Source organism: Rhinolophus hipposideros (genome assembly GCF_964194185.1).
Source record: "Rhinolophus hipposideros genome assembly, chromosome: 16".
Taxonomy (NCBI): Eukaryota; Metazoa; Chordata; class Mammalia; order Chiroptera; family Rhinolophidae; genus Rhinolophus; species Rhinolophus hipposideros.
In genome coordinates, this window is record NC_138062.1 from 34,468,571 (window position 1) to 35,622,003 (window position 1,153,433).

A 1,153,433-nucleotide genomic window follows, 5' to 3' on the forward strand; every position below is an offset into this window, starting at 1 on the left:
AGTAGGACTGGAAGCTCCCAGCCTACGCGGATACTCTCTTGTTCCGCGAGGGCTTTGGGGGGCAACTTCGGGCCGGCAGAGATGCCAGCGCCCCTGCTCATCTCACCCAAAGGGCGCCAGGCCAGAGCTTCCGGAGGGAAAGGCGCTGGCTGCTTGCGGATCTGCTCCGGATTCCTCCATGGTGCCGGCCGGAGCGCGGCGAGCCGGTGTGCAGTGGCGGCGGCAGGCGGCAGAGGAGAGCCCAGGCAGGTCCCCCCGAAAGGGGATTCCCTGAGCCTCCTGCCCGCGGCTCACTCAGGCCAGGTACGTGGTGAGAAAGGCGGAGAAAGAGGATCCCCACGCGAGGCAGCGCTGAGGCTCAGGGTTCTCAGGCAGCAGCTTGCAAAGCGACACCGTGGAGACAGACCCTGGGCGGCTATACTTGGGTCTGCAAACACCCGGGGCCCAGGGTTAAGACTTGACAGTGCCACTTCACTACCCCCGCCCCACGATCGTCCTTATCACTGAAAGGGCTACCTGTCCCCCCGACCTCCCACACTCCTCCCACGACACCCGGAAACATGTGGGGATCCAGACGACTGTGGCAGAAGGGAGTCCTCCCTCTCTCCAACATCCAGACGCACCAACGCCTCTGACCGCACACGCACGAACCTGTGGCAGCCTCTCCAAAAAACCTGCGCGCCCAGCACCATGCACGGGGTCCTCTCGGAATCCGGGAGCTCATAACTCCGGAAGGAATGGGGACTTAGATGAGACGACAGACATGCGTGCAGTGCTCGCGGAATCAGCCTGTGCTGAACCAAAAAGAAGCGCCACGGTCATCTCTTTGTTACAACCTACATGTGATGCCCATATGCTTGCGATGGACGGGACTGTGGGCTCCAGCATGGTATTTTTCTCTTCCTTCCTCCCTCTCCATGTTTCTCCCTCCTTCCTTGTCTCCTCCCCCTCCCTCTGACTCCCACTTCTACTCTCTCTCCGTGTCTCACTTGAAAAAGACACAGATTTGAGGGAGCAGAGGTACGCCTTCCACTCCTCGCGTTATAATTTTTAAAGGTATTTGAACATTATATATTGACTGTGCGACTGCAGGAATAAAGCTTTGTGTGGGAATACTTGTTTGTGAATCACTCGCATTTCAAAAAAAGTATATCAACACATTTGATAAATGTTTGTGAATGTATCCTTTATGTAAAGACCAATTGCCTCTAAATTTTACACAAGTGCAACTTCAGAATCTAGAAAGCAAGGGGCATAATGCCTCAGCGTGTGTATACACACACACACACAGCCTTTTGTACTCTGAATTTTTTAACCTCCTTTTTCTCTCTTAGCAAGTGCTGTTCCTAAACATAGAAATATGGATTCTGGGAAGCTACACACCCAAGAGAGAGTTTGCTGGGAGGACTATCTGGTCCTCACTGATACGTTTTTGGAGCTTTGTTTAAAAACGTTTGATATTTTCTCTTATGGTGATTCACACTTCAAAAGTAAAAGAACTCAAAAGTGCATTTGGAAATTAAAAAAATAAAAAAATAAAGAATCCTTCACATTTAAAATAATAAGTTCTCCCTACCTTAAAGAAATAAAGTCCTAGATCACAAATGGGCATATTATCTTTCTACTAACTACATCCAGGATTCGGATTGAATTGTGCTTCATTATTGTTACATCAGTAAATAATCTTTCAATGGTATGCAGTCCCATCATGTTGTTAGTTAGGGTGGATGGATATAGTAACTGTTACCTACCACACCAAGTACATGCAGGATACATGGTAGACAGTGGATGGAGAAAATTATGTTCATCCCTGCTTTTACAGTGTAGTTGCAGATAATCATCTTTGCATTTTTCTAGCTGTTCAATTTATTTATTTGATCGAGATCGTAATTTTCCTTCAATCTGGCCTTCTTTCCACATTTACATTTCCAACAGATAACAATACTTCTAACTAAATTGATGTTTTACAAAAAAAAAAACAAAACAACCTCTATATGACTGCTAATGCCTTTGTTGGGATAATCCAAATTAAAGGCATACACACACATGTACACAGATTAAATTGGGTATGAATATTGGTTTAATCAAAATCATTCTATCTTTAAAATTTATCTGATATCCAAAGCCCCCTTCTTATGCCCTTTTGCTCCCCCATTTTGTTATGATTCAATGGGCAACCTCAGGTAATGAGTCCCATGTGCATAGCAATGTGTTAATAGCAATGTGTTAGTAGGGACACAGAAAGAAAATAGAGCAATATTTGTGACCTTGAATAACTTACAGTGGTTGAACTTCAATTTAAAGGCAAAAGGAATAAAATACAAAACTCAGCTGTTTGTACTAACCTTTAACTAATCCAAGCCTAAATGCTACCTTGAAAGAAGCAGAAGGATACTGCTTTAGTTATCACTCTACTTCAAAATTTCATGACTTAAAACAACTATTTGTCTCTTATAATTCTATGTATTTGAATGGGCTCTGCAGGGTGGTTCTGCTTCAGGTGATGTTTCAGTCTGGGACCTGGGGGTTCAATATGACTGGGCCCAGATGGCTCCCTCACGTGCTGGCAGTTGGCGCTGACTGTCAGATGGAATATCATATGGGGCACTGAGTTGGAGCCCCTCAGGTCTCCTTTACATAGCCCCCCCACATGGCCTGAGCTTCTCCCCACATGATGGTTGGGATCCAACAGGAACTTCCCAAGAATCAGTGTTCCAAGAGGGAGAAAACAAAAACGGCCAAGTTCTTTTAAAGGCGCAGAATAAGTACAGCCTCAGTTCTGCAATAGTCACAGGACTAGCCCAGATTTGAGGGTTGGGGGTCAGAGTAGGGGGATATAATTGACATATCAATGTAAGATTTGAGGAAGAATGTGTGGCCATCTTTAATCCACTATGGATATTTAAAGGCATATAGGTAGGAATTCATACACATGGCTTAACCAGATTAGACAGGTGCATAATGGGGAATAATAGGGAAAGGATTTCAAAGGTTGAGTCAAATTATTTAATTACTACAAAGACAATGAATAGATTTGTTTTAGTTTAAAAATAGGTTTATTACTTCATTTTCTAGTTAAAAGATAAATAACTACTAGCAATATAGTGTATAACAGGATGACTATAGTCGACAATGTTGTGTAATATGTAGAAAAAAGGTTGTTAAGAGTCTACATTTTAAGAGTTCCCTTTACAAGGATAATTCTTTTTCCTCTCTTTCTGTTGTATGTATGAGATGATGGATGTTAACTAAAGCTACTGTAGTAATCATTGCAAAATACAGGTAAATCAAACTATCATGCTGTACACCTTAAACTTACGCAGTGATGGATGTTAATTATTTCTCAATACAACTGGAAAACAGGTTAATATTTAAAAAAAAACAACTGATAACATGATTTGAAATTAATTTGAAAGAAAAACATTTACTCATGATTTTTCCACATTAATAAATATTTTAAAGCTAACTGGTTTAAAACTTCATATATGAAAATATAATACCAGGAGAAAGTCATGTTTCATAAACCAAAGACACAGACATGAGATCATAAAGATAATGTGTCTAGAAGCAAGATATATTCCATTCTTCTTTTATCCAAAAATGATGTCTGGAATATAAAAAATCATGAAAGATTTCACTCTGAATAAACTACTAAAATACTTTGTTATTAGCCTACCTTTGGCTAAGTTATCTCAGTTTAAAAATTAAAAAAAAAATGATTCTGCAATGAATACTAGGAGGTGAATATATTATATAGCAATTTTAATAAAATTAAATTTAAATTATACAATTCATTTTTGTGTAATTAAATAAAGACACATATTACAGAGATTTTCTTTCTTTCTTTTTTCCCTTGCATTTTAGTGGTTGCCACGACACAATAGGGAGAAATGAGAGTCGACTTAAACATCAAAAGGTGATATTATTCAGTCTCTATCATTGCTGAAATTACTCACCAAAAAGCCCCAAATATATATATATATATATATATATATATATATATATATATATATATATATATATATATATCACACACACACACACACACACACACACACACACACACACACACATACACAAGTGTTGTTGGGCAGAGGAGAAAATGAAAATTCTTGGAGAATTTTCAGCACCATAAGGGAGTTAAAAGGTGTTTGCAATTAAATGTGGCACAAATTAAAAAGTGGCAAACGCTTAAAGAAAAGAAGGGTATTTCTTCTTGGACTAAATATTTTCTAACTGGACAAGTTCTTTATGTTGTTTAAACTCTTGGTAATCAAATTTACCTCTAGATGTGTTTGTTCCTATACTAATAGAATATATCACAATTTCACTGTATTTTCTTTCCCTATATATTTAGCTATAAGATGTTTCTGTAGTACTTACTATATTCCAGGCAGTTATAGAAACCTTTGTTAAGCATTAATTTTTAAATAATCCAATTATATAGATTCTATTATTATCTCCACTTAATAGCTTAGAAAAATAAGGCAAGGAGATGATAAGATTTTTGGCCAAATAAATGCTACTAAGTTAGGGCATGAATTAAAACCAGACATTTGCTCTAGGTTCCAGACTATAGTAATCCAAAGATGACTGCATTTTGTATCAGGGTGATAGCAGTAGAGGTGATGAAAAGTGGTTAGACTCAAAATATTCTATGTTCTATAAAACTGCCCTGAATAGTTGTTGGGATGAATGTGGTGTGTAAGAGAAAGAGAGAGCCCAAGATACTCCAAGTTTATGGTCTAAGCTCTTACAAGACTGTATCTGTCTTTTACTGAGATAGGAAGGCCTTAGGAAAAATAGGCTTGAGGGGAAAGATAAGTGTTTAGTTAGACTTACTCCAATGATATTTTTAATGGTGGAAATGATGAATAAGTATTTGGATGTAAGACTCTGGGTTTTGACAAGCATGGAGGGGTATGGAATCTAAGTTGGAGAAATGGATACATATAGAATTCCTTAGAGTATTTAAAGCCATAAAATGCTAGGAGACTACTAAAGGAGTGAGGGCAGATAGATAACAGAACAAGCAAACCTGCTCCAACAGTAAGATCTTGGGGAGATGACAGCAAAAGACCTTGAGAGATGGGGGTCAGTGTGGTATGAAGAAAACCAGAACAGTCAAGTGAAGAACCTACCTCCAGAGAAGGGAGTGATTGATTTCATTCAATAAAATTGATAGGTCAAAAAGAATAGAGTTGGAAAATCACCTGTGGATTTAACAATTGTACAATTTCCTTACCCCACTGGGAAGTAGGAAAGGTAGCAGCATCAAGTACAGCCAAAAGTAGTACTGTAGACAGTAGAAAGGATGATCTCTACAGAAAATCTGATAATAAAGTTTTAATTAACATAATTATGTTAAGCACTTAACTACCAAAGCAGGGGATACATTTAATTGTGTGCTATACAAGCGTATTTATCTCTGAAAGCAATTATCAAAAGAAAATGAAGATTCTGAACATTACTAGTATGAGAATTTATATTATTTTGTTCCTTACTGCAAAACTAAGACACAATGGATTTTAAACTCACTGCATGTAATCCTCTCAAACTTCTAATAAGAACACTAAAACAAGACCACAAAGTCATTAGCTTAGCCATTCTTGACTTCTAAACATTTCTGATTAACTTGAGGGTTGATAGTGAACTACTTATTAATGCGCTCAACAAATTTTATTGCAGGATTACTCTTCCCCAAACCTGTGCTGGATCGTTTGCCTGTTATCCAAACAAATCCAGGCCTAGCAAGAATTCAGGCCTCCAATATTTCTCCTCCTTCACTTCTGGAAGTCTTTGAAGATCTAATTTAAACACACACACACACACACACACACACACACACACACACACACACACAATTTCTATCACCATGAAAATGTAGCAAAATTTTTAATGACCCCTAATTCTCTTAAAAGAACATTTTACCAAATAAAAGTAAGAGTTATATTGCCCATGGATAGATATATGCAATTACTGTGGGTGTGGGAGGGGAGGAGGAGAGAGAAAGCGCGAGAGAGAAACTAACTAGGGAGAAATGTAAATTGACATGAACTGCATCTTAATTTCTTTATACATTTTATAAAATCATCAATGTATATCATTAAGAAATTCTATTCAGCAACCACTTTTCACATTTTCCCTATTCATTATGTGATTCAGTCTGAACATTTCAGTTCTGATTTTATTTATCTATCATCTATCAAAAAAAGAATGAACCTTCAAAGTGAACGAGGGCGCATGTCATTTAGGTCTGATATGCTTATGAATTACATCAGGAATCTGGCATCCTGAATTATTGGTAATCGCACCAGTTGGGATATGTGATTTCAACTCCAGACAAGCAAATATGCATTTTGAGATCTCCTTTTGAGAGGCTCTAAGAGATATTTTAGTGATAATGAAAAAAGCAAAGAGGACAAGGAAAGTCTTGGGCTTAAAACCCTTTGCATTATTCACCATCAGTTAAATGTCTAAAAAGACACTGAACTATCCTGAGTGTTATTTTATAAAACTGTGAAATGGGAAAAGCATACCTATTCCGTTTCAAGGATTATTATGATGATTAAAACAGATATCACATAGATAAAGGTATTTCCTGAAGTCTGAAGATGTTTTCCAATATAAAGTTTTAGTAATAAAGGCAGAACAGAATCAAAATCAACACACAGATAATGGAATCTCATTGAACAGTTAATCCCTTATCATGAAATTTCTCTTTCCTTAGTAAATCACAGGGGAATTGCATTTAATTAGTCAGTCTACAGCTCAAATTAGAGAGGGACCCTCCCTGACTTTTGCTTTAGGCTAAACTTCACAGTTCTTGATAAACACAGGGGACTTTTTAGTACACTGCTAAGTAGTTACTGATTAAAGTTTTAATAATAATAATATTATTTACTATTACTAATATAATTTATCATTAGTTATGCTATCAATAATCCTGTTTGGGAAGTGCTTTTATGTATCTGGAACATTACTCAGCATATTTGACATTTATTATTTAATTCAATACTTATAAAACCTGTTTCATTGCTACTGTTAGTAAAAGTTATCCTCATTTTAAAGATAAGGTAAACCAAAGCCCAGAAAGATAAAGGAACTTAGAAACATGCCACTCAGCTAATATATGACAGAGTTGGGAATTGAACAAGCGTTTCTCTCATACTAACATCTGAGCTCACTATATTAAAGCAAATATATAAGAATTTTGCTGAAATTCATTAAATGAAAAATAGATATAATCCTGATTAAATTTAAAATCTTAGGTTATATTCTTTTTAAAATAATATTTGATTTCTACAATAGGGTGAGGTGAACTTTCAAATAAACACTTTCCTATCCTCTAATGAAAACTTCAAAAACAGTTTCAGGAGATAAATTCTGAAATCATATTACACAAGTCTCATAAATGTACCACAAATTTTTTTTGTTGATGAAGTTCTGAAGAACCATGTTTTTCTTGTTTTTTTGTTTTTTTTTTCGTCTGGGACATCATTAGAAATTGCTTGCAAGATTTAAAAGACTGGATTTGTCTGTTTCAATTCACGAAAGATGTGAAAACAGCAGCATTCTGTCATAACACTGCTGAAGATGGGGCTGCAAATAGATATTAAAAACTGTACTCACTGTATACCAAGACATGCCCCCCTCTTGCATCTTGTCAGTAGAAGAACCCAGCAAATTAAAATAAGAACATTTTTTTTCATTAACCAGTTTTTCAGTATTACCTAAACTTTAAAAAAGTTTTACTTATGATCCCCCTTTTATCTCATGTCCATAAACTGAAATATATATTTTAAAATAGCAAAATATACTACATATGCCTAAATACAAACACATCTGCATATTAACTGTGAAAGTTTAAAGTCTCTTTGGTACTTGAAAATACATTTCCCAGACAGAGCATACTTCTCTATCATAATAATCCAAGGAAACAACACAAAGAAAATATCCCTCATATAACTGTAAATGCTCAATATAGTTTTTGAATGAATGAACATAGAAATGAATATCTGAACATCATTACTGCATATAGAGGATCTACTAGACTTCTATAATCTCAGTGTTGGAAACATCCTTGAAAATCACTTACACAGAATATTATTCCGCAGCTGGTACCATAACTACATGGTAAAAGAAGTTGCCAAGCTCTTATTAAAAGACTTGTGATATCAGGGAATGCTCTACCTCCCAAGTACCCATTCCATCCTTGTACAACTCAGCTATGGACTGAAATAAAATCCATCTCCCTCTTCCACAGACTGAAATAAAATCCATCTCCCTGTATACTGGTCCTGGTTCTATGCCTAGTGTCCACCCAATATCAGTCCAATGTTGCCATGCCTTTTCCACATGACATTTCTGTGACTGATGATGTTCTGTTTAGTAAAGATCATCCATAGAGACTATGCTATTTATTTGATAATATTTTCAGTATCTTTGAATTTACTTTAACACAAAATTAATTAGCTTATTTTTAATACTATATCAAAATAATTTTTCTCAAGCAGACAAATATGTCCTCAGGTATATTGTATGTGGCCATATATCTAGTGATACATTTTTCTATCTTCATCACAAAAGAAGGAGCAGAAGTTCACATTTACATGAGGAGCAGAATAGTATACATTTATTTTCTTGCTTCAGGGCTAAGTCTCCCGTGCTCTGTGATAATATAGTCCAAAGCAAACTGTCCAGATTCCCTCAGTACATTATACTGGTCCACCTGACTAGGCAGAAACATCATACTAATTCATATGGATGAGCAAGTGGCTAGTTCATTGAAGGCATTTACTGTGTTTTCCTGAAAATAAGACCTAGCCGGACAATCAGCAATAATGCGTCTTTTTGGAGCAAAAATTAATATAAGACCCAGTCTTATTTTACTATAAGACTTATATTAAGTCTTATTATAAGACTTATTATAAGTCTTATTTTATACTAAAATAAGACTGGGTCTTATATAATATAATATAAGACTGAGTCTTATATTAATTTTTGCTCCAAAAGATGCATTAATGGTGATTGTCCTGTCTTATTTTCCGGGAAACACGATAACACATATGCACTTCAGAAGGTAGGAGAAAAAAATCCTGCAAAGATTCAAGAGCCCACCATAAGAGTTAGATTTCTAAGGATTCAATATTCTGGGAATGGCAAGATATAGAGCTAATGATTATATCTCACACACCCAAAGTAAACAGCAAGTTATTAGATCTCATATCTTGTACCACTAAAAAGGAAGCACAATGTCTAGTAGGCTTCCCCAGAGTCTACAGACAGGAAATCTCACTTGAGAACATTAACCCAACCATTACTGACTAACATGGGAGGTTGCCAGCTATGAATGGGCCCCAGAGCAGGAACAGGCTGAGCAGCAGTTCTGGGTACCGATGCCAGCAGTCCTACCATTCAGGACACAGGATGTAGTGGGCGTTATAGTATAAGACGTATTCTTGATAGGAAAAATGATGTCTGATATTCATGACAAGTCCTGACAAAAGAATCACAACATAGGATACATAGCCTGTATCCTTCTGGAGCAAAATCCTCCATGCAATCTGAAGCAGAAAAGAATATTCCTCTGAAAAAAAGAAAAAAAAGAAAAAAAGAAGAAATCCTGGTGGGTCACAGGTCCTGGGTAAAGGCAGCACTTGAAAATAGAACAATAAGTGACCATGCTGACAGAGCATCTGGATTTTGTGACACCTACCACATCATAGGATTAGGTAATTTTCGGGAACTCCTTCACATTGTGTATATGCTACATCTGGGATTGAGCATGAGCAAGCTCAGGGACAAGGACACAAGTAAACTACACAAACATGTGGACAAGGCATCCATGTCACCCACCATTGCTGTGCCGACACCTTCAAAACTATGGCTGCACCTATCTGATAGAGGAGGAAAAGCCCGAGTTTGATTTCTGGAAGGGCCAGTTTGGAACGTGGGTGACAGACAAAATTGAACTGCTGTTGCCCAACTATGGGACAATTCTAAAAATTCAGCAGTGAAAAGAAATACTCTCAATCAGTATAATTTCAGGCAGTGCAACTCATCATCCAATTTGTGTGGGAAGAAGTGTAGCCTGAGCTAAAAATACATATACGGACGGACACATCATCAGTAGGAAATGGCTTGACTGTGAGGACATGGAGAAGTATTAGAAGATTAGGAACAAGATGCTCTAGAGAAGAAACACATGGATGGACTAATAAGAGTAAAACAAATTGTGAATATATATGTATACTATAGCAATGCCCATCAGAAAACATCCACTGTGCAATTGACACTATCACCTAGCAGACGAATAGATCGGACTAGTTGCCATCAGCTGGAGATTGTCTTTGGTTATCCCAGTGCTAGCATCACGGGCTAACTTAATGGAGTAGATATACATAGTTATATGGAATTTATGCATGACCTTCCTGCAGGAATGTGAATTAGCTACATCACTGTCAAATGTCCAATCTATCAGCAACAAGGACTTAGAAATACATTAATTATACTAGACTCCTTCCACCCTGGAAGAAGTAGAAGTAATTTTGACTGGAATCAATCCAAGTATAGGTTTGCCTTTCTTGCCTTTAACTCCTCAAACAGTACCATTATCTGAGGCTTGCAGAGTAACCTTCACTAAATATTTAGTCAATTAACACCTTATCCCATATAACATCCTACTGGTCCTAAAGATCCACTTTAAACAGAAGGCAGGTGGTGATGGCCACATGAACACGGGATCCACCAAGCCTGTTGCCTTCTACCATGCTGTATAGAAGCCGGCCTAGCAGAGCAATGGAATGACTTTTTAGAGACAAATTTGAGGAGCACCACCTGGAGATGATACACTGTGAGGATTGGGTACAATTACTAAAATCATTAGACTACATGGGTCTGGAAAACAAGTGGTGTAAGTAAGAGTGGCCCAGTTGAGGAATTTCTGATTCTTATCCCCACACCTCTAGTTTCCGCAAGTCTAGAAGTCCTGGTTCTCAGAAAAAAACACTTCCATCAGAGCATACGTGAAAGTCCTACTAACTTTTCAGCTGCTACTGTGACCCAGTCACTTTGTAGTTTTTGGGACAAAAAACCAGTGGTAAAGGAAATAATTAACTACTCTTTTAAGTAATTGACCCTGATCATCAGAAGCAGGGAGAATACTTTTGGCACCTTGATAATTCAGAGGAGCATTTCCTTATACTCCTTTGTCCAATCATGACTGTGAATAACAAGAGCACCTGTCACAGCCTGAGAAGAGCACCTTGACCAGGGCTCAGCCCCCTTAAGGATGAGGTCTAGATAACTCCTCCAAGAGAGACACCTAGATTAGCAGGGGTGCAGGCCAAGGATGAGGGAAGTCTGGAATAGGTAGTGAAGGAGGAAGGTAGCAAGTGCTAAGTTATGGGCTCAAGATTACCAGTAGTATCCTGGGGCTTAGTTTGTCCCACTAACTTGCATCTTACATGTTCCCCCAGGAAGAGGGACCAAAAAGAACAGTGAGTGAGTTATTTGCAGATGGATGAACCCACTATTTGAAGCAATAGGTAAACTGGTGAGCTCTGGTGAGCCTGCCGGATCCCATATTAGACAGAAACTCTCATATCTTCAGCTGTCAGGAGTGTTGGCTACTGGTGGCATACAACTAATCCCTCTCTAGGAATTGCCTTAGGGCCATGGGAAGCTGTCTCCTGTAAGGTTATGCACCCCATCCATATTCCTGGGAGGCAGCCTAAAACCAATGGTTGAATGTTGGAAAAGTACAAAATCTTAGTTCCCTTAACTCAATGGAAATAATTCTGAAGGACAGTAACAGTTATAGAGCTGTTCACAAGATCAGTTGAAATCTTTCTTGCATCTTCATCAGATTTCAACTTCACCCTCTGCCTAACCCTCCTTCCCTTACCCCTTACCAATGATGTTCCTATAACTCTCCCTATTAAACATTCTGTAGGCAGGAGGCAGTGACTAAATCTGCATTTAATTATGATATATTCTTAACTCAGATTGTGCAGAATCATTTGTTTTGTACTCGTCTCCTATATTCCACAGCAACTATGGTATTTTCTTCAGATTACAAGCATTTATTAAGTAGTAGTATAAAACTGCTTTGAAGACATTTTCTAAAAATGACTTAAGGACTTTTTACGGTCCCTGTTTAATTAACATTGATAACATACTTTACAGAAAGGATTACTTGGGGAAGGATAAAAACAATTTATTCAACAGCTATAATGACCGCTTTTAATGCCAAAACATTGAAATAAAATCCCCTTAATATTAAGTCTATAGTATTAAAACCTCATATTACCATTAAATCAGCAGTTGAATAATTGGCCTTTTCCCGATGTTCATTTGGATAATCTGGCAAAAAAGTAAGCCAGGAAAGGACAGTCTTCGCAGTTAAAATAAAAGTATGCAGTCCAGATCACAATAAATTCGGATTCACAGTACAAGTAACATCAAATATAAAAATAATTATATTCTTACTCTCTTATTTTAGGTTGCCTTTTAACTTGACTTTTTGCTAGGTAAGATTTACCTTGTCAAGATAATGGTCCACTGCCTGTCATTCACCTATCATGTTTAGAGGGTGGACTTAAGAAAACTGACAGTTTCCATGAATAACAATCACGCATCCAAAGACGTCTTGAGAAAAGGGCATTTTATTGATGTAAAAGAGACAAGAGCTTTTCACCTTTTCCCCTTACCTTGCCCTCCTCAAGGAAGATGTAATATAGATGAGACAATGTTCACCTTCAACTACTTCCCTCACTCTCAGAGGGTATCAGATCAGACCAGAGATCCATGTCTTTGTGTGAATATTTTCTTTGATAGATTTTAGATTTGACTATTTCCTCAAAAAATTCCAAACATTCCTTAAATAACAAAAACATTTGTACCTGTATATAGCAATAATGTCTTTTAATTATTATTTATTGACCACATCTTCATGCTCAGATTTCCTAAAAGAGCTATATATTAATTTCAAAATACTCTATATCAAGGTAAAAGCCTATTTATAAAATCCTATTCCATTCCTCAAGTCTCTTAAGGTCAGTTAAGACCCCTACATGTTATGTGATAAATTGATAAGTGACCATTTTATTCAAATAGCTAAAGATGTCTATTTTAACCAAAATAACCTTTCATAACTGAAATAATCTTTCATTCATTTCATATAATTATAAGGCTTCTACTTTGTGTAAACCAACTTGTTAGGCAATGTGGATACAGCCATACACAAAACAGAATTATATGGATCATATATTCTAGTATGGTGAGAGAGAAAATGATGTAATCTATATTAAACTACATACTCAGAATAGAAAGTGACTAGTACAGTAGAGAAAAAATACAGAAGGTAACAAGATATTAGAGTGCTAGGGCATTCCATTCAGAAATAGAGGGGCTAGGCAAGACCTCACTAGGTAGGTCGTCTTGGAAGGTGGAGAGATAATCAGTAATACATGTAGGGAAAAGCCTTTCAATAAATGCAAATGCCTTGAGGTAGGATAGTACCCGATATTTTATCTAGTAATAGTATTTTAATTACTTTTCCTATAGATGAGCTATGTCTTCTTTTTCCCACAAATACTTTTTATTTAATTATTTTCAGTTATACAGTAATTTAGGTAGGAAGTAGAATAATTGACAATTGTTTTCTCTATTGGCAAAAGCAATTTCTCTATACAGATATACGTATATACATGTAAATATTTATTCATTTATATAGTTATATATTTATATATTTATACTGGGGGCACCAAAAAAGGTATACATGGACTTGTATTAATCTTTTGTTATCAGTATATATTATTACAATTTTAATAGTGTTTTTTTCCATTCTTAAAATGTGTATGCATATTTTTGGTACCCTCTGTACACACATATGTATGTATACCTGTATATGAATACCTGAAAAAATTGTATAAAATACATTTTCTTGATATTCTTCCAAAAGTGATGAATAGCAGAGACTTCTGTAGATGTGGTAAAAAAAAAATGTATATATATATATATATATATATATATATATATATATATATATATATTACAATAATGACAGAATGTCATACATTTTAAAAGAGCTTGCTATGTGTCAGGCACTCCTCTAAATGATTTTACACATATTTACACATTTCATTTTTATAACTACCCTCTTACCCTCATTTTGAGGATCAGGAAATGGAGTTATAAGAAAATTAAGTAACTTGTACTACATGCTGTAGGAAGTTACACACAACCAGTAATTCAGACAGCTGGGAAAATAGTTAGTGGTATGCATTGTCCATTTGTCTGAGTAATGAACATAATTCTTTCAAATTCTAAACTATTGTGCCTAAGTAGCCACATCCATTCATGTTGCACTTGAGAATATTGAGAAAATAGGTTCTGCTCTATTGTAACCATTCTTAAATCCTCTTTGTATGTTCTACAACTTCCCATTTCTACCCCTGTTGTAGACATTACTAATCAATTACTCTTGCCAGGTGATTCTTAAAACCACTCTCAGATTATTTTCCACACAGCTCTCCAGGTAAACTAGACTATAGACTGGAGTTGGAAGTAATTATGGAACCTATTTGCCTGCAAGCAGACAATATTGAGCCATCTAAGATCATCAAAGATGGAATTGACACGTATATTGGTATATTTTGGAGAATTCCTACTTTGGCATATTTTGGAGAATTCCTACTTTGGCATATGGAGTACAACTTGCCTCATGAAAACTGAAAATGAGGATACCAATCAAGAGGCTATTGAATAATAAGTTATGAGATGGTGAGAAATAGGGGTAAGATGTTAGTGTAGTAGGAATGGAAAAGGGGCCAGATAAAGGATACGCTGTAAAGGAGTTGAGATTTGATAACAACTGGGTATTTTGGAAGGAAAGAAATTGATTAAAAATTGTCCTTGCCTTATCCTTTCAGCATACCCTCAGCTTTGGACCCATAGTATACAAGTTACACACTGCAGTTTAATCAATTTCATCCTTAGGCAGAAGGGGCAGTTAGCAATGTAGGCAGAGAAGAGATTAAATAATTTTAAAAAATCATTCTTATAGTACAATCACTACTTAGAATAGGAAATTAAATTCCTATTGTGTAAGTAGGAAAATCTTTTGCATTTTATTTTAGAATACGTCATGACAGACAAATATTTTTCAGAGAGAGTGATGCAGTGCCAGTATCATAATTTCACACAGCATGCAAAAAAAAACATGTAAACAAGCAAGTCAGTCTGTAGATACCTTTCTTCTTTGGCTAAATAAATACACAATAAATAAATAAATAAATAAATAAATAAATAAATAAATAAATAAATAAATCCTGAAGTTAACAACAAAAAACAATTCTTTAAATAATATTAAATCAATGTTCTCAACTAATAATTTTGCATATAAATATATGTAAGCTTTATATTCAACTATTAATGCACTGGAACCATCATTTGTCCAGCACATAATAAATAAGCTGTGAGGCACATATCAAGAAAAAGAGAAAAAAATACTAAGTCATATTTATCCATATTTTTATAATTCCAGGAACTATTCATGGAGTTAAATGTTGAATTCAAGTTTAATAAAATCAGTTGAGCTCAGTTGAATTGAATATGCTAAGGGGCACCATGTTTTCTGATTTCCCAAGTTGAAATTTGGTGCCATTTCAGAACGGAAAGGGCAGTCTGAAAGTTGTCATTTGGAAATTATATGTGGAATTTTTATGTTTATTTTTTAAACACAAACTATTTCAGACTTACAGAATACAAATAAAGCAATCCTATACACACTTGTCTTGCCACCATCTACATTAGTGAGTTATCAATATTCTAAAAGCCTTATATCTTATGTGCTGTTTTTGAAGTTGCAGGGTGCCACCAATGAACATACATTTTTGAAATTGGCACTGCCCATGAATCATTAAGACATGTTTGTTGCAACTATAATTATACAAATATTTACAATTCTGCCCTTATATTATGCAAATACCCAGTGCTGAATTACATATTAACTGGAGCTATATGGAAACAATGCTCATATTGATTAAAATACTATGGATGTAAACAATGCATCTGATTATTTATTTAGCTAACATATTTTGCACATGGTGAATGTTTCAAGGGGTTGACGATAATAACGCTAATAATCTTGGTGATCATTGCTTGCTTTGATGAATAATTAAGTCTTGCTTCTCTCATTTATATTCAATAATATTTATTGAGTGCCTTTTTGAGGCACATACTGATAGATGCGGAACAATACAAATCATAATAAGAATAGTGACAATAATCTCAATCTGCATTCATTTTAACTCTGTGTTCCACTGTCGCAGGAACTATACTAAGATTTTACATATATTTTCTTAATTTTAATCAAAACACTGTTTACAGGTGAGGCAGATGTCACATATTTTGCTCAAAGTCACAGAGCTAGAAAGCACAAAAGCCAAGAATCAAACATCAGTTAAATAGCTATATAAACAGGCCACCATTCATTTCTTGATAGGAAGTTTCAGTAAAATGTATACAAAAAATAATAATAAGATAAGCAGATAATTAGTAGCAGCATGCATAAAATATGGAACATATATCTTCTGGGATGAGCAGCCGATTTTCAGGAAGGAGCTGGCAGCACCTGCGTTATATGTACATTTGCCCATGTCACAGCATTTAAGAAAAAGGTAAAGATTCCTTTCTAGGAATATTTTTTTGGGAAAGAAGATAGGGAAGAGTTTTGAGTGGAGGGATTATAAAATGTGGTTGATATTTTATAGAAGGCCCATGGGGTAACCATGTGCATTTATAGGTGGGCAGTAGAGAACAAATATAAAACATGAAGGGAGAAGCTGGAGAGAAAGTGAAGGAAGGTCTGAACTAAGTTAGAAAAGATGCAAAAGGAATTGAGGAGGCAGATAGGAGAAATATCTGGAGCTTAGAATGGATGGGAACATATGACCAGTTGAAAACATGGCAGATTAAGAAGAGAGAACAGGCAAGAATTACATAACTGAGCACATTTGTATACTTAACTAAAGAAAAACCTAGAGCAGAAGCAGGTTGTTGGAGGGAAAGTCATTTAGATTTTTGAGCACAAAAGCATGAAGAGTCCCCATAGTTGACTGACTCAGTTTTGCCTCTTATGACATTGATCAAGCTTTAACCTGTTCCGAACATTATTATTATTATTATTATTACTATTATTATTATTAAAACCCTAAGCAATGCCATTACATATTAATTGACGTTTTTCTTTTTGAGTCTTCTCAGATGTAGAATACTATTGCTTTTCTTGAATTGTATGAAAACAGAGAGCTGATGAACTTTATATGTGATGTCAGAATTCAGAGTAAAGAGAAAAAAAAATATCTTGTAATTCCCTATTTTTCTAGTTTGTTGGAACCTAATATTTGAATAATGTGCAATACCTTGATGACTGAATTTTCCAATTTTCTTAAGATAAATAGTACTTAAATTACAAATGAAGTTAATAAGTGTATATGATGTTAACCATAGTACTTTGACAACTGTCTTAATAAGTCACTATGAATTAGTAAACTGGACGTAAAGAGTACAAACTTTTAGTTATACGGTGAATACATTGTGGAGACATAATGTACAGCATGGTGACTACAGTTCACAATAATGTACCATACACTTGAAATTCACTAAGAGTAGATGTCAGGTGTTCCCACCACACACACACACACACACACACACACACACACACACACACACACAAATACAATAGTAACTATGTGGAGCAATGGATATGTTAATTAGATTGATTGTGGTAATCTTTACATAATGTATACATAGACCAAAGCATCATGTTGTGTGCCCTAAATATATACAATTTTCATTTGGTATTCATTCCTCAATAAAATGCAGAGAGAAAAAAAGCACTGTGGTTTACTCTTAAGAAGTGGGTTGATTTGTTTGAAAGCTGCTTCTATACAAGCAATACAGAACTTTTAACCATCTGAAAAATAGTGCAAATTAAAAAAATAATTTTTATTTAGAAGAATGATTAGTTAAAAGACTTTTTTAAGAAGTCAAAATTTATAAAATCAGGAATTCATGTCTTTTCATCTTTAATCATCAACATTTAGGTGCTTATCATCATAAATGGATAAATGTAAGAATAGTCAATCTAGTTAAAAAGTTAATAGTAATTTTTATTTCTCTGTATTCAAAGAATATTCATATTGTTAATTTTGCATATAATCAGAAAGTTATTATATAAAGTTTTCATATAACTTGCATTAAAAAATCAGGGTGCTTTATGTAGTTCACTATTAATATTTACATTCAATGGCTTTCAACTGCACTGTTCCTTGGGAGGCATATGTAAAATAAATGTTTTGGGGTAGATTAAAAATTACCTAAGTGCAGAATAATTATTTGAAAATTCAATGATTTTTTTTAAATAGAAGTGAATTTATAGAAATGTGTTTTTCAACACCTTTTTAAAAATCCAATATTAAAACAAAGATATAGCTCTCTGTATTATTCTGCCAATCTGTCCCTACTTTTCTCCTACGTCTATTTTTGCAACAAAAATCTAAAGACTAACCTCAAAATAGCATGCCTTTTGAAGATATGCATGCTTGTATTTATTTGACTATTATATTATGGATATTATGTTACATATGCAGTGGGGAGGGAAATGTATATATTAGGCAGTTCTTTCTGATTGGATTCATATTACGTAAGACATGATTCTAAAGCTTGCAGTTACTTGTCTCAGCTCCCTGGTGGAGCCAAAAGCATGATATTCACATTTTCCCTTGGATTGAAAGCATATAAATCTTGACAACTTGCACTTAATTTTAATAGTTAATATTTCATAAAATATGTTTACAAATGATATAGTTCTTCTGCAAATGTATTATTAATGGAGTGACAATATAAAGGTTCACAATTTGATTCACCATTTGGTTATTTTGTTAATGTCATCAGCTGTATTACTATGATGCCTCAAAGTACGTAGATTGGGAAACAAAGGAAATCAAAGAAAAACATACTCATGGAAAATGTTTCCATACATTTTTATATCACATTTCTTGTATAAAGCAAAAAAGAGGAAAACATAGTTGGTAGCAACATTTTAAAGACAGGCTGTAAAACCTATACAAAAGATATCTCTAAAGAAAGAAGGGACTTGCAATTTAATATTTTCTTTCAAGAGTTACTAGGCATTTTTAAAGTGAAAGAAAGTTGCTGAATCTGGCATTCACTGATTAGTAATACTTTGCATTTAAATGGGATCTTTCACATAGAAAGTGCTTTTCAAGTATAAACTAATTAAGTCCTAAAATACTACAGGGATGCCGATCAATTCACTTCAGGGACAGAGAAACTGAGGCCTGGTGGTTAAACAGCATTTTCTTCCCACCAGCCAGGGAATTTTACATCAAAATAGAAAAGATAATTGAGAATTAGTTGATGACATGTTTTAAAATGTGCCTTTGAATATTGTTTCAAAGTCAGGAAAAAAGAAAATGTAATGTACTCTTGCTATGATTTTTTTTCATACTTTGAGACTATTTCTCCCTATGATATTGGATAGTTTAATAAGAAGGGATGATTTTGAATGCCTCTCAATGTGTGTCACTGTGATTTGTCCAAAAGCCTAACTGTGTGGGTTTGTACCTGATTCCTAGGGATAAGATACGATGATGAAAGTAAAATCTGCAAGACAATTTCCTGTGTACAATATTCATGAGAGTTGGAATATTAGGATTTACAACTTTATTATCAAAGAAACAATGTTTCACAAAAATACAAGAAAGCATGCAATTGATATGATACAACTTTGTGTGAAAAAATGTGCAGAGCAGGACAAGCACAGCAGTGGTGTACACATGTACATGTTGTGGTATTCTGATATGATTGATCTCTTGACCATACATAAAATAAGACTAGACCTTTGTAAGTAGAGTACGAGTTTTTCCCTGAAGAAGGGAAAGTTTGGAGTTTTGGCATATGTTAAACTGAGCACCAGTCATCCCAAGAGAAGGCATATTATCAGAGAGAACACTACAGTTTGGAAAGAAAGATCTTACTTCTCTCTGATCACCCTTTTCTCAAATACCGTTGCTAGGATAACAGCTGATGGAGTCTGGGCTGTTACGGTGATAATACACAGACAATGGAAAGAGGGCAGGAAGGAGACGAGCCTGGGGACTGATGTTATTTGAATCAGATTTCCTAGTTTTATGTTACCTTCTGTATTTTTGTCCATGTATATTTTGTTATCTCTTTCCCACTAGTTATTGCTGAAATGATTCATCACAATCCATCAGTGTCATGGAGAACTAACGAGATAATCATATCTTTACCTTTGAGTATTGAAGGAAGAGATTAGCCATTAGAGTGGTTACAACAGAAATCTGTAAAGGTCCAAAGGAGCCTGCTTCTTCCCCATGGAGGCTTTCGATTATTATCCATTATTATTCTTACATACCACATTTGATTTTCATCATGGCAAAGTGTATAGCCCTCTGACAGAGCAATTTCAGAGGCTGGATGATCTCAAGAGCTTGGTTTAAAAGTACAATGATGGAACGGACAATGATGTATGCTGTAAATAACTGTATTAGGGTTTTGAATGAACGTTTCATGTAAATGTGTTTTTCTGTCCATACAAACACAGAATGCATGCACTGTCGAGTTTATCTGACAGAATTTAGTCTAGGTATACAGTGGAGAGGCTGAGAGGTAAGATCTCTGCCTCATGGATGAAATGATTCAGTCAATTCTTGAATAATACAGCTGCATGAATACTAATCAATTCTCCAAAAAAATAGACAATGGGATTACTTTAGTCTCAAAAATCTAAATCCATGTAGAGAAAACTAATGTCTTCAGAAGAGGAAGAGCTCAGATATCTAAGGTATGATTCAAAATACTCATTGATACTTGAATGTTAGATACACTGCACTGATGACTTCAGGGATCTTTGCTTTGATTCTTGTGCTTGTGTCAGGTGTCCATTCCCACGAGTCCCTCCCTAACCTAAGAACTGAGCCCTCCCTCAACCAAATCACTCTTCTCTCAACTTTATCCATGCTTGAGACAGCATTCCTGAGAGTACTGGTGGTTCATGCAACACTGTGACTGTGAATGGTAATAGGTACAATTTTAATGACTGGGGTTTCATGTGCTCTACAGGGGAGACTGTGGCGAGTGCCTTGTTTGTCATGTCATTTTTATGACAGTGTGTGCTGGTTGCCATCATGTGTACCTACATTGTAAATACAACGCAGTTCTTGAGGCAGCACAGAAATTTGTCACATTACACAAACTGCAAACATAGGACAATATTGGGGTTGCTTAATTCAAATAGAAAATTTTAAGAATACATTAAATTATTTCTGAAGGAGAAAAAAACTGTCTCCATTCAAATTATTAGTTGTGTGGGAATTAAAGAAAAGATGAAGGACAGTGAAGATTTCTTAATCAGCCAATAACATCTTTGCAATGAAAGAACCATTATTGTGTGTATAGAGATAAGCTTTCTAACATCCACTGCACTGTGCAAAGTATTGGTCATGAAATATTAACTTAGGAAGCATAGGTATGTGGACTCAAAGATTTATCAATTTTAAAGACATTTACTTCTGTCAAAATTGCTTATGGCACAATCTTATTTTCACACCCAAGTCTAAATGATTATATGCAGCTATATATAAAGTTCATACTTAGTGATCTGAATGAATAAAGTGACTCATAATCATTATTAAATTTTCTGTATGTGAATTTACATTAGAGTTTGGAACATATAAACTTCTCTCACTTAGAGTGCATTAAGGTCAGTAAGAGCAAAGAGAAATTGATTATTCCTTTTTATATAATTTTTCCATTATCTTATGTTTACAATCATTATAGGAAAAGATATTCAAAGATGTTCCTGTACATAAAAATGAAAAAGAAAAAAAAAAACAGAGAAAGAGGGTTTCAGGTGAAGAAAACTTAATTATCATGCAACTTGCTATAAATATATTTGATAATTTATGAAAAATCCTTATTAATTTGATTGCTTTTAAATTTTAGTACTCATTATGAACATCAATAGGGCATCTATTGTATTCCAATGATAAACTTAATTGTGGTAGAATGTGATAATATATGGAAACCACGTTAAAAATACTAACTACATAAATGAAAAAGGAAATAATGTTACAATGGTTTAAGCTAACATTTAATGTGCATATATACTGAAACAGACAGAAAAAATAGACACTCAAACAAAAGCAAAACAAACACAAATAGCACCATAACCATTTTTTTCAATACACTGGTTTTTCTAATCTGTTCTTGAAATTATTCAGTTTAGCATTCAACTACATATATTACTAGGATATAAACACACAAAAAATCAGATTCTAACTCTGTTGTATGATTGAGAACCAGTTTGATCCAACTTTGGAGGCATAAAGCACAGCCGTTGGAACATATAACGGAAACATCAAGGAGTATGTGATGGGTATGATTCTTAGCTAAATGGTATTAGAAGAATCTGTCTGACTACAAAGTTATACAGTTAAACTTAGGGAGAAATATTAACTTTGGGGTATATTTTCCTTTTCAGATTCGGTTATTTTCAGGTTTGGTCTCTAAATTTTGTGTTACAGATTCTGTTACATCACTGAAACATGATTGTAACTGTATTATTGCTTTGGGCAACACTGAAGTATTTAGCCGAGTCCAAAATCTAAATAACTTATAACTTGGGGGGAAATGATTACCACATGAAATAAATATTTAATTACACACACACACACACACACACACACACGTACTCAACATGGTACTAATATTTAAGACACCATTTTGTCAGACAGATATTAGAATTGTAACCGTATCTAAGGCTAAAATAAATAATGGGAAAGAGCCACTCCTAAACGAAAGTTGATAGCTATAAGTATCAGCAATTTCCTAACATAGTCATTGCTGATTCTTGGAGTAATTGATTAGGGTATACTCTAGGCCAGGTACTGTGCTAAAACTCACTAGTCTCTTGGATACTGAACTTTAAAATATGATGTTAACTAAGAAGTATCAAAGGAGAAACTTATAGATGGGAACTGGAATTTTTAGTATATATCATAAAGATTGTGAAGCAAGATTTGAAAGTAGGGCAGAATGTACACAGGGGGTTGCCAATCACTGATAACAGCCCATCAGAAACAAAGCATTAACTTCTTACTACAATGATTTTTGACAACTATCTTGATTTAGCCCACACTGCACAGATGAAAAGCACAGTTCTCCACAAGACTGCCCTCATTTCAGACCCAGTTGCAGGTTCAGAGGTCCCCAGTCCACCTTCACTGATGAGCAGCTGACTACATATTCGGGTGTTCGCACTACCCCCTCATGTTCAATAATTTTCTGGAATGCCTTACAGAACTCAGGACAGCACTATACTTACAAAGACAGTTGTATTATAACAAAAAGACATAAATCAGAAGCAGCCAAAGGGAGAGACACATAAGGCGATGTCTGGGATGATCCCAAAGAAAAAGTTTCCATTGTTCTCTTGCAATGGATTCAAAATGCTTTATCTCCTGGTTCATCGATGTTGGACAACATAGAGTATTATCAATGGGGACGGCGGGGGTGGGGGTGGGGGTGTGGAGGAACTCACCTGAGCTTTGGTGCCCATAGTTTTTTTCAGGGATTATTTATTATGTAGGCACGACAGATTAGACTATTGACAATGTGACTCAATCTCCAGCCCCTTGCTCACCCTTGGTGTTCTGACTAATGTCACCATTACATGGCTGAAATTCTCAACCTTTTAATCACTAGGTTGGTCTTTCTGGCTTGCCCAGCCTTTATTGTGAGCTATTCTGTTAGCATAAAGTATGTAGGAACCTAACCCGAGTCACCTATTGGTATATACTATCAAGTGTGGTCATAGTGGGGGGTGGGGAGCACCATGAACAACAAACTGCCTGTCACTTAGAAAATATCAAGGTTTTGGAAGACTACCCCTAGGTTTTCAAACTAGGTCAGCCTTTACAATACAGTTAAAGACAGACTCTTTGTTTCTTTTGTTGTTTGGAGCAAGACTTCAGTTCTTTCTATCAACAGTGTTACTAATATAAGAGTTGGAGGAATCAGTTCCAATAATTTGCTTGCATGGAATGATTAGAGGACACCACAGGGCTGGAAAAAGAATGAAGTGCCATGGCTTTGGTTGCAAAATTTTATAAGGTGCCAAAAAGTCATCAAAATAAATCATATTCAATGTGATATTTTAAAACAAAAATTCATGCAAAGAAATCTGTAATGAAGAAAATATCAACATTTTAAAATAAAAGCATGTTTGGCATTAGTGTTTTTTTTTGTTTGTTTTGTTTTGTTTGTTTGTTTGTTTATTTTTCCTCTGGCATCAATATGGCTTGTCATGGTAATGGGACTCTGGTTACTTAGGAAATATGCAGGTGAGCAAAGCAGTGAATCCAGGCTTTCTAGATCACGTAGGACAGTAAATGATGCCAGACTCCATCAGATAAGAGGATTCCTAACACCTGTGTTGTCTGTCGTGGCAATGATGGGCCCAAGATGTGGGCAGGTGAGTCAGTGGACTCAGGTCCTTGTACTACAGGTCAAATTAGTGAAGGTAGGCTTTTGTAAGAGAGCTGTATTTTCTAAGAAGGTGGACCTTTGGGTGAATATCAAACCTATAGAACGGTCTCTCTCTAGCTTCTGAGAAGAGCTCTTGGTGAGTAAGCCTTATGTGACAGACCCACCAATTCCCTTCACTGTCCAGAATTTCTCCTTATTCGTAATATTTTTCCATGAACTCTCCTGTCTTTTCTTCTTTCTCTCCTCTTTTATCGGCGTTTAACTGTTCCTCACTTCTTCCCCCCAGTCCATGAGTCCCCTACGGTTTTATTTATGATCAACATTGTTACAATGCTTCTGGTTCGGTATATATTTATCTCGTCAATTCTGCCTCTCTTCTCCCTCCTTTTTCTCTGCTTGTGTTTCTCATTCTCCCTGTCTCCCTTAATTTCTATTCTCTTCTCCTACTCAGTTACGCAGTTGTGCTTTCTGGTACAAAATTATTAATGTAAGCAAATATATAGTATATATGGAAATGTTTGCTATATCTTTCCTGCTGTACATTAAAAGCATGGATAAAATATCACTCTCGATGTGTCAATTTCTTCTCAGAGTAGAAACAAAAAATGTGTCTTAGAATTGGAAAAAGAAAAATTAATATATACATATATATATAAATATACATATATACAATTCTTAAAAACAGATTACCACTGGAATTGCTTTTATATATGCACCTAACTTTTGGTATCTTTCTCTCTTTACTAGTTCTAATCGGTATCAATCTTCCCTGATATTATGGTCTATTTTAACAATTATCACCAAACAAAAATTGATATTCAATATGGTAAAAGACAATGGCCTCATATCCCCAAAATTGAGATTACCTTGCCTCCCTTCCTCCACAGGTTTCTCTTATAAAAAGTAGGCATATGCTGACTCTGGGTGGTGAACACACAATGCAATATATAGATGACGTGATACAGAATTGTACACTTGAAACCCATGTAACTTTACTAACCATTGTCACCCCAATAAGCTTTAATTTAAAAAAGAAGGCATATGCTAAGAACTAATCAAAATGAGATGACTTACTCGTTAAAAATGCAATTAAAAAACAGCTCTGTTAACAATGTCATATCTGAGATATTACAAGTAATAATTTTGAAAATAAAGTCTTGCAAAACGTATTTTTAGCCTATGAAACACTGTAAAAACTAAATCTAATCTCATATGTTTCCTCCACTGTGCAATATGCATAAGCTTACCGAAATATTTGATTATTCTGAAAGTATTGTATGGAGGTAGATTTTATGTGAGGTGACACTGCAAACTACAAATAATAAAGGCAGAATAGATCAAGACAGAAGCCTTCCTTCCACTGACGTGCTAAACGTTCCAGACTAAAAGTTCCAGACTAAGAGGATAATTCTAATTAGTTAAAATAATTACTGACTTAATTTAAAGATACAGACAATCTTGCTTCTGCTCTGTACTGCGCCTGCTGAAACTCCTGGCAGGTGGAACTGTATCCTCTCTTTGTACTATTATAATACACAAAAATTTCTGTTAACATGGTGTCATGCAAAGTGAGGGCTGCCTTTACTATCAATATAGTGTTCCGGAGAAATAGAGGTTTTTAAACACCAGTTTTAACAAAAAATATTTGTATATTTACTATTTTCCCTCAAAGACCACAGAGTTTTGTAATATTTCTTCAATTTAGTAAAAGAAAATGTTTTAACTCTGACTTCTAGTGGGTATAGAATAAACTATATTTGAGTCACTGAAAAGCCTGAGTTCCTTTAGTAATTATGACTTCTTTACTCTTCAGTATATATACTTGGTCAAAGTGTTATCTAATGGGCTTTCTACTTTACCAAACAAGTAAGAATGTTTTGTCTTAGAATATTAAAACTCCAAAGCAAAACAAAGCTAGCCTTCATTTATACTGGAAGTATGTGTTTGATAATAAATGGATACCTCCAAAATAATTTTAAAGTTTATTTTCTGAAGGCACATTTCCTTCTATATGGTAAATAAACCCAAACAACAATGAATGGAGTATCTGAGTATATTTTTACTGTCTGCACTAAATAACTTTTTTCTTAACAAGAAAGATTAGCTTTATAAACTCATTGAGTGAACGTTGACTGATCCAAAGTAATAAATCTAAGAGTTTTAGATTTATGAAATATCCCTGACTTTTTAGTGGTATGAATATAAATGAAACATTTTCATTGTAAGTTAGATTAAATTTCAAACATTATAAATTGATTTATAGCTTTTGTAGCTAATCCTTGTCAGATTTGAAAATCAATTCATTTAAATAATTAAAGGTTATTATTTCTGTGTTTACATAAAAAGAAAATCAACAACAATAAATGTTTGCTCCAATAAGGATAAATTATAATTTAACTACCTTTACAATTTAACAGAGCCACTTTCTAACATCTAAGTATTTAAAAATGATATGCAAATTAGTGTTATTATATCTTTTAATAGAATGAAATTTTAGGAAACTTAACTTCACTTTTAGTTAATAATAGATACATTATAAAGAGGCTATTACACTGCCATTTTTAATTTGGGTAGTCTTACTAGGCACACTCATAGATAATGTCCCTGGTACATTTAATGTAAGTACAGAAAACAGAAGGAGGATATATAGAAAGGAAGTCATCCAACAGCTTTTTACTTCTTTCCAAAGACTGCTTATGTTATTTTTGATAAAAACATACTGAACATGAATCATTAAAGTCTTCTGAAGAGAACAAATAAAAGAAACCAACAAAATTAGGGGGAAAAAACAGAAACAAATACAAAAAAAATGGCCATTCTACATATACTCATATGTTTCATTTACTAATAACGCAACATAAAAATACTCAAATATTTTGGTTCAAGAATTGGTCAGGAGTGTAATAGTGAACAGAGAAGAACGAAGGAGGCCACTGTGAACACGGCAAATAATACAATCTCAAAAGTATGGTTGACAGTTCTAAGTGATCAATCTTTGGTTTCCTGCAGAGATAATGTAGATCTTAACTAATTAGTATTTGCAAAGCATCTAGCAATCTTTATTTAAAATGCTCAAACAAGTGCAGGAATATAACATTAGAACTCCTCCAAAAATGTTTCAACAGATGAGGTATGTTGCCCTTGGTTTTGCTGACCCCTGTATCATTGTCTGATTCTCAGTCTCTGCTTTTCTGTCTACAGCTGGTCTACTCTCTTCTCTATTCTGGAGCTGCGGTATAGGGCCAGAGTGCTCTGTTTGTTAATAATGTGTTTCAGATTAAATTCATTTATTGAAATTTTGTCTGTCACAATAATTTATTTTACAATTAAATAATGAGATACATTTCTGATTTGATATTAGTAGTACATATGAGTAGTATTAGAAAGTATTTGGAAAGGCAAGTTTTTCCAAGCAATGTCAAAAGTAAGGATAAATAATCTATGATAAAATAAAGAAATACCTAATAAGATTAAAACAGAAATATGGATACTCTATTACAGTGACAGAATTAAATAGGTAAGGATTGTAAAGATCTCAATGTTTGCTCCCTCATTATATCAGTCCTTACTAACACAAGGCTAGTAAGATAACACATAGCATTTCCAAATTTTCTGTACCAGTGGTCCTCAAACTGGAATACTAATTTTTCTGATGGCACAGAAAAAGATATTCAGGGAAAGGACAGGAACAATTTACAGAATCAATTTATAAATTCTCACCTTCTATCTGTGCTATATTCTAAAACAGACTTTTAAAATTTGTCATTGACTTTTCCAGTTTACAAAAGAAAGCCACATCCTTACAGATCACAAATGTGACTCTTCTGCATTGCTCTACAGTATGAGCATCTCCAGGGCACAAAAGTGGAGCCTTTCTTAGAAATTAATCAACACATCATAAGCCCATAGATTCCTAAGATTCCTTTTATTGCACATATTTCTGTGAAGGATAATGTATCCTCTTAGAATGTACTATTTTGGCTCACACTGGGATAACCTGATTTATGTGTATAGAGAATGATATCAGCTGAATACTGGAGTATTTTTTAATCACTTCTCACTGGAGCAATGACATAGACTCTACAGGGAAAATTATAGCTCACTTGGGTTACTATTTCAATTCACTTTAGGTTCAAATGAAATCTGATTACTTCTGGAAGTTATTAAAATGTTTGCCCAGTTTATAAATTTACAGAAAATTTCTTTATAACATTGTTATTTCCAGGCAGTAGAGTTTTACCACCATATAAAAACAGAGATGAAAAGTTAGTTGGCTGCTCAGTGAAGTTATCATTTTAATCATGTAATGCCTAAAGCTAATAGAGATGCCTGCTTGTAATGAATGAGTTTATGGATCATGTAAGCACTTCTTTCACCAAGGGCATAGTGAAGTAGAACAGTGCCAATAGTTTACCATTTAATGGGTAATAATTGATTTAGCCTTCAGATACAATGACAGCTACTTCCAAATATCTGCTATGATTTCTACTACAGATATAACAGAGTAATTTTAAAATATCAAAATGCTTCAAAAAAGAAAGCACCAATGACATCTAAATTGCATACTTATATAACTTTGAAATGAATGTTATTGTAATTCAATCTGGGTTCTTCAAACTGTGCTTTGGTCTTTTAGTATATCTTGTCAAAGTTCTTGATTGTTGGGCAATGACGTACTGGGTAAAAGGAAGTGATGTAAATATGCCTTTAGGGATGTGATGGTGAGGTGTGGGAGGATGGGAAGCCTCCTATAGTCCTATCATTAGGTCTCATTCTTTTCCTGTTCCTCTGCCTCCGGACTGTGAACTTCACATGTGCTTCTTGTTCCCCATCCCCTCTTAAGTGAGACAGAATGACTACAGTGTGCTGGAGTTGGTTATTTCCCTTCCTCTTGGAAGAAGACTAGAGCCAGCAGTGTTGGTTATTTCCCTTCCCCTAGTTCTTTTATATTCTGATAAACCCCAATTAGTTAGATTCTGGTTAAATAGTTTCACCTAACAGCAGAACCTAAGAACAGAATACTCTTGTGTTTCAGAGGGGTTCCTTTTCTCCTCCCCCTGCTGGAAGTACAGGGGATTATTCTCCCATATTCACTGTGAGACTCTGGTACAACTTCTTGGGATAAAACACACAAAAGTGTGGGGGCCCTTGTATGACTGGATCTCCCTGGAGTTTTTAACTCTTAGACTTGTCCATACTAATAATCTAGCGATTTGTTGATTACAGTGCAGATTTTCCTTCTTTGGTACTGTTTCCCACAGAAGTTTCTGCTCAGGTCGGTTGTAAGTATCTATATTCACCTGTTGGTCTTTCCAAGTTGCGGGTCAGCTGTTTGTCCTTTTAACTCACTTTTAGGATTATAAGAAGAGTTGTTGATTTTTCAGTTCATTCAGCATTTTACTTGTGAGAATGCAGAGGCAATTTCCAAGCTCCTTACATGCTGTACCGAAAACTGGAAATCTACATATCTTTTAAAAAGAATTCAGTTATAACATTCATTCTGTTTTGAACTCTCCTTATCACTCAATAATATATTTTAAACTGATGAAGTGGATTTTGTCCAGTTAGACAAGTTCATAGATATTACTGCATAAGTCAGTTGTTCAAAACTTAATGGATAGCAATGTCATTTAATACCTAAAATGTGATGTTTTTATTAATAATCAGTGAAATTATATATGTGAAAAGGGAGGGTGTGACTTTCAGAATGTCTTTCAAATCATTACTCGAGGATCCCCAAAATAGTCCTGAGGCCTGATAGAGATTTCTGATGCACATTGGTTATTAGGACCTAGAGATATATCTGTAGACAAAAATACGATAATCAATTTCATTTCCAGGTGTGTGTGTGTGTGTGTGTGTGTGTGTGTGTGTGTATCTAAGTAAAAGTACAAAGAAATGGCATAACAGGTTTAATAAAATTAATTCTCTTTTGCTAACACCAATCTACAACATGATACAAGTAATACCAACCTCAGAATTATTTATCTTAACTTCTGATGCTTTTACAAGCTGTGTGAATCAGTCACTCTACCAGAACTTTTTGAGATATTGTTTTTAGAGTTCAACATACATCCTTTGTCCATATTTCAAGTGGTAAGGCAGCCCTTTACCTTTAATCAAAATGTATCATAGTGATGCCAAGGCTTGCTTTTCTTAACATTTATCATCATGACCCTTACAGCTGATTCTCAGAGCATAGAATAGGCCAAAACGAGACTGTGAACAAATATAGACATATTTTTTAAAATACTTGAAATTAGCTTAAGTTTTTAAAGTTTGTTTTGGGGCACAATGAAAGAGTGAGTTAAACACAAAACACAACACACATTTATTTATTTTCCATTTCTTCAGAGCTAGGTACTAGTCTCTCCCCACTTCTTCCCTCTTTAATTCTTTCCAATAGTCCCCCTTTTTCTGCTTTTATATCCAAAGGTGATCAATGGTATTGCTCAATCTCCACAGAAAACAGGAAGAAGGAAAATAGAGAAAACAAGCCACAATCTTCTTTAGTTTATGGAGGGAGTAGAAAAGTTAGAAACACTCAATTATTACTACTTATGATGTAGAAAATAGCAGAATGCATATTTTAAGCTGCTAGAAATACAGAGCAAAATAATATGTAGTTGGGTTTTTTGTGGTTTTATGATCACTTTTCTGAGATGAGAATATGCTTTGCATATTTTAATTATGGGTATTCCGTTAATAATATTGTCTATTTTCTGCAAACAAAATGAACAATTTTATGACCCTGCTCTTGCATCCCTTTTTTTTTTAAATTAGATGCCTACAATGTGGCAAATATCCATCAATCATTGTGAAATGAAATTTCACTTTAATCTGAAAGTGGAAAGGTACTAGAAGACTTCATAGAATAGATAAACTAGTCTGTCACACTTTTAAACAAAAAGAAAGTAAATGCATACTTATCCTGTTTTATTGATGCCTAGAGAATATTTTGAAATGAAAACTATAAGCTTTGTTCCATATCAAGGCTTTATTTAACACCCTTGAATTGAGCTTCTTTTATATAGCAGGCATCCTTAAAAACGCATGCTATTCAAAAAAGAATTGGATATTTTCTTTACAAGGAGCACATAATTCAGTGCATGCAAAATGATGTGAAAAAGAAAACAACAAAAATAATTTATTTGGGGGCATCGTTTTAGCTTTTATCATCTGGTATCATTCTGTGAAAAATAAATTTTAATCATGTATCTGATTAATCCGAATTCCAACAGAAATGTGATTCATGGGTAGTTAGGTAATAATGTCTTGCATTTTTAGATGCTATTGAGGCTATATGTCCTGTTAATAACAAATATCACAAAGAGAAATGGCCTCCAGGGTTACGAACAATGAGAGTGTGGATTTCAGACCAGTGACAGGCATTTTCAGCGACACAATCCTTTATTACTTTATTTCTATGTGGATAATTAATTTTGATCATCTTTTCATGATAACCATTTCAAAGCAGTATTTGCCAATGTCACTTTCTTACACTATGCCTTCTCATGATACATCTTGAGGGCAATAGAAATATTTTAGGTCCATTCACTCCAAAGGCAATGGTCACATTGTTTGCATTATAATATCTTTGTATGCTTCCTTTGCTTCCAAGCCTATTTTTTCCCAGTCTCATGTCTATTCTGTGGAGACTCACTATCTTTCAATAAACTTATCATTCTTAATTGGAATCAGCTTCTGGTGCTGGTAATCAAAGAGCTCTAATTAATGTAAGGTAATTAGGAGACCAGATATTTTTAAAAGAAAAGACATCCTGAAAACAATATATGAGTCCATGAAAATTACTGTTTTAGGTGAAAACACTTTAAGAAATCAGATAAATCTATTCATATGGCTAAGAGTTGGACAACTGAAAGAGAAAAGGCAAGAAAAAAAAAAACCGCACAGAATGCACTGTCACTAGTAATAAACACCTTATTTCTAGAAAGAAGAAAAAAAAAAAACATCTAAATACTATACCCATTTTTCGATTAAAAAAATATGTTTCTAAGTATGTAGTTTTAATTAGACAAGAAAAAGACGAACAGATTCACACTATAAAATATCTATCAATACAAAATATAATGTAAATCTAAAAGCCTCATGTCATTATGTCAATGGCTTCGTTTTCTTCCTCCGTGATTCAAAATAAACAAGTACTTTTAGGATTTCACTGGGCTGTGATCCACATCAATATCAAATTAGTAATAATAGAACTCACATGCTCACTTCTGAGGAACTGTTCTAGCTTCAGCTTACATACCCATCTTTTCCTTAAACACCAGAACAACTTCTATCAGTAAATTATAAGTGCCAGAACACCAGGACTCTTGAAACCCTTGTCTCTTGAAACACCAATACATCTATCTGAAATCATCATGAGAAAGCACTTGGAAAATAAGCCTGTGCTATATTTCTGATCACATCAAGTATCGTACCACATCATGTTGCCTTTTTCCTATTAAGTTTTAGAGGAACACCTTATGGAGGAAAACCTATTTAGCAGGTAGAGGCTTGCAGTTGGGTATCACATCTCAAGCATCTAATGACCTAGTCTACTAGGGACCATAATGCACACCTACCATCTATATGAATAAATAAGGACCCCTGTGTCTATACGAAGTTACAGAATATGAAAATTTCAACTAGAAAATGCTCACATGTATAAAGTTCTCTGTCTCTTTAACATAGCGCCTAGTGTGAGTAATGTATTTTGAATTTAAAATAAATTTGTAAATATATTTCCCATTTTGAGAATGCATAAAAAATGAGAATCATTTTTATATCTCCTTTCCATTTTCTATATATTTCAAGGCATCCAGAGATAATCCTTCTAAACTACAAAGTAATTACTTACCCAGCATGTTTGTTTTACTGTTCTTTCCCAATAAACACTTTTGCATTTTCTATCCCACCTAGCAGTACACTTATTTTGCAAATCATCTTCATATTTACCTTTCAAAATCGCTGGAACCTATTTAAAGAATTTGATCATTTTTTTTAAGGTCAGGCCTCCACTTTTTGTTCAGTTTTCCCCCATCCCCTCATGTACAGACATATAAAATAAATCAGATTAAATACAAATTTTTCCATGAAATACAAATTCATTTGCTAGTCCTATCACTTAATTAGGCTATGGATAAAACATTTTAAATATAACATAAACTATAATCAGAACAAAACCCTAGACTTAAATTTGACAGTCTTTGGAATTTAATCAACAGCCACACATGACTTTCTAAATTACTGTTCTTAACTAATGGTTATTGGCTAAAAAATAAAATGGGGAAAAACACTGTAGCTATAGTGAGTTATGTTAAAGTTTTCTTTTCAAGATTATTCACACTTATAAATGGGTTTATGACATTTTACTTATTGTTATGGCCACTTGATTTGGGGATAATATATGAATTGTTATTTATTTTTATCATGTGCTGCTAAATGGATTTGGTCTCCAGGTTAAATTAGGTGATATAGTTTTCAACTTTTGAAAATGGGCCTTTTATTATAATTTGCATGTAGAAGAAAAGTCATGGTAATTATAAATAATAGGTTGCTAAGAAGCACATCACCCATATATGGAGAAAACTACTTTAGACATGTTGGGAAAGAACCTTCTCTGACTCTCTTAATATTCTCCATGTGCTCTGATGACTTCAGTGACTCTCTCTGCACACCCATACATGCACACACATGAACTTCTTTTTCCAGTTTTTATCTCTCTCCCCATAATTATTTTTTTCACCTAGATAAGATTTGGACAGTTTTCATGACAAAAGATAGATATGAATTATTAGTAAAATACATTACATATGTATGTAAACGATATATATGTTTTCATATGTCTACTGGGGTTAAATGATTGTGAATACATGTCTTGAATTACTGTTTTAACCGGATTTTTAAAACAGAAAGAGAAAAACACAATATAACTAAAAATATGTAACTTCTATTACAGCAGAGTAAAATAAAATGTATCCGTTCCCATTTTGTTGTTATAAGTTAATTTTACCTTACAGTTTGTAGTGTTCATAGTTGAACAAAATACTGTCTTAGATTGTGAAGAAACAGTTCAGAAAATTAACAAAAGACCTCAAATTCAATCATCAGTTGTGATGTGTACTATTTTTTTCTCATTACAAATTGCTGTATTCTAACTTTAATTAGCTGTTTTGAATTAATTTGACCATAAAGAAAACTGAATGAAAAACTGCCTCAATCAATGCAAATGAGTTAGTTTCCAAAAACAAGAGTAATGTGTGATGCTATCAAACGATTCAGATGATTCTGAAAACATGGATTCTAAATTCTACTTGTGCTCATAAAAAAGCTGTGCATAGGTAACTAGCAAACTACGTAGAACTACATATAAGTACATAAACTACATCACTATATAAAACCATTGAAGCCTTTGTTTTATTTATCTGTAGGATGACAGAATACAGTAGAATTCCTTTATCCACTGAGGATAGCTCTAAGACCCCAGTATATGCCCGAAACTGCTAATGATATTGAACCCCATATATACGATGTTTTTCCTCTACATGCATACTTATAATATAGTTTAATTTATAAATTAGGCACAATGACAGACTATCACCAATAACTAATATTAAAACAGAACAGTTATAATAATGCACTGTAATAAAAGTTATATGAATATGTTCTCTCTCAGAATATCATCTTGTACTGTACTCACCCTTCTTGTGATGCATGGGTGAAACCAATCCATAAATAAGATGGCTGTCATTCGTGCTTTCGGATTATGTTTCCAGAACATGGGCAGACAACTTTTGGTTTTTTTCTTTCTGAGAGGGCCTGGGTTCACAGTTCTTGCACACATCTCGTGGCTTTATCATATGCCCTGCCGTGTTACCACAGATTGACTAGAGTTAATCTGTCCTTTCACGGTTCATGCCCTGGTTCCTCCTTTGCACTTTTATGAATGTTGGTTTTACTGGTCATCTTCTTCCAGAAGAGCCTGGTTTCATTGCCATTGAAAACTGGCTCTGGGTGGTATAACCCTTCTCCTTAATCAACTTCAACTGTGCTGGGAATGCGGCAGCAAATTTTTCAATGGCAGAGACAGCTTCTCCAGCATTTTTTTCTATTTTTCAGTCCAAACCAATTCCTCAGTCTGTGTAACTGTCCATTATTTACAGTAAACGATTTGGTCTCACTCATTTAAGGAGATCCCTTGTTGAAGTCTTCTTATAGGCTCAACACTTTCTGGTACAGCACGTTGTCGTTAATTACAACACATTTTCAGGTCACATCGTCCACTCACAAATTTAACGCTTTTTCCATCTTAACTAAGTACTTATCACATACTGTGGCCGTAACTTTCACAGTTTCAGGTGCAAATTTCTTTTTCCTTCTTCACAATTTCACAGATAGAAAATTTGATTTTAACGTCGATCTTAGCAACCTCAGCATATGATTTTCCCCCTTTCTTTTTTTTATTAAGTAGAGAATGTTCACCTTTTCACTAACAGGAAGCACTTTGAGGTATCCTACTGCCAGCATCACTACTCTTGCGACTAACTGCTGGGGGGTCGGGGAGCATCTATGGCGAGGGGTTGCTCCATGAAGGGATGATTCACATCTGCGTCCGGACTTAGCAGGACTCACGAGATCTCATCATGCTATTGAGAAGGGCGTGAAAAGCAAAACTGTGACTAATGGGGAACAACTGTGTGATTAGATGATTAAAGGGCCTTTACATTTCTGTTTGTCTATAAAAAAAGCAATTTAAAACAATCTTCATTGTCAAATCTTAAACATATATAATTTCATATCTAGAAATAATGTTTGGAATTACCTTCCATTCTTATTTCTTAAATAGTTTTAAGCTAATTGTAGTCTTCTTATAAAAATCATCCAGTTTATTCACCTTTTAAATTAGTTTTAGGTCAGTTTATTCATTTTTAATTCTTCTTTAAAAAATATAATTTATCTTATCTGTATTTTCATTAGCATTCAGCCAACTAAAAATGTATTCATTAATTAATACAGTCATACTATGGATTATTATTATAATAGCAAAAGTTAGAATACATTTTTATAAAGATGTTGATTTTGATATTCATGGTAATTATTATCATAATGATGATAGAATCTTCAAGACAGTTTCTTATGTAAACTGGTTTGTGAGAAGGGAGGGGAGATGGACTATATTTTAAAAGTTACCACCCAAAAGGGTTAAAATTAAGAAAGTTGTGATCCCTAAAGGAAAAAAAAAAAAGGCTGAGCTATGTGAAAAATTAATTTGCCTTGACTAGCTTATTCAGTGATGCTGCCAGATTAATGAAGTATTTTCTGCCATTCTTAACTACCAAACTCATTTATACTGATGGAGAGCCCTAACTCCAATTATCCTTTGCACAACTCCTCTGCATTCTTAGGAAGATAGAGTTCCTCCTATGAGTTGAAAATTAAGATAAAAAATATGCAAAATTTCCATTTATAGAGTAGCTACACATAAAACTATATAGATGTTTATATCCATGTTTACTTCCTACTTCTTTCCAAGTAGTTTTACATTCATGTGTGAAATTTCCAATTTATTTCTTCTAAAGAGATTTTTAGCCAATTCAAAAGGCAAATTACTATAGAGCTTACAAAAGTGCATTTAAATAAATATTGTATTTTACCCTGAAAATAAAGAGATTTTTATTGCTTAGTTCCTTATATTTACTTTTCTACCATTGAAATTCCCTTATTACATTGAATGCATAAAAATCAATTTGGGTACATATTCATCTCAAAAAACTATTTCAGGTTTGTTTTTTGTGTGTGTGTTTGTGTGTGTGTGTGTGTTTTTGTGTGTGTGATGATATAATGAAACTAATCTTGTATTTGTAAGCATAATCTGTTATAACATTTTTAAATATTTTTAAAATAAATTATGTTATGATACATAGAAATCAACATATGTAAATGAAAATCACTTCTTAAAGGATGACTGTAGATATCATATAAGTACAAATTACATGTAAAAGGTTATCCTTGTTTTTCTAACAATTTAACGAAAGTAATATATAGAGGTGTACCAGATACAGGGTTTCATTCTTTAACAAAACCTGAAAAGTTCCATAACTACAAAATAATTTTCATTATTCAGAGAAAAAATGTTTTGCTTCCAAAATGTTTTCTTGAAACTAAGACAGAAGAATTGATTAAAAAGAGGGATGGTGCACGGTAAAGATTTGAATTTAGTGTAGTTAATTTTAAGAGCTACCGCATCTCCACTTCGGATTTAATCTTTTTATAGTTTCTCCCTGGTTGATGATATGGGCTTGGTTAACAACGGCTGCTATGAACAGGGATCAGTGTAAGGTTATTCACAGTGGATTTGTCAGTGGACAAGAGATTAAGACCAGGTTTTCTAAGTAATGACTCTGGCTCATTAGGAGGGAGACAATACACCTAACCTCACTGGCCCTTGGGACTTCACCGCGTCCCAAACTGTCTCTGCATCATAAGGACAGTGACTATGGTGGCTGTCAAGCTCCAAGCCAAGTTGGGAAAATGACTCTAGCTGATTGATACCGAGGTCTCTATTAAGTACTGTTGTTCTGAAATAGCTAACTGCTTGCATCTCGAACCATGCCTCTATTAAAATCCTTGTAAAACCATATGTTTCCTGATGACTATTTGGCAGCTCTAGACCACATTTCACCTTTCTGGCAAGCTAAATGAGGTATTCTGAACCACACTAGGCACAATGAGGCACTTTCTCACATCATCTCTAGCTTGACCTGCCTAAAACCCATGGTAAAGGACCTCTCAGTGCTGTGTTTGTTGTTCAATATACTAGATCACAACTTTTACTTTCCACCGAGTGAATCCATAGCAGCACCTCCTCCATACCCAAAAAGGCCATCTCCATTCCTCTGCACAACTTATCCATAAGCTCTTCCTCCTTATGACCCTGCCCCATGCCACAACCAAGTGAGCCAGCTCTGATATGACAAATATACAAACCCCCAAGGTAGCAATCCAGGACTTGCAAGTAAAATGATGTTGGATTTATCACCACTCGGGCCCAGACCCATGTTGCTATTGATCCTGTAACTATCTCTAGTGATCTGCCCCATGTGCTAATTCCCTCCAAAAAACGTTTAGGTTGGAACAAACCCCAATCTAGACCCCAAAGAAGGGACCTTGTGAGTAGGAATCAAAATAGCTTACCCCCTGTGAAATACTTCCTAATGGCTACCAAGTACACCTGAATAAAAGGTCTGTATCTCTCTGTATATCACTGCCACTTAATGATGAATAATGCCTCATTCAGACTCTACTGCAGACGTGATTCAAGGGTCCACTTGACACTGCCTAAGCTATAGGCTATTCAAAGAGATGACCCCTATTGGTGCAACATTGTTACCTTTAAGGTTTCAGCCACGCTTTCCCCTCCCAGCACTTCTCTGCTAATGATGTACAGATCGAGCAACAAAAGAGTGATTCTTATCCCTATCCTGTTGGGACTGGCTATATCACCACTGGACTGTCAGGAGAAGGAAGAGGTGCTGCCACTCTAGCCCAACAAGATCAGGATATATTATTGTATATACATTAACAACTCTGGACACATGTAGGCTACCCTCCAGAAGATCTCTCAAGATATACAGGTCATGCTTAATATAAATAAAATATTTCAACAAGTTTCCATATTCCCCAAGGACCCTGATTTATTTTCATGTCTCTTGGCACCTAGTAGCAGTGGCTAAGAACTGGATTCCTAATAGTAGCAAGTCTATTCATCATAGACTTCATCACTGTTACCTTGGTTAAATATGCTTTACAGTGGTTTCAGGAAACAATACCTATACCAATTATTTGGACAATTTTTAGTTTTTGTGCTAGCCTCATCCTTTAATAGAGTCGTTATGAACATTTTTCTTCCTGATATGTATAAAATGGATGGCATCCATATATTTATTCATATGGACTACGTATTCATAAATATATCTGGGTTATGTAAAATTCTTGAGCTGTCATATGTTCCTCAAAATAACATATCAGAATGATAGTGGGAGAGAAGGCATTTTTATTGTTGTTATTGCTTTGTTTTTTAATAAAGTTAGCATACAATTCATTTTAACAAAAATCCTTATAATTTTTCCATAGTCAAAGTGAGATTTCATTAGGTGAATTAATTCTGTAGTTCAAATAATCTGAATGTAGTTCTCACATCAGAGTTTCTAATGTTTATTCCCATACGCTCCATGTTTATTCTTTAGATGTATGTTAAAGTAGGAAAAATTCAGGTAGGCAATAAAATAGCGTGGATTAGGTTGTCAATCATTATAGATATAAAACTACAGTGGAAAAGACACTAGAACATTGAAAATTATTTTATGAAATATTTGAAACAAAGAATAGACAACAACATAGACTACAACTCTGTGACAAGTACAGTCACGAGAACTCACATCAGTACCATTATAAGACATTACGGAAAAGATTCTGTAGGTATTGTATTGAGGAAGATGAAGGATATGAGAAAGCAACTGAAATGACTGTTAGAATACATTGCTAATTTAAAGTGATATCAGACTATTTGATACCTTTTAAACAGCAGAATATTTATAGCATATTAGCTATTTAGCTTTTGTAGTGCGAAAATGCAACTCACAAAAGTTTAAGGTTTGCTGTTTTTCAATTGCTGTTATTTGTTCTTATTTTTTAACACTTTTCTCTTGCTTGGGTCATTTATACACAATTTGGAAAAATTACACCCACATACAAAAGACTCATCCCTATTTCTCCATCTCCAGATGTTATTCACTTGTGACTCATGTCTGCAACTATAATGACCAAAAATAAGGGAGAAGTTTTAAAAGAACATCGGTGTAAACTTTTCTATTTCTCACAAACAAGTTTCTGAGAGTCTGGTATGTTTTCCCACATTGCAAAATGTAACCTTTTTTTTTTTTTTTAGGGAAAAACAAGTATATCACACTACACTTTTACATTTGTTGAAAATAAATTCTTCTTGTTACCAAAGAAAATCTCTTTGAAGTTCTGGAAACAAAAATAACATCAAATTACAACTTAGCGTTTTTATTTAACATGACTTAGATAAAAGAAGTTAAAGCTTTTGGCTTTGAACAGAGTATAATCAGAAAAAAAAAAGAATGAATATCTTATTATCTTTAAAACATTTTTTCTTATCTCAGATTAATAATCTCATTTTCTGACTCAATTCAGAGGAGCAAGTACCCTTGGAGCTCTGCCTCCTATGGGCCACCTAAGTAGCAAATGTCTGCCTACTGGAACTGAATATGACTGGCACTGCTTAGGTGACCATTCACTCTTTAGATGAGGCTTGAGGTAAAAGACTGTTTTCTTCTCTTCAACTCAATGCGCTGTACACAGGCATACACACACATAGCAATCACAAAAGAAAAAATACTTACTGAATGAAAGAAGAAATGAGACTTACTTTCTCTTCATTATCTGTCATATAGAGGTGATCCTTGAACAACTCGAGGGGTAGGGACAATGATCCCACTCCCTGTTGAAAACCTGTGTATAACTTTTGACTCCCCCAAAACTTAACTAGATTTATCCAGAGAGTTGACTAATTGCCGATTGGGAGAGACTTAAGTCTAGGATGCTATGGATGCAAAGAAAGTCAGTGCTCAAACCATTCCATACCCACTTTAAGTGACTTTCAATTCTCAGTCTCATGCTCTTCCCCCATTTTCCGTGGTATGGATGCACTGGCCCTTGAACATATCAGTGGAATTTTAGGGAAATTTGGTTAGCTTCTAATTGGCATTCTCCTCACAGGCACCATACGTTTCTACTTCTTCTACTCTGCTAAATAAGCTAAAACTCCTCCTTTGAAGTAATATCTTTGAAAGAGTGTAGCGTACTCATTTTCCAGACTAATTGTCTCACCACTTCCAGCCTTGGAAGACTCCCTTGTGGATAGATTGCATCTAGAATTGTTTGATAGTTTTTTTGTTTATTTAGACACAAGGCGATTTCAAAAGGGAAATGAGAAACTGGCCACCTCAGTAAAATCTTTGAATGACACTAATCCGGAAGTGGGTATATCATCAGAGAACAAATAAAACTGTATAGAAATGCAATTTACCTTTAATGCTCCACTACTCATCAAACATTTCTCCCCCCTGTTAAAAGCATTTTAATTTATCATGTACTCTTAGCTATTACTAGATTGAAGAAGGAGGATAAGTAGGTATAACAGTACTTTACAGTTTAAGCAGCATTTCATGCCCCAGACTTCCTGTTTCTTATGGCCATGTCTCCCAAATGTAAGAGTCAAACAAAATAAAACAAATGACAACTAGAAGAAAAAAAAAATGACACATCCTCTTTTATAACACATTAGGTATGTTCTTCCCTACTAACTAACAACAGGTGGATTAGTCTGATAAATGAGTCCCTTTTTCTAATATTTGATAATGAATTATCTTTCTTCAGGAAAACAAACAAAACATTAAATTGGGTGAAATATCTGTACAAACCATAAGTCCATTAAAAGCATAAAGTCCATTAAACAAGTATATTTAACATAACAAGTCAACAAATGAACACAGATTTTAACAACTTTTTAAGTGTAACTACTAATGATGAAAATATTATGGTAAAGTGATGCACTATCAGTAAATAGCCCTAACAAAATTAATTTTTGTTTATACAGATTTTAGGAAAACAACTGATAATTTAAATTAATAGCCCTTTAAAAATTCTTAATGTTTTAAAGGGTTATTAATTTAAATTAATAACTGACCCATCTCTCTTTCTTCTAAGACTCTTATAGTAATGATCGGAAATGAAGACAAATATAAAGATTTTTAGATATTCTTTGAGGCATTACTTATAATTAGAGCAATCTAAATATGAAGTGATAAGATGAGATTAAACATGGTAAATCTATAAAATGAAATATTACATAGCAATCAATTATGCTTAAGAAAGTGGAAATAAGCAGAACACATTTGTATATAAAATTTCTAGCAAATTGATTAACATAGACACGTTTCATGTTTAAATTGTATGTTATACATTTCCTCAATTAATCTTCATCTTTCACAATAAAAATACCTTTCAAAAAGGGAGAAAATACTTGTAGGATAAATACAAAACTATTACCTCTAGGGGATGGTTGGATTGCTAAAGAATGACATTTCATATTGTATATACTATGTATGTACTGATTTATTTGGTTGTTTATTATTGTGGTAAGAAAACAACATGACATCTATCCTCCTAACAGAATTTTAAGAACACAAGACACTTGTTAACTACAGGCAGAAAGTTGTACTTAATCTATTTTATATAACTGAGACTTTATACCTGCTGAACAATAACTCCCCTTTGCTCCCTCGCAGTCCCTAGAAACCACCATTCTACTCGCTGTTTCTGTGAGTTCGATCTCTTAGATACCTAATATAATTGTAATTGTGCAGTATTTGTCCTTTAGTGGCTGGCTTATTCCACTTAGCATAATATACTCCAGGTTCATTCATGTTGTCATATATGGAAGGATATCCTTCATTTTTCACACTAAATAATATTTCATGGTATGTGTACATACCACATTTTCTTTATCCATTCACCTATAGATAGATATTTAGGTGTTTTCCAGATCTTGGCTATTGTTATGATGCGGCAGCAATGAACACAGAAATGCATATACCTGTTTAAGATCCTTGTTTTAATTCTTTTGTGATATATATCTAGAAATGGGATTGGTAGATCATATTATAATTATAGTTTTCATTTTTTGTGTGGAATCACCATACTGCTTTCCAAAGTGGCTGAACCATTTTCACATCCCCACCAAGAAGGTACAAAGATTCCAATTTTTCCAAATCCTTGCCTATACCTGCATTTAAAAATATATAACAATAATGGCCACACTAACAGGTGTGAGGTGACATCTCATTGTGATTTTGATTTACACATAATTTGGTCATTTGTATGTCTTAGGATAAATGTCTATCCAAGCCCTTTGCACATTTTTTAATTAAGTTATTTGCTATTGAGTTTAGGAATTTCTGATATATTTTGAATATTAATCACTTATCAGATATATAGTTTGCAAATATTTTCTCCCATTCTGGGGGTTGCTTTTCACTCTGTTAATTGTTTCCTTTGCTGTGCAGTAGCTTTTCAGTTTGATATCGTTCCACTTGTCTACTTTTGCTTTTCGTGCTTGTGCTTTTGATATCTAGAAACTATTGCCAAGCTCAATGTCTCGATACTTTCCACTGTTTTCTTCATGGAATTTTACAATTCCAAGTTATACAGTTAAAACTTGAATCCACTTTGAGTTGTTTTATGTGGATGGCATGAGGGATAGATTTTATTCATTTAAATGTGGATATCATTTTCCAGCATCACTTGCTGAAGAGACTGTTCTTCCCCCATTGTTGATTCTTAGTACCCTTGTTGAAAATCACCTGACCATAAATGCATGGGCGTATTACTGGGTTTTCCATTCTGTTTCACAATATTTATCTGTCTGTTTTTATGTCACTACCATACTATTTTAATTACTATAGCTTTGTATTGTATTTTGAAATCAGGATGTGCCTCTTGCTTGGTTTTCCTTTCTCAAGGCTATTTGGCTATTTGGAGGCTTTTGTGATTCCATACAAGTTTTAGGATTTTTTTTCTTTCTATTTCTGTAAAAAATGGAATCTTGACCCCAATCTCTTCCTCCTGCCCCAAGGCCAGTTTGGGAGAGGGGCTGACAGTTAAAATTAAATTACTCTTCTTACCTGTCTTGGTGCTACTGATCTCAATTTTGTGCTTGTCTGGGGTACTGCAAATTCTTAACTCGATTGTAGACCTCTCATAAAGGTATTTTATTATTAAGCTATTATTAAATCTGTGTTTCGATGGGGTGATGAGGTCTAGAACTTTCATTCTGCCATCTTGCTGATATCACTCTCTTTACTGATAGATTTATAACGAGAGTGCATTTATATATTGCTCACATAGTTAATTTTTAAAATTAAAAAAATTGCCATAGATTTTGTAAAGATAATGCAAAGTTTCTTCTTCACTTGTCTGATTCAAGTATATTTTACATGAGTATTTTTCATGTATGTTACACATTTTGTACAACTTAATATTTTGAAGCTAGGTTAAATATAATCATCCTATTAATGAAAGATCATTTATTTCTACTTTCAAAGAAGCCTTCCTATGATTACTGAATATTCTATTAATTAAAGGAACTTAATTCCCTGAGGTCTGGAGTAAAGCCAGCTATAGAAAGAAATGATTACATTAATCTTATGTTTGGAAAGATTCAAAAGACAAACCATGAATATAAAATGTTTAATCTCTATGAACCTCACACTACTATTAATAGAGAGAAGCAAGGACATGGATAGATAATTTTAAAAGATTGGATGATTTCTGGGGGAAAAATTGTGTACTTAAAATATTTTTTTGATGAATATACTGGCATATCTGATTAACTGATTGATTAAATTTCAGAACTTCTAAAGTCAGTGTCATGTGCACGAGGAACTGAACCTCTCACATTCCTTGTTTACCTATCTCCTCTAATACATCCAAAACACTGCCTCCAGAAGTTCAGTTATGTTTCAAACTTAAATTACTACAATCCATTTAATGCATTATTACAATTAATCTCCAATTCATTTATCTCATGTTCAATTCCAAACTCCTATCCTTCTATCTTGAATCACTATTTCGGTCTTAAGGACATCTCGCTGACTCCTCTATTTGTCCTTATTTCTCTATATTCTTCTATATACATTTCAGTTTTTAATCATGTTAAAGTCAATGGGCCATAACTTGAAGTTATTTCTTGCTAAGACCTTGAAAACTCAACTAGAACCAGTCCTGGACAAGTTCGACTCTCCACCATCTCAATGTTTGTACCTTGGTTGCTGATCCAAGTGGAGAAAATGACTCAAAAGGGCAGAATGATTAACCCTTAATTCTCAATCACTAATATCCACAGGTCTTAATGCTCAGTCTTGACATTAACTGTTTCTTAATTCAACCCCATATCCACATCCTGAAGTGACTACTTCAAACATCCATAACTATGAGCCTCTCACACTTCACGCTTCTACCTCTATCTTATATGTTACAGAGACAGTAGATACGATCAAATCAAACTACTTTAATTTCCTTTTCAAATCAGCAAAATTTCTTACACTTGTAACTTCTCTGCACCCCTTTTTTTTAAATTAAAGTTTATTAGCGTGACAATAGTTAGTGAAGTTACATAGGTTTCAGGTGTACAATTTTATAATACATCATCTGTATATCACATTGTGTGTTCACCACCCAGGATCAGTTCTCCTTCCATCACCATATATTTGATCCCTTTTATCTTCATCTACCACCCCCCTCCGCCCTTATCCTCTGGGAACCACTAAACTACTGTCTGTGTTTATAAGTTTTGTTTCTTCATTTGTTTTTCTTTTCCCTTTATTGTTTTCAGTTTTATATACCACATATCAGTGAAATCATATGGTTCTTGACTTTTTCTGTCTGACTTATTTCACTTAGCATAATAATCTCAAGATAACATTCACATTGCTGCAAATGGTAGTATTTCATATTTTCTTACGGCAGGATAGTATTCCACTATGTATATATACCACATCTTCTTTGTCGAGTCATCTGTCAAAAGACACTTTGGTTGTTTCCACGTCTTGGCCACAGTAAATAAAGCTGCAATGAATATAGAAGCACATATGTCTTTATGGATAAATGTTTTCAGATTTTTTGGAATAGATACACAGGGGAGGGATTGCTGGGTCACATGGTACCCCCCAACACATTTTTTTTTAATAGTAGAATCCTCCTTTGCAATAATCAGCTTGTCACTTGTGCTCCTTATGCAATGGATACAACCTCTCACCTTTCTCAAGAAACTTACTCCCAAACATCTGGTCTTCTGGCTCTTCCAGAAGTCCCATTTTTGCTCTGAGCTATAAGTCTCCCACCTGCTGTATAACTTTATCACTCTACTCCTTGGCACCAAACACCAAAAGAAAAAAAAATGCTAACGACTCTTGTCTTTAGTCACCTCTAAATCTGTTGGTTTTCTCAATCTACTTCAAGAAGTCAAAATGATTCAACTCCCAATAGTCTAATTGGAGATTCTGCTCCTGCTCTGTTTATCACGGACTCAATGACACTAATAGACATGCTCTGTCCTTATCCTGCTTGATCTCCCAGCAGGATTTGCACTAATTACCTAACATTACCTAATTGTTAGGTAATGGCCCTTAGTTAAGAGGAGCATTGATAAATATTTTAAAGTGGTCTGTAACAAAGGGGAAGCACAGTGAGGTCCTATCTGAGCCAATCATAGGCAACTTGCTTGGTTGGGAAACTATACTTAAATTGAGCCCTGATAGATGCATAGAGGCTGCTTGGGTCAAAAAGAGGAAAGACCGTTCCACATATTGGCAGTATCTCGTGCAATACCAAGAAATAGGGAAAAGAAGGACACATTCAAGAAAGCACTCTTCTCTCTCTTTTATATAGCAATTAATATCTGTTTATTCCTGACATCTGTCATTACACAAATTTCCATGCAATATTATTCCAAAGTAGAGGTATGTTTCATTTGTAATACCACAGTTACACTTTTACTTTAATATATGTGATGATTATGTTTGAAAAGTGTTTTACTCCTTATATTCTAGTCTCCATAGTGGTAAAAACAGGGCCTACTTTTATTCACCACCATATCTCCAGTATTTAGTATAGTGACATATAATAGCGTCTAGTTAATATTGTTTAGATGAGAAAGGGATATAAGGAAAGCAAAGGTATAAAGTTATATGGTGTGAGGCTGGAGATATGGGGCAGATCCAGATCTTGTAAGTACCCTAAAAGTTTCACAGACTTTCTCCTGTGTTACAAGATAAAAGAATACTGAAAACCTTAATTGAAAAGAAACAGCAACTACTAAAAGAACAAGGGCTAGAATTCAAGTCAGTTTCTTCTTCTTGCAACTTTTCAATTTTCTCATTACTCTGTTTCCTAATTTTAATTCACATTTTACTAAGTCTAGGGAATTTTTAAAGCTTCTAGAAAAACACTATGGCAACTTAAATTTGAGTTGCTATAAAACTGTAATGGTTCTGACCCTTTTATTTCACCTCTCAAAAAATAAAGCAAAATAAAAATCTAGTGTAATGAAATGACACTTTACTTAGTATAGATTTTTATCTCATTTACTTTTATGGCAAATTTTTTAAACCTGCTAAAGTTTATAGAGCAATTAAACTATGTTCTCAGTCAGGAAAAACAAAAACACATACACATAAAAGAGCAATATGGTAAGTAGTTAATTCCAGATACCAGGCTCATTTTTACTACTACTTACTCAAGTTGAATGAGTATTTGTTTTGTAAAATAAAAGGTAGGTCCTGTTGCAAATGAAAATTTATTTTTGTTTCTCAAAGACATGTTAATGTTTTGCGATATCAGAGAATCACTGTGCAGCCTAATCAGATCAATCAATAAATTAAATTAATTGCAGATTTAAATAGTTTTCTGTTGCTCTTCATTTGAATTGTTACTGATTTTGCAGCATAGAATACTGATTTGAATTCAATAAAACACATTGATATTGACATGATCTTTGAATGATAATGCAGTACTATCTAAGATTTCCAGTCAAATATTGAACCTGTTGAAATTGATTTTATTTCGGAATGTACTTGAAAAAATCTTCAAAGGTTATTAAATGGATAAAACTATTTGAAAATTGTTCCAATCCATCAGACAAATATAAAAGTATGGACTTTATAAATATAATCATAGACATTAATATGAAACCTGCACATTTTCAGTGACTTTTATAAAAAAATTCAGCAACATTGCATAAATTATAAATTTAAAATATGCCTTTGTTTACAGAAATAGATAAATCAAGGTTAAAATTATAACCTACATAAACATTAAAATCTCCTGGAAAATCAGGAGATTGATATTCATAATATTATTATGAATGTTATTTGGGAACATATTTTCAAAATATGTGTGTTTAAGGCTGGAGTAGAGAAAACCAGTAAAGTTTTCTATTTACAAAAAGGACATAAGAACTTATCTTTCTGATGCTTCTTTCCATAATAATTCATTTTTATACATGAAGTACAATGAACAGAGTGTAAAGTTGCTTTGATGATTAAAAGCCACTATTACAGTTACTATAATAATGATACAATACGTCTGATAAAGGTTAAGTGTATGCTCTATCATACAAGTGGCACTGGAAAAATACCTAATATAATTATATTAATATTTTTAAAGAAATTTATTCAGAAGATGGAGGAAGAATTATTGTGTGATACTCTTGTAAAACTTATAATCTTATTTTTAAAGATATTTCTATTATTATTGTAATAAAGTAAAACATTTATAGAGTTTAATAAGTATGAAACTTACAAATGAAAAATATTTTTCTTTGAAAATCTCCCTTGTGACTACCAGCCTCACTCTCAGAGCTATCTATACCTGGATATTCCCATTTATATTCCTATGGATAGTTGTCTCCATAATTATAAATAAGGTGTTATGTATATATATTCTTTGATTTATCAACTTGCAATATTTATTTGTTCTCTGCTGTCAAAGAAAATAAATCATCTCAATGTCTTCACCTTCCTTTATCTCCTTCCAACATTTGTTTATAAAGTCTTCTATTAATTTCCTTTTTTAAACCTTCATTTCCAGATATAAATCACTATCTCTGTTCACTGACTTCTTTAGGAGAAAAACAAACAAACAAACAAACAAACAAAACACTTCACATGTGCCTTCTCTCCATCCACTCCTAATAGTTGGCATCAACTCTCAAATTTTTCATTGTCAACGTCTGTAGTATTTGCAATACCAGAATTTTTCATACTCTGTCTAGTTGGTGATTAGTGAGACCTTTAAAATGAAAATGTATAATTATGCTTAGGTAAATATTATTCTTTGCAGAATCATTTTGTCTAATTATACCGATACAGAATGAAATATAATAATGGGATTTAGTCCTCCAAATTGAAAAAGTATTCAAAAAAAGGGAGACTAGCAGTTCAAGTAATAATGGTAAGAACCCTGGAAAGACTTGGAAAGAAATCCCAAGATTATCATGGGCAGTATCCGTATCTTGATTAAGTTGCGCTTTTTAATAGTGCACCTATTTCTTTTGTCCGTGTGAAAGAATAAAGAGAATTAGGAAAAAAAACTCACTTTTATGAAAAACAAGAATTTGTATTATAAAGGCATTATCCAAATGTGAGCAAAGTGTAATATACTATTTAAAAACAATTTGAAGACTCTAAGGAATTCACAATATGTAGGATGAAACAACCGTCTCTTAAATGGTTATCTTATTCTAAAGAAAAGATTATTCACTTTTCCAAAGGTTAGCCCATGATTTATAGCAATTTTGTTCTCTGTAAACCAGATTTCTGCATCACAAACCCAATGTGATATTGCACCTTGCTGTAGGTTTTTACTCATGTTCCTCCTATACATTCATTACGTTTGTTTATACAATGCAAAGAAGAAATTTCCCTTATAATTAAATAGGAGTATATTAAGGTGTTTTATAAATAATCCTTAATATTTTAAGGTAATGTATCATGTCACAAATTACCTTATACTTAGCATTTACCTCGAAATAAATTTAAGCCAACAGTAGCTTCAATTTCCTTTGAAGTCTTTCATTCTGTTGAATGGAAAAGTTATAAATATATAACTTTTCCTATACTAAAGAACATCCTCTTCCATTGGTTAAATCAAAGTGTTAAACATGAGGACAGTGGAACACATATCAATATCTCTTGCTTTCTCAGATTAAGGTAACTATAATAGTACAATACTATTGTCTGTTGGTTGTCAAATCACAAATCCTATGTGGACCTTATGAGCAGCATATTAACATACATGCATTCAACTTGGGCCTTTGGTTTACCAACAACATTCGGGGAGGATGTGGGTAATACAACCCAGACATGACAGTTTCAAACGTAATATGACATGGTAGAGAACATAAAATACAGGTGGAAATTAGGGGTTGAAAGAAAAAAATAAAAACACCATTGATAAAAGCTACACTTTTTACACCCAATAATGACAACAATTAGTGTTGTTATAGCATATCTCACTTGAAAAAGCCAAAGGACAAAAGGTTAACAAAAGCACACACATCTTATTCAATTACTCTTAATTTATGCAATTAACCTTGCTCATTAAAGGAAAAACAAGACATTTTTTAGTTCATATTGGATCTTTTTTGTTTGAATGTGTAAGGTTTCAATGAGAACCCAGTGTTCAAATTCAATTGTGTTCTGAATTAATCATGTTCATAGTATGAATGTTCAGCTAAAAATGACTAATAATTGAGCTAAAAATGACTAATAACCTGACCCAAAATGATTAGTAGCACTTATCTATTTTTGTATTTATACATTTATGCATCTATATATCTATACATTTACAGTTCTACCTATATATTTATATAATTTATCTATAGATCCATCTATTTATCTCTCTAAATCTGTGTATGTATGTATGTATGTATTTATATTTATCAGGTCTATCACTATGCTAATATGTCTACAGCTTCATCTCTAGCTCTTTACAGTAGCTTATTTTCCCCAGGACATAATTACTTGGGGACATATTTAGGTCAAAATAATGATAATAAATCAAATATCTATTTTTTCTGGTTCTAACTGTACCCAACCTGCAAGAACTTCAGCTTTCTCTAATTTCTCTCAATTAGTTCTGGTAGCCCTCAGGGAGTATATTATATTTACACAAGAATGCACATGTGATGATAGTTTGTGATTTTGTTCCAGAACTATAGAGAAATATCTTTTATTGGTGGTGGCACTTCAGAGCTGCCAACTAAACCACTTAAAAATAAACGCTCTTGTGCATTCTTATTTTTCCACTCTGCATATAGTATATTTAAACCATTGTGCGATCACTCTGTCTTTTTTAGAATTTATAGTTGGCTTGTAGAATTTTAAATACGGAACGGATGTTCTGTTTCCCATATAAGGAACTAATTCATGTATAAAGCATTCAGCCTAGTGATTTTTTTGCCATGCCTTAAGTACATTTTATATATCAACTTTATTGAGGTTTAATTTGCCTTTAATAAAATACTCCCATCTTAAATGAGTTTGGGCAGGTATATAAACCCACATGCATTCGTCTGCTAGGGCTGCTGTAAGAAAATACCACAGACTAGGTGGCTTAAGTAATAGATATTTCTCACAGTTCTGGAGGCTAGAAGTCCAAGACAAATGTGTCAACATGTTTGTTTTCTCCTGAGATCTCTTTTCCTGGTTCACAGATGGCCATCTTCTCTCTGTGCCCTCACTAGCCCTTTCTCTGTACATATGTTTCCCTAGAGTCCCTTCATCTTATAAGGACACCAGTCCTACTGGATTAGGGCCCCATCCTTAAGACCTTATTTAACTGTAATTACTGCTTTAAATACCCTATCTCCAAATACAGACAAATTGGGAGTTATAGTTGCAATATATGAATTTTGGGAGAACACAATTCAGTCCATAACCATATAATGACCATAACAATGCAAAGAACAGTTCTGTCAACCTTGTAAGCTTTCTTACTCAGATTTGTACTTATTTCCACCAAACTACCCACCCAACCATAGCCCCAGATTATTGCTACCATTTCTAGAATTTTACATGAAAGAATCACTGAGTGTATAACCTTTTGGTCTGTTTTCTTTAACTTAGTATTCATCTATGTTTTTGAGATCATCCATGTTTTTGCTTGTATTAGTAATGTACTGCTTTTGGTGGCTGAGTAGTATTCTAATGTATGTACATACGACAATTTGTTTATCTATTGACCTTTGATAAATATTTGGGTACTTTCCAGATTTTTACTACTAATAATAAAATGACTATGGGTAATTATATCTAAGTCTTTGTGTAGATATAGGTTTTCATGTCTCTTGCATAAATACCTAGGATTTGTGGAACATATGGTTAGTATACGTTTAATGTACTGTTCATGTATTAAGTTGGTGCATAAATAATTGTAGTTCAAAAGGTTAAAAATAATTGCAAAAACCGTAATTACTTTTGCGCCAACCTAATACATTGCGTATATGATTAATACATGCTTGAAATTTATATATATATATATATATATATAAAATTATATATATAATTATATATATATATGCCTGTTAAAATGTGTTATATATATGTAATTATATATAATTTATATATATGTGTGTGTATATATATATATATATATATATATATATATATATATATATATATAAATGCCTGTTAAAATGTTTTTCAAAACAGTTATACTATTTTGCCTATTAAAAAAAAACTATCATTTTCTCATAAAATTTATTTGGCAAATTTGTTAAAAATCAATTGGCCATATATGTTTTATTTAGGGCTTTTTTTTTTTAGAGTGATCTATAGATCTATTTTTATGCCAATACTAGAAAGGCTAAATGATTCATTTTTTTCATAGTACATCTTTTGGGATGCGAAGTTTTCTGCATTTTTTTTTCTTTACTCAAAAATATTTTGACTATTCTAGATCATTCGTATTACTATGGAAAAGCTAGTTTCAGACTGCCCATTTCTATTTTAAAAGCCTAATAACAATTTTGATTTTAATTGTGTTAAATATACAGATGAATTTGGGGAAAATTTGTATCTAAAGAACACTTAGTCTTCCAATCCAGAAAAAAGAGAGGGAAAGTTTAATACCCTTATCAGATAAATAATTATGGCTGTGTTTCCTTGATACTACACCCAAACTGGGCAAGTGTAGTTACTTAAAAGTTTAATTGCAATGTGTAATTTGAGAACATAAATTAACTTGTTATACCGTGTTACATTAAAACTCATTGATCTACTTTGTATTTAAATATATATAAATATACACATACATGTATATGTGTATACATATATAAAAATATATATGTATATTTATATGTATATTATATATGTATATTTACATGTATATAAATACATAAATATACATATATGTGTATATTTATTTATATATATTATATTAGTTATGCATAATTGTGTGATATCATGTGTTGGTCACCTAGAAAATTTTTATTTAATGCATAATGCACATTTTTCAGACATTGACATATTTCATTACATGATATTATTGGGAGACAATTTACAAAGGACCTCTTGCACTCACATGTACCATGAGGAGTATGCAAAATTTTCAAGGCTGTGACATCAAATTCTTTCATAAAAGCTATTTCTCAGGATAGTTTATGCAGATGGAAATAGAGAGGTGAGGTAATATATAATAGGAATGTATTACATGGTATTGCATAGTATCACATAATATTCAGGGAATGTATCATAGTAGATTCCATAAGCTCAGGGGTCTTTTTCTGGACTCAGTGCATGGGCAGGCTCCCTCTTACTCATCCTGTGGGATTGGGGGCACAAGAAACAAGTGTAACTATGCTGATGCTCCTACTACTGTTTTTCTGTGATAGAGTTCATTGTGTCTGAACAAGTAGTCTCATGTCTTCTGTCACTGTCCATGTAATGTACAAGGCTAACTAATTATACAGTTATTTTATTAGGAAATCTCCTGCGTCTAGCTCTCCTTTGTATTGTCAAACTTACTAAAATAGAGTAGCATCCAAATATTGCTGGCAATGAGGATTGTCACAACTTTCTGCAAGGGGCAGGAGTTCGGTACCTCAGGCTGATCAATAGAAAGAAACAGCTGGGAAAATAAATAGTCCTCCATTTTTTTGCTTTCTATTAAGGAGGAACCAGGGACATGGTTGTAAGACAAGTATCAAGAGGTAGACACAGAGAGACCTGCCCAGGCTTATACTACTGAAGTAAAGAAAATATTCTAAATGATTTTCTATAAATTTGCTCAATTACTAGGCATCTTAACCTGGGATTGGTGGACTCAGAAGAAGTATATGGATGAGCTTATGGGCTATGAATCTCTGAAACTAAATATAAAATTGTTTGATGTTCCTTTTTTTATTGAATACCATCCATAAATTTTATGATATTGGAAACGGGATCCATGATCCCAAGAAGATTCAATAGGCCAGTAGCAATTGACTCATTATATAAAACCCAAAACAATTTGAGCACTTTTATGGATATACTTCAAAATTGCTTAACCTCATCGAAGAGTATTGTCTTAACATATAAAAAACAAAGATATACACAGACATACATAAAAAAAAAAACATTGTCTTTTACCTATTTCAATTTAATTCTCATAAATCAATGGTATGGTAACATAATTTCTATCCCTCATCTAGTAATTTGAAAGGGTGGTGGGATATCAGAAAGATTAAGTAGTTTGTTTCAGACTGATTTGCTGTAAGTACATAGACAAACCTCATAAAAGACTATTACTTTCAACTTTGTTGTTGTTGTTAAAGCAGGCTTTTCCAAATGATCATAGCCCTAACAATGGCTGAAGTTGGAGTGAGAGTACCACAGTACATGGCATCTTCTAGGAGATGGACTGCCTCTAGGATATTTATATAACTGTTTCACAAACAATTTGATGACCTCTGAATGACAGCAGTACAAATGCAAGGATGAAGTAATTTTAAAACTTGCAAGTAGGAAAACAATACTGGCATGGTAAAGATTCATAGAGTCTTTATTCCTTATACTATCCATGTAGTCATATTTCTATATTCACCATCCTAAATTTCTCATTTTTTTATTAAATTTATTATCTAACATGCTATGCTTTTGTCCTAATGTCACATGATTAAGGCACATTTCTAATACTCCAACATTGACTTCATTTTGAAGAATAATGGTTAGTCACACACTGATTGTATCTCTGGTCATTATAAGGGACTTAAAAGTTGCATATAGAAAAGGCTGAGAACGATGGAATATTAGTCAGCCTTAAAAAAGAAGAAAATCCTTCCATTTGCAACAACATTGATGAACCTGGAAGACATGCTAAGTAAAATAAGCCAGACACAGAATGAAAAATATTGCATGATTTTACTTATGTGGGCTACATAAAAAAGCTGAACTCATCATAACAGAAAGAAGAAAGGCAGTCAGCTGAGGCTGCAGGGTGGGGGAAAATGAGATCAAAGGATGCAGACTTTTAGTTATAAGATGAATAAATGATGGAGACAAAATGTACAGCATGGTGACTACAGGCAATAATGATGTATTGTATGCCTGAAAGTTATTGCTAAGAGAATAGATCTCAAGTGTTCTCACCACACACACACACACACACACACACACACACACACTAACTATGTGAAGTGATAGATATGTTAATTAACTTGATTCTGGTAATCATTTTGCAACGTTTACATATATCAAACCATCACACTGTGCACCTTAAGTGCATACAATTTTTATTTGTCAATCATAACTCAATAAAGCTAGAAATGCTAGCTCTTTCTTTCATGAATATTTTTTTAAGTAAAAAATAAAAAGGGCTGAGATAAATTGTACTGGATAGTAAAGAGTAGGAAGAGGAAATACGCTGCATCTTCAAGTATGTTTATACTAAGATACATAAACAGAAGTTTATATTGAAAATCATTTGAAATGCCTAAGTTGATTTTTAAGATAAAAATACTGCACAGATTTCCATAAGTTTCAAAAGAAATTTCTCTGTAGATATTTTAATATTTGAGGAAAATATCCCAACTATGTTTTCATCAAGATTGTGAAGTGCCAATTTTCGGTCACTTTCCTCACAGTTCGTGACTGAGCTCTGCGGAAGTTATTTGGATCCAATCCAATTTAGTTTGTGGATCCGGTTGGCAGACCCTTTGCTCTCTGGATTTATAGTGCTAATGCAATTGAACAAAGAATTAGCCCCTGTGCAAAGCAGAAGCCTAGTCAGAAGCTTTTAAGTGAGAAATGAGAAAGCCATGTGAAATCGTTGTAGAGAGAGAACAATTAAGTGCCTGCTGCCATATGTGCTGTCATGGCAACCTCTCACCCAAGGTGTACTTATTACTATTTTGAGAAGCAGGAATTTCCCTTGGGGGATTGTAACACCCCAATCGGCCTGTGAAAGAGGACCTTCAATTTTAATCCACGTGTTTTATAATTCCTGTACTAAAGTGTTTTATGTTGTTTTGTTTGATTTTGTTTTGTCAGGTGTGATTTTTTTAAAATTTAGAATAATTCAAAAAGTGCTTTTTCCCATGTATTACACTCAGAACTTCCATCATTATTCTTTCTAAACCCACTGGACTCTAATTTTTTTTCTAGGTATTAAAGAAAATTTCCCCAACATATCAATAAATTATCTAATATTATTTTATAGATTAAAACTGCCATTGCATGCATAATACATTTATTCATCAAATTAGCTGGCATGGGTATGAATCTGACAGAGTATGTCTCTTTGACCCAAGTTAAGCATCTCAATGTTAAATTAGAATTGTGCACATTGAAAGTGACATCTTCTTGGCAGTTTCATCAGACTCCCCATTAAAATACCTATAAAGATGTCAAATGTTAAAAATTAATAATGATATAGAAAACTAAGATTTAGGGAAAAGAAAAATACGAAAAAAAAAAAAAAACCCAAAACAAAACACTAGAACCAGAAGTGTGAGAAACTTCCATTAATCTAAAGTTGATGAAATAGAATTAGAGAGAACCATTTGGAAATCACCATGCTATGGCCATTCCTGGAAATTGATAAACACAGCTTAGGAAGGTCCACTTGATTGACAGCAAAACAAATGTTAGCCTCCACCTATCTACCCCACCCAACCCCAATCAATGATTTAAAAAAAAAAAAAAAATACTTCCTCTAGCCATTTTTAGAATTAACCTGCTATTCATCATTTGACAAAGTTATTTCCTTCCAAGCACCAGGTATTGCAGGAATAAATTCTGTTTAGAAAAAAAACAATAAAAAGCCTTTTTGCAATACATTCAGGGGCATGCAGCTACTACAAATAAACTGAAACAAGTTGTATTGAGATAGTGAAAGCTTTGCATGCAGTGCATTATATGGATTAGAGATTTTCAAGTACACTGATGCTATGAGTAAAAAAAATAAAAATGGTTAAGATGTTCTTATTTCAGGACTGTGGAATAAACTAGATGAAAGATTGTTTTTCATTGGGATTGGCTAGGAGCTGGGAACTTCAGGCAGTATTTTAGATAAAGATCTAAACATACAATCATATTAGCCTCTAAGCTGCCAGGGTCGGAACTGACATGATGTATTTACACTAAATTTGGCAAAAATTAAGATTTTAGAGGAAAGTAGATTTTAAAATGTGTATGTGTATTTGCAAATTATACCATAATAAAAGTCACCATCTAACTACATTTAATTATTCCGGTTAATATAATTTTGTTTGATTTTAAAATTCTTCCCAATGTTTATTTGTATTTATCTGTATTTTGAAATATTACAAATAAGTTAGTCTTGAATGAATTCTAGCTCCCTTACTCTAGCTCTGTTACAAAGAGAGCTAGAGTTCCCTTACTTCTTAGGTCTATGATCTTGAAAACATTTATTTTATTTAATAGACATTTAATAAAGCTGCTATATGTTTAGCTTTAGCAATATTAACTGATGTAATCTTCATAACAACCATTTGAAATGTTTTTCTCTTTACTTATGAAGAAACTGAGATACAGAGATTTAGAAACCTTACTCAAGGTCACACAGCTGCTAAAAGGTGGAGCCTGGTTCCATCTCCAGGCTCTTTGCCATATCACTACACTGCCTCTGACATCTGTTATACTGACCTGTTCCATAGAGGTCATGTGAGGATTGAAAGATAAAACTTCATGACTTCCTAGGAATATATCTGGTACACTGCTGATTTGCAATAAATACTAGCTTTAAAAATGAGCATGTTATAAAATAAGAACTAACAAAATTAAAAAGTCAGTTTAATATTCCATAAGTTACATATCAAATTTATAAAAGCATCTGCAGCAAAATAATTGAATGAGATATACCACAATATGTGCAGTAAGACTTTAGATGATATACATGGGTATGCATGTGTGTGCATGCAATTTGTTTTTCTTCTAGATCTGTAACAAGTTAAACAGTGAGATCTTGACTATGAAATAAAAGTGGCCAGTGAAATATGCACTTAACACTCAGTCTCTGTATGTACTTCTCTGTTTAATTAGTTAATTACTAACCTAAGAATTATTGCTGAAAACATGTAAAATAACCAAAAAAAAATGTTGAAACTCCTACTCTGTTCTCATTTACTTATTTTCTTATTTGTAAAACAGCAGATTTGAGGGTCTTTGCTGAACATGCAAGAAATAGAAAAAATGGATGAATGGATGGATGGATGGATAAGGTTGAATTATAAATTGTCAAGTTCTGTGCCATGTCTTAAGGAACACTAATATTTTTTTTTTAATTAATTAATTTATTTATTAGTTTCAGGTGTACAAAACAAGGTAATACTTAGACGTTCATCATTTATATCCCTCATACTGTGAACCCCCCTCCCCCCATCCACTATCCCTCCGACCTCACACTGAACCATCACATTATATATATAAAATTATAGTTGGCATTCATTAATGTTTAGCTTCTGATGTACAATGCCATGATCAGGTATCCACAGTATCCCTGAGGTGGTCTCCCAAATAGGACGCATGTCCATCGGATACCCAACAAAATCTTTACAACATTATAGAATACCTTCCCCAAATTAATTTTCAAAAGAAAAACCCTGAGGCCATCTTGTGGTTACCAGCTGCTTCCAAATCCCTTCACCTTTCCCCTTATCCCCAACCCCCTCCCACACACCCATCTAACCACTCTCGGTTTTTTCTCTGCGTCCCCAAAACTGACTCTGATTAGTTCATTCACATAGTCTTTTCTTTAGATTCCATATATAAGTGAGATCATATGGTACTTGTCTTTCTCTTTCTGACTTATTTCACTTAACATAATGTTCTCTAGATCCATCCATGTTGCTGCAAATGATAAGATTTCTTTCTTCTTTATGGCTGCGTAATACTCCATTGTATAAATGTACCACAGCTTCTTAATCCAGTCATCTACCGATGGGCATTTTGGTTGTTTCCATATCTTGGCTATTGTGTAAAGTGCTGCAATAAACATAGGAGTGCATACAGATTTTTGAATTGGAGTTTTGGATTTCTCCGGGTAGATGCCTAGGAGTGGAATTACTGGATCATAGGGTAGTTCCATTTTCAGATTCCTGAGATACCTCCATACTGTTTTCCATAGTGGCTGCACTAATCTGCAGGAGGAACACTAATATTAACTGAAAGACTTTCAAAAGCAAATTTTATTTCTAAAAAATATAAAATTATTTCATAAGATTGATGCTAAAAGGAAGGGGAGTTAATTCGGAAGAAATAAGTATCTTCAAGGGCCTAATGACTATATTTAAATATGTGTGAATATTCATGGACTATTCGTGTAAAAAGATGATTTTTTAGGACGTTTCCAAAAGAAGTCAATCAAATAGAAGGTAGCAACAGTACGAATCTATGCATTACTAGAAAGATATTTGAGTTCCTGATCAACGGGGATTTAGCATTCATTAATGAATGATTTCTTGTCAGGAATATGGTAGACAGAGTAAAACAACTGCCAGATATCTGTGCTGGGATAACATTAAATTCCTTTAAATGTTATTCTCTGGTTCTGTAAGTAAATGGAGAGGGTTAGAAAGCATATTCCGGTGACTCCTAGATTCAGTGGTTGTATTATTTGGCTTCATTATTATCCTTCAGTACTGTAGTTCGGCAGGAATTCCAATAACACATAGCTGCCGATTTTTCTAAAACCTTAAATATGGAATACAATTTAGGGATTATATAATCTAACCAAAATCTTTACTTTAATTATTTAAATTTCTGTCAGGGTAGCATAAAATGATGCTTAGGAAAGGTAAATTTTATTGCCCAAGGTTAATCAGTTAGTGGCCAAGTCATGATTGGAAAACACATGTTCTGTTTTGTGGCTATTACTTTTATTCTGCTCTGCTTCTGGCTAAAAGTGAGCCATTTTACTGACTATGTTCATGACACCTTCTTGTGACACCTAGAAGTGTAAAAGCTATCTTGGGACCTTGAAAGGTGACAGCCTAAGAGAAGAAGCCAACAATTTCAGGTGTCAGAGTAAAATAAGGGAAGGATGTACAACCTCCTTAATATTACAAAAACGGATTTAACTGACCCTGAAGCCTCTCTACATCTGACCTACTTACTTTATCAAATAGGAAACAAAATAATGTTAAATCACTTTTAGAGGGATTTGCTCTAATCTAAAACCATCCTGATGCAGAAATAGAAAGAAGAAAAACAGGAAAATAAGATATCAGATATTGGATGGCCTATTAAAATGTTCTACATATTTAGGTTTTATGCTATGTAATAGAGAATGAATAGGTCTTAAGAAGGTGAGTGAAAAGTTATATTTACATTTTATTTGTTGCTCCACTCCAGTGAAACCTAAAGGACTGAACTGTAGGGTTAGGAAGTCACTGTCATAAACAAGATGTGAAATGACGATCAAATTGCATAATAGGGATGAAAAGTGGAGAATAATTAGGAACACATATAAGACATAAAATCAGTAGTACATAGTTTAATAAATATCTTATAAGACAAAGCCTCAAGCATTATTCAAACTTCTGGTTGGGATAGTGTGAAACTAAGGATTGGAATAAGAATAATTGATGGAGTTAGTAATACAAAATATTTTAGGGATCCATGAGGACGGTCATTCTGAGTGTGCTTAGTTTAAGATACCTTTGGAAAAATACATATTGGGTTATCATGTTGCCATTTAAATAGATAAATCTGAAACTCATGCCAGAAAACTAGCTATGGGAGTAGTCATTTGAGAACTGTAAGCATGTAGATAATGGGCAAAACAATGGGTCTGGATGTGATTACTCCAGATAAATAGTATGGAAGGAAAAGAGGAGTGGATTGGAAACCTGTTGTCGGGGGCAAGAGGAAGAATCTCCCCACTGCCGATGTTTCCTTCCGCATGGGGGGGAGTTCATGGAGCCTAGCCTCTTTCCTCTTTCTATCTTCTAAATCCTTCCTCCATCAAATATGTGCCTTTGAAAGGAGAAATGAGCATGCGTATTTTAAATATCTTGGTCATTTTCATTCTTCCCTTTGAGTGCTGGCTTATCATCAGAGAACACAGAACCCTGTTCTGTGCCTGGGATGTCAGAGCCCTGACTCTGCAGGGGGCATGTATCAACCAAAGCTTCATCCTTCATTACCCACATTAACAGAACTAATTAAACAAACATGCAAAAAAAATTCATTTTTAAAAAAAAATCTTATATCTGCCTATATTTTTTGCAATACTTTTTTTGTTTTGTTTGGTTTGGTTTTGGTTTTGGTTTTGCCATAATTTACAGAATTTAGAGAAGTGTTTTTTATTGGGTTCCTGCATCCTCCCAACAAACACCAACTTATCGTGCTTCCCTGAAAATAAGACCAGGTATTATATAAATTTTTGCTCCAAAAGGTGCATTAGGGCTTATGTTCAGGGGATGTCATCCAGAAAAATCATGCTACGGCTTATTTTCTGGTTAGGTCTTATTTTAGGCAGAAGATGCAGGCCCCAAGAAGCTGACCAGAAAATTATTGTTACAAGTGCGAGAGCTAGAGGATCCTCTATTGTAATAGCAGAGTCTCTGGGAATTGGGAAGCAAGGGAACCTAGAAAATCCTTTGTCTCCTTAATCTCTAACACATCTTCTACTAGGGAGGTCATGTCCCCCAATTAAGAGGTGACCTTTTCGGAACTCACATGTTATGGCAATGGGTATATTTTCTTAAAACAAAAAGCTATTGGTTTCCTAATTGGCATATACAGAATTCTGCTTAGTTTCTGCAAATTTCTCAAGCAGGAATTTATTAATTTTATATGACTGTGCTTGGACAAATATGTCTTAATTGATTTAATAAAAGCTCAGGCATTCTATGTAGCAGATGGTGTTCTAGGTATTATTGAATTGTAGATGCTCCTTCATTCCAGTTTCATAAGACACATGAATCACAAGTAGCTATTCAACAACTTACATCTAGTCTTTCTATGAGATCAATAAAGACTCTGTTGCAAGCTGTACTCCCAGGTGAAAAGAGAATGAGCTAGTAATTGGCATCTTATATTGGATAGTGACAAGCTTAAGACAGTTATTTTCTCTTTCTGAAAGTATTATATGTTTACTATAGAAAAAGGTTAGGGTCCCATAATACATCTGAAATTACAGTTCACTTTATCTTAATAAAATCATCTAAATGCCACTGTGCATACCCAAAGGTTAGTCTGGACACCTTTTCCCTTTGGGCGTTAAGGCATGGGTATCTAACTTTTTCTTTCCCCCTGAAAGTAAGGACAATTTGTTTTAATTAAAGAAATCCTTTTTCAGACTACGTTTATTTCAGCAACAGTCCAGTCCAGGGAGAAACACAAGATATCCACACTAACACTGAACCCTAGAATCTCTGAAATGTCTAGACTATCTCTTTTTAAGATGAGCTAATGCAACATACTACTGAGGGAAAAAAATATGCTGAAGTTACACTGAGCTGCAAAAAACATATTGATTAGTTCATCACCGTATTAATAGCTCTCTCTTCAAGATTACATAACTTCATTACCTTCTAGATTCTATTATTACAGACAATAGGGTTTTGCTTCTCTCAGAAAAGATATATTTATTTCTTTATAGGTAGATCGAGAAATAGAAGAACGGAATTCTCAAGACTGTGAAATATTTCAGATAGGTCAAGTAAGATTGAATTTAGCAAAACAATTTTCAGTGATGAGCTTGTTCTGGTGCACTGGTAGGGACAAAAAGCTCATTTTAAATTTGCTGATGAGAGAAGAAAATAATTTGGGACACTGAGTATAGAAAATCACTTTAAGTAATTTTGCTGTTAAGTTGAAAGAAATACTAGCTAGAAGGAAATAATAAGTCAAGGTATTTTGTTTTTAAGTAATTGAGATATTGGTATATGATAAGAACAATCAAGAAGAGAGGAAGAAGTTGATAAAACAAAAGTGAATGTGGAACTATTGAGGCAACATAACTGAGGACATGGAAATGGATGGGACCTGGTTCATAAATGAAGAGGTAGGCCACTTTTGTCTATGAAGATGGAGACAATCCATCCACAATAACAAAGAGAAAGACGAAGTAGATGGGCACAGATGGAAATAAAGTGGACCTATGTGCTGCTGAGAGCATCTGAAAATTATCTTCTTTTTTATTTTCTCAATAAAACAAGAGAACAGGCATCAGCTGACAGTGAGGAAGGGAGACAGGGTGTTAATTATTTAAGGAGAGACAAGACATGAAAAGACATCTAGGAATGTGGGGAAGTAATACCTTGTTTCCCCGAAAATAAGACCTAGCCGGACAATCAGCTCTAATGTGTCTTTTGGAGCAAAAATTAATATAAGACTTGGTCTTATTTAACTGTAATATAAGTCCGGGTCTTATAATAAAATGTAATAAGACCGGGTATAATATAATATAATATAATTAATATAATATAATATAATATAATACAATACAATACAATACAATACAATACAATACAATACAATACAATACAATATATAATCCAGGTCTTATATTAATTTTTGCTCCAAAAGACGCATTAGAGCTGATTGTCTGGCTAGGTCTTATTTTCAGGGAAACAGCATACAATTAAAGGAACAAAGTGGGATTGTCAAGCAGCATTAAGAGCCTAATTAAGTAAGTAATTATGAAGTTGAAATGAGACCACTCAGTTTCATTTTGGTTTTTTGTTTTGTTTTGTTTGTTTGTTTTCTTCAGCTACTTGAAGCAATATAAGTGAGTGAGTGATAGGGTAACTGGGCAGTTGGAGAACCCCAAGATGAGGTGTCTGTCAGCTAATATGAAAAAGGGTGAGAGAAGCCCAGGGGTAGTTATGTATGCAAAGGAGTGATAAAAATGGTATGTGAAAATTAAACTGGCGTAGGGAGAGAAAATTGAATGAGAGACAGATGCTTGGTAGGTTTAATATACCATAAGATCTAAGCAATTGAAGACATTTTGGAGTTATAGTCAAAAGATACGAAGTGGAAGGCAGAGAGCAGGATACTTGAAATGGAGTAGGATGTGGTTTTTGGTAATGAGATGATTCCAAAATGAATTTGAAAATGGGTAAAAGGTTGGTGAGTTAGTGAGTTAGGAAGAAACTATATTAGAGAAAATATATAAAAGTTGCTCAAAGGCTAGAATAGAGAAATGATCATCACAATTTCATCGTAGTTCTGACAAAATAGCCTGGGGTCATTTGCGTCTTGGTTTCAAATGAAACGAACGCCTACCTCAAAGATTCATTTTTCAGTACATAGGGACAATTATTTCAAATTATAATGCCTAGATATTAGGATTACCTCAAAAGTAACCTTAAACAACTATTTTCCTCCAACAATCACAAAGGAAGATATGGCTTACCTTTTTAATAAAAATTTCTGAACAGAGGATTTAAAATTATGCAGCTATAATACACATATTTCAAACTCTCGTTATAATTTAGTCACAATTTACTCCCTAAATCGTATCTACTTTTAGTTACCATAATGTATAAATGAGATGAAATTATCTTTTCTGTATCTTAAAAAGTGGTATTTCTGTCTTTATAGATACTGAAGCCTAAAGAAGATTGTGCCAAAAATAAAACTGAAGATCAATTTCAGTCATAAATATCTATGTAGTAATCTTAAATAAAATATTATCAAACAGAAGCCAAGAGCAGATTTAAAAATAATGCATCATACTGGGTGGAATTTATTTCAGAAATGCAATAATGCTTCAATATTAAGACATATTTTAATATAATTTATTATGTTAATTGTCCTAATTTAATGGAATTTATTATTAATACTGCATGCTGGAAAGGCAATTGGCATAATTTAATACACATTCATAGCAAAACCACTCAAGTAAATGGATAATGGATAATTCCATCATATGATTAATTTGTGTGTTTCTCAACATAAGAGCTAAAACTATATTTAATGAGGCATCCTCACTAAATTTTGTAAACTAAAATGTTCTCTGCTACAACCAGTATCTGAGACTGTGTATTGGAGGCATTACTTACTGAGTCTGAGACTTGATTTTATACCACTTACAAGCTAATAAATTATTCTGCTACCTCATGTACTTTCTCAGGTGCCTCATATACTGACAATCCCATCAAGTCTGACTTCAACATTGATATACCCTTCAATCATTGTCCTCTTACAACTTGTACCGGATCATCAATCTGCACGTTAGTGCTTCTCCTCTGCTAAGGTTCTGACTCCTTGCCAGATGGCCCTCTCATACAGACATCCTTTCCCCGTTGCCTGGACTCTGATAACCAATTCTGACCATCTTACCTTCATGCCACCAGGTGCAGATACTCAACTTGCTGTGACAAATTAAACAACTTGGTGACCCAAGTCTTCAGAAAGAGAAGATAAATAAAAAGGGAGGAGTCAGGGCCAGAAGGAAAGAGGAAGAAGAGGAACAATTTGCAATATCAAAAATCAATGTGGGAAAAACCTGCACTGTGGTGTCTTTTACTTGCATATACATCAATTTTATTGATTTAAAAAAAATTACAATTGTCAAATACTACCTGACATGATTTTAGGATTTTGCTCAAGCAATGGTTTCAGAAATAGATTGCAGTACAGGTGTCGTGACAATTACCCTACTATAAGGATATTTCTTGGGATATTATTACAAAAGTAGTCATGCTAATCATTGATAGAGAAAGGTTTATAAAGTTTCCTTCATTTTCTGTTATTTCACCTTCTCTTTCTCAGACTTCTTGAAACTTTTAAAAATGTTCTGATTTCCCCATCTCACACACCAAAGACTGTACTTAGGTTTAATTTACTTTTAAAAGTGATCTAACATATAAAACTGGTGTTAACTGTTTTTATTGAAGTATCAATGTATTGATGCAACAATTTCAAGGCTAAGGGTAAACTAGCCTAAGGAATTCCTAAACCTCCAGTAGGTGTATCCATTATATTGAGCTGAAGTAAGACTGTGCTCATTCTATAGGTATAGCTATTTGAGAGAAATTTAAGAAAATCAATCTTGAGAAAAACAAGTAAGTCACTTCACTTTCTTAGAAGTGTGCCAATAGATATTGAAGAACTCCTCAAGATACATTAGTTTTCTACTTAGAAAGTGAGCTCATTGTTTGTAAATGTGGGTGTTGTATTCTTGCAGCAACACAACTTTTCCACTGATATGGTATACTGCACATCGGAAAAGTGAAAATGTTTGTCTATAGTTTATTCAGGTGAATAAATCTAAGTTGCATTGCAAATAATTTAGCATTGTTGTCAGACAAATTCCCACCCATGAACTTTGAAGAAGTGTTTGAAAGATATTATAGAAAAACAAAACAAAACAAAACACAATGAAAGGATACTTTGCAAATTAATTTTTAAGGCACATGTTAAATTGGGCCAGAGATTAACCACTTGGCTTTTTAATGATTGTATTCTTACACTTGATCCATTTGCTGTCTCATTTTGATGTTTTTATTCCTTATTCTATGAAATTTGAAGTAAACTTTTTAAAAATAATATATTTAGTAAAAAAAAATGTCAACATCCTTTTCAAACTTGTTTGAGAGCTGATTGAATTAAATGAAACTACTCCTCTATGAACACTTTTACCTACCTCATAAGGTTGTATACACAGAGGGTGCCAAAAAAAAAATGTACACACATTTTAAGAAAGGAAAAAACTGTATTAAAATTGTAAAACTCAATATATACCAATAACAAAAGATGAATACAAGTCAGATGTACACTTTTTTTTGGCACCCACAGTATATACACTTAAAACAGTGCTGGGGCATAACTTCACCCTTATGAGCATTATCTATTATTATCTTCAATGTCAAAACAGTTAATTACTACATTTCATTTTATTTCATTCCTTTGACAAATAAACATATTCTAACCGCCTGTCCCAGTAGCTTACAGCAAAGCTGTCCTACTCTCTGGGTTCCTATAACTATCCTACTCAGAATGAATTCTCAAAACTTGAAAGTATAAACAATGTAAAAAGACAAAAATGGTAATTAAGAAAGATGTTGACATTCAAAGATTTGGGTAGTAAATAAAGCTAATATGCATAGGTGAAGTTCTTTTCATATTTATCCCCTTTGGTGTTTTCTGAGACTCCTGGATCTGTGGTTTGATGTGTGTCATTAATTGGGGGAAATTCTCAGTCATCACTGTTTCAAATACTTATCTAATAAAATGCAAAACTATATAACTCCTAAAGACAACAGAAGAAAATCTGGATGGCCTTGGATATTGTGATGCGTTAAGAGTCAAAATAAGCAAACACAATCCAAGAATCCAAGAGATAAAAAACTGATAAGCTGGACTTCATCGAAATTAAAAACTTCAGCTATGTGAAAGACAATGTCAAGAGAATGAGAAAACAAGTCACAGAGTGAGAGAAAATATTTGCTAAAGTCACACCTGATGAAGGACTGTTATTCAAAATATAAGAACTCTTAAAACTCAAGAATAAAAAAAGAAAAAGAAAAAGAAACCTCATTAAAAAGTGGGCCCAAGACCTTAACAGACACCTCACCAAAGAAGACATACAGATGGCAAATAGCATATGAAAAGAGGATCTACATCCTATGTCATCAGGGAAATGCAAATTTAAACAAGATACCACTAGACATCTATAAGAATGGCCAAAGTCCCAACACTGACAACATCAAATGCTGGTGAAGATACGGAGCAACAAAAACACTCATTCATTGATGGCAGGAAGCAAAATAGTGCAGACACTTTAGAAGACAGTTTGGTGGCTTCTTACAAAATTAAGAATATTTTTACTATGCAATCTGGTACTCACACTCCTTGGTATTCACGCAAAGAAGGTGGACATTTATGTTCATACATACCTGCACATGGATGTTTATACTGGGTTTATTCATTATTGCCAAAATGTGGAAGCAACTACAATGCCCTTCAATAGATGAATGGATATATCACTAAATAATAATAATAATAATAATAATAATAAATAATAATAATAATAATAGTAATGATACATAAATAGTCATCCATCCATGTAATGAAATATTATTCAGAGCTAAAAGGCAATGAGCTATCAATCTATGAATAGACATGGAGGACATTTAAATGAATATTACTATGTGAAAGAAGACAGCTAGAAAAGGTTACATACTGTATGATTCCAATTATATGTTATTCTGGAAAAGGCAAAACTATGCAGACAAAAAGATCAGTGATTGTCTGTTGAGGGAGGGATTATAAGTGTGCAGAGCACAGAGAATTTTTAGGGCAGTGAAAATTCTCTGCAAAATTTAATAATGACAGATATACATTTGTTCAAACCCACAGGACATAAGGTAACTATGGACTTTGGGTGATGATGACATGTCATGTAGGTTCATCCCTGGTAAAAATGAACCATTCTGATTGGGGATGTTGATGATGGTGGAGGCTATGCTTGGGGGGGAGGCAGGGGTATATCGAAACCTCTACACCTTTCTCTCAGTTTTGCTGTGAACCTAAAACTGCTGTAAAGAATTTCCATCTCTCTGCTTGCCTTGCCCATGTGTTCTCACATGCTATTTACTTTATTCATTAGACCCCTCAGAATATTGATCACATTTGTTTTAATTCCAGGTCAGGCAATTCTAATTTCCTTGCCATATCTGAGTCTGGTTCTGATTTCTGAAAGAATGCTCTTTCTCTTCATACTGTTCTTTGTCGTTAGTCTTAATTTATTTTTTTCCTGATAAATGAGCATGACATAATGTGTAATAGGAAGTGGTATAAATAAGCCTTTAGTAATTTGTTGGTAAGGTGTCAGGGGAGGGGAAACACTGTATATTCCTATGATTATACCTAAATTTCTTAGTGACCCTGTGCGTCTAGACTTGAACTTCCACAGTATTTCTCATCACCCAATGCCCCCCATCATGTGAGACAGGATAACTAGTGTGGGTTGGAATTGGGTGTTTCCCTCTGCCCAAGTGGAAGGGTAGAGGGTGCTGGAGTTGGGTATTTTCCATCCCTCAGGTCAATTAGGCTCTGTTAAAACTTCAGCAGGTTAGGCTCTGGTTAGGCAGTTTCTTGAAAGCATCAAAGGAACAAGGCAAACAAATAAAAAAAACAAAAACTCATAGACACAGACAATAGCTTAGTGGTTACCAGAGGTTAAGGGAGCTGGCACAGAAGAGGGAAAAGGGGATCAAATATATGGGGATGGAAAGAGAACTGACTCTGGGTAGTGAGCATACGATGTGATATATAGATGATGTATTACAGAGGTGTACACTTGAAACCAATGTAATTTTAATAACTATTGTCACCCCAATCAATTTAATAATTGAAAAAAAGAGTACTCCAGAGTATTCCATGATGGTTCCTATTCTCCTCCCCCTGACAAAAGCATGAGACTTTTCTCCTACATTTACTGTTTGAACCTCATACGCTTCATATGGTAAAAGTCACAAAAGTGTAAGGCCCAGCCCTCAAAATATCCTCCTGAAGTGTCTGTCAAACTTGTCTACACTGAGCCTCCAGCAATTTATCAATTATAGTCCAGGTATCCCTACCACACAGTTGGGTCCCTCCAAGGTTTTAGTTTATTGGATTTCTGCTTCCTTAAGTTGTGATTTTTCCGTATTCACTTGTTTGTCTCTTCATTTTTTTTTTTTTTTGGTGGGGCGGGAGTGGGGAGCAGCAGTTGGCCCTATGACCTTAGTTCTCTTGGAGATCTAAGAAGAGTTGTTGATTTTTCAGTGTGTTTAGCTTTGTAGTTGTAAGGATGAGTGGTGACTTCCAACTTCTTATAGATTAACGCAAACCATGCTAATATTTTCCTGAGAAAAGACCAACACTCAACTGATGTATTCTTCCACCCTCCCTCTTTATTTTCCTCCTTCTCTTTCTTCTCCATATCATTTTGGTCCTTCCTCAAGAAATTCTTGTCATTTCTCATTTTATCTCAAAAAACATTTTCCTTGGGATAAAACTGAGGTAAAGATTTCTTTAAAATTGAACCGGGCTTCAGGAAGGACATAGGAGAGAGGCATATTAATCTACAGGTTCATGTCCATATGAGGCGGGATGAGAATCATTTCAAAACTAAGAGCAAATAGCTTCCTGAATAACAACTTTCAAGGACATGTGAAAGATACCCAGAGGCCAAAAACTAAAGAAGAAAGACATTTAAACATAACCTAAATTAGCTCTTATGTATGCATTTTGTTTGGATCCTTTTATCTAGAAAAGGTAGAAGTTGTCCTAGATAATTCTGAAGCCCTCTTCCCACTTTGGAATCCTACAATTATGTGATCATAAGCACACTGGAATTTTCATTACTTCTTAGCAATGAAGACAGTAAATTTTATTCTGAAGCAGAACATTAATGTATTTATTACAATTAGGTCATATTTTTTTTAAAATAACCTTTCTCTTTGTAAAAAGTTATAGATTAGGTAATGAAAGAATAAAATATTAACTTTTAAGAAGGCTTAATGGAAGGAGAATTGACTCTGGGTGGTGAACACACAATCTGATATATAAATGATGTAATATACAGAATTGTACACCTGACTATGTAACTAACCTTTATCATCCCAATAAACTTTAATTTAAAAAAAGAAAAGAAGAAGAAGAAGTCTTAATACTGATCTATCCTGCTAACTTTAAATTAGAAGTTTTTGAATAATTTTGATTAAGGATATTTGAAAGTAGGCATTTAAAAAGGAAGTGTGCTTGTCTTAATGAAGTTAAACATTATTCCATTTTCCATCATACTGAGATGATTAAAATCATAGGGCAATGACATTAAACGTAAATTAGTTTTGATTATTTTAGACGCAACAATTACTAATTGAAAACTCTAAGGGAAAATTGTAACTTTAGTTCCCAGTTGAATTTAATTCTGTATTTGTCTTGCATATCCAAATAGAGAGCTCTTAGTTTTAGCTAAGCAATTTTTGTGGGAAATAAACACTCAAAGTCAAGATGAAGAAAACAATGAAAAATCCATTGGTATTTAGTTAGTCATTTGTTCAGTTGTTAAATAATTTAATTTTTTGTAGTTTTAAGTTCATAGCAAAACTAAGAGGAAGATACAGAAACAGAAATTTCCCATATCCCACCTGTCCTCACACATGCATAGCTTCCTCCCTTGCCAATATCCCCCACCAGTGTGGGAAATTTGTTACAATTGATGAACCTACATTGCCACATCATAATCATCCAAAGTCCATAGTTTATGGTTCACTCTTGGTATTGTACGTTCTATGTGTTTGGATATATGTATACCGGCATTAATCTATCATTATACTGGAGTAGTATCATATGGAGTACTATAATTACTCTGCCCTAAAGATCCTCTGTTCTCTACAGATTCATATGTCCTCTCACCCACACAACCCCTGTGAACCACTGACGTTTTTACTGTTTCCATATTTTTGTCTTTTCCAGAATCTTATTTAGTTGGAAACATATAATGTGTAGTCTTTTTAGATTGGTTTCTTTTACCTAGTGATATGCATTTAAGTTTCCCCAACATCTTTTCATGACTTGATAACTCATTTTATTTTAGTGCTAAATAATACTCCATTGTTGGAATCTACCATGATGTATTTGTCCAATGGTCTACTGAATCACATTTTGATTGCTTCAAAGTTTTGGCAATTATGAATAAAACTATAAATATCCATGTGCAGATTTATTTTGTTTTCTTTTTTATAACAATCATAAATTTCCAACTCCTTTGGTGAAATATCAAGGAGTACCACTGAGGGATTTTATGGTACGAATATGTTCAGTTTTGTAAGAAGCCGTCAAACTGTTTTCCAAAGTGGATCGGCTATTTTACATTCTCACCAGGCATGAGTGAGAGTTCCTGTTGTTCTACATCCTCACCAGCATTTGATTTTGTCATTGTTGTAGATTTTGGCTATTCTAATAGGTGTGTACTAGCATTTCATTGTTGTTTTAATTTGCATTTTCCTGATGATATAGAATGTGGAGCATCTTTTCCTATGCTATTTGCTATCTGTATCTTTGGTGAGGTGTCTGTTAAGGTTTGGCCCCATTTATTAATCAAGAAAGTAGATAATGAGCTGGAGTATCATAACCCTAATTCCAAACTTCACAGAGAAGGGGTTTCTAAGCCCAGCATTGATCAGGTATTTATCTATGTTCCAACCAACAATGATGAAAGATGGAATAATTCTTTGCATTCACAACATTTAAAAGCTAGTTACATAAAGTACAAGATCATGATGAGCCAGAAGGAACAAAGCTAAGGCCTACACTGTAATGCTTAAGTATATAAAGTCGGTAGTTTCCAAATATTGATACATAAGTACATGTGACTTATAAAAACACAGAGTAATTCTATTGATATAGACAAACTAAGGGATTATAAAGATTTGGGCAATATACTATATAGTATCAATATAAATGGCAAGAGAACAAACTGATGGTTGCCAGAGGGTGGGGGGATGGGTGGAAAGGTGAAAGGGGATAAGAGGTACAAATTTCCAAGTATAAAATAAATATGTCATGGAAATGTAATGTACACCACAGGGGATATAATCAATAATATCGTAATAACTTTGTATGGTGACAAATGGTTACTAGACACTGTGGTGATCACATGGTGATATATATATATATATATATATATATATATATAAATGTTTTATATATATATATATATATATATATATATATATATATAAACGTCAAATCACTATGTTATATACACTTGAAACTAATATAACATTGAATATTATTGTATAATATATTGTATGTCAACTGTAATTTAACAAACAATAAACTATAAATACATAAATGGTTGGCATTCCTGAGTTATGGCTGGTTTATAGTAACAATTTTCTGTTATTTTTATCTCTTTCATATTACTTTTTTTCAATTCTTAATTTTTATTTAAACTATAATCCTTTGGCAAATTTATCTAAAGAACATGTAATATATGAAAAATTTAAAATTACAAACTAACAGACAGGATAGGGAGAAGTCAAACATCTGTGGTAGGCCTTTTCAATGTCCAATAAGTTCTTTCTGTAATCAACAAAACTCATCGGAATAACACTAGACTGAGATATTCAAGACTGTTGAGACCTTATCAAAACAAGAGTTTTCCACTGCTGTTATAGCCTTTCAGAGGAGTCTGTCCTGAAGACCTGTTGAAATATGCTACTACAGTTGAGGTTGAAATATGCCTCTACAGTTCACTTTTACAATGTTTTTCAGTAACCTATGCTAAAATGTTTATGTAAAACTACTCAAAATTCAGATAGAATCTATGGTAAAAGAATTAATATTATAATATTCAATGATATTCCATTATTAATCATGGTACTTTGGTATTCCAGTGGGAAGATTTCTGAGTATAAATAATAGAACAAATAGATATTAACTTTGCTTCATTCCAGAAAAAATATTTGACATCAGGAGACTTCAAAATTAATAGTGAATTGTTGAATTATTCATAAAATAATCCCTAAAGAGAAACAAAGAAACTAATGTGTTACAGGTACTTGTTGATATGATTTGATCAAAAGTTTATATCATACACACACACACACACACACACACAGAAAGAGACAGAGACAGAGAGAAATAGACAAAGAGACAGACAGAGAGAGACACAGAAAGAAAGAAAAATGAGAATCTTTAGTATAATAGTGAAGGATGTGGGTTATGAAACTGAAAGCAACAAAGGAATGAGACAAATTGTTGTCAACAAACAAACACAGACAATTGTTTAGTGTTTACCAGAGCACAGGGCAGAGAAGAGGGTAAAGGGGATCAAATGTATAATGATGGAAGGAGGTTTGATTTCAGGTGGTGAACACAAAATGTGATATACAGAGGATGTATTATAGGATTGCACACTTGAAACCTATACAGTTTTATTAACAAGCGTCACCCAAATAAATTTAATTTAAAAAGTCTCCTGATAATTAATATCAAGAAAGAAAGAAAGAAAGAAAGAAAGAAAGAAAGAAAGAAAGAAAGAAAGAAAGAAAGAAAAGGGAGGGGAGGGGAGAGAGGGGAGGGGAGGGGAGGGGAAGGGAAAAGAAGGGAAGGGAAGGGAAGGGAAGGGGAGAGAAGACGAAAGAAAAAAAAGAAAAGAAAAGAAAAGAAAAGAAAAGAAAAGAAAAGAAAAGAAAAGAAAAGAAAAGAAAAGAAAAGAAAAGAAAAGAAAAGAAAAGAAAAGAAAAGAAAATACAAAAGAAAAGAAAAAAGAAAAGGAAAAGGAAAAGAAAAAAAGAACGTGTCATGGTTCTGATCATTCGGCACATCTCCACACCCTGGGAAGGTATTTGGTGGTGGATGCTCACCTGTCTTCCAGATCATTAGTGAACAAGATGGTGTTAGGATACCTAATGATAACAAGCTGTGTGAGCACCTATTCATGCTGATCTGCACGCTGTTTGTACCAGTGTATGTAAACTGCAATTCAAACTGAGAAGTCACATTAATTTTGCTTGTAAATATATGCAAGCTGTTACTTAGATAACTGCAACACTCAGAGTCATGCACATATTTAGGCTTCTAACAACATAAACTTGCTCACTAGCCACTTGACATACTGCAATAAAAAAAAAAGTTTATTTAAAGCCAACATTCAATGTAACAAAACATTCATTATGTTAACTATAAGTTAACTTATTTTAAAGGATAACGTCACAGGTTCATGACAAAATTTTCTGAATCTTTGAACATGATGAATATCAGTTTGGTGGGTTTATTTCTTATAGTATATTTTTCTGTTTTTTCTGGAAAGTTCTGAAAATTAAGATGGGAAAGGCCTCTCCCTTTTTATTTTTCTGGAACACTTTAGTAAATTTGAAATTCTAGTTCTTAAATATTTCTTCGAATACTAGTGAAGCTATCTGGGTGCATCATTTCTTCATTGTTAAATTTATAACAATACTGTTTTTTAAATAAATAGGTATATTTTATATATTTCTTTTTAGTTAGCTTTGCAATTTGTGCCATTTAAGAAGTTTTCATTTTGTTTAAGTAATTCAGTTTATGGGGATACAATTGTTTAAAATATTCCTTTATTGTCCTTTAAGAGTCTTTAACATTTACAGTTAAATGTCTTTAACATTAACAGTTATGTTCACTCTTTTATTCTTGATATTGGTAAATTGGGTTTCTCTCTCTTTTCTCTCTCTCTCTCTCTCTCTCTCTCTCTCTCTCTCTATATATATATATATATATATATATATATATATATGTATGTATATATATAGATACATAGATAGATAGATAGATAGATAGATAGATAGATAGATAGATGATAAATTGTTAGATATAGATATATATTTATGTGCATTTGCATATTTGTATACGTGTGTGTATATAGATATGTATATATATACACAGATATATAAATACATATATATATACATATATATATATATATATATGTATATGTATATAGTCACTTAATTTTTCAGGTTAAAGACCTAATTGATTTTCTGCAAGAAATATGTCATAGTTCAAGTAAAAGATAATTTCATTTAACATATAAGTTTTATAAGGTTAAATGGTTACCTACAGTTTATAGTTTGCTTTTTTTATATTATCAATAAATATAAGGAAAGGATCTTTTATCTAAGAACGTACACATAGTTGCATAATTGTATCTGAAAATAATTTTGTGTTTATTTGACTCTTGTTTTAAATTCTACTTCCGAGGTAATTAGAATAACAACAACCTTTGAAATTTTCTTCCTTGAATTTCTAGCTGGTACTCTACTTTGAGCTTATAAGAACTTTTATTGAACAATGTATTAACTATCTTTCTATATCTAAAATACATCAAGAGTTCGAGTTCATAAGCTCTGATTTTTGCAGTTGTAACAGAATACTGGACTCATATTGACTGTGTTGGCGTAGAATAAGTACGGCATTAGGATGTTATTTGTCAGATACAATGATGAATATGACCAGCTACTGAATTGAAACTAAGTATGATGAAGAAATGTTGGCAATATACATTGCCATTCCATAATACAACTCTTTCATACATATTAAATGTAGGTCACAGTTCAGGGTGCAAGCAACGAAATCCTGATTCAACCAGAAAGAAAGAAAGACAAGTCACCAAAATATAGGTTTAGTCACATACACAAACAATCTTAATTTTATCTTAGTAGTTTAGAGTGTTCCATTTTAAAAACAACTTAAAAACTGGAAAGAAATAATAAATATAACTTCCTCCTTCCACCAAAAGTCTGTGTTTTACTTTACCTCTTCACTATTCTATTCATTATATTATTTCAAATATTTTTTTTTCTTTCACTGAAATTTAGTCCAATATATAGAATTTAAATAATGTTAAACAACTTCAAACCTCTTTGTAAGATATTCTATTTCAAATTGTGATGTAGGGGGCGGGAGTTGTTTAGTCACTGTCTAATCTCTTCTAAAGGAAATAGACTGGATTTTTAGTTGACTAAGACTCCAGACACATTCATGATGCATAGGGTGTTCCCTGAAGAACTTTTTGAATTATCTTACTTTTACTTCATATTGAAAAATCATTCTTTCAGGAGGCTGTTTGGGGGCCCTATGATCCTGATTCTCTCCGTCATAAATCAATTTTCAGTAGCACTATTGGGAAACCTTTGAGCATATGATGTTCCCCAATGTGTAGAATACCTTCTCAGAAAAGAAAATTAATTGAGAAATATCCTACATGCTGTCACAGTTTCACTGCTTAATAAGATGAGCCCCTCTCTCTGGAGAATCAGCAGCTTTCTGACATTCCCTAGCTTTAGTTTACCTGAGTTAAATATATTGCTAGAAATGAAGCATAGCAATTTCATCAGGAAAATTACTTCTCAAATAAAGAAATCTATTGCATTACATGTTGTTTTTGCTCTGTGCTACTTGATTTATATATAACACTAACACAATATATACCACGTTTGCGCTTAAGCAATGTTAGTTGATCTTTATAAGAAATCAACGTACAGGAAGCTTAGAGGTTCCTGGGAATATGACTTTTCCATGGAACGGATTTTTACTGTCAATATTACAAATTGAGTGATAGGTCTTTCAATTAAATTAAAATTTCCAACAGAGGATATGGACTGTGCACCTGACATTCAACTATGTATAGATATAAAACGTGCTTTATTTTACTCATGGTGGCCTTTTTCTTTGACAGAAAAAATAAAAGAAGAAAGAGAAAGGTTGGTTCTTTTCTGTCAGGGTAAAACGTACATATAAATAGCCTGGAAACTTAGGTTTTTGTCTACTTATTTATTCTTTTTATAGCCTGACTTATTGTTATCACAGTCATTGGTTCAAAATCCCTTTCTCAGGGCTTTCCTTCTTTTTTCAACTTTGTTTACTCTCCTCTTTTTCCAGGTCTTAAATTTCATTGCAGTGGCCTGCTGGGCTTTCCTCACATAGTAAAATAAGTAATGGTGGGAAGATTATGCTTGTATGAGGGAGAACCTGCTGGTGGAGGAGGTGTCAGTCACTTCCTCTGTATGAGACAAGCACTTGTGTAGGTGCTGATATTAGCGGCAGGTAATCCTTAGCTACTACAATCTCTTCCTAGAACATTTAGGACCTCGGTCCTCAGCTGGGCTCCCCAGCAGCCTGCTGGTACCAGCTACAATACAAACACATTATTACTTCAACTTCTTTACCCCAGAAAAGGACAAATACACAACTGTATAATAATCCTTAGGATCACTGGACAATCTTTTGGAAGTTGGCTCTTGCTCAGCTATTGTTTGTAAGCTATGTTTTAACAATGGTGGACCCAGGAATCCTTGTCTCAACAACCAAATCTCAAGAGAAACTGGGTGAAGCTCTGAACTCCTCTAATTTTCTCTACCATCCTTCTATATCTCTATCATTACTGTATATATACAGAAGGTGCCAAAAAATGTATACACGTTTTAAGAAAGGAAAGAACTGTATTAAAATTGTAATAATATGTACCTATAACAAAAGATGAATACAAGTCACCTTTGACTTCTGTAATTATAAGAGGTGCTCAAAGTTGTTACTAGCAGTGTAATTTTAATACAGTTCCTTTTGTCTTAAAATGCATACACACACACACACACACACACACACACACACACACACACACCAGGGGTGCCAAAAAATGTATACACATTTTAAGAGATGTTATCTATGTATTACTTTTCTAAGTTGAATTAAATTATGGTAGCAATGTGTAGTATGACGTTGGCTCAAAAGATGGCATTAATCAAATGAAGGCTAGCATCACCATGAGACAGATGAGACAGCCAAAGAACATGGCGGAAGCATGGTTGTTATTCTGGGAGCACAAGGCCATTTTGAAGTGGTATTTGAAATACAAGAACACTGTGGAAGTACAAGGGCAATGGAGGCATGAATATCCAACAGAACCTCCAACATGCCTAATAATTGCACGCATTTGTGGTAAGTTTGAGATGCATGGTGCTGTGTGTGATGTACTCAAGGGAAGAACTGGGAGGCCTCACACAGCAATGAGTCCTGCTGCTTCTGCTGTGGTGTTGGAACAGTTTACATGCTCGCCACAGAAGTCTACCAAACAATGTCTGCCGTAATCAGAAATGTCTGGACACTCATGGCAACCACTTTGAGCACCTCTAGTTGCAGAAATCAAATGTGACTTGTATTCATCTTTTGTTATCGATGTATATTGAGTATTACAATTTTAATACGCATTTTTCCTTTCTTAAAATGTGTGTACCTTCTTTTGGCACCCTGTGCGTGTGTGTGTGTGGGGGGGGGGGCGCGGTGACCTAGCCCGACAATCAGCTCTAATGGGTCTTCTGGAGCAAAAATTAATATAAGACCGGGTATTATATATTATATATTATATTATATTATATTATATTATATTATATTATATTATATTATACCTGGTCTTATTTTACTTATTTTACTATAAGACCGGGTCTTATATTAATTTTTGCTCCAAAAGATGCATTAGAGCTGATTGTCAGGTTAGGTCTTATTTTGGGGGAAACACGGTATATGTGAAAGAGACTGAATATTTCATTAGTATATGGGAATATTTTTTTTAGCAGAATGAAATACTAAACACAACTTGATGTAAATAAAACATTTTAATGCATTATTGTTCTCAAAAAATAAATAAAATAATCCAAACTCCACACACTACCCCCTCAAAAAAAAGTAGATGGAGATATGAGCATGGAGATATTGGCTGAGAGAAGTGAGCAAACTGGGAGACCATAGTAGTCTGAGGGCAGCAGCCTTTATCAGGATTGTCAGCAGTTCTTCAACAGACAGGTGGAAAAATGTAAACTGTCCCAATTTCACTGCAGTAATATTTCAGAAAGACTATGAGACAAAACTATGAAATTAAGAGCTATAGAAGACATAGACATACAATGAATTTATGTGACACATATTCAACGGGATTTCGAGAAGAAAACAGCTTAATGAAGATGGGAGTGAATTGGAAGAGATAATGGTAGAAAATATTCCAGACCTACAAAACAAATGGAACCCCAGATAGAGGAAGATCCTCACCTCCTGTTGTACACTCAAGTTATTCATCACACACTAATGTAGATGTACTGGGAAGGGATTTTGCAGGTGCAATTAAGGTTCCAATTCAGTTGACCTTAAAATGAGATAATCCTGAATGAATCTAAGCTAACTAGGTAACCCCAAAAGAGGGATTGAGTTTTTCCTGGAAACAGATTTGAAAAGTTGGAAGACTCTGGTGAGAAGATTCTCCACTGTTAGCTTTGATGACAGAGGGCGACCTAACTCCAGGAATGTGGGGGACCTCGAGTAGCTGAATCAGCCCCCAGATAACAACCAGCAAGGGAATGAGTACCTCAGCCTTACAACTAAAGGAACTGAATTATTTCAACATCCTAAAGCAGTTTGAGTGGCAAAAAAAATTCTTCCACAGTTTTCATATAGGAACTGAGCCTGAGTGACATCTTGACTTCAGTTTAGTGAGACCTTGAGCAGTGAAGCAAATCATGCAGTGCCTAGACTTCTGACCTACTGAAACTGTGAAATAATACATTTGTGTTGTTTTAAGATACTAAGTTTGTGGTGATTTGCTATGCATGAATAGAAAATGAATACATTGCGCTGGTTTACATTATAGGGTAACTGTAAAATATTAAAGATACAGAACTACCTTAAAAGCTGGCAAAGAGGAAAGAAAAACCATCATCTATAGGTAACACTGAAGTCAGACTTCTATTATCAATAAATAGAAGCCTGAAGAGAGTAAATGACATCGTCAAATTGCTGACAGAAAATAATTTGCAAGCTAGAATTGTATACATAGAACAACTTTCTTACAAAAAAGTAAATAAGAGAAGCAAATGTATTCAGTAAATTCAAACCAAAGAGCATGTTAACTAAACAAACAAACAAAAACTTTCCATGATACTGTAAAAAGCATGATCATGGTCAAATATGGGAATGCATTTCAGTCCTACTCCACCATATTTGAGTGACTCTGGTTCTTTCTGAGTCTTTGATTTTTTTTTTTTTTTGTAATGGTATGAAGTGGATGAGTTAATGGTACAAGTCTGCCTGTTAGCCATAGAACACAAGTACAAAGTGAGAAAATAATATTAAAAATAAAGATTAAAACTATAAACCCTGTGAATGAGATAAGGATATAAACTTCTTGAAGAGGATTGAGTTGTTTGCATAATACTCTTTTCATTTCTGGTTCTGCACCATTACATAAAATCCCAAGGACAAAGTAATCATCAGATTCATTACACAGTTGACACCCGAAAAACATGGGATTGACCAGCATGGGCACAGTATATGCAAATTTTTTCAATAAATACATATAGTACTGTGAATATATTTTTTTACTGTGTTCTTAATAACATTTTCTTTGTTCTAGCTTACTTTATTATAAGGATATAGTAAGAATATTGTAAGAATAAAATACATATAACGTACAAAATATGTGTTAAGTATTTTTTCTGTCCTCTGTATGTTTTCTGGTCAACAATAACTTTCAGTAGTAAAGTTTTGGGGGATTCAAAAGTTATATGCATACTTTCCATTGTATGGTGGGTTCTGTGTCCCTAACCCCCCATTGTTCAATGTTCAACTCTACTGTTCCAATTAAGAATGTATTTGCTGCAAATGTAATACAATGAAAGAGAAATGATAGCCTGTATTCATTTGTTTCTATCCATTACTTTTCTTCAGAATCAGAGATGTTAGCTATTTTATGTCAATTTTACTAATTTAAAACATGTGTTTTAAGCAATACTAAATATAACATTTATTAAATGTCTTCATTCCAGAAGCATACTTTTAAGTTCTCATTTTGGGAACAGAATGCCTAACTCTAACTCATTACCTCTTAGTGGTAGAATCATGAACATATGGACTTCTTCAGTAAAATACATATTCTCTAAAGAGATTTTTTTTTTAAGTATGTACATTTCTCACTTTAGATTCAGAGTGAAGTCAGAGTTTATTTATTCATTCATTCATTCATTCATTCATTCATTCATTCATTCATTCATTCACTCACTTTTATTTACCCTTAAGTTTTCACTGACAGTATAACACCACAGAGGGCAGTCTGAATGCAGAAAATAGGAGAAGTGCTACCTGTAGAGACTTTGGGATCAATAATAACACAGAATAAGGTTTATCTGTTCTTATTACTCCTATGAGTCAATTCTTAACAACAATGTCAGTTTTAAAATACTTGTCCCTTCTTGGGCAGGCCACTCTCACTCTCACCTGACCCCACCCTCCACCCTGCATTGCACTGTGCATGGACGAAAGCAATGATACCACAGTGTATTTAGATCTGGCAGTCCTCTTGTTTTTCCAGTTTTATGTCAACAAAACTGCAGCAGATTAAAATGTGCAATAAAATATAAGTAAATTAGAAGTAAAATTATGATGTAATTATTTACATGGTGAATAAATAAAAGCGTACTTTTTTTAGAAAAATATTCTAGGCCTAAAAAGAAAATTACAGTTAATGCCCTATTGAATAAAATAGTCTACCAGTGATGATGGTTTCTTATATTAAGTGTGCTGTAAAATAGCTAAATATTCAGATAACTCAAAATCCGTATTATTCATTTGCTGTTCTCTTTTTATGTTTGCCATGAATACTTCATTTCAAAAATGCAAATACATGCATTGCCATTTTACCATTCTGCAAATAGCTGTTTATATTTTCTAGCTATTTGGAATATTTCCAAGAACCTTTATTATCTTAGACTTTCAGAATATTTTGAAAGCTGGAACAAGCCACTGAAAGCCTAGGGCATCTAGGCCTTGTCTAAAAAGGAATTCCAAGATGAAGAATTTGCATGGATATTTTAAATTAATTACCATATAAAATGTAATTAAAAAACACCACTTACCATTTGAATAGAAGTTGGCAGATAATATGCATGTAGACTTTATACAGCTTCTCTCAACTAGAAAAGGGAATTCCAGAGGCTAATGTCAGAAACTATGAGCACTTTTGAATTGGCTATTTCTAAATACCCGGTGGATTCTTTAGTGGTTAACTTCTTAACAGAAACAGACTTTGTAACTTATCATAATCTATTGTTGGCTTAGATTGATATCTGTCTTATTAAATTCTGTGCACAAAAGTCATTTTTATAGTTGTTATATTAAAAAAAAAAAAAAAACTCAACCGTACCTAGTCAAAGATTGATATGGGCATATCGTGACTTCAATCTGAACCAGAGAAAATTCTTTATTTTAAGGTCACCGTAATGATTTCTGTGACATCAAGCTATTTTAGTAGAAAAGGAAAGTAGAAAACCCAGCTATTTATTTTTCATGTATCACCTCATGGCTCAAATTTCTAATTCAATATATCATTTTCTTCCTTAAAATCTCCCTATCTTTGCAATGTTTATTTTTGAAATCTTTATCCAGTTTACAATTCCTTTTGCTTTATTTTCCTTTGTGTATGTTGCGTGCTTGTGTGTGTGTGTGTGTGTGTGTGTGTGTGTGTGTGTGTTATTCTTATATGAGTTCCTTATCTCTTTTCTTGGGATGTTGGTAGATCAGAAAATAGAGTAGGATGAATGTATCTTAGACACGTAGTTTAATTACATTATTTTTTGCAGAAATGTGCTATAAATGGTCAAATGACATGAAAAGAAGTCCAAGATCTTTAGATGTCAGAAGGAAATTTTATTTTTAATAACTTTAAAAGGTTGGAATATATTAATTTAGATAATGATGTATATATATTTTTTTATTTTTATTTTTTTATTTTTTGATAGATGAGGGTAAACAGGTTCAAATACATGGTGATGGAAGGACAACTGACTCTGGGTGGTGAACACACAATGTGATTTATAATGTATTATAGAATTATGCATTTGAAACCTATGTGACTTTTACTAAACACTGTCACCTCAATAAAATTTAATTTAAAAAAATCATATTTTTAATTAAGAACTATAATTGACTTTTTTTTCAAGCAGCCTATTCTGTTTTGTTGTTGTTGTTGTTGTGTTTCAGTATTTTTAAATAGATTTTATTATTTTAGAGAAGTTCTAGATTCAGAGAAAAGTTGAGAGGAAGGTATATACATTTCCCATGTACTGCTGTTACGACACAGCATACACTTCCCCATTAACAGCATCCTCTACCAGAGTGGTACACTTTTTCTAATCAATGAAGATACAATGAGACATTGTATTCACCCAAAGTCCATAGTTTTCACCATAATTCACTTTCGATGTTGTGCATGCTATGGGCTTAGACAAATGGATAATGACATGCAAACATCACTACAGTATCATACAAAGCATTTTCATTTCCCCCAAAATTTTCTGTGCTCTGTCTATTCATCCCATTCCCCTCCCCTGGCAACTGATGCTCTTTGATGGTCACCATAGTTTTGCCTTTGCCAGAGTGTCATATAGTTGGAATCATACGTTAAACAGGTTTTTCAGATTGGCTTATTTTGCTTAGTAATATGAATTTAAGCTTCCTCCATGTTTTTTTTTTTTCTGTTTCTTGTAGTCACACATTTTTTTTTAATTAGTTTCAGGTGTACAAAACAACACAATAGTTAGAGATTTACACCCCTCCATGTTTTTTTATGGCTTGACAGCTCATTTCTTTTTGGTTCTGAAAAGTATTTCACTGTCCTGTGAATGAAAAGAGATCCGTACAATAAACCTCACAAACTGGCGGTAGGGGGGCATATGGCAGGCCTGACAAGCTCAGTGACCAAAAGTAACCACACAGGGCAGTCTGATTACAAATTCCTAAAAGCCCACAGCTTCCTTATCAAAGGTTAATCTGTACTTTAAGTGAGCTCTGTCCATTTTTCTTATGCATCTACGATAGCATATCTTTGAAATGTCAGAGTAAGTTTCTTACCCTTCAGAAGCACAACAGCTGGCACCAGAGCACAACATCGCCAGAGCATGAGATCGTGGAACCCCTCGTTGTTATCTTATTCTAGGCATACCATCTCTATCTGCTGTAAACATTAACTTATATTAATATTATTAATATATTAATATATTAAGTTAATTATATATTAATTATTATAATTATACACAATATATTGTATATTAATGTATTAATTATTATATTAATATTAATTATTAATATTAACATCTCTATGTGCTGTAAATATCTATGTGGTTTGAAAATGGTTATCATATACTGTACCCACCAATGCAAAAGAAGCATGCGTTTCTCCATTTTTCTTTTTTTCCAATATTAGAGATTTCCCCACTATGCTTTCTTACAACTCCTTAATCTACCACCAATATATTTCCTTATGTCTTCTATTTTGATTCTAATTGTAAAATCAGCTGCAAAACTTCCATTCTATGAAGTATTTGAGAGCTTGCTCCCCAGCATAATGTCATCAGTTTGGCTCAAGAAAAACCCATTAAAATTTTCCATAGGTTTGGATGTTTCTTGTGTCAACAATTTGAATATACCACTGTTTATTTATCCAGTCACCAACTGAAGGACATCTTGGTGGTTTCCAAGTTTGGGCAATTATAAATAAACTGATCGAAACATCCCTGTGAAGGTTTTTGTATGGACATGAGTTTTTAACTGCTTTGGGTAAATACCAAGGAGCACAGTTGCCAAAACATGTGGTAACAGTATGTTTTTTTTTTTTTTTTTTTTTTTTTAATTAATTTTATTGGGGTGACAATTGTTAGTAAATTTACATAGATTTCAGGTGTACAATTCTGTATTACATCGTCTATAAATCCCATTGTGTGTTCACCACCCAGAGTCAGTTCTCCTTCCATCACCATATATTTGATCCCCTTTACCCTCATCACCCACCCCCCACCCCCTTACCCTCTGGTAACCACTAAATTATTGTTTGTGTCTATGAGTTTTTGTTTCTCATTTGTTTGTCTTGTTCTTTTTGGTCTATATACCACATATCAGTGAAATCATAGGGTTCTCTGCTTTTTCTGTCTGACTTGTTTCACTTAGCATTATTCTCTCGAGATCCATCCATGTTGTCACAAATGTTCCTATATCATCTTTCCTTAACGCCGAATAGTATTCCATTGTGTATATGTACCACAACTTCTTTATCCATTCATCTATCGAAGGACATTTTGGTTGTTTCCATGTCTTGGCCACCGTAAACAAAGCTGCAATGAACATTGGCGTACACGTGTCTCTATAGAGAAATGCTTTTATATTTTTGGGGTAGATACCCAGGAGAGCGATTGCTGGGTCATATGGTAATTCTATTCGTAATTTCTTGAGGAACCTCCACACTGCCTTCCATAGCGGCTGCACCAGTCTGCATTCCCACCAACAGTGTATGAGAGTTCCTTTTTCTCCACAGCCTCTCCAACACTTGTTACTATTTGTTTTGTTGATGAAAGCCATTCTGACTGGGGTGAGGTGATATCTCATTGTGGTTTTCATTTGCATTTCTCTGATGATTAGCGATGTTGAGCATTTTTTCATATGTCTATTTGCCATTTGTATATCCTCTTTGGAGAAATGTCTCTTCAGGTCCTCTGTCCATTTTTCAATTGGGTTGTTTGTTTTTTTGTTGTTGAGTTTCATGAGTTCCTTGTATATTTTGGATATTAGCCCCTTATCAGAGGAACTGTTTGCGAAAATCTTCTCCCATTCAGTTGGTTGCCTCATTATTTTGTCAATAGTTTCTTTTGCTGTGCAGAAGCTTTTCAGTTTCATATAATCCCATTGGTTTATTTTAGTTTTTACTTCCATTGCCTTTGGAGTCAAATTCATAAAATGCTCTTTGAACCCAAGGTCCATAAGTTTAGTACCTATGTTTTCTTCAATGCAGTTTATTGTGTCAGGTCTTATGCTTAAGTCTTTGATCCATTTTGAATTAATTTTGGTACATGGTGACAGATAGCAGTCCAGTTTCATTCTTTTGCACGTAGCTATCCAATTCTGCCAGCACCATTTATTGAAGAGGCTGTCTTTCCTCCATTGTATGTTTTTAGCTTCTTTGTCAAAAATTATCTGTCCATATTTATGTGGTTTTATTTCTGGGTTCTCAATTCTATTCCATTGGTCTATGTGTCTGTTTTTCCGCCAATACCAAGCTGTTTTGATTATTGTAGCCCTGTAGTACAAGGAAAAATCAGGGAGTGTGATACCTCCAGTATTGTTCTTTTTTTTTAATATTGCTTTGGCTATTCGGGGTCTTTTGTGGTTCCAAACAAATCTGATGATTTTTTGTTCTATTTCTTTAAAAAATGCCATTGGGATTTTAATGGGGATTGCATTAAATCTGTATATGGCTTTGGGTAATATGGCCATTTTAACTATGTTGATTCTTCCAATCCATGAGCACGGAATGTCTTTCCATTTCTTTGTGTCTTCTTCAATTTCTTTCAAAAATGTCTTATAGTTTTCAGCATATAAATCCTTCACATCCTTGGTGAAGTTTATTCCTAGGTATTTTATTCTTTTTGCTGCAATTGCAAAAGGAATTGTTTTTTCTATCTCTTTTTCTGAGATTTCATTGTTGGTATATAGGAAAGCAATGGACTTTTGTACGTTGATTTTGTAGCCAGCAACTTTACTATATTCATTGATTGTTTCTAATAGCTTTTTGGTGGAGTCTTTAGGGTTTTCTATGTATAGCATCATGTCATCTGCAAAGAGTGACAATTTAACTTCTTCATTCCCAATTTGGATGCCTTTTATTTCTTTCTCTTGCCTGATAGCTCTGGCGAGGACTTCCAACACTATGTTGAAAAGCAGAGGTGATAGGGGACAACCTTGTCGTGTTCCTGAACGTAGAGCAAAGGGCTTCAGCTTTTCACCATTAATTATGAGGTTAGCTGAGGGCTTGTCGTATATGGCCTTTATTATGTTGAGGTATTTTCCTTCTATACCAATTTTAGTAAGTGTTTTAATCATAAATGGATGTTGTATCTTATCAAATGCCTTTTCTGCATCAATTGATAGAATCATATGATTTTTGTCCTTTATTTTGTTTATGTGATGTATCACATTGATGGATTTGCGAATGTTGAACCATCCTTGTGCCCCGGGGATGAACCCCACTTGGTCGTGATGAATAATCTTTTTAATGCATTGTTGTATTCGATTTGCTAGAATTTTGTTTAGGATTTTAGCATCTGTATTCATCAGAGATATAGGTCTGTAGTTTTCTTTTTTTGTGTTGTCCTTACCAGGTTTTGGTATCAGGGTAATGTTGGTCTCATAAAATGAGTTAGGGAGTACTGACTCTTCTTCAATTTTTTGGAAGAGTTTGAGCAGGATTGGTATTAGATCCTCTTTGAAGGTTTGGTAGAATTCACTGGTGAAGCCATCTGGTCCAGGACTTTTGATTTTGGGAAGGTTTTTGATGACTGATTCAATTTCCTTACTGGTGATCGGCCTGTTAAGATTTTCCAGTTCTTCCTGATTCAGCCTTGGAAGGCTATATGTTTCTAAGAACTTGTCCATTTCTTCTAAGTTATTAAATTTGGTGGCATATAGTCCTTCATAGTATTCTTGGATAATCCTTTGTATTTCTGTGGTGTCCGTGATAACTTCCCCTTTTTCATTTCTGATTTTGTTAATTAGTGTCTTCTCTCTTTTTATCTTAGTGAGTCTAGCCAAGGGTTTGTCGATTTTGTTAATCTTTTCAAAGAACCAGCTTTTTGTCACATTAATTTTTTCTATTGTCTTTTTGTTCTCTATTTCATTTAGTTCTGCTCTGATTTTTGTTATTTCCTTTCTTCTGCTGACCTTGGGTTTCGCTTGTTCTTCTTTTTCTAGTTTTTTAAGGTGTAACATGAGGTTATTTATTTGGGATTTTTCTTGTTTCTTGAGATAGGCCTGTAATGATATAAATTTCCCTCTTAAAACTGCTTTCGCGGCATCCCAAAAATTTTGGTAAGATGTATTTTCATTGTCATTTGTTTCTATGTATCTTTTGAGCTCTCCTCTAATTTTTTCTTTGACCCAGTCGTTCTTTAAAAGTATGTTGTTTAATCTCCATGTATTTGTGTTTTTTCCTGCTTTCTTTTTGCAGTTGATATCCAATTTCAAAGCTTTGTGATCAGAGAATATGCTTGGTATGATTTCAATCTTCTTAAATTTGCTGAGGCTGATTTTGTGTCCCAATATATGGTCTATCCTTGAGAATGTTCCATGTACACTAGAAAAGAATGTATAGTCTGATGTTTTAGGATGAAGTGCTCTATATATGTCAATTATGTCCAATTCATCTAATGTGTCATTTAGGGCTGCGATTTCGTTATTTATCTTCTGTTTGGATGATCTATCCATAGCTGTCAATGATGTATTTAAGTCCCCTAGTATAATTGTGTTTTGGTCAATTTCTCCCTTTAGTTCTGTTAGTAGTTGCTTGGTATATTTCGGTGCTCCCTGATGGGGGGCATAAATATTGATGACTGTTATGTCTTCTTGTTGTATAGTCCCCTTTACCATTATGAAATGTCCATCTTTGTCTCTTGTTATCTTTTTCACCCTGAAGTCTGTTTCATCGGAAATCATTATGGCTACACCTGATTTTTTCTGGGTACCATTTGCTTGAAGTGTCAATTTCCACCCTTTCACTTTGAGTCTATGCTTGTCCTTGTAGCTGAGATGTGTTTCTTGTAGGCAGCATATGGTTGGGTTTAGTTTTTTGATCCAATCTGCTACTCTGTATCTCTTTATTGGTGAGTTCAGTCCATTTACATTTAGGGTGATTATTGATATGTGAGGATTTCCTGTCATTCTGTCTTTAGTTTTCTGGTAAGGCTGTGTCTCCATTGTTTCTTTGCCTTTTTGTTGTTGTCTGTTATTTCTGTGTGGTAGTATTCTATGATGTTTCCCTCTGTTTCTTCTTTTATTACAGTATATATTTCAGATTTGGATGTTTTTTGAGTGGTTACCCTTGAGTTTATGTAAAAGAAAGTTTGATATTTAGAGTATTCCAGTTTCTTCAGTACGCTTACTTTCTCTATTCCCATATTCCAGTTCAGGCCTTTACGCTCCCCCTTTTTATTTTTTGGTTGCCACAAGTTGTCCCTGTTGATGGTGGTCTAATAGCCTCCTTTAGTATTTCTTGTAGTGCAGGTCGTGTATTAGAAAATTCCCTCAGCTTCTGGATGTCTGTAAAGGTCTTTATTCCTCCTTCATATCTAAAGGAGATCTTTGCTGGATATATTATTCTTGGCTCATGATTTCTCTCTTTCAATAGTTTGAATATTTGGTTCCATTCCCTCCTAGCTTGTAGAGTTTCTGCTGAAAAATCTGATGATAATCTAATGGGCTTTCCTTTGTAAGTTACCGTCTTCTTTTCCCTGGCTGCCTTGAGGATTCTTTCTTTATCATTGATTTTAGACAGCTTCAATACAATGTGCCTTGGTGAAGGCCTGTTGGGATTGAGGTAATTAGGTGTTCTATTTGCTTCTTGGATTCGAGGATCCAGTTCTGTCCACAAGTTTGGGAAGTTCTCATTGACGATTTGTTTGAATATATTCTCTGTTCCCTTCCCTCTTTCTTCTCCTTCTGGTATACCCATTATTCTTATATTGCTCTTTCTGATGGAGTCAGAAAGTTCTTGTAGAGTTCTTTCATTTCTTTTAAGTCTCAAATCTCTTTCTTCTTCCCTCTGTGTAAATTCCAGGTTCCTATCTTCGATGTCACTGATTCTTTCCTCCATCTGGTCAACTCTACTACCTAAGCTGGATATTTTATTGTTAATTTCTTCTATTGAGTTCTTAATCTCCATAAATTCTATTTGGTTCTTTTTCAAGATTTCAATCTCTTTTGTAAAATGCTCATGGTGTTCTTTGATTGTGTTTCTGAGTTCATTAAACTGCCTTTCTGTGTTTTCTTGCATCTCGTTCAGTTTTTTCAGAATTGCTATCTTGAATTCTCTGTCATTTAAATCACAAAGGTCCATATCTCTAAGTTCCTTTTCTGGAGACTTTTCACTTTCTTTCTGAGCTATCTTGTTGCCTTGGTTATTCATGGCAATCACTGATTTACTATTTCTCTTCCTAGACATCTACAGGAGTGTCTTCTGCAACAGGCTGATAGGTATGCGAAGAGCTTTTGGAGTTCCAAAGCTCTTTCTGCACCAGATTCAGAGCCCGTTTGTTTCAGCAGTTCTGTTTACTCCTGCAGGGATCCGCCCAGATAGGTGGGGCCAGGGGCGGGGTGAGTTGTGAGAGGTGGCCCAGAGCAATGGCGGCGACCACCACCACAGCCAGTCCTGCTTCCACAGCTCCCTCCCCTTTGCCGGAACTAGTTGAGCTGCGAATCTGTGTCTGCGGTCCACAGTTCTCAGAGCAGCAAATATTCTGTCCTTTGATCCGACACTGCTACTTTATCACTTCTAGCACCGGGCAGGTGGGGGCGGGGCGAGCTCTGGGAGGGTAGGGAGGGGGCGGCTAGTCTCAGTGCCTAAGGCTTCCGTTCTCCGCTCGGCAGTGAGGGCTTAAACCACCGATTTCAGCCCTCTTCCCTCAGTCTTTGCTCCGAGGTCTGCCGTGAGCGAGCGTTGGGTTCAGCGGTTTTGTATGCTGCCCCCTCAGCCCTGTGGGCCGTAAGCGGAGCCCTAGCAGTCCGAGTCCTTCCCTCTCCCGCAACGGCGGTAGTTCCGGGAGCAGCGGGCTCCGAGCAGTGAGCTAGGTCTGTGTCCTGCGCCCGCGCGGCTCCGTCTCCGCACTTCTCCTCTCCCTCCTCCCCCGCTCGCGCGATTCACCCACCTGGAGGTGAATTCAGTAGTCGGCCTCTTCGTCTTGCCTGTCTGCTATGCAAGGAGTCCTTTGTGGAGTTATTGTTGTCCAATTCGTTGTAAATTCCAGGGGAGCGTTACAGAGGCTCACCTCACGCCGCCATTTTTTTTTTCTCCTCCTTCATTGCTTCTTAATCAAAGAAAAAAAAAAAACATGGATATACTCAGAAGTATTCTTACACTATACAATTATTAAAATAAATATTACAAATAAAAAACATCAACAATAAATATTTATTTCTCGTTATACACATCAGGTTTTTTCTTTTGATTCTAACCATTTTACTGCACAGTAGTGAGTGCAGAGGTATATAGTTTGATACATACAATAAATGCAGTTTGTCTGTCTTAGTTTCCCAGGAGAGTTCTCTGTCTCTTATTAGTCTCATGCTTGTAATTATAACTGTTACTATATGCCATGTCCACTTTTTGCTTCTCATAATGTTTCATACTTATTTGTGTTTCTGCAATTTTGATAATGGTTTGAAAATGGTTATCATTTAATATAATTTTCTTATTCAAATAGTACAGCAAGCCTAGACTTTGTTATGAACCCTCATAAAGGACGATGTAAATAAAAGTACATTACATAGCTAATTAGACATTCAAGTTTTAAATTTAAATCTCTATTTTTGTTTTAAAGTTTAAATTTTACATTAAGACCTAAAAATAAGATTACCAAGTAATTATTTCTATACATGTTAAATAGATTACTGCAGAAATATTATTTTTAAAAAGCATTGCAACACATGAAGATTAAATGCCAGTTTAATCAATGAGTGCCATTATGGGCACATAAACAATAAAATTTCACAGTTTAGTGGGATGTATAGCTTTCAAATGATATCCTCCATATGCAGTGTGGCATTTAAACTAGCCTGTGAGGTACAATATGATCTCAGGGAATCATACTCTCTGGCTTGTTAAATCATTCTAAGTTAATTTTGTATTGGCTAAAATTAGAGGAAGCTAACTATTTCAGAATTGCAATAGTCAGACATCTGTAAAACGTAAAAATTTATTTTAAAGTCTTGATTATAAATGTATGTTTCCCTAGTTGGGAAAAATGGCAAGACAGCATTTGTTGGAGGACTACAATTCTTACATCCTATGCTACATAGATAGATATTCTCTTGCATTATCTAACTTAATTTAACCAGCACCTTTTGGCAAGAAAAAAATTATCTCTCATATTTACAAATGATGTTAATGAGGTAAGCATTAAAAAAATGCCATCCCTACCTTATTATTTGCTGTAGTACTACATATGGAAGTCAAATGCATTTATCACAAGGCTCCATTGCCCCCTTTGATGATTATTTACATATCTTGTTGCCTGTTGGACAATGTAATATTTTTATAATTGACCTAATTTTTAAAGATGCATGATGGAACAAACATTGTAGTACCTGGGAAATTGGCTGGTCAGCCTTTTATAGGTTGTGAAGTCTTTTGCATATGAAAATGTTCTACACATAGTTTGGATTATATGAATGAATATAAATGATTGATGACACCCTATTATTTTCTGTCTTTTAAAATTAAAATAAAAACAAATAAAATGACAATAAAGTCGCTAAAAGTTATAAAATTATGGTAAACAAAACAGGAGAAGGATCACATGACAAATTTTCATTTAATTGGACTATGGTAATTGGATATAGAGTAGTAAATGATGCACCAGGCAGTGGAAAAGGTACTCATGGATGTTTCTAAGTCATCATACACCTTAGAGAAAAAGCTAATTTTATCTGCAGAAAACCAGAGTGTCTGAGCACTCAAGGATGCCAACCAAGCATGACTAAGGGGAACAGAAATAAAATACGGAGGAACTAATTGAAATTTTAAATCCAAAGAAACTAACTGAAATTTTTCCTACGAATAGTTTGCTTTCCTATCTCTCAGATTCACAGATTGCTGTGAATGGTATTCCAGGATTAACTCCTATCAAGATAATGTAGAGTTCATCCTTGGAGAAAATGAAGGTTTCAAGGAAAAGTGATACGAGTGCTGGCATCAGGACTTCCCTCTTTAACCCTTGCTCTTGGATCTACCCATTAAATCAAAGATGAACAAGAAACAGGTACATTTGTATACTTAGGTCTGCCCATCAGCTTTTTATGTCTTCATGCTTACGTATGAATGGAGAAGAAAATGTCTCTTAACACTCAATTTAAGTTATCGCCATGAAAAACTGCTCCAGAACATAGATAATTAAAGTGACAAAAAAGAATGGAGAACAAAAATAAATGAATGAAGACTTTCTAGTTTGTATGCTCAGAAAAATTTAAGAGACATTGCTTTCATAAAAAAATAATAAAGAACTATTTAGGGAATAAATCAAAGATTTAGAAAATCCTAAATAAACTTCCAAAATAAAATAAAACAAAAAATTGCAAGGAGTTTGGAAAACATAATCAAGGAAAGCTCTCCAAATGTTAAATAAATGTCAGAGAAACCATAAGTTATAAAAGATAAAAGATATACAGTATCTTTATACGATGCTATCTACCTGAAGAAAAGGCTTCGAGAGAGATAAAAAGTCAGAAAATTACCCACCCTTTCTACAACCAAAAAGCAATACATTTCTCAAAAGTTGCAGTTCACAAGAGTTCACTGAATATCTGGTAAATAAATGAAAAATAAAACCAGCAAAGCATGTGACTGAAAAATTTGAAAAAGCTCACCCTAAAGGAAAGAAACTAAAACTTTCAGAAAAGAAAAATAATTTAGAAAGTTTAACAGTAGAATAAAGAAATGCAAGGATGTATAAAATCTGTAGCTCCCACAACTTTTTGGAAATTATCCAAACATGCTTTGTTACAAACATGGGAGAAAACTTGGCCCCCCACACCAAAAAAAAAAAAAAAGAAAACACAGGATATGGAAAAGAGTTTAACCTAATAAGTAGCTTGTCTAAAGCAATACAGCTAATTGAGACTCAGAGCTGGGCTTTGAACCTGACAGCTGGCTCCGGAACCTTCAAGCTGAGGTTCCTCTTACAGAAATGGCCAGAAGTTACCTGTGCCAGGCACTGCGGGAAGAGCTCTCCAATTGTCACTGGAGGCAGGTATGAACATCACCCAATTGTTGAGAAAACTGAGGCCCAAGGAACTTAAGCAGCCTTTGAAAGCTCACACAGGTAAATAAATGGCAGAGCTGGAACCTAAACCCAGGCCAGTGGCACCAGAGCCTGGGCACCTTGATCTCTACCTCTTAGGTGTTTCTAAGTTTGGCAGAATTTGGTCTGAGGCAAGCTTTCACTGTGGTTCAGATCATTTGGAATGGAAAGTGTCTCTCTCTCTCTCTCTCTCTCTCTCTCTCTCTCTCTCTCTCTCTCTCTCTCTCTTTCTCTCTCTCTCTTTTTCTGTCAAACCTCAAAGTTTGATGGTAAGGGTGTTGCATTGTGGAGGACACTCAGGAGAAAGACAATATTATTTTATGGTTAGCTCAAGATGACTGATACTGTGACTTGGGTGAAACAGAAGATTGACCTCATAATTTATTTAAAAGTAAGCACGGAAGTGAAGACAAGCGTGTGAATGGAAATAGTAAGAAAGAGTGTGTAAACTATTGGCAGATAGACTATAAAATGTATTTTGAGTGTGCCCACTCTAGAGATATTTAGAAAAGAGTATATAGAAGCTGGGTAAGCAGTGATGGGACACCTTTGTATGACAGGACTGCTAGTCCTTCCCTTTTCATCCACATTGATGTAGACACACGCTAAGTATCTTACTGTGTTTTTCAAAGTTTCAAACATTAAGTGTTATATCAATTAACAAGTAGAATTTTGATGATGGTGGATAGGTAATTCTTCTCTCTCTCATACACATACACACATTCTCTCTGAGGAAACCTGAAAAGTTGGCATATTGATATATATAAATTTCTGTGTGTGTGTGTATATACATATTACAATCTACCAGAAATTATCAAAGAGCTAACAAGGCAGTGACAAATTATGGAACAAGATCCAGAACGTGTGCTTTGCACTCATAAACAATGTGGTACAGTATTAAGATGTAGCTTAAAAAGTTACATGGAATTGGAAACTACATTTATTTTCTACTTAAGGTCAACAATATTCACTTTTGACTCTTTTAGGGTTTTCATTTTCTCCATTTTATGTAACAAGTGCAGAAGCTGTTGATTTCCACACATTCTCTATATAATTTTAAAAGCTGTTTCTAAAATTGAGAGAGGCTCGCTTGATTAGAAAATTATTTAGGCACATTCAAGAGGTTTTCATTTGCTTTCTTTAAATGTATCCACTGTAATAATGTGCCCTTCTTAGATTTGCATATTAGACAATCTTGAATCATAGAAAGATTTATTCAAAATCAAAGAAGAAATGAGAAAGAAAATATGCGGTATACTTCCGTGGTCTCCATCTATTTTCAGAGAACCACTTTCACTATTATTTTGAGAAACACAACCACCCACATGCTCCTGGACATCGGATGCAGGGCACTTGGACCAGATCATTGGGTCATATGTGGGCAGTCTTCCAGTTGAGGCAATCAGAATCTTTCCCAGTTTGGGTCCTCGTAAGATTCCAACTCAACATTTTTGCTATTTTTAAGCAACAAAATGTAAAGATGTGCGTTTTTGACTGCTATATTTTGATTTGTGGCCTGCAAACAAAGCTGGGTGGCTGCGTGAAAGAATGAGACAAATGCTCAGAAAGAAGTGGAATAGGAAAAAGGAGAGAATTCAGATAGCGACTGACTCCTTGATTCCAATTTTTCTAACTAGTCCTTGGGGCTTTGATTATGCAAGATATTTTGGTATGTCACCAATATCTGTGCTTTTTCTTAAGCTAAATTCATTTGGATTATATGTGTGCAGTCCTGACAGAAAGTTATGTATTTCCAAATTTTAGACAAGACAGCACTATCCCACTATATCCTAGATCTTAACCATAGGCAGCATTTAATACTACAGATGTTTTTCTATAACGAAAGTTCTTCAGAATGGACAGTTTTCCCCCTAAGCCTAACAAGTACAATATGGCATATTAAGTTTAATTAGCTTAAAAGAGGAAATTAACGAACATCTATACTTAATAATATTATTAATATTTTCCTTTAGTATCTTTGTATAGCAAGTGCATGCTAACTTGTATTCTGTTTCCCTAGTCATAGGTCGTTTTGTTATATTTAAAGAAATGAGCAAAATATCCACATTCCATAAAATAATTAAAAATAGTCATGATGTTTCAGTCCCTGACTATTGGCTTCAAATGTTCCAAATTACAAAACTGATTTACCAAACCTGAGATGAAATGTCAAAGGAATATGACCAATTATCTATGACATTTCATTTGTAGTTAAGGCTATAAATTGTTCATGATGAAGTCTTGAAAAGGATACTTAAATGTCAAATATTAGAGTTCTGAGTTCTATATTAACTTCTACTTTTGTTATCTTTCCACCATTTAACATTATCAAAGTACATTTGACTCTTTACACTTTTAATTCATGTTTGGATATAGAACTTAGAACAGAATAATCCATGTGGTCATAATTGACCAAAAATAGTTAAAACGAATATATTATTTGATAACATTGACCATAATTTAAGTCTTCCAATCCCACTGTTGAGGAAAATATGAAGTGATCAACTAAATTTCAAAATATATAATGAAAAGAATTGTAGATTTATATTGTTAATCACAAGTGAATTGGAATCTGACTTTTTCGCTTGTGCCTGTAATTTTAAGCATTTATCATGGAAGTCTGACATTTCACTTGATATCAGATAAAATATGGTAAAATTAATTGCTACTCACATATTAAATATCTTTGACAATTATCTTCTGTCGTGTGTCCCAAATTGGCATGTCTTGCTAGTTTTGGACAATTGAAAGTTATTCTTATTTTAAGAGTCGTGCTGTTAAGAATATCTTAAGTTAAAGTATCCTAAGTTTATACTGTTCTAGAATGAAAGTCTCAGTTTTATGTTTTGACACCTTGCTAAGTTTACTGTAAACATTTAATTAAAAATCAATCAGAATCGTACTGTGGAGAGTATTAAACAAAAGGATTTTCTAGTATATATGGGATAATAAAGAATATGGGAATATAATATATGTTAAAGGGACATTTCAATTCAGTGGTTAAGATTGTTTTTCAAGTTAACGTTTGCATAACAGACTTTCCATCTGAAAAACAAATAAAGCCTATTTTACAAACTATACAGGATGATTTCCAAATGAATCATGTTCCAAATATAAAAAAATAAAATATAAGAAGAATCCTCAGAATTTAGTAGTCATTTTTAAGCAAGACGAGAAAACCAGAAGTTTTAAAGAGGTAGAAGGACAAACTAAATAGCATAAATATTAGAAATTTTAGCATGCTAAAGTCCATTCCAAGTAAAGTCAAAAATCAAATGACAGATGGCAGAAAGTATTTGATTCACATGGCAGAGGTAAGAGAAGCATGGAATCACCAGGATAAAAAGAAACCCTTCAAATTAAAACGGATACATCCAATAAGAAAAGATAAAGAAAAACCTGGAAAACTGTTACTGCCATGAAACAGAATCTATAAGCTTCAATTTCAAAATTAACATCTAAAATGTCCAATATTTTTAAAATGCAGATATAAAATATAGACAGGAATATATATATATGTATGTATGTATGTATGTATGTATGTATGTATGTATATATATATATATATATATATATATATATATATATATATATATATATATATATATATTTTCTTGGAAGATTTTGTAGTTTTCTTAAAGGTCTCAGATTTCACTATCCTTTTTTTTCCTCTTTCTTATCTTTTTTCCCCCCCTCATTCTCAGCTATCTACTTCAGCATTGGAAATTCCCTTGTTTAAGCAGCAAAGCAGAATATCAACTGACCTATGTTAATTCTTTTACAATTTCTCATTTAACTAAAGAACAAATTATGCTTTTTTTGTATTAAATTATATAGTCAACAGAAACTAAAGTGATTTATTTTAAATATCAACATGAGTCTGCATTATAATAGTTCACACAACAGTAAATTATTATTTTAAATCAAGTATCAAACTATTGGAACTAAAGTATCTGCTAGGAATTTAAATTTATGAAAGCCTCTATCATTGTCCTTCTGGGGACTCTCATATATGTGGCCAAATCAGAAACACCTTTCTCCTAGTAGGAACTGTGTCAAATTCTAGGGAACTTTTAGCTTTCCCTTATCCCTATTTCCTTAATTTCTTCTTCCAGGTCTGTTCCACTCTGAGTGAGGGATGGGGTCAATGAGCTTGTGTAGGCTTCACTACCACAACCATACCCCCCACACACACACAAATTTACAATTTTCCTCAGAATTAGACTGCACTTTCTCATTGATTTGTTCTAAATTCTGTTTATGGACATGCTATTTAATATATTTGCAAATCTTTAAATAAGTAGTATTGACACATAATTTTTATCTTGAATATTTTTGGGTGCTTTAGTATTGGATTAGCAATTTTTAAAACATGTAGCAAGTTTCTCTAAATTAAGAATTTACATGGCTTTATAGAAATCCTTGTGAATTTGAAAAAAAATATATAAAAGTGTTTAAGAAATATATTGACGACACCTTGCTGTAGGAGAAGTGCAAAAGATGCGTTAGTTTTTGTTACTTTCTTAAATTTCTTTAGAAATGTTATTATCAGTTCTACTTCGTGGAGTTTTTTTTATTATTATTTTTTATTTTTTTAACAATATTCCAAAAGTATCATCAATCACATTAATAACTTCAAACATATACCTTGAATCTAGCCTAAGATTCTCTGGCCTTTTTAATTTCTTATATTTCTTATACCTACGTCTATCTTCTTCTTTTTTGTTTCTGCTTTAAAAGAATGTTCTGTTATTTCTGAGGCATTTGTAAAACATTGGATAGGATTCCAATGCTATTGTTGTCAGAGACAAAAAAAAAGAAAGGAAGAAAGGAAGGAAGGAAGGAAGGAAGGAAGGAAGGAAGGAAGGAAGGAAGGAAGGAAGGAAGGAAAAGAAAGAGAGAGAGAGAGAGAGAGAGAGAGAGACAGAGAGAGAGAGAGAGAGAGAGAGAGAGACAGAGAGAGAGAGAAAGAAAGAAAGAAAGAAAGAAAGAAAGAAAGAAAGAAAGGAAGGAAGGAAGGAAGGAAGGAAGGAAGGAAGGAAGGAAGGAAGGAAGGAAGGAAGGAAGGAAGGAAGGAAGGAAGGAAAGAAAGAAAGAAAGAAAGAAAGAAAGAAAGAAAGAAAGAAAGAAAGAAAGAAAGAAAAAAAGAAAGAAAGAAAGAGAAAGAAAAAGAAAGAAGAAATACTTTAGGGGGTATGTAGATAAGACTAACGCTGAATTATTAATTATTTATTTTTTAATTAGTTTCAGGTATACCAAGCAACATAATAGACATTTAAACCCCTCATAAAGTGATAATCCACCTCCCAAGCTACCACTCCTCTGACGTCTTATATAGCTGTTATAATACCATTGGCTATCTTCCTATGTTGTACTCCACATCCCGTGACTACGTATTTAGCTATAGATGACATTCAATTTCATTCTACTTCAGCTTCAGGTGTATAGCGCACTGTGAGTCAGGCATCTATCTACACATCTATGAAGTGATCCCCCTGCTAAATCCTGTGCTCATCTGGCAACTTACGTGATCTTTACAACATTGTTGATTATATTCCTCATACTGTATTAGCTACCAATTTGTATTTCTTAATTCCCTTCACCTTTTTCACCCTTTCCCCATATCTGGCACCCATCTGTCACCATATCTAGTTATTACATATCATTGACTACATTCCTTATGCTATACCCTACATCCCCATAACTACTGTATAACAACCAATTTGTTCTTAATCCCTTCCCCTTTCACCAGTCCTTAACACCCCCAGCCCCCATCATAAAGAAGTCCCTCTAAGATTCCTTGTAATACTGGTTTGGTGGTGATGAACTCCTTCCTCTTTTTCTTGTCTGGGAAGCTCTGATGCTGAATCATTTTACTTTACAACTTTAATGATGTTCCTTGATCCAATCACATAGGCATATATTTTTCAATAGTAAAATCATCCCTATACCTTCCAACATACACATGCACTTTATGTTTCTATAAGATTTTTTTAAATCATTGTTGGAGATTTGTGTGATTTTTATCTATTTCCAAATTTTATGATGTGTTTCCGGAAAAGTGATTAACATGGTTCAGATATATTTGCTTTTGTCCCTTTCTTATTCAGTCAATAAAAGTATTCATTACTTCTCTTTAGTGAGAAGCACAAGGAGGGATGAGTTACAGAAAAGGGTCGTTGAAATACTGACCCAAACCAAGGCTGTATAGACTGTGAAACCTGAAGGGCAGTGTAAATATGAAGTATTTGAAAAAGGCTGATGGGTTTTAAAGGGGTAGGGTATATAAGCAAGATTAGTGCTAAAGGGAAGATAAAGAAAGTTTGAAATTATAAAAGTAAAGCAGTTTCATGAGCCAAAGTATTTCTGGATGTGGAAATGCTCTGAATCTTAGAAGGTAAATGAGAGATGACATTCCAGAAAAAGGCCCTGCACACAGACCAAAGGACCAGAACATTCATTTTTAACTTTGCAGCTCCAGCAGGTTCATAAAGAGGAAAAATAGGCAAATTTATTCACTGTTTTATCTTCTCATATCTTTATCTTCTTAATTCCCTGAAGAAGTATTTCTGACCATAGCATGGGCATGTTGTGAAAGAATTACTCATTAAGTCCCAATCAGCTATTAACACCTTAGTGTGGTTATATGTTTAGAATTAAATTCCCAAAGGGTTTTAGGGAAAGGCTAAGCATCAGTCTGTATCATCATATGAGGTGGTCTGGAACAATTTCAGATACGTTTCTAAGATTCTTTGAGCCTGATTTGCCATAGGTCAATTTTCTCACTCACTTTCCTCTATAAAAGAGGTAAAATTAGGCAGCTGTAACTTTCTGGTCCAGAAGGAGACAAATGAACCTTTTTTATTTTAAACCGTTTCCCTAGGACATCTTTTTTAATGTAGCTAGATCAAACTAACAAGCAGTGAAATTTTAAATGCTTTCATGCACATCAACTGTTCTGTGGTCACTGGGGTCTTCTCTACATTACTTTAAATACATTAATCTGCTTTCGTTCTCGCCTGATGCAGCTGAAATCCCACTCTCACGTCAGTGTACTCTTACATTTTATTAGTAGGGCAGTGTACATGCAAAGGCATGCAGCTGCACTATTCAATTCACAGTTAAAAATGACTCTTTGCCATTTAAAGTTTTGGATGTTTTGAGAAGATAACACTTTCTAAAACAACAATTGTTTCATTATTTGTAAACACATTGAACAGACATCAAGAGAAGGGATTAGTTTAGTTTTCTGTATCCAAATTTATAGCTCGGAAAGTACTTCATAATCTTTAAAGAGGAAAGTTTTCATCTAAAGTAGGTCAGAAGTAATTCATATGTGCTCATGTAAAGTTCATAGGGAAATGTTTCTCTGAGTTTTTTACAAATAAAAAAGATAGTTTGAAAATTAATACAGAGTGTATTATGTTTTTAACTTTCTTAATTTTGTTAGTTCTTTATTACAAGCAGTAAATATTTAATTCCAGCTGACTTTATAGTTTTTATATTTGAAAGATTATAGGTTAAATTGAATCTAAGCAACATTTTAACATCCTGTCAATCATATCTACCTTTAATTTAACACCTCAGAGTAATTTGACATTGAGAACTAAGAAAATTTGATTGTATAGTTGAGTCAATAAATTTTAATTATTTTTATCTTGAGCAATTGTTAACACCAAGTGAAGTACAAAATATCTTGGGAAGGTATTATTCATTTTTTCATATAACTATGCCAGTTTACTAAAGACTCCAAATCTGTACTATGTGATAATCATTTCCCAGCTCACCCTAATTAAGTTAGTGGCTTTTGACAGGTAGAGCAAATAGTACTATACTGGAAAGCAACTGCTTTGGTGTGGGGGAAAATAAAAATCCATAAAAAGAAAACTAGATTGCAACAAAGCATCAATAAGAACCAACAAATAAAAAACATAAGGAATTGTGGAGTGCACAATTAAATATGATTGTCATGTTCCCCATAAAATTTTTCTAAATAGGATAAGGTTTCTGATGTAGAGGAGGAAAGGAGTCCTCAAGTAAGCTTGGTACCTTGTATTAATATTTTGAAACAACTTATTTTACAGAGGACAGATTATAGAATTATACTCTTGAAACCTATATAATTTAACTAAACAATGTCACCCCAATAAAATAAATAAATAAACAAATAAATAAATAAAATACAGATTTAGAAAACTACGCAAATAAATGTTAAGTTTCATTAACAACCAAAAGCAAAACACCCTTTTTATAACCCCTTTCTGTCACAGGCACACAGATTGAGAAATAAAACTTTGAGAGCAATTTCACTCTTGCATGTAGCCATCCTAATCATAAATCCCTTCTTCTCACAAAAGTTAACACCATCTCCCTTTTTACAGTAGTCACTTCTTGAGTTTCTTTATACTTTTACAAAGGTACATAGCCATATGACTAGTTTGGAGTTGTCCTTTTATAAAATTTAATATATCTTTCAAGTTAACTACAACTTATTTTCCATGTATATAAAATGACATAGATATACTGATTTAGATAGGATTTAATTAGGTTACCAGATACCAAAAACCCCCAAATAGTGATGGCTTATGCGAATATTTATTTGTCATAAAAGGAGTTGAAGATAAATATCATAGACTCCTTGATCTTACCGTTAACCCTTTCTAGATGTGTCACATTACAGTCCAAGATGGCTGCTCAATCTCTGGCAATTGTATCTGCAATCCACGTAACTGGACTTTATAAGGACAAAGAGCATGCCTTCCCCCTTAGAAAAAATCTCCACATACTTCTGTTTACAGTTTACTGCTTAAAACTTAATATCTCTGGTTCATGAACATGCTCTCCATCAAGTCCAGATTGGGCCCCAATGACTTGGGTTACCATTAACAAAAATACAAGATATCTGTTCATTATACACACACAGTAGATGAAATGGTATGTACGAAAAGAAAACTGCAATAATAATTTCCATATATTAAAGGGAAGAACAAAAGATACACAGTATGATAGCGGCTGAAACATTTGATCAAACAATGAAGAAAGGATTTCCTGTCAAGTTGGCAGAGTAGGTAAACACTGTGTCATCTCCTCTCAGGACCACATCAATTACAACTAAACTACAGACCAACCATCACTGAGAATCACCTTAAGTCTAACTGAACCAAAGCCCTACTACTAGGGGCATACAGAAGAATCCACCTTGAGATTGGTAGAAGGGGCAGAGACATGAACAGGCTGGTTCCACACAAGCATGTAGGCATTAAAAATCAGGAGGGATACTTCAGCTGTAGAGGTATCCCACTGAAGGAACAAGGGGTCGCAGCCCTATACCAATTCACCAGCCCAGGATTCCAGTGCCAGGGACTTCTGGTTGTGAAAACCAGTGTAGTTTGTGGCTGAGTGAGACAGAGGGTGGCTGGAGTCCCAGGCACTTCTCTTAAAGGGACTGCACATGGACTTACTCACTAACATACAAGTACTCCTTCACTCTGAGCTCCACCACTGGGGCAGCAGCTCAAAAAACCCCAGGGTCATACAGGAAGGAACTGAATATTCTTGCTGTAGGATGAGGACTGAAGGGGCAGCATTTTCTTAGACAGAGATACTGGCAAAAGACACTGTTTCTTTGTTGAGCCCTCCTCCTCTTTGCATGCAGAATCAGGCAGAGGCTATATTTGAGTCTCCGTTAAATTGGCTATCACCTTCCATCTGCCCCATCCTAGCAATTCCCAGAGACCCCCACCCCATCCAACTTTTCAAAACACTTAAGCCGCTTGCAGTGGCTTTTCTGTACAAACAGCCTGTCTTGGCTCATGCTGAGGACTTTCATAAAATTTCTCAAAGGTTCACAAATCCCGAACAAGTGGCATCTGACTTTGGCATTTCTCATACCTCTGGCTGATAAGCCCTAAGCCTGGCACCAGTGACAGCAAGGCCTGGGTTCAAGCTGGGCCTCTCAAACACCACCAAGCCCAGTGCAGGCAGTGGCCATCTGTGAATTGCTTTGAAGCTCATACCAGGGGGCCTTGGGAACAACACAGGCTGTGGCCATATTTGACCTGCAGTAGGTTCAATCCCAAGAGGCCCCAGAGCTGACACACCAGTTAGTCATGGCCAGATTCAGACCAAGCTGGAGCATCACCCAACCACCTCCTAGGACAATACATCCAAAGGGCAGACTGGGAAGGCACCAGAGTCCCGCTGCAGCAAACCTTTCTCTGTAGGTTCAGCCTCTCCACAGCAGCTCCTCCACTGTAGTCATAGCCAGCTTTCACAATCAATTAGCTGAAGGGTCAATCCCTCCCATTGATGTGCAAATAGCAACCAAGGATCAACTATAACAAGAGTGCACACACAACCCACACAAGGGACAGTCCTAGAGCACCCAGCTCTGGGGACCAGGGAGACTGTGCCACTGGGCCCCACAGGACACTTACTACATAAGACCATTCTACTAAGTCTGGAGGCATAGCAGCCCTACCTAATACATAGAAACAAACACAGAGAGGCAGCCAAAATGGGGAAACAAAGAAACATATCATAAATAAAACAACAGATAAAGCTCCAGAAAAAGAACTAAAGAAAATGGAGACACGACACAAAGTGTCAAAGACTCGTTATTAAAATGTTCAGTGAACTCAGAGAGAACTTCAACAGATAGGAAACAAAAATGGAGATAGAAAACATAAAAAAAATGAACCAAAATATGAATAAAATGGTGATAACTATATATCTATATCAACAATTATGTAAATGGATTAAATGTTACAATCAAAACATAGGGTGGCTGTATGGATAAGAAAACAAGACATTTACTTATACTTCTTACAAGAGACTCACTTCAGATTGAAAGACACACAGAGACAGAAAGGGAAAATGATATTTCATAAAAAATTGGGGGGGGGGTGAGAGGCTGGGGTAGAAATACTCATAGCAGACAAAATAGACTCTAAAACACAAAAGCTATAACAAGAGTCAAAGAAGGACCTAGTGACCCACTTTTGGGCATATATCCGAAGAAACCCAAAATACTCCTTTGAGGTTGGGTGTGCATCCAAATTTTCATTGGGGCATTGTTTACAATGGTCAAGATTTGCAGGCAGTCAGGGGTCTGTTGATGGATTAATGGATAAAGAGGAGGTTGTACATACACACGATGGAATATTGATCAGCCATGGATGGACCTGGAGGGTATTGTGCTTAGTGGCATATGCCAGACAAAGAAAGACAGATGCCATGTGATTTCACTTAGATGTGGAATCTAAAGACCAAAAAAAAAAAAAAAAAAAAACAACCAACCAAACAAACAAAAACAAATAAACAAATCAAAACAGAAAAATCTTCTCAGATACAGAGAACATTTTGATCGTTGCCGGATGGGGTGTGGATTGGGGGTGCATGAGAAAGGAGACAAGATTAAGAAGTACAAATTGGTTGTTACATAGTAGTCATAGGGATGTAGGCTGTAGCATAAGGAATATAGTTAATAATATTGTAATAACTATGTATGGTATTAGATGGGTACTAGATTTTTCTGTGTGATAAATGGGACGAGGTTTGAGGGACAGGGTGAAAAAGGTGAAGGAATTAAGAAGTACAAACTGGTAGTTACAAGATCACCATGGAGATGTAACATATCCATCAAGAGAATATAGTCAATAATATGGTAATAATTATGCATAGTGCCAGGTGGAGACTAGACGAGTCAGGGTGATCACTTCAATTATATAAATGTCTAACCACTATGCTTTGCACCTGAAATTAATATAAAATGATATTGAGTATCAAAATCAATCAATCAATCAATCAATAAATAAATAGATTTAAATAAAATGAAATAAGTTCCTTGGTTAAACCTTTTCAAAATCCCTGGTTCTTCTCTTTGGATATAACTTGTTCATTTTATCTATGGCCCAACCTTTGTCCACTTGTTGATTTTTTTATGGAGCAATTTCCCTCATGGACATATCTGAAATGTGTGACTTTGATATCTGCCCTTTCAGGCCTGCACATTTTGCAAACAGGTAGTGTGTGTTTGAGATCTAGGTAGTCTAATCATTTGGTTTCTTTGATAATGTTTTTAATACTTATTTTTCCATAGGAGCCTAAATTCACCATGATCTTTTTACTCATTTTCTCAAATTTTCTGATTCTGTTTTCTTTCACAACTTCTGTCTTCATCTATTTTTATCTCCTCTAGTTTACTAGTGGTAACCTTGAGGCCACCTCAAACCATAGGCCTGACTAAGAATATAACACCTGAATCTGATCTTTTTTGGTTCACACATCATCTATACACCCACACTGGATGGCCCTGTTTTTCAAAGCTGGCAGAGGTCCTCATTCCCAGGAATGTGATGAGAGAAAAAGCAATAAGTAATTTCTTTTTTAGGTATGTAATGTGGAATATGTGAACATTGTTTCTGCTCATATTCTCTTAAAAAGAACTTACTCATACAGCAAACCTATTTGAAAAGGGAGTTGAAAAATTTAGTCTCTATTTGGGTAGGCTTGTGCCCAGCAAAAACTGAATTATGAATTAAGAACAGTTTTAGGGGAATAATAGGTAATGTCTCACAGTTGACATCTGAGTTACTTTTTATTTCACTTATCAATAATATAATACATACATTTATGCAATTAATTTACTATAGATTAGAATAATTGACATGCTTAAAACAAAGCAGAAAAACATTTTACTATTTTAATGTATATATTAAAATTGCATTTTAACGTTTTTTCAATTATCTTTGGCTTGGAAGTATTTCAGTTTTATTGTAACCTTGAACAAAATAATGCCAGTAAATGATAAAACACTGCTTTTCATTAATAAGTTAATTTGTGTGTACTAGATTACTGCTTGAACTTATACATTTATCATACTTGTTCACTGGTTGACTAGAATATATTATTATATTTCTTATAGATTTGTATGTGATATTTATATAGGAGAGTGATTTTTATCAGTTTTCAATTGTCCATATGTTATTGTTTATATATTATTTCAAATTGTCAAATTTGTCAGTCTTTCTTTATATTTTTTCAATCAAGTCTAAATTAAAAAAAAAAAAAGTCTTTCCCTTCTTAAGCTGTACTAATAATACCAAAGGCTGCTACATTATATATTCTGCTTTGAAAGATTTATTGGATGAAAACCTAAATAGGTATTATCTACAAATTATCAGTCAGTTACTACAACATCATGATTTATTTAACACATATTTGCCCACAGAAGCATAGCACCTACTGTTTTATATTTAATTATCCAGGTAAGAGTTGAGATCTCTTTAGGCATCAGGTTGAATCTTAGCATACTGCCCATCCTCAGCTTCTACACAACTATCTTCTAAATGTGTGTAGGTACTAAAAAAGCTCCACTTTAGATATACATTTGGAAAGCAGAATTATGTACACTGCTTTGAGTAAAAGTCCTAGCATTGGTAAGCTTTCCACAAATCCACTAGGGAGATTCTAAGATCTGTGATTATAATACAATGGAGTTAAAAGTTAGCCAACTTCTAAAATCTTGCCAGGATTTCAAACACAAAACTAATGAACACAATATATATTTACTACATAATGTAAGAAAATATAAAACCACAGTCAGAAAAACAAGGCATGGCAATATCTTGTAGAATGTTGCTTCAAAAAGATCGCTTACTAACTATATGATATTGGATATGTCACTTAATGTCTAATGGTTTGTTTACTTATCTTCAAAAGTGGATAATAAGAGCAAGTTCATCTCATGCTTCATGTAAGGACTAAATAAATTAATATTTACAATCTTCTGTAAACTTTATTTGGAATTTGTGTGAATTTAAAAAATTCAGGCTTCACAGGAATTGGTTTCTAAATTCCAGTCCTAACACCCAACCGATGTGTGATTTTGGAAATCACTTGAACTATCTATGGTTAACATTTATGAAAATATTATCCCAGAATACCACCTTCATTCAGCCATGAATACTTATTACGGAAATATCAGACTCCTGACATTGTTTTAGGCACTATGAGCTCAACAGACAATCTGCCTTCTTGTTAATTTTGATGGCATATTAGAAAGTGTTAAGTGTTTCAAAATATTAATACTAACAACAATAATGTGATAAGTAAGGAAAGCAAGGAATTGGGATGTTGTGTACAATTTTAAATTTAAGGGTCAGAGAAAGTCTCCGTAAGAAGGTGTAATTTGAGTTGAGAGAGAGAGAGAGAGACAGAGAGAGAGAGCGCTATTAGGTTGGTGCAAAAGTAATTGTGGTTTATTAGGTCAAAAATAATGACAAAAACCACAATTACTTTTGCACCAACCTAATACACGGTTACAAGGCAAAGAAAGAACAGGTGTGAAGACCCTGACATGCCTGACTTGTCTGAAGAAGGGCAACAAGAGCAGAATGTTGCCAGGGAGATAAGAAGGAAGGTGGAAATAGAAAGTCAGATTGGAGAAAAGACCTGGTTTTAATTCTTGGGGGTGGCATGACATTAGAGCAGGGGTGTCCAAACTTTTTTCAACGTTTTTCACCAAGGGACATATGCAGTAAAATACACAAACAGCCGGGCCACTCACTCGAGGTGAAGTACGTATTGCCTCACCTGGTTTATTTAAGTAAACTAAATATATTTTTGGAATTTGCTGTGGGCCAATTAACAGTGGATTGCGGGCCTCAGTTGGCCCGTGGGCCACAGTTTGGACAGCCCTGCCTTAAAGAGTTCTGAGCAGAAGATTTATATAATCTGACATGGTTTTAATCACTGGCTGCATGAGATAAAATGGTAAGCCAACAAATGTGTGAGCAGAGAGAAATTTTGACATTAACTCAATTGAGGAATAATTGTGATTTAATGTGGGCTGATTGGTGGGGTTTCTCTTAGTCCAGCCTGTTACAGATATGGAGGCTGCCATAGTCTTAAACCTCACCTCACCTCTGCCAACCTAGACATGGTAAATTGATCCAGGAGCTGGCCATTCAACTCAGGTCAGAGCCGTCCGAGAGCTTTACTAATTAAAAATAAATAATAATAAATAAATAAATGAATGAATAAATAAATAAATAAATAAATAAATAAATAAATAAATAAATAAAAGTAGCAGAAACATATGTTGATAGCTCTCCAGTGACTAGAGCTTCAGAATGGTGGCATATGCAATTTATAGGTTGTTACTTACATGGACTTCACAATAGCGAAGAAGAAAGTTGATAATGAAGCATGCACTTTTTTTAAAGATTTTTTTTCTCATTTTCTTTTCTAGTATAAATGCTTTTTTCTAGTTCACTATGAAGCCTATTTTCTTTGACAAAGGACCTTCAGGTTGTTCCATGCTTATCTTGAAGATTCCGAAATCTAAAAACCAGAGGAAAAATAGCATCGTTCTAGTCCTCTCTTCTTCCCTCGTCACCCATATTCCAGGACAAAGGAGATTTACTTATCCGGAGACTTTCGCACTTGCAGAGACAGGGTTTGTTAACTTAGGTGCGTTGCTTATTCACAGCCTATGTTGTCCATTTGGCTCAGGAAGTAGTGACCAGATGACTTAGTTCCATGGCATGAATTGTACAATCCCTTAATGTACTTTGTTATGGTTGTAATATAATTTAATGTACCAATGTAGATGTTTCCTATCCTTATGTTTTATGGCACTTCAATGAGTAATGGGGTCTCTACTTATTCTACTACTGAACCAGATGTTGCCAGGGGAGAGCTTTATAATATTCGAGAAGAATATTATTCAATAAGAGTAGGTGAAATTCCTGTGACAGTAAGAACTAAAGAAATTCTAGATCACCACGTGGCAGGGACAGTAAGGTAAAGATTAATACATGACATGAGTGGTTAAAATATCATTTTTTTCAGAATATGTCAAGATAAAGTTAATGCTTTGCTCATAAGCTGCTTAAGAATATTTTGTACTCAATATGCACAACACATAAATTTATTTATTATGTAGATAAATAATGAAGAAAACCTGAGCATTCTTGATGTCTATCCTTCAGACTCTAATGGGATTTGCTATATACTTATTTTAGGAGGTTAAGTGTACCAGTAAGTTTTACAATAGCCCTTACTGCAAATGGGATATGATGTTAATGGGAATTTATGTTTTTAAAAAGAATTTCCCTTTCTACTAAATGCACTTTGACAATTTTTAAGCATGTTCCTTTTTATTTTTACCACTGTGCATTAGTTTACTTTATCAGACCCAGTTTGATTGGCTCAGAAAACATTATTTAATTGCTAACACACTTTTCAAATGTCATTGGAGCTTCCATAATATTCTGGCTTCGTTTTTAAACCAAAATGTGTGTGTGTGTGTGTGTGTGTGTGTGTGTGTGTGCGTGTGTCTGTGTTTAATTCCCTTCTATCTGATTCTTTTCATTTTTGAATAGATATAGCTAAAAAAAGGAGTTATAGAAAATAATTTTCTCATATTTTTAAGATCAAATCATATCATAACCCTTAAATGTGTGAAGCAGGATTATCTGTTTGAAAGAAAGATAAGAATAATAAGAAAGAGCATACTAGTCATAATGTCCTTCTTCATTATAAAGATATAGACGGGAAATCTCACGAATAGAAAAAGAAAAAGAAATTCTCTCAAACATATTTCTCAGAACTAAAAAGGCTGAAGACATCATCTTATAAATTAAATTTCAAGCTCCTTAGTGTCAGAGATCTTATTATTTCCACATATCTGTTAAGTACCATGACTTCTCAAAAGAAATAAATTATGCTGTAATAATGGTAAAACATTTCTTAATGTCAGAATGTGTTTTCAAGAGATAAATAAAATTAATCTTTCTTCTTTGTTGATAAGTTGACATAACCTTTCATATTAACCCTAGAAAATGTTTTGTTTTAGAATTACTTTGGAAATAATTAGTGAAATGTCAACAAATTAATTCAGGAAGAAAGGTTCATTTCCAATATAATTTTGTGAAGGGGTATCAGGTTAGATAAAAGATGAGAATATTGGAGGATTGTATAGAGGGATAGAGACATGTTGAAGGGAAGAGGAAAGATACATAGGTCATTTTGACCAATATCCTAAATACTTCCTTCTTTATTTTTTGTCTCTAAAAAGACAAACAACACATATTAAGTACGGATCCTTTGAGACATTTTCTATCTGCTTTGGCAAATTTCAACCCATTAATTCTACAGCAATGTACTGAAAGTCTTATCATCACTTCTCATTAATTGATGATTTTATCTGTGTGTCATTGTTTCTCTTCAATCTATATCCAGCCACAAACCTGGTTGACCTAAAAGTCACATTCTTTTTTTCCCTGATAATTATTTGTAATGACATCTATCGCCATAGCCATTTCATAGCCATACCCTAAGCTTGACTTCTAAACATTTCAAATCTAGTATTTCCCCCTCTTATCTTCAAAATTCTCAATGTGCTCCCTCTAAGTTTGAACACTGCAGTGGCTTTGTATATGCACATGCACACACACACCCCTCTTTTAGAGCACCCATCCTTTACAAACTATCTCCTGTGGTTCAACATTCTGACACTGATTCTATTCTGCCTCAATCTGCCAACATGGGATAGATGGAGACCAAAACTGTGTTGCTTCAAAAGTTCCTATTGACATGTCCTGGTCTAATGTTCACCTTTAGCTTTATGTTTTGCTACGTTTAGGAACTTAGTTGTAGGGATCCTTAAGCTTTTCCAGTCATTTCCAGCCTGTATACTAAACATACCAGCCTAAATTCAGGACTTAGTGAGTCCCCTTACTCCAGATAGCAATTGGCTCAGCTGCTACTTCTAATGGGAGTGCCCAAACCACCTGAGAGAGAAAAATTCACAGGCTCAGTTATCCTTTCTGAAGCCTTAATCATTTCAAAGGAGCTTACTGTTAATTTTTTGGATTCAAAAACTTCATGCTATACATTCTGTAAGATCATTTTTTAAAAGAGATGATAATATCAATTAAAAATAACTCAGTAGGGATGGCCCGGTGGCTCAGGTGGTTGGAGCTCCAAAAGCTGCTGGTTTGATTCCCACATGGGCCAGTGAGCTCTCAGTAACAAGGTTGCTGGTTCAACTCCTCAAGTCCCACAAGTGATGGGCTCTGCTCCCTGCAACTAAGATTGAACACAGCACCTTGAGCTGAGCTGCTACTGAGCTCCCGGATGGCTCAGTTGGTTGGAGCGCATCCTCTCAACCACAAGGTTGCTGGATGGACTCCCACAAGGGATGGTGGACTGTGCCCCCTGCAACTAACAATGGCAACTGGACCTGGAGCTGAGCTGTGCCCTCCACAATTAAGACTGAAAGGACAACAACTTGACTTGGAAAAAAGTCCTGGAATTACACTGTTCCCCTTCCCCAATAAAAGTCCTGCTACCCTAAAAAAATAAAAAAAATTGTGTAAACCTTTAACTAATAAATTATAAAAAAAAAATTGTGTAGTACAGCAGATTTTAAAAAAAAAGTAACTCAGTAGCTGAAGAGCAAATTGATGATAATTCTCAGAGACACATAATCATAATGCTTTGCCTGGAAATATTACATGGAAATATCAATGACATGCTAATCATCTTCACACATGTTAAAATAATGTATAGATAAAAATGCTATGCTAGATCAAATTTCTGTTAATTGAAATTAAATTTACAGTAACATTTCCCATAAAAGCTTAGTGTTAAATTGCCAAATATACATAATTTCCTTTAAAACTACTTATTAATTTTTCCAACAGTATTGTAAATTATATTCCAGTGTGCTCATATTTAAGTCCATGTCAGTTTTTACATACATAATCCAAAAATTTGATACACATCGTAAAACATAGTTTTGATATTTTTTCACATGTGCTAAGGAGAAAACAATCTTTCAGGCTTTAGTTTTCATGTGTTATAGATGGTGATAACAAAAAGAAACAAGCAGATCATCACTGACAATAATTTATAACTTTTCAAATGTTCTTAATAATCCTGAAAATCTTTTAAGACTTCAGATTGATCCATAGAATGAACTATAGCATCATAGTGCAATCTAGTTAGAATAAACAACATGGAGAGTAATTTTATGTCTTTCTCAACTTTGCCATTATTGATTTATTTCTTTTTACGTGATGAGTCTACCTTTCACTAGATGCTCTTCCGCCTTTTGATCATTTTAGTTTTTCTATTTGATGGTCTCATGTAATTTAATATATTTATGGGCATTTTTTTTTGGTCATCAGTTCTACGATATTGTAAGATTATCCATGGTGTATGGTGGATATTTGGTTGATTCAAAATACCTTGTAACCTTATAATTTTTACATGTAATTTCATACTTCTAGTAACCAAAGTATATGTTTATAATAAAATCAATTTTGATGATGATGTTCAGCTAAAAGCAACTGTTTGTTGTTGTTGTTGTTGTTGTTGTTTGTTTGTTTGTTTGTTTGTTTGTTTTTTCTTGACAACCTTAGAACAGCTCTCTACTCCCTAATTACAACTCAGGTGGTATGCATTTAACCACAGAAAGGCAGTTCAGTTGAGCAGATTGAATTTCAAGGTAAAAAAAAATGCCTAGGCTCATACTTACTGGCTGATTTAATTTGTGCTGATCCTAATCTTTTCATATCTCAGTTACTTATTACTACAAGAAAGATAATAATATTAATAAGGAAACTAATAATAAGAAAACTTTTAAGGGATATGTTTCATCTTTAAAACAATGCCTAGGTACAATTATTATCCTTCTTTTAATTTTTTTAACAGTAGTTAAAAGGAAAACATATTGCAATAATCACATAAATATTTCAACAATTCATTTATATAATTTTTCCACTTCCTATAAGGCTATATTTTTCTTCAATAAAACATTGTTGTTGTTTCTTTTTTTAAATCCATACAGATTAGTAGCATTGGCAATATACCAATCATCTGACTATACCATCATTACACATTTGGACAAAGATATTAACTATTTTAGGTTTTATTTGATTTTCAGTCTCATAAATGATGCTCAAAAGGAGAGGAGACTTGCCAGAGAATCTCCTGTTTTTATGTGTTGCTGCTGTTTGTTTGTTTCTTTTATTTTCATATTATACCATACTCGATCTGCTGATATTCTGATATGGATAAGCTCCACCATTCTCATGATTCAGTCTTAGACAAAGGGATAGGATTTGTCAGCACAGTAGCGCAGAAAATTTTTAACCACATCTGCACTACTCAACACCATAAAAAAGCCATGCATCTCCCTCACCACAATATATAGTATAACTACATTGCCCACTGGCTGAGCCATGACATCTATCCCAACCCAGCAGTAAAGAAGTGGTGGTCATTTCTGTGTTGCCTGTGAGCAAAATCCCGTCCCCCTTCTCTGCCTGCACCAATGAGGTGGCAGTTCTCCTGTGGTGTCACTGGAGTGATTCCTACACCAGCCATTAATTCCTACACCAGCCATTAAAAACTATAAAAAGTGATACTCAGTAACACTCTATACAAAAATAAAATCATAAAACACATTCAAGTAACTTACAGAGAGACAGAAAAGATTCAGAAACAAAGGGAAGAAACAAAAAGCAAATAGTTAAATGGCAGACTTAAGTTGCAATATATTAATAATTACTAGATATTACAATTAAAAATTAAGAATTGATTATAAATAGTCTAAGCATGACAATAAAAAGACAGATTAACTTAACTGAGTAAAAACCATGACTTAATTATATGATGGTTGTGGGGACAAAACCCCAAAAAACAGTTTCCAGGCTCTCGGCCTCACATAGAAAGGTGCTGGCTCGGGTAGTAAATGGCCATCAACTGTGATCAGATGCCAGCAGCTGTGGCTAGTTGGCCGTCAGCTGTAACCCGTAGGCCATTGGCCACTAATATAACGGCTGTGGCTACGCTAGCAGAGAAAGAAATGGGGGCTAGCGAGAAGATGGTGGCTGGCAAGCGCGGACTGCTGTTAGGCAGATTATGTAGATCCTGCTTCCTGTGTCTCCAGCCCAGCCGCCAGCGAGAATATATTGGTTTGACTCCCCTATCTATGGCTCCGTGGGTGTTCCTTTTTGGCCTTACCGTGTCCTGCGTTCTTGGGCGGGGAGCGGGAGCTGAGACCCTGCACGACAAATGGCGCAGCGAGCAGGGTCCCCTGCGTGACACATGGCCTAGTCGGCAGGATACAGTGCTGGCCAAAGCTTTCCGAAGGGCAGTGGAGCAGTTTGTGCGTATGAAAGCTCAGTCTGAGGAAGACCAGGAGGAGCAGCTGCTGGAGAGCTCGATCCCCGTGGAGGGGTGGAAAGATGTGGATGGTTCCCCAACCAGCAGAGGCCGAAGAAAGCGGAGAAAGCGAAGGTTGTTGCCGCCCTGTGGGCTGGGAACTGCTTGCTGAGGCAGCCCGGATGCAGGACTTTTAGTCCCAGGAGGAAACGCTTGCTGAGTCCTCCGTGGGACATGAGGGTGAGGTCAAGGTCATCATCCCTCACCCCCAGGACAGCCCTGGCGAATGACTATGGACTATGAGGAATTGCCTTCCATCCCTAATTTAATGGACGCTTGACTGTTTGGGAACATACTATGTAGTGGGACTGGTTTGATGTTTGCTTTTGTGTCTTGACTGGCCGCCATTGATAATATGTAAGCACCTTGATGTGAGCCGCTGTTGTTCCAGCACAGTACCCCGAGAGGCACAGAGAGAGAGTGGCAGTGCCCTGAGAGCCCTGGCTGTGTCCAGGAAGTCTGGCTGTGTCCAGAGAGAGTGGCAGTGCCCTGAGGCCCTGGCTGTGTCCAGGAAGTCTGGCTGTGTCCAGAGAGTGGCAGTGCCCTGAGAGGCCCTGGCTGTGTCCAGGAAGTCTGGCTGTGCCCAGAGAGAGTGGCAGTGCCCTGAGGCCCTGGCTGAGTCCAGGAAGTCTGGCTGTGTCCAGAGAGAGTGGCAGTGCCCTGAGAAACTCTGGCTGTGCCCGGGGAGACAGGTCGTACCCTAAGAAGCCCAGGAAGTCTGGCTGTGACCAGAAGTACTGTGGTGGTCCCCTGAGAAAACCTGGCTGTGCCCGGGGAGACTGGTGGTACCCTAAGAAGCCCAGGAAGTCTGGCTGTGCCCAGAAGTACTGTGGTGGTGCCCTGAGAAACCCTGGCTGTGCCCAGAGAGCCTGGCTGTGTTCAGGATAGTGCATTCACCTCCAGGCTCCTTACACAGGGCCCCTCGCAGAAGACGCTTGTCGCGTAGATTGTGAGGCGAGACCCTGTAGGGGTGGAGTGTGGGGACAAAACCCCAAAAAACAGTTTCCAGGCTCTCGGCCTCACATAGAAAGGTGCTGGCTCGGGTAGTAAATGGCCATCAACTGTGATCAGATGCCAGCAGCTGTGGCTAGTTGGCCGTCAGCTGTAACCCGTAGGCCATTGGCCACTAATATAACGGCTGTGGCTACGCTAGCAGAGAAAGAAATGGGGGCTAGCGAGAAGATGGTGGCTGGCAAGCGCGGACTGCTGTTAGGCAGATTATGTAGATCCTGCTTCCTGTGTCTCCAGCCCAGCCGCCAGCGAGAATATATTGGTTTGACTCCCCTATCTATGGCTCCGTGGGTGTTCCTTTTTGGCCTTACCGTGTCCTGCGTTCTTGGGCGGGGAGCGGGAGCTGAGACCCTGCACGACAAATGGCGCAGCGAGCAGGGTCCCCTGCGCGACAATGGTTATAAAAAACAGACTTCAGGTTGGTTAATGGTAAAAGGCAAAAACAAAAGAAAACAAAGAAAAAAAAGCTATATCATGTAAAAAATGAGTGACTATATAGATTTTGGATAAGGTATACATCAGAGCAAATAAGATTAGCAGAGAAAAAAGAAGGACATTTTATATTGATAAAAGGCTCAAGTCACCAGGAAGAAATAACAATCTTAAATACTTTGCATCAAACTACAGCACTGTAAAGTACACAAAGCAAAAACTGACAGACTAGAAAGGAGAAAAAGACAAATCCACAGCTATAGTTAGGGACTTCAGCACCCTTTATTTAGTAATTAATAAAACAACTAGACTAAAATTCAACAAGGATATAGAAAAACTAAACATACATATATATATATATATATATATATATATATATATATATATATATATATACATACACATGTATATGTGTAATCACCTAGTGGATTCTAAATAAAATTTACAAAATACTCCACTGAACAGAAGGATAATATACATTCTTTGCAAGACTGCATGGGACATTCACCAAGATAGACCATATAATGAGTCATGATATAAACCTCAACAAATTTACAATAATTGAAACCATGCCAATGTTCTTTCTAACCATGAAGGATTGAAACTGAAAATAAATAACAGAAAAAATAATGTAAAAAACTTCTGACTTTTGAATATTAAACAACACACTTATAAGTATTCATGAGTCAAAAATAAAGTCTCAAGATAATAAAATATGTACATATTAAGCTGAATGCTAATGAAAGTACACATATCAATATCTGTGGGAGTAAGGGAAAGCAAACGTTACAATGAAGTCTGTGACACTAAATGCTTATATTAGAAAAGAAGCAAGGTCTCAACTCACTAACACATGCTTCCACCTTAATAAACTAGGAAAAAAAAACAAATAAATCAAAACCCAGAGGAGTAAAAAATAAATAAATAGAGTAGAAATCAGTGAAATTAAAAACACAAAATCAATGGAGAAAATAAAAATGATAACTGGTTTTTGAATAGAGTAATAAAATGATACAGATAAAGAAAAAAGAGAAAATAAATGAATTACCACTATCCAAATGACAGGGCTATTATTGTATAATGTAGACATTGTAAGGATAATAGGTAATATTAGAAACAACTAGAGACAAAATTTGATTACATAGCTGAAATCAAACAACTTTTGAAAACCAGGAACTACAATAACTCATCCAAGATAAAATAGATAATTTGAATTATCATGAATTGATTAAAATAATTGAAATAGTAAGTAAACCATTCCACAAAAGAAAACTCCAGTATCAGGTAGTTTCATTTGTGAATTCTACCAAATATTTATAGAAAACTTAGCACCAATTCTACAAAATTTATTCAAGGAATTAAGAGAGTATACTTCTCAAGCCATTTTATGAAGCCAGCATTACCCTGATACCAAAACCAGACAAATACAGTAATAAAAAAATAACAAAATTAAAAGAAAACTACGGACCTGTGCTCTTCATGACCATTACTTCAAAGATCTTCAGAAAAATGCAATTGTCCGTTGAACAACCCAGATTTAAACTGCACCAGTCCAATTATATATGGATTTTTCCCCCAATAATTACAGGGGTCTCTTCATAGCCACTTATCTGGGGATTCAACCAACCAGGACAGAAAACAGTGTTTTCGTACTCCCATCCACTGTTTCCTGACTGAGGATTCCCACCTGGAATGGAAAATACTATTATCTATCAGTGGTTAGCTGAATCTGTGGAAGCGAGGGACTAACCACAGAGTCAAAAGTTGTGTACAGATTTTTAGACCTTTCAGGGGATGGAACCCTCAAACCCTGTGTTGTTCAAGGGTCAACCGTATTGGAAAACAATTCCAGCATTACATAAACAAATAAAAATACATCAATGCTATGTGGATTTTATTCCTAGAATGCAAACCTTGCTGAATATCCAAAAATAAATCAATGTAATCCACTGCAGCAACAGTTTAAGGAAAAAATCAATAATCATAGAAATTAATATAGAAAAAGCATTTGGTAAAATTTGACACCTGTTCATGATAAAAACTCTCAGCAAGCTAAATACAAAATCAGCAATTTAATTCAAAGAAGTATAGCATTTTCAACAAGTTGTCTTGGAATAATTGAAATTAAGAGGAAAAATTAAACCAAAATCAACTGAAAATGCTTTGAACAAAAAACTGAACCTTATACAAAAATTAAGTTAAAAATAATACAGATCTGAATGTAAAATATAAAAACTATAAAATTTAAAGAAACATAGGAGGAAATCTTTGCGATTTATCATTTTTTAGAATAAGTATTAAAGAGGCATTTCCCCTCTGAAGTTTCCCTAACATTATGACACACAACAACATATTTATTGCTCTAAATTTTGGGTTCTTGTATACAAAGAATACCTAGATTTTGTTTCCATGGCAATTCTATATTTCTTATGGCAACATCTCTGTTTTAAACAATTTGTTCTCTATACCATGGGTGGGATTGTTGTTGCTGTGTGTATATATTTCTGTGTATGTGTGTGTGTGTGTGTGTGTGTGTGTGTTTGTCTAAGTGTGTATTTTGTGTGTTGATGTTGAACAGATGGAATAGAAACCAGAAGACTGAGGGTGAGTAACACAAAAAGGAGATTTATATGTTTTCTTTTCACTTTTAGAAATATCCATTTATGGAAAATAATATTATTACTCTCTTTTTGTTATTAAAAATTATGTTTTACTTTTTTTTAAGTCATAACCTTTTGATAAGAAAAAAACAGTCTCTTCCAGACTTGAAAATGTCTGCTGTGTAACACTGTGCAAACACAAGACAATTGCCCCACAAGGACCTTAGCCTTCTTGAGTTAAGCAACTTACCATCCTGAGAAGTTCAGTACCTATGGAACTACATTTATGGAATAACAAATGTCCCTTACATTCTCAGTCATAGAAATTCAAATTTAAACATTAACGACAAGGTGTCTCAGACAATATCACCAAATAACATTGCAAATATGTTTTTTTTGAAGAGAATATTTGTACCTAAAAGGACTAATACTTTAAGTAGTCCCATGGCTGGTATTTTCTTCCTATTGCATTCTTTAACAGGGAACAAAAAACAAAAAGGTAGATTAGATTAGATAGACAGACAGAATAAAAATAGACATAATATATAACAAACTTTCCGTATATTTTAGTGTGTATATGTATATGTATATATATATGGAGGGAAGGGGAAAAGGAGAGGGAGAGAGGGAGTGGGGCGAAAGAGAACTTTTATTGTTGCCACTGAGCTTTCAGCAGAACGTAGCTTTAGCTTTATAAGCACAAAAGCAGAGAGGGAACTACTCTGAATGATTCTTAGATAGTTATTATACAGAATGTCAGGTCAGTGCAAATAAGGAAAAGCTTGGCTAGTTTTAACCTCGAAAGCTATAAAATATGTCGAATGGATGCCTCTCAAGTGTGCGATAAAAATGCATCTTCACTGCCGCTAGCAATATTGTCCCTGACCTCAGAGCATTATTGAAGAGAGACCCATTGAATGCTTTAATTTCCACATAAACTGCTGATCATGATGGTTCAGACATGCCAGATGGCAGCGGGAGTGATAAATGATGTTGATGCCTCAGGAGAAAGGAACTACTAAAATTATATTATATTCAGCTGGGATTTTAAAACATGCGATATAATTAAAATTGTTTTTCCATAGCAAAATGTTACACTTCTTTATTTAATAGAGTGTTAGTTAAGGAGACTAATGTGTGCATTTGTTTTGCCGAAGGTGTTCTTTCTTGTTCCTAGATATCACTCCAGTGGAAGTGTTCAGTACAAAGGGAGGATTTCCTCTGTAAGCTCTCGAGCAAGCCTGTCACGGACCCTGGAGTTGGGAGCAGAGGAGGGAAGATCCAGGAAATGCTGGTATAGTCTCAGTTTCATTGAAATGTAATAGAAAGACAAATTATAATGAAACCATTTAATAGATCAAGACACAGTTTTTGAAAAACGCTGAGCTAATTTCTCCCTGGTAGGACTGTGAGATCACCCTGTTGACATTAATTCAGGATCTGGTTGCTGTTGTGAAAAATTTTATCAAACAAGTTGATACTCATGTTTAAATGAATGAAATAATGCACTTTGTATGTGTACTTTTATTTAAAGGGAGGCATTTATTTGATAACTTACTGTTGTTAGGGTTGCCATTGTATCTGTGTTCCCGATCAGGGAATGATTAGAGAATTGACTTCACTTCTTTCTCTAAACCCCTTCTCAACCCACTCTTCTATCCCAATTACAGATAAAAATGAATATGTATTATCTAAACGCATGTGGTTTCCTCTTAGGATTACGTGAGTAAAGTCTGGCAAATCAGTAGCAGGAAGTTTGGAAAACAATTTCTTCTTAGATATATAAAAAGTGTGGAGCAAATGCTGACTATATAATTTTCATGGCACAGTGCAAAAGGAAAACGCAGGTCCCTTGTTCAAAAAGTAGAAAAAAATGTATATATAGATATAGGTAGAAATATATAGGTATAGATATAGATATATAGATATTGATATATATAGATATATAGGTATAGATATATAGATACAGATGATATAGATATATGGCATTAAACGAAATACAACTTTTTCCTGTCTTCTGTGATCTCTCTCTGACATGGCTTTAAAAAAATTGCTATTTAATGTTGTCTCCCTTGGGCATAGGGCTACTCACAGGGCGAGTGTAGGCCCTCGCAGATACAATGGGCAGGGAGCGCTGCCTGTGGCTCACCAACTGCCAGGAACGCCCTTCTGCTAGCCTCCAGACTTGGATGATCCTGTCCTGAGGGCAGGAAGGTCACAGGCTTTTCCCACTTTCCTCTGGTCCATTGCCTAACCCATACAGGCCAGGCCACCCTCAGGGATTGCAGCTTCCAGTCTCCAAGTACTCAGTACTGGGTTTACAGCTGAGCAAGACAGCCGCCCCTGCCAATTTGCCCACTGAATGCTCCTTGGCACTGCCAGCCTGAGGGCAGGGACAACCACTGCCTTGTGCCACCTTGAGCCCCACACACTGTGGGGCCCCTGTATCCAAGCCTGTGCCTCCCACACCTTTGCTTAGATTCCCCTGTAAGGACAGAGGGCGACAGCAGTTTTGCACAAGGTCAAGTGAAGGGGCCAACTGGGGTGGATAGATGGATAGGACAGGGGTGAGTGGGCATCGGAAAACCCTTCGCAGGGAGTAGGCAGCGAGGCAACCTGAGGCAAAGCTCCCAGCCCTGAGTTAGTGTTCTATATTTCATCCAATTTCATTAACCAAACAAAAGGAAAAAAATAAGATAAAATTATCAAAATTTCCAAGGTGATGATGATCTCTGAGCATTAAAACTTCAAGCAGGTGGCTCTTCTAGCTTGGGACGCTGTGCGACTGCCAGGTGGGTTGTCCATATGGTACTGTGGGTACTTCCTGAATTTGAGCAGAGTAATGGCTCATGTGAATTTACCAGATTCAAAACATTATACGGTGAACCCTAATTTCATAACCGTCAAACTTTCAATTTACTAACAAGATTTCAGAGTTTAAGGTATAATTTTTATATTTTCACTGTATTCAACAAAGTTAAAATTTCAGGCTATTTGGAAAAATTACATCCATTCACATGGCAGATATTAATAGCTAAGACCCTACAACTCAGAATATTTTGGGGGATGGCCATATAATAATTAGCATTTAATCGCTACTAAATATCAAAGCTCAGAATCAGACATAACACCGCGATTTTATTCTACTTAGGTAATTAATAAGATTTCCTGAGTATGTGAACACACCCCCCCCAAAAAAAAAATGGACACTAAGCAAACACAGTTAATGAATTATTTAAAGAATGACAAAGGCTTCTGTTTATTCAGTCTTGAAGTCTTTGTTCATCTGGCTGTGACTGAACCTTAATACTATCCTAAGATCTGTAAGTCTTGTTTCAAATTAAGATTCCTTCCCGCCATGATCTTCACCTCCAGTTCACTGCTGCCCAGATGGTATGAATCATGTGAATGAACAATGCAGTATAACTGAAATGCAACTGTTATCTGAAATGCAAACTACTGAGTCCTAAGAAATGTCACTTAATTCTTGGAAATATCACTTTACAATTATTGAGAAAACAGTTAATTATTCAATCCCTTCATCTGGAGACCAGTTTACCTAAAGATTTAATAAACTCCAGCAAGAGTAAAGAAGAGGACTTTGACTTTTAATGCATATGGTGTCATGCTTTTGTGGGTGTTTTGTTCCTGAAAGATCATAGCTCATTTTGTTTGTTAAATGTAAAATAGTTCCTAAACTAAGCTAAACTAAAATAGTTAAAAAATAAAATAAAATAGTTTCTAAACTAAATAATAATGTGAAGAAATTTACTTTGATAGGAAATTTTAATTCAGAACTAGACATTTAGTGAACCAGCAAACTGCTCATCTTTTATTGATCGCCTCAACTACCATTTAGTTGAATTAAGAGCTCTAGGAAATGTTTTTGGAACCATTAAGAGACTTTGGTATGATCATTCACTTTTTCTACTTCAGGAAAACATTACCCCTATTAAAGAAAAAAAATAGTTCTATGCTTAAAGCTGCAGAGACTATTAAAATATGCGTAATACATTTACAATAGTTGCAAAGGATAACCATTGCGAATAGACTTTTAAGTTTATCAGAAGTCCCTGGCAGTAATTTTTTAAAATTTATAAATAGATTCTTATTAGTGACAATTAAAGATGTCTAAAATTGGTGTTTTTCTGTTGTAGGCATGGATGAGAATAATAACCAGGATTTGTTTTTTCATTGAGCAATTCTATCTTTAAACTACATATATCACCTATGTTATAGTGTTCAAGTGCCATGGCCTTAGCAATTTTTTTTTTTTTTAGACATAGGCTAATGTCCACTACAGACTACATAAGACAGTGAATAATATATTAATAGTTAATGACTAATATAGCTTTTTCTGTTTAGTTTGTTAATGTACTGTGTTTTATTGACTTTTTAATGTTAAATCAATCTTTAAATCCTGGAGTAATCCCCCTGGTCAAAAAGTAGTATCTTTCTATGCATTGCTAAATGTTTTGCTAATGTTCAGTTTAGGCTTTTTGCATCAATGTATATGAACATTTTATGCAATTTCTTGTAATGTTCTTGTCAGGTTTTATAATGATAAGATAAAATATTCTGAGATTTACTTCCTCTTATTAATGATACAAAATGATTAGTATAAACTCTAAATTAGTTCTTCCTGAAATATTTTATAGTATTTAGTAATAAATATTTTTAGTGAAGCAAAAAGCCTTACGAACCTGGAGTCTTTATTTATGAATTTAATTCCTTTATCAGACAGTGAAGTACTCATTTTTTCCACTTTTTCTTTTATTCGTTTTAATAAGTTCTCATTTTTAAGAAAGTAGCTCACTTTGTTTACATTTTCAAATTTAAATCTTTACTTTTTTATATACAAGGTCGGATGATTATGTCCGCAAACTTGTTGCAAAGATGTTGCTAACGTTTTTTGATATAAGAGGCATTATTCATTATGAATTTGTACAAACATATTGGACAAATAGTTGACCAAGTTTACTATTTGGAAGTGCTGAAAAGGCTATTTGAAAAAGTTAAATGACCTAAACTTTTGGCCAACGATTCAGGGCTCTTGTATCACAACAATGCACCAGTTCATATGGTACTCTCTGTGAGGGAGTTTTTAGCCAGTACATAAATCACTGTATAGGAACACCCTCCCTACTCACCTGATCTGGCCCCCAATGACATCTTTCTTTACCTGAAGATAAAGGAAGACATTTTGATGGCCTTCAGGACATCAAGGGTCATATGATGACAGCTCTGATAGCTATTCCAGAAAAAGTTCCAAAATTGCTTGGAAGGGTGGACTAGGCACTGGCGCTGGTGCATAGCTTCCCAGAGGGAGTATTTCAAAGGTGATCATAGTGATATTCAGCAAAGAGATGTGTAGCACCTTTTTTTTAATTGAGGTTTATTGGGGTGACAATGGTTAGTGAAGTTACATAGCTTTCAGGTATACAATTCTGTAATACATCATCTATATGTCACATTGTGTGTTCACCTCTCAGAATCAATTCTCCCTCCATCACCATATATTTGAGCCCTTTTACCTTCATCTACTACCCCCCATGAGTTTGCCAACATGATGCCACTTCATGTAACGAATTACTAACATACCATTTCTACTTTGCAAGGAAGCAATCTTTGAGTTCATCAACTATATTATAAACCCAATGCCAGAATCTCAATCTGAGGAGTTGATTCCTGGGGTTACTCCCATTTCCAATTAGTTAAGCTTAACAGGAAACAAATGGCCCACTTAAAGGATTTAATTGAAGAGAGTTTGATAAATGAAATGTTTTTTAGAAGTGTGGGCAGGGTTAAGAACATAAACAAATAAAGATTGAATACCAAGGTCAAGCAATAGTAAAAAACAATGAAAAACCACTAGGAATGAAGGGACCAGGGAAAGCTATAATTAGAGATGGGTAGGTGAAATGAGGAGGAGAGAAAAAATATTGTCATGGTTATGTCAGTGATAAAGAACGGATAGAGGGCTCAACTGTAAGAAATGCCCCGATTTCTTTCTTCTCTCATTTTAGGTTTCCCAGTTCCTCCCACTGGATAAGCTTAACAGAAAGCTGGAGATCAACGGAATCTGAGGGATGCAGTTCTCCTGGGACACAAAGCAGGGCAGAAAAGGAGTGATCTACTTGGGCAAATGAAGAATAACCAGAGTATACACCAAAGTAAAAAAGATAAGAATTACTGTATTTTAACCACATCATAACTTTTATCACTGCTAGTGAAAATTAGTTCATATATGGCTCAACAGATATCAAGATTATTTTTCACACATGTATTTCATTTTCTTCATCTTGTCCATCTCCACTTTCCCCCCCCAGTATCATTTATACATTCTTATTTGTATTCCATTGTATGCATGTGAGTGAAACAACAAATTATTTCAAGTACTTCACATTTATACCTGCTTCTGGACTATTTTCTTCCTTTATTCATGCTAGCTCTTTTGAAAGCATCATTTACATTGGTGTGGTACATATTTTACTAAATATTCATTTCCGAAATTTCTAGCGCTATGATTACAAATACTTTAGGTTACTTAGATTTAAATAAATTAAAATGACGTAAAACTAAGAGTTCCTTTCCTCAGTGACACTAGCTGTAATTCAATCCCTGAAGAACCACATATGCCTAACGCTATTATTGTGGATATAGTATATTTCCATCTTCACAGAAAGTTCTATTGGAGAGCTGTCCTAGAATATAATGTTGACCCTTCCATTGTACTAGAGTTCCCCTTTTTAAAGTCATTAATGATTCCCATATTAATAAGCCCATAGATAACTACTGCAGTTTAAATATTTATTTGTTAACCTCTATAATATTTGACAACCTAGAGTATTAACTCCTTAAAACTTTTCTCTCTTCTCCCTTACTTACTTACTACTCCCTTACTTACTCTGTTGGTTTTCCTGATATTATCCAGATATGACTCAGAATTATCCCAAATTCTCAGTGTTCCCTGATATTTATTCTCTAATCTTTACCGTTGTAAGTACATAATATTAGAGGAAACAAGGAGAGCTTGTTTGTTTGTAACGCTGCTATTATTTTTGTGTTGAAGACCAAAACAAACTCAAAAATCATATCCCGGCCTCATATGTTTTCTCTACCAGTTTGTTATTCACACTGTCACTGTTATAATCTTTCCACTGGAATTCACAATGACATACAAAATGATCACACAATATGTCACCTCTCTGTCTTTCTAACCTTATCTCCCACGTTTCCCCCAAAATCACTTAGCCCTTCAACTATAAGGGGATACTTAAAAGTTCCTCAAACACATGCAGTTTTTCCTCTCCTTGTTTGAAATGGTTTATGCAGATGTTTACCTACTTGCTTGAAACACTTTACGCAAGTTTCCCAACTTCACGCCCCAGGTCACATCACAAATGTTTAATCATAATCCAAGTTTCAGGTTAATGTTACTGAAACAAATAAGTGATTTTCAAATAAAATAAGCTGCCTGATTATTAGTATGGCTTATATTTATCATGTGTTTCTTTTGTTAACATATGTGATATGTGTCTGGCTCTGCTAGAGGCAAAATTTGAAGAGGCAAAATTAAAATAAATAATGTAAAGCACCCATATACAACATGATACAAAGCCCACTGCTCATTTAGTCATACAGACAATATCACCAAAATGCATTTTGGCTAATGGCAGTATTAGCTTCCATGGTATACAAACTATTCCCATCAGTCACCGTGAAGATATTGTTAAACTGCTGCCTTGGGATATGTAGAGCTATCCTAGTAAATGACTTAATACTTAGAGATATCAAGGCCATAAACTATTAATTCTGTAAAGATATCTGTAATAAACTATGAGTAATTTTTATGTGACTAGACTGACAGATATCAGAAACAATTGATCTTGGCAGTATAAAAAATAAAACGTACATGTAAGATTCATTTTTATTTCAAAGTTCTGCTAGTTAATCATTTCTACAGTGTTTTTTTACAGATGTGACCTGATATAATCTATCTGCCTCTCTTATAATACTGTGAGTTTGAAAAAGCAATTGATCACTTTTCTGCAACTAGTTGAAAAAACAGATTGAAGTATTTACATCAGCCTACTTACACTGTCTCAATTATACAGCATTTATATAATTTTGTGGGCTATAGTACCTACTTAGCAAAATTTCCCACTGAATATTTACATAATTGATCCAGTTCTCCAATCTTTCCATGTGTTTTTTCATTTACGATCACAATATTAATTATGTCTTCTGTTTTATTCAAAATTCAGGCAAATATACTATTGTGGTAACTTAAACATAAGTTATATTCAATTTCCAATTGGGGAGATTTCCTACAAAGAACCATGTTCACATTTCATAAAGAAAGTTACCTGATTGCCCAAGTCAATTTTGTGTTTCTCTATAAGTAAAATGTATAGCAATGATTCTTTCTGGTGTTTGATATAACATTTTACATGTTAGTTCTTAGGTGAACAAATTTCATAAATAAAAACAAGAAAATGGATGAGCAATGGTTCACATTCTACAATTATTAGTAATATTATAACTACAGTTTAGCCAATCTGCTAAGTCTTATAATTTTCAAGGATCAGTTATTACAACTGATCTAAAGAACAGAGCAAAGAACAAAGCACTGCTCTGATGTCATGTGGTTCGCTGAAATTTCATCTATTTGAAAATAACTGACTTAGCTCTTTTTGATAAATTACAGGTAACTCTTTATAAATTAGGTACTTAAAAAAACTGCCTGAAGTCAAAAGCATTGGTTTCCCTTCCAATATTTATCATAAAGCAATACGCAAACAATGATAGGTTCCGGTACTTTGTTCTGTTATCAACTTACAGAAAAATGTGAGATTTGTTCAGGACCTGATGTAATATACCAATATTATATTTTGTTGCTTCTCTTCATGTCACTTATAACAAAGTCAGATAATATTTATGATTATTTAATGCTATTTCCTCCACTAAACTGCAAGCTCCCTGTAGACAGGGTTCTCATCAGTATTTTCATCGCTGTGTCATCTGAGGCTTCTACAGTGCCTAGCATATCATGAATGTGCAATTTTTATTTACCGAATAAAGGGATTCAAGTCCTGACCTCCATGTCTCCATACCTAGAGATCTGTAATACCAGATGACTTGCTTAGATCCTATTACATCTCCATTCTGGGCACCTCCATGAAGCTCAAGTGCTTTTTGATATTCTGTTTCCTGCTTCACTCAGTTATGACAGGGTTCATGCCACCTTCACTCACTGAGACAATGACATGCTGTTGCTGTGAAGCAGCTTACTTAACAATCTGATTTTCAGTTTTAGAAGTTCAGGCATTCCTTAATTTTTAATATTTGGGCATGATCTTGGAAATGAAGACCAAAGATTTCATCTTTTGGTACTGTATTGTGTTGAAACTATTTAAGCTCCCTTAGATAGAGGTCTCTGAGAAAAATGGAACCAATTCTTCTACATGAATCCACTGACAATGGATAGAATGATATCAATTCCACTATTAGTGAAAATGCATGAATTAATGGACTACTTAGGAATGTAAATAAAATAGGGCAATTGTGGAGAACAGAAAAAGAAAAAAAATGTTGTAGTGCTATTTTTTGTCATTTTTCATTATAGTACTCGAGTTTCTTACAGAGATGCCTATTTTCAATGGGTTGCTATGGAAATACACACTTTATAAATCATGTACAAAGGCTGTCTTCATTTGCAGTGTGCCCCACAATAATAAAGAAGATTATTAAAGTGGAGTCTCAAGAGTCTGTAAAAGAGTCTGGTGAGAGTGAAACAATGAAGGCATTAAACATTAAAAGCAAAATTTCAAAAGATCCCATGAAGATCTCATTAAGTTTTTGTGGTAGCCTCAGGGTCATTCAATGATACTTTGGACAGCTTTCAGAGTCTTCCTGAGAGATAAAATTTTGATGATTGATGATGAATTGTTCATCGATATTTGACAGCACTGACAGTTTCCCCGTGTGATTTGGGATTATTTTCTTCCACAAGAGATGTGTGAGTTAGAATCTCTGTGTTAGAATTTCAAACAGTGTATTGCTTAAGGGATCCAGTACCTTCTTACATTTTCTCTCAGTCTTTACCATTTTAGAGCCAAACATAGTCCATATTTATTTCTTTAAACATAAAAGGAAATGATTTCTACTCTGCTTTACAATCAAAATGATTCTGACTGTCATCGACTGGAAAGGAGCCACTCAGAGGCATTATGAAACATGTCATCACTTCAAAAGTCACTATCCCTTGTACGCCTCAATATCATGTTTTTGTTTTTCACTGTGATCATTGGGAGAACAAGGTTTCAGATTGCAGCTCTTAGGTCCATTCTGCTAGGAGAGGCAGAAGAGACTTTCAGAGGAGTTCCTTTAGAAAATTACTAGCAGGGCTGTCCTCTATCCAAGAGCTTTCCTCAGAGGGAGCCCCAGTGCAATTAACATTGCTTCAACTAGGACAGATCCTCCCTCTCAATAGACGTTTTGATTGGATGGTTCTACTATGGTTCTATTTTCTATCATCTGTCCACACTATGGAATAAGGGCTGCCAATATGTTTACAGGCACCAGGAGGGTTCAACAAAACACAAATTAGGATCCCACTTGCTGTTCAGGGACAAGAGGGTTTCAGAAAACTTAGAACTGACTGTTGTTTAAATTGAGGGCATTTGGCATCTCTATTTCAGTGATGATATAATCTGTACATGAAAAATCTTGTTGGAGGAAAATGGTAAGTACCTGGTTTCCTATTTTTAATACATACATTCAAAAATTCATATTCTCTAGCATATTGAAATTTTATTTGATTCATCTACATATTATATTTAGGCAAACACTTTTGTATTCACATATATGTGTTATGAATAAAATATAGATAGGTAAATTAGTATGGTTATTTAATTCTTCCTTATTATTTGAAAGAGTGTTAGCTATAGACAGAACGAATCATATCTAAGAGAGTTCATCTTTTTATGAATTGCGTGATTTTATATAAGTGGGTTTATTTTTAATGGTGGTACAAATGTCAAACATGACTATCTATTTGTTGAGATAAAAATATGTGGCAATGTGTGAAATTCCTTTCTGTACACATATTCTCATAGATCTCAAATGCGGATAGGCAACCGAGGCTCTCTTGTGATGGGTTAAAATTGACTCAAAACTTTCCTGGAGAAGTTCTCCGATATAAAGTACAAATCATAGGAGAGTGCCTATTTGTAGACTACAATTATACAACTAAGTTGTACTGTCCAATACATCTTTAAGTCCATTTTCCCTTTCATATCTTCTCCATATTCAAGTAAAGAAAAATTAAACAAACTTTAAGCATTTCATTATATCAGTTCATTATACCAGTTTGTACTGAGTATGGATTCAGGTAAATTTTTTATTTCATTACAAGAACTGATTTCTGGCTCAAATCCTACCCGTTTGTTTATCAGAATTAGAGTCCTAGCCTCTGAGTTCATTAAATAAAATATTTAAAGTGGGTTGTAAATTGCAAAAACAGTTCCATATAAAAAATAGTTGTGTGCGCCATTATTGATGAAGAGTGCATCTGTAGGTTGACAATTCTAAGGTAACTGTAATTGTACTGTTGCTGTTTATATTATCTTAGATGAACTATCAGGCTACCAGGTGAAGTTTGATACATAAATTCAGTCTTGTTTCAATATCGTTCACCAATAGAAGTATTTTCAGATGATCAGAAATTACTCTCATGCTAGCATTGATGTCCAGGACCATATATCTAGGTCTACTATATTATAATTTTTCTATCCAGAGACTGGTCAGAAACATGTACCACACAAAAGTTTTAGGGGCTTGGTTATTCTTTCATGTACACTGAACATTTAGGTAAATGACAGAAGAGTTTGCAATTGCTACGGATCCAACAATTTCCCACTTGAAAACTATTTCCTACACTCTCCCAATATGACATGTGTTATCAGGATCATCTCTATTTCATAATGATTAAATATTAAATCGCATTAAACTAAATAACTGATAACACCATTCTGAACTTTGCTATAGTCAGTACTAATTTTTCTTATGTTATCTATTTTTCTTTCTTGGCCTAGTTTAGTGCTTTCCCTTGAACTTAATTAATTCACTTGCATGTGGTCCTAACATGAAGTTATATTTTACTATTAAGAGAAAAAATCTTTCTCTTTTATGCTCCTTATGTAGATATGTGAGTCTTGGGTCCTATCATCAGCCTTCACACTAACTCAATGGATGCTTTTGAGAGGCTTATGTTACCTCTGTGAAGTTCCCTTTTCCTTTCATTAAAACCATAGTAACAGCATATTTTAATCCCAGAGCTCTTAAAAATTTGTTATTTATGGCATGCTTTGAGGTATCTGAGAAAGATGTATTATTTGTAGTGCTATTGAAAATAATATTTAGCACATATTGAGTTGTTTGCTTTTTATATATTACATAAAACATCAAAGTATACATTACCTTGGGCAGATTGACATGGTTTTAGGAAGTGATGGATTAGCAGGCAAGGGAAGAGTAGTGATCCAGGAAAGTTTGCTCCACTTTGGAAATAAATGTCTGGTCTGACCTTCCTTTCTTTCCCTTTCCCTTTCCCTTTCCTTTTCCCTTTCCCTTTCCCTTTCCTTTTCCCTTTCCCTCCCTCCCTCCCTCCCTCCATCCCTTCCTCCCTCCTTCTCTCCCTTCCTTCCTTCCTTCTTTCTTTCTTTCTTTCTTTCTTTCTTTCTTTCTTTCTTTCTTTCTTTCTTTCTTTCTTTCTTTCTTTCTTTTCTTCCTTTCTTCCTTTTTTTCTTTAAGGAGTTTATATATCAAGATGACACATTTGAATGATAACTTATAACGCCCAATTGAAATTTTGTAGGTACTAAACTATGACAAAAACAGAATTAAAGTGATTTTTTGCTCTAGAACTAAAAGTTATTCACAAACTCTTTTAACAGACTTATCAAATTTTCATAATATTAAATTTCATATCTGTGTGACAATATCTCTGCACTCAAATCACTAACTGTATTTTCCATTTACTATATAGATAATATGTGTATAACTTCTATTGATATATCTAATGGACCTCAGTGTCACTATGCAAAAGTCTGACAATGATCTACTTTTTCCCTTATAGTCACATGCCCCTTTTTTTCTATATGCTCCCAAAACATATGTTTTCTTCTTTTAATATTTTGGAAGGCTAGGCAATTTTATTAGAACATAATTTGGTTTTGATCACTCAGAGTCAATATTCCCAGGCATGCAGTCTATTTTTTTACTTTTTTTCCCCAATATGTTATTTAAAAAAAAAAAAAAAAAAAAAAAAAAAAGATTTGTCTTCAGGATTTTGTAAAAAGTATAGCTTTTAATACACATTCTATTTTCTTGCTTTGGTTTTGTTCCTCCATGGTTCTTATTATTTGTATGCTTAATTTCCTTGTAAAGTTTGAGTATCTTGCTGATTTTCCTCTTAAATCCTTTGAATTCTCTTCAATTTTTATGGTTGCTTTATTTATTTATTTATTTATTTATTTATTTGCTTGTTTACTTATTTATTTATTTATTTATTTATGTTTACTGTTTATTTGTCTTAAGGCATTATTTTCTTGTTTCTGTTAATTTGTGTCCTTTCAACATTAGTATTCATTTGTGAAAAACTGTTTCTATTATTTCTAAATCTTTTTTGAGTTCTGTGACTTCAATTGTCAGTCTAATTCTGACTTATGTTACTCTTTCATGTTTTATGTTATTTTATTAATGTCTTCTAACTCATTTTGACATAGTAGGTTACAGTTTTCATCTGTTCTGTGGGCAGTCTTCCTGGCATACTCTCCTTGTCTACAGGGATATTATTCCATTCTTTATTATCTTTATTCTTATAATAACTTTGCTCGGGACTCGATATTTGTACTTCTGTTTTTGTTAATTTTAGATGACATAATTTGCCCTCAACTTTATAAAAAAAATCATGAAAGCGTTTCTTTTCCCAGAAGTTCTGCTTCTGATGTTTTGTACTGTGTTCAGCAATATGGTGATTCATTTTCTGTGAAATTTCCATCTCTTTCCCTCCCCAACTTTAGTCTGGACCTTCTCTTTTGTTCAGCTAGTTCTGTTTTCCCATCTTGTTCAATATTAATTTCACTTGAAGAAGTTACTCCTCAGAGCGGGCATTTGTACCAGAAGGGAGCCTTCACAAGTTAGTTTTGAGAGGTGACTGGCATTGGTGAGCTCCATTTGCTTCAGACCTTCTTACTGCAAGTATTCCCATTGACTTCCTATTGGAGAGGGCAAACTTTCAAGATTGTTTTATTTATTTATTTATTTATGTATGTATGTGTTTATTTATTTATTTTACTTTGTGTCTCTGTTTCTTGGCTAGATATTTTCCTCAAATGACCTCCACAGAGATGGTTCATGGATGATACAATGTGTAATTTCATGCACGTTCTGATATGTCTTTCTATTGTCTTCTAAAATAAATATTAATTGTGTTCATGCTTGGTTATGGGATCAGAACCCTATTCTTTCAAAGCCTACACATTTTATTCCCCTATCAAACATGATCTCTTAATTATATTATTAAAAAGATACTCATCTATTTACCTTTCCTTATGAAATAACCTCTTTTTGCCATCAGAAAACCTGAGTGGTTTTTTGTTTATTTAATTATTTATTTTTATGGAAACAGCTCAAAATTTGACAAAGCTATATCTAGCTCTATATTTTTCAATGATTTTTGTCTAACTTTGATTTCCCCTAATCTTTGTCTAATCTTCAGTTTCCCCTGAAAATAAAATCTTAGTTAATCTCATACTTGTTTAAATTATTCTTTACTAATTTATTTTTTCTCTCCTTTTTGCACATTTATTATTTAGATGGATGATCTGGGCCAGTATGATGTGCAATTTCTCTTTTCATCTGTAATATATGTGTCTTGGCATATATGTCATGCTTTTACAAAGGAATCCCTTAACATCATTGATAGGCAGTATCCAAAGTGAACTGCTTGCACCCCTGAAGTTGTGCAGGACAACCCAAGGGATGAGGAGAGAAGTTTCTTTGCATTTCAATGACCCATCACAGGTGCTATGCTAAGTGGTAGTTTCACAGCGAAGAGGGCTGAACAGTGGCCCCCTTCATTTATTGTTCACTTTCACATTTATTGTTGCAACTTATTTCAGGTTATATTGAATAATTTTAGTTTCTCTTATTTCCTTTCATTTCTGATCTTATTGATGCCACACTTCTCCATAAAGCTCTAACCATAGTAAACCTTGTCATTTTAGATCTCTGTGACTGAACCATGCTTTAAAATGAGTAAATAGTTAATGCTAAATCTGCCCCTGGAAGGTGAGAAAAAAATGGAAATACTGCCCTCTGTGCACCAGAAAAAATCAAAGCAGGGTTTCTGACACCTGCTTCAATGTAGAGCCATGACTATTAATCATTAAACTGGATTTATATTAACCTGGAAAATATACATCAAATTTGTCAAAACCATAGATGGAAAACAAACTAAACATATAATTGTGTCAGAAGGCAGATTCTGCTCTGTACTTAATTCATTATCTGCTCATTATGTTTACTAAGCTTTTAACATTGAATGAAGGTTACAGTAAAAGCATCGATATGTATTATTGCCTTTCAAGGGTTTTCTTCAAAATAATCAAATAAATAGCCTTTAAGCCACCATTGGTATTCCAGTGTCTACCACTGCCAATCAGGTAACGTGAAAATGTTATTCAACTTGTGGTGATATCTTTCACTGTTCCTCTTTAAATAGAAATAGCCTCCTTGAGAAAGAGTCTATTTCCCACAGGTAGGAAATAAATGCATTTTGTGTTTGGAAAATATAATTTTTGCTAAGATTCATTTAGTTTTAGGGATTTCTACCAAAAGCCTGATTTATCCATGAGAATTTCCACCAATAGAGCTGGTGAGTTGAAGATGGAAAAGCTAGATTCAAAGACAAAAAGTTTAGTATACTTTAAGTACCTTGAATCTATCATTATAGCCAAGAGAAAAACTAATAGAAAATGTGCAAAGAGGTATTAATTTAAGGGATTTAACACAAATATACAAACTTTGGAGAGTCAATGTATGTATCTAAATAAATTCTAAGCTACATTATATTTTTGGTCAATATCTAAGAACCAAAACAAAATGTTCTTATCCTCATTCCCTCCCAGATATGTGGCTAGAGAATACATTGTGGAAAAAAAAAAAAAAAGAGAGAGAGATGACAGAACATCACCATGCTTTTGCCTGTGATAGCTTTTCTACAATCAATTATCTCTACTCTTTTCTTGAGAGAATGCCTTTGCAGACCACAAACTACCCCATGACTCTTTGCAAGAGAGAGTCAATATCCAGAAGTTTCCACCCAAGAAAGGAGGAGTCTCCAAAGCAATTTATCACTTTACCTTGGTGTCCCCAACAGAGATACCCACTCCCACCAAGTCCCACTTTGGCTGATAAAACCAGCACTCCATTACATGGCTCAGAAATCAATTTATTCATCTGAGGAATTCAAGCTAACTACCTGTAAAAACATTCCTATTGTGTGGCTATAATTTGAAATTTAACTATGGTTACAAAAACTAAAGAGGGCCAAGAATTGGGGGAATGAGAGTTGTTAATTCCTGTGTTCTAGACTGCCAGAAAAAGTGGATGTAAAGTAAAGGATTTAAAAGAGTGCCCTTAGCAGATGCTGATTAAGATGCTGTTTTCAGTACAGTGTGAAGCCTGGAAGTCTAAGGAGTGGGAGAGGAAGACAAAGCTATCTCTCAGGACAAAGACCTGATGGCATTCCAGGCTTGTGTGTGGGATGAACTTGGCCTAATAACACAGGAGGTTCAAAGCCAGCAGCTTAATGCAAGTTTAGAACCTTGGGCTGTAATTCTGTAAGATATTGTCAGACTAAAGGGAAGATTTTAAAACGAGTTGACATGATTAAAGTCTTGGAACAGTAAAAAGATTTTAGTAGTAGAGATTTCAAAGTGCTGAAAGAAGGACCAGAGACATTTTGCTGAGCCAAACAATGACGTTCTGAAAGAGAATAAAATGAAGTCATGATTCACTTTTGGAATCTCACTGCAAAGGGTGTTAGCAAAAAAATTTGAAAGGGCTGCACAGGAAAAAAGGAAACCTAAATCACTTTCATGGCAAAACTTTTTCATATAGAATAAAAGAAGGGAAAGTACACTAAAAGTATAGATAGTAAATGGAAAGTTTTCAGAAGACAGTTTAGAACTGACACTATGTTTCGAAGAAATATTTCTATATATTTGTTAGAGTATGCAAAAATAATTCATAATTGTAATAAAAGTAAGCAGTCATTGGATGCTCAGTACATACGTATTATGCACTCTACTATGTAACATAAACATATTAATCCATTGTATCCTTTTATAACCTATCAGATATTGTTATTCCCTTTTTAAAATTGAGTAAACAAAGATAGAGTGATGCAAAATAATTTCTCCACAATTGTACAACTGAAATTAGCAAAGCTGAGCTTGAATTCATGCTCTAACCCTTCTAAAATAATTGACTCTATCCATAAAATGTGGATAGCATAGAACTATTTTTCACAAATAAATAAAATTTCAAAAATGCTTGAAGACTGGCTTGAATCCATGCTCTAACCCTTCTAAAATAACTGACTCTATCCATAAAATGTGGATAGAATAGAACTATTTTTCATAAATAAATAAAATTTCAAAAATGCTTATGAAGTGACAGATTAGCTAGAGAGTTAAATATATAATTTCATCGAACTTTACATCTACTCAATGAATCATTTCTAATGTCAGAAACTTATACATACACCACATTTGGGGGAACAGAACAAACTGGTCACTGGTATCTTAAGAACTAGGAAGCTGAGTAGAGGGGTTCGTTTGATATAAATTAACCCAAAATGCACGCATAAATGCAATGTGTGATAAACATTATGAAGGAAAAGTTCTGGAGAAATGCCATTTTTTGTTGAGACTTGAGAGATTAATGAGAGATGGCTAAGAGTAGAGTAGAGCAGAAAAGAGCTTGTTGATTTGGAGGAAGTAAAAGAAGAACATAGGGCTTGACTATCCTAAATATGTGGAGAAAGATCACAATTTCAGTGAGAATTAAATAATTAGGACTTGACAAATTAAGGGGTTTGGATTTTATCATAAATGTAATTGTAAACAAAAAAAACTGTTGCAGATCTAATTAGTAATTTGTTACATGTAAACTTCCTTCTAGAGAAGGAAGCTTTGGCAGTAGTCCTGGAACATGAAGAAAGGTTTGCTAAGTTAAGGGAAGTTGGATAAGAAAGAAAGGCACAGATTTGGAGGCAAGGGGGATGTAAGATTGATTGTGTGCAGACTGTAATAGAGAGTTAGACAGTGAGAATGAGCCTCATGGTCTGGTTCACACAACCACACTGAATTTGACTTTTGCACATACATGGAACCTATAAACCTGAAGTACACAGAAGAGGAAGTGTCAAAAGTAGAATTTGGGAACTCTTGGCATAGGAATTAAAACCCTAGGAAAGAATGAAGTTATTTACATAGAGAAGGTAGAATGAGAAATAAAGACAGACCTGGATTGAGCCCTCACATACACAAAATATTAGATGTCAATTGACAAGAAAGAAAGGGTAAACAAGACAGGAAATGGAAAAAAATAAAATAAAAGATGTAGGAAGAATATAAAGAGAATGCAGTATCAAAAAGTAAGAGAAAAATAATATTGTTGGAGGCAAGAGTTAACATCTCTAATGATTCAGGAAGTCCGAGAGGGGAAAAGTCCTAAATGAGATTTATTGCATTTGTGAAGCTGTATCTCAATGGTGGTCACAGGAAAAAAAAAAAAAAAAAATAGGGACAAAAGCCATATTGTAGGGGGGTTGAAAAGTGAATTTGAAGTGTGATTTTGTGACAACACATAGAGACAATTGTTCTGAAAAATCTAACTATAAAAGCAGCAAAAACATAGGTTCATAAAAGAAGGTGTGAAAACAAGAGAACGTTTTTAAGTAGAGTTTTTGTATGTTTTTTGTTTTTGTAGGGAAGAAAAGATAAAAAGCAGACTTTTGACGACTTCCTCCATATACCAGAGCAGGGGAAAGACTTATCAACAAAATGAATCCCATCAAGGAAGAAAGAGAAAATGAAAAATCTCTGCTTGAGGAATTCAGGCTTCTCCAGAAAAGAAAACTTCATCTGAGCCTGTGTCTTCCTTGTATTTTTTAATCGCAGAGACTTGGTTAAGCCCAAGGGGATCTGCAAATATTTCTTGATCATTCAGCCTTGTGTGTTAACACACAGAGATTAATTAAGGACTCAGAGAAGCTACTAATGGGGTTTAAGGTAAGAACAGGTCATGGTGTGATCAAAATAGTACGTATAAGTAAGATGTTCTAATCCAAAGCCTGGGATTTTAACAAATACTCTAGGCTTTTCTTATAGCCTAAAATAAATGCTAAGTAAGTAGATAGATAGATAGATAGATAGATAGATAGATAGATAGATAGATGATAGATAGATAGATAGATGATAGATAGATAGATAGATAGATGATAGATAGATAGATAGACAACAAAGTCTAATAACATATTTCTTATCCACTTAGAATATATAGATTACCATTTCCAAAAGGATTTGTGAGGAGTTAATCTAAATATATGTAAAATATAATAGGCCATATGACCAAAAATTATAAATGAGATCAGAAAGAGATAAAATAAGATTAACTTTTATCAAATGAAATATATTTTGATCACATGGTATTTTTACGCTTAGTTAAAACAAACAAACAAACAAACAAAAACCAGTGTTACACATCGCAAATACTTGATTCAGTACATGTTACCAAAAGAGTTTTAATTTCAAAATGAGAGTTTATATCCTGAATCTGACTAATTTTGAGGTAAATCCATATTCCAAATAAGAGAAGGAGGCTAGACAATACTCAGATCAAAACTGCTTCAATTTTTCATACTGCTCTACGTGGGTCCTATACATTATACTTACTGATATTAGCTCATCAAATGGAAGAGTCCAAGTGCAAAATAAAAATGGAGTGAGAGATAAATTGGAGTTTGGTGACTGAATTGACCAAAGAAATTAAAAATAGTTATTGAATAAATATAATCATAATTATTATCTTCTGTTGTTAAAATGTCTTAAAACTTCATGATAGAATAATGATAAAATATGGAACAATTAAGGAAAAATTACTACTAAATTACAAAGAAACTGTTGAATTTCATGTAAAGACAGGTAATTACTGTGTTATAATTAATAATGGTTTGTGACAATAGTTTTTTGAAAATAGGTAGAACAAATGCAAATTAACTGTGTCTTACTGACTTAAGTAGTGTGTGGTTATTACCTAACCTAGGCAGTCATAAACAGATTCAAATTTTAATAGAACCATTCACAGATTAAACTGAAAGACAATATTTTTTATTGATCTAAAGTGAATAAAATATATCAGTGGTGATGAATTTAAAACAATGTTAACATGCTAATTTTTAGAGGTTAAAGTAATATTATGTTGAATTGTTTTTGAATATACGTGAGTGAAAATAACAGAAAAATGAAACACTGTTACCTAAATGTGTGGAAAATATAATTATTTGCTTCATTTAAATGAAGAAGTATATTTTTGTAAGGGATAATGGAATTCCTGGGGAAAAGTTTAGGAATGAAATAGGGGGAAATGAAGTATTAGAGTAAATCCCTCAATGTTAGAATACTTTATGAAATTATCTTCTTCCTAAACTGCACCAAACACTGATTGAGAACTGTGACACTGATACCCATTCGGTAGAGAAGAGGCTTCTCTCTTGCAAAAAAAAGGATGATAATTAAATCATCAGGTTCCCCATGATGACTTCCTTCATAATACATATTTTTTTTTGGGGGGGTGATATTTATTTTATTTTATTTTGCTCTGGTCTCAATTATTTTTATTTTCCAGCTATTTCACTAATCCAACATATACATGGATTTAGAATTGTTATAGATAAAAGAAATAATTAGTCTCTTCTATTAAAATCTTAATAAGTAGAATTCCTCATATCATTATGATCATCTCTGGTAGTTTATTAATGTCTTTCCACTTTTTGGTATTACTCTAGTTCTTTATAGTATATATTTGAAACAAAGATATCTTTTAGTTTCAATTTAAAATTTTTGTTTCCAAGCTGTCTTTTTATTCCCTTTTGCACACACTTAAAATCTGATATCCAACTTACGAAAGATTTCACTGAGAAATAATTGCTTTGTGTATAATAATTTTGTGTCAATAAAATGTATGTATACTGTAGCAGCTCTGATTTTAATCATTTTAATCATTTAATATACAAGACCATCTTAGAAACAAATATTAAAATAAAAAATAACATTCAACCTTATTTTGATTTGTGAGGTATAATAGGAATAAATAGTTATTCCTTTCCTTCATATTTATTTTTATATTACATAAAACTCATCAGTAGAAACATTTACTTTTCACTCAATTTTTGACTGAGCCATAATTCTTATGTTAAGCTTGTGCATACAAACCCAAAGCTTCAAAAACTATCACTGCCAGCTAGCTTTGCCTGGAAAGACACATGATGAGAGTCTACAGAATAGAACTCTGGGGTTCCAAGGTAAATGCTTTCCAAAAAGCTGAGTGAGGGAGAGCAGAACAGTAGGTGGGCTTAAGAAATGTTTCAGGAACTCAAGCCCCCTTTGCAGGCAATAAAATATAGTTGTAGGTGAACAATTAGACATGGATTTTGTTCAAAAAGAAGCAAGGTGTTATCCATAAGGCCACAGAGCTACAGATAATGGGATGCCCCTAGGAATGGCTGAGGCAAAACACCAGTCATGTAATAGCACTTTCAAATACACACGTATTCTTTCAGAAAAGAACACTATTAGCATCTTTAGCTGACAGGCTCAAAAATCACATAAAAATGTAAGTTTCTGAAGCAAAGACTAAAATTTTAATCTACTTTCAATGATTTATATTTAGTCATATAAGAACGTAGGTTACATATTTATTAATTATTTGTTATTATTACCTAAGCTCCATGTAAAACCATTCAGAGTTTATATTCTTGGATTATATTCATAATGCATTAAAAGTAAGTCAGAAAGAGAAAGACAAGTACCATATGATCTCACTTATATGCAGAATCTAAAGAAAAGAATACGTGAATGAACTAATCAGAAACAGTTTTGGGGACACAAAGAAAAAACAGAGGGTTGTTAGATGGGCGGGGGTGGGGGTGTGGATAAGGGGAAAGGTGAAGGGATTAGGAAGCAGCTGGTAACTACAAGATGGCCTCAGGGTTTTTGAAAATTAATTTGGGGAACGTATTCAATAATGTTGTAAAGATTTTGTTGGGTATCCGATGGACGTGTGTCCTATTTGGGAGACCACCTCAGAGATACTGTGGATGCCTGATCATGGCATTGTGCACCAGAAGCTAAACAATAATCAATGCCAACTATAATTTTATATATATAATGTGATGGCTCGGTGCGAGGTCGGAGGGATAGTGGAGGGGGGAGGGGGGTTCACAGTGTGAGGGATATAAATGATGAACATCTAAGTAGTACCTTGTCTTGTACACCTGAAACTAATAAATTTAAAAAAAAAAGTAAATCATACTTATAGGTTTTAAAATTGTCCACCCACAATCCATTAAAATGCCTATTTGTTTTAAGGTCATAATTTTACTTTAAAAACGTGTGCATTCTCTGGCTATATACAGGCAAAAAGTTATTTTTGAAAAATGAAGAGACCAACTCGTAGTATGATAAAATTAACAGGGCACATTACAAACCCTGAATTAGAAGATGGTAGAAACAAACTAGATAAGACTGTCACCTGGCACCTAAAATTCCATCAAACTCCTCTGGTATAGCAAATAATAAAGTTATTTCAGTAGAATTCTATTTATCATTCAAACTAAATTCAGTGACCATTTATTTAGCGTGCCCTCTTACATAACAACTACGATAGTGATAATTCAAACTTCAGTTTTCAGAACGTATTTTTTTCTTCTTACTACTAAAAGTTGAACTTTATTATCTGACTCCAAGTATTTCGAAACATTTGATTATACATTTCACAAAAGTCAAGTAGACATTTTCATTATACTAAATGTCATATTCAGTATTGTAAAATATTTCTGATGTATATGAAATAAAAATTTAGTATACATTTAAACAACAGATTATGTTCTATAAAGGATTGCAATCTCTACTTCTCATCATTACGTATGTCTGTGTAAAAGTTAATTAGAACAGCTTTAATGAATAAATTCTACAGTCCCTTATACATAGTTCTACAAATAGTGACTTCTAAAAGCAACATTGAAACATAGTTTTTAATCCTCAGTTTAACCTAAACCCAGTATGTGTCCCAGTTAATAATCACATCATGCTTCATATTTATTTATCATCTCAGCTTGGCTGCCAGCACATTTATGCTCTTGCTTTTACTCCTATTTAACAAGTTAATCCTTCCTTGTTTTCTTTACTTGTTCTTTATCTTAGTTTGCTCTTTTACTTTTAAGACTTATAGCTAGGAGTTAATGAAGTCTTTTTTTTTACAGATAACGTTTAGTCTTTCTTAATAATTATGAAAGAGCACCAAAGTTGTGCTAAACTTTCCTCTTTGCATCTAAAAAGGAACATACTCCATAGAAAATAGTGATAAAAAGACTTTCTATAAAAGCAAATTTTTATACAGAACAGAAAAATTAGACTCATACAGACCACAATTAGAGCCTGAAAAATAAGTAGGTCCTCCTAGTAAGTCAATGGTTACTATTCTCCATCCTCAGAAGCGTACCCGCAATAACTGGAGACTAGGAGACACTGATTTTAAATTGAGCAATTCTGATTCTGAACCCCTAGAGCTGAAATATTTTAGGAATGTATATTGTGAGTAAACAGTGAAGGAAAAATATCCTGGAAGTGTTCCTATCATAAGAAAGGAAGAAGAGGAAACATTAAACAACATGCAGAATAGGGTTCCACACTGAATATTATAATACCTTGATTAATGTATGAAAAATAGAAACCATGGCAACTAATATTAACAGGCACTTACCACAGAATAGACTTATTTCAGTAATTTTTGTGTATCGCACATTTAATCCTCCTATCAAATCTAAGAAGTATATATTACCTAGATCACTTATAACTGGTAAAATATTTACTAGTAAGGGTATTAGTCAAACAGATAAAAAGTGGCTTAGTCAGGTTTTTAATCTAGACTGACTGACTTTTGCTAGTAATATTAGGAAATGTTAAACACTATTTAAAATCTTGAGTAAAGATTATCCCTAAGAGAATATGCATCTTTAGTTAATTCAGTCCCTGGTTACTGGCAATTTTATTCACTTTAAAACAAATATATGATCAAATGATTCAATTTAAAATCAATTTTACATGTAGTACAAGATTCTTGTTGTTTAAACCATAAAAAATTAATGCTATTATTTTTTTCTGGATCCTTCCTAGTTAATAGGAATCTGACCACTGGAAGCATAATATCTGGACCATTTCTCTCTAAATTTGTCTCAGAGCTCACATCAAGATTTTTAGAAAATCTTTTAGTGATGCTCTTTTTATCATCATATTCTCTGTGGGTGAGTTTATCATTTATAAATGTATAAATTTAGATTTTTCTCTTCTGAAAAAAAATCAGATTTAATCTTATGTAATTCTAGTATATCAGACACATCTTTTCTCATGTCTATAAATTTCCACTCTTAGTATCTAAAATTCAATTGAAGTTCAATAAGTCCCCAAAGTTAAATGAAATGAACACTGCAAGGGATTTAGTCTAATTATTTCTGTGGTAGTACAAGAGAAAAGCCATACCAGAATAGCAAAGGACAGCATTCACATCACCTTCCAAACCATTGGGCTGTAGTTTATCCGGGTCCAGAGAGCTTTCAAGGCGAAGAGGACAGCATTTGTACTAAAATAATCATAAGCCGGGTAAAGCAGAATTCATCTGCACTTGTCCTTGTGTGTGTGTGTGTGTGTGTGTGTGTGTGTCTGTGTCTGTGTGTGTCTGTGTCTCACAATGATCTCCCTCCATATACTCTTACGAGCACAGAGCAAACTTCATGCTCTCCATTGTTCAAGTCCAAAAAGTCTATCAGGTATGATAGAGGAAATGCTTTGCAGTTATTGCAACTGCATTCCTCATATAACTGACTGAGAAAAAATAAGGAAGAATATACACACACCATAATATCAGAGCACAGATTAGCCAGTACAAAGAGAGCGTTCCGAGCCCAGCCATGATATTGTTGAAATGTGTGGACTGGAGAAATGGGCTAAACTGAACAAAATGACATTCCACAAAGATAAAAGTAAAACTCCTATATGTATTGAAATGCAAAGCTCCCAATGCACAAATAAATGCAGGGAGAAAATTGATCAAGAGGCAGAACACTCAAAGAAAAAGAAAGTTCAGGAATTTAGTCTACAGTAAGCTCGGTATGACAACAATTTGATATGGTTGCCAAAGTTAGTGTGAGAGCAGACATTATTTAGACATAGGCATGTTCAAAAGTAAACCCTCTCTCAAAGATCCTGTTTCTTCCTGTACTTTCTACCTTGACTAATGAAATGAGTATTGTTACCCCTTGAACAACATCGGTTTGAACTGCGTGGATCCGCTTATATGTGGAGTTTTCAATAAATAGGTATTGTAATGTAAATGCATTTTCCCTTCCTTATGATTTTCTTAATATTTTTTTTCTCTAGCTTACTTTATGGTAAGAAGATAGTATATCATACATAGAATATACAGGATATGTGTTAGTTGACTGTTTATGTCATCAGTAAGGCTTCCAGTCAATAATAAGTTATTAGTAGTCAGGCTTTGGGAGAGTCGAAAGGTATATGTAGATTTCCAACTTCTATTAATCTTTGAGTTGTTAAAGGGTCAAATGCATATATTATATTAACCAATAAAGAAACCCAAGATCATCTCCCTGACATAAATCTTTGTGATTCTATTAATTACACTCATGCTCTTTAACCCTGGCTGTGCTCCTAAATCATCTGTGGAGCTTTATAAAACTAGAGACATTTAAACCTGGAGGTATTGAGGTTTGTAAGGTATGACATATTCATAATTTTGAGGTAGGATTGTATTTGTATTCCTTAAGAAAAATAATGCAAAATTATAAGTACAAAGCTGTTATGAAACTGAATATTTATTTAGAATGAGAAAAAAAGCACAGCCAATCAAGTACACAAATATCAAAAATCAGAAAATAACATAATACTAATTTCCCTAATTATTTTCGTCATATATCATCTTATCTATAATAATGGTTTTATATAATTTTTTCCTAAAGAAATGAAAAACCTAATTTAGTATTTTCCTTAGCACTGTTAATTTAGTTTTTTATCTTAATTTTATATAAAAAAAAAGAAAAAAGTCCTGCTTCACATGCATTATTTGTAAGGACACGTGCATTTTTAGTAGGGTTCACAAATCTGAAGAAAAAAAAAAACTTATCAAGTTTATTTTACATACACATTGTAAAATGTCAGGACTTGTTAAATATTCTTGTACTTTGAATTTAAAGCTCTTTGAGTTGATGACATTCATTAACCACTTTGTTCTCTGCATCTGTGTTGAGTAGCATATTATGAGTTTTATAGGTTCTTCATCCTTACTGGTATTTCATAATATAACAACAAGAAATGCTAATCTTTCCCTAAATTCATGTGACTAATTACATTTTGTCAACTGTATTATTAAACAGCCCATGAGCCTATTACTTCTCTGTAAGTTTAATGAGGAATGATCTGAAATTGGTATAATACAAAACTTTATGTCATAAATTATTTCTCAATGTGATAATAAATTTTGTTGGTTTCATACAGAAGTATGTAAGATAAATTCAATTTGAGGATACTTTTATAATGTGTATACTGCTTTATCAAATATATGCCTGAAAAGTGAGTACTTCCATTTTGATTAGATATCAATTGGAATATAATTATCTGCTTGTAATTGTGTATTTCTGATAACTGGAATAATTTTTCCACAGACTCACTTCTGGCTCCATACATTTCAAACTTCATGTCCCCTCCCTTATTCACTTACTTCTAATGCCAAGAGCCAAATTCACATAATGAAACATATTCTTCCTGCAGCTCTGTGTCATGATGCAAATGAGTTGCTAAGGTGAAAGATAGAATAATTCCTGAAAACTAATCATACAGTAAGACAGCTAGAATAAACTAATTATTCACAGAAATAACTGGGATCACACAAAAATTTCCTACTAAACCCATACTTATCTAAAATTTCCTTTTGTCCAACCCATATGCAAAACTAAACAAAACAAAAGCAGTAAAGGAGATTCTTATGAATGTTTTCAAACAGAAGAAACATACATTCAAATTGACAAATTATTCATGTAATTCCTTACACTACCTGAAGTGTGATGGTTGCCTCTTTTGATAAAATCTCATGAATCATGGGCTTTTATATAAAACTACATCGGAGTATCAATGTACTTATGAGGAATACATTTATTACCTGAACAAAATAATAACAATCACAGTAAAAATTAATAAACAATCATTGGTGGAATGGTTATTGAGCACTATTCTAAGCCCGTGTCATGTATTAACTAATTTATACTTCACAAGAACCATATCTACTATTATCCTTATGATAAAAGTGAGGCACGTGGAGGCTAAAAAGCTTGCCTGAATTAACAGGGCTAGTGAATGGCAGAGTCAAGATTTGGCCCCAGACAACTTTGCATCCCAGACTTTATGCCTCTGTACCTCAAAGTCCATGCCACACTATTTAGAAAGACAGACTTCAAAGGTATTGTCAGTGTTGACGATGTTGGCTTAGTACTTCGCTGCTCGTGTTCCTCATCTCGTCTTATAAGATACAAGCTACTTTACTGACTTGTGTCATCAATATCTAGATACTTTTCATTTTTTCCTCTCACTATATAGCCATGTTTGTCTCGTTGGAAGATATCTGTCCATTCATTAATATTGTTTAGAATTTTAATTCTCTTCAAAAAGCAAATGTTACCAGAAAGTTGCCGATTTATCATTTGCAGCTTCACACATCTTTAAATACACTAGCAGCCTAGTCACTTACCCAAATGTATACACTTATGTGTTTGTGTATGTGTGAATGTACATATACACAGGAATACACATGCATATGTGTGTGTCTCTGTGCATATTTGCAAACATACACACAGACATATGTACGTATACACACATACTTTTTGTCCTTGGTTTAGTTTCCCATTTATAGAGAAGAATACATGGGGTTTCTTTGTTTTCATCTCCCCCCAAATCCCTTACTAGTGTATAACTTGACAAAAATTTTTGAATTATATAACCTTGAATTATTGAGAGAGAGCTTACAAGTTGACATAAAGCAACTTCTGATTGTGTTTAATTTAAAGTGATGTAAGATACTACTTGAAAAGTTCTAATTCCTGCTTTTTAATAGCAGTCAACACTTAGCCAAACTGTTGAAGGGAATGTTTCAAATAGTGGTTATATGGATATCTGCAGAGAGCACTTCACATGCTTCACTTACATATCATTTAGGTAACTATAACAAAATAAATATATATCTACTTAAAGGAAACTATGTTCTGTATAAAATCTGAACAATACATATATATGTACGTATTGTACAGATTTTATACATTACATTGTTAAAATTGCATATACAACTATATGCGTATATATGAATATATGGAATAAAAGATGAAAACTATATTTAAGATTTGATATTTTCCTTAAAGTGGCTATACATATCTATATATATGCATAGTACTGGACTCTGAGGCCAACTATAATGGCTGTCATTTATTAGCCATGTGACTTTGGGCAAGTCATAATACTCGACCTCTCCGGGCCCCTCAGTTTTCTCATTCAACAAACTTGGTATCATAATAGTACACATACCAAAGGATTAGTATGAGAACTGTTTAATATAATATTTTGAAAGCACTTAGACGGCTACTTCACTGAAACTGATCCTTTGTTAAACGTTAACTAGCATTGATTACATTTATACAGAGAAGTAGGAGAGTGTGAAAGAACATGTCAGCATACTATGTGTGGTACACATATCTACTCGGTGTGTTTTTACAAAGTTACAAAGCTATAAAGTTCATAAAGTTCACAAAGCTACAGATCTAAAAACTGACAGCCATTTCAGTTGCATCACTATGTATACGTTGACACTTTAAGGAAAATACCAAATTCTGAACCTTGGTTTTCATCACTTATATGATTCTTAATTCATTAAATGGACATGCTGCATGTGAAATGGGTGGCATTCAGAAATATTTTATTTTACATTTCACTTGAAAAATAATTTATAAAAAAGAATACATGAAAATACATATGTATATTTAAAATATCACATTTCTTCTGTTGGCAATCTGCATCTAATGTCTTCCTTATATTGTTATGACTAAAAACTGTAGTGAAGTGGAAGCATTGGGCAAATACTACATATAATATACAGTGTACACACACACACACACACACACACCTTGTTTACCATCATTAAGACTGTGTTTAGATTACATATAAACACAATTGATTTTGAATTTGGGAGTCCCCTCTGTTACAAAAGTATATGGAGGTATTAATGAAGTAGTTAACAGTCAAATAACCACAATAAATTATGTATACCTGAGGCATCCTTTTGTTGATGATAATAGAAAATTATATATTTGGGGATAAAACATGAGAGAGGAGTGCAAAGATCACAAAAAGTCACCTTATTTGTGTTTCTTAATTATAAAGACATTAAAATATTAACCATTAAAATGGCTAGCCTATTATTTCCATTTAAATTAACAATCTATACTATTTTTGAAGCAAAATTTGTCATGAGTGATTTGTTATGAGATTCAATATGCTTTCTTTAACTAAAATTATGGTTTATTATATTTTAGTATGGAAATGTAAAATAAGTATTTTACTATGTCTATATTACAATATTTTTTGTTAAAACTGTGAAATGGTCTAGGAATAGCATGGTGGCCTGCCAATGTGTTAATACCATTGCTACTTGTGCCAATTCCAGTAATTAAAATGAATGGAAAAGGCATTTAAGAATTAAAAGCATGTTTAACTTATTGCTTTTATGGAATCTGATTTATTTGTAATTTGTGAAAACATGTATTTTATTTAACCTTTGGCCTTGTTAAATTTAAAATATATATGATGAATAATTACATCCAGTATGTCCTTCAGTAGAATGGATAAAGAGATTATAGGACAAATATACAATAAAATAGTATTCAGAAATAAATGGGAAATATGTTGTTGATTCATGTAAGAAAATGGATAAATCTTAAATGCATTTTGTTAAATAAAAGAAAGGAGACCCAAAGGCTGCATGTTGTTTCATTCCATTCATATGACAAAATGGAAAGCAAAATTACAGTCACAGAAAACATATCAGTAGTTGTCCAAGGGTTTAGGAAAGGTAGGAAATGGTTGAATACAAGGGGATACATATTAGAAATTTTATGTTGCTAAAACAGCAACATAAGTAGTAACTGTATGGCTCTATTCATTTGTTAAAATCACTAAAATTGTACATCATAATGTTTTAACATACAAATACAAAAAAAAGTCAAGCAAGCTATCAGGGATCAAAGATGAAATAAAGACTGAGAAATTAATCTTACTATTATTCACATATGGTGTAACTGCACTGAAAAGGTAGGTTAAATAAAGGTGCTGGTTTGTAAGCAACTTTGGGAAATAGCACTTGATTGGAAATTGGAAACTGAAAGACAAAAGGAACTACTGTACTCTAGTACAGTAAACACTGTACTCTAGTTGGCAGTTTTTTTCTCATGGGGTACAGGTTAACAGTTTTGAATCTGCTTTACATGCACTGTCATTGAACAAGTAAACCGAGAGTGAATGGTGGTAGGTTTCTCTCTGTACAGGCAGAAAGTTTCAAAGAAGCAAAATGGAAGGACAAAAACTAGAGTCACTAGAGTCAGAAACATCAGTAGGAACTCAGAGTTTGGCATATCCATCAATCAATCGATTGGTCGATTGATTGATCAATAAGTATATTGTACAATATAGTTAATGAGACAGTTACAGAAAATTATGGATATGTGACTATATACGGATCATCTCATACATTTTTTAGCTCTGTCTGCTGAGAGGGCCAAGAAGAAGTGATACCCCATCCAGTAACAGCAGGGACTCCCAGTTCCCAGATTTTTATTTCTAAACACCATTTACATCAAATAAAAGGAACCAGGACACCTTTGAAAAATGGATTGTTCTAAGGTTTATGTAAAATGAGCTAGGGGAATCTCATAGTATCAGAACATATTGAAATGCTAACACACACACACACACACACACACACACACAAAAACACACACATAAAAACACACACAAAAAACAAAGAGACAGGAGCCAAACAAAGGTCCCAAAAGCCAAAACTGGGGAAACAAAAAACAAACAAACAAAAAACAAAAACAAAAAAGAAAATGAGCAACAAAACAATAACATAATATTGGATTATAATCCAAAGTTTAAACGTATCCTTATTGATATAAAATAATTAAATAAATGGAAGGAAATAGACAAGTCCCTTTTTCCAATTAGTATATGTAGACCCTCTCCTTCAGCAGGCAGAGCTTAGCTCACATCTCCTTTTGAGGATGAGCTGTATTTAGTGACTCATTTCCAAAGAATAGAGTATAGCAACAGAAACTTTACAGTGGAGAAAACTGGCATACACTTCATTAATCTAATGAATAAGATTAACATTACCAGTAGGTATCTTATGTCCTTCTGATATGATATAATGAAAAGGGTACTTCACCTCAGTGATATTCCTTCCAAAATCTCATAAGCCCCATCTAATCATGAGGGAAAAAATATATCAGAATATCAGCCATCCCAATTTGAGGGACATTCTACAAAATACCTGAATTGTACCCCTCAAAACTGTCAAGGATACAAAAAAGAAGGAAAAACTGAGAAGAGAGATATGACAGTGAAATGCAATGTGGTACCCCCAATTAAATCCCAGTATGAAAAAGGAAGGCATTAATGGAAAACTGGTGTGATTCAAATAAAGCATGGAGTTTAATTGATAGTAAGGTATTAATGTCGGTTTCTTAGTCTTGACACATGTACTATGGTAATGGAAAATGATACCATCAGAGGTAAATGAACTTGGTGAGGCTGTAGGGTAACACTTTGTAACATTTCTGTAAAACCAAAAAATAATTCCAAAACAAAGTAGTTAATAAAAAATGCATGATAACCACAAAGCCAAGTTATGTAAGAATTTAGTTTTATTTCTACCTCTCAAATCCAATTTTTAGAACTCAGAGAACACATATTTGGAAATGTGCTCTTGCTTATAGAGCTGAACTAGCATCATCACAGGCTAGGTCCTTCCTTACGGAAAGCACTGGACGACTTGATGTGTAGATGATGTGCCAATATACTGAAGTGGCCTTGGGTGTTAAGAACTCGTGGCATGCTGTGGCTGTGAAAATCACAGATTTAACTGCCAAAATCTGACAGTCACAGGTCACAGAGAGAATTGAAATAATGTGAAAATATTAGAAATTCAGAGACTACCAATATAAAAAATACATTTGATACTCACTGAATCATCCTACTTTAGAAAGACACTTTTATTTCTCCACGGGAGTTAAGTTACCCAATTTTTCCTAGAACCATATGTTGTTTATTATACTGTATATACTTTGCAGATTGATGCCACAGGAATTGTTTTTGAATGTTTATATAGAAAAAATCTCGTATTAAAGATAAAGGTTTGTGAAATATAAATTCCTGAAAAAAATCCTACATTTGCTTATGACGATACAGTGTTGCCATATTCTCCCTTGCCAGGGAGACTCGGTGGCCTCCACTTGCTTCCAGAAGATCAGCTGCTGAATGATAGCATCTCTCCTCTCCAGGTCCTATCCATCAACGAAAGGCTTACTTTTGCCAAATGATACCATTTCTTCTTAAAAGTTCTGCCTTCTTTTTTAAGCCAATGATAAGGTCGGAAATAAAATGGTAAAATAAAAGGATAGGTTCTAAATTCCTTAACTGAGATCAGATGCAATTAAGAATTCTGAATTTTTCAAATTTTATGAGGATAACTCATTACTTATACCACATACTTCATGATAGCTTGCCTGGGCAGAAAACAATACTCATGTGCGTTAATGTTTTGGCAACAAAATTTATGAAATGCACAGTAAATGAAATCAGTAAAGACTTTAAAGGTTTTTGACAGCACGTGAGTTCAGGTCTTCAGGTTTTGCCGTAATACAGGATCAAAACTGTACCAGTTTTCAGAACTTCCTTTTTTGACTTCTGAATTGCTGATAAAGGATTTGAACCTACGTAGTGTTTTATTTATTTGCTTTTTTTTTTTCTGATTAGAAACCACACCTGTTTGAATCCCATGCTCATTCTTTAAGTATAAAATACCCCAAGTATTTTCAATGGATTTTCAGAAGGAAGACAGTACATCCAGTTTTGCTTGCAGTCTCAGCTTTGGTCTGTCATCTGAGAGTACCATCCTGTTTAGTGTTTGATGCTCTCTGAAGATCTCAGTTTCGATGACAAATTATATGATCATCACAGTTATAGTCTCTCCTGAAAAACATTTCTGTCCTTTGGTAAAACTCAGACAAGAGGACTACATCAACAAGGCATGTCTGGAGACTTCGTGTGTATGGGACACATGTTGCCTTAATTTTAAGCAATAATGGGTCATTATTTTTTGATTGAAAATATTTTTTTTTAAAAATTCAGGATAATATGAATAACTTAAACATCAAATGATTCTCCAAATCTTGATATATGTAGTCACAGCACCCTGCCTTACCATTTCTATCCCTTGTTCCTGCTTTTTAGAGCCAACCAGTTACGCCATTTTAGAAATTTCGGAGGATATGTTATTTTCTTCATTCTCTCAATATACTTCTTAAGCATCTACCATGTAACATTTGTTATGAACCATAGATAATAAATGGTATGACTAGTTAATAGACAAATTAGATAATATGCTAGATGATAAAGGTACTATGGGAAAACATGGCAGGCACAGTTACTGGAAGTGCCAGGGGATGGAGGAATGTGTGCAATTAAAATAAAATATTCAGAGCAAATCTCACTGAAAAACATGTGATTAAGCAAAATTTTGGATATGAAGTATTTAGGCATGGAGGTATCTGTGTGAAAGAGTAATTGCCTGTTATGTTGTCTGGCTATTGCCTTATCATATTATATTGCACATTGTTTTAAAATACCCAAAAGCTTAGAGAGCAATGAGGTTTTTTTTTTTTTTTATGGATTGTGCTTCTTGCGTTGTACCTATCTTTGCCCAAGCCAATTTCATATGGATTTTTCTCTTAAGTTTTCTTCTAGAAGTTTTATAGCTTTAGGTTTTACCTTTATATCTATTATCTATTTTGAATTATTTGTGTACATAGTACAAAGCATAGAACCCACTTTTTCATATGGATATTCAACTGTACCAGCACGATTTGTTGAAAAGTCAATATAATTTCTCCACTGCATTGTCTTTGTAAAAAATCAGTTGTCCATACAAGTGTGGATTTATTTCCAGATCTTCTATTATGTTCTTCCTATCTATGTGTCTATTTTCATGTCAATTGTATTCCCATGTAATTATTATAGTACATACATGCATTTACCTTTATATATGTTATAAACCTCACAAAGCATTATTATTTTAAGAAGACAATCACCTTTCAAAAAGATTTCTATAATAATGCAAACATAGTTTTACATTTACCCATATTCTAACTATTTCTAGTGCTCTTCATTTCTTTGGATAGATCAGATATTTATCTGGTCTCATTTTCTTTCTGTGTGAGAGGCTCCCGTTACTATTTCTTGTAGCGAAGAATGCGATGATAAAAATCTTTCAAATTTTTTATTTCTGAAAATGTCTTTATGTCATCATTTTGAAAGGTATTTCTACCAAGTGTAATATTCTCAGTTGATAGTTTTTAATTTATCTGGTTTTAAAAATGTAACCCTACCATCTTCTCACTTGCAGTTTATAGCAAGAAATCTACCATCATTTTTATCTTTGTTCCTCTGCAAGAAACAAATCACTTTTTCTATGGCCACTTTTAAGAATTTATTTTTAGCACTTGTATCAAACAATTTGATTAGATGTACCTTGGTGTAGTTTTCCTCATGTTTCCTCTGCTTGTGTTTTACTGAACTTTTTGTATCTATGTGTTTATAGTTTTCATTAAGTTTGGATATGTTCAGCAATTATTTCTTCAAATAATTTTTTTGTTCCTCCTCTCTCTCTTCTGGAGACTCAGATACCCATAAATTAAGCTTTGAAATTGTCCAACAACTGGTGATCTTTTCATTGTTGAAGGTTCTGTTTTTCCCTCTGTGTTTTGGTTTTCGATAGTTTCCACTGCTGTGACTTCATTTTCTCTAATCTCTCCTTCTGCAAATCTAATCTGCTCCTGTTCCTATGCAATATATATCTTATCTCAGATATTGTAGTTTTCTTCTCTCTTCAGTTTGATTCTCTTTTATATAGTCTATATCTCTATTTTTTTAACACATGGGAAGCAGTTAAAAATAACTGATTCAATATCCTTTTCTGCTAATTCTATTATTTGTGCTAGTTCTGTATCAGTTTTGATGGGCGGATGATTCTCCTCATATGGATAGTTTTTCAGCTTTCCTCTTTGGATACCTGGTAATCTTTGGATGTTAGACCTTGTGAATGTAACTTGGTGGTGCTACATACTTTTGTATTCCTATAAATATTCTTAAGCTTTGTTTTGAGATGTGGTTTTTAAACAGTTTAATACTTTCAGGGCTTGTTTTTGTGACTCATGAAGTGGGTCTGAGACAGTACTCCTGTAAGGTTAATTATTTCCCATTACCAAGGAAAGACCTTCCAAAGTAATCTACTCAATGTCCTACGAACTAATGAGTTTTTCCAATCTAGCTCAGAACAGTTACTGTTCTTGGCCCTGTATGACTGCCAAGCAATATTTTTTCCCTAATACTTTTGATTAGTTATTTCCTATCTTTGCGTAATTTCTTCACATATATATATGCTGATCAGTAGTCCATTAAATACTCCAGGAAGATTCTGCAGATCTCTGCATTTCTATGTAGATCTCTCTTCTCTGGTACACTGCCTTAACTGATCAAACTACCTTGATTGCCCTGGATCCTTGTTCCAAGGAGAATATTAGTTTCCCGCTCAGTTTCCTTTCCCTGCATTGATCCCTGGAAATTCCCTTAAGATAGCATGCTGTGGCAATTGTAGGGCTCATTGTCTTTTTGCCCCCGTCTTTCAGGAATCAATATTTTTCACTGATGTCTAGTGTTCAGAAATATGTTTTTTTCATGTATTTTGCTTGGTGTTGTCTGGCGTTTCACACACAAGGATAATTCCATACTCTACACTGCATCTTGGCCGTCACTCCTATGTCATCACAAAATACCACTGACGGAATATTTGGGGAAAACTCCTTAGCACTGAGCCTGATTGCTTCAGCCTGTCCCATCTTTATGGCTGGAAGGATCTTAGGTTTGCAGTGGGTTCCATGGTCATGAATTACAAAATCACATAATTAAAACAACAACAACAACAATAACAACAACAACAACAACAAACAATTGAGATCTCAAGGAGATATTTTCAAATGCTGAGAGAGAATTCTACATCCTTGATGATAATGACAGTTTCATAGCAAATCTGTAACTCTGTGTTGTTTTTTTTATTTTCTGTCTGTATAAGTACTTTATGGTGCTTAGCTGTCTAATGTACACACTACACTCAAAATTGTATCTTGTATTATGTTTTATTATAAGGGAAGCTTTGGTGTTTATATTTCCCCATACAATCATAAGGGAGTTTAGCTACATTTCATAAAAAAAAAAAAGGTTTTCCCTCTATAGCCATACTTTTTATTATTCAGAGCAGTTTAAAGATGCCTCTATTAATTGATTTGTAGACTAAGCAGATTCATGTGACCACCTTTCTAATAGAGGTTGGCGGTTCTATAGTACACAGCGATCTCTGAAGATGGAAAGCTAATTCTAGTTTTCCCTTTTTATACAAATAAAACTGAAGATCTAAAATCACAGAAAATAACTATTATTTTTTCTATTCTAAACAGCAGACTAAAATAAGTCATGTTCCAAATATATTTTTCCTTAATTTCATATAGTGAATAGGAGGAGATACTGTTATACGGTACATCTAAATGTGTGTAACTGTTTTAACCACTTTGAAGATTAGGAGGCAACCTACATAATTTTTCAGTGGATCCAGAAACAATTTACATAAAGAAGCAATAGTCTAGCATAAGGTTCACCAGAAACACAAAAATGATCACAGGGAAACCCAATGGATGGTACTGTACACTCTTCATCACTACGGGCACACTTATTTATTCTCCCTGTAGCTGATTCTAGGCAAATGAAGATCCTCAAAGGGAAGAAGAATCAACTGAGAAGATAAGATACTCCTTTTTTCATGCCATTTGAGAAATTCCACTATCATTAAAAATCACTTTCTAGAATTACATTACACAACTATGTTAAATGTATTGTTAATCTCTAAGAGAAGAAGTAGGCCCATATTCACAACTAAACAAAAATGTGCACAGAGTTCACTGTTTTGCAAAGAATGTGTACCCTCTCCATACCATCAATCGATCCCTGAAAGAGCTACACTTCTACCACACTTGGTAAACAAAGAAATATGGTAGCTAAGTAGGGAGATAAGGAAATGTAAAAATGTAATGTATTTCCCACAACAGACTAAAATCTTTTTTAAATTTTAATGAATTTTGTGATTCAGGTGCTCATCATACAGTATATAAAATGAAAAATGCACTGTTTATTTGGTAAAAAAAAAAGAAAAAGAAAATAATGGGTTAAAAAAGGCTCACAAAATTCTCTTCTATAAAGAGTTCTCATTCAGAAAACTTATGAGAACGGTATTTTTCTTGACACAATGTGAGAGGAATTCTTTATTTTTGTCATCGTTTTTGAGGTTGAGCCAAATTCCTGAAGTTAGGAAATTCTGTTTAACCTACACCTGAAGAAAAACTAACAAGGATTAATGACGTGTCATGCTTTCTTTATAGGTGATTTGTTCAAACACATTAAAAAAATAAACAAAACAAACAAACAAAAACACTGTACTGTAGCTACTGGTCTTTTAGAACACTAACTTAAAGCTCTTAAACATTTAATGCATTTTAGAGCATGAAAGGCAGAATTGGGGGAGATATCCATATGTTCTGTAAAAGAAACAATTCATGTCTAAGTCAAAGCACAAATTTCCTGATACACTTTATTTCCATGAACTCAGGATGAGTTTAATTAACACGTTTCTCAGATTCTATTCAGGTATGCAAGGATGGTACTTAGCATAAGATGATCAATGTAGATACTGGTTTAGGTTTAAAAATATAAGAATGTTTTTAAAAAAGATAACACATGAAAGTCATAGACATTTATACCCACATTTACAATTAAATGACAGGTATGGATGTTTTTGTTCCTGATCTTGGCATAAGAAAGTATGGATATAAAATAAGTATATATTTTATCAGTGAAAAAGCTTGTATAGTAGTGAATCTAGTACGGTCCCTGATATTAAAAGCTGTTTGAATTTGGACTTCGGAGCACATGTAGTAAAATAATTAATTGGTTAGAGCTCCCTGGTCAGAATAGGACTCAAATGATTTTTGTAACAGGAGACATTTTCTATGATTTTTTAGGTTTAAGTGGATAGAACAAAAGCTGTGCCATGTTTCCCCTAATATAAGAATAAGTTTTACATTAAGTTTTGCTCCAAAAGATGCATTAGGGCTTATGTTCAGTGGATGTCATCGTGAAAAATCATGCTAGGGCTTATTTTCCAGTTAGGTCTTATTTTTGGGGAAACACAGTAGAATTATTAGAATTGGACAAGAAAGCACCCTAGACTTTGAAAAACAAAGATGTTGCTATGAAATTCAATACCTGAATGAAACTATTTGTATAGTTATCTTCTTAGACATAACAGAGACTATGCTTTTTATATCTAAATTATAAATTCGTTATTTTCCCTCTCTATATAGTACAAATTCTTGTTTTGATTTATAGTATAGCGTTCAAATTATGTAGAATTTGATTTATAATACATTATATATATATATATATATATATATATATATAGCATATATACACATATGTTATAAAACATTAAAAAATAATAGTCATGATCTCATTAAAAAAGCTTGCCCATTTTGGACTTCATATGAGAAGTGTAATATGCTCAGACTTGTTTTAGGGGGCTCATATTTATTTTGCTAAGGTGCATTCATGTCATAGAGTATGGTTTTACTTTGTTCAAAATCACATCTATAAAATATTTCTTTAATTCAACATATATATTTCCTCTTGTCAATGGGTAGCTGGGTTACATTCAGTCTATTCCCTTTTGAAGAGCAATGCTATTAATAATCTCCTGCGTGTCCCCTAGTCCATTCTTGTGTAGGTTAGGGGAAATAATTTCCCCTCTACTCTTTTGAGTTCTTGGTTCAGACCCCTGAAATGAAAGAGAGATTAGTAAGAGAAGAGCAAACAGAAGTTGATTAACATGCACGCCTCACATGCACATAATTGGATGATACCCAGGGAAAAATGAATAACTCCCTGAGGTGGCTTACAATTCCGGCTTAAACATTTTCTCAATAGGGACAGAGGAGGGTGAATGTAGACGACTCAGTGGACAGGAAATTTTTTTTTTTTTTCAGAAAGCTGAATGGGTGTTTAGAAGAACATATGGGAGATCTGATAGTTTGTGACAAAGTTTGGTTGGGTGTGGTGTCAATCACCAGTGTCCCCTCCTGTGATGAGTCAATCTGTGCTAGCTGATGAAATTCCCAGGGAGGAGATCTATGGCGATGGAGATCCTTTTGAAGGATTTGTCATGCATTCATTCATTCATTCACTTACTTATTTACTTTATATATATTTTTGGCATTCAATATTGTTTCATATTAGTTTCAGGTGTACAGCATAGTGGTCACACATTTATAAAAGTTATGCAATGATACACTTCAATTAGTTTAGTACCCCCCTGCACTATACATAGTTGTTGCAACATCAATGACTGCATTCTCTATGCTGTACTTTACATCCCGTGACTATTTTCTCTTTACACATATATGGGAAGTTCAGAGAAAGGTTCTCCCTCCACTAGCTGTTTCCAAGTGTCTACAGCTCAAAATAATCAATACACCAACGGGGCATATTTTGGGGTGGCATATCCTGAGCTCTTATAGTCACATTTTGAGTGGCATATTATGCTACCCTTCACTTGCCAAGATAATGAAATAATACAGAAGCCCCCCAACCGCCATCCATGGTTTCACTTTCTGCAATTTTAATTAGTTATTGTTGTTAATCTCTTACTGTGCCTAATTTATAAATTAAACTTTATCACAGGTATGTACGTATAAGAAAAAACATAGCATATATAGGGTTTGGTACCATTCACAATTCCAGGCATCCACTTGGGTTCTTGGAACATATTCAGTCCCCACCCATAAAGTGGGAAGGTGCTGTATTGCATGACTATAGAGTATTGAATGCTATGCTATTCCAAAGTGGTTTTTACCAATCTATACTCAAAGGAACAAATTACACAATTTCTCATTGTTCCATATCCTGTCCAAAACTGGGTACTGTCACATATCTTATTTGTTGCCAAACAAATGAGTGTAAAACTCTACTCTATTGTGATCTCATTTATCATGTCACTAATTACAAGTGATGTTAAGAACATATTTTGATGTGCTCATTCAACATTTTTTCTCGTATTTTGAATAACCAATCCTTTCTTATGCCTGTTTCTACTTTGTTTTTCCTTTTCTTATTGATACTCAGGAATTCTTTACATATATCATTTACATAAGCATTTGTTGGTTCTGGGTATAACAAATATCTTCTTTAAGCTGATGGCTGTCAAGAACTGTAAAGGGTCTGAGACTGTACCCTACTTGCAAGATAGCCACAGCATCATGGGTGCTGACAAAGACCAAAAAAAAAAAAAAATCTAAATAAGACAGAAGGCTCTTACTCACAGCACAAAAGCAAGCAGCAGGAGTAACAGTTCCCCTTGCCCTCAAGTTCCATGACAGTGAAGTGACAGGTCAAGGTTGGCAAAGATTCTCTCCTTGACCTTGACTATAGTCTCCAGAGCCCAATAAAGGCTTGAACAAAACACTAACGTGGTTTCTGACAGCGCAAGGATACATCTCATAGTAATTCTAGCCCCTCCTAAAGTGCTCGCCTGAGAAAACTCAAGGTGACAAAATGAATTTACTGTTTGTTCCACCCAACACATAAAGATAGGGCCCTTGTTTCCCTTCCTCTGAGGGAGGGTAGGAGTCCAATTTTTATAAACACCAGTTAGCAAACCGAGATGGATTTCACAAGGACCAACACTCCCTTTGTACTTTCGCAATTTTTCACTTCGCTGACTCTGCTAAGCTCTGGTTCACCTGATGGCTATTCCCTCATTCTTCCTTGAAAACATAGTCACCTCTGTACCAATTGAAATTGAGTTCAGTGCACCCTGAACTCTTTTCCTTATTGCAATAGTATATTATGATTAAAATCTGTCCTTACCACTTTATCTAGCATCCACCTTTATTTATCTTTGACAAGGTACATACTACTTACAAGGTAGATAGAATTCACAGCTGAGGTACTTGGGGCTAAGGGCCCAGCATATACTTTGACCAAAGAGCAAACATTGTACCAAACAGAAAATAGTCCTCCTCATCCCCCTTTCACCCCCTTCCCACAGCCCCAGGGAAGCAAGCAGTTACACAGTAGTGACACCAGTCTCTTGGACCTGCTTAGTTACATCTGTAATCCTTATGACACCACTCAGTTCAGGAGAGCTTTCAGTCTGGCACACTCAGCAAGAATATGAAAGACTGCTCAAGACCCGTGGGAAACTGTTCTCCTACCAACTTACTTATTTACAATCTTTAAATGAAGTTGTCCATTTTACTGATCAAAGTTAAACATTGTTATATGGTCAATACATTTAGCAATAATTTCTGTTACAAAGGCATAGAGATTTCTTACCATACTGTATTGTTTATATTTTTAGTCTCTAAACGTTATCGTGTTTTGACATGGTAAAAAAAAAAAAAAGAAAAAAAAAAAGAAAAAAAAAAAAAGAAACCCAAAAAACAATCAAATAAACAAAAACTTCTTTCTGGCTGGGGAGAGACTGGCCATCTAAGGCTGGCTAATTATTTGAACTAGCAAGAGGCAGAGCTGAAAGTATGCCTTATATATGCAAACTAAACTATCAGAACTATTCACTTTCTTTTGTGCCTGTAAACTAAAAGAGGAAATAGCCCTGAAAGATAATCACCCACAGCCAGGTACCACACAGCTAGGGAAAGTCCCTATGTCCCAGGGCCCAATGAAATTATTCAAAGTAGCCAGTCTTAAACTGTTTATTCTGCCCTGCCTTTCCTTTCATGCAGAAATCCCAATAAAACCTCTGGCTAGACTTTTCCCTCCCTACTTCTTTCTGCCTCCTGATCAAAACCTGGTGCTTTCCCATGTGACTCTGCATGGTGTGTTGTGCCTCCTGGCTCTAGAAACAGTGAGATAATAAAGTTTTGTTTTCCTGAACCTCTCCTTTGTCTCCTGTTGTAAAATCACCTGACTGACCATCACATCAAAAATACAAAGCAGTCTGTATATTTACTTTAGCTTTACCTTATTGGTGACTTAAGGGAACCTCAAGAGGAATTTTGAATCTATCGGTTTCTAACACACTCCTTTATACCTTTAACTCTATGATTGTTCATGTCAATGTCACATCCTGATTGACTCTGGAAAGGCTCTGCTACTTCCCACTTTTACTCTCTTATTTATGTGATTCTGACTTCTCCTAAACCAAGTTTTCAGGACAAGCCTGTTTATATCCTCTGAGGCTTTCTTCATATTGGATTGTAGTATAACAACTCTATGTGGATGTTGGGATGATCCCTAAAAAAAAGTCAAATATTCTGTGTAAGTTCTTAGCTCAATAACATACTCACTTTGAGATTTTGGATAAAAGTATTTATAGTTTTGGAATCTTGCTTTTCTCATCTGTATTAACTTACTATTGCCGTTTTAACAAATTACCATAAACTTAGAGGCTTAAAACAACTCATAATTATTATCTCACAGTTCTGGAAGTCAGAAATCCTAAAATCTAGGTGTTAGCAAGACTGTGTGCCTTCTGGAAATTCCAGGAGAAAATCAGTTTCCTGGCCATTTTTAACTTCTAAAGGCTGCCTGCATTCACTCGCTGGTGTTCCTTTTCTGCCTCACTCCACCCTCTGCTGCCAGCATCACATCTCCTCCTGTGACTCTGACCCTCCTGCTTCCCTCTCACAAGGACACTAGGACATTATGTTTATATTGGGCCCCATGAATATCCATAACAGAATCACATCAGCAAAGTCCCTTTGCTTTACAAGTTCCAAGAATTAGGACTCAGGTCCTCTTCTTGGTAGGGGAGACATTTCTTCTGTCCACCACATTATCTTCTAGCACTGGGAAAATAATACCATCCCTATCTATTTCCATGGTTTATCACTCGGGTTAAATGAGATAACCTTTGGAAAGTTTTATACCATCAGTAAATGTATAATTTACTATAGAAGAAGCCAATCTATGTTTCATGTCCTGTATTTCTCTTTATTAAATATTTTCTTTTTATACTTTGATCATTATGGGAATAGATTTAAATGCTGTGATTCATACACATAAAGCATATTTCCCTCTAAATGACTAAAAACACATCTCATTTAAAAAATTAATCCATCAGCAATTATTTTCTAGTTTATAGTGAAAACTAAAAGTCTGACTTTAACATTCTTCTCAAAAAAACAAATCATTCTGGCATCACATTCTTAGTACTAACCAAAATCAAGTCTGCAACATTCAAGTTCTCACGTAAGTGTATTTGTTTCTGAATATTTTTCCAGCTTTTTCATTTCATTTGATTATTCCTGCCATATATCTCACATTCTCAATTGTCCTAGCTTTAAAATAAATGTTGATATCTGGTTGGAGAATTTTCCTATTCTGTCTTTCTTGCATACAAATATGAGAAAGAACTTGTCAAGTTTTACTGGAATCTTGTTGGGATTTTAATTGGAATAGTATGGTATCTAAATATTAATTAGGAAAACAATAAATTAAGTTTTGACTCATGGTACAACATTAGTTTTTGAGGTCTTATTTAACAACATATATATTATAGTTTCTATATGCTTTCTGTTAGTGTCTAAAATACACACTAATGTGTATTTTATGTGTATGTATGTGTATTAATGATCTTCAAGCCGATATTTTCTAACATATCTATTATTTTTAATTATATGTCTGTATGCTATTTTGGATTCTCAATGCAAATAATTATATCTTCCACAATATCCATAGACTTGTTTTTTCTTTTTATTTATCATCCTTATGATGTTTATTTTATTTTTGTATTCACAATGGTGGCTGGGACCAAAAAGCAAGGGAAAGGTCATATTATCATTATGTTCTTTCATTGGAGTGAATCCTTCTAAAATTCCACTGTTGAGAATTCTAATTACTGAAAGTTTTAAGCAGATATACATTATCAGGTTAAGTACTTCTACTGATTTGATTTTAAGAACAAATGTTGAAATTTTGAAATCCATCAGCGCTTTTCCTACATTTACTGTGATGCTTGGATAATCACAAGAGTGAAATACAGAGAGATGGTTTAGAGAGAACAATTTCATAAGTGTCAATGCATTAGTGATCTTTTTTTTTAATTCTGAGAATTCATTTTTTTAGGCCATCTGATGTGACAGGAAATCAAACTATACACTGATAATTAATACCTAGTGTTTGAAGGAAAGGCCAAGTTCCCTCTATAACAATGCATTCTAGCTTCAGGAAAATGCCACTAAACCATCTTCATGTGGAAAAAAGAAGTATCCATTGACATTCTACTGAAGAAGGACTAGAGTGGGCGGCAGATGAAAAACTCACCCATGGATAGGATACTGCCTTCAAAATACACATTGAAAAATAAAGGGTTTAAAATGAACAAATTCATCATCAATGCTAGTGAAAATTTTACTCTTCAGAGTGTTAATGATATGTAAGTTCTACCACCATATCAGTAACAGGGTTAAGGGTGAGGAATACCAAACATAAGCAAATCGAACATAACTGTTGAGGAATAGAAACTTTTTGAAAGTTCACAATAGACATAAACACTCATAAACTATTCCAAAGAAGTCTCTCCACTAAGTGCCAAAGACATTCACAGTGATCAATAGTGAATTAACAACGTTTAAAAGTAATCTGCTCCTTATGTAGAACATTGACCTAAGAATCCAAGCTTTGTAATTAATCAGGAAAGACATTTGCATATGTTCAAATTGTAGGCCTAATGGTAGAATACATATAGAGTTAACTTTTTAAAGAGAATTGACTACACTCTATACCAGATAGGACTATATGTGTAGATTTGATAAGCTAAACCCTTCAACTGTTGCTCTAGTTAAAATTAAGTTGTCACATAATCAAGTATTTAACACATTGTGAGAAAATATTCTTAATTCCTCTTGGAATTCTTATGTCTGATGCTATTCTAAAAATTAAGAGCAGTTCATTTTAAATAATAAAATTGGAAAATTACAATAGCGGTGTGTACATCAGAATCTTAACCTTTCTAAATAAATAGAGCAAATTCATAGCTTTGGAAACTGTATTTCCTTATATTATCATTTTGGTTTTAATTACCAAATTCATCAAATTATGATCTCAAATGCTTTTGAGGCTAAAATAAGTTAGAAAATGTAAATCGATCAAAACTTCAAATAGATAGGTGGTGATACGCTCTATTTTCATACATCTCCAAAGAGAGAATTCACTTTTTATAATAGCTTTTCCCAAATATCAGCACATTCCATCTTTTCTAAGCATTTGACCAAATTTCAACATGTGTCTTTGTCTGCGAAGTGGAAGGTAACTTATACCTAAAGAGGTCAGAACTATTAAGGTTGTGTGCGTGCGACATAGCTTTCAATGAACAAATGCCCACTTTTTAACATGTTAGTGATATTTTCATCTTGCAGCTAAGCAACCTGCTTCATTGAGTCATTGTTACTACTTAAACTGAGGCAAAAGAGCAGAGCAAGAGAGGTATCCACTCAAAGTACACAGAAATATAAATTAAATGCATAACCATTGATAGTAAATTGCAGAGGCCTTTGGCAAAGAGGGGAAACCAATCTTTACAGTGTTCATGGTGAAGATCCTGATATTAACTCTGTTTCATCTCAATCCCTAGGTGTCTTTGTACCTATGATACTTGTGTCTCCTGAGTAATTGCCAAAGGCCTATAGTGGTTCATTCCATCTTCCTTCTATATTCCTTCTTATATTCCTTCTTATATTCCCTCCTATATTCATACATGTGGCTAAGTATGGCCAAAGCTGTTTTATCTCTGATGTTGTCCTTGGTTCTGATCAAAGTGAAGTTTCCTTTGGTGAAAATGGAGGCAAATGCTACAACAGGGACAAATATTACTTTGAATCTCAAAGTACAAACAAAAAATACAAAGGCTAAAGGCAATGCAGAGCTGCAGGTGTAGGGGTGGGGTAATGAACTGGCACACATCTAGTCACACAAGCCCTTGATATTTCACATCTTCAAAATCGGTGTCTAGTGAGAGGAGCAGTTGCAGTCAGAACAGAGCTGGCTGGTGAATTGTTTCTATCAGGACCCACCATCAACCACATAGCAAAACCCACTCTGGGCTTCTGCATCCAGGAACAAACATTGATGTTTATCTACTACAAAGCCATCAAATGTCATTGCACAAACAAAACTCTTATCTCTTGAACTTGAACTTTTTGTTTCCATTGACTAAAACCTATTTGTCACTGAGACAGAAATTCAGAATTACAGTTCTCATGTTCAGGAATATTTAAAGAAAAATCATTCTCAAACCCATCTGCCATACATAAGTAAATGACCAATGCCTGCTTCAAATTAAAGTCCATGCAGCAGTCCAACATGTAAAGTATACAAAGGCAAATCTATTCTGTTTTAAACAAGGGTAAAAAACTTAAGGATCATGTTACCTATTCCTACAACTCACCCTCTACCGCCACCATGGTTCATCAGGAAACACCATCAAACATAAATTAAAAACCCTATCTAGTGCAACCTCGTTTCTCATATAAGGGAATACGTGCAGCATTCAAAAAGTCAAATAGTTGACAGACCGCCTAACCATGCTGAAACTGAAACCCAATGTTCCTGAGTTATAGCTCAGAATCTTTCAAATAAACTATGAAACAGTCTGCATTTTAAATTGCTCAGTCAATGAAATATATATAAAAGCCAATTATTTAAAAGGGATAGAAAAACTTGAGTAGGAGAAATATTGTCCGCATTTTTTGTTTCTGTATGTTATTGCTCATCACTATTTCAAAGTCAAGCATTGCAAAGTTAAAGGTTATTTATTATTAATCGTTAAGCTCGCAATGTTTCTCTTTGTCTAAGGGTAATTTCCCATGGAGAAGAGTTTGTATTCATTGCCTTGCTTTCTCTATGGCATCTTCTGACAGGAAGTTGATCTTGGGAATATCATTAAAATTGACTATATCTGGGAAATGAGATCCTCAGCATTTTTCCTAATGGCAGCCGAGAACTGATGTTTGCAATGAGATTTACTCAATTATTTCTATCCCATTGACATGAAAACAGCACTGAGAAATGCCATATGTATTTCTCTAAACTTTGAAACTGTGTATCTACAAGCTTCTGAATTAGTCATAAATAATTTTTGATGCATTCTCTGGTTCCACTAGTAACTCACTGATTGTATTAGAATGTAGAAACTTAGTTTAAAATATGCCAAAGAAAAAAAATTATTTTCCTTTCAAAGGTCAAACAATGTGATGGAGGGGAGATAATATAAGACTTAAAACAATGATTTGGAAAAGTATAAGAGCACCTCAGACTTCCTTGTGACAAATTTTAATAACAAATATACAAATGAGTTTTGTTATAAGAGATGCAAAACTCTATATGAAATAAAAATCAGAGATAAGAAATGAGAACATATTAACATTAATATTAAAAATTTCAATAAAGCTGTTACAAACTAACTTCCCCTTTTGCTAGCACTTAAATGTTTTATGAGCTGTCAATATACTTTGCCCTGCATGGCAAAAATGCATGAAGAATTATGCAATTTACAAATGTGTGTTGGTAAACTTGGTTTTGTCATGGTCTCATCTTTATGAATTTATACAAAGTAATCTCTGAGAATTCTAAAAGTAAAAAGAATCTCAAACTATTTGAGATTAATTGCTTTGAAAATTTCAAATATAGAGGCTTAGATGCTTAAATCAGTATAAAATAAGAAATAATATTAAGTTGCTGTTATCAATCTCTAAAACCTTTTGTCTAGAGTTTACTGACTTGAAAGAGTAGAAATGTGAGAACACAAATAACAAAAATAGGTCTTGAAACTAGACAGACACTTAATAACAAAATGCTAGAGATTTTGTTAAGTGAAAAGAACAGAATACTACCTGTCTTCTAAACCTTGAATGCCCTAATTAGACACTTAAAAAAAAAAGTCAAACATCTACCATCTCAGTACGCAATGCTAGCTTACATGCTATGGATTTATATGATTTATTCAAGGTCACACTTACCTCTTTCTATTCATCAACCTCCAGATAGGTTCTTGACGCTTGTATGATACAAATAGGCAATTTGCAGTATTTTTATCTCTCACTTCCATTTTCATATAAAATGTAAAGCAATAGTGTCTATAGAGGAATGACTCCCAACTTTGGGCATTTCATAAATTCTTGGTGGTGTTTTCATTTTCACAACTGCAGTAGGTGCAGGATGGAATGCTATCAGGTGAAAGAGGCCCAATGGGTAGTTAGCTGGCGATGGTCCTGCAATGTGAAGTAGCTAATTCTGTCCTGCAGCCCATCAATTCCTGATCGCCCGGCCAGAGATGTATGGAGGGAAAACTTCTTTTTACTTATATGCCTCTGACTGGAATTTAACTGTATTGCACATAAATTAAAAGTACCTTAGAACTAATATAAGGTATTGATTAAGAGCAAGGGCTACAAAGCTAGATTACTAAGGTTTAAATTCTGGATCTGTCTCTAGCTGTGTGACCTCTGGGGAGTAGCTTATCCTCCTGTATTTTGGTTTCTCTATTGGTAAAATTATGATGATAGTACCAGAGTGATGTTGTAATGAGTAACTGTGAAGAACCTACAATAGTGCTTACCAGACACTAAACATTCTAATAGCCTTAACTATTTTCAAATAGAGAAGTAAGTAATGGGTAAATCAGGGGAAGACTGCATTTTTTCGCCAAACTTTATGAAACCTTATTTACCATTAAAAAAAAAAAAAACCATACCTTCAATGATAAAATAGCAGCTTTCAGTCTATAAATCACCAACAATACACGGCTATATCTTTTCTTTACATTTGGGCACCTTGCATCATCTGCTGAGTACAAGAAATACACCCCCTGCTTCCCACATACACACAGCCATACATGCACAATTTATGAATGGCTGGTCTAATAACAAACAGGTATCCCTGGATGTGAAATAAAGTTTATTACTCACATAGTAAACAGGAAGTAGATTCCTCCAAAGATAAGGGCTCAGGTTATGTCTGGAGAGAAACAAGAAAAATAAAAAATTAGATGGGTGTGGCTTAGAGTTTTTATTATGATTATGAGATGGAGTGAGTGGGGTGCTGTACTGTGATTTGAATTTCCACCTGTCACCTGAGACAGAGGGTATGCAAGGGGAGAGGATGGAAGAGCTTCTGATCTGATTATTCATTATATAGAGGAAGGTGGAGGGGTGGCAACTTGAAAACTTTCATCTTGCTAACATCAAAAATGGAATCTTTCTATTGTATACTTCTATATGTGCCTCATTCATAGTGATTCTGTGTTGAATCGTAAGCTTCTCAGCACTTCACTATGACTTCAATGTAACTATCTTAAGTTCATACTGAACACCATTATTTATTATTATTTTACTATCTCCTATACATTTATGTCATTGTCTTGGGTTGTGTTCCCTATACAGGTAAGTTATAGAATCTGTGAATTTCATTATAGTATAGGAAACATTGCTAAAAGTTTTGTTCTTAAAAAGTGTTATTGGGCCTTATAGGTTTGAGAATTTCTGAATTAAAATGTGGGTATTTCTGAGACTTAGAAAAATGGGTAAAGAGGAATAGGGAAAACAAAGGGGCATTCAGTAATGACATTTTCCAAAGTAAAGCATGTGCTATTATTATTCCTCAAATGAAATTTATTATCCGGACTTTTTATACATATCTATACTTACTCACATTTAGATGGCTTTTGGAGCGAGATGCTGTGTCCTGAATCTTTCAAGGAAAGACCTTGGTTGAACAACCTAGGCTGCAAATTTTAAAAAGAAACAGAAGAAAAATCAGTATATGCCAGATGGCTTCCATAAACCCAGCTGGTGATCCATGAATTTGGAGGCCTTAGGCTAGATTAACTGCCTTAAATTTTTTAATTAATTGCTTTAAGGAATTGATTTATACCCACTGAGTTCTACTGGGTAGCAACCAAGATGTTATTTCACAAATAACTACAGAAAATACACACTTGGAATTAACAAACTGCACAACCCAGGTTAGGGAAATCATTGATAAAGATATTCTATTTATTCAGGAATTTGGAGTGATCAGATTAAATGGTCTACATAGGGAAACAAAAAGTCTGTATAATTGAGTCCTGAAAAAGAGTTCCGATGCTCAACAGTCATCCTAAAACTCTGTAAACTTCATTTTGGTTGGGTCGTGGACAGACATGATGATATTTTTGCAGCTTGCAATATTTTGCTTAACGGAAATGGGTTTTAATAAAGTGGATCATGAGCAAGTCATATAATATGTCATTTTAAAGGGTTGGCATCTTTTCAGCATGGATGCAAAAGAGAGGTAGGATATTTTTGTATTGATCCCAGTGTTCATATTTCTGTTCAATTTAATCTCTCCAGGAAAGGAACATTATTTGGCAATGAATCTGATTGAAACCCAGGATGTTCTTCATTTGCTGGTGTAGATAAAGGCTGGGGGCTCTGTAGGCTAGAATTCAGTTATGTGTCATTATTTTTTAAATCATGTGATTGTGCATAAGAAGATGTGGGGATTTTACGGCATCTTATTATTTTAAACACATAATGGGGTGACAATGGTTAGGGATGTTACATAGGTTTCAGGCGCATAATTCTATAATACATAACAATTGTCACCCCAATAAACTTTAATTAAAAGTAAATAAATAAATATGATACTCATGTTTTGAAAACACCCTATCCCTATTGCTAATTTGTGTCTTAATTCCTGTGTGCTCCAACAAAGAAGGGAACATTACATTACACAGCAATGTAAGATAAAGCTATTAAGCATATGGGTAGATAAATGTAACTCAAAAACATAACATCTGTCCTTTTATGTTTTTTGATCCAATTCCTACAGTCTCTCAGCTTTCTAAACATTCCTTGGTTTGTTCATCTACCTACAAATAGCTCTTAACTACGAAGATCACTTGAAAGTTTTACAAAGCATGTGGAGAACGGTGGGTGTAGTGTTTAGGTTTAAAATAGTATCTTATGTAAGTCTCTGATGAAGCTTCTCCAAATAACTGATAAATTACCCTGGAACAGGACGATACAGCGGGGAGGGGGGGGAGTCACAAACAGAGAATTCTAGGTCTAATTTTCAAACTTTAGCTATAATTTGTCTAGAATTTCTAACAATTAAGGGAAACGTATCATGAAACAGAAAAGTAGGCTCATGATTCCATGACAATGATGATGATGATGGCGAGGAGGAGGATGAGGAGGAGGATGATAATGATGATGATTAGTGTTGATGGTATGTAGTGCAAGCCCATTTTTTTTTATATTTGTAATTATACAAGTGCTTGACTTAGGCTTTCATTGCCTCTGCATCGTTGACAAAGAGGCATCCACTTCAAAAAGAGCTAGTAACTCTAATAAACATACTCCCACAGACAGGAGTAGATAAAGAGCCAGGCCACTTCCACACCCAAGGCTCCTTTCTTCTAGAGGTCTTAGTTGCTTTAAATAACTGAGCATTTGAGCTTCTTGCTTTTTGTTTGTTTTGTTTTTGTTTTTACCTCTTCCCATATTTTAAATTCACTAATAGAGTGAACTTGCAAAACCATAGTCCCCTAATCTAGACACCAACAAAGGTAGAACCCTAGGCTGTTCTTTCACTCGCTCTCTTCTCTCTTTCTTTTTTCTCTCTCCCCCTGCCACCCCCCTCTATATCTGCCATCTTGCTGTATGGCACCGGTGTGCTGTGTAATTTCCAGGTCTTGTAAGTAATAAACCTGTATCTTTTCCAAGTTTCCTGATGGTTAGTGCTGAAGGGTTTTTTGCAATTGTAAGAATCACAAGGACTGATCCAACCACAGCATTAGTTATTGATAAGCTGAGACCAGTACAAAGCATGGTAGTAGTAGAGACCAGTACTGAGACCAGTACCAAAGCATGGTAGTAGTTATGCTACTAGAAATGTTAAAATAATAATAATTGGAGGCCTGGCAGAGGGGGATATATTTATCTTAGACTATTCTTCCTTATATAATACTGCACTTCTCTCACAGAAAACGGGGTAGCTGGGATGATTAGCAGAAATTTGGTTCTGTTCTAAACATCCATAGAGACATATGGTCCATGCAAAAAGGTCCTTGAAATCTGGTTCTGTCAAAAATCTCCGTGAGCATAGTTGGTGCATGCCAAGTGGTCCCTGATATTGGGTCCTGTGAGAAACATCCACAATTAGGAAACATCCCTGAGTTCAAACAGTCCCTAACATTTACTTATACTTGGTTTATCAGATGAACACAGTAAAAATCTATTTTTCATTTTCTTCAACCAATAATTTTATCGTGGCTATATTGCCATAATAACCCTTCTTGCCTAAGGTGGTAATGGGACATGGGGTTTAGGTGGACCAAATGTCTTCGTGAGCATTTTGAACAGGATCAAATGTCCCACAAGAAACCTGGTCTATATTGTATAGCAAGTGATTTTAGGGGAAGACTTCTTCCTCAAGTCATAGTAGCTCTAATTACCAGAACCTGGCTTGATATAATTAGCCAGGTGATGGGGTTCCTGGTTTGGCTATCACAGCTAGAACATAATATTTTACTACTGAACACAACTTATTTCACTCAACACAAACAGCTGACAAGCCCACTCTGTGATGGCCTAAAAGAGAAATAACATAATTCTGTATTCTTATCAAAGCCCAAACATGTAGCAGACAATAAAAAAAAAAATGACCAAATTGTTCCCTTTTCTGGCTAACATGATTATTGCGTCTTTACCAACTACAGATTTACCCTGTTTTCTTCTTTCTTCCTTCTAGATGTAATAAATCACTTAATAATATTAGAGAATTATCCCCCCTTCATAAATCTAAGGGTCCCACATCCTTGAACCCTTCTCCAATCACCTACCCTAAGTTCAAATTCAATATTAATTTCTTTCTTATAGTTCCTGTGTAAATAAATGAGGACCGATCAAATGAAAAAAAAAGCAAAGGTTATTTATTCAGAGCTTGCTATACAAAAAAGAAGTCAGCCACTATCACCTCCATTCTGGCAAAAACTGAAAGGCAGGCAGAGGAGTCGAAAGATTTTGTAGCTAAAACAAAAAGAAAAAGAAAACAAACAACAACAACAACAACAATCTCTGCCATTATGTGAGCACTCTCAGAATATTTAATCCAGATAAGCCTTAGTATTTGTAATATCTAAATAGAAAGAAGAAAATGTATTTAAGGGTTTGCGGATAGTGAAAATAGCATTTACGTAATAGTCTGTGTTACCATACTAGTTACAAAATAAAGAAGAAAACCCTTGATAACAACAAGAAAGATACCATAATAACAAGAAAGATGCCAAAACAAAAATGAAGAATGGTGCTCTTTCTAATTTTTGGTATGAATTAGGGTCTTTAAAATTTAATTTACAATGTAAAAATAATGTTATCAGAATATTAGGGTATGAGTAAAAGCACTGAAAATTGAAAATTCTTATAATGCTACCAATAATAGAAATATGGTAGCTAAAATGATAATTTTCAGATTTTCAACTAACTTTAAGAGCTTAGACAAAAGATTTAGTTAATAAATAATTTTTACACGACTGGATGATTTCTAAGTAAAAAACTGATATAAAACTCTAGTTACTAAACATTAATTCAGTAAAATTCACTCGATTTCTTATAATAAAATAAAACATGAAAATAAATTTGCATATTATATATGTACATATAATTTATGTGTTTATTTTGTTGCCTCAAATTTCTTAAAATAATATTAAAGAAAATGCATAGTAATGAAAGAGCTAAACTGTACTCAAGTTTTCCCTTACGTCTAAAAACAAAATAAGTTACTTATTTGGTTAAATATAATCATTAACATAAATGATTGATTACACATATTTAAAACAAATACAAATATATATGTATAATATATATAACACACAACACAGACACAGTGTGTATAACTTTCGAGTTTGTTTCTTAGAAAAAATATACTGCAGTTTTTCTTGATGGTAAATTTCAATCATTTTTCTGGCAATTGGTTGGTGAGAAGAGAGCAAAGAACAAAATTCCTGAAAATTAGCCTAGGAATTGTACATATTCATACATCTTCCAGCAGTATAGTTAAGAAATACAGTTGTCAGTTGTATAAAATAAAATCAGCTAATAATTGAGATCAAATCCATAGATTAGAATGAATATCATATGTAGTGAGAAAAAAAAACATACAAAGAGGAAGTAAGCTGGCCAAAAATAAGTAAATCTACAGAAAAATATCTTTGGTTACTTAAAAGATCATCGGCAATTTATTTTTAGATTGGTAGAGAACTCACTCAGCATGTTAAATTACCTTGACACATAGTTATTTTAGTATTTATTTAGGGGTTCCCTAAAACTGAACATAAATTTAAGAGTCCATCCAATGTAAATTGTTTGAGGAAGGCTACTATAGAATCATTAGAGTGACAACTATAATTTCACAAAACAACATAGGTAAGTCTGATAAAAGTAATGTTGAGCATAAGAAGTCAAAACAGAAAGAGTACATAGTATGTGATTCCATTTATAGGAAGGGCAAAAACAAGAGACATTTTAAGTCTTTCAGGATAAGGTTTATGTTTGAAGGGAGTAGTGTCTGGAAGGGGAGGATATGAGGAATCTTCCGCAGATTGTGTCTTTGTCTTGTGTAGATTAATCAGATATGTCCGTTTGATGAAAATTTGTTCAGCTATACGCTTAACGATTTGTGCACTTTATAGGGCATTGCATATTAAACGTCAACAAAATTTATAAAAGTAAACACACCAAAACAACATACATTTTGTAAGAGCACGGTCAAATAAAAGGATGTTTTATTAAAATGGTTATTTTCCTGGAGAGAGTAATGGAAGTTGTATAAAGATAAAGGGGGATAAACAAAGGGAGAACAATTACAGTACCATGGACTGTGAGTAAAATAAGCTGAGCTCTCTGATTTCAAAAAAAAAAAAAAAAAAAAAAAAAGAAAAGGCAAAACAAAACTCTTCATGACTTAGCAATAACACCAGAAGTGACCAACATTTAATTAAAAATGCACAGTGTTTTGGTGTCCAAAGAGTAAATAATATGTGTTTACATTCTTGGTTCATTTATTCAAAAACCAAGAACCCTATGCATTGAATGCCCTATAGATGACAGCAGAGATGCCTCAAAAGTTATGTCTTAGATATTATCTTAGAAATCGTTGTGTGCAATGCACTCACTTTTACAGCTGTAAACATTATATGTAGATTCCATATATATATTTTATATTCTATTGATTGTAATAACTTTATATTCATGACTAACTTATTTCTGTCACACCCTGGAACCTTTTTTAGATTTGTGTGTACATGGTTTAGGTGGACATATTTAGCTGATCAAACTCTGAATGAAATCTGCATCCTAAATGTCTCATTTTTCAACCACACCCTACTTCCTAGGTCTGAAATCCTTCAGGAAACTAAAACCTTTACCTTATTCTGTAAAAAGATTATTGATTTACCTATTATTAATTAACTCTCTGATAGCTATATTGTATGCTTGTGGCTGTATTTAAAAATTAGAAAAGCCGTATGGACTTATGGATTCTATTACATGCAAGGCGTGGTTACTGTCTGCAAAAACATCCTCCTGTAAGCCCTCGGCCATCATCTCCCCCTTTGGCAGTCAAACCATGTGCACCATATTATGCAGAGTCAGCTCCCAAACTAACAGTGAGAAAAATCCCTAGGGGTAATTTATAAGTAGACACTCTTTTATGACTGCTTCAGATATCAGATCTTTAGAACAGTAGGAAATAGATATAAATAATTTATTTTATCCATGCTAGTGTATAAAAATAACATAAAATTACAGATACTGGTGCTAGAAGAAACTTGTAAAAGTGGGCTCATCATTTGACACAGTTTTTAGGAAGTGTCCATACAGAGAATTCAGTAAACCACTTAGGTTACTGAAAAAAAATAGTGAGATTCAGAGACTTTAACTGACTTCCCAAGGATAGCTTTGAGGGCAAATCTAAGACCCAGGGATCCTTATCCTGGCCATGCCCTTTATACTAAATAAAGCTGTCTCTATTACTATGATTTCAGGAAAATCTACTCTCAAACTAGGAAAATTTGTCACTTATAATCATTTTTAGACGATCATTGAAAAACCCTATCTGTAGCTTACACTCTAAAGATTTTAATATTGAAAAAAGTAGTATCGAAATAAATTTCCCAAGGCACATTTTTAAAACCATGTGTAATTATTTGTTTATTACCATGAAAATACCTTATAGAGCTTCCTTCTTTCTAGAGCTTCAAGTATTTCTTTAATTAATTTCACTCCCTCTCCCTTGTATCTCATTTCACAAGCCTAAGTATTTCAATACTTTCTCCATGTTCAGTGTCGTGGACTTCATTTGTTTTTATTTTTCAAATATTTTGGTGGTTCCATTTTCAAGACATCAAATTATGCCCTTCTCCTAGCTATTAGCTTTCCAGTCTATTGATATGCTCAGTCTTTTCAATATATTTACTTCTATCAAAATCTCTATATGCATTTCCATCTATAACTTTCTATACCAACCACCACCTTAATTGACTTTCTAATCTGTCATGCTACTTTTCTTCACTACTTAAAAACATTTTTAAAAACACATTTTGGCTCACTTGTTCACTAATTCACTAAGCTATAAGTCTCTACAAATAGAAAAGTACAAAATTCATCTTGTGGTTCAGAGTTCAAAATTTGATAAGAAAAAATACAAGACAAATAACCTAATGAACACAGTGGATTATGTTACATGCAATAAAAATGTTTGCAGAAGCTGAAATAATTGTATACACACCTACAGTAAACCAACTATCCCATATAATGGGCTCCTATATTGTACCTTGAGCCTGCAACAGTCCCTTTAAATCCTTTACATGTTGGACTTAGCAGTCATTATTATTTCTCTTAATTCTATTGACCACATACTTTTTTGCTTGATTCTAAATAGCATTGTAATCTCTTCTTGGAATACAAATGAGGAAATCATTCTAATCTCTGATTAAAATCTATCTACATCTCAATGACAATACTGTCCCTCCACCCATAGACTAATTTAGGTAATTTCCTTATTGACTTAATCAACTTTTGCCCTTCTTGAATCTTCCTCATGTAAAATGTGTGCTTTCCTTTTAGTCTGGCTCCCATCAATGTTCAAACTAGCAATATGTAGTGTACATCAGGATGCACATTCCATAATTCACCAGGGGGGCCAACAGAAATGATGGAATAAGTATTCAAAATAAGTAATAATTGACCAGATTTATTCATAAAAAAGATTTGATAATGTAGTCTAATAATGTAGCTTAATATGAAAGAATATTTCAAAAAGAGCAATATATATCCCATAGCTATTAGTTTTTGAATATATAAATGCAATAGTATAATACGAGTAAAAAAGGTTGCATTTTTCCTTCCCATACTAGCTGTTTTGCAACATATTTCCCACCTCAGACGCTATCATGCAACCTCTGTAAGACATGTGACATGTTTCATATATGAAACACACACATACATATATATGTGTGTACACACACACACACACACACACACGTATACAAAACATGTGTCCAGAGTTTAGCTTAATTGCCATTATGTTGCTGTCTTGGCATACATTCCCTACGGCTATGCAGCCTGCAGGGGCCTGCAACTAACTCTAGCCTATCCTGAGAATGCATGCCCCAGATACAGCCCACAGAGTCACAGCAAATGTCAGGTCCTAATATGACTTCACAAATAGCCTCCTGAGCAACAGTGTCCCCTGCTTCCCAGTGCCTTCCTCTGTGTGTCCCTTAGATAAGATCCCCTTGGGGGGGGGGGTAAAAAACTGTCTTTTTTGGTTTGATCAATCTGGACTTAGCCCAGGAACCCCAAAGCACTCCACCTGTGGATGCTAATAAACCTCTCTATTTCAGTTCCTTTGTGATCTTTAGTTGAACCATGGATCAACATCTGGCACTGCAGGGCTCTACTTAATAAGCGTCAATTTATATATACATACATATATGTATATATGTATGTACTATATATACGTATATATATATATACGTACGTGTGTGTATGTGTGTATATATATACACACGTGTGTGCATACACATATATACATGTATATACACATATATACATATATATTCATACACACAAATGCACGAACACACATATATGCATAATAGACATGCATGTGTATCATATATGCATATATGTCCATTTTTTTTAATTCAAGAGTGCACCATTCTTCCATACCAGTGTCTATAAAGCTGTTTCATTCTTTCTACTAGATCTATAATATAATATTATATTACGAAGTAGTTGTCTGGTGTCCCTCTCCCTCTGCTCCACCCACTCCTTCTTTTCCTATCTCTTAAGTGTTGCTATTACAAACAGTGCTACAAAGAAATCCTACACCATACATATGCAATTCACATGTGGTCAAGCATGCCTATTAGATAAACTTGTAAAGTATGGTACTACTGAATAAAATCTAGCTATATTAATTTGTATAGACATTGCAAAATCAACCTCAGTAAAGACTTGTACTTCACCACAAATGTATGAGGATATCATATTTCCATTATCATACACCCATTAAAATGTTATCAGATATTTTTGAAGTTTACAAAATGTTATGAAGAATGATATTTCAAAGTAGTTTTGATTTGCATTTCTCTTAGCAAAACTACAGTTGAGCATTTTTAAATGTATATTTAAAAGTAATCTGCCTTTACTTTTCCTAATTCATACCACCCTCTTAATTTACTGCATATTTTATAAAATAATTTTTAGGAGCACTTTAGAAATTAAGGAAATCAATCTTGTGTCTGAAATGTGAATTTCATTTTCTAAAATGAATTGGTCATTTATTTTGAAATTAGTATTTCTTTTTTAATGTGTGACTTCTGTGTCATTGCACAAATTCTTCCAATATTTCTTCTCTGAATTTTAATAGCCTCATTCATACTTTAAATATTTGATGTGCATGTAATAATTGTACTGTTAGATGAGATATAAAGATTCAACTCCATTTTTTTTCCCAGTGGCTACTCAGCATTTATAATTATATTTCATTGTACTTCCTTATTGTACTTTCAAAAAGGTTCTTCAAAATATTTTGAATAGAAACGCCCAGTGGGCGATCCTGCTTTGTTTGTAATAGTAAGAAAACAGTGTTTAATATTTGATTATGAAGTACGCAGATTTTTCTAGGTTTTCTGTAGATATCCTTTATCCCTTTATCAGGTTGTGAAAGTTTCTATTCCTAAATTTGTGAGAGGTTTTTGATTGTCTGGTCTTTTTTAATAATGATGTCTAATTTTGCCTTTTTTTGTCAAATTTCTTTTCTTCATTTATTGAGATAATCATATGACATTTCCCGTTTTCCTTTTACATCATGAATTACACTGATTGATTGATTTTTTTGAATGTTAAACCAATCAGTACTCCTGCGATGAACCCAATTTAGTCACAACATGTTATTCTTTTTGAATATTGCTGGATTGCATTTTCAAACATTTTTAAAAGTGGAGTTATTGCTTCATGGTTACATAGTTTCTGTTTGAAGTAATGAAAAAGTTTTGAAAACAAAGAGTGGCAGTAGTTGCACAACAATGTAAATATAAGGAATGCCATTGATCTGTACACTTAAAATGGTTAATTGGCAAATTTGATGTTATACAGAGTTTACCACAATATTGAACTAAAAAATATATAATAATAAGTGTTTTGCAAATCTGTGGTAACCTTGCAAACCTGCAGTAAGCTGCCGGTATATTTGATTTCTGAAAGTTAGTTTTCAACTTATTTGTGCCCTTTAAACATGTACCAAGCCTTGATATTTCCAAATATTAGAAACCACCCTGACTCTTATCAATGTAACGCCCAGCTACATCTTCCCATTTTGTTATCTGCTTTGACAATAATAAGGGGTTAGTGAATGAGACAGAGGAAAGTTTTTGAAATCATAAAAACATTCACATTTTTATTGGGTTGGCAATTATCCCGAAGTATATATTTGTCAAGTGTCAGCAAACAGTATACTGATAAAGTGTGCATTTAATTTTATGCAAATTGATTTTAAATTAACCTTTATACGTTCTGGGTTTTTGTCTCATACCTATGAAATCATTTCAGAATTGTGTTAGTCTGGGGACAGAGATATTATAAATACATTTATGTGCCTTATAACTGTACTAAATAAAGTACGTAGAAGGCAGATCTCATATGTGTATTCGGGCATTCACTCTCATTACACTCACCATGGTGCCCACTAAATCCCAGCTGTGTACCATTGGAAGGATACGTGATGTTGTTGGATCAAGCAGTAAATTATCTAAAGATCAGTTAAGAAACCTTCCTGTTTAATCTACATTATGCTGAAGTAGGTTTATGTGCACAGTTTCAACAATTGTCATCATTCTATGTAGCTAATAACAAACAACTTCAAGGTACACTGCCACATTACTCCCAGTGCTCTTCCAAATGATTCAAGCTTCTATCAGTGCAATAAAAATATAAGAAAGGTAGAGGATAAAGGATTATTTTATTCTTAATGAGAGTTTTAAAATTTTATCAGGTGGAATGCAATTGAAGTTTATTTTTCAGTCAATAGACAAGAATGTGTTTGTGGTGATAAGACAGGAGCATACTTTGCTATTTGGACTCCAGGCAGCAGAAAGCTGTCATAGGTTGAAGTGTAATCAAAATTATCTCCCACTTTTTTTTTTTTCTCTTGAAGGCAGCTTCAAGCAATAGTTTTGAAGCTCCAGATTATCTATCAAACTGAGAAAACCTGTCTTAGGTAGCCAGATCCTCTAATCAAATATTGGCAGATGAGATCTTCTTGGTGATAAAAAAGATTTAACACCCAGTGTGACATTATTTGATGAGTATCAAAGCACACTTATTCAAGTCAAGGTGAAACATATATTATATAGCTATACTTAGCTCTCAAGTTATTACTATTCTTTAATGATACAACTATAAGTTATATTACTGCTTCCATTAATATATATGTAAAAGCTAAGGTCAAAGTCAAACCTTTTCCTGTTGCATAACTCAGATATTTAATCTATAACCTGATTTAAATACAAAATAAATTATATATAAGTAGAAATGTTCAGATTGTAGAAGTAATACTGAATCAGATTTTTAACGTATGAAAATAAATATTATATTATCATATTCCAGTGCTTGTGAAGTCATTCCCTGGAACTCTAAATTACTTTAAAAATTAGGTAGAATAAAATTAAGTAGCTAAATGTACATTACTAATAATAATAGTGATTTCAGAGAAATGGAGAACTTGGTTCATTTTAGAAATACTTAGTGTGCTAATATACTATTTATAGTGTTGCATGGCAAGTCAGGACAGTTGACTTAATTAACAGATATTAAAGGGTAGAGTAATCACCATGGGTAGGGATTAGAATAGAAAAATTATTTTTATACCTAAAGGTATATAACCATGTAAGATTTGAGAGCAGTGATTTTCCAAAATATTGCCTGTGGCCTGCCATGGGATGAGCAGAATCACATTGTATTCATTGTTTAGCAATGAAAAATTAACAAATTATTTAAATGTGTAATACACTGCATAAAGAGACGCAATACATTATCAGTCTATTAATCATGCTTGACGATAAGTCAGAATCTTTGGAATATGAAAAATTGGAGTCAAGCCTAGTTTTAAATCAAAGTGTTGCAATATGTATTCGTAAGAGACTCAAATCATATCCTGACCTTCCATTTCACTAGTGGAATTGTCAGCCAGTATCAGCAACGTTTACTACTATGAATCTCTTAGCACTTCAATGATTCTGACATATCTTTCTCATTTCCATCACCTAATTTTCCAAAAGTGAGGGAAGCTTGAAGAAAGTTTATTCTAGGGCTTCAAAAGATGGATTCTATCAGCAAGCCGTCAACAGCAGTTCTTCACTGAGAGAAAGACCCCTCCATTAGTGCCACCTTTCTGCACTACATTTTATGACTCACGAAATTCAAAGGAAACGAATACACTAAAAATAAGACTCTGGAGTTTTTTGCATAGGTAATAATAACCTCCAATATCCCTAATTAATAGAAAGAATAAAGAGCTAACTTATGAAATACAAGTGAGAGCAGAAATATAAAGAGATTTTATTTCAGTAGTTATAGAATCCAGAAAAATAATAGCACTCCCTTAACTGTAGTACTGATAATTTCTTTTTCTTTCTTCCTTTCCTTCTTCCTTTCCTTCTTTCTTCTTTTCTTCTTTCTTTCCTTCCTTCCTTCTTTCCCTTCCTTCCTTCCTTCCTTCCTTCCTTCCTTCCTTCCTTCCTTCCTTCCTTCTTTCCTTTTTTTCTTCTTTCTTATTGAAGTTTATTGCGGTGATAATGGTTAATAAAGTTACACAGGTTGATAATTTATTGAGAGAGGGAGTTTTCTAACTAGATTGTTCTAAATGTGTTTAATGTTAAACAATTCTAATTACCATGAAAGATAAGACCATGCATGGCACTCTATTACAATTAATGCATGACTCCCTGTCCTCTATGTCATGCAAGCCTTAAATATCAAGAAACAGTCTGTTTCTAACAGCATTAATTCTAGCCATAAATTAATGTCTGGAAATAAAATTAGCAAAAACAAGGTCCACTCAAAAGAACACCTTGATAATTTATGAGTAAGATAAATCATAACTCAAATGAGAATGGACATGCTCTATGCAAGCCCAGAAAAAATACCCACAAAATTGAAAACTCTGTAGCCAGGATAACTAAGGAAAAAAGAGAAAAGACACACATTACTTATATCAGACATTAAAAAAGAGCCATCACTTCAGAACTCATAAATATTAAAAGAATAATAAAAGAATACTATATGCAATTTTGTGCTCACAAATTTGATAATCTAGATATCATGGACCAATTCCTTCAGAGATAAAACTGCCAAAATTCGCACAAGAAATAGACAATCTGAATAGATAAGTATCTAATAAAAATATTAAATTGATAATTACTAACCTTTCAAAACAGAAGGCATCAGGCCCAGATGGGTTTACTGGTGAATTCTACCAATTATTTAAGGAAGAAATTATACCAGTTTTCTAAAATCTCTTCCCAAAGATAGAAGTAGAGGTACTTCTTAACCCATTCTATGATGCCATAATTAATCCAGTTCCCAAACCAGACAAATACACAACAAGACAACTGCAGACTAATAACTGTAATGAACATAAATAATAAAACATTTGCAAATTGAATCTAACCATTCATAAAAAGAATCATACACCACGAACAAATGTGATTTATTCCAGGTATGTAAAGCTGTCACAATATTCAAACATTAATTAATATAATCCATCATATCAACAGGCTAAAAAGGAGAAATCATGTGATCATACAAATAGATGCAGAAAAAGAATTTGCCAATATTCAATACCGATTCATGATAAAAACTCTCAGCAAACTAGGAAGAAGGAAACGTCTTGAATTTGATAAAGAGCATCTACAAAAGCCCTACTCCTAACATCATATGAAGGAAAAGAAACTCAAATTTTTCCTTCTAATATCAGGAAGAGGTCAAGGAACAGTATCATATAATAAGGCAAGGAACAATATCAGGAACAATCTCACCACTGCTTTTTAACATCATACTGGGAGCCTTAAGTAATAAAATAAGGTAAGAAAAAGGAAATAAAAGGTATCCAGAGTTGGAATGAAGAAATATAATAACTTTGTTCACAGATGACATAATCATCTATGTAGGAAATCTGAAAGAACTGTCAAAAAACAAACAAACAAACAAAAAACTCCTGTAACTAATAAGTAATATAATTGCTATGGTAAGCAAGAATGCAGGATGCATGGTTAATATACAAAGTTAATCACTCTCCTATACACCAGCAAATAACAAGTGGAATTTAAAATGAAAAACACAAAACCATGTATTGGCACCTCAAAAAATTAAATACATGGGTATAAATCTAAAAACAAGTGTCCAAGATTGATAAGGCAAAAAGTTCAGGAGAGCTAACTCAAAATTAAAGGAGAGGAACAAAGTTGGAGGAATGACACTACTTGACTTCAAGATTTACTATGCAGCTACAGGGATAGGATAATATGTTATTGGAAAAAGACTAGATAAACAGGTCAATGGAATAAAATGGAGATCCCAGAAATATACCCACATAATATAGTCAACTGGTCTTTGACAAAGAAGCAAAGACAATACAATGGGGAAAACAAATGTCTTTCCAACAGAAGATGCTAGAAAGACTGGCATCCACATCCCCCCCCCAAAAAAAAGAAAAAAAGAATCTATACACACATCTTACACCCCTCACAATAATTAATCCAAAATACATTATAGACCTAAATGCAAAATGCAGCTATAAAACAACAAGAAAATTTGATAGGAAAACACCTAGGTGACCTTGTGCATGGCAATGAATTTTTTCAGATACAACACTGACGCCATGACGCATAGAAAGCAATAACTGATAAGCAGAATTTTGTTAACTTTGTTAAATTAAAAAGCTTCTTCTCTGTGAAACACACTGTCAAGAGAATGAAAAAGAAAATCACAGACTGGGACTATATTTGCAAAAGACGTAATTGGTAAAGGAATTTTATCCAAACAATGGAAGAGCTCTCAAAACTCACCAATAAGAAAACAACAAACCAATTCAAAAGTAGGTTAAACACATGAATCAACTCTTTACCAAACAGGATATACCAATAGCAGAGAGCACATGAAAATATTTTCAACATCATATGTCATTAGGGAAATGAAATTAAAACAATGAACTATCACTGCATATCTATTAGAATGTCTAAAATCCAAAACACTGCAAACAACTCCCATTCATTTGGAGGTTCGTTACAAAACCAAATATACTGATCATAAGATCCAGCAATCACATTCCCAAAGGAGGTGAAAACTTATATCCATGCAAAAAACTACACACAGATGTTTATAACAGCTTTATTAATAACTGTTAAGATTTGGAAGCAATCATTAAGATGTCCTTCAGTAGATTAATGTATAAACTGGTATATCCAGAAAGTGTAATATCATTTAACACCTAAAAGAATTATCAAGCCATGAAAAGATATGGAGGAAACCCAAATGCACATCACTAAATTAAAGAAGTCAATTGGAAAAGGCTCCACACTGTATGATTCCAACTATACAAAGGTCGGAAAATTAAGTTCATGAACTTTCCACTGTGTAAGCACACGGTGGAAAGTTCACAAACTTAATTGTCGGACCTTCGTATGACATTCTGGAAAAGGCAAAACTATGGAGACAGTAAAAAGATCAGTGACTGACAGGGATTAGGTGGGGTAGGAATGAGTAAGCAGAGCACAGAGGATCTTTATGGCAGTGAACCTCTTCTATATGATATTATTATGATGAACACATGTCAAAATGCATTTGTCAAAATCCATAGAATATAAGGTAATCCCTAATATAAACTATGAAGTTTGTGCAATAATGATGTGTCAGTATAGGTCCATCAATTATAACATATGTACTGCTCTGCTGTGGGATGTTGATATTCCTGGAGGTTGGTGGGGAAAGGGGAGAGGGGGGGCCAGAGTGTATATGATAACTGTTTTCCATTGAATTTTGTTGTGAACTAAAATCTGTTCTGCAATATACACTTTATTTTTTTTTTTTTTTTCCACAAACATCTTTTTTTTTTATTTATTGGGGTGACAATTGTTAGTGAAATTACATATATTTCAGGTGCACAAGTCTGTAATACATCATTTATAAATCCCATTGTGTGTTCACCACCCAGAGTCAGTTCTCCTTCCATCATCGTATATTTGATGCCCCTTACCCTCATCTTCCACTGCCCACCCACCCCTTTACCCTCTGGTAACCACTAAACTATTGTCTGTGTCTAAGAGTTCTTGTTTCTCATTTGTTTGTCTTGTTCTTTTGTTGTTTTTGGTTTATATACCACATATCAGTGAAATCATAGGGTTCTCTGCTTTTTCTGTCTGACTTATTTCACTTAGCATTATACTCTCAAGATCCATCCATGTTGTCACAAATGTTCCTATATCATCTTTCCTTAACGCCGAATAGTATTTCATTGGGTATATATACCACAACTTCATTATGCATTCATCTAGCAAAGGACATTTTGGTTGTTTCCATGTCTTGGCCACCGTAAACAAAGCTGCAATGAACATTGGAGCACACGTGTCTTTATGAATATACACTTTATTAATTTAAAAAATAATTGCAACAATGGTGTAATATTATTCCATTCATGTGTTATTTTAGTGATTAAGTGAAATGAAGCAATGTGCATAATACAGTGGCATAATAATTTCTCAAATGTGTTAGCTATTTATTTATGATGAATGTACTTTTTTATATGCAGTATTTGGGAATGTTTAGGAACTAGGTATGCTATTAAACAAAACAACAATATTAAAAAAAGAAATGACTGTTAGATGATTATAGTTAATGAAAATATTTTATTTTTCCTCATTGTTTAAATATATTTGGGAAAATTTCAACCAAAAACTAGTCCCAAAGTCATTAATTCATAGTCAAAAAAACACTATTCCTTGGCTTCATATCATTGTCTTCCATTTCTTTCCTCGTTTCTTTAACCAGCTAAACTTTTATTAAGTCCAATCCCCAAATACTTTCTACCTTTTTGAATCACTTGAAATATATCCAGTACATTAATTAAGGTTAGTTTTGAAGAGAAAGGCATGGTACAACAAGGCTAGACAATGGCTGGAATTAATACATAGGTTATTCCATAGAAAAGGGAATGAGAAACTGAACAATTTATGTTCCATTCCTTTGCCATCTGCTGAAAAGGGCTGTAACTTTGTAATAGAGGTACAAACATCTAATGACTCAAATATAAATCTCAGGAAATCAAACAACTCAATGTCCAGAATTTTATCTCTTATACTTTATTTCACTTTCTCAGAAGGTCTCTACTCAAAAAAGAAATGCAACCTTCAATTGCTGGAAGAGATTTAATGTGTAATATGTATGTATCAATATTACATACAATAAATAAATAATTATATAGACATATGTTTGAAAATAGGAATGGACACATTTGAATTAATGTCAAAGGTTTGTCTCAAAATAACTGAATAGGTTGTCAGAATAATCCTCTTCACACTAGAAATAAAAAACACATCAATGACAGTTGAGAATGATACAAAAAAAATGCAGTATGTTTCAGATTTGAGGATTGATTCTTGAAGTTAACAAATTTAATCTAATAGAATGACTTAGTTTTATGTCCTACTGGACTTCAATATTTTTATATATTATTCAATATAATTTTATATGATGAATATTTACCTTATTTCTTAAGCTACATGTTTCCTTGTATGTTAATCAATACTGCATTTTCAGCGAACAAAACTTAATGAGATAATCTGTCAAAAATTATTTCTTGGCCCTAAATTTCTGCTAGGAATTATAGGTAAGAACTTTATAGTACATATTCTATTTTAATCTTGAGAGTAACCCTAAGAGAAAGATATAGTTAGCATTTCCAAGTGGGAACTTGGAAATGTAATTTTTCTAAAGACAAAGAACTAGTAAGAAGTACATGAGAGGCTCAAGTTCTGATCTTTGTCACTCTAGTACTTCTAGTTTTAATCACTACACTATACATTTTATAATCACATATGCTAATTTTCCCTATCAAGTGACAGTAAGAGTTCCCGGATATCCAACGCACAGGGCTAGGCACCAGAAGTTAGCCAGGATTTTCATTTCATTGGACACCAGACAGCACTGTGTGTGCATTATTCAAAAATATTTGAACTTAAAAAACAAAACAAAACAAAAAAACATTTTTTTTTTTGAAGACAAGGGAGAACCCATCGAATCCAAACTGTATTTCAGAGTCTCGGTAAATAGGAAGTGGTATAGATCTGCTTAAAATTCCAAGGCTTTCTTAAATTTTCAAAATAAATATTGGAGAAATGAGAATAAATAAAATGATTCTGCTCTGCTGACAGAATATTATAATGGCAGCATAAAAAAAGCTTTTTAAAATATATAGCTTATGCTAGTTAAAACCTGAGAAGAACTGGAGATATATACAAAAATGTCTGGTTTAAACCATGTTCATATTTTAACAGGCATTGCTTCTTACCCAAACTAACAATTTTGTGTTGTGTCTGGCTTATATATAGTCTTAAAAATGATTACAAACCCCTAGAATAATAAGGAAAAGTCAAATTTGAGAAAAACAACTTGAGTAACTAAATCTGTTATTTTTGTCTGTTACATTATTCTTTGCCTTAGGAAATGTTATATCATATCTTCGCTGAACACACAGAATTACTTGACTAAGCTTTGAATATCCTTTAAATAGTCATTGTAAAAGTATTAGTATTGCATGCATTCTCATTGGTGCCTAAATAAATCTTAGTAGTGTATTTAATATTTTTGAGCAGTCTCTATCCAGCTCAAGTTATTTAAGCTTTATCTCTGTCAAATACAAGTAGCGCTTTGAAACATAGTTGAGGTGAAGAAAGAAAAAAAACAACCTATAGTTTTTATTCTTAAATTGATCATAAAGTAAAATTTTGCTAACTTAAAGTATCATAGAGCCAGAAAAACAATTCTCTCTCTCTCTCTCTCTCTCTCTCTCTCTCTCTCTCTCTCTCTCTCTCTCTCTCTCTCTCTCTCCATGTGAGAGAAAGGTATTTATATACACAAAAATTGAAAGTATTTCTGTTTATATTCATTTGCATTGTTATATACCACACTTTTAGCTCTTTCATAGTTTTATAATGCAAATTTCAAGAAATACCTAAAAGCATTTAACAGTTTCTGTTATATTTTTTAAATACTCCCTAATTGAAAATTAGGTGCTTAGTGGTTTGAAAGAGTTAATATGCCTCTAAAACCTATCTCATTATCTGGGAATATCTTTAGGCATTGGGCTCATTAAGCAACACATTGACCCTCTACTACTACAGGAACTTCACATTTATGATTTTTTTCTCTTTATTTAACGTTTATTTTATTTCCTCTTTATTCTTTTCAAATTTGCTAGATTCACTTCAGTGATATTAGCTTATATTTAAGCATGAACTCTCTTTCAACATTAACATTTCATATACATATGTGATTTTGACCAACACCTTTTTGAAAATCTTTGACAAATGGCACAATTTTGATGAATAATACATTTTATCACATATCAATGGTTTCAACAAATGGCAAATACCAATAAATAACATTTATAAAAATACTCCAAAGGTCAAGGTTATGACCTTATTACTGTGCTCTTATCAAGATGCACAATCATCGCTTCTCTGCCTTTTGGCTAAGATCAAGTGAAGGTGCACAATCATCTTATCCTGATCCCCTAACTGTGATTCCCCCCCACCACATCTCCCCAGGATTTTATGAAGGGATTGTTGAAATTCTCATACATCAGCAGAGGCTGATGAGTTTTAACTCCATGTCTTTGGTGCTCACTGCTTACATCATCTTGCTTAATTAATACCAGTCACTACGTTTCTTCCCTTTTGTCACTAATTGATTTGTTTGTGTATTATTACGGACTTCAGTCAAATCATTTTATACTGTCAATATGAAAAGACTCTTCTAATCTTTATGAAGGACTTTCCCTAGTGAAGTTATATAAATCTTTTCTTTCTACACAGCCCACAAGAATTTAAAAGCAGGACTGGCTTTGGAGATGATCAACACAGGATCATAAACTCCTTTATATCCATATTCTCTCCAACATACAGGCTCTGAGACAGTGTTCTCAGTGTCTGTCACTCTATTTTTTTTTTTTTAAATCTTCAGTCCACATGAAGGCTCTTTGGGTTTCTGAACCACCACTGTAACCTGGGATAAAATTATTATCCCCAGTATTTCAACAGTAATACTGTATTCTATGTTAATTAAGCAGTGTGGCACAATTCTTTCCAGAGCTCTTGAATATTCCATCCCTTGAAAGTTATGGAAATTATTTGTATGGTTCAGTGTATCCATCTATAGGAATAGCCACTAACTCAGCCTAAAATCATCGATTTCAAATCACAAAAAAATTTTAAAAGATTATATTATTTTCAGAAGTCAGAGCCTATCTTTTCTTCACTATTGCAAAATACTCTATCCAAAGAAATGTTAATTCCTTATTTGTCTTCTTTATAAAACTATATATGCCATAATTCCTTTTTTGCAACGTATCTTAAAAGTCAAATTATAATCAATATAATATCATTTATATTAAAACTGTTAAAAGGTCACCAAATCCTAAAATATTTGTGAAGTTATAGATATCACAAAGAATATATAGAAAAAAATACTTACTGTTTGCAAAAATAAAAGGATAATTATTTCAGACCCTATCTCCTCCAGAAAAAATACTATAAGAACTGGAGACTTTATGTACATTAATTAGCAAAACTCTTCTTAAAACCATCAAGAACCCAACTACAGGTTGGGCTAAAATTAAAGTACAAAAACAAACAAACAAACAAATAAAAAAACATAATGCAGAGAATTAGAAAGCCTGGAGTATGATTTCCCCCCAAGTTTGTTGTCAGTATGAAGAAATTTAAACTCTGCTTTTGTTGATCTCAAAGTCATGATGAAGAAAGGATTTGAAAAGGACTCTTCCATACATCAGGAACATATAAGAAGGCCTACACCCTTAAATTGAGAGTCAAATGAAATGTACCAACCCTAGAGTGTAGAGAAAGCTAATACCCTTTTATTATCTCAGTTATTCAGGGAATCTTAAGCCTCAAAATTGTTTTCTCATGGTTTCAGAATAGAGTTAAACTCAGGAAACTATTCCTGTTAAACTGGAAGTTACTCAAAACTCTCTGAAGGCATATACAATTATTAATATCTTTCCTATTTTATCAAATGTTGTTTCATATTTTATGAAATCAACACATAGCAAAAGACAGTAATATAAATATTTTCCCTATAAGCTACACTAGCAGAAATAATGGGCCACAGGAAAAAACTCACATAGTTCTTCAGTTGTTGGTTACCTAACATAAACTATACAATGAATATATTTCTGATGTTTTAAGAAAGATAAGCTGGAAAGAAATAACAAATGTTGCAGTTGATTTTTAGAAAGAGTGATTAGATAATTTACACATAAAATTCAATAACCAAGATTAAAATTCATTGGATGGATTCAAGAGCAGGTATAAACCAGCTAAAAATAAAATTGATGAAACAAAAATAAGTTAACATAAATTTATAATGTCTAGCGGCCCATTAAAAATTACCAGGTATGAAATGAAGATCGATGGAATCCACAATCAAGAGAAAAATCTATCAATAGAAACAAACCCAAGAAAACAGAGATGATGGAATTAGCAAACAAAAATGCTACATGCTAAAATGTATTTGCAACACATGTTCTAAATGTTAGAAGAAAACATGATAGGATGAAAGGAAAAAAATGAACATTATACAAAAGACCAAAATGGTGCCTCTAGAGTTGAAAATACTGTATTAGGTAAACTAAGAGGTAGATTGCAAAAGATTAATGAACTGACAATTTAGCAATAGAAACTATCCAAAATCTAGCACAGGAAGGAATAAAGACTGAAAACATGAATATGTGTGGCCTTATAAACTGATGTAACATATGTATAATTTGAGCCCCATAATAAAAGGTGGTGGTGGCCGAGTGAAGAATAATGGTAAAAACTTTATGCAATGAAAACTATAAACACAGATTGAAAAAACACAACAAATATAAGCAGAAAATTTAAAGAAAATTATACCAAAGTACATAAGAATGGCCAGAGAACTGAGACACATTAATGCAGAGAAACAAACATATGAATTACAGCAAACTTCCCATTAGAAACAATGCAAGCTAGAAGGCACTGAGAGATACATTGCTCAGGGACATGTAAAATACCACGAATGTGATATATTCTTATAAAATTATACATATGTATAGATATACTATTTGATCAGCCGTCTGTTCTAGGTGTTTACACAAGAGAAACACACACACACACACACACACACACACACACACACACACACACACAGGGTGCCAAAAAATGTATACACATTTTAAGTAAGGAACAAACTGTATTAAAATTGTAATAATATATACTAATAACAAAAGACCAATACAAGTCACATTTGACTTCTGCAATTACAAGAGGTGTGCATGGTGGTTACCATCAGCATCCAGACACTTCTGATTACAGCGAACTACTGCTTGAGCAACGTTGATCAAAGTGTCTACTTGTATACATTTTTGGCACCCCCGGTGTGTGTGAGTGTGTGTGTGTGTGTGTGTGTGTAGCACTAATTAGCAAAAAATAAAATTTTGAGTGATAAAAAAATTAATATTTAGCTTTGTTTCAAGAATCAAATGGCATATGACTGTTTGGAATCAAGGGATACAAAGTTCTCTATTTTCTTACAGAAATTATACTGACAAAAGAAACTTCCTTGAGACCAAAGGCAAGAATCTGATTTAGAAATACTCTTACCCACCACGTAAGACATCTTTTCAAGCCAATATTTTATTTGTGGTCAAGGAAAACATTGGGACTGGAGGAAATGCTGAGAGGCCTGGTCCACAAGAATAATGAATTGATTATTGATTTCATCTACAGGAACAAAACTGAAGTCTAATAGAAGAACAACTGCATTGTGGAGCATTACACAGGACTTCAACTGTGTCTATATGTTTGTTCTTAAATAAACAGTTCTGACCAAACATAACAAATGTTAACTTTCAATAAACCTGAATATATGCACATGGAAAAAAAAAAAAAGCACATTAGCCATACTAGGGCAGTGAGTCTTGAAAATTCTCCACTTTTAGATTTCAGAATAGTTACAGTCCAGTAATTTCTATGGATCTCTCTTTCTTACATATACAAATAAGAATGCTTATCTTGGTTTTCCTTTCCCTACCCCACAATAATGTTTTCAGTGCATTTTTTTTAAGAACAAAACATTTTTTCATGTCATTGTTTTTCAGATTCAGAGGAGTAGCATCCAGATATGATGAAATTATTATCCACATAATATAGATAAAAGGACTTAGAATCAAAATATCAATAACAATCTCAATCTCATTAGTAAGTAGCAAACCAAGACTTTGAAACTATATCTTTTTCTTCCAAAGTCATATTGCTTATGCTTCATAAACTATGCTGTTAACAGGTCAGTGTTGCTATATTACTTGAGAGCTTATACTCAGAAATAATTTTTGAAAGTAGCACAGACTTGATAACAAAACTCAAAGACAATATCTAAAAGAAAAATTGTTTCTAAATTTCCCGACTTTAGCTTGTATAACTTCCTATATCAATTAATTTGTATGACGATAAAAAAACAAAACCAAAAACCTGTATTAAATAATGGAATGGAAATATGTAAGTAAATAAAGTCTTATTTTTCCACCCACCCTTATGCTTCCAGAAACATGTCTGTACTATTTTTGTAAAAGTGTTCATGAAATTTAGAATAAAGATGAATAAAAATGGACCTAAATATAAACATAAATAATCAAAGTGACCTGTAAACAGCATGAGACACGGTACTTCCTATGATAAGCATTTTCAATATGCTACAACATATTGTGCAATGTGTAGGTTATATTTTGGTTAGAAGAATGCAGTAAAACATGTCTAATTTCTTCTGTTTTATACTTTTATTCAACATGTGTTACCTATAATTGACTGTATATGAAGTAAATATTGAGGCAGAATGAGAAATTCAAGAACATATAAACTTACTTAGTATCCAAATAATTTCAGAAAATATTATGACTGATAATGCTATATTTGTCTCATGCCTCCCCAATCACTGTTACCTGTATCCTCAATGAGTGTTGCAATGACATTCATGATCCCATGGAAAGTCAATAGTAAAACACTGGGCAGCCATTCCTCAAATTGAAATACAATGTTTCCTTAAAATAAAATATAAAAGGCATATGGCATATTTTGTGAAATTCCAAAAATGGCCATATTTTAATAAGAAAAGTAACATTTGATTTTTTTTACCTCCAAATTACAAAAGATGTGTTTCTTCCTTAAAAAAACATATACATACATATATATACATATATATGTATATATATATATATGTATGTGTGTATGTATATATATAAGTATATATATAAGTACATTTTATATATATATATATTTGAAGTTACACATATTCAAACACCCTCTGAGAAGCTCAATGGCCACTTTTTATTAATGACAAAATTCAGGGAAAGATTTTTCCAAATCAAATGATTTTGTCATTCTTGTAATGTAAATATACTGCTGTCTCTACTATTTAAATCTGAAAATGACAGCTATGTTTTCAAAGAAAGGTAGATGAGTCAAAGCGATAGAAATTTATTTTATTCTTTTTATTGTCAAAGGCTAAGGGACACAAATCAGTTAGGTCCATGAACTGATAAAATGTTCAAATCTATGTACGTAATGCCATGCGCTGTATGAGTGACATTCATCTTAGGTTTAGGATTGCCCTTTTTTAATGCATGCTTGATAATGTATTTCTAATATGCCAAGGTTTTGCCATATATTTCAGGGGATAAAAATCTGTTTTAATTCAGGAATCAAGCAATGCCTTTGAAATTCTATATGCAGCAAAAGATTTTTACTAACATTTGACATCAATTTTAAGCTCTGAAGCCTTTCAGTAGAGGTTACACAGGATTTAATATCTTTCAACATACATTTAAGAATATTACCTAAGAAGGACTGGGACCTTTCAGTGAAAGTCATATTTGGAAATATTAATTTGATTTACTGCCTTAGGAGCAGTATTAGAAAGGCTTTTAATAAAAGATGATAGGAGGGGCAAATGTGATGCATTTGCTCTCCTACTATATTATTTAATGACTTTCATCAAGTTGCCCAACTCACTAGATAACAATCAAATCCATCCAATTGTAGCTGTTTGATGTGATTTGTAGTTTAGCAATAGAATCCAAAATTAGGCATCACATTCTCATCTGTCTCTATTTCTACAAAAATGTATCACCTATTAAAGATTCTAGATGCATTCTGTACTTGTATTCATATTTCTAAATAAACAGAATAATTTTCAATAACAATTCACTGAGCTGATGTTCATTTTTATTTGCAAGGATTATTGAATGACCTCATAAAAATAATCCTGGTCAAAAATAACTGTGTTTGATAAAAACCCATCTGAATTCCTTCAGGTAATGAAACACTTGAGTTTCTATTAATTCAGTGCATATCAGTATTAATGTGATTTATTGCTTGCTGTCAAAAGTTTTAAATTCTCTGAGGCATCAGAGACATTGAAAATTGGGATGAGGTAAGATAACTGCTATAGAGAAAAAACACCTAAGATAGGAGAATAAAATAAAATAACTCATTAGAAAGGGAAACATTTTGTATTTAATTTACCATTTTCTAAAGAGTTATGTGTTTATATGGTAAAACATTAAAATACTACAAAAATGATAGTGTCAGACACAAGTCTTTCTTTTATCTCTGTGTCTACCATTTACCTACTCACCTCTTCTGAGGCTAAATATCTCTAACAGATGCTTTAGTATATTTCTAGAGACATTTTATTCCTTTAAAGGCAAATACCTGTATTTTCAAGCCCGAATGTTAGCAATATGTTATTATGTGCATTGCTTTTACTCCCTCAATAATATAACTTGCAAACCTTTTAATATTCAAACTAAATAGTATAATAATTTATCTCTTGAACAAATGGTGCTGGGAAAACTATATATACATATGCAAAATAATAAATTTAAATCCTTATCTTACAGCATATACAAAAATCAATTGAAAATGGATTAAAGACCTAAACATAAGACTCAAACCTATGAACATTCTTGAATAAAACATAAAGAGGATATTTAATAACACAGCATTGGGCAATAATTTATTTGATGTGATAGTAAAGCACAAGCATTGGAAGCAAAAAGAAACAAATAGCTCTAAATCAAACTTAAAACTTTTAGTGCACTTCTGGTTTCTGGCCTGCAGTGTAAGGTCTTGGACATAGTCACTCCACCCTAACAACAATAAAAAAGCTGAATAAACTGAAAAATCAACAACTCTTCTTTGATCTGTCAAAGAAGTGAGGTCCTAAGGCAAATCACTGACCCAAAAATTAGAGAGACATATAGGCAAATATAGAGAATTACTACTTGCCAGAGAAAAATTACACGAGCAGAAAACTCAATGAAAACCAGTGCTGGGGTAGGAAAATCTGACATGTAATTGATGAACTGTTGGAGACTCAATATGGTCAAATGTGTGGGGCATATTTTTGTGAGTTTTATATCCAGGAACTCTACTAACTTCTTACTGTGAATATAAGAGAAAGACCCCTTATGCTTCTGGCAGAGAGAGAGGAAAAGAAATAATTTGCAATTTGTCAGAGAATTCTGCTTTTAATAAGGCCTGCCCTCAGTAGAAACTTTATCACTAGAGTCTAACCCACTAGGGTATTATCATAACTATCTGATCTGGGGGGAGAGAAATACTGAACTCATGATACCTCTAACTATGCTCCCCTACCAAATGGAGGATGGGAACATGAGAAACATTGGTGAAGTTCACAACCCAAGGGCATAGGCTCACCAAAAGACTGAGAACTAATAATGAGACTACAGAACACTTCCCCCTACTTCACATCTGATGACTACATCACTAAAGGATTACTTAACGCATTCCTTTTAGCCGGTATATGATGTCCAATTTTCAGTTTAAAAAAATTACAAGGCATACTGAAAGGCAAAAACAAAAACAAAAAATAAGTCTGAAGAGACTGAACAAGCATCAAATAATAATATTGGAATTCTCAGAGTAGGAAATTGTGAAGGTACTATAATTAATATGCTAAGGTTTTTATTGTTTTGTTTTTTACCCTGAAGTAGAATTAACTTTGGGTGGTGAGCACCTAACATGATATATAGATGATGTATGGTAGAAATGATTGAAATTCTAAGAGAGAATAAAAAAGAAGCACTAAGAAACAAACAAATAAACAAACAAAAAAACACTAGCAGAAATAAAGAATGCACTCATGCCTCATTAGTATATGTGGCTGAGGAAAGAATCTCTAAATAAAATAATAAAAACTCTCAAAACTGAAAGGCAAAGAAAAATTATCAGAAAAGAAAACCAGAATATATAAATTATATTGTGTATGCATATGTATATATAAATGCTGATAAATGTTGTATGTATGCTTATTATATTTATGTGTAAGTGAAATAAATACAGCAATGTTATAAGGAATGGGGGCAATAATTAGAAATGTATTCTTATTATGAAATACTTGCACTATCAGTGAAGCAATATAGTGTTATTTGAAAAAGGACTTGGAGTAATTGTTAATGTATATTGCAAATTCTAAACTACTAAGAAAGAGTTTTTTAAAAAGTATAATTGATATGCAAAGAGAAGAGAGAAAAATGTAATCATATAAAATGTTCAATTGAAAACACGACACAGAAAAATAAGTGGAAGACAAAAATAGCAAAACAAGAACAAGGGAAAAGAACAGAAATAAAACATAATAAATGGGGTAGATATTAATCTAACCATACCAAAAAATCAATTGTTGGTGACGATTTGAAGATATTGGAATGCTTGGACCGTGTTGGTGGGATTGTGGAATGATACAACCACTATAGGACACAGTATGGAGGTTCTTCAAAAAATTAAAAATAGAGCTATCTTATGATCGAGCAATCCACTTCTGTTTATGTATCCCAAATAATTGAAAGCAGGGTCTTGAATACACATTTGCTGACCCATGTTCATAAGATAACATTATTTACAATATTCAAGTGTGTAAGCAATCCAAATATCCATCAACAGATGAAGAGATAAAGATGATGTAATATGTACACAAAATAGAAGCACTATTCACAATAATCAAGAAGTAAAAGCAACCCAAATAGTCATAAACAGATGAATGGATATATAAAATGTGGTAAATATATATACCATGGACGATTATTCAGCCTTCATCGAGGAGAATAATATTACATGCTATACTACATATGAATCTTAACGATATTATGCTAAGTGAAATAAATCCGTCACATAAAGACAAATACTGTCTGATTCCACTTACTTGAGATATCTAAATTAGGCAAATTTATAGAAATAGATAGTATAATGGTGGTTACCAGAGGATTGGAAGAAGGGAAAATGGGAGTTTCTTAGTGGTGATAGAGTTCTAATTTTGTAAGACGAAAAAGTTCTCGAGATCTGCTGTGCAACAACATGGAGGCACTTAACATCTACTGAAATACGCCCTTTAAAGATGGTCGAGATGGTATAAATATATTTAAATTTAAAAAGTATACTTTAGGTTGTTTCTGTCTGTTGGCTATTGTAAATAATGCTGCAATGAACATAGCATATGGCATATATATATATACACACATACATATATATAACATAGCATATACATATATATATGTATATATATATGCATATATATGCTATATGTATATATGCATAGCATATATATGTATATGCTAACATAGCGCATATATATATATTTTTTTTCAAATTCGTGTTTTGGACTTATCCAGGTAAATACCCAGAGGTGAAATTGCTGGGTGATAGGTAGTTCTATTTTTTATTTTTGAGAAACACCCATACTGCTTTCTATAGTGGCTGTACCAATTTGCAATCCCACCAGCAGTGCACAAGGGTTCCATTGGCTCTACATCGTCTCCGGCACTTGTTTGTTGATTTATAAATTATGGCCATTCCACCAAGTGTGAGGTGATATCTCATAGTGGTTTTAACTTGCATTTCTCTAATAATTAGTGACTTTGAGCATCTTTACATACGTCCATTGGCTATCTGTATGTCCTCTTTTGAGAAATGTCTATTCAGGTCTCTGCCCATTTTTCAATTGGGTTGTTTGTTTTTTGGTGTTGAGTTGTATGAGTTCTTTGTAAATTTTGCATATCAATCCCTTAGTAGATGTATAATTGGTGAATATCTTCTCCAATTCAGTAGGCTATCTTTTCATTTTGTTGTTAGTTTCCTTTGCTGTGCAAAAACTTTTTACTTTGATGTAGTCCCATTTGTTCATTTTTTCTTTGTTTCTAACAGGAGAGCACCAGTCTCCCCTCCAGGCCTTCTGCCACTCTTGGCATTGGAGAAGACTAGTCACCAGAGAAAAGCAAGATTTTGGTTAGAGCAAGAAAATCATGGCAATAACTGAAGAGTTGTCTAAAGATGGGATAAGCTGATGATGCAGCATGAAATTCACACAGCACAGTGCATGGTGAGAGGTCAACGGAGAACTGGGTGATTGAGTCTTACTAAGAAGTGGAGGATAGTATGGCCCAGGAGTCTCACTGATGAGCAATGCTCTGTGAAGCTTGATTTCTCATGGAAATGGAAGTAAACAAGATGTGGTATATGAAAGAATTATCCCAATGTTCTGATGGGTAGGTGAGTAAATAGATCTATTTGGAGCCCTGTTATAGGTTATAATTAGGAATTCTAGTGGTGAGATAGGCACTCTTTTTTTAGGAAATTAAGGGGGCTGTTTCATTTAGAAAGTGTGAACAGGGGGTTGCTAATACCTACGCATTTACTGCATGTGTTATGTCTCATTTCCTTAATTTGAAGGTCTTCAATTGTGAAGTAGGTAGTAATTAGTACATAGTAGAAATCAAAGTTTGTGATATATAGTGTTTCTCTATCTGCCATTGTTTCTTGCTCTACATACCCTGTCTGCATATCTGTTTCTGACTCTATACATAAACCGTGGGTCAGTTAAGAACCACATTTAGACAGATGAGTGTGCACTTTGGAATGGTGCAGCTTTGGTAGCCAGCTAAATATCTATCCTTGGACATTAACTCAATTCGCCTATTTTTTTCAATATTTTAATGAATATCCATCTTGTAGTGACTTAGATACTACTTAGTTACTGTAGACACATCTCTTTTAATATCACATAGAAATCTTAAACTCAAAATGTTTAGAAACTATCATATATTTTCTGAAATCCCTATCGTAATGAATGGGAGTAGCATATGACCATTTGATCAAGTCTGGCACCTGGACTTATCATTGATCTCTACTAGCTTTCACATCAAGACTTCAACACATGGGAGGAATTCAGTCATGATACTGGTAGTGAGGCTGAAGTGTGTGGCGGGCCAGCCGCCACGAGTCGAACGGTACCTGGGAGGGGGAGTGGAAATGAAAGAAAGAGGCACACACAAATGATGATGCGGCCGGTCTCCAGTGATAGTGGAGCACCCTGTTTAATTATCTTCACCAATATATACCCTATGGGTACGCGCAGTTTAACAATCACAGGTATGCATTACCTCACAGAAGGTAAATTTCTAACTTCAAAGAAACTACAGAGTCACTACAAGACTCCCCAAAGTAATTAACATATGAAAGAGACTACCATTTGCCCTGATAGCCATCAGTTATCTGTGTCCCGGAAAACTGGCCACTCCCACCTCATTTCTTCAGTAGCCTGCAAGCCCCCCCCCCCCCCCCCCCCGGAAGGGACAAGCAGAACAATGTCTTAGGACTTGAAACAAGTTAATCATGAACTAAGCCAGGCCGCAAGTTTCCAGAGAAACAAGAAATTATGGCTCCCCACAGAAGTGACCGGATCAGAACCACGTGGTGAAACTAAAGTGACAAGATCAATGAAGTAGCAAGTAACTAAGGCATAAAGAGCTCTGTTTTAGTACAGGTGCTAGGACTTTCCCATAATGCTGTTGATGTACTAGTATAAACCTGTATGTTCTGCCTATTCTTATTGAGCCAGGAAATTGTCAGCTATGTGGATGTTGTACATAAGCTTACCATCTGTCATCTTCACATGGCCAACAGATACTGCATGACAATGTATACATCTCGATCTAGATCATGGGCTTCATTTCATCAACTTTGCCTACCGTATTCTCCTTGTGGTTCATCACAAAAATGGAACTTATTAGCCTCATGCAGGCCTGGCCCAGGATTTGCGGAATCTGCTTCATCAGAGACTCTGAATCAAAAAAGGCATCCTACTTCTGGAACAGCTTCTGGACCAGCTTTTTATTCTGGACGTTTTTTTGTTTTGTTTTGTTTTGTTTTGTTTTGTTTTGTTTTGTTTTGTTCCCCCCCCCCCCAGTGCTTTGATGCCCTTGTGGGGAATATCCACAAGACCCCATATATAATTTGCTCATGAGGAATACAAGAAATCAGTAAAATGAGTAACAGACATGACAAAAAAGTCAGGGGACTGCAGTGTCAAAGAAGGGAAAAATAGAAATTTTAAGGTTGTATGGCAGCAAATACTTTCTGGAAAAAAAGGTAAAGAACATTAAGTGAAGGAGGGCTGTTGTTTTTCGTTTAAGAGCTAATTTGTGACTTTAGAGAAAGCAGTTTCAGTAGAATACATTGGGGTGTGGGGGGTGATATGTCTATATAGATGATAAGACTCTTGGGGATGAGGAAAAACAGACTATTACATGAGGAAATAAAGAAAGAGAAACTCAGTTTGATAATAACAGTCTACGAGAGAACTCAACTTCTGTAAGTCTAACATTATTTACTTGGAATTGATACATTTATACTGTGTACAAAGCAACCAATTGCTCATTGTTGTTGACTGAACTTATTCCTAGTGTTCAATATACAGAGTTCCTTGGAGCAACTATTTGTTCCTAACACTATAAACATGTATTCATTTAATAGATAATGTTTAAATATCAGGATTTTTATAGGACGTGATAAATCTATAATGAATAAAAAAGTCAAGGTCTCTGCTATTATAGTCTGGCTTAATCAAGGCAAGCCCTTCAGCTAGATTTTGTTGTTTGTCATTTGGATTAACTCCTGAATACAAAGCATTTCAGGCAGGGGAGACCAGATGTGTAATTGCTTGCCTTGGTAACAAAAGGTAACAAAAGCTTGCCTTCGAAAAGGAAGAGAAAGAACACGAGGGTTCCCTGATTTTAGGGAGTAGACTGACTATCAATCATTTTATTGTACATCCGATTCACAGAACATAAAGTCTGGTGTCAAATAACATTGAGATTTTGTCTCAGCTCTGTCACTTACTAGTTGTGCCAAAGTAAATTACATAAACTCTGTAAGTGTCTTCTACTTTATAAATAGAGATAAATGATATCATCTTTCATACAGGTCCTAAGTGATATTCAATGAGGTATTTCCCAAAAGCATTTACACAATAAATGATCAGTATATGTCTAGATAATAATATTAAGAGTTTAGAAGTTCAATCTTTTCTTATAATGTTTAGTAATTAGTGCATAACGTTCTAAATTTAAACTTTCAGAATTCAAACACCTTAGACATGGGCGATGCATCTACAGAGAACAAATATATATTTTCAGAATGCCAGCTTTATCAAGTTACCAAATTTCTACACACTTTAAAAAACTTGTGGACTTTGAAGTCTAATTTCCAAAACTTTTAATTTTATTCCTGGTCTTTAATGATAAAATGTGAGGTTCTGCAGAGATAGCCAGCTCTTCATACTTCCAGAAAATTTCCCTGGGTTTACAAGTATGCAAGAGAGGTATTGTGCCAGAAACTTCATACCTACTTCACAGTGCAGGTGTGGGAAAAGATGGAAATTTACCCTTTTAAGTTAATGGAATTCCTGTCTACATGGTATAAACAGAAGGGGAGCTTACTAAACTTTATTATTATTTTTAACATTCTTTTTCAAACGTGTAAAAGGAAATGCTTCATCTTGAAAACAAGCAAATAGTTACCTTCTTTTCAGCCAAATAACATTTCCCAGGGTGGCTTAACTGCAGATAGCTTATGATTATGTTGTTTCTGATTGGCTGGAGGAAGTAATGCTGCAATTAGCAATGTGTCGGCATTTTAGCTGTTGCCAGGTAATGCTCTGCTGGAGGCTCATTCTGTAGTACTTAAACACTGAAATTAATAGAGCAGCGACACATGCTGCTGGGAAGAGCTGTAGTGTTTGGCTTATTACCTCTTTTTTCCCCACATATACTGTTGATTTATTGATTTGCCACTTGTCAAAAATATAAGAGGAGAAATGGAAAGAATGTGACTAATAAAATAGGTCAAATAGGTCATGATTGACATTATCTTTACTATGATCCCTAGAAAAAAGGCCTAGCATAGAAAAAAAAAAAGGAAACTAAGGTAAAAAAGCTTTCATGTTAATGTTTTACTGGAGTGGGGAAAAGGAGATTTGTAGGGGAAAGAAGAAGTGAGGAAACAAATTGAAGTGAATAAAAGTGAAGGACGGAAACTACAGGAGATGTTATTACCAACTCTGTCACTACTATATCATCATGTTACTGATTGAGCAATCTCACTGGTACACATTCTGACAGGACTTTTGATACCATTGAAATCGCAGAACATGCAGATGGAGACAATACTCAATCTATTTATCTTTGCTTCCTCTCCCTTCCTTTTCCTATAGGACCAACTTCACCCAACAGTGTAGCAACTTTCCCACCCTTTGGTGTTGTGTCATCTAGTATCGCAAGTCAGGCTCCAGAGAAGCCAAAGTTTCTTGGGATTGGATTTACCTAGTGTGCATGCACACCATTCTCTCCTTATAAGTGTAGGCACCCATGGGAATTTTCGGAACACCTTTGGTGACAGGTGCAGCAGCATGGGCTTTATAACCAAAGAAATGATTCAAATCCTCACTAGGATCAGCAAGACAAGTTGTCAAGTCCTGGAGAAAGTAGGCAAGACTGACCATCTGGGATGGCACACGAGCTGAATCCATGATACTTCTTGTTTCATTTTGATTCACTCAACCCTCTCATAATACCCTGCTTTCAATAACGTGTCTTCAGTCCTTCATGAATAGGGGAACTGGTGAAGAGTTGCAATGTCTTAAAAGATTTGATACAACATCTGATCCTAGGATTACAACGGGTTTTCATGATTTACTCCTTTCACCAACTTTTTAGATTATCCTTCACCCTCATGCAGCACTCTGGCTGGTCTAGTTGTTTGGCTATTCGAGTGATTCAAACCAAAAGCCTGGACTAAGGTGAGGCAAGTGTCCTACACAGCAACATTTAAGACAGTCACTGCGAAGGTCCTAAAGAGCTGATCCTGGACAGTGAGTGCCTCATTAAATTTCTGCCCCATGGATCTTGTTTCTCTACCCTGAGTCTTGGCCTTGCATCATCCTTAAGAGGTACAGGGCCTTAAGTCCCTTTGGCTTATAGAGCTGTGTTGAAATTTCCTTTTTACAGTTATTACTAGCAATTGAAGAAACATAGACATAAGTGAGTTTCTGGAGTTCTAGGCATATTTCTCTCTTCAACTATAAATATCCATACTAAATAAGTACAATTCCTGTCTAGTAAAGTATCTTTTTTCTTTGTCTGCTAATTCACTGGCATAAGACTAAAGTGGCAATGAGGGAATCATACTTCTATATCAACAGAATCTCCACTGTGTCAGACATTGAAAGTATCCACCCTCTGAAAATCAGCACCTCTTAACAAGCAGAAAAGAAGACTGGAAATAGAAAACAACCCCACCCACCCACCCACCCACACACACACACACACACACACAAAAAAAAAAAAAAAAATCTACTAGTTGTCCCAGAGAGCTATGTTAAGCAGATAAAGTATCCTTCAAATCCTTGGTCCCTTTACCCATCTTGGTACTGGGGACATGGTACCACACACTAGTAGTTGAAAGAGAGTGCCCCAATCCCACATAGGATTGTAGCTAAATTTTAAAAGGTCATTTCACCATTAAATCCATCTAAATGTTTCTGCGTAATGTGCTTAGTGATATAACGAGGGAATTCCTTAGTCATGAGCCAAGTGTTACCTTTCTTTTGCTGTAAAGTAGATCTCATAGTCCAAGGAAATAGTGAATGTGACATAATGTATACTTGCTGGTAAATATTACCATTAGACACCATTTCAGGTCCTTCTGCTCATTTCCAAAGGGCTATCCACATATAGATATTCTCCACATTTCCTTGTCTCTGAGTTTTCAATCTTGTTCAATACAGGTTAACAAATTGGTCAAACTATATGATTGAGTCAGCTCTTGCCACTTCTCCCTAATATAGAGGAAATAATAAGAAAAGGTATTGCAGTTTTTGTTCCTTCAATAGAAATAAAATAAAATGTGTCTATTCGTTAGGGAAATATTCCTTCACTGTTATCTTTCAGGGCACCTCTGAGTGGAACTGTAATTTTGGACAAGTTATCACTGACCAACATTTTGCTCTGGCCTATCATCAGTCGTACCAAGTCCTCTGCTTGCTTTGCAAGGGATTGAGGATTCTTTTTGCCAGTCAGGTGATCTGGGTGGTATTCAGGATTTCAAGATTCCTTAGCTCATTTATCCAAATGTATCCATCCCAGGTTTCAGTTCTATTCCTACCATATTAGGGTTCTGATTTTGACATAAGACTACTTACTTAATTTCTTTTGCAAAGTGTTATTTACATAAAGTCTGATTGTCTAGTTTGTTTGCAGCAGAATCAGTTCCTTGAGGATCTCCTTTAACTATTATATAAAAAGTCCCTGTGTTTCACAATGTGCTTTAACTTAGCTACTAGCTGCACTGAACCCATTATTTCTTTTCTGCAAGGCTTCAAATGTCATCAGCAAAAACCACAATGCCTTCTGTAATCATTGTCACCAAGTGCAGCAAGTATTTGATACCTAGCGTGGTTACCTTCTATTTCCATCTTATCTATATTACACAGAAATGAATGTTTTACTAAAATGTGCTGACATTGCCTACTAGTGGTTTTCAACACCCTCCTTATCAATCATAAGGAGATTGTACCTGTTGCTGTCATATTGTCATAAAACCTGACTCTACAATCCCATTCTAAGATCTGTTTGTAATCCATGGTATCAACCCTACTAGTCCATGATCCCCAGAGAAGTCTAAGGCAAAAGCCTTGGTATTAATGTTTTATTGGATGTGATTCCAGAGAAGCAGCAATGAAGAAAAAATAGACGGAAGGGAAGAAGAAAAGCAATTTGAAAAAGGTGTTTAATGAAACCAATCCTAGATTCACACACACACACACACACACACACACACACACACACACACACACATCTCATTTCTCACTGTGGTAGACTGAATTATTGGTTTATAATGTGCTTCCTCAACAATAAGACATAGCTGGACAATCAGCTCTAATGCGTCTTTTGAAGCGAAAATTAATATAAGACCGGATTTTATATAATGCAATATCCAGTATAAGATCCAGTATAAGTATATGTTATGTTATGTTATGTTATATTATAATTATATTAAAGACCCGGTCTTATATTATAGTAAAATATGACTAGGTCTTATATTAATTTTTGCTCCAAAAGACGCATTAGAGCTGATTGTCCAGCTAGGTCTTATTTTCGGGGAAACATGGTAGTCATCCCCTTTACCTTATAGCTTTGCATTTTTTCTCATTAGAGACAAAGTATGTTTCCCTACCTTATTGAACTTGTGATTGAATGTGTGCTTTCCTTTGGCCATTGGGATATTAACAGACATGTTGTAATCAGAGGCTTAAATGTGCTTGTTGAATGCGCTTATAGGCTGAGGCACTTCTCTTGCATATGAGGTTGCCTTCTGGTTCCAGATGAATGAGACAAATATGGAGTAGGCCTGTTCTCAACCCATGTCCTAGAGTCAAGTCCAGCTAAAGTCAGCTAAGGAAGTCAAGTCCTGGCTGTCCTACCGATGTTTCAGTAAATCCTAAATGGAAGTTGTAAAATACTGAGTTTTGGGGTGGTTTATTAAGGCAGTAGCTGATCAATAAATATATGAGGACTTGTGGGGCACTTTCAGCAAATAGATATTAAACTATTGAATCCACGACTGCCTCGTGGTAGAAGAAAGAAGGTATTTATCTGTTTACTACATCCTGTCCCCCAAATCCCACTTTGAAAGCCTGCTTCATGGACCTTCATACCACTTGCACTACAAGCCCTACAGGACATAAGAGCCAATTCTGGCAAAGCCAGGGCCTTCCTCTGTCCAGTCCACCAATCTACAGGGGCTTGGCTTTACAACTACAAGAATATTATTGAGATTTCTCTCCAGGCTTCATGTCCTGGAAGTAAGAAAAGGGGCCGAGCTCACCAGTCAGGAGGTTACTCCAAGATAATCTGGGATTATACATGAACTGTTTATGGGGAGATAAGTTTCTTCCACTGAAAATGCTGGAGCTGAAGTTTTTCAAAAATGTTATTTTTTATAGCATAACTTCTTCCTCCAAATTAATTTAAATAATAACATTAAGAAAATTAAAATTATTGTAAGTTGAACCTGATGTATTTACCCTGTCTATATATAACAAGTGATTTATGAGTATATGTAAAGTTAATAAACATAGATTTAAAATAAATCATTTACCAAGCATTAGGTATGAGTACAATGGTTCAACTCCATGGAAATAATATAGAAAATTGCAAAGAAGTTCTGAAAATACAGTGGTACACATAAACATCGCCCACACCCACCTACCCACATACACCTACACACACAAATGGGACTGGAAGGGCAATGATATAACAATAGGGCACGCATGTAATTTGAATTCAGACATATGTAGACAACAAGAGTCTGATGTTCTGCTTCCTAGCTATGGGAAAATGTCAAGGGAATTATCTTGTCGAGTCTCAGGGTCATGACTGCACAATGGGGTAATACCACACTTGTCATAAAAATGTTGTGACAAGGTTTTCTCACGAGTGCATTCCATTATGTAATGAAGAAAAGGAGATGAGAAAGCCCTCAAGGATCTCATAATTTAGTAGGAAGGCTAGAAAATAAGTACATATTTACAGTACATAGCATCAAAATTCTTGGTATCTGACTTTTCAAATCATTACGAGATTAAAAAAGAAGAAAAACCTAACAGCCTTGTGGATAGAAGATGCAGAAAAAAATTCTCAACAAATTAACCTATGAAAGTAAAGCATCAGATAATAAAAGTACCAGCAGAGTGATACTGAAACAGTATAAATTCTACCAGATTGGAAAGGTGTATCTTAGGATACTATATTGCACATACATATCCCTCAAAGTTGTGAACAATATATATCATTTTGGACACATCCAAATCCTAACAATCGCAATTCTGACCCCTTTTATTGGTGTCATTGTGAGAAATACTACCAAAGGAGTGATTCAGATAGGCTTAACTAGTAAAATAAATTGCAAGAAACATATTAGTATGTAGTTTGTGGTATGTCAAGAATAGCATAATAATTTATGATCATGTATTCAAGCTTCTATTCTTTCCTTCATCCATAATTCTATAGTTCGACTGCTAAAAAGTATATTTAACTTAATCCAGCCATCATATGAGACTAGGAGAAATTAGGCTAATAGGTTTAGCCCTTACTATAATGTTTATAAAGAGTGATACTGATCCCCTCACGCGAGGGAAGTAAGAGAAAAAATAAACATGTGGGATTACATCAAACTAAAAAGTTTTTTCACAGCAAAGGAAACCATCAATAACACAAAAAGGGATCCTACTGAATGGGCAAAGATATTTGCCAATGATATATCTGATAAGGGATTAATATCACAAATCTATAAAAAACTTACTCAACTCAACTCCAAAAAAACAAACAACCCAATTAAAAAATGGGCAGAAGACTTGAGGAGACATTTTTCTAAAAAGGACATACAGAAGGCAAGAAGACATGAAGAAATGCTCAACCTCACTAACCATCAGAGAAATGCAAATAAAAACCACAAAGAGATACCACCTCACTCCAGTCAAAATGGCTATCATCAATAAATCAACAAACAACAAATGCTGGCGCGGATGTGGAGAAAAGGGAACGCTTGTGCACTGTTGGTGCGATTGCAGATTAGTGCGCCACTATGGAAAACAGTATGGAGGTATCTCAGGAATCTGAAAATGGAACTACCCTATGATCCAGTAATTCCACTCCTAGGCATCTACGCGGAGAAATCCAAAACTCCAATTCAAAAATTTGCATGCACTCCTATGTTTGTTACAGCATTTTACACAATCGCCAACATATGGAAATAACCAAAATGCCCATCGGTAGATGACTGGATTAAGAAGCTGTGGTACATTTATACAATGGAGTGTTACGCAGCCATAAAGAAGAAAGAAATCTTATCATTTGCAACATGGATGGATCTAGAGAACATTCATTATGTTAAGTGAAATAAGTCAGAAAGAGAAAGACAAGTACCATTATGATCTCACTTATATGCGGAATCTAAAGAAAAGAATAAGTGAATGAACTAATCAGAAACAGTTTTGGGGACAAAAAGGATGGGGGGGTGGGGATAAGGGGAAAGGTGAAGGGATTAGGAAGCAGCTGGTAACCACAAGATGGCCTCAGGGTTTTTTGAAAATTAATTTGGGGAACGTATTCAATAATGTTGTAAAGATTTTGTTGGGTATCCAATGGAAATGTGTCCTATTTGGGAGACCACCTCAGGGATACTGTGGATGCCTGATCATGGCACTGTACACCAGAAGCTAAACATTAATGAATGCCAACTATAATTTTATATATATAATGTGATGGCTTGGTGTGAGGTCGGAGGGTTAGTGGATGGGGGTGTGGGGGTTCACAGTGTGAGGGATATAAATGATGGACGTCTAAGTATTACCTTGTCATGTACACCTGAAACTAATAAATTAAAAAAAAAAATAGTGATACTGAACTATGCTTCACCAAATTGTTATATATCAATTAACTATATGTAAAACAATTAAATAGTGTTTTTCTTGGAGAAAAACCTTGCTAATTTATTAATTTATGCCTCAGTTTTTCACTTATTGGTTTGTCACCCAGTAACCTTGAATTGTTGACTTTTTTTTTTCCATGTAATAAAAAAAGAAAGGTCATTGGGGAAAGACATGGATGGAAACCATCCGAGTAAAGTAAATTTATAATATATTTCTTATTCATTAAAAAAAAAAAACACACATTCGTTTTGGGACATTTTTGTTTGTTTTGATTTTTTTGCATTTCAGGTTTGCATTTGTTTAACAGACTTTGATAACAGAAAATTCAGAGTTCCTGGCAAACTAGCAGTTCTCTGGGTAGTCTTTATTTTGATATTCAGATAATTTCATTTTGGGGATGAATGTAGTTGTGTTTTATGTGTGTGTGTGAGAAAGTATGTAGATATGTTTCCTTTGGAATCATGCTTATTAATGTCTTTATCTGCTTTTTGGCAGGCAGTTTCCTGAACAGAAGTATTCTATTTAGAAGCTGGCATTCGAGGTGGGTAACACTGACTAAATTATTTAGTATCTCTGGGCCTCAATTCCCTTGCAAATACAATTGAAATATCCTGTTTTTCATATGACAATTTTGAGGTTCTTAGAGATAAGGAAACAAAAATATTGTCACAAAGTCAAAATAAATTTTTATAGCTTTCTATTCTTTTTTTCTATATCATTCTACTGCAATAGCCTCTTTTGCATTTCTTCTTTGAGTTTAATTTATTAGAATGCCCAGCCTCTTCACATAAGGAGAATGCAACCAACAAATGTAAACACGAACAATATAATATTCTTGTAATGCTTATAATTATTCATTAATATAGTGAACATTTTTATGGTCACTAGTGGGTATACTGGGAACAAACTCATTCTTAAAAGTGAATGAAATTACATCGTCAATATGTCTTTCTCCTTTGATGTGGTGACAGTGACAGGTATATAAAGGATGTAAGTTTTAGGCAGCATTGTTGACACGGCTTGTAATATACACAAAAGCTGCTGGACAAGTGTGCTTTGCTGTCAGTTTCTGTCTAGAATGCCAAGTAAAAATGAATAGAGCAAATAATTTTGAGGCAGCCAGTTATAGAATACAAATTGCACGGTCATGTGGTTGACAATTTTTCCTTGTAATGACCCAATGGCTCAGATGTAAAAAAGTCATTTCAAACCTGATCAGATAATCAATATTGAGTTATTTCTGAAAATTTTTCAAAGTTAAATTATTATATTTAATTGGGAAGAATGCTGTATAATGATTTTGTTTTTTCTAGAATTCCAGTTTTAGAAATTCAGTAATGAGATATATCATTTTTTACAAATAATTGAATATGTTGGCTTTATAAAAAGTTAGAATACATTTATTAATAAATTACTAAAAAATGTAAACTTATTTTTGTTTATTCTCCTGAAGACAAATCTCTGTAACTTAATTTAAGGTAACTAGAGCATTTCTAAACTGTATTTTATTGATATACAAATTTTGATGTTTTTTCCCCTTTGCACAGATTTTATGTGCTAGAGATTAATGATTTAATTAAAACTTTCATAAGATGTTCTTGACAAAAACAGAGATGTTACAGTAAAACTGCAGGTTAAAGTTTAGAAGAAAAATTAAAGTTTTTTTTGTTTTTGTTTTTGTTTTTACAAACATTGACCATGACTAAATTTTCACATATCATATCTTGAAACAAATTGAAGCAGAAATGTAACTGAATTATCAAACTAAAGATGCTTTATATTTTATGCTAGACGATTCAAGTCAATAAAGCAAATTTACGGGAAATATTATTTTTGAAGAAGGTCAAGCAATTACACTTGCATACACTTGACACTTTATGTATCAGGTACTTCTTCCTCATAAAAGAGGGGACTAATTTTTATTTTTTTGTAAGTTATTTATTTAAAACAAATATTTCTTCTGAAAAAAATAGGAAGATTAACAATCTTCTTTGTAATTTTAAGTCATTTTGAAATGATCAATATATTCCTATAAAATACACTACATTCAAATTAAACTATATATTATTATAGCATTCACATTAAATTATAACCTCTCTAAATTTGCAAGTTACAAAAACTATGGAAGTGCCATTTAAAATTTTAGAATGTAATAACATAGTTTAATTTTATTAACAGACTCAGTGGTTATAGACTCAAATTACAGAAAATTTCTTAAAATTAATCTTTCTTCAAGAAATACTATTTTTTTTTAAATTAGATATTAAGTTGTATTACTGATGTGTGTCTATTTCTCATAACTGTAGGGTCCCTTAGGGCAGAAATGTCTTGCGCATTCTGTATCTTTTGCCCTGATTGCAACACTTGTCATATAGGAAGTATATGGTGACTTACAGGCAAATGAGGGGATGGGTAGAGATACAGATGAATAAATAAGCAGATGGGAATAGAAAGCTAGATAAGGTACATTTGAAAGTCAAATAAAGAAATCCTACCTAAATAGGTGGCATAAATATCTGCATTAATTTAGTTGCTTCAGAAAGCTGTTTCTCTAAATTAGTCCATCATATTAATAAGTATTGATGCACATATTGAATGATTAGCATTTTATATTGTGGTAGAAATTTCGAAATTGAAATTGACCCCTGGAAATAGTTTTAAAATTTATTTAGCTCTTTTACACTACAGAGATCCTCTTACAAACCGGTTTTAGAGATGTGAGTGAGAAAAAAATATATATATACATAAAAAATATATACATATACATATATACACATATATATGTATATGTATATATATTTTTTTCTCATACCTCCAAAACCATATATATATACACATTTTACATATTTAAAGACTATTTTTTTGTAAAACGTGTGTAAATTGTGTTTCAGTTATAATTTTATTATACACACACACACACACACACACACACACACATATATACATACATATATTTCCTCAAACCTACATGCTGAGGTCATGTATAACACAATAATAAAATTATAACTGAAACACAATTTACACACGTTTCACACAAAAAAATATTCTTTAAATATTAAAATGTACGTGCACAGAGACTTTGTTAGCAAAATAAGAATATCTAGAAAACTACTACATATCCAAAAAGGGATCTGGACATTTTAATTAGAAGAAGTGGGTAAGCAGTAAACAGTTTAAATTTTCAGTAAGTCATGTGAAATGTGATTTATCAAACTTGACAGTTATAAACTGTAATTTTATAATTAACTTAAGAAACCCATCCATCTTAACTAGTAGTCGGTTTCTCTGCTAAATTCAAATCAACATTTGCTAACAAAGTGATGCAATGTTGTGTGTGATGGTCTTTTACTGGCCATTTGAAAAGTCATGGAATTTGAAAAGGAAATTCTGCTCTGGCATGAGGTCATAGAGGATGGCCGTGGGACTGAGTCTTATGGATGCCCTATCTCATATAAGTTATAGTATGTTTAAGTATTCTGTAAAGATACCTGGGGGGAGGGCAAAAAAATGCATACACATGACTTGTATTCATCTTCTGTTATTGGTACATATTGAGTATTACAACTTTAATACCGTTTTTTCCTTTCTTAAAATGCGTATACATTTTTTTGGCACTCTGTATTTATAGGAAGGTATTTTGGGGGGAGGGGAAATTTGAGCTCTTCCTGTTATCAAACTTCACCCCCAACAATAATTCTACTGAACGTCGAGTTTTTATAGGAAATAAGAAAGTCCAAAAGGACAATGCCCAAAGGATGAATAACTATCCATACATACTAATTTAAAATGCAATTTTAAAATTTTAAAAATGTCTGGTTATATCAGTAGTTGCTGGAAGGAGAGTTCTAGATGATTGGTACCCCAATAGCATTAGAAATATTCTGATTTAATAAAACCTACTTCCAAGGATCGTTGAAACCTTCCTCCAAGGACACAGAGTCCTCAGGCAAATCCCCAAAATCACAACAACAGTAATTAAATTGCCAACACGTGACAAATGTTATCGGTATGTCTGTCTATATGTACATAGGTATGTGTCTACATGAACTTATTGTTCTTAAAATAAGACACAATGAAAACAGTGACAGTGTCAAAGAGTAGTTCTCATGTTCTTGAGTGACTCGCCTCCTATCTCTATCCAACTTTCCAGTTCATTTTAATAATATTACTTCGACTGTGAATACTGGTAATAATGATGTTGATATTTAAATTTCCTTAAGCTTTAAAAACTACATTTAGAAGACTTGAATTATTCTGATGATCTACAACATAAAATCTAAATAAAACAATCATCACACTCTGCAAACGCAACTGTAAAACAAGTGAACTAACCTGATCCCCATTTAATACCAGACTTCAGATAAAGCTTTATATAGAATTTTGGAGACACCACTTCAGAAAAAGCTGCAATTATTATCAAAGAGATCAATACACTAATATAATATCAGGGATTGTGCAAGTTGTTTTCATTTGTGGGTTGTATACTGATACTTTATAATATTTATATGCTATACTTGTATATAAATTATTTTCAGTCATTTAAAATTTCATGTTATTTAATGGCAATATTCATAGTTTATGGAATATGTTCCATATCATATATTTTATTGCAGTGAACAAAAGTAACAATCATCAAACATTTGATTTACTGGAGATGTATACATGCTGCTTAAGAAAAAAGATTTATCTGGTAATCTGAATAAATTTGACAATGGCTGTTGAATGGTCCACTGCCAGAAAAATAAAAAAGGGGAATTATCTTTGATCACCCAAATATTAATATAAATTTCCTACTTAGATGAACCAGTGTTATTATCATCCATATAAGCTATTTGCAGAATACTGCATCACTAAGATGGTTTTGAACAAATGAATTAGAGCTCTTACCAACGAATATAAATGTCTGTCTAGTGCATGTAAAAAATTGCTGATCCTAACTGTGTGCTTTTTATTAATATCTCTTGCACTGTCTTAATTTCAATTCCTTCAGATGTAATTTGAGGGGGGGTGATCAAATATTCCAAGATTCTTTGATTTTGTAACCTTCGAATTGCTCACTTTTGTCACTCAGCACAAATAACTATATTCAACAAATAAAAAGAAAATGAACAAAGATGAGTTTCTTGATGTTATTTTAGTTATCTTATAATCTCCAATAAATATGTATATATTTAATGTAAAATTGCCATTTTTCCTTCCCATTCTTTTTTACTGATTATTTTATTGAATTAACATACTCTGATGGAAAACCAATTAGGTATTTTTTAAAGTTTCTTTTTTTCTTAATCTTAACTCATTTAATCCTCCATAATAAAAATCATGATTAAAAACTTCCCATGGCTTACAAATATATATATATATATATATATATATATATATATATATATATATATATTTATTTATTCATATATTTATATATGTGCCATGTTATATCACTTTTAGTTAATAGCTAAAGCAATATTATAGTTTATAGTACAATTTAAAGTAATTTATCAAATTTAATGATATTTTATGGCATATACATATATTATTTTTGTTTGTTTGTTTGTTTTTTCCTTCAGCAGGGCAGATTTGGGGACTGATTGGGCCTTCAATTTGATTTATCATTTCATTTAGAATTAAAGGTTCTGGGAATTTTCATCTCTCATACAGAATGCTAAAAATTAGAACTAATATTTGAAACAATGCAAATAATAATGTATTCATATAGAATTAAAAACTATAACTAGAATTCAATAATAAAATAACATATTGAAAAATAATAGCATTGTTATTTTAATGATTATTATTTTATTCTAGATATTTTTCTCTAAAAACATTCTGTATTTTTCCTTTGACAATATTAGAGAATAACAATATTTTAATATTATAGAAAGCAATCAGGTAATTTTGAGTATATGAATATTAAATTATAATAATATTAAAGAATTATTTTTCAATTAATTCCATAGTAAGAAAAAAAATTAAATTTAGATATCATACTCCAACTATAATCCTTAATCACAAAATTTATACATGCCACAACCTTGTAGGAAAAAAAATGTTTTCTATTATATGAAGTCTCATCTTTCTCTCTTTAATCTTTCAATTTGAGGAGATACTATGCTCCAAATCATTTAAGCCAGATTTATCCATTCTGAAAGATGTTCCTTGTTAAAAAAAACCTTCTCAATCTTTCAGTCCAGTTGGGGAACCACTTGTGGAAGTAAATCAATCAGGTTTTCACTCAACTAGTTTTGAGTGTCAAAAAGATGTTGGCATTCTATAAGTTACCATCAAAATTTCACCCTGAACACTGGCTACTTTTTAGTCACTTCGTTATGCTGGGCTCAGGAGAACCAAACATTTAATGATCTATTTCCTGGTCTCTAATCCTGGTAGTTACAAGAGTTTAATCTCAATATTGAGAGAGAAGGTGGCTACAGATCTTTGTAAGCCATTGCGACAGAATCAAGGATAATAAAGTGAATAGTTCAGAAAAAGGAGCAATCAAGCACAAGTCTGATCTAGCTGGCAGTGATGCAACACTTCACTGTTTAGGATCTGCCTTGTACACTTCAGAATTTAAACATGATTATTATTTAAGGAATGCATTAATAGCAATACCCAAGGTTTTTTACTCAGCTTCGCATCCTTGCTCTGAGTTTTATCTCTACGTATGATAAACTACAGGTCAATCTCATATTTAGTGTTCACAAAGCATAACCATACGTTTTTATTTTACTTTTGCTGTTTCATTCTTAGAATACACCATTTTTGCAATATGTCAGTGGAATTAAATATAGTAAGTAAAAAATTAAATATAGTAAGTAAAAAAAAAACAGAAAAAAGAAGCAATCACCATTTTTTGTAATAAGAATAGGAAAAAACAAATTTAGGATATTAACAAAGATATATATTTTTCTCTCAATTTTGAAGGATTTACATATATGAATGTGTATAAATTGAACCATACTCTTTTTTCTCCATAACACAGCTCTTTAATATTTTTATGTTGATAAGAATTTCCAATATTTTAATGGATTTTGTGACGGCTTTCATTTCTTCCTTACTTTAATCATTTGATCTTTTTATTTAAGAAATCTAAAGAAGACTTTATTCTGCTGAAAATATTCAAGATATATGCTCACTGGATTCATTAGCCCTTCATTCTGATGGTAAGAAGAACAGGGTTCAAGCATTGGCTCCACTGAATTAGTATGCAATGGCTTAGGGCTACTTAGGTATACTGTTTCCCTAGCAGCAAATGCAGGGGTTATCAGCTTTATATATGTCACAGGATTGTTGTAAACACTGTATGCAATAATATATCAAAGGTGTTCTTTAACAATTAGCATGTCATACTCTGTAAGTGAGTATGTTAATATTGTCATTTTCATAATTTCCATTTTCATTTTTAATTGGACAACTTAAACCAAAAGGCCAATATCAACTTTGTTCATTAACCCTTTTGCTATTTTTTAAAAATAACTACTGATTTTAATGCAAGACACCATGTCTATGTAGTCTATAATTTTCTCTTCAGGTATAATATCTTGCTCACAGTCTTCTTAATTGTAATTTTTCAGTTTCCAAACATTAAGGTCACTTGAAATATACATTGGCTGTGACTCAGTCTACATTCAGTATTATTAGCAAACTGCCTAAGTACATTACAAGGAGATTAATAAAAATTTAAAACAAGGATGATTAAATAAAACTTTTTATGTCTGCCCTGAATGACACTCATATATTGGTAAGAACTTTCTGGGTTCCTAATCTAATAGCTATGGAGTTTAAGATAAATTTTCTTGTATGTTTTCTTAAAAAATATGTTTATATATATATCAGAATTATTGTTAAGAAATGGAAAAATCTACTATGCTATGTGATCAACCAGGAATTTCACTCTATGTAATATGTATTCCAAAATATCCATGAGTCCCCAGCATATTTTATTCCAAGAGTGGATCATTTTCCAGTACCACTGCTTCTATACAAAAAATTATTTTCAGTAATAATGATGTCAAATAAGTAATATTTTTCTTGATTCATTTTTATACTATAAACAATTAACAATGAAAAATGAACTTCAACTTAAACACATTGTTAACTTTCAGTGAAATATTGGAGGTGTGAACAAAAATTTTAACTTACTAAATAAATGTTATGTCTTGCTCTTTATATTCTATTTCACTGTTTTTAATATTAAACAGAAATTCTCCAGGCGATTTCACAGAATGACAGATCTGAAGTAAATCAAGTCTCTCTTTTTTTTCCCTTTATAATTAGCCTTCTATCATTTTTTTCTTTTCTATCTAATATTTAAACACAGGAATATGCACAAATGCGGGATTTGGAGAAGAACTCTAGTATTCCCAAAATTAATACTAGTGGCGGGGTGCATATGTGTCATGGTTGACTGTATACCAGATAGACCTGGTAATTGCTTGGATTTACCTCTGTGTAACTACAATGTTTATTCAAAATAAACGTTTTTAAAAGTACTGATTTGAGTCTAACATATGTGCCTATGTGTGTACGTGTGTAAAATTAAAACTCAACAGTAACATCAGCAAATGTTTAAAACTTAGGAAAAAAATAAGTTTACACAGGGGAGTGTTTTACCTCTGTCAACATTTAGAACTGGCATGACATGGTATTAACAAAGAGTAGAACAGATTTTAGTCAGTTGTATTATTCTTTTTAAATTCTCTGCAGACATTGCATACCCTAATTGCCGGCAGTGCAACAAGCCACTCCAACTACCTCACTCCTGTATGCCATTGCTAATTCAGAAAGATGACCATTTTTCAAATAAATACAAGTAAATGAGACTCTTTGCAGAATAAATTACAAAGATGTTTTCTAAATAGTGAAATGTGTCTTTGTTCGGTGGCAACCTAAGATTCATGTGAACATTAAGTTGTCTTCTATTTGAAAACAACTCAGCGGTCACATCAAAAGGGATATTCTTTGTATTTTTCACTTTCTGATTTCTTGGTGAATCAAGTAATAAGGGCTTTTGCACTGTTCACTTGAGAACACATGGTACATGCAAAGTTTAAGTAATGTTTCTTTAAAATTGAGCCAGAGTACTACACAAAAAATTTTAGGCATTCACTTCCTTCTATATTTAAATTTCTATAAAATATTAATACAAATATGATTTAAATAACCCCCGGATCTATTGTAATCACCCAGGATTCTACCAAATGTCCTTTAACACATAAAATGGCTAAAATAGCATGCATAAATCAGATGAGATCAATTAATTCAATATGCTACTACATATAAAATACACTAATTACTATGGTATCAATAATATAAAATATAAATATACAGTTTAGCTTAAATTCTATTATCTTTAATTTCTTAAATTATAAGATAAAACAAATTTTCCAATTTTAAGTTTTACCTTTAATAAAAAGAATATTTACAATTAATTTGATTTTAAATAAAATAATATATTTAAGTATTCAAATATCTTAGAAAAATAGAAGCCCGAGATTTCGCATAAGCTCCAATTATTGCATCTACGTAGATTGGTTTTCTCAATGATAAATTTTTCATACAAAAAAGTTATAGAGGATGAGGTAATATCATATTGAACTGGTAATTATTTTAAGGCTATTTTTTATTTGATTTGTTTCCAATTATACAGAGCAAACAGTTTCTAGAAATAAAACTTATGGAAACTATGGTACACAACTTAATGCATATAAATGAATATATTTCAGCGTTGTCACATTCTCGTCAGGTACAACTCAATGTAAAATAACTTAGCAACCTTCCTAATATATTTTTTTTTATTTTATAAAGAAATAGTGTGTTCGAGACCTTGCAATAACAATCAAGGACAATATGCTGAGAGGAATGAAAGTATATAAATTAAGTTGCAATCTGATGCCTATAAATCATTTATACAAGTTAGTACTTAGTCAAAGTAGCCACATTTATTCTAAAGTAATAACAGTCACATTTCATTTTTAATAAGGTTCAAAGACATTCTTCAAAGGTGTGGAAAAATGAAACAGAGCAAAGAAGTTTGAAGAACTTAATCAGAAATTCTTTACAACATGTATACATACTTGACATAATAAAATTGATTTCCTTGTGCTTTTAAATTTGTGTATATCCTTTTCCTGACTACTTTGACTTTGTACTTTAAAACCTGTCAGTTTAAAGGTTTTTGAACTTAGTCTTAATTTGTGAAAATTTCAGAAGCATATATTTAGATACAACTCTATTTATTTCTAATAGTTTAGAGCTCACCTAAATATAATTGGACTCTTGTTGACTAGAAAATGTGATTAGCTCAGTGGAGTTTATGAAAATTATTGTGCAAAAATCTATTTAAGTTCTTTCCGTTTCATTTTTTTTCATTCTAAAACTATTTGGCTTATGATTGTAAATTTATTGGCAAAGAATGGCCAGTTTAGTCAACTCAATGTGGATTTCTTCAGTCTTGTCCATCAATAGCAACAATTTTTATAAACATAAGCTATAAAGTTCCCTATGATTAAGGGTTACTTTAATGTAATGGACTCTGAACCAGGTTCTTAAAATCTCCTTCAACCATAGGTATCTGAAAATATTAAGAGGCTTCCAGATTTCCTTGTATACTAGTAGTATACCAAACCAGGAAACCAAAAGATATATATAGATATAGATAGATAGATAGATAGATAGATAGATAGATAGATAGATAGATAGATAGATAGATAGATAGATATACACAAGTGCCAGAGAATCCATATATCCTAATAGGTGTGTGGGGGTGTGGATATAAAACGTAGCATAGTGTTTTAATTTTCTTACACTGATTTGCTAATTAGTCAATTTTCCATATTATTAATCTTTCCTATTTTTGTTTTGTTATTATGAACACTTCTAATCTGTAAACATCTCCAACAGACAAGAAGGATAGGAAAGGGACTTACTTTATCACTTCAGAGATAAAGACTATGAATAGTTATTTTATTTTTCCAGAATGCCATGCATGCATATGTGTGTGTGTACATCAACACATTCATTTTCAAATAAACAGTAGCATGTTTTCGTATACTTTGCTTTTCTCACTTAATAATTTACCTTAGAGAGTTTTCCTTATTATTAGAATATGCAGAAGCCATAATTTTTATAATAGTTTTATGCTGAATCCCATTAATAGATGTAGAATTTTTTTCAGCTGGGTATCTGAGTTGTTGGTGTTTTTATAGTAATCAATTCTGCATTAATATTCTACTACACATATTTTTTAACACAATCATGACTATGGCTCCAGGATAAAATGGAAGTAGTTAGTAATAGAGTATATACATGAAAATATTTAAGGTGCTGCCAAATGTCTCTCCAGTGTTTACTAATGTATACCCAAGTCACGGTATATGTGAATGTTCATGATCAACAAAGCTCTAATCTTTAGGCCCCCTCGATCTCTTAGACCCTGTCTGTCTAACCCTTCCTCTCAGTTCACTTGTCACTCTAACCTCATATTGTTCTTTGGACCACTCAACACTCTTCCAACTCAAGGCCTTTGCATTTGCTGCTTCCTTCATTGTTCCTAAAATCCTGTCACTGGCTCATTTAACTATTCTTATAAATGCTAAATCCTTCATGGATATAACTAGTGTCAAGGCTAAAACTGATATTTATAACCTCCCCATACTTTGTTCTTAGCCAGAAGCTCAACTAAAGGTGTCCTTATTAGAAAGGTGACCCAAATTTAATTTTTGGAGAGAGTTCTCTGTGGACCTATTTTTTCTTCAGGTTGCTATAGAGACCCACTAATTTTACTATTGGACATGGAAGTACAAAGAAGTGCCTCATGTAACACTTGACCTCAATATGTAGTAATTATTCAACTATCCCTTGGTAATCAGGATCATCAATTTTATCCACTGTAGTAACCGCCTTCTTTCCCAATTTGTTTTATAGTGTGAAGTACCCCAATGTCTAGGAACCAGTCCCAATTTATAATCCAACATTTTTTTATTTGGTGGAAGTATTCTTCTTTAGAGACCTAAGACCTTCAACCCAGCAGAATTCAAAGTTGTGGAAGCCAGTTGTGTATTATTAGCTTAATAGTGAGATAAGTCATTTCTATTATCATTAATGTTTTCTAATGCTTACATATTGTAGCTATAGAAGAGATAGCATCATATACTGATTGCGATTTCAAACATATACTGAATCATATAATTTCAACCCCATGTATTCAAGGGTCTTTTCTGCAACCAGTCCCATAACTGAGTCTTTAGTAGGCCATTCCACCAGTCTATCAGTTTAACTGCTTCTCAATGATAGTGTAACAATAAGCAAATCCCAAATACGAGGAGCCCATTGTTGCACATTCTTTGCTCTGAAACAGTTATGTAATTACAAGCATTAGTAGGCCAAATGATATGACTAAGTAAATAATATGTGGCATAAGTCCACAGGCATTCTTCTTCTCTGATCCCACTCAAAACTAGCAACCTTAAAAGTTATTTGATAAATAGGTCTAAATAGCACATTCCATAAGTATTATGCTGCTTCTGAAACCCAAAATGGCTCACCAAGCCTTGATTCTTTGGTACTGGTAGGTGGTGCAAAGTGAAGTAATCTACCCTTCTCTGAAGGGTGTATAGCCCCACAATACACAGATCATTGAATTTCCATAAACAATACTGGAATTGTAGTCCCCTGAAAGTCATTGTACTTATCTCACAGTCTATGGTATGGATGTCATACTATGACACCTAAAGTTGGACCCTTTCTTATCAGCATATGTCATCAATAAAATGATCTAGTATGATATAATGGTGAATTTAAAGGTGATCAAGATTTCTTCAGATTATGTGGCTTGACGGGGAGTAGGAGAAATGATGCACTTCCGAGGAAAGACTGTGAAGGTGTACTGTTGAATCTATCAGGTAAAAGTAAACTGTTTCTGGCTTATGTTGGTTTCCTGCAAAATTTTATGAAGAATAAAAAGCACTTGCCAGGTAAAATAGCTAAGTCTCAGTGCCAGGGATTTACATCTGGAAGAACAGCTGAACTGGGAGTCTATGCTTAAGTTTACAACATCTTATAGGCATTCTGAAAAAAACCTATATAATTTCTGCACAGGCAAAGAGAGAAGCCGAATAGAGATGTGATAAACACTACCACCAATGCATTCTCCAAGTTTTTGATAGTGGATCTAATCCCTACATTTCTCCCAGGGATAGAATATTGCTTTTATATTACTAACTTAATAAGGAAAAGATGTTCTAGCACCTTTAATTTATACCTTCATACATAAACACATTTATTCTTGGATCCGAGAATCACTGCAGCCATTCTATCTATTCACAAGATGTGTGCTCCAGTTTTACATTCAGCATGGAGGACATATCTATTGGATAGGCTTACTTTCAAATGATCTACTGTGATTTAAACTTTGGTCAAAACTTTGCCATTTAAACACCGCCTGCTTTCATTTTGATTCCTGGACCACAATTGTACTTTGGGTCCTCAAAAATCAGGACCACTTAGAAGGCAATGTTTAGTAATATCTAATAATAGGTCTAGGCATTTCCCTTACCCCAGTACATAACCACTTTAGAAAATGACCTCAGCTTATTGCAGTATATATTTAAGGAAGTAAAGGGGAGGCAGCTTTCCTTTCCATCAGTCTATTAATTGATGTAAGGTCTGGGAGTATGATCATCATTGAGAATAATCATTTGGGGAATTCAAGTTAGTTTCTGTTCATTAGTTCTGCTATTGTTTTTTGTAATGAAGTGACATTTTTGTTGACTGCTAACCTGTTTTCTTCCAGCAGACATAGAGATCAATTAGCCATAACTGTGATCCCTGTGTATCAAAGCATTCTAATCACCAGTTTATTTCAGTGGCCCAGCACAGCAACTGTCACTTTGCCTTAAGAAGTTAAGAGATGCTATTGGCCTCAGCTATTCTGGGATCCTATTAGCTCCACTGAAATAAGGGAGCCTTTATGAATTACTGCATTTCCCACTATCAAACCTCTCGTCCACAGAGTAGAGCCATCTCATAGCTTGTCAGGGAGGTTGGTACTCCTCTCACTAATGATTCACAATGCCTTATGAAGGGAATCTCCTCTAGGCCCTCTTGTGAGATGTACCGTGTGACGTTTATGTGGATGTCACGCATAATAAACCCACACCAACATCCTTATTTCTTTAAGCTTTTGGATTCCATTCTCTCCATTATACCAAGAAATATTCTGGCATATCGACTTCATTAAGCATAGGCCACTGTTGAGTGCAAATTTCAGTCAATCAAACAAACAAACTGTTGGGCCCATTTGCAGTGGAATAAACAAAACACTAAATCCAGAATTCCTGATAAAAGATTCATGAATAAATTCAGCCAAATTTGGTGTTATATTCAATACTACCTAGCATAACACCTTTGGTATCCATCCCCGTATATGTTCCTAGGGTTCTGCTAACATAAATTAGCAAAATCTTTGAATTATTTGGTATTTAAATTGTTCCTCTTAGATTTTACTCACACTGCTAGAAATTACTAGGGTATAACCATAGTTATAAGTATAATGAGAACAAGGAGTATTTGAGGTAGATTTTGAGGAGAATTGGGATTTCCTCGAAAGGAAAATTCCAAGGTGTGATTATTACTGGGTATATGAGAAAAAGAAGTATGAATATGTACATACATGAGAAAGAAAGCTGCTTCCAACCAAATGTCCTAATTCAAAAATTTAGGGTCACACTTCTTATAAAAAAAATGCACTAAACTTTATATGAGACGTGATAAGACATTGGATTAAAATTTGCTTTAATTCTGGAACAAGAAAAATTACATTAAAAAACAAAAACAAAAACAAAAAACAGTTCAGCAGGATTAGTCCCAGCTGCTACAACAAATATAGGAAACTTTTAGAAATACCACAAATATACTCTAAATCTCTGGCTGTAATTTAAAGTGAAACTTTAACCTGAAGTTGGACATGTTCTTTCTGTAAGTGCTTCAGCACTATGAAAAGAATATATCCCACAAGATAATCTTTGTTGTCATTGTCACCAGCCTAACAATCAAATGCAATAGGTGCCTTGTTCCCAGGGCATTTGTTTAGTAAGTGGCCTCATCACAACTAGTGATAGATTAAAATTTGATTACTCATAATATCACCGTGATCATGGATTACGAGCCTCCTATTCCCAGTTTGCAAAAGGATCATCACTGTGTTCAGGCACAAGGACAAAACCAATCCAAATGCAACACTTTTTATGTTAGAGTCTGTTTCTTGGGATGACTCTCAGTACCGATTTCTGTTACTGTCAAGGTCTTGTCACAAGAAAAAAACTACACAGTTTGAACACAAAAATATAAATAGGTAATATAAGGAATTGCTAACCAGGTATAAAATTATTAACCAATTACTTTAAAAGTTCGAGCTAATCTCATCACAGACTCTAAGGGGTTAGAGAATCATTAGAGCATATCAATAATGAGTTTGACAGCCTTACAAAGGATAATTTTACACCTCAAGTTAGGTGAAAGTTAAGGAAGCTGGTGGGAGAGTAAAAGTGGAAGTTGGAAGAGTGCTGACAGCCCTAGGAGTGTAAAATACGCCTGTAGCTAAAAACCAACTTCATTAACATAGGAGAATTAAACAAAACCAACAGAAACGTTTACTTTTTCACAGTTGTTGATAACTGTCTTAAAATAACTCTCCTATCAGGTGTAAGGAGGTCAAATATTTCCTTTACTTCCCAAGTCCAAATAATCACTGATGAGTTTGGACTTAATGTCAATGAAGATAAGAGGAATGAAACATTCCCTGCATCTTAAGTTCTCCTTCAGTTTTCCTTCGCCATAGCTACAACAGTTAAGCAGTTCATTCAGTAGAGTTCACTTCATAAAAAGGAATCCCATTACACTTTGGAATGAATATTTGAGATAAATATTTTCTCACATTGAGATGAAATTAAGGTTTAATGAATTCTAATTCTAATTAGTTTATTGAGCATAAATCATTTTATTTCCCTTTTCTTACTTATGTTTCCGTGTAACTATTTCCCTGCTTTCTGCACTGCAATATATTAATATATACTTGGAAAATGTATTTAATAAGTAAAAACAAAACTAGATTACCACACAGTAAGTACTACTTTTAATGCAATTCATATATTAGCCACAAGATAGTCTATTCAAAATCTCTTCCTTGTCTATTCCTATAAAATACTCTTGAAACTACAATATACTTACTGAGGCAAATGATCAAATAAAACAATAAAAAAAACTAATTAAGAAAAAAAGAACAATAATCCCAAACCTGACAACAAAGAATAGACAAAGAAAGGTGATATAAGCAGGAAAACTGTCAAGAACAAAATAAGGATGTAGATTTAAACCTAAACCTATCAAAAATCATACAAAATATAAATTGAATAAATACTTCTGTTCATAAAGAAATATTGGTCTAGAAAAAAAAATATATATATATACTGCTTACAAGAAGCAGAGCTAAAAACAGCTATATATATATGTATGTATATACATATATATATAAAGAATGTTGACATATACCTCACAGTATACTCACTTTACTCCAATAGTGAATGTCTGCTCAGCAGTAGGATAGATGGCAAGAACAATCCCAAACTATCCTACCTGCTAATGTGGGTCTGAGAGACTGTGGAAAATTGTCTCCCAGCATTATCCACCTCTAGTTTCTATACCATCTTTGTTTCGGGCAAATGTTTCCCATGAGTACCTTAGACCATTGGTTACCCTATCTAATGTGCCATGCCCACAAAACATGGGACCAAATATGTTCCATTTGTTTCAAACATTTAATTAAAGCTACTACCAATAGGGCTTCAAGAGACAGGACGAGAACACATTGTAGAACTGGCCTCAGCCATGTCCTTAAGTCCCAGACAGATGATGCAGGTGGATGCTATGCACTGAGTCTGTGTCACAACCGAGGGATCTCAAATTTAGAAATTCCCATTCTTAAATGTGGTTGGTAGCACACTTTTACAACTTTTGTTTTGGAAGGAGTCATTAGTTTTATTTTCCTGGACAGTAAAAAATCTATCCTGTTCCCAAGCAGAAGACACTTGCTGTCTTGCAAGTCTATTCACTATTCAGACATCCCTGAGAAGATAGTTCCAAACAAAAATGCCTCTGCTTATAAGATAGGCAGACATGTGAGAAACCTATGGAGAAGTGTTTCCCAACATTAGCCAAGTGACTAGATTTGGATACACATATGAAAAATAATTGCATGTTTACACCAGAAACCAACTATTCAAACATATTTTCATAAAAATAAATGATGTGTGTGCACCTAAAAACAAATACAGGTAGAAACATAAATATTTGGAAGTCATTCCTGGAAAGATGCCCTATGTTTCTAGATATGAAGATTAAATATCATAAATATTTTTTTCAACTTTATCTGAAGATTTAATGAAACTCAATTAGTGTTTTAATGAAACTTAACTAGAAGATTTCTACATTTGTATAGAATAGAAAAGGCCCATTAATGATCAAACATTATTTCTATTAAACAAAGAAAATAAGGGGAAAGAGTGCTAGTAAATATTAAAATTTACTATAAAGATATAATAATTAAGATGGCTTGGATGGCACAGTGATAAACAAATATATCAATGACACAAAATATTAATCCTTTAAATCAACAAACACAATGAAAATTTAATATAAAATTACTTTGACAAATAATATTAAAAATTATGTTGGATATATGTACAATCTAAAAAAGCCAGACACATAGAAATAAAAAGTAGCATGGTGCCTGCAAGGAGGTGGAGGAGTGGGGGAACGGGGAGATGCTGTCTAAAAGGTACACACTTCCACTTATAAGATAAATGAGTCCTGGGGATCTAATGGACAAATGATGACTTTAGTTAATAGTACTGTATTATAAACCTGAAAGTTGTTAAGAGAGTAGATCTTAAATGTTATCACACACACACACACACACACACACACACACACACGATAATCATATAAGGGAATGGAGGTGTTTAATAATCTCATTGTGTTCTTTTGCAATATACACGTGTATCAAATCATCACACTGTATACTTTAAACTTACATATGTTATATGTCAATAATATCTCAATAAAGCTTGGGTAAAAGTAGAGATGATATTATAAAAAAAATTATGTTGGATAGATTAGACACATAAAATTAATCGTCATAGTGAGCATAATGAAAATTGAGCCCACACACACATGGGCTCCACAGTGTAAATATAAAGGTTGTTCCATTAGGCTGAAACTCATACACAGAGAAGTAGCATAGAACATCCCATTTCCCAGGCATACATTCAAAGAGATGTATGCTGAGGTGAATAATTTGATTGGTGTCCATGGAAAAAGGTCCTTTCCCCATTGATAGGTAGGACTCTGAAACACAAGCTAGTCCCATGCAATGCTTAGAGCTTTAGGAGCAAGGGAAAAGCTCCCCTTGGTACTTATATAGTTGTAGGAGCTTTCTGGTTGACAAAAGCTTTGTTAGACAATGGCAGGCTGCAGAACACAGTCTGCAGAAGAGGATACTAGAACTAAAGTTATAGCTGGTAAATAGTGTTGTATAACAAATTACCTTAACACTCAGCCGCTTAAAATAGTAACATTTATTATCTCACGTTTTCCACAGGTCATGAACTAGGTTATGCATTAACTTGGGTTCTATGTCAGGGTCTCACAGGGTCTAGACTAGGCTATCTAGTGAACTGCCATCATCTCAAGGCTCAAGTGGGGAAAGATCAGCTTCCAGGCTCACTCATTCATCTGGTTGTTGACAGGATTCAGTTGCTCACAGGTTGTTGGAACTCAGTTCCTCCCTAGCTGACAGCAAGAAGCTTCCCTGAGACTGTGGCTAATTGGGGATTTCCTTGGTAGAGCCCACAACATGTCATCTTCCTCATTAGAGTGAGGAAGAAGGAATTATATCATGAAGTAGTGTCAGAGAGTCAAGGCGGGATGGGGTGGTATAGGTTATTTTGCCCTGATCCTGTTTCTAATTGGTTACGGTTCACCCCACAGGAGACTAACTTGTTTACACTTACAGGTAAATGAACTGGCCCATCAGTAACCTCCCAGGCACCAAGCTGAGTGTTTCATCCAAACCTGAAAGGTGAGGGCAACCCACACAAAAGGCTTGCCAAACAAGGAGACAGAAAGAAGAAAAGAGCAGAGAGAAGTCTAAAGAAAAACATAAACTTCGTCTTCTAACATAAATACTTAAATGTAGTATTGTACTCAATGTTTTGTAATTCCCATGCTTGCTTGTTCAGATAAGTTATTATTAAGCGGAGAAGAAATTATACAGTTCTATTCATAACTCATAAAATAAAGTCAGAGAAATATATCATGATTTCATTTGGTTTACTTTGTCACTTTAGGCTCTGACAAAAATAGAAATTCACTGCCCACAAAATCTACCAAGGAATCTGGGATTGGCTTTAAAAATGGAACATAATGGCCTCTTAAATTACACATTATGGCAATGTAAATACACATTATGCAAAGCAGCTGCTGCCCTTGCATAACAGCTGCTTTATATAATTAAACAAGTCAGCTGCTTCAGTGAACAGAATACAGCAAGAGCGTAGCAACAACAAACAACAAAAGTCAGCATTAAGAACACTATGATGAATGTACATATTAAGTTTTGAAAATGTAAGTAATCATTAATAATGTCCAACAATCTATTATTATCCCCATATTGTGTGATTGTGACCTAAATTCACAAAACTTCAAGTTAAGCGCAAAACACAAACAAACAAACAAAAAGGTACAAAATGGACACTAAAAAATTAGATCACACACAACAGCACTTGATTTTATTGGGGTGCTATAACATCCTCTTTCTGCTGCCCATGACAGGCAGGGAGGCATCATCTCTCAAGTGTAATGGGCATCAGTGTGACCACAGGGGCTACTCAGTGACTGTTGGAAGACATAGGAAAAACGATTAAACACGGGAGGGTACTGAATTATTTCTTATATTTCCCATTTGAATGTGTACATTTTACTCAACATATTGGTCATCCTCATCTTCACTCTGAAGAGTCTCTCAATGAACAGGAATTTGCTGCTGTAGCAAATTAAAAACAGAACAGGATGTGGATGTTACAAAAATGCAATACATAAATTCACATCCCAAATAACGGTGATTCTTTGGGTTTTGCATACAATTACCATAGAGTGAATAGTTGTTGTGGCATCATTTCAAACAGGTATACAGACGGGGTAATTTAAACCTCATCCAGAAGCTATGTGAAGATTAGAGAAGTTGTCAATTAATATACCGGAGGGAACACAGATTATGAAGCATATTTAAGATCAGGAGATTTTTCTTGCACAGTAATTCCAACATGTAATTCCAATGAGCACCATATGGTTTAAATGATACAGTCAGGTGAATGAGGAGATTCATTCCAGTAGTCTTTCTATTAAGATTATGACTAAAAGAAACTATCAGTTTATATCTCTAATCTATGTATTACAAAAGGGAGGATTGAGCTTGGATAACTACAGGGTCTTGATATCACAAAGATTATTTCTATTTCAATTTATTCATTTCTATTCTATTTTATATTTTTTGAGCTTAAAATATTAAGTGGGATTTTTTTCAAGGGAGATTTATTTTTAGTAAAACATAAATGACATATATCGTGTTACTTGAAGATGTACAATGCGTTGATTTGACACATTTATATATTACAATATGACTACTGCCATAGCATTAGCTAACACTTCTATCATGTCACATGATTATCATTTCTTTTTTTTGTGGTCAGAATATTTATGATCTACTTTCTCAGCAACTTTGAAGAATATAATACACTATAATTGACAAAAATAATCACTATGCTGTACATTAGATCTCCAGAACTGATTCATCTTTGAGTTGAAAATTTGTGCCCCTTAAAGCATCTCCCCAATTTCCCCATCCCCAATCCCCTGTAACCACCATTCTACTCTGTTTCTATGAGTTTGGCTTTTTTTAGATTTTGCACATAAGTGATATTGACAGTATTTATCTTTCTCTGTTTGATTTATTTCACTTAGCAAAATGCCTTAAAGATCCATACATGTTGTTGCAAATGACAGGATTTCCTTCTTTGTCATGACTGAACTATATGTTATATATATCTATATCTATATCTATATATATATAGAAAATGTTATATACATAACATTTTTATGACTGACTGAATGGTATATATATTATGTATGATATATTATTCATGGCTGAATAACATATATATATATATATATGTATATATACACACACACACACACACATATATGTACATATATATATATATATATATATATATATATATATGAATGGATAAAGTAAATATTATCTGTTGACAGACACGTTGTTTCCATATCTTGGCTAGTGTGAATAATGATGCAAAAAACATGGGGATACAGAAATTAATTTGATATCCTGTTTTTATTTCATTTGGTTATATACCCAGAAGTGGGATTGCTGGAACATACAGTAGTGCTATCTTTTCCATACTGTTTTCCATAATTGCTGAACCTATTTACATTCCCACCAACAGTGTACAATGGTTCCCTTTTCTCCACATCCTTGCCGACACTTTTTATCTCCAATAGAAAACATAGGGAAGAAGTTCCTTGTCTTTGATTTTGGCAATAACTTTTGAATATAACAGTAAACTCACAAGCAAAAGAAGAAAAAATAAACAAATTAGCCTATATCAAATTTAAAAGCTTCTGACAAGAAAAAAATAACAATTAAACAAAATGAAAAGGCGACCTACAGAATGGGAAAAAAAAAATATTTGTAAACCATCTATCAAATAAGGGTTAATAACCAAAACACATAAAGAACTCAAACAACTCAATAACAACAACAAAAACCCACCAACTGAAAAACTGGCAGAAAAACTGAATAGACAATTTTCCAAAGAAGACCTCCAAATGTGGAAAAAGGTGTATTTAACGACGATCAACATCACTAATTATCAAGGGAATGTAATTCAAAACTACAGCAAGATATCACCTCAAACTTGTTAGAAGGGCTATCACTGAGGAAAATTATTATTTTTAATCTAAATATATTTTTAAAAGAAATTATTTAATCAAATCTAGGAATTCTAAAATCTGTTTAGAAAGTTCCCAGCACATTAATATCTATAAGTTTCCTAATTAAAATATTCCTTTTGATTTAAAATTAGTTTGTAGGACTGTGTTGGCCTCTGGGTTTTTACATAAGTATGTGAAAATACAGGTTTTATTAAGGTGGAGTATGCTTAAAACAATAACAGAGCCATTTATAATTTTTTCATTAAGTATTTTACCATTCAAAATTGCTATTTTCCTTAACTGCATAAATCTTCATGACTATAAAATACAGAACTGCATTTATAGTCTAAAGCTTAGAGTGGAAAGGAAATTTACACAACTTCCAAAAGTATCTAATGGCTCCTAACCAAAACCAAAATGATTCTTTTATAAGGTAATGGATTTTTTAAATATCAAAACATATTTTTAGTTATTTTTTATGTAATTTTATGTATTCTTCCTCAACCCAGAGTATACATTCTTTCAAACTGTGCATAAAATGTCAGGTATTTTAAGAACCGTGGGTACATTAAAGGGCTCAAGTTTGACAACAGAAGTTCAAAGAATTGAATTCTTACCTCAAATCACCAAATTCAATAAAATGGAATAAAAGGACAAAATAAATCCGCTTGATTCTACCTCCATTCACTCTATGAAAGTAATGTTACTATTATTCACTAATACTCTTAGTAAAGCCATGTGATGGCAGTCATTTATTTATGCTTTCTATGTGAGCTAAGTTCTACTAAGTGGTTTAGAAGTTTATTTCAATTCATCTCCACAACATCTCTACGAGGTAGGTAAGCTTATTTTCCCTATTTTATAAAAAAGAAATCTGAGGCTTACATTTTCATCTTTATACAGTTAGTAAGTCGTAAAGGTTGGATTTAAATCAAAACAACCAGATGCCAGAGTCCCTTATTTAATCACTACCCTATAGTGACTGCAGGCAGTGCACACGTGGGGGGGGGGGAGAGAGAGAGAGAGAGAGAGAGAGAGAGAGAGAGAGAGAGAGAGAGAGAGAGAGAGAGAGAGATACAGACAGGCATTGCTGTATTCATTTTTTCAGAGTTGCTATGAAGGTAATTATGAAGATCTTGGTAAAGCATACTAATTATAACTGGGAGAAATCACTTCTAGGCCTCTACCTACCTCTATGTTTCTGGTTAAAAGACAGATATTTCCTATTCAAAATCTTTTTTCTCTTATTTGTACATAAAGTGTGTCATTCAAACTGGGATAATTTGAGCAACTTTCAACAAAAGGATTATTGACAAAGTTGTGATGGGTATAAGAAAACCACATGGCATAAGGAAGTATCCTGAGGTTAATAAAAGTGGGGGCAGTTATCTCCTCCCAGGCCAGAAGAAGGAAGTGCGCGGAACATACTGGAGCTTAAGAAAGAAAGGGCTGTGTAAAGGGAGTTGCCTAACAAAATCTGTCACCTAATGAAATCACCCAGTGACACCCTGCCAAGGAATAGACACCACAACTTCTCTCTCACCCTTTCCTTGGTTGTCTTTAGATATAGGATCCAATTACTGTAGTCCACGCTGGCCCGTATATGGTAGCACACATCTGGTAGAGGATGGGGGCAGGTGGTGCAGATGGGAGATAAATCAGTTGGGGCCAAAAGAACCTATCCAGCACAGTGTTGTGTAATAGATGATACAAAGGACAATTTCTCTTCCAATAGTTTGTAATTAATTCTAATATTTAAAGTTATTTAATACCACAACAAACATATACAATATATGGATAAATCCAGCTTTCCCTTGTAATCATAAATAAATAGAGTTACATTTTCCATTAAGAGAGTATTTGGGAGACCACCTCAGGGATGGTGTGGATGCCTGATCGTGGCGTTGTGCACCAGAGGCTAAACATTAATGAATGCCAACTATAATTTTATGTGTGTGATGTGATGGCTGGGTGTGAGGTCGGAGGGATGGTGGGTGGGGGGAGGGGGGTTCACAGTGTGAGGGATGTAGATGGTGGGCGTCTAAGTATTACCTTGTCTTGTACACCTGAAACTAATAACAAAAAAAAATAATAAATAAATAAATAAATAAATAAATAAATAAATAAATGCGAAAAAAAAGGGGAGTATGAACCCACTTTTACAGGGTTGATATTTCACTTTATCTTACTATGAAGAAGATAATAGTAATTAAAAACTAAGTGGAACTTTAACGCTATTAGCATATTATAGTAAACATTTAGAACATAAAAAGCCATCATTTTGTATTGAAAAGAAAGAAATCCAGGATTCTTTTATAATTCTCATCTAATCCAGGATTCTTTTATAATTCTTTTTTAATTCTAATTCTAAGAAGGAAATTTACCATGAACACAGTCAGAGCATACTGTGTTGTTGTTTTCTTAATTTTAAATAACACTGTGTATATAAATTCAAGTAATTAAAAACACCATGAGACATCCTCCACATTAGTTTAATTAGTGCTTATTTAAAAATATAATTGTAGCTTGTCAACAGTAATAGGTAACGTTTATTGAGTGGATAGATCGGACACTGCTGTAAGTGCTGAATAAGTATTATCTCATTCGATTTTCACAACAACCCTACAGAATAAGTTATTTATGATGACTATCAGTAGCTATGAACAAAGACACAGAGACTCACAGAAGCCCCATTCGCGTGTTCATTTTTCTTTTCTCAATTGATTGAGGACCTCAGCAGAGAAGAGTTGCACTTATGGGACACTGAACCCCTCACCAGATATCCAAACCCTCCCAGTGACTAACTACAGATACAACAATAATCAAAACAATGTGGCTGCCCTCATGGAGCTGTCAGAGGGAAGATGTAAAACAATACAGATAAACAATTGAAGATAAGGTCGGGTACCCTCAAAACACAATGTAAATTATACTCAAGACCATGATGACTGTAGCAAGCATAAAACGTACCACTTCAAAAGAGTAACAAAGACACATACAAATACGTTTCTACTGGTATGCTTTTTAAATATTATCTGAAAACAAGTGAAATGTATTTACATTTCAAAAATCAGCACTCAGATGTAGAATATAAAACTGAAAGCAAGAAAAGAACAAGAGAAACAAACAAACAAAAAAAACCTCAAAGACACAAACAACAGTTTATTGGTGTAGAGGGCGTACAGAAAAGGTAAAGGGGGTCAAATACATGGTAACAAAAGGAGATTTATTTTGGGATGGGGGTGACTACACAATGCAATATACAGATGATGAATTTTAAAATTTTGTACTTGAAATTTATGTAATTTTATTAACTAATGCCACACCAATAAATTAAAAAAAAAAACAAACAAACTCAGCTAATGACACCTCATCACTTATGGCTTCATGATTCTCTTTTCGAGGTTGCCTTGTTATAGACACAGCATATGTTTGCATGTTGCTCCCATCAACTTTGCTATTCTTGGTAAAGGGTATATTGATATTCTTGACTTGGCAACTAGACATTGAGATCACTGATTCCCATGCTCTGTGTTCTGGGGAAGTGCCTGGCACAGTGTTCATTCACCTATCCTTCTAAAACAGTAAGAATGCTAAACATAGCACTGACTAGCATTAACCCAAATACTCCCTAAATATTTATTTGTGCCAGGGACCCTAAGTGACAAGCTATATTGGTATAATCTTTCTAGAGCTCGAGTTGGGAAACTTAACAACTCCTGGGCCAAATCAGGCTACAACTTGTTTCTGTAAATACAGTTGGATTGGAACACATCCTCGCATATTCACTTATTTGTCTTTGGCTATTTCCATACTGCAACAAAGTTGAGTAGTTGCAACACAGATTGCATGGCCCACAAAGTCAAATGTGTTTCCCTATGGACTTTTTACAGAAAAAGTTCTCTGACCTCTATTCTAAAGTAAAACAAAGAGAAAATGCTTCATTTATTTTACTCTCTTCTTACATTGGTGAATTTTTGTGATTATAAGGTACATTATACAAAACTGTAACCCATTTGCCTGAACAATCTTCGATCCAAATCCTTTGGCTTTCTGCCAACTCATCTATAATGATTTAGATGATAATAAATCTTCAAAAAATTAAAATGTAATTATAGCTCAATGTTGTTATACTTAATTCACATTTGAAGAGGTTAAGCAATTAGAAGTTATTTATTTTTTCAGGAATTAAGACTTACAGATTTTATGCCAATATTTAATTTTTACTCTAAAACGCCAGGTCCATGAGAATACTGAAAAAACAAAAACAAAACACATGTATTTTTGAGAACTCTTAAAGTCAACATATATTTTGTTTTGGACTCTAAATTTAACAATGGCAACATCAAACACTTGAATGGTTTCATATTTAAAACACAATACAGGTAGATTAATGAGCACATTAAAGTCTTAATTGGTGAAAATATTGATTTAGTGTAAAAATAATTCTTATAAACTGCTCATTTTTCATTACATGTTCAGAGGTATACTTACAATTTTTACAGATTCCATCCATATGCCTGTGATTGTAATAAACATAAAACCAAACACATAAACACCCACTCATAAATTTGCAAATAAATTTACAGTGACTGAAATTAAACTAAGTATAATTATATGAACAGTTAACAGACTTCTAGGCACTTTATAATTATATACGTATAATTATATACATATGCATTATAAATATATATACATATGTGTGTGTATATATATAAAATTGTGTGTATACATACATACATATATATATATATATATATATATATATATATATATATATATATATATATATATAATTGCTTAGAAGACTCCAATGTTTTACTAAGTCAAGATATACCTCAAAGAAAAGAATGCAGGAAAGAGCAGAGAAGCAATACCTGACCTGATAATTTTATTTTATGAATTATCATAAAATAAATTGTGATGCACTCTTATAACAAGGCATAAAGTACAGACTATGTTATATTGATACCTTACCCAACTTCTTGACAAATGGTTTATTTTTAAAAAAATATTAGTTGCAATACGGAATCTAAAACTGTATCAACAAACTTTTTGTACTCTGTTACATTAAAATCCATCGGTCTTTCTTCATGTAAAAGGCTCTTTTTCCATGTATGATTTTCTAACAAAATGCATTGGTCATTTAGAAAATATAGGTTTGGTATGTTATTCCTATCTTTCAAATGCTGACAGATTTCATTATACAATATCAAAACAATCACATTTTTAAATATCACCACACTTCTTATCAGAAAAGTGTTAGGTATAAGTAAACTGTCAAACTCACAGTGGCAGATACAATTTTTCCAAAATCTGATTTACTTTGAGAGCTCAAATTCTAACACTGGCAACAACTACTGTCATTTATTTACCTTGACATGACAGACTCACTTCATTCATTTTCAAGAAACTGTCTGCCACACACCCAAATCAGAAAAGTCATAGTTTGTCATTCTTTTAAGTTAAACTGTGTTTTATGAAAAACAGCAACTGATTTTGCTCACAAATCAAACACTACACAAGTGCTATTTCTTGACAATTGCATTTCATTATGCAGAAAAAGTGCTACATGAATCCTTCCTCTTTTATCATACAGAATATTCAAAAGACATCTACTAGAGGCCAATAATGAATAAACTATAACCTGAGTTTCTTCCTCATGGATATGTGAAACCGGCATTAATTTTACTGTGGGTGCAAGGTGGTCAAGAACACAACGACTAGTACACTGGATGTCACTGCCTTGATTTTGTCAACAAAATGAAAAAAGCAAATGACATCTTAGTTTTTAAAAAAATCTTAGTTTTTTGGTAGAAACATCTTAGTTTTATCATGAAAATAATTTTGACCTCTTAGATTTATGTTGTCTCAGGATCCCCACTGTTCCACAGACTACACTTGGTGAGGAAAACTCTTTAAAGGATTTAGAGCATTAAGTATACTCTATGCAGATTACTAAATATAATGTTGCATGCACATATGGATTAATTTGCTGTTTTCAAAAATGTAACATAGAAATAGTTGAAAGTATAATGATTGTAAAGCAGCTATCTACATTTATTTTCATTAACAAACATAAAAATTTAAAATATTGTCATATACTGGAACTTGGCATTCCTTTTAAATGTTACAAATTGTTCATCTTATTCAAAACCTTCAAAACTAGGAAATCTGATGTTTGCAGCAATACTTTCAACTTTGCTTCTCAAAATGGGTTCTGCGTGCAAAGCATTGCCATCATTTAGATTAGAAACTAGGAATGCCAGGTCCTACTTCAGGGCTACCAATCAGGCTATGCATTTCACCCAGATACCCAGGTTATTCAAGTTTGAGAAGCCATGTGGTAGCTACTTTATGACAGAGATAAATAAATAAATAAATAAATACCCTCCAATTCATCCATCCATTAATTCGTTAACCCTTCTACTCCATAAATAACTCTTCTATGACTACCTTGTGGTAGATACTCTGATTGACATTAAATATATCACAGCTAACAATAGTTAGCCTTTGTCCTTAAGTGGAGATGACAAAAAAAAAAAAAAAAAAGGCAGCATTGTCAATAAGCAGTATAGAAAAGCGCTTTCTTTTTCTATATGGGGAGCAGAGAATCTCCCACAACACCTCTACATAGAAAGAGGTACAGTTTCTTTATTACTCATAATAACTTCCACCTCATTGTTTCCAGGGTGGAACATTTAATAAAAGTGTCACTGGACCCAGGTAAAAATAAAATAATAATACTCAACTAAATGACATCGTATAACTATGTTAATAACAGTATTCTCCAAATATTGCTAACACAAATTGAGCAGTGTAGTATTGGACTCACAACTCCATTTTATAGAATTCAAGACATAAGGTTTTTATTTGAAGGAGTCTGTGAAAATCACAAATCTATTCTTTGTAGTTTCTACTTAGAAATAACTCTCAAGTTTTAAAAGGCAACTAAGGACCAAATAATAGGGTCAGTCAATAAATACAAACTACACAAACATTTCTTATCATGACGGTGGTTGTCACTTGATGAAAGCAACCTTTTTATCAGAGAAAACCAGCAATCTGCTGGTAGTTACTGAGATTTTCAAAAAATTTGATGTAATAGCATCCTGAATCACACTTCTAAACCACAGGGAATACTGGACAACTTCCCATTTACAACCAAAAACCCCTAACACAGAAGGATAAATAATATTATTAAGTCACAACCACTAGATAGCAATAAACAACCTATATCTCCACATTGTTATAAAGGTTTTTAATTCTTTTTTTCCCCTACAGAATGAATTATCTAGGTGGGAAGCATTACCACGAAAAATGAAGAAACTATTTTTCCCTCTTTTTCTCCCTTATTTTCTCTCTCTTTCTTTCTCTCCTTCCATAGGTAAACCTAAACCAAAGGCAGCTAAGTGCATACAGCCCCCACCCCCAAAGAAGAAAGCAGTCAAAGTAACCTTCTTTAGGGTTTTCTGGTAGTGAGTTCTCTGGTGAGATTATTACCATCTCTGTCCCTTAGACCAAGTAAAAAGCCTCACACTACGCACAAGGAAGACCTGAGCTCTGGAGTGGTCTGACAGAGCTATCTTTCCATTAATTGATTTCTATATTGACTAAAACCAAATGGATCCAAAATATTTATTTCAAGATGACTTGAGTATGGAATATGCAGAATTTACGAAACCCAGAATAGCAATTCATCCAGAGTCAGTAGCAGATATAGAAAATCTAGAGAGTGAAACTGAAACAGAATTCTTAAACCTCTAGAATAAGAAACAGTGTCTTCCCTTGCTTGTCAGTTGCTTTATAACTAATCATGGGGAAATCAATCTAAAAAAAAAAAAAAAAAGAAAGAAAAGGAAAACCAAAACAGAATCCTGGAAGCTGCTGTTGGGTGTGTAGAGTTGCCAGTACTAATGAATTGTTTTAGCCAGAAAAATGAGGCACACTCTTCTAATTTTCTGAGGCGAGGCCATTTTGCCAATGAATAGTTCCCTATATTTCTCCTTCCCTGCATGCTTTTTGGTTTTTCTTTTCTCAACAATATGCAGTTCTCAGTTCCTTTCAACCTGAGAGGAAAGTTCCAAGCTAAAATAAAAATAACCAAGAGGAGCCAGTTCAGTTTGTCCTGTACAAAACCCATCAGTGCCATGTTTCCAGACAGAACAATGGTAGCCTTCCATGCTTGCCTTTATTCTGCAGTAAACACTGTGACACATGAAGAGTAGGGGAAAAGATGGCAGTTATTTCCTCCGATACCGAAACCATAATTACTTTAATATAGAAGAGATTGTCTTTTTTATGTTGGGTGTGTATACAGAATTCTATTAAGCAATAATTTAACCAAACTCTGGCCAACCCTTTTCTGAAGGTGACCGTCTCCCTGTGTTCTTCAAACTGCGGTTCTCAAATTTAGTGGCTCCCTTAGCATGCCTAAGTACAAAGAGTTCTTCCACCTAGTGAGTTGTAAATGCTCGAGAGACTTTGGTTCTCTGGGTTTGGGATGGGCCCATGAAGCTTCATTTTAATAAGCATCTAAGATGATGATGTCCCGTAATCAAGCAGACACTTTACTGAATCTCCATATTGAGGTATTTCAGGTTTATCTTTGTCAAACAGAAAGAGAAGCTAAGGTTAGAGCTACACTGTGTGGAGAATTTGTATTCTTGAAAAGATGATTTGTGATGTGCTGGCTAGTAACAGAAAAGATAATTATAGCTTTGCACTCTTCTAAATAGTTTCCTACTTGTTAACATATGGACTCAATATGCCATTAAACAACTCACCAGCTTGAGGCAATTCAGTCTGTTTAGAAGAAACATCTTCAGCACCAGCACTCCTTAGTTGTACATCACTGCAATATGTAGCAAAACCATCTTCAGGTTAGGCCAAGCTGCCGAGAGCAGGCTGCCAGCAAGTGTGTTGCTTTCTAGTGATGCGTGTTTTCTTCTTTTATCCTGAGGTATATTAAGTCTTTGAAAATATGTATAAACATATTAAGATCCTCTTTCTCTCTGTGTGTGTGTGTGTGTGTAAATATGCAGCATAAATAATTCAGATCTAGTGTTGCTTATATGAAATGTTCTTGTTTTGTGTAAAACATTCCTCCTTAATGCTAATATCAACTAAAACATTTTTCCTCAGATGGTTCTCCTCTTTATTTTATAAAAACGAGAGGTACTTTCAATCACAAAAAACCTGGTTTTCTAAGCCCCCCACCCCACCTTTTGAACATGAGCTTTATTGCTTCTGATGTCTGAATAATAATAACAACAACAAAAGGTTTGGTGACCATCCCACAGAAAAAATCCATACCTTGACCAACAAGACTGAGGATGACTCCAGGTACAAAATACCCTTATGCATTTAGGGAGAGAGTTGGCAGTTAAGAATCACTTACTAACCATAACTTCCAATTGCCAAACTTATGGATAGTATTTGAAAGTGGTTATTAAATAAGTTTGCGTACTCTCCATCAGATGTCAACCAATTTTGGTAGGAGTGAAATGCAGAAGTATTGGCTATTAAGTTTTCCAGGTTGTTATGCTATGCTCAGGCACTCTGGAAGTTATAATAGTAAGAAATCAAGGACCATAGGTAGACAGGATGATAAGCTTCATGAAGGAGCTGGTGTGCACAAGGCTCAGAGGATTTAAATTAGTAAAGATTCTTACTTGCATGCTAAGAAATAACATCAGTTGAATCAGAAGAGTAATTAATTGACCCAATGTTAGGTATCATTGCTAAGAAGGAGGAACACTGCTCTGGACTGATCGGGTTAAATTTGTGTTGCTGTTCTTGTTTGTTTTGTTATGAACTAGTGAAGGAATCGCAATGCCTAGTAACAGGCTGTCATGTGTGTTCCATTTCAGAGAGAATATCAAGAACCTATGTAAGACAAGCTCAAATGTGAACCCTATTAGAAAGAAGCCTACCTCCTCCATGCCTGCCTACCTACTCATTAGGGAAAACATAGCTTCTGTGTTTCTGTTATCTATGAATGTGAAGGTTACAGTTTTTCTTCACATTGGTTATATATGATGTATGTTAGGCTATCTGGTAGGACAGAAAGATACACAGCAGGCTGCCAGAATAAACAGCAGGTTGTTTTTATGTTATTACAACTGATTTAGATTAGACAATGAAATTCTCCACTGGGTCAAGTATAACTCACTTGTGTTATTCACTAGGGCCTATTATTATGACCCTAGATCATAATACATTTTCTTTTTCTTCCTCTTTACTTATAAACCTCTCATAAATTTTGAAGGATGAGTTACCTAGGAATAGAATTAATTTGTTTTTCCCACCTAACCTATATCCATTTTACAACAACTTATTTTGTTACTTAGAAAAACTTCCTGAAAAAAAATATTCTGAAAAAAAGGTTTTCCCTCTTTTCCAGGATATGAACAGCTGAAGGATACAAGTTTGGTATGCAGTGGTGCAATAACTTCTGGTTATCTGCTCATTCATATTGGGATGTTGTTCTCCATGAAGTGTAATGAAATAATAATAACAACAGTATAACAGTGAGATTCCAACATGCCCTGGTATCAAAGATTTCAATTGAGAAGTAACTACATAAAAAAATAGCAGATTCTGTGAAAGAGAGACGAGAGAGAGAGAGAGAGAGAGAGAGAGAGAGAGAGAGAGAATGTCCATGTGAGTATTCATAACCAAATTCCCTTTTTCCTTTTTATTCCTCTCTACATTTTCTGTACAGCTTTGAAGTGTAAGGGTAGTTTTTCTAAGTAACTATCAAGTATACAAGTAGGTGAGAGGATCGCTAATACATAATATGAAACTTCTGTATTACTGTCTGGAGTAGTGTCAACAAAATGAGGTTTAATCTGTATCATTATCCCAGATTTCGGAGCCATATTTCAAAGAGCGGCTGGAGGCATGAAGATTCAGACGTAATATTGACATGTTTTGATATCCTAAATTAGGTCTACTAATTTAGAGTCAGAAGAGATAACATGAATATTCATCATTAGTTTAGTAGAGATATTATTTATTGTATGCTATTGAAATATATTCTGATACTGGTTAGTTGGTTTATTTTTGCCCATAGAATTATTTCCATACATCTTTAAGATATAATCCAATAGGTTGTTTTGTTCTTATTTAGAGGAATGATTTACATTTCTAATAATGATGCTTACATCTATTTATTTTCCCATGCTATACAAAACCTATCTCACAGATTAATTTTATGCAAAATGTTTAAACTGCATTTTCTACTGTACGAGAAACCCTCTGTGACAGAAAAGAATAAAATATATCATTAATATGCATGGTAGTTACCGTCTCTCTAAAGACTTAACTCTCCATTATTCTAGTGAACAATAAAAACATCCTTTTGAAAGTAGGTTAACTCTATAATTAAGATTCAGTTCTAGATGATTACATGTAAAATCATAAGATATGTATCTTCCAATCATAGAAATAGCTCTGCTTGGGTTTCTTCATTATACGATATATACATGATGTGCAGTTGAGATTAAGATGACATTAATTTAACACTTGTGAATTAGTGTTATAGACAATGCAAAATAGAGTAAAATGAAATCTCAGGCTACAAAACTTTTAAAAAGCTTTTAATATTTGCATATTCTAATATGCAGGTTCAGGGTTATGTACTAAATGTGTGAGGAATCATCAACAACCTATAAATTATGAATTCACATGAAACAGAGATTCCTTTTGATTTGTTTCATGGACCAAGGGCATGCAGTTTCATGAACAGTACACCTTATTTAAGCCTTCCCATATTATATACACTTCCTCATGGTGGTCAGGGATGCATTAAAACTTAAACCACTGTAACGTTAGCACTATCTGATTCATCTACTATGGTAAGTAAATTCGGGGCAGGCATTTATGAAATTCATTTTCACGAGAATTACCACTACTGATAATATAAAGGGACTCCAAACTTCCCTTTAGTACTTTCAATTTGGATGCAAAGTCTACTGGAGGCAAATGTATCCAGTGATGTTTTCTTATTATACTCAAGGCATCTTTTTATTACTCCTATTCCTTAGCCTACATAAGTTTTAATAAAGTGAAGTGATAACAGCCACTAAGTGTACTCCAACATAGCTCTGTTAGGGCTGGCTCTTTGAGTCATTTTACCAATAGCGATATGAGGTCATTTCATCTCATTAGCTTTCTAATAAAATTAGTTTTTGGTTGAGAAGTAGGTCAGAGGAAGGCTAATAAAAGAACAAAAGAAAGAAAAGATAACATGAAAAGTTCTCTGAATATACTAAAAACTATTGAATTGCACACTCTAAGTGGGGGAATTGTACAATATGTGAACTATACCCTAATAAAGACATTAAAGAAAAGCAAAACGGGCAGGTGAGTGTGCAGTGGACAGAAGGAACTTGGGGAGCCACAATAACTTAAGTATTTAGTGTAAACACCTCAGGATCATTTACGTGTCTTCCATCAAAGGTTTTAATTACAGGGATTACAATAATTGTAATCACTTTTTAAAATATATTTCATATATCACGAAAGTATTTTATTAGAAACAAAAACAGATGGTGTGACTCTTGGGAGACTGATCATGAAGAATGAATAAACAAACGAACAACTGAGTGTCACCAAAAGCTTTATAGATATTAAATTAAGATCAAATTTGAAATACCTATTTAATATAAATTTGAAAATTTAGTTGAAATTTCCAACTACTGAAAATATTTTGGAAACTTTTTGGAGAGATGTTGGCAATCTGAAGTTTGCACATATATAGAAGGGCACTATTCCAGTACCAAGTTGGGTTTATTCCAGATATAAAAAATTAAAAAGTCAGGTTTTAAATGTAAAGGGGAAACTAACTTGAAACCTAGATGAAATAAACTAGCTTATTTTACTAGTATAAAGATACAAGGAAAAGAAGCATTCAAATGCTGGAAGAAAACATGTATATGAAGAAATAAAACAAAAGGCTGGAATTTAGAGTTCAGTGTGATAGAGAGAAATGAGGTTGAAGAGTAGGTAGATTTCAGAACTCCAGCACTGAGCAAAGAATTATTTAGAATTTTGGAATTTGTATGAAGTCCAATGGGAAAACACTGCAGCATTAGTAGCAGTGGGATGTCACTGGAAAATTTGAGTCTTAGATGCATTATTCTATTTGTCAAGTGTTGGACTGAAAGGGAGAAAGAGAAAGGAAGGCTCTCCTGTGTAGTTGCTGTCATGGTTATCCAAGTCTCTGATGAAAGAAGCAGAGCTTAGCATATTGACAGTAGAAATAAACATAAATGAAGAAATAGATGGATCACGGCTATTTTTAAATAAAACAGTCAACGTTGAATTTTATGTGAAAAGTGAGTTGGGAGGTGTCAAAGTGTCAGGAATGACCACCAAACCCAATTTAATTAATGTTATCATTTACATATCTGCCATTATGAAGCATCTAATATGTAGGCAAGAGTGATAGAAAGACAGGTGGGTGGATGGATAAATGGATAAATGGATGGACGGATGGACAAGGTGGGAAGACAAATGGATATGGATAAAAAATGGACTTAACTCCTAGAACTACTGCAAGTAGTAGTATATAGGAGGAATGATCTTTAGAGATTTTACTCATGTAACTTTACATACTGTGTTTCCCCAAAAATAAGACCTAGCCAGACAAGCATCTCTAATGCATCTTTTGGAGCAAAAATTAATATAGTAAAATAAGACCGGGTCTTACATTAAATTTTGCTCCAAAAGACCCGTTAGAGATGCTTATCCAGCTAGGTCTTATTTTGGGGGAAACAGGGTATATAGTGTGAGTAGGTAATATATGTGAGAGAAAAGAGTTTTTTCTTCACAACTTGGCTCATTTGTTTTCTGGGCCATCATACTCAGAAAACATGAAGTGAAAACAGGCAAGCAACAGACTATAGGCTTTTCAATCACAGGTGCTCTTTGCTCAACATGTGAAGAACTGTGAAAACTAAATAAAATGGATCTTTCTGATAAATGTGCCCAGAACAAGGTTCCCTGATTCCACAGTTCCCAGTGGTTTTAGAATTTGTAACCATTCCTTACTTTATGAACATATCATAAAACACTTCCTTTTTCACTGTAATTACTATAATTAGCCAAAAATTATTATTCAAAAGTATTACAAATCATTATCATTGGATAATAGAAATTGGAACCATAAAATTTAGAATTTAGGTAACTTACATGTTCCAGTTTTATATCCTATACTCACTTGTAGCTCATAGATTTAAGTAATATTTAATTTCTTTACTGTTAACTCATATACACCTTATTTAAAATTTGAAATTTCTTTCCCTGGGACCATATCTTAGGATGTTTCCTCTGGATAGTTCCCTATGCCAGCCTCCATTCTCCACAGGCTTCACATTATTTTTTTGGCTACCTGATCTTTATAGACTAAGACAAACTTAAGCACATTATTAAACTATGGTAAAAAGGAAAGATTTCATTAAATGATGTTATGTAATTTAAAAAAATGTACAAACATGAGTTTTAAACTTTGACCATTAAAGTGTTTATGTTAAAAAGAAAATTATGATTTTACTAATAAAACTTATTATATTTAGAATAGTTTCAGTATCATATTAGAATGACCATATAATTTATCATTTAAATTGAAATAATTTTGAAAATAAAAGGGAGCTTTAAAATACTTAAAAATTATGTAATTTTAAAATACTTGTTATTGACAGAAATAACAGCTTATTTTATTCTTAGACTTCTGAAACAGCTAATGGCTATTTTTAAAAGTAAAATTACTTCTGAAATACAAAAATAATAAGTATAAATGTATATTAAAAATATATATCCAACTGCATTACAACACAATTCTAATAAGCAGATTTATTTCAAAATGAACCACAGACCTAAATGAATGAAAAACTATAAAACTCCTAGAAAATAACAGTCATGATCATACCCAAAGTTATGTATGATTTCCCCTATATTTGACGATAAGCTGAACTTCATTAATATTAACAACCTCTATTCTGCAAAACACAATGGCACACACACACACAAACAAAACAAAACAAAAACAACAATGCCAAGAGAGTGAGAAAATAAGACACATGGGAAAAAAATATTTGCAAAGGATATGTCTGATAAAAGGTTGTTATCAAAACTATACAAAGAACTCTTAAAATTCAACAAGAAAACAACCCAATTTTTTAAACAGTCACAGACCTTAATCAACATCTCATTTAAAAAGATGGAAAGAGAGTAAATTAACATATGAAAAGATATCCCACATCATATAAGAAAATGAAAATAAAAACAACAATAAAATACTACTACACACCTATTAAAATGGCCAAAATTCGAAACACTGACACCAAATGTTGGGAAGGACATGGAGCAAAAGGAACTATAATTCATTGCTATTGGGAATACAAAGTGGCACAGCTACTTTGGAAGACAGTTTGGCGGTTCCTTACAAAACTAAATGTACTCTTTACCATATGATCCATTCAACAATTATGCTCCTTATTATTTCCCAAAATGAATTGAAACTTTATTTCTATATAAACACCTGCACATAATTGTTTACAAAAGTTTTACTCATAATTGCTAAAATGTGTAAGGCACCAAATGTGCTACAATACGAGTACTGAAACTATGGTAAATCATGCAATATAATATTATTCAGCACTAAAAAAAAAAAAAAAGAGCTATCAAGCCATGAAAAGACATGGACGGACCTTAGAGTCCTGTTACTAAATGAAAGAACTTAATTCAAAAAGTTTATATACTACATTTCAACTACATGACATTCTAGAAAAGGCAAAAGTATGGAGACAGTGAAAACATCATTGGTTTGAGAGGATTGGAGTTGGGGGAGGGATGAATATTCAGAGCACAGAAGATTTTCAGGGCAATTTCAGAGGATAAAATACTCCATATGATACTATACTGATAGATACATGCAATTATAAATTTTTCTTTAAATCTGTAGAATCAACACCACCAAGAGTGAACTGCCATGCAATTTATGGACTTTGAATGATTATGATGAGTCAATGTAGGTTCATCAATTCTAACAAAGGTACTGTCCTGGTGTGGATACTGATAATGAGAGAGGGTATGTGTGTATTGGAGCGGGGAGGGGGCTTGTGGTATGGAAAATTTCTGTACTTTCCTTTCAGTTTTCTATCAACCTAAAATTGCTCTTAAAAAATAAAGTCTTAAAAAAACAGACAAAACCAGGGTTTTTTTAAATGAAGGCTCTTTGAGCATTTAATAATAGAAGCAAAACTGTTATTATTATTTTTTTTCTTATTATTGATTCAGGTAGTCACAAATTTGCTTAATTCTTAACTATTTATCTCTAATACTGTGTAACTCTTATTTTCTGAATATTCTATGTTTTCCAATCCTTGCTATATTTAATTTGTTTATAAAATTGTCTATAATTTTTAAAGTTCCCTTTTTAGAGCAGTCAGTGAGATAAATGACTCTTTCAACTGACTGTTCTTTGCAGGTTTCAGTACTTTAAATTGAAGAATGTGCTCTCTTAGGATGCTGGTCTACATGGTGAACTCAGGGGACATTCCGGTAAATGCAGAAAGTCTCAATTGTTAGTAAAGTTACATGGGTTTCAGGAGTACAATTCTGTAATGCGTTATTTATATATCACAGTGTGTGTTCACAACCCAGAGTCAGTTCTCTTTCCATCACCATATATTGTCACCCCAATAAACTTTAACTAAAACGAAAACAAAATCAAAAGCAAAAACAAACAAACAAAAAAAAACCTTTCCAGTTCTGATTTTGTTTGTTTGTCTTTGCTTTTGTTTTTCAATAAATGAATTGTGCAAATATTTTAGCCCACTGTTTTTGTTTGTTTGTTTGCTTTATAAATTTTACTGGGGAATATTGGGGAACAGTGTGTTTCCCAGGGCCCATCAGCTCCAAGTCGTTGTCCTTCAATCTAGTTGTGGAGGGCACAGCTCAGCTCCAAGTCCAGTCACCTTTTTCAATAATTAGTTGCAGGGGGCGCAGCCCACCACCATCCCATGCGGGAATTGAACCAGCAACCTTGTTGTTGAGAGCTAGCGCTCTAACTAACTGTGCCATCAGCCACCAGAGTCCACTGTTTTTTAACAGGCACCTTCTTTTTTCTTCCATTTGTTAAGAAACATTTATGCAAATCAATACTCTACAAAACATTATTTTTATGAATCTTTTGAATGGTTCACTGAAATTAGATACTACAAATTTGTAAACTTTTTTTATCCTCAAGCCTATTTTTGTTACCTATTGTTGTGTTAAAAACAACCTCAACACATAGGGGCTTGAAACAATGACCGATCACAAGTCCATGATGTGGCTGGGCTAGTCTGCTCATCCTATGTGGGGCTCAGCTGATGTTGGCCATGCTTGCTCATCTAGTCATTTGGCTGATTTTAGGTATCTTGTAAAGAGACAAGATGTCCTCTTCACCTCTGTTGCATATGGTCTCTTATACTCTAATTAGCTTTGTTCTAATACTGTGGAAGGTCTCTAAGAGAGAGTATGACAAACCTCCTGAGGCTTAGGCTCACACTGGCAAAAAGACATCTTTGCCATACCTGGTGGTCCCAAGTAAGTCATGGGGTCAGATTCTACCTTTTGATAAAAGCTACCAAATCACAGGGCAAAATACATGGATTTTGGGAGAAATGAAGAATTAGGGCCATTTTTTAAAGCAATTAATCTAAAAAAATCCATTCTGGTACAGAATATAAATTTACCAAATCAAAAATAGCTTCATAAAAGTTCCATTAAAAGGATTCTCCCTGAAATTCTAAATAACCCAAAGCTTAACCTTAGAACTTCAAAATTAATGCATAACACTATGTGAGAACTGGTTTATTTTATTTTTTCAGTTTTTCCATTGAATTTAAAAGAAACTCTCAATGTCTTTATATTGATTTCAATTAATAATTGTTTTCAATAGTTTTCAAACTTCAAAAGTGAAATTGTTTTTCTGTGTCCCATATATAGAATAATTTGAGCAAACAGTTTCAACTGATTTTGCACAAAATATATCCAATTTTTGAGTACTTATTTACAAAAAAATATATAACTTTTCAGTGACTATTGTTGATATAAAACTGGATATTTGAATATTCAAACCTGATGTTAAGTTAAATCCCTGATGTTTCTTAAGAGAAACCACAAATTCTGGGATACTTAAGAATAATTGTACTCAATATCATCTTTATCACAAAATAAGAGAAATAATTATTCTTGGTATGTGTGTATGTAAATATTAAAGACTCCTTTTTTTCCTTTGTTTTTTTGTTTCCTATTGGTAAAATTTGAAACTTGTTTGGATGCAATTGTGAATTCTAAGGATACTTCCACTTCATAGATTCTTAATTTTTTAGGAAGAGTAATTTTCTATAGCAATTATGCTCAATAAAATTTCATAATATCAAAGCAAATTATTTGATTTTTCAATGTTGAACTTTAAATCTATATTTCAAGAATATTCATAATAGATAATCAATAATGAACAATAGCATGGGTATAATTGATGGAAACATATCTGAAATTAACTTACTGATTTTCAGATGGGACCATCTGCTCAGACCCGTTGAATACAAAATATTTGCAAAGTTTGCAAAATTCAACTCCTGATGGAGGCAATGTATTAACAGCTAATCTTGTGATTTTAATCATGATCATAAGAAAACTTGTATTTAAAATGAGTAAAATTAATTTGAAGAACAGTTATTTGATCTAAATAAATATTCATATTCTGGAGAATAATGATCTAATTAAACTTTGTATACCTGCAGGTGTAAAATCATGATCTCAAACACAGTCTCTTTGAAACATCTACTAAATATTGAAGTAGATAACTGATGGTGTGCCAGCAAAGTTGTGTCTTCTGATTTTCATTTAATCAGTAATACCACTATAACCCTCAGGGTAGATGATAAATGTCAATTTTAGGCCCATTCGATATTTGTTATCAACTTTTTTTTTTAAGAACTTAAACATAATATATAACATTTATCTTTTTGTTGTTTTTGAAATATATAATAATTTAAAACAATAAATAGCTATAAATTAATGTTACAAAATAAAATTTAAAATCCCTGTAGCAAAAACATTCAGACTACTTTCTGTGTTCTCTAAAGCGGGACTGCTCAGCATTCATTTCATGCATATATTTCATAAACACTTATCATATGATTAGTCACTTTTACTTCTGAGCCTAATGACTGGTTGCCTGGAGGTATTCCACATCTCAAAGGCCACAATATGGACCACTTGACAATCGGTTACAGAGGAAACATGGCAGAATAATTTTCTCTCCATCCCTATGAACCCAAATAAATTAACTGCCCCTGGTCTCTGGTGTATAGGCACAGCTTATCTAGTCAAAGTGTATCCTTGGAACAGAGGTATTTCTAATACTCTATCTAGAAAGGTACAGAAAAAAAGAAATATATATATACACACAATTTTTCACTATCATCACCCCACCAAAACCCCTGTCAAGATGGTGGAGTAGGTAAACACTGTGCTTACTTCCTTTCACGACCACATCAAAATTACAAGTAAGCTACACAACAGCCATCATTGAGAATCACCTGAAATTCTAGCTGAACCAAAACCCTACAAGTAAAGACATACAGAAGAAGCCACATCAAGACTGGTAGTAGGGGTGGATATGCAGAACCAGCTGAATTTGGCCTGTGTGTGACCACTAAAAATCGGGAGGGATGTCTCAGCTGCAGAAGTGCCCTTTGGGGAGTGAGCCATCCTAGCCCTACACCAACTTCCTCAGCCCAGGTTCTCACTGCCAGGGAGAGAAGTACTCTCACTGCCAGGGAGAGAAGTACACTGAGAACATCAGTGGAGATTGTGGCTGAGTGACACAAGGGTGGCTGCAGTCCCCAGCATTCTTATTAAAGGGCCCATGCAAGGATTTACTCACTGACAGACTCACTCAGTTTAAGCTCCAGCATTGGGGCAGCAGCTCAGAAGGCCCAGGGACATACAGGGAGGAACTGAGTTGTGTTGCCTCAGGGTGAGGGTTAGAGGGGGAGTTTTCTCCCAGAGGGAGAAGCTGAAGGAAGCCATTGCTTCTTTGTTGAGCCCTCTCTACTCCTGGCCTACAAATACAGGCAGCTGCCATATTTGAATCTCCATTAATTGACCAGTACCATGATTCCCAGAAACCCCACTCAACCCAACATTCTGGCCCACCCAAGCTGCTTCCAATGGCTTTTCCATACAAATGGCCTGTCTTAGCTCGTGCTGCAGACTTTCCTAAAATCTCTGAAAGGTTCACAAAATCCAAACAAGTAGCATCTGTTTCGGTACACCCTATGTCACTTGATAAGCAGCCCTAAGCCCGGAACTAGAGACAGTCTCAGTTGGAGGTTTCACCTATCAAGGCAACTTCAAGCCCAGTGCAGCTGGCAGACATCTGTGGATTGTTTAGTGGCTCACATCAGGTGGCTCGAGTCAGGTCATAGGCTGTGGCTGAACTTGGCCTATGGCAGGGCCCGTCCTAGGAGGCCCGGGAGATGGTATGCCAAGAGGTCAGCTTCAGACCAGGAAGGAACAACACCTGGCTGCCTCCACAAACAAGGCATCCAAAGGACAAACCAGGCAGACACTGGAGCCCTGCTAAAGCAAATCCTGCTTCACAGGGTCAGTACCTGTATAACAGTTCATCCACTGTAATCATGGCCAGTCTTCACAACCATTTAGCCCAAGGGTGAATCTCTCTCACTAACATGCAGACAGCAAAAAAGGCCCAACTATAACAGGAGAGCACACACAATCTACATAAGGGACACACCTAAAATACTCAGCTCAGGTTACCAGGGAGACTGCACCACGGGGCTCTACAGGATTCCTACTATATAAGGCCACTCTACTAAGACTAGGAGACAAAGCAGTTCTACCCAATAAATAGAAACAAACACAGGGAGACAGCCAGAATGGGGAGACCAGGAAACATGTTCCAAATAAAAGAGCCAAACAAAGCTCCATAAAGAGAACTAAACAAATGGAGACAAGCAATCTACCAGATGCAGAGTTCAAAACGCTGGTTATAAGGATGCTCAATGAACTCAGGGACAACAGAGCAATAGAAAACATAAAAAGGAACCAGTCAGGAATAAAGAATACAATAACTGAAACATATGTTAGAGGCAATCAACAGTAGATTAGATGAAGCAGAGGATCGAATCAGCAATTTAGAAGATAAGGTAGCAGAAAGCATCCAATCAGAACAGCAAAAACAAAAAAAGAATTCAAAATCTGAGAATGGGTTTAAGTGTACCAGCATTTGCATCACAGAGGTACCAGAAGGAGAGAGAAAGCAAGGAGCGGACAATCTATTGAATTATGATGGAAAACTTCCCTAACCTGGCGAAGGAAGTAGACATACAAGTCCAGAAACTGCAGAGTCCCAAACAAGATGAAACCATAGAGGTCAACACCAAGACACATCATAAGTAAAATGCCAAAGGTTCAAGACAAAGAAAGAATCTTAAAAGGAGCCAGAGAAAAAAAGTTAGTTACCTACAAGGGATCTCCCATAACACTGTCCGCTAACTTCTCAACAGATAAAATTGACTTAAATCAAAGGCTGTTACAAGAGACAGAGAAGGACCCAGTAATCCCACTTCTGGATATTGATCTGAAGAAATCCTGTGGGGACAGAGCCCCAGAGAGCAGTTTCCAGGCTCTCAGCCTCATGTGGAGAGGTGCTGGCTTGGATAGTAGATGGCGGTCAGCTGTGGCTAGTTGGCCATCAGCTGTAGCCATTGAGCCATTGGCCACTGATATAACTGCCGCGGCTACGGAGGGGAGCTGAGGAGAGTGAAGGAGAGTCAAGGAAAGTCGGTCGGTTGGCAGCAAAGTGGACAGCAGGTCACACATCGTGTGAACCCAGCCTCCATTGAGACCATACTGGTATGACTTCCCTACCTATGGCTCCGTGGGTGTTCCTTTTTGGCCTAGCCACATCCTGCGTTCTTATGTGGGGAGCAGGAGCTGAGACCCCGCTGGACGCCCTGCATGACAAATGGCGCAGCGAGCAGGGTCCCCGGCGTGACAAATCCAAAAACACTACTTTGAGGTGATATGTTCACCCATGTCCCCTCAAAGCTTTATTTACAATGGCCAAAATGTGGAGGCAGATAGGGTGTCCATCGATGGAGGAATGGATAAAGAGGAGGTGGTATATAAAATGGTATATTGCTTGGCCATGGAAGGGAATAGGTTCTTGCCATCTGCAGTGGCATGGATGGACCTGGGGGGTATTTTGCTTCGTGGAGAATATCAGACAGAGAAAGACAGATGCAATTAGATTTTGCTTATATGTGGAATCTAAAGAACAAAATAAACGAACAAAACAGAAACAAATCATACAGACAACATTTTAATGTCTGCCAGATAGGATCAATGTTGGGAGACTGGATGAAAAAGGGAAAGGGTCAGGAAGTACAAATATGTTGCTACATAGTAGTCATGGGGATGGAAGGTATAGCATGAGGAATATAGTCAATAATATTGTATGATGTCAGATAGGTACTAGATTTATAGGGGTGATAGATGGGAGGGGGTTGGGTAACAGGGTGAAAAAGGTGAAGGAGTTATGAAGTAACCCCAATTTTTATAAAAATTGGTAGTTACAAAATAATCATGGGGATGTAAAGCATATGAAATACAGTCAACAATATGGTATGTTATACCATATAGCATGTATATATGATCAATAATATGGTATATTATACCATATATATATATGGTCAATAATACGGTATATTTATACCAAAAATATGTATAGTGCCAGGTGGATGCTGGACTGGTCAGAGGGATCACTACTTAAATTATATAAATGTCTAACCACTACGCTGTATACCTGAAATTAATCAACCATAATTGAATGTGAGGGGGATGTGAAGGGGAATAAAGGATTCAAATTTCCAGGTATGAAACAAGCCAGTCATGGGGATGTAATGTACAGCATGGGGAATATAGTCAGTAATGTTGTGGTAACTTGGTACTACGGTGTCAGATTGTTGCTGAACTTATCATGGTGATCACTTCTTTAGATATATAAATGTTGAGTAACTATGGTATACACCTGAAGCCAATATAATATTATATGCTAACTATATTAAAAACCTTTTAAAAAGAAATTAATAAAATTTAAAAAGCACACTGCATGGAACAAAAAAAAAATGCAGATTCAATCATATTTTAAAACGAGAGCACCCTTTATATGAATTTTGCAAATTGTGAGATGAAACCAATGCAGAAATTATAAGTAGTAATTGTGGTCTATCAAAGATACATATAATGTCCTTTAATATATTTCAAATAATATTTTGATTTAAAGTAATCAATAATCCAGAACAATACTAATCTGTATGGAATGCCAAGTCAACGGGATTAAACCAAACTGTTTCAGGCAAAAATGAGATGTCGGGTCACTCTAGTTTAAAGTGTTTTCATTTCCAGCAAAATGTTTAGCTGAAAATCAGAGAAATAGGTTGACACTGCAGTTAACTATGTCCAGAACAACATGAAACAAACTATAATACCCAGAGATATTCTAAGCTATCAACTTGCTCTATTTTAATATCTCAATACAAAAAGAATATTTTTCATAAAATATTGAAATAATACCATTTTTAAAAACAATAGAAGAAATTGATAAACTGTATCTTCATAGAGCCATTTCATTCATAGTGACCATGTTGAGAACCCAAATCCACTTGTCACTGACCAATGTTAACACTTCTCATGTGTCAGATGACATTTAATGAAGCATGGTCAATTATAGTCTTGTTTCACCTGTGGTAAGGTTCCAGCTGTCAGAGTGAGACTGTTCTCCAGGACTCGTTTGCACCACCAGTTTTATAAGAACACCCATGAAAATGAAAACAGAAATAACAGCAGCAGCTACCATCGACTCAGCTCTTATTAGCTCTCAGGTACTTTAATAACTAAACTATCTACATGATTGCTTTTATTCCTAACAAACCTGTTTAGATTATATTTCAAAGCATTGAGAGCTCTGCCGGGCAACTGCTAGCCAGCTTGTTTTACAGCAGCATCAAAGAACAGAAACGCTTCAGGCAGCTGATGAGACCATGAAAAGCTAGTCTGAATCCACTGAAGCACCCAGTGGTCACTTTCCCTTTATATAAATTCAACATCATGTAAGTGTCAATATGGAATGTGTAATAAATGGCAAACCATTGATATTATCCCTAGAAATATATTTAGTCTGTCAGGAGATATTTTTTCTCATTAATATTCTAGAGAGATTCTAAACAGTGCATCAGTATATGTACCCATTTTTAGGCTCATCAATCTGAAATATGTAGCACCACTGGATATAGCAAGATAATCCATAAAACACAAATCATTCTCACCTATCAAATTTCCATAGAAGGAAAAGGCATTTTAAATTTATATGTTTTCTAATCAGATTATTTTCTGTTTGGGAAGATAAAACTGCCTATATCATTAATCATTTGGTGTTTTGTCCTCTTTTCCTTGACAGTAGTACTTCATGGAAACACGATCTAGTTGGCAACGCAAAAGAAATTATCACAGAAAGCACCAATTCCTCATCATTTGGAAAGGTTTACAAAAGTTCTTTTTTAAAATAAATCATTGTTGTGGTTTAGGCTTTGTAAATTTTAACATGTCATTTTTAATCAGTGTTTTCATCACTTCTCATAAGTCAACAATTGTCATTTTGATGTTTAAGTACACATTTACCTTTTTTTCATTGAAAAGTATCCATGTTTAAAATTCACAGAATAGTTTCTTCAATCTACACCTACGAATTTAAAGGACTGTTGTTTATATATTCTTTTAGATAAGTCAAAAGTCAATGCATAATTAATCGCTGAATCTGAACTAATATATAGTAGTTTATATACTGTATAAATTACACATTGTCTCAAATAGGGGCTCGCCATTAATTTATGCAGATAATGTTTTTTAATATCAAGGCAACATTCTATCACAGAATATGCTGATTACATCAGGTAATTTTAATATACTCTAACATTTTATATCTACTAACTAGGTAATACCTATGTGATACGCACCTAAGTAACAGAGTTTAAAGACTAATTCTAAATGTGGCTTGTAAATTGAAGTCAAATGAGTTGAACAGGCATTTCAAGATTCTTATTATGTATGATAAACTATCCTAAAATTGCAAAATGAGGAGTGCAAGATGCTGGGCTTCAAGGGGGCTTAAAATTTAATGAAAGAAGAAGTAGCATATATACACACTAATTAATGCATAAGCAAGATGTTTGTGATTACATCAAAAAGGGAGATAAATTCATTTTAATGATCCCAGAAGGTTTTATCTAAAACATAACATTTGAATTAGTAGATAGGTATAGAAGAAGAGGAAGGGTGTTTTAAGTCATGAGTTAATATACAGAAACAAGAGAATGACAGATTTATAAAAGAATATTCAATATCCTTTTGTTTGGATTACTTTAGAAATAGATGTTGGCAAAGGAAAGAAGATGTGTTAAAGATGGTTGGAAAAATATTACAAATTATATTCAACATACATTGGTTAGTAACAGCTCAAGAAAAATTATATATATAATTTTAGTAAATCCATAACATACACAAAAGAAGATTAAGCAAAATGGCAAATAATAATTTGCACTGCTATGTCTACAAAAATACTGATAATAGCACAATTAAGTTTTTATTGATTTTAAAGTTAATGATTTTGTAAACTGTGTACATAGATTTGTTCGCGAGAGCCAGAAGTGAAGTGAGTGGTCTCATCATGGCAATGCCCCATGTGGTTACCAACACTGAGAAAATAATTAAAGATATTCCATAAGCAAATTATATTCCCATGAAAAAGTTCTTAAGAACAGGGCTTATTCCCAGTAATAAACATGGCTAAAGGAGGTATGGAAATAAAGTCTCAAATAAGCAACTGAGACAATCTAAGGAGAATTAAGGTTTTATGCTAATCACATCCTTTTCCTCCTTTTAATCAGTCGGAGAATATTGACTTTATTTTTATTTATTTATTTTATTTTTAATTTTACTCCCACATTTGTTTCCATATTATTTGACATTGCTATTTTGTTTGAAAATTAAAACTGAATGCATGAGCAAAAAGTAATTACCTCTAAGGACTGACAGGCTAAGATCTTCTTAATCACTAAGCAGCTTACAGCCAGTGGTTTCCTTTATGTTCTTAGGTAAAACAAGAGTTTTGCCATTTTAGGCTCCAAAGTAGTTAGCAGTAAAGCCTTTGAAAGCATGTAGAAGTGCTAATTAAACTAATTATAACTTGATTCACTTGTCTTGGTTATACAAGTACTTGACAGAATTGATTACCTGATACTCTGAATCTCCATGCAGTCGCCTATGTATATTTTTTTGTCAGTCTATTTCATAAGTCATTGTCATGTAGAGCAATGGTTCTCAATGCCAGATTCATATTATAATAACCAGGAGGCTTTGAAAAATAAAAATATGAGACTTGTGCCAAATTCATTGTATCAGGATTCTGGAGGACGAGACCTGAAAGGTGATATATTTTAAAAGTATCCCCAGATGATACTAGTGTGCAGTCAGGGTTCAGAACTTTATTCATATTTCTGACATGAATAAAATAGATATTGCAGAAATAAAATTGAGAAACACTTCTTCCTTTAACTATAATTCCTTTCAAACTAAAATTATTTTGTGAAAATAAGACTATTGATTTAATAGCATCAGAAGGAATAGATTGGAAGACAATATACCATAAACCAATTGTAGCGTGTATCAATGTTTTTATATGTTTTATACACTACAATTGGCCTGTGATATATTATCTTATTAATTTATTTCTTCTGTTACTATTAAAGTTTATATTTATCTATCTATCTATCTATCTATATCTACATATATACACATATATGTAGATATATATATATAGGTATCTATATCTATCTATCTATCTATCTATCTATCTAATGAGGTAACAAAGGAAGTAATTTAAAAAATACACATTACTGAAGAGCAAACGTAAGAATGACAGCAGATTACTCATAGTAACAATGCAATTTTAAAAATGGAACATTATTTTTAAAATATCAAAAGAAAAATCAATTTAGGATTCTTTACCCAGAAAAAACATATATATTTCAGTGCTGAAAGTTACATAAAGATGTCTTCAAGACACAGAAAACTTTATAGAATTAATCACCAGCTGACTTGCATGACAACAACAATATATCTTAAAAGAAGCCCATAAAGTAGAAGGAAATTTATTCATACAGGAAGTTGGATCTACATAAATGTCATAAAAGCACCAGAGATGGTAACTATGTAGGTAAATACAGAAACTTAGCTTTTGTATTATTTAAATCTCTTTAAAATATAAATGCTTATTTAAAGCAAATGAAGTTTACTACTACAAGGTTCCTATGCTATATGAAGAGTAGTATGATAGCAGCTGAAGAAGTCTGTGATAATTTAAAGATACACACTATAAACCTTAACTAAATCACTAAAATAACAGAAAAAAAAGGTACATGTAAGAAGCCAACAAAGGAAATGGGATGGATTCATAAAAAATACTCGAAAATCCAAAATGTTAGAAAAAGAAGTAAAAGAAACAACAACTTAAAAAAAAAATAGGGAGGCAATAATAATATAGTAAACTTAAATGCAAGAACAGTCCACTAAAAATCAACTAGAATCATAGAGAAAACCAAGCTAAAATTGAAATGTGTTGTTTGAGAAGAGTAATAACGTTGATACAGTTGTAGCAACACTGTTCAGGAACAAAGGGGGTAAAACATGTTACCTTTATAAGAAATGAGAAAGGTGACATCACTAAAGATTCCGTAGCTACTAAAGAGATTTTAATACACTATCACTATAATCATAAAATAGACAAAATTTCTTTGAAAAATTAGCAAAACTCACTTAAAAATAAGCAGATAACAACCTGACTCTATACTGATTTTCCAATCAGAAAATGCCTCACTTAGATGGTTTTGCTGGTAAAAGTGAAGAATATTTCTATTAAAGGAAAAAAATACTACCACGTATTATTTTTAAAAATAACCATTATTTTAGAAATATTTAAGAAAATAATTATACATATTTTTTTTCCAGAAAATTGAAGAAGAGAAACTACTTCTCAACTCATTTGATGAAGCCAGGTTTCAAACAAAACAAACGAAAACAAGGTCTTTACAAGAAAAGTTAACTACAGACATAGTTTTATAAACAATGGCATAAATGTCTAACAATATTGTGGAAAATAGAAACAAGAAATATGTAAAAAGGATAACGCATCATGAGCAATTTGTGTCTGTCCCAGAAATTTAAGGAACAATCATTTGAAAATAAGTATAATTGTACACCTGAAACCTATGTAACTTTACTAACCATTGTCACCAAAAAAAAACAAAAAAAAAACCTTTAGTTAAAAAAAAAAGAAAAAAACGCATAATTTAAAATATAACAAACGCTCCAAAAAGTCCCAGGATCAAAACAATGGTGCAGAAAACAAATTTGACAAAATCCAACATCCATTCCTGATTAAACAACAACAACAAAAACAGTTAGCAAAATAGGGATAGAGGTATTTCTCAAACAGATAAAGTGATAAAGGGCGTATATGAAAATCACACAGCTAAGATCATACTTAATATTAAAGAATAGAAGTTTTCCCCCAAAAGTCAAGAATGTGACAGGGACATCCACACTGATCACTTGTATTCAACATGTTACTTTAGATTCTAGTCAGTGCAATAATGCACTTGAAGACATAATAGTCACCAGATTGGAAAGGAAGACATAAAATTGTCTTTTTACATACAACACGATTGTCTACATAGAAAATCCTATTATATCTACAAAAAGCTAGTAGAACTAATAAGTGACTTTAATGAGGATGCGGAATATACTCTCAATAAGCAAAAATACATTGTATTTCAATATGTTAGCAACCATTTTCCAAAACAATTCAGGAGTTTCTTAAAAAGATAAACATACCACAAAATATGACTGAATTATCCACCTCTAACTATGTATCTAAGAGTGACAAAAGCAAGTGCACATAAAAAATTTATACATAAATGTTAATATTGTTTATATGTAATAGTTCCAAACTTCGAAATCAAAGTTAATGATAATATTCATGTAACCGATTGTGAGGCAAGTTAACATGTAAAGTTTCCCTATTATCTATGTTTAGCTTTGTACAAACTATCAGAAGTATCTTCTTTCAAATGCACCTATTTAAACTTCTTAAAAAGAAAATACACAGACACATACACACATAGACATAGACATACAGACACATGTGCGCACACACACACAGACACACAAAATTCACAAATAAATTTGAAATACAATATGGCTCACATTAAATAGAAAATACTTTAAATTTAATCTAAGCAAAATTATGATTTAGGTTTTTAAAAATTCTATTAGATAAAACATCCAGATGCCAATTACGACTAAAATTTTCTTTCTATTCACAGCTCAATACACATTTTTCATCTCATAAAAGCAAAGACTCTTGAGGTTGCAATGTGCTATACATTTAATTTCTTTGTCAGTACGAGCTTTTCTTTCTCAATGTTATAATTAAGTTTGATTTTTAAACACATGCCATTTTAAATAGACTATGAACTCTGAGTTTCTAACTGCAGTAAGCATTGATGAAAAGTATTTATTAAATTGAAATGAACTTTACATTTTTTATATTTGATAAGTCTCAATAAAAGCAATATAGATTTGAGAATTCAGAATCCTGTGTTCTGTTGTAACTATCCACATAAATTTGAAGACATGATCTCATGCCTTGATTCTTTTTCACCTGGAGAACATACAGTGATACTTGTCAGACGAATACTAATATTTCTGTGATGCTGTGGACTGTCTTAACATTGTGGTAAGTGGGCACTGTAAAACAACAACAAAAACAAACAAACTATGATTACACATATGCACACAACTTGTGCATGTGACTGTATTTCTGAGTTTATTTATCTGTACACATTTAATATGTAAAATATTTCCAATCTTAAATATTATGTATGTGAGCTATTCTTCTATTTTATAGTGCACATCAATTTCCTGTATGTTCCACTTAATAAACCAATATATCAGATCTAATAATCAAAATGAGTTGCTATATATTCCTCAACTAAGTAAATTATGTTATTTTTCATTTTCTCCTCTATCCTTTCTTTTCTTTCCTCTGATCTTTACTATAAACTGAATAAACAATTTTCTCTGACTCAAAGAGAAAAGAAATTACTTTTTTGGTTTTACTGCAGAGTTAGGTTTATCTCAGCCCTACATTTATTTGCCTGATAGAGTAATTGCATTCTCTGGTCCAGCTTCAATTCTCATGCCATTTATAATTTTAGCCTCCACCATCTCTGTACACCATTACGTACATCTACAAATGCACTCAACATAACATGTGAAAAATATCCCTTTGAATGGATTTTCAATTACCTCTCTCAAACTTACTGATACTCTAGATTTGGTGAATACAGATGCAATGTGTCCTTATTCTTTATGACTTTTTTTTTTCTTTTGGTAAGAGGAGGCATGCCTATTCAAGTCTATATAAAGCAATCGAGCTCTCTAGACCCAAGAGTCTAAATCTTTTAGGCAATTTTAAATGGCAGCTCTTTCTCTCTACAAAACATATTGATTAGTTAACTGAACTTTCTATGAACTTTCTTCCATTTCTTCCCTCTTTCTCTCTCCCTCTGTCCTCCCTCCATTCTTTTCCTTTTATCTCTTCCTATATATCTATCTATCTCTATCACTCTCTCTCTTTCTGTTAAAATGCAATATGGAAACAACCAGAACTTATCCCGGGTGAGTGTGCATTACAATTATTTCTCAGGAGGTGTGTTTGTGTATGTTCTGTTTCAAATAGTCTTATTTTCAATATCAAAATAACATCAAATATTTTATTTTACATAAAAGATGCTCTCACAAATGATATTCCCATCTTTGCACAATGATAAAGGGTTCCTTCAAGCAACGCCTGTGCCCTTTTTATATGACTCTGGTAAAATTTTATATCCCTTCGTTTTCTGTTGCACATTTGTTTCCCCTAGGCTTACCATTAACATTTCCTGACAAAGAACAGAATCAGCCATTTCTCCAAGGAATCCTGATAACTTGTAGTGGGACATGTTATTTAGAAACAAAACTTGTGGCACTAGAAATGCTATTGAGAATGAGATAATATTGGTGTTAATTCTTCTCTATAGGCAAAGTCAGAAATTTTGGAATTACATATGTATATTGATACTTTAAATTCTGTTGAATAATTAATGGTTTTAAATTGGATGTAGTGTCCAATTTATATAACCTTATAAGCCACTCTAATATTAGTTTTAATTTCAAACACTGAAGTTGCTCATAAAAACACTGGACATACTAAAGAGAAAAAAAGTCAAAGTAAGGCTACACTAATATTAGTAACTGCAGCAAATCTGCCAGGTGCTCTGTTATTGGAAACATTTGCTTGAGGAAGAACCCCGGAGTCCTCATTGGCCGGTCACTGCGGCTGCTGCAATCATGACCACTGCTGTCATGTTATGTTTGCCATTACCAATTTTAAATTTTATGCACCAAATCTTTCTTTTTTCTTTATTGTTTCCAGATTTTGAATACTTTCCCCATTCTTCACTACAGAGAAATTGTGTTTGTGTGTGTGTGTGTGTGTGTGTGTGTGTCTGTGTGTATCTGTATATGTGTGTGTGTGTGTTTTCCCTTCAGACACATAAATTGTTTCAATTTTACATTTAGATTTCTAATCCACTGGAAATGTATCTAGGATGAGTTAAAGAACCAATTATATCATTAGGCAAGGGTTATACACTTGCCCCAACATCAATTGATTTAAAAAGCCATTGTTCCCCAGTGATTTGAGACATTATATTTATGATCAGCTAAATTCCCACAGGTATTTGTTTAGATAAAATTCTCTAGCAGTATGCATGTCTGCGTGTGTTAGATGCAATGCCCTAAAATAACCTTTTGTTCTGTACTGTCTCATCAAGGATGTTTGTACAGCAAACTGCTTTAAAAGATGAAAATGCTGTCTCCTGGAGCAAAGGACTGGTATGCTCAATGCCTACAGTGAAAGATTTGGGTTCCCTAACTCAGGGTTCCTTGTCCTAAGCCAACCCCTTTCATGAGCAGATATTGTCTATTTTCACATTGCCCTGTGGGAAGTGGGACTTGGGGAACAGACACAAATAATGGTACTGTAGCTAGTACTATTGCTATCACAAATAAACTGGCCTTCATCTCTAACACGGGAGTCTTCTGTCTTCTACCAGCATCTACGAAAGTGTAGAAGGATTAGATGAGAATTTCAAAATCTGGTAAGATGTCAGCATTTTTGTTTAGATCACTTGTGAACTTTACTGTTTTACCAGTTTTGTGTAAATGGAGCAATGCGACACTATTTGAATTAAAAGGGGTTCATGATAGGTATCAATATCTAGTAAGCCTCTTCATGTCCCCTTTTTAGGATTTTCCCAGCTCTCGCTCTTTGATTTGCCACACACTTAAATGTAACTTATCTAGTGTTGGGTGGGGGAATCTTTGTTGGTATATTTTTTGAATTCTTGAATAATAAACTTACTAATTATTTGGGGATAATTACCTTTATGGTGTTGAGTTCTTCTAACCAAGAACCTGCTATAATATCCATTTTTTTTAAATGTAGAGATGCAATTTCAGCATAGTTTAATAATTTTCGTATACAGATTTGCCCTCATCTTGTTACACAGTTTTCTATGACTGCACCTTTTATTTTTTAAAATAGGTCTTATCTTCTCCTAAAATGTCCTGCCGGTTATTGTCTGTATATATGTATTATCTGAAGGCTACTGATTATTATAATGCTATCTTGTTTGATTACCTTGTTTATAATACTTTTTAAATTGTTTTTCTTGGTTTTTTATGGTATACCACCATCTAATCTTTAGTAGAGATAGTTTTAAATATTCTTTTACCAGTAATTTATCTTTAATATTTTTTATTCTCTGTCTTAACAAATTTTCCCCAAAACAATATCAAATAATAATGGTGATAGGAGCCACTCTTGCCTTTTCCTCTGTAGTGAGAATGTTTCATTTCCCCCTTTAAGAAAGATGTTGCTCTTTAGAGGAAGCATGTAACATGCAAACTCTCTCATGTACTTATATATTGGATAAAAAAAAAATCTATCTAGGACTGATCCTATTTTGAGGAGACTTTCTTTTGACAACTTGGTCTAGAGCTTTTATGGAAGTACTCAGGGGTAGAATATTTCTGTGTCCTAATATATTTTTTGTTTGTTTTTATAGCCTTATTATATAGAAGGCTGAGTAGCTACATATTCAGTCTTTGGTACCTATTTTTTTTTCCTTGACCATTTTTGAGCTATGGCTCCCCTGTTTTATCTCACTAAATCTTGTTGAAAAGTACAACACCACATGATTTTGGTGTTTTGGTGGTTGCTTTGAAAGTTTGTCTTTTTTATGTATTTATTTGCCTGAAGGCCCAGAGGTAAACTGTTAAAATGTGATAATGTTCCTAGAGTATGTGGGTGAATTTTCCCATTATAGGTTGTGTTCTTACAAAACTCCCTTTATTTCAAGAGACTTGTGTACTCCGAGGGTTGCTATCTCCTCAGCTTCACGCTCTGAAAAGATGTGTTGATAGGAGGCTTATTCAGCAAGCCATGCACCAGTGGAGTATGTGCTTGGCTGTCTATTTTATCTGCAGACATAAGTAGACATCGGGGATATCTAATATTGCAGATTTCCAGGGTGCAACGAGTCATAAACTCTAATCAGGTCAAAAGAAGGCGTATACTGCAAAAGCAATAGCTCAGAGTAGGGTAGAATGTGTGATGGGACCCTAACACTAGGGACACTTGAAAACATCCATCTGAAACAGGCTAGGCTTAGGGATAAAAGGCAGCTGGAGTTCTCAGAACAGTTTTTGTCCACATGTTAATTCCACTTGATAATACTGGATGGCTTAGACCTATGGACAAATTCTGGTGTGCTAGTTTTACAGGCAACTCAAACGTCCCTACACATGGAGAGAGCAATGGGCAAACTTTGCTGGAACAAGACAATCCCTTGTGTAGAGACAAGAGAATTATTAGAAGATGGGCAGGCCACCTAAGTCACACTGATTGTGCACAAAAATTGACCATGTTTTCATATTTTATAAGGCACATCTGCCTGTGTTTTTTTCCAGTTACAAAAGTTCTCAGAGATTGGCCAGTGGGTTCTCTAGTCTTCTGCTTTTCAGAAGAGCAGGAGTGGTCTGTGCCGGATATTGGCTGGTTGTATGCTAGTACTTGTGTTTATAGTTTCTCTCCTTTTGATTACAACAAAATATTGAGCCAATAAGTTAACTGAGACCATTACAAATTATAATTGAAAATGAATTATCCTGTTAATACAATGTTTTCTTTTCTCAAATACATTATTTCCACTTTTAGACCCTGCCCAACATCTGCATTTTGCCAGTAGCGGCACCGTAGCAAACTTAGCCTATACTTTATCTCCATTCTTTCTCCACTAAGTTAAGGGTCCTGTCTAATGCTTCTTATTTAACATTATAGCCACTGTTAAAAATATTTCCAAAAATAATTGGTATGCAGGTCCTGAGGGAGCTACTGAGGGTCATATAAGTGGCGTTCACTCACTCTGTACTTACCCTTTCTTGCTCCACCATGAAATGTACTACTACATGAATATTCGTGGATCAACCAAATATAAAAATGAAACACAAAATCCTCTTTGAATCCAAGGTCCTTAAGTTTAGTATGCATGTTTTCTTCTATGCAGTTCATTGTTTCAGGTCTTTGATCCATTTTGAGTTAATGTTGGTACACAGTTACCGATAGCAGTCTAGTTTCATTCTTTTGCACGTGGTTTTCCAGTTCTACCAGCACCATTTATTGAAGAGGCTATCTTTACTCCATTTTATGTTTTTGGCTCCTTTGTCAAAAATTATCGTTCTATTTTTATGTGGGTTTATGTCAGGGTTTTTCAATTCTATTCCATTGGTCTGTGTGTCTGTTTTTCAGTCAATACCATACTGTTTTAATTATTGTTGCTCAGTAGTACATGCTGAAGTCATTATTATTTTTTCTTAGGATTGCTTTGGCTATTTGAGGTCTTTTTTAACAAAATTTTATGAATTTGACCTCAAAAGGAAGGGAAGTAAAAGCTAAAATAAATAAATGAGTCTGTATTGAACTCAAAAGCTTCTGCACAGCAAAAGAAACCATTGACAAAATAAAGAGACAACCAACTGAATGGGAGAATATTTTTGCAAACAACATGTCCGATAAGGGGTTAATATCCAAAATATATGAGGAACTCCTACAACTCAACAATAAAAAGACAAATAATTCAATTAAAAAAAAAAGGCAGAAGACCTGAATAACATTTCTCCAAAGAGGACATACAGATGGTCAATAGACATAAAAAGATGCTCAACCTCACTAATCATCAGAGAAATGCAGAAAAAAACCCACAATGAGATATCACCTCACACCAGTTAGAATGGCTATCATCAATAAGGCAAATAACGACAAGTGTTGGAGAGACTGTGGAGAAAAAGAAACCCTTATACACTGTTAGAGGGAATGCAGATTGGTGGAACCATTATCTGTGTGGAGGTTCCTCAAAAAATTAGGAATAGCATTACCATACGACAGCCATTCGTCTTCTGGTTATCAACCCCAAAAAATCAGAAAATATGTATCCATAAAGATATATGTATCCTTATATTCATTGCAGCATTATTCATGGTGGCCCAAACATGGAAACAACCAGTGTCTTCTAATATTATAGATGACTGCATAAAGAAGACATGGTACATATATACAATGGAATACTATTCCGCCATGAGAAAAGATGAAATACTGTCATTTGTGACAACATTGGATCGATCTTAAGATGATTATGCTAAGTGAAATGAGTCAGACAGAAATAATTAAGAACCATATGATTTCACTGATATATGGGATATAAAACTGAAAACAACAAAAGAACAAGACAAACAAGTGAAGAGAAAATAAAACTCATAGACACAGACAATAGTTTAGTGGTTACCAGAGGATAAAGGGGGGAAGGGGGTAGTATATGAGGGTGAAGGGGATAAATATATGGTGCTGGAAGGAAAACTGACTCTCCGGGTGAACACACAATATGACATATAGATGATGTAGTGCAGAACTGTACACTTGAAACCATGTAACTTCACTAACCATTATCACCACAATAAACTTTAATTAAAAATAATTAAAAATAAACAAATAAAAATAAAACACAGAGAAAAAAATAATACCAGGGCAAAATGTGATAATTGCCACTTTGCTTGAATAAAAGAATCTAGAATCAGTAATGATTAAATTAAAACCAAGGATACATTTTGTGGTAGGCGGAATTATGGTGCCAAAAGATGTCCACATCTTCATCCTTGGTCCTGCGAACAGATTATTAGGCTGGTGCAAAAGTAATTGCGGTTTTAAAATTATTTTTAACCTTTTAAGCTGCAATTACTTTTGCACCAACCTAATATATTACTGGCAAAAAGGAATTAAGAAAGAGAATGGAATTAAGCTTGCTAAACATCTAGCCTTAAAATGGGAGATCATCCTGATTATGTAGGTAGGTATGATATAATCACAAGTCCTAAAGTGAAAAAAATGGGACATAATGGGAGTCAGAATCAGAGAGGTGTGACTATGAAACACAGAGATATACTGCATTGCTGCCTTTGAAGACAGACGGAGCGGCCACAAGCCAAGGAATGTGGGCAGCCTCTATAAGCTGGAAAAGGCAAGGAAACAGATTTACACCTAGAGCCTGCAGAAGCGACACACCTTCCTAATACTTTAAATGTAGCTTAGTAAGACTGGTGTTGCACTTCTGACCTACAGAACTTAAAAATAATAAATCTGTGCTGATTTAAGCACTAAATTTGTTGTAATCTGTTATTGCAGCAACAGAGAACTAATACAGTTATAAATATTAAATTAATACTGAATAAAACCATAGACTTAGTAAATGATATTATCCTCTAAATTTAAATTGTTTTAATTTTACCCAAAGATGTTTTCTTCATAGACAGTCCTCTTTGAATTTTATTCTTAGATATCTTTAATCCCAACTACATTTCTTTGAAGGTAAAACCAATGATATAATCATAATTTTTTCTTCATTTTTCCTTGTTCTAGTTAAAAAAGCTATTTTAGGTAAATTAAAACTATTCTTTTTTAACATTTAGCTTTTGATTCACAATGCTTAGCTATCAATTTATGTAACATAAACAACAACTTTTATTTTCTCACCTAACTTGCAAAACAGACAAAAATACAGCATCCAACTATACCTATGAGACAATGTAAAATGCACTTTAAAACACAAAGTTAAAATTTCATTTAGGTCAGTCACTAACAATTAGGTAACAGAACTTATGTGAGGAATTTAAATTATAGCACTTATACTGTATTTTCAAATGTTGCTAAAAGCAGTGATGTGAAAATAAATTGTAAGTGTAACTGTTTTTTCTCACTTGTTTGATAGAAAAAGGCCAAAGGAGGGAAAACATATATTTTCCATTACCTAATTTTCTCACAGAAAAATATCTTTAATTAGTGCTAGGACAATGTTAAATGTAACGAGTATTATTAAATTAGGTGAAATGTAAGTAAATTGGGCATTTTACTTTTCATAAAGCTCTCCTTTACAGATACATAGCAAAAGGAAAAAGGATAACAAGAGTATATTGAATACCACAATTATATGATGTTTTTTCCTTCAATGGATTTAAAATTTGGCATCAACAGGGTAGCATGAGGATTATTTATTACATATTTCATAATCATAGAGCATAGTGATTAGGATTGCAAGCTCTGGAGTCACCTGGTATTGTTTTTAAAGCCTGTTTTCTATACTTTGTGAGAGACTTACATTTGTCATATAAACATCTCCAATCCTTAGTTTTCTAACGTGAATACTTAAGAATGGTGAGGATTATGTGAGATGATGCTTGCTAAACACCCAGGAAGGTTCCAGGCACATGGCAAACACACATAAATTAAGAATCATTGCATTATTATCTTTTAATGATATATCGCTTTGAGCTGGAAAGTGTTATGTAATTATATATCCATCCACATATCTAAAAAAATGAAGGTGTGTATTTAATTATACAAATGAGAAATGACTAATCTCCTTAGTAATAACTTGGGTGAAGTTGCCTCAATCGTATCTCCAAGTAGAAGCTGTAAAATATTTTGAGTATTTTGTGAGTATATAGTTCATCATTGCCCTGAATTTCTTTTTTTTTTTTAATTAAAGTGTATTGGGGTAACAATTGTTAGTAAAGTTACATAGGTTTCAGGTATACAATTCTGTAACACATCATCTATAACACATTGTGTTCACCACCCAGAGTCAGTTCTCTTTTCATCACCATGTATTTGATCCCCTTTAACCTCATCTAACCCCCGCAAGCGGCCCTGATTTTCTACTACTCAGAACTTTTGAAAGCACCAAAGCATCATGTCAACATAATGTTTTTTTTTCCACTTCTTTTTAAGCTTTTATGTTCCTTGTACTCATAATGCACTTCAGGTTTCCATGCTATCTATTGCTACAATATGAGACCTCTAATTTACTTTACCCCTTCTTTCAGTTTATCTGTCTCATCAGTTCAAATGCTTCAGGTATAAATGAGGTACCTCTTTTATTTTCAGTGTCTTCACATACCACCGTTAGTGTAATTCTAATATTAGTTCATATCATTCTCATTTTTCAATGGAAGTGTTCTTTTGCTCCCATTTCAGTATTCATTCTCCACTGTAATTTCAGTCCATGGAAACCAGGAGGTTACCTTATTCTACTCCACTTGTGAATGACTACAATCCTCTAATAATTAAACAGAAACAGTAAGAACCAGATACAGGAGCTCTATCATCTCCAGAAAGGATACCACCCCAAGATTGTCGATGTGGAAAAACTTTCAAAGTCAGTGAACATCCAGTCAAAATAAACTATGTTTGGACACATTATTTATCCAAGAAAAAAAGCTTATCCCAGGTCTTCCTCTACCCACCAAACTGGTGACAAAATGAAGCGTTCTAAAAGTGCTTAAACTTGAGGTAAGTAGTTACTTATTAGATATAATGAAGGGAGGAAAAGGCAACAGCCACTCATTATTTACTCTATCTTAGTTATCAGAAAGAAAGCTTCCTCTTGGTAGTTGATAGGTATAGTGTCAGTGATTTTCTTTTGATCATAATTTGTCTGTCTGGGAATTTTATTACTCCTACTCCCTTCAACAGCCCTGCTCAGCCTCAGGGAGTCATCCAAATAGCAAACTGTCATAAACTACAGTAGTGCTGTACAGTGTATTTTAATATTCTAATAGTGGCCCCTCCCCCTCATCTCCAATCTAGAAACTTTTAAGTGATAATGATTATTGGGCACCATCCCAATATGTTTTCATTTATCTTTGATGAACAATGACATCAGTATCTTTATAAAATTCCCAATGTGCAGCCAGGGTTTAAAGCCACTGTTCTCATTTTACCAATCCAAACGTCACAGTTTTGTAGAAATGCAGAATTGCAGGTCCTTCAGCAGAAGCTGAATTTTGAAAAGGCTCTCAGGTAATTTATAAAACCAGTAATGTTTAAAAGCCTGGGTCTTGAGTAGATGTCAGCACACTCTTTCCCACAAAGTGAATATTTTAGGCTTTGAGATCATTCAGTCTCTGTCAGGACTGATCAACCCTGCCATTGTAGAAAAAGCAGCCATAGACAATACGTAAATGAGCAAATGTAGCTGTGTTCCCATTAAACTTTATTAATGGACAGTGACATTTGAATTTCACACAAGTTGCATGTGTCAGAAAATATTATTCTTTTGTTGATTATTTTTCAATCACTTAAAAATGTAAAAACCGCTCTTGCCTGGGCTGTAAGAGTGTATAAGCAAGTATCATGCTACATTTGGCCTGCAGGCCCTCATTTGCCCAACCTTGCTGTAGAAGCTGTATTAGGCTATCATATTTATAGTTTTAAAGATTGCCAAACCAATTTCCCTTGGTTTTCATCTTAAAGGAGTTTTTCAATGAGAATGAGTTCCCACGCTAGCCAACTGGTGCTGGCTAGCCTACAGCAGTTTTCTTTGAAGAAAACAATCATTCTGAATGTTACATCATATTCTTGGGATGCTGGTGATTGTGAGTCAGTGGCTAAGACCTGGATCACCTTTCGGAGACTGACACACTCAAATGTCCAGGCCTACAAACATGACGACTTACTTCATCCTGCAATGTGAGACCAACGCTCACATTCTGTCTCCCTGTAAGGTCCTGCATCAGCCAGCCGATGTACACTGGGGTACAATTTTCCATGGCTAGATTGTGCCAAGAACTCTATCAGCTATCCGCAAAAGGTATTCTTGTCTATGAAAATAATACTACTGTTTTGAAACATGCTACAATTTTTAATATTCTTGTATTCACACAAAATATCTCTGCCCCTGAAATTTAGTTCTTCTTTTCTTTTTAATTATCAAATACAGAAAAAATAATTGACTTTTCTAAATTTAACATCAAATGCAAGTGAAAAATGTTTTTTGCATTACTTATAAAATTCATAGTAACCAAAATGTTTAAGACTATTCTCAACAGCATAATAAAATAAAAAATTAGGGAAAGCATTATGCAGATGAACTTTAAGGTTTCTAATCAATCCTGGAAAGTCAAAACAACAATACACACACACACACACACACACACACACACACACACACACACACTCGTGTATATATATATATGAACATATTTAATTTTCAATAATTTCCTGATTGAAAGCAATAAAAATATGAATATTCATGTCATAAGAATTAAAGATTCATGAAAATCCAACTCCTCTGAAACATAACTTGATTAAATGGAGTATATTTTTAGAAGATATTAGACTAATAGCTAGATAAGTTTATTCATTTCTCTACAAATAGTTAATACTTAATAAGTGGTACGCATTATGCCAGATTTAGAGGATACAATGCGCATTGTTTGGAGCTTGTAATTTAGTAGAAATTACTGATTAGAAAATCTTCCAGGAGCAGACACTTTAATTAACGTTACAATGGCTGGATGTTCTATAAATGAAAGGGCACATAGGAATGGCTAATAATACACAAAGGGCAATATAACATTTTTACTGAATATATTTTATGCTATTAGTTGTTCTTTCTTGAATGTTAGAGGTTTACTACTCAAAATAATGAACATAAAATATAGGGCAATGTAATATTTTTACCGAATATAATTTGTTATTAGTTGTTCTTCCCTGAATGTTAGACGTTTACTACTCAAAATAATGAACATAAAATATAAAATTATTATTTTTGCAAAGAACCAAGAAAGGTTTTCAGTAACCAGTGCAATGCCACGACTTCTTCCATCAACTTTGATCTAAATGGACAAATGTCTGTACATTCCCATATACTTGATATTTTCTTGGCAATAATTCTAGTTGGTCATATTCAAAGATAATGTTGCCACAACACTTGTTGATTAAATTGACAAGGGTAATCTCTTTACTAAAAATATAACTGGCAGTAAGGAAGTCTTAAATTTCATTTTCAGTTCACCATTAATTTACATTCTTTCTTTGGTGAGTACATATTTCATGAAGCTATGCCACGTCAAAATACGTGATCTATTCCTTAATGTTACTGTATAGATGCTTTAGTTTCCAGTATTACAGAGTTTGGTTTTACAATGGCATAAACAATAGAGCTTAGGAAGGCAAGGCCATAACTTTAAATTTATGGTGCAATTGATAGAATGATTTATAACTATGGAGGTAATAAAAATAGGGGTTGCTTAAATTTAATATGTTGGGAATTTTACCTACTCTGTCACAAAGACCCCTCCAGCTCCAAAATAAAGCGTTCATCAAATCTTTGATAAAAAAAAAAGTGCTAAAATTTAAAAACTTCCAGAAAAAGATGAATCTCATTAAAGTATAATTTTACTTATTTATTATTTTGATATGTGTTCACCTCGTCATTTATCTTAATTTATAGTACTGAAACCATTAAACTAATTTCTTACCAGTGTCTCCCTTCAAATTATTCTCTTAACTGAGAATCATCACAAATAATACTTCATAGGGAAACTGTTATGGATTTTAAGGTAAAGAATCCCTTGACTTTGTCTTTTGCCCCATAACTCAATATTCAGCTTGCTGACTATCCTGAAATTTTTGAAGAAATTTTGGTTATTTGTTTAGATTTGTAAAGGGAGGGCTAAATTGAATAGTATTAGCAATTGGTGTGAGTGTGTGTGTGTGTGTATGTGTGTTTTCAATACAAATTGGGATTTCTATTCACTTAGTATTGAATATATATTTTGATTATAAGAGCCCGAAGTTTATTGGTTTGTATGAAAAGAAAGGTATAGGGGTTGGCCAATCTGTTTGGTTTTCCTCAGGATATAGAATTTCTCTGTCCTGCCCGAAGGCCCTTTGTTTCTCACGACCCAATTCGAGCTATGAAAGTCTTCTATTATGTAATGCCATTTCAGAGAATTGCACTTCTGGCTTAAATCTTGAAGAAAAATGTTGGTAGTCTCCATGAGGTGGAAGCTCCATGATCTATGACTAGGTAATGGTGGAACAGTGGATTGAGGAAACTTAGAGATAGGTGGAACACAGAAACTTCTGCAGTTGTCACAGAGAGTCCAGAGTGTTCATTCAGAGTCTCAAGCTATAGTGAAGGCATCTTAAATTTACAGAAATTAAATCTTTAGGACCACCACTGACAAAAAGAAAAGACAGTAAGAGGAAGTTATGAATGATGAATGTCTTTTAATTGGTAGTTTATTAGATAAGTTCTACTAATGAATCTAATGTATGTTCTAGTACCTCTTATGGAGAGAGTTTAAATTTGGTATTTAAAAAACAACATAGATTATAGAAACACAAGATTAAGACTAATAACACTCAAATGTCAAACAAAAGCATGGTAATTTCCTTATAAATCCCCTGGTCTAGGGATGGATTGCACATAGGTCAGTGTGAACATTGCAAATTAGGAAGAAAGGATGAAATTCTCACTCCTCGCAACGATAAACACTTTAATGACAAAATACAGGAGATCAGACTTCTCATTTAAAAAATACATTTACTTTTCTGTTTTATTTTAAACTACTATGTGGACATGGAGCGAGGAACAGACCAATTTAAACACTGCTAAATTTGGTCTGATACTGCTATTTGAATTGATTGTAGGTTTGAAGTACAAGAATAATATGGATTAATTCTCCATCACTTAATATTGGCCAAATTATATTAAAACAGTGCTTGGTTAAATTATATTAAACCATTATTTTTAATAATTCTCATGTGTTCAATTCATGTGTAGTATTCTGAAATTGAATGGGGACTAATTCAGCTAATTGCAAGTATTTTCTTTTAAAAAGATTTTTCTACATAGATAATCCAAGACACCATTAAAAGAAACTTATTCAGGTACCAAGGGATTTATATTGATAATCACAGGTGCAAGAGTCATTAGTGTTCTTATAAGAACAATTTGACTAAGACTTAAGCAGGAGCTTAGATTTCCACAGAAAATTCTTCCCTGATGTAATCTGCTTAGGAGTGCAGTAAAGTACAAATTCTGTTACAAATCCAAGATAGACTGGAACTATTAAAGCCTCATAAAACTTTGCAAATTTTCAGAAAAGTTAGGGAAATGAAGCCAAAGCACCCATATCTAGATGACTCATGGATTTTTATTTAACCAAGCTTTGCAGTGCTCCAGTGGTTAGTAAGGGAGGCAGCAGTTGGGAAGGTGAGAATTTGAATAGTGAAAACATTGCAAACTAGTAACCGAGTCCTCACTGCACCTACTCCATATGGTCATAAACGAGAATGGATGAGCGTGTTTATAATGTCACCTTGAAATTATAGTACATTTTATTTTCAGAATGCAACCCTATCTGAAACATACAACACCCCGGTGTTATAGGTAAGTATTATTGTCTTTTTGCAGAGGAAAATGGTGTTCCACAGATGTTCAGTGACTTGCCAAAAGTCCTAGTGCATTACAGCTGCCAAACTAGTTTCTGCCCAGGAACGCCTTTGATTCACAGAATGTGCTCAGAATCTACGGGTAGTAAAATCAGGAGGACAGTTGTGCAAATAGAATATCCTCCTTTTTTGTGTTTATAGTTAAATAGTTTTTTACTATTAGGCAATAGTACTGAAAAGTAATGGGATATAGAAAAGAGTGGGACATGTCTCAAAGAAAAAAATTTCCCTGCAACATGTGAAGTATCCCAGTAACACTTGGAGGGCACAGGTTGACATTAAACATTATATAAATGTTTTATAATGTTCATTGTTAATGTTAATATTAATGTTATATTAAACATTATATAATAACTCCTTTCTAATCATTTAACGACACCAGAATTTATTGGCTTAAAACGTTTTTTTTTAAACTCTTACAGTTTCTGCATGTTAGCATTTTCTGTGTGTTAACAGCTTTGGTGTGGGTTTCCTATGCAGTTGCATGCATATTTTGGCTGGAGCTAGAAGAGGTGAGAGCACGGACCAGGCATCTGTCTCTCTTCATGTGGCCATAGGGTCTCTCCATAGAGTCCTTCCACAGGGACTCTGGCATGGTACCTGCCTCCAGGGCAGTCAGAACCCTTACATTGTGGCTCAGGGCTCCAAAGAGTGGTCCAGCAAAACTTTCATTGCCTTTTCTAACCTAGCCTCAGAAGTCCTGCCACTTTCTATTGGTTACAAATGAGTCCCAACCCATTCCTTACCCCTCAGCCCCATTCCAGTGGAGATACATATATGAGAGTGGATGGGAGCAATGTCAAGTTCCTATTGTAGGAGACTTCATAGAATGAGAGACATGCTGCAACCATATTTATAAACTAAAATCCACAACAACATTTTACAAAAAAGCCAGAGTCTTTTGTAGACAATGACAAAAAGAATTAAGAAAGAGGTTCCATGGGTATATTTCATTCATGCCCCATTGAAAAGGGCAGATATATAATTGGGGGATCTTTCTCTTAAGAAAGACTATGAGGACAGGAAATGCAGAGAGGGGAAAGGAAAGCCAAAAACAAGCCCTCTCTCCCCTTATGGAAGTGGTAGAATACATATTTACAGGCTATTTCACTGGTAGCGAATTTCTGAATGTAATCTGCTACATACTAGATTTTTCAAAGGTCTCTACAACTTTGCTCTACATGGGAAAACTCAGTTGACTACTCCTATTCCTAAAAAAACTAGTTATTTAAAAGATATGTAAAATTTTATAATAATATCTAGAAATTAGTAAGCACAAAAAAAGTCAGTTATTTTTATATCATCACTGCCATCATAATCAGTATCATTTATTGGAAACTTCACTGATCCCTTATTGCAATATAGGTCTGCCCATTATGAGTATCAGTTATCCTCCATATGTCGGCACTTATTAGAATTGTTGGCTTTTCTCTTATGCTACACAATAATCTTTATAAAATAAGGCCAGTATCTGCTTTGTTCTTCATTTTATTCCTAATGAATATATGACACTTCTCACATATCTTAGTTGAAACATATATATTTTTCTATTTTGAAAACATTAACAATTATGCTTTATAATAATATTAAGAATTATAGCAAATTAATGTAATTTTGCTTATTAATAAGATAAAAATGAGCATATTATATATTATATTATATTACATTATATTATATTAATGTTTGAGTTCAGGTTTTATGTAAATTGCAAAGGCTGCCTCTGGAGAAATGATCTCTGATAAATGTGATTTATAAAGCATCTCACCTGATGTTGGTAAAAAATGAATGTTCAATGTTTTAGTTACCTGCCCTCCACAGAGGATTTTATGGGACTACTAAAATGGCTTGAATAACCTTTTGGGTTTTCAAGTCATAAAAATGCATTCTGTCCCTGCAAGTCTAAATTATACAAATTTACTGTGATTCTGTGAGAAAACAATCTTTTCAGGTCACTCCACTCATAATTACAACTAATTAAAATGTGCCAAAGAAAGGATAGAAATTTATCACTGCTCATTAAATCTGTAAAGACTGTGTTAATTAGATGTCAGGCTCAGTAACTCACATAAATGTTTGCCACCAGTCTAATTTTAGAGGAAAAGGAAAGTGAACTACAGAATATTCTAGCTGGAAGTCTAAAGGTTTTAAAAATCAGTAGTTTTTGAGAGATGAGTTTACAGCTTTTTTATGGAAATCATCATCTACCTAAACAAATGTAATAAATAAGCATATTTGTTGACTTTTAACTGATTTAAGTTTACAGTGACTCACAGGCAGGACAATTAACAACCATGGCTCATTTGCAAAACTAAAGAACCATAAGAGTCTATGTATAGTAAATATATTATCCAGCCTTAAACAAAGCAAAATATTTTTAATGTAATTGTATATAGAAAAATAAGTGTCTTAATTAATGAAAAATACATTTTTAAATGTAACACACAAGATGCATTTCATATATAACCCAAAGCCAAATTTTTCTATATAAAAAAACATGTTTTGTATTAATAGAAACAAATTACATAAGAAAAGTAGAGCAAACTTCATGGAGAACCAGGACTTGGTTGTGGACCATAAGGTTATAATATGATAATATGCAAATTATAAAAATAACACTTTTGTTACCTAATAAAGGAAATGCAATAAGTGTACCATTATGTGTAGATCACACAAGAATTCCAGAACTATGGGTAGTTCAGGATTGAGACAGAGAGAATTGTGACTCTCTAGATTGTTGATTAAGCATTGCAATGTCTCTGACTTCTTAGATCCAAATACCTCACATATTCTAGCAGAATTCTCTGGACTTTTGTCTTATATGTTGCCACCTTATTCCTGAAACAATTTAAGAACATTTTTGCTATTACTTCAATAGAAATGCTAATGACAAGCTGTTTATGTGATCACTTCATGGTATTGTATTTCCAAAATGGCCTCTGTGTATTGTGTTGTTGGCAGAAGAATCAATGGCATCATTCCACTTTTACCAATAATTAGCCCAAATTCCCTCTGAAAATATTGTGTCATCAAGACTAGATTCAGGAATTCCAGGATTGTCATACCCTGGAATGTGATAATGAGTGCCAGGCTTTTCATATTTTAAACAAGTAAAGGACCTGTGGGCACAATTTTGCATCGAAGGATGGCAAAATATGTCAACCCAAATATGTGGGTTTGGCAAAATGAGTATTTTGTGCTAAAGGCATTTGAAAACTGCAGATATTCAAAATAGTATGATCTCCATTCTTCTTCCTGAAAATAGAAAAGTAAACTCCCATGTGAAAGATGGCCCTTCCTATTTCAGGAGAAAAGAAGCAGTCTTATCAAAAGAGACGGGGAGATGAGGCCAAGAAAACTCTGTACAAACAGACCTTTCCATCACAGACCTATAATCCTTTAATTCCCTCCATAGATTTCAGTTACTTTTGCACAATTACTACTCTTTGTTCAACCTAGTATATAATAAGCACTTGGGTCTGTCCACTTTTTTGAGTTTCTATTTTCCTATGAGGGCTAAATATGTGTATGCCTTTTTCCTATTATGTTTTATGTAAGCTTAATTTTAAGGCCAAGCTGGAGACCTTGAGAAGACTGAGGTAATGTTTGCCTCCCTTATAGTTGTCTGCCAATGAGAATGGGATACCATCAGGTGAGACATCCCACTCACCCGGAGACTGTAGCTGAGATGAGACAATGGACAAAAAGTCAGGGAGATAAAATTCTTACCACCTCAGCCTCCTGGATGTCTGTCTGTACTCTCTGGTCCAAAGAGAAAGGTAAGAATTTCTCCTTTTCCTTTCCTTTCCAAATTCTGATTAGCCAGAGAGGAAAAAAAAAAAAAAGACAAGCAAGCAAGCAAGCAAGCAAGAAAGCGAGCGAAAGAAAGAAAGAAAGAAAGAAAGAAAGAAAGAAAGAAAGAAAGAAAGAAAGAAAGAAAGAAAGAAAGAAAGAAAGAAAGAAAGAAAGAAAGAAAGAAAGAAAGAAAGAAAGAAAGAAAGAAAGAAAGAAAGAAAGAAAGAAAGAAAGAAAGAAAGAAAGAAAGAAAGAAAGAAAGAAAGAAAGAAAGAAAGAAAGAAAGAAAGAAAGAAAGAAAGAAAGAAAGAAAGAAAGAAAGAAAGAAAGAAAGAAAGAAAGAAAGAAAGAAAGAAAGAAAGAAAGAAAGAAAGAAAGAAAGAAAGAAAGAAAGAAAGAAAGAAAGAAAGAAAGAAAGAAAGAAAGAAAAGAAACCTAAGAATAGTTCTTCGGATTGTGACTCGTTAGTTTGGTTTTGGGTACCTACTGATTATTAAGCCTCCTAGGAATGAATGGTCAGTTTCCCTTTGCTCTCTCTTGTGCCATTTAACTTGAGGAAGAATAGGGGAGGTCAGAGTATCTCTTTTGTATTTGCTGTTTTTCAAGTGTCTAGCTCAAAATAGTCAATATGCAAACTGGGCATATTTTGGGGTGGCATATTCTGCTACCTTTAGTACCACCCATATAGTCACTCTTTCATGAGCATAACGAGCCCCACAAGGCATGAGGTCATCTGAATATGTAAGTATGAGCTTACATACCTGCAGAACTCCATTTTACTTGACAGAAATACAACCTGCAGGATATATCTCTATTTCTGTATGGGTGTCACAGCTGAACTTCATAACCTAACTTACATTTAGCATAGTTTTCATCAATTTGGATAGTGTAGATTGTAGATATAGACAGTGTAATGTGAAAGGAGGGCAGTCAACTGTTCTTTTGAGTTTTTAATCTTGATTTGTTTTTTATGTGTTTGTCTAATTTAAAAGTGCCTAACTTTCAAAATGATGGCTTTAGTTCAATTGATTTTCTCACATAATAACTGTCTTTCTAAGAAAATGTCTCGAATGTATATGATAATCTAAGAACTAATTAATTATCCTTTGTTTTAAAACCTATTATTCTTTAAAAAACCTTCTATTCTTTATTTCCTTAAACACAAACAAAAGATAAAATAGGTGTTGAAATGAAAACCATGGGACTTTTTTTCTAAGGTAGTAACTTCCAGCAGCAGTAAATAATTAATCATCTAAATGTTACTTTATTCCAGAAGCATAGCCACATTTTTAGTTTTCTGATCTGATTTTGGTTTTCAGCCCCCACCTCTTAACTGTCTTTTAGGTCACAGTGATCTTCCTGATGATATATTCCACAGACCCTTAAATAATCACAACCTTTATGTTACTTTACCTGTCACCATTATTTAATGCTAAAATACTCCTTTTTTCTAAAAATAGTATCCTTTCTTAGGTGAACAATACCATACTCTCTGCTGTGGTCTCGACTGTAGATTTCACATATACCCTTCTAATGTTTAGATGTCTTAAGACTTGCAAGACTTCATCCTGGGCATTTTTCTCTGAAGGTCTCTACCTAGGTAATCTCATTATTACCCAAGGTTTTGATACTATATCCTCCTGTAAATTACAAATGGAGACCTCCAGCCCCGATTAACTTGGATATCTCAAATACAAAAACATATTCCAAATGAAAGCCATGTTCCCAAACCCCCTTGCCTTCTCTATTTCTGTGATACAATTCACTCATTTCACCCAACCACCAGCCCCTACAGGGATGGGGGGGGGGAATCTCAGGTCATGGATATTATATTTGTGACCATTTTAATATAATAAAAATAAAGCATGATTAATTAAATAACTTATAGTCACAGTTCTGATAATAACAATTGGGTATAATCACAGATCTATCACTCTGATTTTGATTACTATGATATGATGCTTGACATGTGTTATTGCTCATTGTGAGGGGTATTTAATAAAGATTTCATTGATCTCAATAGCTCCTTACCATTATTTCTTAACTGAAAAATTTATTAGCAATTCAATAACAAAGGAATGGACTAATTCAGTACATTAAATATGTTGGAGAAAATTCTTACCATACTATGAGCTCATGGATAAGTTTTCTAAACAATGTTAGAGACACACTTGATAAGCATCATGCTATAAAACAGAGTTATCTTAACTTTAACTTGGAAAAATGTAACTAATGTATTGCTTATTATTTTTTCTCTGAATGATGCTTCACGTGAGAGAATTTAGACGATGGTAAAACGTTATGAGGATTTACACTATATACTGAATTTCTCACTATACTGCCCGTACAGCACCAAAACATTTATTTATTTACTCAGCCCATATTTAATACCTTCTATAGGCATTTAACTATTCATAATGGCACATGGGTCATATAAAATTATGTGGCAAATTGAGAGAAACAAAAATCCAAAAAGAAACAGACAGAAACAGTACAGAATATATATAACAGTACAAGAAAAAAGGATAAAATAAAAACTTCCAGTCCAAATCTAATTGCTTGCCCCATGAATCTTAGATTCTCTTGAACATGAATATCTTCTTTTTATTATACATGTGTTATATGTGCTTGTGTGTTACTGTTTGTGGAGGTAGGAGTGGGGGAAGGATGTGTTTCTTTCCAAATTTAACTCTATCAGTTATCTATTGCTGTCTAACAAACCTCTCCAAAACTCAGTGACTTAAAATATCTAGTGTTTTATTCCTCACAATACCATTAGGTATTTCTGCCTGTTCCTCTGCTGCTTTCACCTAGGCTCATTTATATGGCTATACCTAGCTAAATAATTAGTTACACTGAAAGGCCCAGATGGCATAATTCACATGTCTGGCTGCAGGTGTTAGCTAGGAGGACTCACTTATTCTCTACATAGCTTCTCATCTTCATGTAAAGTTAACTGCTTCTTTCCGTAGATGTGCCAAGGCAGCAAATATGGATGCCATAAGGCCCTTAGAAGCTTAGATCTGGGAGTTGTAAAATGTCACTTCTGCCACACATTGTTAGTCAATGTAAGTTAGAAGACTAACCCAGATTCAACGAGGGTGAAGTTAATGATGGGGGAAGCTAAAAAGAATTTGTGGCTATGCTTAATCTACCACAGTGCATTCTCCAGCCATAAATGCATCCCAGTTATTCCCAATAGAAACTAGAATATATATTCACTCCCCTAAACCCCAATCAGTCCCATTTATTACATCAAGGTCAAACTCCCATGTCTTGTGATCTGCATATGGCCCATATGTGGGAGAAGCTTGTTGGGTACAGCTACACTGATCCAGAGAATTGTGGACATAAAATAACCCCCTTGCCCCAAAAACACACACAGAGCGACATAGAGACAGAGGGCATACAATTGTGAAACTGTGACAGGATAAAAACAATAGATAGTCCATTTAAAAATGGGAAGAAGGAAAAGTATATAGCAGTCATTATTAGTCTATAAAGATTGCAAGTACATGTTGCCAGCTCCTCCTCCTGCAGGGTCAATAATGTTTCTTGAGTAGGGTTTATTTCTGACCCTGGGTGTGGTTTCCTAATCCATAGCTCTCCTCAGCTCTTGACTTTTCTGAGCTTTTGGCTCTGTTCCCTGAAGTTACATTTCCTTTTCAGGAAGGGTAATGATCCAGTGTAAATGGCCAACATTTAGAATTGTAAATGATTCTCACCCTATTTTATGCTTGTATTAGGTTGGTGCAAAAGTAATTGCGGATTTTGCAATTATTAACCTTTTAAACCACAATTACTTTTGCACCTAACTAATAAAAAGCCTAAAGCCCCTTTAATTTTGAGGGTTTTTTTTTGTGTTTTTTTAATCCAATATAGCAGTGTTTTTATTGGTACAATTCACCTAAAAGCAGGATCCCTAACATTTTTTGAGACAGCAAGTGAAGTTTTGGAAAGTATATGAAGATGCTGGGTATCAATTTCCTATCAATTCTTTAAACCCCTTTTTTTTCTTGCTGAGAAGTTTTAATAGGTACCATCTTAATATTTCAGATATCTGAAAAAAAATGTATTAAAGTCACATTCTTGATCTAAATTTAGCCCCACGACCAATTTCACACTGAGAATTTTATCCCCATCAGAGACCAGGGATAAGTAGTATTTTCTGATTCCCCAATCCTTTAAATTTTGCTTGCAACTACAAAGTTCCTTCTTTAGTTCATCTCTCTTCCTGTGTTTCAACACAGGTAGCTATAAAAATGTAATGTGATATTCTTATCATTCTGCATTAAAATCTCCTAAGACACATCTACAGGTGCATTGTGTGCATTCCTGTCTTCCCATTGCTCACGGTAAAGATGTTGCCAATTGTTCAATTACATAATGCATGCTATTTTTTCTCCAATTTCCAAGAACAGTTACCTCTCTTCTGCTAAATTTCTTTTGTAGTCACCTCATCAGCCTATCAATTCCACCTGTCACTCTACCTCAAAGCCAAGGATGTATGCTTAGGTTTTGGTTTTGAAGCACTGCCAATTGAAAACACTGCCACGTGCCCATTCTCCTATCACTCATTTATCGCTAATCTACTCCAAAACTCAGTGATTTAGGATACCGGAAATTTATGATTTCTCATAATTTTCAGAGTTACCTAGGCATTTCCTAGACTGGTTTCATTTGGGCTCACTCATGGAGCTCCATTTATCTGGAAAATTACCTGGACTGTATTCTCCAAGATGGCCAAGAGTCAGCTTAGATTCCAGAATATTAGAATTCTATTTCTATACTAAAAAGTTGAAAGAAAATCACAACCATAATATTTTATAAACAAAGGTTACCATAAATATATCATTGAAATAGTTATCCTGAAAGTGAACAAAAGGAGGCATAGAGGACAAGTTTTAGGAAAATGAACAAAAGGAGGCATAGAGGACATAGATTTTGCTAAATGAAATATTCTTAAAAGCATAAAGTCTGACATGACTCATTTAGATTTTGCTAAATGAGATGCTAAATGAGATATTCTTAAAAGCATAAAGTCTGACATGAGGAAAACAGAATATTGGTGTGAAGTTGCATGTTTTAAAAAAGGATAAAGTTTATAAAATTATATATTATGAAAATATTCAGGAGCAACTTACTTACAACCTCATATGTACTAAATTTTACTATAATTTAGAAGGAAATTATCCAAGACTAGATGTATGAATAACAGTCATCTATATTCCAACTCAAGTCTAATAAAACTGCCAAGCTAAGAGGCTGATTATGTGTGATCCCTGAGAAACATGTACCATGTTTCCCTGAAAAGTAAGATCTAATCAGAAAATAAGCCCTAACATGATTTTTCAGGATGACATCCCCTGAACGTAAGTCCTAATGCATCTTTTGGAGCAAAAAGTAATACAAGACCTGGTCTTATTTTCGGGGAAACACGGTAATATCATTTCATTTAAACTTCACATTTGGCTTCATAGCTTTCCAGCTACAGGAAGAACTGATTCTTGATGACATTTATCATAGTCCTTTTAGGATTATGGAACTGATGGTTTCTTTTCCCAAAATCGTGATTCTGGGTAAAGTAATATTTGCCCATTTAATGCATTATTGCTAAGGAATTAGGATTTATGTACTCAACCCCTAAATGGAGCATTTTAAACATCTTCTCATTTCTGATTATTTTTAGCATTTTCTGAAAAAGCAAATGGCCAAAGAAATTCCCTTACAAATATCATACACTTCTAAAGGAAGCTGCTTTGCAAATATATGCTTCTTACTATTTTCTTAACCTCTAAATCCATGAAAGGAAAAAAAAAAAAGTAGCATAATGGACATTTCCTGAAGGACAATACCAGGCGCAGCATGGAGAGCAGGGTGTGATGATAGCGCCTCTCTTTCAAAGTGGTAAATTATTCATTTGTTTTGTGTGACTTTGAAGGAAAATTTCCAAGGAAGAAATCTAATGCAGACTTAAAGACATACTGAAGGTGATGTTCTACTGGCACATTTAATGGGGTCTCTTCTGTTGGAAGACAACAGCACAAATAGTTGGCAATTATAAAGGCATATCAGAATTTGATTTCTTACCCCCTAGGTTTATACAGCAGTTTTACTCCCACCACCTGTGAAAACTATGCAGGTTCTAAGCTTAAGACTTCATTCAATGTCATACAGTAGAGGTTAAGACTATTATAATGGGGGAGGGGGACAGGAGAGACTGAACTAAACTCCACTGAAACAAAATGTGAGAATTTTCCATCACTGAAGTGAGCTAGTGAAAAGTACTGGAGGATACTGGAGGTGTGGGCCTGGGTCTTTCCTTCCTTCTTTCCTTTCTTCCTTCCTTCCCTCCTTCCTTCCAGAACTGTTCATTATTTCTATTTTTGTCCATCTCACATAGTGTATTCTAGAAAACAAACCTATGAGGTACTTGGTCTGGTTCTACCATCTGGCAGAGAAGCCAGACCATTAAACTAAGGCTAAAAGCAATGTGTGATAAGTGCTGAGATAGTGAAAACACAGGTGTCAATATAGTATTTTGCCTAATTAAATATGGATTTAGGCAGACCTCCCTGAGAAACTGATTTAGAATTAGAGACCAAGAATGATTAATATTTAATCACACTGTAAGGAAAATAACTGAAGAAGATTCCAGTGGAAAAGTCTATGGCTCATAAGTGACAGGTCATAGGGAAAAGAGAGAATAAAATGTCTTATAAACCCAGAAATATTTCTGCTACTTGATTTTGATTGGATGGGAAAGAATTGTCAGGGATAAGGCTTAAGTGGTATGCAGATAACAGAGAACATATTAAACCATATCTACTTTTTGGGTTTTACTTTTAAGTGAAGTGAGGAACCAATGAAATATTTAAAATAAATGAGTCTCATGATCACATCTGTACCTTTGAAAGGGTACAATGGCAAATGAATTTTGTAGGGATACATACACAAGGTATATATGATATACAAGGTGGGTATGATCTGTTAGATCAACCCAGCTAGCAGTCTGTTAGATCTCACAAAGATACTGGTGACCTAGATTTGGGTGTATCCAGTGAGCAGACATATGTAAAAGGTATTTTAAAGATACAATGGATAGGACTTGCAAATGCTTTAGTTGCCTGAAAGAGGAAGATGAAAGGGTGATAACGCTGTTTTAGAGCAGTTGGAAGTCTCTATGGTATTATTTACTCAGAAGGCTATTATTGGAGAGGAACTACGTAAGTCATGACAAGGATGATGATTCAGTTTTAGGTATGCTGATTTTGAGGTGTTTATTAGACATTCTAAAATTTGCTTAAAAATGTCTGTGTTTCAGGAAAGAGTTCTTGACAGCAACTATAAATAGAAAAATGTACATATATACTCATTTGGGAGAATATATGGAGAGGATAAGTGGGCCCATGATAGACTTCAAAGCACATAAATATTTAAAAGATAAAGAAAGTAACCTTTATTGAGAAATTTGAGAATAGCTTGATGTGCACATAGAAAAATAAGGAAATGGTGTGTCCATAAGAGCAAAGAAGAGAGTGATCAACAATATCAAAGGCCGATGGAGGACCACTCAGGGCAAGTCACGGCAAGGGTCAACTGGATGTGAGGGACACAAAGGGATTTATTGCTGTAACAGAAACGTTTTATAGCTTAATTTCAGGAATGATACGTAAGTTTATAAAAGTATCAAAATTCATCAGCGTTTACACTTAACATCCACACCTTTTACTATATGGAAATTTTACCTTGACAAAAATAAATACATACATACATACATATGCAAATACATACATATATACATACATACATATTTCTTGAAAGAATTCTCACACCCATTATCTATAACTGGCAGTTCTGGCATGTTCATGGAGCACCACTGCTTTTTTCTAATTTTTCAATTATAATATGCTGTCCTTCCTTTCTTGATCTTCCCTAATGCTTTCTTCATGCTTCTTAACCCTGTTGTTTTTGCAAAGTCACACTATGTGAGCATTATTATTATTATTATTGTTATCATTATTATTACTACTATTAAATTAGATAAAAATGAATGGGCTATTCATGTTTAATGATTGGAGAAAACAAACAAAAAAGATCATTCCTGAAAGAAAAAGTGTCCCCAATCTAAGAAATTTCCTGATTTCCTTATTCTGAAGTGATTCCTAAACATATCAAAATAACATACACTTCAAAATATCCTATTAAATTTTACTTTTAATTCCCCACAATGCAGTTTGAGTACTTAGAGCATAGTTGAACAAATAATGGATTAATTGTTCTTGTTAAAACTAAGTTGAATTTAATTCATTGATCATAATACATGAAAATTTAGATATGGAACGTATTTTTTCAAATGACATTTTTTCATTGATTGCTTTGTCATTGTTCCTATATATCACTCTGAGTCCTTTAAGAGTAGGCATTATTTAATTGCCACTCTAATCAAGGAATACAGCCTTTCGAAAAGTGAATATAGCAGTCACTTCTATATAATTTTCCTCTCACTTTACAATGCATTTCCTGTATTTTGGGGTAACAATTGTTCTTTTAAAAATAATTTCTATATCCATGTGTACCAACTTGCTTCTTCTCAAAGTGTGCAAGTTCCACTGAGCATACCATTTATATACTTTAAAGGATTAGTCAAGTTCTACATGAAAAAAAAAGTAAGAAAACGTGAAGTAATATCAAGTAATTTAATCATTTTGTTTTTCATTGTCTATATTCACTGGCAATAATAGAGATCTATAAGTACTAGGAAATCCTATTGAGCATCTGGAGTTTCACAGGTTGGAATCTTTTTCAGGAATGAAACTGCCTTCCCCAATCATTAAATGGGCTTTCATTATGGTTTTTATTCTAAGCTCCTTATGAAAGAGAAAAACAAGGGCAATCAATTTCTTTCTAACTCAAACTAACACCTTTCTGAATTCATACTAAAGTTAAGTTTGTATGATCAAAGAAATAAAGGAATTTTCCATTGTAAAGAAAAAAAATGGCAGACATGAGAGATGTGAGAGATAATTATTTAAAAGACTATCTTCGAAAAGTGTGTCAAAGACAACACTGAATAATTGTAGATAGGAATTTAAGCCCACATTCATGTATGTAAATAATTTTTGCATTTTCAGTTTATTTGGATCAATGAACTTTTGGTTCTGATACCTGTTCACGTTAAACTTAGTGATTTCTGACGTGTCCTCTTTCTAATGGTTGTACAGACTGTCCAAAAACTCACTTGACACCATAATAATGATTAAGTAATATTTTACTTCTTCTATCTGTCACTAAGTTTTACCATAAAGATGTCTTCAGGTGTAGGAATCTCTCTGCAATGCCTGGTTTGTGCAAGCTACATCCCTGATTCTGTGGTCCTGGCCTCTGTCTGTGCTTTTTCTCCATTGAAGTCTTACCACCTCCAGGATTATTCCATGATTCTGTTCCTTATAAGATCTCTACTCTTACCCTTTCTCCTCCTTCTTCAAGATAACTATGAAAAACATATCAATAGGCTTATGCTTTAATAACTTTCAGGAAAGGGATTCTCTCATAATTTAAAATGACTCATTGCCCAAATCACCTAATACTGCAATAGTAGATTCCATCCAAATGTTTATGCTGTTAAAGATTAAGTTCTCTAATATGAGAACTCCAAATTTTATTTATTTATCTATTTGTTTATCTAATTATTTATTTATTGCCTTTTGTTGGTTGAAATTATAGCTTGTGCTCCTTGTTTCTTTCATAGATAAAATAATGACTTTGTGGGATGATAGCTATCCCTGGCTTACAGACAGCAAGAAAATGGACATGTCGGCACTATATTTGCAAGGAACTGAATTCTGCCAATAACCTGAATGAACTGAGAAGACCCTGAGCCCCAAATTAGATAGCAACCCCAAATGACACATGGATTTCAGTATGAAGGACCCTGAGTAGAGAACTTCGTTAACCCAGGCCTGAAATCTTAACTCATGGAAAACAGGAGATAATAATTTTTGTTGTGTTAAGAACCTAAGACTATGGTAATTTGTTACATAGCAACAGAAAACTAACAGAAATACTAAGGAAAGTCGTTCCCTCCCAATCAAGTAATAGTGGTGAATGTCAAAGTTTAATGTACTGTGTAATTTCTTTGGAGAATCTGAATGGATTAATAACAAAAAGTGATGATAGCATTGTCAAAGATGTGAAGAACATATCAGCACAAATTAGGCTGAACTTTGTTTAGAGACCTTTTTTTTGGGACAAATCTTGCTGACTGACTTCCTTGTATGATGCTCAGTAGTCAGCATAGCCCATTCTATTGAGAGATCGCTAACTATAATGAAATTGCAGCATCAGTGCTTTCTAATAAGCGCATGCTTATAGCACAGGTGGGCAAGCTATTCACTCTAAATCTAATTTGTGTTTTCAATAAGGAAATGGACATTTTTTCATTACTTTTAAGATTATTCTGAAGATTCAGGGCTCATCATACCAAACAGATGACTAAGCAGCCTCATTTATCTTAATTAAAGCTCATCTTAATCAAGATACTGTCTGTCAGACAAAATATGGCTTGAAAGACAGTTCTTAGTTTCATCATCATAACACCAGTCACAAGAGAAACACCATCAGGGGTATATATTTGAATATACAGCTGAAAACTGTTAAAATGAATAGTCAGCTCTAAAATCTCATATAATGAACCCTCGCTTCTTGAATAAAACATGATAGTCATTTAATTCAAATATTTGTAACATGGTGTCTCAGCCCTTTTTTCAGAATCTGCACAAGTGATGATACATGAAAACATCATATTCACTTAATATGTCTGGAAAATTTAGTACACTTATGGCAACACTGTCCTATTTGTCCTTTAACAAAAGAAAACATGGTTCAGAAATAATAGCATGCAAATAATGTGCCTGAGACCATGTAAACTAGTAAGAAAATCTTTACCAAAAATCTTTCTATAGTAATAGGACTAAACATATCCTTTGTCATGTAACTTTTCACATGCTCCCACTTGGACGTCTAACTTGCTTTGTAAAATGGTATGTTCATATATGTGATATAAGTAGAGGCTTGGAAAAGGGTTGTTTTTCTATGCCCCTGAAATTATGATGAAAAGTACATACTCAGCTATGTTCCCAGGAGGAAGATGACAGACACGTGGAGCCCAGTTCATCCTAGATCTGTTAATTCCCAGTTCACTCAGAGTTACGATCAGCAGAAACATCAATACATACGCAGTCTACATTAGCAAACTGCCAGCCAACTTTCAGATTTGTGAACTAATAAGTGCTTGTTTTTGCATGCTGCTGAGATTTTGTTTGCCACCTCTATGGCAATTTTATCATGATAGCGAATTGATACACTTTCCAAATTCCATTCAGTATATAAAACACAAGAAGAAAAATTAAAAACCGTTGTTGAATCTAAGTAACTGAAAAGTTGAAAGGTGTTTAAAGATTTTGAAGCTATTAATAATAACAATTCTAATAGGGCTCTCTTATCAACAATCAAAACTTAGTAGGTAGTTGTGTAATGTGGTTCAAAGTAGCACAACTTCAAATGCACATGCCTTTAAATAAATGCAAGTGTAGGCTTGTGGTAGTGTAATCAATAAATTAACCTTTCAAAAGTATTATTTACTAACTGATCATATGCATATTACAAGTTTCATTTAATCCATTTCTTAGTATGCATCCTAAGAAACCTGTACCAATTTGCAACAAAATACATGTTACATTATGTTTATAGCACACGATGTAATATATAACAAAGGTTATAACTTCCATAGGAGAGGACATAAGAAATCAGTCAGGAATTACAAAAATCAAACTACAAATATAAAGAATAAAATGAGTAGATGCATGTAACAACTAGAATAATCTCCAGAGAATTATAATGAGTGGGAGAAAAAAAGCCAATAGCAAAAGATTATGTGCTGGAAGATTCCACTTATTCAACTTAAAATGACGAAATTCTAGAAATAAAGAAGGGGGGCTCGTTAGTGGTTACAGGGGCTCAGGATGGGAGAGGACTGACAGACAGTGGGTGTGGTTATAAATGGGCCACTGGAGGTTTTCACGCTGATTGAGCAAGTCTTCATTTTGACTATGAGGATACATGGATCTATATATGTGATAAAATCATGTAGAGCTATATACAAAACACAGACAAACACAAATACAGAAGTCAGTACAAGAAAACCTGGAAAAGCTAAGAAAGATCGGTATGGTATATCAGTGGCATACTCAGTTGCTTGCTGAGACTGTTCAGTTTTTTCCTTTTATTTCTTTATGTTCTCTAGTTTGGACAGTGTATATCACTATGTTTTATGCTTCATCAATATTTCCTCTGCAGTATCTACTTTATCATCTCCAACAGTGCATATTTTATCCATGTAAGTGCTGGTAGGGTCTGTTTTGTACCTTCTAGGCTTTTGAATATGGTCATGTTTTCCTCTATCTTCTTGAGTATATTAAAATAAACATAGTTATAACCATTTTAACATTCTTGTCTACTGATTCTATCAACTGTGTGATTTCTGGTGCTTTTACCTATTACTGGGCTTTCTCTTTATCAGGGTCTGAAACTATAACCGCCTCTGGTCTAAGATTATTAGGACCTATTATTGAAGCATATTCTTCTGAGTTCTCATATCTGACATAAGACAAAGGTTTGTTTTTGTTTTGTTTTGTTTTTCCATTCTAGCTGATGGGAAACTAATTATTCCCATTCTTGCTTGGGATCCAGAGGTCGTTCTTCTTTCTCCTTCCCAGTGGTTCTTTCCTGGCTCTGGGTGTTTTCCTCCCACATACGCTAATCACAGTTCAGCTAAAGAAGAGTGGAGAAACCTCTGATACTCTCTCTGTTCATCTCTCTCCTATTCATTCTGTTCTTTTCTCTTCTTACATTGTCTGGCTTGTACATTCTAGCTGCTTTGTCCACCCTGAATTCTCAACTCTGCCTCCTCAACTGAGGAGGCTTCACGCTTCTGTTTGGGTTCATCCTTCCTGTGTTGTGTCCTGTAAACTCTCTCAACAGTTGATCTTATCCCGTTCATTTACTTCTCGTTTAAGGAATAATTATTATGAACAATGTTTAAGAATCTACTGTTTCATATGTTTTACCCTGTGTTATAATTATTTAAAGCAGAAGGATATATCAGGACACCGTGACTCCATCATGGCTGTAAGCAGAAGCCTTATTTCCCCAACCCAATGAGTTTTTTTTATGCATTATTTTTATTGTAGTAATTATTTCTGAACAGACTCGTAATAACAACATGTCTTACTGAACCTAAGAAGCCACTTTCATTTTATGTATCACTAAGAAAGAATAACACTTCCAATTTTATTTTCACATATCACTATATCCATATTTCAGACATTGTAAAATTGGAAAAAAAAAATGAACACCATCAAGTTAATGATCATATTGACAATATATAGTAAGTAATAAGCATGTTATAATAGGATTACAATTCATATGTGATAATTTTTAACTAGTTTAACCTTTCCTAGTTTATTAAATGTGACATAAATATGAAATCTGTTTATAATTATTTTAGCTCTTTTCCATGGGTGTGATATGAACTTTCAAAAACTTAAAATTATTATACAAAATGACAGATTTTGCCATTCATTGGTCTTTTAAAGTCTTTAAATATGTCTTTTTGCAACTATGATAAATTCACTAAAAATCTCTATAAACTTCTTATACAAAGTCTTCAAATAGCATCACAGTGTTTCCTTAATAAAATTGTGTTGAAAGAAAACATGAAGGGTGATAAAGATTATAGGGAAACATCACTATATGTTTTAAAATCTTTAAACAGTTATCACATCAGTATTCTGAAACAGATCATTCACTTTACAATATTTTCATCATACAATAAGTAAGTGAAGACGTGGTAAGTGACAGACACCATTTTAAACTGCACTTCAAATTTCAAATCCAGTCGTAAGTCTATAGAATTTTTAATAGATTAACTCAATTAACTCTCACAGCTCTTTGAAGGCTTATGGGCTAAGAACATGTAGCAAGTCTGGAACAAATAATTATCTGGTACTACACAACACAAAAAATGAATATCTAAAGGTAGATATAAGCAACTTTTGTAAAGTAGACAAAATATCATAAAATGTGATCCGCCTAGTCCACTACCATCATTAATAATAACTACTTAAGTTCAGTACAAATGGAAGATCTGAGTTACCATTTCACTTTTCCAATAGGTCTGTGAATTCATAAAGGACAGGGGACACACTTTTCTTCTTGTGATTTTTAGTTTCTATTATGGTATTTGGAACATTATACTCAAATATTTATAGAATTGAATTTTAAATGCACTATGGGTAAGTAAACCTCTAATAGTTTATGGCCAAGCCACAGTCAAATTCAATGTTCACTAATAAGTGGAAATAGAACGATCCGGATTCAATTTTTCTGGGATCCTGGACCTTGATAAAAATGTTGTAGTGAACAAATAAGCCATAACTATAGAGAAAATTTTTGAAATGATGAGACATTTTATATCATTTGAGGCTTCATTACAAAGCATTCTGGTTAATGAGATTGCTTATAGCAGTTTTAACTATCGGTTGGATAAAGGTCAGTATGCATACGTTTGTATGTATCATAAAATAAGGATTACTAAGTAATTAATTTTATGGTCCATAACTATTCAGTGAAAAAACTGAAGTCATCAAATCATCTGAAATTTCAAAGCCTGCCTGCATTCCTGGTGACCATTTAAATTAGCTACATTGGTATGTAATTCTTCTGTATGGCTAAATGGCAGTTGGGGTTGCACTTTATGTATCTTGCCAAATCTACAAAACTTCCTGTCTTGACTATGTACATAAACATCTCTTTTTTATGAAGGGCAGAAAATCAATGGGTTCAGAAAGCAGAATATTCAGTATCAACAACAGGAACTGAGGAGGTAGCAATACAGAATCTAATTTATATCTTGCGAGCCAAATAATTTTATCTATAAAACAGGGAAGATAAATAATCTTATTACTCTTATAATTAGCTAAAATGTTTGAAAATCAGGTCTGCGTTCATAGAACAACATTCAACAAGTATCTATTAAGAATTAACCATTATTTTTGTCATTAGTTGTACAAGAAGTTACAGAATATAGTTATTCCCTTGCTCTCAGGATCTAACAGACTATGTCATCACTTTCATCTGATACTAAAGGAAATCAAATTCCATCCCATTTGATATTCTAATAGGTTTCAGTGATAGTGAAGCAAATATCTGAAGATTTAGTCAAATACTAAGCATCATTATAAAGAAAAAGAATTATGTACATACATACACACACATACACACATACACACTGGGGTACAAACAAAATGTATACAAGTAGACACTATGGTCAACGTTGCTCAAGCAATAGTTTGCTGTAATTGGAGTGTCTGAATGCTGATGGTAACCGCTTTCAGCATCTCTTGTAATTGAAAAAGTCAAACATGACTTGTATTCATATTTTGTTATCGGTATATATTATTACAATTTTAATGACGCTTTCCTTTCTTAAAATCTATTTACATTTTTTGGCACATCTATATAAACAACCATCATAAATATATTAAGAAAAAAATTATATCACAAGAACAGAATCAATAAGGGGTCTCTAGTAAATCATTTCCAAAGTTTTCAAAAAGTGAAAGAATAAAGTATTAATAGCCAGAAGTAGTCCTTTGAAAGTTGAGGAAAATGGTCAATGACCATGAATCACTTCAGAAAAGTGAAAGTGCAGCAGATTTTAATTCACTAGTGGTTATTTTACCCTAGGTATCTATACATTAGTAATAGCTACTGAATTCTGAGTACAATCAATGAATTGTCACATTATTTTTAGACTTCTTGGAAAAGAAAGTACATAAATGTCTACTGAATGACTTGTTTTTGAATTTCTAAAAATAAAGAATTCCAAATACTCTGACTTTTACAAATTAACTAATGCCATTGAAGATTAATAATGACACATTAAATATTAAAAATAAAAGCAACTTTGAGGTATATTTGTCAATAAGTATGTTTAATATTTTTTAAGTTCAAACTCATGGAGGGATATTGAATATAACGAAAACAGTAAGCTGTTACAAGGACATCAAGGACAATTGCAGAAAAACTAGACAGAAAATAGGACAAATTTTGGAAATTGGAAGTCAGTAAGTGTGTCATGTAAGAAATAGAAAATGCTTTTAGTTCAGCTGAATTTTCTCTATGTCTGTGGGGGAAAATACATTAAAAGTTATAGTCATTATGGAAGAAGAAAATCTAAAAAAAAGTCTAATAATTTGAATACTACATATAAGCATTCTTTTACCTCATCTAAATAATAAATGTATTCCTGAAACTTGGAGCTATTTTATTCACTAAAAATAGCAATACCACTAAAACTATAGACAGATAGATAGACAGACAGACAGACAGATAGACAGACAAACAGATGGGTCTCATTACTTAGTCAGAAAAACAAAAGCTTCTCCAGATACTTTGAGAAAAGCGGTTCAAAATAGGAAAGTTAAGGCTTAAACAACTGTTGGAGGTTGGCAGAATACAGATAAGAGAATCTTAAATTGCAGGAATAGCATCAAAGTGAGTAATTTCTAGGACGATATTCAGAACTGTTACAAGCCACAACTCATGGCATCAGCTACCAAAGTACCAACATAAAGGATTCTAAGGAAACAATCCAAAAATTTCAGACAATTATCACTACCTGCTGTCTGATGATTTTCATCTGACTTATCAAGGCTGCCACAGAATAATGGTTTATCATTTTTTCCTTCATCCAAGTCTGCCTCTGCCTATTGTTTGGTGCAAATTTGCCAAGAACTCTCCTGGTAGGGGAGTTGAGATGTTTTCAGGCTTTATACTTCCATGGGGGGTAAGCTTTGAAAAACAGAGAAGACACTGAATAGGAACAAACATCAGCCCTATCCTTTTACCATGCTTTCACATGTGCTTCATTTAAAGGGAATTTAGTGAATACTATTCAGCAGTAAGAAAAGATGATATAGGAACATTTGTGACAACATGGATGGATCTTGAGAGTATAATTCCAAGTGAAATAAGTCAGACAGAAAAAGCAGAGAACGCTATTATTTCACTGATATGTGGTATATAAACCAAAAACAACAAAAGAACAAGACAAACAAATGAGAAACAAAAACTCATAGACACAGACAATAGTTTAGTGATTATCAGATAGTAAGGAGGGGAGGGGGTGGGAGATGAGGGTAAAGGGAATCAAATGTATGGTGATGGAAGGAGAACTGACTCTGGGTGGTGAACACACAGTGGGATTTATAGATGATGTAATACAGAATTGTACACCTGAAATATATGTAATTTCACTAACAATTGTCACCACAATAAATTTTAAAAAATAAAATAAAGATACATGTTTTTATAGACCAAGTAATCATATCTTGGTTGAGTTCTTTATATAATTTTAAATATATGTGGAGTATAAATCTTTGAAAAAGTAGCTTAAGCTTAATCTATGCACTCCTCACCCATCTTGACAGTTCTATGCAACCATTCTACTGAACTTCCTTCAGTGAATGTCAGCAGACTTGTTGCCAATGCCAATGCCAATGAGAAAACTAATGACAATTACCCCTGTATACTTCTTGTCACATCTCAATCCTTTGAATCATCAGTAATACCTCACATTCTTAAAATGAATGTTCTCTGTTCACTTGACTTTTATTACAATACCTATTCTGATCCAGCATCTATTTCTCTTACCATTGCTTTGTTGCCTATTTTCTCATCCCTCTTCCTTTATCATTGGTTTTCCTTGAGTCTTTTGACGTCTTCTCTCTTTCAGCTCTGTACATTCTCTCTTGTTATTATCAATCCACCACATGCCTTCAAGTATGTACCAATAATTCATAAAGGTTTACATGTAATCCAAACTCTGGCCTGAATGTCAGACTCAACAATTTAGCTCTACACTGAATAACTCTATTTAAGTACCTCACAAAAATTATAACTGATACCTACACAAGTACAGCAATAACACAAATAAAAATATTAAAACCAAATAATAAAAAATAAGTCTTTACACCCTTTACAAACATTAACCCAAAATTAATCACAGAACTAAATATAAAACAAAAACTATAAAATTCCTAGAAGATAACACGGAAGAAAATCTAGGTGACCTTTGGTAGGCTATGACTTTTTAGATACAAGACCAAAGGTACAATCCATGAAAGAAAGCACTGATAAGCTAGATGTCATCAAATTTTTCTCCTCTGAGAAAGACACTATCAAGAGAATAAAAAGACAAGCTACAGACTGGAAGAAAACATTTTCAAAAGCTATATCCGATAAGGACTGTTATCCAAATATTCAAAGAACTCCTTAAAATTCAACAATAAGAACTGATTTGAATAAATGGGAAATGTCCTGAACTAATATCTCACCAAAGATATGCAGATGGAAAATAAGCTTATGAAAAGATGCCTCATACTATGTCATTAGGGAAATGAAAAATCAAACAACAATGAGTTACCATGATACATCTATTAGAATGGCCAAAATCCCAAGCATTGACAACAGCAAATGACACAGAGGATGTGAAGCAACAGGAACTCTGACTCATTGCTGGAATACAAAACGGTAGAGCCACTTTGGAAGACAGTTTGGTGGTTTGTTACAAAACTGAATATATGCTTATCATACAATCCAATAATCATGCTCCTTGATATTTACCTAAAGGAGATGAAAATGTATACTCACACAAAACCTGAGTTTGGGTGTTTCTAGCAGCTTTATTCACAATTGCTAAAGTTAGAAGGCAATTAAAATGCCTTTCAGTAGGTAGATGGATAAACAAACTGTGGTACATTCAGACAATGGAATATCATGCAGTGCTAAAAAGAAATGAGCTATTATGCCATGTTATAAGCTTAAAGGGGTATTTCTAAGTGAGAGACCCCAGTCTGAAAAGGCTACATACTATATGACTCCAACTATATAACATTCTAGAAAAAACAAAAGTGTGGAGGCTGTAAAAGATCACTGATTACCAGGAGTTGTGCGGGAGGGAAGGAGGAACAGACAAGCACAGAAGACTTTTAGGACAGTGGAAATGCTCTGTGTGATAAATAAGACCTAGCCGGATAATCAGATCTACTGCGTCGGAAACACAGTACTATAATGGTGAGTCCATATCATTATAAATTTTTCCAAACTGATAGAATGCATAACACCAAAAGTGAACCCTTATGTAAATTAAAGACTTTGTGTAATGTGTTATGTAGTTTCATTTATTATAAAAAATTCATGACTCTGGTGGGGATGTTAATAATATGTGAGGCTACGGATGTGTGGGGGTTAGGGTATATGAAAAAACTATGTACCTTCCTTTCAATATTGCTGTAAACCTAAAACTGCTCTAAAAAATAAAGTCTAGTTTTAAAAACTCAAAAACATCTCTTCCTATATTCCGTTTTGGTTAACAACATACCATTTATTCAGTGAACTAAATTACCAAATTGATACCTCACAGTCAAAAGCGCCCTCACAGCTCTCAAAATAGGAAAAGTACAATTTTCTTACTATTTTACCTATTGATTTCTCTCTAATAACTCACTTCTAAGTCCTCATTAGTAATGACTGAATTAATGCAGAAAATTAGATTACTGGAAAATTGTGGGGTTTTTTTTGTTTTGTTTTGTTGTTTTTTTTTACCTTTCCATCATAATGGTTAGTTTATTGGATCCATTAAATACACTACTGCTGGAAACATTTTAAAATACAAAGTTTCTCATTTTTATTCCTGTTTAAAATTGTGTTTTATATCTATAGACTCAAAGATAAAGACCAAATTCCTTCAAATGGAATGAAAGTTAGGTCATATCCTGTCACATTCTAGCATACCACTCTCATTATCATTCTCATCCCTTGCCACTTACTGGGATGCAGTATAAATGGCCCTTTCACTATCTCCACAATCTCTAGAATGTGTAGTTCTCTCTCTCTCTCTCTCCTTGCTATTCTCTCTCCCCCCCTCTTTATCCCTCTCTTTATCTCTACACCTCCCTCCATCGTTTGTCCCTCTATTTCTTCCTACCTCCCTCAATCCTTCCCTTCCCCACCCTGTCTCTCTCTCGTGTGCACACTAATCCACTTTCGTAGTTTCTGTGTAGAATTCAGATCTTCCTTTGTTCAACTTAAATCACCTCTATACCTTTTAATGTATTGGTCAAACATAAGTTTTTATGGTCTCCCTGAAGCCCTTAAAGTTTATACCGCCCCAATGTTTGTGCATGTAGCCCATTATGAATTACTATAATAATAAACCTCGTTATATTAAGATGAACTGTTTTCACATCTGTTTGCCATACTCAACTGTGAATTATGTAAAGACAGGAACTATGTATTACTTGATCTTTACCATGGTCTAGCACACAACACAATATCAATAAATGGTCCTTGAAGGAATAAAATGAGATATTTCTCTAAAGAAAACTGAAAACAAACAAAAAAAAGGTTTGAATGAATTTGAGAAAACGAAGTAACAGCAAAAATATTTTATAGCACTCTTTTCCCAAACCAGACCAACTCATTTAAACAGAAGCATGTGACATGAGAAGGGACCATAAGTAAGTGATTAAGACAGAAAGAAAAAGGAGTTAAGTTTTTGTATATTGATGAGAAACATGTATTTAATGAGATGTGCTCGTCTCTAAAATCATTATATTAAAGAAATTGACAGGCAATCAAAAGCTAATAGCAAATTATGCATTGGCTTATTTTTGTGTTTATAAATAAATTGAAAGTTTGACAAAAAAAAAAAAAAAGCTAATAGCAAAAACACAGAGAAGACACATGACGTAGTTTGTAAAGGCCAACTGTCTCAGAAACAGTCTCCATACCAGGAATCGAAGAGGCAAACATGTTGTTTAAGTTTGTAAGAGCCACATCATAGTGTATTTAACAAACACTGATACATATTAGTATATTGAACATAGGCATGGGAGTTATAGACAACGGTGTGTCTATTCTACTGACCTGAAGTATTTATCCTTTAAGGTACAGTTTAGGGCTCACCTTTCTTGCCACACCAAAAGTGGACTGAGTTGCTCATCCTACCCTCTTTCTTTAGATCCCTATACCACTTTATCACAACTTTAACATCAATGGCATCACTGTATGGTAACTTACTGGTTACCTGTATGCTTTCATATGGAAGCCTAAACTATTTATTTGGGGGGTGGGAGTTGACTTTGATATTTGTCTTTATATCCCATCACATGGCTGTTAATAGTTCTTCAGTGCTTGCTGAATATTAATGAATGCCGTATGTGTGGGAAATCATTGATAATGACTGCAATAAACTCAAGTCACCTTCTGCAATACAATAGATTATATTGTTTGAGAAATGCTGCTCAATCAATTTGATAAAAGAGATGTAGACTTTAGAAAAAGTGAAGAAAATGGAGTCCAAATTTGGGATGTATATATAAAGTTTACATCTCTTTTATCAAATTGATATATATATAAACATATATATGTATATATATACACACACGAATATATACACATACATATATGTGTGTGTGTGTATATATATATATATGAGAAATATATGATGAATGATATGGTGAATGTTTAAATTTTAAAAAATATTACAGTAAACGACACATTGCCATTAATCTTTCTCAAAAAATTCCCCTTGCTTAGAACACACTTATCCCATCATCATTGCCACTCTCTGAAGTAGTTCTGGAAGTGCTCTTTTGTGTCTTTACTTCATCCTCCATCATGACAGCATTCCATGTCACACATGATTTCTGGTATATGGTAATTTCTGTCAAATAAAAACATCACGGTGTGTCCTCATCCACCGTATTCACCAGATCTGGCACCATGTGACTTTTGGCTCTTCCCCAAAGTCAAAATGATCATTAAAAGAAAACATTTTGAATCAATTCAGGACATCGAGACAGTCAAGACAACACAACTAATGACACTCACAAAAGAAGACGTCTAGAACTACTTCTAAAAGTGGCAATAATGATAGGATAAGTGCGTTTGAAGCGAGGGGGAGTATTTAGAGGGGGATTAATGGCAATGTGTCTTTTATGGTAATAATCTTTAAAAATTTAAACATTCATCTTATTTTTAATCACACCTCATATATATGTATGTATATGCATATATATGTATATATGTGCGTATGTGTGTATACATATATACATATGTGTACATATGTATGTGTGTATACATATATACATATGTGTACATATGTATGTGTGTATACATATATGTGTTTGTGTATGCATGTATGTACATATACATATATACACATGTATACATATATACATATATATATATGGAATGGAAGCTTTAACTCAAGTTTATTGGAGTATAATTTATAACAAAATTCACTCTTTTAATATGTTGTTCTGTGCACACAGACATATTCACACATTTGTGTAACCACTAGCACAATGAAAATACAAATTGCTCTAACACCCCCAAAAATGACCACATGCCCTTTTACAGACAACTCCTCCCAATTTTAAAAAATGGCAAAATTCTTTAAGACTCGAGAAACTCTGAAGCTCATGGTGTAGACATAAGTATTTTAAAAATTCTAATTTTTGTTTATAAAATTGAATTTTATACTTGCCACCAAATACTACCATTTGTTTTATTTGAAATAACAGGCTCCCTTTTTGTATCTCTTAGAAAATATCTGGCAAAGTGCTAAAACATACATGACTTTCTTTTGTATGTCAGTAATTCCTGAAAGCAATAATAATGTTCCATAGGAAGAATAACTAGTTTAGCTCATATCTCAAATAGTCACACAAAATGTTTTCATTGAGACACCATTATACTGATTTGTGTAGCAGAACTGCTTTATAGATGTTTCATTCTTTTCATATAGAATATTAAAGCAATGTGTGCCCAATAGTTAACAAAATAAATAACTTTCACTTCTTCGTCAATGTGTTGGCTCAGGTCGTCAGCGAAATAGATATCAAGATGAGATTGGATGGGCAAAAAATGTATCGCGGGAAATAGCTGTAAAAGAAAATATGAAGTGAGCCATATGGTCAGACCACAATGCAGGTGTGACCCGCAGTCACGGAGAAAGGAAAGAAAACAAAGTCGATGGAAAAGACATCAGACTCCAGTTCATGTCTACAGAATGTTTGGCGAGGCCACTGGCGAGTCCTCCCCCCACAATTTTTTAACAGAGGGGACCCACTCTCCCAGGAACAAGCTTGCTTTAGTGTCCTGCTGCCTTCAGCCACCAGTCATTGGCTAGGAAAAGGCAAAGGATTTCAGAGGTTGGTCACTTGGGTCTCAAAAATCTGAGAGGCACATTCTCATGGCTGCTACAATCAAGGACATTTATAAGGAAAACCAAAATTTTCTTTTTTTTTCTTTTTTATGTTCAGTGGGTAGTGGTCATGAATAAATACAACATCTACTAGTATCACCCGTTAATACTGCTTTTGCAACATCAGTGAACATATCACACAATGAAAATGGCAAATAGTATCTCAATGTTCTTATACTATCTCAACTTATAGTTCTTAGTGAGTTCCTGAAAATCTTGAAATTCTGTGGAGACGTGTTAACCTCCAATGTGACAGAACGAGTTAGGAAACAGCATCAGTGTTTTGATCTTCATTCAGTTCCTTTTATTTCTGGGTTGTATTCCATTTTATGAATATACAAACATTTGCTTATCCTTTCTTTTGTTGAATAATACATGCTTGTTTGTTTGTTTGTTTGTTGTCCATTCTGGGACAATTATTTACATTGTCACTACAATCATTTTGTATGAATGTAAGTTTTTATTTCTCTAGAGTAAATACCCAGGAGCGGGATCATTGGGGATCTGTTAAACACATGTTCAGCTTCATAAAGAACTTGCACACTGTTTTACATTTTTAATTCCTACCGACAAGAAGCAAAAACTATAGAAAAAGAAAACAGATCAACTGTTGTCAGAGATCAGGGAGTGGTAAACATAAAAAAGACAACAGGCGAGCATTTTGATGATAAGGATCTGTTCTACACTCTGTGTGTAACGGGGGCTACACAAACTTATTGATGTGTTAAATCCATTGAACCCGACACCAATAAGAGAGTCAGCTTTAATGAACGGTAATTTATAAAATAAACTTAGAGGAAAAATAAATGACAACAATTTGCAAAAAATTAAAAATCAAAACTGAACCTCTCTTTGACACCTCTGTGTAGAGACTTTACAAAAAAAAAAGGACAATGAATTTTATGATTGTATCTATAGCTAAAGCCAGTATTTCAGAGTACTGCCTCAGATAGGAACGTGAAAGCAATCAATGAAAATATCACACTCCTCTTACATGTGTCCTTTGAACTTAAACACAAACAACTGGAAACAGGCCCAATGCCATCTAAACAGATGGCTTAATGAGGCAGGCAGATGTATGTATATGTACGCCAAACAGACAAGCATCCCTGCTCTTGAAATCAGAGTTGTCACTTTAAACTTCTCCACATATTTTCAGTACATGGGGTGCTGATAGAGTTATGAAAAATAAAGAAAATTATGTTGTGAAACCAGCTAATGGCTAGTTTCTCAGGGAAAAAAAAAATGACAACTTTTTTTCTGATTTCAGTCACTACATCAATATTCCTGTTTTAAAGAAGTCTGCAGCAATACTGCATTTCCTATTATGTGATTTATAAAGATCCTTTATCAATATGTCCTCAACAGAGTTTTCTCTGAATAAAAGAAATATAATTCTGGGAGAGAATACACTGTACCACAAAAAGCTGTGTGAATCACAGCACTGAAATCAATTCACATAATAACCCAGGTACAAAGAAAATCATATTTTATGTTGTAAAGAGAAATCCATGAAATGTGAACAGTAGAGTATGTTCTCCTATAGTAAATTAGAAAGCTTTCCCCAAAATTATCTCATTTGAGCCTAATGACAAACCATGGAAATAAGTAGTGAAGGTGTTATCTTCCCAATTTTAGAAGATGATCTGGTAGACAGAAAATGTCCCCGATCCCAATAAAGATACCCAAGTCCTAATTCCTAGAGTCTGTGACTATTTCTTGCATGGCAAAGGGGATTCTGCAATGTGATTAAGTTATGGGTGCTAATTGGGCCCAATATAATCACACCATCCGAATGTCCTTTGTTAAAGGGAAGCAGGAGGGTCAGAGTCACAGGAGGAGATGTGATGCTGGAAGGAGAGGTTGGAGTGAGACAGGAAAGGGACACAAGCCCGAGAATGCAGGCAGCCTCTAGCTAAAAGCAGCAAGGAAATTTATTTTCTCCTCGAACATTCCAGAAGAAATGCATTCTGGTTGACACCTTGACATTAGGACTTCTGACCTCCAGAACTGTAAACTAAAAACTGTGAGTTGTTTTAAGCTACTAGGTTTGTGGGAATTTGTTAAAGCAGCAATAGAAAGCTAACACATTATTAAGACTCAAAAATTATAAATAAGTTTACTCAAAATTTCAAAGTGAAGACATTACTGGACCTAAATCTAACCCAGAATAGTTGACTTCTTTTAGGGATCATCCCATCATCCAAACAGCATTCCTATAATAAAATCTGATGTTCAAAACAAACCAAATAAAAACCATTCAAGAATATAAATAGACATATATTAAAAACTTGGGTCAGGAGAAGTCAAAATCACATAAATAAAAGATAGTAAAACTAGACATTAGAAGACCCCCCTCTGGAATTATTCAGTATGTGAATGACGGGAACACTGATAGATTTAGAGGCATAAAAGAGTGCTTTAGAAACAAGAGAGTAAAAAACTCTTGAATTTTTCTTCAAAGGAGAGAGGCTCAGGAGACAGAGCAGAGGTTCAGGAAAACAAAGTTTACAACCCTCACAGGTCCTAGAGAAGGAGGTGCAGCGTGCCATACAAGACTACCTGAGAAAGATACCCCGGTGGTCAGGAGGCAGAAGACAGGAGCAGAGGAAAGCTTTAGACCAGAGCCTTTACTGGGGTTTCTGCTGGAAAGGCCAGAAGGGGTAGGGTGAACAATTTAAGACTGGCTAACTCTGGATCATTCTAATTTGGCACGCTTTGGGCTACAGGGGTTCCCTAGTTGTCTGGCACTAGGCCCTGAGATGATTAGGCAGAGAAACATTGCCTCCTGGGATACACGGGCCAAAGAGACCACTTAGGCATGACTCTGAATTGCTTAGTTTGCAAATCAAAGGCAATCTCCCAGCTGGGTCATTTCTTGTTTCTAAGAATTAGCTAGTCCAGTAAGGGGGTAGTCTGCTGTACCTGGAAGGTTTTCTAAGATGCCAAATATCATAATACACAAGAAATTAAAACTATATATAACACACAGATATTTAATTACACACACACACAGATCATGCCAAAAAGAATGTATACACATTTTAAGAAAGGAAAAAACTGTATTAAATTATGTTGATGGTAACCACTTTGAGCACCTCCTGTAACTGCAGAAGTCAAACGTGACTTGTATTCATCTTTCACTATCGGTATATATTGAGTATTATAATCTTAAGAGTTTTTTTTTCCTTTTTTAAAATGTGTAAATATTTTTTGGCACCCTCTGTATATATACTTACAATTAGAAATCATCTTTATAAGAGAAAGTTAAAAACTGGGAATTGATTGACATCTTATAACTTATACTCCATTCAGAACGAAGGCGGCAGGAGTTGCCTATAAGGCAGATTGGCCTGCAAGTTTAAAATCAACCTCTTTTCCTCATTCTTTCTGCATATAGAAGTGAACTAAGTTAGGTTAACTGTATCCTGGATGAGACTCCTCTCCACTGATAAATACAACTGAAAAAGAAATTTAGGAAAGTGTTTTTTTTCCAGACTTTGTTGAATGGACTACAGCTTGCTCAGTGCCTTAGAGCTTTGAATAGAATTGGAAATATAGATATAATGGTTTCTGTGAAACCAATTTTAAAACGTCACTTTTACTCATAATTTAATTTCATTGTAAGGTAGTTTTTCATGAGAATATTCTAAAAATGACATTCTACTACAAACTAAACTCCTTTCATTAGCTATCTTTATTTCTAATGTTTCATGTATAGAATAAATGTTGAAGTTCCAGATATTTTTAAAGTGGAAAGCCAACATTAAAATTATGAGTTAATTCACTCTTCACCAATCTACTCTAATATTCATTATCCATAACCAGCTGTATCTCATGATACAATCGTCTTCTCATTATTGCTTTTGTTTCGTTGACGTCCACCTCCACTCCACCACTGTCCATGCTCAATCTTCTGCCAGAATGGTCAACTTAAATGGTGAGAGGATTTCTTTCACTTTTCTGCATAAATCTTTAGATGTTTACCTAAGGTATCCAGACTATGTACCTTAGCACTCCAAGTCTTATAAAATATATTCCTATCCTACTGCATGTAATATATACTTATATAGAATATATTGTAGACATTATACTCTACTTTTAAAATGAGATGAAATTATCTGCCCCACATCTGCTTGGTGAATCCCTTTTCATCCGTCAAACCTCAGCTCGACGTTCTTTTACCATCTTTGAACTCTGAGCTCAATATTAGAGCATTTTGCTTTGTGCCACCAGTGTAGTTTGTAAATGCTCCTATTAATATGGGAGCCCCCTCCATATAGAAATTGTAAGTCTCCTTTTCCATTCTTGTTTAGCTCCTAAGCCCCTGGCTTTGATTACTCTTCTAATTAGTTTCTGAATCCTAAAGATTGCTCCTAGCCTGAATCACCGAATGTCTCTCACCCCTGCTTCAGATAACTACTTAAAAGTCTGTGACTTACCAATATCCCCCAGCCATTCCAGACCTAACTCTTGGACTAAATAGGTTTTAACATTCCCCCTGGTCAGTATACTTGTTGATTGTCCAACCCATTCTCGGTCCAGCTCTTCGACAATTGACTCCACCTGAATGACTAGTTGACTGGCCACAAGCTCTATAGAGCTAACGGATTTATTAATTAAAATCCATTTTTCCTCATTTAGGGGCCTTCGGCATACCCCAGCAAGATTGCCAGTCCAATGCAGTCTTCCAGGTGGATCTCGAGACCCCTTCCTCTCATCTGAGATCAGATAGGGCGAGAGTTCCGTGAATTCCCCCAATAGGTAGGGACAACTCTATGATCCTGCCCAGCAGGAAGCAGATACAGAATAGACCTCCTGTCCCTCAACTTCCCATAGAGATTTTATGGGGATCACATCTCTCCAATGGAAAAGAAGGCAGGCAGTTAGAGATAGGCATCGGGTCTCTGCATTCCTGCATAACCCATAAAATTCAACTGCCCAAAACACCTTCTCTCCACCCAAAACTTCCCCTTTTCATTGTAATTATCTACCCCTATGAAGAACAAATGGGTACAAAATACCCAACTAGATTAAACCAGCCACTCACACCTGCACAATAAAGGCCACAATGACCTTCATTTCACCTGGGCCTCATTATACCATCGTTATAATATCACACATATGCCCGGAAGTTCATTAATATCATTATAACAGACTGAATTCTGGAAAGAAATATATGTAGTTTAAAAAGATGAGGCAATAGCCTCTTGTTAATCACAGGTGTCAATCAAGTGGTCCCACGCCCAGAAAGGAACAGCCCATTCTAGAGAAAAAGGAATAAAAATCCCAAGTCCTCACCAGTCAGCTTTTTTGAGCCTCTTCTTTTGCTCAGCCTACTCCACACTTTTTGGAAAGTACTATCCCTTTTAATAATGGCCCTTGAGCCACTGCTTCCTGCTCAGGCCCACTTCTATTTCTTTGGTGTATATCTTTTCTTCTAATAAACTGATTTTTCACTACTTTATCCCAGTACCTCGATCCATTCTTTGCTCAAGATGCCAATAACCTGGACACCGTGCCAAGAAGAGCCCACCTTCCAGTAACACTATTATACTAATAAACAAAATTAACTGTTTTTATTTCTTTCTCTACGAGATTACAAATTCTTTTTTAAGTTCAAGGACCAGTTCTTGATCAAATTTCAATGCCTTATGCCTAGCATATTAAGAATTGACTTTCTTATTATAGACACTCAAAGGGTGTTGCTTGAAGGATTATTTTTTGGATTTTTTCCTTAAACAAAACCACTTTTACCTTATACTCAGAGAAGTTCTATCAATTGTAAGTTGGTCAAAGTAACTAAACTCAACCTGTTAATTAATTTTTAAAAAGTCAAAGTTTACATGCACAGTCTAATTTTAGTATTATTCTGCATCCTTCTCAGGGTACACATATTTTGGAAGCAAACCACCTTGCTCATAACTCATTTGTTTTTCTGGAAGAAAATGTTTTGTTCGTCTAGCAACATCTACTTTCACTTTAGTTGAAATTGGCAAAACTGCTACAGGAAAAAATTGACATTTTCCATCAATTTCTAGAAAGTGCAGTCATACCAAATGTCATCAGACTTGAGTTATATTGGGAATTATTTTGAACTGCTCATGTACATGCTTGCAAAGTTTAATGTCAATCTTAGTGGCATAACAAGTAGAGCAATCTAGTGTCTAGAACAGCAGACTGGCTCTAAGGTTACTGAGTATTGCATTCAGTTCAATCAATCAAATATTTTTGGATACTTATTATGGTGCTTATATTGGACTAAAACTGTTTGATTCAAAAAGAGGTGAAAGATACAGTCTTTACTCGTAAAACCATCCAGTCGAGGTGAGGGGGCAAAAAAAATCAACATATAAAAATATATTGAATAAGAAGTCAGAAGGGCAAATGTATTGTATAGCTAGGGAAAATATACTTTCGAGTTAATAGCAATACATCATGAATAGTAAAATCCTAAACTGAGTGACAGATTTTTAAGAACAGATACATTTTGTAAGTTGCGGGCTGAGTGGTTCAGACAAGACTAAAGGACTCAGGAGTTGAGATCCAAGTGGTAGTTTTGGAATGGTCTGGGAGGTTTTATCTCAGATAAGAGGCCCTAGAATAGATAAAGGATGGATATGAAGAGGCTCAGATGGGGGATGGGAAAGGCCAACAATATAAACAAAGGAACAAAACCAGAATTCAGTATAGAGCAGAAGACAACATGAAGTTTGGCAAAAAAGGTCAAATGTCCTCCTTCTGTTAACTCTCAACAGGTTGAAGGTAAATAAGAAAATGACCTTGTGCCACCATTTCTTCAGGTGCTATAGAGCGACGTGGAGAGACCACATCAGATAGACAGCCAAGGTTATCAAGTGTACTTCCAGAATGCCGACTTGAATACTTTACTCAGTCTTATACTAGTTACCAAACCTTTTTATCCATTTTTCTTTTATAATCAGTAAAATGGAAATAATAAGTGCCAGAAACTCATGGTGTTCCAGGAACTCACAGAGTTATCTAGAAAATAAAATGAAAGGATACATGTAAAAGTACTTAGCACAGTTCCGGACACAAATTATATAACCATTAACTTCCTTTCCTGCCATTCACGGGAAAACAAACAAAGCAACAATAACAAAAACAAAAGCCAAAAAGGAAAGGCCAATATTGAACGGATCAGTAATTTCTCCAAGAGCAGAAACACATTTCTAAATTCTTTCATGAACACAGAAATAAGAGTATCTAAATAAAAAGGACAACCTAAACTATGTAAAGATCCAGGTGTAAAACATAGGCTCAAATTCATAGTTAAGTTAATCGCAAACATTATACAAATGTCTTACCTAGAACTGATAGTTCAATCTCTAACATGCACTGACATTTACAAAAAAATTAGGCACACATAGGAAATTTCTGTTTTCTATTTTTGAAATGATATCAAATATATACAATCAGTCGTAAGTGTCTTTCCTAGGAACCACTATTTTCCAGTTGAAATCTATGACTCCCACACATCAGGGCAAGTACCACATGGTAAGTGCCCTCCTTACTGGTAATTGGGGCACTACACAGGAATCACAGCACATAATTTCCTTTGGCAGCAGCATGACAGCAGGTTACCACTTAGTATTCTCTGGACAAAAGAAAGAATGATGAAGCACAGCTGTTTTTAAAGGCAGCCCAAACTGAAGCTGAATTGGATGAAGCTACTACATGTCAAAGCACCAACTTAGCAAACACATTGTGAAACTGTGTCAAGCATAAAGGGTTAGCAAGAACTTACAAAAAGCGAAAGAAACTCACACAAAATGTCTTTTGAAGGTTTTGATTTAAAAGGTTATGTGAGAAAGGTTTTGGGTTGCTTAGAACTTGCTTCTCATTTAGGAATACGTTTGGATTGCTTTTACAAAGGAACCACAGGGCATGCATTTTGTAAAGTTCCCTAATACATTGACACAGTGAAACTTTATTTCAGGCTATGCAAGTGCATTAAATAAAGTTTAATATCAGGAAGCGGCACTTTTCAAATACTTTAAAAATATTATATCCTCATTCAATCATATTTGCTCTGCCAATGATCACAAATGATCTGCATCTAATTTCTAACAATAGTTGTCTGGAGAACTGTGTTGAAGATTTTGAATTTACATCGAGTTTAGTGAGAGAAATATGATTTACTATGTTTGAGTTGAGATCAGGTGAGTGCATACATACTATACATTTGGCAGCTCTCAATTTAACTACAATATATGATAATCACCCCACTCCAATGAGAATTTTTTTAAAAAGTAGAATTGTTTAATAGAATTTTAATAAACCCTATATTATACATGATCCTAAGAATAACCAAGCAATGTGTGCATTCTATTTTAGAACAAAACTATCATAATAAAATTATTCGGCAATAAATGTATTATGTTTTGATAGTTCCACCGTATTAGTTTGTCTTCTTGTTAGAAACTACCAAATTTGATTTTCTTATTAAAAACTATGACTTATGTTAGTGTAGGATTACATCATATTCATTTTACATCTAATCCTACATACTTTCTAAAATATAATTGGTCTTCATTTAAACTTTGTTGAAAGAATTATCACAGGAAGGATGGATGAAAAATTCAGTGGAAAATAACATAAGTTTTAGAGACTGGAAGAAGTGCTGAGGCTTTTTCAGGGAAATTGAAACTGGAGTCAATATATATTTCAAAACAAAATATTTATGGTAGGTGAAGAGACAACTAAATGATAGTGTTCATTTTGTTTGCATGTCTATTTTGCTGTCACACTTGTGGAAAGTACAAACGTCAACTTCTTTAATAATCAGTATCTTATTCTGAGCTAAGTTTGAAATCAGTGTCTTGGAAGAACAGTCAATGTCCAAAGCCTCACTATAATATATCCATCATATGGCCTTCGCTGTGATTTGCATTCAGGATAAACCATATATTATATATTTGCATAGGTTTACTTCAATCTAGAATCTCAGGATGGCTAGTTAGCATGTGTGATAACAAAATCAGAACCAAAGCTCCTGATAGTATCACATATACTCCAATCAAGAACCAATGCAATCAATCGGTGGTAGTAATCTGTCATTTCAACTTTGTTAATAACATTGGTATTGAAATTTGTTCACTAGCAGAAAGGATGTTAGAAGTAACGTTTATATGGTGAAATGAGTGTTCAAAAATTTAACTGGCAGAAGTATCATACAGGAATCTCAAGCCATGCATGAAAAAAGATCTAGAATCTGGCCAGACTAATGGAACTAAAATACGTGTACTACCCTGTCAAGAGTCCAGCTGTCCCTCCTTTTCACAAGGACCTGCCACTTCAGTCAGTTACAAGTCCTGCTGGTCCTCCAGTTCAAACCTCACATCAAATGTTGATTATAGTGCCTCCATTTGCAAATGCAAATACCCATTAGTACAGAATAGGTATATGGCTCTTTTTCTTGATTCTTAATAACATTTGTATGCTTGGAGAAATGCAACCTTAGACTTATTTCATTATGGCATTCTGCCTGATTACTTGGCCCTTACAAATATGTATTCAGCATTAGATAACACTATTTACCAAAGGCACTTGTTACTTGAACCACCGAATCGGCCTGGGTCAGTTGGCAGCAATAATGCTCTCATTATCAATATATTACAATTATTGCTATCAATGTCTCTCTCTTGCCAAACAGTCTAAACACCCTTGTAAGGCCAGGATTTAGATTCTATTTAGACCTAATATAGATAACTTTCTAATATATATATATATATATATATATATATATATATATATATATATATATATATATATATATAGAGAGAGAGAGAGAGAGAGAGAGAGAGAGAGAGAGAGAGAATAAGTGATTGACCATCCTGAATCATTCACAGAGGAGCATAAATATTCAAAAGTAAAAGTCATCCTTTTTGGTACCAGACAGTGATGTTCCTAACAGAACATAAAAAAAAAGTCTGCAATGGTATATTGATGAGGCCATATAGACAATGCTTCTCCAATGGCCACACCATGGCTGTAAAACTTTTGAGTTATAACTGATTTTTTTTTTTTTTTAACCAGTGATAGCTCAGCCGAACTTCATTCCTCTCTCATTACCTGAACAAATATTATTGAGATGTCCAATTGTTAAATATCATGGTTATTTGACAGCACCCAGTCCGGAGATGGTCTTCACTTTTTCCAACCTGTCTTAGAATCACAAGCCCAAACTCTATGAAAAGCTTCTCCCTTCTCCTTTTAATGAGACATTTACGAGATCCCCTCTGGAATGTATGCTTTTTTCTTATTGCTGGAAGCTAAATGAACGTAATTTATTTGACTATGCCTGTGTCTTCAGTGGGCTCTGGCTGGTGGGCTTAGAATAATAACTTATCTAATTTAAAAAATGGGTTTCCAATCTCCCAGAATTATGTTTCCATTAACTACAATGAGAACTTAAAACTGTATTAAATATTAAATTATTCTTGTTTACAATTATAGTTTTCAACATCCTACTTTTATCTGATGATTTTAATGTTTTCTTAGTTCACAGCCTTTTGATCCCTCAACATCTGTGACTTTTCAGCCTCAATATTCCATTCTTTGTCTGTATTACCATCACTAAGCCCCAACTGTGAGAACTGTATGCATCAAACAATGTTTTTTCATATTTTATGCACATATATCTATCTTTTATTGTATAGTAAGCATATTAAGTGGAGGTTAAGGGAGAACACTGACATTCCTTCTCTCTCTGGAAATTAGCATTATAAAGGCAAACGAACAGCTATCTATCCTCAAAAATAGTAAAAACAGAACTACCATATGATTCTGAAATCCCACTTCTGGCTATGTATCCAAATGAAATTAAATCAGTATCTCTAAGAGATCTTCATTCTCATGTTCATTATTCATGGTAGCTAAGATACGGAAACAATCATACAAAAATCAGTGACTCTTCCACATACAAATAATGAAGAAATTAAGAAAACAATCCCATTTATAAAAGTAACAAAAAGAACAGAATACTTAGGGATAAACTAAATCATAGAGATAATATATTTGCACACTGAAAATGATAAAATGTTGGTGAAGGAAATTAGAGAAGACATTGATAAATGGAAAACCATCCCATGTTCATGGCAGAATACTTAATATTGTTAAAATATCCATCCTACACAAAGTGATTCACAGATTCAATGAAATTGGTATCAAAATCCTAAATGACATTCTTTACAAACAAACAAACAAACAAAAACAAAAAACCCACTAAAATTCACATAAAACCACAAAAGATTTTGGGCAGCCAAGCCATTTTGAGGGGGAAGAAAAGCTGAAAGCAGGCATCACAATTCCTAATTTCAAAGTACAATACAAAGCTACAGATTCTCGATTGTGACATCATCAACAGCCTTGTATTGGAATGAAGACAGGCAAAAGGCATCATGGTATTACAGATAAGTGATATTATATTTAAACAAATAGAGAACCACCAAAAACCTATGATGTTTAGAGGTAATAGATTCCACATGCCACTTTTAATGGACTATGTACCCTGCCATCCAAAACAACAATAACCAATGACAAAAAGAAAATTTAATTCTTCTATAATAGTACATTATTCTTATTATGCAGTGACTAAAGTCTTTCCCTAATAAATAATAAAACTATAACAAAATTTAAAAAAAAATTATAAAGGTCACTGGCTTTGAAGTATAAATACTTCTATACTAAACATAAAAGCAAATACCACTGAATCATTAATATGAAAGGAATTTCAAAAGGACATTTAATCTACCTGTTGCCTCAAGAAAGATTACCAAAGCTATTACTTATGAGATGCTAAACACCTCCAGAGAAATATTTCTAAACTTCCCAAATACTTCAGAATTTTATTCAACCTGATAGAAGGCTGCATAACATGCATTACACATGAATCTTGGACTACCAACTAAATGTACAAGAATCATAACTTTTTTCTATAATTTAATTTTTCTGTCCACCACCAACCCATTGCTATAGGAAATTTTCCCAGAGCTATGAACTTATTAGTGCAAAAGCATTTGGAGTTTTGTGCATCTTGTCTTTTTGTACCATACCATTCTTAACCTACACTTTCCCCATTTCACAGGCTCTTTACTTTCTTAGCATATGGTTTTCATCTTTCCCTGTGATCACTCTATTCTATGCAGATCTCCTACACTCAGATCTGCCTACCTTTCTGCTGCCTTCTTGTTTAGTTTTGCTTATTTCCTGCTGCTTCTGTAGGTGTATTCTTGAAAACAAGAAAATTTTTCCAAAACAAGGGATTCACCAAGAGCCAAATTCATCCATTTAGGAAATATAAGCTCTCTTCAGAGAGATTTCTTTCAGTTGCAGTCTGAATTTGGGTTAAAATAATGTATTACTAAGAAACTGAAAAATATCCAGATCCTTTTATTGACCTCTTCTGTTAAAACGTGTGGGACGATTGACCATCCTCCTTGACACGGTAACATGTAAAACACTCACCTCTTTTCACACTAAATCCTTATCATGGGTTTTGCCTCTAAGATTTTGATATTTCACATACGATAGAACTTTTACTCAGATACCTTAGATTAATTTCTATCATTTCCAAAGGTACATTCACTTCAGGAAACACAGCTCCATGTTCACTGCACATATCCCCAAAGTGTAATCAAAGTCTTCCCATTGCTCAGTGCCAACACTACCTCAAAGCCAAGGCAGTCCAGGCACAGGCTCCTGGCTGTGATTTACAGTTTGAGATTATGATAGTTTAAGTTTGCCTTCACATTTACCTAAGAAGCAGCTGCAATTCCTGTGTAACAGATGTGTCACTCTTTTTGGTCAATGAATATACTATATTATAAAATACAACTCCTTCCTTCCCTTCCTCCCTCTCTCTTTCCCTGGTTGTGCTGATTTTTATTTTGTTTTCCTCTACATCTCTTACATTTTCTTGGGGGCAACATTCCTTAAATTTTGCTTCAGAAAAATGTATCTTCTCCCACTCTCAGCCTAGTTGTTTTGGTCTAGTACTTGACTTAAACCAAAGTGGTAGGTACTTCTTGTTAAAACTATCTTGTTAAACTACTATCTTGTTAAAACACATCAATACTGGAAGGAGGCATGACTCATCTCCCATCATTATTTTGGGAGTTGGTTTGAGTTATTAAGGAATCCAAACTTTTCTTCTCCAGGAATAAGTGATATGATTTGAGCTTCAATAATAGTGGTCATTATATGTGATTTCATAATGCAGATAGAGAGTGTGGACATTTGAACCATGAATAAAGCTGGAATCTCACCTAACCTTGGACTATTTAGACATTTGAGTCAATAAATTCATTTTATTCTGTTTCTTTTTAGTAGGCAACATTGAATTTTTAATTAGCTTCCATTAGTGTCTAATATTTATACTTACTAGTCTAAAAATATCTTTGTAACCTTTGCTTTTAATTTTTATCCTAAATTTGTATTCCTCTAAATAATGACTAACAATAGTATATACTGATATATCAGTATATATATATATATATATATATATATATATATATATATATATATGTTATATATACACACATATATAAAATATTTTAATATATAAAATATATATGTATATATATGTGTGTGTGTATATATATATATGTATATATATATATATAATCTTTTTTAAAAACTTAAATACAGAGGTTACTTCATTATTTTTTCTAGTCATATTTCTGGTGAAGAATAGATCCCTGTTTTCCTATCTTAAAATAGAGTATTTATTTTACTACAAAACACTATCCAATGCCTTTATTTTTAAAATAGAAACACTTTCATTTCATGAAAGGGGTTGTAACTTTCTTTCTGTGTCTAGCTCTGCTTTGTTTCTTCAGCTAAACTCCCTCTCTCTCCTGCTCTGGCTCTCTTTCTCTGTCTCTCTCCAGTACACACATAAACATTCACAACCAAGGATGATTGCTCAGTTATTTAAAATGAAGTGACTGCCTTCTAATTGTGAATTATTTTTAGTCTAAATAATGTCTGTTCAACACTTTTCAAACTGTAAGTTTAGATATGAGCCAAGATATAGGTGGAATAAAATTAAATATCTTATTTCACATCTGGATGCAGACTTTACAGGGAAATGTAAAGAACAGATCCATACAAGGCAAAATAAAGTCAAGCGATTATTTTCAATGTGATTTAATTTTGCTACTGTTGCTGAAAAGAGATGAGCAAATGTTATTTAACCAACAGTTCAATAAATATCCTGGAATATATATATATAAAAAGAATTAAATCTTACTCAAGGTCAGGACCTAGCAAAATGGGGCAAGTGTTATATCTTTATCAGAACTCACCAACTCTTTGTTAAGCTCTTCTTTAAAGCAACCATGTGCCAAATGACCAAAATTTAAAGGTGAAAATGAATTGTTCCAATGGAAAACTTCATGACCCTATAAAAAATGTGTAATCATCCTCAAATAATCTCAAAAACTTCTTTATGAAGAGACAAAAAGAGATTTAAGTATTCATTTACAAATATTATTACATTTTAATTTCCAATTTTGGGGAATTTTTCTGAAATAAATATTTGAAAGGAGTAGGCCAAGAATAAGCTATAAAGATATTCTTAGCAGCACTGTATAACAGTATTTTTTTAAATTGATTTATTGGGGAGACAATTGTTAATGAAATTACATAATTTCAAGGTGTACAATTCTGTATTACATCATCTATAAATCCTTGTGCTCGCTTCGGCAGCACATATACATCATCTATAAATCCCATTGTGTGTTCACCACCCAGAGTCAGTTCTCCTTTCATCACCATATATTTGATCCCCCTTACCCTCATCTCCCACCCCCGACCCCCTTTACCCTCTGGTAACCACTAAACTATTGTCTGTGTCTATGAGTTTTTGTTTCTCATTTGTTTGTCTTGTTCTTTTGTTGTTTTTGGTTTATATACCACATATCAGTGAAATCAGAGGATTCTCTGCTTTTTCTGACTGACTTATTTCGCTTAGCATTATACTCTCAAGATCCATCCATGTTGTCACAAATGTTCCTATATCATCTTTTCTTACCGTCGAATAGTATTCCATGGTGTATATATACCACAACTTCTTTATCCATTCATCTATCGAAGGACATTTTGGTTGTTTCCATGTCTTGGCCACCGTAAACAAAGCTGCATTGAACATTGGAGTACACGTGTCTTTATGTATAAATGTTTTCAGATTTTTTGGGTATATACCCAGGAGAGCGATTGCTGGGTTATATGGTAATTCTATTCGTAATTTTTTGAGGAACCTCCACACTGCCTTCCATAGCGGCTGCACCAGTCTGCATTCCCACCAACAGTGTATGAGGGTTCCTTTTTCTCCACAGCCTCTCCAACACTTGTTACTATTTGTCTTGTTGATGATAGCCATTCTGACTGGGGTGAGGTGATATCTCATTGTGGTTTTCATTTGCATTTCTCTGATGATTAGCAATGTTGAGAATTTTTTCATATGTCTATTTGCCATTTGTATGTCCTCTTTGGAGAAATGTCTCTTCAGGTCCTCTGTCCATTTTTCAATTGGGTTGTTTGTTTTTTTGTTTATAACAGTATTTTTATATGAACATTATATTCAGTTTTAGGGCTTGGTGCAATAAATTAAAGACCATGCACATAATAAAATATACAAATTCAATGAAAAATATACTTTATGAATATTTACTAGTATAAGAGGTTTCTGTTTTCTTGTTAAATGTACAATGTTTAAGTGTACTAACTACAAACTTAAAGCCAATTTTGCCATAAGTAGTATGTGTTTGAGTGTGCAAGTATTCTTTATTTCTTTCCTCAATCCACATGTTTAAGGTGTAATAAAGGTTAAATAGAGTCACAGACTAGGTTTGGCCTTACAGTTAAACACCATAAGCAGCCCCCCTTACAGTCTTATTTTGAAGGCACAAGAACCCCATCCAAAAATAAAACGTTCTTTACCTAGATTGGTTGTTAGTGCTTAAAATTCCATCCAAGATGGTTCATTCTTTTGAGCATTTAAAATACCACATTTAACCTCAGGAGGGCAGTGTTACTAATGAAGTAGATGCAGAATGAGGATATAAGAATTAGGGTCTCAGGAAATAGGCAAGATGTATAGAAATGACACAGAAGGAGAAAACTACAAACTTAATTTTCTTCTAATTTTGCTTAGGACTTGCAATGACAAAATCACTGAGAAAATCTGCCGACGGTCTCTTTGTCAGAAAACATTGTAAGACAGCCATGGTATTCATACAGATAACTTTTCAACTCAATTTAAGATTGAATAATTTATATCTCTAAGTTTAGAAGTGATTTTCTATTGGAAGTTTCAATTTAAAGTATGATTCTCAAAGATTTAAAAGGTGAATATGACATTTCACTGGGCAAATATCAAAATAATCAACTTTTTGTTGTTGTTTTTGTTGTTGAAAGCAGTGACATGGAAAGAGAGGCCATATTATTGAAACATAAGTGCATATACTCATCAAGGGAGGCCTTTGAAACAGATTGATTTTCAAAACATCAATCCTTATACCTATCAGAAATATATATAAAAATTCCATTAGAATCATCTTGCATTATCTAGAAGCATATTCACTGTTACAGAGATTTTAAAACATTTCTCTTGCTGAGGTACCACATTTGTAGATCGCATTGAACTATTTGTCATGAAGATTAAGAAGTATTAACTGAATTCAAGCTTAAGTAAAGGAGCAAGGTGAGAGTTATATAAAGAGAATGACCTATAAATGATAAAGCTTTTGGCTTATTTTACAATTACTTAAATATAAGCAAGATCTCTATAATCTATAAAGATCTCTATAATCTATAAAGATCTCTAGCCATATTTAATGCAAGAGAGAAACAGTTGGATAGCAAATTAGCTGTTCTGTTACAATGTGGTCTGAGCAACCAAGTCAACAAAGAAATCTGCTAATCAAAGTCAATTTCTCATGAAACAAAGGCAGCAGCTAATTGAGAGCTTCTGAGCCTAAAATAAGGTCAACTTTACACTGAAAACCCTTGCAGCGTCTTGTAGTAAAGCTGTTGGGATAATATGAAAGCTTACAGCAGTTTACAAGTGGTAATGTTCGTAGAAATGCTATTTCTCATTTTGGCAAAATATTTTTACAAACCCCCTAATTAAATTTCTCTCTGGGGAAAAGGCTTGATAACAGGTAAGAAAATTACAAAATGGATCCCTTGGGGTCCAGAATAAAAGAGCACCTGCTAGAAAAATTGACCATAGAGTGAGCCTCCCATGGCCTTTTCGGGGTGCCTCTCTCAGTTGCTGCTTGTGCAGTAAGAACAGAGGCAAGACATATGCCTGGGCTCTGAATCTCTTTTCCTCCAATGGAGGGCAAAAACAATTAATAGCAGCAGACTGGTAGGTGGGAAGAGGTACAGGGTGGATGACAGGCAGGCGTACATATGTGTGGGACAGTGAGAAAGAATGAAGAAGGTGTGAGTGGCAGAAAACGCATGGCATGTATTATGCTGAATAAAGAGGACACATTATGGTGTTTCTTAGAGCCACACTTGACCAGATAAAAGTGCAAAGATGGTTCTAAGATGCAATTTCATCAAAAGGAGGGAAAGAAGTTTGAGCCACTTTTACGACATAGCACAGGAAGGCAGAAAAAGGATTCTAAAGTGACAGAAATAAATACCTACTGACGTAGGACGAAGCTAAATCACACAGATAGTCTCAGAGCATTTTTTGTCTTTGGTTGTTAAAAATAATATTACATCAACTTATGTACACCCATATATATATGCACATATATATGAATAAACATACATATATAATGGAATAAGGACATATAATAAAATGTATAAGTATGTGCATTAATGTATATGCAATTAAATATATATATGTAGTGCAATGTATAGGAATATATGATATACATATGATGTATATATCACCATTATATCATTAACATTGTTATATACATATAATACATATTTTCTCTCTCAAAAGTGCCAGCTCTTGCAAATAATAACATAAATTTCAGATTATAGCCTTTCTATTGTGGCTAAAATATCAATTAAAAACATCTTTACTTTGAAATCTAAAGCAAACCACATCTCCCCTTTTCTTGGTTGCACATGCTTTCTCTCTCAGTGACTACCATAGGTTGAATGGCTGGAAAACAACAGGACACAGAGAACAAAATCATGGTCAAAGTTCTTACTTTAATTAACTCACATTATTTTAGATCCACATCTAAACACAATGAGAGATTGGTATGAGATCGTAATTCCAGAAAAGTCACATTAAAGAAATGTGAGAAGAAAATAAGTGAGCATATAGCATGAATGAAAGTATAAGTAAATACATGAATCAATGTAAAAGACGTAAGAAGCCTTTCATTAAGAATTATTCTAGTACACAGGTCATTGATATGCCTTAAGAACCAATTAAATTTGGAGGTTTGCCATCACTATATTTTGTTACATTTCTATCTACAAATCACTGCTCAGCCACAGGTAGTAAAACCTGCAAGCATGCTCTGTGCTTCTGCTGCCTTTTCCACATGAAAATCCAACAACACCTTCAGTCCATTTTATAACCTGAGGAATCCTGTATAGGTAATACTGATAAATAGAATTGTTACAGCACTCAGCATTTTGCCTTTGTAGCACTACTCTCAATTACATCAATTCTATAATCTTTGCTTAATGTCTGCCCCTCTTGTTACATACATACATACATACATACATACATACATACATACATACATAAATAAATAAAATAAATCCTGAAAGCAGGGGCAGGGTTTCTTTTCAGTACCTAATGCAGTGTCTTGCAAAGAGTAATCTTTCTGCTGTTGTTCTCTATGTTATAAATTTATGAATTCATATGAATGAATTCACATTCATTCATATGAATGAATGTATGAATGAACGAATGAATAAATGAATGGTTAAACATTCCAAGATGCAAGAAAGATTATGATATTCTGTTACATGCAATAGATCACTGGTTTCTATCTGTAATTACTCTCAGAAACATATTCTGGCCTCAGAAAATGATGAATGTGCAGTATGAACTACTAAGTTGCCAATAACACCCTGTACCAAATTTGATCCAAACTTGAAAAAAAAAACTTTCTAGATCACATATATACACATAAACCATGCACAACATTAAGTCTTCATATCTTTCCCTAATTAAAAGTCACAGTTTCGGGGATTTCACTCATGTCACGTTTTGCTATTTTTCTTAGAGATAGCAACCCAACTGGTCACTAGAACTTCAAATGATAACTTGGTAAAATTAATCTTTGGTCACTAGGTGAGATCATTGTTAAAACACAAATATCCTTTAATAATTGATATTTTAAACTCTACTACTTGCCTCATGTATACCTAATTTGCTACTTAGTTTAATTCATTATTCATAAAGACTTGAAGAGAAGTGTTGTTTATTTCATATATCAATAGTATCAGCTAATGGGCACTACTGAATGTAATTTGAATTTTGAATACATGTTTGCAATGAAGAAGAGAGATCATGAAGGCATGTACAACTGGAAGGTACAGAAGCCACCTCCAAGGTGGTTGTTGAGTGGAATAAGTATACAGAAAGCAAACGGCTGAATGCATACAATTGTAGTTGTAATTTTACATTCTATCTCTAACTCAGAAGCTTCCTTCTAGTCCTAGTCAGAAATAGAAGGGTTCATGCTTTCAATGACAATGGTTTCATTAAAACATACACCACATATAGTAATTTAATAGGAGACTTGAGACAAAGAAAGGCTGAGTTCTCCAGGGAATAAAAAATAATACAAGAACTCCTTTGCCACAGAATTGTCAAAGCAGCCCACAGACATGCTCTGTGAACCAAAAGGGCAAGCCAACAGACTCAGATGAATTTTTAAAATAGAGAAAGTAAATTTGAAGTGCTTACAACCACCTTGAAACAAGTGAGAAAAGGAATGGGAACAACTAATATTAATCCATCCTCTAACCAGAAATTAACAATCATATTCCTGGAAAAGAGGCTCTTTGGTTATCTTACATGATTTTAATAATGCCACCTGATTTTCTACAGTGAAAAATTGTTTTCCTACATAACTATTTCTTAGTATTATACTTCATTGTATGTGAAGCTTCTTAGGATACAAAGAAGATGCCCTCACCTCAATCCATTACTATAATCAATAAGAAATTCATCACTTTTAAGATGACTATAATTATTTCAATATTTCATGCTGTAGGTATTTCAGTATTTTCTGCAAACCACTGAGTTGATATTTTTCAATTTCAGTAGGTATGCAATAAGCTACTTTTGCTCTGTATAAAATTTTATAAATTTTCCATCTGAATGACAGGCTATTCTTATAAAACATAGGAATTTTTAAAAAATCGTAATGAATTTCCTTTTAGCTCACCAGTGGTCCACAAGACAAACAGAGGGGTGAATTAAGAGGGGTGGCAGAATGCATAAATGGAAACTTTAATAAAATCTCAAGTCATGTTTCAAAAAGATGCTTGTTTATACTATATCAGGCTGAAATAAAAGAATAATTTTTGTCATTCATTCTAGTGGGTTATATATAAGCAGAATACGAGGTATGGCAATTAAGTTTGCAAATTTGTTGCACCGATGATGCTAACCTTATTTGATATCAAATGAATTATTCATTATGAATTTGTATCAACTGGACAAATAGTAAACCAAGTTTACTATTTGGAAGTGCTGAAAAGGCTATTTGAAAAAGTTAAATGACCTAAACTTTTGGCCAGCAATTCATGGCTCTTGTATCACAACAATACACCAGCTCACACAGCACTGTCTGTGAGGGAGTTTTTAGACAGTACACAAATCACTGTATTGGAACACCCTCCCTACTCACATGATCTAGCCCCCAATGACTTCTTTCTTTACCTGAAGATAAATATTGAAAGGAAGACATTTTGATGACATTCAGGACATCAAGGGTAATATGACGGCAACTCTGATAGCCATTTCAGAAAAAGAGTTTCAACATTGCTATGAAGGGTGGACTAGATACTGGTGTGGGTACATAGCTTTCCAAGGGGAGTACTTCGAAAGTGACCATAGTGATATTCAACAATGAGGTATGTAGCACTTTTTCTATGATTCGTTTGCGAACTTAATTGTCAGACCTGGTTACATTTTTTAAAAAATTAGTTTTATGTGTACAAAACCTGGTTACATTTTTGTCTCAGTAAATCTAGTGATTTTCTTTCTCTTTCTTCTAATTGTTTCCTAGCCTACCACACAAATTTAACAGAATTTGTATATTATTGAGCATGTGCGGATTCCTATATGTCATTGGCCTTTCATGATTGCAGGTGAAATAAATGAAAACCCCTGACTTCGTGATTTTAAGAATGGTTTTGAGTATCCCTCTGTGTGAGAAGCACACAGCATGGAACCATCCTCTTTCCTGCATCCTTATTCTGTTGCAGATAATATTTCCATTCCTTCACTAAGAACCTCAAGTTGATCAAATTTACAGATTACGTTTTTCTTGAATGATATTCTTCATTCTCTCAAACAACAGTTCCCCGAATTTAGATTTTACTGCAGAAGCATAATATAATGTTTAGATCTCTGCTTCTCTCTCTCTCTTCTCTCCCCTCCCCTCCCCTCTCTTTGCTCCCCCCCCCCCCACACACACACACATATTCTGGGCTTTGACCAAGGAATCATCTGTCTTCAGCACTACTCATTCATCTCTGACCCAAAACTCCCCCTGTCGTCATTGTGCTGTATTGTCTCTGTGTCTTTTTGTGTTATGTCTAGATGGATTTTACTTCAATTTATAGCTAATTCTCTAGTTTGGCAAACATTGTGGCATGCACTGTTCAATGATACAAATTGTTTCCATTTCCTCTTCTTTTGGCATGTAGAACAGCATTCTTTTAGTGTAAAGAAAGCTTAATAACCATATTGTATCCTACCCTGATAAAGTTAATTGTGCCCTTTCCCCCAGGAGTGTGTGTGGGGGGTTGGGGTGGGGGGGATAGGATGGCCCAGAACTGAGCTCTGAAATTCAATGGTCAACGGGGCCTGAACTTAACACTGCAATGCTTCAGTCTTCTGGCTGAGGACTGGAAAGGCAGCTTTTTCACTGTGAGGTAAAGTGGGTCAACCATGAGTAGTATGTTTAAGAAAAAAAAACAAAAAAGAGAGAGAGACACCCTGAAGCACAACTTCCAATAATGTAGCGCTGCTGGGAAATCAGAACATTAACTATAGAGTCTTGGCTACTGCAATTAGAGATAAAGTGAATATTGTTGATCTGTGATCACAGGCTGATAGTGAGGGAGAAAAGCAGGATTTCAGGTACTGTCAGATTCTACCAACACCGGTTGTAGTGTTTGGTGTGTTCTTTTTTCAGTTTTCCAAAAATAAAATTTAATATATCCCTGCTCTCATCTATGGCAGTTTCAAATCTATGAAAACTCTTCAGAGATAAATGTGATAACTGTGTCAACAGTTTCTGGGCACAAAAGCCACTATAAGCTCAAAAGTAGAATCCTAAACAACAACAAAATCAATGTACATTCCTCAGTTGTGTTCAATTCTTGATTGTTTCAAATAAAGGAAAATAAATCTATTTCTGGAAAATTATTCATAAAATAAGCTACAATTCCATCAACATGACTGCATATCAGATGTACAGAGAAGATTTGTACACATCTAAAGCAGTATAAAAATTTTTGAAGTTCTACAGGAATAAAAAAGCCTTTTTAGCACTTGCTCTTTGATGTATTAATAATAATTGACAGATAAAGAATTTAAAATGACCAATATCTCTTCACTAAAACTAGCTTTATCTAGTTTTATTGATTTGTCCATTAAAGTTTTCTTCCTCAGTTGCAATCATTTCTGAAAAATAAATCCACAGTGTGTCCCAAAACCACAGGTTCAAAGCATACAGTATAATATGGAGCACTTAAATAGAAAAGTCCTAATCTATTAAAAAAATATATTTGAGGCAATCATCTCCCATTTAAGATTTTCCCATATGACACACTAATTTTCAAAGAAGCAGAAAGAGCAGCGCCCCCACTTCAAGACCCAGTGGAAGACATATTTAGTTTCAGCAGGCACGATTGCTTTGCCTGGATGAAATAGAATGCTTTTTATTGCTTCCTCTGAATTTTGAACACTGCTGGTTTATTTGAATCTCATGTAATTTTAGGGACATGCACATTATAATAATAAAGGAATCAAACATAAAATTCCCATTCCCTTTACTAATTCTCTGGTATATTAACATCCCAATGTGACAAGCAGTTAATGTACTTGTCTTTCAAAGTTAGAGGGATTACAACTAACCAGCTCACAAAAATATATTTTAGTGAAAAATACAGATAATGTAATGGAATCAGCCGTTCACTGATTTTATTTTCTAAGACAGAAAATGAAATAGGCTTATTGATATCCAAGTTCTGGACCTCATAGCTGTTGTTTTTCAAAGAGAATTTTAAGATACCTGGTTTCCAATAAATATCATTAAAAAATATCAGTATCAGTCTTTTCTAAAAGATTTTAATTGAAGTATAACATATGTACATAAAAGTGCTAAATGAATCATCATGAATGAAGCCACTTATGTAACCAGCAACCAGATATAGAAAAAGTATTTCCATATTTATATTGAGAAACCATTTCCCAATAATCACCAAATCGTTTTACCCCCCAAGATAACTACTACCCTGACTTGCAATCCATGTATTAGTACGATCTTATTCTCTTTGCATTTTTGTAAATGGAATTGTACAGTCAGGATTGGATACATAATTTGAGACATGGCAAAATGAAAAGGCTAGAACACTTGTACAAAACTCATTAAAAATTTCAAGACGGTGATAGCAGAACATTAAGAAAGTTATGGTGTTTGTGTAACTGCACAGGTTGCACACTGGTGAAGCTGACTCTGTATACCTTATAATGTCTACATACAATACTTATTGTCTCATTTTATTCATGTAATCCATCATTGTTTTTTCTAAATTCTAAATACTTGTTTCTTTTTTTATGTATTTTTTTATTTATTGGGGTGACAATTGTTAGTGAAATTACATAGATTTCAGGTGTACAATTCTGTAAGACATCATCTAAAATCCCATTGTGTGCTCACCACCCGGAGTCAGTTCTCCTTCCATCACCATATATTTGATCCCCCTTACCCTCACCTCCCTCACCCGCATTCCCCTTATACTTGTTTCTTCATTGGCATTATAGCATCATTTGCCATCACATGAAAACAATGTAACTTATTTGACTATCTTCTCTTTTTGGAAATTTGTGCTGTTTCCAATAAGAGTGATTATGAATAACACTGATATTAAATAATGTTAAATTAATTGAACAAGGAAGCCATTAGACTGAGGTGGCTCTAATGCTTCAGCAGCCTACATTAGCAAATCAAAACCTAAGCCTGTAAATAAATACCTCACGGTTAGGAAATCAAAACCTAAAGACAACCAATTACAAACAGCCAAGTAGGCTTTCTCAAATCAGGAAACCGCCTAAGTTACAGCCAATACAGTAAGTTCCTTGGTTAAGTTCCCCATCCTCTGTATAAAGACTTTCCCCTATCTTCCATCTGGGGAGTGTTTCTAACCACTTCCAGTTTGGCAATGCCCAATTCAAATTGATGTTTCCTGGAATAAACTCTTAAAAACTTTAATATTCCTCAGTTTATCTTTTTTTCCCTCAGTTTATCTTTTAACAATATTCTTCTGCATATTTTGGGTGGATATTTGCACTCATTTCCATTGGACTTTTACTAAAGAATGAAATTTCTGTACTTTACTGAGCATGTAAATAACATCTACTTCATTCAGATATTGTCAAACAGATTTCCATAGTTGTGGAATAAGTTTAACATCTCATTAAGGTAGTTCTGTTTCTAATTTGGCACTTGATTTTATAATGAATTCATGTTTAATTTTTATCAAATGTCCAGCAAATGTTGAATGGATAGTATAATTTTTCTCATTTACTCCATTAATATGTTAAAATAGTATGTTTTATGCAAATATTACACTAAAACTTGCATTCCTGGAATTAATCCTAATTGATCATAATGTATTATCCTTTTGTGTAACATTATACTTATTCAGCCAAAATATTGCTTAGAATTTCTGAATCTCTTTATGGATAAAACTGACTAATAAGCTAACTTTCTTGTAACTTCCTTGCCAGGTTTTATAGTAATGTTATATATGCTCATTTAAAAAATGGGACAATACTCTGAAAGAATTTTGTAATACTTGTATTTTATTTTGTTTTGTTAAAGTTAACAAGTGAAGGCTTATAAGTCTAGACCTTTTTATTTTTAGAATCTTTTTGATAAAATTCAATTTCTTTACCAGAATATTGGATTACTTCAATTTTTTTAATTGTTTTTTAGTCAGTCATAATAAGATGTGTTTTTCTAAATGTTTGCTCTCTCTCTCTCTCTCTCTCTCTCTCTCTCTCCCTCCCTCCCTCCCTCCCTCCCTCCCTCTCCTTCTCCCTCTTCTCTCCCTCTCCCTCTCCCTCTCTTTCTTTTCCTAATACTTTTTCCAGAGGTTTATAACTTTTATTAGCTACTTCAAATAACTATCTGCTTTGTTGAGCCTAAAGTAAGTTTATTTTCAATTTTATTAATTGATGATTCTATTGTTACTACTTTTCCACTTACTTTATGAGATTAGTTCTACTTCCTCATATGTTTGCAGATATAGAATAAGGTCATTGAATGTCATGTATTTTCAATATATACATTTAAACTCAGCTCTTTTTATAGCTCATAAGGTTTAATTATCATTTCTAATAATTCAGCTAGAATTATTTCATAATTTCTATGATTCTTGTTTGATCTATGGATCATTTGAGATCTTGATTAATTTTCAAAGAAGTGAGGATTTTTTGTAAATTTTTAAAATTGTTTTAAGTTTCATTTTACTCTCATCAAACAACATACCCGGAGAGTTCCTTGAAACGTTTGAGTCTTTATTTACAGTGCAATATATGATCACTTTTGGAAAATAATTCAACATTAATTAAATGCATTAATCATGCATTTGAACACAATATTTACACTTTTAATGTTGGTAAAAATGGCTCTTTTTGTCTATTATGTCAGGTTTGCTAATTTTGTTCTTAATATTTTCTATATTCTTATTGATGTTTTATGTGTCTTTGTCCTATGAGTTTTGAAGAAAGCTTTGTGGAAAAAGCATTACAATTTTAATAACTTGGATTATCTCCTAGACATAATATATTTAATTATTAATTAGTTATTAATTTTAGGTTAAATATGTATTCAAACCAACTATTTAAAACAATTGGAGAAGACCCAAGATAAAAGGGAAGCTAGGGAGGGTTCAGCTTTTGAATAATGAAAATCCAATTTATATCACTTTTTCCCCTGGTCTATACAGTACAGAGCAGCTAGAAATACAAAAGAAAGATTAGCTTATTGGTTCAAAATGTCACATAACCAAGTTCAGACATCTCAAAGCAGTTACAAACTGAGAAAGTCCTGGAATACGAGAAGCCACAGAGGATCATGCCTGACATATGAATATAAACATGCCTCATAATGCTGTACGTCCCACAAACAGTGCTTGTTTAGGGGAGGTTCCCAGCATCCCAACTTTAGAAAGCAAGAAGTGGAAAGTTTAAATCACTGAGCTGATATTTCTGCTGACTCCTAACTCAGGAGGAAAAGAGTTTGGAGTTTCACAAGTTTGAAGAAAAAGGTACACACTTTGAGCTTTCATTTAAAGTTCTAAAAGAAAGACTGTCCAAGAATTAAGGCACTTATCAAGTACTAAGAGCAAAACTGAAACAGACTTAGCTGAAAAAATCTCCACACAAAAGAAGTAAGTTCATAATTTAACTGCTTTCTAGCACAAAAGTAAACACTTTTAAAAGACATGTAGCAAAATCCAAGGTGTTTATAATGTACAATCACTAATGAGCAAAACAAAATCAAAAGTTTGTAAATACATGAACACAAGAAAATGTGAACCCCTACTCAAGATCAAAGGCAGACAATACAAAACATGCCCAGAGATGATTCTAATATCCAAACTAACAGGCAAGAATTTTATATTAGTTATTGTAAATATAATCAATGACACAAGTGTAAACACGGTCAAAATAATTGAATAAATTTGGAATCTTAGCATTGATACAGTAGTTATAAAAATACTTATGGTGAAATTCTAGAATGGTATATTATGATGCTTCAAAGGAAAATTTAGTTTGATAGGCTTAATGGCAGATAGGAGAGGAAAACAAAATGGTCAGTGAAATTGCAGTCATATTAATAAACATGTTAAATTTTAATAACAGAGGAAAATGATTGTTTTATAAATGAGCAGAATCACAGTTCTGTTTTGACATGTGAGACAACATCAAGTAGCCCAACATGCAAGTAACAGAGTCTAAGAAGTAACTCTTTGTGAACAGGCTGATGATTTTTACTACAGAAATAAAATGGAGAGTCCTTGCTTTAAAACAGCTTTATAGGGGTAAAAAATCAGGTCCGTCTTCATTTCTTATTGAAACAAAAAATAAAAACAAAGCCAAAAAATTAAATAAAAACAAAACATAATTTGGTTTATGGAGTAACTTTACTTTATGACGAATTGGAAATAGTGACTTACAGTTCTTTCTGGGCAACGAACGAAATATAAAATTGAGGAGCAACAAAATGGACATGGCTTCCTTTGAGAACAACATTTCTCCATATATTGTGACAACACAAATTTACCATAATCAAAGTGTTAAAGTGAGTGAAGGGAATAGTTTCAACCTCCTTCAAAAAGAAATGCAATATTTTTGTTTTATTCTTTCAGACTTCTTTAATATTACTAATAAATTTTGGTGATAGATACGATATGATCTATGATTCATGGGAATCTGCTTTGAGTTTAATCTTGGGTTAACATGGTCACTTACCCTAAATGTGAGCAATCATAGAAGTCCAGTATGACTCACACAGTGATTAGTGTCCGTCATGAGAAGAAATCAGAAGATAAATTAGATGTTGAAGTGAAAAATAAATTTTGCAATTTCACACTTATAGCTGGTTCTGGTTGAAGAGACCGGCAACATTACATACAGTACCTCATCTCAGTTCAGATTTAATAGTGTGTTTTCCAAGACAATATGAAATATAATTTGGCTGTTACAATACACATTTCAAACATTGCCTTCCCCAATCACACCTGAATTATCTTGCTGGCATTATACAAACAATCTAGCAGTCAAAATTCCCATGGTAAATCTTGTCTATTCCCAACAATGCATATTATTTACAGTATTTCTTCTAAGGATATCAAAATAACTTATGAAAATAATGTTCATAGCATCCTTGAGGGGCCAACGGACTTCAGTTAACGGTCATAATTAGAATTCAAATTCAAAGATAAAGATTGAAGTTCTGTGTGTGAAGTTAATGTTATATATATATAACATTCCAAAGGAATAAAATAGTTACACATGGAAGGCAATTTATTGTACAACACATTTTCTTATTGTTTAGAGCTTTACAATCACTTGCTAGATAACTAGAATTTTTTGTATATTTAAATTGCTCCTATGTTGGCTATTTTTAATGACTGAACTACTACATAAATCTTATCCATATCTATCTATCGATATATACACACACACATATACGTGTACATATATACACATACGTACATATGCACATATATGTATATATGCATATATATACACACATATATACACACATACATATGTATACATCTATATATACATATATATATACATATACATATATATATATACATATATATATATAAAATCTCCTTATTGTATCTCTAAAGTAATAATCATTGGGATTTTTAAATGATCATTTTTATCTCCAGTCATATATTTTCACATGTAAATTGAAAAACTGGGAAAAGTAAATGTGAGCAGAAAATTTAACATTTGCCTTTGGAGAATTATTAAAAGTTTTTTTGTTTTTTCCTCCTTACTTGACTTCAATTGTGAAGGTAGCATTTCTCATTCTATTTATTTATTTATTCATTTATTCATTCATTCAGTCACTTATTTCAAATTTTTATTAAATTTGTTGGGGTGACATTGATTAGTAAAATTATACAGGTTTCAAGTGTACATTTCTATAATACATCATCTATGAGTATATATTGCACTGTGTTCAATACCCAGAATCAGAGATTAAGAAATCTAACTAAGGTGACCACATACTTTAGCATATAAATCAGGATTATTTTTAGAGTAAAAGTAAGTGGTACTTACATGGACCTCAGAGTAACACACAAAACCACAACTATCCCAGGCAAATTGAGACATACAGTCATTCTACGATAGTACCCATACTATAACATTTTTTGTTCTCAAAAAGAAGTTTAAGTATATCACACTCAAATTCAGTCACCACAATTCTAAAGATTTTAAACATTATAGCTGTCTCCAATGTACCAAAGTTGATCCCAAAAGTAACAGAAAACCTTACATTAGCCTGACATTTTTAAAAAGAAAGGAATAATAATAATAATATTTTAAATATTTTCACATAGAAAACTCTACCAGTTTTACGGATGAGTCCTCTGTAATATTTATGGAAGAAGTAATACCAATACTGTACAAGCCCTCTCAGAAACAAGGAGGGAGTGCTTTTCAATTCAGTTTTTGAAGCTAGAGTCATCTCAATACCAGAAAGTAAGGCCAATACAACAAAATGACATACAATATACTTATGAAGATCAACACAAACATTCTGAACAAAATATTAGTAAAACAAATATAACCCCATTTAACAAAGAACAAAACATGGTAGGTTTATTGAGAAAAAAACAATGATGTGTTCAAATAAAAAAATCAAATAATAACAGATCCTCAATCTTTCCAATTCTTAATGAACTTACCACTTTTAAAGAGTATTCATCAGCTATTTTTGTTTCATGTATCTTGTAACTTTTCAATAGTAGCGGGCTTTTATTTAAGTAATTTTTTAAAAAGATTTTATTGAGGAAGGGGAACAGGTCTTTATTGGGGAACAGTGTGTACTTCCAAGACTTTTTTCCAAGTCAAGTTGTTGTCCTTTGAATCTTAGTTGTGGAGGGTGCCATTCAGCTTCAAGTTGTTGTTCTTTCAGTCTTAGTTGTGGAGGGCGCGCAACCTTGTGGTTGAGAGGACGCACTCCAACCAACTGAGCCATCAGGGAGCTCAGTTCAAGGTGCCGTGTTCAATCTTAGTTGCATGGGGCACAGCCCACCATCCCTTGTGGGACTCGAGGAGTTGAACTGGCATCCTTGTAGTTGAGAGCGCACTGGCCCATGTGGGAATCGAACCAGCAGCCTTCGGCGTTAGGAGCATGGAGCTCTAACCTCCTGAGCCACTGAGCCACTGAGCCACTGAGCCAGCCCCATTATGTAAGCAGTTTTCTTAATGTTCCTTTCCTGGATCTCACTGAACTTTATAAACTAATCACAGAGGGATTTTTCAGATGCCAAAAAAGGAACAAGAAAGAAACCAAAATAAAGTGTTTTTTAATGTAAAAATAATTTTGATTTAAATTAAATTTTAATTTTAAAATGATTTCACCTATTTTTTAAAAACATTTTTCTTACGTTAGCCATTATCATGTCATTGATCCTGTTCTTGGAACTGTTAATATTTTCCAAAATTTTATGATACTGTTATATGTATTGACTTACCCAGCTCATTGCTTCTCTAATCTAAAAATACATTTAAACTCTAAGTCAGTAAGTGATAAGTGAACAAAATTCTTCTGTAAAACAAATTTGTTTGTCCATTCTTCCCAAAATGACTCTATAAAAATGTGTTTAAAGAAAAAAAAAAATGTCCCCAAACTCTGCTGAGCACTCATCATCATTACTCTAGTGACATTTTCAGTGTGACAGAATCTTATTACTCTGTCATTCTAACACTCATTGGTTAATTTCAGATTATTAGGATGTCTCTTGACTATAGATATACCTAACATAAACAGTTTTTCTTGTTTATCAAATTTCACTCTGTAATTTATCCTTTTTACAATTTTAATTTAAAAAATGTCCATGTTTCCCTGAGAACTTCTCTGCACTCTAAAAAGGAACTGATTCATGGAAAATAATAAAATACCCCCAAATGACAAATTCTTAAATACATGATGTACTTAGTAAATATGGAACTGCTGAATAAGTTAGCTTTTCAATTATACAGGTACAGAAAAAGACACTCCAAAATAAAACCTAAGAAAATGAAGACATGACTAGACAAGTTTGGTTGTTGGTTGGCACAACTAAAAATCATTAATAATTTGTAAATATGCTATTCATGTTAGCATAATACTACCTATGAAAAACTCACAAACATGGGAATCTTCAAAATTTAGTGAAGAAGCTGATGCTTATTCTCATGAGAACTTCTCTTAAAAGGGACTATTCAGCTGGTAACCACAAGATGGCCTCAGGGTTTTCTGAAAATTAATTTGGGGAACTTATTCAATAATGTTGTAAAGATTTTGTTGGGTATCCGATGGGCATGCGTCCTTTTTGGGAGACCAGCTCAGAGATAATGTGGATGCCTGAGGTCGGAGGGATAATGGATGGGGGGAGGGGGGTTCACAGTGTTAGGGATATAAATGATGAACGTCTAAGTATTACCTTGTCTTGTACACCTGAAACTAATAAAAGAAAAATAAAATTAAAAAAAGGGACTATTAAAACTAATTTGTATTTGTACATAGAAGCACATATATCTTTATGGATAAATGTTTTCAGAATTTGGGGGTAGATATCCAGAAGTCATATGGCAATTCTATTCTTAATTTTTTGAGGAACCTCCACCCTGCCTTCCATTGGGGCTGCACCAATTTGCATTCCCACTAACAGTGTATGAGGGTTCCTTTTTCTCCACAGACAGCTTTATCTATGGTGGCCAAGACATGGAAACAACCAAAGTGTCTTTCGATAGATGATTGGATAAAGAAAATGTGGTATATATACAAAACGGAATATTCTTCTGTCCTAAAATGAAATAACCCCATTTGCAACAACATGGATAGATTATTATGCTAAGTGAAATAAGTCAGACAGAAGTAGAGAACCATATGATTTCACTGATATATGGTATATAAAATTGAAAACAACAAAGGAACAAGACAAACAAATGAAGAAACAAAAACTCATAGATACAGACAATAGTTTAGTGGTTACCAGAGGGTAGGAGGTGAGGGGGTAGATGAGACTAAAAGGGATCAAATATATGGTGATAGAAGGAGAACTGACTCTGGGTGATGAACACACAATGCAATATATAGATGACGTATTATAGAATTGTACACTTGAAACCTATGTAACTTTACTTACAATTGTCACCCCAATAAACTTTAAAAAGAAAAAAAAATAAAAGAAATCTGTACTTACCCCAGTTGCATTGCATTATGACAGTAACCACATAAAGATCAATGTGGTTTCAGAAAGGCAGGGATGATGACAGGATTTAAAGGTAGAATAAAGTATAATGTTTTCAGTTTATTTATGACTTTCTTTAGGAAAGAAAGAACAATTGACTCCCTGTAAAATAGCATTGTTTTATCTTTCAGTCGAAACCAGGCAGAATAAACATCTTAATTTAAATAGCTCCTGGTATATTAATCTGTATCCCCTCATCACAGCTATAAAATGTTGTATTTCAAATGAGTTGGGGGTATAAGAACAAACTATATCTACAATCATGACAATAACAGGCAGTGGTGATTAAAATTGAAGCTAATATTGAGCATCCATAAAATTATCATATTTAGTCTTTGCCACCATACTGTATGTTTTTTTGTATCTTCTCCCCCACCCCCGCCAGTATCAGGAAGTGTCAATGACCTTATGTAACCTGTGTTCCTAGGTTACAAGGAATTAATGAGGGATTTGAACCCAATTTCGTCTTACTCTAAAACATGCACTCTTTACCACTAAATTCATGTTGCTTTTCCACATGAAGAGTCTAGTTTTTTCTTTCCATATACCTAGAATCCTTTTTTTCTTTTTAATAAGTGTGCATTGTCTGGTAAAATGAAGGGCAGCAAAGCTTAAGTGGAACTATTACAGTTTATTGAAACTACTTCAGAATATAGAATATAGACCCGTAGTGTGAAATATCTTAAGATCACTAAGAATGCTCCTTGTCACCCAGACAAGGTTGAACTGAGATTCTTAGTAATGTAAAAGGTTTAGAGGCCAGTATCTATTGAGGTATTTATAGTGGGCAAGGTACTGGTAGTTAGAAACATGCTTGTTTGTTTGTTTTTCTTCCATCTATAGAGATTTTCAAAAGCCCCACATGATTATCAAGTGCTTATATTTAAGTGACAAAACTAAATGAAATGTTTTCTTTATCTGTCCAAAGACTCCCTCTTCCTCCTTTTCCTCAAGGCAAATTCCTCCATTCATTTATGAGCTTAATTCCATTTCTTTGGCTGGAATGAAGGAAAGGGAAACTAAATGAAAGTCAAACAAAACTTGAAGTGCATATTTACATAAAGAAAACTACCAAAATAGACCTTTCATTATTGTTGTATGTTTTCCTTAACTCCATGTGTGCTGCTGTTTTCCACTCTATTGCCCTGTGACTACCCAAACTCTGAGCTTTCCCTCCATCTTATTAAAATTTAACCTCATAAAGCAAATATTAGGGGTAGAAGAGAGTCTATTCTTTAATACCAACTAACTATAGACTTTAGTTATTTTTACATACGAAATCATATCAGACATAATGTATTGTAAAAGGACATAGAATCGATTTGGGAAAAATCCACTTGAATTATTAAGAATTGTCTATAAATGACCTAGATAATTCAGAAATTCCCCAAATGATTATTGGTAGCACAGTGTTAATTTGAAAATGCATGGAAATAACACATAGGGAATATTAGGATTCAATTCTAATATCTGCCCCTGGATAAAAGTGTGTTTATGGCATTTATGTGGTTAATAGACAACAACAATAAAACAAACAAACATACAAACAAAAACAAACCAAAAAAAGGAAGGAAGGAAAAGAAAAGAGAGAAAGCAAAGTGGCTTCAAGGAGGTTGCAGGCTATTGAATCAGACTGACCTTAATGAAAACGAAACCTGTCCTTAGCAAGGTTGGTGGCTGTCACCTCCCTTTGAGCTTTAGGGAGTCTGCTGATATACATGTAACCCACACTATGAAGAGAATCTGACTTCATTGATAGGCCATCTAGAAAACTTCTAGGAGAGAAAGTGGTCAAGCAGCCAACATACTATTTGAAGCAGATTCAGATTGTCTACTAGAGCTATGAAAGAGTATTATAGTAGCTCATTATTCACTTTTCAAATTATCTCTGAATAAACTTCTGAAATAAATTAGGGGTGAAGTGTAAAACACTTCAAAGATGAAATCAATTAAATGCTTAGACATAAGGGAACCTATTCATATGAAGTCACTTCTTTTAGATGGCAACATTTTTATATTTCTAGAGATAGTTAAGTAAGGACTATAGCTTGAACACGAACTTAATCTGATACCAGCAATGAAAAAAAGAAAAAAGAAAAAGAAAAAAAAATGCTTCCTTATTTATTTATTTTTTTTTTCCCAACACAAAACACCCTTTATTCCAAGGGAAATCAATGTGGGCCAAATTTTACTTTTTCTAGTTCTTACTATCTCCCTAGTAATCATGAAAAATGTGTCTATTTTTGAAGCAATTTAAAGGTAATTTTAAATAAAATGCTGTAATTCAAATGGGTTTGAAGCAAAGAAAATTACCCCCCCATACACACACTCACACACACACACACACACACACACACACACACACACACACACACACACGCAGCTTGTATCTAAATCTTTCTTTTCTTCAGTTATGACATAAGCCAAGAGAGAAAGCTCATATCCCATGGCCCAAAGCTATACACTACCACAGTCCCGGAAGTTAACAAAAACAGTAACAAATCAGTTTTCTGAAGACATCTGTCCTTAAACTTGTAGAACATAGTCTGAAGAGATGCATTCTCCCCTCCATCTATTGGAAAAGAAAATTTCATTTCTAAATTAGTGATGCTTGGGAAAAGGGTGAAAATGGGCCAAATTAAAAAAAATGTATTATATATGTTATATATATACAACAACATATATATATATATATATATATATATATATATATATATATATATATATATATATATATATATATATGTTGTTATGGACTGAAATGTGTTCCCCCCAAAACTCATATGTTGAAGTTCTAATCTCTAATGTGATGATATTTGGACATGGAGCCTTTAGAAAGTAACTGGGTTGAGACAGTCATGAGGATGGGGCTCTCAAAATGGGATTAATGCCCTTTTTAAAGAGGCCAAAGAGCTTGCCCTGTCTCTGCCATGTCATCTACAAGCCCGGAAGAGAGCTCTCACCAGAACTCGACCATACAGACACCCTGATCACGGACTTCCCAGCCTCCAGAACTGTGAGAAATTAATTTCTGTTGTTTAATCTATGGTACTTTTTTTATGGCAGCCTAAGTAAACTAACGTGTGTATATGTGTGTGTAACTATCGATTTTACTAAGGCTTGAATGTTTGTGTCTCCTCCCCAAAATCTATGTTATAACCGAACCCCCAACCTGATGGTATCTGGAGGCGGGGCCTTAAGGAGGTGATTAGGTCATGATGGTGAAGTTCTCACGAATAGGATTAGATCTTATAAAAGAGGCTCCAGAGAGCTTCCTTACTCTTCCAACGTACATAAAGACACAGTCACAAGACAGTTGTCTATGAAACAGGAACTAGGCGCTTACCAGATATTAAATCTGCTGGCTCCTTGATCTTAACCTCCAGAACTGTGAAATAAATTTGTTGTTTATAAACCACCCAGTCTATAGAATTTTGTTATAGCAGCTTAAACAGGGTGAGATACTTTCCTACCTATGTCTCAAAATGGTGCCCTACAAGTGGAGACATTAAGATCTACTATGATAAAGGAAGTACATTTCCAGGCTATGTTGAGTTGTAAATCAGAATACCAAGAATGTTAATATGATGGTTAAGAGCTGGAGTTATATAAACCACCAACTTCTGTTCGGTGATTGTCAAGTAAAGCATGCAATCCTTAGTATATAGCTTCCAAAGTCTCTGGCAAAGTTATATCTTTGTCAAAGAAATATTAACAGAGTCCTATAATTGATGTCTGCATACCCTTATAATAATGTATAATCGGAAATATCAAAATCTAAACATGTGTACTGAATGATTAATTCTAATTATCAAATACATCATCAAAGTGAATTTAGAATAAGTCTTACTAAAAAGTATTCAGAATTTTATAATATATATTTGTCATTTGAAAACTGTATTTTAAAACTAACTGGATTCATAACACAGAACCACTCATCAATATAACTTCCTTTTGCATTTTTGATAACTTATGTCCATAACAGATAAAATTTCAGATAAACTGTGGGGCAAGGAACATGATTTAAATTTTTTAATCAACTTCTATCTCTACTGTAAAGGGGATACTAAACCAAAAAATATTTCTTCTCTCAGAGCCTTCATTTTATTCCATGTTTATTTGGCTAAGAAAAATACATACACACAACACTTCAAGTTGAAATGAGGTTTTTACTATTTGACATATTAACTCTTATTGATAACTATTAAAAATAAGTACCTTGATTTTTACCAAATCATAAATCATCTATTTTTTTGTGACTGAGAATTTTATCATCAATTCAATAACTGTCACCATTCCGAACTATGAGTCATTTAATAATTTTTTTCATTAAAGCACTATTCTAACTTCAAAATTGTATTTATCACTTTTATTAGTGTTGAAATAATCATATAAATTCTCAAGCTAAATGAATTCAGGAGAGAAAAAAGGAATGTATTTAAAACAGTCCTATCAATTAAGCCCTTCGAATGATTAAAAAAACAACCAAAAAACACAAAACTTAGACCTAATTAAGGAACTTAGAGATACTGTCCCAAGAGAATTCTACTTTTAAACAGCAAGAAGATACACTATGAAATGATTGCTCATTTAAATATTGTCTCTAGACAAACATCTACTTTTAATTTATACTTAAAAAATGGATTTACTTAAATTATGATACATTTAATTTTCTAACATTAATGCTACTAATTTTTTAAACTGAAGACCAGTTTTCTTGTAAAATCCATTTTCTAAATAATATTTCAAGTTATGCTTTTCTGTATGTAGAAGGCAGATCATGATTGACATTGTAAACTTAAGAATTTCATATTTTGTTCAAAATTTAATTGGACTTTTTTATACAAGTGTATAGTATAATCAAACGTGCATTTTTTTTTCAAACTCACTCTAACTACAGGAAAAAAAAATCATAGGTTGGCACGGGAAATAATAAAAATATGGTGACCAGAGATAAGAAGCTGTCATAGTGAACTAGGTAAGAGATGTGAAAAACAGGAAGTAGATTTCTAGTAATGGCAATTGGAGAGCACCAATGAATTTGGAAGGTATTAAGAGAGGCAAAAATAAAAAAGCACGTTCAGGTTTAAAAAAAAAAAGGAAAAGAAAAACATGGAACTCTTGGATATCTGTAAATAGTTCTATATGACTCTCTCTCTATATATATATATACATATATATATTTATATGAGTATATGACTATAAATATATATATACATATATATATATTTATTTATATGAGTATAAATGAGTGAAGCATCATGTCTGTGACTAATTTTCTGCCTCGAGCAAAGCAGAATAAAGTAGTCTTCAGAATGAATTCTGGTACCAGACTGTCTGGGCGTGATCAAGGCTTCACTACTTACTAGATGTGTGACTTTGATCAAGTGTTGTCTGTATCAATTCCTTCATTTGGAAAATGAGGATAATAAGTGTCCCTACTTCAAAGATTAACTGAAAGGATTAAAGTGATTAATGTGTTCAGAGCACTTAACACAGTGCCTGATGGATATATGCTCAGTAAATTTTAGCTATTGGTATATTAGCTATTGGTAAATTTTAGCTATTCAGGTATATTATTCACTGTAATAGGAAGAGCAGAACTGAATAGGATTAGTCTGTACTGAGTTTGCTTTTAAATACGCATTGGGGATGCCTCTGGGATCCCCGAATGGATATGTTCTAAAAGCAGTCGCCTATGCAACTTTGTGTCCCTGACACGGGATCTTCATTGGGGATTGAGATATGACATACACAGCAAAGAGACAGTAACTATAGTCACCGAAGTGTAAGAACTTCTCTATAAATTATTTGAAAGGCAAGAGGGAAAAGAGAACTTGGGTGAGAACAACGAGAGAAACAAAAACCTAAGTGACAGAATAAGGACAGAGGTCATGCAAGTAGAATGAAACAAGCCAAAGAGGGGATACCAGCAGATGAGAAACCTATGACACCTGGTGGAAATCATGGTTTAAAATGTGAAACCTCAGTAAAAGGTGAGGATGGAGAAACACGTATTAAACTTATTTGAAGAAAATAAAAAAAAAAAACAACTGTGGTAACTTTGAGATGAGCAGTTTCCATTGGGTGGAAGTAAGGGATAGGAGGCAGATGGACATCGGTGGAGAAATGGATGAGAAATAAGGAAGTTGGGACTCTAAGTGAAAAAAAAAAATAGTTTTGAGAAGTTTTGTTAAGCAGAGTTAATGTGACCCCAAGGATGAGAAGAGTGGAGGGAAAAAAAATGATTTTCTTCTATGTTTCACATATTTTAAAGATTCAAGAGTTTCGTATAACTTTTTTAAAAAAACCGGGGATGATATGTAGCCTGTAAAGAGGTGGAAGATGAATACACAGAAGAAAGGGAGGGTTGCGAAAAATCTTTGAGGATGCGAGAGTGGTCTTCACCACCACCAATGGAAAGATCAGTCTTAGACAAAAGGCTGTCTCTGCACCCCATGTACTGGAGACAAGGAGAAAAGGAGCAGTGTGAATCCGTGCGTAAGGAGTTCAAATCTGAGGTCTTCTGGCTTCCCTGTCAGGAAAGGAACATGGGACACTTAACATGAGGTCTATGAAGTATAGCAAAAGGTTTGAGGTGTAGTCACTGTACCACAGGCAAGGCATAGCATGCTTCTATCATGAAAAACAATAACCACTTCCAGGAATGGAACTTGGAGTTTGATCATGTCGGTTATACATGATCTGGGACGTTTGGTCATGAATACAAACATGTTCTAAGCAAACCAATTAATAACAGTCAATCCTCTGACTAGAAAGGCCACTGCAGAGCCTCTCTGAACAAACATCCTACCAAAAGGAGCTACTCCCTCCACAGACTGATGGATGAACTTGGGCTTGTGGATTGGCTGCTTGTGCCCGGAATAGTTATCAGGGATTTTAGTAATTCAGACTTCTACTTGCCCCACCACCTTTGCAAATTGATCACACTGCTCAATGTTATAGCTGAATCCTCAAAAGACTCCACACGTTATTCTCCTTAACTGGCTAAACATTCTCAGTTTCTCCAATCAGGCTTCAGCCTAGGCTGCAATTCTCCTACGTGCCTGACTCATTTTTTATCCAGGCGGTTTTCTGTCAAAATCAATCTATTTCACTGGTCATCTGGTCACCAACTTCAATCTATTCTATGTGATAAATAACTCTTGGGAAGGAAAGGTAGATTTCATGTTAACATAAGATTTTGTACTACTGACAGGAAACCAGTGTTAAAGATTTTCAATATGTCATCTCCCTTGTAATAGAGCTAATAAAACAGTGCTCAACCTAATATATTTAATCATAGTTTAGTGGCTGACAGTTTTTGGTATCAACTTTTCTTTCTTATTTCTCAGGAATGCTCTCTCCATATTTCTTAATACTAGCTTTCATTTTTTTTTTTTAAGGAATGATGAAAGGTTAGGTCTTACAGCATAAGATGTGGATCAACTATTATTTCACATATTTTACTTTAATTTTGCATACTCTTCAATTAATATACCATAATATATGAAAAATAATGAATTGTAGTCCAATTTACTTTTTTTTACTATTCATTAAATGTTAATGTATTCTTTTTTTATTTTCTTCCTTTAGAAATGTTTATATTTAAGTGGTCCTATTTTGATTTTGGCAGTAAGGTATGGAAGGTAAGAGGAAAAACTAAATTATCTTTAAATATGATCCCTTGTACCACACTATTACAATATTATTGATCTCCCCCCTTTAAAATTTTTCAATTACAGTTGACATTCAATATTATTTTATATTAGTGTCAAGTGTATAGCAGAGTGGTTAGACGTTTTTATAATTTAGAAGGTGATCCCCTTGACTACTACCACCTGGCACTTTACATAGTTATTCCAATATTATTGATATGACCTATACTTTACGTCCCATGACTATTCTGCAACTACCAATTTGTATTTCTCAATCCCTTCACCTTCCCCCAAACTCTCTCCCATTGATCACCCTAATAATTCTAGTACCCATCTGACATCATACATAGTTATTACAATATTATTGACTATATTCCTTATGCTATACCCTACATCCCCATGACTACTGCATAACAACCAATTTGTACCTCTTAATCCCTTCACCTTTTCACCTACCCCCAAACCCCCTTCCATCTGGGAACCATCAAAATGTTCTCTGTATCTATGAGTTTGTTTTGTTCTGTTTGTTTGTTTAGTTCTTTAGATCCCAGTTATAAGTGAAATCAAATGGCATTTGTCTTTCACTGTCTGACTTACTACATTCAGTCCAGTACCCTCTAGTTCCATCTATGTTGTCACACATTGCTGGACTCACCGTGGTGATCATTTCTTTAGCATAGGGAACATAATCAATAATGTAGTAACTCTGTATAGTGTTAGGTGGGTACCGTTGAATAACTATGATGTACACCTGAAACTAATATAATATTGTATGTTAGCTGTATTTTAATAAAAATCTTTAAAAATACAAAAAATAAATATAATCTAATAAAAAACTGAAGAAAAAAAACTTTTAAAGCATTTACATTTTAAAGAATGCTAGAGAACACTTTTGGCTAATACTGGAAAATGACATAAAGGAGAACAGTAAGTAAATAAGTATATTTTTAAGTAAATATAAATTTCAGGGGTTCAAGAATAAACTAAGGAGTTGAAGGTTTGGGATGATTTTAGTCAATTCTCACTGAGAGATATTAGAAGCAAGGAAAGACACAGAAGATTTACAGCAATTAGAGATTTTGTGAGAGTTGGAAGATTTGGCGAATGTTAGGATTATGACAGAAAACACAGGAATACTGGACACTAAAGAGCAACATGGGCTGTGAGAGTCCAGGATGTGGTGTTTTCCTGAACAAAATTCTCTTATAACTTAAAAATGTCCCACATACTTTCATAAAGCCAGGGGGATATTCCCAATCTTTGTAAAGAAAAAAAAAAATTGGCTCTAAGATTCCTCCTAATTCATAGGTTTTGTGTCCAGAATTCAGGCAAACTGAGTTCAAAAGTTCAGTGGACTTAGGAAGGCATGAGCAGGCCTACATAAGCAGTGGGGCTGTTAAGACAGTAAATCAAGGGGAAATAATCATATTTGTAAGCACGGTCTTCTTTCTTCAATGTTTCTATGTTTTTAGATTTTTTTTATTGTTTTTTATAGTGAGGGGAACATATGGGATCTATGGTTTTAATACAGCTAAATAATTTGGAGCAGTGCTGCTTCAGGATGAGACAAGGGCTACAAGGTTTGGTTTTTCTCACAAAGACTGAGGACACAGGCGACTAAAGACATTTTTAAAATTTCATGATAAATAAATTGAGTCTAGCTTGCCCAACACTGTGAAGGTAATCTATCTTTCTTTATATATCAATTTTTTATATATTTAAACAGTGTGTTCTCTATTGTAGTTTATGTAGTATATTTCAATCAAATATGTTTTCTAAATGTTTCACCATTTTCTACTTTAAAGTTTTTATTTTCAACATCTACATCTATTGGCTCAAATGATCAAGATACATAATGGTCACTTAGGAAATAGTTATAAATGTCCTTGAACTAGTTAAACACACACACATACACACACACACACACACACACAATTTTAACAGACTTTGAATAAGAAACATATATGTGGATCTTTGAATAACACTTACAGCCAAATCTGAATCTGATTGATCTGGTGAGCTCCGGGTCTCCACCCTGCTGACACACTGGGACCCCACCCCACCTAACTCTCCCAGTGCCAGAGGCACTTTCTTTGTGAGCGGCGAGCCCCACCAGCATTGCACTATTTCCTGGAAAACTATCAGAGTCCACAGGCCCCAGGTGGGTGATGACTGGCCTTGGTGTGTTCTAAGATTTTTCCCGAGTAGCTCCAAGCTCAGTACTGGCACCAAACCAAAATTTACATTAACCTGATAAACAAAACCCATCACACTCCAGTGACTTTCTGAGACCCTGACTCCCCCAACTCACATACCACATTAGGCTTTATCAGAAGCTGGACTTTAAGGGAGCCAGCAGGTGGCAGTAGGCCTCAGGGTATCCTGGGGTTTTGTGGAGCTATCCCAGGCCAGGTACTTGTGGCTACCATCCTCTGTTCATAAGTGTGGCATCTCCCACGTGCCTCTAGGTTTGGCACAGTCAGCAAAAAACTGTGGATAATTTTGTAGTTCCTACCAAGTAGTTCCTGGCTAGTCACAGGTAGTGGGTGACCTAGGCCTGCACCAAAGCCCCTCCCAAGGAGCTCCAGAACCAACATACTGGAGGTTGGCTTCAGACCACAGCAGAGTGCTGCCCAGTTAGCCCCACAAGTGGCATACACAAAGGGCAGTTTCAACAGGCACCAGAGCGCACTGAAGTGAATCACACTCATAGGGGTAAGCTCCCTGCATAGCAGCCTATAATGTGGAAATAGCCAAACACCACAGCCAATCAGCCTGAGGGTCAATCCTACCCACTGACATGCCAAGAGACTCAAAACTCAACTATAACAAGAGGACACACACAGCCCACACAATGGACACTCCTGGAGCATCCAGAGTAGGTGACCAGGGAGATGGTGCCAGGGTGGCACAGGGCATCTACTATATAAAGCCACACAGCCAAGACTGGGTGACATAGCAGATCTACTTCAGATATAAAAACAAACACAGGGAGGCAGTAAAAATGAGGAAACAAAATATGTCCCAAATAAAAGAACAGGAGAAAACGCCAGAAAGAGAACTAACAAAATGGAGGCAAGCAACCTAACAGAGACAGAGTTCAAAACAATGGTTATAAGGATGATCAAGGAACTTAGTGAGAACTTCAATAAAGAAATAGCAAGCATAAAAAAAACGGAAATAGAAACCATAAAAAAGAACCAGTCAGAAGTGAAGAATACAGTAACTGAAATGAAGAATGCACTAGAAGGAATCACCAGCAGACTAGATGAAGCAGAGGATTAAATTAGCGATTTGGAAGGCAATGTAGCAGAAAACATTCAATCGGAACAACAAAAGAAAAAAAAAATCCAAAGAAATGAGGATAGTTTAAGAGACCCTAGGGACAACATCAAGCATAACAACATTGGCATTATAGGGGTACCAGTAGGAGAAGAGAAAAAGCAAGAGATTGAGAACCTATTTGAAGAAATAATGGCTGAAAACTTTCCTAACCTGATGAAGGAAATAGACATGTAAGTCCAGGAGGCACAGAGAGTCCCAACCAACATGAACCCAAACAAGCCCACACCTTGACACATTATAATTAAGATGGAAAAGTTTAAAGACAAAGAGAGAATCCTAAAAGCAGCATGAAAAAGGCAACTAGTAACTTATAAGGGATTTCCCCAAAAAACTGTCAACTAATTTCTCAATAGAAACTTTGCAGGCCAGGACAGACAGGAAATACTCAAAGTGATGACATATTTCTACAGCCAAGACTACTCTACCCAGCAAGGCTATCATTTAAAATTGAAGGACAGATAAAGAGCTTCCCAGACAAGAAAAAGTGAAAGGAGTTCATCACCACCAAGCCAATATGACAAAGAATCTTAGAGGGATTTCTTTAAGATGCGAGGGGTTTTGGGGAGGGTGAAAAAAGAAGGGATTAAGAAGTACAAATTGGTTGCTACACGGTAGTCATGGGGATGTAGGGTATAGCATAAGGAATATAGTCAATAATATTGTACTAACTATGTATAGTGCTAGATAGGTACAAGATCTATCAGGATTATAGATGGGAATGGTGTTGGGGACAGGGTGAAAAAAGTGAAGGGATTACAAAATGCAAATGGGTGCTAACAAAATGGTCATGGTGATGTAAAGTATAGGGAATATAATCAATAATATAGTAATAATTATGTATAGTGCCCGGTGGTACTAGTTAATCACTTCTTAAATTACATAAATGTCTAACCACTATGCTGTACACTTGAAACTAATATAAAATAATATTGAATGTCAACCCTAAATTAAAACATTTAAAAAGGGGGTGGGGAAGATCAGTAATAGTGGATAGCATGGTACAATGTCAGATGGTTGCTGGACTTATCATGGTGATCACTTCTTTAGCATAGGGAATAAAATCAATAATGTGGCAATAACACTGTATAGTGCTAGGTGGGTACCACTGGATAACTGTTAAATACCTGAAACTAATATAATATTGTATGTTAGCTGTATTTTAATGAAAAAAATCTTAAAACAACAACAAAACAACAAAAAACATGATGATACAATGACTAGGTAAACCTTAATGTTTTCATACCAATTAAATTGACATATGTTTTTAGTACTTTCTTAGATTTTGATTCCACTTGAATCAACAGAATTTTGACTCTACAATGGGCATAGAGTTTATTAACATAAATTCTACTGGAAGTAATAATTCTTGTCACAGAATATAGTGACATTCCTTTAAGTAGGACCAGAAATCTAATGAACATATTGTCTGAAGGTCTTTTACTGCTTCTGAATATTAGATCTCATTTCTAGTCTGAATTTTAAATATGGCTTCCAAAAGCATGATGGAATATGCACAGTATGAAAATAATGTGGGTATGATGATTTCCTTTCCTGCTAAATGTGTTCCATTTATAGTCTGTCTTACAATTCAATGCATTTTCCATGGACTTCATTGTGTTATAACTCAGCATTAAGCTCTCAGATTTTATCAAGTATCATCATAAAAATCATCCATATGAAAATCATTTTTTCATGGTCTGTAATATCATTATTTTCTTCAATGACAGAAAATGTGTGAAAATATAACTTTTCCTTTTTTCTTCTAATCTCTAAAATACTCAGAGAGAAAAAGCAAACAAACAAATATAACCCAATAATTTAAAATTTGCTGACCTGCTTGAATATTTGCACTCTGAATTTTGCTATAGTTTTTTTTTATTTATTTACTTTCTTTTAATGGCAGAGGCTTATCAAGGAGGCCAGATATGTGGGAATATATATCTGGATACTTTTTTAATATTCTACTTCTTGAAAAGTTCCAAAGAAATTTCTACATCTGGGAAAATTCTCTATAAAGTTGTCATGTAATTCAGCTTGGGACAAGACTCTACCGATGTCACCTTTCTGACAACAAATCATTTTTTCGAGTTCAACTAATCTGATAAAAATCTTGACGTTTATATAACCCAAAGTCATAAGAATAGTTTAAGTGTAAAACATTTATTTATAGCTGGCAAATATTGATATAAAATTAAGAATAGAGGGAAACTAGAAACACAAATATTCTAAATTAAAACATATCTAGAGATTATCCCACCTGAGCAATCTTCCCTAGATACCAAAACACCAGCAACTACAGCCAATGTTAGCTTACACTGATCATAAAATCCCCTTTTATCAATATTGTTGGTGGCCTTTGTGGTATTTTGGAGTCCAATATTAATTATACTTTTATGTCCATTGTTTCTTAGGGATTCATAAGAAAACAGACTTTGATACTAAATGAAAAAAGAAAGTAAGATAAAATCTATTATAAGAATGATTGTTGAATTCAACACTGAAGCCAATTGGTGCTCATTCGTGTTCCTGAGCTTATGAAGAGAATAAAATACTTCTCGGAATTATTAATGTAAAGTGTAACCTTGAGAAGTATTTATCCACCAGATCTTCTTCCTTTTGTTGAGCTATACCTCCAGAGGTGTTAACTGAAGCATACATGTACAGAACAAAAGTTCAGGGAAGAGATGAGTCACAGGCTCTGTAAAAGACTGAGTATTGGAAGGTCAGTGAAATAATCTGGCTGGACCTGGCGCTGAGACTATCTTTGATATTTATCATATCAGTCATCTACCATTCATTCTAGGTTGTCTGCATTCCCAGTCCTTAAAGTCTGATGAGAGGATGCCTGTAAGTTTCCACACCATATGAGAAACTTCAGTAGAGAAGGTGGAGTTGCATGTGGCATATGCTTGAAGTGAGACATTTAAAAACCACTCCCCCCAGCCATAGCAAAAATTAGAAGTGAGGTCAAAACAGGAAGTGTGATGGCACCAGATGCATTCACTAATTAAGAATGGCCTTTATTGGTGACATGTATAAGTCTTTTTTTTGTGTAGTTAATGAAATAGTATTATTTCTTAGTCATCGTTTTATCCTTAGTGTCCTCTCATTCTTGGGACTTAGCAGACAGTTGAGAGTTCTTCAAAGAACACACAATGAAGTAACTGATTTTCCCAGATCTCCAAACTATCCCTCTCTCACATGCTATGTCCTTCTACTTAAGAAATACCAGAGGGTAAGGGGGTGGGGGGAGGGAGATGAGGGTAAGGGGGATCAAATATATGGTGATGGAAGGAGAACTGACTCTGGGTGGTGAACACACAATGGGATTTATAGATGATGTAATACAGAATTGTACACCTGAAATTATGTAATTTCATTAACAATTTTCACCCCAATAAATTAAAAAAAATATATAGTCATGGTATATAGTAAGAGTTAAATATTAAAATAAAATAAAAAAACAAATACCTGCCCAGACAATCCTCTCCCTTTCATCACTGTGTACTACATTCCCTGCCACACTGTTTTGATTTGCCATCAAATCTAAATACCAGAAAATAAATAGAAAATTAAATCATATACACAGACAAGGATCATGTTACCCTTCTGCAAAATAGTCCATAAACTCCTTATTATTTACAGAATTAAATATAAACTACTCCGCATGGTAAATGAGGTCATTCACAATCTGGGAATAATCTATAATATCCCCTAAATCATATTCTAATACCGTATATCCCAAAACCACAAACTAGTAGATGTTTTTCGAAAGCACCATATATTTTCATACTCCTTTTTCCTGCTGTTCACTGTCTAGTATATATTTCTCTCCCTTCTTAGTGAAAAAAAAAAAAAAAAAACTGCTGAAGAATCTAGGTTAAAAGTTAACTTCTTTTTGAAGTATTCTCTTAATTTTTAGTAACAGTCATTCATGCCACTGGTGATTCTTATTTCATTTATGTCTCCCCTTTTATGTGGTACTCACATGCCATTTTTCCACAAGGCTGAGAACTTCCTGAGGCCAGAACACATTTATCTTATTATACTTAACATCATACTAACTTATAAGAAAAATGCATTTCTTAATTAAAAGGAAGGAAAAGAGGTAGACAGTGACTGAGCTAAGGAGGAAAAGAGGCAGGGAAGAAAGAAGGAAGGACAAAGAAAATGAAAACTGCTCTCAGCTTCCCCATAAACACCGATGGTCAAACTGTAATCTATCTACTCATCCATCCATCCATCCATGTGGCTAACTCATTCACACATGTTTGTAAATCTTTCAATGTTTTCACTTAGGAAGTTCACACGAAACATTCTTCTGGCCTCAGAGATAAAATAACGTCACCCTCTTCATTTTCCAAATTTTCCACACAAGGGAAACACAGACAGAGGGTCAGCACTGGAAACTGGCCTCTACTCCATGACAGATATTAATGGACCTACAGACAGCTGGGAATTGTGCACACCAAAGGAATATCCTGGCCATAATGCTATATACATATATATATACATACATACATATATATATATATATATATATATATATATATTTTAATCTTCTGAGCATTGCACCACTGTAGATATCTGGTATAAGAATGACAAGAACACTGTAGATGGCTTGGCCTTTTGTCTGAGCTCTAACCATCACACACACACACACACACACGCCAGCTCTCATTTATTCTGTCAAGAAAGGATGCTTACAACAAACAAACAAACAAAAACAAACTGTTGTACCACGTGGTGGTCCTGTGGCACCTGGATTCTGACATGTTCTTTCTTAATTCCCTCTCTGTTCTGATCTCTAAATGGGCCCTTATCCTAGACTGAGTGTTGAAGTACATCTCTTAGCTTATAGCAAGGCTTCACTTCTATTTAGTACACTCAGCTCAGCTGGATCTAAGACTGATTACAGACTGAGAACTGATTCCACATATTTTTATGGCTGAATTTTTGGGTTGTGCTTTTTACCCACCATGTTTCCCTGAAAAGAAGACCTAACCAGAAAATAAGCCCTAGCATGATTTTTCAGGATGACATCCCTTGAACAAAAAAGCCTTAATGGGTCCTTTGGAGCAAAAATTAATAAAAACCCAGTCTTATTTTCGGGGAAACATGATATCTATCCGGGGTCGCCTAAACAAACTGTACCAGTTTTCTCTTTGAATTAACCAAATCAAATGAATTAACCAAAATCAAATGTTGACTTCTACATACCACCATGACCAAACTGGTCAGCCGCAAACCTCTGAAAATTTGATTTTCCTCCTATATACTTCACCTACAAATGATGATAGAGTTTTGTTAATTCTACCTTCTATGTCATCAGTAGCCCTGTGATTCACTATTAACTGCTAAAAAACAAAAACAAAAACAAAACAAAACAAAAACCTTACCTGGTGCCTGGCACTTTGTAAGGAATCAATAACTTACACGAAAGAATTAACAATATTAAAGGTGAGTAATGTATTTTTATGGCTCCATTCTTACCTCCCTCAAATTCACATACCACCTTTTTGCCAGTGTGTTCGTTTCTAAAATAAAAGGAAAAAATAATATAGTGTTCCACAATCTCACTTTCAATAAATTTAAATTCAAACTCTGTTGCTTGGCAGATAGGGTCACTTGTCATCTGAGCATTGCTTATATTTCTTGCTTTATCTTTTAAAGCCCCTATACACATGCCCTTTCTTCTTCCAGGGATTCTTATCACTCCATGAAGTTTTATTTTATTCTTTAAGACTAAGTATTTCTTCCTATACAACTTTAAAAATTATTTCCTATAAAAGCACTTCCTGCAATGCATCATCCCAATTCCTCTTTCCCCTAACTAGATATGAGCTCACTGAAATGAGAATTGTCTGTTTCGTCTAATAACCAGCATAGCACCTGGCACACTGCAAGTATTAAATATTTTTAAAATAAACTGTATTATGGGATTCTCTTCAATTGCCTTTTTTCATCTTTATGGGATTCTCTTCAATTGCCTTCTCACACAACCCTATCCTAATCTCACAGATATGCCATATTCTCTACCATGTCCGTGGACCTTTGCTTGCTTTGAGCTTGGCATGTCATACTGCACAATTACAACAATCCAGCCTCCGAAAGCTACAGGGTTTAAGATTCCCCAAATTTGTACCAACCTTTTTCTTCATCTTGCTCTCTGGTTCTTCTGCACTGGCATGTGTTTGGATACTGAAAGGGATATTAGTTTCCTTTCACAGAGCCTCAAGAGCATGATATTAAAGCTCCTTTCAAGTGCAAAATTTCACTGTATGTATATAATATAAAAACTCAAGAGAAAAGAACATATTTATGGTTATTTATTCACAATTAAGACAAGCTTCAGGTTATAAACAGAATTGTATCTTTTTTTAAATGTTAAAACAGCACTTTAAAATCTCTTTTTACTCCTTTATAGAAAGAATGCAATCTCAAAAGTCTGTTGGCCTAGGCCACAAAGGGATAATCCACTTCTGAAAAGAAACCAAATGGAATAGACTAGCCAGTAGCCTTTTCAATAGAAGGTGATTCTAGAGGGAAAGGAAGGCATAATTCTTATGGAAATTCCAATGTGTGTCAAAAAAACCACACTTATACATCACAGGCATGGATCATCCAGTGATGTATTTGAATTACCTAGGAGGTGTGAGGTCTTATGCTAGGTGCACAAAAACAAAACAAAACAAAACATGAGAATCCACAGGAGCCTTCAAGAACACAATCTTCACAATACTCCTTTAGGACAGGAAATATTATATCCTCATGGTAAACAAATGACATCCCTGAGGCCACATTTAATAAATGGAAAAGCCATGATGGGAACTCAGGTCTGTCTCAACAAACCTGTGTTTTTCAACTCATTCTCCTGCACTCTAGAGAAACATGGAAACAGATGAAACTTCTCTGATTTATCTAATAGAAATCTGAGAAAATAAGACAAATTCTAACAATACATAGGTAACAGGAGTAATGGAATGTTTGCCCATCACATGCAAAGTGTGGGATTTTGAAAAATAGCTAATAGATTAATAGCAATAGAGTTGCTTCAGAAAATAAGTGAGATTTACCTTTATTTAAAAAGTATAGCCATGTTCTTAGTTTTCTAAGAGTAATGTTGCGGATAGTCAGTTTTATTTTCAAGTAAGAAAATCACCAGAACTACAAAAAACAGATTCTCTTAGTACTTCTGAAAACTAAGAGGGCAAAAGATAGTTTCCTCAAGGGAAGTTGATAAAGGAAAGGGTATGCAAAACATTCGACCTTTCTGAGTTTCACAAAATGAAGAAATTCTACAGGAAAACTGAAAATCTGATCGTCCTGAAAAGCCCCTTACTTATAACCAATATCTGAAGTCTTTCCAGGAACACTAAAGATCCAAGAAGAGATAAATACAGCATCAACTTTCCTTTGGAAAAGTTCTCCTTTCTCCTGCAATCTTTTATCTTTCTCCTATACCATGTGGGCATTATCTGTTCCCCTTTGTTTCTCCAAGTCTCTCCTCCTCAGTCATTTCAGTGAGAGCCTCCTTCCCAGGAGTCAGAACAATCTCTTTGAACTACTTTTCTCTTTCATATTCACGGTACACACTACATTCAGATCTGTCTGCCTAAATCTCTTCACACACATCAAATGATACTCCTGGCTCTTAAAACTATTTTCACTTCAACTAGGACCTTTTCTCTTGTTAGATATAGACTCAGCACTTCATTTAAACCCACTGCATGCTTAAGGTTATTAATTTACAAATGTTAATTGGAATGGGGAAAAAACAAAAACAAAAACAAGTTTCTTTACTGTTACTAAACAATAGTTGAAGGAAGCAAAGAGAACCATAATTAAAAGGGATACATATGTACTTTCTAGTCTTAACCTTCTTTCCAGAGGACTTGCTCAATCAATCAGCTAGATTCTCTTTTCTATAAATCCCCAACACCATTATTTCCTTCCCTCCTGCTCCCAAATATAATCAGGTATTCAAATCCTAAAAATAAATAAATAAATAAATAAATAAATGAATGAATGAATGAATGAATGAATAAATAAATAAATAAAAATAACTTGTAATAATTTCAACCTATTTTCTTCCACTTCTGATCCTTTGCTACTAAACTTTTTACAATGTTAATTACTCTTATGCCCGTAAAGCCTTTATTTTTAAATTTGTTTACTTTTCATTTTTATCACTGTAATACATAGTTCAAAAAGCCGAACAGTTCTAGGTGACCTAAAATTAAAAAAAAAAAAAAGCCGAACAGTTCTAGGTGACCTAAAATTAAAAAAAAAAAAAAAAAAAAAAATATATATATATATATATATATATATATATATATATATATATATATATATATCTCAATACTTTACCCCACTCTTTTCACCTGCAAAGTTTACCATCCATAGAAAATCACTGTATTCTGTAGATGTTTCTCCTGTTATTTAATTCTTACTGCTACATAATAAATACTACTAGGTTTTCTAATATTAGATATTAGTATGTAATACCTTCCAAATGCAAAAGAGGAAAATTTAACTCTTTTATGTCATTGTCTCTTTTCACATCGCATATAATCCCTACTATCTAAAATTCATTGTCAAATTGATATTCAATATCTGTATCATTTTACTAGTAAATGCTGTTAATGCTAACCTGTAATGTTCAATAAGATTAATTTTTCCATCTTGTACATTACCTTTGTTCTGAAGTTACTAATTGCTTCACCTTTTAACTTTTTTTACTTAATTACCCATTCATAATTAATGTGAGAATATGAAAATCTTGCGGCAGGACTCTTCTAATATGGTCTGGTACATGAGGTAATTGATCTAATCCTTTTTGCCTCCTAGGAGAGATCTTTTGAGAAGCCTTCGACCTTGGTACTCTAATTGTACATTCTCTTCACTCTTATAAGTAGGAATCTGTTTCTTTCATCACATTTCCCTTTTCTATATCCTGTTTTTCTTCTATTCTCCCTTTTCTCCTTTTCATTCCTCTCTTCCCAGCCCTCATTCCCACCCTCTCTTCCTCCCTAATCATGTTTTAAATCGTATCCTATGGTAGCTTCCTGATATATGAAGGGTAATTTTGGGGATATTCCACATTTGAAAAACATATAGAGCCAAGGTTGAGAAATCAACTTAGATTTTTACGAGAGTGATATGATTAATTCCTAATATAGGGATAACTAAACTGAGGCTCTGAGAAGTTAAATTACAATCCACAGTTACACAACTACTAAGTAAAACTATCAGACTCTTGTTATTTTCATTATATAGATTACTATATAGATTACTGCTAGACCTACTATTAAATAAGGTTGTTTATATACCAGCTGGTAGGGGAGATAATTTTTGAAATGCCAGACTCTGCATTGCATTTAAAGTGCACAGGATATGAGACAAATTGTACTGCACATTTAAAAAATCACATGTAGTCTCACACATAAAAAAATACTTTCTTGCCAGTGATATAGATTAATTTTTGTTTTCCGACCTATTTTTCTAAAAATTATCTGGTATTCCGTTTAGAAATGTCTGGATAAATAAATAAATCTATTTTATAGCACGACTTTATCTTTGGAAACTAAATGTTATGTGTCTTACAAATAAATGATAGTCAAATTGTAATAATCATTCTAAAATGGTAACAGATTTATATATAGTTGTAAGGTACCCTTGTGTCTCCCTGTTATGGGCTAAATTATGTCTCCTCAAATTTTCACGTGTTGAAGTCCTAACCCCCACTACCTCAGAATATGACCTAATCCAACAGGACTAGTGTCATTGTAAGAAGAAATGAGGGCACAGAGAGAACATGGGAAGACACAGGGAGAAGACAGCTACCTACAAAAGGAGAGCAATCTCAGTAGAAAGCAACCTTGCTAACACCTGATTTAGGATGTCTAGCCTCCAGCAAAGTGAGAAATAATTTTTTGTTGCTTAAACCATTCTATCTGCAATGCTAATTATGGGAACCATAGCAAATTAATTCAATCCCAACAACATACTACAGATCGATGTATACTTCAGATGCAATGTATGACTACTGCACCTTCCTACATACTCCTACATTATTTTTCTTACATTGACTGTCATACAACCACTGCCTTCCTTTCACAAAACGCTAGCATGTGGTCACTGGCCATCAAATAGCTCCAAGAAGTGAGTGGAAAATGGCAAAGTCTGTAACTATGATTTGTCTTGACGTAACAGATTTTTCAGACAGGCTTCTGCAGTAGGTGATCCTTAGGTTAAAGAGAAATAGACATTTAAGTGCAGATGGAGAGAAAAATTTTTCCTAATAATTAGTAGTAATCAGTATGAAAACTCAAAGAAAACTGACTCTATGACCCAGGATATGCTCTCAAATTAATACTCTGCCCTCTAGTGGAAAACAATTGTAGATATTTATTATCTTACCAAAAATGTATGTTTTAAAAAATCACCATCTTTGTCTTTTACCCGTAAAACTTAAGGACTTTTGGCCTACTGTAAAGAAAGGGTATTTTCTGGGTTATGGAAGAGAAAGATCATCTTCATGGTTTACAGAAGTGTTTTTTTTTTTTATGTTAATAGAAACATAATTTTCTAAAACTGAATGTGCAAGATGGCATTTTGTACCCAATCTATTTATCATATCTAGTATTTGTTTAATAAACAAAAAGACTAGACAAAGTAACTTCTAGGCACATCAAGTGCTTAACGTAATTTTAACTGAGTTTACAAACCAACAATTTCAGAATGACTATTAAATATTGATCACATGAATTTTCCTAATATATTTTAGAGTAAAGTTTATGTGCTTTCTATACAAATAAACAGCTGCCTGATTTTGAGTAATACACCTCCTCATGATTTTAAAAAGAGGCAAATTGTTGCTAAACTAAAATTAGAAAGCCATCAAATATATTTTAGGATAATATGACAAATCATTCTATCTAGGATACATTAAAACTTGGAATAAGAAGAAATTAATACTAGACAAAGTTCACAATGTACCTAAAATTAATTTTGTTCAGAAGATTTATTTTATGTTCAAAATTTTATTTTATTTATGTTCCAAAACAGGTTTCAGGTGACCCCTCCCTCTACCAAATTGTCTAAGTTTTCTACAAGTCCCTGTTAAAATAAACTCATTTAATATATATGCAGCATCTACTAATAATTTATCCTCCCTGTAGGAAGGTCATTTTATGAGATTTAGATATCTAACATTCAACACATGCCTGCATTCTTTTCAATTCTTTTTTTCTTTTTTTCCTTTTCTTAAGATAATTTCAGCCCTCCCTGGTGCAAATCTTTATCCTATCCAAGCTAGATTTAAAAGTTATCCATCCTAACTGTACCTACCTCTGTTTTCACAATTTCAGCCATTGCTTGCCTATTATAGTTTCCATTTCTGTAATCTCTCTTTATCACCTCTTATATTTCTTCTCTCTCTTATTGAAATTGATGCTACCAGAGTTTTACGGCAAGTTTTCTCTCTTATGTCAAACACTAAATTAGATACACTATTAATATCAGAAATAATTTTGAGCTCAAATTATTCATGGCATTAAGAGAATAAAAATGCCAAAAACTCTCCATTACAAACATTAACTGAAAACTATAAGAATATAACTATTACAAATGCCAAATGCCATAACTATAATTGTTTGTATAAAAATTCGAGAATTTCACTAATAATATGATTACATAATACTTGGTACCTAAAAATCCTTTAAAACATATGAAAAATAAATATATAAAACTTTTGGTTTCAGCTCATTGATACAAAGTAGGAATGAGCATTGCTTCCACCTTCATGAGAAGGAAAAAGCTAGAGCTATGCAAATTATATATATATATACTAATTTGCATATCTTTTTTTTTAATCTATTAAGGAAGGGAGGTCACAAGAGAAATGAGAAACCCAATAATGCATCACCATGGTCAAGTGCTTTTCAAGTACTAAGTTTGTTTGCATAAGGAATCAGCCTGAGAGTGAGCCCTTCTCCAGAGGAACCCAATAAGAGGAAGCCAAACTGGAGTTCTTTGCCCTAAATTCCTACATGACTGGCAGGATGGTGACAGCCTCCTAAGAGCTTCTCAAGAGCCACATGAACACCTTCCACCAACAGCCACAGGCCAACTGCCACTTCTAAATGGCCTTGCCCCACACCATCTATGAAATCGTCACCAAGAATATCTAGGAGACATGCATGAGTCAGACAGGCTGGAATGGCTACATCATGGAGTAGCTGTTGGGGAAGATCCTGCAGCGCTCAATCAGCTGTCTACCCAGATCTCTTCCCTATTCTGTGAGGACAGGATTCACTGTATCAACCACTACCTGGCAAGGAGATAGGCCAGAACGTCATGGTGCTGAGGTTTGCCAATAGGATCTTTGTCCCTATCTGAAGCTAGGGCAACATCATCTACATTATCCTTCCCTTCAAGGAGCCCTTTAGCATTCCGGGCTGTGGGGCCTACTTTGATGAGTCTGGGGTCATCCTACACGAGATGTATCACCACGTCATGCAGATGCTGTACCTGGTGGCCCTATCCTAATCATGCTTTCTTTTCTTCTTGCAAACATAACTGTCCTCCTGCTTTTTAACTTCCATGCATTCCTTTATGATTTTATCATACAAATACACATCATTAGATGTATTTTTTTTTCTTGCAAGAAACATTTATGATAACTTCAATCAAATCCAGAACAGGTTTTTTACATTTGGAGCCTTTAGTGCAAAGACACTACACCACGTAGTGTCTTTGCTCATGCAATGGAGCTCTCCCATGACCTTTGCAATATTAGGATGATCAGGCAGAGACTTGTGTGATTGCAAGATGTAACTTTAAGGAAAAAATCTGAATAAAAAGGGCAACTTCTACTTTGTTTTCCAAGCTTTTCCTGTGTCTGCTGTTTATCAAAGTGCTCTCCATATGTCAAACAGGCATATTTTGGTGAGGCATATTCTGGTTTGCTACGGCATATTCTGGTTTGCTACATCTATGTTTCCACAGTCATCTGACAGATGTCAGGAACACATTGTAGACTCTGGCATGGACCCTGCTTTGCCTCAGGTAACCACCCAGCAGGATCCAGAAGAAGCTAACCCCATTCACAGCTCAGCAGGATTGTCTAAGCCAATCATGGTGGTCCCTTTGCTAGGGATTATTTAGGAAAATGCATGGGATCCAATTCTAGCCACTAAAACTGCATGGAGGAGGCCTCTGGGAGAGGTTTCCCAGCTCCAGAGAAACACATTCAAGAAGAGACAACCATTATTTTTTCCTCTGGACATTTGCATGTCTGAACATGAGGTCTGGAACCACTTCACCAACTATGCAGCCAATCTGAGGAGGGCAGAGGCCAAGGCTGGACACAACACACTGGAAGCCTGGACTTCTCGTTATATAGGATTGTAAATGTACTTACTGTTTAAACCGGCTTAAAAATTTTGTTTCTGGCAGGAAAAAGTGTGTGAACTAATGTACACCTATAATAGCATCATGCTTACTAAACTGCATTCTGAAAAGCTTTCCTACGTCACACCTTTGTTACATTATTTTCTGATTGTTATGCCCACCTTCTTCCACTCTTCCATATATATGGCTGGAAACCCTGGAAAGAGCCAGGTGAAGTCTGCAGGTGAAATCTGAAAAAAGTCTACTGCAAAATCCCCCCTTGCTGGGAGGAGGTCAGCATTTTTGTTCTATCTAGACCTACCCATATTATGAAGAACCATCTGCTTTACTGGATGTCCACTAATTTAAATGTAAATATAATCCAAAAATACCCTCACAGAAACAGCCAGAATAATGCTTGACCAAATATCTAGGTCCAGTGGCCCAGTCAAGGTGACGTATTAAATTAACCATCACAACTATTGTTTTATTTCCCAACTAATTTCTTTGGACTTCATTACACTCTGAGCCTATCCAAGGCATTGTGTCATACATGTGAATACTTTCTCTTGTGTATGTCATGGTAAACAAAACAATGAAATCACACACACACACACACACACACACACACAAAGAAAGGAAGCTGCAGAAACAAACAGGGCATTAGCATTTGTTTACCTGGGACATAAGTCACCAGATACCAAATTCATCCATAAGAAGTTTCAGAAAGAAAAATTTAAACAAATCACCAAGGATGAATGTGGAGAACAGGATCTTTAAAAAATAAGATATAAGGTAGCAAATAAGCATGTGAAAAAATGTCCAACATCATTAATCATTAGGGAAATGAAAATCAAAAGCACTAATAAGATACTACCACACAGCTATTAAATAGGCTAAAGTAAAAATAAATAAAATGCAAACAGATGGTGAAAAAAATCTGAAAATACCAACTATCATAGACCATTGCAGGGCAACTAGAAATTTCATTCACTCCTGCTTAGAATGTAAAATGCTATGGTCATGTTGAAAAACTGTTTAACAGTTCCATACAAAGTTGAAAAGTCATCCACCATTTGAGCCAATTATCTCACTTTACATATTTACCCAGGTGAATTCAATAATTATGTTCGAACAAAAGCCTGTATATTGAAATTTATAGAAGATTTATTCAAAATTTCCAGAAACTGAAAACAACCCATATGTCATTCAGTGGTGGAATAAATAGTCTTTGTCTATTCATAAAACAATACCACACAGGAATAGAAAGAAGTATACTATTGTTTCAAGCATCAATGTGGATGAATTTTTAAAGCATTTTCTAAGGTCCAAAGATTGCATATTGTGTGACTTCATTTATAAGTGATTATGGAAAACATGAAAGCATTCGGACAAAGTACGTATCTGGTTGCCAGGGGTTAGGGGAAGGAGAAGTGTGTGACTAAAAAGAGGTTGCCCAAAGGAATAATAGAGTGATGGAACTGTTCGTTTAGGTATAGTGGTGGTAGAAATGGCGTATGTATTTGCCAAAATCCATAAAATTGTACACCTCAAAGAGTGAACTTAAAAAAAAAAAAAAAAGCACAACAATAACAAAAACATCAAAAACAATCAAGGATATTAGGAAAACCCACGACAAAATTCAGTCCCTGATAAACTAATTCAATAACTGTATTACAATTACCATTATATACTTCACTTAAAGACATGAATGGAAAAGGAATGAAACTAAGTAACTTTGATTAGCTATTGTAAAGTCAAAGCAAAATAACACGGTATATAGATTATAATCTAGTTGGTAAATGTGTTTCATATGAGGCTATGGTTGCCAATTCTGAAAATACTTAAATACATACTAGGGTTGAAGAAAATAAATTATCAATAATAGGAATCACTTTTCTCACTGCTGGAGAAAGAAGCGACAAGTAAGCATGAGAGAAAGTATTGATCAAACATTGTGGTGCTGAATTAGACTGAGAGAGAGAGATAACAGTATGAAATCCTATTTATTTTTTAAGATACAGAAATAAATATAAGTACATGTATATGTGGGTTAGTATAAATTTCTACAGTGTTATGAATCATGGTTTCTTGAACAAATGGTTTTTGCTAGGCCTGGAAAAACCACAAGGTAAGCCTGAACATGTTATAGCTGCAAAAAGAAGGAAATGCTAAAAAATAGACGTGGTGCTCTACCTGATAGATCCCCCAAGAAAGTTAGAAAATTTAGAGCAACAGAATAAATTGGAAATGTATTATAACCAAAATAAATAATAAAGATTTTAAAAATAGTCCATCCTGATATTAAAATGATCAGTGTTACCAAAGAATTCCAATTAATAAATGTAAAAGTAATGAGAAAAAATAATCACCATTCGGGCACTATAGTAATAATTGCAGTAGGCAGAATCTACAGGTGGCTATTAAGTTAGTTTGCAAAACTTTAAGAAGTATATTTGCATAGCCTCAAATTATCTTCCCCTATTTATTATTATAGTAGCACATTTAACATATATTCACAAATTATTTGATGTTTCTTCCACCAGGATGTGGAATTCATCTCCCCTTTTCCTTGAATTGAAGGCTGAATTTAGGGACTCATTTCTAGAAAACATTGCATGGAAAGGGAAAAAAACAGTAACTGTACTTTGAAGTAAATTACCAGACAACACCTTAAGCAAAAAAAACAAGTTAACAGAAACCAGCAATAAAATATGTTGATATTATGTGTCCTGATATGATGCAATATGAAGGACATTTCCCCATTGTGATACTCTTTGTTCAATTTCATAACTCTACTCTGTTGATAAGCAAACATCAGATGAAACCAAATTATGGTATATTTTAAGAAATATCTGACCATTATCTTTAAATATGTCAAGTTCATTAAAGTTAAGTAAAGCCCAAGAAAGCATCACAGATTGAAGAGACTAAGGAGACCTAATGTCTCAATGCAATGGGATATCATGGACTGAATTCTGAACAAAAGAAAGACAGTGGGAAAACTGGTGACATCAAAGTCTGTATTTTAGTTAATTATATTGCACCAATGTTATTTTCTTTATTTTGATTACTGTACCATGGTTACATTTATCAAAACTAAAATAATAATAATAATAATAATAATAATAATAATAATAATAATAATAATGTTAACATTCGGGGAGTGGGGGTAGTGTAGGTGGAAATGCTTTGGGTTATTTTTCTATATCTCCTACAAATAGGTACTATCGATGCCTATCTTCCCGAGGGGAGTACTTTGAAGGTGACCCTAGTGATATTCAGTAATGAGGTATGTAGCCCTTTTTCTAGGATGAGTTCACAAACTTAATTGGCACAGCTTTCATCAATAAATATTTTATGTATTAAAATATTCATCTACATCTTAGGTATTTACTTAATCATTATTAGATGAGAATATGACAGATGATAGATAGATAGATAGATAGATAGATAGATAGATAGATAGATAGATAGATGATTAGCTAGATAAATAGACTTGCTGCTGGTTCTTAAACTTTAATGTTCAACAGAATCACATGGAAAGTTTATTAAAGTAATTTTCTAGGCCCCATTCTTGGAAAGTCTAATACAGTCTTTGGGATGTGGCCCACGTATTTGCATTTTAACAAGCTAATGAATCATGCCAATACCACTGGTCCAAATTTGGAAACTACTAATCCAATGCATTCCAAATATCTTCCTTTAATTAAACTCTTATATAATCCAGCATGATAGAATTCTATAAATCTTATTTCTTACTTTTATAAGTCATCTATACATGTATAGGTTGCGCAAGTCTACTTCTAGGCTCATTGTGGATAAACCTTGTTTATGTTAGAATATAAAACAAGATAAATATCATAATCCTAAAATTAATGGCAAACTTTTAAAAAATCTTGTCTCTATGTAAGCAGTATAAAGTACCTCAATGGTTTCCAGTTATACTACATTCTCATTTTCATTAATATATTATTGCCATTTTGAGGCAAAGCATCAGCAAACAGCATTTCTCACTTCAGAAGGAAAAAGGTAAATTAAAAAAATATATATAATTGAAAAGCAAAAGTAAAGGTGGTGTTCAAATTGAAAATCAGTGACATATAGAAAGTGAAATGTCAAATATTTATATTAACTTCTATTTGTGTATAACCTATGAATAAAAATACAAATTACTGTATTTTAAATGACTATCAACAATATTGTTATGTTTCCACACATATTTGAAAAATTGCATGGAAACAGACACCCTGCTATTACTACAGAATTTATTAGAACAATTTGTAATTTAGGTTGCAAAAAAAAAGATAATTTCTTTCAGCTATATGTGACAAAATGGAGAGTTCCCTTTCTTGATCACAAAGGCATTAGAATCACTTGAGAAAATATCTGAAGCAGTCTGATCATCCACACTCTCTTTCTGAATCTCAGGCTGTGTTCACAAGCAAATTGTTGTGAATTGTTTTGGAGTGAACACAGATTTACTGCATCGTGATGTCATTTTTGTGTGCATTAACTGCTCAGTTTTACATTAAAATATATTATACAGCAGAGACTTTTGTAGTCAGCAGTGCACAAAAACTGATTTACCCACAGGTTTACTTTCTCTCTTTAAACTACTAGTCCTAAGAGAGGAACTATGTTCCCGAGATACAGAATACTTAGAATATGTGTACCAAAATGCTAAGAAGGAAATGAGCAACATATTCACTCATTGCAGCTAAACAAAATTCAAACTATATCAATAATATTTATTTTCAAACGCACATTTTCTCCTAACTGCTAATATAAATTCTTACAGCGTGATGATTCTATTGGACAGGTTTAGAAATTATGTCCCTCAAAAGTTGAAGCCATTCATTTTTCACTTTAGTATACGACAAATAACCATGTGTTCTTTGTAAAGCACTGTCGTTGGAATAGCCTAGAGGTAGTTAAGGTGAATAGGCAGTTATCTCCAAAATGATAAGGAACATATTATAGATATGCAAAGAACATAAAAAGACTATTTACAAAAAAAACCTCAATAGTAAATATATTAAAAATATTCAACTTCATTTGAGCATTTATACTTCAATATGTATTCAAGCCATACATGTGAGCTAGCACTCACTGACTGGGTACAGGGGCATGGTAATGTTGTCACCCCAGCGCTAGCCCAAGTGGTAGTAGATAATCTCCCCCTTTGTCTCAGACAAAACTCTGGAATATTCTCAGGTGGGGACCTGTGTGGGGTGGTGAGGCAGGGGGTGTGGGGGGGCCACACAACCTTATTCCAGCTGGCAAATTGATTTTATCCAACTGCGGTCGCCCTCTGCTGAAGCTGGTAGGTATGCAACCACCATCACTGATGCTTTCACTGTAAGTGTTGCTGCTTCCCATCATATAATCTTCTTAACCAGGTGTCTGCTCACCTCCTTTGACGCACCAGATATTATAGATTCAGATCAAGGTACCCATTTCACCTCTCACATTGTTCAGAATGTGGAATTCCCATCTAGCTTACCAACCCCAAGTGGCACAATGGCCTATTCAGAGACACCTTCCTCAAGTCTTTAAGCCATAGGTGGAGGTGGACCCCAAGTGGAGAGAAATTTTACCTGAGACTCTACTACCGTGTTTCCCCGAAAATAAGACCTGGCCAAACAATCAGCTCTAATGTGTCTTTAGAAGCAAAAATTAATATAAGACAGAGTGTGATATAAGACTGTGTCTTATATTAATTTTTGCTCCAAAGGTACATTAGAGCTGATTGTCCCGCCAGGTCTTATTTTCAGGGAAACACCTGGTACTTAATTCCGGCCCTCCAATCTCTAAACTGTGAATCTTCTCTAAATACTTCCCAGTTAGTACTTACAGGGAACCCCACTCAGAGAGAACCTCATTGACATCTGCTCACCAACTAAAATATGACCATTTGAATTTTTTGATTAACCTGACTGAGGGCATATTGTACACTATGACCTTCTTACAAGACAGCATAAGGGGCCAAACCCCTACCAAATTGCTTAGAGGTCACAATTATACAGATTTTGTTGGACCAGATGATGGGCCAGTACCAGCCACAAAGCTAAGGCCACTGGGTTTGTCTTGCCATTCAGGTAATAAAGGCTGTTTAATCAAACCCAATTTATCAAAAAAAAAAAAAAAAAATTAGCAGGAGATTGAAAATATAGCTCCAGGACCCACTAGTGAACTGTGTGGATCTCAGAGAGAGGAAAGGAGGCCATCCACACAGTGGATGCCCCAGTCACATTTGGGAATGAAATCCACAAAGGAACCCTGGAATCCAGCAATTTCTATCATTGGAGAAGACCCAGGCCCCTACCCTACCTTAGAAGAGGTAAATGACTTCTTGCTCCAAAGCACCCACACTCTGCCTTTGGCCAGTATCCAGATCACCAGCTTGGAAGGAGGCCCCTGCAGTCTAGTCAAGTGCAAATGATCTCCTATGTTGTGGCTATTCCTCTTACTGTGTACAACCTGGATAATCGGTTTGCTAACAGACCCCTTGAGCCTAACTCTGTCACAGGAGACATGCTGGAACAAATTCACACAGGTGACCATCTGTACTATAGGATGGCTGAGTTCCAGGTGCTGGCAGGCCATGTTAGAAGGGCTTCAGCCAGCATGCCACCACGCACAGATGCTGGCCTAGAGCTCACCTTCCTTTACATTAAATGGTACCTTTGAAAGTGATGCTGAAGCAGTCACTCCACCTTAGACCATGTCTGTTATAGCCCCAGCACAATGGCTTTCCCAATGGAATCAAACCCGACCCATCTGGCTGGCGAGTTTGTGCTCTAATGATCCTACCATAGTTTTAATGGAATGATCTCTGGATTGCAAAGCTGCCATCAACCAAATGTCCCTCCAATTATCCCATTGATGTTCCCAGAATCTATACATTGTGGATGGAATCTCTACAGAGCTTGGGGACATCTCACAGTCCTTTCCAAGGTGCACACCTGATGATCAGACATTGCTCACTGAGGTCCACTCAACTAGCAGCACCCGTACTTGTAATCCCATGCTGAGCCAGGCCTCTAGCATATACTGGGAGTGCCACAAATATGTATACAAGTGAACACTTTGGTCAGTGTTGCTCAAGCAGTAGTTTTCCATAATCAGAAGTATCTGGACGCTGATAGTAACCACTTTGAGCACTTCTTGTAATTGCAGAAGTCAAACGTGACTTCTATTCATCTTTTGTTATCAGTATATATTTAGTATTACAATTTTAATATAGTCCTCCTTTCTTAAAATGTGTATACATTTTTTATGTGTATACATTTTTCTGGCACCCTCTGCATATTCAGAATTCAATACCAACCAGAGACTCCTGGGAAATCCACCCTTCCCCAGGCTGGCCTCCACAACCCCCAAGTACACCAATAACTCAGACAACATTGCCCCATCCCAGAAACTTACCACTGGAGATGACAGCACATCAGATTGCAAGGCCACAACCCAAGAGAGTAATGAGGGAGACAGTACCCCTCAACCTCGCTGGACTCTGGATTTCCACCCGCCTGCAGATTGCCTCTGCAAGGAGAGGGAAATGCCTGTGGTGACTGAGGCTGCCTGTAAATATGCCTCCAGTTGATCGACCCTGAGGATGCTATAGAGTACTATTTTTTGAAATAGCTAAATGCTTGCCTTGTGAAACTTGCCCCCATCAAAGTGCTCGCAAAACTGTTAAGTTCCCTGCCAACTGTCTGGAAGCACTAGACATCATTTCACCTTTATAGCAAGGCAAACAATGTATTCTGAACCACACTAGTTCCTGTGTGGTAACTAGTCATCACTCCTGTCACTGTGTTTTCTCCTCACACGTATTAGATTACAGCTTTTGCTTTCCACTGACACATTCATAACAGACTATTACCCTTGTTTTTCCCACCCTTAACACTAGCACCTCATTCATGCTCCAAATTGCCATCTCCACTTCTCTCCACTTCTTATCCATAGCCCCTCCACATTGTAAACCACGACCCTGCCCCATACCAGGTTTTATTTATTTAATTGTTTAATGTATTTTAACAACAGACTTACAGGAATAGCACAGAAGCAACAGACTTACAGGAATTGCATGTAGGACAACTCAAGAGAATACAGTGAGTAGAATCTACCATATAATAACACTACAAACAATTTAGTTGTCATCAATAAGAAATTTACTTGTTTAAAAAATCAAAAATTTTGCCCTTGTCTTGAAAATTTTAATAGGTTTATTTACAATTATTATGAAGTTTAACTGCTGACACTTGTTCACTGAAGTATGTTGATTGGCATTCATGCTTTATATATCTGAACATTTATATTAAAAATTCACACTCAAATGAAAATGGAAAAACTACCAATACCTGATTTCTATCCCATATTTTTCCATGTGCAATCAAATCCTTAGGTACCTTTTGATCCCATGAGGAAAATTTTTAAAATCTGATATTTAGAACTACCAACAGGAAGAAGTTTTTTTGTTTTTGTTTTTGTTTTTTTTTTTTTTTTTTTTTTTTTTTTTTTTTTTTTTTTTTTTTTTTTTTTTTTTGTGACCGAAATGTTTCTCATCGTAGTGGAAAGATTCAATAGGACCCATATATTCATACAAACCTTTGAGATAGCAGCCCAGGTCTTGCAGGTATAATATTAGATCTGTCACCACACAGGGCCAGACCTACATCCCCATGTCACTATCTATCCCCTGGCTCTCTAGTGATCAACCGTTTGTGCAATTCTCTCTAAATTACCCTGAGCCTTATTTAAACTAACCCCCTCATCGAGATCCCAAATAGGGAACTCTCTGGGTAAGCATAAGAATAATTAGCCTCCCATGGCGATACTTCCTAAGCTACTGACTATACTTCAACACCAAGCTTGGACCTCACCCTATATACTCACTGCCCCCTAAGGATAAATAATGCTTTCTTCTATTCTACTGCGGACCTGATTCAAGGAGCAGGAGCAAGTCCACTTGACCCTGCCTCACAGACAACCTATCCTCAGAGATGAACCCTATTATTCCAACATTGTTATTTTTAATATTCCAGCCACCTTTTCCCCTCCTGGCACCTCTCTGCTGGAGACATCCTTATCTCTATCTTGTTGGGACTGGCTGTCACCAGTGGACTGGCGGGCATAGGAATAGATGCTATTGCCCTAGCCCAATTAGATCAAATATTTTTTTTTTCTTTTTTTTTTTTTTTTAATTAATTTATTTATTAGTTTCAGGTGTACAAAACAAGGTAATACTTAGACGTTCATCATTTATATCCCTCATACTGTGAACCCCCCTCCCCCCATCCACTATCCCTCCGACCTCACACTGAACCATCACATTATATATATAAAATTATAGTTGGCATTCATTAATGTTTAGCTTCTGATGTACAATGCCATGATCAGGTATCCACAGTATCCCTGAGGTGGTCTCCCAAATAGGACGCATGTCCATCGGATACCCAACAAAATCTTTACAACATTATAGAATACCTTCCCCAAATTAATTTTCAAAAGAAAAACCCTGAGGCCATCTTGTGGTTACCAGCTGCTTCCAAATCCCTTCACCTTTCCCCTTATCCCCAACCCCCTCCCACACACCCATCTAACCACTCTCGGTTATATTAAAGTCACCCGGCAATTATCAGCCACCCTAACTAACCACATGCAGGTACTGAGTACACTATATACTGAGTCTGATGCAGCAACAGCACCACTCACTAGCAGAAATAGACGCAGATAACTGCCAAGTGTATCATTTCCTACTGGCTGAATGGGACAGAACCTGTTGTTTACAAGGCACCTCTTGCTGCATGTAACTCAGAACAGGCACAGGCCACCCTCCAGAAGATGTCTCAAAGTCCACAGGTCATACATAATATAATTAAAATATTTCAACAAACTCAGCACCCCTCAGGGTCCCTCATTTGTTCTCATAGCTCTTGCCATCCACCTGGGGGTAATGGCTGAGAACAGGATTTCAAACAGAAGGGAGTCTATTTGTCAGTGTTTCCAAGGCTTTATTATCATTACCTTTGTTAAATGTGCTTTACAATTGCTTCAGGAATAATACCTATGTCTTTTAACATATCTGTAACACAGGCGATTGCTATTCCTGATGTCAAGGCATAACAGGATGGATTACTGAGAACTCAGCTAAGCTACTCCACAATATTGCTGTGTTGTCATCCATTTTTAAGTGGCCAAGTGGCCATGAACTGGCACTAGCTCCTCCCACAAGCACATGCCCTAGAAAAAAGCCCAAAGATTCACTACTTAAGTTTCTAATGTTACTCACCCAATGGACCTTGTGATAAATAGTCTCATCCATCTCCCAGGGCACCCCTTTGGGCAACTCATAGATAAGACCCCCACAAAGTTTACCATACCCTTTTCTTTTTAAATTGAATTGACCAATCCACTCTTAGCCTGGGAACCCCAAGGACTCTACCCACTGAAACTACTAAAGGTATATGTCACAGGTCCTGCTCTGTGCTCTGCCTGCTCCTCCCCACATGGTCCCTCAATTTGCGCTGTGTACTTCCTCCAGGATCTGTGATAGATGACGTTTCACTTTCCCTTGTGGTCTTTTGTTGAACAGCCGCTCACTTACAATCCAGGGCCTGACTTAACAAATATTAATTTAATGAAGTGACAGAATAATAATCTATAAAAATAAAAATGTTTAAATGTATATATTGGTAATCTTTCAAACTTTGTAAGCCCAATATTTTCTAGTGTTCTATATTTTAGAGAGACAGAAAAGTGTGTTACAGAGAAAATGGATGATTCTGGAATAGATCATTCAACCCTGAGATTTCTTAAATGGTCCTTACCTGCAGTTATTTGTGAACCCTAGATTAGTGTTTTCTAAACTTCCCTTAAAGTTAAAGAAGGCATATTTGGTCAGTGCATGTTAAATAGTGTCATAAATGGATTTAGTAACAATCATTCCATTCACTGAAAGATGACACTGGTCTGAATTTTTCTGCCAGAAATACCTTTGACTACGTTTTCAAGATTTCTCTTTCCTCTGCCTTTCCAAATTAGAGTTTGGCCAGAAGAAGAAGTTGTGAGATTGGAAGGATGACAATAAAGAGCAGTCATTATTGCTGAAGATCTTTGTGACCAGTTATACTGACAGGGAGTTATAGAATTGCTCAGTATGTGTTACCTTGTCCTTGCTCTTCTCTCTGCATCCAGCTTTCTTCCTAGTTGTTGGCCTTGCTCTCTAACAGCACTCCTATTGTCTCCATGAGATGATTTTATAGGGACCCACAGATCTAGTGGCTTCTCAGACTCTGTAGGCTTCCACTGACTTTTCCAGGAACTTCCGTTTTCCTTTCCATAACTTTGCTACTTGACATGTATGCCTCTGACTTATTTGCCTGCTTCAGAGGACAGGTTTAGTGTCTCCTTCTATGATTTTTTATCTCTCTCAAACCTTCACTCCTACATCTCCTTCCAGAATTATTCCTTATAGTAAATACCTAATCCATAACGCTCATAATGCTCTGCTTCTTGACTGAAACTCAACTAATAAAGAAACCATTTTTCACTTTGTTGCTTAGGTTTTTACTATTTACTACTCAATTTTCTCCTTTGGTTCCAATTTATGTAGCTTTAAGCAATTATCTCCAATTTCACACTGTGATAAAAAAGAAAATGAGAAAATCTACTGGTATATAATTTTTAAATTGGGCAATGTGTTTTTTTAATTAATATTTTTCATGGTAATTAAATAAGTAGAAAAATAAATAATTGAATCATGGAATAATATATCAGAATTGATTTTAAAATTCATTTAGAAAAAAGTGAAATATTTCTAAGAATATAGTTGGAATTTGTGTAATTATAGTTAGAACACATAAAATACATGACAATAAATAAGATCTGTTCAGTATAGCATGTATATCATTACATATATTTTTGTGTGAGCATATCAGTATGGACTCATGTGAGTTTGAAAATTAAGGTAGTTGCAAATTTGGTAAAATCAAGGTCTTCAATAGTTATCTCTTAGGATGCAATATAGTTAAGACAAGTTTTCTGGAAACTAGACAAGACAAACTCATACTTGAATGTATTAATTTAATAACAAAAATTGTATTCTCAAAAGCATAAACGAAAATTGTATTCTTAAAAGCATAATCACTATGTTCATACTGTTATTTGTTCTAAACACCTTTGAAATGATTAAAATTCCCATTCACTATAAATTACTTCTAATAGGGAATGAGCTTACATTGTGCCCTGAAAGTAACACAAAAATGGGTTGGATTTGACTATACTGTGAAAACAATTATCAGTGATGACATTTTTGTGTAGCAAAATATTAAAATTAAATGTAAAAGTCTACCTCAAGTTTTCCTATGAATAGTCTAACCTATTTTTTATGTGTTTTATATCAATAACAGAATTAGGAAAATCCCATCACAAACTTATATTATAAAACTGTCAGTCATGGAGAGTAATGTCAGCAAGATGGCAGTTGGAAGTCCCAGCTTTTGTTCCCCCACAGTAGCACAAATTTATCAATGATATACAGATCAAAATATGTTTAGAAAAAGTTCAGAATCAAGTAAGAAGTTGCAGTATACCAGATGAGCACAAGACTGAGAACAGTCACAATGAAATAGGTAAGAACAATATCACTTTACCCACCTCAGTCTCTACCCCTCGTAGGCAGAGCTCATGCTGAGAGATTGATTACTTCAGCCTGCAACTTCTCCCTGAGAGTGTAGGGAGGGGAGACTAGAGTATTTACCAATGTCCCTGGCCTTTTTGTGCTCTGCTCCAGGGACTAGTTTCTGTCCCACTTCACATGGAACTGTAATGGAATTGGCACAGTTTGGTAGGGATACTTAGGAACAAAGAAAAAGAGATGGGTGTTATGCTTTTGAGAATCTCCCAGAATCATTATCTGGGCCAGTTGGTGAAGGTCTTTCTCTATCAAAGCCAGTTTATGAACTCTAGCAGAATGAATGTTTCTTCAAATGTGCAGACACCAATTAAAACTACAAGTAACATGGAGAATTATGGAACCATGACAAAATCAAAAGAAAGAAAAAAAAATTTCAGTACTTGATTTTAAATTAATGGAGATCTATGAATTTTCTGATCAAAATAATAATAATAATAATAACAACAACAACAACAACAACAACAACAGGTCAGTGAGTTACAAGAGAACACAGACAGATAAATAAATGAAATCAAGGAAACAATACATGAACAAAATGAGAAAGACCTACAGAACAGATACAGAAACTATAAAAACAACCAGAAATTCTGGAGGTGAAGAATACAATAATTAAACTAAAAAATTCAATAGATGGCTTCAACACAGAGTTTATCAAGCAGAAGAATGAATCAGCAAACTTGTAGACAGGTTATTTGAAATTATCTATTCAGAAGAGCACCACCAAAAAAAGAATAAACAAGAGTAAAAAAAGGGGTGTATAGGACACCATCAAATAAATTAATATGCATTTTGGAGATACTGAAGGAGCAGGAGGGTAGAAATAATATTTAAATAAACAGATGAAAGCTTCCCAAATCTAGAGAAGGAAATGAACTTCCAGACTCATGAAACTTAAAGGATCCCAAATAGCATGCAACTAACTGTACAATGAGACACATTATAAACCAATTGTCAAAAGTCAAGGACAAAGAGAAAATCTTAAAAGCAGCAAGAGAAAAGCAACTCATTGTACACAAGTAAACTCCCATAAGACTATCAGTTAGTTTCTCAAAATAAACCTTTCAGGTCAACAGGGAGTAGGATTATATATTCAAAATGCTGAAAGAAAAGAACCGTGAATGAAGAAAACTACATCCAGCAAACAAATATGTTTCTAAGACAAACAAAAGCTAAGGAAGTTCATCGTCACTAGACCTGCTTTACAAGAAATGTTAAGGCAATTATTTAAGTTGAAATGAAAGGACAATAAATAAACACTTACCCATATGAAAGTATAAACCTCATTGGTAAAGGTACATATATGGACAAATGCAGAATATTGTATGTTATACTGCAATGGTGATCTCTATGTCCCTTTTAATTCTAGTGTAAAATTTTAGTATAAAATTGAAAAGACTAATGTGTTAAGAGTAGCTATAAGTTCAAAATATGATAATGGACACACAATATATAAAAATGTAAATCGTGACATCAATAACAAAGTGATGGGAGAGGAGAAGTAAGAGTAGTTTTGTATGTGATTGAAGTTAAGTTGTTACCAGGTTAAAATAGACTGCTATAACTATAAGACGTTTTATTTAAGCTTTATGGTACACACAAAGAAAATACCTACACACACACACACACACACACACACACACACACACACACACACACACCAAGGAATCACAGCATATCAATAAAGAGAAATCAACTAAGCACAAAGGAGGAGTAGGAAAATTAGAAAGGAGGAACAAAAGAAGTATAAGACACACAGAAAACAAATAACAGAATGTCAATTTTAAGTTCTTATCCATTAACAATTATTTTAACCCTCAATAAACTCCTTAATCGAAGGACAGGGTGGTTGAATGGATGTAAAAACAAGATCAAACTATATGCTCTCTATAAGAGATTTACTTTAGATTTAAGGACACTGTTGAAGTAAATGGATAGAAAAAATATTCTAAGCAAATGGTAACTGAAAGATAGCAAATGTCGCTATTTTTTTTATCAGGCAAAATATACTTTGTCAAAACCTTTTACAAAATAAAAAGGTCATTAAACAATGATAAAAGAGTCAATTAATCAAGAAAATATAACATATATGTGTATGTACGTATGTACATATGTACATATGTACATACACACACACACATGATCTCCAACATCAGAGCACCTGAATAACTAAAGCAAACATTGACTGATTCAAAGGTAGAAATAGATAGAAATAACATAACAGTAGGAGACTTCAATACTCCACTTTCCATAAGGGATAGGAAATCCATACCAAAAAATCAATACGAAATCAATGTAGTAGAACCACAGTACAGAGCAAATGGACCTAACAGACATCATTACAACATGCTAACAACAACAGCAAGACATACATTCTTCTTAAGTGCATATGGAATAGTCTCATCAAACATATGGTAGGTTACAAGTCTTAATAAATTTAAGAAGACTGAAATCACACAAAGTATCTTTTCTAACTATAATGAAATAAAACTAGAAATCAGTAAAAGAAGAAAATTGGAAAATTCATAAGTATTTGGAAATTAAACATCTTTGACAACTAATGGGTTAAAGAAGTTGCTAAAAGGAAATATCTAAGACAAATGAAAAGGAAAACACAACATACCTAAACTTATGGAATGCTACAAAAGCAGTACTAACAAGAAGGATGACAGCAATAAACACTTAGATTAAAAAAGAAGAAAGACCTCAAATAAGTCACTTAATTTAATTCCTCTAGGAACTGAAAAAGAACAATCGAATGCCAAAGTTTGCTGACAGAAGAAAATAAATATTAGAGAAAAATGACATAGAAAATAGAAAAACAGTAGACTAAAAGTCAACAAAATTAAGAGTTTGTTTTTAAAATATAAACAAATTGACAATTCCTTAGCTACACTAAAAAAAAATGGAACAATCAAATAAAATCAGAAATGAGAGAAGACACACTATAACTGATACCACATAAACAGAAGCGATCATACAAGATTACCACGGACAGTTCTACCTCAATGAAATGGCTAACCTAGAAGAAATGGATACATTCCTAGAAACATACAACCTATAAAGATTAAATTATAAAGAAATAGAAAATCAGAACAGATCTATGACTGGTATGGAGATTGAAACAGTAATAAACTTCCCAACAAAGAACTGCCCAGTATTAAATGGCTTCAACAGTGAATTACACAAAACTTTTAAAGAATTAAAATGAATACCTTTTAACTTTTGAAAAAAATTGGAAGAGACACTTCCACACTTACTTTATGAGGTCAGCACTACCCTGATACTAAATTTAGACAAAGACACTACAATAAAAACAAATTACAGGCCAGTATCTCTCATGAACATAGATGCAAATATCCTCAACAAAATACTAGCAAACCAAACACAAATGCACATTAGAAGGATCATTCACCATGACCAGATGGGATTTATCCCAACAATTGTTCAGCATATGATAGTAATTAATGTGATACATCATATTAACACAATGAAGGAAAAAAAATCACATGATTATCTCAATAGATATCTCAAAAAGCATTGACAAAATTCAACACACCTTTATTATAGAAATTCTCAATATACTAGGTATAGAAGAAATATATCTCAAAATATTAAAGCCATGTATAGTAAGCCCACAGCTAATATCATACTCAATAGTGAAAAATAAAGCTTTTGCTCTAAAATTAGAAACACAGCAAGGATGCCCACTCTTGGTAATTCTATTCAGCACAATACTGGAGACCTCACCAAAGCCATTAAGCAAGAACAATAATTAAAAAACAAAAAAATTCAAATCAGAAAGAGGTAAAATTGCCTCTGCATATGACACAATCTTGTATATAGAACACTCTAAAGCAGGGGTGTCAAAACTGCGGCCCATGGGCCAACTGCGGTTCGCAATCCATTGTTAATTGGCCTGAAGCAAACTCCAAAAATATATTTAGTTTACTTGAATAAACCAGGTGAGGCTCTACGTACTTTACCTCCAGTGAGTGGCCCGGCTGTTTGTGTATTTTACCGCATATGGCCCTTGGTGTAAATCATCGAAAAAAGTTTTGACACCCCTGCAAAGTCTTCACCAAAATAATGATTAGAACTAATGAGCGAATTAAGTTGCAGGATACAATATCAACATACGAAGAATCAGTTGTATTTCTATACACTAATAACAAACTATCCAAAAAGGAAATTTAAAAACATCTAATTTATAATAGCATCAAAAAAAAAAAATACTTAGGATTAAACTTAACCAAAGAGGCGAAAGACTAGCACATGAAAACAAAAAAATATTGGTGAAATGAAAGAAGACACAATTAAATGGAAACACATCTGTGTTCATGGACTTGAAGAGTTAATATTGTTAAAATGCATGCACCTCCCAAAGCAATCAACAGATTAAGTGTAACTGTCCTGAAAATCCCAGTGGCAGTTTTTTGTTATATTTTTCGTTTTTTTTTTTTTTTTTTTTTTTTTTACAGAAATTTTAAAAAGTATAAAACTCATAAGGAACCACATTAGATCCCAAGTTACCAAAGCAATCTTAAGACAGAAAAAGGCTGGAGGCATCACAATTTCTGATATAAAAATATTTTACAAAGCTATAGTGATTAAAACAGTATGGTACTTGCACAAAAACAGACATATAGTCCAATGGAACAGAATAGAGACTAGAAATAAAACCGCACATATATAGGCAACTGATCTTTGAAAAAGGTGCCTAAAATACACATATTCACATGCAAAAAAATGAAATTGAACCCTTGTCTTACATCATACACAAAAATCAACTCAAAATGGAATAAAGATTTAAATTTAAGACCCGAAAGTGTAAACCTCCTAGAAGAAAACACAGGATGAAAGCTTTACTGCATTTTTCTTGGCATGACTTCATGGTATTATACCAAAAACTCAGGCAGCTAAAACAAAAACAAAACACTGGGACAATATCAAACTAAAAAGCTTCTGAACAGCAAATGAAACAATGATCAGAGTGAAAAGACAACCTACAGAATGGGAGAAAATATTTGCAGACCATGGATCTTAAGAGATTAATATCCAAAATATATAAGGAACACCTATAACTCAATAGCCAAAAATAAAATATAAAACAACATAATTAAAAACTGAGCAAAGAACCTGAATAGACATTTCTCCAAATAAGACATACAAATGGCCAATAGATAAGTGAAAAGATGTTTAACATCACTAATCACTAGGGAAATGAAAATCAAAACCACCGTGCAATAGCCATCCTAACAGGTGGGAGACAACATTATCAAAAAACAAAGATACAAAAAAGATAAGTGTTAGCAAGAATGTAGGGAAACTATAAATCTGTAGGTGGAAATGTAAAATGGTACAACTTCTATTTTAAACTATGTGGAGTTTCCTTGGAAAAATAAAAATAGAATCAATACATGATCCAGAAATCCTACTTCTGAATATACCCAGGGAGCCAAAAAAATGTATACACATTTTTAGATAAATAAACCAGGTGAGTTTATTTATTAAGAGATAACAATTTATCTCTTGTTATCAATATATATTATCACAATTTTAATACAGTTTGTTCCTTTCTTAAAATGTGTATACATTTTTTGGCACTGCCTATATATCCAAAAGAATTGAAATAAGGATTTTGAAGAGCTATCTGCACTCCTACTATCATTGCAGTATTATTAGCTAAGATATAGAAACCCCCTAAATGTCCACTGATGGTTGAATGGATAAAAAATGTAGCATATACTTAAAATATTATTTAGCCTTCAAAAAGAAGAAAATCCTGCCTTTTTCAACAACATGAATGAACTTCAAGTATATTATGGTAAATAGAATAAACTAGCCACAGAAGGAGCAATACAGCATGATTCCACCTACATACAGTATTTAAACCTGTCAAACTCAAAGGAGCAGAGTAGAATCTACTAATAGGTTGCCAGGTCCTGGGGGTAGGGGTGATGGGGAATTGCTGTTCCAAGGGTACAACATTTCAGTTATGCAAAATATGTTCTAGACATTTGCTATACCGACTGTGCCTATGGTTAACAATACTGTATTATACGCCCAAGATCAGGGTGCCAGCATAGTAGGTTATGCGGAGAGCTCTCTTCCAAGCTACCTTCTCACTATGGCCTCACATGGCAAAGAGAAGGAGTGAGTTTTCTAGAGCCACTTCCTCTAAGGTCGCTAATCTCATCATGAAGGTCCCAGCTTCATGAACTCATCTAATTCTAATTATCTCCCAAAGTCCCCATCTCCAAATATCATTATCACACTGGGGTTTAGGGCTTAACATGTGAATCTTGGGGAACACAATTCAGTCCACAGCAACAGTCAATGCTTTTGCAAATGTAGTTGTTACAACCAAACATGAAGCGTTGCATGCCTGGTTTGACAAGGCATGTAGTCAACTAGTATCTAAAAACTCACCTATCCCTATTTTAAATAACAGCAATAACTCAAGTCTGGTGTGAGATAACAGGTTACTGATGATATATTGAATGCAATTTTACACTGACTGGATGAATTATGCTTATTATCATAGTGTCAATCACTCAAATTTTAATTTATGATCTCTTTGAGAGCATATGTAATCAAACTTGCAAATACCTCATAACATGGACTCAATTTAAATATCCATTCAAAAATATTGTTTAATCTTATGAGCATATTCCATTTGATGTATAAAGGAAATTCAGCTTTAGAATGTAGTTGCCAATATCCTTTATTTATTGTTGTTTTTAAAGCTGAGGCAGTTGGGGAATGTTGCTAATCGCTCGGTGTTAACCTGGAGATTTTACAAAATACCTACCGGGTAAGTAAATGAGCACTGCATGAAAATTAATTCAATATCTTACTGTTTGAAGTGAAAGATAGACACTGTTTGCTGTTTCTCATTAGAACGGGTACTTCTAGGGTTTCTGGTGGGAAAAAAAATTGCTTTTTGACTCCAGACATTGCCTGTTTTTCTTGAAATCTGCATTACTATTTCATAAAATTGGCGTCATTTTTTGGTGTCACTCTGAGTTGTTAGAAAGAATCCTAAGTTGTGATAAGAGGAACTTAAGCAACTTCAGTTAAATATTTTGTCTGTTCAGTCTACAATGACCTTTGTTGCTACTCTTGACCTTATAGACTCAAACTTAATGATTAAGAGATGGTCTTTGTCTGCAAGCACACTACATATGTGCACATCCTGATGTTTCTAATAGATATGATTTGCAGCAAGTTGTTTAACCTCTGTTTCCTTATTCATAAAACAAGGATAACTAAACCTATTATATATAACTGTTAGAAAAATTAAATGATTTATTTGATATTTGAAAAATGCTTACCAAAGTACCTAGACCACACTGATAATTAGGTATTTCTTAAATAAATAATTGCTATTCTGCCTTGGTCCATGTTCTTTCATCCTGTACCCCGTTTCCCCGAAAATAAGACCTCGCCAGACAATTAGCTCTAATGCATCTTTTGAAGCAAAAATTAATATAAGACCGGGTCTTATAATAAGACCCGGTCTTATATTATATTATATATTCTGTTCTATTCTACTCTATTATATTATAAAGATCCAGTGTTATAGTAAAATAAGACTGGTCTTATATTAATTTTTGCTCCAAAAGACGGATTAGAGCTGATTGTCCGGCTAGGTCTTATTTTTGGGGAAACACAGTATTGAATATGCCTGGTGCCTAAGAACATTTGAGAAATGCTCTTCACTTGAACAGATCAAAATTATTAAATTCTATCACAAAACAAACTTAAACAATTTAAGCAGAAAATATATGAAAAACAAAAGAATTTGAAAAACTCAGAAATAAGATAATAGAACTAAGAAAAAATTATAAATAAGAGAAAAATACTAGAAGTTGAAGTTAAGGATTACAAAAGTGAATAGAAACAATTCACAATGCTCCAAGAGAAATAGCAGACAAGGAGAAAAATATTAAATCCAATAAAAGTGATAAAAAGAACTTGAAAAATGGGACTAACATTGGAGACAAGAAAAGAAGAGCCATTATATAGATATGAGGAATCGAAAAAAATAAGTTCAATGAACAAATCCTAAACAATTCAAGAAAAATTTTAATACAGAAAAACAAACAAACAATGTACTCTAAGAGCACACCATGTATTTGAGAATATTAATCCAGAATAACCAGCATCAAAGCATACTCTAGTACCATTACTAAGCTTTAAAAATACAATCATTTTTTAGGCATGTAGCCAAATGAAGCACATGCTTTATAAATGAAGAAAATTGGATTCTCAGATGTTTAGATATTTATGCCAAGGAAACTGGAGTACTCAAGAAAATAAAATGTGAACCAAACATATTTAACAAAATTGTCTAAGTACAAAGTTCATAGAAAAACTGTTATCAGCATTCAGAAACTCAGGAAACAGTATCTATGAGTCCTTCCTGAGGAATTGCCTAGAGAACGAGCTTCATGCAACCAAAAATCTAGAATGACATAAACTGAGTAATAGTGAACATTAAATATACAGTTATAACTAAAAAAGGGCACTATAAGAGAGAGAGTACAGAATTGGTTACATTCTCTGACAATGCAGATATAGTACTTCATTAAAAAATGGGGATCAAATATACACAAAATGTACTGGTTTTCAATATTCATAGTTGGTTATGGTAGTATAAGTATTAATTTTTAAAAAATAATTATATTGTATACCTTAATCTTATACAATGCTATATGTCAATTATATCTCAGTGAAATTGGAAAAAGAGTATTTTATTCTGAAACTGATGTGTGTATGATGTGGGCTAAAACAAATGAGTGATTATGAGATATTCTAAATTTTCTATTCCCTGTGTTAGTCAGAATCAGTGTTCTTGAAGGAGACAAAATGTAATGTTATGTGCATGTGGTTATGTTAAAAATTATATAGTTTTGAATTGGAAAAATCAACGTGAATGTATTTGGTACCTTATATTTTTAACTGTATATATTTTCTAATTTTTCATTTTTAATAGAACCAATCAAAAAGCTAGTTGTGGTTGGATGGTTCAGGTGGTTAGAGTGCTAGCTCTTAACAACAAGGTTGCCTGTTCAATTCCCGCATGGGATGGTGGGCCGCATCCTTCACAACTAGATTGAAAACAGTGACTGGACATGGAGCTGAGCTGTGCCCTCCACAGCTAGATTGAAGGACAACAACTTGGAGTTGATGGGCCCTGGGAAAAACACACTGTTCCCCAATAAAGTCCTGGAAATACACACTGTTCCTCTTCTCCAATAAAAATTTAAAAATAAATAAATAAATCCAGTTACATCCCTAGACCCAAATTAACTATACTATTGTTAAACAAATATGGTGAGAACTATTTTCTTATATAAGTATTCCAGCTAATCAATGAGAACAAAAGGATAGCATACCAAAAGTTTACAGCCCCCAGTGAGTTAATAGGTCTAAGCATTGACTATCAACTGTTACTATTAATGGTATGTGCCTCCAGATGGGAGAACTCAATTCTACCTATGCTCTTGCCAAAGGCATCAAAAGCCCAAGTAGGTTCAGCCTCTGCACCCTGATGGCAGAGGATCGTGATGAACTGCATTGTGATTAGGCAATCCACACACACGGGAGAATTTACAGGTCAGAGAGCCTCAGTCCTTCGCAAACTGAAACTTAAATGATGTGACTTCAATGGTCAAGATCACCTCATGTCATCTAATGATGCATATTTCTATGATAAAATCATAAAGGACTACATGGGAGTTAAAAAACAGGAGGATGATTATGTTTGCAAGAGGAAAAGGAAGCATGATTAGGATAAGGCACATGAAGTTTCTAGGGTGTCTGATATTTGAACAAAGTGGTGAGTGCAGGTAAGTGTTCGCCCTATAATAATTTACTAAGTTCATACACACACACGTATATGTGTGTGTGTGTGTGTATATATATAATACGTATGCAGATTTAATATGTATGCAAATATAATACATAGGTATATACTTACACAAAATATATACACATATACATTACAATGTTATATCACTAAAGACATTAAAAGTAAAATATTTCTTAAATTGGCCATGTGGAAAAATATCCATTGATTAGGTGATAAAGGAAAATAAGTTTTATCAACATGATTTCAGAATATAATTCTTCCAGTTGCACATTCTTATATTGCATATGCATAATTATGTCATAGAAAACCCTTATACTTAAAGTAGGATGTAGTTTTTAAATATATATTTGTTTGAAACAAGTACATAGAACTTTGTAAACACTAGAAGTAAAATTCCACTTAAATTACTAATACACATGACAAGAAAAAAAATACAGACTTTTCAGTTATTACCATTATTGGTAGTGCATGGTAGAATTTTTCTTGATTTAAGAAAGATAACCAACACATATGGTTACAAAGGCAAGCAAAGTATTCTTGTCTACTAGGACAATTTCTAAGGATGAGAAAGTGTATTTAGTTTTAAATTCTGGAAGCTGATAGTGGTATGATTCTGTAAAACTATTAGAGATAATGTCAGAGTGGGAGGCGTTATGAATGCTCACGTGAATGCTACTGCATATAGTGAAGTTAAAGAGATCTGCCTGATCAAAATGTTGCTCCTGAGCTATTCTCTATCATACAACAGTGTGCAATTAATGAATTGCAATTAAACATTTGTAGGGTAAAATTTTCATACCGAGTAAAATATTTAAACAGAAACTTAAATTAAGTAGATTTACATATTGTTTATCAGAGACAGTGATGTGGAATTAACATGTCATTACGAGTCTCATGGAGATGACTCTACCAAAAAGTTGCACTCTGCCTACTACCACGTGGGCTTATTTCTGGAAGTGACAACATTTCTAGGTCCCTTTGCAGAATGATTTGGGTGTGGCCATGTTATTAGCTTCATTCATAGAATACAAATTTAAAAACTGTGGCTCATTTTCAGATTAGAACTTTTAACAAGTGAGTTTGACATGTCCATTTATCTTTTTCTTCTGCTACTGACAAAAGAGAATTTTAAGGCCCTATGGGGATGGCAGCCAGCCATAAAAATGGAAAAAGTCAGGTTTCTAAATCACAAATTGCGTAAAGCTGCCCCCTAACAATGAATCCTTGTAGGACCTTAAATGAAAGAGAAATAAAATTACATTTTATCAAAGCACTGAAACTTGGGGGGTGGATGTTAATTATAGACACCGGTGTTATATTTACTAATACAAAGTCTGGCAGATCTCAGTCAATATCTGGTTATTATATTTGGGCATATATTAAGATTTATAGATAGCATATTATCACTTATTAAAGATGAAAAATAGTACACTCTTTGGAAAATTGTGTGAAAGTAGAGATATATAATATGTAAAGCATTATTATAGTTCTTGGTATATACATGGCTTTCAATAGATGACAATATTAATATTATTTTATAAAGCAGTCAACGTACCCATAACATCCACTTTCTTAATGTTCTGGAAATTTTTTTATTGAACAAATGTGTATAAAATTTTACAAGGAAGACAGTAATTTTTTAACAGAAGACATTGGACTTCTTCACATGCATGCCTCACCTCCTTTAAGAAATAGCAATGTAACTGGCATGACTATGTTGTTCTTTTGTATCTCCTACAATGCCTAACACAACACCTTACAAACAGTTATGAACAAAAATCTAGGAAGCATATATTAGGAATATTACCATGCCATTCATCTATGTAACATAGCATGAATAAATATTAGGTTCAATTCCGTGAAAATGATATTAACACATACCAAAACTCAAATGGCTTCTATCACGATGTATCCCAAACCACTTAATTTATATGTGATTATTCTTTAAAAGTTTTCTACTGTGACATATTGTATGAACTATTTCCAATTATTTCCTCTATTCAACTTGAAAAAAGATAAAATTCAAATTAAGAGCACAGCATGTTCATCTCTGAATAGAACAATTCTGACCTTGTTTGACGTAGACATATTTCTATTGTAAATTGATAATAGTTTTGTAGTACAGATCTCCCTAGACATTGTTAATTTTCAGAGTACTTTATCACCAATATGTACATATAAAATTGAGAATTAAAACAAGAAGGCATACACTCTTACATTTATACTTTTTCCCCCTTTGACAAACATTCGTCTTACTTCCAAGATAATTCTCCTTCATTCAGCAAAACAGTTCATTTTATAATAACTTTCCAGCCTTTATAGTTCTAGCACTCATCTATAAATGTAATGAGTCATATTGGGGTATAAATTGGGGAAATAAAGAAATAAGGAGAAGGGAGAGAAACCACATTATTAGACTTTAACAAATTCCATGTGACAGGAGTAATGAGACATTTTATAGCTCTCAGGAAGTTTTATGGACACTTTTTGAAAGGAAATTATTAAAAGCTTTTGAAAAATGTTAACGTGACTTAAAATACACTTGGGAGAAAAACCTTTTATTTAGTAGTAAAAGATCTAGTACATTAAAATGCATATTATTTAATATTATTATTAAATTATACAATATTACACAGTATTATTATTGTATTCAATTCCAAACCTTTTAAATGATTGATATTAACAAGGGTTAAAGAAGTTTTGACAATTGAGTGAGTTCTAAATTCTTAATTCTTCAATAAAATGTTGACATAGAATTAGAAAGATAACTACAGATATTAATAAAATCAGGAATGTCACTTGACCTATTACTAGAATCAGGAATACACCCAAACTTAAAGGCTAGTGTTCAGGGATTAAAATGAAATATCGGAGCCTCCTTATGAGTTTCATAAAACAAAGCAAATTATGTTTATTATTGGAAAAAACCTGGCTTTCTTGGAAGGCACAGAGAAAAAAAACCTGGCTTTCTTGAAGGGTACTTTCCTCACTGGTGAGGGTACAGGGCAATTTCTGGGAAACTCAGTGATGGCGGTCCTCAAAAGGGTGAGATGGATGGACTGTAGATGCTCTGTGGAATGGGACTCCTAGTTATATTTGAGATATTTATAATCTGAAATTATATATTAAGTTCATAAACTCATCCTAGAAAAAGTACTATACATCTCATTGCTGAATTATCACTATGGTCATCTTCTAAGTACTTCCTTTGGGAAGCTATGCACCGACACCACCACCTAGTCCACCCTTCAAAGCAATTTTGGAACTCCTTTTCTGGAATGGCCATCAGAGCTGTCGTTGTATTACCCTTGATGTCCTGAATGTCATAATAATGTCTTCCTTTCAATATTTCCTTTATCTTCAGACAAAGAAAGAAGTCATTGGGGGCCAGATCAGGTGAGTAGGGAAGGTGTTCTAATACAGTTATATGTTTACTGGCTAAAAACTCCCTCACAGACAGTGACATGTGAGCTGGTGCATTGTTGTGATGCAAGAGCCATGAATTGGCGAAAAGTTCAGGTCGTCTAACTATTTCATGCAGCCTTTTCAGCACTTCCAAATAGCAAACTTGGTTAACAGTTTGTCCAATTGGTACAAATTCATAATAAACATTCCCTCTGATATCAAAAAGATTAGCAACATGTTTACAAGAAGTTCCCAAACTTAATTGTCACACCTTGTATATATGGTATATATAATAATTTTGTATACCTTACACCTATACATTATACTAATTATTTCAATTAGTTCTCAATAAAAGTGAAAAAGTCCCTCTCTTAGAATTTGAAATTTAGTTAATGATAAAAGGAGACCCTCGTAAAATTTCAGTAGAGTAGGCAAAACTTTATACATTTAAAATTCTTTTTGTTTTGTTTTAAGGTGAAAGACATTAGAACAACGTTGGATGATACTGAGATTAGCATGAGAGATAGAGAAATTAAGAATTTAGAAAAGTGAGGTTATAATTTTAGACAGTACCCCCTGATAAAACGAGAGGGTCATTGAGGTAAGACAATGTCACCTTTGAGCCAAAAGGAATTAGTGGTTAAGAACTGATGAATGACTGCAGTAGGTGAAGAGGTCATTCTACAGATAGGCAGTTTTCCTTATTATTATTATTAAAGAAAAATGCAAGGCACAAAATGATATTGCTTGTACTAAAGCCCATGATACCAAACTTTGACTTAACACCTGATCTAACTGCTGTTTCAATCTTTCCTAGAAATACAATCTTAATCAACCAGTCTGGAATTTTCTGGTCAAGCACCAGTCAAAATCTTCTCCCCCATAGAAAGAAAAGACATCTGCATAATAAAAACACTTGCCATTCCTTTCCTCCCAAAAGAAGTTGTCTTGGTCTAAATATAATCCTATCTATGTTTTTCTTAACAACTCTCTTGCCCCACCCTTCTTCCTATAACAACCTTCCATTTAGTACAAGCCCTCTGATCACCCCACCAGTTGCTAGGAGGGACACTGCTGGACTCATGAATTGATTAATAAAGCCAATTACATCTTCATATTTTCTTGGTTGAATTGTTTTTAAACATTATAGAGATATAATTTGAGTTATTTTCATATTCACTGACTTTCACCCAACTGCATAATATAGGTTCTTTTTTTATACTAAATTTAGGGTTATAATTAGTATTAACTGTGGAATTCACTATCTTCAGAAAGTTAATGAGGGAACAAGATACCTGAACTGAAGGCAACACTACTTTAGAAAGAAAATAAAAATCTTGCTTACATGTGTTGTTCTGAAAGTGCTGGGAATGAACAATTCAAGCCAGCTTTTAATTTATTTTAAAGTCATCATTCTCTGACAGCATTCTAGACAGCTGACTCTAGGCATGGCTGGGTTCAATTTAAAACTCAAGATGAAACTGGGAAGTTTCCAGAAAGAGCATACTGAACTTAAACGAGGAAATTAGAGAATTTTGAGAGTTCTAGAACCACAGATCAACCTTTAGAATCCAGAACTGAATCTATTAATATTTTTGGCAAAAAAATAAAAATAATAAATTCAATCAAAATATATTTGATCGAATAAGATTAGTTATAACTCTTAAAAAGATATACCAGGTTGCGAATGGCAGATCCTCCAAGGGATATAAATAATAATTATTTCCACAGCTGCATTGTTTTATTACTTACTTTTTAAAGGTTATTAGCAAACAGTAAAATAGCAGTAGGTTTGATATATCTGGTATCTATTAAATTTAAATTTAAATTATTTTCCCATAAATGAATTCCATTTCAAAAAAATTAATGTGAAAATCTTGTTCCAGAATATATAAAGAATTCTAACAAATCAATAATATGCTGATAACAAGTCAATAAAAACATAAAGAACTATAACGAAACAATACTAAAAATAAATTTGAATTATGCCATTTAAAAAATGGGCAAAGATTTGAATAGACAGTTAACCAATGTATGGATGACTAATATACATGTCATCTTTACGTTTTATAGAAATGTAAATTATACCCAAAATGAGATGCATTACACACCCACTATAATGACTACCTTAATCAAAAACATTATCATCATAAGGAAAAAACAGAGTATAGAGAAACTGAAGCCTTCACACATTCCTGACTGGAATGTAAAATAATATACATAGTCAGTTTGGCAATCAATTTGGCAGTTTCGTAAGAAGAATAAACTTACCATTAAACTGAGTAATTCCATTTCCAGTTATTTCCCAAATGAAATAAAAGCATGTTTACATAAAAATCTTTAAGCAAGTGATCTTAGTAACATTATTCATAGTATCAAAAACTTTAAACAATCCAATGCCCATCACTTTGTGAATTGATAAACCAAATGTGTTCTCCATACAATGGAATACCATTTCACAAGACAAAAGAAAAAGTTACTAGTACATTCTACAACACAGATGAACCTCAAGAGCATTACGCTAAATAAAAGAAGCCAGACACAAATGGCATCATATTAAATGATTTCATTTAAAATGACATTACACAATCTTTTCCAAAAAGCAAAAGAGACGAGCACACTTCCCAACACATACTATGAGGCTAGTATCACCCCAACACCTAAACCAGATAAAATATATCTTAAGTGAAGAAAACCACAGATTAACATTCCTTATGAACATAGATGGAAAAGTCCTCAATGAAATACTAGCAAATAAGATCCATCAAATAAAATAATGTTATACACTACTATCAAGGAGTATATATCCCAGGAATGCAAGATTGGTTTCACACTGAAAATAAATCAATGTGATAGACTATATTACTAGGATAGGGGAGAACATACGATCACATCTAAAGATTTTATTTCTAAAAATACTCAACAAACTAGGAATATAAAAAAATTTCCTCAACATGAAATAGTGCATCTGTGAGAAAAAATCTATAGCATACTTAACTTAAAGAATTCAGTGAAACACTGAATTCTTACCTCCTATTATCAGAAACAGTGAAAGGATGTCCACTCTTGATACTTCTATTTAAGATTGTACTGGAGGTTCTACAAGGAAAACTGGGCAAGAACGATGGAAACAGGTGTCATCAGATTGAAAAAGAAGTAAACCTCTCTCTACTTATACTGGTGGTACCAAAAAGTATATACATGAGGACACTTTGGTCAATGTTGTTCAATCAGTAGTTCACCATAACCAGAAGTGTCTGAACGCTGAAGGTAACCACTTTGAGTACCTCCTGTAATTACAGAAGTCAAACATGACTTGTATTCATCTTTTGTTATCGGTATATATTATTATAATTTTAAGATAGTTTTCCTTTCTTAAAATGTGCATACAATTTTCTGGCACCCTCTGTGTATGATATTTATCTTACATATAGGAAATCCTCAGGAATCTACAAAAAAAAAAAAAGCTAGCAGAACATATCAATTGTATTTTTATACACTGACAATAAATATTCTGGAAATAAAATTAAGAAAATAATTTCATATACAATAGCACTAAACAAATAAAATCTAGGTATACATTTAATAAAAATGCAAGATCTGTAGACTGGAAACTCCAAAATAATGTTCGGGGGAAAAAATTTAAATCTAAATAAATGGAAAGACATTCTGTGTTCACGGATCAGATCACTTTCAAACAAACTTCCGTTATTATATCATTGGGTTGTGCATTTTTTATCTACTCTGACTAAACTTGGGGACCAGGGAAATAACCACAAATTGGGTCTGAAGAATCATTGGACCTACAGTAGATTTGGGGCACAATATTATTCATCATCTCTTTCACAAAAATATCACACCCATTTCAAGTTTATGATACCACCACAGGCTTCTAAAGTTAGTGTCAGCTCCCAGAGACCTAGAAAGGTGAGCATTTTCGTCGTCTAACAAGCAAGTATTTAGGTAATACTAGAGATCATTCTGGGAAAGTTTTAGGGGAATATTTATTGTCCTACTTGTGGTGGAATTGGAGAGGACTTTCTCAAAAGAACTACTCTTCCTTGTAATCTATGTGCTTTCAGTTTGAGAATGGATTCCATTCTAGAACCTGAGTAAAAGTTGGCAATTTTCCTTTCGGGCAGGGGTGTCCAAACTTTTTTCCACATTTTTCACCGAGGGCCATATGCAGTAAAATATACAAACAGTCGGGCCACTCACTCGAGGTGAAGTACGTATTGCCTCACCTGGTTTATTTAAGTAAACTAAATATATGTTTTGGAATTTGCTGCAGGCCAATGAAAAACGGGTTGCGGGCCGCAGTTTGGACACCCCTGCTTTAGGGGCTGATATCGGACTTCTGCTCATGAGTAGTTAGTATTTTTTTGTTACACAAGGCAGTCAAAACCCTAATCTGTTGTCTTTATCATTCCTAATAACACCATCATCTCAGCAAATTTTTCTGGGTTAAATCACCCTACCCTGGTTGCCTCTCTTGTTGTACTCTGTATCAATGACGTCCACTTTGTTTTTGAAAGGTGTTTCCACATGGCCTCTACTGTTCTAGAAGCCTGTTTGTACAGGGATCCTCATTTCTCGGCAGTACCATCACCTGATATAAACCATAGCCAACAGAGAATAACCATCACTGAACTCAATCAAGAATACAGTACATTCTTTAGTGCCTTAATGCATGAGTCACCAAACTTTCTGTAAAGAGCCACATAGTAAATTGTCAGGGTTTGCAAGTAGCATGCAGTCAAATATTTTATTTTGCTTGTTTTTACAACATATATGTTTATATATACATGTATACCTATATGTACATATAACATTCTTAGCTCACAAACATACAAAAACAGGCCACCTTCTAGATTTGGTCCAAGGCCATGTAACTTTGCAGGATATTAAATCCTAAGTGATAACAGATTGTGCCCTGCTAATAAACTACCCTCTGTATTATACTCCAAACCTCTGCCTAACACTCTCAAAGTAGACTCTCACCTAAGTTTGCATGTTCCTGCTGGTACTTATTATCCAGGTCCTTCAACTTATTTCACAAGAAAACTATTTCCATGTGTCAGGGACTATATTCTGCTTCTTGAGCTAAGCCTACACTTTTATTGGTGACACAGAAGGAAGAGGACAGATTTGGGGATAGTTAACAGTCAAGGGGACACCAGTACCCTCTAATAAAATGCCTTGTGGTCCAAAGCATTCAAAGGAATCTGAATGTTCAAGGTTATCAGGTACATCCACCCAAATATTCTCATCCTATCTCTGAGGGAACCATTTTTCTCTTTTGGGTCCTGGATTTAGCATGGGAGGCTGTATATTCAATTTCCTTTGCTGGTCTAAAACCATTGGCAATTATATCCTGGGCTTGATTTTCTGCACAGTATGATACAGAAGATGGTGATTTTTAAAAATGCTTCCATGGAGACTTAGTGACTTTTACTACATGTTCTGATTTAAGAGTTGGATGACCTGAATCTGCCATTTTCTTACTTTAAGGCTTCCAAGGAGTTTGACAAAAGCTAGCTATTTTCATAATCTTTACAATTTCAATTATAAAAATACTTCAACTTCTAGATCCAGTGAAAAGACCAATGCTTTTATTTTACCCTGTATTTCATCTCAAACCACTTCAGATGATTATTTTAATTAGCGTGATGCTGCAGCGTTCTGGGACCCTGTTTCCCCGAAAATAAGACCTCACCGGACAATTAGCTCTAATGGGTCTTTTGGAGCAAAAATTAATATAAGACCTGGTATTATATTATATTATATATTATATTATATTATATTACTATTCCTGGTCTTGTATTACAGTAAAATAAGACCTGGTCTTATATTAATTTTTGTTCCAGAAGATGCATTAGAACTGATTGTCCTGCTAGGTCTTATTTTCGGGAAACACAATATCAGTACTACGCTTATGACTAAAAGGACGTCTTTGTTAGTTTTGGAAAGGGAGTGATTCATCCCCATAATATCATGTTGAGTTTCCATTTTCTAGGGCCACCAAATATTTTAAATTGTATTCTCAAAAAGCAGAGCTGAAGGCAAGGACTAGGATATAGTTGAGTTTTCCAAGAAATGGAGGTGAGAGACTGGGGAACAAGAGATAGTATAGAAGTCACTATAAGGGAGTACTATTGAGTTACTGCAATGGGCAACAAGGACTCAATCACACCAAGACATTTTAAGAAGTATAAAGAATATCATCACTGGTTTGTACATCTGATGCATAAAATGTGATACACATTCATCCTCCTAGTGGATGGCTTCCCTATGAGTTGTTAGTATTTCAACTGTATGAGCACTGAGTGGACTCTAATAGTTGGAAACAGAAAGTGGAACCATGTGCTCTGCAGGCTTGTGATGAAGCCCAGAAAGCAGGACCCGTTGCTTACACAGGAGTGTCCACTGCGATTGTGGCTAATTAAGAAGACAAGGCAAGTGAAGCAGGTACTAAAAGTCCCACCACTGTCCTCTTATAATTAATACAAATAGAAAACTACTGAGTGGATAAATAATAAATTAAAGATCTGTACTCTCTCAGCACTGGTACTTTTCTGCAGTGATCCAAGATATGGTAATGATAGCTGGCTTCTCTATGGTTTGAATATTCAATTTATAGGCCTATTTGTTTATTTCTTCCCATTCTTTAATTTAAACATCCTTTTTTTGAGTGCCTGCTAATAATCTATATTGATGCAGGAGGATTCAGAGACGAGTTTTCAGACTTCTCATTTTAATTCCTAACATAGATCTAGACATTAAATATATAGACATAACATATAGTTAATAGATATATGTATTGGTATATATTTGTTATCTATTATACAAATAGAGTGTGTGTGTATATATATATATATATATATTACAAATAGTATATATATGTGTACATATATATATATTTATATACAGATAACAGATTTTATCACTATATAAAATACATAATGGACAAACAGATCTAAATATTATATATCATTCCCTCATACTGGAAAAAAATACCATTCATTTGAGGGACATTTTGTAACATTATATCATGCAAAACATGCAGCATACATAACTAAAATTTCCCTTGAGGCTTTGAAAATTCTGAGAAAGGTAATGAGTCGACAATAAACTTCCAAAAGGTCAATGAAATTCAAGAAAAAGTTTCTTTAAAGGTAACGTAAAGAACCACATTCACCCTGTTTTATGGATGACAGGATAAAGCTCAGTAATATGAGCAAAACTGACATATTTCTAAGTCTATGAAAGGCCATTTCACCAGGCAAAGTAGTCAACAAGGTTTATATTGCTCACAAAGGGCAAATCTACATGAGCTGTTTGAGGGCAGGTGAGCCAGGAGAAATTGACAGTTATTGTTATGCCTCCAGACTTTATTTCAAAATAGTATATGCATTCATACTTTCTTAAGATTATTCATTTTTAGTCTTTAATTTAACCACATGTGTATACCTGAACATGTTTCAATAAATGTTTTTATTACTATATTTACGAATTGAAAACTATTTTTTCACTCCAAATAGCTCTGTACTTTTCAATGATTGCCTTTGTGCATTTAATTGTCAGTCTTCCCACTTCATAAAGTAAATGTATGACTGTCATTTACACTAAATCAGAAACAGGCATACGATATTCATAATTACTCTTTGTTTTTAGAGTCCTAAAAATATAATAATGGAAATATGTGCTGAGAAAGTAATTTGTAATTTTGTCAAATATCCTTCAAAACAAATCATAAAAGAAAGGGTGCTTTTGCAGAAAATGTAAAATATTCAAAATTTTAATTCTGGGAACTCAATAAAGTCTTAGCTTATAGGATTGTTTTACAACTCTAACTACTTGGATTATATAGAGTTGGTATGTATACATATTTTATTTTCACATCCAAATAGGTTTTTCTTGCTTGCAATTATCCATAAAAATGTGTTCAGCCTCACTAGTAATCAGGAGAGTCAAATCAAATCCACGGTGTGATTCCACTACAACTTAAAAGAATACCTAATATTTTAAATGGTGAAAATTCTGTTTCCAAAAATGTGAAAAACATGGAAATCTCATCTAATACTTGTGAGGGGAAAAAAATAGTACAAATTCAAATATGTATCAGGTAACAATTAAATCCTAGAAATATAGTCACCTAAAACTCACACGTACATGTTTCAGAATTTATTTAATAATGTTCCTAAATGCAGTTTTTGAGAGTGACAATCTGGGACTGTACAAGTTATCAACAAGCAGAAGGATATATATATACATATATATACATATATGCATATATATGTATATATATGTATATATGTATATATACACACACACATATATGTGTATATATATCCTTCAATTATATATAGGTGTATATATGTGTGTATATATATACACACACACACATATACACATATATACTATATGTATATATGTATTCATCCTTCATCTGTTCTTGTATATATTATACATAGATAGATACACACACACAGAGGGTGCCAAACAGTATACACATTTTAAGAAAGGGAAAAATTGTATCAAAATTGTAATATTCAATATATACCGATAAAAAAGATGAATGCAAGTCACGTTTGACTTCTGCAATTACAAGAGGTGCTCAAAGTGTTTACCATCAGCATCATTTTAATAGTTTTTTTCCTTGCTTAAAAATTTGTATTCATTTTTTGGGCACCCTCTGTATATACATGTGTATATATGTATATATACACACCATCTGTGTGTGTGTGTGTATTTCACAGTTGAATAATACACAGCAACCAAAATGGACTGCTACTGCAGCTATAACATGGATAAATCTCACAAATATAAAAGATGCCAGATACAAAAAAATGCATATTGCCACCTTGCATGTATATAAATTGCAGAAACAAGCAAAACGGACTTGTGCTGTTACAAATTATAATAGTAGTTATTTGGGGAAGATGTTATTGATTGGGAGGGAAATTAAGGGGGCATCTGGAGTGCTGGTAATGTTTCACTTTCTGAACTAGGTCATGGTTATAACCCCGTGATCACTTTTTAATAATTTATCAAGTGTCACGCTTTTGTTTGCAGACTTTTCAGAGTTCCAGAAAAGTTTACTATAAAAGCCTGTTCTTTAATTAAGCAAATATCTCTTGAGCACATACGATATCAAAATAACTGCACCAGTAGTGGGGTTGGGAGTGGTGAGCAATACAAAGAAATCACTCATGTGTTCAATAACATGTATTAAGATTTGACTATTTACCAGCCACCATTTTATGTACTGGAAAAAAAAAAATCCCTGCTTAATTTCTTCTTTAAAGAGTTTTCATTTCTTGTGGAGGAGACATACAATAGCTATCAAGATACTTATGACTATAGTACATGTTATGATGGAGAAGTATACAGTTCTATACAATATATACCAAGAGACCAGCCCACATTTGGTGAATTAAGAACAGATTTCTTAAAGAATGGAAAGTATAACTGACCTCTGAAGGATGAAGGAGCACCAACTTATTGAACAGGGAACACGGATTTCTGAATAGTCATCGTGTGCACATAGGAAGGCATACAGAAGGCCGTTTTCAGTCCAATCACTGTGAGAAAAGAATTGGGCAGGATGGTCCTGGAGAGGCCCAAAGAACTGAGGCCCAAAGGCAGAGCCCTGTGGACCATGTTGAACGTTTTCTTATTTCACCAAAGAGTCACTAACAAGTATGAACAAGTTTACAGTTTAGCACATTACCTTTACCACAGAAATGATAATGGCTTAGAGCAAGGATTTGCAAACATTTTTTTGCAAAGGTCAAGATACGTTTTTTTTCGTTTGTTTGTTTGGGTTTTTTTTTAGTCTTTTGTGGGCAATAAGCTCTCAGTCATAATCACTTCTGCTTTTGAAGTGGGAAAAACACCTTAGCAAATCTGTAAATGAATGGATTCGGCTATATTCCAGTTAAACTTTGTTTGTAAAAACAGGTGAGTAGGATTGCAGGCTGAAGTTTGTCAAACTCTGGATTAGAGAAATATTTATCAAGTTAAGGTAGTGGCTTATTTTAGAAACATAAGAATATTGGTCTAGGGTATTAGTGGTTGATAAATAAAATGATGAAAATGTCACTCATAAAAATTTGCTGTTTTTACCAATCCCTCCCAATTTATATAAGATGTCTCACATTCTTATTTTATTATTTGTGAAATATCTAATTCATCCCCAAGATTTGGGGAATTCTGAGGACCTTATAATCACACGTTCGTTTTTGGCTCTGACCCCTTAGTTGCAATCAATCATTTTAGTGTGTAGATCAACACACCTTCCTAATCCAGGTCTTTTTTTTTTTTTTCTAGATGACTAAAGTTTAAGTCATCCCTATTCAGTAATTTTTCACCAAAATGCCCACTTACAAATGATTTTTGAAAGTGCAAGCATCACAGAATGTTGTGGAAAAATAAGAAGGGTTTATTAAAGGATCTCAATTTACATTATCTATATTTTTCTTAATGTATCTACATCTACACTATTCTATGCATAGCATCCAACCTCCCTTAAATTTATTAGTACATTAACAAACCCTTAAAAATACTTTTAACTAACTTGAATGTGCTATATAAGCCTGGATTTTCCATGATCCATCTAAATTTCCTTTTCCAAATCACAGGCAAAATGTTGATATTTTAATGGCCTTTTCAAACCCCTCCATAGATTTATCGAGATTTTAGTTAGGATCATAACCTTGGTTAAAATTGACTGTTTGGCACAATGATCTATCAGAGCACTTCCTTAGCTTCCATAATATCTCATTTTGCATGATCCTCAACCTTTATAATATCTACCTCTAGGATTTAAAAGTATATCTAAAAGTTTCTTAACTTTTGTACATTTTTGATAGGGATCCCAGCAAGAATGAGGAAAGTGCTTTGTTTTCAAAGCATCCCAAAGTCAAACACTACCCCAAAAGCATACCTGATCTTTGTATATACATTTGTTTTCTGGCCTGTTACTAGTTGACAAGCTCGAGTAAAAACACTAAGTTCTGACACCTGAGATTCTTTAACTTCAGTTAACTCAACTTTATGGCAAGCATCAGAGACTCACTGCATACTACTGCTTCACCCTTGACTCAGGTGAAGAGACTATCTTCCTCGTCTTAGAGCACTACTGTTTCAGGAAAAACTTATTGACATTGATAGGCACTACTGGGAAGAGAAAAATGTTGTTGATGGTCATGGAGTAAAAAACAAATTGAATTGCTTGTCTCGTTTTGTTTGTTTTTGTTTAATACTGAGAGGATGAAAGCGTTCTGAGGACTAATGGAGAATGTGACAAAGCCTTTGGATATAAGTCTTCAATTATAAGATTGAGGTTTTCCTTTGCTTCTGGCTTCAAGGGATATTGGGGAAATTTGGGGGAAAAATTGGTAGAATCCATCTCAATCTTAATAGGTTCTGTTCCAATATTTTTTGTGTGTTAGTAAAATTTTTAACCCATAGAGTGCCCAATACAGTGTTGAAATATTTATTTTGGGTCCACATTAAATATAATGAAGAAGGGAAACATATATGGAAAGCAGACAAAACTTAATTATGAAGAGAGAAGTTCTCTGGAACCTCAAAAAATAGTCCACCTGGCATGCATTTAATTTTACAATTTTCATTGGAAAGTGAGTCTCTCCCCTTCACATTTTTTTCTTTAACAAACTCAGTGGCTAAAAACAACTCCCATTTCTTACAGTTCTATAGGTTAGAAGTTTAAAAGAGGTTTCATGGGGTTTAAACTCAATGTACGCAATTAGCAGACTATCGTTCTGTTCTGCAGGCTTTAGTGGACAATCTGTTCCCTTACCTTTTCCAGCTTCCAGAGGCTCCCATTCCTTAGCAATTGTTACTCTTCCTCCACCTTCAAAGCCAGCAACTTTGCATCTCTTTCATAGTTACATCTTCCTCTGAATTTCTTCTGTCTCCCTCTTCCTCTTTTAAGGGCCCTGTGAATACATAGGGCCCACCTGGATAATACAGGAAATACTCTATTTTAAGGTCAGCTGATTCACACACCTGGTTCTCTCTGCAGCCTTTATTACCCTTTGCCTTGTAATATAACATATTCATAGGTATTAGGGATTAGGATATAGACATCCTTGGCGGGGTGGGGCATTATTTTGCCTAGCATACCCTATTAAATGTATTGGCGTGGTATTACACAATAAAAAAGGAAAGTTTTTTTAGTGAAGGGACCAAGGATTGTAGTTAAGGGCTGGCAGATGGGGAAATTCTGTGGATTAGTTGAGTATTTACCACATGGGTTGTAGGTTTACTCTGAGGAAGAGGTTGAGAAAAGCTGGCAGGATTTTATTAGTGTAGAAAGCAAGCACCTGTATCTACCAGGCTCCTTATAACAAACAACATTTTTGCACAGCAGATGCAAAATGGAAACACATAGGAGAACAAAAGAGGGATAAAAATGAATGGTCTGATTCCAACAATCACACACAACAAATGGAAACAAACAACAAAATCCAGAAACCAAACTGAGACCATACAGCTGAGGAACTCAATGCTAAGAGAGCAGAGTTCACACTGGCTTCTGATTTACCATGTTGGCATGAAACTCATCAAGACAGGAGCAGAAAAGCTCAAGGGTGCCCATGAATACCATAGCAGGTCAGAGGATGCAGTCTCTAGCAGGGAGAAGTGCAAAACGAGTCTTCATGGAGCCTCTGGGAACACTGTAGAAATAAACAAAGACCATCTGAGCAAGACCAAATAAAGCTAATTCAGAGTTTGCTACGTATAACAAAAATCAGCCAACAAAAGGGACTTATAAACAAGCAGGAGATTGAAAAGAGAAAAAAGGGAACCATCAACTACGTTTTAACTGAAAGTTGTGAGCATGGTGAAGGTGCAGGACGACTATCTAGCAGAGAAGCATTGCATATGATTGGTTTGGGAAGCATATTTGCATCTTTGGTTTTCTCTTGTCATTTCTATATGTAAATGGGGACACATGCTAGGGACTCTAGCAGTCATTTATTAAGCTTTAACTGTTCTGGAAATATAGCTACAATTGCATAACCTAGTACTTAAGATTTCACAAAATTATGGTCACTATCCATGACTCATTTACCTTTGGCACTTGACAAACAGACCCATTTAATGGGGATGCAAAAGGAATCAATATACATTCACCTTTCACATCTCTAATGGGAGCACTTCTTTTGGCAATTCCTCCAGAAATGAAGTCTTGCTGGGGTCAGAGCAGTTCCACAGCCTTCCACTTGACCCTTCCTACCTGTTGTCTATCATTTTGATATCCCTATTCCCATTGAAATCAGAAAACCCATTTGTATTACAGAATCTCTTTTAATCCTCTTAAGCCCACGGAAGATAACTGCCACAAAGCTCTTCAAAGATTATAATATTCTCCCTTACAGTCAAAGTTTAAAAAGTCTTGTTTATATCAATTTACTCATAGTAAAATTGGTTTCATTATACATTGTTTCAGGTGAAGACTCAGAACCTATGGATGACATTGAGACTTACTGTACTTTATTTCAGACTTGCCAGTTTCATTTATCTTGCCATTTGGTTGCTGCACTTTATAGCAATGAGGTCATAACACTTTTTAAAATAAAACCTTGGAACTTGAACTGAATTTTACTACTAGAGCAACTTTAAATGGATCACTTCCCGTGTTTTTTAGTTTTGGTTTGTTTTTTTTATTTAATGAGCCACAACAAACAGGTCTGATAATAAGTGGTCAGTAGTCAGTTCACTCAGCAGTATAGGTTTAGTCAAACCATACAAGAGAAACAATGCATTGAATTTTGCCATTAATTATTCCCAGAATGACAGTTCACATATCCCTGTCTAAAGAAGGATTACTTATGAGTGTTTCAATTTCTATTGTAATCTTTGATGCAACTCAAATCAGCAGTAGGATAGCTTTAGAAGTGAAAGATGGGTTGCACTAATATTGTCTGATATTCATTCAACCTCAAATTGACAGTAACAGATTGTTAGTAGGGTATACAAAGTTCACTACAAAGAATTATGTGTCCTTTCTGGCCTTGGCAGTGAAGTTAAACTACCTGCACAGGAGTCAACTTTTTGTTAGTTTTTGGAACACCATTTAAAAACATATCTGAGTCTGTAATATAACATCTGGCATATAGTATCCTTGCCTTTTACTAAGTTTTGCAATTTTTTAAATAAAAATCCATAGAATGGGTAAAATTCAAGAATATTTAGTTTCTTATTTATTCTGAGGAAAACTTGTACTTACAGTAACAGATCATTCCATTATACTACACAGAGTAGCAGTGCAAATTGCATACAATACCCTAATATCAATTTTGCACCCAAATTTATTAACTTTTTAGCATACTCTTGATGCACAGCAACAACAATATACTTTCATAGTTTAATAAATGAAAAAGCATGCAAGCAATATTTGTACATAAAACATGTATGAATAAACTGAGTATTATATTATAAAAATATTGCATTTTATGTATTGAAATTTAAGTGTTGGGCAGACTGTTTATATGTATATTACTTAGATTAATATTTGTATATTTGTCATCTAGAAAAGCTTAACCTAAATTAATAGTCATACTTGTATTTTGTTTTCAAATTACGAATGTTGATTGTCATTTTTATGTACGAGAATTACAGTAAAATATATTACATTACGAGTATAATCAAATTGACCCACTGTCTTTAATTTCCTTGAGATTAAGTTGAATAATATTTGAGGAGATTTATTAAAGTTGTAAAAATCCCCAAATTGTTTACAATTTTTATTTCCATTAAGTATCATAATTTTAAATGAAATTTGTTAAATAACAAAGGCTAAGAATAGTAACATTACCTGAATTTTAACTTATTTTGGATCACATTTTAATTTATAAAAGTTGGCAAATTATGTTATCATTAATGTACACATTTCTATAACTTGAATAGTGGCAAAATCATAAACTTCAGTTTATAATTCTGCTTTAAAATAGTTGAATAAAATGCCACACAACCACATCTGTAATTGAGTGTCCTGTTTGAAATATTTTTTTAAAAAGCATATAATATTATTGAATTATATATCAGCCTTCTATATGTATTTATGTTTGTATACATATTCATTTATATATATATATATGCATGTGTAGGTAACAAAAGCAGTTTTTTTACTTCAAAATCATTAAGTGAGACTAGAGCATATAATTTTTCTAAGAAGTATTGAATAATGTCAAAAGCATGTTGATATCTATGGATATCTAAAGATATTCTAGTTCCATATTATCTGTAAAATTTTAGTTTTAAGTTTATTGTAGTTTTAGTTTTATGGGATAGCAGAGGAAGTCATCAGTATTTTGAATCATCAGTATTCAAAAATGTTATGTTGAAATGGATTGGGGAAAGTCAGAAACCAGATAAAGAGAACACATACATGTGATGGAAATAAATTCTGTATTTGCATCATATGTCAACATCCACCTATTGTTTGGACAGCAAAGCGCACATTCTGAAATGTCAAGAAGTGGCATAAGTCAAGGATGGAAAACAGAAGAAAAAGACAGAGGGTTACTAGCTTGAGAGAACTAGGTCAAATGTGATGAAAGAGCAAATGCTGATAATACTGTCAGAAAGAGCAAAGCACAGAAGTTTGAGAGGATTGTGTCAAAGACATGACCTTGACAATTTTAAAAGGGAAAATATAAAGGCGTGTACCTAGAAATGCCTGCAGTGGCCTCATTGGGCAAGGCAGGGTAAAGGGTCATCAACACAGCCATATAATTAAGTCCTAAGAGAAGAAGAAATTGAAAGAGAAACGGCAGAACTAGACAGTGCATGAAAATCCTAAAGGAAATAGAAGGAACTTATGGAAGCAATATTTCTGTTTCACCTCTAATACCAAAACATCTCTACTAAAAATACATTTTAAAACTAAGATCACACAGTATATCTTTGGTGATATTTGGAATAGAGACCACTATTTAGGAATACAAAACTTATTAAATACGACACTTTCTATAAATCTTGAGACAGGATTTGTCACCTTTCTGCCAAAGCAGGTAAGATAAATTGGTAAAATAGGTCTATGATGTAAAACTGCATTTAGGCTTTGTTATATTCTTACATTTAAAAAATGATCTCTTTGTTGTAGTCAGAATGTTAGAGTTGTTAGAGGATTTAGAGGTCCTCTAGTAGAGTTTTCCCCAAAAAGCATACCACACAGGGCTCAATCATGCTTTTATAAACTTTCCCTCTAATTCTGGTGTTTTAGGGTTGTTTTGTTTGTTCATTTGTTTGTTGTCTGTTTGTTTCCTCAAAATGTCTCTCTCCTTTTATTAAGGCTGATCATAGTTCATCTACTGACACTTTCCCTCTTTTATCCAGGGATCCAGGGTAGACAAAAATTTTTTTCTTAAATAATCTCCTATGTATTATTTGTATGATTTCTATTGGGAAACATAAGACTCAAACTCTATTACTGAAATTTAATAATTTCCTCCATAATATTCCAACACATATTTATACAGCTTTTTTGTTTGTTGGTTGTTTTGTTTTTTTGTTTTGTTTTGTTGTTGTTGTTATTGTTGTTTGCTTTTTTAGAAATACTGCCAAGGAGGTACTATTTTTTCAAAGCAGTAGCTACCATCAGTGGGCAGTTCTAATTCTAGAAATAGCTCCTTTATCTTCCCCCCAACCGTTTATCTTTTCTACCTACTGTTCTTCAACTATTTGTTAAGCATCTGTCGTTTACTGAAAACAGTAAAAGGCATTGAACATACTGGTGTAAACAAATCAGACACAGTTCCCTCCTTCACACAGCTTAAATAGAGGAAGAGTGAGGCATTATACATAAAACATTCAGAAAAATAACTGTAACCCAGATGTCAACTGGAGTCTCCACATTCTATGAGATACACTGAGCTTGAATCTCATTCGATGTCCTCAGGTGGTCCACCATTTCCTCCGAGATTGTTGCACATCACTGGAACTTTGTGATGGTAGTTGTCCCCAGAGTTGCATTCCTGCTTCCTCTCCTCCTGCTCTGTTGCAGAATAAGTAATGCAGATGGGACTGACAAGATTACCCTGAATTCCCACATGTAGGAAAACAAAAATCATAGTCCCTCTGAAATTCAGAAGACTTCTACTCAAGGATTTCAAGAAAGGTAAAAGAGAATTTTACACTGCACTTTAGAAAATTGCTTCACGTGAAACATCATTTAGCAATTTATCATATGATTTTTTAATTTACCTAAAGTATCAGAAAGAAATGTGGTAGAGCAGGCATCCTATGGAAGACTCCTTCATTCATCAGCCTTTGCTCTGTGTATTTGTGGGTAGCTGTTTAGTTGTTGTTGTTGTTTGTTCTCATGAAAAGGTAATGTTATCATTAAAATGTAATATGAAATATTTTTTATAAATTATATTATTAATTTATATTAATGTCTTGTGTGCTATGTCACTCTCAAGATATGGCTCACCATTCTTCAAGAAATGTAATTCAATATCTATTGCCTTCAAATATTTTGGCTTCACTGTTATTGGTCTTTGTCATTGGCCCTTTACACCACAGGTCTCAGGCTACCATCAACATCTTTGAGTCTTCCCTGAAACCTCTTCCTTTTCTCTTTCTTTCCTACTCTCCCTTGGTGCCAAAACAAATTCCTATCCTTAACTGTGTAGAACAGTGTGTCAGTTATCTTTAAAAATTAATTCTAGCCAGGCCCTTAAAATCACCCGTTACTCTTCAATGGCTTAGGTCTCTCCCTATACCTCACCAAATCAAAACAAACAAGATCAAACCAAACCATTCTCTAAGTTAATACTAAAACCAGCTGTTAAAAATAATGATAAAAAATGTTTAACCCCCCATATTCATGTATAACATAACTTTATAAATCATGATCAATTCTGTGAAGGAAAATAATAGGTATCGTGATGGAAAATAACATCTGCATTATTTGGTTCGGTATCCCATGGAAAATCTTCTTGAATGAATAACTTAGTCTTCTGGACAACCTAGAATTTATAAACTCTTCTTTTGCATATTATAAATTCAAATATCTGAAGTCAGTTTCTTATAGAACTTTATTTTTCCTATTCCTGGAAGGCCTTCAACTTTTCCTTAATCATTCTTCTCAATATTGCTACTCAGACTCTTCATTATTCTGGTTATCCTGAGTTTGACATATATTAACATTTTTGTCTTTATGTAACATATCCAGATTGAGAAGAAACTCCTCATTATGGTTATTACAAAGTAGAGTAGAATTATCACTTCCCTTCATCTATACACTGTTTTTGTGGACACAGCCCCAAGATTCATTTTACTTTCAAGCTGGTCTATATCAAAACTGTAATCATTCACCAGTTAGTTTCTCTAATTTTTTTTCAAAGCTAAAATCTATAAATTACCAGTAATATCTATGAGTATGGTTGACTAAATATAATATATGAGTTATTCCTCTCAGACTTGAGACATCTGAAAATTAAATAGCATATTTTGATATTTATAAAAGAACTGCCAACAAACTGATGTAAGTCTGAAAAGCAAGACACTTTACAAATGCTTTATAGCTAAACATGATCAGTTATCTATTTTCTTCTTTTTTTTATTTTCTAGTCATCATAATGATTTGTGTGCAAAGATAAAATACTCCAAAGTTATGATAAATCTATAACCTTACAGCTAAATATGATCAACTGTACTTTTATCTTATTTTATACTTCTTTCCTAGGCATTATTCTGTTCTTGGATATAAGGATTTGTAAAAACTCTAGATAAAAATCCATGGACATTGTGCCTAGAAGATTTTCCTGTTTCAGTATAAAACATCTATTCAATAATTATGTATGATTAGTATAAAATGGCTTCCTTTATGAAATACATGTGGGCTCCTAATGATGTCTTAAATTATTAACATTTCTCAACAATTAAAAACAAAGTGTGCTCACAGCAGATTGTGAATATTGGGAATATTTCTGCATGAGCCATGATTTCAAATTTATATTATTTTCAATAGGTATCTTTAAAAAACATTAACATAATTCTCTCAATCCTCTGTTTTAGCAAAAGGCAACATTTCATTGTTTTTATATGGCTGAGTATTCCTTTTTGACAAATTAGTCTCCTATGGGATTGTTTATTCTGTTTGAAATATTCTTTGTTTGAATAAGTTTCCATAAGAATAGAAGCGAAATAATTAAATCTGAATATCAGTATTAATGTTTTTATGATATTACTTTTATTAAAAGTCACCATAACCATCACAGATAAATGTATTATCACTAAAAGTAAAATAACAACTTTATAAGCAAATGTACTAGCTGATATTAATAGAATGGGTATGCATTGACAGTCTGAGTTTATTCTCTTGGGTGATGTTGGGAAGAGAGTCCAAAGAAATATTCAGAATTTTTCCTTGTTTTCTATTTTAGAATGCTTCCCTTTCTAATGTGTAACTGATCAGAAATGGTTTATATAAGTGGATATTATCTTAGTTTTTCCTAATACAATTAATTACAGGCTTTTCATATCAACACAAATTTACCTGGATTTCATCCAAGAATCACAATTTTATTACACATCATTTTCTCTTATGTATACTAAGAATATAGTATTCTGTTTGCATTATTTTATTCCTGGAAAATTTGAAATAATTGCCAGAAATATAACTAATTTCAGTTGCATTCTTTTTGTCTATTGGCTACTTTATCACATAGTGATCAGGTCGTTTTAAAATGATAATGGGAACTTTATTTCTTTCCAGATTAAAAGTAACTGCACCATAAATTCAGATTCCATCCTCATATTTCATCATTTTAGAAGATTTGAAGTAAATTTAAAGATGGCAAAAAAAATTTAGACTAACAAAAAGAATAACCACATTTTACAGGATCACAGTTTTCAATAAAACACATTTCCCACAACTGTGATGGAAGGAATAGGATTATGAAATATTAAGGATATTGAAATACTAAATGAACTTAAGTGACAATTTACTGTAGTAAAATATATGAGATCTGTTTACCTACATATGCTATTTGAAAATCAGTATTAATGTTATAAAGATGTTATAAAGTTAAAGTGTAAATTAACGTTATAAAGTATGAAGAGTCATGTTATACTATTATAATCAAAGCAGTAATGATTGGCAAAAGATAAAAAGTTGGCTTAAGTTATGATAACACTGAATCATTAATTCTTATTTAATAAACTTTGCACAATACCAAGCCAATGTATCAAATATGATGAACTTTACATCTGATGTAAAGTTATTGATAATTTTAAATATTTTTTTCTTATTTTCATGACTCTAGGTGGTAACAGTGACTTGGAAGTAATAACACTTTTCCATAGTAAGTGTATTAGAACTTTTGCATAACAAGCATTTAATTCCACATTGGTTGCATAAAGTTTATTTATCATGACTTAATATTTTACTGCAACTCTAGCCTTTTGTCTTAAAGTTCAAGAAAAACAAAATTAACATAGCATATTGTACTATGACTATGTTGAAATCAACCATTTGAAAAGTTGACAAAGCACAAATAAATCGTACAGATGTAAATAAAATAAATGGCCTCATTTCCATAATTTATCTTTTAGAAGGACAATATGAAATGTTAACTGATACCAAAATACAGTGTAGCTGCCTCCAGGCTTAGATCTATGTAACATTTGATTATTTTACCCTGAAAACATGCAGAGAGGTCATTATTTTCTATGTCCCAGCAAGGGTACCTTGACATCTTTTAGTTGCATGGTGAAAAACCAGCTACAGACAGGACTATATAAAGAATCTAAATGATTTTCTCTGAAATAGTAAATGTTCAACCAGCTTGTGTTTTAACATTTAAATATTAGATATGGAGAACCGAAACTATAATTTCCAGGTACCAATTAAATCCATTAAATTTTATAAGCATAGTGTTATTCTAAAGCACATTTCCTTCATATATATTTGAGCTATATTTCATATCCTTGGCAAACTGACAAAATTTATATAATGTTGAAATATCATTAAGCTATCAAATAAATGGAAGTGATTTCTATATAGCAAAATCATACTTAATTTATTACAGGTGGTATTAGAGGGGAACAAACTCAGGCAGAGAAATGGTGACTAGTTCTAAGTAATTTTACAGAATTCCAACAGACACTTCAAATTTAACAGAATAGAATGTAAGTTGGGCTGATAGGAGCTAGCAAAGAACAGAGAATCAGTTTTGTTCACTAAGTACTCATTCATTTACACAAAAATTATTATTGAATTTCTATTAGTACAAGGAAATATTCAAAGACATATAAAAGAATAAGATCCCCTTTTCAAAGGAACGTCAGTCTAATAGGAGACACAAATAAACAAAATAATTGTATTATGAAATTATATTTATAATAATAATAAAATCTATAAAGCATTCATATATTTAATACATTTAATAAATAGATTCTAATTCTAGGCAAGGCTAAAGATACTTGGAGCTATCATTAAAGAATATGATATCCACCCTCTAGCAGATTACTTTTTACCTGCGAAAGAGAGATGATAAGCAATGAACACACTTAATATGTAATTTTATAGTGTGTTAGAAAATTAAAAGTGTTATGGAAAAAATAAAGAATAAAAGGAAGAGGGAATCTAGGGAAGGGGTAGAGGAGAATACAATGGTAAAATTTGAGCAAAGATTTGGAGGAGATGAAGAAATTAGCCAAGCATATACATAGGAAAAATAAAACTTTTTAGGCAAAAACAAAAACAAACAGCAACAACTACAAAAACTCAGGTTGGGAGAGTATTTACCATGTTCGTAAAATAAAAAAATAAAAAAATAAAGTGTGCTAGATAACAGAAGCAATGTGACCAAAGGAGATTTTCCTTTGTTTGAAGATCACGCTTTTAGAAACTTTTAAACAGCAAATGTAGTTTCTTTAATATATAGAGAACTATTTCAGTTATCTAACTATTCTTAAGTGAACTTTATTAGTTTGTGCCTCTCAAGGAATTTGTCCATTTTATCTAAGTTGTCAAATTTATGGGCATATAGTCTTCATTATAATCCCATAAGGGTGTTCTTTGAATTTTTTTTTTCTAGATTTGATTGTGTTGTCACAAGTGTTGGCCGCCCTTTTTCCAGCATCTTCAGACTTTTATTTCTTAGAGAAGAAACCAGATGGGGCTGCATGTCTTTTCCCTTGTACAGTTCATCCACTTCCTCAGGCTCGTAACACTAAGGAAAAGTTCCTAACATATCACCTTGACTACCATCTTTCTCATGAGGATACAGTGAGGGCCTCAGAGAAGAGCCAGCAATGGGTGTGAACTTCCCCTGCCTGTGGTTTCCAGTGTTCTATGCTGTCACACAAGCAGGACTCAGCCATCAGCAATTCATCAACATTTTACCCAAATTCTTCTTACCTGTTTCTATCTAAAAGCCTCATCAGCCCCATTTTTCCATCACTGCCACAGATGAGCCAGAGCTTGTGTCTGTTATCTCCTAAGAGGCACCTGTGTACATTTCTTTGTTTAAATTTCAAGCTAATTTATGTTCCTGTGACCAACTCAGTGATAGGTTCAAAACAAGTTTGGATTTTGTATATAATCCAGCCTTTTATCTTCATTAAAGTGGGAACAAAGATCTTTCTAGCTTTCTACATCCTCATCTATGCTGGAAGCCCTGTGCTTCATTTATGAAATGCACAAATTAAGAAAAGCAGGAATACTTACCTTCCTTATTACCTCATATAACATGCTATGTGTATAATCTCATATTTTATGATATGACAAAGAATGTCTGTCTTTATACTTATTCTTAAATGTGTGTTTCACTTACATATGTGCCCCAAAGGGATGTTATAAACATGGTGAAAACTCTTTACAGTAGCTAATTTTTCTTTTTTAATATTCCAACCTTATCAGAAAAAGTAACTAGAGATCTGTGAATGTAGAAGCTTGCTTAGAGTAATATAGAAACAAATTTGTCCCAAAACGTCAAGGGGAAATTTTTAACTATCATTTTCAATTCAGCTTTTAATGAATAAGAAATCTCCATGTACCTACCTAAAATCTTATACCTCTTCACCTATCTATACTGCACCTTATTGAACTAAGTCTCATGTGAGTGATACTACACACTATAAATTGTTTGACCTTCTTTACCAGTATGTTGCTCAGCATGAGTCTAAGAAATAGAATCGACAGAGGGAAGATGCACTATCTGTCATTTTGTTAAAAGAAATCTATTTAGCTTTACTTAATCTAGTCTTTCCTTAACACGTTTAATTAGAATGTTCCCTCCCTTAATTTGGCAGGGTATTTTTAACATCTAAGAGAATGTCACAGTTCAAAAAAACTAATTTAGATTGATTTTACAGTAAAGTGAAGAGAAAGCCAAAGTAAAATACATTTTATGAGGTTTAAAATTTGAGAGCTAAATCCAGTGAAACTTGTTCTCCTTTGTGACTGTATGTCCCATGGTCTGTCTTGCTGAAGACTGACTTGATAACTCTTTCACCCTATCCCCATAAACATACACATACACATACACATACACATACACACACACACACACACACACACACACACACACAAACACACATACACCTTCTTATATATTCCCCAGCTACATTAAAAATATATAGTATCAGAATCGTGTATTTGTAGTACCCAGCATTGTTCCTTGCTAATATTCAATAAAGAGGGATTAATATAATGAACAATGTACTCTCCACTCAGCCTCAAGAGGTACACCAAATACATTTTGCAAATAATGCAAGAAATAGATGCAACCATTTTTTAAAAAACTGATAGGACTAGAAGAAGGACTTTCCTAGCCAGTTTTGCAAATCCTACCCCAGCATACATGTATATTGCTATTATTTAGATTAAAAAAAAAGAATGAAACAGAATTTTAAAATATTGGAAAATATGTCAAAAATAAACATGGTATATTAAAAATGTAGGTTCTAAAACTTGGAAAACCTTTGGGAGGAAGATATGACTAAGATCAGCAAATTGGATATGCTGGTAAGTACATTTCTATAACCAGATAAAATAATGTGATACTCTGTCACATTCACTTACAGAAGGACATGATAATTTACATGTGACTTCCTCGGACTCCTCATACCAAAGTGCAATGCTCTTGGGTGATAAACTCAGCTTGTGTGAGCAGACACAGCTAACTAGTGGGGTATTTATCGTTATTGCCAGTTTTTAATGTGTTTGTATATATTATTATTCATTATTCAACTGTAAAGATGGTAAGATGCATTCCCACAAATTGAAAATTATATATAAACTAAATATTTAAATATTTTATCCTCAACACTTTCTTGACAAACAGAAGAAATTAAATGATTTTAGGTATATTTTGCTTTCTCAAATACTATCTGTTACAGTACAGGGTTGCTTTGTTATATTGTAAGGTATCACCTCATAGGTCGAATAAAATTCTTTGATGCTTCTGTTTATAAAAACTAAATATAGAAAGTCTTGAATTTTATAATTCAGTCTAGAGAGCAGATATAGAAAACATAAAACAATTCTGTTCCCTTCTCTTCTACTTATTTAATGTACTATGGTTACTGAGTCCACCTTTTGAATGAGTGTCCTCTCTTTTAGGTTACAAGACAATCTACCTGGGGTAGAAATATCAACCAAACTTTAAAATCTATGAATGTGCTACTAAAGTCACTTGGGAAAATACTGCTGAAACTACATGGCTATATAGTATTTCTTTTAGTTTTATTTATGTCTTTTCACCCATCCTCTCATTTCTGCTCCCCTTTGGCAACCATCAGCTTGTTCTCTATATCTATGTGTTGTGTTCATTCTTACCTATTTATTTATTTTTACACTCCATATATAAGTGAAATAATATCTAAGTGAAATAAGTCTTTGTCTGACTTATTTAACATAATACATTCTAGCTCTATTCTATGTTGTCACAAATAATAATAAGAAGATTTCATTCTTTTTTTTAATCACTGTGTAATATTCCATTGTATACAGATACCCCATCTTTATCCATTCATATTAATGGTCACTTAGGTTGCTTCCATATCTTGGCTATTGTAAATAACGCTGCAGTGAACATGGAGTGCATATATCTTCATGAATTAGTGTTTTTGTTTTCTTCTAACAAGTACCCAGAAGTGGAATTTCTCAGTCATATGGGAGCTCTATTTTTAATTTTTTGAGGAATCACCTTACTGTTTTCCATAGTGGCTACACTAATTGACCATCCCACCAACAATATATGTGCGTTCCTTTTTCTCCACATCCTTGCCAGTATATGTTATTTATTGATTTTTTTATCATAGCCATTTCATCACCAAAATTCTCATTAAAAAGCATTTTTAATTAAACATCAAGCATGCATTAAACATGCAGCTACTCATGATGACTAAATATAGAAACATATAGAAACATCTGGGTGTATCATAAGCATTAAATGTGGCATAGTCATACTCTTGCCAAAACAAGCCTTCATTCAGCCCCAATGCTGCCTTTGCTAGGAATGAAAAGAAGGCCCACCCACCCCTCACAGTTCTTAATGAGACCTCCAACCCACTCTGACATTCATCATTTTACCAGAACCACTGCCTAAAAGACTATTCCTCAGTAAGATATAATTAGATCTGATTTTCCTCCTCCATCTAAGAGACTCTCAGTTCTAAAATCTCAGGATTTACATCTTTAATTTCTTGGGTCACTATAAAGTTTATTCCTCAACATCTGTATTTGAATCCCCATAAATCTTTGTAAATATTCTAATTTAATCCAATCTCCTATCCGTCCCTAATCACCCCAAATTCCTTCATGGCAATTAACAGTCTATCATCAGCAAACTGAACACTTTTCTAAAACTCTTCTCCCTGTTTAAATTGAACTGGTTGTTTAATCCTGAGAGAACTGCCATTCCTGCAGGACTACTAAGATCAGGATGCCTTCTCTTCTCTTTTCCTTTCTAGTACCAGGGATGGATGGCAGGCAGGTTTCCTCCAGCATCCTTACCACCACCATTATTTCATAGCACCATAAAAAATTATGTGCTCCTATATTCACTGCAGCTTTATTTACATTGGCCAAAGCATGGAAACAAAAAAATGTCCTTCAATAGATGGTTGGATAAACAAGTTGTGGCATATATACACAATGGAATACTACTCTGTCATAAGAAAAGATGAAATAGAGCCATTTATGACAACATGGATGGATCTTGAGATTATAATGCTAAGAGAAATAAGTCAGACAGAAAAACTTGAGAACCATATGATTTCACTCATATGTGGAATATAAAACTGAAAACAATAAAGGAATTTAGACAAACAAATGAAGAAACAAAAACTCATAGACACAGACAATAGCTTAGTGGTTACCAGAGGGGAAGGGGGCAAGGGGTGATAGATGAGGGTAAAGGGGATCAAACATATGGTGATGGATGGGGAACTGACTCTGGGTGGTAAACACACATGTGATATATAGATGATATAATACAGACTTGTACATCTGAAATCTATGTAACTTTTCTACCAATTTTCACCGCAATAAGCTTTAATTTTAAAAAAAATAAAAAAAAACTACACAGGCAATCAATTTTACCATCTGCTACAACTTATTCTGTTACCTAGCTACACTCAGTTATTACTTTTCATTTTAGGTTCTAGATCCATTTCCTTTTCCAGTATGAAGAATATCAAAATCTCTGGTGCTTTCAATATTCATATAGACCCTCTGGTGTGTATACATCTGCTATAAATAAGGTAACTACAAAAAAATCACAAATGTGTATATATGTGTGTAGAGAAAGTAAAGAATCTCTTTCTTTGTGATGAAATATTCTTGAGTGTTGACAAGGCCAGTCCTCATTCTGTTTATATAAAAGGCAGCAGCTCTGAGCTCATTTGTACTATCAGGCAGCACACCTCCTGCTACATTTCTAGTGAACACTTTGAAAAATTAGGGAATCACCTGGGAGCTGTGTTTACTTACTCAATTTCTTGCAGTTTTTGTTTGAAGAATCTAATTTAAATGAAGAAAAATCAACTTTGACTGGATTCAAATCATCATTCTTGCCTTTCTCAGAACCTGACGTAGTTCAGCATCTCATTTATTTAATGTCTTCCTGTCCAGTGAGTTTGTCATAACCATTACTGGATATTACCGAGAACTCCACTGCCTCAAAAATCTAAATGTCAAATAATTTCTTATACCATGTCCTACTATATTTCCAGCACAATTTTCCAGAACTCATATTCCCACACTTTTTAACCTAATTGGGCACTCTAATATACTGAAACTTCTGTGCACTAATAACATACCACTAATAGTCAATACCGATTTTTACCTGGCTTAGAGTTGATGAATTAAAATCATAGTTTTGAATACATTTTAATTCCACACACATTACTTTCTAGAGAATTTATGTGTCAGGACCCCACCCTAGTTTATTCAACTTTGTGCCTACTCTGCTTCTGATTCTGAATAATATATGTAATGCTTTTCTTACTTAAAATTCATCACCACGACTTCAATTGTGCCCTCAGTTCTATCCTAAAATACTGTGTTTTTTATAGATCATTCACTCACTCACTCTCATAGAAAGTTATTTTAAATTTCTCATTTCCTTATTTAATATTCAACACATTTTCCCTTCCTCACTCTCAGCTGATCTTCACTTCTAAGAAAGTTCAAAAATAACAAGAGAATTGTATCATTGTATCTATAACAACTTACCTGCATCTAGATACATGTACTCTGTCTGACTGCTTTTTTTTAATAGATGCACTTCCTATATTTCAATACAAAACTAAAATTCTGCTTGTCATTCTCTCCTTTCTATGAAACAGCTTAATTCCACATTGTCTTTTTCCAGTTTCTTCAATTTTCCATCTTTGAGTGGATATACTGGCTTGTCAGTAAACAAACATGCTATGGTAGCATTCATTCTTTAAAAAAACGACACCCATATTATTTACAGCTCAGACCTCTTCTCTGCCCTTTATTACAGTAGAATACCTTATAAATCTTGTTTATACTTGCTATCTTAAATTCCTCACATTCTATTTTCTCTTGTTACCAGTTAACCAAACTTTCATCCTAACTACAATGAAAGCAGATTAGAGATCTTATCTGAAATGTAATTCTCAATTCTCTCTTCACCTCTCAGTAGTATTTGGCAGTATATATTACTTTTCTCTGTTTGCATTCAATTTATACCTTGCTGAAATCGTCTAGTCCATGGTGTTAAATATCATCTGTATGCTGTTCAATCTCAATTTACATCTTTTTACCGGGCCTCCTCCCTAAAGTCCAGGCTCACTTATTCAAATACCTGTTCTGTTATTTCATTTGAATATTTAATAGATATTTTAACAACAATATGTCCAAAGAAGAGCTTTTATTTTTCAGTGCATCCAATATTTTTCTCCCACATTATTCCTTGCAGCAAGCAATGGCAATTTAATCATTCACTTACTCTGATCAAAATCTCTGAGACATCCTTGACTATTTTCTTTTAACACACATTTAATTTACCAGCAAATTCTGTCATTTCCCTAAAAATACACATAGAAATTGAGTACACCTCAACACTTCAGTGATCGTCTCTGCTTCACTGCGTTGTAAAAATATAGTTGGCCCTTCGTTTTCTGGTAAAGAGATGTCAGCATGTTGTGTCTAGTGCCTAAGGAAATTTGGTGGGGTTGAGAGGTGCATGGGCGGCTGTGTAGGCATTGACAGGTAGCTCGAGTGAGAGAGCGGGAAAGGACACAGCTATCACTGGTGGAGATGGCTGTCCTTCTGGCATGGATGATATACTAGTTATATTGTACAAATAAGTAAATTGATTGTGCAAATAAGTAAACATGTTGACAAGTATCTCACTGTGCAGAAGGGATTAATAAATATGGGAATATACATCCATATATAATTATACATATACACAGGCACACACTTGTGCATGCATTTTATGTATATGTATATATATATACATATACGTATATGTATATATATACACATATATACATATACGTATATGTATATATATACATATATATATATATATTATATATATATATATATATAAAATGAACATAACTCTTTGGAGAAATAGATGATTTCAGAGCTATGGCAAGAAAAGATCAAGTGAATCTGGAGCATCTTCATGTTCCAAAAGCAAGGGGTCATGGGAAAGTAGAATCATGGGGAAGTAGCAAAAAGATACAGAAGCCAGGGAAAAGTGACTCCTAGTGACAAAATTTGGACAATTTGAGCATTAAGAAATACATTACATGAAATAGGAATTCATGAGCCCATATGAAAATAAACAGATGCATATAGAGAGTATAAATGGTAAATAAGAGAAAGCTATTCTTTAAGCAAACTACCAACTACAATTTTTAGAATGAATAATGGACACAGAAAACCATCAATGGCAAACATCAGCACGATTGTTAGTGCAGGTAGGAGTCACCATAATGCTAATGCTGGAGGCTTGATGAGGGTGAGTACTTACAGTGTCTCTGAATAACTTCTCACACTGTACTGGGTCCACTGCAATGGAAAAACAAAAACAAATAAATGACTTGTAGTGGGGCTATTGGCAGACATTGACACAATGTGTGACCTGAGTTAGGTCATACTAAAACATTGGGTGGACACAGGTTGAGGGACCAACTTTTTAAAATGCAAACATAGGAGGGCTATGGAAGAAGTGAGATAGTACAGACTGCAAGAACCTGAAGAGACATAGTGGGTAAATACAGCACATGCTCTTAGACAGGAGCCTGGACCAGCAAAGAAAAAGAGACATTGTTCAGAGAACTGGTGAGATTTGCATGCAGTTTGTTGATTGGATAGTAGTGTTGTATCATTAGTGTATTGATTTACAGCTTTGGCGGGTTGTACAATGAGTATCCAGGCCAATATTCTTCTCCTTGGCTGATTCACACTACAGTGTCTAGGCATAAAGTAACATCAAGTTTGCAGTATGCTTACAAATTTTTCCTAAAAGAAATGTCTGAAGGAGGAGACATAGTAGAACATTGACAATGGCAAAATAAATTATTAAGAATTATTTAAAATTCTTAAAATATGTTAACCTCAAGAAAAGTACAAAACAGCAAACCACTGACTAATTTTATCAATCAGTTATACTGTACTTACTGGATATATAAAATACAATTATTCCATTCACAGTTTAGAAGTGTAATTCTAGAATTCCCAATAATAACACTATTTGAATAATGACATCAATGGTCTAGTAACACTGAGGATTATCATGAAAAGCTACTCTAAGAGTAAAGCATCATGAGTCCAAAAGATCAAAGACACAGCAAAGTCATACACAACTGTTCTCTCTTTTTCAAATGCATTTATTTTGTTTATTCAGGTAAATGTACATAATTTGGCCTTTCCTAAATGGTCTCTCAACACTATTTACCAATAATCAAATGAAAATGAACTTCTGTGTTAACAATGAGAGTGCAGGTGGATGCATTAGAAATGCAGCTGCTTGAGATGAACGGCTCAATGGCGGAGACATCTGGCTAAGACTCTGGAAGCTGTCGATTCCCTTTCCAGCTGGAATCACGGTGGAATGTGTAATTACTGGAACACTTTCAGCAAGAGAGAGACTCGTCCCTGCATATATCAGTTATCCAATCAGAAATTCCCAGAGAGTTTTAGTCAGGACCATTCTAAAAATACCAGGGAACTGATAGAAGTCTTTAGTTTTTCCTTTTATTAAAAAGGAAAACTTTCTACAGGTCACAATTGGCAGTTTGCTTTCTACATAATAATCAGAGGTGTTCCTGCTAACACCTCTTACCATCTATGAAATCCACTTTCCTTCCTTTTTGATGCACAACTATTGTTATAACATCATAATATCATATGCTGTAGCTGAGTCTGACTCGTCCATAATTAACCAAGCCATTGAGTATTTTCTTTTTAAAATAGAATTTGGCTGATTGAGTATCATAAGGAATGTATTGCCAAATGTTATAGACTCGTGAGAAGGCATTCCCAGTTGCTTCCAAATTCAATCATGAAAGTATTATTTTAATGTACTGATGCATGTAGATAAGCCTTCCACAATGGCATAAGATTAGATAATGATTTAAACAAACCATTACTGAATGCTCACTCAATCTCCTCATCTATTCAAGGTAGATGATAACGGCACTTATAACTGTATAGATTGTGAGGATGAATGAGTTAACAGAGATCCTAAGTTTTTAATGTGTTAGTTGTTATTAGTAATATTATTCTAGGTGCTGCTAACCTAGAGATAAAATACACACTCTCTCTTCTTAGGAAATTCACATTAGATTTATACAGAGACTGAATTATCTATGAATTCATATAAAAACTATATTTAATTACTGCTCAACTCTAAGTCAGATTGATTAGATAAATAAGACTTATCTGAGTACTTTCTACTGCCTAAGTCAACATGTTGCTGAAAATAGTAGATAAGCACTTTATAGTATTGAATTGAGCAAAATAAAAGCTCTCACCTTAACAAGTTCCCTTTAAAATCCCTAAAGAAAAGAGAATATGGGTAGAAGAAAAGAAAAATAAGTCTTAGAAAAGAACAAAAGAGAGAAAGGTGTATTTATAAATGGTTATTACTGAGGAGGAAGCTCTAGAATAAAATAAAGCAATTGAAATGATACATAAATTGAATAATGTAACTTGGAGAGATGGAAAGGACTTGAGTATTCATTGTAAATAATTCTAATAATACCTAGCTTCTGTTTGAGTATTTATCTTATTATCACATAGTATAAGCTTTTGGTAAATTTGATAAACAAGTCTGTTATTTCTTCACCCAAGTCACTGCTCAAGCTGTTCAACAAAGCAAAGAAGAGAACAAAACCATATGGTATGTCATGAGGGTGTGCTCATTAAGCAAACTTTGTTGATTGTTGTAACTCAGCAATCAAAATGTTATCAGCCACAAGTTTATCGAATCCACAAATATCCCCTTGCTCATTTTGGTCACTCAACAATTATTCATTAATGTATTAACCTCTTTTTGAAGTTGTTCATTGATCACAAGTTGTATACCAGGGAAACTCAGGAGAAAGCATGACTCAGAATATTCAGTAGAAGACATTTGAGTTTGTCCCCTCATTAACCCTAAGAATGGTTACTGCTATGTTAAAGGAAAAGTCTTTATTGGGTGCTTGCTACACTCTCTTGTAAGGACCACCATGCATTCTAACCAGTGATAAGGCCATTGGCTTGGAATGATTTAACATAATACTCCATTAGATATTATTTATACATCACATAATTCTCTAGCGTTTTCAATGGAGACAACTCCTTGTTTGACTATCTTTACTCATTCAATAAATAGATGTGAAAAAAAAGAGAACAGAAGAAAACAAACTATTGATCTTCTATTTTGGTTCTGTAAATGCAAATATCATTCAGAAATATGATGTCATGTAATTTTAGTAAATATTTGAATAAAATAAGTATTAATATTCTTATTTAATAGATAAGCAAACAGACAGATTAAATTACTCAAGGTCCATAGCTTTTAGGTGGCAAATTTAGTATTTAAAGCCTAGTTTCTACGAATTAGAAATTATATTGTTTACACTGCGCTGTTTCCCAAGTTTTAATTGCAGAATTGGGAAAGTGCTAAAGGTTATTGAATGGCATAATAGGAGCTGCAAGATGAACACTTGCCAATTATTTTTGATTCATTAATATCTGAAAATTATTAGTAAACACTCAGTGCTCTGCCCAGATCTCTTCAAAGTCCTTTTTTAAATTTCTGTATAGTGCTTGGCATCAGAGTGCTTTTGCTTCCAAAGACCTGCACCTGCAACTCTTCTTCAGAGGACTATCCTCAAGTTATTAGAGCTTGTCCATATTTACTGAAAACTCAAAGTACCTGGGAATTCACATCCCTCCAGGGTGCACTCTTAGCCAATGGCTGATGAGTTGGAAGAACAGACAATCTCAGCTACTTTGCCTTATAGTAATATCATCTATGATAACTTTCACTCTGGATTGCCCTTTCAGGCCTTATTACTGTGTTTCCTCGAAAATAAGACCTAGCCAGACAATCAACTCTAATGTGTCTTTTGGAGCAAAAATTAATATAAGGCCCAGTCTTATTTTACTATAAGACTTGAGATTATATAATATAAGACTGAGTCTAATATTAATTTTTGCTCCAAAAGACACATTAGAGTTGATTGTCTGGCTAAGTCTTATTTTGAGGGAAACAGGGTATCTGAGTCGTAGGAGGATCTTTGGATTCTCTCTACCCCCTTATCCAAGCAAAGGTCATTTAATGGGTTCTTGGGTCTTATCTAATAGATCGGTTTTATTATGTTCATTTCTATGTGCCATATAATTCATTTCTCAACACTCTCACAAATCTGTGCTGATCTCCGCCTAATTTTTTGTATGCCATCGTTGTTTACCAAGCTTCAGGGGTCCTTGCCACAGTGTAAGTCCTGACTCATGTGTGAATACTTACATATTAACAAAATCTCCTTTCTCCAGCTTCATATTATACCCATGACCCCCTGTTCTAACACTCCCAATATCCAATTCTAGGTGTATGTTCTCTGTTTCTACACTTCTTTTGGCAAATAACCCTCCTTCTTTCCTCTTAGCAGGGACAGCGTTGCCCAGTCAGGTCATGTTAAGACTTGAACCGATTTAGGGGTGGTGCAGAATGAATTAGATAAGCTGAGGCTGACAGTAGGAGATCCTGTAATGGAACCACGCTCCCTGGTAATGACAAGTATCATAGCATTCAGAATAGCACAGATTAGGTGGCAGCACTTATTCATCGGAAGCTAGTTGGACGTACTTCCCTAAATTAGTAGCAAGGTCAGAATAGGAACTATGGTGCCCTGAACCACAGGGACGTTAGACAATGGCTAACAGAGTATGCAGTATTCCTAGTGCTGACTTAGATGAGCAGTTGACAATATTACCTCTGGATATGCATAATCAAAAAGTATCAAGAGTGGATGAACAGAAGATTAAGGTCAGTGGCCCTTTACTCATTTTCCAGACCTGTAATAGTTCTCAGGACTATTGTCACAGTTCTCAGGACTAATTCAGTTAATGAAAGAGAGGCAACACCTTAGCAACTGAATGCTACAGTGATTGATCTAGTCCTTTCCAAAGACCATTAATCCACCCTTTTCTCATGTCTTTTAAAGACTCTTAGATATAAAGTATGAGTTGCTACTGATACCAGGAGTCCCCAAGCAACATTGGGGTGTCCTGTTAGAGGTTAATGAGACAAGTAATAAATGCACTCCTAGACTACATCTGTCTCATAGTGGGTAGAATAGGTTCACAAACACATCAGGTGAGTATTTCTTTAGTTTCAGAATGCATCGTCCAGCTGGACATATTTAGAAGTGGAAAGAACTCTCACATTGGTTCTTTTACATGTGGAATGAGAGCTAACATAATAGGAGAATCTAGGTGGACAACCACTCCCTCAAGGTAAATAATAACAATTAATAATAATAATAATCATAATAATAAATAGCCAATTTCAAGCAGAATTGGTTAAATTTTAAAGAGTCAAGGATGCTGGGATTGTGGGTCTCATTATTTCCCTAATTAATTTAACAATATAGACTATTGATGGATCTACATTTGATCCATCAAAAGAGACGGATCGCAGTGGATGTCAATGAACTCCCCTAATTCATCATGGCAGCTTCACTAGTAGCTGCTGTGTTGGATGTGGTAATTTTACTAGAACATTTTAGCATAAGCTATTGTGGTTTTTACATGGGTCTTAATGTGGAAAATGTGTTTTCAATATTCATCATGATGAAAGAATAGAAGCAATTTAAATTCACCTAAAAAACAGAATAAGTTCAAAGTCATGGATCAGGGCTTTATGTTATGTTATGTTGTAACAGTCTTGCTCTTTGTCACAATATAACCTGAATAGAAACTGAAAAGAAACTGAATGTTCTTGACATTCTGGAGAACATAACATCGGGCCACCTTACTGATGAGATCATTTTAATTGGACCTAGTGAGTAGATAGAGGCAATTACTCTCGATGCCCTGGCAAGACACTAGTTCTTCACATCAACGTACACATAAACATAGTAGTATCCACTGGTATTACCATATGTAGAAGCTTAGAGACTGATGGAGCACTTGAAGGCACAGATAAGGCACCATTTTGAACAGATGCTGTCATTCAAGACATAGTTTACTCTTCAACTCTTGGCCAAAATATGGTAGAATACGTGGGTCTAGGAACTAAGGAGGGAACTTAGGAGTGGTCCTATGTACCATCATATTCAAAGACCCACCTAGTGCTTTCTGATACCTCAGCTTTAGATTTCATGGGTTGTAAGTTACAGAGAACTCTTTAATTTTAATTTGGAGCTTATATAATATTTAAGTCCTGGTTCCGAGATTGAGGGCACTTTCATCATAAATAGAGTTTTGCTAAACGTAAGGCTAAACACAAAGCCACCTGGTCACTTGAGCTCACTGTTTCTATAGACAGAAAGGAAAGTAAGGAGTCACTGTACTGGTTGGGGCTATTCCTCATGAGAAAGCAGGATTACTGCTACATAATGTAAGCAAGGAAGATCATGCCTGAAACCTAAGGGATACAGTGGAGTGTCCCATGGAACTTGATGTCCGGTTTGAACTATGAAGAGACAAGTTTTACAACAATGACCTGATCAGACGTGATAACTACACCTATAGCAAATGACTGGTTTACCATATCCCACACCCCAGAAAATTCACCTAAACCTGCAGAAGCATTACTTGAGGATGAGGATGATCTAGAATGTTTTGCAGAGAAGAAAAATAATCAACATCAATCATAATCTTAGGATAAACTGAAGAAGCCCACACAGTAACTCATCCCACCACCTCTCTTCTTGCATATGTTTTCAGCCAAAATAGTCACCAACAATGACTTGTAGAAGCCATGGAGGTTTAAAGTGATCTTAATGTAAGAAATGAGTAGAAATGAGGGATATCAATTTTATTGATGTTTGCAAAGCACCAACTTTTGGCATCACTGATTATCTCTATTGTTTTTCTATTTCATCGATTTCATTGATTCCTTCCTTTGTTTGCTTTCGGTCAAGTTTGCTCTTTTTCGAGTTTCTTAAAGTGAATCTTTAAGTTATGCTTTCACATCTTTACTGACGTGAAACAGTTTTATCATTTTTATCTCAAATACTTTTTAAAAATTTAAATCAAGTTAACCTGACACTTTATAACCTGACACTTTAAAAGCACTTACATAGCTATATGCTAAAATCCCAATTTTCTCCAGGCATTTCTTTCTATATACTGATGTTTAACTGATGTTAATTTTGATTCATACTGGAAGAGGGGATTTGTGATGATACTTACATTATTCTATACTTTACTTAATTGATAGAATAATTCACAAAGTACATTTATCATTTTAACAAAAAATTAAATTTAAAATAAAAAAATAGAAATATAATTAATGAAAGGCCTAATCAAGTCCATTTTTCAACTTGTCTAAGCAAAATGATTTAGACCTAATACTAGTCTACAACTCTTGATTACTTGCTAAATTTTTTTACTTTATCTTCATTACCTAAAGAATGAACATTTCTAAAACCTATTTAATGATTTATTATATCTGGCCCCAAATCATGATTATTTAAAGTATATTCAACCTGCTTTAAAAAAGTAGTTCAGGCAATGACAGAATAGAGACCAGTATATTTAGAAATAATATGAATGAACATATTTCAGTTAAATAATTTCATAAATTAGAAACACAAACTAAAAACTTTGAATGTGTTTTATGCCCCTTTTTTCTCCAAGGAAATTTAAGCCGAAATAATTTGACAAATAAGGAAACTTCTTTTGGAATTTTATCATCACCTGAAAGAAAGCAATTCCATGGGTAGGAGATTACATAGTGATTTTTCAAAACATAGTCCCAAATTTCAAGGTATTAGAAATACTAAAATAGTAAAGAATATGGTAAATTGCTCAGAAATATAGCACCAGAAACTTCCCTTGTCCATTTTGTTGTATGTGTTGCAAGTGATAGATAACTCTTGGTAGTTGACTAGACTTAATTATAATTTGGAACTTATACACTATTTAAATATCAATAGATAGATAGATAGATTTAGACACATATGTATCTAGATATATATCTAGATCTAGTTATATATTTTTTTCCCACTGAGTTCAATTTTAAATCAGGCAATTTCTTCAGCTTTAATAATATGAGAGACATTGAGGAGTCAATAAATGTTCTCAATATCTTCCTCTCAAAAGTTATGTCTTATCTTAAGTTGTCATTAAACTTCTAAAAATCCACAATCATAAAAATCTGTGTATTGTAAGGTGTGACAGTTTGATTCAATATACTTTCTTTAGCTGATGAAATCTAGAAACCTTTGCTTCTAATTCCAAATATATAATAATGGTTCCCAAATATATATATCAAACACAGAAACACCAATATATCAAAAGCCTATTGAAAATTTCCATTTGAACATCTTGCAGACATTATTAAATAATATAATCTCATGCCTAAAGCAAGTAACTTAAAATCAATCTCAGTTGGGCTAAAATTGTGACTTAATTTTTTATCTATTAAATTCTTTATTATATATGTATTATATATGTATTTTTTTAATATTTAGAAGTTTTCATATTTTACTGTATTTTTCTATCCGTGAGACAGTTATGTGTTGTTGTTCTTATTGTTGTTACTCCAGAAAAGTAACCTAAAGATACTTTGCTTTTAATTTCAAGAAAAAAGCAAATTTCAAGCTACTATACTGTCATAAAAAATTGAGACTATTAAAAAATGGGCATGTGCAACAAAAGAAACAATCACTCATTTACAATTAGGAAAATGAATATACAACAATTTTCTTTGTTTTTATGAATTCATTGTTATTTTGTCACAGACTCTGTGCCATGCTGGGACCCAGAACTATCAGAGTCTCAAACCCCTAACATGTCAATGGAAACAACTCAAGGTCAGAGGATGCTTAAAAGACAAGGGAAAAAAAAAAAAAAAATATATATATATATATATATATATATATATATATATATATATATATATATATAATTTAAAATATATAAGGGAAAAAATAGTACATATATGTGTATATATTATATATTACTATACATACACACACATATATATGAATACATATATACATATACATATATACATGTATGTGTATATATCTATACACATATATACATGTATACGTATATGTATGATGATCTTGTGTTTAAAAATATAAATACTTAGTTCTATATGAGTTTGAAAGGGTGGGAAAAAAAGCTAAAGAAGAAGAGAAGAAGTTAGGGGCCAATTCATAAATGAACTTACACAAAATAGCTTAAAATAGATGAAAGTTTCAAAAACTGGCTTTGATAGACAATTAGTTTAATAGTTGTAGAGGAATTAAAAGCATCCTTCTATATGTAAAGTGCAAATATGATTAATAGAACTTTTCTGTGAGCAAATCATTAGGCAAATTGATCATTAATTAACAGGAATCAGGCAAATTTGTTTTAGGTGAACTGGCTTTCTTCTAATTAAATATGTCTAAAACCAACACACATACTTTTATTTAAGCCTAACTTCAAAAGAAGCACACACACACAAATATTTTTTTTTCTTTCTGACTTATTTCACTTAACATAATGTTCTCTAGAGAAAGACAAGTACCATATGATCTCACTTATATGTGGAATCTAAAGAAAAGAATAAGTGAATGAACTAATCAGAAACAGTTTTGGGGACAAAAAGAAAAAACCAAGAGTTGTTAGATGGGCGGGGTGGGAGGTGGGGATAAGGAGAGGGGAAGGGATTAGGAAGCAGCTGGTAACCACAAGATGGCCTCAGGGTTTTTTGAAAATTAATTTGGGGAACGTATTCAATAATGTTGTAAAGATTTTGTTGGGTATCCTATGGACATGCGTCCTATTTGGGAGACCACCTCAGGGATACTGTGGATGCCTGATCATGGCATTGTACACCAGAAGCTAAACATTAATGAATGCCAACTATAATTTTATATATATAATGTGATGGCTCAGTGTGAGGTCGGAGGGATAGTGGATGGGGGTAGGGGGGTTCACAGTGTGAGGGATATAAATGATGAACGTCTAAGTATTACCTTATCTTGTACACCTGAAACTAGTAAATTAAAATTAAAAAAAATATTTATTAATGGTGTGCTTTCTTCTATACTAAAATAAAGAGGACCAGGTACCAGCAACCAAAATGTCAAATTAACTAAGTAATGTAGGTCGTGCTTTTCACCGACTCATCTGAATGATGTATTTCTCTGTGAAAAGAAATGTACCCCATGAGATATTTTGAGATAATTTTTGACAAGCAATGGTAGCAACCCTAAATAATTTTTCTTCAGCATAACAGTACTTTTCTGTCACCACAATCTAGAATCTCAGAAACTGTGTGAAATATTTTACAATACATACAGTTATTAAGAAGAATAACACGTTTCTAGCTTGCCAATACAACTCAACTATTCTAAAATAGATTGTCCCTGTTTATGGTTATTAATATAATTTAGTTTTAAAACAGGTGTGACGTAATTATAGTTATGTCTTATTTTCCTGTTTTACCTAATTACAGATTTCTAGTTTTAACAAACCAAAAACAGACTATCTGCATTGTATATCTGATATCTCATTTTTGTATATCTGATATCTCATTTAACCAGTACTGAAATCTAGCATGCAATAGGAGTGGGTGTATGTCTGTGTGTGTGTGTGTGTGTGTGTGTGAAAGTCTGTACATATAGCAGACTTTCAGACATTCACTAAAATAAACTGAGAATTAATCTATGTATAAGACACAGATCCTTCCAAACAGGAATGCTATACAGCTTAATATAATGCAGTCACAAGGAACATGAAAAAAGGAATCCAGGACCTTGAAAACATATCCTGCCATGATTACGCCACATGCTGCCACTATATCTGAAAGGTGTACTATCCATTTTATCTGTTTAACTTTGATATTAATTTCTTAAGTACAATGCTCAATTAGTTCCACCAGATTAATATATTTATAAGCATAGCCAAAGTTATGTTAAACTAATGATTTTATAAAATCAGCAGAAATTCTTCATGGAAATTAACACAAATTACAACATGGAATAAGAATTATATATAGTTAACTTGATTAAAATTATGTTTTCAGGAATTTATACATATTTACTATATTTCCTCACTACGGATCACTAAAGGTTGCTAAGGAAGATATTTCTATACTGTCCTGCTCCTCTTTGATTACTCTGCTTTAATGTTGTGATCAGAGACCCTTGTTTGGGTGATCTTGATACTGCAAAGAAAATTCCCAAGGAGTAAACAATGAAAAAGAATACCTGGCCTTTCTTTCTTTGTCATTCAAGAAAATATTTCTTTGTATCATTACTTTCTGTTCTTTATATGATATAACATTAAATATAAAATAATGTACATCTAAAGAAATAAAAGAATCACACGGAATAAAATAATGTTTAGATTATTGGCCAAATAAAGCAAAAGTTGCAGAGAAAAATGCAGCCAGGTAAAACAATCAGGCAACAGGAAGAGTTTAATCTGTATTGCCTAAAAGATACAAAGGGAATGAAGCTTCATAAACAAAGAGACTTGAAGTGATTAAAAAGAAAAGAATGATTTGCACATTCAGCTCAATGTTTGTAAGTTATCTTTGGATTGAGAGAAATCAAGCCCCAATATAACAAGGCAACACAAATATAGTGGCTACTACAGAATATCATGGAAACTGACCAAATGACCTTTTCTCCTAACTTCTTCCCGTAAACCAACTACTAAGAATTTGCCACTCAAATCAAATAAATTTGTCCTGGGTTTTAGACAGAATTTCCCTGGAATATATACCATGTGAAAAATTTTTTTTAATTAATTTTATTGGAGTGACAATTGTTAGTAAATTTACATAGATTTCAGGTGTACAATTCTGTATTACATCGTCTATAAATCCCATTGTGTGTTCACCACCCAGAGTCAGTTCTCCTTCCATCACCATATATTTGATCCCCTTTACCCTCATCACCCACCCCCCAACCCCTTACCCTCTGGTAACCACTAAATTATTGTCTGTGTCTATGAGTTTTTGTTTCTCATTTGTTTGTCTTGTTCTTTTTGGTTTATATACCACATATCAGTGAAATCATAGGGTTCTCTGCTTTTTCTGTCTGACTTATTTCACTTAGCATTATTCTCTCGAGATCCATCCATGTTGTCACAAATGCTCCTATATCATCTTTCCGTAACGCCGAATAGTATTCCATTGTGTATATGTACCACAACTTCTTTATCCATTCATCTATCGAAGGACATTTTGGTTGTTTCCATGTCTTGGCCACCGTAAACAAAGCTGCAATGAACATTGGCGTACACGTGTCTCTATAGAGAAATGCTTTTATATTTTTGGGGTAGATACCCAGGAGAGCATGTGAAAAATTTATAGAGAAAACTATGACAAGTAAAGAATGAAAAATATTTTTTTTTAAAGTAGAGAAAAATACCTCAGTGTATCCACATGATTAAAAATATCCAACTAAAACAGTTACTATCAGGTTTTCAATTTATAACTTTACCTGGAAGACATATCTTTTATGAAATCCATGAGAGTTTATGTTTATTGATTTCTTAAATGGCTATTGCCCATTACTGTACCTTACACACTATTGGAACTCAGTAAATAACCTTAATGAAAAAATGCATGAAAATTAAACAGTCATGATTTTAAACAGTTTTTAATATTAACACATTTAGATTAATTCATTTGCAAACAAATTCAGCTGATGCTTGAGTAAGCAGTCTTGCTATCAATCCTATCAATCCATCCACCCATTAATTCACCAATTAAGAACATATTATTGAACATCTAATGTGTCCTAAGAACTATAATAGTAAAAAGTAAATATAACAGTAAAATGGATAGACAAGGCCTGTGCTGTCATGGAACTTAAAATTTATCAGAGAAGACAAAAATCCAAGTAAATATGAAAAAAAAATGTATGTGATTTTTGTACTTCAATTGTCATGTTAATAAATCCTTAGCCTCTGGGATGAGAGAAATAATTACCATAAGTATCTTGTTACAATGTGGGGCATTTTCTATGAAAAATGAACTAAATAAGCAAATTATTTCACAAAGACCATTGAACAGATGTCAAATGAAAACCACTTTTAGTCAAAATAGGTGGGTGGGGATCAGATTCAGACTAATACAGATTAAACGTATACAATAACTGTGTACAATGACTCATCAGATGAACGACTGCACACATTTAATCTATAAATTACTCAGTATTTACTCTAAACCAGGGACTGCACTAAGCTAATGCCATTATTTTACTTAATTCTTACCATACAGTTATCAGTTATGAGGTAAAAATTATTACTATTTGAATTTTTTCCAAGTTTCTGTACTGTTTATAAAATTTCAGTCATCACAGATTCCATGAGATTTCTTTCTATATCACTATTAAAACTATATTGCAACGGTTTAGGTTAACAGACTCTGCTTACCTCAAATGCATGCAAATTTTCTGATGGATGAGTAACACAAAAATGTGGTACTGATATCCTATGATTTACATGTACTCTTTGAAGATGATGATTTTAATAAGCCATGAATAAAACAGATATACAAATGTTGATTAGACGACTTTGAAAAGAATAGTAAATGAAACCCAAAATTCTATGATCACTTTTTTCATTTTATTCATGTTGAAAAAGTTATGAAGTAAACCCATCAGAGACAGTCAATGAAAAAAATGAAAGAAAACAAAGGCAATTGATGAACTACATATATTTCATCATATCGACAATAAGTAAAATGTTGTAGGTAAAATAGAAAGATATCTATAACTTTCTCTTATAAATAAGTATTTGATTTGGTAAAGGCAGTTAAAATATGCATTTTCTGTCATATTGCTTTCTGTTTTTCTTCCTTCTCTTTGCCTCTTCCTCCTCCTTCCCCTCTTATTCCTTCTTCTGTTACTACCATTACTAGTACAATTATCATCCATTATTATAATAATTACAGCAATTCTTCAATGATTTGCTCAGTATTTACTCTAAACCAGGGACTTCACTAAGCTAGTGCCATTACATTATTTTATTTAATTCTCACAATATACTTATGAGATAAGAATTATTATCATTTTAATTTTTCCATGAAGTAACACTCTGAAATGATTCAAATGGCTTTTCCAAGGCCACATAACTAGAATACACAAGGTTGGTGCTGATATCCAATTCTGTCTAGTTCCAGAGTCCAGAAATCTCAAGTGCTTTGTTAAGCTGTCCTCATCTGGCATTAAGAGTTTCACTATGACCAAAATTAAACAAATGAAGATACAGTTAATAAATTCAATAGTATAACAAAAACAACAACAAAAAAAAGGAAATAATGTTTTTTTAAATAACTCGTGATCTGTCTATTTTCTCTTTTGATTCCTTGTTCATTTAATTTTTTCATTTTCTTAAAGGCAATGAATGCAGTTTACCACCTCAGGAATGAAGGAAATTGTTAGAGCAATAATTTCAACAAGTAGTCTTTCAACTAGGAAAAATACCTTCTGACAAGCCAGATGGGCATTAGATGAGGAATGAACATCCTCGTATATTGAATTATTGTCTCATTCCCTTTTAATGAACCCAGCGCTTCCTATTCCCTGTGTCACAGCCCCAAGTGTGGAAGAGTAAGAAAGACATGAGACTCTCTAGTGGAAAACACATGGTAATTTGGAGAACTCCCAAGAAAATTAGAGCTAATGTGCCACTTTTCTGGTCACTGCCTATAGGAAAGTGTAATATTCAATTACATGTGGTTCCATAACCAATATAACAGGCACTCTCCCATGATAGGGTGGCCATAACAGGCAGATATCCAGAAAAGCAACCTCCCTGAATACTGCATACTGTAGTAGAGTGACAAAAACAAACAAACAAACAAAAAACCCAGATTCTCTCAGCTTCTCAAAAATGCTTAAGGAGAGGTAGGAAGAAAAGGCCAGGAGGGCAGAGGAGTCTCTGGAGACTGCAGTCCAAGTACATTCTGGGGCTCCGGAGTATCACATTTACCAGTTCCAAAGGAAACACAGGGAACCAGTGACACCTCCCTGGACATGACAGAGCACTCAAGAGGCAGAATAAGTCATGCATTGTTCAACAGTTTAGGGCATGCAGGAATGAACCAGACCCACAAAGGAATTCCACTACGGAGATAAATAACCTCACTTCTGAAGACAGACAACATCATAGAAAGGAAGACAGGAGAAGGGACCCTCTGAGAGAAGGCAGAGTGCCCTCTGACAGGAAGTCAGAAAGAAACTTGAAAAACAAATTGGTATTTACCCTAAAACCTGAATTAATTCAAAACAGTCTTTTAACTCAGAAAAAAAACTGAGTTAACTAAAAAGCAAGCTTGATTTTGGTCCCACTCCTGCCTTTTCCCAACACTATTTTAGTCAGGCTGAGTGTTCTAGAAAAATTTAAAATTAATTGTATCAAAGCTTCCCATGAAGAGTGGGTCTTAAACAACCCTGAAGCCAAAAACCGAGGTGAGATGGGTGGGGTCTCTGTCAGACCTGAGCTCCCAAGAGAAGAAGAAGGTGATCAGGATAGAAGGTGACACACCCTTCCACTAGGGCAGTAACTCAGTGTGGCTGGGAAGAGGAGTGGAGAAGCCTGTTTCACAAAGATTGAAAGTGGGCTAACATGGTGGACTGTGTAGTTCTAGCTACTGAAATAAGACAGAGTCCGTCACCTACAATGATCTAATAATGACCTGAAACGTCAGGGCTCTGGGGAAGATTTTATCGAGTGTTAAGAGGAAGCATGTCCTTACCAAGCAAAAATAAGATGCTTGTTTTTTATCATTTAAAAACTTAATTGTACCAAAGAAGGAATAAGCAGGTATGTACCTCTGAATGATATTACATTAATTGTGATCAATCTACACTAAAAAGAAAATAACCACTCTTACCGGCTTAATTTTCAAAATACAAGAGTAATTCACTTCAACTTTAATAAGTAGTGCCATTACTACATACCATTTAAAATAATGTCATGTTTTGCTCTTTAACAAGAGTAAAGCAAATAGCCAATTTAATAATCAATTAATCAATGTGAAAAGCTGTTGTGTTGATTCATCTACATAAAATAACTATTTTTTTTATTTCGATCATTTATTTTGAAGTATCACATTCTAAAATGGGTAGATGCCAATGATATAAAGGGAAATGTCAATCATCTTAGAAAGAAGACTCCTAATCTCTCCAAACCTTTTTTTTTTCTACTTCTTCAATTCTTATTAACCCTTCTTTCAAAAAAATGGAAAAAAGTATTGTATAAAGTGACAGAAAATCAATCGAGTCACCTCTATAGTTTTCTATTTTTAAAAAATCTTCAAAGAATCAGAGGCTTATAGATAAGCCATGTGATGACTGTTCTCCAATTAGCACTTAGGCTCTATCCGATAGGATGAGGAAGAGTCAAGCAGGTAAAGAGGATATTGGCAACAATGTAGACCAGGGGAGTCAAAAGTTTTTTCAACGTTTTTTTACCAAGGACCATATGCGGTAAAATACACAAATAGCCGGCCACTCACTCAAGGTGAAATATGTATTGCCTCACCTGGTTCATTTAAGTAAACTAAATATATTTTCGTAATTTACTGCAGGCCAATTAACAATGGATTGCGGACCGCAGTTGGCCTGCGGGCCGCAGTTTTGAAACCCCTGCATCGGTTCATACCCCTACAATTTGGTAGATAATGTCTCTTTATTAGCATTACCAGTCTAAAGGTCAAAGGGATTTTATATGTAGAACAGGTAAAATTAATTTAGATGCCCAGGACAATATTAAACAATTAGCCTAGTGTTTTCTATAAAATAGTAAAAGGACGGCATTTCTGTACTCCAGGACTTCTTGAGGTTCCAGAATGGGTTTACATGATTTTCTTTTATGGAAGTTTTTATTTATTTTATCAGTCTTTTTAACAAACGTTTACTGCTGCAAATGTTTATTGCTGTATCATTGTTTTACTGCTCTTACAGTACTGGAATTTGGTAGGAAGAATAAAACATTTACTTCTATCTAGTGTCAACACCTGTTTTTTGTTTTGTTTTGCTTTGTTTTTAAGGTACAGGTGAATAGTATTTGAATAAAGCCAGTACTTTAAACACAAAACATTAATTTAGACGAAACATAGGTTAAAATTATATCTGATATTATCGGGCACTCTAATTACTTTCAACTAAAATAAATGTGATATTCCAGAAAATAAGAAAATTTATGTTAGCAGCAACACTGATGGACAAATTATTATAAGCTGGTTAAATATATGTTAAAATCAGCTGATCAAAAATTAAGATAAATCAAGAGAAAGATTCTTTGATGTAACAAGAATTCATCATAGCTGACATGGCAGCCCTGCCTACTTTCTTGAAATCCCTACCTACCATGTCACAAAACCATGGTCAATAATCAATTAAAAAATAAGTGAAAGAAAAAACAAAAGCAAAACCATCTCTGAAGTTGACTGTCCTCTGCTCAGGTACTGCATTTGTCAGGCCCACCCTCTCTAGCCATCTTTCCCAGATAACGCGTTTCCCCAAAAATAAGACCTAAATGGAAAATAAGCCCTAGCATGATTTCTCAGGATGATATCCCCTGAACATAAGCCCTAATGCGTCTTTTGGAGCACAAATTAATATAAGACCCGGTCTTATTTCGGGGAAACACAGTACTGGAAAGTACAACTCAAAGAAAGGCAGATATCAGGAAGTTCTTAGCCTGTATTATTCCACTGCATCAGAGTTGGGAGAGGCCTTACAATTCACATATCTCCATTGTGGGGTGAGTGTGGGAGGTGGGGTGCCATAACAAATGTAAAAGAGGACAATGACACTGTTAATTTTTGTCTTTGATAGTCAAGGAAGTACAAGTTTGAGAATGTATATAAGATTTCTCCGCTAGCAGTCCTGGGGAATACATGCACTAAGGGGTCATCACCAGAATCCTACAGAAAACATACTTTGTAATGCATTATTGGTCTTATATTAAGTTAGCTCTCCTCTATCACCACCAGTAATATACCTAAAATACAAATTGTGAATGTTTCAAAGGCCTACATTCTCACAAAGATCTTGAGATTAACTCCTGAACTAATAGCAAATTTGGAGAGCTTAACTTTTTACTTCACATTGAAGCATAAACCTTGACAGAACAAAAAGTGGTCCCATGGGTCTCTAGTAACCCCAAGTTTGTAATAACACCTGTAAATCCAAATGCAATTTCACTCTGAAGAAAGTATCCACAATTCTGCTTCTCACAATTTCCATAGATTAAGATCAAAGTAATATTTGCTAGTGGTCAACGACTATTAAAACACAAGGAAACAAGCTACTATAAAAGTCAGTATGAACAACTATCATTATGTTTAGATACAGGGATTTCAGAAACTGGAATTATCTGATACATTAGGCAGTGTAACAAGTCTGAACTATTAGCAAATGATTGATATCACAAAAATGAACAAGAATCATGAAAATGAGTGAGTCTCATGAAATTGTTTTTCAAAAGGACAACAGTGAATTTTTAATAGAAATTTTTTTTTCTATCTTTACTCTTAATTTTTTTGTAATGGAGTTTTTCTTAAGAGCCCATTAGAGAATCATGAGAGCATTAGTGGACTATAAATTATGTCTGAAGACAGTGTGAAATGGTTAGACATTTGAAAGAAAGATAAAATATGTGACAGCTGAAATAAATACTTCTAGCATTCCTCTAATCTAAATCTCAGGAATATATTATATGTCAACTACAATTAAAAATTAAATACATTTTTTAAAAAGAATAAGAATCAAAAGATAAATAGTCCCAACTCATTTTTATGAGTTCCAGTATAGCCCTGACACCAAAACTCTGCTGAGGAACATAGGTGCAAAAATGCCATACTAAATCCAGCAATATGTACAAAGAATGATATGTGACATAAAAAGTTGGAGAATATTTTTTAGTTGTTTTATGATATTTTCCATGTTATAACCATATTAGATGAGGCTTACACTTTACAATATTACTTCTTCTAATAATAAACTATTAAAAGTCAAAGAAATTGAGACAGACAGCAGTGATAATTATTAAGTGCTAATGTGTTTTAAAGTATATTGTTACATGGTTAACTTTTTTAAATCTTGCCATTCTTAACAGAAAATATGACATGGCTGTTAAGTAGAGCTGTGATCTCTAGCTTTGGAATCAATACACCCAGAAAAATCATATTTGAGAATATTACTTCAAAAATTTTCTGCAATAATAAAATGTTAACAAACATGAACTGAAAAATTTTCTGTTTGACTCTTCCAATGGAATATTGAACATGATTGCTTTGGATCAAAAATGGGAGACTTTTGACTAGTCTGTTTCCAGGATCAAAGCTTCAGGAAGAAGAGTCAGCAGGGCATGAGTTTGAGGAAAGGAAGAGGTATGTAAAATGAAACAATCTCGTGTATAAATTCTTCTCTAAGATCGTTACCAGAAATATTTTTTCTCATAGAATAGGAAAGACAATAAAGCTTATTTATAAGAATTACTATATTTTAATAGGTTCAGATGTTTACATTGCACTATTGTAAATATAATAATAAAAGTTTAACACAAAGACTATATCAACAAAAATCAAAAATTAAGAAAATCTAGAAGAAATCATGGTATACTATGAAAATGACAGGACATTTTAGTAATTAAAAAAAATTATTTGTATCAGACAAAATCACATAATTTTTAGGAAAGCATTCATTATATCAAGTAAGATACACCTATTTAAATATAATAAGTTTTCTGTCATTTAACTTAAACTTGAAAGATAATGCATTTCTCTACCTGCATGATATAAAACTGTTAGCATAGAAAACTTTAAAAAATATCAAATTATTATATTTGGGGGGAAATGTTCAAATAAAGTATTTCAAGCAGAAATCTAAGGAGTCCTAATAGAAATTGTTCATCATTCATTTCAAATGTTATTTCCAGCTAGTAGAAGCACTTTTTCTTAAATACAGATACTGGTGAAGAAAAATTAAGTTACAAAACAAAGGGGGAGGGAGAAAGAGAGAGACATTTGTGACTATGTATCAGTAAGAAAAATGGAGAGTCTAAATTATCATCTTTACTCTCATTCTCTCTATTTTTCTGAAAACTAGTTTTTAAATGAGTGTTGTATCTTCTCTGTGGCCTAAGAAGGAATGACACAGAAAAATCTGAAATATGATATGGCTTTCAATAGCAAAATTTGGCCGGGGGAGTGGAGGGAATATCTATCTACTATCTTTCTATCTACCTACCTACATACCTACCTATTTGTACCTTACCTTATGAAAAATTTCAAACATAAACATACTTAGAGATAACACTAAAATGAACTCCCTTACATCACATAGCTTCAGCAATTAGTTCACAGTAATTTTGTTTTATCTATACCCCCATCTACTCCCTCCATCATCAATGCGTTTTTTCGAAGTAAATTCATGTATCAAAACATCATGTCCTATAAATATTTCAGCATATTTAAAACATAAGGACTCTTCTTTAAAAATTGTATCATCATTAAACCTAAGATTTGACAGGAAAAAAAATCCTTATTATCATCCAAAATCTAGACATTGCTCATATCTCTCTAATTTACTCATAACAGTTGATTTGTTCAAATCAGAATTCAAAGATCCACACACTGCATTTTATTGACACGTCTTTTAGGTCTCTTTCATAGTACAAGTAACTCATTGTGTTTTGTTTTGTTTTTCTTCCAATTTATTTTCAAAAGAAACCAGTTCTTTTCTCTTTTGTCTATTACAGACTGCTTCAACATTTGCAATTTGCTGATGCATTCTTATGCTGACATTTTAACATATTTCTCTGGTCCCACTATTTCCTGTAATCTGGCTGTTAGAGCTCCAGTTTTGAACTATTTCTTGTTCAATTTATTATTAAGTAAGAATATTTTATAAGATAATAGATGTGTGTATCTATTAAGAAAAAAAATGTAATCTCTTTACCCTTTCTTTCCTATTTCCTTCTTCCATTCCATTTTTCCTTCCTCCTTCCTTCCCTCTCTTCCTTCCTCTTGCCTCTTCCTCCCTGTTTCTCTCTCTCTGTCTCTCTCTCTCTCTCTTTCTTTCCTATTATGTTATATGTCAGTTATGTGAGTCAGGTTTTGGTTAAATGAGATACAATGGTAAAGCACAGGAAAGGCAGACTGAAACTTGATTTTTCTCCACTATTTTCTACTTTTTAAATAATGATTAATTTTCATTAACGTTCTCTAAAAGCAGAAAGTATTTTTTTAATTATGAATTTGTTGTTGATGGTGTTGGTGCTTTGTTTTGTTTTGTTTTATGAACTCATAGATTTAATAAATTTGAGGTGCTGTAATATATTGAAACTATTACTCTTTGTGGCTCAAACACTTTTTGTGTTTGGTCAATGAGCAGTTTCTCAAGTTAGCGTAAGAATGCATTTTTTGTGATGCCAGTAATCTTATATAGATAGTTTCCTAGCTTTGTGGTATAATAAAGAGTTCCAAATTCACCTTTCACATTTTTTACCCCAAACTTGGAGTCATCTGTTTCTCGATGTATAAGTCATTACTTTATGTTGGTTTTGTATTATAGTGCTTTATAAATTCCACGTTAGTCCTAATCAGGGTTTCAAATTGTTAATTTTAATAACTACTAGAGTCCAGACAGCTCCAGCACAATCAAACATGATAGTAATATGTTTGCACTTATCTGTAAGTTTGGACCTGAAAAACATCCTCCTAATTTCAGCTGCTATTCTCAGACTGCCACACCAACCTTTCTCTTTAGTAAACTTTGGTAATTTGGGACTTCTCAGTCTTTCAGGGCTCCCCTCACCCTTTTTTTCCTTTTTTTTTTTGGTCCTACACACTTTCTGAGAACAGAGTGTTGCTGCTATTGATAATTTGCCATGTTTTGGGTTTCATGATGTTTCCTTCCTTTTTACTTGGTTTTGTTTCAAATGTTTTCTGGGTATTTCTGGGTTTAGTTCCTTTGTCAGATTTTATAGGTTTTTGAAATATTCAGAATGGCAGAGTTACTGACATCTTACCTGATATCTCTTGAAGGTACTAATTTAAATAAAGTATCATTAATTTCCATCCTTCCAGATTTCGCCAATGTGCCAAATACTATTATTTATGTGTTTCAAGACTCGTCAGAAGGAAATTAGTGCTACCAACTTGGGTTGTGATATGGATGAAGAAAATGATTTGTGAATTTCCATGCCTGGTAGTTTATAGAAGTATATAGTTATTGCTTTGTGCAACAATATACAAGATGAATATAAGGAAGAATAGAACACTAGTTGTCATCAGTGATTTGGAAAATAGTTTTGATGACTACAAAGAGCAAGACATGTTCAAGGCACATTTACTTCTAGACTAAGTACAATAAGAATGAAAGTATTGGAGAGGATATAAAGCGTACATAGTCCTCTACTATACTAATGAAATAAAAACAGGCATTTTAACTAAAGTTAATTTTACATGTCAGAATGATAGTATCTGTGATGTTGAAATTTCATGATATGTGGAAACAATAACTACCACAATTCCACATACACCACCCACTGTGCTCTATTTTCTTATGTACGTTATGCTGCTTAATCTTTACAATTCTGAAAGTAAGTGTTATCATCTCCATTTTATGGTGGAGGAGTCTGAGGTTGAGAAAGGTTAAATAATTCACTCCAGGTATCACGATCTTAAAGTGGCAGAGTACTTTCCAAACACTAAATTATTAACTATACGACACTGTCTGCTTAACCACAGAAAACCTATGTGGCAATAAATAATTAAAAAATAAATAAACCTCCAACTGATAACAAAAGGCAAAACTTTTCAATAAATGAAATGAATCATAAACTTTAAATAACAGTAAACAAAAATTTAAAACTTTACATTAAAAACACAATGCAGTATAAATAATTGATTCTAGGTTGTGGCTTAAACACAGGTCATGATACAAGAGAGCAATTGGGACCCTGATGTGAAAAGGCATGCCAGATCCTCTTGGGGGAGGCACTGAGATAAGGTGATTTAAGAAACTGATAGCATAAAATTAATTTCCCTTTGACGCAACTTTACTGACTCTGACTATTGAAATTATTTTTTAATAATTGTCAATCTTTTCAAAGTGAGAGAAATTATTAATTATTTGATTTTACCAAACCTACTTGGTAAGTTTTCATTTATCTTTCTTAGGATATAAAATGTGTTTTCAAAAGCAATTTTCTACAGCGTTTATCTGCTCCTAAGTTAATTTCTTTACATGGGAGTATTACAGGCTAGCTCCACTTAAGGGCCTATTAGCATAAAATTTCATTTCTTGTACTTAATTTAAAAGATATACTATCTATTTTGTCTACATCTTTATGAGTACTAGCTAAAATAATTAGTTTTCTGTTCAAAAATGATTTTGTAATATTCTACGAGGTCTTATCTGTTATATTGCTTTTAGTGCTTACCTCTAATACCTGATAGCTTGTTGTAAAATCATTTACTTGCTCCCCATTTTGAAAGAAGAATGAGGAATTCAAATTCTAACATTACAAATGGAAGCTTCATATGGAGATAAATGACTTATCTCAAAGACTGAGACCATTTCTTAAAAATCACAAAAGTGAATTATTTGACCTACCAATGTCCTTTCTCTTTTCCTGATTTTTTAACTTGCTTATTTGCATTTTTTGGAGGAGCTTCTTCTATTTCCTCTTATGCTTTCTGTAACCTTCAAATATAAGCAGACATTTACTTTACTTTTACCTCAAAAAGTTTATTTGACACTCGGTTATTTTGAACTCAGCTCAATGCACATGTATGCTACAAGAGCAGTGCAGAGGGAGTGGAGTCTGTGCAGGTCAACCAACAGCTGTTTGGCTCATGGGGATGGAGAGGAGAAAGAGAAATTGGTTGTTAAAAATGCAAAAAAAATAATGCAATATGTACACGGCATCATGCTAGGTACTCAAAGAATGTCATTAGTCTTCAGAAAAGCCCCATAAGTAGCAATAATTAGTATCTATTAATATTATTATCTATGTAATAGATAAGGTGTCACCTTATAAATAAGAAGCACTCTTTTTACAAATCTTTCGGACTCAAAATCTGGGGTTTTGACTTTACTTATCTTTTACAGTGTTGTTTCTCTGGGAATATGCTTTGAATACACAGCTTGGAAGATTGCAGGTCTTCATGTGGCTGTTTCTCCAAGACAGAGTTGTAAATGGATAGACCTCTGAGAGTAGCAACAGGAGGATTTCTCATGGTCTTGGTAGCTATACTTCTTCTGTGATAAAGTGCTTCTCATAGGTGTGGCAGTTGTGGCAGAGGGAAAAAGACCCATAGCTGTCTCTAGTGGTGAGTGGTGCTAGCATACTTTTCGATTTACATATTTTCAAACTCACATTAACTCAAGGAAATCTCTTTTCTCCATTTTAGGTAAGATACATGGAGGCCCAGGAAATATGCTGTACTGTTTGAACGTGGTTAAGCTAAACTACCTTTTCCAGCATTCTTTTCTCTATGTGGTTCTCGGTTAGGTTTAGCTACAGAAGAAATGAGTGCAAGGTTTGGAAAGTGAAATTGAAGCAAGATGCTACCCTGTGAAATCCAGGGTAGAATGTCAGGTGCTGTGCTGCTCGCATGGGTTTTTGCTGCTCTCCTGGCTGTGTAGCCATGGGGCCAGACCCATAGCAGCTGTAGCTCCTGCAGCATGGTGTTTTCTTTCAGCTTTGCCAAGTTCTTATCAGTCCCGTTACCGGATAAGATCTAATCTCACTAGTAAGTTTCTTATTCATTATCACTCATAGTAGTTTTACTTCCTGATTGAATGCTAAATAATATACTTGCTAGATTCCACATAGCTAATACATGGCTAAAATTCAAATTTCAATCTAGCTGTATAATACATGCACTCTTCCTTTCAGCAGAGTGAATATCTACAGTGGAGAGTAGAAGGAAAGTGAACGTCCCTGTCCATTAATAATAGCATGACTATACCACTTCTCCCAGACTGAGTCCCTCCTTTTACTCTTTTATATGCTGATTATTGAAAGGGAATGTATTATTACTGCCAAATTCTGAGTTGTATCACAGAGTCCTCAGTATTCCAAATACCTCTCTATTAGCTACTACTCATTGAAAAAGTAGGAAAAAAAGTGTCCTGGGCCTGAGAGCTCTTTATTATTTTTCCTGCATCATTGTAAAGCTTTTTCATATCAAATTATATAGTCACTCAAAATGTTCATCTTTCCTAGACGCACGTTTTGCAGACATAATTTATCTGCATCTAGGTGATTTTCATCTCTCGAATGGTTGAAAAACTTCTTTACTGGACAGTTAATCCCATTTATGTTCTGAGTGACCAATTTGTGTGTTATATTACCTGCCATAATATCCCCATTGTACATAATGTATGTTGGACTTAACAACTGTCATCTCACCAAAAAGCTGTTGCTCAGTCAATTGTTTTTATAGTCTCAGATTGCCAGAGGGGATCTTCCTGGAACTTCGCAGCAAATAATTTTCTAAGGGTACTATAATTGCTATAAAATCTCTCAGCTTTTATTGATAGCATTTTCACATTATCAATATCTCTATATTTTACTTAAAACCCTGGTTTTATCCAGGTTAAATGTTAACCAGTGAATCTGCCAGTTCCCAAGCCCTGATATCAAGCCAAGAATATTGATCCTTTAGTGATAGAATAATTCATAACTTCTCTTCAAAACTGTTTCATAGCATTATTAAATTTAGAAACACAAGATTTTTTTTTGCCATAGGAAAAATAATTTCCTTTTAGTACTTAAATTTGATTAAGCTGAAGTGTACATGTTTCCTGCCATCATTAACAAAGTGATTTGATTCAGAGTCTACATGTGCAATAAAAATCATTCCTTATATTAAAGAGCTCCAGTTCATGACTTTGCTAAGAGCAGATATTGACTAAATAGCTACATGTTAAACTTATTAGCAATCTTATTTACTTTACTTCATACCTTTATATAAATCAGGTAAGATTTATAAAGTTTTCTCTCTTAGTTGATTTAACTTATACATAAGGATTGATTATTCTAGCCAATATATAAAAATACTCCCATGAGGCCCAATTTTTATTTTATCCACCCTCTGTAACTGGTGAATGAGAAAAGATCACCATGATAAAATAATCCAAAAGACAATTTCCCTTAAAATGTTTTCTAAGTTCTAAGTTTCCTTGACCCAAATTAGAAAAATCTGCAAAAATCTTGGAAACATACACTTTGTATATAACTTTGAGGATGGTATTTTAAATTCATGCTTTAAATTTTTGAAGTACGTAATATATGGTAACTTAGAGGTTCATCTTCCCACTTTGCACTTTTTTCAATAAAAACTGTTAAGTCTTGTAGAGACGTATTGTCTCTCAACATCCTTTATCTCTTTACTGTAATAAAATTTTGGTTGGGCACATGGCCACTCAGCATAAAAAAACGTTTTGCAGCCTCTTTTTCAGATTAGTCTGTTCAAGTGATTAAATCCTGACCAATACGACCTCGTGTGGTTTCCTCCTTGAACCTTCCATCAGATGTACCTGGCACAAGTCCTTGTCCCTCTTTCTTTCTCTGCCTTTGTGCCACTGTCTAGAATGTGGATGCTGCCACATTAGACCATGAGGCTAAAGACTATGGCTTAGAAAGGATCTGATGTAAAGCTGAAAGAAGCCTGGATTTGAGGATTTCTTGGAACAAAACCAGTTAGCCCACCCCAGGATTCCTATCTCTACACTTCTGTCAGAGAGAATACTAGCATTCTATATTGTAGAACCAATTTTTTTTTTAGGGCTTATATAAGAACACAGCATAACCTAATTCTAACTGATGCATAACTGTAAACTTAACAAGTTATCAATGATGCCTTTGCTGTTATTATATCTGAATTTGTGATTAGTATGTATGAGCGAGAGTATCTAATATGTTGAAAATAACCATTAACTTACTGTCACACCAAATCTCTAGGACCTTAATTGAAATGAAGGCAGGTATGTAGCCTGTTAGCTATCTAGGAAAACAATATGGATTATTTATATTATTGAAAGGAAGGAATTAGTCCTTCTTTAACCTAATTTAAACTAGATTCAATTTAGGTTTTCTGAAAAATATTTCTTAGTGTAGATACATACATGAATGTCTCATACAAAATAGATAGTCAATAGTAATAACAGCTAATTTGTATGATATATATACTACCAGGCAGGCCCAGATTTAGGATTTTTACTTTATTAATACATTTAGTCATTATAAAACCTTCAGAAAGCGAACATAACTTTTCTTCCTCTGACAAGCTATGCTAGCCAAGTTCTCAATTAACTTTTTTTATTTCCCCTCAAACACATGATGAAATTTCTGGGCCCCCTCCTACATGGGAACTGGGGGCAATTCAGGAGAACTAAATATCAACTCTCTTTCCTGACTCCTACCACAATTTTCATAAAGCATGTTGGTGTGACACAAGCCAATGGAGAAGCTTCCTCTCAAAATCTAAAACTTACAGGAGAGAAAAGCCCCTTTCTCTTCAAACTCCTCTCAAATTATCTCTAAAAATTAAGTAGAGATAATTTGGACATATGAAGTAGAGAATTTGGAACACTTATGTCTCATTGCTGGCTTTCTGACATCTCTCTGGTCATCCCTTCCATTTCCTTGGCCTTCAGTGATGAGCCATTATTATTATTTTGTTCCCTCTACTTTCTTCTCTTTAGGGATTTCCATGAAAACCTACTCTTGCCAACCACAGGCCCGTAGCTATCCTAAATCATTCTCAGCCACAGCTATATCATCTCCCTACGGGACATTTGATAATATTGAATCTTTTGAGTTGTTATCACAGTAACTAAGATAAAACACTGACATTTTCTGTGCAGTGTCTAAAGATGGAATTCATTGCTTATTGAACTTGACTGTCTTCACAAAAAAAAAAAAAAAAAAAGACTGCTTCTCCCCAGATGCTAGCAGCATACACATCGAAACACTTAGGACTAAATAATAAAGAAGGCACAGAGATGGAAACCAGCTTAATAAAATCAAACATATATTCACATATCATAAAGTACTTAACAACATTATACTACTAATGGATTAATGCTATTTTCCTATTTAAGATATGCCCCTTGTTCTTCATAACTTGCCTCTAACATCTACTCACTCTCAAAAAAGTAGAATGCCCCACTTGATCTTTATAATTGGCCATACCTAGCTTATCTAATACCACAATTATGTCATACTCTTCCAAGGACTGATCTATTTTGACACTAATGATTTCCTCAGCATGGGCTATTCATTCACTTTAACATCATATTACATTTGTAAAGGCTTACATGGGTCTAAGTTTCAATTCATCTGTGAAAACTTTTTTGTTGACCTGCTCAGATTGACTTCAATATTTCTCCCTATGAGCAGGGGAGAATTTAATATATCATCAATAGGTCCCTTTACATTGATTATAATGATTGGTTTACATTAGAAATTCTTCCTTTAAAGAATTGATAAATTCCTTAAAGAAAGAAAGTTGGTTTAATATATGTATCCTTAATATCAAGTAAAATATATAATGCATAGTAGATTATTCAAGAAATACTTTTCCAGAAAGTAACTTAAAAGAGAGCAAAGAGAACTTTTAATCCAGATGAGATGTTCTTTACTCCTCCTCTTTGCATCCTGCTTCTTCCTATTAAATACCACAATGCACCCTGAAAATCATGTGAAAGGCAGGAAAAGGAAAATTTACAAAGATAGAAAGAGGAAAGTGAACTGGTTTGGGATACCAGGACGAAAAGACTATTTTAGCAGCTGAGTGCCTTATATTGTCCCCCCACTGAACAGAAAAAAGTGACCTGAGCTTGGCATATCCAAACCCCATCCTGGCTATGGAATGGAGCCCAGATAGATTCATTCCACCTCCAGATCAAATGGGAGTCCTCCCAATGACACAAGGTGAATTTGGCATCACTGTCAAGGGCCATAGATAGGAAGACCCATTAACAGAAGAACAAAATACAGAAATAGCAAGTAGAAAAATAATGGCAGACTTAAGTACAATAATATCAATAATTAACCTTAAATGTAAAAATCTATACAATCAAAGAGAAACTGGCAGAGTAGGAAAAAAATATATATATATACATATATATATATATATATACACATATACATATATATATATATATATATGACACAACTTTAAGCTGATTGCAAGAAACATCATACTCAATGACATAGGTACGTTGAAAAAAATGTGAAAAGATTAATCAAAGAATAGAAGTAGTTATATTAATACATGATGAAATATATTTTAGAGGAAAGATGGATACACTGGCAAGGTGGCATTGCATAATGGTAGAAAAAGATCAATCTACCAGAAAGAGGTAATAATCCTAAGCATGGACCCATTAAACAACAAAGACTCAAATACATAAAGAAAAATGATAGTGCAGAAAGAAAAATTTGACAAATCCATAATTACAATTGAGGACATTAATATCTCCCTTACAACAAAATTACTAAACAAAAACAAAACAGCAAAGATATAGAACATCTGAAGAATACAATCAACCAATATGATGTAATTGACACATATAGAGTACTTCATCCAAAAAAAGATGCAATAGACTATTTTTTTCCAAGTTCCTATAGAATATTCACAAAGGAAGACCATATGTTGGGCCATATATAAACATCAACAAATTTATAACAATCAAAATCATACAGAGTATGTTATCTGGGCCCAGAATAATAAAAATATAAATCAGTAACACAAATATAATAGCAAAATCTCTAAACATGTGAATACATAAAATAAATAAATAAGGTCACAGGTCTAACAAAAAATTAAAAATAATTATAGCTCCAAAGGAAAAGAAAAATATGCTGTATCAAAACATAAGGGATACAGCCAAAGCAATACTCAGAAAAAAATTGTAGCACTAATTGCATATAGTAGAACAAGGAAATACCTTAAATCTGGTTCTTATCTCAGAAACCTAGAAAAAGAGGGGTAGTAAATACAAAGAAAGCAGAAGGAAAGAAATACTAATTATCAAGGCATGAAAAAGAAAAAAGAGAAGAGAAGAGAAGAGAAGAGAAGAGAAGAGAAGAGAAGAGAAGAGAAGAGAAGAGAAGAGAAGAGAAGAGAAGAGAAGAGAAGAAACAATAAAGCAAAAAAAATCAATGAAATAAAAAGCTGGTCTTTGGGTGGGGGGGAATCAATAAAATTCACAAACTTCCAACAAAGCTGACAAAAATATGAAAGACACAAATGATCAAAATCAAGAATGAAATAGGGGATATCATTAGAGATCCTGCAGCCAATAAAAGGATAAAAAATAAATACAAAAAAACAATATACTCATAAATTCATAAATCTTTGTAAACCACGAACTACCAAAATTGAAGCCAGATTAGAGATATAACCTGAATAGTATTCTATTATCTAAATTTAATTGCAATTAGAAAGCTCCAGGTCTAGATAGCTTCACTAAAATATTTAAAGAAAAATTAACACCAATTTTACACTCTCTTTAAAAAGGACAGAGCACACTTCACAATTCAGTTTATGAGGTCAGTTTTAAGCTGATATCAAACCCAGACAATGATTATACAAAAAGAATATTACAGAATAATATTTTTCATGAACTTAGACATAAAAATCCTCAACAAAATATTGACAGATTAAATTCGCAATGTATAAAATTTAGTGCAATTGATACTGGGTATTCAAGGCTCGTTCAGTATTCCAAATCATTCACTGTAATCTACCATATCAACAAGCTGAAGAACAACTTTGATCACATTTGTATATGCATAAGAAATATTTGACATAATGCAGCATTCAATCATGATTAAAAAATAATAAATCGGAGCTAGTTAGGAGTAGAGAATTACCTCAACCAGATTAAAAAGCATCTACAAAAATTCTATAGCTAACATCATCTTAATGGTGGAAAATTGAATAACTGCCCCCTAAGTCTTGTAAACAAATGTACTGTCACATATTATTGAACTCTCACACATTCATTCAACTTACGTATTTATTCAATATAATACTAGAAGTCCTATTTATACGAAGGCATGAAAATAAATAAAAGACATGCAGTTTGGAAAGAAAGAAGGAAATTGTCTCCTTTTGCAGATGACATAATTGTCTACATAAACTATCCCAAGGAATCAACAAATAAAATTCTTATAACAAAGAAACAAGATAGGCAAGTTTTCAGGATGCAAGATCAATACAAATGGATTGCATATTCATTTATTTCATACCAGAAATTAATATAAGGAAACCAAATTAAAAACACATACAAGTGTTCTTAAAGAAATTAAATACTTAGGTGTACACTTGTCAGAATGTAACAGGATTTGTATCCTGAAATTTACAAAGTAATGATGAAAAAAAATGAAAGACCTAAATTAATGAAGAGCAATACTGGGCTCATGTATTGAAGAATCAAGATAGTTAAAATATAAATTCACCCCAAATTAATCTATAAATTGAATGTAATTACTCATGCTTTTTTGTTGTTGACAAAGATAAGCTTATTCTAAAATTAAATGGAACAAAAGCATGAGCCTTAGAACAATCTTAAATAAAAATGAGAACTATCACTCTATCCAATATTAAGACTCAGTATAAAAAACATAAAACCTAAAAATAAAACCAAAAGACTTAGTATATAGCTACACTAATCATGACAATGTGCTATTGGCAAGAGAGACAATTCAATTAATGGAACAGAATAGAGAATCTACAAATAGACTCACACAATATGTCCAAATTATTTTTTTCAACAAATAGTGCTGAAGCAATTGACCATCCACAGGCAATCAATCAACCGTCAATCAATCAATCAGTCATCAATCCACATTTCATCTCATACCAATCTTAATTCAAAATGGATCATGGATTTAAATGTAAAATTGTAAAACTTTTAGGAAAAACTTTATGAGAAAATCTACCTCTATGCAGAGGTAGAGTTTTTAGACTTGACAACAAAAATAGTGTTAAAAAAATTTTTAAAGTTTTGGATGGTTATACCGCTTAGGCAGTTCTTTTAAGAAATATAATTAGAATATTTAGAAATCAGTTAAATATTGGAATCTGGTGTTTTCAGGGAGAACGTTAGATCTGTTATAACCATATAATGATAAAAGCACAAATAAGGATGAAGTTGCCAAAGGACAGAATATTAAGTGAAAAACAAAGTAGACTACAACACCTGATATTTGGAGACCTCCAGCATTTACTAGTTGAACATGGGTGAATAAACCTATAAAAGATATTAATGAAGGGCAGCCAGGATGTGGAAGAAAAATTATCTAGTCAATGTCCTGATTTTTTAATCTGCTGTTAAACTATTGTGCAGATTTCTTTTTTGTGTGTAAAAAAAATATGCCCCAGTCCTAAAGATAGATGGTGGCAGAGGTAACAGCCCAAGAGCTGTGTTGCATCAAATCACTGACCACAGGTCTGCTATCAAGCCTCTAAGCCAGGTGTTCATTCATGTGAGTGGAAAGATTGGTCCGTCTGTGATTTTTCTGCCTGCTTATTATCCATCTGTCATGTGACGTCATAGGAATGGTAGCAGCAGGGTGCACTTTTTGAGTACTCCTCCGGATCTTATCACAAACGGGACATCTATAACCCATCAAAGGACTCTCTCCTCATCATGCAGAACAGCTAAGAGACTCGTGCAAGGATTACTTGAAGGTGGGCAAATTGGGCGAGCAGGGGAAGAGAGAAGGGAGCAGAGTGGAGATGTGTCCCGCATCTGTGGCTGTGGAAACGCGGCCAGCATCCGCAGCTGCAGAGACTCAGGGGATCACAGGACAGAACAGAGAACACAAAAGCCAGGAGGTGGGCTCTTTCCCTGTGTCCCACAGCTGATTTCTCCTGCCGAGGGGGTAGCATATCCAGTATTTGAGGCAATAACCTCAGTGAGACCTCCAGTTGGGTCCTAGGCTGGACAAAGGACACAAACTCCACACCTGGGCCCCTCCCCTCACTCTTCCAATCCTACCCCAGCCCTTCCAGAGAGTTAAACTGGCCCCTGAACTGAGGAGTAGAGTCAGATTACAGAGGAGCCTTAGTGCTCAGGTTCTGGGAAGACTGGCATGCAGCTCTGACCCAGGGAAGAGGCTGGGAAGAGTGTGATTTTTGCTGGGCTAGGAGAGAAAAGACTCCTCCACTCCCAGCCACCACCTTTTCTGGCCTGTGGGAAGAGTGTGACACAGCTGGGCTGGGAGAGAGAAGACCACTCCATCCCCTGCCCCCACCCTTTCTGGCCTGCCTAGGGCAGGGCAATTACAGATGCAGAGGCACTCCCAGAGATCAGGAGTAAGCGGCAGACGCAGCTCAGGGCTTTCAGCAGCTCAGAAATCTCCCGCCCACCACACACACACACACACACACACACACACACACACACACACACACACGGAAGAAGTGCCCTAAGACTCAGGAGAACTGGACACAGGGCTGGTGGTGCTACTCTCAGTGTGCATATGTGCAGGCAAGGGCAGAAACTGCACTGACTTTGTAGAAACTACCATCCAGACCCCTCAGCCTCATGCATCTCAATCTGCAGTTCCAACGTCACTCTGGGCACCAGATGACCGGCTCTGCCTGCACAATACACAGAGGACTCTTTGGTACAGCAGAGAACGTATACAAGTGATAAGTGGACACTTCAGTCAACCTTTGTCAAGAAGTAGCCTGCCATAATCAGAAGTGTCTGATTATAAAGCATAGCAATATTTGTTGAGGTTTGAGGAGCGGGGAAGAGCTTGAGGAAACTTTGGGGGATAGATATGTTCATTTTTTTAAATTTGATGATGATTTCATACATGTGTGTCCATGTCAAACATATGAAACTGTATATCTTATACATGTGACAGTTCCTTGTATTTTATTTACATCAAAAACTTATTAAAATAAAAAAAAATGTATCAATTATGTGAATAATGTAGAAAATTTCCAGTTATCCTCTTCAAAAATCCTCCTCAACATTTGATATTGTTAGGCTTTTGAATTTTAGGTATTCACATTCTAGTTTTATTTTAATTCACTGCAAAATAATGATTTTTAGCAAGCTTATTTGGGTATTTTTACTTGGGTATTTTTTTACTTGCTTCAGTAAGGAAGACCATACCCTATGAAAAACCACAAAGATTCTTAATAAAAGATGGTTTGCAGAGGTTCATCATAGATTTTATTGAGTTTGTTTTATATTCCAGAAAAAAAGAGTTTGCTCTGGATCAGGTGTTATAAAGCAGGGAAATTTGGTGATTTGATCTGATGGACCAAATCCAGCAGGTGGAAAGAATGGAACCCGGCTAAACCTCTAATTGGTAAAATATCAGCGGGCACTTATGGTAACAGGGCAAAGACAGTACTTGTTCATTCCGTGGTTTGCACTGTGTTATTGTTTCTATCCATGCTTTGACATGATGATGAAGAAATTGCTTTTTGTCTCACTCCAGTGCCGTCATAGAGTGGCCTTGTCTGATACTGGTGTTCTGTAAAATTGTGAATGTTCAGCAGATAGAACCCTAGAGGCCGACTAACAGTGCTGAGACGACCATTGACTGACAGCTGTCTGTCATGACTGATTTTTTCTTATTTTGTATTCTCTCCATTGAAATTGGACTGTTGGATTATCACAGTCTTCCTAAATTCTGTACATGCGACCATGAGATCTGGGCACTTGTTATCTCTATCATCTGTACAACTATCGCTGTCTCTATTTCTAATCTCTCTTTAGCTAGGGAGAGGGACTTCTTTTTACTAAAATGTTTTACCTATTCATATATCTTTACATGAACAGAAATTCCTAATTTTAATGAAATCCAATTTATTAATTATTTTTCTTTTACTTTTAATGCTTTTGTTATCCTTTGAAAATGGTTTTGTATTCCAAGTTCATTAAGATATTATTCTGTATTTGATTCTGTAAATTTTGTCGTTTTGTTTTTTCATTCAGATCTAAAATCCACATGCTACTTCTATTAACTGTATAAGTAAGATAGGAGTAAAAGTTTTTCTTTTTCATGTATTCAATCATTTAATGGGCATCTACCTCATTCAATGGCAATGACATGGGTGACACTGAACAAGATATCATTTATACTCAATTTAGATACAATATGATTGTTCCAAAGTGCCTAAAAGTGAAATACTTGTACATTTGAATAAATGAAAAGTATTTGGGTGAAATACTTTGGGTGAAAAGTCACACAGAACAGTATTTACCAAAAACAACTTTTATGAGGTTAAATATGGACTAGGTTTATATGAATAACTTATTTTTTGCTCTTGGTTAACTTTGGAAATAAGTTAGAATATCACCTTGTAAGCAAGGTTAGAAAGTATACTTGGAAAGTAACTTGCAGAAAAGGATGCATTTTTTTTCTTCTGGCAACGTGTATGTAAGATACAGTTTTTAAAAATGAGAAAGATAATAAAAATGAAAACTCAATTCCTAGAGAAGCATCTCTGAAAAAATTACCATAATCATATCAAATAATAAATCAATTATGAAAACTTTAGTTATGCTACAATCAGATATACACTAGGAGATTTTCAGAGTCACTTGTCTATCGAACAAGTGTAATTGGATATTATCAATTCAAAATGTTTTTTACACACATGAAAGCTGAATTAATTATCGCTATATTGGAATTACTTCCAATAATTTATATCAATCCATGCCATCAAAAAACCTTTATGTTATCATTTGCAAACACACTTTTAAGGACAAAATTTGAGACAGTACATTTGCAATGCAAAAGTTTTACTGGCTAATTAAAACATTAGTGTTACTTTTTTATGAAAACCTTTGATGTTACCTTGACATCATGGAACATTCTGTACACTGGTAGTAACATAACAAAGGGGACTCAAGAAACAACTGCAAATTGAATGCTTAAAAACAAAATTAAGTAAAATAGAAACCCAGGCTTAGACCCTATGTTTTCTTTATATAATATAAGGATTTGTATTTTATTATTTGGCTTTGCAGCAGAAAGAAATGTTTAGATTACCTATGGCTTTCATTGCAAAGCAAATTCTCCCTATCTGAAAACAAATAATTTAGAAAGAATTTATTATGAATCAATGGGGCAACATCCCCTCTAGTTCATTCCACTTCTTATTACACTTTCTTTAAAAATGCCAAAGAAGAGATTTGAATTTATTATTGCTCATTAAACCTTTAAAAGCTCATGTTAATTGGATGTCAACCTATTTTATTCACTTACATGTCGACTGACATTAGGTTCCATGATTTAAAGTCAATCTAAAGAATACGATGAATATTTGCTGTATTTACTAGCTTACAGAAAAGTTAAATATGGGTCCCTCCCCTATAAAAGCAACATTCTGTACACTGGGCATATAATAAAAGAAATAATTACTTTTTAAAAGATAGCATAAAGACATATTTCTTCATTTAATTGAAAGTTATGAATTTAAACCATCAAGATCTGCAAAACAAGCAATAGGCAATCCTCTAGAAATGTATTAGTAAAGAATGTTAGATAAAAGCATATGCCTTCACTCATATGTGGGCTATGAAATTGAAAGCAACAAACAAACAAGACAAGCAAACAACAACAAAAAAATAAAAACTCAGTCACACGACAGCTTAGTGGTTACCAGAGAGTAAGGGGGAGGTAGTACCAGAGGAAAAGGGGGTCAAATATATGGTGATGGAAGGAGAAATGACTCCTGCTGATGAATACACAATGCAATATAGGCAATGTATTATAGAATTATACACTTGAAACCAATATAATTTTACTAACCAATGTCACCCCAATAAGTTTAATCGAAAAATAAAATAAAAAGATACTTAAGCTACTAACTTAAAAAAATCTGAGCTCTGCTTTCATTTAGGATAGACCAAATTATTCTAGACATTATTTTTTTGATGCACCTATAATTTCTGTTGGTAATATGTCCTAAAATAAAATGGAAAGAAAGTATATTTTTAAAGTTATTAAGGATTAGTAAAAAATATCTTTTAAGAGGATATTTTATTAATTAATTGTAGTAGAATATTACCTATTTAGGTAAAGAGGTCTAAATGACTGCCTTTATATTCTGTATAAATAGTGAGTAATAGGCAATAGTTTGATAGAAATAAATGATCAAAATCTGCCAGCAGTGCATAAATTACTGTAAAATTATATGCATTAATCCTTTACAAAAATTAAGGACAGATGATTGATACTGTTATATCTGAAACCATATCAAAATAATAAATGTTAGTATTATCTCACTTCCTTTTACATTTCAAAAATGAAAACTATTATCTAAACATTCTCACTGTTCACATACAAAAATAAAAACTTAGTATATGCAGAATTGTTAATGCTTGTGATTTTAAGAAATACCTTTATTTTCAATATTTTACTTGTTTCATATAAAGGCATAAATCATATTCAATAAAGCAGCATGTGAGAAATATGTGAGATATAGCAGAATTATATTTGTTCCCGTAAAAGAGTGTGTGTGTTTAATATATGAAAATGCACAACACTCTTAGATATTAAAACCTATTTCTTTTAACACCACTATCATTATGAAGGGAAATTGTGACAGTTATTGCCAAAATATCATGCTTTTATTACTGTCTGACAACCTATGCTCTGAACATATTCATTTTGTTAATAGCTATATATCTAAACCTTATAATAATAAGAAATAGTTCATTTGAGAAAACAACCATTCTAATTCTATGTAAGATATATTAAGCATATTCCACTGTATCTGTCACTTGTGAAATTTATACTGAATGCAGGGTGCAGCTATTGGAGGACTCTAAAAAGTAAATACACAGTAACAGATGAATTGGAGAAGTAAATGAAACTGCAAAGTACCAACACACTGGTGGCAAAGGTATCATTTATTTCTCTTTTGGTTTCCTTAGCCATATTGTAGCATTTTCTGGAACCTGGACTTGCTCTGGTGCATAGAAGTTGCTTCTGGAGCAGCCTTCTACTTCTAGATTGAAGAGCAGGAATTGGAATACCTAATGTGCACAGAGAGAGCAGAAACCTGCCAGTTATTATTATTTTTTTTTTAATTGCATCTTAGCCCCTGAAAAATCTCATGGCAAGAGCCCACAGTAGCCAAACTCTGAGGGTAAGGTCTTTCTCTCTCTGAATCATGAAATGCCATTGCTTCCCCCCCCCCTTCTGTCCTTTTTCTGCTTGTCCCCAAAAGAGATTTTAGTCACAGAAATGTATAACAAAAAGGGGTAACTAAACTCTCACTTTCTGGCTGAAAAGAATGTTCCTGAGTTACCAAAAGTGCCAGGGAGACAACAGAGAGGGAGGAGCCCAGGAAAGCACCCCATAAAGAATTTCTACAATTCAGGAGCTCCCCTTCAAGTGAGTATCTGATCCTAATGAGTACATCAAAGAAATGGAAAATTGAACTAACAGGTAGACAACTGCCCAGATCCCAGGCTGGCCACTGGCTAGAAGATATGCTGGGTAGATCCAAATGGTACTGCAAAGGCTTTGAGGCTCAATTCAAATTGGGAGAGTAGCCCCCAGGAGGTAGGTTAGTCTTTGTGGCCATAACCAATTATCTGCTAAATCAACATTCTTCATAGAATTTAAATATCAAGATACAATACTCAAAATGTCCATGATACAATCCTAAATCATTTGGCATAATGGAAACCAGGAAAATTGCAACTCCTGTGGAAATGAGAATCAACAAATGTTAACTCCAAGATAACACAAATGGTGGAATTATCTGGGAAAAAAATTTTAGATAGCTTTTATACAAACACTCCAAAAAGAAATCTTTAAAACTCTTGAGAAAAATAGAAGAGTTTTGCAGAAATAATAGAAGATGTAGAGACAAACAAATGAAAATTTTAGAAATGAAAAAGATAGTAACAAAAATATAACCCTTATTAGATGGGCTAAATAGTAGAATATAGGTGGTGACAAAGAACAACTCAGTGAACTTGAGGATAATCAGTGGAGATTATCCAGTTCAAACAGAAAAGAAAAATATAAATAATAAAAATATAAACAAAGCCTTAGGGACATGCAGAACAATGACAAAGTTCAAACAGTTGTGCAAAGAACCAGGAGAGGAGAAAGGGTGCGGAAAAATATTTGAAGACATGTTAGCTGAAACTTCCCAAGTTTAGTGATATATTATATATAAATTTACAGATGCCCAGGGAATCTCAAACTGAATAAATGTACAAAAATCAACACCTAAACTGTGGTGCATTTACACAATGGAGTATTATGCAGCCGCAGGAAGAATGAAATCTTACCAATATGGATGGACCTAGAGAGTCTTATTCTAAGTGCAATAAGTCAGACAGAGAAAGACAAATACCATATGATTTCACTTATATATGGAATCTAAAGAAAATAATAAATGAATGAACTTACCAGAAACAGTCTCAGAGACATAGCGGAAAAACTGAGGGTTGCCAGATGGGAGGTGGGGTGGGGATAAGGGGGAAGGTAAGGGGATTAGAAAGCACAATCAGTAACCACAAGATTGCCACGGGGATATGAAAGTCAATTTGGGGAATGTAATCAATAATGTTGTAAAGATTTTACAGGGTGTCCGATGGACACTTGTCTCCTTAGGGAGACCAACTCAGGGATGATGTAGATGCCTGATCACTGCATTTTACACCTGAAGCTGAAGCTGAACAATAATGAATGTCAACTACAATTTTAGATGATAGATGATAGATAGATAGATAGATAGATAGATAGATAGATAGATAGATAGATAGATACAAGAAGTGGAGTACAGCATTAGGAATAGAGACAGTAGAAATGTAATGGCTGTATCAATGTCAGAGGGGTAGTAGATGGGGGGTTATCACTGTGTGAGGGATATAAATGATAAATGTCTAACTATTACATTGTACAGTCTCCTGAAACTAATTTTTAAAAAATCAACACTTAGATATGTCAAAATCAAATGGCTGGAACAAAGTCAAACTCTTGAAAAAGTAAGAAAAAAACCCTGGAGAAATAAAATTTATGTTCACACAAACAACAATAAATGAAAGTTTATGCTAGCTTTATTCATAATTGTCAGATATTGGAAACAACGCAAATGTACTTCCATCAATTAATGGAGGAAAATAGTGCCATATCATACAATGGAGTACTATTCAGCAATAAAAGAGAATGAACTCTTAATGAACACAACAACTTGGTGGCATTTCAAAGGTATGCTGAGTAAAAGATGCCAGTCAAAAGGTTAGAGTATATAATCCCATCTATGTGACCTTCTCCAAAAGAAAAAAGTCTACATTGATGAGTGCTTGCCATATTTAGTGTTGGGGTAGTGTATGACTATAAAGAAATATCTTGCAGAAGTTAGTGAAACTATTATAATTGTGGTTATGCAAATCTATTCAAAGAACTTTACACACAAAAAATGTCAATTACACTGTATAATAATTTTTCAAATAATATTAAAAATTCCTTAAGGACCGCAAACTAATTAAAAGTCTCATGAAAGTTAATGGGATTTTAAATGTTTTTATAATATATATGACTTTAAAATGTTTTACTTTTAAATTATTCTATAACAAATTTCATAAGCATTCAAAACTGTACTTAATAGTTAAGTATATTCTAGGAGGTCACACGGTTTTAGAAAAGTCACAAACTCTAATTACCTTAATATGTAGAATATTTCAATTCTCTTTCAAAATCAGAGAGTAAGCACTATGTTATTTAATTAATAATACTTCTAGTGACCATGTTATGTTGGATGATGTCTAGTATTCTGTATGGAAAGTTAGATACTCTGATAACAAAGACTATTTAATTACCAAAATGACAATAAAATGGCCATAGCACTGGTTATTAAGTAAGGCCCTACGTCTTGTCCCAGGCTTGCATTATTGAATTGAGCAGTTAAAAGCAATTCATTTACCCAAGTATAGTTGCAAATAAAAATGACATGATGGAAGATTAGTGCATGGTCCTCTGATATATTAATACGCAGGGGTTAATTTTATGATGGTCTCTTTCTCTCTCTCTCACACACACACACACACAAACATACACTCATGTGCACACTTAAACATTGTCAAGTGAAACAATGCAAGCAAGTAATGGATATATTTTTCTATATCTAGTTAATTGTTAAATATTCTCTTTGTTCTTAATTTGGAATGCTCAGATCGAAACAAACTATATCAAAAGTCAAGAAGCATGTTTTGTATCAAAGTGTTATAGTTATTAGTTTTATCAATGATAATATGTAAATGTAAGTGACTTAAAACAGGGATACAATATTTGTATTTTCAAAAACATTTCTGTAATATTACACATCTAAATATTTTAAAATATCACAAGTTTTCAGTAAAAGAAACTATACTCTAGATTTTTTAAAACATTCTAAATAAATGCAAAAATTAGTTGTCACTTCGGGAACGTTTAGTTCCTGTCTAATAACATGACCAAAAAATATACAATCAAGCAAATATAAACAAATATCCACTAAGTCAAAAAATTCCTTAATTAATATTTTTCTTAATTTATGTTTTACTAACCTTGAATCAGTTATTTATCTGATTTACTGTCTAATGTACATCTAATTCCATGTCCCGAAGGTCACTATCAGACAATTTCTACATTAGGCATTGTTTGTGATAAACGTGTGTTTATTAACTATCATGCACATAAGACAATTTCCTTCTTAACATTAGTCTTTAATTAGACCCATTTCATTTATTCCAGGTTAAGTTTCTACAGACTTAAATTCTCTAGCTTTTGGTTAAGGTTTAACGACAGGTTAGGAACAGGTGTGCCCAGAGGGCAAATTATTACATTCTATTTTTGTGGAAAGTCAGAGAGGAGAGGAGTTGATAATAGGACAAAAAGATAGTACAAACTGACAAAATTCAATTCTTTAAATATGAATCTAGTACAGACATCAACCAGACTTGATAAAATAGGAGAAAAGCAAACAATTAAACCAGAATTTCATTCATTGAGTGAAATGTATTAAGTCCATACTAATAATACCTGCCTTTGATAGGTGAGAGAGAGGGAGAGAAAAAGAGAGACAAACGGAGAGAGAGAGAGGTACACAAATGTGCTAAGTGCTACAGAGGTCTGGACAACTGTGCACAGAAGGAAGCTGCCACTCAACAGGAGGAGGTAACAAATATGGAGAATGAGTTGGAGCTGCCAGGCAGGCAACCTACCTGGTGCTCAGCCTGGAGTAAGAGAAGGTGAAGCAAGTATTCTAAATCAGAGAGATCTTTGCTTTAGCCAACTTGGTCTGAGATATGTATTTATGTATTAGTATATTATGCATATACGTACTCGTGTGTACTTATTGTTTATTGATAGTTTATTACATTGGAAGAAGAAATATGGTGGCATTACCCAAAATTTCAGGAAGTTCTTGACATATAAATGTATCATCTTTAGAATAAAGTGATTCAATATTCTGTGCTGCAGAAACCTCAAAACTTCAGATTGTTTGTATTGTTAGTTAAATGCATGCATATGTTAGATAGTAGAGGAAATACAAAGGAACAAAATCTGTTATCAAAAAAAGGTACATACGTCACATTGTATTATTATTATTTTTCACACCAATCTGTTCACGAGTATGCAGTGCAGTTTTCCAGAAAACTACATGATGTGCACAACAAACTGAATGCAGAAGCAGGTATGAGAATACAGCTGGCTCCTATTAATCCAGACATTAAAGAAATTTGCAAAGTTTCATAAAACATATAAAATTCATTTAACATAAAATAGGTATATTATTCTTATTTTAAATACATTATTGAATAAATAATTAGTGAACTTCTCAGTTTTAATTTCTAATATGGTAAATATAGCTAGGTAGAAACCACATTAAAATCCCTTTGGGGTCTTCACTGATTTTTAAGAGTATAACAATTTTCTCAAAAGTTTGAAAATGACTAGTCTAAGGCATTAACACTATTCTAGAAATTAATATCATTTTTTTAAGTAAAGGAAAATCCATATATTTTTAAAAAATCAGAACTTTCCTATAATAAAATCTGCTTACAAGCTAGTGTTCTTTTTATTTTTAAAATTAAATTGATTAAATTATGTCTGTTTTTCCATAAAGAAGATGTTTTATTTTCTTGGCATCATGTAATCATTAGACAGTCTATATCAACCACTTCTCTTAGCACTTAATTTAAGGAAATCTATCAATCACTATTTTGTTCTCTAATAGGAATCATTAATTCACTACTTTTCAAAACTAGTAATAAAAAAAAAATCTGTATTTTTCCCTATTAATATATCTCTCATAGTCAAAGTCTGAGAAAATGTGTAGTTTAAATACTAAAGATTAAAAAACAAGTATGTTTTTTCAAATGCTTTTGATTTGAATGCTTTTATAATTTCTCTGTAAGCTTCAATCAGCCATTTATGATTGTTTAGTAATAGTCAGTTAAAACTAAAATTATTGAGAATACCTAGGGTTTTATATTATTGTTGTTTTTATAGTTGCTGTTACTTTAAATACAGGCGTTAAATAATTCAACTGTCACTGAAGATGAATTGAAGTTGTTGTTGGAATCAAAGCATTCTACATTCTCTTAGAAAAAGACTCGTATAAGATAGAGACAGAATTTTTGTTTGAGAAATATTTGTGCTCTCTTGGCAAAGTTTGAGGAACCACTGAGTATGAAAAGCGATACCTTCATGTTATAAATATTCTTTATTTCCTTTCCTATGTTACTACACAGAGAGCCTGTTGCTTGCTTTCAAAATCTGAAAGCTAACTGTTAATAGAATTACCCACTGCTTACCTAACTATAATCATATTAAATATTTATAAAGTATTGAAGTTTAAGATTGGAAGAAGGGATGCAGTCTACTAGCATATGCAATCTAATGCACAATGAGAGCTAAAATGTATGGTCAAAGAAAGTTTATTTTTCACAGCTGGAGAAAGAAGAGCATTACACAGCAGAATATATTTTGCAGAATTCTTCCAAATACCTGTCTATAAAAGTGTGTTTAAATTAACTAGCCTGAACAGAAACTTGCAACTACATACGCGGTTGAAAGATAATTTTTTTTTAAATCAAAATAAAAACAAATATCTTTATTTGATTAGGGAGCAATTCCTTTAAAACAGTGTCTTTACAAAGTTTCTAGGCAAAATTTGAAATAGCAATTGATAATTAATTTTGATCAACAGCAAATGTATCATGTTTTAACATGTAGGTAAAGAAAGGTGTATGTTCTTTTTCATTGTGATTGGATTATGTGTATTATCTAGTATAGTTTCCTGGTCTGGCTGTGCTTTAGCAATCAAAGTGACAATCAGTCATGCCTCAAGAGGACAGCTAGGTACAGCCAGAACAAACCAGGGACAGAATGCAGTCTTGGTTTCCAATTATGGGAAAACAGTTTTGAAACCAGTATTTTAATTTTCAAGAACCTTTCTTAAATAAAGAATAAATTTGTAGGTTTCAAATAATCAGCATTATAAGCCTAGGGCATTGAGATTATCAAAATTCACCACAGCATGTAGCAAGGGGTAGAAGGCAATGTATTCCAATTTCCCATGCGAAAAACAAACAAACAAACAAAGAAAACTAACTGAAATCCATTTTTGGGCTACACAGCAGTCTTAGAGAAGGTCAGAGGACATACAACTAGAGTTGGATGAGTCCTGAGTCCTTCAGAAGCTGTGAGGTGCCTCAGGAATGGAAGCATTGTAATAGGAACACAGAGATATTAGAAGATAATCTGAAAATAGGTGCTTTTCCCATTTCCTTTCTGGAACTCCAGTAAGTTTCCATGTAGAGTTCCTAGTTTGAATCTTAAACAGCAGTCCTAGAATAGACTTAATGGCATGGCATCTTCAGGCAGTGAAAGAACCAAAAAGGGACCCACCCCCACCTAACGCTAAATTGATCCTTTTCCCACCTGTGTCTTTGAGTTCAAGATATTACTCACAGAGTCCATAAACAGAAGAGACCTAGGTGTAAAGTAAAAGAATTTATACATTACACATCATTTCTTGTATTATAAATCAAAGACTTATAATCTTTGGTTTATAGACTGGCACATTACTGTCTAATATAGTAGCCATCAGCCAATGTGGCTACTGAGCACTTAAAATGTGTCCAATTCAAACTGAAATGTGCTGCAAGTATAACATACACAACAGATTTTTGAAAACAATTAAAAATGTAAAATATCTCTTTAATAAGCTCTATTTGATTATACGTTGAAATGATTACCTTTCGGATATACTGGGCTAAATAAAATATATTATTAAAATAAAAAAATTTAAAAAAGTAAAAGAACTTTATAACTAGAGGCCATGGAAGGGCCCAACCAAAGCAGTGGATCGGAACACACATCAGGGAGTTCTGTGTCAACTCCATTTTAAGTGCACGGGCATGAGAACTGGGAGGAAAACAGATGTGTGAGAGGCTCCTTTCTAGCTGTTGTGATATGACAGTTTTCCCCTTATATCTAGATACTACTCAGAAAAGAGGGGGAAAAATTAGGCAAGAGGAAAAAAACAAGCCTGAATTAACCCAAAGGAACAAAATTTTAAATTGAAAGATTCACAGTTATCTAACTTTCTTTTCCCCAGTATTGGTTGATTGGAAGCCAGAAAAAGTTAACAATTTTGTCAGAAGAATAAACAAAACAAAAACAAACAAAAAAAATACTGCAAGAAAAGAGAGAGCAAGAGAGAGAGAGAGAGAGAATACAAAGAAAGAAAGGGAGAAGGAGGGAAAGTGAGAGAAATATGTCTATACAGCTGAGTCTAGAGGTATAAATTTTAAACCTTTTTTTAACGTTTGGTTTTAAATTTTTCTTCCTCTAGATGTATACACAAGATTTTCGCAAAAGTAACTGTCTTTCAACTTTATACTAAATGCAATTTTTCCATGAAATACACACAAATATCTATGCTACATATATAGAAATGGCTATCATTTTGGTACATTCATTGTGTTGCTCTATCGATAATTCCATAAATTATCATATATTATAACAATCTTTAGGTTTTTTATTTATTAAATGAAATTCAAAGCGTTTAAAAGCTGATATTTAATACAGCTTGCTGTGATATTATAAATATGAAAATATAATTATTTGATTGACTCTGACAGAGCAAACATAAAATAATTAATGCTATAGTAGTATAAGATGCTTTATAATATTATTTATATTAAAAAGCACTTATGAAGATTACTTTGGGATTCATATTCATCACAACAAATTTCATTTGAAACATTTGCAATTAGATCTAACTATATAAAGCCATGCTTTGCAAATTAAGTAATGGTAGACATATTTGTATGCATTTTTTTTTTTTGGAAAGGGACAAATAGTAACTTTATTTATTTATTTTTTTAATTTTATTTTATTTTTACATCCCTCACACCGTGAACCCCCCTCCCCCCATCCACCACCACCCCGACCTCACACCGAGCCATCACATTATACACATAAAATTATAGTTGGCATTCATTAATGTCCAGCCTCTGGTGTACAATGCCATGACCAGGCATCCACAGCATCCCTGAGGTGGTCTCCCAAACAGGACACATGTCCATCGGACACCCAACAAAATCCCCAAACACTATTGAATAAGTTCCCCAAAGTAATTCTCAAAAAACCCTGAGGCCATCCTATGGTCACCAGCCGCCCCCCAATCCCTTCACACTTTCCCCCATCCCCCACCCCCTCCCCACCGCCCATCTAACAACTCTCGGTTTTTTGTGTCCCCAAAACTGTTTCTGATTAGTTCATACACATATTCTTTTCTTTAGATTCCGCATATAAGTGAGATCATATGGTACTTGTCTTTCTCTTTCTGACTTATTTCACTTAACATAATGTTCTCTAGATCCATCCATGCATTTTGTTTTCATAGGTTTATGTTAACTTTCTGAAATATATGGGAGATTGTGTGAGAGTAAGTTTATAATAGGCATTGATAAATTATGGAACATTTTAAATTCAAAACTAATATTATTACAGACTTAATTTCCTTACAGTTGGATGATTGTATCATAATGTTACATCAGCATTTTCTGGACTATTTTTCTCCTTTCTAATGAAATACAGCCTAATTTTTTTTCTGCTGTATGAATAACCAAATAAGAAAAACAAGTAAAGACAGAATCACTACTTGGCTAAATAATAACATATGTGTAAGCTTCCCTTAGAATGAAAGGACTGCATCCAAAGGCTGCATCATGTAGTCAAGGTAAACATAAAACCTGAAACAATAAACTGCATAGAAGAAAGCATGCGTACTAAACTTATGGACCTTCAAAGAGCATTTTATGAATTTGACCTCAAATGCAAGTGAAGTGAAAGCAAAAATAAATGAATGGGAGGGACTATATCAAACTAAAAAGCTGCACAGCAAAAGAAACCACCAAAAAAACATAGAGGCAACCAACCAATAGGAGAAGATATTTGCAAACAACACTTCTGGAAAGGGACTAATATTCAAAATATATAAGGAACTCTTAGAACTCAACAACAACAACAAAAACAACAACAAACAATCCAATTAAAATGAGCAAAGGACGTGAACAGATATTTCTCCCAAAAAGACATACAAATGGCCAACACATACATGAAAAAATGCTCAACTTCAGTAGCTGTTAAGAAAATGCAGATCAAAACCACAATATTACCTCACACCAGTTAGAATGGCTATCATTAACAAGATAAATAATAATAAATGTTGGAGAGGCTGTGAAGAAAAAGGAACATTGTTGGTGGGAATGTAAATTGGTTCAGCAGCTATGGAAAACAGTATGCATGTTTCTCAAAAAATTAAGAATAGAATTACCATATGACCCAGCATCCCTTTTCTGGGTATCTACCCAAAAATCTGAAAACATTTATCCATAAACATATATACACCCTTATGTTAATTGCAGTATTATTCACAGTTCCCAAAACATGGAAACGACTGAAGTGTCCTTCATAGATAACTGCATAAAGATATGGTACATATATACAATGGAATATTATTCAGCCATAAGAAAAGATGAAATAGTACCATTTGCAACAACATGGATGGATCTTGAGATTATTACGCTAAGCAAAATAAGTCAGAAAAAGTCAAGAACAGTATGACTTCACTCCTATGTGGGATATAAAACTGAAAGTAACAAACCAAACCAAACAAACAAAAACTCACAGGCACAGACAACAGTTTAGTGGTTACCAGAGAGTAAGGGGGGAGGGGAGTGTAGAAAAGGGTAAAGGGGGTCAAATATACAGTGATGGAAGGAGAACTGCTTCTGGGTGAACACACAATGCAATCTATAGATGATATACTGTAGAAATGTACACTTGAAACCTATATAATTTTATTAACTAGCATCACCCCCAATAAATTTAATAAGTAAAAAAAAAGATATTCAATATCTAAAAAGGAGTAAGAAAAAATGAAAACGTGTAATTTAGACTCTGTGAGTGACTTCCGGAAGTATTATTCTAGTTGATACGCAATGCTCCTGACCTTAGAAGTAGTGTGAATGAATGGAGAAAGAGAATTTATGAGTTTATGAGTACAAGTGAAAAAAGCAATATTAACTTTTAAAAAGAGAGACAGGAAGACATTCATCCCTTAGTATTTACTCTTAAGGTCACAGGGGATAAACAACTACATTATAGAGGTTTCAGAAACCTAATAAATACATCAGGAAAATTCCCAGAGAGCCAATTGTCAAAAATTTTATTTAACTGGCAACTTTGCCAACAGGGACCTGTTGACAGCTATAGTGCCCTGTTGTTTCAATTAAAAATGCAATCTTTTGAAGGGAAAATATTGTAATTTCTTATTGGAGTTATATAGTTATTGAGCAAATTTTGTGCACACTATGCAGTTTAGGAATATCAAAAGATAACAATATTTCTATTTTATGGCCACTACTCAAAATCTCAGCACCTATAAGTAAGATGCTTTATCTACTTAAAGTCATTTCCTCAAGAGCTTGTCACTTTTGACCTGTGCAGTCAACAGTGATGCTAAGTAAAAGTGATTTTAAGTGATGGACTTTTTGGCAAGCTTTTTATTTCATCTCTAGTGATGGATATGGGGACGTTGACTAAAAATTCCCAGTCTTAAATAGGTGTATAGTAAAGGAATCCATGTTTCTTAGAAATCATAGCGTCCATTCCCATTTTCTGACTATAGAGTAGGTGCTTGTTCCTGTCATTTCTGTCAGTTTCTACTTTTTGGCTTCCGTTCTGGGAAATCACTATTTCTACTATATCATTAGAGTTTGAAAGCTGGGAAAACCTCACGAACTGTTGTTGCTAGGGACAAAACAAAGCCACACTCTCCTAAACTATTACATTTCAAAGTAAAATGCAAATATATGAAGAAATATTATTAAAAATTTAACTCAATTAAATAAAACCCTGTAAATTGCACTTGAGCCTCCATGTTCCACAGAGCTGGCAATAAGAGTTCAAAGATCATGTATTCACCTAGACTCCAGAAAGCTGAGCAGCAGGTCCACACACTGACCTCAGGATTTGTGTTCAAATTCAAGCCATGATGAAGCTATAACCTGAGTGCAAATAATGGTTTCTCTTTGAGAGGTCAAATGATTTTGACAGAGTTCTAATTTAGTAAATTCATCTTGTGTATTATCTGGAGATGACATATGGAGTATAATATAAAGCACAGCAGAATGTTTTCAGAAAAAGACACACTACCTTGCCGTTGAGGTAGTGTATGAATCTGACTGTCAAGTGGACCCCCTATGTAATGAGCTGTCGTATTAGTCCATCTCTTCTGTCCATTCTCTATTTTGTAGGATGATTTCACATAGAATCATAGCCATAGACTATTAATGTCCTTGTTCATATATAGTATATAGAATATATATATATAGAATTCCTGATGCCTCTAACAGTTACAATTTATAAACTGGTGATAAAAGCATGCACATTATGATGATATACAAGCAAAATTCTAATTTATCTGACCTCTGAAATGATGTTCTACAAACAACAACTATAATATGAGATAATAAAATTGAATTCATATTCCATCTGTTCATACATTTATATGATCTATAGCTCTTTCCTTCCTTTCTTTTATTTTAATGTTTTAAGCCAGTCAGAACAAATGAATAGTTTCTTGTAAAATATACATTTTCTTATTTAAAAATTATTTTTAAATAGAAATCTTTTACATTTTAATTCAAAAAACTTATTCAATCTTTCAGATTTAAATATAAATATCCAGTACTGGTAACCTACAAAATTAAATGAGTTACTCCAAGTCAATTTTCTCTTTTTGATATGGGAAATTACCCCTTTTCATTACAAACGTCCCTGGCACACACTATGTATCTCAGCTGTTATAAAGTTGTATCAGCAAATGTGGACTCCAAAATAATAAGTTAATGATATTTTTTACCATTGAAAGCAAGTCTGCAGGCAAATACCATCAGAGGTGACAGCCCTATTTAACCCATCCCATAGATTTCTGTCATAGTACATCCTTAAAGGTTTTTCCAAAACAGTATACTATGCCGTGAGGATAAACAGACTTTCACAGCAGGATTATTCAGCAAGGTCATACCAGGGTGGGCACAAGACCTCTGTTGCTCCTTCGTATCAGTTTCCAACACACTATACATCATCTTTAGTGCTGTTTACAATGCCTCCTCACCACTAGCCTCTCCTCGTTATCACCTTCATATTGTTGTCAGCAGCAAAATGAAATGATGGAAAAAATACCCACTTGACAATGTTTGTCTCAAGGCAGACAAAAGTGGTAGGGTCATGTTTTTAAAGATCTGTGTATCTGATTAGTTCATTCATTTATTCTTTTCTTTAGATTCCACATGTAAGTGAGATCATATGGTATTTGTCTTTCTCTGTCTGACTTATTTCACTTAGCATAATGTTCTCTAGGTCCATCCATGTTGTTGCAAATGGTAAGATTTCTTTCTTCTTTATGGCTGCGTAATACTCCATTGCATAAATGTACCACAGTTTCTTAATCCAGTCGTCTACTGATGGGCATTTCGGTTGTTTCCATGTCTTGGCTATTGTGTATAGTGCTGCAATAAACACTGGGGTGCATAATTTTTTTCAAATTAGAGTTTTGGATTTCTCTGGATACCTAGAAGTGGAATTGCTGGATCATAAGGTAGTTCCATTTTCAGTTTTTTGACATACCTCCATACTGTTTTCCATAGTGACTGCACCAATCTGCAATCCCACCAACAGTGCAAAAGGGCTTCCTTTTCTCTATATCCTCTCCAACACTTGTTTGTTGATTTATTGATGATAGCCATTTTGACTGGAATGAGATGTTATCTCATTGTAGTTTTTATTTGCATTTCTCTAATGATTAATGAGGTTGAGCATTTTTTCTTATACCTGTTTGCCATCTGTATGTCCTCTTTAGAAAAATGTCTCTTCATATCCTCTGCCCATTTTTTAATTGGGTTGTTTGTTTTTTTGGAGTTCAGTTGAATGGGTTTTTTAATAAATTATGGATATTAACATCTTATCGGGTATCATTGGTAAATATGTTGTCCCATTCAGTAGGATCCCTTTTTGTTTTATTGATGGTTTCCTTTGCTGTGAAAAAAACTTTTTAGTTTGATGTAATCTCACATGTTTATTTTTTCTCTTACTTCCCTTGCCCAAGGGGGTATATCGGTAAAAATCTTTCTCCGGGTAACAGTCTCAGAGACACAGAGGAAAAACTGAGGGTTGCTAGATGGGTGGGGGTGGATAGAGGGAAGGTGAGGGGGATTAGAAAGCACAATCGGTAAACACAAGATTACCACAGGGATACGAAAGTAAATTTGGGGAGTATCATCAATAATGTTGTAAAGATTTTGTATGGTATCCAATGGACACTTGTCTCATTAGGGAGACCACCTCAGGGATGATGTAGATGCCTGATCACTGCACTGTATACCTGAAGCTGAAGCTGAACAATAATGAATGTCAACTACAATTATATATATATATATATATATATATATATATATATATATATATATATATATATATATGGTTACAAAAGTGGAGCACAGCATTAGGAATAGAGACAGTGGAAATGTAATGGTTGTATGCTATGCCAGAGGGGTAGTAGATGGGGGAGGGGGTTATCACTGTGTGAGGGATATAAATGATAAACGTGTATTACACTGTTTTGTACACCTGAAACTAATACAAAAAAAAGTCTGTGTAGTAAGTGGTTAGTTTCTTATTGATATTATAGTTAATGGTAACATGTACAGTCACACCTCAGAGATAGTGCAATTTGCTTCTAGACCTCCTTATTAAAGCGAGTTGTCATCTTCATTTTGGTGGAGAGTCTTGCCTTCAAAATTTGTAAAGCATGCAACATCTGTCAAGTGCAATACAGTGGTGCTCAATAAAATGAGGTATGCCTGTAATAATCTTCTCAAGCTTTCTCTTGAGATTTATGATGATACTGGGGAAGAAAAGATACTGTGAGAAATGGAGAAAAGAAGAACATAAAACACAAAAAAGTATGAAAAGTTACTACTCAAGCATTAGTGTTGTATTATGCCAACTACTACCAGGCAATCCACTTAAAATTACTATTAAATAAAATAATTTTCATCTCTCATAAAGCTATCCCAAATGTAGGAATACTAATCTACGGTGGTATATTTCTCAATGCAGAATCTTGTAATTGGTAGTTATATGTAAGTTATATGCACTTCTTTTTCTTGATTATTTTATAAAAGCCTCCCTCTTTTATATAAGGAACTGGTTCTTTTATATTCCAAGTGATCCTATCTTGTTTTGCCAACCAAGAAGTAGACATCTGGACAAATTTAGAACAGAAATGGACATACAGCCAGATTTGGAACAATGTAACACTCCACTCACATGACAGAGATAATGAGCTGGGACATTAAAGTGCCTGGGCAATTTTTTAGTTATAAATGATACTTTTCTCTGGTTTAGAAATAGTAAAGAGGCAAGCCAGCCTTTATGAATGAAGGCAGCATTCAGAAAGAGGCAGGGAGAAGAAGGAGAAGGAGAAGATGGAGAAGAAGGAAAAAAAGAGAAGAGAAGGAGGGGGAGGAGGAGAAGGAGAAAGAGAAGAAGCAGAATGATATTTACCATGTCTAGGTACATGCATTTCAACGATCCCTAAGATTAAATCTGCCCACAATTTTCTACAACATATTCAGGTGAACAAATGGATTAGTATTTTTTAAAGTATAAGATTAGGTTTAATTTGGATTTTGTAGCAGGGAAAATAGGAGTCCTGACTAACACAAAGTTTAATTATCTTCCTTTTCCTTGGTATAGTAGTTTGAATACAAAAGAATGCTATACGTTTATAATGTATAATTTGGGGTCTATAGGATTTAATATGCTCTTATGAAAACTAAAGTTCTGATGTGATGAATTTCTTTATAGAACATTGTATAGAATAAAGTTAATCTGCATGAAATAACCTTTTGAAATTTCAATGAAAATTTTAATACTTTTTAATTCAACTTTGCAACAACAACAACAAAAAAGAGTGTTTAGATATTTCGATCTGAAGAAACAAATTACCAAATAAAAATACAGGGTTTTAGTTCTCTGAAAATATTAATTATTTTATATAAACCATAACTAAAATGCTCTAAGCACAACATAAAAAATCAAATTCATGTTAATATATAACTTAATATAAATCAATTTGTAAAAGCAAATTATAATAATCTAATTAATTTCTAAAATTTACTGAAAGTGATATCTTAGGACAAGTTTATTTTAGCAAAGTAATTACTTATACAGGCTGAGATTGAAAAGTAAATTGTAGCCATTATTATCTAGTCTTTAAGGCTTGAAAAAAACAGTTCATTTTATTTTAGTAGTAATTGCTGGCTTATTTGAGAATACAGTTTTCATTATTAGACACTTGTTAAAATATCAAAGCATGTCAATAATATGACGAGGCTTAGAATTCTGTATCCAGAAAAAGAATGTCCTTCAAATTAAAGGCAGAAATATACTCCTTATCCCCTACCAAAGACAAGTAAAGAGAAATTGAGATAATTTGTCTGTACAAACCTTACATCAAAGTCAGTGCTGGAGGGGGAAGACTATTCCTTTGAAAGAACAATTCTAGGTGGTAGCTCAGAAAGGTTGAAAAGAAGTCATAGCAGGTGGAAAGACACGTTAATGAATATTCACAGCACCAATGTGGACACAAGCCAAATATCCACTAACAATATAATGGATAAATAATCTCTTACATATTCATACATCAAAATACTAGACTTTGATAAAAACTAATAAACACTTTGTACAACCATTTTGATGAATCTCATTGACATAATATTGAATAAAGAAGTCAGCCACACACTAGATACATGTGGTATAATTTTACTCTCATATTTATGTAAATTATTTCATTTTCAAAATTCCTTAAGTATGAACATAAGTAGAACTGAAAAAAAAAAAAAAAGAAACAGTTACCAGTGGAAATGTTAGATAGAAATCAGGAGAAGGTGCAAGGGAAAATTATGCGGTACTGGAAATATTCTATTTCTTGACTCTGTTGGTTAAACAGATGTGTTCAGTTACAGTCTATCGGGTATGTGCTTATGTGCTTTGGCTTTGTGTGATTTTTGTGTAGAATGTCTATCAGGAAAGAAGTGTTTTTTTCTTTTTTTTAAGAGATAGAATCTCCATTTTGGGGGACAGACTGAATAATTTGCAACAGACCAAAAGGCCAGGCGAAAATAACTAGAGAAGAAAGTGAGAAGAATTACACAACCTTTCAGATGAGACAACTAGACAAGGCATCAGATAGGTGTGGACGCAACAGGAAAGAAAGACTTTGAGAACTGAGCTCTCTGCACAATTACCACAGTAAAGGGCCATCATCGTCACATGATGCCAAAGTACATACACATGACTTATCACAATGATGTTAACCTTGGTCACCTGCCTGAGGTAGGATGATCAGATTTATCCACCGAAAAATTGCTCTCCATTGCGCCCTTCCCAACTCTACTCTTTTAGAAAAAGGTATTACCCACAGCCAATGCTTAGGGAATGGGGAGTTATTTATGCTTCACCTCCTCGAGAACAGAGTATCTATGCATATTATTTGGAGATTTTGTGTGTGGAAAATTTGTGTCTTCTCTCCTATTTACATATTTATTCAATCATTGATCTACATCACTATGAACTCATGGATATTTATTTCATACTTTAGATTATAATCCAATGATACATTATTTATACTATTGCTTAAAGTTTTTCAGCTTTGAACATTAGGTGATCTTGCACTGAGCTCCCGTGTCCCTCATATAGCCCCATCTTTTTTTTTTTTGTATTTCCTTTTTTTTTGACACTAAAAGATATTCCAGCTCATCTTGTATATTTTCTGCTCAGTCAGTCCTACAATCATCAATTTCTCCAAAAGTCTTGTTCTTTTAATTGGATAATTATATTAGACACCAAGTTGATAAGTTGATAAGTAAATGATTTTTATTTAACTTTCATTCATTGTGGGTGATAAGTGTAATCATTGCTACTGGAGTGCTATTGCTTCTAAGGTCCTCTCCACTAACAGAGAAAGAAAGTATATGTATGTACATTAATATGAATGTACACATATCTGTAATTATATCTTTACATAAGCATCTATATCTTATATTAAGTTAAATACGAGTTCATGCTGATGTCTCCCACTCTAATCTATTACCACATGGATCATTCTTGCCTCTTCCTTTTGTTTACCTGTAACCTCCTACTCAAACACCCAGAAACCTGGCCACCACCATCTACTCAATATTTATTACATTGTTTAACTTCAAGTTATCCTATCACAATTGTTAACCAAAACCTGTGAGAAACAGCAGTATCAACTAGACTACAGTGTTTATGTACAATTTATTTTGCATTTAGTCTTTAAATCCTACTTTCCCACATTACTTAGAACTATACCTTTTCCTCCCATCCCTTCACTGAAGTCGTTTCATACATTTGTACCAGAGTTACATTGTTTTGTCACGTTCTGTATTCCAAAATCATCCTCAATATCCTAAATGATTTTTATTTAACTTTCATACATTGTGGTTCACTCTTTGTACTATAAAATTCTATGGGTTTTGACGAATACATAATGTCATGTATCCACCGTTACATTGTCATACAAAATAGTTTCATCATACTCCTAAAAATTCCATATGCCTTACCTATTAAAATAGTCTCCTCCTCTCCTCAAACCCCTGAGAGCCTCTGATCTTTTTTTTTTTTAAAACATCTACCATTTTCAGAACATAATCAAATTGGAATCATTAAGTATGTAGCATTTCTAGACCATTCCTGTTACTTCCAATAAGTATTTAAGGTTGATACCTGTCCTTTTGTGGCTGAATAGCACATTTCATTTCATGTACAAATAGTATTTCATTCCATAGATGGTTTATTATTTCACCTATTAAAGATATCATGGTTGCTTCCAGTTTGGGGCAATTATGAACAAAGCTGTTATAAACATTCACATGCAGGTATTTGTGTGGATGTGTTTTCAAATCAGTCACTTAAATACTTAGGAACACAGCTATTGAACTGTGTTTAGTATTTGTACTATGTTTAGATTTGTAAAAAACTGTCTTACAAAGTGGCTGTACTATTTTGCACTTCGACCAGCAGTAAATGACTGCCTACTTGCTGTTTTATAATTTCTATTCTATCACTAATGAGAGTCAAGTTCTTAATTAAATGAGATATTTTATAATTGAGCAAAGCATATTAATATGAAAAATTGTGAAAAGCTAAATTGAATATTTATTATTTAAATTCAAGTTATATAACACCTTAAATAAGCATTCGTATAGAATAACAATATGTGACAGAGAACCTTGTGGAAATTGCTGTAAAGAAAATATAAGATGGAGCTGGTTCACTATTAGCATATTACCCTTTTGAATACAAATAGATATTGATAAAGTGTTTTAAAATGTATTCCTATTTAAAAAATTTGATTACAACCTCATGATTCTATTTATATTTTGACTTTCAACTATACATATTTTTATCAAATTATAGCATACCCTGACTAAATTTCTATGCATTATAAGTTGACCTATTACATTTAAAAACAGAATAGCTATTTTATGCCTCCCATTTTCAGGTAAGTATTATTTTGTGGATTTGTACTCTTGTGGAGTTTTCCTTCAAATACAACTATCCAAATAAATAATGTACTTTCCCCTTGAATTTGAAATATCAGCTTTCTGTCTTATATGAGGTCTTTTCTAAGGGTAAAAGTTTAAAGATAAAATTTATGATAACCAAAATCCCAGGCAAGCAAAAATCTCTTGAACTCTAGCTTTACCGTGTCAGGTAAATTTTCTACTACAAAAAGCATCATAAGGGATCATTTAAAGATTTTTGTTTTTTAAAAAAAATTCTTACCTATGCTGCAAAATTGTAACCAGTTCTACTTTTCTGAGGAATTTTTTGAAACTTAATAATGACCTAATAATTCTCAAAACACTGCTGAGTGGTGAGTAACTGAGGTAATGTTATAAGGGTTTATAAAATTCATTTTTTTTACCCACAAATGCGTTATTGTTTTTGTCTTTGATCATTTCTTTGTGCTGATTTAAACAGGAGATATGGGGGATCCTACTCACAGATGAGACTTCTCTGCAGTAGACTTTTGAGAATACAATGAAATGTAACTATTAAAAACAGTGAAATCAGATACACTGAAATCATTGTCCAGGAGTGAGGATTAGCCATACTATTAGAGAAAAAAAAAAGTTCCATATTAATGAATAAAATTTTAAACATATATATGACATTGTTAGCTAATATTAAGGTTCAAGACCCTAAATAAATAAAATATTGTCTTTAGCTTTAACTTTTAGTAAAATACATCATAATTATATAGATATAGATGCTTACATATAGATATAATGTATGCAATGTGCCTATGTGAAATAAGAACATTACACATAACACAATAAGACAACCATGATGAAGATCAATATATTTTTATAATTCAGGCTTTTCTCAGCTGTTGGCTACTCATTATGGTAATTTACTGCTCAAAGGCAATGCCTACCTCTCCTATGACAATTAACAATCTGTTTACTGCCCCTGTAGCTTTGCTCTCCCAGAAAGGCATATAAATGAAATCATTCGCAGGTTGCCTTCGGAATCTTGCTCACTTAAATGAGCATAAAGTATTCCACAATTATCCATGTTATTAAGTGTATCAGTACTTTACTCCTTTGTGATGCTGAAAGTATTCCACTGTTGCATAAATGTACAACAGTTCATCCATCCACTCATTGAAGGGCTTTGGTGTTTTCCAGTTTGGGGTGATGTGAATAAAGTCACTATAAACAAACATGTGTGAAAAGGTTTTCTGCAAGCATACATTTTTATTTCACAGCGGACAATATATAAGAGTGAGATCGCTGGGTCACATAGTAATTGTATGTTTATTTATTTTTTTAAAAACGATATGAGTTTATTTCCCATACAAAGTTAACCAGTCTTATATGTAACATGGATTTTTGTTTAACTTTAAAATGGTATATAACATATATGGAAAAGATAATTTCCCATGGATAACAATGAATTTTGACAAAATCAGCTTTTGTGAATATGCTGTGATATATTTAGCCATTGTACTTCAGATGAACACTTGGGTAGTTTCTTGATTTGGGCTCTTATGTATACAGCTTCTATGAATATTCTTGTACATTTATTTTGGTGACTATCTCTACACTTTTCCACTGATCATAAACCTGGGAATGAAATTCCTGGGTCATAGGATGTGCACATGTTCTTTGATAGTTGCCACTACCACAGTTTCTCAAAGTGCTTTTACTCGCAGGTACTCCCAGCAGGAATGCTGAGAGGGCCAGGTTCTTGAAGCCTTTACCAGCATTTGGTATTTTCTTTCTTTTTCATCTTTACCAGTTTTGTAGTTGTGTCCTGGTATCTCATGTTGGCTTTAATTGCATTTGCCTGAGTATGTTTTCTTTTTTATAAGACTCTGCAACTTGCTCAAAAGGCTGCTCCATTTTAAATCCCCACCAACAATGCATTACTGTGCTTACTGTCTGCAGCCTCACCACAACTTGGTATTTGTCATTTTCTTTAAATCCCATAGTTATGGTGTCTAATACTATCTCATTGTGGCTTTCCTCTGCACTTCCCTAGTTACCAATGATGTTGAGTATCTTTTTATATGCTTCTTTGGTGAAATGTCAAAACTGTTGCCTATTTATTTTCACTTAGATGTGTTATTAAAATTGAGGTTTATGATTCCTACCTTGATTCTGGATTTCAATTCATTATCAGATACATATTTTGAAAACATATTTTCCCGGTCTGTCTTCTCTTTTAGTTTTAACAGTATATTTTGAAGGTTATAATTCCATAATTGGGATGAAGTTTTATCCATCATGTTGTTTTTCTTGTTATAGTTCATACTTTTCAAATAAAATATAAGAAATTTTGCCCAATCTAAGATCATAAAGGTTTATCTCTCAATTTTTCTTCTAGAAGTTTTATAGTTTTATAGGTTTTCATTTAAGATTAAAATCCCTTTTGAGCTGATTTTTCCATATAAGGCTAGGATTGGAGCATTCTTCTTCCTTTTTTTCTTTTTTTTTTTTGCATATGGATGTTAAATTGTTCCAGAATCATTGAACAAGAAAAATGCCTTTCCTTAAGAACCTTATATTACAACAGACTATGATTATAATGTTTACTGAAAATGGTTCACTTTAAGATTGATAAAGAGATTTCAAATCCTTAATCTGAAATTAACTAGCTGATCTATACCAATTCAAGCCATAGTTAAAGTGCCTATTGCTAATGTGAAACTATGTGAAAACTTTAGTAGTTTTAATTGTGAGAGATGTTAACAGATTGACTATCTTTCCCTTTTCTTTGAATCAACACTCTTTAAAAAAAAAGTCTACATTAAGAATGCCTTTACCCAAAGTTGATATCTGCTGCAAAACAAATAAAATATAATTGTCAGGCAAATCATCAAACTAATGTAAGAGATATAATCTAATTGAAAATTAATGTAAATACCATGCATTTATATTTAATAAATGAATATTTAAAATATGTACATTATTAGCCTACAAATTTGACATTTTTATTTCCATAATCAATTATTTTATACTCCACAATTTTACTAGTCAAAGTAGAAGTTTTTAAAAATTTTATGTACATTTTACTATAACTCCCTTCTAAAAGACTGGTAAGAATAAAGATATAAAAAATATAAAATGAGAGGAGTTAAAACATTTAACAAAATAATTTAATAGTGACACATACATTGAGTAAAATGAATTCATTAAATTCCAATTATCAACCTCACTAAAACATTTTACCTAGATTTTCATTGCAGTTTACCAATGTAAATGTACAGATAGGGTACATTAAAATTCCAAAATAAAACTGAATGCTGTATGTAAGAAAACTTCTCAAACAGAAATCAGAGGTCTGTTTAAAGAAGCCAGGACTTGGATTACAATGGTCAAAAAAGCATAGATTTAGATGTTAACCATTGAATACATGATTGTTCTTAATGGAAAATGCTCTTGTCAGAACTTTAAGAAAATATACCAAAAATTGGTTTCTGTTTTACTATGATAATTGAAAATTAATGAAAGTCTGTAATAACTAGTGAAACTTTTTTTGCATACACTAAAATACAAATTATCTACATGCAGTACTTTCAAGTACATTATTAAGTGTATCAATTGTTAATGATTAGTCAAAAACAATTATTATTTCATGTGTGGTGTTGGGTCATAGAACAGGAAAAGGGTAAATTTCATGTCCTTAAAAATAATTTATAATTTGATGAAAAAAAAGAACTCTCTTTTTTTTTTTGCAGTTTATTATTATTATTTTTAATTTTCTATTTGGAGATACTTATAGATTCACATGCCCTTGTAAGAAATCATACAGAGAGGTCCTACACAGCCTTCACCCAGTTTCTCCCAATAGTAATGTCTTGTGTAACTATAGTACAATATCAGAGCTGAGAAACACATTACACTGACCCTGCTCCGATTTCACCAGTTTTATAGGTACTCCTTTGTGTATATTTACTTCTATGCATTTTTTTTACATGTGTAGATTTGTGTGACCACCACCAGTCAAGATACAGACAGTTCTATCACAAGGTATTGTCACTATTTTTTTATTTCAGCCATTCTGGTAGGTAAGTAGTGATATCTCACAGTGGTTTTAATTTGCATTTCCCTAATGGCTCATGATGTTAAACATCTTTCCATGTGCTTATTTGCCATCTGTATATCCTCTTTGGTGAAATGTCTGTTCATGTCTTTGCCCGTTTTCTAATTGGTTCTTTTTTTTTTTTTTATTAGTTTCAGGTGTACAAGACAAGGTAATACTTAGACGTTCATTATTTATATCCCTCACACTGTGAACTCCCCTCCCCCCATCCACTATCCCTCCGACCTCACACTGAACCATCACATTATATATATAAAATTATAGTTGGCATTCATTAATGTTTAGCTTCTGGTGTACAATGCCATGATCAGGCATCCACAGTATCCCTGAGGTGGTCTCCCAAATAGGACTCATGTCCATCAGATACCCAACAAAATCTTTACAACATTATTGAATATGTTCCCCAAATTAATTTTCAAAAAACCCTGAGGCCATCTTGTGGTTACCAGCTGCTTCCTAATCCCTTCACCTTTCCCCTTATCCCCCCCCCCCCGCCCATCTAACAACTCTTGGTTTTTGTTTTTTTTTTTTGTCCCCAGACTCTCTTTTTTTATGAAAAGAGAAAATGTGAAAACCATTGGAACAAAAGCAAAACAGTGTGTAAGATAGAATTTAACTACGTATGAAACAGAGTGTTGTAGAAAATTAAAATAAGTGATTTAAAGTGCATTTCATTATAAGATTTCTCTAAAGAGTAATTTCTGCTTGATACAGGTGAATATAAAATAATCCAGGAGTCTATTGTTTTGTGAATTTTTTTTTTATTCAACTCGCATGGAATTTGGCATTGCCATGAAAAAAGTGAATTAAGTCTGATAAGGAGTTCTACTCAAGCCAGTTAACTTGAGTAGAAAGGTTCAAAATATACTTCTTGAATTCCAGAGAACTAGGAGAAAAGTGACTGAAGGTATGCAATAACAATGACAACAGCAACAAAACAAAAACAAATTCATAGACACTTTTCAAATCAGTGCCTTTAAAGATTATTTTAATGCTAAAAGTTTATAAATATATAAATTATGCATAAATATGCATTAGAGAAAAGATGCATTGAGATATAACAATTTAGGTGCATATAATAGGAAAACTATATCCTGATATTTAATTCACACTTAAATATCAAATGTATAAATCAGTTAAATTCTCAGTGTAAGGGTCTGTGCTACATGCGTGTGTCAGTGTACATTGACACTTTTTCCAACAAAAGAGAAAAAAGCCACAGTTAAAATTAATGCCAATTTTCAGGTTTATTGAAGTATAATAAAAATTTCATTTAATTTTCTTCTAGATTTCTTTTCTTAAAAGTTTTATTTTAATTAAAATATTCCACAACTGCCTGAAAAATACCTCACATACTGCAGAAGAACTTAGCACTCAGAAAATTAAATTGGAGCATATAAAGGAGGGAATGATTTATATACCATTTATAAATAAATTAGTTTTTTTTTATAAATCAAAAGTACTTTAATCTAAATAGCACCCGTATATCAACGAGAAAAAACTAAGTAAATCGATTTTTCATTTTGTGCCACTTTGGAGTATACACAAAACTTAATTAGAAAATTTGCTATCGATCAAAAATAATATGACTATCACATATTTTAATAATTAATATTGAACATTCTCCCACCATTTCAATAGTTATCTATGCTTAGTAGAACTTATTCTAACAAATGCATTACCATATCTGGGTCATGAGTTCCTGAGGAGTCACAGTGTGTCCCATGAATACACTCATAGACAACTATCTTTATAGATAGAATATTAGTTTTCAAAAATATTAGCTATATAAATGCAGAGGGATTTGAAGATATACTGAAACCATTGTAGTTTTTTTGTTAATTATATTTTCTTCAATCAGCAGATACTGAATTGATTGCTGTTAAGTCCAGCAATCAATTCAGTAAATATATAAATGTACATTTTAAACTGTGTATAAATGTATATGTTAGAGAAGAGATGCGTTGAAATACAACAATTTTACTTTAGGTGAAGATGTTTAATTAAATGCTATTAAGTCCATTAATATTGTTTAAGAATAATATAAATAGAGATTCTCATACTCAAAATGGCTGAAAGTCAATATTTAAAAAAGAAATTTAAACACTGGCTATTTTAATTTTTAAACTTTTATTTATTTAAGTGTGTTTTTCCAGAACTCATCAGCTCCAAGTCAAGTAGTTGTTTCAATCTAGTTGTGGAGGGCACAACTCACAGTGGCCCATGTGGGGATATAACCGGGCAACCTTGTTGTTAAGAGCACAGCGCTCTAACCAACTGAGCTAACCAGCCGCCCCTATTTTAAATTTTTTTAAATCCATTCAATTTTATAAATTTATTACAGGTGTGGAAATTAAAAGAACAGTGGTTTCAATTAATTTAAATTTTCGCACAGGTACTCAAAATATTAAATTCTGGCAGATAAAAAAAATTAGAAAATATTTAAACAATTTCAAAATAAATTCTGTAAGGTTCTATTTTTCTTTAAAAATCAGATCTGTACTTACCTATTCTGATTTAAAAACTTGTTAGTATGGAAAGTTTCAATTATCAGAATACTTTCTTCTGTGTTAGGCAACATGTAAACTTTGTGATAGGAAGTTTCTTTGTTTTTGTGTTTGTTTTTTTGATTCCTCATATAATAATCTGCATATAAAACTAACTTTTATTTGGTATGTTTTTTCATAAATCATAAAAATATTCCTTGCCAGTTCTACTAAGTATAGATACCATTTTTCTATCAGGTATTTCTTCTTGATCTGCTAAAGTGACGCCCATGACCTGAAAGAATTCACATCACGCCCCGAACCTTTGCTCATTTTCAGTGGTCATTTACTGGCCTCTCAAACCTGATTCATTACTTGAAATTCATTAAATTCTCTGCTTGCCCTCTCTATACCAATTCCAACAACAAAATAATGCAGCATAAACATTGCATACTATATTTTGTGCTCCTCAGCAGAGATACAGTACTCAGGTATAGATGCTGGGATTGAAAAGACTGTCTCGGTTTACTGGGCTTATCTGTTCTTTGCAGAGCTTCAGTTAAGATGCCTTTTGGGTGTACTTATTTTATTTATTTGTGTTTGGGATGTCGAGGAAAGCATAGTTTTGAAATTGACTTAGGGGATTAACGAATGTTAGATTTTTTTCTCTTTATTTTTGTGTGACTTGACATGAGAAATATTCAATGCTGAAAATTTGCACAGCACTGCGCAATGCAAAATCTACTTTCTATAAATAGGTTTTACTTCAAGATGGGAAAACTGAAGTTCCAGATTTTCCTGATATTGTTTGTTATAGTACAGGAAGGACTGCAGGTGTGAGAGCACCTTTGCATCAAAAGACTGTCCGTTCCCCACCAAGAGCCCTCCTCAAAGTCTCACTTGCCTCAATCAAAAGCCTATGTTTTTCTTATGAAAAAAAAAAATTATCAGATTATGTTCATAGGTCAAATATAAGGAAAGGCAGGATATATTCAGATTATAGTCATAAAGAGCAGATTGATAATACATGAAAATATGAAGAAGCATTTTGATTTTTTTCTTTATGTTTTAAGACTTGTAAGTTGAACACTTGCAATCAAATGGACAAAGTGAAAGAGAAACATTTAATGATATTAAAGGAAGAGGCACATTCTTTAAAGCCCATTTCATACATCCATCTACGGTGTCACACTCTTTGTACGTTGGCTTAATCAATGCATCATTTTGATGAGCAAGAAACCTTACATCATTATTTAATCATATTTAACAGTTCCATGCAAACTAAATATTGTAAGGAAACATTAACATATAAAATATTAATATCTTTTTTTCAAACGCTACATGCCCCTACCTTATATTTGGTATTATTTCACATACACAGAAAAGGGCAAAAATCAAATATATCAAAATATATGAAGAGGGAGGGGAATGTTATAAGTCTAAAGGAAAAACGATTATTATTAATTATTTTTAAATGAAAATTCACTGTGCACATATGAATTATAGAAATCCTTTGGTCTTATTAAAGTCCTGCAGAATTTCATCTCAACGCGGACATGACTCATTTGACAATTTGACATAAAAACTCAGATAAGTAGAAATGATCACTGCAGATACAAAGGTTAACCTTGAGGGCTTGGGGAGATTATTAGAAATGAGAAAATCTAGTAACAAGCACTGTAGAAAGAAAGAAATAAAAGACATTTTATTAAACTCAACATAGCTTAAAATATCCTAATGATAGAAACTAACATTTAGAGTGTAGGTAATTTGGAACCCTCCTGGTATATGAATTTTATTATTCCATCTTTAAAATAATGTATTGACAAATTGTCTCACATTTTACCAATTGGGAAATAAAATTGAAAATAGCAAATGACTTTCTCAAAGAACCATAACTAGGAATTGGTAGCTTTAGAATTCACACCAATGTCTTAAAGCTCTGTGCTGATCTCAAGAGCTCAAGTTCTAGGCTATATGCATGCCCTAGCAGACAACTAATCAACAAGATGGACTCTCAATGAATGAAATATGGCTTGTCTCTTAGGTGACATTTCATGATTACTTGATTCTTATGTAAAGTTGACCATGTTTGTGATACACCCACAGACTCAACAGCCTATTACCCCCCTACTAGGTATGCCCTGAATCATTGGAAACTTTCATTATTTTCTTGGGGTGATTAGGCAATGGTGGGCTAGCAAAAGTTTAATAACCATGTATCTTAACTTTTTGCTTTTCTTTAAAAATCCTTATAGCATTTGCCAATTTCCACGGTGCATCTACTGCCACAATGGCTGATTTCAAGCTACAAAAGTTACATAATTAAGTGCAGATTTGGAAACTCAGTGTAAGCCTGCTTTACCATACCATGATGGCATTAGGTTAATCTGTCATCATTCTGTTGATTATCATCTTAAAGCATCTTCATTTGTTTAGTAAATGATATTTGGTAACTGGTGAAAGGCAAACAGGACTTCAGACAAGAGGTCAATAACATAAACTGAGAATGTCTCATCTAAAAAATATTGATGTGCTGTGCATATCTGCAAAGCATTGTAATTAAAATGATGAAACCAATGTTTCTAATGATTTTGTCATCTTAAAATATTTGAAGGGGTAGTTGTCTGGTTTTGAAATTAATGTAAGTGCATAATCGAATACAGAGACCCAGTTTTTGTATGTTGGATTATTCCAATTAGTTTAGCAAGATAAAATATCCATCATGACCACTACTGTATGCCACTGATCTTTGTAAATCTAGTATTCCTGCTACAAAATCTCTAGATACAGTGGTAATCTCTATTGTGCACTGTAACTAATACATATATTAAAATGAAAATTCACAGTGATTAGAAAACTGCAAATAACTAAAACAAAAATAATCATAGAGACATTTTCAAAGTGAGGTATGTTCCTATTAGTCCATCAAAATGATACCTAATGTCTAAAATTTTCCATACAATGCTATTCATGCTGTATAAACCAAAATCAAACTGACTGGGGAAAAAAAAATATCTTTGGTTCTAGTAAAAAACCAATACATAGTAAGTACTATAAAGATAAAGTTTTAAGATTCTGGGGAAAACGCATGCAGCAAAAGTATCACTAAGTTTCATAAGTGATACTCTTTATATCTATTTTAATTGCTATTATAAATCTCACAGTTTCTTGTTTCCTAGGTGCCTAAAACTATGCTTACTAAGCCAGGCTGTAGTTCTTGGTTCTTTACAATTTACACTACAGCTGTAATAATGTACTCAAAACCTTTTTAAGATTGCCTACATTTCAGTCAGACCAAATTTGTTTTTACAAGTGATACTACTAAGATATATAAATGTATATAGATGTATATATTAAAGCTTATTACAATTATATTTGAAGACAGTAGCTGATTTTGTAATTTGATGTGCATAACATTGCAGGGTAGAAAATAATTACGACTGGAACACTTTCAATTGATTGTGTTAGATATACAACTTACTTTTTATTGTTTAAAGATATATAGACTACTGCCTAAACCAAATTTAAATCTGGATGAGAATGCTTATCATGCTATGTGCTTTCTTAGCTATAGCAATTACAACAATGTCTCCCTGAACTAACAATTTACAAGAAAATGGAAGTTTTACTAACTTACTGCTTTGAATATCTTAACATTCCCAAATGTCTACTATTTCCCTCTATGTACTTATGTGCTACAATCATTCTTTAGTTCATTCTTTCACACAGATTTTTAGGTAACAAGCAGCAAGTTTCTGAACCATCCGTAAACAAAGAATTTTGAAATATGCCTACTCAAGGTTTTACAGACGTTATTAAAAGTTTCAAACTCCACATCAGATGACCAAATAAAGGCATTTTTATTCCACTATTCTACTTCCAATTTCACTGAAGAAAACATTAACAAAGTTAAGAAATATTGATTTTTTCCTCAAAGAAATAAAAAAGGACACAACTATAACTCAATAACTATAAAGGTCTCCTGACTACTAGTGTGCAGTTTTAATGATAAAAAGGCATGAGCTTCCAGAGTAAACAATTTGGCTATCTGGCATTGGAGATGATAAATTCTTGTAAACCTTGCAGACCGCCACAGATGCCTTCCTTTCTGTTATGTTAGACAAGAACACACACACACACACACACACACACACACACACGTGCGGCTTGATCCCCTCAAAGACAATCATCACGGAGGAATCCATACCTCACCTAGGCTCAAAAAAATTTCTAAAAGAAAAATGAAGGAAGGAAGGAAGGAATGAGAGAAAGAAGGCAGAAAAGAGGGAAAAGGGGAGGAAGTGAAGGAAGGAAGAAAGGAAGGAACATAAGCAATTAAATGAAGAAAATATCATAGAAGTAAATAATCATTGAAATGCTTTCAGAAAAAAGTGTAGTTTATTTCAGTATAGAGGAAAACTGCAAACACTCTGATTTCTCTATTAACACGGAAAAAAAGTTAAAAAATGAGGTTCAAAAGTTCAAAGAAGAGATTATAATATAGCATATAGAAATAAAAAAGGTATTTGGTCTCACTCAAAATAGATTAAATAAAAACAAAAGACTTGTAGAAAAGAAAACACTTTAGAAAAATGAAATATCAATAAACATGACTGAAAATAGGGACATTCTAGCCAAACTTGAAAATCCTCAGGAAACAAAATGGAAAAATAAAATCTATTAAAAAAAATGATTTGGTAGAAGATGATTAACAAAGAAGAGAGAAAAATGGAGTCCAATATACACATATTCTGGACTTCTTAAACAAGAGCTCTAAACAAATGAAACAGTAGGCAAATGAATTATGCTAAGCTAAATACAGGTATATTTCCTGAAATAAAGGAAAATTGTAGACCTGTGAATAAAAACTATATAATATTTCCTAGGAAAAAATGATAAAGTATGATTAACTTCAAAGGCATGGTTAAAGAATGTTCTCTGAACATCCAAACATAAAACAGCAAAAGATTTATGAAGTTTGGATACAAATGTCTTCACAGCAACATAAAACAACAAAATGCATGGAATGATGTATACAGAAATGTGTGAAAAATAAAACAATTGTCCAAAATGTCCTTCGATGCAAAGGTGATAGACTAACATTCTCAAACACATGAGAAGTCAGGAAATACAGATCCCATGTGACTTTCTGAATAAAACGATTTGATAATGAAATGCAGACAACTATGCATTGAATGATGCTATACATCTTAGAAATGTAAAAGTTAAAACTAATGATGAGCATTAAATTCCTTTCAATGTGGAACTCAGGTTCACTGACAGAGGGAATTTATAATAACAGAACATAACATTTAAAATTTGACATGATAAAATTTATAACCTAAAAAAAGGCAAAATATGGATAAAAATGAAGTAAGAGCACACATAGCTGTGCTTTTTTTATTATTTTCTCATCTAATAAAGGAATGGAATCAGAATATACCTGAAATAAAAACATGCAGTTAATAATAAACATAACCTGCAACCAGTTCACATTTCCAACTATACCAGATGCACACTTACACATGTGTTCTCACGTGTATGCATGCTATGCATGCTTAGACACACACACACACACACACACACTCAAGTTTACACACACGTACTCATATTCAGTAGTTTTATCTTTGTGGTAGAGAAACGTTTATATGAAATTTAGCAATTCTTTCATCCTAGATTTTTATTATGTTTAATTCAAGTGAAATTACTTTTTTAATTTAAAAATAGCACATAAGAGTTTATTTTAACACGTGCTTCAAAATTATTTCCATTGATAAATAAATGTTTGAAATAATATCCACCAAATACTAGACATGATTATTATCGAGTGAGGTAATTTGTTTTTTAAATTTACTTTAAACCAAACTATAAGGTTTTAACAATTTTTCTCATGTCTCACGCAGCAGCATGCACATAACTGGATAAACTACTGCCATGTGGAAACACCCTACTAAAGGACCATCTGGTAATCTTGTCGTTGTTATTTGTTCTCACTTCTCTAACTTGTTGGCATGTAATGAAAATTTAAATTAGAAAAAGACTGAAATAGAAAAGTTTTTTCAGGCTAAAAAGCTCCTAGTATATTGAGATAAGCTGATGATAACTGAAAATATATATTCAACAGCTCAAATTTGTGTTTCTATTTTGCAGATATAAATCTATATTAAAACATGGTAGGCCCCCAGCTAAAGGTGTCCATGTCCTAATCCTCAGAACCTGTGCATATGTTACCCTCCATGGTAAAACGGACTCTGTGGGTGTGATTGATTCAGTTAAGGATGTTGAAATGAGGAGATCATTCTAGATAATCTGGTGTGTCCATCGCAATCACAAGGATAAACACCATCTATGGAAACATAATATTTTTGACAACCTATGTATAATTATTTAAAATGTACTGTCATAGAAAAGACTGTAAAGTTAATAACAATGATGGGAGATGACAAAATGAGAAATTCAAATGTTTTCAAGATTTTTTTGTTTTTGATTTTTTTTTCATGGTTAGGATAATGGTCACCTCACCTAGACCATAGAGCAATAAACCATTAATGCTAACTGAAATATATTTTTACATGCACATATAGTTCTAGGGCTTGTATAGTCAACAAACTTATAATATACACCTACTTTTATTTATGGATTTAATCTAAAAGTAAAAAATACTGCAAATGTAACTGTTTTTCAGGATTGTCTACAATATAAAAAACTGTAAATATAGTGAAATGTATTATATAACATCACACAAATAACTAAACTCTCAACATAGTAACACTAGTTTCAAAATATTATCAATTACATAGGCATTATTAAAATTCCTTTCATCAGCACATTTTTAAAGAAGGTTGATTCAAATCAGGATTCACAATCCAATTATTGAATTAGCTTGACAGATTTCTCTTTTAATCTAGATCCCTTCTTTTATTTCTTTTTCTGGTCATTTGTTGTGTTAGAACAAGAATCTTTTCCTTATGGAATATTCTACCATCTAAATTTGGCACATTGGATACTAATGGTGTAATATGTTCTAGCCTCTAAAAACGTATTCAGATGGAAAGCTTGGTCAGGGTTAGGTTGGACTTTCTGCCAAGAATATATCATAGGCGGTGCCATGTACTTCCTCTTACACTACACGACACAAAATGTTGACTTGTAGATATTTGCTGTTCTTTTTGGTGGTAAGATTGAATAATGGGTTTAGGTGTTTCAGTTTATTTATTATGAAATTCCCCTCAGGTTTTCATTTAATGGTTTGAGAAGATTTTATATCTATTATTTTATTCAGAGTTCTACAAATGTTATATTCTAATTGTACCATTTTTCCTTCATTGATCAGCTGAAGCATTCTATTAAAGAATAAAAGTATTCTATTTTGTTGACCAAGTTACAGTTCACGTAGAAAAGTCAGGCTAAATGCATGCTTATTTTCCTTTACTGTATTGTCCCATCTTGGGTGAACAGGAGAGCCTCTTCAAGTTAACTGTGTCCTTTTAAAATGAATTCAATAATCTTTCAGAGATCCTTTGATAGTATCATTCAGCTTCATTTCTGTATGTCTTGCTCCAGATATGAACTTGGCCTCTTATGTAAGGAACATTGGTTCCTTTGAATGAGAAATGGTCATTAGAAACCACAATCTAGACATTGGGGTAATTATTGCTACTAACTTATCATTGATTCTGGATCTTTATGGGGGGGTAGAAGTAAAAATGATCATGTGTGTGTAAATACGTTTATTATGAATATCATATATGTTTTTTACACATTTATTTCACTTTATTTTTAAATGAAAATACATCATGAGTTCATAATAACATGTCCAATTCAAATTTAGGATTACAATATTTTCTCTATTTCATAGTTGTAATTAATATCATTTGTTATTCACAATTTTTTCACATTAAAGCTTGTTTGCTAATGATATTGATACAATTACTTTTTCTCAAGTTTATGTATGTATATATGAATGTGCATATAATACACATATATATGTGATTCAAAGGTGTATATTCACATGCATTCACATGCTTAATATATTCATAATAATATTAATATTACTAAAATACGATTATGCAAAAATGTTTGTCTTTCTTACAGTTGATTTTGTTCTTAGCTTATATTTTTCTAAGGATATGGACATTACTCTGCTTAAAATTATCTTGGAACACTTCGTCTCTGTGTCATTAATCCATCACCCCAATACCCAGTTAAACATATTTTTTTCAGTTGGCTTTGGATTTTAGGAATTACTTTTTTAAGCATCGATTTCATTTTTTTTTGTAATTGTATAAGCAATTGCTCAGTTTTAATGTGAAATTAAAAAAATGTACAAAGGTGTTGAGTTACCATCCCTATTCTTCCAACCTACTCTTTATATATATGTAACACCAATATATGAACATTCAAATATTCATATTGTGAACACTGTGCTCCTATCAATTTTCATTTTTTTCCATATGGTGATTGGTTTTTGCAATCTTATTTAATAAAGTTTTGTGTATTAGAAATAACATTTTTCTATGATAAGTTTCTATTACATCCAGCTTTTTTCACTTAGTTATTTTTATACTCTTATGGACTAATTTTGTCATTCGAAAATTGTGGCCTTTGGAATTTGTTTTTCCTGTTCTTCTATTTTCTTTCTCTATCCCTTTCTCTTCCCTCCCCCTTTCTTTTATTTTTATTTTAGTTTTGTGCAACTAATTACTCTTCCTTTATCTTTTCAGGATTTTTGACTCATAGGAAAATTTCCCACACTTCCAGTGTATAGAAGAATTCATCAATGTTTTCATCTGATATTATACAAAGTCATTTAATTCTATTATGTCTGATATACTTGGATTTAATGTTTGAGTGGTATTTGGTAGAATCAATTTGTCACCAGTGGCTGTTTCTTCCCCTTGATGATATGAACCATAACCTAGATGTGCAATTTAGTACCAACTGTTGCCAACAAAAAGTTTTTTATATACATACACAGAGAGGGAGAGAGAGAGAGAGAGAGAGAGAGAGAGAGAGAGAGAGAGAGAGAGAGAGAGAGAGAGAATATATAAATATATACATGTTGCCACTGTGGCTTTCTTATCATGAGCCTATTGTGTAGCACTGGCGCTACTGACAATAGAGACTGGCTGACCACCACTAAATGAATATCTCCTCTGTAATGAATTCTCTAGTGGAAATTAACATAAAGTACAATATCTCAGCACTTTGTGTCCACATACCTCTTCCCCCAAACTATTTATCTCTAATCTTCTAATCTCTGCCAAAGAGCAACCATTTACCATTTACCACTAACCAGGATTCTGTGTATATTCCTATCTCATACCACGTCTCCCTTCAGACAACAAACATGTCTAAGTATGCTACTTAAAATTCTACCTATTTGGAGAATTTGTTTCCTCATTATTTCCTTTTGCATTTACCCTTGAATGCAACTTTATATCAAGTTGAACCACCTATGACCCTATGAGCCTGATCCAAGTTTTACTCTTCCTTTGTCAGCTGGTCATAAACTTCATGAGGCCATTAAACAGTGACCTTCAAGAGAGAAGTCACTGAAAAATTTGAAAGATGACATAGGTTTCTGGCCCACCTACTTGCATACATTAATTGTGCCCTCTGGAATTGTTTGGCATTATCCCCAAATTTAATTTCACAGTGTGATGAATTGATGCCATACCTATTTGACCTTATGACTTGGTGTATATGATAGTTCTGAGCTTATAAGAACAGATACAATATCCATTGCCAGACACTGTCTCTAGCAGGGCCAACGAGCATAACACAAGCTCCTTTTCAAATAGTTAATGATTCTCTGCTGTAGAAACAATGTCATGCTCCAGAGCTTAATGGAGATACATTATGAATCTCTTATTTGGACTTGCCCTAGATATCACACAGAATCCTTACTCATCTCAAGAGACCTCTAGCACCACAGAATCTACTGGGTCTTGTGGCCAACATAGCAAAGTAGTGAGACCTATTCCTGGGGCCTCTTTGTCCAAGCCACTTTGAAAACTAACAGGCTTATGAATTATCCAATTAATCGGCTAAAACAGTATTCCTAAATGTGGTATATACTCCCTCCAAAAATCTAAAAAGACCCACAAAACATGGTCTTTTTTGTACAGATAGGACGTACAAAGCAAAATCACTTGACCTTGATTTTAGAGTGCATACGAATTATGGCATGGACCAGATCATTAAATCACTAAAACAATAACCAGTATGACGGTGCCATAATGATCTCAGTTTATCTCTCATTTCCTGGCACTCATGTTTGCCACCAAATTATTCGTGTTGCTATGCTCACCAAATTCAATTCATGTGGTATTATTAAAATAGAAAACTGCAATGGCGTTCTACTGGATGCCAAGATGAAGATGGTCTCCTCATCTAGAGAAAATAGAGTTAACCTGGGATAGTCAATTTTGTGTATATCTTCCCAGTTGGATTTGAACAACTACTTTTATGCTCTTTCTTTTGGGGAATTAAAAAAAGAACACATTTTAGAGATCAATAAAAACTTACCAAAAGTTACAGTGTGTATTGATCCCTTTTAGTAATGATATTATATCCAGCACAGAACTGCAATGGGTTTTCCACACACTTAATTTTATGGTGGTTCTCTGTCATCCAACATGATCCATCTGTTTTCTTTTCAAAAACCATGTAAGTGAATTAAATGGAGGTCATAATAGAGTCTAATACCACTGAATCCTTTGTGTCTTTGAGGGAGCATTAACTTTTGGTATCCCATTCAGGAGGTCATTTTGCATCTGACTTACTATTTTTTTCCAATTGAGGGAGATGTGGAAGTTTAGGGCCTCTCACATGTCCCTTCCTTCCATTAAGGATCACATCCCAAAGGTCAGAGAACCAGTGTGAAATTGTACCAGCTGCTAAGTATATTTATCCAAATTATGTACTTAAGTCCATAGGGGAAAAGTTAGGTAATTCTACAGAACTGTTGGATCCCATTTGAGAGGAACTTGGATCAAGATTCCATTTATCATCTGGCCTCCGTTTACCTCCAGTCCAACAGTTAAAATACAATGGCATTTCGGTTTTCCTCGAATCAATGTTAGCTCAGGTTCTTCATATAATCACTATGAAAAGATCTGGGTGTTCCTTTTTCTAATAAATAGTCACAAAAGTCACTAATTTAAGCCCACTGGAGAAAAATTGGGGGAGGGGGATAATACTACTATATAAACGCAGTAGTATTTTAGCTTCCTTCTCTGGGAAACTGTATTATCCTTTAATCAATAATATCTAGGCATGAGGACCGGTCCTGGATACTAGAACACAAATTATAGTTTTCTGTTTTGGTGGCTGATATTAGCTTTCTGTTTACCAGATCTTTATGATTTTTTACTATAACTTGGGACCAAAATGAGCCTTTGTGTAAGTGCCCTCTTTAGAGAATGCTATCACAGAATAAACACAGGACAAGTGAGAGAGTGGATTAAAGGGCTAGGAATGAACATAATACTTTTGCGTTTTTAACTCAGTCTAATGCTTTTGATATCACTTATTTGCTTATCTAGACCTAATCTTGTCTATGAATTTAATGGATATGCTTATAATGCCACACAAGATAAAGAGAACATATGTTTGAACTAGGTTTTGAACATCATAAAATGATTTTTTGAGTCAAGATTAATCTACTAGGTAGTACACATCAAACATTTTAAAATAATGTTAAAATATTTTAACTAAAATATGAAAATATGATATATATTTTGAGCATGCAAACCATTTTTCTTTTCTTTTTGTTTGCTAACAACCTTCATTAGAAGCCTTTTTTTTTTTTGCTATTTCTTTGCTATAGACTTCAACCCTTTACTGAATATAGAATTGTGTGATACATACACTGTACCTCTAAAACTCTTACTATAGTAAACAGAAACTATTGAGAAATGCTAGAAATTGACAGGAACATGAAAGGCCTATGTGATTTGTATACTTAAAGGTTGTGCTAATATAAATTGAAAAGAGGTTATTTAAAATTAATGATCAAAGTCAAAATAAAGGATAAAATTAATCATTTTACTACTATGTTTATTATATGTAACTACTTCGATTTCCACTTCAGAACAATTGAAATAAAATACACTGCGTCTTTTTAAAATATATCGTTTCTTCTTTTCATGTATCTGGCAAGTTATTTTCAACTCAAAAGACACACAATCCCTTGAGAGAATGTTAAACTTTGGCCTCGGTGATAGTATATCAATCCATCTGTCTGAAATAAACTTCGTAAAACAGATAATAGTGTTTTCCATTAAATTGCTAATGAAATCCATCATTCTTATATATAGTTTAGTCTAAATTTTGATGACTTAGTAAGCAACTGCTTTATGAAATTCAATCGCCACAAACTTTTTTTTCCATTTTCTAGAAAGCATAATATCAGGATGACAATTAAATTTATAATCTTTTATTTGATATAATGCCATGTTATCTATATTGGAAAGATATAGATAAAATCCTCTGTGAATGAGTTTAATGATTCTGAACATTTCCCATCTTGTACTCATCAGCTTTTCAATATTCCTTCTCTCTCTTGTAAATGTTCTTATCATCAGTTTTCTGTCATAGGTAAATGAATAACAATTCTAGAAATCAGCAAGGCCATTTTAGCTGCTGAAAGCAAAAATGAATCCCTTGCCTTGCTAGTTTAAAGTTAAGTGAGTGTTTCATTGAGACAAAATAACAATCACCCCTGATTTTCATATTCATGTCCCATGCTATGTATTTAAGAAATATGTTCTTTTTATAGACATCAAACACTGGTTAATTATATTGTAAAGTTTTGAAAATATATACAAGCTCTATAGTAACTACCTCAGGTCAATATTTGGACCATAAAAGGGTACTACATAATTTAGTTAACCATAGTTAGCTTCCTACTTACATACAGAAAAGTTTAATTACTTGTAAATAAAAAGAGTACATAAATAACTCTAATTTTGGGTGAACTAAGGTACGTGTGTGCCATTTGGAGACAGTTATGAGCTAAATTGTGTTTCTTCCCTAATTACTATGTTGAAGTCCTAACCCTTAGTACCTCATAATGCGACTGTATTTGGAGACAGCGTTTTAAATTGGTGATTACGGTGACACCTGAGAGACCCAATCAAAATGGCGGCGTGAGGTGAGCCTCTGTAAAGCTCCCCGGAATTTACAACTAATCAAACAACTATAACTCCACAAAGGACTCCCTGCATAGCAGACAGGCAAGACGAAGAGGCTCACTACTGAATTCACCTAAAGGTGGGAGAATTGTGCGAATGGGGGAGGAGAGAAAGGATAAGTGCAGAGAGCCTTCCCTCCTTCCCTCCGTGAGATGGAGCTGCGCCAGCGCAGGACGCAAGCTAGCTCAGTGCTCCAAGCTCGCTGCATCCCGGAACTACCTCAGCTGCATAAGAGGGAAGAACTTGGACTGCTAGGGCTCTGTTTATGGACCACAGGGCTGAGGGAACAGCATATAAGATGGCTGAACCCAACGCTCACTGCAGAGACCTCAGAGAAAAGACTGAGGGAAGAAGGCTGCAAACGGTGGTTTAAGCCCTCACTGCCGAGCAGAGAACAGAAGCCTTAGGCACTGAGACTAGCCGCCCCCTGCCCCCCGTCACAGAGCTTGCCCTGCCCTCACGTGCCCGGTGCTAGAAGCAGAACAGTATCCATGTCAGATAAAAAGAACAGAATATTTGCTGTCCTGAGAACTGTGGACCACAGACACAGATTGACAACCCAACTAGTTCCGGCAAAGCGGAGGGAGTCATGGAAATAGGACCGGCTGTGCTGGTGGTCGCCCCCATTGCTCTGGGCCACCTCTCACAACTGACCCCGCCCCTGGCTCCACCTATCTGGGAAGATCCCTGCAAGACTAAACAGAACTGCTGAAACACGCGTGGTGAATGTGGTGCAGGAAGAGCTTTGGAATTTCAAAACCTCTCCGCATACCCACAGGGACACTGCGCCCTGTGACCCAGGCAAACTATTAACAGAGGAGAAGCCCGTCTCCCAGGGAATCCCCCCATTGTTTGAGAAGCTGGAATAGTGCAGAGAAAACATAGCACTACCGTGTGAGAGAGAAAAAAAGGTTGCAGTCAGAGAGAAAATAAAACATTCTACCAACAAGTACTGGAAAACAAAAGAAAGACCTTTTCTTATCAACCTGTTGCAGAAGCCACTCCTGTAGATGTCTAGGAAGAGAAATAATAAATCAGTAATTGCCATGAATAACCAAGGCAACAAGACAGCTCAGAAAGAAAGTGAAAAGATTCCAGAAAAAGAACTTAAAGATATGGAAATATGTGACTTAAATGACAGAGAATTCAAGATTGCAATTCTGAAAAAACTCAACGAGATGCAAGAAAACACAGAAAGGCAGTTTAATGAACTCAGAAACACAATCAAAGAACAACATGAGCATTTTACGAAAGAGATTGAAATTTTAAGAAAAGAATCAAATGGAATTTCTGGAGATTAAGAACTCAAGAGAAGAAATTAAGAATGAAATAGCCAGCTTAGGTACTAGAGTTGACCAGATGGAGGAAAGAACCAGTGACATCAAAGATAGAAACCTGGAAATTACATGGATAAAAGAAGAAAGAGACTTGAGACTTAAAAGAAATGAAAGAACTCTACAAGAACTTTCTGACTCCATCAGAAAGAGCACTATAAGAATAATGGGCATACCAGAAAGAAAAGAAAGAGAGAAGGGAACAGAGCATATATTCAAACAAATTGTTGATGAGAACGTCCCAAACTTGTGGACAGAACTGGATTCTCGAAACCAAGAAGCAAATAGAACACCTAATTACCTCAATCCCAACAGGCTTTCTCCAAGGCACATTGTATTGAAGCTGTCTAAAATCAATGACAAAGAAAGAATCTTCAAGGCAGCCAGGGAAAAGAAGACGGTAACCCACAAAGGAAAGCCCATTAGATTATCATCAGATTTTTCAGCAGAAACTCTATAAGCCAGGAGGGAATGGAACCAAATATTCAAACTATTGAAAAAGAGAAATTATGAGCCAAGAATAATATATCCAACAAAGATATCTTTTAGATATCAAGAAGGGATAAAGACTTTTCCAGACATACAGAAGCTGAGGGAATTTTCTAATACACGACCTGCACTACAAGAAATACTAAAGGAGGCTATTCAACCACCATCAACAGGGACAATTTGTGGCAACCAAAACATAAAAAGGGGGATAGTGGATGAGGGGAGGGGAGTCCACAGTGTAAGGGATATAAATGATGAACGTCATAAGTATTACCTTGTCTTGTGCACCTGAAACTAATAAAAAAGAAGAGAAAAAGAGTAACGGCCTGAACTAGAATATGGGAATGGAGAAAGTAAGCGTGCTGAAAAAACTTGAATACTCTAAATATTAAACTTTCTTTTACATAAATTTAAGGGTAACCACTCAAAAAAACAATCCAGAACTGAAATATATACTGTAATAAAAGAGGAAACAGAGGGAGTCATCATAGAATACCATCACACAGAAATCATAGACAACAACAAAAAGGCAAAGAAACAATGGAGACACAGCCTTACCAGAAAACAAAAGACAGAATGACAGGAAATCCTCACTTATGAATAATCACCCTAAATATAAATGGACTGAACTCACCAATAAAAAGGGACAGAGTAGCAGATTGGATCAAAAAACTAAACCCAACCATATGCTGTCTCCAAGAGACACATCTCAGCTACAAGGACAAGCATAGACTCAAAGTGAAAGGTGGAAATGGACACTCCAAGCAAAATGGTATCCAGAGAAAATCAGGTGTACCCATATTGATATCAGATGAAAGAGACTTCAGGGTGAAAAAGGTAACAAGAGACAAAGATGGACATTTCATAAAGAGGACTATACAACAAGAAGACATAAAAGTCATCAATATTTATGCCCCCAATCAGGGAGCACTAAAATATACCTAGCAACTACTAACAGAACTAAAGGGAGAAATTGACCAAAACACAATTATACTAGGGGACTTAAATACATCATTGACAGCTATGGATAGATCATCAAAACAGAAAATAAATAACGAAATAACAGCCCTAAATGACACACTAGATCAAGTGGACATAATTGACATATATAGAGCACTTCATCCTAAAACATCAGACTATACATTTTTTTCGAGTGTACATGGAACATTCTCAAAGATAGACCATATATTGGGACATAAAATCAGCCTCAGCAAATTTAAGAAGACTGAAATCATATCGAGCATATTCTTTGATCACAAGGCTTTGAAATTAGATATCAACTGCAAAAAGAAAGCAGGAAAAACCACAAATACATGGAGATTAGACAAAATACTTTTAAAGAACGACCTGGTCAAAGAAGAAATTAGAGATCAAAAGATACATAGAAACAAATGACAATAAAAATACATCCTACCAAAATTTTTGGGATGCAGCGAAAGCAGTTTTAAGAGGGAAACTTATATCTTTACAGGCCTATCTCAAGAAACAAGAAACATCCCAAATAAATAACCTCATGTTATACCCTAAAGAACTAGAAAAAGAAGAACAAGTGAAACCCAAGGTCAACAGAAGAAAGGAAATAACAAAAATCAGAGCAGAACTAAATGAAATAGAGAACAAAAAGACAATAGAAAAAATTAATGTGACAAAAAGCTGGTTCTTTGAAAAGATTAACAAAATTGACAAACCCTTCACTAGACTCACTAAGATAAAAAGAGAGAAGATACTAATTAAAATCAGAAATGAAAAGGGGGAAGTTATCACGGATGCCACAGAAATACAAAGGATTATCCAAGAATACTATGAAGGACTATATGCCACCAAATTCAATAACCTAGAAGAAATGGACAAGTTCTTAGAAACATATAGCCTTCCTAGGCTGAACCATGAAGAACTAGAAAATCTAAACAGACCGATCACCAGTAATGAAATTGAACCAGTCATCCAGTACCCTCCCAAATGCAAATGTCCGGGACCAGATGGCTTCACTAGTGAATTCTACTACTAGTGATCCACAGGATCTAATACCAATGTTCAAACTTCCAAAAAGCTGAAGAAGAGACAGTGCTCCCTAACTCATTTTACGAGGCCAACATTACCCTGATACCAAATCCTGCTAAAGACAACACAAAAAAAGAAAACTACAGACCAATATCTTTGATGAATACAGATGCAAAAATCCTAAACAAAATCCTAGTAAATCGAATACAACAATGCATTAAAAAGATTATTCATCACGACCAAGTGGGGTTCATCCCCGGGCCACAAGATGGTTCAACATCCACAAATCCATCAATGTGATACATCACATAAACAAAATAAAGGACAAAAATCATATGATTATATCAATTGATGCAGAAAAAGCATTTGACAAGATACAACATCCATTTATGATTAAAACACTTAATAAAATAGGTATAGAAGGAAAATACCTTAATATAATAAAGGCCATATATGACAAACCCTCAGCTAATCTAGTAACTTGGTGAAAGAGTTATTGTAGGTGAAATACAATAGCTTTTATTTTCCATTTCAATGTATTTGTTCTTGGTTTCACACTTGCCTTGGATACTGTGATTTCTTAACTAGTTTCTGAGCTCTCATAAAAGCTTTTTGGACTATATAAATATTGTTGTTAAATCAGTATATCTGTGGGGAATGAGATTTGGTTCTTCCTATTCTATCATATTACTAACCTGAATTCCTAATCCTAATGTTTTAAGAAAAAAATCTTAACAGCAGCTTTAGAGAGAAACAACACATTACCTATTGGTGGAAAAACCAGTGTGAATAATAGTGGATTTTTCTTCTGAAATCATGGAGGCCAGAAGAAAATGGCACACAATTTTGTAAATGCTATGAGAAGAAAATGGTTAACCCAGAATTCTCTATCCAATTCTATATTCTTCGGGAATAAAGAGGCAATTAAGGTATTCTCAGATGAAGGAAACTAAAAAATATTAGCCACCAACAGACCTATCTTAAAACAACAGGTAAAGGAAATTTTTTAAACAGAAGGTAAACTATAGAAGAACAGTTGGAACATCAGGAATAAGCAACAATCATGAAAAGAGTTAAAATATAGGTAAATAGAATAGACTGTTTTTTCCCTTGAATTTTTCAAATTACATTGATAGTTAAAGCAAGTATTTTAACATTATCTAACACAATTCTTATAATGTAATGGGCATATTTAAGACATTTATATCAAACAAGGGTGGGTAAAGGGGCTTAAAAAGTGATAAATAATTCTATACACAAACTAGAAAAAACATCAATCCCAATAGATTGATACCTGATGTACATATGATGTAATGTCTAGAGCCATAACTAAAAAATAATCTATGAAAAGGAATACGTACACTCAGCGGTATACATGTGTTATAAATGCTGAGGGATAGGGTGGTTTGTGTGACTAAACATATCTTCACATTTGTGAAAATGGAATACCATACCAATGTTAATTCTCTTTAACATTGAGGAATAAACAGAGAGCAGAATTATAATTAGCATATGTGGAGGAATAAACATCCCTAACCCTTTCTCACAGCAGTAGAAAATACCTCTGACAGGGCCAGGGTATAAGCTCAGATTGCCATAACAAAATGTCATAAACTTGGTGGCTTAAATAAGAGAAATTTATTTCTCACAGTCTAGAGACTGAGGAGTTGAAGATCAAGTTTGTAAGCAAGGTAGGTGTCATTCAGAGCCTCTTCTCTTGCCTTATAGTCCTCTGTTGTCTTGCTGTGCCCTCAAATGAGCTCTTATTTGTATATGGGCAGAGAAAGAGAGAGCAAGCTATCCGATGTCTCATAAGGGAACTAATTGCATCATGAGGATCCTACGCACATGACGTCTTCTAGTCCTAATTACCTCCCAAGGCCCCTTTCCCAAATGCCATCATGTCAGAACTTAGAGCTTCAAATATGATTGGGCACAAAATTCAGTCCTTAATAGTTAATTATAAAATTTGTGAGTTTTAGTGTAAAAACTCTGGGGCCCCAAGTTCAAAAAGTACAGAAAAAGTGTCATTAAAAGTATATAAAAGCTCCTGTAAAATGTAGATCTTTTTCTTTTCTTCTACTGTACTCTCTCTTAACTTGCCATGGTGTTCCTTTTTACTTATAATTTCATGTCATTCTAAGTAAAGAAAAACTAAAATAGTAAATTAATAGCATGAACATTAATCTTAATCCTTATACTGTGTAATGGCAGTTTTAAATGCAAATGGAAGATTATTTAATTGGTTTGTTGACTCACCAAAATTGCAAAATGTGTATGTGAATATGCATTTTATTCTTACCAGAACAGTGAAAACATTATATAAATTTAACTCGAGTGTTTATTTCACTTATCAATATGCAGACACCAGTGATATCTGCAGCCTGTCGATGAGTAAGGACAACTAAAATAAATTGCCTGATATTTTACGTTCATTCTGTTATCATTTTCAGTGTATGTTCGACAAGTTCCATAACACAACTGCCTTGCACTCACTTTGAGTCACAATGAACTGCCAAATATCACGGGACCACTAAAATTCTGTGCTCATGGTGTCATGAGTCCTATATGTAAATGAATAGAAAAGGGATCACTGAAGACACACATATTTCTTGTATTTCCTCTATTAATGTATGTGCTCCATTGCCTCACTGTGTTTCACTTACAAAGCACAAATTCAATAATAAAATTATTAAGAATTTCAAGACAGCAATAGCACAGCATTTAATCAAATGCCGGATCCTTCTGGGAGCCTCTATAACATAGCAGTTTACTTATTTAAGCCAAGATCACAGAGTCTCTCACCTCAGGCAGGGCAAAATCCTCTTATATGTGTTTACCCTGACTAAGTCAAGGCCACCCAAGATAATCTCTCTTATAATTAGCTCAAAATTAACTGATTTCAGACCTTGATGACATCTGCTTTTGCCATATTCTTTAAGCTAGAAGCAAATCACAGCTTCTGGTCACACAGAATGGGAGGAGACTATACATGTGTGAACACCAGAGCATAAGAATAATGGTAGAAAACCAAGGGTCAGTCCACCCCACCTATGAAGCAGGCCTGCCTCTGACTATACACATTGTATTCCCCATAAGTTACAGACTTTGGATTCTCATTCACTGATTTTCCAATCTCTTTCATTCTTTGGAGGGCAGGATTAAAAGGGTGTACTAACTCTTAATTGACCTTAAGGGGAGAAGATTTACTGAAAAGTTCATGTAAAATGTAAAGTACTTAGAGCCTCTTTTATTTCCACTTTATGTACCTAATTAGGGATAATTTGAAAATGGCCCCTATTAAACCAATATGAACATTTAATTCCTTAGAATTTTGTGGTAGAAAACTCTAAAAAAGTTTATAGGAAGCAATCATCATGTTAGTAGTAAAATCAATCACAAAATAAATCTTTGCCTTCTTTTCTAATTACACTTTTATGAGAAATTGCTGCGAGAAATTTCTATTGATATTGTATGTAAAAGTGTATATTTAAAACATATTTGTTAAAGGTAACTGACAGTCTACAATCACCTTAATGTTACTGCTCAAAGAGAAATGGATATGATTGGATTTTATTATATACTTAATTTGGAACTGTTTTGACTCAATTAAATTTACTGTTCAAATACTTTATAAATGCATTTCAGAAGAAACTCATGATGCTATTTAAAGAATTTTTGAGTAATTTTTATAGTTCATTCTCATTTGCCTAATGCTTTAGCTTCAGCTAATTTAGAAGGCTCATTTTCTAAGGGTCATGGTGAAATATTCTGGGAAAAACTCATTACAAATATTTTTCAGTGCATTAAAATAGATAAACAGATGCAAATGGATACCTGGTTGTTGTGGAAACATGAAAAAACACAAAAGCAGATAAAATTTTTATAGAAAGTCAGATTTTTCAAAGGCCCACAAAGTGGGTGAAATATAAATCTAGCATATGAATATTATCTGCTAGCTTCCAACTTACTGTCCAATTATAAAACTGTCATTCACCATCTGTCAGATTCCATGCATAGACATTTTTCTCTTTGATGAGTCACTGCAGGGAGCTATCCATATCACCATTACTTTATTTAATGAGGACTCTGTCCATGCACACCCCCTCCTGACAACTTGTGTTCATATCATTCATTATTTTCAGCCTACAGTCAAGTGAATGGAAGCTGTGTCTTATGCAACTATTTCTTTAGAATATAAAACAAATGCTAACTTGTAATAATTCATACAAAGAGAGTGAATTCCTCCTCAGGCTTTCTCCAAGGAATATTTTGCATAGGTTTAATAATATCACTGAAAATTTACCCTTTTCCAATACATAGTATCCCAAATTGTACTTCAACTATCAGAATGATGTATATTCATAAAATGATTGAAAAATTCTATAATATGAATCTTGCTCAAATGAAAAAAGATGCTTCTTCTACAACTAACATCCTTTCACATCTATAGGTATAAATCCTCCCATAATTCAAGCCCATGATAGATTTCAGACTCATCTTCAGCACTTTAGTACTCATACATAATGAATGTCCAACTAATAAATAAAGAAAAGCCATTTCTTTGTAACCTTTGTTATTGGGCTTTGCAACTTTAATATAAAAATTCTCATCGACTCTAAAGCATTCTTTGGGAACTGTACATAAACTGTAGAACTAAGTAATTTAAGAGAAAGGAGAGGCTAAGAGTAAATTACTCTCTTAGTAGTACACCAAATTGTGAAAGTTAACCAATCAGCTTAAAGGAACATATACACCCCAATAATTCATGAATACTAATTAAAAGGCATACAGATCAATGCCTTATAAACTGAACAATATTTTATCAACATCAATTTTTTAATTGTCTTAGTTTTTATGAATTCTCATGCCAAAACAATGTTTGTCGTTTTCCTCTAAGACTTAAAAGCTGGGTTTCTGAATAGGTAAAACTTTGGTTGGGGCAGGAATGCAGTGTCATAGTAAAGAATGCATTTTGAGGAATGAGCCTTCAGGGCACTGAGGGCCTCTCTGAGCATAGCTATATGTGAACATATATGACAAAATAGGGAGAGCACTGGTGAAACTAGAAAGTATCAGAAAAGTGTTTTTTTAAGCACACTTCTTCAAAAATGAAAGCAAGCTTCTGATATTCACTTAAAAATTGGTCCACCTCTATTGATCCTTAGCACAGAAACAAATAAATATGAAATAGTGTTGAGGAAAGGAGATACCTGTACCTCTGTTAGATTTTCTGCTTCAACACAATCATTTTGTAGAGAAATAAAAATACATTTAACCACTTTCAGCTTAGAGTTAAAAAAAAAATGAGTGGTAAATGTATACCAGAATCTGTCCTATGTGCTTAAGGATATGAAAATTTTGGATATAGCAATGTTCAAAGTTATCTCTCCAATTTTATTGTCTTTTCAGTCTTGTTATCTTACTGTTTCCGTAGGGAAAAAAAAAAATTCCAAGAAGAGTAACTAGGATGCAATTTTATAATTCATCTATACCAAGAATCAGTGAAGTATTACACATCTTCTTACTCCGGCATCCAATGATAACATAAAATATTTGCTCATTTTTAGAGTTTAGAGGAAAAGAGCAGGGATTTTTTTCAATGTCCCAGTAAACAAGGAACAGAAAGAAACATACTTTAAGAGTAAGACTATGTTTAACACAGACTGAATTCATTCATTCAACCTTCAGAAGACCTTAGAATGTGTAACTTTCATATCTGAATGATGTCAAAACATAACGTAAGATTTAGTTGGGGGAGACAAGAGAAAAAGTGTAAAGAGAAAAACTCGCTATGAGTGTAGCAATAAGCACACTAGTTCTGCTTGAGAGAACTGGAAAAAGACTTCTTGGGAGATATTAATTTTGTTTTGCAACTTAAGGCATGAGAAAAAGTTCGCTAGTCAAAAAACAAAAAGTATCAGAGTACTTTTTGCTCAAAATGGAAATTAAATTTCTGCAAATTGGTCTGCTGCTTAAGAATCCTGAAGATCTATTTTTGTGTTCTGTAGATATAGCTTTCCAGTAATTAAAAAAATATATATTTATAAAGTTAGAAAATACTGTTATTATTTTACTTTATCTAACATTTCTTTATATCGGATATTTAATGTCCATTAACTAGTCCATTAATATTGAAATAATATTTAAAAAGAATTAGCTATTTAAAAATATTGAATGTCAAGGAAAAATTCAGTTGAAAGGCTTCATCAACTTTAGGACACCTAAAATTAATTAACTCAATTGGGCTTTGATTTTAAAGAACATAGGTCAATCTGTACTATAAATTGACTGAATAAAGAAAACAAAATTATCTTTTGAAAGAGTGTGAAATTCAAGCACACCGTCTAAACAATTATACTCCAGATTCTGTTTGTTCTTATACATTGCTCAGATATCAACATAGTTTAGTTACATATAAAAGAGAAATTAAATCTAAAATCTCTTAGAAAGAGCCAGTAGGTCGACTTATAAAAGTATCAATCTAGAAGCTTTTGAACTTAGAAGATAAACCCATTGAAGAATAACAATGACTATTTTATACGATAATGTTAAGTAAAACTCCGACTAATGTGGAAACAATTTAATTTATAAAATTTTTAGAGTATAAATAAAAAGGACAAAAAAATTGTAACTATTGTGATGTTAAAATGTCTGTTAATATTAAGAAGCACATTATTTACTAGGTGTGAACTCATATTGAATCAATTGTTTTAGAAGATTGATTGTAATACCATACCAAAACTTAGTGGATTAAGTCCCCAAAACTTACATTGTTCACAAGTCTGTGGGTTTACTGGACACTAGGCAGTTCTGCAGATCTATGCCTGCTTTGGCTGACCTCAGCTTGGCTTTTTAATGCATCTGTAGTCAGATGGCAGTTTGGTTGAGGGCTGGCTCATGGAAGATAGCCTCACATGGCTCATTGCTGACTAGTTGTCTGCTGGGACAATGGGAGTCTCAGAGCCAATTGTCTCTCATCATCCAGAAAGCGAGCCTGGGCTTATTCTCACAGTGGCTGGGCAACATTTCAAGAGAATGAGCTGAAGTACACAAGGCCTTTTGAGAAATATGTCTCTTCTACTACATGCTACGTATATGTCAAAACATAAAATATCTAGCCTGGATTTAAGGAGTGGCAAAAGCGTACAGATTCCATTTCTTGATAGGAAAACTTGAAAAGTCTCATACCAAATATGAGTGATTACAAGGAAGAGAATTATTTCAACAACTTTTTCAAGCAATCTACAATTTTACTCTTTAAAATAATTATGTCACTTCCTACATTTTGCAAAATATTTTAAAGTAAGCAGGCTATATAGCTGATAGTCAGCTCTGAAATTTTAAAACTACTCATCTTACCTAAGAAATGGAGGAATGATATGGGTCACAAAACCAATGTATTCTGGCAATGTGTGAATTTATTTTTTAAATCACAGATTAACTCTCAAAATATCAGAGAAAACACAGACTCTGACTATAATTTGAGTAACTGAAAAAAACACTCTCATAGACAAAGGGAACCTGTAGTATCTCTTATCTGGAAGTTCAACTACAGGAGGGAACAGAAAACATTTGTAAAAGTATAAAATTTCATAAAGAACTAGACTATAGTATACAGATATAAACAAGCGAATGGTAAATCTTTAAAAGGGTTTTAATGACATTGAAATTTGTATCTTCATATAATATTTTATTGTTTTCCAACAAATGTCAATGTAATTAAGCTTTACCAAGATGAAAAGTGTATCTACTGTACAAATTTTAATCATGACCACGAATGGATATTAAACAATGAGTATGTGTTTGAAAGTGAGAGAACAGCTGTTCTTTTCTTAGGGATTTTTCTTCATTAAGAAACACAAATCAATTCAATTGTAGGCAATTAATTGTATCTATACTATTTATTTTATATATTAGATATTATTAAAAATTCCACAGGTGATTTTATTATAATTCTACTAAAATAGCAATTATTTAGTGATGAATGGCACTGTTTAATTTCATAGGGTCCTCACAATACCACTTTAAAGGTGGAGAACATTTTTATCCACATTTTATAAAATAGTAAATCAAGCCTCAAAGAAGTGCATTATTTTTTTCCAAAGATCACATGGTTAGTAACTGGCAATGGCATATTTCAAACTTCAACAACATGACCCTGAAGTTGTATTTTTTTTAAAAAAAAAATAAAGTTTATTGGGGTAACAATTGTTAGTAAAGTTACATAGGTTTCAGGTGTACAATTCTGCAAAACATCATTTATGTATCACATTGTGTATTCACCACCCAGAGTCAGTTCTCCTTCCATCACCATATATTTGATGCCTTTTACCCTCATCTACAACCACCCTCTCCACCTACCCTCTGATAGCCACCGAACTATTGTTCGTGTCTATGATTTTTTGTTTTTCATTTGTTTGCCTTGTTCCTTTGTTGTTTTCAGTTTTATATGCCACATATCAGTAAAATCATATGGTTCTCTACATTTTTTGACTTATTTCTCTTAGCATAATAATCTCAAGATCCATCCATGTTGTCGCAAATGGCACTATTTTATCTTTTCTTATGGCAGAGTAGTATTCCATTGTGTATATATACCACAACTTTTATATCAAATTAAAAAACTTCTGCACAGCCAAAGAAACCATTGACAAAATACAGAGACAACCAACCGAATGGGAGAAGACAAAGCTGTATTCTTAAAAGTTATATAACTGATTTTGGATACTGCAGAATAATACCAAGGTGCACTCATTATCTTTTTGCTATTTTGGTTTAGGTTTTCCTGTATTCAAGTTTGCTAAAATAAATGATTAAAATAAATGACAACATCTAGAGTGTGCACAACTGATATCTTTATTGCCAGTAGGCAGGCATATTCCTGAGTACATTCTGAAGGCAATTTGGCATTTTCTTTGAACCTTTTCACTTCCTTTACCCTCTCTTTTCTCTTTTAGAACATTTTTGCCTATATGTAACATTTGACTTTTTTTTCCTGACCTTTTTCCCAGTTTATTGTCTTATCTGTTGTGTCTGGTGCGCATTATATACATACACTGAATTATATATATATATACATATATGTATATACATATATACATGTATATGTGTGTGTATGTGTGTATATATATATATATATATATATATATATATATATGGCGTGTTTCCCTGAAAATAAGACCTAGCAGGACAATCAGCTCTAATGCATCTTTTGGAGCAAAAATTAATATAAAACCCGGACTTATTTTACTATAAGACCGGGTATTATGTAATATAAAACCGGGTTTTATATTAATTTTTGCTCCAAAAGATTCATTAGAGCTAATTGTCTGGCTAGGTCTTATTTTCGGGGAAACAACATATATATTTCAATATCTATATATCTATATCTATATCTATATCCACATCCATATCCATATCCATATCTATATCTATATCTGTATATATCTTTAACTTTATCCTTTAAACTTTTAAACAAAGCCTGGCTATTTCATTTTATATCTGTTAAGTCTAATATATCATATATTTACAGGTCCTTTTCTGTTGCCTCTGCTGATGATCACAGAGGGCAGTTTTTGCGTTTGTGTGTGTGTGTGTGTGTGTGTGTGTGTGTGTCTGATTATCTTTATCTTCGACTCTGTGATGAATACTGTATCTCAAAAGTTATTTGAAGTAATATTTGAAATATAAGATAAAGATATATTTCTCCAGAGAGAATGTGTTCTTGTTTCTACAAAGTTCCTAGACACACTACTAGTCTAGTGATTCATTATATTAAATTTAATCTTAATATCAGAAATTCTCCTAGAGTCATGATATTGTGTTTTTTTTTGTTGTTTTCTTCTATTTATTCACTCCTGCATTAAGGATTTACCCTTTAGCTGTCCAATCTTATTGTGGAGTGGGATTCCTGCTATATACCTAACTTGAACAATCCCTAGGATATTTCAATTCTGTTTGTCCTCTGAGGCCATCAAAGGTTTTATTTTTCTTTAATCTGCAAAACCCTTTGGAGCAAAAAAATGGTATTTTTGTTTGTTTGTAGCATTCCCTTAAATTTTCACTTTAATTTGGTAAATTCTTACTCAATTCTTACCCTATTATCATTACTTTCATACTTTTAAGATTTTTTTAAAATCAATTTATTAAAGATTTTGGCTTTTGGTTTGTTTTTTAGTAATTTTTTTGTTGTTAAATGATTTTAATTACCTAGTCTGTCATTTCAGTAAAGTGGAAATTTTTGAATTCATATGTTGATAAGGAGACATTGAAATAGAAAAAAAGATAAGTCTGATATATTGAAAGAAGAGAACGAGATTATTGTCATAAAGAGGAAAATAGACTCAGTAAAGGGAAACAGGAGGTTCCAATGACAAATGTAAACAATTTTATAATTTTAATAATTAACTTCATCTATGCTTTGAAATAAATTCTCCTTGGATTTAAAATTTTATAGAACTATTATCTTGTTTTTTAAAAAATATGAATGTTAAATATTACTCTACATTTACATGGTGAGGATAAATAATTATACTGAAATTAATTGTATGTTTTACTTAGAAGGCTATTATTAACGGTCAGTTGACATAAGTATTTCATTTGTATGTCAACAACAAAATGTACTTTATTTGCAATATCCATGGGTTTAAATTGGGCCAATTTTCAGATCTTGTTTTCTGCTTAGGTTTAAGAGCAACAAATAGTACTTTTGTTTAGGAATAAAGAGCAGGGCAACCAAATTTTTGTGAGGTAATCTAGTGGCCTTTTAAAAAAATTAGTTAATGCTTGTTTTAATTTATGTATATTTTTGTTATTCCTACAAGCTACTGATAAAAAGAAATACTATAGAGAGTTCAACTAATATTAAATGTAAGAGTATGAAATATATTTAAAAGAATGTTCTCCTTTTATGTCTTGATTCTAAAGGTGAGGAAGACTGAAAAAAAAGCATGATTGCTTTTCTGCTCTAAATAAATGGGACATTTAGTAATGATTTATCAAATGCTCTTTTAAAATTGTAGCTCAAGAGGGACTAATAACCGTGCAGCAAGTCTAAGGAACAGTAACCTCAGCAAAGTAGCAACTTTAGCCCCCGTGAAAGCCAAGTGATTCCGTCCGAGCTGTGCAGGAGCAGCACAGTTGTGACATGAATCACATAGAACAAAAACACTGCTATCAGGCAAGTGTCCTGACTGAAACAGACCTAAGGGGCATTGGTGGTTTGTTGATGTCATGGTCACTGTTTTTATTTCAGAAATATTTCACTGCTCTGGAAAAAGGTGACTGCTCATAAATGCAAGTTTGGTTTAATTGTGGTTATTTAATCCTGCTACTATCAGATTTTCAAGACATGATGAATACATCCTCGGCTCGGTATATAATAAACACTGTCACCCTCTGATGACACAGTTGCTGATGCCATGTAGTCCTCTGTGTACACTGCAAGAGGAAAGAACAACATGGGCCTTGTGAAGAAATTTCTAGCATAAACTTCAAGGAAATTCCCTTATGGAATCCTAAAGTCTTTCCTTCCTTTGATCTTGTTTCATTGATATCAAAACGTAATCCACATTGGCTTTATACTGTCCAGAAAACTACCTTGGGTTCAGCTTGTTGATTTTGGTGAATGCAGAAAGGAATGGTGCCAAAGAAGTGAGGGGCTGATATTAGGCAGAATTCTCTGGAACAAGGATCCAGCATGGGCATGCTATAAAAGCTTCTTTGGCACTGCTGGGAAGTATATGTGGAATTCAGTACCAACCTGTCCTCAATTTCATCAACAGTATAATAAATATACTGTACATAGATATATAAATTACTGTATATAAACAGTATAATAAATATACTATTATGAATAAACATAAACAAATAATATAAATATAAATATAAATATAAATATAAATATAAATATAAATATAAATATAAATATAAATATAAATATAAATATAAAATGTATTTATATATAAATATATTATAAAAATACCCACCTTCATAGATATGCTTATGTTATCGTTTATTATTTTATTTAGAACAATGCCTAAAATATAACAAGTGCTCAATAAATGTGAGGTATACACAGGGATACACAAGAGGTATCCATAAATACAAAATGACTGCCCTAATACCATAGTCTGGGTGCTGTGAAAAACACAGTTTCCTTTAGCCCACATTTCCTTACTTAAGGTTCTTTCAGCTATATTTATATTGGAATTATGAAGCTGGGCTACACTGCTAACCCAAAATTTAACTTTGCTATTGGACATCACTCTAGAATTTGCTCTTTTAAATGTATTGTGATATTCTAAATATGTTCTCTTTATGTTTTTTTTTAATTCCAAAATCTGTGCTATATATGAATTACTATAATTTAAATAATTCAGGTTACAATTCTACTATAGTGAAAGAAATGAAAGCTACTTGAATACACACTAATTTGAGCAGTAAAAAGTAATCTTATTTTGGTATTTTCCTTTTCTACTTCCAAAGTCATTCTCTAGTAATATAAACACAAAAACTGCTTCTTGAAATGGCTTAATTCTGAAATGTCTGAGACACTGATTGATTGTCCCACATAAGAAATAATGGATTTCATTCTCATACTGTCTCTTTAAGACACGTATCTTTTGTTTCATAAGACATAAACTAACTCTAGTGGATCAAAACATGCTTAGAAGTTTCCTGTCAACTCCTGCAGTACATTTATTTAAAACTCAGAGGGATAGTAGATTGGGGGAGAGGGGTTATCACTTTTTGAAGGGTATAAATGTCTATTACATTGTTTTGTATACCTGAAACTTAAAAAACAAAACAAAACAAGAAAACACTGTTGAACTTGTTTGACTACATATATATTTTTAGCTAAAGAACCAATTCCCAGAGTCACAAGCTCTCCAAGCTGGATAGGAACATTTCAATGAAGGCCTTAGTTCTTTAGTTCTCCCTCTATCCATGCCCTTTGCCCTGTATCCTTTCAGCAACTTTCCATTGCTGGCAGGATGACACTGTCTACCTCTTGACCCTGGGTTCAGCCCTGTGTCTTGTTTTATTTGATAAAACGTTTGTAATCAGGTACAATGAAAGGAGAGAGTTGAAATGGATTTGGGCACTGGGACTTGTGCACTTGGGACTCTGCCATGTCCATCAACCTTTATCTGTCTGGGGAAGATGAGAGAAAAGGGGAGCAGAGCCATCTTTCCAATTACTCCACCTAAAGGCAGCCTGTGTCAGTCAACAGTCAGCTGACCTCCAGCCTTGTGAAGACAGTTGTCTATCCAACCCTCAGCTAGCCCTAGACATGTACACATATTGTATGCCACAGATTTTGTGATAGTTAGTTTTGCACCATACTGTAGTAACATCTGATAAATTACAGCCAAATACCCACACGATTCAGCATTTTCCTTAGGCAGGTATGGCCACCTGAAATAATTTTATAACATGAATTACCCAAATCAGCCTGTGGGATAAGAATAGGCACCCAAGCTTGTTGATACACAGAGAAGATAATACAAAACTCTGCAAAGATTTTTATTTTTTTAAAGGTTATTTCATGGATTGACTTCTGAGTATAGCAAGGTGTAGTATTTAAGGCTCAAGCAGCAGTTTGAAAATCCCAGCTATCAATACATAGGGTTTTTAACATATATTGTGTTATAGCATAGCTGATATTATTTCTGTAGTTTGAAATCAGACACAAAGTCATCCTTATATTCAAATTTAAGATATAAAGTATGTATAAATGTCAAACGATTATTATGATCAGAATGAATAAAGCACTTCAATATACAGATGCAATTTTACTCCCCACACCTGGATCATGATTTTAGATTTCCATATATGCATTCACTTAGTGCTTTATCAAGGACACACAGACATTCTGCCGTATTACATTAAACTTCAAAGACAGCTTTTTATTATTATTTATGCAGAGCACATGATGCATGTAGAATAGAAGGCCACCTGTCAATTGTGACTTAAAAACCTGACAACACCTGAGACTGGTCCTGAATATCTCTCCTATTGTCTTATTATAAGCTTGAAATTATACCTATTACAGTTCCCCTTTTGGGTAAAATCCCTGCTCTTTAAAAATTCCTTCTGGTAACCACAGAGAGTAAGGGGGGTAGGGGTAGGGAGATGAGAGTAAGGGGGATCAAATATATGGTGATGGAAGGAGAACTGACTTTGGGTGGTGAACACACAATGGGATTTATAGATGATGTAATACAGAATTGTACATCTGAAATCTATGTAATTTCACTAACAATTGTCACTCCAATAATTTTTTTAAATAAATAAAATAAAAATTCCTTAACAATATTTCTGAAAGAAAAAAAAAATGAACTCCTTAGCCCCTGTTTCCATATTAACAGGCATCTTTTCATCACCTGGTGTGGTAAATTGAACGGTGGTCTAAATGCACATCCAGACCTGGGAATGTTATGCTACATGGCAAAGGGGAGTTAAGGTAGCCTATGGATTAAGATTGCTAATCAGCTGACTTCAAGAGAGAGAGAATATCTTACATAGTTTACTTGGCTGAGTCCAATATAATCACAAGGGTCCTGAAAAATTGTAGAGAAAGGCAGAAGAATCAGGGTCATTGCAATGCAATGCCAGAAAGACTCAAGCAGTCATTACTGGCTTTGAAGGTGGAACAGGGGCATGAACCAAGGAATCCAGCAGGGCTGTAGCAGATGGAAAAGGAAAGAACACAGAGTCTCCCTAAGAATCTCCAGAACGAAATATAGCTCTGTCAACACCTTGATTTTAGCCCAGTAAGACCCATTTTGGAATTCTGACCTTCAGAAGTGCAAGATTATAAATGTGTGTTGCTTGACGTATTAAGTTTGTGGTAATTACTTCCCAGCAAAATGAAACTAACACATATGGGGAAGGGTGAAAAACCTAAGGGGAAAGTTTAAAGTTTAGTTAACAGTCGTCAAAGATGTGTGAGAGGGTCAGTAACATTGGCAGAAATCTGAGAAAAGTTCTGAACTGTTGTCTGTCATCAAAGCCAAACTCAGAAAAGAGTTTAGCGTGGCTTTGGGTGGTTATTTCATGTAGTGTTTCTAGGAAGATGAACAACAAAAGAAGAAAGGGTGGTCCTGAATGCGTATGAAGTTTGACTGAATGGGGGAAAATATTAAAAAAATGGAAAATATAAAAAAATATATATACTTACTAGGCACTATTGTTAGAAATGGAACTTAAATCACACTCACACACACACAAATACAGACACACACATGTACACCCACCAGGTTTTTAAATATATTGATTAAACTAACAGTGCATTTATTTTTTAAAAAGACTATAATATATCTTTATAATCTAAGAAGTCCAGAAGTGTTTATGAGGCATATATTATGTATTGCTATGAGATAGCTCAGCTAAAAAAATAATTTTGAAAGATAGATATTGCTATGCTTCTGATTTTTTAGGTTATAAAATTAAGTTCAGGAAGGTAAAAGAACTCTTCCAAGTTTTCACAATTGTTAGCTGGAAAAGCCAGGCTTCAAATCCAGGTTTGCTGACAGCTCTGTTTCATCCAAGGGAATCTAATTCAATTGTCCATAGACATAAATCAATAGGCCTGGGTATTTGAGAAAGGATGCCCTTCTTTTTAATAATATCTAATTGAAATTAATGTATTTTCCATTAATGAATCAAGGCAACAAATCACAGTAGTACTATGAGTACCTATAATTTTGTCATTACTAAAAATCACAGGTTATTTCATATGACTTTACAATTATTGCAGAAATCTCAAATATAACTTACCTTTACCGCTAGCTGAAAATGATGGGAACCATGTCTATACCTTATTATTTAATGCATTATTAAAGATTCATGTTATTATATCACAGACTTATGTTTTGACATTGATTTCAATTTTCTTCATAATTTTATATTTTAATTTATGCTTGTATATATGCATATGTTATTATTATTAATTGCTATCATCATTATTCTGAGAGTGATCACTAGGCTTTACCAGGCTTCAAATGCATCCATGCCAAAGACATAAAATGATCAGAAGCCACACTCATCAAGTTCCCCATGTTACTTGATTATTGTGAAGATGTTACCTTATACTAATATTTTTTTTGCTTACTTGGTTCATTATACTACAAAATGAAAATGTTTCAATGAAATCTTTCTTAAATGCAGTCGTACTTCTATTTGGACTTTTTGTTTTGCCTTTGACGATTCGGTTATATGTATATAAATTACCTATTCATTGTTATCATGCACATATAAAAAAACTGACAATAGAATATGCATCTGATAAAATAGATACTAAACAAAACTCTCCAGACTCATTTTTTCAATCTTAATAAGTACAATTTATCACTGTCCATTGGAAATTGTAAACATATGAAGGAAGACACATAGTAATAAGTCCATATCAAAGATTAAATAGCACGTTTCACATGACAATGACAATATGATTGCAACTTTGGCGATGGAAATTTTCATAGATATCTACTTATTGACATTACAATCGCCTCTTCTTTTTCCCAAATATAGTAAAATAAGCAATGGATGCCTTGATTTATATGACATCGACTATCCTGATAGCAAATGTTTAAACGTCGCCTAGTAATGCAGAACAAATGATATTTGATAATGGACCTCCAGCCACTTAACCATTAGTCAGTCTCAATTTAGAGAGGTTCTTCTTTAGTTCCATTGCTCTGTTTTAAAGTCATTTCAATGAATAACTTTATGCCAAAAATGCCCCATAGAAACTCATCTCTGGTCCCCTTCTATCACAAGTAAGTAAACAATTCATAGAGACCCTGGTTACTACATAAAGAAATTGGACAATGCATGTCTGTTTTCACTTGGCAAGCTGAGATTACCATGAAATTGGCCAGAAATGTTATTTAGATTGTTTTGTTTTTGTTGTTCCTCTCTTCTTTTCCAGTGCTCATAAAAGATGAATGTGGAGAAAAATGGAAAGTGTCCAAAGAAAAGACAGAAAAATGATTAAAGTGGGATGATTTATGAACAAAGAGTAGAGAAACTGAACCTAGTCCAGCACAGGAAAGAAAAGTGAATAACTGTTTTCAAGTATACAGTGAATAGTTATTATGTAAACACTGATCAGCTGACATCAATGGACATAGTTCTGTAGTGTTTCCATTTAAGTATAAAAATATACTACAGAGGGAAATTCATTGTTCATAGCCCTCGCCACCCATTTTAGCATGCTTTATAAACAGAAGACATGGTTCTGTTGACCCTTGGAGACACTGACCACTGACAGGATGTACTGGAAGGGATTCATGCAGAGGAAAGGACTGAGTATATTGATTACATGAGGCAGAATAGCTTTGGTTAAACCCTGATTTAACTTGGCAAAAGTAGTAGTACCCCGACTACTCACAACTGTATTGCATGACCATGTCTAAATCAATCAACGGCAAGGAAAATACATATCCCGTTGTTGATTTTATACTTATATATGAGTCACCCTCTATTCGTATGCAGGTTGTACAGTGATGGATCGATCCATTACATTTTTACTTTTCTATTAAAGAGGAGGAAGATAGAATTACAATCTTAAAACCGTGAACACTGGCTAAGTAGTTATTTATAAACAGAAAATACGGGCAAAGTGGTGGCTATAAAACTTACCTTTCTTCTTGCTAGAAATATCTTCTAATAAAAGTTAGAGATTTTTAAATTACATTTTTACTAGGTGACAGACAATGCTCTAATTATTATAACTATATTAACTCATTTAATCCTCACCATTACCCTATGAAAGAGGTACCATTATTATCTCAATTTCACCAAGGAGATACATAAGGAACAGAGAAGTTAAGTAAGTTGATCCAAGTCATAAATTAATAAATACCAGAATCAGGATTTGAACCCACGGAACCCCAAAAGTCAAAGACTCTTTAAGACTCTAAAGTAAGAGACTCTTAAAGACTTACTGTGTTACATATTGAATAGCATGTAGGCATATTTATTTACTGGTCTTATATTTATGTAGAATTTCAAATTAAATAGTTGGGGAGATAAAGATCCCTTGGTTTTCGAAGTTTGAAGTAAGTTTTATTATTTTGGACTAATACTTTTTTGTTTCCAAAAGCTAAAAGAGATGTACAAACTGTAAGAAATGTCTGCAATAGAGCTTTAGGGACCTACCAAGACAGTGAAGACTTGATGATGTAGAATCTAGAAGAGATCCTAGGAAGGAAGTCTGGAATTTATGAACTTTATTTCATAGAGAGTATTTTCTGATCCCTGAGTGGGAGGCGAAGAGGCTGAGAAGTCAAGAAGCCCATTTAAAAGCCATACTGGACAAAAGGGATAAAGATGGGTGTCCAGGGCCTGGCGAGGTATGTGTGGCTCCAGTGGAATAGGACAGACTATACTCTAGGAGTTAACTAAAACAAGAAATTACACAAAGATGCACAGGGATTGTATTGTAGCTGCAAGTAACCTCAACTCCTGAAATTGGGTGAAGAGGATCCTAGAGAGCTCATGTTACAAGGCACCAGGTACAAGCAAAAGAAAATCGCTAGAAGACGTCATTCCATTGAAATACAAAGTTATTTCTATAATAATTTTGAAAATACAATGTTGAGTAAACTGTATAAAAACTTAGCAGGCAAATAAGGAATAAACCAAATGAAATAGAGCGGAAACCACAGAGAGTAATAGAAACGATACACAAGGGAAACAGGTTTAACAGCAGAGTAACACAAATGTATCGGTTTTCCATGGCTGAAGAACAAATTACCATAAATTTTGTGGATGTAGAATAGCACCCAATTATTATCTCAAAGCTCTGCAGATCAGAAGTCTGGGTACAGCATGATTCAAACGGGTCTTCTGCTTAGTCTTGAAAGACCGAAATCAAGGTGTAGCCAAGCTGTGTACCTTTCTGGAAGCTCTGGGGATGAATTCACTTCCAAACTCATTCAGGTTGTTGGTTCAAATTCCATTCCTTGTAGATGTAGGACTAAGGAAGTGTTTCCTGGCTGGCTGTCAGAGGGGTGCTGCCCAAAGGTCCTCGAGGCCCATGTGGCTCTCGATAATTCAGAGCCAGCAACAGCCGGTCAAATCCTTTACACACTTCAAACCCCTTGACTCCCTCTTTAGCAGCATCACTCTTCTGCCTAATCTCTCCTGTCTCAGACAGAGAAAGTTTTCTGCTTTTAAGGGTTCATGTGGTGAGATTGGCCCCACCAGAAAATACAGGATAATCTCTTTATGTTAAAGTCCACAACTTTATTTCCATCTGCAAAGTCCCATTTGCCATATGATGTCAAGTAGGCACAGGTTCCAGGGATTAAGGCATGGAGATTTTAACAAACCATTTTCCCTACCACAAGAACCAAAGGGGGAATTATTTTCAATAGACAATATGCACAAGCAATTTTAGAAAGACAAAAGAATGAAAATGTGAATCAGGGCTGCATGGCGTATCACAAACATTCAATTAGATTCCTACAAAAACACGAAGGAGAAGCAATATTCGAAGACATGGTGACTGAGAATTTTCCAAGCTGAGAAAAGGCATCAGGCTACTCTTCAACTTAAGCAAAGGAAAGAGAAGGGAAACCACGTGGAGGCACAATGCAGTAAGACTCTTCACGAGACAATTCTAAAAGGAGACAGAGGAATAAGAGATTTACATTCAGGGGACAAAAATAATACTGTTGACTTTTCTGCATAAAGAAATATAACTGAAACCAGTAAAACAACTGCACACTGAAGATAAATAAGATACCAGCAGGAGTTTGCAGTAAAGGTTAATTTAAGGAGTTGGCACTAAGTCTGGAGATACAGGTAAGCCAGTGCTCTCAAAAACCTGGCTCCGCAGTGACTTCTATAGTTCAGTTATATAAGGGAAAAATCATTAATCATGGTGACTATGGGAGTTGGGACTGGGGGCCCTTCTGATTGGTCGGAGCTAGGCAGGGAGTGATTGATCATGTCTGTGGGTCCTGGTGACAGTCATGACATCATTCTGTCTGGTTTCCAGGGGATGCGGTCTCTGGGGCGGTTCTGCTTTCATGAGTCTGAAGCCAAAACATAACTGAGGCCAAGGTGTTATCTTTGTTTGACTAAAATCTTATTCTAGTTTGAGGTTTGGTTATTGTATCTTGATAATGATTGACAGACCTGAAACTTTATTCTTAAGTGAATTTGGTGTTGATCAGAACCCAATGTCCTAAGGGCTTAATGACGAAAAGGAGCAGATATACAGTATATGTTACCTACAGATAGGAGGATCTGGGGAAAGAACGCAGGTGAGTTATATAGTTCTGTCAGGCTAAACAAAGCTAGCTTGGATTAAAGCAGAATGCATGCTAACAAAATGAAGTTCATGTGTTGTAGCACCAATCTAGGTTTTCAAATACAGCAAACATCTTCAAAAACAAAGGTAAATATCTCTTTTTCAACAAAAGTATGGATTAGTAAATCCTGATGTTGAGTATGATCTGTGATATGAGGTTGATTTGCAATACAATCCTTTTATAAAAGGCCAAATCCATTTATTAAAAAAGAAGACTGAGGGAATTAAAAAAGATAAGAGAATAAATAAGACAAAATAAATATGAAATAAAGATGATCAACAAAGCCTAAAGTTGATTCTTGAAAGGATTAAAAAAATTCAATAAATTCTTGATGAAACTGAACAGAAACAAAGAAAAACTGCACAAACAATAAACTTCAGCAATAAAAGTGGTAAGATCAATATAGTTTCTACAGATATTTAAAATATAAAATAAGGATATTATGAATAATTTTAAGTAAATTTGAAAAATTGGAGGCAATGTTCAAAGGCCTAGGAAAAAACACATCCTATCAAAATTCACAGACAAACAGAGAAAAAATACATATCATATACTTGTTAAAATTATTAAATTTAATAATTATAAGCCTTCCCTCAAAGACAACTTCAAGCCTCCAAGCTCATGTAGCCTCACTAGCAAATCCTATCATACATCTAAAAAGACATATTGCCTATTTTATACTTATTTCCAGAAAACAGAAAAAAGTGGAAACACCATTTTACCCATTTTATAAGACAAGAAAATCTTTGATATAAAAATCTCTTAAGGATATGAGAAGAAAGTAACGCAGACAAATCTCTATAGACCTAGATTCAAAAATCCTAAAGAAAATATTAATCAATATTGGAAAGATAAAAAGTTTATTTAGAAACATTAGTTGCATTTCTAAAAGTGATGACAACATAAATAAAAGAAAAATATAACTTATAATTGATAGACATTAATGTGGACATGTACTATATGTCATAATCACTGACTAAAATTCTTAATTTTTAAAGATGTCAGTTGTCCCTGAACTGATCTCTGCAAAAATAACCGTTCCAATAACAGCACTAAAGGTTTTTTGTTTGTTTTGAGTGGCAACTGACATGCTGATTTTAATATGATTATGGAAATACAAAGGGTGAAGAATAGCCAAAACATTTGGAAGAAGAATAAGAGGGAGGATTGGTTATAAATGATACGAGATTTATTATTTTTTTTCTTAGTTTCAGGTGTACAAAACACTGTAATAGTTAGACATTTACAGCTCTCACAAAGTGATAACCTCCCTACCCCAATCTACTGCCCTTCTGACATCATATATAGTTGTTACAATTCCATTGGCTCTATTCCCTATGCCATACGCCATATCCCATGACTACATTTATATATACATACAAACTATATTTTAAAACTTGAGTAATTTGGAAGTATCCATTGGCTCGGGAATTGACAAAGAGACATGAAATAAAACAGAGCCCAAGAATAGACAAACAGACATATAAACACAAGGCAGCATTGCAAAATAGTGAGAAAAGACAAATCTTTATATGTTGTATTAACAATTCGATATTCCTTACCCTCTACCCCCAAAGGAAAACAACAACAAAAACAACTTGACCCTACCTCAACATTAAAAAAAAAAATCAATTCCAGGTGATTATAGATGTAATATAAAAGCAGTACAAAGCTTTTAAAATATAATATAGAAGGCTATCTTTATGATATAGGGTCAAAATATTTTTTAAGGCAGACACAATGTTACCAAACATAAAGGAAAGTATGATTAATTATACTGTATTAAAAATAAGAATTTCTATTTATCAAACGATACCATTAAAGAAGTGAAAAGGCAAGCCAAGAGTAAGTAATGATATTTCTGACACATATAATCAACAAATGTCATCTAAGGAAATAATTTATGAGGAACTCCTCCAAACCAACCTACCCAAAAGAAAAACGGATAAGAGACTTGCATAAGCTCTTTACAATGGAGATTTCCAAATAGAAATGTGCTTGATCTAATTAGCCAATAGGATATGTTCAGCCTCAATAATAATAAAATAAGTGAAAATTAAATCCATAAAGCAATACCACTATGCAATAACAACAATTGCTCAGAGAGGAAATTATACAGCAGAGACCCACCTACAATTCTACTGGATAAGTAACTTCGTCTGACCGTTTTGGTGAACAGTTTGGCAATTTATATTTTCTATATTTGGTGATACTCTTATGACCTAGAAAAATCCACTCCTAATTATATACTTATCAGAGATACCTGCACATGTGCTCAAAACAACATGGACGATTCTCTGCAACGTAACACTGAGTTACGTTGAGTAAACACTGAGTAAAACACAGGCGTAAAATGCCCGTATTATATAACTCCATTCATTTTAGCTTTTAGGGACATATACTTAAGAAAAAAAAAATTGTGCTAATCATCAAGAAAGTGACTAGCACACAATCAGAGTAAAAGTTCCTCCTTTAGAGGAAAGAAATGGAATAAATAGTGATTGTAAGGAAAATAAGCGGGGGGATACTTCTAGTATACAGGTAACTTTGCGTTTTCTTGACACTGTTGGTGATTACACTGTTATCTTTGAAATAGAATGTTGAGCATACATTTCTTCATGACATTTTATGGGATATACATTTCTGTATATGCTATCTATCACAATATAAAGGAACAAGAAGAAGAACAAGAACAACAAAACCAGGGAACTAGCCATATCCTATTAATGAAAATAAATTTAAATAATGGTGGGGGTTTGGTTTATAACTGTGGAATATCATGTCTCAGTGGAATCTAGGAACTCATAAAATCAACATCTCTTAATGATCAGAAAGTTACGTGCTTTCCAGTGAGTATTGGTTCTCCATCCTTGAAGTAACTGTATATAGAAAAAACTACTCCTTTTTCTGCTCTGCTTTATTTCAGGATTATTTAAATCATGTTGATTGAACCTTTGCACATATTCTAGATTGAAGAGATATTTTCCTATAACAGGATGTTGAAAGCCCTGCTTCTCCCATTAGACATTTCTCATTTACCTTTTATTTTGACTCTTTTTCCTCAGCAACTAAACAGTTACTGCTATTTTTTATTCCATTGGTGGGAACAGGTCTTTTAAGCTATGACTTACTGATTTTACACCATCACTATGGGGTTTAATAGATCCCGTCAGTAAAACTGTCCTTCATCTTGAATATGTTTGACTCAGTGAATGAGTAGGTGTCAACATTGATTTGTCTGTTATCCTAAAAGGATTTATCTCTGCACTGTGTTTCTTCTGCTTGTAGCACTTGCTTCTACCCAGCTAGAACCACGCTGACGTTTACATAAACATAGCTTATTTGGCATTCACATTACATTAATGTAAAGTAAATAAACGATCAGTGGGAAAGGAATAGATCCTGGGGATTCAGTAAGGAATCACAGTGTTGGCACGAATAGATGCCTGAATGATACACAAGGTCTGCGAAGGGAACCACTTGAGATGCCTCTGATGCCCCCTGCCACTTGGAGACACACTCTTACGTAGGGCCTCCATTCTAGTGCAAAACCTTGAAGCTGGAAGCATGCACAGAAAACGTAATGAGCTCAGAGTTGGCATACTCCATATGCATCAGGAGAACTTGTAAATAAGACCCTACAGAAACGGTGGTGTGGAGGTCGTTTACACCTACAGTTAGTGATGTTTGGAGATAATGAAAAGTCTGAGAACACACACGTAAGTGGAACTTGACATTAGTGAAATTTTACCCTCAGTTACATTAGAATAATCAAAAGAGCTGAAAAGAATATTGCTGACTTAAATGTATGTCCCACAGCATTATATTAGGGATGCCACAACAGAATGCAGAACGCAGTCCTGCACCACTTAACCATGGGGATACGTTCTGAGAAACGTGTGGTTAGGGGATTTCCTCCTTGTGCCAACATCATCGAGTGCACTTACACAGATCTACATGGTCTAGTCTCCCACTGTACTTTTATGTGCTGTACTTGCAAATGACGGGCAGCACAGTAGTATGTTCACACCTGCATCACCACAGACATGTAAGTACTGTGTTCTGCTATGATTAACTAGGAACGACCTACTTCCACTTTTTTGAAGAACAAACTGTTTATCATCCTTAGGAAGAGGACATTCACAACTTCTTCAAAATACTGTGTGACTTGTAATTAACTCATAATTTCCTGGGAAAAATTATTTAAAAGTTATTTTTAAAATATTACAAACAGATTTTCCAATTATTAAATGAATTTAGGCTCAAAGATTAAAATATTACATGAAAAAAAAGTGAAGGAATGGATTTTATTTAAAAAATCACCCATAATTCCTCAAGAAAAAAAAATTGCATTTTTTATATATCATAATGGATCTTACATACATATATACGCATAAATTTTGTTTTTATAAAAAGGTAATCATGATATTCATAGATTTTAAAACCCTTTTCCCTTTTAAAATATTTTAAAATTTCCTAACATATCAATGATGTAACCAGATAAATATTTTGAGTGGTTTATGATTTCATTTTTTATAAAGCATATTAACTATATTGCTTTAAAAAAAAAAGACTTTGGGTACAATAAGCAGTTTTCCTATGGTTACTTTTTTGTTTTTATCTTTTTCATATTTTAGCTATTAATTTTCTTACTCATTTCTTGGAAGTAAAATTAATCTTAATCAAATTAATTTATTTTACAGTTGTACTATTGACATATTTTTTTAATATACTAGTTTTAAAACCTGTCAGTATTTTATGAGAGTATATTTTTCACATCCTAAAGTATATAGTTATATTTTGACAGTTCACTGACATTTGCAGTTTTCTCTTCAGTGAGTAGAAAACTCATTCAATTTAATGATTTTTTTCTCTTTTTCACTGGAAATGACACTTATGATATATAAAATAACTTTATATTCAATGTGATTAATCTTACTCTTATCGTGTACTATAAACCACTTGTTGTTCTATAAAACAATTCAATACATGATTGGGCAAATTACTATGATTTTTTCAATATAGCTGCTTTACCTATTTCTCCTTTAAAAATTATTTTATAAGTATTGAAATCCTATTGGATTTATTTTTGAGATACTATTAAATTTATTTATTTGGGTAGAATTGACACCTGCATGATATCGAATCTTCTTACAACTTGGTGTGTGTGTCAAATATACATATACTTGTATTATATGTATCTATATATATAAATATATATATATATACACACACACACACACACACATACATATATATTATTTTTTTAATCAAAGATACAAGCATATCTCATACCTCAGAGAGATTGTGGGTTTGGTTCCAGATCACCCCAATAAAGCGAGGGGTAATCTTTTTGCTGGTGGAGAGCCTTGCCTTCAATTTGTAAAAAAGTCAACACTTATAAAGCACAATAAAGTGAAGAATGATAAAACCAGCTATTTTTCTATATTGCAAGAGAAATCAGAGTACATCTAATCTTTTGAGGTCTTTTGGGAAGAAGAGGATGATTTGGGGCAATGATGTGAAGAACGAAAGGATTTACTTTGACAGACGAGATTCAGGGACATGACAAATTTAAAGTCACAGAAGTTGTAAATGCATATCAAGGCCCTTCTTTGACCTACTTAGCATATCCCTTCTTGTGTATGATGAAGGCAAAAGCTCATGTAGTTAAGATTATTGAAAGATTTACTTTCCTTATGACAAGTTTTCAGACAGACGTGGCAACTAAGGTATGAATTCCAATGTCTGTTAGAATATCAACAAAGTAGGTTCAGCTGAAAATTGAAAATACATGATATTCTAATGTTTAACCAGTAATTAAAAGTTCTGAAATATCTGTACGTGTGCCCTTATTCTGAAACATGGCTAGAAACATCTGAAGTTAAGATGTCAAAGGGAGTGAACTAAATCTGTATAACTAAACAAGAAAGCCCAATATAAAAATGGACAAAAACTTGAACAGTCAGTTTACAGACACTCAAATTGCCATAGAACACATGAAAATGGGTTTAACTTTAAATCATCAGGAAAATGTAAATTAAAATTAAAATAAGAGGTTTCAGATTTTTGTAATGGTGGAATAGGCTGTCAGATTAAACTTCCTGCACTCAAGTATAAAGCCTGAAAAAATTACATTTGAAAGTACTGTAATGTCACCAAAAGAAGGCAGATTTCACTTAGTGAAGTTTAGGGGTTATTAGCTTTTTGCCCAGGGGCACTCTGTAATGCAACAGAGGCAACAGAAACAGAGACTTAAGAATTTGAGGTATTAGTAAACACTGGGCTAGCACAGTAGCCCCATTTTCAGTGGAGTATCCTGCAATATAGAGACTTATAGACTAACGAATACTTCCACTTGCAAAGGACATGGAAGTAGAGCACGAGGGCTTGCTAGGCAGCTTCCAATGCAGCCTGTTGGTTTGGGCCCACCGAAAGGAGGCTCATTTGCAGGTTAGTCAATATAAATGATCCAGTACAATGCCTAAGTAAGGCATTTACTGCTTCCAATCCCCAAAAAGTTCAGTAAGATGGTGGGCGTTCATTTTGGTAGCTGGGATCAAGGAGATAGCAGTCTTTCCTGGACTGCTGGAAGGACCTTGCATTGGGATTCCACCCATAGAACCCCAAGAAAGTTTACTTGGTGAGCAGACTGCTTAATTTTGTCAGAGTTTATCAGTCACTCCTACTGCTAGATGTATGATAACACCCTTCAAGGCCTTCAGACTGAAGTTCTAAGTTGCAAGTCAACAGGGTTTTATCTATATACTGAAATCATTGGACATTCAGAAGTGTCCATATCCTGACCCATCCACTGGAGGCAAATGGCAGGGGAGTTTAAATATCTCTTGGAGAGAACTGAACACATATAATAGAGGCCACATCACATGAATATGTAGAAAATAAGGCATTGGCAATGTCTGAGACAGTGTACCAACTGCCATGAGTCTGTGGAATGAATTCAGTTATATTCACAAGACCTAGAAGAACTGGGACAGTAAGAACAAGGGAATTCAGTTTGTGATAACCCCATATAAGCCTGCATCTCCTGTTGCTCTTTAATTGGCATATAGGGACATCCTCGACCCTGCTGCCTTTAAGTTTATAATCAAACTAGTGATTCCTCATCTTCTCCAATTTTTTTCTAAGTTCTTATTACTAATACGATTTATTTTCTTCTTCTTGAATTGACTGATATTCATTTAGTGAAAATTTATCAAATGTATGATTTTATGAGTTGTTAAACAACTCTTCCAACCAGAAAAGTTTACTTAAAACAATTCTATTAATACTTACCGAGCTGTATTTCTTCCATTTGCTCCCATTGTAATCTGTGCTCTATCCTCCTGTATCCCAAAAGGCTGAACTATAAAGGTTGTATCTGTATTTTTTATCCTTGTGCTTCGAGTTAAGTTCAGCCAGAGGTAAGCACTGGTAGGAGATCCATAGAAAAGAAAAGAAAAGAAAAATAATAAGAGTAAAGTCAGTACACTTAATACATGACTCCCTTCATGCAAGACTCCTTATGTGATCTGTGCTCTCCACTGAAGATGAAATCTCCTGTTCTGTGGGCCTTTCAACCTACCTTTTCTTTCTCTTGTGGTTAATAGCCCTGTATGACTGCCCTTTGTCATATGGTTTTGCTAAACTCTGGCCAATTCTTTGTGAATAGCCCTTTATCAAAATCTCTCTTCCAATTACCCAAGTTGAGAGTGCTATCTATTTCCTGCTATAACACGAAGGCTTATGCTCTTTCCATGGGTAAGGTATATTTTATTCACATATAGAGAGAGGGCTCCAGAAAAATGTATACACATTTTAAGAAAGCAAAAACTGTATTAAAAGTATAATATTCAATATATACTGATAACAGAAGATGAATACAAGTCACGTTTGACTTTTGCAATTACAACAGGTGATCAAAGTGGTTACCATCAACGTAATTTTAATACTTTTTCCTTTCTTAAAATGTGTATACGTTTTTTTGGAACCCTCTGTGTGTGTGTGTGTGTGTGTGTGTGTGTGTGTGCATGTGTATAATATATATTACACCCTCTGGATGTGTATATATATATATGTATATATACACATATATATGCATATATTATAATATATATTTTATATAATATGTATATTATATATTACATCCTCTGTGTATATATATATATTTATTATACATTATGTATATTACATATACATGTATGTATATGTGTATATATATATACATATATATATATATATATATATATACACACAATATTCAATCTACAATTCTGAAGGAAGTATAATTAGCATTGAAGGAACTTCGGCCTATAGAAGTTAAGAAACTCTCCCAAGTTAACTGCTCAAATTCAACGTTAATTCTGTCTCACTCTATAGACTATGTTCTTCCTACTTAGTGTGACGATAACAATGGATTTTCTTCCTTACTAGCAACATGAAGTATATCGGTGCCATCACATCAATATTTTACTTTTGTTTATAATTGCTCCAAAACACATTAATTATGAAATATCACAAATTATAAAGAGTCAAAATATAACATGTAATAACCCTTAAATTTTACAAATATTAGATTATACTTAAGCTCAGGAATTCCATAAAATTACATTCTTTCTTAGATCAGAATCACTGATTTGAGATAAAAACCATTAAACTTGTTTTTCCTTACTTGCCTTTTAATTTTTCAGGTAATGTAGTGTGATTTAAAATTTTAAGAGACAGGTAGCATCATGACAATGCTATGTAGTGTAGAAAATGAAAGCCATATGCTAAAAGATTTTGCTTTAGATTAAATCACATTGCATATAGCTGATCATATTGTTTTTCTAAGCCTGTTGAAATATTATGTTTATATCCAACCACTTTTATTTTAAGGATACATACTTTCCCCAAGGAATAGTGTTTATATTGCCTTCTAGTTTCTGGTTATTATGGTTGTTTTGAATTCTGACACAAAATACTGACCTCTGAAGCCCTTTTTTATTAAAGATCCCTTGAAACTTGCGTCTTACAATTAAATTAGATTTTTTTATTCAAAAATCATATTAGTATGTATGCCTGGCAGTTAAGAGTCTGTTCCATGCCCAAAGGATTTATACCAAAACACTGAAAAAAACAAAAACCCCAGTGCCAAGGGGACAGTATGTGAAGCCTATGAAGGGAGAATTCATTTTAATTCTTTAATGCTTCTTTCCAGGCAACTTAGTAAATACTGAAGGATCTCATAGGCTATGATCATTCCATTTGTCCTACCAAGAATTTAATTTGTCTCCTTGAACTAAAATGAGGAGGAGTAAGAAGCTAAACAATAGTGTTTTTTTCTAGATACAAATTACAAATAAAAATAAAGTAATTATTTGTTTCAAAACACAAATCTGATTATGTCATCTTTGTCTTTAAAGTACACCGATGGCTTCCAAATGGTCTTAGGATAAAGGTACAATAACATCCTTCCCAAAACTGATAAAGTCTTTGGTTCTGCATTTCCCCCCATTGGTATTCTCTCAGCTTCTACTGTGCAGTGATTATTGCTGGTTCAAGGTCTTTGCATATTGTGTTCCTCAGTCTGGAATGCTCTCCATGTGTTCTTCAATTGACTTCTACGTCATTCTAATTTCAACACAAGATTTCCGTTCTAATAGTAGTTTAGATGACAGCCCTTTGTTCTAAGCTCCCATAAAACCATGTTTCATATTTTCACAATACTATCTCAGTTTGTATGTGGAAATTCAGTAGTGCAATTATTGGTTTAATGTCATTTTTCCATATAGTAGGTAAGCTCCCTGAGAAGAAGTACCATATCCATTTTTCTCTAGCCATTTACATCCAGAAACAATAGACTGGTCTTTAGAATTTCCTAAATGTGCTATGTTGATATTGCACAGTGCAAGTTGAAGTGGGGGAGATTCCTGTTATCTCATTCTACTCCTCAAAAATCAGGTCTAAAACTCCCAGTTTGCTGTGATGCCTGGCATTGTTCATCAATTACAAAAAAAAAGAGAGAGAGAGAGAGAGAGAGAGAGAGAGAGAGAGAGAGAGAGAGAGAGAGAGAGAGATAGAGAAGCTGCTTAGGAAATAAATTAAAACCTTCATGTGTATCATTATCTCCTCACTCTAAAATGCCATGAAGAAATACCATTAAACTCTTTTTATAATTATAATGACAGCATGCTCTGAGGATGGTTCAGAAAATGAATACTTAGAGGATAAGTAAAGAAGTATCTGCTTTCTTAGTTGCAGGTCAGGTACTTGAAGTTCATGAATAACTTCTAATATAAAAAAGAAAAATCTAATATGAAAAAGAAAAAAAATCTAATATGAAAAAGAAAAAAGAATTTCAACAATAAATCTTATTTTAATTATTGCCTGTGTGCCAAACACTATGATACTAGCTTGCTGTACAAAAGCAAATAAGAAAGACATGGTATATAACAATATTATGTTACAGCAGGAATAGGTAAATGCAGATGCAGATGTCAGTGTATCTCTTAAAAAAATGTACGGGGTCAGGAAAGGCTTCATGGGTAACATGACATTTATAGTGAGACCTATAGATGATTAGGTGATAGACATGATAAGAGGGGGTAGGAGTGTTGGTGAAGGGTATTATTGGTTTATGCCTCATCTAAATATTAGCCTGACAAATAAAATGGCCTGGAAAGAGTCAAGTATCTTAGAAGTAAATAGTGCTAGGTGGAGAGGGGCAAGAGTTGGAGTTAGAAATACTGAAAATGAATGTCTCTTACAAGGGATTCTTATAAGTTATGACATGAGCTTGTACTTATTCCACTGCCTATGAGAAGTAATTGATTCATTTCAAGCTAGAGGGTGAAGTTATTAAAACTTATTAAGTATTTTATTATGGCTGCTTCATGAAGAATGGGTTAGAAAAAAGAAGACTGAAAGCAAGGAGAGCATACACAATTCTGTTGCTCTATTCCTGTGAGAGAAGCTTATAATTCACAGAGAAATGGTGGCAACAAGAGTAGATGGTCATGTGCATTTGCAGCAAATATTTTGGGGATAGAAAAGACAAAACTTAATGACTATCAATGGTAGGGTCTCCTTGAATCCCTTTTATATCCAGAGACTGAGAAAGTTTAAGTTTTGTATAACAGATAGCCAAATATGGCTGGTAAATAGTAAAGATCATTCTTCATCATGTTACTATACATGTTTTTTGGATGGTACTGGTGGAGACAGGTTGCTAAAAATGAAAACTGTTTTATGCAGAAAGTATAATTCTCTCTTTCATTCAAAAAAGAGTCAGTTGGAAAAGTTATGAATCATTATATGAAAGTACTTAGAACATCTAGTTGTAGTAAACAGATGATTTGTACTTATTATATTATTACAGACGATTACTATTTCACAGACATGTGAAAAGGGCTAACTTTACTAGCTAAATTGACTCTGTACTCTTGTACTTATTCCTCTTAGTATGCTTTCTACCCTTTGTTGGTGACATTTGGGGTCTGTGTTGTTATTTATCCTCTGGAATATTTATTGGGTTCAGCCAGAGCTGCTGATGTTTGCCTTTGTTTGGAGTTTATCTTTGCACACCTTGTTCCTTATTTTCATTTTTCTTATTGCGGAGGAGAAAAAAAAAAGCACTTCTCTGACTATATAACTTTACATCCCTAAAGCCATCTAATGGTTAATTTCTTTGTATCTGACAAGCAATTGTTAGTAAAATTATATAAATAACATATTGTGTCAAATTCTTTACTGACAGATAACAACAAAGACTTTTGTTATTCAACAACATCATAGAAAAGGATATAATACATTGGAAAAAAGAAGAAGAAATAAAATAATCCAAAACTGGTGAAGGAGCATTTGGGCCATATTAATACTCAGAGTTCTTGCGGATCTCACATTTAAATCATTTAAGCTTTCTAAGAAGAATGTACTGTTTTCATCATTCAGCAATTGAAAATCCAAGGCATAGTGATATCAAGTAAATTATTTAATGTCAAAGCTCATAGGTGATGAACTCAGTATGTCTAATCCCAAAACTGACTTATGTTTACTATAGATTGCAATTTATTTAAACAATCTCCTAAACACATTCAATAATAGGTATATGCCAGCTGCTGAATTCAAGTCAGTCAGTAGGCAATTGCAATAGAAAAACTTCCTGACTGAAGATACCTGGAAATATTATAACATGAACTTTGTGGCAAAAAATGTATCGATGAATCACATTTTTAAAAGTAAATTAGATTTTATTTTTCTCAGCTTACTGTATGTATGTTCTGCCTCTGGTATCTGTAGGCAAGGTGACTCAAAAAATCTGTCCCATAGAAAATAATTAGAAAAACTGTTTTAAATACTAAGAAAATCATATACGTGTGCACCAGAGAGTTAACAAAGCACTGAATAAATATGAATCAAGAACTAGAAAAAAAAAGCATATGATAGTAATCTCACATTTAGTGTCACTTATACCCTAGAGCCAAATGTATATTCCACCAGAAGTAGCCAAAGAATTAAAAAGCTGAGCAGAATTATAAAAAAAAATTCATAGGACTAGAAAGGCAAATTGAACTTTAGGGACCACCTACAAAAAGCACTTAGTTACCATCTGTCCCACCACCTTTGGTTTGTGACCCAGCAATGGTATAAAATAGGAACAAAAGTGAACTACAAACAAATTGAATCTTGCAAAGACAGAAGGGTTGATTGGACAAGAATAATCTGGAATTGTTAGTAATTCTAGCTTCCTACTTGAAGAAAAGATCAATCCTTTTAATAATATAGCACTATACCATGCCTCAAATTATGCCTATATATACCGGGGGTGCCAAAAAAATGTATACAAGTGGAACTTTAGTCAACATTGCTCAAGCAGTAGTTTGCTGTAATCAGAAGTGTCTGAATGCTGGTGGAACCACTCTGAGCACCTCTTGTAATTGCAGAAGTCAAATGTGACTTGTATTCATCTTTTGTTATCGATATGTATTGAGTATTACAATTTTCATAGTTTTTTTTTCCCTTTCTTAAAATGTGTATACATTTTTTTGGCACCCTCTGTATTTTTTTACATACAATGAGGGTTATAATTAAAAACAAAAACAGGCATATGAAGGACTATGAAAATATGACCACAAAAGAGACAAAAAATAATTGAAAAAGACCCAAAGTATATTCAGAACATTAAGGGATTTAAAACAGACTTTGAAATATTCATGGATATATTAAACAAGTCTGATAAAATTGGCAAATAAGTAGAAGATATAAAAACAAATGGAGGGGCCGGCCCAGTGGTTCAGGCAGTTAGAGTTCCATGCTCCGAACTCCTATGGCTGCCAGTTCGATTCCCCCATGGGCCAGTGGGCTCTCAACCACAAAGTTGCCAGTTCAATTTCTCGAGTCACACAAGGGATGGTGGGCAGCACCCCCTGCAACTAAGATTGAATGCGGCACCTTGAGCTGAGCTGCAGCTGAGCTCCCGGATGGCTCAGGTGGTTGGAGCACATCCTCTCAACCACAAGGTTGCCAGTTCAATTCCTCGACTCTTTCAAGGGATGGTGGGCTGTGCCCCCTGCAACTAGCAATGGCAACTGGACCTGGAGCTGAGCTGCACCCTCCCCAACTAAGACTGAAAAGACAACTTGAAGCTGAATGGCACCCTCCACAACTAAGATTGAAAGGACAACAACTTGACTTGGAAAAAAAGTCCTGGAAGTACACACTGTTCCCCAATAAAGTCCTGTTCCCCTTCCCCAATAAAAAAAAAAAAAAAAAAAAAGTCTTAAAAAAAAGAAGGAAACTTTACAAACATGAAATTCAGAAATTATTAATTCAGTGGATGGGTAGAGATTAGGGCCTAGCTTAACAAAATACAAGATTAGTTGGCTGGAATACAGATCAGAAGAAAATATTTAAAAGTGCGCAATACTGAAAAAACATAAACTATAGAAAATAACTTAAGGGACATATGTGTTATGTAAAAGTAAAATTCATGGGTAAAAGAAATCACAGAGGAGGACAGGGGAGACAATAAGATTCAAGTAATTGAAAAGATAATGGCTTTCCAAAATTGTAAAAGATAACAAAGCACAGGTTTAAGAAACTACAAACACCAAACAGGAAAAAGAAAAAGAAAACCACACCTCAGCATATCATAGTTAAACAATGTATTTCAACATATATATGCAAGAGAAAATACTTGAGTGAAGAAACTAGTTTTAAAATGTCATTAAAAAGACTGAGAGTAGTTTTCTCAATTGAAGCAATGTAAGTCAGAAGACACCAAAATATTATTTTCAATGTTTTCAAAAATTTAACCTCTAACATAGACTCTATAGCCAACTAAAACAATAGACAATAATGAAGGTTTAAAAAAATGTCCCCAAAAAACAAAATGGAAGAGAAGTTGTTACCAGCAAATTTACATTTAAAAAAAATATAATATTCAGAAGAAAATGATCCCTGAAGGGTGCTTGAGTTTGTAAGAAAGAATGAAGAATAACAAAAGTTAAATGAACACACAATGGTAGTATAGTTACTACAAAGCCTTGTATAGTTAAAGATATAAAAACAGAATAAAATATTTTGTAAATAAAAATATATGACAATTTTTATTCTAGTTAGACTGTTGTAAGCTTCTATTAAAGTAGTCCTCATGCAGATAATAGTTTTTTCTGAAAAAATACAGAAACTGTTTATTCCTTTTTGCCTGAGAAAGAATAAAAATCCCACATTAATTAACATTTCACGAACTAAAGATTGTGACCCATTCTCAACAGAAAATAAAATCAACAGCCCGAGATGTTGAAACTAGCAATTAGCAGACAAGGATTTTAAAAAACTATTTACGTATAATTATGCTTGATGAGGTAAAGGAAAATATGTTCTCAGTTAATTAAAGAGTAGGAAGTCTCAGGAGAGAAATAGTGACTATGAAAAAAAATCCAATGGAAATTCTAGTGTTAAAAAAAGAATTTTTGAGCTTAAAAAATTATTGGATGTGCATGACTGAGTGGAGATACCAGAGAACAAACAATGAATTTAAAGAAAGACCAATAGAAATTATCCTATTCAAAAACAAAGAGAAAAAGAACAACTCTGGGAAATACTGAACAATAACAAAACAGTGAACATGCACACAGGGAGTTCTAGAGAGAGAAGAGAGAAGTAAATTGGAAACATTAATTTCTGAATTTGCCCTAATTATATGAAAAAAAAAAATAAAATGGCTTATCAACTCCAAGAACAATAAGATATAAAGAAACCCACACTTAGATTCATCTACTTAAATTGATGAAAAGCAAAAATAAAGAGAAAATATTTTAAAAGCAGAAATAGAACACAATGGGGAAACAATAATTCCAAATATTTGCTAATTTCTCACCAAGAACTTCGGGAGCCAAGGGTCAATAAAACTACTTCTCTGAGGTGCTAAAAGACAAATTTGTCGACGTAAAATTGTATATGGAGCACACATCCTTCAGGAATTAATAAAATATGTTAAACTATATGAGGGAAATGAAATCAGGAAAGGCTTGACTGTGAGCAACTCTAAAACATCATGAGAGTTCTTTAACTACAGAGCAACAATAATCAAAACAGCAGGGTATTGGTAGGAAAATAGACCCACAGACCTATATGTGAAATATCGATGACATATTATATAATTGTACACTTGAAACCTATGTAATTTTACTGTAAAATTACATAATTTAAAAAAAAAATAAACAGGCGAATTTCAAGGAAGAAATTTAAAATATGAGAAAGTTGAAGAATTTACATAAATTAATGGAAACTAATACGACTTATTAGGAAAAAGTAACTTATAATGAGTTTAGCAGTATTCATTTAAGTGATAAATCTATAAAGAAAAGTAAGGAAGTTTTACAATGAAAGTAAGCTGCGATCACTGTTCAGGGGGGTGTAATTTTGAGGTGGCAAGTGGAGGTCTTCTGTGGTATTTAGCAAGGTAGTTTTTCTTAATTTGGTTGATAGTTACAATGAATTGTGGCAGTTTATTAATGGTGTATTTGATTATGCAGCTTTTCGTGTTTGTATAATGTTAATTAAAAAGTATAATTTGAAAGGAAGGGAGATTTTATTTATCCATCTTCCTTCATGTCAACTGCCTAGAAAATGAGATGGCTGTCATATAGAACAATAGGGAGTGACCAGATTAAGAAAATAGCAAGATAATCGCATTCCTTATCTGCCTACTTTATCCTGTAGGACAGATAGAATTAAACTTAGGTTTCTTTGAAACAGTTACTCAACGTTTTTCTAATTATTGAAGGCAAATCTAATTCCAACTAACACATTTTTTTGACAATATTAAATAATTGAACAGAGATTCTTGTAGTATAAGAAAACAATTTAAGTGGGAAGAGTAGAAGACCCATTTAGAGCCTACTGTCATCTTCTAATGAACAAATATAGGTTATTAAGCAATAAATGTGACATTTTAACACAACAGATCTCTCACCACTGGTAGAAAGGGTATTAGAAATATATGAACTAAATCAAGGATTTTGATCAGTAGAATAAGGAGGATAGGAAGAATAACACTGCACGAGAAGGAAAATCCATTATTTAAAATGCATGTTTTCAAGAGTAAGATGATGGGAAAGGACCTTTTGCTCTAAAGACAAGAAAAGATATGCAGTAGTGATAAATGTATGGACATGTACCAACATTGAGAACATTTATATGATCCAAGATTACAAAAATAAATAATATAACAGTTTAGTAGAGCTAGGAAGATATCAAGATATGTTCTGGCTATGCAGTCATAATTGGTCCCAGTGAGAAGAATAAATCAATATGGTTACTCCAGAAAGCTCTTCAACGGGCTTTTTGTTTGTTTGCTCAGTAATTACAGAAAATAAAAAGGGTTTCACCCTATGGACAAATAATGAAGAGTTGAGCAGCCAGAGCCATAGAAGAAGAAAACAAGCAGCTATAATAAATACATACTTCACTGAGATCACAAAATACTCTTAGGAGAGAAATATGCATTAAGTATTTCTTAACTAGGAATGAAGTCTATAGTAATAAGTAAATAAATTTAAAGAATCTAATTATAGTATAATTACATAATATATAGCATATTATTATAATTATAATCTATTATAATATATAATATTAACAAAATATTAACATCTGTTTTGTTTCATTCTTGTGTGAAAGATAATGATTTTAAATCAGGAACTATATATCATTGTTATTATAAAGACAATCCAAAGAGCAGTGAGATGATAAAGCACATCAAATATATATAGTCTCTGTTAGAGGCAATGAACTTCCATTCTATAGCAACCAAAGTACTGATACCGTGTTTCCCTGAAAATAAGACTAGGTCTTATATTAAGATTTGCTCCAAAAGATGCATTAGGGCTTATGTTCAGGGGATGTCATCCTGGAAAATCATGCCCGGGCTTATTTTCTGGTTAGGCCTTATTTTCAGGGAAACACGGTATGCGTGAATTCCAAATCACTGTCACTAAACATGGGTACACCGTGCATAATGGTGGAGATTCCAGAACACGGAGGTGGCCAGTATTCCACAAGTCTGTCACTGACAAGCCCACAAACACGTGAATATAACGCACAGCTCTCATCCTACCCCATGGTTGATAGATTTTTCTTGACTTTTCATGTACATTCCTCTATGCTACTGAAAATTCTTCAAAAAACATATTGTGATGTCTGTGTTTTCCTATGTGAACATTCCTAATTTATTTAGCAGAGGAGCAGATCCTGTGGTGCAACTCCCACACCACTCTTTAAGGACAAGTCACTTAGTTTCCTGTCTCCGCCCATGTTAATGACCAACTCGGTTGTGTTTCTCTCTGGAAAATTTCCTTCAGCCCAAGACACTTGCTTGTCTAAAATTGTATTCATCCCTGGGAGGGGTCTGCACCTAATTCCAGTTTAACATGGAGTATGAAGTTCCAGCCACTTGCCTGTAGATGGGATAACAGAGGGATCGTGCCAGATCCAATGCTCCCTAGAGAAAGAGCTTATACCTTTGTCATGACTGCACTACTGTTCAAAACCTCTTAATTCTACTTTCTTCAGCATCTAACCCCACAGATATTGATCTTGAAGGAGGTATCCATTAGGCATCTTGTACACAATTCCACCTTTCAGGGTCTGTTTCTCCATCTTAACCAGATGAAATGCCTCAAGGCTGGGGTGCCTCTAGTGTCTCGTAGACATTCTAGGTGAGATATAGGATGGAATGCTAAGTGATGGTTTCTGAGAAAACTTTGGCTTTCTTGATAGAGATACAAGGTCACAGTACGTGATTCCCTTCTTTTCTTTCCTATAGCAAGCATTCAACCCCAGGAGGAAGGTAGCCATTAACCATCATGTGGCAACTAACATAATATTGATGGTCAAAGTCCTCAGGATGGAAGTGCAATACTATATACAGTTTCGTTTCTTTGCAGGATTGTTGAACTATTTACCTTTGGACCTCTAGTTAATTTACAAAAAATATATATGTTTCTATTTGCTTAAGCCAATGTACCAAGGGTATTTGTTGCATACAACTGCACACAATTATAACTGAAACTCTTTAATTTTTGTATATTTAATTTGCTTCTAGTTTTATCATGAGTAGAATTAAAAGTGTTGAATTTCTTGTGGTCATATTTCTGTTTCTACAGACTCTGTTATTTCCTCACGATACACTGTTAAGTATAAAATAACTAAGTGCAAGCGTATGAACATTTTAACTTTTCTAAATATGAACGGCCAAAATGTCAATTGTAGGAATTTATCCTACCACCTAAGGTCCATTAGAGTTCCCATGTCACAAAATCATTGCCAGCATTGAGTATGACCATTAATGTTTCTAATTTGATAGATGAGAAATATTTCAAAATTTCAAATCTGAAAGCCAGCTTATTACTGAAGTTAAGAACAACAAAAAACATGTGTTTTGTTTGGTTTTTCTGCTTTAGACTTCCCTGAAAAACGAATGAATGAATGAATGAATGAATGAATGAATGAATGAATGTCAGAAACTGTTTTCATTTCTAGAGATATAAAATGAATAATACAAAAACTTTCATCATAGAGTAGATACTCTAGTGGGATAGAAGGGACACAAAGAAATAACACATTATGCACCAGAACTATAACAAGAAAGTAGTGGTAGGAGATAAAGAGGATGGAAGGGAGTATTTAGGGACAGCCATCATGGGAGGTACATCTGAAAAAGTTATATTTTATCAGGGACCTAAATGCAATGAAGGAGTGAACAAGTGAAGATATGGGACTCATATATTCCTGGCAAAGGAAACATCGTACATAAGAAAATGAGACAGAAATGAATTTCCCAGTATAAAAACCAGGGAAAGGACAGCAGCAACAACAAAGTTCATTATGTCTAAAACAGAGTGAGAAGGGGAAAGTCTGGAAGCACATGAATTCAGTGAGGTAGGCAAGGCCCTGATCAGGTAAAACCTTATATACCATGTGTTATGGTTGAATTGTATCTCCCTCAGAAAAGATATATTGTAGTCCTAACCCCCAGTACCTCAGACCATATTTAAAGATGGGTGATCTTTGAAGAAAGATATTTGAAGAAAGGTGATCAAGTTACAAATGAGGTCATTAAGGTGGGCCCTGATCCCAAATGACTGCTGTTCTTATAAAAAGAAGAAGTTTGGACACAGAGACAGACACATGGAGGGAAGACGATCTGAGGGAACAGAGGGCGACAATGGCTATAAGCCAAGGAGAAAGGACTGAACATATTCTTCCCTCGTAGCCCTCGGAAGGAACCAACTTGCTGACACCCTAATTTCAGACTCTAGCCTCTACAACTGTGAGACAATAAATTGTTCTTGTTTAAGCCACTTAGTTTGTGGTCCTTTGTTACCATAGCCCTAGCAAACCACTGCACCATGTAAAATATATTTAACCTATAGGCAGTGAAGAGCCATTGGATGATTTTGAGCAGAAGAATAAAATAATGCCATTGATAAGTTTAAAATAAAGATCGTTTCTGTTTGCTATTTGGAGGATTAAGACAAAAGAAGAAATCATGAGGGGAATCATTAGGGAAGGATTTTGATCATCCAGGTGGAAGATGATGTTGTCTTAGAAAAGAATGGCAAAGCTGAGAATTTGAGAAGTGGACAGATTTAAAATTTATGTTTAAAGCTTGTAAATTAATACAGTATGGTCTGTGAAATAAAGGGTTAAAAACAATAACTATATTTGTTCTGAAAATTTACTGAGTTGGGAAAATTTTGGTATTTACGGACAGAAGGGGTAAAAAAAATATTTTTGACATGCTATATATTTTAATGTGTACTAGACAGCCAATTGATAGTGTCAAATGAGCAATCAGATAAAAAAAAGCCTGTAACTCAGTGAAGTGTAAGCTGTAGATATAAATTTCAGAGTCATTGCTGCATATAGACTTAAAAGCCATTAGAATTATACAGAATTACCTAGGCAGGGTAATTTTAGATAGAGAAAAGAAAAGAAGAAGTACTGTGAACTACATTTTAGAGCACTACAAAATATAAAGATTGGTAAGAGGACACAATGAAAAAAACAAAACTGAGAAATAAACACATGTTTTTGCCTTTTTAGCATATTTGGATCCAAAATCAATTCCAAGTGGTGTGTCAGCATCTTACAAAGGGTAACAGGGAAAAATAAGAGACAAAGAAACAGAAATTTTTCATGAAGGAGGTAATGATTCACAGTGTCACATCCTCAATAGATGTCAACATGAATATAAAGTATATTTGATTCAGCAACTAGGAGGTCATGTCTTATGTAAAATAGAGCAAAAGCAGCCAAATGATGTGGACAGGATGCAGTCTACTGTAGGTTGTGGAAATTATGAGAGAAGTGAATGTAATTTATGATCTCAAAAACTTCCTCAGTAAAGAAAAAAAGCAATGTGCATGAATTAGAAAAAAATTTTAAGTATGTGAGTGTGTGTGTGTGTGTGTGTGTGTGTGTGTGACATGGGCATCTTTGGATATTAGGTTTCAGCAGAGGAGCAGATTTACATTTGCAAAAACTTGACGGAAATATGATCTTGTCTTTCTCTATATAGAACATTCATTCTCTGATTCTTTTATTCATTGATTCAATAAGCATTTTAGAGGGCCTGGTATATGGCAAATGTTACTTTAGGAGCTGGGGATATAACAAAAGGAGATAACAAGCTTCAATTACAATTGAAATTGAGTGGGGTGGGTTGTAACTTTGCTTCTAGGTAAAATGTAAAACCAGGTACCATATTTATCCTCTGGCCTATAAAGGAACTGGACAAATTGATGAAACAACAGTTCATCAGACTTAGAAAAAATACTGTCCAGGACAGTGATCCCTGAAATAGGGAAACAAATGAAAGGAAGCTTATAATTGCCCCCACCTTACCTTCTAAAGCTAGTGTCTCTGCAGTGTCACAGGAAACCCAAGTGGATCCTAGAGTTCTCCCAGAGTTGAGGAGATAGAACTAGATTCCAAAAATAGCAGGGCAGCTAGAATTTACTAGGCCAACTGTCAGACAGAAGAAAGCTGGAGAGAGGAAGAACTCTGTAGTTTTTCACTGGACTCTCTTGTGAGTCTTCAGTTGAATAAGGAACCAGTGTATCTATGTGAGAAAATCACCCAAGACTGGGGGGTGGGGGGGAAAGTGAATCAATATTCCTCTGAGTTAAAGCACAGCTGGATAGTTTGTGTTTCTATCAGCTCAATGTAATTCAATGGGTGGGGACATAGTGGAAACATCAGAATGTCATTGCATAAGTTGTGGTAGAAAAATTAGCCTTGTCCTAAAAACTGTCCTGAGCCACACAGTAAATGCCAAAACAAGAATTCATAGAAGAGGACAATAAACTGTTATCTCAACTGTATTCCACATGTCCATGAAGCTAGGGGAAAGACTGAACATGGTGTCAAAGATAAAGCCGGATGCTAGGTAAAGTGGTGAGGACAGATTTAATTGGTTATACACTATCGCAGTAGGTAAGAGGATCCAGCGTGAACAGAACTGGGCTTTGATTTATACAGATGTGACTGGGTTTTTAAAAAGAGAAAGAGGGAACAGGAGGTAGGAATAGTGAGGGCTTGACCAGAGTCAGGAAATTTATAAAAATGGGAAGAAAGAGTTGGTCCACATGAAACCTATGTCTGTGTGCTGAGTGGTGCTTATTGAAGTCAGGTTCCACCTTCCCAGAGACGAGGAGATTGGAGGCCCCATCTTAGGTGTTGGCTGGAACAAATAGAAAATTGTGTTGGCAGCGTTGAGTTTCATTTGGCTGGCAGTTTAAGATAGGGAAGGATCAACCTAGGAATGTAGCCCTGAGGTGTTAGAAGCTATGTTAGAGTTTGTGCATGTCTTTTAATGTGTGTGCATGTGGGAGGAGGAAGGATATGGACAAAATAATCTGTGTTGAGAGTCTGCAGTGTTTATAGGTGTCGTGCGGGGACTACAGTCCTGCTCTACAATAGGCCAATGTGGAGGCACAGACAAGAATACTCCGTGGAGCCTGGCTAGAGTTTAATCAAGATGAGAACCATAGAGAATCATTGTCAGTGGTGAGTATGGAGATGGAAGATTTTTTTAAGAGCCAAATCAAATTTCTAAAGATGAAAACCAAAGTGTCTGAAATCATATCTATATCTGTGTGTGTGTGTGTGTGTGTGTGTGTGTGTGTGTGTGATGGGATTAATGGCAGATAATACATACACAGGAATAAAGATATGAAAACTTGAAGGCATAGAAATGGAAACTACCCAAAATGAAACACAATGAAGATAAAATAAAGTTAAAAAATAAATAAATAAGTGAGCTGTGCCCAAAGCGGCCTAAAATATAAATGATTTGAGTTCCAAAAGAGAAATAGAGAAATAGGTTCTGGGAACACTAACTCAAAAAGATATTGGCACCCCCGAGTTCATTGCAGCATTATTCACAATAGCCAAAATGTGGAAAAACCTTAAGTGTCCATAGCTGGATGAATGGATAAATAAATTGTGATATACATTCAGCCATAAAAAAGAATGAAACCTTGCCATTAGGACAACATGGATAGACCTTGAGAGTATTGTGCTAATGAAATATGTGAGACAGAGAAAGACAAATACCATATTGCCTCATTTATGAGTGGAATCTAAAAACAAAACAAAAACACAACAAATCAGTGACTGTCTAAGAGTGTAAAAGCCAGGGGAGTAAGGGTGAGCAAAAATGGGTGAAGGGTTCAAAAGTTACAAACTTCCAGCTATAAATAAATAAGTCATGGAGATGTAATGCAAGGTATTTGTAGTTAATAATACTGTATTACAAATTTGAAAGTTTCTAAGAAAGTAAATCCTAAAAGCTCTCATCACAAGAAATAATATTCTGTAACTATGTATGGTGACAAATGTTACTGTGATCATTTCAAAATATATACAAATATCAAATCATTATGTTGTACACCTGAAACTAATATAAGGTTATATATCAATTATACTTCAATCAAAAAATAAACAAAGAAGTAAAATTGAAAGAAAAAAAAAGATAATGACGGAAAGGTACTACATTTGATAAAAGCTATACCCTTACATAGATCCAAGAAATTCAATGAAACCGAAAACAAGAAACATGAGGAAAACTATACAAAGTTATTCTGGAAAGGGAAGGTACAAAACTTTTTCTGAGGTGGTGAGGAAAACTGGGAGGAAGGATAAAGCCAGCGGCACTGTTGGACTTAACTGAAAGAATTTATAGCTGCAACGCGGAGTCACACAATATGGAGAAACTAAGGTATTGTTGGATCTGTGCTTTGTGCTCGGCTATGTTACTTGATTTTTAATTAAGCTTTCACAGGGTCATAGCTCTTAAAATTGGTTAGACATCTGACATTTCAAAATCCTCCAATAGAGTTCACTGCCAGTGATCAGTCATCTAATTCAATGTGTGACTATATGGAGAGAATATTGGGCCTGGAGGTAGAACACCTGGATTGTATCCAACTCTTATTGATTGATTTTTTCTTTTTCTTTTTTTTTTTTTTTGGTTAAATTATTTAAGAGTTGGAAATTGGTAACTATTTGAAAACTATTATAAGCTGTACAAATATTTCTGCTTGATACAAAGGGATGATGGATTTCTGTATAACTGACATTTGTTTATGGCTTTGAGTTATTAGTAGTTGTCTCCTTAACAAATCTGTATTATCTGAATCTATGCTTCAAAGCTAGAAGACAGAGGTGGAGCTACCTATATACAGAGAGTGCCAAAAAAAGTATACACATTTTAAGAAAGGAAAAAAACTGTATTAAAATTACACTGATGGTAACCACTTTGAGCACCTCTTGTAATTGCAGTAGTCAAACGTGACTTGTATTACATCTTTTGTTATTGGTATATATTGAGTATTACAATTTTAATACAGTTTTCTTCCTTTCTTAAAATGTGTGTGTGTATATATATTTTGGGGCACCCTCTGTACTTATTAGCTCTAATAAAAATGTGCTCCTAAAATCAACATGAGCTGCCTTTTCATTGTTATATACTATAAAATAGTTATCATTCTTCTTAGTTAATACATTAATATATTTTGAAACAAAGACATTTCACTTCAAAGCGAAGTTGACCATAAGCTCTTTGGCACCATGATAAATACTGCCAACTGGACAAATATGCCAAAGCTCGTTTCATCTGTTGTTTGCTTTTCTTGACTGTTTTAAAACTACCTCTGTTTCACAAAATGTGCTGCATGTCTGTGTTTTTCCCAAGCTATGTTTATGAAATAAATACCTTTCACAAAGAAGGAATATAAACAAAATACCCATTAAAAGGCTTATTTATTATCTTCATGAATAAATTATTTAGGTTATACATGAAAAATTACAGTTTTATTTAACACAATGCAGTAAAACACAAGAAATTGAAGTTCACTTGGAGAAAAACCTCAATACAAATATTATTGCCAACACTTCTCCGAACTGCAGGTTTTAAGAAAAATTTGAAGAAAGAGAGCACATGTCAAATTAAGAAGACATTTCTCTTTGATGAATAATGAGTAAGGTAGCAAGCTTAAAGAGAAAGCAGCAAACAGGGAAATTCGAATTTTAGTTCTAATGTATATATCTACTAAGCCCAGTTATTTAAGACCTCTGAGTCAGGGAAGACTTTAATTCCCAAGACTAATTTTCTTATTTCTTTCCATGTGAATATGTGAAGTCAGGAAAAATACTACCTCTCTCAGAAAATGGGCCTAGTTTCTGGCTTCTGTTACCATTACTGGAGAATGACCTTTCCCACATAATTAGGTTTTCCTGTTAACATAAGTCTAATATTTTATTGCATTTGGATATTATTAATTATAATTAATGTTAAAGTATCTTTCTTAATAAAATATAACTGAAATCAACAGGGTCATAATTTTGAAAATCAGTTTACTAATTTCCTCCCTGTAAGATAGTAGATGTTGATGCTTATGGATACAAGGGTGAATGTTATCTAGTTCAAGGAGATGGTATGAAATGGTACTTTTTTTAATTAAAAAAAGAAAAATTCTTTGTGAGACATTAAGACTTTGCTAACTTTTAATCCCTTTCATATTAGTATTATAATATTTCTTTCTGCAAAATACTGTATGAATATGCTGTTGGATTAGTGACAAAAATTGCTTGTTGGTAATTTCTACTGGGTGCTAATGTTTACGTTAACATGTTATTCTAAATTATAGTAATGACTTCTACACTTCCACAGCTGTTGACGGCAGAGATCTTTTCTTATTTTTTTTTACTTATAAATCCAAAATGTATAGAATAGTGCCTAGTAACTCACTGAAGTTGATCAAACATTTTTGGGGGCCAATGTCCCCTGGAGTTCAGCTGTCAGGTTCAAAATGTTATTCTGCTGTTTCGTACTATGAGTGTCTATGGGTCAGCTATTTAACCTCTGTGTATCCCTTTCTTTCGTCACTAAAGTGGTGATTATAATAGTTCCCAACTCATAGGGTTATTGAGAGGAATTGTTTCACTACAAATTCATACATTAGAATAAAATGTTGCAGATAGGAAGTGTTAAAATTATTAAATTGTTTATTCATTACTATGGAATACCATAGCTTATTCTCTCAAATGCCCTGGTAGAAAGCAGAATGCATTGCCCTTCTACCACAAGTGTACTTTAGGGGATTGCTCAGTAAACGTTCTGGGATGGATAGACGGATGGATGGATGGATGGATGGATGGATGGATGGATGGATGGATGGATGGATGGATGGATGATTAGAGAGTTGCTAACTTCATAGTATTGTGGAGAAGTTCATATTCTGAATTTTCACTTTGCCCCTTTCTATATTCTACTCTTGTGGCCCTCTGCTAACTGGCTTGGCTCTGAACCATTTTCCATTCTTTTGGATGCTATTCCTCTTGAATCTATATGGTTTGTTGTTTTTCTTTGCTTCTCATTTGTCCCTATTCCTAGCATTTTTATCACTGTTTTATGTTAGACCTATGTACTCTGAATGCAGCATATTGGCAGAAAGTCAGTCTCCAGATAACTGAGATCTTCCTTTAGTTAAGTCCTATGGGGATTCTTAGATGATGTCTCCTGGCTGTCGTTAGATGAGCTGGTAAATCTGTATAGTGCTATGTTACTGTGGACTAATAGCAGGCTACTAGCATCTCATATAATTAAATGGTTTCTATATTTTAACAACCAGACATCGTAATGAATCTTGAAGATGGTGCATATAGACATACCAATTTATTTCTTAATGCATTTTTTTTATGGCTCTATTGCAGAAAGCTGGTTTTGACTGAGGGCATTTGATGTCATTAAAACATAACAGAATTAATGAATACACAGTACATAAAAATCCAAAGCCCAACATAACAAAATGGATAAATATAAACATCACAATATATTTGGTACATTCTTATTATTTGTCTAATAATAACTATTATCAGGCAATATGTTATCTGTTCTGCAGAATTATAGGGCTAAAAGTTTGTCTAACAAAATGAAAGTTATCTAATATTTTAAGGGAATCTCCCAAACCTGAAAATCAATCTTTCAATTTGTCTCTCCATCTGTCTCTCCCTCCCTTTTTCTTACCTACCTGGGAGCCACTAAAAAGTAAAACTAATATAGAAGTCAGTTGGATGTTGAGATTTAAAGTAAAGTTTGCACACTCCCAAAATTGCCCACTAAAGGTCACCTGTGGGTGCACAAAAAACATATTAGTAAATGTCTTATTACATTTGAACTTAAATATTGAGGTATTTATAATTAAATGTTATATTAATGCACTAACACGTGCATATAGTTTATAAACGAAAATCATCTTATATGGCAGTGTATATTAAGTTTCCCCTAATGGAGTACCCTATCAAAAGATGTGTAGACCAGTAAAGTGGAAATAATTGAGAATTACATTATGTTGCAGATATACATTAGTTGTTATTCCAAAGACCTTCTTGAGTTTCCATTATCATGTATATGGCCTTATTTCTGGGCATGGACTTTTATAGAAGTGAATAAATAGAGAATCCACAGAGGCCACAGGGAAGAAAAAAAAATGCAATAGGGTCATCAAAATAAGGAAGTAGCAGTCTGTAGATGAAATGCAGTCCGCCCAGGAATACTGACACATCAGGAAAATCTGGTTTTTAAAGTTCAATCATTATATTTCAGGATGTTCTTACTATGTTCACTACAAAATATGAGGATTAAAAGGACATAATATTGACCCTTGAGAAATTTTTAGATAAAATTTATTTCACATTTTTCATCAAAAATCATTGAATAGTGAACAGTGATAAAAAGTGGACCTGCACAGTTAAAATGCATGTTATTAAAGGGTCACTTGTAACTAATATTGCAATGAACACGGGGCTGCCTCTCTTATACTCTCTTTACTCTATCTGATCAAATCATCTGGCTCTGCCAGTTCTACCAAATATATCTAAAACTTAATGATTTCCATTTAAAGTACCAGTGTTGTGATTCAAACTACCACAGGTTCTCACTTCCTTATTTTATACTGTTCAATTAATTCAAAATGACCTTAAAACAAAGCTTAAAAAATAAATAAAGACATCTACTCAGCTGCAATTTGACTCTGCCCATCTCTTTTACCTAATCATATATTTTTTTCTCCTTTGCTATGTTGAGTTATACTGGTTTCATTTTAATTCTAAAGACCAATTCTCTGTTCCTTGCTTCTTGGCCATCAAAAAGGTGCTTTCATCTACACCTGGAAAACTTATTCTTCAAATCCTTAAATATCACTTACTCAAGGAAATCTTCCTCAATCTCCTGGTTTAGGTGATTTATCTTTAATGTAGACTCTCCTGTTCATGTGCTGTTCTTCATTTGTACCTCTTATTATAAATATTTAATGACCCTTTTCCACCCAGGTTTAAATATGCACTATCCTCGATATCTATTATGGTATCTGATATATAGTACATGATCAACAAATGGTTGTTGGGTGAATTAATTGATAAACACCTAAATAAATTTGCCAGGCACATTTTGAATCCTCCTGCTTGTTAGAAAGGTTCATTTCTTCTTGTACCATCCAGTTTTTGTCTCTTTTGCAGGGACCAAGTTGAGTAACGAGATTCTGTAACTAGATGCTGTGAGATTTTGCTTGAGATTTTCCCTTTGCTAGAAGTTTTGGAATGGTGCAACAATTTTAACAGAGATAGAGCTCTGACAATAGTAATGTTACTAAATTTTACAGGGACAGTTGAATAAAGTCTCATTGGAAGCATGGCAGCCCCTGTGACTCACCTGGGTAAAAGGTTCTTAAATCTGGCTGCGCATTAGAATCACCTGGGGAATTTTAAAAAATACTAATACCCAGGGTTCACACCCGACCATTTATTTCAGAATACCTGGGGGTAGGATTTAGCCATCAGGGTTTTTTTTTTTTCTGTTTTTTTCTGTTTTTTTTTAATGTTTCCAGGTAACACTATTATGCACCTTATTTTGTGAAGGACAGCAGTGGTTCCCAAACATGACTTACCCTTAGAATATTTTTTAGTCATTCAAATAAAACAGAAAAATTCAGACCCATACTGGGAGTTACTGATTTAGTTAGACTAATGAGGCTAGATAATATGTATTTTAAAAGCCGCCCAGGTGATTTTGTTATTCACAAAAGATTTATGAAACACTGTTCTATAACAATAGACCCAATATTAAATTTTATCAATGAATTCTTCTGAGTCCCTTATCCTGAAAAGGCAAACATAGAAAATTAAAGCTTTGGTAAAAGAACATATTCTTTACCAAAGGTATCTCTGCTACATACCATTTTACAAATTAAAAAGACCAGTTTTCCAAAATTAAAAGCAAGTGAAGGAGCTAATTCAAGTTGTGGGATGGGGGTGTTAAGAATAATGCTAAGCAAAATAAGGCAGACAGAAAAAGCAGAGAACCATATGATTTCACTGATATGTGGTATATAAACCAAAAATAACAAAAAGCAAGACAAACAAATGAGAAACAAAAACTCATAGACACAGACAATAGTTTAGTGGTTACCAGAGGGTAAGGGGGGGATGGGGGTGGGAGATGAGGGTACGGGGGTTCAAATATATGGTGATGGAAGGAGAACTGACTCTGGGTGGTGAACACACAATGGGATTTATAGATGATGTAATGCATAATTATACACCTGAAATCTCTGTAATTTTACTAACAATTTTCACCCCAATAAATTTTAAAAAAAGAGTAGTCTCTAAAAATATATATCCGTTGATGGTATCATTAGGTAGCTTGGGCTACCTATATGAGCAATTTATTATATAAAAATGTAGAAGTGTAGAATCATAGTCACAGAAGTTCCACCATTTGATTTGACATTTTTCAAAAGGGTATATATGATTAAAATCTTGTTTAAAGTGAACAAAATAGTTTACTAAGGAATCATTTGTTGTAGGAAACAGAAACATACTCAGAGTAATTTAAGTTTAACATGGGGTGGGAGGCAATGACTACTGCAAACAAATGAGCCAACTGTTACAGAAATAAGAGGATTGAAAACCAAAAAAGTCCACTTTTAAATGAGATTATAAATGGAAAGGAAAGAATTAATGTTAATATTAATTAACTCAATCTTTCTCAAGTCTCTTTAATTCTCTTTTCTCAGCTTCTTTTTGCGTTTCTCTGTCACTCTCTTTTCTATCCTTGTTGCTCTTTCCCTCCTTCTCTCCAACCTCTCTTTTGATTTGCTAATTTACCACCAAATATCAGGTCGAAGTATTAAGAGAACAATCTGATCAACTTGATTGTTTTCTAACTAGCAATGGATTGGCTGATCTTGCTCCTGATCTATTTCAATAAGACATGGCCTAAAGGGGCAGACTTATGCCCTTTAGGCATTTCAGGAGTACTGACACTCCATTTATGTACAGGAGAGAGGCAGTTGTCTCCTTGCCCTCAAGAAAGAAGGTGAAAAAACCTTTTGCTGTGGGATAGAACACTTCCTGTGTTTTCACATAAGCTTTTGGAATGCAAATATGCCTTTCCAAGGACTAGATAAACCCTATGGGTCTTCTCCTTCTAAGAGCCAAAGATGTCTCCAGGTTCAGTTTTATCTCTTTTGAAATATAACTTCCAAGGGAGATAACATGCCATTCTTCCTAGTGCCTCAGTGCCTTCCTAGTGCCTAGTGCCTAACCAGATACACTTGTTAAAAATGGCAAAACAGATTTATTTAGAGTTGCTGCCATAGGGGAAAGAGACATCAGTATATCACTAAGCTCAGCTCTGAATACAGCAAAGACAGCACGTGTTTTATTGGCAGCAAGCAGAGTGAAGGGGTCAGTGCATGACAAGTTAATAACAAGGACTTGATCAGATATCGAAGGTAGGGGTATTGTTGGTAAACTGACTTAGCAGAATTATCTACTAAAATTGGACAGGCCAAGAGCAGGGCAGCAGGCCAAGATCAAGACCTAGTCAAGAAACAGTCTCAAAGGACACTGAGTAAAATTTGGTTAAGGAGAGAGTCTTTGCCACTAGGGAAATACTCTGTAATCATATAGGGCCTATTGGTGGTTAAGAGAAGCTTTATTGTACTTTCATATCAGAGGAGTACATTAAACAAGTGGATACAGATCTAATTTTCATGATATAAGAATAATAAAATGTTTCTAGGCAAAGTGAAAGGAAACATTCCCTAACTGTGTGGTATAAATTTCCCTGTCTACAGAGTGCTAATAAATCCGGGAAAGTTCTATTTCTCCACAGTCCAGAGACTTGAATTCAGTGGGCTGACCAAGAGTGACAATTGATCCAATACCAACTCAAATACAACCGACACCTTTAATTTTCTACAATCTAAAGAGGTGACTACATATTGCGTAGCTATGCGTTCATAAAATCAAAATAACATTAATTCAGAAGGGAGACCAATTAGAGTCATATTTAAACCTCAAAAAAAAGTCTTTGTTTTTCATATTCTATTACTGGCTTATAAAAGGGATAAAGGCAAAAGTTTAAAAACTATGTCCACTCAGTTTCTAAAAAGTAAAGTTTGATGATAGCGACTTGAATGAATTAGGATGCTTTTAACTACAAGTAACAGATTACCCTTCCAAAGTGGCTTAAGCAATAAAGCTGTTTCATTAGCTTGTATAATAAAAATCTATTATCGATAGTTCTGTGATTGGTGTGACAGCTCAGCAATGTTATCCACGAACCATATGCTTTCTCGTCTCTGCGTTGTTATCTCCACATTGTTGGATTTGCATCCTTAGGCTTGTAAATGTATGGTAGAACACGACTGCTTCAGATATGATAACCATGTTTTCATCCCTGCTAAAGAGAACAAAACCATTTCCTGGGGCTTTCCAGCAGATATCTGCTTTTGGCTAATTTAGTCACATGTCCAGTAACTGGCAAGACGATGAAATTGCTTGTCTATGCTAGTCATGATTCATCACCTCAACTTGGGAATACTGGGATTCTGTAAGCTAAGAAAAAAAAAAATGAAATAAGGAAACACCTTTGAAACAATAAGGTAGAAAACAGTGTCAGGGTATGGAGCAAAAGGTATTATCATCAATTGTTAGTTAGCAAGAGTCGAAAATCTCAGAAGACTACTTACCAATTTCAGTTTCTAAAAACTGAAAATGCAGCAAATATCATGAAAAAGGCAGTTAATTGTTGCTGATAGCAGCAGATAGGAAACTTTGAAATCACTATATGTAATACTATTAGATATTGGAATGAATAGACTGGTGATTTATTTACATTTATACAAAGTATTCCATGGATGAAGTGGCCTGAGGCATATACTGTCAAGAGCAGAAGAGAAGAAGGCTGTGAACATCATTGGATGGAAGGCACATCACTTCTGCCTCCAGAATGTTGTTGGCAAAGGACTGTCTCAGAGTTGGTTTGAGAGTTTCACCTGGAAAGAGAAGGAGACTTCAGCTAAAAGGGGCTGGAATTTTATAGGCAGATGGCCATGGACAAATAAAAACTAGCTAGAGGAACGTATGCAATTTAAGAGAAATAGAGGCAAATATGTGCAGCGAATTAAAGGTCTTTGTAGAACAAAAACACACCTACCATAGTCAATTTCAACGTCTGCTAAGCTCAGAAAACACAAATGGTAGTTTATGAGCAAGTCAGTCAAGTAATACCCTTTCCGGCTTCCTTAAATCTTTCATCTTCCTGTACTATTCTGACCATGTAGGCTTCAGAAACCACATTTAACAAGCAGGAGAGAAGGAGAAGGACAAGATGAAGAGATAAAATGACAAAGAGGCTGACTACTACCCCCTTTCCCACTGTTAGTAACCAACCTGTAGCCAGCCCAAACTGGGGGAAAGAGGAGTTTTCAATTGGATTAAAATGATACTGAAATGAAACTGTTTGGGAGACTGAGAGTTACTAAAAGACTTCCTGAGAGTCACTAGAAATTCATGAGATTTGCATAACATTCCAGTGAAAAGAGGAAAATAATTAGTTCTACAAATAATGTTTAGAAGGACAGTGGAGGAAAAGAAATAAAGGGGCTTATGATTGCACCTAAGAATCTAGATAGTTCTTTATTCTCTCGTTTTATATATACATATGATACATTATAGATGATATAGATATATAGATATAGATATATATGATACATTCATGTGTACATACTTAGAAACATAAAAAGGCATATGAATTTTTTTCCTGCTATAAACATTAAAAAAAATTCAAATCTATAGCTTTAAGGTTCTATGGAGTTGTTTTGCTTAATTTGTAATTTAGGATTTTTTTATAAGGTATGTATGCATGCTCTGTATGCATATCATACATATACATTTATGCATACACATTTTTGTATATGTACATACTATATTTGTATGTGAGTATATGTAAGAGGACAAGGTGTGGTCCATTTGGAAAATGTTTTCTTATTTTACATTTCTGAATTAATGAGAAAAACTAACAAATAATGTATTTTTTTAAAAAATGAAGAAGGAGAAGATGATAAATATTCTTCTTGGACATGTGATGATTCAGTGAAATAGAAAGGGAATTGCATAATTCTCCCTCACTCATGGAGTAAAAATTATAAATATCTAGGGTAAGGATATAAAATATCCATTGGATTTATTAAAGATAAAGCTTAATTACACATAGTCTACATGGTTAAAGATCAAAAAAAATATGTATTTCTTCAACATCAGATCCTGAGGGTAGTAGAGAGGTATCGCATTATTCAGATTGCAATATTTTAAAGATACAAGCATTCTTTCTGTTTATATACCAAATAATTTAATTATCCAATACTTCAAGAGATGACTAAAGAAAGACATGTTAAAAGAATATGCTCTCATTATTTTAAAAAATGCAAATTAAAATAATAGAGGAAATACAACTTCTGTTCCTGGCGTCTGTATTGTATCTGTTTGAAAAACAGAAGGTTCATTTTATACATACTGTATACCATATGTACTTTTAATTCTTTAAACCAGATACATTGCCAATATTTCTGCAAATACATTTTTAATCCTGAAAATGAAATGTGTTAATGATGTTACGTTACACATAAATGGATACAAAATAATAAAAAGCATTTGTGTCATTTTTTTTCCCTTTATTTCAAAATTTTACTTAAATGAAGTCATCTAAGCCATCTGGTCTACAGAACATTTTCTGGTTCCATATCATGTCAATGATGTACCCATTATATCTGTGCCATCATAATGTACTTTATGATTAGACAAAGTAGTTTAATTTTTTCTAGATCAATGTCTGATAATGTAATGGATAGAGTTGTATAGAGAGGCATACCTTTCTTTAGTGCTGGGGAAAATTCCTTTGCAGTCTTAATGTGTATGATTTTATAATGACCTCATCTCTATAATAATAATATTTTCACTTTTATTTCTAAGTTTATGTTATGCCTCTTTCTTCACAATAATTAAAGATCAGTTTTATATACTTGCCATGTTCTTTTCTAACAGGGATTTTGCATGTGCTCCTTCTTCTGCTCTTTCTTCTGCCTGAATGTGTGTTTCCCAGTTTATGGCAAGTGTAACTACTTCTAAATCTTTAAGTCTCACATGGACAGTTATCTACCCAGAGAATGAAGTCTGAAAAATTTCTCTCAATGGAGAGTAATAATTTGTTTATGTTCTTTTCTCTCCAAAGAATATAAATATTACAGTATCACTGCTTACTGTCAGAATATGTCCTTTATTTAATGAACAGAGGAGTAACTGCAAGTTTAAAAATTACATAATATGAACTTAATGAATGGAAGAAAAATCGAAATTCATAGAAGTGTGATGTTCAGTTATGTTTCTAGTTTTATTGTTTAATTAAATAGAATTACCAAAAATAAATAAATAAATAAATAATAAATTTGCAAGGATGTCCAAATTAGCTCTTGTTAATTCAGCATATCTTATACATTTAAAGGATACTCATACCTTTGCCATTGACCTATTTTCCAGTAGATCCTCTGTTGCGGAAGAAATATGTAAGCATGAAGATTAAATCAATAATGAGATGACAGAAAGCAAAAAAATAATATATTTGGCCTCTGAGCTATGCTGCTAAGATGATCATTATTTCCCTCACAAAATCAATGTAAACATACTGCTGTATCTACCTCCGCTACTTCTCTCTAAAGTTTTTTCTGAAGAATGGGTTATAAATGGGCTTAAGAAGGCATAGAACAGTGCCTATATAAAAGGAGTAACTAATCCTTGGGCCCTGCTTAAATTTATCCTTGATAAATCTCTTCTCCTTGGTGATACAGAACCTAGGAATTACTCATAAAGGCTAATTTATAGAGATAACCAGGTACAGAAATATTAATTTAAAAGAATTTAGCATATGGTTGTTCTCCATATCTCTTAATTTTCTTTTGTTTTTAGAGATACATTTAGGCATAAGAAATCATTGTGTAAGAATAAAATTTGCTTGGTGCAATCACTATGGAAAACAGTTTGGAAGGTCCTCAAAAAATTAAAAACAGAACTACCATATGACTCTGGGTATTTATCTGAAGAAATCCAAAACACTAATTCGAAAAGATATAGGCGCCCTTATGTTCACTGTAGCACTATTTACAATAGCCAAGATATAAAAGCAACCTAAGTGCCCATTCATAGACGACTGTATAAAGAAGATGTGGAACATATATGTACAACAGAATATTATTCGGCCATAAAAATATCAAATCTTACCCTTTGCGATAACATGAATGGACCTACAAGGTGTTATGCTGAGTGAAATAAGTCAGAGAGAGACAAATGCCCTATGATCTTACTTATATGTGAAGTCTAAAGAACAAATAAACGAAAAACAAAACAAAAACAGACTCATAGATACAGAGAACAAACTGATGGTTGCCAGATGGGATGAGAATTGAGGGACTGGGGGATAAAGGTGAAGGGATTAAGAAGTACAAATTGGCGGTTACAAAACAATCAAGGGGATGTAAAGTACAGCACACGGAATATAGTCGATAATATTTTAATAATTATATATGATGTCAGGTAGGCACAAGATTTATCAGGAGGGTCACTTAGTAAGTTATATAAATGTCTAACCACATGTTATGCCCTGGAAACTGGATATACAGTGGATATAATATTGAATGTCAAGTATAACTTAAAAAAAATGAACAGCCAATTACTATGAGAAAACAAAAATAGGAAGCGAATCTGGGAAAATATTAAAATAGAAAGAGATTAAGACAACTATAAGAAAATAAAATACAATTTGCTTGAGAGAATTAACATCGGGTAGACCTATTGTGGCAATACAAGGGTTATTACTGGCATACAAAACAGAAATGTTAGATTTTTACAGACATAATGCTTTATAAGGGAAATCAAACGCAAAAACAAGTAAAACCACATTAAACAATTTATATGAAGTCATACAATGAGCAAACTAATTTATGTTGATAGATATTAGAAAAAAAGATAACTTTGGGAGAAAGACTGATGGAAAAGAGGCATGAGGCAGTTTTCTGGGTGGTCAAAGTGTTCTATATCTTGATAGGAATGTGGGTTACAAGAGTGTTTGCATTTATCAAAATTGATTATATTTATGCTCCGTGCATAACAGTGTATGTAAATCATACCTCAACGAAAAATAACAAATAGAAGTTGGATAAGCGACAGTAATGTTGAGTGCTTTAGTTCTGACAGTCCCTGATTCAGGAAGTTAGCTATCTAGAACGGTGGTTTGCAGAGGAAGGGCTCTATCTATACCAGTTCTGTTAACTACAGTGGACATTGTTCATCTTTTAGTTCCACTTGGTCAAGATTGTCCCCACTTATGTATATTTTCCTGATGAATGAATTGATATTAACCTGTTCACTTTCAAAAGTGTCCCAGTATGGAAGATAAATAATACAGTCACATTAGAATTAATTAGCCACAAGAGAAAGCAAAATCCCAGTTGGACTGATGGAAATAGTTAGTGTGGCATGGTCCTCACCCAATGTAATGCAATTTGCATAACCATCTTGTGCCCAATTACTAACTCCTAATCTCTAGTGTTCATTATCAGAAAATACCTCCTGAGACATTCTTTCTTACACTTCTCCCCTGTCAACGCTCTATTTGCATCTTTTAATGTGCACTTTAGAATCCTTATTCAATTGAAGATTCCTAAAAATCTGAACTTGACAGTCAAATAATTACAGGAGGCTGATGAAGCTGTTTAAACTCAATCAATGCAAAACACTATTACATCTTCCTCTATGAACCAGCTTCTCCTATGATATCTAATATTGTACCTAGTTGACAGGATATTAGGGCAGTTTAACAAATGGCCCCAGAATGTAATAGCTTAACAAAAATAAAAGTATGTTTCTTGCTTGTTTCTTGGTTCCTGGTTAATGGGCACAAATTCTAGTACTCTCCTTCACTTAACCTAGGCCAAAAGTAGCTCTGTCAACCTCAACATATAAATTCCAAGACCCCTTGGACATTACCATCCCAAGTAGTCAGAGGAGGGGTATGAGCATGGAGTAAAATACATGGGGGAAAATTCAATAGAAGTTACGAAGTAGGTACAAGGCATACATTAATTCTCCTCACTTTCTGTTTCCTAAAACTCAATGGCATGACAAGGTGTAACTGCAAGAGAGAAGATGGATAATGCAATCTAGACGTATGGAAGGTAAAAGGGAAGAACATGGATTTTGATAGGCAAAGATGAGTCTCTGTCACAGGTGGTGATAATATCTGTTTTTCTTGTTTAATTGAGGTAGAATTGACATACAACATTATATTAGTTTCAGGTGTATGACATAGTGGTTCCATATTTGTATATATTATAAATGATCACCACAATAAGTCTAGTTAACATGTGTTACCATACATGGTTACATTTTTTTTCTTGTGACAAGAATTTCTAATATCTACTTTCTTAGCAACTTTCATATATGCAATACAGCATTATTAACTAGAGTCATCCTGCTGTACATTACTTTCCCATGACTTGTTTTTTTTTATAATTAGAAATGTGTACCTTAAAAAAAAACTAACTCATAGATCATCTTTGTATCGATCTCTGTTTTTCCTATTGTACACTATTCCTACCACAAAATCGAATTTTAGTACAATATATCAAATCACGTTACTTTGCTGCTTAAAACTTTTCTTGGATTCCCCAGTAGATTTATGATATACTCCAAATTCTGACTCACAGACTGTGAGACCCTAGATCAGTCTGACCAACCCCTCACATATTATGCTCCAATGACACTGGCCTTCTTTCTATGCCTTAAACTAAGCTGGATGATTCCCAGGGTACTGTTTTTTCTATCCATCAGTTATAAGTGTTATAAATGTTATAATGTGTTCAACAATGAGTAACCAAAACTTCCATCACAATGGCTTATAGGAAAAGAGGTTTATTTGTCTCATATGACAAAACTTCAGGGTAGGGTGTCTAGGTAGCTAAAAAGATTCAAGATCCTTTTAACTCTGTCCAAACGTGTTTTGTGTCTCTCTTTTATCTTTATGAAAGAAAGATGGCTGCTTTACCTTCCGACATCACATCCACATACAGGCAGGAATAAGGGGGAAGGGTACACAGTCTTTTTCCTATAAGCACTGGTCCATATGTCCACATGTTCTGGTATGCAAGCCCCACTCTCGCATTTTTCTATGTTATCACATCATAACTATGTCACACTGACAACTCTGAATGGAAAGAAGGATGGACTTTCTAGCCTTTGCAATAGAAGCAGGAACAAGAAGTGCTGTAAATAGCCTCTGGGTCACCGGTTCACAGCACCTTCCAAATCCCAGACTTTCACAACCATATTTTCTGCTAGTCCTTCAGTTTTTAGATTAAATGTCACCTGTTCAGAAAGGAAAGGCCTTCTGTGCTGCATATTTTTCATATACCACTCCATACCATTCTTTACCTTGTTGTGTCCCTAAAGAGACTGACCTTTGCAGATTGCCTTAATTGGATTCTTTGCCCTTTGACTTTTAGTCAATGAGAGATTTCTGGAGAACGACAAAAGGGTGATCTTGGGTTATTTATCTCCTATTTCCCTCCCTGCCTATCCACAGATGTTGTCTTTCCCGGTGTCCTTCAGCTACTTTCTGTCACTCATCTACAGCCACCTTATCTGGAGTACTGTGACTTTTCTCTATATATGTACCTTCAGACTTAAGGATAGTGATGTCTCCTTAGTTCTTAGCCCCAAGGCATTTACCCAATTCTGTGAGGTTTTCTTACCCTGCCCACATCTTCCTTTATACACAGTCCATCCATTAAACTTTGCTCAATGGCCCTGTTAGAGTGCACACTTTATTTCTTGCCAGCATCCTGATTAGCACACTTTTTAAGCTACCATATCTGAAGTAGGTCTCCAGTACCTAGAATATTACCACATATTTGTTCAAAATTTGTTGTGTGAATAGTAAATGCTAAATATATATTTGCTAATTGAATACTGCCTGGAGTGCATACTTCTCCAATTATCCAAGCTCTCCCACACTTTGAACTCATGTCCCCTACAGTTTTACCAAGAATACCTCTAGATATCAAATGTATCTGCCGTGGAGACTTGGCCTTTCCTGGACTTCAGAACGCCTGCTTATCAAAACATCTTGTGATGACTTCTGATTTCTATTTAAATCCTCTCACTAAAGTTTTCTGAATGAATTCATTTGGCTTTAGTGTCATCTTTGGCCATCTAAACTGTCAAGAAGGGAGTCTATGAGTATTTCAGCATGAAAGGAAAAGCCATGTATCAGTGATGTGATTACAGATGACACAAAGTCTAGCAGTACCTTTACGTTTTCCTTATGGACAAACTGATATATTTTCCACTCTCAGAATATCTGTGCTAATATGTCTTTAAATACATGTCATAGTTCCAAATACCATGTCAAGGACTGTTTCCTCACTGTTCAGGAATGAATTAAACATTCCATCAAATCCAACACACTTCTAGGAATATTAACTGATTCATTGGTGGCTCAGAGCAGTTTCTTAATAACTATCTTTCATTGAAATAGCTCATAACCAGAAATTAAGATTACTGAGAGATTAAACTATGTTCTAAAGAGTGAACATTCAAAACACAAAAGAAGCAAATTCAGAGTTTAGCACTGAGAATGTGTTTGCACGTTGGACAAAACATAAACAAAATATAGTCTGACATAGTTATAACATTTGGAATATTCACAACTTAGTTTAAGTCTAGCACATAAGGGTTTATGTACCTTGTCATATTGTTGTAATTATTTTTTATTACCTCACGTTTTGGGCGGAATGTTTTCCTTCCCATTACTGTGAATGTGGAATGAAATTTTATATGTTTAAGAAAATAAATCAGAAACGATGCTAGGTAAAATTTGGAATTTTTCCTAACATCTGATGGGGAAGAAAATGCATGGAAGGGGTTAGTATTAGAAAGGTCAGACTCAGCTTGTACTGGAAAATATAGGTAGGTAAGAAATGATATACAAAAGCATGCTTCTATTCACAAGGTGATGAGCATTACAGAGTGCTAAATAGCCCCAGGTTTATGTTAAAAATAGTAAGTAGCTTCTGCAGAAAGGCAACAAAGAAGGATAGAGTGATTTTTATAAAATATGTAAAGGGTTTCATCTATCTGTAATTGGCAGCTTCCCTGCTTCATATGTTTCATTCTGTCTAACTTCTCTCTTCCACAACTGTATATCACTTCTCAAAGAAGGAACCGTCATTTACACAAAGGTGGGCAGACGACTAAGGTGCTATCCTGCTTATCTGTTGCTACTGAGCACTTTCCACTGACTCTTATCCCACTGTAATTCAAATGAGATTAAAAATAAAATTACAGAAAAGTATTCCAAAGCATAGTGAAGAATTTGAAAGGGAAATATTAAAGCAAGAGCTGGGTGTTGGTAAATCTATTTTTAAATTACGTACCTCTGCAGTGTATTTAAAACACAAAATATATTAAATTTTAGAGTAAACGATTAGTTTCAAAATAACAGAACAATTTCATTCAATTTAAATTAAAATGGGGCCATTCGTTTTTTTTCTAAATTCCCTCTACCTCTTTTTCTATTTAATTACTGTTTTCCTTTTTGTGTGTCTCTGCTTTGCTGGTGGCACAAACCTATAAATTGAATGCATATGGAATTCCATGGCTCACTGAGATGATATCACATAACTTTGTAAGAGGTTGTTAGCAGTGATATTGACCAATTAAAGGATGTTTTATAGTTTTTTGCAGATGGGGCAGCTCATTGTATCTCCTTCTCCTTTCTGATTTACTCCAAGTGAAGACCTTGGAATTTGCAAGTGTAAATAGAGTGTGTTCCAAATAGAAGGCATTTATCTAGCCAAACGCAAGTTGCTCGTGATGTGCACCACATTTCACAGTGTGTAAAGTTCATAAGGGAAAAAGAGATAGTCCTTCTATGTGCAGGGACTGTTACATACTTTAAATTAGGCCAATAACGGAATGAGTACCACAGGATAACAGGATTTCACAGTATCTCTAAGCAAGTAAATGACTCTAGTATGTAGAAGAGCCAGTGAGCTGAGCAGAAAGCACAGTAGGGTGTCTCTTCCCAACTTTCTCATAACATGGAAGCTCCTACTTTATAAAATAACATGAGAACTTGAAAACCATGAGAAAACATTTCCCACTACGTGAGTTTTTGAAGCAGTTTTTGGACATGTAGGAAATAGAAAATCACCATAACAGAAAAATGTACTACCCAAATTATAGATTATTTATCATCTGTTGTGTGCATATATTATATATGTACTTTGAAAAGCATTTTTTAAATACAAAGTGATATATGATAGGTGAAAAACACAAACCAAAATAGTTCGTCACCCAATTATTATTTTTTTTTAATTTTAGAAAGTACATCTCCTGATTGATCCCCTATGTATCTATTTAGTTACTAATTTATCTTCCAAGTGTGAGAGGACTTTTTTTTTTCCTTCTGTAAGTATGCTTTGCTAAAATCTGGAGTGAGAGATGAGAAGAATCAGAGCTACTGTGGCATCAGTCCATTGTATCGACAATACAACTGTCTCTCCTGCTTTACCAGGTCAGTTTTCCCTAACCTAACATACCCCATTCTAGGAGTGATATTTGTTGTTGTTGTTATCAAAAGGTCAGACAGCTCTCACAGAGTAACACAGGATGGGAGACTAGCTTGCTCGTTCTCTTGTACCACAGTTACGGGAGGATTGCACAGTCTTCCTTCATTGCCAATTTTAAGCATTCAGGAAATTGCATAGAAAGAATAATCTGAGCCCCTGAGTCGCCCTTCAGGCAACAGCCAAATGCAAGTGTAGACTTTCTCTGACTGGGCACTGAAACTTTGGAGAAGTTACCTCTGTGTGAGAAGTGAATGAAGTTTCCAAGACCCCTTTTCAGCTTCCAGATGTGACAGCTAGTTTTCAAGTTATTTATGGATAACATCCTCAATAAAGGAAGCAAATCACAGGTGATACTCATCCAGCTAGAATGAGATGAATGTCACCATGAAAAGAATATTCCTTTAGAATTTCACCAGATGTCTGGTTTCTATCGGGTCTTACAGGTAAACTACTCTTTGAAACGTAAATAACTGAGCACTGGTTGGAGAGATACCATAGACTAACAGGTAACCAACAGTCTGGGCTTTGGAATTAGACTGTCTGGGTGTACATCCCCACTCCACTGTGTTTTTTTCCAGCTTCACCATTTAATTGGACACACGACTATTGGCAATTTACCTAGCTTCTCTGTGCCCATTCTCTCTTTATTATAAAATGGATGTCATACTAATTATATTAATGGGAGAATGTGGTTAACAGGGTCCCTCCACTGGATATTTAACTTCCTCATTTCTGTATCCCTACTACTGAATGCAGTTCTAGGCACATAGTTCTATACTCATAAGTATTTTGTTATATGGATGCTGAAGGAATGATGAGAATCTAGTAAAGAATATATACTGGGGGCGCCAGAAATATGTATTCAAGTGGACACTTTGGTCAACATTGTGCAGCAGTAGTTCGCCATAATGAGAAGTGTCTGGATGCTGATGGTAACCACTCTGAGCACCTCTTGTAATTGCAGAAGTCAAATATGACTTGTATTGATCTTTTGTTATCAGTATATAACGAGTATTACAATTTTAATACAGTTTTCTTTTCTTACAATGTGTATACATTTTTTAGCACACGGTGTGTATGTTTGTGTGTGTGTGTGCGTGTGTTTGTGTGTGTATATATATATATATGATAAAATAGTATTTTCTCCCATTTTGAAAGTAAGGAGACGGAGTCTCACTAAGGTTTAGTAAATTACCCAGTGCCACTAGGTAATATGAAATGTTATTGAGTCTCAATCTTAGACTTTCTAATATCCTAATCATCGTAACAATCCTATACAATTGCAAATAGAAAATAACCATAGCAGAATAAACTATTCATTAAGTAAGGTGGGGTACAACACTCTGAAAAATCTAGACATACATGAATTATTGTATCTTCATTAAGGCTCTGTAATCTGGGCTGTAGAGCAGGCAGCTGCTAAGTATTTATAGCTCAATTGATGATGGCATTCATTTTTCTTCCCCTCTTGAGTGTTCAGAATTTAAAATTACTACTGCAGAGTTATAAAGGAAAAGGAACATTGTTTTCCTTGCTTGATTATGAGAAATGCAATGTATTATTTTAGTTGCTGTCAATTAAACATAAATGAAACCATGATTTTCAAATCTGCAAAATCACATTCTTTATTGGGATACTGGCTTACTCATTTTATTCTTATCGCTGACATACTTTAATTGATACATAACAAAATAAAAATATATCTGTGGGGCACAGGGGAGTGAGCTTTGAGTTAATTGTAAAACTGAAGTATTTTTCTCATTTAGTCTTTCTTGTAACAAACTTGATGACAAGTAGAGTACTTTATTAACTTCATGGATGCGTACTGAGTAAAACCAATAATTAAAATGCTCATTCACAGAACCAACTTATTTATATTCAGTTGTGGCTTTCAAGCTTAACATGCATTAAATTGAGAACAATACATATGAGTATTACAGAAGGATTCACAACATGATTCAAAAATTACCATGGGATTAGACAGTCATATTTAGAGGTTTTTAGACAAAATTGGGAGAAGATGATGATTTTAATGCTATATTTTACACTTTAATTATGTCTGAAGAGAAGTATTATAACAATTCCTTCAATAGCAGATATATTTTGGAGGCTGCTACAGAGCAATTGCAACATATTTTCTAAAGTAATGATATTTAAACGTGTTATTTGTATGCACACTTATATTAATATTTTAAACCCAAAATAAAGACTGAATAATTATTTTCCTATATGAAATGTGCTGATGTTGGATGTTTATATACAGACATGAGAAAAATCTTCATAAATTAAAAAAAGAGAGAGATGTATGTTCAATAATCTTTCATAATTTCCCTTTAGTATTCTCGGTTCATCTTTGCTGTCTTCATTACTATTTTCTATCTAGCTCAAGTGATCCTGAAGCAGTTCATTATTCTAAGATTACCCAAAGAAGCATCTGTTAATTTCCCCATAGTAAAATGTATGTAATTTGATATTCCAGTACAAGTTACATATGTAAATAATGGAATAACAAAAACATTTTTAGAATATAACACAGATAGGTCTCCTTTTGCTTTAGGATAACCATATATAGCGTGATTTTTCCATCAGAATTATAAGTTCAAAAAAAAAGGGATTATATTGCTAGACTAGAAATGCTTAGATATTGTCATGCACTTATTCTTTATTCCCTCATTCTTGTTCAAGAGTTATGTAGCCAGGAGGCTGCCAGTACAAACGTATTGATTGGATGAAATAATAATTGGGCTAAATATGGTGAAACTCTATTTCCCCATTCACATTTTACAATAAAAGTTTTCCAAAATGAACCTTAATTTACACATATGAGCAAAAAAACACACTAATGGTAAAGAATACTACTTGTATTTTCACTCATTAAAAGCTATTTATTAAATTTTGAAATGTGAAAAAAAAAATCCTAATTGACAACACCTGTAAGATATAATTTCAACTGACAGTAAGTTTCTCCCAGAAGGTCTGAGAACCTCTTTTGAACACTTTATCACCTTATAAATACTTCCAGTAAGAAAGATTAGAGCATTATTTGCCTCACCTCTATGTACTTGCCATATGTCAAAGCCCTTTTTATGCTTTAAGAATATCTCGAAAAGAGAAAAATAATTTCTAATAATAATTGTTCATCCAAAAAATAAAAGATTATTTTTCGAGGAACCATCTTGTTTCAATGATTGTTTAATTTGCATAGCAAACTCATTTTTTTTGTAGAATTCTCAGCAGTAAAAAATAAGTATTATGAAGGATATCTAAACAGCATATAAAATTAGCAGTTGAAAATAAACCGTGTGGGATCTAAAAAGTGCAAAATAATATCTGAAAAACAAATGACAGGAAAAAAAAAAGCATATATAAAAATAGGTGAAAAAAATATCCTTTGACCAGAAAGCTTCCAAATCCCATTGCTTGAGATGGAACTATTGATCTAAAATACGGGTTCTCAAATTTTTGGTTCTAAAGAATCCTTTAAATTCCTAATAAGCATTGAAGTCTCCACAGAGCTTTTGTTTATATGCATTGTATCTATCGATATTTACCATTTTTGTAATTAAAAATAACAATTTAAAAATATTTATTTATTTTTAAGAACCATGAATAATCACATTAAATTATTTTCATGGAAAACATGAATATTTCTCAAAACCAAAGGAAAAAAATCAGTGAGAAATGTGATACTGTTTTACATTTTCTAAATCTCTCTAACGTCTTGTTTAACAAAATACAACTAGATTTTCAAGTTCGCTTTTGTCTCCTCAAAAATGTCATGCAATCCTTTAGAGAAGAAACTATATTTTTTCAAGTTACATCCCCAGAGCTGGGCATAGAATATATTATCAACATGTCTTTTATGAATGAATCAATGAATCAGTGAAATCATGTATTCAAGTATATTGCTTTTGTTCCTGAAAACTTCCTTTGACAAGATTACTCAACACATCTTTCAGTTTTCTTATCTTTTAAATTGCGCTCTCCTGATTGGAAATCCGATACTAGCATAACAAAAGCAAAATCATTCTTCAATTTACTTGGTTTTCTAAAATACTTCTAACCTCTGTGAGATTTTGACCACAAATGGGAAGAACTAAGTGAGCTGAGTAAACACAAAATAATTATCTGTTGATTGGTAATTATTTAACATGTAAGAATTCATTGCGTTAAATTCACTTCTAAGTCACGTTACCAAATGTCAGGTGTCACTTAATATAGTGATTAAGATATCCTTACTGCCTAGTTCCGGAGAACTGATTAATCATAGGAAAAATTCTCATATATTCAAATACATTGTCAAACATATGTGACACATTACAAATATATCACTGAACATCTTAAACATTTCATTCTTAGGTTTTTGGTTTTTTTTTTGTAAACTGGAAATGAACTAATTAATAGATCAGCTACTGAACCCTACTTATATTTCACGTAAGACTAATATTTTTCTTCAGAAAATAAAATCTTAATAAAAGTCACTGGCATTTTACATATACATTTATCAAGTTTCTGAGGGATTCCTCTAGATACAATTCATTGTGGTGTGTTTTTTTTTTAAACATTACTTTTCCATATAAAAATATTTTCTAAAGACTATGTCTGCTTACTTTCCTTTTTATGATATTCAGCGGAGAAATATACATGGAGCTGTTTAGTGACTTATTTCTATTAAAAATGCTATTTATGTTTAGTACTACTTTATTTAAACTAACTTTCCATTTTTGTACAATGATAATACCATTTACTAATAATATATATATTCAATAGCTAAGATCTCTGAATCCTCAGAAGTACTGCTAGCCTATTTATGGGAAATCCAAGTAACAAGGTGATCAGTGCATTGCTTTTCTTTTTTCTTTTGTCAGGGGCACATCCTCCAGAAATTAAGTGAATGAGTCACAGGCCAGATGCTTTAACTCCTTTCTTTCTTCACTTCATGAAAATTTTCTTTGATATTTTGCCTGGTGCTTTGTACTAGGCCTGGGTTCAATTTTATGTATATGCAAAAGATATGATATAAATGCCCAATAAATGACATTTTAAAAATTGCCTTTGAAAATGTGTATTTGTAAGGATTCTTTAGGGGTAATTCCAACTTCCTTCTACGTAGGTAAATTTAACTAGATCTGAATGTAGTTCCATTACTTAATGCAAAGTAAAATCATGATTCCTTTCCTCTCAAACTTTCTGTTATATGCCTTAAAGTGAGACTGGGGAGAAGTATAAGCTAGTCTGCTGTTATCACCTTTGTGGATAAATGCTATTTCTGATGATATGGGAAGTTTGAGGTTAAAAGAGATAATATATGGAAAAAGTAGATCATAGCATAGGGAAAAGAGGCTCTTAGAAGTCTATTATAATCACAGGGGGTGGCAATCATTCCATTTCCACCAAGTGCATGAAACACTATAATAAAACTCCAACCTATTTCAGATCTGGTACTGAAAAATGGACAATGTTGGCGAAAGTTTTTCTGGAACTGTACTCTCTGGAGAAGATAAAATAGATGACTGCTGAATTAGAAATTCCACCTAAAGAGTTCATCTCAATAATCTTGAGTAAAGCGGTGACAAAGCAGTGACTTCTGATGAGGCAACTTATAAAAGTCAAATACAGCTATCATACGGTTAAAAGCCCACCAGTCATATTTATTACTTTGGTTAATTATCAGATGATCTGAAAGAAATAGCACCAATAAATTGGACAGAAGAGGCCGAACAACATAGATTCTGCACTCCAGGTGGACATACATAAAGATGGAACGTTATAAAACAATCCTGAATGTCATCAACATATCTTCCTTTCAATAGTTCCTTTACTTTTTCAAAGGCAATTTTTAAAATGTCATTTATTGGGCATTTATATCATATCTTTTGCATATAGATAAAATTGAACCCAGGCCTAGTACAAAGGACCAGGCAAAAATCAAAGAAAATACGATGAAAAGCAGCACGAAGCTGGCTGACAGTGTGTCACCACTGGTCTGTGAGAGCAAATAAAATTCATTTAAAGACAATGAAAATGCAATATAGACAGTCTCAAAGAGATGGATTTAGGTATGATTTGGTGGTTCAAAGTTACAGGTAACTTTATTCCATGGGTATATAAAAAGCATTTATGGGAAGACTTATGACCCTCCCAGCTAAAGCTGTTACAGGGATTAGAGTATCCCCAAAGGACAGTCTCGTGGGACATACAATATTATTTGGTGCATGTCATTTTTTTTCAATTGGTCTGAAATTTATTAGCGTGTAATGTACTGGCATATATGATGATAGCTTAATCAACACTGGTCCCTCACAGGTACAAGGTCTGACAATTACGTTCACGAACTCATCCTAGAAAAAGTGCTGCATACCTCATTGCTGAATATCACTACGATCACCTTCAAAGTACTCCCCTTGGGAAGCAACGTACAAATGCTAGCACCTAGTCTACCCTTCAAAGCAATTTTGGAACTCTTTCTGGAATGGCCATCAGAGCTCTCGTCCTATTACCCTTGATGTCCTGAATGTCCTCAAAGTGTCTTCCTTTCAATAGTTCCCTTCTCTTTGGGTAAAGAAAGAAGTCATTGGGGGCCAGATCAGGTGAGTAGGGAGGGTGTTCTAACACAATTATTTGTTTACTGGCTAAAAACTCCCTCACAGACAGTGCCATGTGAGCTGGTCCATTGTCGTGATGCAAGAGCTATGAATTGTTGGCGAGAAGTTCAGGTCGTCTAATTTTTTCATGCAGCCTTTTCAGAACTTCCAAATAGTAAACTTCGTTAACTGTTTGTCCAGTTGTTACAAATTCATAATGAATAATCCCTCTGATACCAAAAAAGGTAAGCAAGGTTGCTGCAACAAATTTGCAAACCTAATTTTGGGAACTCATATGGCACAAAGGACTTTTCAGGTGTGATTGATTTAAGGATCTTAAAATGGAGAAATTATCTGGAATGATCTAGATGGGTGATTTATAATCACAAGGGTCAAAAGGGATACAAGAGATAAGATAATGTAGCAGGAGAAGATGAAAGCAAGAGGTTGTAGTGATCAGGAGTCAAACAAGAAATGCAGGTTGCTTCTAAAAGCTGAAAACAGCATGGATATGGATTCTCCCCTCAGAATCTCCACAAGGAACCAGCCCTGATGACACCTTGACTTTAGCGTAACTCATCTTGAGTTAGGCTCAATTCAAAATTTTGACTTCCAGGACTGTAGGGTAAAACAATTTTTGTTGTTTTAAGCCACTAAATGTAGCAATTTGCTATAGCAGCAACAAGAAGACTAATATATAAGCCCTTTACAGAAATCGTTTGCTGATCCCTGATCCTCAAGATGAGAAAATATTTGGGAAAGCCAAGTTAAATACTCAAATGATATAATACCTATAAGAACTGGTTTCTCGGAAAAAAATTTAAATTTGGCCTAAGGAAAAATACACACTCAATTAAATATCTCCATCATCACATACAAAATTTTCAAATTAGTATGGATGTTAGGGGGAGGAAAGTAATTCCCTAGGTGAAAGTATCAAAAGACCGATGAATGGATAAGGTCAAGGGTAACAAACTTTTTACGGGGAAATCCTACTCATTATTGAATTTTCAACTTATGGTGTTCTTTGGGATGTTATCGGGCAATTATATATATATATATATATATATATATATATATATATATATATATATATATATATATATATATTTATCTGTATATGTATATATATATATTTATCTGTATATGTATATATATATATATTTATCTGTATATGTATATATATATATATATATATATATATATATATATATAAGTACTATAGAAAATGTTGAAAACTAATAATGAGAAACATGTTGCAAAGAGATCTTGACCAAATTGAGAAGAAAAATGTGAAGGAAGTTGTGAAACAGCATGTTTACAATCCATTTTCGCCTTTTACTGTGAAGTGCTCCTGGCAAATAAACAACCAACCAACTTAATTCTTTCAAGTAGAGCATGGGTTCTTTCAAATGTTGGTGCCAAAAAAAGAATTGAATAGGGAAAAGAGAAAGATGTGTGGCAGGTGTTTCACTGGGCTCTGATTGAAAATACATCATAAATGTCTACAAAATGTTGAATATAACACACACACACACACACACACACACACACACACGCACACATATGCACACACCTTCAGCCACTCCGTGAAATACATGCCTCTGGCTCCATAAAAGGTTTAGAAAAAGTGTTTTATAACTAATGTATACCCATAAATATCACAGGGAGATCTCTAGGAGATCATTTAGTACAAACAAACAATAGCAGCAATTATGATAAAACCAGTATTAGTTTTAATAGTAGCAACAACACTATTGGTGATAGAAGGATTAACAAATCAACTTAACCTTCCTAAATTAATTTGTTATATTACTGTCTATTGATCTTTTCTAATGCAAATGGATTGCAGGCAACATACACTAGAGATTTGTTTGACCTCTTTATTGTTGTAGGATATGGCAATTAATTTTTTTATTGAGATACCAATTAGCTTTCTGCTCTTAAATGTTTTACCTAAATCTTCTTTTAAAGTTCCCCTAAGGTTACCAGAAAAATGATCATCTAAGCATGATTGTATTAAAAGGTAGACAAAAAGAAAATATTATTTATGTTGTGTACAAAATGGAGGGTACTCTAGGTTAACTGAATCAGATTCCTTGAAGAAATAAAGCTGTTCAAAATCATGAAGAATTAATCAGAAAATTCTAACTGAAAAACAGGAGTTCAGTAGTCCATTATAAAAGAGGAGAAAATGCTAAATGAGCACAACAGAGCAAGGAAATCAGAGAATTTTACAAACCACTGCCATCACGACTCTTGTAAAAGTATTCTTACACAGGAAAAACAACAAAAAAAAGCCCTAAGGAGCAGTACTTCCTGATTAGGACCACCCAAGGAGAGTCTCTAACAAAAGAAAATTGGGTTCTGTAATTGTAGACGGTCTGCATGTAAAATTTTCATTTGTCCCTGTGGACACCAAGAAAGAGGGGTGAAGTCTCAGTAATTACTGAAGGGCAACTGAAAGGAAGGTTACAGGAGGATATTACAGACACAACAGAGGAGAGAAAAGAGCTTTCAAGTACAGCTCTGCAACAATCCCAGCTAGTACCAACCAGCCAGGTTAAAAATTAAAAAGTACATTCAAAAGCTTTCCTCTTTCTACTGCTGATCTGCCTGTCATTGACTGACCTTGAATAAAAGGATGAGAGACTGGCTGTATAATAATAAGAAAGAGGTAAAACAATCTGGAAATATTCCTGGCATGCACGAAAAAAATTACAGGATATTCAGAGTGAAAAGTTACACTACTCTACCCACCTGAGCATTTCAGCTCCATGAGGAAAGTCTCAATTTTTCAAATAGTTGAATGTCGCAGTTCAGAAGGTTTGGAAGAGAGAAGGGAAAGAAGCTGGGTGGACTGTGAAAGCCGTAGTGTACCCCATTCCTGTACCTAAATCTCTACCTAGGGCTCGTTTATACTAATAAAATAAAAGATTAAAATTAGATTAAATTGTGGCTTCAAGTCAAGTTTTCATTAATTTAATATTTGTAAATATACAAATACCAGGCAAATTTTGTATGTAGTGAAAGACAATAATATTTTATTATTTAAATATTACTTTTGAAAAGAAAAAAATCCTGACGTAATTTAATTTTTGTACTGCCAACATGTCTTTGATTATCTTTTTCTATATGTTTTTCTTATACCAGGGGTATTGGGGTTATTGGCATATAAAACATTGTGTGCTTTGGAGCAGACTACATATTAATCTTAGATATTATTCAAACATCAAAATTTATTATACAAAAGCATTAATAATCTCATAGCAATTAGGTATTAGCCATTGTCACTAAGGCATTAAGGTCACGCTGAATTACCACATTCTATCACTATGCTGAGCTATTTTTTGGCATATTCCTAATTCGTGCCAGTTTTCCCTCTCTCTCTTTCTCTCTATTTCTCTTTTTTTTTCTTTCACCTACCTATATCCTTGGAAAAATTGTGAAGTCCTCAGATTATTCCATTTCTAATTACAAATCAACAATGACATTAATTTAGCACATTATAAAGGTGACATGTAATTCATGGTAATAGTTTTACCTCTTGGAAACTGTCAAGCCAATCTTAATAATAAAAAAACATATACGTTTACTTTATCAGGAAAATATTTCAAAGTAATATGATGAGTTACATATATTTTATTAGACAAAATTTGAAGAGCATTTAAATTTAAAAATGCCATGAACTAGTAAATGTCGTAGCCACTCTTTCTTTTCTTCAATCCATTCCCGTAATACTTATTTCACTTTGGGCAGATAGAATAAGATGTAGTAATAAGAGTTGTCTTATAAATGTGTTACTGTGGCTTTACAACTAAATAGAAAGTTCCTTATACTTAGGGTTTGTACAAAATGTCTTTATAAACTTCAGCATGTTGGGCAAAAAATAATTTATTGAAAACTTAAGCTCTTTGTTTTATTTTTGGAATATATTGTATAATAGTTACTGGAACAGGTGTGTATATCTTCATGCGCTCTAATGGGATCCTTTGGTTTACTCCAAGGAGAGGAGAAAAGAAACTCATCATGTAGTATGAAAGGATTTAACTGCATAAACAAAAGTCTTAAAGAAAGAAAGGAGGAAAGGAGGAAAGGAGGAAAGGAGGAAAGGAGGAAAGAAAATAACAATATAAAGATAATTTGGTAGGATTTTATATGGTAAAAGCTAAAATATAAATAAAAAGAGCTGATCAAACAGTCTCTTGTGGGTTAGATTACATATTAGCAACTCAAAAGTTAATAAACTAGACCTAGTATAATTTCAAGTGTTTCATGAATAGTGAGTGATTTAAGTTGTCAACATCATTCATAGAAAATAAGTGTTTCATAAAACACTATTCTTTTCAATGTTCATTCTTACAGGAATTTCTGCAGCATGAAATGACATCTCTCTCTACTAGAGAACCTTACAATCTACAAATAAGGCTACATGCAAACAGAAAATATAGACACATGAAAACAAGCTTCAACCATTAAATTCGTTTGTAGTTTTAAGTGTAATGCCGTTTAGGAAACAAAAGGGATGACAGAAATACTTGTATATCAATGAAATAAATTATTTTCTGCTGGACCTTATCTGGAATGGCTACATGTAGGAGACAATACAGAAACGTCAAAAAGGTCACGGAAATTATTTGAAACAAAATTGTTCACTTAGGTTAATATAACAATGATCATATTTAGATTATAGTAAAGGACAAAGAGAACGTCTTTGCTTAAAATCCAGTGTTAAAGTATATTAAACTGTTAGGGCAAGTAAAGTAAAAAAGGAAGCTGACTAAGAAATACTGAAGTCACTGTATAAGAGACTCCAGGGTCAGGTGGAAGTCAGTTTAAAATTCAAAAAAAGATAATGACTAGTTGACATAGTCACTTATGCCTAATAATCCTTATTACTGTATGTTAATGCTTTAGGCAATAATAACAAAATGCTCTTTATGAATGCCCTCTAGAATAAAAAAAGTTTTAAGAGTAGAAAGGGGTTTATTGTACCTGAGACACTGTGAAAAGAGAATAATATGAAGTTTCTTAAACAGGTGTCAAACTTTACAATGAATATATATGCTACATATTTAAAGGACATGAATATTTCATATATGATACACGCATGTAACTTTTATGGAGGGTAAATGAAATTCAAAAGATAAAGTTAAAAAGCTACTTTAACATAAGAATTTTATAATTTTGATAGAAAATTAAAATGTGATTATAATGTGAAGAAAATATTTAAATCTGAGAAAGTATTCAGAATATTCTCAGATAGTTATTATAAATATTAACTATGAGTCTTGATATCTCAACTTACATTTTGAAAGGAATGTGGGAACACTAAAGAGTTCCCACATTCTATAACTAGTATAGAACAGAGGTGGGAATACCCAGGAGCACCAAATTGTTTTGCTCCATTTTGTACTTAGTTGCAAGCATTTTTCTTAAAGTTTAAAGGTTTCTAATTAGAATACAAAAAGAAGAGAACCATAACCCAAGAGAAAATCTGTATAGCATACGGCTGTTGGGAAATTTCACTGTACCAAACATGGTAAGGCTGTAAAATAGAAATACTAGAACAAAAGAATTGTCTATTTTTGTTTTTAAATTTGAAAGTTGGCAGTCCTTCCACATTAATCTTAAATGTACCTAATTTTATTGTTTTATACTATTATAAAGTAAAAAATTTATTTTGAGGGACTAGACACTTATATATCATGCAATATACTAAATAATACTTCCTTGTAAATTTAATAGTTTTTATTATCTGATTGACATATAACTAGTCGGTATTAAAACTATGCAATAATATACTACTTTTCTCTGAAATTTGTTCATGAGTTTCCCAATATGTGAGTATATAATATTGTAAATGAGGAGAATATCGATTATAAAAGATGAACTCTAAGAATGCCATCTGTAATTAAAGGTATACAGTCTCTCAAATGTATGGTTTTAACATTTATATTGGAAATTAATTTAAGTTAAATAACTTTATCTTAAACATATTTGAGTTATTTTTAAATGATAATATAAGAAATTATCTTCTAGGGAAATTGTATGTAAATCACATGTTACTTTCTGCAAAGTACATCATGCCCTCTTACAGAAATTCTCTGAGTGACTTACTATGGGAATATAACAGAGATAATCATATATAGTGTTAGATGCTTTTAAATTTTGGCTTCGTGACTCATAGTTTCATTAGCATGTTAATCACATATGGCTTAAATTTGGATAGCCATGTCTCAGGTCAAAAATTTCATATTTCTTAGATACTGAAGGGGATCAGAATATGCAGCAGCAAAATATCGTACTTTGGTATAAAGACTGTTTTGACCTGAAAGCAATTAGTTCTCTGCCTCCCCCTTTCTGTATAAAAGCAGGATGTAAAATTTCCATTTTTAAAGTTGTGTTCCTTTGGAGTAATAGGAAGTAGATAATGACTCTTAATCACTGGACACTACTCTCCTCAGTGGAAGAGCATCATATTGAGTCTGCATAACAAACCTTCCTAAATAACCCTTGTATTTCATTAGTTTCTCCCACATATTCACCTTTCCCAATTTGCTGCCTGTAGAAGCACAACCCCTACTTCCTTTGTCTAATCACTTCTCCACCATAAGTTGTTCTTAAAATGCTGTATAAGGCCTCAGGTCTAACAACTTCTTTGGGGTTTTCACTTCTTTTCTGTGAGGATCCCTATATGCACACAAAATGAACCTTTATACCGTCAATCTGTCTTTTGTCAATTTAATTCACACACATTAATTACTAAACATAACAGTTAATAGGAAAGAGTGTTTCTGGTGCTGTTTAATTTCTCTACAATATTAAAATATGGTCAAAACGCTATCATTTGATTGGCAAAAAGTTAGAAAACCAGGACAAACCTGATTCATGCTTCTCTCTCTTTTAATATCTTGACATGTATACTGAAACTCTTATTTGAAAAGAACAAGTCCTCATTTTCTATTTCATCACACGTAATGGGAGAGAATCCTTCCTGGGACTATACTTGGTCAGAGAGAGTCATCTGGGATCTAGAGAATAAGCAGTAAACATAAGGCAGACCAGGTAATTTAGGTTCAAGCAGAAGGTAATATAAGGAGGCACCAAAATGCAAGTAAGACATACTGGTAGAGAGAGAATATCATAATAACATAAGACGGAATAGGTAAGATTGCTGACTAAGTCTATGAAAATCTGTGTGGCCTCATTTTCTTTTCTTGACAAGTGTTGCAATCACCAGACATCTACTATGTGGATATTATGCATATATTTGTAAATACTTGACTTAATTTCTGTATACCTCGATCAAGTAAGTGAGCATTTATAAGCTTCAGCTAAAATCTATAAATATGTTAATAACAGTAAGTAGCTTTTAAGGTTTCTGTAAGGAGCAAGGATCATGAATGCAAATGTAAAATTCATAGATGAGGCATACAATATGTAACAGATATTAACATTATTATTACTATCATCATGAATTTGTTTGGATAAAAGTCTGTAGCTCTCATAGTACTGGATTGTGCAATTTGAAAGAATTGGCATACTGCAAACAGTACTGTCTGTGATAGTAATCTTGTTGCTAGAATTGATGCCTGGAGATTAAACACAAAGACTAAAGCAGTGGTTGACTTAATAATCACTCAGACCAGACTCTTGAACCTCTAATTTATACTTCAGAGCAATGATTAAAACCATATGCTTGGAACCAAATGCCTGAATTTAAATCCCAGCTCTGATTCTTATGAGCATTTTAAACTTTTGAAAAAATGTTAATGAAGTGATGCCTCATATTTCTTTTCTGTGAAATGGTAATAACAATAGTATACTTGAGTTAAGGCAGGAACACACTTAAAACAGTTCCTTGCACTTAATGCTCATTAAATGTTTATGATTATATTTAGTATTGGCAGTGGTCCATCACATTTGAAAATTATATGCCACAATCCCTATCTTTAGAGCAATATCTGTAAGGATACTGAAAATCCACAGACTCTACAAAAAAGTGATATAGGGAGAGCATTAGTTGACTTCTTTCCTGTGGAGTGGAATATTGACAATGGTCATTGAAAGGAAGCTGATGAAGAATTTCATTCTTCTGTCCTGTCATAATTTACCAGATGAACTCTAAGCCTCATAATAAAGTCTCACGATTCTTACTGGGTAAGCAGGTGGAGTAAAATAAGGGCTTTTTGCTACTGCTTGCTCAAGAAGGAAGATTGTAAGGGCTGTTCCCAGTCTATGAAGAGAGTGGGTTCCAGGGCTTTGCACTAGCAACTATCACGTTATTTGCCTCTCTCTAGGGTCATCTGAAACTCTAAACTAGATGACTTGTCACATTGCTTCATATTTACTGAGGCTGCCAGTCCCCAAAGATCAAAGAAGATCGCCTAAGTACCAGTTACTACAGGAGAACAAAAATGACTCATGTAATTATAATGATTCTGAGGATGATTAAGTTCTCATTGATTTTTTTTTAGAGAACGTGACAATGAGTCACAATCATTTATTGAGCAAATCACAGCTCAAACACCAACACACATACACAAAAACAAACAGTAAAAACAAGAAAGTATTTTCAGAAAAAAATATAAGTAGTTTGTGAAGTCTGAAAACATTAGCTACAGTATTACGTTAGTAACACCTTTCAATAAGAGACTGATCAGAGAATTGCCGTAAAAGAATAATTTCCATATATTCTGGACTATAATAAACCTGCCTTTGACTTTTTCTCCCAACATTTTACTGTGAAAATTTCCTAACTAACAAAGGGAAATGTTGGGAAAATTTTTACACTGAAGACTTCACATACCCACCAACTAGATCTGACCATTATATTTTACCATGTTTGTTTATCATTATCCATCCCTCTAACCATCCATTACTCCCTCTTATTTTCTGGTGCATTTCAAACTCAGACATCAGTACATTTTCCTGAATACTTCAGAATGCATATCATTATATAGTTTAATATTTGTTTATAGTTTTCCTTTTGACATAAAATTTACATATGATAAAGTGAATAACTATGAACTGTTCATTCATCGAGCCTTGACATATGCACACACACACGTGTATCTCAGAATCTATAATGAGCAAACAGGAAGAGTGAATTTTACATTGTTAATGTTTAGCAAAAACACTAAGACGAATAATGGAGTTTGAGAAACGGTATTGAAAGTTTGAAATTTTAACAGGAAAATATCTCTGAAGGATTTTCTGCACCTGAAATTATTTAAATAACTAAACATAACCTGGCAAGCAGGTAGTAGGACAAAAGAATGACTCACATATTCACACTGACCAGATTACCAAAATGGCGGCCAATGAGATCCATGAGCTGCACAAATAACAGGCACAAAAATATTTTTCAACTTGAAAAGAAAAATAACTCTTTGAAATTCTCAAGATAACAAAAGGATCATTTCTGAACTTCAGGAATATAATTCAAAATAGTTCAACTTTGCCAAAATTGATAACTAAAAGTGACATGTGTCTTATGAGGAGGATGAAGACTTTGGATTCCCTGAACTTTATTGTATGGCTCAAAGCAATTCAGAGAATTTCTCCCCTGGAAATGAAGGGGAAATGTTCATTACATATGATTTATATCATCCCAGTTATTGCAGGCAATTTTTCACAATGCTTTTTTTTTTTTTTAGAGCAGTTTTAGTTTCATAGCAAAATTGAGAGAAAAGTATAGAGATTTCCCATATGCCCCCTGCCATGCCTCCCAAACATGCACAGACCCTCTATTATCAACATCCCCCATCACAGTGGTGCATTGGTTAACAACTGATGAACTTGCATTGCCAAATCATAATCATGCTGAGTCCATAGTTTACCTTAGGATTCACTTTTGGTGTTTGTATATTATATAACTTTGGACAAATGTGTGACATGTATCATTATAGTATCATATGGTGTATTTGCACTGCCCTGAATATCCTCTCTGCTCTGCCTATTCATCCTTCCTGCCCCCACAACCTTTGGCAACCACTGATTTTTCTACTGTCTCCATATTTTTGCTTTTTATAGAATGTCATATCATTGTAATATGACATTCAACGTTGTAATACAGTACATAGCCTTTTTAGATTGGTTTCTTTCACTCAGTAATATGTATTTAAAGTCAATCCGTGTTCTCTCATGGCTTGATAGCTCATTTCTTTTTAATGCTGAATAATGTTCTATTGTCTGGATGAACCATAGTTTATCCATTCACCTACTAAAGGTCATTTTGGGTGCTTCCAAGTTTTGGCAATTATGAATAAAGCTGCTAGTAATATCCAGTGCACAGGCTTTTATGGGGATATAAGTTTTGAACTCCTTTGGATAAATACCAAGAAGTCTAATCACTGGATTGTATGATAAGAGTATGTTGACTTTTCTTAAGAAACCACTAAATGTTGTGTACCATTTTGCACTCCCACCATCATGAATGAGAGTTCCTCTTGCTCCACATCCTTGACAACATTTGATATTGTCAGTATTGCAGATTTGGGCCATTCTAATAGATGTGCAGTGGTATCTCACTGTTTTAATTTGTGTTTCCCTGATCTTATTACATATGAAGTGGATTTTTTCCATATGCTTATTTGCCACCTGTGTATCTTCTTTGGTGAGGTGTCTGGTAAGGTCTTTGGATCATATTTCAATTGAATTTTAAAGAGTTTTTAAGAGTTCTTATATATTTTAGATAACAGTACTCCATAAGATATGTCTTTTGCAAAGATTTCCCCTTAGTCTGTGACTTGTCTTCTCATTCTGTTGACAGTATCTTTCGCTGAGCAGAAGTTCTTAATTTTATTGAAGCCCAGCTTACCCATTATTTGTTTTATAGATGGTTTCTTTGGTGTTATAATGAAAAGGTCATCACCATACAAAAGGTCAAGGTTTTCTCCTATGTTATCTTCTAGGAGTTGTATGGTTTACATTTTTATTTATGTCTATGATCCACTGTCAGTTAAATTTTGTGAAAAGTATAAGATCTGTGTCCAGATTCATTTTTATGCATGTGAGTATCCAATTGTTCCAGCTTCATTTGTTGAAAAACCTTCTTTGCTCTGTCGGTTTAATTGTGTTACCTTTGCTCCGTTTACAGAGATTACTGGACTGACTATACCTATGTGGGTTGACTATTGTTTTTAAACTACACAAATAGTCATTTTCCAGTCTCCAATAGCTGTTACCTCACTGCTTTTCCATCCTGGACAGTTTATTTGCCATTTTTGCTGCCTTTACCAAATGCTTCCTTGTGCTTCTCCAAGCTCCACCTGCCACCCAGTTTCACAGAATATGCTATAGGTTTTAGATTTGGGCTCTAGTTCCAGTTCTAGCCACTAATTCCTTTATTGATTGTCTATTTCTCCTTTGAAACTTACCCTCAAACTCAGGGACCTTAAACAATTATTTACTTAATTATTATTCTGAGGGTGTACACTTTGGGCTGTGTTCGATTGAGATGCTGACTCTCTTCCAAATGGTATTGGCTGGTCTCTTCATGTGTTTGGGCTTTCACTAGAATGGTGGACTGGTTGGAAGAATTATCACATTTTTCCACATGTTTTCATGTTCCTTACTTTTTCACATAGTCATGAAAAAGTTTACACACATAATATGGCACAAGGGATTTTCAAGACTCTGCTTGTCATATATCATAATGCCTCAATGTCCCCATCTCCCCCTCTCCACCCCACCCCGCAAAAGTCTCATAATCAAGCCCAGACTCAATATGGAAGGAACAACACAAGAACATGAGTACAGGAGGTATGATTCGTTGGAGGCTATTACCATAACAATGTACCTCAGATAGTATTCAGAAATGGCAGAGGCCAATGTCAGCACCTGAAAGAGGTAAGGTCATTATATATTACTGTAATAGGCTATAGATGTAATAAACTTTCACTGTAGTTTCTCAGGGTAAGTCAAAATTCATGTCTTTGATAACTTACTTCTGAAGAACCTTGACCATCCCACAGTCATCATGATGTTTCACCCTGTTGATGACAGTTTGATTGGAAACCTCAGTGATAAAGGAGGTAGAAGGTATCCCACACACCTTGGTAAGAAACACAAATGCTAGAAAGTAAGAAATTAAGCTGAGAAACGTTGAGGGGCTTGTCATCTCAGTTAATTTTCTGGAGGTCCAATGTCAAGCTATTCTCTCAGAAGTGAAAGATAAGACTCTGCCTCGTGTGCTGTCTACCACTAAGAACTAGCTACATAATTTCTGGGCTTTTTCAGATTTTGACCCATTTACCATACTGATTGTGTTGCTCCTCTGTATTTACTGAAGAACCTGTCAGGCTGCCTGCCTCAAGTGATTGAGGCAGGAACCAGGAAAAAAAAAAAAAAGCTGTTTCTTTGTTTTTTGTTTTTGTGTTGTTTTTCTTTTTCTTCAGACTGCATGGGAATCTGAACTGCTACTTGAACTTCCGTTTGAATTCTCAGCGGATACAATGGAGTTCAGACCATCAGTGGAAGGTTTGTAAGCATATTCATGCCTATGATATGCCCCAGCAGAAGCAGCACCATGCAGTGTTTTATTGAAAAGCAATGTTCCCTTTGGCAAATAATTATTCAAGTTTTGAGAAGCAGATCCTATAAGCTAGCAGGAAAGACCTGACCATAGGACACCAAGTGATGACTGAGCTGACCAGTGCAAGGGAACTTAGATATTATCTTATCTTTCACCTCACACAGCTGTGTTCATGCAGCAGAATTTCATCAGGAAATGAAAGTGATATATTTATGTGCACGGTATAGCAGGTCCTGACAGCAGTGTTACAGCACAGGAAAGATACATTAGCTCCTCATATTTCCAATACACCTATTTCTGCTTATAGCCTCAAATGATGTTTCCTATGATTGTTGTCCAAAAAGAAAATATTCATGCCTGGTTGACAGATGGCTATGCGATACATCCCGTTATTTTTCAGACGTGGACTACCATAGCGTAACATTCCCATCTAGGAGAAGCCCTGGAGTACCATTGGGGGGGGGGTCAGGGGGGATGAGGGGGGTCATCCTGGGAGGTAGAACTTCAAATAACCCATTGAGTTATTTAGTTTGCATGGAAAGATATTTATAGAGACATATGTATAGGTTTTTCACGACCAGTTACAAGCCAGGTTGCAAGACGATGAAGAGCTTGAAAGAAACAAAACTGGAAGTTTGGGCACAAGGACCCCTTAAATGAAGGCAAGAAAAATTCCCTCTCAGAATGCACCCAGACATTGGGAATATTTCTAAGTCATTTAGGTACCCACAAGGACTCACCCTTTAGAGAAAATTCAAAAATAAAATAGAATAGGTAACTTATGCTGTGGACCTCTATCAGCCATCTTTTGAAACCATGTAAGTGTCAGCTCAAAGTGCACATGAATATAACGGTCATGGTGGCAGGAATGGAGGTTATGTATAAATTCAACAACATGGGTTCCTCTTCACCAAATCAGAACTGGCCTCTCTGTACCCCGCCTTGCAGCTTAGTTTTCCAACAGAAGAGATACATGCTGACTCTCTGATATGGCATTATGCCCTGGGATGTACCAACCTAGCATATCTAGTGACATGAGAATAAAGGGATCCTTTTAATTTCTAAAACAGACATTTATTCTTGATATAGATTCTCTAATCTTTCTAACCTGGTATCCTAGCTAAGGATTTCACTCTTAATAGTACTAGAGGATGCTCACTTCTGACATCCCCAGTTCTTCCGAACATTTTATAATTATCAAATGTCCCATATCAAATCCTTTTCTGCTTAAAATACCTAGAGTGGATTGTTCCCTTTGAATTTCGGGAATAAATAACTTAATTAGACTTAGCTAGTTTGCAAGTTTGACTCACAGCATAGCTCACTATCTAGCCACTAGTAATCAAGCCTAGCTAGTTTGCAGTTAGATCTGCCCTGATATTCAGCTATTTTCTCTTTCTTTCTCCCCTCACTGATTAACTAAAGAACTCTGCTTCATTCCCTTTCTCAAGACTACACATACCTCGTTAATGCATTTAATTAACACAATCTTAACTTGGAAATGGCAATTTCTTAATCCTCAGGTGCCCAGTCACTGGAATACACATAAAAATTCAGGCCGAGGTGGGCAATCCCAGTTCAGAGTCCAGAGATAACATTATCTTAAAACAGACCAGACCCCAGGAAGCGATGTCAGCCCTGGGACCTGCCTGACCAACTTCCCCTTTCCTTTATTCTTCCTCTTGTGTACCTATAAAACCTTCTGACCAGTCTAGAAATGGGGAGATAGACTTTAGACAGGAGTCCGCCATCTTCCCAGAGTAAACCTGCTTTTCTTTCCACCAACCTTGTCTCGTGATTTTTAACTTTTTCAAGCAGCGGGCCACCGGACCTTAACATGGTATCACCTTCACTGTAGCATAATTGACATACCTTAATTTTGAATTAAAGAACTTCTATAAGTGTAACATTCTTTTCACTTTAAATCATTCCTCCCAATAAAAGTTAACTTTTACTAGCCTTGTTAATACTCTCCCTGAAACATATCTTAAGTTTACTTACCATCCATGTTAGTCTGTGAAAGTTGTTGCCGTTAAAATAAAGTAAAACTACCACCTACTTTGGGAAAGCTATTTCCAACCACTGATGATAGAGTTCCTCAAAATTCCAGTACTTTCAGCACATTAGTTGTCTCTGCATGTTATCAAGCACGTCTTTTCATTTTGTATATAAAATACATTTTTCACATTGTCTTAGCATAGCAAAGTTCAAGGAAGTAACAAATTCTCTTTTGTTTTGACTTTTTTCTTGTATACAAATGGGAGTACAGCAATAGTTCCCTAGTGTATGTGTTCAGTAAATATTTGTAAAATATTTTAATTAATAAATTTTGAAAACTGCATTTTGAGCTATTAATCTTATATTATGTCCATCTTCAATAATAGCATAAAACATAGCCAAATAGTTATGATTAGAATAAAAATTACATACATAAAAACACAAACACATACATACACACATATTTTTCAATCAATATTAAAAACCTAATGCATATAATGCTTAAATGATGTAGTTTGCAAAAATATATACATATATTTGTACTAGATATATATCGCTTTATGTGCATTCACATGCATATGTATAATTTACATTAACTATATTAACAGAGATATTGATAACAGAACATGAGTAACAATTCAAATAGATCAACTACAAAAATTGCATGTTTGACACATGGGGAAATTTGAACATGGACTGGATATTAGTTTATACTGAGATTTTTTAAAATTTTTGAATGAGTAAGAAAATCATTATGGTTATATTAAAGAAGAATAATATTTTGTGAGAGTATTTTTTTAATATTTTCCCTGCTCAAAAGATAAGATTTTCTAAGTGCAATGCAAAATTATGTTGACTTCAGTTTATATAAGTCTTACCCTGAAGCATTTGCTTTGCCTTCAAAGCTGTAAATATAATATTTACCAGATATGTATATTTTATCTATAAACGATAAAAAGTATTTGGTAGTTTTTCGTGTTTTTTTTCTAACATTATCTTTGACATACTGTGTGCATATGTTCTGTATTTTGAAGAAGTTCACAATTTAATACAGAGAAACAAAAAGATCATATTAAGCCTTTTGACATTTTTAAAAAAATACCACAGTGATAGTTCTCTTTGTTATATGTCCATGTGAACTACCATGGTGGGGATGGGGAATGGAACAAGGTTGGCAATAACTTGTTTTTTCTTAGCAACAAAATTTTAAATCAAACAAGTTTTCTTTTTCATACTTTTTCCTTGAATAAGCTATAAATAACCAGGATCATTTCCACAACATAGAAAGGAAATAAACATGACTTACATATCACATTTGAATTTAGATTCCTTCCAACATTCTGTTAATTTTACAGTCAAGATGCAATCTTTCGATAATTCAGATGTCATTTGAGAAAAAGAAAAACCTTCCTGGATAAACAACAAAAGTAAAGCAAGTTTCATCAGCTGGAAATGTAACAGGGAAAATTACCAAAATTATTTTTAAGAAAGTACTTAAACTTTTTAAGATATTAGGAAATATAGCTGAGAATTGAGACGTATGTTCTCATATATGGATATAGTCTCATTTAAATTCTTATGTTTACAGAGTGTCTTTGAAACTCAATTCTGTCTTTAAGAAAAAAAAATTAACAGAATTCTGAGAAAGTTTTTGTTTTTTTGTTTTTTTGGAGCATTTGTGTTAATTGACCAGTTATTGAAGCTTAAGAAATTTTAAGCTTCACATGATTTAATAAAGATGTGTCAGTTAGTCTTAAAATTCACTCTACTTTCTATTTTTCTTTTGTTCGTTTCCATTATGTTGTTTTAAATGAGTTACCTGTCCTTCCTTCTCTACTTCTGTTAGAGGTAAAATCACTTTAATGCCATCCACATGAAAAATTCTAAATCAACTTAATCCCTACTTCTTCCTTCATTCCCAGTCACCATTCACCCATCTGCAAGCCTTGTTCTTTTGTCCTTCAACATATTTCTTGAATATTTTTGTGCTTTTAGTCTCCATGGCTAGTAGTCGTTTTATTCATTTGCTAACAAGAGAGATGTTGGCACTGAATGTTACTCAAATCTGGATGGTTGAAGTCCCTAACAATTCCATTTTTATTTCATCCTCTCCTACCAACTCACAAACCATTCTGCCTACCTGTCCTTGTCAGAACTTTCTCAGTACCTATGCCTGCTTCCAACTGCTTTCACCCCCTCACTACTTATCACGACTCCCTCCTCTTTGCAGCTATCTTTGTATACACATGTGAACAAACATACAAACAGCTCTGTGTAGTTGATCTAGAATATTACTCAATAACCAGTGTAGCTCCAGCAACTGAATAATATTTTTATTCCCTAAATTGCAGCAGTCTTTTTATTTTGCTTTTACATTTCCTCTAAAGGGTTCTGCTATTATCTTGGTTCAAATTCACTCTCATTTTTCTTTTGCTGTGCATGTTTTTTTTTTTTTTCCTGATACCCAATACTTTTTTCAATAGATATAAATCTTCATTCTCTTTATAGTGTAAGTCACTTTTCTTTAAAGTACTATGTTCTAAAACTAAAATATATTCAAGCAAGTTTGGTTTCTGAATAAAGATTTAGACAATCCTTAATCTGAAAACTAAGTAAGTTAAACAGTATACTCATTTATTTTACAAAAAAAGGAAAAAGTTGGGTTTACTCCTTGAATAACATTCAATAAAATAAAGTGTACATGTCTGCATAACGTTGGAATATCATTATTCAGGGAAATTAATATTTAGTTTTCTAATATTACTATAACATTTGAATCTGCACAATTGTGGATGAAAAGGGGGCCACATACTACACCTGACAAGCTTAGGGGAGGCAGGCCCTACAAACTTAGAGACCGAAATTAACCACATAGGTTGGTCTGAACACAAAAATTCCTAATTAAAAGTGGGTCATGGCCAGTAGGCACATCCTTGGTCTGTAGCTCCGTTAACAAATGTCAGACTTTACCTTAAGTGAGACTGTCTATTGTCTTTTTTGCATCTAAGATAACATGAACTTGGAATGTCAGAGTATTCCCTTTTTCTAGACCCCCCAGGGCACAACCCACCACACCAGAGCAGGAAACTACAGAATCCTTCCTTGTTCTTATCCCTTGATTATCATCCATAAAATGCTATTAGCTATCCTGTACCCACCAATGGACAAAAAGTATCTATCTCTCTAATTTACTTTTTATTCTATCCCAGAGATTTCCCTGCTTTGCTTTCTCCCACTCCCTTAATTTATTCCCAATGGATTTCATATAACCCTGGTCCTTTGATTCTAATGTATAAAATAAGTTTCAAAACCACCATTTTCAAGAGCATTTTCTCAATCCATCGAGATTTTGCTTCCCAGCAATTGTCATCAGTTTGGCTCAACTAAACTCCTATAAGCTTTCTCCTAGGCTGGATGTTTTTTTTTGTTGACACAATTGTCACTTCCTCAAAAAATAGTACATGATACTGAATTTAGTTGTTTTCTATTCCCTTAGTACCCTCTGACTACTGCACTAATAACACTCATCAGTCATGCCCTCCATTATCTATTCCATTGTCTAATACCCTCACTAATGTAAAATACTCAAATTAGAAAAAAAATGGTTTGGTCTTGGATGTTTATTTCATATTTTATTTCTCATGAGGTAGAGTGCTCGGCATGTGAATGACGTCCTATGTATCCATCAAATGAATGAATGAATATGTGAATAAATATCACTCTAGTAAGTTTTTCCTCTGCTAAGAGTAGCTATTGTTTCTGAAACATTTTGACTGCATTTTGAGATAACAGAAACCAGAAAACCAAGCTGTATTACAAGTTAGCATAGGCAGTGTTTAAGAGTCTCTCGTCATGCATAGTTTTCTTCCTTATTTTTTTTTAATCAAGTGTGACTTATTTAAGGGATGCAAATCAACACCATTTATTACAAAAACTCTCAACAAAGGTGGTATAGAGGGAACATACCTCAACAGAATAAAGATCATATATGACAAGTCCACAGTTAACATCATATTCGAGAGTGAAACTCTGAAAGCCTTTTCTCTAAGATCAGAAGTAAGACAAGGATGCCCACTCTTGCCACTTGTACTCAACATAGTATTGAAAGTCCTCGCCAGAACAATTAGGCAAGAAAAAGACATAAAAGCCATCCAAATTGGAATGGAAGAAGTAAACTCTCACTATTTGCAGATGACATGGCATTATATATAAAAATCCTAAAGACTCCATCAAAAAACAGAACCAACAAACAAATTCAGTAAAGTTGCAGGATACAAAATAAAAATGCAAAACTCTGTTGCAATTATATTAATCACACACTATCAAAAAGAAATACAGAAAATAATTCCATTTACAATCGTATCAAAAGGAATAAAATAGGGATAAATTTAGTCAAGGAGGTAAAATAACGGTATATTGAAAACCATAAGACATTAATAATAGAAATTGAAGAAGACAAAAATAAATGCAAAGTTATTTCATACTCATGGGTAGCAAGAATCAATATTGTTAAGATATTCATAATATCCAAAGCAATCTACAGATTCAATGCAATCTCTTTCACAATTCCAGTGACATTTTTCAAAGAAATAAGACCAACAATCCTAGCATTTGTACAGAACCACAAAAAAAAACAAATTGCGAAAGTGATCTTGATAAAGAAAAACAAAGTTAAAGGCATAATGCTCCTTGATTTCAAAAAACATTACAAAAGTAGACTAATTAACACATTATGGCATTGTCATAAAAACAGACACATGGATCAATGGAACAGAATAGAGAGCCCAGATATAAATCCACACACGTATGATCAATTAATTCATGAGAAAGGAGCCAAGAATATACAGTGGGGAAAGGACAAGCTCTTCAACAAATGGTGCCGAGAAAACTGGACAGCCACATACAAAATAATGATACTCGAGCATTATCTTACACCATACACAAAATAATTCAAAATAGATTAAAGACTTGAACATAAAAACCTGACACCATAAAACTCCCAGAAGAAAACAGGCAGTGAGTTTCTTGACATAAGTCTTCGCAATAAATTTTTAAATCTGAAACCAAAAGTAAAAGTAAGAGAAGCTAAAAAGTAAGTGGAACTACATACTAAAAAAGTTCTGTACTGCAAAGGAAACTGTCAATAAAAGTTTCTAAAAGGTTTGGTCTGCTGGTGTCCTAACCCATGATTAATCAATAGTTGTTTTTTGTTTTTTGTTTTTGTTTATGTTTTTTTAAAGAGAGGGGGAGAGAGAGAGAGAGAGAGAGAGAGAGAGAGAGAGATTTAAAGGATATATGATTAAGAGTGAGAGAGAGATTTCAAGGATATGTAATCAGAAAACCATGACCAGCCACTCCAAATAAAAACTCACTATATTTTGCCAGTTTCTGGACCTAAGCCAGTTTTCAGGCCTGGAATCTAAGTGTATGAGAGACATGGTTCCTAGATGCAAAAATCATGCAACACTGTGGTGAGGACATTTTATAATGAGTTCCGAATGCTTTCCAAAGGTATATGTGACCTTTTACTTTGGTATTCATATCTTGGAATAGAGGAATGTCCAAACATTTGAGGACTAACAGAGTCCAAATTAGTATGGATACTGGAGGATCCACAGCACTTTGTGGATTTCTGTTGAGTGAGTGTGGAGGGGTACTAAGTAGCACATTAAGTCTAATCAAATCGGATTCAGAGTATATTCAGGAGGTCTACAGAGCCCCTGGTGGAAATTTTCTGATTGCCAAATGTACAATTGAAATGGATACCACTTAACTAGTATTAGCTTCAGTAGATTACATAACCACTTGGTGTCTCAAATCCTCGTTTATAATGGGGATTAAAATTTTACTCTATGTTGTGAGAGTTCAGTGAAATTACATGGAAAGAAAAGTGCAGCATAGAGTAAATGTTCATTTAAAGTTAATTATTATGGTGTCAGATAGGTACTGGACTTACTGGGGTGATGACTTCATAAGGTATATAAATGTCTAATCACTATGTTGTACACCTGAAACTAAGATAATATTGTATGTCAATTGTAATTGAAAAATAATTAAAAAAAATAAAAATGGATATATTCAATAAAAAGTCAAAACCCTACATTGTCTTTTTGGTCTCTTGGGTAGGACCTTTCACATGTGAAGTTCAGTTGGAAGTCTCTGAAACTACCTCTTTCCCATTCACAAATAAATTAAAATCATGCCATATTTCTAAGGAGTAGCTGAGATTAGTGCCAACCTTAAAGACCTATATAAACAGTACTAAATCCACCAGTGTGACCCATCAAAACCCAGATAAATCTTGGAGGATAACTGACAACTGTAAACCATCAGGAGCCTCTACGACTGCTGGTATGCCAGAGATGATATATTTGTTTAAACAGATTAACACAAACCATTGGACACATGCTATCTGGCCTCTGATCTGGCAAATGCATTCATTTGCATTCCTACTTGGAAGAAGGATCAGAAATAATTTGCATTTACTTGCGACATGCAGACAACTATCTGCCCTTACAAGGTCTCATGGTCTTCCCGCTAAGACTATGTTGTCTCCTCTGTCTTACATCATAATGTAATCCAAAGGGACCTGGAACAGCTGGATGTCTGCAAGAATAGCATATTGGCATACTCTAAAAAATAGTATCATGTTAATAAGATCGATGAACAAGAAGTGACACGTCTATAGGAGACAAGTCTATAAGAAACAAATATACTCCAGAGAGAATAAGTCAGGTCAAAATCAGAATGCCACATCAGTGTAGATTTCAGAGTTCCCATGGTATGAAGTTATTCCAGAACATCTCCTCAAAATAAGGGGCATATTATTGCAGCTTGCACTTCCTACCACTAAGAAGGAAGCAATGTCCGATAGGCCACTTCAGATTTTGGAGGATATACAGTCCACACTTAAGAACCCTATTGGGACCCAGATGCCAAATGCCACAAGAGACTACTAACTTTAAGTGGAACCTAGAGCAGGTAAGGGCTCTAGAGAAGGTCCAGGCTGAGACAGAAGTGGCTCTGCCACATGTGGCACGTGACCTATCAGAGTAACAGAGGGGAAAGATGCCATACAGAGTTTATGGCAAGCCCCAAAGAATAATCACAAGATATGCTTACCGGGTGATAGGTCGAGATCATGTCATCTGCAGTAGCTATTTATATACTTTTTGAGAAACAGATCCTGTTATATTACTGGGCCGTGGAATATTGAGATTGTGGTTAGAATTACTCTTCATGAGCTAGGATCTGTCAGATTAACCAAATCATGAGTTCACATTGAATCAGTAGCAATTCATGATAAAATGAAATTGATGTATTTTGCATCAGATATGAAGAAGACCAAAGGATAGAAGCTACATAAGCAGGTGGTCCAGATTCCTATGCTATCAACAACTATTATGCTGGCACCTCACTCTCAACTCAGCTCTGTATATGTTAGCTCCACTCAGGAGTGGCCCTGAAATTTTCCCAATGGGCACTCAAGACTATCCCGACTGAAAAATAAATAAATCACCACACACACACACACACACACACACACACACACACACACAGCGAGAGAGAGAAAGAGAGAGAGAGAGAGAGAGAGAGAGAGAGAGAGAGAGAGAGAGTATTTCCCCAAAAATAAGACCTAGCCGGACCACCAACATCTAACTTTGGAGCAACAATTAATGTAATATTATATAAAACCGGGTATTATATTGCATTATATTATACTGGGTCTTATGTTATTATATTATAGTAAAATAAGACCGAGTCTCATATTAATTTTTGCTCCAAAGGACGCATTAGAGCTGATTGTCCGGCTAGGTATTATTTTTGAGGAAACGTGGTATATACACACACACACACACACACACACACAAAATAATTGCCACAGGTTACAATATACAGTAGTCATGGGCAGTGGTAAAATAATTTGACTGGTTGATCAGCATCTTGGAGAGGGAAAGATTGGCACATTGGGAAAGGAGATTAGAGGAAATGCATGTGAATAAACCTAGGTGAGTGGATTTCAAGTGTGAAAAAATCTTTGTGTATCATATCAATGTTCACCAGAAAGCATTTACCACAGAAGAGGCACAAAATACCTAAGTAGATGGAATGGCTTAGCCATGACCTAAAGAAATTGAAGCTAAGCATGGATTTAATAACTCAGGCTCCCACTCACTAAGGCTGACCTAATTACTATCATTGCTGAGCATCCTGCCAGTTACTATCAGTGCTGAGCATCCAACCTGCCAGCAACAGAGACCAGTATTAATTCTTCAACACAGACCTTCCCTCTGAGAGACAAAACAGTCTCTTAGTGCAGATTTGACTGCTTTGCACTCCATTTGCCCTGGTCGGGGCAGTGGCTAAGACTGACTGGAATCTACATCGGTTCTAGGCATAAGTTTGCCTTTCTGCCACCAGGACCATGATCACTCTGCTATCTAAGAACTTAAAAGTTCAGCTTTGTTGGTTTTTTTACCAGCGTATGATTCCGCATAAATTACATTAAACTACGGAACCTACTTTCTAGAAAAGGAAGGATGGCAGTGGGTATATGGCATATGTTTTAGTCTCATAACCTATCACGTGATCCAGAAGCTTCTGGCCTAGTAGAACAATGCAATGACTCATTTGCCAAAAGGCAAAAAGATGAAAGCAGCAGGGACCAAATTCCAGGGACCATCTCAGAGAATCTGTCCTCCTCATCACCATGACCCTGAGCACTATGGGTTACAGGTGCTGTTTCCTAGAGTAAAGATGTTTCTAACATGGGGGCAGAGCAAGAGTCCATCCCATTAAATCATTAGGTAAGCCACTTCCTGGTCATTTCAGACACCTGATGCCAAAAGACCATCAAATATGAGGAGTCAGAATCCCGGCAAGGATAATTAACAATGATCATCAGGAAGAGGTAGAGCTTCTTTCTACAGTGAATGCAGGAAAGAATGCTTTTAGTAACTTTTAGAATTTGGGGGTTTCCTGATATTTGCTTGGCCTAATTTGATGAATGGATAAGTCCGACAACCCAGCTTGAGAAGAGCATGGTGTAGAGATGCAGACTTCTCAGGGATTAGATTGTGTCATCCAAAAAGAGGAGCAATTTAGTTGAGGAAAGGTGTTATCCATGGGTGAGGGGAAGAAGAAATGAGTAATGAAGGAACAGATGATAAGTATCAGTTAAGACCCTAGTATTTTCTGCAGTAGCAGGAGCTCTGTTATATCCTATTCTTGTTCTCTTTCACTCCTCCCCAAAATGAGTTTACTAGGTGAAGTAATGGACCCTAACGTTCAGGATTAAAGCACTTATTCCCCCAGCCTTGTATGGTTGGCAGCTGGCAACTGTCAGGTGAGTTCCTCTCCATGACTTACCCTTGACCAAAAATAGCTTACTCATTCAAGCTCAAACCAGGTGCTAATTCCAAAGAGTTCTCCCCAATCATAGCCTGGTGTGCAAACCTCCTCTAAGAATCTGCTTCCTGGGGAACCCAACTGCAACAATAGATAAGGTAAAATTTCCTAACTCAGTGACATCTATTTCTATATAAATGCTTAAAATCATCAAAACATTTTTACATAATCCCAAATATGCACACAAACACACAATCATGTATGCATGTACATGCACACACAGCATACTTCAAATTTACTACTGAATTCTCATAAAATACAAACAATTTTTGTTTCCAGATATTTTTTCTATAAGTAATCCAACAAGCACTGATTTGAAAGTGCTTGAATATAATCGAATAATATCTCATTAATTAAATTTTAAGTTTTTCTTTATTTTTATTAAAGAATTTTCAAGATAGTATACTGCACATATTGTTATTTTATAGGATGGTTTTGTTGAATAGATAGCATTGCAGGGAGGAGTATTAAACTATTTAAGATAACTAAAATAGACCAGGAAACAAGTTCAATAAAGTTGAGGGAACGTGAGTACACAGTAAATGCGAGAATTCATATTTAGAAATAAGTAAAAATAATTGGACTCAGATTTACACAAATTTTAACCTGGTTTATTTTTCTTTGTTTTGTTTTATTTTGGCAGTCTAAACATCTCTAAATGCAACATATTTGGGAACATTTAGCAGCAAAATGTAACCTGATCTGATCTCATTTAGTTGTAAATCCTGACCTGAAGAGATACAAGGTTATTTGTAGTCTGTTTTTATGCCAGACTATTTTATCAAAAATAGTCACATATTTTCCTATGGAAATATTACAGTATTTGATTGTGGGTTGTTGCCCTAGCCCTCCTGGTCACATTACAAAGTATACCGTATATGCAGCATATTATCTTTCTATACTTTAAAAATTTTGGAATTCCAAAACACATCTAATGAGATTTCATTCCTATGCTAATTATATTCAAAAGATAATAAAACTCATAAATATATTATTTTTTAAATAGCAGCAAATCTTAGTTCTGTTAGGGACATTATTTAATATAAATAATTTACTTATCTCATTTCTGAAACAAAGGTATTATCTAGAAATTCTTTGAAGCAATGATATAAATAATTTAGCCATTATGTACTTCATTTTAATACATATGAGTTATATACCACAGATAATGATTTAGAACGGCATAAGGGAGAAAAGACAAAATAAAACTGTTAAGGACTTATGGTGCCCCAAATTCTATAGCCTATAAGTAAAGCTCCCTTAACTTGCTTCATGTATAACCAAACATAAGTGGTAAAATCATTGATTTTTCAGGGTGTCAATTCATTGGTTTTACCGAGATATTGACTTGATCTTTGTTAATAAGCCATGCTACTGGCCTTCTGTCATGTCATTTTTCTGTTTTCTCTCTGAATCTCTCTTCTTACACAATCAATAGTTTTGAAATTCCTATTTAATTATTCATTTGGTAAATAACTGGTCTGTCGAATACATGCATATGTGTATAACAAATGGCTCTATTGAGAGGGTTAAGCATTACTTCAACTCTTTTAGACCAGTGCTTTACTTAGGTAAAGCAGAAATGGAGTGAAACAGTGAGGAGCGTCTGGTTGGAGAGAACAGTCTGAATGAAGGGATGATTAGTGGTATGCATAAACCAGAGGTGTCATGATAAAAAAAAAAAAAATCTCTGAATATCTCAGCATGTATCAAACCCTACAAATTAAGCTCTTTATAACCTCCAATTATGTATTTGAATGTGAATGTAATCTTAATATTAAACTCCCTGTAATCGACCCCACAGTTTGTCACATAGACCACCCTCTGTTTAGTGCTCATTTGCAATCATCATCCTTACAGTTTTTAATCTATTCTAGATTACTTTAATTTATTGGAGAACAATTATGTCATTTTATATAAGGAACAGTTTTTATGTCTAAATGCAATCTATCTGTAATATGTAATATTTCAGGGACCCATATGACTACTAATAAACTAGCAATCTGACAAAGATAACAAAGGATTAATTAAATTGACACTACAATTAAAGTACTTAAAAGACAATTATTCTGCTATTTCTGAGTCATGGTACATAAGTGTTTACAATATTATTTCTTTAATTATCTGTATATTTTAATATATTATAATTAAAGTTTTTGAAAATTTCTCAATACATAAAACAAAGGTGTTCTCTCAAATTAATTAAATGTCTTCATATAGAAATTAGTCTCACCAGACTTTTAATTTCTGTCTAATTTTATATTTTACAGTATTTCTGAGAATGTTTTTTTTCACTGGTGGTTTCATTTGTAGTTTCATTTAAGAGACTACGGCATTGCATTTTTTGGGGAATATTCAAAGTGCACTATTTTTTCCCATTAAATTAACATTATGGTATTTTAATAGAAATACTAAAAATACTGCTATATGAAAGCATGTAATTTTGCATTTTTATACTGTTGTATTCCATGTGGTCTGAAAGATTCTGTGTCTGTTTTATTCGCTGGAATCTTAAATGTTATATGTCCTTCCCAGTGCTAATTTTGCACCTATATTCTCAAATACATATTTTCATTTGTTTGTTTACCATCAGTTTTCTTTTATTGATCATGTAAATCCTACACAGAAAAAAGTACCATACATATACAATTTCCCAACAAATCCATGGGATAAGTATTATCATGACTGTTTACAGATGAGGAAATTGAGATTCCAAGAGTTGAAATGAATTGCTCAAGTTCACACTTAAAAAAGGTGAATCTGATATTTGAACCCAAGCTGTCTGCTTGGTAGACTTTCATCTAAAAAAACTATATATCATGAATTCCACTAATAAAATATATCATCCCTAACTTGAAGATAACCTAATAACACCATTCATTCGTCATTAAGATGACCAAATATATTAGATAATTCCTGCTATATTTGTATTTACTTATTTTTTCTTTCTTTCTTTCTTTCTTTCTTTCTTTCTTTCTTTCTTTCTTTCTTTCTTTCTTTCTTTCTTTCTTTTTCTTTCTTTGTTTCTCTCTCTCTCTCTCTCTCTCTCTCTCTCTCTCTCTCTCTCTCTCTCTCTCTCTCTCTCTCTTCTCTCTCTCTCTTTCTTTCCTTTTTATTTTTTCTTCCTTGCTGAAATCTGACAGTGGCACACTGGTATGTCTACCTCCCCTCCTTATGATAATGTAGTTGGCTGGAATCTAATGGTATGGAGCATAATTTTATATCTTGGAGTGATTTTTATCTTGTAGAATTAGAAAAGTTTGATCTAAATATTACATATTGATATATAAAGTTCTCATGTACCTGCCATGTTTCCACAGTGGTTTTGTTAACAATTGTATCAAGATGTTAAAAAGTCTTTTTCATTGCTTCAATATTTTCCACAAGATGGCACTGTAATTGAAAGTTAAAGTTCTGTAGAATTTGTGTGTGTGTGTGTGTGTGTGTGTGTGTGTGTGTGTGTGTATTTATTCTGTCATTCTTAAGGCTTTGTCTTTATCTCTGGCAATCTCATAAATCATAATATAGTTTCATTCTCTCTGGGTTTCCTAATCTATGTGCTGTTTTCTATACATCTACTTGAAAATTAATCCATAAACATGTTCAGTTCTCTCATATTCTAGACACTTTAATCTAATCAAAATGTTATATCTTCAGTGTTGCCCTGGAATTGGGCACTGTAGTCAAAATGTTTACTAAAGATGTGCAAATTATGCTATATAATAGATATCCATACAAACTGGAGCCATTAGGACCTCCTTCCAGTGTTATGAAGGTTGTTCCTTAAGTGGTATTCCGTAGTGCCATTTTGACATAAATCGAGTGTTCACATATGTGTATCATCAGCTGAATTCTCTATTCTGTTTCAGTTACCTATAGTGGATATTTATGACAGAAGAGTATTATCTTAAATGGTGTAGCTTTATAATATGTCTTTATATTTTGTAATGTATTATAAGTACCACAGGAAAGTTCGCCATTTTCAAAAGTGTCCTGGTTATGGTTTTTGCTTTTGTATTTCCATATAAAATTTAAAATCAAGGTGTCAATGTCAACAATAACAATATCAACAAAAATTTCAATTTTACTTTTTCAATAAATTGTGCCAGTCAATAAAGATTCATAATGAAAAATTGAGTCTGGTTCCAAAAGTTATGCTATACAGAAAAAAATCAATTCCAGGTAGATGCTAAATTTAAATATTAAATATAAAATAAATTTTGTAGAAGAAAATATTATATATAAATAAATATTTCTTAATGAGTACCAATGTTGATAAATTGGATTTCATTAAAATTAAGAAGTTTGAAGTTTGTTCATCATTGAGATATGATTGAGAGAGAATATGTCAAAAGAAAAAAAATGAAGCAAATATTTGAAATACATTATTAACCAAGGACTTCTCAAGAACATAAAAATATCAAAAATATCTAGTGACATGAACATGACTGTCAAAGAAAATATTCAAATGGCTAATATGTTTTAGAAACACTACTGAATCTCATTAGTTATCAGAAGAAAAAAAATTAAAACCACAATGCAATCTCACTCTGTACCCAATAACTAAAACTTCTCCAGAATTTAATTCTGTGAAGCCAGCATTCACCGGAACCAAAAGTGTTTAACAAAATATTACTAAGAAAAGAAAAGGTAAGAAAACTAAAGTCCGATAACGCATTAACCTAGATGCAAGGATAATTAATAAAGTTTTAGCAAACTGAATTCAACAATATATAAAAAGATACTATAACCTAACTAACTGTGTTTCAATCTACAAAAGTCAAGACTGTTTTAATGTTGAAAACCCAACCAATGCAGAGAACTAAGTAATGGAGAGTAATTACATATTCGTGAAAAGGAAGACTCACTGTCAAGCTGTCAGTTCGTTCCAACTTGATCTATAGAGTCAATGAAATCCCAAAGAAAATACCAGCAAGCTATTTTGTGGCTGTTGACAAACTGATTTTACAGTTTATATGAAGAGGCAAAAGAGCTAGAATAGCCAACACAATACTGAAGGAGAATAACAGTGTTGGAAGACTGATACCACCCAACTCTAAGACTTATTACAAAGCTACAGTAATTGATACAGTGTGGTACCGATGAAGGAACAAATAGATTAACAGACCAGCATAGAAAATCCAGAAATGGATGTATCTAAAAATAGTCAACCGATATTTTACAAAGAAGTAAAGGCTATAAAATGGAGCAAAGATAGTACTTTCAACACATGGTACTAAAAAAAACTGGATATGCACATGCAAAAAAAAAAAATGATCTAGATACAGATCTTAAGTCCCTCACCAAAATTAACTCAAAGTGGATCAGAGACCTGGTTTTACAAAAGTGTGAAACCATAAAACTTCCAGAAGTTAACATAAAGAACACACAATGTGATATATAGATGACGTATTATAGAATTGTACACTTAAAACTTATGTAATTTTACTAACCATTGTCACCCCAAAAACATTCTAATAAAGAAATATTAATAATTATTACTAATGTAATAAAGAAAACCTAGATGACAATAAATATGGGGATGACTTTTTAGATACAACACCAACGATACAATCCACATAAGAAATAATTGATACACATTAAACTTCGTTAAAGTTAAGAATGTCTGTTCTGTAAAAGTCAGTGTTAAGAGAATGAGAAGACAAGTCGCAGACAGGGAGAAAATATTTACAAAACATACATCTGACAAAGCACTGTTATCCAAAATACACAAAACACTATTAAAGCTCAACAATGAGAAAACAAACAACAACAAAAATATAAAAGTGGGCCCAGGATCATTAAGAGATGTCTCACCAAAGATAGACAAATAACTATATGAAAATATGCTCCACACTATTTCATCGTATCGGGGAAATGCAAATTAAAAAAATGAGATACCACTGCACACCTGTTAGAATGGTCAAAATCTGAAACACTGACACCACTAAATGCTGATGAGGATGTGAGGCAACAAGAGCTCTCATTTATTTCTGATAGGAATGAAAAATGGTGCAGCAAGTTTTCAAGACAGGTTTTCACTTTCTTACAAAAGTAAACATACTTTTAAGATACAATCCAGCAATGATACTCCTTGATATTTACCAAAAGGAGTTGAAAATTTATGTCCACACAAAACCTCACTTAGATTATTTATAGCAGCTTTATTTATAACTGCTTAAACTTGGACGCACCCAAGATGTCCTTCAGTAGGTGAATGGATAACTAAACTGTGGGACATGCCAACAATGGAATGATATTCAGTGCTGAAAAGAAGTGAGCTATCAAATTATAAAAAGAAATGGAAGGAACTTAAATGCATATCACTAATTGAAAGAGGCCAACCGGAAATGGTGACTTACTATATGATTTCTAAGAAAAGGGAAAACCATGCAGACAGTAAAAGGATCAGTTGTTGCCAAGGGTTGGGGGTTGGGGGAGAAAAAATAATTGGTGGAGCACAGAATTTTAGAGCAATATCATAATAAAACCATATGATAGAAATATTTCATTATGTATTTGTCCAAACTCAGAATATACAATACCCAGAATGAACCGTACTGCAAACTATGAACTTTGGGTGATTATGATGAGTTAATGTAGGTTCACCAAATGTAACAAATATACCACTCTGTTGGGAGATACTGACAACGGGGAAGGCTGTGCATGTTTGGGGGTAGCCGGTATATCTTCCCCTCAATTTTACTGTGAACCTAAAACTGCTCTAAAAAATAGTCTTAATAAACTAACTAATCAATATATATTTACATGTTAACATACTAATTAATATAAACAGTATTATCATACCAATTTGTGCAGGCAAATAATTTGGCAAAACCTAACACTGATCCCTTATAGAAATTCAGCAAACTAGGAATAATAGAGAACTTCTTCCACATAATGGCACATCTATGAAGAGCATATAATTTTTAATGGCAACAATCTAGGTACTTTCTTTCTATTATTTTTTCTTTTAACAGCTTTATTGGTATATAATGAACATATATAAAACAGTAGTTATTTAGACAGTTTGATGAATTTTGACATATGTATATATATATATATATATATGTGAAACTTCATACAGTGAAGAAACTGAATATGTGTGTAACCCACCTCTCGATTTCATAATTATAGATCAATTTGTGTTGTGTAGAATTTTATAAAACCAAATAATTTTTGTTGTTGTTGTTATGTAGCTTTTTATCACCCAACATAATTTTTTTGAGATTTTCATGTAAGATTACCTGGGCTTCTATGCCACATTTATATACTTATCCTTCTCCAAGTGTACAATACAGTTACATCAAGCATATTGTAATGCATTGAGGATTTTTTTCTATTTTCTATTTATTCTTTTGCACAGTCTTTTTACCTGATCTTGACAGTTCTTTAGCTACCCAGAAAAATATTAAATTTCTTAGATGTCTAGCAAATATCACACTTACATGTGATGCCTTCCTACAAAAACATGTTCTTAAAGTAATACATCCCTTCTCAAAGTGTCTCTTCCCCTTACAGACTTCTATTCTCAAATTAATGTAACTTAGTAATTCACAAATCTAGTTTTCTTACTCCATAGCAATATGAATGAAGGCAGACTCCAATTAGTTTTTCAGTTTTTCATTTTCAGGGTTTAGCATAGTTCTTTTCATGCAAGAAAATCCCAGATCCTTTCAAATTGACAGGGTATTATTAAGAGAAATGCAATATTCTTGTACAGTGTTATGAACTGAACTGTGTTCCCTCAGAATTTGTGTGTTGATGCTCTAAGCCTCACATGTGACTCACAATGTGACTGTATTTAGACATAGGGTCCTTAAAGAACTTCTTTTCTTTTGTTTTGTTGTTGTTGTTGTTTTGTTTTGTTTTTAAGTTAAAATGAGGTCTTAGGGTAGTCCATAATCTAATACAACTTATACAGAAGTTGCCCTTATAAGAAGAGAATATTTGGACACAGACACAGAGGAAAGATCATGTAAAGACACAGGGAGAAGATGTTCATCGACAAGCCAAGGAGAGAGGTCTTGGAACCTATGACATCTTGATTTCAGACTTACAGCCTCCCAATTGTGGCAAAATAAATTTCTGTTGTTTAAGCCACCCAGTGGGTGGTACTTTGTTATGACAGCCTTAGCAAACTAATGAGGGCCACCAATCAAATGAGACAGTTTGACCATTTTATTAACGTTTAGCAGAGAAAATTTAGCCACAAAAGTGTCTTCTTTCCTTTTTTTCCTTTTTTTTATCAGTATTGCTGTAGCCCCCCATACCACATAGATTTTACCTGCAGATGCTCCCACCCACTACTACATGGAAGCCAAACGTTTTATTAAGTTCAACTGGAACAATTGAACAAATTATTATGTTTTGTAACAAGCTTCCCATTACATTTATCCATAAAGTCTGCGTTACATGTTGTTGCAACTTTTAAAACTTAGACAATCTCATTTGTATTCAGTAACAATGTTTGAATGAACCTATCTGGTTGGGGTTAGTCTCAGTGCTCCAAATACCTTCATGTTTTTCTTTGAAAATAAAACCTGCTGAGTTCTGGGAGTTTGAGTTTGATCATATTCCTTTACCTGATAAAACTTAATCTTCACTTAATCAAGGAAAGTTATTAAACACATGAATTAGAGGAGCTCCATCTTGCAGATCATCACACCAATCAAATGTTACTTTGAGAACATGGACTCATGATTTATAATAACCATAAATTAATCAGTATGTACAATGAATAATTCATTCTTGGTAGAGTCCCTAGATCAGGATCCTGTCATTTCTCTCAGCTCCATGCTCTGGGAGAGTTTGTGGAAAGAGATTTCATCTGACACCAACACACCTCTGTCTCTGTGAGAAAGTCAAAGTGAGGTCTCACCAGCACCATGGCCACAAGTTAAATGTTCTTATTTCACTCTCCTGAACATTCATGGGCACAGAAACATTTGCAGTGCATATTGTCTATGGTTTACTGGCCTCTTCTGTATATATATTCATATATATATTCATATATATATTCATATATATATTCATATATATGTGTGTGTGTATATATACACATACACATGCAATATATATTACATATAATATATGTTATATTTATACATACATATATACTATATAATATATATATTTAATTCATTTTAATATATAAAATGGAATTTATATTAAATATCAACATGTGTAAAGAAGTATAACAGGATATACAGGGGAGAAAAAATATTTTTTTTCCCAATACAAGGGTATAAAAATTAAAATTTGCAGGTTAGTTTTCTCCTGACAGACTTCTATATTGACTATAACCATTACAGGTAATGGAACAACTGAGAACATGGACCATAGCCCAAAGTAACAATTAGCAAGTGACATATGAGTATACCAAAATCTGCAAGTTTATCAGGAATGAGTGCCTTTGAATTGGGAATATGAAGAAAGTCAGATGCAGATGTTTTAAGTTAGAGCAGAGAAACAACATGGAAGCATATAGGAACGATAAGTGTCCAGAAGAGCATACCTAAAGAATGAGTTCAGAGACTTGGGTATCAATTGCCACATACCTGACGATCAGGAGAGTATCAGATCAGAAGAGCAGAGTAGGAGATGGGCTTTAAGGCTGCTTTAAATATGATAGCATCCCCTCTCCCAACAAAGTATACTTACCATAAATAGAATACATTCCAGTTAAATAATGTGATAAGTCCACTAAACTGGCAAGTGGTGAAGCCTGCACTTAATGTCTACTCTCCCAGTTTTTAGTTGTTTATGTTTCGACTGTGCTACATTTGACACACTGTGACCACCTTTTTTTTCTTTTCCCCTGGGATGGAAACTGACCAGAGAGCTTGTACTTCCTAGATCTTGCAAATAGAGGATGCGTAATAAAATGTGAGCTTACAGTGGGAAATTATGGTAGATTTATTTTTTTGTTGTTATCTGCAGAAATATCTGCTCTGAGATGATTCAAAAGTCAATGTTTTCTCTACACTCATTTATTTCATCCTGTGCAGAAAATATGTACCCAAGGGAAGGGTACATCTTTCTCAAAAAGAAAGCATATGTTTTATTTCCTAATTCTTGAGGGATAAGAGAAGGCTCGAACAATGTGTAACTTTGGCATAAATGGAAGTAACGTCTTACTAAACTGTACAGGATGCTCATTTCAGGCTCAGGGCTAGACCTTTCTTAATATTTTGAGGCAAAATATATATCCAATGATAAGCCATGGGTTTATAGGTTACCAGCAGAAATAAAATATTTCAAATCCATGAATAGACCTGACACAGGTGGATGAGTCAAAAAATAGCCAGTGTACAGGTTCGCTTCAACTACACTTGTGGAGCTTGCAAGACGTTGACAAAGGTCACGTGCTGCATGGTCCATAGAAGCTACTGCTCTGAAGAAATGTGTCTAGGTAAGGCAGTCCCTTCATCTTCAGCACGGTGCAGGAAAAAAAAAAAACAGGAAAAAAACAAAAACGGGGAAATTGGTATAAACCCAGTGAGAACAATAGTGATCTAAAAGTTAATAAAATAGAGTGCAACAAAAATAATTCCTTAAACATTGCTGAAGGAAAAGGCATAATTAATAGAAGCATTTGACATTTTCCCAAAGAAGAAACAATATTGATATATCAGAAATTCAAAGACAAAATAAAATTCCTTTTTAACTGTCCAGTTAGCATACAAAAGATGTAACAATGTCAAGTGATCAATTCAATAAGTTTTGACAATTGTATACAAACACCCATGTAGCAATTATCTAAATAAGCTATAGAATATATCCATCACCCTGGAGAGGTCTCTCAAACCTCTTTCTAGTATACACTCTGTCCTCTCCACCCAAAGGAATAACTTATTCACTTCTAACACCATTAAGTAGTTTTACAACTTCTTGTACCATCTATCTATCCATCCATCCATCCATCTATAGTATGTATTATTTGTGTTTGGCTTCTTTAGTCAATGGCATTTATTTATGTTATTGAGTGTATCAGTAGTTTGTTTCTTTTACTGCTGAATAGTATTCCATTGTACATTATACCACAGGTTATTTATACATTTTTCCTGACTGGACATGTGGCCTGTGTCCAGTTTGGGGATACTATGAATTAGCTGCAATGATAATTCTCATATGAGACTTTTATGTATGTTTATTTATGTTTCCATTTGTTATGGAAAAATACTCTGTAATGGAATTGTGGATCATGGTGTAGATGTGTTGTTTTTTTAATTAAAATGTATGGTAGTGACAACGGTTAGTAAAATTACATAGGTTTCAAGTGCACAATTCTGTAATACAACATTTATACATCACATTGCATTTTTAACTTTGTAAGAAAATTTTCCCTTTCACATCCTTAAAAATAGGTTCATGAACTCCACATCCACTTACGCATTTTATTTTCATAAGGAGATTATTTGTTAGGAGAAATAAGAGTAATGAGCATTAAAATGAAATCCATCCCCCGTACCCCCAAAGGGGGCCATTTAGTTCCTGCCATAATAATAAGCTAGAAAGAGAACAGAGGAACACTCCAATTAGCCCACTTCCAGGAACAACAGATGAAGGTTATCTGGTCTGCAAAAAAGAAAGAGAGCTCTATGGAATATGTTTCTAGTGAAGGTTAAGACTGGAGAAAGGAGAGTTCGTTCCTTTGGAGATGGACCACATAGGAAAAAAGAGTAATGGGCAAAAGACAGGAAAAAAGGAATAGTATTGAACCATGAGAAAGAAGGAAATCAGCTATCTGTGACAAAAATACAAAATGTTATATTTGTGTTGGGTGTGTGTGTATAAATATTATATATTACATATGAGAAATATATATTATATATATATATATATATATTTCTCATATGTAATATATAATATTTTCTTTATCCATTCATGTGTTGATGGACACTTAGGGTGTTTCCATGTCTGGCTATTGTGAATGATGAGAAGAATACTGCAATGAACATGTGGGGGCAAATATATTTTCGAGATAGTGATGTAATTTCATTTGGATATATGCCCAGAAGTGGGATTGTTGGGTCATATAGTAGCTCTATTTTTATTTTTTTGAGGAATTTTCATACTGTTTTCCATAGTAGCTGTACCAATTTACATTCCCACAAATATTATACAAGAATTCCCCTTTTTTAAAAAAATTAAAGTTTATTGGGGTGACAATGGTTAGTAAAGTTACATAGGTTTCAAGTGTACAATTCTGTAATACATCATCTATGCATCACACTGAGTGTTCACTTTTTTTTGCCAGAAAGTCACTAGTATTTATTATCTCTTGTCTTTTTGATAATAGGTATTCTATCTGGTGTGAGGAGTTTTATGGTTCCAGGTCTTACTTTGAAGTGCTTACTCCATTTCAAGTTAATTCTTGCGAGTAGAATGGTCCTGCAGAAGATTTCTTGGAGTTGAATTGTTTGGGGATGTATGAACTTCATGAACCGGAACGCACAAATCTCTCCCTAGTTTTAGTAAGTTCTCAGCCATTATTTCTTTAAAGAAGCTGCCTATCTCTTTCTCCCTGTCTTCTCCTTCTGGGACTCCAATAATGCATTGTTTCTTTTCTTAAGGGTGTCTCATAAGTCCCATGAGCTTTCTTAATTCCTTTTTATTTTTTATTTTTGTTCCTCTGACGGGATAATTTTAAATGTTAGCCTGCAAGTCATTGCTAGTTTTTTTTTGGTTTAGTCCAGTCTTTTCTTGTTGCTCTGTACTGAATTCTTCAATTCAGTCATCCAAAATTTCTGTTTGGTTCTTTTTTTATATATTTCCTATCTTTTGCTGAACTTTTCATTTTGTTCAACTGTTTTCTTGATTTTTAAAAATTGTTTATTTGTGTTCTCTTCTAGTTCCTGAGCATCTTTATAACAAGTATGGTTAATTCTGTGTCAGATAATTCATGCGTTTGTTTCTTTGGGGTCACTTACTACAAGTGTATTGTATTCCTTTGGTGGTATCATTCTTCCAGGATTCTTCAAGGTCCCTACAGCCTTGTGTAGGTGTCTGTACATTTGAAGAAGCAGTCACTTTTTCCAGACGTTATGGACTAACTTTGGTATGTTAAGAACTTCACTGGTAGATGGGGGCACATTGTAGTATGTTGTAAATCTGGATCTAGTGATTCAAGGTGCCAAGTGCAAAGGTGTGTGGCATCTCAGGTCCAGGAAAGGCATACATGGTGTCTCATCTGCTCAGGCTGTAGGGTCCACAACATCAACAACTGCATGATCCATCACAAGTGCTTCAGGGGGTCTATAGTGGCTGTGAAGACGACTGGAGTCCTCAGAGCTACCTCCAGGTCCAGTAGCTAGGGACCATGGTAGGTGATGGAGGTAACCAGAGCTGGTGGTGTGCACATGCTCAGCTCCTGGAGCTGGTTGCTTGTGCCTGTGTATTTGTAGTGACTGGCTGTACATACATGCAGTGGTCAGGGTAGCAGCCAGAAGAAAGGGGTGGGACCAACTGCAGGTGGATTAGCTGCTGTGAGGACTTTGGTTATTGGGGTGCGCTCTCATGGCTGCAGGGTCTCACAACAGGTTTGCACACAGAAGTGGAAGCCAATGGCAGGTGTTAAACTGGTGGGGTGCAGGTGCACAGCTTCAAGGAGTCGCTGCAGGTGACCCAGCAATGCAAGCCAGTCACTGGACACAGGGCCAGATCCTAGGCCCACAAACAGCTGTGGAGACCTTGGCTCTCAGTGTGTACTCTTGTGGCTGCAGGGTCTTGTGATGGACATACAAATGGTAGTGGAGGCTGGTGATGGGAGTCAAACTGATGGCTTGCAGGTGCACAGCTGGAGGGGCTAGCTAGCGTGAGCACTGTGGGAGTTAGCTGCAGGAGTCTAGGCTGGCCTCTTGCATATGTGTAGCTACAGACAGGGGCTGGCTGCTGGTATGGATTCCAGGCTCCAGCAGGGGTTGGGGTGTGTGGGTGGGAGCAGAGTGAGGACTAAGGTGTCTGGCATCTGTAAACTCAAACACCGGTGGGCCAAAAGCTTCAGTGGTGAAACCTGCAGGGGCTTCTGGCAGCTGTGTTGTTTGTTGGCTAGTTCAGCAGTAATGCTGCTGGAGTCCTATGCAGAGCAGGCCACTGGGAACCACTATTGCTCCTGCTATGGTGTCGATATTGGTAGCCTCTGCCCTATTTCCTGGCCCTTGGTCTTCTTTAAATGTCTCAGCTTTGGCAGTATCTGAATGCGGTGAAACCACAGTGAGTCCTTGATACAGTGCCCAAAAAGGCTGTGGAAGCGGGTTGCCCACCCCACTCTCCCTTTCCCAGCAAGGGAAACTCTTTTTTCAAGCAGGGAATTTTCCTCTTGGCAGTGCTAAATGGGGGTTGGGATGATGCAGGCGAGTGAAGCTGTTCTTTCTCTTTCTGTGTGGTTAGCCTCAGGTTTTTTATTCCACCGTGTTGCTGACTCTTCCCAAGTGGACACCTGAGCTCTTTCAGAACTATTTCTGTTCATGGACAACAGTCTACTTGTTCATTTTTGTGGGGGGATAAAAGCTGGGGTATCTTACTCCTCCACCTTGGTGACATGACTCTCCCAAAGTGATCTAAAGATGTTCATACTGAAGAAAATCATGACTACAAATATCCAAACCCAGCACAACTCAATTCCCCATGCTAAGAGTCTGACAGAAAAAGAAGCACATTCACTTCCAGTTAAAAAAAAAAAAAATTACCTCAATATCTATTTTTCTTGTACATAGAATCTCCATAATTCAAACAAAAAAATCACAAGACACCTAAAAAGCAAAAAAAAAAAAAATTTTTAAGTAATGATTTGTTAAATGATGAGTCAGTAGAACTAGACCTAAACACGGCCTGAGTATTGACACTTAGAGATACTGAAATCACTATTAATAATGTACGAAAAGAATTAGAAAATGTGAAAAAATAAAAATAAAAATAAATAAGAAAATGTGGACAATATGCAAAATAAGGAGGGGTGGGCGTTGTTCCTGCAAAATTTTAAAGTTGGCCCTTCCTCCACTTGTCCCTATTTAAACCAAGCACTTACTCCCAGGACTCTCCTCACCCAGTTAAATCTGAAGCACTGTATACAAGAAATTCACAATCTTCTGCTTCTCAATCGTCTTTGGAAGCTATTTCTAGCTATTTCTTAGCTAGGTAATTTCATAAAACCATGGGACCTTTAATTTCATCTATAGTTTTACAACCCCGAATTCATACCTCTAGTGCTGGCCTTGCTCTTGTACTCCAGTTTATCTATCTAATTCCTTATTCAGAAACACCACTGAATCTAAGATGACTCAAAATTATCCAGTGTAAAGCAGATTTTATTTTTCTTAAATAGCTCCTTAAGCTGCCGTTTCACCAAACATTTTTACCTCAGTAAACAGCATTACTTTATAAGTAGCCATAAAATTCAAAACCACAGGACTCATCTCTAACTCTTGCTTTATTCTTATACCATGGTATTCTTATACCATTTCTTATTTTACCCATCAGGATATCCAATTGATTTCAACTCTAACCATAGTGCAAATCCACTTCTCTTTGTTTTCATTACTACTGTCACCTGGACAGATGCAAGTAATGAAACTTGTCTCCTTGTTTATATTTGTGCCTTATTCATCTCTTCTCCAAATACCTACGAGAGTGATTTATATTTCATGTTTCATAAACTGGGTGAAACCATATTTCTTTCCTGCTTAAAATCCTCTCTTTGTTCTCTCCCAAATAGGAAAACTAAATAAATCCAAATTCGGTACCCAGGCTTCAGAGCACACAAGATTTGGGGCATGCCCAAGGCTCTAACCTTATGTGTTGACTTGCTTCTTTTGATCCAGCCACATGTCTCTGTGTTTCGCAAAACTACCAAGTCATTTTCAATTTAGAAGCTGTTCAATAGCTCTTTACTTTGCCCAAAAGTCAGTTGTCCCTGTTTTTATTTTGTTTTGTTTTTGTTTATTTTTGAGGTTGACTCTTTGTCTGTTGGTTTAAGCTCCTGAAAAGTACTAATCCCCAAAGTAAAGCTGTTCTTTAATCTCTGCCTATTTTACATGAATAACTACATCGCTAATATTTTTCTTTCAATAATAGCACTTACCTTACTTTACGTTCTTGTAAACTTATTTATCTTATTGTTTATTGCATATTTACCCTGCTATTGTACGTAAAAGTGTCAGAGATATCAGGGCTTTCGTGGCATTTTCAAGACTGTATCTCCAGGAGTAAGAACAGTCCATGGTGACACAATAATACTAAATAAATCATTGTCTGAAGTCACTAAATTTCAGTTATTTGAGAATCGCAGTATATACTTTGACAGATTTTCAAGTTTTCTGAGGAAACTCTAGGGACAATTTATTCTCCTTGCTTCATAATAACCTCCTTCAACATATAAACTGTGCATCTCTGGGATAAACATGACAAAAAATAAAATCTAACCTATTGGTATTTTAGGAACTTATTTATTAAGCATTGTGCAGAATTTATTGACATCATAAAAATATGTTGTCGCTGTTATCTGAGTTCACATCAAAGTGACTTTAAGTCAGGGTATTTTTATCCCAATAGTCTAAAGTCTAATACCAAGACATAGACTCACAATACTGGCAAACACTAAATCAAACTAATGACAAGATTTTCTCCATAAAGACTGGGAATTAACTTTATATATTTACAATATTAAATAAAATTAATTTCCCTTAATAAGATGTGTTTTTCAATTTAGGCAACTCTGTTCTTATTTTGGCTGAAGGAGACATAATTACTGCATTGTAATTATTATATTAGGACTCTTGATTTATCACTAGAACTTAAATACCAGTTTAAAAATGTACTAATGTATGTGTGTCAAGGAATTAATGGGAATAGTTGGCTTCTACTAAACTTCAAATAAATCCATAAGTGTCCAAATCAACAAAAATAATATTTTAGGCTATAGATTTAGCATGGAAATGGGTTACAAACACTTCATATTCAGGAAAGGCTTCAATGTTCTATAAGAATGCTTTACTTTTCAAAAAGGAAACTAGGGATGATCCTAAAAAAGGGGACATATCTTTGATATCTGGAACCCCCAGGAGATGTATCTTAGTGCACTACTTACTGTCAATGTTTACATGTCACTAATATTTCTATAGTGCATCATACAATTTTTCTGTTATATGATCCATTTAAAATCTTGATAATGATTGGTATATATTTAAAATGCACGTAATCTAATTTATTTATATTATCAAAAGACTATGTCAACTACACAGATAAATTTATTTCAGAATTCACTAAGCATATAATTGTAAATTTGAAACACAACTAAACCTAAAAATTTATTTTATTGTTCAAAAATATCTGAAAATGACACATATCTGAGTGCCCTATCCTCTAAGTGCTACCTTGTACATGCTGTCTACTTAAATTAAAAATATCAAACAATTAGTAAGTAAAGAATGAAATAGATAAGAATTGTAATAAATTTTGAAGCTAAACTATCAGTTGTTCCCTTCAAATCTTAATTGATTTCTATTATTTATACACTTTTAGCATTCTCTATTGCTATCCTATTTAATGCCAACACTGTTCTTAGCCATGAAGGACATGGCTATAGTCTTTATTAAGTTCAAGAAATGGAGAGCCATTTTAACATTGAGAGCAATTGTAGCCTACTAGGAAGGGGAAATTTGTTGGAAGAGGCTCTTCAGAAGAAAATATGGAAATATTATTAATATCTATTTTTTAGTCAATGGTCCTTCCCAAGGGCTTTAGAGCCTTAGAAAAAAAGAAGAATACCTAATGTGTTTTTCCCATTTCCTATATCTGTCCTCAACATTTTGTAAATATTTCAATCAAGAAGGAATTGAAGGGCCGGCTCAGTGGTTCAGGCGGTTAGAGCTCCATGCTCCTAACTCAGAAGGCTGCTGGTTCGATTCCCACATGGGCCAGTGGGCTCTCAACCACAAGGTTGCCAGTTCAACTCCTCAAGTCCAGCAAGGAATGGTGGGCTTCGCCCTCTGCAACTAAGATTGAACATGGCACCTTGAGGTGAACTGCTGCTGAGCTCCCGGATGGCTCAGTTGGTTGGAACGCGTCCTCTCAACCACAAGGTTGCTGGTTCCACTGCTGCAAGGGATGGTGGGCTGCGCCCCCTGCAACTAGCAATGGCAACTGGACCTGGAGCTGAGCTGCGCCCTCCACAACAAAGACTGAAAGGACAACAACTTGAAGCTGAATGGCACCCTCCACAACTACAATTGAAAGGACAACAACTTGACTTGGAAAAAAAAGTCCTAGAAGTACACACTGTTCCCCAATAAAGTCCTGTTCCCCTTAAAAAAAAAAAATAAACAACTCAATAACAAAAAGATAAAATAAAGAAAAAGAAGGAATTGTAATTGAAGAGAGAGGGGTGAAAAAAAAAACAAAAAAGAAAAAGAAAAAAAGAAATCTCTCTATAGCAGTATTGTGGTAAATGTAGAAGTAAACCAAGGCTTTACTAACAATTTGCTATTTTGAAATGTGTATGTGGGACATAAAACTGAAAGCAACAAACTAATAAGACAAACAAACCAAGAAAACAAAACTCATGGACACAGACAACAACTCAGTGGTTACCAGAGGATAAAGGGGGAGGAGGGATGGTAGAAGAGGGAAAAGGGGTCAAATATATGGTGATAGAAGGAGAACTGACTCTGGGTGGTGAACACACAATGCAATATATAGATGATGTATTATAGAAATGCACACTAGAAATTTATATAATTTTACTAACCAAAGTCACCACAATACTTTTAATAAAAATTAAAAAAAAACAAATGCATAAAAAAGTGTTATAGGTGGTACACTAAAGTTATGGAGCCCTGGGCCCTACATTTTTCATTGACTATTGCTGTAAAATACATAATTTCCCACTACAGTATCATACTCTTTGCTATATCACGGAACTCTGAGCCCTTTCTCTGTTTCACTATTTGAGAAATTAGTAAGGTGTGATCACAGGCAGAACTTTTCCTCTCTTCATACAGTAACACACTTTATTTAGTGATTAATTCCTATGAATGTGCTTCTCTATTTTAGCAGAGTATCCCAGGTAAGAAAACTGTATACTTTCAGTAAATTTGCCTGTGATTTAATTGCAAAATTTGGAAAAGATAGTAAGCAAAAAGGTGAGCAGATCAGCAAAGAGAAATGAGGTAGAGAAGAGTTGAATTCATTTCCCATTTTTAGGTTCAAGGGTCTTTCAAGTATGGATTTTAAACAGTATACCGAAACATTTTTGATAAAAGATTGTAATATTTAACCACAGGAGAAATTTTACAACGTATAATACTGATAATTTTAAGAGTTATTTCCACAGTTTCTTTTTATTAAGTAAACTCTACAGTCCGTTGTAAGGATTTAATGCTTTTGACAAATTGGTTCTGTTTAAAAGCCCAGCAAGGCTTAAAGTGATATTAACATGATGCTGTTAGTGGGATGATTTGAGTTCATTTAACACAAATTAAGTTGTACTTGTCAAGTAAATTATAAATCTGAGATAGAAAACTGGCGCATATAAAAATGTTTCAGCACAGTCTAAATGGCAGTGTTTCCTGATGCACTCCTATCTGTAGGACTGAGGAATGTTTATCACAGAAAACATTCTTTATTGTTTTGAAATAGTTTATTTCTAGAAATTGCATTGTTTCCTTATGTTCTATTTTTCATTCGTAATTTTAGCAAACTTTTACACTCTTTTCTTTTTTAATGCATACTGCAGAGTTCTACATGTTCTTTGAAATAGAACCAAAGTTTATACCCCTTTTCTAGGACCCTATACCTGGTGATGGATTCTCAGTTGTATTTTGATTTGTTTTTTCAAACTTACTGGTCTCTTTTTTCCCAGGCAGATTTAATTTTTACATTCTTATTCTGTCCCTATGCCCATCATACATGCTAAGATATTCTCACTGATGTTACTTGACACTTATCATTGATCCACCTTTTGAGATGCAGCTCAAAATATTTTCTTGACTAAGCAAAAGTGACTATGGTTTTTTATTTGTTGAAAAAAATAAGTTATCGATCACTCATTTATCCTAATAAACATACAAATTTAGGCAAAAATTAATGTTTCACTAAATTAATATGCTTGTTATTTATTTGCATATACAAATACAGACTTATTTATGTTTCACTAGATTGTAGTTTAAATGTATAAATAGTTATATATTACACATAAGGTATATAAACATGTAGAACAGCATTTGTAAAATCATTGAGAAAAGGAGAGCTTTGAAATATCTATAAGAATTTTATATTATAATTATCTCTAAACATTTAAAAGTGAGAATTTTCCAGTAAAATTCTGTGCATGTTTCCCTTAAAAGTCAAAACTGCTGACCATATTTTTATGTATGTTTACATATGGGTCTTTTTGTCTCTAATATTCAAAGAACATTTTAATATATTACATTCATCTCAGTTACTTTTCTTTTTTGTGACCATTTAAATTTGAATCCTTGATGTAAGCAATGGTGGAAATGTTTTTATATAGAGTAGTTAGGAAAAGTGTTTTGTAGAACATATTGAAGATTTCTCAATAAATAAATATCAGATGGGAAAAAGTGGACTGAGTTTTCAGCAGTATTTTCACCTGATTTGTTTTTTAACTGTAAATGTTCCTAGTTCTCTACAGGAACTGAAATTAATCCCCTTATCATAAGGGCATTTTGAGTTTGCTTAATAGGAAAGAATAATTCTCTGCAGCTTTTTTTTCCAAGTGTTCAAATGAATATAAATAATTGCTGTTTCAATAATTCTATTTCATTATAAAATTCCCCATATGATATTGGAATGTCAAATATTTTCATAGTATAAATATAAGCTAATTTTTTGGGGGAGGGGGTAAGTGAATTCTATTCTGCATTAACTTCTTTAAGGGCAATCACCTCTTTTCCACATCAATGCATCCCCAGGCTGTAGAATTTAGTATATGACTCAGGCATTTCCAATCAGAAATCTTAATCCTTTGGCCATCTTAATAATTTTAAGTCCATTTACACTATTAGGCAAATATTCCTTATACTGAGCCTTTTCTCTGGTGTTATTAGGCAGGGTATTTTTCTTGGTTTATTATCAGCTATAAGACTGATGCTACCTGACAATTCTGGTCATTATTATCTTAAAGATAAAGCCAAAACATTAGAAGGCAGAACATATGTTTGTGTCTGTTGTTCCATCTGACCACAATCCAACTAAAATATGGTTATGCCATGTATGCAGGCTACATTAGTGTCTTAGGCATGCCACAGCAAATGGCTATATACTGGGTGGCTTAAAATAAGCCACAGATATTCTGTTATTTCTAAAATAACAGAAAATTATTATTTCATTGTTCTGGACCAGAGAAGTCTGAAATCACGGTGTCAGAAGATGTCCTGCTAGGTGCCCTAAGAGAGAATTGTTCTCTGCTTCTCGCCTAGCTTCTCGTGACTGGGGCAGTCCTTGGCATTCTTTGGCGTTAGATGCATCACATCAATGTCTGCTTCTGTCTACACATGGCGTTCTCCCTACATGCATCTCTGTCTCTGTCTCCTCTCATCTTCTTATAGGACACTGATTATATTAAATTTAGGGCCCATCCTGCTCGAATATGACCCCTTCTTAACTAATTACATCTACAAAGACTATTTCCAAATAAGGTCACACTCTCAGGTTCTAGGTGGACACGGATTTATTCAACCCAGCACATGAGCCATTACATTTCATTCGACTCTTTTTTTCACGTAATTTATTTTGACTTCCTAAAATTTAATACAGGAAATATATCAACCTATATTCACAAATTCTCTCTTACACTTTAAAAAATAACTATATTGCATATTTTTCTATCTCTCTATATAGCAAGCATAAACTTAACCACATTTTGGTCATTCTGTGAAGTCTCCTACTCATATATGCTGATGGTTCAAATTTATTATAAAGCATGAAAATACTGTTATATACCTCATATATTAACTTATGAAATAATTCATTTATGAACTGTATTAGATTCAGTTAAATATATGAGTTAGATGAACTTATGACAAACAAAACTCTTTCAATGTTATACATGACTACACCTTACTCTTTAAGTAGATATTCAGCTCATACTGAGATATAATACCTAAACAAAATCAAAAATGTTACTTTACTATTTTTCCTGTTAAATCATATGCCTATTGTGCAGTTGAAGAATTTCATTTTCCATTAGCATCACTTTTTTTGTTGTTGTTGTTTGTCTTTAGTTTTTATTGATGGTGAGAGGAAGCCACTGAACAGTCTTAGATAAATATTAATGAAAGGACTACATGTAAGTGAAAAAAAAATAATTTTTTCCCATCTCATATTTATTTCCTAGTTAATTTGTTTGTATGTATCTAAATTCCCAAAATGAAATGGTTCAAATGTTTGAAATACGCAAGTCTCATTTTTTCCAAAATGAGACTTATATTTTAACTAGGTGATCCTGAGGTTATTTTCATTTTTACTTTATATTTGAATTAAAAAAAGTCACAATTGTAAGTTTGAAAATTTTGATTTCAGTTTCAAAATCTATCTTGATTCATGATGAACATAAAAAAAGATAATTATTAATAATCATAATTCGATGTAAAGAAAAATGATTCTATTTTCCTTTGCATTCTAATATAATAAAGTAACAAAGAATTAAAAATAGAAGTGTCTAAGTAGTCAAAAATAGCTGGATTTAAGAGAGCATTAATTGATTAATGATGGTGGGAGCTCTATCACTAATGCAATGTATTTATTTTGCTTATTATCTGTTATATAATCATATTTTAATCTTAAGCATGCTTAGAAAGGCAAGTGTGCAAGATTTTATTTGTATTTATTGCTATAAAAAAGTGTTCAGTAGGAAGAATGAGACAAGTATCAGTCTTTTATTTATTCTATTTTGTTTTCTCCACAAAATCAACATGAAATGGAAATTATAGCATCACAATATTAGGTATTGTTTTTTTTTAAGAAGTGAAAACATAACATTATGAGACAATTCAAGCTAAATAATATATACTTTTGTTAAAAGAAATAAAAAATAATATATTTGATGAGGTCTGTGATGTGTGGAGTTATGACAAGAAATGACTTTTGGGAGGAGGGATGGATATTTATCTTTTGATACAAAGACACTATGGCAACTGTGGACACCTGTATTAGAACAACAGCAAGTGAACATAATTTAATCTTTCCCAGGTATTAAACTTTACCTATTTAATTTATATTTTAAATGTTCCCTTGGTAATTTCCTTATGACACAATCATACTGTCACCATCTGGCATTCCTGACATACTTTTTGCCTGTGCTTTGCGGGCTATCTACAGTCAGTTTAGATTCTTTAGCACTTAAGAACAGGTATAAGTTAAAATAAGTTTCTTGGACCAATTGAGAAAATTTCTTCCGACAGGACTAAATGGAAATACAATGAACGCACTTCAAACCTACTATAAAATTGCATTCAGTTGGGTAACAAATGGAAAACAGAGATTTGTATTTTCCGAGGGAAAAAATTAATTGTATGTGCATTGAAAAAAACCACAGCCAAACTTTCCTGCTTCTGCTTGAATTTAAAGGTCTATTAATCAATGATAAAATTTTTAATATCTTAGTACTTTGATAACAAACTTGGATAATTTTCAGAATGGAATAACTATTTCAGATATATCAAGTGGAATTCTTTTTTCAAAGAAAATAAGTGGCTGTTTATCTCAATCAAAAATAATTGTTGATTAATTCATACCTAAGTATTGTTTCTATCTGTATTATGCTTTTGAGTAACAAACATTCTTTTAGGCATGTCTTGTTACTCATTTAACTAATTTATAAAACACTTTACTTTCCTGTCACAGTCAGTATGAGATTAAAGAGGATTTTCATTGATGACAGGAGAATGTTTTAAAGGTAATATAAATAGAAGTAAGATAAGTGACAGCAAAATAAAAAAAAAATTAAAAACCAAAAGAAATGGAGATTACAAAAACTAAATTAGGTGTTAATAAGACTAAGATTTCACTAGCTTTGATTTTTCTAAGTAAAGTTCCTCAGTTTTCATTACTGGAAATCAGGAAGTAATTTCATGTAAACAGAATTTTAATGATTGGTACTGCTGAGATAAAGAACAAAATTTAAGCTTGAAATTTGAGAGTCATATTTACAACACGTGAATTTAAATATTTATTTTCTTATTGCTGGGACTTTCGAAGGTATCGTCGAAACTAGGAAAATCTCTATAAAGTCTGATATTAAGTTAAGGCTCAGTGTAGTATATTGATTTTATGGCATAATTCATCGGAGCTTTAAATCTGAATTCAGTGGGAGGGTTTCTGTAATAAGGAAGTCTGACAGACATCACCAAATTTGTTGTTCAATAATATGCAACCTTGGAAAAATTATTTCAGATTTCTAAGTCAGTCTCTCCATTGGCAATACAGGGATAATAACTGTCCCACCACACAGAGTTGTGGTAAATATTGTGAAAAGTGAAATAATGACATAATGCATGGGAAGCAAAATAAAGTAAGTAGTACCTGGCAGATGATATGCTGTAGTCTAACCTGATTATCCTTTACAAAATTGAAGTTCCCCCCCACTATGGTCCTTACCACACTTCTGAGCTAAAAGGAATCTGCCGCCTAGAGAGTTTTTTAGAAAAAAGATAAGAGAAGCTATGATATATGAACCTGATATTTGAATCAGTATTTTATAAAGCAAATGACACAAGAGAGAATGAGATGCTGAGCTAAGGGTACAAAATTAACTTCTAGAAACTGTGAAATGTTAGGGAACAACAAGGATTTTGACTGGAACCCTGAGGAGCAATATCTTATGCTATGGAATAAAGGGTGCGCCCCCCAAAAAATTCATATGCTAAAGCCTTAACTCCCAATGTGATGGTATTTAATGTTTGGAGATGGGTCCTTTGGGAGATAGTTACATTTAAATGAATTGCTGAGGATCTGGCCCTCATGATGGGATTAGTGCTCTTGTAATAAGAGGAGGGTACCAAAGGTCTCTCTGTCTCTCTGTCTCTCTCTCTCTCTCTTTTCATGCACGTAAAAAGGAGGTCGTCTGAATTCAGTGGCTTTAGTATATTCACAAGGTTGTGAAACAATCTGACTCTAGGACATTTTCACCACCCCAAATGGAAACCCCATACCTGTTATCAGTCACTCCCATTCCCCTTTCACCCCAGTCCCTGGCAACCACTAATATATTTTCTCTTTCTGTGGATTCTGGACATTTTATACAAATAGACGTGCAGAGAAAAAAAAAAAAAAGGAGGTCATCTGAACACATAGTCACACAGAGAAATAATAGCCATCTGCAAGCCAAGAAGAAGGCCCTCACCAGGAACCAGAATGGCTGGCACCACATTGAAGGTTACGGCTTCAGTGTAGGAATTTGGAGAGGGGGACACAATTCCATCTATAGCAATACGATTATCAGGTCAGATGCATGTAATTAGAGATCTCATCCATTAGAGAAGATTTACAGCTTATTTCTAGGATGCAGGCTCTCAGGAAGCAGAAAGTGATTTAAGACATTACGCACAGGTTTCATGATTTTCCTTCCCACAGCAAAAATTGCTTTCTTACCCCAAACAGACATAGTTTCTGATAAGGTACATGGAATATTACTTCACTGCTTCATGTAGGGGAGCATGATTATCTTATGGACATCTCCATTTTATTGGAGCATATATGACACCTTTCAAGGAGCTAAGCCTAATAAACTATAAATTCTGGGTTTACACACTCTGCACAACCCTCGGTCAGAAATACCATGTTAAAGGCCTCCCATAAATAAAGACCTCCCTCCCAGCAAATATCATAAGTCTAAAATTCTTTAGGATAGTTTATGATGTTGTCAGTGAGCTTAGACTGATTTACCTCCCTTCCTTTTTCCTTCTGGAAACGCCCTTCCTGTAATGGCAGTTAATAATATAACACCATTGACACTCTGCTAATCACCAGAATGTGTTTTCCAAAGGGGAGTAGGAATTCCCTCTATGAAACTTGGCAATTGTTATTTATGTTTCTTCATAGGTATACTGCTATTATTTAATTACTGTTTATCCTCTCTTTTTCATAATTATGGAACCTTTATATATGTAGGAGGTCTTTGATTATGTAATCTTCCTAAAGTCAAATTCACTTTAATTGGTTTTCCATAGGTATTACAGCAATTCAAAAGTTCATCTCAGCTTCCCAAAATATTTTCTCATCATGGGAATATGGTAGGTATAAATAAGGTTTTTCAGTAAAAGAGCTTAAAAATCTTTGTTACCACGTTGCTATGACGAAGAGATTAAAGCCATATTTTTCACACTGTATATAAGTTAGGATTGCAGTAACATATTCCATTATTTTCCAACCAAAGTAACTTTTTACATTATTAGAAACCACTAGAGTGGGACTAGAAGCAATTTTTCTGTCAATTCTGTATTCTGTTTGGTTTGTAGACATAACTATCTTCCAGATAACATTGCATGGGTTTTACCAGATACCAGCTTCTACATACAATTAAATACCCTTGCCTGTCTAGCTCCCATAAGAATGATACTTTTGAAACCAAAATTTTAATCAAAAAAAAAAAAAAAAAGAAGAAGAAGAATGACACTCGGTTGTTGCTTTTTCATTCCTCCCTAACCTGTTGCACCATAGCGTCCAGGATATACATAATAGAGAGGCTCAAATGAACAAGAAAGGGAAGGTGGAAATCATACTTATCTGTGGCACTCGTTAGAAAACAATGAAAGCCATACTATCTGAGGATGAGCTACCATAATTTAACTTCACCTAAGTTTCCCCGAAGCTAGATGTCTGACGTGGCTCTCTAAGACCAGGACGACAGAACTTTACAATATCAGATTTCATCGTGATTCGGGTACCTAATAGTTCTTCCTGAGGTAGGTTAGAAGCTACTCCGAGAATTACTGAAAAGTATGAATATAGTCATTATTGATCATTCCATTCAATTAAAACTGTGCTCTCTGAATTGGAGTTTTGGATTTCTCCGGGTAGATGCCTAGGAGTGGAATTACTGGATCATAGGGTAGTTCTATCTTCAGATTCCTGAGATACCTCCATACTGTTTTCCATAGTGGCTGCACTAATCTGCAATCCCACCAACAGTGCACTAGCATTCCCTTTTCTCGACATCCCCGCCAGCATTTGTTGTTTGTTGATTTATTGATGATAGCCATTTTGACTGGGGTGAGGTGGTATCTCATTGTGGTTTTTATTTGCATTTCTCTGATGGTTAGTGAGGTTGAGCATTTCTTCATATGTCTTCTTGCCTTCTGTATGTCCTTTTTAGAAAACTGTCTCCTCAAGTCCTCTGCCCATTTCTTAATCGGGTTGTTTGTTTTTTTGGAGTTGAGTCTTTACACAATAGCCAAGATATGGAAACAACCGAAATGCCCATCGGTCGATGACTGGATTAAGAAGCTGTGGTACATTTATACAATGGAGTATTACGCAGCCATAAAGAAAAAAGAAATCTTATCATTTGCAACAACATGGATGGATCTAGAGAACATTATGTTAAGTGAAATAAGTCAGAAAGAGAAAGATAAGTACCATATGATCTCACTTATATGCGGAATCTAAAGAAAAGAATATGTGTATGAACTAATCAGAAACAGTTTTGGGGACACAAAAAACCGAAAGTTGTTAGATGGGCGGGGGGGAGGGGGTTGGGGATGGGGGGAAGGGTGAAGGGATTGGGGGGCAGATGGTGACCACAGGATGGCCTCAGGGTTTTTTGAGAATTACTTTGGGGAACTTATTCAATAGTGTTTGGGGATTTTGTTGGGTGTCCGATGGACATGTGTTCTGTTTGGGAGACCACCTCAGGGAGGCTGTGGATGCCTGGTCATGGCATTGTACACCAGAGGCTGGACATTAATGAATGCCAACTATAATTTTATGTGTATAATGTGATGGCTCGGTGTGAGGTCGGGGTGGTGGTGGATGGGGGGCGGGGGGTTCACGGTGTGAGGGATGTAAAAATAAAATAAAATAAAATAAAATAAAAAACTGTGCTCTCTTTCTATTCTGAAAGAGAACTCCTTCTGATGATACTTTTAATGAAAGGAAATACCTTTGTAAAAACAAAAACTGAAGAAAAACAACTGTAACTGAAGTAACTATTTTTCAAAATATACTAGTATAGTTATTCTGAAAATATTAATATATTGTATGTACATAAGCTACCAAAAACTTGTAATTATGTAAAACATATTAAAAAGTCAATTAGCAGAGTCTTTCAATGAACACAATGTCACAATTTTAGCATTGATAACCAATTTTTCAAAAGTTAAAACATATGAAATACATTAAAAGTCATCAAACTATAAAGATATTTTAAAATATTCACCTTTGGGAGATGTTAGGGGACAAACTCACTACTCTAAATTTTTTTAAATAAAGGAAAAAAAAATAAAACATTTAACCTACTATTCTTGTATATCTCAGAGTGAAATAGTTAATAAGAATAATTTTCTCTTTATTAAGTTAGATTATCTACTAAATATCTATAAAATAATAATTAGGCTTTGCAAACTCCTAATGAAATAATGAATATAGGTAATAATTATTAATGGCTGCTAAAATTATAATAGGATGTAATGTGCCCCCAGGTACACACAAAACCATCTATAAATATTCTTGAGAAATGATTCAGCTTATAATCAGACCAAGCTTCTATACTTGAAAACCAGTTTACATAAAATAAAGGGTACAGAGGATTATGTTTAACCCATTATTAGACAGAAAACTGTGATTTTAGAAACATTTACATACATATACATGTATATATGTACACATACACAGATATATAATCGTGTGTGTGTTTGTGTTGGCGCGAGTATGTGTGTGTGTGTGTGTGTGTGTAGTTATGACATATAACTATTTTCTTTTATTTTAATTGAACATTCAAATTCTTTCTCTAATCTGCATTTTGCATGTATTATTTTTATTATAAGAGAAATTTGCAAAACTATAATGAAGTTGTAAAAAATGAAAAAAAATTATTATTTTTGTTAACAATTTCACTTATCCTTCCTCAATAAGGATTATGTATTTCCCTGTCTGTTGTCATGTGACTTTCCCATCTCCACTGGGAAGAAAGTTTACATGCCTGCCTCATTAATTTTGGGCTAGGACACACGAAGTGCTTTGGTCAATTGAATTTAAGTTGATTCTGTGAACACAATACCTGAGCAGAAGTGCTAAGTGGCATCTTAATTTTCTACTAGCTCTCTTGCTCTTCATCTCTGCCATAGGGATGGGTGGGCTCCAGGTATACAGCTATCCTTTCCCTTATTCCTTGAATGAGGAGACCCAGAGCTGCCACCTGACACAAGCCATAGCTCACTTACAGCCTACATATAATGTGAACAACATACAGAACGTTCTGTTGAAAGCCACTGAGATATTGGAGCCATTTGTCACTGTAGTGGTATTGATTAACACATCATGATTATGATAAACTCCAAAGGATATAGATACAAGCTCACATTTCCTGGGAACTAAAAGTTTTCTTGAGTCACTCTAATATACATAAATTGCTGTGTCAAATAACCATCAATTCGGTGACATAAAAGCACATATTTATTATCCTACAGTTCTGTCGATCAGAAGTCCAATAGAGATTTCTCTGGGCTAAGGTCAAGACATCAACAGATGGCATTCTTTCCTGGAGACTGGAGGAAAAAATCCATTCCGCTGCACTTGCCATCTTCTGAAGGCTGCCTGCTTTCCTTTTTCTTGGTCTCTTTCTCCCTTCTTCAAAGACAGCAATATCAAGCTAAGTATATATCTTGTTGTCATTACTCTGATTCTCTACCTTCTTCTACTTTTAAGGGTCTTTATGATTGTACCTAAACATCACGGTCCATCAGGGTCCTTCTCATTGCACCTTCCAAGATAACCCAGGATAATCTCCCCATCTAAATGTCATTAACTTGATCACATCCACAAATTCCCTTTTTTCATATAAAATAACATCTTCCAGATTCCGGGGATTAGGATGTAGACCTATTTGAAAGATCATTGTTCTGTCCACCATAGTACCATTGTCTCACTTATTGTCTTTCATTAATAATAACTTGGTTATTAATATATAGCTCCAAATCATTTGGAGGATTAGTAAAGTGGGCAAATTAAAGTATCTTAAAATTTGCTCTTCTTAGCAAAACTTTTTTCTTCTTTGTCAGAGTTCTAACAGATTCAGTGAGTTCATCTAGTCCATTCTCTAGTTGGCAGACTGACTGACTCACCCTCGTTTAATTTTACATTTTAAACAGTTTTGAACCGTGAACTTGTTTTAACCTTCCCAGTCCAAATTTAAGTTTTTTGTGAGTTATAAGAAATTGTGAGACATTTTATTTTTCTTAAAAGTCCATTCTTTCTATGAGTCTACAACATATATTAATATTTGACTGAATAAAATTTAAATGTTTTATATAACATTATATTATATATACATTTCTATATATCCACTACACTCTGCTACCGATAGTTTCTACGTTGCTTCTCCGTGTTAAGACTTAATGGTTATAATCCCCCATGGATTTTTTCACTTGCTCACTCAGCCAGCATCTTTGGAGCTAAAGGCTTGCCAATCAGCACAGGAAAACTGAAAGTTTTACACATTTGTGGAATGTGATTAGCACAGCATTCTCCATTAAAGCTATACTGACAATAAAGTTGGCATTATGCAGTTATGTGTAAATCTACTGACTTCAACATAGCCTTTTGCATTGTCCATTGAGACAAGTGCTGCTAATGCCGGTCGGTCATGTTGGCTCGAGAAACTCATTGAAATTAGAAGGATTAGATACTAATAGCAGAAAGGAAATGGAAAAGATTCATCATAATCATTTGTTGGTACGTTGGCTTTAACCAAACTTTCTTTTTTCCTCAATTCAAATGCATGTATATTTACAACATAGTTAAAATTATGCTTTTATGTACCATAAGAATTTTCTGATGACTTATCAATAAAAGTCTGTCTTTTCCTCAATGCCATTTTTCAGAACAAATTGATGTGTGTATTACATTAGCTCACCCCCACACACACACACATATTGAATCCTAAATAAGTTAGTTTTTTTTTGTTATTAGCTCATCCTCTTCTCTTTTTTCTATGATATCACTACACTAATTATGTTATTATGTAATTTCATCTAATGCTATAATCAACTAAATCCCTTTCCTTATCCCTATAAATGTCCACTTTTTCTTGAATCACAATGACAATGAGAGAGCGAGAGCGAGAGAGACAGAGAGAGTGAGAGAAGGAGACTGAGAGAATGACTTCTATTTCTGCCTGTTAAAGTATTAAGCATTAGCTGCTATAAAACCTACCATTTGGCCACAAGCAAATAGAGAACACAACTAAAAACTTAAGCAAGCGTTTTCAGACATTGGATAACAGGCAATGAAGGGCTGTAGTACCTAACAAAAAAAAGCAAACAATGAAGTGAGCCCTTTTATGTCACCAGATCACTTCCTAGCATGAGTTTCCATGTTATAACTCAGAGCTGAGAAATCACAACAGCCCGGGGGGCTTGCTGAATTCAAGAGACAGAAATCAGTTTGGAGAGGCTGGACCTGGCAGAATTCTCAACATGAGGTTTGGAGAGGAGGCAGCTGTGTAGAGAGAGCACCTGCCTGAGTCGGCCTGAGAGTGCCAATCTGAGCATGTGCAAGATGGCAGGCTAGAACCACTGGGAAGCAGTAGGTCAAATGAGTCACAGGGAGCTGGAAGTGAAGCTGTCAATAGCAAAATCGCAGACCTGAATCACAGAGATTGGGTAGAGACCTCAAAAAGGACATACCTTTATGGAGAGACCAAAGTATCACTAGAATAAAGACTACTCTGAATCTGCCATAAAGAAAGCCTAAAAGCAAGCCTCAAAAGGGACAAAGTGACCCTCAAACTGTCTAACAGCTGGCCAATCAAATCTCAAATGTATTTTATAAAATCCAACAAAACGCAGCACTCAACAATATAAAATCCAGAGTGTGAGACATCCATACAAAATCATACCTCACAATCAATTATATCTCAATAAAGCTGGAAAATAAAGAAAAAAATAAAATACCGTTTTTCCCCAAAAATAAGACCTAGCTGGACAATCACCTCTGATGAGTCTTTTGGAGCAAAAGTTAATATAATTTTTTTTAATATAAGACGTGGTCTTATATTATATAAGGCCAGTTATTATATTATATTATATTATTATATTATGTTATACAGGGTCTATTATATATATTAATTGTATATATATGTTATACAGGGTCTATTAAATACATATTAATTATATTATATTGTATTTTATTATATTAATTATATTATTAGACTGGGTTTTATATTACATTAAAAACTTTTATATTAATTTTTGCTCCAAAAGACGCATTAGAACTGATCGTCCGGCCAGGTCTTATTTTCGGGGAAACACGGTATACCTTTTGTAGGTACAGCATATACCTACAAAATATAATGATAGTAAACCTAGCGAGTAACATATCAATAATTCAGTAAAATTGAAAAAATAAACTTTTTAAGTAACCTAGGATACTCTACTGATAAAAAGACATGAAAATAAATGATTTTGTAAAGGGGATCAAATATATGGTGATGGAAGGAGAACTGACTCTGGGTGGTGAACACACAATGTGATATATAGATGATGTCTTACAGAATTGTACACCTTAAATCCATGCAACTTTACTAACAACTGTCACCCCAATAAACTTTAAAAAAAAAAGAAAGAAAGAAGTGATTTTTGTATGTCAGTAGGGATTTAACTATGCTGGGCATCAGTTTACCTCCATTAAAATATAAATTGGAAACATGCTATGCCATTATTTAATATGCAATATAAATATAAAATAATTCAGCTTGGAACCACTTTCAGATACGTTTATTTTTTGAAAAATCGAAAACACTTTTGTTGCAAGTCTCTTCCCCAGGAGGTAGTCTGATGGCACAGCTCACGAAGACTTCATGAATAGTTAGTTACCTTTACAATGCCCATGAAGTAAAGACCAATAGACAATATGTAGTATATTTGTGACTGCCAACCTACACAACTGCATGCTACTCATCACAAGAGCAACCATCAGTTTGAAAGTGTGGATGAAGCAGTTCAAATTCATGCTCACTCCTGAAAACAGCTTGAATGTCTTTCTGTTGAAAAGTTAGGAGTATCACATTTCATAAAGGTAGTACAATTTTATACTAGGAATTTAATTAATATTTTGTAATTTTAATAATAGTGAGGCATGAGAATTGTGAGCCACCGGGTTGAAAATTATAATAGGGGTGAGAGCAGACAATGCCAACAGTGAAAAGATCCCGGTTAAATGGTGCACATTGGATGCAGCAAAGAGATGGGGGGATATATGGATCATATACCCACATTCAATGCCTCAGCCAAGGCCAGGTTGGAAGAGCAATACGGCTGACTCTCTCAGCAAGACTCCCTATGCCACTTGGTGTAGTCAAAAGGGGCCATTCTGCATGGTAAGTGGAAAACTATTTTTCGGGTAGGTGAGGTCTTGGGTGGAGAGAACTGAATTGACACAAAGAATAAATAGGAATTATATTTTCCTGGTCAACGCACTGAGTCAGGGCTTTGGGGAACCTATTGGTCCTGGCCTCATGTCAGTTAGTGTAGACTGCCACAAGGGAAGAACACTTACCCAGGCACATGGCTTCTTTTGTACTAGAGGCGTGGCAGGATATTATGTCCCCCTCGGTTTCTTCTAGTTATCCTATCTCACTTTCTCCATTAGCACAGCTTGACTACGAGTTCTTCAAGACTCTTGGGAAGGACCTTTACTCTGCAAAGCAGAGAAAAGGCTCCAGAGCCTCAAATCTAGACTATTGCAATAAGGGGACTTGTAGCATAGGACAAAAACGTGACTAAGAATTAGGGCTTCATGCTCTGAGACTGAGTAAATATTTTGCTATTTGGGGTATGGAGAAGAGAATGGGAGGTGAAATGAGGAGACTTTAAATTCTGGTGGACCTGTGAAAGGACTTCAATGATTACCCTCTGTAACTTGGTAAAAGGAAATGAGGGAAGCCTGGGGAAGTTTCAGAGATCCCAGGTCAATGGGGACTTATATTCCTGTCCCCCAGAAAGAGCTTAGGGAAGTATAAATAATCAAGCTCCCTATTGCCCAGCATGAGTTGGGGGGCAGAAGAAGGATCATGCATGATCAAGCTTGGCCTGGAAAAAGAAATGAGAGTCCCCAGACTTAGAGGGGTCTTCTGGACAGAGACTAAAGACAAGGCCAGAACAAGAATGCCCTCGAGGATTCTAGTAGCATGGACAGGTGACTCTCAAAGACAAAACTCTCATGCTCTCACCAAGGACTTAGAATGAGATGTAACTTCAGAGAAAACTCTGTAGTGGTGTGGAAAGAAACAAATTGAACAAGAATAAATAAGAGGTTCAGTGTAGAAATAAAACTGAATCATTTGTCAGCTAAGATTCTGTACTGAGATTCTTTCAGGTATAGATATATTTCTTAATGCAGGTATTGTCTTTGTGATCTTTTCCATCTTCCTACCACCCAGCAAGTTTTCACTTACTAAACAGATTTTTATTTAGCTCCTGCTAAATGCTAGGGAAATTAGAATTTAGCTCTTGCCTTCAAGGAATTCCCTGTTAGACTACAAGACATGCAAGACATACACATGGGCAAATATTTATTAAATAGTGTGATAAGCACTAGAATAGATATGTGCTCAAGGAATAACTGTGGCATGTGAGGGTTACTCTTTGGGTGGGAGAGAAGTCAGAGGATACTTCAGAGAAGCTATGCTTTAAGAACTCTTTAAAGATGAATAGAAGTTTGCCAAATTGTCCAGCAGAGAAAAGACTTCAGGGCTAAAAAAACAACATAGACAGAGTCAAGAATCGTTTTTTTTCTCTTTTTCCGTAAGAATGGAAGCAAAAATTACTGTTTCAGCCTGACGTAATTGCTTCCTATTTGACTTTAAATTATGGAATATTGGTGAACCTCAAGAAAATCGTATTTGTAAAACTCATCAGAAACTGCACAAATGGTTATGGTATTATTGTTTAATAAAATATCTACTAAAGATCAGAAAAATATACTTTAATAAACTTAAGAAAAAATTACTAGACAGTCTGATAGGTAGACATATATAATCTGTTATCAGAAGAAACTCAATCAATAGAATCTGATGAGGGAGTAACAGACGTCATAATATAAATAGACAATTGTCTTAAAACAGCTATTATGTTTTATATGTTCAAGAAGGTGCGATGTTGTTAAGAAAATTAAGAACATTGAAGAGCAAGGCACTGACTGAGCTAAATATTTATGAAAAATGTATCTGCTAATTTGTATACAAAATACATTGAACACATACAATTCAAAATCAAGACAAACTACTCAATTAAAAATGGTAAAAATATTTGGGTTTTACCAAGAAAGATATAACAGTAACTAAAAACATATAAAAAGAGGCATAATCTCTTTTCTTTGACACATTGTGAATCGCTGTCTGCACTTCCATTAAGACACTATTAACATTTACTGCCTTATTTATAATTACTTGGAGATCTTACTTTTCATGATGATCTGTTCTGTGTATGTGTGTGGGTGTGTATAAGCCACATGAGTCACTAAAATCAATTCACACAAACACTATTTAAAAAAAAATTAATTAACATGTATTGAGCACCCAAATTCTCAGAACTATTCATTTTATCAGGAACTATTGACTATTTGCTGTCTTGCTACTGTTTCTAGTCAATAGAATAAAATGTTTTACATCTATCTTCCATTTTGACCAGATGCTATTCAGTCAATTAACTTTCTACAAAACCTGTTCACATTTTCCATTATTTTGATTAATACAATGTCATGAACTGACTCTATTCTTTGCTCCTTCTTAAGTGTGTCAATTATGCAAGCTAAAATGTCTTATTTATATTTTATCACTACACATAATTTTAATACTAAATTTCTCCATTTATAAAACTAATAAATAAGCAACAGGATCAGTACTGAGTAGTGGATATCTGGGTGGACTCAGGAGAAAAACTGTATGGGTTATCATCTTTATTCTACAATTTCCTCTTTATAGAGAATTAATAATTCATAGGGTGATTTTTATTTTTAAATTATTTTTTTCTGTTACAGTTGATATTCAGTATTACTTTATATTAGTTTCAGATGTACAGCATAGTGGCTGGACATTTATATAATTTATGCAGTGATTCCTCAATTAGTCTTGTACCTACCCTGCACTATACACAGTTGTTGCAACATTATTGGCTATATTCTCTATGCTGTACTTTACACCCCCTCCCTTGCCTATTTTGTAACTACCAATTTGTATTTCTTAATCCCTTTACCTTTTTTACCCACCCCTCAACCTTCTTCCCCTCTGGCAACCATCAGTTTGTTCTCTGTATTTATTAGTCTGTCTCTGTTTTGATTGTTCATTTATTTTGTTCTTTAGGTTCCATATAAGATTATTTTTAAACAGTACATTATTCATAATATACTATGCAATTTAATATTTTAAGTAGAATTATGAATAAACTTAAATTGCATAATATCTCTAAAATGAAATAATAAGTGTCTGGCCCATGACAACTACTCAAGAAACATTTACTATTAGCTTTGGTAACACTAAAGAATTTGAAAATAACAAAAACATCTTTAGAAAAACATTAAAATACCTCTCTCCCCTCTATCCTATGCTATTTTTCTTCAGAGCTTAATTCCAGTAGTTTTTCTGAAATCCTAAAATTAACTATGAATTTTAAACAAATATGTAATATCAAAATCATATGATTTTATGTGTCCTATTTATTTTATGCATGGGTAATCTTCTCATGTTATTAAGTAACCTCCAAACTTCAAATTTTCAAACATAAAACCATAATTTATTGTGATTATTATGCTTCTTTAAAAAAAAAGATTCAAATTTCCTAAGTTTCCTTGAAACCTTGAAAATATCTATAAACTTACAAGTCGTTTCCTAAATTTTAAAAAATTGTTTAATAGTGTCTAGTCTATTACTTGAGAGGAAAAAGATCAGTGAGATCAAATGTTACTGGATGGACTACTAAAATGTTACAGTTGGACAATAAATATTAGTTATAATTGTTACAATTGTGAAAATACAATGTTTAACACTGACAGTTACACTAGTCACTTAGGAATGGAAAATTACCAAATTCAACAGGCATTTTATTTATTGAGTTCATGCCATCTTAAAAAAATCAATTGCAGAAAACAACCAAAAATTATAAAATGATGATATGCTACACTGAAAATATTTGATAGGCAAGAAAATTATATAACCAACATAAGGAAAATAATTAATACCCCCAAAAAAATCACAAAAAATACGTTTACTATTAATACATATTACGATTTTATATAATATAGTAATTATTTAATGTATTTCCAAACCTGATATATGGAGGAAAGAGGAATATGCCTTCTTAGTACACGAATATATATCAATGTCTTGAGATATATATATACATATTTACATTTGTATATATTTATATATAACATATATACAAATATATACGTGTATATATATTTGTATATATATGTTATAAATCAATATATATAAATTTTAATATAACAGATACAGTGCAATCAATGTCTTGATATATATATTTATTTATATTTGTATATATTTATATATAACATATATACAAATGTATACTTGTATACATATATATTTGTATATATATGTTATATATAAATATATACAAATATAAATATATATAAAGACATTGATTGCATTGTATCTGTTATATTAAAATTTGTAACAAACCAAATAATGATTTCAAGTGTACTGGTTACTTATGTAGAACAAAGAATTAAACATCTGGGAGAAAACAGTGTGGGAAATATGTATGTAATTACATGGCAAGTAAAAATAGCAAGTTTCAGAAAAATATATGCAATATATTTTTGTATACAGATATATGTACAAATATACAAATACATATAAATATAAATGAATATATTTATTTATATGTGCATGTTATACACATATTTGTGTGCATGGATATATGTTTAAGATACATATGCATGTAAATGCATACATACAGAGAGTGCCAAAAAAATGTATACACATTTTAAGAAAGGAAAAATCTAATATAACAGATACAGTGCTTGTATCTGTATTAAAATTATGTATTAAATTATGTAAAAAAATGTATTAAAATTATGCTGATGGTAACCACTCTGAGCACCTCTTGTAATTGCTGAAGTCAAACATGACTTGTATTCACCTTTTGTTATCAGTATATATTGAGTATTACAATTTTAATACTGTTTTTTCCTGGCTTAGAATGTGAGTACTTTTTTGGCACCTTCTGCATGTGTGTGTATGTGTTTGTATGCGTGTTTACATAGGCACTCCATAGAAAGTGGTTACCTCTGAGAAATTCAATAAGGAAAAATATGCACATAAGCTGTTTTTACCAAAAAAAGTTATAAATGAAATACTTTAAATTTTTAAAAAATGATTTGAGTTTGAAGTGAATTTAGCAAAATCATAGCAAAGAAAAGGCGACATAAATTTATCAAATATTTGACTATTTTATAATGGTTGGACTGACCTTATCAGGATAGAGATTGAAAACATGTATATAATAAATGAACTTGTACTTTTGTATTTATGTTTCCATTTGAATATCTACAAACTCAATTATAAAATAGCTGTGAAAGAACTAAAGGAAACTTCTTTGCTGTCTATCTTTCAACCTTTCACATTTTAAGCTTACAATCTTAAGCTTACAGAATAATTGAAAGTAATAGTTACAATAAGTCTCTTCTGAACTATTCGAGTGGTATTTACTGATTTGATTTCTCATGTTTTCCCTTTAGTATATTTTTACAAACAGGTGAAATTTCCATGATAACTAAAATACACTGTCAATATTAGCTAATTAACATAAATAGCATCAGACTCTTGGATGAATTAATGTCTCAGCCATGCCTTTTAGAGCAAAAGGTTCCAATTGAGGATCGCAGTGGGCATCGTTCCCTTATCTCTAGTTTTATTCAGTCTGGGTGAGTTCCTCAGGCATGATTTTTATGACCTTGATATTTTGAAGATTATAAACTAGTTATTTTGTAAAATGTCCCTCAAGTCACATTTGCTTGATGTTTCATCATGACGAGATTCAAATTACGTATCTTAGGTAGGAATATCAGAGGAATATCATCCCATATGCTGCTCTATCCTCATTTCACCTTACAGGTTGGCACAATATTTCAATTTGCCATTACTGGTGAATTTCACCTTGCTCACTTTAATAAAGTAGTTACTGTCTGCCAGACTTCCCCGTATAAAGTTATATCTCCTCCTCATAATTAATAAGCATTTTTCTGGGAGATGCATCATAATTATATAATTCCCCATATTCCTTATTTTGAAAATCCCCAAATTTTCAAAATACTCAACTATTTATTTATATTTGTATCTGGTTTCTATTCCCTATTTTATTCAATGGGTTGTTATTTACTGCTATCATTTCTTTTGATGCTCAAATTACGTACTACCCTTATTGAGTAGGTATTTTTATTATCACAATTAACAGATGGAAAAACTGAAGTGCTGAGGTTAAATTATTTTTCTAAGCTCACTGATCTTGTAAGTGATGGGGCATGAAATTAAACCTGCATTATAGTTACTTACTTAAAATTATTAATCTTTAGTTTTCATGTTCTGACACCCAATCCAGTTCTCATCAGGAATCCTATTCATCATTTTTCTTTATTATATACAACAAACATATCAAACAGTGTACCTTAGGTAATTCCTTTTATGTGTAGTTTGTCCCCACTGTTTTAAACGTTCACACTATAAACCTCCAACACCATAATTTCTATCACTGACTCTTTCTTGTTCTTGAATATCTAGGATAGGAATCACTACTTCATTTTGAAAACCAACACTGACCACTTGCCCCCCTCCAGACTGGTAAGTTATAGTCGGTTATATGGACCCACTCTGCTAGTGGTTATGTTCTCTCTGGAAGAACAGTTGTGTTCAGGGTTGTGTCTGGTACTCTGGGAGGTGGCTCATGCAAGGCCTTAGAACAGGTATGTAATTTGAATAATGAGCCTGAATGTTATAATAATGTGTTTGTTTCTGGTACATGTTGGAGTGAGTGTGCAGAGACCTGAGTGACCATGATTGGCACGTATGATTCAGCTTTCTCTTTCCAAATGGAAGCATCCCAAAGAGGCTTTCCCTGAATCGTGAAATTATTATTTTGCAATTGTCCAGACCAGACTGCAAGCCCCACTGGTTACTACACAGGAGTCAGTAAATGTGGAACCTTGGGAGTCTCACTTTTATGGCCTGCTGTAGAGCCAGGTGCCCTGCTGTCAAATCTGCATTGGTCCGAGCCAGGGGAGTCCTTCTTGACTTAGGATATATCACCAGCAAGATGGTCTGCCACGGCCTTCCAGTGGGCTGGCTGTATTGAAAACAAGGGTGGCGCTGCCACTGGTGAACAACACGGACTCCATTTCCAAGTCAGACAGTTGGTCCCACGGGGCTCTCCTACCTTCTAGAGTGGCCCGTGATGATGATGCCATGAGCTGCATTGCAGTGTGAATGGGCAAGGGGCTGAGCAAGTTCCACTTGGACAGTGAGGCCTCAGTGGCTGTGCTGAGCCTCTGATGGGTTGAATCCCTGAACAAAGACAGGATGGAACTTGTGTGCTAAGCTGTATGGGCTGTGACTCCATTAATGCCTCTATCTCTAAAAGGGCCCAGTAAACTATCAAAGTCTGGCTCTAGGTGGCATGTACCGGGATGCTACTTGGGGTAAATGCTTGGTCCAGAACTTCATGTGCAGCCAGGCAGAGCCATGCTTAGTCCAAAGACTCCATGAAGTACAGTCAGATGTCACCCTGGAAGTCTGAGCCTGGGGGGACTAAAGGCAAGGCCTGCTATATGGATTTCTGGGCCAGCCACAGGGCAGTTTGTCGAGGTCCTCTCAACAGACAGAAGCCAATTTGCATGGAACAGCATAAATAGACCTACGTAGAATGAATAAGTGTGAAATTTGTAGCCTTCAAAAGGTGAAAAGACCTAATATATGCCATAGTGCAGTGAAGACAAGCTTGATTTGAGAAGTTGATGTTTTATAGTGAGAGGAATTTCGCAGTCCTCAGCGGACCACACTATGACAAGAAACTTGACCGAGCGTCTGGCCTTGGATCTTATATGGGGCAATGGCCCATCTTCTCTGCTGCAAATGTTGTGTTACTAGGTGTATGTATTCCCTGACAGTATCCTCAGAGAGCCCCATGTAGAATGCCATCCACAGAATGCCAAAGACAGCAGTTGGAGTGAATTTAGTTTTTGTCTGCAGAGGTTATGTGCAATGGCAGTGTGATTAGAATCATCCATGGGCAGCTGAGTTAAAGGCATACTGGGTGTCCTCGAAAATGAAAGCAGATTGAAGTGGTGAGTCATCAGTTATTGGGACCAAGTAAAACATGTTGGCTAGAACATTGCTAGAATATCTGGGTAGGGGTCCTGAGGTTTTGGATGCCATCTGCAATCTCTGTAATATTGGAAATGGGAGCTTAATGGTGGGAAAGGCATTTAAGTTTTGATAGTCAGTTGTTAATCTCTGTTCACTAGAGGTCTGGTTTCAAACTGGCCAGATAGGGCTATTATAAAGTAAGATGGTGGGCCTAATAATCCTATTGTCATTAGGCATTAGGCAGAGCTTTCATGATGGGCTGAAGACCCTTGAACTTTGCTTCAGCCAATAATGTGCTGTATTTACTGTCTTCACTGAAGAAAGCATTTAGACAGGTTCCCATTTAAATAGCTGCCATGAAAAAGTCCAGGGATTTGGGCTTATTAGACCAGGTGTGTCACTCAGCGAGGGTATTCACGTCTATAATAGGAAAAGAGAGAGCCAAGAGGGCCACCATCACTGGCAACAGTTTTAGAAATATGGTGCCAATGGATCCATCCAGCTGAATGGGTACTCTGCTTACATGTTCCACTCCTATGCCTTGGAGGCTGTAGGTGGTTCCTGTGGGGAATTTAGAAGGGTTACCTGGAATCCTGGAATTACTGTGACTTGGGCTCCTGTGTGTAATAGAGCCAAGAGTGTATGATGATTGCCATTGTTTGTGTGGGTCACCAGAGTCGTAAGTAATTGTCCCCAGGAGGCAGGAGAAGATCTGTGCAGGAAAAGGAGTCCCTGGGGTAATGCTACCAAGCCCGTAGATTAGGGAAGTTGTTTAGGACAGAGGGAGTCTCAGGACTCTCTGAAGGCCTCTGGGCCATTGAGATTGGGCTCTGTAGTGAGGTGATCACCTGTTTGAAAGAGAAGAGTTCGCACCAGGGCTGTCCAGATATAAGTTCACTGGAGACCTCCAATTGGCAGACATGCCAGTATAAGGCACTGTGCTGTTTGGAATCATCCACGGTATTGCTTTCTGACAGGATTTGCTTGGAGGCTCCAGGACCAGAAGGTGGCAGAGTCCTCTGTAAGGTGTGCTGTGAAGCCTGGCACCCAAAGGCTGTCCTGGAAGTTGTGAGCTGCCTTGGCATGGTAAAATCTGGAGTCTGGGTGACAGTCCCCCTCACGGCATGCTTCCATGTCTATTTCCTCCATGGCTTCCTGAACAGTATAAGGAGTCTCCACAAAGTGGAGGAGTGAAGCCCTATAGCCGGGTAGGCTTGTTCCCTATAAGAATTCTCTGGATTGGGGATTGATTGGGACCCTCTCAGGGTCAGAGATGAAATCTGGGTCGCTATGTTCAAAGAAGAGATGGACTCACTGTATTATACTGATCTTATAGAGAAGTTGGACTTCAGCAAGTTCTTCCATTGGCTTTGATCCTTTGCCATAATAATTGTGATGGAAGAGTGGGCTTGAGGCCAAGCCACAAAAATCAAAATAAGCATGGGAAGGGTAATCCCTCTGTAGCTTTAGGGCACAAGCTTTAGGGCTTGTGCCTTTGCGTTAGGAATTGTCTTCATCATTAGAAGCCTTGTTTATGGCATTGCAATCATCCAAGACAGCAGCCTTTGCCTTAATTTTTGTTGACTTATTCCTGTGGTGATCCCTCGTGGATGCGGATGTGGGGTTCACCCATGCTTTTCATGAGTTTGGCCCTCAGACTCTGGGGGTGTTTTATAGAGTATACGTTTTTGAGGTCCAAGGGAATATTGTCTCGTTGCCTCATTTCTGCGGCAGTGTGTAATAGCTCAGAGTCAGTATTCAACGGTCTTAACAGCCAGTTTGCCTCTTTTTTCTTCCTCCTGCTGTAGAAAGTCTTTTAAAACATTTTGAATCTTGAGGCATGTGGTTTCGAGTTTCAGTTTTTAATTATTTATTATCTTTCACTGATTTGACTGTATGAATTGTTGCTGGAAAGACCTCATGAATTATCACTGGAAATAACTATGGGGACATTCCAGTGGCCCAACTCAGACAGATGCTTCCCTCTCCCGGGTGTCCCAATTGACCTCCTGGGATTGGGGTCAGCCTCCACTAGCAAAATGGCGGTGGGATCATGAGCGCTAGCCCCTAAACCCAGAGCATGTAAACCACTGCTTCCGCACATTGGTACATCATAGTACTGAGCACCAGGCCACTTCTACGGGCATTTTACATTTAGTGAGGGGCTTGCTAACTTCCTCCAGCACTTTCAGAGGCACAGGTATCAGGTGCTCAGGCTGTTTGCATTGGGCCATTAGATTTTGTGCCACCACAAGCCAGGGCTGGGACCCTATCATGATATCCCATCTGGTTGGGGACTGAGGTATGCAGCAGCTGACCCAGCAGCCTTGCCTTTGGAAGGGGCAGTGACTTCTCGAGGGCAGGTGGCCCTATCATACTGGTTAGGACTCGGAGTCCCAGGGCCCCCCTCAAACACAGCAGTCAAGGAAGGGGAGGCTTCCTCTACTCCTTCTAAGGGCACCGCCCAAAACCTTTATCCAGTAGCCCACCCTTGGATGGAGGTTGCCGCTCTAGCAATGGCCATTAACTAAGGCCATTAATTGTACAAGGTGACCTTGTTTGAATCTTGGCTAATTCTCCTAATTATGGGCAGCGGGGTCCATGCTAAGAGCCTTTCAGGAAACATACCCAAAGTGTAAGACTCACTGGGGGAAATTACTCCACTGTGGGGAGTCAGTAGGTAGAAAATATATCTGCGGTATCTCAAACATTTCACAACCAGTGCTCTGAGGCTCAGAGGAGACTGCACATTGGGGTGTGAAGCAAGGCAGCATCTTGCATAGGTGGTACGTAGAAGTACCAACACTGCAATCATAGCTTCAGGTGGTGGACCCCTTCCAGGTAGAATTATCCTCCTAAGGGAGCCAGTCAGTAAGCCATTTGCAGCTAAAAGGTGTTTTCCCACCTCCATTGATTGAAAGCCTTACTCAATCCATCCTGTTTTCACTCCTGACACCGATTATTGTGACTTTGTTAAATTATAGCATCTGTTCAGCATACCCCTGAAGTATCAGATGGATGGCAAGCCTCAGTTCAACAAAAGAATTTGAAACAAAGAAGTTCGTTTCTCATAGGTCCTGGAGAGGGACGTACCACAACTTAAAGAGCTACGAGGGTAGGGCAGAGTGTAGGCAGAGAGCTGCAGTAGAACCTGGGTTCTATATGCCTTTATTAGGGTCCACAGGTGGAGTGTTTGAGGTTCCCACTGAGGCCAGATTAGTCAATTCAAACCAAAAAGAGCAGTTCGGTACGCTTCATGGGGTCCTTCAAGCGGAAGGCCCTGGGAGGTGGGGCAGGCAGTTTCTCACAAGGACCATTAGGGGAGTCATTTCAGGAGCTTTCAGTTCCTGTGACTCTGTGGGCTGTTGGCCTGTGCTCCTGGGTGGGGCTAGTGTCAGTTCAAGACTGACTGCAGGCTACTTGATCACACAAAATGGATGCCGGGGCAGCAATATTACAGAGTGTGCAAACTCTCAACACGTATTTAAAAGAAGAAACTTAACCCCGCCACCTGTACTTTGGAAAATAATCCAAATCTCTGCGCAGTCCAAATATATTGAAGTCAATATTTTTCTGCTTTATTCTTCTACTTTTCTCACATACATTTTGCACAATTATAATAGTAGCACTCTATGTATTTTACATTTTAAGTTCTACATAGAATTCTCAAAATTGTTGAACCACTTCTCTGTTCTACACTTACTCTCAAAATGATCTTATTCACCATATGTCATTAAACACATCTATATTAGATGTTATATATAACTGTGCTACAACTGATTTCACCCATGACCACTATACTCACATCCAAATACCTGTTTAACACCTTCATCTGTTTACCTGATAAGCATCTCGAACTGAGCATGTCAGAAACAAACCTCTAGTTCTCTCCTTAACCCTGAACTTGCTTTCCCAGTCTTCCCTCATTCTAACAATTCAAGCATTTGCTCAGGCCAAAAAAACAAAGAAACAAACCAAAAAAACTACTCATTGTCCATAAATTCCCTATTTTTTGCAAACCATATCCAATACATTGGCAAAACTCGTTGACTCTCCAACACATGCACTGCATGAGACAGTCTGTGTGGCTGCCGTTACAGCATAAGCCACCAGCATCTTAGCCAAAATACTGCACCACCTCCTAACAGTTTCCTGCTTCCCCCTCTACGCTCTTACAGTTCTACTCTGCATCACAGACAGATGGATCTTGTTTAAAATTCTAATAAACTGTCATCCTTCCTGTTCTAAACCATCCAAAATATCCCCAGGAAAAAAAAAATCAAATACCATTCCATGTGTCCAGTCTGCACATGATAACCTTACCACTACCTCTTACCTTGCCTATTATACTCTGTATCGGTCCCTCTGTGTAACACACTGGCCACTGCAGGAACATCTTACTGTTTTGTTTCTCCAGAACATTTTCCCAATGGCTACATGTCTTAATTTATGTAGGCCTCTCCTCAACGCCCATCCCATCCCCATAGTGACATCTGCTGACCTCTGTATCTGAAAGATTCCTTTCCCTTACATCCTCATTATGACTTCATACCTCGGTGCCTTTCTCTATTTTGTTTTTGTACACTTGCCACTTCCCACATTATATGTATCTGTTCGTTTGCCTATTGGGCTGACTGTCAATTAGTGTGAATGCTTCTTGATAGCAAGGATTTTTTTTCCTCCCTCTTCACCATGTTATCCCCGGGCTTTGAACCATCTCTGTAATTAAGGTGCTCAATAAATATAAATGAACACATGTGTACACCACATAACATTTTATAAATAACATAGTTTTAGAAAGGCATATAACTTTTTAGAACTTTTTAAGGCAAAAGTTAAACATGAAAGTTAGAATAATTTAGTGGCATCTGTGATTTCAATGTGACAGAATAAGCATTACTGTACTTAACACTTCTGAACCTCTGAAAATGTACCATGTTACTCAGAATATTCCCAGTTTATTTTCAACAGAGAGGAGAAATATAATTCTTACCAAAACAACAGGAGAGCAAAAATGTTCATAAATTCTCCCCAGTAACCAGATTCCTATGAAGTCTGTTTAACTAATATTGATGTCTAATAGACATTTCAGAAAGAGCTATGACTACCTGAAGAAAACACCTGCTGCTTAATCACAGTAGCTTATATCATGCATAAAACTTTTTTCTTATATAAACAAAAACAGTTTGCAAACAGCATCAACCAATTTTAAACCATCTTCAAGATAAATGTGTAAATGTAACTTACATTTCTATATTTACAATGTATATTGGTTGTTTCTTTCACAACATGTGCTTATAAATTCGTGGTCAGCTCATGAAAAAATGAAAACCCCAAAAGGAAGGCTGTGTGAAATAGACGAATCCTTTTTCTCCCAATTTTCCTGTTCATTAGCCTATTTTTCTCTGTATTTAGATTTATTTCCATGAGAGCTATATTAAATCAAGATCCCCGCCATGTTTATAAAATAAAGTATTGAACCTTTTTAAGTATGGATTCTTATAGCATCCCAGAGGAAAGAGAAGCTATGACTATCAATTCAGAATGACAAATCCCATTTGTCTTCTAGCCTTTAAGAAATATAAAAAATTTCTCCTGGAATAAATAGAAGCTGAAAAACACTTAATATGTTACATTAAAGACATAAGCAAAGACCTGACGATGTAACATAAGCCATTGTATTTCTTTAATTCTATCCAAAAAAAATATTCTCATATATGCTGTAAATGTCTTTATAATATTAACTGCCAAAATATTTATAATATGAAAAGTCTATGCAAAGTGGAAGTCCATCAATTGGGGGCAGAGAGAAGGAGGGGAGTGTAGCAGAGAGGATTGGTTAAATAAATTATGGAATATTCCCTTTTTACAGAATACTATGCTGCCATTAAAATGAATGAGGTAGATCTCCATATACCGAAATGGAAAGGTCTCTACAATATTTAGCTGAAAAGTGAAAGCCAAGTAACTTTTAGTGGGATCCCATTTTGTACAGAGTTGTGTATATAAATTCATAAAACAGATGGATTTCAATTTAGTAACTGCTTAGTTTGACAAAGGGAAATTGGAGATGTCAATAAAGGAAGATTTTCAAACTTGTTTCCATATACTTTTCTGTTGTTCAATGTGGGTATGAAGTTTCTATTGTTGTATTTATGTATTACTTGCATGCAAAAAGTGAATAATAAAAATTGTTACATTTTTTGACATCATCTATTTATCATCTCATAGTTCTGTAGGTCAGAACTCTGGGCATAGGTTACCAGGATTCTCTGCTCAGGGCCTCACAAGGTATAATCAAGGTATCAGCCATGTTACAATTCACCTGAAGTTCAGCATCCTTTTCCAAGATCACACGGTTGTGGCAGATTTCAGTTCTCTGTGTCTGAAAAGACTGAGGTCCCTTTTCCCTCGCTGCTGTCAGCCAAGGGGCAATTCTCCACTCCTAGGGGCTGCTGCACTCCCTGTCACAGGGATCACAGCACTGACATTTACTTTCTTTTCGGCTACCTGGAGGATATCACTGAGTTTATTCTCCGCAGCCAGCCTGAATAAATGCTCTGCTACTAAAGGGCTAGGCAGTTTCGGTCAGAATCATCTCCCTTTCTTAAAATCAGTTATTCCATGTAACCAAAACTAATCGCAAGAGTACAATCCATCATATCCCCAGTCCCAGGGATTATGCCGTACATGAACCTCAGGGTACACCCATGTGGGGAGTCCTGGTAGAACTCTTCCTAACATACATGCATTTGTATAAAGTGCAAATTACCTTTTATATTATGTTTTACACTGCAGGTTTTCATCTGTAGGAATTATCTTTGGGGGCTTATATCTGTTCTTCCAGACATTTCTCTACCTTACAGTTACTTGTATATATCATAGTACCTACCCTAAACCCTACATGTAGAAGTTTTCAAAATTGAGAATTGTATAGCAGCTGAAAAAACGGAGCAAATAAAATTAAAATGGTTTTCTGATCTAAATTTAAATAAAGGAATATGTATCAGAGGAAATGTTCTCAGGGCAAGAATTTTTTAATGTCCAAATTGAGTGATGTCTTAAGAATAAAAATATAACAGCTTGGTAAGTGACTTATTTTATAGAAAAAGAGCAAATTGTATGTACTTACAGAGCAAATAAATCAGCTTCTAAGTTTCAATCATGCAAGTAATCATTTTAAACATGAACAAAAGAAATATCTTACACAATATGACACTTCACTAAACACTCCTAAATGTATATACTCTTCTGGAAAAAAATGTATGTGTTCTCAAAATGAAAAAGTCATACTATACACAATAACTTGGAAAACAGGACAGAATAGACAGTATATTTGCCATTTTCTAAATTTTGCTGCCGTTGCAGATGTGTTGGCAGAAGTTAGTGTTATCTTGGACCAGGGTTAAAAAGTTTAAAGGGGAAAGATTATATTGAACCATTACTAGTTTACCCAGTGCTGGCTACTTGGGCTTTGTCAAGTTTTTTCTTGTCATAATGAGTATAGAGATTCCAAATAAACATAAAGGGCATAACCAATATAGATATTAGTAATTAACAAATAGGCTTCAAAATCAAGTTGTTTTCTTTGTGCACTGGTAGTGAATTACATGAGGTAGTAATAAGGCCTCCTGTTGTCCAGATCGAAGAAAAGTACCTTTTCTCCAAACTCAGGAATCTCTGTCACACTGTTTTGTCTTAACACACACAGAAGCCAGGAGAGATGTTTGCTACTTGCATTTTGAATACGTATGATAAATTCCAGACAAACTTGCGCAATCCAATCATCTCAGGGAAAGGAGTTATCAATACATATACTCTTTGTGAGAACGCGTCTCACACATACACTATTGGGGACGGTGGTCAAGAACACAGCGTCTGGAGTCAGCTTAACTCTAGAGACAATCGAAAAACTTGACCACTGACAACAACCATGAGTTATAAATCAAGGTTTCTTTGTCTACTCTGAAAAAAAATGTGTTCTTTAGAATAATTATCAGAACATTTCTATGATTGTCAACTGTGTCCAGTTTGCGACTGGGCTCCTACCTCACTTTACGCTGGCTGATCCTAAGCATAAAATGATTTCCCCCCCAGAAGTCCACACAGTTTACTTCCTTACACCTTCAAAAAGACTTTGCTCCAATGTACAAAGACTGCGTATATTTATATAAATCTGCTCATTCTACAAAGTGAGGGATGACACAGCACATACACTTCTGTGAAGTTCCCATTAAACAACGAATGTAGCTCCTTTGTTGGTTTGATAAAGGATAACACAGGCAAAATAGTCTCTTAAGATTATACAAAATATACAGATCACTCCTAATTCCAGGTTATTTGCAAATGCAAGATGCTCCTGCAAAAGCATCAATAGTGTTTTGAAATATTGTTAATTCTCTTAAGAGAGGTAATAGTTTTGAATGGGTGGTTAGAGCCAGTTAGGACATTATATCAACTTATTGAAATTAGATAAAACATTTTGCAGATTGCATTATGGTACCTTTCCTTCCCCCCCCAGGGTTCCTTTAAGAAACACTGACTGAGAAAATGACCTCTTTAAAACATTGTTCTGGGGTTTCATAATTTCACCCTGAAATGTCATTATGATCAAATTTCATGACATTTGATCCGAATAAAATATTTTAATGCTCTTTAGTAACTATTAAATGTTACAGTGCATGAAACAAAATGTAAAAGAATCGTGCATAGTAATTAAAAATAGTAGATAATACAAACATTTTACCTTTTCATTATGGAATCTTTAAACATGTACAAAATAAATAAAATAGTATGGTAAATCCTTACACACTACCACCTACTTCAACAATTATTGACTTATGGCCAATCTTATCTCTTGATTATTTTCAAATAAATGCTAGACACATCATTTAGTTGGCATAAATTTAAAAAATGGTAACGGCAAATAGTCCAAAATTCAGGAAATTTTCCAGTGATGTTTTCTACGTGAAAAAGGAGAGTATGTAGCGATAAGTGGAGTATTCAAGAAAAAGCAACTCCCATCACTATGAAAATGCCTTGTATATCTTTCGGTATATTTTCTTTGCAAATAAAAATGTATTACCATGCTGGCTTCTACAGCTCTATCTCTATCAGCTGTACTCACAGGATAGAAATATATGGGACACTCTATTCCTTACCTTGCTTTCCTTCCATTAAATATTTCAGTTATCCACTATTGCATAAAAAAAACAACACCAACAATTAATGTTTTAAAAATACTGTACTGTATTATTTTTCATTATTCTGTACGTAAATTGCACAGTTCTTCCACTGGTCTTACTTGAAGTCTTTCACTTATCTGCAGCCAGCTGCCCAATGTGAGCTGAGGCGGGCAAATTTTGTCTTTAAAAGGTCAGAGTCAATATTTTCAGCCTTGTAAGCTCCATGGTCTCTATCATAACTACTCAATTCTGTTGTTTTAGCATGAAACCAGACATAGTCAATACATAAACAAGTGAACGTTGCTGAATTCCAATCAAACTTTATTTACAAAAACAGGTGGTGGACCAGCTTCAGTCCAATTACTGTATTTTGCCCCCTTCTCTAGAGCACTAATTGTTAACTCATTTAACAAGCATATATAAAATTTGACTATGGACTAGTCAGTACACAGGTCAATTCACTTTTTCAGCAATTTCAGGTATCAGCATCGCTGTTTTCTTTATGTCTTGTTTTATATATTTGTAAAATATGACTCGAAGTTGACCTAAGGCATGGGCTGTGTCTTGTTTATAAATGAATTTCCTATACAGTACAAGATACAACAGGGCCGCCACTTTGAGTCTATAATAATGGCTTACTTATGTTTTCATAGGTTGAGTTTATGAAGAACTGTGATTGAGTAAAACAGTAATACTTTTGTATAATTTCAGCCTAACAAATAATTTCATTTTTCTTAATAAAGAATATTTTACTATATTTTTTTAAAAATATTGTGGTAAAAGTAGTTAGTTTGTTCATGAATGTTAATGGCTGTGTGTATCCATATGCTAAGAAATAAAAATTTGTCAATGTAAATTAACCAGTTGTGCCCCTTCTGAAAACTTTTTGCGTGAATTTTATTTAAATCACTGTTAGAATAGTGTATGTATGTGTGTATATATATATATATATATAGTGATTTAAATAAAATCAAATATTAACAATAAGGTAATAATTATTTATAGTGCCACGTGGGTCACTAGACTAGACTAGTCAAGGGGATCACTTCTTAAATTGTATAAATGTCTAACCACTAAGCTGCACACTTGAGATTAATATAAAATAATACTGAATGTCAACTGTAATTGAGAAATTAAAGGGAAGGAAAGGTATAGGGGAATAAGAGGTTCAGATCTTCAGGTATAAACAAGTCATGGGGATGTAATGTACAGCATAGGAAATACAGTCAATAACACTGCAATAGCGTGGTACGGTGTCAGATGGTTGCTGGACTTATGATGATCACTTCTTTAGGTACATAAATGTTGAATAACTACAGTGTACAACTGAAAGATAATATTGTTGTATGTTAGCTATATTTTAATAAAAATCTTTAAAAAACAAATAAAATATTGATTAAACCAATGCTTTTATGAAAAACATTAAAAGTAATCATAATTGAAAAAAGTAATTATAATTGAAATAAGAATTAATGAAAAATATTGGTCTAATAGAACTGGAAGATACTGAAACTTTTTAAGAGTATAAATAATAATGCTTTTTGATTAAGAACATGGAAAGAATTCTTCAAACTTTGGATGAATGATATTTAATGAATAAATGCTTTTTATATTTTACAGTGTATGAAGTGTTTCAGAGTATTAAAACAAAAGTTGGAAACTGACTCACTGTATTTCATAAATTAAAAATGGCATATTTTTCACATTTTAATATCTCAAGTAAGAAAAATTACCCCAGTCCACATATGTTTGTCTGCTGCCTTTAACAAATCCGGTTTCCCAGGCAGCAATAACAACATAGTTGTTACTTAGTTACGTAACAAATTTGGTCACAGTTGTTTATAGTCTTGCAACTTCAGTTATGTGCACGGTATATAAAATTCTGACTTCTCAAGAGAAGCAACTTTTCTTCTACCCTAACGGAGCTTCTCAAAGAAACATGAAAGGAGCAAGATTTCCTTCATATGAGGGCAAAAATTTTTCCAGAGCTCAGGGAATATGAAAGAGAAATAAGGCTGGTTAAAATTTGTTTTGACTAGACTGGCAAGAAATGTATTTAACCCAGCAAGTGTTTCAGTTCTTAATGTGCTTGCTGTATGAACGTGCATATGAAAAATTAAAAGAATAATACTGCCAAAAGAAGCTACTTGATTGTCATTCATTGTAGTGAAAGTGGACAACCCCCAAGTCAATGATATCGTGTAAAACAAAGATAAAAACATCTCCGTCAAAAAGTTATTCAGAAGAATCTGGTTCTGAAATTGAATGTCTTAGGAAATATTTAACCATATTTGGTGTGCATTTAACATATCTCCTAACATTCATAATCAAATAAATAAAGCATTTTAATATTCAAATAAAACTGCTAATTAACATTCAAATCTTTTCTGGTTTTAGCTTTATTTCTATAATAACATAGCCAAAGAACTGTGCTCATAGCTACATTAACATATATAACGTCACGGCATCAATTTAATAAACTGTCAGGGTTCTTTTCTGTACTTGATTTTTCAGGTTTATTTTATTTTTTGAATATATAAAACTTTAGCATGCTTCAACTCTCCAAAGAAATAAGGTATTAAAAAATGCTTAGGAAACTTTTACTCTCATTCTTCTCATTGCGCTTCTTCCCCTAAATATGCATATTCTTGGAATCAGTCCATATTGGTTTATGGAATTCTTCTTCATTCTTTTTATTTTTTTTAATAGCTTCATACTCTTCTACTGTAAGGATCTCTCCTGTGGATGGGAGCTTGGATTGTTTTCAACATCTTGCTATTACACATAATGACACAATGAATAATGCAGTGCACATTTTGTTTTGTGTTTGTTCAGCTGTACACTTCGAGAAATAAAAATTGAAGTTATGGTACATTCTTAAAAGTGAGACTCGTGGGCCAAAGGGGAAGTATACATGTACCATTTTAAAGATACTGCAACATGCCCTCCAGCAGTTCATGAAGTTTCTTTTCCCACAGATTGCTCAATAGAGTATTGTTAAACTTTTAAAATTTTTGCCTATGTGATGCATAAGAAATAGTACCTTAGAAAGTCTTAGTATTTTTCTTTTTATTATTTACCCCTTACATTTCCCTAGAGAAGGGAGGATTCTGTTCCATACAAGACTACAGAGGAAACATCCAGTTTTGGTCAAGAAGCAAAAGCAAGAACGAGGGGAATGCCAGAGCCTTTATTGGGTCCCATCCTGAAGATGGGAGTTAGGTGCTCTAAAGTGGTTACTATCAGCATCGACACTTCTGATGATGGCAAACTACTGCTTGAGCAAAGATAACATCTCTTAAAATGTGTGTGTATATATATTTTTTTTCTTTTTTCTTTTTTTTTTTTGCATCTCTGTATACATCTTTCTCTTTAAATTTGTCTTTATGTATTTTGCTCATTATTCTATATGGATTTTCTGTTATTTTCACTTTTAAGAATTATTTGCCTATGATATGTTCATTTCAATATTTTCTCTTGGTTTTTGACCTGCCTTTGAATTTTTGACTTGGATTATGCTGTTTGCCTGATATACTAGGGGATCTTTTCCTGTGCTTTCTAACTTTTGTTTCCCAGACTGTAACAAAACACAAAAGAAAGGATCCAGAAAAGGAAAAATAGAATAAGTGAAATTAATTAATAGTTCATCATATCCTGCCCAGTGCTGGGCAAGGGGCAGGGGGTAGGGGAGGAATGGGAAATTAATACTGAATCTGATGTGAAATTATAAATGACATAAAACAGGACAGAAAAATGCTTTTACCTGAAAATTACTAAAAATTTCTAGATTTACCCTAAAGTTGTATTAGTCAGTGAGAAAGAAGATGGCAAGGCATGATCGATAGCATTGTGCATAGATAAAAGCAGGGAAAAACAAACAAAAAACATTTCAGTTTGATAACCTACAAACTTCAGACTGCTCATAAACTACGTTATGTATAAATATATAGACAGAAGGATCCCTATAAAAATACACAAACATTAACGATAGCTTCCCCTGAATAATCAGAATGCAGGTAGCTTTTTAATTGTTAGTTGCTTTGCAATTTTTTCTTTAAATAAATCAGTGATATTGCATCATTTAATCACAAAAAACAAGCATTAAAATAGTTGTCACCCAATCAATAAATAATAATAATAAATAAATAAATAAATAAATAAATAAATAAATAAATAAATAAAAAGGAGACGTCATCAAAATATTAGGAAACTCAAATATAAAGCTGTAACTCAAGGGCCCATATGAAACATTATAATGCTGATGATATATTTATGTAATTTGTACTAGTCATATATTCCCATGGGTTTAGTAAGAATAATGGTTTTGAAATATTAGAATATCAAATTTGCCCAAGTAACAAAAATATCTTGATTTTTTTCTCGCATACTGAAATATGAGATGAAAACCATATAGTTATGATAATTAATCTGCTAAATTGTTAAATACATTTCAAGAAGAAAGTCTGGCTTCCTTTTTTATAGACATCCAGAAGCTAACATTAAAAAAAATAACATATTAATAAAGTTTAAATATATGTAATCTTATCTACAATATCACAAAAACATGCCAATGTATACAAACACTATATAAATTTGGTGAATGTGGAAAATGTGAATCACTTCCCACAGCTGGTAGTAATAGGCATACTGAATAATAATATTTCTATGTGAAATTATGAAGCCTACATAATACATAATGAAAGAAGAGTGATTATCTATATGTTGTAAATATATCATAAAAAGGAAAGGCCATACATACATTATTTAAAACCTATATTAACATAAGTAATCCCACTGAAAGGTGATGGCTTGAATACATTATTTTCTATAAAAGAGAATTTACAAATTACATGGTAATATGACTTCAGTACCAATCAATTGCTCATCTGAATCTAACAGTTGTCTTAATCACTGCTGATTAAATTAGCTTAATTTTTAATAAGGATCCCAAATATGTAACAGTTACAGAAATAAACAGTCAATGGCAAGCCAAAGGGTGCTTAAATTACTACCAGAAGTAACCCAAAATATCTCAGGTTCAAAAACTTATCTAATAGTATAGCACAGTAGGTGGTAAATGAGCTAATAAGTAAGTAATATCATTCTATGCTGGAGTCCAAACACACGTTAAAATAACATTTCACACTAAGATTGCAGTAATTTATATAAAATGGTTGGCAAGATGAGAGCATATTACATTATAACAGAAATTATAGCAGGAATAATCTCATTATTTGTGTCATTCAGGTAGCCTGAAATTCTAGATATATTTGGAATATTAAATTTACATCCAGAAAACTTTTATTATACAGCAAAACTAGAAAGGTAAAGTATACAATGAGCTGGTTCATTTGCCATCTCAGTGCTTAGCAGGAAGCCACATTTAATCAAACAAATTAGGCCAAAATTTAATCTATTTTCATTTAAATATAATTTTTATTTGGCTAGAGACTGATTTTATACCAGCTTAACTTTGTTTTTTCTTCAGTCTCAGAACAGCTTTACCTGGTTGTCTTTTTTTTTTTAATTAAAGTTTATTGCGGGGACAATTGCTAGTAAAGTTATATAGATTTCAGGTGCACAATTCTGTAATACATCATCTCTATATCACATTGTGTGTTCTCCATCCAGAGTCAGTTTTCTTTCTATCACCATATATTTTATCCCCTTTATCCTCATCTACCACCCCCCACCCACCTCCCCTCGGATAACCACTAAACTTTTGTCTGTGTCTGTGAGTTTTTGTTTCTTCATTTGTTTGTCTTGTTCCTTTGTTGTTTTTAGTTTTATATACCACATATCAGTGAAATCATATGGTTCTCTACTTTTTTCTAACTTATTTTGCTTAGCATAATAATCTCAAGATCCATCCACGTTGTCGCAAATGGCACTATTTCATATTTTCTTATGGCAGAATAGTATTCCATTGTGTATATATACCACAATTTCTTTATCCAATCATCCATCGAAGGACGCTTTGGTTGTTTCCATGTCTTGGCCACTGTAAATAAAGCTGCACCGAACATTGGAGCACATATATTTTTATGAATAAATGTTTTCAGATTTTGGGGGTAGATACCCAGGAGAAGGATTGCTGGGTCATATTGTAATTCTACTCTTAATTTTTTGAGGAACTGACACACTGTCTTCATAGCAGCTGCACCAATCTGCATTCCCACCAACAGTGGATGAGGGTTCCTTTTTCTTCACAGCCTCTCCAACACTTGTTATTATTTATCTTGTTTATGATCTAACTGGTGTGTTGTCTTTATTGCAACATTTTACTACAATGTCCAACTGCATTGTAGTGAAGGGCATTCTTCACGGTTTGAACATGACCTTGTGCTTTTTCCTCCTATAAATCTATCCAAGTGAACTCAGAATCCATGTATTCAGAAATTCATTCCAGGTATTCCTGACAAGACCAAATCTCCCCTATAATATGATTTTAAGTAATATAATATATGCAGTATGTAATTGACCTTATCCCCATATACTCACAACTCATACTTCTCCCCTTCAGGTCATGCCCTACCCTTATATGTCATTTCTTCTAGCCTTTTTCCTTTATTTACACTGCCCTATCAGCTCAAAATAAATTCTTCTTTCTGCCATATATCTTTTCACCAAATATGGCATTTGCAAATTCTTACAGTATTTTTAAAAAACAAAACTAACTTTATAAAAAATCCTTTCATAAGATCTAGGGAGTAAAAGTCTGGGAGTTTAATATATCAGTTAAATGTAATAGAGAGGAGAAACATTATATAGATGCTATTTTAATCAATCATCATGAAACATAATAAATTGTATGAGCAAGCAAGCATCACTATTCAAATAGTTCATACATAGTAATGAAGTGGTATTAGTAAATTTCATTCTGTGACACATAGAACATGTTGCTGACATTAATATTTCTAATTCAATCATGAGATATCTATTAATCATATAAGTCCTGTATTTAAAGATTAAGAAAAGTGCTTACTCTTTCAGAAATGAATATTTTTAACTGCAGTAGCAAAGAAAAGAAAAACCTCTTGAGAGCCATAGGTTCCTTTGGCTCCTATCCTTTTAAAACATAAGTGCTTTGCAAGAAATGCTTAAAAATGCTACAAGAAGTCTGGTTTTCTTTTTAAATACTAATTACACTTAAACTTAAAATAATTTTTACATAATATAAAGCAGCAAATTGAATTTGTTTGGTTATAATGTTTCTTAAAGTGAATCACGTCTGTCATTTATTAAATGTGTACAAGTAGTTCCTGAGTTGTTTGGTGAACTTCATCAACTACTCCAGTTTACTCGAATGGCAATGAAGAATCTGAAGTTATACATGTTGATTACTTAACCTTGTTCATTTACAACATATTTTGATGAAGATCAGTTCTAAAATAATCTGAAGCTATAAAAAATGACGATAAACAACACTTTATCAGAGCCACCCATTAAATCTGAGGACTATACTCAATTCTTAATGGTAAAAATAATCTCTATACTTAATCAGTTTTATAATTTGTTTTATTATACAGGCTTTACATTTTGAAAGAAAAATTAGAAAAAACAATTCAAAGAAAAATAGAGTCACTCCTAAGTAATATTTTTCCACCATATAATTTAAAATCTTTAGCTATAATTTAACTAGCTACTCTCATTTTCTCATCTCTGTGAGAAGAGAAAGAATGAGTGTAAGTTATCGAGAATCACTATCAAAATTTTACATACACACAGTGATTTTTTTAATTCATCTTTGTTTACTCTGTTGTTGTTTTGCTCTTCGTTACTTTGTGTAACACACAACTTCCACTGGAATCATTTTCCACTACCTGAAACACGTCCTCTAGAATTTCCTTTACTGTGGGTCTCCTGTTAGTGAACTCTCATGTTTTTTATTTATCTCAATGCCATTTTTCCTCCAAACTTGAAAGATATTGTGACTGGTTACAGAACTCTAGCGAAGCAAAAATGTTTTTTTCCAGCAGATTGAAGATGTTTTACTGTCTTCTGGCTGTCAGATATCAGTCATTTGAAGGTTAATTAGGTTAATTGTTTTTGTCGGCTTTCATATTTTTCTCTTTGATTTTCTGTGATTTCAATTAGACGTGTCTAGGTGTTCATTTCCTTTCCCTTTGACATGCTGTTTTTATGTTTTATTCATTCTTGCTGGTGTGTTTATATTTTAATTTACAGTTAATTGATTTTAATAACCTAGGCTGCCTTCACTAGAAAAAGAAAGACCCAAGTATCTTTGTTAGTATTTTGCATGACTTTTAAGTCATTTTAGTTTCTTATAAGAGTTTAAATCCCATCAGTTTTATATTTTAACACAAAAATTACGACTGTCCTTGTTTAATAGCTTCCAAAATAATCAGGATTTCAAAGAATCCTCGAAAAATCATTATCCTCAAATTAACTCAAAATGTGAGGGAAGACACTTCCTTTATAATTCAAAATGTAAAACTATTTCCACAAAATACAGTAAGCTAACTATACTTTAACGGATTATTTTTGTACTTTTTCTCTTATACTTTAAAACTTAATATTAAAATATTTTATTAGTTTGCCTAAAGGTTTGAGTTTCTTTTCCCACTCACAATATTTTTGTTTGGTTTTCTAGACAATCAACATGTGAACACTATTAGCATTATATCAATTTCTGATTCAAAGAAAGACATCTGGGGAATAGCATCCTCAGGAGGAAAAGGGCAGAACTGCCCAGATTATAAAAACTAATGTATTTCAGGTATGAATACACCTTTCATTTTAATTTTTCAGTTCATATATTTTATTTAAGGCCATGAATACATAATAAGTAACAGAATATAATTAACATTTTACTATGAGCTAACAAGATTACAATTTAAGTTTCATTTGCCAAAAATGCAATATACATTTTAGGTAGAACGTAACCATACCACTTTTAAAATTGTCTTTATGCCTAACTGAATATAGAGAGTAGGTTATCTTTGAAAATCGTAGTACATCCTGAATCAAGTATGTCCCCAATCATTATGAAAACCACTGAGGTGTCTACACCAGAAATTTAAAACAGTTTCACCAGTAACCATTCACCTTCCTTCTAAATGAAGTACTACTTAGTGCCTGTTGAGGAATAAAGATTTGTCTATATCAACTATGTATCTTATGTAATCCTGAAATTTGTTTGGGTTAAATCTGGCAAAGCCTTTAGGAGAATTCTTCTGTAGAATGTGTAACCAGATAGATTCAGTTGTCTTCTCACCATTCTCATATCCCTGTATGACATTATTTTGTAACGTTTAGAGAACCTATAATACTTTTTCATATGAAGAAAAGAATATTCCCACCATATTACTAATGAGTTCTATGTTACCAGCCAAGGGGCCTTTTTATTTTATTTTATTTTATTTTAAATTTTCTAGCTGCTTTCTTTCAACCCTTATTTCTCCACAGGTATTATTTCTATTATTTTCAGATATCTGACATAGAGGCAGATATGATTATGTTTCATTGAACTCACATGCAAGAAACATAATCATGTGCTAAAATTTCTAAATGAAACTAAGTCTAACATGAACACCCACCTCCTTATCCTGCTTACTGAGAGTCCTGTCTAAGTCACTCTTGGGACTCCTTGCTCATTTATATTGGATCAGACAGGATTCCAGAGGATTTATGCTGCCCCTGCAAATGGGAAGAGACCTCAGCCCATGGTGATGGCCATTATTGTCATTGCTGCTTTTGCTACAAGAAGCTATTGGCTTTGTCCTTTGTTCTCTGCCAACCTTTGACACCTTTCAGGACAGAGATCTGACCTTCACAACAGTTTGTTTCGTCATGACAGGAAGATCAGAACCTATCTGACTGCTTTTAATGATGCTCAGTGACTCATCAGCTGCCTGAAGATTTTCTTTAAATAAGCTCTGGAAATTCAAAGACATAATTCCTCTGGCAAGAAATAAAGCCTACACCTTTGAAAGCCTAGGCTTAATTAGAATGTTTTAATGGGTGATGAAGAAAAGGACTATTAGAAAATAATTTTTCATTCTTTCTCTTTTCTGTATATGAAGAGGCAGAAATTGTCTCAATATGTTATCCTCCTACATACTGGGGGTGCCAAAAAATGTATACACATTTTAAGCGCTGTTATCTATGCTCAAACAGTAGTTTGCCATACTCAGAAGTGTCTGGACGCTGATGGTAACAACTTTGAACACCTCTTGTAATCCCAGAAGTGAAATGTGACTTGTATTCATCTTTTGCTATCGGTAAATATTGAGTCTTACAATTTTAATACAGTGTTTTCCTTTCTTAAAATGTGTACATTTTTTTGGCACCGTCTGTATACAAACCATGTTTGAGAGAACAAGGAGTATAGGTGAATGTTTCATGTACTTCCCCATTATCAAGTACCCTTTTTCAAGATGGAGCCAAAGAACACAGGTGGTTTTCTGTAGTCTGTAAGCTAGTACTGTGTTTCCCCAAAAATAAGACCGGGTCTCATATTAATTTTTGCTCCAAAAGACACATTAGGGCTTATATTCAGGGGATGTCATCCTGAAAAATCATGCTAGGGCTTATTTTCTGGTTAGGTATTATTTTTGGGGAAACACTGTAGTTTCAGAGAACAAAAAATAGTAATTAAATATAATTTTGTTTATATATATTTTGTACATTTTAAACACCAGATTAAGTGTATTTTTCATCAACAGTTGTTGCATCGCATGATTTTATAAAAGTAAATCAATAACTCTTAACTATTAGTATGGCATACACTATAAAAAGAACTTCTTAAATTTAAAAAATATCAGTAAGCATGTACAGTGTGAATCTGTAGGTGCTGAGGTAACTTAAAGTAAGAGAATTTTGTTGTTGGTTTTTTGAAGAAGCAAACACAAAAGAAGAGTGTATATCTGATAAATGGATTTGATTGGACTGGCAGTCTCTAGTGCACTGATTATTAAAAAGCTTTATCCAGTAGTAGAATAAAGGATCAGCGCTTTGTGCAATTTTCTAACAAAACACAGTGAACTTTTGGGTAAACCATTTCTTTTTTTCTTTTTTTTTTCTGAGCAAGTACAAAACAGTGCCTTCTGGGATAATATTTTTAAAATTTATCTCTGTAAAAGTACAGTCCACAACTACATAGACATCATTCAAAACTGTACTTGCCCGGTAAAAACAGATAAATACTGTTGCTGAGAGGATTTCAAAAGAAAACAGCAGGTATCATTTGTTCAGAAAGAAAGTTAATTTCCAAATCAATTTTTTCAAAAGAGGCTACTGGAAAACACCAATTTTATTCAATGGGAAAGTGCATATCTGACACATTGATCACAACCGAGGCAATCAGCAAGCCCAAGTGATTCTCTATCTCCCCTAGAAATTAGATGCAAAACCAATATCCCAGAGAAAAATGGAGAGTGAACTGAATTTACATCCCTAACACCCAAAGGAATGAGGACTCATACAGGAAATCAAATTCAGATGTGAAAAAAAAAAGAGTAACAATTTAAAAATATAAATGAATACATATTTAATTTTCAAAACTCTACTGTGAGCTAAATACTATTCTAATCTCCATTTTACCTTTCAGGCAACTGAGAACAACGATTATATTCATTTTCTATCTATACACAACAAATGACCACAAATTTAATGGCTTAAACCAACACATATTTATTATCTCACAGTATCTGTAAGTCAAAAGTTTCGGCAGAAGATTTTCCCTAGTCCCTTTGTTTCAAGGTCTCACTGGGCTGCAATCCAGATATCAGTCAGGGCTGCAGTCACATTAAAGGATCAAATGGGGAAAATAAGCTTCCAAAATCCTCCAGGTTATTAGAATTATTTGTGGTTCTAGTTTGAATTCTTTGTGGATTTCTTTGTGGTTCTAGTTTGAAAGTATCATTTTCTTGATGGAAACAACTCTCACATGCTAGAATCCATCTTGCCATGTGACGAATAAAATTAAAAATTAGTTGTTTTAATATATCTAGTGCAAAGCATCTATTCAAATGACTATTACCCTGTCATGTTTCCACTTCTTCAAAATGCCTATTTTTGTTCATTTTCTCAGTTTTATTGAGAAATAATTGACATATCACTGTATAAGTTTTAAGGCGTACACCATGATCGTTTGGTTTATATGCACAGTTGACCCTTTAAAAAACATGGGGTTTAAGGGCACAGAACCCCTGTGTATTCAAAAATATTCATGTAACTTTGACTCCCGGAAAACTTATCATCCCTTGTATCTGCAGGGGATGGTGCCAGGACCGCTTGCAGACACCGAGTGCATGTATGCTCAAGTCTCTTATATAAAATGGAATTAAAGAACACATATAGTCAGCCCTCTGTATTCCCAGATTCCCAGCCTTGGGTCGAACATACCTTTTTGGATCCATAATTGGATGACTCTGCAGATGCAAAACCCCGGGATATAGAGGGATAACTGTGTATCTATTGAAAAAATCTGCATAAAGTGGACTCACGCAGTTCAAACGCGTGTTGCTCACGGGTCAATTGTATTGTGAAATGATTACCACAATAGGTTTGGCTAACATGCATCATTTCATATGGATACAATAAAAAGAAAAAAAAGAGAAAAGAGTTTTCTCCTGTCATGAGAACTGCAATTTGAACATTGTCATTTGAAGATCAATTCTTTTTTATTTCTATAAATTAAAATGTATCATTTTTTTTTTCTTATATGGATCGTTCTTTAGTATTACATCTAAAAAACTCTTTGCCTAACTCAGGGTCAGATTTTTCCCCTACAACTTCTAAAAATGTTATTAATTTATGTTGTACATATTAATTTGCAGCTTTCATTTTTTGCTTGATCTGTTTGGGGACATCAATTTTATTGATCACAGAAAACAGTTTTTGCTTTCTTTGATTATTCCCTGCTGTGTTTGGTTTTCAATTTTGTTGATTCCTTCTTTTCTATATTTTTTTAAATAAAAGTTTATTGGATATGATATCTAGATAGATAGATATAAATTATATGTATCTATATAATATATATACATATCTATATATAATGTATTATATGTAATATATATACATATACACTATATATTATATATGTATATTATATATACATATACACTATATATCATATATAATACATTATATATAGATATATATGTCTGTATATATCTATGTGTCTATATATATATATATATATATATACATAATGTATTACTACAGAATTGTACACCTGAAATCTATGTAACTTTAGTAACAATTGTCACCTCTATAACTTATTTTTATTCTGCATATTTTGAGTTTAGTTTGCTCTTCCTGCTGTAGTTTCTTAAGATAGAAGCTTAGATTAGTGGTTTGAGAGATTTCTTCTTTTGAAATCTAAGCATTCAATGTTGTATAAGTCGTGAAGTATTCTTTTTATTTATTAAACCTCCTAGAACTCCTTTAGTTTCATCTCCAAAATCTGTGTATGTTGTATTTTCTTTTTTCTTTAGTTCAAAATATATATATATATTTTTTTTAATATTCCATTGAGGCTTTCACTATAACCTCAGACTTTTGCATTGAGGTTTTTCTTCTTTAAATCATTATTCGAATGTTATCTTCCCAGTGACGCTGACCATCTTATTTGAAATTGTAACCCTCAAGGCATACCTTTTCCTTCCTTCTCTTTTAAAAATGTTTTCATTACATGATATGTCATCTTGCAATATACTATATATCACTAGTTATCTGTCCCATGCCACCAGGATGTAAGTTTAATGATACCAGATTTTTTATTCCCACTGAATCCTCAATATGTAGTATAGTGCTTGACATAGTAAATCCTCAATCTTAAATAGTTTATAATTTTGTCTTCCTGAAGGTACTCAGAAATTATTCTGATAATATATTCTACACCTTACTCTGAATTCATTTAATATGTATTGTTTTAATCTATGTATTAATTATGTATGTAATTTAAATAGTGCTTTAAAGATCAAATTTTATCCTGATAACAACTGTGTTAAATAGGCAGAAAAGTACCTTAAATACTAATCCTAATTTACAGATTAGGAAATACAATCTCCAAGAATAAAATGACTTACACAATTCAAAGTGTAGAAAGAGGGTAGAGAGTTCAACATTATAAATTCTTCTATTTTACAAACCTGGCACATTTATAGCATAAACATATGTCCAAGCATTAGCAAACATGAGAACTATAAATACGGATATCAACAAAGTTGCACTGTATACACATTTATGATATATAAATCTGTATTATATATGTATGTATAAATATAAATCAGTTATAATCTATGAAAACATTATAAATAGTAAAATTAAAGTCATTAGTAATAAGAAAACTATATGTCTAAATTTAAACTGTTTATTTTATAAATCCTTACCACCTATAGTTAAAAGAACATGCTGATACTCATTTTTCAAATAAAATTTGAGCAGAAATTTAAATATAGTTCACATTCCTCTAAGAAGGAATATTTAAAAATAAGAGTGTATTATCATTTCACTAGCCAGGTAATATTATGGTCTTGACATATTCTAACTCTCAAAACATAGCCAAAGGCTTCTTAATTCTCCTGGGACATTATTATTTCTAATAAGCAGATTTCTAGAATTACATTACCATTATAGAGCTTCTTTAATATGTGAGATGTATTTAGCTCTCAGATAGCAAAAATTTACTAGAATTTATCAGATGTTCCCTTTTAAGTTTGGAACAATAATGAATGAGCAAGTCAGAATATTTTTTTTTCAAAATTATCTTCAATCTCCATTAGCCCTCAGGAAAAGAAAACAAGTAAGTCATAGATAAAGACACAAAATTATAGGAATGGGTTTCTCTACTATTTAAAATACAGTGATTACCAGCTTTATAAATTTTTAACAGCAATTCAAAAATATGTGCTCTAACAACTGTTTTATATTTTCGATTGTGTTTTTTTCATTTTTCTCTCCTAAAAATACTGGATTAGAATAATTCTTCATAAATGCAAACTATTTTCTATTTTATTCATTTAAAAATGTGCACTGTTACTATCTTAAATTCATCCTTCAAGTATCATTGTCTAATTCAAACTTTATCACAACTGCAATAATTACTTTGACAGGCCATGCCAAAATCTGGATAAATAATTGTAGAGTTTTTAGTCGTTATTAATACACACTAGAGAAATGCTTAAAGGTTTCAAGTACAAACCATAATAAATGAGACCATGATTACCAGGGTCTCAGTAACTCCTTACAGGGTAGTTTTAAACACAAATGAACTAAGAATATGAGAGAAAGAAAAGTAATGGAAGGAATGATAGAACAAAGGAGAAGGAACAGCTAACATTTTTGCACTGCTTAGTTCTCTTTCACTTTCAGCCATTCGTTGTCAACGACTTTGCTGGTTCCTCTTCATTTCCTAATCTCCAAAATATAGTCTCCCAGGCTTTAGTCTTTAAATCCTTCTCTTTAGCTATATAAACTGTCCACATGATTACTTTCGAAGTATAACTCCAGTGTATACTTATCTGCTTAACAGGCTACTGGACCATTCCACTAGGGATGTACAACACCAAACTCCTATTCCCAACCCATAAACCTGCTGTTCTTTGGTTTCCCATGTCGGTACAGAATGATTCCATTTTACCTGTTTGACAAAAAAAACACACTCACATGCATAAAGATGTCTCCTTCATTATTTTCATTCTTTTCTGCTTTACTTGCAATACAGCACCAAATGGTGTATTTTAAAGACAGCATCAACATTCAGAAATAACCTTTCCTTACAAACTATCCCTCTTACCATCCTGGTCCAAGTCATTATCAACTTTTATATGGATTAATTCAATAAACTTCCAATTACATGCCCGATTCTGCTGCTATCCAATTATAGTCAATTCTCAACCAAGCAGCCAGGATACCACTTCTAAAATTCCTTTCTGACTAAATTCCCCTTCTGCTCAAAATCCTGCAGTGCTTTTGCACTCACTCAAAGTAAAAGAAGAGACTTTACAGCAGCTCCTATGTCCTCAACATCCTGGCTCCCAATTACTTTCCACTTTATATCCTACCACAAAGCTGACACCCACTGCACTCTTTTCAAATACCACTTTAACAAGGCATTTTTTCTGAGTGCAGATTGTAAAATAACACTCCACCACTATGTTAATTCTCCATATCCCTCATGTAGCTCTACTTTTGTCCAGAGCAATATGACCACATGCCCTTTATAATTATTTTTATTCTGCCACTGCGCACTAGATAACTCGATCAGAGTACGGTCTACTCTGTTTTGTTTACTATATCTTGATAATTGCCCATCAAAATTACTCCATAAATATTCACTGTATCAATATGAATAATGATCACCTCTTTCTCACTTCTACCAGGAGTCTAGGATTCCTGGGTGTTATGCATTACTTCCTATATCTCATTCTAAATATCCCTTAAACATTCCATTCCCACCCCTCTCTCTTTCTTTCCAAATTGTGTGTGTGTGTGTGTGTGTGTGTGTGTGTGTGTGTGTGTGTGTCCAAATCACTCTACTATATCTTCATCCTCTTCCAGAATATTTCTACTACCTTAATTTAAAAGAGAGGTTTTTTGTTTGGTTGTTTGTTTTTGTAAAACCTGTTTATTTAACCTCATGCCAGGCACATCAGAATCATAAGGTGGGGTTAGTGTTCCCACAGTCCGATGGCATCCAAACCCCCTGTCTCCTTCCATTTATAAGATCTCTTCAGTCAGTTAGGATCATGATGACATTCTGCTTTTCTGCCTCTCTCTCTCTCTCTCTCTCTCTCTCTCTCTCTCTCTCTCTCTCTCTCTCTCTCTCTCCATATATATATATATCCACAACTGTAATCCACAACTATCTAGTCTCTTCCAGTATATTGGAAAGTTTTAGCACCTGTTCATAACAAACCCTTTTGTTCTTGGTGACTTCAACTTAGGCATGATTGGCCCACCCAGCCCACTTGCCCCTAAGATCCTTCATCTCTAGTGACTTTTTGCTCCATTCCATCCAGTTACCCTATTCTCATATAACATGGATCATCAGCAGAAATTGCATTATCTTCAAAACCTATTTTTACCTGCAATAACTTAAAACATATCCTAAATCTTATGTAAGCATTAACTTTACTCATCGTTCAACAGCACTGAGAACAATTTCTTCCAAAAACTCACAAATTGCAAACTTCCTCTCTCACAACTGATGCAGTTATTTAAAATACTAATCATATGCAGATGACTTCATTTACTTCTCAAGGAAAGGATATTCATTTGGATTATAGATTCACATCCAAAATGATATTTGTATGTATCACACCCAGACATATTAGCATATTCAAAAGGTATTCATTACTTTCCACCTCAAATATGTTTTCCTTCCCCTTGTTTTCTTCAGCTTAGTTAAGGGCAGACTATTCATCTAGTTGGCCAAGTCAGAAAATATTAGTACAATCTTTGATTCCCCTCTTTTCATCCCCCACATCCAATCCATCATGATGCTCTAGATATTTTACATCAAGATATGCCTCAAACTTGTCCATTTCAAACACTGAAAAACATGACAGCTATAATTGGGATTTATTTAATTAAAAGACATGTTTATAGAGGAGAAAGTAGAAGGTTTCATTGCATTTAGATCAATATTTCTGTTAAAAATAAAGTAGCAGAAAGTGAAAAATAGCTCTGGGTATCTATAGTTTTTATTTCTTTCCAAGTTTTAATATCCTTTAACATCCACACTTTTTCTTATCCAAAACTCTTATAAAATATACCCTTTAAAAAGAAAATTCATGTTTATTTATTTTTATACTATATTTATTTTTATACTATTCATTTTCTTTTTAAAATCTCTTTTTGCATTTTTCTTACATCCTAAATGAAACCAAAACCAAACCAAGCATTTGTTTTTTGAAACTGTCATTACATTTTCCAAGTGGATACTATTTATTCTTACTTAGGCACATCTTATAATTGTTGAACATTTAAAAAAATATATAAAAGCAGCCCTAGGGAAAATCATACATTACCTTCCACAGATTTCTCAGTAATTTTCAAGCTGACCATAACATAATAACATATTTAAATTGCCAAAAGAAAGTAAGTTTCAACCTAGAATTTTACACCCAATGAAAATATCTTTCAAACGTGAACATAAAAATAAACATGTTTTTTAGAAAAACAGAAAATGAAAGCATTAATTGCCAAAAAAATTAACATTAAAATATATATAAAAAGAGTTCCTCAGGAAAAACAATTATCACAGACGATAATGCAAAATTGCAAAAAAGAATGAAATTAAAATGCTAATGTATGTGAATATAAATACATACTAATTACACATTCAATGAATGAAACAATAGTAGTAATGTCAAAGCATTTTAACTATTTCTTAAGATGCATTACAACAATAATGCAAAGATCACAAGTAGGTTATCACTGTTCAAAGATGCTTTCATAATTGTTAAGTGTTCAAAGATGCTTTCATAATTGGAGAGGAGGTAAAATAGTTTTATTATATTGAGATATCTCAAAGAACAGCTCATATCTATAGCAACCAACAAAAATAAAGAATAGACCATTAGCAAGTTAATAGAGGGAAAACGAAATAAGAGAATTATCAGGCTGGATTAAATAATATATAAAGCAATGCTTGCAAGGCATTTGGTCCATGCAAAAATGTTCTTGATACTTGGTCCTGTCCAAAACATCCATACTTAAGGAAAAATCCCTGGGTTCAAATAACCCATAACATTTTTTTCTGCTTTGGGTTTACAGGATGAATACATAAAAAAATACTGTCATGTTTTCTTAGTTCAATATCTGTGTTATGGCAATACTACCAATAATAACCTTTCTTGCCTTGGTAGCATAGCTGGTAATGGCACATGGGGTTAGGCAGATGGGTCAGGGTTCAAATCCTACAGAAGAGCAGAATTTATATTACCTATGGACCAAATGTCTCCATGGACATAGGAAACAGCACCAAATATGGATAACCAAATGTCAATAACATTTTATTGCGGACAAAACATTTCATGGACATTTTGGACAGGACCAAAGGTACTCTAATCAAAACAGCTAAATGAAGCTTATATGAGACATTCTTTTGATATAAGAAAACAGAGTTCAATAAAGGATAGGGGAAAAAATAACATTTTAAAAATAACCAAAAGAAAACAATGTAGCTATCTTCATTTCAGCCAAAAATGCCATAAGGAGAAAAAGAGACATTTTGTAGGAATAAAACAGTCAAATTTGAAAGGAGATATCATAAGCCAAACTCTGTAATATATCTATTACCACACCTTCAAAATATCCACATTCACAAGAAATCCTTTAACATCTCTTTCAATACCTGATAGAACAAGCTGACTATATATCAATAAAGCCTATTGACTAAATAAGCACTAACCTGCACAATCAATAAATGTGTCCCAGTTAATTATCTTTTTTATCTTATATATATATATATATATATGTATATATATATATATATATATATATATATATATGCACACACACATATTTACACACACACACACACACACACACATCTAGAAATGTAGAGTGGACAAATATGTTCATTGTGTTGGTTATACTGTATCTAACCTTCTCACCCTCCCCAACCCATTTCTTCCTGTCATCTTGAGAAAGACTGAGTTATCTAAGGAACATCTTAGCAATTAATGTGCATCAATACTGTAGATGCTATTTGTTATTGTTAACTTCCAAAAATCATGGTGCACTGATATTTAAGAGTCATATATGGTGTCTAGGCACGACTTTATTCATAAAATATTTTTTAAAATATCCTATCTTTCTAGTTTCATAAAAAAAGCATATTTTTATTAGTTCCTTTTTTTTTTTTTTTTTTTTTTTACCCATTGTACTAGAACAATCCCCAAATCGTATAGAATAAAATTGTTTATATGATGGATTAGCTTCCTAGGGCTATCACAACAAATTACCACAAATTGAATGGCTTAAGACAACAGAAATATATTCTCCCATAGTTCTGGAAGTCAGAACTCTGAAATCAAGATATCAGCAGGACCATAATCTTTATGTGGGAAAGAATCTTGCCCTCTAGTGCCTCCTGGCATACGTTGGCATATGGCAGCATAACCCCACTCGCTGCCTGTCCTCATGTGGTCGCTTTCCCATGTCTCTCTTTGTCTAAATCTACCTCTCCCTTCTCTTAGAAAAGAACCACCAGTCATTGGATTTAGGGCCCAGATGATTTCAGCTTGAGATCCTTAACTAGTTAGAACTGCAAAGACCGTATTTCCAAATAAGGTCACATTCTGAGGTTTTCAGTTGAGATGAACTGGGGGTTGTGGGGCAGTGTTTTACCTAATACTTATATTTTCTTTTTCCTTTGTTCTCTCTTGTGATCTATTATTTATCTAACTTTCTAACATTCACTGTTTTTCATGTAAATTCTCAAGATTATGGTAAGAGATTGTTTCTAAATAGCAAAAACTGTTTATTTTTTGCATTGAGATATAATTGGCATACAATATTATATTAGTTTCATATATTGCAAAATTATCATCAAATTAAGTGTAGTTGACATCTGTCACCATACATAGCTAGAGAATTTTTATAACTTTTAAGATTTACTCTTAGCATCTTTCAAATATACAATAAAGTATTATTAACTATCATCACCAATGTTGTACATTCCACTTCCATGATTTATTTATTTATAGCTGTAAGTTTGTTGTATGTTTTGATCTCCTTCACCAATTTTACTCACCCCCACCCTCAATCTGCTGTCTGTATCTATGAGCTTTGTATCATATTGTATTTATCTTTCCCTGTCCGCTTATTTCACTTAGCATAATGCCCTCAAGATCCATCCATGTCACAAATCTCAAGATTTCATTCTTTTTTATGGTTGAATTACATATATTCACACACACACACACACACACACACACACACACATACTGGGGGTGACAAAAAAATGTATACAAGTGGACACTTTGGTCAACGTTGCTCAAGCAGTAGTTCACCGAAATCAGAAGTGTCTGGACACTGTTGGTAACCACTTTGAGCACCTCTTGTAATTGCAAGAGTCAAACGTGACCTGTATTCATCTTTTGTTACCAAAATATATTGAGTATAACAATTTTAATATTTTTTTCCTTTCTTAGAATGTGTATACACTTTTTGGCACCTTCTGTATAGATATAGATATAAATATAGATATAGATATAGATAGATATATAGTTATATATCACATTTTCTTCATTCATTCATTGATGGACATTGCAGTTATTTTCATACTTGCCTATTGTAAATAATGCTGCATTGAACATGGGATGTGTATATCTTTTCCAGTTAGTGTTTTTGTTTTCTTCAGATAAATACCCACAAGCAAACTAGATGGATCATATGGTAATTCTATTTTTATTTTTTGAGGCACCTCCACACTGTTTTCCATGGTGGCTGCACCAGTTCACATTCTCACCAACAGTAAACCAGGGTTCCATTTTCTCCATGTCCTGGCCAACATTTTTTATTTCTCTTTTTGATAAAAGCCATTCTAACAGGAGTGAGGTGATATTTCATTGCGGTTTTGATTTTCATTTTTTTGATGATTAGTGATTGTAGAGACATTTTCATGTACCTGTTGGCCATCTGAATGTCTTTTTTAGAAAAATGTTCATGCAGATCCTCTACCCATTTCTTTAATTAAGACTGTTTGTTAGAAATTGTCTTTTCTATACCACAAAGAAATCAAATGATAGGCTCTACTTAAAGTGCTCAAACTACTCACTCTGGATATTTTTCTTTAAAAAAAGCATTACTGCTGACAAGGGGTATCATATAAAAGTAGGTTTTTGGAATCCACGTTTAAATCCAGTGCGTGAGGCTATCAACTTCCATAAGTACTGGCTAAAGTATTGGCTTGCAGTGAATGTACTTTGTTATGTGAAAATTAAATGTGAACATGCAAATAAGCCTTTATCACAATAAAACAGACAGAGTAGGCAATCCATAAGTTGTAGTTTATTGCCACATAACTCACCCTATGAATATCATACTGATATTTCACATACTGTCAATAGTATGGAAACCCAACCTGCAGATGGAGCTACATCTTATTTTATTAATCAGATATTTATTTTAAGCCTTGATGACTTACTTGGACAAGGCAGAAATAGACTGGATAAGCTGTTGATCAATGCCAACAAAATATCAAGTCTAAATCATTGACCCCCCCTTCTATGCTCTGTTTTATTTATTCTTGAAGTTATTTATCATAGTGCCTGATATTGCTGTTTTATAGGATGTTATCCTTCTGACAAAAACTGCAGGTTTTAAAATATATTGTGAAAGACAGTAATATGTATTACCCCACAAAATTCACAAATTGAATTATGACTTAAACACCTAAGCTTCAGTTGTTTACTTAATCAAAGTTGTATTTAATAAACCCCACATCAGGTTCGAAATCATTTGTACTATGTCATTTATAATTCCAGAACAAAATAATTGTATAATCTTTCTTAAGAATTTAGAAGTATAAATTTAAAAAAAATTGTCTAGGCTGTTTTATAATATTGAAAATGATTCAATCACTCAGCTGTAGAAAAATGTCTCTGCCCTTGTAATACACTGTGAATTGCCTAGATATATCAGTTACTCTTAGCAACTTAGAAACTTCAGACACTAAAATCAGTTTGACACTTATGGAATAAAATACTTGTAAATCCATACACTCTAAAAGGAATAAGGCTTATGCATACAAATCAATACTATATTAAAACATGCTTCCTGTTTTCCTAATATAACATACGGCTAAGAAATCTGCTTAGATTTCTCACTATCAGAATGTTATTCCCCAGTACATCATTCTGCCCTTTTCATTCTGTGATAGGTGCTGAGCTTTTACTTGTTTCTAAATTTTTAGAAAATGTTTCCACAGCATAAATATAATTATTTTCAAACTCTCCCGTAGCACTAAGAGAAGATGAAATCACATGTTAAGAAAATTATCACTTAAGAATCAAGATGATCTAAAGTTTTCTGTAATACTTTATTTTTATGTACTCCTTCAAATATCTATTTGCTCAAATCTTGTTTTGGGAGCAGTTGAAAACATATTTGACCCACTAATAGATATTTGTATGTTTCTTTGTATTTTTCATTTGTGTCTGTCTTATCACTTTAAGTCATAAACTTAAGGGATATGCACACACACATACACACGCATGTGTGCACACACATGTAGCCCTTAAGTGACATTTTAAGATGTTCACAATTTATATCTCTAATATATAATTATATATATATTATATATATTATATATACATATATATATATTCTCATTTCTCCCACATAATACCATGTATTCAAGTTATACAACACATACTTCTTAAGTGTATAATTTATTTTCCTAATGCTACTGAAAATATTTTATAGTACTCTCAACAGAATAATTCTCAATTTTGTGTCAAGGCTTTTCATAAGGGGGGTGAATGAAAACATTACAGATTAAGGTATCTTTTTACTGACATTTAATTGTTATAATGCTAAAATAATAGTTTGGTAATGCTGAGGGAACTACTAGAAGAAACATACTTTCAGGTTTTATCTTCCAAAGAAATAAAGAAGATCTGGTGTATATACACAATGGAATACTATTTCGCCACGAGAAAAGATGAAACAATGCCATTTGCGATAATATGGATGGATCTTGAGATTATTATGCTAAGCAAAATAAGTCAGACAGAAAAAAGTTGAGAACCATATGATTTCACTGATATGTGGGCTATAAAACTTAAAGCAACATAGGATCAAGACAAACAAACAAAGAAACAAAAACTCATAGACATAGACATTAGTTTAGTGGTTACTAGAGGATAAAGGGGGAGGGGGATAGTAGATGAAGGTAAATCGGACCAAATATATGGTGATGGAAAGAGAACTGACTGTGAGTGGTGAACACACAATGTGATATATAGATGATGTACTATATAACAGTACACTTGAAACCTATGTAACTTTACTAACCATTGTCACCCTAATAAACTTCAATTAAAAAAAAGAAATTAAGACCTACTTCTTTAGTTTATAGAGATGATAGCGTTATCATAATTAGTTGATTGTTTTTAGAATATACATAAAACAAATACAAGTGATATCTTCTCTAGTAGGAGGTAGATTAAATCTCAAGATCTCAAATATTTATCTAAAGAAAAGATAATCTTAAATTAGGTTTCAAGTTGCACTTAATGACAGTTGCGTGTGTGTGTGTGTGTGTGTGTATTTTAATGTGGATGTTTTGTTTAAGAATTTCCAAAAGAAATGTAGAAGGTTAAAAAATTCACTCCATTGGGACAGACCACATGTATCCCATTCTTTCTATGTGTGGCTTTGAGGAAATTATTTAATATCCTACACAATCATCTTTAAAACCAAGGTACTACTAGTATCTTACTTACATAGTTGTTTGGATTAGTTAAAACACATAGAAAAGTTTTCCATACTTATAAATTATTATCCTTATTATACTAACAACAGGAAACAGCCTTACAATTCTGTTGCTGAAATCCTTATTCTAAATGGATATCTTCTAGATTTAGGTACAAAATATTATTGGCAGTTCTAAACTAAATTTATATCAGATGATAGAGTTTACTTTAGAACTTCAGGTAAATGTTGGGAATAAAACAGAGTCAGAACTCGAAACAGTAGATTCTATTTTGTAATGTTTCTATAAAATTATACATCTATAGAAATAAGTTAAATTTATATCTAATTTTTTATACTATAATAAGCTTCAAGAATTAATCTTCTTTGGCCTAGAATATATTAAATCATATTGGAATTATCTGTTTTTAAAGATTACATTGCACTCACTTGCAAAATTATCTTATGGTGATGTTTATGGCAAAATTTTAATAGCTAATTTTAACTAAAGCAAAAATTGTCTATTGTGCTACTCTGTATCCTTAGGTCTAGAAAGAGTATTTGAAATTGGCATTCAATAAATATTTTTTGAATAAAGGAAGCATTCCTTTATATGCTAAGTATTTTATATCATTTATTATTGATAGTAACTTTCTAAGGTTAAATGCTATTTTGGATGAGAGAGCTAAAGATTAAAGAGGTTAAGAAATTCACCCTTGATCACAAGTCTCCAAATGTTATAGCTATGAGTTCAACCCAAATTTGTTTGACTCTAATGCCCACGATTTTAAAGTTTTTTTTTTTTTTTTTAGCCACATGCATTCATATCAATGGCATTTATTTGTCTATCTAAATATGCTTTCTAAAAGCACAGTTTCTCTGACGTGCCACATTTGTTCACAATACATTAATTACCCAACAGCGATCCAGTAAATAGAACTCAGTCTATGCCATTATTTTAACACGTTCTTGAGTTTAAAAAGAAAAATAAACTAGTAAATATAAACACTTCTTCAATCCAGCAATGCCTTTATAATTTTGAATTAACCAGTGATCCCTCCACATATGGCATTAGGGGAAAGCAGGTCTGTAGCACTGAGGATTGTATTTTATACTCAGTTAACAAATCTTTGAAAGAGCTTAAATTGATTAATGAATACAAAAAAAGCTTAAGATGATTATATTAAGCTAATGAAATTCTAAGCTGAAAACAGAGAGCTTTCCTATCCATCTTAACTAGTATTGTAAGGAAAAATTTTGAAAATTAAAAAATTTGAAAATAAGGAATAGTTGTAAACAAAACACAAGTTAGAATTTTAACAAAAAAGATATGTGGCATGCATCTTCTTAGATGAATAGACTATATTTAACCAAGTATTCGTGTTAGATCACATTTATGCAGAATGTTTCTGAATTTGTTAGCTATACACTACAGTAAAGTACATAACACTTTCTAAGATTTTAGATTTATTTCCTTGAAAATAATTCCTATTTTCTACAAAATGACAAACAGCCTTATTTTGAGGACTAAAAATAAATAAATAAAACCATTATTTGACTTTTAAGATTGAAAAATTGTATTTTGCAAAGAATTATTATAAACTTATTTCTATGTAAATAGAAGCTCCAGGTATAATTCTTTAAGTGCTGAGATGAAAACAAGCTGCAAAATTGAGTTGGAAAGAAATTATGACCTTTAAAAATGTAACAAATTACAATTATATTCAAAATTCACCACAAGAAAAAATTTAATGCTAGAACTGTGAATACTTTATGATAAAAGAAAAAATAACTACAATGAAAACATATTATTTACAGTAGTTATAGATACCTGTTGAAATGTTTAAATAGTCATTCAAAAATCGGATGAAAGTTGATATGTTATTAAAGTAAAATCCAATGACTACATGGTTGAGCAGTTTATTTTAGACATAGGAGAAAAAAAAATAAATAAGTTTTATATTTGCTATCATTGTAGAAATAATTACACCATGTTTTTTATACTGTTCCTATTATTTGTCAACTAAAAATGAAAATCAAACTCATGTAACTTAGAATCATGTGTTATTTGTAGATGTTTAATGACTGATTATTTGGAAATTTTTTAAATCATTGGTTACAAAGAATGTTCAAAGAGGTACTGAGTAATATATATTTTAAAACAATTTCAAATTTGATTCTGAGTTAATATATTTTGTTGATATTCTTTTTTAAATTTTTTGTTTATTGGGGTGACCATAGTTAGTAAAATTATATAGCTTTCAAGTGTACAATTCTGTAATACATCATCTATATATTGCATTGTGTGTTCATTAACCAAAGTCAGTTCTCCTTCAGTTGCCATATATTTGATCCCCTTTTCCCTCTTTGTTTACATTTTCTATTGTCTAATATACATATAATACATAACAAGAAAATAGAAAGTTTTTTTTAAATAATTAAAAATATGAATTGTCATTTTACAAAATAATTGATTATAGAAGATGTTAATAGTTGGAAAAATCCTCTAATTGTGGTTATTTATAAAAGTAATATTTGGTAGTTTATATCTTCTTTTTCCGTAGTGATTCTATTTTAAAAAAAGAATGACTATCCTATTCTTTATATCAATGTGTACTCATAGATATTTATTTTATTCTATGAGTCACATTCCATTAAAATTATTGTTTTTATCAAAGTAGACGTGCGTAGTATTCAGTAAGTTATAGTTTTTCCCATTATCATTTATTTTGGGATGTAAATTTTACCTTATTTGGCCAGAAATATTCCTGTCAAGGTGATTCCTTTGTACTTTTGTTCTATAACTATTACTTTGAGCAGTTTCTTAGTTGTTGGCCGAAAAGATATTATAAAATTATCTTTTTTTAATTTTTATTTTAGTTTTTTAATTGGAAGACCTAGCCAGAAAATCAGTCAAGAGAAAGAAATAAAAGGCATCCAAATTGGGAATGAAGAAGTTGTCACTTTTTTGCAGATGACATGATGCTATATATATATATAGATAGATATAGATATAGATATATATACATATACATACATATACATACATATATACATATATATATATATATATATATATATATATATATATATATATATATATATATATATATATATATATATATACACTGCTAAAGACTCCACCAAAAAACTATTAAAAGCAATAAACGAATACAGTCAAGTTGCCGGTCACAAGTTTCTCTTGTATATGGCTTACCTCAGCCCTGAAATCAGACAATCCTCCAAGAAGTTCTAGTTCCCTTCATTTAATAAGGGCATTTAGACACCAAGATCAGTGTTAGGTGTACTCATTGCTACCACTCTATATCGTTGGCCTCTCAGTGGACATAGCTAACAAACATGTATTTATTTATTTATTTTTAAATTCCACATCTATGTGTTATGTATTTTAAAACTATGAGTACATATTGATACTTCAGATTCCAACCAGCATCACAGAGTTTCTTTGTCATCTCCCTGCTTTATTTATAACTCCTTTCTTCAACAATGAGAACTGAGTCTTTTATTCTAACAAGATATTCACTAATTTGTTCAAACCTAGAATGTACATGCCCTTGAAAATGAGCCCAATTTGGTTACATCAGACACTGGAGAAATTTATGCCACATATTATGGAAAACAATAGAGCAATAAGCTGGTAATTATAACATAATCGAGGGCTAACTGCTGAGTGTGATAACCACCATTCTGAACAGCTTAACTGAGAGATCGGGGAAAGTGACAACCAAAGAACACACTGCTCAAACCACTGTCATCTGAGGTTTTCAAGTCTAAGGCTACATGCTATACTCTCTGAAGAGCAACATCAGAAATGACGCACTGCAGGAGAAACAGACTTTACTGAAGTAGTGCAGTCTACTCAGAAAAAAATGCAAGGGTAAATCCCAGCAGTGCAGGGGAATCAGTATCCAGACACTACAATACACAGTTGACCCTGAATAACATTTTTAATGAAAAAGAATCCGCACAGACATGGACCCATGCAATTTAAACCCGTTGCTACTCAAGGGTCAACTTGTATTTTTGCTCTGTGGTTGGGCATCCAGGGATGTGGAGGGCCAACTGTAGTTACACTCAGATGGTTTACTATGTGGGGACCAGTGCCCCGAACCCCTGCATTTGTTCAAGCTTCAACTATACGACCTAAAATACCATTTCTCAACAACAAAAAATTCATAAGACAGGTAAAGAAATTGGAATATTACACAGTCATTTCTATTTATGTGTTAATATGTATTAAATACATGTGTGCATGTATTCAATATGTACTATATAAATTAAATATATGTTAACATAGCCTTTTTTATAGGATGAGGAAGATTTTCAAAATGATATTGGTATCTATTTTATGGACTTTTAAATAGCGCATCTTTTTATCGATGTTTAACTTTATGTTATAGCAGTCCAATTCACAGAAACAATACCATATCTAACATTTTAACAATATTATACATTTCTTTAACTCCATAATTTTTATTATTGTCAATTAAATTTTAAATGTATAGCAAGTTACAGTTGCCCCCAAATCAATATTGAATAAAATACCATTAAGTTTTTAACAACGTGTCAGATATTAACTACTATTTAGAGAAGAGAAAGAATTGTTTTTTCAGTAAGCAATGTGTCAAATCAGTGCATAATTGTTTATAGGAAATCATAACTTCTTGTGATGTTGCTTTTCATGCCAGTGCAAATATTGAACAATAAATTGAATTCAAATATTTATACAAACAATTTTCTATTGATCAAGCAAATCTATAGACTATGCTTAAGCCACTGATTTATAAAGTCCTTAATTTACTCCTGAGGCCATGTTTTAGGTGATAAAATTATCAATATTTGATCTGACCTGGAAAATAGCCTCCATTCTTCTTTATGGTTTACACAGTAAGTGATTTATAATGTCTTTTACTTTTTCCAGTATCAGTAAATTAAAATCTGTCATTTTCTATGAAATTATTAAGCATATGTTTTAACATATGGCTTGAAAAATAAAGCCAAACTATGGGAGTAGCACAGATATAATATTCACATTTATGAGATTTGTGGGAAAGTGAGACTAGAAGCAATGAGGAAAATTAAGAGTTCTTTTTTACCACTAAGTAAATCTGGAATATATACAATCAAATGCTAACAAACTAAAATGATGAAGGGTACAGTTCCACCTTTTACAGGAAAGGATGGTGTTTTAAGCCTGTAGAAATGGAGATCAAGACGGCAAAAGGCAGGTCTTAAATGTAAACAGTTATCAAGTTACAATAAAAGTGTAACTGTACTTATTTTCAAAAAATGTTTTATTCTAAATAATTGAAAAATAATTTCCTTTCAAGGCAATGGAACATAGGGGTTTTTTGCTTCTCTCATGATAATCTGTCTTATAAAATTATATAATAGCGCTAACCACAGGAAAATCTAAACAAGGAAGTCTGTGTATTATAAGTGCTTGAGGAATTTTCAACATTTAAACTGCCACTATATTCAAAGTTTGATTAAATGCACAAAATTTATTGTCAAAGATTTTTTTTTTTCCTACACCCAAACTAATCTATGTATGGGCAATTCCCCTAAATAATTGGAGAATGCTTAAGAAATATAAAAATTAGTTGTAATTTTAAGGTTGACTATCACTTTAAAATGTACATATTTTAAGAAAATTTGAATAAAGATAGGTATAGAAAATAATTTTCTGACTCCTAGCTCACTTGCTATATCTTCATGTTGCCTAAAAGCACAGAACATCAATATTGGCTAAATAGAAAAGATTTCTGGATTTTAAAAAATCTAATTTTCTTTTTTATATTAATGTGTACTAGAAAGTAAAACATTGAATATTTTTATAGGCCATTTTGTTTTCTCACTGTTGTTCAAGAGAGTTCCCCCGATATACAAACATTAAAAAAAAAAACTACAACCTACATAAAAATCTTAATTTGTTTGATGATATATTAAATGAATAAACTTCATTATGGACAACTCTCTATGTCTATATCTTGATTACAGATTTAGAACAGGCACTTTTTTTTTGTCCTGTATGACAAAACACAACTTACTAATGTTTCCTTTGAAGATTACTTATAATACTCACACATTTATCTTTCTGTTGGTGATAATAAATTATTTTCCATTTTCCACCCACCCCAACACAACAACAATAATATAAATACTAAAGCAATAGATCTTATTTGAACAGCATTACATTTAGAGTTAGTTTTATAAAGGATTAACATTTTACGACAAACACATGTAAACCAACAAAGTTTAATTCTAATTAGAGATAGTGGGATTAAATTATGTAAGTAGTAACTGAACATGAATCTTGATGGATGAATGTATTTCTATTAGGTAGAGATGAGGAGGGTCATTCTAGAGAAAAAAAAGAATAGCAAAGCAAATTGTGAAGACAAGGCATTATAAATAACATGTGTGTAATGCACAGATTTATGACTGGCCATAGAGCTACATAATACTTTAAAAGTGAATATGAGTAGACATTCATTTCCCAAAATAAACTTGTAGCATTTTTCTCCATAGATTAATAACAGACTGTTTTCATTTTGGGGATAAGTTGAGGATGAAAAAACAGCATATTTTTTAAGTCATTTTACTATCTTATATTAAATATCTTATATCAACAGGTTAACATCACAAAACCTGCCAATTTTTGTTTTGCTTCATTTTGTTTTTCCAATTCTATGAAACAGATTAATTGACTTCTTCAAAATCTGTGAATATGTTCTTACCACTGATTTGTATTCTGTAGTTCGCTATTTTATGGAGGAATTATTTTCTTCAAAATATTTTATACAATAAAGTGTATTGAGATAATTTATATGGGAGACTGCATAAAATAAAACAATTGCTGTTATTAATTTCAAACCAGTACAGCATATAAAAAGGGTAGTAATTGTTGCTGTGATTTTTTTTATATCTTGAGAGTGTTGGGACGTTCCAAATCTAATTAATTTGGAGAAAAGATAAATTTGACAAGTTGTAGCTAAACATAAACTTATTTCTCACATCATTTTATTAGCAGTAATTTTTCCTGTTTTTCAATGTCTCATTTCAATGTTTCTCAATTTGAGTACCTTCTGGAGCCTGGCAAACACTTGTTTTTACTTACTGTCTTTTCATATCCATCCTATAGGACAGTGATCTCATTAAATTGAGACTGGGTATGTTAATGGTATAACAGAAGGGGCATTGTTAATATTCAATGATCTCACCAATTTTTATAAAGGAATAATTTCTACTACCATGTTTCCCCAAAAATAAGACCTAGCCAGACAGTCAGCTCTAATGTATCTTTTGGAGCAAAAATTAATATAAGACCTGGTCTTATTTTACTATAACATAAGACCGGGTCTTATATAATATCATATGATATCACATGTTATCATATCATATCATATCGTATTGTATCGTATCATATCATATCATATCATATATATCACATATCATACTGGGTCTAGTATAATATAATATAACATAATATAATATAAGACTAGGTCTTACATTAATTTTTGCTCCAAAAGACGCATTAGAACTGATTGTCTGGCTACATCTTATTTTCAGGTAAACAGGGTAATTTCGTGAAGTGCTCTTACCTTGACCATTTTTCTCCCTCTCACTATGATAAATCTAGAATTCCCAGAAGCACTAGAGCATTTGTATTAACAAAACCAAAGGCTTCCCATAAAGATATCTTAGTAGTCAAGAGGCCAGGTGGAATCAATGAGAAAAATTAATCCTAACTCAATTAATTTTCAAAATAGGGGAATTTTTTCCTTTAAGACACTGTTTATATGTAGAGTTGTTGCTTTTTTCTTTTCTTTTGTCTTTCTAAATAGTGAAAGAGTGGATTTGAATATGGACTGAATGGGATACTCTGGGATGGGGACAAAATTCAGAAACATGATCTCTCACCCACGTACTAAATACAGTGTTTTCTTTGCCAGCTCATTTCGTGTGTATTTGTAAAACAGATCTAGACAAACATGACCCAGATTTCCTCCAGAAACAACAGAGTCAAAATGGGTGAGATTTCAGGGTTGTAGGAAGGGAATAGAAAGAGGGAGTATCTGCCATTCACATGAAGGTTATTGATAGTGATCAAAACAAACACAGCAATTTTAAAAATTCTTCAATACTCACCAAGAATATGTGGCCTGCTCTTTGAAAAATATATCAGAATGTCGGTAAAATTTTAAATGAATGTTAGTTACCATCATTTGTTAGACTATATTGTAATGACTGCACCTTTGTACAGCATTGAATGATGTGGGTCCCAACGGTGTAAATTTATCGTACGCATGTGTGTGTGTAGCTGACAATCGTGAATTAGCAGTAACAGCATTTGCTATTATTTATAAAAGAGTAGAAAAAAAGGAAAAAGAGAAGTGGAACTATCTTGTGATAGGAAAGAACATATCAATCAAAATACATTTCAACTATGAAATACATTTATATGTAAAACTCAGTTAAGATATTTAGAAATATATAATTTAGATTATATAGGCTTTATAATCTATTAGCTCATAATGTCTTGACCTCTACCTCTAATTCTGCTGCTGATTTCCCAACTTTGTTCATAAATCAGTATCTGTGTCACTTTAAAACAAAGAAAACACTGAAGAACAATACTTATACACTACGGGTATGAGAATGATATAAAGATTCCTTTGTCACCGTTTGCTACTAGATGTTAATTGGAAGAATATTGGAATGAAGAGACACATAGCCTATAATTCCCTCATTTTTAAAATTTTTTTCCAGGAATTCCTGAATCTGTAAGAACAATTATTTTACAGCTTATAATCTACCTTTTGTTTTTAACTACAGTTTCCAGGAAAGGAGAAAACATGCTATCTGATGTTTCTCTTCAGTGAAGTTATAGGAATCCCAAAGTGTTCTTTAGTACTGAAAAAAGGTTTTCCAGAAGTGTGTGGAATTTTTATCTTTTGTATGATTTGTGTTTTTTTTTTCCCTCTCTTATAGAGTGGCCAGGAGTGTAATCACTGTGATAAGATGGACATGGGCTCACATCTCAGCACCACTGCTTATTAGCTGCATGATATCAGGTAAATTGCTTAATTTCCCACAGCCTACACTGTTGGAAAAATCAAGCTAAGATGGTGAAATGTGCTGTCATGAATGATAGAGAGGATATGACACTTCAGATAAATGGACACTAAAATAAGGGCAATGTGGGTCTGAATCTGGAATCCAATACTAGCAGTAATGGGGTCGTATGCCGGGCCCTTGTGCTTTCTAAGCCTCACTTTCATACCTATAAAATATTGATTAAAATGCAAAACTTGAAAATTAGTATAAATAGTCAAAGAACATATTTATTTGTTGTATAATAAAGAATTTGTCTGATCTTGGTCCCTAGCTCCTGGTAGATGACGTTGCTATCCTTAGAATTTCTTGAGCAATAGTAGTGCCTTTGCGATTCATGGTGGGCAACTCATGAACTTATGCTAATGGGGTAACTCAGGATGGAGTCTTGTTGCCCCAGAAAGACTTACAGTGTGAATAGAGGGTTGCAGCCTTGAGCCAGGTGGCATCAGCCTCACCACCACTAGGGAGGCAAGGAGAGCTGGAGACTGAGTTCAATGACATGGTCAATAAATAGTACAGTCATGTCTGCATAAGAAAATCTCAGAAATGCCAAGCACTGAAACTCAACGGCACTTCCTGGTTGATGTCCCATGAGGATGCCAATGGGCTGACATGTCCTGATTCTACAGGGAGAGTACACAGCAGTTCTGCATTTGCAGCCCTCCTAGACCTTTCCCGATGTGGCTCCATTCGATTTATCCTGATTTATTTCTTTTACAATAAAACTGTAATTGTAAATATAGTACTTTCCTGAGATCTGTTAGTCATTTTAATGAATCACCAAACCTGAGGGGATTATGGAAAGCCTTGTATTTACAGACTGTTGATCAGAAGGGCGGGTTACCCGGGGACCCATGAACCTGTGGTTGGCGTATAAAGTCAGGGCAGTATTGGAGACTGCACTTAAACTTGTGAAATCTGTGCTATCTCTGCGTGGGCAGTGTCAGAGTCACATTGCGGTATTACAATATTTAACATGTCTAACACAGTGTCTGGTTAATAGAAAATTATCGATGGTAACTATTATTGCTAGTGTTCTTACAAACAGAGCAAAAAGAATCTGGTATAGAAGAGGTAACTTCCTAGGACAGTTCCAGTATTGTAATTGGGTAATGCTTTCAACTCTTGGATTTTTTTATATTTGCTTTTGAATTCAAGCAATAAAAGTTAATTAAGATTTAACAAAAACAGAAATACATATTACTGTGTACTTTCCAGCATGGGGAAGATCTTTTGCCACAAAACTTCAAACACCTTTAAAAATTCAGGATAACCTGACTCAAGTTTCAAACTCAGCATAGTTATTTACGCGTTTCCAAGAGAAGCTGAATGACTAGACACATACATGGCTACTATTTTCATTTCCACTACCATGAAATAATAAAAACATGATTCTAACAGGCAGTGCAAGTGTTCAAATTAAACCTTTAAATGTGAAACATATGAAAAAAAAGTCTGTAAATAAAGCCGCTAAGTGGCTCCAGTACACAGCACAAAGCAATCCTGCCATTTTTTCTGTAGAAACACATGAAAGAGAATGTCCCAGAGCAAAACAAAATCAAATCTGTCTTTCTACATAGATTTCTTCTATCACACCAGTCAGACAAGATTTCCTCAAAAATTACTACTTTCAAGTGCTTAATAAAAAATAAAAGCTCCTAGAGTTCTAAAACATATTTTATTCTGAAAACATAATAGTCTAAATAAAAATCCATTAATTAAGCAATGATGATTTCACCTCAGACCACCTCTCTGGAATAAATAACCTTAAAAAGTGAACATGTTGAGGACCATTAATGCCATTCTTTCATTAATATCCAGAAAATGACCCAAATATAATGATTATAGCTAATCCATATCAATCATCAAGAATTATTTGTATTAACAAATGATACTGCATTGATATAGTTCTAAGCATACATATTGAGTGAGGGACATGGCATCAAAATATTTGCCAAAATGAGAATTTTTCAAGGAATCATGATAAATTTTGAATTAGCTAATGAAACGCTTTTTTAAAAAAATTAAAGATTATTGGAGTGACAATGGTTAGTAAGTTACATAGATTTCTGGTGTACAATTCATAATACATCATCTATGTATCACATTGTGCGTTCACCACCCAGAGTCAGTTCTCCTTTTATCACCATATACTTGATCCCATTACCCTCTGTCTAGGTTTACTTACTTTATTCAAAGAGGTTTTTGCTAACAGACCATATTCCTATGGGAATATTAACAGCTGGAACCAGAATACCTCTACAACTTTCAAGTTAATAATCACCCACTGCCATTTGTGTCACAGGTCAACCAGGAATGTGTTTCACTATATGCGAAGACTGAAGTGACACATAATGAACTACACACTTTTAAAGAATTGTTTATATGTTTGGAAGGAAAGGAAAACACAAACTGCTGTGATGCAAATGGCAGAGGGAATTTAAGACATGGAAAAGTAGTAAGTCAAATTGTTATGGTCTTCGTCATGGTTATAATAATTTCTAAAGCAACTATTATCTATCTTGGTCTCCATTCCTGGGATGCCAAAGGCTGTGAATTTCTAAATTAGAATGGATAAAAGCACTTTGTCCATAAGGAATGTGATTGAATACTGTGTAAGACAGAAATTTGAAAGTATTTAGTGTCCTTGATGAATGAAAATAGAATGTAAAGATCATATATCTACAAAAACTGACAGAAAACACTTTATATATACATACATAAAGTGTTTTATATGTATTTATATATAAAATATATATAGTGTTTTTATATATATAGTTTTTATATATAAAAACATATATACTTATATATATAACATATATATAAGTTATAACTTATATTTATATAAAGTTTATATAATATATAATATATATATAAAACATATATATACATATTATATATAATATATATGCATATATATATATATATTTACAAAAAGGCACTTGAAATACAGCAAGGGATTATTCATTTGTATCAGGAGCAGTGAGCTGAGGAAAAGAAAAAAATACTTACATATTATATTTGCTATTTATCATTGAGTAATTTAGCTTAAAAATTCCACTGTCTACCCTTCATGACAATATACCTTCAAATCTAAATAATCTTTCGAAATATGTGGCCAGCAGAACTGTTGAGATGGCAAATTATTTCATTACTCTTCTAGGTTCTAAGAAGTCATCCTAGAAAACACTACCCAATAATTCATCTGTAATAAATATCTTAAAAATTATTCTGTGAACTCTCAGAATGGGAGTTTGGAAGCCCTTGTAAGCAATGACTTACTTTCACATATCTCTAAAAGTCTGAGGAAAGGGGGCAAGGTTTAGTTGCCACTCTAACTGCCACTGGCTCTCCCCCATGTTGCACTGCCCTTGAGGCCTTCTGAGCAATTTTAACCCTCTTCCTTCATGCTCCAGTTGGTCTTGTTGATGCTGCCCCATTGCCTAGGAGAAGCACCTTTCCCTTTCTCCAGTGGTGGAAAATCTGCTCATACGTAAACCCACTTCCTCCAGAAAGCCTAACCTGAACATGGCTGATCTGTGAGGGCCACCCTGTGTGCTTCCATCACACACTCTGTCAGAAGACTTAACAAATGGTGCATGATTATTCAGTTACCTGAATAAGTTCTGAGTTCAGTGAGATCAAATACTACTTCTCTCACTTCTATATTCTTAGCATGTAGCACAGAGTCTGTCAATAAGGACTCAAAAATATTTGTTGACAGCTTTTGGCTTTAAGGCAAAGTACACCAGCATAAAGTCAGTTCTTAACCTTAAGATGCTTAGTGGACTGTATAAAATGTAAGAACTCAGAGACTGAATTTCTAAGGGAAAAGAAATTAAATGTAGCCTTGTCCTTATGTTCTATAGCTTAAGTAGCTTGTGTCCTTTATCAGGATAGAAAAAAATGTACCTGAGCCTTATTTCAAACTAGTAAAAAGGCCTTGTATATGAGTGGTTCAGTTAAATACTAAATGGTTCTAAAGAATATGCAATACTAATAGTATTAATTAGATTAAGAGTATCTCATTCTGTTTTATATAAAATTAGTCAAAGTTGACCATCAAAAAAATTTTAAAACATTTAAAAAGGATTTGTTCATTTTTTTAGATATCAATTCATAATATGCCAAAAATTGTCAAATTCTCCCTACCAACAATGTCACCTAATTTCACCTCAGAAAGTATCTAGCAACTAACACTCAGAAATGTGTAGTGGAACTAGTACAAGATGTGAATAACAACAAACACTGTTAATTTTTTTCATGATTTATCCACATCCATCACATAATGTATAATATTAATATTATTGAGGCTAAGTGATGTTACATAATTTATTCACGGTCATTAAATTCTTAACCACGAGAACACAAGAACACAAACATGTCTTCTGGTTCCAACTATGCCGTTGGCTTCACCTCTGTGCCTGCAGAAAACCAGTCAATAGCTCTACCCATAACTGAGTTACACACGTATTGGACATACCATTTTGCTGGCAGTGAGCCTCAGTTTCCTGATCAATGAAATTGTAATCATTTCCCTCTAAGGTATCTTCCATCTCAAAAAGTCAGAGATAGTATTTTAGAAAGTTGCCTATTCCTGATGGTAGATTCTTTTAGACATCCGTTACATTTTATTATTCCCCAAATTATTTGGAAGTTTACATTTTTAAGCACATATTAGTCACCTCCAAACTGTCTTGGGAAATATGAAAATTAAAGACTGTCCAAAAGAATCTTATCATCAGGAAGAGAATACTTTCTAAAATGTCATTTTCCAATGCCACTGTTAAAATGGGCAATTTGAATAGTTTGTAGAATTACTTTATAAAACTATATTTCTTTAAAAGGACTTTTCAATTAGTGACTATTTTTTACCAGTGACTGGAAAGAATCCAGTCAACAAATATTTCTTAATACTTACAAACATCAGATACTATTCTAGGTGCTGGGAATACAACAGTGAGTAGAGGAGAGGAGAAAAAACAACAACAACAACAACCTTGGTCCGTCCATGGGATTTATATAATAATATTTATAATGTAGTGGGAAAAGCAAGAAATTAAAAAAACAAATACATAGAATATAAAGCATGTTAGATCATGATAAGTGCTACAGAATAAAGCAAGAAGGGGACTGGAAACAGTCAGGGGGGAGTATCCAGTTGTCCTCTGCCTTAAGTACTATCAGCTGATGCCCAAAAGGTAAGCTTACCGCTTTGAGAGAAACTGAGTGCTATTAAATGTCATGTGTTGATAGGAAAAGAATGATTACAGAAGTAGAAACATGCAATGGATATATATATGCAGTGCATTATATCATATGTATATGAAATTATTATATATGTAATCATTATATATAACCATTTATGTATAAAAACTGTATAACCTATACATATTTATAAAACCGTATATATATAAAACCATATGTGTGTGTATATATATATATAAACTGTATTAAAATTATGCTGATGGTAACCACTTTGAGCACTTCTTGTAAGTGCAGGAGTCAAATGTGACTTGTATTCATCTTTTGTTATCAGTAGATATTGAGTATTACAATTTTAATACAGTTTTTTCATTTCCTAAAAGGTTTATACATTTCTTTGGCACCCACTGTATATATGTAAAACCTTTCCATGTTTTAAGCATCCCCACATATGTATATATGCACATATACATATGTGTGTGCATGTACCCACATATGCATAATATATATACATTAAAGACAGAAGCAGCACACATGACAAAAGCAATGACATAGATAAGTAATACAAATGTCAACATGCACACAAACGTAAACCCAAGTAAAGTGTGGAATGAATAATCAATAGTAGAAGAAGAGTCTAAAATACAATATTATTTTGTGACTCAAAATCTATTTCAAGTAATAGAGGACATCATAATTCAGGAACATATCTAATTAAGACCAGAGCCATAATCTAAACCTTGTACATTCAGTTGTCGTTTCTTAATTATCCTTGGAAAAGTTATTGCAGGTTTTTAATTTTACAATAAAATATATATTTTTAAAAGTGTAGTTTGATAATTTGCCATAACATATCCATAGAAGAATAAAAATAGCTCCTCTCCCTCTCTCTCTCCTTCCCTCCACCAATGGGCTGGCTAACGTGCATGCATGTGCATGCACACACATACACACACACACACACACAGCCTAGAGCAAAAATGTCTACGCAATCAGGCAATCTTGTACTAAGAATACATTTAGTTTTGAATTGTCACTTAAAAAGCTATGAAATTAGGATTATATGAATTATTTTCTAATACTGAAAGGAATGCCAAAAATTGCCACATAAATATATTACATAAATGTCATGTCTCCTCTTCTGACCAGAAGTTTTCCCTGCATTTATCATTGTCTTTGTCTATTTAAATATATATAATTTAGGATTAGATTTGGCTGCTAAAAAAAGGAAACCCAACAAAATCAGTGGCTTTTGTTCATTATTAAATAATGAATATATTAAAAAAAAAAAGATCAGAGATTGAAAGTCCTGAGCAGGCACACTACAAACTCACCCAGGACCTAGGCTCCTTCCACACCCTCCTCCATTCTCTTTGCACATGGCTTTCATCCTTACACTGAAGTCCATTTTCACAATGGCTATTCCATTGATATGGAGTTCCAGATACCATATCCACATGTGAGACAATAAAAAAGGGGAAAGGTAGGAGTTCTCAAAGGACACATATTCTGAGTAAGTCACCTCACTTTGAGGAACACGCCTAGACTTCTGATATAACACTTCATATTGATTAAATCTATTTACTTATTATTGATCAAGACTCACAAGGTCACACGTAGATGCAAGGATGGTACTGATGGGAGCATTTCCACTGTGAATACAATTGGGATTCTTTCATGAAGAAGCAGCGATTAGATTTCAGGCAGATAATCAGGTGTCATTCTCATATTAAACTTTTGAAATTTTGGACTCTCAACCCTATTGAATGCCTTGGAAGGAAATATCCCAGTGCAAAGCTGTGGGAAAACTATGAAAGAGTTCATTTTATCTGCTCAGTCACCTTTCAGATACAAAAGGATCATGAACACAGACTTTAAGTGCCCTGAGTTATCCTAATTGCTGGCACACACACAGAATCACTCCTATGCAAAGTTGGCATAAGGGAGGTGTGAAGGCAGAGATTTTAAAGTTCCACATATTTACATTCATTCAGGTTTTGCTAACCCTTATAGTCACATGACTTTATTTTTCTGTCCTTGGACTGTTTATCAGCTGATTCTCAAGGAATAAACTGTCTTTTCACCAGTGTTTCTTTAACTGACAACTTGTTCAAAGCCTGCCTTCCTATGGCTTGGCTGCATCATTCAATCATACCCTTGACCTTCCTGTAATGGACAATGGGCCATCATTCCTTTAAGTCAAATTTGAGCTCATAAAAATGTGATGTCAGAGGGGGAGTAGTGGGGGGGGGGTTACCTCTTTGTGAGGAGTTGTAAACGTCTAACTATTACATTGTTTTGTATACCTGAAACTAATAAAAAAAATAGAGGCATTCGAAATGGGCAATGAAAACATACCACATTGCTCAAGCTTTTTTGGCTGCCCAATGACTGAAAAGCACACTGTGATATATTAATAACACTGGACCATAAAATTCTCCAGAGAGCCCTGAATGCGTCAGTGAAGTGGGAACACATGATATCACTATGCTTTTTATGCAACATAAGTGTAGCCATCCCAGGTCATTTTTATGCACCTCAGCAATATGGAGTCACTGTCTTTTCACATTTACAGGATTTGAAAGCATACTCATATTAATCAGTGGTATCACAGGACAGAGGAAATCCCAGTACATACTCTCAGGAGCACATAATTACACATGACAAAACAGTGTTAAGAAAAGTTTCTTTTCAACTGATCTAACAAAGTGAAGAATGTTAAAAGTTATCAGGATAATTGATGTACTCAATGTACTTTTTTTTTTTTAAGAAAATTTATCTAGATAATTCCAGAGAAAATGGTGATTTTACCTAATTTTCAGAAGTAAGAGTAACTTCAAGACTTTGAATATAGTCCTTGTATGTATGTAGTGATAATTCTGGGCACCAATCCCAAGTCTAATGTAAAGCTATCTAACTTTATGGTTTCTTCACTCACTTCCCACTAATAAGTAAATTGGCCCTTGGGTTTGGCTATAACACAGAAATGTCACAGAGATCCCAGAATGGTGGCAATTTCCAGACTAATAACTAAAATGAGAGTACGAACAGGACCCTTTTGGATAATTGAAAAAATATGCTTTAGCACATAAGATAAGACTTCAAAGATAGTCTTACATCTGAAGAAATTAAAGAAGTACATCTTTCCTAGCAATAAAAGGATTTTATTTCATTTAATGCCTCTCCCAGATGATCAATATTCTACTACAATGAAAGATATAAAAAGTTCCAAAATTGTGACCATGTTTAAAATACCCTCATCCCTGAAGTCTTGAATCCTTTCATATCTACACTGAAGTTTTGCTGAGCCAATGACTAGAGATTGCCTTTCTGATTAATTTTGTAAAGGAGAGAGATTTCTTTTTACGTCCTTTTCTTCCCAGAATCCATTTTAAAGATGAGAACATGAGAACCAAATCGGTAATTTGTTTGATATGGTTATCCAGTGGTTAAATGGAAGATCATGCATGTCTCAGAACATCTATAGTAGACATATACACTTCTTTTATATATGTACACCTACATATTTCTCCCATTGTTCCCCCAAAACTTTGTGATCTGTACAATATTCTCTTAGTTGCTATGCCTAAGGACCTGTCTGTAAGCTCCATCAATAAGCTGAAATTGGAGAGAAGAAGTAGAACAGAAGAAGATTAGAGGGTCTAGTGCTTTAAATTGAAAAGAGAAAGGGTCCAACCTTGATGAAGGTCACAGATAACCTTGGCAAGAACAGCTTAGGTGAAATGGCATGGAAAAAGACTGATTGGAGTGAGTTAAAGAGATAAATGGACAAACATGAATAAGATATAGTTAAATCCAGTGACATGGATAAATCTCATTAAATATAGTGTTACGGCAAGGAAGCCAGTCTTGAAAGCATATTTACTATACGTATCATTTCATTTATATAATTTACAAAGGCAAAATTAAAAGGTCTTTAGCAATGCCAGTCGAGACAGTGAAATACAAAGAAAATAAAAGGAGTGATTACCATACCATGAGAACACTAGTTACATTTAAAGAAGAGGAATGGAGCTTAGATTGTGAATGGATATACAGATTTCGGGACACATTTCTGCATTAGTCAAAATGTTCTATTTCTTGATCTAGGTAGAAGTTTAATTGGTGATTTCTTTTCTATTTAACAGTAAGTTATACACTATATTTTATGTTCATTTCTCTATGTGTGTTAATTTCAAAATGAAGCATTTTGAAAAATAAGATAAAGCAGGACAGAATTTTACTTTCATCCGTGACAAAGTTACTGATACTGGACTTGGCCTACTGCTCTAAATTATAACAGTGGAGAAAACAATTACTAGACAAGTGGACAAATACATATCAGGCATTGGATAGAGAGCTGCAAAGTACTGTAATCCTTAAGAGAAGGGAAACACCTGAGGTGAGTTCTCCATTACCCTGATTTCCTTTATTGGAGGTGGATCCCCAAAACAGCAAGACAGTCTCACTGAAATTCAGATGGTAAAATGGGATAAAAACAATAGAGAGTAGAACCGCAAAAAACAAAGCCAAGTCAGTCAGATTCAAAAAAGTCTGCAAGTAATTCAACTGTCATTCAGAACAAAAATCAACAACCTATAAATAAAGAGGAAATAAACCCGATTCCCTACAACATATAATTCATAGTATCTAACATAGAGTTACAACTACTTGGCATGGGAAAAAAAAGCCATAAATTTCAACCAATTCTCAAGAAAAGAAAGCATGCAGTTAAAACAGATTGTGAGATGACTCAGATTTGAAATTAGTAGACAACGACTTTAAAGGAGCTATTATAAATAAATTACAGAATCTGAGAGAAAATATGGATATAAAGGATGAACAAGTGAGGAATCTCCACAGAGAAAAGTAGAACTTACCGACAAAACAAAAAAAAAAGGGAAATGTGAGAACAGAAAAGTATAATATTTATGTGAAATTTTACTGAAGTTAGTATCAATTTGAAGAATGCAGGAAAAAATGCATAAGTAAACTAGAAGATAAGTAAAATAGAAATTATGCAATCTTAAAAACAGCTCTATTTATATCTTGAAATTAGGGGTGATGAGTGCAGAATTAGGCCAGAAAGCATTATGGAATATTCTTCAGCCACTTACAGCTTCTGTGACAACTGAGCAAGCAGTTTGATTTAACCAAGATTACATTTTAGCTTGGAAATATATAAAGAAATGAGGGAGAGGCAAGGAAGTTGAGGGGGTGAAAGCAAAGTACAGATTATAAAATTTGATCAGAAGATTTAAACTGGTTGAAGATACTAGCAATGGCATGAAGGGAATTAAGGAGTATGAAAAAAATGCTAGGATTGATATGTCCAGGAGGTGTCGAAGATTGCTTAAGTAAGGCAACTGAAGGCAGTGAATGGGAAAGGTAGAAAGTAAGGGTCAGAAAGTGGGAGGCAGAAAACTGAGATTATGGAGGGATTCCATGTACAGACAAAGAAGGCGACTAGGAGGCAGGATCAAGTAGAACTTTCTGCAATGATGATGTTCTGAGTTGTCAAACATAGTAAACAAGTAGCCACATGTGCCTATTGAGAATGGGCAAGACAACTGAGGGACTTCATTCCTTTTTTAAATTTTTACAGTCACATGTGGTTAATGGCTACTGTATTAGGCAGTGCAGGCTATGGTATGACTATAAAAGTGAGTAGACGACACCAGAAAGGAAGCAAGATTTATCAGGAAATCAAAGCCAGGGCATTAGAAGGATCACTACGTAACCATTACAATCACCAATTTTAATGTGTGTGGTAACGTACCAGAGAGGGGCAATGATCCAGGAGTAGCAACTTCAAGGAATGAAGGAAAGCAATCTGGATGACTGCAATAAGCCAGGTGATGGGCAGTCTAGTCTTTGGGCACAAAATTCAAACCTGGAGGGCCTTAGAGAGAAAGATGGAAGGGTGATCTCAGAGTGGTAGTGAGGACCATGGAGGACATCTTCCCCCCTACAGGTGTTGAGGTTTATGGGTCATACTCAAGGAAATCGCCTCTGCTTGAGAGGGCTCCACGGAAGAGAAGTGTGCTCAGGGGAAAGTTGGGGTCCATTAGAGTGAGAGACTGAAGGGAATGTGCAAAGAAGAGAAAGACATTATTTTCATTTTCTACATAAGGCTCAGAGAGATTAAACAAATTGTTCAAGAACACAGAGCTTAAGTAAACGACAGAGGACTTGAAACTTGATATTTTTATTTCAATGCCCATGCCCCATAACCACTGTACTCTACTATGTGTCTAGCACCTACTGCATTGCCTAGAATATCTGGAGTACCTGGTGTCTATTAAATATTTTTCAAATTAATGTTCAGTGAAATAGCACTCAGAATGGCCATAACTATGGCCTAGCATTCAACTCCACTGACCACACATAATGGTACATAGATTGTGTCTGTTTCATAACAGAATATAGGTGACTAGAGGTACAGAAAAAAAATTGTTTTATGTTATTATCTACAAAAGTCCCATGGACATCATTTTCATCCTCCTCAAACGACATCCCCAAAACACTAAAGTATAACGTGACTGTAGTTTGTCACTGTAGAGTAAATAGTATTCTTTACTCCCCTAAATTTCATCCCCTGTACTTTACCTTTCAGCCTCCCCAAATCATTCATTTAGAGACACTAGGACACAGACAGCAGTAATTTTTGACAATTTTAAAGTCACACAGTTTATCCCGAGTTTTCACGGATTGTTATAAATATAATGCTAGGTGACATTTAATCACATAGAAAATTTGGAAGTCAGCTATTGGAATGCTAATTCACTTCCTTACTAGAAATCAAAAGCAGAATGTGAAGCTATGAATCTTTCCTCTCAAAAGTTACTGAAACTTGGTTGCTTTCAAAGCTCTCTACACATTGCTCAGTTGGTGTGTGTTGTTTGCGATTTTCTTATCATGAGGTTTAAAAATGTGATTGATACACACTTATTTATAGGTTATGCAATAATTTTCTTAAACAAAAAAGAAACTTCAATTATTTGTCTTTTGTTATTTTCCTTTTTCCCCAGAAATCTAAGTTTGTCAGTCACACCTATAAGTAGGGAGGTAAGAAAGAAAGAGATGTGGAGTAGAAGTGTGGCTAAGAGAAAGGAGAAGTCAAGAAAGAATAAAAGACAAAAGAAAACCTAAGAGCAAGGAGACTTGGAAAGATAGATCTTAGAAGTTGAAGGCATGAAAGCGAATCTGAGAGCCAACAGCCTGAGAGGGGATGTGCAAGCTGAGGCAACATCGTAAAATGAGAGCATCCCAGACTATGAAACAGCAGGAAGCCAGGGAACAGTCACAGCAAATGGTCACAGCCCTCAGTATCTTGTGTGGCCTGGGATGTAACCAAGGCAGAGAAGGGTAAAAATGGTGGCAGCAAAGGGAGAGGGACCCTTCCGACAAACAGCCAGAAATACATAAACCCTAATGACCAAGTGCCAATCATTTCCAAGACACTGTTGATACCAGATTCAAGGACTGGTAGCTTGCTTTCTATCATGAGATCTGACAGTGAAAATGAGAACCATAACCAAAATGTGAGCCAATGGCCCAGTGCTGAGAGGTAGGAAACATACTGAGAAATAAAGTACAAGGCAGAATTACCTGAAATACTATCTCTAAGACCCAGGACTATTGGAAAACTGGGGTGTCAGGAGGTTGTGTTCATTATGTGTTGAGTGCCTCAAGTTACACTGGCAGGACAGCTTCTCTAAAGATTTAGGATCCAGTCACCAAAACATCAGCAAGTACAGTATTTGTGGAGCTGCAAGATGTTCACAGAACTGGACTGCATGGTAGGGGAATCAAGTAGTAAAATTAGACAGGGTCCCGTCTCTAAAACTGACTTGAAAAAAGAAGGACCGAATGAAAGGGAAAAAAATAAGGAGTATATGCTTACTACTGGATGGCTACACGTTATGTGCTGAATACATACCTCCCCTGTGGTGGAAAGTTCTTGTTTTTTCTTAAGTCATTTATCAAACAATACATGGAATATTAATATATCTAAAATAAATAACTGCTTTTATATGCACACTGCATGCTGTGGGTTAGTGTGTGGCTATGCATATAGATATGAGAGAACATAGTGTGGATTAAGAGCATACACCATGGAGCTACACTGCTTGGTCCAAACTCTGGCTCTCCACCTTAATTAGTCCATGATGTTACACAAATTCCGAAACGCTTCTGTCCCTTGGTGTCCTGAGGATATAACACATTAGTATTTGCCACGTTCCTACCACACCTATCAGGTACAGGGTAAGAGTTCAGAAGTGTCAGCTCTCCTTGTTGTTACCATAACATTACCCAAGGGCTAGAAAATCTGCCTCTTTATGGAGTAAACCACAATCATTTATTTGGGTCCATGGATGACAGTTAATAAAAGCAGATGATTTACTAGTGTTACCAAATGTCTTTACACAGGAAGTAAAACACAGGATAATTAAAACAAATGTCTATACCCAGAGTAAAATATAAATGAAAAGTTGAGTCATCAGATTTCATTATTTGGATGCTACAAGCTCACTGAGCTTGCTAAGTCAGGAATATTTCTGATTCTCTAAACATACTATGTACCACGGACCAAATGTGAAGGTGACCTGGAGCTGTTACTTCACTGGGAGTAAACTACTGGCACATCATTGACTGAACTAAGCCCTGACATACTGTGTTCTTCCACAGCTCAGTTTTTACAACTGGAAGGTAATAATGAAATGCCATCAAATTCAGATTTTCACCTCGTGTGTCCAACTTAAAGAATTTCTCACTTGATTTCCAACTACTTTAATATCTCGGATGCCTCTCATTGCTAAAATCTGTTCTACAGGTAGAAGTTTTAATGCACCAGATATGTTATTATCGATCTGATTTTCATTTCCTACTTAATAAAGAGGGTGTACTTTACAGAATGTTTTCAAAAAGTTGGTTATTGTTCTGGTTTTTCATCATTGAATCCTGCCTGAGATATTTTTCAAGATATGTTTATCAAATCCCTATACATAAGGCAATCGTGTTTTGTGAAGTTGCCCTTTTCATTTTTGTTGGATGCAATCTTTGTTTTACCTTTAATGTTTATTACCAAATAGATGCTTTTCAGTAAATTTCAGAAAAAAAATTCATTCATGCCTATAAAACATATTTCATGTATGAGTGTACATGTAGAGAATTAAAATAATTAAATGCTTAAACCACGTTGTATGAAATGATAAAAGAGAAGTCTGAATCTGTGCTTTATAATTGCAATCTTTCATTTTTTAGACAAACATTTCGAACTAGCTCTGTTCTTGTTGACATAGAATTTGACATTAATTAAAGATTTGTGTTAACTTAAATGGCTCAGGAAAAAAGTCCAATATTTATAATAAAAACTAGAAAATTGTTGAACATAAGTAAATTAACAAATAACTTTTTCAGTTGAAATTATCTTAGAACTCCAGCGTGTATTTCAGCAAGCTTTTCAGATTTTCTTTGAGCCATTTAAACAGCTTGCCACAAACCTTCCCAATTTTTCATTTGCTTTTTCAAATATCTAATCATTCATCTGATGTAGGTCCCAGCTTTTAAAAACTGAGACATTGTGAATGATTCTTAAAGAAATTGGAAATTAAATGTAAGACTAATCTGTCAACTCCCTCCATATTTTCTGAAATATGAACACAGTTGCCATCTGAACTCAGTTATCAATAAGAAGGAAATTTTTCTAATATTCCAGCTGTCCTAAGTTTTCCTACTAAATTTTAAAGATTAAACAATTGCACAAATATTTCCATTTGAAAATATATTACTTCATATTTATGACAATAAAATGGGTGCAAAATTATCTATGGCTAAGACTTAGTGAATTTACTATAGATTTTTACAGTATTGAGTTTGCCACCAAACTAAAACACAAAGGGACCCTCAGGATTTAGGTATGAAATTAGATCACAAAAATGGAATTATTAGCTCTGTGTTTCCAATTTGCTCAAGCAGGATACAAAGTTTTCCTCATCCCCCAAGGTTCCTGGTGATTTCAGAGGTGTCTCACCTGCCCTCCCTACACATCTGTCTTCTTTGTTCCAGAAGCCGCTCAGACCACTGATGTCCCTGAGGCCTGATTCTGACGGTTGTTCAACCACAGAGGCTTGCAAAACACAGAGTGAAAGAAAGTTCAGCAAGAGAGAAGAACAGTCTCTCTTCATGTTTTTCTAAGTTAAGGGGAGATGCCACAATAGGGTAGTTTGAGTCCTAAAGCATAATACAGCTTTTCTTGGGCCACACAGCTGCACTATACCTTTTCCAAGCCAATCCATATTTCCTAGAGTATTGAAAGGGTTAAGTGGCAGGCACTATGCCAAGCCCGGAAACACTATTCTCCTAAAATGATTGTCTTATTGCTCAATCCAGTTTACTGCACTAAATTCCGTCTCTTTGCTGCAGTAAGCCCTGTACACCGGGTTTTCTTACTCCCGTGACCACGACAGTCTCCTCCAACCCCTGTGAGCCTGTTATCTCTAAACTACAACTGTGGACAGAGCACATGATTTTTCTAATGAAGTTCCTGGCCAGCAGTATAAATTGGCAGATGCAAATAGATAGAAGCAGCCAAACCTAGATGAATGGAAAGCTCAGCTCTTATATGGCAGAAAACCCTGCTCCAAATATTTTATTATAAATATTGTGCCATGTTCCATCCTGGCTTCCAAAAATATCTTTGCACACTAATAAACACTTAGACCCAGAACAATTTGAAAATTAAGGCTAAACCGAAACTTTCACTGCATTTTGAAAGTTTCATTCCAGGTCATGTAAATAATTGATCAAAAGTTTTGGAAATGTTATGAAAATACAGAAAACTAAGGCTCGTGTAGCAGGTGATCATATGAATTTATTAAAGTTGATTTGAGGGGTGTTTTCCCACTCACATAATAATCTATCTCTGTAAAACAGAACAATTACATACTATTTATGCTCTAGCAAGTGACCTATAAAATTAACAATCTGATCCCCGGTGCAGACAGGCTCAAAATGTACTGTATTTTTATGTGGCATGTTATTTTGTTAATGGAACTACTGACTTTTCTGACATAACTCCACCTAATTATCAGATGTTACTGGTGGGATTATCAACAATAAAATGTTAATATTTTGCTTGCATCAAAATTAAAGGCCAAATATCAAAATAAGTGTGGAAAGGTAAATGCATTAACATGTATGATAATTGACAAAGTTTTGTGTCCATATGGTAGTTTCATGAATAATAGACTAATAAGGATGATAAGTCTATTAGTATATCATCCTTCTGATAAGGATGATAATAATAATATGAGCCACACATTATGTGTAAATGATTAGGACAAAATGTCTCTATACTCTAAGTCATTAAGATTTGAAGGTCCTTTCCTTGTTACAGCTTGTAACCACGGGTGTGCATAAATCCATTTCATTTTGTCCATTCTCATGTAATACTGCCAAGGTGAAAGTGAAATAAAAAGACTTGGTGATGTATGGTGAGTATTTTTCCTCTTCTACATATCATCAAATATTCAAAAGGCAATTAGCATATTATGTCCTCTTTAAAAATCTTACATGATTAAGTACTAAGAAGCAGGTTCAATAGCATAAAATTCACAGAAGTTGTTATTTTATAAAGTTAAAAATAACATATGAAGTGGAAGAATTTTCCTGTCACAGAGCAAGCCCTGACTCATTTTTATGAAGACTGGATCTCACACACTTAGGGGGTTTTAAAGGAGTCTTGCCACTATCAGAGCAGCTCAACAGATATTAACTTCTTGCTGGAGATTTGATCATTTCTCCTCCCACATGTCTTTTTATAGAAAGGAAAAAAGCTCCACTATATTCTAAAGTTTTTCATATATATATTATATATATATACACATATATGCATATATGAAGCAATTATATATATATATATATATATATATATATATATATATATATATATAGTGAACTAAAAATAATATGAAATAAATTTAGAGGAAATTAGACATGGGACTACCTGTGTCATGGGACAATATTATTCTCACACACACACATACTACTTATGTTCAGCTCTCAGAAAAGGAAAATCATTTTGCAGTCTTTCAAAAATATCAACCTTATTTAGTTTGTGGCAATGGAAATCATTTTTTTTTAATAATACCAATACCACTGCACTGGTTTCTAAAAGAAAATGGGTACAATTCCTTCAATCTAGGTAGGAGTTAGAGGAAGATGAATCTATAATTCAATACAAATGAATTATTGACTTTCTCCTTTTTGCTTAGCAGATCCTAAGATGATTGAAAAGCCTTCCTATGATCCACTTCTGATGAACCGTCTTAATCTTGGAGATTGTGACAGCACAATAACTGTGTTAGACCTATGTGAAACAATGGTCCTTCCAGGCCAGGACAACTATCCCTTGGGCAAAATAAATCAAACCCTACATGATACAATTTGGAGAATTCAAATCCCTATATGAAACACCATCTCCTTCCTTGGCCTGACAGAAGTTGATTCTCACCATAAGTAATCTACTGTTGGTTAAGGCACTGATGTTTCTCTCTCTCTCTCTTTTTTTTTTTTTTTTTTTTTTTAGTTAAACTTATTGGGGTGACATAGTAAAATTATATAAGTTTCAAGTGTACAATTCTATAATACATCATCAATATATCACATTGTGTGCTCACCACCCAGATCAGTTCTCTTTCCATCACCATGTATTTGATCCCTCTTCTATCATCCCCCCTCCAGAACATGTTAATTTTTTATGTCAAAGGTTGTGAAGAAGTGAGCCAAAATTAGGCCAATTTTTGATAGTGGATGATGTAGAAACTGTTGCCTAACTTTCCTTCCGTTCCAGCTAGCATACTGTAGTGGTGGACCAACAAGGCTGGGGTCGGTAGCTTTTTCTGTACAAGGCCAGATAGTAAACATTTTCAGCTTTGCATGTGTTCTGGTTGCAACTACTGGACTCTGCTCTTGGAAAATATGAACAGCTATAGATAACACAAAAATCAGTATGGCTATGTTACAATAAAACTTTATGGATGCTGAAATTTTAATTTCATATAACTTTGACTTATCGTAAAATATATTTATTTTTCAACTGTAAAAGTGTGAAACCCATCCATAGCTTGTGGGCCCTACAAAAACAATTAGGAAGGCAGATTTAGCTCATACACAGTAGTTAGCAGACCTCGGATCTAGGTGATAAAGGCTTCAAACTTAATATATCTAAAACAGAATTCTGACTCTCCCATATTCCCACACCAACAGAAAATCTCTCCCAACTGCCTAACTCACAAGGCTCCACCACTCAGTAAATGCTATTTGTTTAGTTATACATACCAAAAAAATCCTTATAATTTTGCTTAATTTGTCTCTTATTTCCTTACATCTTAAATACGATTCTGTCAGCTGAACCTTCAAAATATAGTGAACCTTCAAAATATATTCAGAATCTTCCCACTTTTCACCAATTGAATTCCTGACACACTAGTCAAACCACCATCATGTCTCACCCAGTCTATTACATTATCTGTACCTACTTCTAGTCTTTCTAAACTCAATCTATTCTCCACACAATCCAGAAAGATCATTCTAAAGCATAAAACTATGTGACACTCTTCTGTTTAAAAAACTCTTATGGCTTCCCATCTCGCCCAGAAGAAAACCTTAGTCTATACTTTGGCCTACAAAGAGCTAAAAATCCTGATCCCTATGCTATCTCAATAGCCTCCACTTCTACCATTCCCATCTCTACTCCAACCAAACTATCCTCCCTGTTGTTTCTGGAATGTGCAATGTGCCCACACATTCCATCCTCAGGCTGTTTGCATGTTCTGTTTCCTCTCCTTAGAGTGTTATTCTCTGATAGCATGGCTCACTCCCTCATTACTACAAGGCTTCCCTAATAAACCAGTGTAGAAAAACACCTCCCACCATTACATTTTATTTCACTACTGTTTATTATTTTTGTGGCATTCACCACCTCTTGACTTATGACATATTTACTTCTTTATGTCCTTACTTTTTTTGTTGTTTCCTCTAGAACCAACAGAGACAGAGATTTTTTTTCTTGACTGTTGTATCCACTGCTAACAGAACATTAGTTGAATAAATAAATGAATGAATGAAATGACATTGGAATTGTCAAAAAAAAATGAGGAAATGGAGGTGATATTTGACTACTCACTCATCTTATCTGGGCTAGCCTTACCCTCATTTCATCATGAAAACCAAGCAAGGTGGTGTTGCATGGTAGCTAAGAGCACAAGTTTTGTGTTAAGCCACCCTTCTATTCAAATTCCACTTCCCCTCCAGCTACCTAAATATTATTGGAAGCTACTTAAAGACTCTGAGTTTGAATGGCCAGAGTTGCAAATCTATTATTCCGATATTAATTGAGCATTTTATATAAACTTCTAAGCACAAAGCCTAGCAATTTGATCAGAACAAGTGATAACAATTAATGTTATAGAAAGATTACTTATATTCATCTAGATTACCTTTAATCAAATGTAGGGAAACATGTATTTAAAAAAAATAGACAACCCCAAAAATTCAAAGTTCTGTTAGATTCAAAAAAGAAATTGGGGAAAGACAAGTATAATTACAGAACTGCATGATTCACTTCAATGGCATTAATACAAATCACTATATTGTATTGGGATGGAGATAGTCATTCTGTAAACATATACTGGATGCCAGTATTCCAGGTAGTCTCTAAGCACTGTATCTTTCCAACTTTCCAAGGGGAATTCAAAAACAAACAAGACCATATTTTATTGGAATGATCATCTAGATATCTACAAGGTAGTAAGATCCATTCTTTATATTCTTTACATTTCCAGCACATATATATATTTTTTTAAATCACAGTTAAAATAAAAATTTTACCCCATTTACAAAGTTTACCTTTTTTTTAATTTAAAAGGCAACTAGATTGATCTGGCACGGTTTGTTTTTCCTAAAGCTATTAAAACTTGATTTCTGAGGGTGTGTCTAAATCAACAAATTGCAAACTTTAGTGTACATGAGTATCACAAGAAGGGATGGGGATATAGAGCTTATCAAACATGGAGATACCTGGACTCCCCTTGACATTCTGGTTTTCTGATTCAGAAGACTGAACCCAGGAATGTGCATTTTTAACATCAGTTCAAGTGATTCTAATGTCTAATTACCCATTTTGAGAACTACTAGTCTAATAATGTAAAGTATGCAAAGAAAATACAAATTTGCAACATTATCTCTAAATTAAAACTTTTAAAGACAAGAAATATTTAGCATTTCAATTGCATGATTACCATTTCTCTGTTTAATGTAAGTAAGTGTTCCTGCCGTGCTTAACCAATAATACGAGATTAAGGCCACACTAGAGCAGTAATATGATGCTCTTTTTCGTTTGTTTGTTTTTTGTTGTTGTTGTTTTTTAAGGAACTAAGATTAGTCGTTTCCTTGAGAACAATAACATCACAATTGAATTTAAAGTTCCTGCAAAGCTACAAACTGCATTTTAGCTGGTATCAAGTCTAATTTTAAAAGCATAGTTTGATGGAAAAGGTAGCCTTTAAGGAAAATTTCAGTTCTGTCTGCCCTAGCTTTCTTCTCTCTTTGGATGGTCCATAAGAAGTACAGAAAGAAAAAGAAACCTGGAAGTTTTACAGAGCTTGGAAATGGCCATTACTATGAAATGACTGTCACACTTCACCTTCACTACTTGAGAAATAATTATTTCCGCTTAGTGGTTGACAGGACACAATCAAATTTTACAGTCTAGATGTTTGAGAGCAAGTGACAGAGAATGACAACTAAGAATGCCTGCCAGCCAACATTCACTAAAATCCTGAAAAGGTGTGTGTTTGGGTGGGGCGGGGGGGGGGGGGGATTGGCACCTATTTGACATGATAAAAACACACAAGACCTCACAATTTGCCTGCTTTGAAAACAATTTTGTTGCTCTGAAAAGATTCAGAGGACTTGTATTTATGTTTCACATTAGTTTTTGCCTTTAGAATTTAACTTCTTAGATATTTTCTTACAAGAAAAATCAAGGAAAAAAGTTACTACACGTCATCAAATTTTCCTTGTTAGGAATTGTTTTCCCCAATCATTATATGAAGTCAGTAAAAACTGGGCAATATCTAACCTAGAGATAATAAACTTATTTTCTACTTTTTACTTAATAGAAGATGAAATATTTTTCCGGAATGAAGTTAAAGCTTTAGTTACCATTTAAGAATTTTTTAAATAAAAATAGTTTAACATTTTGAGAGTAAGAACAGCCTTCTTTATAAACCATGTTCGCTTTTTACCATGAATTGTTTTCATGAATATTGTTATTAGTTGATAGACAATTTAAACAGATGTGCCTTAATATTACTGATTATTGTATATATTATATATTGAGACGGAAACCTACTATTATATATATTACATATAATATATATAAAACAAAATTGAATATAATGTAATACCGTGTTTCCCCGAAAATAAGACCTAGCCAGACAATCAGTTCTAATGCGTCTTTTGGAGCAAAAATTAATATAAGACCCGGTCTTATTTTACTATAATACAATACCAGGTATAATATAATATAATATAATATAATATAACATAACATAACATAATATGATATATAATTAATATAATATAATATAATATAATATAATATAATATAATATAATATAATATAATATAATATAATGACTGGGTCTTATTTAATTATAGGTATTTGAAATCTGTAATTAAATATCATTAGTGCATTGTAAGCTTACAATCTAAATTATCTAAGTATATATCTCAATATCTCAACATATTCTGCAGTGATCTTCAATTAATGAGATATAATATTTACTTATTTTTATTATATCTGTCTATTAATAATGTAATATTGTATTTGTGGACAGCAACTATTAAGGAACAATGAACTAAGGAATATTTTTTATTTTACAAATCAAATATAATGAGTTACTAACACATACTGTTGTCATGAGTATTCTCGTCGTCTTAAAAATTGTTAAAAAAAAAAATACAAAATTCTGAAAAATTTTGATAATGTTATGTGCTTCCCTCATGACAAACAAGGTTAAACTGAAAAGTAATGAAATTGAATTATTTCTCTAGAATTTTAGGTGACTGAATAAAGATGTGGTACATATATACAGTGGAATATTACTCAGCCATAAGAAAAGATGAAATACTGCCATCTGCAACAACATGGATGGATCTTCAGAATATCATGCTAAGTGAAAAAAGTCACACAAAGAAAATCAACAACCATATGATTTCATTCATATGTGGGAAATAAAACTGAAGGTGACAAATGAACAAGACACACAAATAAAAACTCAGACACAGACAACAGTATAGTTGTTACCAGAGAGGCAGGGGAACAGGGGAAATGGTAGAAAATGGTAAAGGGAGTCAAATATATGGTGACTGAAGGAGATTTGACTTTGGGTGGTGAATACACAATGTGACATACAAAAGATATATTATAGAATTATACATTCAAAACCTGTATCATTTTATTAATCTGTCACCCCAATACATTTAAATAAAAATACAAAAGTGATAATTACCTTCCACAAAATGAGATAAACAAAGCAAAAATCTGGAAAAATGTTGCTTAAATTTTTGAGGTTGTCTGATATTTAATTTTCACCATAAATCAACATGTACTATATTCAAATTACTAAATATTAAAGGAATAAATCTATTTCATCTTCTTTATGATGTGTAAAGCCTTAACTCCTGAGATGAAAAACCAATTTTTCTGATATTTTAATTTATACAGTAAAGATGAAAAGAGCACAAAACGAAATAAAGTTTAGTTAGCATTTTGTCCACAGGAAAGAGCAATGACCAATAAGACCCACTCTAGTTTCACAAAGAGCTAGTAATATTAGATTATTCCTAACATCTGACGAATTAGCTCGAGAAATGAAGAACAAACAGTTTATCACAAGCCTCCGTTTATCTACACATCATCTGCTCAAATTGAGAGTTCCTATCAAATACTGAAGGCAACAGAGTTTCCTGGCTGTATAAAGCATTGAAAAAGGAGAAAGCAGAGCATCAACCACTACTCCCCTATCTCGAGGCTTTCTTCAGTAGTCGATATTTCTTCAGTAGTTGATATGGCTGGTAACAAAAAAGGTTAGTGACTCTTCTTGGATGATAGCTTGTACATGCGTATGCATGTGATAAATCTCTTCTCATGCTTTATACAATGCCACAGTTCCACCACGACAGCACTTAATTTTCACGTTTACTGATATCAAAAGACCCCTTTTGCATCAGCTCACCTGCCTTGATCTTGACTTTAGAACTACTTATTGACATCGTTTACTCCTAAGATCTAATCAGTAGACATTAAGCCTAATTCCTATGGGTTCAATTATTTGATCTTTTTCAATAAGACAAATCATAATAACATTTATATTACTGTTACTCTTTTACTTTATCAGAAGGAAATCGATCATTCTAGAAAATGATGAATCTTACAGAAGAAAAATGCATGAGGCCTTAAGATGGAGTAGAGGAGAGACTTCAAGGGCTTTTGCAGATTCAAGTGACAAAAGGCTGACTCTAATAAAGGCATGTATTGATACCAAATTTCCTTGTGATCCGTTTTACTGGCATTGATTATGTGCCACAGGCAAATGACTAGATGTGTATCAATGCAAAGAGCTGACCACTTAGCTTAAAACACCCCAGACTGAGAAAAAAATAGAGAAAAACTATCCTTTCCACCTATTGAACATGCAGCTTTGGTGAGAATGGCTGAACTGCTTTTATCCACCTTAGCAATGGCTGGAGGGAGGGAATGTTCTTCAAACCTCCTGAGCAGTTTTATTTGCAAGTCAGTGGCAATGGACAATTTTGAAACACACACACACACACACACACACACACACACACACACGAGACCAGCAGGAACACTAACAGAAAGTTTCCATTTGATAAACTGACTTTCAGGGGTACAGTGGGTTTACCATGCCCTTCAACAGATGCTGGCAGTGAATGGCAGTAAGTAAGAGTGATTCTAGAGACCTATATGAATTCTCTGAGGTTCCACATTTTACTACGGGAAGAAAATCTGTTGACAGAACAGATTTCTCATTCTAAGAATAATAATTGTGTCAAAGTCACTTCATTTAATGTTGTAAAATATATTTTTAGTAATCACAGAAGTGAAGTGAGACACATTGGTTATCGCACCAAGTGATGGCAGTTTGTAAATATATTCAGCATATGTCTCGCTATCCTCTTCTGTCTAGGCAAGACTCATAAACAATTTTAAGAAGTCAATAACAACAACAGCTTTAAGTCATACTATGTTTTTAATAGAATTTTGGTAGACTGCATCTGAATTTTGCAAAATTATATATATATATATATATATATATATATATATATATAAAATAAGGTTATATTGAATGATTGCTGAAATGATCAGCTAGGACTTAGGGCAAAATAGAGAACAAGGACTTTATATATTCAAAATATAGCTTCAGCAAAATAGTATTCTGATAGATTAGTCAATGTGTTTTACTTTTTTTTTTTTCCGTTTGGAGCCTGCCCAGGCTCTAAGGCATTCTCTTTGTTGTTCACGCATGAAAGTGTGGAAACATCAGAAAGAAGATAAAAAAAAAATTTTAAAATCACATTTTGGCTTTTTAAATTCAAAAGCCTAAGTCTCAAGAGAATAAAAATAATATAAATTACGGATTTCCATTATGACAAGGAGCACAACTTTCTGCTAAAACTCCCGGTATCTGGGTACAAGACAGTTTCCTTTGACTAGAAGGCCAGAGAAAGGCAAAGAGTCGGAGAAGAAGAAAGGAAGGAATGCACAACGTGAGTCGGAGAAAGCAGGACCCAGCCTCTGCCGCATAGTTCAGAGGAAATGGACATGCTGGAAACACTGTATATGCTCCATAGGGCAAGAGAAGGGATGGAGGGATCCAAGCAGAGAGGAAAACTGTGTCTTCTTTCCAGGTGAAGCCTCGGGAGCAGCAAGACACAGGGAAGAATGTTTCTTCTACTCTTGATAGCTGTACAAAAGTAGTAAATGGTCCCCAAAAAGCCTTAAGTGGTTTCTCACAGCCACATTGTATCACATAAAAGGAGGGAGGTGTCATAGGTTCACAAGGATAGGATGAGATGAAAGATACAATCAATCAAATGAGTCCCTCAGTCCTGAAGCATGCCAGGAAGTGAATGCTGCCAACAACCACATGGAAACCCTGACAAGCAGATCCTTCTCCAGTAGGGCCTCAAATGAGACTACAGCCCTGGACCCAGGGACCACTTAGAAATGGTCTTCATGGACTAAAAATCAGAGGGAAATAAGGACACTGCACTTCCATCTAGAGCAGCTCGATGGACATCTAGACAATACGAAACTCCCAGCAATGCTGTAGAATAACAAAAGTACCCCAGAAATTAGAAGCAACTCTGGGGAAAATGGGTAGGGCTCTGAATTGATGAAAATAGTTTTAACTACCCTGTGAAATAAAGTCATAATAGTAATCAATATTTAATTGTCATATCCTCTTTTGTGCATACTTAAAGTTTTATATTAAGTAGCAAGCTTTCCAGAGATGAGGATCTATCGAGGACATCTAAAACACTTAGTGTAGCCCATTATCTGCATCAAGACTAACCAGAACCCCAAGAGTAGAGTTAGAACTCACTCTTCGTGAGAATGACTTACCATCTTGTGAGATACTGGATGTGCTGAAATGAGACGAACTTTAATCTATAAATACTGATTTCAAAAATCGTTCCAGTGAATTTTGATATGACTGAGTTTAAAATTACAACACTTTGAATGCCTTAAAAGAGGACAAATTCAACCTTTTAGTGTTTGGTAACAAGAAAACTTCGAGTAAGGCACAGAAAAGGATTTGTTAAAGGCCTTACTGGATTCTGAATTTCTAAGAACACAACTATATTTTAAATAGAAAGCCATTCCAGCTGCATCAGGACCAGAAAGATATTTATCAGTTAAGCTTGCCCATCCCTCATTCTGTCCAACAGTTGAGGAGGCCTGGGGCACTAGCAAAGAGAATGGGAGAAAAGGAGCCCACTGGGCTCTGATTCAAAATCGTTGAGGTCACTGCCCAGCTGTTCTCTGATGGCCATCAAGAGAAGCACAAGCATACTCCTTTTTTATTGGCATTTAGAAAAATGAAATATGTCCTTATCATTTCAGCCCATTTAGGAAACCTACAGTGAGTAATGTGAAAGCTGAGTTGGGCTTGGGGAATGTACTCCAAACCATAGAGGGACTAAAGAGTGGAGCCAAGGTGCTCTAACAGAGTCTAGTCTCTCCAGCCTTTTCCCTTTTATCTGGCCAGGTAAAGTCTTATGAGCAAGAGGAAAAGGCTACAGTTTCCATGGAAGGATCTCTCTACACCATCTGCTATCCTACCAAAGAGTTTGCCAACCTTAACATTCCCCTCTCTAACTCTTACATTTAAATAATCAACAAAACAAATGCATGAATTCAAACAGGTCTAGACAGGTGAAATATGAATGTAATCTAACGAAAGAAACTGTAAAGTATAATACACCAAAAGAAAAATCATAGCATGAGAAAAATGCACCTTAATGGTAGAACATACAAAAAAACAAACAAACAAAAAAAAAAACACTTAAACATTCTGTTCCTTTTAAAATCAGTAAGTCAAATGCATCAGATAGTTGCAATAAAGCCAATGGGATTTTAGAAGTCACTGATATAAATGCAATGTCCAACATTACCAACAAAACAGGAGATGGCTGATCCTTCAACTCTTCAGTACCAGTACAATGTTATATTTTGTTATATTTTGGACATGCACCAAATTTTAAAGAAGATCCTCAACAAACTAAAACGCCTAGATGAGAGGGTAGTATGAGATACACACACTGAGGTAACTTTTTGGCTAATTGTTGAATTATAATCTTCACATAAAAATCAGAGCACCAGAACAGACACCAAAAAAACAAGCAAACAAACAAACAGAACAGTATTTATTCATTTGTGAACATTTGTCACAGGAAGATAAAAAGTATGTTTTGCTGAAGGCAGAGATTATGAAGGTTAGGCTATGTTTTTGTGAAAACCTAAGCAAAACATGACACACTTACAAAACAAATGTGTAGTGCTGGATGCATTTCATTGTCTATCTGTAGTAATCAGTGTCAACCAGAATATGAACGATTAGGTAATGCAGTCGAATGTAGAGAAGTTCCTAATCTGATTACATTGAGGAGCTAAGAATGCTACAGGTTGAAGAAGTAAAGTACCGCATCAATACTGACTACCTTAATTCCTTAATATATCATATCCACACATTTCATGACCTGGTTGCAGTCTCACAACTGGCATACAATCCACTTTTTAAATATTGCCACAACTTATACAACTGATGAATTATGATTATGTTGGGAATCCATTTGTACTGTCTGTTGTACAGACAAATTTTGGGACTAGTTATTCAATAGGAAATCAATGAAATGATATTCATAGCAGTTATCACTATGAAAGGAATATTCTTAATAGGGACAATGACATCAACCAAATGGTGATTGCTTACTCCTGCTACTGCAATTCTACTGATGGCCATCCTATGTCAACAACATATTTCCAATAAGACATTGAAACATATACCAATATTGCTAATATTCTTTATAATTATGTTTTATATTGAGGGTTACATGATTAAGGATATTGCCTTACCATTCACACCTATTGTTTCAAATGACCAAATGGTAGGTAGACACCATTGAATGATGGGGAGCTAGATGTCAAGCATTGAAGCCAGTTTCTATAAGGTAGGCTTTCAAACTGTGTTCAAAAGAGAACTCAAGAGATGGTTGCCAGCATATGGAACCAACTACAAGCTACTAGAATAAAAGACACATTTCCTTTTACATGGTAGCTTACATTCTTTTAAGGAAAATAGATATATAAATATTTTAAACATATCTTGTTAAAAGAAATAATAGAAGCACGTGCAAATTAGAAAGGTAGCAAAAAAGAGATGGATAATTCTATCCTGATGAATACAATGGGCTTTTTCAGGGGGCAAGAAAGCATCTTTGGAGAGACAACTTATAACCGTTTTATTTTAGTTGGATTTTAAATAGTGTATATTAATTCAATAGCCATTTAAGGAGAAGCAGCATTCCAAAGTAAGTGTATGTTACTGGTGTAAAGAGGGGAAACTAGCCTGGTGTAAAGTTGCTCAGCTACAAAGCATGATGCAGAGTATAAGGAGGGCAAAAGCAGGGGTCATGTCATGAGGAGACTTCTGCACTTTTCTAAGGAGCTTGATTTGATCCTGTGGGCATGAAGAGGTCACTGAGAGGCTAAAAGCAAGGTACTAACAGGTCAACGTTGCATTTTAGAGAGTGAACTGTCATAAATGTATGGATAATGGATTGAAGTAAGAAGAAATCATAGGCAAGGGACACACTTGGCAAATTATTGAAATTATCTGAATGAAAGATGAGGGCAAGAGGTGGGGAGAGAAAGCAATAATACTAAAGGAAAAGGATGAATTTAAAAATGTTTGGAAGGTAAAGTCTGCATCATTTGATGATTTATTAGATGGAGATAAGAGAGAAGATGGAGTAATTGAATATGATATATTGTTTTCTTGAAGGACAGACACTGTGCCACTAATTAGGTCACGGAAGCAGGTATAATTACAGGTTTTAGGGAAGAGAGAATGAAATCGCCTTGGAACATGGTCAGTCTCAAGTGCCTAGGAAGCATCTAGGTGAAGGTATCTACTAAGAAAATACATGTATTTATTCTCTAAAATTGGTACAGGGAACTTCTTTAATATATGTCCCAATTTATTTTTAGGGCAAGTATTCCTGGACTTTTGGCGATATTTCCATGCTCGTTTCAGAAAAAATTAGTTTCAGCACATGCTAAATTATTTTTTTCTTTAAATATTTTAAACATTAGTCACATTAATTGTTATCTGGTTACTTTATGAGGAAATCAAAAAGCATATAAATATTTGAACCATGTCTGGCAAACAGCTTTAATGGGAAACACAAAAATTCATACATAAAAAAGATCTTTAATTTTTCTATGCTTTTTTCTAAAACATTTTCCAATTTATTTGCTCATCAGACAGTTCTGAATATCATTAATTTAAGATGATTCGTTGAAAAATCCTTCTTGTAAACAAAGTTTGGGATTCAAAAGCTGAACCTGTTTTTAATGTGTGCTTTATTATTTTATTATATTTATTTATAATTGTTTCCATCCAAGGTTTTTATCCAAGGTTTTATATAAGATGGTAGAAGGCCAAGATTAATAATCCTGCAGTGATTAATACATTTTTTTAAACTCCCCAAATGGAGAAGATTCTAGTCGTTCATCTGGGCCAATGTCTTGAAAGCTAATTCTTTATGAGAATTATAGTGTCACAGATAGTACTCATTCAGGATCTTTTATAATCCCTACTTTTGTTGACCATGCATAGCTAACATAATTTTCTGCCAACATAATTTTCTGCCATCACAATATTAAGATGTACATAGGAATAAATGGTGGTAGATAAATAATTGGCTATTTAAAAATTTTAAAACTATTTCTTTTTTTTCCAAAGAGTAGGAAAAGGCTGTCTTTTATTTCATACAGCTGCTATATTTTATTTAGTTAGTTTAAAAATAGATATGTAAGACATATGGATCATTCCATTTGCTATCATGAGGAGTTAAGAAAATGAAAACAAACAAACAACAACAAAAAAAACCACTGATCCTTTCTGTATTATTGAATATCTTTTAAACATCCTGACCCCTTAAAGCCAAATCTACCGAGCTGAGAGTCTCTGCTGCTCCATTAACTAGCTGTGTGATCCTATTTAACCTTACTAAGCCTCAGTTTCCTTATCTGTAAATTGAAGATAATACCATTTACTCATGGTGTGCATGTGCGCATGTGCAGATTATTAGGGTAACATATTCAAATTAGTTTCCAAAGGTTTTCTTTGTAAGAGAGCTTTAAAGGCATGCATTAACTGTTGTTAGCTTCTTTTACCCCTCTTATCCAAATCTATTTTCAAATTCATTTTGTCCTTCTAGTTCAAATCTCCTCTACTCCTTTGTTATTGAGTCAGTCATTGAGAACTCTTATTGGTGTTTTCCTGCAATTTGACTTTATTACCACAAGGTGGTGATGATAATTCCTTCTATCCACCCACTTCAAGTTTTTTTTTTGTTGTTGGTTTATCTTTTGGGTTTGTTTTGTTTTGTTTTGTTTTGTTTTTTGTTGTTTGTTTTTTTTATAACAAAATGGTGACACTTTTTACCATCTCCTTACTTTAAAAATATTGTCTCTTTTAATGAGGTCTAAACTCTCAAACATTGCAATTTACCTCAGCTAAAATCTGTAATTTTTACTTAAAAATGAAATAATAGATGTTTTAAATAGAATTACCCTACATGCCAGTGACACTAGTGATTGGTCTTGTTGGTCCTACAGAAAAGTGTTTCATCTTAAAACCTACTATGTGCTAGTCACTGAGCTAGGCATTTGGGGAGACACAAAGATGGGCCAGAATTCACACATGCTTTCAAATAAATAGAAGTGTATATGGAAGATAATTCACAGAACACAAGGTAGAGAAAAGTAAGATTTATAAGCAGTAGAGATAAAGTACTATACCATATAATTAACAAATTCTCAAAACTTGCACAAAACATGCACACACACATGCTTCTTCCTTCTTGGCAAAGTCTTGTTCATTTATCATATTTTACATGAATGACTGTCCAGGGGCTGGGACCCGTCTCAAATTCCAGGCGGTGAATCAATATAGGTTTAAGCTATTCACTGGTGTCATTTTCCTCACAGAAGTTTGATTGGGTATGGACATTAGACTTCATTCTGGCCTAAAACCTGAAAATCTTCAAGGAAAGCATTTATTTTCTAATAAAATAGAACCCAAAGAAAAATGCACCCAAATACACATAATTTTCTAGATATTGTTTTGTCTCTATATGATACTTGAGATTCCATAGTGTTCTTGCAATCTGAGAGGAGACAACACCAACATACTGAGGGTTTTCTAAGTGGAAACATTGAAAGATTTTGGATCCTTCATGATGCTGAGATTGTGAATTAACTGACCCTGGAACCATCCTGCCTCTCTACTTCATATCATCAGTCAGATAATAAGCAGATTACTGCTTAATCACGTTCAAAATGAGTTTCTGTTACATTCAAAACAACTGATTCAAATGTTATAGTTATTCACAGAATATATAGTTTCCAATTGGCTTAATAATTACGGTGATATTTAAACTAAACTAGAGGTACATATTATTAAATAAGAACTATGTAGAAAATAGAGAGATCTGTATTTCAAACAGCATATAAATTTTGGCTGATGACTAATAGAGATATTCAAGGAGAAATATAGGAGTAACTTTTGATTAACTATATATCTACACATATATAATATGTACAGTGGATGCCAAAAAAATGTATACATTATTTTAAGAAGGAAAAAAAAGCTGTATTAAAATTCTGCTGATTGGTAACCACTTTGAGCACCTCTTGTAATTGCAGAAGTCAACCATAGCTTGTATTTATCTTTTGTTACCGGTATATATTGAATATCACAATTTGAATGCAGTTCTTTCCTTTCTTAAAATGTGTATACATTTTTTTGGACCCTCTGTATATGGAGAGAGAGACAGAGAAACAGAGAAAGACGGGGGTAGAGACAGGGCAAGAGAGAACAAAGATGAAAACTTTTATAGATTTGTAGAGAAGTCACACTCTCTATACATTCAATTTCTAGAAAGATACTGTCTTCTTTTGACCTCATTTGTTTACAGGTATCTTTTAACTTTCACTGTATCAAATTTGTCACTAATCCTATATCACTAATCCTATGTCACTAATCCAGGATCTTGATTATATCCTATATCAAGATCCTGAGCCAGAGTAACGACATTTTGAATTATAGTATTTCTGTATATGTTTCTATATATTACCCTTATATCTAACATGTCTTTAAACTTTGCTAACTTTTAATATTCTTTAATAGATTTAATGGCAGCAATATCTGCCCCTCTCTTAATCAAGGAAGTTAAACTTTGGCCTCAGTTAAATGTGCTGTATGTGATGGCCTGAGATCAAAAGAGCTGTCTCAAATGCTGTCCATCAATATCAGATGTTCAGATCAAATTTTTAATTTACCTGCACTGATTTGAATCTCACAAATGGTCTTGACCTAATTTACCCCTCTGCCCTTCCCCCCATGGCTATTGCCATCAGAAACAAATTTTCATTCTGAACATACTTTCCATGTCATTTTATATCTCATCTGGAAACAGGCTGAATTATATTTGTCTCCTTTCTAATTTGAAAAAAGAGGAATGAAGCAAATTTGTTTTAATTTTTTAAATTATATTAAAGGTATTTTATCAAATAAATTATTTTGCTTACTTGCATGTTAACTGTGAAGTCTTAAAAGACAATACCATTACCTCTAATTTAAATTAACTAGCAAAGGTAGAATGACTCAATCATACTGCAGAGTATTACCTTTCACTTTAGCAGTTTGTAAGCAGGTTGCATCAGGAGAGGGGGCATTTCTGGAATATGGCCTCCAGTAGACTAGAGGGGACAGGATTTAGTACACTAGGGACATGGGGGAGGGTGGCTTAGGTGATAGGACAGACAGTTCATCCATGCTAAGACAGAGGATCCGGAGGATGACAACAGATGAGATTACATCTGTAAAAATGATAGCAGCAGCTCATGGAAATGCTCCCCTGATTGCTTCTGTTTTTTTAGTGAAATAATATGCAAGGTCATCTGCTAAAACTGAGGATGATGGCCAATGAGTCAGAAGTTTGAGGACAGGCCAAATATGAAATGGATCTCCAGTGGATGAGATCAGCTAGATAATCAAGGTAATCCATGTACAGTTTTGAAGGCCCATGCAAGGCATTTGAATTTTACTTAGAGTTTAATTGGAAGCTATGTTTATAGTCAACCTTTCCTTAAAATTATCTGCTTGTAGTATTCTATTCATTCCTAAGAGATAACTTTTTTTGTCTGTGTCATGTTATTTTTGTTCTGATATTGTATCTTCTGTCAAGAGGTAGACAGACAAACAAAAGGGATAGGGATAGGAATAGGGAAGGGAGAGGGAGAGAGAGTTAAAGAGGAGTTAAAGATAGAGCTCTATGGTATATGGCATATGATATTTAAGAATGTGTTTGCAATATCCTTAATAAGTTTCTCTTTTAACTTTCATCTTACCAATCAGACCAAAACTTCTATGCAAAAGATACTATGTTTTGATTCTTTTTTCTTTTTCCTTTCATATATATATTTCTTCAGTATATTTGTTGGATTTAATAGAGAATCTATAAAATCTTAAAAATGTACCTAATCACAGACACTTGTAGATACTGCTAGCTCCTTCATCTGGCAGACACTGAAAACTTGAGGACTTATTGAATTGTTTTCTGAATATTAACAATGCTGTCAAAAGTTGGAAAGAATGTTTTTTGCTTGTTTGTTTTTTTTCCAGATTAGGATGTTATTTTGGCTATCTAATCAAATTTCCCAGGTTGCACCTGAAGAATTATATTAAACAGAAAAAGCAACATCAGCTGCCATCTACTTGCTTTGTAAGAATATTATATGAGATAATTCTTGTAAATCACTTTAGTTTCTCAGAGATAAGTGCTCAATAGAGACAAAATGATATTATTATCCAGAGACCTCTGGCTCTTTGTTTACATTCTCCTGGTTACGGAGCTACATACAGGCGTCTGCTTCTGTGACTCGTTACACACTTCAAGATTTAGATGGCAGACTTTCACAAATACAATCCTTATAGGCTGGACAGATTGCCTATCATTTAGATTATGTGTATCAGCATTCAACAAGGGAGTTCTGGGTCCAAGGATACTCAGTCTAATGATAGAATACAATAAAATTTAATTAAACTTTTCATCTACATGAATTTTAAATTAAGGTGAAGTCTTCAAATTGCTGGATAAGTCTTTGAAGATGTACTTTTTTTTTATTCTATTGAACCAAATTTAATGATACTTTCTCATTGTCAAGCTCTTAAAATTATCCCTATCCCATGACCTGACTCCACTAATTCCTAAATCTTTCCTCATATGTAATATAAGAGGAACAATAACTAACTCCCAAGGTTATTATAAATATAACACAGCTTGCCTGTGTCCTGTCCTCTATTAAGTGCCAACAAAAGGATGATTCTCTCTAAATCATAGCTTGCCCCTTGGCTAATCTTCCATAAAATCTTGTTCATATATCTTTTTGTATTTATAACATTGTATTATAATTTGTAAACATGTCTATGAAACACAAAACATGAACTGCTTAATATTTTCCATGCCATTTGTTTTTGTATTCCTAGTATCTAACACATTCTATTCTAGACCACATTCTGGGCCAGAAAATAAATAAATTATAAAAATTATAAATTTTTTGATAAAATTATAATGATTCAGATCATGCATGTTCTCTTAACACAAGAGAATTAAATTAGAAATTAATACCACAAACATATCTAGACAATAGTCAAGCATTTGAAAAATAACACACTTCTAAATAGTCTATTGATCAAAGGGGGGAAAAGGGAGAATGATAAAGAATTCTGAACTGAAATACAGTGAAAACACATATCAAAATTTTGTCTATCCACTTGGATTGAAATGGCCAAATTGAATGGAAAAGTCATACTGTTATTTACCTAATTCATACAAATAAAACTTAATACTCATCTAATGGATTTTGGGATCTTAGATATGCCAATAATCATTCCTACAGCCTGACGATATAGCTAGTTTCCTGGAAGAAGGTGTACACCATGGGGCAGTGGAGGCGGGGGTCAGTAAATTTGGAAGTCCACTTAGTCATCATCTACATAACTAGAGACTATTGACTAGGCTATTCCTTTATTCTTGTAATGGTATAAACTTCCTTAGAATACAGGTCACCTTTAGATACTTAAAATTAAAATGCCTATTTGCAAGCTTAAGGCATTTGAAGATGGAGAGCTTTTATATCACTGTATGTCGGGGATAAATAGCTTCATTCAGTTCATTCAGTGTAAGTGCAAGGATCTAGGTGAAAATCTCTGACCTTTTTTTAATTCTGCCTGAATTCAAAGTAACACTATTTACTTTAGGATTTATCTTAGAGACATAAGTGTTTCCTCTGGAAAAGTTTGCAACAGGGTCTACAAGATGAACAAGAACAAAAAGATCAATCTAGAAAGGAAGGAAGGAAGGAAGGAAGGAAGGAAGGAAGGAAGGAAGGAAGGAAGGATGGAAGGAAGGAAGGAAGGAAGGAAGAAAAGAAAGAAGGAAGGGTACTTTGATAGGTCAAATCAAAGAAACCACAAGTTACAAAGCATTTTGAGTATTTCGTTAATATATTTATTGATGAGCTGCTTTGTGATAAAAATTGCTTGTTTTTTTTTCCCTTGTGTAGTTAAACCTGGTGGAATTAATATATTCAGAAGTGCAGAAGTGTGTGTGTGTGTGTGTGTGTGTGTGTGTGTATGTGTTATTTTACCACTTTAAGTAGATGCTCTGATAGTCATATGCATGAGTGCTTGAAATAAAAGAACACTGAAAAGTAACCTACACACTTACATGTATGTGTGGGATGAGAGATAGGTGAGATTGGAAGTCTAATTTTGATGAGAAAGAGGGTTCTAGGCAGAGAAAATATCTGGAGCAAAGTTGCAGAACAACTTGAAATTTGCTATTGAAATTTAATATTCTAATTGAGAGAATGGGGACAAATATGTGAAGAAGGTAAGTGGGACGCTGTTCATGGAAGGTGTATTCTCCCATAGTAACTTAAACTTTATTCCATAAGGAGTCAATGTTTGTCTTGGACGGGGATGGGTACATGAGGGCAGTAAGGAAACAGGAGCCAGCGTGCAAGAATTGGTGAATTATAATCAAGTAAATAAGTGAAGTGACAGAGTTTTGGTTTAGATTTGTATTTGAGAAAAACAGTACTGAATACAGAAACACCAGATAAAAGCTCAAGCAGGAGTCGAAGTGAGAGACGATCATTAAGATGGAATTAAGACAGTGGCAGTAGGAATAAGTAAAAGGTGATAGACTAGAAAGGAAAAAAAAAAAATTCAAGTAAAAACAACCAGGCTTGATAACTCATTGGCTATAGATAAGGTGAAAGATGTCTAATCATCAATAAATTTTAGATCCGGGGATTGGTAACAAAATAGACGCCTGTGGTCTCCATCTAAACATGGCATCTTCTTTTCCACCACAGCGGAACAAGGACTGTGTATGGTTTCACTCATCATTTTGTCCCTAGTGACTAGCAAATTGCCTGGCTCAGAATGAGTTTCCAATAAAAAATGTATTGAGTGAATGAAATATAACAGTAGCACTTTAAGTGTGGAAGGTGAAGGATTTAACTTTAAACTTGAGAATGACATACCTGTGAAACATTCAAGCATAAACACCTCAGTCAAGTTAGACAAATTAAGTTCTATCCCAAGAGAATTTGAAATGTGACAGAAAGACGGAATCCGTTACTGGGGAATATTTTGAGGTTATTCACGATGCCATGTCTCCACTGTAAGATTTGTGGAATTCATGGCAAAAGTACAAATGGAAATCCATATATCATGAATCTAAATATTTAAAAAAGTCATAAAATTAAGCTAACATATTGTTTAAAAGAAGAGATGCTAGCCTCCTGATGACAAATATTTTAATGATAGATTTGAATATAGAATTTTCAGAAGCAGAGAATTTCCATTCTCCTTTCTGTTCTTTATAGATGTTATAACAAAACTTATACAAATCAAAAAGGCCATCTTTCAGGTAGTACTTCTGTAAGTTCATTAAGTATTTATAGTAAAACCTGATAATAGCTGGTTAGTGCACAATTATTGCCTATTTTCTCAGCTCCAGCATGTTAAAGAAATACAGTTGGGCTGTATTTCTGTGTACTCTTAGAGAACAGATATCTGACTTTGTAAAAACAATACTCACGGAGCAAGCTTGCATATAAATTCATTCTAACAAGGGTCTATGCTAACGAATGCAAAAGAAGGGGAGAATGTCAAGAAACAAACCAACCAACTAACCATCACTTCTCAATTTCACCCAGACTACTTTCTCAAGCACTCAGCAAATGATAAAAAATGAGAAAAAGAATTACTGTGTCAAAGGCAAGTTGCCTTGTGTACTAGAAGGAGAAAAGCAAAAATACAAAGAAAAGGATCACATCACTTGGGTAAATAAGTGTTCACATTTCCAAGAAACAGACACAAGTAATTCAACAGGAGTTAGTAAGTGATATTAGAAGTCCATCAGGCATAATGCTCCGGACCTCTATAAAAATCAACAGAAAATGCAAAGAGTATCATTTCAGTCCTTGCATTAAGGAATCAAATTGTACAAATGGAATTGGGGGGTAGGGGAGTGGAGGCAGGGGAAGAAAATTGTAAAAATGGAAAATCTGTCCTGAGAGCTATACATAAGCCACTGATAGATGAAGAAAGTCACTTTACACTGATCATGAGGGCCATAAGTACTAAACAGGAAAGAAGCAAGGAAGATGATAAACACTTTGAAATTAGTGCATCAGAGACCAAAAGGAAATATAGTCATGATATTGTGTGCATATCACAGACTCTTCAAGCTCATAAATATCTAATGTATGGGGACAAAGAACATAAAAATGTGAAACAATTCCACTACAAGAGAGGAGAGTATTTCTGGAATGAAGAAATAATCTATGCATTAGGTAGAGCATGAACTCAATGTACATAGAATGGAAAATGGGTTAGCTATCATGTCCTCAAATCTTCTCATTTTACACCTGAGGAAACTAAGAAACAAAGAGGGTAAATGCTATTTTACTCACTCTTAGTAAGGCAATATAAAATAATGGGGAAACATCCACAAGTAGCCTGAGGCTAATTTTAGATGTTCAATTTAAACCCACAAAAACAATAAAACAAAAAAAATTAAATGTATGGATATTTTTTCCATTCAAAACTAACTCATTAAACTATTTATCCCCTCAAGGAAATAATAAAGTCTTAATTCTTTAACAAAGACAAGTATTTATCAAACATCTATTTTACTTAGCACAAGGTAAATAAAAGATTTTAAAAAGTAAGACATGTAAAAATATATTAAATGCTTACAGTTTGTGTTGGTTCATAAGAAACACCAAGCTCGAGGTTGACATTGACTATCCATAATAAAAACACTGGAAATACATTCTATTTGATTTTCATTACTTAGTTTTATGACTTTCACTCCATCAACCTAGATAAATATAAGGAGACAAAAACCTAAACGGTAGCAAATATACCAGCAGCCACCGCCCTTCCCAAGTATACACAGTTTTCTGTCCTTTATTATCTTTCAACCAGAAGACACAATTGTGGAGGTCCTTGGAAATCCTCACTGACTCCAGAGGAACTCCCCTGTAGGCACAGTGTGGCTCTAGGATGCCAAGGTAAAGAGCCCTCTGTTGTACATAGACCTCTTCCATCTCACCTCACCTCCATTTTCACACCTTCTCCATGGCAGCCAATCCTCATTTTACCTGATTTTCCATCACTCCTGGGGCCCTGGGCATATCTATCTTTTCAGTGTTTCTGGGTTCACTGTTGACTTCGTCCCATTCTAATTCCACATGCCTTATTCTCTCCACAACAACCACTTAGGTAAAGAACACATCCTCGTAGCACCGTCACTCGGCAATAAGTTGACTCACTTCTCAATATCTGGGCTCCTGGAACATTTTGCCAGCCAAAAACTCACTCTCCCCATGGGTCCTGAGGCAGCTACTAGCAATTGGAGGTCTCCAGTCCTTGCCCTGGCTGAAACCTTCCCTAGTTTCAGCTGGGGCTTTTGGAGCACAGATTGCATGGTGGGATTCACATATAATTAGGGTAGACTCACTAAGAATCAAGCAGCTGAACCTCTTTACTCTGGGAAACATCGTTTTAGAGGGCAACAACATGAATTCCTTGATGCTATTTCTCAATCCTTTTTCTCAACACTGTTGAAAATACTATATTCACAGGTGATTCCATTCTCTACTTCACTTTAAAAACCTATTTTTTCAGCACCACAAAATAAATATTTCAGAATTGAATGATCTCTTTATATTGCTGGAAATTGTACAGTGAACTACGGTCACGTGCCACTTAAGAGGGACACATTCTGAGAAATGTGTTGTTAGGCAATTTCCTCTTTGTACGAACATCATAGAGTGCACTTACACCAACCCAGATGGTACAGCCTATTACTGTAACTGTAGGTGCCATACTTGTATATGACTGCAGAGCAGTAGGTTAGTTTACACCAGCATCAGCACATACACGTAAGTAACACACCGCGCTATGACAGTAAGATGGCTATGACATCACTAGGGGGTAGGATTTCTCAGGTCCATTATAACCTTACAGGATCATCATCAATATGCGATCCCTCACCGACCAAAATATCTCTCTCCAGCTCATTTTGAACTATATATGGAATAATTTTGGTGCTATAGGTACTGGAAAATCCTTTCCTGAAATATGCAACTAAACCACCCCAAAACCTATTCAACAGCAACTTGGAGCCATGCTGCTGACCCTCCATGATTCTTAGAGACCATATTGTTGTAAGGTAGGACTGCATGTGAGCCTTATTTCTAAAGCAGACAATCCCTCCACTAGGGAAGTACATCTCATGTGCTCAAGTTATTATTCCTTTGATTTGGTCTCTCTCACCAGTACCCAGACTACTACCTTGTGAAAACGGACTTTTCTGCTTCCCTAGGAATAGCTTCTACTAGATTCCCTCAATTGAGAGAGGCTGGGAGGTAATGAGGTATTAAGGGAAAGATAAATTGAAATGGTAGAAGGAGAAGTATAAAACAAAGAATGAATATCACAGAGGTAAATGTATACACCTAAAAAAAAAAAAGAAAGAAAGCCAAGAAGGCGAAAATTCAGAGTATATGGAAACATAAATAGTAAATAGGAGTATAATTGTTAACAACTACTAACTAGAAGAAAGTATAGATTTAATGAATGACAATAGAGTTGACTATTTGTCAAGAAAATAATATAACTTGAAAGTTAACTGTCTTTACAGCAGTTACAAACAATATTAAAAAAAACAAACAAAAAAACCTTATAAGATAATTTTATAACAAAGCATGTGAGATACAGGGCATATAAAAAAGAGCCTAAACTGTGAAGTTAAAAGAATACAGGGATCAGTTCACAGGATGTCATTCTACACTTTGATCTGCTACTTAAATAGCTGTGGTACATTTGGCAACTCACTCAACAGTTACTTTATCTGTTGCATATAAATAACCCCATGTGTTAACAATTTTCATACATAATAACAATAAAATTAGCCATGGATGGGATAACACTGTAAAAAATGTGAAGCACCTTATAAACAACGTTTTAATTTTTACTTTAGTAAATTAGCAACCAATTTCACTTGTGTCAGTGTCTAATTATAATAATACAGGACAATTGTGATAGGCCCTCACCAATACTCCAGCAAGAACTCTGTTTTTAGATTCAAACCCAATCGAGATTACTCGCAAGGGAAACTATGCTTCCTCATAAAAATGGACTTTCCTTGGTTGAGTAAATCTCTAGAGGCAGAGTTTTCTTTTTTATTATGGGCATATAGTACCATAAAGATAGAGTCCAGAAAATTTTATCTGGGAGCAAAGGACTGCATACTTATATATGGACTAGAGAAAGTAAGAAGTACAGTCTTCACTTGCATATGACAAAATTTTATATGCTGAGAATTTTGAAAATCCAAAGTCACATCCTGGCCCCACATGAAGAACATTACTTCTGAAGACACAATATTTACCAGGATATCACACAAGGTCCATATACCATCTATACACAAATACAAAAAACCCAGCACAACAGGTGATAGATATTGTCCCCATAAATTCAAATATCATTCATGTTCATGGACTCTCTGTGCTAAAGAATCTTATGTTACAATTTTTATTTTACTGCATGTGTTTTTACTTTGCTTAACAAAGATAATCTGAGGATGTTCATAGCACAATTAAAATATAACTACCAATTGGTTTTACAATTTCTGAAAACACAGGTGAAAATCACACACATTAAGAATTTATTTCCTTAAAAACCATAGTGTCTTTTAGTTTAACATGGTGATTGAATATGAATTTATCTCTTACAATTGATTATAATGAGAGTAATAGGGGAGAAAAGGAATAAGTCCCAAAAGACAAAGACAATTGGAAAGCAATGGCAGTAGATATGATGTCAAGGGAATTTTTAGAGCTAGAAAGCAGAAGGACACATTACAACTTACTAAGCAGACCAGGGAAAGAGAAAAGCTAAGCCAACAATCAGCAGGAAGGTGGGAAAAGACCAAATATTTTGTGTCACAGAAACCTGGAATGGTTGGGGAAACCAGTTTACTTTTGAAGGCAGAGATGTAGGGGAGTGACTAAAAACAGAAGCATTTATTCAAATTCTATTTAAAAAGCAATTTGGTTCCATTGCCTCTTTGCCACCCCAGAGGACAGGGCTCAAGTTCACAAGCACAGTTGCAAAAGAGTGGAACAAACATAAAATACACATGATGGCCTATGTGCTACCAAATATGGTCAAGCAGACTAACCCCTTGGTGATGGCAAGAATGGGGAAAATAAGGCATAAATGCCTCAGGCAAGACTAGATTACTCTCTACAGAACATTGCCATTCCAAGAGATAAACCTACAGATCCTTATATTTGGGCACCCAGGAAACATGTCCCCACAACTAAAAGGCAGATGAAAGAGAAGGAAGGAGGGTGGGATAAAGGAGGAACTGAGAAGTTACCAGTATTGGATGTTGTACCCTGCCCCAATCCACTTCATTGGACCAATGCACCCATCCTGCAGCTAATGGACGCTTAGGACACCCATCTATCCCTCATCTGCAGAATCATCCTTGGCTAAGAGGTAGCCCCCACGCTGCGGAGGTCATAAACTCCACACCCTCTGCCCCACCGTGCCAGTAACTGTTCAAAGCTAACTCTGCCCTGGCTCTCTCCATGGGACCTCACGAAAGCTAAATCCCAGTTGAAAGATTATATATTCTCACTTATTTCCTGTCCCAGACCAGTGCTTCTCTCACTCCTTTTCTACTGAGTATGCTTACTCAATAAAGTAAATGCATCCCAATCGCTTTCTCAAGTTCTATTTCTAGGGAAGTTGAACTAAGACGTCACTTGATTTATTTAAGTACATTGAGAGGTGCTTTATATCTGACAGGCTGGGAATTGGTCCTATGAAAACAACAACAAAAAGAAACAATTGTTAAACCACAGGAAAACAAGAGCTTGTACAAGGAAGAGAATAAAACAATCATAGTACACCATGTATATGACTTCACCATGAATAAAAAGAAAATATGCATTTAAACATATATTTGTGCATATACAATACATATATATACACATATATGTGTGTGTATAAATATATATATACACACATATATGTGTGTGTGTATATATATGAGATAAATGTAGTGTGAGGATAAAGAAAGAAAATATTTGTGTGGGTGTTGGGGGCAGGGACTGAGAAAAGCAAATATATTTCCCACATGAATATAAATCAATAATCACTTAAGAATGAATGGCAGTTATTTAGAAATATGAGGCAAATATCAGAAGAAACAGTCAAAAAGTTTGAAAGTGGATGTCTTGAAAGAGCAAACCGGGTGGAATAAAGCGAATGCTGTTTTTAATTATAAGCCTTATAGAACTAGTTGATTTTTAAAACTTCATACAAAACTTCATATATTTATAAAATATACACTCAGATTCATATATACCTGCATATAAAAAGTATATTTATTTTAGAAAATCCAGAAAAGTATAAAAATATAAAAATAATCTCTAGTCTCAATGCACAGAGACAATTTTTTTTTAATATTTTGTTATGACTATGTTTAGTCTTTTTTCCTTTGGTTATTTTATCTTTCATAATCACAATCATTCTGTATATGCATTTTTATTTAATATCATATCATATGCATTTACGGACATTATTACTGACTTTTATAAGCATTATTTTTGGTAAAATATTTCACCATAGAAATTTTATAATGTATTTAACCGTTCTCTTTTTCTGGTTTTACAGAACTCCCTATACATCTCCATTATAAATAATGTTGTGATGCACTTCTATGAGCATAAAGCAGATATCCACTGACTATTATGCCCAAATCTATCAATTTGTAGGGGCTTTCACACCTAAAATCGTTTCAACAAAATTTTCCCCCAATAAAACAATTTAAAGCTACTGTAGGTTTCATTATAATGAGATGTTACCTATGTAAATGATTTTCCAGTTCTTTGGTTTTAGGAGTTTGCCATCTCCCTCTGGGAAACTTTTCACTTTCTAGTACAACTTCAAGCTTTCCCTGATGAGCACTAAAACCAATAAGTCATTCGTTTTTCTTGCTGCATTTGCCTCTCCTGTCATTGAATTCATTTCAATGTCTCTCAAGGGGCTTATAATCTTCCCTTCCTGTCTTCTCAATTCACATATATTTAAGAAACTGTCCATATTTCTTCACAAAACATGCATTCTTCTTGAAGGTCTTCTTATGATTTATTTGATTGTATGTGCCTTTGTCTTTCATTTGCAATTTTTTAAAGATTTCTTATCTTCTACACCTTTTTATTTTGTGCAACCTTTATGTTTTTTCCATAGACATCAACCTTGTTAATTTTCTCATTCAACTAATGTTTATTAATGATATCCATGTTGTCTTACTCCCAGTGACTTAAGAGCAAACATTAAGTTGAGTCCTTACTATATGCCAGGCATCTGTTAGGTGTGTTAAATATAATGCCTCATTTTTTTTCTTTATTATAACCCTGTAAATTAGGCACCGAGTTGTATTCCATTGTTATATTAGAGGAAACAAACACCAATTATAATGTGAAACAACTGGACATACTAGTTATTTGAAACAAAGAGAGGGCTTCCCCTTCCACTCTTTGGAATATGGAGATGGAGTTAGCAATTGGTTCTTGTTTGTTGTTTAGTTTTAAATCACTAAATTGAGTCAAACAATTAAAATCAAATAAAATTGACATTTTCCTTTCCATTTAGTGCTTTAGTGACTACTTTTTCAACTGATTTTTGCATTGCCTTAGCTAAATCTCTGTAGGAGTCAATTAACAACACTTTCAAAATCAAACATTGACTACTTGATTTTGACTACCTGATATTCAATACATGGCTCTTAATGGAAAAGTGTATTTGGGAAAAAGTGTTAATAGATTGTATAAGTCCATCTCTACTGCTGGGGGGAAAATTATTTAAAAAGCAAGATCTGGTTAAACATCATTACTTTTGTATAGGGTAATCCATTTATACCTAGAAATTATATGTTTGCTATTTCTAAATGTATATATTTATTTTTCCCATTGCTTGATATCAGCAAGTATTTAAACACTTGAATGATTAATTTTCATAATGTGTTAATCTAATTTAATGTCTGTTATACCAATGGTAATTACTTAACTTTTTTTTTTCCTTTCACTGATAGGAAGAAACAGCTCAGAGAGTAGTATGAGTCAGAGATGCATGCAATGATATTTCATTCTCTTTCTTTTCTTCATATTGGACTTAATCTTGGCCTTTGTGTTGTTTGACATACATGTTATCCTTGGAAATCTTCCATTAGATGAGCCATGCATCACAGAAATAGGCTGGCACTAGAACCTATGGTGCTTAGACAATAGCTGACAACATCCTGGGAGAAACATGACTTTGGCACAAATTAAGTGGTTTGTGGGACCCAGAGGGGTAGCAGTTGGGCTGCCAGTCAACTATACTCTTAGCAGCGGGCTATCTGAATGGAATACTTTCATGGCAGCATTTTCATGGCCCCCCTAGTATTTCCTAATGAGTCACCAGACATGGTGGCCCCTCCTGGGTTTTTCTGCATTAGTCTGTATCTTGACTCTGGCTTCTTTAGGATACTCACTGCTGTTCTATGTGTTATTGCTTCTCAGAATGACCTGTGGCAGTTCTCAAATTGCCCATGATCCTAGGGTCATTGGCTACAGGCACACTGTCCCAGGATGATGAGGGGAAGGCTTATAAGGGAGAGTTGTTATTGCCTGCCTTTTATCATTATATCCCAGGCATGGCCCTGGCCTTCCTGTTAATTCTCCCAACAGAAAGGAGTTTGTACCTTTTGATATTTTTTAAATCGTGCATCCATTTACATGAGAGAATGATAACACAGTATCTTTTAAGTTACAGCACACATGGGTACTTCGTGGGCTCAAAGGATCTAGCCCATATTCCTGGAGAAGATACCTCTATACTTGGATATGTACAGAACTATCTTCCCCTTCAGTGTCTATCCTAGCTCTTTGTGACAGGGACTATCTTAATCTAGCCAATGAGAGTGCCCTAGAATAAAAGTTAACCGTCAGAATCAGGTCTCAATAACTGAGACCAAAGAGCGGCCCCAGCCTTAGCCCTGGATTTCCCTCAACATGGGATCATGGACAGTGGGAATTTAGAGTCCACTCAAGGAAATCAAGACATGTGCATACACTCTTATCTAGTAGCTCCAAAAGAGTAATCATATCAGAACAAATATTCCAACACCAGTATACCCCACAACATCTTGGATATTGACCTATGTAGAATGACAGTACGGGTCATTTTTGGCATGGTGTAAGTTGAATTTCAACTCCCTCAATCTAGTACAATTCCTTCCTTCAGCCTTCTAGAACACCACTTCCTATCTCCTGTCGATGGATCTTCAAACAAGAACAAATAGGGCAAGCAACTCTACAGAGAAAAAAAAGTACAATTTAAATCCACATGGAGAAAAGAAACATTCTTCTCCCTCATAAGCAGAAAAGCCAGTGGAAACAGAGTTCTGTCTCAACAACACGCGACTATGTAGAATCCTAAATGTACACTTCCTTTCTCAGTCTACGAGCTCTTCATTAAAGTTAACAATTATTTCAAAATGCTCTCAAAGAAAAAATAGGAAGCTTACTTTGTATTGCTGACGGATCCTTTTAGATTATTACCATAAACAGTGAAACAAAATGTCCAATGCAGGTATTTAAATCTTTTCCTCGGAGATTAAAGACATTTATACCTGTAACATGTCATCTCTTCCCAGCTACTGCCAGTTCTATAGATATTTACAAAAATCTCTGAAGTTTCAGCCAGGAAACTCTTTACCTATAAAACCATTAAATCCAACATCTTTAAAGTAGCAAATGTCCAATATATTTTTTAATCTTTAAGTCTGTACAATGTAATTTATTAATGTAAACTACCTCCTGAATCCCCTCTGTAACTCACCTTTAATATATTGCTTCCTAAATCTTCTAGAAATGTGAATACTATTCTTTGTAGAAGAGTCTGAAACCAATTACATTCCAAATCCAATTTTTTCCAATTCTACATAAATTATTTACACTTAATAACCATAGGTGTTAGAAAATGTCCACTCTTATCTGGCCACATGCTTCCCAGTGGTATTAACTCTGCTATCTGGAAACATACAAAAATCTGATACTCCAAATACCTGACCACATTTATATATCTTTTTTTTTTCTCTTCGTGCTAAATAAGCCTCTATCCTTCAACCATGTCTCATATTATATGGTGCAGGATCTTTTAAACAGTATGAGCTTACTTAACAGGAAACAGATGTTTTCCACTATTTACTACATATAGGACTTTGGGGACATTCCTAAGCCTAATTTTCACATCTTGAATATGTAGCTATGGAGAGACTAGTGCCTACTTCATAAGGCAATTATGAAACTTAATTAAGATTATACATTTAAATAAAATAACACACTACTTGGTATGTAATACTAGCTTATGTTATTGTCTTGGGCACTTTTGTCTAACTAATCTTTTGTTTATATCTGTCTGAAAAAGATGTGGTATCTAAAGAATAGAATAAACAAGCAAACAAAACAGAAATTGACTCAAAGATATAGAGAAAAACCCTGATTGTTGCTAGATGGAAGGGGGATGGGGCTAAGGGAAAAGGTGAAGGGATTAGGAAGCACAAATTGGTAGTCACAATATAGTCACGGGTTATATGAAATACAGTATGGAGAATATAATCAGTAATGTTTTAAAGATTATGTAGGGTACCAGATGGGCACTGGGCTTATCAGGGGATCACCTCATAGACTGTGTAGATGCCTGACCACTGCACTGCACACCTGAGGCTGAGTAGAATAGTATTGAATGTCATCTAAAACTATACATACTGGGGGTGCCAAAAATGTATAAACATGACTTGTATTCGTCTTTTGTTATCGGTATATGTATACTGAATACTACAATTTTAATACACTTTTTCTTTTCTTAAGATGTGTATACATTCTTTGGCACCCCCTGTATATGTACATGTATATAGAGTCATGGAATGTAAAGTACAGCATACGGAGTATAGTCATTAGTATTGTACCAGCTATAAACGATGTCAGAGGGGTAGTACATGGGGTTATCACTTTGCGAGGGGTATAAATATCTAACTATCATGTTGCTTTGTACATCTGAAACTATATATATATTAACCAAGAGGTATTCCAGTGGGTACCATTTTCCTATTAACATTACTGAAAAGCACATTCCTTGTCAATAATTGGATATTATATTCATATTGTTATACACTTTCTCTCCAAAGAGTGACTACATGTCCCTTCTTTAAGTCACAACCATTGTTTAGCATCTACCAGAAGGTAGAAAGTACAAACATGAAATGAAAAACAAAAAAGATATAGAGACATATAAACAAACAGGTATAAGTGTTATGCATAGAGTATATGCAATAAGAGCTATGAAAGGAAGATGTAAAAAGTGTTACCAATATACAGAGATAATTACCAAATAATATTGCTCTGGAGGATATCAGGGAAAGTTCTAGAAAAGGGGTATTTGATGAGATAGTCATTCATTTGTCCATCCATCCATATCTCCATTTACTATGCAATCTTTGTTCAATGGTTTCTATGCTACAGGCATTATGCTCTCTCTAGTAATGGCTGCCGATAATACAGAGATAAATATACAGCCCTTGTCACCAAAGAGAAAACTATCTATTAGAAAAAGAAACCAGATAAACAATGATGTTCGTATACTGTGGTTACAGCCATGATATCCAAAATGTTAAGGGAACTCATTATTTGGTTCTAAGAGGTTTAGTTGTAATCTGAGAAGAGTTGCTAGATTTAGCAAGTGAAAATACAAAACGCCCATTTAAATTTATATTTCAGATAAAGAACAGTTTGTTTAGTATAAGTATCCCCATGCACTATTCAGAATATACTATACAACAAATTATTTGCTGTTTTTATGAAATTTAAATTTAGATGGGTGTCCTGTATTTTATTGACCATCCTAAAACTGAGGGATGATTAGACATTTTCCCATGTCCAGAATTTGAGGGGGAAACTGGGAGGCCATCTGAAAAATGGAGGGAACAGCATCTAAAAGTGCTGGAGTGACTCCACACAGTGTGAGGCAGGCTAAAAAACAGATGAGTCGAGAAAGCTGAAGAAAATATTATAAAAAATATTGAGATTGCATTCTACTCCTTAGAGCAACCAGCAGCTATTTAAAGGATTTTGCATTTTCCAAAGATTAGTCTGGTTGTCGTGTGAAGAACAGATTCAAGAGAGCAAGCTTGGAGACAGAAGGAGTTAATTGAGAAGAGAAAGAATATGGAGCAGGGCATTCTCGTCAAAGGAAATAGCTTGAACAAAGCCATAAAGGCAAAGATGTGAAAATCTTGCATATTCAAAGAGTAACGAACAGCTTAGATTGCAAGGGACAGAGTAAGAGAAAATTAAACTAGAAAGTGAAGTAGAGGCCAATTTCTAGGGCACTTATATGGGAAAGCTTTAGACTTAATCCCTAGGAAGTGGCTGAAAGATTCTAAAGGGATTATCATATCATCCCATTTCTCACTTTGAGAAAATGGACAGGTTAATCTGACGTCCAAAAAAATGTCAGATGCAATAAAGTCAGTGGTGATTCTCTGGTGAAGTAAGAAATAAGATCAAGTTAGGGATGAAATGATTAAAGTACTCTCATTCTAATCAAATGCTTGTTTGTGTGTGTGTGTGTGTGTGTGTGTGTGTGTGTGTGTGTGTGTGTGTTTAAAACTGACCCTTTAACTCAGAAGAATCTTAGATCTTAGTACTAAGATTAGTATTTTAAGTGCAAATAAAACCCAGGGCAAAGAAACATAGGAAAGGGTTATGCTAAGACTTGTAAACATTTTCTTCTTCCGCTTAACTTTCCCAGACCCATCTTAATCAACATGATTATGTCATCATCATGAGGTAGGTGTCATTTTTATGCCCATTTTACCAATAAGGAATTGGAGTCACACAGAAGTGACAGCCTGACTCCAAAGTGAAGAGATATATTGCCACATTGAAATATTCAGAAGATGTGAATTCTATTGTCTTAAATCAGCTCAGCCCTGAAGTAACGAATAGACCACCACTCCCCCGAAAAAAGAATGGCTGAAAAAATATATAAAATGGCCTCTAGAGAAAAAAAAATAAGATGAGGAAAATAAATATCCTCAAAGCCTATATGTATCATCATTTGTGGTTGGTTGTCAAAAACAAAATTTTAGATCTTCCATAGCCGGTCTACAGCTCAAACAAGATGTTGATAAAAAGAAATATCTGTTTCATCTATCATATATTTCATCTATTATATATAGATCTTGTCAACATTTCAAAAGAAGGAAAGAAGCACGTCTAGTTCTGTGAATTTATCAGTACCCCAAGAGTAGATCTGCATTTGAGAGGAGGTCTGCGGCCAACTTGACAGAAGAGATGAACAGACCAGAATCTCAGCCCACAGAGAATTGCTGCTGCTACTACTATTCTCTGCATTAAGACCAACAGAATAACTCTCCTCATTAAATTGGTAGATGAAAGGCAAACACATCTTTATACATGTGTCTAGGAGCTATTGTCAACAAAATACTCCAAGATTTAAGCAAAAGTAGGGGTGCAGAGTTATAGAACATGTGCTCAAGTTGACTAAATTTAATGCTTCAGAGAAATGCCCAAAGGCTTCTCAAAATGAGAGTCTAATAGGCTGGTTTCTGATAGAAACCAAAAACAAAACAAAAACAAAAAGAAAGAAAAGCTTATTAGTATGAGAGTAAAATAAAAATAAAAGTACTCTACATTTAGTAAGCTTGATAAATAAGCAAATTCTATGTCAAATATTTATACCGAGTATAAGTAGGAGGGGTGTGTGAGGTATCTTCTCTGAACATTAATAAAGAGAAGAATGTATTCTGTGAGTTTTTAGGAGAAATTCATAGAACTTGGTTAAGAGAAAAATGTGAAGCCAAGAATTTACTTAAATTTTAAAGTGTTGAGACTTGAAGGTAGTCCAGGGTAACCACTAAAAAAAAATTAAGGAGATAATATAATTGATATGCTAACATGAGATAAAATGGAGTCATATACAGCGCTCAATTAAAACCAGAGAAAGAGGAAAAAAAAAGGTGACTAAAGAAAAACTTACAAGTACAACAAATAGAAAAGTGTTACAAACATGGTAGATAGTAATCCAACGATATCAATAATCAATTTAAATGTAAATAATCTAAAAACACCAATTGTAAGTCAGAAATTATGAGGTAATAGAAAACACGAACCAATTACATGCTGTCTATAAGAAACCCACTTTAAATAAGAAAACCGAAGTAGCTTAAAAGCGAAGGAATAGAAAAAAGATATACCACGCAAACACTTATCAAAAGAAAGTAGATGGAGGTATGTTAATTTCAGACAAATTGGGCTACAGAACAAGAAAATCATCAGGGATAAAGAGGGGCATTACAATGCCGTCATTGAATGACGTCAATTCTCCAGGAAGATATAACAATCCGTAACATGTGTAAACCTAACTCACAGAGCATCAAGCTAGGAGATGCTAAAATCATTCTCACATGGCAAGCAGAGACATCATTCTAACTGGAACCACTTTGCTTAAAGTACAGTAACTCGGGATAAAGCAACTTTATCGTTCCCCTATTGTTCCTACAAACCTATAAGCTCTGTGGAATGAGATCTCCTTCCCCTGTCCTCTGTCACTCAGAGAGCCCCAGAGAGTTAGTATTTAATAGGTCAATCCCAGGGAAATAATAAAAGCTCTGAAATTTAAAGATGTCCCCACTCTTATCCTGACTTTCTGCATGTGGGATGCCTGCAGTGGGACCAGGACTTGACTAAATTTCCTGCCTGGTAGCTGTGTGGTTTCTGACATCTCCATGGTTGGAGTAGATGAAAGGACAGAAGTAAGGGGACACAAAAGCTCTGTCTTGACTGGCACTGAACATACGTTTGCTTTCACATGTCCATTTCATGTTTGTGTGTTTATGTCTACATTTGTAGGGCTGTAAATGGGTTTACAGCTGATTGTGCATGTAATGGTTAATTTTATGTCACCTTGCATAGGTGCCATCACAGCTCATACTGCTGTTACAGGCTGCGGCAGCCAGAATCTCATCATTTATCTTTCTCAGGCCCCCCAAGCTGTGGGGGACAAATATTAAGCTATCTGAAAGATCCCCATGGAACGCCACCTCCCTCTCAAAGGGAGAGGTGACACATCGCACAGCACTGATTCTTTCCACATAAACCGCGTCTCCAACCTCTCACTTTGGCATCTGTGCGGCCACCTTCTTTTATAGTCTGGAAGCTGATGCTCACAAAATCTCTCATCTGAGCCCCCTTTGAAGTCCTCCTCAGGCAGTTTACCCCTCACAGTATTTGGCACTTAGAGTCTCAAGGCCTCAGCAAAAACACAAAGTGACCATTTTAATTTCTCCTTTTACATAATGTAATCATGATCATGTTAGTCCCCTGCTTTGAATCTTCATATCCCTTTGGTGTTGGTATGAAGTTTCATTTCTTAGAATTGTCACCACGCTCTTCATCACCTTCCTTTCCAGTCTCAATTTGAATCTCTTGTCCTCAAACCAAGGCTGTAAGGGATAAATTTTCTTTCAATTCCTGAATTAGTCTTGACTCTTTTCTCCCAAATCTCAATGACGCTGTCGCCTCCATTGTACTGGATAACTCCATACTTTTGCTCTAGGTCTCGGTTTACTTATTACTTCCACCAGAAAGCTATCTCTAAACCTTCCCCTGGCCTCCCCACTAATACAACTTACGTGCTCCTGCTAAGTACTCATAAGCACCCTTTTCCAATTGTGCCTAGTTATGTTTGTCATCTCAGCTAACATGGACAGCATACGGGTGGGCATCACATGTATCTAGCTCAAGGTTGTATACCCAGAACCTAGCACAGTGACTAATAATGCAGAGGCACCCAACAGATATGTAATAATCAACCAACCATTTCGTTTATGCTTGGTACTCATTATTGGAAACAATCTAATCATGTGAAATTCGGTCACATAAAAATGGCAATAAACAGATTATGCCTGTTGTCCAATTCAGTTATTTCAATGGATTTCAAAGACAACGTTACAAAATTATTAAGAGACCCCCCCCAGCAGTTCTGTTACATAATACTGATAGCAGGATTAAAAATTAAGTGGGACCCCAAAGATTATTTTAAATATTTTTCGAGTTTCAAAGACGAAGTAAAAGGACACTTTTTGGGAGGACACTGAGAACACAATTGTTGATCTTATGTGAAGCTAGAGCACTGAAATCGTTTTGAGGGGGCCAAGTATCTTCCCATCCACAGAATTAGTAAACTTCTGTACTATAAAAATAAATTTTATATATATATATATATATATATATATATGAACTGAGTTGATAAATTACTGTAAAATATCAATTTAAAAAAATCAGTTTCTTCTTTAAAAGCAAAACTGTTATTAAGTCATGAGACTTTCAACTATTTTTCTTCATTTATTCAATTTGTCATTCGGTCATGAAATCGAAGTCGGTTAATTAGAATTTACTAAGTCTTCATAAAACCAAGTTCATCATTATCTTGGCTATTTGTAAGAATTTGATATAGTAGTTAATGGTTTGTTTCGATCTCAAATGAAGGAAGTTAAACTATCACTCCCGTAGTTCCCAGGGTAGCACTGTGCAAAAGCAGATACTGCTGTGACCCAGTTACAGACCTCAGGATAACTTATGCCTTTTTTGTCTGTTTTCATCTTAGTTGCTTAATCACCCCGCCCATACAGGTACTTCCAATGATCTTCAATAACTACCGAATTTGGTTCTATAGACTGAAGTTAAAGAGAAGAAAAATCATTAACTCAACATCGCTTTAGCACCATTAATTTAATTCCATAGCTTCAACTTTTTGCTTCTAGTTAATGGATTTTGTCATAATAGTGTTTTACTCATAATACATTTAAACGTCTTCAATTTCTTTTTATTGCTATTACTGTATACATGTGATTTTTAGGGAGGACCGAATTAGCTTATTCTGAAAAGAGACATTTCAACTATATTTAAGTAAAAGAGAAAGAATCCCAAGTTATAAAACGTACAAACTTGGAAAAAATTTCTAATGATGATAGCCAACTCCCAATTTGTGTTTCATCGACAAACATTGCACTTAAACAAAACATTTAAAATTTAGTAATAGAATGATTGCTTGATTCAATTTTTTATTTTGTCTCCATAATTAACAATCTTAATATTAAGCAGAGACAAAAATTATAATGAAAATAAACATAGCAATGCAGTTATTGTTATCTTATAACTTGTGATAATATCACTGACCCAAACTGATAGACTCAAGGTGCTTAGTTTGTATTTCCTTTGTAAAGGTCTAACATGTGTTTTTCCTCTTTCCCTGTTCATCTTTAAATCCATAGGCATTTCAGAGTTAACCTAATCAGTATGCTTCTGATTCATTGTCACTTAAGTCACTGAACTTGTTTCTAAAAAGTTACTGCATGGCAAATAGGCTTTTTGAACATTTTAAAATATTTTCAAGGCCTTGTCTTTAGAGACAAAAAAAAAAAAAAGTCATGCTTCTCTAGATGTCACTGGACTAAAATCTCAGTGAGGAGAGGTCAAACTTTAGAATACTAAAAATCAGAATAGATTTTCAACTTGAAAAAGCACATCTTCTACCACTATTCTCCAGCGTTGTCCAATTTTCTCTCCCTTTTCATGGATTTGATATTTAAGAAATTGAATTTTGACTTCAATTTACAGGTTTTCCTAGTGATTCTTTTTGATTATCTGAACTTTTCACCATTTACCATTAAGATGACACCTAATGAGAATAACTCTCTTTAACTCTTTGATTAGATTCATCTTATTTACACGTGTGCATTTTACTCATATTTGCAATTATGCTTATATTAACAGTAATGAAAGCATGTTAATTCCTCGAAATTAAATATTTTCCACCGTTATTTTATGAACAGTAATAAAAGTATAATAGCAAAAATAATCAGTTAGCAAGTCCTTACATTGTGTGTTAAGAACATGACATACATTATTTAATTTTACATTCTCCACAATCCTTTGAATTAGATGTTATTGGTCCTGTGTTTTTTTGTGTGTGTGTGTGTTTTTTAAATTAAAGTTCTCAGAATTTAAGGTTTTGACTAATTTTGCAGTTATAAAATTTCAGAAATCAGACTGTGAACCCAGGTCTATCTGAATCCGAAGCATATGCTTTTGCACAAACACACACATATACACACACACATTTTTTTTCCACACACAGACTTTTAACCTTTGTGCTTCTACTTTTGTTATCTGCTCTCTTCCTCATAATAGAAGCTTGAGCATTTAAAAATTTTTAAAATTAGGTTTATGCTCTTATTTTATAATCATTGAAGCATTTAACCTTATTCAATTTCTTCTGTTAAAACTATTTTTTTTAAATATGGATGAACTTAGAGAGTATTATGCTAAGTGAAATAAATGAGACAGAAAAAGACGAATACTGTCTGATTTCACTCATATGTGAAATCTGAAAGGAAAAAAAAAACAAATGAACAAAATAAAACACAAACAGATTCAGACACAGAGAACAGACTGATGGTTGCCAAAGGGAAGGGGAGTTGGGTGACAAGTGAAAAAGGTGAAGAGAGATAAGAGGTGCAAAGCTTCAGTTACAAAATAAATAAATCATAGGCGTGTAACGGGCAGCACAGGAAATAAAGTCAATAATATCGTAATAACTTTTTACATGACAGATGGTTACTAGACTTACTGTGGTTGTCACATAATAAGATATAAGGGTATAAATGCCTAATCAGTAAGTGGTAAATCTCAAACTAATATAATATGGTATGTCAGAGGTATACTTAGAATCTAAAAAATAAAAAGACTTTGAAGCTGCTTTTTTCTTTATCGGATCTATTTATTGGTGTTCCCATAGTGCAGTGGGCTCCCACATTAATATTCTAGTGGATCTTATATGGGGACGGTCCTATTAAGAACAAAAAGTTGAAAACTAGGATTAGAAGAGCCCCACAGTGCCTCCAGGCTCTCAGTTTTTTCTATCAAAAATCGATGACATAACTCAGTCCCCACCACTAGATGTTTCCACTTAGGCTAAGCTACAGTATCCAGCAGACTTCAGTTTAAAGATATACCATACTTATGATTGAATGTATTATTATTATTATTATTATTATTATTATTATCATCATCATCATCATCAGTTAACTTTAATTTGGAAATCAGGATCGTACATGTGCTGACAGTATAACAAAACTGACATTTAAATTTTGATGTGGAATAGGAAAAGTTATTATTTTAACAATAATATTAATAATGCCTTAGGTTAAGATTCCTGGAAGGCAGAACTGAGTGCAGCCCCTCTGAGGGGCCTTAGCAGTGAGAGAGGAGAGGATCATTATGGAGAGAGAGAAAAAAAATAAAACAAAAAGACACAGAAACAAACTTCAACAGTTTACACTTTTATGAACGTATACAAATGAGACCTGAGCACATCAGTTCATTTAACACAAAGTGTTTAGTATGGAAGCGATGGGATTTGTTCTGTGGTTAAGTATTCTTATGGAGTTCGAATGTCATACTCAGATAGAATATTCTGTTATAAAGTTCGCTAAATTTATAACATGTCAAAAAGAATAAACTCAGTCATGAAGCCATTTGAGTAGAGAATGTAATGCTGCTTTCAAGAGTCCCTGGTGTACAAAAAATATCAGTGTACCACACTGGGTAAGGTTATCACTCAACAAAACATGCTGTCATCACTGTTTCTTTTTTATTAGTTTCAGGTGTACAAAACAATGTAATAGTTAGTTATTTAACATTTATACCCCTCACAAAGTGATAACCACCCTCCCCCAATCTATTACCCCTCTGACATCACATATAGCCATTACATTTCCACTGTCTCTATTCCTAATGTATATATATTCCTGTATATATATGTGTGTATATATATATATACATATACATAATGTATATAGATATACATATCTATTCCTATGTATATATATGTATATGTATATATGTATATATATATATATATAAAATTATAATTGACATTGTTATTCAACTTCAGCTTCAGGTGTACAGTGCAGTGATCAGGCATCTACATCATCCCTGAAGTGGTCTCCCTAATAAGACAGGTGTCCATCGGATACCGTACAAAATCTTTACAACATTATTGATTACATTCCCCAAATTAACTTTTGTATCCCCGTGGCAATCTTGTGGTTACCGATCGTGCTTTCTAATCCCCTCACCTTCCACACGCCCCCTCCCATCTAGCAGCCCTCAGTTTTTCCTCTATGTCTCTGAGACTGTTTCTGATTAGTTCATTCATGTTTTTTTTTCTTCAGATTCCACATATAAGTGAGATCATATAGTTTTTGTCTTTCTCTATCTGACTTACTTCAATGTTCTCTAGGTCCATCCATATCATTGCAAAAGGTAAGATTTTTTCTTCTTTATGGCTGTGTAATACTCCATTGCATAAATACCACAGTTGCTTAATCCAATTGTCTACCAATGGGCATTTCGGTTGTTTCCATGTCTTGGCTATTGTGTATAGTGCTGCGATAAACAGGAGTGCATACATTTTTTCGAATTAGAGTTTTGGATTTCTCTGGATAGATACCTAAGAGTGGAATTGAGGGGTCATAAGGTAGTTCTATTCTCAGTTTTTGAGATATCTCCATACTGATTTCCATAGTGGCTGCACCAATTTGCAATCCCACCAACAGTGCACAAGGATTCCCTTTTCTCCACATCCTCGCCAGCACATGTTGTTTGTTGATTTATTGATGATAGCCATTTTGACTGGGTTGAGATGGTATCTCATAGTTGTTTTTATTTGCATTTCTCTAATGATTAGTGAGGTTAAGCATTTATTCATATGTCTTTTTGCCATCTGTATGTCCTCTTTAGAAAAATGTCTCTTCATGTCCTCTGCCCATTTTTTTAATTGGGTTGTTTTTTTGGAGTTGAGTTGAGTGAGTTTTTTAACAAATTTTGGATATTAACCCCTTATCAGATATATCTTTGACAAATATCTTCTCTCATTCAGTAGGATCCCTTTTTATTTTATTGGTGGTTTCCTTTTGATGTGAAAAAACTTTTTACTTTGTTGTAATCCCATATGTTTATTTTTTATCTTACTTCCCTTGCCCGAGGAGATATATCCATAAAAATCTTACTCCAGGTAATGTCTGTAAACTTTCATCCTACATTTACTTCTAAGAGTTTTATGGTTTCAGATCTTACATTTAATTCTTTAATCCATTTTGAATTTATTCTTGTATATGGTGTAAGGAGATAGTCCAGCTTCATTTTTTTGCATATGTCTGTCCAGGTTTCCCAGCACCATTTATTGAATAGACTTTCTTTACCCCACCGTAAATTCTTGCTTCCATTGTCGTAGATTAAATGACCACGTAGGCATGGATTTATTTCTGGGCTTTCTATTCTGTTCCATTGATCTATGCGTCTGTTTTTATGCTTGCACTATGCTGTTTTGATTACTGTAGCCTTGTAGTATAATTTGATGTCAGGTATCATGATACCTCCCACTTTGTTCTTATTTCTCAAGATTGCTGAGGCTATCCGGGCGGGATCTTTTATGGTTCCATATAAATTTTAGGATTATATGTTCTATTTCTGTGAAAAATGTCCTTGGTAGTTTGATAGGAATTGCGTTGAATCTGTATATTGCCTTATGGACAATATTGTCTGTATGGCAGTGTTGACATTTTAACGATATTAATTCTTCCTATCCATGATCATGGTATATGTTTCCATCTATTTGTATCTTCTTTAATTTATCTCTTCAGTTTCTTGTAATTTTCTGAGTACAGGTCTTTTACTTCTTTGGTTAAATTTATTCCTAGGTATTTTATAGTCTTTGAAGCAATTGTAAATTTCTCCTTCTGATGTTTTATTATTGGTATAAACAAATGCAACTGACTTCTGAATATTACTTTTTGTATCCTGCTGTGTCATCACCTTTTATGTGCTAGGTGGTGAGAAAACAACATGGAGGAGCAATCTACTGTGCTGGAGCCAGCCCATACCAGCATGCAAGAGGCAACTGTTAAATTTTCGGTATTTTTTTTTTTAGAGCTTGTTGCTAAACATGACTATTTAAACTTAAATTATTTAAGTGTACAATTAAATAATTCTTTTTTTGAAAAGGCAAAGAATATGCAAAGCTGATAATTTCCCAATTATCTGTGTTCTTGACGCGATTCATGTCTATTATACCTATCAGATGGAAATACAATATAATGGTGCGCTACTCTGCATCTCTTCCCTACGCTGCTTTCAGTAATATCACATTGGTAACTTGTGTGGGAATATTTACACCACAGAAATCAGCAAATGCTACAAATCAAAGTTTGATTTTTTTTCCTATGTTGGTTGTCAAACCATAAGAAAACAACGGAGAACAGGTTAATAATGTATATTTAACTTAAAAGTATATTATGTTTATATTTGTTACACTGTTAATAGCACAAAATTTTGAAGAAACATACCTCCAGTACTCAAAACAACTATGCATTTCAGCAGTCTCTTACACCAGTGACCAACAAAGTCTGCACAAGTCTTTGTTGCTTCACTTTCATCTTACTCATTAACCTAAATTAAGTTAGCAACCAACAGTCATGTCGGAACTATGCTCACCAATCAATTACAGTGAGAGGTTGACTATGGATATGAAAGTACAGTAAAAATTAACAGAAGCATTTTGTGAGAATGATTGGACTATATGGAATTATTAATTAAAAGCATTACATATTTAATTACTATTTCTATGTTACATACTACATAAGCTTTATGTTAGTAAAATTCATAATAAACCTATTACATACATATGCATTGTCTTTTTTTCTGGAGAACTGACTGTTAAACATTTATGAACATGTGTCTGGAGTTGCTGTAATGTTGTATCTGTTTTCAAGACACTCAAAGTCTAGTGTGAAGGCTGGGGGCACTGTACTAATAGAGAGATGCAAAAGGTATTTGAGAATACAGAGAGAAACCTAACCTACATTACGCCCAAAGAGGCCATGGACAATTTTTCTGGAGGATCTGCTAATATTCAATAATAAGTAGGAACTGGGCTGTGTGTTAATAGAATTCCTTCTGATTGCTGACGTAACACGTTAAAGAAGATTTTATATGTAACAAATCAGGCATGCAGAACTCTGATGACATATATATGTGTTTAAAAGGGTACTAATGTAGAATGTTAAGAGAAAATATTGTTGTTTAAAGCATAATTTTAACTGTAATGCTTCTCTGAGCATATGCCTCTCCTGAGAAGGATGCACAAACTTATTCTAGAACTGTATGCTGCTAGAAAAAGACATTCATTTATAAGATGTACCTTGGAGCCACCAAGTATTAACAAACAAGATAAAGAGCCTCCCACCCATCAGATGTGCTGAGACTGTAGAATGTGGATGTGGACAGCAAACTTTCAAAATTGCTGGACAGAGAAAGTGTTGAGACAATGCTGAGTAGTTCTGTGCCTGGGGTTGGGGGTGGAGGGTGAGGAAACCAGGCATTCCCAATGTTCCCAGACACACTCATTTAGATAACAGCCCCATAAGGAGAAATTCTGCAGAGCATTTCAGGGGAACTACAGAGAAAGCTGCCTTCTTTTCCCTGTGTACTTCTAGGGAGGGTGACTCTGAATAAGTGTTCCTAGATACCTGGGAAACTATCAAATATGCACACATATGTGTATACATATGCTTGTGTGTGCATGTGTGGGCATGCATGCTTGTATGAGAGAGGTGAATTAAGAAAAAAAAAAAGAGGAACCAAAAATGATGAAGGTGTCAGGTAAAAATAAGTATCCATGCCCTCCTAGTAGTTGGCCTTAATATTTACTCCCTAAATTCTTATATTACAAAAGATATCAGCTATTTGACTTGATTCTAAGTGCAATTATTTCAGATATGAACCCTGTCTCACACGCAGCTCTGTGTTTCGGTTACTTACCGAGAAATGCTTGAATCTCAGAAAACGATGCTTTCCTTCTTATTTTCCTTTTCATATTTCCAGCACCTGCATCAACTCAGTCACTTCTAGATTCCACACAGAAGTTCACATAAGGAGAAACACATTCTGAAAATACTTCACCTTTACCTCTGCACAATAGCCCAGCTTCTAGTCCCCTTTCACGTGTGATAGTCTATAGCTGAATTCTTCCACGAAATTTCACATTGATCTCAACATTGCAATTTCCCTGATGGTTTACACTTTCATCTTCTTGAAGAAAGAATATACTCTCACCAAATAAACTTGTTAATATAGTGACTGTGTTAGTGTATCTCCTGCATAGTATCTATGGGTTATATGTTTTATCTTATCCAGAGGCATGAAAGTTGATTCTACATTTCATAAACCAATGAAGAGTAAGAACAAAACTAAGATTCTAAAATAACAACATCTGACAATTCTTAAAGACAGGAACTCTATGCATTTTAGGTTAAATTCCTATATACTACAGAAAATGTGTAGACAATAATAATATCCATAATTTTTTCTATACTTTGATTCACTCCCCCACCTCTCCATTCCCCCCAAAAAAAGAGATCTACTTGAAGAAGATTATAAATAATGTTTTGCAGGGGTGGGGGGCAGAACACTTGCATTTTAAAGTATATTTGCTTAATGCTAGTGTTACCATAAAAAATAATAAATAAAGATCAGGGAGAATTATATCAGTCAAGATATACTAGGTTATGCTGTTGTAATTAAAATATCTCAAGTCTCAAATGGCTTAAAATAGTGTGTTAGTTTTGTATTGCTGCTCTAACTGCACACTTAGTGGCTTCTAACAACACATATTTCTTATCTTAGAGTTCAGGATGTCAGAAATCTGAAACGGGTTTCACTGAGCTAAAATCCTTCTGGAGGCTCTAAGGAAAAATCTGTTTCCTTCCTTTTTCCAATTTCTACAGACAACCTGAATTCCTGGTCCCATCCTACATCTTCAAAGCCAGAAATCACAACAATCCAACCTCTGCTGTCACTGACATTTTAAGGACCGTTATGATTACATTAGACCAACTCAGATTATCCAAGATAAAATGCTTATGTCAAGGTCCTTAACTTAATTGCATCTGCAAAATCTCTCTGGCTATGTAAGGTGACAGGTTCCAGCAATAAGGATATGGACTAACTCAGAACCACATGGGAAAGGGTATTTTAGAAAAAGTACTTCTAGTTGTCTTCATGTGATAAAGAGGAACCCCTAAAAGAGGTGGGCAGTGATGGTGAAATAACAAAATAAGACTAAGGTGTTCCAATAAAAATGCCCTTCCTGCGTGTTTATCATCAACTATATTTTCTTTCAATTATGACATTTAATCTCAAACCAATTTTGTAACAGTTTGATATCATTTTTCTGACATAGGGTTGAAGAACTTTCTTTTATTCCAGTGTCCATAGATTTTTACTACTTTCCCTCCACACTGTACATTTCTAACCTAGTGAGAGATTCAGTCACTGATGCCAGTAGCAGAGTCAGAATTAATTCTCAATGAAGAGATGATAACAAGCTTTCAATCCTTGAGCGATGACCATTGCTGGCCACTGGCAAAGGCCACTACGTGGTAGCAAAATTTTAAACATGGAAGCAGAAAATCTGGACTATATTCCAGCTCTGCCAATAAATCACTTTTAAGTAAATCATTTTACATCTCCAAGTATTCTTTCCCTTATATACAAAAGAAGGTAATATCATTGTCAACCTATGTTGGGGTATTGTAAAGATCATTTTCAGTAATAAAGGAAACTATAACTTTATGAATTTAGGCATAAACTTATTAATTCATGTAATCATTTAACAAATAACTATGCCTTAACTATTAAATGAACACTCAAAATTTATGCTCACAAAATTCTTCCAAATAGGTAAAGAGATTTATTCATCGATTGACTTAATTAATCATTACAAAACTTTTAAGAACATACTCAAATCTACCATGTTAGATTTTCTCAATATGAGAAACAGAAAATACATAACTCCTACCCTCAGAAAAGGCCTCGGATAAGGGGCTAATATCCAAAATATACAAGGAACTCATGAAACTCAACAACAAAAAAACAAACAACCCAATTGAAAAATGGACAGAGGACCTGAAGAGACATTTCTCCAAAGAGGATATACAAATGGCAAATAGACATATGAAAAAATGCTCAACATCGCTAATCATCAGAGAAATGCAAATGAAAACCACAATGAGATATCACCTCACCCCAGTCAGAATGGCTTTCATCAACAAAACAAATAGTAACAAGTGTTGGAGAGGCTGTGGAGAAAAAGGAACTCTCATACACTGTTGGTGGGAATGCAGACTGGTGCAGCCGCTATGGAAGGCAGTGTGGAGGTTCCTCAAGAAATTACGAATAGAATTACCATATGACCCAGCAATCCCTCTCCTGGGTATCTACCCAAAAAATCTGAAAGCATTTCTCTATAGAGACATGTGTACTCCAATGTTCATTGCAGCTTTGTTTACGGTGGCCAAGACATGGAAACAACCAAAATGTCCTTCGATAGATGAATGGATAAAGAAGTTGTGGTATATATACACAATGGAATACTATTAGGCGTTAAGGAAAGATGATATAGGAACATTTGTGACAACATGGATGGATCTTGAGAGTATAATGCTAAGTAAAATAAGTCAGACAGAAAAAGCAGAGAACCCTATGATTTCACTGATATGTGGTATATAAACCAAAACAACAAAAGAACAAGACAAACAAATGAAAAACAAAATCTCATAGACACAGACAGTAATTTAGTGGTTACCAGAAGGTAAGGGGGTGGGGGGTGGGTGATGAGGGTAAAGGGGATCAAATATATGGTGATGGAAGGAGAACTGACTCTGGGTGGTGAACACACAATGGCATTTATAGATGATATAATACAGAATTGTACACCTGAAATCTATGTAAATTTACTAACAATTGTCACACCAATAAATCTAATTAATTAAAAAAAAAAAAGGAAAGGTTTAGACCCCATTACATAGATAAGAAAAATAATGACTTGCATAAAGACACAGTTTTAGCACAGTTCTAAAATAAGTATTTACATCTCCAGGTTTGTTTATCTTTATTAAATTATTATAGTAACATATTTTCCCTTTTTTCACAGAATTATATTAATGTATGCACATTAAATTGTTTTATTTCTGAATATAAATTATAGAGATCAAATAACATAACCCTAGCAATATCGATGGTCACAAGTTCTACGCTGATACTCAGTGTTGGTTTAGATAACATATTTTAAACAAAAAAAGCTCATTTATGCATGCAGCAATATAGATTCAAATCAAAAAGAAAATACAATAATGAATAGAATGGCAAGTCTAACAGCTTCCTTCTATTGTTCCACTTAACTTTTTGAAATATAAACATGCGCTTTGTTGAATATATTTTTCTCTCTCCTTCATTTTAAGCAAGTTGTTGGACCCACTATTTTCTTGCCTTGCGGGGTTTTGCACGTGAAAAACTAAAGCTGACTTTTACTTTTTCTTTTTTTTTAAATCCTAAATTCATTGAAGACATAATGCCAGATATCCCAGAGAGAGAAGGGATAGAGAAGACACATTTCATCATACAGAAAAGGGGACTGAGGATTGGGAACCTAAACAGTGTCTAGCTTTTTTATGGAAACACAGCCAGAACTCAGAGTGGATCACTGGTGTGGTGTCTTTAGGGTGCAGCTAGAGCAGATTGACAGGATGGCAGGGTGGTGATTAGAAAATCAGATATTTATATACCAAAATACAAATACTTTCTTTTAATGAAATGTCATTTCTGTGTTTGAAAGAACCTGATCTTACAATCATTTATAGCTTGATAATGAAATCAATAATGTAGCTTGTCAGTATATGCAGAAAAGACAAAACAAAGAGCTGTCTCCAATCTTAGGCAGATCTGTACCTGCACACATTGCAATAAGCGACCATCTCCTATTTGTTAAAAACTATTTTATGCATAATCGCTGCCATATTTCAAATACTTTTTGAGCAAGTAAAATGTTATTCATTAATTAATGAATTACCATAATTAATCATGGTATTATGTTGATATTTTGCATTATATTGTGAGATGGGGCTGAAAAATGTTTTCAATGTTAACAACAGAATCTGTGATTATTTAAAAATTAGGGACTCAGGGGTAAATATTTAGAATTAGTATATAAATGTATACTAACAAGTGCTTTTCCAACAGACAGATTTTTTTTTTTTACTTAAAAATAGGCATGTCTCAATAATAATCATAGTAATGCAATTTTTGGAGGACCCAAGTTTTACAAAGAAACTGAATTGTGTCATATCATTTTTTAATGACTTGCTGATAATTAAATTTTGCTCACTTTTATGTAGTGCTGATTTTTTGGATAATATTAATTATATAAAATTTATCAGCTTATGATAATGTAATATTTAATATGCATATTTATGTTATATTTATATTTTGATATTTCTAACTTGTTTATAAATTTAATGTATTGTATACTGAGTTTTACTGATTTTTCTTAACACTTTAATACTCATATTATTGTCATTAGCAGCAAACAAGCAATAAAAATGCTACTATTAGTATTTCACTCTCCTGTTGCAGTCACTCCTCCCAACCTTGCCAAACTCACACGTGCCCCAAGAGCAGCAGAAAATCATCAGGACCGGCCTGAAAGAATGATAAATGCTACAACAATGGATGTCTCAGAAGCCGTGACCCCAGGGGATCTTCCTCAGGTTTTAATGAAAAGACACAATTGCAGGAAAAAAGTCCACTAAGAACTGAAATTAAATTCCCTGTCGCACAAAGAGATAAGAGGAAATTATAAATGAATTATTTTTAATATTATAATTTGTGCACACCAGCAATTGAGAGATTGCAAATTCATACCTTTTACACCTTGATATTTCTCCTATCCATACTTAGGCCTGCATTATCTCTTCTGCCCTCTGGTCTACTCTCTCCCATGTCTACTTTGTGTTTGAGTCCACATAAAACAACACTTCTTCTACCCAGTATTTCCTTATTGCCTCAATAGAGAACAAAGTATCTCCCTCCAGATTCTCTTAAGTTTAATTGTAAGACTATTAAGAAACATCAGTCTTACATTGCATTTAAATTATTTGTATTTACATTTTGTCTAATAGATATCTATGTCCTTAAATGAAGAGACCTTATGTATTTTATCCTAGTATTTTCATTGGTTCTTACCATGGAGCTTTGTATCTAGCATTTTCCATTGTAAATATTCCATTGCTAATACTACTTAAATTTATCATCTTACACCAGATAGCATTCAGCAATGTTCTTTTAGTTTGCCCTACTTGTAATATTTTTCCTGTGAATTCCAGAAACATATCTGTTTAAGTTCTTCTTATACCTTTTTCAATCCTAATATCTGCTCCTTTTAACAGTTACTGCTTCTAATCTATAATGCTTCCTTAGAATACAGGATTGGCCCATTTGTCTCCTGTTCCATACACTTAGTCTGAGCCATAGCGTAGACTTCCACAATTTCATTCATCATAGACAACTCCAAATACTGTTGATTTCACATCTTGAAGTTAACTTCCGTATCTTAACTTCTACTTTCATAGTATGTGCTCTGGCGACCTTTAGTCTGGTTTATTAAAGCCACCTGCCATTTGGTTTCCCTGTATCCTATTTCTTCTTCTTTCCACCTAGGGTTCAAAGTAAATGTTAAATGGTAGCTAATAATAATGAAGCATAGATGAAATAGTAAAATTCCAGATACATATGTGTTGAAAGCAAACCTATAGAATTTATTTTGTGGTATATGAAAAATGAAAAAAATAAAGCAAAATTAAAAATTTAAGTTTTGTAACCTGAATAACTAGCTGAATGACGGTGCCTTTTCTTAATGTGGGAAACAAGAGATAAGGAGCCAGGTTTGTATTGGGCATAGTGTTCCTTTGTGGACAATAAGGAAAACTTTAAACAGAGGTTCATTTATGGACAGTACATACAAGTGGCACTATCAAACGAAAGAGATTTATACTTGCATATGTTGCATGCGTATGTGTGTAAGAGAGGGAGATTGGTCAGGTCTGAAAAATCTAATATATTAATGCATCGATAGCATTTAAAGCCAATGAACTACAGAAGATTATTGAAGAAGTTAGTAAAGATGGAAATAAGAAGAAATTGAAGAAAGGAGTATTGAGGCACCCTATCATTTAGGAGAAGGAACTAAGTATTTACTGTTGGGAAATACAACTAAAAAGAAAACTCCTGCCATTCCAGAAAAATTCTGCACAAAGGTAGAAGACAAAGAAAACAGTTTTATTATTGAATAAGCATTAAACTAGAATGTGGTATGCATCACAGACAATCTGCTAAGAGGTTGCAAAGGCAGAAAGAAATATGCCCCTTTTATATAGCCAAGTGGATACAACCTATTATGTACCTGTAAGACAAACAATCACTAGACCTCAAATAAGAGGACTTGACAGCACCATTTGTCATACCTAGTTCCTTCTAGATTCATTTCATAATTGGGGTGACCTTGTGTGTTAGCTCCTTGGCTTTATCCAAAGGAAAAATAAACTCACATCTTTATTACAGGAGGTAGTTTCGCAATTTGGAGCAAGGCACCCACTGAAATTAGGCTCCTACCCTCCCACAGAAACTGGGAGATAAAGGCCTTATCCTCCTTGATGATTACATTTCAAAGAGATGGGTCTCAGGTCCTTGAGAAAGATATCTGTGGGCCCTAAAGCTAGCAATAGGCTTATTTAGTTATTTAAAAGATTTACATACATTTCAAAAAGACAGAGAAAGAACTTTCAAATTTACGAGGGGGGGGTTGGAGGAAATAAAATTCTAAGAAAAGTATGGTATGGGAGAGTCTCTTCCTTTTTTTTACTAGAAAATATTCTTATTTTTCTTTTTCAGTTTTTATTTACCCTTTTATATACAAGGAGGAAAATTAGGAGCATGTGGTGCCTTAAAAGGAGATGGGGGCGTAAATATTAGTATAAGGTATAAAACAATGATTTGATATATGTGTATACTGCAAAATGGTTACCACAATAAGTTTAGTTAATATCCATCACCTCACATTGTTACAATTGTTTTCTTGTTATGAGAACATTTAAGATCTACTTCTTAACAACTTGCAAATATACAATATTATTAACTGTACTCACCATACTGTATATTATTACATCCCCAGAATTTATTTATCGTATAACTGGAAGTCTGTACCTTTTGCCCACTTTCACCCATATCTACCAACCCTCCACTCTCCAATTCTGGGAACCATGAATCCTTTCTCTTTTTCGATGAGATTGCTTTTTTTTAATACTCTGTTTTCCCGAAAATAAGACCTAGTCAATCAACTCTAATGTGTCTTTTGGAGCAAAACTTAATATAAGACCTTATATTATATTATATTATATTATATTATATTATATTATATTATATTATATTATATTATTATATTATATTATTATATTATATTATAAGACCCGGTCTTACATTATAGTAAAATAAGACTTGTTCTTATATTAATGTTTGCTCCAAAAGACGCATTAGAGCTGATTGTCCAGCTAGGCCTTATTTTCAGGCAAATACAGTATATGTATATATATATATGTGGAATATATATGTGTGTATATATATATTCCACATATAATTGATAATTCCCTCCAAATTTTGTATGAGAATCTCTTGTGGCCCACTCTAATTGCAGATATATGGGGCAATTATGAGCAATGTACTTTAGCTTAGCCAAGTTTACACACTGCAAAGCTAACACAGTTTTAAATGCATAATTAGTAACATGAAAATGTTGTGAATTAATAGACTAGACATTTGTTAATATATTTAAGAAGACGTAATACAGCAAAAAGGTTTTATAAATAAAGAATTGTAAGAAAAGGATTTAAAAAATAGAAAACAAATATAAAATAGAATCAGCAAAGCCAGCAGCTTTTTTTTGGAGTTTTTAAAAAATTGATAGACAACTGCAGAGATGAATCATAAGGGAAAAAGCAAAACAAAAGTCTCAAAAACTGGTATCAGACATTTTTAAAAAGCATAACTTAAGATACTACTTAAGAGGATATTAAGAGCAAAACTATACTAGTGCATTTTAAAATTGAAATAAAAAGACAAATTCTGAGGTAAAACATGTAATTTACTAAACTTACACAAGACAACTAGAAAATCTGAATATTCTTATAATCACTCAAGTAACTGAATTAGTACTCAAAATCTTCCCAGAAAGACCATTCCAGTCCCAAATGACCTCATCGGCTAGATCACCCAAGATCTATCTGCATCTTCTTATCCAGCACTTTCAATCTTAAGATTCTGATGTAGATGAGAACAGGGTACACTATGAGCTATATGAGATGCAAAACACACAGTGATGTGCATAGCAGCATTATTTATAGCAGCCCAAAGCAGGAACAAAATATGTACTTATCAGCAACAGAATGCATTAAAAAAACAAAAAACAAAACACCATCAATTGAATACAGCATAGAAAAAAAAAAACAAAACACAGCAACTATAGTATTATGTAACAATTCGAATGAAATCCATTAAATAATGTTGTTGAAAAAAAGAAAAAGCAGAAAATAAAGAGCGCAATATTTTGTTAATGGATGTATTCACACCAAGTTCAAAAAAAGGCAATCTCTTTTTAGGAATGCAAACATAAGAAGCCAAAGCGAAGAAAAGTGAGAGTGTGTTTACTGCACCAAGAGTACTACCTGTGAGGGACGCGCTTCTTAGATTAGGGAGGGGGACACAGAGGTGTGGGCTTCCAGGTGCTGCCAAAGTCTTATTTCTGGCTTTGAATGTTTGTTTCCTGGGTTTTCACTCTCTAGCTACTAAACTGCATGTATTTTATTCATTTATCTGTATGTAATAGTTCATAATAAACAAAGAAAAGTTATTAAGCTCAAAGAAAGTCTATTCGATGCATAACATACATTATTTCGATTTAAGAGAATCAAATTACGACCTTTCCAAAATCAAGCCATCTTTCAGAAAAGCTATCTTCCACCCAATCAATTGAATAGAGAAGTCAGCATCCTGATGAAGGGGTACTGCTGACCACCAAGTCAGATCACAAATGATTGATATTCATGTATTCTCAATAGATGTAGCCAAGGAGCAAGGAATGTGATGGCTGTGCTCTAAAGAGGCCCATGACAGATCATCCAACAGTAGTTACTGCTGCTCCTACTCAGCTCTTGAGTTCTCTTCAAGTGGAGAGATTCCTTATCCATCACTCTTTCTAAATCGGGTGATTGTATCTAAAAGAGGGTAAATTTATGAGCTTCCTTCTGCCATTTAGCAAATCTGCTGATTAAAGCTGCAGCTGTGGATTCCAGGTTTAACCCACATAGGGACTGCGCCTCCCCTGGACAAATGACACGAATACTTGACATAGAATCACTCACGGTGTAAGAGCAGATTGTATAGGAGAGCAAATTGGTTTTTGAGTTTCTAAAGTCAGTTTAATTACTACGTGTAGTGTTGTAAATTGACACACAAAAAAGTTTGCTAGGTTATCTAAGGTCACATATCCAGTGAACAGGAAAGATGAGTCTGGATTCCCGTCACCTGAGACCCTGACTGATAGTTTCCTTTTCACACTACCTATCCTCCCCAGACCTAAATTTGGAGGTTCTAATGCTTATAACTGCCTCTCTTTTTCCATTCTTATTTCATATTACACACTTGAGAGTTAATTCCCTGTATTTCCATTTGAATTACTTACAAAAAGTTCTTTCAAGGGCAGAGTCCTCAATGGAGGGAGAAAAAAACAACAACAAAAAAAAATTTTATATCCATTTCCTTCTGGAAATGTTAAGTGTTAACATAAACTACTAGGTAAGAATATCCAGCTTAATTTCTTAGTAGTATTAGATGATCACTTTCTAAATATTTCGACAGTTAAATATCCTGAAAATTAAAAACAATCAGCCTTATTACAACTTCTGATCAGCTAATTTGAATAAAAATTATAAAAAAATGTGACTGAACTTTTTGGATGGCACGTGTGTTATATATGTATGAACACTCACTGTCATTCTTGTATTTTACTGCCAACTTTATAAAAAAAGAAAATAATTTTAGTGACTGCAGTATTTCAAAACAGCAACCAGTATAGCCTACGTCTTACTTCTCTCCCCAGTGGCAGGCTATGTGTTTTGCACAGTTGGACAAACCACATAGGTCCCCAAATGCAGAGATCAGTGCTCTTATCTCCCTGTGAATCATGCAATGAGCATGAGAACAGCTACATTATACACAGTATGCATTTAGAAATTATGTCTGGGTGTAATTAGTTAAACGTTGAGTAGAAATGTAAGTACTAGAGTTGAAAATATGAGATGCATTTAAATTGACTCTAAAAACACACGGGGGGAAAGAAAAGAATTTTGCTTCCAGGAGTCACCTTATTCTTGGAATGAGGCCCTCGTGAATAAAACTAAAGTTTAATTTTCACTACAGTTTCTCCATCCTTACTCCTTTCCTCATTCCATAAAACTGTTTTCTTTATAAAACCTGACTAATTATCTGCAAAGACCTTATGCTTTGACATAAGTTCCTTTCTGGTGAATTGAAAAGCCATTTAAGATTCTCTCTGTGTAATTTTAGAGAATTTTAGAATATACCTGGTGTGTTCATCTTACTCAATAAGAGTTAGCACACCTGTACAAAACAATGAGAGAACTGAAATCTATGTTGTATGTTAAAATGAAAGGGCTTTTAAAAGTAGTATTCATTGACTGTATTATATTATTATTATTATTATTATTATTATTATTATTATTATTATCATTACAAAGTACTATATACATGCTCAATGCATAAAGAATGGAAAAGTATTTTTTAAAAGTACTCCCAATACCAACCCTAAAAACAAGTTTTAGTATTTAGATACATTTCATTTCAGTCTTATAATAGTAAGAGATATGGCAGTAAATCAACCTTAGCACATGGAATTCCTATTCTATTTGAGGCCCAATAAATCCATTTCAGTTACAGATTCCTGGGTGAGGAAGAAGCAAGGGGGGGAAAGGGGAAGTGGGAAGAAAAGACAAGAAAACAGGTAACGTTCCTGCCTGCATGAAGTTTATGGTAACCAAGAAGAAAATCTGAAAATGTAAATATGTGGTATCATGCCACGTAATAAGTACATAAAGAAAAATTAAGTAAACGGTTATAGAGTATAAGGTAAGGGGTTAGCAACTAGAGCTGCTATTACTGGTCAGGGTAGTAATTCCTGAAAAGCAGACATCAGAGAGTCCTGGATTCCTGAATGATCTTTGACATAAACTCTTCTCTGTTCTTTATTAACATATGCAAATTCCTCGGCTCTTTCCCCAGGATTATGATTCAGAAGTTCTCACGTAGGCTCAAGAAATTTACAGTTTTTAAATACCTTACTTGACTTTAAGTAATTATGATGCAAGTGACTTATTTGTATACGTGGAAACCCATCATGCTTTGCTGTCCAATATCAGAAGCACTAATCACGTGTGACTGCTAAAATCAATTTTTATTTACTAAAAAATTAAACTATAATTACATACATTTATTTTAATTAAATAAAATTTAAAATTCAGTTTCTCAATCACACAAGGCACATTTCAAATGCTTACTTGTCACACGTGGCTACTGCATTAGATGGTGCATATATAGAACATGCTCATAATCACAGAAAGTTCTAGTGGACAGAGCTGGTCCAGTAGGATCAGTCTCCATTTTTTTGTGTGTGTTAGCCAGTTGACTGGGCTGGAGTCAATAATGTCAAGAGAAGGGAACCAGATATTCCAAATCCAGAGGTTCTCTTAAATACCGTAGCAGATAAAGTCATCCTGAGAAGACGCTCCTTGGGACATTTCCAGAAATTACTGAACATCACATATAATTTTGTTTTAACCAAAATATCTTTTGAATCACTTTGTGCACAACTGACTTCTTTCTTGTCTACTTTCTAAACATGCAACAATAAAAAAAAAGAAAAACCACCCTTTGAGTCCTGCCTGAAAGTAGTACATATATAAAGAAAATCTATCTCAACAAACATTTTTAAACTAAAATGCCCACATTCCTACAACAAAGTCATTTTTCAATACCGAACCAATTATATAGTGCCAAATGGAATCACTGGTCAATGAGAATTTTGACATTCATGTCAAATTATAAAAATTTTAAATTACATTTAGGATCAGCATGATCTGGATTAACTATATAGTACATTTCCACTAGATTCCAGTTATGTACATTCTTAATCTGACCCAATATAGGTGGTGAAAAGATGTCGAGGGAGTAAATTCTCAATGATGAGGATAGCTGACATATTTCCATCTCCAACAATGCTGCCATGTGGTAAGGCAAATACCCACCCATGAATTTACCACTTTCTTAAAGCATAAAATCAGAACAATTGGAAGATGAACAGGAAAATGTTATGCAGTTTAGCTGATGGTAAGGTTTCTGGAAAGATGCCTCTTTATTTTTTTTATCATTTTTTGTTTTATATTTCAACAGAAAAAAATGGAAATAACAGTGGAAATAGTTATAATTAAAATGTATAATTTTTTTTTGGGGGGGGGGAATTAACCATGACCTATCTCCACCCTCCAAAAACTAAAAATTTAATTCAGTTTTCAAATATCCTTCTTTGCAGTAATGTATGGTCTTGACTTCTTTACACAACTCCACAACTTATAATACAGTTAATATAATACAGTGACATAATTATGCAATTAGATACATATCCAAACCTCAAAGTCATTCATGTGTAAATAACAGTGTAAAAAGTGTGTAAAACAATACACAGATAGCAGTTGCATTTCCACACACTAACAATAAAACATCTGAAGATAAATAAAGAAAATTATCTTATTCATAATTGCATCAAGAATGATAAAATACTTAGGAATATGTTTAACCAAGGAAGTGAGAGATCTGTACAATGAAAACTAAGACGTTGCTTAAAGAAATTGAAGAAGTCACAAACGGAGGGACATCCCATGTTCATGGATTGCAGGGTCAATATTGTAAAAATATCCATGCTGCCCAAAAGCCACCTATAGATTCAACACAATCCCTATCAAAATCCCAATATAATTTTTCACAGAAATAGGAAAAACAGTCCTAAAATGTGCATGGAGAGTCTCAGTAGCCAAAGCAATCATAAGAAAGACAAATAAAACGAGAGGCATCCCATTTCCTGCTTTCAAAGTACACTACAAAGCTATAGTAATTAAAACAGTATAGTACAGGCATAAAAATAGGCATATAAACTGATGGAACACAGTAGAGAGCCCACAATTAAACCTCTGTCTATAAGCTCAACTTATATTTGATTAGAGAGCCAAGAACATCCATTGAGGAAAGGATAGTCTCTTCAATACATTGGTGCTGGGAAAACCATATGACCACAGGCAGAAAAATGAAAATTGGACCCCTATGTTATACCACTCACGAAAATGAACACAAAATGGATCAAAGACTTAAATCTAATATTTGAAACTATAAAAGTCCAAGAAGCAATCTTAGGGAAGAAGCTCTTCAACACTGATTTTGGCAGTGAGTTGGACATAACACCAAAAGCACAAACAACAAAAGGGGGGAAAAAATCAACAATCAATCAAATCAAAAAAAATCAATCAAATTTATAAGCCTCTGTACTGTGAATGCAACCATCAACAAAATAAAAAGGCAACTTACAGAATGGGAGAAAATATTTGCAAAACATGTATTGAATAAACAATTACTATCCAAAATATACAAAGAACTCATAAAACTCACTAACAAAAAAAAAAAAAAGAAAAAAGAAAAACAATCTGACTTAAAACAACAGACAGAAGAACTAAAAATTTTTCCAAAGACATTCAAATGATAAACGTACATGAAAAGGAGCTCAGCATCACTAATCATCAGGGAAACGCAAATCAAAATCACAATGAAATAGCACCTCACACCTGTCAGAATGGCTCTCATCAATAAATCAACAAACAAGTGTTGGCGAGGATATGGAGAAAATTATGCACTGCTAATGAAATTGTAAATTGTAAATTGGTTCAACCACTATGGAGGACAGTGTATGGAGGATCCTCAAAAAATTAAGAATACGATCCAGGAAATCCCACTTCTGGGTCAATACCCAAAGGAAATTAAAACATGTTCTCAAAGAAATACATGCACTCCCATGTTTGCTGTAGAATTATTCACAATAGACAAGATATGGAAACAGCCTAAGTATTAAAGAATGAGTAACTAAAGAAGATATGGTGTATGTGTATATATGTGTGTATACACACATACAATAGAATACTTATGCAGCTGTGACAGAAGAAAGGAAACCCTGCTATTTACAACCGGGATGGAACTTGAAGTGATTATTCTACATGAGATAAGTCAGATAGAAACAAATACTGTACGATGTCTCTTATACATGCAATCTAAACAAATACTGTACGATGTCTCTTATACATGCAATCTAAAAGGTACTGAATTCAAAGAAACAGGGAGAAGAATGGTAGTTCCCAGGGTCTGGGAAGTGAGGAACAGGAGAGATATTTTTTAAAGAACATATTTACAACTACCGTGTTTCCCTGAAAATAAGACTTAGCTAGACAATCAGCTCTAAAGCGTCTTTTAGAGCAAAAATTAATGTCTAAGACCTGGTCTTATTTTACTATAATATAAGACCCGCTCTTATATATTATAAGAGCGGGTCTTATATTAATTTTTGCTCCAAAAGATGCATTAGAGCTGATTGTCTGGCTAGGTCTTATTTTCAGGGAAACATGGTAGTAGATAAGTAAGTCTTGCAGACCAAATACACAGCACAATGATTATAGACAACAAAACTGTATTATCAACATTAAATTTGCTGTGAGAATAGATCTTGAATGTTCCCACCACTAGAAGAAATTAATATTATGTGACATGACAAAGAGGTTAGCTAAAGCTACAATACTAGCAATCCTACTGCAATATGAATAGATCAAATCAATATTCTATACCCCTTAAATTTATACAATGTTACATAAAATAAATACACTGTTCTCTTATAGCACTGTTCTCTTATGTATATATAGTTCTATTATATACAGTTTAATGAATATCATTACAAGGGTTTATAAACATGTCCCTAAATGCATTAGAGAAGTGCTATCTAAAAAAATAATAAAATAAAGAGTAGAAAAATACAAAACTGGCCATTTTACTTCTGGGCCAATTCACTAACTGGGAAAAATTTCAACAGGCAGAGCTATTCAGAGTGTGCTCCAGTATAAAATAACTATTGCATTAATACTTTTAAATGCCAAAAGAAGCTATTCTGAAGGAAAGGCTAACTGTTGGTAAATTTTTAATGTTTAGAATAAATGTCTATTTTAGTTGAAAGAGTAGTTAGTTTTTTTTTAAATAAACTATGGTTTTGTTGATTGCTCTGTGGCAAATACTTATTAAAACAATTTTTAGGAAGAAATTTCATATGACCTGAAACACTTTAAATGGCAACTTTCATTCTTACACAAATTAACATCAAAGGATAGAAACCCACAGAAAAGAGGATTTATAATGAAAAATGCAATAGCACTGCCACTCTCGCAGAAGTGACAAATTCTGTTATAATTGAGGTCACAGTACTTTGTTAATTCAAGTTTAAAAGTAGCAGATGAGCAGGCAACATGAAATAATCTGTATGTAACTAAAGCCATCATTGAATCTATTTCATGAATTTTCCTTAATAATAATAATTTCACCATAATGTATCTCTTCTTGATCTCTCATATAGCCCATATGTATATATTATTATTTGGTGTATTTTATCTGAAGTTGCCTTCTAGTGGTACACATGTTAAAGTTATGTCATCCGAATGAAACCACATATTGCTTAAGAGCAGGACTTTGGGAGATTACTTATGCCAGTAATGGCATACTTGAAAGATGAACATTGCAAAATGAAATGTGCATTGGAGGCGAGAAGATCAGCAACAGTACAATCCCAGAGGCATGTGTGCTGTGAACGTAACGATGGGTCCGGACAAATATCTGTTTTCTCCAGGCTTCTTATTGATCTGAGAGTGCTGTCTGCAGCCCTGACAATTATTTCATTTCCTGCTTAGTTAGGGAGCATTTCTATTATTGGCAGCAAAGAGCTCTGCCTGGTAAGCTAGAAATAATAAAAGAGCAAAAGTGCAGGCTTTCCAGTTGCCAGCCATGTAACAGTGTGACTGAAGAGCAAACTCAGAGTGATTGTTCCTAAGGTTTGGGCCGTGAAGAGCAGGCATGATGATAGGTTTATTCTACTTACGGTGTTCTTGAATCCAAACACCCAAACATTTTCAGTAGACCAGAAAAAGAGCATGTTTCTCAAATTATATACCACTATTTTTCAGGTGAAGGCACTGAATTCTTTAATAAAATATCAATTTATTTAGAGAGTTACTTAGTAGGAAGTTTCAAAAATTCCATATTTTCTCAAGAAAGACATAGAAGAACTACTCTCACTTTGAAGTCTAATAAATTCATTTTTTCAAAGAATGACATACTCCAAAAAGGACTAAAACAGTGTCAAAGACCATTTTTCCCCATGGAAAGAGTTATTATAAGGTTATTTTCATCCTAAATGTTCTAAAAATCCATGAAACCAATGAAAACCTTCTGAATCGGCATAGGAAAATGCATTCCTAAATACCAGCACGCAGTTTCAGAAGGCTCAGTGACAGAAGGGAGAGAGAACTGTGTGAGATAGTCAAAAATCTGTTCACTATCATTGATACCATAAAGTCACAACTTGACGCAATTGTGGCAGTCATCGGGCTTCTTTTTAAATTACCATTCCAGTCTTAAAAAGTAAATAAAAAGAAGTAAAATAACCCAGTGAAAATAGGGCCCACACCCACCATGGTCACAGATAGAGAATGACATAATGTTGACCTGAGAAGACAAATTCCGGAGAGCAGTCTTTACCTGATTGAAGTGGTTACCTAAGATTTGTACAATATATGTTTTAGAAGAGATTAGAATTCAAGACATCAACCACGTTGTGGTGGTCCATATGTATTTAGATCTATTTTATTATTTTGGTATAAATTGTTCAAATGAGCAGATTAATATCTATTTACATTTCATTCTACGTCAGAGTTCATGTAACTTCCAATGAAGGAAATCCCTTTGAATGCTAATAAAGAGAAGCACTTGAAACAAAACAACTGAACAGATACTGTGCGCTATTCTGAGTCGACTAATTTTCTGAACATTTTCCCTTAGAGCTTTCAATGAGGCCTTTCCTGTTTGGGCATGACACTGTTACTTTATTTATTTATTCATTCATTTATGTATTTATTTATTTATTTATTTATTTATTTATTTATTTATTTATTTATTTATTTATTTTTAACATTTTAATTCCATTCTTATTTCCTTTAAAACCATTTTACCTACATGTATTACACACATCTCTTGGCTCCATCATTTAATATTCCATAACATAAAACTAATTACATCTGTTTTGTTTGTTGGAAAGGCATAGAACCCTCAAAAGAACGTACAAAATTTCTGGTTCTTGACTTCACTGAGTTTTCCTTTTTTTTTAATTTCTTTCACTTTGAACATTATTAATATCACTAAAGGATGAATTCAGGACTTCAGTGTCTGTCATTTTGGTTTGCGGGGTAAACTTGAAATGTATTACCAGTATTAGAACATCCTAAGCACTGAATAGATTAAAGATAAATATAATTTTTAAAATTAGTCACTGAAGTTCATTTCTAGCAAGATTGATTTCCCCATGAAAATAACAAAATGTATGGAATACAATTATAAAAAAACACTATGAATGTTTGCATGAGATGGCAATAGAGTGAGGAAGTCAGGACAGCAAATGAGTGAAGGTGGAGATCCAGAATGAGTAAAGATGGAGATCCAGAAAGGGAAATAGAATACTGAAGATGCCCTTGAACTTCTGAGCATTTTCCACAACTCAGTGAATTTGAGCATCAATTTTCTGACCTCCCAGGGTTTCAGGACTATTTCAGAACTATTTCCGAAAAACAGTCTTACTCTGTCCCTCTAAGAGAAAGTATTATTGAAGGATAACAGTCTTGGTAAAATGGTGAACTATTAAATCCGCATCCCAAAAAGTCTCCAGTTAAACTATCACTCTTCGAGTTGCATGCTCAGTGGAGGGGAGAAAATTTCTCTCACAAATTTGAAACCAAAAGCTATCCAACACATAGATTTTCAAACTAATTCAGATTGCCAGAGTTCCCTAAGAAAGTTTAACATAAGAATTATGTTCTAAGTGTTTCTGGATTGGTAATGTAAATACTCTCTGGATGAATCCACCTTGGACCTAGTTTTCAAAGAATTTTTACAGATCAAGTTCCAAAGAAATGATGGCCCTTATTGACCGAAATAATTAACTATAGAGGTGTGATGGTAAATTTTATGTGTCAACTTGATTAGGCCACACAGTGTCCAGATTATTCTGGAAGTCAAACATTATTCTGGGAGGGTTTGTGAATATTTTTGGAATGATATTAACACTTGAATGGGTAGACTGAGTAAAGGAGAGTATTCTTCCTAATGTGGATGGCACTTAAACAATCAGTTGAAGACCTGAATACCACAAAAGGATGAGCCTCCCACAAGTAATGGGCAATTCCTCTAGCCTGATTGCTTGATCTGGGACACTGGTCTTTTCCTGCCTCAGGACTCAAACTGAAACTTCAGCTTTCTTGGGTCTCGAGCTTGCAGGATTTCAGACTGGAATTTACACCATTGACTCTCCTGGTTCTCAAACCTTTGGACTCAGACCAGAACCACATCATCGGAGCTCCTGAGTCTCCAGTTTGCCAAATGAAGATTATTGACATCAAACCCAAATGAAGACCAGATTCGAAATTCCCTGAGCAGACAAACCAGTTTAGTCATACAAGCAAAACTTAATTCAGTTTATTCTGCAAAACAAGTGAAACTTACCTTGAATAAAGATGGAGATCCAGAATGAGTACTTCTGAATAACTCTGAAAATCATAAACAAACTTAAACTGTTCCCCCAAAATTGATATGAGAGAACCACTTTTAACAAATCCCCTACTATGAAAACTCTAATGTTATAACCAATCACTGAAGAATACACAGCTACTAACTTCTCACTGCATACGCTGCTTTAAAACAATATACCCGAACCTCATTCCACATCCAGTCTGAGTGCTCCCAGTTTTTAAACCGTGTTTTGTACACAACAACCTTTTATGAATTACTATTTCAGTAGTTTTACTTCTGAACTTTTTACAATATCTTGGAACTTCTCAGTCTCCAAAATCACATGAACCAATTCCTAAAAAAGTCTTGTTGCTCACACACATGCACACACATAGCCAACTGAAACCACAAAGAGAAAATTCAGATATCAAGATCATCAGACATATAATATAAAATAGGCCTTTTTATTTCAAGACCTCGGTTTTGAAAAATTACTAAAGGGCAAGCAAACTTGAAAATAATATATCAAAACCACACTTCTAGAAATGAAAATGTATAATCGAAAGTAAAATACTGATACATGTATTAAAGGGCTCCGTAGACATGGACAAAGAGACAATTATTAGTTGAAACATAAAACTGAAGAAATTATCATGAATGCTGCATAGGGAACAAAGAAGTAACAATATAACAATGAATTTAAGCATCATGAAAGATAGAATGAAAATGTTTGACATATATCCATTCAAAATCCTAGAATATGAGGATAGAGAAAATATGGCAGAGGAAACATTTTAATAAGGAACACCTGAGGACATTTGATAATTAGTGAGGGACTCCAATTAACATGTAATATGCACAAAAAATCTGAACCAGAGTAAATAAAATTTTCACATAGACATATCATGGCAAAATCACAGAACAGCTATGAACAACAAAAGATCTAAATAGCCAAAGAGAAAACATTGCTTTCAAAAGACTGACCATGAACTGACAGCTGACTTCTCTAAAGGACCTACAGTTGATTTCCCTACGCCATGCTGAGAAAATGAATAAATAAATGAATAAATAAATAATAAATATCAAGAGTTCAACATCCGGCAGAATTATAGAATGTAGGCAAAGTACAAAACACATTCAAGATACGGGAAAGAAATATTCCACCAATTCCATACAATGAAAGAAAGAAATAGAAAGAAAACCATGATAAAGATGGGATGAAAACCAAGTACAAACTAAGTAAACAGCAACAAATTAAAATACACGAGTAACTGAAAGTAAATGCACTGACTTCCAATTTCTAGGTCTGTATGTCAGGAGCTTAGAAATCACTCCATTCTAACAACAAGTAAAAAAGCTGACCAGATTGAAAAACCAACAACTCTTTTGGGTCCTTGAGAAGGGGAAAACCCAGGGGAAACCACTGACCCCAGGGTTGGAAAGAGTCTTACCTGAGGGAAGACTCAAGAGTAGAAACTGCTGCAGGAACCAGTACCACAGGAGGAAAACCTGGCTGTAACGGACAAGTTCCTGCAGGCTCGGTTTGGACAAGGCCCCCACAATATTTTGAGATTTACCTTTAGGAGCTCAAGGATGTGCTGGCAGTATACCTTCCAGAAAAATCCCCTCAGGCTTCCGGTAGGGAAGGATAACAGAAACCTCTTTAAATACACCTGCGCACGTTCTTCTTAATACTGTGTACCCTCAGGTGAAACTAGTTTACTGGAGCCTCAGCAACTAGGGGTTTTATCAGAGCCCTACTGACTGAGAAAGGATATACCCAAGTCCACTCAGCTCTAGCCATCCTGTCCCAGCTAAGGGGGTGGGGTTGGGGGGAGAGTAAAAACTCAGAAACATTTGTGAAGCTCCCAGTTCAAAGGCACAGACAAACTAAAGGACTGAGTCCTGATGATAGGATTATAGGTGCTTATTCGCCTTTTATACCTCACTGTAATTTGTGCTCTCATATGCTTCTGTGAACTTACACTATAGTTCACATATTGGAAAAAATAAATAAATAAACTACTGAAATAATTGCAACTGAACATATTTGGCAGGTCAGTACGACACTAAAGATCTTTTTGACTCTTTAAGAGAACATATCAAAGTGCATTTAATAGTCTTTACAAGGAATTTAGGAAGTACAGGAAAGCATGGATGCAAAGAAAAATAATTAGTTTTTCTTCACAACCTTTAAATCTGAAGTAGAATAATTCAACTACAAGTCAGCTGAACAGAAAACTAGCTAGGGAAAAAAAGAATATTTTCACCCTCAGCAAGGATCCCTTACTGTTGGTTAAATGTTAACACTTTCCCCTGCAGGGTACAAGGAGAGAGGTCAAACACTTTAGGAAAAATCGAATAGTTTAACCTGTGCTAAAGGGACTTGTTAAACAGAATTTGTCTGCGGTGAGAAAGTGTCAGATATTCTGGGACTGTTCCAAAGCTGTCAATTTATCACCAAATTGGCCATATAATGAGCTTCTTACTTTCATCAAATGCTTGAGCAAAAGAATTTTCTAATAAACCTGTGGCAAAATCAGTAAATAACGTTAAAATAATTAAGTTATGAATAGGACACTGTTTTTAAATTACTATTTTAATTGGTAAATTCATCACTGTATCTCATCACCAGTGGCTATGTGGATTTAAGAAGATTAGCTTATTTTACTGAGTCAAAACTATCATTAGAGAATAAGGTGATTATAACTTGAAAATAAGAAACGTTTTCCTGAGAGGATGAAATCTGTAACACACTGAGCTGGCCAGATCCATTGGGAAAGGAATAGTACAATCATTTAGTAAGCGCTGCAAGGCATCAAGCTGTTTCTTAGTTTGTATGTTCCTGTACATCCAAAGGTAGTTGTAAAAGCGAGACAGTACAAACAATATTAAGTCATCTGCTTATTTTCAAAATAATCTAACCTTAATTTGGTACAAAATTTAATTATTCTTAATTTTAGAAATAAACAATTATACTTTTACATAAAAATTAGACTGGATATGTGTTTCAAGTTACATACTTTGAATTTAGGATTATACTACAGTATTTGTGTTCAAATATTGGCCACAGATTTTTAAATCTACTGCAATCATAAGCATTTTTTTTTAACCTTTGGAGGATAACCTTGAGTTTAAGATCAATAATTAAATCTACAGTTTCCTCTATTTACATAACTGAAAAGTAAATGGTTTTAAAATATGCAAGACTCATATTTGCATTTCATTATTTATAACCTCAAAGGTATGATTCTTGACTTGCAATCAAACCAACATAAAGAACAAGGACTTGAAGTATATCAGAAGTGTGAATTCAGAAAGAAAAGATTATAACTGGACCAAATTCCCCTCATAAAAGCTTAATTCATTATACTGTCAGATTTCTAATAATTTATTTTTCACCATCTTTATCTCACAAAAAATGTTACTTGATATTATTTCACTCAATTAAAAATGAATGTGTTTCTTTATTCTAAAAACATGCACTGAGGACGTCATAAAAATGGCAGCATGAGGTGAGTCTTTTGAACTCTCCCCTGGAATTTAAAACAAATTGAATAACTATAACTCCACAAAGGACTCTATGAGCAGCAGACAGGCTATTCAACCAGCATCAATAGGGATAATTTGTGGCAACCAAAACATAAAAGGGGGGAGAGTAAAGGCCTGAACCTGAATATGGGAATGGAGAAAGTAAGCATGCTGAAGAAAATGGAATACTCTAAATATCAAACTTTCTTTTATATAAAGTTAATGATACCCACCCCAAAAAATTCCAGAACTGAAACATATAATGTAATAAAAGAAGAAACAGAGGAAAAGTCATAGAATACCACTGCACAGAAATAATAGACAACAACAAAAAGGCAAAGAAACAATGGAGACACAGCCTTACCAGAAAACTAAAGATAGAATGATAGGAAATCCTCACATATCAATAATCACCCTAAATGTAAATAGACTGAACTCACCAATTAAAAGGCACAAGGTAGCAGATTAAATCAAAAAACTAAACCCAACCATATGTTGTCTCCAAGAGTCACATCTCAGCTACAAGGACAAGCACAGACTCAAAGTGAAAGGGTGGAAATTGACACTCCAAGCAAATGGTATCCAGAAAAAATCAGGTGTAGCTATACTGATATCAGATGAAACAGACTTCAGGATAAAAAAGGTAACAAGAGACAAAGATGGACATTTCATAATGATAAGGGAACTATACAACGAGAAGACATAACAGTCATCAATATTTATGCCCCTGATCAGGGAGCATCCAAATATACCAAGCAACTACTAACAGAACTAAAGGGAGAAATTGACCAAAACACAATTATAGTAGGGGACATAAATACATCATTGACAGCTATAGATAGATCATTCCAACAGAAAATAAAGAAATAGCAGCCCTAAATGACACATTAGATGAAATGGACATTACTGGACATTTATAGAGCACTTCATCCTAAAACATCAGACTACACATTTTTTTTCTAGTGCACATGAAACATTCTCAAGGATAGACCATATATGGGGACATAAAATTAGCCTCAGCAAATTTAAGAAAATTTAAATCATACCAAGCATATTAATAAACTTAACCAAGGATGTGAAGGACCTATATGTTGAAAACAATAAGACATTTTTAAAAGAAATTGAAGAAGACACAAAGAAATGGAAAGACATTCCATGCTCATGTATTGGAAGAATCAACATAGTTAAAATGTCCATATTACCCAAAACAATCTACAGAATTAATGCAACCCCCATCAAAATCCCAATGTCATTTTTTAAAGAAAGAGAACAAAAAAATCATCAGATTAGTATGGAACCACAAAAGACACCGAACAGCCAAAGCAATCCTAAGAAAAAAGAACAATCCTGGAGGTATCACACTCCCTGACTTTAGCTTATACTACAGGGCAACAATAATAAAAACAGCATGGTTTGGGCAGAAAAACAGACACATAGACCAACGAAATAGAAATGAGAACCCAGAAATAAAACCACATAAACATGGACAGATAATTCCTGACAAAGAAGCAAACAAACATACAATGGAGAAAAGACAGCCTCTTCAATAAATGGTGCTGGCAGAATTGGATAGCCACGTGCAAAAGAATGAAACTGGATGCTATCTGTCACCATGTACCAGAATTAATTCAAAATGGATCAAAGACTTAAGCATAAGACCTGAAACAATAAACTGCATAGAAGAAAACATGGGTACTAAACTTATGGGCCTAGGGTTCAAAAAGCATTTTATGAATTTTACTCCAAAGACAGGGGAAGTAAAAGCTGAAATAAATGAATGGGACTATATCAAACTTAAAAGCTTCTGCACAGCAAAAGAAACAATCGACAAAATAAAGAGGCAACCAACTGAATGGAAGAAGATTTCTGCAAATAGTGCCTCCGATAAGGGGCTAATATCCAAAATATACAAGGAACTCATACAACTAAAAAAAAAAAAAAAAAAAAAAAAAAAAAACTAATGGGCAGAGGACCTGAAGAGACATTTCTCCAAAGAGGACATATAAATGGCAAATAGACATATGAAAAAATGCTTAACATCACTAATCATCAAAGAAATGCCAATAAAGACTACAATGAGGTATCACCTCACTCCAATTAGAACGGCTATCATCAACAAGACAAATAGTAACTAGTGTTGGAGAGGCTGTGGAGAAAAAGGAACCCTCGTACACTGTTGGTGGGAATGCAGACTGGTGCAGCCACTATGGAACACAGTGTGGAGTACCCTCAAAAAATTACAAATAGAATTACCATATGACCTAACAATCTCTCTCCTGGGCATCTACCCAAAAACTCTGAAAACATTTATAGACAAGTGAGCTCCAATGTTCATTGCAGCTTTATTTACAGTGGCCAAGACATGGAAACAACCAAAATATCTTTCGATAGATGAATGGATAAAGAAGTTATGGTATATATACACAATGGAATACTATCGTCAGTAAGAAAAGATGAAATAGGCCCATTTGTGAAAACATGGATGGATCTTGAGATTATAATGCTAAGTGAAATAAGTCAGACAGAAAAAGTAGAGAACCATATGATTTCACAGATATGTGGTATATAAACCAAAAACAACAAAAGAACAAGACAAACAGATGAGAAACAAAAAAATCATAGACTCAGGCAATAGTTTAGTGGTTATCAGAGGTTAAGGGGTTTGGGGGATGGTAGATGAGAGTAAAGGGGATCAAATATATGGTGATGGAAGGAGAAATGACTCTAGGTGGTGAACACACAATGTGATTTATAGATGATGTAATACAGAATTGTACAGCTGAAATCTATGTCACCTTACTAACAATTGTCACCCCAATAAACTTTAATTCAAAAAATGCATTGACTGCCTACCATGTACAAAGCACTCCCCTAGGTATTAAGATATCATAAACAAAATGAACAAAACACCCTGACTTCAGAGAGCTTATATTTTAGACAGAGAAGATTGTCCTAGAGGAGAGACGACAGATACTTAACAAATAAAAAGTAAAAAATGTATAATAAGTGAAATGATTTGACGTGCTATGGACAAATATGAAACAAGGTATAGAGGGGGTGCTGGGGATGGGGAAGCATGCTCTTTTATTGATGCTCATCAGGGAATGCTTTACTCATTGGTGATATTTCAGCAGAGGTCTGAAGGATAGGTGAGAGTGAGCCTTGTGGATATAAGGAAAAAGTTTTCCAGGCAAAGACAAAGTACAGAGCAAAGGTATTCGAAGCAGGAAGGTGTTGGCATGTTGTAAGGAACTATGAGGAGGCCAGAGCAATGGAGAGGAATGAGTGGGGGGGCGGGTGGGTGGGTGATTGGAAGAGTCTGGTCAGTAAAGTTCTGAAAGGCCTTACAAGGCTGTGGCAATGGTAAAGATGCTCTGAGTAAGATGCTTCTGGTGCCCTGAGTAAGATGGAAATTTATCCTAGACAGAGAAGTGACTTGATTTCAGTATTAAAGGGATCCCTCTAGCTATGCTAAGAAGAGCCAGGACTCTCTGATGGATGGGATACGGGTGAGAAAAAAGCAAAAAGGAATCAAGGATGATTCCAAGATGAATTCCAAGGAACTAGCTTTGGGATATACTACTTTAAAATGTCTTTCATACTACAAAGTGGAGATGTTGAGTTGGGAGGTGGACATACAAGCATGGATTTCATAAGAGGGGTCTGGTCCGGATTATACGTGTATCAGTTTGGAGATGAAATTTAAAGTCTTGAAACTATATACGTCTCCTAGGAGGTGGGTGTGTGGAGAAAATAAGAGACCAAAGGCTGAAAACATCACGTTTTAAAATTCAGAGGTCAAGGTGAACAGTAAGAACCAGCAAAGAAGATTACTAAGGCAAGTGGCCAGGAGGAAGATTTAGAGTGTGGTAATCCAGAATCCATATTTTGAAAGTGGCCCTCAAGGAAACACTGCTAAAGAGAATTATTTTTTTTTTTCCTGTTGGAAACAGTTACAAATGAATGTCTATAGAATCTGACAATTAAGTTGGAGAACTTGTTGCAATGATGTTGCTAACCTTTTTTGATATCAGAGGAATTATTCATTATGAATTTGTACCAACTGGACAAACAATTAACCAAGTTTACTATTTGGAAGTACTGAAAAGACTGCATGAAAAAGTTAGACGACCTGAACTTTTTGCCAACAATTCATGGCTCTTGCATCACGACAATGCACCAGCTCACATGCCAGTGTCTGTGAGGGAGTTTTTAGCCAGTAAATAACTGTATTGGAACACCCTCCCTATTCACCTGACCTGGTCCCCAATGACTTCTTTCTTTACCTGAAGACAAAGGAAATATTGAAAGGAACACATTCGGGACATCAAAGGTAATACAAGAGCTCTGATGGCCATTCCAGAAAAAGAGTTCCAAAATTGCTTTGAAGGGTGGACTAGACGCTGGTGTCAGTGTATAGCTTCCCAAGGGAAGTACTTTGAAGGTGACTGTAGTGATATTCAGCAATGAGTTATGTAGCACTTTTTCCAGGGTGAGTTCATGCACTTGTCAGACCTTCGTAGTTATATATATAATTGTTTTGATAGAGGGTTATGTATTAAAACCTGTTTTTGGTTGTATATGGGATTTAATTTATAGATGTTACTGAGTGATGACATGGAGAAATCAATACCATTGAAAGAAGGCTTATTACTCACAGTTCCCAAGAGAAGAGGCATGCTGCACCACACAGGGGCATGTGGGGAGTACCAGAATCAGTCAGGAGGCAGAAAGAATAAGGGGAAAACATAGGCCAAAGACGTTATTGGTATTTTCATAGGGAGGAATGCGTGAGGCAGGGTAGATACATTAAACAACCCTAGGATTGAATAGTTTGAATGATTTGGGTAGGTTCTGGACTATAGGGGTGGTCTCTAATTGTCCAGTATGTGGCTTTGGGGTGATATACTGCAGGGGGAATATTGGCTCGGTGTATGAGAGGTTGATAAAGGACGTGATTAGGAATGTGGGTGCTGGATTGGTTGGTTTATATATGGAAGGCTTATTCACAGGCAAGTTTTTGCTATCTCTAGGAATTAGCTAACCCTGGGAAAGGTTGCTCCCTGGGTCTGTGAGACCCCAAAATGTCAAAGCATCATAAAACACAGAAAAAAATGTGATGAATACAAAGACTCAGTGGAGTGAGTCTATGAGGAGAATTGGAGGAGGAAGAGAACTGGAATCAAAGTGCAGGAACACCTTCCATGAGAATTTGTCTAAAGGGGAGCAGAAAAACAGGGCAACAGCTAGAGGAAAGGGCAAGTCAAGAGTGTGTTTTTCTTACTGCAGGAGGATTTTCATTCTGTTTCTATGCCGATGGTAGTGATCAAGTGCAGAAGGAAATTAATATAAGACCTGGTCTTACTTTATTATAAAATAAAACTGGGTCTTATTTTACTATACTATACTATACTCATTTTACTACACTATACTTTACTATACTATATTTTACTATACTATACCAGGTATAATGTAATACGATACAATACAATACAATACAATACAATACAATACAATACAATATAATACTAGGTCTTATATTAATTTTTGCTCCAAATGACACATTACAGCTGATTGTCCGGCTAGGTCTTATTTTTTGGGGAAACATGATAACATTAAAAGATATTTTGGTTCTTTGGGCACCAGCAAAATTCAAGTTTGTGATGAAAATTAATGAACTATTTTGTAAACTCATAGACACAGATAACAGTTTAGTGGTTACCAAACAGAGGGGAGGTAGAAGAGGGTAAAGGGGATCAAATATATGGTGACAGAAGGACTCTGACTCTGGATGGTGAACACACAATACAATACATAGACGATGTATTATAGAATTATACGGCTGAAACCTATATAATTTCATCAACCATTGTCACCCCAATACATTTAATTAAAAAAAAAAATCTAGCAAAACAATAGTTCACCCATATGTTTTTGGAGCAGTGTAAAAACCACTGGGTCATAGTAAGAATAATTAGGTTAGAATCACCAGTTCAATGCTTCCTAGATGTCACTTGACCTCCACTGGTCTTTACTTGTAAAAGGGAACATTGGTTTTTCACTGACAGTTATTGTCAGGAGTAAATTAGATAGTGTATGTGCAAGCGTCCGGTGTAATGCAGTAATATAGTTAGGACTCGATAAATGTGTTTTCTAATAATACACTATCTATAGGAGTCATGTTCTTTTGGTTGATCAGTTTAGTTTTTTACTTTGATATACCTGGGAATTCAATCAGCACTCAATAATCTTTTTGAATTAGGAAAGCTATGTTTTAAATAAAATCATGGAGTCTTTAGAGCCTTTGCTCTAAAAATAGTGAACATTTAAATGTTGTGCTTCATGCTGTCTAAATAATTTCTTAGTAGTAAGTGTGTCATCTCATTAACCCAGCCAGTCTATTGTCAACATAAGATCCCAACAAAGAAATAAATAAAAGAGGGTGTTGGAGTTCCCGATCCTCCTCCCAATATCTCTTGTCCTCAAGTGCCAGAAACACAGGCAGCCACTAATTGTCCTAAGGGATCACGAAGCTGTCCTCAGTCTCAGGCTGCCTTTCTAAGCTTCTTACTAGACCAGAGAAGATAAACTGAGACATGAAAGGCCCCTTACCATTCTTCCTGGAGCAGGTCTGAAGCGGTGGGGTCTCCACAATTTTTGTACCAGTGACAAAGGTGTCCCTTAAACAAAGTTCCTCCACAACCACACCCAAAGCAAAGGGATCCACCAAACATGCAAAAACCCAAAAGGCAACCCTTCCCCAAAACTAAAAATGTATCACCTTCTCCAAGTCTTTTCTGGGCAACTTTCCTGGGATTACTTCTTTCAGCATTGTTCAGCTTGTTCCCCTTCCTCAGGTCAGTGCCATACCTCCCTTAACAGTGTGTCTTGGATGACTTACAAGCAGCTTCCCATAGGGAATTAGAATAACAGGGATACACACAGACGGTCAAGGTCTCGCAAGGAGACCAGGAATAGCATCAACCCAGAGAACACGCTCTCCTAGACAAGTGAGCTAATGAAGTGCTGTTGGAACACGGAAACATCTAACAGCTCCAACTTTAGGGCTGCAAATAGAAAAATAAAGTGGGACAGTAATCTACAAAGCCTTTGTCCCATGCTCTATTCTTGGATCAAAAACAAAAAATCAAGATCAGAGACGAAAGGCTATTTATGACTATTTCAAATGTATACCATTTTTGTAAGACAAGACATAATTCATTTATAATGGCAGATTAATCGCAGGAATTAGAGAGACAGAAAATCAAAAAACAAAAGCCATCTAATTTCAGCTACTCATCCCAATTATTGTTCAAACTTTATTCTTAGCAGGATTTGACCCATCTCGTTTTAAATTATTCTAGCACCTCACCTCATCACTTTTTTTTTAAAACTGTTTCTCATTTTAATATCATCTGCAGCAAAATTTCTAATCTAGAGCCTAAAATTTCCTTTTGCTTGATATCCAGCCATTACTCTTTATTATACCTTGTTGTGTTCTTTCACACTAGGAAAATATAAATGTAATGGAGACGGTTAGAAGAAAACAGCAGGTCACCACATGGTGACAGGAGACAGAGGACATCAGGCCCACTTCCATACCATTATCCTATATGAAGTAAATAATAGTACTTAAAACACTGCATTCATCTGACTCCTCCATTCCTACTTGTATTCCTAATGTTCACTGTTGTTCCAGGATAAAGTTTAATTTGCCCTGCTCGGGATTTAAGGCACATTGCACCCTTGTTCCTAGTTAATATCTCTAGCCTTGACTTCCATTATTTAATTATAAGGAAAACCACAAATCACAAACCAGTATCTTGACTTTTCTTTAAACAGCCTTTGTGGACTTGGAAAAATAAAGTGCTTTTTCTGATTATAAAATTTCCTCAGTATAAAACAAGTTTTAAATATATACAGTGAATGACAAAACTAAAAAGAAAAGAAAGAAGAAACACAATGTTCCAAGGACTCAAATCAGAGAAGCATGTGTACAAACGGCTAATAAACATTGAAAGATAAATGCTTAATATGGCTAGTGGTGGAAGCAATGTAAATAATAACTCCAGTAGCATACTACTTTATAAACTATCGCATTAGTTAAAACATTTTAAAGAACTTTAAACAGTTATTTTTATACATGTATATATTTCTTAGTCAACACCCTATTGATCAATAACTTGCTCATTTAAAATATTTCCCCACGATACATTTCCTGTTGTCTCTTTAAGATACATTTCTATAACTGGAAATTCTGAAAGAAACAATAGGTTCATATGATAAACCAAGTCACCCTCCAGAATGTCTGTGTGAATCGTACACCCCTCTCAGGGCTGGCATGTGCAGTAGTGCATTATGTACACTAGACAAACTTTTCCAACCAGAAAGTCTAGGGGGTAGAAAGTGGGGAGGGGAAAATTTGGGCCATACTTCGCTTGGCAAGCCCCATGCTCTGTTAGAAGTCTCAGTCTTTTCTTTTTATTTGTTATTTTTGTTTATATCAACACACTGAGACATTCCATTTTCTCCAAGGTCACTATATATCAGAAATGGCTAGTAGAGTTGCATCATCATAAGTGGACATTTATGTTGTTAAGTTCTTATTTATACAACTGCTTCTTATTCTATTAATACAGTGAATCGTATCTATATCAGAAACTAGTATAAAACTATTTTTGCATTCAATTTTATACTTTTCTTATACATAATCAGTTGTTCCAACATCATACACTAAATAATGCATTATTATTATTTTTTTTTAATTAAATTTATTGGGGTGATAATTGTTAGTAAATTTACATAGATTTCAGATGTACAATTCTGTATTACATCGTCTATAAATCCCATTGTGTGTTCACCACCCAGAGTCAGGTCTCCTTCCATCACCATATATTTGATCCCCTTTACCCTCATCACCCACCCCCCACCCCCTTACCCTCTGGTAACCACTAAATTATTGTCTGTGTCTATGAGTTTTTGTTTCTCATTTGTTTGTCTTGTTCTTTTTGGTTTATATACCACATATCAGTGAAATCATAGGGTTCTCTGCTTTTTCTGTCTGACTTATTTCACTTAGCATTATACTCTCAAGATCCATCCATGTTGTCACAAATTACGCATAGAATTACCATATGACCCAGCAATCGTTCTCCTGGGTATCTACCCCAAAAATATAAAAGCATTTCTCTATAGAGACACGTGTACTCCAATGTTCATTGCAGCTTTGTTTACGGTGGCCAAGACATGGAAACAACCAAAATGTCCTTCGATAGATGAATGGATAAAGAAGTTGTGGTACATATACACAATGGAATACTATTCGGCGTTAAGGAAAGATGATATAGGAGCATTAATGCATTATTATTTGAAAACTGCCATTTACCATACTGAATTATACCCATATATGGTTTGGGTGAATACTGTCATTATGATATTCAATCATGTATTAACACAAAATTCACAACCTTTTATTTTCTTTTAAAAAGTGCCTTAAGCCTTCTTATGCATTATTTTTACTGATAAATTTTGGAGTAGTTCAGTTAGAATTTGTATTGTAATTGTACTTATATGCATACTTTATTTTACAGGAATCAAAATCTTTATTATATTCTGTTTGCCTTCTAGGAAAAAGTTTTCCTCTCATTAAATTCCTTTTTGTCATGACCCTGAGGGATATCTTATAGGTTTCTTCATATATGTCCTGTACATTTCTTCTTAAGGTTATTTATAGATCTTTTGAAATAGTTTCTGTGTTTATTATGAAGATATATTTTATTACATTTTCTAAGACGTTATTACTGGGAAAAAGGAGTTATTGATTTTCAAATAATTTTTAATGAGGCTACTCATATATTTTTTAACTATGTTAATTTTTAGGTGCTACTTGCTTTGGGTTTTCCAGACATACAATTAGATACCCTGCAAGTGTTATCCACAGAGTACATATGTCTAAAGGCATTGAGTTATGCACAGCCATGATGTTGTGACAGATTCAAATACTAATCTTCCCTCATATACATTTCACTTTCAACTTTTCCTTCCAAAGGTCAAATAACATAGAAATTTTAGTGAAACAACAAAATTCAGGTATGATGGTGCACTTGTAATTTAGATGTATTAGTAACATGAGGTCTGGTTTAATGTAGTAATATGAAGTCTGGTTTAATGTAACTGCTTATAAAAGCCATGGACAAATCACTTGAGCTTATGCAGGGTATTATTTCTCAGTCTCTTTAGGGCCACTTTCACTCCTCTAGGCTTTCATGTGAACAAAGGAGTAAGCTTAAGAACAGTTGATCAAAGAGGTTTTCATGTAGTCAGCAATCATATTCTGAAAGCTCTTTCCAACATCCAACTATGTTATATAGCTTTATAAAACACAGGGTGATCACAATTGTTATCACAGTTCTGTTAATAATATCAGTTCATGCTTACTCAACATTCATTCTGTGGTGCCCACATTGGGACGACCACATGAGTAGGTATCACCACACAAGAGAGAGCAGATGTGGCCTTGCTCAATCAGCTGCTTAACCATACTCTCCATCACACCAAGAGCGTGAGAACACACCTGAGAACATTGGTTAGGTGACTGGCAGCTGTGTAAATGGACTGCTTATCCAATCTTTAGTACCAGCTCTGCAGTTAATCCGATAGATGATTCTGTGTCTTTTTGCATCGTTTTCATTATGTACACATTATGAATTATATTAGTGGCCCCACTGTATTTATGTGAAAACAATATTTTTCAAATAAAAATGTGTACCTTTGTAGACCAAAAAAAATTCTCATCACAGTTATGTACATTCCATAATTCATTGCCTATTCCTCTACTTTAAAACTAGGCCACAAAATCATTTGTTTTCTAAGTAGCTATTATTAGATTGAGCTCCTCAGGGGCAGAGATGGATGTTTTTAGATTTTTTTGTATAGTATTGGACACATAATAGGTACTTAGTATATGACTTCTGAAGGGAAAACAAGTCAAGAAAATTCAAGGCAGAGGAAGATAAGGAAACAACAGGCTTAAAACAGACCAGGTATAGAGATTCAATAGAAAAAAAAAATGATTTTATACCCGCTTTTCTATCTTAACCATGTTCACACTGGGATATAAGAAATGAAAGAAAAGCATAGTTTCATGTGGTGGTATTAAGCAGAGAATGTGGCCAAAAGGGTTTGGACAATTTCTCCTACAAGTCAGCCTGTATATTTTTAGTGAGCAGCGCAAGAAGGACATAAACTTCTAAAAGAGGCCATGACATGTTGAGGTATTAAAAATGTGTTCCAATATAAAGAATATTTAAGTGATATTGAAGGCGAGCAGACTTGTTTTTGAGCTTTTAAAAAGGGCCCATTTTTCCCCAGATAAATTACTCATTAAAGCAGTAGAACCTTATAGGAATCTTAGGCTCTGAGTCTGTCTTACAATAACTCATATCACAGGCATCCAAATTTAAGCTGCAGAATTAAGAAAACACTGAGGAAACAAATTAGGTAGATCTGGAAATCAAACCACCTGAGCTAATAAAAAACAGTCTCACCCACAGATTAATTTCTTAGAAATTACCACAAGCATGTTGTATACGAGACCAGCCTTTTGCCCATGCTTACCTTCCCTGCCCAAACTAAAAGTAAATACCTAATGATGTGGATTTGTGATTTAGGTTAAAGAAAGACACAGAGATATGATTACTAATCATAATATCCTGGTAAATTATCTGAGGTAATATTTAAATCCTTTCTTCTTGTAGTATAATCTCCACAACCTATTATTGTTCATGAGTTTTCTAGCCTCCTATAACATTTATTTGCGTTGTCTAAACACACTATGTTCAAAGGACAGAACAGTCATTTAAAAACACACAAAGAGATTTAATTTTCACCCAAATTTGTCCACATTTGGTCTTCTTTCACTAGGATCCATATACCCTTTTCTAGTATTCATCAGGTAGTTTAATCCCAGCAGATCTGTCACAGATAACTATGGCTTTATGAAATTTCAATGTCTGTCCATGCAAAGACAATATTTTCACATTATCTATAAAAAGGTCCTTATGAAGAAACTTGGTATTTTAAATTAACTTCACATACTTCTCTGACTATACTTTTCTGTGAACATGCCTCTTCACAGAAGGCAAAAAGCAGATGTTGCTTTATGGAAACATTTTTGCATAAATATGTTATTTTCATTGAACAATCAATAAATTCACTTCCTTCCAGTAACATTCCACCTTAGAATGATAGGACCATCAACTCTCTGCCAATATAAGTATTTTCCATAATAAGTACATGTATAGAAACTGTCAAAGATTAAATTTAAGTCTCAGGCGATTGCTACATCAGCCTCAAAGACCTGTGATGCATGAATGAAGCAAAACAACTTTCAACAACCAAATACAGCAATTTTTAACAAAGTCAACAGGCTTTATTGGAGTAAATCTGTATACATCTGAGGCATAAATATCAAAACACAAGGTAAGCATTTCAAGAACATTTCATATCAGTGTCATGTTGCCACTAAGGTAAACTGTCTGAATTTTTTTGTTTTCTCTTGTAGTTTAGACAAAAACAAACTAATTCCAGAAATACTTGTATGAGGTCATTTCCTACAAAGATGGGGTAGGAAATTAAGATTAACTCTCCACCAAGAAACAAACTGAATTTTCAGAATAAAGTGGAAAAACATTTTAAGAACATCAAGGAACGATTATAACAAAATGGTAAGGAAATACTAGCCAGATCTGAAGGGCAAGTTTGAACCCTGAGTATAGAGGGGCACTGAAGCTCCATTTATGGGAAACCTGAGCCACTTGGGAACTTTGAATTTTAGCTGGAGGGGGCGTATGGAATGAGGGGAACAGAAATCAAAATTTAGTGTCTGCTTATCTAAGAAGGTCTAATAGGAGACTCACCCCACATTAAGCTGAGGCCATAATAGATACACCATCAAGTACATTTGCCACTCTCGTCAACCAATTAGCCACTCAAATTGACATCATCAAAAAACTCAAGACATGATTTTAACTAGACAGGTGCAAAACATAAACATTGAAACTCTCCCTTGAAGCGAAGTCGCAAATTTGAGAGTACATCAGATTCACATTGACAATTGTTAAAACACAGATTGCTGGGCCTCAGCCCCAGACTTTGATTCAGTAGGCTAGGCGTGAGGCCCAAGTACTTACATTTCTAACAAATTTTCACATGAAGTTGATGTTGTTGATCCAGGACCACACTTCGAAAACCACTGCTCTACGCATAGACAACTATATCGTTATGCTAGGCTTCAAAACATTCCCACAAAAACAATTTGCAAGAATATTGAGGAGCAAAGGATAAAAGATAAGCACTCAAGGAAACAGCTAGGCTGAGCAAACACCAAAAGCAGAACTGCAAGACTTCACGTACTGGAATTATCCGTCATATATCATAAAACCTTTAGGTTGGTGCAAAAGTAATTGTGTTTTTTGCAATTATTTTTAACCTTTTACACGACAATTACTTTTGCACCAAACTAATACTATGCTTAACATCTATGGATTAAAAAAAAAATCAAGCTTAAAATAGCTTTAGGAAATAGAAAATTGTAAATAGTGATGTCACACATTTGCAAAAATGCAAATAGATATTCTGGAAATCGAAAACAAAGTAAACAAATGGGATTGACAAGAGATTAGATGAAGGTGAAGGGGGAATTAGTAAAATGTTACATAGGTAGAAGAAAGATGCTAGGTCAAAGGTCAGGCAACTATAGTCCACAGGCAAATTCTGGCCCACTGCTTATTCTTATAAATAAAGTTCCATTGGAACACAACTATGATCATCCATCATTGTATCATCTATGGCTGCCAGGGCCCAAACAGGGATTAAGAGAGTGAGACACCTAGGAGGCAAAATTTCAGGAGGCACTCACTCTCAGGCTCATGAAAGTGCCAATTCCATACTTGCCCACACCTGAGAGTATGTGCCGTCTTAAATTTAATCCCTAGGCACTTTCCTGCCCCTCCCTCATCTTGGCCTTGTAGGGAAGTATGAGAGGGCCTTCTGAGTGGTGACTATATGAAGCTGTTCATTTTTGCTGTAATACCTATAATTTGTGCAATTTTCTGTATTTATTTCAGTTCAAACTTTTTAAGAAATGTTCTTCTAAATCAGATCAAAAATAAAACCTAGAAGCATTTTAAACTCAACAATAATGAGAATGCTGTACATCAAAACAAGAGAGATGAAGACAATACTTCAATGTATAGATTAGAAAAGTAGATACAACAAATATACGTGTTCTAAGCATCTGTGTTAAAGTGCAGCACATCTGCCTTTACCTGCTGTTTCACTTTCCATGATGTCAGTTACCCACAATCATGGTCCAAAAATGTTAAATTGAAAATACCAGAAATAAACAATTCTTAAATTTTAAATTGTGCACCATTCTCACAGCTTCCCACAGCGTCATCCCTCTGTCCAGAGTACCCATGCTGTATATGCTCCCCACTCATTAGTCCCTAATATCCATCTTGGTTATCAGAAGGATTGTCAGGTGTTTCTGTTAAAATGACCTTTATTTTACTTAATCATGTCCCAAAACCATGAGAGTAGTGATGCTGGCAATTTAGATATGCCAAAGGGAAGTCGTAAAGTGCTTCCTTTAAGTGAAAAGATGAGTACCGTACAAAAAGATATTTTTAGAGAGAAAAAGACCACATAAATTTTATTACAGTACATTGTTATAATTATTCTATTTTATTATTAGTTATTGTTGTTACTGTCTTATTGTGCCTAATGTATAAATTAAGCTGTATCATAGGCATTTATGTAAAGGAAAAAACATAGTATATACATATAAGGTTGATTAAGATCCGAAGTCTCAGGTATCCACTTTGGGTGTTGGAACGTTATCTCCTATGAGTAAGGGGGAACTAGTATAAACAGCCTTCAGAAAACTGCCCATATGCCCAAAGTTATATAGAATGTCTATGGTAGCATTATTATAGCTATAAAAATTATTGAATTTCATCAACAATAGAAACATGAGCGAATCTTATAAACATAATGTTGTATTAGTTTGGTGCATAAGTAATTGTGGTTTTTGCAATTAACCTTTTAAATCTCAATTATTTTTGCACCAACCTAATACAAAAGAAGCAAAAGTAAAATAATGCATACCATATCTTTCTATTTATATAAAATTCAAAAACAGGCCAATCTAAGTCACAATTAAGAAATGCCTTAAGACAAGGGGCAAGGGTTTTGGTTGAGAAGGTATACAAAATGCATTTCTGTTGTGCTTATAATAGTTTACTTCTTAATATGGGTGAAGATCACACAGTATTTACATTTTAATTATTCATTAAACTATGCATTTATTTTTATGTACTTTTCTGCATATGTTTCAATTTTTAATGTTTAAAAAAGAAAAAACGAAAATCACATATGGTGATTAACTGACTAAAGAAGGATTAAGATCATTAATAATTCTTCCATTTGCAGACTTTCATTATATTTCTGAAGTTACATGCAATATAGCATCAAATTATCTAACAATATATTGTTTGCTAAGGTTCTTGAGAATCCTGCTTCTATGAACCAAAAGAATATATATAAATGGTATGCTGAATGAATCATTTTAATGAGTGTGGGGGGAAAAAATCACCTATTGTGGAAAATACAAAATATAAACAAAAATAGACAGAATAGTATAATGGAAACATGTGTATCACTCACCACTTGCTTCAACATGTATCGATATTTTGCACATCCAGTTTACCCACTCTCTTCTAATTCTTTTCCTAAAGATTTTAAAGGGAAATCCAGATATCATGTCATCTGTAAATATATCAGTATTCCATTTTAACCAATAAAATGTTTTAACAAATAAAAAGATTAACATTGCCACTATGCCACATTACCATATTGAGTCCCAATAATTCTTTAATATCATCAATATATGTTAAATTGTTCTTGATTATTTCAACAATAACTTTTATAATTGTTTTCTTTGAATCAGGATCTAAATAAGGTCCACATGTTGCATTTGATCATGGGGCCTCTTAAATCTGTGTTCTTTGGCAGCCCATTTTTGTTTTTAATGTCATAAATCTATTATAGAAACCAGATCATTTCCATTGTGGAATGCCCCATATTCTGATTTTGGCTGTTTCCTTGTAGTATTGCTTTTTCTTTTTTTCTTTACCTGCCTGATTTATTTACTTTTTTTTTCTTTTTTTTGGAAATACACCAACTTACCTTTCAGTCTTGATATCATGATGTTCATGTGCAGAAACCAAAGCCTTTCTGTGGCAGCGTCATCCTGTTGAAGTACACATGAAAACTCAATTAAACCACCCTAAAAGAAATAAAGATCACTTTCAAAAACATTCATTCACTTAACAATGGTAATACCCAAACCATCTATTTGATGCAATAATAATTGCATTACTATATATCTAAATCTCATTACAGAAAAGCCTTAAAAATTAATGGACTTTTGAATTCATTATTTTTAGGATAATGAACTCTTTTCTGATTAACTATTATTCCTAAACTTTAAATCAATCTTCTCTGTGCACTCAGGAAAGTCTCATTTGCAGCACAAATTCCTTATTTTATACAGAAGAGTTTCTCATTTGTGGACCACTTAATGTGTCTTCACTGCATTCCTGGAATACCAATTCTAGATAAATTGTGAAACAGTATTATCACAAGCTTTTAAATAATAAATTAATAACCAGATTTGAAATTAACAATATTAAGAATATTGGTGTCAGTGAAATGGAAGATACTATTTAAAATTGAACTAATTTATTTATATTAGGCTTAATAATGACTATCCTAAGTTATGCAACAGGTCCCATATCCAGTTGATTTATTCATTTATTCTTTATTTTCTACCCAATCAGAAATTCCTAACTAACAAATATAAGTCACCTAATATATGATTGAATGTTTTGTATTTCTACCACATATAGTTCTAGATATTTGGATCAAACACAAAATTATTGGGGGATTTCATATTGAATACCATGTCCTGTGTGCTAAAACATGCTAAATCAATTAGTATAACACATTTAAAAGAACTTGAATGATCAGGAAGGAATATAACTGGTAAATATATTTCTAATTCTCTTTTTTGTATTTATTTATGGAAAATATTTCTTCACAGTTTGTTACAGCATTAAATTTTGTTGTTTGTTTGTTGTTTAATGTATTATACTGTGCCATTCTTTTTTAACCTGACAAATGAAGAAGAAAGTCAAGGGCTGAAAAAAAAATCACATTCTTGACAATTTAGCTGTATGCACTTCTTAAGAAATCCTGTTCTTATCACCAATATTAACAACATGGTGTCACTAAAGTAATAAATTCAGACCATTCAAGTTACTAAACATATTTCTGAGATATGTCACAAAGCAAAATGCCTGTAATCAGAGAAATAGACCTTAATCTTGTATTGGTGCTATGAATCCTTAAAGAAATCTTATCCCTCAATTGAAAAGCTCTCAGGAGCAACTTTCCCCTTGACAACTAAAGTACTTTAGAGAGGAAAAGGGAGTTTTATTTTTCACTTCTAGCCTGTATATTTGAACAGCAACCTGAAAAGTGAGATATCAATGGCCATAATTACTCACATTCACAATATTTTCTACTTACTTGAACATTAAATCTAGATTGGTCATACTGTCAATTCCTAGTTGAATAAAAACCATATATGACATTTAAATGCATACTTTTTAAATTTATATATCAAAATCCCGCTTGTGACAAATATATTGATTGTTGCTTGTCACTGAATACCAAACACTTTTGTCCATGCATAGTTAAAAAGATTGTTTTGTATTTCCCCAGATACTAACTGAGAATTGATTCACATCATGACACTCTTTTAGCCATTAAGCAACATATTGACCATAGCACAAATAATTCCTCTTTCATAGTGTATGTCATTGATACCTCTCTGATTTTGTCTCCTTCCGCTGTCTCCTTTACACTCTATGTTCCACTCATAGAGGTCTTCTTTCCCTTGCATGGAAAGACCCAGCTTCTGTTTGCCACAGTATCTTTGCATGAGCTTGTTCTTTTGTCCCCACGTGAATAGAGACTGCTGTCCTCTATTTCACATGGCTGCTTTCTTTTCATATTCTAGACCCCAGTTAAATGTCACTCCTCAGTAAAATGTATCCTAACTTCTCAACCCTTATTGCCACACTCCCAGTCACTTAGGTCAGACACAGAGGGGTATAAAATTATTTGATGATCTACAAGCATGAGCACCAATTAAAAGTGACGTAGGCTATAGACCACAAGCATAGCTGTATTGGTGCGTAATTGCTGAAGATATACCCTGACAATCTTAAGCTCCTCGGAGCTTTTGTCACTGTTTGAAATTAATCTTGACCTGGATGACATTTGCCTCCTCCCAGTAAGGGTATAAGTTCTATGAGCAGAGCCTTCTTCACCACTGTATCCCTAGTACCTGTAATAAAGTTTGTCACATGAGAGACGCAGACTGTGATATGTGCCTGATTTGCTCTGATACTTTGAATATCTCTACAGTTTCAGTTTCCTATGAGCCATTAGCAATAGTATTAGAGTATCACTCATGGGGAAACATTATTTTGTTACTCATGAGAAAAATTCAATGCATTTGCCAGGCAGATTACTGGACTTTGTTTCAAAATGGATGGTGCAAAATCCTTACTAGTTACCTGCCATTGATAGACATCACCGGACAAAACGTGGTAAGTTTTAACCAGTCCATCCACACTGTCCACTCCGACTGAGGACCACCAGCCGGCCATGGATCACACATGGATAAACACTTTTGTGAAGCAAAGTTTGACTTCAGGTCAAAAATGTCCAATTGTCCATTGGTGCCACATTAGGGACTTTCAAACTAAATGTTATATTATTCTTCTGATGTGAAAGAGAAGTAAAATCTTAGAAAATAGCAAGATAAAGTTTTTGTGTGTGTGTTTTTAAATGGTATGGAAAAGACAGTATAATCAGACAGTTCAGCAAAATACTTAGGAGAGTCAGTAATACTTATGAGGGTTTAGCTTCAAACTACACCTAAGGACAGTAGGCACAGAATTTACTAAATGCTTATAAAGTACCAAACACTCTCCTGAATTTTTCTCATCAGTGAAATAAAGACAATAGTACCTAGGGGTTGGTGTGAAACATAATACTAAGAAGCATATGAAGAATTTAGCACACTGCCTGGCAATGCAGTAAATGCTCATTAAATAGTGTTATGAATCCCCTTTTCAGCACTTAATTAAATTATAATTATAGCATGAGGAAGTTGAACAAAGATTGATAGGGCCACCTCCTGGTTTTACAGATGAGGAAGGTACATCTCAGAGTTTAAGCCATGGGCCAAGAGCTTTACAGCTATTTTCATTCAATCCAAAAATGTCTGTTGAGTATTTACTCTGCATAAGGTGACCTGTCTGTTGTTGGAAGGAATAAAATATAAATAAGACCTAAGTCCTCCCTCCAAGTAACTCACAATAATGGGAGAGGAGAAAACACAGGTGTAAAAATATATATATACAATACATGGTACAGACTCGCAAAGAAGGTGCCCTGGTGGATCAAAAAAGAGATTGCTTCTTCTTGAAAGAAAAAAAAAAAAAAGTGAACTTGTAGATGAGCCTTAAATACTTTCTCGGCTTTCACCACTCTGGGATGAAAGGTATGATGATTCTTCTATGTAGAAGGATGAGCAGAAGCAAAGGTAGTAGGAGAAAATTAAGGACAAATTCAGGGGCCATAAAACTATCCGATATAATTAATACACTGGGTGTAGGAATGGCAAAAATTGGATAGAAGTCTGTACACAAAGGTTTGGATTGCACTGTGGCTGGCCTTTAACACCAACTAGAGGAGTTGAAACAATTCGGAAAACTAAAGAGACACCACAGGCTTTTTTTTTTATCAGGAGACTAGCTTTATATAAACTGTGGTTTAGGAAATAAGTCTGTAAATTGTATGAGTAGTGATTTATCTCAGGGAGAAGCTAGAACTGGGTTGATGGAGTATATTTTGCTCTATAATAGGTCGCAAATATATATTTTATCAAGCATATTGATAGGGGCCATGGAAAGAAGAGGAAAGACACAGGAAAAACAGTAGACGTTGAGTTGATTGTGTTTGGCAACATACTGAATTTGGGATTAAGGGAGTAGGAAGAGTCAATGATAAAAGAAAAAAGGAGAGCCTTTAACAGATGTAGGAAAGACCAACAGCAGAGAGAAAGTCCCACTGGGAAGAAAAGATGACTTGACAGATTTAGTTTTTGGCCTTAAAGCCCATATATTCACAGTGCATTCCATTCATTTGAGTGACGATAAACTTATACAGTAAGAGCTGGCAAAAGCAAATAGGTGACTTGTGAAAGACACTGAGGTTAGAAAGGTAGATTTTGGAGTCACCTACGTAGAGTTTTCGGAGTAGGTAATATCATCAAAAGAGACAGCTGAAGGACAGGACAGCGGAAGATAGACTGTTGGGGATTATTTCCTTCAGTCCCTTTTTATAGCGGAAAGAAGAGCCATCAGAAAAGGAAATAAATACAGTGTGTTTGGAGACGTGGCAAAGGGAAAATACCAGAATAGGAGAGAGGGAACATTTCGGAGCAGTGGCGATGCTTGCTTGTCCCCTCCTCCCTCTCTCCACACGCGTTCCTCTTTCCCCAGAAATGCATAGAGAAATATATAGAGAACAAGAGAACAGGGTGGGGTAAAATTAGTGAGATACCACACAACTGGGGTCTAGGAGAGTTCTCAGGTTTTCGGAAAGTGAGATGCTACAGAGCAGCAGAGGTAGTGTATTTGAAGAGTGGAGACAGTACCTAAGTATTCGGTGGAATTCCAAATGAGTTCCCTTTCCTAGTCTTTGAGAAACATGATTAGAGATCAGAATTTCTTTTTAGTTTTTTTATTGCTGACCTGTGTTCATCCTGTGCAGCTTCATGCCCTGGGCCACACAGGGCCCAATTCTCCTTAGAATTGCTCTCGTTTTTAATGACAATAAGTCTCCTTCGTGCCACTTATTTAGGTACTTTACACACATATCTTCTTTAATTCTTACAACCATCCCGTAAGATAAGTGTTATTATACCCATTTTACACACAAGCAGACTGCAACAGGATCAGGAATGAGGACAGAGGAAAGCTAATCTAATTTGCTGAGAGGACAGTCCCCTTTGCTGTTCACCTTTGCTGGAGGAGTTCCAAAACATTGACTAGAGAAGCAGTCAGATTGTGAAGGCCTAAACTGTCAGAGGGTGGTAAGCAAATGGAAATAATGAAACTAGTCAAATATTACACGGTGCTTGATAAGAAAAGCAGGGGCACTTAATATACCGAAGACCACCAGATTGGAGAGAAACAGAGGTGTTCAAAATTGTGATGCTATTACCTACTAACTATTTTCTCTATTTTAAAACATCTTTTAGTATCAGTTTAGGCATACATAAAATAGAGATAATATTAGTACATGTCTTCTTGGGCAAATGCATGGTTTAAATGAGTCAACATAGGTATGTAGAACACAGCACAGAGTTCGGCATAAAGTAGGTCAGTAAGTTTTAGTTACTACTTAATACAGAAGTATTAAGAGCTTACTACTGACCCCAAAGTTTGGTAAGTATTCAATATTGCTAAAGGTTTAAAAGTGCCAACCAACACCAACCTTACAGCATCTTTGTGAGTTAATATTGAACAGGAAAAACACTTTGATCACTGAATGGCACACACTGATTAATGTTGGATTAAAAATTGTATAAACTCTCTTAAATGGCAAACACAGTCAGGAAAAATTTTCATAGAATTACATAAATTGAGAATGTTGTAAAAGGGAACAAGGTTTCTTGAAATCCCGCTTATGAGGATCTAAGCTTCTAAGAATGAGAAAAGGAAGCGGACACTTTAGTATTAGAGATATTTCTTTGCAGAATATTTCTGTGTTCCACCCAGCATCTGTACCCTGCCTTGAACAGGTAAGATACAGGCCATAGTAAGTATATTTGGTGTAAAACTTTTACTAACGGAAACATTAGGTTGGTACAAAAGTAATTGCAGTTTTTGCAATTTTTTTAGCCTTTTAAACCACAATTACTTTTGCACCAATTTAATACTTAGATTTTTGACAGAACAAATAAACTAGAACATATTTTGATTTTTGTTATGATCAAATCTCGGTCACAGAATACAGATGAATAACCAGGTTAAGATGACAAGTCAGTCAAACCCGATCTCTAGTGCCTACTTCTCCTTAGCAGGGAAGTATCAGTGAAAAGCCAGCTTTCTTCAAATAGGCAGCAATTTCTTGAGTGGAGGGAGGGATGAGCAAGGACTCAGAGAGGTAAGGAAGGGCATGAAGTTCTCTCTCTCTCTCTCTCTCTCTCTCTCTCTCTCTCTCTCTCTCTCTCTCTCTCTCGTGTATCATATATATGTGTAATAAATTTCCCATACATAAGTCAGAAGAGGACTATTTTGTCCAAGAAAAATGTATCATTGCTATCTATAAATCCAAGGATAGAATACTTGCACACTGATGGTATTTTTATGTTTCCCTTTTTGTTCATCCTCACTAAAAGTGTCTATTTCCTGAAGAAAACAAAAGCCAGCAGAGTAGGAAAAAAATGCAAGCCAACAAAAGGATGATCTATGAAAGCAACTTGTTTTAAAATGTGAAAAGCGGCGGAATGAAGAATAAAAAGAGAGGATTTTTTTTTCTTTTTTAGTAAAGCGGCACTATGTTGTTATATTTTCCTCAGACACAGATGGAAAATATTTCAATTCTAGTTAACATATATAAGTGCCTATTACCATGTTCTGTGCTCTGGATATTGGAATTAGAGATACAAATGAGAAAATCCATGCTCTCCCCTCCCCAAGGAACTCATAATTTCATGGGAGGGGCAGTCCAGTAAATTACGCAAATGAAAATAATCATTTTATGGAATTCCATTACGCTAGAACTATGAGCCAAGTGCCATGGGAACAGAAATGACGTTTGATTTTACTTGTAGGAATGGGGGGAGGAACATTATGGAACAACTGACATTTGCTTGTGCCTACAGTAAAAGCCAGGATTTTGCCAGATAGATAAACTGTGGAAGGGAAATTCCAGCAGAGAAAAATGTGAGCAAAGTCACAGAGAAGTGAAACAAAAATGAAAGGAAAATCCCACGGAGACCCTGATCCACAAAATGGTGCATAATCGAAAGAGTTTGTGTTCCGGGGCCTTGTGTTCTCAGTCTGTATTGAAGAGGGCTCTGATGAAGGGGTTTTGGAATGTGAGACCTTGGGGAGCGACAGAGGGTTAATAAGATACAAAAGCCGTGACCTGTAGTTATGCGTGCAGTCCTCGTGAATTTTAAGTGAGCTAGGAAGCACGGTTTTGTGACTGACTCTCCATGATCGTGGCTAATGAAAAATTAAAATCTTGACTCCTAATGACTGTTCTCTCTACTAAAATACGATAATGGCTAGTGAAATGATATTGCAAGAGAGGCCAGTCGTATTTTGCCCTAGTGGATGATACAGTACAAATGGATAGCCTTAAGAGACAAATGCCCAGAAAAAAAAAAGTGTTGTGCTAAAAGCTGCCCTCTTCAGGCCCTCACTGGAATTGAGTAACCACTTAGGGATTCAAAGTACAGAAACCAGGGGACTTAGAGCAGTATGGCCTGCTACAGTGAAATTTAGTTATTTGTACAAAACAAAGGTACTTTACTAACAACACATACAATCACTGAATCACAGCGCTATAGGATCTCAAAGAAACAGTTACTAATCGTGAATCCAAAAATCAAAGCTAGCTAGGGCACACGCGCGAGCGCACACACTCATATACATGCATACACACACACACGCATACACACACGCATACTTACTTTGGCCCTTAGCTAGTATGCTCTTCTTTTAATATATTTTAAACATTTACTACAGAAAATAGTCGAACATATATAAAAGTAAGTAGCAAAATGAATATCCCTGTACCTATTATCTAACTTCACTAATTATAATCTCATGGCCAGTCTAGGCTGATGAGCTTTTAATTTCTCTTACATTTTAAGAGGGCTGTATAGGTACTTTAAAAGTTGTACGAAAGATGACAAAAATCTTTAAGACACTCACTGGAAGCTCTTTCATGCCTACAGATAGTACATATCTGCTTACCTGGGCTATATAATATGAAAGCAAAGGCTGCAAAATCCTCTTTCAAATGTACATAGAATTAACCATAAAGAAACGCAGAACAATTATATTGTATCCTCACAAAAGACCAATCAAATTATAGGAGCTTAAAATGCCCCTGAGAGAGTTAATATAAACCCAACATTATTCTTGACTACGATATAATTTAACACTGGTATGAGATTCTATGGAAAGCTGTTAATTTCCATGTGTGATGATCATTAAAAATATCATTGACATCCATTTATCTTTGGGGCATATCATTTTCACTTAAGTATCTTTCTATGCTATTCATTTATTTGTGTATTAAGTCAAATTATACAACAAACAATTTAAGTAGTAATACTGAATTATAAGTGATTTAATCATTTTTCCTATGCAGAAGTGCGTTAATATTTCTAATTTGATATAAGTTCAGTTAATTTACTAAAAAGTTAATGCAATGTGGTGTTACATTTTTATGGAAAAAACAGCAATCAATAATTTTATCTTTGTTAATTTAATCAGTTTATAAAACATACATATATGTACACACATATACATTTTTATGTATAAATGTGTATACATATATGTACATATACAGAGAGTGCAAACAAAGTGTACAGATTTTAAGAAAGGAAAACTATATTAAAATTATAATATTCAGTATTTACTGATAACAAAAGATGAATACAAGTCACATTTGACTTCTGCAATTACAAGAGGTACACAAAGTGGTTTCCATCAACGTAATTTTAATACAGTATTTTTCCTTTCTTAAAATGTGTATGTATTTTATCTCTCTCTCTCTCTCTCTCTCTCTCTCTCTCTCTCTCTCTCTCTCTCTCTCTCTCTTTCTCATATATATCTTTCATCTGATTATTAAAACAACTTTTGGCCCTTGATGATGCCCCTTAGTTCTGTCCAAGTGAAGGACAGATTATCTATGGCTTCCCATCTAACTCTCCAGCGGGCTCCTTCCACCTGAGGGAGAACTGTTGTTGCTTGTTAACTGCCTCAGGGACTCATCTGACTCAGTATAGTATCACTTTTCTTCCCTTTATGCAATGTTTTTGATCTTCAACCTCTCTTAGATTAGCAAATACTACTTTACACAAATTCTCATGATAGACAAATACATATCCTGCTAAATCTAATATTACAACTTACAATTTTTATCTAATAATTTTTAAATGTTTTCTTTCTCTCCCTCTCTTCAGACATGTTGTGAAGGTTTTTTTAAAAAAAATTATCTTAATTATGGCTTATAAATGTTAGTGGGATGGTGGATATCTAGCTACCTGCACCAAGAAAAAAGGAAGTCATGAATTTTGAAAAACACAAAAACAAAAAATTACACATAGTAAGGAACAAATAACCTGTAAAACCTTAAAATTCCCCTGGAGTTCCCTTTGAAGTTATTTTCATCTTCCTTACCATCCTTTAACAGTTAACCCGTTTTTCCTCAAATGCCAACATGTTAGACAAAACTTATTGTTTGTTTATTTATTTATCCAAATCTGGTATTTACTAAGAGCTAGCTGGACTAGGAATATACATTGGTGAGCAGAACCAGCTGTGGTCCCTGATTTAATGGTGCTACAGGTTAGTGCAGAAAAGAGAAATTAATAAATATTTTTATTTGGTCCTAATCTTTAAAGCAATGAGAATCCAATGAAGACTTTTAACTGTGAATATGTGTAAATATGTGTGGATGTGTCTAGTAGATGTGGATGTGTGTGTGTGTGTGTGTGTGCATGTGTACAGCATGCATGTGTAGAGAAGTGACATGTTCAAATTTGCATTGCCAAAAGATCATACTAGTTGTGAAGTCAAGAAATCTAGAAAGCAACTGTTACTAATTTGTATTTTGCTGTTTTATCATTAGTGTTACAAAATGTTCTCTTTATTGTGAATACAAAGTTTTGTCTATATGTACAAAGTTGGTTTATTCTGGCTAGCCTAGAAATCTAACCAAAGTTTTTAGCATTGTTTGCAACACACAATGCCATCCAAGTACCAAATATATTATAAAGATACTAGCAAAATGACCAATCATGTAAATGCACCTGCTATTTCTTTAGGCAATTCTTAGATATTTTTATACCCCTTTTATTTTATGACCTTTCTTCAAAATATGGTGTTCCTGACTCTGGCATACAAAAATACAAATATTTATTACTTTTTGAAAAAAAAGTAATTGATGCAAATAACTCTGGCTTCCAAAAGAATAAGCCTATTTTAAGACAGAGAGGATAAAAAATTTAGTCTATGTTGATGCATTATACTTATAACAAAATAATAACTACATCAGTCTTTGCTAATTGTAACTACTTATGGACCTTATGAACACATGCAATTATCTACTCTGATAATTCCAAAGTCATTTTCATAGAAACTTGGAGCTATAAGCTTCTAGAGCAAAAGGATTATGTTGTACTTATCTTATTATTTTAGGAACTAACAAAGGGTTTAGAACAAGAATCTTAATTAATGTTTGTTATTTTGCTATCTAAAGTGTCTTTCAAAAGTCTATTTTAGTAGCAATTTCAGATTTAATTGTATTATACCCAAAATAAAGTATTTCATTGAAAAATTGCAAGCTAAAATAGATAATTTGAAATAAATTTGATGACTGTTTAATGAAATATTTTTAAAATAGCATGCATTTAATATTCTTACCTTAAAATATAATTGCATTTATTTAAGTACAATGAAATAAAAATAAATGAATAGTTTTAGTTACACATTATGACTTTATTACAGGGACACCAATATCTCAGTTTGCCCAGGACTGAGGAGTATCTAGGACATGAGACTTTCAATGCTAGAACTGGGAAAATCCAGGCAAACTAGCACATTTGTCACCTAAGTAATGCCTTATGTAACAGTAACTGTCAATAGACCCTATTGTTTGAGACTCTTTGATTGTCTTGTTTTGATTGTCTATTTATTTAATTGTGAACTTCCTAAGTAAGAGTGAAAACTTAACATTGAAATAATAGCCTCTGGGTTCCCAATACTCATTCTTTGAGATTGCAATTTTCTCAAGCCAAGTTGGTGCCAAGTTTTGGGCTGATTGCCTGAATTACTCATATTTTCTTTTCTGCTGTTTCCTAAGTCACTAAAACACTTGGAAGACCTGAAAATCTGGATATTCATTCCCATCAAATAGGTTTTAACAGAATGTAGGTGATACTTCTATTCTTACGTAGCCAGACAAATTTTTTATTTGGTCTGGATTCATTTTTGTGGGTATAAAGATATTATGGAACAAACTAAGAAGAGGAAATGTTCATATCTTCTTATAACACGTCAGAACAGTAATTAAATGGAAAACGTTACAGATTTACTGGACTTTCAGAATTCACAACAATAGCTGAAATGAAACGAGAAGTATAACAGAAATGCACTGAAACACAACAGGAGGAAAAATAATGAAAGCACTTTCTAATTAATAAAAAAGAGAAACTGAAAATGTCCAGCTTGATTGAACATAAGGTTTGAGCTACGTATAGTCAGGGGAAAACATGTACTTAGAGGGAGAGGAGGCTTAGCTCTCTTTGGTGTTTCAACAAAGTTTTTATAGGGAAAGATTATGACTTTGTAATGAAATGGGGAGTCACCATACATGGAGACAGCATCCAATAAAGACTACTTAGACTTGAGCCATTACAATCTATTATTTCTTTTCTTTTAATTTTAAGCCACATCTGCAGTGAATTGCAGTTTTATAGTTTCATTGAGTATCATCAAAACAAACAATATGTTACCTACTATGTTTCCAGGAACAAGAAATATTTTAAATGGGATCATTCATCTTTTCCTTTTTTCATATGAAAATGAATCAGAACAAAACAGGTGCTCTCAGTGTAATAGACAGCATGTTCAGCCTTGGAACCTCTGATCTGTAAGAGCCATAGACAGAGATGACAGGGGACGTGAGATAGACAATCTCCTTGAATGTCACTTTGTATTTGTTATTTGAAGAATGAGTGTGGTGTCTCCATTTGTCACATTTAAATGCCATATTGGTGTTGTCAAATGAGACTGAACTTTTCAAAGAAGCAGAAGGATACTGAGGGATTTAGAAAGCTGCAAATACCCGACTGGGGAACGTAATTATAAATAATACAATCTGTGTATGCAAATACCAAAGAAACTTGTGTTCAATTAAATAACTGGCAACTTTAAAAGTTTACTACTGTTTCTTCAACATTCTATCCCACTGTGTACTTCATAGGAATATAGTATATTAAGTTAAGTGAGCATATAGACAGTGTTAGTTATAATTCTCCTTCAGAGTCTTTAACCCATACGCATGCTTTATGTTACTCTAAAAGGGGCCATGTATGTAAAAGATTACATTTTACCACAATTTAAATTTTAAAGCTCATCTTCCACATATCAGAAATAATTCAATCAACTCAGCTAAAATGTAATTAAGTTCTTTGAAAAACATGCTCCAGAACGGGCATGATTTGCTCAATATTCAAGAAGCTAAAACTTTATTAAAATTTGGGGGTACTTTTGAAAATAAATTTTAAAAATCTATATAGAAATCATATATACAAAAAAACCAATCACATGAGTAATGAACTACTCTTAATGGTTATTCTTCTGCTCAATTATAAAACCATAACCCTAGTTATGTGACTAATAAAGAGCGTGGATGTTAATACAAAAATGTGGTATTTTAAATGTCAATAACAAAGTTTTGGAAAAATGAAAATTATCTTAAAAATGTTTGCTTGTATTACATAAGCAAAATAATTTAAATAATTACCCACTAGTAGGTGAAAACATAAGGAAAACCTCACCTAACATATCTTTAATCTATCATTTGAAAAATCCCAGTTTGGAGGCACTTATCCCTCAAAAAAAATGAGACTCAGAGGGTGCTCAGTCAGGAAGTTATGTTATTTAACACCACGGCTTCTGTTTACTTTTATTGTGTTAAATGGTATCTTTACTTTAATTAGTGGGAAAAAAATGTATGTAATAAGATTTAGTTAACATAGACTCTATTTTCATATAAATTCCTGACTTGTGAGAAAGTGAAACAAACGTTGATTGATATGAGAACTTTCTATGTCTCTGCGTTTATTCCACCCTGGCCAATGTAGCTTAATGACTACCATCTCCTCTGATATATATTTGGTAATGCAGTTAACATAGGTTTCCAGTAGGTTTTATCTGCAAAACAGGCTACCTTCAGGAAAAATCCTTAGGGATTATCTAGTAAACTCCTTTTTCAGATGAGGAAGAAACAGACACACACACACAACACACAGAGCCACTTATCCTAAAACAAATAGCATAGAAATGGTGTTAATTCTTCTTTCAACATTTGAAGAATTCTGTAATGAAGCTGTCTGGGCCTACAAATTTCTTTTCCAGGAGTTTTTACATTAAAAATTCTTAAGTAATTACAGTGCTTAATGTGAACAATTGTGGTAGAGGCTTTTTATAACTTTTTATGAAAAATAGTTAATCAAGATCACCTTTCTTCCAACCGGTTATTATGTTGTATAGAGCATTTGTGAGCGTAAACATTGTTCTCACCACACCTCTTAGGAAACCACCTCAGAGAGGAGGGAAAGGGCTACCTCTTACTGTCTGGTGGGGATGGAAGTCCATGCCCCCTAAGTGGTCTCTGCTGGTATTGCTGTGGAACGGGGACTCACTGCTCTTTGGGGAAGAAGCCCTCCGCTCTCCCCTCAGCATCCTCAGACACTACTCCCTCAGGTGGTTAGAGCACTTCATTCTTTCCTGGCAAGAATGCTGGTCTAGGCTACCCACTTGATCTTTACTGGCACAGGCGGGGTGGGCTGGGATTTTTCTCCATGATGTTTGGCTGCAGTGTTATGGTTTCTGTCTAAAAGTTTTTGTCTTAACAAGGCTGCCACTTTCTTTGTCCTTTGGCTAGAAGGAGCAAGCTTATATTGGGACTATTACTGGGATGCCAGCTCCAAGTCTAAACCTGGGGACCTAACCACTATGAAAAGAGATGAAAAGAAAACCTGGGGACCTAACCACTATGTCATTTCTTAGGCCCCAAAGCCCCTAGCTGCGTTGCTTTCTTCTCTCCACCTTTTGGTCTTCTTACATTTGTTTTATATACATTATGTAGGATATTTCATTGTAGTGAGCAGGAGAACTAGGAAAAAGTATACATATACTCCATTCTTTCTAGAAGCGGAGGTCTTCCTTTCACTACCTTTCAATGGATTAATTTCACTATCTTTCCTGTATTTAAACACATTGATAAGAATGGGGAATAATCACATACTGTTCTGGGATTTTTAATATGGAATCATTATTGCCACCTCAATTAACAGGAAGTGAGTACATGCAGTAGAGCATATTATATACAAATTTCATGATGTTCTGTGAGTTAGGAGTCTAAAACAATTTTAGGAAGTAAGTGCTGTATTCAGTTCTTTCTGCATATACTTTTCCTATGCTGAGGCTCTTTGCAAAAATATTACATGAATTTTCTATATTTACCATAAGCTTGGAGTGGTTGTAAAACTATATTGTTTTCTTTTAGGAAAATGGGATACCCTTTCTGCCCTCTTTCTTTGTATGGAAGACTGAAAAATTCAAAATTGAAGTCATATATGTGATGACAACCTCTTGTGGCATAATGGCAATATAAAGAGTGCAATTTAACAGATCTGAGACAGAAAAATCCTTCTTCAAAGGAAGCTCAATATGTGATAGGAACTAGCCCAGATTTAATTGGCAAGTGCTTAAGGGCTACTCTTTAGATACTATTTCCTTCAGATATGACAAAAAGTGAGAGCATTTGGAAGAAATCCCTTTGAAAAATAAGGTATTAAGATTAGGTAGAAAAACTATTAAGTGGCTTCCCTTTGTCACGCCCTACTGGTTCACAAAGAGTTGAAAGAGTGAACTTAGAACCCTAAGAGTGGGATCAGGACACAGCAAGAGAGGATACAAAAAAAAAAAAAAAGGAAAAAGCAATAATTGAAGAGAACAAGAACTTTATAGAGCTGACTTGAGTGGAAATGGTTTTTAGAGTGAGTTTGTACTAACAAAAAAGAGACATTTTATGGTGCTTTTGGTTTATTTTTATTTTTTTTTTTTTACTTTTAAAGATGAAAGGATACCATATATTATAGTGTCAGGGTTCCAAACGAGGCGAGTTCTTAATTTGAAAACATACTTGATCGCTTTAAAACAGAATTGGAGAGCATCTATATAAAAACGCATTAAGGCCAGGAGGCAGCAAAACCCACTGAATGAGCTGCTGAAATAGCTGTCCTGGAAGCCAGCCCAAAACAGATTAGATAAACTTTGCAAAAAAGAGTCTAATAACAAATGCAAGATAATTTCAAGGCAGAGTTCAAATCTAGTCCATTGGAAATAAAAAAAAAAAATGAACGATAGACGATCCAGTATGTAAGAACACACAAAATTATCTGAGGATGTTAAATTAATCTGACAAAATGGAAACACAAAAAAAGCAGCAATAGTTTTTTTTTTCTTAAATGAAAAAAATGCATGCTCCATGAACAAAAAGAAACTAGAAATGGATCAACTGTGCTACACCTAACTAATTTGGAATTTTAAGAATAGAAGCAGAGGAAAGATTCATAGATCTCAAAACAATATTTAGACTCGCAAGTGTTCTGTACACAATAATAATCAGTTGGAAGAAAGGTGATCTTGATTAACTATTTGTCATAAAAATTTTCATAAAAAGGCTCTACCGCAATTATTCACGTTAAGCAGTGTAATTATTTAGAATTTGAGTATTACAGATTCGGTGAATGGTAAAGAGAATTTTTTAAGAATAATAAATAGTACTGGTTCTTATCTATTTTGGGGGATGGAAACAAAAAAGTATAAATAAAATGCAATAAATGATAAGTTGATTTTTTTTCTTTCAGCCTTGAACTGTACATTTGTACATTTGTAGATAACGCAGGTAGTATGGATTAAGGAGGAAAGGGGGGATGTGTGGTGTAAGTAAAGAAAAATGTGTGACTTCTCAAGCACCATCAATCTTCTGTAGGAAAACATTTTTGTGAGCTGGTATCTCTTAAATTCAATACTGGCTTCAGATTCTTCTCATCTCATCTGAGCATGGTTGTGAAATCGAATGTTATGATGTGAACTCAGTGTGAGATTTGGGATCATGCAAGCCTGAGTTGAAATTCCAGATGCAGCACCCATTTGTTGTGTGAAGTTAGGATTATATCTCTCCTGATACTGTTTTCTAATCTGTATTGAGATTATAATATCAAACTTGAAAAAACATTGCTTCACTATATTAGTGAGAGTTCTCCATAAAGCAGAGACAATAGGATATATATACATATACATATGTGTATAGGTAAATGATATATAGATAGATAGATGATAGATAGACAGACAGATAGATAGATGATAGATAGATGATAGATAGATAGATAGATAGATAGATAGATAGATAGATAGATAGATAGATGAATTGTTATCTAAGGAATTGGCTTAAGCAATTATGGAAGCTGAGAAGTCCCAAGATCTGCAGTTGGCCAGATGGAGACTTCTCAAGAGAGCCAATAGAGAAGTCCAGTCTGAGTTCAAACACCTAAAACCCAGGAGAGTCAATGGTATAAATTCCAGTCCGAGTTCAAGGGCCCACTTTCCAGCTGAACAGTCAGAAAAGCAAAATTCCCTCTTACTAAGCTTTTCATGCTATGCATGTCTTCGACTGATTAGGCGAAGCCCACCCACTTTAGAGAGAGTAATCTGCTTTACTCAATCTACAGTTTCAAATGTTAGCCTCATCCAGAAACACTCTCATAGAAACACACCAAGAATAATGTTTGATGAATTATCTAGGTATCTCGACGCCCAGTCAAGTTGACACATAAAAGTAACCATTACAATTACCAATCAAATATAGAGAGAAAATAACAGTGTCCTAAAATATTAATGTGCTCAACAGGTTGTTCACTACTGTGTGTAGTTTCCAAACACTGAAGTACAGGCTCTCTAATATTGTTATCAAAGCTCATGTGTCTTCTAGACAGCAGAGATCTCGCAGAAGTTCAAGTATGTAACTGAAATGAATCAGAACTAAATAGAACGAAAAATAGGTTTAGAAAACTGAAAAAGTGAACATGAGCTAAGTAAGACTGAACACTGAGCAATAAGGATATCCCAGACAGGAACAATAAATTTACCAGTTAAAACAAACACGAATGAACAAAACACCTACTTATATTCTGGGAATATAACACCACAAAACAGACTCCCATGGTCTCAAGAAGAGGATCTTCTTCTCTCCTGGGAATTATATCAGTCTCACTGCAGAGTACAGTGAAATGCAAAATAAATTGGGATAATTTTTGCGATGAATGTCATCTGCTGTTCCAGAAAACCATGGAAAATTTAATAGTGCCACTTAATTTACAAACAGTAGACTAATGTAAATACTCCAGGCTAAGTAAAAATATATTTAACTTATATATTCAATGAAATTGTGATTCTCTTAGTCTGTTTTTTCATATCACGTTGAAAGAAAATTACCTGGGTAAGGATGGTTCCTGCCCACAGCCCATATTATCTGCACATACTGTACACAGTAGCTATTACTCAGTATGTGTATATAAAAAAAAGGAAATGAAGGGGTGAAGACAGGTATTGAAATAATATTAACAAACATTTGCTTAAATCTTTCCTACATGCTAAATACAGTTCTAAGTGTTTACAATATTTTAACCAGTTTTTAATCTTTACATAACGTCTACAAGGTAGGTACTATTATTATCCATTAAAGGTGAGGAAACTGAAGCAGAGTGGGGATAAAATAATTTGCCCAAGATTACATTGCCAGTAATTAGCCGAGCTGTAATTTGAACCCACTCAGTCCGGCTCTTGACTCTGGGCTCTTAACCACTATGAGATATTGTACTTCTCAGTCCTACTGGAAGACAAATTACCAAGTACCGTATATAATAATAGACTAGGCAACATTTACTCATTCTTATTAATGAATTTTAGATAGATAGATAGATAGAGAGAGAGACAGACAGACAGACAGACAGACAGACAGACAGACGAATACAGCTGACCCTTGAACAATACAAATTTGAACTGTGTGTGTCCACTTATACATGGATTATTTTCAGTAAATCCCTGTACTGTTTTCGATCCTTGGTTGGGAGTCCCCAAATACACAGGGCACTCTATGCATTGATCTATGCCTTTTTTATAGGGAATTTGAGCATTCGTGGATTTTGGTATCCACAGGGATCCTGGAATGAATTACCCATGGATACTGAGGGGCAAGTTAAGTTTTGGGGAATCAAAAGTTATGTAAAGATTTTTGACTGTGTGGAAGTTCGATGTCCCTAACCCCCACATTGTTCAAGTTTCAACTGTGTATATATACAGAGGGTGCCAAAAAAAATGTATATGCATTTTAAGAAAGGAAAAAACAGTACTAAAATTATGCCGATGGTAACCACTTTGAGCATCTCTTATAATTGCAGAAGTCAAACATAACTTGTATTCATCTTTTGTTATCGGCATATATTGAGTATTACAATTTTAATACAGTTTTCCTTTCTTAAAATGTGTGTACTTTTTTGACACTCTCTGTATATATACGTATATATATACATATATGTATACATATATACTATATATACGTATATACTATATATACATATATACTCCGTATGTATATATTTTATGTGTATTATATATAGTATATATATATACTATATTATACTATACTATATGTGTAGTATAGTCATATACTATATGACATATGTGTATATATGTCATACACACACACACACACACACACACAGTTTTTTATATATAAAACTAATCTGAGACCTTGGTTGTTATTAAATAATGAATCATGTGCTATACTGAATATGTTAGTTTCCTGGGAATGCTGCACCAAAATTCCACAAACTTGGTGGCTTGAAATAACAAAATTTATTCTCTCACAGTCTGGAGGCCAGAAGTCCAAAGTCAAAGTATCAGAATGTCATCCTCCCTCTGAAGGCTCTAAGGAAGAATTCGTCCTTGCCACTTCTAATTTGAGGAGGCCCCAGTGGTTCCCTGGCTTCTGCCAACATAACTGCAATCTCTGCCTTGATCTTCCCATGGCTTTCTTATCTGTGTGTGAATGTGTGTGTGTGAGTATGTGGGTGTCCTTTTCCACCTTTTATTAAGTCCCTCATTGGATTTAAAACCCACCCTACTCCAGTATAATCTCATTTTGATCTTTATCTTAATTACATCTGCAAAGACCCTGTTTCCAAACAAGATCACATTCTGAGGTACCAGGTGGACATGGATACGTGTGTGGGGGGGAGGGGGGACATTATTCAACCCACTGCAGTGAGTTAAACAAATCCAGCCAAAGCCTTCAAAATATACCAATATTTTAGAAAGCCTGATCACTCTTACTGAAATTCATTTAAGTGTTTGTTGACTTTCATTGTTGAAAAACTCTAGATTATGAACCACTGGTAGACTCCAACACATGTTGTAGGGAGAATTCAGTGAAGATTCTGGCAAAAGCTGAACTATTATTCTGAGGTACTGATTGGGAGGAGGACCGTAGGAATCAGAAGTAAGAAGGGGTAAGAACGTGCTCAGCTGAAAATGAAGATTGGTTTAAATTTACTTATATGTCAATAACATCTCAACGTGGCTGGGGAAGAAATTAAGGTAGGACTAGAGGGACACAGGGTGGAGAAGAAAATGGTGACATGGATGCAGTGGGGCATACGCAGGTCACAGAAATGTGGGTTGGACTTGGGATCAGGTTCCTCTGTGCCCAAAACGTGGGCCCAACAACCTTAGAAAGGGCTCAACGGGATTACCCGGGAGCATGAAAGACCTCTCAGGACAATCTTCTCCAAGACCTCAACGTGCCTCTCCAAAGGCAGCTGTGCCTTTCAGCCCAGCCCCAAGGAAAACTCTCCCTTCCTCTGACCTTGAGAATAGAGGATGACCTTTCTTGATAGAAAACTCAAGTGTTGCTTTCCCGCAGTCAAAAGGGCCTATATCGGGTCTGGTGCCAGGCCCAACTCAGCACTAACATGGGAAGAGGATACAATACCCAATGACTGTATAGATGGTGGGGTCTAAAAATCATAATAAAAAATGAATAAACAATATTTTAGCTGAGATAGTAGGAAAGAAAATTCAGTGTCCTCACAGAGAGAAGTGGCTAGGTTGCTAAGAATATTTTATTTTTAGATCTCAGGGAGAGTGGGCAAAAATTCAACCACCACAACAAAAAACAATCCTATTGGTTGTTTATTTATACATACATCATTCCCTGTTATCCCCACTCTCCATGTACAGGGAATACATAAAGTGTTCCCTGTTATCCCCATTCTCCCCTATACAATCCTCTCCCTCCCTATAGGTTGCCATTCTAAAGTGCTTAATGTCCATTTTACACGTTTTCTCTGTGTTTCTGCAAAATGTCTAATATTATTTTGTAAGAGTGTAGATTCGATGTATTTAAACAGTGCGGTCTATCTCACTCTTACATTTTTCATACAACAACTTGTTTTTAGGACCAATCCATGTTGCTATGGGTTTACCTAGTTGGTTGCTTCTAACTGATGCAGAGTGAGTGCTCTGTGGCAGGAATCCACCAGCATTATCCTAGCAGCTCACCACTGTCGGATACTCTGCCCACCTGCAACTTTGTCACCACAGATTCATCGTGGTCAGCATCCTCTTGCAAGTTCCTTTACAGTCCTGTCAAATAATGCATTTGTGATATATGTCCAGGAGATGACTTGCTACATCTTAGAAGACAGAGATAATGAATTTAAGTTGTGCCAGATTATTCTCCAGGATGGGTGGAGCTCTCTCCATTACCAGGAGCATCTAATAAGAACAGTGCATCAGCACAGCCCTTCCAAGACATCGCCTAAACTAATCAGATATCATTTGATATCTCATGGTCATCTTAATCTGTATGTCTTTGATTACCAATGAATTTTAAGGGTTCCTTTTTCTGAAAATTGTCTCTTCATAACAGTTTTTCCAGTGAGGTTCCTGTATCGTGTTTTGTGAAGTTTGGAAGCAAGACAAAGGAACTTTGGAGCAAAGAAAGGCAAAGAACGATGAGATAAAGATAGGGTATTACTAAGGACATCATATGTCATACAAAGTCTTCACAGGTAAGAATGTTTCATGTGTTAATATAATGCCTCTCTCCACAGAGAGAATGGCCTTAAATAGCTTACAATCACATCTTCTATTAAGCTGCATACAGATTCTGGAGAAACATATTAAGGGAAGGAAAGAAGTAAATAAAGACAGAATTGTCGTTCCTAAACACAGTTGGGATGAAATGAGGTTGACAACAAACTGTGAGGTATATTAGCCCAGAACTGACTCTCCAGCAAAGTTCAGGAAGCCTCTATCCCCTGCATCAATTAAAAGTGACAGCTTCTGCCAGAAGAAACATTGAGAAATAAAGTGTAACTAATGGTTCTTCATTACTATGGGAATGGATTAGATGCTTCAAATGATACTTTCCACCTTTTCGAACCGATTTAACATGGCATGCATAATCATATAATAAAGGTCCTCTCGCTGGTGCACTGTCATCTTTTTAAATTCTTATGGATAGAGGTTAGTTTGGCTGCCATATCCAGCTATTTTAAAAACTCCTTGGTTTTAATTTTTATTAAATTTATTGGGGTGACACCGGGTAGTAAAATGATATAGGTTTCAAGTGTACAGTTTTATAATACATCATCTATATATCACATTATGTGTTCATCACTCAGAGTCAGTTCTCCTTCCATCACAATGTATTTGACCCCCTTTTGCCATCCCCCCGTCCCTCTTCCCTTCTGGTAACCACTAAACTGTTGTCTGTGTCTATGAGTTTTTGTTTGTCTTGTTCATTTGTTGCTTTCAGTTTTATATCCCATATATGAGCTAAATCATATGGTTCTTGACTTTTTCTGTCTGACTTATTGCGCTTAGCATGATAATCTCAAAATCCATCCATGTATCGCAACTGGCAGTATTTCATCTTTTCTTATGGCTGAGTAATATCACTCAGCTAAAAACTCTTTTTTTTTTAATCAAAGTTTATTGGGGTGACAATTGTTAGTGAAGTTACATAGGTTTCAGGTGTACAATTCTGTAATATTTCATCCATAGATCACATTGTGTGTTCACCACCCAGAGTCAGCTCTCTTTCCATCATATATGGTGATGGAAAAACGCCTTTTTAAAGCTGCCATTTGCATGGGTAATTAAGAGAAGTTACTCAACTACAGAGTTCACTAACTCAAAGTAGGGCAGGTGGTAGAAAATAATTATCAGGAAAGTGCAATTCTGGTTATTGTATCCACTGCAATGCCAACTGAGATATCTGGGGCCCAAGAGCTTTGAATCCCAGGGGCAACACTTACATGATTCATTCTCTTGTAATGGTTTTTTCTCAGCAAGGCGCATTGGACATGGAGTGCTGAGTCATTCTTAAATTGAACAGATAGATTACAAATGATAGTTGGAAAGGACAAAGGAGGTGGAGGCAGCTCTTTATCAGCTTATAATTTAATTTTATGAACTTATTTGATGAGTTTTAATTTCCTCCTTTTAGAGTCTTATCTAGAGAAACTACCTAATTCATGCTGGCCTTTGATAATTGTACTAGATTTTCTGTACTCAGTGATAAATACATACTCTATCTACCATTTTACATTTGTATGGAAAATAGATCATGCTTTCTTATTTCTGAAATTAAACATAAGTATAGTGAAATTTTAGTAAAAAGCTGGTTTGTGTTTTAAAGTCCCTGATACAGGATATCAACCTCTATTCTTAAAAAAATAATAATAATAATAATAAGCTACTAGAAATTAAAACATGCTATCTTAATAGCTTAATTTCCTTGTATTCAGACACAGTGCTTCCTTAAATGTGTATGAAGATCAGATTACTAAGCACAGAATGAAAACACATCCTTAAACCCATAGGATATTTTCAGTTTTAGGTTTGAGGATACAGAAGACTTGTCACCATCACTGTTTAGCCATTTAATTAAATTACAGGTTGTATATGTTCAAGTCCCCTATACATTGAATAATAGTTATATCTTCATAACAGTTAACAGGTTTCAAATTTATTACATTATCTTAAGGTGAGTGATCAAGAGTTAGAAAAGGCCAGCCCCAATGTAACTTAATTTCCTTTTTTTTAAATTAAAGTTCATTGGGGTGACAATGGTTAGTAAAGTTACATAGGTTTCAAGTGTAGAATTCTATAACACGTCTATATATCACATTGTGTGTTTACCACCTAGAGTCAATTCCCCTTCCATGACCATATATTTGATCCCTTTTACCCTCATCTACCACCCCTCTCCCCGTTTGCCATAAGAAAAGATGAAATAGTGCCATTTGCGACAACACGGATGGATCTTGAGATTATAATGCTCAGCGAAATAAGATAGACAGAAAAAAATCGAGAACAATATCATGTCACTGATGTGTAGTATATAAAACTGAAAACAACAAAGGAACAAGACAAACAAATGAAGTGACTTCATTTTCAATTTCCTGATCTGCCAAATGAAGTTGATGAGAGTATGGTATCCACCCCATATATCTATAATGAAGCTTAAAATGGATAATCCATCTAAAGCATTTTGTTCCATGTCCAAAATATATCAAGTATTCAAAAAATGTTAGTGTGATTATCAATATTACTAAAAAAGTTTCCAATAATCCTTTGACCCTACCAGGATACACAATCAGTTGTTTCTCTCACCTCCTGTTTTTCTATCTTTACTTAGTATAAATTTTATGGTAAATGAGTAGAATCACACCTCAATTTTTTTTATCCTCCTTCACTGCATTATACCCAGAATTCTTGTTAAATCCAACTTTCTGCCTACTCCATGTATGTCTGCACCTGTATAACTGAGTGTGGATGAACGAACACATGAACACATACACACACACACACACACACACACACACACTGCATGCATTTTGATTTGTTTAACTTTAAATCAATACCACAAATCTCAAGTTGGCCCTCAATAGGGCCCAGCAATCCTAGTACATTTCCCAAGGGACTTCATTCTCCTTGCAACTAGATAACAATTTTATACTCTCCTCTATGTAAATCTCAAACATTCCTGCCATCTTCACTCTACTTCAGATCTTTGCTCAAAGGGCAGCTTGAATCAATGATTCCATGATGCTGTTTGAAACTGTGATTTTCATCCAAGCCCCAGAAACCCCACCCTTGACTCACTCAATATCTCCCCCAGGACTTAGTGTCTTCCAACTTGCCATATAATGTACTTATTTAATAGACATGTTTTTTGTCTTCCCTAACAGAAAGTGCGATCCACAAGGACAGAAATTTTATAAACAAAATCCATTTTGTTTACAGACTTATCTCAATAGCTTAGAACACTGCCAGGATCATAATAGGTACCGTTAGTATATACTCAAATGAATGAATCAACATAAAAAGGATATTTTCTTTAAAATGGACAAGGAACCAGAAAATCAAGCAGGAAGGTCCTGTTTCTTCAGTAATTAGGAGAGGCTGGGTTGAAGGTGAACACTGGGTAGAATGAGTGACAACAGATTTCTTCCACTCAGGAGAAGGACTTAGGGTGATAATGACCAGATAGAGACCAATTTATGAGATTTTGGAATTAATTGTCTTAGGTGGACATACCTTAGAAATGTTCTGCTACTCAATTAGGGAAACTGCTATTATTATCTTTTTCCTGGGAGTAGAACCTGGAGAGTAAGAAAAATGAACTAATCCAAGAGGCTAGATTCTCAAGAGCTGTGGTAGAGGCAGTGAAAGCAAATGCAGGAAGACTGCCCTGGATTTCTCAAATTTGCTGAGGAAACAGCAGCAGCTACGCAGAAAAGACTGAAAATAGCATTCCCATGAAGTTTGAATCATGTGAAATGGAAAGACCATTGGAACAGAAGCCTTGGAAGGTCTCGGATTTAGCTGTAACAATACTTAACTGTAACAAACACTAATTACTTAGGGCTTACGAGTTTTGTTTTGTTTTGCTTATAAAATAAAATGGTTTATGAATTTAGGCACATGTGTTCTTAATTTCTTTCAACACTTCCTACATTCTTATTTTGGAAATAGAGCTTTCAATCTCAGGCTTCTGCTTTATGACCTAAGATTCTGTTGCGTCCAGCGCAACACAAGCAATGAGAGAACGAGAAGGGGCGGTGAAGGGTTAAGAAATAAACAGAAATCAAGCAAGTTATGAAACAGGGGACCAACGGCCTCCCAGCCTCAAAGGGCTGAGAGCCCCGAATCGGGGCGCCTTCTGGCTTTTATTGATATACACGCAGGAAAGTAGTATTGTTTTCTCCATGGTCTGTGAGTCTCATAATCATACAGAAAACTGATTCAAATCAATCAACCTTGCCTGCAAACAGATGGAATAGAAAGTCCCATGATGTCTTAAAAACTATGATACGTGCCTCCCCAGGAACAAATCCTTTATGCTAAAACTTATTGTTAAGAAAAATAGGAGAACTGATGTTATCACATCATTGAATCACCTCCCAAGCAGGTTGTGGGAAGGAATATAGCCACAAAGGCAGAAGCTCTCCTTAGCCGGGGGAAGGTAAGGGTTGTGCCCACCTCTATCGACCCCATGAGTCCTCCTGGTGGTCCCCACACAGTTCCGCCTGGCTTGGGTTGTTTCTCCCCTGAGGAATCTTACCCGTCATTGGCTGACCAACCATCTTTTGGGGGCCAAACAGAGAGACATGAAGTATAAGCACAAAGGTGAAGCAAAGTCCCTGAAAGGAACAGTCTCACAGACTCTTCTTTCTTTAGGCATAGGCACGAGGGGACAGGCAATTAGGCTGCTGCTTGACAAGACTCCTATCAAGATAAATTATATACCAATAGAGAAACTAAGCCTACTCTGGATTCTATGGTTTCATATAAAATCCTACCTATAAAACTTGAATTACGCTCATTTTACAAAGTTAACACTTATTTCACAAGTGCCCTATGAGATATTTAAGCTATCTCACCTATAAAGTAATTTTTAATGTATACTTCTACAAAAAAGATGAGATGGGGAAAAGAACTAGAAGAGTTTCTTTCAATGAGAAAAATTATATACAGGTGGATAAACTAGAAACAAAAATTTTGAATATCACTCGGGAGTTTTTAGTAAAGGAACAAAAGGCAGACACAGTTTGTCTAGTTGATACAGGAGAAACTTACTAACTGAAATCACTTGGTTCACGGCACCAGTGAGCCAGACTCAAGTGCCCTGAAATGGGGCCAATACACAACCACTCCATGGGGGCTGCTCCAGTGAACTCTGTGGGTCTCTGCTGCCAAGTATTTCTTACACTAGGCCCAACCTCAAGAATCTCCACCCCGGCACCCCCAACATATGAAATGTGTCAGCCACCACATTGGTCAGAGGTCAGTTCTCCAAAGCTTGGTCCCTGCTCTCACTTCTCACCTCAAACACCAGCTTGTCTTCTGATAGGTAGGACCTAAGTCACATGTATAAGCTAATTAATGAAATCACATAAAAATAAAGAAACAAAAACTCATAGACACAGACAACAGTTCAGTGGTTACCAGAGGGGAAGGGGGTCGGGGTTGGTAAATGAGGGTAAAGGGGGTCAAACATATGGTGATGGAAGGTGAACACACAATGTAATATACAGATGATGTATTATAGAATTGTACACTTGAAACCTATGTAATTTTACTAACCATTGTCATCCCAATAAACTCTATTTTAAAAAAAAATCACATAAAGGACAAATATATACATATATGAATCAAATATTGGCATATATATGATTTCTAAGGTCCTCTCCAGATCTAAAAAAACATGTATCACTAAATTATATCTTTGGTAGATATTGACCACATACTCAAAATTTAGGACCGCAAATTGACTACATTTTTTTCCTTGCACTGACTTTATTAATAGGATGAACGAGCTTTATCTCTTGCAGTTGTAATCATCTTTATATATGAAAAGATTATATTTATTTAAAATTAGCTTTAAATGTGCATGGAATACATGAATGCATTCTTCTTTAAAAACAAAGCAAAAACATAACATTGCTGCCACCTCAGCTTATCACCTCAAATCTTGGCCTATTTATTCCTTTTATCTATGGAAACAACCATTACCTATCTTGTGGGTTTCCTTCTCGATAAATTTCCATTCCCAGTTCTCTTAAGATTTGAGCAACTGAGCTAGTAGTTAATTTTATGGCTGAATTAGGCAAGCATTGATTTCCAATAATAAAGATTTTATACCAAAAGACTCTTAAAAAAAGACAAGTTTTTAACAACAAGGTTTGACTAGTAAGTATTACACTTAGCAAATCATGGCAGTTTCAAGAGACACACAGCCCCACAATCTCATTTTGGCGAAAGTAAAAATATTAAAAGCTAAATGTCATCCTAAATGCAAAAAAGTAATTCTATTTGTAGAATGCTTTAATTTACCATGTGTTTAAAAATCAAACCTGTACTTTGAGGTAAGCCACTCACATAATTGAATCTGCAGATAAAAACCATTGATACCACAACCCAGTACCAATTTAACTTACTTATCGACTACTTTAAAGGCACTGCTAGAAAGGGATCTGTGGTAAATCATGTCTACAGAAAGCAGTCTTCATTACAGAATGTAAGTGGAAAATACCACTGTTTACTCTCATTGCATCGTATTCCATGGTTTACTACCCTGACCATAGATAATAGGAATTCCAAATTATTAATTGTAGTGCTTAATTGAAAATCATTTGATAATGTATAGCAATGTGTGTTCTGGGTGAGACTAATAAAACATGATAAATCTATAGTCAGACTGCTGGGCTGAAACCCTAGCTTCCCCCAAATAACAGCAATACGAGCTGTGGCACATCGCTCGCTCTCTCTCTGCTCCAGTTTCCTCATAAATGATCATGGAAGTGAGAGGACCTGAGTCATGGAAGTGTTGTGAGAATTAAATGAATCAATCCATATACAGTATCCACAACAGTCTTTGGTATATAGTAAGAATTCAATAAATGTCATTTATAATTATTGTTGTTATTATTATCACTAAGCTGTTATTGTTATTATTATTGTTGTTACTATAAGTAGGTTTCCATGAATGAAAAGATTACTTCACAAATTCATGTATCTATTGAGTGAAACTTTGACTTGAATATTTATAATTTGGTATAGTGTTCTAGTGTCCAAAGTTTTAGTTATAACTTCTTAAATGTTTTCCTGATGTGTACTTGTACCTTTTAAACCAAAAGTAGCTGCAAGTCAAAGAGTCCATGTTATTTTCTAAGAATCTTATCATACTCCTCTCAGCTTAAACTCCTATCCAAAACTCTAAGGCAAAAACACTTCTCATTTAAGCATGCTGAGCACAATTCATTAAAGTGAATACATTAAGAGAAAGGAAATTCAATGACGTGTTCTCTTATGGATATACTATGATAATAGCAATTTTCACAAAATCTCTTATCAAAAGTTCTCAAGAATGTTAGCATTTAACTATCAGAATTTCTAGAATGTTAGCACTAGCCCTGTAGGATGGGTCTTTCTCTGCAAGAATCTTTGATTGATATGATTCCATGGGACAGGCATGATCTTTCTTATCCACTACCTTATTCCCAATACTCAATTCACTGCCTTTAAATCACACAAGTTCAATATTATTTCTTTAACAGACAAACGAGCTCTCACTGCTGCCATTTCTCACTGCTCTCCACATGTAGATTAATCAGGGTTCACTGACTGCAGTACCTGAAAAGGACAGACCAGCATCCAACTACACCTGCCTCCAACCACACTCTGGCAATCACAGATTAAAACTAAAAGGAGATTTACCTAAGGGCAGCCAATTTGAGCTGATTCTCGGTCTTAATCAGTTCTCTGCCTTAAGAAATTTAATTAGGAGACACAGAAGGTGGGAAGAGTGAGTGAAGAGCCTCACACCTGAAACATTAGGATGCAGAGAGAGGGGCCAGGGAGGAATCATCCATGTATGTTATGGGAAGAAGGACCTGAGGACGCTTGTAAAGGGTGAGTGAGAACAAAGCCAAGAAAGTAGAAAAGAGTCAAAGTGGAAAGGAGATCCATCCATATTGTTGCAAATGGTAGTATTTCCTTCTTCTTCATGGCTAGAGAACATTATCTTAAGGGAAATAAGTCAGACAGAGAAAGAAAAATACCACATGATCTCACTTATATGTGGAATCTAAAGAAAAGAATAAATGAATGAACTAATCAGAAACAGTCTCAGAGACATAGAGGAAAAACTGAGGATTGCTAGATGGGAGGGTGGGTGGGGATGAGGGGGAAGGTAAGAGGATTAGAAAACACAGTCGGTGACCACAAGATGGCCACGGGGATATGAAAGTCAATTTGGGGAATGTAATCAATAATGTTGTAAAGATTTTATAGGGTATCCTATGGACACTTGTCTCATTAAGGAGACCACCTCATGAATGATGTAGATGCCTGATCATTGCACTGTACACCTGAAGCTGAACAATAATGAATGTCAACTATATATGGTTACAAGAAGCGGAGTACAGCATTAGGAATAGAGACAGTGGCATTGTAACAGCAGTAAGCAATGTCAGAGGGGTAGTAGATGGGGGGAGGGGGTTATCACTGTGTGAGGAATATAAATGATAAATGTCTAACTATTACATTGTTTTGTGCACCTGAAACTAATAAAAAAAAGAAAAACAGAAGTGGAAAGGAGAGAGACTGAGTGCCTTCTGAGGGATGTGGAGAGGAGTTTTGATGATTGACTTTCCAGTTTGGTCCCCAGGAAACATGGAGTACTTCATTTTTCGTCCTGAGGTGGATAGGTATTTTGAAAGAGGATCAATAGTACCAAGTTATGAGATATGCTTCACACAGGATAGTTCTGATAAGGCACTGGGTTTTGTCCTGGCAAATAAGGAACTGGAAATTCCAAACAGAATCCTGTAGCCATTTCTGCTACATATAAAACCACTCTGACTTATCCTTAAAAGAGACCAGGAAGAGTTACTAAAACTGTCAGTGCCCTATCACTTTATATATTCATTTGGTTCCACCTATTTAGTTTCACTTTATATTTTGTTCCAAGTTAAAGCACTTTCCCTTATTGACCCATTTCCTTTTTTTTTCCCTCTTTCAGTTTTCTGAGCCCTTTCCAAGTATCCTACACTCCCAGTAAACCATCAAGCTAAAATTGAACACCTAGTAAAATGAACACATGCTGCCTCTTGCAAAATTTCTTCCATTCAGTTTCCTTTCTAATTAGAGTCCTTTCTAACATGTTATTTTCCGAAGGCTTGCTAGTGTGGGAGGGGGTAAGGTGATCCACGCTGAGTATTAGGGCTCCTACTTTCCAGACTGCTATTCATAACTCCCTATACTTTGCTTATTTATATTTGACATTTGATAATTTTTTGCATCACTTCTGGAAAGCTAATTTTACTGAAACTTATACTTGCTAAATTTATTTTTTTCTTCAAGTAGATTCTCTTATACTTTCCTCATTATATTTATAATTCTCTTAAACTTGTAACATCATTATATTTATAACTCCTTATTTCACCAAAGTAATCATTAACTTAGTAGTATTATTATATTTAATGGACATAATATATACTCTCTTCGAAGTCTTTAATCATACAACAAATAAGGCAGCACCACCACCAACTTTGCTTACTGCATTTTAGTTACTCCCATATATTTAAATTATTTAGAACAGTCTTTTCTGTTTTGTTTTCCTTCTGCTTTAACATCCGCTTAACCTAAGAGCTCTTTGATCTATTGTATTTCTTAATGTTTTGATGAACATCCTGTAAGATAAAACCTTTAGCCTCACTAAGGTGAAATCATATTACTTTTTGCTCCTTGTCCCTTATCTCCCAGGGTAATGACTCTCATATGAAAAAAATCTAGTTTAAGTTTACAGAAGTTGTCAGCTTGGAAGAATTATTGTAGTAAGTAATATAGAGTCCAGGGCTGTATAACCGCATTTCAGTCAATGATGGACATATATGATGGTGGTCCCATAAGAGTATGATAGAGCTGGAAAATTCCTATCATCTAGTGACATCATAGCTGTGGTAATATCATAGCGCAATGCCTTCCTCACGTGTTTGTGGTGACGCCGGTGTCAACAAACCTATACAATTGCGCTGCCAGTTGTATAAAACTATAGCACATACATTTATGTGCAATGCGTAATACTTGATGATCATAATAAACAACTAGGTTACTGGTTTATGTATTTACTATACTTTTTATTACTATTTTAGAGGGTACTTTTTCTGCTTATTAAAAAAGTTTGCTGTAAAACAGCATGCCATGTTATGCCAGCAGCAGCCTCATTCATCTTGTGTTCACCATCGCTTGACTCCATCATTTTCTGTTGTGCTTGATTTCATTCCATGCTGTTTCCATACAGTAACAGGTACAGGCTTGGAGCCTAGGAACAGTAGGCTGCACTATAAGGTGTGCAGTAGGCGATCCCATCTAGGTGTGTGAGTACATTCTGTGATGTTTACACATGTGCTGAGAAGGAAGCCCCATCGGTCAGCAGTGCATGCCTGTATCACCAAGATTGCAAGGCTGGTTTTTACCCTTGTCCAGCCTCCTTTTTTCTCAGGAGGCTCTACCTTGAACTATTTCAGTTTTTAGGAATTACATTGATTGTTAGTAAATTCTCAGAAGAAATGGATGGTGCTCTTCAGTGACTGCAACCCATTCCTTTAGTGTGCCAAGACATCAGGCCAAGTACAGGGGGAACGTGTCTAATGTGTTAAAGCAACATTCACACATTCCCACCTATGTAACAATGGGCACCAACGTCAGGCATCACCTACAACTGCTGGCAGAATGTAGGTGACTTTCCAAGTGAGGCCAAGAGTTTTCAAAGTCATTTTGTTGTTGCTGTTGTTTAAGTCTTTTCCAAGTTGGTTGGCAAGAACTTCTCTTTCCCACAGTTCAAGTCTCTCACTTAGCTTATCTGTGTGATTAAAGGCTTTTGTACATTCCTTCATTTCTTATGTAAACTGCATCCCACTTTGTTTTGTGTGCCTATGCAGCTGTTCAGAGGATTCCATTAAACCTCTGAGAGCAGAAGATGTCAAATTTCTCTCATAAATAATGGTGAATAAGAAATCAAGGTATTTAAATAGTACACACTACCCACTTTTCCAGATGTTACTTTGCTTACCTCCAATAAATCGCTGTTTACCATGGGCAAATAGTACATGCTACCGACTAGATATTCTCACCTTGAAAGTCAGCTGTGACATTAAAAAAAAAAAAAAGGCATAGAACTAGAAATGTCTTAATTATCCCAGATAGTTGATGTTTCTGCCCCCAAACTGTCATAGATTTAAATTATTGCACATATGCAAGGGGTTTGTCTCTTAAAAAGGGATTTAAAAGGAGGGAAAACCAACAATCTCTCTTGCCAAAGCAATCTATCAAACCATTATTTGTGAACTTAAGAACATACAACCAAATCTTATGAAAGCTCATTTTAAATGTCTCAAAACTAGATCCTCTAAAATGTGTTTGTTTTTTAAAGAAAATACAATGTGAAGAATAATGACAAAAAGGAATATATTGTTGAAGAATGATATTAAAGATGGCTCTTTAATTTCAATTTGTTATAGTGACAAATAGCCTGCAACAAAGCAAAGACATATCATTTGTCTTGTAACTATTCCGTTGCCCATTTGTTTGGCTAAGCATAGATTGGGTCAGGGATAAAAAATACATATTCATTTAATTTATGTCCTTACATATTTTAAGATGAAGTCTAGTAAAAGGGGTAGACTGCTGACAGTTTTAATGGCACACAATTTCTACTTAATATGTATTTTGCTCTATAGCTTTATGTATAAATTTTCTACTTAATCTATAATTGTCTTCCTAGTAGTTGGATTAGCAGTATTTATAACACACCATTTACATGGGCTATGGATTATTCATTAAAAGCACATATACAGGACACCTCTGTTACAGTGCTTCAAAAACTTGGACATAAAGTAAGTGTCTATAAATAGATATTTTCAAAATACTTTTAAGTTCATCTTCCTCATATTTTATTCTGGAAGTCCTAAACATTTATGAGGGAAATATTCCAGACTTCAGAACAATCTTTTGGATATATATTAAGTATTTACGAAGTACGTGTGAGACAGTAATTCTAGGTAGTTGTTTTTTTTTTTTTCTCTGTAGTCTCAAACACTTCCTTTGTTCCAAAGGCTGGACTGAGGGGGAGGAACAGGAAACTTGATTATAATCATAAATATAATCTAAGCTATTATTTAACTCAGATTTCATGTTAGTAAAGTTGATATTTTGATCACCAGGCTTTGACCCTTAGATCTAAGTCTCAAAATCCCTAAACACGAGAGGAATAAGAGATGTGATTATAACTCTAAAACCCCCAAATATGTGTAATTTACATTATTTGGAGATGTAATAGTCAGAAGAACTAAAATTAGAAATGGTTAGGAGATTGACTTTAAGAAGTATAGGGTAGGAAAGGTACAGACACATTTTTTATTTTGTGCCCTTCTGTTCTATTCAGCTGTTTTATCACATGCATTTCTTTTATTTTAATGCAAATAATGTCAAGAAACATGATTATATCCTGAAGGTACACATCCAACAAATGAAAATATAAATCACAAAGTTATCTTTCAAAACATTGTTTATAATTTCAAATATTGGAAACTACCTATCTATCTAAATAAAAGTAGTTAAGTAAACTATGGTACATCTACACAATGCAATACCAAGCAGTTGTATAAAATAATTAATATCTCTATGACTTCATGTGGAGTAATTTACAGGATAAATGATTATGTGAAAAAAGCTAAGCGCAAAGAAGGCCTATCATGTACCATTTTTTATGTAAGAAAAATGGAAAAAGAAGAAGATACACACATACACATACACACACACACACACACACACACACACACACACACACACACTCATATAAAAAGAGAGGGCAAATCAGAAACTACTGATATTAGTTACCTTCCAGGGTGGGTGGGAATGGAATAGAAAGAACAGAAATATTTGGGGAATAACACATCTCTGACAACAGCTTTTTGTACAGTTTTAACTTTCAGAACTATGCAAATGTTTTACACATTCAAACAAAAAGAAAATGAAAGAATTCTGAAATGGAAAATAAAAACAAATAAACTAAAGGCATATTTCAAATAAATGTTATAACCATAGTAAGGAAATAGTGGAGGGGAGGAAAAAAGGAATATCCCTGGCAACTCCTAAACACAGTATTTAGTCTATGTATCTTCAGAATAAAGAAAGAAAATAACTCTAAAGAGAAGGTGAACTCTAGTTAGAAGGCTAATTTTTCACAGAAGCATGGGCTAACTATTCAAAAATCACTGTGTATTCAAGTTGTGAAAAATTAAGTAAATATACTGTGCATAATAAAATTGGAGAAGTAAGTTGCAAGCATGGATATGGCTGAGGATAAAATAAACCCTCTAGTGTTCAACTAGAATAGAAGGCATCTATCTGAACACAACCCTGGTTTTTAAGTTAGGTGAGTAGATGTAGAAATAGGTTATAGATCTATATGGATGTTCTCTGTTGGCGAAGAAGGCCTAGAAGTGATGACATTCTAGTAGCATATCTTGATTTCCAAATACCATTCTCCACTAAGCATAAGCGGAGAAATGCCTAATTCCAGGGCTGGAGGAAGGCAAGTATGAGATAAATCGGGAATATCTTATTGTGCCCGAAAAGTAAGGAAATATCAAAACAAAACAGGAGCCATCTGGACTTGAGGCTCAAACTAGCAAATATGGAGTATAATTCTACAAATAAAATAAGAATCTTTTAGTCTAAACATATTAATTAATGATAGAGGATTGTGGGAAGTGATTCCTTATTGTACAGAGTCAACTAGTAAACCCTTAGGGAATGTTAAAATAAGAAAATCATTATTAATCAACAATTATAATAAAAACTGATTCCAAAAAGAATCCTCAATCAGTGCTAAAACTAAATAGATGTTAAAACTAGAAAACAATGCAAGAAGTAGAATATTTTCATTGGTTCAAAGTTTCTCTCCAGATGTATAGTTATTCGCAAGGAAAACATTGTCAGATTATAATGGAGAAACCTGACAAACACCACCTGAAGACAGAGTTTTTAGCACCAATAATGGGACAAAAACACATTGTCCCATATGTCTACTGGTATGCATTGAGAAGAACACATCATATCTATGGCATTTTTGCTCAAAACCTATAGACTGAATTTAATCGTGAAATAACATCACAAAAATCTCAAATGAGTGAATTCTATAAAATATGTGGCCTTTTTTCCCCAAAACTATAAACATCATTAAGCACAAAGAAAGTCTAAGCAGTTTTTCCATATTAAGAGAGATGAAAAAGATGAGAGCCCTAAATGCATCACACATGATCTAGGATAGCCTTTTGCTACAAAGGGCATTATTGGGATAATTGGAAAATTCTAAATAAAGTCTACAGATTAGATAACAGTATAGTCACAATGTTAATTTCCTGATTTTGAAAGTATACTGAGGTTATGTAAGAGAATATCCTTATTTTAGGAAATATATACAGGAGAGTAAAATGGCATCATTTCTGAAACCTATTCTCAAATGTACAGAAAAAATTATGTGTTTTATCTGTGTATGGTTGCAGGGGAGAGAGGGCAAGAGAGAGGAGGAGGAGGAGGTGGGTAAAGCTAGAGTGGTAAACTGTTAACATTTGGGGAATCTAGGTGAAGGGTATAAGGGAATTCTTTGTTTTATTCTTTAAACTCTCTATAAAATTATGTCCCAATAAAAAATTAAAAGAAAAAAATACTCACATCTTATGGGATATAATCAAAAAACAACTTAATTTTTCTCCAAAGCTTACATCAAATTTACTCATCAGGTCTAGTACTTTCCTTGTCATTACATGAAAATGTGAACAGTTCTTAAGACTTTTGTATAACTCTTTACTTCTATGTTCTTTTCAAATCACTAAACACAAACTGATTCCAGAAATTAGTATGTAGTCCCAGGGAAGGACTCAGGGAATGGTGGAGACGCTTGGAGCATTGAATCAAAGCTTTCAACCTAAATCTGATACAATATCCTCTTCTGGAAAGGCATGTTTTTCACAATTGCCCTCAATGGCAAAGCAGGTATAGTTAGCTCTTTCTCACTCACTTTTCTCAAAACTCACTATCTATTCATTTTGATGCCTCCAGTGTTGGAGCGGAGGAGTAAGGAGAAGAGGAGCCAGAAAGCTTTAACTTGACTGGAGTTGTTATGACTTTATGCTTTATGGGCTAGCATGCCCTTGTAAATATTTTCATAGGTTCTTTGAAGCTTCACCCCATTATCAGGAGTTTTTTTTTTACTTGGTTTCCCTAAACAGGGCAAGTACATCTGTAGGCTTCCTTTACGTCTTCTGCAGACTTGTGAGATCTAACAATCCACTTCAATTTTTTATCTGCTGGGTTTCATGGGCCACCTAACTGGCTCTACTGAAGACTTATGATAACCCACATACTGTGCACCTCATGTGCGGTCCATATGTTATCCACAAGAAACACTGATGCATCTTTTGTTTTCGCAAATTTTGGAAATACAGAATTATCCCAAAACGGCAACTTCCATTTCATTCTCATGGAATGAAATGGGGAAGGTAATCAGTTTTTTAAAACATTTTTTAAATTAGTTTCAGGTGCACAAAACAATGTCATAGTTAGACATTTATCATTTATGTCCCTCACACAGTGACAACCACCCTCCCCCCATCCACTATCCCTCTGACATCGCACACAGCCATTACATTTCCACTGTCTCTATTCCTAATGCTGTACTCTGCTTCTTGTAACCATATATATATATATGAAATTGTAGTTGACATTCATTATTGTTCAGCTTCAGCTTCAGGTGTACAGTGCAGTGATCAGGCATCTACATCATCCCTGAGGTGGTCTCCCTAATGAGCCAAGTGTCCATCGGATACCCTACCATCAGCTTGTTTATATATACATATATATATATGTATATATATATACATATATACTTAAATGAAAAATATTTGGAGTTTTAGTGTCTGTGGGACTTACTTATATGTTAATGAAATAAGAATTTGATGCCTACCACACAATTAATGTTTAAGACACGTATGTGATGGTAGCACCCTTACAACTTGGCATTTCCCTCTCTTTTCCAGAAATTTCAACCTGTCCAGAAGGACCAAATTTTTAAGACGTGTTGCTTTCCCAATCTTAATATGTCTACATAATATTTGGGGCTAAATTCTCCTATAGATAGTTCAATAGCCGTAGTTTAGGTCATGTAATTATTTCAGTACAGAATCACTTTGACATCAGGTTCTATGGGTGACTCTGCAAAGAGGCTTTGAGAACTTTTAATTATAGGCAATCTCTTGGACAAACCAATTGCACTCTTAAATTTGATTCCAAAGCAGTTGATTCTTATACAAGTTGAGAAGTGGTGTTTAAGGCTGAGAGTTTTAATCCTGAAAATAGTGAAATAGGATTGACAGTAGTATCTGTGGAGATTAGAGTTCAGGTTAAATAGCCTTTCTATACATTGTATTAGTGAGCTTAGATAGGTAAATAAAATACTGTAATAATATAATATGCACAGTTTCCTTGCTTTAGAGAAGTCTACTGGTGAATGAAAACCCAAATACCTTCTGTGTCAGACAACCCAATCTGCAGTCAGATGTATAATAAAATAAAAGACACCATTTATAAATTCAAATAAAATTAGCCCTTCCCAGTCCACCATAGTTTTCTTTCTTATTCTCAAAGAATTTGAGGCAAAGAGAATTCTAAGAAGGATAAATGGAATTATATATTCCCTGTTGCATATGTAAGGAGCCATATCTGAATTTACTGATATGAATTTAATGCCATTTTTCCAAAAAAAAAAAAAAAAGGAGATAAATAGTAGAATAAGGACTTCCAGAATATTCATTGTTTTTCAGTGGACCATCTCCATCATTTGGCTTTAAACAATTGTATCAATAATCAAAAACAACACACACAAAAAAATTCAAGCATGTTAAACAACAATTATTATACAGCAAAGACTATTCCAATTAATGCAACCTAAATATTAAATCTAAATAATATTATCATTTAATTTTAAGTATTTCGAATACTGGTATCAGTTTTTATATTATGCTTATTAGAAGGGACTTTTTATTTTTTTTTGCTCCCTCTCTGTTGCTCCTAAATAAATTTCTTTGCAAACACTGCCGCAGTTTTGATCCCCAAAAGATAAAACATTTCTATTGAGGGGAAAAATACACCACCTGTATTATCCTTATGGATTAAGGTTTTGGTTATATGTGCTTGCCTGGAGAAAACTATTTATAAAAAAATTTAAATTTTAAAAGCCTCTGGAATATTTCTTTGAGATTGTTCAAAACTGATCAACTAATTCAAAGTCTGTCAGAGTTAATATGTGAAAAGCAAAGACAAAAAAAAAAAAACCGTTACTTTGCTAGAATACTTGATACACTATTTCTGTGGTTAAGAGCTCATTGAAAAATATGATATTAAAAAATTAGAAGAACATATTCCTGTGATAAATATTCAAGGCCAAATATTCATTGTAGAGGTATGAATTCTTTTTTTTTTTTTTTTTTTTGGAGATAGCAAAGGCATTTGAGAAAGACAATGGCTTCAGAATTGTCCTATATACATTTATCATTTTTGAAATATGATGATTAGGAGATGATTACAAATGGTATTTTTGCTCAATCAGAAGATAAAGATAATAAATTATATAAAATTGACATCATCTTCTTAGGTGTCCCATTTTAATTTCATAATTTTGTCATATGAATTACAGAATACAGAATTACAGAATATGAATTACAGAATTTCATGCTATCTGGTCACTTAGGATGCTTTTGATTCCATCTCCCCAAAGTAAAACAGCTGCTTACACAGAAATTTTGGAAATAAGTTATAAATTGTGCTAATTCTAACAATGCCACTTCAAGGAAATCATTTTGGAGACAGAGGAGGTATTTTGGAGAGCTGCAGTTAATATTTCAAATTTAAAAACATTTCAACATTGTACCTAAAAAGTAATGTTATATTTCAGAAGATAGCTTTTCTAACACATTATTCTAAACTGTAAATCTTAGGTATAATCTTCCTTTTCTTTGGTATGGAAGATCTTTAAAAATTGTTCCACATAGACACAGACAATAATTTAGTGGTTACCAGAGGGTAAGGGGGTGGGGGATGGGTGATGAGGGTAAAGGGGATCAAATATATGGTGATGGAAGGAGAACTGACTCTGGGTGGTGAACACAGAATGGGATCTATAGATGATGTAATACAGAATTGTACACCTGAAATCTATGTAAATTTACTAACAATTGTCACCCCAATAAATTTAATTTAAAAAAAAGAAAAGAAATTATATGGGTGTGAAAAAAAGTGCTTGTAAAAAAAAAAAATTGTTCCAGCATCACATTGCCCTGTAAGGATCAATAACCTTTCTAACTCAGGGTCTGACTGAGTCCCTTAAGTGTGATATCAAAAACATCCAGGTCACGCCTTTCCTCAATATTGAACCTGCTGTCTACACATTTTACATTTCTTTTGCCTGAACAATACTCCAGTTTTTAGTGAAAATTTTAGCCATGTTTTCTAAAATCAGTTGTATCAAAAGTTAGACATCAAATAGCTCAAATTCATCTATTAGAGAAGTAATAAAAGGCATGATACAGTTCCTCTAAATTGTGGGGTATTTTTTCTAGAATGCAAGAAAAGTAGCCGCCTTACTTCACAGCCTGAAACATGTAGCTATACAGACCATCCAATCTTTTTCTTCCTGGCACATTCACTGTGGATCTGGTGCTGTAAAATTAACACTGCCCTCTGGGAACCATGCAAAGTTACAAAAACCTGCAGTTCTCGTCATTATGTAGGTAAGGTGAACAACATGGTTCTTGCAGATTTTTAGGATTTTTGTGTTCTAACAACCATTTTAAATCAACCCTATAGCACAGACTAACAATTGCTCCTCAGGCATGGAGGAATGCCCTGAGTTATGCCCTACATTCAAAATCTCCACCTATATTTCTTTCACCTTTCTTCCCTTTTCTCTCCTGTGCTAGCATTTTGCTTAAAGCCTGTTTCACGCTTTTATTTTAAATGAAATTCTATTTAAAAGGATATACCATCCATGTCTTAAATTAATTAATTTTCCTTTTCCTTTCATCTTTTATTTTTTTTAAATACTAATAAATAATTAAAGTTAACGATGTGACAGGGTGTCTGAGTACAGGACATTAGAACAGCTCTGGCAGGCTGGCTGGGGAGCCGTTACACACTCGTGATGCCTTCATTAAACAAGAGGCTTAAAATTCACTTAAACACATTAAGTCACAATGTCCACAAACTGAACAGAATTTACTTTGCCAGGCTAAGTGTACTTCACATCCTAAGTTAAAGAAATAGAGTCCCGTTCCTCTGATACCAAGTTTTGGAAGGATTTAGGGAAAAGGTTAAAGTCAGCCTTTATGATACCCAACAGTGTGATCTAACTGCTCTGTTTCCTGCTACTTGCTCTTTTCTTTGGGCCATTGCTCCCTCATTAGTCACTCTGCCACCAGCCAGGAGGAGAGGCATGGAATAGTACACACAGCCATTCTGGAAAAACGTACGTGCAAAAATTGAAATATGGCCATAGTGTATATAGTGAGTCGAATTGTGACTCCTTAAAAGACATGTTCACATCCTAACCCCAGGAACCTGGGAATAAGAATTTACTTGGAAAGAGCATTTTTGTACATATATAGGTTTAAGCTCTCAAGATGAGATCATTCTGTCTTATGTGAGTGGACCCTAAGTGCAAAGACAAGTGTCCGTATAAGGGAAGGAAAAGTCAGAGACAGAAAAGGAGAAAGGCACACAAGGATGGGAGCAGAGATTGGGGCCATGCAGACATAAGCCAAGGGATACCTGGAACAACCAGAAACTATCAAAGGCAAGCAAAAATTTTCTCTTGAGCTTTCAGAGAGAGTGTAGCCCTGTCAACACCTTCATTTGGGTTTCTGGCCACCAGAACTCGAAGGGAATAAATTTATGTGTTTTAAGTCTTCAAGTTTGTAGTAATTTATTAAAGCAGCCTTAGTGATACTGTGTATTTCACTTCTCGGTAATGAAGGCGTGAAATTAAACCATAAAATAAGCATTTGAAACCACACACTATTTTTCTTCTGGACAGGAAGTAGGAGAGTATTTTATGTCCTGTGTGCATGTGTGTGTGTGTGAGTGTGTGTGTGTGTGTGTGTGTGTGTTTAAGATGATCCTTCTATAAAGCACAGATAAACAACAATGCTTTTCAAAATATGACTCAACTTTATCGTGTAGTGTGTATAGAAGAAGAAGACTGGACAGTCTACAGAATTCTATCTCTTTAAACATGATTAGAGTGATCCAATTCTAGGGGATTTTCCAATTAAACTGAATTTCCATTAATATAATACAGTTATCTTTAGAACTATATGGGATATAAATGAAAGTTTTAAGGCTTCCTGGTCCAATGAGTACATATTAGATACTTTCTCTTTTTTAACATAAATATCTTCAGTTAGCCATGTTCCTGTTTGAAGTGTCCTTCAAACACTTCACAAAGTGAAATAGTACAGCCTAATCTAATCCTACATCAGTGTTTCTCAACATGAGAATCACTTGGGGAAGAGTTGTGATCATGCTGATGCCTAGGCCCAGCCCAGATTTGATAAATATACGCTCTGCCTGCATATTAACTTCCACAAGCTACCTCAGATGATTTTATTGCAGGTGGTCATTGGACAAGAGTAAAAAGTATCCCCAAGATGTAACATAAGGGCCAACCACTCATTGCTTTAGGTTGTACTTCACTGAAAAAGAAGAATTCAAATTCACGCTGACCTGTATAGATTAGAAGAATTGTGTGCAATGACAACAAGATAAAACTAGTCTTTTTTTTTTTTTAAATCCCTGTGGTTCTCCTACATTTGGGTGTCATTTATGAGTTTGGCCTTGCTACCACAAAAGAATGCTTATTCTGCAGTCTTAAAAAAAGGTATTGAATTATGGGTTTGTAAGAGTTTTAAAATAGGTAATACATCTTTTCTTATGGCCAAGTAATATTCCATGGTGTATATATACCACATCTTCTTTATTCAATCATCTATAAAAGGACACTTTGGTTGTTTCCATGTCTTGGCCACTGTGAATAATGCTTCAATGAACATAGGGGTACATATATCTTTACAGATAAACATTTTCAGATTTTTGGGATACCCAGATACCCAGAAGGGTGATTGCTGGGTTGTATGGTAATTCTATTCTTAATTTTTAAGAAAAGATGAAATAGTGCTATTTGCAACAACATGAATGGATCTTGAGATTATCATGCTAAGTGAAATAAGTCATCCAGAAAAAGTCAAGAACCATATGACTTCACTTACATGTGAGATATAAAACTGATGGCAACAAATGAACAAGACAAACAAACAAACAAAAACTCATAGATAGACACAGACAATAGTTTGGTGGTTACCAAAGGGTAAGGGAGGAGGATTGGTGATAGAAGAGAGTAAAGGGGGTCAAATATATTGTGATGGAAGAAGAACTGACTCTGGGTGGTAAACACACCGTCACACAATATATAGATGATATATTATAGAAATTATTATATTATAAATTATTATAAATAATTATTATATATAAATTATATATATATTATAGAAATGTACATTTGAAACCTATATAATTTTACTAACCAATGTCACCCCAATAAATTTAATAAATTAAAAAAAAGTGGTAATACAGTATTTTCCTGCCCTTCACTGTGTGTCAGACTAGATAAAAATCCTCTGAAAGCACCATACACCCTGCCCTCCACTGCCCAAAATTAATGTTAGGGGTTGAGGGTAGAAAAGAAATTAAGAAATTACATTGAGAAACTAAAAGTAGAAGATAGTTGTTCTCAGCTTTACTGAAATATTGGAACGTTCCCACATCATCAATACATGGAGGGCACAATAGGAAATAGATGGTTATTGATCACACAGGGAGCTTCTGATGACCCCACCAAGTGTTCTAGAAGCCCAGAGAGGGATGGGAGGGCAGCCAAACCCTTCCTGTGCCTCTAGAAAGATGAATAAATTAGAAGAGAGAAGGGAGAGAGAAAGGTAATGGATAGAGACTGCAGGACATGTCTCGTGGCCCTGGCCCTGTCACCGTGGCAAGCAGCATGGAGTGGGCATCCGAAGTACAAAGGAAAAGACAGAAGCATCAGGGGAAGCCAATGGAGAGATGTCCACATCACAAGATGAGGTGGGATAAAATACCTACTGGGGTCAGAAGGAAGACAGTAGGTACCCTCTTCTCCAGTCTCTTCTAAGGTTTCTGGCATCAGACTCTACAGGATTTGGTGATGGAATCTACAACTAGAAAGTTAGCACTTGTTTGATCATCAGGGATTTATGACTTGAGAAATGTGAACCTACAGCAAAATGTCAGTGTTTATGTCCATTCTACATTGTTACCACAGACACATTGTATACGTAGTAAATTCCACTGAGAAGAATTTATCTTTTCTGTATTTTCATTTAATTCACCAAGAAAGAATTTACTCCATTGTCAGTGGTCAGTAACAACAGAATTGTGTGCTGATATGAAGCTGGCACTTTTATCTTGGACTTCAAGCTTCCAGAACTGTGCAAATAAATTCCTGTTGTGTAAGCCACCAAGTCTACAGTATTTTGTTATGGCAGCCGAAACAGACTTATATAGGAACCAAACGCTATTTTTTGTAATTTTTTTTTCTAATTACCTCTTACTTTGTAATAATTATCCTTGTGTACTTTTACACCAGTTCATCATCAAGCAAATAAATATAGGGCTTTTTCCCCCCTTTTCATTATACATGCAGAATCTTAGAAATAACATAGAAGAGTAATTTCATAATCTGTATAGCACATACTGCCTACACATCCTTGCAAACAGAAGCACCATCTTTGAAGTTAGCCACACCCAAGAAAAATGTGGAAAACATGGCAGGTTCTTATCTCTGAGTAAACCCTGAATGGTTTAATCTAATCCTGAAGACCCTATTCTCATTGCTACTAATTGGTTTAGAGGGTGGGTATATGTTTTATTTGGAATTACCCAGAAAACATAAACACAGTAAACATTTGCAACAAAGGGAATTCAATGCAGGCAATTTTTCACACAAGTGATGGAAGAGATGAGAAACCAGACAGATAGAAGAGGAGGCAATAAAGCCACATCCAAGTCCCCAAGATGGAAAAACAGGAAGTTTAACCAAAGCCCAGTAGCCGGAATTATCTGAGAGCCGAGACTCACTGGCAGCCAGTCTAGCATGTGTTGCAGCAACAGAGGAGACAAGCCGCTGCTGGAGATGCAGCCTGAGGGAGAGAAAGGGGGAGAAACACCCTTCACTCTTGGGCATATCCTTCAATCTCCTACTAGCGCCTCTTTGTTCAAACCCAGACAGAAACCAGTTGTCCTAGGCGCCTGAGAAACAACGTCCAGAGGTCAAGCCCTCCTGTGATACAGAGCAACAGGCCAGTATTAACAACTGTGTGACCCACTTCCGAAAAATGAGAGGAAGTCTACTCGCTATTTGATGCCTGGAATGGCTACCGCCAACTTACGTCCATGAGAGGAACTAGTAAAGACATAGGATAGCAGAGAAGAGCCCGTATCCTTAACGATGTTATTCAGTCAATGAATTGATGACTCCTTAAGCTACTTTACTTCAAAATTTTCTGTTTTATGGATTACGTTACTTATTATTATTTGGAATTGCTTTTTTTCTGTTTCTTAATGCCAAAAGCATCCTAAATGATGCAGTTTGTTTTCTAGTGATTCCCTATAGAAATTCTTGCCAAATGCCTCAACTAGAATTTTCACAGTGTACTAATAATTAAAGCAATAAAAAAAGAAAGAAACCTGAAGGAAGATATCCACATCATAGTAAATAAATAGTACAAGTGAGAATGTATAGGCCAATGCACTGAGAGAACATGTTAAATATGCACAAGGCATAAAATGGCGACTGAAAATATCAAAATGACAGATTTAAATGGGAATTGCTGAATCCCTAAAACTGGTTGTTCTGCATATGTGATTGGGAACAAATAGCTTGCCTTTGATTATCACATTATTCTTTCATTTTGTTGACTAAAGTGTCAGATGCTTCAGCAGTGGGTGGACACTGCTGCAGGCAGTGATTTGAGACAATTACAATGTCCCATTTTTTGTGTGTATAGAAAGTACCCATTATGTCAAGAACACCAGAACTTTAATTTTCATTTTAATCTGTTTTCATTCACTCCATTATTGAGACATGTTCTGACCCCATCTACATTCTTCAGTGCTTCAAAAAAAAAAAAAATCACCCCAGATGTCTTATAAGCACATCTTCCAAATATTCCCTTGAAATTATAATCCTAATTACAATTCCTGTCAGAACTGTCTAGTTTCCTTTTTTCAAGGCTTGCAGTGATATGTTTATGGAAATTTCTAAAGAAAGTTAAAATGATGGCTGTTCTTGAGTTCATTTCCCAGAAAAGAATATGACTTTTGCTATGTGTTTAGGTTTGGTTCAATAAAACTAAAGTTATTAACATAAAGTAGCAGAAGAAAAGAACTGCAAGGAATATGTTATAGTCAGACTAAGTTTTGCTGTGTATGAACTTGCTGCAGGAAGGAAGAGCACATGAGAGGGATCTTAGGAAACCTCAGAAAGGGGGAATTAAGAGGACCTTACTGAAGGGTATGAGCAATGCTAAATAATTTGAAGAGACTAGAGAAATAGCTCATAATAGAACAACAGCTTAGAAATTGGGTATCTCTATAATCTTTGTCCAGGAGGCAGAAGGAATAAAGCGGAACTGCAGAAGTCATTAGTAAGAAAGCAGCAATCACTCAAAATAAGTGAATCGTCCGTTACTTTTTATAGGCTGTGGAAAATATTGTTTCTATAACTTTGGCCGTATCCTGTTTTTGTTTGTTTGTTTGTTGCTGTTGTTTTAATTTTTTTTCCTTAATTATATTAGGAACATCACAATTTATCATCAGGTCTAAAAGAGTACTCAAGGTCTTTTTTCCTTGGAGAATATAAAGTTACAAAATATGTGGACTATTGAGTTCAAAACACCTTCATCTGAATCTCTGTACCTGTTCTGGTAGAAGAAGCTGCTTTTCTGTGTCACATTGACCCACATGGCTCAGATCCTTCAGACAAGAGTGATGTGTTCCATTCTCTCCAAATATGATTTCAAACTTCGCTGTTTGTGATTTCAGAAACAAATTGTGTCAGCCCTAAACACGTGATGTTGATTAACAAAATAATTTTTTATAAGTTCATCACTATAAGTTTCTTTAGTGCAGATTTATTTTCCAAAGAAAGAAATTATTTAGTTTTTAAATCCTAATTGTTAGGAATGAGCTAGTAAAGTAAAAAGTATCTCATTCTTAGAACAGTAGGATTGACTTCATCAGATATTATAAACCTACCTTACAAAGACGATTCTATTTTCTTCTCTCAAAATCCTGATCATTTAGTAAATGGTCTGCTATTTTTACTTAACAGAGAGAATTCATTTTAAAAATGGGGTTTATGCAAAATTTCTATCTCTATGGATTTTCCTTAATGTTTAATAACATGAAAAGTATTACAATCATTGCTCCCATCTCTCTAATTTTATAAAATATTCATCTTTATGGTTAAAATGGGAAGAGCCAGGATTTTTTCCTTCTAAAACTCCTTTTGAAAATTTCTAGTCTCATATTTCTTCCCGAAACAAGTGCAGGAAATGAGAAAGTTTTCTTTATTTTGACAATGTCATAAGTATTTTGAATTCAAGGAAGGCCTGTCATTGTGCAAATTTTCTTGGATACCAAGATGACTACAATCCAATCTGTCTCTCTTTCCCAGTGTGTATCTGACATTCCCAAAACAAAATCTGATCTCCAAATTTAGCAAAAGTCAACATTTCATAATTAGAGTATTAGACTTTTACAAAGCAAATGACTTAGGGGACCCTGAGAGTATATGTCTATCCATTAATATAAAGGCATAACCCCAGTCCCTTGCCAGTTCACAGAATAGCCCACAGTAGATATTTACATTACTTGACAAGATGTGGAGAGCAATTCAATCAATAAGACTTTAAAATACATCTTGTCTTAGAAATCATAAGACCATTGATTTGTGTGGCATCATTGAATTGTCCCTATGGGAGTAACTACTTGATGCTCATAACATGAGGGTATTCCTCTTTACAAGAAAAAAATGAATATGGAGTATTGCTTTCCAAAAATTAGAAAGCCTGTTATGGATTATACACAGAATTATCTTCTGTTATAGATGCAGGTAGGAAAAAAAAGAATAACGTATTTGCTTATAAGTGTTCTTTAACATTTATTTATTATACAATCATCATTACTTATTATACAATATTAATTTTTAACAGAACATGTTTAAATAGTCGCTCCATGTGCTGCTAAGTCATATGCAGAGAGGAAAGAAACTAGTATTTATTTATAATTCCATTAGTTTGGGAAAGGATGACATATTCTTATTTTTTGCCTTTTACCTTTTCACCCATAATGTGTTCACCCTTGAACACATTTGCTTTCTGAGCAGCAGGACCCTCATATAAATATCTAACTTCAAACGGAAAGATGTTCAAAAAAGGCAATAGACGTACAGCCATTATTCACTTGTGCACATTTTTCCCTCTTGTCTTACTGGTTATCTTGACTTTCCAGTACTTTGTTTCCCATATCTGATCTTTTTATGTCCAGTGATACAATCATTCTGTCATTCATGAGGCTAAATGTCACCTCTAAAATGTTTTATCTTGTCTCTGCTTTAAGTCAGATTAGTTATTTATGGACATTTTCTAGCCAGTAGCAGGGATCTACAACCTGCTTCCACTTTATTGGAGAGTCAACTATGTCCAAAATCCAGGCGCTTCTCAACACCTTCATTGCCACCCTCGTGGTCCCAGCCACCATGAACCGTTGTTGAATCGTGGCAATAATATCCTAATATGTCTCCTTGCTTTCACTTCCCAAAATGGAAGACAGAGCGATCCTTTCAAAAGTTCGATCATGTCACTTCCTTACTCAAAATCCCACAACTCCTCCCCAGTTTACTGAAAGTGAAATCCCAAATTCCACAATGGACAACAAAGCTGTCTCCGACCTGACTGCTCTTACCTCTCTGCCTCTATAATCAGTCTCCCACTCACTCACTACTCCAGCCACAAGGGCCGCTTCCAGGTTCCTTGACCATGCCAAACAATCTCCTTAGAACCACTGCTCTCATTGCTCCTTCTTCCCAAACATTCTTCCTCCCGATGTCTGCTTACTCAATCCAACCAGTCTATTCTCAAATCTCATTTCTCAAGAAGACTTACCTTAACTACCCCATTAATACTATGGTCACGTCTCTTTTAAGCAGCATACAATAGAGTTTTAGATTTGTATTCAGCCTGGTAATCTCAGACTTTTACTTGGAGAATGTTAGAGCATTTGTATTTTATATAATTAACAGATATAGGTGTGATACATTCCATATCGCTATTTGTTTTCAATTTGATACACAGCAATGGTTAATTTGGTTAAGTTTAGCGCCAACTTGAGTGGGCCACGGGATACACATTTATCAGGTTAAACATTATTTCTGTGTCTGCAAGTGTGTTTTTAGGAAAGATTAATGTTTGACGTAGTGGACTGAGTAAAACAGACTTTCTTCCACAAGGTGAATGACCACCATCCCATCCATTCAGAACCTGAAGAGAACAAAAACAAAGGAGTAAGATTGGATTCTTTCTCTCTGCCTGACTGGTTGAACTGAGATATCCGTCATCTGCCCCTGGACTAGAACTTAACCTACACTATTGGCATTCCTTGTTCTCAGGCCTTCCAACTTAGACATAAACTTATGTCACCAGCTTTCCTGAGTCCCCAGGTTGCAGATGGCAGATCTTGAAACTTCTCAACTTCCATAATTGCTTATAATAAATCTAATTATAAGTCTAATTTTATACACACACACACATATACACACCAATAGGATTATATATCACCAATAAGATTATACACACACACACACACACACACACACACGCCCTGTTTCCCTGAAAATAAGACCTTGCCAGACAATCAGCCCTAATGCACCTTTTGGAGCAAAAGTTAATATAAGACCCAGCATTTTATTGTGTTGTGTTGTATTATTGTATTGTATGTATTGTGTTGTGTTGTGTTGTGTTGTGTTGTATTGTATTGTATTGTATTGTATTGTATTGTATTGTATTGTGAGCCAGTCTTATAGTAAAATAAGACCGGGTCTTATATTAATTTTTGCTCCAAAAGACGCATTAGAGCTGATTGTCCTGCTAGGTCTTATTTTCGGGGAAACACAATGTTGTGTGTGTGTGTGTGTGTGTGTGTGTGTGTGTGTTATCTATCTTTCTTTCTCTTCTATCTATCTATCTATCTATCTATCTATCTATCTATCTATCTATCTATCTATCTAATCCTATCGGTTTTGTTTCTCTGGAGAACCCTGACTAATACATACATCTGTTTTATGTTCTTTTCCCAAACTTCTTTTGGATCACATATTTTTGGTTATTCCATACTAGCTTTGTTAAATTATTAGTTATTCATTTATATATTGTTGCTTTACCCAAGAAATTATAACATTCATCCTTGAGTTATTACAATAGAAAGCAAATTATCTTTAACATTTTATAATATTTCTTAAACTTTAGATTTTAACATTATTTGCCCAAATTCCACTTTTTGTGTTATACTTCCATACATTTTAAATCCCAGTTTAAATGGGATTTAAACTGTTTTGATCACTGTTCAGTTTTGATCACTGTTCATCACTATTTATCCACAAAATTATCATTTCTATTATTCTATTTTTTTTCTGAATTTCCTGATTTTTCAGGAATCATCTGGAATCATTTTCTTTAAACATTTTAACATTTATTTTAGTTCAAGTCAGTTGGTTTAACCAAAAAATATCTCTAAGTTTATATTTTCCTAAAAACGTCTGTATTTCACGTTCTGTTTTTAAAGGATGTTTCCTCCAGGTATAGAAAGCAAGATTGTTAACACCATGCTTTCTAGCAATTTAAAGATTATCCCATTATTATGGGGGTTTTATCAATTTTATTGAAAAGTCTATTGCCAGTCTTTTTACTTTTGCTCCTTTGAAGATAATGTGTCCCTCCATCTCTCAACCCCAGTTCTTGCCACTTTTAAGTTTTCTCTTTTTCTTTGCTTTCCAACACTTTTACTATGATATGTCTTGTTGTTATTCTCTTTCAACTTATCCTGATTGGGATTCACATAGTTTCTTCAGTTTGGAGGTTATTGTCTTTCATAAGCTTTGGAATATTCTGAGCCATTATTCCTTGAATTTATTTCTTCTTTCATATTTTCTCTCCCATTTCCGTCTCCAATTACACATGCTGAACATTTTGATTGTGTTCCACACATCTCTTTTGCATTTTCTCTGTTTTCAAATTGGTTTTCTCTCTGAAATTCAGTTTGGATTTTTTTCTATTTTAGCTGTTGTCCTATCCATTAATCTTATCTGCTGCCTGTAAAATGCTGTTAAGCTGTTTGTTTCAGTTACTGTATTTTTCATTATTAAAATTTCTACTTATTACTTTTTATAGACTCTAATTCGTGGTGAAATTATCCATCTTCTTCTCTGTTTTCTATATTTTCCTATATCTCTTGAACATATTTACCATACGTATTTTAAAGTATTTGTCTACTCATTTCAAAACTGGTTTACATATACAATGTTTCTGTTTTCTTTTAGTTTTAGATTTCCATCACATGGTTCAATCTCTTGATAGACCTAAAATATTTTAATTACATGCCAGATATTGTATATAAAAATGTAGAGATTCCAGGTGCTATTATATTACTGTCATTATTGAAGTTATTTTAAATTTTAAAATTATTTGTTCCTCCCTTAAAGATCATTTTGTCATGATGTAGTACAGAGTTTGATGGTTTAACATTGTTTCATAACTAAACTTTGTATTTAAGACATAACTCAAGCCAAACCAATTATTGCTGAAAAAGAAACTACAGATGTGAGGAAGGAAACATTTTATCTCAATTTTCAAACAGACAGCTAAAAACATATATATTTAATATGATATGATGGGAAATATTTAGACTTAATAAAGAGTTACATTTATTCCAACATTATTCAGTTGCCATATAGACAGCATCAGTGAGGAAACACAGAAAAAGTTGAGAGACTCCCTTTTCTTTTATGCTTTGAGGGAATTTTATCAGAAGTGGTGCAAGTGATGGAAAAAGATACTTGACAGTTAGATGTAACTGTGCCAACTTTGACACACATCTCTGAATTTTTGGCTTCTTATCTTCATCCATAACATAGAGATAACATCTTCTCCATTGTATTGTTATGAAGATCAAGTATTGCATATTATTGTGTTAGGCACAGAGTGGGAAATAAATTTATGGCTGTATTTAGGAGCATTTTTGTTTGTTTGTTTGTTTGACTAGCTGTTTTGCTCAGAGGATTCTAAAATTGTGCTATTCTACAGCTCAAAACTGAGAAAAAGGAAACATGCATATACAGTATTGACTCCCTGTAAAATAGGTAGCCTAATTAGCATCATTCCTATGGAAAAGAAATTGGGAGATCAAAAAGAATAAGAAGAAAATCCAGAGCAAATTATTATTTGAGAATCACTGAAGGTGCATATATTCTGTGATCAATTCTAGAACATAGAACAGCTTCTTAACTCATATCATTTGATTTTTCTTTCAAAGACTTCACAAATTGACCTTCCCATTCCCCTTTTTTGCTTCCAGAACTTTCCTGAAGTCCAAGACTCTCTCATTCCAGGCTTATTATAAAATCCTTATATTATTTTCCCTAAGTATCTGACATTCTACAATTTTATTGCTAGTAACTACAATGTAATGCAACATAGTATCAAAAATATCAGAACTCTAAGAATGTTTTAAAGTCATTAATAATAGCTGTCTATTAATAATAGCTGTCTGGTCATAGCTGATCTTTCTTGAAATATAAATATGGTTAAGCCTGATAATATTTAAATTTCTTCACCAGCTGGGAGACAGTGCTAATAAGTTCGTCAGTCTGATGCGCTATGGGGTTAAACAGTTGAAGGAACATCCAGTTATAGCAGAAGAAATGGTTATATCAGAAGATATTCTTGTTCCAATACAGGAAAATCAAATCACATCATTTCTTCTCATTCACAACATTTGAAACACTTTATTTTAACGCTCTGCCATTATTGCCATTTTCCAAAAAGCCCCATTATGGCAAAGAGAGACATTCATCTTGGACCCTAGAAGCCATTCAGACACATGAAAAAAGAAGCGGGATTGTTATTCATCTCTCTGATAATTATAATCAAGATCCCAAAAATTTTTGGTTAAAAAAATCCCTTATGAATGAAATAGAGATTGTTTGATTTGCATGCTTGACAAATAGTGAGAGAAAAATAATGAGGTCTTCCTCGTGATTTCTTGTAGAACAGAAACAACAATTTATTCAGTAATGACCCAAGTACTTCTGCTGCTGTAACAGGTCAGTCACATATCCACAGCTAGCTGTTCTAACTACTCTCAAACATTAATTAATGTGCAATATAATCACTGAACTGCATTTGAGAAGTACCCTTCTAGCCTAGAATTTTCAACACTGATAACTTACTACATAAATGGGATGATATGCCACGTTTAGACGATAGAAATGAAAACAAATTAAATTCCTGCTTCTCAGGAACTTTCTAGAGTTATTTATGAGGAAGTAAATGACTATCAGTTCTCTTGTATTATGTTTCCTCGTTAATAGAATGATTCAATTGTTAATACTAGATGTATTCTGAGGGTCAATGATTCATTAGAATCAAATTCAGCACCAGGGTCATCTTATGTATGTTCTACAAATTGAGATACCCGCCCCCATACAACTTCATTAGCATTCATATTATCACTAAAAGATACTATTCTGCATGTTCTCTGATATGCTAATTAGTAATATTTTTTCTTGGAAGAAACTAGTGCTTTCAGCTCCTAAAATAATTTCTAGCAAGTTTTAACATATAGTTTCTCGGACAGCCATATCATGCTTACATCCCACCTACTTTATTAAGTAACACTTTACATCAAAATGTCTAGACAATTCACAAAGAAGTAAAAAAAAGCTAGTAGGCATAGTACAGATAAAATATATTGATAACAATTCCTCACATAAAAGATATTCCATATTAGTTACATAAACTATTATAGAAAATCATACTCTAGGACTGATTATCCACACAAATGATCCAAACTTCCCAGAATAAAACCTTTCAGCACCTATACTTATTTTACTAGAATGATTATAATACTCAGAAGTGGCCAAAAAAACTTAGAAGATTAACCAGATATTGAGTTGAAAAATATGTTTAACATTAATTAATGACTATCTAACAGGTAATTTCATTGAATTTCAGTACATGAAAATAGCTAGTTGCAAAAATGTTCTTGGCAATTTTGTGGAAACTTACTAAAGTAGTCATAAAATTCTCTTCAGATCTATTTAAATAAATTTTATTTAGGAGTCAGTCTCATCTTCTTAAGTGCTCAAATTTGATTCCACCTGCAAAACAAGTAGTTTGTGGTTTGAGACTAAAAACAAAGCAAGCAAGAAAATCTCAGGATGAAAACAGTGAAATTGCTGTTTGCACTCTCTTACGTATGCTGCCCTACCATGGAAGCACATTATTTCAGGTGTTTCACCACCATTGAGTAGTGGAAGAAGGAAGAAAGGTAACCAGAGAATGGACCAATAAGTAAGAGACTAATCTTTAGGTTTAAAAATTGCCTTCTGAGGAACTTGGGGCATGATTACTCACACAGAAGTACCAACAAAGAAAATTATCAGAGAGTCCCTAACTTTTCTGAGGAAACTGCATGGCCAACACAATCCTAAGTACAGTTTTTCAGAACCTGTGCCTACTCAAATGTCAAAACAATTTCCTGGATCCTAATCATTTGCAAGGAAAATGTGAACTGGAGAATCATCCCAATGTTTATTCCAGATGTTTTCATGAAGAGTAGGTCACAAGGAGGAACCTTCCAGACAGTATTTTTGGAGGTCATGGCGGACAACGGAGGAGGAAGTCTTTCCCAGAAAACAGAACGAAGGGGCAGCCAGGTGGGCTAACTTGGGAACTTAGCCCCCACATCTCTAGTTACCCTGGATAACTCCGCATAGAAGTCTGGGCTCCACAGAACTAGAAAGTGAGATATAAGAGAATAGGGTGCAGAAAGATGCAATGGTGTGAAGGTAGGCATGACAAAGAAGAGAGCAACCAAGAAGTTTCTCCTTTTGCTTTAAATATCCCCTTCTTCATGAGCTATTATCCAAGATAAATTTTGACGAAAGCTCGTAGTTGGAACCAGATATTGCTCCTAGGTAACAGCTAAACAACATGGAAGAAGAAAAATGTTGCTGAAGGAACTTGGCTGGAAAAACTCTTATTAAGCAGTTGTTTAAATCAAACAGCGCATATGTGAACCAGTCATTATCTTTAAACCTTTACTATTAAATATTAATCCATATATAAAATATGACATATAGAAACACTAAATGCAGCCTATGTACACATAAAACTTAAAATTAAAAAGATGTCAAAGAAATTTCAAATAGTCGGAGATTGTAATCTTAGTTAAAAGTAATTACCTTAGAACCTATAAATAAATGTAAATTAATCACTCTAATACTATGATTGTTATATATTTGAATTAATAACAGATACTGTGTTTCTTTTAATACTATTTTCAAAAAGACTTTGTAAAAAAATATATGGTGATGGAAGGAGAACTGACTCTGGGTGGTAAACACACAACGTGATATTTAGATGATGTATTACAGAATTGTACACTTGAAACCCTTGGAATTTTACTAACCATTGTCACCTCCATAAATTTTTATTTAAAAAAAAGTTCAAATCACTGACTCAGTAATAACAGAGCAAACTAAAAAATAAATATTTTAATTAAGTCAGAAAGACATTTATATTTGATTATGTTCCTAGAGCACCAAACCATATGGCAGCTACCAAGTATTTTCTATTACAGCCCAAAAGCTGTGAAATTTGAGGCTTTGGCTCCAGAAAACATCCATTAAAATTTCAATCCATCATGTTTTCATTTTACTACAGAAATAAGGTTTTTTACAAGGCCTTAACTGTTCTTTTGACCTGCATTTCATTAGACCAATGCAATTTGAGCTAAGTAAATTTCATTTTATAGGTGCTTAATTTATTAAATTGGAAAAAGTGCTTGAGCCATAGGAATAATTTCCCCTCTTTTAAATGATACTGACCTCATACATTACTTCTAGGTTATTTTTAACTACCTCTCTCCTGCCACTTGTACAAGTAGGCCACCTGTTATGATTTAATGACACTCAAAAATAAATCATGAGCCCATACAGGAAAGTATTTCCTGATCCATTTTATTTATTTCTTCCAATATTTATAGCATGGTGTACAGCTTCTGTTTTTAATTAGAGATGTCTAAGGATTAATACTGGCCAATTTGTGTCCAATTAAAGCCAATGAAAAATTACAGGCGGATGAAAGCCTGGGTAGAACTACTTGCTCTGCAATGAGTACTTACCTAACTAGAAAGATGAAACACTGGATTTTCAGTTCTAGTCAATGAAAATACATAATACATGTGAGTGTGCCTCAAACTAATGTTTGATATAAATAAACCCTTCCAGTAAGAATACTTAAGTTCAAAACAAGCACATGATACGTTTATTTGAGAACTCAGACCTCATACTTCATTGTTTCACTGTATTTTCTTTTTTAAAAGAGCTTTGTTGAGTTTAATTGGCATACAGTGCACCAAATACATTTAAAATGTACAATGTGATAGGTCTTGGTATGTGTACATATCCACAAAACTATCACCACAATCAAGATAATGAACATATCCATCACCCCAAAAAGTTCCTCTTGCTGCTTTGTAATTCCTCAGTCTCGTCCTCCAGCACTGTCTCTAAGCCACCACAGATTTATTTTCCATCGCTTGAGAATATTTATATTGTCCATAATTTTACATAACCGAAATCAATAATATGTTTTCTTTTTTATGTCTTACGTCACTCATAATTATTGTAACATTCACCCATGTTGTAGCATGTATCAGTAATTCATTATTTTTATTGCTAAGTACTATTACATACATATATCACCAACCTTATGCATTCACGTGTTGATGGATATGTAGGTTGCTATCAATACTCACCTGTCACAATTAGCACTATTCCTGTATGTAGATTCATGTAGTATTGAGCAGTTTTCATATATTACTGGATTCTGTTTGCTAGTATTTTATTGAGAATACCTGTGTCTGCATTCACAAAGCCTCTAGTTTTTGCATCATGATTCTGGGGGCTCTGTTGTTAAGTGCATATCTTTTTATAATTTTTATGTCTTCTTGATGGATTAACTCCATTAGCATTATCAAATGTTCTTAACTTACCAAATTACCAATTATCAAATTGTCTCCAGTAACAACATTTGTATTAAAGTATTTTTTGTCTGATACTGGAATACAATCATTCCAGTTTATTTTTGGTTGTTTGCATGGCATACCTTTTTACTATTCTTTTAGTTTCAACTTATTTGTATGTTTCAATCTGAAGTATGCATATTACTTTCTTATGGCTTCTATAACAAAGTGCCTAACAAACTTCTATACACTTGGTGACTTAAAACAACAGAAATGTATCTCCTTAGTATAAGAGGCTAGAAATTCAAGACCAAGGTTTTCGTGGGGCCGTGCCTCTCTGAAGGTTCCGGGGAGAATCTCTCCTGCTCTTCCTAGCTTCTAGCAGTTCTCAGCTACTGTTGATATTCCTTAGTTTACAGATGCATCACTCCAATCCATGCCTTTGTATTAACTCAGCCATTTTCTTCCCGTGTGGCTTCACATTGTCTCCCCTCTGTGCCCGTCCATGGCCAAATTGATTTCCCTCTTCTCATAAGGACCTCGATGATATTGTATTAAGGATCCACCTTACTTCAGTATTACCTCACCTTAACTAATTAATCTGTAATGACCTTATGTCCAAACAAGGTCACATTCAGTGGTATGTAGGTTAAAACTTCAACATATCTTTTTGTACGGCACAAATCAACAGACAACAATCTGCCCTAGGCCCTCAAAATTCATGTCCCCTCCCACATGCAAAATACATTCACCCCATCCCAACATGCATTAAAGTCTTAACCCAGAATTTGTTGTCTAAACAAATGTAAGTCCAAAATTGCTTCTAAATACTATCAACTCAAACTCTCCCTCTCACCTTCGAAATCACCTATATCATCAGGAATAGGTAAGACTCTGGGCATGATACGTCCTAGGTCAAAATTCCTCTCCCTCTGTTGACTTGCAAAACCTAGAAAACAAGTTATCTACTTCCAAATTATAATGGTGGGACAAACATAAGATAGACATTCCTATTCTAAAAGGGAGAAATTGGAAGGAAAACAGGGGTCAGGGGTTCCAAGCCAGTCAAAAACCCAGTGGGGCATATCCCACTAGAGATCAAGTCCTGATGATAACCCTCTATGGTTGGATACTCTGTTCCTCCCAACAGCAACTTGCACAATAGGCCCAGTCAGGCAGCATCTCCATTTCATCCGCCTGAGGAGTTCCTGCCAGCCTTGGCATCTGTACCCATGTCTCTGCCCTCAGAAGTCTTTCTTCCTTCATTTAACTCCATCCCTTGCAATCTAGACAGGCAGTTTTCACTAGTATGAAATTTTTTTAAATTTTTCTCTGTACTCCATAGATGCCGAGAAGATCCACATCATTAGACACAAGGGTTCTCCAGAGATCCTTCCTGGATAAACACATCTCTATTCCTGACTTCTGGTTGATTAGATCTCTAAGTCATACATGTAATGTCTTTAATAAACATTTGTCCAACTACAGCTTTGGCCCTGATTCTAGAACATACCATCTGGATAGGCTGAGAATTTCCCAAATCAAGTGCTAATCTCCTTTGGTTTAGGAAGCCCTTGTTTAGTTTCTCTCTTTTTCTCAGTGTACTATGAAGCAGCAAAGAGAAATCAGGTTGCACCTCCTACACTTTGTCTGGAAATCTCCTTAGTTAAATAACCAACTTCATTGCCTACAATTCTACTTTCCTCCCAATAGAGAAACATAATTCAGCCAAGTTCTCTGTGACTTTATAACAAAAAGTCACCTTTTTCATCACCTCCCCTCCAGTGTCCAATACCACGTTCCTCATTTCCATCTCTGACCTCACCAGAAGCACCTTTAATGTTCCTATTTTTAACCACATTCTGGTCATGATGATATACATATCCTGTAAGATGGGAGAAAACTTTATTTACTACTCTCCTCTCTTCCTTCAGAGCCCTCACCAGAATTGCCTTTCATATCCATATTTCTATCAACCATCTTTTCAGGGCAATCTAGTTTTTTTTGTTCTTATGAAGCCCCTCAAAACTCTTTCAACCTCTACCCATTATCCAATTCCAAAGCCATTTCCATATTTTTAGGGTTATTTTTTTTCTAGCAGTAGCTCTTTTTCTGGTCCTAGAATATGACCAGAAAATGACCAGCCCATTTTCTGGTCCTAGAATATGCATTAGTGCCATAGACCTAAGTGTGTGTGTGTGTGTGTGTGTGTGTGTGTGTGTGTGTGTGTGTGTGTATTCAATTTCCCCTCTTCCTGAACAAAAACATAGTCCATAGGGGCAAGAAATGTGTCAGTTTTGCTATCTACTATTTCCTAATACCAAGTTTCCAGAATAGAACTTAGCATATTAGTACTCAATAAATGAATACATGAACAAGTAAACAAACAAAAGATTTATTTTCCTGTAGTTATTGAACATTTGGGAGGCTTGGGAACAGTGAAAAATGTGGGCATTTTAAATGCAAACTTATTTTTCCTTTCAAGATTTATGGGTATTACTTTTCCCCCACCCCCAAATGTGGTGCAATTTCTGGATTTTTAGTCAGTTTCTAAAATTGAATTGAGTTTTCTATGCTGGAAAGACAAAAGATATCACCCTAAACAATGACAAAACATCTCATCAGCTCAATAAAATCATCAGCTCAAGAAAATCATGAGGTCATCATATATATATATAGTTCCGATTAGATAAATCAATTTTCAATTTCAGCTCTATCATTATTTGCAAAACCAACCTTATTCAGAAGATCCATTCCAAATCATTAATTAAAATATGGTTAATTTTTTTCAATTTTCATCATTCTAAGTTTTTGGACTGAACATCTAAAAATATAAAAGGTGAGAAACCTACAAACAAGTAAAACATGTTGATTCTTTGCGAGGAAACAAATGTAATAGCTGTGATAACAATATACTCACTTGCCTCCCTGTACCAGATAAACTAAAAGCAACACTGGGTTCAAACTGTTTACTTAGAAGATGATTAAGTTTTATTATGATCAGTAAGTCAATTAACTTCTTTTTAGTCATATTTATTGTGTAAGTAAATTAGTATAGCTTAAAAATATCCGTTTATGAAACCTCATAGAATAAGAACAAAATGAAAAATATAGTGACATCGTATACCAATAAAATTTTAATAGCAACATAAACATTATACTTAGGAAAATGTAATATAAATCTTTAAGCAGGATATAATTACACTGATTAGAGAAGACAGGAATATTATTTAAATGAATGGTCGCAAGGACACTTTCATACCAAGTGTGCAAAATTAGAATGAAGTAAAATAGTTTAAAATTATCTGAAAAAGGTCTTCAGTTAATCTGTAAAATATAAACCCCAAATTGTCTCTTTTCTCATTTAACTAAGTAAATCATGAAAATGAACTTTTTAGAAGCCGAAGTGTCCTGAAAATGTACATGTTCAGTGAATTTTTCAATGGTTAAAGAACACAAAAACCTTGCCTTCTGATTCCTATCAACAACACATGTGAAATAAGATATAGTGGGCAAGGGAATCTCAGCACAGCGTCCTAAAGTCTCTGAGTTTCAGCAAAGTGGTTGCTCTACTCTCTGAAATTTAATACATTTATGCGAATATGTGCAAGACATGATTTCATTTAACCTTTGTAATGACCTTTTGAGGTAGGACAATTCTGCTATTATATAATTTATTCTTATTTGGGGAGACATAGTAGAGATGAGGAAACTGAGCCAGGAAGGAGTTAAATAGATTCAACTATTTAGTGGAGGAGCTGGCATTTGAAGTGATGAAATTTGACTCCAAAATCTTGACTCACAACCACTATATCTGAGTAGCAAAGCGAAGCAACCATCTTTGACTTGGTGAGTTCAAAGTTTGTAGAACAGTTTCTGCATATTGAATGCTTCTTTGAAAGCAGCATACATAACAGGGACAGGGGAACTAGTTAGGAGGTAGGCAGCATCAGAGAACCATGTTAGCAGGGAGCAAGAAGAAATAATTTAACACCAAAGTGTTCACCCAAACTGACACGTTAAAGAGAAGGTTATTTCTTGAAATTCCTTCAACTTTCCTGTTGTTTTAGTACTCTTACAGCAAACAAAGCCTTCCGATAACGAAAGAATTTTTAAAACTAGATTATAGTAGTCAAAAGAAAACCACTAGGTGAACTAATTCCAACAGTTTCTGTTCATCTCCAGCATACACCCAATATCATCTAGACTTCCAATATCAGCATTTTCACTCTTTAACCTAACTCTCTTGGTGTTTTCATCCATGTTAATATTAATATTATGTTAATATTGATATTGTTAATATTAGCATTATGTTAACATTAACACTATTTACTAACATGATTTATAGTGCAGTGAAATTTGAGTAGCATTTTCTCAAGTACATAGCCTTTAAATACAAAAAATCAAATGGTATTAGTAATAAAATGCCATATGCAAATTGTATCTTTCCATTGCTGGATTTTTTAAGGAAATTTAATCCTACTGTGAATTAAAATAAAGATGGGATAGATGAAACTCATGAGAAATAGCACAACTAGACAGTAAGCAATCTAGTAGCTTATAAAATATAAGTGAAGTTCACAGACCATGTCAAATGGAAAGAATAAATAAACAAGTAGCTGGTGAGCCACATGCAGAATTCAACAGACATGTTAAATATGGATGATAAGTTAGTAGCTTATAAAACATGTTAAAGGTATCTTGAATACATAAACAATATGATGGAACAAACAAGGGCATTCCATACAAAAGGACAAAACGGGAAGGCCGAGTTAGCATCACGCCACGTCTAGGCTGACACCTGCTACCTCTAAAACAGGCACAATACACACTGGTCATTTCTAGTATGGCCCCATTCTAGTTTCATGTATGCTCTATGCTAGAGCCATGATTGTTCAGCAGTCTAATGCCCAAGCTATGTCATACATTGAGGTCTCTGCTTTTGCTGGACAGTTAAGTGTAGGTTACTGGTCCAGAACACTTTCCATTCGTGGGCCACCTTGCTCAAACTTCCACTCCAGTTCTTGTAATCACATCATCAATAAGGAGGGCTGATGGAGCAAAGAGAGACAGAAAACATATGAGTACTGCTGCTACTCCACGACTCAGCCTTCCATTGGTTGATAACCTATCCTAAGTGTGTTAATTTATCCAATCGATTCCTCCTTGCTTTTATTTATTTTTATTTTTATTTTCAACCTTTTATATAATGTCCATTCTGTTTTTTGCTACAAAACTACTAAAGTCCGTGAAAAGGTTGAAGAAATTTTAAGATTTTTTTTAAGCTTTAACCTTTTTTAATCTTTTCTTAAATATTAAATTTACTGGTGTGACATGGTTAGTAAAATGACATAGGTTTCAAGTGTACAATTGGATAATACATCGTCTATATATATAAACTATGTCATTCAAGAAATTTTAGTATGTGTGAACTTTCTGTTCTGTGACCTCTCAGCTTCCCTGGTAGTGTACTTTGAGGCTGACATTTCATCAAGGGACATTTCTACACAATTCAAATTTTCTTTAAGAAAATTATAAGTGGTTTTTTGCATAGCAATAAAAAATTGATACACGATGATACAAAATTCCTTATCGAATTGTCCAAATATTGAAATGGCATTGAGCTATTACTATAAGTTGAAGAAAGAAAATAACATGAATATCGAAACTATCCCAAACGCATTAGTTTTAGAGTGAAAAAGAAATTGAGTGAGAAAGAAGACACGAAGAAGGTACAAAAAAAGAAAGTATTATAGGTCAAAAATATCATTATGTATTAGAGGTGTGTTTTTTTCACTCTGCAAGTTTCAAAACTTCCTAACTTGTATTTTTAAGTATTTGAATAAAAGTTTGAAAATTTTCCCTTAATAGTAAAAAATGTTGGCTAGATGTTGTTTTATAAGTGAGCAGTCATTTAGAAGTAAGCTCAGGTGAACTGATGTTGCTCTTCAACACATGGACCCAGGAATGAAGTCGAAAACAGAGCTTATTTAGTATATTCATGTTACATCATCCAGCCAGATGTCCATTGACTGGCGTCAATATTAATTCTGTGGGGAAATCTTATTCCCTCTCAATCCTGACCCTACTTCCAAATCTCTCATATTTAATCGCTGACTGCATTAGGAATATTTGAGTTTGTTTTATTAATTAGCTCCATTAAAATGTACGCTTTCCAGGAAGTTACTTGTTTCAGCTAAGCCTTTACAGCTATCAAAATCTTACTATGAACTTTACTTCTCATTCATTTTATTGTGACGCTTACTTGTTGTGAACTTTATCAGATACTGTCTAACCTTGAAGTTAGCTTGGGCAACAATCATATAAGGAAACAAATGGTAAGTGTTGAAAGAAAGGAAAGGGAGCAAGGATACATTCTGAGAACATTTCAATAAATTTTCTGAGTGTGGAAAATCCAAATCAGAAACCAGTTAAATGTCTAAACACAAACCTGGCCTGTAATACACTTTTGTAGATGTCAGGTCTCTGATTATAGGCAGTTTCCTCTCTGTGGCAGCAGAATATTGATTGAGCAGTGAGAATCTCTTCTGGCTCTCCTCCTGTACTGCACTAGCCACTCCAATCCTAGTTCTACCTCTAATTTCCACCAACATTTGTGGTCCACAAATAGCAGACCGCATTCTAGTTTCAAAGGCAAAAGTCTCAAATGAAAATAGTGGGACACTCAGGGATACTGTGGATACCTGATCATGGCATTGTACATCAGAAGCTAAACATTAATGAATGCCAACTATAATTTTATATAAAAAAAATAAAAAAATAAAAATAAATAAATAAAAAAAAAAAAAAAAAAAAAAGAAAATAGTGGGACAACTTCAGAGAACCAGGAAAAGCAAAATACTTTTCCATTTAAAAAACAGAGAAAAATCTTTGTGATTTTAAAATGGTTTTACAGAAGCAAGAACACTTCCATTCGAAAGATCTCTGCCATTGAATAGTGAGTGGATAAACACCTTACATAACTACTTCAATCTTCCAGAAGTAAAAGCAAACACAGCCTGTTAATATATGTAATTGAGGATGCCCTAAAAATATGCTGAATATAAAGAAAATACCCAATCACCCATAGTGCAAGGTTAAGATAAAGAGTGAAGTGACTTGACCACAAAAAACAATATTTGAGAGGTTATCACTTTTTTAAAAGTTTGCACAATGCTTCTAAGAAAAGCACAGTAACAGGTCAATGGACTTTCCTTGTTCATTCATTACTTTGCTGAACAAGTGTTTACTGAGCTCCAGTACACTTCAAGTTTACTTTTAGGCCCTGGAGATTCATTGAGAATAGAGATCTCAACCACAAAAATCTAAGTACCTCAAAGGTGCCCTTCACCAGTCCCCAAATTTCTCCTTCATTTTTTTTGTTTTTTTTTTTGTTTGTTTGTTTTTGTTTGTTTGTTTGTTTGTTTTGTGGTTTTTTTAATCAATGTCCAATTGGCATTTTGCTTCAATACTACAGCACATTTTGTACAATATAATCTTAGGGAGCTGTAAGAAAATACAAAATATCTGCAGTGATGGGTTCCCTTTATATTACTGACCAAAGGAGAAAGTAGTGTTTGATCAGCTTAGAGTAATGCTTCTCAAACTTGAATTTGTGTACCTAGGGATGTTGTTGAAATTGTAATTCAATCTGTCTTGAGTGGGACTGAGACTGCACTCCTAAGGAGCTTCAAGGTGGTGGTTGGGCTCCTGGTCCATGGAGCACACTTATGGTAGGAAGTATAGCCTACAGCACTTTATATCTTTTGCTAAAACTGCCAGTTGATGGCCATAATCTTACATTACAGCATGCTAGCCTCTTCTCCAAATATATTCCTTTGACTAAATCTTACAATCACCTTCCATGAGCAATGAACTCTGCACTCTGATAGACTATTGAGAAAGAGAAATAAGAATCCCATCCAGCTCTTTATATTAGGGAAATTGAGAGCCCCGTAAGCAGACCTGAAGCACAAATACATAACTATATTAGAGTTATCATTGGATCAGGGTCCAAAACTATTACATTACTATTCACATCATAGATCCTTCTCATGCCTCTTTAAGGACATTTCTGGATTTTCTAGTTTTGCCCACTCAGTACCTGGGTTTTGTGACCCTTGTCAAAACAGTAGACATACAAAAATGTTAAAACTAGGCCAAGAAAAGCTAGATTAATACACATTATAAGGAACTGAACTAGACAGGACAGGTAAGAGGAGATGAGAGTTCTAACACACACTAATGATTAGAGACTTTTTAAATTAAATTTATTGGGGTGACATTGGTTAGTAAAATTATGTAGGTTTCAAGTGCACATTTCTATAATACGTCATCTATATATTGCATTGTGTGTTCACCACCCAGAGTCAGTTCTCCTTCCATCACCATATATTTGACCCCCTTTTCCCTCTTCTACCTCCCCCCTCTCCCTTTAACAAGGGTACAGCAAATGAAAAGAGTTTCTAGTAGAGCAGTTACCTTATGATTAAAAACGCCAGAAAAAAATAGGGGGCAAAGAAGAACAAAGATGGGTCAAAAGCACATTTGGGACAATTTGAAGTACCAACAATGTAATTCCCACATGGCTGTCTCCTTAATCATTTCATATATGGACATAGATTACTCTTCAAGGATGTTTGTTTGTTTGTTTGTTTGTTTGTTTGTTTGTTTTTCCCCCAGTTCACATGCTTGCATTTTAGAGGTAACCCTATGCTTTTCCCCAGCTTCACCCAATCACACAAACAGTTGAATCAGGCACTGTCCTCAGTTCAGGCTTTCAGAATGGTTACTCTTCCCTCTTTGTACAGTCATGTATCTACTATCCCTCTAAAATTGTTAGATTCAATCAGATCTCCTCAGCTTGTTTCAAAATGTATTTTTCAAACATAAATATATTCATTTTGAATCCCTCCTCACAAAAACAGTTATTCTAATTTTTGAATAAATTTTATAGTTATTTTCAGTACCATTCACCCATTTGAAATTCCTTAATTGCACTCAATATTTAGAACCAAATATAGCATTGCCTCTGAAGATTTGTAAAACAGATGCATGATTTTCCTTATTCAGAACAAAGTTCATTAAGAAATAACCTGATGTCTTATAAGGTTTATCCTTCCAAACCTCAACGCTGTGGCCCTGAGGAAACTATGCAACCAGAAGAAAAGGGACAACTTTGTTCTGCCACTACGTGTTCAATCACAGCAGTGATGGTGGCTGGGGTGGAGGGGGGTACTGCACCCACAAGGACTAGCGACTTCATTGCTACCACGTACTTCTGTATAACCTGAGTTGTGGCCCTCCTACACCATGGCAACTGTGCAAATTCCATAGTGCTGTGCTCTGATTCTAGCAATTTCTTCTTCTATAGGGTAGGTCCTAGGCTGCACAAACACATCCTTCTACTATTGGATGTGCCATTGGTCAGGGAATGAGGTGGGGGAGATATCTTCTTTCAAGACTCAGGATCCAGAGAATATAGTCATCTGAAGCATCCTATCGTTCCCTTTTACATAAATCATTTCAGTATGGGATAGAGGGGAAAAGATGTAATTGAAGTTAAACAAGCTCTGTCAATTTCTAACCCTGTGACACCAAAGATCAGTTTTTCTCTCTCAGCCTATCTCTAGAACAACTTTAGACCAGTGCTTTCCAAACTTTCATGTGCATACGAATTACTTGGAAATCATGTTGAATTCATATTCTATGTCAATGGCAAGGACAGGACCAAGTTTCTGCATTTCTAGCAAGATTCCTGATGATGACAGTGCTACTGGGCTAAGGACCATACTCTGAGTAAAAGGTGCTAAAGACTCGTGTACAAATATAGGGCTTTCAAAAATCTCTGAAATTTCTCATGAAACGGAAATTAGAGGGTAAAGTTTAGATGCTACCATGAGTTACTCTTACAAATGGGTTAAAAGAAAGATTAATATTGAGGTTTTCAACAGCCAAAGAAAGTATCTAGAACTGTAAAGGGTTATGAGCAACTCTTGCAGATCTGACAGAACCCATGAGAGATTACAGTAGTGAGATACTGAGAAAATAGACTGGGTCTTTGTCATAGGAGATCCACCACTGAGAACTAATGCTGGGAGTCACTACTGACAAAGACACTCCAGCTGCTGCCAGGAGCAGTCATATTGAGGGAAGCTTCTAGAAACCATATATGGGAAGCCACCAAAGAGATCAACCATGAGGGAGAGCACTTAGGGTATTATTTGGGGAGACTGAATTTCTCAGTACTGGCTTCTTTATATTGTATGCTACCCTTGAGAATAAAGAGATTTCTATGCATCTCAAAGCAAAGTGAGGTGTGCTAGTCTTTTGTTAGAGGGTTAAATGAGAGGAGATTCGAGTTTTCTCGCAAACACTTGATGAGAATGAAGCCAACACTTTTTAATGGAGTAGGGAGTACACAAGCCAACAATAGAGGATCCCCAACAATCCGCAGCCATCAGCTTTTCAGTTGCAGAACACACAGCCTATTCAACAATGGTGACATCGAACACTACCTAAACTCCACATAGCCCACCTGACTCTATCTTAGTTATATCATTGTTCAGTTACCAAGCTGATTCTTTAGCCTGAAATTCCAAATTCAGACTCTGATTTTGTTTTGGGGTCTTACTTGTTTACCCACCCCTATCATCCATCTTCCTATGAATTTCAAGCTACTATCTATGAGTCATCAGCAGATTGCATTACTGGAACTCTCTAAGCCTATTGCTAAATTAGCAATATAAATCTTGTTTAAAGTATTCCCGAACTCTGAGTCCATGGGAAACTTGCTTGTCAACTCTGCCCTAAAGAATTACTGTTCATGTATCATTACCTCCTCTAGTTTGCCAGCTAGTCATCTATTTTAGCAATCTTATGTTAACATCTATATTCACCTACATGAAAAAGGATGTTGACTTATTCACAAGCTTTTTGAGAGACGCTTTATCAAAAGCATTGTTAAAATAAAGATAAATTATGTCTTTTCATAAATTAACTTAGTTACTTCATCAAAAAATTCAGATTAGTCTGACGTGATTTATTTTTAGAGACTTCAGGCTAACACCTGCTCAACAACCCAGATAATTGATCCCATTATTTTAGAAGAGATTTAGCAGAGTAGTTCAGTTTTGAAGAACAGTTTGAATACGTGACAGACCACCTTTTCCATTAAGAGTGCAAACAAACAAACAAACAAACAAACAAACAAACAAAAATCACAGGAAATACTTAGTCTATTAACTATAGTCAAGAATAGAGTTTATAAAATTATTTTTCTAATTCTCATCTTTAGTAAACTTCAGATGATGGCTCTACATCTCAATTACTTTGGATAACTTGAAAAATGTTTTTGTTTTCCTATTAAATGATAGTGACTCTAAGAAGAATAATTGTTTCCATGGTTTTGTGTGTCATCCATAGTATTAGAACCACTTGAGCATTTTGTGAAAACTCTTCTATACATGGGGTTTAAAGGAGTAATTATAGGGGGCAAAGTTGGAATTATTTATAAGTAAATGATTTAAGAGTCAATGTGCATATTTCTGAGAGGCTGAAAAGATGGTTGAGCTATGAATTAAAATTAGACCTTTTAGTTCCATTTAACAGAAATATACTGGTATTTTAATGTGAAGGGGATATTCTTGGCTAGGAAGTTAAGCATAGAAAGAGTATGAGTATGAGATAACTAAAATTACTGGAATGAGACACATAAACAATACTATTGTCTGATACCTTGTCTGCTCTCCTCTCTAAATGTCAGCTGTATTCTTTCAGTCAGGCTCCTTCCACATGGAAGATGTGATTCCTGCACCTCTCAGACTCACATTAATAGCTTCACTACAACAGAGCCAGCAATTCATTACTGGCTGCAGGCTGAAAAGAAAAGGAGAGAGGAGAGGAGAGGGGAGGGGAGGGGAGGGGAGGGGAGGGGAGGGGAGGAGAGGGGAGAGGAGAAGAGAAGGGCAAGGCAGGGCAGAAAAAAGGAAAAGGAGGTCTTTAGCATGTCTAGTTTGAATCACCTCTGGACCACTAAGTGCTGGTTAGAGGGAGAGATACACAGAAAACTTGGTATACAGGCAGTTTAAGCTAGTTTCCCTCATATCAGAAGCTTAACCATAGAGTAATTCACAGTAAAACAATTGACCTGCCTCACACCTTCCACACACAGACGTTGTCATTAAAATAAGTTATAAATAATTTCTGCTATCCATTTCAAGAAAAGAAATGTTTAGATTTACTCATGATTAAATGAGGATTAAAAACGAACATTTAAAATGGTTTCATTTCCAAGGTTCAAATAACATATAGAACAAATCAACAAATTAACATTCAATTCAAGATGGCAGAAAGAGCACAGGTCTCACTGATACGAGAAAATGAAAATAAATTTGGAATAAGAATAAAAGAGTGAAGAAAGTCAGAGGCAGCATCATCTGGTTTAAGATCATTTCACAAATTGCTGAGAGCTAGAAAGTTGAGGGGATAGTTCTGTCTGACGAAAATGGACCTTATGGGCACATATCTTGAGAAGGCTGCAGATGAGGAACAATCTACCTGGTGGGTGACAGAGACACCTGAGGCTGGGAGTTAAAGGCAAAGCTGAAAGCAGGAAGCTTAAGTGAAGATCTGTAAGGAAGAAAACTAAAACTCATCTTATAAAAAGTGACATCCTTTTCTAATTAAAACGATAGGAGTAAGACATGTAACAATATATTATTTATAGTTTCAAAAGTAAACCAGGAAAGAATTAACAATACAAGAATCAAGACTATAGAGAATCAAGAATATACAGACCAAGAAGGCATGAGCTAAATTCTCATCTTCCAAAACAGGAAAGCATTAGATAATATTTAAAGTGATTAAGTTCACAAATGGTGGCACAAACATATTATCTAAAGTTATGACAGTAGCCACCGAAAGGCTAAAAACAGAAGGGATTGAAAGTATTTGCCTCTGCGGAGTGCCAACGAGATTAGGTGGCATAAAGCAGAAGACTGGTGGTCCTTTTTCTCAGAAATCAATTCTGCTATACTGGTGAATATTTTGCCATGTGCTCATATCATTGTGATTCAGAATAATTACAAGTAATTGTTGTCCACATACATTATAAAGTCAGTTAATTCTGTGAAAGATCAGCTTTAAATGCATTAAAGTGTTCAGCTCCGTATCAAATTAATTTAAGGTGTGGAATAAGAAAGTGATAATTTAGGCAGTCTTTAAGGAAACAATGCAAAAATAGAGAAATGTCAAAAATCTAGGGGAGAAAAAAACATATATAATATTTCCCCAAAAGAGAGTAAGAACATTTGTGAATTCTGGATCCCTAGAAACATTCAGGAATACATTATAATATGTAATCTTAGAATATTTCAAAAGGAATAGACCTGTCACATTCAATACGGGATAACTACAGAGCTGACAATATTTGAGATAGCAAGGCCTCGGCAAAGACAGAGTTAGGCAAAGATTTGAGACCTAAACGTGAGACTACAGCTAGCAGACTATTATGGAGCTGTGAATGTGAGTGAGGCAATCCCAAATACAGGCCCTCATATTTGTCAGTGCAATACCCCTTCCACCCTTTACAGGTAATAAAATGCCTGACCCCACTTCCGCTTCCCATTTAGCCATGTCTGAGCACCTATTCAGGATCAGTCTTTAAGAGGGAACTCCCTTTATCATGATGATATATCTCTGTGTGGAGGAACCTCCATTAAAATCATACCCTAGTCTCTCTTTGCCATCTAATTCACTCCTCCTGAATAGAAAGGGAGGTAATTACTTATCTGGTCAGTGAAATCAGGAGAACACTGGGGCATGGGTAGTCCTGAGCTTTCCTACCCCTGGCCCTTTGGGATCTGTGTGCCTGTAGAGCATGTATGTACAGCTCTGCTCCCTGTATTGGGGTAATGTGGGTCTACCCCCCTCCCCAGAAAACCCTGTGGTTTTCCACACTTGCCTGACTGAGGGTAATATTCTGCCTAATTCTAAAGAAAACTATTAGAAGCGGCATTGTTGTCAAATACTCAAGCCACATTCTCCAATAGCTCTATTAGCAATAAAGCTTCCATTTGGGATCAAAATATCAATTATGCAAATACCACATGGGGGAGAACTGACTTGGCAGTAGGATATGTAAAAAGGCTTTGGGATTTTAGTTGACTGAATGTAAGCTAGCAGCTATGGATAAAAATAACATTCGTTATCACATCACAATCCCTTTTCTAGGAATCTCACTTATAAAAATGGTGGTAGAAACATGTTCATGAAGTTGGAGTACAGCACTGTTTGCAAGAGAAACGAGTGTTTACCTAACTCCAAAGAGAACAATACTGGCCTAAAACCATCTCAAATAAAAAAACTCACTTATTCAGGAAATTTTTACTGAATCTCACAGAGACTTGGGTTTGTTTGATGCTGCTTCAGAGGGCACTGCTGGGAGCCAGCAAGAGCAAAAGAGGCCATGGTTCCGAGATCTCCACACAGCCTCTCATTCCTCCACCAGATGAGCCCCACTTTTGACTGTTTATTGTCAGATTTTATTTTTAAAAGGCTTATTTTGCTATTTTTTGTTGTTGTTTTTTAAATAATAGGTTCACATGATCTGGCTCATGACTGTCTGAATTTACCTTCTGTTTTGCTCTATTAATACTGCCCTTTGAGTTTGAATTTCTTCCTCCCTTCCTCCCTACCTTTCTCCTTTCTTTCCTTCCTTCCTCTCCCTTTCTCCTTTCTTTCTTTCTTTCTTTCTTTCTTTCTTTCTTTCTTTCTTTCTTTCTTTTTCTTTCTTTCCTCCCTCCCTCCCTCCCTCCCTCCCTCCCTCCCTCCCTCCCTCCCTCCCTCCTTCCCTCCCTCCTTCTCTTCTTCCCTCTCTCCTTTTCTTTCTTTCAACAAGTATTCCCTGAACACAAAAGTGTTCCTTGACAGCCTGGTGCTAATGTGTGTTCTTGTTCTTCCTTCTTGGTCTAACACCATCTTCCAGGTTCCTCCCCTGCAAAACTTGCCAGACTTCAGAAGCAGTGTCAGCCTTACTCCCACCATGGGTAACAAAAGAAAATATTAGACAAAAAAATAAAAAACAATTATTAAATGCACATTTAAAAAGCTAAGTTGAGGGGGTGCCAGTTTGCTCAGTTGGTGCTGGTAGCACCAAGGTTGCCAATTTGATCTCCACATGGGCCACTGTGAGCTGCACCCGCCAAAAAAAAAAAAGCAAGCTAAGTTGAATAATTGTCCGATAAATATATAAAGTTAGCATTTGCTTCTTCTACAATTTATTTTGAGTATTCTCTTTTCAAAAACATTCAAGATTACCATGTAAGTTCTTAGTTATCTGGCTACCCTTTTCTCCAGCGTCCCTTCAGGACTAACATTTTCTGATTCCACTCTTGGATCAACTACAGAAAATTAACAGTACTCTGTCTTATTCTTTTAGGGCTATTCTCATCAGTACTAGTAAGCCAAATTATTGACAACATTCATTTTAAATGCATTCAAATAATATAATTATATTAAGAGCTAACTTCACTGCCTCGATCACGCAAAAGAGGATTATATGAATTTGACTCCAAAGGCAAGAGAAGTAAAAACAAAAATAAATGAATGGAACTATATCAAACTAAAAAGCTTCTGCACAGCAAAATAATCACCAACAAAACAAAGAGGCAACCAACCAAATGGAAAAAGATATTTGCAAATAACACCTCTAATAAGCGGGTAATATCCAAAATATATAAAGAACTCATACAACTCAACAACAAAAAACAATCCAATTTAAAAAGTGGGCAGAGGACCTGAACACATAAGTCTCCCAAGAAGACATACAAACGACCAACAGATACATGAAGAAATACTCAACTTCACTAGCTATTAGGGAAATGCAAATCAAAACCACAATGAAATACCAACTCACACCTCTTGAATGGCTGTTATCAACAAGAGAAGTAATGACAAATGTTGGAGAGGCTGTGATGAAAAAGGAATCCTCATACAAGGCTGGTGGGAATGTAAATTGGTATAGCCACTATGGAAAACAGTATGGAGGTTCCTCAAAAAATTAAGAATATAATTACCATATGACCCAGCCATCAGTCTTCTAGTTATCTTCCCCAAAAATCAGAAAACATGTTTCCATAAAGATATATGTACCCCTATATTCACTGCAGCATTACTCTCGTTGGCCAAGACATGGAAACAACTAAAGTGTCCTTCGATAGATGATTGGATAAAGAAGATGTGGTATAAATACACAATGGAATACTACTGCGCCATAAGATGAAATAGTGCTGTTTGCTACAACATGGATGGATTTTGAGATTATAATGTTAAGCGAAATAAGTCAGACAGAAAAAGTCAAGAACCATAGGACTCCACTCATATGTGAGATATAAAACTGAATGCAACAAATGAACAAGATAAACAAAGAAATAAAAACTCATAGACACAGACAACAGTTTAGTGGTTACCAGAGGGTAAGGGGATGGTAGAAGAAGGTAAAGGGGGTAAATCTATGGTGACAGAAGGAGAACTGACTCTGGGTGGTGAACACACAATGTAATATATAAATGATGTATTACAGAATTGTACACTTAAAACCTATATAATTTTGCTAACCAATATCACCCCACTATGTTTAATAAAAAATAAAAACAAGAAATGAGAGAATTTCGAGAGTCCTTGTGAAAGAGAAATTATAGACAAAGAGGCTTGGGACCTTTCAAATTATATCAATACAGGTGGTTGCCTAGTATTTTAATGCATCTCCCTTTCCTACTCAGAAATAAAAGCATTAAAAAGCTGATATAACTTTGAGCCAGCTAGTAAAGAGCACTGTAATATGCTTCTTTCACAAATTTAAACCCGCCCCCCCCCTTTTTTTTACCAATAGGAAACCTTTTATCAATGGAATATATAGTAACTTTCAGCATTTAATTGGGCCTAATTAATCCTTTGTCACTACCCTATAGAGTGGCAAGTCTGAGGTAAATAGCAAGCTTGGCTTAATAAAGCTGCTTTAGGAGAAAAGGAATATAAAGTTTCAAAAGCAATAAAGCTTTGCAATTGATACTTATTCCGGTGCAGACACCTCAAGGAACTTTTGAATTGAAGTCCTTTATGAAAAAAATTCAGAACTCTGACCTTGCAAGTATACTACTTGGCTCGGGTAAAGAAAGAAAAGAATATTTTATTACCATGCTCTCATCCTTACTTATATTTTTTTCTGGTGAGGAGGTGAGCAGGGAGGGAACTGAAAAAGAGAGGCGGTAGACTGAAAGCCATCCACAGAACAAAGTGAAAGTGTGGCTTTAGATCAGTTTACAGAAATGGAGGAAGCTGGCAGTATGATGGTCTCTGGCACTCTGTGATCAGAAGAAGAGAGGAAAGAACAGTGAGGAGAAGGGAGGGTGGGGGAAAGCTTAAGAAGAGCCCACAGAGCTTTGGGGCCTTCTTCTCCTGGTGCTATGACCTTGTAAGTATGCAGCCTGCCTGCAAATGTGAGTAAGCTAGAGTGGTACTTTTCCTCTTATACACACTTCAGCCTAAGAAAGAAGGAAATACTTCAGCTGTGATAAATGTGTGTCTGAATTTAGCTTGCCTTACATACAAATCAATTAAGGCAAGTTTAGTGACTCCAGGGACATTGCAAATTTCTGCTGCATCATCAGAAAACATTAATAGCATTGTGAAAAAAGAATGTTATAGAATAAATGTACTCATGGAGTGTTATATTTTGAGTTGCTATGAATTAATGAAATGATAGACAAGGGAATATTTTAAAAGAGATGATAATCCTCAGGTATTGTAATAAAGTTTTTATTTCTTAGGTTAGATGTTAACATTGTGGAGATTTTCTTTTTAAAATTAACTGTTTGCAAACACATTTTCCATACCTGCGAATGAAGAAAGAGTTATAAAAGTGGCATGCAAATGTACTACTATGGCAGTGTTTAACTCTTGCAAATCTATGATTAAATTAAAATGTATACTTCAAATTTATTTTAATATCTGAAATTAGAACATATCAACACTTCCTTGTTTTAAAAACAAAAACGTCAATGTAATTAACAGTTACATTCTAGGAGGTAATGCTCATCCAAAGAACATGGTTATTACCACTCAGTTTGTATCCATAAGGTAACAGACGTGCCATCTCTCCTAAAACAGTAGGCAGAGGAAACGAGGGCAGCAGAGTGAGGATGCAGGTGCTGTCAAGTCTGGGTGATGCCTAAAGGGTCCTTTAAGTGTATTAGAGCAGAGATCTCTTAGGCCAAATCATTTCTATGAGTGTAAATTATGTTTTTTTTATATCAAGGAAGTGAATAAAAACTCTATACAAATTTTCCAAACTAGGTGAAAAAGATTGCAAGACAAAAATAATTTTCTCTAAAAAAAATCAGCAAAATACCAAATATGTTTCAGTATTGTAACATTCCCATCACAAATGACTTACATAAATTATTTGAACAATAATTTATGGGTTTAATGGAAAATATTTAGTACTTACTATATCCACAGTTCTGGACATTCGGGATGTAACCATGACTAACACATAAAGATCCCTACCCTCAAGGGGGCTTACTTTATAGCAGGGGAACAGGCAATTAAACAGTAATTATACTAAATGTGTGAATTACATAGTGTATTAGGTGATACCTACTATGGAAATACATAAAGCAAGGAAGACCAGCTGTCACTATGGAGAGGCAGTTTGCAATTTTAAAATGGTCATCATTGCAGGCATCATTCCAAAGGTAATATTTGAGCAACAATAAGGAGCGAAAAGAGAAAAAAAAGCCACAGCTGGAAAAATCGGTCTTTGGTGGGAAAAGGAACCATTCGTTTTAGTCCCAGGTGTAAAGGCAGAGTGTATAGTATAGAGTCTGTTAGGTAACAGATGTGATGGCTGTAATCTGTAGAAGTTCTTTTCTGATTTCTTGAATTTTCTCAGTGAAATACAGAACAAAGTAATCAGCTAAGAGAAAATGTGGGGAAGGAGGTCTTAAGAGTTTAAGGAGACAGGGAAAGTATGCCATATTTATCTAGGAGGGGACAAATAAATGGCCACGGAACATGGACTATGATTTTCTCAGGCAGCATTTAGAAGCCACTGGCTATGTAGGTATGCCTTACAACAGGCATACCTATGGTGTGTTTTTCTTCAGCCATCGTTGCAGCATGAGTGCTGGTACAGAGTATGTAAAACTACGATTTTGCTGATGGAGCATGATAAAACAATGGGCTTAGGGGTGAATGCAATGGAGTGATTAGATATATTACCACGGAATTTATGTTCAGTAAAAAAGAGAAGAGAGAATATTAAAGGATCAAAGAGCAATGAATAACTGTAGAATGAATGGATCAGAAATCTTTGTGGAGTCAAAGGATTGTTAGGGTCAGAATCATAGAAGGAGTTACTTTGAAACTTAGGAGGTTCAGGTTGGAGGGGATGGATAAAATGTAGACACTTGCGGGAACTGCAGTTATTGGTAATGACAAGGGCCATGATATGATCGTGTGGTACAGAACTGAAGCTAAAGAACAGAATACATGAGCAAAGTAAACAGAAATAGTCTCGAAGATATAGAGGAAGAACTGGTGGTTGCTAGATGGGAGTGGGGTGGGAATGAGGGAGAAGAAGGGATTAGAAAGTACAAATTAGTAGCCACAATACTGTCACTGTGATATGAAAGACAGTTTGGGGAACTGATTATAATCAAGAATGTTGTAAAGATGTTGTAGGGTGTCATATGGGTTCTCATCTTATTAGGGAGACCACTTCATGGACAGTGTAGCTGCCTGACCACTGTGCTGTACACCTGAAGCTGAAGCTGAATGATATTGAATATCAACTATAATTAAATATATATATATATATATATATATATATATATAGTCACGGTATGTGAAGTACAGCGTAGGGAATAGAGTCAATAGAACTATAACAGCTATATATGAGGTCAGAGGGGTAGTAGATTGGGGGAGAGGGGGGTTGTCACTTTGTGAGGGGTATAAATGTCTATCCATTACATTGTTTTGTACACCTGAAACTAATAGAAAGAAAGAGAGAGAGAGAGAGAGAGAGAGAGAGAGAGAGAGAGAGAGAGAGAACAGGGACAAAAATAACCGAAGAGGCATTGAAGTAACTGAGAGGCAGGTTTTTGGAAAGACCATCTACGTGTATTTCAAAATCACACAGAATTAAGACTAAAGTCATATTGAAGAGAGTGACAGTGATTCAGGAAACAAAAGTTTCAGGAAATGAGGGAGAGTGACCGTAGGTTCATCAGATGGCAGCCACAATTAGAGATAATGGATGATAAATTTTGATGACAGGAAGTTCAATTTGGGGACTTTTAGAGAAGAGGTAGGGAACAGTCTGGACGTGGCAATGGAAAATAGCATGGCACCTATCCTACCTTTAGGGCCAGCAGAAGGAGGGCTGGGAGTAGAAAAACAGCCAGCCCCTTGAGAAGGCTGCAGGGGAAAGAACTCTCAAGAGATATCTCTGGACTGTTTACAGTATCTGACGCAGTTAAAAAAACACGATTTCTTATTACAAGGTTTATCCTGCCTAAGGGCCAGGCATAGTAGGCGTGAGTTAAAACCTGCACATAAAACAGTTTCAGTTCCACAACGTTCTCTTCTTGTTCTCCATGTTCCAGTGTTAGAAATCCTCCCATAGGTGACTTAGGAAATCACCTGGTATTAAATGCTAATGGCCAACCTAATGGCCACATGCCGTGTCCCAACCTAGCAGAGCACTCTCCCATGTACAGTACAGGACTTACCATGCTATGCTGCCTTTATATGTCGGCACAAAGTTCTCAGAGACTACCAAGGGAACACATCTTCACTAACAAAAGTTAGTCATCAGTTTTCAAAAGTGTTTCAGCAAGCTTATCAAAAATGGGCAAAAATGAAATTCTCCAGACTTGTATAGGCATTACACAAGTTAAACAAACCTTTCAAGGGCAGAGGTTTTAGTTTTAGTTTTCCATATGGCAGAGCATAATCAGGACCTCTCTCCAATTCTTTAGCAATGAAACAGATTTATTTATTCCAAATCCCATTATTTTGCATAACATTTATGCTACTTTCAGTTCTCTCTACATGCAAAGAAAGGTTTAAAAATGTCTCTTCAATTTCACCTACCTGACCGATCAAATGAACAAACAAGTAATGACTGATAGTTGAGAAGTAAATGCAATATTCATGGAGAGGGTTGAATAAAATGTTGGTATTTTACTTTCAAAACTTAGTATTCTTTGTTTTCCATAACTTCTTTTGGCTCACACAAATCTATCTCCATAAAAAAGAAAACTATATTTGCAATACCTCATAGTAAAATGGTAAGATATTGCTGAGTATTTCATAGTCTTAAAAGATTACCCTTTAATAGCTCTATGATAAATGATCCAACTTAAATTTCCTTTTAATATCCCTACCATTTGCTTAATAATCAATAAGGTAACTCTAACCACCTTATACAGTAACTGGACAGGTTTTTACATTGCTAAGGCGCTAACCAAGTCTTTTTAATCAAGTCGCCATTGTACACGGGTTGATAAGGAGATAGGAGATGACATTTTAGAGCTACAACAGGGTGCCCTTTGCTGGCATTCGATTTTTAAAACAATCTCTCTGCCCACCTTTTACCATAATTTCAAGCAGTTTCATTATCAGCTTTAAAAATAAAAACGAATTTAAGAAAACACCTTAACTCTTGAATTTACAGTCCCTTATTCAAAGCCATAACAATCGGGAGGTAGAGATCATTGAGGACCATCTTTGAAAGGTGGTCCTGCTACCTCATCTCACCTTCAAACCACTTCCGACTACTGAGCTGCTATAAACCTTTATGAAAATAATTAGGAAGTTAATTAACTACCAATTTCTGATTTTAACCAGTCTTATCCCTTAGAATTCTGAAAGTACTCATAGCTAGATTCATAGTTTTTAATTTGTCATAAAATTTCATGTGTTTTTTTTCAACCTTGTCATGTGCTTCTATATCTCTGGATATGCTTAGTATAAATAAAGCATTGAATAAATATTAGCGGAAAGAAAAAATATTATTTCTCAATGATGAACAATCTGGATGATGAAACTCTAATATACTCCCTCAAGAGAGACTATTATAATATCTCTGGAAAGAGTAAAAAAAACACTTTTTTCTATAAAAATGCTACATTTACCGTACTACTGCAAAAACAGCTATATTCCCTGTCTTTGCAACACAATATATTTTATATAAAAACAAAATTATTTGACTTCAGCTACAAGTTACTATATTGTAATTATTTACAAGAACAGAGAAGCAAGCAAAAGAAACTACTTTTAAATATGTTAGAATTATTTGGGGATAATAAGGATTTAGACCTTTCACAATTTTTCCTTCACTCCAATAGATATATTTACAGAAAAGAGAATTTAAATCAATCATCTTTAAACAGTATAAAACCCACATATGATATATATTGCCTATATGGATTATATTTTCCAAATACTAAAAAAGAAAAAAACATTAACATGAATTACCACAGAGATTTTTGCTCTAAAACATTAATTTTCTATAAACATAGCTTTAAATATACCTATAAACTAAAGAAATTATTGCTAAATTAAAGCTAAATTCTTTTCATTCTAAATAGCCTAATAACTTACTTTTCTTCCCATAACCAGAACTGGCAAGTAATGCAAAAATCAGATGGATTGCTTCATATGAATCTAAACTGGATTGTGTAATTGGAATTTGACTGATTAGAGAGGTAAAATCAATAAAAACCCTTGAGCCATACATATAGACATATTAAGATTTCAAAACTTTACCCTATTCATCTCTGACAACATTTATACTGAGATTAAATAATCCACTTTAAATTCCTTTTATGTTGCTAAAATTGGAATAGTGCTGTTAAAATAAAGTCCTAATTAGTTCATAAGAATTCATATAATTCTACCTATGTTAGAGAATTATTATAATCTGTAAGTATTTAGCAGTGGAGACTCAGATTAACTGCCTAACTTTATCATATTATTTGTACCATATTGCCTCGGGGTGCCAACATGAACTAGTACACTGACAACTGAAACTTCGTAAATGTTCAGTTTTTACTACAAAGCAAAAGCCTTTTCTTTTTTAATTAAAGTTTATTGGGGTGACAATTGTTAGTAAGGCTACATAGATTTCAGGTTTACAATTCTGTAATACATCATCTATAAATCCAATTGTGTATTCACCACCCAGAGTCAGTTCTCTTTCCATCACCACATATTTGATCCCCTTTACCTTCATCTATCTCTCTCCTCCCCACTTACCCTCGGGTGACCACTAAACTGTTGTCTGTGTCTATGAGTTTTTGTTTCTCATTTGTTTGTTTTGTTCTTTTGTTGTTTTTGATTTATATACCACATATCAGTGAAATCATACAGTTCTCTGCTTTTTCTGTCTGACTTATTTCACTTAGCATTATAATCTCAAGACCCATCCATGTTGTCACAAATGGTCCTATTTCATCTTTTCTTATGGCAGAATACTATTCCATTGTGTATATATACCACAACTTCTTTATCCATTCATCTCTCGAAGGACATTTTGGTTGTTTCCATGTCTTAGCCACTGTAAATAAAGCTGCAATGAACATTAGAGCACACATGTCTTTATGGATGAATATTTTCAGATTTTTTGGTAGATACCCAGGAGAGGGATTGCTGGGTCATACGGTAATTCTATTCGTAATTTTTTAAGGAAACTCCACACTGCCTTCCATAATGGCTGCACCAGTCTGCATTTCCACCAACAGTGTATGAGGGTTCCTTTTTCTCCACAGCCTCTCCAACACTTGTTACTATTTGTCTTGTTGATGAAGCAAAAGCTTTTTAGTTTGTTTCTTTACGTACTGTACAACTTGTCAATAATTTTTAGTTTATGATTCCCCATCAAATTTTCGATTAACCTGCTTATAACCATTGCACCACAGCCATAAAAGTAAGAGATATATCTAGGATATGCTCTAAGCAGGCTCCCAATTTTGAGGCTGAACGATTGAAAAGAAAAAAAATGCTTTTATCAACCTGTTAGGACTAACATCAAAAAATGCTTTAATGCATGTAAGGTTATATATGTCCCCTATATAAGGGAGCCATCTATGTTGATGAACCCTCCCCTCCATCACTTTAAACATAATGAGAAATAATATTTAATTAACCTTACTCTAAAACTTGTTATAGATTTTATAATCACTGCTAATTATTTTACACAAAAATAGAGGAAAAATTATTGCCATTGATTCAAGCAGTTAACTGGGTGTTAATGGGATGCCATTTTGCATAATTCAATTATAGTTTGTTGACATTAGAAAATAATTGGACATGTTGTAGTCAGCTTTTAAATGGTCATTTCAGATCTTCACTTTAGCATAGTAGTACTCTGGGTGCAATTTGACTTCTCTCAGTCCAGTATGAATGCTGAATAGTTGATCTGTGCACTATTCATTTCCAACTGGTTTTTAATTGAACAGTCCTCTTCAGGTGTTTATTTTTTTCCTTTTCCTTTTATTGTCCTTAACTGACATAAGTTACCTTCTTGGGCTTAAGTATTCTCACGTTCCGCATACTTTAGCACTTACGTCAAATTATATTTTAATTAGTATTTGACAGTTTCTTCTTTTGGCCTAAATTTATAGGAAGATTTGGCAATAAGACAATGAAGAACACTTTATATCAGAATGAAGTAGAGTAAATTACCAGAAATTATGCCAAAACAAAGCAGAACTTGTTGTTCTTACTTCTGGACAATGTCACTTTTTATGAGACTTGGAATTGTGCATATCTAAGACTGCTATTAAGTCACTATGCCAATGGAAATATTAAATTATAACAGATACCTGAGATACAGAATTGGGTAATATAGCTGAGTCTTTCTGTCTTCTTTCATTTGAGGAGCTGTGTCTAATTTCCTAGTAATTAACCATGAGGATGACCAGTTGGTATACCTCAATAGTTACTTAAATCTATATGTATTACATTTCTGCTAAAATCCAGACATTGTTTTAAGTCATGGGGACACATTATTAATTAAAATAGAAAAAGTCCTTGCTCTTAGGAACTAACATTCCAGTAGAGAAGTCAATAATAAACAGACATATCAACAAGTATATATCAATTATGGTAAGTGCTGTGAGGAAAAATATAGCATGAAAAATGCAAAGGAGGGTTACTATTTATTATACGAGTTTGGACAATTAAGTTTGAGAACTCATCCTAGAAGAAGTACTACATACCTCATTGCTGAATATCACTACAATCACCTTCAAAGCACTCCACTTGGGAAGCTATGCACCCATGTCAGCACCTAGTCCACCCTTCAAAGCAATTTTGGGACTCTTTTTCTAGAATAGTCATCAGAGTTTTCATTGTATTACCCTTGATGTCCTGAATGCCATCAAAATATCTTCCTTTCAATATTTCCTTTATCTTTGGGTAAAGAAAGAAGTCTTTGGGGGCCAGATCAGGTGAGTAGGAAGGGTGCTCCAATACAGTTATTTTTTTACTGACTAAAAACTCCCTCACAGACAGTGCCATGTGAGCTGGTGCATTGTCATGATGTAAGAGCCATGAATTGTTGGCAAAAAATTCAGGTTGTCTAACTTTTTCACGCAGCCTTTTCAGCACTTCCAAATAGTAAAGTTGGTTAACTGTTTGTCCAGTTGGCACAAATTCCTGATGAATAATCCCTCTAGTATCAAAAAAGTTTACAAACATCACTGCGACAAGTTCTTAAACTTAATTGTCAGACCTCGTATGTGGGATGGTCCAGGAATGTATTCTGAGCAAGAAGAGGAATAAGGAGAAAAGCTAAGTGATGTAAATATCTGGGTAAGGAATATTCTAGGCCGAGGAAACAGCACATATAAATACCTGCCGTAAGAAAGTGTTCGGTATGTCTGAGAAAGGGCAAGGAGGCCAGTGTGGCCAGAGCAGCATAAGCACCTAGGGTCCAAGACAGTGAAGCTGGACCCATAACCAGAAGTCAGATAATGTTTGCCTTAACAGACATGGGAAGAACTTTTAATTTTTATCCTGTCAGATGGGAAATCATTGATTGAGAGAAAGTGAGTAAAAGATTTATTTTTCACTCCATTTTCCTTTGCCTATAACTCTGTTTCCAGAAAGGCTATGTGTGAAAGAAACAAACGTATAGGCCTAAAGTAATCACACTTACAGTTTGGTTCTAAGACTTGGTGAATGCTATCTTTTCATCTCAAGTACCTATCTGGCTAGATTTATTTTACCCCTTCCCATAATAAACTATAATTAAGTCAGCATGTCTATCTTTCTGCTAAGATTATGAGCTACTTAGCATAAAATCTTTAAATATCATATTCCAGAACTCAGTAGAGGGCAAAAACATATTTTTTAAATTGATGGAAAGCTAGTAAACAGAGTCTTTTAACAAGATCTTTTGTATTTTCTCAGCTCTCCTTTGTCCTCCCAAAGGAGGCACTGGTTGTAAAATGAAATTAATCTGGCCTTTTGCATATTCTCCACTAAAACTGAGTCTAATAACTCAAAACAAAAGTGAAACTTTATAGACTAATGGATATTGTCTACTCCTTATTTTGTTAATTCAAAGGGAAACCAGGGAATCATACAACTTCTCACGACAATGTTTTCTGGAGTAAACGCGTCACTTATCACTTAGTAAACTAGCTGATTTCCAAGTCCCAGTGTTGAAAGATAAAGATGTCATTTATGGATATCAAATTAGATCAAGTGACCTGTTCTAAAATATTAATAGACTGTCATTTTTCTCACACTCAAATTTCTGAATTGTCAGACAAAAGCAAATGCCAATTGTGAAAAATTAAAAATAGGAAAACATATGCTACTTATAATTCTTACCACGAGCACTATCTTTCATCATTTTTTTATGGGATTAAAATCTCAGAAAATCATCTGGGATAGCTTTAAACACATCATGCTACCGTGTTTCCCTGAAAATAAGACCTAACCGGAAAATCAGCCCTAGCATGATTTTTCAGGATGACATCCCCTGAACATAAGCCCTAATGCATCTTTTGGGAAAAAAATTGATATAAGACCTGGTCTTCTTTTGGGGGAAACACAGTATTTTATTTTTTAAAATCCTTTATTAAGTCACTTCTTTTATATCCTAGGTATGTATATATCCCCTTTAGTTTATTTCATATTTAATTATTGCATTTTTATTAAACTTAATGAGAATTATTAATTATCTATAGTTCACATGTTTATATATTTACCATGAATAAACAATGGAGACCATACAGCTTTTATAAATTGTATACAAGAATAATTTTTCTTACCATCAGACTGTAAACATATATTTTAAAAATGGACCCTGGTGCTATTCAGTTAAATATATTGAATTGTCTTTCTTTGATTATTTATCCTAAGACGTCCTCCTAAAATTTTAAAGTTATTAGTTCAATCATGCAACGAACTGGTTGAGACTATATACCATGCCCCCTGCGATATGCTGGGGGAAAGTAAACTTGAAAAGGTAAGTAAAATCTTGTATCCCAGACTGACAAATTACACAGACAACATGTTTAAAAGATATATTGCTATTTTCCTCAAAAATAATAATTCAAAATAATTTTCAACTCAGTACATTCACCCCATTATAAATAGTTTAATATTTAAACACTGGATAATAGAACATTTATATGACTAGTTCAGTTTTTATTTCCTGGAATTGCATGATAGAAATTCCTAGAACTTTTCAGGAAAAAAATTAAAGTATTATAAAATAATCTTCCCTTTTTTGTCCATATGTAAAATAAGTCATGCATTTAATCCTTTGTAAAATAAGTCATGCATTTTATGTCTTACTAAGACATAGTTACATATTACAAGTTCACTAAGATTGTGTCCCATGTTTTCTTCTAAAAGTTTAACAATTTAGTCTATTACATATAGGTCTTTGACCTGTTTTGAGTTAATTAGCACATATGATGTGAAGTAAAAGTCAGAGTTCACACTGCTACATACAGATGCTCAATTGTTCCAGCATCCTTTGTGCAAAAAACTATCCTTTTCTTATTGATTTGGTGGGACACTTTTGCTGAAAAGCAATTGGCCATATATTTTTGGAATTTCTATTATGTTCCATTGATCTAAATGTACCAATCCTGTCTTGATTAATATAGCTTTTTAAACAAGTCTTGAAATCTGGTAATTGAATCCTATAACTTTGTCTTTCTACAAATTATTTTGGTTATTCTGTGTCCTTTTTATTTCCATAAAGTCTTTAAAAAGAGCTCGTCAACTTCTACAAAAAAAAAAAAAAAAAAGAAGAAAATCTGCTGGAATTTTTATTTAGATTGCATTAACATTCCCTATCTATTAGTATGGTGTACATCTCCCTTTAGATTTTCTTTAATATTTAATGATTTGTAGTTGCCATATCTAAGTCTTGCAAATATTTTGTTACATTTATCTGTAGGAATTTCATATTTTAAGATAATTGTAAATGGTATTGTTGTCAATTAACATTTAAAGGAAATTCAAAACTAAGAAGAAAAAAAGGTTTAACATTTACCCACACAGTGCTCATTCTGCTGAGCAACAGGTACCCCAGATCCACTATCAGAACTTGGCCCATTTATCCAGAGACAATAAGCATGTAGACATAAAATGATCCCATAAAAATCTCCAAAAGTTCCTTACTTGGGGTTCCTTTTGGTGACTAGACATGCTTGACAACTTGAATTTCCTTGCAAGGTCTGTCAACTTGCCACCCTTGCCTGAGTGTCAGGAAGATTGATTGGTGACGCTTTATCTGATCTTCTGACTCCATTTTCCAAACCTTCCCCAGCTCCTCATTCCCATAGTAGCATTGTGTCTCTACTTCCCTGACTTTGTCACTTCTATTCATTATCTTTTCTATATAAGCCCTTATCAATTTTAAGAGAGACTTCAACATCATCTGAACTATCTGATCAAAGTTAATATCACCATTAATGATATAAATGACATCATACCCATTTTGACACGGCGCACTAAGGTGAATACAAAAGCATTTCGGATGTACTCCTATCAAAAATGCATAATCTGAATCTAATCATGAGAAAACATTTAACAAGCCCAAACTGAGGGACATTTTACAAATAACTGACCTCTGATATTGATACCTGTAAATCTGAATATAAAAATATGTGATGATGATAAAAGATAAATACAAATCTAAGGAAGTGTTTCAAACTCAAGAAATTAGACATGATAATTAAATGCAATGAAAGATCATGAATTAGGTTTGGACAAAAAAAAGTTGTTTTTTTATACAACAGTCATACACTTGATAAATTTTATCTCCCTTAGACTAAAGAATTTTATCAAGGTTAATTTTCTGATTTTGATCACTATAGTGTGCTAATGTGCTAACAAAATATCATTCTTTTTAATGCACACTGAAGTCTGTAGAGGAAAAAAACAACAGCATCTTGTCTGTAAATTTATTTCAAACATTTCAGAATAAAATAATACACATGTGACAAAAAGTCAACATTTGGAGAATCTGAGTGAATGGCATTTGGGAACTCTTTGTATTATTTTCACAACTTTTCTGTAAGTATGAAATCTTTTTCAAAAAAATATTTAAAGAGAGTGCTGAACCCAAATTACAAATGAGCATATTCTTGTATCTCCTCATCCTGAGCTACCTTTAAAATACCATATAGAGAAGGGTGAAAGGACAGAAAAGAATAGGAAGGAAGGAAGGAAGGAAAGAAGGAAGGAAGGAAGGAAGGAAGGAAGGAAGGAAGGAAGGAAGGAAGGAAGGAAGGAAGGAAGGAAGGAAAAAAAAAAAAGATAGAAATCCATAAAAAGTTATAGACACATCTTTGCTTAGGAAGCTTTTTGAGGATCTGGAAGGAGTAAATCAAGAAAGAGAAAATGGGAATAATGTACCCAAGTCAGAAGGGCAGTCACAGAGAATATTCTGTCTAGTTTGGAACAGGGAAGATGAAGAGTTTGAAAGTAAGGTATTTATGGGACACAAAGAATACCAAATAACTGAGAAGTCAAATGAAAATGACCATCTGATAAAGATCAAGAATCCTTTTTTCTTTAATGCAAGGAAACCATAAGTTTCATAAAAACAAAAAGTTACACAAGCCAATAACTGTCCAAACACAAGATAACTGGTCCAAATAAGAGAAAGTCAATGAAATTTAAGTAGCACAATGAATTCCAGCAAAAGATAGAATAAAGCAAAGAATATTAGCGTTATAACAAGAAGATATACTTGGTCTAACACCCCACAAAAATAATAAACACAGAAACACATGCAACATAGAGAAAGGCTTCAAATATGACATTTTAACTGGAGCTATTCATACAGACATCAGTAAAAAAAAATAGTCTAAAGACTTTCGTGGGATTGATGAATATAAAGTTGTTACCTCTTGGGGGTGGGGGGCGATAGATGGGATCAGAGAGGCTTACAAAAGTGTCTTTAATTTGTGGGTAATATAATGATTCTTCTGTTTCGCTATTCTGACTTCTTAGTATGCTAAATATTTCATAATATTCTTTTAAGAGTAAAATTAGTCGAAATGTAAAAGTATGCATTTGGGTGTCTATGCACGTTTCCATTTTGCAAATGAAGACAAAAATGTACCCAAAAAGGAAACAGTCTCCCTGGACTGAAAGGGACTTAACTTGTTTGTGTGCTGAGAAGACTTGTTTTTCTTGATAAGGATGCTGACGCTAAATAAGAACTTGATTTGCTGATTTATCAAGTTAAAACAAGGTCCTGGTAAGATTGAATTTAACCATCCCTTGCTCTGTATTTCACGAAGCAGACTTTTGTCACTTATGACATCTTTCCAAGGAGGTTTGCATTGAATTTTACTAAGACAGCACTATCTTTGTTGCAATCTCTAACCTGTTTATTAACAGGACTTCTTGGTGACAGAACAATTATTATTATTATTTTTTTTTTTTTAGGAAATAGTGCTAGCTAATAAAATATGTGCAGAAAACTTTTCACTGTGTGAATGACATTATGTATCTACTTTTTTTTTCCCCTTTACATTCTTTGTTTCCTAAAATGTCACCAAAAACCACAAGAGCTTTTGGGTGTTGACTGTTTCCCATGATCTATCTCACTTTTGCAACAGACTGAGCATACCATAAAGAAATTAAAGAGCTTCTGACTATTGTAAAAACAGACATAATGCAGAATTGTATTTACGCTCCCAGCAAACTTTTGCTGTCATATAGAATTAAACAGAGAATTGTCAGGATGAATCTCATGATTGCCAAATCCTTAGACAAGAGGTAAGGTTCTAAATCTTTAATGGGAATTTTAAGAGTAGAGTATTCTTGTCATTTTACTGCTCATGTGGAGTTGAGCACTTCTCTTTTTGATACTGAACCTGTAAGAATCCCTCTAAGATAAAGGAAAAGCTTTAAAAGATACTGAAAATTATTAAAAAGAAAATGTAATGCCTTTTTGTCTGATATCGAGGGAGACAGAAAAATATGTCTCCTTCCAGTGTGGGAGCCAGTTCCCTTTGTCTGATAGGAATCAACTTACAAATTGAAGTTTAATTGAAATTGAATTTATTACTATTTGGGAAAAGCATTGAATGTCTCAGAGTGGATGCATTTTTTTCTTTTTCTTTTTTAATGAAAATATTTCTCAGCAAAGGTTTATTATATTTGTACTCTAGTTGTTTCATGTATTGATAAAAGAGAAATGAATACAGACTGGTTTTTATATACAAAAAAAAAGTCCTGAAAAGAAAACCAAAAATATAACTACCATTAATACATGGTTGTATAACTTTCCAGACTTTTTCTATCTCCTGTAATTTGATAATCTGTCAGTCTTTCTATGTATTTACTGACATATTCATATATTTTGCAAAAACAAACAAATTAGCCAACAAGATTTTTCTATTGACATTATATTTGGAATACTTTCCAGTCCTTAAATATACTTTCCAACTTAACATTTTATGACTCCTATTTCTATTCTTTTGTAATCTAGTAAAATAATTCTAGTCATATACGTACTTAACTAGTAAGCTTTGCTAGATTCAGATATGAATATGTATATATGTATATATATGTATATATATATATATATATATGGAAAAAGATAAACAAGGATCTAAGTTACCTATGACACAAATTTAATTTTGAGATTTGAAAGATTATGTTGAAATGTGGAGCATGAGTCCTTAGAACCAAAAATATATCATTTATGGATTATTTAATTGAATGATTCTTCATTAATAAAGTCAGTATTGCCTGGAAAAAAAAGTATACTTAGGTCCTTGGTATGGTATCCTCTTAAATATAAACTACAATGTCTACCTTATCTACCACAGAGATTAGAGATAAAACAGATTACCAGAGACAGGTCTTTTGAGGCTACAATGATAATAAGCCAGGATGAGATACCTGCATGATTAAAACTGTTGTCCATAGTATCTGAAATAAAAGAACTAATATAGGTTTTTAACAGGCTATTTTTAGATCAGTTTTAGGTATAAATTGATGTCAGGGAGTGTGTGATACCTCCAGCTTTGTTATTTTATCTTAGGATTGTTTTCGCTATTCCGGTGATCTTTGGTGATTCCATACAAATCTCCTAATTTTTTGTTCTATTTCTTTAAAAAAAAATGCCATAGGGGATTTTGATAGGAATTGCATTAAAACTATATATTGCTTTGGGTAATAGGCCATTTTTAACTATGTTGATTCTTCCAATCCATGAACATGGAATATTCAACATATGCAAATCAGTCAATGTTATCACGACATAAACAAAGGATAAAAATCATATGATTATATCAATAGATGCAGAAAAAGCACTTGACAATATAGAACATCGATTTATGATTAAAACACATAATAAAATGGGTATAGAAAGAAGGTACCTCAACATCTTCCTTTTATTAAAGTGCAATTCTTTAGAAATTCATTCTTACAAATTAAAAATAATATCCAGTTGAGAAATCTTTAAGTTTAATTTTAAATTTAGAGTAGGTGTAATTGTATGCAAAAATAAAATCAAGATTATTTTAATTTTAAATATTTACATAATTCTCTTGATTAAAAAGTCCTTTTAAGAAATTGACTTAACAATAGTGTGACTACCATAGATTATAAGAAATATTAAAGTAAATGCATAGCATTTTAATTTTTCTAATATTTTGGATATGAGTACAAAAGTATAATGGAAGAAAATTTTCTAAATGTCTTATATTTGTTTTGATATCAAAGCAGTTATCACTATTAAAATAATACATAAAGGCATGTAATATAATCTAATATAATCTAAGTGTGTGTCTGCAACCAAATTAATTATCTAAATAATTAGTAGGTTGTATAAATTAGTTCCTGTAAAAATGTATTTTATTGACTTTTGAGTACTTAAAATTAATAAAAATTTTTATATTTTTCTAGATGTTTAAATATTTTAAAGTTTACAGTGAGACACTAACACACATGTACATAACAATTACATCTATAATTCTGGCTAATAATATATAAGGAGGTTTTAAAAATTTTAGACCAGTATCAAAATTTGTTCATATCCATAATTTTCTATTTAGTAATCATAAAACAGGCTATCTAAACACAATATATCCATAAAGGAAATGATGGTCTCAGGAAATTTAAGGATTTTATTAAAATCATATTAACCAGGATATTTATCTAAATTTATATACACGAACTTCATTGTACGTTCTTAGATGAAAATGAATATGAATACATAATTGCATGTACACAATTTAGATTTGTTGTTCTATTATATTTATAGGTCTGATCAGATTGTAAAACAATGGCTTCTTTTCAGGTCTAATAACAACAATAATAATAAATGGCAAAAATAATTCATTGAGGACATTGGTTTATATTTTAATGTCTAAATTTTAATGTCTGAAATCTTAAGATTAAAATTAGCATTAAAATATTTATTTTGAAATTAGAAATTAAATGTTAATTTGTTATACATATGTAAATAGAAATAAGAATGTGATATATATGTGTGTATATATATATGTGTGTGTGTGTGTGTGTATATATATATATACATAGAGAGAGAGAGAGAGAGAGAGAGAGAAAGAAAGAGAGAAAGAGAGAGGGAGGCATAGCCAAAAGCTTTAAATTTAAAATGGAATTTAAAATGGAATATTAAAATATATTCAAATATTCCAAAAGATAGTCAGAAAAGAGGAAAAGAAGAACAAACAGAACAGAAAATAAATAATAAAATGGGTAAAGCTGTAGACCTAAGGCCAACCATATCAATAATTATACCAAAAGGCAGAGATTGACAGAATGGATAAAAACAAGACCCCACTCCATGCTGCGTGCAACAGAGGCACTTTAAATATAAAGACACAGATAGTTAAAAGAATGTGGATAGCAAAGGATTTACCATGGAAATAGTAAGCATAAGAAGGCTGGAGTGGATATTTTAATATCAGACAAAATAAAATTCAAGACAAAATGTATTAACAGAAATAGAGGACATTTCACAATGATAAAGGGTGAATTAATTAGGAAAGCATAACAATTATTAATGTATATCCCATTAAAGAAATTGTAATATGTTTAAAAATTAAGCTTCATAAAGTCAGTTTCATTTTTATATGCCAATAACAAACTATCAGAAAGAGAAATTAAGAAACAAATCCTATTTACAATTGCATCAAAAAAAAAAGTACCTAGGAATATTTAACCAAGAAAGTAAAAGACTTGTACTCAGAAAATTATAAAACATTCAAGAAGATACAAATAAATAGAAGCATATACTGGGCTCATGGACAGGAAGAATTAACATTATTAAAATGCCCATACTACCCAAAGCAATCCCTATCAGAATACAAATGGCATTTTTCACAAAACTAGAACAAATAATCCTAAAATTTATATGGAACCACAAAAGACCCCAAATAGCCACCATAATCTTGACAAAGAAGAACAAAGTTAGAGGTATCAGCCTACTGATGTCAAACTATAATGCAAGGCTATAATAATCAAAATAACATGGTACTGGCATGAAAATAGACACATAGATCACTGGAACAAAATAGAGAGCACAGAAAAAAACCCACACCTATATGGTCATTTAATCTGTGACAAAGGAGGCAAGAATATACAACGTGGTAAAGACAGTCTCTTCAATAAACAGTATTGGGAAAACCGGATAGATACATGCAAAAAAAAATGAAACTGGACCACCTTCCAACACTATATACAGAATAAACTAAAAATAGATTAAAGACTTAAATGTAAGACCACAGAACTCTTAGAAGAAAACACAGGCAGCAAACTCTTAGTAAGATTTTTTTCTGACATACCTTCTCCAGTAAGGGAAACAAAAGAAAAAAGTAAACAAATTCTTTTTTAAAAAGTTTTTTGCACAGCCAAAAATGTCATCAACAAAATGAAAAGAAAACCTATTGAATGGGAGAATATATTCACCAGTGATATATCTGATAAGGGGTTAACAACAAAATTTATAAAGAACTCATACAACTGAACACCAAAAAACAAACAATCCAATTTAAAATATTGGCAAAGGACATGAATAGGCATATCTCCAAAGAGGACATACTGATGACCAATAGACATATGAAAAGATCACTAATCATCAGAGAAATGCAAATTAAAACCATAATGAGATATCACCTCACACCTGTCAGAATGACTATCATCAATAACTCAACAAGCAAGTGTTGTCAGAGGATCCAAAACAAGGGAACCCTCATGCACTGTTGGTGGGATTGCAAATTAGTGCAGCCACTATGGAAAACAGCTGGAGGGTCCTCAAAAAATTACAAATAGAACTACCTTATGACTCAGTAATTCCACTTCTGGGTATTTATCTGAAAAAATCCTAAACACTATTTCAAAAAGATATATGCACACCTAATGTAGCATTATTCACGGTAACCAAGACATGGAAACAACCAAAGTACCCGTCAATAGATAATTGGTTAAAGAGACTGTGGTATATATATTTAATGGAATATTACTCGGCCATGGAAAAATGAAATATTACCATTTGCAACAATATGGATGGACCTAGATGGTATTAAGTAAAATAAGTCAGACTGAGAAAGACAAATACCATATGATGTCACTTATATGTGGAATCTCAAGAACCAAATGAATGAACAAACAAAACAGAAACAGACTCAGATACAGAAAGAAACTGATGGTTGCCAGGTGACAAAGGGGTTGGTGGGGAGAGGGGGAACTGGGTGAAAAAAGTAAAGGGAGTAAGAAGTACAAACTGGTAGATATAAAGTAGTCATGGAGATGTAAATCCAGCATAGGGAATACAACCAATAACATTGGAATGACTATGTATAGTGCCAGGTAGATACTAGATTGATAGGGGGGTAATCACTTCTTAAATTATTTGAATGTCTAACCACTATACTATACACCTGAAACTAATATAAAATAGTATTTAATGTCAACTGTACTTGAAAAATTAAAAGTAAAAAAATAAGCATCATCAAACTTTAAAGAATGCTAATTAGGCATCTGATTTGGTATGACACTATATACATATACAACTTAATATATATGACAAAGAAAACCTGCTGGTAACTAAAGAAGAAAAACTATTTTAAAGGTTTCTAATGTAGAAGAGATTAGAAAGGATATAACAAGGTTAAATCATATATACCCAAACTATTTCAACAACATATGAACAGTTACATTTTTGCTTGATCCTTAAAACTGGTACAAATTAACTATGCCACTCCAAATGTATAACTAACGATCTAGATAGTGACTTTGTAACTTCAGTAGATAATAATAATACCAATATTTTCTAATAATTTGTAGAAGACAAATTAGGTGTATTCAGTAAAGACCAGTATGTTTGTGACTATGGGCATAAAATAACACCTTGAGTCATTTACATTAGATCATAGAGTAAATAAAAAAAATCCTTCTTCATAGATTTAGAGAATAAAATGTTTATGTCTTTCATAGTTCCAAGTACACTAGAAAAAAAGACATCTTTGAAATCCCAGTAATTCCAAGCCTCCAGCAAGTAAAAACTTCCCATTGAAACACTAACACACATTATGTAAACTTTTAAGAAATCAATGGAAAAAATATAAGAGTATTTTACATTACAATTAAAACAACATGATTTCATATGATTTGGGGAGCACATCATTAGTGGAATATAGTCAAAGGATGGTTATCAAACATCTATAATATGAAATGTTTACACAGCAATGATTGTTAGTTTACATAACAGTGTGTTCTATACCAACTTTAAACTTATTTTATCACTCATAAATAAATGAGTAACTATTTCAGCTTTGTTAGAAATTATTTCTAAAAAAAGAAAAAGGAATTGTACAGAGGAGCAAATCACCAGTGAAAAAAAGGTTCAATTACAGGTTTTTAAAGTTACAGATTTTCAGTAGTCAAAATAATGTTGGACCTAAAATGAAAATGTCAGTTTACATATGTGATTTTGAAAATATACAATTTCTGGCTTTGTTTACTGGTTTAACTTAAGAATAGTGTCGTCTCAGCTCTGTGAGTCTAAAAAGGCTCCTGCTGCACAGAATTTGATCTTTCATACCGTTTTCTCTCCTAAAAGAAATCAGAGTTTCTTAGAGAATAGGAACAGTGTTTTAAAGCATTAAGTCAAAGACACATTACTAGGTGGATGTTTTAGGGGTTCTGTGTTGATATTAAATAGCACAAGACCCAACTTAAAGGGGTAACTACAAGCCAAACTGTGACAATTTGAGCATCTATGGAAAACACTAATTGGAATTAATTATACTCTCTAAAGAGTTTTGAATTCATACTAAGACTTTCTACACATTTTCCCTTAAGAATTTTAGTAACATATTTGAGTTGTTTTAATCAGCTGAGAAATCTGCTGCTCATGTTTATAGGTTTATTTTCAGAATTGATCAAATCCACTTGTGTACAAAGCCTAACAAAACTACTATTGGAAAAAGACTTAGAAGATCTTTCCGTAACAATCCACAGTAATGAAGACACTAGGTTTGTATGTAACATTGTAAAGAATAGCTATGTCAATTTATAGGTTCAACAAAGAAATTGTGAAAAATAAATCATCCCAAACTTTGTACAGAACATTCCCTAAATGTCCAGGTATTCTGCTCATACCACTTTAAAATATCTGTTACGTACAAAACGCTAATGAGAAAACTATAAGGCTTTAAATGCAACCCAGATACAAACTATCTATTGGAAGGTAGGTTTTATACAAAGGGATATTTTAGTACTATGTACAGATAGGTGTACTATAATAGTATGAAGCGTGAATCAAACTTGTCAGGATACTGCAGTCTCAGAGGTGCAATGCCTTACCACTTAGTCCAAATGGAATATGCAGTTATTTATTGCCTAGAGATTCAATTCACTTGAAAATTCATCAGAACGACATCACATAAACCACATGTGAGCTCCTGCTCCCACAGTGACAAGGTGTCAGGATCTCCAGCCTTGAATATGTTCTTTGCACTTAAGGAGGCATCTGCCCTGGACATATCAGAGCTCGGAATATTTGCTTCAGCAGTTACATTCTACAAAACAGATTTGTGGGTATGTTCTGCAGACTTACAATATCCCTTGTAAAGAGTCACCATTAGTGACTCCTTAGTAGCTCTCACAAATGAAACTGAAACTGTCTGCCTTACAAACAAATTTTAAAAAGTAGGACATATAAATAAACAAATCAATCATATGCAATCTATGTTACCTCCCTTATGTTACACTCGATGTCTACTAAATAATAACATCAGATCATTATCGTACCAATCACGCCCGTTGTCACACTTTTCCTCCTGGGTACTGTAATATAAAAGACAATCAATATTTTGCTGTATTAGAAGGAAAATGATAAAAATGAAAAAGGCAGGAAGGGCCTTCATATAAAGTGTTTTTGTGTAATTACTATTATTATCTTAATGATTACTGTCAAAAAGATCCTGACTCCATTTTGATATTTGACTGTTGAGAGCTTTTAAGTCCCACTAGTTTCCTCTACCTTTCTGTTCCATATCTGGGTAAGTTGATAAGAAAGCTTGACTGTGTTCTCCTGTGGCTCTGGGAGCAAGTTCAAACCATGCAAGTTCACAGCCTCTATGCAAGAAAACTTCAACCAGCACCAGACATTCACCTTACAACCCCAAGCCAATCTTCGTTACCTGTTTTCTCAAACCATTTCTGGTCTGGTTGGAAACATTCCCTGTCTTTCCAGAAAGCCTCATTACCTGAGTAATAAACCTTTTCATGACTTCTTGGTGTGTTTAATGTCACCAATTTCCACATCCCAACCAAATTTTGGATGGGATGGCTCATTCCACCTCTAGAGGTGACCACATCAACTCTATATCCTGAATCTAAGCTCATTTCTTCCCCATGCTTTCAATGAAGGAGTAGTGCTTTCAATAAGAAAGCCACTGTTCAGACAGCTCAAATTATTTATAGTTTATTTATAATTTGATTAAGAAAAATTAACAAATTTATGCAAATTAAATGGGGGGAAAGGTTCAAAACAGCAACAAAGATAGGTTTTAAGTGTACAATTCTATAATACACCGTCTATATATCACATTGTGCATTCACCACCCAGAGTCAGTTCTCCTTCCATCACCATATATTTGATCCCCTTTACCCTCTTCTGCTACCTACCCTCCCTACCTCTTACCCACTGGTAACCAGTAAACTATTATCTGTGTCTATGAGTTTCTGTTTCTTTATTTGTTTGTTCCTTTGTTGCTTTCAGTTTTATATCTCACATATTAAAAAATATTTTAATATCCCCACTAAAGAAGAGTCTGTGAGATCAGCCATAGATATTCATAAATATGATATAAAGAGGCAAGAATTTCTAACATAAATATTTTGTAAATAGTCAAAGCAAAAATATATTTGACTTGGTTTGACTTGGCAATTCTGCACATTATCTTATTGGGAGAGATACACAAGAGGAGAAATTCCACTTTATAGATATGCCAAATTTTCCTTATGTTATCATTTTGTGCTTTCTTACTACTTGAGAGCAGTAAGAATTCCAACAGTAGATCCTGTGAATCAGGCAATGACTTCTAATAAAAATGATTTAAAACCACCAAAAAAATTCACCAACAAAGAAAAGTGAATTTAATTATGTGTGCTGAGAATTAAATTTATCAAGTTACATACCTGAATGTTTTTATTTTACTCTCAAATTTCATTAATAATTTGACTGTATCAGGGGTGTCCAAACTGCGGCCCGCAATCCATTTTTAATTGGCCCACAGCAAATTCCAAAAACATATTTAGTTTACTTAAATAAACCAGGTGGGGCAATACGTCCTTCACCTAAAGTGAGTGGTCCGGCTGTTTGTTTATTTTACCGCATATGGCCCTTGGTGAAAAACGTTGAAAAAAGTTTGGACACCCCTGGACTATATAATTCTAAATCGGGAACTGCTTCTCTTTCAGGATTTGAAGCCATTAATCTATTGTTTCTAACTTCCAGCATTGCTCTGAAGCAGGTTTAAGCAAACTTTTCCAATAAAAGGCCAGAGAGTAAATATTTTAGGCTTTGCAGGTAATAATTACTCTCAAAACTACTCAATTCTGCCTTTGTAACACAAAAGTATCCATAGACAATATACCGGTAGGCTGTAGTTTCCCACCCCCTGCTCTAAATTAGAAATCTGATGCCATTCTTATTCTCAATCATTTGTATTAAAAGTTGTATTCTTTTTGGAAACGTGAAGGATCTTATCTCTTTTCAGTTTTCCAAAAATCCATTTATTTGTGGGCAATCTCCTAATTTAATATTTTGATGTTGGCAATCAGTTAATAGTAAATATTTTAAAACAAGGTATCGCCCAATACTTTGCAAGCCAAACAAGTAACTGCTACCTAACATCAGGTACACGGGCCTCCCAGTTTCTAGAGATCTTGGAAGGAAGTCATCTTTTTTTTATTGCTGGATGAGTAAAAATTATTACATATGAATGGTGAAAAAAATAAGAAAAAAAAAACAGCATGTTCTTATCCAGCAGAATATTTCTGTGCTGAGGGAATACTTCAGAGTATCACCAAGACTCAGCCCTCATTCAGTGACTAATGAACCACATTTGGAGATATAAGCAAATGCTGATTAATTTAACCAACAAGTATATTTGGAAAACTTTTGAACATGATTTTCATATCTTTGAAGTATGAGTTCTTTGTATACTCTGGCGATACCTTTTCATTACCCTTCAAGGTTTTGTTTGTTTTTTTCTTTTTCATTATAAGCACTGCAAAAAGAGACACTAAGAGGTTATATCCAGTTTTGCTAGTGAAACACCAGTTAAAAATAGGCAAAAGATTTGAATAGAGATGTCATCAAAGAAGATATACTAATGGTTATAAGCATAAGAAATGATGCTCAGTATCATTAGTCATTAGGGAAAGGCAACATAAAACCAAAAATTGGCATATCACATCCACTAGAATGGCTATAATAAAAAAACACAGACAAGAGTAAACATTGCCAAGAATGCAGAGAAATGATAACCTTCATACATTTCTACCATGTGACTATATTTTGAGATAGGACCTTTAAAGAGATGAGTACATTAAAATGAGGCTGTTAGGGTGGTCGCTAACCCAGAATGACTGGTGTCCTTATAAGAGAAAATCTGAACACACCGAGGGACACTGGGGTCATGCTACCACAGATAAAAAGCCATGTAAGGACAAAGTGAGAAGACAGCCTTCTGTAAGCCAAGGAGAGAGGCTTTAGAGGACACCAACCCTGCCAGCATCTTTATTTTGGACTTCCAGCCCCACAACTGAGAGAAACACATTTTTTGTTATTCAAGCTATCCAGTCTGTGATATTTTGTTATGGCACCCTGGAAAACAACTACAACCACTTTGGAAAACAATTTAAAAGCTAGGAATTCTCCTTAGATATCTACTCAAGAAAATTGAAAACATACAGCCATGAAAAGACTTGCACACAAAAATTCTGAGTAGCTTTATTCATGACAGCCAAAAATTGGAAACAACCTAAATACCCATCAACAGATGAATAGATAGACAAATATGGTATATCCATGCAATGGAAAATTATTTGGAGATAGGTAAAAATTAAGTGCTGATACAAGCTAAAACATGTATGAGATTCAAAATCACTACTGCACTCAGTAATAGCAGCCAGACACAGAGACCATATATTATATGCTTCAGTTTATATGAAATGTCCAGAAAAGGAAGATCTATAGAAACAGAAAGCAGATTAGTGGTTGCCTGCTGTGAAGGAGAAAGGTAAATACAAATGAATAGTAAATGGACACAAGAGATAGTATTGGGAGGATGTAAATATTATACTCATGGTCTTGGTGGAGCAACTTGGTCAGTTTACTAAAAATATCATGGAATTGTACACTTGTAATTGGTGGTATCTTTTCTTTGTCACCAGTAAAACTATAAAACATTATAACTCAATAAAGTTATTTGAAAAGTTATGAAGTTATGCCTCAATAATTTTTTAAAAGTGCCTTAATATAGTTAATTATTTTTAAATAGAGAAGCAAACAGGCTGAGGGGAACAAAAATAAATACCATTCTTGTGAGAATTTCAAATGAAAAGAGAAGAAAAATCAGTAACTTAGTGGGGAGTGAATTGAGGAAAAATTATGTTTGTTTTAAGGCTAACAAGCAGCATTAAAAACAAAGTCTTAAAATAAGTGAAAGACAGTTTATGACACCAAGCCTTTCCTCTGTATAAGTCCTAACAAACCAAAATTTCAAAGACAGATTTTGAGTGATATCTGGCTAGCAGAACTGGACATACCTCTCCTAATCTCTCTTTGAAATACCTATACTGACAAATAAATAAATAAATATCACTATAGTATAAGCTAGCATTTGTAGTCCAACTACTTTCACACGTGGGAGAAACTCTGAAAGACTAATCATTACATGGCCTGTATTATCTGTCATCTGCTCTTTATATTTTCTTACATCCAAAATCCTATGACCAACTTCTTAATTTTCTCCCAACATCTCTTTATTCTGAAAGGCATAGAATTTTTAGTTAGTCATGGTGACTCAAAATAAAGTCGATATTTCCCAGCATCATTTGCAGCTAGATATGGCCATGAGGCTAATTTCTGGTAAGTGGAATATAAGTTGATGTGCCCCAGGCAGCTTCTAAGAGCCTTCCTTAAAAGAAATCTGGTGCATGTCTTTTCCTTTCTTCTTCTCTTTCTTCAACCTTGTCCTTGAAATGCGAATGCCACCATCTTGGACCCTGAGGAAAATTGTGCCATCCTATAAATGGTAGAATTATAAGCTAGAAGGAGCATGGCATCATAGAGCAACCCTGTTCACATACCTCTGGACCTTTACATGAGCAAGTTTTCATTCTTGGTTAAATCAAAACAAAGTACACTTCTTTATGTTCTATAACCAAGCTCATTCTGCAGTGTAGGCTCTCGTAGTGTGACTCAGAGAGTTCACTAGGTCTTGACAGTTTAAAAAAAAAAAAGTCACATTCTTAAAAGAAACTCAGTCTCTTTAGGGAAGATGCTCAGTCTTTCATGGCTCCTTTCTCACTTCCTCCTCATTTCACCAAGGTGGCATCTCCTTTCCCCAAAGCAAGCACTTATCTTCATTGTAGGGGTAACAAGGGACTTCTGTTCTATGTGCTCATTCTAGGTCTTTGCTACTCCTGTCCTTTGGGTCACTGTCTCCACACTGATACCTCAACCCCATCTCCACCCAGGTTACAGCAAATTCTTCTGACCTCCGGTTCTGCTGCTGTCTTTTCCCAATTCATCCTCTCAGAAGGCTTATTCTACTTCCTGTCATCACTTTCTCAAGCCCAGAGAGTAGAGTCAAGTTCTTTTGTCTGATTGCAGCACTATGGCTCTTGATATATTAAGGGAGAACCTGTAAGTGAGATACAACTTGCTCTCTCTTTACAAAATCTAGCTCTCAAGACGGCTATCTCCCTAAGTCAGCACTGAGATTTAGAGTTGATGGATGGCCTCTCACAACCTCCGTTCCAGGTGGTTCCATCCTCTCCTTCTCTAGGGCCTCATAAGCCTTCAGGATGGTTTAATCATTTCACACTATTAGCCTCGTTTACAATTGAATCGTATGTCAACAGATGCACATCTATATAGAAATAAAAACAAGAATGAGATACTGGAAAATTCCAAATTCAGCACTGTGAGATATTGTAGACAACCCTATTCAGAAGCTACCTGAATTGCACTCAGAACCTTGAGCACATCTTTAATTCATTTGCTCTTTCACTTGGTATTTGTAATCATGGATGTTTTATCACAGGCTCTAAGCTTGGTACTAAATAAAGAAAAAAAAGTCCCCTGACAGCTGTGCAGGGAGCTTAATTAGGAACCTCTTCAAGTTTACTTTAAAATGAATAATTTGATGTAGAAACATGTGAAGCAAATAGCACCCCCTTAACATACTCCTAATATTTTCAAAGTTGCTGATTGTCACATTTGTTTTATATCATTCACAAGATGTCATTTTCTACCTCCTTTTTATCTTAATCCAGGGCCACATTCCGGTTTAATAATTCATTAGCAGCTCCCTGGAACTTACTGCCTGCTGAGTTTGCTGAAGACTGATTAGCAATTTTATCGTTTTTAAGTTTTCTGTATATATTTTCTTAAGTGATACCTCCTGCTGATTCTAATACTTTCGTGTTTGAAATGAGTTTGGTTTTTTTTCAATTTTTCTGCGTTGCCACTGTGAAATCATCAATCATTTCTATCCCCTAGAATACACATCATTGAAGTCTGAGAACTTGTTGGTCATTCCACATCATACAGTACCAGTTTTAATGCCACATTCATATTTCAAAGAAGCTTTATTCTCTTTTATCAATAGTCACAATCCAAATCAGGTGTGCATTCATTTGCATAAGGCATTATTGGGGGAAACATGGACACTGGAGTAAGACCCATCTGGAATTTGAACTTTGCCTCTTACCACTTCTATCTGATTGACTGTAAACTAACTTCTCTAAATTAACTTCTCTAAATTTCAATATATTCATCTGCAAAGTTGTAATAACTACTTCTTAGTTTTGTTGTGGCCATAGATGAGAATACATATGAAAATATGCAATATTATACCTGAAAAAAACAGAAATTTTGTTAAAATTTTATTTTACTAATTTTCTTCGTTTTACTTCTCATTCTACTGTAGTCAACATTAACAAATTTTCACTGGTTTCATTATAACATACATGACATTATCTGAGATACTGAACTGAAATAAGTCCTCCTCATTTTAAAATGTAGGTATTCCTAATTTTGTTGTAGAACCATGTCAGTTTTATGTTCCATTAGAACAATAGTAGAACAAGAGGAGAACATTAGAACATTAGAACATTCCATTAGAACAAGAGGAGAAAACATCATAGGAGAGTAGAAGGGCCAGGGGCCCAAAGTCTTTCCTTCTTTCTGTTTCTGTGGAGGTTTTTTTTGTGGTGGTTGTTTTTGTTTTTTCCTTGAGGGAAAATATCCCAATTGTTTATGAAGTGACATGGGAGGTTTTCCTTTCGGGCTGGTCTTCCCTTAGGCTCCCAGCACTTCTACAATATCAGCAGCCAAACCAGGGCAGCAAGCAGACTGAGAAAGAACAGGACTGAGAAACTGGTGAATACTGAGACTGTATTTTCAGGGTCACAGCTAAGAAGTTAGTGAAAGAGGGAGGGAGGGAGGGGGAGAGAGAGAGAGAGAGAGAGAGAGAGAGAGAGAGAGAGAGAGAGAGAGAGAGAGATCATGAATTGTTTTAATCCAAATAAGGAAAGTCTGCAGCAGTCAGGGACAAAGACTTCATAAGGGGTACATGATGTGGGCACAGCAAAAGAAATAGGATAAGTAAGAGCGATTAGGAAAAAAGGGGACAGATAAGAGTTTAGGGTTTGTTTGCTTGTTTGTTTATAAATCAGCTGGGGTTGGGACTTCTGGCTAGGAGGCTAGCAAGCTGAGACAGGGACACAAGCAAAAAGAGTTAGGACAAATGATGAGATCAGACACAAGGAAACAATGAGAAAGAAGAATCTGAAATTCAGGGTCAGAGGAACTGAAATCTAAAGCCAAAGAGATAGATGCAAGATGAGATATTGGCATTAGCAACTGAAATTGTATTGAAATTGTGTTAATAAGAAATGTCTTAATAATTCTTTGGATCCCATTCTTCCTTAACCCCTCTCCCCCATAAAAGGATGGTTTAAGGAACCCCAAGTCCCCTCTGACACAGAGTCTCCTTCGAGTAGTTCCAGGTAAATAAGATGGAGAAATTTAAGCAACAGTGAAATTCCTGACAACCCAGAAAGATGAAGAAAAAATATTCTTATTTCTTATTTATTAATCAAAACATCATACTAAACTCTGCTTTTTCTGCCCTTTAGAGGAACAAATATTATTTTCTGTTCATGTGTCAGGATATCTCTATAGAGCAATTTTATAAGAAACGATTGGAGATAATCTTCACAAATGTTAAAGTCTATATAATCTTATCCAGAATCCTATGCCACCAGCTTCAAGGCATACCAAGTTTAGGAGGATGTGTTATTGATTATATGAGTCGATATCTGAAAGCTAACTCTCTGCCTTTGACTCCCCAGTTGCAGCTCACCCTTGCTGCCAGAAAAGATAATATTTGGGGAGATTAGATGGCATCAACTTCAGGTATGCTGAAATTCATTTTTTAAAAGCCTCATTTCTCATAGACAGGTGAAGTAAAAACCAGACAGAAAGGTTAGAAGATGAAGATCTTTACATTTGCTACGCTACCCCACCACATTTCTGAACGGGGTATTTGGTCACTGTGAAACTTGATCAGGACATAGTCAGAAAAGATATATTCCTTGTCCCTTTGGAATATGTTTTGTCCACTGGATTCTGTGTCCCTCATTATCTAGCACGTCATGGACACTACTGGTAAGAGTAAGGGTCGTCTCCTCAGGGCTAAGCCATCACACAAAGACTCAGTGCATTGGAGCTGGGCGGGGAGGGGTGGATGGATTCTGACTTCTATTCCACCCAAAACAGGAGGGTTTTTAAAAGGAAATTCTTAGTGTAAGACTGAAATTATATGACAATCAGATTGGAGATGGGAGTCATCAAGTGATAAGAAACCGAAGGGGTAAGAGGAAGATTAGTATCAACAGGTGACCAGAGCACCAACAGGTCCAACTCCAGAGAGGAAACACGATTCTCAATTGCAAAAATGCTCCCAAAACTAAGGGGACAGATGAACCAGGAGTGCTGAGTGACCGGAAAACAACCCAAGAAAGGTCTGTGAGAGGAGAATCTGTGGTAATTTGAGCTTCCATAGTCAAAAGCTCCTGATAGCGTTTGCTTCTAATAATAGCCAAGCGAGGACTCAGACAAATGGTCGTGGTCAAAAGGAACATGAATCTGATCTTGCGTTATTTTTTAAAAGGACAATATGTCTATGTATAATTGGCATAATAAAAACAGAAAGTAATGTTTAAAGACCTAGGCAAAGAATGTTGCCAGATTGTTTTGTGTCGTTCAAGACAACGCAAAATAGCCTGTTTGTTCTTAGAGGTTTTACAAACAAATGCATTGATTTTTTTTTTTCAAGAAATGTCTGATATTTTTAGTGAGCCCTGCAGCTTTCCCTAAGGGTCTTGGAGCTTTCAGTCCTGATTTGGTTGTCCCATGGATTTTGAGGAGTGGGAGCAGAGGCACAGATGCCTAAAGAGACCTCTGGGAACCATCCTGACATCAGATAGCTTTACCTTTGCTTTCATACTGAAAAGAAATTGAAAGGAGTCCAAGAAAAAAAAAATGGAACTTTCTATAAACACACCACAAGGGGGGGGGCTGGATCAATTACTTCATATCTATTTAAATTCACATCTTTTATCCCAAGGCATGGAATAAAAGACTCTATTGTTTTACCAAAAGATGTTTTATATATCTTACAGGTTTCTGACAGCCCAGGTAGACTAATAGAGAATTCTATGATCATTGTTTTCTCTGAAAGTATCAAAGTGTTATTGCCCTGTAAGTCCATCCATAGACAAGGCTCCAGCTCAGGCCGAGAGGCTCAGGTGATCGTCAGATAGCATGTGATTTGGATACCTGCATATCCGATGGCTATATACACAGATCTATGAGACAGAGATATATGTTTTTCGACTCCCAGGACCTGCATACCTTCACCCTTCCCCAGTATATTAGTCAGAAGAGGCTAAAGTACGTAGTAGTCATAACACCAAACTATCAAGGGTAAGTGCTTTGATCTGGATATTATAAATACCATCTCAAATAGTTTATTGGCCCAAACTAGTAACATGGTTCTACTCCACCACAGAGGGCAGGAAGTTTAGTCTTCCCAGTGTCTAGGAGATAGAAGTCAGCAAGCAAAGCTAAGGACTACCAACCCAGTAAGCCATCTCAGCTAACTCTAAAGAGCTCAGCTGGTGTTACAGAAGCCTTTCAAGGACGCTAACAATCTCTGAAGGGGCATGCAGGACCTCTTTATTCTTCCACTAGATGGTCACCAATTTGTTATTGCTTAAAAATAAATAACATATATTACAGTGAGACAGCTCAAAATGACAAAATAGAAACGTTTAAGATAGTGCAAAGTTCTTTGATAGTCAAGATAAAAAACTAAGTTTTCATAAAAATTTCTATACTCAAAGAGTAATTTGACTTAGGAATTCTTAAGAGGAAGCTTTTACAGTTTTTTAAAATTTTTATTAAATTTATTGGGGTGACATTGGTTAGTAAAATTATATAGGTTTCAAGTGTATGTTTCTATAATACATCATCTGTATATTGATTGCACTGTGTGTTCACCACCCGGAGAAAGTATTCTGAATATGGGAATAAAAATTTCATGATAGCATTTTAGGCAAAGAGGTGTTGGTCCCGCTAACAAACCAGAATCAAGAATGTACAGTTTACACCTTTAGAATGTTGTCGATTAGAACCAAAGCTCATAAGCTGTTAAATAAATCATATCTGTGAACTATTATTCCCAAGTTTTCCCATGTTTCCCTGTTTACTGAAGAGTTTTAACTCAGTGAGTACAAACAGATGATTTTGCTGTTCGTAATCATTGATTACAACCAGATTCTGTCCAATCACCACTTCTTATCTCCTTTAATGGCATCCCAAGTGAGTCCTAAAGCTTCCTATTCATTTATAGTTAGTAGAAGCTCTAACACAATTCAATAGAGCTTTACCCTTCAATATTATACTAACATTATATTTAATGTTTCTCTTCTCCTCCTCCCCAGCATTACCCTGGATTTATCACAAAGGATTTGGAGGTGGGGGTGGGGACAAGGGCTAGATCCCCTTTGTCATTGCTTTTTCACCAGCACAATAGCTAAGGTCCCAATCAGGGAATGAGATTCCCAAGACCGGCTTCTTCTAGATCCCTCCAATCTTCATGAATAATTCTCTTGGAGTGCCCACCCCCCCAACTTGGTATGCTGGATAATCCCTGTGTATCCCTCCAGATCTACTTCCAGCTTCTCCTGTCTTCCCTGGGTCCCTAAGAGGCTGACCTTTATACAATGACTCAACTGGGTATTTTTGTTCACTAGCTTCTGGTTGGATTCCGCCAAAAGGGGAACTGTTAGATCAGAGGTTGGAGAAAAATACTGAGGGATTTATTTTCTTGACGCCCTCCTTGCTGGGCCCCACATGGCCAATGTCTGTGTACTTCTTCAGAAGACCATAGGTCCTGGCAGGCTGCCATTCTCTCCAGCTACAGCTCTGGGTACTAGTAACCATTTCCTCTCCTTGCCCCTTTGGGCTAGTTAGTGGTACATAGTTAAAGCTTCCTGCTGTGCTATGGCCCGGATGCTTTACTAAGGCTTGTTCACACCTTTTTAAATAGTCCTTTTATTAATCTCTCCTCAGTTTCCCTATTTGAGGGTGTCCTCTGTTTACTGTCAGGATGTTGAATGAAAAAGGGCAGAGCACTTCTTTCCCTGCCCCAAAAGAGAGGGAAAATCCCAGCATCCCTATGCTGAAGACTCATAATCTCTGCAATGCCTTCTTTGATCCTTTTCCTCTTCCCTAAATTGTGTGCTTATTCAGAAGAGTATAAGACTTGTCATAAAGGAAGCAGGGTATGTTTTACACCCTCATTGTAAGCCCTAGAGGGAGTTACACATTTGAAATGTAAGAAGCTTTCTTTAGAAGGAATATCATTTTGTGTGTCTTTGTCCTTAATTCAGCCATTTTCAATTCCAGGGTACTAGAAAAAAGTCCATTCAATGTGCTGAAAGGTCTACATTTATGAGTTCACACTAAAAATTTAAGATAGAAACAAACTGTCCTAAATGGAACTAATTTTCCAGGACCACATGTAAGTTTGGGTCCTCACTATCTTGATTAGTCAACAGTCGATGGATACTTGAGGATTTACCTTCGTTTGCCTCATTACCTACCCAAGAAAACAGCAAGTTATTCAAACAGAATTCTAGAATCTGTTCTCTGAAGCCTTTTGTTAGGTCTTTAACACACAGCCAAAGTCAAAACAGTATTCCCAGGATCCTAATACAGAGATTCATCTAAAGGCATATTTAACAAAATAGCTGCTTTGAGAAAGAACAAGAGCATGATCCTTAGAGGGATTGTGCTGTTATTTCATTTAGTTGTAATAAAACACCACCCGAGAGCCATCTCCAGCTAACCTTATGCTTTATTTGCATTTTTTAACTTATTAAATATGAAAGCATTCAGAGGTTGAGTGAAAAAGCCAGCAAACTGTATTTCATGTTGAAGATCAGCAGGGGCCTTTTGGAGGGCTTCAATTTTTCTCTGAGTGTCAGGAAATCAGATTATTGCATCCAGCTGCAAGCTGTTTTGATTGAACTGAAAGTCTGATTTAATTCGGTACAAATGGCAAATTACTCCTCTATTTATCCTTGAACTACATATACCCACAAAGTACTATATTTCAGGATGTTCTTAAAAGTTGAGAGTGGAAACATGGTTTATAAAGGTTCCTTTTCCATGCCTAGACCACTTATAAAATTCCAATATATGTTGAAGGTCCCAGCAAAGACCACATACACACATTTTTGCACTCCCTGCCCTCATGGTGTTTGCAGAACATGTGTACTGGTTCAGTGATTATATGCATATGGTGATACACACATTAAGATTCATGGCAAAATGGAGCAGCTTAGCGAATTTATTTTTGATAGCACTTAAAGGTTAACTGATTTTATGATTATGCTGTACAGTAGTCCCCCCTTATCTGCAGTGTCACCTTCCACAGAGTCAGTTACCAATGATCAACTGCAGTCCAAAAATATTATATGGAAAATTCTAGAAACAATTTGGAAGTTTTAAATTGTGGGCTGTTAGGCATGGAGTGATAGAATCTCCCACGGTCCTGCTCTGTCCCAACCTGATATGACTCATTGCTTTGTCTAGCAGCTCCACGCTGTATAAGCTCACCTGCTGTCAGTCACTTACGTAGTAGATGCCTGGGTTATTAGCTCAACTGTCGCAGTTTTGCAGTGCTTGTGTTCACGTCACCTTTATCAATGATGGTCCCCAAGTACAAGAGTTGTGATGCTGACAATTCAGGTATGCCAAAGAGAAGCCTTGAAGTGCTTTCTTTAAGTGAAAAGGTGAAAGTTCTCGACTTAATGAAGAAAGAAAAATTTGTATGCTGAGGTTGCTAAGATCTATGGTAAGAACAGATCTTCTATCCATGAAATTGTGAAGGAAAAAAAAAAAAAAAAAAGAAAACTCATGCTAGTTTGGCTGTCCCACCTCAAACAGCAAACGTTACAGCCACAGCATGTGACAAGAGTTTAGTATAGATGAAAAAGGCATTAAATTTGTGAGTCAAAGACATGAAGAGAAAAGATGTTCCAACTGATGGCAACATGTTGCCCCACAGGCATCAAGGCTCTATGAAATCTTCAGTAAGGGATTCCCTGAAACAAGCAACACCAAGAACACTTTTGTCGATGCCTACACCCTGCCACCCCACTGCAGTGTTAGGGCCATGGCCAAACAGTGTTTTCTCTTCCCTCCCTTTTAAAATCTATGACAGTGCCACGTTTCATTAATGCTCACTGCATAAGAATGAGCATGAGTTCTATAATGTCTTCACAACCTTTTTTACAATACATAATTCAACAAATGTAACTTTTTTTTTCAATGAAAATGTTGAGTTTTAGAATCCTGAATATTCGTGTTCATTTTTGGAAATCGCCATATATTTCTCATTATGTTGTTTTTTAAAAACATAAAATAGGAAACGTGGTTTATAATAGATTATAATTGCCTAGAAATTGCAATTATCTTATTTACATATTACAGAACATATTTCGTAATATAGGAATATGAGAAAGGTTTGTATTCTCTTGAACCACACTATAGTTCTGGGTATTTTTGGTTTTTTTCCTTTATTTTTTTCAAACCCTATGATTTTTAAAGTACTCCTGGGAAAATAATGAGAATTACTGAGGACAGCAATTCCTACTTAGTGTTCAAAAATAATATGGTCATTGCTCTGATATCTGAGAAGAGAATTAGATACGATTTTCTGTTAAGGGAATTTTAGGCTAATACATGCTAATAAATGCTAAACTGAACTTATTAAGATAAAATGTTCTTGTAAATCAAATGGTAGTCATTTTCTTTAAAAATGATGATAGCAGGTGTTCCAATCCGAGCCATTCATTTGCAGCATGATTTAAAATTAGCAAATGTCAACATGATGGAGGGTTAGTTTCTGAAAATACAGACTACGCAGACCACGTTCAATGCATGCATTGAAGCATAAATAATAATCCTTGATGGTGATTTTCAGTTTGCAGTATCTTTCACATACGTTAAATTATTTGCTGCTTATTACAACTTCATAACAGAGAAAGCAAGAATATTTTTATTATTCTCATTTTTCAGATGAAGGTATAAGGGCTCAGAAAAGGTCACATAATTTATATGTTGTAGACTACTGAGCAAGAATTAAAAAGCCAGTTTTCTGAGTCAGTTCTATACTTATTCCAACTTATAAAAAGCCTCCAGCATTTTGAATGTTCTACACAGAGTACTGGATCCTAAATGCAGATAACACGATAGTCTTCATGTCTGCTGCATTAGCAGCATATGAGGTCGAGGCCAAGGAGAAAAAAAAGATAGTCCACACTATTTTCCATTCTCTTTTTCTTCCTTGTTTTATTGATATTTGTTTTTAAATTTAAAAAAAAAATGCATTTGCCTTGACTATGTATTCTAATTTTATTGAATTCTAATTCTAATTGTATTCTCTGATTAATATTTTCATATAGCTAGTTTTGTCAAAACTAAATTAAATATAGCAGAATTTGAATCAACCTTACATCACATTAAAAAAAAACTCCATTAAAGCATAAATGAAAAGAACTGAGGTGCGTAGCGGCTCTTTACCGTGGTTCAATGTGTAACAGCCCACTTTGACAGATAAATGATCAATATTTCACAAAATTGTCTCTTTTCTCAGTGAAGCAAGATATCTTGTCTTTGCACATGGCTCACGAATTACAAACCTGTTCTGATGGATGGCAATGTTATAGACGGGATGATTAGAAGAATATTTGAATGATAATGCTTTCTGTGTATGCAACCCAAGAAAACATAGTAGGGGGAAAACACACCTATGAATCAAACTCTAGTTTCTTTTAAGGAAAAAGAGGCAACATTGTACCAATGATTTGGGTCCAAATGGCAGCAGATAAAATACAAGATTTAATATGCATGATCCCTATCACCAAAGTAAGAGGGCAAGCTAGGGTAACTGGGCTACGGGCCTATATAAACCTCTGTTCTTCAGTGTAGACCAGGCAGCAAAGCTTGAAGGTCCCACTAACCACAGGAACCAACATCCATGTTTGTACGTAATAATTTGAAAATTAATATTTTTGAAACAGAAATTTTGTGCAAAATCAGAACATTGTTGGAATTTTTTATATATTAAATGGATTAATTTTGATTTTGCTTTAAATTACACAGTAGGGGTTTGGGGCAACATATTTTCAATGCTTATAAAGAACTCTATAGGTGTCATACAGCCTCATGCTTTTATCTTTCTGCATTCCTTGTCTTGAAAGTTTAAATGTTCTCTAAGGAAAAAGAGCATCCATAAATCAGGGTCAGAATCTTAGCAAGTGAGAGGATGGGATTCACAAATAGAACTTGAGTTCTTCATAAGTTCCATTTCTGGAACAAGAGGAGCAAGAGGTGAAAGTGATTGAGATGACCTTAACATTTCCCTTATCTTGACTAAGTTTAGACAGGCTTCATCCTGATGCTAGGCCCCTTGTCTTACATTTACTTTAGAAAATCTGTAATTATAAATTCTTTCTCTAGCCTTCTGAGATGTAAATCTTTTTAAAAGCCTCTTGCCAATTTTGCAACCTAGGAATGTCTTTCTGAAGGACCTGGGAGCCATTCCTTTGAAATGCAATTATGAAGAAAGACAGGGCCCCCTATCTCCCAGTGTTTGTGGAAGGGTAGAAGTGTACACTTCCATGGGTACCTAAAAGAGATGACCTAATCAGAGAAAAACATTTGCAAATTTAGAGATAACAATGTCTTCAGCCATATGCCATTGTTCAACCTCTCCCCAAATGTCCCCCACTAGTTTTCCACTAGCTCTCTCCAGTGCTTAAAAACCCTCCCAAGTTTCGTTTCAGAAAAGTTGGGTGGGTATAAAAATTTGGAAAATACTTGAAAATGTTGAAGCTGAATGAATGGTGCATAAAGCTTTTGTTTTGTTTTTTTCCTTTTTGGAGCAGTTTTAGGTTTATAGAAAAATTGTGCATAAAGTAGATAAATTTCCCACATACTCCTTTTACACCCATCTCACAGTTTCTCCTATTATTAATCTCTTCCATTAGTGTAGTACATTTGTTACAATTAATAAGCCAATATTGATGCATTGTTATTAACTGAAGTCCTTGGTTTACATTTTGTTTTGTCTCATTTTCACAAATGTGTAATGCCATGTATCTACCATTACTTATTATACAGAATAGTCTCAATACCTTAAAATCCCGTGTTTCACCTATTCACCCCTCTCCTCTCCCTCTGAACCCCTGGCGACCACTAATTTCTTTTTTTACTGTCTCTATAATTTTGCCCTTTCCAGAATGTCATTTAATTAAAATCATACAGTTTGTAGTCTTTTCACACAAGTCTCTTTTGTTTGGCAATACGCATTTAAGTTTCCTCCTGTGTCTTTTTGTGGTTTGATAGCTCATTTCTTTGTATGGTTGAATAATATTCCATTGTCTGGATGTAGCTGTTTATCAGTTCATCTCTTCAGGGATATTAAGTGCTTCTACTTCTTATCAATTATGAATAAAGCTGCTAAAAATACTCTTGCAGGCCGAGTGTGTGTGTGTGTGTGTGTGTGTGTGTGTGTGTGTGTGTGTGTGTGACATAAGTTTTTAACTCAAGGGGTAAATATCTAGAAGTATAATTTCTTGATCATACGGTAAGACTGCCTTTTTAGAAACTGTCAGGGGAGACCAGATGGCTCAGATGGTTAGAGCCCGAGCTCTGAACAGCAGGGTTGCCGGTTCAGTTCTCACATGACATGATGGGCTGCGCCCCCTGCAACTAAACATTAAAAATGGTGACTGGACTAGGAGCTGAGCTGCACCCTCCACAACTAGATTGAAGGACAATGACTTGGAGCTGATGGGCCCTGGAGAAACACACTGTTCCCCAATATTCCCCAATAAAATTTTTTCACAAAAAGAAACTGCATAAGTGGCTGCACTGTTTTGCTTTCCCACCAGCAATGAATAAGCGTTCCTATTGCTGTGCATCTTTGCATACTTTGGGTATTGTCAACTTTTTTTGGATTTTAGCCATTTTAATAGCTATGCAGTGGTATCCCATTTTTTTAAATTTTCAATTCCCTATGACAAATGATTTTGAGAATCTTTTCATATTATTTGCCACTTTTATATCTATGTAGAGGTGTCTGTTCAGATCTTTTGGCCATGTTTTAATTGGGTTGCAGATCTTTCGCCCATGTTTTGATTGTTTTCCTATGGTTCAATTTTAAGAGTTATTTAAGTATTTTGGATACAATTCCTTTCCCAGACTGGTGTTTTGCAACTATTTTCTCCTAGTCTACAGCTTTTCTTTTCCTTCTTTTAACAATGTCTTTCTCAGAACAGAAGTTTTTAATTTTAATAGAGCACAACTCACCTTTTTTCTTTCATGGATTGTGCTCTTGGTATCGTACCTATGAACTCATTACCAAACCCAAGTTACTTGGATTTTCTATGCTTTCTTCCAGAAGTTTCATAATTTTGCATTTTATACTTAGGTCTATGATTTATTTTAAGTTAATCTGGGTAAAATACATAAGGTCTCAGTCAAGATTTAATTTCTTTGCATACAGAAATCTAAGTACTCCAGCACCATTTGTTGAAAAGACTATCTTTTGTCCATTGAATTGCCTTTGCTCCACCCCTAAAGATTAAATGACCCCTATGTGTATGGGTCTATTTCTGGGACCTTTATTTTGTTCCATAGATCTACGTGTCTATTCTTTCACAAATACTATGTTGTCTTGATTAATATAGTTTTATAACAAAGTCTTCAAGTCAGGTAGTGTCACTACAGCAAATTTGTTCTTCTTATTTTATTCTTCTGCTTTCATAGTGTTCTGACTATTCTGGGTTTGTTTTTTGTTTTTTTTCCCTTCCCATATGAACTTGACAATATTGAGTCTTGCAATTCATGAACATGGAAAATTCCTCCATTTATTTGGACCTTCTTTGATTTCTTTCATCTAATTTTCCACATGTAGATTCTGGACACATTCTGTTAAATATACCTAAGTATTACTTTGTGTTTATGTATATATTATTGTAAGTGGTATGGTGTTTTTAGTTTCAAATTCCAGTCATTCACTGATGGTCTATAAGAAAACAATTGACTTTGTATATTAACCTTGTATCCTGAGACAGTCCTATAATCACTTATTAGTCCCAGGAATTTTTTTTTGTTGATTCTTGGGATTCCCTAGATAGACAATCATGTCATCTGCAAACAAGACAGAATTTTGCTTCTTCCTTCCAAACATGTATGCCCTTTGTTTCCTTTTCTTGTGTTATTGCATTGCTAGGACTTTTAGTACAATGGTGAGGAAGAATGGTAAGAGGGGAAATTTTTGCCTTTGCCTTATTCCTGATCTTAGGGGGAAAGTGTCTAATTTCTCACCCTTAGCAATGATGCTAGCTATAAGTTTTAAGTAGATGTTCTTTATCAAGTTGAGGAAGTTCCCCAAATTTAAACTTTTAAATATACATCACTTTGAAAATAAATCATGAATAATAATTGTCTTTTGGACTCTACTGTATATATGACATATAGTATATATGATAAAATGCTAATATAGAAAGCAAAGTGCTTTCAAAATATATTTCAATTGCTTCTTAGTCAAGTTCCTAATATGAAAAAATAAGCTTGCCAGTATTTCTTTTCATTACTAAAATAACTATTTCTGCATGTTTTAATATTTTAAGGAGGGACCTTAAAAACTAAAACAACCAAAGTAACCATTTAGCCTATAAAACATAGCCACCCTTTCTTAGTTCAGAGTATGAATTTGTAATAGATTGAGTAGTGGTAAAATCCTGGACTATCATCTCTCGAAAACACAAGTAACAATTTCTAGGTATGAATGCAACTTGGAAAACCAACAATTGTTGGTTATATAAGGCATGTGATTAAATTTTAGGACAAGTATGCATTTTCTCTTAAGAAATCCCTTTCTTGAGAAATTAACACTCCTGATTCTCTAGTCACTTATATTCAAGGGGTGCAAATATCAGCTTCCTGTTTGAAAAATCCTAGCATTAAATTTCTGCTAAACCAGAAGGAACTTACCAGTAGGAAAATTATTTTCATTCCAAGTCTATTTACTAATGTGAATAAGCACATCTCTTAACGAAAGAACAGGGAAAAAAATTTAATGGATAGGGAAAAAAAAAATAATCTGGGTTAAGGGCAAAATTCAGACTACAGAGATATCATAGTGCATTTTCAAAATCTTTAATCTTTAAAATTTTCAAATGTATCAAGCAAATAACATATCGCTACACAAATATGATCAGGATAAGACATCATAAATTTGATCACAGAACTAAAATTAAAACCAAACTAGGTTTAACCTAGGGTGAAGAAGTCAACATCCTGAAAGATTAATAAATTTTTAAAGATTTAAACATCCCTGGAATGGATGGAATAATGATACAGATTCTGTTTACACAGCCTTTAAAAAAATTAAGATGCCGCTTCGCAGAAATATCAAATGTACAATGCATTATTGTTTGTGCAGTTCAATGGGCAAGAGTGAAACAGATGGAGATGTAGCAAGGAGTCCTAGGAAATGGCTACCATCCCTGAAAGCTGTCAGTGAAGAGACTTGTCCACATGGAAACCAACTCATGACTTGAACAGCCTCATAAAACTAGTCTGTTCTTGGCTCTTCTTTCTGAGAGCATTGCTGTGAAGGCATTTCAAGAACACAGCATCCACCCTTTTCTTTTCTTTAAGATCTACAGAGTATGACTCCATATAACCTCTCTTGGTACATAGCACATACACATTCTACAGCATAATAGCTCAGAGCTATTTGCCTCTGCTGTGTGATATGAGGCTCCCTATGAGCCCTGTGGTCTTTCATTTAGAAAGGTTGCACATGACATTTTCAAAAGGTGAAAGGGAGAAAAATGTGACTCACTAAAAAGAGAATTATATGTATCCTTCAAAGTGAACATGGGTATAAATTAGAGAATTAGGTCTTCAAACACCTGAAGACACTCAAAGCAAATACAACTTTAAAAGAGTCACAAGTCTCTGCCTATTACACATGCCTCAAATGAGGAATAAAAGAATCATTGTTACACTTAATTAGCAGATACCTGAAATGTTTAATGGACTTGAATCAATTCCAGAATGGTACTTATCTGTGAAAACGAGAGTGAGACTCCTTTTGAAGAAACTACAATAAACAGAACCAAAAGATTTCTTTATGCTGTTGTTTCATCAATAGCTTTTACACAGCCCACAAACACTTTACAATGAACTATCAATAAAGCTCAGGTTCTAAATGTTCCCCCAGCGTGGGGATGGATGCAGACCTATGGGAAAAAAGATTGATCAGATCTTGAGATTTAAGGCAGGCTGTGTGGTAATCCTAGCTCCTAGGTTACAAGTCAGTCAAAAGTAGGATTTATTTGCAGGTTTCTGAATCTCTTACTGGCTATAAGTAGTATCTGTGGGTATAAGACCGTTCATGCCCCACAAGAGATGTATCATAGAAATATGTAAAAAACTTCTCCCATTCGGTTGGTTGCCTCTTTATTTTGTCAATGGTTTCTTTTGCTCTACAGAAACTTTTGAGTTTCAACTATCAGTCTACCTTATTATGTTCTGATACCGAAGGATCCTGCCTGCTTCTCCTTACCTTTGATAATATCGTTGGTTGAATTTCTTTTGTTTCTAAATACCATGTTTGTCACCACCACCCTGCTTTGCTGTACTCCAGGTCTACTCTATTTGATTATTAGCCACTTCTGAGTATGACTGGTATGAATTTTCAAAGTTCAACAGGCAGAAAGGTCAAGGCACCAAAAACTTTAGTGTGAGCTTGAATTTTAGGATAAGGTTATTTGTCCTCTGCCACACCACCACTTTGTACCTACTCTTGGGAGGAGATGGTTTCTTATTTACCTATGGATTGCAAATGCCAACAGTATTGGTTCTCAATGTTACTCTCACCATCAGGATTTGATAAACATGCAGACTCCAAGCTCCACCATTAAAGATTCAACTCTATAGATCTGGAATGGAGTCCAGGAAAGTGGAAATTGGACAAGCTTCTACAAGCAATTTGTAAACCATTTGGAGAAGCATTGGACACTTGCTTAGGAAAGCTATCTCACTTAACAGATGCTTTGGAAATGCTTGGTGATGAATGAGTATTAAAATATGAATACCTACTGTAACCATGTATTATTACTTTTATTAAACCCGTAGGACAGGTCAGTTTGTCACAAGCATTTTAAAAACCAGTAGTCATTTAGTTAAACATTAACTTTTCTTAACTCGGCAATTCAAATATATCCTTTATTTAAAAAGTCAATGCATATATCTGTGAGCCTAAACAATGCCTCTTAGATTTAATGTAGTCAGCTCAATACAAGTGTGCATGGAACAACAATCATCATCAACAATAGGTTAAAAATAATGAGCATGGAGGGAAGAAGTGTATAGAATATTTTTAGATTCCTTCGAAGAACATGAGCTGCTTTACAATGACAAATAAAATCTGAATTCTAATTGGAGTGTGAACTGTGTGTGTGTGTGTGTGTGTGTGTGTGCACGCGCATAAAGAATTGCTCTATCTGAGAATAAAATGGAATGGAACTTCTGGGTGATAAAACAGAATTCTTTTTTCTTTCCCCCAAGAGAAGCAACTTGAACTTTGGAACAGTCTCTTGTTCTTATAATAATACATTCCCACAATATCTCTTTCCAATATATGGTTCTGTATACTGAACTAAAATATTTTAGTTCTCTTAGTAGAAAATTATTTCTACTCAAGACAACCTCCTTGGAAGCAAATATATTGCACCAGGACACACAGGATTAGAATTACCCTGTGGGCCCTGTCCCAGCAATAGTCACAGAAAGCATATCAAAGCCTTATGTAATCCAACTCTGGAGCACCTCTCTGGAATGTACAGGTTGTATCTGATGCTGTGCTATCCTAAGGGCTTCATAGCATAGGCCCATACTGTGGATCAGCACAATTATCTATAATGCTATACACCATGTCCTCACTTAACTGACCTCCACTTCATCAAGTGACTGGATTATGCTCTCTAGGCTTCTCTTGAAACTTACTGATTGCTGCCTACAACATGCTGAATCTTGTGGCTGGAAGGCTCATCTTCCACGGATGGATCTTGAGATTATTATGCTAAGAGAAATGAGTCAGACAGAAAAAGTCAAGAACCATATGCCTTCACTCATATGTGAAATTAAAAGGAAAAAAGAAGGCTGATCTTTGTATTCATGTACAGTCCTGCTCCATCTGTTGAATTGAATGGTTACCAATTGTCAGTTTTATTTGTTCTCAAACTCGTGTATGCTCCTTTTACACTGTTATTATATAGGTTAATTAAATATTATAGAAACTGGCGAAATGGAGAAGGGTCAAAGAGAATTTATTCTAGGAAAACTAATTTAAATGAAATGCTTTGGTTAATGTTCTAGTAAAAGACGAGTCACTAAAAATAATGCAGTTTCAACTGGGGACAAGGCAGTGTGAAAGTTCAAAGAAAGTTACAGAAATGTAAAATTCTGCAATCAGTCTGCCTGGCAAGTGTTTGAACTTCTCCCTCCACTTTAAGGACATGGAAACTGGGAATGGAGGACAACGTGTGGGGTCTTCACAGGAAAATTAATTCAGCAACACAATCAGCAAGTTCACACTCAGAGCAAAGGCCTTAGCCCAACATGAAAAAGATTAATGAAAGAACTTACTATGTAAATTCTAAGTTAATAGAAAATATTTGGCATATGTATCACTGTGTATTATCCTAAGAATTCCATAATACAGGTCAATCATTTGTTTATGATTTGCCACTTTAATTGACATTTCTAACTGCCCAGCTGCCAAATGAGAGAATTCTGCTCTAATTACATCAACGACAAAAATCTGTCTAGGGCGGAGAATGCAAGCCAGCAGCCTGCAGGACAAATTCAGCTTACATGGCTGTAGAATTTGGCCTGTCAAATTCTAGGGGGAAAAAAATTGGATATTGCATATAAAAGTTCAAATCTCGATCTTCTCTTGAAAAATTAGATCGGGCAACACTGGACTTAAAATCCCATGTGGCAACAATAGGTCCTGCGGAATGGCAGCTGCATCCTTTGGAAAAGGCAAAAACTCTCCAGTAAGACCCAGTCTTCACCTCTCCAACCAGCCCAGCTCACTGGATCATGTTACCTGCTACATAGGTATTTGCAGTAACTAACCATGCTGTAAAGCCTTGTGTATGAGAAGTAAGGGTTTCTAATTTGCCTCAGCTATTTGGCAAGAAAAAACATCCACCTCACCAACTCTACAAGTTCATGCAATCCATTTTCCTCAAGTACCTATCTAACATTATGAAGAAATACAAAAATATATTCACACACATAGAAGACAGCATCTATCGTTTCAGGAGCATAAAGTCTAATCTAAAGATAAACAAAAAAGAAGCACAATACATAATAAACACATACTAAACACTTATGGCAGAAAATGTACAGACTGAAGCACCAAAATCAATGGCAGAAAATTTAAAGACTAAAGCAGATGATTTAGCAATTAGTTCTGTATTTCCTTGTTACCCCAACTATACTAAAAGCCTCTTGAAGAAACTATATAATAAATTACTTTTGAAATATCCACATCCCTGCTATACAGCATATGTTTAACAAATTTATTAACATGAAAGGTTAAATGATCAGTGACTTTATGCTAATTTTTGAAAGAAATAAAAAAAGCAATGTCTAAATTTCAAGGTGAAAGATCGATTTGTATTGAAAGGAGATGGTATGATGCATTTTATGAATAGCAAAAAAAAATTTTTTTAATTGTCTTATAAAAAACTAGTGGGACTGAAGCATTACTTCTGTCCAATATTCAGGGAAATGTGTGTAAAAGGGTAGCAAATAACAGATTATGATAGGCTTTGAATGTCAGACTAAAGAATTTAGATTTTATCTTGTATGCAGTAGGGAACCACTAAAGGTTTTAGAAGTACAGTGATAACATGAATGCAGATATTTAGAGAAATAGATATGTCAACAGTATACGGTATTAGTCTAAATGGGGAAAGAATATAAGTAGGGAGATTAATTAAAAGGCAGCAGAAAGAGTGCCTAAATTAGAACAAGGCCTGCAGGAGGAATACTTTATGTTGTTGTCTTTGTTATTTTAATTATTTGAGAGGTACTTAAATGTAAAATTGGCAGGATTCAGTGACATTGGGTTCAGGTAATAAAGGAGAAAAAACTTCAAAGACAATTAGTAGGTGTAAGGTTTCAAACTAGTGTCATCATAGATAAAAGGTACTTAAAAAGAGTTAACTTTGAGGAGAAAGAAATGATGAATTCAACTTTGAAGAAGGTGGTCCTCCTAAAAATGAAATGTTAAAACCAACTACTAGCAAAGGGTGACTGTAGTCAATAACTATATTGTGAGGTCATTAACTATTTCAAACATCAGCGGATGGAATTCCTAAAATCCTACAAATAATAAGTTAAAGAATGTAAAAAGCTAATTATGGGTACTTTAAGTGGCAGAACTGTAACTGAATTGGAAATTTAAGATCCATCATGCTTTTTCAAAAATATATCATAAACTGAATGGTATTTTTTTAGGAAGTTTATGGACTTATTTTAGCTAATTTTGAAGGCTGAACCAGAATCAATAAAGTCTGATCATCACAGCCTCCATTGTTGTTTCTATGGCCACGGCAAATGGGATTGACCGTATCTATTACCTCAGCTACTGTATAAACATGAATTAACTCCCAGACAGACTGGTAAGAATTCTGGAATCTGAAGATATTCACCATTTACCGGTGGTTGAGTCCAAAAACTATACTGAAAAAGATAAACAAGGATTCAAGTTACCTATGACACAAATATTATTTTGAAGTTTGAAAGACTAAATTGAAATGTGGAGCTTGGGTCCTCAGAATCAAAAGTATATCATTTATGAATTATTTAATTGAACAAGTCTTTATTAATAAAGTCAGTATTGCCTGGAAAAAAAGCATACTTATGCCCTTGGTACTGTATCCTCTTAAATAGACTACGATGTCTACCTTATCCACCACAGAGATTAGGGATCAAACAGATAACCAGAGACAGACAGCTCTTTTGAGACTACAATGATAATAAGCCAGGATGAGATACCTGTGCAATTAAAACTGCTGTCTACAATATCTGAAATAAAAGAAGTAATATACTTTTTTAACAGGCTATTTTTAGATCAGTTTTAGGTTCACAGAAAAACTGAGCAGAAGGTACAGTGATTTCATATACCCCCTGTTCCTGCTCCCAAAAAATGCGCAGCCTCTTCCACTATTAACACCCCCCACAAGAATGATCCAGTTATTACAATTAATAAACCTGAACTGACACATTATTATCACCCAAATCCCATAGTTTACATTAGGGTTCACTTGATGTTGTACATTCTATGGGTTTGAAAAAATATATAATGACATGTATCTGCAGTTACAGTATCATACAGAGTATTTTCACTGCCCTAAAAATCCTCTGAGCTCCACCTATTCTAATATAAGATTTCCCAGGGGAATTCCTGTGGGAACTAGAGAATTTTGTTATGAGTGTTTGATGTTACTTCTTTCTCCCTCGCCCCCCTCCATACTATTAGAAGACTTTCTAGTGTTGTCGGATGCCAAAGGATTTCATGGAGCACGGTCAGCTTCCCTGCTCCCACCCACTTATCTTCAAAGCCAACCAAAAATGAAATGGCTTCTCAGGAAGCAAATCAGCAAATAAAATATATGAAATACACATCAGATGCTAAAACTCAATGGTATATGAAATGTTTATCACATTAAAACTCCAAAGTGAACTAATATGAAATTCTAATAAATAATGATAAATCATAAAATGGATACATAAATCTATTAAAATCAAGGGAAAACAGATTTTCAATCTGAGATTACTCAATATTTCTATAAGAATATAAGTTGGCATCTGGTCATCTTGGAACCAATAATTGCTTTGACTTACATATCATTTTAAATACAATGGTATCGGATTAACAAAGTTTTAGTGTCCTGACATGTAAATTAATTTAAGATACACACCTGATTGCATATCTTCAATGGATAACTCTGTGTAACTAAAATAAATTCCTGCTTAAATTCCATGCATTTAGGGGTAAATTTATGGCAACATAGCCAACTCATCTTCTCCCTGTGTACCATTTGAGCCTATTCATAGCTCCTGTTTCATCGTAAGAAAAAGCTCACGCAGATAATGCACAGTCTTCTCATTTGTACAGTAGCTTTTTGAGCACTTTGTTGAAGGACATTCAAAATGAGTTTCAGAAATGAAGCCACAGGAATGTGCTTGCAATGATTTTGCAATTTCTGTGAGAAGTCTACCAACTGGTGTAAGTCAGCAGATCTCAACGTTTGGAGACACATGTAATTGTCACCTAATTGAGGTAGATGGAGGGGAAGGGACATGTAGTTGGCAGAGGCCAGGATTGCTGATAAACGTCCTGCAGTGCACAGCATAGGTAAAAATAAAAACAGAAACAAATCAAAAAAAAAAGGAATGACCTAACCCAAATGTCAATAATGCCAAGGTTCAAAAACTCTGGTGTAAATTCTCAAAGAACCTTCTGGATTCTTTCCATAGACAGCAGCCAATGCTCCACAGGACAAGGAGCACAGTGTGCTTCCCTGTCCCATGGAAATGGCTCGCCTATTACTGCACAAGTGAACAAAATGCTTGGCGTGGGTGTCTTTCCTGTTCTAAGTTTGGGGTAAAACGAGGAAAGCAGTATGGAGGTTCCTCAATGTAATTGACATTAAAGATACTGCAGCCTACTCCAATAAAAGTTCCTTTTATGAGAGTTCCTTTTATGAATAGAAAGCAGAGCTTCCTATTGTGCTACTTTCTTCACTGCATACTGAAGATGAATCTATATAACAGCACATTTTATAAAAACCCAACAGGTTCTATTGTTACCTTACTAGCAAGCCAAACGATGCCTTGTTTTCAGTAGCAGTCACATTTCTTGGTTAGGATGACCAATGTGAAGTTCTTCACATGCATTGACAGGAAGGTCCCTCCTTCTCAAGGGAACATTTCCTTGAGATAATTTCAATTTGTGCTTTTGTCTTAAAAGAAGCAGCCTATTTTAGTTTGAATGTCCATCATAAAATAGACAATATTAAAGCAATACTATAAGAAGTATAGATGTGAATCGTTACCAGGCTTTAGAATATAACAACCTGGGGTAGAAATTGCTCTCTGGCCCCTTCCAGCTATGCCACATTGGCCAAGTCATTTCTTGAGACTCAGTTTCTCATATGTGAAATGGAGATAATAATAGCACCTATCTCATGAATGATGATGAGTGTGCAATGACATAATGCACATAAAGGTCTTAATACATGAAAAGACCTTAATACAGAATATTTCATCACTTAATACAGTGACGAAAAGGCTATAAATAAATGTTAACTGATGCTGTTATGATTGCTATTATTTTTATCATCATCATTTTATCATCAAAGATTAAGACTGATTAGAAATCTAAGGACTTGCTATTTGTAGCTATGCCTATATTGGACACCAGACTCCTAAATGAACCTCTTTTCTCTCAACTGCTAGCAAAATGTCTGGCACACAGCCAGGTCTCTCCAAATTCAGATGAACATGCAAATGACCAAATAAATAAGCACCTACAAGCTAAGATCAGGAAAACCTAAGACTCATCTACACTATAAGAAACATTTTAAGATTTCTGTTCATTAACATAATATATTTTAATAAAATTTCATTTCTAGAATATGTCTGCGAAATAGAAAATGTCTAGATAATTAGATGTTCTCTGGTAAATACTGTACTCTTGAAATATTCCATCTGCAACACACATTTTGTTTTTGTGTATACACACATATATATAATCTATATAATATATACCCCATAATATAATATAATATAATATAATATAATATAATATAATATAAATTTCTGATGTTTAAAATTTATTTAAGGTTCTTATTCTAGGTGCTCTGAGAAGTCATTTTACAGTTTCATTTAGAGGAATGACACCCTAAGAATTTGTTTCACAAAGATCTGTTTAGTTATACTGTGGAGGATGCACTGTGAGTAACAAAAATAGAAACAGACAGGAGGTGTTTTCTGTCAGTCCAAGAAAAAGATGATGGTGGTTAGGATTAGAGGATTCAGTTAAAATAGAGAGTTGGATCAAAAAGTCAAGAGATAATAAATGGTAAAATGTGGGGAAAAGGGAACCCTTGTGAACTGATGTTAGGAATTTAAATGGGTGCAACCACAGTAAAAAAGAGTATGGAGGTTCCTCAAAAACTTAAAAATAGAACTACCATATGATAAAGCAATTCCACTTCTGGGAATATATCCAAAAGAAACAAAAACACTAACTTGAAAAAATATCTGCACCCCCAAATTTTTGCAGCATTATTTATAGCAGCCAAGACATGGAAATTACCTAAGTGCCCATTGATGGATAAATAGATACAGAAGTTGTGAAATGTAAATGATATAGATATAGATACAGATATAGATATAGATATAGATATAGATACAGATACAGATACAGATATAGATATAGATATAGATATCGACACACACATATATATATAATGAAATATTATTCAACCATAAAAATTCAGGAAATCCTGCCATTTATAACAACATGGGTGGGGCTTGAACATATTTTGTTAAGTGAAATAACTCAGAGAAAGACAAATACAATAATCTAAAACAAAACAAAACAAAACACCCACAAAACTCATAGCAAAAGAGACCAGATTTGTGATTACTGTGGGGGAGAGGGAGAATTGGAGGAAGGTGGTCTCCAGATACAAACTTCCAGTTATAAGCTACGTAAGTACTAGGAATATAATGTACATCATGATGACTATGGTTAACACTGTTCTATGACATACAGGAAACTTGTTAATGAAGTAGATCCTAAGAGTTCTCATCAAAAGGAGAATTTTTTTTCTTTTTATTGTATCTGTACGAGATGATGGATGTTAACTAAACCTACTATAATCATTTCATAACACATGTACATCAAACCATCATGCTGCATACCTTAAACGTATACAGTGATGTATATCAATTATTTCACAATAAAACTCAGGGGGGGGGAGATAGATGGGATATTCTTTGAAAGTTGATGTATTGAAAATGACCAGTGTTAGGGATGGGAGATGGACAGGGAGAGTAGGAGCCAGTGGGAGACATGAACAAATAGAGATACCGGAGTTGGGCTCAGAAACTGTGTTCATGGTGGGACCATTTACTGCAGAGCAATGGGATGTGGGAGGAGAATAAGGACTCCGTGTTGCACTGGTTGATTGCTAATGCTCCCCTCAGACCACAAAAGTCTGATTCTCATTTTCTCCCCAAAAAGAAAAGCTGCCTTCTGGATACTGTTTGTTTCTTTCACTTGGTAAAAGCATTCTCTTTCTCTCTCTCTCTCCCTCCTTTATTTTTTTTTCTTTTCCTGTTTTATTCCCTCTTGTCTCCTCAGCTTCTAGCTAGTGAGCTAAAGGTTTGGAAGAATACAAAGGAGAGATGTAGATTTCCCATAAATATCTCTCTCTTGGGAAAAGGTCATTGAGCCCACGAAGAAGAAGGAACAAACTACCTTGTAAAACTCATCATTAAACTCAGCTCACTTAGTCCCACTGCACGATTTATGGCAAGTCACTAAAATGTCAGCCTATTCCTCAGTAAAATGAGTCATTCTGTTTTACAGTTAAGCTTTCCCTTAAAACATTTTGGTGAATAATGTATACGGGATACATAATTTTATTTTCTCAGTACCCAAAGCATTCATAAAAACCTTGGATTATGCAAATAGCAGGTAAACAGGGATACTTAAAAAAAAAAGCAAACTCTCATGGCTTGATTTTAAAACATTTCTCCATAAAGGCAATAGGCAGGAAGCATTGTGTTCATTTCTTGAGCATCTCTACGGTGCCCATTACTGGATGATGGGAGTGCTGAGTTAATGAGCCTTAGAATCACCTCTTGAACCAGACTAGCTAACTTAACCAGAAGCTTTCTCAGCATCACTTCCAAAAAATACCTCCACAGCTTACATCAATAATAATGTCACGAAAAAATAATAGAAATGCCTTAGAATAAATTGTTAAAGACACATCTAGTAGGCAAATGATCTCAGCTAATCTATGCTAAAAATAAATAAAATGAAACAAAGCAAAATAAAAGGAAAGAAAAGGAAAGGAAAGGAAAGGAAGGGGGGGGAACCTTAGTCATTCATTTCCAGAATACTTAATCACTTAGAAAATGCTGAAGTATTCCTTCAACAAATCCATTTGCTTGCCCCGTGTAGCAGAAGTTTTAGGCACTGGGTGCTTAGGTAAGTCATGATATATGAAATGTTAAACAAGTGAAGTGTCTCGCCCAGGAAACTGCTCTAGGGTGAGACAGGTGACAGCACACAGTGGAATAAAAAGGCCAAAATCACTTTCCCATTTTTTCAGCTGAAAGGAGCAGCAGTCTCATTTTAACATGCACCGTTGGTACTTGATCAGTTACCCTGATGTAACCATGTATGGAATCCTCTTATTACATTAGCTCCCTGGTGAAGACATACCAGTTTTCATCGTACCTGAAAGATGAGGTTTGCGTGTCACTTGGAAACTCATTATAGAGCAAACATTTTACTGTTCAAGTTTCTGAATCAATTATAGGCACAAATTCTAACTCAGAGGGAAAAGGTAGTTTTGGGAATTAGATAACATGATGACAAGGACCTTTTCCCAACCAAACCTACATATCATTCAAATTATTGTAACAGTGGAGGCTTAGTGGATATGACAGCATAAAATAGTGCCACAATAAACATCAAATAAGCCTTGAAACAGCTTAATCAAGATTTGGGGGGTAGGGAAGTACATCTATCGTGAATCTCCACTTCTCAACCTAAATGAAACTTTGCTTAAGAGAAAAGTAGAGAGAATAAACAAGTGTGCCAGCAGAGTGAGATATTTTTCTTGCTTAGTGTCTACTGGTTCATATTAATTTTGTGATATTTTGCAAATTATTTCTTTACTACCCCTAAAAACTTTGAAGTCACAATGGTGCACTATTACATCTTGTTAAAATTCAAGATGAGAAACAAGAAGGTCCCTCTTCCATGCAATGCCCTTACTTCTCTATGGCACTAATTAGTAAAATTTTCTATCTTGCTCTAGTTCAGGAATTCCTCTGATGTCCTCTTTGTTCTTCAACCTTTTCTTTTCTTTATCAGCATCCTGAGACTTTACCCAGACGTGCCAACTTTGGAGACAGTCCAAAGGTAAGCAATAAATGTGATACAGTGTTTGGGAAACAGGATATATAAAGAAAGATGAAAGGCAATATTTTAGACAAAATAGAAAGCCACTATCAGAATATATTCAGTAGCAGGTTTCCAGAACAAGGTCTTGAATGTCAATGACGCTCACTTTAGTTCAATTCAAAAGACACTGCACGTAATTTGTATGTACCAATAATAAAACATCAGAAGGAGAAATTAAAAAAACAGTCCCATTTACAATTGCTTCAAAGACTATAAAATACCTAAGAATAAATTTAAACAAATAAGTAAAAGACCTGTACTCAGAGAATTATAAGACACTGAAGAGAGAAATTAAAAGAGATACAAAGAGATGGAAACACATACCATGCTCTGGATAGGAAGAATTAATATAGTTAAAATGTCCATACTGCCTAAGGCAATATGCAGATTCAATGCAATTCCTATCAAACTACCAAGGACATTTTTCACAGAAATAGAACATATAATCCTAAAATTTATATGGAACCATAAAAGACCCCGGATAGCCTCAGCAATCTCAAGAAATAAAAACAGAGTGGGGGTATCACGATATCTGACATCAAATTATACTACAAGGCTATAGTAATCAAAACAGCATGGTACTGGCATAAAAACAGACACATAGATCAATGGAACAGAATAGAGAACCCAGAAATAAATCCAGGCCTATACCGCCATTTAATCTATGACAATGGAAGCAAGAATTTACAGTCTATTCAATAAAGACAGTCTATTCAATAAATGGTGCAGGGAAACCTGGACAGACACATGCAAAAAAATGAAGCTGGACCACTTCCTTACACCATATGCAAGAATAAATTCAAAATGGATTTAAGACTTAAAGGTAAGATCTGAAACCATAATAGTCCTAGAAGAAAATATAGGAAGAAAGTTTACAGACATTACCCGGAGTAAGATTTTTACTGACATATATCCCCTCAGGTAAGGGGAGTAAGAGTAAAAAATAAACATATGGGATTAGGTCAAACTAAAAAGTTTTTTCACAGCAAAGGAAACCATCAATAAAACAAAAAGGGATCCTAATGAATGGGAGAAGGCATTTTTCAATGATATATCCGATAAGGGGTTAATATCCAAAATTTGTAAAAAAAAAAAAAACTCACTCAACTCACCTACAAAAAACCAAACAACCCAATTAAAAAATGGATAGAGGACACGAAGAGACATTTTTCTAAAGAGGACATACAGATGGCAAACAGACATGAAAAAATGCTCAACATCACTAATCATTAGAGAAATGCAAATAAAAACCACAATGAGATACTACCTCACCCCATTCAAAATGGCTATCATCAATAAATCAACAAACAACAAGTGCTGGAGAGGATGTAGAGAAAAGGGAACGCTAGTGCACTGTTGGTGGGATTGCGGATTGATGCAGCCACTATGGAACTCAGTATGGAAGTATCTCAAAAAATTGGAAATGGAACAACCTTATGACCCAGCAATTCCACTCCTAGGTATCTATCCAGAGAAATCCAAAATACTAATTTGAAAAAAATTATGTACCCCTATGTTTATTGCAGCACTATACACAATAGCCAAGACATAGAAACAACCAAAATGCCCATTGGTAGATGACTGGATTAAGAAACTGTAGTACATTTATACAATGGAGTATTACGCAGCCATAAAAATAATGAAATTTTACCATTTGCAACAATATAGATGGAAATAGAGAACATTAAGCTAAGTGAAAGAAGTCAGATAGAGAAAGACAAATACCATATAATCTCACTTATAAGTGGAATCTAAAGAAAAGAATAAATGAATGAAGTAATCAGAAACAGTCTCAGAGACATAGAGGAAAAACTGAGGGTTGCTAGATGGGAGGTGAGGTGGGGATGATGGAGAAGGTGAGGAGATTAGAAAGCATAATGGTAATCACAAGATTGACGTGGGTATACAAAAGTCAGTTTGGGGAATGTAATCAATAATGTTGTAAAGATTTTGTAGGGTATCCAATAGACACTTGTCTTATTAGGGAGACCACCTCAGGGATGGTGTAGATGCCTGATCACTGCACTGTACACCGAAAGCTTAATAATAATGAATGTCAACTATAATTTAATATATATATATATGTATATATATATATATGTATACAGATATATGTATACTATATATATATATGTATACAGATATATGTATACTATATATATATATACAGAGAGGTTCATATGTGTATATATGTGTGTGTATATATATATATGTATATATACATATATATATATACACACACAGTCACAAGAAATGGAGCACGGCATTAGAAATAGAGACAGTGGAAATGTAACAGCTGTATGTGATGGCAGAGGGATAGTAGATTAGGGGAGGGGGGTTATTCACTTTGTGAGAGATATAAATGATAAATTCTAACAATTACATTGTTTGTACACCTGCAACTAATAAAATAAATAGACAAATAAAGACAATGCATGTAAAACTTCGAAAAGCCAATCTTCCGAAATTCACTTGCCTGCCATTTTCAACTTTGCTTGTACCCTTCATCACATCTCTTGTATCTTACCTTTCTCAGGTTACCTATCATCTATGCAGAAAGATGGGTACTTCCATTTTCTATATTATACTCCAGGAGATATTCATGTAGTAAAGACTTTATACACTAGAGCAGTGCTTCTCCATTGTAGATGATTTTGCCTTATCTGGAGATAATTTTAGTTGTCACAACTAAGGGTGGGGATGCAAATGGCATCTAGTGAGTAGAGAGGTCAGGGATGTTGTTAAATATCCTACAAAGTGCAGAAGAGCTCCTGACAACAAAGACTCATCCAGTCCAAAATGTCAAGAGTGTTCTATTCCAAAGGAATTGGCAGGAAATATAAGCACTAGCTACTCTCTCTGTCACCCAAACAAGCCACAACTCTCAAGGTAGGAACCTTGACATGCTTCCTGATGAGGATGGAAATGGGAATGCTTGGATGGAGGCTTATCGGTCACAGTTTAACTGTCCACCCAGGCTCTTCTTACAGGCTGTTCCCATACTCTTTTCTACACAACACCTCCTCTTCCTACAGGGCAACGACTCACTTCATGAATGACTATGTGGGGGAGGAAGAAACTTTCCTCCACCAAGGTTCTTTTGGCTGGTCTAATAATTAAATCTACATGAGACAGATTAACAAGAGAAAATAACCAAATCTAACATGTACATATGCATGGGAATCACATACACAAGACAGTCAGAGACCCCACATGCATGAGAGGTTCAGAGACAGAAAAGGAAAATGAGGTGTATATGGCATTCAAAGCTAAGGATCACTTTGAGGCATCAGAGGGAGGAAGGTCATTGCAGAATGATAAGAACAGCAGATGTTCACAAATTAGAAGTTTTCCCTGCCCTATAGATAGGTCATAAAAAGTTATTTCTGGTAATAACTCAATATAGGCAAGTCACCTAATTTAAATTTTTTAAGGGAGGGGTGAAAACTTCTCCTGGGCCTGCAGGCTTTTGATTGCTTCAGTTCGAAATAATTCATATGCCCAAGTGGCACATTTTGTGGAAGCCTGCTCTGAACCCCTATAAACACATCCCTGGCTTCACTGTCTGCAGTGCAGAGTATGTGTGGATACACGTGTTGGTCTGTGTGTGTGTGTGCACGTGTGTGTGCCTAATCCACAAAGCTCAGCTGTGTGAATCTGCAATTTGATTTTTCATAACTAAGTGTAGTTTTCCATGTCAAGCTGCCATTATGGCTAGTTGCAGAAATCTTTATTGTGTTAATTAAGGGAAAATCCATTCAACTTTGTTTCAGTTAGTCTCCTTAAATACATACATGGTTCATCGCCTTACCTCTTTTCTCTGAGGTTTAGATAGTAGCATACTGGCATCAGGGGAGGCATCTGGCCCTTGGTCAGCTTCTACCCTGACTAATACCCATTGATACACCCTTCTTCTCAGCTCAATGTAATCATATAGTCCATTCATCAAGGGCTGTGATGCCTTCTCATTCCATTGGCCATATCCGTTGCAGTCTACTTGTGTTCTCTCTCTCCTCTCTCTCTTCTCTCTCCTCTCTCTCAACTCTCTCCTGTCTCTCCTTTCTCTCTCTCTGTCTCTCTCTGGCTTTCTCATTCTCTTGCTCACCTTACTTCCAGACATTTCTCAAGGGCAGAGAGAAGTTCAGCTGCTCAGCTGTAGGAATTCTGGTAAGAGTGTCTCAGTATTTGTTTTCCCCTGAGATCCCTGTCACAGACAGTGGACGCAGAGCCCCACGCAAGATACTAGACAGCAAACAGACACAGTCCTTCCCTCCTCACAGACTTCCTCACATAGGCAGGCCCCTCGGATATCCACATCCTGATCCTCAGGTATAGGGCTCCCTCTATAAAGACTCTCATTGGCAATGAACAGGTTCACATCCTCTCCAACTTTCTTCCTACTTCCTCAACAGTATTTTTCCAAACGTATTGTTTAGGCCAGGACTTTGGCCTCTGAAAGTAAAAAGGCTTTTGTTTCTCCTTTGATTATTGTCATGCCCTCTCCTTCCTATGGCAGTGGAAGCCAAGTTCCGGGTGTTTTTGTTTTTTGTTGTTTGTGTGTGTGTGTGAGTGTGTGTGTGTGTGTGTGTGTGTGTGTGTGTAAGAGGGAAAGCAATAATGTAAACAAAGGGATGCTAGAGACTAAAACACTCTGCTGATACTTTATAATATCATCTTGCTACTGATAGCTAAAAGTAGAGTTATAATCCATAATTGTTATTTTGATTATAGCTCTTTTCAACTTATAAGGTATTTTGTCAAGATTACATGATGTTTTCAGAGTTAGATGGAAACCGGAACTATAATTTTTGTCATATACTTAAAATCATGTACTTTTCCACTTTTTAAAATAACATTAAATGTTTCTCTGAGTTCTGTGAGCCAGTCTAATAAATTAATCAAACCTGAGAAGGGAGTCGTGCGAACCTCCAATTGATAGCGGGTCTGTGCCAACCACAGTTGGCAATTTGAACTTGTGATTAGAGTCTGACGTGGGGGCAGTCTTAGAGGACAGAGCATTTAACCTGTGGGATCTGATACTATCTCCAGATAGATAGTGTTAGAACTGAATTACATTTGCAGAACACCCAGTCAACGTCTGCTGAGAACTGGAGAACTGCTTGATGGTAGTTGGGGGGAAAGAAAAAAACAAAACCCATACATCAGAACTATAAACTCACCACTTGACTAAAAGTTCTCTAAGAGCAAGGTGTTTTATTTCCTGGCACCTCCTGCAGGCACTTCCCAAGCAGAATCCCTGTGAATACAGGATAGGTGTGGTGTGGAGACAAAGCAGCCTTGAGCCAGAGTCCACCCACACCTGGAGAGGACTTCTGACTTTCCTCCTCTCTAAAGTAAGGACATAAGGAGCTGTCTTAAGTGTTTATACGATATGTTTATTGACTGAGTTTCATCTCTTTCTATGTAGAACCTCTTACCAGAAAATGCCATCAAAAATTTAAGCTGGACTTATCATGGTGATCACTTCTTTAGGGAATTTAATCAATAATGTGGTAATGACTCTGTAGAGTGCCAGGTGGGTACTGTTGAATGACCATGATGTATACCTGAAACTAACACCATATTGTATGTTAGCTATATGTGGGGACAGAGTCCCAAAGAGCAGTTTCCAGGCTCTCGGCCTCACATGGAAAGGTGCTGGCTCAGGTAGCAGATGGCCATCACCTGTGACAAGTTGGCCATCAGGTATTACTGGTTAGCCATTGGCCACTAATAGGTGTCGTGGCAATGCTAGGGGGTTTGTTGGTTGGTTGGCAGAGAAGCAGATGGCAGACTGCGTATCATGTGGAGCCTGCTTCCTGTATCTCCAACCCAGCCACGAGAAAGACTATAGTGGTATGAACCCCCTATCCATGATTCCGTTGGTGTTCCTTTTTGGCCTCACCATATTCTGTGTCTACCCACCAAGAGCGGGACCAGAGACCCTGCATTATACTATACTTTAAGAAAAATTTTAAAAGAAAAATCTAAGTTTATCTACTGAACAGCATGGACCCCACAAATTCTACTTTGTTACTCTGGGAATAAAACACACTTTTCTGGAATAATTAACACTACAGACTTCTTGTCCACCCTTTTTAAGTTGGAAATACAAAACAAAAATCACATTTGGGGTACCTGTTGCCTTCCTCAGTCAAAAGTTCTGAATTTAATATAAATTATTTCCCTATTTATTTCCCTTATTTCCTTCCTCGGCCCTGCAAGCTTAGCAGAGAGCACTTTTGCCTTCACTAGTTCAAACAGATGAGTGGGATTTATATTCTTTGTCTTTCTATGAGAATCTCACCTGATTGCTCAATACATGGACTCCCCTCTGGTGATTTTCCTGAGGGACAAGCACTTATATCAGCAAGAAGGAGAACAACAGCAGCGGGTTTTTGGGTGCTGCGGCAGCAGAGAGCAGCTGAAAGAATGCAACTTGATTTGGATTGAACAGCATAGCAAAACTTGGGTGCCAAAAGCAGAGCCTGCAGTCACTGAAATAGATCTTTCATAGAAATAGATATAAAATTTTAAATAAAAAGTGCTCTAAAGATTCTTCAGATGCAAGTGACATCATGTTATAGCAATAAAATCTGAGAACATAAAGACCTGAATTGATTTACTTGATTAAAAATAAACTGTACCCTCCAGGGGATTCCTCTACTATCATTATTGGTTTTATACACCCCACAGAGACCCAAATCTTAGCTGGGAGACAAAGATATTGGCATTTCATTTAGAATAGAGAAAGTGTTGCTTCCAAAGGAACCCTACAAGTGCCAGAGCATTCTGGCACACTCCATGATGAAGTCTCTTAAAAGGTTCAGCTCTGTTTAGCTAGGTAATTCCCAAAGGTCATTATGCCCACTTTAGTGTTATATTTATCATTTCCATACCAGCTCTACAGAATCAACCACTTTCTGGAAGGAAAGCTGCTATACATGAAGTGTTTTGGGTCCTCCCAAAATTCTCAGGTTGAAATCTAATCTCCAAATGTGATGGTATTTTGAGGTGGACCTTTGGGAAGCGATTAGGTCATGAGTGTGGAGCCCTCATAAAAAGGATTAGTGTCCTTTTAAAAGAGACCCCAGAGAGCTCCCTCACCCCTCTGCCATGTGAGGACACAGTGAGAAGACGGCTGTCTATGAAGCAAGAAGCAGGCTTTCATCAGACTCCAAATCTGCCTGCACCTTAATCTCGGACTTCCCATGTTCCAGAATTGTGAGAAATAATAGTTTGTGTTTAAGCCACCCAGGCTGTGGTAGTTTGTTATAGCAGCCAGAATGGACTAAGACAGGCATTGGAGGAAGGCTGGCAGCACTGGACAACAACCTGATGACAGAAAACCTGTCCTCAACAGGGAAAGCCACACTTCTTTGCATCAGAAACCCATGCAAATTTACATTTGTCACAGGAGTTCTACTATATGGTTAAGAAGGCTACTGTTAAGCAGTGTTGTTGTAATGTATTATTAGCATTATGTCCTTTGTTCCTCAACTAGGGACCTATGACCCCGGAGAGGTGCAGCTTCTGACTTGCTAATTTACATAGTCACTTTCGAAAATTGATGAAGTCACAATTTCCTTCTCTGTAAGATAAGAAAAGCCAACATAGGACCTCAACAGCCCCAAAAAATGGGAATAAGAAGAAAGATAAATGGGAAGGAGGAGGTAGGATACTTGAATCCCTCTAAAAGACTAAATAAGAGAACAGTGAACAATTTGACTCCTGTAGGTCAACACCCACAGGTTCTCGCTAAATGCAATCCCCCTGTATGTACCGATGGATAAGAACTATAGCATCGAGTAGAGTGAGCTAACTTCTGCTGACAACAGGTTTATCCTCTGACACAGCCTCGTCTACTGACAACACAGCCATCCCCAAATATCAATATCCATGATAGATGTTTCACAGAGTTTTGGAACGTTTTTCAATTCCTTAAGTCCTTGGATAAATTCTATCAAGTCTTTCTTGATATCTTTTGAGTCACCATGACCTCACCACAGGCAAAAATGCCTCACCATAGGCATTTTTAGGAACGTGATCCATTTCAGAACATTTCTACCTGAAAGAGGTGTCATTTTTGTGAGTTCTCAAAAGAAAATATCAGTTTGACAATGATAAAAACATATGAATAAAAACATGTCTCCCATGTTAAAATAAATTTAACACTATTCCCTGTGCTGTCCAAGCTGTATGTAAAACCAGAAAATATGGTGAGAAACATAGTGAGGGCATTATAATCTCAATAAAGGCGCAACATCAATGGTAAAGTAGCCTAGGGTAACCAAATACCAGGACAAGCACCCTTGGCAACCTAAATATCTCATGTGAGCCTCCTCATATTATATTAAGTTGGTGCAAAAGTAATTGTGGTGTTTGCAATTATAGTTAGCCTTTTAAATTGCAATTACTTTTGCACCAACCTAATAAATGAGCATGTTCTGTTTTAAAAATTCTCTAAGGCATTTTAAGAGCTTCCCAAGGGAAATAAACCAGTCAAAGTAAGTTTTGTGCTTCATTCTCCACAATCACTGACACATGTAGAAACCCAATAATAAATTTCGACTGAATGAACAATAAACTAATTAATTAATGTCAGATAAGCTAGGTGTTAAACATAATAAATGAATCTTGCTTCAAGTGTCTACACAAAAACATCAGTATACTCATTAAAAATCTTATCTCTTTGAATGTTTCCAAATATTACTTTTTGCAAAGAGGCATAATCACATTAAAAGAAAGCTATCTTTATCCAATGCAAAATAATCTTGTGTGTGCTGTTTGTAAAGGAGGCTATTTAAATAAATGGAAGAAGGAAACTTCAAGTATATTAATGACAACTGTAAAAGTCCTTTGTGTGTTTTAAAGTACATTGATGCATCATACCACACTATATATTTTTTTTCCTTTGTTTTCTGGACCATGACAAGAAAGGATACAAAGGCAAAGAGTAAAGAACTGGGAAGATCAAATGGGCATATTTCTCCAAAATATAGTAAGTAGTCATTACTTTCTTTCTAAATGATGAATAATATAAATGAAACCCCATAATCGAAGAAAAGCACAATGCAGAGATATGAATTGAGGATGAGAATGACCTTTGTCAAAACTGGAATTTGTGTCCTAAAAAGTCAACTAAAGAAGTATCTCACAGGGGAATGGAGAAATGGGGAGATATTATTCAAAGAGTGCAAAGTTTCAGTTATGCAGGATGATAAGTTCTGGAGATGTAATGCACAGTATGCTGACTATAATAAACAGGACTCTATTGTACACTTGAAATGAACTGAAGGGGTTGATTTTAAGTTTTCTTACCACACACAAAAAAAAACAGTAATTATGTGAAGTGATGGGTATGTTTATTAGGTTGATTGTGGTCATTTCATAATGGATATGTATATCTAAACAACAGTTTTTATACCTTACATATATAAAATGTTTGTCAAGTACATCTCAATATAACCGGAAAAATAAACAAAAACAAACAACAAAATAGAGGGAAAACACAAAGAAATAGAAACCCTGAGAACCAGGAAAACAAATGTGTAAATAACAGGAGTTCCAGACTGCTTCCAATTTCAGCCCTACACCTACTATACCCGCACATTTCCCATCTCATTTAATGGCGTTTCTCTCCTTCCTGTTACTCAGAACAAAATATTAAAAACCGATGCGACTCCTCTTTCTCATGCACCACAGGAATTCCTCAGCCAGTCCTATCCCATCTACCTTTGAAATTATTCAAGTTCAGAACTGGACCACTTGTCAGTAATTCTACTGCTGTCACCATTATCTACTCACTATTATCTCTTGCCTGGGTATCTGTGATAGCCTACTAACATGGTCTCTCACCTTGTACCTTTCTCAATCTACAGTCTATTCTCAATCTATCAGCCAGTTATTGTTTTAAAATTAGTTAATGTCTTCTGGTCATTCAAAATACTGTATCACTCAAAGTAAAAACTTAAGATGCTACAGTGACCCATAAGGCCCTAAACAATCTGGCAGCTGCTATTTCTCTGACCTCATCCCCTACACTCTCTGCACTGCATCCCATTCACGGTGTTCCAGAACCACTGGCCTCTTAAGTATTCCGTATAGATTAAGTGGTGTCCCCGAAAATTTGCATGTTGGAGTCCTAACTTCCAGATTGTGACCTTATTTGAAAACAGGATCAATGCAGATGTTATTCATCACAATGAGGTCATACTAGGGCTAGGGTGGTCCCCTAATGCAATACAACCTGTGTCCTTCTACAAAGGAGAAATTTGGACAAAGACACGAACATGGGAAGAAGGCTCCGTGAACATACAGGCAGAGATCAGGGTGACTTATCTCCAAGTCAAGGAAGCCAAACATTGCCAACCAGCCACCAGAAGCTAGGAGAGATGCCTGTAATAGATTTGTGGATCAACAGAAAGCTCCATTACATAGACTTAGAGGCTAGGTACTTTTAGGACCCGAGCTATGTTTACATATTTGTTTTTTAAATCATGTCTCCCATTTTACTTGAATATCATCCTCTTTTGCACAGCCAAATATTTGCAATTATGTTCTACGTTGGACATTCTGCTGCAAAACAATAAAAACAGGGCACAGAAGGGATTAAAAAAAAAAAAAAAAAAAGCCTCACAGCCTCTGAAGAAACCAACCCTGACACCTTGATCTCGGATTTCTAGCCTCGGAACTGTGAGACAATAAATTTCTGTTGTTTAAGACACTCACTTTGTGGTACTTTGTTTTGGCAGCCTTAGGAAACCTACACATATTCCTCAAATACTCTAGGCACATTCCCAGCTTTGGGACTGTTGCCCAGGTGGTTTCTTCTGGCCAGACTCTTCTATGAGTCCAGGAATGTAAAAACAATTGCTGAGAATCACAAGTCTGACCTTCTTGCAACTACTGAAATCTTTAATTCATGCAGGTGTTATCATAGATGGCTAAGGTTTCCTGCAGCTTCATGGAGGCCAGGGAACCCCTTCCCTCCACCACAGGCCTGCTGCATGGCCTCCTGCATGTTTAAATAGCATGTCAGCTGCAGTATTGTCATTAAAGGAACCTCACATCCTTGAACTCTGTTAACAAATCTGTCAGACACACCACTGTCCTATTACGACACACTTAACATTAGTTAAGTTGAAGACGGTCTTCATTTCCTCAGAGTTAACACAGAATTATCACACATTACAGACATGATCACAGTCTGGAGAGAAATAGTTAAAGGTGTATAATCTCCAAAGACGGGGAGAAATAGGAAAATCAGAAGGAAAAGATGAGCAATGAGTCAAATTTGGAAATAAAAAACTATATATAGTGCATACATATCTGAAACTTTGAAATCATGTCATTTTATAATCATTTTATTAAGCTTTTAATCATTAAACGTGTTATATATTGACATTTAAGAGTCAGTATTTTGAAAAATAGTATTGCCTGGTGTGCTATTTTTTTAGCGGGGGGCAGTAGATGTGTCTTCTAAGTCCTTTTTTAATGTCAGATAATCTTCAGAGTATCTAAAGCCTTCTAAATGTCTTCACACTTTCTCATTCTATTCTTTTTTCAAAAGGTTACAGCTGAATTACATATTGCAATTTAGAGAAGACTTTCTTATATACTGTGTTTCCTCGAAAATAAGACCTAGCTGGACAATCAGCTCTAATGCATCTTTTGGAGCAAAAATTAATATAAAACCAGTATATATATTACATTATATTATATTATATTATATTATATTATATTATATTATTTATATTGATTATATTAATTATATTATATTGTATTATATCATATTATATTATATTATATTATTAGTCCGGGTCTTATATTATAGTAAAATAAGATCGGGTCTTATATTAATTTTTGCTCCAAAAGATGCATTAGAGCTGGCTAGGCTCTTATTTTTAGGGAAACAGCGTATTAAACCAGTTGAGAATATTGCCCAACCACAGAAGGGCCATTTCTTATTTAATGCTAATTAAAATTGTTATAGTATTATGTTATTTTAGAAATAAATGTAAAAGATTTAGTATGATGTTAATAAGGCTATAACGCAGCTAGCTAATTTCACTAAATTTCAGTAAAATTTTTAAGAATTGAGTTCTATACAGATGACATAGTGCCATTTGAGCCTTGGCTGGATCTTGAGATTATCATGCTAAGCAAGATAAGTCAGCCAGAAAAAGTCAAGACCCATATGACTTCACTCATATGTGGGATATAAAACTGAAAGCAACAAAGGAATAAGACAAAAAGCAAAGAAATAAAAACTCACAGTTACAGACTAGTTTAAAGACCAGAGGGTAAGGGCGGGGATGGTAGAAGAGTGTAAAGGGCATCAAATATATGGTGAGTAATGAAGAACTGACTGTGGGTGTCAATATATAGATGATGCATTATAGAAATGTATACTTGAAACCTATAATTTTACTAACCAATGTCACCCCAATAAATTTAATTACAAAAATGAAAGAAAAAATAGAGTTCTATAATAATCAGTTTTCCTATTTAAGTAATCACCTTTGGTTATTTTAATTGCGTATATTTTTTTTTCGTTTTTAATATGTTTGAGAGAAGTCTGGCAGTTAAGAGTATATTTAATTCCTAAATCGAATAAGCATTTTCGATTTAGCCATGAATAAGATTTTCAATTAACATAAAACACTGTAGGTTCTTTTACATGTTTTTCAATTACAAGCTGTCATTTTTAGCTGCTCCAAACAACACTGAAATAATGGATTAGATAAACAGACTGATGTTTTCCAATAATTTTCATCATTAAATGTCCTAAGTACAGTACATATATCATGGACCAAGGACCATTTCTTTTATATCTCCTCCAGCTTGTTTATATATCCTTGTCAACACTTGACAGTTTCACAAACTGAGTTTGTAGCAGCATTTTTTTTTTCTTGATGCCTGCAAGCTGCACCATCATCACCCAGGCACCATCCGATAATGCTGACCTGCTGATTAACTAATACGAAAAATTCAGCAGATAAGGATGCTTATATCTCCTCTCTCTTCCCCTCAAGCAGCTCTTTTGCAAAATCCTGCTTGGAAAATGTAAACCAGATAAACAGAAGGGAACGATATGCCTCCTAATGATGAGACTTGTGTAAGGAGAATGGTTAAATATCTTATTGATTGTTGCTTCTGGAACTGAAAGTTTCAGTTTCTGGAACCAAATTTTGTTCTACAACTGAAACAAAGTTATCTGTGCCATTGTGGTATGCTGATGTACATAAGACTGCCTGGGGCTATCTGTCATGGGGTTCTTTCCTACCGGAGGTGTGACTGTTTTGCAATTATAGATTTTTGTCTATTTGGCTTGGTTCATGGATGGTAAGGCACCACAGTGAACTGGAAAGGAAGACGATGGTATTTGTGACAGTCCTCATTTGTATCCATACCTAACTTATAAACATCTATAAATCATCAAAATACCAAAACCACCAAGCTGATGAATTTAACCTTAAAGCAGCAATCTCCCCTTACCTGACTGAGGATGATTAACTACTACAAATATGCCATCTAGTCTAAGAGAAAAATAGAGATGAAATGGAGAGTTACAACAACGTAGGAAAGAAAATAAGGTAAGATCAAGAAGGAGTCAAAATCTGAAAGTTCTCTGTTTTTCCTACAATTAAGAAAATATTATTAAAGACCAAATAATCTGCCGAGTAAATTACTTCTGAAAACTTCAATCTTAATGGGAAAATTGTGTAAATGAATGGTATCTGACAGCTTACAAAAGGCTTTTCACATTCTATGTCACTTAATATGTTGTGGTACATTAGGCTATTTTATAACATGAAAAATATAATAAATGTCAGCAAATTTAGAAATAGAGAATTAGTTTAGTAAAATGTTAATGAGGCTACCTTATAGATATAACCATTTCTAAAAGTTTTTCTTCTTCTTATATAAAGTAATTTAAGTGATTTTACCAATTATTTAACACTTCAATATGAAAATGGAAACACAGGAGAGCATGAATGTCCATGATGGGACAGGAAATATGTGCAGTCAAGAAATATGTGAACATACTTAAATTTTAAACTGCCCAGAAATATCTTTCAAGTGCCTACAAATTCCACACACCCAAATGAGACAGTTTAACCATCCTGTCACAGGCTGCCCTGAGGAACCACAGTCTGGTTATAAGACATGAGGCACAGATCACAACATCTTTCCAGTGAACAGACACCATTCCAAAAGAAGGGAGGAGACATGAACCGAACTACATACATGTGCTCAGGTCCTGTTTCCAAAACTACCCATCATAATCCTGCCCTTTACATCTAGGTAGGAAGGAGCAGGAGCAGAGCCCTGAAGTTACACTAATGAACATCCTTTCACTTGGAAAGAACTCTCAGACGTGTAAAAAAAAAAAAAATGAAGGGGGGGCGTTCCTCACAACCAAACAAGATTCATGCAGGAAAACAGTTTTAGAGTAGACTGGGTACCTTGAATATCAGGACTTCATCATGTAAAAAGTGGACAATCATCATTCTCAGTATTGAGTGTGTTCTTCCTACATTGGTTCATGGTTCATTTAACCTTTGATCATGTACATGTACTGTGCCTTGTTCTTGGAAACCTGTGGGTGCAAAAGTAATCACAGTTTAAAAGGTTAAAAATAAGTGCAAAAAACCGCAATTTCTTTTGTATCAACCTAATAGTTGAAACTACACGGCCCTTATCCTCAAGGAATGCATGGGTCAATGTGGGAAATACATGAAAAATAAATACTGTACTACACAAGAAACAGCATCCAGGTTTTGTGTGTCTACATGATAGTAGAGGTACACCCGTTGCACAAACCTCACCACCACACCAACAGAGCTCCAGTATTAGTAGTCGGGTAGCATAGGGGATGCCATGATCAAATCTGCCTCGAGAGACCAAGGGGGCTACCAAGAGGTGGAGGTGAGCTCAAGGATAGGTACGGTACCACCAGCTGGAACAAAAGCAAGGAAACACAACGCATGGAAAAAGGAATAATATAGATATAAACACAAATTGGGGGTGACAGACCAGCATAGACAGTGAAATGAAGCAAGAGGTGGATGCGAGCAGGAACCCACATGGGGGTGATTAAGATAGTTCAAACCAGGAGGTGATTAAGCGTTTGCCTTAGGATGTGCAATTGTGGCCGTGAATGAGAAACACATTATGGAGAACGGATTAACAAATGGATTTGAAGGAAGGAGACAGGTGAAGAAACAAGAGGAATGAAAATAACAGATTTCAAGCCTGAATGATGAGGATAATAAGGCGGAAACATCCTTGTCTACAGAGTAAATAGGCTTTCTAGGGGAAAAAATTAATAATAAAATAAATATATACATATATATGTGTGTGTGTGTATATATATATATATATATATATATATATATATTTGTGTGTATATATATATATATATATATATATATATATATTCAAGACATTTCCCTCCCGACATGTATATGTTATTTTATATACATGTCTGGAGGGAAATGTCTTGAAAATAAAAAAGTGATGTCATTCTTTTACAAAGATTTGTAAAGAATAGACAGGTGAAAATTGAGGTGCAGAGGAGTTAAACAGCTTGTCAGCAGCTAGAATATACAAATCAGGTTCAATACTCGTTTACACTTACAGGAATTCAATACCAGGTCATTCTCAGGGAATCCCATAGGTTCTATACACTATTAGGGCAAAAGACCGCTCATTTGTCAAGCTAGGGCTGGCAGGAAAGGTCACCCTATTCCCATCCTTGACGGGTCTCAGGATTCTTCTTCCTTGCTATCAGCCATGGACATAAAGGAAGGGGACTGTTTTATCCATGTCTGGGATCTGCGCTTCCTCCATTTCCATCACTATCCCTGACCTGGCAACAGCAGTCTTTCCATAGTCAGTTCAATGTCAGTGTGATCCAAAGAGATTTTAAGATACATACAATATACTCTTAAAGTAAATCTCAAGTGCACGCTTGCACTCCTCAGCTGGCTTGGCAGATGCACAGTTGTTAACATTTTCTTTCATTCTCATCTGCACTATCATTCCATTTTGATACAAACACTGACCCTCAGAGTATTTTTTTCTTCCTGATCTATTTATGCTACATCTTCAGCCTAGCTGTTGATATTATTCTCTTCTCTGGAACACACACATCTGTTATGGATCAGAGAAGTCTATTGACTCCTGGACATAAATTTTGTCTCTAGGGTTATTCCCCACCCCCAACAACGAAGCCAATGCCCTAATGGTATCTTCTAGAAACACTCTTTCCTCTATTATATTTTGTCTTTTTCATAGGTCCTGTTGAGGACTCCTATTTTGCTCCTGGAGATCTGGACGTGTAAAACCAGGCCTTCCCTTTCCTGAGTTTCTTTGCCCTTGGTCACAGGGACTTCTAAAAGCTATCTTTAACTTCAACTTGTTGGGTCAGAATAGCAAACATTCTTTTATCTGGAAGAATACATAAGTAACTCGAAACAGCAGTTGCCTCTGGGAAGAGAACTGGGGAATGGAAGGAAATAGTGGGAAGTAGATTTACTAAATATAATTTGTCCTGCTTTTTTTTTTTTTTTAGCTATGCAAGCAAATAAGCTAGTAAATTAATTATTTAAATCTAAAAACCTACATACAATCTTTTTTTTTTTATATATACAATCTTTATAGCTGGTTCTGCTCCCCTTTCCAGTTTCTTCCCAGAACATTATTTTTTTCTTATTAAAAAGCAGTCTTCACATGTGCCAAATCCATTCTCCAAACATCATTATACAGAAGAAGGAATTGACATTGGTTGATCTTTTATGATGTTTTATTAGGTCGGTGCAAAAGTAACTGCAGTTTAAAAGGTTAAAAATAATTGCCAAAACCGCAATGACTTTTGCACCAACCTAACAGCCACTTTGTCACCACATTAATCCTAATAGAAACCCCAAGTTCACAATCTTCTAAGGCAGATATTACTTACACTTTATAGTGAAGGAACCAAGGCTCGGAGAAGTGTAGTCTCTCCCCCAAAGATGAACAGATAATAAGTACTAAAAGTGGGAATGGAACCCACTGTGTGTGGTTTCTAAGTTCCTGTTTTATTTTGTTGTGTATTGTTTTTTTCCACTCATAACAATATCTCGAGGGTTCAGCTTCTTTCCAGATGAAAACCTTTCATAATATTCCTTTTGATAAATCTGCAATGTATTCTTACATGTGGACGATCTTGCTTAAGCAGTTTAAATACATAAAACCCAGTATCTACCGGGTTGCTGTGTTCTCGTGCCTCATCGTCATATCTTATGAAGAGAGATATTTTGCCACAGACATCAATATACGTTTTCCCTTTATGCAAGACTTCTCCTAGCAGAAGCATCATTCCTTCCTTTCCTTGAAACCAGGGTTTCTCTAGCTCATCACTATTGATATTTGGAGCCAGTAAGTGTTTGTTGGGGGAGGGAGGGAACTGTCTTGCGTGATGTTAGATGTTTAGCAACATCTCTGGCCTCTACACAAGAGAGATGGTGATCCAAAATGTCTCCAAGTATTGACAATTGTACCCTCAGGGGCAAAGTCACCCCAAATTAAGGCTCACTGAACTAAACAAATATTAAATTAAAACAATAGGCCTCTTAACTGATGATCCTGGATAAAACATACAAACAAAACTCATGGCCATCAGAATAACATGCTCAACTCCACCTGACAAAATGTTCACAGGACAGATATTATCCACATTCAACAGCTGAGGAAAGTGTGGTTTACAGAAGATAAATGTCTTTGTTCGACCGCTGAAGTTATTATGTATTGGTATGGAATTTTAACTCAGATCTGACCAACTCCAAATCCCATATTCTTCCTGCTAATTATAGTATTGAGGCAGTAATGTGTTATCACAAAAAGTTTCTTACCCTCATTTTTGCAGTAATATGGCTAGACAAAACGTTAGATGAAACTGTCATAGGACAGACATATCAATCAATACAAAATAAAAATACTTGTGTGAGAAATATCTCTCTACTCTTTGTTTTCTGAATTTTTAATTTCTAATTTCTGAAGTATCCTAAATAAGTTCTACAGTTTTAATACAGAAACTTTACTTTTTTTATGTGATCTTTTCCTTCTGGACTGCATTTTTCACCAGAAATCTAAGAGCTGGTTAATAACACCAGGTGCCTCTGGGAGAACCAGCATCCACCCATGTTTCTTGGAAAAAAATTATTAATTGTTTCTTCTCAGTACACAACAAAAGACAAGTGTTAAGTTGGCAATTGCAAAGAGTAGTTGACATTTTCCCTTAATTGATTCATGCTGAGATGGCAGAGGCTGGGAGATACCGCTGAAAAATGAGTCTTTTCTAAACTGATACTTAATATGTCCATCCCAGGGAGAAGATACTGAGGGCAGCAACTCTGGAACAGGTTCTCCCTGGATGTCGTTGTCTCTGTCAGCTGCTCCTTATATTGGCAGCTATCCCAGGTGGCTCTTATCAGATGCTTGAGACAGCAGTCACTGGGTCTCTGGCACTGCATGTCATTCAGAGAAATTCTCCTCTGACTGAACAGTGAGGAGTCTCACACACTTCTACCAAGAAGACAGCACCTAAAGACCTCTGCTGGGACCTCCAAGAGACCACTATGGTGTATCAAGAAAAATTACTTAAAATGTTTCCAAGCCCTCTAGATTGCACAGGGCACCTAGTCGCTATAACACATACAACTGCCCCCTCAACTCCCTTTGTCTCTGCACAGATTTCATTCCACCCATGGAAAGCTCTCAGGGGGCCCTTTACTGCTCAGAGTGTGGAAGTCTAGAGCGTATCGGCTCTCCTAGCTCCAGCTCTGTCTCATGTCAGCTCTTTGACAGACTTTGTAATAACCCCCCATTTTGTCTTTCTATACCCTCCCAGGAAGCACAATACCACACATGCAAATCAAACCATAAGAACATCCTGGATAACCCATACTTTGTAAAGGAATAAGATTTAACTCTTAAATTTACAGGAAGGATCAAAACTTGGTGGCCATCTTCTCAGCCTGGATATCCAAGAAATCCTCACTTGGTTTAAGTAAACTGTCTCCACTTGAGGGCAGTTAAACACAGTGGAGAAGCTCTGACAAGACCTCAAGTAACTGAAGCAGCACCTTGCAATAAGAGTCAATAAAGTCAAATTCTGGCACATAACCATAAGACAAGACAAAACCTCTAATTATTCTAATCATTTGTTTTTCAGAACACATAAGACTGACCTGGAGAAATGTGATTACCTTGAAGACTCAGAGAGCAAACAAAGCCAAATCCAAGTATCTATAGCAAATTGACTCAAATCTTTTTTGAAAGTGGATGTAAAATAAATTTTTAAATGACTCAAATTTGGAAAAATAATTTGGCAATTCCTCAAAATGTTAAAGAGAGTTACCACAAAACCTAAAAATTCCATTCCTAAGTATATATCCAAGAGAAATAAAAACATATCCACATAAAAACCTATACATAAATATTCATAGCAGCATAATTCACAATAACCAAAAGGTGGAAACAACCCAAATTTCCATCAACTGATAAATGGATAAACAGAAAGTGGTATAGCCATGAAATGGAATATTAGTCAGCCAGAAAACAATTAAATATCGATACATGCTACAATACATAGAAACCATGAAAATATTATGCTATGTGAAAGAAGCAAGTCATAAAAGATTACCTACAGTATGATTCCAAAACTGTTTACCTGTCTTCCTCTTTCTCATGCTTCCTTATCTAAAGGTTTGTAATGGTCTTTACCAGGTCTCTCCCCGAAGCCCCCAATGCAAGGACCATGCTTCACATTTGCAGCGCAGGGGTTCTAGCCCCTGGACTATGACTGATACTACAAAGCCAGTGGCAGTTTACATTTGGTTGGGAGGCTGTCTCTAACTGCTTCTTTCTCTCTGTGTAGGTGTGCAGTTGTGTATAACCCATAAACCAAAAAAGACATTGCCCCATTTTTTTCAGCTTCCTCTCCTGAAGAGGGAAACCTCGCCCCGGCTTCCTGTCTCAAGAAAAATTCAGTCCTAACTGTCCATTCAAAGGGGTTGTTTTAATCCTGAAGGAGTCTAGAACTTAGCAGTCTTCAGCCCTAGTTACCACTTTGCTTTATTATTCCTTTTATGGTCTGTGAAGATGTATACCTTGTTTAAACACACCTATATATTTTTAAGTTTCTTTTTAAATTTTATATATCAATTCTTTGTGTTTGGAGCAGGGTCGATATCAAAATTGATTGGGTTTGTGCATTAGAAGATCATGACTGGCCTTTGCTATTACAGCTTAAGTAAATAACTCATTTGGCAACCTGTCAACCCAGAAATCCTTTCTTATTAAGTTTCCTGCCCCTAATGCCTAGTATAATATGTGGTGTAAGTTAGATGCTTATTAAATATTTCATGAAAGAATAAATAAATGAGCAAATAAACAAACTATTTAGATCTAAGCAATTTTGAGGGGGAAAAATCGTCACCATCAAAGAAACATGGCACATATTGGACCTACAAAATTAATATGGTCCTTGTTTACTTCCTACAGGAAAACCCAAACTTACCAAAACATATAAGATCCATCATAATAAAGCTCTGCTTCTTTCCAGAATCACCTTCCCACGACCCATCCAACATGCTTCAGTTCCAAAATGGAATTTCTCAATCCTCTGTACCTCTATAAAAGCCATTTCTTCTGCCTAAAAGAGCATTCCCTGGTCCACTTGGAAAATTCTTCAACATCCTTCACCAAAGAATCTCTGTAAAGTATTCTCTCACTCTCCTTTCCATTCTAAATGGCAAGCCCACGCACCATTTAAACCCTCTCCTCTGCATACCCATAGCACTGCATATGTTTTTCTATTATAGCTCACTCTATAATGGTTTACACGTGTCTTTTCCCTAGGACAGAGCTGTTGAGTTCAGAGATCATATTTCACGCATTTTTTGCATTTGCAGAACCTGGCAAGGGACTTGAAATACAATTCATGGTTAATAAATAGCTAATGACTGCTTAATTAACAAAATAGTACTTTATTCAAGATACCCAGTATTTGAGTAGACACATATCTATTTTACTTTTTTTTAAATTCAAATGTCATACAATTCTTGCTTCCCAGCGTATTGCATTAGTAAACCTTGGTTCTTCAGGGAAATTTTTATTCTCTTATTTAGCAAATGGTTTTTGAATGGAAACTACTTGCCAAGCCTTGTGGTGGGTGAAGGAGAAAAATATCATAAAAGATTTTCCCGAAACGTCTAAGTCATTGTATAATTACAAACTTCTAATGACAAACAAGGTCACAATATACCATTCTAATACATTTCTTACCTGGGAACAGTGAATGGCAGACAGTGTAGCTGCCAGCATGTATGCAGAAATCTTTAAATCCTGAACATATATATAGTTTTACAGATAGAGTTTGCATTTATGTGGGATTTTGTTAGTTTAAATTCTGTAATTTCTTGGGCCATAGTCAGTGCCAAATGGATTCAACTAAAATGTGCTGCTAGTGAACTTCACTGGATGAAATCTAAAAATATGCCAACCAGACATGTGACTGAAGCAAAAGCAGTATGACTATCGATTCAATTTCCACTATTTTAAGGTTTTTTTGGCTTGTTTGTTTGTTTTTAAGATTTTATTGGGGAAAGGGAACAGGACTTTGTTGGGGAACAGTGTGTACTTCCAGGACTTTTTTCCAAGTCAAGCTTTTGTCCTTTCAATCTTAGTTGTGGAGGGCGCAGCTCAGCTCCAGGTCCAGTTGCCATTGCTAGTTGCAGGGGGTGCAGCTCACCATCCCTTGAGGGAGTCGAACCGGCAACCTTGTGGTTGAGAGGATGCGCTCCAACCAACTGAGCCATCTGGGAGCTCAGTGGCAGCTCAGCTCAAGGTGCCGTGTTCAATCTCAGTTGCAGGAGGCGATGCCCACCATCCCTTGTGGGACTCAAGGAGTTGAACCAGCAACCTTGTGGTTGAGAGCCCACTGGCCCATGTGGGAATTGAACCGGCAGCCTTCGGAGTTAGGAGCATGGAGCTCTAACTGCCTGAGCCACCAGGCTAGCTCCCAATGTTTTAGTTTTTGATCAATGAATAATGACAACGGAGACAACATCCCCTTCAAAACTTCTATAGTCATCAAATATCGTCATGTTGGATAAAGCAGTAATATTGTAAGGTCTCGCATGGTATTTCAGGTGCCAATAGGCAGTCCAGACCATACCTTGGGAGATTCAAAGTATATGGAAATCCCCTCTCACTTTCAGGGATCAACCTAATTGTCATCAAATTTCCCACTGAGGCATCCTTAATTAAAGCAGCATTCAAAAGGAGGCCTCATGCAAATACTCATCAAGTGTTCTTGAGAGTGTTGTTACAGTCTAAACTCATCCGGTTCCCTTTTTAACAAAATTCAATCCTCATTTTTAAAATGATTTGCTGGACAACAGTAAAAACAGTCCAGCTGATTAGATGGTCTTCAATGAGAAGATTCTTAACTTGCCATTTAAACATGACCGTGCTAAATCTAAATAACCATATCATCTAAGAAAACTCAAACTCAAATTACTGAGTCTGAAGTTTTTCAAATACGTATTCATAGTTGCCTTTGAAAAAGATTTTGATTCTCTTTCAACTGGTTCAACTAAAAACTACAGAATATTTTGAAATGATACCTAGGTTTCATTTTTCAAAGGTGTTGGTTTTATGTATATTCTGACAATGATATTTGATTCTCCTTTAGAGAAAATGAGTAAAGCCAAGATTCATAGAAATTAAAGAAGATATACGAATTAAATTTGGTTTTCTTCGATTCTGAAGGGATTAATTCAATGACTGTAATTAAAATTTCTGTTTCTATGGTTAAATGATATTGGACCTTCATAAAAAGACATTTTCCGATTCAACAAATTTAATTCAAAATATTCTTTGAAGACGAGGACCAGTAAAAAGTTATCTCACCATTTATTTTAAAACAAGAAGACCCATCATCGATCAATGAAATAGAACAGAGAGCCCAGAAATAAACCTGTGCATATATAGTCAATTAACATATGACAAAGAATGCCAGAATATATAATGGGGGAAAGACAGTCTTTTAAATAAATGGTGTTGAAAATATTGAACAGCTACTTGCAAAAGAATGAAGCTGAACCATTATCTTATACTATAGACAAAAATAAATCAAAAATGGATGAAAGACTTGAATGTAAGACCTGAAACCATAAAACTCCTAAAAGAAAACATAGGAAGTAAGCTCTTTGATATCAGTCTTAGCAATATTTTTTTGGGCCAGGCTCCTCAGGCAAGGGCAAAAAAAGCAAAAATAAACCAAAGGGATTACATCAAACTAAAAAGCTTTTGCACAGAAAAGGAAACCATCAACAAAAGAAAAAGGCAACCTATTGAATGAGAGAAGATCGTAAATACAATAAGGAGTTGCAAGTCAGATATCCAATAAGGGGTTGATATCCAACCCCCAAAGAATTTGCTCAACTTACTATCAGAAAAACAAACAACTCAGTGAAAACATGGGCATAGGAATTGAATAGACATTTTTTTTTTCCAAATAAGACATACCAACAGGAACATGAAAAGATACTCAACATCAGGAATCAGCAAACGAGCACCAGAAAAATGCAAATCCAAACCACAATGAGATATCATCTCACATATGTCAGAACAGTTATTATCAAAAATTAACAAAAATACAGGTGTTGGCGAGGATGTGGAATAAACTATTGGTCAGAATATAAAATGGTTCAGTCACTGTGGAAAACAGTATGTAGTTTCCTCAAAAAGTCAAAAACATTATGCACCATGAACAAGTGACATTGATTCCTTGAATGCCAGGAAGGTACAGCATACTCAAATCAATAATTGTGGTACAACACACTAATAGAATGAAAGATGAAATTCATGTGATCATCTCAATAGATGCAGAAAAAGAGTATGATACAGCAATTCTACTTCTGTATATTTACTCGAAGAAATGAAAACACTAATTCAAAAAGATACATGGACCTCTATGTTCACTGCAGCATAATTTACAATAGCCAAGATCTAGAAGCAACTTAAGTGCCTATTGATAGAATGAATGAGTGAAGATGTGTTATATACAATGTATATATACACCGGAATGTTACTCAGCCATAAAAAAGAATGAGATCTTGTCATTTGTGACAACATGGATGGACCTAGAGGGTATTATGCTAAGTGAAATAAGTCAGACAAAGACAAATACTGTATGATTTCCCTTGTCTGTGTAAAATAAAACACAAAACAAAAAACAAACTCATAGACACAGTAACGAGAGAGGGTTACTACAGAGGGGAGTGGTTGAGAGTGGGTGAAATAGGTGAAGGAAACTAAGAGGTACAAATATCCAGTTGTAAAACAAATAAGTCATGGAAATACAATATACAGAATAAGGAACAGAGCCAATAATAATGTTATCATTATATGGTAACAGGTAGTAACTAGACTTATTTTGTGAAGATCATTTTGCAATGGATTATGTATAAATATCGAATCACTATCATGTGCACCTGAAACTAATAGGATATTTTATGTCAATCATACATCAATACAAAAGCAAATAAATAAATAAACAAATAAACAAACAGGCAAACCCAAATAGATGTGTTTCAGTAATCTATGATATCAAGTGATGTCAGGGATTAGTTATGATAATAGGCATGATAACATAGTAGAAAGTGGCTCCTTTAATTACTGATGATTAACAGCATAATGAAAATAAATAAATGGGTTTAAATAGAATTATCCTAATACATAGATGAGCACACTGCAAACTAAATGTCCAACCTTTGCTGCAGCTATTGTTGGTGTAATGCTTGTTAAATCCATCATCCCTCATTATTCACTTAAACTTTATCTCAGTGAGTTCTCCCATTCCACTGCAAGGGGTGTGAATTAAGATTTAAACAGGAGTCTGTTTCAACTTCTATTGCAATGTAGTCACACAAGAGATAAAACAAACACAACTTTTTCATACTCTTTTAAGTGAAGGACATAGACAAGGCTGTCCTCTTGAGAAAACGTATGAGAGATTTAAAAGTTGGAAAAAAAAATTCAGTGGAGAAAGAATAAAATACTCCAAAAAGACAAATTAGAAAAATGTGGACATCTATTGCTCATGTCTCCTTATGAAACGGGAGATCAAAACCTGGGTTTTCTTCCTTCAGCTTTATTCCATTCACTTGCATATCATCCAGAGATCGCACGGAGCAATTAAACCCTGGGCCAATGTAGCCACGAAGGTTCTGAATGGCCTAACACCGGAGGCATCGGAAAGAAATGACTTTTGCACAGTGGGTAGATTTTTTTGGGTATTACTTAGTCTGGAAACTGCTCTCTTCCTGCCAAAAAGCCAAGACTATCTATAACAACCTCCTACTGCCAGAACAAAGAAGAGAAGACACAAAGCTAAGCAAAGATTTTTAAGAGAAAGCAGAGCCATACATGGTAACTGGCAGTAGGGATGGAATTTTCAGAGCCTGCACAGAAGGAGAATAAACCTTTGGTAACAAATGAGGAACATAGATAGTTAAAGCTATAAATTGTGGATAAGAAAGGCTTTATAATAATTAACAGCAAGGTATTGCATACAGGGAGAATAAAAATACTCTTTTGTCAGCATAAATTATCTAATAGAAAATACAGAACACAGACGAGTAAATAATACCAGATTCTGATGCTGAACTTCTGAGGGTCCCTAGGCTCAGTGGGACCCCTGAGCCCTCCCAGCACGGCTACAGTGAAACTGTCCACCTTAAGAATTTTGGTGGACAGCCATAATAGAGTGACAATTAGAGGGCTTCTCCCATTTTCTAATAAACCCATAACATCCTGGATACATCACAACGGTGTAAGACAGAGAACATGCACTAAAAATGGTTAACATCAAATTCCTCACTAATTTGAAGGTGGCAGGAAGGTATGTTTTGTTTTGTTTTTTTACCCAATTAAATTTGTAAAGTACAATTCGTAGCAATTGTGTAGGTAGCTAAGTGTTTAGTAAACGAGACTATCTACAATATTTTTCTTTTTGTATGAATTTAACTCTTTATAAATGTCTTTATAAATATTATAATTCCTCTTGACATCGTTTTAGAGGAGCAACTCAACCAGGAGGCCACCCACCCTATATCTCTAGAGCAGACAAGAACAGAGCCCATAAGAAAGGGTCTCAAGTGAGCTCCAACCCTGTGGGCTACACATCATACAAGAAGGGACCGAAGAAGGTCCTTGCAGAGACTATAGTGCCTTTGTTTTCCACCTGACCTTGGTCCTGTACACCCCCCTCGCGGACTTCCTTCAATTCCTACTCCCTAGGGCCTGAAACATTTTAGACAATTTATCTTTGCTTAATGCTTTAAAATCACATCCTACGACCAGTATCTTAAAATGAAGTCATTTACTGTTACAATAAAATAATAATAATAGTAATATTCCCATCATGTGTGCCCCATATCCGGTTTAACACGGGCTTTTTTGGTAACTTCTTTAAGACAAGGAATGGAACCCAGTGAGAACGCATGCTTAAAACAGGAATCTGGGTTCATGTGCCATTTCTATGAATCCCAAGTACCTGTCCTCACAATAGTAGATAATAATAAAAACCTTCTGCCTACCTTTTTTCTTTCTTTCATCTAAAGCACAAAAATATATTGCTACAGTTAGACAGCACTTCAGGGCATGGCTAAATTTCTCTCTGTGTTTCTAGCACCGTATAAAAACAAGTTAAGCAGACTCTGGATTTGAGTGACTGTTAGTTAAAGCTCTATGGAATACCATTCCTGGGACAGACCTCCACTACCTATCCGACAGGTATGCTCAGGCTCTTTTGGCTTACATATTCTGGCCAGATACTTCTAATCGACTAAATGGATGGGGCCTAGTAAATATTTGTCCTATCTGGGATTAGACTAAGACTGGGTGTAGGGTTGATGGCTGTGGCAAATGAAATGTTTCAATCAAATTCCTCTCCACTAACATCTGAGGATAGGACTAACATCTATTTATAGGCCAATTTTTTTATGTTAGGAAACTAGAAGTAATTACCTTTTTTTATGTTTTAAGAGTCATGGTTTCACTTAAAGTATATCACTTCATTTGTAATGTTCTTTGTTATCACGGTAATGTTAAATCAATAACTGGTAAAGAACTTGTGAAACAGACATAACTTAAGTATATTAATAAGGTTACAGACTACAAAACTCCTAACCAACGTATGCATCCATTTTTTTCCTGCTAAAATACCTTATTTTTGTCTCTTTGACATTTATTCAAGATTGTTCTGTACTAAGTATTGTTCTAAGCACTTATACATATTATCTCATTTAAATCTTGCAATTTCTTAAACAGACTCTATCATTATGTCTGTGCTAGTGTTAGAAAATTAAGGTGTGAGAGAGCTGAGTAATTTGCCAAGATCACCCAGCCTGGCATTAGAGAGCTGGGCTTCCAACCTAGGCAGTCCAGCTCCATAATCCACGCCTTTCTCACTCAACTTATACATACCCTTAAGATACTCTCTCTTTAATTGACCATTAAATGAGGAGTAACTCTCAAAACAGGTAGCCTTTGTTACTTTATTTTCTGTTGTGAGAAAATCCTGTTTCTCTCCACAGAAAACCACAGGAAAAATCTGTTAGCACAAAAGATATCCCAAGACCAGCTGAAAAGACACTTTGGAAGCCACCTTATCTCAGACCAGCCTACTAAAGTCATATGGGCTGTAATTCCTGAAGCTGGGAGCCTCTCTCCCCAGCCTTGCACAAGACCAGGATTTCCTACAGTGACTTAGAGTGGTGGTTCTCAGCCAGGGGCATTTTTTGCCCCACCCCCACCCCTGGGACTATTTGGCAATGTCCAGAAACTTTTTGATTGTCACAAATGGATGAATCTAGTCCTGGCTAGAGGCCAGGCATACCACTGGACACCCTGCCGTGCCCATAACAGCTCTCCAAAACAAAAGCATCCAGTCTAAAATGTCAACAGTGCTACAAATATTCATGACAGCGGTCGTGTCGGTCTTTGGTGTGACCGCTTCTCTGGATTGGATATAGTGCACAGTGTTAAGGAGATGTATCTCATCGAGTCCTTATTCTCTCAGCCACCTCACATACCTTTATGTGACTGTGAAGAGTGACATGACTTTGGAGTCTAAAAAAACTTTGGAACTTCCTCAGGAAAAAAAAAATTGTAATTGTCATATAATTATTGAATTATCTAAGAAGGAATACTTTGACAAGGAGAGACTGTCAAATTAAGAGAAAAACAAATTCCATTTGCCCCTTGTCAGGAAAAAAACAGCATAGAGATTTAGCAGCTGTCAAAGATGTACAATTGTCACTTTCACCTAGCAGTTCCTAAGAGAAAAATAAAGTTACAGATAATACATTTGACTCACACTGTGATACTGGAACAGCTACTGACAGGGAAGGTATGAAAACAAACTATATCCATCTACTCAAAGAAAATTACAAGAAGAATTTTGCCTCTGCAGAAACAAGACAGTTGTATAAAAAATCCTTTCTGTAGAATAGAACACATAGAAAGGTCCTTGGTGTCAAAAAAACTTTCCTAGGGATTTCCCATTTTTTGTACTATTTTCAACTATAAAAGGAGTCAGAGGAATGGAAGTGAATCAAAACAAAGTCCTCTTAACGTACAAGGTCTGACATACAAGGTTCGAGAAGTTGCTACGGTGTGCTTACATTGGCAGCACTGTGCAAACAGCTCGGTAAGGTTTCATAACCTTGGTGTATCAATGTCTCAAAGTTGTGTTTGTGTCCACATGTGGCGATGACTTGCTGAGTGGTGTTCATTATTGTTGTTGTGTGTTTTTGTGTGTGTCACAAGAATGTCTGAGCTTGAATTAGAGCGATGAACAAACATTAAATTTCTTGTTAAACTTGCCAAGAGTGGAAGTGAAATCAGGGATATGTTAGTCCAAGTTTATGGGGATAATGCCATGAAGAAAACAGCAGTGTACAAATGGATTAAACGTTTTTCTGAGGGGAGAGAATACATCACTGATGAAGAGAGGTCAGGGCGGCCATTGACGAGCTGAACTGACGAAAACATTGCAAAAATTCATTCAATTGTGTGTCAAAATCATCAGCTGGCTGTAAGCATAGCAGATCAAGTAAAACATCGATAGAGAAACAGGAAAATCTTCACTGAAAATCTTGGCATGAGAATGTTGTGTGCGAAAATAGTCCCAAAGGAGCTGAACAAAAGCAAAGAAGAGTCGAAGTTTGCCAAGACCTTTTGGAGAGGCAAGGCGATGTTTCGGACCATGTTATTACTGGTGATGAAATATGAGTGTACCAACACGACCCTGAAACAAAACGTCAAAGTGTACAACAGAAGTCAGCCAATTCTCCACGACCAAAACAGTTCTGTCACACCAAATCAAGACTTAAAATGATGTTGCTAACCTTGTTTGATATCAGAGGGATTATTCATTAGGAATTTGTACCAACTAAACAAATAGTTAACCAAGTTTACTCTTTGGAAGTGCTGAAAAATCTGAATGAAAAAGTTAAACAACTTGAACTTTTCGCCAACAATTCATGGCTTTTGCATCACGACAATGCACCAGCTCACACAGCACTGTCTGTGAGGGACTTTTTTAGCCAGTGAACAAATAACTGCATTGGAACACACTCCCTACTCACCTGATCTGGCCCCCAATGACTTCTTTCTTTACCTGAAGATAAAGGAAATATTGAAAGGAAGACATTTTGACGACTTTCAGGACCTCAAGGATAATACGATGACAGCTCTGAAGGCCATTCCAGAAAAAGAGTTCCAAAATTGTTTTGAAGTGTGGACTAGGCACTGGTATTGGTGCATAGCTTCCCAAGGGGACTACTTCAAAGGTGACTACAGTAGTATAATATTCAGCAATGAAGTATGTAGCACTTTTTCTAAGATGAGTTTGCGAACTTAATTGTCAGACCTCATACATGGTTAAGCTAATAGTTACTAGATTAATTTTAAAAGTTAGTTTTAAAAAAAGAATAAAAAACTGGCATGTTCTCTTTTTTGTTTTTTTTAAATTTTATCTACAAATATATATATATATGTATATATATATATATATATATATATATATATATATATATACATTTGCCAAAATACTGATATAGAACCAAGGTTTTTGAGTATGAATCTGCTGATTGAAATCCTAAAATATCTTTCTTGCAATAACCCATGAGTGACAGTATGTGCATTTCACTGAAGTACAGTGAAATCCTATAATAATCAATTTGAATGCAAAACCTTTTAGAAATTTAAGATCTTCCCCAATCTTTCATAGTTGTCTTGCCAATACATAATTCAACAACATTATTTTTGTATTTACCTTATAATCTTTCCAAAAGATTCAACTTAGTCTTCATAGAAACGACACCTTCTTTTTTTTTATATCCAATGTCATTAGTTTCTATTGTATTTACTTATAACATATAATTATAAAAATACATACAAGTGTTATGAATACATTTGAGAATCAACAACGCATTCTTGTCGAGAAAATGACTCAATTGGTATAGGAAAGGCATTCAGGCTTGGTAAAGAATAAATTACTAGCTGTGAGCATAGCACATCTTGGTAATAAATTAGTATATGCTTCCAAAGGAACGGAGAACTTAAAAATTCCAGTAAGTCAGTCTAATAAAGGTGAAGTTATAAGATATCAATTCTATTTTATGAATATCTTAAAGTGAATTAAATGATCACCTGCCTCTCTTAACTTGATTATGAACTCCATGGGGAATGAGCTCCCTAAGAAACTAACACTCAGTTATACACCTCACAAATCAAGCCAAAATATCCAGACTAATTTTAGTAAAATTTATTTAAAAAGTGAAATAATCAGTAAGTCATTCGGGTAGTGAGTCTACATGACTGCAAAGCTGCAGATTTCTATTTTTAAGATTTTACATCCCTGTTTTTAATCCACGAATAAGGTTTAAACACGCTTTAAAATTTACATAGTAATAAGATTGGACTATAACTGAAAGCAGGTTGAAGCAGACAGATACAGGTTTGTAAACGATCTAGAAACCATTTAGGACCACTGCTAAGGGAACCAGCAGAACAGTGTTTAATGAGTAAGTCACATCTTTATTTTTAAATTAGCAATAATATACGAACTAAGGTAAAAGAGCATTAAAATCAAACCATAGGGAAGCTGGTAATTGTGGTGATAAAAGTATCATAAGAGAATTCACACAGAACAATCTATTCAACTGTATCTTCCTCTTCCTATTGTATCAAAGAGAAAAGAGGATGAATCAGAGTTCTCAGGAAGATAGCAGAGAACTTCCAACAGCTGATCAGGACTACTAAAACACCCAAGAAGTCCCTGCCTGTGCCACTTTACAGCCTAGAAGAGTCAATAAGCCATTCGTGGCTATATATGAAACCATATATGCTAGCTATTGGGCCCTGGAAAGTTAGGATCTAAAAATCAAGAAAGTTTCATAATGAGTTTGTTTTATTCAAGTCTGGAGAGAAGTAGCATGAGACAAATGAGAGCAATATAAAAGGCAGATTTTGATGATTTCTCACTAATTTTCAACTACCGTGTTTCCGCGAAAATAAGACATAGCCGGTTTTGGAGCAAAAATTAATATAAGACCTGGTCTTATTTTACTATAAGACCAGACCGGGTCTCATATAATATAAAAGACTGGGTCTTGGGCCAGCCTGGTGGCTCAGGCAGTTGGAGCTCTGTGCTCCTAACTCCGAAGGCTGTCGGTTCAATTCCCACATGGGCCAGTGGGCTCTCAACCACAAGGTTGCCAGTTCAACTCCTCGAGTCCCGTACAACGAGCAACAGCAACTGGACCTGGAGCTGAGCTGCCAAAAGACTGGGTCTTATATTAATTGTTGCTCAAAAAAACACATTAGAGCTGATAGCTTTAGATCTTATTTTCAGGGAAACACAATAGTGTTCATATTTCTTTAAATCTTGCAATTTATTGTATATCAAAATTGTTAAACTTTATGTTGGTATCAATTAATAATTGATTATTTTAATTACTCCTATTTCATGGCAAAAATCTGAGTAGGAATGCGGGCTCTTCTTGAGATCACAGTTGAAGTTGTGATCCTGACATTTCAACACCATAATTGAGCCATGACAATTATCCAGTCAAAAATTATCCTAATTTTAGATGAAATTATAAAAGTGAACAACTTCAGGAGTTGCAAGCTTGCAAGTCAAGACAAAAACATGAAAGAACCATCATACAAATCTTTTTGTGACTCGCTTAAAGTTTTACTTTCTATACACATGTTTGGAATCATCTGGCTAGTCATGTGATATCAATAACAACTATAATCACAGTGGTTAAATGAGGCTATTAAACAAAAAGACAAATGAAACCTGTAATTAAACACTAACAATAAATATTGCAAGACAATTTGAGCAAATTTTCCATAAGACACAGTCAACACCTCTCTTAACAGAAGACCATTCTTAAAACACGCTGTTGCCATCACCTTTCTTTCTTATAGAGGCACAGAGAAGCATCTGAGAGGTGTAGAGTGAAAAATACATTGAATTCTTACTGAAAGAGTATCAACTCTAGCTGGAAATGCAAAATAGGTATCATGAGGAGATGTGTAGATATATCCAGCATGAGGAACTGAATTTGATCCTACAGTGGCTCCTCAGAAACTTCTCACTTATTAAACAAAAGAATTCCCCATTGAGAATACTCTGATCTCACTTCTACTTGTTGGATCTAAATGGAATATGCAGCTCTTCCAATATACCCATTTTATATTCATCTCCCTAACCACACAACACAGATAGACACACACAGACACATTTCATTTCATCAAATTATATGTCTCCAATGCCCCCTAAAGTTCTTCTATCGCTTGGTACCATGTCCCCAGTTACTCTCTTTAAATGTCTTCAACTCATGCATGTTCCTCCTACATGTGGCCCCTCTGTTAAAAGCCGCCAGGAAATTGTGGTCTGCCACTCAGAAAAGAGAAGGACAATGCCTCCTTCATTCTCTGAGCTACATTTCTATTAATTTAACAAAGTTGTAGTAGCCTCTATGACAACCACACCAGATAGATGATTCATATCAAATATATTCCCAGCTAAAATCTCAGTTCCTTGCAATGTCAAGTTCTATGCCATGTATGTCCCCACCTTCATAGGGTTTGAGGCTGCAAGTGGAGGATATTACTTTCATCCTCAACAAAATTATTCTTATTAAACACAATATTGAAGTCTTATAACTTTTAAACAGCTCCTAATGCCATTGTTTACAATAGGGTCACTTTCCTTCCAGGTTGCACATATTTTTTTAAAATGAGTGTGTGTGTGTGTGTGTGTGTGTGTGTGTATGTGTATGTACATACATACACACACACACACTCATTTTAAAAAAATATGTGCAACCTGGAAGGAAAGTGACCCTATTGTAAACAATGGCATATATATATATATATATACATATATATATATATGTATATATATATATATATATACATATATATATATATGTATATATATATATATGCCATTATATATATATATAAATTTTAAAAGTGTCATAAAGGAATGAGGACACAGCCACACCTTAAATACACAGAATTTTTTTTTATTCTTGTTGACAATAGTTCATTAATAAGCATAATATAGATCCAGACATTTGACTATTAATCAATCTAGGGGGACTGGCATCTAGCTTATATTTTATAGTTCATCCACAAATATATCAGGGATAACTTGCAAAATGTCTTCATGAAGTCAAGATCCTAAGTGTACATATTTTGTTCTGATTTGTAGTTGTCATGTCAAGCAAAATAATGAGCTAAGTGCATCCATTGGTATTCGTGAACTCACAAATAATTACCATTTTCTCTCCTGGAAAGATTGGATTACAATTAGCAGGATACCGAACACCTAAAATGAAATAGGGAGGTGGTACTTAGAGGTGAAAAAAAGAAAAAGAAGTAAATAGGAGTAATAGAAGGTAACCATTTCACTTCAATTAGCCCTATTTACCTACCTTCTTCCATGTGGACAAACAGAATCCCTGTACTAAAGGGTGTTCTGTCCCGAAATGTTAACTAATCCAAAGCTGAGCAAGAACATAACCTTTTTTCATGAATGAATAATTTGTGTGAGTTATGAAGATAAATTTTAACACGGATAATGTCAACATAAAAGTTTTATTAGTTTCACCATTATACCTACACACACACATTCAGATAGTTCTCTTATCTCTAAATGCAAATAATAAAAAAGTCAGGGCTAATCTTTTCAGAACTTTAATCATATAATACGAGACCTTTTTAGTAACGAGAAACATTCATGTAGTAAAAGTAATAAAGTCTTCCATTGGGGAATTTATCTTTCCCTTTTTAAAAGTTAAGCAAATAAAAGTGAAATAATAAAGAAACAAACTTTTAATGGACTATAGATAATGACCCTCCCTGCTAAGATACCAGTTTAGTATCCTGCAGTTTAAACAGCTGCCATTTGTCAGATAATTGCTTATGTTATTTTCCATCTTTGCATTAAAGCAGAATGTTATATTTGCATTTTTGACCCACTTTGTTTTTGTAAGAAAAGCTAGCATATAAGATTCATGGATATACCCTTTCCAATTATCTTCATAGTTGGAAGGCTGGAAAAAGAAGTCCAAAGAAAACTCAAAACCACAAAAAGAGATGTGTTGTATATATAGCCTAATTTTCAATCTTCCCTCTGGAAAAAATAATTTATCTCCTTCAATGTGCAGGGGGATAATTACCTCCATGCTCCATCCTCATCTCAAGATTCCATATTCACTGTCAGCTTGCAAAACTAATTATTCTGCCCCCAATGATTTTCATTTTCACACAGTTTTAAACATCTATTGGCCTAGACTTCGGCCCAATGGAACATTCCTCAAAGATTCACTCTACGCACATAGAACTCAAGGAAACAGAATATGCTTTCTGCCTAAGTTTTCAAAATCTCCAATTACTAACATGAGTGCATAGCACTGTGACTTATTTCACCTTATACTGGATCTGCTGTTGGTTATAGTTCTACGTGGCCACCTTTTTGTGTGACTCAAAGCTCACAGTATGTTGAAGTTCAATGGACAAGTTAAACAAGTAAGGTAGACTTTATTCCAGACTATTGCAATAGGGGAAGAGAGACTGAATTCAGCCCCACAGAAACAAATTGTCCCAGGGAAGCCTGGGCAGAGCCAGTGGAAACATGCTGGAGGCCATAGGCGTGGGTAGGGGTGGTCAGTGTGCTTAGGCATCGGTGTTTGCTAATTGGCATTTATACAAGTCAGGCTCCTAAACTCCCAGAGAGTTTAGGAGAAGGGGGCTAGGAGCTCCATCTTCTGTGATAATTACATTATAAAAGAATGGTCCCTAGGCGCTTAAGAACGATATTCCTGCATTGTAAAAGTGGCCAGAGGAGTTTAAAAATATTTACATCTCAAAGGGTCAAAGAAAGAATTTACAATGGCAAGTGTTTTCTAAGAGAAATGCTCTAAGCAAAGAGAAATCAGGGGCCTAGAGTCAGGAAGAAACCTATCTAAATATAGTCAAAGTGAGGGGAAAAGTTGGCCCTCTGAGTCACCAATCACAATTAGATGTGCAGAGCTGATTTGCTCTGGAGTCGATCTGCAAGTCAAGGAATAAAGAGCAATAGGGCAATAAGACAACCAAGAGCAGAAAGCTGCCATCCACTCTCAGTCTTCCCCAGCGCCTGGCCATCTCTGAGGAGTCACAGCTAAGATCACCTCTTCATGGAAATTAAGGCTTTTTTTTTTAAGTCACTTTTTTATTTTATGAGCATTACACATAACAATTAAATAATGAAAAACAACATAAAAGTGAATGTCATTTCTCTCATCTCTGCTAAAGTAACATCCTCCCTAAAGGCAGAAAAATATGACTAAGAAGTTCCATTTCCCTAGCAATTACTATAGTTTTATAAAACTCATGCAAAAAGCAAACAAGCCTTTATCTGTTTGGTTTTTTTGTTTTCCTTCCAGCAGGACACAAGCAGGGCTACTAGAGACTGCCACCTGAGTGTCTAATGTTACTCTAACGACACACTGTGGCCCATAAAGCCACCAAGACACACAGCAGAGAAAGCTATATAAAAAGGTAATATTCAGAAGATGACTTCTCAGTTCTGCCTTCAACTCACTCATACATCAAGCCTACCTCTGATCACCCTATTTCAACTCTTGTTTTGTGCCCTGCCGTTGCAGCGAGGCAAATCATTTTATTGAACACTCAGCTGTCCAGTCATCTGCTTCATTCTCCATTTTATTACCATCCCAGTATTTGCTTGGGCAGCAATTTTCTGGAAGGGTCAGGTTGTTTGATAACTGGGCCATTCTACTCCTGGAATGCTTTCATTCCTCTTCATCTAGGCAACATGAACGTGTTCTTCCAAAACTGGAGCTCAAATCTCACATTTTTTCACAGATCCTCGCCTGACCTCCCTTTCTGAATAAATGCTCCTCCTCTCCGATCCTCCAGCAATGCGACATGCTTCTATTATAGTATCTCTCTTTCTGCACTGTAAATATGGATTCATTTACCACTAGACTGGCTCCTTGTGGAAAAATAACAGTTTACTCATCCATCCTTGATCCCTTCAAGTCATTCAAACATCAGTTGAATTAATTGATGATGTATGTTAAATATCCCTGTATGTATGACTTCAGGAACAGCCCTAACTAAGTGTAGGCCAATATCCTGGGACCTATCTCCTTCTGGCTCTGGACATAGTGGGTTAGATCAGTTTTTAGAGCTTATTATACTTTTCTCTTTTCAAGAGCGTGTACAATTAGTACCCTCTTAAACATAAAAAATTGAAAATAGTGCTATAAATCTGTTCTACAGAACTAATAAGGTCTGCATCATTTAAACTCATCTTTCCTTTCAGAACAAATATTTTTAAGTACACACACATATGCGAGTATACATACACACACACATATGTGTGTGTATTATATTACATCATGTTATGTTACGTTACATTATATTACATTATGTCATATTATGTCATATATCATATATAAACTATTAGGACTTAGAATAACCATTACGATAAAAGGAAAAAAAAAACAGAAAATTAGCAAGATAACAAACACAATAGTTTATTTTTATGAACCCAGATATTTTAAATAAACCCAGATATTTTCCTTTCTCAAACTGAAGGCATTTAAGGCTAGCATTTATTGTTTGAAACATTACAGACTGTATCTATTATGAAATGTTTCCAATTACACTCTGTTCTTCTTTCCAAGATATCTTGTCATCTATTCTATTTGGTCTGTTATGGAAAAAGGAAAGGACAAATAAATAGGGAAGTGTTTCCCCACATCTTTGTAGTTAAGCACACGTTATAGAATCTGAAAATTAGAAGAAGTTTCTCCGATGACTTATCTGAGCCTAGCCCATCCGGTTCCCTGAAAGCTGATCATCTAGGACCTGTCTGAACATTTCCAGTCATGAGTGTGCCCTCTCCTTCGGGAAGTTCTGCTGTCTGCTGCGGCAGGGCTCTGATGGTTTGAAAGTTACCTATATTGAAGCAAAGCCAGACTGCATTGACTTCTGGGGTAAACATGTCATCTGCCATATTCCACTTCGGTCCTCTTTTTCCAGCCCAGTTTCCTACACAACATGGATTACAGATGCCTCTCCATTTTGTCAGTCTCTCTCCGGTCATTCTCTATAATTCCTTTTTTTGTTTGTTTATTTGTTTGGGTGGGTTGGTTAAAATTGTGTTTAATCTATTTCTAAGAACTAAACGCTTTCTTACACAACTACCAATTAAATTAAAAGCTTTGAATCCTTGCTTATAAATTTACAGAAATAGCTTCAGAGTCAGGAGGGAAACGCATAACCAGTGATATCTTGCTCAATTCAGGGATTAAAATTTCAAATGAGTAGTTTAAAAGACATAGGATTTATACGTTAGCATACATTTCTTCACCTTTTCACTGCTACAATATAAGCAGCTATTTTTTCAGCTTATTCTCAATTTAATTAAAAAAATATTTTTGTTTCAGAATAAAATTGCCCATTGGTCAATAGTAAACTACTTATTTTGTCTGGCAGACAGGAATCTACTCTATGAGCCTGCTTTTAGAAATCTGTCAACACTGCTAAGCTTAAGGTGCCCGTTTCCTCCTTTTCCTTTCTTTTCTTTTCCTTTCCTTTCTTCTCCTTTCCTTTCATTCCCTTGCCATTCTTTCTTTCCTTCCTATTTTTTTCCTTTTCTCAGTGCCCTTAAATAATTAAAATAATATATTTTGAGTATGTCTACTACAACTGGACATCTGATTATCAACAAGCAGTTACACAGTTTTCCATCTGAGAGTTCATCACCCCCACTGATGGTTCTTTCACTCAACAAACATCAACTGACTATGCACTGAGAACAAGCAAAACCAATGTCTGTAATCTTTTCATTTATAAAGTGTTTTGCAAGAGATGTGACCAGGCATCATGGAAATTTAGAACAAGAGTCTCAGAATCAAGCAGTCTAGACACTTCCTGGAGCAGGTTAATACTTACTGATGAACAGTTTTGAGGAAGAAGTAAGAGAGACTAAAACTTGGGAAAGGGCTCTCCAGGTAGGGCAAAGCTCTTTTACTGTCCACCTCTCTGAGGCAGGGGCTTGACTTTCAGCTTCAGCAAGTCAGCTTCTGTACGGTTCTGACATTTCCCAAATCAAACAATGATCTACATATGCATATTATCTACCAGGAGCTTAAAACATGGGAATTTATCGGCCCCTCTTCATTACAGCAGAGGCCTTTACAATCAGAGAAATGAACCATAACATCGACAACAGTGAGAAATAAAAAGCTACTAAGATAAGTGGCATTTTGAAAAACCCGGTAATAATGAATATGTTTACTACTTATTCTCCTGGATATCACAATGTCTATGCTTTCTATTGCTAAATCAACAGAAAGGAACATACCTAGACTTTACTATCTTATTTTCTTGCAGCATAATGTCAAATGAGTTAAGATTTAATGGTATGCCCTTACTTTTATAGAGCGTCAAATAAGGGAAATGTAAACTTGAACAATGCGTCTTTAAAACATAGTCATTAAAGACTCTCCCGCTACACCATTCATTGATTCCTACAAGAACATGTATTTCACACAAAAATTTGAGTATTTTATATTACCAGGGGAAACACAGACAGCCCATTATGTTTTTTTTCCCCATAGCTATCATAAACTAACTACAATACCCAACTGCAGGAACACACAGGATAAAATGCAATCCTTCTCTCACTTTAATACATTTGGTGTTCATTTTATTGTACTTGTATTGTGGAGAGGACACTTACTATGAGACCTACTCTCCTAACAAATGTTTAAGTGTATAATATATTATTGTTGACTATAGGTATAATGTTGTAAGCAGATCGCAAAAGTTTATTCATCTTGTTTGACTGAAATTTTATGCCCATTGATTAGTAACTTGCCATTCTACTCCCCTCCCCAGTACTTGGTAACCACCTTTCCACTCTTCGATTCTATGAATTTGACTACTTTAGATACCTTGTATATGTAGAATCACGAAGTACATATTTATATTTCTGTGATTGGATGATTTCATTTAGCATACAATCTTCAAGGTTCATCCATGTTGTCACATATTGCATAATAAGTTTATATAAATTCTTAATTGAAGCATATCATATATTTAAAAGGTACACATTATTTATGTAGAACTTGATTAATTACACAAAGTGATCACAAAAATGGACAAAGTAATGACCATTGAGACCAAGAAGCAGAATCTGACCACAAGTCAGAAGCCCTGGGTAAGCCCCTCCAAGTCAAAACTATCATCATTTGCCACAATAAAGTTCGCTACAGTAAAAGGATTTAAAACATCACATTCTCCGCCTCCTTTCTCTTCACCCACTTCCCAATGTAGTAAAATTCTGTGATACTTTAAGGCATAGGACGACTTCAAAAAAAAATTTCAATGCTTTGAGGAAGTAATTTAAGATCTCGTTTGAATTCTTTAATTTCTTTGCACAATTTATTCTTCAACCATAAATGTTGTGTCTGGGTTTCTTTTCTTCATTTATGGCTTTTTTTTTTCATTTATTTTGCTGTTTCAGGAGAGGATGTACAGAGAAGTTGAAAACCCTTGGCAACATGAAAGGAAGTGTGAGGTTGAAGAAAAGACGACAAATACCCTTTTAAGTGTGAAATATACTTCATGCCCTTCAACAATGGGAACTTTTCATAAAACAGGTTAATTGGATATCCTGTGGTGCTGAAGGGCTGCAGTTCACAAGAACTGCGTAACCCTGAAAAGGATATAACTTGTTGCCTTGATATTTCCTGTCTACCTTCATCAAGCACTTCTGTGTGACTTTTCAACAACAGTTTTCTCTGTTATAAAAAAAATACACGCACACACACACAGGCACACACACGTCAGTGAAAGGATCAACATAAACCTCCAATAGCTATAATATAGCTTCATTTTGTTCTTTCTTTGTGTAGAGAATATTATGGATTTAAATCTACGAAGAATAAAGTGACACATATATTGCAATAAAGGTTAGTACAAGAACAAAAATAATTGACATATATTTCAATAAAGTGTTATGCTTGATTAAAGAACTTAATATTTGTGACTTCTATTTTCTTTTCTTATCTTTTCTTTTCTTTGGCCTGTAGACACTGAGCACTTACTACATACCATACACTGATCTGAGTATGATCATCCTTTGGTATCTTCGACCAGGAAGCGCCCCGTGCAGGTTCCAGGAGTCCATGTGAAGGTACTCAAGACTCTCATAGAAGCTGGCATAGTATTTGCATATAACATATGCACATCCACTCTTATACTTTAAATCATCTCTAGATCACTTATAATATCTACTACAATGTAAACGTTCTTGTTATACCCCATTCCTTAAGGACTAATGACAGGAAGAAATGCCTGTACTTGTTCAGTACAGACACAACCATCGAAGGCCTAACTACAAGTACACATCAGCAGCCATGCAACATATTCTCAAATATTTTTGACCCACAGTTGGTTGAATCCACAGATGTGGAACCGGCAGGTATGGAGGGCCCACTGCACTGTACAAAGATTACTGGATTTTTACAACAACCCCATGAGATATGTACTCCTGCCATCGTCTCTTCACAACATTATCATTAAAGACTTGTCTACTATATAATTTACTGGCTCACACGAGAACTAATACTCCAAAAACATAAACATCTACACACAAATGTGGGTATATTATTTTTGCAGATCCTAAGAAGTATAAAACCCATTATGTTTCTTTTCCCCGTAGCTATCATAAGCTAACCGCAGTACCCAACTGCAGGAACGTGCTGTTTTTACAGAGGTAAACAGAGGTCCAATAGCTTGCCCAAGGTCACATGGCAGGAAACAGAGTAACCAAGGTTAAACTGAGACTCCAGAACCTGTCATCTTAACTGCTAAGCTACAATGTCTTGTGGGAGCTTTTACTAACCCCAATCACATATCCCCAATAATTTCTGAAAACATGCCTGCATGGGTGTGTATGTGTGTGTGTATATACGTATTTATAATATATGTCTTATCTCTCCATATTAACAGTTTTACACATAACAAGAGGTATATATTGACTCAGATTTTAATTCTGAAGTTTCAGAAATGCCAAATGGACAAGTTTCAGACTTGCGAACTGCAATATATAATATGAGGAGTGGTGGGAAAGCCTCAGGATATCACCCAGGAATCTGACACACTTCATGTAATTTTGTTATTAGAGACTAATGCCTGTATTAACATGCAAATACCTCAAAAAGGCTAATACATTTCCACTCATTCATCCAATATTTATTGAATGGCTGCTAAGAGTAACATACCATACTAGGCACTTGGGATACATCAGTAAATAAAAATTACTCCCTCCGGTAGCTTTCTGGTAGACAGAGAAATTTTTAAAAATTGGTACATAATAATTGGTACATAATAAGTAAATATTTGGTACATAATAATTGGTACATAATAAATAATTGGTACAAATAATTGGTACATAATAAGTAAACGATATGGAACTTGAGAAGATGATATGTGCTTTGGGGCAAAAAAGTTAGGCCAGGATTAGGAGGATTTACAGTAGTGGAATGGGGTCAGCTGGGGGACAGATCACAATTTTCAATATTGTGGTCAAGTATTGACTCATCTCGTTGAGAGGTGAGATTGGAACAAAGATTTGATGGAGGAGGTGAGGATGTCAGCAATATTGGGGGATATTGGGGGAAAAGGGACAGAGGTTCAGACAGAGGTGTCAGCTAGAGTATCAGCTAGAGTGAAGTCAGCTAGAGTGAAGTCCCAGAGAATGGCTAGTGGCTAGTAGCCTAGAGTGTTACAGAAAAGAAAAAGTCTTTAGCTGGAAATTGTGAGGGAGGAGAAAAGTCAAAGGAGATCTGATCAGATAGGAAAGAGATTGAAGACTCTAATCATGTAAGGCCTTGCAAAGCATGCTACAAATAATGGCTTTTACTCTAAGTTAAGTGGGGATTCCCTACAGGGTTTTGAGTTATGTAAACAACATTTTAAAAAGATCATTCTGACATCTGTGTTGAGAATAGTCACAGATGGATGAAAGTTGAAACAGGAGACCCTGTTTGAATGGTTATTGCCTAAACCAATAATCCAGAAAACAAATGATTTAAATTTTTTTTGACAAGATGATAGCTACTAGATGTAATAAGAAAGGATAAGATTTCAGAAATATTTTGAAATTTAAAGAGGTGTTCCAAGGCTTTCAGACAAAGTGATTGGTAAGATAGAATTACTATCGAATGAGAAAATAAATGGCTGCTCATGGAATAGGCTTGTATGGGAGGAGGAATCAGATGTTAAGTATGGACATATTGAGATTGAGGTAATTATACATCCAAGCAAAGATTTCAGCAGGAACATGGAGTGTATGAGTCTAGAGTTTGGCAAAGAAGTCACATTGGAAATACACATTTCTTGTAAAATACTGATTGTTTCTATACATGTAAAGGCAAAGTAATCAGGACAGGAAATATTTCCCCAGTAGGTGTCTGAGTAAGGTTGGCAATTTTGAGAGAGTTTTAGGTGCAGGATGAGGAAAGCTGGGAAAGGTGGTATAATTTTAGCAAATTCAAAGACCCCTGAGGCCCATCTGAGGTCAAATTGCCTCCATGTGCCTTTGTCTCAATCAAGAAAGGCACATATCATTACTACTATTGCCATTCTACGGTGGAGGTCAAGAGAGTGCAAAGAGGTGAGATGGCATGGCAAGGGTTGCACAGTATGATGTAGCCATGACTTGCAACTGGAAATTCATATTTCTCTTTAATATGGTTTTCTGCCTACATTCAAATAGGAAACTACAAAGCAAAGTGCAGGGGTTCTAGAAGAGACAAACAAAAAGGAGGTGAAAGGACATTTCACCTTGACGCCTTGGCCAAATGTGCATATTTCATTAAGTTGCTTAGTTTCAACCTCTATACACCAGGAGATCCCACTAAATGAAACTATGAATTCTCCTTTCTCTGTAGATTCATATAAACAGTACCTATTTAAATCAGTTTAGGCCAATCCTAAATAGACGTGGAAAAAATGTTTATATAATTTTTAGAAGTTGCTTCTCATCAAATTTTCATGAATCAATAAGAATTTATTATGTAGCTGCCTTAATTTATATTTCTAACCAGAAAACTGATAAGTTTTTTATTTTTTATGTTAACTATTTATAAATTTTAATTTATTTAAACTAAAAAACAAACAAACATACAAAAACAATTCACCCATTTCTCTCACCCCCAAACCCTCACCTCTGGCAATCGCCTATCTGTTCTCTGTATCTGAGAGCTTGTGTATTTTGTGTGTTTTTTTTCCCTTTGTTTTTAGATTTCACACATAAAAAAAGATTATAAGGTATTTGTCTTTCTCTATCTGGCTTATTTTACTTAGTATAATGCCCCCAAAGTCCATTCATGTTGTTGCAAATATTTCATTCCTTTTTTATGGCAATACACACACACACACACACACACACACACACAATGCCAAATACAATGTATACACATTTTAAGAAAGGGAAAAACTATTAAAATTGCAATACAGGGAGGCTGGTTAGTTCAATTGGTTGGAGCATGGTGCTGATAACACCAAGGTTGCCGGTTCGATCACCACATGGGCCACTGTGAGCTGTGCCCAACTTAAAAAAAGAAAAAAACATAAAAAATAAAAAATAAATCACTGTATTCTAAATAAAACATCTTTAAAAACAAACAATTGCAATACAATGAATGATGCCAGCATTCATTTGGTTAACGCCATCTTTTGAGCGAACGTCCTATTACATATTGCTCCCGTAATTCAATTCAATTTCGAAAAGTAATATATAGATAACATCTCTTAAAATGTGTACACTTTTTTTGGCACCCCCCCAGTATATACCACTTCTTTGTTCATTCATCCGTCAATGAACACTTAGGTTATTTCCATACCGTAGCTATTTTAAATAATGCTGCAATGAACAGAATGGTGCATATATATCTTTTCTAGTTAGTGTTTTCATTTTCTTCAAATAACTACTCTAAAATAGAATTGCTGGATCATAAGATAGTGCTATTTTTAATTTTTTGAGGAACTTTCATACTGTGAAAACTTTCCCAACACACACATACACACACCCACACACACACACACACACACACACAGAGAGCATTTGTATACCTAGCCGACTTTAATGAAGGTCAGAGAGAAACAGAGACTGAACATCAAAGAAATACAAATAATTATTAGACCTCCCTACTAAACAAGTCCTTCTGATACCCTCACCACCGGAGATGTTTTTATCTGTTATTCCTCTGTCTCGCTGCCCTCCCTATATCCACTCATCTCCACTCTTCCTGACTCCCTTGGAATTACCATTCTTTTTCTTGTGTATAATGCAGATTAATCCAACAGCTCCAGCCCCTGCTCCCAAATTCAGATCCAAGCTCACATTTGGCAACAGCAAAATTCATTAGCGTACTCAACTAAACCAAAAGTGACACATTGTCAAAGGCTTCTTTTAAAGAGAGTTCATATTTGAATATAAATTTCTTTTCTCACCATTCCACTGGATTTCAGTACACTAGCTGTTTCTGAAGTCCTGGTTCTGTTAAAAGTTAATGTCTTTCCACCCTTGTCTGTAAATGGTTCTCACACTGCCCTTTTTCTCACCCCCCCCCCAACCCTCTGAGGGAGCCTCAAGAAACCAAACTCTTAATGCTCAGCCTTTCTCAGCCTCATCACTCATCAAATTTTATCCCTGATTTTGTAAAGAGGAAAAAAAAAATCTGTGAAGCATGATGAGCAAAAGGAAATAATCATTGGTTGCTAAAAACACTAACTTGCAATCTACTTCCTTTTTCAAGAGTGGAGAAAGATGGGTTGGGTTGTCTGAGCTAAAATAATCAGAACTGCAATTCAGTAGATTCCATGTCAGCGTATGAAATTATTCTAAAATCCACTTTAATGAGAAGCTGCCAATCTCTAAAATATTCTATATACAATTTAATTGCCTGCTTAGTTTATTTTTTAATCGAATGCAAAAACAAATCCCATACTTTTGAATTTTTAAAAAGATGCTTTTTCATCTCCTGTAAAAGTCCCACAAGACAAGGTAAGTATTGTGTGTGAACTGATACCTGGGAACCTGACAGAAGAAAGCTGAGCCTGTTAAGAAATGAGAATGAAAGGAGATCGCCATAAGACAGGAGTCCCTGAAAGCCTTGGCTTGTAGATAGGTGAATTAGCAGTCACTTTTGATCTTGGCTGGAACCAGCTAGCACTGTATGTGCAATTCATTATGCAGGCAATTATCAGTAATAAGAAGTTTCACCAGAAACACAGCAACTGCTTCTTAAGACTATTTGAAATTATAACAGCAATAGTTACCTGTCAGGAAATTACTAGTAGATGAGTGGCAGCAGGAATATATTAACAAACAGAGTTTAAAGACAAGAGAAATTTATAAAGTGCTCTCTTTGTTACATTCTTGGAAAAAATCAATACACTGTGCAAAGAGAGACAAATGGACCAACAGCGGTGATCTTGGGACATGCTGTTCTGACTCACATGTTATTAATCCATAGATTTATTAGGGTGATTTGAAATACCATCCACTCCCCTTGCAGGAAATGATTTAATTATAAGGCCAGAGCACAGGAAATAATACCTCCAAATTCTTATGTTTTCTGTCCAATACAATGCTGCCCTCTTATGGAAGCAGACACAAGCCCCCTAGACTTCGATCCTGAATTTCTTTTCACTGGTTTCAGGCTTATCACCAAATATTTCAGGAAAATAGAAGAGTTTTAGAAAATCACGAGAAAACAAATGCTACATATGCTACAATATCATCCCTGAAATCCGCCTTGGTTTTGAACTCAGTAGAGAATGCCATTTACATTTACAAAAACAGTGTGGTCACCTGCACTCTGAAACATGCCAAGACTATTACTGCTATGGAGTAAGTCTCTATAAGTAGGCTATCATCAATACAAAAAGGCTTTTTAGTAGGCTTCTACTACTCACATTGCAATAAGGTGGCTTGAAATATTATGCTATTCCTCCCAGATCAATTTAAAAGAGTGTGAAGTAGAAAGCCCATCCCAGTAGACTTCCAAAACAGCAATATTTGGAGTTTGAAATATATACAATTGTAGGCAAGGAGTCAAGTATGTACATCATGTGCAGTTTATGTGGATAAAAAATCATAATGAAAATAGAGTTAGATGAGTGCATTATAGGACATATCTGTTTGAATTCTTGTTGTATGATATATGCACTTATTATCATAAGCCATAAGATGCTAGGAACGTATCAATCACCTGAGCAGCTTAGATATCACACACAAAGTGCTGCTCGTGCTATAAAATAAAATAAAGCTATTAATTTCTTTGCCTCCGCCAATGAGCCAAAACCAGGAAAATGAATTGTCATTGTAAACACTTGCTAATATCACTCCTTGAATATTTATTAAAATATGTGAGGATGGCAAGTCTAAACATATGAACTCTTGATTTTCTCTACACAGCAGTTGGCCTCGGTTGATTCCCTTTCACTGAGCTGGTTTTTGTTTTTGTTTTTGTTTTTGCTTTCTATCTCATAAATTCTAACATGAGAAGTTTAACTCCAGGGGGTGGGTTAGGGAAAACAACAGCCAAAGTCCAGTACTGCTATTCATGATGTACATAAATCTGAGTCATTTCAGCATCACTTGTTCATATAAAATGAAGAACAAGTTCTATTAATTCCCATAAGTCTAACCCAGTGCTAGTTCCCTTAGGATCTAATGAAACCCAGGCATTTTCCTGCCTTATAATGACTGTTGCTTCAATAGAATGCATTCATTGCTGTTTCTCAGAAGTCTACTAGAATTTATAGCTCTTTTAGTAACACTGTGATATTTGGTACAGCATAGTAAAATAATAATAGTAATAAAATAGTCTATAAATTATCACTTTACCTTCTGCTCTGCATAACTATAATTACTTCCTTTAGGAATACAGGCAAGCCTTTTGTCAATTTGCTACTCATTGTTTTCAAATGAAGCAATAAACAGTTTGGAGATGAAGGATTTGAGTGAAGGGTTTTTAAATCACCAATGTAAACTAGCTAAAAACAGTAGCAGCAACACTTGAATACAGAGAAGTACAGATGGATACTCAGATATCTTTGGTGAGGACACCTTTTAAAAAGGTAAGCTTAGAGAATGCTCAGGTATAGGCCTACATCAAAATTTATTTCAGGGCTTGAAGTTCAACAGCTTCAAGAGCAGCTAATAGCTCTTGATTCAGTTTCTCTCAGACTATTAGGAATTTAATAACATTATCATATTTAATCCTCAACAACTCCATGAAGCAAATAGTGTCAATGTCTCCATGCTCTCGATACGAAAAATAAAACTTATTATGTTTGTTTTTATTACAATAGATTGTTATTATAAGGGAGGGGCAACTGTAATTATCACTCCCATTCAGTTTTTGTGGATTCACATCTACCCCTTAGACAAAGAGAACCATAAATAAAGGAGTAGAACTAACCCTGAAAATATCTGAGAGGCACCAAAAGGATATGGCCACATTTCTTTGAAGCCTCTAAAGGAAGATTATATAGTCCAGTATCGGTGGGGGGCACTGTTGGAGTTTGAGAACAAATGGGTTAGACTGTACTCCAAATATCCTACGTCTAGAATGGAGAGGTGAATGGGATAATGTGTGCATACGTGAGACCTCTCGAATGCACCTATCAACAGCCTCAACCTCAACCAGCTCTGCAGAGTCAAAATAAGAGCGGAAGAAAATGGCAGCCACCATAGGATAACTGATAGGTCTGGCTAGGAGTACATGTGATATAATTTATAGAAGGACTCCCAGGATTCAGGGGAAGAAATTGAGAGGGTATAATTTCTCATGGAATGGATAGACATAAAGCCAAAAAAGATTAATATTGTTTCTTTTATTGTAATATGTTCCTGTTACCATAGCCGAAAAACGAATCACCCCAACCCTTTAGCTAAAACCACCATCTTTCTTCCAGTAATCTGTCAAAATGACAAACAAGGAAGAAAGAGAAGAAGCATTCACTACATATTCTCTAGGCCTTTTAGAAAGCATGGAATGTTTCCCTTGGCCACACACATGTAAATCTACAAGAAAGGTGATATTGTAGAAATCAAGGAAATGGGCACTGTTCAAAAAAGAATATCCCATAACTATTACCATGGCAAAACTAGAAGAGTCTACAATATTACCCAGTATGCTGTTGGCATTGTTTTAAACCAACAAGCTAAGGACTGGTTTCTCACCAAGAGAATTAATGTCCATATTGAAAATATTACACAGTTACCCAGGTTCAATTAGAGTCAGCCTGCTCCACTCAAAGAACCACTCCTTTAGAGAACCAGTAGAAAGAAACTTGAGCTGCCGGAAACTATCCCCTAGAATTCATAGCATAATAGGTATAAAAAAGCAAATAAAAATATTCTGAATTCTTTTTTTTAAATCACCCCAAAATGCATGGGCTTAAAACAACAACTATCATTTTGTTATCTTTTATGGCTTCTATGGGTCAGAAATTTGGGAATAATTAGACTGTGATTCTGGCTTTGGGTTCATTATGTAGAGCAATCAGACTATATAAATAGCTAGAGCTGAGACAGAGAGGGAGGGCTGGAGCAGATGGACCTCTCTTTCTCTTCATGTAGTCTCAGGCCTTCTCCATATGACCCCACTATATAAACTAGCTTGGATTTCCTCGTAGCATGGCAGCATCAGTGCAGATGGATTGCTTACATGGCAGGTGAAGACTTTAAGAGCAAATATTCCAGGAAGAAAGGTGGAAGTTGCTTCACCTTTTATCATCTAGCCTCAGAAGTCATGCAATGACAGTTCTGTTACATTCTATTGTTGAAAGCCAGTCACTAGCCCAACCAGATTCAAAAAAGGGGGATTCAGACTTCCTCTTGGTGGCAGAGTTGGTTAAGGTTCTAGAAAAACCTGAGGGATGGCAGTAGTTATTGCTGCCATATTTGGAAAATCCAATCTGCCACAAGATGTCACTATTACCATCAAAATTATGGTGGCCAAAGATATATGAGTTAAGAATAAATAAAGAAACCATGGAATATGCTCCTCTGCTTTTTCTCAACAACATCCCTTTTCCCTTTTACTTTCCCGCTTTTCTTCCACCATAGTTGATGCTATGTGGAACATAGCTGATAAATTTTCCTTATACATCTTTTTTACAACTTCTATGGCTTCCCTTCTCCCTCCAACATTCTAAGAGTCCCTTCAATCCCATATTTTATCCTTGTTCTCTATATTCTCTATACCATCTCCTTGGAAATATCATCCCCATTTTCTCTCCCATGGCTTTAAATACCACTTTTATACAGCTGACATTAAAATTTATATTTCTCGCTTTAACCTTTCTCCTAAGCCCAAGATCCACAATTCAAACCCAATATTGAATATTAATAAGCAAATATCCCTGCAATATTTCACACTTAACATATCCCTCCATAAGGTTCTTCTTTCTTTTCTTATTGCTGTCATTATTACTATAATAATTCAGAAATATATACTCTAAAATGTTATATAAAACATCTAATTAACTTTGCTACTAAAACCTCACGTAGTCATTTTCCAAGCCCTATCATTTCTGCTTCTTCAACCACACATAGCCTTATCCTCCACTACCCATTTCTGTGGCTGCCATAACAGATAATTTTCTCCTTTCCAACACCTGAAGAATTGCAATTTGTGTCATAATGGTTTGTCACTACTAAGATCTCCCATCTAATCCATCCTACATACTGCAATCACTTTAAAACATTCAAAAGCACTGTATTCATAGTGTGACATCACTCAAAATTTTTCAGTGGTCCACTTTGTCTCTAAAGTACATTCTTTAACATAACCATTGTCCTATAGTTCTACCTTTGTCCATCTATGTTCAACACAAATAATTTTACATTCCCCAAAGTTATTCCAAAGTCTCCAACCATTATATATTTCCGTAAGTCCTTTCTTCCACATTTTATGCTATCCCAAAACTTCTATGGAAATCCAATTAATACTGCTACTTCCATTTCAACTGCCATCATCTCTGTGACCCCTACTTGAAATTGATAAACTAGTATATTTTGAACTCACTCATTATTCATTCATTCATGTCTTTATTCAAGAAATATTAGTTGAGGGCCTACTCTGTGCCAGGCACTATTCTAATTCTGGAAATAAGCCTAGAAAAAAAGTCAAAGTTTTGCTGCTTTAGAGCTGACATTCTAGCTTGGGGTGGACAGAAGAAAGACCCCAAACAAATAAATTAATAAACAGCTTAATTCCTAATACTAAAGACTATAATGTGGAAAACAGGGTGACATGAGAATAACTAAGTTTGGTTGAGGAACTACTTTAAATAAGATCAGGAATGACCTCTTAGCAAGACTACATCTGTACAGAGACAAGGAAAAGCCAGCTAACTAAAGATCACAATGTCAATGATTCGGAGAGAACAACAAACATACTGATGGCCCTTCGTCTGGATTAACTTGACTACACTGGATGGAGAAAACAAATGGCCTCTGTGTCTCCATATGGTCTTCCCTCTGTGTATTTCTATGTCCTAATCTCCTCTTCTTGTAAGGACATCCGTAATATTGGATTATGGTCTACTCTAATGACTTCATGTTAATTAAATCAGCTCTTTAAAGGCCCTGTCTCCAAATACAGTCAATTCTGAGTTCCTGGGGAGGAGGACCTCTAACAGCATGGTACATGGACTTGTAGGCTTCCACAAAGAGTGTGGATTTGTATTTTAAATGCAAAAAAGCCACATGATCGGATTTGTCTTTTTTTTTTTTTTTTTTGGAAGACTCTGTCTTCTGTGTAGGAAATGGTTTCTAGAGAGGCAATAAAATATGAGGACTAATTAGTCGTCTATTACAGACATTCACACGAGAGCTGATACAGGCTTATTTCCCTAAACTCTTACTTTAATTGGCACAATCACATGATGCCAGCAAAAATACCAGAGATACAAGCCAAGCAGTATTTCTTTAAAAAGCTTTTCTTCCCCTTAACATTTTTCAAAAATTTGCTGCTTTATCAAATATGTAAGAACGAATTTCAAGATTATGTAAACAATTGGTATTTTATTAAGCATGTGACTTTATAGTTTGTTTTCCTAAATAGCATGTTTCTACATCTTTAAAAGGAGAAATTTAAATGAAATGATCCAAAATGTTTCTCCCAGTATTAAAACCATATATTCAAACCAGTTAAAAAAAAAAAAAAAAACAAAGCTAATTCTTGGAATGTCAAATCTAAATATATTTGAGATGTAGTCTATGAATATTTTAATCAGTTCCATATCAAATCTAAAAGTATTGGACTAGGAGTTCAGGGTTAACCTTGAATTAAAATGAATACCTTTCAAGAAATCTAGAGAATCATTATAAGCCATTGTTTCAATCTCACAGAAAAGAGGCTTTTTATAGCTTTTTAGTTTATCATTGTTCAGCTACTGAATCTGAAATGGGCCCATCAACCTCATCTCTCAACATATCAAAGCCTGTGCCTATTTTAGACTTATTTCTTGTCCAGACCATTAAAATCGTATTCACAATCACAGGCTTGAAATCATGACTAGTCACACAGCTTTTAAAAACCTCTCATAAATTGCCTCCTTCTTTCTAACTTGTCCACTAATGGTTCCATGTTCTGAGAAAGCCTGCCCATTTTCAGATGACTAAACTCATTCTCACCTTTATGACTTCTCCATTTTTTATTTCATCAGCCAACAAAATTGAAAGTTTTATACGAGGCTGATCAAATACAATTAACGTTAGTAAAAGGTGAAGGTTCCCTGTCATTAATTTCATTGGCCTAGACAAAGCCTCATACCCGGTAAATAGCTTTAAGCTGAGGAAAAAGCAAAGAATTATTAACTCCCATTCACCTCGCCCATATGTATCAGCCAGTCCCCCAAATCAGAGTATAGGAAGACTGATCATATTAGTGAATAAATGTCCTCTGGGGTTGCAACTTATTTCACATATTTATCTCACTTCTGTAGAAAGAAGATTTGCCTGATTAGATAACCCCTCTCCACAAGAAAAAATAAAACTGATCACTTATTCCTTTATTTGACAACCCATTTATCTTCCTATTAAGTATAGTGACAATATAAGGCTTTCAGTTAACATGACTTTTTGTCGGTTGTTGATTCGGTTGTTTGCACTGGGATTCCTCATTGTTGTCCCACACCATCTATCATTGCTATGCTTCCTGGAGGCCCACAGTCCAGAAAAGGCTCCTACTGTATGCATAACTTGCTTCCTAGTCAGAAATCCTGCCCTGCCTCCTCTTCTAATCTGGTCAATTGTACTCATCTCCCTTGATGAATGTGGTAAGTGCTAGAACAAGTTCCAAGCATCCAGCACACTGTTTCTGGTCCTCTGAGCCCTAACCTTTGTTTGGAGCTCTATAGCATCAGAAATATCTCTCAAAAGAAGAAAAAAAAACCCCTCAAAATCAAATGTAAAAGTAAGAGAGGGAAACTCAACCAAAATTCACCACAACAATCACAATGTCCTCATCCCAGGCCTCCGAACTTTCCTAACCCCTCACTTTTACCAGATTTACCCTCATTCTTACAATATTGATGTTTGAAAGGGGAAAAACAGAAGCAAGAGGATTTCAGGCCCCTCTCCCCATCACACACCACACATAAGGATAGGACATGTTTACCGTTTCTCTGCATTTTCCAATATCTATTATAATAGACGTTTTCACAATTATTTATCCTTTAAGTATTTCACCTATGTGGCCTCATACCACTTTCTTCGTATCTTTTTTACTATGTCTTCAATGCTTATCAAGTCTTTCCCCTAAGTAGGTTGAAATATACCTGGTGAACATAGGACCAACAGTCCCCAAGTCCTTTAAAGACCTGTGTCTAGAAAACTCAAAGCTGTAAAGTCTACTCATTATAAAACAACTGGTGAATTCAGTGGAGGGGGAAGGACATCAATGTGACCAGCTGTTTAGCATAATGAAATAGAGGGATGGAGATATGATGAGGACAAAGACATTATCATATACTGAGTACTTACCACATGCTGGAAGCATACCACATGCTGTATCATTTTTTCTTTTTTTTTATCACGTTATCTTATTTAATCTTCAGACAATGCCATGAAGTATGAATTCCTCCGTCCCTACCTTTACAAATGAGAATAAAGTTTAGAAAGTTTAAGGTACTTGCTCAAGGTCACATAACTAATAAGGAGCAGAGATGAGTAATTAAACTCAGGTATCATGGTTATAAATATGTACCCCAAAGCAACATTTAGTAAATAATATATTAATTATTTATATTAATATTTTAGAAGTACCCAAGGAGAACTTTTCTAACTATATTTTCTTGTCTCGGTCTTAGATTTGCCTTCAGTATTGGGGCAGAATTCTTAATAAGGCCCAGTCTGAAGGGGCTAAGATTAACTAAATCCAGCCTCCTCCAGAAAAGAAAAAAAGCTGTCTAAATATAGGACATCACTGAAATAAGAAGAGTAATTAGTGAGCTCTTTCCTCTATGTAAGTATGCTGGATACATGAATGAGGGAACTGAATGAAGCTGATTAGGATTCTCTGAAACAGTTAATGCACATAATGAAAAATGTGCTTAAAATCAAAGAAAAATATTATCTTTCTCAAATCTATACTTTCTTGCATAGCCTCTTCTCCTCTTCCCAAGATGGTGCGGGAAGCCTTCTCCTGCACTCCAGTGGATTCTGGGCTGTCAACACTCCTGCTACCTTCTTTCATGTTTGAGGGTCTCACCGATTCATGCTCTAGAAATGACTTGCCAAGTATGCACAGAGAGGGTCATGGGAGCCATGAAGAGATGTTTTGTGTTGGAGTCCAACGAAAAGCTGTAAATAATGGTGTAAGATGATCTCTTTTGCTTTTTAGAAAGACTTGACTGGTCACAATAAAGACAATCATTTAGAGAGAGAAACAGCAAAACCAGAAATGTCATATCTGATCTTCAGATATCAGGACTTATGTGCAGATAGTTTATTTGGGGATGTGATCCCAGGGAGTAGGAATAGGGTTACTGGAATGAGTAAAATAGGAAAAGAGGGGAAAAAAAAATCTAAGTATGCATTATTGAGTAAATTACCAGCAGGTGCTACTTTGACTCAATATTCCTGGCTGTCATCTGAGTCACCGGGTAGCTTCACCAGAAGAATGTACATTCCTTTGTACTACCAAGTTTGCACATGAACCAGCACGGGTTCTTTGGACTCCTACAGGAATTCTGACCACCAGAAGCCGGGAAGTCTCAAAGTGGTAAACAAAAGATATGTGATACAACTGAGGTGAGGAATTACCAGATTTTACTTATATGTAGCTAGTTGCCTCAGCAATGGACAGAGTAGATATAAAATAAGCATTAAAAAAAGTCAACATGATCCGACCCTTGTACTTTGCCCTACATTCAGTCCAATTCACCACAAAGCCTTCAAGTTGGTGTGTCCACAATCTTCACAAAAGATTCTACAAGAAGGCTTAGTGGAAATAATCTTTGATTCTTCTACATGCAACCAGTTGCATGCCAACAATTCCAAATTTCCTTACCCTCAGCCAGCACTTTATCTGTAAGGAGCTAAAATCCATAATTACTTTACCTTTAACTAGAGTAGCTGCAATTGGCCATATATGATTATCACTGTGCTTGAAGGCATGAAGAGACACCACAGTGAATCCCTTAATTGATAAAGAAAATCCTTTTTGCTCCCATTGTGTAGTGGCCAACCCTAAATCCTCATGATAATCAGGATCAACTTCTCTGCCTGTATCTGTGAAAAACCCAGCTGATAGTTATAAATTTAGGTTCAGCAGAACTCTTATCACTACCCTAAAAAAAGAATCAGTGAAACTGCCACACCTACTAGTGATTAGGATTTCCAATCAACAGAGTTGATAGGGGACCCAAAGGATAGATTCTGAAAGTTCACCATTGCAAGACGATTGTGAAGTGAAAAACCTACTTCTGCCCCTTGGATCATGGACAGAGCACCACATGTCAGCAATATAACACAGTGGAATATTGCTTTTCCAACACTACGTGAAATTGTTTTTTATTGAACCTTAATTAAGCCTTTAATAGACCATTCCGTCACTAGGCCAGCTGCTCTGGGTGAGGTCATGTATGGTTGGATCATTTAATCTTATGATTATGTACCCATTGTTGTACCTCTTTCATCAAAAAAGAGTTCTGAAACAATATTATATGGGATCCCATGTCAGTAAATCAGGCACGCTGTATGTCCTTGGATGGTGTTGCTCACAAAGACACACAGTTGATCATACGGAACCCCACATGAGTCCACAGGTGACAGATGCAAAAAAGGCATTAATGCAACAGAGGTAGGTGACAAGGAGTCTGGGCCATCTGTCATCCAACTTCCCGTGCTCTCAGAACCTGCTTATGTTCATTCCTGAATGTACCATTTGTGTTGAACAATATGCTACTGTTACATTGCCCAATCTTATGATGCAGTGGGTTAGCAATTACCCAGATAATGACGGACAACTCGTTTCATACTTAGTTGCTGTCCCACGTTCAGTTGGTCAGTCTAGTAGGGCCCAGAAGGATGTCAAGGGATGCTTTTTAAATATCAAGTAGTAGTTTGTTGCAAAAGGTATGGTCTTGATCCAGAACCACAGCAGATGACATTGTGACTCAGCACATAGCATCCTTATCCATGACGAGTACCTCTAGCAGTCCAAATGGCTGGGCAGTTTTCACCAGAATCTGGACTTGCTGCAGAGCCCTCTCTTGCTTTGAGTCACACCCAAAAACTGGTGGCTTTCTGAGTTACTCAATAAAAGGGTAAGAATATTATCCCGAAGTGCAGCATATGCTACCTTCAGAATTCAAATAAGACCACCAAACATCATGCTTCTTTCTTAGTGGTGGGAAGTGTGAGACCCATCAGCTTGTCCTTCAGAGACAATGTCCAGTCTCCTTTAAATGGCATTGCTCTGGCTGGATCCTATATCCTCATGGGGTTTATCTCCTTGGCACTGGCATGCATGGATATTCCTAAGATACTTGCAACACTTTTCACTTCTTGCTCACCAAATTCAAGGAATAAGATGTCATCCATATAGCAACATAATGTGATATTCTGCAGAATTTGAAGATGAGCAAACTTCCTGAGAACTAGGCTGTGATGGAATCTTGGGACAAGTTAGTAAATGCATATCTCTGTCCTTCAAATGTTAATACACACTGCTTCTGACCCTCTTATTATATTTATGAGGCTTGACAAAAGTGTACTTATCAGATGAGCTGCTATATACCAAGTACCAAAGTCTGTACCAATTTGTCACAATAAGATTCTGCATTCAGCACAGTAGTTGTTCTTGGGACTACTAATGGGTTACATTGTTGTCTGCCATAATCCATTTGGTTTTGGCAAATACCAACAGATAAATTGAATAAGGACATAAAAGGAACCTTCTGAAAAACCATGTAAAATGTGCTTTAGAATAGTCCACACAATCAGGAAGTAGTATTTATTACCAACATCCATCTGGGTTGTCCAAGGGTGGCACAAAGGGTGTTGACTGCCTCCTACTTCCAGGTATGGACATTCATCAGAATGGGTTCATGTGCACTCACAGGTACCTCAAAGAGCAGTGGTAGAGAGGACCCAAGGTAGATAAGTGGTACGACTGAGGTGAGATGGATGCTTGCAATGGAGGGCCAAAACTATAGTTAGAAGACAAAGGCTGTTTAAGAAAACGTGAGATAGGGCCTAGGAAATATCATAACCAGTCAATTTTCAGACAATCGCAACACTTTAGGCATGATTCCACAAGGGTCTGAACTAAGGTAATGGTGGCAGATACAATGAAAAGGAAATAGTTTCAGTAGATATTCATGAGGAAGCTGTCAGAGACAAAATAAAAACTGTGACTAATGCATCAATTATTTCCTACATATTTGATCTCGGACTTCAGGAGCCTTGCGACAACATAATTCCCTAGAAAACTAAAAGTTGAGATATGAGGGTTTACACATAAGCGGCCTGCTTTCCTATAAGAATTCCATCCTAAGATGAAAATTCTTGTATTTAGAGGTCATCTGTGCTACTGATCCCAGGTATCAGACAGAAAAGTTCATGGAGCAGGGTTTGGGTTGTAGCCAGTTTAACTTGGACAATTCTGATATTTCTCTTTTTGCTACGTTAGAAGAAAATGTTAATTAGTTAAAATATGAACACAAACCAATGAGTAAACAGCACTTTAAATATAAAAGGAAATCAAAGTAATTTCTCGCAAAGTGTATAGCAGATGAAAGTTAGCTCCATGGTGGGCTCCTGAACGTGAGAATATGCATAGCCAGGCAGTAGTTAGGCCTGAGATTCTTTGGATTCATAGTCCTTAAAATCTTTCCTCTCTTTTTAAAAATGTGTCTATCTACATTTATTTTCCAAGAATGATTTTGGTAAGCAAAAAATCCATGCCTCAGATTTCTTTTGGAGGCCCCAGAAGGATTCCCAAGCACATTTCAGCCACATACCAGCAGTATACATAAATGATGAATGGACCCCATCTTTGTGCAAGAAAAAGAGTGAAAGAAAAATCTCAAAATGTTAAAACTGAGTCACAAACAACATTGGAAAAAGAAACTTTACTTGTGTAGTTTTGAAAATTAGAAGTTTTTTGTGTCTGTGTGTGTACAGTAGGAAAGAATTGAGCCAGGGGATGCAGTAGTGTGTTTTCACAATGTTTCAGGAGAGTTTACTCCCTAGTCAACTGTGAGCCTATTGCTTATAAGAGGGTTGGAAACAAACTTTCTAAATAATCTTGAAGTGTGCTTACCAGTTTCCTTCAAGTCCAACAAATTTAAATCACTGGAGATAGTGACAGAAAAAGACTCAAAAGTCCTAAACAATTCTCTGAGAAACTGAAGAAATCATAAGTAATCTGAATCTAGTCTTTTTCCCTAAATCACTGGTGATTTATAAAAGTTTTATCAAGCTTTCTATATTAAAGCCAGCCTTCATTTCAACTTCTGAAGAAACATTGCTAAAATACAATAATGATAGAAGTTTTAGTAAATTACAGGATACAATTTGACCTTCCACAAAAGAGTTGAGATGAATCAGGGAGGACTGCATGTTAGGACAAGGTTTTTGTATTCTATTTCACGTCAAGTGCCAATTATTTTTAATTACAAAGATGCATAAAGAAAGCAAATCCTTGTCCTGTGTACAGGTTTTTCTTCCACTAGCATCCCTAATGATCACTAAAAAAGAAACCCAATAGTGATTAGGTAAAACACCATGAATATTGATTAGCTGTTATATTTATGGTAATGTCAAAATACATTTAATAACCTCTTAATTTTCCTCTTCAATATTCATCACAATGATACAAAATTCTGTTAAATAATTTCTATAATCAAAACAATGGATATGACTTTTAAAACTATAAAAGGCCGAAAGGAAGGCCTTCAAATTTGTAATTTAAGAGTATTGTGATGTGGATGTCACCTCACAGGTGACAAGCCAGTTCCTGCATAAGCTAATTATATCTACATATAATAGATATAAGCTGCCTACAGTTAAGCTACCAAATGAGACTGCCTAATAGTTTGCACACTGGCGAATGGGCTAGGTTTTCCTTAGATAACTCAGTCTCAGGACAGTGGTGCATCATTCACTGAGAATGCCTTTTGTAAAAGGAAAATAATTTTTCTTTGTTTAACGAAACACTAATTTTTAACCTAAAGCTAAGTGAATTTAAGAAAATATACTATTGTAAGAATGGAAAGATAAAAGTGAAAGGTTTCCTGTTCACTCATTTTTCAGGTGAGGTCCCCAAAACTCCTAAAAATGGCTAAGTATCTTTAGGTTCTAAAGAGAACTACTAATCGTGTAGCTATAAGACTTACCAAAGTATAATGAAATCTAGCTTTGTTTGAATTCCTCCAAAAGGAGAATCTGAGAAAAAGACTCGCATGGAGGTAGTTCCTTTAGTAGTTTATACAAGAAAGCATCAACAGAGAAACTGAGACAGGGATGATGGAAAAATCAACTCTTGGCACACTGTGGAGACTGCGGCCATGGACAACAAGAGCTCCATTCTGCAGGAACCTCTGAGAGCAGACAGAATGCCTTCCAGGATGGTCCACGCCAAAGAAAGGTGTCTGGGGCAAGTAGCTACTAGCTTGTCCATTGACTGAGTGTTGCCTGTGTAATTCACTGCATTTGGGGACTAAACCTACAAATGGGCCAAGGGGACACCTGTTGCTTTAGAGAAGGTCTTGGGGCAGAAATGGAAAAATTCATGGTAGACACTGGGGTGGGATGATATCCATTTCTTAGTGCCATCCACACAGCCATGGCTGAAGTGAAAAAATGAATGAAATGGGATGAGATGCAGAGCACCAAAGCATCTGTTACATTGGACCACCTTTCTTTGTAAGAGACATTTGAAATTCTAAGGAAATTGATCAAAGTGAGTAATCCCTTAAAGCAAAGGAACTCAAAGCACTGGCATTTCCTTTACTATTCCCATTGGGGAGGGTTGCTTTCCATCCCCAAAGACAAATGAGGAGGCTTAAAAAGAAGACTTTCTCCAAGTGCCTGAGGGATGTTTGCAAGAGGGGAGTCTTTCATCTCACTGGCATCAGGCATCTTTCTCCTCACCTGAGAGAACTGCTTAGGCCTACCCCTGCACTAAGAGAATAGAGAACCAAAGAGTTTCTACATTTTAATATATGTCCCCTTAAGCTTTCCTTCCTTTCCCCTGGAAATTCTGAAGTCAGCAGCTAGCTGGAGTAGACCATGTGTTCAGAGCAAGAAGAGAACACAGTTATGACCAAAATGCCCCTCTACCACTTAATGCAACAAGGTTACATGACTTCCCATTAGCCAAGTAGACATCTTGCATGATAGGCTAGAATGGTCTGAGCATATTGTTCAAGATGACAGCCTGCAGGGTGAGGAAGCGCAGCAGAAAGGGGCTGGGTGGGATGGACCACTTGAGGGCAGCAGGTGAAGGACAATAAGAGCTCAGCCAAAGCACTTTCTGGGATGACGTTGGCAGACTGCTGGTTGTTCCCACAAATTTTCTATCCTCGTATGGGATATGTGATTGCCAAACTGCAAAGCATATTTTCCAGGCTCCTTCCACTAAAAATATCCACTATGACTAAGTTATCATCAATGTAACGTTAGGAGAATTTATGGGCGCCACTTCTGCCTCACTTGCTAAAATGAAGTCATCTACCCTGAATTCGTCTCTTTCCTCTTTTATCAATCTGAAAAACAGAAACGTTCACGACAGGTTTTTGATCATGCAGACCAGGGTAACACCCTAGGTGATGGTGGAACAATAAGATAGAAGGAACTCAGGTCCCTAAATGAGCTTATAAGGCAGAGTTGGACTGTTAGTGAGAGAATAACAAATCCCTATTTGATTTAAGCCAATGTTTCTCAACAGTTTTTTTTTTTTTATCATTACCCCCTAAGGATAAAAAATAAATGTATTTAATTTAATTGAAAAAAATTATTTTTTTTATTTTAATTTATTTTTTAATTTTAATTTAATTTCTTCCTAATGAGAGAGATTAAATACTAAGAAATAAGAATTTGTCGTACTTTGGAAGGCCATAAACCATTTTAATAGCTAAGACATTTTTTGCATTCCTCCCTTCCCCAAAGACCAAATTTTCACTACTATTGAGAATGCATGATTTAAACTATTATATGTTTGGTTTCTTTGTAAAAGAAGTTTAACCTTTGCCTTGACTAATATAGTGAAGGAATCCACTACTTATAATCGGTGACAGAAGTCTTGCCATGATAAAAGTCATTGGAGAACCAAGAGAGAACTATAAACACCAGATAAAACACCAGGTAAGTAAAATGGGTATTGTGGACTAAATATTTTCACCCCCCTATAGTTTATATGTTGAAGCCCTAATCCCCAATGTTACTATATTTGGAGATAGGGCCTGTGAGGAGGTGATAAAGGTTAAATGAGGTCATAAGAAGGAGGCCCTAATCCAATAGGGCCATTGCCCTTTTAGGAAGATATAAGAGCATTCTCTCTCCCTACACCAGGTGAAGACACAGCAAGAAGGCAGCCATCTGAGGGCCAGGAAGTGAGGTCTCACCAGGAAGTGAATTAGCCAGTACCTTGATCTTGGACTTCATAGCCTCCAGAACTGTAAGAAAATAAATTTCAGTTGTTTAAACCACCCAATCTGTGCTATTTTATTATGGCAGCCAAGCAGTCTAATATAATGGGCTGGGCCACATTTTTTCTCATCTTTCCTTTTTTCTCAACCCCACTCAAAAAAGCCAGAAACAAGGGGCAGAGAAGTGAAATCAGAGAAAGAGGGATAGAGAAGCTTTCAATGGGATTAAAAAAAAAAAAAAGTTTTGATTTACTCTGAACTAGACATTTTAAAACTTAAAAAAGGAATTAAAAGCTATGGGTTTCATACGAGATAGAACCCAGAAATGACAATGAGATAACCCCAAAGACAATACGGGCAGAAAAACAAATGTTACCTAATTGTACTCTACCAACGTCACGTAGTAGACCTAATTATCCAATCTCTGATAAGCAAAGCATGTAGACTACAAATACACGTATATAAGAACGAATGAAATAACTTCTCCAACTAACCTTTAGCTGTTATCAAACCTACTAATCTAATTGTGATGGCCCTTATTTCATGTATGACTTTTACTTTCCTTTATAGATGCCTACTAGGATTCTAATGTTTGTTCATCGAACCAAATTACTTAATATACCCATTACCACTTTGCAGCTACTAAAATAATTTAGACTCCTTTGCCACAGTGGTTGCCTTATTCTCTTTGCCCAAAATTATTTGTCACTCAGTAATTAACTAACATTTTCTATAAAAAACAGAGACTGGTTAACATCATTACTTCTTTATCTGTTGAAGTCTGAACATTTCAAGGTCATAACAGAATTATGTGCAGCATCTTTTAGAATAATACCCATATTTTCAGAAAATATTTGAAATATTGGTGGGTTTTGTTTCATGTTTATTTATAAAAGCTTTTTTTTATTTTTATTAAGTTTTGACACAAAAATTGTTATATGTTCCCTAATTACAGAGGGAGAAAGGATTACTTTTAAAATGTATTTTTAAAAGGACTTTCTTTTTTAAGTAAACTGCCATTAGTTACAGAATTTAACATGTTTTCCTCCACTTATTCATTTCCCACTAAAATTTAGAAATATTATTCTTCCTCTGTAAAATACAGGTGGTAAGAAGTAAGTAGAATAAAATATTTAAAGAAAATTCTTATTTTTTCCTTGGGCCTCACTACAGTTCTTATAAACCTAAAGGCCTCTCTAAGTATAAGGTATCTCCAGTTTTAAAGGAGAACACTGAAGAGAAAGGAAGAACCGTTTTTAAATTAAGGCCTTAAAATGCCAAATCATCCAACTCAAAAATGTCATCTGTAAAGGGGGTCAAACATATGGTGATGGAAAGAGAACTGACTTTGGGGAATGCACACACAGTGCAATAAATAGATGATTCATCATAGAATTATACACTTGAAACCTAAATAATTTTGCTAACCAATGTCACTCCAATCAATTTAATAAAAATGAAAAAAGTCATCTAAGTGAAAACACTTAGATCTCAAAAGCTCACAACCCCAAAAGATAATTAACTACAATAGCAATGATAACAGCAAAATGATGCCCCATTTATTTCCAAATCACGTAGTGTTTATGTTTTCTTCAACGCTCATATCAAAAATGTGTCCCACACTGTGAATGTTGCTTCTCTCTGCCCCAAGATAAAATATGTATCCTCATATCTCCTCTATTTCTCCTGTCCTGTGTTATAAAATCCCATTTCCCATCACTGTGGTGTCTCATGCACTTGCTCTCCACAGCTTTCCCTGGCTTGTTTGCCCTTGCTACTTTCTCCTAAGAATCTTCTGTCAGAAGGCTGAGGGGAGGGGGCGGTGGGCATAAGGCCAATAACCTAAGGAAGGCAGTAGTCTATGAGTGCCTCAGAGACTGGAATCAAGTCTTGTTCGACTCTGTATTCCATAGCTCCAGCACAGTAAGTATTAATAAAAGTTGTTTTTGTTTCGCCTGCAGCTTTTTTTTTTTTTTTTTTTTTTTTTGGCATTAATTGAGTCACTGGATGAACATAAGGAAAAGAAAATGTATCTTGTCCCAGTGACAGGCCACTCTCATAGCTTGGGTCCTAGGTGTTCATCTTCAAGGAAACCCCTAGTGGGGAGGTTATTAAACTCTTTTCCTCCCCCTCCCCACCTCCAGCCTGGCTAGCAACCAAGGTTGCCCTCTAGTCCAGCCAGGTGATTGATCTCAGGGGCTGCTAAGAAGGGTGGAAGCTGAGCACTCCCAGGCCACCTAACTACTCCTTGCTCAACAGTCTTTCAGCATGACTAGATGTCACCAATAAGGTATCTTCAGTCATTAGATAGACTTGCTATTTCCAAACTAACAACCTTCCAAAAAGCTTTCATTTAGATAAATGAAGCAATTTATAAGCAAGATAGGAAAGACAGAAAGAAAGATGAGCTAAAGAGTGCTGCTTCAGCCCTTTCGGTGAGGTCCAGTCTGTACACCAGTAGCCAGCCTTGTAAAGTGCTCACTACGTTTAACTCGGAGAAGCTGTTATCCTGCACTGGAAAGTACTGGAAGTTTTTTTGGCCCATCGCCATTCATTACCAGGAAGAAAAATCACCTTCTTATTTGAAGCTCTTTTTTCAATCATGGCCCATTGGCCATGACTGATGCTACTTTAAGTAAAGCCGTTAAAACTGCTTAACCTCAGAAAGCCTCATACATAAAAAGTGCTAGCTATAGTTAAGATAAAACCTAGAGGAGGCAGAACAGAGACAGGACAATTGGTCCCTTCTTCAAACTTCCCCCTTCCTTCTTTCTAGTAGCTAGAAATATTAGATCCTACTCTCAAGATATAGTTTTTTATAATTCTCATTACAATAGTGTGCAGGAAATCAGAACAGTATCCATGCATCCTGAATATTGCACGATGCCACTGACATCAATCCGCCTTTCATGTTAGAATCACACTAATGGACAAGGATATGGAACTTCTTTCTACAATAAATAATAAATATACTGTTTTATATTTCACCTGTTAGACTTCCCATTAAAATATTTCTTAAAGAATATCTTCTGGTATCATTTTATACTTGAATCTCATTTTCAATACTGTTCCAATCATTCTTAAAATAATTAGAACATGGTTTACTAGTTCCCTCAGCAACTACATTCATTTAACAATCAATTTTTTATACAAAGCATTCTGTGATTCTTACCTTAAGATAATCATTTCCATTACAACAAAATCATTATTTCTCTCAGTATACTTGAACTTCATGTGAAGACGGAACCAATGAAAGAAGGAAGAATGCTCTTTGTAGTTTATTAACATTTAATACTTTAGACATCGTGTGTAAGAATGCCACCTGGCATCTTCCATTCTACACAATTGCAAAGGCTAGGATAATAATGGAACACATAAGGAAAAAAACTTAAAGAGGGACTTACTTAAAAATTAGCCCAAGATGTAGGAAGTAAACAATTTAAAAAACCTATAAATAGACAGATAGCAAATAGTTATTACATTCAATAATTTAGTATGATATGCATGACGGTTTTGACCTCCAAAATAATTTAGCGCCTTGAGCTGAGATTAAATGCAGAACATTAATTTTTCCCTCTGGTTGTCAAGCCAACCAAGAGACCCGTCAAATCCATTTAAATAAAGCCTGCATCATGTAATAATATTAAAGGGAATAAAATATTAATATGAGTCTGTGGTAGAACATTGGCCAAAAGAACTGCAGAAAGGTGCCTTTAATTTATTACCCTGACAATCTGTCTTTGTACTGAAAGTAGGAGTTAAAGCACCATCTAAGAATTATTTTTCGTGGCTGGAAGATAGGCCCATTTAAGAAAGGTTATAGGTCCTCCAAATGCTGAGAATTTTTACTATCTTCAAGTGAGAAAAATCATGAGTTCTATTTTAATTGTATTAATTTGAAGAGATAACAAAGTACAAATGCCAGGAATCAGTTGTATGAAATTGAAATTTTACAACAAAAAAAAGGAGACACTAATTCATTAAGTGAGGCTTGATGAGTTTGCCTCCATAATAAAAGTATATATAAATCAATGTATTATTTATATGCCACATATGTGAAACTTAATTGGTGCTTCTATCAAACACATTCTGATTTTTGTCTTAGAAGATTATGCTTTTCTGGATCATTTGCCAATGAGTTTGCTCTCTGAAGGGTGGAGACTTTAAGTACATCTGCTGAAATACTGTATTGCCATTCAGAAAATTATATCCCTCTAAGAACCATACTTATTTGAAGAGTTTGAACTTATGAGTATCGAGGTTATAAACATGTATTTGCTTTATTGTATTCAAGCAGTTGCTCTATTGACAGGAATACTCAATAATCATTCATTTTACTAAATGAAAAAATGGTATAAAGCTTTTTAAAAAGGTAAGTTTTGCTTAAAATTTATTTGAAACACACCAAACATATTCTTTACTGCTAATCACAATATTTCTCCAGTTAGATCACAAACAAAATGAAAACCAGAGGCTGAATTCCCCATCTCCAACCCCACAGAGCAGTGTATCTCCCTTTAAGCCAAGCATCCACTCACTTCAAAGAATCCTCCGTGTGAGGGAACCAGGCATAAGACATAGGGAGAAACAGGAATCTGGCCACAGGAAAAGAACCTTTTAATATTCTAATCAAAGTACTGTATTCTCTAAACAAGGCAATGGCTCAATAACAATCAGATCAGATGTAAATCACAAACATTAGAACTGAAGTCTGACAGCTTACCTCACGTGGGAAGGGAAAAGAGCACAGCAGCAAAGACACAAACTCACAGCAATTAGAGGGACAGACTGAGACAACTGCAGATCTCTCGGGCTTGCCTAGAGTCACTTGATAAAATACAATGGACATGCTTCGATGTCTCAAAGTGTGGTTGTAATCTCTTACAACCACACTAGGGCATGAAAAGCCACTTATATTCAGAGACAAAGGTCAGCTGAATTCCTTATCTCTGAACTTACTACTTTTAGTCATATTTTAATTTCTGCAAAATAAACTTCCTGAATTAACAAATTTGAGCTACATCTACAATATAGCAGTGGGTTTGCTAACTAAACATAATTTGAAGGAAATCCAATGTTGACTTCACAATCACCTCTGGTATGTACCTGGGACTCAGGAGGTGACCTTATTGTACTAAATGTTTCTATGACCCCTTACTCCTAAGCTAAATGATCATAGTGACAATCAGCTCTGTGAGGTTTTACTCTTCTTTATCAAAGCCCCATGTGAGAGATCACAATTAACCCAAGAAAAAAAGACAACGAAAGATATAAGTTTCAATTATTTTTGCCCCAATGAAAGCAAAAAATATACAGTGATGCAAAAAGTAACTGTCTCTAAAACATCATTAATTCATCTCCTGGAGCAAAGTCAGGCACAGAGGTTTATACATGATTGTCTCCCTGGGCTGGCAGCCTATAGATTTACCATGGTGAGTGTGTGCTCTCCATAAGTTTCCAAGTTTCCCTCACACACTTCCAAGCAGCGGTGATTGATACATAGCTCTGAAAATCCTTTCTAGGTTCAGAAAGTCCTAATGAAAATTATATTTGAAATATCTGATTGTTCGGGGTGCTTTCCAGAAGACTTTTTCATCAATCAATATTTATTAAGAACCTAACATTTGTCTTTACACTGTAAGGATACAGATAGAGGTAGCATGTATAACCCCTGAATTTGGAGACTTCATAATCTAAAGTGGTGGAAGGGGTAGGGTTGCCAGATAAAACACAGTCTACCCAGATAAATTTGAATTTAAAATACACAATGATCATATATATGTATGTGTATGTATATATATGCACACATACATATATATCCCAAACATTTCATGGGATATACTTAGACTAAAAACAGTTTTGTATGTGAAATTCAAAGTTAACTCGGCATACTGCGTTTTGATTTGCTTAATCCGGCCATCTTAGAAGGGGACAGTGATGAGAAAGGAAAATTAAGGGAAAAGCTACAGGGTTACAGTAGCTAAACAGGAATTACACCATTTATGGGATGCCTATCTGTGTCAAGAAATAACCTAAACTTATCAAAGAAATTTATGTTTAGTGTGCATGGGCAAATGTGTTAAATCAAGATTCAATAAACACCAAAATGAATTATTTTAGAAAAATGAAGGTGTACAATGGGTAAACTATATGTGACTTTATTAAATAATTAAGTTTAGCTGTCATGTGTCTAACAGTATCATGTATAACAGACATAATCTTGCTTAATTATTAAAAATTCCTCCTCACTAATATACCAGTAAATGCTTTTCACCAGATAGCTGGAGTCCCTTTAAAGAGATCATCTATCCATACAGAGAGATGATAGATAGACAATTTCTATAAATACACATAAGAAGAAGGTCATAGCAGCAGACTTGAGGGGGTGTGTGCAGAACTGGGGGACAGAGCATGGGATGAGGGGTGGGGAAGGGCCTGGAATGGGAGGATCAAGGCCAGTGTCATAGACACATAACCTGTGCAGTTACACAGGACCCAGAGCTTAGAAGATCCTGCACTTGGTTTATTGCTCTTTTGTCATCGTCTTGAAATTCTTAATAATTTTGAACAAGGCTCCCCTTATTTTCCTTTTGCACTGAGTCCCCTAAATTATGTAGCTAATCCTGGGAGGGACTTGCTAGGTTCTCTAGATAACAGAGCCTGAGACAAAACCATATGTACTACCACTTGATTAAGGAGCGTCCTCCAGCAACAGGATTGAGTGGAAAAGGGGAATGATATAGAAAAAGAGGAAGAGGACTTACAGGGGAAGTACTACAGAGCTGGTCTCTATGGCAGCAAGTATAGTTTCCCAGAATGTCTTGTGAGAGTCCATATCACTATTGTGTCTCATGTGAATTGGTGATTGGATGAGAAGCGAATTTATCCTGGTTTCTTCCTCTTCTCTATCTTCCATTAGTCCAACTCCATCACCATGAGCTGTAAACTCTTCCCACTTACAAGCTGAGTCAGTGGTTTCTGCAAGGAGCAACCAAGTAAGCCAAAGCCCCACAGGACTAGGCTGGCCGGGGCATAGCTGCCTCACCCCTCTCAGCAGTCAGCAAAGCTCAGAGGGCTTCTCATCTGGAGCAGCACCTGGGAACAGTGCCAATGCTGCTAGGACAGCCAGCGAGGAAGCCAAGCCAGGACCCAAGTCTGGCATGGTACAGAAACTGAGTCCCACACAAACCTATACATCTGGCAACTGTACAATGAATACACTGTGATGTACTCATACAATGGACTGGTATAAAGCAGTGAAAAGGAGAGTGTTAGAGACACACAACAACATACATATGGCTCATAATGTTGAATAAAAGAAGCATGACACAAAATAATACCTTTTTATATGACCCACTCATAAAGTCCAAAAAAACAGGTAAATAAAATTCAATTATAATTTTTAGGAATTCATGGTGAGATGGAAAAGCTAAATCAAATGCTCTGAAGTGATGACTATAGAAGTCAGAGTAGTGGTTCATTTGAGGAGAAGGGAAACGACAATGGTTGGGACAGGCTCTGGGAGGCACTTTTTGGTCTGGCAACATGTTCTTCTTGTGGTATCCCAGAGCCAAAGTGAAGAAGCAAGATAGTGGAAAGGGTCAACTGTTTTAAATGCTGCTGATGAGTACGGTAATATATACTCATAACCATTGGATCTGACACAACGGAAATCAGTAGCTATCTTGAATTCTTTGGAGTGAAGTCAAGAGAGAGAACAGGGAAGAAAAAGGAGACGGCTGGTGTAGAAGACCTCTCTCAGAGGTTTAAACGTAAAGGAAAGGATAAATGTAGGGCTGTAACTGGAGAGGGAAAGGGTTCTGTTTTGTTTTGATTTGTGTTTAAGTTGCAAGGTGAGAAGTATCTAAGGGAATTATCTAGTAGACGGGGAGAACTGATGAAACAGAAGAGAGGGAAGGCGTGCTAGGACAATGTCACTGAGTAAGCTAGAGATGATGGGATTTTGTGCACAGTAGAGGGGTAAGAAGAATTTGGACAACTCATACATAGTTGCATAAGAGAAGATAGAGTATAACTGCACAGATGCTGGTAAGTAGGTAGCTGTGGTCATGGGATATCATAGAAAGTCTTTCTTGATTATAAAAATAGAAGCTGAAGATGGGAATGAGAATGGGAAAGAAGGATTAGAGCTGGAAAACAGAAAAGATACGGAATAATCATCTAGGCGAGAGCAGAAGAATTAAAGTACTAGGGAGAAATGGTATCACTTCCTGATCACTAACGTTTACCTGCACTAATGGTTTACCTTCCTGATCACTAACGGTCCACTGGTGATTAGTGATCAGGAAGGTAAACTGAACAGATAGCCTAACTATACACACATTTGTCCAGTACCTACCTAGCAGATGCAAACACAAGTAGGCAAAAAGAGTAAGGACAGAAGACCTCTGAAAAACTAGAAAATTACACAGTATTAGAGACTCCTCTCCAGAACATTCCCAAATAAGAAATAAAATTTTAGACTTAATAATAGTAATTAACTATAAAAACAAGAAAGCAAATCATCACCTAATCTATTATAAACCAGACCAATAAAATTCTACACCTTGATATTGATAATTTTTACAAGGTAATAGGATTTAGTTGTATTCAGACAGTAGGATAATTCTTAATAGGAACTAAGAGTTCCAGGAAAATATTCTGGGATTTAAGAGAACAGCATATCAGTTTTCCAACTGATGTAATGTATGATTTGTAGCATCTAAGGAAAGGATTTTTTTCCCACCTAAAAAACAGAAGACTAGTAAATTTTTTATTATTTGGGTAATTAAGTGAACAAATAAGGAAATATTCAGCAGTTTGCCATTGCTCAGACTATTATTACAAGGGCTATATTTAACAAAAGAATATGCATTATTAGTAATAGCACAAATTTGATTATGGTAAATATTTTAACAAATTTCAGTAATTACCACACTTATTAAAGGCAATACATTTATAAATGTTGGAATTCTTACTTTTTCTGCACAGAAAAACAATTTCTAGTTCTTAAAGTAGATCTAACATCACATGCATGTTTTCAAAATAGAGTGTAGTTGCTTTCCTGCTTGTATGTGAAAAGTACTGCATTCTACATGAAGGAAAAGTCCATACTCCAGAAAATAAAAAGGAATCTGAATCAAATTATTTTCTAAAAATGTTACTGAATATGTTTAATTTCATTAAAATGTTTAAATTTTATGCAAAAAGAAAGAAAACTTTTTGGACTTACGATATGCTTTTAGTGAAATATTTATCATTTTTTGGTATAGAAACAAGAAGGTAATGACTATTTTCTTTAAAATCTCTCATAAAATAAATACATCACTAGAAGAAGGAATATAAAATACTTCATTATAGCATTCATTTTAGTAATCCTGATTTAGGTATTGACAATCTGTTTTTAAAAACCCACTTAGAGATTTGTTGAGAATCTCAAATTGCATTCATGCATTAACGTTTACAGCATTCAGTGTCAAACATTTAGCTATATTATTTTAGTAATCTAAAAAAAACTGTTTTGGGTGTGTGTGGGTGTGTAGAGTGTGTGTGAGGGGGGTGTTCTTTACAGAAGGATAAAACACAGATACTGAGTGAAATATCTTATAGATAACTGTGTACTTTTCCAACGGAGAAAGGACACAACTAGCATAATTTTAAGTATTTGCAATAAGAGTTTCAGGGCTGGGGCATTTCACTGAGGAGCATCTTTATAAAAAGGAACAAAATATCATTATTCCAAAAGAGTGTTTATGTAATACATGGCAAAACTAACCAACATAAATTCATTCAAAAAGAACAGAAATTTCCATTTTAAGACTGGTTATATAATAATAAATGCTGAGAAAAGAAAAATAATTAATACCTAGAGCACTATTAAATTTTTCTATTAAAATATGATAGACTTGTGTTCCTGGTAAATAATAGCAAGATAGTTAAAAACGAACTTTCATCGAATGAAAACGTTTGATTTTATGTAATTCCCTATTTTGAATATCTTTTTTCCCTTGTATTATAAATCACAACATGAAGTCAAAGTCCAGTCTTTGGGCTAAAACAGTTTTAAAAAGGAGTAAAGCAAAAGAAACACTCTCCAATTCACCAGTAGCAAGCAAACAAAGGAAAGTGGGTAGCTCTGTGCTATAAATATTGGGTAATGAAAACCTAGAAAGAAAAAGACATTAAAAACTCAGAATTATTTTTGAATTTTACAAAACATATGCATAAACTGTATATTGCATTACACCTGTGATGTTTTGGCCAGTGCCACATAATAAAACACACTAATATATGCAAAGTAAAAGCTATAAATACTCACTATATGCACGATAAGTAAAGGCCATAAACAGTATGTGGTACAAGACTCCTAACAGAACCCCATCCTCCAAAAACATTACTAAGAAAAGAAAGTGGGCCAAAAAAATCCTAAGAACGTTACTAATATCCTCCAGTTTGGAGAGAAGCAACTGAAGAGGTGAGCACGCAGCCCTAAGAAAAGACAAGGGAAGACTTTTAATAGAAGTCTCTGCATTGTTGGGGGATCTCAGAAGACATGACTAGCTACTTGGGCTCATCATCTCCAGTTGGAGAAAATAGGAAAACTAACAGAAGTAGACCCTCGTAGGAGACATCTGTACCATTTCAGAAAGCCACGCCCAAGTTGTCCAGAACAAGGGTTGTGGATCTCCTTCACCTACCCCTGAACCATCAGGCTTCAGAAAGATAGATAATATAGAAAACCAATCGTCAAAATGTAACAAATCAAACAACAATCCAAAAGATTAGAAATATGACAGAGACTTGACCAACGTATGTAATGACAGAAACTTCCAGAGTACACTGTTAACCATGAACTGGATGCAGATATATGTCATGGAAACAATGCAAACAGACTACAGTTAAACAACACAAAATCCAGCATGTGAATAACAAGTGCAATGTTCAGTCATAAAGGACAGATAACCCAGAGGAAAAAAATTAATGTCCCACTAGTATTTTACACTATAAAAAACCTTTAAAGAAAATCAAATCATTTTTTTGTTGGGTCTTCTGTTAATTGCAGCTGACAGCATCACAACCGACAAGGACTTTGCATGGAAACAACCTAAGTGTCCATGGAAAACAGAAGTAAGCCAATGGAATATTTTTCAGCCGTAAAAATGAAATATTGCCATTTGCAACAACATAGTTGGACTTGGAGGACATCATGCTAAGTGAAATAAGTCAGAAAAAGATAAATACCACAGATCTCACGTTTATATGGAAGAAAAAAAGAGCTCAGAGATACAGAGAACAGATTGGTAGTTGCGAGTTAAGGAGGTCCAAAGGTACAAACTTCCAATTAAAAAATAAACGCCATGGGGAAGTAATGTACAGCATGGCGATTGTAGTTAATAATACTGTATTGCATATTTGACAGTTGCTATGAGAGATCTTAAACATTTTTATCACAAGAAAAACTTTTTATAATTATGTATGCGTATAGCAACAGATGTTATATAGCTTATTGTGGTGATCATTTCACAATATATACAAATACTAAATCATTATGTTGTACATCTGAGCTAATATGTCATATGTCAATTATCTCATATGTCAATATCTCATTAAAAATCATAACACAGAAATTGAAAAATAAACAAAAACACAAGAGAAATACAAATTTAGAAAAAATACCACTACACACCCAAAAGAATAGGAAAAATTAAAAAAAAAAAAAACTGATAATACCAAGTACTAATGTGAATGTATAGCAAGTGGAACTCTCATATATTGCTGATGACAATATACTCATAAATTGCAAATTAGTACATTTCTCTGGAAAACTAGTCAATAGTATCTACTAAAGCCAAACATACGCATATAAGTAATTTATGGCCCAACAATTTACTCAAGTATGTGTACAACAGAAATGTGTGTATATTCACCAAAAAAAAAGTCCAAGAATGTGCATAGAGCCTAGCACCATTATTTATAATAAACCTAAAACAACCCAAAAGTTCATCAATAATTATAAGCAAAATATGCCAAATAGAAGCAGATATGTTGTGTGAATCTATTTACATACAGTTCAAAACAGGCAAAACTAATTGACAGTGTCAGAAAGAACAGTAAGTACTTTGGGGCAGGGCAGACAGGAGGAGTGGGCATTTCTGGGGTACTGGTAACTTCTTGATCTGGATGCTGGCTACAGAGATGTTTTTATTTTATTAAAATTCACCCTGCTGCACTTTTTGATTTATGTGCATTTCCATATGTATGTTATATTTCGAAAAGGTTAAGTTTTTTAAAGGCTAAAAGTACTAAGTACAGTGAAGTTCTGAAGCAAATGGAATTCTTATCCACTCCCGATGGCAACAGAACTGGGTAAAGTGACTTTGGAAAAACCATCTGGCAGTAACTACTAAAGTTGCATATGTACATTCTCTTTGACTCAGCAATTGCCCTCCTAGGTTTATGTCTAATAGAAACATAGAAATTTGTGTATAAAATACATGAACAAGCATGTTCATAGCATTATTACTGAGCTGAAAGAAAATCCAACTATCCATCATATAATGGAAGATTTTATTACAAAGAAAATAAGTATACACTGCTACATTCATTAAAACGCTATATACTGTTCAGAAATGAAAATGAATGCATTAATACTACACGTGGCAAATTTCTCAAACATAGTGTTGACAAAGGAAGCCGGACACAAAATAAGTGAAGCAGTATGATTCTAATAATACAGAGTTCATACACAAGCAAACTCATTCATGCATTTAGAAGACAAGATGGTGGTTAAATTTGGAGAGAGTGGTAGCATGGTTGATTGGGAGAGTTTAAGAGGGAAGGAAGTTTCTGAGCTGGTGGCAATGTTGTGTTTCTTAACTTGGAATGGTGTTTACTCAAGTGTGATAATTCATCAAGGTGTACAAAAATGGCTAGGCTGTTCTTCTGCCTGTATATTATACTTTCATTTAAAGAGTTTATTGAAACAAAACATAGATTTTTATCTTTCTGCCCAACATTAAACACCCATTTCCTTAACAGACAAAAATATCTTTGCTGCTTCTCCAAAAGGAAGTAACACAAGGTCTCAATTACTGCATCTATATCTAAATCAGGTATCTCTGACTTTGTTTACTCCCGAAGTTATTTTACAATCCTGTCTCTGTATTCTCTAATTTGTGGCCTATATTATTTTGTAGTCTAATTTACAATCTTGTTACATTAACTATACCATATAATGTGGGAAAGAAAGAAGAAAAGGAAAACAAACTATATTTAAATTATGTTCATAATAACTTAGTGATAAATATACGCCCTAAATGTCGAAAAAGAAAATATAGCTGAGTGCTATAAATTCTTATTATCAACAACCAGTCAGGAAGCCATAGTTGCTATTTATGACTTCCTTCCTACATCATCCATTACAAGTCTCCTCTGATTTCAGTTACCACCCAGCTTGTCAGGGTGCTCTACTCAGCCAATTTACCCATATCTTCATTTCTGAGCTATCTGAGCCCATGAAAACTAGATGTGTAAAGTCTCCTATTAATTTTCAGCTCTGGACTTGATAGTATAGGAGGTGTCCCAACAGGTATCCTTGCTTCCATCCATATCCCTTCCTGCCACCATTGTGTGAAAGAAATCCTACTTCCTCCTCTAAACAGTCAGAATTCAGTATACAACTCTAGATCCTGTTTCTTTTTATATCTGCTCACCCAGTGACATGAGAAGCCCCATGACCAGTTGCTATTTTCAGCTTCTAATTAAAGGGCTCTTTCTTCTGTCCCCTGGTGGAAACATGTGTCTCTTGAGTACTAAGAGCTCTAAACCAGAAGAATTCAAAGTCACGGAAAAAGGAAGCAAACTTTTTATAACTGGGCCATTTATTGTAATACTAAGAGGTGGTATTGATATTTAACAACCTTTTCTCCCTATAGCCATCCGTTGTGACTGAGGGTGCCAAAGCATTATTATGGTCATTGGCTGAGATCACATAGTATATCCTGTAGGGCTGCAGCCCTATTTCTAAGGCTTTATCTCCTAACTTCTGCTTTAATAGGCCTCACCATCCCCTTGGAATCCTATGTGTGTCATCCTCTAGCCTTACTCCTTTCGGTGGAAAGTGACTTCCTTGGTCAGAGAAATGTTGTTTGAAATAACTTAATGCAAAGTCCATGTCAGTTGTGATGCTGTCAGCTGCAATTAACAGAAGACCCAACAAAAAAATGTGGTATAAACAAAAAGGACATTAATTATATCATTTAACAGTAAGTTAGGTGGTTAAGTTTGTTCCAGAATTGATGAATTCAGTACCTCCCAAAACTCTTAAGCTTCTTTCCCACTGTTTTTTAGTGTCCTGTATAGCAAAAGGCCATATTCACATTCAAAGAAGGAAAACCTCATAGGATTAGTAGAATTAAAATATGTAAAGCACTCGGACTGGTGTCAGGCATATAATAAACACATTTGTTTTACAGAACAAATGTTCACCAATATTTTTATCATCATCATCATTACTATTATTCCTAAACCACCCCTAAGCAAAGAAAATGGAATCACCACGATTGTTACAGAGCTCTAGTCTAGGACCAGGAAGAGATCCAGCCTTTTCTAAGGAACCATGGCTGCCTGACACCTGCACAAACCTTGGTGCCAATAGTTGGGAGGAAAGTCACATCTGGCACAGCATTTTTAGTACTCGCATGTTCACTACGCTAGCTATATCCATTATTTGTTTACATAATGTAGATAAGTCAATTTCTCTCCAATGCTAGAAGAGGGAGATACTTATTAATAATGCCTTAGGACAAACTGCCTGACAAACACACACATAGCATATAACATATTCATTCAGGGGATGTGAGGCCAATAATTCTAATATTGATCAGGAAAAAAACTCTGACCTCATTTTCTCCACAAAGAAATCACTGACAACTGTTTTTGGAGTAGCATATCTCCAGATTTCAAGTCTATTTAAAATAGTGAGAACATATGCACTTCTTATTTAATTTCTCTCCAGTTTCATCTGACCATCTATTAATGACGTATACTCCTAATAACCTCAGGAGTTTCAGAACAGAAAATTACTGATTCAAAATATGCATACTGCCTGAGTGAATAGCAATAGGATGATTAATGAACTGATGTTTTGGATGATTTTAAAGATTCAGTTGATTTTGGGGGAAAATGATATTAATGTTTGTGCAGATTTCACACAAAGCAAACGTCACTCAAAATTTCAATTTACTGATCCCATGGGGAAAGAGCCGAGGTCCATGAGTCTACTTCTGCATTCTGTTCCCTCCTTCTTCTTAGAAGGTATACTTTATCCCCTACTTACTGAGTGGAAGCGAAATGTCAGTAAAAATAGTATATATCAATAACAATGCACTAATGTTTATTAAGATCTTGCTGTGTTTCATTCCCTGTTTTAATTACGTTGTATCATCTTACTTTAATCTGGTCAACAAAGTATGAAGTGGTTATTATTATTAGCCCATTTCATAGATATGCCAGAGCCAAGTTGACTGCCTCGTGCAAAATCACTCAGCAGGTTAGAGTCTACAACCCAGGCAGAGGCACCTCTCCTAACCAGGTCCCAAGAAATGACATCTGCTGGGATGTAAGCTGGACTTGTTCACTAACCCCAAGCTTAAGACATATGGTTTATAGGCCTTAGTATTAGTAAATTGACATTAAAGCTCTACCAGGACTGATTATATGCAGGACTGGTCCACACAATTGTCAGAACAAAATCTGTAATTTTGTTAATTAAAAAATCACTTTCAAACAATGATCAGTTTTCTATAGCTTACATAACAGATGCAAACTGACCCATTTATATGAAAACAGTTATTTGATGTTCCTTGTTGAAAATTATTTTGTCCTTGTGCTTTATTAGGTGGAATGTTTTACACATAGCATTTTTAACTCACAAATATCCCATGTCTAAAAAAATCTAATCTAAAATCACCTTTTATATCACATGTCTAACAGTGACGTCAAATCTAATGCTTTTAAAAATGTTTTTCCATTCCTTGTCTCAAAACATGTAACATGATTATAGAATGCTTCCTAATTAGGTGTCAACAAATATTTGTTGAGAACCTATTTATGCTACATGTTATACGAGGCACCAGGGAAAGAATGAGTAGAAAAGCCTTTGCCCTCATGGAGCTTACATTTTAATAGAAAATGCAGACTAATAAAAGAAGTAAACAATTAGTTAAATAGATATCATAAGTGCCACGAAATTATTTAAAGGGGTGCAGGGAAGATTGTCAGAGAAGATCATTCTGACAAAAATAATATTTAAGGATGAGAGGCCATTGGCCATGTGAAGAGAAAGAGAGTTCTAGGAGGAAGAAAGATCATGCAACAAGACCCTGAGGCAGGAGAGAGCTGCTTACTTTTAAATATGGCCAGCATGTTTGGAACATGTAGAGAGAGCACATGCATGAGCATAATTAAATTACCATAGCAGACATAATGACTCTAACTAGGCTTGTCTTTACTCTTCCTAGTCTATTCATCTGTATTCTGTAGTCCTGAACTGCTAATGAGTCAGTCACTATGTTCCAGTTCCATAACCAGAGGCTAAGCTGTGAATATCAACCCTCGTCAGACATATATTGCAAATTCACCATATAAAAAGCAATGGGTTAGCCACTCAGGATACAAAGATGAGTTTGATTTTATACCAGCCCTTGTGAAGGTCAAGTGGCATCTACGAACAAAAATGCCAATAAACTCAGGCTTGCGTGACAAGTGTTCAGGGTGTACATGATTGCTCAGAGCGACACCATAAAATTATGGAAGACTGACTAGGCAGGGCCATCTTCCATTTTGAGCAATGCATCGAGGGGATTTTCAGCGTATTCCTTTCTGATGCATTATAGCCTAACTTAGGAGCTCTGATTGGTGCTCCTTGCAAGTTGCAACTTAGTTCTCGAAGAGAAATCTGTCAGCATGCATACTGCTTGCTTTTAGTGTGATCTTTGATTGGGCTGAAAATCTTTCTAAACAAATCTTGCCATCTCTTGCTCTCGTAGTTTTATCAAGTTAATTACTCTTCCATAAGAGGTGATTTCCTGGGATTCAGTGAGCTGACATTGCTTCATGTTAATTTATTCAAGGCTGAACAGTTACATTGATTAGACAACTCCACGGCATCAGGTCTCAGTGCTTTCTGGAGCTGCTCTCTTTGAATTTCAATGCAGTTAGTGATAGAGGAGTGAGGCCAGTATGTCTTCTGCTCTCACCTCTGTGAGAAGTTCAATAAATTTCTTTTAAGGTTCTTGTTAGGAACAGGCTGTCTTTGTACAGTACTCTGAAGGGGATTCTCTTAGTTTCAGTAGTACCAAAGGTTAGATGGAACAAGCTTATTGTGTGGTGCAACTTATGACCTCTCAGGATAAGGGTTCTGTGTATAATGAAGAGTATTCCATTAAAAATGGCATTTTGAAGAATGCTGGTAGCATGGTGTGCACCTAGCAACTGGTATGGGAAAAGTGCTAAGGTGAATTACTGACATTTCTGCATGAGTTGCAGACAGAGTTATGTAATATATGGAGGCAAACTATAGAGCACAACAAAGCACAAAACTGAAGAAGAAGGTATGGCTGTTGGCTAGTAAACAGCTCATCTTGTCACATTGTTTTAGTGTGGTGACTTCCTTTCTTAACTCTTCCCTTTTTATAACTCATATCATGCCCCAAAACAGTTTTGATCATTTTAAAATATACTTTAGAAAGCGCAGAGAGCTTCAAAACACAATTCCAGAGAAAATTCACCAGGATTTCTGACTCAGAGAGCTCTTGATAGAACAGAAAAATGTCTAAGAAGATACCTAAAGAAATAATGATGTTTTAGGACTCGCATATCAAATGTTTCATTTCCAGTAGTCGCTAACAAGTACTTTTTGCTGTTATTCCCCTTCATTACCTCAAACCTTCTTTTTAAAATTGCTATTCTCATCAACCTCGGTTAGTGATGCATTAGAGGAATAAAGGAAGTAGGAAATTGGCATCCAATGTACAGAAAAAAGGGAAAGCAGTTAGCAGAAGAGAAAACAGAGAATTCAGTGTAAGAAATCAGGGCAACCAGGGCCGGAATATATAATGCCCAAGACATTAAGGAGGGCAAAAATGTCTACAATATAAGGGGTGGAAGTTTGAGCCAGTCTATCAATATAATAAAGAGGCTTGAGAGAGATGGAGAACTTGGGGTAATTCAGGTTACAAACAATTTGTTTACATAAATGCATTATGTACAATTTTCAGTCTGTCTATTCAAGTGTGTAATTATGTTCTCTCATAATTAAACTTAGTTTTTGTTGCAAGCTATTGCTCTGTGGTGGAAAGTTCATCAAAACTGCTTGCCAGGAGTTGGGTATGAGTTCCATGTGAATAAACAATACCTGTGAAATAGAGAGAAACCGTCAGGTCTCATTCAACCTCTTTTCATGCTGGCCACAAATGGGGAAGCCCTTAATCTCTCCTGGCCTCTTTCATGGAGGAGACTTAGTCCTGTTGCAGTGACACTCTGATCTGGTCCATCGGAGATGGTAAATTTAGTGTCCTCTGCAGATGCGCTACTCCATGTTTCCCCGAAAATAAGACCTCGCCGGATAATCAGTTCTGATGCGCCTTTTGGAGCAAAAGTTAATATGAGACCCGGGCTTATAGTACAGTAAAATAAGACCCGGTATTGTATTGTATTGTATTGTATTGTACCAGGTCTTATATTATAGTAAAATAAGACCAGGTCTTATATTAATTTTTGCTCCAAAAGACACATTAGAGCTGATTGTCCAGCTAGGTCTTAATTTTGGGGAAACGGGGTACTCCCTTCCCCATAGTGGACCATGCAGGACTTCTGTGAGGTTAGACATGAAGCAGGTCCATGTATTCTGTGACTCCATGACTTTCTAGAGTGCACGAGTCCTTCCTTTCCCCAACCCTAAAGGGAGAAGAGGACGTGGCCAGAAAAACTTACTCTTATACCATCACCTTTCCTCTGGGCCCTAGGTTTTTGCAACATAAAAGCCAAACCTTTGGAAACCCAGAAGTCTTTCTCTGTGTTTCTGTAGCATCGTGACCCTTTGAGACAAGGATCAATGACTGACTGAAAAGAAAGAAGGACAGGAAGGAAGGAATACAAGAAAAGCAGGCATGTGACATTGTGTGGGGGGGACCAAAAACCGGTACCCCTTGAGTGACATCACCAAGATGGCAACATAGGTCATTCCTAATTAACAACTATTCATCGAAAAGACACCACTGAGAAAATATTAGAACACGGAGGTGAGGCTAAATCACCTGCTGCACCACAGAGACCAAGATAAGCAGCATTAGAAGGGTAAGACGAGCAGCTGTACACTGAGCACATGTCCCCTCCCCCAGGCCAGTGCTGCAACACACTGAGAGGTCTCCCCTGAGCCTATGATTCTTCCATGAGAAAAGAGAGCCCAGACTAGACATCCAGCTCCCCAGCATTGTGGCTCACTTCTTGGGACTCTCCACTTTGACCTCACCTCACGGGAAACACAGAAGAATGTATGGGGCTTGGCCACCAGAAATCTGATTGTGACAGAGAAAGGGGGTCAGGCTTGCAACAACCAGTGCTCAGATCTTGGCAGACCAACTTCCTACCTGCAGTGGCCAAGCAGTAGTTCCAACTAGCAGCTTTGCTCACCTGCAGAGCCAAGACAGTGCTGCAGTCTGTCCAGGGAACTCAGTGGGTCACAGGTCAACCAGATTTGGGTCCGCAAATGAAGAATCTTGCCAATCCTGGACAAGGTGTGCTTTCCCCACCCAGCCCTCCCCGCAGATAGGGGAACTGAGTCAAAGCACAACCCACTAATGAGTGTAGCTCCTGGCTCTGCCTGACCAGAAAGCCTGGCCAGAACATCTGGAAGCTGCTTAGCTCAGCAACACTTGAGCAGATTTTGGCAGGCAAAGCTGATCATCTACAGAACAAAGTCAGTGAATGGTTTAGCCAGGAGACTTGGGGTGTAAGTCAGCTTGAATCAAGACCAAAAATAGGGAGCTTTGCTCGGCATGGAGTTGTTTCCCTGCTGCACCCAGGCAAAGGACCTAATTCACAGTTTCACCCACTGCTGACTACAGCCTTCAGCTCACCCTACCAGGGAACCTAACCAGAGCACATGAGAGGCTGCATGGCCATTCCAACATCCCTGCTTACAGTGTCACTTAAACACAGAGCGTAACCTGTGGCTTACCCAATCTACAGAGCAAAAGTGGTGGCCCCATTTGGCCAGGAAATTTAACACACAGTCATACCTGATTTGTGTTCCCAAACAATGAGCTATGCAAGCCCTGAGGTCTGTCCTGCTGCCCCACCAGGGTAGGGAAGCCAATTCATAGCACTGACTACCTCTGAGTATAGTACACAGTCCTAAGATTCCTGATCAGAGAACCCAGACAGCCACAGAGCCCATCCTACAGCATTTATTGGGCTGGGAACCAAGCCAGCAGTCCTATCCATCTGTTCTCAGCCAGTGGCACCCCACTCCCACCTCAGAGATGGGGTGTTCAAAAAAAAAGACCCTGATAGCAAGCCCCACATGCCCAACGACATGACCAGCATACACGTCCAGAACACCAAGCTGAGCTGACTGGTAAAGAACCGTCTCTGCCAAAGCGGACCTGTAAAGCCTGGTAGAGGAAACCCCCTATTTAAATGTGCAGATACCAACATAAGGAATCAAGGATCACAAAAAAGCGGGTAAACATGACATCAACAAAGGAAAACTAATAAAGCTCCAATAACTGACACTAAAGAAATGGAGATCTATGAACTGTCAGACAATTCAGAATAATCCTCTCAAAGAAGTTTAGTGAACTACAAGAACGCATAGAAAACTAAACAAAATCAGGAAAACAATGCATGAGCAAAATGAGAAGTTCAACAAAGAAATAGAAACCATCAAACACACACACACACACACACACACACACACACACACATAAAGTAACAGAAATTATAGAGCTGAAAAATACGATTACTACATGTAAGAATTCAATAGCTTCAAAAGAAGATTCAACCTTTCAGCATAATCAGTGACCTAGAAGAGATATGTGAAATTATATAGTCAAAGAGGGAAAAAAATTTAGAAGAGTGAAGAAAGCCTACAGGACTGATGGGACACAATCAAAAGAAATAATAGTCACATTATTGGGAATTCCAGAAGGACAGAAAGTATATTTAAAGTAATAATGGCTGAAAATTTCCCAAACCTGGGGAGAGAAATGGATATCCAGATGCTTGAGGCCCGAAGGATCCCAAATAGGTAGAACCCAAACAGGGCAACATTGAGTTCATTACCAAGTTCCTCACCACTAGACCTGCTTTATAAAAAGGGAGTTCTTTGAGTGGAAGTAAAGGATGATAATTAACCTCATAAAAACATTAAAAGGTATTGAAGAACTCACTGTTAATGATAAACACATTGTTGAAGTTAGATTCCGTTCTATGGTAAGGGTGGCATGTAATTTACTTACAATTCTTCTTTTAAAAAAATTTAAAGCAGTAAAAATAATTATAACTACAATAACCTATTGGATAAATATTATAAAAAATATGTGAACTGAACATCAATGACCAAAAATGGGAGATGGAGAAAGAAAAGTGTAAAGTTTAAGAATGCAAAAACAAATTGTTAAAAAGAGACAAAGAAGGTTAGTACGTAATGATAAAGGGGTCAACCCAACAAGAAGATACAAAAATTGTAAATACTTATGTGCCCAATATCAAAGTATCTAAACACTGGAGAGATAGTATCTTAAATATTTCGTATTAAGAGATATTGTCTTAAAATGAAACATATATTTTTGGCACCCTCGGCATATAAAACAGAAACTAACAGAACCAAAAGAGAAATAAACAGCTATCCAATAATAGTTAAGGACTCCAACATCCCATTCTAAACAAAGGATTTTCATTAAAAGAAAATCAATAAGGTGACAGTGGATTTGAATAACACTATAAAACAAATGGAACTAGTAGAATATTCTACCCCATAACAGCAGAATACATATTCTTCTCAAGTACACATGAAACATTTTCTAAGATACACCATATGTTAGGTCACAAAACAAGTCTTAGCAAATTCAAGAAGCTTATTTGACCACAATGGAATGAAACTAGAAACCAATAATGGGAAGAAAACAGGAAAACTCATGAATACATGGAAATTAAACAACACTCCTAACAACCAATGAATCAAAGAAAACAAAAATAAAGGGGAAATAAAAAGGTATTTTGAGAAAAACCACAATGAAAACACAACATATACACAGAGGGTGCCAAACAAATGCACATACATTTAAAGAAAGGAAAAAACTGTATTATAATTACGCTGATGGTAACCACTTTGAGCACCTCTTGTAATTGCACAAGTCAAACATGACTTGTATTCAACTTTTGTTATCGGTATATATTGAGTATTACAATTTTAATACAGTTTGTTTCCTTTCTTAATGTGTATACATTTTTTGGCACCCTCTGTATATATATAAATGGAATATTATTCAGCCATAAGAAATCCTGCCATATGTGACAACATGGAAGGACCTTGAGGGCATTATGCTAGTAAGTCAAAGAAAGACAAACACTGTATGATCTTACTTATATGTGGAATATGAAAAATATTAAAAAACAAAGTCATAGAAAAACTATCAGATTTGTGGATACTAGGGGCAGGGGATGAGAAGTAGGAAATTGATTTGGATGAAGGCGTCAAAAGGTACACAATTATAAGACAAGTTTTGGGAATGTAATGTACACATGAAGACTATAGTTAACGTTGTATGGCATATTTGAAAGTTAAGAGAGTAGATCTTAAGAGTTCTCATCATAAGGAAAAAAACACTTTTTCTCCTGGTTTTTTGTTTTGTTTTGTTTTGTTTTTGTATTTATATGAGATGATGGATGTTAGCTAAACTTATTGTAGCAATAATTTCACTATATATATAATTAAATATATTATATATTATACATATTATATAATATATAATAAATTTCACGATACATAATATATATAAAACGTTTTCCTTATATAAAAGGATACTATTTACAAATTTGTCTTTCTCCAGTTTTATTACGAAATAATTGACATACAGTACTGTGACTTGACATATATACCGTGTTTCCCAAAAATAAGACCTACCCAGAAAATAAGTCCCAGTTAAGATTTTCAGCCAGACGGACGCATTTAGTACATTATGATGATGTTCCTGAAGAAGATGACATGACTGTATTTGAATAAATGTTGATTGTTGGACATGAAAAAATAAGACATCCCCTGAAAATAAGTCCTAATGCGTCTTTTGGAGCAAAAATTCATATAAGACCCGGTCTTATTTTCGGGGAAACGCTATATATATGTCAAGTCACAGTACTGTATGTCAATTATTTCTTAATAAAACTGGAGAAAGATAAATTTGTAAATAGTATCCTTTAATATAAGGAAAACGTTTTCCCATTATTCATTAAATGGTTAATTTGCTTCACAATGCAGAAGGTGCCCCATCATGCCTTAGAAGTCTTCTGCTTTTTCCATGCATACTATAGAAAGCATGACAAGAGTCTATAGTCTGTTAATTTGATGATGTCTGGGTCTTTACCCACTCAATGAGTCTGCAGATTTTACCTTCCGGGAGTATTCTGTCTTCCAAGTACTTAACAAGGTGCTTTAAACATTGTAATTCATGAATAAGCATTTGTTAAAAATAAAACTAATTTACTAGTTTTAGTATTCATTTATTTATTCAAACATCCGTTGAGCCCCTACTCTGTGCAATGCTCAAAGTGCTGAGGAAGCAGCAGTAAACAAAGTACTTGTCCATAAGGGAGATCTGTTACAGTGAAAGGAATAGACAATACACAACTAAACACGCAAACATGTAGGACCTCAGATGGTGATGTCTGATATGGAACAAAGCAGAGATAATTAATCAGTAGGTAGGCCAGGAGGGAGGGTGTGGAGAGAAGAGGGTTGCTCTTTTATTTATGTTGGTCAGAAAAGGCCTCACTGAGAAGGGAATATTTGAGATTGACGGAGATTGATCCAGAAAGAGATACAAGCAAGAGGAAAGGATCTGAAGTGAGCATGCTGAGCAAGGAACAGCCCAGAAGCCAGTGTGGCTGGAACAGAGTGCACGAGGGTAGTGCAACAGGGGATAAGGACAAGGAGTCACGGAGGTACTGGCCCTTTTCTTTTGTTAACAGCTCCTTTGCCCACCCTTCTTCCTATAAAAACTCTCCATTTTGGGCAACCGCTCAGAGAACTCTTTTAGTTTATAGATGGGATGCTGCTTGATTCATGAATTGCTTAATACGATCTTCAATACGATCTTCAAATTTACTTGGTTGAATTTTGTTTTTTAATGACAAGAAGAAGTCAGGCAAGGGTAGGAGCAAGAAGACTAGTTTAAGGGGCTTTGAAATAATCAAAGTAGCCAGGTGGCAGTGGCTTGTTCCAGGATGACAGCAGGGGCCGTGGTGAGATGCAGTTTGGTTTCTGGATATGTTTTGAAGTTAGCACCCGCGGGATCAGCTGTTGATACAAACCATTTGGGCATTATGGCTTCGTGGACATGTAATTGCACCTTCTCTCCATCAGTTCACTTCCCTATCCAATCATAGCTAAACTCTAAATCCACTAGGAGAAGTTTCAATTAGCATTAATTAGAGTGCTACATTTTGAGCAAGCTGACTTTAACTAATAAGAACGACCTTCATGGATGTTCCTCACAGCAACATGTCAAACATTTCCTCACCTCCTTCTCTGTCTTCACCTTCGGCAATCTAATTGCTTCTCACTTCACATGGAGGCCTTGGGATGACATTGCAGGAATTAGAGCATTATCCAAAAGAGAAAAACTCTTGTCCCAGAAATTAAAAGGCTAGCTCTCTTTCTAAGACAAGTAGAACTTGCATTGGACTCCTAATTCTTTTGGTAATAAAATTCCTGATCTATGCAATGCCTTTTTCCCATTTCTCAAAACTACATGCTAACAAAAGGTCACAAGCTGGCTCCAGTTCCCTGTGTACTTTGCAAGGTAATATAGTTCTGAAAAGAAAAGCTTAATTTAAAGGTCAAGATACAAAATCTATTTTTCCTGACTATAAAATATTGAACATTTCCTTAGATTCATGGACCATGCTTCAGTAGCCTGGATGGTATCAACATTCCTTTAAACTAACGAGATTTTTTTAAGTTCAAAAAATTGGAGAGAAAAAAACAAAGCAAAACACACAAGGACTAAAGTCTTTATCAATTCAAAAAGTGTTGAAGCTTACTTACATCCATCATTCCATTTCATAGAAACATACTAAACACGTTTTACATGACCTTGCTTAATAATACCAATGTTTTTTTCTATTTTTCAAACAAAGTTCACTTTATACAAATGGTCAATAAGTACATGAAAAAATGCTAAACTTCACTAGCTATTAGGGAACTACAATTCAAAACCACAATGAGATATCACCTAACACCTGTTAGAATGGCTGTCATCAACAAGACAAATAATAACAAGTGTTGGAGAGGCTGTGGAGAAAAAGGAACCCTCATACACTGCTGTTGGGAATGTAAATTGGTACAGCTACTATGGAAAACAGTATGGAGGATCCTCAAAAAATTAAGAATAGAACTACCATGTGATCCAGCAATCCCTCTCCTGTGTCTCTACCTCAAAAATCTGAAAACATTTATTCGTAAAGATATATGTACCCTGATGTTCACTGTAGCATTATTTACAGTGGCCAAGACATGGAAACAACCAAAATGTTCTTCAATAGATGACCGTATAAAGAAGAAATGGTACATATACAAAATGGAATATTACTCAGCCCTAAGAAAAGATGATATACTGCCATTTGTGACAACATGGATAGACCTTCAGATTTTATGCTAAGAGAAATAAGTCAGACAGAAAAAAATCAAGAACCACATGACTTCACTAACATTTGGGATATAAAACTGAAAGCAACACAAGAACAAGACAAAGAAACAAAAATTCATAGACACAGACAACAGTTTAGTGGTTATCAGAGGGTAAAGGAGTAGGGGGTTGGTAGAAGAGGGAAAAGGGGATCAAATATATGGTGATGAAAGGAGAACTGACTCTGGGTGGTGAACATACAATGATGATGTATTATAGAAATGTATACTTGAAACCTATGAAATTTTACTAACCAATGTCATCCCAATAAATGTAATAAATAAATAAATTTGAATAAATTGAATTTTAGTATCAAAAATGAATTCGGTCTTAAAATCAGAGTATGTTCCCCCCAAGCTGAAAAAATAAAAATAAAAAAAAATACAATTCCCAGTGAGACTGAGATGAAAGTTCTTAACAAGAGTGCATCAAAATGACATGGGTGTCAGACACTCTTTCAACACCATAGCCAGTACTCTGGCAGCCCAGGTCTCTCTCCAGGCTTCATGATACTTGTAGAATTCTGCCCACTCCAGATATTGCCTTTCTCAGCCACTGACCTAAACCTAAACACTTTACTATAATGAATGTCAACGATAATTATATATATATGATTATATATATTATATATTATATATATTATATTATATATATACACACACATACATATATACATGTATATGTATATATACATATGCATGTGTATATATACATATATGTATATACATATATGTACACATATACATATGTATATATGTAAATATACATATATAGACATATATACATATATACATATACATACATGTATATGTATATAGGTGTATATGTGTATATATATATATTTTTTTTTCCTACAAGAAATGAAGTACAGCATAAGGAATAGAGACAGTGGAAATGCAACGGCTGTATGCGATGTCAGAGGGGTAGTAGATTGGAGGAGGGGGGGTTATCACTTTGTGAGGGGTATAAATGATAAATGTCTATTAGTGTTCTGTACATCTGAAACTAATTTTAAAAAAAAACTTTGCTATTGCCTAGAAATTCCGTGACTCCCCTTCCCAGTTCCTATTATACATTTGTTCCTTTTTCTCTTGTGTCAGGCTATTTCATAGTTCATACAGACAGCCACAGCAACATACTTCTCCTACAGGCCATTACTATTTACCACTCAGCAAATACTTTTCTTCCTTTGTTAATTCTCTAAGTTAAAAATTAAGGATATTTTGTTTGCTTCATAGGTTAATTTTAATCATGCTAGGACATGGCAATAAACAGCCTAAGGGACAGAAGGTTTAATCTTCTCTCTTAAGCTTTACTCTTTGTGGGGGAAATCATGACAAAGAAGGCACAAGGAGTAGTGTGACTCATGGAAACATGAAACAAGGACAATAAAACTGCTTTCGATGTATATGGTACTTTCTAGGGAAACAGAGCTCTCTCTCATTGAACTACGAATGTAGTTCATGACATCATTCATTCATCACTTATGAATGTAGTTGCACTGGTTGTTTTTTGGTTGTTGTTTTACTTTATTTTATTTTGTTTTATTTTTACAAATATTGGGAATGCTGTAAGATTCCCTACACCTCCTTTCTCACGACTTTTAAGAAATACTAGAAAAGCTAATAACATTTTAGAAATAACTCCCCTTGCTTAGTTGTAGCTCTGTGGAGTGAATAAAATGAATATAATGAAACTTCTTTTTAAATTATATATTTTACATATAACGGTACATATCAACTATGTAAAAAATAACAACCATTTATCATAAACCTAAATAAATTTTAAAAATAATTCTGCAAACTATTTTATACCATTCTAACTGAAATAGTAAAATTATTTATGTATTTATTTCCTGTTAAAAAATTAGTGCTTACCAAGTCATTTTCATTACATAAGGAATTCCTTGACAATATGATATATACACATTAGAAAAATCAAATACATATTAAAACTGATGGCTTCAATAATGATACCGAATCCAAAACTCTTTTGTCACATTTATGGGGACAAGAATTTATTCATTTAATTATCCTCAGCAGGATAAAAAAAGAATGCCTAGCAATTTTAGAGTGCAATAAATATTGGTTTAATGAATAAATTCATACCCTAAATTCGTGTTTTTTTTTTTCCTTTACCAAGATTTGACCAAAGTACAACTCAGGATGGTCAATCCTTAACCATTCCTGCTACCAACTTGAACCTTCATAACCAAGTCCCAGCCCTGTAAAGACTTCTAAGTCTTATCTAAATTGCAGAATATTTTACACCAGTTTGCTACAGTTTGGGTTGAAAAACCAAACAACAAGAAAATAATTTCCTTCTGGATTATAAAATTGTTTTAGGAATCTAGAACTTACACTCAAACTTGGCCCTGGTAGAGGAATAAGAGAAGATCAATACAGCTAAACAAATAATTGGCAGAAATAAATGCTTCATCCTTTATCAATCGTACAAATGTAGACACCCACACACAGAAAAACACACAGCCCCAGGAGAAAAAAATAAATAAATAAACACTAACCTGATTGGATACAGACTGGAAAACTCCCATTTACTCTGTCTATATGTCCTGGTAAGTTACAAAGAAACAAACCCAGAGGCTTCCACTTTGCAAGAAAGGAAGAAAGAAAGACTGAAAGGCAGGCAGGAAGGAGACTCATTCACTGTTGTCTCAATTTTTCATTATTGCTATGACCAATATTTGTATTTGGTGATCGCTGGGATAATACATGAGCCTAGAGGTCAGCTCCTGCGTGCAGTAGGTACAATATCGTTCATTTCAAGTGGTTGATACATAGGGTCATTAGACTTCTAAGAATTCAAAAACCCCATGAAGGAGCAATAGACTGAAACGTTTAATTAATAGAAGTATGAGCTTAAGAATTCAGTTATAAATCAGTCTGGAGACTTCTGTGAGGCAGACATTAAGCCCCCTTTTTTGTTTGTTTGTTTGTTTTTTTAATGAAACTTATCTTTCTAATACGAAAAATTTCCCAGGAAGTATGTATTTCATCAACAGAGTTGAAAAATAACAAGCATTATCATGCAGGGCGACCTGCGGGGTCTCAGCTCCCGCTCCCCACATAAGAACGCAAGATATGGTGAGGCCAAAAAGGAACACCGACAAAGCCATAGATAGGGGCGTCAAACCAATATATTCTCGCTGGCGGCTGGGCTGGAGGAACAGGAAGCAGGAGCCACACTGTTCGCAACCTGCTGTCCACTTCTCTGCAATCTGCAACCCGCACTCCTCCGTTCTAACTGCAATCCGTGCTTGCCAGCCCAGCCACCGTCTTCTTGCTAGCCCCCCATTTTCTTCTGCTAGCATAGCCACAGCAGTTATATTAGTGGCCAATGGCTCACTGGTTACAGCTGACGGCCATCTGATCACAGTTGATGGCCATTTACTACTCTAGCCAGCACCTTTCTATGTGACGCCGAGAGCCTGGAAACTGCTTTCTGGGGTTCTGTCCCCACAATTATTTTTATAAAAGGCAAGTGTAACTACAAAAGTTTTCATTCTAATATTTTACAAACTTATTGTTACTCCCATTACCTTATCAAGAAAATAGTTGTCTTAGAAACTATTTTGGCAATAATCCAACGATGGTTAAATGTGTTCCACTACAATTTAGATAGCTGCCTTCATTGCCCTTCGAAATTCTTTTAAGAGAAAGGTGGAGTATTGTAGCAATAAAAAAACTTAGAAACCAAAGTAAGTATTGCTTTCAAAAAGCTGACCAAAAAAGTGCAATTGATTATGAAAAGAAGAAAACATACCAGAAAACGACTAGATACTGTGTATTTCTTTGAAATGGATAAAAACAGTTTAAAAAAATGAATGAGTTGGGGGATATGTTTTTTTTAAAAATCAGTAAATCAAAAAAAATCAGTAAATCAATCACTTTATTTTTAATAAAAGCTTGATTTTTCATATAACTATACATAATACAAACAAAATTGCAATAAGTAAAATAAATGCACTTTTTGGCCAAGGTGCATTGTTATGTACCATATAGAGAATAAATGAATCAAAGATATATTCAGTCATTATTTTTACGTGGGGATGTCAGGTCCATTTTAAGTGTTTTAGAAATGTTATCTCTTGTGATCCCCACAATAGCACCATGAAATAGGTAATGTTATCTCCATGTTAAAATAAGGATTTTTTTTTTATGTTATACTTTTGAAATAACTTGGTGATTAGAACATTCCTAAAAGGTAGTTTCCTACAACTACGAAAAAAAGGCAAATCACAGAGGACTATTTGTTAACTTCTGGCCCTTCTCAAAAATAATTTGAAACAACAAACAAAATACAGGTTTACAAAGTTAATAAATTGCAATAGTATTTTAGTACCATGAAAATAAAACGCAAGCAAATAAATCATAGTTCCTATCTCAGAAATAAAAGATGTTTAGCCATGAGTTCCTCCAGGGGAGACACATTTGTTTTGCGTTTTGTTTGTTTGGTTGTTTTCCTGAAACCAAATTCTAAAAGAATGTCTCATAATAAGGATTTATATAGAGCACATTAAATAATGTAATAGACGGTGTCAGAAGTAAATGAAGGAGATTTCATATGCCTCTTTCTTATTACAACCTCCATAAAAACTGAGAGTATCCCATGACACAGCAGAGCAAGGAGGGCTTCTAGAAAGGACAAAGCTGATGACCAAGTACAGTACTTTCTAGCTGTGGAATCTGACGAGGACAGCTTAAAGCCCGCTGAGGTGTCAGCGTCAATTATTTCCCTGAGACGGTCTTTTCTAATATGTGCCTGTCACGCGGGGTACCCTGCTCACTGCGCCATTTGTCGTGCAGGGTCTCAGCTCCCACTCCCCGCCCAAGAACGCAGGACACGGTAAGGCCAAAAAGGAACACCCACGGAGCCATAGATAGGGGAGTCAAACCAATATATTCTCGCTGGCGGCTGGGCTGGAGACACAGGAAGCAGGATCTACATAATCTGCCTAACAGCAGTCCGCGCTTGCCAGCCACCATCTTCTTGCTAGCCCCCATTCCTTTCCTGCTAGCGTAGCCACAGCCGTTATATTAGTGGCCAATGGCCTACGGGTTACAGCTGACGGCCAACTAGCCACAGCTGCTGGCCATCTGATCACAGTTGATGGCCATTTACTACCCGAGCCAGCACCTTTCTATGTGAGGCCGAGAGCCTGGAAACTGTTTTTTGGGGTTTTGTCCCCACACTCCACCCCTACAGGGTCTCGCCTCACAATCTACGCGACAAGCGTCTTCTGCGAGGGGCCCTGTGCAAGGAGCCTGGAGGTGAATGCACTATCCTGAACACAGCCAGGCTCTCTGGACACAGCCAGGGTTTCTCAGGGCACCACCACAGTACTTCTGGGCACAGCCAGACATCCTGGGCTTCTTAGGGTACCACCTGTCTCCCCGGGCACAGCCAGGTTTTCTCAGGGGACCACCACAGTACTTCTGGTCACAGCCAGACTTCCTGGGCTTCTTAGGGTACCACCTGTTTCCCCGGGCACAGGCAGCTTTTCTCAGGGCACCACCACAGTACTTCTGGTCACAGCCAGACTTCCTGGGCTTCTTAGGGTACCACCTGTCTCCCCGGGCACAGCCAGAGTTTCTCAGGGCACTGCCACTCTCTCTGGACACAGCCAGACTTCCTGGACTCAGCCAGGGCCTCAGGGCACTGCCACTCTCTCTGGGCACAGCCAGACTTCCTGGACACAGCCAGGGCCTCTCAGGGCACTGCCACTCTCTGGACACAGCCAGACTTCCTGGACACAGCCAGGGCCTCAGGGCACTGCCACTCTCTCTGGACACAGCCAGACTTCCTGGACACAGCCAGGGCTCTCAGGGCACTGCCACTCTCTCTCTGTGCCTCTCGGGGTACCGTGCTGGAACAACAGCAGCTCACATCAAGGTGCTTACATATTATCAATGGCGGCCAGTCAAGACACAAAAGCAAACATCAACCAGTCCCACTACATGATGGTATGTTCCCAAACAGTCAAGCGTCCATTAAATTAGGGATAGAAGGCAATTCCCCATAGTCCATAGTCATTCGCCAGGGCTGTCCTGGGGGTGAGGGATGACCTTAACCTCACCCTCATCTCCCAAGGAGGACTCAGCAAGCATTTTCTCCTGGGACTAAAAGTCCTGCATCCGGGCTGCCTCAGCAAGCAGTTCCCAGCCCACAGGGCGGCAACAACTTTCGCTTTCTCCGCTTTCTCCGGCCTCTGCTGGTTGGGGAACCATCCACATCTTTCCACCCCTCCACGGGAATCGAGCTCTCCGGCAGCTGCTCCTCCTGGTCTTCCTCAGACTGAGCTTTCATACGCACAAACTGCTCCACTGCCCTTCGGAAAGCTTTGGCCAGCACCGTATCCTGCCGACTACGCCATGTGTCACGCAGGGCACCCTGCTCGCTGCGCCATTTGTCGTGCAGGGTCTCAGCTCCCACTCCCCGCCCAAGAACGCAGGACACGGTAAGGCCAAAAAGGAACACCCACGGAGCCATAGATAGGGGAGTCAAACCAATATATTCTCGCTGGCGGCTGGGCTGGAGACACAGGAAGCAGGATCTACATAATCTGCCTAACAGCAGTCCGCGCTTGCCAGCCACCATCTTCTTGCTAGCCCCCATTCCTTTCCTGCTAGCGTAGCCACAGCCGTTATATTAGTGGCCAATGGCCTACGGGTTACAGCTGACGGCCAACTAGCCACAGCTGCTGGCCATCTGATCACAGTTGATGGCCATTTACTACCCGAGCCAGCACCTTTCTATGTGAGGCCGAGAGCCTGGAAACTGTTTTTTGGGGTTTTGTCCCCACAGTGCCTCTTTCAAGTGGACATTTTTTTTAAAGTCTAGAGTAGGGCAGTTTGGGTTTATATCTTTGGGTGAGAGCCTACTTAACTCCTTCATTTGGGCTTAAGGGTAGACCTGCCTGCTGTAGATACCACAAGAAGCTTCCCAGTATTTTAACCCTGACAGTGCCCATTCTGCCCCTGCGTGCAGCATTGAGCACAGGTGAACCTGCTGGAAAGACAGGAGTTTCCTCAGGTGCTCCTTTTAGATTTGCTACTGGGAAGTTTATACTTAATGCATGAATAGAAACCAAGGCTGGTGAGAACTAGCAATACAATTTTACTTCAACAAAATGTTTCATTCTCAGACTTTCTTTGTCTTCAAAAACATAAAGCTTAATAAAAATGTTTATAGTAACACAACTAAGAATCAATCTTTTCCTGTTTTGAATAAGCTATATCATTTCTGACTCTATATTACAGGGTTTACTAGCATAGAGAAGTTTATAAATTCAGGCAAAAGGAGATTGGGATTTAAATAATTTCGATTGATGACAGTACCCTGATTTCATCCTCCACATTCACATTCTTGACTAGGAAACAGACATTTCAGCTCAACTGCATGACTTTTACAGGCTGGGGATAGATGAAGAAAGCAAAACAATAGACTCTTTGAAATCTCCAAAGCAGTAAAAGACTCATGGCTTAGCTACTGCCCAAGCCAGGCCTCCAAGGAAGCTAAAGGCACTTTCTGAAAACTACAGAGTGGTGACTGAAGGCATGGCAGTAGCCCCAGTGCAAATGAACAAGTTTGTCTTCTGCAACAAAACTCAATTTTGTATTATCCGATACCTCCAAAACTACACAAAACTGCATGTCCTTACCTCAGTGAAATCTTCCAAATACAGGCAGACCTTGGAGATATTGCTGGTTGGATTCCAGACAGCCACCATAAAGCAAGTAACACAACAAAGCACGTTGCATAAGCTTTTTTGCTGGCGGAGGGTCTTGCCTTCAATTTATAAATATTAGCAGCACCTGTGAAGTACAATAAAGCACAGTGCTATGAAGTGCTCAGCCTTTTCTTCTTAAAGTAAACATGCAGTCACAATGAGCTGGTTCTACTGCTACCCTGTTTCCCAAAAAATAAGACCGGAGCTTAGATTAATTTTTGCTCCAAAAGATGCATTAGGGTTTATGTTCAGGGGATGTCATCCTGAAAAATCGTGCTAGGGCTTCTTTTCTGGTTAGGTCTTATTTTCGGAGAAACAGTATATGTTGCTTGATTTTTTTTTTTTAACCAAAGCAATAACTATTTAGCTGAACAGTAACCATAGGGCTCCATCAGATAATAACTTTATTCTTTGCCCTACTGCCCATTAAACTTACTTTGTGGGCCTATTTTCCTATCCCTGCATGAAACCTCTTCAATCACTATTAGATACTAAGGATACTCTCATTGTTTTCAAGCATGAGAATAGTAATAAATACACCTAGCCTAGTGCAATTTTCCAAAAAGCCTTAATTTTATTTAAAGTTAAGCATCATGCTTCTCCTGGTTACAAACAAACTCAGCAGGCTATACTAGGGGGTGAAGGGGAGGGGGTGTATTCAACTCCTTTTCTACCTCCCTGCCTCTCCTGATTTTCTAATTTTCTAGAGTCCTCCTGACTCTGATTGGGTCCCTCCACATTTGGAGCAGAGGAAGAAAAAAATGCAAAGGGCAGAACAAGTATAATCTGGTTCCAGTTTCTTCCTGCAGTTGTAGATAGTTATCCCTCACTGGGAGGGACAACTACAGCTGACTCCTTTCCCTGGACAGCATGTGCAGTTCTTCAGTCCAGTCTGAGAACAGCTGACTCCATTTTAAGAAACAACAGCAATCAATTTTCCCCCAGCAGGCCTGTTTGCTCCTTCTGTCCTGTACAGCCAGGAGTCCACCCATGTTTCAGAGTCCTCTTGAACAGCCTTTAAATGCGTCTTTTCTTGAGGGCTCACAGCTGATCCACAAGAAAAACCCTCATGCTCACTTGCCCCCACCACTGGCACCCAACTCATCTGTCTCCTCTTTGCTCTGCCCTGCCAGGGAAGGATCAGAGCCAGGGGCCTGACCTTTTAGGAGACTTCTGCTATCCTTAGCGCTGTTTCTCTGATCCTCTGGCGCCCTCTTCTGAATCTTCACTTCCCCAAAGTGTTTGCAGTTACAAGACACCTTAATTCAGAACGCTCAGTGGCTCTGCTTTCCTCCCTGGTTTTGCTCGTGCTGAACGTCTGTTATATCCTACAGTTTGTCCCTGAAGTTATCTGCAAACAAAGTGACGTTCCCTATAAGATGCCCCTTACTGATCCAAAAGTAGAGATGGATGGGCTTATAAAGTTTTTGCCCTGACACCGAACTTAAAGGAAAATTCCAATGGCATCTCTCCTTGTATATTAGAATAATGTGTACCTGGAATATATCAGTATATTAGTATAGTGTGTATATTATATAGTGTGTATATTTTAGTATAGTGTGTACCTGGAATACAGTGTGCTAGGTCCATCATCTCTTCTGTTCAAGGGAAAATATCTTCAGCATCTTTTTTTAGGGTTCAGTAAACCAATCAGATTAGCTGTCTTCTGGGGAGCAGCTCCTGTTACTTCTACAAAGACTAGGTGAACCGTTTCCTAAAGTAGTTGATTCTCACCAAAGATCTCCTTCAGGATTTTTGACAACTTCACGCTTTCTATTAACCCAAGGCATAAGCTTGTGCATGGCGGGTGAAGTTATTCACCACTACATATACATTTCCTAGATCCCATCTATTGGATTCCAATTATTTCCAACCAGCCCAGAGCTGTTTGATGGTGTGTAATCTCTAGATAAACTGGCATTTCCTTTAGATTTAGGATGTACATAGCTCCATTTGAAATGGCATCTTCTGCTATCTTGGGCCAAAAAGGAATGTTATTAATACTATTCATCACCAACGGAAAGGATATTTCGATATGTTGTACAGTGTGCTCTGAGAGCCACTAGCATCAGAATTGTCTGGGGTGCTTGGTAAACATGAAGATTTCCACACTCACCACAAAGATACAGAATCAGAATACCTAGGATTTGAATGTTAGAAACTAACATAATGCAGGAACACCCCAGGTAACTGTCACACACACCAAAGTTGGAGAACCCTGAGGAAGGCAATCAAAGATGTAAGAGCCAGAGAAATTACACTGTTTAAAATAATCATAGTCCTTTACATCTTCATTTTTTATTTTTTTGCCTGATGGTTCTCTGCTCTCCTTTGTACATCTGAGGTTGACCTTAATAATTAAAAGGCAAAAGTACTGATGAAAGAGGTAGAAGAGAGAAAGAAGAGGTAAAAATGGGAATAACGGAGGTAATAGTCCCATCTATAAAGTCAGGTGTTAAAAGATGTTATTTATAGGTGTTGAAACAATAAATAAAAGCGGAAGTATAGGAGGTCGGACAATTAAGTTCCCAAACTGTTACAAGAATGTTGCTAACCTTTTTTGATATCAGAGGGATTATTCATTTGGTATGAGTTTGGTATGAGTTTGTACCAAATGGACAAACAGTGAACCAAGTTTACTATTTGGAAGTGCTAAAAGGGCTGCGTGAAAATGTTAGACAATCTGAACTTCTCGCCAACAATTCATGGCTCTTGCATCACAACAATGCACCAGCTCACACGGCACTGTCTGTGAGGGAGTTTTTAGCCGATAAACAAATAACTGCATTGAAACACCCTCTCTACTCACCTGATCTGGCCGCCAGTGATTTATTTCTTTACCCGAAAAGAAGGGAAATATTGAAAGGAAGACATTTTGATGACATTTGGGACATCAAGGGTAATAATATGACAGCTCTGATGGCCATTCCAGAAAAAGAGTTCCAAAATTGCATTGAAGGGTGGACTAGGCACTGGCATCGGTGCATAGATTCCCAAGGGGAGTACTTCAAAGGTGACCATAGTGATATTCAGCAATGAAGTATGTAGCACTTTTTCTAGGATGAGTTCGTGAACTTAATTGTCAGACTTGTATTATTTAAAGTGATAAAGGTCATCTCAAAGATCTCAAAGTAGTGAACAAAGTGTATATGGGCAGGAGCAGCAATAGTACTAAGTGAGCTAAATCTATAGTGTAATTTTTTTTAAATCACAGATATGTATTTTTTATAAAAATGTTTATTGTATTGGCAGAAAAACAGACACATAGACCAATGGAATAGAATTGAGAACCCAGAAATAAAACCACATAAATATGGACAGATAATTTTTGACACAGAAGCTAAAAGCATACAATGGAGGAAAGACAGCCTCTTCAATAAATGGTGCTGGGAGAATTGGATAGCCACGTGCAAAAGAATGAAACTGGACTGTTATCTGTCACCATGTACCAAAATTAATTCCAAATGGATCAAAGACTTAAGCATAAGACCTGACACAATAAACTGCATAGAAGAAAACATAGGTACTAAACTTATGGACCTTGGGTTCAAAGAGCATTTTATGAATTTGACTCCAAAGGCAATGGAAGTAAAAGCTAAAATAAACAAATGGGACTATATGAAACTTAAAAGTTTCTGCACAGCAAAAGAAACCATTGACAAAATAAAGAGGCAACCGACTGAATGGGAGAAGATTTTTGCAAACAGTTCCTCCGATAAGGGTCTAATATCCAAAATATACAAGGAACTCATGAAACTCAACAACAAAAAAACAAACAACCCAATTGAAAAATGGGCAGAGGACCTGAAGAGACATTTCTCCAAAGAGGACTTACAAATGGCAAATAGACATATGAAAAAATGCTCAACATCACTAATCATCAGAGAAATGCAAATAAAAACCACAATGAGATATCACCTCACCCCAATCAGAATGGCTATCATCAACAAGACAAATAGCAACAAGCGTTGGAGAGGCTGTGGAGAAAAAGGAACCCTCATACACTGTTGGTGGGAATGCAGACTGGTGCAGCCGCTATGGAAGGCAGTGTGGAGGTTCCTCAAAAAATTACAAATAGAATTACCATATGACCCAGCAATCCCTCTCCTGGGTATCTACCCAAAGAATTTGAAATCATTTATACATAAAGACACGTGTGCTCCAATATTCATTGCAGCTTTGTTTACGGTGGCCAAGACATGGAAACAACCAAAATGTCCTTCGATAGACGAATGGATAAAGAAGTTGTGGTATATATACACAATGGAATACTATTCAGCGTTAAGAAAAGATGATATAGGAACATTTGTGACAACATGGATGGATCTTGAGAGTATAATGCTAAGTGAAATAAGTCAGACAGAAAAAGCAGAGAACCCTATGATTTCACTGATATGTGGTATATAAACCAAAAACAAGACAAACAAATGAGAAACAAAAACTCATAGACACAGACAATAGTTTAGTGGTTACCAGAGGGTAAGGGAAGTGGGGGGAGGGAGATGAGGGTAAGGGGGATCAAATGTATGGTGATGGAAGGAGAACTGACTCTGGGTGGTGAACAATGGGATTTATAGATGATGTAATACAGAATTGTACACCTGAAATTATGTAATTTCATTAACAATTGTCACCCCAATAAATAAATTAAAAAAAAATGTTTAAATATACTTTTCAAACTAAATTTTACTGAACATACTGATACATAACAGCTTCTAACATTTAGCATGGCTGATATGGAATCTTCCTCCCTCAGGACTTAAAGGATTGGTTCCGGGCCAATTGGAAGTCTCTTGTGAACATTCCAGGCCTTTCTTTTCCCTTGAGGTCTGAAATGTTTTGAAATGTCTGCTTCTGGGATATTATTCGTTATTTCGTGGTGAAACAGCAAAGGGAAGAGGGGAAGAAAATCAAACTTTCTTTGTTTGTTTTTTTAAAAAGTAGATGAAAAGGAATTCCCTGTTCCCACAGAGTGATGACACTATCCATGTAACACCATTAAACATCCCGTTTCCAAGGACACAGAACGTACCAGTTAAATCATTTCATGCCCAATATAGCAGGAGTTGAATGTCTCTGGAGCACTGATAGGGTGAAGGCAAGACCCGACCATTGATCTTAAGCTTTTATTTTCACTGAATTCTTTCCAGTGTTGCCAATGATACATATGTTAAAGAAGATCCACCCCGGAGAGGCAGTGTGTGAAAGACGGACAATTGCCTTAATTTTAATGTCAAATGTGAAGAATGTAAGAGAGGAAACATTTATTGAGTTCTGACAGTATGCTCAATATTTTAATACTTCATTTAATTTTCACCCTATGAAGTAGATATTATTAATTTCACTAATTTATTAGATTGGGGAGACTGGTATGCAGGGAAGATAAGCAGTTTGACCAAGATCCATTTAGAAAGCAGTGAACTAAGATTCAACCCTAAGTCTGTCTAAAAATCTATTCAGAGCTACCGGCTGCTGGTAGATATGCTGTGGGAATCCTATCCCCTTATTGGATTCTTTTGAGGATTAAATGTTATAGAATGAATGTAACAACTCCTAACCAAAGTTCAGCAAATGTTAGTTCCCTTCTCCTTTATTTTTTTAATTTTCAATTACAGGTGACATTCAACATGATTTTACAATAGTTTCAGGTGCACAGCACAGAAAGTGGTTAGACATTTATATAATTTATGAAGTGATCCCCCCAATTAGTATAGTACCCACTTGGCACTATACATGGTTATTATAACATTATTGATTATATTCCCTACACTGTACACTTCCATGACTATTTTGTAACTACCAATTTGTACTTCTTAATCCCTTCACCTTTTTCACTCCACTCCCTAACCTTCCTCCTATCTGGCAACCATCAGTTTGTTCTTTGTATCTATGAGTCTGTTTCACTTTTCTTTGTTTATTTATTTATTTATTTTTATTTAGATTCCACATATAAGTAAAGTCATATGGCATTTGTCTTTCTCAGTCTGACTTATTTCACTTAGCCTAATACCCTCTAGATCTATCCATGCTGTCACAAATGGTTAAGATTTCATTTTTTATGGCTGAGTAATATTCCATTATATATATGTACCACCTCTTCTTTATCTTCTATTTATGGGCACTTGGGTCACTTCCATATCTTGGCTATTGTAAATGTACTGCAGTGAACATAGGAATGCATATATCATTTCAAATTAGTGTTTTGGATTTCTTCAGACAAATACCCAGAAGTGGAAATCCTGAGTTCCCCCCTTCTCCTTTAAAAACAAGGCTTCCGGCCAGAGTCTCTTGGGGTTAAACAGGATGAAATTGTCTACATACATCACCAACTTCAATTCAGAGTCCTTGAAGGCAGGAAATGTATTTGTCATAGTATCCGTAATGCTTAGAATGGTGTACATGGTAGATGTGCACTACTTATCTGCTGAATATTAAACAACCAGATTTTAAAAGGAAGTATTAAAGATTTGATTCCTCATCCAAAAGACCAAGGAAAGGACTGGAAAGGCAAGAAAACAGCAAAAGGGACAGAGCTGGATATTTTGATGTGACCATTTTGAGGCACTCATGTTGATACCGCCTTGTCAAAAATCCACGGCAAAATGAAAACCACTGTTTTCTTCTTCTTTTTTTAACCAATGTATAACACAAAAATCCCCAGCCCCTTTCTCCTCTAGGGCCTGGTCACAGATGCGTTACCTCCCAAGCCTTGTTCCAGGTATCTGGCATCATGTGTAAAACCTACAAGGCAGCTGACAGTGTGCGTGTGGAATAGCCAGGGCACTTTTCCAAAGATGGAGAATTCTCAAGATTCCTTATAACTGTTGGAGTCATTGTATTAATAGTCATCACTAGTGTTTATGAATGCCAAGGGATGTTTGGGCTTTGAGTTCTGTGTGTTTCAACAAGGATTCAGCCCGAGGTATATATAACGCTGTTTAACTCACTGGCCTCCACCAAGGACTCTAGTCGAAAACTGTAAAGATGCTCCAAACTGATCAATATGTTCATTATGTACCTAATAGCCCTGGTTAACCTGAAATTCACATTCATGAATCTCATTTTCTTTATACACACTCCAGCACACATACACAAATGCATGTACAACTACAGATGAGTATGGCTGGTTAGAGAGAGATAGAAAAGAAATACCAACACATATTAAATCTACGCTTATAAACCAAAAAAATCCGTTATTTGGAATGGAATATTCACACTACAGTCAATATTACGTCTGCCCTACAGTTTTTCATCAAACAAGACATTCTTCACCTCAGTTTTCTAAAAGTTTCAGTCAGCTCTTTCTGATGCATTTTTTTTTTTACACTGAAAATTAATTCAAAGTCTCTGCGATGGCCAACAACTTCCATTATAGCCAGCAGCATCTGGCTATTGATGTATTTTTATCTACTCCCACTTGCCATAATATACGTTGGGTCCTTTCTCAAAACTTCATGAGATTCACCTTGGTCCCACATGGCTAAGTAATAGAATCAAATTCACTGTGGTCACAGCAGAATCCAGGTGCAATTTTCTTGTCATCTTGAAAAAGCTCAGACCTTGCTTTCCAATTCAACTTTCTCTTGAACTTGGATGTCTGTTTTGCCTGGTTTGCCCTTCAGCAAGTTACCGTTTCTGTTGCTTTAATGCAAACCCTGCAAAATGCCAACGGAGCTGGACATTTAGTGACTACATTCAAACAAAGGTCTGTTTTACTACACTGTCAAGTAGCTCAATTTGTCTTCATGACAGCAAGTTAAATAAGAGCACTATTTTTATAGAGAGAACGGTTTTATTTTTGTTTTGTTTTTTTAATGAAAAATGAGTAATGTTAAATCTGTAAAGGATTGTGGGAAACGAGTCCATTTTGTTTCTCTGAATTTTAAACAGTGGTCACTTCACTCTTATCTGTGGATACCGTCTAAGTGTTTGGAGAGCACTCACTGTAGTCTCTAAGGTAGATTGATCAATTAAAGTTGTGGAAGATCAACTGGACCATACAATACACTCCCTGATAGGACAAGATTTCTTTAAGTAATAAATGTTGGATTGGTTTACGGTATCAGGATGTTCATGCTAAAATAGATTCTATAACTTCCCTTGAGGAAATGATTATATAGATACCTTAATATCATTTTCCCCATGAAATTCTGTATGACATATTAATACATATCATCGTACAAATGATTTGATCTAAATATCTGCCAAACCTCCTTTTTCTGCCTCCCATTTCATTTCTTTCTTATGACAAAGCATGTAATTTTCTCTTTATCAAAGTATAAACGAAGAGTTATTTGCTCCCTGAGAGCAGAAACACTTTGATTAAGGAAGAAAAAGAAGGCAAAGAAACAGAAAGAGAACTCTGCCTCCTTAACCACATGCACTCAAAGCTCCACTCTCAGAGGTTGCCAGGACATTGTAAGACAGACCCATCATGTGCTCCATGTGTTTTGTGTATTTTAATGTGATTTATGTTCATAAACAACACAATCCTTTCCTTCAAAATTAGAGTGAAAGGGAGGAAGACAGATAGCTCCATTCTACATAATTACTCATTGTTCTTCTCATGGTTTTCAACCTGGAACCTATGGATAGGTTTAGAGAGTCCATGAACTTGGATTGGGGAGGGGGGGGAATACATCTTTATTATTTTAAATGCCTTTAGGTGAAATTTAGCATTGCATTCAATTATAAATGTAGAAAAGAAGTATTAATTGTATCTGTCATGTTGTCACAGATAGCAAAGACATTTTCATATCACACTACAGTTGCCACAGATATCTCAAATTTCGTTTGTGCTCATTCCTAAGTTGAAATCATGATAGCTATTAAGCCCACTTGCAGATTGCATCTAACTCTCCTGTCTCAAGATGCTTGTGCATTATAGCTGGCCAACTACTAGATAATCCTTCATCTCGCAGTTATTCAATTCATAGTGAAATCATGTACTTTCATATTGATGTCCAGACAATGATTTTGTTTCCCAGTGTTCTACATCTACAATTGTTTGTCGACCAAATTGGAAGAAGATGGAAACTTGAACGTTGAAGTTTTTCAAATCTAGATGGCTCAAATTTCAATTTTTAATCCTCTGTAGGAAAGTACAGCTTAAGAAATATAAATAGGTCACCGTCCACAAATCATTAATCTTCACACTGATAAATATTTAAAAGATAACTGAACTGTAACTTATCCAGATTTTAAATGGTTCGTCTTGTTAATTAATACATGAATACAGAAGCACACGTATTACTATTTCACAAAATTGCTTAATCTTCTGTTACAAGTGTTTTAAAAGAATTGGTTTCCTTTTGAATCCTATGCATTTTATTTGATGCATTTTAAAATATTATCCTGAGAATAGATTTATAAGCTTTCCAGACTGCCCTAAGATGTCTGTATTAGTTCCCTATTGCTGCTGTTACAAATTTAGAGGCTTAAAGCAATACAGGTTTATTATTTTATAGATTTGGAGGTCAGAAGTCCAAAATGGGTATCATGAAACTAAAATGGAGGTGTCAGCAGGGCTGTTCCCCTTCCAGAGGCTGCAGGAAAATCTGTTTCCTTGCCTTTCCAGCTCTAGAGATGATGACATTTCTTGGATCATGTCTCCCAGACAACAATTACAGCACTCTGATATCTGCCTCCGTCATTATATCTCCTTCTCTGACCACCCAGCCTCCATCTTTCACTTGTAAGGAAACTTGTGATGACATTGGGTCCCCCAGATAATCCAGAATAATCTTAATCACATCTGCAAAGTCCCCTTTGCCATGTAAATTAATATATTCAGATTCCAGAGATTAAGACATAGATATCTTTGCCTACCAAAGTGTCCATCACACACACACACACGCGCACACACACTAAGAACTCCTGTTCTAGTTCTTACCATGCTTTTTGATATTACAAAGATATCAATGACAGCCTCCAAAAAAACAACATGCCATGCTTTGTAATTTTGTTAAAGATCTTATTTAGCTAATAACTTACTCTTGAGGCTCACAGTAACATTCTAGAGAATATGGTAAAGTTGTACTCACAAAATCTATGATATAATAAGTCCAAAAACTCAATGGAAAATAATTATACACATAGATCTAAGAAGTTAAAAAGTCCAGAATTTATACAAAATTGGTACAGTGTATTGAATAAAGCAAAACGATTTTAAGCAGTGCATCTATGTCATATCCCTCTGAAGTATCAGCGTAAAAGTTTCAGTGAACAAATTCAGAAGTCGTTTTCTCCCCTCAACAAGAGTCCACTAGACAATCTCTCCTTAAACCAACATCAAAGCTGACTGACAATAGCAGCATTCCAAAAAGTGGTTAGAAGAGTTCAATTTTATTTCTTTTTAGTGTTATTACATTTTTCTTAATTTGCCATGCAATGTTGGAAATTTTATGCAATAGTCATTCTCTCAGACACACCGTCACACTCCCCTCTCTCTGTTCTTTGCCAAATAAATATTGATAAACTTATTTGCTGTTATTATATGTCTGAAAACTTAAAATAAAATGTATCAGTATCAAGTGTTTGTAACTGTCTGATCAATTTAAGTTATAGCTCAGTCTCTTCTCCCACACCTACTCTCTTCTACCAAAGAAAAAAGATTAGAATGTCAGTGATTTTTTCAAGAGCCTGCCTGATTTGATGCCATGAAATAGTTTTCCTATTTCTTCCATGTTGAATTGATTGTCTCTGTTGAGTTCTTTCATAAATATGACTCTACATTATTAAAACTGTTATCTCACATCCTCTTAGAGATTAGTGGTGACTACCTTCAAGTAATAAGAATTCACATGAATTATTTTAACCATGTAATTTGTTTATAAGGTTTTCAAGTTCTAAAACATCTTATTTTATGCAGTAGGTTTTGATTTTGCTCTTTTACAATAAATATTTTTATAATTACATGTGTATGTCTACACACACACATCATGTATGCATACGTTATGTCACAAACCCAAATCACAAAAAAGAACAAACTGGCAGCAATGTCTCTACTCCCTGATATATATAGTTATAATGCTATGTCTCTGACAGGCAAAGTTTTCAGATACGTTTCACCTTGTTGCTTTTTTATTACAAAGCTGCTGCAGAATTCATTTTACTCTAGAATAAAAATTACATTATTATTCTCAAATTAAAATAATTTAATAGAAAAAAAATCTCCAGGTATTCCTCAGCATTTTTGTGAAGTCATAGTTTCTTAATCAAACTTGAAGCTTTCTGGAATCCAACAGACTTTCATAGCCAATTTTTGTCAGTTCCCTCATTTACATATAAATTCTTTTTTGCTACTTAAATGCCATCAGGTTATCTTAAATTAGTGATGAGGTAGGAAAATAGAAAGGGTGGAATATTCTAGGAGTTAAAATAATTATTGTTTTTGCAATCCACTACAGCTCATTGCCTTTGGTGCTATGCTATTTCACAAAGGAAGCTCAAAAGGGAACACTCTGTCTAGCTGTCTGTATGCACAGGGGTGCTATTGCCATCTTAAGTTATTCCATTTGTAATTCTCTCCTGAATAGCTTTTTACAGTTAGCATCACATAGGATTACCATTTTGGATAATTTTACTCCACCAGGTTAAATATGTGAAATTTGGAGTTTGTTTGCTTGTTCTTTTTATTTACTTATTTACTTGTATTATTCTTTACTAGGAGAAAAGTTAAAAGAAATGTAGGGAGCTGGTGTGGTATACTGGGAGTCAGGAAACCCGAGTGCTGGTCTCAGGTGAATATTACCACTATGCACCAGTTGTGGGACCTCAACTAAATCATTACCTCTCAGAGCTTCAATAACTCTTTATGCCCCTGCCACCCCCCAACATTCCCCTATGCCATGCTCCATGGTTCTTTAAAACCATAATATACAGATGTCATTTTTTGACTCAGGTTATCAGATATATCATTTCTCAAATATTTTAATACATTTTAAAACAAAAATTAAAGTAAGGCAGTTGATATATCATCAATGAGACAATATTTTTTTGTTAACAGGTCATAAAATTGTATAGTAAGATGGGATATGAGATCTTCTTAACAGCTGGAACCTGGTGTCCTCATTGGAGGTAAATGTACCCTCAGAATACTGCTCATACTCCAAAAGACATTGTTGGAGGTAAAACCGAGCATTGTTAGATACGAAAAGAAATTTGCCTGATACTCCAGACAGGGAGAGAGTCAAGTAGAGAGAAGAAAACAATAATGGGTGTGAAGCCCAGACAAAAGTAAAAGAGCATGATGGCTGGGTGACTGCTCCACGAGTCATGCATAATCAGTAAATTATGAAAGCTTGGGTGGGACTGGTCTTCACCTCCAGAACAGACACCAGCAAACTTTCTTCTAAAAGGGCCAAATGGCAAATATTTTAGGTTTTCAGGGTCATTTAATCTATGTCACAACAGCTCGACTCTGCCATTGTATCATGCCCTATGTAAATGAATGGGTGTGGCATGTATCTCTTCAAATAAAGCTTTAGTTTTGGACATTGACATTTGAATTCCATACAATTTTCATATTTCAAAAAATATTGTTCTTCTTTTAACTTTTTTCAACCATATCAAAACGTAACATTCATTTTTAATTCATGGGCCCATATATGAACAGGCAGTAGGCCAGATGCAGCCTGTAAGTCATGGTCAGTTTGCCAACTCTTCCTTTAGACCAGAGGAAGAGGCAGAAGAAACAAAACAGCACTTATCCAGGTGATGAGAAAGTAACCGACATTCAGAAATTGTAGGGCGAGTTCTGAACTGTTACTGGCTGGGGAAGTAAGATTTTATTGACTTTAATTAGATCCCAGTAGCTGGGCCCTAAGGACATTTAGATTCTAGGTTGAACAGATTGGAAGAGTTGGCCAGGTGCATTAATTTGGACTCTAAGCAACTAAGTGAAAATAACTTTGACCAGTGTGAGAAAAAAAAATAATAGGGAGGTGGGATTAGTAGAATGATACAAATGTGTCTCAGCAAACACAAATATAGGACAATATGAAGTGAATCTCTAAATTTGCAGGAGAGCATAAGTCCTTCGGAGTGAAGATAACAAAAGTCTTGAAGGATAAGTTGAATTTGGAATTCACACAAAAAAAGGATTTCAGGAAAGAGGAATGGCTTAACTGAAGGCACAGAGGCAAGATTAAGTTAGATGTGCTGTGAATTCCTGTTGAGAAATTAGGCTATGTGAAAGGAAGTACAATTGCCACTCACCTATACCCTCTCTTGCCCCCAGAGAACCAGTGCTGAGCCCCTACCCCAGTTTCAAGGCAGGATCCCATCTGAGACCAGGACGTAGAAGCAGTAGGCAGGTATGCCCAGGAGTACTGCAGATGCTCTGAGGGAATGCTGAGATACAGAACCCACCAAGGAACCATGAGCCCAGAGGAAGGTCTGCGGTGCCACAGTGCAGTTTCTGCGGTCACGAAACTCCAGAGCAGGCCTATGGCAAAGGCTGGTGTATGTGGCAAAACAGGAAACCACTGAGATACCTAGGATTGACTGGACTGACTGACAGGAGCAGGTCAATGCTTTCCTTTCTCCACCCGCTTACCTCAGCCACCACTAAAAAGAAGTACTCGTAGCAGCCAAGGTTAAAGGGTTACTGCAGAAAGTAGTGGATTATCTTAGAACATGGGGAAAGTTAACAGGGAGCTGTGAGGTAAATAATCATATGGCCTCTGACCCCTCTATTTCTGGATGGCTTCTCCCTCTGAGGATTGGTCTCTGTGTGGCAGGTGCCGGGAGAGCTGCTCTTTGCGGGGAGGCACCCCCACTGGGAACACCTATCAGGACTTTTCATGGCTTTTTCTTTCCATGTCCTTTTTCATCCTCAGAGTGATACGACTGTTCAATGTCAGGATCAGAGGCCATAGGCCTCTTAGAAGTAGAGGCTTAGATGAGAAGGCGAGAAGAACCTGCTACTTCTCTTGAGGGTCACACATCAGGAAGGCATGGGTGTGCAGCCAAAGCCCAGCTACATGGTAAAGAAACATCCTTTGCTGGAGTGTCCTTGCAGCACTCCCTCTCCTTTAGGGACCCATGGGTAGTGGCTGAGCTAGAGTTGGATGACTGATGGAAAATTCAGGGATTCAGCCTCTGAATCAAATTTATTTCCATCAGAAACCACCTAGGAATCAGTGCCAGCGGTCAGGTTGGCACTCTGAGGCCTGAGCCAGGCAGAAGGTTTGGAAAGGGGTACAGCACACAAGCGTGGCAATGGGTCCGAGGGCACAGCATCGAAAGAAGGGAGGAAATGGGTTGGGGAAATGAAGTTCCCTCTGTTCAAAGAAGGATATTTCCCTTTCAAAGGATGCAATAGGCAATCTTGGTGTTGTACCCTAAGGCCTGGAGAAGAAAGAAAAACTTCCCAGATTGCTCTTCAGAAAACAGTCCACGTCTCTTTCCACGGTGTGCTTTAGGGACAGCCCTCTCTACACACCTATCTGAATGAAAACAGTATCTGTGCTGGCACCAAGGTTAAAAATAACCAGGACTGCCAATCCTCCTCCCTTAGATTATAAACTGATCATTAGCTGGAGAGAGGAAGCAATTTCTGCCCACCTGAGGTTACATAATTAGACACAGACTGGGAGGTTTTATGCTCTTCTTAAAGGAAGCCATAGGATGAAGAGCAGAGAAATGAGAAAGACTGACAAGGGACAGCACTGTGCTGACATCTGCCATCTGCCTGCTCTGAAACATTTAGGATGTAAAGAGTCAGCCTCACTGAATACAACTCCCATGTGCAGGGCATCTTCCTTGCTCACGTAGGAATGTATTCTGAGATGGTCAGAGGCCCATGGGAATGTGCCAGCCCTAACCATTAATAGTATTCCTCGGGGGCAAAAAAAAAAAAAAAAAAAAAAAAAAAAAAAAAAACCACTACGTGTGGCTTATACTCAATGTCACTGTCAATGCCAATTTCCCGACAAATTGTGTGACATCTGACTTGGAATGGAAAAGAAAATGCAAAAGGAAAAATCTTTGTAGGTCTTCTGCATGTATGATTCACCCACTGGAGGTAACAAAGAACTATGAATAGGGATTTCCTCTACCTTCTGTCTGCCAGTTCGAATATGCCATAGGTTATTCTCAGACTGCAATGATAGTAAACAAGCTTTACCAACAACATTCCTCTGAACAACTTTGAAAGTCTTTGGATCTATATTAAGAATATTGATGTTTCCTGAAACTAGTATAATGTAGCTTTTGTCTCTGAAAATATAGTCTACAATCACTACTCAATGACCGCTTAGTTTTTCATGTACATGTGGCATGTATATATTACAGAAATACCATCTGTTGGACATAAACTCTACAATACACTCATACATATAAACACACACACAAAGATTCAGTTCCTTTCTTTAAGGAGTTTACAAGTGGTTGGCAATTTTTACTGTCAATTAGTATTATAATCATTTAGTATCATTTTAAGTTAGATATTGTTTCCAAAGTTAGTTGTTCAGTCAAATCTCTTCAAATCTAATTTTAGAGATAATAATTCCTTTTCAGGAAAAAAAATTGACAATGGAGATTTCTAAAAACACATAAACATAATGTACAAATAACATAAAGTAATCAAGAAGCAACAAAGTCTTAGCTTCACTACATCCTTTCTCATTTCCACTGTAAACTTTCAGATTGGTCAATTTCGGATACAAAACAATTAGACTAAAAACCATGAGGAAGGCAAACCTTTCCACCAAATCATTTTAATGATCAAAAGAAAATTCTAATCCCAAAAATGTTTCTTTACTCCGTTAACAAAGAACTGGTTCTGTTGTAACCTAACATTACTATCTTAACCATGTTCTCTATTTTAGAAGGGCTACATGTTTTGTTGAAAACCAACATTTTTCTTAATATTACGTAACTAAATATTTATTTTTTTAATGTGTTGCTATGGCATTCAACAAAACAGTCAAATCAATTGTAGTTCAAGGACCTGTGATAAACTCTGAGCCTTTGCAAAAGTGGTTAGTCATAAAAAATTTAAAAATAAATAAATAAATAAATAAACTAGCTTTAGAAACACTGAAAATTAGAGATCCAGAATACTTACCCATCATGCAAAAATATTATCCAACCTCTTCTTCCTCCGGTATACAAATTTATCTTCCAAATTAGGAAGAGTAAAAGAATGATCAAATATTTAAGGTTTATCATTCTTTTCTTTGAAGTCATTGGTAGAGAAGTGGAAAGAAGGCATAAGAGGCGAAACCAGTAACAACGACACAACATTTTACTCAACATTTATTCAGTATAATGTTTGTGCCAATCACTGTGCTGGAGGCTGGGGACATAGGATTGAACAAAATCTGGACCTGCCCTCAGAGGAGGGAGAGTTTGCACACGATGGAGAAAACATTTCCCAGTAAGGAGAGAACCATGTCCTGTGTCTTTCATCCCCAGACACACCTCTAAATTCTATCTGCTAACCTGGACATTAACAGGAAAATGACTCAAGAGTCCTTCAGACTAAATATATCCAAACCTCGACCATCTTCCCTATCAAAGCCAAATACCTCATGTGTTGCACACCTCACCTAACAGCTCGTCATTGTTCCTAGTCCCACAAGCTGGAAGGCTGAGTTAGCTTTAGCTCTTCCCATTTTCTCCCTTTCCTCTGTTCCATGCCAACCCCTGCCTATTCTACCACAGAAAGCTCTTAAATTCATCTTCTCATCCACCTTACTGCCCTTTCCGTAACTTAATTCCTCATGATCTTGTTGGGGAACTAATGAAAACATTCCGTGCTGCCTCTTCCAATCTCCTCCAACCCCCATGTAGCCTTTGCACTAACACAAGAGCTACCTTCCTAAAACACATGAAGACATGGTCATGTTTCACTATCCTACTTGAAAACCTCAGCTGAGAAATATTGCCAAGCTCTTTTGAGTGGATTTTTTTAATGAAAAAAAAAATAATTACTGCCATGCACAGGAGAGCTAAAAACAGCACATGTGAAATTTATATAACCAGGCTTATCTTAGCATGTCAGGTCACCTTAATCCCTCCGTGAGTAAGGACTAGTTGAACTACTGAGATATTTCCATTCATTATAGTCTCATTTCTGGAATGTCTGAGGCATCTGTAACCAAGAGCCAATTACCATTGCAGGCTATTAATCATCAGTGTAGTTTAATGCCAAGAACTGGAGTCAAACTGTCTATACTGTTTTACTTAAGTTTCTCTACAAGATGCACATAAATGAATAGCTGGTCCCATAAGGGAAGGCCAGTTTTGTGCAGGTTCTGACTAAACTGCACATTAAGCCTCACAAAGAGTTTCTTCCAACAAAATGTGGTGGTTTATATAGTTTATTTGTAACTTTAATAAGTTTTAGCAATCAACCATACATTCAAATATCATGCATAATACTTTCATATCTCATAACATATGTACTGGACTATTAAAAACTATTCAAAGTTTTTACTATATCAAGAGATCAGTTATGAAAGTGTTATTTTAAAAAATAGGATGTGTGTCAAAAACTGCAGCCTGTAATGTGGCCAGTGAGCTTACATGCGAAGTCCAATCAATATAAATTATATGTTTTCCAAAATGAATACAACTTCCCGTATGGAACAATGTCTTTATCTTTAAGAAAATTGTGTTAGTCAAGTGTTTCTAAACTTTCTATACTTTCATAGAATGCTAGAAGACAGAGTCACATTGGAAAAGGGATGCTATGTGTTCAAAATGGACCTCACGGATTAGAAAAATTAATTTTATTTACAAATGGGTAAAAGTTATATGAAGTGGATTTTGGCTCAATACTGAAAGAAAATCCTGATAGTCAGATGTCCTAAAGTAGAAAGCAGCACCTTGGCAAAGAGACAAAGTCGGGCCAAGGAAATGCAGGGAGGCTGGAGTTTGAGTAGATGAAACCATCATAAGTTCACAGTGCCAAAATTAATGACTTTTAAGAAAGCAGATAACTGAAATTTAAATGTAGATGTTGCCTTGTAATTTAATTTTAGGTGTTACCATCTCCTCCACTATTCCAAACCTTGAACAACAATAGTTATACTGAGAAGTTTAGTGAGTGAAGAATCTGAATGGCACCCAACATGGCAATAGAAAGGGACAACACATGGGAAGCAAAATGCAGAATGGAAATGGAGACTTTAGAGCCAGTGGAAACTAAAAAAGAAATGTCAGTTTTCCAGAATTCACAAGAGATATTAGCAGCTAATCACAAAATGGAAGACTTAAACCGATGTTTCTTTAGACTTCAGAAGACAGTGTGAGCCCAAAATATATCTGTTACCATTTGTTTATCCAAAATGTATTGAGCATCAACTGTGTGCCAGCCACTAATCTAGGCTTTGAAAATAAGGTGTAGCAATTGGACCAGAATGACTGGACTAGAGCGAGTGGGGAAGTAATAGGAGATGAAGTCGGAAAGTTAACAGGAGTAGATTACAGGGTACTATACCACTAAAAGGACTTGGTTGGTGAGACAGGAATCTCTGAGTGAGATGGCAAGCCACTGGAGAGTTTTACATGGAGGAGTAATATGACCTAACTGACATCTTACCAGAACTCTGTCCAAGGTGTTTAAAATAGTCTAAATGGAGCAAGGGAAGAAATAGGCAGACCAGTTCGAAGGCCAGTAGAGTGCTCCTGGTGAGAGAGATGGTGGCAGGATAGATATTCGCAGAGGAGGGAGTGAGAAATGACGGAGTGTGGATATATTTTGAAGGTAAAGGGCAGGATTTGGTGACAAATCGGAGATAGGATACAAGACTAAGAGAAAAATCAAGGTTTTCAGACTGAGCCGCTGCAAAAATGGAAATCAATTCAGATTTCTAAATCAGAGACTTTTTACCCACCCTTTAAACTCTAGAAAGAGACAGAACTGAAAATGTACAAATGAACATTAGAATACCCAAGGATTTTCCAACCACCTTAAGCTTGTTTTCTTTTCCATTCTCATCTTGAAACATGAAAGAAAGGCAAGCTTTGTCCATTTTTAGCCTGCCAAGAGTTAAGGCTCAACAGTTTGCAATTGTACTTGAAATGCAAATAATAACACTTCATGCATGTTTTCCTTAAGTATAACTAACATCTTACTTTGATTTTAAATAACTTTTGAGCAGATGTTCTTTATTTGCAATTTTCTTATTTGGAGGAAAACGACCTCTAGTTATGAACAATCTGTATAAATTTACAAGTTCCTTGGGCAATGATTAAGGTGGCTCTGAAAACAGGCCCATAAGTCTGACCATAAGTCTTCATTAATTCTGAAGTGGAGAGAAAAAAAGGAGAGAGGAAAAAGTTGGAAACAGGAGATTGGAGTTAATTTGGGCTATGTAAATCCATCTAAGACATGGCTAATCTCTGGGCCTGATTTCCAATCTGTAAACTTAAAGTGAAAAACGTATCACAGGATTGATATGAGGAAATGTCTTACTTTTCGAATAAAAGCATTTAATGAAAGTACTTTGACATTACCAAAGTTTGGGGTATATTTTTACTATGCGATAAAAGTTAAATGTGGTCTGAGAAAAAAACAATTGTGACTACTTACCAGCTTCAGCCTGACAAGCACTAAGATTTGCTTCCTTTTTAAGAATATGGCCATTTTTAGCCATGATTAAATCCAATAGCTCCAAGAGGGTGGTACCCAGAATCACATGGTTCTATGCCCACACACTCCCTCATGAGAATGGGTGAAGTCTCCTGGGAATGCAGATTTCAGCCAGTCTGTCCTACCAGCTCCAACAGAACTCCCATGCCTAGGACCCATCAGCACTAAATCCTAACTCTTATATGTAAAATTGCCTGAGCTGTGTTCCATTTCGTATTATTTTTTTTTTTTTAAGAAAATGACAGAAAGCATCTGTGTGCAGCTTTCAAGGCAAAGACAAAAGAAGATTCACATTCCTATTTGATGCCACAGGGTCTAATAAAATCCAAAAAGATTTCTGACTTCTAGGATGGGTATGTTCACAAATTTTATATTTCTTTCAGCTTTGTGATCTGTCAGATATGAGCAGAACAAAGTAAAGAGAAAGATCTCCAGTAGAGGAATAATAATACAACAAAAATTAGGCTTCTTCTGTATGGTTAATGTTACCTGTGTAATTAAAAGAGGAAATAAGAACTACCTTCTTTCATGAAAATAAAAGATCAGTTATTTTCCATGGGGGATTCAGGATGAATCTATCCTCCTACATCCATAATTATTAACCCTGCCACTTAATGTACTACATGACCCTAGAAATGATCTAGAAATTTTGCTAAAGATTTTAAAACCCCAGTTCTATCTCTTGAGATGGTGTTAATGTACCCTTTATTCAGAGGCATAAAAATTATCTTAATTTTACACTCTAAAATAATTACTAAGTTCTTTTCCAGTGTGGGATTATATGGCTTTCTGCTTTGTCTTAAAATAAAATATAACTGATTACCATTAGCTAAATTATCTTAGTCCTTTTCTGAAAGAAAAAAATACTGTAATTTTTTTTTTAATTTCTCAGTTTGTTGAAGAAAAGTATTACAGAACTATAGTTGGAATAATGTTGGTTGTTATTTTCTATTAATTCAATGAAAATGGTTTATTAAATATCAATGCACCCCTTTCAAAATATACTGATTAATACATATTAGGAACAGTCTACTTCTTGTGTTGGATACTTTTGGCTACAAATAATAGAAAATCTGACTAAAAGTGGTTTAAACGTTTTATCATTTATTAACAAAATGCTGGACAAGGCGGTACCATCATTGCTCCATGATGGCATGAAGACCCAAACTCTCCCCCCACGATTGCTTTCTCGGTCAGTCTCGATTTTTCACACTCACTTTCAACTGCCACAGCCAGTTGGTTGCTTGCTGCTGCACATAAATTCCAACACCAGAGGGAACATGTTTTCTCAGCCCCCTGTCCTTTCAGGATGGACAATCTCCCCCAGAAGCTCCAGAGTCTTCCCCTTTCAAATCATTGGCCAACACTGGATGTCATTGCCTCCAAACCAATCATGGTGATGGAAAATGAGAATGTCCTAATGCCATTAAACCAGTCATGACTAATCCCCCGGCCTACTGGCACTCCAATAGCCTCAGGATTCTTCTCATAACGAAAGAGTAAGGAAACCCAAGTGCCCTCCACCTATAACATGTGTTAATACTATATACATTTTTTAAACTATCAAAAAAAAAGCATAGTACTTATAATTCGTAAAGAAAAACTGAGGATTCAAGCAACCCAATGACCTACCCACATCACACTGCTCATCAGAAGGCAACTCGGAGCAGAAGCCTGAATCGCTGAAAGCCTCTATTGGAACCACAAAGAAAACAATGGGCCAGGTTACTGTAGCTGGAAAATCCGAGATACTAGGCTCTGTTTGACAAAAATAAGATGAGAGCTTTGGACTGTTTCTTGTAAAAAGATGCTCATGTGTATCTTCATATACTCTCCAAACACTAATATGTTTTTGTTCTTGAAATAAAACAAAAAACAAACAAAAAAAAACAAAAAAAAACTCTCTCTGAAGTTGAGATGACAGGGACCATCAGTTCTAGAGAAGAGAAAATACGAGGCTTCCAGTCTCTCCATAAACCAGTGTTGTGCGCCTTCAGACCAGAATAGGTCCTATGTCATAAGTGGCATTTTTTTTGATGATTTGAGAGACTCATAATTGTTTATTGACTCAGGCCCAGCCTTCACTTCACTTCTGCTTGAGGAGAAACTATTTTTTTCTATAATTTAGTGGTAAATGAGTTTTGAATAATGAGAACTTCGAGAGAGGAAGCTATACAAAGCGAAGCAAATAATTGAAGATGTTCATAATGCAGTCATTTTTCTCCAGGAAAGGCACCTGCTGGATTCCCTTTTTTTCTTGGATGAGGAAAAAAAACAACAAAAAACAAGCTCTTTGTTGTTTTAACATATTGATGCTTGGGTATGAAGTGGCAAAGCAGTTGCAATTCATAAAAGGCAGTAGCAAAATTTAATGTTCTCCACAAGATGTTAATTATTTTTTCTGTTGATATATTCTTACTAAAATTTCCTATTATGTGCCTTATCTTCTGTCTGTAGTTTTCCATCATGGAGCTATTGTTTTCCATCATGTAGCTATTGTTCTGTTTTTGAGATAATGATTTAAGGTATATATTTATTTTAAGAATACTTTTAATCCTAAATGCTCATGAAACTATAACTAAATGAGTAGAAGTGAAAAAGAAATGACACTGTGAGGCCATATTCCCAGCATAGCTTTGAAGTTACTAACTGATATTATTCAGTGGTATCTCTTTATGACATAGTCCTTTTTCTTAAAATTTAACTGTATAAATTGCCTTAAGAAAACAGTTTATTTTGGCATTGGTGGCACTAGAAGTTAGCAGAGGAAATGTGCTACGTATATTTCATTTAATACAAACTGACCTAGTCTGGATGTCTTCGCATCTACTTGTGCAGGCAAAAATACAAAAATAGCTCCAAGAGGCAGACTTAGGAAGATGGTGGACTTCAAGTGTTTGTGGGAAATGGAAAAAAAAAAGAACTAAGCAAGCTTTAATCTGAAATTATGCAAAATATGCATTCAGTTCTTCTGTAATTTCTATGTTCTATGCTTTTTCCAATATATGCCAAGCAAATATTTTTCAAGTTTAATGTGATATCTAAGGAAATATGTCAGTTCTTCCCAATTTTATACTTTTCTTTGTGCCTTTTAGCTTAGAATTGTGTTTTTAAATTTGGTAATTCCTCAAAATATTAAACATAAAGTTGCCACATGATCCAAAAAGTCCACTCCTAAGTGAACAACCATGAGAAATTAAAATATATGTGCACACAAAGACTTGTCCACAATGCTCACAGCAGTGTTATTCATAACAGCCCCAAAACAGGAAGAATCTAAATGGCTATCAACTGATAAATGGATAAACAAATGTCATATGGCCACACCATAGAATATTATGTGGCAATGAAAAATTACGAAGTCCTGATACATGCCACAACATGGATGAACCTTGAGCCATTATGCCAAGTAAAAGGAGTCAGTCACAAAAGACCACATATTATATTAATTCCACTGTCCAAAATGAACAGGCAAATCCATAAAGACAGAAAAGAGATGAGTGGTTGCCCAGGGCTAGGGGTGGGGAATAGGGAGCACCTGTCAATGGGGACAGGGTTCCTTTCCAAAATATTAAAATTTCCGACAACACGGTCATGATTGTGCTCTGAATATGTTAAAAACCACAAAACTGTACACTTTAAATCAGTGGATTTTATGGTATATGAAATATATCTCAATAAAACAAAAGAAAGAGGGAGGGAGGGAGGGAGGGAGGGAGGGAGGGAGGGAGGGAGAGAGAGAGAGAGAGAGAGAGAGAGAGAGAGAGAGAGAGAGAGAGAGAAAGAAAGAAAGAAAGAAAGAAAGAAAGAAAGAAAGAAAGAAAGAAAGAAAGAAAGAAAGAAAGAAAGAAAGAAAGAAAGAAAGAAAGAAAGAAAGAAAGAAAGAAAGAAAGAAAGAAAGAAAGAAAGAAAGAAAGAAAGAAAGAAAGAAAAAAGAAAAGAAGGAAGAAAAAGCTAGCGTCTTAGTTCAGGCTGCTATAACAAACTCCCATAGACTGGGTGGCTTAAACAACAGAATCTTCTTTCTCACAGTTCTGGAGGCTGAAAGTCCAAGTTCAAGGTGCCAGCTGATTCAGTGTATAGTGAGGACCTGCTTCCTGATTGATAGTCAGCCGTTTTCTCTCCATACCATCACATAGCAGAAGAGATAAGGGAACTCTTTGGGGTCTCTTTCATAAGGACACTAATCCCATTTATGAGGGCACCACCCTCACGACCTGATCATCTCTCAAAAATCCCCACCTCCAAATACCATCATATTGGGAATTAGGTTTTAACAAACAGAAGAAAAACAAACAGAAGAAAATTGGGCAGGGTGGGGGTGGGAGGGAACACAACATTTAGTCCGTAGCATCTAGTACACTCGTGTCAAGTTTTCTAATTTGGTATTCTAGATAGACTCAGTCAAAAGACCTGGGTTCAGATCCTGACTTTTTTACGAAGCAGTGTGTGATCTGGACAATCACTTAATCTCTTTGTGGCTGCTGCCTCCTCCTTGTATACAAAGTAAGGTTTCACTAGGGATTTACAATCCAGTCTAACATACCAGTTAGGATTAGGTAGATCTTTACTTTCATAAAGGCAGAATAAGAAAAATGTCCCTGTGATATAGACAGACCAAGATGGCACACCTTACTTTGCTCCCTTTCCCTGGGGGTCTCAGACACAGTTATGCTATTGAGAGAAGGCTATGCTATTGTTGGGGCAGCTTTACAACTAAGGGAAGTCTGAGTCATGTTAATCATATTCTTTAGCAGAACGGAGACGAATGTGTACCAACTGACTTGCAAGACATTCAAAAGTTCACTTTTTAAAAACCCATTATAATGCATGACTGATATGCCTTACTATAATGTCAACAGACTTTATAGAATCTGTAGACTTACGGAACTTGAATTTGAGATATTTTGTCCTTTTTTTACCTTTATGTGTTTCCCAGACTATGGAGTCCATGCTGTTTTTCTGATATTTGCAAGAATATGAAACTCATTGTTAAGTAGATAAACTAACATTTCAGTTGCTCATTCTGGTTATTTAAAAAGTGCCGGGAAAACATGTCCTCTGGATGTACAACAATCTGGCTTTTAACTTGTTATAAATTAGCAGTTTCCTTAGTTCCCTTTCGCCCACCCCCATCTCCACTTCTATCGCCTTTCCCAAAGCAAAAAGAAGTCAGGAAACTAACAATGACAAGAAGGGTTTGTTATTTGATGAGCTCTCTAACCTCCATCACAACAAACAAATAATTAAAATAAGAAATAATGTATGGGTAGCAATCTGAAAGATATACAGATGTATTAAGGATACTAATATTTGTAAATGTTCATAGCAGGCATTCATCTTAATGCATATGAGACCCCACTCCACAGATGGAAGAGTTAGATAGAATAATCCTATGCATACTTTCACTAATCCTCTAGAAGTAACAAATTCATTCACTCTTGAGAGAGGATAACAGAACTGTCAGGAAAAGAACTTGCCTTTCGATGCTCTGCAATCATACACGTCTTTCCTTCAATTTTTCATTCTCCAGGTGTTCATACTCTGAAATATGAAGCATACATACACAGGAAGCCCTGGAGATATCGTCCTGTAGTGCACACCTCACCTGAAAGAGAGGCAAAAAAAGATTATTAAGACTCAAGTCCCAAGGATATATACATTTTGATACATAAAATGAAGAGGGAAAAAAAAAAACAAACGAAAAACAAAGTAATACAGTGATTCCAAGAGTGTGGTATGATTTTCATCCCATCTAGTAAGCATGTACTAGCTCATTGCTACAAGGGATCATATCTCAAAGTGGCAAAGTGATGACTGAGAATATTCTATATTTAAAACTTCATTGTCATGAACATGCACAGGTGTACCCGTTCTAAATCATGGAACAAGACTGATAATGAACAGGGCACACCCTTTCTGTCATACACAATAAAGATTCCTGTCCTCAAGCTGTACAAATCGCTGTTTGCAAAGCTCTTCAAGGCAAGCTGGGAAAGCATGTTTGGAAAACAAAGGACCTTTTAACTGCAGCTGACATGAATGAACTCTTCTGAAACAACAGCTGTGTCTTGAGATTACATTACAAGGCCTGTGAGCAGGATACAGAGCATCCTCATAAAAGACAAAGCTCAAGGAGCCTTTAATTGTCTCTGAAAAAAAATTCCCAAGCCTGGGATGCCTAATTTCAATTCCTGCAGGAAGAAGCAATCATATGTATACGTAATGAAATTGAGAAACTACCTTTATATTTACTGTGGCTGATCAAAAGCAAAACCCAGGTAGACAGTACAGGTGGGAGTAGGCAATCAGTTGTGAAGGTTATTCTTGTGCCTGGCGTAAAAGTGGGTTAGCGGCAATGACATCTGGCTATTAAAATATATCACAGGAGATTATTTCCTTTCTGTCTTTCTAGTCACAGAACGTCTACTGTTAAGTATAAATGATGGACAAAAGAACTCATCGGGAGAAATATTGACCCAGTCATACTTCATAGGTTGATTATTACCATGAGAGAAATGAACCTTGTGAAATTATAACTGCTGAACTACAACCAAGATCCTTTCAAAGACAGACCTCAAGGGGAACAGAAGAGAAGGTTAAGGGTCAGGAAGAGGCAAATCAAGAGTGCTTAGGGAGGAAAGGAAAGGGCCAAGGAGATGGGGATTTAGTGAACAGACCAATAGATCTGACAATAGGGTAATGATTATAATACTATTCCTGTCATCAAGCAGCTTTATTTTAGACATCTAAGACTTCAGGGTAAGCATTTCTACCAAAACTGCACAGAAAATGTGATGACAGTGCATTTTCCCTTCACCTTCATCAGATTCTCAGAAGCCTCCAGAAACGCAGAAAGTTAAGAACCATTGTATGGAGGATTAAAGAAAGCTGTAAATCCTTCGCTCCTCCTTGCATGGAGAAACAGGTTCATTTTTCCCTCCTCGTGAATCTAACCTGGACTGTGGCTGCTTCCACCAATAGGGAGCCTCAGGGCTGATGAAACTTCAGCCCCAACCTCAGCCTGAACAAGTACCTTCTGGAATGGTGTTCTGAAGCCCTGAGCTACTACAACAAGACCACTGTAAGCGAGAAGCTCAGGCCATTTGCAGAAGACCCTAGAGCATGAAATGCTGTATGGAAAGGGAAACCAGAGAGCACCAAGGCACTAGACATGTGAAAGGAGAAGCCATCTTTGAGCTGGATCCCACAGCCCCAGCCACTGCCAAATTGATCTGAGATGAATCACCCAGTCTGGCCCTTCCAGAATTCCTGACCCACAAAATCATGGAAAAAATGAAATGGTAGGTTGAAATCATGAAAATCAGGGATAAGTTGTTTTAGACCAAGAGATAACCATAACACACATCTAAAGAGACTTAAGAAAGAATGTAGCATAAAACTCAAAACTTTTGAACAGTGTGAAATTATGAACTAAAACAGAATTCTAAGCCAACACTTTTCATAATGGGCTTCTATACAATTTCTGCCTCTCATGTTGCTTACCAATGAGGTACTTAACACTCTTTATATTTAAAAAAAAAAAAAAAGTTGCCAAAAGAAAAACATTACAAAAATCAGAATTTATCATTCTCAAACTACCCATCTTCAATGCAAATGATATTTAGCATTATTTAGTTTTCTTAACTTTACATCATGTCTAATTTCTTTCTAGTCGTCTAACGTTCTTGTATATTGTGCTCACTGCTGTTCTTTGTTGACCTTGCCTTTTGACATCTTTATCACATTAATTAGTTGAAAGCCATCGTAAAATGTTTTTGTTCTCAGAGGACTTACAGATGAGGTAAATAACATACAGATGCTTCACTGCCTAATAGATAGTTCTCATTTCATTTTTGCTGAAGACTGGTCTCAGGAATTTGCTCAACACAAAGGGATAGAAAATCCTGATACTTTTACTTGTTTAAGTGTAGATCCTACTTTTTTCTCTTTAATTTCATATGACATTTTTCTTCCTAGTCCTTCGTGACTAAAGGAAATGTTAACTATGTAAGTCTCTACCTGATTAAATTGAATATATTTTTGTATAATTTCCTATCCTTCCACTTATCTGGAAAGAAAACTTATAAAGTTCTGTAACTTTTGGGTCAAACTTAAGCAATTATAATTCCTACAGTCAATTTAAAACTCCAATCATGATTTCAATTTTAAAACTGGATTGTCTCATTCCAGATAACAATCAAAACTCCACATTTATTTTTACATTAATTTTCCATTTATTCAGTTAGAGCCTGCTGCAAGTGAAAAATTCACCAACATCTTTCTGATATCTTCTTTGTTTCCCACCGATTGCTACCTTAGCCTGCTAACTTTGGCATTTGCAGCTTCCAATTATTTTAGGGAGATGGGAGTGGCTGAGGAGAAAGAGGTAGTGAAGCAAACTTCTTACCTGACTGATCAAAAGCACTGGCAAGACCCATGTTTCCTCTGAAACCTGTAAGAGGAAACCTGGTAAGAGTGTGCTTCATGCTTTCTGAATCTGGCAGGTTTTTACAGCCCACTCTCTTTTGTGGGGTTCTTCAGAAATTCCTCCATTTGTGCAGCACCTTTGATGTGGATCATGCACTCTTCTTTGGTTCTCATTTCTGTAGTTCCCTAAAAATTCAACAGTCTACCTCTAGCTAATTCTGCTGTGCGCCCATCTCCCCTCCACACATCTTACTTAGATAAGACATGGGATAATTTCCAAGCTTCACCTCTCTGAAACATGAGACAGAGATAGAGATTTTTTGTAAGCCTATATTTCTAATCTTTTCTCCCTATAGCTGAATTTCTTCTTTTAGCTGACCATGATGATCTGAATACCTAATAAGATAATAATTCCATTCCAAAATGTGCACAATTGTACTTATATACCCCAACTACCTACATTTTGTTTTCTTTCTCACTGGAGAGAAAACATCTCAAAGTGTTTTCTCTGCAAATAACACTTACTGTTATAAAAGGTTACCCAATAACATTTTATAATCTGTATTAAGTGGTGTTGTGGATCCCAGAGGTAACGTCAATTCAAAACCACTCTTTAAAGTTGGCTATAAATGGCCATTCAATAATGGTTTTGCTATTTTCAAATCTTTAAATTTAGTACATAGTTTCAATGATAGGAAGGTTTAATGAAAGATACCTGCTAATCTCACCCTTCCTGGAACCAGTGCCTTACGCAAAGATCTTACTACCAGCTCTACAAAGAAAGTCCTGGGAAAATACCTCTGTCTTTTCATTCTCTAATGATAGCACCTAAGGGAAACAGCTGTCTCAGGAGTACAGGGCTGGGTTCACCCCAGGGCTGGGTTCACCCCAGGACAAGAGACCCAGGGAAGTAAGGAAGCTCTGGGCATCAGAAACCTGATCACAGACAGGCTCCCTCTCTTGAATGACAGTGTTGATAGATTTGTGAGACCTCACATGTTATTACTCTTGAGCTCACATGTAAAACCCAGCACTTACCTAGAGAGAGAAGAGAGCCCTGTTAACATCCCCTCTGAGGTAGCTTTCATAGGTGGAAGTAGTAGATAAGAACAGAAGTCACTAGATTGTCACTATGGGCAGGTGGGATGCATGGATCCAGACAGGCAATATCAGATGTTATGAAAAGAATGACAACATTTCCCAAAGAAATGATCTATATGAAATTAAGGCCACTGGCAACTTTATATATGAACTTAATTACCTCTGAACATGCTATTTGTTATGATTGATCATAAACACATCTATTGCAACATAATGAAGTCATCCACTAGAAAAACATGGTCGCATGACAAAGTCTGAATTTAGTACGGGTACCTAGACAATAATTTATCTTGATCCCTTCAGCCAGTAGCAGAATTACAGTCTATCATTATGAACCTGTTGGAGCTTTGGTTATTTTTCTGGTTTTCTCTTTAGTTCTATGGTGTCTTCTTTGTATGTCTGAACTTCCTTCTTTATATTTTTTCCTTTGCTGCATCACAGCATGCTGCAGAGCCAGACAGCTCGACACAGTAGTAAGATAAATAAAATCTCAGAATAAAAATTCCCAAAGCCTAACAACTGACTAAAGAAGGAGATCCATTTCAGGGGCAGAGAGGAGTTTCATTATTTCAAGCCTGTCCTAATAGAAACATCCATAGGCCACAGGTGTATGACCAGAGCCCACGGCCCCCATCTCAGGCTAATAGAATAGAGGTCAACTTTTCCATCTCCCACAGTTAGTCCAGGAAGATGGAAATGCTTGTTACATAGACAGTTAGTGACAGCGTTAGTACTAGAATCCGCTCTTTGCTTAACTCATAGTTACGGGTTGAATTGTGTCTCTCCCCAGAAAAATATGTTGAAGTTCCAACCTTCCCCCACCCAGTACCTCAAAATATGACGTTATTTGGAAATAGGGTGATTACAGATGTAATTAGTTGAGGTCATACTGGAATAGGGTGGGCCCCTAATCCAATATAACTGTGTCTTTATGACAAGACAACCATCTGAAAACAGAGACACAAAGGGCAAATGCCATGTAAAGATGGAGGCAGAGACTAGTGTTATGCAGCTTCATACCAAGGAATGCCAAAGATTGCTGGCAAAACACTAGGAAGCTTCTCCAGAAGCTAGGAAGATGCAAAGAAGGACTCTCTTACAGGTTTCAGAGGAAACATGGGTCTTGCCAGTGCTTTGATTTTGGACTTCTAGCCTCCGTAACTATGAGACAATAAATTGCTATGGTTTTAAGCCACCCAGTTTGTGGTGCTTTGTTACAGCAGCCCTAGGAAACTAATACACAGAGTCAGAAAATGTCTATTCTCACAACCTCATTCGTATGGAGCCTTGGGAATGGTGTAGTGACTTACTAAGGTGCTGCTTTTGCATAGAATAATCTTGTCCTTATTACAGGAATTGCAGAGATACTATTCCACACCCCCACTCACTGTCCCCATACCTGCACACTCACTTTCAGACTCCCAAGTTCACAAGCCTACAAGTGCAAAAGGCGATTATTTTCTTTTTCCTTTGTGCTGCATTTTCAGTTAAGACCAGAGGAGTCGGAGTCACTGCATCACTCAATTTAGGGTAAAAGGAAACATTTCCTGATGTCAAAACATCTTCCTTGCTAGTCTGTGATATTGTGTCATTACACAGGAGGCCTCACCGGTGAAGCACTGAGCTCTCCAGAGTCTTCACAAGCCAACCGGGGAGTGGCCATACCTCTCTGTGCATGAACCCATCTGAGGTTCTCAGATAAAAGAAATGCAGACAGCGGGGCAGCTCCAAAACAGAGGCAGCGTGGGGTAGTGGGAAGAGCATGAACCTCAGCGTTATAGAAATTCCAAATGGAATCAGGTTTCTGCCGTGTGCCCCTGGGAAAGCCATTTTACTTCTCTGAGTTTTAGTATCTATAAATAAAGATATTAATACCCACTTTCCTGGGTTCATGCAATGCTTATAAACTATTTAAAAAACATGTGGCTCATTAAGATGTACAATAAATTCATTGATGTTATTTTATTGGTATTTTTATTATTATCATTATTATTAATATTATTATTATTATTATTATTTTAAATCCCAGTCCTGGACAAATCTCTTGGTGGAAAAATCTAATTATGACTTCTCAATTCTTTTCCATCCTATATCAGAAGCATGAAGCAAAAAAAACCAGAGGTTCACATTTGACAGGTTTATCTGTCGTAACAGCCTGTACAGCCACGAGGCCATTGGGACAGGGACCAATGCCTGGCTAAATCCCTGGCACTTAGCACAGGGACACAGAAAGCAGTTAAAAACTAGTTGTTGCGTGTTGAATGTGTGCTGCATGATCAATTTTCCTCAGGATTCCCAATCAAATCTTCATTTAAAATGGGCAAGTCAAAGACTCTTGTTCTAAAACACTGATAACTTGTTCTGTTGAGGAGCACCAATCACAGACTTTGTCTAAGTTTACCTGGTCTCAATCGTAAAATCACAGGGCACTACCGCTTTCCGAAACTAATGTCGTATGGATGGCATTTCACTCTAATCATATTTTTAAAGAATTCAAAGTCCTTTGTACGTAGAAGATTAGGAGTGGAGTATTTACACTATCTGGATTTTCTCTTGCCCTAAATTGGCATCCATGGATTTCCAAATACTCATTCTCCTTTACATGAGTTCTACTAGCCTCAGTTTTTAAATCTGAAATCGTCAAAGAGGGTGGAATGCACACAAAAATGTGATAGTTAGCAGCATGGAATGGGATCAAATTTTAGTCCATGGGTCGTATTTCCCTTGTTTCTCCATAGACTCATCATGTTCCTTGTCTTCTTCTCTACACATACAGCTTTCCCATGTATATCATTCACTGTTTCAAGCTATTGTATCTCAGTTATATCAGTTTCCCTAGCTTGACACTCCCTTCACCATTATTTGAGGACTGTGACAAACAAACAAACAAATCCTGCTATGGAAGTACTAGAGCATTTTTTTTCAGGGTTGGTTTTATTCCTTTTATTTATTCTATTTTATTTAGTTTCAGGTGTACAAAACAATGTAATAGTTAGGCATTTACACCCCTCACAAAGTGATAACTCCCCACACACAATCTACTACCTCTCTGACATCATATGTAGCTGTTACAGTTCCATTGATGCCATTCCCTATGCTGTGCTCCACATCCCATGAGAATATATATTTGACATGTAATATTATTCTACTTCAGCTTCAGGTGTACAGCACAGTGGTCAGGCAGCTACACAGTCTATGAGGTGATCCCCCTGATAAGTCCAGTGCCCATGACACCCTACATGATTATCGATTATATTCTCGAAACTATATTTTATATCCCCATGGCTATACCATAACTACTAATTTGTACTTTCTAATTTGTTCTTACAGAAAGCCACATTAAAGGAGCATTTTTAATGTGGCTTTCAGTAAGAACCGTTTTTAAAACCCTGTGACTTGACTGCCATCTAGAGAAGACTAGAGATGTGGAAGTTAACCAAGCTAATCTAGTATCTTGATGGGTTTACTTTTCTCTAACTCTTCGGCGAAACACCATATAGAAAAACAGTCTAAACAAGAAATGTAGCAAATATTTAAATGTTGTATTGTGGCTTGGGATGGTATCATTAATTTGTTTTTTACAAAACAGTATGAAACAATTATATTGTTTTTAAGGAGAAATGATACTCAGTGATAGCCATCTGCTTGCCTTCAAATTTATTTTATGGATTCTTTTTGAGTATATACACCAAGGTAATTCAATTATTATATCTGTACATTTGTAATGCTGTAATCAAAACTGGGTAGTTGTTGTCATTAAATTCTCCAGGTTATTTGCAGTTTATTTCCTCCTTCCATATGAGTTTTCATCTTAAACCAGACTGGAAAATCTCTCTATGCTGTTCTCTTTATATTAATGCTGATATTATTACTGGACAAGAAATTGCTTCAGCTTCGTAAAATGTCTGCGTAGCAATTGCATCACAAAGGGTCTTCAGTGAAACTGAAAGACATTGTATCCTCTTTAAAGATTTCAGAGGGTAAAGGAGATCAAATATATGGTGATGGAAGGAGAACTGACTCTGGGTGGTGAACACACAACGTGATATATAGATGATATATTACAGAATTGTATACCTGAAACCTATATAATTTTATTAACCATTGTCATCCCAATATTTTTTAATAAAAAAGGAACTGAGGCCACGTGAGCTTACGTGAAGGAGAATGCGAATTTGGAAGCCTATGGATGCAAATTTGGGGCAAGAGAAAATCCAGAAATTGTAAATATTCCGTTCTTCATCCTCTACATCCAAAAGACTTCGACTTATTTTTTTAAATGTGATTAAAGCAAAGTGTCATTAATGCAACATTGGTATTGGAAAGCTCTAGTATAATGTAATTTATATTATAATTGAGTCCAGGAAAACTTAGACAAAGGTTCTCCTGACAGGAGTCAGCAAATTTCTTCTTGAAGGTGCAAGTAGTAAAAAATTCTGACTTTCCAGGTGATATGGTCACAACTAATCAATTGCCACCGTAGCATGAAAGCAGCACAGACAATACATCAACCAATGTGTGTGTTGGGGTTCCAGTAAAAATCTACTTACAAAAACAGGCAGTTGTAATTTTCCAATCACTGTGTTAGAAGAATAATGTTTAACTTGCCCAACGTAATGACTTTCAGATTGTGAAGACCAGAAATTATCAGTACTTCAGGAGCCAAAGCCTAATTTAGGAGATTAAGCACAGTTTACAACCTACTAGTACTGGTCTCATTTTTTTTTTCATTCATCTGGTATATCTTTTAACAACATCAAACTTAAAATACTTTCAGGAACAATAACTTTTTCTCAGATAGTGAAGAATTCACACTGTCACACACACACAAATATTCTTCTCAGATTCGTAATGCAACAAAAGGTGAAAGACAAGTAAATTTAGGATGGACAAATAATTATGCATTTATGTGTGTCTCCAAACCTGTTTTAGAGTACCATTAGTACCCCGTGACTGGATTCTATAATATATGAGCTATCAGATGCATTTTCATTTTAAAACTTAGCTTATATTTCACAATTGGTATTCTCCCATAAGTCATGCCTGTAAAAAGAAGACCTCAGCAAAGAATCTTTCCCATAAAAATCTACATACTGAAGTAACTCTACTGCACTGGGAATTTCCACATAGCTACTTACCATCCTTGCACCTTAAGAGCTGCTGATATTAGATGGAGCACATTTGCAGAGTTAGGCTATGGAGCAACTGAAAACAAGCAGAGACTGAGAAGTTCTGCTTTAATCAAGTGCCAGTGGTTTTCCAGGGTTGTTTTTTTTTTCAATGTTTTACCATATGAAAACGTTTGATCTCCAGTTTGATGGATTAACGGTTCCCTTTTTTGTGTGTGTACTCTTTTCATAATTGCTTCCTCCTCCATAAAGGCACACTACTATGAATTCCTATGACCATTTATTTCATGATAACCTTTTTCTTCCTGTCTATTAGTGACCAATGCAGTGTCCAGACAAAGCACAGACGGTAAAAAGGACAAACATGAGTTGAAGTCCCTGCTCCTACTCATACTAGTTCTGTGACCAAGGCGGTGCTCCTTAACCGCTCTGAGACTCCGTTTTCTCTATATAAAGATAATACTAGGCATATGACAGTATTGTTGTTAAGATTAAATGAGAACATTCTGTGAGAGATCTTGCATATTGCTCAATAAATATTAACCTCTTCTGTCTAAGACATAGACTGCTGAAGCTGGGAACTGATTAATTTATATTCTATCTCTCTATAGTGTCGGCCACTAGAAAAGACACAGAAGAGGTACTTCATGAATGTTTCTTGAATGAGCAGTGGGTTTTCATATTTTATTTTTTTTTATTGAAGATCTTACCATTTTAAACAACTATGAAGATGAGCTTAAAGGTATATTCTGAGTCACGAAAAGAAAACATGCTTCATAAATTAAAAAACAAAACAAAAGAATTACACATAACATTGGTATGCTATACATAGAGTAGGCACTCAAACATTTGCTGGAAAATACTGATACGTAAGAATGTGGACTACATTAAAGATATATATACAGTCATGGTATTTCACTCTGCTCTTGAGGGTGATGATTTGATCAACAATATTATCAAAATAATGAAATAACAAGGTGCTTTATCACGGGATTTTATTACCTATTGTTAAGTTCTGTAACTCTCACCATGATTCATTGGTCAAATTTATACACTACTTATCATTGCCCATGAAAGAATCTTTATGTTTATGCTTCCTAACAAAACTAGCCTGACATTTTAACATTTTTTAAACATGCAGAATACTGTATGATGAAAAGTTTGTGGAAATGTCACTCAGGGAATCATCAAGATTAGATGTGTCTAATTTGGAGTCATCCAGGCAAAGGAATTTTGATTGGAAGAGGAAATTAAACTAAAGAATCATCTGGGGGATAAAGGTGTGAAGAGAATAGGACCTAGCAGTTATTTAAGGGCTTTAGCATGAGAAAAAGAAATAGAGCCAGAGTTACTGAGAATATTAAAAAAAAAAAAAAAAAAAAAAAAAAAACAGTCACAAGCTGTGGGGCACATGAACAGAGGAGCTAAGACACCAATAAAAATAAAATGGAATTAGTGAAATACCGAAAGGTATATAAAAGAAAACCAATAAAACAGAAATTCCACCTTTGTTTTTCTGTATCTATTCTGGCTCTAAGGGATAGGAGCTACAAATTTGTTTTCTTCTCTTTGCTTTTCTAGTTCTAGAAGACATAGAAGTTAGTTATGCCAAGAATAAATTTTCACTAGTCCCTTTTCACACTTGAATTTTTCTCACGAAACTTAACTACTGCCTATTCTGGCTATCATATTACATATGTTTTTCTAGACTATCATCATGAAAATAAAGTAAATTGCTATACATGTGTTCTAATTATATGAATAGCCTTACAGAACTTGTATATTCCATGCTGTACAACATCCCTGATAAGTTATCGGTCTGGCCATAAAAAATCAGATGTTTGGAAAATCAATTTTACTTATCGAGAATTAAATCTCATTTCATCAGTTTTTGAAGATCAATATGCTCTCGGGAATCTTAAGGTACACAGAAAAATTCATCTCCATTTCCTCCTGGCAAAAATCCTAACTGTTCATGCCTTCCTCTACCTATCTACAAGTCGTTGTACAGGTTATTATCTGAACCACTCCATGAAATCCTAACCTCTTCCATCATTTAAAAACTGCATGTTGCTTCTTTTATGCCTCCTTCCAAGATGGGACAATAACTATATAGTTAGAAGGAGAGAGGACCTAGAAAAGAGAAAATTACAGCTGCATTCACTGACAGCTTTGCCTAGGATACTGTTTTCACCAGAAAAGTAAAATTCCATATATGCAGTAGAAGACAGTCATTCAACATCTGTTAATGGTACTAGATTCTTCAGAATAACTCTGAGATGCCCTCACTAGTTTTCATCTAAAATGATAAGAACTAATACTTATGGAGTGTGTACTATGTGGCAGGCACTGTTTTAAACATTTTGCATACCACTAAGTAAGCCAACCTTCACAGCAACCTTGTTAAGTAAATTACTATTACTATCCTCATATCACACATGTCAAAACAGAGGCAAAACAGTTAAGTAGCTTACTGAAGGGCACACAACTAGTAACACAGCCAGGTTTGAATCCAGGCAGTCTGGCTCTAAAGTCCTTTCTCTTAACACTATTCTCCCAAACAAACTGCTGGGGGTATATCTTAGATTTTTAGAAACTAGTTTTGTATAATCTTATTATTGTAATAAAAAAAATCCTTAACAAAAAGCAAATTTGGGAAGGGGAAAAGCGTTTACCATTAAAAACCTAATAACACACACACACACACACACACACACACAGACACACACACTTCTTCCAAAACCAGTATTTTGTTCTAGATAAGCATAACCAAACTTCTGTGTTCCTTTAAGATAATCCATGATTTGGCATAATAAAAAATGTACCACAATACCCTTAAGACGTAAGAAATGAACCAAAACACAAAAAGAGAAACACTCTATGTACTGCTTAAACAATTCAAGACATGCTTGACCTGAGGGTTACAATTAACCAAAGGCCTTAACTCAAATTGATTAATCAAGTATAAATATTTTGAAATAAAGAATCATTGGTATCAAAGAGTAAATAATGGAGAATGATCTATCTGCCCTTTTTTGGTCAGTGTTACATAAATTTTTGTCAACATGTTCACCAAGGGTTTAAAGAAAGAACTCAAGCAAAATAAAGGAATTTATTTCCCAACTTAATCTTTAAAAAGTTACATTATACCCTTGGGTTCTTTTTTCACTTATGCCCTCTTCTTATAACATATAGTATCTTTTTATAAAACAATTGTAAGTAATTTTCCAAAAATAATCATGTTGAATGGACTTGAAACTCTAAGATTTTGGTGTTTTTCACAAATATCTTCCAAGTGAATCACTCTGCAAAGTTATACAACATGAAGGAAGAACAACTGCCCCACAGAAGTCAAACAATTCCACTATGGCCCTAATTTGGGTTTGCTGTCAGATTAGCCGCTCACGGAATATCAATCCTTTCAGCAAAAAAACTCCACTGGATTCTGACTGCCTGCAGAAGGAAGTCAAACTATCTATCCCATGGAAAACCATGATTCCTCCTTCAAGTTTAATTCTTATCACTCCCATACTTGTTGTCTTCATGCTAAAGAAAACTCTATAATTTTCTGAACATGCCGTTTTTTTTTTTCTCATTCCCATCCTTATTTTAATGTTGTGCCTTCCATTTCAAATATTCTTCAATGTTTTCTTCGAAGCTCAGCTTCAATACAATTTCTTACACACACAAGCACACACACACACACACACAGGTTTCTCTCAGCTATTTGTATGTGTGACGATTAATTTTACATGTCATCTTGGCTAAGCCATAATACCCAGTTTTATGTCAAACACCAGTCCAGATGTTGGCTGTGGATGTATTTTTTAGGTAAGAGAAACATTTAAATCAGTAGACTTTGAGTAAAGGAGACTGCTCTCCATGGTGGGTAGGCCTCATCCAATCATTTGAAAGTCTTAAAAGAGAAGACTGAGGTCTCCTGACTCAGAGTGCACCGTCAAGTATTCCCGGGTCCCCAGCCTGCTGGCCACCGTGCAGATCTCAGACTTGCCAGCCCTCACAATCACGTAAGGAATATTTTTTTCCTTAAAATAAATATGTGTTTCTCAGTAAATACACCAATAGAAATAGACCACAAAAATAGGTAGATAGATAAATATTTATAGAAAGAGATTTGTATATACACACTGATAAGGAATGTGTGTGTGTGGAATATACCTCCTATTATTTCTGTTTCTCTGGAAAACCCTGACTAAGAGATTATAATGTATGATTTCCTTACTGGACTGTAAGCCCCTCAAAAGCAATCATCTTTATACTCCTCAAAGAACAGTGCTTTAAAAATAGAGTGTGGTTTAAAAAATATTAAATGAATGATTGAATGTTTGGTCAATTGATAAACACTTGGTCAATTCTACCTGCAGAATAACTCAATTTTTTTATCTTCTTTTTTCCTTTGGCAGCACTGTCATTCATTCACTCAACCTCTTTATCTACACTATTTGAGATTCCTAATGGGTGTCTGATTCCACACTCTTACAACCCCTATCCCAGTGTATCCTTCACATTGCCACTTAGGTTTCTCTCTAACACACACACACACACACACACACAGAGTCCTGCAGAAAAATATATAATGGCTCTACATTGCCTAGAACCCCTTTACAGATATATCCACTTTGCCTCCATGGTAAGTACTATCTTACTAATCTCACAAAAACGCTCTTAATGGGTTGCTTGATTAAAAACCGTTTTTCTGTGTACATTACTTATCTTATGGCTATCAAAGGTAACTGAAGAAAAGTGATTTAAATGTTTTAAGCTATTTCCACTTTACAGAAAATAGTCTTTATTATACAGTCCCCGGAGACTAGGCATTTGGGCTTCATGCTCTACTATCTTGACACCTTGGTCTAAATAATTGTTTACTTATCTTTGAAATTCAGAGGTCACCTCCTTCATGAAAGCTTTCTTCCCTTCCTCAATCAGGTAGTTGTTCCTCTATCTCCCATACATATTTTCCATGTATTTTTGGTGTTTGCCTCACTAGAAGGTGAGTTCCTCTCAGATTGCGTTCTCATCTCATTTATTTTGAATTCTGAACATGTAGCCCATCGCCTGAGATAATCCAACTGCTCCCTAACGTATATTTTCATGTTTTATAGGTGTGCAGGAATGTGTTGAAGTCGGCAACAAAGCATACATTTATTGGCTTTTCTTTGGATGCTTTCCTAAAACCATAAAAAAAAAAAAATTAGGCAACATGAAGATGCCCTGGATGCTATGCACTGATGAACAACTGCTTTGTTTTTCCTGTTTATCTGGGCATTTTGACATGGTATAGACCCAGCTGACTATGATGAAATTATAACCTCGGGGTTTTTCATGTTTATTCCTGCAAGAAAGAATCCAAGTGTTACCTATTTTGCATGTAACCACTATCAGTCCTATACAACGTTTAAAGTGTTGTCAGTGGTGTCATCCAGCCAGTAGCCATGAGTTTGCCAGGTTAAATAGTTAATATCACCATTTATTAGTAGTACTGCTATTTTGTCAATGCCTAACTTTGTAGATGGCTGAGCACAAACAAAGCCAGGTACAAAGCTGAAGTCTTTTGATAAATGTCAAGTTGCCGTTAGAATGTTTTTCCTAGACTTTAGGGTACAATCAATGTCATCGTTTTCACCAAAGAAGAAACTACTACCTCTCGATACTTTGACAGATCTGCATGAGTCCATAGGTTATCACTGCCCTCAGAACTCTCTATGATATTTTAAATCTGTTGAAGTATGAAAAAACTCAAGTGTGTTTCACAACACAGGAACATAAAACTGCTTGGCTAGAGCTGTCTTTATGGAAGATTTTGAATCATGCTCTAGACCAGGGGTGTCCAAACTGCAGCCCGCAGGCCAACTGCGGCCCACAATCCATTTTTTATTGGCTCGCAGCAAATTCCAAAAATATATTTAGTTTACTTAAATAAACCAGGTGAGTCACCTCGAGTGAGTGGCCCGGCTGTTTGTGAATTTTACCACATATGGCCCTTGGTAAAAAACGTTGAAAAAAGTTTGGACACCCCTGCTCTAGACAAATCAAAAAAGAAAAGATTGGGAAGTCAGCTGAGACATAATTGCAGAAATGCTAAATACAGCAATTCATTAAGTGTAACAAGACATGACTGCTCAGTTAAGGGCAGATGAACCTCTGATACACAATAAAACCAAATTTTTGAGAAAACTGCTGTATATTAATGTCTGTACAAATTAATCCATATTTGATCACTTACATAACTTCGATGAGTATTATATACACTAAAGATAAATGATTAAATACTATTTGCAGTCCATATACAAAAAGAGATCCCTTAACCGCCTTCTACTGTACCAACTTACTTAAATATCTGACTCTTCATTTTGCTCTGTAAAACATTCTGACTGCCTATGACCCATGGATATTTCTCTCTTATATTCTGTACTTTTCCTTTTATCCACAACTGGTTATCAATTTTGTTTGTTCACAAAATTGCATGTCACTAGACCGTGTTACAACTAACATTTTATTACATATGATGTAAACGGATAAGATGAAATGTCAAAGGAGAGGGGTTGCGTTCTCAATTAAAGCCAAGTTGAATGTAAGGAAAATCAGTGGAATTGAGTCACTAAAAACATGCTACTATTTGATGTCTGGCTAAGACCATTGTAGCAGTACAAACATAAAATTCAACAGTCACATTGCTTCAAAAAAAACACAAAACAAAACAAAATAAAAAACCAACAGAAAACAAAAAGCCAGACCAAACAAAGAAAAGAGTGCTGCCAAGATGCAGAAAGGGTAGAGATGTGCCTCTGCAGCCTGCTTTGTGCCTTCACAGTCAAGATGCTCTCATGAAAGAGTATTAAGTCTGCTCCGATGTGCCATCTCTTCTGTCATATCCCAGGCTTGTTGAGCTGTCCGTGACTAATACTAATGAGAGACATGCCCTTTCAATTGTTACCTCAAAAATATGCAAAAACTGCTCTGCTGTGCTCTCCAGACTCGCCTAGTTTCCCATCAAAGAAATAGAACTCCAGCTACTTGACTGACTTTTCATATTGAATTGTGAGAAATCAGAGATGATTCATGTACCCGCAACACTCAAAGAAATAAAACAGCTCGCACTTGGTCATATTTGATGTCTGGATTCACAGCCCTTTTGTTTTTAACATAATTCATTACTTTGCTTTCTATTTTATTTCCTCTGGTCTTGATTCAGAGAACAGGATTTCTATCTTTTTAACCTCAAAAATTTGCCAACTATGACAATTCCAAATATATAAGTGTAAAACTAAGGACAACTTCATTTATTGTGTGCATGTGTGTATGTGTTTGTATTGTGTTTTGGTTTGGTTCAAATTTGAATTTTGTTGGGTGTTGTTTTGTTTTGACAATTTTGGAATTTGTAGGTGTTTTTAATGAAATGATTTCTACAGAATTATGCTTATGAAAAAAATGTTAAACCCATCAGATTAATAATCAGAGATCCTATTATTTCTGAAATGGAAGAAACATTATCTTTACATTTGGGGAAAAAGTGACCAAAGGGAAGCTCAATGAGTGAGTGTACATGACAAGAATGAGCTTGATCCTCCCTCCATCCCTTTATATGACTTATATTCACACAATAATAGACAATAAAAAAGAAATACAGAAAAATAAAAGCGTTCATAACCCACAACTACTAATCTGCCAGAGCAGCTAGAGAAAAAACTGTGCTAAGCAGTTTCAAAGGCCTGATTTCCTGTGTTGCTTGTCACATAAAGAAAAGAAAAACAGCCAGCACCATGAAAATGGGGATGAGAAAATCAAGAGGAACTGAAGTCCAACCCAGAAAATGAGCAGTGACAAAACCATGGTGATAACACTGAGGTGATATTTAAGACTGAGACCACTAACTTATTCTAACAGTAAACCACAGTATGGATTACCTTGTCACTGTGCTAGAAACTACAAATAAGGCATACTCTGTGTCCTCAAGTTGTTCACAGTCTAGGAAGGAGACAGAGGAGCGAACCAAAAACAATGAGCAAAGGGCTACAATACAATAGAGACGCACAGTCAGGCACAGTCACAAGACCAAGTTCCATTGTTCTCCCAGACGATGAGGAATGTTTTGTCACACTTCCTGTTTAGAGAGAAGTGAATCTATGGATTGATTGTGTCCCCCTAAAATTTATATGCTGAAATCCTCACCTCTAGTGTGATGGTATTTGGAGATAGGGCCTTTGGGAGGTAATTAGAGTTAGATGAGGTCATGAAGGTGGGGTCCTCTTGAGGAGATTAGTGCCCTTGCAAGAAGAGAAACCAGAAAGCTTACTCACTCTGTCTGTCCTACCATGTGAGGACATAATGAGAAGGCCAAGGTCTACAAGCCAGAAAGAGACCTCTCACCAGAAACAGACCATGCTAGCCTCTTGATCATGGAGTTTTAGCCACAAGAACTGAGAAAAAATAAAGTTATATTGTTTAACCCCCCAGTCTATGGCATTTTGTTATGGCAGCCCAAACTGACTGAAACAATGAGCATTCTTAAAAAATTAGAAACAAAAACATGGGAAGGAGCTGGAAAAGAATATTACGAAGGGTGAACAGAAATCATTATCAACCTGGAAGGCAAAGCAAAAAGAAAACAAACATATGATATCGTAAATAAAGAAGAAACTTTGTATTATGGAGAAGAGCTACAGACTCCCTAATAGACTTCATGCTCCACAGACTTCTAAGAAGGTTCAAGAAGAGAAGGACTTCTTGTTAGCAGGTTACTTCTCGCCAATAAGCATAAGGCTGCCCCAAATAGACTACTGGAGAAACCAGAAGGCCTCTTATCTTACCAGAAGGAGGACGTAAAAAGCAGACCTATCCCAGCCAAGGCCACTATGCTGCACACTCCAGACTCATGCAGGAACAATCTGCCCAAGCCATGGCCACATCTCATCTGACACACGGGGCACTGCCTACCCGTACCTACTGATGTGGAGACAAAGGAAATCCAGAAAACTAGCAAGCATCTCTAGGAACTCTGAAGCTCAGGGTAGGACAGAAGGACTCAAAAACACAACTACCTGTTTTATCAGTCCTGTCCCATGATGACTGTAACTATAGGAGAAACCTGGCAGGAAGGAAATAATGGTCTATGTATGTGATACTAATAGAAAAGAGTCTGGCTTCCTGAACTTTGATCTATAAAACAATAACACATTCCTGATAAAAGACTAGGTACATCTGATAAAAACTGAAAGAGTATGTTTGTCCAGAGACTCGATATTCTAATCAAATAACTCAAAGTAGATATTATAGAATATGAAGAAAGAGAAACAAAGACTGGATCAGAAAAGCAGCTAGGATTTGTACCCAAACAATTCAGCTCCAGGGTCTATACTCGTAGCTACTTCACTAAGCTGCAGAGAAATACAAGGCCTAGTCCGTAACAAAGTGAGACCATCAGGGCCATTTCAGAAAACCCACAGTTCAAAGAGAAAAGGTGTCAAGAATTACGCCAGGAATCCATATAGTTTTTCCTTTTCAGACAAATTGCTACAGACTATACCCCATGCATGGGGGACCCCAGAGTACTTATCTGGGGGTAGGCACACAAAGCAGCTGAACCCATGAGGAACTGCCATGCTTAAGAAAGAGGTTTAGAGCCATAAATCCTGATCCCCAAATCTGGGGGCTTTTCAAATAACAGTCCTCAAGGATATCTGAATGCTAACTCAAGGTTGAACGTACCTACACTGACGTCAACAGAGACTATACAACAAAGCAATTTCCCAGTTGGAAGCTGCTCCTGAGGAGTGATTCCAGTAGGCAGTATACTCTGAAAAGGCTAAGGGTAGAACTGGAAAAGTTCAGGAGCCTAATTCTTTGCTTTTCCGAATTTACAGGGAAAAGTGAGAATTCACTGCCTGGGAGTCAGAGTTGTACACCTGTATATATTTTATTCCCAGCCTACTTAGCTTGATTTGTTTTCTTTCATCATCCTTTGCAAATTCTCTACGGTCTGCAACACTCTCCCACTAACATTCATTTAGATCCTTACCTCTAGCAACTTGCTCATGGCACCCTTCATCTAAACTGCTTCATACTAGATGTAGATGCCTGATCACTGCCCTGTACACCTGAAGCTGAAGCTGAACAATAATGAATGTCAACTACAAATTTATATATGTATATAGTTACAAGAAGCAGAGTACAACATTAGGAATAGAGACAGTGGAAATGTAATGGCTGTGTGCAATGTCAGAGGAGGGGTGCTGACACAGTGTGAGGGATATAAATGATAAACGTCTATTACTTTGTTTTGTGCACCTGAAATTAATAAAAAATAATAATAACAATAAAAATAAAATAAATAAAATAAAAAATAAACTGTTTCCTACTTATATTTGCTTATCCAATTCCTATCCAGCCCTCAAATACAGTTTCAAATTCATCTAAAAGTCTTCTATGACAATTCTGAAAATGATTTCTCTGTCCTATGGACTTAATCGAATTAGTGGTTGAGCACCTCTGAATCTATAGTTCACATTTAACTATGCACTTCATGGGATAGTTGTAAAAAGTGAATTGATAGCTTAAATAATGAATGTAAAGTGTTTTGCACAGTTTAGGGCACACAGTAAGATTTTGGTGTTAGCTATTATTATGACTATTTCTGATTTTTATCCTTATTATATAATTTTATGCTATTATTAAACTCTGATGCTTTCTTTAATTGCATTATATGTATCCTTCGTATTTCCAACATGAGTAAAGGCAATATTCTATTTAGTTTTCCTCAAATTCCCAAAACTCCTAACATTGTACTGAACACAAAATGTATTGCCAGTAAATACTCAGACGGTTAAAAATGGGACACTAAAATTGTTGACAAATACTACCTTTTTACACCCTGCAATTTCTGAACCATGTTCAGATAGTAAAACAGGTGGGACCATTCTTACCAAAGATTTACAGCACAAAATAGTTGTTAAAATCTCTGTCAAAGCAGTAAACCGTCATTCTAGGTAATAACTAAGTGGTCGTGACCCCAAGATTTCATGAAAACTGTAAACTGTAGGGCGAAGATGATTTATAGCTGACCATTACTCTGAGGATATGTTTCCACATAAATTTAAGAAGGATTGTGTTGGCTTACAAATCTCCTCATCAGATGTAGTCCACAAGATTTTAAAGCCCTATTAAGCAGACACATTTGACAATGTATATATTTGTGTTTTGGAAATATCACTATGGAAGCAGCTGAGAAGAAGTGAACTGCTTGTGGAGAGACAAAAACAAGGACAAAATTAGAGGCAAATCCAAGGGCCCAGGTGATATACACTGAAAACCTGACCTGAATCAATGCATGAGGATCCAGAAGTCTGAAATGCCACTGTCTCGTACCTTTCCAAAGGCTGCTTTCTCTATGCTCAAGTCCCCTCCTTTATGAAGCATTTCAGTCTTTGTATTCTGAGTGGAATGAATTCTACCACTGTGGAGGTCACATGTCCCCTATCATAGCTCACATAATTTTTCTCATAGCTTACAAATTAAGTTACCATCCATAGGGTTCATTGATATTACTCAAAACACAATTCCGCACTCTGAGAATTTCCATTTGATCTCATCTCTCTACCCAGATCTCATCAAAGTTCCTCAATCCACATGCTTTGCATATGTAGAAAGACATGGATAGTGGAGTCATTATAAAAAGAACAACTATAAAAAGAAATAAATGAGCAGTCATGAAAAATGGAGGTATATTACACATTATGTACAGAGGTAAATGGTACTGTTTCTAGGTGTCTCTAGGAAAAATGGAAACTCAATTTGAAATGCACAAAAAATATGAGTTTTTCATTAATTTAAAAATTCTTGAAACAAACAAAATTAAAGAAGTCTCCAATAAATGGAAAGATATCCTATGTTCATGAATTGGGAGAATACATATTGTTAAAATGTATCTATAAAAAGCTATCTATAGATTCAATGCAACCCCTATCAAAATTCCAATACCATTTTTCACAGAAATAGAAAAAAAATCCTAAAATTCATATAGAACCACAAAAAACTGCAAATAGCGAAAGCAATCTTGAGAAAGAAGAACAAAGCTGGAGGCATCACACTCTCTGTTTTCAAATTATATTACAAACCTATACTAATCAAAACAGTACGGCACTAGCATAAATATAGATACACAGACCAATGGGATATAATAAAGAGCTCAGAAATAAATCCTCATAAATATGGTCAATTGATATTTACAAGTGTGCCAAGAATACTTAATGGAGAAAATATATTCTCTTCAATAAATGGTGTTGGGAAAACTGGATAATCACATGCAAAAGAATAAAATTGGATCCCTATCTTACACCACTCACAAAAAACTAACATTAAAAGGACTAAGGCCTTAACCATAAGACCTGACACCATGGAACTCCTAGAAGAAAACACAGGAGAAAAAAATTCCTTGACATTGGTCTTTGCAACAATTTTAGGGGGTATGACAACTACAGCACAATCTACAAAACCAAAAATCAACAAGTAGAACTACATTAACTAAAAAGTTTCTGCAAAGGAAAAGAAACAATCAACAAAATGAAAAGGCAACCTACAGAATGGGAGAAAATATTTGCAAATCATATATCTGATAAGGAATTATTAACCAAAATATATTTTTAAAACTCATACAACTCAACAACAACAACAAATAACTACATTAACAAATGGGCAGTAAAACTGAATAGACATTGTTTTTCCAAAGAAGACATACAAATGGCCAACAGGTACATGAAAAGATGTTCCCCACCAATAATTATGAGGGAGATGCAAATCAAAACCACAATGAGATAGCATCTCATAACTGTTAGAAGACTATTATCAAAAAGATGACATAAGAAGCACTGGCAAGGATATGGAGAAAAGGGAACCCCTGTGTACTGTTAGTAGAAATGTAAATTGGTACAGTAACTATGGAAAACAGTATGGAGGTTCCTCAATAAATTAAAAACAGAACTGCCATATGATCCAGCAATCTCATTTCTGGGTATTTATCCAAACGAAATGAAATTGGGATCTGATAGAGACATCTGCACCCCCATGCTCATTTCATCATTATTTACAATAGCCAAGATATGGAAATAACCTAAGTATCTGTCCGTGGAAGTGTGTATATATCTATTTGGATATATATATTAATATATTATAATATATATATAATAATATTATATGATAATATTATATATATAAATAATAATATATATTATATATTATATAATATATATTATATATATAAAACCAAAAAAATGTATGCACATTTTAAGAAAGGAAAACTGTATTAAAATTGTAATATTCACATATACCGATAACAAAAGATGAATATTAGTCATGTTTGAATTCTGCAATTACAAGAGGTGCTCAAAGTGGTTCCTTCCCATCAGCGTCCAGACACTTCGATTACAGTGAACTACTGCTTGAGCCACGTTGACCAAAGTGTCCACTTTTATACACTCTTTGGCACCCCCGGCATATATATGTATATACGTGATAGGACAATTAAGTTCACGAACTCATCCTAGAAATAGTGCTACATACCTCATTGCTGAATATTTCTATGGTCACCTTCGAAGTACTCCCCTTGGGAAACTATGCACCAACGCCAACACCTAGTCCACTCTTAAAAGCAATTTTGGAACTCTTTTTCTAGAATGGCCATCAGAGCTGTCATTGTATTACCCTTGACGAGGTCCTGAATGTCATCAAAATGTCTGCTTTACAATATTTCCTTTATCTTCAGGTAAAGAAGGAAGTCATTGGGGGCCAGATCAGGTGAGTAGGGGGGGTGTTCCAATACAGTTATTTGTTTACTGACTAAAAACTCCCTCACAGACAGTGCCCTGTGAGCTGGTGCATTGTCCTGATGCAAGAGCCATGAATTTTTGAAAAGTACAAGTTGTCTAACATTTTCACACAGCCTTTTCAGCACTTCCAAATAGTAAACTTGGTTAACTATTTGTCCAGTTGGTACAAGTTCGCAAACTTAATTGTGTGTGTATGTATGTATACATACATACATACATAATGCAATATTGTTTAGCCATGAGAAAGAAGAAAATCCTGCAATTTGTGATCCTGAGTGCATTATGTTAAGTGAAATAAGTCAGGTAGAGAAAGACAAATACTATATAATCTCAGTTATGTGTGGAATCTGTAAAAGCAGAACTCATAGAAACAGAGAGTAGATTGGTGGTTGCCAGGGGCTTGGGGATGGAGGAAAAGGGGAGATGTTGGTCAAAGAGTATGAACTTCTAGTTATAAAATGGATAGGTTCTGAGGATCTGAAGTATAGCGTGGGACTACACAGTATTATATACTCGAAAGTTGCTAAAAAAGTAAATCTTAAAAGTTCTTATCATAAAACAAGAAATAGTAATTATGTCAGGTGATAAAGGTATTAACCTTTTCAATATGTAAATATATCAAACCATCATATTGTATACCTTAAACTTACACAATGTTATATTTCAATTATATCTCAAGAAAGCTGGAAAATAGATAGATACAGATAGCTAGCTAGCTAGCTAGATAGATAGATAGATAGATAGATAGATAGATAGATAGATAGATAGATAGAGAGATAATAGATAGACCCTAATGCTGGGGGGAGAAAGAAAACTTAGGTTGAAGACTTAGTAACTGACAAAAAAACAATACCAGTTTTTCACTAGCTTAAAAATTCTCAGTTCAAAATATTTGTCCTGTTATTCTCCTAACAACGTCAAATGGAAGCTTCTTGTCAAGATCTGGATGACTGGGCACCTCTGATTATCACATTACCAAAAAGAACATCATGTAAGAGACTGGTTCAGCATGCAGGCTCGCTTGAGCATTAACTTTCAGCCAATCTGAATATTTCCTAAATGCTGGATTCACCCTTGGATTTAAAGTAGATGAAAAAGTCTTCGTCCCAAATGATTCTCTGGCCTTTGAACATGTGAACTCAGCCAAGTTAAAAAAAAAAAAAGAAAAAAAGCAGTCTACCCTCAAAAGAGTAATTTCTCTTGCTAGTGTTAAAAAACTTCAGACTCTGTCTCCCCCGTATTGAAACAGCCCCTAGTTATATTACAGTGCTCATTAGAACATGTTCAAGTTATATCCATTTAGAATCATTAGAGGTGTGTGTAAAAATCATTCTTATTTTTGTTGATTCCTCAGCTTATAGTTGCGATATTTTTGGCCTGGGAATTGCTCAAAAATCTATAATATCCGTATGCATTTTCCTCAACTTCTTTACAAAAATTCTTGTTAAATTAAGTCTTTTTTTTTTTTCAAAGAAAATTTCCATTTCTCTTTATCCTCATCAGGGAACTATTGTCCAGTGGTGCACATTATAGTACAACTGTGCATACTTCTGAAGAATAAAGTTTTAACTCACCTAATGGCTGCTGTCCATCAAAAATATTTTTATGCATCTGTATCAAATGTAGTACAAAAATATATTTCTTTTTCCAAAAGACTTCAAGGTGAATAATCTCATTTTTTGGGTGGTGTTTTCAAACCTATCTTGAAGCCTTTCTACGAGAAGAAAAGTGAGGGGGGTGGGTAACACCTAACTACGGTTAATTTTTTAAGTACAAAAGAGAATTCTAGAATTCTAAAATAAACATCCTTCTTCATCACGTTGTGTGACTAAGAAACAGATATCTGAATCAGTAAATGAGTCAGAAATGATCAGAAACATACCTCACTTCGTAACAGCCAGCACCTTTGGAATTCACCTGAGCCATGAAGATTTACATATTAAAGTCCATGCTGCAACTAGAGTTTCTCTACCTTATCAATTTCAAATGACAACCTGAGGGTTTTTGCACTGGCATTTGTTGGAAGAAGTCATTTAACTTCTTATTCTTTTTCATTTTACTTACACTACGGTGTATTAGCTGGATCCTTTATTGATCCTCGCTCCATCTACTTTCTGCTTTCATAACACAGACAAAAACACTGGTTTGAAAGATAAGTCAGTATGATAATCTACTCACTGATAACAGTAATGACACTGACAGACTGATGGCTGCAGAATTGAGGTGAGTTGAAAAGAATTCCTGTTTCAGAATAAAACAGGATGGATGCCTTTTATCCATCCTCACATCTCCTTATGTGTGTGTTAGTTATGAGACTATACAAACTACTCCACAAATCAGAATAAATATATGGCTACGTCTTTATTTTTCTAATTAATTAACAGTTTAAGTACCATTTGCCTTGTTAGCAGGAAATCTAATATTCATTTATTCATCAATTTTTTATTGAGTGACAGTGCCAGTCATTGTTCTGTGCTTGGGACACATCAATAAACAAAACATCAGGAATGCCTGCCTTCGGTTAGCTTAGATTCAACTGGATCTTTCTTTGGAGGCAACACCCACCCTGAATTACCCCAAACCTAACAGCTTTCTCGGTCCAAATGTGAGAATGTCAGTTCAACTTCTGTACCTAAGCACAGAGAATCTGCATTCTGCTGACAATTCCATTATTGCCATGGCTTCTTGATGGCACACAGTGGCTGATACCCCTAGTCCCATTTTAACAGGTGAGGCTGATGCTGATTCTGAGTTTCCTGCTGATTAGCTGGGCTGATATTAATTCAGTTCCCACATAGGAACTGGATCCCCAAGTGGATCTTAAATAGAGGATAACCCAACGCCCTCCAAATTACAAGCCAGAATAACGCTCTCTACTGCCTGAATAACCTTAGTCACCAATCCTCAGTCTTCCCCAAGGGGTCAAGCTCAGGAGTCCCAAGCTTAGGTATCATCCCTTTGTAGACCCTAAGCCACTACCCCACTTTCCTTCTAAGAGTCCATATCTGCAGACATCAGGCAGGGGTTCCCTTTCCATCTGGGACACCCAAAGAGTTTGATTATGCCTCTCTTCTTAGAAAATAGAAGTATCCTCTTCCACCCCAAAAAGGCATTGCATCATTCATTCATTCATTCATTCATGCATTCATTCATGCATTCATTTATTCACTTACCAAATACTTGTTGACCACTTTCTCTGTGTCAGGCATGGCTGTCAGCCCCAACTGCCCCCAAGAAGACATTTCATGGAGGAAGCTGCCTTCATACCAACAGAGGATGACAAGATGCCTTTCTGCCCAATCTCTCCCTAGAATAAAAGAAAAAAATATATCATAAATGGGACCTTTCTACATATGTGAGTATATTATAAATAACCACAAAAAAGACTGTCTACAATTTTAAAATGTCCAGGTGATAATGAACACAGTGATGATGGAAATTATTATCAATTCCTTTACAAAACAAATTTCTATTAAAATTATTTTAGGACAAAATATGCATGAATTTTGAAATAAGACAGCTTTGCAGCTGTTTTGTTTTTGGATTTGGTTTTTTTCAAAACCCCATGTAAATTGTTTTTTACCAACATGAATCAAACAACAAAAAATGATCTAATCAGGCATTCATTTCTTACAAAAACTTTCTGCTTAGGACAAATCATTGACTCAGAAGGTTAGAAGAACCCAATCCACTTTCAGCCCCTGAATACCCGTGACCACATTTCTTGTAAGTGACCACAAGCCTCTGATTGTGCCTCCAAGTTCAGGCCACTCTTCTTCTTGAGTCACTTTCCTCCAAGTTTTAATAACTCTGGCAGTGACAAGTGCTTCTGCATTGCATTAGCCATCTCCCTGTAACTTCAAACCATTAATACTAAATTTATTATATTTTTGCCTCTTCTCTTTAGGACAGGCCCTGAAATATGTGGAGAATCTTTGGATCCCTTTCATTCCTCTTGCAACTATTTTCAATTATTCTCTTACAACTTTCTCAAATGACATAGTTTCTAGTCCCTTCATAAAATAAAGTCACTCTCCTCTGAACATACTTCATTTATCCATGTAGCCTTAAAGAATGATAACAATACCCTTTTTATCTGAAATTTACACTTCCAAGAACTTTCCTTAAGGCAATGATGAGGAACATAAAAGCAAATATATATTATAATATACATCACAGCATTACGTAAAGTATTTAAAAATAATAGTATGGTACAGTATACCTATATAAAATTAAAAAGCATGTTGAAGAAGTAATTGAAAGGCATTGAAATGTTTGTGTGTCAAGTGGGAAAAGAAGGCAATTATTAAAAAAATGTATACTAAGGTCATTTATGTATGCATATGTGTGTGCATAAACTTGGAATAATACATAAGGAAATATTAACAGTCATTCCCTCCAACTAATGTGATTATAGATGATCTTTATCCAATGTATTTTTCTGTACATTTCAGATTTTCTGCAGTGAAAATACATTGCTTTGTAATAAAAACAAATAATGTTATTTTTAAAAGAAAACTCTATTACTAAAAACTGCAAGCAAAAATTGAATGCTGTGAACTGATCAACTCTTAGAAGTGGCTTACCACTCCCTTACTCTAACCCACTTCCATAATACTGCCTCACACATCGATGGGTTTGCAGCCACATGCCACAGCTGATTCATTTTGAGAAGTTTCTCATTTACAGCCTCTAAAACATTTTCACAAATATTACTGCTAAATCTCTCTCACCTTGTTCCTGAACATTAGTTGGTTTTTTGTTTTGTTTTGTTGTAATTCATAAATTTTTTATTCTTAAAATAAGTGGCTTGCATTTACTGCCTTGCACCCCCACCAACCCCACCGAGCCTCCATCGTGCCCAACATGGTAGGGTTCAGTAACAGCTCACCCCAGGACCTGTCCCAGAAATTGGGGAAGAGGTGGGCTTAGGTCTGAGCAAGGCAATCACCAGGAAATTCAGCAATCAGGACATCCAAATAGAGACTGGTGAAAGCACAAGAGAGGAAGCTATCTATATCATAGAGAGTGACTGTGAGGAAATCAAGATAACTCTGTGGAACCTACCATCATGATCAACACTTGTAAAATCTCATTGTCACCCAGAGGGACGTTTCCATATGCCCAACAAGATTTAAAAAAAAAAAAAAAAAGCCATGCTCCAATTTCTGAAAAACTTGTAACCAACATAATTTCAGTACCTAGGGTTAATATACACTTCTCACAGAGATTTTTAAAAAAATATTCCTGCGGATAGTTTATACACAGAATCTCCAGTCTGCAGTGGGTGCAAGAAAAAATGGCAGAGTGGAGAGATTGTAGCATTGCTTCCCCTCTTACAAGTGGTTCCAAAAGTGTTACCTAATTGCAGACAGACAGATTCAATGCTGAATTTGCTTTGAGTAACAAAGAGAAAGTCAATGAGATGGATAGGGTGGTTTTGTTTGCTGATGTCAGAAAGTGTGCGACTGATACTTGTAGCCAATATGTCCCACTGTAGACCAGCTACTCTTGACATGAAAGTTTAAGATATTCTTACTCAAGGAATTTTCTCTGGCCTGCTGCTTCCAGAATAAATAAGGCTGACTTTGATGCTGCCAGTGTCAAAAACACAGTTCCCAAAGAGGACAGAATGAAACAGTCGCCCAAGATTCGGGTTGTTGTTGTTTTAATGATCTCAGTGAGGCAATGTAGAATGCACAAGGTCTGTTTTTTATCCATTTAGCCATGGGCCACTGCAAAATAATGTGTTTTGGACTATTATGCTAATATAATATAATTATATGTGTTTTAATAATGTAATTATATGTGTTTATAAATATATATGTTTTGAACTATTATATTCTGGTATATTTTGCATGTTTTGGCTTTGTTATGCATCTAATGTTAATACTCAATAATACTAAAGCCAATATATATACTGGCACTCACTATTTATCCCTATCACATTTCTTTTGTTTGGTTCAGTTCTCTACCACGTTAAGACCTCTTTCATCTGACCCTGTTATTCAGTTTTTTTAATCCTCTTAACTCTGTATCATTCACAAATATGAAGAGTATGTCCTCCACACCTATATTTAATTCCTTGACAAATGTATCAAACAGAATACGGGCCAGGATAAAGCCATGACACTTACCAGCAGAAAGCTGTCATCAGATTTAACACCTTCTGGATGTAAGTTTTCAACCAGAAACTCATCCAGCTAGCAGTATTATGATTCAGACTGTAATTCTCCCTCTGTGCAATATCATATTTCACTAAAAGATTTTACAGAGGGTATCTGGCTTTTTCAAGAAATTTAGAAAGTGATCTTTCTGCTTCACAAATATGCCAATGAATTAAGAGGGGTCAAAACTTTATTAAAACAAAGTTGAGCCTTCCCTGAATGCATTCACTTCCTGACCTGACGTTTCACCATCGATTCACATATATAAAAATCAGACAGAAGGACCAACTCCTCTTCATCTGTATTCATCCTGCAATGCCTAGAACACAGCTTCATACATGACACTGTGGAGTATACTCCCTGCCTTTTCTCAGGTCAGGATGCCCCTGCCCAAATAGAACCTCCTGCCACCGCCCTTCCCACTAGGAGTCCAGGAGTCACTCAAGCGTACTATTCACCTGGCACCGCAGAGAGAAGCATATGTATAGGTTAGCCAAAGTATGTGTCATGCTCAAGGCCTGGGGCATAACATTCTCCACCTAACAGATGGTGAAGTAACTGGCCAAAGATATCTCTATGTCTAGGCAGGGAGCTGTTGCTACGACTATGCAGTCAACATCTTTGTTGTTCCTATTAGCTGTAGAGGACTTTGAACGAAGCACAGTAATGCCTCCATTCAATAACAGTAATGATTCTTTACCTGAGACAGCTGGCCCAGCTAGGTCATCCCAGAACCACAGGGCCTAGACACACAAATGGCATATCCATTCCAGGTAACTGATCACTATCTATGAGACCACTTGGGGGTATGAATCCAGGCACTGCCTAGAGTCCTTTTGCCTAAGTCTCCTTCCCTTCAGTGGTCTCTTCCTGCTCTGCCCAAACTCTCATTACTCCTCCCACACATAACTCCTCGTTCTGCTTCTTTTTTTTCCCCCTCAGAATAGAACTCGATGTTCTCACTCCCCAAAGCATTAGCAATACAGAACATATTTCTCCTTTTCTATGGTGGAGAATGCATATTATTTAGGAAACAGTGTCCAAGCTACACACTCTGGTGGATAAAGGGATCCTTTTTGATGGCTTGTGGAGTCTACATTTTCTAAATGCATGGGGAACAAAACCTGTGCTTTCACACTAAAATATAAGCTGAGCCTATGCTGCACACAAAACAAAAACTCAGTAAGCGCTCGGTGATTGAATCGACGCAATATACTTTATAGAAGATATTTTGGCTCCAGTGAGTTAAAAAGAACTATGGATGGAAGTTTCTATGGCAGGACGTTTCTTAGACAAGAAGAACAAGAATGCTGGGACCTAGGAAGCAGTGAAATGGGGAGAATCAAAGAGTTCTCTCCTTTATCGACCAGGGAGTTGAAGGATGAGAATGAGGTTTAAATAGAGATTATGGACTAGCAGGAGCCTGGCTCAAACATCATAGAAGAATGTTTAAGTACTGGGGAAAGACTCGGAAGAATTATGAACTAAGTGGAAGGTCTAAGCCTGAAACAGCCTAGCTGACTTGCACAGCTAAAAGCAAGTGTGGGAGAGACACCTAGTGTTCCAGCACAGAAATGCTGCTCCATGTCACAGCTTCCTTTCCTTATCCAGCTCATTCCCCAGTGATATCCCATTCTCCACCAGTAGGCTAAACTCTCCTCTGTGGGCACAAAAGGAGATACGAATTGATGTATTAGAAATAAAGGCATGCGGCGATATAGTTAGCCCTTCCATTCTCTTTAGATACAGGAAAACAATTCAAAAGAGAAAACAGCTTGCTGGATAGTAGCGAGACCAGAAAACCACAGGACGAGAACCCAGAATGTCTTCCCTGGCTCGCCCTAAGCTTTTACTATTTACTAGGCCACTTCCAATACTCAAGTAGTTTTTGTTTTTCAGTGGCCTACCACGAAAAGTAATAATAACAATAAAAGGTTGATAAAACATATTTATATGAAATAAATTTCAATTTCCTCTCTTGTCCTTCAGAGGACATTACCGTGTTTCCCCGAAAGTAAGACCAGGTCTTGTAACCATTTTTGCTTCAAAAGACGCATGAGGCCTTATGTTAAGGGGATGTCATCCTGAAAAATCCTGCTAGGGCTTATTTTCCGGTTAGGTCTTATTTTCGGGGAAACACAGTATCATAACCATAATTTCTACTTCATTACTTAAATATGTGTGGGAAAGTTACCACTGTACTTTCACATTCACCTCCAAAAACTGGAGCTAGCTAACACCTGTCTCCACAGCAATACCAAACATGAGTGCAGTTTAAAAGAGAGAAGTTTGTGAAGCATAAGGTTAGTACAGGCATATTGCTTTCTGGACAACTATCAGTAAGAGTATCTACCAATCACTGAGTCGCTAGTATACACTGTACCAAAGCCTTGATAAGCCTTAAGTATTATTTCAAATCCTTACAGCAGCCCTGCAATGCAGGTATTATTCTGTATAAATCCTACATAATGAAACTGAAACTTGGAGAGTGTGAGTTAGTTATCCAGACACATATCTAAATTGCAGATTTAAATCTAGGTCTGTCTCCCAAAACTCAAGTGCCTCCCACTATGCCCCACTGCCCCTCCAGACCTATTTCAGTGCGGGAAAACTAGCGTAAAGGAAACATTTCACCACGAACACTTCACCATCTCTTTAGTAGAAAGTTGTGTGTCTCTCTTAGTCATTCCACTTATTTCTTATCTTCCAAATCAGTATACACCAAATCTCATTTTAACAACTGTTATGATTTCATTAGCATTTATCTCGACACTCATTTTCAAAAAAAATATATAATAGTCTTCCCAATTAAGGCTCCCTAATGTTCCAAAGAAAAATTAATTAACTTATTACACCTAAAGTCACAATTCCTGTTAGTGACACTACCAGGTCAAAAACACAGTAACTCCTCAGTTAACTGTTCTTAGGTTCTTGGAACTGTGGCAAAACGATGTGGAACAAAACCAGTTTTACCATAGGCTAATTAATACAAATGAGAGTTAAGTACCCATGGCACATCATCCACGTTATATGGAACACCACTGAACAACATGACATTCGAGGATGTGCTGTCCTCTGTGTTTCTCTGCCCACTTCTTTACATATATCATGACTCTTTTTTGACTTCGCTGTCTAGGCTTTCATCTTCTCTGGGACATAACCTCCCCTACCTATAGAACCCTGTTACCAAATACTGTGTAAAATAATTACTCATTTATTTCAGAAATAGTGATGTATCACTACCTCAGATGTTTGTTTTGTTCCACTAACTGAACACAAGGGAAAGAATTAAGAAAGGGTGGCTGCCCTCAAGGAATTTAGCCATTACAGGAGAGGGGCAGGAAGTGGTCAATTAAATTCAGGGAGGACACTCGTGTGAGCTTCAAAGAGGTAGGTGAACTTTGAGACCGATTGTTATACCTGTGTCTTTTGCTCTAGTAAGTCATTGTTCTGGGCCACACCTACTTCTTTTCCACCTCCTTCTACAATCATCCCCCCTCCCTTCCTCCTACTCCCTCATTTCCTACCCATCCATGGGCAACAAACTGTCCGGTACACTCTGTAGCCTTTTTAAGATATTCTCTAGCAGGTCTGGTCAGAATTTTCAAACCCGCACTATTTAAGGTGGACAGCCTCTGCGGGTTTCTAAAGATCAGACTACAGAATCCAATAAAGCCCAAACTGAAAACCTCACCCATCTCAAGACCAGTCCCAAACAGTCACCCTACAAGATAGACTCGGCTGATCACAGCATCTCCGTGCATTACTGGCACGTCACAGGTAAGAGCCAGCCTCCCTGGAAAGGCTCCATGTGCTTTTCTGAATAACAACACACAGACGTTAGCTGTCTCTCTTCACCAGAGACAGCTGCCATAGTGACCAGCGTGGAGCAGCTAAAAAGGAAAAGCTGCACCAATGCACAGCCAGCCAAGTCTACCAAGCCGAACCTGGAAATCAATGGAACATGTTAACACAGCTCTTCCTGCCAGCTCCCACACATCCAACAAAAACAGCTACAACAAAAACCCGAGAGCCTGGCAAGTGAGAACACTGTCCTATCATTCAATAAATCCCATTGTGGTCTAGATGCAAGCTGCTCACATGGATTAAGGCCATGCTTTGCCAGTTTTAATTTCCTCATTGCTTCTACACAGACTCACTGAGGAGAGGCACGTAATACAAATGGATCATCCGCATGTTTTAAATTGTACAGTAATAAAATCGCAGTATGTATTTCTGTACTCCTTCTCCTAGATGTTAAAGCAGCCCATTTTTAAATATCTTATTCCCGGTTTCAGCCTGTTTTTCTCCACATTCTCTAAGCAAGCTGTTTTCAGAGTCAAATTGGAAATTTCATGCAAACCCTATGAACCCACCTGACTAAGTCTGATATCTTGTAAATTAACAGTACCTTAAATCGTTAACTCAGACGTTGGCCAACACTCTCCTAATCACCAGATAGCATTTTCTTCTGCTAAAGAAAAAAATGTTATGCCTTACAAATATCTTTTGCACATGTAATTCTATTTTTTCCCAGCTTTATTGAGATAAAATTGATGTACAACATTGTGTAAGGTTAAGGTACATAACATGATGATTTGATATACTTAGATATTGTGAAATCATTACCCCAATAAGATTAGTTATATCCATCACCTCAAATAGTTACCTGTTGAAACCTGTTTGTGGCAATGCAAATGTATTTTGTCCCTGCCTAAAATATAAAGCTCTATGAGACATAATATCAATTCAACACATTTTAATGTTTTATGGGTTCCCTCATAACGAATTAAATAAAATTTTTGACATGGGCTCATTTTACATGCATGTGTATGACTGTCATGATTTTTACCTTTTTGAAAATTACACTTTAACAATAATGAAATCCTAGGCTCGCTCTAGAGTCTATTCTTTGCATTGACCTGTTGTGCATGCCAGGGGAAACTCACCACATGATTTGTCACAACATGACAAGAGTCACCTGGTCCCAGTTTTTCAGACATAATCTATTCCTCATCATCCACTGCCCAAACATTAAGCCAGTGTCATATTTCTTCGATTTTTGTTACAGCAACATTCCACTTCCTGTATTAATTTCTATATTAGGGAAAAACAGAGGCTGCTATAATTTTTTTTTTTTTTAATGTAGTGGCTTGAAGAAGATAGTGGTCTGGCCATTCATGTGGTATGGCACTTTGCTTCCTAAAGACATTTAGGAACGCAGATTTATTATTTTATTTTGTGTTTAGCCATATGCTACAGCAGAAGTGGGCAAGTTTTTCTGCAAGGGGCCAGATAGTAAATATTTTAGGTTTGGCAGGCCATATAGTTTCATTGCAACTATTTAACCCTCCTATAAAAGCTTCCACAGAAGATAAGGGGTTGGGGGGAGCATGGCCATGTTCCAATAAAACTTTATTTATAAACACTGAAATTTCACATTATTTTCAAATGTCATGAGATATTATTCTTCTTTTGAGGTTTTTTTCCCCCCAACCATTTGAAAATATAAAAATAACTTTAAAACAGGCCAAGGGCCAGATTTGGTCCCTGGGCCTTTGTTTGCCGACCCCTGTATGACAGGGTTGTCCCCATCTGCATGGTTAAAGGTGAGTCACAGGCGTGTCTATGATCCAGCTCATGTGAGGGGAACTGAGGGAGGCCAGAGCAAGCAATTTTGTTTTAAGCACATCCTTTTGGTTCACCTTCCATTGGTTGGTAAGAACTTGGTCAGCATGGCCACAAGGAGTCACAAAAGAAGCTGGAAAACAGAGTTAAAGCTGGATCACCATATGCTCCAGAGAAGGGGAGAAAATATGACAAACAGCTGTCTCTTACACGCCCCTGAGACTAGTTCTTAAGAGCCTCATCAGGGCCAGTAGCCTGATGTACTTCACATAAAGCTGCCTGAGAGCCACTACCTTCATTCTATGTTCCCTGGGTTTAATTTTGCTTTACTAATGTCTCTTCCATCCTCCTGGTTAAGAGATCACAGCTGTGTGAGACAAAATGCTATCTACCTCTATGTACCAGTCTTCTAACAGTGTATGTGCTTCTAGAGAGAAACTAGAGACGTATTATTGGCTCTAGTCTAAGAGTATTCTATACGTATGATGTAATGTTAGTCCTATGAAGATTGAGAAACATCTAGTGTCCCAGAAGAGCTCTCATATATAACAGTTATATCATAACAATATAATAGTTACATGGTAGTTAGTGACCCATGTGTGTCCTAGTCCAGTAAACTCTGCCCTAGCACACCACGTACAGCTAGGGTTTTTTCTATTCACCAGCCACAAGGAGTCCTATCTCCTTTCCTCAACCTTTGGGCTTACAAATATTCTGGGGCATTACAAGGGGTAGTTTTCCACACACGACCACAGAAAGATGTCAGTCTTACTGGTCCATCAATAGCATCAACTGGTGCAGATGGAGCAAAATCCTCTAGAGCTCCAGCTGGAATATGCACTGTTCGTGCCCAGAACAGGTAATGGGAGGTCACCAAAACTCACAAAAATCACCTTCCATCAGGCCAGAACCAGCATGAGTCAGTTGGAGTGACATCAGTCGATCACTTCTAAAACTTGGACAGAAGGTAAAAGGTTGGAACCTGATTTTCTGGAAAGGTCATGAATGAGACGACATCTTTGAAGTGATGACAGAACTGCTGGTCAAAACTTAACTGGGGAGAGGAGGAAACCTGAAGGACAGGAATCGTAACTCTTTTCTTAAAGGGGCTAAAACTTATGGCTTAAGTGTAAAAGCAGATTTCTTCCCCCTCCACTTCCTCCAAACAGACTCTATGAGATTCTCACTCCCACCCCTTGACAATATCTAGGGCAGATCGCAAAGATTTTGGTCATTTTCAATTTTAAGTCTCATTTCCCACTATTATAACTAAAAGCCCAGTCTTGTCCAACCTACTCAGGCCTGATCCATGGCCATCACTATCAGGACTAACTGAATTCACTCTCTGGCTAACCACATATGACTACATCACTCCACTCCATCATCCAGTGGTCCAAGCACCCTCTCATGAATTATGTGCCCATTACCCCCTAGAGTCTTGCTTTCCTTATTTCATTTGTGAAAGGGAGCTTAGAAAATACAGATTCTGGGGCGGCCGGTTTACTCAGTGGTTAGAGCTCAGTGCTCATAACACCAAGGTCACCGGTTCAATTCCCACAGGGCCCAGTGAGCTGTGCCCTCCACAACTAGATTGAAAACGACTTGACACGGAGCTGATGGATCCTGGAAAAACACACTGTTCCCCAATATTCCCCAATAAAAATTTGAAAAGAAAAAGAAAATACAGATTCCCAAGTATCTTTCCATCACACACCCCACTCCTCCCATCAGATTCTAATGTAGTCAGTGGCAGCCCAGGAATCTGAATTTTCAATAAACCTCTAAATGCTTCTGCTGCAAGTGGCCCATAGACGATGCTCTGAGATACAAAAGATATCTAAATGATAACCACAAAAACACTCATCCCTATTTTCCTTCATTCCCATCCAAAATTAAAATCTTTTGGTTATTTACACTTTCCAATACTCCCATCACTCAAATATTCCCTATGACTTCTCTTTTGATCAAATAATCCCTCTTTCCTTCTCCCAAGCTTCTGGAATAACTGGGTCATCATTAACTCCTATAGACCATTAAACTCTGTTCCACATTTCCTGACTTTACCAAACTCTGGCTTAGCTGAAACCTGGCTACCCACAGAAGACATCAGTTTCTCTGTAGCTCTCTCTAATAAAAACTGCTCATCTTCCTACATCCCATTTACCCCACATTTGGAAGGAAAGTGAGGTTGGTGTCTTCCGTTCTCCCAAAACCATGCCATTACTCCTACATCTTCTTACAAAAGTTCCTGCTCCCTTGAGACTCATGCAATTTGGCCATACCTCTATCTCCACACGTGCTCTACCACCACTTTTCCTGCCACTGCCATATACCAACCTCTTTCACTGCCAATGGCACTGAGCTCAAAATATTCCTCCCATGCCAAGTCTTGCTATCATGCTGGAACATGTCATTCTCCATGTGGACAAATGATTTACTCCTTGACTTCTCACGTTCATGACTTTATTTCTTCCAGCACTTCAGCTACACTCTACAGACATTCCCTGAAACTTATCATCAGCTGGAAACATTCTATCTCTGATGTCACTGATTCAGACATCTCACTCTCTGCCCATAATCTTCCATCTTTCCAGCTCACTCACTTCTGACTTAACCACGGGTTCTTCAACTTCCAGAGCACCTCTAGCCCATAAAACTCTCTACTTTCTCTTTCTCTATCAGATGCTTCATTTCTTCACTTCCCTCTTTATTCTTCTTAGGTATAATCTCAACTCCTCTTTTTCTAACGTTCTCAACTCTCTTGCTCCACGGATCTCATTGCATCCACATGCAAAAATCTCAATCCTGGATGGATCCGACTGTATTTCTTCCTTGTGTTTGCACCCTAAGTGCTACTCTAAATGTTGATAAAGAAAAATCTCATTAACAGTGTAGATTAGTCCTGACCTATAGCTACCGACCTCAAATGGGCCTATAACACTGATCAGCCATGCTACGCTGCTTCTCTATCCTCCACAACAAATATTTAAATATTCCTTCTTCTTATCAAACACCAATCTTTCCACATCCCACTTCTCTCTCAGAATAGGACATCCTACTTCTCTAGAAAAATAAATAGATACACCCTCCTATACCTGCATCAATATTTTCCTCCTATTTCCACACCCATTTACAAAAGAAAAAGTAGTTCGCTGTTCACTGGATGGCCAGGCTGTTCAGCCAAGTTTAAAAGATAAGTGCCTCCCAAGGAAGAGACCAGGGTGTGATTCAAGGTCATTGAGAATAGATGACTTGCACAACAGGCTCAAGTGGGACAGCATTTACTTACAGCAAGAGGTGCAAGACCTGCACAAGATCCGGCCTCTTGCAATGTGTTGGTCCCTCATGGCCAGCAGATCTGATCTGCTGCCAATGTGTGCAGTATGGCTGCACACGCCCCACTTCATGCTGCAGTAGAAGGACCCCAAGTCCTCCCCTATGGGGTCTGAAATATGGAACACTAAGAGCATGTCTGAGGGCCACTGATGCATGCACTTCAGCAGAACAAAGGAATGTACATCAAGCTCAGAACAGGGCAAGCTATTCCCTCACGAGACGATAAGCCCAGCACAGGCTGTAAGGGCTCTTTATCTTTTTGCAAAGAAATGTTCCAGGCCCAAGGCCATTCTTATGGGCCGGGCAGGGCTTGAGATGTTGTGTATGATAGCCTTTCCCAATAAAAATCATCCTACCTTCCATCTAAGGCCAATCGCTCCATTTTGCTCTGAATCAAAACCCTCTTTCCAAACCCACATAAACCTTCAAATATTGCTCAATTTCTCTCCTCCCCTTCAACTAACCTCCTAAAAAGAGCTGTCTCATCTCTTAATATCCTACTCATCTTCAGCCCACTCTCATTTTGCTTCTGCATGGAACACTGCACAAAATTATGCAGGTCAAGTTTAGCAATGACTTTACATCACAAAATTCAAAGAAAACTTCTCTGTTTTATCTTGATTAAAACTACATATTTGATATTCTTGACCACTCTCCCTCCTCTAAGCTCTTTCTCCCTTTTGTGGCTGTGCTGCCACATTGTCCTGATTTTTTTCCACCTCACGGACAATGCCTCAGTTTCCTTTGCTAGCCTTTTCTACTCTACGTGACTCTTACATTTTAGAGCCCCTTCAGACACTGTCCTTTTCTCCCTGGTGGAGCTCAGCCCATTCTATTATTCCTAGTATCTTTTGATTCATTCATTCATTGGCGCAGTTATTCCAAAAAAATATTTAATGAGCACTCCCTATGGGACAGACACTATACGAGGCGGCAGAATCAGGGCAGGGCCACTGCACTGCATGACTGCAGAGGGGACCATTCACCTAGCATGGTGTGCAAGGCAGTGGCACAGTTCAGTGGTTAGCAAGACAAATGTGATACCTACTCTGGTGGGCTATACTATTTCACAGAAGAAAGATAGACATAAAATAATTTCAAAAGTAATTACTCAACTACAGTTGGGAATAGCACTCCAAAGGAAATGTTAGAAGGTTCAGCTATGAGTGGAGAGAAAACAGCATGTGCAAAGTAATGAGGTAGGACCAAGCTTGTTATAGTGTAAGATCTATTAGAAGACCAGTGTGGTTGGAGTGAGGGAGTGAGAGACACAGGGGTGAGAGATGAACCTAGAAGGGCAGGGAAGGGCTAGCTCATGTACACGCTCAAGGGCCACCTTAAGCCTTTTACTCTTGACCTTCAGATTTTACTCTGCATTCCTAAGGAAGTCACTGGAAGACTTTAACTGGGGAGGAATATAATCCAATCTGCATTTTTAAGTTTATTTTGGTGACGGTAGACATGGGAAGGCTGGTTTAGAGGCTGTGAGAGAAAGATATGATATGATAGTGACGTGTATGCTGTTAGCAACCCCTACAGTCACTGCCAGGATGTAATTTCAGGAAGGCTCCCATTAGAATATTCTGGCTTGATCAACTGGCTACACAATGGTTCCGTTTCCTAAGGTGAGAAACACTGGGAGAAACAGGTTGGGGGAAAGCAGCACAGTTTGATGTGTTGAATTGGAGGTGTCGAGTGGCCCTGGAGTTCCAAGATTAGAGAGAGAAGTTTATCCTCTCAGTACCATTCTGTCCTTCTCAAAAATCTCTCTTCCTTTGTTGTCTTTCTCACTGTAAACTTCTGGTTGTCCTCTTATCCCTCAGATTATTATATTTTAGGCTTTTCTAGTCACTGGCTGTAGTGGGTTGAATCGTGCTCCCCCCCCCAAAAAAAAGGAAAAATTCATATCTACACAGAAACTGTGAATGTGGCCTTATTTATAAATAGGGTTTTGTAGATGTAATCAAGTTGAGGTCATACAAGTTGAGGACCTATTGCCTCTCAAACTGTGAAACAATAAATTTCTGTTATTTCAAGCCACTCAGTTTCTGGCAAGGTATTATGGCAGTCCTAGGAAATTACTACACTGACTCACCCTTGGCTTCTCCTGCTCCCCATCAATCTATCACAAAGATTGATTCTACCCACTGAGTGTTCTTGAATGCATTTGTTTCCTCCATCCCCACTGCCACTGTCTCATACAAATCCCATCATTTCTCATCTTGTTACTATAAAAAAACACCTGATTGGCTCCACATGCTTATTTTTGCTCTTCTCCAATCCATTTCCTACTCAGTAGCCAGAGTGACCTTTAAAACACAAACATGAACATGCCGTTTCCTTGAATAAAACCCATCTACCGCAAATAGGATAAACTCTAACACCTTCAACATGGATAATAAATCCTTCTGGGATGTAGTTCACCTACCACCCCAAAGTGAACCATCAGTGCCCTCTTCACTCCTCTTTTAACGCCAGTCAGACGGGGCTTCTTTAGGCTCCTCAACCTCACCATGCTTTCTCACCTCTTCTTAGTCACCCTCTATTGCTCAACACATTTTCAGTTGAGCACTGAATCTGCAAATTCCACAAGAGCACAGGCTACATATGTCAAGTTCATTCGTATACCTCCAGTACCTAACACAGGACCTAGAAAATATAAAGTGCTCAGTAAACACTTTCTGAAATAATGACACCAAATGCAATCCAATTCCCTCAGGTTATACTAGACCAAACCTAATCAGATATATTTTTCAAGAAATCCAAGTTTCAACTCCGAACACATTTCAACAGAAATACTGTTTGAAAAATAAAATCACATTTATAACCACTGTTTCTAGGGGAATAAAATATTAAGTTTCATTCAAACAGCTAAAAACCAAACTTTGGTCCACCAGCTGTTTGAGAATCAGGAATTCTCTCTACTCAAAGCATGCTCATTAATCATGATCACCTTACCTTATCATTTAAGCCAAATCGTCAAGCTGAACACATACACCTGCATGCTTTGGGAATGCCGGGTGAAACCATAGACTTTAACCCTTTCTCAGAGAGGGTACCACTACCATTGAGTGTTTTTTTCTTATTAGTTTCAGGTATACAAAACAATGTAATAGACATTTATCATTTATATTCCCTCATGTACTACCCCTCTGACATCACATATAACCATTACATTTCCACTGTCTCTGTCGTGCGGGGGACCCTGCTCGCTGCGCCATTTGTCATGCAGGGTCTCAGCTCACACTCCCCGCCCATAAGAACGCAGGACAAGGTAAGGCCAAAAAGGAACACCCACGGAGCCATAGATAGGGAAGTCAAACCAATATATTCTCGCTGGCGGCTGGGCTGGAGACACAGGAAGCAGGATCTACATAATCTGCCTAACAGCAGTCCGCGCTTGCCAGCCACCATCTTCTTGCTAGCCCCCATTCTTTTTCTGCTAGCGTAGCCACGGCAGTTATATTAGTGGCCAATGGCTCACTGGTTACAGCTAATGGCCAACTAGCCACAGCTGCTGGCCATCTGATCACAGTTGATGGCCATTTACTACCCGAGCCAGCACCTTTCTATGTGAGGCCGAGAGCCTGGAAACTGTTTTTTGGGGCTTTGTACCCACAGTCTCTGTTCCCAATGCTGTATTCCACTTCTTGTAACTATATACATATAAAATTGTAGTTGACATTCATTATTGTTCAGCTTCAGCTGCAGGTGTACAGTGCAGTGATCAGGCATCTACATCATCCCTGAGGAGGTCTCCCTAATGAGACAAGTATCCATCGGATACCCTACAAAATCTTTACAACATTATTGATTGCATTCTCCAAATTGACTTTCGTATCCTGTGGCAATCTCGTGGTTACCTATTGTGCTTTCTAATCCCCTCACCTTCTCCCTGATCTCCAATCCCCCACCCCTGCCCGCCCAGCAACCCTCAGTTTTTCCTTTGTCTCTGAGACTGTTTGATTACTTCATTCATTTATTCTTTTTTTTAGATTCCACATATAAGTGAGATAATATGGTATTTGTCTTTCTCTGTCTGACTTATTTCACTTAGCATAATGTTCTCTAGGTCCATCCATATTGTCGCAAATGGTAAGAGTGTTTGAAGATAGGGAACAAGGACAAAAGAAACTAAGTCAATATTTCTCAGCCTGACTGGGGATCACCCACTCCATTTCCCCTTCTTTTTTCATTTAGTCAAATACTCCGCACAAATACTAATGTCAGCTGGTAGGTTGAAAAAGAAGTGTATCTCTGCAAATAAATACACCATGTTTCTTCTCTTCTCCTTTACTGTACCATTCTACTGCCCAAACCAGCAAGAAAAAACTAATGCAATTCTTGCTCTACATTCTCACCTATTCCATTCAATACATTTTGATGATAATGTCCACCAGTCTTTGCCTGGTGTCCTGAAATACATAAAAATAATAGGAGCACTATTGTTCCTTCTAAATCCAAATCTAACCTCTTCCCACAACTCCAACTCAGTAAACAGTACCATGGTCCACTCAGCTCTGCCAATCAGAATCCTAGAAATCATTTGTCAATTCTTTCTCCCTTGAATCCATTTCCAATCCATCAAGTACTACCAATTTTACTTTATAATCTGTGCATTTCTCTTAATTTCCATCGTCACAACCAATTATCAGCCAAAATAAAGTCAATCCTTACCTGGATTATGATAGTAATCTCTTAATTGATCTCCCTTCACTTATTTTTGCTTCCTCTAATCCATCCTGCATGGCAAAATGCACTTATAATGTTGTCCCCTCCAATCCTTCTACCCCACCTCTATCCTCCAATTTGAACTCTTCAATATTTTGCCTTACTCTTGGGATAAGAGCTAAACTTTTGATGATAATCCAAGGACCAGTATGATTTGACCTCTGGCTATCCCTTTAGTTTCAACTTTCACCATTCAACTCTTCAATTTCTAGCTTCCTTTCACCTCCTTTAATATACTATGTTTCACTCATCCAGGAAACCTTTGCACATTCTGTTTCTGCTGCTAACAGTGCTCACAACTTTCATCCACTCTATCTTTTCCTACTTCTACTCAACCTTTAGATCTTAGTGGAAACATCACTTCTTCATCACTCTCTCCATTCAACCCCCATGACTATATCACTATGCCATATATATATATATATATATATATTGCCTTTCTTCTCAGCCCTTACCAGTGTCTTTTAAAGTACTGGACATAAGAAATCAAAAAAAAAAAACATTTTTCAAATCAATCCTTGCCCTGGGAACTTCCACTTGCCAAAAGAACAATACCTTGCTGCCTACTTTGAATCTTGTGTCAGCTGCCAACTATATACTTCTCTTTGCCAAGAAAAAAAAAAGTCAACAGTCCAAAAAATCCTATCTTGTCTAAATATACGTGGTGTGATCAAAAAATACAGTGAATGCTGTTGCCAAGTTCCATCCAACGGAAAAGCAAGGATCTTCAATACGGGAAGCGGTGCATTGAACCTTAGTACAATGTGTGACAGATTTCAACTTGCTCAGTGTAGTGGGTCGAGTGTGAGCTATAGTTGAGATAAGGTATGTTTTTAAATGTGCTGTAATCTCAACATAATAAAGGCCACATATGACAAACCCACAGCTAACATCATACTCAATGGGGAAAAGCTAAAACCATTCCCCTTAAGATCAGGAACAAGGCAAGGTTGCCCACTTTCTCCACTTCTATTCAACATAGTTCTGGAAATTCTAGCCACAGCAATCAGACAAGAAAAAGAAATAAAAGACATCCAAATTGGTAAGGAGGAAGTAAAATTATCATTATATGCAGATGACATGATACTATATAGAGAGAATCTCAAAGACTCCACCAGAAAACTATTAGAACTGATAAATTAGTTTAGTAAAGTAGCAGGAAACAAAATTAATATCCAGAAATCAGTTACATTTGTACACACCAATAATAAACTATCAGAAGGAGAAATTAAGAAAATAGTCCCATTTATAATTGCTTCAAAAACTATAAAATACGTAGGAATAAATTTTACCAAATAAGTAAAAGACGTGTACTCAGAAAATTATAAGACACTGAAGAGAGAAATTAAAAAAGATACAAATAAATGGAAACACATACCATGCTCATGGACAGGAAGAATTAATGTAGTTAAAATGTCCATACGGCCTAAGGCAATATATAGATTCAATGCAATTCCTATCAAACTACCAAGGACATTTTTCACAGAAACAGAACATATAATCCTAAAATTTACATGGAACCATAAAAGATCCCGAATAGCCATGACAATCTTGAGAAATAAGAACAAAGTAGGAGGTATCAAGATACCTGGCATCAAATCATACTACAAGGCTATAGTAATCAAAACAGCATGGTACTGGCATACAAACAGTCACATAAATCAATGGAACAAACTAGAGAGCCCAGAAATAATTCCATGCCTATATGATCATTTAATCATATGGAAGCAACAATGGAAGCATGAAAGCACATTGGGGTAAAGACAATCTATTCAACAAATGGTGCTGAGAAATCTGGATAGACATATGCAAAAATATGAAGCTAGACCACCTCCTTATGCCAGATACAAGAATAAATTCAAAATACATTAAAGACTTCAATGTAAGATGTGACTATAAAACTCTTAGAAGAAAATATCAGAAGTAAATTTGCAGACATTACCCTTAGTAATATTTTTACTAATGTATCCCCTCAGGCAAGGGAAGTAAGAGAAAAAATAAACATGTGGGATTACATCAAACTAAAAAGTTTTTTCACAGCAAAGGAAACAATCAATAAAACAAAAAGGCATCCTACTGAATGGGAGAAGATATGTGTCAATGATATATCTGACAAGGAGTTAATATCCAAAATTTATTTAAAAAACTAATTCAACTCAAAACCAAGAAAACAAACAACCCAGTTAAAAAACAGGCAGAGAACATGAAGAGACATTTTTCTAAAGAGGACATACAGATGACCAACACACATGAAGAAATGCTCAACCTCACTAATAAGTAGAGAAATGCAAATAAAAACCACAATGAGATACCACCTCACTCCAATCAAAATGGCTATCATCAATAAATCAACAAACAACAACTGCTGGAGAGGATGTGGAGAAAAGGGAACCCTCGTGGGATTGCAGATTGGTGCAGCCACTATGCAAATCAGTATGTACGTATCTCATAACACTGGAAATGGAACTACCTTAGGACCCAGCAGTTCCACTCATAGGTATCTATCCAGAGAAATCCAAAACACTAATTCAAAAAAATGTATGCACCCCTATGATTATTGCAGTGCTATGCACAATAGCCAAGACGTGGAAACAACTGAAATGCCCATGGGCAGACGACTGGATTAAGAAATTGTGGTACATTTATACAATGGAGTATTACTCAGCCATAAAGAAGAATAAAATCTTACCATTTCCAGTGATATGGATGGAGAACATTATGCTAAGTAAAATAAGTCAGACGGAGAAAGATAAATAGTATATGATCTCACTTATATGTGGAATCTAAAGAGTAGAATGAACAAACTAATCAGAAACAGTGTCAGAGATATAGAGAAAAAACTGAGCGTTGCTAGATGGGAGGGGGGTGGGGATGAGAGAAAAGGTGAGGAATTAGAAAGCACAAATTGGTAACCACAAGATTGCCATGGGGATGCGAAAGACAGTTTGGGGAATATAATCCATAATGTTGTAAAGATTTTGTAGGGTATCCGATGGACACTTGTCTTATTAGGGAGACCACCTCAGGAATGATGTAGATGCCTGACCACTAAAGTGTACATCTGAAGCTGAAGATAAATAATAATGAATTTCAACTATAATTATATATATATATATATATATATATATATATATATATATATATATATATATATATATTATACTCACAGGATATGGAGTACAGCATAGGGAATAGCGTCACTGGAATTGTAACAGCTATATATGAGGTCAGAGGGGTAGTAGATGGTGGGAGGGGGGTTATCACTTTGTGAGGGGTATAACTGTCTAACTATTACATTGGTTTGTACACCTGAAACAGAATAAATAAATAAATAAAATAGAATAAAATAAATAAATAAATAAATAAATAAAGTGTGCTGTAAATCATCCTCCATCATGACAATGCTCCATGTCACACATCACTTCTTGTAAGGCAATTAATGTCAAATAAAAACATTACGGTATGTCCTCATCCACCTTATTCACTGGACCTGGCACCATGTGACTTCTGGCTCTTCCTCAAAGTCAAAATGACCATGAAAGGTAAACATTTTGAATCAATTCAGGACATTGATGCAGCCATGATAGTGCAACCAAAGACACTCACAAAAGAAGCCTTCCAGAACTGCTTCAGAAAGTAGAAAGAACGATGGGATAAGTGTGTTCAAAGCGAGGGGGAGTATTCTGAAGGGGATTAATGGCAATGTGTCTTTTACTGTAATAATTTTTTTTTTAATTTAAATACTCATCGTATCATTTAATTACACCTTGTAAGTCCATACCTCAGGTCTAAAAACTGGGTAGGTTAGATAATATTATACACCTCTCTTTACTACGGACTCAAAGCCCATGTTCTCACCAATGAACTTGATTGTCTAAAATTTAAATCTTTCTCAGATCATGGATAGATTCTGTGATAAATGTGTTGAATGAGGAACAAGGATCTCCTTTAAATTAATTACTCCCATCTCTGTGCTTTATATGTGTACTATGCTCAAAAAAATTATACTTTTCACATTTTTCTATCATTATTTGTTAACTTTTAATACTCACTGACTATACCCACACATATATTTGTTCATCAATAGGAACTACCCTATTTCCCTGAAAATAAGACCTAGCCAGACTATCGGCTCTAACACGCCTTTTGGATAAAAAATTAGTACAAGACTCAGTATTGTAGTATATTATATTATATTATATTATATTATATTATATTAATTTTTGCTCCAAAAGACGCATTAGAGCTGATGGTCTGGCTAGGTCTTATTTTCGGGGAAAAAGTATGTATTATTTGTCTTAGCAAAATCAATCTACAGTTTGTATTTGTAAACATTTAATAATTCTTTTTAAAATAATGGATTTAGTCCCCTTAAGCTTTAAGAAATCCTTAAGATAAATCCTTCTTAAGTAGGATTTCTCCAAGTAGTCTGAGTTGTCCCTTTTATCACTATTAATAGTGCTAATAATAAGAGTGAAAATTAAGCTGACATTTATTAGGCACTTATTATATATCAGACACTGCAAGGCAAATTATATGCACTTGATACTCATAATAATCCTGTGAAATGGGTAACATTTTTATCTTATTTTATACCGTAGGTGAGACTTAGATATAAAGAAGTTAAGTAAATTTGTCCGAGGACTCACAGAGGGTATGTAAGTACGGCTAAGATTTGAAACCAGGCAGTCTAATTCTAAAGCCACCATCACTAACTGCACTATACTGTCTCTCATCCCTTTAAATAAAAAGCCACAGCCATAGGTTTCCACTTTGGATATAACCAAGTATGTTCCTACTGGACCCAATCCTCCTGCAGATAACAAACATAAATTCTGTACAAAATACAAAACAGGAGGAAGGGAGGGAGGGGAGGAGAAAAGAAAAGAGAAAGGGAAAGGAAAGGAAAGGGAAGGAGGGGAGGGGAGGGGAGGGGAGGGGAGGGGAGGAGAGGAGAGGAGAGGAGAGGAGAGGAGAGGAGAGGAGAGGAGAGGAGAGGAGAAGAGAGGAGAGGAGAGGAGAGGAAAGAAAAAAACTGAAGTTTCTTGAAAGTAAACAAAAGCTTGAAAAATCTGGAGGGAATCTATATTTGGAAGAAGAGATTTCCATTTTTACAACTTCCAGCACAAGAACAAACCAAAAACAACACTTCATGTGACAGCTTATCCTTGAGCCATGCATGCCCAGGGAAGATTTAAAGAGCCCAGCTAAAGATAAGAGAGCTGTCCAAAAGATAGAAATTGCACTTTGATGCCAACCAAAGTAAATGCCTGCTAAAAACAAAACAAAACAAAACAAATGAATAAACAAAAAAAAGGCTGAACACTCTTTGAAGGAATATAACAGAATTCACAGCATGCCAATGCCAAGGTAAATTCAAAATTACTCAACATAAAAAGAACTATATGAAAATATGACTTTGTCTCAGGAAAAAAGACAAAGGAAATTAACTCTGAGACGACCCAGACATTTGAATTAGCACACAAGGATTTGAGAGTAACTATTGTAAATATGCTAAACCAACTACTAGTGTTTTCCTTAGCGTAGCATATTCTAAGAAAACATGCTTACAATCAATGAAAAAATAGTTAATCTCAACAGAAAAATAGAAACTTTATAAAGGACCAAATGGAAATTATAGAACCAAAAAATGCATTTTCTGAAATTACAAAGGAACCCTTGCTGGTAGAACTTTCTTCCCCAGAAGAATTCTTTCTCTTTTTATAACCTCTTTAGTTTTATTTCTCTGATAACTAAACTTAGCTATTCAACTATTCGATTTCTTCTTTTTCTTGAGTATTCAATGTCTGACTCTACTATTCATGACTCTACTATTTATGATAGGTACAATCACTAAGACTTGATTCCTACCTTAATCTTATTACACTACCTTGACCAGTATTTCTGTCTAATTTGACCTAACTCTTCTTTCCTTTTTGTAGTCGTTTTGAAATATATCCAAATTACATGATATTCTTTCCTTCAAAAAGTAGAGCCTGATTCCCTTTCCTTGAAAATGGAGTAGATTTAAATGTTCACTTCTAATGAATAGAATATAACAGAAGTGGCAGTGTAGTTTTCGAGACTTGGTCATAAAAGGCATCGAGGCCTCTTCCTTTCTCTGTTGGGTCACTCAATTTGAGGGAAACCAGCTGCCCATGTCATGAGGACATGCAAGAAATGGAGAGAAACATGTGGAAAGCAGCTCCTGAATCCCCAACCCATGAAAATTACAAGATTAATGTTTGATGTTTTAACTTATGTTATGGACTTAATTGCATCCCCCAAACTTTATGTATTGAAGTCCTAACCCCAAGGTGCCCATATTTGGAGACAGAGAATCAAGGAGGTAATTAAGAAAAAATGAGGCTGTTAGGGTAGGGCCCTGATCCAATACGACTGGTGTCATTATAAGAAAAGAAATAGATACCAGGGATACACACAGAGAAAAGGCCATGTGAGGACTCAATGAAAAGGCAGCCATCTGCAAGTCAAGGAGAGAGGCCTCAGGAGAAACCAACCCTGCCAACATCTTAATCTTGGACTTCCAGCCTCCAGAACTCTGAGTAAATAAATGCATGTTGTTTAAGTCACTCAGTCTGTGGTATTTTGTTATGGCAGCCCCAGAACACTAATATAGCTGCAAAGTTTTGGGATAACTTGTCATACAACATTAGATAATATAATAGTATACTTATCCCCACCCACCCCACGATACACATACACATTTTTCATCTCTATTCTGTCTCAATAGTCAGCATAATTTCTTTGAACAAATTTGGCGTTCTGAAACTTGACTCCCTCACAAATTATGGAAAAGGCTCTATGATAAGTCTCTCAAGTGAGGACCAAGTCTTCCCAAGAGTGACTTCTGAGTTTCAAGTGAAAGTAGTAAAGGATGACAATTAGTCTGTGTGTGACCCTGTTTGATTTTAGACTATGAGCGTGAGCAAGATCATCAGAAGAAGATGAGAGGAAGAAGCTTGGTTCTATGCCATTTGAGACTTCTGTCAATGAGAAATAACCCCACTTCCTTCTCTCTGCTTTCCTTAGCAACCTGTACCTACTTCTGCTATAAACATTGAATTAAATGAAAATTATTAACCACTCAATGGACAAATATTTGCTCTTCCATAGTGACTTGACTTAGTTATCTTTTAAAATTTGTTATAGTTTCCTAGCACAAAGTAATCATTCCAAAAATGTGGTAAATGTTTAAAGAATGATTGAATCCAGAAGATCTGGCCCCTTTAATTCTATCATCAGGCAAGTCTTTAAGACGGCAACACTGAGTTGTGAAGCTTGCTCTTTCATTTTACTCCCTCAGGAGAACACCTTCTGTTGTTGCTCCTGACAAATTTAAGGTCAGGTCTGTTTGCTTTCTCTGGAAATCAATTTTATTTTCAATTTTCAGCTTCTGATCATCAGGTAAGCTCTCCAACTTAACTCTTGCCTGTCCCTTTCCTACCACCGTGGACATTTTTTGTCTTGCATTTTCTAAACACAACCCTCAGGTCTCCTGCATTCCATTAGCCTGCCCTGATGGGCTACTTCTCTGCCTCTCTACCTAGTATAAATCATTACACACCTTATAATTAATCAGCACCTTCAACCTCCAACTCCAGGGCAGGCCAAGGTTGAGAAGCTACATCTTATGACTTGATGGATTTAAATCTCTTTAGTTTTGGTTCCCTTAATTTTGTTACCACTGATTGACAAGGGAAGAAAAATGAATTCTACATTTTAAAAAAATGTCTGTAATAAATATTGTAAGAATAAAAGACTTGTGCATGAATGTGGTTGTAAAGGCTAATGTTTAGTGTTTTTCTTGGCCCAGAACTTCAAACTCCTTTCACCAAATAGGTTCTTCCTACCAAAGGGAAGAAGTTTAAATTTGTATTAAGTACCTGAAGGAACCATCCTAACTACAGTAAAAATAAAATAAAATAAAAATTAAAAGGCCTTTAGTCTCTAGTACCTCAACATTTCTAGTTACATTTCATAATTAACCTTGGTCTATAACTTTTTAGGTGTGTTTTAGAGCTTCTTAAGATAATTTCTAGAAACATTCAAAGGCAACCCTTTTTTAAACAGACAATCTCAAAAATATCCTTAATTGTATATGTGCTATAACTAAAGACACACTTTGCCTTAAAAGTTGCCACTTAGTTTCCTCTATCTAATAACATTTGGAGGCTGAGTCCTTCAATTTTGCTAAAAGCATTGTTACCACTCATAAAGACAGCTAATGTTCACTGAGTGCTTTCATAGTGTGCTAATGAGTTTAACATAGATTATCTCATTTAATCCTGCTAACAACAGCCCTGTGGGAAAATTGATACACAGAAAGATTAAGTAACTTGTTCCAAGATACCCAACTGGTATATCAAGTGGGACTTAAACCACTTCAAGTCTCTGAATCCAGAACTCGACTGCCACTTGGGCTTCTAGCAGCTTTGCTAATGATACTCCCTTGTTACTTAGTTGCTGGCTTCAAGATTTCACTGGGTTATCTCATCCTTCTGCTGTCAGGACCTAGATGAGAGCAGTGATCTAGGTCTTATCTGGACCAATCTATTTATATCTGGAAGAGAGCCCTTTGGCAGTGTGCCAATACTCATCCAGGAAGTACTCAATAAATGTTTACTGAATGAATGAATGGATCCAGTTTTGAATTTGTTAAAAAACAAATGGCTCTTTTATACCCATTTAAGGATAACAAAGAGAGATTGTCTCAAAAATCATCTCTCACTAAGTGCTCACAGGGAGCCCGGTGCATTCCATGTTGGTGATTGAGGAAGGAGAAATCACAGAGAAAACGGGGTGTGAGGTGGAGGGTGGAAGGTGGGGAGGATTTTTCTGTAAGAAAAAAAAGAGCATGGTGCTAGACCTAAAGCGATGGATCTCTTTGGAGATATACTTCCAACTTAGGTCCATAATGAATGGTCAGAAAATTCAAGGGGAAGGGAGACACTCAAATTTAAGGAGACCGTCAGAATGATTCTTGAAAATTTCTCTCAACACTCAAACCTCACTCTAAAAGGCTCAGACCTTGGAGAAAGCGACATTGGAAATCATCAGGGTCGCCTTGTTGACTTCGCAGAATAGTGCCTATGGTTGTATTATGAAAGGAGGAGTATCTTACACAACAGTGGTCAGAGGGATAAGAGGCGCTGCCTGCATCACCAGCGGCCAGGTAACCACCAGCGTATGGAAAGCTCCGGACAGCGCCAGCCTGAATGCAGTTGAGGGAGCCCGCTGCAATGGACCAAAGCAGCCGCCAGATGGTACCCTCGGATTAGGATCGCGGTGAAATTCCAGGCCCCACCCCCACTAGTCCCTGGGCAAGATCTCAGTACCCGCGCCGGTGTAGGCCTCCTAGGAAGCTCCGTGGCGGTGGCTTCCAGCTGCAAGGTTGTACTCGCTTTGAATTGATTCAAGCACTGGCACAGGTCTGCAGCTGCCACGCGGCGCGCCCTCACCCCAAGCGCCGTGCTCCGAGGGCGATGACCCGGGGCGGGGAGACACGCGAGGCCCGCAGCTATAGGCTGCGCTGCGGGGCGGGAGGGGGCGCGGCGAGGCCAACCCGGCCTCCGCCGCCCGCGGCCTGAACACGTGGGGCGCGGGCTCGGGGGAGGGGAGGAGTGGACCCTCCCTCCGCCGGTGGATTTCGCTAGTCTTACCACGCGCCCCAGGCCGGTTCAGGAGCCAGGCACGCAGCGCCGCCTCCAGCCGGGGAAATTCGGCGGCTCTCCCCCAGCCCTGCGCTCTAGAACCTACACGCAGCCGGGGGGGCCACTAAGGTGGCGTTTGCAGAGTGCGGAGGCAATACTTGACGCGGCCATTCGGTTGTTCTAGCCTACACCTGCTGAAGAAGGTGCTTGGTGCTTGGGTATCAGAGACATGAATTACGCACGGTTCCTCACGGCGACGAGCGCAGCAAGAAAGCCTTCTCCCATACGAATCTGGGGTGAGTGCTGGGGCAGCGCCCCTCCTCCCGGGGAGCGGGGGAGGGAAGGTGGTCCTCGCAGAGCTTCGCAGGGCGGTGCCGGCTGGTCAGCACTTGCTTGCCATCATTCATTCAAGTGTGAACGTTCACTGAGCCCGGCTAGGCGTGCAAACATGAACAGAAGGCGGGGAATCGGTTCTCTCTGTTTCAGTGTAATAGGAGCAGTAACGGAGAGGCACGGGCTGTTGGGGGCCAGGTCCCTGGAAAGAGAGAGAGAGTGCTGTCTAAAAAAGTTTCTGTGACAAGAGTAGGGGGTAGGCACAGAGTGCCGATGGGTGGGGCGTGGGCAGGGCTTGGCAAATGGCAGAGAAAGGGGGGAGCCTTGTAGCTTGACAAGCAGGGCGGGGCTAAATGAAGGAGGGTTTTCTGTTACTGTGGCCCTTTGCGCATCTGCCTGACCACTGCCTTCTTAGTTGGACATCGCCATTCCGTAGTTCACCCACCAGTGAGGTAGGTCCAGAAAAAGTTATTTTATGTTTATTTTATTTAGCATCCTATCACTAGATATTGTTAAACCTTAAGGTCTTATTGACTATAATGCAACATACTAAACTATCTCTGTTTAGAAAAGTCTTCGGTGAAAGTGTTTCTTCTCTTCCGTATTGTAGCTGACATACTGAGCAAGGCACCGAAATCGGTCATCTCCTTGGCTACTGGATCACCAAATCCAAACATGTTCCCTTTTAAGACTGCTGTTATCACCACAAAACAAGGAAACACCATCCAGTTTGATGAAGAGGTGATGAAAAGAGCACTTCAGTATTCTCCAAGTGCTGGGTAACTAGATAACATAATTTTCTTGGCTCATTTTAGGAGCAATATTCTAAAGCCATTTGATAAAGTGACTTGTGTGTTTTTTTTTAAACTGGGCACTTACCAATTAGGACAGTTTGGGGAAGAGTTTTCAAAGAATAATTAAGAGGAACAGGGATATTGAGGGCTTGACACTCTTCAGGGACTGCTTCTCACTCTTACATGACCAGGAGAGCCAGAGAAGGCTTCTGGAAGGAAGTACCATTTGAGTTGAGACTGAAAAAAATGAGACGATAGCTAGGTGAAGAAGCTGGTTCGGAGAAGGGAGGTAAAGGATGATCCAGGAAGTAGCAATTTTAAGTCAGGGCAATTTTCTAAGAATTACATTCCCTTTCTAAATAGGCAGCCATGTGAATATGTTGCCCTCAGTTCAGATGTCTAATTCTTAAAGGCAAGCTAGAACACACACCCCTTAAGATATTCCTTAGCTAATCTTCTTCCAGTGATAAAGGATAATTTATACAGTGTCTATAAATTATACTTTATTAAAGCCTTCTCTGTTCTGTGATTGAAAAGTATATTGAAATATAATACATGTTATGCATATATGAATTACATGTGACATATACATAGGCTTTTCTTTCCAGGATACAAAGTGCTTTTTGAGCCTGGACTTGTAGGTAGCCTATGGAAATATTCCTAAGGAGAATAAAGAATCAGTTATGCAGTGAGTGCTCTAATGTAAAATAAAGACTGTAGGCTTTGGAATAAAAAAGATGTAGATCGAAATCTCAAATTATTTAATCGTTGGCTGATTGACTTTATGTGAATTTCTTAATCTCTAACTCTATTGCCTTCTCATTTACATAGGGATATTAATATTGGCAAAAAGTGTTTGAGGATTTTAAAATTGACTATATAAAGTACCTGGTATAAACCTACCATTTAATTCCTCTCTTAGTATGATTTTTACTACTATTTGAAAATACATTTTATGCTTTAGAATCCCAGAGCTGTTGTCCTGGCTAAAACAGTTACAAGTAAAATTGCATAATCCTCCCACCATCCATTATCCATCCAGCCAAGGACAAATGGACATATGTGTTACATCTGGAAGCCAAGAAGGTCTTTGTAAGGTAAGACTGAAAGGAAAGGGTACCCCACGTTAAAAATCAAATTTGTTCATAAATACAGTCATCTCTCACTGACGAACAAGAGGATCATGTTTTGTCAGTTACTGATAGTCTTTCTTGTCTTTACCTAGAATTATAAACAGGGAACTTGAAGACATTCACCAATCTGATTTTTCTTAAACATAGGTCATGTGGTCAATGACCCAGAGCTATGAGTGATTCAAACAAGATTCCCATTGAGGGGCTACTCAACACCTACCAGAAGCTTTGTGAGCACTACTTAATTTCATCTGGCTCAAAGATTCATATTACATTTTGATTTATATTATTTTAGTTATGAAATTTCAGTATAACTTTTAAATTCTTTAGAAGGCATATCTCAGTACTCCTCAGATGAAATGTAATTCCTTTGTGTGTCTGCTTGTGGAATCATCTGTGGTCCCTCCTGCTTGTCTCTTGTCTCACTTTTGGCTGGATTTCTCTACATCTATGTATGTGAGTAGGTCTGCATTTGTGACTTTCCTCGGGGTTCTTTCTCTCTCCTCTCGATTATTCCATCTGCCTCTCTCCTGGTTCCAGGAACTACCACTGGGTGGTTCCCACAATAAAGACACTACACTTATGGTTCTCAGTTTCATCATTTTTCTTCTCTTTCTTTTTCATGAATAGTTAGTCCAGAATAAAGATTTTCTATATCCATTCAGTCTTCACATCCTGATTAAAATATGACTCTTATTTTAAACCAATGTAGCTTTATTTTTCTTCATTCTTATGTAAATGTAAAAGTATTAATCTGCTTAACTTTAATGAATTTTTGTTAAATTATTACTACAGAAATAATGTATGGAAGAAATAAGAATCTGTATAATTTTCCTCCCTCTTTATTTAATTAGGAAAATAAAATAATTAGCTACTGTTTATTGCTTGAAGAGACACATTTGTGATTTCACAGACTAATATAAAAAAGTTTTTTCAATTAAATTCTTAAGAAAGTATACTATGAGCTTTGTTTTCCAGAAAGATGCTGAAGACGAAGTCTTCTTTATCACAACATCAGTAAAATGAAAGAAGGAAGATAGACTAGATGGCCAAATACATCAATAACTCACTTATTTATAGATGTGCTTATTAGAGGGAATCTGGTTTAATATTTCTTCCACTTTGTTCTCCAGGATAGGTATCATTTTAGGTGGTTGTGTTTCTGTCTCCATCTATTAAACAGTGCTGCCAGATAATAAACATCCCTCCTCTTCATTTAAAATATTTGACATTCTCATGTCCCCTAATTGACATGAAAATTTATGTAATTCAGTTTTCATTTTATCTGTTGATAATACACATGCCACCCAAGTAATTTGTTTAGTCGGAGGACATCCTATAAAACCCAAATCAATGAGAAACTCTTCAGAGGAGGATACTGTTTATCATAAAATACCAAACGCTAATAGGGAAAAGGTATATTGAACATCCTAGGCCAAATCAGTAAACAAAAGTATTATCTTCCCTCTCAATCGATAATGTCTGTACTGTTTCTCATGAGATGTAGGTTGTTAAAATAATAGGAAATAGAGGCTTGACCTGGGGATTGTGAAACATCACAGGGTAAGAGTGGAATATTCTGTGACTTACGTAAAATTTAGTCATAATAGACTCCTTTGATTAGGCTGGAAATATCTATTGCCTGGCTCTATTGATGTCGGTCACATCATATTGTCTACAAAATCTAAGATTTGTCAAGCCTTGTCTTCCTGGACTTCTAAATATCCTTTACCATTATGGACCTCCCCATTGTTTGTGAAACACTCTCCTCCTCTGGCCCTCTCTGTACCACACTGGGCACCTCTGGCCCATTTGCTCGGCCTCCATGGCACTGGCCTCCTCCACACAACTATTATTTGTTGGAGTTCCTCAAGGCTCAGGCCTCAAACCTCTTCTCCCCTTAATCTATGCACTCTCCCTGGGTACTTCCATTCATACCCCTGTGATTGATCATATGCTGGTAACTTCCAAGCTCCTTCTAAATCCATTTGTCCATCTGTGGACAAGATGTTTTGAAGGCATCTCAAACCAAAACACACTTGTCCTCTTCTCCCTCAGACATGGACAATGTTTTGGGTCTGCTCTTCAGTGAATGGCACCGTTTTCATGGTCTGTCTAGTTCCGTAGCCAGAAATCTAGGAGTCATTCCTTACACCTGCTCTTCCTCACTCCCCTATAGTCCACAATTATGTTCTGTGGGTTTTGATTTCCTAAATACCTTCCAGTTCTCCTCTCCAATCCAACCATCATCACACTAGTTCAGGCTACCATTATCTGTCCCAAATAATCATAAACACTTTCCAAACTTTACACGTGTAGTCTCATTCCTCTTTTCCTTCTTTCATTTGGAGCCAGAATGATCTTTTCTAAAGGGATATCTGATAATGTGACGCCTCATTCCCATTCTCTACTTAAAATTCTTACTGGCCTCATTGGCCCAAATGCCTGCATGGTATGGCCTCTGCCCACTTTTGTCTGATCTCACTTCACTCTCCCTTTATACTCTGCTTCAAGCCACAGAACTCTTTCAGTGTCTCAAAACATACCTACTGTCACCCCCTACCCCAACTCCTCACTTTCTCAGGGAAACATTCTCTGAATGCCCTGAGTTTCCCGTATGCCCAACTTCTCCTACAATGATGAGTTCTTACAACATTCTGCATCTATACTTAATAGCATTTATCACTGTTTTTAAATATACATATAATTTTAGTAATTATATGATTATTGTCTAGCTTTTCTGGTGGACTGTTACCTCCGTGAGGGTAAAAACCATGCCATTATGCTCATCATTTTATCTTCATACCTTATACAGGCCTGGCTTGTAGTAAATATTTAATATGTTTTCAAAAAAGGAACAAAAGAAAATGAATTTTAGGAACCAAACCAGTTATGTTAGCTTTTTCATCTAACCCTAGAACAGAGATTGACAAACTGTGGCTTGAGAGATAATTCCAGCCTTCATCTGATTTTGTAAATAGAATTTTATTGGAACTCAGCCCCACCCGTTGTTTTACATATTGTCTATGGCTCTTTCCCACTATAGAGACAGAGAGAAGTGTTTGCACTAGAAACACAAGGCCTACAAAATATGTACTTTATAGAATATTTCCCAACTCCTACTCTGGAATTCTAGTGAGCTCAAATTTTTTAAAAAGGGGGTTCCAAGAATAGAAACAATACTATTCAAGCTAACCTATGTTTCTTTTGTTAGGTGTTTGAAATGATCATTAATCGCGGAGATAATATCCTCCTAAATGAACCTGCTTATTCAGGAACACTTCAAGCTGTGAGTATACATTTCTACAAAAGGCAATCCTCTTATAATAAATAAGAATAACCCACTGCACCTTTAGAATCATCTGTCCATTGAAAAATAAAATGGCATCTTTCATCTGTAAACAGGAGAATCTTAAATGATATATACAAACTATGTTAAATGTACCCTCTTCTTTGTACATTTCTTTTTACCAAGTTTAGATGCATACGTGTTAAAATTAGGTTGTGAAAAATCATGTCTAGTTTTCTTAATATTTCACTTGACATGTGACAATTTACAATTTATTTTTTTCATTACCATTTTTAATTACCACATGCTTAAGTATAATCATGTTATATGCCAATTTAATACAGCTGCAAACTAATATGGTATAAGGAGGACTTTCCATTCCAGTGTTAAGGTAATGGGACTATAATAACCAGAAAGAAGGAGCTGATTATCTGGCTCTGCTGTGCACTGGTCAGAACACACCGCTGAGAATTAGGTTTGTTTGGGGCACAATACTGTAGGATAGATATGTTCACACACTGGAGCAGTCAGAGTAATCAGAGTGAACAGGAAATGAAACCATACCATATAATGAATGGTTTTAGGAACTACGGCTGTTCTCCCCCTAAAGAGGAGACTTAGTAAACATGAGAATTGTCCTCAAATATAAAGTTAGCCATGTGACAGAGGAATTAGATCTGTTTATGCATGTTCTTAGGTTGAGAGAACTGGAACTAAAGGTTGGAAACCCAAGGGCAACAATATCAATTCAACAACTTTCTAACCATCGGTGTGACCTGACTCCCTGAGGAGATAAAACATTGCACATCACTGCAGATGCTCAGAGTTCCCCTTGATTGCAACCCAACACAAATATTATAAAAGTAATTCTAGCCTAAAGTAGGGGAATTGAGTGAGATGACCTCTATGTTCTTGATTCTAAACTCATGGATTCTTTTTTATTCAAATTTCATATTATCTTTGTAAAAATCTATATATAAAGCAACTAGCTAGTCTTAATGAGAGGCATATTTTCTCAACACTCCTAAGTGGGGATAAAATTGATAATATAAAGATTGCTTTTTCCAATGAACAATCTGAAAAGGAAATTAAGAAAACAGTCATTTACAGTAGCATCCAAAGAATGAAACATCTGGGAATATATCTAACGAAGAAGGTAAAAGACTTGTACATTAAAAATTATAAAGCATTTCTGAAAGAAATTAAAGAAGACTCAAACAAATGGAAAGACGTAATATTTTTAAGATGTTAATACTACCAAAGCAATCTACAGAGCAAGAGCAGTTGCTATCAAAATTCCAATTGCCTTTTTTACAGAAATAGAAAAACTAATCTTCAAATTCATATAGGATTAGAAGGAGCCCTAATAGCCATACAATTTTAAAAAAGGACAAAGGTGTAGGACTCACACTTCCAATTTCAAAACCAACTGCAAGCTTCAGTAATCAAAACAGTACGGTATTGGCATAAAGATATGTATATATCTTTATATATACACACACACATATATATACACACACATATATATTATATATATATATACATATATATATATATATATACATATTATATATATAATATGTATTCCAATGAATAGAATCAAGAGTCCAGAAATAAACCAATAGATCAGTGGCCAGTTGATTTTGACAAAGATACCATAGCCATTCAATAGGAAAAGAATAGTCTCTCAACAAATTGTTCTGGGACAACTGGATTTCCACATGCAAAAGAAAGAAATGGGACCCTTCCTCACAGCAGATAGAAATTTAACTCAAAATAGATCAAACACGTAAATGTAAGAGCTATAACTATAAACTTTTAGAAAACGGAAGGGCAAATCTTCTTGACCTTGGATTTGGCACTAAGTTCTTAGATATAATACTAAAAATGCAAGCAACAACGACAAAAATAAATAAATAAATTGGACTTTATCAAAAATTGAAACTTTTGAACATCAAAGGACATTATGAAGAAGTAAAAAGACCTCTTAAGGAATGGGAAGAAATATTTGCATACTTATGTCTGATAAGGGCTTAATATCCAGAATATAAAAAGACCTATAACCCAACAAAGGACAAACAACCTAACTTAAAAATAGACAAACGTCTTACATAGATATTTCTCCAAAGAAGATATACAAATAACCAATAAGCACATGAAAAGATACTCAACATCATTAGTCAATAGAGAAATGAAGACTAAAACCACGAGGAGATACTACTTCACACCTACTAGGATGACTATTATTATTATTTTTTAATGGAACATAGAAAATGTTGGTGAATATGTGGAGAAATCAGAACCTTTGTACATTGCTCGTAAAAATGGAAAATGGTGCAGCCAATGTGGAAAACAACTTGTCAGTTCCTCAAACAATTAAACAGAATTACCGTGTGACTCACCAATTCCACTCCTAGTACATATCAAAAAGAATTGGAAACAGACGCAGACAGGAACACAAATGTTCACTATAGCATTATTCACAGTAGCCAAAAGGTGGGAGCAACCCAACGGGTGAATGAATAAACAAAATGTACTATATACATACAATGGAATACTATTCAGCTGCAAAAAGGAACAAAGATCTGATACATGCTACAACATGGATAAACCTTGAAAACATTATGCCAAATGAAAGAAGCCAGACAGACACAAAAGAACAAGTATTATATAATCCCACTTATATCAATATCTAGACCAAGTAAATTCATAGAGACACAAAGTAGATTAGAGGTTAACAATGGCCTGGGAGAGGGAGCACTGGGGTAGGGGGGCTATTGCTTAATGGGTACAGAGTTTCCATTTGGGGTGATGAAAAGGTTTTGGAAATTGATAGTGATGATGGGTGTACATACTGTGAATGTAATTAATGCCAATGAATTGTACACTTTAAAATGGCAAAAGTTTTCTTATATGTTTTTTACCACAGTTAAAAAACTAAAATAAAATAATTGCTTTTTCCTAATGATTAGATACTAATTATTATTTTCCTAAATGCCTAAGACTTACGATTACATAATGCCTATGAGTATAAAACCTGTGTCTACATAAACAACATGCATACACACAAGACAACATTTTCACATACCCAAACAGAAGCTATGTGCCAAGCTATGAGGAAATAAGCCAATAGGAGATATGTATTTATTTCATAGACCAATATTTAGTTGTTCTATTCATTGTAGATGTGCTTTTTAAGTCTAAGACCATTTATTTTTAAATTAAATTTATTGAGGTAACATTGGTTGATAACATTATCTAGGTTTCAAGTGTACAATTCCATAATTCATCCTCTGTATATGGCATTGTGTGCTCACCACCCAAATTTCAGTGTCCTTCCATCTAAGACCTTTTAAAAAAGTAGGGTCTGAATTATCCCCACTTAGTGCATGATTCTACATGTGACTGCTAAAAACAGTGTTTGCTTATCTTTTGAATTCTTTTTTTCTGAGAACCTCACTCAATTATTGTTATTTCTTAAGTTCTGATTTTTTTTTTACAAGTGTTTTCATCCCAGAATAAGATTCCACAAGATTTTTATACAATTATGTCTATAAGCAAGGCCACTACTTGCCAGTTCAGCCGTAGCAATTGGTAAAATATTGAAATACTTCCACACTCTTTGGTAAGAGCTGCCCTGATCCCCCTTAGTGCCCGGCCAGCACCCTGGCTTTTCTAACCTCTCTCCTAAGACCACCCTGAACCTCCCATGAGACAGAATTAATGCTGACATGGCAGGGGGCCTCCAGGACCCCCTTCCAGCCTGCAACTGTATCCAGGCTACACCACTTGTGAAATATTTTGAATATCACCTCCACTCGTAACCAGTTTATGTATTAGCATGACGAATGCATTATAGGATTAATTTACTGTGTCAAAAAGACATTTATTAACAAACACCTACTTTGTGAACCTCTTCTCCTTATACTTATAAAGATAATTCAGTCCAAAGAGGCTAGGTCGCCTTACTTAACAAGTGACCCTAATATCTCAGTGGCTTACAGCTACAAAGGCTTACTTCTCTCTCACACTACATATCTACTGCAAGGTAGCCACAGCTCTATTCCGTGTCATCTGCATCCCAAGCCCCAAGGTGACAGAGCTGCCTCGTTTTGCACTATTGTGAGTCTTAGAGCAGAGGGAAAAGAGAAATAAAGAACTGCAAGCTAGATTGTAAAGCTTCCGTTTAGAAGGAACACACATCCTTCTGCTCACAATCTATTGGCCAGAACAAGACACATGGCCAAGCCTGAGGAAATATGATCCCTCCCCTGGGAATTGACAGGGGATATTTTTGAACTATAACAGAATCTACCCCAGGGCAACAACAGAATTAGAATATGCAATCTCAACCCTCGGCTTATATGTGTAAAGGCATAAGAAGAATCAGTGACATTTACATTTTGTAATCATGTCTGAATCTTGGGCTTTCTTTTTTCTCTTATCCTCAACAGTTGCTACCACTGGGCTGCAACATTATTAATGTTCCCAGTGATGGATATGGGATTATTCCAGAGTCCCTCAAAGAAGTACTTTCCAGATGGAAACCAGAAGATTCAAAGAACCCCCAGAAAAACACCCCGAAATGTCTTTATACTGTCCCAAATGGCAACAACCCTACCGGAAACTCATTAACAAGTAACCGCAAAAAGGAAATCTATGAGGTATTTTAAAAATATGTGCATTGTGGCTTTGTTCTTGATTCTTTTTAAATTGTTTTAAAAGAATGCTGGGCAAGTTCCCTTTCTTATTAGCCTCTTACTTTCAAGGAAAATGATTTTTAATAAAAGGAAGTCATCTATGCCAAGGCTTCTAATTTAAACACAAGAAAATTACTAATCCTTTGTTAACTATGAGATTTTTCTTTCCCTTTGATATTTTCATAAAAAGAAATAGCATTCTTGGACTCATGTTAAATGATATGGGGTTATTTAATATTTGAACCCAAGTTTGATTTTCACTATTTTATGTTTGTATTTTTCAACTTGTCTTTCTTATTCTTTGTCATTTCAGGTTAAAAAGAAATTCTTTGAAAATAAAAAAGCATGTTCCTTTTGTAAAGTCTCTTTTAGGTACCTGACTATGGTGCCTAAGTTTTTCACCATGAGCAATTTTTTAAAATGTTAAACAAATATGGAGTTATACAGAAATCTTTGAAAAATGAGAGAAATGTGACTTCTTGCAAAAGAGAATCATAAGAGAGATTTCAAACAGTTACTTTTACTCATTTTGCATATATATGCATATATATATATTTATATATATACACACACACACATAGTAAGTCCTCACTTAACATCAACAGGTTCTGCAACTTTAAACAAAATGACTTATAACAAAACCAATTTTCCCACAGCCTAATTGATATAAACAAGAGTTACGTTCCTACAGTATCTCATCAACATAATAATGAAACAACATTATTCAAGGATCTGCTGTGTATGTGTGTGTGCGTGTGTGTATGTCTAGTACATATAATATATGCACCGTATGTAAAATATAATATATATAATATACTATATATACTCTATATATCTATATAGTCTGTATATATGTATATATATAGTCATGCATCTTTTTAATGACAGATACTTTCTGAGAAATGTGTTATTAGGCAATTTCGTAGTCATGCTAACATTGTAGTGTATTTGCACAAACCGGCATGGTATGACTATTTGGTATAGCCTGTTGCTCCCAGGCCACAAGCCTGCGCAGATGTTACTGTACAAAATGACATGAAATTAAATCAAGCACAAGAGAAAATGATGCTTTCAAAAGACAAGGTGAACACGAGATGTATGAGGCTGGGGCAGTGTAACACCACATACCATTTTACAGCAGAACTTTTATATATATATATATATGTATATATATATATATATATATATACATATATATATAGAGAGAGAGAGAAAAACACTCTAAAATAGTAATAAAAAGTATAGTAAATACATAAACCAGTACCATAGTTGCTTATCATTATCAAGTATCATGTACTGTACATAACTGTATGTGCTATACTTTTATACAGCTGGCAATGCAGTAAGTTTGTTTACACCAGCATCACCACAAACACATAAATAATGCATATGTTACAATGTTGAGATGACTACCATGTCAGTAGGTGATGGGATTTTTTTCAATTTTATTTTAGTTTACTTTTTATTATTATTTTTTATTTTTAAATTACAGTTGACATTCAATATTATATTAGTTTCAGTTGTGCAGCATATTGGTTTTTCAGCTCCATTATAATCTTATGGGACCACCTTCATATATGTAGTCCATAACTGACCCAAATGTTCTTATTTTTCACACATTCCTGGGCTCCATCCTGAGTTTCTCTTCTTATTTGCACACTCTCCCTAGCCTGCCTCATTAGGTTCTATGGTTATAAATTCCATTCTCTAATGGAAATGCCTCTCCCCTGAACTCCAGACTTCTGTATCCAACATCCAACATAAATGTCTAACAGGCATTTTGAACCTAACATGGCCACAAAGAACTGTTGAATTTTTTCCAGCACACCCCAAACCTCCAATCCACACATTTTCCATCTCCATAAACTGTGCCAGCATGAACAATTACCTTTTATTCTCTCTCCCTTCTCTCCTCCTTCTCCCCCCACATCCAATCCATTCTGTGAACTCTACCAACAACTTTATCCAAATCCACCCATTTCTCTCCACTATCATTACCATCATCATCTACTCCACTAGCAGCTGCCTTTTCTCACTCGTCTACTGCGGAGTTCAGTTTCCTCACCTGACCCCTGCTGCACTCCACCCTTGAGCTTTAAGCATTTTTCCAACAGCAGCCACTCACGTCCTCTCCTTGCTGAAATGTAAATGTAAAGCCAGTCTCATGACCTCCTGTTTGCAGTCCTCCAGTGGCTTCCCCTTGCAGTTCAAATAAAATCCCAATTCCTTTACCTGCCTTGCAAAGCTATGTGACCTGCTCAGCTATTCTCAGCCCTCTTATCCTTGTTGCAGCCACTCACTGCAGTCACCCTGGCCTTTCTAACACTTAAATATGCCAAGATTTTTTCTCATCCAAAGGCTCTTTGCTCTTGCTCATCCCTCAGTCTAGAAGCTTCCATGATATTTGCACAGCTGGTTCCTTTATGCCATTCTGAGCTTTTGGGTTAACTTGTCAGGAAGAGCTTCCCAGTGATTCAACTTGAAATAACTACTTTGTCACTCTTTCTCTCTCTCTCTCTCTCTCTCAAACATCATCCTCTGTAATGTTCTGCCTAGCCTCTGAATCACCCATCTAATATTTCTTCTGTTCATTAGCCATTAGCTTATGTATATTCTGTCTTTGAGAACAAGAGCCTTTAGTGCCTTATCTCTTTATGTTCATTGTCTAGACAATGGGCAGTCAATAGCTTATTGAATGCACGCGTACAAAGAATTATGATTCCAAATGCTTTTGATTTGGGGACAGCTCTTAAGAAGTAAATATAATACTTGAACCTTTTCCAGCTCGCAAGAAAATATGATTTCCTCATAATAGAAGATGATCCTTACTATTTTCTCCAGTTCAATAAGGTAAGTGATGATGTGAACATATTTCACAATTAGAAGATAAATTATTGTAAGTTATTGCACTGCATTTGATTTTAGCCTGGCTGCTAATCCACCTTTACATTGAAATTAAATAAATGATTGTTAATTTGCTACCACTTCAACTTCTAGTCTTTTGGTTTTATCGTGGATATTACGGCTCTTTCCAGAAATTACTTACCTTTAAAATAATAGCTGGCTCTCTGTACCATTGCATTTGGACAAACAGAAGATTTGGAAGTTGTGTTCACGCTGAAAGAGAAAGAGGGCCGTGATCAATTAGTGATGTCCATTACTGACAGCAGAGAAAGCGTTCCTGGCAGCATGCCATATATTTGCCGTCCCTTTCATTAGATCCTAGATCTTACCTGCAGCGGAATGGGTTTTTAGGTTCCTTCTCACTATGTGTGTATAATCACTTTTTTCTACTAGACCGTGGGAGTGATACAGACTCCCAATGCCTGATTTCTCAAAATCAAACACTATTTGCTTTCAGGGAACATGTACTTGGATTTGGTTCCCCCTTTGAATCTACTGAAAAGAAAAACTCTTAATTAATTTTCCTACGTGGTTTGCCTGAATGAATATCATATCTGCCCTACCTACGCCCCGCTCTCAACATGACCATGGTCCCTTTTCTTATATACATCTACTTTTGAAGTAGATATTGAAGCCAAGATGTCATGTTGATTAAATTTCTTATCTTCATTCTCATCGTTTTTATCTTTCTAGTTCTAAGGATCAGCCTTGTCTCTCTAAACAATTCTGAATGCTCCTACTCCTCTTTGTTGATCTCTCATCCAAACAAGTTTTTTTTTAATCCTTCCTCTAAATCTGTTCATCCTGGATTCCAATCCTTGCTGCAAGGAATGTCTGGTTTAGGTCTCCCTAAATTAATAATAATGGCATCTTGACCAAATGAGTAAACCCTTCTGTCTGCTTTTGGCAGAAAGGTCATGAAGACACGCAGATACTAAGAAAAGAACCTGCATTTCTATCTTTATTCCTTTTTGAAAGGTTGAGATAAAGGTAATGGAAAAGACAGTCATGCTGCTCTTACCCAAATCCATGCCCTTCCCATTCTCTACACAAAGTGGTTATACAGTCACCAACAGAGTTCTCAAACCAACAGTATTTCTTTTTTTTCCATTTCAAGCCCTGGACACCATCCTTTCTTTCCATGGACGTTGACGGGCGTGTCATCAGAGCGGACTCTTTTTCAAAAATCCTCTCCTCTGGGTAAGACCCTTGGTCTCTAACTTAAGGCTAGATCTAAAAGAGACAGAGACTGTGCCTCAATATCTTTTAGTCCAAGCAATTCTTCTCATTTAATAGGCTTATATACCACTTGCCTTAAAACACCAGTTAAATTATTAATATGAATATAGGTCTTTTTTCTCTGTTCATCCCCAGTACTCACAGAAATCTGGCCATTTATCTAAAGTTGTAGAGCAACTGGTCAGGTTTTTGGTTTCATATATGAAAGAGCACGTTTTAGAAATACTTGGTCAGACGTGCATTATGTTTTAAATGTACACTTACATGTAAATTTGTATTTTAAATAAGTAGTAGTTGGTTTCATTGGAATGATTTAAATGTCTCGGTTCCTTTGCCCCAGGTCACAACTCTCTTTCTAATAAAATCAGGAAAATTACATCTATTGATTGCTAATTCAGGATTGGTATTGTGCCTTTTCTCTTTTTTGTGTAGGTTGAGAATAGGGTTTATCACTGGTCCAAAACCCTTGATAGAGAGAATTGTTTTACACACACAAGTTTCAACATTGCAAACCAGCACTTTTACACAGGTAAGGACTATTTAGGGAATAAAAAAAAAATGTTTTAAATCTGATAAAAATAGAAATGGATGTTGGCAAGTAAGACTGAATTAAGATGGCAAAGAGGGAAATCACTGATATTGAATCTCTAGTTCTAATATGTACAGAATTAGAAAACCAGACACTACAGATGCTTACTCTAAAAGACAAATAAGAATCAAATTAACCCGGTTATTTTGTGGCATTGACCAAGCTCCTTGAGAGCCAGGCTATCTTTTCATCTTGCATTCCTAGCATCTAGCCCAGGAACTGTTGAACTGAACCAAATGGAACTGGGCTGGATGAAATAATGTAACTTGAGCTTCAATGTCCTGGAATCTATAATGAGAACGAAAATTCCAAACCTGTTTCATGACTCACTGTGTGCTGTCGCTGCACATGTGCTAACCTGTCCTAAAGACACTGTGTGGTATGTATTCTAATTAAACTGAAGTTCATTTCGGAGAACCTATAAATCTCCTCACAAGCTTTGCAACATTATTGGATCCACCCCAAATGCAATCTTGAAAATCAGATCTTAAGGATAGAATTGCTACCCAAGAACTCCAAGTGCATAGAAAAGTTTATGTAGACTAGGACGTTTGCTTGGTATTTTACATTACATTATTTATCAAGTTTGGGACTTCTTCCTTTTCTGTGTTGTACCTGTTACCAATGAAACTTCCATATCCATGAATAACATTTAGAACTTCTATTTTGCACAGAAAAAAAATCTCTAAATATATAATTTTATATTTCTACTATCTGTATATAAAATATGTATGTGTAATATTTAGAGAGGAAGTACTGTATAGTAATTAATGGAATTGACCTGGAGCTGGACAATCTGACATGAATCCAGGCCCTGTAACTAGCTGTGTGACCTCGGGAAAGTTAACGTAACCCTTGTGCCTCAGTTTCCCCATCAGTAAAACTGAAATAATAACCTGCCTGATAAGGTTATTGCAAGATTAAATTAACAAAAATATATTAATATATTACAGTAGTTTCTGGCACATAGCAAGTACTATATAAATTTGTTTTTATTGTTAAAATAAAAATATTTGATTGGTGCCCAGGTCACTGTTTTTAATTAACATTTATTCTAAATCACTTAGTGTATAAAGCTTGGTCAGCTTGTTATATTTTCCTATGGTGTTATATTTTCTTCCATGTGATCAAGAATGATTGGTAAAAAGCCCATATTAGAGGATGAACCGTGACATTTGTTATTGTTTCATTTCTTTTAGCTTCTGGTAGCACAGCTTCTACACCAATGGGGAGAAGAGGGCTTCCTGGCGCATGTAGACAGGTACTGTATTTTAGATTCCATGTTTCACATGTAAACGGATGTTGCTTTAGTAATTTTCATTTTTTAATTATTCCACAATAAAGGAAAAAATATCATGGTGGAAAAGTTTACCACCAGAAAGGTCAAATAAATATGCTTTATTCCCATACAAGCATTCAACATTTTCATTGAGACAGAAAACAGATTCTTATTGACTAGAATGCAGAGCTTTGTCGTTTCCTCAGTTGATGTACTAAACACATCCCTTCATTGGTTTCTTCTTCTAGGGTTATTGATTTCTATAGAAACCAGAAGGATGCAATATTGGCATCTGCAGACAAGTGGTTAAATGGTGAGTGGAACATGTATCCCATCCTGTGATAAACAGTAGAACCTATATAAATGGGTGATAAACACCCCATAGAAATAATATTATTAATGTTAATAATCCTGAGGGAAGAGAAACAAGAGGAGTATTCTTGTTAAGAAAATATTACATTATAAATAATCTCAGAGGTAATAGTCTGCAAATTCCGGCACATTTCTACTTATCTCTATTTTACCTCTCTGTTGCAAAGAATTTGTGGTTAAAAAAAATCGACCAATTAGTCTAATAATCAACCAGCAATAAGTAACTTAAAGCTAAATAACATCTATATTCAAAAGGTTTTAGAGTTATTTCAGAATTTTCCTCGAAATCGTAGAGGCATTATGAAACAAACAACATACTCCTTTTCTAACAAGATTATGCAAAGACTGGTGATGGAAGGAGAACTGACTCTGGGTGGTGAACACACAATGGGATTTATAGGTGATGTAATACAGAATTGTACACCTGAAATCTATGTAATTTTACTAACAATTGTCACCGTAATAAATTAAAAAAAAAGATTATGCAAAGACAAAATAGTACAATCTACAGAGGATTCTCATTACAAATGATTTGCCTTTTAATCACTAACCTTATTATCTAATATTATCTATTGGTAATTTGATTGCAGGATGGTTTAGATTTAATTTTCTGTTTAAAAAAAAGGAAGCAAAATGAATTACATGACTTTAATTATATAATTAAAAATGCCTTTGGTATGAGTCAGAGAAAGCAAAATATATCAGTTCCTTATTTCTGTCATATCTTGTTCCCTATGAAGTCTTAGTAAAAATAGAATTATCTTTTTGATGAGTACTATTCTACCCTTTTGTACAGTGAAGTTGAAGAAAAAGTTTTAATCAACATCTTTTAAAAAAGATAATGATTAAAATCAAAATAATTATCCTTCCTCCTTGGTGTCTCTATCCTAATGCTCAATGAAGTATAAAGCCTACAAATATACCTGGAATTCCTGAAGTTTAAGTACTTCTTTTCACAATTAATTACATTCTGATAAAAACTCCAATCCACTGGACTTCTAAACTATTACATAAATGATAGGATTAATTGAAATACTGGAAGAATCTAGAAAGAATTGAAGAATCCTCTTCTAAAATTGAAAGAGCCATATTTGGCTTAGATTTGTTTCTAACTAAAGGAAGTAGCTATAGGCTACTAGATTTCTTGTCCCACCCTAAGACTAAAATTGTAAATATACACACACAAGTCTCCCTCCCTTTCACCCACTCTCTCACTTACTTTTTGAAATAAAACATAGAACATCAATTTACAGGACTTATAAAATTATATTTTTTAAAGAATGCTATTACTGAAGGAACTTTTTTTGGAAATACTAGTTTATAGTTACTGCAATTATGTCATTAAACGATATATTTGATATCATCAAAAACAGCTTCAAGAGATACTGATTCCCTTCTTCTGTTTATAGGTTTGGCAGAATGGCATGCTCCTACTGCTGGAATGTTTCTATGGGTTAAAGTTAAGGGCATTTATGATGTAAAAAAAATGATTGAAGAAAAAGCCATTAAGAAAGAGGTAAAAGGGGGGGGGAGAGTTACACTTTTTTAAAAAGTAATTTCTTAAATAAAAATCAAGAGAGATAGTTATTGTTGCCCAGCACCTCAACTCATAATGTTTTAATATCAGATATGTTATCTTATTATTAAAATCGTAATAGATTTTTGGGTTATGTAATTATTTTTCTGGTCTAAATTAATGGGAATATAGTCATTCATCTCAGCTACTAAATAGTTTAGTGGCTAAGAGCACAGTCTCTGGAACCACACACCCTGGGTTTGAATCCCACCCCTTGCTGGATGTGTGGCTTTGGGTAAGTTACCCTCCCTGAGTTTTATCTGTAAAGTAGAAATAATGAGAATCCCTGTCTCATAAGGTTGCTATGATAATTAAGTGAGTTAATATGTATAAAGGACCTTGCAAATAGTAAATGCTCGGTAAGTATTAGCCATTAGTATTTAAAATAGAGGGTTTCGTGTTTTGTTTTTTTCTTGATTATGAAAGCAAAGCATACTCGTGGCAGCAAACTTGCAAAAGGAACAAAAATATAATGGAAAATTTTTAAATAGCCCATAATTTCACCACCAGATTTTATGACTATTTGTGATGTATTTTCTTGAAGAGCTTGTATATAGCTAGCGTTTTAGCTGCACAGTTATTTTACATGGTTAAAATTACACAGAAAAGTTTGTGCCTGCTTTGTTTCACCTCAAATTAGCCTGTGAGAGTCCTTCTATTATTTTTTTCTCGTTTTATACTTAAATCATTAGCTTACTTAGATTTCCTTCGGGGGCCTTCCTTAAGTTGAGAAACCTAAATATATTTCTGTTTAGCTTTCCAATGTATCATATAAAGAATCCTTTCTCCATGAATTCATTCATTTATCGTGTTTGTCAGTCTTTTGCAAACACTAAGATCTATTTCTAGTATCAGTCTTTTCTTGAAGCAGCAAGTACAAAAGGACAGATGGTGTTGATGGTGGCCACGTACGCTGCTAGCGCATAAGCGAGGTCGCAGTCCACAGGCTAAACCTGGGTACTGTCAGGCTGGACTTGAGCGCTCGGGCTGCACTCCCTTGGGGAGGTCATTCATCCTCTCTTAACCATCTTCCTGGAGGGCAGGACTCATGCTTTATGAATCATTCAAATCCTGGTAACAGCATATGTTAGATACTTAATAAATACTAACCTGATTTATTTCAAAGAAACACATTTCAGTATAATAAATCCATTTTATGTTTTCTTTGCTTTTCTATCAATGCCATTATCTTAAGAACATTTGATAAGTGGCTATTTGTATGTGTCTCTGATTTGTTGCTAAGGATATAGACTTCATATTTTCTTGTAGTTTTTTTTTTTTTTCAGTTTTCTTTCCCTATTACATATTTCCTGTTGCACATACCTTTACTTTTCCTAAATAATCTCCAACTTCCTAAACAACAACTCACTTCTAGCATATGCCAAATTTTTCTACTATATTAGGAGAAATGATTTTCATTTTATCAGGACACAAAGTCCCGTCTTCTGCCTTGAAATCTTTTTTCCCAGACTGCCCCAAATCATTTCACTCCCAACTCATCTTACTTTAGCAGAAGGTGCCCAGATTTATAACAAACAGTTACTTAGTGCTTTTGAGTATCATGATTGTATTACATAACAATTTCAAAGAATTAACACAATCAAAAATTATTTCTGACTCACATAACATTTTCAAAGATGTGATCTGCAGGCAACTCTGCTCCAAGCAGCGACTTAGAGACCCTGCTTCCTTCCACCTCTTTGTTGTTCAGTCTTCAATACGTAGATTCCATGATGGCTGCAAAATGGAAAGAGCATGGCGCATCACACAGGGGAAGAATTGTATGGGCCAGGCCTACAAGTAGCACACATGACTTCACATCCATTGGCCAGGATCCATATGTCCACATATAACTAAAAAGAGTCTGGGGAACAGAATATATTTGTATGCCCAGGAAGCGGATACCTCATTGTGTGAACTTACATTACTTTTCTAGTTAGGTTAAACATTTTTCATGTTTAGTACCAATTCATTTTCTTTGGTAACCTGCCCTTTGTTCATTAAAGCTAGAATTTTAGTGTTTTTCTTCTCAGTATGTTTGCATTCTTTATATGTGGGGAGTAGGTAGCATTTGCCATATTTATTATAAACATTTTCCAGTTTCTATTCTCTTAGTTTTGTTTACTATAATTTTTATATAAACGTATTTTTCTTTTATGATTTCTTTAATTTCTTTTAGTTTTAAAAAGTCCATCCCCATTCTGAGATTTGATTTCCCTGTATTTTCTTTTAGTTTACTTTAATATTATGTCACTTACGTTATGTTTAATTTAATGTTATGTCACTTATTTCCCATAAACTCTTAGATATTCTTTGTTTCTGGAAGTGATTTCTACATTGATAGCTCCACTCCTAGCCCTTACTTTAGAGCATCCTTCTCTTTGGCTTCTCCAGAACAAATGGATATGGTAAGTAGAATGTTCTCTTCAGAGTAACACTAGACATCAATTCTATTTTTTGGTACATGTGTTCATTTTGTGAGTTATAGTATGATTTAATATCTTCTTGGGTTTCTGAAAAACAGGTATCAGTTAAAAAGTCATGAACTACCACCAAAAGACACATTTTACTTTGTTTCTAGATTTCTGTAGACAAATGAAGACACCAAGTTGGAGTTATATTTTATTGTTTGCATGAATAGTTTTCAGGCCTACTAAACTGTGTTAGTTGAACAATACGTTATGAAGAAAATTTCTTTCATTCCTTAAGTAACATGAGCCAAAAGTACAAATTCATGAAGCCATCAGTCTCTTTCATCGAGGAAAAAAATAGATAGATAAATAGATAGATAGATAGATAGATAGATAGATAGATAGATAGATAGGTGATATATATATATTTATCTATCGATAGATAATTTTTTTTTCTCAGTGAAAGAGACTGATGGCTTCATGAATTTGTACTTTTGGTTCATGTTACTTCCATGAAAGAATGAAAGAGATTTTCTTCCTATCGATATATGTATATGATACACATCATATATATCAGCAAGGATCAAATAGAATAATATTTTCAAATTAATCACAAAGTTTAGCTTTAATCAAGTAACAAGAAGCAAAGAAACAAGTTCCTAAAGACTATGTATCTGAGAATTTAAAAAGAAGAACCATAAATTGAATGATGCCATTAACCTTAGGAAAAGTTTATACTTATCCCAGCAGATGGGTTGGTTCTTTGTGTGTTCATCATTTACTTGTTTTCTCATGTCATTAAATAAGCTATCTCTGCTGTTATATAAGAATAGAGTTGGACAATTGAAACTATACAGAATGTATATGCAGGTGAGAGATTATATGAAAAAATAAAATAATATGTGGTACAGATAATATAGAAAATGATCACCTTGTAAGAACAACAACAACAAAAATTCTGGGACTCCGATATGTTTATTTCCACATATATTATGACATCGATGACATCCTACCAAGATAAGACCAAGGTTAAACTTGATTTTTCATTGTCTTATCTCACTCCTATCTTAGATGGATATTCTTTGTTTGAATTTTTAAAGTTATGGCAGACTTTTCCTAAATAGCATCCTTATTTCATTAATTTTTATCTATTTTCTGTTTTAGGCCTTCCAGAGATTAGCCCAACTTATAAAAGAATCTTTATGAAGATATCAAACTCTTCATAGTATTCATAGATTTTTCAGATAAATTATTTCTATGGTTTGCCAGGAAGAAATGATCATTGATGTTAAACAGGTTGGATTTCATCAAATATGTTATTTAACTAGACAACTTTTAAAATGCCCTTAAATGCACCAGATTGCCAACATATGTTTATAATCCATTTATACCTTTTGATAAATTTTCAGCTTACAAAATAAATTATTTTTATCTGGGATTCTATTATAAAGAACTCTGTTGTTGCTTTATAATTTTCCACAAATTTTCTTTGAAACTAACATTTTACAGTAAATTATTTCAAAAATGTAAGAAAATTATTAAGTTCAAATGGTATAATGTGCACTTTTTTCTATTCTTTAGGAAATTTTAATGAAAGATTGTTGCAAAGATTATTAAAATTTGACCATTACAAATGATTTTCAATAAAAATACCACAGACCTTATGTTATGCCATAGAAATCTCTTTAAAATAAAATTCTGAAACTAAAACATACCTGAAGGCATCAGACCTATTAAGTCTAAGGAGAGATTGAAACATAGAAAAATTTACTACACTGCCTTTTCATAATACTACACAATTTACAAAACGACATTCTTACCGGTTATGTAATTTAAATCTACCTTTAAGGTACTTAGGATATACTTTTTAAATTATTTTCTTTGTCACCTTTCAAGATGTTTATTTTTCCCATGTGATTAACAAAGTAACACATGCTCACTTTAAAATTTTCAACCAACCCAGGAAATATAAGAAATAAAGTAAAAGCCACTTGCTGTCTCACCTCCTCCCCTTAATAATTGCTGTCAGCATTTATCATTCATCCTTTTAGATGTTTTTCAGTGCATATACCTGTAACATGTAAAAGAATAAGATCTCATTATAATAGTGTATCATAAATATCCTGTATAAGTTTTCCATAGCTGTGTAAGAAATTGCTACAGTGTTCCAAGATCCAATAATTGTAAAGTTATAAGGTGCTCTAAGAAATTAGGAAATTTACATATTTGTCCTTTATGCCATCTTTTGTGTATACAAACATCTGTATCCTAGATAGTTATTATTTTCCTGGCGTCTAGTTGAGACGTTATATCTTCCAACAGTGGAAGTTTGTGAACAAAAATCTCACCTCAGAGTTCAAATCAGTTGTCTCGAAACCCAAGTCCGTTATTCTAAAGCAACCAGTGGAGAAACGCAGAGCCTGGAGGAGGGCTGAGATGAGGAACCTGAGAAAAAAGAGGAAAGTATACATTAGAGAGATTAATAAAAATAAAATAAGCCGTCCACTTACTTTATTCAGTAGTGTTCAACAATAACTAAAATTGCTTAGCCATGCACTATATAAATGAGTGCCTTGGTTTGTTGTTTTTGTTTTTTTGTTTTTTCAAGTCACCAATAGAATAGTTGATTTATAAGTTCATTTATTATCCCCAGCTTTCATGCAGGAGATTGCCTATAAGCACAATCTATAGGAATCTGTTTCTTCCAAAAACAACTGAGAGTGAGAGAAAGGCAGTGAAAGAACACAGGCAATGATAAGGCTGCCCCTTATTACTGGATTTTTTTTTTAATCTACTTTTTTAAAGCAGTATAAAACTGCCTTGCTTGTTGTCACTGCCATTGGGAATTTTTCCAGCCTTTTCAGAAAGCAACTTGGCAGTATCGAGATACATTAAAATGTTTACAGTCTTTAACACAATGTACTGTGGATTGACTCACTTGGCATAAATTCTAATTTCCTGCCTGTGTCTTTGAGCACTGCAAAAGTAAAATACTACATTTTGAGATGCCCCTGCAGCAACAGTCCCAGGTATGATTTACGTTCTGTCATTCAGATGCCTGGATTCAGAACTGAGTTAAAAGGGGAGTGAGGCATCCATTTTGCTGGCATAGCTGAGGCAGCATGATTTTGCAGCAAGCAGTTTCTTGATTTGGTGGTTTCTGCTTCTGCCAAAATGAAATTTTGGAGCTAGCGATGAATTGTTCCTGGAAGCTCCGTCTACTTTCTCAGCCATTCCAACAATTTTGGAAACCACAGAATACATAATCATAAACACGTTTTGCTTTAACCAGTTAGAGGAGTACCCATTATCGGCAACTGAATGCCAACCAGGCCAGGGGTTGGTTCCCTGCAAGGACTCAGAAGTTGTGGTGTTCACAGGTACAGTTTATTACAGGAAAAGAGTATTGTAAGATCTCAAAGGGAACATGTGCATAGGGCAAAGTCTGCAGGAAACCAGGCAGAAGCTTCCAAGGGTCCCCTCCCAGTCGAGTCACACAGAATGTGCGTAATTCCTTCACCATGATGTGTGAAAACGAGTGTAGAGTCTTGTCAACAAGAGAAGTTCACTTGAGCCTGGCTGTCCAGGGTTTTTATTGAGGGTCCGTCCATTGTGCCTACATGACTGGCAGCAGTTACTGAAGCTCCGAATCCACCGAGGGAAAGCAGGTGTTCACCATAAATCACATTGTCAGTATATGCCATCTGGAAAAACTGTTATAGCATGGCTCAGGCCCCACGGCATGCAAAACACTCTTATCAGTCAGAATATTCCCAGAGTTCTGTTCCCAGCTAAGGGCATCGTGAAAACAGCCCTTTCTAGGGAATGTGCCCCTATTTGAATGACTCAGAGCTGCTAAGTTAACCTTTTCCATCCACCAGGAACCCCACTTCTATTCATTTACCATAAAGAATAACCCAAAAGATGGAAGAAACTAAAAAACACAAAGATAGTCATTATAAATTAAAACAACAAAATGCTGGCTGGGGTTGTGGTCAAAGTTTTGTGACTAAAACTCTTGCAATAAGAAAATGGTTATGTCAGTTATGGTTCACCCACGTAACTAAGATTTAGACAACCACTAAAACAGCATTAGGAAGCAGTATCATTCATTTTATGAAGCATTATGGTAAAATGAATACAGATGGAATGAAAGATCAAGGTGCAAGTGTACTTATACTTTAATTACAACTCTGTAAACACTAAAAAGACATCTCTCAAAAAAGCAACAGTTGGGTAATGTTTTTCTTTATTTCCAAAATATTCATTAACGTGGCCCTTTTATAATGTAAAAATAAAGTTTTTTTAATATCTTAAGCCAACTAGTCACACTTTTTTCAGTTGGATAAATAGAGGTTCTTGAAGGCAATGGTAAAAAATATATCTCAGGATGGTGGGTGGCAACTACTCTAATGGAAAATCAAATTGGAAGTCATATCCATATAATCAAAGTCAATTTGAATCTGGTCAAAAATTACATAGGTTTAATTTTTCATTGTCACTCTCTGTTTATTTCTGGCATCCCTGGTGTCACCATTCATGGTCCACAATGAACTGAAGCAGCTGGAACACCTCGTCTAGGCAGTATTCAGTATGGCTATTTCAAATTGGCCTAACAGAACCATTGTCACTTCTCTTCTGATTTAAACTTGAATATTTGCCCACTTTAGGAATTTCCTCCTCTCCATGTAAGAAAGTCTTTCATGCTTCCCTATAATACTTCTACAGCATGGTATATCTCCAAATTCCTTCTCAAATGCTACTTAAGTCTTCAGTGGGTAGCAATTATTAACTTTATCAAAAGTAAATTTTTAGAGAATCTAAAAATCTTAATGAAAATCAAATATTGACTAAACATCTCATTTTAACTGGTGACACAGGTTTATTAAGATTTTAAGTTTCCTGAAGTCAAATACCATACTCCTTTTTCTGGGACCCAATTTCAACTAAGAGTGTCATTTGTAAAAGTTATGTATTGATTAGCATGCCTACAGTTTACAGTAGCAGCTTACAGTTATCCTACTTTTAAGCTTCAGGATTTAGATTTTCATATATTCATTTTATTCACTTTCAGTGAATTTTGATTGAGTGCCTACTATTCTAGACCATCAACATATAGAACAAAATCAATTCTTACACTGGGGGCAAGGGCTGCTGAAAGAAGACAGACAACAAAAATTATTAATTGAACTATATTACATAGTGATAAGTGCTACAAAGAAAATAATAAGGGTAAAGGGATCGTTGATGATAACGCAGGGGTACTATTTTTAATAAAGGTCCCAGAGAAGGCCCCCAGAGCAGGTGATGCATGAGCAGAGAGCAGAAAGCAGAGGGAATGTGCTTTGCAGATCATCTATGTGAAGCACTCGATGCCAAGTGAACCTAAACTGCAAAGGCCCTGAGAAGAGACAGCTTTGGCCTGTTTCAGGAACTAGAGAGAGTAAAAGGTGGCTAACGAGTCAACAGAAGTGTACTAGTCTGCTCAGCTGCTGTAACAAAGTACCACAGACTAAATGGCTTAAGCAACAGAAATTGCTTTTCTCACAGAGGCTGGAAGTCCAAGATCCAGGTGTTGGCAGGGTTGGTTTCTTTTGCAGCCTCTGTAAATGGCTGTCTTCTCCCTGAATCTTCACCGTGTCTTCCCTCTGTCCAAAGCTGTGTCCTAATTTCTTCTTGTAAGGACACCAGTCCCACCAGTCATATGGGATTACCGCCTACTCTAATGACCGCATTTTAACTTTATTACCTCTTTGAAGACTCCATCTCCAAGTCACATTTTGAGGTACTGGGAGTTAGAACTTCAACATATGAATTTGGGGACACAATTCAGCCCACAACAAAAGGAAAGTGGTAAAAGATAAAAAGCCAGAGAGATAAGGGTGAGGGGGTGGCCAGACCAGGCAGGGCCTTGCACGCCATGCACGAATTTGAATTATTCTTTGGAAATGGGAAGACATTGGAAGGTTTAAAGCAGGAGAACAGTATGAGCCAACTTTGGAATTCAGAAGTTCACTCTGACCCCAGCATTAAAAATGGATCAGAATGGGGAGATGAGGGTAAGGGGGATCAAATATATGGTGATGGAAGGAGAACTGACTCTGGGTGGTGAACACACAAAGGGATTTATAGATGATGTAATATAGAATTGTACACCTGGAATTATGTAATTTCATTAACAATTGTCACCCCAATAAATAAATTTTTAAAAAATTTGCTAATTAAAAAAAATGGATCAGAATGGAGCAAGGTTAGAAGCAGGGAGACAACTTAAGTTTGCAGACAGGACCTTCTATTTTAATTAGGGTGATCAGGAAATAACTCTGATAACATGGCAATTAAGGCAAGATCTGAATAAAGTGAGGGGCAATTAATGCAGATATCTGAGGGAAGAAAGACGCAAAATAATTTTTCAATAAAAACTGAATATAGTCTACCTTATCAATTTAAGGTGAGATAAGTATTACAGGATTCCTACTCTCATATAATTTGAATATGTAAAGTCATTTATTTCTCTTATTCACTTGACTTAACTAAATTGCTTTTGTTTCCTATTCCTGCTTTCAGATTTTTAAATTCCCATTTTGTTTCATGTGCTTTTTTGTGAACTGTTTTATGCCTTTTTTTTAAACTTGGAATTTATAGCAGAAATTTAAAATTTAAATACTAACCTGAAATATGGTCATAATTTCAGTAACACTTAGTATTTAAATAGTGAGATTGCCCAGAGACTACAATACCTAATGTGTTCATTAGAGTCATTGAAAAAGCAATCAAAATTACAACATAATGGAGCTCTTAATGGTTTAAGGAAGAAACTGAGAGAAAATAAAAACATTTCTTACTACATTGCAGAAATATTGGAACATGATTTGAAGGTTCAGATCTTTTGGTGTCCTCCATGCTTCTGGCATTGCAACTATCCACTAGCCTCAGTTCACAAAGATTTGCCACAGGGTCTTCTTTTCCAAGTCTCCCTGAACCCCATCTGAATCATCTCAGGAAGGAAGCAACAAAATTGCAGTCTTCCCTCTGCAATTCCCTAGCTACCTAAACTATCACCCTTGCAGCAAGGTGATACATAGCAAAAAATTAAGAACAAAGAGGAGGGAGGGAGGACAGATCTGCACACATTTGACCTAGCGACTTTAGTTCCAACAATTTATCTTAAGGAAATAACTTAAGGACCTTCATTTCAACAAATACAGAGGGTGCCAATAAAAAATGTATACACATTTTAAGAAAGGAAAACTATTAAAATTGGAATAATATATACCGATAACAAAATATGAATACAAGTCACATTTCACTTGTGCAATTACAAGAGGCACTCAAAGTGGTTACCATCAGCATCCAGACGCTTCTGATGATGGCGAACTACTCCTTGAGCAATGTGGACCAACGTGTCCACTTGTATACATACTTTTGGCATCCCCGATGTTAGTGAAAGAATGAAACAGTCCAGCTGTCCAGCCAAAACCACCTTCCTTCTAGTGCCCCCACATGGCCCTACTTCTTTCACCTGCCTAATTCCCACTCACCCTGTAGCGCTCAGTTTAAATTCCACTTTCTGAGAGACGCCTGTCCTGAGCCCCCAAACTAGGCAAAGGGCCTTCTGTTAATTGCTCATATGGCACCCTGTCTCTTTTCCTCAGTTGCACGTACCACAATCAGTAATTATTTGTGTAATTATTAGGTAATATCTGCTGTCCCCTTCTCCCAAACCATAATCTCCGTGAGGACTGGAACTATGTCCATTTTCTTCACAGCTGCATCCTCAGAGCTGATCACAGTGCTTGGCAGACAGCAGGGTCTCCATAAATATGTGTTACCATTGGATTGTACACTTTAAATGGGTGAATTTTATGGTATGTGAACTACATGTCATTCAAGCTATTAAAAATGTTACCATTAAAACAAACAAATTCATTAACTAAACATTAAACTAATGAAAATTGCCATACAGTAGCATGGAATGCAGTTAGTGAAAAATATTAGGGTTGTATGTCTATCGCCATGGGAATATAGTCAAGAAATATTATGCAAGCATTTTTATGAAACAGTTTATAAGATATGATCCCTTTTTGGCTTAACAAAAAGATATATCTGTATATTTAACCAATATCTACTGAATGCCCATATTTGCAGGCACAGTTCTAGTGTTTGTGATACATCAGGGGATAAAGATCCTTGTTATCGTGGAGCTTTCATACAGCACGGGAGATTAACCACAGTAATAGACATAATGAATAAGGACTTATACAGTATGGGAGAAGGTAAAAAGGGCCGTGGGTGGGGTAGGGGTTGGCAAAAGAAAGTTTGGGAGAGGCAGGTTGCAGATGTTCGGTTGTTGTTTTTCTTTGTTTTTATATTTATAATTTTAACGTATTTCAAATTTCCCAAATTAGGCGTAGGGAGCTATTTCCCAGAAGACGGAATATAGCACAGGTCTATTTGGGACCTCATTCAAGAAATCGATTTATCAACAGTGTTGAAAGGATCTCAATGTAACATGGCCCACACATGTCTTGTGGCACAATGGCATGTCGCAGTTTTAAGTAGAAAAGTTAGCCTTGTCTTTTGAGAAGGTGAGCAAAGTTTCAAGATAGGGAATTAGCCAAGTGGGTATCTGGGGGAGCAGAAAGCCCCCAAAGCACGTTTGAGCCTTGCCTGTTCAAGGAACAGCCAGGAGACCAGTGTGGCTGCAGCAGAGCAAACAAGATGGAGTGCTTTAGGAGAGAGTGGGGTGGCGAGAGAGTATCTTGTTGCCATTGGAAGGACTTTAGCTTTCATTCTATTAGGGTTGGAGAGCCATGATGTGATTTTGACTAGGAGAGAGTTATGATATCCCGTTTGAGAGGATGGCTCTGGCTGCTCAGCTGAGGGGAATGGGAGGAGATGCTGGGAGGCCTGTTTAAAGGCTGTTGCAGTAATTCAGGCAAGAGAAGATGATGGCTCAGATCCAAGAAAGGGCAGAATAGATGGTGAGGAGAGGTCAGTGTCTAGTATTTTTCAAATAGAGCTAATGGGATATCCTAATGGATTAGGAAGTGTTAAAGAAAGAAAGGAATCAAAAAACAAAGTATTTGACCTAAGCAACTGGGGGATGGAGTCGACAATAACAAAGATGAAGGCAAAGGATGAAGCTGATTGGAGAAGAAAGAATTGAAGTTGAGCTTTGCATGCTTTATTTTTCAGAAGTCTACTACACATCTGTGCTAGATTATTTTCAACACATTATCGGTAGCACCCTCTTCTAAAATACAGCAGGTCCATCTTCAATAACATCGTTTTTTTCTATCTCATTTCGTTATAATGTTGATGAGGAAAAAAAAAATCAATTCCCACTGGCCTGGGGCCACTGTTTTGTGGAGTTGGCACGTTCTCCCTTGTTTGCATGGGTTTTCTCTGGGGACTCCAGATTCCTCCCACATCTCAAAGATGTACATGTGAGGTGACTTGTGTGTCTTTATTGTCCCAGTCTGAGTGAGTGTGAGTGTGGGTGATGTGTCTTGCGATGGATGGGCATCTTGTCCAGGGTGGGGTCCTGCCTTGTACCACCAGCTGGAGAGACTCCTGCCACCCACAATCCTGAAGTGGAATAAGCAGGTTGGAAAATAATGATTTTCCTGTTGTTGTTTTTTTAATCTTTTTAAAATATATGTATAGCTCACAAATTTTTATCAATGTTTACTATTAGAAGTGTTTTGGGTCTTTAAAGTTTGTCAATGTTTTTGTGACCAGAAATATGCCGAAGGAACTTACTCATAAGTCTTGTTTACATCAATGAGCCTATAGTAAAATTGGTTTTGTTACAAATCATTTTACTTAAAGTTTCCAAGTACCTATCAACAACATTAAATGAGGAATTACTGTATAGTCATCCCCTCTTATCCACAAGGGAAAGCTCCAAGACCCCCAGTGGATGCCTGAAATTGTGGATAGTACCGAACACTAAATACCAGAGGTGCCAAAAAAAATCTATACATACACTTTTTAAGAAAGGAAAACACTGTATTAAAATTGCAATACTCAATATATCCTAATAACAAAAGCTGAATACAAGTCATGTTTGACTTCTGCAATTACAAGAGGTGCTCGAAGTGGTTACCATCAGCATAATTTTAATACAGCTTTTTTCTTTCTTAAAATATGTATACATTTTTTGGCACCCTCTGTATACTATGTTTTTTTCTATACATACCTATCTATGATGACGTTTAATTTATATATTAGGCACAATAAGAGATCAATAAAAATAACTAATAGTAGAACAATTACAACAATATACTGTAATAAAAGTTATATGAATGTGGTCTCTATTTTTCGAACTATCTTACTATATTTACCCTTCCTCTTGTGATGATGTGAGCTGATACAATGCCTGCGTGGTGAGCTGAAGTGAGGTGAATGACACAGATGTCATGTTGTTGCAGTAGGCTACCATAAGGGTGACGAACACAAGCACTGCGGTACTGATAGGCAGTCAATTTGACAACCAAGATGGCTACTAAGTGCCTAATGGGTGGGGAGCGTATATAATGCTGGACAAAGGGATGATTCATATCCTGAACAGGACAAGAGGGACTCCCAAGATTTCATCATGCTACTCAGAATGGCATGCGATTTAAAACTTACATGTTGTTTATTTCTGGAATTTTCCTTTTAATATTTCAAACCGCAGTTGACCACAGATAACTGAAACTGCAGAAAGCAAAGCCGCGGATAAGAGGGACTACAGTATCTGGTAAGAAGAGACAGGAGACTACATTTCCCAGAATCCCCTTTCTCCATCGGAAGTTATTGAAGCCAGAGTGAGTTCTGAGTGAGCTTTTTGAAAATTGCCCACATCAGGGATAGTTGGTAGGTACTTACTATTCACAGCAGCTTCAGGATTTTATTGCTGTAGCCTGAAAGAGTTGGTGGGAAGATCCTGCCTTTCCATGGCTTCCAGACATATGCTTGCTGCAGGCTGAAATAGAAGTAACAATTATTTTGACTACCCCTCCCCCAGTCCTTCTCACCATTATTTAAACTTCCAATTCCCTTTAGTCAAACCCTTCAGGCTCAGAATGTATAGCCATGTCTTCTGGTTTTTTGACTGACAAAACATCCACATGGAGAGGTGGAGCCTGTAGTTGGAAATGTCCATCTGGAGTTTGGGAGACAGGTCAGAGGTCATGGGCTGGAGATAAGATTTGGGAGTCATCAGCAAATGAGGGTGTTTAAACCTTGAGCTTGAATGATCACCAATCATAGAGAGCGGTTCAAGAACTGAGCCTGGAGCAAACAAACATGGACAGGCTGCAAAACAGAAGAGACCAAGTTGGCTTAGGAGGTGCCAACGAGGCAGAAGGAGCCAGGCCCATGTGGTTCTCTGGAAGCCAGAGAAGAAAGGGCAGCCAGTAGGAGAGCATGACCAGCTACGCCAGTGCTGCCGACTGGTGAATTAGCTGAGGACTGAGATGTGACCCACTGGATCACGCAAAGTAAGGTCATTGGTCACCTGGACAAAGGCAGTTTTGCGAAGTAGAAGGCGTTTAAAAAGCAAAAATGGGAGTAAAATAATTTCACTCAGCAATGTTCACTGTGAAACACCTAGTGACATACATGAAAATGTGAACAAGCAATAGCTCTGGGTAGTGAGATTACAGATGAGGTTTTTTTCCCTTATATCTTTTTATTGGTTAGCTGAAATGAACATGTACTCCTTCAATAATAAGTAAAAATAAAATTATTATCAACGTATCTCTCTTCATGTTTTAACCACTGACCTGCCCGGGCCTGAAGTTGACTGTGAGTTCCAAGGGGTCCAGTGCTAAGAAAGAGACATACAAACTCTGGGGTGTCAGTCTCAATTCTTAGACATTGCTCCACCTTCTCCTTATTCCCAAGAACACAAATGACGCACACTCTGTCTGCTGTTCCCAAACTTCAATTACTGAGCACTTTAAAATTAAATGGTACCCTGACAACTTGAAAATTCTTTTCAATAATTAAAACAAATGTTTATGGCACACTTTCCACGTAGCAAGAACTTGCCAAACACTACATTTAAAAACATGAGCGTGCTTGCCAAATTCTTAGTTTACACAGTAAACACCATTTATTCAGGCCAGCCAAAGACCCATCCAGCAGAAAAAGCTGTCAACTCTACTGAAGAAGGCAAACATGAGAAATTTCAGAAACTTGAAGCTTGTAAGACCTAAAAAGGTGAAAAAACAGAAACCTTGGGAAATCCAAATGTGATATTATATAATAGCCAGGAAAACAACCTTTTTGTTGGGATTAAAACAGTTAAAAGATTGTGGGGAACTGCTTCTGGAGAGAGGCTCTTTTCCTGATCCTGTATTCCCAGCACCTCTCCCATAGCTGCATATGGTTATGGTTAGCACTTATTTAATATTTATTGAACTAATTACCTCTCTTGCTCTTTACTGAAATGGCCATGATGATTATCCCTTCTTTCTAGCAAACACAAAGTTAGGTTCAATGCGCACACGCTAATTCACAGATGGGTAAAACTGGAGGAGCTTCAAATGTTCAGAAGGCCCACAGGGGCATTTCTCTCTAGCCTCCAGATGATTTCTGTCATGTTGTGTTGATGCACTAAATTTCTAGTCCCCGAGATTGCAAAGTCTGTCTGACAGTGAAGGAGGTCGTTAAAGTACAAAAGGAAAGAAAACAAGGATTAAAAAAAATGGATTAGGCAGTATACATGAGGTGAAAAATCATATTGTCATACCTCAGCAAATCTTCTAACTATGGATGATAGACACGAATAGTAGTAGAATCTCAAAAGGCTAACAACAATAATGAAGCTAAGTGTCTTTCATGTATTACCTAATGTAATGCCCAAAACAACTGGAAGCAGAATTATTAGCCCTATTTTGAAAATATGGAGACTGAGGTTCTGGGATGGCCTGAGTAATGGATGACTCCAGGGCTGGGGTCAAGGCCAGCCAGAGTGGTAGATCTCGCAAGCTGGGGTCCTAAAAGGAGACACAGCAGCATTACCAATATGTTTCTGCAGTCCTGGTCAGAAAAAAAAGAGACAGAGAAGTTTAGTTCTGCAAGGGGTTTAGCAGCACTTGGGGACCTCTTGCCTACAGATAGATTCTTGGTAGGCGACTACTCAAAAGAGAGAAGCCTGAGTTGAACTTAGACTCTATATCAGAGACTCCAGAAATAGCCATAGATTTTATTTGAAAAGCAAACTGAAGTAATAAATCTTGACCAGCAGGTGGCAGGCTTGCTTCATGATGAGTTCTTTAAAAGCTTGCAGAAAGGATTACAGTGGATTTTTTTATTCTGAGTGATACCATTACAAAATTACAAATATATTTCATATTTAGCATGAGTTATGAACACACTATCATTGAATCATTCTATGGCCTGGAGTTTCACAATTAATGTTGACTAAATCTGTTCAATTAACTGCAAAAATACAAGATAATACATGTAGATATTCAGTAAAATCATCAAGCCATTTCTGCACACTAAATAGCAAGTATAATGTTTAAACTATTCTAAGCCATAGTGAGGGGAAGTAATATATTTAAATATTTATTTTCCCATTAAGATCTTTAATACATTTTGTGTTCCTGTGTGAGACTTCTTTAATTGTATATGATGGACTCCTGTCTCATTTAATTTTTTAAAAAATCTTTAAGTTTTCACTCATTCTAGAGAAATATTAAAATTTATTTTTAACTTTTTAGAAAGGTTAAAATGTGGCTGCAATTTTTTTACAATATTTAAAAGTCTATTTCATATACTATTCAAAATTAAAATGGCAAATCCTATCGGATAATCATGGTAAATTTCGGTTTACTCTCAAAATATCTGATAAGTCTAGTACAGCAGGATAACACATTTTCTCTATTGACCTTATTTACATGAAAACAATGTCCGGCTTCACTAACTAGTACAATAAGTTAACAAGCAGGCCTGGCCCCAGCAGTACGTTGGGCACTAAGAAGGAAAGGAGAAGGTTCCTGCATTTAACCTTATTATAGAGACAAGACCAATACAGTCTTACATCCCTGGGAACTTTCTAAAATTCCTAAATATATCATTGCAAACACATTCCCAGCAGAAGGCTTACATGATCCAAATGGAAAACGGCAGTTACTTTGGCTTTGGAGTAAGGAATGGTCATCTAGGTACACATTAACTCAGCTACTCACTATCACCTCCCTACACAGGCTGACACCCCCTCCAACCCCGTCCTCAGTCACACATCCACTCTTCAAACTCTGGGTGATTACAACTTGTATCTCAGAAAACTTTCAGATGCCTAAGTATCAGGGTTCCTTTTAGAAACAGAAACAGAAAATTTCAAATGCTAGGAATGTAATAAATGTGTGGCATGATAAAAAAAACATAAGGTAATATATATACATTTCACATGTCAATAAATAAAAATCAGGAGTCAGAATGGGCCATGTCACTAAAGGTGAGTGGTGCAGATTACCAGTGCAGGGTTGAGCAGTCTGCTGGTGAGAATAGCTAAGGAAGAGTTCCTGATGGTGATGAAGGTAAGCTGGAGCTGGGATGGGGGGAGATCCAGAGAAAGATAGAAGAGGAGAAGGGCCACATCTGGGTAGGCAGAGAGACATGAGAAAACACGAAAGAGCTTTAATTATTATGGAACATTTGGAGGACCCTTAACCTAATTTAATTTTCAAAATGGATAATATGCCCTTTACTTCCCATTGATCTCATGTGCAAAATCAGATGGTTGCACCCAATAATCTTCCAGGATCCTACTGGTGCTAACCCTCCACAGTTGATTATCTTCATGTCAATCACACTGTTATCGGCTGAACTGTGTCCCCCCAAAATTTGTATGTGGAAGTCGTAACTCCATGTACCTCACAATGTGATGTTCTTTGGAAATAAGGTTGTTGCAGGTGTAATTAGTTAAAATAAGTCACACTGGAGCAGGGTGGGCCACCCACCCAATACGACTGGTGTCCTTATGAAAAAAAGAGGCAATTTGGACACAGACAAGTACACACAGAGAATGCCATGTGAAGACTGCAGTTATGCTGCCACAAGCCAAGGAGTTACCAGAATCCAGGAGAGAAGCCTGGGACAGATCATTCCTTGGCACCTTCACAGGGAAAATGGCCCTGCTGACACCTTTCATCTTGAACTTCTAGCCTCCAGAACTATGAAACAAGTGTCTGTTTAAGCCACTCAGTTTGTGGTACTTTGTTACAGCAAAAAGTAACAAACTAATCATACACATCAAGCAAAATTCACCGTCTTTACCTCAATATTTCATATGTATAAACATAAACAGTGAAACCCAGGGTACATATTTAAATGTAAGCAGCACATTATAATTGCAGATTAGGTTTAGTGGTTACCAGAGGGTAAGTGGGGAGGGGAAGTGGTAGAAGAGGTTAAAGAGGGTCAAATATATGGTGATGGAAGGAGAACTGATTCTGGGTGGTGAAGACACCATGCAACATATAGATGATGTATTATAGAAATGTACAATTGAAACCTACATAATTTTACAAACCAACGTCACCTCAATAAAATTAATAAAAATTAAAAAAAAAGAGAATTGTAAATTAGAGGAAAAATTGTTTTCTACAGAAGCTATATAAATTCAGACTGAGTAAGTCCTCTTTTGCCAGTTTAAAAGTAAGTGTGGCTGCTGGTAGAGGCCAGTGAAATAGCAAAAGGGACCATGACTAGCTACCAAGTCATGTGGGGGAATGGCTGCAGCACTGCTCTATCCATCATCAGCTTGTTTGGAGCAGCAGCCCAACTCTAGGTATTCACACTCCTTCCCTCGACTCACTCGTCTTGTTCTTGGTCAAAAAGGGCACCAGTTGGCGTATGGACCACTTTGTGTGCCAGACCTGGGCCTTTTCTCTCGGCCAAACTGAAAGATGATCCAGAATGTTCCTGACCCCCGATCCTTACATTACAACTCTCCATCTCCGGTGGCAGTACTGTGCCGATCTAAAACAAACACACAAAAAAACCTGTCTACCTCTATTTGTTCATTTGGTGACTTATTTAATTGAGATCCCTACTTCCAAAAAGGACTTGAGGTGACTTAAAACAGCTGGCCAACATATACATGAGGAACTGTGTGGTCTGAAATGGACAGGGTGATTACACATTTTATAAAGTCTGCTTTTATGAAACTGAAAGTTTTTCTCAGGCACCTAGTGGAAAAGCAGGCCTGTCTGTGCTATTAGAATGTCAGGTGCTTTCAAACTCTGAAATAATAGGTTTTATCTGCCATGACACTATCTTTTACATAGAGCAAGTAATCTAAGGTAAATTGATCAATGTAAATGGCAGAGAAAGGGGAGAAAAAAGTTCTCATTTCTCATTCTTATTATCTGCTGGCCTCATTCTCCTTTAACAGGCACAGCAACACAATATAAGTCCCTACGCGAGAAAACTCACTTTGCAAAAAACGTTTTCATTTTTGTGTGTTTCTAATTTGTTTTTGTATATGCTCTAAGATAACCATACTTCTAAAAAATAAGAAAGACAGAAAAATCCTATGGTAAGAGACAAATTTGTGTATAACAGGAAAACAAGGAGTGTAAAAAACAGGCAAAATAAAAAGTAATTGAGCGAATACTTTCTTTTTCTAGAGAAATAACCGTTCAAGTACTGTAACTCCTTATAAACTTTTTACACAGAGAAATGCAATTCAAGAAGAGAGGTAGAGGTGAGAAATGACTAACAAAATCTAAAATTTTTGACAAATTAATGGTTTAGAAAATTTAAAGAGAAAAATCAGAATTACACTGAGAACAAATGATCATAGGCCTTTTCTGCAAGAGATCTTATAAATTATCCTACAGTGCGCCCCAACCAAACACACACACACACACAAACACACACACACACACAGAGGACTATTTCTTCAAAAGACATATGTATGGTACAATTGCATTTGAATCACAATTCCATATACACCACATACAAACTGCTCCATGGCAGCATGTTCTATTCTAAAAGTTTCGTTAAATTGCATCCTTACAAAAAGGAAAACTCAGCCCCTCATCATGGCAGCACACTGCACTAATATGACATTAATGTCAGCCCCTTCTTAAACAACTTATTCAGCTGTCCTGCTGTAAGCTGATGCCTCCATACTGGGAGACAGGAGTCAGCCTAAGACTATTGGCCTGAAGGATGACACTATGTTCTAACCAGGGGTGTCCAAACTTTTTTCAATGTTTTTTTACCAAGGGCCATATGCAGTAAAATACACAAACAGCCGAGCCACTCACTCGAGGTAAAGTACATATTGCCTCACCTGGTTTATTTAAGTAAACTAAATATATATTTGGAATTTGCTGCGGGCCAATTAACAATGGATTGCAGACCGCAGTTGGCTCGCGAGCCGCAGTTTTGACACCCCTGCTGTAGACAAATGCCTTCTGGAAACACACTGTCTTAGGTCAGGCTGCTATAGCAAAATACCATAGCCTTGGTGACTTAAACAACAGACATGTAGATCCCATAACTCTGGGGGCTGGGAAGTCCAAGGTCAGAGTGACAACATGGTCAGGTTCTGATGAGCTCTCTCTTCCTGGCTTGCAGAGTTCTGCCTTGTCATTGTATCCTCACATGATACAGAGAAAGAGATCCTCTCCTTTCTCTTCCTGTAAGGGCACTAATCCCACCATGAGGGCTCCACCCTCGTGACCTAATTACTCCCCAACCTCCACCTCCTAATACCACTGCATTGGGGGGGTGGGGCTTCAACATATGAATTTTGGGAGGACACAACTCAGTCCATGGCACACACACAGGATGTATCCAGTTTTGCCTGCCTTTCAAGGTCCTCTCCCACCTAAGTTACCCATAGGAGCACAGCTGGCACACCACCCCAGCAGGACTCAGACCAGTCAGATGTGAGTCTGTACCTCTGGCTAAGATGGTGGGACATGTCACCTCAGAAGTGATGGTTTGTTGTGTACATAGCTTTGCAGTGAACATGTATACACAGTACAGTCAGCACGTTCATATCCAAGTTCCCCAGCACTTGAGGGAAGGACCGCTACAGCCATTTTGTAAATGAAGAACAGCTCGGATAGTAGGAAATATGATGACTTTGATTATGTAAAACCATGTTATCATCAAAACTTTCTGAGGTAATACATAAAACCTAACATCTCTGATATAGCTGATCAAAAACACTTAAAATGAATTTTTAAATATGTTCAAATCCAACTTTTTAATCTTTGATATTCTTTATCTGCTCTAGAAGCATAATACAGCTTGAGAGTTAATGCAAAAAATGAAAAATATTCTCACTCTACAACTACCAATATGTATTTACAGATATTAAAAATACTGAATTCCATTTAAAAGTTGCTCTCAGTTGACAAGAGTATGAAGTGAAGATATGCATACCCGGTTCTTAAATTTCTGTTTCCTGTCACTCCACAGTCTTACCTCTAGAAGGAACGTGGAGCTCTAACCACAACTCCAGATTGAGCTGCAAGTCTTAGAGGCCTCCTAGCTTTTGAGGGGCTCTGAGGAGATTCCCAAGGGTCATCCACATGTCAGGTGGAACTTTAAAAGGACTAGGTCAGGTGTAACAGTGCCTTGGCACCAGAAACTAGCAGGTCACCACCAGCCAATGCTTGGGGAAGCAGAGATAAAAAGAGGGTGGGGGAAGTCATGAGCCCCAATACCAGGCTTCAACCTGGTGACACCATGATGAATTGGGAGGTTGGGGGAAGTTAAGGGCAGGGGCAAATGACCATTACATTCTTCCATCACCCTCAACCTTCAGGACAGTAGTCAGGGGGCAGGAAGCAGCTGGAATGTGAAGCAGGACAGAGCACTCCTGATCCAGAGTGACCCTGAGCACCCAGAAGCTCCCAGCACCCTGTGCGTTGGCCTTCAGCCTGTTGGCCCCAGGAAGTGCCCACAGAGAAGTCTGCTGGACCATGGGCTACTGCTAGAAGAAGTGAGACCCTGGGGGAGCTAGGGTCAGGGGGACCTTGGGGGAAGCTGGGGAGGCTGAGCAAGGAGAGCCTAAGAAGGGATTTCACAGTACCGTGGCCTCTTTGAAACTGGCAATACTGCATTCTCAACACGGTGTCTTAACAATTAAATGCATTTGGAAGCGGATCTCACAAATAGGAAAACAGTGTATTTTCACACAAAACGCTGGCATCAAAAAGCCGATGATCCTTGAATTACATCATTCCTATGACTCGCCTGTGATATCACATTTTTAGTACGTTAGGTTAGAGCACAACTACTCTTTAAAGAAAAACCTCTGCCTGAGTCAGAATCTTCCAAGAAATGAATCAGTTCCATCCTTGAAGCGTGCGGTCTTGGGGAACTCTCCTGGAAGTCAGGCCAACAGGAATGATGTGTGAGGGCTACAGACTGGCTTGTGTCTGAGAAGGCTCTCGGATTTTTCCAGTAATGACTTTGGTTCCTCATTTCCCCGTTGGTCTTCTCATGAATCTTCCCGTAACATTATGAAAGTAAAACAAGTCACACTCTCAAGAAAAATAAATAGCTTGAGAGTAAACACAAGTGAAAATAAGAGACAGAGACAGAAAGCTGGATGAAGACCTTTAGAACCAAGGCACCTAGTACTAAAATGAGAGCCCAGGAACTTCAATGCACTACTAACGTCAAGCTGAAAAACGAGTGTCAGGCAGGGGGAGGGAGTGTGATGTTCCTCAGGATGACTATTTTGGCACTCTTTTATAATACTAATGCCTTCAGAGCTGTCTATAGATCCTGCTTTCCTGGTGCCCTCAGAAATAGGGGTCAAGGGCTAGGTGACCAAAAGGTCAGTAAATGCCGAAGATACGACTGGCAGTTCTGCTCCAAGTGAATGCATTACTGTGTTTCTTACAGGCGATAAGCAATAGTGGACTTTTCATGTAATTAAATGTAATATTCATGTCACAGTCCAAGATTCCTAAAGCTAGACTGGGCAGTCCCTGTTTCAAGTTTAGTCCATTTTCAGTAATTAGTGCTTTAGGCTTACGCACGCATAGAGAATTATAAATCACAGAGATCAATCACATCAAGACCCATCTGCATAGTCCTTTTATACTCTTCTCCCTGTCATTGCCAGCCAATGTCATTATGCTTATTAGCAATTCTAGCTGTACGTCTGAGTCACCGCACCCTATATTCCATACGTGTGAACAGCAAATTGCCATTTTTATTCAGTCTAAGGAGATTGGCCTGTTTAGTTCACACATGCAATCACAATATTCCTCAAGTTTTAGGGATGGTTAATTTCAAGACACCTTTAAAATGTTGATTAAAGCAAAAAGACTCATTGACATTAAAGCAGCAAACTGGTTCCATATAATTAATAACAAAAATGCTACATATAATTACATATAATTAATAACAAAAATGCTACAATAGAGAGCCCATGAACCATGATACTGAAGACTATTCCTAACTCTTCCTTAACCGTCCCTTTAAAATGTTTCGTGCGTTTGATTGTCTTATCCACATTTGTCACCAGCTTTGCCTTTTTTGCCCGCTGACCAAAATCAGGAAGAAACATGCTGGTAACAGGTCTGAAACACTTCTTCAGAAAGAAAGAGCAGAATCAGTACCATACAGACTGAGGCCAAAGTCTGAATGGAGTTTCAGACGCACCAAGTGACTGCCGGGTATTTTTTATTTTTAAATGCCTGCCTCCAAGATACTCCCACATGTAGTTCTAACACCAATTTCCAGTGTGTAATTCAACAAAATTTATTGGTACCTATTATGTGCCAGAACCTATGCTAGCTTAAATTGAGAAGACTACTAAAGAGAAGTTGCAGAGCTTATAAATGCCTGCAAAGCAGGTGTGGTCCAAATGAAAAAAACCTATTCTCCCAGCTGGATAATTGTGGTTATATCATAACCACTGCATGGTCCATAAGAGAAGGGAAACTATTTATAAGCACACTCATCCATGATGGAGAACAAACCACACACAATCATTCCTGTAATTACAGGTAGAAATGGTATTTGTTATTTGGGAGACGAAGGTGGGGTCAGCCTGAAGGTGAGCACATCTGGACAATGTCTTTTGTGAGGGAGAAAAAGAGTTTCAATTTGCTCGGAAACTTCATTCCTAGGGTTGGCTCAACTCACAATTGTAGGAGTGTCAAAAGTAAAGTTTAGTGCCTGTCTCAGCCCTTCCCCACGGTAACAACTCACCAGCAGATGGCCCAGGCCTCACGCTCCCCACTATGTGGTCTCTGACAGCAGCGCCTGGACTTTAGATAGCAGTTCACTGCTCTATCCAAAGCCCAGGTGGCAGAGGGGAAGGCTCAGGAAAGAAAGCTGGGTATCCACATACGGGGCTTCTTAGCCTCCTTGTGTCCAGCAGGTCTTATGAAATGAAAACCAGTTCCTTCCACCTACTGCCGAGCCAGCATATCATTCTCCCCATTCTCACTTATGAGTTCCCTATACCCCCAAAAGGGCCCCTATGTCCTATCATCTACCATGACCTCTGCCCTCCCTGCTTTGACCACATCTCGGGGCGTCTTCACAGCCTCTGTCCCTGTGTTCACACCAAGACCTTTGGTGTCACATCCACAAGATGAAATATCAAATTCCTTTCCCTCTTTATTCTAGTAAATAATGACTCAAATGAGAGAGAGGCTTGAAAATCACCAGCACAGAAAATCACAATTCAACTTTCCATATTCACTTTGAACTTCTTCTCGTCGTGTAGGTTTCTCGGTTATTTCTGCTGAGGTCACAGTAAATCTGCAGATGCTCAGCTGGACATGAGACGTCCTCGGCTCTGAGCAGCGTTCCAAGTGGGTACTGTGGCCTCCCTGCCAAGTGTGGGGACAAAGGCGTGTCCTTGTGGGCCCTGGCCCTGGAGAATATGTTGGCTTCTTTTGATGCTTGTTTTCCCACTTGTTGACCAGTCGCTTGTTTGTTTGATTACCTGGATGACCCAGCGTCTACCTTCTCTCTCCAATGGTAGGAAAGTGAATGTTTGGCCTTCCCGAGGAAACTGTAAACTGAAAGAGCTATATGCAAGACATAACATTTCTGGAATCCTAGGGCAAAGCACCTGCAAAATCAAATTTTTACAAAGGAGTCCCCTCTATGACTCACCCCATCTTCCCAGGGAGGCTCTCCACAGCTCTGATTCACACCTCTTTCACCAAGAGGGTCCCTCTTCTAACCATCCTGTGCAAATATCTACCCACTTTCAGAAAGTCCCTACACACAGAGGTGATTCCTGGATTCATCCCCCTCTGCTGCCAATAATTCAAATCCGTAAGTCTGAATCACTGTCTGCAATGAAGCCCTGGGGAGTGGAAGACTCGGCTGCTGTAGCCATTACTGTCCCAGGCTGGCAAACTGTCTGGAAAAGCAGGGCTTTGGTGTGGTCTTAAAGGGAGGTCCAGGAAGGGCGCAATCCTTCCCGCTGGGTCTTCTGCTCCATGTGAGCTACAGACCCACCCTTTGCTCTCCTGATTTTTACATTTGGCTAACTGGTGAGACCACACACACATGCGCACACACACCTCCAGGGGACCAACCAACATCAGTGCTCAGTCGTCGAAAGCCATAATAAGGAAGGGACTATTTTCCTAATACTGACTCAGACTTTTCAAGAAGCTTCGCTCTCCTCATGAAGTCACAAGATTACAGAGAGAAGTGTTTGCTTCCTTTCATTCCTCCCCCATCCTCCTTCCTAATTGTGCCCTTTCAGACTCCCAGGAACAAGGAAAAAACTAAATGCAGGGTCATATGCCTATAATTGTCCTCTTCCAGCAAGGGGGTAAGGTCAGAACTTCCACTGTCTCACTCCATCAAAGGAGGCTGAATTTCGCAAAGGGGTGCTGGAGAATAACACTGGGCCTCCACAAGCCACCAAGTAAAATTGCTGTGTGGTTCAACACAGAAAAACAAGCAGCTATCTTACTACATACTGTCTGGACTATATTCCCCAGACTCTCTAACATAAGCGAAGGCTATTAAATGAGCACAAACAAGGATCAGACTTTTTTAAGTATTATAGAGCAATACTCTTCCCATCTACATACAGAGGGTGCCAAAAAAAAATGTGTACACATTTTAAGAAAGGAAAACTGTATTAAAATTGTAGTATTCGATACATACCAATAACAAAAGATGAACACAAGTCACGTTTGACTTCTGCAATTACAAGAGGTGCTCAAAGCGGTTACCATCAGCATCTAGATATTTCTGATTACGGTGAACTACTGCTTGAGCAACACTGACCAAAGTGTCCACTTATATATATATTTTTGGCATCCCCGGTATATCTCTCTGCCAAAAAACAAACAAACAAAAAAATCAGGGGCTATCTGAAGTTCTGGAACAATAGCTTCTTTCCCCCCTTTTATCCATAAAACTTACAATTGTTTCTCAAGTATAATGTGTGGAATGAACTGGAGGGCTTAATAGAATTGCTGCCCCTGGACCACTCAGTTCAGGAGGTGAGGAATGGGTTCATCATCCGAGATGGCCGGTCCTTCCACAGTTAACTCTAGGTGCTCTCAGCAGATAATGGGAGCTGGCAGAACTGTGAACATGATGTTCATTCCTACATGGTTAATCTGCCTTCTCAGAGTGCCATACTTTCAACAGAAGAAATAAACAACATCTATTCTAAGAAGTAACCATATAATTAGGAGGTTATAACTATGCCGTGTAAGGAAACACAATGAGAGGGAACAATGGACTTTGTGGATTAATTAGCAATACAATACTAAGCTTTGTGCAGTTACAGACTGACAAAACAAGTACATCAGACTGGCTCACAAAACACTTCTGGATTTCTGAAGCTGAAGAAAATCACTGGCTTTAAGGTCAAATCTGAGATCTTGCTTATATGACTCACAGGCTCATAAACACCCAGCAGGTTGGACATGATGTGACTGTCCTGGTATTTTTTTCTTTGCACTCTATTTATAATTCTCAGGAGGAATTTTAAAAATTAGTAAATTTTATATATTATATGGGTGCATATGTCCATTATTCATTTATTAAGTAAAATTCTATTGAGAGCAAAGACACAATGATGGTTGAGAGAAGCCCTTGAGGTCTCAGTATCTCCAATGCAGTGGAGGAGGCAAAGGAAAATAAATCAAGGTTAGGTGTCAAAATGGAGACAAGGTACATGGTCCAGGTGACCTATTTGAAAGGAAGTCACCTTGGGGAGGTCAGAGGAGACCCAGCCTGAACTGAGTCTTAAAGACATTGTTTGCCAAGGGGTGAACAAGGGGAAAGGAAAGATAGAAGAGCTAAAGGAACAGGGAGGTGCAAATTTGCATGACAAGTAATTCAGATGGCTAGGATACAGGACATTAGGGGACACTAGCTGGAGTCTGATAGGGAGGGGAAGATGAGGCCTGTTCACGTTTAAAACTTAGACTTTATCCTGAAGGCACTATGAATCCATTTAAGGATTTTAAGCAGACATATTGAAATATAATTCGCTTAAAAAGAAAAGTCCAAGGAGGCAGGGAAGATGAATGAGAGGGAGTACAGAGAGAGGATCCTTTTGAAAGGGAAGATGGAGGTGGAAGGTCCATATTCAGAGGTGTGTAAGGACAGGGTGACTGTCTCGGTGACTAGCTAGATGATAGGGGAAAGGCAAATGGGTGAAGCTAAGATAACATCCATATTTGTAGTGTGCCTAGCTGAAAAGATGGGATTACTAGTCACCAAGGTAGGCAGAAGAGAAACTACAGCTCCTTAGTTCTGTTTGGGAGATAGTGTTTTCAAGTTTCCTGAGGGCGATAGCCATTAAGTAGATTACACATAAGGGTCTGATGTGCAAAGAAGTTATGGTTTGGGGACAAAGATAATATTCAAAATATTAACAACTAGTATGGACAAATGGTCAGGCATAGATACTGACTGGTAATGAGAACAGGTATCTGATGGACCAGAAAAGATCTCAGCAACAACTATCACAGCCATTTGTGCATACACCAACAGAACACCACCTTGACACTAACAATCATCTGAGTGAATGAGAGCCCTCAGGGAGACAAGAAGGGAAGAGGCCACAGAACAGAACACCTGCAATGGGGGAGGGGAGGCGCAAAGGAAAAACACCTGGAAAAGGAAGATGAGAAGGAACTGTCAGAGAGGTAAGAGAACCAGTAAAGGTTCGTTTCATGGGAGACTGGGCACCATAAAGCTTCAGCTGGGGTGCAGTGGTAATATGGACTATTAAAGAGATGTCTTACGCATCCTTTCCCAGGCTAGACTGTTTGCGATGTCTACCGAACCTGGGCAAGTTCAAGAGTAGTGCCCAGAGGCGTGAGCAAAAATGAAGCCTGAAAGCTCCAGGATGAGGATGACTCCAGCACAAGTTACTACAGTAATACTTTGGGGTGGAGGGTACTTAAGTAAATTTATTCTTCCAAGGAGTGATCTTCCACTAAACATGGTGTCTCCAAAGATACTTAAGCTGAACTGGAGCTGCTGGAGAGGGAAAGGTTGAAATGAAGCCAACCCTCACTGAGGGTATTTCCCACTGTCACACCAAACCTCACTGAGCAGCTGACCCATCTGCCCGTCTTCCGCCTCCTCAGACAAAACAGACAACAATCCCACTCACCTGCCCGGGCTCAATGCAAGGTTCTCTGAGTTCTTGAGTTTATTCATCTCAAGCCTACACAAATCTCTTCCCTGTAAGCTTTCTCCATTTCAGTCTTCTCTTCTGTAAGAGAGAATTAAAAGCAAGTTCCTCACACCTGCCTGACGAGCCTTCTGCAGGTTGTCTGAGAATTTGAAAGGGAGGCTAGAGAGTCCAAGAGGGAATGCAGAATTGCCTGAATTAAAAAAAAGGGGGGGGGGAAACATAATATTGCAGAATTATCTGAGAGTGAGGATAAAGATTTAATCTTTGATAAAACAGGTGAAAATTGAGTGTTCCGAGTGCAACTGTACACTTATTAAATACTTGAAAAGAATGAAAGATTTAGGTTTCCTGGAAAAAAAAAGTCAGGCTGTACAGTTCTTAGACCTCAAATGTGTTGTTATTCAAGATGCCATAAAAACTAATGTTAAAATATGATGTCTAATTTCAATCTTTTAGGGGGAAATCAGGCGTTGATTCACTTGTAAGCCAAATCCCACGCATTCACCCCCTAACGGGCCTCGGCAGGTGCGACCTGCCCACGTATCGAGGCCATCGCGCACCTGTAGGGCCCTGCTCCCACCGGCCTCCTGACCTTCTATGTCGTGATGAGCGAGAGCAGCTACAACAACCTTGGGCAACCCGATGCAGCCGCGTGCAGTAGCCTGGCACTGCCCGGAGCATGCTCAGTCAGGTCCTGACCCACTTCTGCTGGTCCTTGCTCGGGGCAGGGGGTCGGAGGCGCTATTTTGTTTCGTTTGCCAGGGACAGGGAGGAAGAGGAGAGAAACTGGGAGTTGCTTAAAGTCTCCTCTCTCCTTGACAGTAGTCCCTGACCCGGCCGCGGAACATGCCCAGTCTGGCTGCAGGAGCCCCAGCGTCACTGTGCGGAATCCATCTTTCCGGGTTTGGGCAGCAACCGAAGCAGAGGGCGGTGCCGGAGTAAAAGAAACGGTGGGTGTGACCAAGGGGCGGGCCTAGCGGAGCCAGGGAGGAGGAGCTTGGTCTCGGCCCCTGAAATTCAAGGTCCAGGACCCGTCAAAAGAGAAGGGAGGGGTGGGGGGCTACTTACGGTACACGATCGTGGGGCCAGGGTTCTGCAAGTGTTTTAGAATAGCCCACCTTTCTTAGTTAATCACCATATTGTTCATTAGAGAGAAAGAAAAAAACACAGAAACTACACATAATCAAAAAATACGAAAATTTAATACCCCTGGAACCCTATCATCACGCAGAAGCCAACAGTGAACTTCCTGCGGTTTTCTTCCAGCCTCTTCGGTGTGGGCTTTAGAGCTGACAGCAGAGTCACCCAGGAAGGCCGGCGAAACTTTGGATCGCAAGGCAGCTTGACAGGTGGTCTCGGAGACAGGGTAGGTTCAGGGCTTGGGGTGGTCGGTTCGCTCTGGTGTCCCAGGATGAGATTCTAAAAAAACCTGTTCCTGGGTGTCCGTGAACAACAGTGCGGCGCGACACTCAGAAGAGCTGCCGTGGAAGCCCCCCAGAGGCCACGCGGACTGAATGGAGGACTCCCTGCGCCCGGCTCTGCGGGAGGATCCGCCACGCCCACAGCTCCTCCCCGCACCGCCTCCCGCCGTGGCTGCTGCCAAACTCCGGCGGTGACACACGGCCCGGCTCCGCGCCTCCGCGCCGCCCGGCGAGCCGCACTGGGCATGCTCGGCACTGGCCGGCTCTGGCTCCTGTAGGTGGGAAGCGCCGCGCTCCCCGCCGCCCGCGGCGCAGCCGGCTTCGCTGCTGGGCGCCCGCGGAGGCGGCTGGCCCGCAGTGGGTGCTGTCGGGCGCGGAGCGAGGCCCAAGCGGCAGCTCTCAGGCGGGCCATGGCGAGGGGCGCACGGCGGCCACCTGAGTGGCGCGGAGGCGTCAGGTTAGCAGGGGCACCCGGCGAGCCGGGGCGGCGGGGCGCGGGCGGCAGGGAGCCCCGCACCGGGTGGGCGGGCGAGTCGCGGCTGCGGCTGTCGCCGCGGAACTTTCTCGGGCGCCTAGCCTGGCGGAACCGGCGACGCAGGCGGAGCGCGGGGAGGCGCGGCGAGGTCCCGGCGGCAGGCTCCTGGGGGTTGCAGGTTGCGTGGAGATCCGTGCCGGGTGGGACCCAGGGGACCGGTGGGTTGGGGACAGCCGCCTTTCAGGCTTCTGCCGTAAGCCTCCTACCGCGTGCAACGCGGTGTCTATCGGCACCACGCGCAGCCGAGGAGCCTCCCGGGTCTCCTGGGGGAAGGGGACGCCAAGGTGCGGCGGGAGCCTTCGCCAGACTCCAGGTCGCTCCGGTCACCGTGCCTCAGTTGTCCCGAAACTGGGGGCGGGTGTACTGTTCCGGCCCCAAAGGCCCAGAGTGCGGGTTCCGGTCTGGTGCCCGGAGAGCGCCGCGTCCTGGTGCTGCAGGAGTGCGGGAAGCTGTGGGTGCCTGGAGCCGCCGCCACACGACTGGAGCTCTCAGAGTTTGTCGCATTTGACTCCATAGCAAGTTAACATCGAATAGCTTCATGGTGGGGAAAGGCGAAACGCGCATCATCGGCTTAAAAAACAAAGTAATTGCAGAGTCGATTTATTTTAAGCGTGACCATTAACCTGCCTTCCCCTCCAAAAAAAACTGGCGCTTGCAAGATTTATAAAGAAAGCTAGCAAAATAAAAAGAAGAAGGAGAAGAGGAAGAGGAAGAGGACGAGGAAGACGAAGGTTTGCAGGTCCATTATCTGCTCACAATGTAGAAAATAACCTTCAGTGGTTGAAGAGTCATTGTATTTAACGATACTTGTTACAGAAAAATTTGGTTACTGTGGCAATCTTTATTTTGTGTTATCTTGGTTTTTATATTACGAACTTGGAAACCTAGCGTTGCAGAAGTGCAACGTTTTTTATCAAGTTTCTCACTTTTGTTTCTAGATTAGATACTTTTTTTTTCAGTTGCTACTATGTTGAACATAGTAAAATTGTTCAGGATGAAATGCAAGATGGAAGATTTATTTTCCAAGAGTAAGTTAGAACAACGGTACTTCTGACGTTCTACTTTAAAAAAAAAAAAAACAATTTGTAGATCCCATTGTGGTTTCTACTGTTGGTTCTCTCTAAAACATTTAGTACTATTACCACTCTTAGGATTATTGGATTTAATAAGAGCAAGGTAAACAATCCTTATTCTAGTGGGAACTAGTTCTACCGCTAACTAAAGCTATCTTCTCAAGCCTATTTCCATAAGTACCACTTAGTGGGTTCAGTTATTTTATTTATTAAGCTTATTACAAAACTTCTTGTTTGCGTTCTTGATAGACGTTAACAGACTTTGGAGGTACATTGACTTTTCATTGGGTTGTGAACAGCTTTTAATGTTTGTTCTTGCCTGTGATGACTCCAGCTGTAATACCAAACTACTCTGGATGTTTCCCCCAAGTGGGCTCTATGCTAAGCCTATACATAACCAAGATTTAGTAACAGGAAAGGCTTGAAATGTCCATACAACAATAGCAACAACATGATTTCTTTTTCTACAAATTAGATCTGCAGTCCTTCCTTTTAGCCAATTAGTTTGGTTGGTATGGTTGGTGGAGTCTTAAATGTATTTCTAAACACATTTATAGAAAAATTTAGACATTTGAGAAACCGAGCACAAATATTGGGAAGTTGTGCTTCCCTTTTCTATTAAAAAATGCATCAAGTTAAAAATCTGCAATGAGGTAATGCGTGTATGTACAGCTTTTCCTGTACAGCAGGTCCAGTGTTCTCAGGCTGGAAGTTAGTATCGTCTTCCCTCACCTTTGGGTTTTTCTTGACTTAGAAGAATCAATTAAGCCTTAGTTTCCCATTTGTGAATGTGAGTTTTAATACAGATCAATAGGCCCCTTCTGGATGTAAAAATTCTAATTTTTATTTTGCAGTTACGAAAGACAGTGAAATTTAACAAAAGACAAATTTAAACACCACTGTTGGCTTCAAGAACTCCACGTTCTCCTAACCTAAAACTAGCAAAACTGACAGGATTTAGATTCAAAGAGGGGTTTTACTATTGCTAATGAAGAAAAAAATACAAATGTAGACTTTGTATTCATAGTTGAGAAAAAGGCAATAATTTCTTCTCTTTTGTATCTAACTGTCGAGTTCTTGCAGCTCAACTGCTAGTCCCATGATTTTTCCTTTTATTTCCATGTCTTTAGATTTCTATATTGTGTAGTGTTGTTAGTGATATTAGATACTCATAGCAAACTATTGCCTTTAAAAATAGATCTTCCCCCATTCACATGACCTCAATTTATTCCATCCTTGTTTGGCTTGCAATTTAAATAGATGAGGCTATTTCATCTTAATTTGAAGTTTCTGTTCCTTTTTTTTAATGCAAGGACTTCCAGATACTGAACTACCAAATAAATATAGTGGAAAAGTTGCTTTTAACCTCCGGTACAGTACAGTCAGATTTGTTAGACGAGTGTCTTTTTTTTTTTTTTTTTTTTGGAGTTCATAAATTGTACAAATAGCACTTCCCTAACTCAATGTCTAACCAAGCGCCTAGGAGGCGGCCTGCCCTTTATTGGCCAAGCCCAGGAGGACACTTAAAACTTTGACAACATTTTGTGATCCATGGCAAGTCACATTAAGTTAGAAATGTTCTTAGATACAAATGGCTGGTTTTAAATGTGCTCTGATACCTCCCTGGAATGGGTTAGAGGATAAGGGGTTTGGTTGGTTATGTGATAATAACCAGTTAAGAGCCGTCAGAACTAGTTTTTAAATTGTGCTAAAAACAGAAGTCCTGTGAATGTATTGGTCTTGCCTCTGTCTCCACCGGAGGTCTTGATTCTTTAAAATATCACATTCATTTTTCTTCCCCCCAATCTTTTATAGTTAGGCCCCCAAGGCTGCAAAAATGAATAAGACATAGTGACTCACAATCCAGTCAGAGAAACATGCTTGAGGACAAATAAATTATAGTGCGAAGTGAGTGCTGCAGGGAGAGGTGGTTGTACACAGGACTGAGGTGATTTCAGAATGGGAAAGAGCCCCTTGGATTGGAGGAGGAGGGGACTCATGAAAATAGTGGCATTTCCAGAGGACTTTAAGGAATGTCGAAGGAATTGGGTAGGAGTCTTCTAAGCAGAGAAGTAGACTTTGGAGGCAGAAGGAGCCCTATTACGGTAGTTAGAATAATAGCGCCCCACCCCAAGATGTTTACTTTGGGACTTTGCAGATGTGATTACGTTGAAGATCTTGAGATGAAGAGATTTTTTTCAGGATTATCCAGTAGGCCCAGTGTAATCACAAGAGTCCTTGTAAGTGAAAGAGGGAAGCAGAAGCCAGCATCAGAGTGAAGCCATGTGAGAGGCTCTACAAGCCATTGCTGGCTTTGAAGATGGAAGAGGCCCACAAACCAAGGAATGGAGGCACAGGCAGGGAAACCAAGGCTATCTAGAGCTTCCAGAATGAACACAGCCCTGAAAACTCCTCAATTAGCCCATTATGACCCAAAGAACTGAAAGGTAGTACATGTGTGTATTAAGTCCCTAAATTTGTGATTTAAGTGCAGCAGAAAGGTGCCATAGGAAATGAATATGGTCACATACAAAGAAGGATTTGGTGTGATGGAATACTGTCGGGCGCGGAGCCCGACAGGGGTAAAAGGGGAATGAAGTGGTCCTTTCATTGTGAGGAACTCGATGTCATGCAAAGGAGTTGAGATTTTATTCTATTATATATAAACAATGGGAAACCAGCAAAGGATTTTTAAACAGCAACATGCAATTACCCAACTGCATCCAGACTCATCTTCCTACAAAAGCAATGTATAACTAAATCTCAAGTCTCACAGGGCAGTTTGACAAAGGGTGTCTGTCTAACCAGAGGTGGTCAGTGATGGATAGAAATCTGAAATGAACGTGTTATATAATTCAGTGCTCTGAATTGATCTGAAATGACGTTTGTAGGCATGTGTGAAGTTAATAGCTTAAGAAAATTTTTATTCACAATCTCTAATAGAAGAAGGACATAGAAAGTGAAACAGACAGGCCAAGTCACATTTTCCCTACTTTGCTTCTACTCATTGTCTTCTTAGCAGGCAGCTGCTCTGCTAGCCACATACCCTGCAGACATGAGCAGAGAGAGCTGTGAAAGCTCAAGTTTAACATAGTTAACTTGAGAATGACGCAGTGTCATCCGGGCCAACTCTAACCAGTTGGCAGTAGTTGATGGCAGTGCTGTGGGCTCAGCTGAGAAATTGCCACGATCAATTAGCAATATTTGCCATGGGCTCCATTTGCCAGGAGTGGGTGACAGCTACAGTATTAGGTGACCTAACTTCTGTATTTAAATATAAGGAATGTAGTCATTCTTTCCAAACATATTTATTCAGTCTTTTTATGTACAAAGTCTTAATACCTATCCAGTAAAAACATAGTCTGATTGAATTGACATCTCCACATATCTGGAACACCTAAACCGAAGAAATCTTCTACCTTAGTGTTACAAGAGTGGCTCTGAATTGAAACTGAACTATGTCTTAGAAAAAAATGAGTAAGAGAAAAACAAATTTTTCAGACAACATGGTAAAGGAAGCCCTTGACTGGCAAAATCTGATACTGGAAACAGTAAGACTTGATAAGGATTTATCTTAATGAAAGCAAAACCGTATATTGTGTAACTTTCATTTGCGTAACTTTGTAAGATTTTTACCTAAACTTCCCCTATATAGTGATGCAATGATTGTCGTTTTTTCACAGCAAAGGAGGAGCTGAGTGTAAACTGTTCCTCTTTTTTTGAATCTCTTCTGCCTTGGTCTCTGGGACACTTGTCCTAAATGTTTTTCTGTTTGTTTGCGTTGCTTTTGTTTTTTATTGTTGTTGTTTTGTTTTTTAATTGCTCTTTCTCTGAGTGTTTGTCTTTTCTTTCCCTAGGTTCCAATCTTTATCTCCTAGCCCACTGTGTTCTTTCTGGGTGGTTTAATTTTTCTTCGTGACTGTATCAGTCACCCATACAACCAATGTCTCCAAATCTGTATCTTCTGTTAAGACTCTCTCATCCACTCATTCATTGATTCATCGATTCATTCAACACATATTGATAACCTGAGAGTTTATAATCTAATGGAGAAACAGATGTGCAAAAAGACAATTCCAGTGAAAATATAAAGTGAGAAAAAGAGTGTCTGGGGCTACCCGGGGAGTCCTGGGGGGCTTTTGAACCAAGATTGAAGGCTAAACAGGGGTTTACCAGATGTGCAGCATTATGGGAGGCAGCATGGTGAGAGGCACAGAGGTGCTGTGGGGCTCCAAGGAGCTCAAGAAAGGCAACATGACGAGGGGCGGGGAAGGGGACGCTCCAGAGACGAGGTTAAAGAGATAGATGGGAGTCAGACCATGAAGATTGTGTATGTCCTACCAAGGACTTTGGTTTTATGCTGGTGACAAAATGAAGATGGACTGTATTTCACCTCAGATCTTTTAGAGTCACCTGCCATCAGCAACAACGTGGCATGTGGATTGGAGGGAGGCAAGACTACAGGCAGGTTAACAAGGGAGGAGACTATTAGAGTGATGCCAGGCAGAGATGGTGAGCTCATAAACAAGGCAGAGATATCCATGAGGGCAGGAAAGAAAAAGAGCTGTCTTAACTCCCATGGAATTGGGTTATTTGTGTCAGGGACTGCAGAAGTGTGGAAGGCACACCCTCTCAAGGGATTTTGGGCTTAGCTGCTCTCAAGGGCTCTCCTACCACGCACAAGACTTTGCAGTACCAGGGAAAGACAAGCTTCCACCATATGAGCTCAAGCAGAGGGACCTAAAGTAAGAAAAGACCATATGCAGGGCTGTGTGTGAGGGAACCAGTCAGAACTTCATTATTGCAGGACACGTACTTTGTAAGAAAGGCATCAAAGAAATTAATTCCCTGATGCTTCTCCAGCTTCTGGACAGAAGCATTTAGGGTTTGCCAGTAAGACTGAAAGGAAACTGGTGCAGGGTGGGCTTCCCTAATTCTGGATTACAAGGTAACTAACTGTTTTAGAGGCTGAGCTGAGTTGACTCTTTGTAATCAGTGGGAAAGTGGAAGCTGGCTAAGCAGATTTTAAATACAATCCCAACTCTTGTTCCATTGAGGATTTGAGTTGGCTGATGGTGCCAGGAAGAGTATAAGAGAAGGCTTTGCTCCTTAAGTAAATAAATGGGTTGGAGTACATTGCTCCTGAATTACCCATTGAAGGGGCCCACACAGTTCAGACAGGGCTGGAGGATGCAGCCTATGGCTAATTCAAGTTATTCTGACCTATTCATTAAAGCAGTACTTCTCCAAGTCAAGATGGTATGCATATGCTCTGGGTCTGTAACTTTCCATACCCTCTTGAAACTAGTGAGAGCTCTATAACATATGTACCAGTGGAGACCATCCCAAGCTGACCAGCTAACTCTTCCTAGAGGCCAGGCTGCCCTGTGCAGAGGTGAGTAGATGCACAGGAACTGTGCTTTCTTAACGATATAAAACCCACTTTGCCTGGTCCTCAGCAGAGGAAGGTATTTAAATGAAAACTGCATTCATGTTTGGTTCAATGCTTCACCCAAGACTTCTAGTAACCATTGAGCTTTCCTGTGTCTCAGCTGCTATTGTTAATTTCATGTTGTAAGTTTCTGTTTCGTACTGAAGCCAGGCCCTGGGCTCCTTTGCCCTGTTACTTGCCAGCCTGTACTTCTGCACTTCCCTCTCCCTGCCCATTTTTTTTTTCTTTTTTTGGTCATTCCTGCTGGCAGTCCCAATTTGGAGGGAAGGTTTGTCCCTTTAATTTGGACACTCTTGAATGACTTGGTCTCTGAGTGACTCTAGCTCTTGTTGGACTTCCTAAAGCTTTTTCCCCATTCTAAAACACTTTTGAGGAACTTGAAATTAATTTCCAGAAAACACTGGAGTATAACCAATGCTTTGCTTTACAGGGGCCTGAGCGTTTCTCCCTGTGCATCTGAACCCAGGACCTATAGTGGACTTTGGATTCCCTCTTGCCCTTGTAGGGCATCTCCTCCCTACCTCCAATGGCCATCTCCCCTTCTTTCACTGAGGTGGTAGTTTCTACTTCCTAAGTAATGGATCATCTGTTCCAAAGCATCCTTGATCATTTCTGCTAAGAGGCCCTGGAGGCCTCTTCTTAATAGAATTTCTGGAGCTGTGATTGATAATAATTATGATGGTTTGGGTAGTTATGGTATTTAGACTATCGCCCACGCTGTGGTAGTCACGCATTGGTAATTGTGTTCAAATTACAAGAGCCCTGGACTGAGAGGCAGATGTGGTTCTACAAGGGTTGGTGGCTTGGCCTCTGCTTATTTTACGGTCATTGTGTATGGAACCACATCGGCCTGCGCATGTCGTTGGGTAGCAGTACGACTCAGATGGGATAACTTCTGTGGGAGTATTTTATGAACCATAAACGCTAGCTAAACATAAGGGACATTGGCGTACTCTTAATAAGAATGAAATCAAGTCGAGTTTAAAGTACTGGGTCTCTTTTGGTCTGTTTCTCACTAAGATCCAGTTCTTAGTGAAAACTCGTGACATGAGTGCTTCAGAGAAATGTTCATTATGCGATCCACTTTGCGATCATGGGCTGGTGAAGGAGGAAGGACACTAAAAAAAAAAAAAAAAAAACGAAAAAAAAACCTACAGCTTTTCAAACTACCCTCTCCAGCAGTTATTGAGCATGTTTTTTCAAATAGATGAAATTTTATTCTGATAAAAGAAGAACTCCTGGGTGGATCCAGTTCTGTGCCGTGACTCTGAATGGCCTTAATCAAACAACCAAAGAGACAAGGAGTAAGGATTGGTTTCAACATAAAATACATAAACATAAAATACCAAAGTTGGTTTTCATTTCTGCAGCAATAAGAATGTAGATTTCAGGGGATAGGACTGGGGAAACTTTCCCCCTTTCTCTCTTAGTTTTCCTAGCTGGTTGAATCATTAAAATGACCTCAGGCAGATTCACAGGAGAAAATCAAGCTTTCGAGATACACATGGGGAATTCACATAAGCATAAACATTCCAAAGACAGTAAAGTAAAATGAAGAAAATATGTCATTCTGGACTAAGGTGAGGGAAGTAGGGATCTCGGACTTTAAAGGGAAGTAAGGCAAATCACAGAGAGATGAAGAGACTTAATGTTTCGTAAACAAACATTTGTGTTGGGCCATCTTGAATCAAGGACACAGGGAGAACTTTGACGAAATGGGTGTTGCTAGGTTCCTCCCTATAACACCTAGATCAGGTTAAACTATAGTTCTCTATGGGGAGATCTCCCTTCCTGGAGCAGGTCCACTAACTTACAGCCTTGTAGGCAGTAAGGGGGAAGGTCAAAGATTGGTTCTTCCTGAGCTTTCTGGGCCTTGATTGTATCCAGATCGAAATAATCAGCATGCCAGAGTGGCACACCTAGGGACAACTCCTTCTGAACCCCTCCCTACACAGGCATAGAAATTAGTCCCCATAAACTTGACTCATCTCAAACAGCAGCCCAGTCCTCTAACAGACTGGATTTCCTCAGCTTCCTTTCGTGTTGTCTTAGCTGCTGCCGCTAAGCCTATGTGTGGACTACCACTGCCTCTCAGGGCTCTCTACGGAAGGGAGGCATGTCTGAAGACTGGCTCTGAAGAAATCTTGGTTGATATTTTAAAGTTACTTTTGTGGTTAAAAAAAAGATATATTTACCTAGAATTTCTAAGTACTGGGTAGACTCTGTAGGAAACGCAGGGCAAATGTAAATGCCCAGTAAGTTAATAATGTGTCTAAATGAAAGGGCAATAGAAATACGTAGTAAATATCAGCAGAGACACGCACACATGCATGGTAGTTAATGCTACAAAGAAAAAGGCAGGGTATATGTAAACAGACACTGATGGGGGTGGAGCACACTGTTTTATGTAAGATGACCAGGGAGGGCCTTGCTGATGAGGTGACATTTGAGCAGAGGCCTCAGAATCAGAAAGGAAGTGTAGGAATGAGCCTTGTCGGTACCCCGGGGACTGGTTCCAAATGGAAGGAATGGCAAGTGCAAGGGTTGTGGTATACCTGGCACATTCCAGGATTAGCAGAGCCCCACGTAGCTGGTGGGGAGTGAGAAATGAAAACTAAGGGGGAGGGGCGGCGAGGGGCCAAATATAGAGGCCATGGAAAGGTCTCTTCTAGCTTTTACCCTTGAATGAGAAACCCCTGGAGATGTACACTGTCATAACTTATGAATATTAGTGTTTTATTTATTTTCTTTGAGGCTTCCCCATGCACAGATTATTACTCATCATTCCAAAAAATAATTAATTTTTAAAAAGTAATGAATGCGTCATGCCTAGCACAATCAACAAATATTTGAGCACCAACCACATTTTGTTACAGAGGAATTTTATAATTTTCATGATAAAAATGATAGCCCCCAATTACAGGAGCAGCGACAAGACCTTTCAGTAGTGAATTACCAAGTGAAACGAAGTTTTCAAGGCCTCATACTGGGGCAGTGATAACCATCAGCCCCTCAGTGGTACAGCAAAGATTTACACAGCCAGTGGTTCTTGGTCTGAGGGGGAGAGTCTGGGTCAGTGGCATGGCCACAGGTGTGAAGGTGATTACTTCCGTTCGTCCAGGTAGCAAGGCGTGAGCAGCAAGGCTTAGTCCTTGCTCTGAGCATCCCCAACAGTTGGGTTGGAGGGAAAGACCTGCATCTGTTGCTATGAGGAGCATGCCTCCCTGGCAGCCTCCCATCTGGCCCATCCTGCCTTCCTGTAAAGGAGCCCTGCAAGAATCTGAGCTGATTCACCTCTGCAGTGTGCTGAGGGCATCTGGAGGGTCCAGATGGGGGTGGTGGTGTCCAAAGGCTTTGGAAGCTTGAGTCTGTTTTCTCCCTCACTATATTGTCCAGGATATAAGGAACACACAAGAAATTGCATTCCCTATAGAGAACAAGTTACCATGTGCTATATGGGGCACAAGCTGGCTCCTGGGCCCTCTGCCATGTCTCAACTGGCTTGGCAGTCCCAATACTTTGCCCAAGTTGAATTCCCTCCAATGGGATCATCCATCTGTACATGAATAAAACCCCTTACTCTTTCTTTCTTCTCTCCACCCCTCACCATTTCTTCCTTTCACCAGCCCCTGGCTGTTGTAGTCACAGAATAGTAGATTTGGAAGGGACCTAAGAGATGGGTGTGAGGCTCAGGGGTACCAGCTAACTGCCAAAGGTCATCTACTAGTAAATGGCAAAACTGAGGAATGGAGCTAGTATGCCACTCCCCGTTTGTGAGTCTTACTCCTAAAATGCTAAACTGGTCTTCTCTTCACAACTCACCCCCAAATTTCTGTTCTCGACCTTCACCTCAAAGCCCATCCCATTTCATATCTCAGGAGCCTAATTTCACCCCTTTTCTGTGTTATGATCTCAGCTTCCTGGCCACAGGGAGACGTGCAGCAAGTTTTTCACAGGGGCTATCGCTTGGTAGGCTGGATGCATTCCTGTTGTTACTCTCTGTCCTGGCTGGGTACTATTAATACTTCACACTCATAATGAGTTCAGTAGCTTTATCATGGGCCATCCCACCACAGAATAACCAATCTTTTGTTTGTGTGGGAAATTGCCATCCAAGTTCCAGACAAGTGCATTATATTTGGCCATTTGGGAAGCCATCTGTGAACAATCAAATGGGAGAATTGAGAAAGGCACTTTCACTATTAAGGCCTTAAGAGTTCTTCACCAAGTCTGCCAGATTCCACCAGAAAATGCAAACTCACCATTGCCTCAGGCCATGAATCGTGTTTAGGAAAGCATGCTAAGAACATTACTCTGATTTATAGACCAGTGTATTCTGCAGGCTGCACAGGGGACATGTGTTTGCCTCCTCTGTCCAGGCAGAGTGCTGGCCAACCTGGACTTGGAGACAGGCAGCTAGGGGCCAGCTCCTCAATAAAACAGCCCCCTGATGTGTGGGATCCTCTGGCTGTCTTTCCAGGACCGAGGAGAGTTCTGACTCTGAGGTGTCCAGTCTTCTAGATATCTATCAGTTGCTGCCTGGCTTCACTCTGGACATAGGAGCTTATATACTAAACACATCAAGAACTTATCGTGAAATGGGCTTGAGACGAAATTCAAACAAGAAGAGTTGAAAGTTGGCAGTGGTGCTGTAGATTAGCAGGTAACAGAAACTAATTGGACTATAGTGAAAAATTTAATCTCCCTATATGCACACTCCAAGTGAATAGGGAGAATGTTTTCAAAGGGCACAATTTCTTTCAAGGGGTGGGGGAGACGCTGGGAAAAATATCTAATGGTAGAGACAGACAGAGCAACACAGAAAGAGCTAGAGATGCTTCTGAACCAGCCTTAGGTTGGACACAGAATCTGATCATGATGGGGTCAGAGATAAAGAAAAATGCCAAGACAGCATAATAATCCTTTTATCTGCATTGTAATGTGTTTTGGGGATTGGTTTGGGCAGAATAAAGGCATCATCTACCAAGTGCATCTATCCCATTTGTATTCAGTTCCCGGGTTCACGTTGTTTCCTAGACCATCAGATTTCTGAGGAAACATATCTTTGATCAATTAAGGATTTACATTAATTCTATTTCAGACCACTCATTTAGAATGAGAATTTGAAGAAATAAATACACACTGAGACATCAATAAACTTCTCAAAAAGATACAGAATAGCCCTCATTGCATATCTCAACTGCTAAAACAATTTAAAAGTTGCCTTTATGGCAAGAGATTTTAATGTAATATCAGGCTCAATTTGGGAGTGAGCTCTTTACCCTGGTTCTAAGCCAGTGAGTCGTGGACTCTGGGCAATTGTTTATGTTCTCTGGTCATCCTTTTCTAATGTCGCATAAAGAAAAACTTTTGTGAAAAGACATCCAAGTTTTTCCAGATCTAATATTCTAGTTCTGTGAACAAATATGTCTGTTAGACCTGTTTTGATCTTGCCTAATGATAATCATTTTATCTGTAGAGGAAAGACTTGAATATAATTCTTTTTCTCTTCCTGCTTTTTAATCATTATATTTCTGAGAGCTTTGTTTTAATCTTTTTTTAATCAAAAAAATATACCATATAGAAAAAATTTGATGAAGATTCAAGAATGGTTTCTTAATATTTTGCACCATCAAAAATTAAGCATTATAAAGATAGTATCTCTGGGCCTATAGTTCATTTTTAGGTTTGAAAAACAATGATTTAAAACAGATCAGTTTTTTTTTTTTTAATTAGTTTCAGGTGTAAAAAACAATGTACTTGTTAGACGTTTAAACCCCTCACAAAGTGATAACCCCCTCTCCCGATCTAAAAGTATGTCCCTTTTGTGTATCAAAAAAAATAGCAGTGTAAAATTCTGTAGAGCCTTTAACATTGGTATAGTTGATAAAGCAGGAATGAGACCTTTTGTTCTAGCTCCTTCTAAATTGTTCAGTGAACTTAAAGAGCTCATCTGGTGGTCATCCACAGCAGTCCAGCAAGCCAGGGTATATATTTTGTTCTACCCATTAAGTAGCTGGAATTCATCCTAACACCACAGCCAATAAACAAAGGGTGCACCGAGAATGCCATGAGGTCACCTTCCCTTCATTTCTTTTTCCTTCGTGGGGCCAACTACTTTCATAAAACAGACCCTAATTCTCCCCATGATGTGCTGCCATACAGCTCTTAATTTATGACAAGTTCATAAATTTAAATGTCACTGCTGCTACTTGTCATCATGACACCTTCATCAGTCAGGGTTTGCAGAGAGGAGAGTGTGAAGCTAGGAAGAGATGTGAATAGACCAGGTAGGAGATACGATGGTCTCTGCTTGGCCACTGCCATCAGATAAGCCTTCGTCCAAGTGTAGCCCTCAGTGGACAGTGCTGCCCAAGGGAGTTGTTAGTTGAAATTCTTAATTCATGTATTCACATGTATTCCACTTACAGTGCCAGGCATTAGTTCTCGGCAAATGAGACACTCCTTTCCTCAGAGAGCTGTTGGTATAACCATAAGCCCCAGAGTTCGGCAGGTCTGGTGTTATGTTAACTTGTTCTATAGTCAATCAGTCATAAAATCCTGTGTATTCTAATTCCCGTTCCTCTTTTGGATCTGCCTGTGTCTTTCCTTCCCCACTACTTTTTAGTCCAGGCCCCCCTTTCTCTCTTTCCTTCCTGGATATTGTAGTACGCTCCTAGCCGTCTCTATATCATCAACCACACTATGAACAAGGTGATCTTTCTAAACACAAAGCTGGCTATATCACTACCCCTTTTTTAAAACCTGCAGTGTGCCCCATCCTTACTATTCCATACCATCCCTGCTTTCTTGGGGCCAGCCTACCTTTCCAGCCGGCGCCCCCTTCTTCCACACACCACTAGCAGTGCCTAGTTATGTACATTTTCTCCAGTGTGCCAGTTTCTCTCTAATCACCATTTCTTTGACTATGCTCTTCCTCTTTTCGGGTCAGCTTCTCTTTCCTGGTCTAGTTGGTGAACTCCTTTATAATTAAACTAAAGGGTTGCTTCTCTTAAAAAGTTCTTCCTGGACCCCAGACCACTTGGGTTTCCTTTCCTGGACCACAGTGGATCCATGGCACTTCTCTAATGGGGCAGTTATCACACTGTTTTATGATTGTCATTTTACTTTATCCTCTTCCTCTACGAGATTCTTGGATGACAGGGGTAAAGGCTGTGTCTTACTTTTGTACTCCTCACTCCTCGCCCTGTACCTGGCACAGGGACATTTCTCCATTAACGTGTATTGATTTGGATTGAATTGATCTGTCTGGGTGCTTCTAAAAGTAAAAATAATGTTCTTCCATATTTTCATGTAATGATCACGTTTGTCATCTGAGTCAGGAATTACTTTTTTGTGACTAGAAGCACCGAGAATCTGTACACAAATAGATTCTAGAACATGCATAGGGAAGATAGAAGGACAGTATGATTCTCTTCCTATAATATGATTTTGAGCACTGAGATAAATTTTAGCTCACTTCGCAGTGAAATGATTTGATTCTAGACTGTCGTAATTGAAACAGGAACATTCTTGTTCTACAAATTTCTTGGCCTTTGACTTTTGGTGCTCATGTTCCATTTTCAGACATCACCTTAACTACCTCAAAACTGTTGATCTTGAAAAACGTTAGGGGAGAAAGAATGGGCTAGTGAGTATTCCGTTGTTATAATTTTTCTTAAAAAGTGCAAAATAAAATCATTTTTAAATGCTCTTTAAAAAAAGATTCTAGTGTGGATATTTTTCATTAATTAACAATAATATGGGAAAGGAAGTTGCAGAAATATATCCATAACTAAAATAGTCTCAGTTGGCTACCAATTTTGAGGTTAGCATTGAGGATGTAATTAGTATTTTAGTGCCTCTCTCCATTTCACATGAAGTTGGCATTTCCCCTCCTTGCTTCATGAGGAGAAACCTATCAAGAATGTGTCTCGAATGCAAAGGCAGCCTTTGTGGTTGTGTCATCATTTATGCACAAGTGAAAGTAGTGGTAACTCTCAGTAGATGTTGTGACAAAATCCACTTGTGTAACTATGAAATTATTCATCATAGTTGATGGGAAAATGCCAGCATGAACACTGCCAAGAAAAAACAATAATGTATATTCATTTAGTTCAAACACCCATTTAACAAGAGGCCTTTTTCCTCCCAATTCCAGAAATACATGGTCAATCGTTATGTTGTATTATAGGTGGAGAAACAAAAAATAAGACTCAACAAAGCATATTATTAAACATTTTTAGATAAAATACAATTGTTGGGAGGTAAGAAAGGGATAAAGAAAGGACAGGTGATGTATGCTAAATATTTTCCCTTTTGTTTTCTTTATAGAAAATGAAGTATTCTATGAACGTTTTCCTAAAGGCCACTAGCAAACACATGAAGCTTAACAATCTGTCCATTGTAGCTTTTGTTAAACACCGGTTTTGGAATCTGTGGCCTTTGTCGTTGTATTTTGAAGGACTGTATTTTAAACTGTTGGATTATAGTACATGTGGTTTATTCTTTAGTGGCCAAAGTATCTTTCAAAACGTTACATAGTGTTACTAACTGAACTTTTTATAATGCAGTCTGTAAAATCTGACAAGCTGAACAATGTACATTTGTAGAATATGTCCCCAAGTGTCCCAAGTGACATGGTGTTTTTATGTTTTTCTGGCAACTCATTGTGAGTTTACTCTTAAACAGTTGCCCTCCGACTCCATGTAAGTATAGCTTCATCGGGCCAACATGTAAGCAGGACGGTGGCGCCTGTTGTTAAGGAAACTGCAGAATTCTATGCCAGACTTCCTGCCATTGAGGAGCTCTCCTTGTAATTGAAGAGTTTCCTCAAGACGAAACTGAAACAAGTGCAAGATCGCATGCCAGGGAGGAGTGTCAGAAGTTTGGTACAAGCTGCCAGTGCCATGGAAAGGTTAGAAGAACTAGGATCTCTAAGCTGTGGGATTCCTGAGAAGGGGAAGGTGGAATTGGGAATGGATGCTGGGTAGGCAATCAACAAATGTCTATTCTAAGTGTCGCCCAGTGTTCCTTCTCCCTACCCACCCCTAAGCCTGTACCACCCTTGGAACATAACGAAATGATCTGTCTCTCGCTCCCTCCTAGACTGTGACCATAGCCTATGCTATGGCTGAGTGTTGGAGGACTTTCAGCCTCCCCTGCCAAATCCCTAGCAGTGTGCCCAACACAAAATAAATACTTTTTTAAAAATGTCTAAACTGAAAGGGCATGATGTGAGATCTGGTGGATTCTTACTAAAAATGATGAATTCATTAGTGTTAATCAATTAAATGCCTCAGTTTCAAAAACTAAATGTTCACAGAGAGTTTCAGAATAAACATACTTTGATGTAAACAACCTATAAATTATACCTTATGTTTTCTGTACCTTAGTTAACTTTTCAAACTGGGAGAGGATGAGAGTACGAATGGGGGGGAGGGAGGAATGAGTTTGCTAACCGACATTCCTGCATTCACATGAAAATCTCTTTCTCTGTACATCGTAAGGTCTCTACGGGGACTAGATGCAGTTTCAGAACAGTTGCTATGTTTCTAGCCCAGAGCACCTACTGACATTATTCAAATATAATAGAACAGCAGTGTCGCCTTCTTTTTATTCTGGCTAGCACAATGTGTTTGGAAAGTATAACACTAATGTGGCTGGCCTTTGTTTGAAAACAGCTCATGAGTTACACATTGTAAACCTCAGTTTGATTTTCCATTTGTTGCCTTCTCCCTAATTGTGGGGGAAAAAAAATGTTCCAGTATATTTACTGCACATATTTATTAGAACCTAGCTCCTACTTGGTCTTGTCTCTGATTCTTTTCCAAGGTAGTCAGGCCTCTGCCCTGACGTAGGCGCCAGGGAGTCAAGATGAGCAGCCCCAGCTACCGCCCCCCAGGTGCTCACTGCAGCGTCTCTCTAGCAGGGCAACTCATGCCTTTTCAGACGTGAGTCCATGCAAAAGAACCCAGTGCTGAAAATCACTTATTATTACTTCTGGTGGTGGGATGGCAGTCAATAATGAATTCAACCAAACTAAAAACATGTCTTTTCAGTGATACAAATTAAAATAAAAATCCACTTGAGAAGCATAATTTCAATACAGGAGGCTTCATACATTATTAGTAATTCTTGTTTATCAAGCCCAGCAGTATGTAAATGCTGTATGTACATTTGATCATGAATCATTATAATTGTCCTGTACTTGGTAAGTACTTGGCCAGAAACACATAGCTGACAAAGGTAGTTAGATCCAGGATACTGGCCCATTCTATCCAAAACCGGAGGCTACTCTCTTAACAACCATTCAACAACTTTCCCGTTAAAAGGAAATAACGTTTGGCCAAGTAAAGAGGAACGGTAACAAAGTCATAGCAGGGTATCTGCACTCCCTTGCAGCCTGTGCTATCTCCCGTAGCCATGCGATTCCTGCTGCTGCAGTAATGTGCTGGCCTTCCTGGCACAGGAAGACACTCATCTAGGTGGGAGGGTGAAAGTCTACAGCACTAAGAAAACTTGTCCTTCCCCTTGAACTAATCTGTGGTCTGAAGCCATTTGTCACCCCCTGGCACCTCTTCAGCTCTATTGTCTATAGCCCTGGAATAATCATTTCTGCCTTTGGAGAGAGATTCATTCATTCAGCAATTCACTGTGCATCTAAAGTGTCAGGGATGACGACTTCAGACACTGCAGGTACAAAGGTAAGTGAGGCAGACAACATGGTCGGTGTGGCATGGTCATAAGGATGGACAGAAACATCAGTGACACAGAATAAAGAGTTTAGAAATAGACTCACTGTTTTTGACACGAAAGCCAAAATAATCTATTAGAGAAAGGATAGTCCTTTTACAAATGGTGCTGAAACAACTAGATCCATTTTGGGGGGAAATGAACCTCAATCCTACCTCATGCCATATACGACAAGAATTGGGATGGATCAATGTAAAAAATACAACTGGGAAAGGACTCGGGACCTTTGGGTGGTGATGGAAATGTTCTAAACCTTTTATTTTGGTAGTTACACATTGGTGTATCAATTTGTCAAAACCCATTACAATGTATACCTAAGATAGATGTACATTTTGTTTATAAATTATACCACAGTAAAATTGATTTTTAAAAAGAAATCATAATCAATCACTCCCTTGCTTAAAATTTTCCAAAGTATGTTAGATAAAATCCAAACTCCTCAATCTTCAGAGCCCTAAGTGACCTGGACCTGTCTACTTCTCTGACCCATCTTGTTAGCGCGCTGTTTACTTTTGATGTTCCTTCTTCCTGGACTACCCTTCTCTCTGGTGTAGCCGTGGTTGATTGCTAAAGAGCCCCAGCTCAGGGGCCACCTCCTCAGTGAAATTCTACCAGATCACCTAACTCATCACATTGAGGACAGCATGGTGTGTTTTTCAAAGTGTGCAGCATTAGCTATAATTCTTATTTACATGGTATTTATTGCTTCCTTTTCCCCCACGAGAATATAATTTCCACATAACAGGAAAGATCTGTCTTCTTTACTCTCCTATCTCTAAAACCTAGAATACTGCCTGCTGAATAGATGTTGAATAATTATTTTTTGAGTGAGTTGAAAGGGTAAGGAATTCAGATTCTATAATATAGACAGTGCAGAAACATTGACGGTTGCTAAGTAAAGAAATGGCAGCATATAATTTGTTGCAGAATGGTTAGAGGGATTGGACTGGGAACTGGGGAAAGAGTGAAGGCAGGCAGACATTTAGAAAGCTACCACACCATGTCTGGTAAGAAGGTAGCCCTGAACGGAGGCTCACTCAGAGGAGATGGAAAGGATGGAACAATCCAAACAACATTTAAGAGGTAGACTCAATGTGTAGTTACTGATGTTCTGAGGGGATGAGGGCAATAGTTGAAGTGAGGATTAATACCCATGCACACCTGTGTAGATGGTGTGCTCTGAACTGAAATAAGGGATCCAAGAAATGTAGTGTGTTTAGAAGATAAGATGATTTAAAAAGAGAACAGAAGGAAGAGAAGGAGAAAGAGGAGGTGGAGGAGAAGAAGAGGAAGAGGAAGGAGAAGGAGATTGAGAAGGAGAGAGTTTGGTTTTGGAATGCTAATTTTCAGTTACCTTCAGAACTTTCTGGCAAAGATGTCCAGTGCACAGTTAGTAATACCAGTTTGAAAAGCAGGAAAAGAGTCGGGACGGAGGACATAGACTGGAGTTATTAGGTTGGAGGTGGTAATATAGGCATAGGAATAGAAGCTTAGGATGAGCTGCGAGTTAAAAGAGGGCCCATGATGAAACTCTAGGGGTTAGCTAACTTTTAAGGACTGGGGAGAAGAGGAACTAGTAAAGAATGACGAGAGCAGTTAGGAGGAGCAGAGTGTGGAAACCGTGGAGAGAGAGAGCGTTTGGGGAAAGAACAGTTAATAGTGGCAATTGCCACAGAGATTTGGCCAGAGAAAGACTGAAAACTTGGCAACTAGAAGTGACTAGTGACTTGAGCAAGAGCTGTTTCAATAAAGAGCAAGCAAAATACAGAACGGAGTAATTTGAAGTAAATGGCAAGGGAGGAATTTAGGATAAAATGCAGGATTCTTTTTAAAGGGAATCCATGTCATCAAGTCTGAGTAGGAGAAAAGTGTCTTTTGAGAAAGGTAGGAATACCACTGGGTTCAGGTGCTTGATTCAAAAGCTGTAAGGTGTCCACGGCACTGTGGAAAGCAGATACTGAACCAACCAAGCCCCGAGAATCAGATTGCCAAATGTCGCCAAAGGCCTGGCTCGGGTTGGAGATGGTTCCTTTATTTCGGCCATAACATGAGTGTATGAGTCTCTGCAGTGCTCCAGCCTCCTGGGTATAGGAGCCAGGACAAGTGATTTGGCTGGGTCACAGCTGTTTACTGGCAGTCATTGTGGCAGAGAACAAGGGAAGGATGTGGGGGACTGTGGTCTATGGACCACAGTGGGGGACTTGCCAATGGAATTATACATGATTGGGTCTAGACTGAGACAGAATTGGAGCATGCAGGTGAGGGTGGGGAGGGAGACAGAGACTGAGAAAAACAGAAGGGTAGAAAGTCAAGGGAGTGGAGTAAGACGTCTGGGGGAATGGCAGGGGTTCACTTGAAGATGGTTATTTAGAACTTCAGAATTCCTTGGAACTTTAGAATTTAGAATTTGAAGAAATGAAAGGTCCAGAGTGTGGCCGTACGATTGGTGGATGAAATGGAGGCTAAAGATGCAGGTGAAGTTTAGCTCTTTGGACATGGCAGTGTAGCCACCCATAAAGTCACCTCATACATACTGACATTCCCCAGCCTCTGGGAGGCAGGCAAAGACTGAAACCAGGGAATTCAGTGAGTGATCAGGAGTCAGGAGATAACAATTACACAAAGCAGAGAGAGCTGGATGGCATGAAGCTCAAAGAAGCATGGGCAGTTGCATGAAAGGGGGGAAGAAGTATCCTGGAAGTTGTGGTGCAGAGTTCAGAGAATGCCAGCCTGCTTCTGGTGGGGCCCTTCCCAATGCTGGCAGAGCGGTGACCACTAAAACAGACCGGAAGTCATGTCCACTGGAAGATCAGAGGGTAAGGAACACCCCAGGTGAACAATCACTTCATCCACGATGAACACTTGGTCATGCTACACGCAAGAAGCCTGAATCGGTTTTTGAAATATATAGATGTGTACCTACTAAAAGATCTATGTTTCAGGAGCAAAAGTAACAAAGTTGTTTGTCCTGATTTCTGTGAAAAATGTCATTTAACCTTTGGAACATGTTCTGAATTTGTGTGTTGTTTAAAAATAATGTAGGTTTGTATTTTCACTGGGTTTCTAATATTTTATAAATAATATTTTTAGTACGAATGCTAATATTTATGTACATGTTTTGTTTGTTTGTTTTAAACAGGTTCTTAATCAAGAACCAAGTCTATGGATCTAGGACAGGTGTGTCCCATGGCCGGCTCTGAACCGCGTCGTGTCCGCTAGGAGATCCCATTGGCAAATCATCTCTGTTGCCTTACAGAGCAAGCAAAGGAAGATGGATCGATTGAAGAGCCATCTGCCTGTGTGCTTTTTACCTTCTGTGCCCTTTTTAATCCTAGTATCCACTCTGGCGACTGCTAAAAGTGTGACTAACAGCACTTTAAATGGCACTGCTGTGGTCTTGGGCTCTGTGCCCGTAATCATCGCCAGAACTGACCATATCATAGTCAAGGAAGGGAAGAGTGCCTTGATTAATTGTAACGTTTCTGGCGTCCCTAACCCACAGTTCAAGTGGTATAATTCCATTGGCAAGCTGCTGAAAGAAGAGGATGAGAAAAGAGGAGGAGGTAGGTTCTCAAGTTGGGTCAAATGTCACAAAATGTAAACACGGAATATGGAGCCAGCACACTGAATGGTAGTTGTCCTCATTCAGATCCATTTAAAGATTTCATTTTGTCTTTTTCTGAGGCAAGAGAGTGAAATACATATCCTTAAGGATTCAAAGCCGTAATTCATGTCTTTTTCACTCTTTAACTCAGGACACAAAGGGCAAACGTGAAAGTTTTTTAAAAGGCCTCTTGGCATTTTGTAATTTAATGCATACACATGGAATGGGGACGCATGTAAAACGGATTTCCATTTGAAAAGGAGTTTGATTTTGTTTCATGGAACTGGCTCGAATACATAATACGGCAGTTGTTCATCACTACATGTCATGGACTATGGATTTAAAGACCACACCTCTTAAGAGAAGTCTCTGTGCAAGTTCTCAGCCACTACTAACTGTGCTTCTGGAGACCTGGCTGAGGTTTCTTGACTGTTGAGGCGGAGGCCAGGAGGGAGAGAGAATGCATGTAGCGATAGGAGAGCGCCTGGTTTTTAATGGAGGAGGTTCTGGCCAAAAGTGTGAGTCCCCTACCTAAACACCTGAGCTTGCTTCAGGAAGAATTCCAACCAGAGAGAGGATTACCTGGATCATTGGGAATCAGTACATTTCTTGTTGTCGATGTGAGAAGTAATTGTCTGCAAACCCAAGCCTGATCCGATTGACTTGAAGGAGTTAATGTACTTTCCTAGCATTTACTGTGAGATGAAGTAGGGGGTTGGGAGCTGGGGTGTAAAAAGACCATTGTGCTGCAGTAGCAGCTTATTAGTTTCTGCCCTCCTTTCATTCACATTGCCCTTCCCATTCCACAGCCCTTTAACCAATGAACAATCCCCAGAAGAGTTTCTGCTCTAAGAAAACCTACATTTTTAATCTCTTTCCCATGTTTTTTTTCTTAATTGCTCTGACAAAGAATAGAGGCTAATGCCTTATGTCTTCTTAGGAGCTGAGTGGATGGAGTTTTCTTGCAGTTGCATATTTCTGGTTCACAGCTGTGCCCCTCAGATTTAAAGCTGCCAAAGTGTAACTGCCTGAGCTTCGGGTTTCACTGTCGTGCTCTCACTGCCATTGCTTTTGGTCAGCCATGCAAGGAGGTACAGCGTAATAAAACTTCTCTTTAATGAAAATATTATATATTATGTATCATATGTATGTTTGGCTGTTTAACCTAGAAGAGGGGCACTCTTTCCCTACCACGTAACATTATGGGACCACAGAATTTTTAAATTAGAAAGGACCTTAGAAACAATCTAATCCAAATTCCTCTTTTACTCAATTTTCTCAAGGTCCTGGTGTTATTAGGTGTCTGTGACTAAAAATCATTACTACTGACATTGGAAAGATGAGACACCATCTAGCCCACAGTTGGATCCCATTCCTACAGTTCCTTCCTCCCAGACTATAAGTGAAAAGGAAGTGACATCATACTTGTGAAGTGGGGGCACTAACCATGGTAACATATACACACTCAGGTCCCTGTAATTCATCAGGTCTTTTCTGCCTCTTCAAGGAATATCCATGTGACTGAATTGAGGGGAGCAAGAACTCAGACCTGAATCTACCTTTCACATGGACCCTGGAGCAAAGGTCATTCCCGGGTATTAAAGAGTTGGGGTTGAGGCACTAAATGCTGAGTCCTAAAGAAGAAAAAATGGTATTGGGACCTGAATTTTAATCGCGACATCGTGAGTGCTGTCCTGAAGCAGTAGTACCTTACTGCTTCAAAGAGATCATGTGATGTCTTAACTGAAAAGGTCCTTGTAACTACGGACTCAGTCTTGGCAAACAGACTCTGTACCTTGCCTGCTTCATCTGTGCATTGGGAGATATGACTAGATGGGAGTTATATTGGGCTCAATATTCTTTTGTTTTGTGGGTGCTCAGGTGGTCTATAGGAGCAGCCTGCCAGTGACCCCTGAACCAGTGATAGCCCGTCGAAAGCCTTTGGCACAGAGAACTGCTCCATCAGAACTCAGCACTGTCAGCCTGTTGGTAGCTGGCAGCCTTGTTAATAAATCAGATAGCTGTTTTGAAATCTCATAAGGAAGATGCACTGTAGATTTTTAAAAAGAACTCGTGATACTAGAACTTGATGTTCCAGCTCAGCTTTTGTAATTACAATGCCTAATAATAGTAATTTCAGAACATAAGCAACACGGGGTAATATACAAAACACGACACCTAACAACCAAGCAAGACATAGGAAATAGTAGAATTGAGACTCTTCCTCATAAAATTAGAATTGGAATTCCTCATATTAGAATTTTACTCCTACAGTGGCCTATTAAAGGACCCATAGTCTTTAACCCATCATTTCTAATGGAGAAAATGACTGTATTATAACTTGGACATAGATTTCAGTTTTCAGGATGATAGGCTAGAAGTTTAAATGGAACAGTATTTCATTTTGAACTCACGGAAGTGATTGAATATAGTATGAAAAATGATGCTAATGTCCTAGAACGTTACTTAGATACAGTAGACTACTGTTACAACCAAAGTCACAAAATGAATAATTTTCATTAACGACCACTACCATTGATTAAGCTCCTGTACCAACTTACATATATTATTTCTAATCCTTACATTTAGCATGACAGTAAGGTATCATTAATCCTCATGTTTATAGATGGAAAACCAGAGGAATGGAGAGGAAATTACACAACCAAAATGCAGGCAAGCTAGTATTTATTCTCCCTCTGGGCCCAGCCAGCATCTGCTCATCCTTCAGGTCTCAGTAGGTGAAAACTGTTGGCAAGCATCTGCCCAGACTGAGTGAATGAGGGAAGCCTCCCTGGGTGGAAAAGGCATTGTAACTACGTAACAGTCCAATAGTGGGAGGGTGTGTGGTGTAACGTGTATATATATGGCATGCACACACAAAGGTATTCAAACTCATCTGGCGAGTTGCTCCAGAAGCACACTAACACTTGCTTTGTAATTAGGCTGGAAAGGAACACTTTCTTGTTTATGCTGAAAACATGAGGTAGCTATTCTTCATGCCAGCCCCACCGGTGCTAGACAGAACAGGGAGGCTATTTCCTGTCATTGGCACAAGCTGCTTTGCTTTCCTTCCCTGGTGCTTGTCATTTCAGTTCCACAAGATCAGGAGAGGCCAGTGTGTAATCTATTTCTGGAGAAAGACTTTGGTGGTTTGTTTTTGGTTTTGTTTTTTTGGTCATTCACTAAAGGACCTAGTTGAGGTGGTGCACCAACCATATTACAAAAATCACTCAGAATTCAAATGACATGAATAACCACAAAGGGCCACGAAACGTGCTGGTTTCAATTTTCCTTTTGCTAGAGTTGAGTAGAAACATATAGTTGTCAAAAAGTATTGTGAAAAAGTCCCAGTTATTTCAGGTACTAATTGTCGAGTGTGTTTTTCTGTGGCTTCTCACTCTGACTTTGAACCATTTAAATGCACAGATGATAAATCTCATGATAAATAACAAGCATTTGAAGAAAATCAGCTGGTGTAGGCCTTTGTAAACATGTCTGGCTTGTGGTGAGTTTAAAATCTTCCTTAAAGTTAGGTTTTAGACTTGTCTGCGGATTTGTTTTCAGTATTCTCGTAGCATGCTGTCACCAAAAACAATTGAGACTTATCTTTGAAAATAAACATACACATAGTAAAGTGAGCTGAACTATAGCTACTGTCACAGTTGTCACAACTGCGACTCTCGTAGCTCTGTGGAATTCATCATTATAAATTTTGCATTTAGTTTATATCACCTGCTTGTTTTCATCTCTCTACTTTTCAGACTTTTAATAGAATTGCCTTTTTCCTACGTCTGCAAGGGACAACAAGCCGTACCAGCCAAGTTCTAAGACTGTAGTGTATCACCTACCTACTTAATATAAATGGAAGGAGGTCCGTTTCCACAGCATTAAATGTAAATTATCCTCGGCCTCTAAGATCAGCATGAAGTGGAATGTTAACTTAGGAAAATATTATACTGACTCCTCTTTTAGCATTCTAAATATTTGAGATAAAAAAAACCCAACTTATCAAAAGCCATTAAATCAAATATATGTAATTATGAAAATATTATTGGCAATTCAGAAGAAGCACATGATAGTCTTTCTTTGAACAAGTTTCTTAACTTTTCTGAGCCACAGTTTTCCTAGCTGCAAAATAGAGACAATTCTTTTTATTAGCAGGTGAGGTTGTGAGTCTTAAATAAACAATCGTGTATTCAAAGCTCAGTAGAGTACCTGGACTATACCAAGCTGTCACTAAGTGGAAACTGCTGCTATGAGTAATATTGTCCTACAAGTATATCGTCACAATCCTAGATTCCAAGTGCTTAAATCTCTGCTTTATGGTATAGTGTGTTTTATAAAGAACGGAAATCATTTCGCTTCCCCTTTCCTAGGGGAAAGGGGAACCACACAACCTCACGTTTGTGTACAAAGGGCCCACTGATATCAAATATGCTTCTGTCTCTGGAAAACAGCGTATGTGGAAATTACAAAGTATATTATGCACAGAATGAACTTTGCATTTGCCTAACCCAGTGGTTTTCGTCTAGGGTCTATTTTCCCTCCAGAGGACATTTGGCAAAGGCTAAAGACAGTTTAGTTGTCATAACTGGAGGGAGGAGGGGAAGGAAGGGGAGAGAGTATGCTACTGGCATCTAGCAGTCAGAAGCCAGGGCTGCGGTTAAACGTCCTACAATGCACAGGATTAGAGCCCTACAAAGAATTATTCAGCGCAAAATGTCAGTAGTGCCCAAGTTGGGAAACCTTAGTCTAATCCAAAGAAGCACTCTTCAGCTTACTAAAGAATCATTTCAAAGTAGATCTTCAAGTGAGTTGTTTGAACTCATAACGTGTTTTCCCATAAAAGTGGTTTAATTGTGGTACTTTGATTTATTTTCCAAATTGAGTCATATTAAGATCCAACCTGGCAGCTAACCGCCATTTAGAGTGTTTCCTTAATGAGATGTGCTGCATCTGGGATGTGAGCCCAGAATACCTTAGTCTTAGCCATGAAAAGACCCTTCCAGATCCGTCTCTGATAAGGATGGCAGCCAGGATTCCCAAAATGGAACCTATTTATATGAGCCTAGTGTAGGGTCCTCTTGTCTTGGAAGACCCACAGCTACTATCAGAAAAGACTAATGCTAGCCCACATGGAATTACATGGAATTAAAAGTACTTGGCACGGTTTTTAAAATTAAGATTACCAGATCAAATTAGTAGAAGTGTCAGATATTTCTTTTGCCAGGAAATGAAAAGACAGGAGGCTCATTTTAGATATTATTTCTACCTTTAAGCAGAGCAGAAGTGCAGGCTCTTAACAACGGCACAATCCTTCCACCCCCACCTTCCTGAGCTGAAGGCCCAGCTAATCCTGTGTTATCCCAGGCTACTTTGGCTCCACATTATGTAGGAAATAGCTTGTTAGAGCTGCCCTAGTACTCTTTGAAGAGGTCTCTTGGGAGGATTGGGGAGGGTGGGCACAAGAGCCCTTGCAGCTTGCAATGTTTACAACCTGACTGCAGCGGCTTCAGGGAGCTGTCATCCTACTGCAGAACTGCTGTAACAGGTGCAGCCATGCAGGGCTAAATTTGTTTTCAATTATGTTTAGTAAAAAGGCATAGATCCTTTCTCTTCTGTAGGCTATATTTCACATATTGGAAAATAAGCACCACATTTAGAGCCACAAAGCCACACGTGCATTTTATTCTTACTAGAAGAGTTGTCAATTCAGTGCGATACTCATTCAAGTGAATGTTGTATTTCATGTTTGCATAAACATTCACTGGAACTCTCATCAACTCTCAAATATTTTTATTTGAGTTGGTTTCAGGAAAATAACCTACTTGTTTTGGCAGATTGAACTCTCCTCCTTGAAAAGCATGGGTGTGTGGAGCTTAAGAGCCAAAGTACAAGGTGTGATCAAACAATATGGTGAATGTTTAAATTTAAAAAAAAATTATTACAGTAAAAGACACATTGCCATTAATCTCCCTCAAAATACTCCTCCTCGCTTCAAACACACTTATCCCATCATTCTTGCTACTCTCTGAAGCAGTTCTGGAAGTCCTCTTTCGTGAGTGTCTTTACTTCATCGTCCATCATGACAATGCTCTGTCACACATTTCTTCTGGTATAGGCAACTCTGTCAAATAAAAACATTATGGTGTGTCCTCATCCACTTTATTCACCAGATCTGGCACCTTGCAACTTCTGGCTCTTCCCCAAAGTCAAAATAATCATGAAAGGTAACCGATTTGAATCAATTCAGGACATTGAGGCAGCCATGACAGCACCTCTAAAGACACTCACGAAAGAGGGCTTCCAGAACTGCTTCAGAAAGTGGCAAGAATGATGCGGTAAGTTTTTTCAAAACAAGGGGGAGTATTTTGAGGGAGATTAATGACAACATGTCTTTTACTGTAATAATATATTTTTATTTAGACATTCACCATATTGTTTGATCGCACCCTGTATCTCAATAGGATTGTAAACAGTTTTAATCTTATACCACTCATTGGGGGTATAGACAAACTATACATAACTTTGTTTACACATTCACAGAAAGCTATCTCTAAGGAAAAAGAAATCCTTCTCTTCTAATAAGTAATCTGAGGGAAAGTCTAAAAGCTTAGCATTTGGGTATAATGTTCATTTTTAATGCTCGGGGAAAGCTGGAAAGATTTAGAATTTAAGTAGACATGGTGTTTGGCATCGGTTTCTGGACTTTCAAATTCTCTCCGCTGATTTAATTGTGGGTCAGAGAAGGCTTTCTCAGGGAATAAGGTGAGATATAAAGAAAGGTGGTGTCTTAACTGGGCTAAGAATATGTGAGGTAGGGGGTTTGGGGGTGGGGAGGGAGGAAAGCTTTCCAGGTAGCAAGGGAGCATGTGGGAAGGTCCTAAGGCACCTTAAGGTTTGAAATAAGGCAGGTCAGGGGGAAAGTCCTGTAAAATGAGGGCCTCCTGTTCTCTTGCAGGATGAATATATTAAGCTCTTGAACATTTTTACCCCACATTCTTCTCCAGTTTTGTCTCTGCCCTACCCCTTCTTGATTTTAAAAATGGTTTGTCGGCTGCAGTAGCATACACTGGGTTCCCTCTTTTGCTCATATGCCCCCCCACCCCGACCTTCCCACCCACACACACCATCTCTCTCTGGCTTTTAAAGTTCTTTCTCTTTATTCCCAGCTTCTTCCTGCCTGCACCACCCCCACCTGCCCTGGAGAGTACCTCACACCTCTCTAGGAAGCCTGTCCTCCTGTTCCCTTATCCACCACAGTACATTGGCTACATGACCCCCCAGTGGTTTGCTGGGAGTCTGGATCCCTGTTTGGGCTGGATCCTTTTCACAGTCAGGGATCATCTTTGTATTTGCACAGTCTAGCATGGAACCTGTATATAGACAATTTATTCAATAATATTTTTTGAATGCATGCGTGCACAATATAAAAAAGATCACTGCCCTTCTAAAAATGTCAGCTTTGTTGTGCAGCATAGCACACACTGTGGTATAGCTAAGAAACAACATCTGTTCGCTTTTCTTTATGCAAAAGACAGACTGTCACCACCACACCTCTATTTATGCGGGGGAGGTTTCCACATGTGATTCTTGTGCCTGGAGTTTCTTGGGGGAGACTATGACGGATTCCTGGGTGAACTCTAGTAGAGATGCAGTAGCCTTTCTCCTGCTGCCTGTGTCAGTTTTCAGTCTGGTCACCATACAGGACCAGAGTGGGAAAAGAAAGGATGGGGTGGGGGGGCGCAACACAGTGAGCATTGCAAAGGGGGGAGCTGAGCAAGGCACAGGATATAAGTGAACTACCATCAAGAGTGTCAGAGAAATATTTTTACACTTAATCTTTCATATTATAGTCAGAAAGTAGTGGTTAAACATCTGCCTCTTTTATTTCCTCCGAAGTCATTACATGTAGAACTGACTTGGCATTAGCTGCTGACATTTTAGGTTTTTATTTCTGCTGAAGGGATGTAGCTTAATGACAATTCAACCCATGACTCTGACATTCCCACTCAATTACAGTTTAAAATACATGGGAACAGGACTATGTAAACCCGCTTTGTGTATATATCACTGAAGGTTTCCTGTGACAGTCACTGTGGGTATTTTTATTTCTTTAACTTTCTGACAGCTGAAGTCAGGACCTTCCAGAATGAGTTTCAGGGCCAGGTAGTTATAGGCTGAGGTGAATGGTGGTGATATGTGGCATAGGAAATGTTCTCAAGAGGATCCCGGGTGGGCGGGTACCATGTGAAATTCTTCATGACCCTGGGCCCCAAGCTGATGTGGGAGGACGCCCAAAGCAGAATCTGTGCCAACTTCATAGTTTTCAGGCGGCATGTGGTAATAAAACAAGCAGAAATATTTTTCACTAATGAAAGGTCAAGCTGAGGCTGAGAGGCAATATTTAGTCTTAGTTCCTGGGAAGGGATGAATGTATCAGCTTTTGAAAAAGAAGAAATATAGGTGTGTATCACCTTTGAGATTGGAATATTAGCTCTTCTGACGTGTGTGTGTGTGTGTGTGTGTGTGTGTGTGTGTGTGTATTGACTTTCAAAGACTTGCTTTGTAATCTGATAAAAGAATGTTTAATCCAGGTCACATATTCATTTTGTCATATCATACCTGAGAGGAACCGAAGTATCATTAATATTACCTTCATCCATAAAATAAATATCACGTTTGTTTCAAGAGGAATCTAGAAAAGGACTGAAAACTAAAGAAATGTCTTTGTGTCCTTGTCTTAGATTGGAAACAAGAAATGGCTGCCAGAGAGAGATGTGGTCTCAGTCACTTAACTAGGGTGTTGTGGCTCAGATTATTGGTAATAACCCAAGTGTTTTAGGATTATAATATATAGATTCATTTTTGTCATAGTTTACAGTTAGCTAATACAGTCACTTCACAGATACATGGCTGGGCTTCAGACTTCAGGGACAAACTAAATTAATGATTGGGTAAAGTACATAAAAGATGTCAGTCTAAGGACCCACTGTCCTGGGCTAAGGAAGTAGAATATGCTCCTAAGTAATTATCTGCTGAAAATCTCACAGTTTTCCCCATAAAGAGCCCCAAGTGTCACCATAACGTTGTGTTTGATTCCAATCTATGCCTCTTTTCACCATGTGACCAGAAACTTCTGAAATGTCTAAGTTGTAATCTGAATTGAATAGCTTGGAACCACGATAGATAAATACCTGTCAGTGGGCACTTAGAAAAATGCCTGAAAATAACTATAAAATTCAAGTTCAGAAACATTTAAACAGTCAGTAGAGGAGGAGCATTTGAGTTCTTGCTCCCTGGCATATATCATCAATTTGGGTCAAATAAACGCATTCAAAAAAGAAATAGTAGAAGAAAGCATCGGTATGTTGTAACTAATACGTATTTTTGCATTTCATTTTTCTATAATAGTTAGAATACAATTATCACTAAAATTGTTATGTAGGTGTGAGGAGAAAGCTGTTTATATTACCATCAGATGTCTGCCTTCTTAGTTTAGTATTCTTTTCTGCTTTTGTTCTTCTACACCCAGATTCAGACTATTCTGTCCTTGTATTTACAGATAATTCCTCCATTAAAAGAGTGGACGTAGGGAGATTAGGAGGTGAATAAGTTCATCTCACCTTCTCACCCTCTCCTATTGCCTTTTATATTTTCCAACAAAAGAAGTAAAGTAAACATGAGAAACTACTACAAGTATAGTCTACAAGTAATTCTCTGGAACCCAATACCTGCCATAGCTATAATAAGCTTTCAGTCAACTAGAGATTTTTCCCCTATGCCTGCTCTAGTCTACTTAATGAAACATGCAAAATTTAAGAAATGAATTGATAATTTCCCTTGCCTCTGATTAGTATACATTTGGATAAATATGCAGCTTAAGTATCACAATTCAGGTTCAGGGAATGAAAGGTGTGTAAGGCTTGACCCTGCCCCAAATGAATGAGAGAAAATTGCACAGCCTGGGTGCTAGGTTTCTTTATGCATGCACCTTCACAGAGACTGAAAATTCATTCGATTTTCCAAACCAGTGTTTGCTACTCTTGGAAAATACACTGGCTGAATTGTTAGAAAGGGTTACTTAGGGACACCAGGAACCACTCTTCACAGATGTTCTTTCAGAAAGCAAAGTAATGTGACA

The 1,153,433-nt window shown here is 35.0% G+C and overlaps 3 protein-coding genes across 10 annotated transcripts in view; 2 read left to right on the top strand and 1 right to left on the bottom strand.

Moving 5' to 3' along the window:
• Positions 1–46,081: 46,081 nt before the first annotated feature.
• LOC308509101 (uncharacterized protein) lies at positions 46,082–764,758 on the bottom strand. Of its 4 annotated transcripts, XR_013995126.1 has the most exons (12): positions 764,589–764,730; positions 582,083–582,186; positions 524,876–525,010; positions 416,785–416,822; positions 399,849–399,981; positions 399,102–399,240; positions 396,751–396,858; positions 170,958–171,030; positions 170,216–170,264; positions 91,958–92,116; positions 83,132–83,188; positions 46,082–46,317 (listed from the first exon to the last, which is right to left on the bottom strand). XR_013995126.1 is itself a non-coding variant. In XM_081076779.1 (5 exons), the coding sequence occupies exons 2-5, from the start codon at positions 604,911–604,913 to the stop codon at positions 516,870–516,872; spliced, it is 288 nt and encodes a 95-aa protein (XP_080932905.1). In that variant the 5' UTR covers positions 604,914–604,940; positions 764,589–764,690; the 3' UTR covers positions 513,584–516,869. The 4 variants fall into 4 exon arrangements, 2 of the variants coding, with proteins under 2 accessions (XP_080932905.1, XP_080932904.1); XR_013995127.1 differs by lacking the exons at positions 46,082–46,317; positions 83,132–83,188; positions 91,958–92,116; ... (2 more) ...; positions 396,751–396,858; positions 582,083–582,186 and having other exon boundaries at positions 397,119–399,240; positions 764,589–764,758; XM_081076779.1 differs by lacking the exons at positions 46,082–46,317; positions 83,132–83,188; positions 91,958–92,116; ... (4 more) ...; positions 399,849–399,981; positions 416,785–416,822 and adding exons at positions 513,584–516,882; positions 604,878–604,940 and having other exon boundaries at positions 764,589–764,690.
• A 309,103-nt stretch (positions 764,759–1,073,861) lies between these two features.
• Positions 1,073,862–1,099,134, top strand: AADAT (aminoadipate aminotransferase). 4 transcript variants are annotated; one of them, XM_081076774.1, is made up of 14 exons: positions 1,073,862–1,073,978; positions 1,074,385–1,074,496; positions 1,075,144–1,075,312; positions 1,076,292–1,076,424; positions 1,079,675–1,079,749; positions 1,084,204–1,084,413; positions 1,087,234–1,087,299; positions 1,088,471–1,088,553; positions 1,089,025–1,089,121; positions 1,090,381–1,090,442; positions 1,090,709–1,090,773; positions 1,092,242–1,092,348; positions 1,094,715–1,094,816; positions 1,095,984–1,099,134. In XM_081076774.1, exons 2-14 carry the CDS (start codon positions 1,074,430–1,074,432, stop codon positions 1,096,023–1,096,025), a joined length of 1,278 nt encoding a protein of 425 aa, XP_080932900.1. In that variant the 5' UTR covers positions 1,073,862–1,073,978; positions 1,074,385–1,074,429; the 3' UTR covers positions 1,096,026–1,099,134. The 4 variants fall into 4 exon arrangements, with proteins under 4 accessions (XP_080932900.1, XP_080932901.1, XP_080932902.1 ...); XM_081076775.1 differs by having other exon boundaries at positions 1,073,865–1,073,940; XM_081076776.1 differs by having other exon boundaries at positions 1,073,875–1,073,978; positions 1,076,370–1,076,424.
• Positions 1,099,135–1,142,824: 43,690 nt separating this feature from the next.
• Positions 1,142,825–1,153,433, top strand: part of MFAP3L (microfibril associated protein 3 like) — a 17,903-nt gene continuing 7,294 nt past the window's right edge. Inside the window, exons 1-2 of one of the 2 annotated variants that reach the window (XM_081076793.1) lie at positions 1,143,206–1,143,248; positions 1,144,797–1,144,873. Coding sequence is in view for 1 of the 2 variants with exons in the window: in XM_081076792.1 (XP_080932918.1) it covers positions 1,142,957–1,143,248 (292 nt within the window). In the remaining variant the exon portion in view is untranslated. Of the gene's footprint in view, positions 1,143,249–1,144,796; positions 1,144,874–1,153,433 lie in introns of both variants that reach the window. The other variant, XM_081076792.1, reaches the window with a different exon arrangement.

Bases quoted from the DNA above. Each gene is read 5' to 3' on its own strand.
- LOC308509101 (XM_081076778.1), bottom strand. From the start codon at position 764,639: ATGCTGAAAGAAGTAATCCCAGGAAAGTTGCCCAGAAAAGACTTGGAG. The intron at 582,187-764,588 runs GTGATACATTTT...TTGTTTATCCAG, and splicing joins CCAGAAAAGACTTGGAGAAG to GAAGGTTTTTCTTTTTCTCA. The intron at 525,011-582,082 runs GTAAGTCATGTT...ATCTCCTACCAG, and splicing joins TCTAAATTCAAATGTGATAT to TGCTTACCTCTGGCTGAACT.
- AADAT (XM_081076774.1), top strand. From the start codon at position 1,074,430: ATGAATTACGCACGGTTCCTCACGGCGACGAGCGCAGCAAGAAAGCCT. The intron at 1,075,313-1,076,291 runs GTAACTAGATAA...TTTATGCTTTAG, and splicing joins CAGTATTCTCCAAGTGCTGG to AATCCCAGAGCTGTTGTCCT. The intron at 1,084,414-1,087,233 runs GTATTTTAAAAA...AACCTTTTCCAG, and splicing joins GCAAAAAGGAAATCTATGAG to CTCGCAAGAAAATATGATTT.